The 1,110,085-nt window shown below is 43.1% G+C and overlaps 42 protein-coding genes and 7 long non-coding RNA genes across 172 annotated transcripts; 19 read left to right on the forward strand and 30 right to left on the reverse strand.

Annotated features, from left to right (window-relative positions):
• The first annotated feature begins 15,580 nt into the window (after nt 1–15,580).
• Nucleotides 15,581–35,390, forward strand: GGT5 (gamma-glutamyltransferase 5). 2 transcript variants are annotated; one of them, XM_083803914.1, is made up of 12 exons: nt 15,581–15,984; nt 24,967–25,097; nt 26,580–26,674; nt 27,202–27,404; nt 27,979–28,136; nt 28,559–28,708; nt 29,118–29,251; nt 30,468–30,670; nt 31,118–31,209; nt 32,011–32,120; nt 32,622–32,729; nt 32,956–35,390. In XM_083803914.1, exons 1-12 carry the CDS (start codon nt 15,824–15,826, stop codon nt 33,100–33,102), a joined length of 1,692 nt encoding a protein of 563 aa, XP_083660040.1. In that variant the 5' UTR covers nt 15,581–15,823; the 3' UTR covers nt 33,103–35,390. The 2 variants fall into 2 exon arrangements, with proteins under 2 accessions (XP_083660040.1, XP_083660041.1); XM_083803915.1 differs by having other exon boundaries at nt 15,586–15,984; nt 26,580–26,663; nt 27,215–27,404.
• A 3,195-nt stretch (nt 35,391–38,585) lies between these two features.
• On the reverse strand, nt 38,586–104,802 carry GGT1 (gamma-glutamyltransferase 1). Of its 12 annotated transcripts, none has more exons than XM_083803906.1 (15): nt 96,935–97,053; nt 96,442–96,546; nt 82,522–82,586; nt 49,122–49,289; nt 48,356–48,483; nt 48,027–48,116; nt 47,578–47,770; nt 46,272–46,429; nt 45,088–45,237; nt 44,451–44,587; nt 43,409–43,596; nt 42,463–42,590; nt 41,488–41,600; nt 40,305–40,418; nt 38,586–39,434 (listed from the first exon to the last, which is right to left on the reverse strand). In XM_083803906.1, exons 3-15 carry the CDS (start codon nt 82,560–82,562, stop codon nt 39,291–39,293), a joined length of 1,752 nt encoding a protein of 583 aa, XP_083660032.1. In that variant the 5' UTR covers nt 82,563–82,586; nt 96,442–96,546; nt 96,935–97,053; the 3' UTR covers nt 38,586–39,290. The 12 variants fall into 12 exon arrangements, with proteins under 12 accessions (XP_083660032.1, XP_083660031.1, XP_083660037.1 ...); XM_083803905.1 differs by lacking the exon at nt 96,935–97,053 and adding an exon at nt 96,871–96,894; XM_083803911.1 differs by lacking the exons at nt 82,522–82,586; nt 96,442–96,546; nt 96,935–97,053 and adding exons at nt 55,882–55,998; nt 56,119–56,417 and having other exon boundaries at nt 38,586–39,160; nt 39,249–39,434.
• LRRC75B (leucine rich repeat containing 75B) lies at nt 79,072–99,338 on the forward strand. The gene is made up of 4 exons (XM_083803932.1): nt 79,072–80,635; nt 85,146–85,274; nt 88,135–88,247; nt 97,690–99,338. Exons 1-4 carry the CDS (start codon nt 80,036–80,038, stop codon nt 98,210–98,212), a joined length of 1,365 nt encoding a protein of 454 aa, XP_083660058.1. The 5' UTR covers nt 79,072–80,035; the 3' UTR covers nt 98,213–99,338.
• Nucleotides 104,803–111,460: 6,658 nt separating the features above from the next.
• Nucleotides 111,461–115,196, reverse strand: SNRPD3 (small nuclear ribonucleoprotein D3 polypeptide). The gene is made up of 4 exons (XM_083803979.1): nt 115,043–115,196; nt 114,491–114,640; nt 113,596–113,788; nt 111,461–112,705 (listed from the first exon to the last, which is right to left on the reverse strand). Exons 2-4 carry the CDS (start codon nt 114,614–114,616, stop codon nt 112,644–112,646), a joined length of 381 nt encoding a protein of 126 aa, XP_083660105.1. The 5' UTR covers nt 114,617–114,640; nt 115,043–115,196; the 3' UTR covers nt 111,461–112,643.
• Nucleotides 115,163–123,810, forward strand: GUCD1 (guanylyl cyclase domain containing 1). The gene is made up of 6 exons (XM_083803971.1): nt 115,163–115,340; nt 116,267–116,351; nt 117,789–117,954; nt 118,697–118,788; nt 120,356–120,597; nt 121,097–123,810. The coding sequence occupies exons 1-6, from the start codon at nt 115,295–115,297 to the stop codon at nt 121,186–121,188; spliced, it is 723 nt and encodes a 240-aa protein (XP_083660097.1). The 5' UTR covers nt 115,163–115,294; the 3' UTR covers nt 121,189–123,810.
• A 1,001-nt stretch (nt 123,811–124,811) lies between these two features.
• UPB1 (beta-ureidopropionase 1) lies at nt 124,812–141,759 on the reverse strand. The gene is made up of 10 exons (XM_083803955.1): nt 141,585–141,759; nt 140,788–140,959; nt 139,185–139,272; nt 138,452–138,546; nt 137,111–137,272; nt 133,037–133,206; nt 129,991–130,072; nt 129,135–129,177; nt 127,566–127,720; nt 124,812–125,063 (listed from the first exon to the last, which is right to left on the reverse strand). Exons 1-10 carry the CDS (start codon nt 141,683–141,685, stop codon nt 124,980–124,982), a joined length of 1,152 nt encoding a protein of 383 aa, XP_083660081.1. The 5' UTR covers nt 141,686–141,759; the 3' UTR covers nt 124,812–124,979.
• A 21,855-nt stretch (nt 141,760–163,614) lies between these two features.
• On the reverse strand, nt 163,615–193,353 carry ADORA2A (adenosine A2a receptor). Of its 11 annotated transcripts, none has more exons than XM_083803949.1 (4): nt 192,531–193,353; nt 179,284–179,454; nt 176,550–177,422; nt 163,615–169,735 (listed from the first exon to the last, which is right to left on the reverse strand). In XM_083803949.1, the coding sequence occupies exons 3-4, from the start codon at nt 176,897–176,899 to the stop codon at nt 168,775–168,777; spliced, it is 1,311 nt and encodes a 436-aa protein (XP_083660075.1). In that variant the 5' UTR covers nt 176,900–177,422; nt 179,284–179,454; nt 192,531–193,353; the 3' UTR covers nt 163,615–168,774. The 11 variants fall into 11 exon arrangements, with proteins under 11 accessions (XP_083660075.1, XP_083660068.1, XP_083660070.1 ...); XM_083803942.1 differs by lacking the exon at nt 192,531–193,353 and adding an exon at nt 192,320–192,463 and having other exon boundaries at nt 179,284–179,421; XM_083803944.1 differs by lacking the exon at nt 192,531–193,353 and adding an exon at nt 187,275–192,463 and having other exon boundaries at nt 179,284–179,421.
• Nucleotides 193,354–200,476: 7,123 nt separating this feature from the next.
• On the reverse strand, nt 200,477–270,519 carry SPECC1L (sperm antigen with calponin homology and coiled-coil domains 1 like). 2 transcript variants are annotated; one of them, XM_083803850.1, is made up of 16 exons: nt 270,305–270,519; nt 257,465–257,654; nt 251,846–252,005; nt 249,230–250,863; nt 247,555–247,762; nt 240,944–241,017; nt 240,265–240,440; nt 238,292–238,455; nt 236,507–236,598; nt 231,179–231,269; nt 229,179–229,262; nt 227,207–227,363; nt 224,369–224,471; nt 211,518–211,634; nt 210,563–210,622; nt 200,477–208,127 (listed from the first exon to the last, which is right to left on the reverse strand). In XM_083803850.1, exons 2-16 carry the CDS (start codon nt 257,615–257,617, stop codon nt 208,038–208,040), a joined length of 3,363 nt encoding a protein of 1,120 aa, XP_083659976.1. In that variant the 5' UTR covers nt 257,618–257,654; nt 270,305–270,519; the 3' UTR covers nt 200,477–208,037. The 2 variants fall into 2 exon arrangements, with proteins under 2 accessions (XP_083659976.1, XP_083659977.1); XM_083803851.1 differs by lacking the exon at nt 270,305–270,519 and adding an exon at nt 269,663–270,134.
• A 50-nt stretch (nt 270,520–270,569) lies between these two features.
• On the forward strand, nt 270,570–278,051 carry LOC310883504. Of its 3 annotated transcripts, none has more exons than XR_014573564.1 (3): nt 270,587–270,691; nt 272,863–273,061; nt 274,925–278,051. It is a non-coding gene; the product is annotated as an uncharacterized lncRNA (long non-coding RNA). The 3 variants fall into 3 exon arrangements; XR_014573565.1 differs by having other exon boundaries at nt 272,863–273,005; XR_014573563.1 differs by lacking the exon at nt 272,863–273,061 and having other exon boundaries at nt 270,570–270,691.
• Nucleotides 278,052–278,828: 777 nt separating this feature from the next.
• Nucleotides 278,829–377,113, reverse strand: BCR (BCR activator of RhoGEF and GTPase). 3 transcript variants are annotated; one of them, XM_083803842.1, is made up of 23 exons: nt 373,977–377,113; nt 329,521–329,705; nt 318,504–318,608; nt 317,806–317,991; nt 313,779–313,886; nt 311,953–312,013; nt 310,997–311,049; nt 310,499–310,639; nt 301,060–301,181; nt 300,633–300,801; nt 299,088–299,207; nt 298,241–298,316; nt 297,561–297,665; nt 296,652–296,726; nt 295,841–295,938; nt 295,021–295,152; nt 286,804–286,863; nt 286,549–286,658; nt 285,571–285,710; nt 283,901–284,035; nt 283,181–283,286; nt 281,990–282,152; nt 278,829–281,428 (listed from the first exon to the last, which is right to left on the reverse strand). In XM_083803842.1, exons 1-23 carry the CDS (start codon nt 375,490–375,492, stop codon nt 281,339–281,341), a joined length of 4,056 nt encoding a protein of 1,351 aa, XP_083659968.1. In that variant the 5' UTR covers nt 375,493–377,113; the 3' UTR covers nt 278,829–281,338. The 3 variants fall into 3 exon arrangements, with proteins under 3 accessions (XP_083659968.1, XP_083659970.1, XP_083659969.1); XM_083803844.1 differs by lacking the exon at nt 373,977–377,113 and adding an exon at nt 339,642–353,149; XM_083803843.1 differs by lacking the exon at nt 373,977–377,113 and adding an exon at nt 332,785–334,253.
• A 2,219-nt stretch (nt 377,114–379,332) lies between these two features.
• RAB36 (RAB36, member RAS oncogene family) lies at nt 379,333–397,716 on the reverse strand. 4 transcript variants are annotated; one of them, XM_083803969.1, is made up of 12 exons: nt 397,581–397,716; nt 396,359–396,455; nt 393,896–393,984; nt 392,688–392,776; nt 389,994–390,059; nt 389,373–389,474; nt 387,215–387,279; nt 386,566–386,617; nt 384,869–384,950; nt 384,138–384,228; nt 383,479–383,598; nt 379,333–383,244 (listed from the first exon to the last, which is right to left on the reverse strand). In XM_083803969.1, exons 3-12 carry the CDS (start codon nt 393,962–393,964, stop codon nt 383,180–383,182), a joined length of 801 nt encoding a protein of 266 aa, XP_083660095.1. In that variant the 5' UTR covers nt 393,965–393,984; nt 396,359–396,455; nt 397,581–397,716; the 3' UTR covers nt 379,333–383,179. The 4 variants fall into 4 exon arrangements, with proteins under 4 accessions (XP_083660095.1, XP_083660094.1, XP_083660096.1 ...); XM_083803968.1 differs by having other exon boundaries at nt 396,322–396,455; XM_083803970.1 differs by lacking the exon at nt 397,581–397,716 and adding an exon at nt 397,174–397,444.
• Nucleotides 397,717–397,777: 61 nt separating this feature from the next.
• RSPH14 (radial spoke head 14 homolog) lies at nt 397,778–495,658 on the forward strand. Its single transcript, XM_083803962.1, has 6 exons — nt 397,778–398,472; nt 399,233–399,335; nt 399,531–399,649; nt 486,704–486,929; nt 487,772–487,902; nt 488,621–495,658. Exons 1-6 carry the CDS (start codon nt 398,274–398,276, stop codon nt 488,860–488,862), a joined length of 1,020 nt encoding a protein of 339 aa, XP_083660088.1. The 5' UTR covers nt 397,778–398,273; the 3' UTR covers nt 488,863–495,658.
• Nucleotides 407,142–475,348, reverse strand: GNAZ (G protein subunit alpha z). Of its 5 annotated transcripts, none has more exons than XM_083803959.1 (3): nt 473,506–475,348; nt 448,559–449,829; nt 407,142–409,258 (listed from the first exon to the last, which is right to left on the reverse strand). In XM_083803959.1, the coding sequence occupies exons 2-3, from the start codon at nt 449,279–449,281 to the stop codon at nt 408,914–408,916; spliced, it is 1,068 nt and encodes a 355-aa protein (XP_083660085.1). In that variant the 5' UTR covers nt 449,282–449,829; nt 473,506–475,348; the 3' UTR covers nt 407,142–408,913. The 5 variants fall into 5 exon arrangements, with proteins under 5 accessions (XP_083660085.1, XP_083660084.1, XP_083660086.1 ...); XM_083803958.1 differs by lacking the exon at nt 473,506–475,348 and adding an exon at nt 472,938–473,253; XM_083803960.1 differs by lacking the exon at nt 473,506–475,348 and adding an exon at nt 466,488–467,894.
• Nucleotides 495,659–495,798: 140 nt separating the features above from the next.
• SLC5A1 (solute carrier family 5 member 1) lies at nt 495,799–546,396 on the reverse strand. Of its 9 annotated transcripts, XM_083803888.1 has the most exons (20): nt 546,308–546,396; nt 538,503–538,594; nt 538,135–538,192; nt 533,102–533,250; nt 527,901–528,163; nt 526,818–526,945; nt 522,909–522,980; nt 515,254–515,358; nt 512,761–512,820; nt 512,279–512,383; nt 507,190–507,295; nt 506,859–506,939; nt 506,258–506,478; nt 505,102–505,237; nt 504,093–504,200; nt 502,874–503,024; nt 502,109–502,277; nt 499,175–499,390; nt 498,755–498,857; nt 495,799–497,892 (listed from the first exon to the last, which is right to left on the reverse strand). In XM_083803888.1, the coding sequence occupies exons 7-20, from the start codon at nt 522,975–522,977 to the stop codon at nt 497,672–497,674; spliced, it is 1,851 nt and encodes a 616-aa protein (XP_083660014.1). In that variant the 5' UTR covers nt 522,978–522,980; nt 526,818–526,945; nt 527,901–528,163; nt 533,102–533,250; nt 538,135–538,192; nt 538,503–538,594; nt 546,308–546,396; the 3' UTR covers nt 495,799–497,671. The 9 variants fall into 9 exon arrangements, with proteins under 9 accessions (XP_083660014.1, XP_083660015.1, XP_083660016.1 ...); XM_083803889.1 differs by lacking the exon at nt 527,901–528,163; XM_083803890.1 differs by lacking the exons at nt 527,901–528,163; nt 533,102–533,250.
• Nucleotides 515,904–518,139, forward strand: LOC310883506. Its single transcript, XR_014573567.1, has 2 exons — nt 515,904–516,361; nt 517,497–518,139. It is a non-coding gene; the product is annotated as an uncharacterized lncRNA (long non-coding RNA).
• A 6,349-nt stretch (nt 546,397–552,745) lies between the features above and the next one.
• Nucleotides 552,746–560,496, forward strand: LOC310883507. Its single transcript, XR_014573568.1, has 2 exons — nt 552,746–552,856; nt 554,133–560,496. It is a non-coding gene; the product is annotated as an uncharacterized lncRNA (long non-coding RNA).
• On the reverse strand, nt 559,059–569,205 carry YWHAH (tyrosine 3-monooxygenase/tryptophan 5-monooxygenase activation protein eta). Of its 3 annotated transcripts, none has more exons than XM_083803966.1 (3): nt 568,681–569,153; nt 564,646–564,704; nt 559,059–560,495 (listed from the first exon to the last, which is right to left on the reverse strand). In XM_083803966.1, the coding sequence occupies exons 2-3, from the start codon at nt 564,688–564,690 to the stop codon at nt 559,839–559,841; spliced, it is 702 nt and encodes a 233-aa protein (XP_083660092.1). In that variant the 5' UTR covers nt 564,691–564,704; nt 568,681–569,153; the 3' UTR covers nt 559,059–559,838. The 3 variants fall into 3 exon arrangements, with proteins under 3 accessions (XP_083660092.1, XP_083660090.1, XP_083660091.1); XM_083803964.1 differs by lacking the exon at nt 568,681–569,153 and adding an exon at nt 565,915–568,610; XM_083803965.1 differs by lacking the exon at nt 564,646–564,704 and having other exon boundaries at nt 568,681–569,205.
• Nucleotides 569,206–576,347: 7,142 nt separating this feature from the next.
• On the reverse strand, nt 576,348–589,846 carry ANHX (anomalous homeobox; the record flags this gene model as incomplete). 4 transcript variants are annotated; one of them, XM_083803927.1, is made up of 10 exons in its annotated part: nt 588,871–589,846; nt 588,115–588,388; nt 587,671–587,795; nt 587,301–587,424; nt 585,779–585,965; nt 584,716–584,848; nt 584,152–584,450; nt 583,305–583,452; nt 579,733–579,820; nt 576,348–577,782 (listed from the first exon to the last, which is right to left on the reverse strand). In XM_083803927.1, exons 2-10 carry the CDS (start codon nt 588,361–588,363, stop codon nt 577,681–577,683), a joined length of 1,455 nt encoding a protein of 484 aa, XP_083660053.1. In that variant the 5' UTR covers nt 588,364–588,388; nt 588,871–589,846. The 4 variants fall into 4 exon arrangements, with proteins under 4 accessions (XP_083660053.1, XP_083660052.1, XP_083660054.1 ...); XM_083803926.1 differs by having other exon boundaries at nt 583,305–583,455; XM_083803928.1 differs by lacking the exon at nt 583,305–583,452.
• Nucleotides 589,847–589,993: 147 nt separating this feature from the next.
• On the reverse strand, nt 589,994–635,970 carry DEPDC5 (DEP domain containing 5, GATOR1 subcomplex subunit). 12 transcript variants are annotated; one of them, XM_083803831.1, is made up of 43 exons: nt 635,818–635,970; nt 634,964–635,081; nt 634,403–634,490; nt 633,618–633,664; nt 633,048–633,133; nt 632,178–632,261; nt 631,473–631,522; nt 630,738–630,807; nt 630,285–630,363; nt 629,285–629,346; nt 627,701–627,770; nt 627,259–627,331; nt 626,516–626,619; nt 626,168–626,242; nt 625,163–625,297; nt 624,622–624,683; nt 624,444–624,517; nt 623,200–623,269; nt 622,661–622,697; nt 621,810–621,930; nt 620,522–620,745; nt 618,732–618,935; nt 618,148–618,283; nt 616,344–616,441; nt 614,173–614,238; nt 612,672–612,855; nt 611,282–611,442; nt 610,138–610,255; nt 609,806–609,973; nt 608,690–608,909; nt 607,649–607,782; nt 606,756–606,864; nt 603,906–603,968; nt 602,182–602,333; nt 601,347–601,424; nt 600,798–600,930; nt 599,674–599,782; nt 599,161–599,385; nt 595,080–595,249; nt 593,951–594,122; nt 592,791–592,851; nt 591,665–591,747; nt 589,994–590,784 (listed from the first exon to the last, which is right to left on the reverse strand). In XM_083803831.1, exons 2-43 carry the CDS (start codon nt 635,019–635,021, stop codon nt 590,489–590,491), a joined length of 4,809 nt encoding a protein of 1,602 aa, XP_083659957.1. In that variant the 5' UTR covers nt 635,022–635,081; nt 635,818–635,970; the 3' UTR covers nt 589,994–590,488. The 12 variants fall into 12 exon arrangements, 11 of the variants coding, with proteins under 11 accessions (XP_083659957.1, XP_083659960.1, XP_083659963.1 ...); XM_083803834.1 differs by lacking the exon at nt 635,818–635,970 and adding an exon at nt 635,375–635,497; XM_083803837.1 differs by lacking the exon at nt 635,818–635,970 and having other exon boundaries at nt 612,672–612,828; nt 620,522–620,742.
• Nucleotides 635,971–636,322: 352 nt separating this feature from the next.
• Nucleotides 636,323–655,053, forward strand: PRR14L (proline rich 14 like). Of its 5 annotated transcripts, XM_083803830.1 has the most exons (10): nt 636,354–636,452; nt 636,996–637,502; nt 638,982–639,063; nt 639,715–639,780; nt 642,034–644,833; nt 648,196–648,264; nt 649,035–649,203; nt 649,502–649,608; nt 650,598–650,669; nt 651,338–655,053. In XM_083803830.1, the coding sequence occupies exons 2-10, from the start codon at nt 637,041–637,043 to the stop codon at nt 651,654–651,656; spliced, it is 4,146 nt and encodes a 1,381-aa protein (XP_083659956.1). In that variant the 5' UTR covers nt 636,354–636,452; nt 636,996–637,040; the 3' UTR covers nt 651,657–655,053. The 5 variants fall into 5 exon arrangements, with proteins under 5 accessions (XP_083659953.1, XP_083659952.1, XP_083659954.1 ...); XM_083803827.1 differs by having other exon boundaries at nt 636,323–636,409; nt 639,715–644,833; nt 650,598–650,717; XM_083803826.1 differs by having other exon boundaries at nt 636,350–636,452; nt 639,715–644,833; nt 650,598–650,717.
• Nucleotides 637,214–672,452, reverse strand: LOC310883471 (serotransferrin-2-like). 11 transcript variants are annotated; one of them, XR_014573551.1, is made up of 20 exons: nt 672,235–672,451; nt 669,897–670,033; nt 668,468–668,631; nt 667,216–667,315; nt 665,953–666,129; nt 665,326–665,488; nt 665,153–665,217; nt 664,337–664,494; nt 663,091–663,277; nt 662,773–662,921; nt 662,459–662,549; nt 662,080–662,145; nt 661,590–661,772; nt 660,475–660,631; nt 660,105–660,187; nt 658,691–658,875; nt 658,129–658,315; nt 656,932–657,368; nt 648,555–648,664; nt 637,214–637,352 (listed from the first exon to the last, which is right to left on the reverse strand). XR_014573551.1 is itself a non-coding variant. In XM_083803872.1 (19 exons), the coding sequence occupies exons 3-19, from the start codon at nt 669,946–669,948 to the stop codon at nt 657,319–657,321; spliced, it is 2,217 nt and encodes a 738-aa protein (XP_083659998.1). In that variant the 5' UTR covers nt 669,949–670,033; nt 670,119–670,296; nt 672,235–672,451; the 3' UTR covers nt 656,484–657,318. The 11 variants fall into 11 exon arrangements, 6 of the variants coding, with proteins under 6 accessions (XP_083659998.1, XP_083660001.1, XP_083660000.1 ...); XR_014573552.1 differs by lacking the exons at nt 637,214–637,352; nt 648,555–648,664 and having other exon boundaries at nt 656,484–657,089; nt 657,231–657,368; XR_014573553.1 differs by lacking the exons at nt 637,214–637,352; nt 648,555–648,664 and adding an exon at nt 656,484–656,649.
• A 136-nt stretch (nt 672,453–672,588) lies between these two features.
• Nucleotides 672,589–699,961, forward strand: PISD (phosphatidylserine decarboxylase). Of its 9 annotated transcripts, none has more exons than XM_083803916.1 (8): nt 672,589–672,700; nt 675,020–675,114; nt 680,421–680,596; nt 693,785–694,021; nt 694,167–694,304; nt 695,203–695,350; nt 696,719–696,879; nt 697,196–699,961. In XM_083803916.1, the coding sequence occupies exons 1-8, from the start codon at nt 672,651–672,653 to the stop codon at nt 697,418–697,420; spliced, it is 1,230 nt and encodes a 409-aa protein (XP_083660042.1). In that variant the 5' UTR covers nt 672,589–672,650; the 3' UTR covers nt 697,421–699,961. The 9 variants fall into 9 exon arrangements, with proteins under 9 accessions (XP_083660042.1, XP_083660043.1, XP_083660044.1 ...); XM_083803917.1 differs by having other exon boundaries at nt 694,167–694,299; nt 695,204–695,350; XM_083803918.1 differs by lacking the exons at nt 672,589–672,700; nt 675,020–675,114; nt 680,421–680,596 and adding exons at nt 684,253–685,047; nt 689,289–689,706; nt 691,572–691,737.
• SFI1 (SFI1 centrin binding protein) lies at nt 695,226–729,535 on the reverse strand. Of its 7 annotated transcripts, XM_083803854.1 has the most exons (32): nt 729,339–729,535; nt 727,650–727,733; nt 725,749–725,925; nt 724,676–724,747; nt 722,458–722,565; nt 722,067–722,161; nt 720,467–720,584; nt 720,118–720,220; nt 719,500–719,656; nt 718,570–718,731; nt 717,970–718,040; nt 717,458–717,550; nt 716,976–717,073; nt 712,222–712,303; nt 711,154–711,332; nt 710,849–710,924; nt 710,097–710,192; nt 709,620–709,696; nt 708,799–708,901; nt 708,218–708,314; nt 707,384–707,544; nt 706,879–706,953; nt 706,509–706,583; nt 705,947–706,123; nt 704,946–705,187; nt 703,764–703,859; nt 703,311–703,572; nt 702,491–702,638; nt 701,626–701,752; nt 700,856–700,958; nt 700,191–700,327; nt 695,226–695,364 (listed from the first exon to the last, which is right to left on the reverse strand). In XM_083803854.1, the coding sequence occupies exons 2-31, from the start codon at nt 727,667–727,669 to the stop codon at nt 700,220–700,222; spliced, it is 3,558 nt and encodes a 1,185-aa protein (XP_083659980.1). In that variant the 5' UTR covers nt 727,670–727,733; nt 729,339–729,535; the 3' UTR covers nt 695,226–695,364; nt 700,191–700,219. The 7 variants fall into 7 exon arrangements, with proteins under 7 accessions (XP_083659980.1, XP_083659981.1, XP_083659978.1 ...); XM_083803855.1 differs by lacking the exons at nt 695,226–695,364; nt 729,339–729,535 and adding an exon at nt 729,058–729,222 and having other exon boundaries at nt 696,521–700,327; XM_083803852.1 differs by lacking the exons at nt 695,226–695,364; nt 729,339–729,535 and adding an exon at nt 728,383–728,616 and having other exon boundaries at nt 696,521–700,327.
• A 182-nt stretch (nt 729,536–729,717) lies between these two features.
• On the forward strand, nt 729,718–751,838 carry EIF4ENIF1 (eukaryotic translation initiation factor 4E nuclear import factor 1). Of its 7 annotated transcripts, none has more exons than XR_014573549.1 (20): nt 729,718–729,865; nt 730,195–730,318; nt 734,136–734,209; nt 735,021–735,148; nt 735,701–735,996; nt 736,541–736,742; nt 738,346–738,521; nt 739,813–739,948; nt 740,283–740,462; nt 742,546–742,775; nt 744,011–744,082; nt 744,440–744,623; nt 745,657–745,736; nt 746,061–746,200; nt 746,393–746,477; nt 747,365–747,497; nt 748,667–749,011; nt 749,307–749,384; nt 749,543–749,691; nt 749,949–750,085. XR_014573549.1 is itself a non-coding variant. In XM_083803859.1 (19 exons), the coding sequence occupies exons 2-19, from the start codon at nt 730,199–730,201 to the stop codon at nt 750,173–750,175; spliced, it is 2,973 nt and encodes a 990-aa protein (XP_083659985.1). In that variant the 5' UTR covers nt 729,719–729,865; nt 730,195–730,198; the 3' UTR covers nt 750,176–751,838. The 7 variants fall into 7 exon arrangements, 5 of the variants coding, with proteins under 5 accessions (XP_083659985.1, XP_083659988.1, XP_083659987.1 ...); XR_014573550.1 differs by having other exon boundaries at nt 729,719–729,865; nt 749,220–749,384; XM_083803859.1 differs by lacking the exon at nt 749,543–749,691 and having other exon boundaries at nt 729,719–729,865; nt 749,220–749,384; nt 749,949–751,838.
• Nucleotides 751,839–753,121: 1,283 nt separating this feature from the next.
• On the reverse strand, nt 753,122–757,698 carry DRG1 (developmentally regulated GTP binding protein 1). The gene is made up of 9 exons (XM_083803956.1): nt 757,538–757,698; nt 757,253–757,376; nt 756,467–756,642; nt 756,006–756,075; nt 755,288–755,457; nt 754,715–754,845; nt 754,329–754,496; nt 753,717–753,839; nt 753,122–753,239 (listed from the first exon to the last, which is right to left on the reverse strand). Exons 1-9 carry the CDS (start codon nt 757,577–757,579, stop codon nt 753,140–753,142), a joined length of 1,104 nt encoding a protein of 367 aa, XP_083660082.1. The 5' UTR covers nt 757,580–757,698; the 3' UTR covers nt 753,122–753,139.
• A 62-nt stretch (nt 757,699–757,760) lies between these two features.
• On the reverse strand, nt 757,761–767,452 carry LOC310883746 (uncharacterized protein; the record flags this gene model as incomplete). Its single annotated transcript, XM_083804559.1, has 3 exons — nt 757,761–758,857; nt 763,785–767,261; nt 767,366–767,452. The coding sequence occupies 2 exons, from the start codon at nt 767,450–767,452 to the stop codon at nt 765,066–765,068; spliced, it is 2,283 nt and encodes a 760-aa protein (XP_083660685.1). The 3' UTR covers nt 757,761–758,857; nt 763,785–765,065.
• On the forward strand, nt 766,024–784,298 carry PATZ1 (POZ/BTB and AT hook containing zinc finger 1). Of its 5 annotated transcripts, none has more exons than XM_083803877.1 (6): nt 766,029–767,851; nt 770,250–770,313; nt 773,652–773,723; nt 776,751–776,922; nt 781,334–781,471; nt 782,817–784,298. In XM_083803877.1, exons 1-6 carry the CDS (start codon nt 766,569–766,571, stop codon nt 783,230–783,232), a joined length of 2,145 nt encoding a protein of 714 aa, XP_083660003.1. In that variant the 5' UTR covers nt 766,029–766,568; the 3' UTR covers nt 783,233–784,298. The 5 variants fall into 5 exon arrangements, with proteins under 5 accessions (XP_083660006.1, XP_083660003.1, XP_083660002.1 ...); XM_083803876.1 differs by having other exon boundaries at nt 766,030–767,851; nt 773,655–773,723; nt 782,814–784,298; XM_083803878.1 differs by having other exon boundaries at nt 766,422–767,851; nt 782,814–784,298.
• Nucleotides 784,299–786,596: 2,298 nt separating this feature from the next.
• Nucleotides 786,597–795,851, reverse strand: LOC310883505. Its single transcript, XR_014573566.1, has 2 exons — nt 795,717–795,851; nt 786,597–795,602 (listed from the first exon to the last, which is right to left on the reverse strand). It is a non-coding gene; the product is annotated as an uncharacterized lncRNA (long non-coding RNA).
• PIK3IP1 (phosphoinositide-3-kinase interacting protein 1) lies at nt 795,740–802,843 on the forward strand. Its single transcript, XM_083803952.1, has 6 exons — nt 795,740–796,332; nt 796,458–796,577; nt 796,687–796,803; nt 798,802–798,987; nt 799,119–799,197; nt 801,204–802,843. The coding sequence occupies exons 1-6, from the start codon at nt 795,792–795,794 to the stop codon at nt 801,409–801,411; spliced, it is 1,251 nt and encodes a 416-aa protein (XP_083660078.1). The 5' UTR covers nt 795,740–795,791; the 3' UTR covers nt 801,412–802,843.
• Nucleotides 802,844–803,621: 778 nt separating this feature from the next.
• On the reverse strand, nt 803,622–834,668 carry LIMK2 (LIM domain kinase 2; the record flags this gene model as incomplete). Of its 5 annotated transcripts, XM_083803882.1 has the most annotated exons (17): nt 833,950–834,668; nt 831,559–831,658; nt 818,217–818,352; nt 816,895–817,004; nt 816,449–816,637; nt 815,996–816,101; nt 814,933–815,129; nt 814,146–814,332; nt 813,345–813,361; nt 811,653–811,761; nt 810,752–810,883; nt 810,419–810,475; nt 810,166–810,231; nt 809,165–809,339; nt 807,675–807,730; nt 805,790–805,947; nt 803,622–805,609 (listed from the first exon to the last, which is right to left on the reverse strand). In XM_083803882.1, the coding sequence occupies exons 1-17, from the start codon at nt 833,963–833,965 to the stop codon at nt 805,453–805,455; spliced, it is 1,968 nt and encodes a 655-aa protein (XP_083660008.1). In that variant the 5' UTR covers nt 833,966–834,668. The 5 variants fall into 5 exon arrangements, with proteins under 5 accessions (XP_083660008.1, XP_083660009.1, XP_083660010.1 ...); XM_083803883.1 differs by lacking the exon at nt 813,345–813,361 and having other exon boundaries at nt 811,653–811,739; XM_083803884.1 differs by lacking the exons at nt 831,559–831,658; nt 833,950–834,668 and adding an exon at nt 822,947–823,872.
• A 138-nt stretch (nt 834,669–834,806) lies between these two features.
• On the reverse strand, nt 834,807–848,505 carry RNF185 (ring finger protein 185). Of its 4 annotated transcripts, none has more exons than XM_083803978.1 (7): nt 848,342–848,505; nt 842,775–843,006; nt 841,179–841,197; nt 840,412–840,524; nt 839,821–839,875; nt 837,976–838,093; nt 834,807–836,515 (listed from the first exon to the last, which is right to left on the reverse strand). In XM_083803978.1, the coding sequence occupies exons 2-7, from the start codon at nt 842,954–842,956 to the stop codon at nt 836,418–836,420; spliced, it is 585 nt and encodes a 194-aa protein (XP_083660104.1). In that variant the 5' UTR covers nt 842,957–843,006; nt 848,342–848,505; the 3' UTR covers nt 834,807–836,417. The 4 variants fall into 4 exon arrangements, with proteins under 4 accessions (XP_083660104.1, XP_083660102.1, XP_083660101.1 ...); XM_083803976.1 differs by lacking the exon at nt 848,342–848,505 and adding an exon at nt 848,106–848,233 and having other exon boundaries at nt 842,775–842,965; XM_083803975.1 differs by lacking the exon at nt 848,342–848,505 and adding an exon at nt 848,106–848,226.
• A 60-nt stretch (nt 848,506–848,565) lies between these two features.
• Nucleotides 848,566–876,023, forward strand: LOC310883490 (protein CUSTOS). Of its 7 annotated transcripts, none has more exons than XR_014573558.1 (8): nt 848,566–851,554; nt 851,877–851,922; nt 852,836–852,934; nt 853,608–853,681; nt 853,999–854,089; nt 854,439–854,810; nt 855,750–855,822; nt 874,037–876,023. XR_014573558.1 is itself a non-coding variant. In XM_083803953.1 (7 exons), exons 1-6 carry the CDS (start codon nt 850,987–850,989, stop codon nt 854,785–854,787), a joined length of 1,227 nt encoding a protein of 408 aa, XP_083660079.1. In that variant the 5' UTR covers nt 848,566–850,986; the 3' UTR covers nt 854,788–854,810; nt 874,037–876,023. The 7 variants fall into 7 exon arrangements, 2 of the variants coding, with proteins under 2 accessions (XP_083660079.1, XP_083660080.1); XR_014573559.1 differs by lacking the exon at nt 855,750–855,822 and adding an exon at nt 861,822–861,988; XR_014573560.1 differs by lacking the exon at nt 855,750–855,822 and adding an exon at nt 861,822–861,984.
• Nucleotides 856,711–872,837, reverse strand: HNF1A (HNF1 homeobox A). Of its 2 annotated transcripts, none has more exons than XM_083803900.1 (10): nt 872,004–872,837; nt 865,186–865,385; nt 864,266–864,452; nt 863,711–863,949; nt 862,740–862,897; nt 860,761–860,962; nt 859,244–859,435; nt 858,886–859,007; nt 858,442–858,583; nt 856,711–857,833 (listed from the first exon to the last, which is right to left on the reverse strand). In XM_083803900.1, the coding sequence occupies exons 1-10, from the start codon at nt 872,336–872,338 to the stop codon at nt 857,706–857,708; spliced, it is 1,905 nt and encodes a 634-aa protein (XP_083660026.1). In that variant the 5' UTR covers nt 872,339–872,837; the 3' UTR covers nt 856,711–857,705. The 2 variants fall into 2 exon arrangements, with proteins under 2 accessions (XP_083660026.1, XP_083660027.1); XM_083803901.1 differs by having other exon boundaries at nt 862,740–862,948.
• A 4,779-nt stretch (nt 876,024–880,802) lies between the features above and the next one.
• SPPL3 (signal peptide peptidase like 3) lies at nt 880,803–938,530 on the forward strand. 2 transcript variants are annotated; one of them, XM_083803312.1, is made up of 11 exons: nt 880,803–881,235; nt 913,640–913,717; nt 920,454–920,542; nt 923,477–923,596; nt 926,863–926,941; nt 927,693–927,805; nt 932,557–932,663; nt 933,624–933,787; nt 935,055–935,254; nt 936,321–936,430; nt 937,192–938,530. In XM_083803312.1, the coding sequence occupies exons 1-11, from the start codon at nt 881,213–881,215 to the stop codon at nt 937,261–937,263; spliced, it is 1,155 nt and encodes a 384-aa protein (XP_083659438.1). In that variant the 5' UTR covers nt 880,803–881,212; the 3' UTR covers nt 937,264–938,530. The 2 variants fall into 2 exon arrangements, with proteins under 2 accessions (XP_083659438.1, XP_083659437.1); XM_083803311.1 differs by lacking the exon at nt 880,803–881,235 and adding an exon at nt 885,431–886,619.
• A 552-nt stretch (nt 938,531–939,082) lies between these two features.
• On the forward strand, nt 939,083–944,257 carry LOC310883270. 2 transcript variants are annotated; one of them, XR_014573436.1, is made up of 2 exons: nt 939,083–939,911; nt 940,804–944,257. It is a non-coding gene; the product is annotated as an uncharacterized lncRNA (long non-coding RNA). The 2 variants fall into 2 exon arrangements; XR_014573437.1 differs by having other exon boundaries at nt 940,807–944,257.
• ACADS (acyl-CoA dehydrogenase short chain) lies at nt 943,903–957,327 on the reverse strand. Of its 2 annotated transcripts, XM_083803310.1 has the most exons (13): nt 957,068–957,327; nt 956,504–956,617; nt 955,878–955,989; nt 955,464–955,636; nt 950,031–950,194; nt 948,329–948,478; nt 948,008–948,119; nt 947,449–947,600; nt 947,002–947,172; nt 946,321–946,458; nt 945,955–946,050; nt 945,689–945,745; nt 943,903–945,299 (listed from the first exon to the last, which is right to left on the reverse strand). In XM_083803310.1, exons 1-13 carry the CDS (start codon nt 957,276–957,278, stop codon nt 945,147–945,149), a joined length of 1,803 nt encoding a protein of 600 aa, XP_083659436.1. In that variant the 5' UTR covers nt 957,279–957,327; the 3' UTR covers nt 943,903–945,146. The 2 variants fall into 2 exon arrangements, with proteins under 2 accessions (XP_083659436.1, XP_083659435.1); XM_083803309.1 differs by lacking the exons at nt 955,464–955,636; nt 955,878–955,989; nt 956,504–956,617; nt 957,068–957,327 and adding an exon at nt 950,411–950,555.
• Nucleotides 957,328–958,624: 1,297 nt separating this feature from the next.
• On the reverse strand, nt 958,625–970,364 carry MLEC (malectin). 2 transcript variants are annotated; one of them, XM_083803313.1, is made up of 5 exons: nt 970,134–970,360; nt 967,123–967,301; nt 965,557–965,733; nt 965,359–965,416; nt 958,625–964,625 (listed from the first exon to the last, which is right to left on the reverse strand). In XM_083803313.1, the coding sequence occupies exons 1-5, from the start codon at nt 970,324–970,326 to the stop codon at nt 964,396–964,398; spliced, it is 837 nt and encodes a 278-aa protein (XP_083659439.1). In that variant the 5' UTR covers nt 970,327–970,360; the 3' UTR covers nt 958,625–964,395. The 2 variants fall into 2 exon arrangements, with proteins under 2 accessions (XP_083659439.1, XP_083659440.1); XM_083803314.1 differs by lacking the exons at nt 965,359–965,416; nt 965,557–965,733 and having other exon boundaries at nt 970,134–970,364.
• A 3,560-nt stretch (nt 970,365–973,924) lies between these two features.
• CABP1 (calcium binding protein 1) lies at nt 973,925–1,000,450 on the reverse strand (the record flags this gene model as incomplete). Of its 9 annotated transcripts, none has more annotated exons than XM_083803391.1 (9): nt 973,925–974,539; nt 976,263–976,410; nt 976,820–976,929; nt 978,176–978,319; nt 979,003–979,033; nt 982,617–982,793; nt 987,519–987,767; nt 988,675–993,034; nt 999,699–999,839. In XM_083803391.1, 7 exons carry the CDS (start codon nt 987,561–987,563, stop codon nt 974,514–974,516), a joined length of 681 nt encoding a protein of 226 aa, XP_083659517.1. In that variant the 3' UTR covers nt 973,925–974,513. The 9 variants fall into 9 exon arrangements, with proteins under 9 accessions (XP_083659517.1, XP_083659516.1, XP_083659515.1 ...); XM_083803390.1 differs by having other exon boundaries at nt 988,223–993,034; XM_083803389.1 differs by having other exon boundaries at nt 988,074–993,034.
• Nucleotides 1,000,439–1,003,242, forward strand: LOC310883324. Its single transcript, XR_014573473.1, has 2 exons — nt 1,000,439–1,000,516; nt 1,001,127–1,003,242. It is a non-coding gene; the product is annotated as an uncharacterized lncRNA (long non-coding RNA).
• Nucleotides 1,003,243–1,019,162: 15,920 nt separating this feature from the next.
• On the reverse strand, nt 1,019,163–1,027,550 carry LOC310883323. Its single transcript, XR_014573472.1, has 2 exons — nt 1,025,149–1,027,550; nt 1,019,163–1,023,563 (listed from the first exon to the last, which is right to left on the reverse strand). It is a non-coding gene; the product is annotated as an uncharacterized lncRNA (long non-coding RNA).
• Nucleotides 1,027,551–1,027,670: 120 nt separating this feature from the next.
• POP5 (POP5 homolog, ribonuclease P/MRP subunit) lies at nt 1,027,671–1,029,499 on the forward strand. Its single transcript, XM_083803405.1, has 5 exons — nt 1,027,671–1,027,822; nt 1,027,887–1,028,029; nt 1,028,400–1,028,549; nt 1,028,967–1,029,050; nt 1,029,228–1,029,499. Exons 1-5 carry the CDS (start codon nt 1,027,803–1,027,805, stop codon nt 1,029,329–1,029,331), a joined length of 501 nt encoding a protein of 166 aa, XP_083659531.1. The 5' UTR covers nt 1,027,671–1,027,802; the 3' UTR covers nt 1,029,332–1,029,499.
• Nucleotides 1,029,500–1,029,849: 350 nt separating this feature from the next.
• On the reverse strand, nt 1,029,850–1,049,903 carry RNF10 (ring finger protein 10). Its single transcript, XM_083803380.1, has 17 exons — nt 1,049,347–1,049,903; nt 1,043,627–1,043,829; nt 1,042,403–1,042,602; nt 1,041,270–1,041,360; nt 1,040,077–1,040,261; nt 1,039,853–1,039,989; nt 1,038,133–1,038,293; nt 1,037,435–1,037,563; nt 1,037,019–1,037,277; nt 1,036,658–1,036,791; nt 1,035,500–1,035,617; nt 1,035,065–1,035,166; nt 1,034,443–1,034,574; nt 1,033,621–1,033,718; nt 1,033,334–1,033,394; nt 1,033,027–1,033,185; nt 1,029,850–1,032,169 (listed from the first exon to the last, which is right to left on the reverse strand). Exons 1-17 carry the CDS (start codon nt 1,049,507–1,049,509, stop codon nt 1,032,093–1,032,095), a joined length of 2,409 nt encoding a protein of 802 aa, XP_083659506.1. The 5' UTR covers nt 1,049,510–1,049,903; the 3' UTR covers nt 1,029,850–1,032,092.
• An 816-nt stretch (nt 1,049,904–1,050,719) lies between these two features.
• LOC310883321 (dynein light chain 1, cytoplasmic-like) lies at nt 1,050,720–1,051,590 on the reverse strand. Its single transcript, XM_083803412.1, has 2 exons — nt 1,051,325–1,051,590; nt 1,050,720–1,051,043 (listed from the first exon to the last, which is right to left on the reverse strand). The coding sequence occupies exons 1-2, from the start codon at nt 1,051,454–1,051,456 to the stop codon at nt 1,050,906–1,050,908; spliced, it is 270 nt and encodes an 89-aa protein (XP_083659538.1). The 5' UTR covers nt 1,051,457–1,051,590; the 3' UTR covers nt 1,050,720–1,050,905.
• Nucleotides 1,051,591–1,051,855: 265 nt separating this feature from the next.
• Nucleotides 1,051,856–1,053,902, reverse strand: LOC310883322 (dynein light chain 2, cytoplasmic-like). The gene is made up of 2 exons (XM_083803413.1): nt 1,053,610–1,053,902; nt 1,051,856–1,052,280 (listed from the first exon to the last, which is right to left on the reverse strand). Exons 1-2 carry the CDS (start codon nt 1,053,739–1,053,741, stop codon nt 1,052,143–1,052,145), a joined length of 270 nt encoding a protein of 89 aa, XP_083659539.1. The 5' UTR covers nt 1,053,742–1,053,902; the 3' UTR covers nt 1,051,856–1,052,142.
• A 148-nt stretch (nt 1,053,903–1,054,050) lies between these two features.
• On the reverse strand, nt 1,054,051–1,057,465 carry LOC310883319 (dynein light chain 1, cytoplasmic-like). 2 transcript variants are annotated; one of them, XM_083803409.1, is made up of 3 exons: nt 1,057,329–1,057,465; nt 1,055,967–1,056,104; nt 1,054,051–1,054,661 (listed from the first exon to the last, which is right to left on the reverse strand). In XM_083803409.1, the coding sequence occupies exons 1-3, from the start codon at nt 1,057,365–1,057,367 to the stop codon at nt 1,054,524–1,054,526; spliced, it is 315 nt and encodes a 104-aa protein (XP_083659535.1). In that variant the 5' UTR covers nt 1,057,368–1,057,465; the 3' UTR covers nt 1,054,051–1,054,523. The 2 variants fall into 2 exon arrangements, with proteins under 2 accessions (XP_083659535.1, XP_083659536.1); XM_083803410.1 differs by lacking the exon at nt 1,057,329–1,057,465 and adding an exon at nt 1,056,551–1,056,714.
• A 235-nt stretch (nt 1,057,466–1,057,700) lies between these two features.
• On the forward strand, nt 1,057,701–1,064,882 carry COQ5 (coenzyme Q5, methyltransferase). The gene is made up of 7 exons (XM_083803399.1): nt 1,057,701–1,057,899; nt 1,058,313–1,058,462; nt 1,058,910–1,059,134; nt 1,061,981–1,062,087; nt 1,063,744–1,063,832; nt 1,064,042–1,064,153; nt 1,064,269–1,064,882. Exons 1-7 carry the CDS (start codon nt 1,057,746–1,057,748, stop codon nt 1,064,368–1,064,370), a joined length of 939 nt encoding a protein of 312 aa, XP_083659525.1. The 5' UTR covers nt 1,057,701–1,057,745; the 3' UTR covers nt 1,064,371–1,064,882.
• Nucleotides 1,064,883–1,065,229: 347 nt separating this feature from the next.
• On the reverse strand, nt 1,065,230–1,067,311 carry LOC310883320 (dynein light chain 1, cytoplasmic). The gene is made up of 2 exons (XM_083803411.1): nt 1,067,017–1,067,311; nt 1,065,230–1,065,959 (listed from the first exon to the last, which is right to left on the reverse strand). The coding sequence occupies exons 1-2, from the start codon at nt 1,067,146–1,067,148 to the stop codon at nt 1,065,822–1,065,824; spliced, it is 270 nt and encodes an 89-aa protein (XP_083659537.1). The 5' UTR covers nt 1,067,149–1,067,311; the 3' UTR covers nt 1,065,230–1,065,821.
• A 6,480-nt stretch (nt 1,067,312–1,073,791) lies between these two features.
• TRIAP1 (TP53 regulated inhibitor of apoptosis 1) lies at nt 1,073,792–1,075,379 on the forward strand. Its single transcript, XM_083803404.1, has 2 exons — nt 1,073,792–1,074,421; nt 1,074,752–1,075,379. Exons 1-2 carry the CDS (start codon nt 1,073,864–1,073,866, stop codon nt 1,074,833–1,074,835), a joined length of 642 nt encoding a protein of 213 aa, XP_083659530.1. The 5' UTR covers nt 1,073,792–1,073,863; the 3' UTR covers nt 1,074,836–1,075,379.
• A 2,568-nt stretch (nt 1,075,380–1,077,947) lies between these two features.
• COX6A1 (cytochrome c oxidase subunit 6A1) lies at nt 1,077,948–1,079,222 on the reverse strand. The gene is made up of 3 exons (XM_083803408.1): nt 1,079,063–1,079,222; nt 1,078,824–1,078,963; nt 1,077,948–1,078,204 (listed from the first exon to the last, which is right to left on the reverse strand). Exons 1-3 carry the CDS (start codon nt 1,079,160–1,079,162, stop codon nt 1,078,118–1,078,120), a joined length of 327 nt encoding a protein of 108 aa, XP_083659534.1. The 5' UTR covers nt 1,079,163–1,079,222; the 3' UTR covers nt 1,077,948–1,078,117.
• Nucleotides 1,079,223–1,110,085: the final 30,863 nt, after the last annotated feature.

Below are 1,110,085 nucleotides of genomic sequence, written 5' to 3' on the forward strand. Positions count from 1 at the left end.
CATACGTATCCAAGCTTTGCCAAGTTCTGTGGTGTATCCCACTGCGTAAGACTTGGTGCTGGCACACAGTTAGGATTAGGGATCTAAGGAAGAGAAATCTAAGATGTAAAATAAGATGGGGGGGGGCTGAAAAGGGGCTGCCAAAATAGTCGGAAAGCAGTTGGTGGAGTTTCCTCAGCGCTATGTGATCTGGAGATGTGGCCGATTTCCTGGCAGAGATCCCAGTCTAGGTTTAGAGTCAAGATTAGGGCTCTGGGAATGAGACGTTCAAGCTATATAGTAAGAGTGTGGCTCAAAGGGGACCCAAAGTAAAGTGAGGGCTTCTGCTAGGGCTGTCCCTGAGCAGCCTTTCGTGTGGGGCACTGGGGTGCCCTGTGGGTAAGTGCCAGCCTCGGGGTAGGTGAGGGATAGGCAGGAGTGGCTCCTAGGCAGTGGGGTCCTTCTCAGCCCTCTGGCTCCTCCTGAGCCGTATCTTTCTCCTGTGCTAAGTGTGAGTGGTGCCCACGCCAGCACCAAGCCTGACACCACAGCTTGTGGGAAGTGTAACCAGAACCAGAGATGAACTGTGCCTGCACAGCAGCCCTCGGTACACTGGCTGGGGGGATCCAAACAAACTAAAAAGGTTAGGGCTGTCAGTGGTAGAGAGCAAAAGAACATGCCATGGCTGTTTTACCCTAGCACAACCAGGGTTAACACAACACAACCGTAACACTCATTCATTTTTTTTGGGACAGAGCTGCTCTCCTATCTAAACAGAGATTAAGTTCACTGTGTCCTTATAAAGGACCCTGCTATCAAATTGCATGTAGAATTGCACAGAGGTCCAGGGAGAGGGCAGAGTTTACAGTTTCAGTATTCAACATCGTTTTCAAGTCTGTATCCCTTTTTTTTAAACTCGTCTGTTTCCCAGAAATGTGTTCTGCTTTTCAGCCTTTACTATTCATGCCTCATATCTGTAGCATGCCGAGCCATTCCAGCTCTTGTTTCTTTACTTCCTCTCCTTGCTAGCTTAACCTCTAGGCATTCACATTGCTTCACCACCACCAGCAAGCTGTAGGTCTGTGTTTCCTTGCGTCTTGCTAGCTATTTTACGTTGTTCTCTGCTGTTCATAGAATACTTAAATTTAACATTCCTGTTACTTCTAGTAAAAGGAAGCGACTAAATACTAAGAAACACAGAAGAGATCACTCTGACATCAGATTGCATGAATACTGTGGTGTATTGATAGACAGGGCAGTGCTGCTGGAGTGCTAGTTCTTAAACATATGTAAAGCTGTAGTTGCGTGCGTTTCCCCTTGTTAGGGCGTTCCTGGCAATGTCTTGAAAAAGCAGCCCCTTGGCAAGAATCCATTTGCTTTGACTATACTTTGGCTGGAGCAGAGTTAAGTTAACCCTGAAGAAAATCACAAGTTCACGAGTCATCATTTAAATACTTCCATTTCTTTTACATCATTTTAATGTTACTGACACTTTAAGGCTGATTAGAAAAGCCAAATTACAATCTCAAGAAAAAAAAAAAAAGAAAAAAACGCCTCTGATCTCTTACAAGAACAGTATCTGGGGGATGGTATTTGCTGTTGCAAACGAATAGGCATCAGTATGAAGTAAGGAAGAGAGTGAGGTCTGGCTCCAACTTTTGGCCTTGTTATTGAAGATGCTACTTTGATTGTAGTTTAAAAATTGTAGTCACCTGTCCTCTGAGAGCTAAACTGCAGCAAGTTTACTGTTAATCCTCACTTTGCTGAGTGACTGGAGAAGCACCAATGAATCTACTTGGACTTAAAGTACATCAGAAGCATGGTTAGTCTTTAATTTCACGTGGAAGCTGGCTATTATGGATAGTAGCTCTTAACTAGAGTCTGACCTAACTATTACTCTGTCATGTCCTCTTGGAAATGATGTCCATCCTGTCATGTGCTTTCAGTGAGACGACCGTGTTTTCACTGCTTTGGTTGTGGTTGTCAGTTCAGCAGTTAACACCTTTAATCTAAGTGTCAGCACAAATATAACTGGGATAGGCATTTGGGTTTGGGTTCCTAGTGGGTCGTGGGAAATGAAGTTTATTGTTTGTAAGCTGTGATTTGTGATGGCTCTGTGTTTATGCTGAACTCTTCTGTCACAGCATATATGCATTTATCGGAAGATCCCTTTCAACTGGCTAAGGCATCCATGAGGCATGAGCCAAACATTGGCTGTAGGTGCAGGGTCATGGTTGAACAGATAAAGCCTGTATTTGTGGATAACAGTAAGCAGTTACTTAGTCTCCCTTCTTCTTTTCTATTGTAAATCCTTTTTTAGTTCATATTCCAGGACTCCCGCTGGGCTATGACTTGTGTTTCAACTTGTTTTTCAAAAGAGCCCCTAAAAGCTGGTTCTGTTGGCTAAAGGGTCCATGATGGGACAGGCAGCTCTTTCAGTCTCAGGGTTTCTTTCTCTCTGGTTGCTCTTTTAGAGTACATTCCCAAAGCTTTTATTGCAGGTCCTTGCATGGACTCTTCCCTGGGGCTTAAGGGCTGAGGATGCTGGTGAAAGGAGGTTGTTAAAGGGAGCTTGTCCTGGTCCAACCAGCAGTTGTCCCAAACAGCTCCTGGATGTGAGTTGGCAGTTAGAGAACTCAAAGAACTATTCCCAAAAGGCAGATTGCTGTAGCCACCCAGTTTTAGGGCTGACCAGTTTACTCGCCTGGACACGGCTGCTGCGTGCTGGCTGACTTCCAAGGGCCCAGTTAATGTACTGGTACAGATGTGGTCACAAAGCCCAGCATGAACTGGCTCTCGCTTCATGTTCAGGCGGGGCTTGGTGCTGATGGAGTGGTAGTTATTGGGTCTGTTCAGTGGGTCACTCCCACTCTTTCCTTGCCTTCAGATCCAGAAGCTTCTCTGTTAATATGACCTAGAGGTGTCTCAGGATTGCCTTAGAGACTTGCCATTTGAAATACAGTTTTGGAGATACTAAACCAATAGTTAATTACTATGGATACTTAATTGTTGCGTAATACTTAATGTGCTTTACTGTGTTGTTACGGCTTTCAGAATTTTAACAGCATTTAAAGAACGTGTGAAAAAACCAGGCAGTTTCCTTCGTTTTCAAATAAACCGAAAGTTTGCATGTATTCAGTGTTTTGCCCTGAAAACCCTTAGCATCCAGTAAATCAGAAGCTGGATGGGATTAGAGAAATTCATGAAACTAAATTTTCAAGGGCTACTGGGTACAAAGATTGTGACTCAGGAAGGTTCCAAATTGCCTTTGGAGGCTGGGAGAGCATTTAGGGGGGAAAATCACTGCACATTTGTTGCTATACTCTTCTTGCTCTAATCTTCCCTGGACGTTTTTGTTAACAAAGTTTGTATTTTCAAAATGACTGATTGTCCTTGTATAATCAAGCCTCCAAAACATTGTGTTCGGAAGTCTTGGCCACTAATATGTGTGAGATATGTGTGTTGGCATGTATCCTGAGTTGGAAAGGACCCACAAGGATCATTGAGTTCAAGTGCTGGGTCTGCAAAGGACTACCCCAAAAACAGACGATGTGTCTGAGAGCGGTGTCCAAACGCTTCTTGACCTCTGGCAGGCCCGGTGCCATGATCACTGCCCTGGGGAGCCTGTGCCCAATCACTGTACGACCCTGTTCAACTGGAACAATTCTGACTAAATTCCGTGTCAGGCAAGGAAACCCAACACGCGCACAGTCCGTGCAGAGTCCGGGCTTGGCAGGCTTCTGGGGTTCAGTGGCTCTGCCCTGGACCACGCAGCAAGTGCCAGACCTTGAGGAGGAAGCAGAAGAGGGGAAGTCAGACTTGGCTCTGAGGCTGATAAGTGTCACCTTTTTGGTGCTTGACAAGGAAACAGAGACCGAGGCCCAGGAATGTAGCATCACTTGTCTCTTAATCACCTGAGGTTGTAGGAGTAGGGACAGGTAAAGGAAGGAAAGAAAAGCGCTGATGGCCTTTTGGCAGGAGCAAAGGGCTGAGTTCAGAAGAAGGGTTTCTTCTGGACTTGGGTTACCCCTTGGTGGTGGCTACCTGGCTTTGAGGACTACGCCTCCTCATTCCAGAAGGTATAGATAATGGGCAGGGCTGCTTTAAAAAAAAAAAAAAGAGAGAAATGTCCCTACAGCAGAGGTATGGCTGGGCTCTGCAGTGCCAAGAGGAGTTACAAGGGAGAGAGTGGCCCCTGGACCTACTAGCCAAGGAAGAGGAAAGATACAGTTTTACTAATAAGGGCAGCTCAGAGGATATCTGTGACCAATTGTAGATTCCACACGGTTTGGGGACTGCCTGCTTTTTAGTGTTGGCATTGCTATGCTGCACTGAAGAGGCTGCATCAGGGACTGCCAGCTGGGAAGGATGTGTGTCTTGGGAAAGCAGCAGGGAGGAGGAGATGAATGCTGTCCACATGAGGGGAGCACCTGCAGTCCCAAGCTGTGGATCTCAGCCTTCTGTAACTCACCCTGGAGCATGAAGTGACAGAAGGGTTGGTCAATACTGCTGTACAGCATCCAAAACTCTCTGCTTCCTTTCATTGTGAAAGCTGCTGATGCAGACAGAGGAGGAGAAGGTCAGAAAGAAATCCAAGGTACGGTTAGCCTCGTGGCTGTGGCACCTGGAGTTGGGTTTTGGTTTCTTGGTTCCCAAAGGGGATTCTCTCTGAGGCTGAAGGACCAAGTCCATTTCTTTCTTGTTTCAGAGCCATTCTGCTAGCATGAAGCACTGGAGATGGCCAAATTAATTTGATTTTAATTAAATAGGACTCCCTGCCAAGAAGCTGCTGGAAGTCCTTTAATTTGTAGCGGACAAAAACCAGATGTTTCTGTGTGTATTATTTACTTTATGTCCTTTCTATGCTGACCCATGTGCACCACTGGAAATTGGTTTGTTTCTCTTTGTGAAGTACTGCTGGTTCCATCTGCCATTTGATAATGAGATCAGTGGTTCTACTTTTCATGCTAAAAAGAGTATCTTTTTTTAGTTTTTCTAAAAAATTCTTGAATTCACATTTTTCATCGTGCCGCTATCTTTCCTTGAGTTACGTCTATGGAAGGCCATGCACTGCCAATTTTGGTTTGGAGTCTAGGTGAGGCTTGTGGTGAATAAAGCAGAAGTAAATTAAGCCAAAGAGATGAAATTCTCTGTGCTGGTACAGCTACTGCCACATGATTTGGAAAGGGTCTATAGCACTGTCGGTATCTGTGATTTCTTCACCCAGCAAGAGCCTTGGTCAGGACTGTGTTTTCGGATGTTTGCCATTGCACTGTCCTGCTTTCAGAGAGCTCTCTCACAGGATTTGCAGGAGGTGGCAGTCACTGAACTTTATTACTTAATTGTTGTAAACATTTCTGTTCTCCATCCCTCTGGTTTTTCCAGTTATACTATCAGTGGTTAACAGCTGTTTTGCCCTGTTTTGCTGTTAGTGTCTCTGGAAAAATGCTCAACATATCTGTCAGCTCCGATGTTTCTGGGCATCTTCCAACATTGTCCGGGCATTCCTGTAGTACTGCAGGTAGCATCCTGCACAGCATTCAGGTCTGAGCATCCAGTTCAGTTTTGGGATATAATAAAGGGGGAAAAAATTACCTGCCTATGAAAATTGTAACCATCTAGGAGTCCATTGCTGACAATAGTTTATGTGCATTTTGTAATTTGTATAGCTTAAAATGCCTTACTCCATCATGTCAAGAAACATAACTATCTGCTGTGGAAAAAAAAGTCTTAAATACACAACGAAGAAGAGAACGGAAGGATATGCATGAAATTCTAACAATAGTTTATGCTCTACTGAAATAACAATCTGTAGTACTCATCCAGCTCAGCTCAGGTATGCTTATGCTACACATTTGACATCAGCAAAGTTTACTGTTCCATTTGTGAATGTGGGAAAGCAGGGTGGTTTTCCATTCCCATTGCTCGTTCTCATGAACGAATGACAGTTGAATTTTTGCAATTTCTGCCTCACATTCCAGCTGAGTAAGTTTTGGGACTGTGATATCAGTGTGTCCCTAGAGGAAAGGGTGTAAAATTCTGAAGAAAGGAGCCATTTGCAGCATCACTGTGTGGGAAAGTGGTTAAGGATAAATAATACAACAGGTCCGAAGGGAATTGTGCAAGAGACTGAAAACTCCATTTCTTGAAAGGATTTGAACACTGGGGAATTTCCAAACTAAAACATCATTGAAAGATGATGAAAAGAAAAAAAAAAAGGACAGAAAGCAAAACCCAGAAGACTGAATTTCTCCTGCCTTAGATGCTGCTCCTCCAGTTTTTGGTGAAGAAAGCAAACACTTTTTTGTGTTCTTGCACAAGAAAAGGATTATTTCACACAAAGTCCCAGGGCCACTCAGAAGGAAGGGAAGTCATTATGAAGCAATCCCTGGGACTGAAGCAGAACTAGGAGCTTAGTCTGTGGTAAAGTAGTTGCACCATCAGCAAAAATCCTCTTACTTTGCACCAAGACATGACAAGGACTGTTTGTAGAGCTGCTGTCTCTCTTTCTGTCTGCTTTCCTTTTGCTCTGCTTGTGAAGTACGTCAGGACCATGAGAGCAGTTAAGAATCTTCTGTTCCCACCTTCCCTGGTAGGGAAACCCGCTTGTGCTGCATTTGCCTGCTCGTGTGCTGGTTCTCATTAGATCTTTATTGACTTGCAGCACTCGCACATCTGACTTGTATTTTGGGGGCCTAACCTTCCTGAGGAGCAGCCATGCTGAGTGCTAGGGCTGTGTTTAAGCTGGGACTCATGGCAAGCCTGGATGAGCCTCTCCAGCAGTGTGCGGCTTCCCCGAGAGACACATCCTGCCTGTCCCTTCCTACCCTTTCTGCACCAGCTCAGACATTTATCAGAGCTCCTGCGTGAGCTCATTCGCTTTACTTGCACTAGAACAGTAGCCAACAAAGAAAAGGTAATCATATTTTCTGAGTTAGCAATCAAATCACCAAACACGGGCAAATTTTTGCTTAGTGGGGGGTACCACAGCTGGGAGCGGGTTGGGGTGGGAAGGGAGAGCAAAGCCCCCTCAGTGGCAGTGAGCTGCTGGGGCGGCTCAGCTTTTCCTCTGTCTGCAGTGCCAGTGGATGCCAGGTAGATGTGCACAAAGCAGAAAGCGGCTGTAGCCAGAAATACTCACATAAGCATGCAAACAAAAGGCAGCCCCAGGCTCTGCTGTGCTTAGCTAGAGGTGGATGTCACGGGGCTCTGGTGAGATGGTGGGATGTGGTGTGAAACTCCATCGGGGATGCTGTAGGTACGCTCTTATTTCTCAGAAGGAGCTGCAGGGATAGGAGAAGGGGCCCGCCATCTCCAGAGGAAAGAGGGATCTGTTTGGCTGTTTTTGTTTGTTCTCTGAGCATTCCTGCTCATTTAGGAGAGGAGATGAAATCCAGATGCTAGTCCTGGTCTTCATTCCTGACTCAGTGTGATGAAACACTTGGAAAGGCTTGCTGTGCCCAGCAGTACAGCTCTGCTGTTTACCTGGGAATCCCAGAAAAGCCTGGTGTCTTTTTTTTTTTTTTCAGTTTTCATTTTGGGGGATTTTTTAAAAAGTATTTCCCCTCCTTGCTTATCTTTCTGAGAGCATGAGCTTGTTTTCAAATGGCCTCTTAAGACAAAAGTCCCTATTGTTTCTATATACCCTTAACTAAAATAAAGTATTTCAACAGAAAAAAAAAAAAAAAGTTGCACCAGCTGCACAAACAGCCCAAGGCAGACGTAGCACTGCAGTTGCTCGGGGCTCAGTATGTGCAGCCCATGGAGTGTTCTCCCTGCATCTCCTGCACAGTTGTAGCAAGTACCAGCCAACTGCAGGAGTGAGGAGCAGGGACCCGGGGTGTGGGGAGGTGGAGGCATTAGGCACAGGACAGGCTGTGTTGGGGAGTTCAGAGCCAGCATGATAGGGGCTGGGGAGGCAGCTGGAGGGCTTGGGAAAGGACAAGCAGGCAAATATGTGGGTTTTGCCAAAGTTCATACACTGTTATCCTCATCGCCGTTTCCTGCTTGACACCCTTGACTGTCGCGGGGAGGCTGTGCCTGAGCAGGGTTTAGCCCTGCAGAGCACAGAGGCTCCTTTGGGCCCGTGCTGCTCAGCCACAGCCAGCCCAGCACAGCTCACAGCCAGCTTTCAGCCTCCCCTGGCTGGGCGTAATGAAACCAGAGGAGTTTCCAAAGCTCCTGTGTGAGGTTAAAGAGGACAGCTCAAGAACTAACCACTAAGGACAGCCTAAGGACTCACCACCGCAGGAGGTCCCTTTGAATTTCCCCGCTGTGCTCGCCACACCTCCTCTCACCAGGAATTTGGCTTTTAGCAGGCTTCTTTAGTTCAACTCCTGGTGAGCTCACAGGGCTCAGCTCTCACAGCACATTGCAGTATTTCAGGTGTCTGAAAAAGGGAAAGATAATTCCTTTAATCTACTGGTGCCACTCCTGAAGGCACCCAGTACCTGCTGGCCTGGTTTGCAGCAGGAGCACCCTGTGGTGCGTGGTCAGCCTGGCTCCCACCTCCAGCCCAGGTCCTTCATAGCAGAGCCTGTGCTAAGCACGGTGTTATTCTGCCCAGGTGCAGACTTTTGCCCTGTTCTTTACCCAGTGTCATGAGGTTTCTGTTCAAGTTCATCAAGGTCCCTGTGGATGATGCTCTGCTGCTTGTCTTGTTGGCCACTTCCCTTGATTTAGTTTTAGCCACAAATCTGCTGAGATTGCACTTTTGTCCTTGTATTCTCCCTTTTGATTTGCCCCAATGTATTTCAACAAGTATGCCTTTTTCTGAACATCCTTCTAGGCTTTGGGGGGCGTTAAAGAGCTCAGTATGTGGGCATGTTGCTTTCTTCCCTCTTTAAAAATCCCTGGGAAAATCACACGTCTGCTTCCTCAGCTCCCCTGCTGTGTTGAGTGGCTCTGCTGCCTTGAGCCACGCTTGCTTCTCAGCAGACCCCGGGACTTCCAGACTGAAGAGAAGCCACTGAACAAACCCTGATCAAGGCAACCCTTGAACTGTGCGTGGCTGTGAGCACTTGGAAGTGCCTCTCTGCCTTATAAGCTCCTCTGCTCCTAGCTCAGCAGTGCTGAGAAGTGCAGGTCAGAGACAGCCAGAGGAAAGAGCTGGGCTCTGTGTGAACTTCCTGCTCCACACAATGGCCAAAGGGGAGCAAAAGACTCCTGGCTGAATGGCTGGGGCAGGCTATGAGGCCACAGGTCAGCCCTGATTCAAGGCAGTGCTTCCCATCAGTGTCAAGTAAGGCCTTTTAAAGAAGATAACTAATTGTGCTGAGGTGCTATAAAACAGAAAGATGGCAAATGCAGATGGGAGAGTAGAAGGGAAGAGAAGGAAAGGAAAGGTGGTTTTGTCTGCTTTGTAACATGTGCACAGACTGTTGTTTCGTCCTTAAAACTGTAAGGTAGCAGCTCTACTTGCAGATGGTGCTCTCCTGTATACCTATCTCGCTGAGAGCAAGCATGGCCTCGCTCTGCTCCTCAGACAGCATGGAGCCGAAAAGCTCTGCTGATAGCTCTGCAAACCCCCAATTAATACCCAGCTGGGAACCTGGCTTAGAAGATGCTGAACAGCTTGCTGTCTAACATGATTTTTAAACAAGTCCTTTGGATTGTAAGTTTGATTCTTGGCTCCCTTGTCTTGGCAAGTGTCTTGTTCATTAGAAAATTACACAGAGGCAGATAATTGAGTGGGTTGGGAATTTTTTAGTTAAATGCTTGAACTCCAAAATATAAATGGGTCAAACTATGATTGTTATTTTCTAGCCAGTTCTGCTAACTCAGGCAAATCTGGCAGACCTTGCTTTGGCTGCAAAAAGTAGGACTCTTTTGAACAGGAGTTTATGCCTCCCCTCATCGCAGAAGAGACTGCATCACTCCAGCACAGCAGTGCAGTAAGCTGAAGCACCAGCCTTTGGCACGGGGAACCCAGCACTGGACATGGACTGTGCAGGCTGGGATCCCAGCGAGTGCCTGGCTGGGAAGCCGACTTGCAGGAGATCTTTTGACTTGGAAGATCTTCATTTGCTGCAAGCACTGGCAGTACTCAGTATTGTTTCAGGATTGATCAGGGCTGTTAGCAATTCACCAGCATGTATGTAGTGTACGACATCTAAAACATCCCTAAAAACAATTATTTGCTCAAAAGACATGTGGTTTTGAGCCATATTCTCTGTTTATTGACTTCATTATAATAGCACAATAATTCCTTTTTAATTCAAGAGTGTTTTGCTGTATTTAATAACAGAAAAATTCTGCAGGAATAATTCCACTGATGGTGTCTCACTGAGATCTTATAAAATATATGACAGCTGTATAGGTTGTTATATACAGGTACCTGTGCATTTAACTGTAAAATGCATTTTATTTACTACTTTCAATGAATTTAGTACCTTCAAGTCAGTTGAAACCATCCACAGATATCCTTTGGGGTCACTACTATAGTACTTTGGCCTAATTTAGTCAAAATAGAGTTCAGTGTTTATTCTTGGTGTCTTTGGATGCATACAAGGCTCCCTTTTGTTTCCTAGTTTCAACATTTTCTGCTGGTGCAGTAATTGTACTAATGAAGTTTAGTCTTTAAGAAACATTTAAGAAACAGCTCCTGCTGGATTTGCTCCTAAAGGGCACTAAGGAGTTAAATACTGAACCAGAATGGTTCACTGCTAATCTAATCCTGAGCATGGTTGCACTGTTAGAGGAAGAATTGAGCGCTGATGCTGTACAGCAAGCCGTGCCTGGATGTACTCACTGAATAAAGTTAATGGAGAAAAGTTCCCCTTGGGCAGTGGGCCTGTGCCTTGTATCCCACCAAGCAGAGCTGTGCAATTAATTGACTTTCCATCTGTTGACTGAACTGTAGAATAGAGGATATTTTTGTCTGGGTTCAGCACAACGTTTATTTCAGGCTTCACTTTGCAACCAACAAGGAAGGAAGAAGGAAGCGTCGGCTCTGCTTTTAACCTAGGAAAATTCAGCAAAGACATGGGAGTTTTTGGGATTCTGGTGGGTCCTTTTGATGGCTTCAGGGATGTGAGAAGTGGTGCGTGTCCTGTGACAGTCCCATTCAGGTGCTTTCTCTTAGTTCATCCTAACAGCCCACAAAGGCAGATCCCCTACAGTGGGAAACTGAAAGTTATAATGGCTGAAGCTTTGTAACTCTTTCCCTTTATATGCTGGAAAATAGTCCTAGAGTAGTGTCGGGCTGTTGATACATGCCCTCTTTGAGCTGTAGGTTTGCCTCCCCCGTCATCCATCACAGCCCTGTTGCTGATGCTGTGCTCCTACCACATGGGAGTGCTTGTGATCACCCTGAAAGCCTTTCAGGGCTTGCAGGAGGAATCTGTTCAACCATTAACGTTGCAGTCAGAAGCATGTTTTCAAGATTTGAGATGAAGTACTACCACATTTCTCAGCTAGAACCAGAAGAGTTTTTCCCTGGGATGCTTTGAAATTACCAAGCAAATCAGAAAGCCTTGATTTTGAAAATATTTAAACGTTAATCTCAGTGGAACATAAGTCCATGTGTAATTTTAGAAAGTGTTTCCATTTCTAAATTCAATAACAAAAGAAGCAGGGTTCGGTTTTCCTGAAGTAAAGGAGATTATGGACTTAGTTTTCATCACAAATACATGAATGAGAAGTTCTTCAGTACCAAAATTTGCTGTTTCTGAGTTTCTGTTTTTCCAGATGTCTAAAAAACTGTACAAACTTGATTTTCATGGGAGCAAAACCATAGCCATCAATAAAGAAAATTTGTGTCTAAAGGAATTAAATGTGCAAAGGTTAGGATTTCCCAGTTTCTGAAAAATTGTACTGAGACAAATACCATCGTGACCACCAACATCTGTGGTCCGCGTCCTTCTATAGGTTTCTTAGAAGATTTGAACAATAAATTCCCAGCATGTTGCCTGTATTTCTATAATTTGATTATCATAGAGAGACAACTGATATTCTTGGGTTATAAATAAGCATGATTGGAGGAGGAGACAGTGTATGAAGTGCATCCAGTTTGGCTTTGGCTGCACGCTCTTGGAAACTTTCCTAGACTCTTGTCCAACCATTTAAACTTAATTTAGAGTTGAGAAACTGTTATTTATTACCGTAAGAGCACAGTGATAGCAGACAATGCTCCACAAACAAACACCAGCAGAAAGAGTCATCTTTTGGAGTATGTTGCAATGTAATATGAATAGTGCAAAGACAAAAGGCAAAGGAGAATGGTTAGGATGCTAGCATGAGAACACATTATGAGTTTGGTATGTGTTTAGGGTTCTTTAGTTTATTTAAAAAAAAAAAAAGGGGGAGATGAAGAGTGATAAATTGAGAACTGGTATCTTAGTCAGCTTTTCTTCGTGAAGTAGAAATGCCTGGCTTTCTGTCCAGTCATGCTCTTTTCCTCCCGTTGTCAATGGAAAACTACACTGAAGAAAAGGAGGCATGGAGAAAACACAGTGCCTGAAATGCCATTCATGCCACAGACCTACCCTTTTGCTGCAGACTGGGCAGCAACCTTGTTCTCTTTAGTGTGGCCCTGTACTGACGTGAATCCTCCTTCAGCAACGTGATCTCAGTGTTCTCAGAAGGCGTCTCCTTAATTTGCATCTCCAACTTTCTTGTACTGAATAAAAAGTATGTGTACAGCACATGTAGATGCTGGTGATCTTTGGGATTGTCTCTTCACGCCCAGGATCCTGGGCTGGTTATGAGGGCTGGCTTGCAGCCAGCAACCAGCCTTTCTTTTCCAGTTGTCATCTGAAAACAGCTTCACTGTTGGAGGAGCAGGCTCTGCAGATGGTAGCTCAGTGTGTCAGGAGCATGTTGGAACTCCAGGTGAAATTACATTGGCCCAGTGCAACGCTCTGCTGCCAAAACAAACAGTGAGGATCACGCTGTCTCCAGCGAGGCGGACGAGGCGGCTGCTGCTGCCTCCAGAGGCTGGCCCGGTCCCTTCGGTCGTTGGATGATGCGATTGGACTCGCTGCCATGTGCACAGTGAGAACCTCCATACCACCACAATAACCTACCTCCAATGGGAACTTCTTCCCATCTCCTTCACTCTGTGCTTATGCCCTTCAAATCTGAGGTTCTCCACCCATTAGGGGTTTATTACCATCTGTAAGGTAACTGTCGCGTTAACCTTATCAATGCCCATACTTCAGATGGTGAATTACTTTGAAGTTTGGTCTCAGTTGAGGAGTTGGAAAAAGATGTAACAGAACCCCAAACAGTATAAAGGACAACATAAAAATACTGTGCCTGTTTTTTAGTTAGTAAATGGTGACTCTGTTAATGACTGCAGTTCTAATTAAAATATGCAGTAAGATATGAGATCTAGATGATTGAATTTCATAAATATAATTCAATATTATATGTTAATCATTAAATTATATTAATATGTTGCTATAACTTTATAATACCAAAATATGCTTAACAATGTAATATAGATTAATAATATATTAACTATTATTTATTGTGTAATCTATAAGATTTATCACAATCTATTCATAATACATTTATTATAATAGGCTGTTACAGTGTAATATTAATCAATTAATATTACTAGGTGTTATTACATGCTGTTCTTATGCCTTTGATGGTATCTTCCAGAGTTTTCACTGGATTTGATATGCTCCAATCTTGGATTCTTTAGTATTTTCCCATGAAAATGGAACTCTATTGGCATGCATAGCTTTGTTTGCACTGACAACTAGACACAGAAGTGCTGTTGTAAATCTCTGCAAGTGTATCTTGGCCCCTAAGGGTCTGTAAATACCTGAACTCTTTTTCATGCAATATAGAAAGCCCTTCACACTGGCAGAGAGGGACCAGAGAGTCAGTGCAATACTGTGTGTGGAGATTTGTGCTAAGGCAAACTGAGCTCCCAGGCAAGGATAATAAATGTGAAAGTATTAAGAAACAAACAAACAAACAAATAAATAAATAAATAGAGGTCACAGTCCTGAGCCACCACATGCGAGCAGCTAAGCTGTGTCTCACATGGGAGGGTTGGTGCAGACATTGCAGCGTAATAAGGCTGAAGTTGAGTATTGCACCAACAAGAATGTAAAGGTTATGCACTGAAAGAGAGAAGGAGGCTCAGCCTTCATTCATGTATGTAAAGGACTAACAGGATCACCTACAGGAGGCATCTGTTGGGATAGATCACAAAGACATCTTGGCATTTGCAGAAGTGGTCTGGGAATAACAATCTCTGTTCCCTTTCTTGCCACTTCCAGGTCTCCTCCTTGGCAGCGCAAGGGTTATTTTCCAGATATAGTTGTTTGATTTGCTGAGCTGAAAACCAAATTTGAAAGAAATCTGGAGAATTAATCTGGAGTTAACTTCTTCATAGCGTTTGATGAAAGCAAATGGGCAAAATCCACTTGAGTCTCTTGGTACCGAGTGGCTAGGGTTTCCAGCCCTGATATGAAAAACCACCATAACTGGTGATTCTTTAAGTCCCATAGAATAATTTCTGAAAAAATGAAACATGAAAGCCATGCAGGGACTGAGAAATTTTATGAGATCAGTGATGTTTTGCAATGGGGTGAAATGAAGAGTCACATTAGATCTGTGAAGGCTTTTTACACATGCCTGTATTTGCCAAGACAGAGATGCGGAGACCAAGAAACGATTCTGCAGGGACCATGGTTTATCTTGGACAAAACCATGTATTTTTCTTGGACTATTCTCTCTTCCCCCATATAACCTTACGGGAAGATACAGCTACAAAAAAACAGTGTTGTCCATCAAATTCATTTCTTGAGATATCATACATGAAATTGTATTGTTTAGCTATGAGATGCATTTTAGTGAGTGCAAGTTCAAAGTCTGTACTGAAATACACGTGTAAATCTGCCCAAGTTAATCTCCCCTTCCCACTAATATAGCTGGAAAATGATCACAGGTAACAACCTTTATAAAGAAAGCAGGCAGGTATGGAGCCATATCTCAAACTTTTTTAGTGCAAGAAGAGCTGTGAAACTAAGAGGCTCTTAAAGAACCAGCTGGGGCCTCTTGGGCTATGTAGCAGCCCATGCTGCTCATCACGGCTCTGCTAGGAACTAGGTCTACCTGCCTCAGCGGCCATTCTCTTCCCAGGTGCTCTGGTTGCTGACTGACACATGCTGGCCCTCAGAGCTTTTGGCTCTAATGTTTTGCAGAATTGCAGAAACCTACTGCTTTATTAAAGCAACTTTGTTATGCTCTTTTACAGAAGATGTATGGTGTGGACACTGGCAAGATTTACTGATTTTAAGAAAGTAATTAAGCAAGGCTAGAGTAAACTATAAGGTAAAGTAAGAGTAAATATGAAGGTTTGAGCTTTGTATTTCATATGTGCTTAGCTTTTACTTCTTTGAGTAACCTGACAGAAAGAAAATACCCTGTGTGCAATGTATGATTGATGCTGTGATTCATCATGTAGGCTGCCTTTGCTTTGTAGTTTGCTCTATGTGGCAAGAATGTGAAGGCAGGAAGGCTGCCTGAAGCCAATAAGCAGTGTGGAGATTTCACTCTGAAGTGCACCAGCAATGAATGTGTTAAACGTTTTCATCAGAGACTTTAAAAAAAAAAAAAAAGGCAAGGGGATTTGCCAGAAAAAGTTTAGTTTATAAAAGGGAGTGAAAAGATTCTCACATGTCAGAGCAGGACAGAAGAAGTACACCATTTCCTTTTCATTGTTTTTTAATCTTAAAAAATATAATTCTCAGTCACAGGGGGCAGAGCCCACTTCAGTGAGACCTCCCACCCAGAGCTGCTCTACTTCCACCCTGAGCAAAGCAGGCGCCTTTGCAAAAGGAGTGGAAGCATCCCGGCTGCCTGCGGCGGCATAGGAACAGACATGTCTACAGGAAGGATCTGTTGCCTGGTGCTGCTGACCCTCGGGGTGCTGGCACTGGTGGTTGTGCTCGTGGTCATCCTGACTCAACCCAAGTGCGGTCCTCAGCACTACCTGCACGGTGCCGTGGCTGCTGACACCGAGACCTGCTCTGACATCAGCCGGTATGTACACGGACCTCTCGGTTTGTCACTTTAACCCTTGCGTACGTTGTGAGCTCAGACTGGCAGACAGGCACACGTGCTGACTATGGGAACGAGCTGGGTTTCTGCCTCATCCCCACCCGTGGGGCTGAGGAGCAATGCTGCTCCCTGGGTGCTTTCTGTTGGCAGTAGAGCAGCTCGAGGAGCAGATGGAGACCTGCGTCTGCAGCTGATGCTTATCTTAAATATCTAATGTCACGTAAGTGGCCTTTGGGAAGGTACAAATATTTATAGTATACAGATGCAAGGTTGTTTTTAACAGGGGAAGCAGGAAATTAACTGATTACTTCATGGTGGTAAGTTGGTTGGATAAGTGGCTTAGAAATCATCTAAGGAAGAAGTGAGAGGAGCTCACAGAGAGCTGCAGCCAGGCTTCAGCAGAGGCAAGGAAAGCAGGCACACTGAGTGAGTAAAGGGGATTGGGCAGCCCAGCCCTTAGGGTGTGCATTTCTGGAACAAAGCCTGCAGCAGGTATATCTGCTATCAGGAAATACACTGTATTGGAAAACAAAGAGTAGGTTTAATTGAAAATCAGCTGAGACAGCATAAGTACAAAAGACATACTTACGTTGCTTGGAAGGAAGGATGTAGGTGTAAGAAAATCCTCCAGCTGCCCAGGTTGCAACACTTCAGTTTGTATAATAACTTTTCTCTCAAACCTTTTAACTCTTATGTTATTACTTTACTAGTGCTGTTGCTTCAATTCTTAAACACTTGCATACATGAAAGTAGAAGGAAGGAACGTAAACTTTCACAAGCTACATGGATACTGGAGCTGTGTGTTCTGCCTTGAGGCTGGAGGAGTGAGTCAAGAGCCAGTGTCTTTGCACCACACTTGCCGTGTTCCATGTGTGGTTTGTGCAGTGACATGCTGACACAGAAGTTGTGAGTAGCTGTGTATTGTGGCTGTATGTATGTCAAGAAATGAGATTTTTTTATGCTACACCACAAATTAGTTCCTCAGAGGAAAGAAGAAGGATCTTTTAAATCAGTAATAATAAAAATAAAGAAAACTATCAGACTACTCAATCTGCTGGAGAAATTGCAGCATAGTTTGCAGCTATTGCAGTTTTTAACTTGAAGCAGTGTAGAATCAGCTGGAGGGCACTGAAGTGAGAGCCACAGAAATCTGTGATCAGATCAACAACTGAGATGCTTTGGCTACCTGGCTACTGCTGCTGGGCTGTCGTCTGTCTCCTTCCCTTCTCTCTGCAGGAAGCTCCACCTGCTTCTGTAGCCTCAACCATCGCTGTAGCTGCACCTTCTGCACATGTGCTGGAAAGGTCTGTAGAGTCCCTCTGGTCTGACAGACCACCTTAGCTTCTCTACAGATAGTTTGCCAATGATCCCCACAAAATTCTCTCCTTGCCCCAACTTCCCATCACACAATTTTTCTCCTCCCCAGCCTAAACATCACATCCCACTGCTCCAAATAGATCAGCTCTCTCTGCCTGTCCTGCCAACTGCTCTGGATCTCTCCAGCCAAGACCATTCTTCTCCTTCACCTTGGCTCTAGACACATTTTCTGCTTGCTGGTTAGCTCTACTCCTTTGGACTCCTGTGGTGTCCTTACACTTGGAATAAACCAAATTTCTGTGCTCTTCTCCCAGCTTGAGCTGTCTGTTGTTGTTCCTTCAGTGGACCATAATAAAAAGAAAATGGTTTGTATATGTTCATCTGCAGCAGAGCTTGGGATCAGAAGCTTCGTATAACATCTGCACTTCTGTCACTGTCCTATTTCTTTCTTTGTCCCCACTGGCCCACAGTGGTAGCTTACAAGGAAAGGACATCTTTTCTTTGGGGGAAGCGTACTGCATGCTCTGTACGGTGTGTGGTCTTGTTCATTTTCTCCCAGGCCTTTCTGTGGTGTTAGATCTGTATGTCTCAGCTATCTCACGATAGTCACCACTAAATTAATTCTCACAGCAGTGGGGGAGAAAATGATGTTATCTCAGCTGTATAAGCAAGGAAGCCTAGCACAGAAATAACACTGCGTGGATGCTACATGAGAGTTGCTTTGACCATGGTTTCTGCCTTTCAGAGCAGCACGCAGTGCTCAGCATACATCTGTCAGTGACGTCCCCTGTGGCTGTGGGGTGAGAGCTTCTGCAGGCCTGCCCCGTGGCTCTGCATGGGAGCAGCAGATGGGGAGCAGAGTGTCCTCCTTCTTAATCTTGGCTGAACAAGATTTTAGCTTCACACAGGAATTTTGTCGCAGCAGAAGCAATAAAATCCAGTTTCTCAGTGGCTGTATTTCTTAGCCACCGGGCCCTTCTATTGCCACCTGGGTGCTCCCACTTCATTTCCCACTTCCGCAACAAAGCAAGAGTGGGGCAAAGCCACGCATCCCTCTGTGCTCAGCCCCAGCGCCTTCCTAGACACTGCCCAGACAGTCAGTTGAGTGCTTCTGAGATTAAAAGAGCGCTGTTGAGTCTTCTGTTCAGAAATATGTAAACTCTCAAAATCATGAGGGAGGAAGCAAGAAGAAATAGTTAATTTGGGGTTTTTCTTACTAAGAACTGTATTTAGGTCTTCACTCTTTCTGCAACTATGCAAACATTTGCAAGTTTTTACACCATCTCTTTGGACTTGGACTGATGTAAAGAGCTGGGGAGTTAGGAGAACAATCATGATTGTTGAGATTCCTGCTGGCACAACAACAACAGGGACCTGTACAGCCATTCCCGAGTCCATGCTGGGCCCTTTGCTACCTGTGCTGCTGCTCTCTTCTGCCCAATTGCCTCACGCCCAGCTCTGTGCCTGCTCCTTCCCACATGCACCCCTCTCCCTGAGCTGGTGTTGGAGCCTGTGCAGTCACTGTTTTTGCTCCTCTCATCCTACCAACTTGTACACCTACCCCACTCACCCCTGCTCCCAAATTTTTCAACCATACAGGCTTTCTTCCACGCCAGTCCTGTCTCTGCAGCTCAGCCACCTCACTCCTCTCCCATGTCCTCTATGTTTGAGGCAGTACATGGCATATCTCTTTGCTGGTCTTGTCTGGGGAGCACTGACTACCAAGGGTAATAATCATTTCCCTATTTTTTTTTTCTGGGACCCAAAATCATGATAAGCATTTTTTTTTTTGGGGGGTGGGGGGAAGCTGCGCTCAACCTCTGCAGGTCCAGGATGGAATAGGCTCATTTCTACTATAGTTGCTGAGAAATCACAAGAGAATTAATCTACCAAAGCTGGGTAATTCATTGTTGACCATATACATATATACACATTATATGCATATAATACACCCACATATATCTAAAATAAAAACTATGAAGTTTCTTTTTTTTTTTTCCTCAAGGCAACCAGCTTTGCCAAATTAGCGTGAATTGTTTGAACTGGAAACAGACCACTGCTGCCTTTGTACGTGCACACTCCAGAGCTTTCTAACAAACTTTCTAGAGGAGTTTAAAAATAAGTAAAATAAGCAAAACAACACATTTCCTCAATCTCATTTTTGGTAATTACTGAATGCTTTTAGCAGAAACATGCATAAAGGAAAAGAGCAGCCTCCACAGCACCATGGGAAAAAAATCAGGCTTCGTGGCTTGGATATGGTAAAGCTTTAGTCAAATGAAAACCACATGTCATAATTGAACCTGTCAGCCTGCCTGCCCCACTGATGAGAGCAGGAATAATTTCAACCAGTCCCTAAAGGCAAAAGTAAAGAGAGATTCAACAGCGCTGCTTTGTCCCTGCTTTCCTGCACAGAGCCTGCAGACCCTCTCTCTGCTGGCCCCCTGGGCTGGCCCCCAGCCACCCCTTTCATCCTGCAAATCCCCCCTACCCCCCAGAAATCCATGTGGGGGATGCTCGGAGAACTTCCAGTGCAGGACGAGCACAAAACCAATCACACTGGTACAGTGTCTGAAGTTTCGCAAGTTAAAAACAGCACCTAATGTTTAACCTACTTCCATTTTTTTTTATTTAATCAAAATCTTATTTCCTTTACAAAAATGAAACCCAACCCACATATTCTGCTGTCCAATTTGCAGTGAGTTGTCATTAGCAGTAATTAAATTTCTGGGCCATTACATGATCTGCGTTGGCTCAAGGGGCTGCCATTTAAGACGGAATTTTTGTGCTCTCTTTACAGAGCTTTTAATTGAGTTTATTGAGAACTGAACCTCTTGCTCTAAGAGCAATAGTGTCTTTTAATGAGTGGGATGATGGGTTGGGGAAGACACCTCAAGGTGCTTGAGGGAACCTTATAGCTCTAATTCATTAGTACAAGAAGGAGAGCGTGGAACAGGTTCCCTGCTCCCGTTTGCTGCTTTTTCTTAATTTGTGCTCAGTTGTCATCTTCAGGTTTGGTTTTTCTCTCTCTGGAGATGGTGTTTGTATATCCCAGGGCTATGTAAGGTTGGGCTTTCTGAAATTTTTATGCAACCCTTTTGGCTCCGTGCAGAAAGTAAGTAATCTTGGCAAGCCTCCAGCGTCATCATCCTTGTTGGCAGGTCCTGTTCTAGACTTGCTATTGGCTCATGATTCCCAGTGCTGAATGAGGTCGGGCCTTTTGCTGCAGATGGTTTTACTGCTAGAGACTGGGGACTGAAAGCAATATTATGCAACTGGTGAGTGTGCCTCGGTAATTTGTCCCCATGTCAAGAAGCCATGAGGAGGCAGGAGGCAATTGCCCTGGCAGCAAGCCATACCCAAACCCACCTTCACCTCCAGCTCTGAGCCTCTTGTTCCTACCTGGCAATGGAGGACGCTTTTTCCATCAACCATGCAAAAAGCTTTATATACCCTATCAATACGCTGTTTGAACTCTGCCAGCCACTGCTCTGCATCCATTTGTTTCCCAAATGGCAGAAGCAAGAGCCAGCATGAGGCCACAGAGAAATTTAGGAAAAGTGCTCATTCCCAGCAGTGGTATTTGCTGCAGAGAGGCGAGCTGACCTGACCTGGCCCAGCAGCCACCTCTGGTCCCACTTCTCCAGCGCAGCCTAGCATGAGCCCTGGGAACTGGCTTCCTCTGGAACAGAGACCTGCCTGGGGGGGCCGCGCGGTGGGAGGGTGAGAACTTAACAGTCAGAAAATCTTTGTTTCCTGGGACACTATTCAAGGAGGAGGATCTGCTGCAAAAATTCTGTTCAGTGATGGCCCAGCAGCATTTCTGAAAAATCTTTATATCCCAAAGGATTTGCTTTCCCTTCTTCTTGTGTTTAATCACTTTAAATTGGCAGCTGACCCCTTTTTCATAGAAACAGCTGTTGCTTTTGCTCTTCATAAATCTTAGGCAGGCAACTCTGATGTAATTAATGGATGGTCTCATCCTAGCCCCCAGCTTTCTTTAGTAGAGAGAAAAATATATATATAATTTAAAACTTAATTTAAAGTGCATTTAATATGGCTTCAGGGCTCCTTCTAGCTGAGCAGAACTGCAGACTTCGTCTACAGCCCAGCAATGCTCATCTTTCTTGTGAGGGGGGTGTGAGGAAAGTACCAGTATTCACCCTTCCTGGGCAGGTGAAGCATTGTTTCAGTGCTGCTGGAGCTGGACCTGGTTGTTAACATCCTCTTCTTTAAGGAAACACCATTTCTGCTCCTATCTTTAGGAAAACACTGTTAATGGCCAAACCCGAAAGCTGAAACTATGTGGCAGGAAGGATATTGGACAAAATGCATTGTTATCAGATCTTGTCAGCTGTAGTGCTAAGATGTCTCTAGAGATACCTGATAAGGTACCAGACTTCTTTTCTTGAGGCGTTATGTGTCTCTCCGGGGTTTTGCATTATAATTAAACTAGTTGAAGCAGTGATCCAAATAAAGGAAGCAACTGAATGGGACGGGGGTACCCCACCACTCTGGCAGGCTGAGAAAGACATAATGGCCCTAAATTTCCCAGGCATCACTTCCAAGTAAGTGGCAGAGCTCTGGCTGAGTGCAGACATGGGAAGCTGAGTGTGATATGCCAAGAACCAGCTCAGAGAGCACTTTTCCTTGTCTTTCAGTCACCAGAGAGGCTGGAGGGGGAATGGGAAGCTGCTGAGACTGGGGTCCAGTCCGCAGGTAGCAGAGTGTGGCTGTGGGCCCTGGACTCTGCTTTGATCATGGGGACACATACCAGGCTTCACAGGTAGAAAAGCAAAACAGCTCAAAAGAAGTCTTTTTAATAACTGTGACCAGGACTTGGCTTTACCCTTGCTGGGATCAGTGGCGTCTGATCTGTTAGGCTTCTTTTTCCTTATCTCTTCTGTACTGTGGGACCCAGGAGTGCTGAGATGTGAGTGACAAACTTGTCAGGCACATGCATCTCCCCAGATGCATGGGAAACAGATGGGAAACATCAGTGGGGTGTGAGCTCTCCAGGATGTGTCTGTGTAACACGGTGCTGGACACGCTTCCTGCTAGACTGTGGGGAGCCAATATAATGCCTAGTTTGGGGAAGAAATCTCAGTTTTCTATGGGGAACAGGGCTTGCTGGCAAAGGAGCAAGCCCAGCATCCCACAGCCCATCCCATACTGAGATGTTCTCAGGTGCTGCACTCTGTGCTGGCGGCTGGGAAGCCACAGCTCTCCGTCCCATGGGGCTTGCTGAAATGCAGCAGGCACCTGGAAAGCCTCCTCCCTTGGGCAAGAAATAGGCCTGAGTGCACATTGTTAGATGTGGTATCTGCTGCCAGAGGTGACAGTGACAAACAGTTGCTCCGCAGTACATAGGAATATAAAGCACTTTCAGATCATCTGGAAATTCTGTTTTTCTTGTCATCATGTTTATACTGCAGAGTGTGCTTAGTGAGAGGTAGTGACCAAGAACAGAGCAAAACATGCTTTGTTTTTCTGTGAAAAGGTGTCCCTGTGTTGCCTGCTGGTGTTGTTTCTGCTCTGTATTGCGGTAACACCAAGGAGTCACAGCCAAGAATCAGGGCCCCACTGCGCGAGGCACAGACCAGGAACAATAAAGACCACCTCCGGCTTTCTGTCGTCCTGAGGCACTCACAAAGCCACATCTGGGGCACGACCCGTCTGAAAACTATCGGGTCAGCTGGCAGGATGGAGCAATTCAGAGCTAATAAATAAGCACTTGATTTGCCTGGGCCGTGCCAGGCAGGATGTGGCCATGCTGGCAGTGCTGCTGAAGTCCACTGGCCAGTGAATGTCGTCTCTCACTTGCTCCTTGATGCTCTGGGGGATTTTGTGTCCCTTTCACCAATGGCAGTTACAGTCCAGGTCTTAGCTACTTGGAAGCCTGCTACTTTCTTTAGCAGCCAGACAAACCTTTTCTGCTGAGACTGGCACCTCTTCTGTCCTCACTGATCTCAGTGAGAGCCAAAGGCACAGCTGCAAGCTGGAGTTTACCTAGCTTGTGTCATTCTGGCTCTATTTCTAAGTGGAAATGTTGGAGGGAAGGAGCATGGGTAAGCTCATGTTAAGAAACTCAGGTTTGTAATGCTTTGTACATATGGCACTACATTTGCCGTAGTTAAAGGGTATTTAGCCCACACTAAACAAGCATTTGGGAACACCACGTGATTTTAGCATAATCTAGAGGCTGGAAACAGGCCATCTAGGTGCACAAATATTAAATGAATATATTAATTGTTGCCACCTTTTGGAGTAGCAGTGTAGCAGGCGTATGGGCATAACCTGTGGGCTCTGGGGAGCACTGTCCTGGGCCAGTGTAGTGGTCCTTCTCCTCTCCACTCTTTCCCCAGCTTTCTAACACGCTTCCAGGGCCTTCTGCGGCATAGCCCTGAGCCTCAGTCACCATTTTCAGGGCGACAGCCAGGGAGCAGCTTGCTGCTAGGAGGTTGAAAGCTGTTCAGAACCACAAACAGAAAGCCCCGTGGTTCCCTACAGTTTCATTTCTTCCTATTTCTCCACATGCCATTTCCTTGCAGGCAGCCATTCCAAGGGCACTTAAACAAAGGAAAGGCACAATCAGTCTGTCTGTGGGCAGCATCCTGTTCACAGCGCCTGCAGGTCCCAAAGATATCAACGGTTGTAAAATAAACAGCAGTGCCTGTGTGTGCCCTTTGTTCTTGTCACAGCCTCTGGGAGCAGTTACTCTCCGGTTAATGAACTAGTCCGCTTTCCCCTCTGGCTTTGTCTTATCTAAGCAATACTTCAACCCGAGCAGTCAGAAACCTTCCTAGCAAATAGCAGGGCTGGCTACTGGCAGGCTGCATGAGGAAACCCCACCCCACTCCATTTCCACTGCAAGGAAAAGATTTTTTTTTATGGTTGCTCTTGAAGGACAGTTTGTTGAGACACATTTCTCTAGCAGGAACAACTGCATGAGGCTGCCTTAATCCCATGTGTGGTCTTTGGTGTGGCTGTGCCTAGGCAGAAACTTTTTTTTTTTTTTCTGCTTGTTTGGTGTTTTTTTGATGTTGCTGTTGTTGTTTTTTGTTTGTTTGTTGGTTTTTGATTTGTGGATCTGTGGGGAGTGAGAGGGGATTTTTGTGCTGATACCACATAAGCCCAGGAAGATACATTGTGGGAGCAATCAAGTAAGGCTTCAATTTTATGCTGAGATGTTGAGTCTCAGGAATTTCCTTCACACAGATCCATCACTCCTGCTTCTGAGCCCCATATGTTGACCAGCATATGCCTTTTTAGTGGGGACGGTAGGTGTGGAGCCAGAAATGAGTTGTTTGGCTTCCAGCATGTGGAAGGCTCTTCCCTCTGCAGTGTGTGTCCTCCCATGTCTGGGAGCTCCTTCCTTTCCCTTTTTGTCAAGAGCATTTGGGAGTGGATGCAGTTCCCTCTGTCCCATGACTCCTTGCCCATAGGAAGACCAGCCTTGTGCAGCTGTGGCCCCAGCTACTCTTTCCTCCTGGAGACTCTCTGTTCCTTCCCACTAAGTTTTCTTTCCCATTCCCACAGTGGAATGCTCTTTTCCACGCTCTCCAGCCCCACATAGATACCAACAGCTTTCTCCAAACTCTGGCTGCTCTTGTCAGTTGTCTTTTTTTTCCTCCCTTTCTACCACAGGGACATCCTGAAAAGTGGAGGCACAGCTGTGGATGCTGCCATCGCTGGTTTGATCTGCACGTCGGTGATGAACCCTCAGAGTTCGGGCCTGGGTGGCGGGGTCGTATTTACTATCTATAATGCCAGCACAGGTATGGGCCAGCCCTGGATGCTCCATGGTGCCTCGTCTTCTGCAGACACCTAGCACCATCCTTCATGTTCTCTGAGAGATTTTTTTTTTTTTTATATAAAAGCTCTATTGAAAACCCCCAAAATGTGCTTTTGCGTTTAACCCAAAGCACTGATTACAGGAGCTATCCTGAGAGCTTTCCATAAGCAGAGCAGGACTGAAGAGTGCAGCTGTTCACAGCGAGAGCATGTGGTGGTGGGGAAGGAGCTTTGGATTTCAAATGAAATGACTTTGTCCCTTCTTCACCTCGCAAGGAAATTATATTTCAGTGTCATATATCTGACCAGTGCAGCAAGGTGTGAACGGTGCTCTCTGAGCTGCCACTTGGGGGGAGCACTGCCATGGAGGCAGATGGGAGCAGGGAGAGGTGCATGTGCTGGCAGAGCAGGCAGCAGCCTGGGGCTGTCGCTGCCTTGGCTCAGCCCTTGGCTGGGATTTCAGAGCTTCGTCCTGCACCAGCAGCTCAGGTAGCACCAGCTGCTGGGGGGGAGCACCTCACACTGCCATCACTGGCGCGGGTTGGACTCCCCACAGCAGCACTGAGGCTGCCTGCCCCGTGAGATGCATCTTCCCTTTGGAAATCAAAATCTAGCAATTTGCAGGGCCTGCTGGAAGCCTTTCTATGTTTGCCTTAACCCCTAGTGTTATTGTGTTCCTGCTTTTATGTTTTTAATGTTTTGTTGTTGTTGTTTTTAAACTGCCTTGGCTACTACAAGCCCCCAGAGCTTATAGATGTTGATAGCCAAATCAACAATGGGCACAGTAACAATATCATAGTTTTAAAAACCCTTCCAAATAGTATCAGAGAGTCACGAGTAGAAATTCTTGGGTTTATCTTAAGCAATAGCATAATTTGGCAAAGCATCTTTTTTTTTTTTTCTTTTGGCAGAGCCATGTAACTTCTCCTCCTATCAACAACCCTTCTCTTCTGCTACCTGAATTACGCTGCTGCACAGAGCCTTGCATGGCCACGCATGGCTCATGTGCTTGGTACAGTAGCACCATGGATTCCTGCAACACAGCTGGCTCTGTGGCCTGAGACAGAAAAAGAGAGCTAGAAGGCAGAGAAGGAGGAGAAACAATTAGGTTAGATGCGAAATACAAGTATATATTGAGTGTTTCTTTTTTCCTTTCAAATTTCCTGATACATAGAGGTTACAAACATGATAACCTTGCCTTGCCATCTCTTGGAAAATAGCCATCCAAGAAGCACGAGGCTCATGTTTTGTCTCTGACACATCCCACCTGTAGAAGAAGTGCAGGAAACTGCAAGTCAGCTGTGAAATAGCATGTCCCAGCTGCTTGAACACAGGCACTGGCCTTGTCCTTGTACCTTCGGTGTCTCTAGGCAGGCACTGGTCAGTCTGCTGAGCTGACCCAACGCATGATGTTCACCTGCCTTCAGGAAGAGTCTGTTATGCATTTCTCCATTCTCTTTTTCTAGGAACAGTTGAGGTGATCAACGCCCGTGAAACAGTCCCACAAGGGTTTGCTCGTGTTTTGTTGTCTGGCTGTTCTTTACCCATCGGTAAGAAACAGGTCTGTGTGCCCTCAGTGTGTGGTGGGGGCACAAAACTCAGGGTGGGGGAACTGGGGACCTTGCTGTTTGTCTGAAGTCCTGTTCAGTTACCCGTGTTCTTCCTGGACTGATTTTTGAAAAAGACAAAAAATGAAGTCCATAAAATTCCTGTTTAATAGTAAAACTGGCACCCTGGTGCCACCAAGAGAGTGGGGAGCAGAGCACGAGGAGAAATCACTACGTAATTACTCTTCATAGGAAGTCTACATTTCAAGATCAGGTTTCCCAAAACACTCATTTCCCAGCTAAGTTTGTGATGGTTTTACCTTGCTGGGCAGCTGAACTCCACCACAACCACTCTCTCACTCCCCCTCCTTAGAAGAAAAGGGGAAGAAGAAAGTATGCTGGAAAGAAAGAAAAAACTCACAGGTTGAGATAAGGACTTATAGCAGACTTAGTTCTGCCTCTGTAAATCCACACTTCCACTGACATGCTTTTAGAGAGGTGAAACCAACAGGCCAGTGACTTACTAGGTGTGACGCTGCAGTTCTGCTCTTCAGGTTCCCAATGGATTGCTGTACCAGGAGAAATTCGTGGGTATGAAGAAGCCCATAAACGATATGGCCGCTTGCCATGGAAAGCTCTGTTTGAACCAACCATCAAGCTCCTTTCAGAGCCACTTGTTATTTCCCCAGTTATGGAGAAAATGATCCATCACCCATGGTTCTCCAAACCCGGACGAAACCTGTGGTAAGACTCCTGAATTAAACTCAAGTGTAAGGACCACTGTTCCCCCAGCTCAGATCTTTCCTCTGACACAGAGCGCAGGCTGCTGCTGCAGCTGCTGCCCAGTAAATACTTGCTATGGAGAGGGAGAGAATAAAGGAAATGTTCTTTTGGAAATCTTTTACTGTCAACAACTTTTTTTTTACTTTTTTTGTTTTCCAATTTAGAGTGGCTTGGCATAGCAAACCTTTCTGCTAAGCACATCTCCTCATGAGGAGGAGCTGGATGGATGTGTCCTGCCTCCATCTGTATGGAAATTTTTCCCTGACAGCAGGGCCCTGCAGCAGGAACTCATTCGGAGAAGCCAGGGTCAAAGTGTTAGTCCCATGGAGGAAACTTTGTCTAGGGTAAAATGTGCCTGGTGTTCTGGGTAGGAATCAGTTGAGAAGCATTTTTCTCCTTATAGACAACAGCATAGCACTAGCTTGGAAAGTATACAAAACACATAAACCGAATCAGCCTTGGGTAGGAAAGTGGGTCTGGCACTGGAAAGAGACTAAGCACATGCTGTAAACTGATGGATGTTCTCCTTTAACAGCCCATTGATATGTGATGGTCAAAGGTTTTTGACCCGTGGAGAGACCTTCAGGTGGCCAGCACTGCAGCAGACACTGAGAGCTGTGGCAGAAAATGGAGCTACAGCATTTTATGAGGGACAGATAGGACAGGCCCTGGTGGAGGACATCAAGAAGGCTGGTAAGTAACAGCTCTATTTAATACAAACAGACGGGCCCCAGCAATTGTCTAACAGTGAGGAGGTACTCGGGGATAGCTAACACATGCCATTTACTTGTCACTTGGAGTGATACCTGGCATGGGAAGGGGCCACCTTCCCCTAGCTGTTGTAATTCAGGCCCAGAAGAAGGTATGAGAGCCACGCACTTACCCATAGTATGCATGCACTGGCTTCTCCAGTTCCCTTAGGCTTTGTGATGTTCTGGGGTTTGGCAGTAGCTGAGCACATGTGAAGACGTTGTTGTGCTTGGTGGAAGAAACTCAGAATATACAGGGATGGCTCTTAGAAACCTTACCAAGGCCCTGATAGTATCCCCATAGTACCTACTAGAAGTGTCTGTTAACATGCTAACGCCAGCTGTTCCTCTGGTTTTCCACTGAAGGGTCCGTTCTCTCAATGGAGGACCTTAAGGCGTACAAAGCAGAAGTGTCCTCAGCTCTGAACATTACCCTGAACAATAGCACCACGGTGTTTTCTCCTCGACCGCCCATGGGAGGTGCTGTGCTCCTGTTTATCCTCAAGATACTGGAAGGTAAAGTCTTGAGAGAAAAGGCGCTGCAAGAGGTTTGCAAAGAGCATTGATTTGGAGCAGTAAAAAAATATTAGGCAGAAAGCGTGTTGGTGAGCCAGAGAGGGCCCCAAAGTAGCAGTATGATCATGCTATGCAGCAGGATGATGAGCTGGCTCATTCTTACAGTGTGTCAGCATCACCATAGCTGCTACAAAGGCCAAAGGATACCCGATTTCTCAAGACTTCAAGAAGAATTGAAGTCACAATGGAAAGTAGTACTCGTTTATTTCTGCCCACATCCTGCTAAAGTGTAGGGGACACTTGGTAAGAACTAGGATGGGAAAACAAGGTTCATTTAAACATTTTATAAAATTCCTGAAGAAACATTACTGTGCATCTGTTAACCAAATGAATTCATCCTCCTCTTTAGCGTATAAATTTAATGAAGCATCACTGTCAACACCCAAGGATAAGGAAGAAACCTACCACCTCATTGCAGAGACCTTGAAGTTCAGCAATATGCTGAGACCCCATATGAGTGACCCAGCCTTCTCCGATGCTCAGGTGAGCTGGTAAAGTGCACAGGAGTAAGGAGTAGCCACAGACACGCACAGCACTGGCAGCCTCTTCTGCACTGCTTGACAGAGAAGCAGTCTTCTACACTGTTTTTTTTGTTTGTTTTTTGTTTTCAAAATCTGCATTGTCACAAACTCATTTTAACCTATGTGGTAAGCCGTCAAGAAAGCTACCTATTGTCCAGACGATCGTGCCTGCCAGCACAATGCTAAGAAACAAGTGATGCTCTGACACCCTTGTGCTTCGCAGCCACAAAAGGAAAGAAATTCCTTAGAACTGTTAGTCAAGTAACATTGCTCAGCTGGCCAAGTGTTGTGCTTTAACTCCTGCAGGCAGCTAAGTACCACAGAGGCATGCACTGACTTTCCACAAGTGGGATGAGGGAGAGAATCAGACAGGTAAAAGCGCAAGGACTCATGGGATAAAACAGTTTCCTAGGTAAAGTGAAAGTTGTGTGTGCAAGCAAAGCGAAACAAGGAATTCAATCACCACTTCCCATTAGCAGACAGCTGTTCAGCCACTTCCAGGAAAGCAGGGCTCATCACATGTAATGGTTTCTTGGGAAGGCAAACGCCATCACACTGAGTGTCCCTCCCCCCACCCCCCCCACCCCCCCCACTTCATTCCTCTTTTCCCCAGCTTTTACTGCTGAGCACGACATCACATGGTATGGAATATTCCTTTGACTAGTTTTGGCCAGCTGCCCTGGCTGTGTCCCCTCCCAGCCTGCTGCTGGCAGGGCAGCAAGAGAAGCAGAAAAGTCCTTGACTCTGTCTAAGCACTATGTAACAACTAAAACGTTGGTGTGTTATCAACACTGTTTTCATCAAAAATCCAAAACACATCATCAGATGAACCTGTATGAAGGAAGTTAACTCTATCCTAGCCAAAACCACGATAACAAGGCAGAGGTAGGGTTAGGCTGTTTGCTTTGGCTGCAGTTTCTGTTCCATGCGAGGCTGGTGCTCACTTGCCTGGTAAAGAACATGCACATGGTCACATCAGTGATGAGGTGCCTTAGTATCGAGTTCATTTCAATTTCTGTGACAAGACTGGCCTGAGAATTCAAACTAGAGCTAAACACTGCCAGTGCAGGCCTCAGAGCTTTGACCTTGGAGCTGAATCGCCCAGGCTCCTGTGTGTCCAAAGACAGACGTGCTTGTGCTTTTGTGATGCTGACTCAGCGTCCTTGCTGTGATTGCAGGTGACCGTGGAGACACTGCTGTCTGACAAGACCGCTGAGCATGTCAGAAGCAAAATAGATGCTTGTGGTGACCATCCACTCAACTATTACAACTTGTGGGAGTCCATCTACAACCACAGATACAAAAGTATGGGCACAAGCCACATCTCTGTGCTTGCCGCAGATGGCAGTGCTGTGTCCGCCACCAGCACCATCAACTACCCGTGAGTAGCCGGGGGATGGTGTTTACTTCAGTAACATAGGTCTTGTATTAGGCTCACAGGGTCTCTGCAAGGGCTGCTTAACAGAAAAACAAAACAAAAAAAGCCCACCAACCCTTGGGCTTCACTGCTTTAGGCAGTTTCTTGCTTGTGAATGCTTTTTTCATGTGACAGCGAAGGTCTGTCAGAATCAGCCCAAGGCAACATCACAATTGACAAACATGTAACTTGCCAAGCTCTGTGGGTTGGGCAAATCCCCACATCTACTGGTTACAGAGAGCTTATCTCTGGCTCCAGCACAGCAGCACAAATACCTTTCGGCCACCTTAATTAAGGTGGCTGCAGGCTGGCGGAAAGGAGGGAAAATGCAAGATGGTGGCACGTTTGGCTAGTATCATCCACAATGGGTGAGCGCTGGTCACTGAAAGGCTACTTCCTTCCTCCCTGCAGGTTTGGCTCCTTTGTGTATTCTAACCAAACTGGGATCATTTTAAATAATGAGCTTGCTGATTTCTGCATAGTGAACAGAAACATTAAGCCAGGTGAGCATTCTGAACTTCAACATAAAACACAAGGCCAGGAGATGGAGAATCAGGGCATGAAACTAGGCAGGGACTATCTACAAACTGTAGGTACTTTTTTATTTCCCCCCTAAGCTTGTATGAGAGCAAATTTGTTTCAGACTAACAAAGGATAAAGTCCTGTAGTGTGTCTGTGTCTACTCACTTATGCACTTACATGAAAATGTGAGTTTTGGCTTCTGATGAGGGAAAGCAGAGATTTAAAGAAAAATTGCAGAAGCTGTTCATGGATGGACAGGGAAGGGACAGAACAAACAGAACAGAAACCACTATTAAGACAAACATCCTAATTTTTAGGCCTTTCTATGAAAAACTGCAGCTACATGCACAGTCAGGAAAGGCTTACACTGAGTTCTGTAGCACAGTACAGAGGCAGTGCTTTGTGAAATAAGCTGTCCTTTATGCAAGCTCCCTTGGGTTTGCAAAGAAAAAGGACATCAGTACTGCCATGGACGATTGCTGCTAATTGTTCCTTATCTGCGTCGAATGAACTACAGCAAGACCTGAGTACATGCAGGGTGCCCTGTTGTGCACCAAGAGGTGTTTTCTGTTTAGCCTGTACCATAAAGGGGCAGTTTCTTGTGAGATGGGGTCTCAGCACAAGGAATTTATATTTCTGGAAAACGTGGACTTCTTGAGGAATGAGCAGTAGCATGGTTTTCCATGGGGAATGCAAGAAGAATGAGGTAGATAAACCTGTGTCCCCCTCCGGTGCTCTCACCAGCCACATGGGAGAAATAAGACTTTCTGCTTCTGCTCTAGGAGAGAGGCCTCCCTCAGCAATGGTGCCTTCTATTCTCATCTCCAAGACAGGAGACATGCTGGTGATTGGAGGAGCAGGTGGGGCCCGGATTATCAGCGCTACCGCTATGGTGAGTGAACAGGTACCGCATAGTAACACCTTTCACCAAGCAAGCAGAACACACACAAAACTTAACAAAATAAATTATTTTGCTGCTGTTAGTACTGCTAAGTAGAAGGCAACAGTGAAGAAAGCCTACTGCAGACTCATTCTATCCTCACCTTCTTGCTTTTAGCATTTCTGTGGCAAATGCAGGGGTAGGTTCAGCTCTGCTGTTGTATTGTACTTCCATCAGGAGGGAACAGGAATGGAGGAGGTGGGAGAACCCACAGCAGCCACCACCTCTTTCGGCTATCCCAGACTTCCAGCCATGGTCAGTCCCACCTGCTTTTTCTACTGTTGGTCACCATGAAGAAAGGATACTGGGGCTAGAGGGAGTTCTTATAGTCTAAGTTTGCACAATCCTTCTGGCAGGATTTGGTCTGGATTTACACCAGTGTGGAGGAGGACAACATGTGACCCAGGTTTTTATTCAGTATCTCCAGTGAGTGTGGGATTTGTTTCATTGCAGGCTATTATAAATAAGCTGTGGTTTGGCTACGACTTGGAACATGCCATTTCATCTCCCATCATGCATATTAACAATGGCAACATCTCGTTTGAGGAACATTTCAGTGAGGTGAGTGGCCTTGTTTGGATCCTCTTGTCTTCTTCATCTGATGGGAAGGAGCTAGCTTCTGTAACTCTCCTCAGTAATCTGTATTTTGCTTCTAGCTAACCTCCTTCTTGCTTGAATCTCCCTCAACCTGACCCTGTAAACACATCCTTCATTTCCACACCTGGCAGAACAAAGACCTCAGACCTATGCCCCATTCACTCCATTTTCTCTGCTCTACTCCCCACAGGATGTTAGGAATGGCCTGCTGAGAAGAGGACACAAAGAAAGGAAAGATGAATTTGCACTGAATGTTGTGCAGGGAATTTCAAAGGAAGGAAAATGCATCTCTGCTTACTCTGATAAAAGGAAGCTGGGGAAGTCGGCTGGTTATTAGCAAGGAATCCCACCACAGTTCTTGTATTCTAGTCAAACCCACAGGAGATAACTACTTTGAGAACATGCTTTGGCTTGGACATGCCAATATTGCCTGTTCCCATCAGGATGCCTCCCAAAGTGTGGGCAAACTTGTGATTACACCTAGCTCCAGGAGAGTGCAAGTCACTCTCAGGCAATACAAGGACAGGTTAGCCAGCCTTGTTTAGAGCTACACACTCCATTACTTACACAATATACAGAACAATATATCTCTTGAGCAGATCAGCTGTTCAGAATAAGATAATAGAAGGTGCAAAAGGAAACTCGGTCCAAAACTCACTGGGAACACTGCGAAATGATCCAGCTGTATCTTCCATTCCTGCTGGAGAGTAGAGTTGGTTTCTTTCAGGCTGTTGCCATGCTAAGCTTCCTACTACTGGGAGCTCAGCAATATGAAGTAACTATTTTGGTTATAAGGATTATAAGAAGTGTCTGTAGGATCAAGATTATAAAATTGTATGCATCCAGACTTTGAGAGTGGGTTTGGAATGGGAAGAGAGCAAAATGCCACACTACCCTTTTGGTTTTCCCATCCAGAGGAGCCCCTACTTTTCCCAAAGGTGGCAGATGAAATCAGTGCACCATAACACAAACCTTCTGCTATGCATACTCTGCCTTGAGGAAGCGATGGATGCCATGAGCTCTGAGTAACTGTGCTGAAGCTCCATTCAACTCTGTGTACTGGTGACCTTGAGAATAAGCCTCCCACGGGGCAATGTGAATTTGGTGCTCCTGGGAGGGACAGGCCTCAGGTTAGCTCCCTGAAGGCACCTCTTCCTGTGGTGAAGGGAGGCCCAGTCTGTGCCAGTTCTTCCTCCTCAATGCCTGCAGAAAATAACTTGTTTGGGAAGGCAGGTGAGGATAGCAGTGGAAAAAAAATGTGCTGTTTTTGGAAGCTTTATAACTTCAAAATGCAAAGGATAAATAATCTGAATACTTCTTTTGTAGCCATGAGCTTTGCCTGGCCAGGCAAACACCAGGACTGTTGAGAAATGGTGCCATGCTATCAGCCTCAAAACACTCTTCTCCCACGGCCTAAGGAGGTGCTCCAACTCCTTGTTTACCACAACTAGTCTCGACTATTCCCTAAAGATTACAAGAATGAAATACTACAGCTATTTAAGAGACAGAGACAATGTCAAAGGGCACTAGCAGAGCCCTCCCCTTCTGCATGTTTGTTCTCACCTACCACGTGGCCCGTAGTATTCCTAATAGACAAACAAATAAGCTTCTTCTGTATACAATTTTTGTTCATTTGGAGGGGGTATTTTTTTTTTTAACTGTATTCAATTTACGTAATTTGCCTAATTTTTCTACTTTCATTAATGACTCCTTTACCTCAGCTACCAGTTCCTGGATGCATTTGTTCTGTTGTCAGAAATAGCACCCCAACTGCAGAGCTGTTACAGGGGAAATGCTTATGGGTACCAGACAACATGTAGCGCTCACATTTCAGAACCACACAGACTAGCTAGACCAGATGCTGGCTTTAGCATGATCTGTAGTTATTTCTAGCTAGACCAACTGTACTTAGAGCTTACAAAAAGCAATCAAGAACGGCCTGGCTAGCCACAGGGTGAGTGGTTCTTCTTTCCTCAGTAGGTTTCAGGGCAGTGCCCTGGCCTGTGCTCCATCATTTTTCACTGCCAGAGAAAACAAGCCATAAAGTAACTGAGCTTCCTAATTCCCTTCAGTTCTGACATACCAAAGGGTAAAACACAACTCAGTAATCCAGCTTATGCAGCCTATCATCACCTTTCCAGTGCACTACTAGCACTGCTATTTCTCACCACAAAGACATGGGAATATTATCTGTAGACCAGCACTCACTGCAATTTCACTACTTTGCTATTAGCATTGAAACTGAGCCAAGTAAGCAGTTTTAAAGCCTATCACCGCTTTCATTTGCAAGACAGAAAGAAATGAGTGTGCGAATCTCTCACTGTAGCAGAGACTTCCACTCCTGGCAGCCTCACTAGCAAAACATGTGGTGAAGGTGAGCATTTGTACCACGCGCAGCACCTCTGCTCTTGTCCTGCCACTTCCTCAGTGCTGCTGAAACTTGTCTCCCAGCAACAGTCCAGAGTCGGCCAGCTTGGTCCCTCTCCATTCAAGCTGATGCCAACAGGAGAGCATTATTTTTCTACTTAGTCAACTTATATGGACTTTTAAAGCACCATTGTACAGATGCTCTATTTTCTAATGAAGTTTTTAAATTATATTTTTAATAAAGTGTTTTTAAACCTGTCTGGAAATTTCTCTTCTAAAACTGTTGCCTAGCTTAGCACACAAGCAGTTGTTTGAGAGAGTACTTTCACACAGGTGCTTCCAGCAGTAAGAGCTGGTCATCCAGGAGAATCAATAAGCTGCTGGAGAAACTGAAGAACCGTGCAGAAGACTGCATATGCCACTTGTCTCTTGCAGTTTGGTTTCGGCACTTCCATTTAGCCCTTGCCAGAGGCTGGATGGGCCTGTGGAAACTGGTATGATTGGGCCACAGAACAGGTGAATGAGATGAACTCCCTCAGGTATGCTCTGGATTGCCTTGAAGCACTACAGCTACTTTTCAAATCCACTGGAACCAGTTGAAGTGACTTGTCCTGTTCTCCACACCCTGCATTATATCTGGCAGCTTACATTTAGACATTAGGTCTCTGCTCAGAAGCAGAAGGGGCCGTTACATTCAGAGGGGTGGGAGACAAGCAGGAAGAAGTCTTTTCTTGTACCTGAAACATTTAGACACATTGAATAGCCTGCAATGCACAATCTGGTTTACAGTATGTACCACTCAGACACACAGAGAGAGCCTCAATGCAGCGTAAGCAGTAGAATGTGGAATCAAAGCAGGAGGCAGATGTGCATGCCCTGTGCACAAGTATGTCCAATGAGATGTAAATACTACAGCACAGGGTAGTTTGCTTTAAAAAGTAAAGGATGCAAGGGCAAGCCTCAGTCCTGTTTAGTTTTATAAATCAGTCCTTTGTGGTGATACGTTAAAACAAATAAAAAAAATCCAGTAAAGAATTCAAATGCATTTATAAGAGTTGTTTAAAGCAGAAGTGTTTTTAGCTGTGGTGGTAGCTGAGGTCTCCAGAAGGGAAGTTGTGTAAAATAGGTTATTTATAACAGGGAAGTTTTCCGACTAGATCTCATAAATTCAGGAAGGAAAGTATGACTTCTGTACGGTGAACTGTTAGAAGCAGCCCGGCAGCAGTTACACTTGTTTCAGAATGCATGTTTGTCCAACAGTCACTTCCCAGAAAACAGCCCAGTTTCGGAGCACGTGCTTTCTCTGTTGTACATCAGACTGACTGTAGTGAGTGTAAAGTTTCAATAACTTATTTTGCTATGCAATAATTTTATTTGCTTATTCCTCAGATATCACTTGATTAAGAAAGAGCTCAGCTGGTCCTGGGTTCAAAGGGCCAAGAATTTTCAACAAACTATGGCTGATGCTGCTCCATACGTGAACTTGTATCTAAGTTTCCTAAAATGCCCTGCCAAAGTGGATTTAAAATGCAGCCTGCCACTGCCACCCATCCTAGAACTACAAGAATTGGAAAAGTCACAGTTCAGTGAAAGAAAGTGTACAGGTCTGGCCACAAACCAAACTCATTCTTCCAGGAACACAATGACCACATTATTAACAATCATTGTCTTAGTTCCACTGAACACATCCTCATCAGTAACAGCTCAGGAAAAAGGAGCACAGTGCACATCCCAGGGTACTTTTGGTAAAAGCCACTCGTTTGGTGGGAGTGATACAAGCAAATATGTATCTCAGAGTCATAAACCTTTGATTTAACCATGGTCTACCTAGCTATCACTTTATACCTTGAAACTAGACTCACCTCAATTCCAGAAACTATTGGGAAAGAGAGGGTGCATGATGCCTAAAGTCTTGGTTTTTTTTCCTCAATACAGTTCTTACAAATTGACAGGAAGTTTCAACAAGGCACATTGATGAGATCATTTACTGTCACCTGTGTTTCCAAGATTTCATAAACATCCCTAGAGTGTGCAAACATCTGGGAACACTCATTTTTTGATCTCAGGCTAAGTTTATCTCATCTGATATATGATATGATAGTCCATGCTGGTAGGTGAACACCAAAGGGGCCCCCCAGGGGTCGGTGCTGGGTCTGGTCTTGTTCAACATCTTCATCGACGACCTTGATGAGGGAATAGTGTCTGCCCTCAGCAAGTACGCCGATGACACAAAGCTGGGAAGAGTGGCTGACACGCCAGAAGGCTGTGCTGCCATTCAGCAAGACCTGGACTGGCTGGAGAGATGGGCAGGAATAAACCAAATGAGGTTTAATGAGAGCAAGTGTAGAATCCTGCACCTGGGAAGGAACAACCGGACGTATCAGTACAGGCTGGGGGACGACCTGCTGGAGAGGAGCTCTGAGGAGAAGGACCTGGGGGTCCTGGTGGACAACAGGTTGACCATGAGCCAGCAGTGTGCTCTCGTGGCCAAGAGGGCCGATGGGATCCTGGCATGCATTAAAAGGAGCGTGGCCAGCAGGTCAAGGGAGGTAATCCTCCCCCTCTACTCTGCCCTGGTGTGAGTACTGTGTCCAGTTCTGGGCTCCCCGGTACAAAAAAGTTGGGGATCTCCCAGAAAGAGTCCAGCAGAGGGCCACAAAAGTAATGTGGGGCCTAGAGCATCTTCCCTATGAAGAAAGGCTGAGAGACCTGGGTCTGTTCAGCCTGGAGAAAAGAAGACTGAGAGGGGATCTCATCAATGTGTATAAATACCTGAAGTGTTGGAGACAGAGGGATTTGGCCAACCTCTTTTCAGTGGTTTGTGGGGATAGAACAAGGGGTAATGGCCACAAGATAGAGCACAGGAAGTTCCGCACCAACATGCGAAAAAACTTCTTCACAGTGAGGGTGATGGAGCACTGGAACAGGCTGCCCAGGGAGGTTATGGAGTCTCCTTCTCTGGAGATACTCAAGGCCCGTCTGGACGCCTACCTGGGCAGCCTGCTCTAAGGAACCTGCTTTGGCAGGGGGGTTGGACCCGATGATCTTTCGAGGTCCCTTCCAACCCCTTCAATTCTGTGATTCTTTGTCCAGTTCTGGGCTCCCCAGTACAAAATCCACTCATGCACAGGTGCAGACACTGTTAGCTGTTCTGTGTCAGATATGGATTTCTGAGAGGTCATTGATTAATTACAACTTACCTTCAAATGAGTAACTGCAGTGTGCTCTTTTTCAGAGGGTTGATTTACACAGACTCTGGTATTCCAGGTCTGCAGTATGATGTGGTAGGAAGAAAACTGGAGAAAAATTAGTTTGTTTTGGTTACTTTTTTTCCTCTTTTAAATTCATAGCTTCATCAAAGGAGTGAACAAAAGAGAAAAATCTCTGAAGAGCTTCTTTCGTGCCGACTCTCACCATCTCTTTTGGCAATATCAATTGTGCAGGCAAGAAAAATATGTGGCTCCATTTTTATTTATTTTAGTTGTGCTCAGAGTTTTACAGGTAGTATCTTCCCTTTAGACCTTCTCAACAGAAATATAAGAAAGTTTGAAGCCACTTCCCAAGTTACCCATCCATCTCCATTAATCAACTGAAGTGAAAAGCAGAAACATCTTTTGTTAAAAGAAAGAGTGATGAGTTTGTGAAGGCTTATCCCAGGCTAGAGCTGAGCTCACCCACTGTGGCACAGATCGATTAGTTTGTAACTTAGAAAACCCAGTTCCCAGGGTCCTGGAACTTGTCTACTCAACAAGAAACAAATCTCTTCTCTAGCTGTGACAGGGACACTGAAACTGTGGTAGCTGAAACTGTGCAAACAAAACACTTCCTGCAGCTTGGGTGAGCTGGACCTTCTTCAAAAACTAGGTACACAATCTGACTTCATGGGATGGAGAGGAGGCAGGAATCAAACTCTTCAAAGCAGAACAGATTCTTCAAGGAGGTCATGTCCTGGTAGACATGTTTGTCTTAGCACACTGCTGTGGCATGAGGCACTTCGGTCATGGCTGTTGAGAACATCAGTCCAAGCTCTGTCAATAGAACCACAGGCAAATTTGTTCTCTTTCCTGTGAGATCTCCCTGAGTTGCAGACCTAAAGGATCTTCCCCCCAGACACACCTCAGTGTCACTAGATCACTGAAAAAAAGGAGCTGAACCAGGTCAGTAGCCTGCAGGAAAGCCACCTTTCCGGGAATCGGAGGCTGCAGCCCATCCATCATCTGTTCTGAGAATGGCTTGCACAACTGCACCGCTGGTCACTCGTGTGGTATCGTGTTTTCTCTTCTTTAGTTGTTCTTCTATACCCTGAAATGCAGAAGTGCATGAGGACAACAGGAGAAACTGCTCATGTGCTGTAGTCTCTGACCTGAATCCTCCATGACTATCCAAGCATACAGTGCCTGTATTAGGTATGTCTCCTAAAACTACATCCTGTCCCTCTTCTTCCTTCTGCTTTCTGGGATGCACTGCTTTTCACGTGGAATTGAGAATATGTGGCATTCGTGGTGTTGAGTGTGTGCTACCAGTACTACTGCAGGTCAAAGAGCATTCTCAGATACTTATATAATGACTGACAGCTGGAAGTAACAACATTTCATAGAATATCCGAGTTGGAAGGGACCCACAAGGATCATCGAGTCCTATTCCTGGATCCCCAAAGGCAAGGCAAATCCTGCCATCAGCTCTCAGACTGACAGTGCTGCACAGAGACCTTTTCTGTGAGAATATTTTCACATCTGTTCTTGGGTCCCTCTGTGCATTCTCCCTTTCTAGCTCTGTGGCGGCACTTTAGGATTTGTGAGGAGGTAGCACGCGTTTCCTGAGGGACACCAGATTTAGACTGCTTGGATGCTTCAGGCCCTGAAGCAAAATAGTATCCTTGCTGTTTTGCAAGTACTTTGAGCCAAACAACAACTGGAAGAAGAAATATAGCCTCAGTTTCAGATGTAGCTCATGCTTGAATGCATTAGGCCTTAAAACCATATGACTGAGACTAAAAGTACACTTTGAACAGCTCACTGTGACCCAGTACTGGACTTGTGCCAGCTTTAATACTGCTCACCTAGGAAATTTGGCAATGCATCATGATTTTCTACACACACATGCCTTCCCAACACTATGACACCAGCACCACACAAAATGCTCATATACAACCCCACCTAAAGCCAGACAAACCTCCTCTATTTGCTGCTCAAGCTCCGTGATATTGGGAAACAGCTGATCATGAATTCTGGGCTCTTCCACTGCTTTCTTCACATCATAACCAAACCAGATGGAATTGATGATCGTCTAAGAGTCGCAAAAAAGCCTTAATGTTAGTTAGTTGCCTTCAAAGAGACCTCACCCTTGCAGCAACAAAGGCAGAGACTTCTGAATGATGTTCACTAGAGCACATAAAATATGTAATTTCTAATTCCTGCTGCTTCCAGCACTCCCTCTCTTGGCTAAGAAAAACACAGGTACATTGCAGCAAGTCAGCTTGTATATGCTTAGGATGAATTCCACACAAAGAGACCAAGAGCGGCTAAAATGAACATAGGAGAAGGATCGGATCCTCAAGCTGGATTTATCCTGCTGTGAGTAAGCCCATGATGGCTTGTTTAGACACACAGCAGTCAGCTCAGTGCAAACGTACAGTTACAGCTTCTTGCTACCATGCAACCAGTTTCCATAAACCTGGCTCAGCCCCGTTTGCTTAAATTGCAGGTTGGAGCTGCTGGCAAGTGAAAACAGCCTCAGGATGAAGGGCTTTGAAAACTGCTTGTAGCAGTTGTTTCAGAGCCTTCTCCCCTGCCTTAGCCAGAAAACAGGCTGCAGTCTGGTGCTCTGAATGGCTGTGTGTGCTGGCACTGGGGACTGCTTTCCCCTGCAGTCATTTTTGGTCTATCTGGGCCTTTGACTGGCTGCCACAGCAGGTCACAAAGAGCCTGTCTGTCAGATGATACCATGCCTGGCCTAAGTTCTTGTTTAGCTTCTCCACATGACTTTCACCTGAAGTTTGAGGGTTGGATGAGAATGACTCTAAACTAGGCAAAGAGTCCATGGCAATTCGGAAGTCAAAGCTAAACCAAAGTCATAAATACCCTACAAGTGTTAAGAACAATTTGCCAAAGGAAAAACCCAGAGTCACTGAAGTAATTTAATGAGAGACCCTTTGTTCCTCTGGCAAGCAGGAGTTGGGGTTGAAGGCCTGGCCCTCAGAAAGTCAGTCATGAACCTTTCTTTCAGCCCCCAGGCCTGCAGCAGGGAGCCACGGCTATGGTCAAATCATAGGCATGAACCCCTTACCCCAAACACTGCCTCTCCCCAGTTTGTTTTGCCTCACCTTTGCCCACAGATTGCCCACATCATCACATACCAGTGCTGTTGCTGTGGTTATTTTTGTTCCTCCAGAAGCACCAACCACCATCCTGACCTTTTTTGATTTGTCCACCAAGATGGAGGGGCACATGGAGGACATCGGCTGTTTACCTGTCGGGGACAGATGCAACAGAGGCTCAGCTTTCCACCTGTAGCTTACAGACTGTCGGCTCCCACTCCACGTCTAAACCCAGAGCCTTCATATCCACCTTCCTGACTAAGGTGGTCTTGTTCATCCCTCGGGGATCCCAGTGTCCCCCGTACACATCTTGTTGCTACCACAATGCAAAGCATAACCCTAGTATTTTGTGCAGAGGATGAAGGTGCCTGCCTCCACGGTTCTGTCCCAGCTGGGGTTGTCCATCAAGCAGCTGCCTCCCCTAAACTGTGGGACCTCTCTTTCTGTCCTATCACTCCCCTGCCTCTCTCCAAAGGGTGGTACAGGAGGGTGACAGAACCCCAGCCCACTTCTGTGGCAATGAGACGGCTCTGCAGGAAGCAGTGATGGAGCAGGCAGGGTGCTTGATTAGGTGCGTGAAATGGGTCTGTCTGAAGCTGCCCTACAGATCCCAAGACAGCACAGGGAGAAGGCTGGACAGTGCCGTGTAACACTTAGCAGTCAGCTCCTGCTGCTGCCTCCCTCTTAAGTAAGTTCAAAGAAATCTTTCATATCCCCAAGTCATTTCACTTGATATGCTCTGAGCTCCCTGCAAAAGGATTTCTGGTTGCTGGAAGGAAGCATGCCCAAGAGGTTTTCTTCAGATGGCCTCTCCTTCTTCAGGGTATACCAGGGGAGGCTGGGAGTGCACTTTTGGCAGGGATGCCATGTGCCTCGTGTTCACCTCCACTCTCTGCAGAAACCCCCAGATCTGTGGCTGATTTCAAACATGCTGCAGCCTACCTTGCAGACACCACAGCCTTAGTATGCAAGATACAGCTACAGGACGGAGTCAGGAAGGTAGTTTACAGCTACCTGGTGCTATGAAATTTGCTGGAGAAGGAGGTATCCCAAATCCATTGATTATGTAAGGTGAGCTGAAGTCATCCATCTCATCATTATATATGATTCCACTCACGTTGGATCGTACATCAGAGCCAAAGCTAGACAAAACAAGTTAGAACAGACACGTGAAGATCAGAGGAAATCCAGGACAAGCTTCAGGTGAATTACTACAATGTGAAAACTGGAATTTGATGGGAGTAACTCTCCACTCCCTTGTGTTGCAAAGGACATTCTGTCACCCCTTGGGGGAAGGAAGCAGTTTATACCGTGAGCACACAGCTACACAAAGAGGAAAGGCAGCCCAGCATCCTGCTGTATAGCTCCCCTGCAAGGACCTTGAGGGGAAGAACAGCACAGCAGCAAAATACAATTAATCCCCTTCCACCTGGGCAGTACTGCACTCCATTCAGAGGCAGTGTAGTTCAAAGACTGTCACCTTTGGAAATGGTTGGGATTTTGCTTAGATGTGTCGAGTGACATTTTCTATGTACAGAAAGAACCTCCCGCCCTCCCCCAGCTTCAGGCCGTGTACGCAGAACACAGCTCTTCTTGACAGCACTCTAGACAAATACTGTGCTTTCAGACCAGCTGCATTAGCTCAAATTCCTTCCAGATGCCTGGGAATCAGAGCCTGCAGTGATACCACTGCTCATGAGAAAATCCAGATGCAGTGGATATTTCCTTTGTGGGTGAACACAATATGACAGAGGACCCCACTTCATATATCCTGTCCTCTGACCCAACTACACAAGTCTCAGCATTAAGAACTGACCTGTAAGCTTAGCAGAAGTGCCCATCAACAGTGCTACCCATCACAGCCCCGCTACGGAGATGACAGCGATGTTTTATACCAACCACAGAACCACCACTAGGAAGATGGCAGAGGCCTACACAGAAGTAATGTCTGAGCTCATACTATTGGTTGATGGTGCTGGTGGCGGACACAGCACTGCCATCATCAGCCACAATGGAGAGGTGGGAAGTACCGGCAGTATCCGGAGTGTAATATACTGGCTCGTAGTAGTCAACTGGATGGGAAGTGTTGTCTGTGATTTTTCTTCGGAGACTATCAGCAAAGAACTCGGACGTCATGTTTCTGATTGCCTGTCAGAGAAATCCAATGCAGTTACTCAGCAGATTAAGTTTAAGAGACATGTATGAAGCTGATATCCAACACTTCAGACCACAGAAGAGTGGCAAATCGCAGCAGTGAGGCTATATCTTTCCAGCAGGGGTTTTCCTCCTTCTTGAAAGATGGACATTGTACCAAAGAGTCATGGAAGAAGCTGTACAATGTGCCCCTTTATGTGGGAAGTTAATCAGCATCCATTATTGTAGATCTATGGAAAGCTGTCCTCAACACTGCTGTAAGGTGTAGGCAAGCACTGTTACACTTGCTTCAGAGATGAGAGAAGAGGGGTCAGGTTGAGAAGACTAGACCAAGGCAAGCTCTGATCATTGCTCGGTAAGTTGCAAATTTGTGTCCGTCAAGCTGGGCTGTGCTCAGATCCTGCTGCTTTTGGAGAATCACAGAAGTAAAAGCACAAAGTGTGAAGTTGGAAAAAGCAGGTTTCCTGCCTCACCCCTTCTTATCCATAGGTCCATTTACTATAGGTAGGACTGTGGCTAGAGAGACACAAGGGTGCTGGGAGTATCATCTAGTCAATCAGACTCCAAAGACTATGAAAACTGGGAGGGTTAGCCCTAAATATACTCAAATGCTCCTGGTCAATTGAGGATTTTGCTTTTCCTAATAGCAGGAACGTTTCCTCCATTTATATCCCTCACAGCTCAGCCATGAGTCGCATAAGGACTTCCCATTTTGATTCAGAGATATTTCAGTGCCTGTCAATAGCAGGTGGCGCAGAGCATCCCTGACAATGTTTAGTCACCCAAAACCAAAAAGCCATGTTCCAGTAGCCTGGGTGTTGCAGAAAGAAAAGGCTTTTGCCAGGTACCTCTGTAATGTTGACAAATTTTGGATCTCCCAGTAAAGTCCTCTTGGCGTAGGCAAAGCGAAAGGCCTCCACAATGCGGTGGTAAGTCAGACCTTTCTTCTCCACAGTTTTGATGCTGTCAGCAGAGAAATTATATCCTGGCAACAGAAGACAAACCATTGTGAACACAAAACAAAGTACATGGTCAACAGGCTGCTAATAGAACTGTTGTATGGGATCATCTTGAAACTGCGTCTCTACGGAGATGCAGTCACTGCACTGTTCTAACCTCTGCATGGAGGACACAAGAGCTCTAGTAGTTTTGAGCACTGTGGGAGGCATCAGCAGGATTTGTATTTGGGGAGATGTTTTCTAAAGAAGCCGCAAGTACAAGTTCATTTTCACCCACTCAGGTACTTGGGAAGTGCCCCATTCAGAAGCATATTTTTCCTCTTGCACTTCTATTTCAGGTAGGAAGGCAATGTCCCTGAGTTTAGAGCAGACAAGGAATGTTTCCACACCTCTGATCCTTTCTGGGGTCTCAGACCTATCTGCTGGAGGGCTATTGAGACCCAGCTCCCAAAACCAAAATAGCAGTTGTCTTTGGAACTCTCCCAGCTCCTGCTGCCAGTAGGACACTGCTCAGTGGCACTCTCACCTTTCAGTATGTTGAAAATGAGGGCTAGCACTGGGCCGCTCAGGGGGGCACTAGGCGTGTAGAGGGTAAACTCCCCAAGTGTAACCTGTATGGGATCTTCAATCACTGTTGCATTGTAGTCCCGCAGGTCATCCATTGAGACAATCCCCCCTGGAACAGAGAAGGGAACTATAGATGTGGGTTTGTGATCTCTGGTGGGAAGAAGAGGTCATACTCTTATCACCAGGCATCACAGTGAGGTCAAGAGGGAACACGGACAAACCAAAAAAGTTGCAAGGTAAAGGGAGCAAAGATAGATGCACAGGAGATAGACTTATTCCTTGATAGATCCAGCCGAGGCTCAGATAGTCTAAGCTTGAAGTTGGACTGATTTACAGCAGCCAAAAATCTGGTGATCCATTTCTACAAAGGACATCAGCAATGTCAGGGAACAAAATGTCCTTAACAACCCTCTTTACAGGGGAGGATGCAGCTTTTGGGTGCAGATGCTTTGTGCTACCCCACAAGCAGAATAACAGGTACATTCCATTGCCTTTCTTATCAGAAAGGGGAAGACAGTAATTAATCATCACAAATAAAACCAGGAAATGACTTACACACATGAGTTTCACTGAAGCTAGCCAATGCTAGATAGCAAGAATAGGATACTACCACCATCTAGTGGCCTTGAGAGATTAAACAACTTGAGAGTTTACAGGACCATGTATGTATTGTTTCAGGTAGAAACTTACAAAATCATAGAATAATTAAGGTTGGAAAAGACCTCCAAGATCATCTGGTCCAACCATCCCCCTACCACCAGTATCACCCACTAAAGCATGTCCCTAAGTATCACATCCAGCCTTTTCTTAAACAACCCGCCAGGGATGGTGACTTGCTGGATTTAGGCTCTGTAAACAGCGTGTATCTACTATGCGATGCCCAGGAATGCATAGACTTGCTAGACTACATGGTGCAAAAATGTACAGTATCTACCACCCATTTCTGATTGAGTTTCAAACACATCCATTAAAGTACTAACAGCTTCTCTTGTGCCTCCTTTTGCCACAGGTCTCACAGGTGGCATTTCAGGCAGCAGGCCTGACCTGCTTCCAAGGCTTCTGCAGGTCACCAGCTCCTCCCTGGATGCTGAGCTGCAGCAGTCAGGCACTCACGCTATTTTGAACAGATGTCCTGTTTCTCACCTACACTCTGGATGTCAGCGATGATCTGTTTTGCCAGGCTTCCTGTGTAAAAGGCATCTGCTCCTTCGTTGGCTATAGTCTCATATGTGTTGGCTAGTTTAGGCATCTTGACGATATCACCCTCTTGCAGAATTTTCCCTCCTCTGCAGAACACTTCGCTAACGGAGAAAGAAGATTGAGAAGATCAGATCCGAGAGACAAGTTCAAAACTACGTGTAGCTGTATCAGCTGACACAGTATTCGACTGCTCATGCTAGTGCCTTCGTGGAGAGAAGAGAAACTGCCTGATCCATGCCCCAGGTGTCCTTGCATCGGGACATAAAACTGAACAGTGGTTTTCTGACCTGGGATTCCACATTGCTCTAAATTTGTTCAGTGAAGCCTATTGGAGGGAGTGTCAATCTTTGTCACCAAGGCAGGCCACCCTTCCTACCTGCCCATGGGGTTAACTGCCTCTAGATGCCCACGAGGGACCATAGTCCTTGAACTCAAGCAGTTCAGTTTCAGAGCACAGACTATGAAGCTAAAAGGCTCAAAGCTTTCAGTGAGTCCAGGAGAATGCATTTTGATTCCTGACAGTCAGAGCACTTTCAAGTAGACAGGTCCCTTTCTAGCTCCCTCATCAGGGATCAAGGATGTGATGCTCTGGACCTGCCAGATGGAGGTACAGGAACCCAGGCTGTACATCCCATTTGGATTGCAAACAAACCTGCAGCTGGCAGGAAAAGAAAAGATTAAACATGATCTCCAGTGGGGCTGGATGCAGACACCATGGGACTGTAAATGGAAGTGTATTTGAAATCCTTCGTGTTCACAGTCATTGCCAGAAGTAGATGGTCAGAGGCATTGCTCTGGGAAGACTGACTGCAGAGGAAGAGATGACCCAGCAACTCACTGCCTGACAGCAGATGAGATGTTCAAGGAGAAAGATATACTCTGCAATTGCCCCAAATGCAGGTAATATTAGTTTAGTGCACTTACAGCCTGAGGAAAGGCTGAAGATTCAGACAAACATTGCCATTTGACAGATGCATCCCAGCATGTACTTCAGCTCCATCTCTGCTCAGACAAATGGACTTTAAGAGCAGAATTTATCTCCCTTTAAAAGCCAGGACTGAACATCCCCAAAACTGGCCACATGATTTAACACCTTCAGGGAGCTGGAACATCAGCAGGTGTAGTGAGTACAGTCACTGCAGGGCAGGCACAGGCTCACAGACACTATATTATACAAACACAGAGATTCTTCAGCTAGGATGCAGTAACCCCAAATTTCTCTGCACAGCTCTGCAACTGCTCTACCTACCACAGTGAGGGGTTGCTTTCAATTGACTTCTCTCTTGATTTGATGGCTGCTGCAAGGCCTTTCCCCATAGGGAATCCTTCTCTTGCCAACTTGACACTGGGCATAAACAGGTCTTTCCACGCCAGCCTGCCATGACGTTTGTGAGCCAGTTCATAGCCACGGATTTCTCCTGGAACAGCGATGGACAATCCTCCTGGAGCAGACAAAGAATGTATTAGTTTAGCAAAGCAAGAAAAAAAAAGTGATTAATGGAGTAGGAGGTAGAGCTGGGCTTGTCTGTTGGCCTTTAAAAGACTGCGTAGAGGACATTTTTGGCAAGATGCAGGTGAGAAATTCTGTAGATATACAAGAACATAACCATAAAAAATGTTCTTTATCCAGAGAGATCAGTAGCAGCTAATGTTGGAGCTGTGTGGACCCCCAGAGCAGTGAAATAGCCTTTGCCATACCTTTCAGAGAGAGCTGTGTGTCGTTCCAAAACATTGCCTCTGAGGCTCCTTTTGGAGCCACCTCTCTTGCATTAATGATTTCCACTTTTCCTTTAAAGACAGAAAGGAAGGAAGGTGATTAGCTCTGAACTCAGCACCCAGGCATGGTCTGTGCTGAGTAAGTCTGATCACTGGGAACCAGTTTCTTGGCAGATATTTTGAGGACAGCATGGTCCTCTAGAGACTACGAGAGTCAGCCTCTTACCTTGACTCAGGTAGCATAAATCACCCCTCTGTGCTTTAGATAGAGGGGTGGACCTGTTCTAGATATGTACGGCCTTGTTCCTTACCTGCGCTGTTGTAGATGGTAAAGAACAGTCCCCCTCCAATGCCCATGCTGTGAGCATTCATGAGTCCCACACAGAGCAGAGCTGCAATTGCAGAATCCACTGCAGATCCACCTTGCTGAAGGATGTCCCTGTGCAGCAGAAGAGAAGGCATCTTATGGTGACATGTTACTCATCAGTCAGCTCATCAGAGAAGATATTACAGACTCTCTCTAAGGAACTTTCATCCACACCTGGTCTAAAGGTTCCCAGGAATAGGAAGTTTGAGCTTCTGTCTCCATAGGGAAGAGATCCTAATGGTCTGGGTACAGACTAGATCACCCCTCATTAGAGAGACATGCAAACTAGCTTGAAGATAGCAAGGTGTGTCAAAGTACATGGGGGAGGCTGACATCCCAGCTACAACTCATTACTTCAGAAATAACAACTCTAAGGAGACTGAAATCTGCATCACTTGCATCTGGAACTGGAGAACAGCTTGATAAATGTATTTTAAGAAAAGCTTGAAAAGCATCTCTCATTCCTGTAGTTTCTGTGCCTAGGGAATCTTTGTCTACTGTACTGTATTTGAGTGACTGCAGTAACTTTGTTTGGGCATGGTGAGAGCCCAGGTTTTGTTACGGCCTCCTCGTTCTACAGGGAGATGAGAGTATCTGTGCTGTGCAGCTGCCAGGGTTGCACCTGCACACCAGGAAAACAGAACAGAACAGTTTTGTCTTGTGCAAGAGCTGTCAGCGATAACAAGAGTCATAGCAGAATTAGCGGGTACCTTCCAATTATTGAGCACTGCCCAGCGTCTGTAGCCACAGCCGCCCTTTTATAGGTGTGCTTGTCCTCTGAGTCAGAGCGCAGTCCGAAGAAGAGTCCCAGGAACAAGATGAGCCCCAGTAGGACTGCAGTCAGGACTAAAGCCACCACATAGCACTTCTTCATCTTTCTGTGGGAAGAGACAGGGTCATCAACCTTGCTGCTTCTGGGGTATGTGGGTGCTAGGGAACAGATGATCAGGCACAAGAGGAGTCTTTTCACCTATCTTCTTCCATATCCACCATTCCTCCTCTCTCCCTGGCAGTTGACAGCTCTGCACATGGAAGGGCAGTTTTACAAGGAGCAACCAAGAGAGGTGAGCCCAATTCTGGCCTTGACAGTTCCTTTAGGGCGAAGTCCTGCTTTTAAGTGAAATTGACTATCAAGAGGGGAGGGAATCTTCTAGAAGATGAGGAAGTGAACATCCTGCTGTTATTGCCTTTCAGTGGCAACAGGAGAACTATTTGCTCTGTGACTTTATTCTCTGAGGATTTTAGCTATCAGCAAATATTCAAGTTGCTTCTCTGTTGGGAAGCATGGGGATCCTACAGACTCCTGGAAGCCCTTTGGTAACAGCTCTGAAGTACTATAGTCCCTGCAGTGAAAAGGCCCCAAGCCAGCAGCTATCACCTGGGTGATATCTGTATATAAGATATACGTCTTAACTTTCACACCCCAAAATAACAGCAGTTACATAGGTCAGATGAGCAGAACATAATTGGTGTTAGTTATGACTCGCATCATCTTCAGTGGAAAAATTCAGAGCTTTAACTTCATATTACCTGCTTTTAAATGCCATGGCTTTGAAGGAGTCCCTCCCTGTCCAGGAGGTTACCACTAACCAGTACAATACTCATCTTTGTCACTAACAAGCCTCTATTTGGTGCGCCCCAGCGTGAGCACAGCACCCGCTTCTGCTCAGGGTCCTTGGCCAGAGTGCCTTTCCAATGAGCCTGCCACTTCTAGAAGGTGACGGCCAGTTCCTATTTCTCCATGCTTCCCCCTCCTGCAGAAAGTTGCTCGTGGGGTGCACAGGGTTGCACTTCATTGGTGGGTAAGAATAGCTCACAGAGATGATCTGCAGCAAGTGTATTCCAGACACACACCAAGCTAAGTCAAGAGCTATTGAGGGAATGGAAAGTCAATGATATCTCACTAGAACTGACAGTTCATGAAATACAGCTTGAACAGCTACTCTTTGACCCATTTTCTTTCCCATTACAGAATTGTTCCATCAAAAAGACCTAAATTCATCGTATCAGCTTCAGGAACCAACCTCCCTCTGCGTAGCGTAGGTTTGGCTTTTCACCATGACTACTATACTTGTGCAATAGTCAAGATACCCTTTACCTTACCGAAGCATCTGCTTTCCTCAGAGACAAACCAATCCATGGCACTGCGAGTGAAGATAGGATCCACCAACCCCACCCTCTGTGGATGTTCAACAGCCCCAGGTAGCGCAACCTCCAGCAGTCAGAGCAGCATTTGGTGCCTTGCAGCAGCAGCATGTGCAGGATTAGGAAGCAGAGAGTGTGCCAATGCTGACCTAACTAGAGGAAACAGGCCAGGCCAGCCAAACTGAAACACTCCTCCGAGGGAGGAGATTAGCAAGCACTGCCCCTCAGCACAGCCTTACCCCCACTCCTGTTATTTTAAAAAGGAGGTATGTACCCATTTGTTATCCAAGCCCTGTGTCTGTGAGTCCCAGTCAGCACAAAAGATGTCCACCCCCAAGTAAGGCAACTCAAACCAGGGTGTAAATCTACTGTATGTGCTGTTCTGTCAACAAACATCAAACAAGGGCAGGGAAAAGTAAATGGATGAAACCCCTTTCCTGGTTCAAAACTTAATTTACACTCAACTACTTTTAAAAGAGACTAGTGGTGTGTTTGCAGACCAGTGACTGTGCAGGGAAACAGAGAAGCCATTATGTCCCCAACAATAGCTCACACACAGCCTTGGAGTTTAAAGACAGTTTTTTTTGTTGGCAGAGAGAGTTCGGCTTCAGCACTGGCAGTCTCCTCCAGGCTTCACAAGAAATGCCATGGGATCTTTTATCTGCGCCCCAGCTAGGCAGAAGGTACTTTGTTTCATCTGGGCTGTTCCTCAAGCCTGGGGTGACCCAAGCCCGGTGCTGCGTGTTAACCCATAGGCTCCTGGCTTGGGCTGTGTGGTTCTTCTCCGGGGCTGCCTGCCTCACTGCTGGGCTCCTGTAAAGATTTTTCTGCCTCGTCACGCAAATTATTCTGAGAGCAAGAGAGAAGGGGAAACATCAGACGGTACCTCTGCTCTCTCTTCCACCTCCTCTCGGGATTTGGATGACACTCACGAGCACCTCCCAGTTCCACAGAGCTGAACGCTGAGTGCCCAGCTGCCGGGTGAGTACACAGACCTGGACAGGGGCCCTCAGCCTCAGGCGCAGCTCTGACTGCCTGCCAGCCCCCGGGGTGAGGATAACACGCACCGCTGGGGGCAGGAACAAGCACAAAGACTGCCCTGAATAAGAGCCACCAATTGCTGGGCATTGCATTGGGTCCCAGGTCACCCTCCAGGCTGGGATGGAAGCAGGGCCAGAAAAAGTGGATGCTCTTCATAAAGGTGCATCTGTGCAAGCTGTCAGATCGATCCTGCTAAAGGCATGGTTGTAATGAGAAAGATCTGCAGCCTTCCCTTCTGCAACAGCACAGAGAGCAAACTCAGATGAGAATAATTCTCTCCACCTTAACTGCCAGCTCAATTCCCATAAGCTCCTTGACCTATTTCAGGCCTGACCCTAGTGGGAAGCATCCCTTCCACAGCCCATCCCACCCTCCTAGCTGCGGCACAGCAGAGCGCCAAAGAGGCGTTTTGTTTGCCATACAGCAATCAGGCGACAGATGAGGAGCCTGCAGACATCCCTGCTCTGACCCACCTCTAAAAAAGTTGCCCCATGCAGGCACATCACAGGAACAGCTGGGTTTTCGCACCAATGCTCCTTTTGAGCCTCAGCTCTGAAGTGGAGCCGCAGCTATAATTTATTGCTGGGAGTGGAGCAGCAGCTGTGTGCCACCACCTGAGCTGGCTCCCCTGACCATTGTCCGCTGAGGCTGGTTTTAACCTGCAGATCTCTGCCAAATCCAGCTCTTTGGAAGCTCAGCTAGCACTTTGGTCACACTGCGCTGCTCGGCAGCAGCAGCCATCCAGGGGAGAGACTATAAGGACATTAAAAGCAATATGGTTACTTCTCAGTGTCATAAAGGTCCAAGACCCAGTCCTAGACACAAAATTTAAAACAAATCCTCGCAGTCTGGCTTGATTTATACCGGGAGAGGGGGAGTACCAGCAAGCAGGAGAGTTACACTTGTATGAGTAACCCCACTGAACTGTAGATAAGTCAGTTTTCACAGGTTTGTTTAAATATGACAGTTTTTGAATTAAAAGAGCCCCAGTGCAACAGGCTAATTAGTATCAGGCAGGGGTCACAGGGTCTGAGCAGCTCTGCCAAGAGGGCTGGGCATGCTGTAGAGGTGGGGAACCTGCCATGGTCATGGAAAGCCCCAGGAGAACTGAAAGACAGAGAGAGGAGGGGTGCCAGGCCAGAAAGCAGGGAAGAGAAAAGAATGGAATACCAGAGGATGACAAAGGAATCCAGGTACAGTCAGGCCTTGTTATTGAATGAAGTAATACAAAAAGCATCCTCTGACATTTCCTAAAACTTTAACCACAAACTTTAACCAAGCAGACTTCTGCTTAAAAACCATCTTGCAGCGTCTGCATACCTCCACACCCACTCCTACGAGTTCCTCATCCTCCCACCTCTAGTCCAGTAGCCAACACTTGGCCATCAGCTTTGAGACATCTGCCCCTGCCTTCCTCAGGCAGCACACGTTATGCAAGGATACATTAAACATCCATGAATCACAGGACACGGGCTATGCTCCTCTGCTAAAACCCAAAGTCCAATCCCTATCAATAACATTACCGTATTTAAACAGGCATTAATAACAGAGCTGAAATACTGCTCTCGCGCTCTATTGCTGTGTAGAGTCAACCGTCAGTGACTTCTGGAGCCACAGGATGGCCCCAGGGCCCACGGGAGCATAACCCAGCACAGGCCCTGGGAGAGCAGACCCAGGCTGATAGCAGAGATCCCAAGGCTGTTCACACAGAAGTCCCATTACTGATTAATGACGACCTAAGGAGGGTGCCCACAACTGGTCACATAGGTGGAGCCATGTGAAGTGTGTAAGAGACCATAGGACAGCTACCTGTGCTGACACCGTGCTTCAGGATCAGGTGTGCACATCCCACCTTCCTCCAAAGTCCTGTTTTTGCAGGTATTTCCTAGGGCTGCTCCCAGCAGCCTGCCCCAGGGCCAGGCTTCAGAAATCAGACAGGACAAGCATTTCTCACCAACCACCAAGCTGCTGCTGGGTCCCCAGCTAGCACCTTGCTTTCCTTTCTCACTGGCAGCTTGCTGAGAAGTGGTGCAGCAAACAAAGCAAATTATTTCTTCATCTGTGAGAATTCTTGGTGCCAAGAGTCCGTGTTCACACCCAATTAGCCAGATGACAGTTTAAATCCTCACGTATAACTGTGCTAGCCACACATTCCCTCAGCTGTCAGTAAGGACAACGGCCAGCCAGCAAGATCTGTTTTCATTTGCAGCATTATCCAGACTCCCAGCCTCTAAGCAGCTAATTAGCTGGGGTTATTTACTCCAAGAGGGCTTGCACTGAAGAAAACTAGAACCAAACCAACACAAATCTGAAGCTTAGGTTGCCCGTTCCCCATCAGCCGCTCCTTCATTACACAATCCACAGGACTTACATCCTGGAAGGTTAATATATGGCATCATTACCCAAACGCCAGGGGACAAACACCTTACACAATGAGGGCTGTGTAAAAATTACAAATGCAGTTGTAACATCAGATTTGCCTCCTGCCTACCAGGTTAGATCTCTGTGATTGCAATGGGGTCTTTGAATCTCACTGCAAATAGTCCCAAAGTAGCGGTGCGCAAGCTGGTACAGGCTGTACTGACAGCATTGCAGAGCCCAAATGGCAGAGAGCTTTGTTGACTTTGTTAGCGATCATGTTTACTCCTGCTCTTCTAAAGCTTTATGAGGACAGACAAACTCCTAAGCACTATTCTTTTGAGAACTGTCCCAAAAGAAAAGGGTTTGTTTCCCTGTGCCTTCTGTCCTGCACTCAAACACAGAGGTCTGACTTTCCCACATAAACCTCCCTACGCAGCCTTGCCCAGCAGTTACTGAAATAAGACACAAATTTAAGCCAGCTGACATTCTGATCTACATGTTCACGTGCTAAATAATTTTCTCCCTTAAGCCTTTTGACTTAGCGTAGCTGCCACCAGGATGCCTCTGATGAGGACTCTGGTTCTCCAAACAACCATGCAGGCAGACAGACAAGCAGAGATCTCCTATCAGGTACCGATCTTCATGGTGACTGGCAGGCATTTTTCCATAACTGTTTCTACTTTGTCCACACGATGCCATCTAGAGACTTCAAACAAGTCATCAACAACTACCTCTCCTTCCTAAGGAAATCATTCCTGATCCAAGTCTTACACAGATTTCTGCAGAGAACTATGACTCAAATATTGGCGTAGCTGGAATTCAAAACAAACAGATTTTTAAATCAGTCCATTTTTGGCCACAGAATGAGACAGGAATTCTGCTTTGGCATTAGGCTGGAACTTAAAACTATTAAGTTTTTGTACTTATCCATCATGAGATATTTAAGTTGAAGTCTTACACAGTCTTCATCTCCACAAGCAATAAGGGAACTAAAACAAAGTTCAGCCAAGCCATGAAGAAGCTCAAAAAGACTTCCAAATTCAGACCTAGGCACCAGTCCCTCCTGAAGCAAGGGGACAGAGCAGTCCCCAAGTGCTGAGCCTATGCTTCTTCCCCACCAGAGAAACGCAACAGCCCCACTCAACACAGCCTTCCGCAAAGCTAACAGCTCCATGTCAGTCCCCGGCCCACTCCCTGCATCCTGTAGGGCTTGCTGCCTCCCTCCCCTCCGACACTGGGTACGTCTTTAGCATTCTCTTCAGGAAACATGGCATTGAGGACTCATATGCATGTGGGTACATTTTTAGGGAGAAAGGCGTCAGACCAGAGGTCCCTGCGTAAAGGTATGATGTCAAGCCAGAGACAATCCACCTGGAACAGAACAGAGTGAAAAGCTCCCTGAAAAAACAGACTGTTCCAGCTAGTTTTCAGGTATGCAGTTCACAAAGAGAGCCATTGTAATCAAGATTTGCAACTCCTCCACAGAAATCAGGTTTTCTGAAGCCTAATGACATGTAATATTCTATCCAATCTAAACTCAGAATTCAATGAGAAGGAGAAAATTTCCTCCTGAAGCAACTTTTTCAAAAAAAAATCTTAAAGCTGATATTTCTGCAGGAAAACATTAAAGTCCAACTTTTATTTTCTTTTTCTTTTTTTTTTTTTTTTTAAATTTTAAAACACTTCAGCACGAACTATGAAGTGAAAAAGGCAGAAAGGTGGAATAAATGCAAAATAACCCATTTCACATGGTTTTCACAGTGTTTTCTAATTGGAGAGCTCCCAGAAATCCAGGACTGGCAAGTTCAATCTCAAAAATGCATGTTATTAAAATAAAGTTTTATAAACTCATTCAGAACATCACTGTTAAACTCACCCCCAATTTAAAATTAAAATGTTTTATTAAAAGTTTTATTCTCTCACCGGTTGCAAAAGATCTTTTCAGATGCTCTTCTTCCCATTAAATTAGAAGCTGTATATTAGACCTGGACTGGTTCAGGCTGAGTAGTCAGGTCCTATTCTCTTTTCACAAATTTTCATCTGATATATTAAAAAAAATGAAATCACACTGTTCCATGTTCTGTTCCCTAAGAAATCCCACACAGCACTTCAAGGCCAAGGGTAATGGCTTAATGCATGTCATTTCTAATTCCCTCTTACCTCTCGAGAGTATTTGCAAGTCCGTCCTGTCCTTTCACACAGATCTTTATTTACTGATATCCTTTGAATATCCTTTCTCTAGCAGTGAACTCCTTTCTAGGGTCAGTATGTTCTTGCAGCACTAGCAGTAACCACTTATCTTTCCTTAAAAGCTCTCCAAAGCTTATCATACTACTTGATACTTGTACAGGTCTGCTCATGGAGATTAACTCATTGAAACTCATTACTGTTGAATTCACAGTACGAGAGGAATGCTTAAGTAATCATTGACTAGGTGAAGAGTCAAGAAACCATACCAGTATGCATATTTTAGCACTCACAAATGTTGTGTATCACCAGCAGAATCATTCTTCATTCTTGGATTCAGTTACCACATGGTGCAAATGTGAGTATTCCCACACCTCATTGCTAGCTCTTAAGTTCTGATTAAAGAAACTGAACAAGTATGCGGTCACCTTAAGTACAAAAGTGCTCCCATCTCTATGTGGTCATGTACCCTCACGCCCCTCTTGCCCAACCAAATGGCACCGTTGTGGTTCATAGTCACAAATTCAAGTGCATCTGTAGCTTGCAGCTTAAACCCAGACAGATTTCGTTGTGATTACATTTGGTGGGACTATCCTTTGTCAAGTGGGATTGACCCACTGCAGTGTAGGGGCACCTGATCAGCTCATGTATCTGTTCCTCAGCAATCAGAGCTACACACTACCTTAAACTGTCATCAGCTTTAGTTCAGATTAGCGCTCCAGCTGCAAAGAGAAGAAGCAATGCCTGTTCTACCACCCCTGTTCCCATAGCAGCACCCTCTGGCAATGGGATGGCAGAGCAGGTATCTAGGGATGAAGAAACCTGCCCTCCACCACTAGACCTCACTGAAGCTTTTAAGCAATAATCCTACGTGTCTGTTTGCACTGTAGAGCTTCTAGTTGCAGCTCAAAGGTTGCAGCTCACCTGCCATTGAGCAGTGTAGTGTAAATCCCAAGTGAAACCCAAATTCAGGGTGATGAGCTGCAAGATTTGCCTTTGGATTCTAACAAGTCAACTGCTAAAGCTTATCTCCCTGCTGCTGCGCATGGCTTGCTAGAAACTTCAGAGCCAGTTTTGAATACAGGAGTTGAACGCCCATCCAGAACGCAGCACAGGCTAATCACAGCTTGGCTGAAACTTGGGCACAGCAAGGATCCAAGCCATGTCCTAAGCCTGACTTTTAGCCAGCAGGCTGTCCTGCAAATACTGGAGGAAGCAAAGTCTGCCTGAATGCCAGTCAGCACTGCTAGATGCTATCTTTTGATCTACTATGATCAATCAAGTGGTTAACGTCTCAGTTCCAAACCTGACTGTTTCCTTTGCCCCACTCCAACCTTTGATATACTGGATCTTTACTTATGTCAAAATGATGGTGTCTCTACTACAATGAATCATTAACAAAGTTTGTTCTAGCTCCAAGAGTTTTGGGAACATAAGCCATACTTCTCCTCTGCTTAAAACTACATCTCCTTTCCTGTAATAGCAACAAAATGGAGTTCTGTTTAGCATTTACATTTGGTAAAATTATAGTTACAAAACATGACCATTCCAGCCCTGAGGTGTTTGGGAAGGAGTTAATCTGTGCTTGTCTTTCAAAGAGATCTTTCAAAAAACCCTTTCAAGACATTGCGTCAAGAGGACAGGTCTCTTCAACTATTGTCTAAGAGATCTTAAGCAAAAATGGAAGCTTTCTGGAAAGCAGGTACTGACACAGGAAATATTCTGAAGGCTCAGGATTTGATGCATCTGCTGTTTCTATAGGCCAGCCTGAAGTACACATTCAGAGTCCAGGCCATATTCAGCTAGTAACACATATTGCCCTCACTGTGTCTATTGTGTTGATGTGAGGCTCATGATGCTTTACAGGAGAGACTGTGACATGAGCTGTTCCAAAACAATTATCTTCTAAAAAAACAAACAACAACAACAAAAAAAATACAACAGACTGTGTGGAAAATTATCTACCACAAACAAACTGAATTGTACTTTTAGTCTTTCACACCTTTAATATTAAGTGAGGCATATTTTATAGGGGAATTTAAGATACAATCTGCTGGACTGAACCCTTTTCCTAATTTACTAACTCCACAGGTCTGATGGTACAAGGTTTTATGCTTAACAGTACAGCAGCTTTGGAATAATTAAACTTGGCCTAGGTCAGACAAGTGTCTCCCTGTCACCGCATTTGTCTACAACTTGCATTCTTTGCCCCTATTGCTAGAAGGCAAGTTTTATAACAATGAGCCACCAAAATTAACCAAATTCCTATGTCCTTCTTCAAGGGCAATCCAGTCTCAGCTGTGGCACGTTCTTACCAGTTCAGAACACGAACAAGTTGGATGCTTCTCAGCAAGTTACTCTTTCACTTACATATAAGTGGAGTTGAGGATGGGGCCAGAGAAAGTTAAGAAGTTAGTGCTTTTGGTTCTGATAGGTGAATAGCTTGCTATGCACACCTACAGCATTTCAATTGAATGTAAGCTTTGTGAACAGCTGTATATCCCTGTCTAGTCTAATCTAACTGAATAGATTGTCCTGCTGTAACTCAGTCTTGCAGGTTTCAAGCAGCAAAAACACACCTCAAACAGAAATAGCATGGTTAATATAGGTGCACTGCTGCCCTGTTAACCTCAACCCACTACAAAAAAAAAAAAGGACAAAAGTACCTTCTGTAGAGCTTGTCACCTCTTCCTACTTCTGATATTCATGACATGGTCATCTTTTACATTCTCTAAAAATTAGCAGGTACTATTACATTGAAACATGAGCAGCAGAGTGAAGTCCCCATCTCTTCCTCTAAAGAAGTGCGCCTGTCAGTGTATGAAGCAATACCTTCACAGCCCTTGTAACGGAACCTGTAGATACCAAAAAGCATCAGGCAGCGTGAAGGCACTCCTGGGTAGTTTCTCTTTTTGCTTCTTCCCTCACCACTTACTGATTTTCCCACAGGACTGTCATGAAGTGACACCAGCAACAGCTGAAAACACAAATGAAGTAAGCAATTGCATCTCCTGTTCAGACTCCTCCTTTTTATTGCAGAACAAACAGTTCAAGGTCTCCATTTCCTGATATTTGAATTAACGCGTTATTGGAATAGGAGCTGTTATGAGGTATCCTCATTTTGCAGGTTAGCTATTTTTTCAGGAGGAAGTCTTTCTCCTCTATCACAGCAACATTGCAATCAAGTACTATCCAAACGTAAGCATCAGAGAGTACCTTGAGTGCCCAGTGACACAGAGATATTAACAGCACGCAAGGCTGCTTCCTGCTAAGTAACAGTTTGCCTTCTGACCCCTCACTCTATTCTTCCACCTTTAAAAGTGGAAATTAAGTACCAGCTGCACAGGTAGCAGGCAGCCCTAATTAATACGAATTAATTAAAATGTATAAATATAATAATTTATATATTTAATTTTCATTATAAAATAATTTACAACCTTAATTAATTAATTAAAGCTAAATACTGTATAAGAAACACTAATGCAGAAAGGAGGTCACTGTGCTGAAAAAGCCCTGGAACACAAATTCCTAGAACAGAATCTGAAGAGAAAGGGCGCTTTAGGAACTGGAAAAGTTACCCAGCCTGCAAAGGGTCAAGCTGACTAGAGGCAGGGACACAGCAGTCCACTTCCAGAGCTCAGGTTCACTTTCCTGAGGCTAAAGAAGCAGAGGTTTGGCCTCAGCCAAAGCACCTCCTTCCCCTGCACCGAGTTGCTTCCACTATAACACACCTGCTCAAAGAGCAGGAACCCTCTAAACCCACACGCTCTCAGTTTGTGAAGTCTGGTTTCCCATAATCAACCGTAGGTGCACCCTCGTCCCTGGGGCAAAGGCAAGCCAAAGGAAACAATTACTAAATGGCAAGGTATTAAATGGCAAGGTATTAAATCCTTCTTGCCAGTCACAAGGCCCAGTTCTGGCTGCATTCTTCTACCCACACAGGTGGCTGTAGCGGTGTTACCGGGATGTGCTGTGGTGTGACAGCTGGTGGGGCTTCTCGGTCATCAGAGCAGCTGCTGATTGCCATGCAGAAGGAGCAGCAATTTGCCTTTGACAAAAAACACTGGGATGTGTTTAGAGTAGAAGTTTTGATAAAGCCTATTGAGGCTGTACTCTTCTGACATCAAGGATTCATGCCACTAGCATATTTAATAAAGTTGTTATGATCCCGATGAGTTCTGATTTTTGTATCATAGAAAGGCTTGGATTGAAAGGGACCTTAAAGATCATCTAATGTAAGGTCATTATCATCCTAATGATATTCCAGATGTAGAAGGGAGATAAATCTAAATGAACATACAATTAGACAATGGTATAAGTTACCATTATGACAGACATATTGATGTGTAGAGTGTATGGCTTAAGTTATAAGGGTCAATGCAAAAAGCTATTTCCTGAACTTTCCTTGAAAGGATATTTCTACATCTTGTGTTGTCTTGTTCTGCCAGATATGGTGGATGTAAGCATGAAAGAGGTAACAGCTTACTGGTGTGGTATTTCATTTTGCAAGAGCACTTTCTTGATTTGGATAATAATGTTAAATCTTATTTCCTACTGTTTGGTCATGTTGGTCTGTGACCAACAAGTTGAACATAATAACAGTAACAAGGACCAGCTCACTAAACCTTTTCTCATTTTAAGTCCTATCTGACAATAGATGCAAGCCTTCCAGCTCTTCTCTTCCACAAAGTGCAACCGTCATCTCTTCAAGGAAATCCTTCTTTTATAACCTTTCCTCTCTGATACATTTATTATCTGCTACCTAGACTCAGTTGTTACTCCCAGATTTTACATCAAATTGCATGTTCCAAGGCCTGCACCATTTATTAGCTTTATGAATCCCTTTCATCTTTGCAAAGCCATTCTGTCAGGCCACCAAAGGGACTGTGTCCTTGCAGCTAACAGCTGCTTTTTCCTGCAGCAGCCGTCAATCAGCTCAGCAACAGTCCCACACAGCTTCACCACAAGCCCACCATGCTGGAACAAAAGAGGGTAGGGGGTTAGGAAAGGAAGAGAGGAGGGAAGAAGATGAAATAACATGGAAGAAAGAAAACCTAAACTGGTGGAAGGGAAAAATGGAGGGAGAAGGAATGAAGGAGGCAGATAAAAGGTCAAATAAAAAATGAATAGGAAAGGCAAACACTAATGGGCAAAAAATGAAATAGATGCTCATTCTCAAGGCCAGAGATTTCTCCACTTTAGCCTGACTGCTGCAGTTGGGCCTCTCTTTCACAATCTTTTTTTTGCAAGCACAGTGAAGCTCTCAGATCACACATGTAGTTCAGACTTTCTTGGTCCTTTGCAGAGGGTCTGTTTTATGTGCTGTTGCCTTACAGACTGTATGGCATCTGAACAGGAAAAATTACAGATTCCAAAATAACAGACTAAGGGCTACATTCACCGAAGACATTTTCACAGAATTCAGCAGAACTCAGAGAAGAGCTCAATTCCAAACTGAAAAAAAACACCTCATACCTGCTTAAACTCACTCGCTTTTGCTAAATCAAGACTTTACAGATAGATGAGGTAGATTGTCACAGAGCTGGTTTGAACAACTTTTCATCCCCACAGAGTGCCCAGCAGAACCGGGACATGTAGCAACCCAGGACTGGGTCCTTGTGCTGGAACAGAGAGAACAGCCCTGCTCCTGCAGAGCCCCCCTTTGGCACGTTAGAAGGGCTTCAGCACACAGGCAAAACGGCTATCTCAGCTATCTGGGTACCAAGAGGCTTTTCAGCTGGGGATGTTGTACCTCTTCCACTACAGATGTCACAGATCAAAGAGCCAAGACCAGAGCCAGGTCTTTGCTTTCCGAGCACGTGCAGGACAGGGCCATTCTCTTGTTCTGGTAATGAGCACACAGTCTCCTGAGTGCTGTTCTGGTCCTTCACATGTCTAAATATTTGTTTTCCTAGGCAGAATCTGTTCTTTCTCACACAAATGCAGTTGCCATTGATAGTTCTGCACATCAGGAGCTCTGTCCTCTTCCCTGCTCCTGTGCTGGAGGTCTCCCACAGCACTGCCCTGCCATTCTGCTTCAGGAAGACACCCCCACTGTCATTCCACAGTCCCTGCAGCTTTTCTAGCACTGCACCTGCCTCCTGGCCTTCCTCCTTGCTACTCGGTAAAAAACACTTACCAGTGCTTGACCTCCTACCCCAACAGGGCCTGCATTGACCAAGTTACCACTTAGGAACACAGAATAGTGTGGAAAGAGGCATGAATTTCAGCCCGTCTCTTCAACGCAGCTTTCTGTGAAGAGGACTGCTTATCAGCAGGACACTAATTTAAGTAAGAATTTCTCACCTTCAGAACCCCAGGAAATCTGCCTTCCACCCTTTTTTATAGTTCTGATCTCTCCGGTAGCTTTGAGTCTTTCCTCCGTCAAACAGCCAAAGCATCACTTCCCGTCTCAGCACACCACGCCATGCCACAAATACTATATACAAAACCACGAGAAAATGGTGACTCAGTTTCATAACCCTAATTACCAACTGTTCCACAGACCTGTTCATCTCAATTAGGAGTGAAGACCATACTAGTTTGAGTTGTAGACAGGGCATCTTCATGAGTTGGATGGGCCCTGTAGTGATTAAATAGCTTGCCCAGTGTTGTACATTGGATTATATTTGCAAAACAGATTAAGATCCCAGATCACTAGACTCCTAGCTCCTTCCTCTAATCTCATCCTGTGTCAGAAAAACCAATTCCTCTTGAAAACATCAGTTCATGTACCGCTGACCCTGCCAAGCCAGAGTTAAGCAGCTCTCCTAACTGGTGATCAGCGGCTGTTCAAATTGCCTGGACAGACACCCTGATGCCCATGACCTGACCTTTATTAATATGGGGGTGACTCGAGAGAGCCCAAATTCAACGTGGTAGATCAAGACCTGGCAATTCCTGGAGAAGGGAAACAATTGCTCCTCAAACCTGAGCCTGAAGGCTAATGAAACACGTACACGTTAATAAAGAATGATTAAAGAGCTGGAAAGACATGTAATAAAGGGAAAGAAAAGACTGCTCTATTTCACGCACCAACCCAACCAAAATATGGAGATGATACAATAAAATCATGCTATTTACTCACTACTTTGAAAGCTCTCTTCTCCCTGGAGGCAGTTCACCTTCTGCTAGCGGCACCAAAAGACGTTTCTTGCCCCTTATTCCTCAAGGGTTCCCAGAAACAAGGATTTCAAAAGCAAGATCGGTCACACAGCTGAGTGGCAGCAAGACTTTATATATGGGAGTGGTCAGAAAGGGAGGGTGATGTAATGAAGTTGTATCTTTGAGCTGTAAAGTCATTGCCACCCTTCCCCCTCCCCATCCCTGAAGGATTGCTGGCTCACATGGCAAGCTGAGGACAGTGGTCAGACACTTTCCGTACCATGCTTTCTCACAGTAAAGGGAACAGCATACAGGGTGGGGAGCAAGGAAGGATCAGACTTGAACGAGGACAATAGTTTGATGTTGGGTAGTCCCAGGAGTGATTCTGTACCGGCAGCGTCATTTCTTTTCTTTATACTTCAAACAATACGCTGCCAGTTGCTGGCCTTTCCCATGGCACGATACCCGGTAGCAAGGACACCATCTGTGTTAGGGCACCATTGCCACCATAGCCACCTCGCTGGGGAAAGCCCCACTCCTGCACTCTCCACAATGAACTGATGCTGGAGCACTGTCCCACCACATGGCCAGAGGGGCAGGGAGCCCTGCGGAGACAAAGGCACATGCATCCCCTAAATGGCACTGTCCTGGCCACTGACCTGGGAAGCTCTTGAGAGGTACATCCTGCCCTTTTCCATCCGAGGAAGTCTTGTAGCATGTGAACGGAGAGGAATTCTCTCAAGGATGTACTGTTGCTCTCCAAAGGGAAAATAATTCATTTTCAACTTCCTTCATTAGTCTTGTTGATCTTTCGCTGAAGGGCTTGTTTGACTGTGAGACGCCATGTCATGCACGAGGACAGTGTTTGACCAGCTGAGAGCTTATAAATTATTAGTTGAGTATCTCTGGCATAGCTGTATAACAGGACGCCACGTCTAACAGATGATGTGAGTGTCTTCTTGGCTGAAACAACTGGAAAGGGCAGGAGGCTCTCCAGGCTGTCAGAGGGGAAGTCAGAGTTACTGTCCCCTGCCAGCTACGACACCAGGATCTGCAGGTTCGTGCAACAGCAGCCAAATAAATGCCCAGCTCATGCCATTGAAATCCCGCACCAACAGGAACCTCCATGGTGAGTCCTTAGGTTTGGGTGGGGAAGGAAGATGCAGGAATGACTCTTGCAAGCAGAGCCGCTTGTGCAATGCACGGTGAACTGGACTGGAGAATGACCTTACTTTTTCCCCTTCCCAGGTTATTTTTCAGTCAGAGATCTCCCCTGACCTGTTCACATAACACCGTGGCAGCATAAGGAAGGGAACTATTTAAAACAGTACAAGGAATGTTTCCATATGCCAAATCATGGTCCGAATCTCATTGACCTTAAAGACTTGTGACTTGTTAGTGTCGTGGGAACCAAAACAGGTACGTATCTGAGTTAGATCCTCTTCTAACTGCTAGGAAGGCTGCAAAATGATTTTTTTTGCAGATCTAGGACAGACTTTCCCTTACATACGTAAGACTGTGTTTCTGTAATTTGCAATCTCAGTAAACCACTCCCTCTTGTCCTGTTGCTTTGGAGGGCCCCTGGCTTTGGAGCTGCTGGGATCAAACCAGAAACAACAAACACTGAATTATTCAGATATCCTTGTCCAAAGAAGAAAGTTGCACCCCTAGCAGGCATGCTTCAGCACAACCACAAGTGCAACAGACCCCATATATTCCAGGGAAAACTCTTCACTTGCTCAAGGTGCCTGTCTTTCATGGGATAGCTTGGAGGCAGGTTAAACACACTAGGTGGATGGCAAAGCAAGCTCTAAAGAAATTTTAAGCGCAAAGAGGAAGAACAGAGACATATTGTCCTCTTCCCTTGTTTCTCAACTGATACTCATGGTAAGAGAAAGAAGCTGCAAGGTCCCAGATTTTCAGTGAGTTTGGTACAACCTGGGCTCCCTCAGTTTGAGGGGAGCAAGCCCCACACCTAGGCAGAGATGAGGATAGCCACGGTGTGCAGTCCCTGCCTTCCACAGCACGGTGCTTCCCCAGACCCCTGACTGTCATCCTAGATGGGAAAGGGAGAGGGGCCAGTGGAGACAAACAGTCCTAGGCAGTGATCGGGCAGAGGAATAGGAGCCAGGGGAGTCCATGTAAAGCTGCTTACCAAAGAACACGCTCCTGTTCTTGTCACCCCTACAGGAAGATCCCCAGACTTCACAACCTGTCCAGACTGCCAAATTCTTATTATCGTCATTACAAAAATTTGTACCGCTTAACAACATTTTTAAGCTACTGCCAGGGCCAGGGCACCTTACATGCTAACGTGAGAAAAGCATTCAGACCCTCGCTTTAGAGACAGGATCAGAGCAACTTGCCCAGGCTTCAGAGCAGATCAGTCTGAGCTGAAACTAGGAATCTTCCCCCCAGACTCCCTTAAGCACGCTGCTAGACATCACTTCTTTTCTCTGTCAGGCTTCCAATATATATATTAAATCCAGACACAGTTGGAAGTGACAAGTGCAGAAGCTGACAGCGATCTAACAGCGCGGTGCCTGGAGCTACGTGGGTTGTTGTTTTCGCTGTTTCTCATGGCTTTATTTTCTCCCCTAGTGTAAACAGGAAATGAATGAAACGTGGAGGTAGCTCCTTCTCCCTGCAGAGAATGACAACAGATTAGATTGCAGTGCAGGAGCCAGGGAGAAGTTCAAAGTGTTTGCTACTTAATGGAAAACTTGCAGGCTACTATAGAAAGTTGTTGGGTGATTAATTGCTGTTAAAGTCTAACCAAAGCAAGCGGGCCCTAAAACCAGAGGAACAAGGACTTTTCCCAGGAAGAGCCAATGTCTACCACACAAATCCCTTCTTCATTCTGTGTAAGAAAGAGTGGGACTCAGAGCCGTGAGGCTCACACGTTATCCTTGGACATGAAAGCACACTGCCCCGAGGCTCAGCCCTGTGACGTGTGTGTGCAGCCTGCCCAAGCTTGGTGCCCAGCCGTGTATCCCAGGAAGCCTCACAACTTCCCATCCTTTTCTCAGCAGCTTCTGCTGCAGGATCAGCTCTGCTGCTCTCAGAGCAACAGCTGAAACCCCTCAGCGTAAAACTCAGCACATCCTGGTATACCAGAATCAAGCTTGGGTTACCTTTGTATGGCATGTCTGCAACCCCATTACTCAGTAGCTCCTGCCCCATAGCTGGGGTGGGGTTGAAACATCTCACAGAGGGACAGGGCAAAGCAGCAGAAGCCAGAAGTGGTGCAGCCAGCCCCAGGTCTTCTATCCCCAGTCATCTGCCCCCAGCCCCACTGTGGGGCCGCTCAGCTGACACAGTGCTGAGACCTGGCCCTTCTCTGAGGGTGCTGCAGGAGCAAAGAGCCACTAACAGCTCGTCAGGTGTTGCATTGGAAGAATTTTCACAGAGTCCCTGAGAAGGCTTTAGATACAGTGCTAAGCTGCACTGAATGTGTAAGGCAACTTTCCTGGCGGTGCAGCCCATCTCTGAGCTGAGCGCCCAGAAATGAGTTAGGTAGGGCTGGGGAGCTCAGGTTCACTCCAGAAACACAGGTTCACACTCCGGACAGGCAAGGAGGGTGCCCAGCAGCAGTAGAGGTCCATCCAGCACTGCACGGGAAGGATGCATATCATGCCAGACAGCCCATGCTATAAGTAAGAGTCTGGACTTACATCTGTTTTACTCCAACAGGTCAGCACCTCCCACTCTCTATTTGCTTCTGAGAGTGACAGTCTCTGGAAAACAAATGGATTTTTCCTTCTAAAGGAAAGCTCCAAGCACTCCCCTCGTCATACCTTGAGGCTCACAGTTAGTCCAGTTAAGGTTTAGATAATACAGTTCACTTGTGTGGCTATTTGCAACCCGGCTGCTTTGACCTTGAGAGGGACACAGGACAGATCTAGTCTTGGTGAAAACATCCCTATGCCACAGCCCATACATGGGATGGACACTACCATATAACGGGGCAGGCTCCTGTCCCAGCCCGTGCTTCAGCAAAGCACTCGGTTATGTTCAGCTTCTACCAGTCCAAGGGTATGTATGGAAATCACTGGCTGTTACCCTTCTTCCCCAGGATGGTGGTCACAAAGTTCATGTAGAAAAGGGGGGAAAGTATGAGAAACTCCTTTTCCCATTGCTTTCTTGCAACTACAAGACTGACGCAAAGAATCTCCTCTTAAAAGAGAAGCAGGAACCTGAAATCACAGCATGAAACCACAGAGATGGGAGCCTGCCATGAAGGGCTTCTGTATCTGTCTGAGTGCAGAAACCTGGCAGGTGGGATGCTCACAGCATCCTCTCCTCTGGGCAGGACATAACATAGGGCTGTGGAATGGATAGGTGTTCAAACGCTGATAGATCTCCTGTCCTGGGAGAGGCAACCTGCTACCAGGAGAACCAGGCTTACATTTCAAATACAGTTCCCAAAGCCCCACATGGGAGAAAAGAGCCTGTCTGGTTAATCTGTACCCCTCATCTTCTTTAGGCTTGTTTATTTTAGCATGGTAAAGGGCACCAGAGTTAAACCACTTTTGAACTACCAAAATCACAAGTTTCTGTCTCAAAGCAACCTGCCTTAGACATGGGGTAGCAGTCAGGCAGGCTGCAGGCAGAGGCCATCCCTGCGCAGCTCTAGGGCAGTTCCTCTTGCCCTGGGTTTGGGAGAAGGGTGTGTGCTGCAGAGACTGGGCACGCAGCACTGAGCCTGCAGGTAAGCTCAGCCCCATCGGTTCTCCCGCTCCATCCAACGTGGCTGGGTTCCTTTGGGTTCGCCCCGCAGCCTCTATGTGTCAGAGGCAGGTGCTGGATGTTTCCCATCTGCTGCCATTTCCATTGCCAGTGGAAAGCACAGGTCCCTTTATCATGTCACAACCTGACCTCTGCGGAAGGCTTTGTTTGTTTTCCCAGTGTGCCAGGGCTGCAATTAGCCAGCAGAGCAGGCCAGTGGCACCTGCATGGCAGAGCACCAAGGGATACGAGGGAGCAAGCTGCCCCTTATCAACCTGGGGGCCCTGACCTCTGCTCCCAGGCAGGGAGAAATGGCAACGAGTCAGAAACCACAGACATCATCCTAGCTTTGCACTCCTGAAGATGAGGGTGTCTCCCACAGGTCAGGACAAAGGGTAGCACAAGCATACACACCCTGAACTACGAGAACCCCGGCAGCCAGTGACATTTAGCACAAATAGAGACTCGCAGGGGAGTGAGTGGCCTCCCTAGGGAGAGTCCATCACCATCATGCTTCACTCAGGCTGCAGCAATATCCCCACCCTCCTTCATCCCCCAGATGCTGGGAGCACATCCCCAGCTCCAGCCCTCTGATGCCTGGGAAGATGGCATAAACATTTCCTGAATGCTGTTGTGCCTCAGTTTCCCCCTCCTCACCCGCGCTGTGGCCTCGCAGTGCTGGAGCAGACGGACAATCTGCAGGGAGGTCAGCCCTGGTGCATAACGGGGAGCTCAGGGTAAAAGTCCCACACGGCTGCTCCCTTGTGAGAGCTCCCATGGCCAGAAATAAACTCTCTGCAGGCCTGTGCAGAGACAAGAGACTGGATGAAAGAGACATTTTTTTTTTTTTTTTTAAAGAGAGAGCAGGAAGGAGTAAAGAAGAGAGGCAGAGTCCAAGGGTCCAGGGCTTGGCCCTGCCGTTCAGATCTGAGGCTACCAGAAATGCTGGCTGCTCTTGAAAGGGCTTCCTGCTTCCCCCTTGCGTTGCAGGCCTGCAGCACACAGATCCCACCAGCCTCGAGCTAATTTGGGCTTGCTGGGGAGAGCACGGAAACACAATGGGGACAGGAGCGAAAAGCAATGGGGAGGATGACACTCAGGAGACTCATCCTTATCAAGGAACAAAATCATATCAAAGGGGAGCCGCGGAGACTGGGAAGAGCCTTTTGTAAAACCCGCAACTGAGTCAAATCCTGCTGTTTTTACACATTGGTCCCCTGGGAGCCCTATCATGAAGATTGCCCCAAAAGAAGCTCCTGTGCCAGGTCAGGCCACTTGCTGGATGCGCTGCTTGTGCATCAGTAACGCACCCACTGCACAGTCATCGTTTTCCCTGTGTGTGTGCTTTTTAATTATGGTTTTTGTTTGCAGAGTGTCTCTTATAGAAAGGACAAAACGCATTACTCTCAGATTATTAAAATTACACTCAGAGTTTCCCAACTGCTAATTACACCCAGGCAGCAGCATCGCTGTAATTAAAGCTGGGACGGCACGTCCGGGGAGCTGGGAGCCCAGCTGTCCCCTTCCCTGCACCGCTCTAACCAGACTGGGCTGGCCAGATCCAGGCTCAGCCACACCATGGGCTCAGCCTGCCCAGGCTACGACCCCTCCCGTGACATACAGACACTGCCACTGCTGCACCCCGAAGAGAGATGATGCACACACACAAGGCCAGGCACCTCCTCAGCACCAGGCTGCGGGTGCCCCTGCACCAAGTCTGCCCAGGTTACAGCCCAGCACCTGCACTGAGCCTGCTGCATGGGCTAGGGGAGTGAAGGGAAAGGCCAAGCCATGGGGTTATGGTGTTTGGGGGAAGAAAAGAGGGCTTAGTTTTGTTTCTACTACTGAATGTTTGCAATAAATCACATTGCCCATCTGAGCCTCCGTTCCCTTGGATGTAGAACAGGGACTGGAGGCTTCCCTGTTAGTCAAGGGGCTCTGGGGACAAACTGCAGGGAAGTGTTCCTGCTGGCTCCCCCCTCACACAAGCACACACTTTAAAGCCTGTGGCATGCCGACAGACTAGGGGGTGAGGTGCACAGGGGAAGATGGGAATCCCTAGGGAGACTATGAGGCCCGAAGAGCTGAGAGACAGCAGCTCAGCAGTCTACAAACCTGTGAAGTCAGGAGCTCGCTGGAGAACCAATCCTGCCTCTGCACTGCTTGGTCCTGGGAGAAGAGCGACCGCAGGTGTGTGAGCAGCCCTGCCAGCAATGCTCACAGCAAAACACCTGCCCTGAGCTCAGACACCTCAGAAATAGAGCTCTCCAGAGCACAGCTGGGACCAATTAAGCTTCAGGCAACTGGGGGCTTGACACCAGCACTGGCCTCCCACTGCCAGGTGATGCTTTGGAGGAGAAATTCCACCTCCAGGAAGATGGAGCACTGATTAGGGAAAGTAGATAAACACTGCATCTGTTTCAGGATGGGTTTCCTTCCCACTGAAATCCCCAGAGTTTCAGTGCTCAGCAGGATGCAAGCACATTCTTAAATGATTTCCTGGAGCTCTGGTTTCAAAGACCAGCCCCTTCAAAAGCCATAACATTCCAAGATCAATAGCAGCCCCAGGAGAGCTCCGAGCATGCCGGCTCCAAAACCACTGAGCTATCACTAGAGCCAGTTATGCTATCAGATGCTGTGGCACAAGTCTACCTTTTCATATTTAAAAAGGCTACTAAGACTTCCTAAGCAATCAAGCTTAAGCAGAAAAAAAAAAAAAGAGGAAAATTTACATTTCAGAAACAGCACGAAATGCCTCTGCAGTATATCCTGCAAACTTGCAGTGCTTCACAGGGAGCAAAGCAGCAGATGCAGTTCATAAGCAAAGAGGAGCAGGGCTAACGGACCCCTGGATGTGATCCAGAGAGCGAGGATACATTCATCTGTTCCTCAAACAGTTTTATTCCTGACTCCCTGAAGTTGCTAGTAAGAGGTTCGGGGAAGCAGAGACCAAACATTTTTTTTTCATCCAACACAAATTACACATGAAGAATGAATAATCAAATCTTCACGTGGAAAAAGCTTAGAGTGGGGTGCCCTATGGATGCTAGAGGTATCCAAATGTATTTAATTGTGGCCCAGTAATGAAATGGCACAAGATAATATACGGTGCTAGCAAAGGGTATCAGGAAATTTTCGAGGAGCTTGTGGAAAACTTGAAAATGTCTGTGAAACAGTGCAAATAAGGGCAAACAACATTCAGCACAGAGAAATGTGTAATAATGCCTGGCTGTGATAAACCAATATTGATGGATTTGAGCTAACAGCTCTTTTCACCACCACTAAATCCCTAATACAGATTTGTGGAAAAAATGCAGCAAGAAGAAAGCAAGATTTTGTCAGCTCCTGATTCACCCCCTCTTATTTAGAGCTTATAAATGAATCTGGGTCTGCAAGAAGGAGTAGTATTTCTTTAAAAAGGATAAAGAGGACAGAGTCGGAGTTAAGAATCAAAGCTGGCAAGCCAAGCAACAGCTATAGAAGCCATTCGAAAAATAACTTACCTAAGAAATTGCATAACAAAAAGATTATGCCCAACAACCTATACTTGGATCTAAAAACAAGTGTTCTGTGATCTGGGGCATTCGCTTAAGTAAAGCTAACTGTAGCTCCCCTTGGAACAGCACTGAAATCTATCCAAATAGGAGAATTCCAATTCTGACAGAGGTCTGTATTTTCGTCCATTAAAACATATGTGCCACGTCAGAGCACGGGAACGCAGTGCCTGGAAAGCAAAGGCAGGATCCCCGAGAGCTTCAAGCCTTCCTCGCCCTACCTGGAGCCCTTATCGCCCAGCCTCATCTCACCTCCAGCCTCCACAGAGAGTCACTGCTCCCCGCTCCATCCACCCTACAGACACACCTGCGCGCTGCGATCCTACCTGGAGCCAAGCGGGATTTTCCAAGCAGGCGGTGCCGGCATCTCAGGGGGCCTCCCAGCGCCCCCCCAGGGCCTGGAGCCTGGCCCAGGGGAGAGGAGAGCCTCTCCTCCAGAGAGCAGGGCTGTCCCCCTGCGGGGGAGAGGCTGGGGCAGTCCCAGTTCTTGTGCTGGGCACTAGATGGCACAGACGGGAGGGAATTTCAAGGTAGCCAGCCTCCGGTCAGATCCGTGGCTTTCCAGACGCGGGGGCCCGCTGGTTGTCCAGAGGAGGCAGCTGCCACGGGGGGTGCTGGCAGTGGCACCCCCCAGGGCATCCCCTCTGTGCGGCACTGCCCTGCTGCATCCCCTCAGCATCCCGTCGCGTCCAGCCAAAGGGTCGGCCGTCCTGTGCCGAAGCTGGAGGGTCCTGCAAGGGCTGTGCCCTGTGGCTGTGCTCCTGCACATCACAACAGGCTCCCTGCTTCGGGCACACAAAGATCTTGTTCGTGGAGCAGCCCCGTATTTGGCTCGAATTGCATCAAAAAGAGAGGGGAAACTGTCCCCAGGGATCGACTGTCCTGTTCCACTGTCAGACTGCACCTTGGGCACCACCCTACAGGATGACAACCACGACACAGCACCAGGGAGCACAGGGAGGGATGTCAGGGGCCAGGAGCCCCATCAGCAGTCCCTCTGGGCACAAGGCCAGCACCCCAGTGCCCTCCTTTGCCCTATGTAAAGGAGGGAGGCACTCGGTCACTGCTCTTACAAGCGTATTTCACAAGGTAGCTCCTCCAAAGCAGCTCACTCTTTTCCCTCTGGTATCCATCCCTTTTGGCACCGATGCCTGTGATCACCGAGGCAGGACCTTTGTCCAGGAGCCTTCCCAACCTTACCTACCTCGATTCCTTTAAGGCGTGGATGAAATTCCTTACAAGTGAACTGTGTGGCCTGATGCACTGAGGCAAACATGGGCTAAGCCACACAAAAGTGCTGCGATAAGCACAGGAAAGGCCAAAGCATTTTTTACGGTGAGAAAACAAGGAGGGGAAGGTGGAAGGTTGTGTGCTGGCCTCTGCTGTTCTGACAACAGAAATTCACTTCACTTCAAAGGTTAACACAGTTAGTGCATCTGGTGAAGATGATAGACTCTGACAGCCTGTCTGGAGAGGCTCCATCTGTAGCACCACAGGAGGGAAAGCCTCTGCAAGGATGTTACTGAGGGAGCAGCAAGCTTCGTGCACGAGACAGAAGTGGCACAGGCGGTTGTTTTCCAAACCAAACCTGAAGCTGGCAAAGCCTGAAAGAACCCCTGTGCTAAGCAACCCAGCGGTGCCAGGTATTACCGACCCAGGTAAGGTTCCTAGGAAACGCCTGTTTGCTGGAGGGAGCAGTGCTGGAGAGGCAATGCAGCAGCCTTCTTGTACTCCCCTACTACTCTTTAAGTACTTAGGTTATTATTATTATTATTATTTTAATCTGAGATGTCTTTTTACATCAGGATATAGAGGGAGAAAAACTAGTTAAGCTGGGAAGAAATAGGAACAGGTGGTCACTTTTCCAGGCCTGCCATGATCTGCAAACAAGTTTTTAAAGACAACCTTACACAGGAGAGAAAGCTCACAGGTGCTTGCCTTGGTGCCAAGCACTGCTCAGCCTCCAGTTCCTTCCCACAGGTGGTTTCTGTGTGGCACCAGCTGAGATCCAGCGCTCTGTGCCGCGAGGACACGTGGCTGCCGGCACTGTTACGCACTGCCTCTCATCATACGCACCCAATGGCTGAGCACCCTGGTCCTGTCCCACAGGATTGTTGTCCCCAGCCCTGCTCTTGGGTGGGCTTGGTGATACTGCGGGTTTGTACCAGAGACCCCACAGAGAGGAATTTCCTTCTCAGTGCCTTCCCCTGCTCCCGGTGAGGGCAGAGGGAGTTTTGCCCCAACAGAAGCAAGCACACGAGTGGGGTGTCTGCTCTCTCATGCTCCCTCAGCCCATTCTGTGCTTGCTCCCACCGAGTCTCTGATTTTCAGCCTCCGATACAAGGCACTGAGCTCAGCCAGAGCCTGGGGCTTGTTTCACACACACAACACTCACAGGCAAGCCTGAATTTCCAACCCTGTCAGTCTAATGGGGACTCTACAGATCAGATCTTTCTCCAAATTACAGAGGCTGTTGGAGAATCTGAAAGGAGAATCAGAGGTATCGTTCTGCTGAGCAGGAGGACGTCTTACGTGCCATCCTCATGGCTGGACTCGCTTCACTCTGCCAGAGCCAGTGAGACGGTGAGAGCTCTGAGCACCTCACACAGCCGCCTCTCAGGCCAGCTGCCTGCCTTTTCATGTGCAGTGCTGGAGTGGATCAGACCTCCACAGTCTGGCTGTCTGGCCACAACCGTGGCCTCCAGCGCCGGGTCCACATGCTCCCCTGGAGACCTCTGGTTGTTCTCAGCGGTTTAGCACTGCACTAAGATGCTTAGACCCAATATAATCTGTGCACTTAGCAGTTTCAAATGCCTAAAGAAGATTAACAGCACCAGGCGCTGCCTTCAGCCTCTCCTGTAGGGGTTTAAGATGATTTAGCTCTTTTATGGAATTGTAACTCCAGCCCACAGCCTGAAATTGCAGAGGTCCCTTTTAAGCCAGGTTTTTAAAAAGCTCTTTAGAAATATTTTTATGAGACATAAAAAAAGGGGTCCCAGAGGAATGTGCTCCAAGATGAGATGTTTCTGCTGCTGGAAATGTGAGAGCTCCATGGCTATGGCACAGTTTAAGTCTATGCAGGGTTCTCATCTGCTGTTTCTCCTTAGATCAGGAGAACATTGCTCCTTCAATGGTATAATGTATAATAATGTCTGGAGAAGTCCAAGGGCATTCCCCTATACCTTCCATAAGCCTTGCAAAATCATCAGCAGGTGAGGAGCTGCTGCTGTGCCCCAAAGACAGGTGGCTGAACAACAAGGCAGCCCCCTGGGACCCCTGGCTTCCCCTGGAGGTGCCAGCTCCCGGCATTGGCTTTGTTAGCTGCATTTGCTCTGCGTGTTTTGATTTTACCGCCCCACTTTACAGGCTGATCAAAAGCACAAGGGCCTTATGCTGTTGCCTTGAAAAGCCTCCTGCTGATCCCAGTGATGCTCCCTTCCCTTTCTGTAGGGCTTCCTGTGGGTCTTGCAGATTCTCTAGGGGAAAGCAGAGAGCTGGGAAGGACAGAAAACACCTGCAAAGCACCCACAGCGCCAGAGTTCAGTTCGGCTGAACTGCTGCAGTGGCTGAAGTGCCTGGGCAGAATGCAAGAAGAGTCAGGGGCTTCCCACCACCTCCCTCTGAAAGCCCATGTGGGGCTGGAAGAGATACCCCACGCTGCGGGTATGTGATACGCTTCCTGAGTGGGACAGGATGGGATGGGAAAGGCAAGGCCTTTGTGGTGAGCCTGTCCGGCCCCAGTGCTTCCAGGGCTGTGACGAGTATCTCCGGTGATGCTTTCAGAGCTGCTTGCTCTGCCTTTCTGCCAGGCGCTACAGCCACTGCAGCAGTTCAGCGCAACAGACTGTGCGTCCAATCCTCACAGCATCCAGCTTCGCAGTCCAGCTTAATTGAATCAAGGTAAAACTCATCTAGATAAAACGGGTGCAGGGTGCTCCCAGAACAGAGATAAGTAGAAATCCTCCACATACCTCAGATATCTCATTAATTCATCGTGAAAGTAGTGGAAGTTTGGAATTCTCCTGTGCAAAGAAGTCAAGTTAATGCCATGCACCACTGGAGAGGACTGGTGACCTTCCCTGTGCTTGCAGCAGTGGTGTCCAATTTAACTGTGACCACAAGATCATGGGTTGTTAAGGTTGTCTATGCAGGCAATACTGAAGCCAACAAATCTGCTTTCATGTGCCCCGTTAGAACTTGATTAATTTGCTTATAATGAGCAGACCAGTGTCCGTGATTACTTAGCAGAACTCTGTCATTTCTAAAGCCCGTTACTGCACAGATGCATGCCTCGGACCTGGAGCACCAGAATACTTAAGGGGCCTCATGGGCCACAAAGAGAGCCCCAGCTGCAAGAAGCAAAAGGCTTAAGACCTAATTAATATTACATGGGATACTGTTACCATCTCTCCATCAAGTGGAGAGTCTCAGCAGCGCGTGTCTGCATGCAGTTACTGCTGCCAGCACTGATGCTGTGGGGACTGCCCAAGACCGTAGCCCGACTGACACTGTGTTCATCCTTCCTCTCCCTACCTCCATGCACTCTGCACTGCCATTAAGGGGGTTTCTTCCCTCAAGCTGTGCTGCTGTGGGAAGGCAGACCTTCTCCAGGTCCGTGCTGCTTTGTTCAGTCAAGGGTTTACAAGTGGCTGGGTGATGAAGCTCCCCATGTATGTTTCCCCTGCCTGCAGACAGACTGGGACAGAACAGCATGTGCACTTGCCCCCAGATATGACAGAATTAAACTTGGAGCATGGACTAGCTCTTTGCAGGTATTCACCCAGGACTACAGCTCCCTCTTCTCCAGGAGGCTTGGGTTTGAGGGATCTGCCAACAAGCTCAAAGCCACTCCAAGAGAAATAACAACTTGGGAGCTGTGACAAGCTGGTGTGCAGGCAAGCAAAAGCTGAAGTCATAAACTGTGAGGCAGTAAATGCAGTGCCTGGCAGCTCAGCTTCACCACCGCCTTAATCCTCTTTCCTTTCTTAAATGCTAAATTAATCAATTACATTTCCAGCCCAGCAACAACAGGCAAAAATGTAGCCTTCATCATATACAAGGCAAACATAATTAGGATTGCCATTCAATTCCAGCTTGACCAGCATACAAATGAGAACAGCCTCAGCACGCGGGCGTGCTCAGCACACGTGGCCGTGTGCGTGCCGGGGTCCTCGCAGGCAGGGGCAATTGGAATTACAGTCACACCACCAGCCAAAGTTATTTCAAGGAAAAGGGCCGTGGCGTGAGCTCTGGCTGCAGCAATCCAGCTCTGCAGTCTCTGCTGGGAGTGCCATGGCTCCAAGCACTACCCGAAGGAGGCAAAGACACATTATACAGTACAAACTCAAGGCACCCCACCAGTTGTTCAGGGAGGAAGCCACAACCTTCCCAGACACAGCCCATGAGCCCAATCCCCCAGCCAAGCGCTGCGTATGCCACAGGCCCTACAGGGACGAGATGATACAAAAAGCGAGAGGCCTTGGCAGCCTGGGGCCATGGTGCCAGCGCAAATTATTTCTGCAGTCAGAAGGGGTGAGCAAATACTATCCCCTCCCCAGTCTTCCAATGTCACTGTCACCGAGTCACAGTGGGCTAAGCTCACAGGGCAAGGGCAAGAACAAGCCAGGAGTGTTCAATGAAAGCATCAGCTCAAGGCTCAAAGGCATTTGAAAAAGCAAAGTTAGTGCTAGGAGACAGACAGAGCAAAACCACAAACCTCACTGTGCTAGCCGGTAGCTCTGGGGTGCATCTGCATCCCCATGGCTCTTGTGCCAGCTCACTAGAGCCTACAGCAGGACTAGAGGAGGGGCAGGGAGCTGATTAAGGATGATCTAAGGTCTGAAATGGCTTCTGCCCGAGGGACGGGTGAGCAGAGCAGAACTCTTCAGCCCGGGGAACATAAACGTGGACGTGATGGAGGTTTATCATTTGAGAATGGCTTTGAGGAAATGAATAGAGAGTGACTGCCTGCTGTCTCTTCCATGATTTTAGTTACAAAGAATCAGATGAAAACAGCAAGCGACAGATTCAGGACAAAGTAAATATTTCTTCACACAACACTGCTGAGCAGTGGAACTCACTGCTGTGAGATGCTGTGTGTGCCCAAAGTTTGCTCAGGATGAAAAGAGTTTTAGAAGAAAAAAAGTAAAGGATGATTAAATAGAGAGATCCCTACCTCAGGAAATTCCTGAGCTATGTATAGTTATTGGTTAGGAGAATATTCAGGAGAACACCAGCCTGCATCCCTCCTGTTCTTCTGCTTCTCCCTAGGCATGCTCTATTAGCCACTGCTAACACAGGATCCTGGGGGAAAGAGACCTGTGGTCTGATCCAGGGCAGTCACTCTTCTCTTTCTGGCACTGACCTGAGCTCTGCTTACTTGTCCTAAAGGCCAGTAGTTGGGAATGTTCCCATTACTGGACACTGGGATGATGACAAGGAGATGTGCTTGCAGCACAGAATTTGAGTGAATAGAGAGAGGATCTGTTTGCTTTCTATTTCCCCATTCTAGATGTAAGAGAGACTTTTGGGGAAAACTAACCCAGCTACGCCGCACCCAGCTAGCTGCACTTAACAATATCATATATACCTGTATTGGGGTTTGAACCAAGTTAATACCTTTCTGAGAGGTGCTGGTATATCCGCTGGGATGGGGTGGAGCAATTCCAAGCCTCAAGCTCACATTTTGTGGTCTCTTAGCCTACGAAGAGCAGCCAGTCAGCCGTTCTCCCTCAGTAGAGCCAAGCCCAGCCTTGGCGTGTTTCTCATTAGCTCCTATTATTCCCGCTATTGTAGTGTTTCCAGTCTTAAAGCACATAGACGGGAGACAGCTGAACGGCTCCCACAGTTGTTTGTTTGCTAAGAGGATTTGATCTGTGGCAGGATATTTTCAAGTCACACACAGAGGAGAAGGTATCCTGGTAACAATACCATCCTCTGAGCTGCCTGCTCGTGCTGGTTCTCCTGCCGCCTCAGAACAACCCGCACAGCCTCATCCCCGCCCAAGCGTAAACTGCAGATTATGCTTCCTTCCCCTGACTCTCTGAGATAAGGCGTGAGACAATTCAGCCATACAAAGCCGTTCTGCTATTAACTGATCCCTGGGCTACAAACCCTGCTAGCGCTGCTCTCCTTTCAGCAGCGCTCCCACACGGGAGCAGGCAGAAGCAGGGGCTGAGGCAGCTCGTCCAGCTGCCGGGCAGTGAGGAAAGGCCACTGCACATCCCTCCGTTAATACCCTACTCACTGCTGGCAGCCAGGCAGCTTTTGTCTCCCCCCTGGCTCCCAGTGACACTCCTGAAGCCATAACGCTGCACCCCATTCAGCAAAGTGATTTTCTCATGACCCAGCCTCCCGGAGCTCTCCAACCAGATCCTGAAGTCCTTACTCAGCATCTACTCCCTCCAGCTGGGATTAGCCTGAGTCAGGTTCAGCAATATCTCAGGATCTGTTGATGCTGATTTCTCTCGTGCAGGTGCTTAGCTACAGCAGGGAGGGGATGAACAGGGAGAGGGAGAGTCAGGGCTTTTGTCTGATCAAACACAGAGTAAAAAAAGAAGGGCCCGCAGGATTTGGCCTATTATAGTTAGAGCCCTACATAAGTACTGTGGCACAGCTGATGTATTGGCCAGGCTGCTTCTCAGCCCAGCCCCATTCTGTCCCCGTCTGTTCAAACCAGACTCACACCCCTGGCACAGTATTTGAAAGAGGCTACAGGGATGCTGAGCACCCACATCTCCTTCCTCCTTCAAGGCTCTGTGGAATGCTGAGAAGGCAAATGAACCTTTCAGGCTCTGTTGAGCAAAGAGCTGTGGCTGTTCCCAAAGTGAGGGCCCAGTGGCCGCAAGAACAGGTTCTTTTGCAGAGGCACTGTGTGATACTTGTGTCACGGATGCACACGGGGAGCCCAGGCTGTTCCTACAGCTGTGTGCCCTCACGTTACAGCTACCAACACCCTGGCTTGCTGTGAAGGGCTTGCCATCTGTCATGGGCACCTGGGCTCGGCATGGGTATGGCCCTGAACAGTAGCGAGCTTGTGACTCCAGCTGCAGAACGCGGAAGGTCAGGCTGAGCTACTGGTTATACTGGGAGCATGACTCGGTTGCCTGCAAAATCTCAGTGGCTAGAGATGGAATTCAGGCTTCGGGTTTTTTTTACCATCCTGTTGGGTCACAACGATTTCGTCTGAGGAAAAGCATGCACTAAACTTGCTGTGCACTGCTCAGGGAGGGAGGGATGCATATGAGGAAAACACTTCTGCCCACTGCAGGTGAGGAACGGTGCCAGAATTGTACTATCAGTTGCAGACGACTAGCAGTGGGCAAAATTCCTGCCACTTTCTAGATTGGTAAAAACACCTCCTCTGGGTCCAACAACAGACTTACAGAAAACACAGCCCACGTAAGCACTGCCAGCCAGATGGCACGTTTTGAACCGTGTTAATCTCGACAACCTTTTGCAGCGTTGAGTTTGCCCGGGAATAAAAGCTCCCCCCAAGCGCCTGGATGCAAGGAGCGGTCCCGGCAGCATCCACTCCTCTCTTTGTCTTCTCCACCGAGGAACCCCCGGCAGAACAAGCCCCGGAGGAGGAGGTGCCTCCGGGAGAAGAGGCAGAGGGGGCTGCCCAGCCTGTGGCAAGACAAGCGCAGGGGCACGGACAAATAACCCCCGCCCGTCCCGGGTGCCCGTCCTCGGGGAGCGCCGGGAACCGCCAGGCGGGGAGCGGGGGCGGAGCCGGCCGGGAGGGGCAGCCCGACCTCCCCCGCCTCTCGGGGCACCTCCCCCGGCCCGGAGCCCGGTGCCCGGAGCCCGGTGGCGGCCCGGAGCGGACCAGCACGGCCATGGGCTCCCGGCTAAGCCGGCAGAGCAGCCTGGAGGAGGAGGGAGCCGCCGGCGAGGAAGCCAACGGCGGCAAGGCGGAGGGCGGCCGGGGCGACTTCCACCTCTCGTCCCTGCTCCTCCACCCGCAGAGGCTGCCCGGGGTGCTGCGGAAAGCCTCCCCGGCGCCCTACGTGCGGCGGGTGGGGTGGCTGCGGGAGATCCAAGCCACCATCCGGGAGCACAAGCGGGAGCACGCCGTGCACATCCTCAGGCTGCTCAGGAAGGTAAGCGCTGCGGGCTGGGCTGGGCTGGCCGGGCAGAGCCGTGCCGAGCCGCCACCTCCGGGGATGCTCGGGCAGGAGCAGCCGGGGGGGCCGGCAGCCGGAGCCCCCTCCCCAGCCCGGCCGTGCGGGTCCGCAGCCCCCCGGGGCGCGGCTCTTTGTGCTGCCCGTCGGGAGTCGCCCCCTCTCGGGAACAGGGGTCGGGAGCGGGGCTGCGCAGACCCCAGGAAAAGGGGTCCCCGAGCCGCAGCCGCGCCCAGCCTCGACGACCCCCCAGGGAAAAGCCGCCGAGCACCCCACTGCCACCGCCACCAGGCCCCCCGCCCAGGCAGCCTGGCCAAGAGCTGGCTCCGGGAGCGTCCAAGACGGTGCTGGGGAGGCCGCCTGGGACAGACTGGGCTGAGAGGAGAGGGAAAGGGGTCAGTGTATCAGCGGGAGCTTGCTTCTGTCTGCCGCCATTCCCGGACAGAGAAGGCAGCGTGCAGACAGCCTGGTGCCAAAGTGATGCTGAGCACAGAGCCCCGCTGCTGGAGCAGAGCCAGCTCCTCCGCTGCTCAGTGCTACCGTCGCCTTCCAGACAAACTCGGCTCCCCCAAATTGCGGGCAACTCCGTAATAAATAGCAGAGGGGACAGATCCTCCCTCCAACTCAGGCATAAAACAGCATCGGTTCTTAGCTTATCACGTTGTTTCATCATCTAGTGACACGCTACGTATCTTGGGACCACAATGAGTGTCTTGCCACAGTGGCATGTAGCCTTTGGGTGCAAGCCCCTTGGAGCAGGGACTGGCTTGCAAGGCTGCTTGTGCAGCCACGCTACCAGAGAGCGCAGCAGCCGCAGGGAGCTGCATTAACAGCCCTGGCTGCTCCCGGAGCCCCAGGTTTTGCAACACACCTGACAGTGGAGATCAGTGCGCTACCAGCAAGTTGCATTTTTATGACTAACAATTTACAAGACCTAAAATTACATCACTACTTTTCATGTCCACTGCCCTAGACTTCACGGGAGGAGTACTACCAGCACTACAAACACCCTTCTTGCATGCATGTAGATAGATAAACCCTAAGCAAAAAGCTTGTATGGCAGACAAGGACTGAATAAGATTTCAAAGATGGTTTTGGAAAAGCACTGTTAGAGTCAGCCATTGACTTCATAAGTGTGGCAACATAACATGAACAGACTTTTGTAGGGTTTACCAGAGGCCAGAATTACAAAATGTCATTTCCTATAGTGCTCAGCGCCTCTCCTTGAGGCTGAAGCACTGAAATCCCTCACAGACCTTGAGGTCTCCAGAAGGTCCATCTGGGAACAGCCGGGCTTTGAATGCTGACTCACGAGGCCATTGGGCGCAGAGGGTCCTTTCCAAGCCCTCCTTTCCATGCAGCCTGCCAGTTCCTTTCGGGATCAGCTGGGCGCCTGGCTTCCCAAGTCTGCACTGAAAATTGCCATGTCCTGGGCATGCCCTTCCAATTCTCCTCGTTATTGCTGGTCCCTGCCTCTGCCTGTCCATGCCAAAACAGCGACTGCCTGTTCATCTGCTCACACCACAGTGGGACATGCATCCTGTACTCGCACTGCAGCCTGCCTCTGCCAAGTTAGGCGGAACCCATCCAACACCCCCAGAACCTCCTATTCTCGGTGTGCTCAAAGATTTCAGAGACAGAGAGCTAAGCTGCTACGGTGTATTGCACCTTTCAACAACTAAACACAGCTGTCAGCCAGGCTGGGGTCAGGCACTCAGAACCAGTCCTCCTCATGTGTCCCATGCCAGCTTTAAAGTGTACCACAATCAGCCTTTTCATCATTTTACAAAATTGCATCACTCTTCAAGTAAATTCAGCCCTTAGCTTGGTGCCCAGCATATCATTCCTTACACAGACTGGCTTACCTTGGCAGTAACACATTCTCAGGAGTCGTTGATGAAGGCATCCCAGGTGAGGGTCTCTTTGTTACCTGTAAAAAGAGACACACCTCATTCACTCCAGGGGACCACACTTTACACCATGCCTTGTCACTGTGCCTTAGGCCAGGGTGTTTGCAACCCCCAGGGAAGGTAGAGCAACATTGGAAGCAGAATTGCAACCTCCCTGATGGAGCAGATGCACTCAGCCAGACCGAGGGGCATGGGCTGCTGCTGAGTGCCTCCTGCTGCAAGGCAGCTGCTGCTCCCAGCATACACTGACCTCGTCCAGCCCTGCAGATTTACCCTGCAGGCTGTAAGTGGATCTGCCAGTGCTTTTCAACCTGGGGTCTACAGACTCCAAGGGGCTGTGGATTGTTCCTAGGACATCAGAAGGGTGTAATTAAATAAAGAAAGCCAGCTCTAAGCAGATCCACTGAATAGGGATGCAAAATTTCTGCATTTTAGAAGACTACACACTGAGAACAACTGCAAGCTACAGGTGTACACTCATACACATTTCTTTTGTACAGCAGCACTCGAACAGCTCCACTGCACGTGGTCTTAGTCCCAGAAATACCCACCTGCAAAAGACAGGCCAGCTTTCCTGCTGGTGTGAGTGGGCATTGCTCAGCTGAGCTAGTGGAGACGTTAGACTTAGACGAGCAAAAAGTCTGGTACAATCTGATTTCCCTGTGCTGAGACACTGGCCAAGTGTCATTTTGAAGATAACGGCACAAAGCCAACTGAACTGCCCAGATTGATAATATTCTGCTTTCTGCTGCCACCCTTTAGGTGGCCCATTTTCCAAAGAACGAAGGAGGAGAGGAGGAAGAAAGAGAGGGAGGGTGCAAGGTAGGAATACAAGAAAAATGAACTAAAAAATGCCCCTGGGCTAAGAATTTATGGACTATCAGTGCAAAGTGAATAACCACACCTACATTTTATATAAAACCCTCGCAGGCAGGATTTATAATGAGAATGCAGATTCAGCTTAATGGTGTAACTCCAACTAGGGGAGTTTAATTACTGCTCTGACATCTACTGCTGCATGCTCAGCCATGCCATCCTCTTGGCAGCTTTCTTCGTCTATGCATGTTACACTTCATGTAGGAGGCTCCGTTTCCCCGAAGCCTTACGGTTAAGGGAGACGTTGGCATGATGCCTGGGTACACTCCTGGCCCATATCCAGCTGTGTCTGTCCTTCAGGATTGATCCACTGCTTGGGTTCCTTGGTTGCTTGCGGGTATCGTCTGTGTACCCACAGCGGTGGGGCTGTATAGCATTTGATTTATTCTCCCTTTCTCCATCAGATCTGCAGTCAGGATCTGTCTCTGTTGTGCTCTCTGCTTGATTCGGTCTGAGCATATCCAGAGCAGGAGAGAGTAGATACAGCACTGGCATTGGTTGCTGCTTGGGGTTAAGATCCAGCACCTCTGCCAACTGTGGCTCTGTCCCTGCTGGTTACGTATTTGTGTGCGTGTGCACGCCCAGCTTTCTCTCTCTTTTTGTAAGAGCTCTCAGTGCGTCTTTCCCTGGGTGGTGCCTGAAGCACACATTCAGTGGAGCAGTGTGAACATATGGGGCACCCATTTGCTTATTCATTTCTCCTGGCAGCAGCATGCAGAATGGGCAGAGGACTTGTTTCCTCCCTCAGCTGAGACCTCCTTGTCAACTGAATCAAACTCAGCACCATCCCAGTTAGGGAGCTTTTTTGTTCTACTTTTCTGCTGCTGGGGTATTTTTCTGCCCTCAGGGTATTTTCAGGCGAGTTTCTGCAGTCTTTCTTTCCAGGATGCTCTCCTGTTTTCCCATGTGGTATCTCCCAGTTGTAATTCTTGTGTCGTATTAGGTTTTTAGCTTTCCTCTTAGCAAAAAACAGCACAGTTCTTTGCAGTATCACCCATCTGGCCCCTGGGGAGGCATCTTGTTCCCAGAGATGCTGAGGTTTCTTCTGCTATGCCCAGAGGTGCCATGTACCCTAGGGTCCATGCATGCAAATTGTTCTCCTAGCTCACATCGTGGATGATGGAAAGAGGACTCCCCATGACTGACCTGCAGAGCTAACTATAAATTTACCATTACACCCTAAAAAAAAAATACTGCTGGTGCTTAGTACTTACTGAAAATCTCAAAGCACAGCTCACCTCGTACTCGTGGACAGGACTAGGGTAGATGGTAGTACCTGAATACCTGTAGAAAAGGTTTGATTTTTCCAGAAAAGCTGAGACTGGAGTGGCAGGTTTGGAGCCAGCCCTTCTGCACGGCGCCTTCCACAGATTCACACGCTGAAGCTGACAAAACTGTGAGTTTCTCTGGAGAGAATTCACCCTGGGCTCCATCCAGCCTGTAAATGATACTGCTCTTACCTTCCTGCGGTAGGTGGAAACAAGGCAGTCGGTCCGTGGGCTGTCTAACTCAGCTTCACACTGAATCTCATGCAGCTCTCCACATCTCCGCTATGATGGGTCAGGCACAGCTGCTTCACCTTTGCTAGATAGTTTCCTATGCTGAGTAACCAGCTGGCACCTCATGGGACTTATTTTCTGGTTTCAAATACCTCATGGTTATGGCTTCAAGGAAGCCCGTGTATCTGTCTGTTTTCCTTGTAGGACCTGGGACTGGAAGGAACATTCCTCAATGAAGTCCTCTACAAAAACGCGACTTTCCTCAACTTGGTGGATCCCATCTCCCACGACTTGCTGATGAGCCTTGCTAGAGATCTTCAGTGTCCCAAAAAGGTGAACCCTCCCCTCAGCTCAGTGGATACCTTGCAACATAGCACTGATGCAGAGTGAGCCCAGATGGGGTGGCTCGTTCTGGGTGGTGTTCTGCAATCCTCCAGAGCCAGCCAGCATACACCCTTGGAGTCATAGCACATATTCTTGTGCATATTTCTCTAGAAATCAGTTAAAAATACCTCAGAACATGAATGCAGCTAGGGGAGAGGGAGGTTACAGGCCCAGAAATCAGGAATTTACTTTTCTTGCTAACAAAACTTGGCAGGGTACATGCCAAATAAAAATAAGCGATGAGGGGGAGGCAGATGGTGGTGGCATATTCAATGGCATGTCCCAGCGGTTCAAAACAGCTGGCTTATGGGGGGTCTGTGGGGCTGCAGAGGGGAGCAGAGATCCCCGCACCTCTGCCCAAGCTGGTGACTAGGAGGAGGAGCAGAACCTTACTTCTCAGGCTTTGTCATATAAGACTACCCTAACCCTCACTGGGGAGCAATACATCCTCCCCATAGCCCCTCCAGACCTCTGAGTAAAGGGTGCAAGTCGGAGCTCAAAAAGCAAATATGTGTGCAGGATCCCTGCACTGCTGCCACAGTGCTTCAGAGAATGAAGAGAGCAGAAAGAGTGCAGATAAACCTCACAGATATCACAGTCCCACAGCAACACCAGCATCTACTTGTTACCCTTCGCTGCCACTAACACCATCCATTCGCTCATCAGGCTTGGCAAGTTTCAGGTTTGCTTTAAGAGGAGGGCAACAGGATGAGCTTATGCAAAGACAGACATTAAGTACATGCAGCTCAGAGCAAACTGGTGCCCTAGGGAATGCCTAGTGGCTTTCTAAGCCCCATCGCTACGCTGCAACACAGTCTGAAAAATTTTCTCTTCAAGGGTAATTTTTGTCCAAATATTATAAGCACCTAAAAAGGAATCGGAGGGGAGAGGTTGCAGCAATAGGACCTCTTAACCATAGTTCACTGGCCTCATCTCCAGCTGTTCTAGACTGTTTTATCCAGACCACCTCCAACCTCCCACTGTGCAGTGCCCTTCGGGGCGGGGGGTGGCACATGCCATTGTGTAGATGAGATTTTCCCTATTTGTTGAGCACCTCAGGTGCCTCTTGAAGCCACCAGGAGTTTAATTTGGGGGGGCTGGAAAGACTCAGCACCCCACAGCACCAGCACCCATCAGCAGAGCACGTCCCCTCTCCGCCCCTGGCTGAGCACCTGGTGGCTGTAACTGCATTACAGGCAAGCAGCTGAGTGCAACTCCCAGCCTGTCAGTGGAAATTAAATCAGAGAGGACACGGGAAGGAACAGGAGGGTAATTCTCAGTTGTGAGCCAACAAACAGTTGCAGGGCATTGTGCCAGCTTCTGTACTGAAGCCTGGTGTGCACGTGCACCCACTTGGAAAGGTTTGCTGATGTAGGTGGCACCAGGGTGCCAATTCCAGCCTTGCCAGCACAGAAATGGCCCACAACAGGGCATCTAATCCCAGGCACGGACCAGTCCCTGTGGGGTTCCCGAGGGAGCAGTGCTGTGCTGAGCACCGAGACTGGGATCCCTCCTGACTTGGCACAGCAGAACGGCCACATGCTGGCAGCGCATCCCTGGGATGTTCGGCTGATTCAGTGACTACTTGGAGAAGTCACCGTGCAGCTGTTGGCCCACAGTACAGCTTGCAATAAAGAATAAATTAGCGTATTCCCTGACAGCTTTACTATGTGTTTACCTATCAAATCCCTAAACGCACACGTTGCACCACGGCTGGAGGGCTGAGGAATGGGAATGCAGGTCTCTGTCAGCATTTGGAAAATATGACAGAGGAGGCAGAAATCCCAGCCTTCAGCAGCTGCCATTTGTCATTCTGCTTCACCAGGGGAAGAGGTGCTTTCAAAGTCATGGAGACAGGGAATGTGTGCAAAAACAAAATCAGGAAAGTAGCAGCCACCTCGGTGCCTGATGAGTTACTGCAGGGGTTGGAGGGAACTGCTGTTGGGAAGCTCCCAAACTCAAATATCTGGGAGAAGAAATGACTGCAAGGAAGGGAGGTGCAAGATGGGGACCTCGCTGGCTCCCTGTCCCAGCGTCTCCCATCTGGAGCATGGGAGGGACCAAGAGTCCAGGTGCTGCTGCAGGAGGAGCAGGGGTGTCCCAGAGCACCTCTCTCCTAGCGAGAAGCCCCTTGGGGATGGGGCAAGGGTGCTGGCTGCTGGACTTCCACATCAGGGGAGCAGATGGGCAGTCCAAAGACAGTATGCAGCTGAAGTCTGGGAAGCACGGTGACAAGGTAATCGATAGAACTTTAGCACAGTCCTGTAACGCAATGAGTCAGCAGCTTGTCTGCTCACGGGTGCTGCTGAGGATACAACAGTGAGGAGCTGAAACACTCCTGCTGTCCCCACGTTGTGCTTTTGTGGAAGTACAGCTCTTTTGAAGAAAAGGATTCCCAGGATTCCCCTGCACAGAGCCCCTTGCGCATTGTCAGCCACTCCTGCCCTCCAGGCAAGCTCTAACCATGACACCCAGCGTGATGCCAGGCCTAAAGCAGGACCCCCTGCCACAGACTCCCCTCTGAGCACCACCTGCTCCCCAGTAGGATGTGCGATTGCAGCCCCAGTCCCCTGGTCAGGGCAGGAACAGGCTGGCTAGGCTGAGGTTCTTCCTGCTCCTGGTATCCCAGGAGGGGCTGCTGTGTCACACAGAGGCATCTCTGGCCTTGTCACCCTTCCTCTTTTATCCTCTTCTCCATCTCCTATTCATTCCCCTGCTTCATTATCACCCCTGTCCCTTTCCCATCCTCTGCCTTGCCTCCTGTCATGCAGCATCACACACAGAGAGTAAACTGTCCCTTTGCTTTCAGGAATATGACCCCTGGAAATCCTCAGACAGGATCTGCAGGCAGCTGATTTACCACCTAACCCCACACTCGAAATGGCACCGACACGGCATGCCCCGGAGGAAGTCCCAAGTGTGGTAAGTGGCCTGGTTGGGGACAGCAGGGGCAGGCACGGAGCGGGGTCTGCCAGGAGAAACCGTGCTGCAGCCGGGCATCATCCCAGTCTGCCCCTGCTGCCCATCTTGGAGAAAGGCAGGGTTGAGAACCTGCATGGCAACCTCTGCTCAGCCTCTTAGAAAATCTCAGCCAAATGGCGCAGCGTCAGTGCCAGCACTCCTCTCCCTGGCTTGGTTTGCTATTTGCTCCTTTTCAATCCCACTGCGTTCGTGGTACCGCAGCAGCCAGCCCTCCCAGCAGGGCCTGCAGGGTGCATGGCCCAAGGAGCATGGCCAAAGCCGCAGCCCTGCCGGCCACCCTGCACTCTGCCGAGCTCAGCCAGCCCCAAATTTGCACCCCACTTCGTCCTTGTTCATCCCCATACAGCTTCCCTGTCTGCTGGGAGGGTCTCACGATAAAAGGCAATGCCACAAGCTGCGTGCGCCGCTCTATGGGGAGCACTTTGCGGTGGCTGGCAGAGAGGTGGCCGTCCTTGCTTGCCTCCCACGGCTCCTCCAGGAGCAGGACAGGGACCCGAGGTGGTGCAGGGCCTCACGCACAGGGAACGCAACTCAAAGCACTTGGCCACAGACAGCTCCCCAACGGCGGCTGCTTTCTGTTACTACAAAACCATTCAAACGCCCACACTTGTTCTCCCCCGATACTTGCTGTTTTTTCTAACCAGGTAAAGAGCAATCCCTACTTCTTTTAAACCCACACCTTCTCTTGTTTTCTTCGAGCAAAGCATTGTCCTATGACACAGATCTCCAGTGCTGAAGGAAAGGGAGAAGCAACTACAAGAAGAGCCCCATTAGCCTCCCAGAAATGAATGTAGGATTGGGTAAAAAGATAAAAATGGCAGTGCCTGGTCTTGGCCTTTCTTGAGACTCTCAGAGTCTTTGATGGATGTGCCAGCAACTTAAAATTCCCCACGGGAATTGATATTTCCATAGCACCTTTTGTTCTGACTCAGAAGTAGATCCCCAGCGTGCCTTAAGGAATAAAATCCTATTGGTTTGCTGCCACTACAATTTCCAGGCTATCTGCCCCCTTTGCCACCAGATCTGCATGCTCTGTGACTTTTAATGCACTCTTCTCCAGCACCCCTTGGGGCAGGCTGGTTAGTGCAGCCTGCAGGTGGGATCAAAGGCACAGAGCCATCAGTCAGTCCCAGGGTACCAGAAACTGCAGAGCAGCAGTTTGCACCCAGCCTGCCATCCTTCAGCAACAGCATCAAGCCTGCGCAGTCACCCAGTAGTGACGCAGAGAGCAAGTCTGGGGCCAGAGAAAGGGCCCAAACCCCACACAGAGGGGTCAGGTGATACCCCAAGTATTAGCTGGGTACAGAGCATCTGTGAGTACGAGCAGGGAGAAGGCAGCAAGGCAATGTGTGATGGAGGGGAATATAGATCTAAAATGGGTGGCCCTGCCTGGCAGCCAGACCCAGCTGCAAGGTGTTATATAAGACAAAATAATTTTGATTAAATATTAAACAGCAGCACTTCCTCTTTGAAAACTGGAGAGGAACTGGTTTGCAGTTTGCGGCAAAAAGTACCTGCAGAGTTGGCATCTTTGGCTGCTGCAAGAAAATGGATGTTGCCAGTAGCAGGAAAGCAAGAAATAGCCGCTTCACTTGGAGGTATCAGGGCCTAATTTTGTCCAGCCAGGCTGTTCTTAACTGATCTGAATCCTCCACTTCCTGCCATCTGCTAGTGGGAGCACTTTACTGTGATGTGTCTGAACCCATGCCCTTGGCTTGTACCCTTCCTGCCCTCGAGGTCCTTTAAAAAGTATGTGTGTAGCAGCAATACTTCTGAAGGCATTTCTAAAATTTATTGGGGATCTGGGACAGTTAAGAGGAATCAGTGCATGCAAACCATCCTCAGAAACTGAATTTTGTGGTCCCCTGAGCTTTGGCTTCTGGCTTTCATGGAGCTGGTACTCTTGTTCTCTTCTGAAATGTGATTTCTGCTTTCTGGCAGCATGCCATATGGGTCCAGAAGATAATTAACAAGTCCAGTCCACAGACAGCTGTGAGCATCTGCCAGGCATTAATTACATTGGAGCTGTTGTGGAGATGTGGCGTGGGAGGTGGAAAGGACCCGCACTCCTACAGCCAGATCACACACAGGTGTTCGCCCCATGGCCAAGCAACAAACCTGCAGGTCAGGAACAAACCAGTCACATCCCCATCCACTCTCAGTGGAACCCCAAACCCTCAGGAAGTACAAACCTGAGCCACCCATGAACTGATGCAGTAGAAAGGATAAGATAAATTTCTTCAAGCACTCCTGTTTTGGTACACAGCAATCCCAGCAGAGCTGGAATTGTAAGCTCTGTTAAGGACCAATCAGGCTGCTACCAAGCAGGTTCAGTCTTATACTATTCGTGCCATAGAGCCCCAACAGGTACCAAACATTCACAGATAGACTAAGTTTGCAAAACACCATGAGCTACCAACAGAGCGATGGTAATGGGGCCCCGGCCGTGAGTCTAGGAGAGAAATCAACCCACTGCAAGTTGCCATCAGCCCACGTGCTTTTACCAGCTGAAGGCCCCAGGCCAGAAGCAGAGCCCATAGAGAAACGTGGAAGGAAAAAGTTTATTGCAGCAGACAGAAGGCAACAGGAGCTGAGTGGGGAGTGGAGATCCAGCCCAGGGTATATCTGGTTTCTCCAATCAACTTGTCACAGATGATGCAGGGAGATGGGTCCATCTCTGCATGCCAGCTAGTGGGTTCTTGACAGCAACTGTGTGCCTCATGTAATCAAGGCTTTGCAATGTTCCAGCTGTGCTTTCACCCAAAGGGACCTATTTCAGCTGCCCGGGTTTGCCACGCTGAAAGCAAGGGGCTCCATTCTCCTTTCCTGCAAAATCCCATCGCAGGTCTGCAGCTTCCAGCCAACAGCCTGCACCCCACCTTGCAGCTACTTGGGTAGGCTGCCTAAGCAAACAGAGAAGTTGAGCTTGTATTTGTAGGGGATTTAAAATTAAAAGCCTAAGGATAACATTTCCTCAGCAGGAACCAGCATGACCTTACTGCACAATTGTCAATCTCTTACATCCTAATGGGACTTCAGTTATAGAACTGTTTTACAGTGGTATAGATTCTTCACCCTTAATGAGATGAACACATCCAAGGCTGTTGTTTAACTCCAGCTTCTAATTAAATCGATGTTTATTGTGTAAAGAATAATGGGTTGAGAAATACTTCTCTCTGGGGACATAGGGTTTTTAGGCTATCAAGACCACTTCTGTGACATTTTGACAGATGCAGAACTTTTGGATATTACTAAATGTTGGTTTCAGATATCTCAAGGTTTCCTTAGTTCAGTGTTGTGGGAGGACTGCATGTTCTCCTCCAGAACAGGGCTGGACGCAGAGGGCTCATTACTTCCCAAGGGCAAAGTCACGCTGGACTATAGTTCAGAGAGGAAAGGTAGAAGGGAATGAGGTGAATGTGGTCTTTGACTGGAGAGCTGGGTCACAGCCTATACTGCAGTCTAGAAGCTGTGGGTTACAACTGAGCTGCCTTGGCAAAGCTGGGTCAGGGAACTTTATGCAGCTTCCACTTGCATTGCCCCCAGAGCTGGCTACTCAGTGCCCTCCTTTCTTTAGTGCAAAGGATCAAACCTGAGCCCGTAAAACAAGCAAGCAGCAAACAGACTGATCTTTGCAAGCAGGGTGTTCGTGGTGCAGAGAAAAAAAAATTCCACACAGTAACCTGTTCTGGAAGAATAAAGGCAGTTGCGTGCATGGAGTTAGTAGCTCACACACTGCGTACATCTGGGCTTTCCTTGTCACAAGTTGCAGCACGGTTTTTGTTCATCTGCCTGAGCAAGCTTCATTTTGAAACACCTTGGCTAATCTGAAGCTGGGTGGGGAACCAAGTGTTCCTTCTGGGCTCATTGCTCTGTTGCTCATTTATTGATGTGCACTGCCCAGACATTGCGGCATTGGATGCACTTTAAAAATGCAGTGAAAGCATTTGTGTCTAGAAGACTACAGGGAAGCAGCTCAAAAGGGCTTTGGGTCTTTTTTTTTTTCTCCACTCTTGAAAACATCACTCAGGGCCATGGATGACAGCTCTGGCAGATTAGATCTCAGCCTTCACATTGCCTGAGATGAATACTAAGTAGAGCTTCCATTTCACCCTTATGCAACAGAGTAAATAGCCACCACCATTCCTGCTTTACAGACAGGAAGCCAAGTTAGAGAATACCACTCAATTAACTAAAGTCACATGGTAAGAGTCAGATGTGAGTACAGGAACTGCCTCACACAATGTTTTTTGAGAAGCTGCTGCTCACAGAGACATCGACAGACACAAACTGGTGAATAAGCCGTGGAGAGACAGCAGCTGTTCCCTCAGCTTACAGTGCTGAGACCCAACCACTACCCGTGACCAAGGTTCCCAGCAGCACTGGGAGACAGGTTCATCTGGAAAGGCTGTTAGTGATGGAAGGGGGCAGCCGCACCTTGACACTGCCCTGTTAGAGATCGGAAGGAAAAATCCAAGACCAACAGGCAGGAGAAGCAGGACACAGGTGGAGAGATGAGCAGGGAATGAAAGGATGCAGGCTGGGTGGCAGCAGGGACCTTATGCCTTCATGACTGTTGCACAGGTAAATGTTTGACAGAACTGGGAGGATGAGAGGTACTCAGCTGCATCATCACCTATGGATATCCATGTCCTACCCCAGTCGCAGAGGGAGGGTGCCAGGAAGAAGGCTGCCTCTGTGTTCCCTTCTCTCCTCAGGGAGGGATCTCCCCCCAGCTGATCAAAAGAGCGTGGGTGCAAGGATGGAGACGTGACTTGAGGGACTCCTCATGGAAGTGGCCTGTTTGTGCACAGCTTCCGTCTTTGCAGACGTGCTGGGCCCAGCCTCAGAACAGCTTGGGCTGGGTTAGCCTAGGTCAGCACTTTTGAGGCTTCTCGTTCCTTTGTCTCATCAGAGGCAGCTAAAGCCAGCCCTTCAAAGCAGCACCCTGTGCCACAGGGAAGCAAAGGCAAACAGATCATGCTAAGTAGACAATTAAAAAGCCCAGAGTCCATCCCCTAAACTGCTGCTTAAAGCAGACCAGCCATCCAGATACACCTGCTGTTAGGCTCTGTGCAGGGCAGAACAGCCAAGAAACACCTGACTCATGGCTAATTAGCCACCTCTCCTCCCAGACTCTTTCCATAGCTCAGAGACAGGACAAAGAGGCTGCACCTGCAGGACCCTGAACACTCGTGCTGAACAAATTCCTTCAAACCCCACAACGTCAAGAGGAGGCCAAGCACCACTGTGGCTGCTGCCGGTCCTGGTCGTTGCACTGCTGAGAGCTGCTACAGCCACCAAAGAATTTAGCTGATGAGGAAGAAGCTGAAGGGCACTGATATCTTCAGATGGCAGGAGGGCAGGCACTGTTCCCCACTGGAGGCTGCATCCAGCTCCAGGCAGGCAGCAGGGTCTGGCTGCTGTCGCCTTTGCTTCTTGTTCAGTTTCACAGGAAAGCTGGATTTCTCACTTGAAGCTGTTCCTCCAGCATTGGAGAGAGTTTCCTCTCTAAATTTGCTGCAAAGAATACAAACACCATCTGCTTCACTGCATCCAGGGTCCAGATCCTTGCTAGCTGCAAATCCTGGCAATTAGAAATTCACACGCAGCACCAGTTGCAGCAGCACAAGGTTAATCCAGCCTCCAGTGCTTTGCAGTCCTCCGCCTACATGTCCCATGTGCATCAAGAGCCATGTCACTAAGTAGCTGTTTTGTCTCACACAAAGAAGAAAGCTTCTTCAATTAAAGCAGTCTTTAAGCCTATTTTACTTGCAGAAATTAGGGGATAATAGATGACCCACTTCCCTGGAAATAAACCTGGCATTTGCTCAGCTGCTGCACGGATGTCTGAGAGCTTGGGGTCTCGTCTTCCCCTCTGTCCCCGACAGTCATAGAACTCAACGTTCCAAAAATACCAGATGTCAGATAATTCAGAGTAAAGCATTTACAGACATCTCCCTGCCACTGCTCTGGCCAAGGGACATATTTCCCTCTGAAGCAAGAGGAGTGGGCAGCTATTCTGTGCCCTGCCCCAGAGATGGTATTTAGGTGCACCTCTTGCAGCTGCACAGGAACACCAAGCAGTCAAGGAGAATTGCCAGGAATCCCAGCGTGCCGGTTCTGATGCTTCTTCACCTGCCAGAGAGCCAAGGGGCTGCTGCAGCATTAGGGGCTGTTGTCAGCCAGGGCAAGGCTTCTACCAGTGTTTTCCAACTAGAGGCATTTTTACAGGCAAGAGAAAACCACTGGAACTGAGACAGGAGGTTCAGAGTCACCCCTGCAGGTACAGAAATGAGGGCAAAAGGAAACAGCAAAAACAGAGAGGAGAGGAGAAAACCAACAACAAAAAGCCAGCAAAGGAAGGAGGGCCCTGGCACTGCACCCGACAGTTTAAGTACGTTCAGCCAGGAGCAGTCCAGCCTGGAGAATCAATTACAGGACAATGATTTGTCTGCTTGACTGAGGCTTCCTTGGGGTACTGGCTTTCAGCTCGGGAGAGCAGCAGAAGGTACTTGCCCTGGTCAAGCACAACCCATGACTTATTACTGCAGTCCCTGCACAGCAGTCAACAGGAGGGGAGGCTTAATGGGCAGCGAGACAAGCACATCACTTTTGTCCTTCTGACGTTTCCCCCCACTTATCACTCCCTGCACTCAGAGCCAAGTCACCCAAAAGAGATCAAGAGCCATTCAAACTCACCCCCTCTTTGGAAAGCTGTTACTGCAGATACAGCAGGAGAAATGGCACCTGAATGCTAAGGCCTGCCAGAGGGAGTGGTGCCAACTGCAGACAAGACCTGCAGCGATCCCCCCCCCACCAGCCTGCTTTCCATCCCCATACCAAGCTGTGGTAGCACTAAAGCTCGCCCCTTGTAGCTGTACAACAGAAAGGTCAGATGAGGCTTTGCACAGACAAGGCTTGGGGTGAGGAGGTCCTTCTCTTTGTGTCCCATCTGCCTCCCCCTCCAGGATCTGCCACGGGTTGATAGCACTGGGGAAGAGAATTTTCAGGAGGCCCAGGTTCTGCTTGCACAAAACAGATGCTGAAGTAATTACAAGCTTGCTTCTAACCTTGTTTATCCTGTATTCTCCCTACACACACACCAACAAAGCCTTAATCTAAACCAATTCTGAGGCCAGAGAGGACTTGTGTCTCATCTCTTATACCAGCCAGTGGTATTTTGTGCTACACCACTGCCAGGGACCGGTGACAAACCAGACCAAAAAAAAAAAAAAAAAAAAGACACAAAGAGTTTTTCCAGGTGAGACATAGAAATACAGCCCCCGCGCAGCCTGGGCTGTTGTCAAGCATCCCTTGGATTACCCAGAAAAGAGAGGCTAGCCCAGCGCCATCCAGACTGCAGCACACACAGTTCACAGCTTCCATTGCTGCTGTGAGCAATGCAGGTGATTAACTCATTGCAGCCTTGTCTCAGGGACTCTGGTATCAGAGAGATACCAAGTGCTGCTCCCAAGCAAAGGCCCTTTGGAGAGCTCACTTGTGTGCTCTTGGACCAATTGTAACTCCCCGCTACATCAGGCTCTGCTGTTTGGCAGCGCAGCCAAGCACTGCCCTCCTTGTCCCTCCCGTGATTCACTGAGGGAACGGTCTGGGTCATGTAAAATGTAATTTGATAAGTGACACGTAAGACTCTTTCGAACCTTCAGGTCTGAATGCAAGTTATTCCATGCTGTTAGCACTTTCTACCATGAGAGCTCATTAGCTTAAGTGCATGTTTGCAGGTACAGCCTCAGCCCTGCACAATGAATTCCCTCAGGACCCACAAGCACATATAGAAATAGCCAGAACAAAGTGCTGCCAATACCATAGAAGGAATGGGGGGGCTAGAGCATGGACAGGGCAGACTGCAAGGTCAATTCCACCTCACACTCCTTCAAGGAAGCACAGCTGCGGGCATACCAGCATCGAATGCGTCCACGAAGGGCTGATGCATACACTGAAGCACATTTATTCACCTGTGTTATCAGACACCCATAGGGAGTATTAGGGGTTGAAGTTTCTGGGATGCCATTAACTACACACATAAAGCAAAGCTTTAGAGGCAGCATCGCAACCTCCCCACAACTGCAGAAGGGCCTGGCACCACTAAAGCTCGCGGGGTCATTCTCACCTGCCATGGTAGCTCCTGTGGCGCTGGAACCTTCTCCAAGGAAATTGCATGTCCCCATGTACCTGCTGCTCTCAGGGCCTGGCTGTGCCGCAGCCGTGCAGGACACTACAGAGAGCCAGATAGGAAGAGTGGGCACCTTCAAACTGGTGGTTAATTCTTAGCCCACCCTGCTCCTCCCGACCCCAACAAGGCACTTTTACATCCCCAAAGCATGTGACTAAAGGCACCAGTGGGGATCCTAGTAGAGCTCCCATACCCTTATGACTGATACAGACACAACTGGAAGGACAGCAAGGCTAGTGTTATTTACGTAGAAGAATTAGTTTTTCAGACATTACACCAGCACACACTTTTACTCAGTCCTGCAACATCCTCCCCCCGACCTCCTATAGCCCCACAGCTCCTACTTCTCACAGCACTCTCACAGACCTGCAGTCCATCACAGAGCTCCACGTCCCACTCATTTTGCAAATCCAACAGCCCTATAGCACACCTTTACTTGCTATGCAGCCTACTTCCTCCTCTTCCTCTTCCTTCCATTTGCCAGGCAGATAGCAAGAACCACAGCTAAACCCAACTCTCTCTAGATTTCTTTTAGCACCCCTGTGCCCTCCCCACCTCCTCACAGCTGCAGCAGATCCCAGATGATCTGCTGACCACAGGGACCTAAATTAACAGCCACTTGTGCTGCTTACTGCTTGAGGGACACTGGGGAAGGCTTTTACAGGGACATGTGGTAAATCCACACCTGGAGTGCACTTTGTCTATAGGTTGTTTTCTTGACAAAATATCCTTTTCTCAGCCTTTTAACACTGCTCTACTTCTGCAGAAAAATCTGTTTGCAACAGACCTTGGCGTTCACCTGGAGAGGTGGCACAGAAACAGCCCCCACACAGTGCAAACCGGTGCATTTGGAAAGTTTGCTTGCCACGGTTATTTCTGCTGTCCACGCAGCACTGAATGTCTGTACGTGCACATACAGACAAACCCTTTGAAATGTGCTAGTGGAAGAGAGCTTAGCAACACGGGGTTAGCCAGTTCTTGCAGAGTTTATGTACAAGTGCTGAGAACACACAGGAAAGCCCCAGGACACAATCTGCCCAGAGGCATGGTGCAGACCTTGTGCCCGTTTCCCAGACAAGCTCCGTTAGCCTTTTGCTGAATGTTCTAGCCCAAGTTCCTCGTGAGCCCTCCCCTGCTCCAAGTATATACCCTTAATGGTCTCTCTCTGTCCCTTTCCATCATCAGCCTGAAGACCAGCCTGCAGAAGAAAGTGAGCCAGGACTCGATGGATCTGTCAGGGATCCCCCTGACCATGCGGGATGTCCACCGCATGGCCTACTACCTGCAGAACAACGGGGACCACCTCACCTCTGTGGACCTGAGCTTCACCGAGCTGAACGATGACATGGTGCGCCTGCTGCTGCCCTTCCTCTGGGCGCTGCCCAAGCTCACTCACCTTTCCCTCAACGGCAACCGACTGACGCGGGCAACCATGAAGGAGCTGACTGACACCATGAAGGACATGAACAAGTTCCCTTGCCTGGCCTGGGTGGACCTCGGCAACAACGTGGATGTCTCCTCCATGCCACAGCCCTTGCTCGTGGGCCTGCGCAAGCGCCTCAGCCAGCAGACCACGCTGCCTACCATCTATGAGGCGCTCGACTGCGACTCAGAGATCTCCAGCGGGCAGGAGGGCAGCCAGCTGGAGGATGAAGAAGCAGGAAGCACCCCGTCACGTGCTTTCCCTCAGCAGGGCTGCGAGAGGTGACTGGACAACAGGCCGGTGCTGGCACACTGAAGCCGTCCCAAGGAGAAATGCTGAGTACAAACACCGAGCAGAGGGCCAGCTTTACCGGCTTCCTTTGGCGCTTTTCTCTCGCCTTCCCTGGCATTTCCCCCCCAACTTGCTGTGAGACAAAAGCCTGTCGGTCCCCACAACGTGCTCCACTCCCTCCCCTCACTGCCAAACCCATCGCCCACGTTACAGAGAGGAACCAGTGACTTACAGTGAACCTGGTCCCCAGGCAGGGTCTCACTGGAGAACAGGAAAAGACCTGTCGGAGTCAAGAATATCCTCCAGAAGCCATTGGGTTGAGGGAAAGTGATGTGGGGGGAAACCTAAAACAGAAACAGGCTTGCAGTTTACTTCCTTTCTTCCTTTTCCTAGGCACCTTGGAAGGCTTGGGACCTGCAGTCTTGAGTGTGAAAAGAGGTACCCCAAGAGCCTAGCTGTTGTGGAGCTTAGCTGAAGGGCTCAGAGGCCAGAGCTGGAGCCCGGCAGTGTGTCTCCCTCTTGTGTCTGGCTCCTTTTGTTTTGTTTTTTTCCTATTGTGTGTTTTGTATTAACGTCTGAACAAAGGGACTTGGTCAGAGACCATTGGATTGCATAGGCTGGGGCGGACACATGGCTTGGAACTGCAGCATCAGGATATTTGCTGTGTGACCGGGGTGAGAGGGAGGGGAAGGAGGTATGTGTTGGTGGGAGCATGGGGGATGGGGTGAGTTGGGATGGGATGGGAAGGCCGAGGGTAGAAAAGGGAGGGGAAATAGTCTTGTGGTTTAACAGGATTGGTTTCAAGAACTGTGTTTTTGTATTAAAATTACAACTTCCAAGTGAAATTAAGGAGAATCAGACAGCTAAGCGCATAACTGTGACACTAGAGGAGCAAGCAGCAAACGTGCCAGAGGTGGGCACTTCCCAAACTAAAGCGCAAAGCGTTGGCTCCTCATGGCATATTGCACACCTCTTAATGCAGAGACGTGATGTGAGCAGCTGCATTGCCATTTTCAATGCTGTCCAAAACCAAACCAGTGATACAAAATTTCTAGTGTTTTCCACATTGCTCATGCTCTATATAAACACAATAAACAATTCTCTTGGATATAAGCATGAAGCACTGCTAAGTCTGAGTATCTGGGTTGTTCACAAACTGAGCCAGCAAGCCAGCCGCTGCAAAATAAGGACCAAGAGTTCTCGTGCAGCGCCTGAGCAGTGGGAGAGGACCAGCAGGTGCCATTCACACCAGTGAGTGAGGTTCATTCCTCAAAGGAGGATGAAACATCTGTGCTCATTTGAGGTAGGCTGTGGCCTTCCATGTTGTAAAAAAAAAACTGATAATACTTTATCTGGTAAGTCAAGTCCTCTTGATTATCTGTCCCCACAGGAATTCAGGGAGCGGATATGATTTTGAAAGTCTTAAGAGTTAAAGAAATCAGATGAATTAAAAAGAATACCAACATACAAATCCTGGCCCTCCTAAATTACAAATGGTAACCTTGTATTTCTCTGCTGACTCTCTCTGGGAGTCTCAACACATAAGTAACTCTCATATACTAAGCCACACAAATCCACATGAAATAGATTCTTTCATACTCCTTGCTGATCTCTCAAGATGTTGCAAAAGCAAATTGGTGATACTTACTTATCAAGTGATTTCTCCCCTTTGGACCGAGAGTGGGGGCACCGGGTGGTATCAGTATCTCTGATCAACCGCCAAAAACCTCAAGTAGACCATGTCCCTTGAGGAAGAAGGCTGGCTTTAGAGACACCTGTAAGTATTATAACCTGACACTGCGAATGCTGGACCTGGTCCTCTTCGCACTTGGGTCACGGGATGCTTTGCCACTGGAGCAGGACCTCATAACCTTCCTTATAACCTTCGTGTTGTTAACATGCAGACAGAAGCGTTGTAAAGGCTCTGTCCTCCCAACCCAAAAGAGCAGAAGATACAAGAGGTAAAGCAAATATAGCTGGGGCCAGGTGTTAGCTGCCCCATCCCAGTCAAGGTGGGAGAGAAAAGGCCCCTCGCCAGAACATGGTGCTTAGCCAGGAGGATGGGGAACTGGGAGCGCTAATGTAGCTAGGCCCCAGCACAACTGGTGGCAGGAAGGGAGCGTGTTCCCCTGTACAGTTCTCACCCCAAACCACTTTTTAGCCCTTCTAGTGAATCTGGATAAGTAGAGTAATTTCTGTGGCACGAGCTGTGTTTGGGAAGCATGAGATTGCTTTGCAGAAGGCAAAATAGAGTTTCTCAACCACCATTCCAATTACTGGGGAAAGGCTATGCTGCTTTCAGAGGTCACCACCTGCCTTTCTTCCCACAGCTCACATTTCCCCACTCCATGCAGTATCTGTTTCCTCCCCTATTGTGGAAGAGATGGTATTTATTTTTTTTCCTTTTCCTTCTTTTCCTTCTAAAGTACCTTTCAGCAAAAATGAAAAGCATTTTGAATGTCAGCAGAATCTGCTTAAACTCTTAAAGTCTAAGCAGAGCGGCAGTCTGTGCCAAGAAGAAATCTCGGGTACGAGGCATTTAAATGAAGGCTCAGTGCCACCTGGTGAGTCACAGTGGCATATCTAGAAAGACGTAACAAGGTGCTGAGCATTCAGTCTGAGTGCTGCCTGTAAGGCTCTGTATGGAGGCACCTTCGCAGCCCTTCCATCATGGCAGTACGCCCCAGAAAGGAGGCAAGACCCACAGCACGCAGCCACCACTGACTCAGCTCTTCCCTGCAGAGTCCCTGGCTCAGCCCCAGGGAGGATCCGTGCAGACCATTTCCAGCCCGGTGCGTGCTGCACTAATCAGCAGGATGGAGAGGAGACATTCAGCCCCTTGCAAGGGAATTTCTCTGCTAGTCACTGGTGATGCCTGGCTGCCAGTTGGCAGCTCCAGGAGCAAGAGAGAAAGCACGGCTTGAAACAGACTGGTTCAGCTGAGCAGCTGTGGGACCTGTGTTTATTCCTCCATATGCACTTGGCTGCTTTGCCATAGAAAGCTCCCCATGGAGAGCTGGTTGTGAATGAATACGTGCCAATGCACATTATGAGGTCCTGGCCTAGGAAGCCACCAGTGCCTTGGATCCACTCTAACGGGCTGCAGCTTAGCTGCGGACAAACTATTGCAGGACATCCAGCCGATCCCTGACAGCTCCTGGCTGCACTGGCAGGTGGAGCACAGCAGTGTGCGTGCAGCCCCGGAGCAGGGAAATGCCCCCGCACAGCCCTACAGAGGAGATGCATGCTCAGGGAGCAGGACGGGCAGCCACATCCAAAGGAAGCTGTTTTCATAAAAGCTGAGTTCACAAACCAGAGAGAATAACGCAACCCAAATGAGCCTTTCCTTGTACAAGAGGTGGAAGCTCAGGGCTCTCAAAGGGGATTAAAAGGATGAGCTGCTGGTGCGGGTCTCCTCACTGATACTCAGAGGGACCGGCTCTGTTCTGCTAAATCAGAGGATGCCTTGCAGAGAGCCTCTGTCTCCTGCGAGGTAGCACAGCAGGAGATGGATCCCTGTCGTACCGAATACTCTCCTGAGCACTGTACTTGCTGTTGCAGGGCTATAACCTCAGCTCCTCCAAGGAGCACACACCTTGCTACCCAGACTCACACACCAGACCAAGTTCCATCCCTGGCAGTTTCCCAGCCTCCCTCCCTCTGCACGTAAGATACAAATGGTCAGCCTGAGGGGAGACGTGTGTTATGCAGCAGGGAGGAGGCTGCAGCAGAGCAGAGCAGTATCGCAGCCCTTTCCTCACCCCAACATCCCACAAGATAATCAGTCTCACAAAAAAATCTCAGAGTGAAACATGTAAGTGCACCCTTCAAAAGAAGCCTTCCAGAAGGAGAGGTCACCAGGTGCAAAGCCATGCCACACCTCCCACCATCTTATCTTTTCCAGGCTTTAAAAAATACCCCTAGAAATCTCTCCTCCTCCTGGTCTTGTTCAGTCCCTTTTCAGATCTAGTCACACAGCAGCACTGCACGAGGCAGCAAACTCCCACTTCCACTGATCGTGCGGACAGCTTCCTTCCTAGCGCAGCGCCCTCCTGCCAGCTCCCAGGGCCGAGGGAGATGCCCACCTGCAGTGTCCCGGCCAAAAATGCTGGTGAGCACTGTCAGCATCACCGGTAGGCCATCGGTGCCAGGCAGCAGAGGGAAAAAGGGACAGGTCAAAGCCTTTCAGTGACTCAAACAGAAATGCACTTGCTCCTTCCTTCCCTAGCTGGCCAACAGCTTCCTCACTCCTCTGTCCTTTATTTTACACCAGCTCTGACCACAAAACACAGGATAATTACCTCAGCATGCTCCAGGTAGCAGGATGCTTAGCAGAGAGGCCACCACAAGCCTCCTGCCTTCCCGTGGCTCCATCCAAATAACTGCTAATTGTTTTGTTGAGGTAAGGATGCATTTCACACACTTCAGAACCTGTCAAGGCCCTTCCCGCCCTCACCACCAAAGCTCTTTTTTCAACCTGTAATTCATTGTTCAGAAGAGTGCTTGGACAATAAAGGAATTTGCACTGTTTGGGGAAGACTGACAGGCTCCTTAGTGAACAGTTGCTGACAATGTTGCCAAAATTTAAATTGTTTCCTCTTCCAAAAGCAAGCAAAAGAGCATTCAGCATTTGCCTTTAGAGGTAATTCTGTCCACCACCAGACTGCATGCACTTTGTATCATGGAAGAGGAAATGTTGTGTCTCAGAACAACCTCTTATCACTACAGTATCTTGACAGTGCAGCAGGTATCAGGGCCTTCAAGGGCAGCTGGCAGAAAGCCCAGCTACCCAGGCTCGGAGCAGTTGGAAATGGTTATTAACGGACAAGAGAATCTGTTTTGCAGTTTACTGGCATCAGACAAGTGCTCTTGAAATAGATGCAATAGCTGGTTCAAAGCTGCCAAGAGGTAGTTCACAACACAAAATAGACCAGAACAATCTTAGCTGAGGCCAGCGCTCCAGGAAGCCATGGCTGTATCTTGATCTACTTTGAGACATCAAGTTCTTGATTATGAGTCTCTTTTGTTCCCCTTCAACACGATAGCGTTCCAGTTCAGTGATGCTGATTTGAAACCAGCCACAAAATACGATAACCACACAATAACCTCCCCCAGAGAAGAGTGAAGAGGATAGTCAGCGTTTCTTCCACATGCATTTACTCCTTTTCCCAAAGCCTGGCACTCCCCCCGCTGCATCCAAACTGGCCTCAAAAGCAAGTGAACCACAAAAACATTGACACATCTTGCTACAGCATCAGGCTTATTCAACTCGCACGCAGGCATGTCACAGGGGTGGGGAATAGATTCTTTACTGCTTACTGATCGGACTGTTTCTGCACTTCTTCATGAGGATTATTCCTCCCCATCCATTTTTGAGGCAATATGCCTTAAGTTGGATACAATGACAGGAAGCATTTGGAAAGCTATCCAACAGCTACATGGCCATAGAGATGGCCACAGAAAACTGGAAAACAGCATTTCCCCAGACCAGCAGCTGCCCTCAGGTCTTGTCAGACCTCTGAGCAGAGCTTTGTCCATACTCCCCTTAAGCTGTTTGGTTTGTGAAGCAAAGTTCATCTAAAGATGTGTATCTTTATCTGAACTCCGTTGCAACAGAATAACCTCTTTTATTCTGGAGATCCCGACCAAAAACTGAAGAGGTTCACATCACAGAGGTAACCCCAGGACCAACTGGCTGGTGCTCAGCTCAAGGACACTGACTGGAACTAGCAGACACAGCTAGAGTGGCCTGCAAGTCCACCAGAAAAAAAAAATTAAAAAAATAAAAAATTCCCCTCCCTGGGAATTTCAAGCTCAGGTGGACATTATGCTTGAGAAAGCATGTCTGCCTCTGGATAGGTACACCAATACTTCAGCACCCTCACAGGGCTCCACCACAGACACCAAAACCATTGCCGTCTAAGGAAACGCTCCCTCTGTATCCCAACACAATAAAGTTGTCGAAACAAAACTGCTCATTTTACCAACAGGTTTTTTGTGGCTTTTTTTTCAAAGACTGCAGTCGAAAGACAGTGAAATGGAGGACACCAAAGGCACAACGTGGCTGTGGAACCAGACGCTGAGAGGCCCAAGGTCTCCGATATTCAGATGCCCTCCCCTGTGTCTCAGCCCTGGAGGCCCACCCCTCAGCCCAGGGCCCTCAGGGGCAGCCCCCGCCTTCTCACCGCTAACAGGGGGAGACAAAAGGAGAGATTAGCCCTTTTGTCACCTCCTGAGCTGAAAGGTCAGGAGCAGGAGAGGCGGCAACATCTCCTGTGAGCTTTTGCGTTGCTAATGCTTGTGGAAGTATTAGCTGGCTGAGGTGCCTCCAAATCGGCAGCGCTCACTGACTCCTCAAGCGTGGGCTGCTTCAGAAGATCGTAACGCAGACTCCCTTGTGGTAACACACAGAAGGACCCTCTTCAATACAGTAAGAAAGTAAGCCTACCTGCCATTCCCTAGGCAGAGATGAAGCCAGGCCAGATAAGCACACTCCCAGGCACACACCTCAGCCGCCCCACAGGAGAGAAGACGGGCAAGGTGCTTTGCCTTCCTGGGCTCTCGAGCCGGGCATTCACTCCCCGGCACGGCTCTTCCTCAGGGAACAGCAGGATGCCGCCAGGGGTCACCCCTGTAACATATTTTTGACCTATTTCCATCTTGCCCTGCACTGGGCCTGTGCCGAGGTGCTGGCTGCAGGGGCCACCTTGAGGAGAAGCCGGGCTGCCCTGCCCGCGCACTGCCGGTTCCAGAAGGTTCCACAGCAGCTTCCCCTCATGGCTCAGCCAAGCCCCTCAGCCCCTCGGGGAAATCGCAATAAGAAATGGCAAAATGCCACAATGCAGGAAGGAATGGGGTGGTGTTCGTTAGGGGGGGCTGTTTTCAGGGACAGCCAAGCTGTAAAGGGGGATCAGAGTGCCAAAGTGAAACGAGGGCTGCTTGCTAGTGCTATCCTCCCTGTGTAACTCTTAGCACGGGTGTCCCACAGCATTAGTTTCAGCATGAGGATAGGGGTAGGATCACATTTGAAGAAGCGGTGGTTGAAGCACTCTCTGAAAACAAGGCTCTGAGGTGAAGCGAGGGCTGCTACCAGAGCCCTCCCCACACGCAGCCTCTAGCCAGAGGCTTCAGCACGTCCCATGATACGAATCTCAGCCTAAGGTTAGCATTAAACTTCATGTATTTGGAGGCAAATGCTGACATGAAAAACCTCTAATGAGTTCCCTAGAGCTTCATCCACTTATTCCATGTCAAATTTGGCTCAGTAGCTAGACAAGAAGGTTGTAGCAAAAAGACAACACATAGACAGCATATCCTAACAAATACCCAGAGAAAAGGTGAAAACAACAGTTCCTCTTTGCGCATTCAATCCTGCTTTTCCCAGGACACAGCACTCCCCACTGCTGCATCCAAACTCTCCTCAAAAGCAAGAGGTGAATAAGGCTGCAGCCAAAATGATGCCCTCCTCTCTGGCTCTGGAGGTGTCTCTGATGTGCAGTTTTATATGGTGATCTTCGATGACTGAGATTTGAAAAAAAAAAAAAAGTACTGTGGAGCTGTTCTACAGACATGAAGAAAGCTTGTTCAGTCATGAAGCAAAAAAACAGCAACACCTTTTTTGTTATAGAAGAGTAAAAACTTCCACACTTCACTTCTGTCTCAGCTGGACGATGTGTCAGGAGAAAAAAAAAGAATTATTCCCCCTGCAGTATGTTTCAGATTTTAGAGGACTGTAAAGATATCAATAAGCAACCTAAAATGCCACCACATGGGTCTTTCAACAGGAGTTATGGGCCTAAATCTGTCTTCAAATCCTGGTCTGAACCTCTTGGTAGCTTGGTCTCCATCTCCCCTTGTGAAACACAAGGTGACAATCTTTTTTTAAAAAACAAAACAAAACAAAACAACAATAACAACAAACAAGCAAACAAACAACAACAAAAACCAAACATGAAAGCCCTTGTGCAGTCAGGCACTTCACAGCATGGAGCCATGAATAAGCCAAATGGCCAGTTTCACTTAGCACACCATCTCCCTGCAGATCCAGGCATTCCCATTACCTTCCACTTGCATCACCAGCCCAGTGCTGCTGATATTCCCTCTAAGTGCTCTGTTCTTCTCCCAGTTAACACTTTAGGCACTATGGAAAAAATTGTGAGAAGTTTTGCCTCACAACAAGCAGTGGTTTGCTCTGGAGTGGATGTACTAGCACCTCTCCACGGAGCTGGAAATAGGGTGAACCCCCAATCAGACAACAAATGTTTATGCCTCCAATCAAGAGAAAATGAAGAACAAATTAAATGCTTGCTGCAAACAATAATAGTGTTTTTCTGCCATTCTTTTCATTTCTCTCAGCATAACTACACATCTTCTGAAAACAATCTCTTTCTTTGCCAGGGCTTCAACATTCTCCCCTGAATTAATGATGCTGGAAAACCTCCACTTTTCATAGACTCCTATTCGACAGTCTCTGCTCAGCAGCAGAGGACTACACAATGCTTGCTTATGCAATGTCTGGCCCTGCGCCAGGAATAATAGCCTGTCTACTAGGAACAACCAGCTCACACACAAAACCGAAATACTTTTCTCATTAAATGTCTGAATTGGGTGAAGTAAAAACATCCCAAACCTGCTGGCTATATCATACGCTAACGTCAGTCTCTACACTGCATTAAATAATCCCATACCCTAGTCTTCGAGGAACGGCTAGAATTAATAGAAGAGGGCTGAACTTCCCTATTCATTACCTCCAAAGTACTCTTGACACTATGAAGAACTATTATTACAGGACCAGGAAACACCAGGACACCTAAAGCAGTTAAAATGCAACTTGATCTGGCTAGATACTTGCAGGCAAGCGCGGTTTTGGCAGCTTCAGGCACTAGTACACTGTAATCATGTGGTAGCTCTTCTATCCTCAGGCAAAATCTGTCCGTGAGCAAATTAGGAAGTGGGGAAAAATATCCTTTTGCTTGCAAAGTAATAAAAACCACACTGCCCATACCAGCATTTGTTTCAAGGCAATTCTAGAACATGCTTTAAATGTGGTGTATCTATATTACCTCCCACAGAAACATTGAAAGCACAGCAGTCCCATGAAGTTATCATTATCTAATCTGAAAGGAGAAGGACCAACCCCTACTGTCTGAAATCAGCTTAGCTGCAAAAAGGTGCAAGTCCAGATTTTAATTTTTGCCTTCGCGAGCACAGAAACATCAAAGAACTCTGGGAGAGCTCTTCCTCCATTTTAACTCATGGCTGGCAAATGAGCAACCAGATCACTGACACTTGTTTGTAGACCTCAGAAGTCCACCTTTTGCTACATCACAAGATCATGACTCCACTGGGATGTGAACCTTCCATCCTTGTTCACATCACAATGGCAAAAGGAGATAGGACTTCTCTAGTTTAAATGAAACCTCACTGTGAAGCTTTAAGTAGCTATGAGACAGAGACCATACAGCGACCCTGACTATCAGCAACAGAAATTCACATCTTCCACTCCATTCTGCCCTTCTAGAAGAGATTTTCTGGAAGACATTGCAGATTGAGGGCCCATATCCCTTAACTTCTGACTTTCACTGACAGAAGAGAGTAAGAGACTGCTGAATCACCCACAATTTTTAGAGTTGGTACAAACCAAGTTTTAATACTCCAGAGAGTGGGGCTTTTGCAATGTGGCCTGTAGTTAGTCTCTGAGAAGAGATACCATAGCTCGCCACTTACCTCATCTACACCGCATCCATTCCCAGCGTCTCCTTCATAACACAATACCTCTCAGACTGATATTTCACAGAGTACCCTCGGAAAATGAACTGAAGAAAAGTATAGCTTTAGGATGGAAGTTAGACCCCCTGGTGAGCAGAACTGCGCACGTAAGGGATGAAAGCACCTGCTTGGTGAGGAAAGGTCCCACAGTTCTGCACAAAGCAATTTTTTCAAGTGATACCTTCTCCAGCCATTTAACTCTTCTCTGCTATTATTAGTGTCTCCTCTGTGGTTTTGTACCAGAGCACAACCTATTTCTTTTCACTCAGGAAGACTAGGTGAATTTTTACCTGCACTTCTCCATACATCATTTCACATGGCTGCAGCGTAGCTTCTCTGTCCCACATTAGTTCAAAGTGATTCTACTGATTATATCTACACTGATTATATCAAACACATAAATTCATGTCAAAGCTTCAGGTCAGTATCAGTCTGTTTCTGTTGAAAACAGGGAACTACAGTAAGCTCTGAACCCACTGAATGGGAAGAGGTTTATAAGCACATGCACAAAGCAATGACAGAGTGAAAAGAAACGCTATCTGAGACAAAAAAAGAAGTGTCAAATAAGGATAGATGCCTTATCTGTCCATAGGGTCCTCTGTCTCAGAGAAATAGATTGTGTACATTGCTGAACTAGAGGAATCTGTAATGCCTGCCTGTAACTGCACATGCCCAATTAGCCACGTGTGGGGCACACACAGCACCAAGATGGAATAACCTGGTTGCCTATGAAACCAACACTGGGAATGCTGAAGAGGAAGGAAAATAGGCTGTGTATTGTCATGCTGGAGTTTGTAATAGCATTATCCTAATGGATTTTATACCAGAAGTCACATTTCTTGCATTTTTCCCTTCCAAAGGGTTCTGGTTTGATGTATTTCATTCACTTACCTACAGAGCCATCTAGTGGAGGAGACAACATTTGTTAGAATGAAATTCAATTTATCACACTGCAAGTAAGGATAATACACACGGGATCTTCAGAACAACCTGTAACAAACTGGCATATCAGTTGGTCTAGTCAAATTTTAAGCAACAAATAAGATATTGCTAAGTGATCTTTGTCTTGGCTTTCATTCCTACAATTACAAAACTTCAAACTTTTCAACACTAATTCCCAGTATCTTTCTTTCTGAAGAGGGTAAACATTTCATCCTAGACTCAGCCTCAACTGAATTCACAGTGCAAAGCTTTTTGCTCATACAAAATCCAGTATCTTCGTCAAAGCTGAGGTGGATCAGAGCTGTTATATGTTTTAAGCAAATCTTAAAAGCTAAGGCAACACTAGTTGGAAAAAAAAAGTTTCTTTGCAGTGTTCAGTGGACACCTACAAAAATAAAGGGTGAGAAACATCAAGTGGAGTATAAACTTCTTAAAGCAAATAGAACAAACCCTGTAGTACATCAGTCAAACCTACTACAGAGGGTTCCTGTTTCTGACATTCTTGGTTGCCCCTCTACCCTCAGTGCTGCTGAATGGCACACCAACTGTTTCAGGGAAGAGAAGGGATCTCAATGGAGAGAACAGAAGCTTGGCACTGCGCGGGAAGGAAGAACAGGAACTTCTAAAAATAATAGAAAACGTAATGCAATCATCATTAGTTGAAATAATCCACAAAAAATATGTTACTGTGAGGCAGCTCTAATTTAAGTAAATTACATTTAACAGTTATGTTCTTTAGGGTTCCCTGGGTGTTTCAAAACCTTTGCCATTCCAGTGGTTCTCTGTGGTCAAAAATGGTGCCATTTCTCCCTGCCCTCTGCAAAAGAAGTTGTATCCTTCAGAAAAGGGCTACATGCTATTTAAGAGCCAGAGGGAAATAGTGAGAGATAAAGCCAGTGGGACAGATTTTCAGTCTTGCCAAAATGTTGAATCTCTTCCAAAAAGTACTTTTAGTCAAGTTCCCCATCTGTGGCTTGCTTCCTTTTCCATTTATTAATATTTTTTGAAGGCTTTTAAGAAAAATAAAATAAAGCTTTGAAGGCTGGGAAGTACTTGATAGTCGCTATAAGAAAATAAAAAAAATGCACTAAGCCTCACTATTAGCTTCCCATAGAGATTGCAGGGAGACCCACTAGAAGCCAGATCCAAAAGGGTTCCAGCAAAGTGATTTCTCTTTGTTCAAACTGTGTGCACACTTCTTGTATCTCCTGCTCCTAAACAAGGTAACAGTAAGCTCCCTTGGCAGTCACCCTACATTAGCCACTGCCAGGACAACACCCATTTTAAAGCAGAACAGCTTGACATCCTTCAACACCACACCCCACCCTATACTAGGTTATATTCATAGCAATTTATTGTGACACTAATCAATCTCAGATTTTTATCAGGTGTTTGTTTTGGGAGGAAAAAGCTGTTATAGCTGCTGAAGCAGCATCCTGTAAAATCTTGCAGCAGACACTTGCCTCAGGTTATACAGGAAACAATGCATTGTGCCATCTCTATCCTACCTGTTGTCTGTAGAGTAACTCCAGTGTACAAAAACTCAGATTAGGTTAGCGACAGAAACCTGGTGTATTAAAATGCATAAAAAACAATTAACAGACTACAAATAGAAAACATCTAAATATAACATAGATATAATGCTATCTGCTAGTGAAGCTGACATCTCACATACCACCACCTAGTAACAACAAGCAAAGCCAGTGGCTGCCAAGAGAACACACCTAGTCTTACCCACCATCTCCAGAGATCCCAGGCTTTAGCACGACTACTACAAGCAGACAGTTCAATTTTTATTATGAAGCTCAGGGCATAGCAACAGGATGGAATTCTTTTCTCCTTTGTGTGTTAAAAAAGGAGAGTCTCAAGTGGGCATCTACTACAAAGACTCAAAATGGGCTTCTGCTTCATGTTGATTTTAAGATGCTTTTTCTCAAAACACTCTTGTGAAATTCAGTAACTTATGTAGGCATGGGGAGGAAATTCTGTGAAAGCAACAAATGTCCTCTCCCACAGTAAGAGCTGGAAACAAGCTGAATATTAGAGCTCCACAAAGTACAAACAACTGTTTCTACTAGTTATTAGAAAGGTTGCACTCTGCAGGTAGACCACCAGTTTTGCTTGCCAGGATTTTACACAGATGTACTCTGAGGAGAAGGGCTTGATCAGCTAATGTCAGTCAGGGTTCTCTTTCAAGTGATTGCAGATACAAGGAACAACAGATTTCCCACAAAAAAGCGTTCAATATCACTACAAAATTCCTTTAGGTACTCACTTCAAGATGGAATTTCTGTGATTCTTTGAAATACTGTCTTTGGGAAAGCATTACTGCTATATGAGCATGGCTCACGTGCTGTGTTTGGAAGCATTTTTGTGAAAACTGTCTTGTCTTTCAGTCAGGTTCCTCAATCTAGGCATAAGAAGGCAAAGTTTTTTATAAATTAATCCCAAACACATCACAAACTTTTCATAGATGTTTCTCATGTAAATATTTAGGATCATTACTAACCAGAAAAAAAAAAATAGCAGGGGTTTTCCAGTGATCTGCAATCAAATGCTGCTTTATTTACAGACAATTCAACAACTGAATACATTAGTTCAACTTTCATGTCTGCACACAACGGAGAGTCTTTACACATCAGAGAAGAGCAAGACTAGATAGCTTCTTATGAATGTATGGACTGATAATTGATTGTATGCAAGTATGCAGTTAGGTACAGGCGCGTTCAATTTAAATATCTCAATCATTAATATCGGTAAGAACAGCCACACCATACTTTTAGCAGAATAAAGCTACAACTAAATTTGGCTTCCTACAATTGAGCTGGTGATCAATGTGACCAAGTATAGATTTTTAAAAACAGAAGCGAAAGTTAGGCCTAAGTTTTGTTCAAAAGATTAGCCTTTTTAAAGAGCCTTTTTAACAGATAACCATCCTTATGACCTTCCCCATACACCTTTCAGATTCACAGAACACTTCAAATTAATCCTTGACAACGAGTTTTTTTTGTTTTTTTTTTGTCTTATCTTCCCAGGCAAGAGGAAAAACAAGTGGACTATTATCAGGGTTAGAATCAAATCTTTCACCTCAGGCAAGCAGGCTCAAGACTCAGGCTAGAAGAGCCTGTCCACCAAATATTAAAGTTAGGTGTTTATAGTGAAAAGTTTTCCTGTGTACCAAGAGAAAAAATACAAAATACAAGAAAATAAGCTCAACGTACAAATCTGAAGACAGACCTGTATCTATTGTAGATCCATGTGAAGCAAAAGAACACTGCTTTGCTTCTCAGGAAGCTGCCTCCATTTGGCTGTATGTTCCATAAATGCAGATGCTAACACAACTTCAAAACATTTAAAAATTCTTCATCAAGAATAGCTTCTAATTCTTTAGAGTGAATAACAACAGGATTAAACAAGAAAAAGGAAGCAAGATGATCTTTAAAACTCAACGCATCACACAAAAGTACAAAGAAGTCAAATCTAGATATCAAGTCTGCTGTTTCCCAAACAATGCACTTTTAAGGTCGAAATCAACCTAAAATGTATTTGCCACCTACAGAAACAAGCCAGAACTCTAATGTGACCAAGAGGAGTCCTGCCATATAAGAGCAGACAAGTTCTTCTCAGAAATATTTATTAAACAAAACCGACAGCAACACACATGTAGTACAGTTAATACCCCCTAATAAAAAAAGCACATTGGACAAGGCCAAAATTATCTTCGTTTCTGGAAGATGTTGCCACGGCCCATACCACGACCTCTTCCTCTTGCAGCCACTGAAGAAAGAAAACACCAGGGATTACATGAATTTGATATAACTGCATATTTATCTCAAAAACTGACAAAACCAAAAATAAATAACTCTCAAAGACTCTTGCTTAGAAGAATGGAAACTAAACCATCCTATTCGGGTTAAGTTCAGAATGTGACACAGTAAGCAAAAGTTTCTTGTGTAAGGAAACATAACCAATAGTTACAGTCTTGCTATTTATAACAGATCCAATGTGTATGAAGACCAATGAAAGATTAACACACTTTGTGTCATTCTAATCTGACTCACAAAGTTTGTAGCCAATGAGATTTAAGACCCCATACTCTCCCTAGAATTTGCAACTGAACTTGCTATGTTTCAGCAGCTGTTACTCCCACACCCATCCTTACTGCATTTGCTAGAGTTAACCAAGGACTTTAGAGCTCATGACTATTAGCAAGTCTTGTTGTAACTAGACTGCACACATGAGAAAGGTACTAATGAGGATGAAATGCTAATAATTACTGTTTCCCAATAATTTAAGTATCATCTTACTATTTGATCATTTTTCCCCAGAAAAGTTTAACAAGAACACCTGAATCCTTCCTCAAGTAGTCCAAACAGCTGGCAGCTGCCTTCACTGGAAAACCAAAGCTGAAATTTTATATCAAGTCTCTATTTAACAAAGACTACTTAACATACCTGAACTATTGCAACATCAATATTGTGCATGGGACAGTTTGAGTCTTAACTCTCACCGTAAGATGAAACAAAAACTATACAAGAAATAGTCATTCAGCTTCTTACAGCTTATGCTTCTTCGGTGATAGAGACCGAAGTTACCGAGCTCCTCTACAGCAAAACGGAGAGAGGATGGGGAGGACAGACACGAAATCATTAACAGACTGTACCCACCCTGAGCTTTGAGAATAGCTGCTTTTCCTCGCCCAGCTCCAGAACCCTGGTTTTTATTCTTCATGCTCTTCAGCATAGGAGCATTCTTCAACATATCCGGTAAAATTAGAAACCGTATCTTGCTGCCTCTGATGTACACCTGCTCAAGCTGTGCCACTCGCCCATCTCTGTACGTCACTGTTATGTTGGACATCTGGAAAATAAAGATCAGCGTTCACAGAAGCCTTTAGCACAGTTTTGGGCTCCCACTATTCTTGCCTGCAGAATATACAGCCAGGATTCAAGTACCAAAGGCAAAGACTTTCCAAACATGCTGCCTTCTCAACTGGAGTGGCGATACAAGGCATCCAGCACCATTTAAATATACTCCTAAACGTGCCACTATTCAAGCGGAACCAGAATTTTTACCTTCTCCACAGTTTGAGTAGAAAACAAAGCTAATAAAACTTATTTTCTTGTATTAAATTAGTTTTCACAAACCTCTGCTAGCCGTAACTATTACAGAAGCATTTTGATTTCAACCATGATTTGCATACAGACAATCAAAATTAAGCCTCCTGGGATGCCTTAAGGCACGTGCATTAAAAACAGCTCCAATGACGCACTAAATAAAGAACTTCTGCAGAAAAGTTGTTTAGAGAACAAAACTTTAACAACTCTGATAAAATTGACACGAATTCCCAATCATGCTCTTAAAACCAGAAAAATAATCTGTGTCCTGTCGGCATACTCAGTAATCCCAAATTACTACGGTAAGGGCGTCAGTAGCACAGTTTTACTTATCCGAAGACTAAAACCAAGGGTCTTTAAATCAAGCTGTCCATCTGTTGCAGACAATCGCTTCCAAGCCCAGGTCAGCCTGCCTGCCTGCCTTCCATCCTTCTACAGCACATACCTGACAATTCATGTTGTCCTCAGCTTCAATAAGCTTCCCTCGGTACACTTCTCCCGTGTTGGTCTCGCACGTCACGATGTGGCCTTCTGCCTCGTGCAGCACTTTGATCGGCACTCCAATCGACATGCTTGCGGTGCTGTGGCTCTACACCTGCGACAAGGGAGGAAAAAAAGTAAAAATAACGGAAATAACGTACAAGTTGCTTTATAATGCTTTGTGTAATAGGCTTTCCCTATGGGAGGTGATTTTGTCTCTTGCCCCATATGCACGTATCGATAAACCTTCTCCAGAGAGACGCCTGTGGGAGGAAGGGCCGAAAGCCAGCGCCAACCCCACGCCCTCCCCACACTTCTGGCGCAGGGAAACAAACCGGGGAATAGCGGACACCCGCTCTGCAGGCCGCTGCCCCGGCCGCCTCCAGGAACGGTCCGGGAACGGCTCCAGCCCCAGCCACCCCCCTCGGCCTCAAGGCCCCAAAACCCCGGCCCCAAGGCCCCGGCCCCGCCGCTCCCCTGCCCGCCGCCGCCTCAGCCGGGCCCATCCCGCGCGCACCGTAATGGCTCCGCCACCTTCCCGCCGTGCAGCGCAGCCCGGAAGCGGAAAGCTGCCGGCTCCGGCCCTGCCCGCCGCCCCGCCGCCAAAGCCGCCCGGGGTCCGCCGCGCCCCGGCAGGACGGTTCCGTGCCCCCCCCCCCCCACTCCTCCCCGAGGCGCGGCGGGCGGGAGGAGCCGGGCGGGCGGCGGGGCATGGCCGGGCCGCTCCCCCGCGGCGGGCAGTGAGCGGGCGGCAGGACCCGGCGCCGCCATGAGGAGCCCGCGGGGGGCCGGGGGGGAGCCGCCGCCGCCGCCAGGTCAGTGCCGGCCCCGCCCGCGGCCCCGGGAGGCGGCTGGGGGGGGGCTCGCGGGGAGGCCGGGGGGCGCTGAGGGGCGGCGGGGGGCGGCTGGAGGTGGGGAAGCTGCAGGCTGCCGCCGCCTCCCCGGGCACCCGGCACGAAATCGGTCTTTGGACTCGTCTCAGGCCCGGGGTAGCAATAACAACGGGGGGTGCCGAGAAAAAGGACAAAATAGGCGCGGGTCCTGGTCCCAGGGGGGTTATTTCTGTCTTCAGGAGACTGCGTTAGAAGCACCGTAATGTAGATGCTCGGAAAGCACTGACCGTACCGGGGGTGTGCCGGCTTTCGAAGTCGTGATTAAACAGTGGCACAACTGCGGAGAAATCAAGTCCAGGCTATCGGGATTGGCTCGTCCCTACAGCAGGCTGTAACTGCGTTAGGGAGCAGCATAAAACTACACCTAGCATTATCCATAGCGTTTATAAATAAAGCTACGTTAAAACTATACCACTACAACTAGCATTATCCATAGCGTTTTATAAATAAAGCTACATTAGAAGTACCAACCAACACTGAATGCATTTTATCCCCATCCAGGAACGTAGTTGACCTGACCCTGTATTAACAGAGGTTTTCAAGGGTCTTTTCCAGATCAAAGGTTAGGTTATTTGGAAAAACCTTTTATGATTAACTTTGCTTAACTTTGAAGTAGCAATAACAGCCAAAAACACTTAGAGCCCTTCAAGTCTTAAAAGGTGTTTCTGAAACTGAAACCACCACAGTGCCACCTCTAAAGGAAATACAAGGGATGTTATTACTATGTGTATTCCAGGACCACCCATTCCCAAGCTTCTCCCACTACAGAACGCTGAGGTACAGAAAAGCATTCCTGTATGGGTTGATGCCTTTTACATTTTGCTCACAAAGGGGTGTTTTCACTGCAGTTGAATGTGTCCAGCTGAAAGTGCCCATCATCCAGCAGCTGTACCACTGGGACTGTGGGCTGGCCTGCTCCAGGATGGTGCTCCAGTAAGTCACTGGTTTTGTTGGAAGGGGTGGGAAATCCCATCCCGTGGGAGAGGGGGATCAGGAAGGAACATCCAGGGAGAAGGGGCATGCAGAAGCAGCTGAGAGTTTGACTGAGTCATACAAGAGCACATATTCTTGGGTGGCCTTGGAGAAATACTACTGCCAGGGCCTAGCACAGCCCTCCAGGAGAAGCAAGGGAAAATAGAAACTAAGACAGACTTATGACCTTTTGAGTAATTATTTTGATTGAAAATAATCCGTTCAGCACTGAGTCTAAGAACTTTGCAGGCTGGCATGCTTAAGCTGATAAAAAGTTATCCCTCTTTCCTGTTGTTATAATTCAGGTTTGGTATTTACCACAGCAGATCATGTAATTCCTTTCTGTATTTTCAAGCAATGGGTAGGTTTATCCCAGTTTGTGAGTATATACTGCCTCGGTCCTGCTGAGCCCCAAATCTGGGGGATGAACAGTTTTGTTCCAGGAGTAGTTTCAACTTCAAAACAATGCACTGTATTGCCCTCTTTTTTTTTTTTCTTTCTTTTTCGAACCAGTAGCTGTTCTGCTGAACTCCTCTTTCCTTCCACAGAGGAACATGAGCTTAGGTGCAGGAGAAATACCTATTTAGATGTCCACTTAGTAGATATGAAGCAGAAGATTTTCATTTCTCTCCATCCCTTCTACCAAGACGTTAGTCCGTGTGCTGGTAATTTCCCATCTTGACTACTGTAACCTCTGCCTCTTCATTCCCTTTGCCACACCAGTCTGCCCAAAACTCAGCCTCTAAGATTAATCTTCTCACCCTGTTGATCTGACCTTGTTTACCCTGCTTCCTCAATTCCAGTATTATTTTTTTTGCATTTAATTCCATTTGTTTTGACTTCCAGAACTCTTCATTACTGCCCCTCTCCATCCCTTTGCAACATCCCAAACTTTCTCAAGACCATCTCCCCTTTATTGCCTTTTCTGTCATCAGTACCTAAGACGAGCTTCCTTCGAGTTTGCCAACTTCCTTTGCAGTTCCTCCTTTTGAAATCCATCTATTGTGTGAAGCAAGTTTTAGTCTTTAACACTCCTCTCTGTGTTTGCTCTATTAAGATTGTATGTATAGATTGTAAGCCCTTCAGGACAGAGTTCTGTACTTGCTCAGTATAGCTTGCCTATTGTACAGCATCCTGTATACTTCTAGCGTTATAAAGTAGTTGAGATACTGGTACTTTTCTAATAAAAAGTCAGCAATAAATCCAGTTAAATATTCCCTATTCCATTTCCCTTCCCTTAAATTTGTGGCTCATTTGTGGGATGTTTTTTGGTTATTTCTTAGCCAAGCCCATTGTTTCAGTTTTTCCTTCCTGTGATGTGGAAGCTTGAGCTACAGCACACATTTTGCTTCTCCTAAGATCTGTGCTTCCCTTCCCCTACCTTTACTAACCCCATAGGTACCTGAATCACTTGGACAATGATGAATTTCAGAAAGCCATCCAAGAGCTCCAGTTAACAAAGAGTATCTGGACTATTGACCTGGCCTACCTAATGCGGCACTTCGGTGTTAAGCATAAATTTTGCACCCAGACGCTTGGAGTGGACAAGGGCTACAAAAATCAGGTTAGTATTCTTACCTACTGGGAAACAGCAGGCAGTTTTAAAAGAAACTGCTGTGCGTCATGCTAGAAAAGCTCTGCTGTGTTACTGATGGTTAACTATAGCTCCTGTAAACAAGGTTTGTCTGTTGCCCAAACTGGTATGAATCAGTTCCGAAGGCAAGGCTAGATAAAATCCCATGTATTTCATATCTTTAGTCCCATTATATGAATTTTTTAAAAAAGATTTTGTGTAGTATTCTCGAAAGGTTCCAGACTATTCAACAGCCTCGGAGACTGAAACCCACTAGCTCTCTTCAGAACAGGTACAGCCCAGGCAGTGGTTGTGCTTCCACACTTTCCCTGCCACCATGCCTCACCCCTGGCCTGGAGGAACCACCTCTAGAGGCCAGTTCAGCCTTCATGTCTGTGGAGAACTTCTTCAAGGTTGCTACCAAGGGGACCAATGGACACATATAGAAGCAACGACTTTTCTGATGCAGCCTCCTGCCCAGTAGAAACCAGACAGCCTTCTTTCATGTTGGCAGATGAATAGCCACTGCTTGGAAATTGCAACAGTAACTGACCAGGAATGAAATTAAACTGATAATTTAAAGCAAGAATTCTTATTACCAGTGAACTAAGGGAGAGAGCTCTTATCCCATAGCCAGATCTCCAACTGACACAGGCCCTTGCTAGCAGACATTGTAAATGGTGGATTACCTGAGGTGATCATCATTCCAGTTCATAAATTTTGTTATCTCCAGTCATTTTATAGGAAGCACTTTGACACAGAAGAGAACCGAGTGAATCAGCTCTTTGCACAAGCCAAAGCCTGCAAGGTGCTGGTGGAGAAGTGGTAAGCTTGTTGTTCTCTCTTTGCTCTTTGGAGACTGGGGGCTTCATGCTTTTTTTTGGAGTCAATGAGCTAAACTCGTGAAAGGCTGAAATGAGACCCACAGCCTTTTTGGTGAATTAGTCTTTTTACTTTATATCTCAAAAGAGTGGACGCAAAGAGTTAATAATGAAATTCAAGGAACAGTAGTCATGACAGAGTGATTAGCAAATGTTGACAGAAGTTGGCTATTATATTTTGAATTTGATTTTCCATTAAGACTACCCAAGTAGGGAATGCCTACAGAGCTTTACTTGGCCATTGTTCAGTATCATTGTCATTTGAATTAAGGAGAATGCTATGTGGACACACAGCCCATTGTTCCTAGAGCTATGCAAAGATTATAGGTCTCTGTTCCTAGACAGAAGCACAAAGAGAAAGCTGGCATGTGAGCCTTTGCTGATGGGAGGATAAAATAAAGAACCTCAATGAAAGAATTGTAAACCCAGGAAAAGAGGAAAAACTGTAGAATTGTTTAACCACCTATAACTGACAATGATGTTTGTTATTCATGGGAAATAACTAATCCATGTTCAGCTTGAGGTGCACCCCCTTTTATAGTGAAGCTGGTTTAGATCTCTGTCGAAGTGGGGTAAGTGATTAGGAATGAGAAAAGAGAGGGTACTGGGCAGCCACAACATTATTTGAATGCTGCAATGCAACTTTCATTTAACAGAATTGTTAAGCGTCCTTTTTAACATACACAGAGTCTGTATGGCAGGCACCACCTGTTTAACTGGAGCTGTGTCAAGAGAGAAGGGACGGTCAGTCCATCTTGGTTTAGAAATCTTAAGATCGCGTCCTTGATCAAGGCAGGGACAGAATACATGTGTACCTGTGCAGTACTGAGCTTGGGGCACCAAAGAGGAGAAGCAACACTGGGAAAGATTTAAAAAAAACAAGTTCAGTCAGGTATGACACGCAGCCCTACATCTGAAACACATCCAAGGGATGAGTTCTAATGCATATGGAATACACCATCTGCCTCAGTGAAGGACAGCTTTTAACAGATGAGATTATAGGTTATGTTTAGTTAATACTTGCTTTCTGTAAGAGGTACTATAGAAGTACAGCCTCAAAAGAATCAGGTAGTCCAAACTTGCAACTGGGAGATGCATATTCCTGTGTGAAAGAGACAAATTTGGGCATGCATTAAGTTGGTTAGTGATTACATGATCTTCAGCCACTCAGTCGATGAAGATTTGGTGCTTCGGAGTTAAGCTTTTCTAAGAGCAGGATAGAACATTTCACTTGTGATTTTCCCACAACAAAAGTCTCTTAAATTACTGAGTAAGTTGCCAACTTCTTTAATACTCTTCTCCCAGGCACCTGATACATTCTGAGATTACATCTATGTTATTGCAGAATCCAGTGCTGTTGCTCTGCACTTCAGGAGCAGCAGTGAGATCAAAAGACCGTGAATAGCACAGGTTTTGTCAGGCTTTGTAGCAAAGCCTGGAGGGTTTAGCTTCACTGAATGCCAGTCTCTTTCCTAAACTTGCAAATAAACTTGATTTTTTTTTTCCTACAGCACAGTAACTGTTCAAGACATCCAAAAACACCTGTCCCAAGGTCATGTAGCCATCGTCCTAGTGAATGCAGTCCTGCTGTTGTGTGATCTTTGCTCAAGTCCTGTCAAATATTGCTGCTTCCTCCCCATTGGACAGAAGTGCTTCTGCAGGAATCCTGACTACCAGGGCCATTTCATTGTGTTGTGTGGCTACAACAAAGCCTCAGGGAGTATTTACTACAACAACCCTGCCTATGCTGACCGTGAGTAGCCTGCTCCTTTTGGGTGGATTCTCAGCCACCTCGTTACTTAACACATCCATAACACAGAGCCATAGCTGGAGTTCCCCTACTAGCATGTATTTCAAGCATAACTAACCAATTTGGCAGAAAGGGTTGTGCTACATGCACGAAGTTATTGCTGCATTCTGTGCTGTGATTTACTTGAGTCATTAAGATACACATTCTAGCAACTTGTTTGGCTTCAAGATGGGCTAGTGAGAGATGCTGCACTGTACCTATGTGCAGAGTATAGCAAGATGACCACTTCGAGACCTATTTATAGCATTACTTCAGTGAGCTCATTACTTCAGTGAGCCTTGGAGATGAGAAGATCTACTTGAGCGAGTAAAGCTGTAACACAAGCAACAATAGATCTACTCTATATACAGTACTTTTCTTTGCAGATGCTGCTAGACCCAGAATAGGAGCCTTTCACAGGCGTCTTCTGAGTTTTTACTAACATTTTATTCCTCCTTTACAGGAACATGCTGCACCAGCATCAGTAACTTTGAGGAAGCCAGGACAAGTTACGGCACGGATGAGGATATTCTGTTCATCTATACAGACAGCTGACATCCACACCCGATACTTCTGGTCCTTTCTGGTGCAGCCTGCATGGCAGTTGGCTGCTTGTCTCAGGACACCCCCTGCAGAGACCTTGCTCCTGAACTGCAGTGGGATCTTAAACAAGGGAGGCTTTATAGACATTGATGGGACTATATTGCAATGCTGTCTTTACCTTTTTATTCCCAATGAAGTATCTGATCTTACAATGTATGTCACACATTTTTCTCATTTCTAACACTGCACATTTGACAGCAGTTTCAAAATACAGGCCCTAAGCCTCTTCACTTTAAGCTTATTTTCAAATTAAACACATGAGAAAAAAAGCACCAAATGTATGAACTTTAACACTTGGTAATACACACGTAGGTTTAAGTAAACAAAACCAGAAAAAAATAGAAAATACTTGTTTCTCTCTTTCAAAGCAGCAAGGGCTGATCTTCATCCTAAATTTAGGGATCTGAGGTTCAGCAGGGTATTGTGAAAGGAAGAAATACTAACTTAAACCACTTTCAAATATGAAAATGCCTTTTGGCTCACCAGTATTGTAGGAATTAAAACATTTACTCTAGAAAATCTCCTGTGTACAAAATTCACCTTACAGTTTTAGTATTTATGTCACTGGATTAAGTTTTGAATTGCAGTTATTGGGATTGATCCCTTGCACTACAAACTGCATCTCTTTTGGCTAAGTATTTTCAGATGACTGCCCAGAACTCTGTATTACCCCAAATGTTTAAACACTTTTTTGGACATGGGAGTCTTTGTGGCTCTTTGCAAAAAAAAACTCTGAGCATTGTGACATCCATACATGCCAGTTTCTGATGCGCCCAATCTAAATATAAACTTATTAAGCAAATACAGAAAATATTCATTCACACACTAATGGTATATTATTTTGTTTGTAAATTTTAAGTGACAGGAGAGACTGGATTGCAACTGAAATGCTGAATCATACTTTGAGCCAAACTTTGCTATTGGTATTAATTTAGTGACCTTCTAAGAGCTGAAATCAATTAAGAAAATGGGGAATACAGACTTCTCTTTGCTACAGTAAAAAAGACAGAAACTCTAGTTATTCTTATACTTCAGGTGTATTTGCATTAAGTTGAAGTTTTGTTCAGACACTCTGAAGTGAAATTGTTAGCAGCCCATTCATAATCCTTTCATGTGTTACCTGAGTTTATTTACTTTGCTGAGGAGCACTGTAAAAGTGTAGGAAATAGCCACCTACTTCAGATTTGTCCATCACAATTGCTTACAAGTCTTGGATCTCCAGTCCTGCCTATATTAAAATGGGTAGGAAAAATTGTTAGTACTCACATAAAGCTGACAAAACTTTGTTTTGCACTTAAGACAGAGATCCCACACCTTTGGCATGGTTTTAGGAAAAGAACAGTCCAAGTTCTGGAACTGTGTGGAACAATTAAAGGACATTGTTACTGAGTGGTAGAAATAATAAATAGGAACCTACTTTCAGCGTGATAAAAAAAATTCTAAGAAAAGACATCTTTTATCAGTTGCTGACTTTCTATAAGACATGGAAAACATTAAGCAAACATAGTAGAATCAAGAGTGCTTCTGTGCACAGAGGCTGAAAAATAATAACAGATGTAAAATGCAGTAGCCTTTGAAAAGTTCTGAACAGAATTGCGTGACAAGAAACTTTATGCATCTGATTTTGCGTAGCACTGGTGAAGTTGGAATACATTCTGGCAGTTATATATGCAAAATAAATAAAAATCAGGATGTAATTTATGAGTGGTATAGATAAATACATTAGTAGAAACCCAGAAAATGACCAGAGTACAAAATCTACAGTAGATAATGCTTTATGACTCCTCCAAAATAAGTCACCAGAAGGCTACTGCTCTGGGAAATGTTCTGTCCAAGTCCAAATTAATGATGTTTGATTTAGAGAGATCGTATTAGCTATGTTACTAATTAACAGGTATGTAAATTACAGATTGATAAGAGCACTTAGTTTCTTAACCTAGGCATTTTCCATTAGGTAGTTCATTCTGTAGCATTGAACTGCCACAGGATTTATTTTTTTAGAGCAGGATTGGTTAGCTAATTAAAAATTCTTAAAAAGACTTGAAAATTTGCCTCCATATGTGAATCTTGAGCTTGTACATAAAACATGGACATAAGGGCATGCTAAGTGGTCTGAAATGTACAGATGGTGTGTAACATTAAATGTTTGGTACCCAGGGTTCAAATAGTTAACAGAACTGAAAGATAAAGAACCAAAGCTGTTTAAGTTAATACAGAGAAAACAGGAGTTCCACCCATTGCGACGGGAACTCTTATGGTCAAATGGAATACAGTTATGAGAGATGAAAACACAAGAAAGCAGCAGAACCTAAGTCAAAAGAAGACTACGTGATGCAAATTCAGGTTAAAAAGAAGCTCACTGGCCAAGTATTCAGAACATCTGCATTTTCTGAAACATTGTTTTCCATGATGTCCATCAAAGTATGCATTCTGAAAATGTGTAATCACTTTGTTTCCTTTATGATGTCCACAGCAAAGGAAGGGGTATTTTACGTGCAGGGATTTTATACATAAATATATTTTTATTTGTAATTAAACCATTCTCAATAAAGGTTTAAAGTCATGGATAACCCTGTAGCACAATGTAGCAGCTGCATTTATTAACCGATTTATTATGAAAAATGTTGGAAAGTCTTTAGATGACATGTTATATACTTAACTGGAAATGGCACAGCTGAAATTGTAATTCTAGATTTAATTTTTCTTTTTAGGATGTCAAATATTTGTTTCAGCTATAAATTCATAATCGCCAATCTGTAAGTTGTATTCCTTCTACACTTAAACACCTGCTGCATCACTTGAACTATACAAAACAAACTTTCAGTATACAATAATACAATAGACCAGTCCATGCACTGTTATCTATATTCAACAGCTGTTTTGTGTACTTCATAACCACTGAATATGCTACTGGAGTGCAGCTCCAAGGAAGGGGTGATCGTGACCCCCCATTCTGACTTAATTCCTAATAGCATCCGTGTGGCTTTGTTCACAAAGAAAAAGCATGCAACTGCAACAACCTTGCTGGTGCTTTAGCTAGTGCTTCTATTTCTGCCTCACAACGCAGCACTAAGCTTCTGGAAATGTTAAAAGCATCTGTCTACAGCAGTGCTTTTGGAGCCAGAAAGAGCCCTTCCAAAGCACTAGTCCTACTGTGGTTATAATACATTGTGTGAAGGGAAATAAAAAGACCCAAAGTGGTCTTATTTTACAGTACACTCATCTTCAAACAACTAGGACATGTCTGGGACATTACTTAGCTGGAACAGAACTATATTAAATGGTTGTTAATAAAAAAAATTAAAATGCATGTCTCCTCTCTACATTAAGCATTTGGGTAGACTGTAAAAACTGGAAAGGAGAAGTAAACAAACAATGCAACACATTAAAAAGCTTATTTAAAAATATATCTCCTCTGAATTCATTGTCTCTATATATCCCTGTACAAGGTACTGAATAAATTTTGTCGTGATTTTATATCAAAGTATTCCTCAATGAATATAATTCTAGTAAGGAATAAAAATTTGGAATCATTATTGTAAACTAAAAACAAACAAACAAAAAAAAACCAAAGCCACTTTAAAATTACTTTACTTAACACTGTTTTGAATTCTACTATTTAAAATTTGGTTACAGGAAATTAAATTGACAACTTGGAAATAACTTGTGATTCGTAGTAAATCTAGCATCCAGTAGTATCTTTTCATTTATTATGTAACATTTGATTGTAATGAGATGATCTTTCACTCTCTGATTATATTGGGTGTAAAATAAGGCTGGACTGCTTCAGTAAGCTTTTTTGCATACATTTCATATCTACCGGTCATCTGGAAAAGAAAATCAAAGCTTCAGTTCTGTTAGCAATGAAAGTACTTCAGTAGAAAATAGCAATATCCACCATTTTGTTGTTTTTGAAGGCTAATTATTTAACTGTCCCAAACAGTAAAATGATAATCCACCCAGTATGCAAGCCCTCCAGTGCTTTACCACAAACTGTTACACTTCCATAAAAGAATTTGCTTTGTGTTGCCTAGAACTAGACTTCTATCTGAAAAAGAGTAAAGTACACTTCCACTCTAACGAAGTCAAAGTTTAAACTGAACACCTTCCTGCTTCACAGCTGTCCTTCATGCCTGCTCACTAATTACTTAAGGCTATTTTTGATTTCCTGGATAGCTGAAGGTTGAATGTGAAAACTGGGCATGCTTTCTTACTCATCAACAAAATTCTCTTGTAAGTCAATTATGTCAATGATAGAAAAGGAGTGTACCTGGAAGTATGTCTTCATATTATGTCCTTGACAACCGATGAACCCTGCTGCCAGCAGTAAGTTTGTGTATGTGTCACTGAGGGTATTTGGGTTACACTCACTTTATCCATTAATAGCACAAACAATTCTCATTGCTTTGGGTGAAACAGTAAGATAGGACGCTGAAATACAGCACTTTACGCTCTGCTATTCTCTTCCCAAGTGCACAGTCTGCAACATTCTGGAAGGTGAACTGCCTCTTTCTTGCAAGCATGTTAATGAGGACAATCTGTTTAACTATTTTGCTGCTGATAAATTTTGCAAAGGTATTCTACTAATGCCCATTTCAGGTGCTGTTGGATGCATATAGCACATACTGGAGCAAGATAATAGATTCCTACTTGCTACCGAGGGTTTTCTGCAGTGGATAAATGATGGCTTCCTCATTCCCCTCACATCAAGGAACTACCTCTGTTTTGGCCAGATGTAAGAGGAAAAAGAAACAGGCATCCTCTCTCATATAAACAAAAGTCACAGCTGTGCCTTAAGTGCCAGAAGACCAACAATAGCAATCTACACCATCAACAGAAAACTGTAAATTGCTGAAAGCACAACGATTGAATACAATGAAACATACCCAATTCTGTTCAAAACAGCTAAAGGTCAGTGTTTTGCTTTTACTGCTTTTTCCCCCCTAACCGATACAATTACTTTGTTTGGATGCCTGTACTAAGATGTTACAAGAAATGCTCCTTGTGCTTCTCCTGAATCACTACATCTCTGTTCTGCAAAAAGGGCCTCGGATTTCCGTGGTAAAGCAGAGCTAAATAAATGCATGCCTGACTCAAAAGACTTGGGATCTCTCAGCAGAATTTAAGTACGCTATGTCAACAACCATGTACCTACCACAAACACCTGCAAAATAACAAATGCAACTCTGTACAGAAAAGGACAAAATTATTTTTTGTCTTTAATGCCTATATATAGATTAGCAGCATTAACAAATAAATTATACTCCAGCTAAGAAATGACTGTATTAATTAAAAACTCAACACTGCTTACAAACAATTATTTATTTTAAATACCAATAATAACACTGAAAAACCTACATATACTGTGATAGCTCCCAGCTGGGAACTATTTTTGTTAGGATTCGAACCATGCCAATTCTAAGAGCAAGCAGGAAAGAATTCTGATCTCTACCAGTACTGAGGACAAGAATGAAAGACTTGCCTCTGCAGAAGTGAGCAAGATGTTCTTCATCAAAACCTGTTTTAGAAGTTGCCCTCTTTTCTTCTTTTCTTTTGCTTTGCCCTTTTTGTTGTACCAACAATTTTTTGTGGAACCTATTGTAAACTTGCAGACTAAAAGAAGAAACTAGAGGGCGTGTTTTTTTCCTTTTTATTTTTTTTAATTTTTTAAAATCTGGACACTCCACTAAACCAGTATACAATATAGCCTCCCTCCACTCACACCCAGTAGTACTGGAACAATTGAAGAGTTATCAAACTGCAGTACCAAGATGGCAACTGATTAAACCAGCACTGCTGTTGGAGAAACTACACCAAATTACACCCTCAGGACAGATGAGCCAAATTAGCTTTGGCTGAGAATTCAAAAATAATAATAATAGTAATGCTTGAACTTTGAATAGTTTGAATTACTTGAATAGTAATGCAGACCCATAAGAATATAAAGAGCTACCATACTACGTCAGATCAAAGGCCCATCTTAGCTCAGTTGCAAATGCTTAGGTACATTGCATAAGAAAACCACACACTCCCTAGTAGTCCTCAGAATTTCTGGCAATGAGCACTTAAGGACCAAAGGTTACGTTTTTCATTTAAAATCCTTTGTCCTAGTTTCCCTGAATTCATCTGTTCCCTTTCTGAATCCATTTATGCCTTTGGCCTCCAGAACATCCTGTTAAATTAGTTCCACAATTTAAGCTTTGGATTGTTGAAGAAAGGCTGCCTTTTAACTGTTTTAACATTATATGACTGTTATGAAAGCTTGTTTGTTCTAATCTCATACATAAAATGTTCTTAGAAACAGGCTGTTTCCGTATAATCAGGCTTACCTTAAAATTCCATTTGTCACTGACTTGCCTGCAAAGATTTAGATCCATCTCTACCACGAGAAGTCCATCCCAAATTCGAGAGAGTCCTGGGGTCCTACTGCCATCTGGTGCAGCTACATAACTTGAGCCATAAAAATGGCCCAAGTCATGGTGTGCTTAAAGAAATTTTGCAAACATTACATGCTTTTTAAAATAATTACACAATTTACATGCAGCTTCCCATAATACTTAGTTCAATTTCTTGTGGTTGCTTGCTCAATGTGCTTTAAGCAGGATATCATCCCGAGGAGTCACAGCACAATGCTAAGATAACTGCCAGTATAACCATTAGTTACCTTTCATGCACTGTACAGCTTTCACATGTATCAAAGACTAAAAACCACTGCATTGGCTTTTAAATAATGCATTATTATGCTTTCCCATTACTAAGCCTCTGCACTAAAGTGAAGGCCTAAATAAATAAAAAATGAAAGCAGGGATTTAATTGAATGCTAATTGTCAAATCATACATTTCCAAAACAGATGGAGATGCACGCTTTCAATTCTCAATATAAGATCAGAGGTGAAAGCACAGATTTGAGGCAAGAAGAAATCATACATCTTATTGCACAACTCCAAATTGTGCCAGCAATCAGCCACAAATGCTGATCTATTAAGTAATGGATACCACTGGCTTTGTTGATGCAGCTGCTACCAACACCTAGCTTCAAACCTAGCTAAAAAAAGGACTCAGGCCCACACCGGATTAAGCCAGAAAGTCACAGTTATCACAGGACAAATTACAGTATTCCAACATATAAGTGAAGAACACACAAACAAATCTTGTGCTCTTTTTTGAATTGCTGAATAATAATTTGTCAAATGGCAGACCATGCACTTAACTTTCAGAATCCATCTTTTCATTCAGGTGCATGAAGAATACCAGTAATGTAATACACTGTCTTCTTTTTCTTATTTACAAATTATAATTGTTATTTGTTTTTGCCTGCAATATTCTCAACCAGTCCTTACTTGACAGTCATGAAAAAAAAAAATAGAACTAGCCAGGAAAATTTCTCCATGGAAAACCCTGCTACAGACCTAAATTTTTCACTAGTCATGACTCAGATATTGCCGCTGTCTTTTTCACAAAATTCCAAGCTTTTCTTTAACCTCCAGAATATCTATGAAACACGGTGAAATGGTTTGGCTGGTGATGCAGGCTAGTGCTATTAATGCTAATAATCATAAACCTATAAAGAAAATGGGATGCATACACTGACAACATAGATTAATTTGTGGGACTCCTATCTTCCAGTCTTACAGTACCTCCCCGACTCCAAAGCTCTTAGCCCTCTGCAAGTAAGTAGAAACCTTAGGTAAGAACTTCTGGTGACCACATACCATGGTAGCACCACATCTAACAGGAAGTGCTTCTTCTCTACAACTTACAAAACAGCAGTCTTAGGTATGGCAGTCACTAGCCACCACAGCTGTCTTGGGATAGACTCTTGTATGAGAGCTATCATTTCTTCCTACTTCACAGAAAACAAATTATTAGCAACCACTGAATGAGATTTCTGAACATACCTTTTCCACCATCCCCCGAAGTAAAGGCATTTTTGTAGTATTCCTGTGAAACAGAAGGAATCCATAGGTGGCAGTATAATTCCATTTCATTCAAGAAATCCTTGCTAGTCTAATATGGAAGTTTATATACACATATTAAGACTACCCTGTCTGTCTAAAGAGTCATCAGAGTGGTCTAGTTTCTGTGATGGGTAGGCTGGAAAACAATACGTTTTTGTATCACTGTCTGTTGTTCACCCTCTTTGGGGAACATGCCTCATCACAACTCTAAAGAAGAGTGCATTTAACTAATCACATTTTTGCAGATCACAGAAGAATCCAAATGTATTCACATAACAGCAAGAACATGTATGGATATTTGCAAAGAAAAAAATAAAATAAAAACTATAAAAGAACACATATTTAGGATATTTGGACAAATCTGAAGGCAAGAATGACCTATGGTGTGCAGTATACATTCTGATTATAGAACTTCAGTGTCCAGGAAGAGGTAGTACCTGGATACCAACAAGAAGTTGTGTACCACTCACTTGAGGATGTTTCATTTTCAGTCTTTCTGGCAAAAAGAATATTAGTTTTGCCACAGAAACTGAGGTAATTAGCAAAAGGGGTGGGTGCTTATTACAAAGAAGGAAATTCAAGAATAAGAAACAGCTGCAACAAAAAGTAGGCTGCCAGCAACAATGCAGCTCTCAATCACTGTGTTCAATCTTCATCTTCAAATCATATTGAAAACACTAAGAGAACGTGCTTTACACATTAGAGGAATATATGTGTTCTAGTGCTGTTCATTACCTTGAATTAACTCATGCTACAATACCTAAATTAAGAACTGAAGTAAAGTGAAAATACCTACCGTTCCCACTCTGTTGATGGGACACGTGAAACAGTGATTAGCTATGGCAGCATTTCTTGCTTCAATTGGCCACAGTGACTCGCTGCAATACACAACAGAGAAGCAGGTATTCAGTTTGTCTGCTTCAGAGCCAAATTTAGATTATGACTATGGAGCACTGCACGTTTGCTGTCAAGGAAGACAAAGTTAGACTGACCCTGATCATACAATCAAAATCTCCTCACAGATACAGGCAAGTATCATAATTGCTTTCTACTCAAATATAGGTATAACAATTTTATCTGATAACCTGGTAAATATGGATTTGTTTCGGCAAAGCAAAAAAATAACGTCTCAGGATTTTCAAAACAATTAAAATGTTTTACTACCCAAATCTATGGAATGGATTTACCTATGTATTTCCAACATTCCTTTCAAAATACCAAACATCATCTGTAGCAAAGCACAAGTTGCCTTTTTTTTTTTTCCAAAATGATCAAGGAGTAGCTTTTGCAGCAGGAAAAAAAAAGTTTAATAATAATTATTAATTATATTAATTATTATTAATAATTATTATTATAATTAAGAAAAAAAATCCAATTCCACCAAAATGTTCCATTTCTGTTATTTCAACTACAGTTTTCATATCAATTTCCAGTAAGTCATTTTTCCATGGTGTGTTGATGAAAAAGAAAGTATGTTTAACAAAAGCTTCCTGAAAACTTCCCAGTAACTATTACACCAGTCACCAAAATTTACATAAAACCAAGAACTGAGAAACAAGAAATAAAGCAATTCCTTCTCTTCTGCAAGCCACCTATGTTCCAATAGAGATTTCAATTCTGACTGATGTTTTAAACTGAAACATTCCCGTTTTTATAAAATAATTTGATATACAGGTATCAGACTAGTTAATAGGAAGTACTCAGAGCTCCAAAACAAAAGTGACACATTTTGTACACTCCTGTGACAGCAGGTATCTGCCAGATTCTGAGCACCAGGACGAGGTTGCAACTGGCTGGCTGTCATTAATCTCCCAGTCAGCCACAAGAATCTTAAGAGATGGTCACTGGACTGATTGAGAGGACTTGGTTTATCGCTTTTTCTCAGTTGCTTTAAGTCTGGCAGCCAGCTCTGCTAAGAAAAAGTGATTTTATTGAAAAGCTCCTGCAATTACAATTTACAGAAGAAAACAGACAGGAAGAAAAGGCTATAGCCAAGAAGCTACCCCCAGAGACAGTTTTCTACATAGGCCTCAAGAGTACTCTTCCTGCAATAAAAATTATGCGCTTAAAAACAATCAAGTGAAAGCCAATAATTAGGAGAGCCTGAAGCATCCAGAGTACCAATCAAGTGCTGTATGACGACAGGGTAATTTCTATTTGCTCTCCTCTTAATGGGATGTAAGTGGACAAACATCACAAACATCATTCTACTAGTGATATAAATGCCCCAAAAGCATTGTGCATTCATTGAACTTTTTTCAAAGAACATTTTGAAATGTTACACAACCTAAATAAGATCCAGTACTTTACATCAAAAATTATTAAAGGCAGTTTCAATGACAGTATATTGAATTCAGCCCACAGTTTCAACTCTTCAGGTTTGTAAATACATAGTTCTCTGCATTAGAACTGGCTGAGGGTATGAAAATTGTATGTCTTCAATCTGTTTTTCACTATTTCTACCCTATTGTAAATGGTCTGTGCCCTCAGGATTTTCTAGCTTGTCAGCAACAAATATTGTATGATTACTCTTGATCCTTTTTTACAGAGACAGAAGAACTCCAAACTGACATTAAATAGACGACAGGGAGTTGGGGGAAGCCTTAAGTAAATTAAAATGTTAAAAAAAATATATATACATTTATAAAATATATGCTCCTGTTAGCTTCCTAAAAATCACCTTTGGAGCTGGAAAGTCAAAGACAGTTAAGACAACCCAAAATACAGTTTTAACTCACAAAGGAAATGTCCTTGTTCGAAAGAACCCCCCAAACCCAGACTTCCCTCCCTTCTACAAAGCTAACTGCTTATGCTGAAAATGGTGGCAACTATTAACACCTATAACCCAGCTTAAACTACTACCACTTCCCAAGTCATATACATGTAAACATCATACACTGCTAGACTTCTATTATCTGGAGAAAAAAAAAAGAGGAGGAAGAGAGAAAAAAGTACACTTGCTCTATCATTTGGTAAGCTGATTAAACTATTTCTACAACCTTTCTACCTAGAAAAAAGCTTCCCTCCGATAAATGTGGTATGCAGTTATTTTATATCACATTGTAATATTCCAGGCAATACACAGCCTGTGTCAGATCATGCTCTGGAAGCACGGTACATTCAAACGGTATTATATTCAAATGTGACTGATGCTGTCAAGACAGAAAATATTCAAGATCGAATCCACAAATTAATCATTATGAGCTACCTAAGAAGTGTATTTTCTTAGCTGAGTTACTTTTCTTTTGTCTTGCAGGAAATCAAGTCATTAGGGTGCAATTAATATAAATCCATAGTTAATCTCAAGGGAAACAGCTTACCCGGATTTAGCCTAGTTCAGGAGGCCTGATATTCACAAGATTGCCAATAGTAAATTTAATTAAAAAAACAACTTTTCTGAGAAAAGGATTTCTCAGGCTAGTTCTGAAGACTACTAGTTGATACCATACTTACGGGCTCCTAGGTGGTGGGTGCATAATCACCTGGCAAGCTAAACTTGAGCATAAATTCCTACAGCCTATCATAAAACAAAAATATTATGTTGACAATTTAAATAAACTTATTAGCTTTCAGAAGACCAGTGAGACGCTGGTTAATTGTGTCTCAGAGACCAAACACCCACAGATGTGCAACTGAAATTCTCGAAGATTCAGTGACTGTGAACAGACTGGTAGCCCAGAACTTCAGAGGGAGAAGAATGCACGTTCTTCCATGAAGGCAGAACAAGGAGGTGACATCCCATGTTCCAAGACCTCAGCAAGGTGCCTCTGAAGCCTCACTGAGGGGCTCAGAGGTTCAGTTAATGAAGAAACTGCAACAGCCTACAGAAGTGTGTATTTCACCTGAGTGTTCCAATAGTGGCTGAAGGGTTAAAGATGATCTCTGCTCCGTTCATGCTGTACATGAGCCAGTTCAGAGGGTGATGGCGCCCATAGCAGATGTTCACAGCAATTGTTCCAAACTGTGTCTGAAACACTGGGTGCCCTGTATTTCCTTCCATATAGTAAGTAGACTAGGAAAAAACAAAATTTTAAAAATAAATAAATCAAAATCAAAACCAAAGGCAGACCTCTTAAAAAAAGAAAGACATTCAACATTGCTTTGACACCTTATTTCCAATTACCCACTTCAAGTCATGAGACCATAAGCAACGACAGCACTCTTCATGTAGTACACTGCTCTGGTGTAATGAGTATTTAGAAAAAAGAGGCTCTAAGAGAGATCTACTGAGATCGAATTCAAGTCCCTTTCTGCTTCCCTTCATTCATGCTACACCCTAAACACTGTGACTTTCACATAAACACTTCTAGTCATATTAGCAACCTCTACAGAAGCTTAAAATCAATGCACAAGTTTCCAAACTTCAGTCACATCTCTTAGTACTTTCACCACATAAGAAAATTCTCCTACGTCATCACAATCCTTTGAAGTCCTGTGAAAGACAGAGAAGATAAACCGTGTTTAAAGAACAAGGAATTCTCTTACTTTCATCTGTTATGCAATGACATGCAGTAATTGTACAAATACTCTTGGTAATATCAATGTATAGCTAAGATTGGTTATTTACATTGCCTATATGCCAATTGCTCTAAACTAACAGAAGGTTTGAAAGAACCACCAGGAAAATCACAGGATAAATCCACAGAACACTCCTTTAAGAAACTGGAGCCAATTGTTGGCTTAAAAGATCTCATTTACCATATGCTGTGAACTTCTATCTTATCATATCACACATTCCTATACAGTTAGAAATGCAGTGGTTCCTGTAAAAGGCACTGGTGAAGAGAAGGACAGGACACTTAACAGCTATCAAGAGAGACAAACACGCACAGAGATACCCTAAATGAAATCTACAGAAATGGTTCTTCCCAGACACATGAAAAGGCTATGTGTGGAGTTACTGACAGTTGCCTGCTTAGTGTGCAGTAGTAGTCAAAAACCCAAGAAAACCTCAGGCATCTGAAATGTAACAAAACAATTTTACTTGTTCATAAGAATTCTGTGTGCCCACAGCTTGACTACTATGGACAATTCTCGTCTCTCCATCTCTATGAGGGTATACCAGAGATGGAATAAACTAAGGCAACTAAAACGATGAAGGGGATAGAGCAGCTGCTTTGTGAGGAACTAAAAAGGCTGGGTCTCTAATCTGCAGACAGAAGGCTGAGGGTGATTATGAATGAGATTTACAACATCAAAAAAGCAGTGGGTAAGATGAATATAGAAATCCCAGAAAAGCAGCAGTCACTGAAGTTACAATCCTGTATCAGTTTTAAACCAAAGTAATTTTTTTTAAGCAGCAGGCAGTGCACTTCTGGAATTTGCTTCTACCAGAGTCTGCAAAGCAGATAGTGTCACCAGGTTTAGAAAGGATTAGGTAAAGTCATTGATAAAAAAAAATAAAATCCACAAACAGATAAGAAACAATCCCTAACGCAATGTCTGTGGATATTGATGGAGTGCAAACGTTGCAGATTGGCCAGACTTACTGCTAACAGCATCCCTTTGTGATGACCTCAGAGACAGAAGAGCATTGGACACAATCCACTAGTCTGCCACAACAGGGTGTGGCTCTTACCAAATAAGAAAGGTGTGCTGTAAAACAATTCCATTTTTATTGAAACTGTCTGTCCATTCTATCAGCTACTGCCCTTGGTGTTGAAAGGAAACTAAATCACATCTGGCCTCACGTAAGCACAGCTACTGCTAGGGAAAAAAGCAGGGCCTCACCTAGATGTAGGAGAAGGGCATGATTGAAGTGATAGACACAGCTTTGAAGGGGTTACGTTCTGAAATCAAGAAGGGCTAGAGGTTCAATCTGCCCAGTAAATGTGACAATCTCTTGTTTCATATTTATTATGAGGTCTCATGAAATCACACAAACCCTTGGGCACAGATTTTATCTCCTTTCATGTCTGTAGGGAGCATACCATGTGGTGGGCACCCACATAACCCTTTTTCAAAACAATTCTGCTGATTTAAGACATTTCCATTTTTTCTTCTATTCTCAGTTTTCTTTTATTACAATAGGAGAAGAAAAACAAGAATGCAATTGCTTCGGGGAATGCATTCATTCATATTCTTTATTCCCCACCAGAAGTCACAATCATCTCCACAGCAACAAACTGTGAAGCCTCAAGAAGGATTGATTTTTGTTTATTTATATGCCCTCCCACACATGGCTGAATAGGTTATAGACCAATCTCTTTCCCCTTTCCATTTAGTTCTTACTGATTCATCAAGGATGATTTTAACAAGGCTCCTTTCCCAGTCTCCTCTACAGAGACAAATCATAAGAAAATAATTTCAAATTCAACCCTTCTTTGGGGGTTAGCTTTGTTGATAAAGGAAAAACAAACAAACAAAACAAAACAAAAAAAACATTAAAATAAGAGATGAGCATAATCCTTCCCCTTAGTCTTGGCTGCTTCTAAACTTCCTCTACCAGAACTCCTCAGCTCAAAAGAAAATGGACTTTAATGCTTTTCTAACAAGACTAGCTAAAAAGTGAGAGCAGTTATAGGTAAATACTACTTGCTTGTTGTAACAAGATAGATACAAAAAGAGATATCAAGTCATTACAATGCACCAGAAATATAATAGATTGCTTTGTGATAATTCAGTAGTTTAGGTTTACAGGAACTAACTCATTTTAGGAATTATGCAAAATCCTTAATGAAACTATATTTATACTTCAACACAGAAAAGAAAATATATTTTCTGATTTTTAGGTACCTTTCATTACAGCTTCATAGCTGGAAACAAGAATATTTTTGGAAACTGTTCATACTCCAAAAAATCGCTGTCTAGTTACTGTTCTGCTAGCTAACAGACAGCTCTGATAAAACGATATCAAAAATCAAAGTAATTGATAAAGATTGAGGTCAACACTGGTGACTGACAGACCTATGCCAGAAATCCACTGTGTGGAAACCTATTAATGCCCTCCTCTGAAAAAAAACAAACCAGTCTGATCACGTCTAGGGGACCAGGTCAACTTCCAGAGGTCTCTAGACACGAAGTTTCAAGACAAAAGAGTTTTTTTTAACACTACTAAAAAGTCAGTCTTGATTCTGAAGCCTCAGTTTTGTGACTGGACATTCAGACAAGGAACAACAGCAACTGTAAGCATACAGACAACAGCAGTTAGAAGAAATTGCACTGTTAATTACTCACTTTAGCTGTCAAGGAGAGATTAAGTTAGGTAAGACAATGTATTGTTAGCTTTCAGTTAATTTTTAATCCTGACCTTTCTTCTTGTGACAATTCTACGGATGGATAAATCCATTTCAGATCAACCTGTTTTCTTTTGCCTTTACTACCAGCTCAGTTTTTGAAGCTGATTCTAGAGGAAGGCCTAAAAACTGGTGTGGGCTTCAGCGGAAGTAATATGGTTAGTAAAGAGAAGATACCTTAAAACAACAATTCAGTCAAAAGTATAATGGATGAAGGGATTCTACTGAAAGAAACATAAGCAAAAGAACTATCATTTCCAAGACAATCTTGTGGGGAAACAGAGATCAAGATCACAAATAATGCTCACACATGAACCATGAAACAGACACTCTCCAAATTAAAATAAGTTCAACACGGCAAAAACTGAGCCAATTGTGCACAACTAACATAGCTAAGCTGTGACTTACAGAAATTTATTTTAAAAAGATCCTTGACTCTTTTGTAGTTCCTAAGAGGCAAGGAAGCATTTATGACAAAAGACTGTGCTTTAAGAGTCATCACACTACTCTTGATAAATAAACGTAGTATAATTTTACCTGAGAAAAAACTATTTGATGCTTAGTGAGCCACATTTTCTAGAAACACATTACATTTCCTGCCAATATGACTGATAAAACGCATGCTGACAAAAACGAGCTGCAACGTAACACTAGCTTGACAACCACAATGCTGCATCTTACCTCATTGAAATCTCCAACCCTTGGAATGTGATTTTTCCTGCTTTTGCCAAGGATAGCTCCAGAATTAGAAATGACCACTGCAACATTCCACAGAGTTCCTCCGTGTATTTCATCTCGCTCCAGGATTGGAGATATCACAACCATATTGTATTTCTTTGCCAGCTACACAAATGAACACGAGTCTATTATACACAATCCTACAACAATTACTTTCTCTTTCTACTCATAAAGGAGCATTAAAATAAGTTTTCACCTTGCACATTACTTTGACTCTTATCTAGTGCTAATGCTTAACCCACACTGGCACACCAGGATTGCCACAGTTTCCTTCATCACAGAGAGCTTTCCAGCTGAATCCTGCAGCTGGAACCCCAAGTACCAAGGGGCAGAAGCATTCTAACGGCAATGGTCAGGCTACGGAGCTGAACCAAATCTATTCACAGGTATAACGTGAATTAAAAACAAGGAAAGTTTCAAATAGTGTTATATTAACTGTTACTATTAAATAACCTAGGTGTAATGTAGCACCTTCTGACTGCCAATTTACTAGCACATTGTCACCTTTCCTTCAAACTTCTTCTCTTTATTTCTCCAGACTTCCATAGTGTCACTGACTCCAGTGAGAAGCAACACATACTTGCCCTAAAACGGACTGAAGATATTCAGTCCACAGAACTTTAGTAGCTCAGTGAATACCTGGGAAAATTTGATATCAAACAATCTTGGTTTTTTGAATCACTCTCAAAAGGAAGTCATAGAGGTTCTTTAAAAAAAAAAATTGCCAAAAGACAAAAATAAAGTTTATCATGCTTACAATCAACAGTACCTGGAAAAAATAAAAGCCATGTAATAACAAATCTCATTGGGTCCAGAAAATAATAATAATAATAAAAACATTGTGTCATTTCACAGGGAGATGTAGAAGATTTATGTAAAAGTGTTCTCTGTTCAGAAGAGGCTAGCTATTCATCTCCTCACACTTCATACAAACGTTTAATGCTCCACTGTTCTAGACAAGAAACACTTTAAATGGAAATTTAAAATATTTGGATGAGAAATAAACATATAAAATTCAGGTATAGTTAAATAGGCAGTTTCATATACCTAGCATGGTAAAAGGCAGCCTATAAACACAAAGCAGTTTAAATATTGAACACAGTTGTGGTTGCCCAATCCTACTTCATGTTATAATATTTGTCAAAACAGGTGAAAAAATATTTTAGATTATTACAGTTTTCTCAGTGGTACTAGAATACATGAAGAAATCCATGCTAATCAGTGGTAGTTATGGGTTGAGGGAGGGAGCTGAGAAGGGTTAGGGGGGTTGTTTGTTTATTTTACCTCTTGACAGAATTTTGTTGTTGGTCCATCCTCTGCTGACTCAGCAAATTCAGTCCAAGGAAGTTTCTCTCTTGTACAAAAAGCAAAGGGCATGGCTGGAAAACACGAATGCAAGACAATTTACAAGAGTGTTCATGTCAATCAAGAAATAGAGGTATTTCTGTTTCCACAAATACAGATAAAAATTAAACACAAATTATTCAACTGTTCTCCCTGTTTACAGCAAAAAGGCTACTTAAACATATTTTTAGCAATGCTGAGGAGTTCTGGACCCACACAGACCAAAGCAGAAGAGAAAGAATGCAGTTACTGAAGACAGTCTTATGGGAACTAAAGATACAAAACAAACTCTAGTCACTAGTGTACTCTTTCTGGGAACAACCTGCTTTCCCAACTCAGGTCTTCATTTTGGCTCTCACCTCCAGATTCCATTTGGCCTTAAATATTCCATTTTAATTACATTTAGACTTTTATTTAAGTATGTGTGTAGAGGAAACAAAGTTTTAGGAGGAACAAAATGAGGAAAGTATCACAAAGGGTGACGTGAAGAAACATGCCTATAAATATCACCATTGTAGCATATACCAGTCTTTAACAAGACAGACTTCATGCAGATATTCTATATAGTTCTGCCAACAGGTTTTTTTTTGTTGTTGTTTTTGTTTTAGACAGCAGATCAATAACAGTCAACTGTTATCTTGACAACCTAGAAGGAATCACAGAAAATACTCACTCCATGCCTCCTGGAAACAAACTATGTTGACCCCACACATTGCAGCTACTTCCACAATCTCTTCAATTCGTCTGTGCAGTGCAGCCACCTGATTGTGAGAAGTATCATGCTATAAAAAAGTTGTGTTCTAACTCACTTGTAAATTAATAGCCTGGTTTTACAAACTTTGTTCACATTAAATTTATCTTGTTCTATACTTAGTCCCGTTGCTTTCAGAGGAATACCTCAAGAAGTCATCATTCCCAAGCACTGACAAGAGAATCAAGATCTAAGGAGTTGGGTAATTATTTTTTTTAAAGCATTTAGATAATGAAGATAGAAAGAGACATCTACTAGAATTCTAATTCCGTGGTACAACATTTAAATATATGGCACTTCATTGCTGACTGCCTAGTAAACAGCTAAAAGTTATCAGCAAAAAATATATTTTTGTTGTCCATCGTAAACAACCTGCAGAACAATGCTACGTAAACATGTACTCAAAGCCAAGTGCTCAGAATCTTAAAATAGGAAGTAAGGACAGTCTGTTTCCCCAGTTATCTTCAAATCCTGCTGACACATGTGGATCTTGGACATTCTCTAGAAGTTATTAACTTCAAACTATTTTCTCAATCCCTATGTCCTAAAACCTAAGTAGATTATTACCAAGAAAACCAAAGCAATTATTAATTAGACAAAACGCACTGTTTCAAAGTACTCATTTCTTCGAGCATTCTAGTTACAGATAAGTGTTGCACTTTGTATTGACACTTTCAGGTGTCAATAAAAAACGGATGCAATGGAAGTCAACAGTGACCTACATACTCAACTGTTGTACACTTATTTAGAGAAATGTTACCTATTTGTTTCTAAAGGAAAATCATTAATAAAATTAGTACTCTCACAGCTGCTACAAAGAATCCACAAACTTGATCCACATATGAAATGAACTACTTGCTCCTATGACATGTAGTCTTTCTAAAACAAATTACTTTGTTGTTGTTCTATCAGTGTATAAAACTATTAACCCATGAGATTTTACAAACAGTATTTTCTTTTCTTCTTTTTTAACTACTTCCCCATATCTGTGTCACCTCAGTGTTTTTGGGTCTAAGACGTTAAGAGCTGATGGTTACCATGTAATAACATCTGTTTTACTGCTGTACAAAAGATAATGCACACAGCTTTATTAATCCATATTCACTCTAGTAGATTTTCCTACAAGGGAATATTTTTCAATTAAAACAAGAACTGCATATGTGGTTTCCACAGGTAGCCGTCTCTTTTGGTTTCAGGTAATTGACTTTTTTGTTTCGCTTTAGAGGCAATAGATTTTCATTTACAAAATCAGTGACTAAATATTTAGCTTTGGAAAAACTGCAAACAGGCTGGGCAATTCACTAGGTAAACGTAACAAGAGAAAGGTTTCTGAGAAACAATAAAACCACATGTGTCATTCACGTTTCTTACAGTACGTTGTATTAAGATAGCAACAGGTCCTATGCTGCCAGACAACCAGCAGGCATTTTAGGACAAAGTTGCATCACCAGCAGCTTGAGTGCTTATTTCCCAACCTGGTAAACGAAGAGGTTCACGCAAAGGGCCCAGATGCTAGTTTTTGTACCTGCACTGCCACGGCTGTGTCTGTGGGAAGTGGAATTTTATTTTGCACCAGTCCTACTCGAACAATACGTGGCCTTCTCAATTGCTCTGGAGCAGCATCAAATCCATAGCCCTGTAGCTCAAAATCTCTCTCCTGAGCTGCTGATAGAGCAGCATTTGGCAAATTAAGTTTTCTGGATTGAGCAAGAAACAAGAGACATTTCAATATAAGGCACTCTCCTCTTCCACAACACAATTGACCCAACTGATCACAGATACCGTCTCCCCCTGCAGAGACACCACTGTTTCAAGCTCCCATACCCCGGTACACAGCTCTCAGATAAGGGCACAGCTGGGCAGCAGCCAGGTCACTGACAAGCCCGCAGCTGCCCTCCACAGCAGCAAACCCTCGGCCTCTTCCCCCAAAGCTGTGACTTCCTGACACAGCTACCTCACTGCAGAACCCAAGGCCACTTGTCTCTTCCCAATTACACATGCCTCCCCATCATCGCCTCTTCCCTTGTGGCAGCTCCCTGCTTTATCTGTCTCTCTCAGCCCCCTGAGCCTTGCTGCCCCTCACCCACCTCTCCCCTCAGCTCTTCCACCACCACCCCTCTACTTCCCTGCTTCCCAAACTGGGATTATCCCCGCAGCACCCCAGTTCTCCCACCTCAGTTTAACTCTGCATCACCACAGTTACCCCACCACGGCCCAACCCCACATCACCTCAGTTCTCCCACCTCAGCCCAATACCCCCATCACTACAGTTCTCCCACCACCACCCTGCCGCCCCAACCCCCGTCAGGCCCCCAGCCTTACCTCGCCTCGCCGCCATAGAGGATCCGCTTGACCTCGGCGAGCTCCGCGGCCGGGATGTGCCGCTCCAGGCACGCCTCCACCGACGGCAGCTCCCCCTCCATGGCGCGGCGCGAGGCGACGCCCGGGGCCGTTGGGCACCGGGACTTCACCCCCGGCGGTCCCGCCCCTTTCTCCTCTGCGCGGTGCGGCGCGGCCGGTGGCGGCCGGGCAGCCCCGACATGGTGGCTGAGGGAGCCTCAGTACCCCTGGGTGGGGGGACCCGGGCTGGCTGGTGCTTCTCCCCCGAGGGTAACCGCGAGACCCTCTGAAGGGTTAAAAGGGGCTCGGATGTGGTCATGGCCGGTCACTTGCAGCTTCTGGAGCAGCTGTGTAGTGATCTAAATAAATAAGGGTCTAAATAAATAAGTGATCTAAAAGCAGAACACCTCTAGGATCTTTTTATGGCAATGCCATTCAACAAAAAAGGGGTAGAAATAGGAAGGAGATCATAAAATGACAATTGTTTTTTACGGATGCGTGTCTTAGTTGCAATGAGACTAATCGCAAGCCAGGAGTAAAAATAATTTTGCCTTCAACATGGGTTTGAGACCAAGTATCAGAAATCCATACCAAAAATAAAGTTAATTTGTTCTATCCTTGGTCTGACATTAAGACCTAGATGTAAGTGGAGAAAAGTGCATTTGTATTTGGGGTCTGCACAGGGCTTGCAGCCACCCTGTTTATACCAGTTGCTCCCGCTGAAGTATTGGCCATGCCTTCTGCTTCAAAATGGTACTGAAATGCAGAGTCTAAGTGCTTCATTTGAATGAGAAAACCAGTTAGCAAGCCCCCGGATGGCTACACATGTCCAAATATCACAGATTTTAAGCACTGCTTTATGAATCTTCTAGAGGACATAATGACATTCAGCACTTCTCATCTGTAGTCGTCAGGCATTTTCAGTTAAATATTAAGCCTTTTAAGCTAAAAAAACATCAGGGAGAGTGTGTCTAATATTTAACTTTAAACAGTAAGTATCCAGGGACAGTCAGTTGTCATCACAGCATTTTGAGATGCAATTCATTCTTTTTTGACGCAAGCGGTTGCAGCAATGCTCCCTGTGCAAAGGGCAGCAGTGCAGGCTCGCCGGCCTGCTGCTGTGCTCAGAGCTGGAGCCACACAGGGCAGGCCAAATCCCTGAGACAGAAGTCAGGAAAATCCTTCAGTCTTGGGGGAACTTTCAAAATCAGCTAAACGTAGGGATGATAGTATATTACAAAACAATAGTAGCAAATACGAAAGAGAAGAAACAGGCCGTCATTTGAAGGAAGGAACTTTTTAGAAGTCTGGATAGCTGGTCCATTATATTTGTCCTGTACTCATCAGTGTAGCACTGTCTCCATTTTTAAGACCAACGGCCTGAAAAGCTGTTCTTAGGGATTACTTTTCTTTCCCAAACATACTTCCGAAGAGCAATAATAAGCAGCGACTGAAACTTACATGGTGTTTTTCGTCTGATTATCCTAATTGGTTTAAAATGGTCAACTTTAACATATGTATCAGTAACATTTTGTTCTCTTCGTGGCTGGCAGATCTTTAAATATTACTGAACTGGACATCGATGCAGAAATCAGCTGAAAATTCGGGGAAATTAGACCAAGTAAGTTTGTTCCCATATCAGCATACTCAGGATGTCAAGTAACAAATAAAGCATTTCTGGAGGATTCGTAGAAACAAACAGAAGAGCCTGGGTTTCTTTGGGAACGATTCAAGTTCTTTTCTGCCTGGGCTGCAAATTAAAGGGAAAAACAGCAGGTTTATTTTGTATCCAGCTCCTGAAGAAGGTCACATAACTGAACTTTTCTCTTCAAGTTTCTATTCTTAGTGTGAACTTTCACTGACTTCTCTATTGGTGCCTTGTTTATTTGTAATTTGTTAAATTGTGCTACATGTAGGAAGTGGACTTCATGGCAATAAAACTGAAGCCCCTGAAAAGAATACTCCTGAACAGTTGAGATCTGAAAAAACAGTACATTTCCTGTGCACTGTATCAACCATCCTGCAACAACACAGTGAAGTCCAGACTGCGTGAATAGGAAATGACAAGCCTAGAATTACTACTAATGATGAAAGGAGATCAGGCTATTCCATAGGGACTATGCGTATATAAAGGTATAACTCTAGCCAACACAATAAACCTTCAAAGCACGAAATGTTAATGTTCAGCAGGAAAGTAACCTAATAAAGGAAGATGCCTTCCGTATCCCAGACAAAGCATATTAGAGAGCTTGGATCTAAACCTGAATGTTCCACCACAGTCATTGCAATTATCTGTTAAGTATGATGCTTGAATCCAGATCTCAGTTCTGGTTTTGACTTCTTCAAAGCTCTGTATTTAAGCTTCTTCCCAGTACTGCATTACCTGGAGGAACGAATTCTTTTGCAAAACAGCCTAACCTTTCGGTATAAACTCAGGCTATGATAATTGGTTTAGAGGAAAATACATATTTTATGAATCACAAGTATTTTTAAATGAGGGAAAATTCCTACAAAACACTTTTAATCTCTATTGCCCTCAGTCAGGGTGATCCAGAAAGTCAGATAAAGAATTCAGGACCACACAGGCGTAGTAAGTACAAAAAGCTGTTCTTCTGTGCTTCTGTGATGAAGCCCTGAACTGCAGAGATATGATCTCAGAGCTAAAATAGGGTTTTGATAATACTGGTCCATACACTCTGTGCTGTAAAGCTGTCCCCAAGAGTTCCTGTAAAACCCCACAATAGCACCCTGGCATTAGTTAGAAGCACTCTGGAGAATGAATTTAAGAGCCAAATATCTAGAGTTCAGGCCAAAGCTGGGAAAGACCCGAGAAAGGATTTAAACAAACAAAGTCATTCCACTGTAAACCAAGATAGGAGTAAAAGCTGAATAGCAACACATATCAGAGCCAGCAGGCAGGACCAAGACAGAATTTCCTTTAAGTTAGTAGTACGTACATACACTCCCTCTGAAACACTCAGCTTTTTACAAACTGTGCTACTATCATGCAAATTATGTTTCCAGACACTTTCTTCTGCTGTCTTTCCTTGAAATGGGTCACACACAGTTCCCCAGAGCAGCTAAATAAATAACTTGTGTCCCTAATGCAATAAGGGGACGATCTGTCTCAGTTCATCCATAGGGTCATGCTGCTTGTTATTAACACCTATCAAGGGATTTAGGTGGACGTGGATCCAGACATGTCCTGCAAGACTACAGGATATTGACGGTCTGTCTAAGCTTGCTTTCTAGACACTGCAACATCCTTTTATATGATCTTCCACACGTTCCTTTTCTAGTGGCCTTTATTTAGTAATAAAGGACTGATATACTGCAAAATAGATCTCTACATTGCTTCATCTCAATCACAGATCCCCTCCATTTATATTGAGATAGAAAACGATCATCTTCAGACAAACACCATTCAAAACATTTCAAATGTAAACAACAGGCTGTGAAGGCTAACTAGTAAAAGTTGTAATTAGTAAGAGAGGAGACCCAAAATATAGGGAGAAGGTACACACTAGCTTCATGTTACTTAACACACAGCTAAAGGAAGGAAGACAGTAAACTCCCTTTCTGTCCTGCTTTGGTTGATACAAAAAAAGCTTTAGGAGTGCTGTGATGTAGGAAAATCAAAATTCTCTGTTTTGAAGTCACTCATTTATACTATGACTTCTTGCTACTAACACATTACTGTGTTGGTTTGGTTTTGCTGGGGGAGGCCGTAAGATAAACTGCTTACAAAGAGCTCTTTTGCTAATTCTACTTAAATTAAATCTTTACAAGCATTCTTACCAATTTTAGAAATTGGCCTGTATGCAAATTTAAGCCACAATAGTGAAAAGAATTTTGATACGGATGGAAAATTGGGATTTGCATTTGGGTTCTCTGCCTTGCCCATGGACTACCAAAGCCAGAGGTACAATCACCTCTGGAATATGAGAGCCAAATTATAAACCTCACGTAGTTGGCTTTGTCATCTGCTCTTGGCTTCCTGCCATTCTGAAGGCTGGTTAAGGGGAAGTGGCTGAAGAACTGAGGAAGTTTATTGTTGACAATACATTTCATCTGCTCTCTGGCATGCCTGGGACCAAAGCAGTCCCTAACCAGCCCCAAGTCTGGGAAGCAAAACGTAGGTTTGCAGTCACCATCCTTGCCTCCCTCCCTCCAATTCAACATGAAAAGCTCAGCTCACAGTTATTAAGGAGTTAACCTACCTTTGGAAGAATCCTTCTGTTAGTACTATTGTCTTTCTAGCATGAAATACTTTGCTTGCTTGCTTTGACTAAATCACACCTGGAAATGCATCTTTAAACTAGAAGAGATCCACAAATTGACCAGTTTTGCCAATTAAAAACTTCATTCTTCCCTGTAATATAGCTGTCTCCCTGGTGCACAGGAAGTGCATTAAAAAAGTAATAAACACTCATAAAGCACATTTAATGATCTAAAATTTAAGAGCAGCGTTCTTGTTCATTACTGTAACTTTCTGCTAAATTACCATCATCAAGATTGCTCATGGGCTCAAAAGGTCAGTGTTATTTTTGCTGTTGAAATCATGGAGTCTGGGAAACAACTGTGTGTAAATTGCTGATAAACTGGAACAAAGACAGAGGAGAAAAACACTGAATATATAAGAATGCAAGTAAACCAGCAGGAAAGGAGGGGAGGGGAAGAACCTCACGGACAGTTTATTAAAAGAACAAAAGAACAAAATCTGGTGCATTTGTTTTCCACTGGTCCAGGAAGCCCGGTCTTTAAGCACCTACTATAAATAGAGCGTTCTAATCCTTCATCAAAGCGGGTAGTAGTCTACATCAAAATGAATGAGTTTTAGGTATAATATTGGAAGAGGAAAATGTCCTTTCTCTCACAGTAGAAGAATCTTTTGTTTGAATCATTGCAGAAATTAGTTATTTTGTAGTGTAAAAGGAGCTAGAGGCAGAGCTTTGAACGTGATGTTTTTATACTACTAGATCTCTGGCAAGGATATTGTTACAGAACAGAATTAGCAGTCATCTACTTTAGGAATGAATAACCTGTTTTTGAGAAAGATGGGTTTGAATCTATTGCATGGCTAATCTAAACATCCTTAAGGAGTTCCCCTCTGAGCTGAGGCTGTATGCGAACTCTCTAACTTTGGAAAAGCATTTGATGGGATTGATAGGAGTATCATACAGAAAGCAGTGGGAACTTCTTCGAAAATCTGAAAAGGTCAGTTTTCAGTCATTTAGCTCTACTAAGGATTTGAAAGTAAAGTAATCCCCAAAAGTTACCTCAGAGCCATCAAAGTTAAAAACAACGCAAAATGCAGGAGACACTTACTGCCATTAAGGGAAAACAAAAACAAAAACCAAAAAACACTGAAATGGATTTCAGGAAAAAAAAAAAAGTAAATTGTTTCAAGAGAGCTTGTTAGATGGCCCCTAAACTATAACTCTATAGGCAAGACAGCTTTGGCTAAGTTTGGCCAAATGATTTGATACTTCAGTCTGGCTCTCAATTGTATGGGTTTGATGCTATTCAAACCCACTCAACAAGGAAATTTCTTCAACCTGCCCACTGAGCTGAATGCTTAATGGATAACTTCTAGGATAGGCATTGAATATTCAGATCAAAGCCTGTATACAGCAGTCAATAAAGGCCTATGTTAATCTGGTTTCACACTTGGCAGCACAAAAGGAATAACAACATCCACTAACAGTCAACATCTTGCATTTCTAGGAAGGCATTCAAGGCGTGAACTAAGAAATTATAACAAGGCCTGTCCTCAAAAAGGATGAGACCCTTTCTACCATTAGGATTATTCAGGAAAACTTATTGGACCTATAAACAAGCACTATCAAAACCAGATCTCCAGTATAGATTGCATGGTCTGGCCCAAAACCAGAACATTCTCCATGCTCCTATAATTCACCCATACTGAAACACCTCAACTATTCAACTCACAGTTCCCACACACCAGAAATAACCAGGGCTGCAGCATGCTTTGGGTGGCAGGGAAGGGAAGGAAAAAGGGAGCTACCATGGGATTGCTCTGCTGCAACATGATTTGGGAGCACAGATTTTGCTAAGAAATGGGAAAGGTAGCTTCAACGCTTCAGATGAATTTGTCCCTTGAGTTGATGCATACCACCACACACACGGGAACTCAGCTTCTCAAGATTTTGGACATTCAGGGGCTTTATATACAGGGACTTGGACTGACACCTAGCCTGTGAACTTCTGCTTCAAAATAACTCAATCTGCTTTGGAATTTGTTTCTGAGTAAACATCCTCTTATTTCAAAATGAGAGAATGCATACACAGCGCTAATCAGAAGTAATACTCCACTTGAACTGCTAACTCTACTGCAATCCAAAATCAGTTGCCCAGCGTAAACAAGCCCTTCTTTCAGAAAAGCGGGAAGACAACCAGCGTGACACAGTTTAAGGGCAGCTCACAGAGAGGAAATATTGAGGCCTCAACAGCACATATGTCTAGTGAAGGCCAGTATCTCTGGCTTACAGCAACATGTGAAATCGGGCAGAGAGTTGCAGCTGCACTTGGCAGACAAACAGTAGTAACCTAAGCTTGACTCTATAAATGATGGTTATTGAACTAGCGTCTTCATGAAAAAGCTAGATGTTGGCAAAAGGGCATGAGGAAGACAAAACAGAAGCTTAATTAACTTAACAGGAAAGCAAAAATCTCCTAGATAAAAGGAAGAGAACCATTTCTGAGCCAAGTACTTAAAGGGTTCTCAGACCTTCCCAGGCCAAAGAGTGTGTGTGTGTAATGCTGACTTCCTTCCAGCTCTGACTGTGCCAGAAATAACTCTTCAATGGAGTATATCTCATTAGTGTACCTTTTACCAAAGCAAGTACTTGCAAAAGAAAGCAAGACTTTCTGCTGACATGCTGCTGGCAAATACGGAAGAAGGAAGCTGCTTTTATGAAGAGTGTAGCACATTCTACTATGCTTCTGCTTGAGCCCATACAAACGTTTGCTGACTTGTAATGGCATGAGCTAAAAACTTTATTCGTAATGACAGAGAGAGGCAAAGAGAATCTGCAGTGACCAAGGGTAGGAACAACTGGCCTCTTCAACACATCAAGGCATCTTCTGCATCTTCAAAGGCTCTTTAGCAGCTGCATCACTGATAGTGACTTTCATGTCTTGTTATTTCTAGCCATACTACCTATATGGTTATGCATTCGTCCACCAACTAGCTGTGGTTTGCCTGACATGCAAAAAGATCAGGATCTGAGCTTTAATTTAGAAATAGAAGTACATTTCTGTTTTTTGCAGTTTCAAAGGAAATAATCCACTCATGAATAGAACGGAGCAGCTGAAGTAGCATCTGCTGAACTCTGTAGAGAACATGAAATCAAAGCTCCGAGTAATTACCTTCCACCTAGTTATTTCACTGAGCTCCAAAACTCAGACAGTGTCTTTATGAAGGAAAAAGGCAGAAATAAAAAGTCTATTTAATTGCTGGACATCAGTCTAGGGAGACTGGAATTGAAGCTAGTTATAGAGAGAAGACAAGATTGATTAGAAACACAAAGACTTATGGAAGCAGAAAGGAGAGGAAGAGATTGTGGAGGACTTAGTGGTAGAGATGATTTTCCTGCTGAGCAATAGCTGTACCAGTAATTTCTGAGAAAATTTCCAACAATAACCGTAGAAGAGTTTTTTGTTTGCCCTTTTTTTTTTTTTGCTTAATAAGTAGATGCTACACAGGACCTTTGGTCCAACCTCACAGTGCAGAGTTCTGTAGGTCCAAATGAGAAGACCATGCTAAATTTATAGCCCCAAATATCATTAAGGATGGAATTTAGTCCTTTCCAGGAATGAGTGAGACAATCCTCCCACAGCCAAAGAGAGAAGCTTTCATCTTTTTTTCATACGCAAAAGGCACCCCACACACAGTGCACTGCATGCATATAGCTGTTTACTCAAACATTTCAAAATTTGTTTTCCTTATGTTATTTGTGTCTACAGCCACCAGCTGGTCTGTGTCAAAGCTGATATGTTCAACATATTATTCCATTATCCTATTAGGTTGAACATGTCCTTCCTCCCATGAGAGCTGTTAAGATATCAGTCTTATAGAAAAGAGACAACTCTAGTCCCACTCTCACCTCCTTTATCCTTCAGAGCAATACACTATTCTGGGTGATCATACGGCGTATACTTAACTTTTAGCCCATCCTGACACTTTGTATTCATACATACAAGAAATTATACCTGGCCTTTTAACTTCTCTTATGGAACAAGTCACATGCATGTAACAAGTGGAGAACAACAAAAAAAGCTCTGAAGTCTTGAAAAAGATATTGTCTGATTTCTTTTTTCAAATAACAATTTCCTGTATTATATTGTTGGACTGTCATTTGAAACCATCACCTCTTCTTCATCGAAATATCAGCCATTTCCAAAACTGCTCTCTCCATCTTAAAATGTCTCGAAAAACATCTCAAATTCATGTCAATGACATTTCAGCCAAGGAAATGGTCACCTTCAATTTTCCTCTGCAGGCTCTTCATGCCCCTGGGAATGGAAGAGCAGAAATTCCTGGCTGGTTTCCATGACCCCAAGGACTGAACATTCCATGCCTGAGGAGCCTTCCCAACTTCTGCACAAGCTAAAGCAGCTATTGTCAGCAAGGATTAGTCAAAAGATGTCATTTAAAACTTGATAGGGGCAGAAGGTGCTGGGAGAGGAGAGAGGAAAAGGAGAGCAAGCACCACTAATGGGACAGAGGCAACCAGTCAACACACAAATGAGCCCATACCAAATAAATGTGGGATCTCCTGACAGAACACTTAAAATCATTGGCCAATGGCATGATCACTAGCTCTTACTTCTCTCCTCTCCAAGATGTAGCTCTGGGTGAGAAAGACCCTGAACAAGGATCCCTTCTCCATTTAAAATCCCAGAAATAAATGTTTATTATTATTATTATTAAACAATACATAGCCCTCTTCATTTGCATGCTTGGAGTTTTCCACCTAACTCACATCCTATATTTTCACAGGATCTCGGAATTAACTGGTGAGGGAATGAATATCCCCAGAGTCAAGCAGGACAAACGTAAACAGGAGAGAAACATAACTTATATTCCTTGGACAAGTCATCTGCAAGATGTGGTCCACCCACAAAGGGAAGAAAGAAGCACAGGGAATGAGTGAGTGTGGCAGAGGTGTGTGATGGATAACTGGGGCTTGCACAGATGAAGAGATGAGAAAGCACATTGTCCCATAAAACACTAACCCAAAGCATCCTTACCAAATCCAACCTAACTGATCAGACAGGCTATTCTTAGCACTTGGTGACAATAAAGGAGACATTTTTTTCTTAATTGGTAATGGCAGAAAAAAGGCACTACTTGACAAAAGGCAATGCTACAATAGACCTTCTCCCAGCACACACTATGATTCAGTCTCCAGAGCAGAAGGGAGCCTGCAAAGGCTTCATACCTATGTTTTACTACCCACTTACATACCTTTTACATCTCTTGCTCCATGGAAAACAGTAGGCAATCACTCACAAACATGTTGACACAGCTCATTTACTCCTGGGCCCCAGCATAATGACAACAACCAGCATCAGCTCAGCTCCAGGAACTGAATAATACAAAAAAAAAAAAAAGAACAAAAACTCCATCAAGCCAGGCTGTGCCCTGTGAAGCTCCTCTAACACAGCCCCCTTTTCCTGTGTTAATCAGAAAATCAACAAAGGGCACATACACACTTACCTACCCATCCATCTTCCCCTCCTCACCCTGATCCAGCATAATAGTATCACTTCAAGTACACTTCAAGCAGAGGTGAAGACATGCAAGTAGGGTCCATATGGCTCCTGCAGGAGGCACCAAAACCCAGAAATGTCCCAGGCAGACAGTGGTTAGCTCTGCTGCTCCTGCATCCCCTCTAAGTACATTTTTTTTTATGGGCTGTATGTTCTCCCCAGAGAGGTGTGCAGTGGTAGGTAAAAATGAACAGATGTGCACCCAAAATATAGAAAATTAATTAATAAACTGATAGTAGGGCAGAGTGTAAGAGGTTAATACCAGTAGTTTGCATTGGAAGTGGCTGGTGGATCATCATTTACAGATGATGGCAGAGGGGTTTTTAAAGATGTTTATGTTAAGAAGCAGTCAGAGAGGCCAGCAGTTCCCAGCAGAGGAGAGCAGCACTGGTGATGTTATTGTGGGACGGGACAGTTGTTATGGGATGCCAGAATGTCTCTCACAATGTGCTGTGACTCAGACCATGCCCAGCCTCTTTGCTAATACACAGGGGTACCATTTTTCATTTCCTTCCTCACTGGATTGCTTTTGTCACTATAAATCCAGATGTTTGGGCTTTGGGAGGGAAGAAGCAGTTATATCAAAAGGCTGCTCAGCATTGCAAAACAGTGTCAAGTTCAACTGTCGTTCCTCAGGACCACAACACTTACGAGATTCACTTGGCCCTCGCATTCCTTGTACAAAAATACAATATACTGTCACATCTGCTGGGTTCATGCTATCTCTGTTCTTCCCCTTCACATTATGTGCTTAATTTCATGTTAACTATTGCAGTTCTCCAAAGCTTCCTTTTAACAGTGTAATTTTCCACTGTAAGCAAGACCTCTTTAGAAACCACTACTAAACTACCTGGAAAGCTTTGTGTACACAAAGCTGTAGTTTTTGGTTCAGAAGCTCTCCCCAAGGCTAGAAGCACAATCTTAGTGGAAGGATTCCTCCCTTCTTAGGTACAAAGAACTATTCTCTAGTCATGTTGAATCACAAGATCTTGAAATACCAGTATTAGAACATTTACTTGCAACACAATGATTTAGCAAAATGATGTAATAAAAAGGTAAAAAAAGCAGCAGCATTATTTGGTCTCTTCTAAAAGTCTGAATGACCACAGTTTCAAAATGTTAGAGCCTGGACCCTGGAGCCACAGATTAGTGGGCAGGGGCTGGGAGTAGCAATTAGGGTATGCCTTCAAATGCTATTCATAATGACTGTGCAATTTAACCCAGCTATCACAAAGATGGATGAATGCAACATGCACGCATATTGCTACCTGCACCAAACAATGGCTGTAATTGGGCACAGGGAAAGATGACATGCTGCAGTTTGCAAACAATTAGTATGCCTGTGGCCTTTCTTCACCTTTCCATCTCCTTATGCATTAGACAAAATATTCACGTCCCAGGCAATAAAACTCTTCCTAGTTTAGACCTTCTCATCCCAATCTTACCTCCTGTGTCTGATTTGCCAATGACAGAAATTCCGTCACCACGTACACTTGCCCTATAAGTATGTCCTCAGTTACTTTCATACTCCAAGAAAACTTCTGAAATGACTACTATTTAGTCTCTCAGCTGCCTGCTCAAAATTCTCAGCTTCCATATGGTCTGGATAAAGTCAAACACATTGTCGAATTGATGCTTGTTTTTTCTGTTATTCCTTTGTCTTATTTCTATGTCTAATTTTCTTTTCTTTTTTCTTTTTTTTTTAAACTGTATTCTCTTTTGGTTTGTTCAATGCATACAGCTGCTAGCAAAGCAAGGGCTGGACTTAGCAGCAAAAGAAACATTTAAGAAGATCATTTCCTTTCTTGTATGCAGAGAGCTCAGTTTAACCCACAGAAAACATCTTTTTGATGGTTCAGCATCAATCAGACACAGGGAGCAGCGCAGCGGCTGTTCTTGAGCCTTTACAGAGAACCACAGCACAGTGACTTCCAGCCATGCTACAGAGGGTTCAGCCACATCACCTTACTATCTGACCCGTGACAAACACAGAGAAGCACTGAAAACCATCTAATTCCGGGTCTCTTGGAATGACTTACCTCATTTAACAGTGAGCCCTCTGGGTTTATTGAGCCTCCATATTTCGTGCGTGCTGGGACATGTTAGCAGTTTAACCGGAGGTGGAGAAAAATAGCACTTCTATGAGTTGGCAGGCCAGCAAGTCAGAGCAAGAAAGTCCTGTTGCTCCTGACCAGAGCTGCTCACCCTTCAGGGGCACCTAGTTGAAATACCATAACAAAGGATTGATTATGCTGAGAAACACAGAAATGTCTTCTTCACAACTCCAACATGTGTCCTACACAGAAGGAGAGCTGGGGAAAAAAATTAGAAAGCAAATGATAGGCACAAGCCTACAAAAGAAAAAGGAGGCCTCACAAATATGAAGTGCCCTGCTGTGTGCGTTCTGGCAAGACGCTGTCCATTCAACTAGCCAGAATGTTTTCAGTCTACACCAGAACAAATAAGGACCTGGGCTAGTAACCTTAATAAGCCCAACATTCAGAGTATGACTGGATTATTTAGAGGCACTTTTGCTCTTAGGTTTCATAGTTGCTTTGAAAAATCCTTCATGGTTGCTCCATTCCCACCTGACTTCTTAGAACCTCCCAAGGGCTTTAGACTTTATGTCGTCAGGTAAAGTCACCTCAGGAAGGAGCATCCTGGTGAAGGCAACCAAATTTCCATCGTTTCATCTAAGAGTGGGGAAACGTGCCTGAAGTGAATGACCAAGAAATCAGCAGAACAAGCTGTTTTACAGACCTGAGCTTTCTGCCCCAGACTGAGCAGGATTTTACTTCATCATTTCATTCGCCTCACAGGACGACACAGCACAGGTATTACCTAACCAGGATGGACATCTTGCATGAGTTTCCCTGCCCTGCTTAGTCCATCCTCTGCTGAGCACCAAAAGAGCAATGATCATCCCTTCTCGATGGTTTATTTGGCTGGGTACAAACCTGAAGTCGCGGTCACACACAGGTTGTGACCACAGTGCCACAGAAGCCAGCAGAGCTACTCACAGGTGTTGTGAGATGCATCAGGCCCTGCATATTATCAGCAACAATTGCATTTGATGTAGGTCCTTTACAGACTGATCTATAGGTTGAACAGCTTCCGAAGTCATCTCCACCCTGGCAAAACATTTAATCTGAGTGGGACTATACACTTTCAAAGCTTTCTGCCCATTATATAGCTCATCAGATCCTTTACTTGTGACTTGGTTGGCTCAGATGATGTCATCTCTTCACTAGCTCCTTTTAATTTTTTTTGCTCAGGGACTCTTCGATCGATAGTGGGGACCAAATTAGTTGGGAACCTGAAAGTCCACAGACAGCAGAGGGAGCTCTCTGTGCTCTCTGTCCTCCCCCTCAAGCATCGGACTTAAACCTGGCAGAGTCCTACAACCAAAGAGAAGTTAGAAATGACTCTCAGCAAATACGAACACTGCTGAATTCTTACACCAAGTTACATGCCCAAATCCGGGGCTTAAGAAGGGCCACATTCTGGAAGTTGTTTCCCCAGCTGTACAGCCTGGCTGTTAACAGCCCACACCATCAGGCACAGGTAGGAAACAGCTATCAAAGCAGCTTAGTTCAGATTCTGGTTTGAATCTGGAGTTTTGCTGGGGATGCAGAGACAGGAGAGAGGCCTGGACTGTGCCCTGGAGCCGCTGGTTTTGGTCTTAACTTTTCTGCTATGCTGCTGGATAATCCCGAAGGCGGCTGCCTCCCACCTCTGTCCTGTGACGGCCTCCCATCTGTTGCACGTGGGTGTGACACCGAGCTCCCCGTGAGGCTGGGAGACCTCTCTGGACAATCGCTGGAGACGAGATGGGCGTTGTGGGAGCTGATTCCAATCAAGTTAGTAACCAAAACATCGCTGTAAATACCAAATGTTAAGGAGCTAAAGAAAGAAACAGGCAGGGGTGAAATGTCAAGTTTGCACTACTGAAAGACACGGCAGATGCTTCCTAGTCTGTTCACTGGCACATCACTGGTAGCACGGTGACTGCGGTTCTGGCAGCCCAGAGCTTCTAGATCTGTGAGGAGAAACCCAGTCCCCAGAAGTTACCTGTCCGTCACCATGTGCTTCCAACATCAGAGCAATAGCTTCTACACTGCAAGTCCAGCAATCCTGCTTAGAAGAAGATGAGCCCTTCGGACAGCCCTTCTCTGCCCCCCAGACAAGCCGAAGGAAATGCTGCAAATCAGTGGAAAAGCTCAGTGTTGCTGCTGCTTCCTGGCTCCCAGCACCTACTGAGCACGGGTCTGTGCCTGAGGAGAGCAGTCCCACACAGAAACTGTCGTAGGAGCCAGGCCGGCGGCCTTCTCTCCGCTTGACCAATGTGCCGCCTCTTCCTTTGGCTAAAAAGCTGCATATGTAAAGGAAAAGTGGGTGTACTGAAGATTTAAGGTGTAGTAGCACCTGGAAAGCTAGGAGGAAGCCATCTTCTGAGCTGACTTCACCCTGATTTTTGGGAACAAGGATCCACTGAGACTGGCATGTGCTGGTGGGACGGACACAGCTGCACCAGTGGGCAGCTGGAAGGGAGCACGGGGAGGGCAGCTGGTAGGAGTCATGGACACAGCAGAAAATGGCACCACGGGGGTGCTGGGGCTGCTGTGGCATGGGGAGCCTCCCAGAAAGGGCTGACGAGTGCTTTCAAGCTGGTACCTTTTTTTTTTTCCTTTACATCTTTCAAGATGTGATTTTGGGGTGAAAGGCAGGAAAAAAGAGGGCAGGAAGGAGCAAAGCATCAAGCAAAGGAGCAGTTACCTCTACAGCCGTGCTCTGCTGCCTCTTGGAAACTTCTCGAGATGGCCCTGCCTGCCTCCACACCCCCTCTTCACCCAGCTTCTCAGTCTCTGAGCTGGTTTCTCCCAGTGGTGCTGTTCCCTGCTCCCTCTCCCTTTCTTGCTCCTATATGGGTCCCTCAAAGACATAGAGGATCAGCTGGAATATTCCAAAAAGTTGAACAAGGCCCTGTGCAACCTGATCTAGTGGGCAGCATCCCTGTCCATGGCGGGGGTTTGGAACTAGATGGTCTTTAAGGTCCCTTCCAACCCAAGTCGTTCTGTGATTCTATGAATGTAACAGGGTGCTGGTGCAGACAGATATGGCCAGTGCCTCTCCTTCACACACTGCAGCAATCAGTTTCTCAGGAAGCAGGAGAACATCGAGGGGAAGAAACAAGCAAAGAAATGAAAAGCCAAAAGAACAAAGCAGCAGAACAGACGCATAAGATGAAATGGAAAAAAATACCTCAAAAAAAAAAAAGGAAAAGAAGAGTGGAGCCACCTTCAAGACATGGCACAAGTAGAAGCTGGGTAGACAGGGAGTGCAGAGAGACACAACAAACTCGGGATTTACAGGAACAAAAGGGTTTTTTTCTGTTCCTCCAATTACCTCTGCCAGCAGTCCTGCCCTGTTCTCCCCCTCACCCATGCAACCTCACCTTCAATTACCTCAGGAACGTTCATTACAGGAAGATGCCCTGAGTGTATCGAATTAGTGCGTTACAAAAGCTCATCCAGGAAATATCCATGTGATCCTTATTCAGTTAGCAGGAGGGGATGGAGTGGGGATGCCAAGCAAGAAGCGGTGGAGGGGGTTGAATACAAGCACACACCTTCAGGACTGAAGGGCTGGCAGTGCTCTGCAGGCACAACACAGAGGGACCAGATCCAGTCTGTTCTGAATACTGGTGCAGCTTCAAATTCCTTTCATACAGCAATAGAATCATATTCTATAGCTGGAAAATCTCTAAGCCTTGATGGAAAGTGCCAGGATGACCTTGGCCAGGAGCCACCCATGGGGGACATCCCATTTTCATCCACATGGTGCAAAATTCAAGGTTGGGAGACCAGGGATAGTGACTAGGTTCAGTGAGCCTCAGGTGCACTTGGGGGATGTTTTAGCTACAGAGCTTTGGTGTGAACTTACAGCATCGGAACAAGCAGTCAAGTCACCTGCAGCAGCAGTGAAGATCAAAGAGCTCCAAAACATTCTCCCTGTAGCTAGGGTTGGAAAAAAAAAAAGGTGAGATTTCCATGTGCAATACACAGATCTGCAAAATCTACTCATCAACCAGTTGAAACCTCTGCCCATGACAAACTGACATGACTTCAAGGCACTTCCTCAGGTGCCATACAGAGATCTCATGGAGAAGACACAGGCAGACTCATGGCAAGGAATGGCAGAGTTTGGGAACACAGCGTCTCACAGAAACGCCCCACTCTCCTGCCTGCACTGCCCCAGGGAAATGGGATGTAACATGCTGCCAGCAGCTGTGTGCAAACAAGATTGTCCACATGGCAGCTGTAGGGGGAATGGGACTGAAGAGAGATAAATTCCTGTCTCTGACAATAGCTAATGGGCTCCAGGCGGACTGGCAGCTGCAAAGCACCCAGTTCCCTGCTCTGGTTCAGATGACCAGGCACCTCTGGGACTGTATGGGCGAAGAAAGGAGGCAGAACAAGTCTGTTTCAATCTATTTTTATACTGCAGATCCATCTGCTCCTCTCCACAGCTGGCAAGGCCTGGAGCTCTGCTTAGATCCTTCCCAACAAAAGCCTCTTTATGAGGCATGGGAATCCCCCACCACTATCAACACCATTTGGATTGGGTTGCCCAGGCAGAGGCTATTTTGGGCACCACAGGTGGCTTCTCCATCTTGCTGAGCGCAGGATGGAGCCAGCAGATGCCTCACCACACCACCACCCAGCCAAACCACCGGGGATAAAGCTCTGATAAACCCCCAGGATCTGTGGGAACGGGGCACAGCAGAGGCCAACAGGGCCTTGGGGAATGGGTTTTAGAGGTGAGACCAATAGTGTCCACCAACACAGTGACCTTCAGAACTGCTTTTGGGACAGAAAGATGAGAGTAACATTCAGGTGGAGACTGATCAACCCCTGCCCTGAGCAAGCACGAACCCACCCCAAAGGCCCAAGATCTTTGTTCCACAGACCCCATCCCTAGAGGGCAACCACTGCTCTGCCTGGCCAAAGCAGAAACTCCTTTTTTTCTGCTTTCCTCTCCATCCAGAATGTAATTCCTTCCTTCATGTTAAGGCCTGACATTTACTTGCTCCTGGTAGAGAGCTCCAAGCTCTGCGTGTCCCCTGACACACAGCAGAAAGCTCTCCCAGCCTCTCGTTTCTCTGTTATCTTACTGCATGGATGCTATTTCCTGTGTTTATTTTTCTTGTCTGGCTATCTGGCCTGGAGGGTCTCACCTGCTGGAAAACTGCCATTACTTCTCCATCTGCAGCAGTGACCAAGGCTCAGCAAAAACAGCCTTAGGTCACTTCTGATTTCCTTAGGATGCCTGACTACCAGGAGAGGGCAAAGGCCACAGACACTGAAAGAGAGCAGGTTCCTGTGTGTCCTACCTGGAAGCTGACACCAGCAGATGCATCTCTTGAGGAAGCAGAAGAGGGACACACGTTTTACAGCACTGGCATACATCCGGCGTAGAGAGAACGCAGCCACCTGGAAAACACCAAACACGTGGCTACGTGCGCAAGGACCTCCCTTCGGAGAGCGCGAACGTGTCCACGCAGCAGTCGGAGCGCAGCCTCTTCCAAGACCTAATTCACATGTAGGCTTCAGCATTCGGTGTCATCCATGTCACTGACATCCTGACTCCCAGAACGCAGCCTCATATTTTTGATGGGAAGGAAAGCATTGAACTCTTCCTGGGAGGATCATGTCCCACATGGTGCTTCCAGACCAAACGCTGATCTAAAGATCCCCCTGCAAGGGAATCAGAGACTGCTGTTAGCCTGCAGAGAGCACCCCCAGCCCCCCTAAAGTGAAAATCTACAGGAATATTGATGCCACACTTTTTAAATTATTATTATTTTGAAAGTCCAGGTAGTGCTGAACCATGGGAAAGGGACAGACAGCCCCAGCATCTTAAACTTTTTGTGCTGCCTGGGTCTTGCATACTGCAAAGGTGGGATTGTCTGCAAACGGAGAACTTAGGACAGGAGGGAACTGGCATGGGAAGCAAGTGCTCAGAGAAAGCAGGATGTAAAGATTTGTTATGAAAAGCCTTGATTCCCAAGCATTGTTTCAATCCATAAGGAAAAAAGGATCTTGGGTTTAATTCAGTTGCAGATGAACGTTACATGGGTTAGTTCTGCAGACTGGAAGGCCTCAGTGCAAGTTCGGGATATTACTGTATATTTCCTCTGGAAGGAAATCAAAATGCTATTTCTCATGAATTCAGAAAGGACACAGCTGTAGAACAAGCAGCTGACTCTCAGCTTTAGTTGTGGCATTGAGTTACCAATGGTGGGAGAAAAGACTATTTCTGTTTTTCTAATGCAACCTTTAGCATTTTGATCCTTCTGGAATTAGAGGATCATCTTGAGGAGGGTCTGAGATTTTTTGTCTCCACCCTATTTCTCTTAGTGCTTTTGGCATGAATATAAAGAAAGGCAGGAAACACTTGGAATACTGGCCTGCTCCCAAATGGCAGGCACCTCAGAAATGAAGCAACCAGTTGTCCCTTACTTTAAGGTGCTGAGTGCTCATGCAGCCCACCCAGCACCTCAGTGCCAGTGCTGAGTGCTCCCCTCCTGAGGCTCTGCATTTGATACGGCCATAATCTTTGTGATTTGACTGCAGCTCTCCCCCCATGGTCTCTCTGGAGCTGGGAACACACACATTCATCCCTTTCTTCCCAGTGCATTTTGGCTCTGCAGAATAACTTCACAGTCTGATATGTTGCTATCACAGAACAGCTTCAGTTCAGCAGCAAATGAATCCCAGTTGTCTTCAGAGGAGCACTGTGTATCAGCCCCTGACACCAGGGCTAGCTCAGAAAACCTGACCGATTGCTCACAGCCACAGTTCAGAGATGGTCCGGCAGGGATTCACCGGGCAGCAGGCAAGTCTCACACCTACCATTCCCATCAGCCTGCAGAACTGGCCACATCCTCTGGATGATGGAGATGTTTAATATCACAGGACCCAGTGCGCATGGCAGGGCTGCTCTGAAGACATTACCACAGGAAACAATACTTTTCAATGCTGACGGAAATGGTTGAAGGGTTATAAAGTAATGCAAAATGATGGAAGTCCTCCTTGCCTCAGAATTCACCCCACTGCAAACAGCGTTCTTACTTTGCAAGATGTTCCTTTTCCTTCTCTGGCCCAGCAGCAAAGGGTTGTATCAGCATGGATTCAAAATGACCTTCATCCAGCCTGGATCAGCATGGCCAGAGATGCTGGGTCCAGTGCACCTGCCTGCAGAAGGCTTTCAGCATCTGCCACTGTTCAGCCCTTCAGCACACCTCCAAAATAGGAACTTGGCAAACAAAGCTAACAGAGTGCATTGCTAAGCAGAACATTCTGCCGAGTCCCAACACCAGGACTGCATGTTATAGGGCACTTGCCAATTCCTGAGTCAACTTTATTTATTATACACTAGAAAGGTCATGACGAATCTCAAAAGATAAAATCTGTGTCTGTCAAGCCGCCTTCCTTGTTTTCATTGGCCCAGACCCTTATGTTCCACACCAACAATAACAGGACATGGGTTCAAGAGGCACTACGAGTGCAGCTTACCCTGAGATAGCCCAAGCTTGTTTTGCATTCTTCATAGAACTGATCCAGGCTGCTCAGTTCTTTCTTTATTAGGCTTTTTCCCCCTCTCTCCCCTAGATATGATCCCCACACCACACAAGTCTTTCGCCCCTTGAAACCGTGAAGCACAGGCACATGAGACTGTCACAGCCCAGATGATGCCAAATGCCCAAATGATGCAGCTGCAAGTGTGCCAGCAACATGAAGCATCCAATCAAGACATGCCTAACCCCACATTTGGAAGTAGTATCCCAGACTAATACCAACCCCAAAGACCCCACGACTTCACCAACAGCTGAGGCAGCAAGATACCCTGTGCACATGGACTTTCTTCACTGTCATTCTGAGCTGCTATCTAACCTCCTTGCAATAGGTAAGACAAAAATTCTGAGCTGCCTAGGGCTCCAGGTAAATCCTTGGCAAACACAGCCAGAGTGATTGCAGCTCCAGTGCTGTCAGAGTCCATGCTATCAGGTTTAAAGACTGCCCAGGGCTCTGCAGAATTTGCAGTCACCTCTCTGGAGTGCAGCTGGACAGTCCCCAGGAGAACAGCCCCAGGTTTGGAGTTCAGTGCATTGAGCTCAGACCACACAGTATGGATTTGCACTCCAAATAACCTCATCTTTACACAGTTTACTCTGAACCTGCAGATTGAAACCTCTTTTCCAAGTCCTTGCCTTTCACTTTCTGAGAAATCACCACACTACTCTCAGCCCCAGACTTGGCTTAGATCATTTGGTTTGATGCATTGCAAGGATGCCACTTTTCAAAACAAATTTCTGGTTTTCTGAGATGTGGGTAGTATTTTACTGTCACCCAGCAGAATCTCACTGATGACTGCTGCAGCCTCACAGCAGAGCAATGATGCTGCTTACAAGAGCGGTGCACCTTCCAGCCCAAAACCTAACAGTCCCATCCCCTGGGTCATATCTGAGGAAACCTCTCCATTATTCAAGCAGCATCGCATTTTTTCTTAGAATGGCACTGAAGAGGGGACAGGGAGGTAAGAAGAATACAGCTCCACTTACTATTCAGCGAGACTCCAACCTGCAGTGAGTCGCTTAATCTAACTTCAGGGATCAGAGGGGGATTCCTCCCAGGATCCAAGCTGGCAGAAGTCTCTCTCCCTGACCTGAATGAATACATGGGGAATCTCACTCAGTCACTTTAGTCAAATGCAAGACATTGGGAATCTTTCCTATGAACATAAATTGTGAGGTCCACAGGGCCACAGAAAAGATCCTCAGAGCTTTTAACTCATCAACATTTCTCCTTGAAATACATGACTACAAGCACAGCAGGCACTTGTATGCGCTATTCTTAGCAGCAAAGGCTTCCTGTTTGGGGGCACAAGTGACAAGGAAGATCCTGCTGCTTTAAATGCTGAAAAAAGCCTTTTAGCCAAAAAAGATTATCCACCCATTTGCAGGAAAATCACCATCCTCCACTATTCCATCCTACTTCAACATTCAGAAGCGTCATCAATTCCCCAGTACCGCAGTAAATATTGCGCTATCGAGCTGTATTGTCCCTCAGCTCAGGCTACAGCAAAGGCCCTGAAAAGTCTAGTTTCTCCGGGTGACCAAGCCAAGGTGTAGATCTCTGAACTTAGATTTCCAGATGAGGCCAATTGTGTAGTTAAACTGGGAGCTCTCTCTGTTCTTCCAAGTGCTCGCTTTCTTCCCTGGGCCAGGTATGGCCATTGTTCCCCCGCAGCTCCTGCAGACACCCATTGTTCCTCCCAGCTCCTGGCCTTTGATGCTGCAGAACAAAACGCACAGTGTTTGTGAAAGAAGGGAAAAAAATCAAAAAGCTTTTCAATTACACAGTTGGTTGAACAGCTCAGGCACAGCTGGCTGCAGAGCACCAGGGTGCCAGCACCTCTCCATGAACCAGGGCCTCCAGCCCAGCTGCAAAGGGAACTGAAAGAGGGAATGACCAGTAGCTGATGGTTATCTGGTGAACTTTCATTTCAACGCTTCCCAATTCCAAATGCTCCTGGATCACACAGACCTTCACTAACCTCCCCACACACATTTAGTAGCTGCCAGCTGTGAAAAGCTGGAAATTGTTCCTGCTGCTTCTTGTCAACATTGGCCTGAGAGGCACCACAGTAGCATTTAAATTCACTGCCTCCATTTCCAGACTAATCTGGCTATCAGGCTGGGGCTAGCTCAGTCTGAGCAGCATTGGCAGACAGGACAGAGGGCTGAAGTAGCTGTGGTGTTACAGTGATGTCTGATGTGTGGAAGGAGAGCTAAAGGGACGAGATGTTCCAGTCACAGCTGGCGAGGTAGTGTTGTGCTCCAGGTATCTCCTCCAGGTCCCACTATGTAATGCTACTGTTTCTGCTGCTGCAGTGTTCTGGGCAAACACAGTGCTCTACCTTGTGTTCAGTACGCAGCTGTAAACTTTTATGGCCAAGATGACAGATCCCAGGACATCAGGGATGTTGCAGGGCTTCCAGTTACCTGAGTCGATGTTAACATCTTCAGCAAAAGAACAGGTAGTGCCAGGGATAGATCTATGGAAAAAAGCTAATAAAATAATAAAAAAAAGTATTTACAAAACAGGGTCAGCCAGCAGAATCTTCCTTGGACAAATACACTCACACTCTCTTTTACAAATATATTTTATTATTTTAATGCTTATTAAGAAATGTAACCAAGACAGACTCAGCAGCACCAGTGGCTCCTCACTGCCCAGCAGTCTGATGACTTCACAGATATGAAAATTTCACAGATTCAAAACAAACAAATAAAAAAAACAACTTTGGTCAATGCACTTTAAATACATATGCATGCACAGATTCTCCCACCCCTTTCCCTCCCCTCCCACTGGTAACTGACAAACAGAGGGAAAACAACAACTATATTCATAAAACATTTAAATTAAAAGAGTAAGTGTTTCCTAGTGACAGCGTGTGCAGCAGGGTGTTCATAGTGTCTTGACTCACAGACCAGAGAGACAACTGCTCCACAGGACGGGGGCAGGAATACCAGCTCCTGGGACAGAACGAGGGAAGCGAAGGATGTTCTCAGATCAACAGGTTCCAGTCTTGAATTCAACGCATGCTTGTGTTAAGAGTCCCAGCAGACGGATAAGACAGGGAGTTACACAGAACACTGTCCCCTTTTGGGGATTCTCAATCTGTTAGGTTCAGTCACCTCTCATGCAAACAAGGAACTGGTGTGATTTTAGTTACTCTTGATGTGCTTTACTGCAAAGAAGGCCAAAAGCTCAGGGCTAGAAAGACAAAGCTCCTTGGTCTTTCTCAGAGCAGTCTGATGCCCAGAACAGATCAGGAGAGAACTGACTATTAGGCAGCTAAACCTACCAAACACCACTAGAGAGTATCATGCAGATTTAATGCACCACAGCAATTACAGCATGCTTGTCCTTCCCACAAAACACAGCTGAACTGATGAGGGGGAGAGGGGGGTGTTACTGCTCATGGTCATGAAGCAGAAGGGCTTTTGTTACACCTGAACGCACTCATGAAATGAGACAACGCATCTGAAAATGAGATAATCCAGGAAAAATCTCTCTACCTCAGTCATATATAGACCAGACAAAGTCAACCCTCTGCAGATATCGGGGCAAGGCTGCCTCTCTGCTGTGACCCCGAGGAGCCATGAGACCACACATCCCTTCCAGAGTCCTTCCTCAGCAAGTCATGCCCTGGGCTCATGCCAGCCCCACTCCCCTGAGACTATCTGTGCAATCCCCAGCTCCTCCCAGCACATTCCCACTCCCCCGAAATCCTCACAAGCACATACCCTACAAATCCTCCTTCCCCACCAATATTTCCCATCTAACCCTAACACTCCAGTCTGCTCTCACACCTTGAGACTTTCCTACATCCTCCAGCATCCTCTGGAGCTTCTTTTCAAAGAACAATCAAAGATTCAGACTACTCCACGTAACTCCCAAGCTCATCTGCACAATAAGCTCACAAACACCAGTTGGGTCCAGTGGCAAGTCCTTTCTGTCTACAGCAACCCCAACTGTCCTACTATGACCCTTTGCTAGTGCCCTCTGTCAAACAAGCATCAGCCTCTTTCTCCTCTCACTCAGCTCTGTTCAAGAGCTGCAGTCCAAGCTTGCACAGAGCTTTGAGATACTGCTGATCCAAGAGGAAACTGCAGGACAAAGCTGTAAGTGCATTTGCACACACAAAAAGCAGTTCCCCATAGAGAAGACAGACCTAAGAAGAACTCTTGATAAAATTACTCCTGGCAACTGATCAGAATTTTACTTTCTCCAAAACCCTATAAAGCAAATAAACCCTGGAGCCTAAGAGTCTCAAGGGAATGCTGAAATTCATGGAATGCCCTCACACCAAATGAGGAACCACTTCTCTCTATGGGTTGTGAGCCATTTTTAGTAACATGTTCCAATTCAATGAAATTAGCCTCTTTTTACCCCAGCTCTTCCTTTTTGGACCCACTGCACCTTGGATTCCCAAAGAGATCTTCTCTAGCCTCTCCTGATGGTCACCTCATTCTTCCTTTCGTCTTGTTACTGTCTTTGCTTATCGAGAACAGTTATTTCATTAGCTACATCTTCAGCTAGGAAGAAAATGGGGATAATATGAGTGGGAGGTTAGGAAAAAATTATTTAACTTTTTAAAATGATCCTTGCCCTGTGTGGTTTGGCAGAGGTACTTCTCTTAAGACTGGAGGGCACTGGCAGAAGGAGAAAAGAGCAGACTTCATTCATAGGACCTTAAAACTTCTTTTTTTAAAAAAAGGATGGAAGCCTTGAAATCACGATCCCTAGGAAACAAGTAAGAATTCCAAAATTCTGTTCAAAAGGTTCATGCTCCCCCTCCAACAACTGCTTTGGAAACATCTTCTGAAGGTCCATCTCAGACATATGTTTGCCAGAAGGCACACAGCATGTGGCGCAATTGGCCATTCTTCCTTCCTGTGACTAGACTTCCAATTCTATATAAAACATGCTGCCTCCTTACACCCTCCTCCTACACACATCCCCTGGCCCCTTCACATACCCTTTTCATTTCACATCTAGATCGCTACTGTTGAAAGGGACTGGACACACTTGGGGGGCACATCAATCAGTGAGACAGAAACTGATTTCAAGACATCTGGAAACGCAAAGTAAGTGAGCATGGCGATCTGGTTGGGCAGGAAAGTTTTCCAGAAAGACAATCTTAAGTGTGTCACATCAACATAGATCAATTTGATTCTTGGGGCAAGCAAGCAACTCCCATAATTGAGTGCGAAGAAGCACAGGAAACAATAGAAAGCAACCAACCTACATCAGCTGTTGAAAGTCTGATGCAACATGGCATAAAATATCCCTTTACAATGGCAACTAAAGCTCAACAGGAGACACTTCTGCACTCGCGTGTGTTCCAGCACATGAGCAATGCCGGTATTTTCCCACACTTCCTTCCCTGCTCTGCTTCTTTGTGGACCTAATTGTTATTGACATGAATACCGGATGTAATCTTGTGTTATTCTTAGAAACATTTCAGCTCCCAGCTGAGGCCCAAAGAGTTCAGACCCCCACTTTTCTGACTGAATTCCTCTGCTGCTGTTTCAGGAGGCCAGAGGAGTCATCCCATACACAACCTACAGAAATATTCCATCAAGACCGAGAGTAACAAGACTCCAAAACACCCTACAAAGGAACTACCTGCAATGTCAGTCACAGAGAAATAGCTTAGTGTTTGTTAGTGGTGCTGGAGTGATAATCCACTCCTCTGACGTTAAGACTACGTGGAACAGCCGTGCCAAGAAAGCAGCGATTCAGCTGAACTGTGGAGTCTATTGTTCTTCATACTTGCCTGTCTTCCTGCTAAGGATGGGGGTGGCAACCACATCTTCTTATCCATCTCACAGTAAGCTTTGTGGTAGCCTAGAGCAGTTACATACTTGAGCACATTCAACATTCTAAACCACTCCCCACCTTCATGAAGACAGACTGGTAAAAAAGAAAAGCTTCTTCAAATAAAACTGACTTTCATTTTAATACTTCACAATATTTAAAATAAACATGGAACGAGAACACACAAACCTAATGTGCTCTTCCCCAAATATCAAAATTCAGTTCCCCTTTCCTTCCTGAAAATGAGACTATTTGGGTTCTGAAACATTAGTGGAGGGACATGAGGAGGACCCAGGGTTGTGGGCTGATAACTCTGACGTTTTCAGCTATGGAAAAAGTCCAGATCCCTGGAATTACCAGACTTCTAGCCTTCTTGTAGGACCATGTCTAGTAGGACTTGCCTGTCTCCCCAGAAGGCTAGTGGCATTGGGCATGGAATATTTGTCCTTGAAATAAAGACTGGACAAGATTTAGGTAGAATACAAGCTAGCATGGCACTCTGCCATCCTTGAGCTACCACAAGTGATACTGATAGAGCTAACAAGTGATACAGGAAGTTACCAAACCACTGTGAAACTGCTCTACAACAAAGCATATCAGTGCATACCTTTGCTGCAGAAGATTTGCCTCTCTCTTACACAGACTACTGTAGTTTCTAAGCAGATTTCCGCTACTACTGATTGCTGCCAGCTCCTCAGAGTAGGAGCATCTTCTAATCAGACAGACCCAGATCTGCTGGCCTCTGCACATCAGGCTTCACAGTAAAGCACATCAGGAAACAACTGAAATCACAGGAGAAAAGGTGTTCAAATAGAGCTCATGGGGATTCCAGAATTAAGTAATAGGTATGTCCCATCCCACGTTGCCTTCCTCCCCCCAACCCTCAAAAAAAAGAGAAAACAAATCCCATCCCACAGCATTTTGAGTGAGGATGAAAACTTAGGACCACAGAGATAATTTGCATTCTGGGATCCCAGGACAAGCATAGACACAGAGGGAAAAAGCAGTAGCCAGACAGTGCCCACCAGCCTGCGGACACCTCCCTCCTGATAGCTCTCCACACCACCTTGGGGCACGACCAGCCCTGGTAACACAGCCCACTGCAAGGTCGAGCACCATGTCCTGCTAACAGCCCTTTTGCTAAGGGAACTCCATATTACGGTCTCTGTTTTCATTATTTGTTTGACAGAGTGGAGAGCTATGAGGTTATATTTGTCTTGTGCATCTGGAACACTGAGCGCTCAGGGAATGAATATGAGTTCTTGCCCATCTTTATAACTTAACATAATGGAATCTAAACAAGACAAGAAAAAGTGTCCAAGCAACCTGTTGCAGTATAAGCTTTAAAAACACGAACTGAAAGACAAAATGTCATAGTTGAAGGTATCCAAAGTTCCTCTCAGGTAAATTCCTCCTCCAAACAGCTGCTGGCATCCTTCCTGACCAATAGATGTTGCTATCCTCCTTCCATTTTTTCAGGGCCAAATAATTGGAGGCCCCTCCCTGTTGCTCCTTGCAATTAAGTGAATACTTCCAGCCATGGTTTTATTTCTGTTGGTAAAGACAGCAAAACTGACGTACAACCACAGACACACAGTACAGCATAACGTTATGATATGCTCTGCATCATGAGAGTCTCCCAGTGCCGACCTTGGAATGCCATCTTTGACCTTGGCACTGCTCTTGATGACAGGTCAGCGATGGGTAGCGTGTCTCTCCTTTCTTAGTCCACTTCGATGGTCTCTTGGCTTTTCTCCAGTCTAGTATTTAGGGTCCTCCCAAGAGTCCTGGGTAAGGACCCCTTTCTCCACAGCAATCTGAATACACACCTCTCCCCCCGCCCCCCAGACTCCCTTTCTGCCATGGCAGAGGCCACCCATGGAAAATAAAATAATTCTACCAGGAAGACTTCAAAGGACTCATCAGGAAACATCAGCTGCTGTGAAGGCTGTGCTTTCTAGATCCGAGTAAGACACCTGGGCATCAATTAGCTCTTCACTGTGAAGCTGCCTGTTCATGCATGCATCTGAGAGAATTCCATTCCTGCAGGAATGCGGGAGATGCCCATTCGTCTCCATGTCCAGAGCATTCCCATTCTGGTGCCATTCCAAGACAGCTTTGCATTTGTTCAAGTCCTGCTTTTCAGGATCCCTGGGAATCTCCCCATTGGTGTATACCTCTAACGCATACTCACTGATTCGTATGCTGGCATTCTCGCCGTCCCCGCCATGGGTCGAAGTCCTAATGCTGGCTGTTCCTGCCTTGAACTGCTCCTTCCTGCCCAGGATATGCTGGCTGATGATTTTGCGGAAGGTGTATCGGAACTCTCTGATCCGGTAGGCATAAATTAGAGGATTTACCACTGAGTTGGCATGAGACAGGATAATGGCCAGATACATCAGCCAGAGGGGAGCATGGGCACAATTAGGGCAAAAAAGGGTGAAACAGTTAATAATATGTAGTGGAAGCCAACAGACTGCAAACAATCCAACAATGATGGCTAAAGACTTGGCCGCGTGGACTTCCTTCTGCAAAGTGGAGCGTGAGCGCTCCCCGTGTACCATCTTGTTCTCCATCTGCTTGAGCTGTCGCCGGGCTGCCATGAAGATTTTCAAGTAGATACCAAACATGAGGAGGAGGGGCAACAATACGCAGGCAAAGAAGTTGTAGTAGACCATGTACTCCATGGTGACCACTGCCTCAAATAGGCACACCACCATACTGTTGCTGCAGTTGATGGGAGAGGACTTATTAGTACCCAGCTCTTCAACCTGGGAGCGCTTGTGCCACCCTAGCATTGGTGTCAAGCCAATGATGAAAGATAACACCCAGCAGATGGCAATGATACCTTTGGCTCGAGAGCCAGTCACCAAGCCATTGTACCTAGAAAGCAGAGGAAAAAATGGGAATTACACCAATATCATTCAACAAGCCCCTGACACACAAACAACGGCCCAGTGCCCCAGAAGACAGCAAGAAAGGGCACATGCTTCTTCAGATGGGTCTTTGAACTGCTGTGCAGAACCCACCCAGCACAGCATGGACTCCACGGTACCACTGCATGCCGTCTATTTCCCTCCTCTTTCCTTTAGGCAGTGACTAGGCTACAGAAAAGCAAGGAAATTAACATAGCTTTCATCCGTGTACCTCCAACTCCACCATCCCACTTGGCTATGCACATGGATCTCACAGCCTGGATAACTGGCAACACTGCTCTGACTCTTGATGGTAAAAATTGCCCTGGCTCCTTCACCGAAGGCTGAGGTACCTCCTCCTTTGTGCCAAGGGAACAGGCTTCTAGCAGAGAACTGCTTGGCCTGTCTCGCAGTTGATCTGCAAGCCGAACGACACCAAAGAACTTGGAGGCACAGGGCTGCTGGCCCCACGTCCACGTTCAGGTGGGCTCTGAGGAAGTATGTTGGTGAGTGAACTGCAGAGGCCAGGCTGGCGTTCCCTTGCACAGCACCTCTGCCCCACAACAGCATCTTCAAGGAGTCCAAGAAGTCATCACTAAACTTCCTTAAAGAACAGAGACAAGGCCAGCAGTTTCCCTCAGCAGCCCAGAAAGCTGACGCTGTGTCAGTTCCTCATAAAATCGAGCTAAGGACAGTGCTCTGACTACTGCAATGCACACACCGAAGGCAACTTCAGTGATGAAGATATTGACACGCCTCGATCAAGCCTGTGCTCCTAGCAACAAATCCTCCAAGATCTGCTGAAAGAGCTGGTAAGCAACACGGTAAGAACCTGACAGTGCAGCCAGAGCCCTCAGTTTGTTGCAAACATCAGCCAGTTCCCAAGGCCTCACAGGTTACCCTGAGCCTTGAGCCAACTCCACCAGTTCTTCTCTCTAAAAACCTAAATCAAGGCAACTGTTTGACATTTCAATGCAATTTCCTTTACTTGGTAATGCTCAGCATGGAAAGCAGATAGCTGGATTCCCACATTGTCCAGTGTGGGTCCCACACTGTGTTTGACCCCATGTGTCCGCAGGCAGACCACAGCAGCTCCGGTCTCCCAGTGTTTATCCAGCGCTCCTTCTCCCTCCGTCCCCAGAATCCTCTCAGCAAATAAACATTTTTTCCCTCCAACAAGCCATAGAAATCTTTCTGTCTCTTAATGAAATAGTGAATCCCACAGGTTCATGCTCCTACCCCAATGCCAGTTCAAAACAAAGGCGGGGAGGTGCTGCTTTCTCTGGGCACAGCACAGAACGGAGATCACACACACACTTGAAATCCCTGCCGAAGGACCTTGGGAAAGCTTGGCTCCACACATGACCTGGCAGGCCTGAGTCTCCTTTCCGCAACTGCATTTCCAAATTGGAAAAGGAGGAGCGGGTGAGGGAGTCAACCACACAATTCCCAGCACCCAAAATACATTTAAGTCCACCTTCCCGAAATCAGGCAGGGATTCAGCCAATCCTGGGAAACGAGAAGGTTTCTCCAGCAAGTGGTGGGTCCTGATCAATGCCTAGCGGTGGCTCAGGGCAAAGCATGGATGGTAGCAGAGAAGCTGCTTACATTCAGAGCTAATCAACACAGCAAAACAGCATCTGTGCTTTGAAAAGAACACTTGGGGAGCAAGAGGTTGGCTGAAGGCACTTGAAGCTTGGAAAAAAAAAAAATCACAAAACCATGCAGCCCTGGAATTGGCTACATCTTGTCAGAGGAATTTTGAAATTGTGCAGCTGTTATCCCACGACTAGAGATGTCCCTTCCCTTCCACTAAAAATACATTCATTACTGCTCCAGGCAAACAACCCCCCCCCCCCGCCCAGCTTCTCCCTCCCTCCCTCTTACCCTCTGGGGATTCCCATGCAACAAACTTTACAGAGCTTAGGAACAGCACTTAACCCAAGCAGCCTGCTGCTTTCCAGCTGCGGTGTGTCGCGCTGGCAGCGGGAACTCTCAGCCCATCAGTGCATTTCCATAACGCCTTGCTCAGTATCTCCAAGAGTTAAGAGTGAAAGCTCACAGCATCTAGTGACAGTGTGCGGCACTATGCTGGACAGGAACCCACTGAGGAGTGTCCCTTCACTTGGGAGAGCTTCATTTCTAGGACCTGCACTAGACATTGCCGGCTGACCTGGCTGAGGTTGGGTTACTGCTGGACGGACTTTCCTGGCTGCCTTCTGTCTGCCCACTCAGAGAGCTCCCCAGGCTGGCATTGAGGAGTTTGTGTTCTTGGTTAGATGCCTGCCCAGGCTCACAGCAGCCAGGTCAAAGCTGCTCTCTGTACTCCCAGTGCTGCACAGCTCCACGTGGTAAGCGCAGGGCTTTCGGGAAGCTTCACATATAGCGTGGCACCCCTATGGAGGGGGCGCAGCCTGCCAAAAGGAGCTGCTCACACCTACAGCCTGTGTTCTGCATAACTGGTGAGTGGCTTTGTAGCATGTCTGATGTGTCCAGACAGCACTGAACTGTCTGTGCACAAGCGCTTCTTGTGCTTCATGGTTTTTAACAAATCATTATGAACGCTGTTCACTGGGCACATCCCCCCAGCGCCCCATGCAGCTGCAGTCACAGGGGGCAAACAGGAGGAGGATATTCTGTCCCTCCTACATGTATCTGGAAATGAGATGCTGACAGTCCCAGATCACCTAGGAAATCTTGAGCAAGAAACCAAACCCAGACCTTCTCATGCACCACCTAAACAACTCTTTCCCATGACTCTCAGTCAAGAAACTTCCTCCCATTATCAGGTGTAACTGATACTGGTGCATGACTACACTGGGGGGACAGGCTGGGGGGGTGTCCCACAGACGGGCACAGGGCTCCCAGCAGCAGCAGGCAGGCACTGTGCTGTTGCTCACAGCACAACCAGCTCCCAGACTAAAACCTTGGCAGCAGTAAGTTCCACTCGAAGCCACAAACAAATAACACTGCTTTTAAAGCCATGTCCATGGTTGCTCAAAGGAAGAAGTGAATTATTCTTTCATATTAGGCTGGATCTGGCCAAAATCTGCTTGACAAGATATGAGCACATGTAGGAAATGCTTGGTGTAAGGTCAAAAGGCTTATGGTGAGCAGGGAAAGACAGAAGTCCAGTGGCACTCAAAGCAGCAATGAAACATTAAGTCACCAATTCACTGAATCAGATGCTCAGATAGGCCCATTTGAGAAAGCAAACCCTGAGAATTAAAGGAAATGCTGTAACAGACTGTTCTCAGTACAAAGGTCCCTTCTGAGTCCTAGACTTTATTTGAGGCTTTTATCCATCTCTCCAGTTCTTCCCACCCGACTTAGAGAAGGCAATTCTTCACGTCCAGCTCCCTTAGCCCCTGGCAGAAAAGCAACCTGTCACCCCACTGCCAACCCAGGGCTGCAATTTCAGTCCCCACTACATGGGATAAATCTGACCCAACGCTCCAAGTGTCAGGGAGCTGCACCTTAACAATGCTTTCCCAGACAAGCATCCCAGAGTCATCTCTGAAGAACCTTCCAACAGAGGAAAAGCTCTCCACGTCAGCAAGTTACTGTAGCTGGCACCAAACAACAAGCACATGGATTTATGCCTCAGGTGAGCACGTGAAGCCAGCACACAGAGCAAGCAGCAATCTAAGAAAACTTTTCCATTTGGCTGCAGGAAGAACGACTCCTCTCTTTCCAGTGCTTCAGAGCTACCTGTCCTTCACCACGGGAATACCTGCACTGCAAGTGCATGCACGAGAGCACGTGGCTGGGCACAGTGCCCTCGCAGCATTTCCTGGCACCAAAGAGCCTGGAAAGTGGCAATTGTTCTCAGCCCATGACTTCATCCTGGAGCTCGGACTCACAGCCAGTTTTGTTCAGAACACCCAGGGGTTTTATATCAGTGACTGCAGATTTTCAGGTACCTGCCATGTTAGAGAGACACTTTGTATTTAATCCTACACTGAACAATGGCTCGGACTCACTTCCTCGGGAGCGCTTTACTGCCACTTGCAGAGTGTTACACTTGTATTAAACCTGGCAGCATTCTGCAAAGCATTTGAGAACTTTCAGAAAGTTTTTCAAATTCTGCACAATGTTTTAATTATTTGAAAGGCAGAACCCATAAGACATTCACTAAATAGTGTTTTTGTTTTTCTTTGTATGTTTACATTTTTAGCTATGCGTACCTTTCCTCTCTGCAATTTTTTGGGAAAGGTTCATTTTATCCACAGAAAAATCATTCCAAACATAACACCAGTTATTTACTGAGGTATCCAACACTAAGCAGAATCAGAAATCCCACTCTTGTTTCCTTAATACTTACAGTTTATTTGTGTGGGAATAGGTATCCATTGAGACGTGGTTATCTTTCTTAGGACAAATCAGATATGAAACAGTTAAAGAAGAAAAAAATAGGTTTGGCCCTTTTTTGTTTCTCTAGAATACACAAAGGAAGTCTGTCTATTTTTAAGAGCATTTATCGAATGAATATTGGGAATGCCTCTTGTTACCTTTTCTGTCCTCTGTAAAGAGAGAAGTATTCCCAGACATTAAAGGATGGGGCAAAAGCATTGCATCCTTAGTGGCAGAATTTTCCTTCCAATCATTTGACGCACTTTTGAGACAATCAGGTGTTAGAAAAAGAAAAAAAAAAAAGGATGTGAGCAGTCTGAATCATATCTCATTTCCCTCTTCAGCTAATCAGCTTTCACTTTCTCAGCATGTCAGAACCTATAAATCTAACGTTCGTTCATCCATAAATTCTTCTGAGGAAAACGGAATTGACAACTTCTTCATTCCTACTGTAAAAGGACAAACCAGTACAGGACAAGGAGGGGGAGGAACCCATGGATCTACCTGTCGGTTTCTGCATCCAATAAACTCCATGATTTCTGGGGTGGAAAAGGGTGTGTTCTGTTTTTTCAAAAACAAAATAGTGAAACAGGTACACTGCTCAGCACTGGTGCAGTCATATTTTACTAAAAGACTCTACTGTGTCTATTCCAGGAAATCAAACTGCAAAGACAATATAATTAGAATAGTACCAAAAATGGGCAGAAATCCAGATTTTTAAAATCCTTTTCCTGGCAAGTTATCCTCTTAACAATATGAATGCTTAAACCGTCAGCAAAAGTTTTCAGAGTTAACTTATGAGAGATGAATTAAAGACATCAGACCTTTTCAAAATCATTTCAGACGCAAGCTACCAAAGGCTTCTCTACACACGTTTCTTTGTACTATTTATCAGTGGTGTATGAACTGAAAATGTCTATCTGTAGAAACGCAAAAAAGCGGAGACAGTTGAATTTACAGGTATATTGATAGAGCTTTCCTCTGCAATGGAATGGAATTGTTATTCCTTACAACTGCCTTAAAGCAGAGGCTGTAACACTTAAAACTGTAAGCTTGGAAGCCAACAATTAACGGTAACGTTAGAGCAGCACAAGCATGCTGGGACAAGCCTTCAGGAAAGACTATGCTGCACTGGTCCACATGGAAAGGTAATCTCCGCAGCCCTGGGGAAAAGAATGCTTTCTATTTTTGAATGGGAGGTCTGTGTTCATCAACATAAGTGCTGGATGACCAAAATATTCACAGGAGACAAAACCAGACTGGACAGCTTGACACACGTGATTTAAACTTGACAAGAGCAAGGAGATCCAAAACCTCAAAATTGAGAGCATAATAATCGGAAATTTGTTCTGTTTTTGCAGCTACATTTCTTTTTCAGCAGAATAGGAAGCAAGTCTCTCCATTTGTGAGAGCACGCTGCATCCTCCTAAGGATGAGAGAGGAAGGAAGGAGACTCCTGTACGCTCTGCCAGCACTGGCCTCTCCTGGGGCTCTCTCTGCATCTTTCAAGCTTGTTGAACAACTTGCAAGCGTTGTCACAAAGCCTTCAAACCCAGCCCACAACACGCAGTGCTGCTCTGCGCCCACAGGCAGACGTACCCCATCACAAAGTGCTTCTGGGAGACGGAACTGAGTAGCTGCCCCTGTGCATGCAGCAAAACTTCCCCTTGTCCCACATCAGCCTCCCTGGTTGCACACCAAGTAGCAGCCAGTCTTATTCAGCTTTCAAGCTCTAGTGTTTAAATGTCCTTCTATTCCTTTAAACTCCAGGCTGGAGAGCACAGAATAACCACCTTCAGGGCTGGAGTGGGGACAAGCTCCTGCCTAGGCCTAACACACACTTTGCTTGCAGATGCAGCTGGAGTTAGTCCAAGTCTTCCTAGCTTCCTCATGGCATGCTGCCTCTCCTCCCTTCACATTAAATGGACCCAAAGGGAAAATCCCCATCCATACCCTCCTACAAGCCTGCTCCACCAGCTGCAGGCAGTCCCCTGTTCTCCCCAGTAGGAAGAAGACAAGCTGACCTCAATCCCCTTTCTGTCCCCACCACGTATTGTTCTAGCTCCACTTTCCCACTGCGATCCTTCCGGTGCTGCTGGCCCTGGCTCAGAGCACAGGTTATTGAGGTTATAGCACGATCCTGTCTAAATATGGAACAGCAGCTCCTAGGCAGCGCCGCTGCAAAGCCAGGGACACAGGCTGTGTGAGATCAGGGAAAAACAGGAAAAAGAAACAACCAGAAAATCCAGCAGCCAAGGTAGGCCCCTAGAAACATGGGTTTTGCTCCCCAATAACCAAATTACAAGGGAAAAAGCAATGCTGCTCATTTAACTTCCCCTCCTCAGCCCACCTCCAGATCTGCTGCTTTTACTGATGCTTGTTCCTCACCACGATACCGCCCTCTGCCTCCCAGCCCATCCCATGCTTACCTGAGGGGTATGCGGATTGCAATGATTCTGTCGATGGCGATAGCGAGGAGGCTGAAGATGGAGCTCTGAGTCAAGACCAGGACGAAGCAGGCAATGAAGAGGCAGCCATAGAAGAAGGCACAGAAGCCAGTGCTGATGGTGATGGCAAAGGGGATTGCCAGCACTCCCACCGCAATGTCAGCAGCAGCCAGGGACACCACGAAGTAGTTAGTGACGTTCTGCAGGTTGCTATTCAAATAGACTGCCCAGCAGACCAGGATGTTGCCCAGGATGGCCAGCACCGCAATGACCAGTTCCAGGATGATGTAAGCTATGTCTGAGAGGAAGTCTTCTTTCCCATGTACTAGCATGGTGAGAGCAACCAGGCCAACGTGAGAACGTGCCAGAAAAGCTCAGCGTTCATATCTGCAGAGCACTGAACAGCCAAGACACCTCAAAGCTGTCCAGGGTCTGAGGAGCACTCAGCTGCCAGCCAGCGAGGGTGGCTCACCCTCGCACCTTTCTCCACATGGCTTGAGCATGGTGTAAAGAGAAGAAAACAGGGCCTGCTAACTCCAGCCAAGTAGATTAACCAGATGTAGAGTAATTCAAACTCCAGCAGATGAATGTACAGGAGAATACCTCATGTAGACAAACACTGCTTCCCAGGCCACAAAGTCCGGCAGGCAACACGACACAGCAAGTGTGCTGGATGGCAGCGTCACATCGGCTGTGAGTTTTTGCTTCCTGCTGACAATCACACTGCTAGTCATGGCTTCCTGTCATACCCACCTACCAGCAACATCCTCTGGTTCTCTTTTTCCCTTTTTCTGCCCAGGACTTAGGAAACGTTCTCTTCAGCTGAAGCAAACATTCGACTTCTTTTGTAGTTTCCTTTAAAAAATAATAACAACAATAAACAAACAAAAACCACATACGCTAAGTAATCAGCTCCACGGCGGAGATGGAAAAAGCAAAATCTCATTAAAGTGGCACATTAAATTGATAACGGATATTAAACAGACCTAGAAGAATATATCATTGGCAAAAGTCTCACATTTTGTCTATCCTGAAAGCTGCAGGGCCAGGCCCAAGGTTCAGGAAGGCAGTATTTCACAGTGGTGATGAGAAACAAGGGATGTTTTGTTTTCGAGGCTACCAACTGAGCTGGCACTTCAGCAGCTGCTCACTAGTCTGCCCTGAAACATGAGAGCCCCATTAATTATGCCCTGGCAAGCGCCGTGGCTGCATGGAGAAAAGGTGGAGGAGCCTTTTTACATACACCTGTCTCCTTCCGGTCCCAAACCCAGGACGTGGGCCATCACGTGCTGCCCACCCTCATGTACATTGCCACAAAGGCGTGCTGCACAAATATGCTGCTCTGCAATGACACGAACATTCATTCATTCACAAGGAGATGACACTGCTGGCATGTGTTCACTCTGTTCTCGTACCTGCTTTTTCCTCCGAGTCCACAGATAGTGAAACGCAATCAGCAGCAGGGAAAATAAATAGTTCAAGGCACCCCAGAGAGTACTTACCAGTACTCTCCTGCTGAGAACGGACACCCTCTGCAAGGGTCTCTTTAGGTTCCTCTCCTGCAACACCATCTTTTTGCTCACATAAATATTTACCCTACAGGCAAACCATTTTATTTGCTATGCCTGCATTATACTCAGCGGTTTTTTGCATCCACACATTCTGATACACTTTATAGATAAGGTCAGCTTGATTCTTCGACTACAGCCAGCTAGAAACACACCCAAGACGTACCCCTACCAGAAACACACACACAGGCACAATGCCACCAGCATCTCCTGGAGTACATGTTCACGTTCCTGCATCATACAAACAAACCTGGACTAAACGTGGTGCTGTCTGCAGGGAAATCCAATCCCTACAGCTGCCATTTCACAAGAACAGATACACATCGTCTACATGCGCATGTGCCTCATCTGCACACTGATCTTGTGGGTCACCTCGCATCTCTGCTTTCAGACATGGGTGCGTTTCACCCCAGTTTCAGGTAAAAATATAGCAAGAGAATACAGCACCCTGAGCTTTGTTACACAGTCAAGAGATTTGTTTGCTGTCTTACCCTGTCATTCCAAAGCGGGTTTTAAACCTCGTTTAGCAGACTTTAGTAGAAATATTTTCTCACTAATTTAAGAGAACAGCAACTTGAAACATCAGAGTTGGGAGAGAGAGACATAGCACTAACTGAAAAATGACTAACTCAGTTTCAGAAGCAACATGCGCTTCCAAACCGAGAGCTTTTTGGTACCTCATCCGCAGTGACCTGCTGTGGTCTAACCCAGCAGAGTTTCATGCCTTCACAGTTCACTGTTTTGAATTCAGAAACCTAATTTCTCAGGACAAAATAAAAGGGTAAAGACAGTAATAATAAATGAAAATATGATTAACTCGTGATTCACATCTGATCTCAGGAATATAATCTAATTTTAGACCTTTCATTGATTTAGAGCTCTATTGCTAATGCTGCATTTGAAAGGAAAGTGAATGGCTCTTGGTGGTTTGGATGCATTTCAAAAACCTAGCTTCTCTCCACCTTCAACAATCTTTTGTATGTGTTTTGTTTGGTTTGTGTGGAAGAAATGAACAGAACAGATTAGTTTGTGATATAGCTATTAAGAGGGAGATAATGATCATCCACTTAATCTTTTCTAAAGAACAACAAAAAAAAAAAACAAGTCTCTATATTACCTTTTTAGCAAAAACCCTGTTTGTCACTGACCTTCCGTAGATTGTTTCTACCTTCTGAAATTCCAGGGATATCAGTGATGTGCTCCTACATCACTTCTGCAGCATCTGATTGTCCATTTCAAATCCCAATAGGTTTGTTTCAAGGCAGCAATAATGAAAACTCTCCAGCCTGACTTCCAGAGAAGGAGATTAGAATTAATATCTGATAGAGACAAAGAAAATTGGGAGGGAAAGAAAAAGGGCAAGATGAAAGCTAAACTACAACACTTTGTGTGTGAGAGCAAGAAAGGGGCTGGTGGGGGAAAAGGCAGGAAAAAGGTGGCAGGAGCCAAAAAAACAAACAAGGGAAGCAGTGGGGAAAAACAAGTCCGTAAGAGAAACACCGTGCATGTCTGTCAGATGGGTGACACGCGGCTGTGCCTGAAGGCTGTAAGTGGTTTGGGTCCCATTTTGTTTAACCTGACTCTTTCAGTGGCTCGTCTCAAACATGTTTTCCAGCAGGACATGGAGTGAAGCAGCAAACCTACACTGTAGAGGTCCCCCTCATGCCAATCATTCAGCACAAAGAGGAATCTGAATTACTGACAGCTCTCCATATAACCTGAAAAAGCATGGTGCTGGCATCTGAAATTTGATGACCACATCACAAACTGTTCTCTGGCACTCCAGATTTTAACCTTCTACTTCAGCTGTGTGCTTCATGGCCTGATTTTAACTTTCTAATACAGCTTTGAAGTTGTTTGGTCCCATTTCCCATCCCCCTTCACAAACAGTGGCCTGATGGTTGAGCCCCAGCTCCAGCTATTTATCCTGAGGCAAGCTTTGAGATGTTATGTCCAGAAGAGGACAACATGTCCTTCCACCCCACTCCGCTCCCAGATGGGCTGGAAAACACTTAAGAGTTCTGCAGAGCCAGCACATCTCAGAAGAGAAATGACCAGAGCTGAGCAGGTGTCCCAGCCACGACCGAACAACATTTTGTGTCCGCTTCACTTCAGCGCCAGAGCTTCTGCAGAAGCAACTGCTGTTAGAAGCAGGAATTATTATTATTAGCCACCCAACGCAGCACGTCAGGGGCCTCACTCGCTACTTACAGAAGGTGTCACCACCCACGAGGTTCCTGTATTTGACCCAAACTTCCCTCTCTTGTTTTATTCACCTCTCACAATGTCAGCCTGCTGCAGCTTTTACCCAACGTGATGAGTCTTAAATTGCAGACATTTGCCACTTGCTTTTAAACAAGTACAGGTCCAGTCTTTCTGTGTATATGACTAGAAATTTACTGCACAGCGACAAAATAAAATGCAGACCACCTAGAAAACAAGGCGTATCCAGAGGCAATACAAAATTTATTATAGAATCATCTACTTCATGCTCAGCAAAGGCTCAGCAACCAGGTCTGACAAGACAAAATTAATTAACAACTTGCTTTACTCACTGGGGAAGTGTATATTTAACAGCTCAGGCCCTTAAGGGATCAATATGGCAAGCCTCATGAAACTTAAGAAGAATAACCTGTATCACACAACATGCTGGACAGCTACAATTAGTATTTCTTCTCAAGCTCATGTTTTGTTTTGTTAATTGGATTAATTCTTCCTTGATACCTTGGGCTATGTTCCGGCTTTCTCCCCATTATTAAATAAACCTTTCTTGCCACTCACAAACCTGTAAAGCTGTTGCTCTGTTCATTTTTAGTGACTTGGAACACTCTGTTCTCTCCCATATTTCAGCCTCAGTGAAAAACTGCTCCTTGAAAATTCAATAAAGCATCTGAACAGTGTGTTCCCATGGAGCAATTCAGCACTGGAGACCAAGCAAGCTTTTGTTTGGCATCTCCAGTTGGCTTTGGACAAAGGTGTTGCCCCTTCACTCTCCTGAGCACCAAAAGATCAAGGTGAGCTTTTGGCCACTGCTTGCTTCCAACCACCCACCTTGAACAAACTCCTTCCCAGCACTTGGCCTCTTCAGGCTGAGCTCAGTCACCTCAGCTTTGGCTTCACGCTGGGAAGACAACGCACCCTCCACACCACATGCCAGACAGACACACGTGACATGTCTGTGACACTTCCGTCTGACAGCTATTCTTACATATTAGCAAAATCTCCTGGGGTACAACAGCCCACAGGGCACTCAAGACATCTATGGGCATGTAGGTGACAGGCTGCAGTGTCCCCAGCCTCCAGAAAGGATTGGTTTCTCCTCGTCTGCTTCAGGATGGGGCAAGCAAGGCAGCAGCACAGCACGCAGCTCAGGAGGCCATGGGGGAAGTCTTCACCAAGCCCCATTCCACAGATCACAATCTACGTCTCCTCCTGACAACATGACCCTTCCCAGGTACCAGCCACATACAGATTACCTAACTCCCTCAGGGAAAATCCTTGCATTCACACATGGCTGCAGGCAGTAAAGTAGTGCTGCTCCCTCATTTGTTTCCTACTTTCCAAGGCCTGGAGGGGGAGATGCTTGTCAGCTTTTATGCTCTCAAAGCCCTTCAGCTCAAAGGGGATCTCACTATCTTTTAAATCCAAGTTTTCAAGAAACCTTGTCTCTCCCCATTTCTTCAGAGGATCAAGTCACAATAAACAAGTCAATGTGCACACAGACACCACACAAAAAGCTCACTAAACATAGTGAAAATAGCTGTCCTTTAGGGGAGCATGATGTGAATGGCAGCAACAGCACCTTCCAGCATTGCCCACTGGTTTGCTTTCTGAAATTTGGTATTTTATAGTTCAGAGGAGCTTCCCCATATCCCTAACTGGTCGCATGAGCCCAGTGTGCTGGGAGCTGTCGGAAAGCAGCCTTGCTGCTTCCCTGCCCTGCTGAAGGATGGAGGGACATGACGGCATGTGACAGGAAAGAGGGCAGGATGGAGGCATCACCCTTCTAACCACAACGCAATTTTTCTGGTTTCCCTATTCGCTTTATTATTGGCTGCTGGCTACATGACCTTTAGGTCATCTGCTTCCAGTAATAGGAGGAAATTAAATATTAATAATAGACTATTTCCCTCCAGACTGTTCTTTGTTAACAAAGAATACAAGTGAAACAAAGCAGGCAAAATTATCATCGCTCCATGCTCTTGGTTTTCAGGTACCTGGAGCACTTGCAGTTTCCCTCAGGCTTCCCTGGAGTTAGAGCCACCCAATGTCCTGGCACACCTGCCTAAGGGACACTCACACAAGGGCAGATCATGGCAATGACCAAAAATCCTTGTTTTATCCCTTAGTCTTACCCTTGCTGAGCATTATTTCAGACTTCACCCAAAATATTCCAAGTCACTAATGCTCTGACTGAGGAAAAATGCAGGGCCAAGTACCTTTTGAAGTGCAGAGCTTGTCTTCCTTTGGGGAGTGAAGTCTTCCTCCGATGTAAACCCTACAATAGGGCAACGGAACAGCTTTGCAAATTCTGCAGAAATACTGAACAAAATGAAGGCTTCAGCTTTGCTGAACTTGGTCTAATCCCATCTTACAGGAAAACAGCAGCCCTCCAGGACTTAGAACTTGCACTTCACATACTTGTGAAAGGCAAAAGAAATGGCTTTTCAGATCTGTACTGCCCCAGATGGGGAAGAGAGACATTTCTTCTTATGGTTCCACCTCTGTTGCAGTTCAGGCCCAAAAGGGAGTCTATACTCACACCAAGAACAAGCACGGTGAATTTGGGTGCAAAGTTTTTTTTTTTTGTTTTTTTTTTTTTTTTTTAAATCAACGAGGGGATTACTGGATACACCCATGCTACTGCACCTGTGACAGCAACAAAACCCATAAGCAATCATACCCCTGAAGCCTGTCCTGTGTCTCTCCTCTTCCTGTTTATTGCCAATATAAAGTCACGAAGCAAAATAGCTCAGAAAGAGAAACCCCACTGGACAACGAGCAAAGGTCATAACACCGATGAGCCAGCTAACAGAAACGGCTAATCTGAAACCAACATTTCAGCTTTGCCTCCTGCCCTCCAAGTGCTAGGAGTGGATTAATTTTTATTGCAGTAGCGGAAGAGAAGACTGGAGCAGAACACATTTGACCATTATTTTTTCCTAAGTGGATGTTATAAATGTTTAAAAGCAAGCAGGGAAAAAAAAACCTCACAGTAATTATTCCCATTCTAATGGTCACAAAAAGCCAGGGAGGGCAAAACTAAGTAATGCTGAATGACCAGCAGTTAAATAAGCCAGATCAAACAAACAAACAAACGGCAAAAGACTCTCCTGTGTCCGCTAGAATAAAGCCTTACTGGGCAGCAGGCATCATGACTTCCCACCAAAAGGCACAGAAACATGCTTGATTTTTGAGCAAACCACTTGCATCCAGGATTGGTGATACTAATTTACCTACAGTGGCATTTGAAAAAAAAAAAAAAATAGCATTCAAGTAAACTTTCATAAAACTGACGTGTAAAAAAGCATAATTAAAACAACCAACCTTGGCCAGAAAAAAGTTACTACTGCCAATATCATCCACAATGTCTCTGAGGATCCATTTTTCTTTTCCTGTGTGAGTAAAGAACTCAAAAGCAAATTTTGCCTCCCCACAGCCCCACCAAAACCAGCTGTGTTCACACATAAGGAGCATTTCCTTCAAGAACAAAATAAGAGAAATGAGGAAACAGGATTTCAAGAAGAGGTGACCCACTGAGGAATAGAGACTAGGGAGGAATTTGCTCCAAAAATATTTGTCATATTGCTAATGCATCCATTCTGGTATACTTTAAAATAATTCAGTGGACTTCTCTCCAGATGTGACTTCATCTCTCATTTTTATATGAAGTTTCCAGACAGGCAGTTCCAAATTAGGTACATCTGTTGATTTTCCTGTATTTTTATCCAGTTCCCAAAACCTATTCGCCTTCTCTAACGACAGGCTTGCTCCCCGCCAGGCCTCACGAGCCCCCCTTGCTCCCTGTGAGCTCTGTCCCTGTGCAGGTTGCAAGCGGCGTTTGCCCAGGCTCTGCCCCTAAACCCCACCGCAGTGCAGGGACTGCTGCTGTACCAGGTCAGCCAACATCCTGTCTTCCACCCTAGAAGGAATAAAGCTCTTTCCATCTCCCCTTTATGTGGCTGAAAACAACTCCCCAGCTGTCCTTCCCTATCCCAATAAAGGCACCGCACGCTATGAACGGAGATGAGCAAAACCTACCTACCTCTGAGCCAAGCAAAGCTCTCTCATCTGTGGCTCATTCACTGACCCCTCGGAGCAAGGGTTATAGCTGAGGACCCACCAGGAAGCTCCGTTCCCACCCAGGTGGTTTGACTCATCTACCCAGAGCACAAAAAGCAGCCCAGCCTCCGTTGGGTTGCTCACACAGCCCATCACATCCTTCCTCCCGGCTCACCCCCTTCTCTTATCGTTTTGAGCTGTGACACAGCGGCAGCACTCGGCCTGTGCCCTGCAGAAACAGCCGCAGCGGGTGCCCGAGCACCCCTGGAGCTCCCCCATCCCCACTGACCTCCACTTCTGCTACACGGGCTGCTCGCTGCTGGCTCCATCACAGGGATCACACATGCACTCCTCATGCCCTGCAACACCGGCTGGGTTTTGGCCGACACAGGCTCCCTGCTTCCTCCCGTGCCCTGGACCCTCGCACACCCAGGCTGTGCACCAGCACGCTTCACCCCACTCATTTCACCGCAGCTTGTCAATCAGCTACCACTGAAAAAGCATTTAAACTGATGAGGCCGGTGTTGAGTATTCATCCCAAAAAACAGACAAATGACAAATTTTCTGGCTACTTAGTTTGTTTCCAGCAACTTTCCCTCTTCCTTTTTTTCCTCCCTCCTTTTTAAGGTGCTTACCCTGCCTCGCTAATCCCCGTTTGCTCTGTGTCACACCTCCGCATCCCCTTAGTGTTTCTGCCTCATGGTCTCAAAGCTATTCAAGACTTTTTAGGACTCTGCCATCCTCTGTTGGTAAGGAGGAGTTGATGCTCTGACGACGTCTCAAGGCCACGCGCTCTCCTTGTCCCTCACTCTTGTTTGCTATGACTTGCACCACACTTCTGTCACTCTTACAAAATGACTTGCATTTTCACTATCAGTCAGCCCCAGCAATACAACAAGCCCTTCTAGAGGTACTCCTCAAAGCAAGCTGTTTTTTTTCCCCCTCAAGTCCTTGATTATAATCCGATTTACGAAGAACTCTCCAGTGTTGCTGCTCATCGATCCCAAAGTCTCAGCGTTTAGCTGATGCTCTGAGGACCCTGACGAAGTCCTTCCTTCATTTCCTAAGTCCTTGTGCTGTGGTAAAAACACATCCGCTGGCAAGTAACAGCCTGCTGCTTCTGCTTGCTTCCTCCTCCGACTGCTCGGGCCAGAGACACCCAGTTCTGGTGGAGAGAGCATACGCTGCTGTGCAAAATGACATTTCTACAATTTCTTTCCTTCTACATCAAACCATAGCACTGGAGAACCAGTAGCCATTCATAAATCACTTTATAAAACATTTTACTGGACTGAGCAGCTTGGTAGCTGCTTATGAGCTGGCACGCTTGTCTACAGGAAGCAGAAAGACGACCAGCAGCAAGCAGCCCATCACAATACAAACAGCTCTACTGCACTTGTGAAGTGGTCCCTGTCTTCTATGAGAACAGAAGGTATTTTACAGTTTCTGGATAATAAGAGACAATAAAAAGCACCAGCTGTAAAGGAACCTACAACCACCATCACAAACAGCTGAACCAGGATAGACCAAAAAAGGAACGGCAGCATTTGACTTCAAATACAAAAGATGTGAGTCAAGCCGAGGCGGAAGCCAGGGAGGCACCCAGAGCACACATCCCCTCACTTTTAGTCTCCTGAGGGGACTGTGTCCACCTCTTGCTCGCTGAAATCACACAGCTTAGCTGCATGGTGGCTACACGGAGTAAAAGGAAGATCTCCCTTCAAGAGAGGGGTAAGCAAAACAACAAAAACCATCAATGAGTCCTCTTTCCAGTCTTCAGCCCACAAACACAGCTTCTTACCTTCTTGTATCCTGAAGAGCTGGCACCACACAGATGTACCAGAAAAAAAGAATCCCCCTGAATCTTCTCGGTCTACCCATGTTACAACCCTTAATGCATCATAATGCTCAAGCAGAGTTTGGATCAGCATTTAAGCAAGCTGACAAAGTCAGGTGCCTCAGTTTTAACAGATCCAGCTAAAGAGGCCTGATTTCTGAGAGGGGAGCACTTTTTGGAATCAGGGTATTTTAAAGAACCCCTGACCAGGCAACCCTTAGCACAGAACATTTTTGCCCCAAACCAAAGCTGTAGAACACAACTTTTAAAAAGTCAGTGTGCTTCCCTGCACATGCTCCAGGAACTGTAATGGTGCTGGTGCCTGCCCAAGACAGTCTGATGTTATTTTCCACCGTCCCATTGAACCTGGGCACTGATCTGTGGATTGGACGTATGTGGAAACTGTAATTATTCAAATCAATTTCAATCACGTGTCTCTCTTCTGAAGATTGTATTAAACAACCACATACTTAGCTGTCTTTTGTCCTGGGAAATGTTTCCTATGGAAAATGCCAGCCTGTGCCCAAGTATACGGATCTAACACTGAAACCAAAGCTGTTATCAACACAGAATACGATACTTAACAGCCTACTTCCCTTAACTCCTTAACCTTAACAACTGATTCATACCAGGATCTGGCAATCCTATTCCTGGGAAACCTCAGCAACCAAAATGACGGGTCAGTGTGTAGAGGACTTTGCTGGTGCGAGAAGGGAGATGTGGATAACAGGGCAACATAACAGAACAGATGAGGAGAACAGAAACACTTAGGCTCCCTTCATAAGAAAAAAAAGAAAGAGATAAGAAGCGAGAGGAGGCTTTGTAAAACCAAGTCAAAATAACTCCAAAGAAGCAAGAGCAGGAGAAGAATGGCAGAGACATTGAGATCTGAATACTAAACAAGGAAAGAAACTACTTCTAACAGGGAAAATAGTGCAAACTTCACACCCACAAAAAGATGCATTAAAAGAGCAAAATGAGACCAAATTACACTTCCCTGTGTTCAACAGCATTACTCACTCAGATGCACAAGGACTCTGGTGCAGAGAGATATGCAGACATGACCCCCAGCTGGCGCTGGCTCGGGCTCAGCTGAGTGAACAATCCCTCTCCTGCCCTCCTTGACAAGCTGCTGAACAAGGAGCCACAAGTGTCCCTGTGACAGGAGGCAGGGAGCACTGTATCTCAGCTGGCTGGCAGATAAAAGAGCCCCAATCTGCAAGTACCGGAGGCCTCCTGAGAATGGCTGAGTGCCTTCCACCCTGGATCTGAGTGTAATCACAAATGCTAATCGACGTACAGACAGGAGCCCAGCATGTCATTCGTCACGTCTCCAAAGCTGCAGGAAAACCCCCCTTTCCTCTCCTTGAAGCAGCAAGGGACAGGAAGATTCCCTCATCCTCTGTACAAGTGAGCTTTTCCCTCCCCCTGTCCCTGGCTCAAACCATCTCTGCAAGTTTCACCCCCCGCTAACTTCTCCATTGTCTCAGATGCATTGTTTGCAAATGTTCCCTAAAAATGCCATGGAAAGTATTCAGTATTCCTGTTTTTAGGTCTTTCCACATCCCCATGTAACACCTGGCCTTTATCTTGTTACCTGTCAGATAGTGATAAGCCTGCTGCATGCAACCTCTGACCTATCATCTAGGATAAACACGATCCATCTTGTAGCTGTCATTTCTTTTCAAATCCTGCCTTCCACTGCAGTAGTTGCAGCAAATTACTTATTTTATTTGGGCTTGAAATCAGTAACTTTTCAAAACATATAGATAAAAATAAAAATAACACTAGCTATAGCCTCAAAACAAAGTTTCAAGCCTGACCTTCCTGGCACTGGGTTTACTGCTGCTTTGAGAGCAAGGAGGTTCCAGTACTCCTGCTCTTGTATATCTTTTGTGATGGCATTTGCATATAATTTCTGTAGGATTTGTTGTATTTTATTCTACCTTTTTTTTTCTTTCTTTCTTAATTAGTCAACTAATAGGCCCAATGATGGAAAAGCAACCATTCTCCAGAGCAAGTCAAAATAAAGTGACGGGTTTGAGCTGGTTGCTTAAATGTAAGTGGATAAGGACATCTAAAGAGCTCCAAACTATCACCAGAGCCTCTGCCATCGCTTCAGAAAGGCACGTATCTCCCTTCGGTACTGTCCTATTCTCTGCCAGCCCCACTGGTATGCCACACACAGCACTGATGTCTGCTTAAAGCACTGAATTAAACCCCGGGTGTCCTGAACAGGAAGGGACAACGCTTGTGCTCAAACACATGCCAAAGCTTTGTTAACACTTTTGCCTAACACCAGCGATCACCCTGAACACAGATGTTTTACAGAAGCCATCTTGATGTGCTTGGCTCTTCTCTGAACTTTCCAAAGCATTCCTTTAGTGGCTCATCAGTTCTTTTCATAACCTCATCGCTGTGTGTTTATCCGAGCAACTTTATCCTCACTTTGCAGTCGTGCCACCATCCGGAGATGTAGTGCAGCCTACTTACCCCATCCTTCCCACGCTGCTGCTGACCTCCAGCCATACAGACACAAGTTAGCCATGTTTTGTATGGTTTGCTCCTTACAGAACTCAGGTGGAGGAGGGAAAGAGATCACACCCTTATGAACTGCCACTTAACAACTACCTGCATTTGCTGAAGGAGTTGTAAATTCTCTTCGCTGGTTCCTCTGTGGTTTGCCCACCATGGACAAATGAGTTACTGCAAAGGAAATTGAAGCTGGACATCAGGGTGTTTCCTGCATTGCAGGAAAGCATGGAGACTCCACCGCAGGTCTTAAGGAGCAAGATGGAGAAATAGCTGTCACAGGAAAGGCACAAGCACAGCTGATCCTGCCTTTGGGCAGAGGCATGGATTAGATGACCTCAAAGTACCTCCTGAGGATATTTTCCATAATTGAGAGTTGTATGCGCCATCTGGCCATTCCGATCTACAGAGGTTTACTTTAGAAAAAAAAAGTGCAATACAACCAATAATTATTCCTGACTCAGATGCAACCTTAGTGAGGGGAGAGGCATCTTCTGATTCTACAGAAGAAACTGAAGCCTTCAGAGGTTAAACCACCTTCAGTGCATCTGCCCGGATCCACTTACCCTCCTGAGGCAAAATGCTGCCGGTTCTTTACTCCTAATGGACCAAACCACAATCCAGCTGCATTGAGCATCATATTAAGCAAATTTCTCTTCCTTTTTAAAAGGAAAAGAGAGGCAAGGAACAAGTGCTGTTGTGTGCAGGTAGTTTGCCAAGGCTGTTCAGATGCTATTTCCAGATGTCAAACCTGAAGGTGATCCATGATGAAACCAAGCCTTCTGGTCCTAAGTAACAGACCCCTGATGAAAGGGACTGACTGGCTCTCCACTGATGTGTGAGAACCCTCACTAATTACTTCAATTACAGCTCAAGATCTCTAGTTTTTTAGCTTAGAGTCCAACAACAAAATAAAAAGAAAAAAAAAAGCTTCAATAGCCCATCTCTATTTTCAGATGGAAAGCATACAAAACGGAAGGACCTAGAGAGTTATTTACCATCCACAGAGGATGAAGAGAATCCAAGAGCTATTCAAAGTGAAGGACAAACTTTGCAGTACAGCAAGAGAGAGATGCCAGTGCCAGCCTTCGGATGAGAAAATACCTCATGCTCGCAGCTGCGCAGAACTCTCAGGCAGAGCTTAGCCACAAAATGCTTCGTTCCATTTCACACGCAAAAACATGGGTGGAAACATCAAACCAAAGCGAAGAGCTGAAGCACAGTGAAAACGTTTTGGTCAAAATATCTGTGAAACCTTAAGCATCGTGTATAGACAAGATCACACAATCTATAGCCACCATGCAGAAAGGAAGTGGTGAAGGTAGGGGTTTTCCATCCACGCCAGATGGAAAAGCCGCCAGGCTCAAGACCAGAGGGGACATATATGGCCAGCCAGCCCAGATCCTTCAGAGAAACACAACTGAAAGGAAGAGTGAAGGTTCACAACAGACCCTCCAAACCTCCTGCTGGACTGAGCTTTTCCCAGTGGTTCTTAAGAGGGCTTAACCACATGGCTCAGCATAGAATCCACTACTGAAGATTAAACAAAAAGATGAATAGCTTTCAAAAGTTGATTACATTCAAATGCAATAGTGCCAGCAGCCCTTATGGAAACATCCTATTAAAATATCAGCAGAAATAGAAATGCAAATACAGGAGACCTGGTAGGAGGCTTTTGAACCCACTGTCAGAAGGACAGAGGCTAAAAACATCATTACTGGGCTGACATCCCCTGATCTGGCATGGAATCATGCTGATTCCATTTTTTTAGGTATAAAAATACGTACGGAAAGAGAGACGGGTTATGTACGTGTGTAAACTGCAGACTCGTCCCAGGAACTGCACTAAAAAGGAGTCTGCTTGCCTTTTTTTTTTGTGTATCCTGAAATAGGTCATTTTTATTTTATATATACACATACATGTTTGCAGTGTGTACCCATGTGTTTCCCCTACAAATTCAGAGGTTCATAGCTTTCCTAGAATTTAATCCATTTGCCACATTAGACAGGATTTCGTTTTCACACTATTTGTGATCACAATTATGTTTATATTGATTTTTTTTTAATGGAAATTCAAAACACGGTATTTTTTCCACAATTCTAATTCAATTTAAATATTTCTCGTATGCCTGTTGGTTGTTATCTAATCTTTTTGGCAATATGCCTGGGGGGGGTATCCCTCTGTAACGGCAGGAGCTGGCCATGCTTTCTCTCATGCAGAAGAATGGATTTATCAATTACTACAGTTCTTGTGTTACACAGGTCTGAGACTTACCAGCCAGATAAGAAACCTGAAAACAAATACATCCAAGGATAGAGTTATCTAATAGTTGACCATCTGCTTAGGAAAATAATTTTAAGTAGTTAAGGCAATTCTATTAACTAGTATTTGCCAAATGAGTCATGTTGCTTAAGTTAACCCTTCCTTTCTCATCTGTGGCCCCTCTGCCCAAAACAGTTTGGGAGAGGGTGCTCAGCCACCTCTACTATTTTTAAGCTAGCAACAAAGCCAGCAGTACATCCGCACTCAAAATCTACCCAAGCTCATACCACACCAGGACATAAAAGAGCATTAAGGCAACCGAGGAGCTTCTGGACAACACACCACACACTCAAAACGGAGAAAGATCTCCTCCCAGGAACGTCCCCGCAAAGGCACCACACACCGGGAGCGCACCTGCTGCTCGACGCTCTCCTCCACGATGGGCTGCGGCAGCTCCACGAGGACAGGTCACCCCCGCAGGGCCCAGGAGCCCCGTCCCGTGGGGCAGAAAGCCTTCTCGCACATCCTTCCCGCAGTTCTGGCAGCAGCCGGCGCCGTGAAGCCCGATGCCCCTTTCCTTCAGCAGCCCTCTCCCCGTAACGCAGCACCACCGGGCCCCTCGGGGCCTCGCAGCTCCGCCGACATCCCCGCCATGTACCCACGCCGAGGGAGCACCCTGTCACGGTGGAAGTGCCACTGCCCCAAACCTGTTTTGGTCACTTGGCACAGACGAGCCAGGGTCAGGGCTTGTGGAGTGAGGAGCGGGATAAACTGCGTGCGGTTAGTGCCGTCTACTAAGTCCCTGCCCTTTTTCCCTTTCGCCTGATTGCAAAGTGCGTGGAAATCTCCCTTGATAAACGCTACAGAGGAGCTTACAGGATGCAGGGTGCTCCTAGGGAATCGCTATTTTACAGCTGATTGCTTTCGAGCACGAACAGCAGCCGAAGAGCCAGGAGGAGGAGGAGGTCTGGGTGCAGGGGAACAAAGTCCAGCGCCCGCTGTCTGGAGGAAGAGCCGCGGGGCAAACAGCTCCGGGCGCGGGGGTGTGTCGGGGAATGACAGCTAGGAGCGAGCAAGGCGCGAAGAGCCAAAAAAACCCCACGCGGGCCGGGGCAACTTACAGCCAAATCTCCCCGGTCTCGTGGGCAGCGGAGGCAGGAGAGCTCCCGCTCAGGCGCCGCGGGGAAAGTTGAACCTCTCCCGGCAACGGCCGGGGCCCGGCAGCCACCCCCCGCCGTCCCTCAGCGCGGGGCCGGGCCCGCCTCACCCACCTGCCCCCACGGCTCCGGCTCCGCTCCGCGCCGCTCCGCACCTCACGGCCCCGGCCCCGCTCCCGGCCGGCCGCTGCCCCACTCCCGCCCCGCGGCGCCCTCCGCCTCAGGACGCGGGCAGCCCGGCGGCCAGGAGCCGGCGGCTCCCCCTGGAGGGCGGCGCGGGTGGAGCGGGGCGGAGCGGAGCCGAGCCGGGCCCCCCCGGCATTACCTGGCGGCTCCGGGAGGGCAGGCGGAGGGGCAGCACCGCGAGGTCGCCGCGTGCTTCAGGAGGTCCAGGGCTTGGCTTGAGGGACCTGGGAGTGACAGAAAAAGGGGCTTTTAGAGCCTTTTAGCCGAGTGTAATGACAGGCAGGGAGAGGAGGGCTTTCCCTGTAAGCAGACAGGTCTTTCTAGGCTGAACTACCGCTGAAGCCCGCCGCTGGACCAAGTGGCACCGCACAGCGCTCCCAGGGCTATACACAAACAGGGAGAAACTCCCAGCTCCCTTCTGTCTCAGCTTCCCCTCATCACCACCAGCAGAATGGAAAGGGGATCCCTGCACACTAACTACTCTGGAAGCGTTTAAAAACTCACAATGAAGATATTAAATATTTCATAGAAGTTTTGCGTTTCCCACTGGGCAGGCTGCAGTGCAGGCCACAGCCGTGCCCACGGGGCCGCATGTGTCCCCCGGCATCCCCTGCTCTGCCCCTGCCAGCCATCGCTCAGCTCTCAGCCATTCTGAAGCTGGGAGAGAACCTCTCAAGAATTTGCACCCGCTGCTCTTTGCAGGCATCTTCTAAGCTTCTTTTTATTTCTGTTTTTTAACTTTGCATCCTAGCGAGTAATTTATCCACATTGTTCCTATTGGTTTGACTTTATTAACAGGAAAAGCCACTAGCGTAACTACACAGACCCCATGGCAGACCCCAGCCTTTACAAACAAGGTTCATTTCCACAACAGCCAGCCCTGGCTCCTCTTAGCAGGGGACAGCTACAGCTGTGTGCTTGCACCAAGCTTTTTTTGGTGCATCAAGACAGTAGAAAAAAAGTAGCAGACCTGGTACAAGCCACTTCAGCACCAACCTCAGAATCTGTGAGCCTCGAAGCATCAAAGATTTATTGCTGGCAGCAGCATCAGGCACCCGTGCTGTCCTCTTCTCCACTCTCCTGGACAGGAAGGCAGGCTGGCACACTGCCTGCCTCAGCTATGCAGCTGTGAATTACAGAAGTGACAGAAAAAGGCTGGAGCACCACAAAGTGACACGAAGTGATTTTAAGAACCACATATACTGACAAACCAGTTCAAGAGAAAAACAAGAACGGGGGAGATTATGAGAAATTTAGGAGCCTCATCAAAACATACTGCAATATTGATAAATTTAGAAATGCTGCCTGCCTACATGAAGTTTGCCAGAGCTTTTTGGAAAATGCAGACACCAGAAACAGGTACTGTTCCCATAATGGCCTCACTCTTGCCCTGTACAAGAGGTAGTGTTTTCCACAAAGATTTATGCTGTGCAACCGTATTTGAAGTGGGGGTGCAAGTGCCGTGCTGTAGCAGTTAGCTGCCTGCCGGGATCTGCTGTGCCTGTTCAGCGTTGCTCCTTTCCTGGGTAACGATTTCAGTTTTGTAGAAGTGGCTTCTGGTCTTTGGCCCAGATCCTCAAAGCCATCCAAATGGCGCTCTCCCATTGAAATTAATGAAAGCTGAGAATCAAAATACAGGGAGCAAGGCTGCAGTTTCTAAATATGATTTTGCTCCTGAATACATTAAAAATGAAGTTGTTGCAGTCAGCTCACTTTACTAATCCATGGGGTTGGTTTCTTCCAACAGCCTCATGTTCAATGCATTTTACAAGCTTCCTGAGTCACCGATGTTGATCAATGTATCTTTGAAAGAACCCAAAAATGCTTCATTAGATGTTTTCTCCCAGTTGCAACTATTCTTTGATTTTTGCAGATAATCAATTTTAAGATTACGCTGATTTTCTTTTAAATCAGCAAGTCACAAAAGATGTAAAGCAAGTATCTGAGTGATTTCACAGGGCTGGCTGATAATGGTACCATAAGCTTCTAGTGTTAGAAATTACTTCTTTTCCATGAAATCATGCTGATGGGCATTATTCAGTCTACCACTACCAACTATATTTGGATGGAATATCAGGTTCCCATTATCACACACTGATTTTCTCTGTGCAGCTGGGAAATCTGCAGTGTTTCAACATTTGTTAAAATCAATATTAACAGCTCCTGGAGCTCCTCAGCCAGTTCTATTACTCTTGCTTTTACTTGCTCGTTTTTTACTTCTGCACATGAAGTGTTTACAATTAGCAGCTGCTGTTTTATATCCCGTTTAGCAGCTGGATAGCTTATCTTTCATTACTACAGTAATATTTGAATAGATGTTCCCTTCTTTTTGAATTATGAGTTGCTTATTATTAATGCTATTGCTTCTGTCAAGTAACAGAACCACACCATTCTTCAGATCATATTTCTTGTGTATATTCTTTGTGTTGTCCTTCCTGTAGATTTTCTGCTTGTGCCCTCCTTTATCAGTGGTCAACAATGGCAATAAACTGAGGGTTAAGGAATACAATTGGTTTTTGTACTAACTACAAAAGGTTATATTAATCATCTCTGAGGTGGGGGGCAGTAAAATAGAGCACTAATTTTCTTTTCCTTCTTTGCAACACTTGAAGGCAAAAAAACAGCATTGCTATGACTGCTATAGCCAGGCACAGTCTGAGAAGGGACTACATGAAGAGGAAGGCTGAAACTACCTGGACACGTGAGAGCTTCCAGCAGCCTCAGCAGCTACACTGAAGGTACTGCCACTCGTCTAGAGCAGGCTGCTGGCTTGAGCTGAAAGAAGTCCCGGACTGCAAGGAAAAAAAGGAAAATTTCCAGTTCTCCCAAATGCAGCCAAGAAAGCTTTTGCATTCCTAAAAAGCAGAGTTGCAATAACATACAGGACACTGTCTCCTAACTGAACAAGCCAAAATTCTGAATTTTGGGCAGCTGAAAAGCAGTGATAAGACTATTTGCCCTCCTCAGACTTAGTAACTGAGCTAAAGCGGTAAGACCTAGAAATACAGCGTAGAATAAAGCTTGGAAAGCTTCCCTCAAAAAGATGACAGCAAAGTAAATAAAGACTTCCCACTTGAGACCTATCATGAAGCTCACCATTCACTCTGCTGATACTGCATTAGCAACAGCCTGCTTGGGCACATCAGCGAGGCCACTGTAAACACAAAACAGACTAATATAATGACTGTAACCAAACCAGCCCCCCACCTTTGTATGTAGCAAGATAGCACAAAAGTCACACACATGTACTGAGGTTGCTGTACGGAAAACTGCCTTACAGAAAACTATCATCAGTTTGTCTCGAATACAATCTGGAAGAATTAATGTGTTTATGTAAACAGAAAAAAACTATGTCTAATAATTCTTTTTTTTTGGAGGATAAAGTGAAGTACTTTTGCATCACACATACTCTAGCGTCTAGAAACTGTCCCCAAATAGCCAGCTCTGCTCATTAAACCATAAGCTATGAGTTGGCTATACACTTTTGCTAGATGTGACAATTTTAAATGGGCCAGTACTTGAATCGCAGCAGACCAACATAAAGCACTGACTGGATGCCACTTCAGGGTTAATGGATAAGTGACAACAGCAAGGTTGTATATCAGTGCTGCACTGGAGCTAAGATGACAGTCAATGCTTTACTCTTACAGCACGAATCCTGTATGCTGTGTACACCAATCAGCAACAAACTCTTATTGCCAGCTTTTCACCTCCATGCAGGGATTATTCTTTACCAGTTTTGGAGCTGGATACTGGATTGTGAAACTTCTAACCAGACACAACCATCTGATATATGCACAACTGCATGTAAGAGATGCCTATTTTGTAAAGATGCATCAAACTGAGCATTAGCACACATAAGTAATGTTGGTATAGAAGACACTTAAAATGGCATGTTCGGACTTGTACATAATCCCATACCTACAAATACTGCCTGCAACTCCTCAAAAGCAGTGAAAGGCACTTGGCTTAGTCTAAGAGAAGAGACTGAGGCAGGGTTATTTGAGGTCCTTTGGAAACACTAGCAAATCCTTAAATATTAAATATATATTACATATATATATCTAATTATTTCTCTCACCTTGTTCAACATGAAATTTGTTAGCAATTTTAAAATAAACCTAAGAAAAAATTTTTCTGAGGAGGGAGTCCTTTAAAAAAAGTTACATGTGGAAAAACTTGGCTGTAAAGGCCCATCACTAGCACCTTAACTAAAGGATAATCTTCCATGTCAAAGACCAAAGCCTTCTCACAAACAGTTAAATTCCAGCATAGAGTTTAGCTTAAGGAAAACAAGCCACAATTAAGGTAAGATTTGTGCTCACAAGGAAATGTAAACCCATATCCACAACCGTTTAAATTCTGCCATTTGCACTTACATCAGGAACCAGTGAAGGATCTTCAGTAGTTTCAAATCAGGAATTGGACTAGTCTCCATAAAAGGCACTCCCCAAAGAGACTGGCTTCATTTCTTCAAATGCTATTCAGCGTGACAGAGAACGAGATGGAGTTCAATCTAAATTTAAGCATTCTTTGTAGACTATTAATAGAGGAAAACTGGTAGCATGAATCATCACGTGGGAGCTGTAGAGCAACAGCTATTTATTTTCTATAATAATATATAGAAGTTACCTTTATACAATACACTGTTGGAGCTCAAGGCCCAGCAAGAAGTCGTCAGATGATTCCTCTTCACTTAACACTATTCTCATTTTTTTCAAGGAGCAAAGAGAGGGCAACCCTTATTTAACTTGACAAAATCCACATTGTGTACATCCAAGCTCCTGTTACAACACAGGAGAGACAGGAAGTAGCTACTGACCCTGCTTCACACCACTCCCTCCTCAGGCTCAGAACGACTCTGACCTACTCGAAGTGTTTGTGCAAAATGATAGAATTTGGTACCTTTATAAAGTTCAGTTAGTGCTTTAGCACTTGTTCCAATGCTTTTATAGTGTTTGTACCTCTGGCCATAAACAAAATTGCTGCATGCCTTCCCTTTAAGTTTCTTCTCTGCTGAACAGAAGAATTCCAGCTACATCATTGTTAGACCACCCATCTTCCGGAAAGATTTTTTGAAAGGACTGAACACTTTAACAGCTCCTGAAGTGCGAAACTACAGATGTTCAGCATCCCTCTCACTCAAACCTTCCAACATTGTGATTTTATTTTTAAAGCAATAGGACTGGTTACATGTACTGCAGGCTCTACCCTGGGCTAACTCCATTGCAGTCTACGGAATCTGAATTTGCCCCCCCCCCCCCCCCAAGACTCACAGTGTTAACATGATGGCATTTCAGTACTCTGTGGGTTATTTATTTTTTGAAAAATATGATATTGTCAACAGCTCAGTGAATTTGTCTCCAGACTGTTATGTCTCCTTCTCAAGTTTCTTTCATTTTTAAGAGCTTAACTTTGAGGCTTCTGGCGTGAAGAGTCTAAAATGGTTTAAGAAAAGGAAGCATAAACAAGGGAGTAAGCTGTGCACAGCATTGGAAAGAAGCACAAGTATTTCCTCACACTACATAATCAATGCAAAAGTCTACCTGTAAAAATACCGTAAGTCACTCTACTGTGTTCGACCCGATTTTCACAATGAGGGTAAGAAGGCTCCAAAGAACTGGGCCAAGAACATCTAAGAGAAGTTGAGATCTTATTTTTCAAACAGGGCATTTCATATACAGAAATTCACTTCTATAAACAGACTTCAACAAAACCATGGTGATATAGAGGGCAACGGCAGATGAAGACTAGTAAAAACCTTAACATGGAATAGGACTGATAGCATCAGTCATCTATCTGCTTTGTCTTTTTAATTCACTATTTTTTTTTCTAAACAAAGACTTGCACAGGGAAATTTTCAGAACAACCTTTCTAAGAGAAAAAAGAATGTAATAACAATTTATTTAGATAAATAATTAGATAAATAAATGTTCCTCTAACCTTGAGCTGCCAGGAATGGAGAGGCTAATTAGCTAACTTCTCTGTTCATACCATTGGGTTACAGCATCAAGCACTAATTTATATGGAAGGTACTGGAGCTTTCCACCCTATATTCACTGTTTTTTGAACAATGTTAAAGAATATTATACCTTACTGATAAGGACTGATAATGAAAAAGAAAACATACCAATTTAAGATACCAAAACACAACTGCTGGGCCCAAAGGAAGATACCGTTGATACTAGCTTTTATGAAAGCTAGGCAAAACAGAGAGGGAAGCTAAAAAAACAGAAGAGGGAAGCTAAGAAAGGGTGAACAATGGTAAAGGCATTGCAAAGAAGCGCAGAGAATTCAGGATTATTATTTTTCTGTCTTAGCAGTAGCTGCTGGCTATTAATAACTTCCCATCTGGAGAAGGGAGTAAGCTTTTTGTGCTAAATTAGTATCTGTGTTTTGAAAAGAATTGCATTTGGGAAAAATTGACATCCTCACGAGCCCCTCTTGAATACGTGCTCTGTGGAACCACAAACAGGAGAGGGGTGAGTCCAGGTACTGGGACTTTATAACATACAATATAACTCAAGTCTCTCTCTATGGTCAAAGTCACTGTGAAACTCTTTTGATAAGAATTTGAGTTGCAAATTCTGTAATACTAACCTACTTCCTGTACAGAATTTAAGTGACGAGCAACCATGACTCCAGTCTAAGCTTTTCTGATATAATACAATGGAATATTATAATGCTGTTGCTTCTGAGGTTTTTATTTTACTACTCCAGATAGCTGCAGTTCATTACAGTACAACCTTCCAAATTATTTAACTGATTTTATTACGTTCAACTTAAACACGCTTATGGCACTAGTTCTACATTTTTAACAAAATTATCTAGTGGCAGCTTGTAAGACAATTGGTAAAAAAAGAGCCACAAAACTCTGGTTAGGGAATGCTATTTCAGTGACTATGGGTAAGAAAAGTTGCAGCCCCACAGATCATGCAGACACTGTTGTTTCAACATACCTCAGGCCTGGCCTACATCCTGCTCACTGCTTCTGTCTTGACCTTCACGTTGCTGAGTGCAGGTGTACAAGTCACTTCTACAACGCTGTCACACACTTGCTACAGAGAAGAAAAACATCTACTTTCTGACGCGAGATTTTACTACACACTAAAACGTTTATTCTTAAGTACAGAAACTGAAGACCCATACTTAAAAACAAGATATAGATAAATTGAGAACTAAGAATAGTTCTCTTAAATCACTCAAATTCAGTGAGAATATTTCACCCCAAGAAAAAAGCAAGACATTTTCTTGCAGAATAACATTACTGAGTGAAAGGCATTTCTGAACAGAGAACAACACACCAAATCTTAAAGAAAACCTTTAAGGAACAGATATATTGAAACACATCCGCTAACCAGTGCATTTAAGAACAAAGTTTGAAATAAAAAGGATCCCAACCCAAACCTCTGGATCAAGTTTATTTCAGAGCGCTCAAGACTAAAGCTCTGTAACCGTTTTTACACCATTTCAGATAAAACTGAATTTAAAAGCAGTTACCACCCAGGATGAATGAGAACAAATTACATTTAAGGTGTTCTAATCTTTATTTTCACCTGGAAATCTTACTTTTAGACATCTGTTTTAAATGCACTGAAGTGTTCAAGTGATAAAATGCCCAGCTCCCCTCCAGCCCCCTTGATTTCCTGTGAGATAGAGAACACATTGCCTTACTTGGTTGGACTAAATATTTAAATAATTTTAATCCTGCATTATGTATTCTATATTAAAGAAGTTGCCTAAATTGAAAATATTTGCTAGAACTCCCTTCTCTGTTGCTCATATTTAATCCAGACTAGGCAGACGCTTTAAATACATACCTCATATACAGAGTATTCGCCATGTTATCATTTAAAATTCTTTGGGGGTAGATATCATAAAATATGCTGATATACCGTAACAGAGATGATTTCCAGAAAATCGCGCAGTTATAGGCATGCAAATCATTGGTCTGTACTTCTCATCCACGGCACATAAACCTCCACAAACTACTTCTTGTCACGTTTACTCCTGAAAAATCAGTGTCAGAAATGGTGTTAAAATATCCCTTTTTGTAGCAGCCTCACTCAAGAAAACAAAGACACATTTTGCTATTTGCAATCTTTATTTCATGAATAATTAAGAAGAAAACATGGCAACATTGGCAAATTGAAGGCATACATACTAAATACTCATACAGAATACATTATGTAGAAAGTAAATGCCCAGATCTTTAGTGGTCCTTGCAAACTAAAAGCATATTGGTCCTCCAAAAGGTTTAGCTTAAAATACACTTGCTGACCTTTTAAGTTCCAATACCTAACAGGTTGTGCCTTTCAAACCAGAAACAGAGTGAAATACAATTTGAACACACTTACAAATTTTCCTCAAAACTATAGTTCTCAGATCTAACCAGAAACAAAATTCTTTTTTCCTCCTTACCTTTTAAATACAGAAGCTACTACACCATCCTAAGTATTAAAGAATCAAGCACTTCTTGAAAGATGTTCAGTTTTATTAAAAATCTGCATATGTACATATACACACACAAACATTTGCATGTGTGTATTTATATGTACATATAAATACACATTTATGCAAAACAATGTATGTGAATGTGCAAGTAAACCATTTGCAAGGGTTTTGGAATAGAGAAAAGTGCTTGTTTAGAATGAGAATTATTAAACCCATAGACGTGCTGTTAGGTCAGTCTAACATTTGTGTTTCAAATGAGTATAAAACCGACACAAATCAGAAAAGCAGGATGGAAGAGAAGAACTACCGTTTTTTATGTCATCTTTAAAGGCCATGGAAAACGAGCTTTAAATTAGTTATTTAGGAGATATTAGTACTGGCTGTGGTGTCTATTCAAACAAGGTTAGTCTTTATCTAATATAGTGCTGTGAAGTTAGACTGAGACATCAATAAAATTTTGTTTTTTCATGAAGTCCAAAATTCATCACACTGTTCTGTCAATTCTGCCTCACTCCTGAACTGAAAGTACCCTCACATCCATGAGCTAGAGGGTACCAATTAATGCCCTTCTGACTTTGATCTGGAGAGTTGCCCAATATTAAATGGAATCATTGATATATTTCATACACATTGAACAACTCTTGATCATTACTGACCTAAAGTGAACTGACGGTCTGGAAGCTAGCTATTCTATGTTTTGTTTCATAGTGTTACACTTTCTTTCCATTAGATAACATACAGAAGACATTTCTGTTCAAAAAACCCTTCAGATAAGTATAAAAGTGCTACTTAAAAATAGTAAAAATGACCCTACTATACATGTAAAAACAATTTCCTAACAAACTGAAATGTTGCAAGTTATGAGGATTAATTACTTGAGTACGTTATGTGTACTTGTGCCCTCTTTACTGAGCTGATTCCCAAGTAATCATCCTAGCTGAAGATATGCAATCATTGGAAACCAGTATAAGCCTCCGGAGAAACTTCAACAATGGAACAAAAAAGAAGAGCCTCTTTTTCCCCATTTATTGAAAGAGTTCAGGAAAAAAAATAATCAGCTATTCCATTATTGCAAATGCAGTCTACTGTCAAAACAGGTCAGTTCATGAACTGTGGAACCAGGACTGCCAATGGCTCCTCTGCAGCAGGAAATGTCCACTGGGCTTCGGAACTACCATATAAATACCCATGTCACATGCACTTGAAATAATACATACGTCACTAGAATGAGAATGCACATAATACATTGCTAAGCCGGGGCAGAGTAAGTTTCAAACCTTAACTTCCCCAAACAACTTGTTCATATTCTAGAACACTATGCAAAATACAAAAGCCTTAGAAAAGTGCAATAAAACTAGCTTCACAACATTTTTTAGTTTTCATAAATACAATCTCAAAAATATTATTAAACAGAAGCATACTTCCCAGTGGAGAATAAATGTGCCACATTTCAGCTTTGAGTAAGTGATGTTGACTAAACTGAAACCCCCTAAAAATCGGGAATTAAAATGAAACAAGATTACTAACGTCAGGCTGCCATAATATGCTGCAAGAAATTTCCCCTACCATTTTGGATCCACAAGTCCTGCTGGAACTGATGGCAACTTTATCTGTAACTCTGGCAGACAGTGGCCTAAGAGTAAGGAATACTCCAAATAAAAGATGAATGTCAGTGGGAAGGAAGTCATCTAGTATTCGTAGGTGTTACTGAAGTCTCAGTGTGAGGAAACACATCTATTTTCACAGAATGAATTCATTTACGGAGGCCAGGATAGTGGCCTCGTCAAACTGAGTTCAGGGGTGTTGTGGCCCAAAAACTGGCAAGCGCATAAGGAAAAAAAAGACATTGTCAACATTAACAGAAATCAGAAGTGTACAAAACTTGAACTTTAGTTATTTAGTATTAATTATCAAGAAGTGTACTTGCTACATATTCCAGATGCTCAACATAATCGATTTGACAATTACCAAGCATACTTCAACACTGATGTTGAAATCATAGGGAACATACAGAAAAAAACTTAGCTGAACGAAGGACTGCACAAGCTCAGTAAGCCAAAGAGTAATCCAAAACCCAGCTAGCCACTCTCCTTTGAAGGCAGAAACACTATTAGAGGTACCTTTCTAAATGGAGACAATTAAACATTCTGAAAGATGCCTATGAACCTGCAACACATCTAAGGTGTTGGTAAATTTGGAGCAGGAACACCTGATGGATCCCCTGGGGTAAGGCAGACCATATGGGAGGTAAGGAAGTAAAAGAAGAGTTGAGCAGTTCTAATGTATTTTGCCAATCAACACACACTAACCTGGGAAAGCACAGCACCATGTCTAAAACCCATAGATGACTACTCTGCTTTAACAGCACTTCCCAGCAAATCACTTCTCAAACTGGTTAATTTTATTAAGTATTCATACACTACTGCTAGCTTAAAGGGATTGCAGAAATAGAGCTTGGCAGAACATAAAAATAACACAGAAATAAATATTTGCCAAGTCAAGGGAAGGACCACAAACAAACTATATAGTTAAATCAACCTGTACACAAATGCTATTTTAAAATTCCATTTCTTAGGCCACCTCAGCAGGAGTATTTCTCATAATAGGCAAAAACTGGTGTCAGGTATACAACTGGCCTCCTTCCCAGAAGAATTGTGCTCTCTAATAGCTCCTGCTCAAGGCAGCCTGCAGCTCAACTGTGACTGTGTTAGTTGTAATAGGCAAATAAGAGGTAAAGTCACCGCATGAGTCATATAAACACAGTATTAAAGGCTTAGCTTTAGCCTGTGCATAACTTCTTGCCAGCCAGCCAGTCAGGAGGGGCAGCTTTAGAAGAGACTGTCACGTATCAGTTAAAAACCAGACAGCGTTCCCAAGCTGGTCACAAGCAGAATGAAGTAAGAAAAACACCCAGAAGTCTTCCATATCTCCAGCTTCCCAAATGATCTTGTTTGGAACTAGGCTAAAATAAAATTTGTACTTAGGTGAAAACTGTATAGAAATTGATAGATTTGAGAAAAAGTACTGTTTTGGTCATGCAAAAGATGCAATAGAATCCAAACTGTCAGTTTTTAACTGTCTAAGTGTTCAGTCAGGGAACTGGAAAAACAAAGAATTTAACACTGAGATCATTAGCAGAAGGGAGACACCAAGGAGAATTTTTTGCCTCAGCTATGAATTGCTTAAGGCAGATCCTCAGCAGTTTAAACCACTGCACCGTGCGCATCATCAGAGCAAGTGTTTGTTTCTCCTTGAGCAGGTACGACCGGAGCCTGCCGGCAGCCAGCAGCATTAACAGCAGCTGGTGCATTAATAACCAACATATCAAAGCTGAGTTTGTTTTGCTCTGGCAAATAAAGGAATGAACAAAAGCATGATAACAAATTTCCCATAAACACAAAAACAGTGTGAATATTTTACAGAACTGGAGAGAAATCATCAATAATTATCCAGTAAGTGATAAGTGTAACTTGACGAACATATTTTATGCAAAAGAGACAGAAAACTACTTTTAAATCAGAATACGTAGTGAATAAATACTATATTCTGGATAATCTATCCACAAACAATTTTAAAAGGGAAAATTTTGTGCACAATTTTTCAGGCATAAGAACGAAAGGTCTTTGTGACGGTCACTGAGATTCACAGCAGAGGTACTGAATTAGTGTTTCCATTTAAATATACAAGACAACCACATCAAACCGAATCAAACCAAACCAACTGAAAACCAAGTCAAGTATAAATCATTCTGAAGTCACCGCAATTCCATTATTGTTAGACACTCTGTACCAAAATTTCATTCAGTGACAGGAATTTTCCTGAATTACCAAAATTTATCTTTTCTTTCCATTCCTTCTTTTTGGTAAAGAAAACCCCACAAGTGTTTGCTCAGTTCACTGTTTATGATCTTGCATCAGGATGACATCTAGCCAACCCCAATGCACATCTGGCTCTAACCTGACATCTCTGTAGTCTGTGAAAGTGTTTCAGTAAACAGGATCCAGAAGATCACATAGCTGTATCTACATCAATATGCTTGACAGATCAATTTTGCCCCCACCCCTGCAAGCTGGCAATGAGTAACCCTGATATACTACAGCACAGGCATTTGCAAGGCACATATTAAAACGCAGTAATATAAACAGATGATAAAATATTTGTCTTTTTTTTTTTTTAAACTACATTCTGAAATATTTTCTGGACTGAAAAAGAGAAGAAAGTAAATCAGCAGAAACCTCGCTTCGTATGTAAAAAACCAACAGGCTGTTTCAGGATTAAGTGTAAGTAGGAACCAAGTAGAACAGTATCACCCACATCCAGAAGGACTACAGCTATCCTTCTATTTGAAAAATTAAATGCTGTTTGAACCTTTAGAAAAATACACGTAGTAGAATGCAGCAGGGTATTTTGTTTGTTTGATATCTTTCATTGCTTCATTATGGTCACTTGGACAGCTGTATGGCATCTTATTTGTAAAGGCTCAGATATATCTTTATAAAAAACAAATCTACTTATGGAGCCCAGTATTCCTTTACAGATAGAGGTTTAATCAGACAGACCACACCAAGAAGTTTGCAGAGCTATGAAGTTCAAAATAAGATCTTTTCTATAATTACTCATAACTTCTCTCTCTCTCTCTCTGAAGACTAGCAGCTTATCTTTTAAATGAAGGTTATCTGAAAAATGCAATTTCCCCTTCTACAAATGGCTATACCATTAAGTGTTATTTTGGTTAAAGACTAGTACAATATTTTGGGTAAATGAAGTAGACAATTAGATAGAAAAAAATCAGCTTAAAAATTCAACTGGTCATTAGTGGATTTAGAGAAAGAAATGTCCTTTTCATTAGAAAAATATTTTCTTAAAATATATGGCAACGAATAAGAATCACAGACAAGGATGTCTGTTCAAGGGAAGAGCAGAGATTTTTAAGCACAAATGTGCACAAACTGGAATTTAGTAAGACATACAATGTGAAATAGCAGGAGTGGGTATTTCCTATAGGACTATTCTTATTGAGACTGATTTGAAGAAGTAAAATAAAAATATTGGAAGAAATATACGGGAGAGGGAATTGTATTTCAGACTTTTATTAAAATCTGTCAATGAAGATTCTTCATTTGAAGCCTCTCTTGCACCAATTGTCTTTAGATAATGCTGGCTCTTCAAATGCACCAACTGATAATCTGAGGGTATCTAGCCACTTTTAGGGCCATTTGGTCTAAAGAATTGTAAGGATGTATGAGACACTGCTGCTCTGAAAACTTCTCCAACGACCCTCATTATGGATTAAGTAGTTATTTATCAACTTTTCATAATTCTCACAAGCACATTTTTACTGTGTTACAGACCTGTCAGTGCAAGCACTGTAAGAAGTAATTTTATCTAATGCTAACTGCTGAATTATTATTCTTCACGTGGGCTATGTTCTTCAAATGATAGCTTTTGAGATTTGGCAATAATGCTGAGTTAAATCTGTGCTTTTATACCATGATGAAGTTTCACAGATACCAAGCAGGGTTGCATTCACTGGGTTAACATCCATGACATTCAAACTGTCCTTAACAGTCATAAGAGCACCACAGGAATGGCAGATTAATTTTCTTAATAACAGGGTTACTGTGTTGAAAGAGCATGTGCTTATAAATAGCAGTTGTTACAGAACTCACTTCTAAAGTAGGCTTCTGCTTAATATTAATAAGACATGTTCAACTGTGGCTTAACTGCTGCTAAGTATTCCGAAAAACAGGAGGCAGAAGCAATGGCAGAGTGAAGCCTTCCCTTAATTTGACAAACAAGGTTACAACAAACATTTTAACAGCTTATGACAAATGGAAAGATGAAATCATTCTGAGCCATTAACATTCTTCACAAAGCCCTGAAGTGCCAGGATGTATCAATTGAATGATAGCTAAGGCACTTGAACTCTTTTGCCCGAGAGCTGTTACATGAATTCAGGTACATTTTAGGAAAATAAAAGCTGATCAAGACTAAAGTTTCTCAATTCCTTCCTTGTGACAGTGAGTCTTTTCCACGCAATATTCAAGACTACTGGGTCTTCACACATTTCATTAGTTCCTCCACAGTTCTTGTCAGAGAACATCTCACCTTCTGTCAGTCAGATAAAGATGTGCGACATCAACGAAAAAAACACACAGGAAACATGGCAAAGCTGGATTTTGAGACAAATTACTTCATTATTACATCTTATTGAAAGTATCTTCTCTGCAGAGGAAATGCTATCCCAGTTCCAAAATTCTACCACAGATATCCATGATGTTTGCTTGTATTGCTGTGAAGTAAAGCCTGGGGTAGCTGTGCATGCTATACAGGCAATGAAGGAAGAGGGGAAAGAACAAGCCATACAAGGGTTGATTATTGATTCATTTCTGTTATCATGGAAGCACAGGGAGGTTGTGACAGATCCCTTTAAGTACAGCGTACCCTGAAAACCAGGAGCTGTACGTGGCTAGTCTTCACAATCCATAAGATCAAGTTGGAAGCCACATCGCTGTGACAGAGGTAGGCTTATAACGAAGCTTTAGAATGAAGAGTTCTTCTGTGCCAAATTATTCGAGGTATCAAGACCACTTTTCCACTCAAGTTGTCGTTATGGAACGAAAGCTTGTTTTCCTAGAATATTGTGCACATTTTGAAGGAGGGAAAATAGCAGTAAAGGCAATAACTAGATCATCATTAAGAACCCTACTGTCTTGGGGTGCCATAGGCCATGGGTGGAAGATTCAGACTCTGTGGTATCAGGACACTACAGAAAGTTCAGTAATATGATGCCATGTTATCCTTTTCCTTCTCAAAGCATTAGCTGTACATTTAGTCTCCTATATGCTACAGAATCTATTCACCTCACTCTCTTAGGAAAGAAAGCTTCAGGAAGTCTGGCTGGAAAGGCAGTACATCAGTAGTCCAGGCTCTTTAGGCTACATAATTAATCTGAATAGCTTAATAACTTGGGTTATTCCAAGCAGCGTGGCAACAAGTTCTTGCTTTCGAACAGTTGTTTCCAAGCTTAGTAGCTGAAGCAATCTGAAGCAATCCAGAACAGTGTCACTGAAGTTTGAGGGGGCTCAAATGTTGCCAGTTTTCAGTGAAATGGGGATTAGCATTTCAGTAAGATTTCGATCTGGTAGCTAATGTTGGTTCTATCCCATGAATCTTTTGAATTATTAGGGTTTCAGGTTTCAAAGTATTTGTAAATTGCTGTAACATACAGCATGACATTCTGCCAGTCTGGACGTTCAGTTCGCACCATTTCATTGATGTCCTGTCACAGAAAACAGATTGGTCAAAAACAGGAATAACAACTTTGTGAGGAACGTGGTAATATTTTTACAAATTCATGTTAATGGCAAATCTGTAAAGTCTCTACAATTTAAAGTGCTGATGAAGAAAACGCTCATGCATCTGGAAGAAAATTCCTCCATATAACTTTATATTACCTTCAAAATGTAAACAGCTATGAATAGGACATCTGTGGATAGCCATTTCAATCTCAAACCAGAAAAACAGCTAACAGTGAATACTGAGCTGTGCCCCTTTTAGTACAATTAGCCATCACGACTTTACTGTTCACCAACCCCTTACATCAGCCTCACAAGCCAATACAATCTACCCAGGAACTGAGAGGCACAGAATCAAAGCCCAGATATTAACTGAACCTAAAGCTCAAAATTTGTACCAGGATAAGAGTCAATAAATGATGATCTCACTTTACAGTAGACCTCTGAACTTGAGGTTACTTTGATAGGTATTTCTGAGTAAATTGGCAAGGAAGAGGGAAGTTGGCTTTACCGCCAGTTCAGTACGTGCAAGATTCAAAGCATCAGTGTGTTTAACTGACAGGCCAGTTCATGTGTTTCTTAACAACAGTATGCCAGACTATCTGGGAATAAGCCAGGCAAACACAGCCTCACTTACCCTTTTCAGCACATGTACAAAGGAAAACAGTGATGTAGTTCCTAAGTGTTTTTATTTACTGTAAGGAACTGTTTTGTAAGCTTTGGTTACAAGAATCTCCAGAATTCTAGAAAGAGAAAATTTTTGTTTGTTTTTAATTCTGCACATGAAAGTAGTTGAACACTTTCCTATTCTGGGAACAAATAACTTCCCCTTGCATTACCACTACTATTTGCATACAGTAGTTTTCAAACCCTTGTTCACACTCCACCCATGGTCGAGGAGGAAAATGAAACAAAACACTACGCACACTGCTTATGTAGGTGTGTAAATAAATACTAAATCCTTAAGATGGACACAATTTGCACAGAGGATTTAATTTCTTTTAATTTGCCTTTTCAGGATGCCTGTAATTAAGTACATGGCAAAAATCAAAAGGACAAACAGCAATCACTTAGTCTAAAGCTAAATTATGTAAGAATTACAGAGGTTATTTTCCACAATCTAATTCTTACATCAGCACTTGGTAAGAAACTTCCAGATTTCAAATCTCTGACAAAGCTGAAGTAGTAATACCCAAGAGCTGCATTGCCATTGTGAGCAAATACAATGGTGGAGTAAAGGCTCTGATAAGGATCAAGGAAAGTGGTATTTTTAAAAATGTCTGACTTTATTCTATTCTTAGTTGCTAACTATAGCAGCTTTGTTACAATCTAGGTTACAAAAGTATCACTTGAGTATCATTCTGATCCTGGCAATTGCACCCAGGATCAGAATTTCTGCAATTAATCACAAAGGGCTTGGATACTCCCAATTTCCTACTTCAGCAGTCTTCCAGTAAATACTATCATATTAAAAACTAATTCCTTTAAGCTGAAATTTGTGTAAGAAAGCTTATAATAAACAACAATTGAAAAAATCTTTCAGTAACTTACAATCCCAACAAATTAAATCTAAACATATAGTTAAAATTTTGACACTTATATTACACTGAGCAAAAGAACAACTTACATAGCTTGATTTATAACTCTGGAAGTCCAACAGAGGCAAATAATTTGAAAGCAGGTTAGGGATGGGAGAAAATTAATTTATTCTTGAAGACAGTATCACTTAACTATTTCTCAAAGTATTCTAAAAAAATACATTACCTTTATTATTGTTTCTTATTATATTGAGAGATGAGTTTTTTTGAATCTTCCTTTTATAAGAGTTTATCTCATAAAACCACAGAACACCCTGAATTGGAAGGGTTCTGCAAGAATCATGGAGTCCAACTCCTGGCTCCACACAGGACTAATCTAAAAATTAACCGTATGTCCGAGAGAATTGGCTAAACACTTCAACTCGGTCAGGCTTGGTGCTCTGACCATGTCCCTGGGGAGCCTTTTCCGGTGCCCAACAACCCTCTCAATGAAGAACCTTTTCCTAACATCTAACCTGAACCTCCCCTAGTACAGCTTCATGCCATTCCCTATTTGTCACTGGTCATGCTGTTGCTTTTGCTGCAGCAGCTTGAGTACAGATCTTTATCTCAGTCACTGTTTTAGTGAAAAAAAAAACAGTATTAAGTTGTTGACCACACTGGGTTTATATTAGACTGACAGAGATTAAACAAAGACAATGATGTATGGGCGTATCATTATTTTTTCAGTCAAGTCTGATACAGGGACTACAACATCTAGCTGAGCTCATCTGCTGTTATTTTTAAGTAATAAGCATCAAAATCTTTCAAAAGTACAAAATAGAATCATTTGATTTTTTACAAATGGGATGTAATTCATTCAGTACGTATTTCAAACTTACCAGAGTAGATTTGATGCCAACACTTTCAGCTGCCTGAAAAGCCAAAGTGAAATTTCTTCTCTGCATGAAATAAAAAAACATATTAGAAGGAGATACTACTTCAAACATAATAAAGTGGTGTTAAGAATGTTTATAGTAAAGCTGCTACTTTTATTTCAAATGGAGTCTATAATTTGACACTATTGGTTTAAAAAGAGCCATAGGAATTAACATGTCCTAATATCATCTAAAAATTTGAGTTTTTCAAGTTTATTAATTCCTTAGTCATAAGATAATGCTGAAAAAAATCACTGTTAATGAAGAATACTGACTTTTAAATGCTAAACAGTAAGTGGTTTAATCTTTAAAAAAGAATAAATATAAAAATCTCTGCACATGTTCATGGAATACTATTTTATGGTTTTGGAATTACCAATAATACATTTCCAGATCGCATACCAGTAGGTATCAACAACAGCACACTACGATACAGACAGGCTACTCTACAGTCTTGACATCTTCAAGTTCTCCTTCAGTTTGCACATCCAACTTAAGAGCACAGTTACTTAGGAGTATGATAAAGTCAGATAAAAGAACATACTTGTGATATTTAGAGAGATGGAAGAAATACTGAAAGATAGAAGTTTGACGGATTTCAAATCTTTAGGTTTAAATGCTCCTTGCTGCCAAAAACTTTAACCGAAAACATTTCCCAAGTGTTAAGGTTAAAAAAAAATAAAAAATAAACTCACTTAAATTTATGATCTTCCTTTTTTCAAAGATCTTATAATATTAAAAATAAAAGGGAGAGTTATAAAGAGAATAGCAGTAAGGTATTCTGAAGTGTTTCAAATATGATTCTTAGTAAGATTGCTTCCATATTTTTTTTAGAGCTTAAATTTGCTCATTTTTCTTTATTAGTCCATATAAATTATTTAGCCTCAGTCCCTGGAATGGGATTTTTTTAATGTCATACCTTGTCCTGGCTGTTTAGTTCTTGATAGGGTATATGGGCTGGGAGGTACGTGTGGAGGACGGCACAGAAAGCTAAGCCATCATTCCAGCTGCTGCTGAAGTTTGTTATGTCGATATTCTTGAAGGGAAAAATACAAACAAAATAAAAGCAACATTAAAATCATAATCTAACAAGTATCAGTTCTGTCAACACTTATTTTTTTTTAATTAAGCCTTTGAAGAAATCAGCACACAAAGCAAACAGCCTAACATCAAAGTTCTGTGGTAACAACCCAAAACACACTACTATGGCAAATAAAAAAGTCACGGTAAAAATGTCAGTTACCTTACATATTACTTACACAAACTAGGTAACATTAAACTTCAAAAATGTGCAAACGCTGCTAAAAGATGTACAAAGATAAGCTAAAGAAAGTGTTAAAAGAATAGATTTGGTATAACTGTACGCTGCAAGATATAAAAGCAAACGTGTAACAGACACGTGCCAGGACTCTTTCTAAAATCCCTGAAATGGATCACATGCTAGTATTTCTGTTAGGATAAGGTTTTACTTCTATGCTTCACCTGCATTAATATCCAGGTAAAATTTCTAATCAATGTGGAAAAGTATTTTCTCTTCTAAACAAACCATTTCTATACAAAAAACTTCCGTGTACAACATCGCAAACAAAAAATAAGTTGCCATTCCAAATAAAGATCTTCCAACAGATTTAACAGCAACAGTAGCAGGGAATCACGTTTGGGGGACTGAAACTGAAAATGAAAAATGCAATCTTGCCCTCCTCATCCTTTGGTTCCAGTAGGAAACTCAGTGCTACTGGTAAATCAACCTCCTGAGACTGCATACAAGGTTACTGTAAAAAGAGGCAGCCTTGTCCAAACGAGTCATGAACAAGATGCCTCAGTGACCTTTTAAATTACTGTACACTTGGCTGTTGGCAGTCAAACAATGCTAGAGCAGCTCAGTGGATAGCAGTCAGTTTAAACTTTAATTAAGAACCAACCAGTGACAACAACTCAGTCTTTTCTTTTTTTTTTTGAGACCTCTATGGAGAAATATAACTATGCTTTAATATCTAACTCTTATTTGGGTTTAAGCAGAAGCTAACCAGCTCCCCTACCTAGTTTTTTTAAACTTAAGCTTTAATATAGCAGGAATTATTTATAACCTCCCATCACAGAATCAGAAATGTCACCTTTTCACAAGTCACCTTTTCAGCTGACACAAAGTTAGCAGGCATCACCTGCTTTTGACAGGACACCAGACTTTTCATCCCTCTAGCAGAAAAATGCACATGGGATCCATTTTAAGGCACCAAACATGCTGACGACTGAGGCAGTCACATTTTCTTGTGAAACTGATGATTCGGATTACAAATTGAAGACAACTGCAACCCCCCTCCAACAGAGGAAAAAAACAAAACTAAATGCAATTTCTAGAAGAATGCGAGGGAAATCTCCATTTCCTGCTCAGCTTTAGCACTTTTAATACAAAGTCCGCAAAATGCAGGTTCAGACTATGGTGACGTACGCGTACGTGCTCGCACTCACAATGGCCAGGGCAGTGGTCTGAGCCCTGCCTGCCACCCAGCCGCCTGCTTGCGAACGGAAATGTCATTGTTGGAGACCCCCAGTCTGTGGGAACGTGTTCTTCACACAGCTTCCTCAAGCCACAGGGATGGGAAAATAATAATAATAATAATAAAAAAAAGGAAAAAAAAAAAGAAGCTCTCCCTCCTTTCTCCTCAAGAGACAGGAAATTGGATTTAAATCAATGCACATTTAAAACTTTTTTGATGTTACTTAAATTAGGCAAACAAATGCAAGACACAGTGCGCGACTGGGGAAAAAGGGAAAAATATCAGCAAAGAGGGATGCTGAAGCATTGCTGAATCTGATTAACAGTTTCTAACACACCAGTTTCCAGTCTTGTGACTTAATGCTGCTTATAGTTTCAATGAGTACCTAATGAATTGCTACTATGGCAGTACATACTCTGTTTACTGTAGACTGGGAATTCATAAAGCCTGTCACTGTACAATCAAAATAAAGTTTGATAGTACCTTGCCTCTCAAAGCTTACTATTACTTTGTTTATTTATTTTACATTGATTGGCTATGCACAAAGATAACTGAGCAACTACTAGCATGATAAATACTAGCTACAGCTCATCACCTGATGTTGTTTACAGCTTATACAGCACAGCAAAGGAGAATTGCAATGAGGATTCCAAAGAAGAATGAGGTTTTGTGGCTGGCTACAGGGAGAAACTCTCCCAGCCTACTCCACACATTTCAGAGGAGGCACAGCAATATTTATTTGAAAATGCAAGACTTTGAGCAGGAACACCAGCATCACTGAAGCACAGAGGAGATCCCAGTACTGAAAGAGAGATGAAAGAATACACAGCCTTCAAAGCAAAAATAATCACTAAGATTGGAAATTCAGGAGTACAGAGAAAGAAAAAACAAAAAATACAGTGCTGTTAAAGCAGCGAGCTAGAACAGTGGTCTCTGCAGCAGGATTCAGGATGGGCATCAACAAGCAAGAGCTCATTCGTCAGAAAATAGGATGCCTCCGCGATGTGTATGAGAACAGAACCTACACCTGAGGCTTAACCCTGTGGATGAAAAAAGACTTGTGCTCAGACTATAAGAAAGAAAGAAATTGACAGGTATCAAAATAGTCTGCAGGAAGTACAGAATAGACCTATAGAACAACGGTGCTGAAGACAGAACTCTTCACTCGATTAAAAAAACAGGAGGAGTGCTCAGCTCCAAACTGAAAACTTTTTTTTTTTTTAAACAGTTCTGTAAGTTTACTCACTCACCCCCACACGAGTGAGACAACGGGACAAAGTTGTGCTGAAATAGCAAAGGAAACTAAGAGAAATTCATTTTTCCTTAAACATTATAGCTGTATAAGCAAAATATCACTTCAAATACTATTAACATCCACAAAATGTTAAATTCTGAAAATAAACATTGGAAAAAAAGAGGCTATTTAAAAAACTCCACATGCAGGTTTGGTTGGTACTCAAGAGGAACTTGGAAAACCCCATTTTCCTAAATCTTCCTGTAGGGTCCAGCTTTTATTACTAAGACAACAAGCAGAAAACAAATCTATCATCCCAGAATCTTAATGTATCCAGAGAAGCTGAATTAAATACAACGGAAGGAAACAATTAAAAGGGACTGGTTTCTGTTTCCAATTGCTCCAAGCATTATGAATGATTATTACCTCTTGAACTGAAAAATTGTTATATTGGTCAGGCACAAATCTAGAAACTGGACAAACTTAAAATTTAATCTTTTACATAGGGCTTTGAGCACATAACTGGCACTTTTAAATACAGCATAATTTTATTTCCCAAATGCTTTTAACTACTTGTGGTTTTTTGAAAAAGCGTGGTCAGTATAATGAAATCAATCTTGCATTAAGCTCTTATTTCTCAAAGACTTGACGCTAAACAGAACATCAGCCCAAGATCTCTGACATAATTTCTTCTTTGTTACTGCTTTTATTAAGTAATTGGCTCTATTAAGAGAATTCTGCTGGAATCTACTTCGGAATTTTTCTTCAAGCCATTTCAGACCACAAAATATTAAAGCAATTAAAGGGCATACTTTCAGATAAATTTTCAAATGAGGAATAAACCTTGCTGGAGAGAGGTGAACCAGGAGGAGTTTTATCAGTCCTTGTCCATTAACTTTTAATACTTAGTGTGGGAGTGAAATCACTTCTAGAATTATGGAGAGATTTTTCACAAAAAGCAATTCTAACAAAGAGTTAAGCAACAAGCTATTGTGATAAGAAGATCCATGGAAGACATGTGCCAACCAGGAATTGCAAATTGAGTTATAAGAGTTGTTTTTTTTTTTTCTAGAGACAAAGTATAAGCAAGAATATAACATTTCACGTAATCAAACAGACCAAATGCTATAGTCCACCCTACAGCTCTGACATAGTGGGAGAACAGCCAATGGCAAAGGAACACGCTGGTAGACCCACAACCAAAAACATTTCAAGCGTGACTCAAGATCCTGTTAAGACACAAAGAGCACAGTAGCAGAAGTCAACATAAATGAAATAAAATTCCCTTGTGCTCACAAAGAAAAAAAAAGAAATTTCTTCCTGAAATAAGGTTGAAAATGTAATAGGAACAAAATGGTCCATCAGCTTAGGCTGAAATATGATAGTGGTTTAACCGTAAATGAACTGAATTTGAAGATGAGTCAGCAGTGTGCAGCAATGAAGGCAAACCGTGTCCTGAGCTGCATCACTAAGGCTGAGGGATGGGATTATTACACTCTACTGGGCCCTTGTCAGGGTATACCTGGAGTGCTGGACAGAGTTTTGTCCCCCCAGCTCAAAACAGTCATTGAGAAATTAAAGAATGTCCAGCAGAGGGTTAACAAGATGATTACAAGGTTGAAGAACTTGACCAATGAAGAAAGGCTGAAGGAAGCAGGTTTATTCAGCCTGAAGAACTGATCAGTCTTCCAAGGCATTATAGAGAAGATGGAGCTACCATCTTCCCACGGCTGCATGGTGACAGGACAAGAGGTGATAGGCACAGTTTGCTTCCAAGGAAATTCTCTCTGGCTGTAAGAAAAAGGTGTTCACCATAAAACAATTAAACTTCAGAATAGGGTGCCCAGAGAATGGAGGAACCTCCCTCACTAGAAACATTCAGGACTGCTCAACATGGTTCTGTACATCAGTCGAAGGGCTCTTCCAACCTATGACTTTTCTAGAACCCTCAATACTAAAATGTTTTTTAACCAGTATAAATAATTCTGAAACTGTCCTACTGTGTTTTTTTTTTCTCTAAATTAAAAATACAGGCTCTTTTACAATCAGAGAAAGTATTTTTTTAATGCAAGATATAAATATCAACTATAACTCTGATTCAACTCCCCCCCCCCCCCAAGAAAACACTGCTGCTAAAAAAGCTATAGAAACCATGGTTTCTAACTTACAGTTATAAACTAAGGACAAAGTTTCCTTAATTATCTCTTCAGCGGACATACCCACATCTGTCTTCAATCTCTTTGAACTGCAAATATTACAATTTGGGCAGAGAAGCATACTGCATAGCAACTATTTCTCCAGCCCCTGCTCTGCACAGTAAAGGATGTTCCCACATCCTGAGTCAGGCTGGCTCGCAAATGAGTTAGGACATAAAGAAAATAAAACCATGTGTCTATGTCTCTGTTGTATTAGTTAATGAAATAAGTGGGCCGAGAAAGCAAAAGCATTAATATGATTCTGTACTATAATATATTAAACCATTAAAACGAGATTTGAGGTTTAATTTTACAGACCTTGGCAGGCTTTTTACCATGGCAGAAAATCACTATTAAAAAGCTTTTAAAAGCTTTTAAAGACACACAAAAAAGAAAAGAGCATCCATAAAAAAATAGAGGTAAACTACTAAACAAGTCTTCCCGTTAAGCTTTCAGAAGACTTTCTAGAGTGTATTTTCCCTGTAGCCTTTCCGTGGTATCAGTCAGTATCACCCTTCCTTTAGTAGGTGCAGTGAAACAGCATCTGGTAATGCCTCCAAGTTACAAAACTCGCTACTGGAGACATCCATCATCCATCTCCTACCAGCTGCTGACCCTTCCCAACAACACAGCACCGCACACCTGTGCTTACATGCTCGCAGCAGTGCCCTGCACCTTGTGCCAGGCACTCTGCAGACTATAGGGAAGCCGTGATAGAATCGTCTGAGCCATGCTTGCTCTCTGAGTTTCATCCATCTTCCTCTCAGGTAGGGTTGGCTTTTCCACTGGGGAGAGGCATGTCTGTTCCCATCTACCCCATGCCAAAGCTCACCTTGGAAAAGTCTTCATGACTGCATGTGCCAATGGAAAGAGAGGGCTGCAACCAGACTTCTCCCCTGCGCCTAGGAGATCAGCATGTCTCTCAGTGGAAGCCTCACCACCCCACAGTCAGCACTGGGGTTAGGCAGGCTGGGCTCTTATGCTGGGAACAGTTGGGTCCATCCCTACCAGATGGTTTCTTCTAAAGCAGGGAGATCAGCTCATGTTGGAGGAAAGGTAACTATGGTGCCGCGTAGCAGTGTGACCAGCAGTGCATCCCGCTCCCACTGTCCTTCAGCTGTACCTTCTGCAGGCAGTACAGCACAGCACACCACACCACAGAATCCATCATCTGGAAACCAAGTCTTGAAGACTTCCCCTTCCCTTCTTACTTGGTATTGTTCAAACCAGGGTCTGTTTCTGATACTAGCACTGGACTCAGCTTGTCACCGGGCTTGAGGTTACGGACAGCAAAAGCCTGATTGCAAGTGCTGAGGAAAAGACTGGGATGTGCAAACTAGTGGTAACTCCCTGGTTTTGTTTGCTGGAGCCCGCACGACATCAGACAAATTTGACTGTCTTGCAATCAGTGAAACTGATTGCCGTACTAATTCTCAAATCCTGGATTAGTGCTGAGGCTGTGGGTGACACTGTTAAAGTATTTCTGGAGTAGACGCAATAGCAGTCCTGACCACTGATTCTTCATTTGCAGCTCTGAGAAGGCAGTAAATGGCAAAAATAAGCCATCAAGAGCCTTAAATATTGACTGCTAATGTTTCTTTCCATACCAAGACATGTTATTTTTCAATTTTGGCACAAAAAAGACCATAAAAGGAGCAGTCGTCCTCAAAAAAAAAACAATAATAGCTTCAGACATTAACATTTGAAGCATTTACAGAGATAAAGACAGCTCCATAATTTGCTCTAAATTTTGTCATAATTAAGTCTAACAAGCTGACATTTCTCTTGTATCAGAATCCAAACCAAACAGAAAAAGGAAGTATATACTTCCTTAATTCAATAATTTTTGGCTAAAGCATCACAGCTTAAACCAAGGAGAGAAGTGTTTTGGCAGCCTGACTGCTTTGATGAATCAACCAGACAGCACCAGGGAATGCATGCACACCCTGGAATCGTTATTTCAGCATCGGCTTTCATGTGCACAGCATCTTGTCCTCTTTCTGTGCTTCTTTAAAGTCAACAGAATAGTTTGAGTAGAATATAATATTGGTGTTTACAAAGATGTTTATAAAATAATAGATTTTTTTAAAAAGCAACCTGAAGCATCTTCTACCTTTAACTTTGTTACTCTACATTTACAATTTGAAAAGAAATTAAAGCATTTCTTAACTGAAAGGTGCATTCAACATAACATTAAGTACACATAGATTCATAATCACACTGCTCAATCACTACAAATACACAAAATACACAGAATATGAAGTTTGCATTATTATCATGTTTGAATGACAAAACTAACTATTGTTTTGGATTACTTATTGAAGTCTAGGATTGTTATGTGGCTGAAATCCTAAGTACATCCTATGCTAATCATTTTTTTTTTATTATTTTTTTTTTTGTTCTGGCCTCTTCTGGTTATTCATCAGCAAGAACACCTAGTGCTGTAACTGAACAATAAACCACACAACTACCTGAAGATCGCCTGCATGCTTATTCCAACCAGCTCATTTGCAACTTATCCTCAATGGAAGCAAAACACTAACTCCAAAAATAACCTGCCAAATCTTAGCCTTGGGTAGAATCCTAAGCCTTTGCTTTCTTCCATGAAATTGAGGTGAAGAAAAAGAAAACAAGGCATGTGCATATAATAAAATAATTCTTTTGACTGATGCGCACTGAATAGATGATCTTTTGATATACTAATCACCTGTTTCTTTCCCCTCTACAGGACAGAAATAAGGAACATATTTTAATTAGGTGGAAGACAGGTACCACTCAGTTGTCAAGAAATCTTTCACCCCCCCCATATCAGATATTTCTCAAGGTTTACAGAGACGGTGCTCTTTCCAAAGCAAATGTTGGACTTATTTTCATAGAATCACAGAATGGTTTGGGTTGGAAGGAACCTTAAAGATCATCTCATTCCAACCCCCCCCCCTGCCATGGGCAGGGATGAAACTTCATTTTAAAATGAAGTTTCCATTTCAAAAACAAAATATATTTACAACTACAGATACATATCAGCAATTTCATGTTACATAGTCCGCTACAGCAATAAAGGCCAAGAACACTGAGTTAACTGAGTTAAAGCCCGATTTATAACATAATTCACCCGAACTACCTCAATTTGGTCCCACAGTAATTGCCTCTGGAAAGTCAAACTCACATCCTCCTACATAGCCAGTTTCATTTTAAAAGTGGCCAAGAAATGCCTGAATCCTAACATGTTGACTAAATATAATGGAGTCTTTAATAGTGTTAGTCTATAAATAATTTTACACCTTCCAGATCAAAAAACAATTTTTTAACAAAGGCTCAAATCAGACGTATTCAGTGCACACAATCATTTCAACAGGTAATTATCCTATTGTGACCAAGTACAGTCGTGTCACCGAATTCTGTATGTCACCAGAGTATTTAAAATACAAAACTTAGCTTTTTTTTAATTGCTGCCATGTGGATAAAAAGTGTGGCTTTTTATTTTTATTTTTTTTGAGACATGATTTGATCTGTACAGGTTACAAGAATTAGTTGGCCTTCCCAGAAAAATTAATTAATTTAATTCCATAATTAAAGGACAGGTACTTCAAGGCTACCATATGGATATCTTTCAGTGCACCTGTCATTAGAAGGCATGAAAAACTCAAAGAAAGCTATTTTTTTTTGTATATTCTTGCAGCAGCCTTGTGACAAATCGTTCTTTTGTGTTAGACTTCTGGAAGTAAATCCTCTCTCAGAATGCTGACAAAAATGGAAAATAAATTGAAATATTGCTGTAGATAAGAACGGGTAAAGGATGCACGTATCCTGTTTATTGGTCCCATTCTTAACATGAAACATGCACGCTCACATCCTTTTTTGGACTTTTATTAGTTATGTACTCAAAATGAAAGTAGCTGTGTTTCAGCTAGGGTAAATGCTCTGTAACAGCTGGATAGGATTGTGTTGTACTTTGAAGATATCTGGAATTTATGACAGTTTTATGACACTGCACATATTTTAGAGGAGCCAGGAGGATTCTCTTCTCTCTGGAAAATGCAGCACTTGGCACTGAACGCTGAATCAGTATGTCAGGCCCTGAATAAAGCTAACACACGACCAAATTTCAAGTATTCTGTGCCCTCTTCATCTGAAAACTAATGGAGATTTGCTGCTCCTTTATCTATGTGCTAAAAAAAACAACACACACACAACTTATCTTAAGAGACCAACTCCGCTCTTTCACGGCTTAGGGATCTGTTGAGTCCTGAATTAAACTCACACTATCTTAGTGAGTGCAATGCTGCCCGGACTGAACAGCCTCTAGATAAAAGTTGACAGGGAACCTGCCTGCTGTTAGCTCTGCAGTGCCCTTCTGCAGAGTGCCAGTCTCAAAGCAAAGTGTCAAGGAGCATTCTTGCTTGCAAACAGCATTCAGACTGCATGGGTATTAAAAACAACAATATCAGATAAAGTCATACAGTTTCTTACATCAGGAAGAATTTCTTACTCTCATTGGCTGTTTTAACCTTTTTTTTTTTTTTATTGAGGTACTCCTCAAAAGAATGCTAGGTTTGGAAATACAGTTAAATATTGTTTCACGACTACAACCGTTCTATTAATCAATTTCCTTCCAAATTTGCTTGAATATATCAAGAAAACTGCACAATTTGGTAATTTATTATAGTTTTTAAACAGAGTTAAGTACTGTTTTTTTTGTTGTTGGTTTTTTTTTTTTAAATCTTAAGTTTCTCACCTCTGTGAATGCATTACAATTGCTTTAAAAAATCGTATGTGGAACTATGTATTTGTCAGAATTGGAAAGTAAAGTTTGGCATAAAAGTCTGTGAATGTGTATGAAGGGTTTAAAAAAATCCTCCCACTATAATGGGCTGAAATAAGAGTTCCACAATGCTATTGTCGTTGAATTATTTAGTGTTCACAAAATTTCAGGCTTCTAAAACAGATACTTAAAGACTTTTGATTAAATGCTTAAAAATAATTTCCTGGAGGGATAGGAGAGCAGAAGTAATTCTTTCTTTTTATTTGAGCAGACAAAAAAATACTGGTTGCTGCAAGCAATTAAGTAGTACTGTATTGTACAAAAGTATCTTATGGATACAGGAAACCTTCTGTCTATGAAACAGTACAGACCTGGGATGTTTTTTTTTTTCCCCCATTAGGATTTTCAACAAATGGAATAAAAAGCAGCTCAAGAACTACAGCTTGTCTTCAAAGAGAATAATATTTAATCATATGCTGCTGCTCATCAATAAGGGTAAGCCAACTACATCACATCTTGTTTTTAAAATTTTAAGCAACTGGCAACTCACCCATAACTCGTATACTTAAAGCTTCTTTTTTTTTTTTAATTTTAATTAAGATTTATATCTGGCTATTTGATTACTATTTGTTAGCCTATTCAACTGTCTTCCAATATCCAGTGCATAATACCATGCGTAATACAATTTTAAATACATGTATGCATAGAAAATTACACCCGTGAGACAGTCTCCAGATGAGACTGAGAAAACAAAACTAAAGTGTTTGTAGTTGGCAACTACTGAAGACATAAACACATCTTTCCACGGGTGCAAAGACATACTCAAATATTGGCTTATGAAGCTGAGTTTTCCTTATTGATCTAGTAAGACTACTAATATGTATTAAAACCATTGAAATAATTCTGTTGTCAATTTTGTCCCATTAATAGCACGCAAAAACAAAAGCCTTCCAGGACTCCCTTTTACTCCCCCCTTCTGCATCCCCATCTTCCCCCTCAAAATCAGGGTTAAACTCTTCCAGGTCATTTTAGAACTTGTTAAATGAAAAATATGTGCAAGCTGAGTCTGTAATACTGTTTTTATAACTAGCTAGAATCTGGACCTACAGCTATTCCTAGAGAACAGAGGCAGGGACATTGAGGACTTCTCTGGGCCCTCTGGCTCACGTGGCAGCTCAGAGCCAGGTGCCGGCTGGTAGCCAGCATGCAGGTAGCCCTGACAAGCACGTGCTGGCTCCTGCCCAGATGGCAATCCAAACACAAGCAACCAGTGACATAGCAGAAAGGCAGAAGTGGTACCAATGGGAAATGCTGGGTATAAAAGGGATTGTCACAGAGTATAGGACACTAGGAGGAGCTGGAGGTGTGAAAAGGTACCCTGGTGATATCTGGGGAGAGGGAAGGAGGAAGAGAACTAGAATTGAATGAGGAAGGGAGATGTTCATTATTCTGATACCTGTTTACTGCCTGTCGCTTTTGAATCCACACTTTTAACACAAAATTAAAACTCAAAGCTTTTATTTCCAAAAATAGATCTGGTATTGATAATGTTTTTGAGATGTCAAAAAGCTGGATAACCACCATTCAGAAAGAATACAGTATTAGATGTATTTTTAACATTAGAACACCACTTACACGATTTCAATCAGAACTGAAATTCAGGTGATGCTGAAAAAAACTAAATTCTTTACAGCAAAGACAAAAAATGAGTATGCTTGAAGTGGAAGACATTCTTCTCCAAAAACTAACATCATGTAACCTCCTTGTATTATCCCACTCCTTCAAAAGAAGGCATAAATTAGTTCTACAGACGTTATATGCTATGGTTTCCAATAGCGACAATCAGTGAACAATATGACAGTTGTTGAAACAAGTACAGTAAGTGTCAAAACCTATTCTTCTACTAGCATCTATAAAGTTCAAGAAGAGTAGTCTTAAACAGCAATCTACACAAAAAAAACCTCTTGTACATGCATACAGCTATAGAATGAAAAATTTGGATTTTTTTTCCTATTACTTTTCCTAATCAGGTAAGGAAGCTGTCAAATTTGTATTTCATTTCAAGACACTATGGGAAAATATTTTTGCATTCTGTTTTACAGGATTTATACAGAAATATAACATCCTGCCTTTTTTGAAATGCGGGGAAGGAGAAAGGCTCTTTCCACAAAGAAGCTTATCCTCAGAAATAGCACAGTTTAGCACTAGACGTGCCAGAGGAAGAAGGGGGAGGGATTATACCACAAGCGTCTCCATTGTACTGAAAGACGACTTTTCCTATGGATGGGCGATCATCCTGTTATGCGGCTCTGAACTTCCTCCTGCATTGTGAGTCTCAAGTCATGGAAAGAGTAAAGTTCTTAAACTGAGGATTGTGTTGGGAATTCCAACCACTTTCAATACAAGTTAACCAAACAAATACATCACGGTCAGACTATTAACATCCTGGTTTAGTTTGCTGAAGCCACTATTCTTTTGAAAAAATAATGTAATCAGGAGAACTCTGGATAGTTATCTTGTTACTTCTTTCGAGTTCTGATAACATTTGGACCAACTGAAAAAAATCTGGAACTGTATTAGAAAGCTAAGTACAAAATGCAAGACAATGCAACCTTCAGAAAACAAACTGTCCCTAAATAGAGACTAAATGGGAGCACACTGACAGATCCAAATACAACCAGACTAATTACCTTTCAAAAAAAGAATCTTTCTAAAATCCAAGAAACATTACTATACCCGCATTGGGGAGACATTAACATTTAAATTGCTGAAGATCCAACTGTAACTGAAAGTTACAGTTTCCAAAGTGCAATCTGTAAAAAGCTGTTGTGAAGTGCCTCAATAGGAGGACAGCTGCCCCCTTAAGAAAAAAATCATTAACAACGTGGAGCAAAGTGACTAAGGAGCTATTAATGTTAGTTAGGTTAGGACTCGTAGCATGTGTTCCAAGAAGAGAGTACAGTACATACCAGTGCCATTGCAATCTATGCAGTCAACTGTGGAGCAAGCTGGCTTATGCTATTGGCAGCTTCTAATTTGTTGCAACTACAAGTATGCTATGTTAAACAACTCTGCAGTTACCTGATAGCCTTCTGTTTTTTTCTGGCACCACTTCAGCAAGGCATTTCTCTTGGATCCTCCATATTCTCTTGCTAGGGCAGACAAGGGATCTTTCCTTTCTTCCCTAGTAATGAGAGAGAAGCACAACTTATAGCTAGTAACGTATCTTAGACAACAGAAATACATATTGCAAAGTTCAAAAAAACCCAAATTATTGTCATAGTGAAAGTAGCAAGGTGAAGCATTACTGAGTGAAAAACTGAATACACGAATACCTGTAGACTTAAGAATTATTTTGGAGAAATTCTTTCATTAGCAAATCCTTTTTTCCTGAAACTAAACTTTTTTCTAGGTATTTCATTCTCAATGATATTTTCTTAAGAGTTTAGAGAGTAGCGTTTAGAAAATTCAACTCACAACATGTCAAGTTCCAGCTTGAACCATTAAGCTAACTCAAGTGACTTTATTTTGTATTTAGAAAGAGAATAAACTGATGCTATCTCTTCTGCATTTCAAGGCTGATTACAAATGTCACCTTGAAACAACAGGTTTGCATATTAGCTGCACGTTGTTACTAACAGAACATTTGCCTGAGAACTGGAGTTCTCAAAAAGGCGGGGGCAGATCTGCTAGGCTGATCTGCTATTTGATACATTGGCACAGTAACGATTCACTTTTTTTGAAAACCACTGCTCAGTTCCCAATAAAAGCTATCAATTAATTTCACCTCCACTGTCAAATTATCTTACATCATTTCTTCTTGAAGGCAAGACTGGGGAAGGGAAAAAGTCCTCTGGATTGCAGCACAACCCTCGGGCACATCAGCCACTTCTGATTTTCTGTCATCCACAGACTTGCTGAGGGTGTACTCTGCTCCATCATCCAGACCATTATCGAAGATAGCAAACAGAACTGGACCCAGTACTGACCTCTGGGGTACTCCACTAGTAACTGGCCTCCAAGCATACCCTAGGCTGCTGACCACCACTCTCCAGGCCCAGCCGTTCAGCCAATTTGTAACCCACCTCACTGTCCACACGCCCAGCCCAAACATCAACCGCTCATCCCTGAGGATCTATGGGGCACATGTCAAAGGCCTTACTGAAGTCCAGCTCAGAGGAGGTCGAAGAAGGTCATCAAAACAAATAATGATGGGACTGCATATTTAATCTACAACGAGGATTATGCAAGACTACGAGAACTTCAGCACAGAGGTTTGGGACTACCTATTAGACCTCAAATTTCAAGCTCCCTTTCTATGCTAAACCTTACTGTTTAGCCATGGAGGAGCTGTACAGCCTGTTCCCAAATTCCAGTAAATGCACATGGTTTATATCAAGTTCTCTCAGTTATGAGAACACAGCTAAAGGAAATAAATTAGCATAAGTTGTATGAAGACAATGAAAAATAGTTTGACATACAAATCTTATAAGTTAGTGTATTAGGTTAACTTAATTTGAAATCAACACAGCCAATAAAGATTCAACTAGAACAGGAACAGTAAACTTCAAATATTTGTTTTAGTGTACTATAGCAATAACTGTTTATTTTACCATGACTTTCATAAAAAGGTAGGGGAAAACGAGAAACTCTATCACAAAAACACACTCAAGTCCAGCAGCGGCACTGTGAGCAGTATTCCAGAGAGCTCATTCATCGCTACGCACCCACTGCTGCAGTGTACACTGCTCCTCCTGTTATAGGGCTTGGCATTTCAGGCAGTGCTTGGGCAGCATATTATCATGATTACAACTGTACAGTTACATCATGAAACGCCACATATTTTCTACAGTCTTCAGGCTGCCATCAATGAATTTTATGCTACCAGTTCAAAGTTCATATATAGGTCTTTTAGTCTTTTTTATTTCTGCATGTACTTGGTCTACATTTAAGTGCTAACATAGACAATATACGTTGCTGCTGATAAAGTAACCTGTTGATGATAAAGTAACCTGTTGATAAAGTAACAGATCCAAACTCAATTTAATTTCTGCACAGTGAAAAGAGCAACACAGAGACACGTTGCAACTGATTTCAGGAAAACATTTTCAGTATCATCCACAGCTGTAAATAACTTCACAATTTTATAATGCAATTATTACATATTGTAATGTCTCAGAACATTAAAGATTTAATGTTTCTGCTGTACAAAAACTCTCAAGAAGATCTGTGTCAAATAGGCCTGAAAGAGTCATTTTACCTTTGTCTGTCAGTTTCCTGATCTAAGAGGCAAGACTATGTACATACTTCACTTGCATAACATAAAGCTTAAATACTTTGAAGTCCTTGTAACTGATAAGATTGATAAATTTAAACCTTTTCCTATCTGCAAAGGTTTATCTTTTTATCATACTAATAAGAGAGGGGTGCCTGGCCATTCTTACTTAGATTCACATTATGATTTCAAGTGTGGTACAAATAACACAGGCCCATTCAGTCCTGGCTATTCAGAAGTGTCTGGAATTAAGACCCAGTCATACAACTTTTTGTCCTCAGCTGTGATTAATAAATTTCAAGTTTATCACATTCTCTCCAAGTGCAAGCCACTCTGAAAGGCTTTTACAATATGCTGTAGCTCACTTCTTGGATTTGGTTTCATGGTATATTAAACTGATGTGATGATATTATTTAGTGACATGATTTAGCTTGGTTTTCTAGTGGAGCATAAAATCGTAGCATTGACCATATAAGCTCTGAAAAGTATACTGAGCTGCAGGAAGCACTTTGTTTCCAAAGATTGTTGTTGCATGGGTGGCAGTAAAATCTGCAGTCTTGGTGCCAACATTATATCCTAGATATATGCAAACAGATAGCTATGAAATTAACACTTTTTGGTTTATAACAGAAAAGGGCTTTTACCTTATTCGACTTCTGGTTGTAGGGGTGACTGATGCTGTAGGGGAAGACGAGAGTGATAGCTGTGGGGAGGTGGTACCCATTGCCATGAGAGATGCTGGAGATGCTCCATCAGGTGCACTGATATCCCGTTTGATTTCTTCACTACTTCTTCGAGACACTATACAGTGAAAAATGTCCATACATTGATCATTTACAATCAATAAAACCTTTTGAACTTATTCCTGCTCTCTGACAAGTGTTAGTTCAGAAACCATGAAAGGAAATCCATATACAGTCCTAGGCTTTGACGTTTTTCTTGGTACTTGCCAGTGAAGAAGTATCAAGTATTTCAAGTGCACTACCAACATTTTGTTTTGACATACAGGCTGTATCATAAGATAATTCAATGAACACATCTAATGGTATAATGATATTTCAATACTTCCATTTGGAAGACTTCATGAATGAAAATAAATTTTAACATCAAACCACACACTTTTTCTCTAGTCCATGCAGTTATGTAGCTAAGAAAAAAGTAATTTAGCTAATAGCTGCTTTGTTTCCATTTAATTTTAACCAAGAATTGACATTTATGTGATGCTCTGGACCTGAATTAAATATCAGCAGGCGAATTAAAGATTGACCTGAGACCACCCAACAACACTCCACAGAGAAAAATCTGCCTTTTTTTTTGTTTGTTTTTAATCACAGGACAAAACATTTTTGTCAAAAAAAAAAAAAAAGCAAGCATTACATTCTGTAGAATGGTCACATTTTCTCTACATGGAAGAGATCCCAGTTAACAGTATGAGGTTTGCCTTTTATATCTACACAGTCGCTATTGTTTGTACGTTTGCAAATCAAATGTGTGACTCTCCACATATTTCAGAGAGTTATTTTCTAATGACTTATGGCAAGTAAATTAGTTTATGAATACCAGACACAAGAAGTTGAGAAAAAATAATTTTGGGTGGATGTTTTCAGCACAAATCAAAATGAACTAAACTGCTTTTTCCCCCTGAAACCATTTATTCAAATACAGGGATTTTAATATACATATATATATGTATGTATGTATATGTGTGTGTATATATATATATATGTGTGCCTCTCAAAGTGGTTCTGCCTAGTTTAACAGGAAGTACCATTTTCACATTATCCCACTATTTGTGTTACAAATCTTAAAGATTTGTCTCTAGAAACCTTTTAAAACTTATATTTTTCAATTCTTTAAAAAAAAAAATGCAAAATGCAGAAACCACCAAGAGTAAAAACTGGAAATATTTGTAGGTTCTCCAGTCACCAAATAGACTATTGTAAAATGATTTACTACAAACACTCTTTTGTCCTGTAGAATGGGTAGAAGTTTTGCTAGGTAACATGGGAAAATATTTACATGCATTAGGTAAGATACAAATATGCATTTGTTACCTAAAAAGAACAATCCTCCAATTTTCAAGGAGAGACCTTCTCCAGCCATTGAAAATAATTCTTCTCACAAACAAAAATGGAATAGCTCAGCTAGAGAAGGACAATGTTTCTCTGCCTCCCTCGCTCTCTTTAAAATAAATCCTACATTCAAGCAGTAAAAGGTAACAGCGAGGTAGAATTTCTTGGAACATATAAGTCAGCTCTTACATGCATGATTGACACTCAACCATACAGTATAGTATCCTTGTGCAAATCTCTATTTGCAACAATAATGACACTAGAAAAGCAATTAAAAAAAAATCTGTTCTGTTCCACTTGATGCAATGAAATTGCATTTCTTTATTTATTAAACCATCAGACTTAACTCTCCTTCCTCATATACTTCAAAAGAAAACTCAAACACTGAAAAGTAAGCTATTTTAAATATCTAAACAATCTTTTGACAAGACCTTGATGGTCTGAAAACAAAAGGTCTCTCCTGAAAAAGTAAAATAGATCTGTAAGTACAGCACTGAAATGAGAGTTCCTAATTTTATTAGTCATCTAGAAAACGTGTTATTACCCGAAATAGATTTGGCACTTTCCATAGCGGGTACTCTTGGCAAAGATGCTGGTCTGCTGGTAGACGACGTTCTCAACAAATGTTCTAGACAAAGAAAACGAAGACAGAACACCATTAACAAAGATTCCAGTTAAATGTAAGACATTTAGGTATGCATCACGAATATTGCCTACCAATGCCAGAGTTTGGTTACTTTAGTGAGAGCAATAGATTTATCCGTACAAAAGAAAAGGCCTAAAATTTGTTCATTACCATTGAAGTTCACTATGAACAGATCATGACCTTCTTAATCCTTTTTCAGTAAGGCCTCTCTTACACTTGTCCTGTTCTATTAAAAATGAGTTGTGAAACCCAAAGTCCAAGCAAGGAATCCCCATTTAGCACACCAGAAAAAATGTTTGATATGCCATTCACAGTTTGGAATGGTAAAGCAGATTGGTTTGTCCCCTGTTGTGAACTGTTTGGTGTCATCCTCCCCTCCTTTTTTGGTCTGTTTGGTAGTCTTTTTTTTTTTTTTTTTAAATAAAAACTTGCTCTCCTGACTTTCCCATGAATTGGGGTCAAAAAGGTGCCTTCACTTTTCCTAAGGAAAGATTGGTTCAGCCTTCTGACAATGAGTAAAATCAAGCTTCAGCAAAACTAATTTTATGTAGCATTTAATCGAAACTAGCTTTTGTTAGTTACTATTTAGAATTAATATTCCTTCAAATAAAACCTTTAAACTTCATGCATAAAGTTTACATACTCATGTTGCTGTAGCTACAATTACAAGCCAGCAATTTGAGTACAAAAATATGAAAAAGGTGAACGAGGATTCAAAATAAAATGTTAAACCCACTTCGCTAGTTGAAAACATGACATAAGGAACATACACTGCTTTTATATATATACACACACACATATATACATATATATATACATACACACACACATACACACACACACACTTGTGAACAGGAATTCTGTCAGACACATTCTCTATTGGAATGCTTTCCTGCTTCTGCATTTAACTAATCGTAATGAAAACAAAGAAACTACATAAAGCGTACCACTGATTTTGTGTTTAAGCTTATGTCTACCCATGAACCCTGTAACAATGAAAGAATCCTAAACTATCTTCTTGGAAAGGCATTTAAATATTCCTAAAAATATCAATGTTTCTAAAATTAAAACTCCTGCTGCATTGAACAAAACCTCAATATGCATTCAACAAAAGCAAGAAGGAAATCTGGCACGAATGAACTATTACGAAATGCTACCAAAAGAAAAAAAGCACCCTTTATAAAACATCAGACTTCAGGAATACCAAACCAAGAGGAAATATTCAGTCTGGAGTCATATGGGTATTATCTTAAGAAACATCTACAAAAAAAACTAAAACAGGCATAAATCAGAGAGCTACACCCAACACATGATAGCCATTCACTCTCACAGGAAGAGCACATTGTGAACATTTTGAGAGACAAAAAGTTCACACAACAGGGAAATATTGGAAAACAGATAAATCAGTCAATTCCATTCCATTTTTCACCTGGCTCCTGAAGATTCAATACTTATTAAGTTTATATTTTTGTTATTCATGTGCAATACAATGAAAACTATCATCCCAGTTTCAGTTTGAAACACACACACACAACCCACAACACATAATGAAGCCCCAGAAGTGTGTATTTTTAAAATCTAGAAAGCAGCAGCATGATATATCCCTAAAATCATCTCATCTTGATTTTGCAAGTGATCTCAGTTTATATACACACATTAAAAGCAGATTAATGCCCAGTTATTAGAATACAATCGTGGTTCTGTCGAAAACTCAAAAAAGCATCTTTTTGATATGTCACCATGTGTGATAAAAAAGTAATAAAAATATTTCTTATTTTGCATTTAGAAGTCAAAATATTTTGCCTAAAAAGCACCTAATATGATAATGATCTGGATATTACATACAATAGAAAAATTACTAGCACTGCTGAGAAGTTTAAATGAACTTGAATGAATACCTTGAACAGGGATTTCAGCGTAGCTCGGTCTTTTGTCTGTCAGTGTAGCAAGGGGTTTTGAAGTGGAGATCGGTCCACTTATGGAATGCCTCTGAAACAGAAAAATCCTTGTGTCAAACAATTTGCTACATATAAACCAAGCAGAACAAAACAAAACGTCTACAAAATACAACTTCTAAATATTCTTTTGGGGGGGGGGGGGGGAAGGAGGAGGAAGGAGGAAAGAATAAAACAAAATATCATTTTTCATTTGTCCACACCATTGCTAGAAATTTGTTCCATTTTTTTCATGACACGGTTCACCCTGGGGACTGTTTAATGAAGGCTTTCCCTCTCATTCTGAATGAGAAATATCATTCCCCTCAGCTTTAACTATTGCTAGGAAAGCTGTACAAACCATCTTCTTAATATTGTCTTTTCAAATTTTACGTAAAATGTTTAGCAATTCATAGCTTCTGGCAGCTTGAAGTGCAAGTGTATGATCACAGATGCACCTTGCACACAATGTAATAACCACTGGATAACGCTGAAACAAGCTTTTTACCATCACACAAATAAAACCTGCACAATTCAATAATTACCCCTACACTTCCTGAAACTTATATCCAAGTGCTGAAGACTTAAGGAAGACTGTCAGATGGTTTTTGTGCTTTTCCGGTTTGCTTTCTTTTGAAAAAAGAATGATTTCAAAGAGCCTATGGCAAGTTACATTACATTCTTTACTCACACTTTTACATTAGATTCCTATATTTAATCATAATAAGTCCAGTAATGTGTTTATCCTGAAAACTTTCAGCTCTCCATCTGGCCCAAGATTAGATGAGAAGGTTAAATGAGCCTTATCTTCATAAAATAACAAAGCTCGTATGTTTCTCATGCCAAATCATGTAGGCAAGACAGACATATCCAAAACTGTGATAAACAGAAGTTCACAGTATATACTTTGCAGCATCCTGTAGCACAGGCAGGATTATAGGACTACTTATTTGTAATTTAGGGCCAAACTAGAATTATGCTTTTGTGCTAGTAATCAAACGGAGAAAACAGCTATCAGCATCTAAGAACCAACTACAAAACACAGCATGAAGAATTTTATTGCTTTATATATCAAAATCCTGAGGTATACTACAGATTATTCCCTTAAACATGTAAATAAAAGCAACAGCAACTGTGAGCCTTGCACAGTGCTCCCTACAACAGCTTACCATAAGGGTTGCTATTTCAAAGTTTCAATACCTTTGTATTTCATTTCACCCTCTTAGGACTTTTATTTATTTTTATTAATAAAGGACTGTATCAAAATGAGAGTCTTTGTTTCCAATAAATAAATAAAGGAAACAAATAAAATAATCAGTGAGGTTAAAAAAAAAAAAATTTTCATTTTGGCTGGCTCTGGGATTGCCATAACAAAGACAGAGCAATATAGAGCCTCGGCCAGGAAAGGAAGGTACACACAGCGCAGGCACGCTACTGGATCACCGTATAGCTTTATCACTTTCTCAGCTTCCGGGTATCACTTAAAAACAAACATCCTTTACGGATATTGTCAGAAAACGACCGTGGTACTCAACTGATAACTTGCTATATATCAGTCTTGTCTCCTTGTTATAACAAGCTGTTTGTTTTTCTGCTTTTTGCTCCTGTTGACACTGCAGTCTGGGCTTAACTTCGTTGTTGCTAGTTCCTTATTAAATATCTTACTGTTACAACTACCAATAGTAACATCGTGACTCAGGTAATTTGAGGAAAACGATCCAACCAATACATTCACGTATCAAGTTCCACTTGGCAGTATCTTTACCGTAGTAGTGCACAAGTGTCTCTTGGGAGAGTAATTTTTCCTGAAATGTTTTACAAGTGTTAAAGACATTTTTGCTTGAGTGATCTGCTGAACTTGCAGATTTGCCACTCGCTTCATTTACAAGACACATCTGATGTGCAATGAAGCAAGTATGGCTGCTACCAATCCCTTGATATATAGCTTTTTTCCTTCAACTACAAACATACTCAAACTCATTCAGTTGCTCAACACCATTTAGCCATTACACCAGTGTTTAGATTCCTCAACACTAAATAAAACAGGATCACAAGTTTAAAGGAATCATATGCTTTTGAGGCTACTCATTGAAATTACTAATGGGAAAGAAATCACTAAAGATGCTTTGCCATCTGCGTTCCTGGTTCCCATTCCTCCTACACTGAGGTCTAGCACAAGGAAATGCTAGAACCTTTAAGGAGTACTTTAGATGGGATGTAATGAAGAAAATTGTTTGGAGTTAAATTAAATGTTTTATGTTGTAGTCTCTGTATAATGCAATTTCAGTAACTGATACAATTAAAGATGTTAAGATTATCAACAGTTACTTTCCCACAGCCATTCTTAGCTTCTGCTAGCTAGCTACTAGTCATTAGATTTTTTCTTTTTCTTTTATAAGACGAGTAACAGCCCCAGAAGAGGAACAGGCACACAGGTCAGAAAAAAAAGAGAAGAACAAACATCTGACACACTAAATTTGAGGCCGAACCATGACAGGATGAAGTAATCCCTTTAACTCCAAATATTTTGCTTCTGACTCTTAATTGTTGCATCTGCTGTTGGCTATGGAAAGAAACATGACCTTCAACCACTACCCAGGCACCTATTCCTGATGGGTACTTTGCACTTCACTGTGTACTTAAGTACTGCAGTAAGATATTTATGCCAATGTACCTACACACGGCAATTTCAAAACAAACATGGCTTTTTGCATATTAAGTAGTTACTATGTGGAAGTCTGACTCTGAATTGCTTGGAGCCTGAATGTTTGTATGCTCAACGCAAAGCTGGACATCCACTGGTGAGCAGGGAATCCGTAACTACGTCTGCTTCCAAGAATCTTCCAACTATGAAACTGAAAAAGAAAGTACTCAGCAAAGTTGGCAGTTACACCTCCTTGTCCTTACACTCCTTTCTAGGCATCTGTTTTGGACACTCTTAGAGGAATACCAGATGCAAACTTTTTCACTAAACATTTGGATGAACCCAGAAGGGTTATTTTATATTCTGAAAAGCAATCTCCTTATACATCTTTTCCCAACTGCTTTGCAATATTACTAAGCTATGGTAAATAACCTCTATGCTCCACTAGAGTCTTGGACCCGAAGCCAGAAAGGGGTTTTGCTTGTTTTCAGTTGCAAAAATGTATTTAAGAATGTCTCCCCTTATCCATGCACACGTTACTGTGAAGATAAACAAATCAAGCAAAACCTCTGTAGATTGAGGAAATTCATGTCACAGTCCAATACAAAAATGAAATGATATGCATCAGCGACCACATATCAATGCATCTGTGCTTGGAGAATCTTCTTGGCAGCCAATCCATCTTATTGCGATATCAAAACTAAGTCAGTTTCTCAGTAGGTGTCCACTTCATATTTCCCATGTGACTGCATTTAAAAGCAGCTGAGATTAATGATAATAAGCATGGTAACACTCATACCAAGATCATCTCTTCCACCTTTACTCAAGATCTTAAACCACAGATGAGTTCTGTAAGATGAGAGCCTCTACATCAACTCATACGGTAACTACTTATAAAAATACTGCTTTTAAATCACAAAAGAGAAAAAAAACTGCATAGAAGACATCAGTAGAAAACAAAGCAGTAATATGAAAATGAAGCAAAGGAAAAGATGAAAATTGTTTTTGAACCTGAACCCCTTCTTGATCAGAAAATATTCTTTAAATGAAGTTTACATAACAGAGATCATAAATCCCAGTTGCCTTCAGGATAATTACAAATACTTCCAAGAAAACCACCTATCATCAAAAAAGACAATAGAAGCTGTTTTCATTTACATGCCTTCCCCTTTGTTTTTCAATGTTTCCCAATAATAAGTATCCAGCTATTAATGACTTGGTTCTATAACAGAATTCAGGATTGAAATAATTCTGGCAAACAGTACAACAAAACAAGATCAGTAAATTTGAGCAAGTTTGCAGTATTTTAAGACATTCTGATTCATGGTTAATTTTCAGGTAAATAAAGTTAAATAAGCCTTAGGCTTGGTCAAGAAGTCCTCTGTCTGCCAAAGCTGCAGTCTAGCTTTTTAGAACATGAGATTAAGTGTGCTTCTTCCTACAAAAGCACAGAAATAAACAGAAATATAGAGACAGATCGATAGAAACAATGCATGTCAGAGAATGTCACATTTAAATAATTTCAAAAATTGTTGCCAAGAGTTACTGAACCACAGAAAATAGCAGAAGCTCTCAAAAAGTCATTCAAGCAATATCTTGAAGGCAACGGGAGAATTACTGGCATTAAAGGAGTAAAACAGAACTTTTATTTTTTGAGAATCTGGTCCCATCTTTGTCCTTAAGCTTGTTTGCTTTTGCTGGTCTCTCTTCATGCAGAGAGTGAGATCATAAAAACAGCAGTGATCTATAAAGCTGAGCATTACTGATGATGCAGTCTTAAGTGTACCTAGACTCCTGTAGCAGCTGAATAAATGGACAAAGCTTCAAAGGGGACAGCACAAAATACACAGTACAATCGGCAACTGGACAAAACTCTCAGTCTGTACAAAATGAACAAAGATAATCAATTTACAATGATTTCATTCCTCTCTGGTCAGGTCTGATATCAAAAGCCTGTGCAACATGGGATACATTTATACTGATGACTGCTGACAGATTCTGCACAGATCTGAGTCCGTTGCCTGAAGGGGATTACTGCTGTTTCCATTCCAGGCACAGGAATGACAACTGACAAACAGCAAGTCTAAAACTAAGGAATGTAGATAAAGTTTTCCTCGCAGACTTCTCAGTACTACAGGAATAGCAAGGGTTGGGAATATTTAACAAGAATTTCCAAATTATGCCAAATCTTGTATTTACAACTTGGTTCTCCATGATGGACTCCAAAGGAATTCAAGTAGTAGGCGAGTGTTTTGTAACTTTTTCTTCAACTGCAATACTTAAACAGAAGTTATACAAACAGGACATGTTACAAAACATACCTAAGTTATAATAACCTCTTACAAGAAAGTAAGAGTTGAAGGAGATATTTCCATGTGGACCCTAGGTGCAGTGACCAGGAAGGAAGAGACATGGGCTGTATCTGTATCAAAACCAAGGAGTTTTTACATTTCTAATACAGCTAAGTGTCATTTTCTCTAAGGTTTCCTTGGGGAAACACCCTTCTGTTAGACTGAACATTTTAGTAGCCGCCTACTTGAAGAAGCATTTTATCATTATGTCCCCCCAAAGCCAAACAATAGTAGTGGCTGCAGTTTCACATGCTCTTCTTCACAAAGAAGGATCAAACGCAGTCATAAAACACCTACCTGCATAGGGGATACAGCAGCAGCTGGGGGCGTTTTCATGGGACTTGGACTCAGCGGAGTGCGAGGAATTGTGGCAGCAGCAGGGCTTGGAACTAGCAGGAACACAGAAATGAAACCATTGTGAGCACTGCACCATTTTGCAATGAACAAGGAGACTGACTGGCTGCACATAGCGAACACTCTCCTTGTATTTTACATTACTGGTTTTACCAGATCACATCTTTAAAAATTTCAATTAGTAACTGCCTGCAAAATCATTTAGAAGTTTGCCTACATGTTCACTCCTCTGTAATTACATTCATTTTTTGTCTTGAATATATTATCCATGGTAAAAACATATTTAAGTTTACTGCAGGGTGGACACAGCTAAGGTGCAGGATACTATTACCCTGGCAGATGTAAATGATAGCATTGCTAGTTCTCTGATCTCCAGATAATTAAAGAGATGGTAGCAGGCTCCTGGGACAGTAAGACAGGAAAGATATCCACTGTCACCTGCTTCTCCTTTCTCATTTTCAATCCAAGGCCATCGGTACTACATAGTCCATAGCTAATATAGGCCTACTGTTATGTACGAGTCTCCAGAATTTTGAATTAAACAAATACCATGATTAGAAAAGTATGAAAACAGACAAATACTGAGCTGGTTGAGTCAGCCATCTGATTCCTTAACAGCATGATTAGGCATGAGTGCTGAAGACAACAGATACCAGCTTAAAATAAAAGGTGAAAAAGAAGGTAGAGGGAATTTACTGTTTTACCAAACTCTGGCAAGAGAGAACCTTATTCAAGAACAGATTGGAAAACCTTCTAAGGTAACTCTAGGAAAATTAAAAACTAAATACATATGAAATAAGAAAATACGCAAGGAAATAGAGCCATTTACAGAATCACCGAATAATAGAGATACTTCTATAGCATACTACATTTTGAGGCTTTAAGTGTGTAAAAATTGATTTGCCACACACAATACAGGTACTGTAAATCTCTCTGGTAATATAGGCTACTTCCAGCAAGGTCTTTTTACTTCAGAAGCTCACAGCAACATTATCATAAGTGAAATTCAAGTCCAAAAGGCTTGGTGAGGAAAATGTTTTAATCCATACAACATCTCACATGCAATCAAACCTAAAACCTGTTTCTCATTTCAGAAGAAATGCTTGGTTTCCTTATTCTACTCATCTATAGAGAAGGACAACAGTACCTTTTTTCCCCACAATCAGACTATTACAGTGAACTCCACTGTCTCAACAGTGAGATCCCTTTCATTTCAGAAAATACTCCTTATATCTTCTAATAGCGATGTTGGTTGGACCTTATTTTTAACTTTCATAAGCACTTTGTCTATGAAAACATAAGTTATTAAAAGAAACAAACTTGGCTCTAGCTATTCCATAGCTTTTAGAATGCTTACTTTGGCACTTTATGTACACAACTTAACAGGAAGGTTGAAGTCAGCTGTGATTTCAGCTACAATTATGTACTGTGTGTTTATGTATTTCTAATATATGGGAGCACTGAATCAAAGCATCTAGCATACGAAACACTGGCACTGCAGCAGTGAAGATAAAACAGAAAACAAAGAATGATGTTTGCCCTTAACCACAGTGAACAAGCTGTTGTGCAATCAAGTTTAGGTTGATTTGTTTTAGCCATCACTTATAAATCATGATGGTACAATAAAACAACTTACCTTTGAATTAGCTAAGCCATTAGAAATGTCCAAGTCAAAATACCCAAAAAACATAACATAGTATAGACACTACATTGGTTGAAAATAATTACCTTGGGAGGCACTGTCAAATGACTTGATGAGTGTTTTTACAGTAGGAGTTGGCTCTGAGGAGGTGGATGATCTGCGACTCAGGCCCATTCCCTGTCTCAGAGCTGCCAAATCTCTCTCTACGGCATTCATGTAATTGTATACTCGGCCACGTTCCTCTTCCTGCCTGAAATCGATAATGCAGCCTGTTTAAGGCATTTAAAAAACATCTTAACACGCAAAGTGTTACAAAATCAATACAAATTTGAAGTCAAATTAAAATCTATGGTCAAAAAAATCAGTCATTAACCTAGTTTTCTTTCCACTGTAATTTAGGAATAGATGATCACCCTAAATTACCAATATAAGAGTTCTTACTATTTGTCAGCCAGACAGCTTAAGCACCAGGCAAAAAATCTATCAAATCAATACTCTAAAGCTAAATTTCTGTTCCTCTCAAATACATACACGTGTACATACATACAGATGCATGCATGGAAAAACTGAGGCTTAAAGATTTCACCACATGAAAATAATCAGCTCAGAGGGGAGATTTTTTTTTCCTGCCTGCATAAAGAGAAAACAATTTAAATCAAGAGTAAGGAGATGAGAATAATGTATTTCTGGCATTAATCTCTAGGCAGCATCCAAATCTGTTTTGAAGCAAAACTTTAGAATTTTAGAACAGAATACTTACTGTGGTTATGGTATTCATTGTCACTCACAAGACAAAAAATAGGTTTGAAGCAACCTATTTTCTATAGCCTGAAGTAATTAAACATTGCCTGATTTTTGCTTCAGATCTTGTAACACAATTTCTCACCACCTTCCCTCCAATACAGTAATTATACCATTTTCAATTCCTATGTCAATTGCCTCCTTGTTCTTTGCCTACAGTGATTCAAACATCAAATGTTCTGTGTATGTAGACAAGTAAGGAATGTACTGACTAGAGTCAGCAAGCCAATTGTACCTTCAAAAGTGCAACTGTAACCTCAAAGGTTCATTTTTGAGGAGTAATTGAATAATTACAGTTCTTGCCAAAATGTATTAATATTCACCCTTCTCACTTTGGTGATCCTACTTCAGATAAGAAGGCTTGCAACCATCACTCATCCATTCAGATAATTTTCTACTTTCAGTGTAACCAGTCTGCTCTTCCTATCCCTATCATGTTTTTCCTACACTTTTCTCCTAGCCTACATAGGAAGTAGGATTGGAGGTAAGTATAATGTATCCTATAAATAGCTCAAACAACAAAAAAAAACGTTTAACACATACACATTTTGCAAACATCATTACTGTACTTGTAAGCTATTCAATCTTTAGAGACAATGCAGTCAGGATTACAATGGTGCTGCCCAAGATGTTGCTATTCTATGGAGTTATTGAGGACTAACACTCCTGAAAGACATAGGATTCAGTTTTTAACTAATTATATGACCTAATTCAAGCTGTAATACATCATAATTTGAAACGTTTTATTTAAAAAGTTAATTTTTATACAAAACACCTCTAATTATTCCCAGAAACAATTATCCGTGGAAAGAAAACATTACAAGATGAATGCAGAGAAAGGTTTCTTCTCAGGTAAAGATACAGTTGTATTTTCAATTGCACCAAAAGCCCCGGCTACTAAAAGGAAGTATTAATGATGGTACAGAAAAGCTGACTCTGCTTGTTTTTCATGCTGAGGAAAATTAAATCAGGTCTAGATGTTAACTGGGAAAAATCCTCCATCACAACCTGATTTTACAGAAGTGCCAAACTAAATATTCTTAAAGAAATAGTATACAAAATAAAGAAACAAATATTTTTCTTCTAAGCTTACCTATTTTGACCCCCTGAAAGCCTGTATAAAGCAGCCTGTTGAAATACACATCTTTACAGTGACAGAATTTACAAACGTCCAGAGCCTCAGTAACAGTTAATATATTGGATTTCCAAAACTGTATCCCCTACAAAACAGACAATATCCCTGTTGTCTTATGCATACTTGCGTGACTTTATTTCCTCCAACTCTTTAGTGAGCTTCTCATTTTTTTCCTGAGCTTCATGTAATCGACGCTTTAGGTCCCCTATCTCTTCCTGGGCCTCAGACTTGATATCATTTGCTATAACCACTGCAGTCTGGAGATCGGCTTGGAACTGACGCCATTCTGCCGACTCCTCCTAGAAGTAAATAAAACTTTACAATGAAAGCAGCAGCAAGAATTGTCAAATTAAAGTTATCCATATTATTCATACTTTCCCTCTGCTGTTACAGGAAACAATTTAGAGGATTTATAAAGGCACTCATCTCTGGTATTATGCATAACCTAACTTACAAGTTTCATTGATCAAGTTTTGCTGGAAACTACTTCAAAGGTCATGAATTTCTTTTCTAGAAACAGAGATAATGTTCCTTTATCTTCTCATGCATAGTTTAATGCATATTTGTTTTCTTCACTACGAACATTTTCTCCCAAGCCCAACACCATATTTCTATGGCACAGGATTTTTCAGAATTAGTCTTTAGTCTCTGTAGGTTAGTAAATGTATTCCCCTATGATGCCTTTCTCCTCAGAATTAATTGTATTGGTATTACATCCAACCATACCACTTTTCACAATTTCACATGCAGGTCTTATGACATTTCAAGTTTTTACTTATTGAGTTTTTAGGTTTTAACCTACCCGGAGTCTCCTGTGAAGATTCTTTATCTCTCTTTCCATGTCATGCTTTTGGTCCTGAAGTTTTTTAACTGTATCTGAAAAAAAAGTAAAATTCCCCGTAAGATCTTATTTAAGGATCTATTTACTTAAGAAACAGTAACTGAAACAATCTGTAAATGTTTTTAAAAACTTACAGAATGCATTTTTTATAACCATAGCCATCTGGAGAAAAATCATACGACCAGAAATAATTTGACAGAAGTAGTCAGTAAGTATATACTGCTCTATGACTGGTAGGGAACAGCATAGATCGATTCTTATACAAATACCAGTCTCTTCTCTGTGTGTCAGAACATTAAAATGACAATGCAATAACAAACAGCAAACAAAAACAGTATATACAAGGTAGGTAGATTAACATGGAAGGATCCTAAAACCATGGATATCCAGGGGTTTTTCCTCTTCAACCACAAGCTGCAGATACATTAAGCCTTTTGATTTACAATTTACTCCTCCGCCACAAAGCAGCTGACATAACACCCACTGCTATGCCTTCAACGGGGATAAAATCCTTACATTCTTGTCTATCAAGCTATTGTATGAAGTTGAAACAAGCTATATTTACAGCAAAGGGACAAACAGTCAATGAGATCATGTTATGAAAGAGATGGTCCCTTAAATCTGTCAGCAGCGATACAAAAGGGAATGCAGCTTGATCAGCACCAACCCCTAATGCGGTGTCTGACAGACTGGCAACTGCAATTATTACTCATTTGTTACTTGATTCAATACACAAGAACAGCGTGATTGATTACTCCATTCTTATAACTAAGCAACTAATGAAGAAGAACACAGCATAAATTTCTAATTAGCACGTCACTCCACTGATCCTTGGATTCTAGGGCATTTCATCTCCACAGCATTGTTCAGTTATTTCCAAACGGTAAAAACGATGGGCCAACTGATTAACTGGGGGTTTTAGTTCAGGTTCAAGATCTGCTTAGAACCAAGTTTTTTCACCTTGTATTAGCAATGATCTTTTCACAGTAAGACTGAAGTGTGCCCAACATATACAGACCAATTGACACAGGTTGGGTGTGTGTCTGATTTTCCAAGATGAATCACTTTCCAGTATTTGTACTTGGCTGTCAGGCCTCAGGAAAAGCACCAAATCCAGGGTTTATTCAAAGTCATTGTTCTGCCAATACCCATCAATACCAATATCTTCCCAAGTAAGCCTGTAACTTCAGTACTCCTTGTCTTCTGTCAAAGAGCTTTTCCTAACAATAAAGATGAAGCTGCTGCAGACTAACTGGAAGACAGTAAGCATTTCCAATTGTTCAAATCAAAGGCAACAAACTGATGTACGCTGATATGTACATTCAAGAGCCTCAACTACATTCACAAGAACATTTTAACTTTCGAGTGATGGAATTCCTTCTCGTTTCTTCATTAGAAGAACTTCTTGAACTTTGCCTCAATGGTCCCAACTTCAGAGGCTTTAAATGCCACAGTTGATTTCTTTACAAGAATGATACAAAGCTCAGCTGGCCTGATAACATGATAACCTCTCAGGCTTGCAAAAGCTGAAACACTACAGTTAGACATATGTCTTTACGTATCTCCTTCTTACAAGACTGCCCATTTTAAGATGCATCCAACTGATCTTCAAGTTCTGAAGACAAGCCCAAGAGCAGGCCAACCAAACCACATGCTACCATAATATTCAAGCGGAGCTTTCCAATTTTTAGCTTCTCTCTTTATATACAACTTGGCTGAGCTAAAGTCAGCATTTAGATGCCAGCTTTAGGTCAAACTTACAGAAGTTGCTCCCCCTCCCCAGCATTTTTTCCTTTAAATACATGTTAAAAAAAACACACACTGCAAATTACATAATTTTCAACAGTGGTAGCAAGTCAACATAACCTAAAGAGCTTCCAGTAGCACTTTGAAATGAAATCTAGAGCATGAACATTTTCTCTTTTACAGATAGTTCACAGACAATGTTTTTAAAAATAAAATCTGTACTACTAACAAGAAGCTGCAGCTCGCCTAAAAATAACTACGAACCAGAAACTATAACTGCATTCAGAGTTAAAGCTTATATAATACCATTGTTTTGAGCTTTTGTGAGATATGAAACGCACCATTAAGTTTTAGTATATTTATGCTTTGAAGTAAAACACAATGGTCCGAATATTCTGCAGTTACTATAAACAATACAGAGCATTTGACAGCAGTTGTTAGAAAAAGTCATTCCCCCACCCCAAATCTATCAGAGATTAAAAAAAAATATGACTGGACAGAACTACCAATTAGCAACTGCAAGAATTTGAAACCTAGTGAGAAATTACGACTGAGATAGGTGATTTCACCCTGTCCAGTCTGAACTCCGTTCTTAGCACTGTGCCACCAGTCACAGCCTGAGAACTCCATCAGTCAGAGCAGGCAGAGAGGCAGCAGCCTCTGCACACCTGCTTTATGGTATCCGTCCTTTGTGCATCTTCACAGCCTCCCTAATTCTTCTCTAATATGCACAACCCCATAACACCTGTATGCACTGCAGTTTTCAGTATGGTGGGACAGGTACTTCCCTTCTACCATTATCCAGTGTCCTCCTTTTAAGGAGACAAGAAAGAGGACTGAGATAAAAGGAGAAGTAACTATCGTCTGGAGGTAAGTAAAGAACAAGAGAGCCATTGTGATAAATGAGTAGGATAATCAAAGATAGCAAATACACAAATCAGCAAGCTGCTTATGTTTTACTGCAGGATTCAATTATGTCTGCATTTTAAATCACAGTTTGACAAGTCCTTGCTTTTTAAAAGGTAGCAAAATAACTTACATGAAACGCAGACTACAAGTGTTAAAAACTACAAACTAGGGCTGGAGGCAGGAGGAAGAAATAGGATGCCATCCTAATTTTATAAGGATGCCATAGATAAAGTATCACTGCATACTGTACCTCTTACTAGTTACAGTTAGCAGCTAGAATCCCTCACTACAAGGTGAAAATTAGTATGAACATTCAATTGTTTAATTTCAATAGTCTTTGTAAAAAGAAAGAAGAAAAAAGAAAAGTTACAATATGCAGATATGTTTCTTCGTGTTTTTTTTTTTTTTTTTTTTAAACTTTTACAATATGGAGCAGTTTCACAAAATGACATTACAGTCCCTGATAGGCAATGCCAAATCAATTCATCCTGACACAGACAGATCCACAGAGGCATTTTCAAAGTTTTTGTACTAGCTACTTCGTTTTGCTTTGTACTAGGAGCACAGAAAAGGCTATCCCAGTATTAGGACATCTATATAGAGTTTTATCAGCCTAGCAGTTACTAGGAACTGCAGCTTCCTTACAAAGCAAGAGGCACCAGTCACAAGCATACAGAGGCTCAGGCAATTTGTTTATCCGCTGGGCTTTTGAGCTCACCCCTGTCAGCCAGGAGGTCTATACAGCAAGACAAATGAACATCTGAAGTGTCCAAAGTTAGCCAAAAAAACAATTAAAAACCAACACTCGATTGACCTTTCCAACGTTATGGTAGGAAAGGACAAAATGCCATTTGTAAGAATTTCGTTTCATAACTGTTGTCAAGATCCTTTTCAAAATGAGATATAAAGCATTAAAAACTAATTACGCCAGCCCTACAACAGAACTGCTTATTCACTGACCACTGACCATTTCACTCACCTACCCTTGTCCAAAAAATTTTCTGGCTTAAATACTTATGAATAAAGAGAACCGCTATGTTGAACACAGTGCTAAGAAAACATGCAACAAGTGCTTTCAGGCTTTGGAAGAACCATCTGACAATTGATAAGTTAACCCACAAGCATCAATTTTCTGCAAATCAGGATACAAAGTTTTCCCCACGAATTCGTTTGTTAACTTATTGGAAGAATAAAAGGCTTCCTTTCCACCCCCTTAGTCATCAAAGATGACGAACTGACAGCTTTGCTACCTGACTACTGAAAATTTTCCAAACCACACATGAAAACTTGAGCAACCACGCCACCTAGTGCAGTGCTCAGCCCCCTCCTGCTGCCGTCCTCCCTCCTGTGCCCTCTCCCAGCCCCTCACCACCACCCCAGTACCCCCCGGACCCATCTCCACCACAGGCTGCTTCATCTCAGTGTACTTACAATAATACAGAACATAACGTTTTGTATTTAATGTTAATGTTTCTTTTTTAAGAAATTTAACATTTTAAAGAAATTTAAGATTTTTCTTTTCATGTTAATGTTTCTTTTTTAGATATAACACAGAATCGCTTTGCTTGCAACTCCTAATCCCACCAGTAACAAGTTCAGCTGTGCTGACAGGTCCTGCCGCACGTGGACTGAGCAGGAGCACACTGTGTGCTTTCAATCAGCACAGCCAAAATTCTGCTGTCCTTACCAGAGAGATCACCGTTTTTGCAGGCACACCTATAGTAAGAGCTGAAATGTGGCAACTTCATATTCCAATCACTGTGAAACTTCTTCCTAGCATTTGGAAAGCCGGCAATGAAGCACTCCCTAAGTCACAGCACTGGGGCATTCATTCTGTGTTCTTGCACTACCATGTAGTGTTGATTAGCCACTAAACTGAATGCCAGCTCACCTATGAAGCATCTTACCCCCATTGTAAAGTCTGTCTTCTGGGAATTCTTTGAGTGGTAATTTTCTATCATTGAATACCTGTCACTTATCAGTTGTCTTACCACCACTTTCATTCACCCAGTGACTTTGCCATTAGGCAAACTCTCCCAAATTCTCCCATATTTGCCCCTAGGCAAACGCAAGATTTTGTCATATTTTACAAGTTCACTGCTTAAGAGACTACCACCAAGAAATTCCTGCCCAAGCCTTAACTGAGAACCCATAATAAACAGCGTTTTCAAGCTGTCCAAGAAAGTTGTGGATTTTTTTTCCTCATTTTTTTCCCCTCATTTTTGCTTTTTGTTTAAGTTTAGATTAATACTATTTTTCAGGTGCCATCCTTTCCTATGGCCACTAGATGCCACTCTCCTTCTTGCCTATAACTACGCTGATTTAACCCCTAACCAAATCACACCAGGCTATCAGTCCAGCTGATTTTTCTGAACTATTTCTAGAGAGATGAGTAACAGACTATTGCAATTTTTGCTGAAAAATTCAGCACAGATAGAAGTTCTTCCACCAGCTTTTTACCCTTTTAAGGGAAATATCTGACAGCTATTTTGTGAGTCTGCAGAAACATTCCTACAAGACATCTGTCAAAACCATTTGTCCTACCCCCAAGGCAAAAGCATCTAAAAATTCGGGCTGCCTTGTAATTAAGTATTACTAAGTAAACACCTAAATGTTTACTTGACTGTGGTGCTCTTTCCTGTATGAATGTATTTCAGTTAAGACAAAGAAAAAAAGCAAGTAGAAAAAAACCAAGTGTCCCATCTTTAAGTGTTTGCTACAAAATGACTTCCAATGTCAGAGCTGTTGACCATGCGCCTCAGATCCGGCTCCCAAAAAGGACCTTGCTTTCGTGTTGGCAAAGAAAGGGGGGAAAAAGAGCAGAATAAAAACCTAAACCAATTTTGTAAAGAGAAACAGTGATCGTCTTTCAAGATAAGGAAGTATTGCTTGGGGAAACTATGCTGACAGCCACATGTCTGAAGACACTGGTCTTCAGATGAATAATCAGTTTAGCTTGCTTTAAACACTACCTTTTCTTTGATAGCAGACAAATTTAAAATACTTTCTATGAACATTTCACTCGCTGTGAAAATGAATAATGCTTTGTTTTTTCACTGTCTTATTTAGCATAGCACATATTTGAACCCTGTATTGTGCAAATACAGCTCCCACAGGGTACAGTTGCCCAAGTTCTTGTTTAGATGGAGACTAATTGCAGAATTCCAGCCTGTGGTAGGAATGTCTGAACAGGTCTCAGATCAGAGAGGGAACTAAGGCACAGACAGATAGACAAGTATACAGTAAACATGAATTTCATTACAGGCTCCAACAGTTCCTTCTCCAGTGAGTCAACAGATAATGTCTTATTTTGACTTACTTGAAGTTTGTTAGATTCATTTTTATGTTCACAGATCAATTTCATGACTTGAGCAAACCTATGCAGAAAAAGATGCACAATACATCCCCACTGTCAAGTCAGCTCTGATATTTCCAACTTTCAGGACTTCCATTTATCCATTTCTCAACTAAAGAGATCTTTCTTCAGGTGGGAGAAATCACTTTTAAACATTCTCAAGCTACCTGGTAAATCCTGATATTTGGACACTTGAAAAAGAGAGCATTCTTAAAAAAAATAAATCAATCATCTAGTCTCCAAAATAGACAAGTAGTACACTATTATTAAGCATGAAATTACACGTTCTCCTACCTTGAAAAACACCTTGAAAACAGCATTGTCAGATTACATGTTTCTTCTCATTTCACAGGTTTTTGTTCCCACACCAACTACTACTAGGACTGAAGAAGCAAAGCCAACTTGATTTTTTTTTCTAGCATTATAAGAGCTCTGTAAAGCCCAGTCTGACTTGAATTTAGACATACAAAATACAAGTGAGAATATTTTCACTATTTCAGCATTCTGTTTCATCAGTTCTTAAATTCTCATTTCTCTCACAAGAACGACTCGTAACACTTACTCTCTAAATCAGATATGATGAGATTGTCATGAAGCTTCACAGCACGATGCTGCTCTACTTCATCCTCCAACTCAAAGATAGTTTCTTTCATGTCGCTTCTCTCAGTCTCTTTTTCATCTAGCTCTGTCCGAAGTTTTTCTAGAGTCACATTAAGATCCTCAATTTGTTTTTTGGCTTCTTCTTGGAACACTCTGTATTCATCTTCAACCTGAAAAAGAAATACCCTGTGTCATAACTAAACTGATTGCATTTTAAAACACACTGAATTCTGTAACTAGCATACTTTTTTTTTTTTTTTTTGCAACCATAAGAAGTCCGCTCTTTTGTGCATCTGTTTTAGTGCTTGCTGGATCTGAGAGGATTCATTTTATTACCCTAGTAGCAAGTTTCACATTTGTGTGTATGATGTGTGAGTTGAAGTATTACCAAGAAGAGTCTTAGAAGCCACTGATCTGCTTAATTAAAAACCAAAAAAACAACACACAGGGAAAGGTAGTAGACTTCTTTTCAGAAGCAGCAAGACCGTTTTACCCTGCCTCATGAAACTGTAACTTAAATAACAAGCTGAGATTAGAGTCTCTAACATTCACTCCCATGCCCAACAGGAAAAATTAGGGTCATGCCTTTGGGCAGGTCAACACAGGCAGCAATTTTAATCCACAAAATGCACTACTTTAAATCACCTGTTTTGGTATTTATTTTAATAGCACTACCCAAGTTTAATTATTAAAATTTTATTTTAGTTTTTTAAATCTCAAATTAAGGTTGATTCTAACTGGCTGTTGATCATCATGAGTAACATGTTGATCTGCAACTAACATAAAGCTCAGACATCAAACAAACTTTCTCATCAGGAAGATACACCTTCAAATGCACAAGAAATACGTTTGCTAGATAAAATTAATTTCATTTAAGTCCAAATAGCTGTTCTAGAACTCAAACATTTTCATTCAAAACGCAATTAACATACAAGCTGTTCCTGGACAGATGATTATCAAAAACCTTTATGTATTTGCCATACTTAAGGATCAGTTAAAAGCTTATGTATTTTTTTTCAATTAAAACTAAAACCTTTATTTAGTAAATTAAATTACATTTGGTGAAATACCTGTCTCCCTCAATTAGTCATTTCTCCTTTAGAAAAAGACAATACTTCTCCGCCTTCTTTATCCTTAGTTTATTCTAAGTTAACTGAACCAACCTGAATAAGCTGAAACATTAAAATATTATCTGTATATCTGTGAAAGGCTCTACAAGTCATCAATAGCTGGGTTACCACCTCAAAGCTTTACTCCAGCCACCCTCTCAGTAACATCCACCAGTTTGGCACCAACTCCTTGAAACTCTTGCAAAAGGCATGCAATTTAAGCACAAAATTCAAACAGTATTTAAGATAATGTACAAGTTTGACCCTGGACATAAGTATTGGTGTTTAAATACAGGTATTTTAAAAAGTAACGAAGCAGTTACGCTGTTGCTGAATGCACCCATGCACTTTTTTTTTTTTAAAGCCTTCAGCATTTTTTATTATAAAAGTTAAGAAAGTCACTAATCCTAACCATACCATAATCTGATTAACCTTGTCACTAATCCTTTACTTCTGAAGGAACTACAATGTTCAACAGTAAGAGTCATGATATACAGGTGATGTTAAAGCACAGGATGTAAACCCTACCTTAGCAATGGCATCTTGCAACCGGTTGGCATCATTGCGAGTATGTGCCAGCTCTTCTTGCAGGCTGCTGGCCAGTGTCTCTGCTTTTTCTTTATCCAGCCTGACACTCTCCAGCAAATCTTGTATATCTGATTTATCTCCAGAGTTGTGTATAGAATACAGCTCAGCCACTTTCTGCTTTTCATGCTCTAACTGAGCTTTCAGCCTGTTCATCTCAATCTGGTCACTGGCTACTGTGGCTTTGTACTCCTCTAAGGTAGATGCTATTGCTGTTTTGCTTTTCTGCTCTGACTCAATAATCCGTTCCATGTGGTGATTTCGTTCTTTTAATGCCCCTATCATTTCTTGGGCCTCCTTGTTGTCTTGTTCTGCCATCTTCAATGTGTTGCTCAAGTGCTGCTGAACACCTAGCAGCTGCTCTCGTTCAAAGCGTGCATTCTCTGCGAGGTCCATGTAACGTTGCTCTAACTCCATGTAGCGACCGCTTTTCATATCTTCATCAATTACATATGAAATATGGTGTTCATCTAACAGGGACCGAAAATACTCAATCTGACGGCTGAAGTGTTCTAACTTGTCGCTTTGCTGGCACAAAGATTCCATAAGGATTACTTTTTCCTCTCCCAGTCTTTCATTCTCACTGTTTAGCTCTTGTGTTATTTGTTGCAAATCTGCAAGCTCTTGAAGCGTGGCTTGGAGCTCTTCAGCTGTACTGTGTTGGTTCTCCTCCATCTGATGTATCCGTTCTGTCAGACAAGCTACGGACACTTCACTCGCATTGCCACTGCTTCCTTTCCTAGATCTTTCTATGCTTGGTACACCTTCAGACTCTGACGATGACGGCGCATCTAAGGCATCATCGCTTGATGTCAGTGGCTGATAAACTTCACTGCACTCACTGTCTAAATTATCCATGGAGTTACTATGTTGATTGTCCATCAAAGTGTTTTCATCCTGACTCAACAAGTCTTCCATTGATCCAGGGGCAGAACCTTCCACTGAAGACGTCAGAGTGCCACCGCCATCGCTGTGGTTGCCAGCTGTAATCTCAGGACTCAAAGACTGATAGCCAAAGAGTTTCTCAGAGTTGTCCAGCCTTTGTTCCAAAGAAAAGCCTAATGCATTCAGTCTGTCTTTTAACATTCGATTCTCATTCTTCAGCTGGTTGAGCTCTTCTCGGATGGCAGTGTTTTGTTCCTGTAACTGTAGCAACGTAGACTCTACATCAGTTGGCTGATGGACAACAATGGCCTCTTTTTCTTCAGATTTTTCATCACCTTCAACTTGATCTTCATTAAGTCCCAGCTGGGCACGCATGTCCCTTAGTTCATTCCTCAGGTGCAAGATTTCCACATCTTTAGTTTTTGCTAATGTCAGAAGATCGTTCACCTTTGCTTCCAATGCAGCTTTGTCACTGATTTGATTGTCTGATTTGGACTTACTCATTCGAATATCCGATTCTGGATTGGTGCGACTACGGGAACGTTTTGCCAGTACCGTATCATTGGTCCCCTGTCCAGTCAAAGGTAATTTTTTACTCTGGCTTAAACGGGAACGATCACGTATTCTCTCTCTAGAAGAGCTGGATTCTTTATTTCCAGATGAAGTGCTACGCTTAGTTGTGGAACTTGTACCTGTACGTTTTTTGAAAGTTAGGAACATTCATTTAAAATGTAGCACTGTAACGGGAGACTCTGTATTTTGTATCAGCTCTACAATGGCTGTTTTTTTAAACCATGCTGGCAAACATACTCCATAAAATAAATTTACAGTTAACATTTAAATGATCTTACTTATGAATCAATGCAGTTGTATTTTAATTGATGCACGCTTTTCCAGTTGCTGTATCTTACCAATATTTTGAAAATGAGTCACATCTTAGTTTAACTGTAAGAGTTGCTAGGTTTTTTTGTTTTCAAAAGTTTCTAACAAATTGTACAAAAACTACAGCGGTGCTATGCCTGAAAGTTCAAGTTTTTCTCTTTTCAGTAGATTTGAATGCAAGCTTTTAAGAGATGAATTGTTTACTGTGATTCCCCAAATTAAAAGATTTTTTTCATCACATTTCATACAGACAAGTATGAATTACTGTTACGTTTGTTTCCAGATGATTTATAGCTTTGCAAGCATTATTGAATCCAAAACACAGCAACAGAAAGCAAGACATATTTCATCTGTATTGGTAATATACTAAATAACCGTACCTTTCTGAACAGTTTATCAAAGATCTCTATTTTTTACAAAAACAATCAAGAATGTTCAAAACGTTGACTGTAACGAACAATCACATCTTAAAATTGTAATGCCTGTGCCATGGATTTATTTTTTTTTTAGACAAATTAAACTATAATTCTTTAGATTAATTACATTGTCTGGTATTATACAGTAGTTACATAATCAGTACTAAAAAAAATTAAAAGGAGCAGCCTCCAAAGACGCAATTACAATATTACAAAACAGGAAAAAGCCAACAGGATCAAAGCCAAAGCAGAGAACGTATTTGATTTGACCACAGCCTTACCAACTACTCCATTAGGCAGTCTGGATCCACACTACACAGCAGGAAAATAAAAATCTACCCAACTACTGTCTTTAAGGACCGATATATCCATTTACCTGCAACTGTTTTAGGCTTATTTTCCAGACTGTTCATGGTTGTCCCTGCAGCTGAAGACACTGTTGATACACAAGTGCTCTTCTTTGCCTTGACACCATTGGTCATTGTCACTCCGCCGCCACCAGCCATCCCTGCTAAGAGGTCATCGTTACTCTTAGTCTGAAAGAAAGGCAAGATGTGGCTTTAAGACAGCTGGCAGAGAAGTCTGCATAGCCAACATTTCTCCTGGTAAAGATTCCACAAGTTTAACAAGTACATATTTGACTAGTCCTGTGTCTAGTTGAGTATGGTGAAGTGTAGATGCGCTGCACAGTACGGGAGTTGAAATTGAATTTCAACTACTTACATACGATTGACCATAGAAACTGCCTCCCCTCTCCCAGACAGAGGGAATGATTAATGTTTTAATACCAAGGTGAAAAAACAATAATGAAATCACAGTAATAACGCAGCCTAACACTTCTGAACTTTGACTGAAAGGTTCCTTAATTATAAAAATGAACACTATTTTTAGGCAATTAATACAGCAAATACCAGGAAGTAACCATAATGTCCTTCAAGAGAGTATGATCAAGCATCTTCTGGTGGACAAGTTCAGAACAAAAACCAAACCAAACAGAAATCAATCCAAGATTAATAAAATACCATTTCTAGCTCAAAATGCTAAGCTACAAACCACCAGAAACAAGGACAGTATTCGGCGGGGAGGGAAGGGAAGAGCCACCCTCACCACATATCCTTGCCTTGTTTTCATGCTCCTTACTAGGCACTCTTAGAGACAGGATGTTTGGTTGATGAACTTTTTGTCTGACCTCCCAACATCATTCCTGAAACTACTGTTAGCCACAAAAGCTGCCTGGAATGTGACAAGAGTAAGCAAAGGGACCTCAAGAGCCAGATTCCCAAACAGAGAACACATCTTTCACTGTAAAGCAAACTCTAAAAACTCTAAGTTCCTAAGTACGAATTGGCAGACTGTACCACTCTTTAAAATGCAATTTGTTAAATGGAGAAACAATCAAAATATGCTAAACATTCTTCCCATCATAAGGACAAAAAAGTTAAAAGAAAGCATCTGTGTTAGAAGCATTCCCTGAGTGACTGTATTATTCAGCTGGATAAAACATTTGAAGTCTCAGAGCCCAACTAAAAAGTAGTGCTCAGGACCTAACCAGTTGCTTTACATAATGGCTTACAAATTCTGCAGGCTTGTAACTTCTAGCTTACATACATATTTATATTAAAGACTATATGCCAGACATTATGACTTTATACATTAAGAAAGAAGTTACACGGTTAAAACCAATGTTGCATCTCAAACCATTCTACAGCTTTTTACAGCTGAGTTACAGCTGAGGATTTGAGAACAGTTAGCAACATTGATCACAGCAATGTGCAAAGGTCATGGATGGGATCTGTGCCATTTACAAAGAGCAGCTGCAAAACAAAGGGGAGCTTGGGAAGATAATGTATTTGTTCTGCATGCAGCCATTAGAAATACGGATAATCATCAGACAGAAGCAGGTATCAGTAAGGGTAAAATCTGCTAGGACAAAGGTGTTTTTATTAAATCATGTAGGATGTGATATAGCCCTCTGAAGTGGATCATGAAAGGCTGGAGGAAAACATATCACTCCAAAACTGTATTTTGATGTGCATTTAAAATGCCTTTCTGCTACAAAAGAGCCACTGTTGTTCCATTCTGCTTTTCTCCTTGCGCTGCCACATGGCACTGCGTAAGCCGAAGCCTTTCCAAAGGGCTCCCTCTGCCCAGGAGCCCGATTGCCGCCGGAGCCCCGAGGTCGCACCCTGCAGACCGGCAGCTCGAAGTCAGGAGGATGGAACTGCTGCAGGGCTACCAGGTCAGCAAAGCAGGCTCTGCGGGCAGCAGGGGGGAGCGAACACAAACTGTCACCAGCTGGCAATCCCGTAACCTGTAATCCAATCAGACATATCTAATCTAAACTTCATTTTCTGGGTGTGGGGACAGGAAGAAAACCATTTTGTGATGCAACTGTCACCTAGAACAGTGTATTACAGAAAGACATAGATTGGTGCCTTTTCCAATTTTCTACTGAATCTGACATCAGTCGGCAAACAAGAGAGTTCAAGCGATGAGCTGTCAGCCCTTTTACCTTGTTAAAAGAGTGGGGAAATTAGATTAAGGCTTTAGACGCTTATAGTACATGTTATCAAGCCAAATTGGTCAAGATATGACTCAGCTTGAAGAAAGAAAACAGTATATAAAACACACGCTTTCTGACATTAGTCACCTCCAGTCCTTGCTGAGCAATGGCATTTAAGACAGCCCTTCTTCTGCCTTAGCCATACCCCATCTCTAGCCTAGGTTGGAAGGCACAGCCTCCTCCGCAGCCAGTTCGTAAACAGTTTCTCAAACCTGTAACACTACACTCTTGGCAGAGAAAACTATTTAGCAAAGCTCTGGAAAACTTACAAACCAGCAGCTCTCTTCTGTACACTCATAAGAGCAACTGTGCTTGACTTTAGAAATCAAAGTGTTTTTATAGTATTTTTATTGGAACGGAAATCAATGTCACATGCTTATCAAACAGTTTATTCTCAAGGAAGAACAGTTTCTCCCACTTACGGAAAACATTGCAATCCTACTTAGCAATAAAAACCCTTCTTTAAAAATCTGAAAAATTAGAAAATATTATTAGAAGTGCTCATCTAGACATATGCTGATTTTCTGTATAAAAAGTAAACCCCTTGTAATTATAAAATTAATATACCATTTTCCCTCCACAACTTTATTCTTTTAATACAATGAAACTTGAATGGTCACCTCTATTAATTCATTTCATGCTAGTTTCTCAACATGTATATACTATTTACTGCACCTCATTCAAATCCCATATATACATATATACGTATATAATTGTTCCTACGTGGGATTTTCTTTGATGCTCACTGTTGCTGTATTTGAGGGCTTCAAACAGTAAACTTCACAACAATCTGTAATTAAGTTACTGCATTTTTCAAACAGAATACTGAAGCCTAGACAGAGGAATACTGAAAACACATTCTAATTTTTAATATTCAAATGTCCATGTCCAAACCCTGACTCCTCAGGGACACTGGATTTTGCAGTTCATTTGCATGAAGTACAGTGGCTAATTAGTTTTGTTAGCATGATCACAAGCTCATTAGCTAAAAAAGCCTAAAAATACTGATCTTAAAAATAAGAATACATTGTTATTTGCCCAAAGTATTTTCTGACAGATTAAAAACTAGAAGTGGCTGGCAGTTAACCTTCTGCTGTAATGACACATGTGGGGAGGTGCTGAGCATCTACCAAAGTCTTGGGCAAACCAACACTAACTGCAACTAGCTTCTGAAATAGTTCCTTGATACATAACCAGGCATTAATATATATACAGGCACTGCAAAGCAGACAGACCAACCCCTGGAACAGTATTCAGCTGTATTAGAAGGGTAGGTCTCACATTTCTTCCTGTACTCACTGTCCACACACTCCGGAAACTTCCCAGAAAAGGATAAATCTATGGAACAACTCAAAGCTAAAAGGTCCCCCCACAGCTAAACACCTGCCTATGGATGAATCATGAAGGAGACAGAAAAAAAACATGCTGTAATTAGAAAGTCATTTTCAATTGCAAAGCATTATTACTGACTGAATTGAAGGTTGGTATAGTATCGTACCCATGTATTTCTATTTCTTAACAGCTACAGCTACCTTTCATTCAAAAACCAAAGTTTTTGTGTATCTCTATGCACATGTACTTTGGGTATTGAATTAAGTTACTGATTATCTACTGCCAGCCATGTTTCTCCCTCCCCTCCATGAGATGATAAATTAAATTTATAAAACACACACTAACTCATCACGTCTAAGAGAAGATCCTAAAAGCTTCTATGACAAAAACAATATGCCAAAAGCTTAATTGACAAGATCAAATATTGAGCTATGTGAAAAATGATTTTAAAAATAATACAACTGGTTATTGACATTTCTTTCAAGCCAGGAATTATACATGTGATTTGACAGTACCTATAAGCCCCAAAACATAAGCAACTAACTTTGTTGTGTAAGTACAGAACACTCAAAGGAGATAAAGTCGTCATTAAGTCACACAGCTGGCACAACAGCAGCTTAACATGTAAAAGAAATCCAACTGTATGAGTAAGCCTGGCTGTAACACAAAGCAGAGATAAGTCTTAGTAATTAAGGGAAAATTTTTTATTGTACCTCAAACATACAATAGTCATAAATTCTAATCCAACATCCAAGCATTGCCAGAAGTGTTACTAATATAAGAAGTGAAATTGTGAAAGCATACTGGGTCAAATTTCTGTAGTGTTAGATCATCCTCCTCCTTTACCTCACCGAGAGGTATCACATAAACCCAGTAAGTACACTACACAGCATTTTTGCTTCCGTATTCTTTGGGAGATTTCTAGAAATGCAAAATGAATAGTGTCATCAACCATCAAAAGATGATTTCATGTTCAGCAAAATTGGATGGCAGGGGTAGAAGGGGGACACAGGGAGAAAAATCTAGCCAAAACCTGGCTTGCGAGTTCATCAGCTGCAATATAAACCACCATTAACGATAACAGAGAAGCAAGACTGTAAGAAAGGGACACACCTTTTGACTTTGGTAACTCTGCATAGCTATTACAGAGAGACCTCAATTATTACCACTTCTTTAATTCTAGGTCTTGCCAGTTATTTATATAGCCTATCTGCCTTTCTGTAGCTGATAGAGGCTCCGGCCCCAGTTGCAGACACCAGCCCTTCTGCTCGTCCTGTTGGCTCTCTCCAGGGCAGCAGAACTGCCATAGCTCTGCACGCTGGGCTGCAGAAGGGCAGGAGGAGGTGAGTCCAGCCACGTTTCCCTGCCAGGAGCAGGGGGCAGACCAGGCAGGCTCATAACATCATCCAACCCAGTGGTGTGTGCTCCCAGGTTAAAAACAAAACAGAACAAAACAAAACAAAAAAAAACAGCACACCTTGGTTTGTCTTATTTTATTTGGCTGTTGAAAACCATATGCTCCTAAATCCACTGCCCTGTTTTGGTAATATAAGAGAAAACCTCTACCTTTGAACCTGTTCTAGGAGCAAGAACCAACTTGTGCAAATCGAGCCCAAGCATTACTTCTCACAAAGAAAGCCCAAAACAGCTAGAAGAATGCAGCTGCGCTGACCTGACACGGATCACCGAAGTCAAGAAGTTTCTCATGTTAAATACCTCATTAGTTCTTTTTTCAGAATTAGTACATAGCTCTTATCAAATCCCATTAGTCACAGACACACCATTCAAGCATAACACGACACCACTAATAACGCTCATCTGAATGCAACTTCCACTCTGCTCCTTTTGCAGAACGACTAAGTTGTGCGAAGTATATTGCGTTCCATCATTGTATCACACATTGCAATGTGAAAAATACAGCACCAACGCCACACAAGATCCTATCACCCTGCCCAGTGCTGTGTAGCTAGCCAAATTCCCTCCAGTTACCTGTGTAACAAATCTCTAGCTTAAGTTGCGCTGAAGACATGCCTTAAAATTCTACTCTTAACTCTTTATCATCAAAACTACAAATTACCAGAATGTTCTATTAGTTATTACCTTCAAAAGGGATGCTGATGTCCCGGTTTTGGAGAGTTTTGTTACTGCAGACAATGAGGAGCCGTTCTCTGGTTTGTTTTTTTCAGTTGTTTGAGTTTTATTTACTCCAGGCACTTTGGGCACTGAGCCAACACTCCTGCTTGCTTTCTTCATTCTGGGCTGTCTGTTTATGATGCATTTACAAACAAATCTGCAAACAGAAAGAAGTGTTAAATATAAAACACATACAAAATGCAACATAGTTTTATAACACTAAGTTCAGAATAGCAGTAAGGACCACAGACTAGAGCCAAACAGCATATGTATGTGACTGACCAACATTTTTTTTTATTGTTGTTGTGGGTTTTTTTTTGCCTTTTTAAAAAAGGATCTTTTTTTGAAATTTTATTTCATTTTTTTCTAGTTCTTTCCATAAATGGCACTGAACCAAGTATATTTTATAAGTGACCCGTGTTACTAAGCTCGCTCGTTAGCTAGCAAAAGCAAGGCTTATTAGGGCTGCAACGTTCCTTATTTCTGGCTGTGGGAAAGAAAATACCGTGGGAGCATTCAGGCAACAGACTGACTACCAACAACACTGGATCTGAGAAAAGATTACCAGCAGCTTGATAACTAAAGTACTGAGAGAGTAACAGCAGTTGCAGAGAACGGTGTTATATAGAAACTAAAAGATGAAAAACTCAGATTCCCTGAAATCAATTATTATTAGCAGTCACGTTAATAAACACATAGGAGTTCATGTGTATTGAATTCAAAATTTAATACTATTCAGATGATCATGAGGGCTCTCTCCAAGAAGAAACCAGAAGGAACCCAGCGTGGTCCGCAGTCAGGTCACTTGCGTGCCTTTGCCTCCTTGCCTTCAAGTGTTCTGCAGCAGCAGACAACTGTCGATGCCGGCATTCCAGCCATGACGAAATAAACTAAAGCACCAAAACCAAAGCTGACTTTACACAAACTTGGAGCAGCTGCAGCAGACACGAACAGGGCAGTTGTCCCAGTAACTGCTAGTTCCGGAAGGCAGCCGAAGGAACGGCAGAGGAGCTGGCAGCCATAGCTTGAAGCACGGACTACAAAAAGGACTGGACACATCAGGCTCTTCTTCCCTCTTGCAAGAGTGGGACAGCTGGCAGCTGCCTTCTTCATCTCCCCGCTGCCAGAAGGCAGAGGATGGAAGATTAAGAGAGGAAACTTCCACTCCCCTTTCAGTCTGACAGACCCTGAATGGAAGCAAGTGATCCAGTTTCTCTGAGCCCCATATCCTGTGGCTGATTAGAAACACAAAACACATCTAGCTCTTTCCATCTCTTAAAAAGTGAAGCATTTTGAAAGCATGAAAAACAGCCTGATGACTGAGTGCAGGAGAAGTGCTCCACGAACACGGTGATCAGGACTAATTCATTATGCTAAGATAATTACACTGCACATGCTCCTCCCTCCCCAGCACCACCTCAGCTGCAGGCAGGCATATTTTAAGCCTGACTTTTCTCAAAGTCAGTAAAACTCCAGCTTTGCATCTTCAGGCCCCTACGTGCCATTAACACAAGCAACAAGAAGTCTCATTTTAAGGCACTGAAAATATTTGTTTATAGCTTACAGACTCCCTTTAGCTCTGAAAGCTGGCATGAACCAACACAGAGGACTTTGTCTGCTGCTGTAATTTCATCATCAGAATGTCAAAAATGCACCAGTCCTGCCATCCTGCTACTGGTAACCAGAACGCCTTCGCAGAAGATTAAATAACAGAGATTATTTGAAATGAGACACTCTAAAAAAGCACCGCTATACACAAATATTTCTACAGAAGCTAATATTTATAGGTAAGTTGCATTACAAGTGTAAGTTGCACTTACATTTCTTGCCTTTTTCATCTTTAAGAGTCGAAAACTTACATGTGCTTTTGATCTTAGTCAATTGAGAATTAGAATTGGAAAGACCAAAGAGGATGGCGAGTTCAGTAAAACCGGCACCATTACTAACAATGAAGGGTATTTTTAATGCTCTACAGACTACATATAAACAATTGCCCATAGCACACTTGAGAAATAATTGAAAAAAATTCAGTGCACAGCTTGTTGTGAAGCTGACCGCACTTAAAAAAAAAAAAAAGTTACTTCAAAGAAAAAAACCTGCATAGAAGCAGGAAATCAGAGCCCTCGCTTTCGGGCAGCCCTGAGAGCTGGCAGAGCAGTGCCACAGCGGAGGGGGGGCACTCAGATGGTAGAAGAGGCTTGGCCGGGGCTGGGCACAGGGTCACAGAACAGCCTGGGCTGGAAGGGACCTGCAAGGGACCTGCCACAGGCAGGGATGTGACCCACCCGGTCAGTGGCATCCAGCGGTTTAACTCACCAGCATCCAGTGATGTCACCCAGAGCAAAGCAATTTAAATAAGTGAAACTGAACAGAGTAACTAAGTGTAATCCTAATGTTTCACCACAGTGTTAAAATAGCCATTAAATATCCCAAACTCTGACACGAAAAAACTTGTGATTACTGAAACTCAAACTTGGAAGACACTAGAGGACAAGGAGGGTCAGTACCCCTGCCCCTCTGTTTCTGCCAGAGAACTGAGCTCCTATAGTTACTTCCTTACTGAAAGACAACTTTGTAATTATAGCTGAGTAACTGCAAAAAAGAATGAAATGAGTCCAGACCCTTACCCTCGAATAGGGACAAGGCATCAATTAGTATGACAGATTCTAAAAGCGTTTGCTCACTCAGGCTCCTAAGTGAACGTGTGACCTCCTGGTGCAAACTTCTCCCATCCCTCCTTCTCCACGAAGGAAAAAAAGGAAGGGTTTCAGTACTGAAAGCAAATACACCAATGTTGTTGAACTGTAAGGGAGAGAAGCCCTGCTTCACCCCATTTCTCAAAAGCCCTAAGCAGCACTGCAGGCAAAGACCACCTTCACGCTCCCAAAGAAGAAAGCGTTGTTTGGAAAGCACAGCATTAAGAACCAGCAGCAGATCTGGCTATCAGCACAGAGCAGTTGTCCAACGCTACATTTAAAATAAGAAATAAAACGCTCACCACCAAACTCAAATTTTCTGAAGATTACCACACAACACTAATAATTCAGATCAGAGCTAAAATACTATTTCACTGTTGTTTTAAAGAGCCAGTACTGCATACAGACCTGCAGCCTGTAACATGCCCTAGGGAGAGAGGAGGAGAGACTTCCTTTGCCTTTACACATGCTCCCTCCCACCTCTAAAAAACAAACACACAACCACCACTACCCAAAAACAAGAATGCAAAGGTTTAAGACTAGAAAGCTGCAGTGGCATTAAGACCTGCATCTCCACGGGAGTCCTGAGAGACTTGGGGGAGCGCACCTCACCGCACCGCTAACCGAAATACCGATCCATCAGCAGACACGAGACGTTTCTGTGACACATTTGATTAACGCTGCCATTACAATACCAATTACGGAATTAATCGGGCTGGAAAAGAGCCAAAACAAGCCCAAACTATCAGACAGAAAGACTGCATTCCTGAGCTGCAGTGTAACCGTTGCCTCTAACCTGTATCCTTTCCCGGAGGTCTCTCTTTCCACAGCACACATCGCAGAGGACACGGCAGCCGAGCTGGCTCAGGAGCGTGCTCCCATTGCTCTGGCGAGGCATGGGAAAGCAGCCCTACGTTTTATACCGAGAGCAGCACGGCTCCATAAATAATAATTTGAAAGTGTTTTGCCCAATGGCACAGCTCTGCTCTTCCCTGTAAGCTGATCTGAGGCAGCCTCCCCAGCGACGCCAAGTGCTGTCGGGGTTACTCTTACGCATGCCCGGGGTTTTCAGCAACACCAGCGCTGGAGGTGGTGGCAGGGGTGATTTCTTCCTGGGACCATTTCAACCTCATCCATTATTTAATAAGCTTATTTATGCAAATCTTGTTGTCACAAAGATAAGGCTTAATTACAACAGAAAAATAAGTTTCCCGTGCCTGTAAGGTGAGAGAGCATTAAGCAGTACCAGCCTCTTGCCACTCACTGAAAATGCTTCATCAAGAGGCATCAAGCAGTTTTATCTATCAAAAAACTCTGATTTACTAAGAAAATGGTAAATAATCTCAGAATCTCCTTCAAAAATTCCATAAAACTACAGACAAGCAATCCACAAATTTGAGGATAACAAGCCTTTTTGGAAAAAATGAAGAACAAAACAGATATCCAAAATGCAGAGGAAAATATGTATCTTCAAACCCAAGAGCAGCAGACTCAATATACTCACTCTCTGCTTGTACAAATTCTTTGGTTTTGATGTATTTAGGCTGACAACTTTTGCCCAAATAATTAGGGAATGACATTTTTAGGCCACTTCCACAGTCCCAAAAGGCAGAAATGTGAAGAAAAGATTGTGCAATATAACCCTTTCAGCCTCCTGTAAAATACAGATTCAGAATTTCTTCAAGAAAGCACGATCGCCAGCAATTCAATGCCTGGACCACAAAATAAGCTATGTACCACGAGGCAGAGTTTGCTGCATTCACAACGTCCCCAGCTCCAAGTCAGCCTGCAAGCTGCACGCGCCACAGCGATGCCCCTTGATCAACGTTTCCAAAAACACGCTCCTTTAACTGCTGGATTTCACAAGCCCAGAGCAAGCAGTGCGTGTGTTTTACTGCTCAAGCTGGATTCGAGACTCCATTTGCAGGGAGATGGAAGTTTGCTGATGCTAGGGTTACTTAGGATACCAAAGGTAAGAGGACACTGCGTGGAATCACACACGAGACTAAATAAAACCAGCAAGTAAAATCAGATGTAGGTATCTGCCTCCTGGGGAAGAGCAACCTCAGCTTCGTATAAAAATATGCTCTGAACTGACCAAAACTGCTCAGTGAGACTTTGGTGTTTCGATTCACAGCTTCATGAAAGCATCGGCACAGCGTTTGGGGTAAGCCAAAAGAATAAAGCAATTCCCGGAATTACTGAGGACGTAGTACAGAGCCCTAAAGCAAACATGGCGCTCAGCAAATCCACCTCTTGCCCGTCTGCCCACGCTTCAGTTGGTATGTGCGGTTCTGGTCCCCTAACCTCAAAAAAAAAGGATTTCTTACATACCTGAAAGGGGTCCAGCAAGGGGCAAAATAAGATCAAAGGCACCTAACAGCTCCCATGAGACACCTCATGGCGAATATGACAAACGGCTTATCGAGCCCCCAGTGGCACTGAGAAGGCGGGCGGGGGCTGGCTGCTGACCGCCTCCTCCACTCCTGAAGCTAAGGAGCAGCTGCTGAAGAGCCAGGCTCAAACTAAGAGAAACAAGCTGTATTTTAGCGCAGAATGAAAGGCTGCTGTGGCTGCAAGAAGCACGAGTGGAAGGGGAGACTGGACAACACAAGGAAGAGAAATGCCCTAATGGATGCTATGCAGCCAGAGCCCAGAAGGCTCCCAGGGCATTCACAAGTCCCCTCGGTGGGAAAGCAGCCAGGGCAGGAGGGAGGACAGAGAGCTTTGGGTTTTTTCCTTCTGCATCCGCCTGCAACCACGGCTGGACTCAGAGCACCAGGTGGGATGGATCCCTGCTCCCGTCAGGGCGGTTCCTGCTACATTCTTATGCCACAAGGAAAACATAAAGATGTCAGTGATTTATAGGTGCAACAATTTTGGACTAACTGCTGTAGGTAGTTATTTAGAGAGGAAACATTTTCCTATTACTTTCTATCTTAAAAATTCAAGAGAGTCTTTAGAATTTTCCATTACAAGTCGTGGAATTGAAAAGAAGAAAAAAAGAATTCTACCTTTAAGCTTCATTATACTTATCCCTCACTGTTTTCAAGCCACATTTACTATTGCTATTTTTCTTTTAAAACAGAAAGGAGGAAAGAAGAGAGCTTTGGGGAAGAATTGGCTGTGATATACCTCAATCCCTGTGCTCCTTGTTTGGAGAAAACTGCAGGACTTTAACTGCTGTGAGCAATGTGTAACCGTTGCAACGCTTCACATTCCAGACAAGTGACAGGAGCAGCTACAGAAGGACTCCCAGCTTCTGAAGCATGCTCTAAAAAAGCCTTTTCATAACAAAATTAAATAACGAAGTCTTGTTTTCGAGCTCCTACTTTAAACAGACGTTATTTCAAGCCACTGCTGAGGGGAAAAAACTGTTCATAGGCTAAATACAGCTGGTTCTTCCCAGTGGTAAAAAATATTCCTGTATCTGAAGGTGGTGGCCTGTGTGTCCCTTACAGTGCAAGCCGTAGGCTTCAGTGAGCAGAACGTGATAAAGGACAGAAGGAGGGAATATAATAGGTAGAATATTAGTACAATAGTTTTGGCTACGTTGTCATTTTTCACACCTTTTTGTGAAATTCACAGCTGCATCCCAATTTTAAGCTGTGCATGAGCTGATGATGCAATAGGTACCTATTTCCTGGAGAGCAACTACACCTCTGTGTCAGATGTTAAAGGTTTAAACAGACTTCGCAGAAATACCAGCCTTCTCTGTAAAACTCTCAGGTTAGTATCCATTAAAATACAACTATTATTTGGGCACTGTACGTTTTATGGGGAAATAAATTAACAAACATGAACTTCCTGGCCAAAGGACTGGCCACCTTTAACTACAAAACCAGCTGGTCTGAAAAGTGATACTTGGTCAGTTATCTGCTATTGCTCCCGGCATGCTCCGGAATTGACTGTTATTACAGAAATCAATGAGCCTCCAGTTACAAAGAGGCACTTCTGGCCATGTAACCTTAGGTATAAATCGCGTTCTTTAACCAACAATCACGTTCCCCTGCACAGGTGGAAGTTTTCCTCCTGCTGCCACGGAAGTGCTTTCAAAACCAGCAAGGAGCTATCTTAAAAGCCCAGCATTTGGCAGAATGGCACAACAAAAGGTGCACGACTAACACAACAGCTTCATTTTGTTCCAAAGTGACTAGCTCAGAGGACATTTCATTGCAGTGCAGCTCATCTCCGGCACAGCTGTACCCAACAGTGCAGGCTACAGGAGGTGACCAGTGGTGGCCTCTTCCCTTCCCTCTGCTCAAACCAGCTGAGCTCTGGCATTAGCAGCTGCAGCAAAGCCTTCAGCAGCACGAAGGCCATCGGGAGAAGGACAAAAGGCAATGCCGTGGCTCCCACTAGAAAAAGGGGGACAGAACGCTACAGGATGTAGCTCCTCAGCCGATTGCACATCAGTGACTCCCAGCACAAGTAAATTACACGAAAAACCTGTAAGAGAAGTGAATGAATTCGACCGGATCCCACGTTCATCCAAAATACCAAGTCTTGAGTTTGTGCAAAACCAGTTTCCAGCTTGGTTACAGCTATAAATCTGTTCCTACCAGCTGCTACCTAACGCAGCCCCATCGTGGTGGTTTTCTATTGCCTGCGTTTCGGTAACAGGGAGGTGACTGGGTGCTCTCCACATCCACTTCACTGCTGCCCTGGTCTGGCAACATTCCTGAAGGCATTGCCCCAAGAAAAATAGAGCAGGACAAGCATGCAGAGATGCATCACCTGAAGGCCTTCACAGCCCCCAGGGGCTCACAGCTGGGTTCCCAGCCCAGGACTGTCCTGGTCTTGGCTGGATCGAGAGAATGGCCCTGATGGGAACAGCCCACCCGCAAGCCAGCCCTGCAGAGGCTGGGGGAGGGAAGTGTCTTCTGGGGATTGCTTAAGCCAGTCGTGAAAATAATTTAATTGCACCCTGCCACCAAAAGAGACAGTCCCACCCCTTCCTCAGTCCTCTCCCTGGTTTCTAGAGATCGTAACTCATTTTGGATGAGCTAGTTTTTCATCAGATCAGGACTGATCTGACTCACCTTATAATTGCTAGGCATTATGAAAAGGAAGCAGCGGGACCGTGGAACTGGGAACAAGGAAAACTCACCCCTTCGAGGACAGTAGCCCCAGACTGGTTTTAATTCAGTCTCAAGCTGCTGGGCAGAGCAGCAGTCCTGGTGGAAGTGAGCCTCTTGCTGGTGCCCAACCACCACACCCCGCATCTCACTGTTCTGTGGAGCCACACGAGAAGCTAGATGAGGAAAGAGAAGCACCAAAAGACAAAACAGAGACCACCAGAGGGTGCAAAGACCAGCTATGTGCAGGCGTGAATTCTGTGCTCCAACCCACGTCCTCCCTGTCTCCGAGACCCGACGGCAGCACACTCATCACTTCGTTTTGAAACCTTCAGGCTTGCCACACAGACATGAGACAGAACTGCATGCAAATCCTTCCCAAACAGCCTGGTACCACTGGGACAGGAGCATTTACCTACCTCTGAGTGGAGGCCTGGGGACATGCATTTGAGTCATACAGGAGAAAAGTGTTTGGGACAGGTTGGAGTCCCCAGTCTGCAGCCACTCTTTCCCCCCACACCCAGAAAAGAGGATCAGGTACTGTTTCTGTTCTATGTTTTTGTTCCAAGCCTTCTGGAAAATGGTGAACACTGACCAGTTCACGGAGTCCTGCTTCCCCGGACAGTTTGCTTGACGGAGCAGCGAGGCACTCTGCACAGGGACGGCAGCTGCAGCTGGCAAAAGCACTGAACGGCCACCATCAGCGGGGCATCCCTAACCGGTGTGACTGCTGGCGAACCAAAACACCACCGAATGGCAAGCGCCTGGCACTTCAGCACTCTGCTTTGTGAAACACTTCCATGGTAGTTCATAGAGAAGCTCCTACACCTCCGCTTCCTGTGGCAAATCTGACGTTTGGCTGAAGGCCTCAGAAGAGTTTCCCCATTCCCTCCAGTTAACCGAAATAATTTGAAGCATCTAAATACTGCAAGAGCAGCTAGGGATATCTTAAGTGGAGATCCTTCCACCTAAAAGGCGACAATCCCTGTTTAAGCAACTTGGAATAAGCACATTGCTGCTGGCTTCACCAGTAACTGAAGGCCTCTGTCTTGCAAGATGCAGTCTTTCTATTAAGAAGTCTATACTGATGTCGCTATCATTTTTTATCACATTTACAAATCATCAGTCAACAAATCTCATGACAACTTCCAGCAACTATACCTATTTAATGCATCCACACGTAACTGTCCATTTCACCCCAGTGACTGCAGATAAAATGAGCCCTGCGTGACTCTGTCATTACCATGAAAAAGATCTCTTTTTGGGAAAAAAAAAAAACAACAAACAAGCAAAACGAGAAGTTCAAGTGAGCACAGTTCCTCTGCGACAGGATTCCTTTGTGGTAGCAATCGCATCTACTCCTCCAGGGATTTAAAGGAAATATTGACCATTAACTAACTATTCACAATGCTGGGTACATTTTAGAGAAAATCAAACCGAAAAAGGAAAACCAATGTCTGCAAAGAAAAAAAAAATTAACTGCACCACAGATACTACTTTAAATCCATACCCATTATCAAACCTCAGTATCATTTAGCTTGCTAATTAAAATAAAGTTTGAGCTCAGTACAACTTGGCAACTCGGTGAAAATAAATAAATGAAATCCTATGGCTAACTGGAAGAAGCCAGGCTCCGATACATCACTCCCATAAGCGTGTCTGTGTCAGTTAAGGCTTGTCCATACGAACACTGCCAATGTTTTAGCAACGCAGAGGAGCATGCTGCAGGACTCTCTCCAGCACCAGCTCTCACACAGCAAAGAAATTCTGCAGCCGAACTTTCAAGAAGGCTCCCTCTGCCAAAACCACCATGTGTGCTTTTAATTAAGATTGTGTAGTGAGTTGTATTGAGCACACAGAAACTTTCAGGGAGTGCTATATGAACATCAACCTCTTGGTCAAGCTCTACGTCCCCCCAAAATGCATCCCCCTCGGAAATCATTATTCATTGCATGTGTACGTGCAAAATACGTATCCTACACTGGGTAAACAGCCAAAGTCCAGAAAGTATTTTCAGCATCAGAAAAATACCAATACTTGCAGGGTGATGTCATCAAATACATTCACTTTTAACACTATCTGAATACTGGAAGGTAGATGTTCAGTTTATTTTCCTAAATAAAAGTGTCGCTATATATACCAGTTAGCTTGATCATTAGCAAAAATACAATTAGCTCAGAATAAAGTAAGCCTCATCCTTCCTAAGTGTCAAATCAAGTCTTAATGTAAAAGTTTAAAGAAGAATATTTTCTCTCTTTAAATTTTGATTGAGCGTATTTACTACCCTTTAATAAGTTAAAAAAAAAAAAAGGTAGCTTTAAGTTCAGATTTTTGTTTTTATTATTTTAAGGCACCAAAACCTTGTAGACTTTTCAAAATCCCTTTAGAAAGTCTCTTTTTAACTAATTTCACCATTTGTTTGTGAACTACTCTTCCTTTTTGTCATTTTGCAAGCTGCTGGTTCTGCCTTTTGTGTCTGTTCTTTGCAAAATTAAGTTATCCTGAGACATTTATTTACAACAACAAAGATCAAAAGTTCCAGTGTCCTTACATTAAGGGAGTCTTCTTTCCCCAAGAAAATCATGCATGTGCGCGAAAACCCTAACAATGAATTATTTATCTGCTAAGAGATAGTATCCTAGGATTACTTGCTGGCTGCATTAAAGTGGTAAGTGCTCTAAATGGTGGCTTTCTCTGATCGTTTCAGTTGGAATAAGCTCAAAAGAAACAAGTAATATGTTCCTTGTGACTAGTCACTTCAGGCTACGATTAAGCATATAACTCAGCCTCTTACACCCGCTTATTTTCCCTTTTTCAGTATAAAGACTAAAAATAAGATCAAATGGGGTGATTTTTAAAGTCGAGAAGTAGAAGCATAACATTTCTTATGCTGTTTTTCCTACTGAGCAATTCCGTCATATTAATAGTATTATACGTTCCTAAAACTGGATCCTAGTTGCCAAGACAGGCTCCAAGGCTGCAAGATCAAGGAAAAAAAAAAAAAAAAAGAACTTCTGAAGTACGTTAGTGAAAGAAATTTCCAGAATGTGTTTTTTCTCTCTCATGGTACCACTTGAGCAAAAAGGGCATACATTTATTTCCCTTCATCATGTTCTTTGTTAGTATTTATTTATTCATACCTAAAACATTAATTGTACTGAGTAATAGATAAGATGATGTACAATGACATTTTTGAAGCATAAAAATAACAATTCCGACACGAACTTAGACAGAAAGTTATCAAACTCAGTGGCTATGTCTACATTAGTAATTAAAAGAGGCCAGAGATCGTTTTCCACTCCAAAGGAAAACTTGCACAGCTTGATCTGTGACGTGCAGCCAAAACCCTTCCCTCTGCCCCATCCAGGAAAGGGTGGCCGCGTCCCACACCCACGTGGAGAAGCCCTGGTGCATGCCACCTGTGAATGATGCCCAGGCAACACTTAGGAAGATGCTGGCAGCCCTGGTGCAGCCACGCCAGTGACCAAGCTGACAATTTACCAGCATAAAGATCACGTTTACCAACATAAAGATCATGTGCCAGACCTCAGCCTAACAACCAAGTTGTCTTTGATGGGCTACCATGGCCATACCGGCCATTAAGGAGAACATCCCTGTAAGCCTCTCCTCAGGCCTGATGGAGAAGCTGCCTTTGGCAGCGTTCCTGGAAGGCCACAGGGATCATCCTGCCTTTGAACAAGGAAGGGAAAGGGGAACAGCACCGCGCTGCTATGCTGCAAAGTGCAGCACGAAGTGCAATCCATGGGAGCCACAGATCCCTGTGGAGGTTTGCCCACTGTGATGCTCCACCATCATCAGGTTCTAATAAAACAGCCCTTCATACCTCTCAAGTAAGAACACAGACGTTTTATCAACGCCCAAACCAAAATTCGCATCCACACATTGCTCCACGTCTTGAGTAGATAAAAGGATTGGGAAACGTGGACTGCAGGGTTTAACTAGATGACACTGTATTTGACAGAAAATGGATAAGTTTAAACAATTCAGATGAGATGTTTTGTTCTCCACAACCATGTCTTGTACTCAATAAACAAAACAAAAAAAAAGACATGCTTTTTCAGACACATGAAGACATCTGAAAGAACATAAGTCTTCCTTTCTCTTCCTTCACACCATCCACCAGCCTAGAAGCTGATTTTTCCACTAACAGAAAATTAAGCAGCATTGTTACAGGGATCAGAAGAACACTCCGGTCTCAGTTTCTCACTTTTAATCTCAGACTCTTTAAAATTAAGTGCTCTTTCCCTTTTTATTAGTTACTACCTAATTACAATCCACTGGAGGAGGGAGGAGGAACTGTATTTTGAGCTACCGGACTACGTTACGACCCACGGAGCGTTAGAAGCAGCCACTGGGTTCAGCTCGCCTACCTTTCAGCAGCCAAAGTCCATACCATTAAATGAGCAGGAAGCACCAGGTCTGTGTTTGTTTTTGGGGTGAGCAGGGCTTGCTCAGGCTACATCCTCCGGCGGAACCTCCGGCTCTTCCCGACGCTCTTCTCCCGGAGGAGCCGCAAGCAGCGCGCATTTCTGCCCCAAACCAGCGGCTTTTCGGTCCCCGGCCCAGCCACCCCCCGCCGGCAGGGCGGCGAGATGCTGAGGGAAGCCCGCAGCTCCCGGAGCGGCAGCACCGCGTTATCCCCCCCGCGGACACGGCCCGGGGAGCTCAGCCCGCGGCTCGGTAACGCCGCCCCGCGCCCGGCCCTCCCCCGCCGCCCGCCGTCACCTCACGGCGCCCGGGGGCCGGGCACAAAATGGGCGACGGGGAGGGGGCGGCGGGGCTGTCACGGCCTGGGGGCGGCACGGCGGCCCCTCAGGGCCCGGCGGGGAGGAGGAGGAGGAAGAAGAGGAGGAGAAGGGGAGGAGGAGCCCGGGCCGGGCGGGAAGGGGCTCCCCGCGGCGCGCTGAGGGGCTGCGCAGCCCGAGCCCGCCCCCCAGGCCCCGCCGCGGCCGCCAGAGGAGCCCCCCCCCCCCCCCCGGCCGGGCTCGGGGCCGTGTGGGCCCGGCACTTACCGGGAGCCGCCGCCTCCTCCCCGCTGCTGCGCGCCGCGGGCCCGGGCTGAGGGGAGCGAGAGGGGAGGGGGGGATGGGAGGGGGGGGGGCCGGGCCGCGCGCGCCGCCGGTGGGAGGCGGAGGGGGCGCGCAGGGGGCGCGCAGGGGGCGCGCGGGCACGGCACCGACCCCTCCGCCCCGCCCCTCCCCTCGCGGGCGGGGACGCCGCACTGCGCAGGCGCCAACTCCCCCCCTCCCCTCCTGCCCACTGCCCCCCCACTCCGGCGCCAAGCCCTGGCTGGAGGGGAGGGGGCGCGCGGTCCGGGGCGGCGCATGCGCGCTGCGAGCTTCGCGCCTCCTGAGGAGGGAGGGGGCGATGAGGCGTCTCGCGCCGCGCCTGAGGGGCAGGTGGGAAGGGGGTCTGGGGGCTTCACCCTGAGCTAGCCCGACGGGACAGAATTACGTTAATTGCGTTAATTACAGCCTTCCCTTGGAGCGAGGAGTAAATGAAGGCGGTTGTAGGGAATGGCTTTGTCTCCTCAGATTACAAGAGCTGTGTGAACGCGAACTTGAGGCTTGTAGCTCCTTCCTAAAGGCCAACGTTTGTGGCTCATGGCTATGAGGGACGTCTGGCTGTTGTGAATACCGAGTGGCTGCAGTTCATAAACTCAAATTACAGCGTTGGCGCTTTGGTGGGAGGTGTAGCACGGTCTGTATTTACAGGCATTGGCTGGAAAGCGGTATGAGCACAGCAACTAAGAAAATGTGCTGATGGGACACATCGCCGTGAAAGTTTCCCATTCAGGAGTTCTGTTTAGCTCAGACCATGGTGTAAAGCCTCTCTCCCAGCAGCAATTCAGCTGTTTTATCAAAAGAAACACTTTGGTACAAGATTGCATCACAGCCTCTCCCCTGAGGTACATTCCTTCCTCGAATTCATAGTGCTGCAGATCGGTGAGGACAAGTATAATTTACAGTCCCCTTGTTATCATGGGTAAAATTTAATTTTTAATATTGTAAATCAAAGTAAATGACATCTAGATTTCATTAGAGTTCCCTTTAAAATTGAGATGATGTTTGCTTCCAGATGTTACAACATAGTTTGATTTACTTTGTGAGGAAAACATTCCTATTTATCTATTTATGAAACCAGTCTTTTATTTAGATGCCCTTCCCAATCCATTTCTCTCAATCTGCCCCTCCTTAGCTGGCAGGGATTCCCTTGGAAGGTTGCTGCATGGACGTGGTTTGCTTGTTTGACATTAAACAGCTCCTTTACACTTCAGTGATATTTCCCATTTGGGGTTGAAACGATATGACCAGTGCCATTCCCGTAGGTTTTTCTGATCCATGACATATTCCAAAAACTGGTGTTCTGTGTTTCTGCTTTTGGAATGAATCCTAAGGGTTACTGGGGCCAGCAGGACTAGAAGTAATTGTCTTTACGTGACACTGGTGAGACCACAGCTCGAGTGCTGTGTTCAGTTTGGGACCCTCACTATGAGAAGGACACTGAGGTGCTGGAATGCATTCAGACAAACAACGAAGGGTCTAGATGACAAGATGTATGAGGAGCAGCTGAGAGAAGTGGGGTTGTTTAGACTGGAGGAGGCTGAGGGGAGAACCCATTGCTCCACAGCCACCTCAAAGGAGGTTGTAGCAAAGTAGGGGGCAGTCTCTTTTCTCAGGTTACAAGTAATAGGATGCCAGGAAATGGCCTCAAGTTGTGCCAGGGGAGTTTTAGATTGTGTATTAGGAAGAATTTGTGGAGAGGATGAGGCATTGGACCGGACTGCCCAGTGAAGTGGTGGAGTCACCATCCCTAGGGTTAATTAAGAGTTGTGTGGATGTGGGGCTTAGGGTCATGGTTTGGTTGTGGACTTGGCGGTGTCAGGTTGATGGTTGGATTTGATGACCTTAAGGATCCTTTCCAACCTAAATGAGTCTATGATTCCAATGACAGCATTACTTCTGTATTAGGGAACGTGAAAAATGTCTGTAATTGTTTTGTGCAATGTATTTCTCACAGCCCGCAAAGTTCTGCTTTCTGTTTTCTAGCAGGAAACAAAACGTGGTTCATTCAGCTCAATGAATGAATGAGCAAGCTGCTAAATGACAATGCATATACCTAATATCTAGTTCAGGAACTTAAAAGGACACTGAAAAATAAAATAAAATAAAAATAATAATACTGCAGCACTGTATCCTTCAAGAGCATTCCAACTGTCTGTTAGGAAAACTTTCTCAGTGTAGTTATGCAGTGGATTAGATTGCCCAAGAGGATTACAGAATCTCCATAATTGGAGGCTTCTAACAAAGAGCAGACAAATGCCTCTCTCGGGAGCAGGGCAGGTACAGCCGATCCTGTCTCAGACGGATAGCTATATGCTGCAGGGCTTCTGAGCAGCGGCTACCTCAGGGCAACCTGCTCAGAGCCACGGGAAGCAATACAAGTGCTGCCTGGAAAATGAAAAGCCACCTGCTTGGGAGTGGACTCTGCAGCGATTTGCAAGAACATCCACAGTTAGGCACTCCTGTGTTGTTTTGCACCCTGAAGTTTTAATTCTTTCTTGTTACAGAGAAGCAGTTACTGTAAATGGCTACCAGCTGAATTTCCTCAAGCTTGTGCCCTGAGATTCAGCTTTCGCCAGTAGCTGTGCTGCTCACCCAGGGTCTTCAGATGGCAGAAAGGAGCTAGGAGCAGCTGAGAAGCACCCACCTGGTAATCAGTGAAGAGTTTAATGCAGCACGAGCATGGCTGTGTAAGCAAAGACCCTGGTAAGGAGCCAGCACTAGGGGCAGGACGCAACACCTTCCAGGCTCGCTCAGGGGTATCCTGGTAACATTCAGTGTGGTAGAACTACAGAGATAAGCTTTCTAATTGAGTGAGGGTCATTTTGCAGAACAATTCCACGTTGAAGCTACGTGAAAACTGTTTTGAAATTATATTACACAGATACACCATGGGCAGGAAGTATTAGTAATATTCTCTGAGTTTCCCCTTCTTTTCCCAATTTAGGGGTGGGCACGACGCATTTTTTCTTGACTTGCATCTCATTTCAGTGTAGCTTTAACAACTTTTTTTTTTCTCTAATTTGGATGTTGCATTTGAGACATGACCTTGTGATCCCAACTGGATGAGAATCAGTTTATGAACTTTCAATCAGATATTTATTTTAGAGGGGTTTATATTTTGTACTAATTTTGGACTTTATTAAAACATAACTGTACTTTAATTACATTAATTATTTAAACAACATTTTATTTAAATAAAGCACAGAGAGAAGTTGATTTAAATAACGGATTAAATTTCCACATTGGTTACTACCAAATGCTAATTTAATGTAACATTTAAAGAACCAGAGGCTGAAGCTGATTTCTTAGCAAATATGTAACTACAGCTAACATGCTCTGCACAAAGATGTAAAGTGATGGGGTTTGAGACTGGCTGCATTTTGAGGGAATACTCCTACAAAAGGATTGATACAGACCTGATAACGTATCATTTTGCCCAGCTACTTCCTCCCTTCCACACAAGCTGTTTGTGTATGTCATAATTGCTTTAGTTTAATTCAGCAAGGACCCTGTACTAACCTGTAGCTTTTACTTAAGTAAGACAGCTTTTACCTTGTAAAACATAAAATAGCTTTCATTTTGAAACACCAGTGGTAATTTCCTTACCTCTAGCAAACTCAATCAAATGCAATTGACACATTCAGTTTAATGTAGGCCCAGTTTTTAATTAAATAAGACCCAAAGAACCTGACAAACAGGTACAGGAGATTTTATTTAACATTGTGTACAAAGAAAGGCTACAAATGCCTTAGACTTTTTTTTCCCCCAAGTACAGTTTTTGTGTCCCTTTTTCTTACCACTTATCTCAGAATATTAAAAAAAAAATAATCCTGAATTACTATTTTTTCCCCTTTTTTCCCCCTTCCTTTTTTCCTCTCTTTGGGCCTAAACTGAAAGATGTTTAGCAGTACTGTTTCAACACCTTTCAGGATTAAGCTATTAGGATTAGGTTTTCTTTTCAAAAACAGAGCACTATGATACTGAAGCACTGACAACAGCAGTATAAAATGTCAAAAACAGACTCTGTAACATGGTAGAGTTAAAACAATGCCAACAATATTAACTCTGAAGAAATCCAAAATTATCCAAACAATAACAAGTTGCTTTTCTTCTACACCTGATAATTTAGCACTAATTATATAATTTAATTGTATTTATATTTAAATAAATAGTCTTATTATCTCCTTTCATTGGAATTCTTCATGGATTATAAACACTTGTAATACTAGAGATAAGAACAAACTACACAACCTACATAGGCAAGAGAAGGCTTAGTTTCATGGTTTTAGCTAGACAGACACAGAAAGGACAACATTTCACAGTGTCCTGCTGTGAGCTCGTACTTAAATTCACCATTTCATTGTGGTGTTCTCAGTCATCCAACAGGAAGATTCCTTACCCTCTTTTTGCTGCCTTGGATAGTTCATTACCACTTTTAGTACTGATATCCCACCTTTTGAAAGATCTGTTCCTGCACAGGTAAGTTTTATCCAGGATTCCAAATTACTTAGCAATTCTACAAGTTTTTGCATGTTACTCTGAAGCCTGATGTAAGATTTCTCCTAGGCTGTGAGAAGCAGTAAAGAAGAGACCAGGGAGTGAATACATTGGAAGAGGCTGTTATGAAGCAATGTTCTTCTGCTATGGCAGCATTTACATCGCATTACTAGCATATGGGAGATTCTTAAGGTATACATCAGTTTTCAGCAACTTCTGTGATCCCTGAAATTAGCGTAGTCCCAATTTCTCCCAAAATGGGACTGAAATGGAGGAAATTTGAGCTTGTCTATGTAGACTTGATTTTGATAATTCAATTAGGCACTATAAAGAAGGAACTGGATGAGTCTTATCCCATAATTGCCTTCTGGGCCTCACTCAAACTGCCCCAGGGGAGATGCGAGCCTCTAAGGACCAAGGCCATCTGCTCACTGGAGGGGCTCCACCCATTGCGATACTCCTTTTGGGTTATCTGCGGGAAGCTGCTATATTCTCTTCCATACATTCACGGTGGCATAAACTGGTCTTGTAACATTTTGCAGATTAGAGAAATGATTAATCTGTAGAATGCCTTGGAATCTCAGAACACCTTACCATTGGGGAAAGAGATTGCAATTATTACGCAAACAAAAGTTATTGTGGAAAATCCAAAAATAATTCTCCATTCTGATGAATAATTTTGACAAGATGATTTGAGCGTGACTGCAGTCACAACCAAGCAGTAAAGCAAACACTTCTGCTAGGCTTGGGCACTCTGTAATCATATTAATTGAACAGGTGAAAAGAATAGAATCTTATTTATACTTGCAAAACAGGCCTGCACAAGCCCAGAGCTTTAGCAGTACTTGGTACATTCTGAACCAGAAGACTGGAAATATTTTAGTTTCCTTAAGGAATAGCCCTGCTATAAACTGAACCTCCTGCTGCGGTGGCTGTTTCCACAGAATAGAAGACATGGTTGCTTGGAAAAGGAGGGGGTCTTTCCTACTGAAAAGTGAAATCTGACAGTAGAAAGTAAGTGACGAGGCAAGTATTTACATGGGTCCCCTGCATGCTTTTACAGTTGTCTCCTCCAATTCTGCTATAACATGGAAACACAAGAAGAATCAACAGTGGCGGCAAACTAAGCCATTTAATAATTTTCTAATTCTTGGCAGTAGAATTTATGTATTTGCTTCACCTAGAAGGCCTAAATCTAGTGAAGGAGAATCAAGATAACACATACGCTCCTGTTTGCTTTGGTCCTTCTGTTTCAACCATTTTATCACTATAGTATGTTGCGGTATCCTAGACTTGCAGCCCAGAAGCAGACTTTAGCTTAAACTATAGTATAACTTCCTGGTTTTGTTAGCATTTTCCTTTGCAGTGGTGTTTCACCTTTGCTAATACATGGACTCTATTGTTCTTCCCTATCTATTTCCACAGGGGAAAAAATGCAGAGAGCAGGTGATAAGCTTTGCTTTCTTAGCACTGAACTGTGAATTTTCAGTAGCAAGAAAGGGATTGCAACACGTCAGAACTGGGAGGCTACAGTGGCTGAATTCCTAGCGTTCCTATATTAATGTTTATTTACTGGCAAGATAGTCTTTGCTCACAGTATCTGGGGCACAGGCCTTCTTCTGTAACTTGAAAGGAGAATTTGTGCTCTATACAGTTCCAGACGATGTAATCCAAGTGATTCCTAATTATATTTTTTTTCCAGTTGTGCTTCGTTTAGAGCTTCTGTTGATTTTAAGGATGATGCATGTACTTAATTCTGAACATTCATTTCATTCTAGTTCAGAATGGAGAATTGCTAATACTCATTTGAAAGCTCCAGCATCTCAGTTGCACGTACCACCCTACGTTAAAGGGAGCGGACAGTATCAGATTTATTTTTCAGACTACAGTACTATCAGAATGTTAGCAAAGCTTACAAAGAAAAACATACCTGGACTACAAATTTAAAAGGGAATGAACAAGTTTCTGACTTACTAACTACACCAAAAATTTGATTTGTCTGATCATATCTACTTGTCTTTTCAGATTTTTCTTCGAATGAAGCAAATCCCTTAAATCTAGCATGAATGTATGAATCTTCTGTTACTGCAAGTCCCTGTATTCTTGAAATAAAGTCAAAAGGGAATGGGTAGAGGCCGTTCTTACAAGACTTTCCATTTCTTCCTAAAATTTTCATAATAACAATGCCACATGGTACAGTATTGCCTCAGTAGATCAACAAGCACTGAAACAAAAGGAAGGATTAACAAGTGAGGAATCAGAGAGGGTTGGTTTGTTGTTGTTTTTTCCCATCATATTTTAAGTATCTTTAAAAGCCATGTTGGTCGATTTACATTTTATACATACTTGAAAGAATGGCACATTAAGATAAAGAACATGTTGTCATGCCTTCCAGTGTTATACAGGGGTGACAAGCAAATTTGGAAATCCATGTATGCTTTACAGAACAGTACATTTGTTTAAATAAACTCATAGAAAACTAACATAAACAACTGTAAAACACATTTTAAAACAGGTAAAAAGAATAAACTGTAAAAATACTGCATCTCCCATAAACATACTTTGTGGTTCCACCACCTAGTGGCCAACAAAAAATGTTGCAGTTTTGCTTCATATGGTGCATGCTGATTGCCTTCGATTAGCAAGTGGAAGTCACAATCAAGGCAGGCAGTGGGCATCAGCAAATATAGTGAATGCACTGCTGTATTTCACCCTTAGCTGATACATTAAAAAATAGCAGCATTAAAATACAGCCTGAAATAGCTTAGCTACTACGTCAACTTGTTAAAATTGTGCAAGAATAAAGAACACCAGCAGCATTTTAATGGATGTGTTTCGATTTGGTTTCAGACACTTTCCTCCCATAAAAAGCACACATAACACACAAAGCTGAGACTGACCTAGTAATTGTTATTTCTTGACCATCTTTAAAACTCTTTCCCTTATTTTTTTTTTTTAATTTAAAAACACATTCAGTGTTAAAAAAAATCTGTGAGAGTTTTAAAATAGTTTTTAAATGCCAGGAAATGGATGCTTACTCCTCTCCTTAAACTGGAGATACACAGACTATCCTAATCACCTGAAAAGTTTTGGTTGAAAGTTTTAATGTTTCACATTGACGTAGCTGAAAGCTACATTTTTAGAAAGGTCTCTCCAATACACTAGAATCAGAGCGAATATAAACTTCCAGTGCACATTTAAAGGGTAATGTTTTGCTAGTTTGCTCATATGTTATATTGTACCTTTTAATGCAGAAAAAGGAAGAGTTAGGTTTTCTGACACAACTCACAAGCGAATACATAAGCATAGAAATCAGAAGGCCTTCTCTAAAGCCAAGTGTTGCAAGTCCCTTTATGTTTAAATATGATAAGGCTTATTAAAACCACAACAAAGTTCAAAAAAAAAAAGCACACCCACAACATCCCTGGGAAAAGAAAAGCCTTTTGGAGATTCTTGATTTCTGAAAACATAAGTCTGTTTGAAAAAGCTTGATTGCAAAATTAAAGGAAATTCAAGAAATCAATTCTCATATTTCAAATCAGTCCATGATTCCATCATTAGCAGTAAGATGTGCTATCTTTTCCAGCCCAAAATTACCAGCTTTGGGGAAAACATATTCATACTTAACAGAAATAATTAATGGGTTAAGTTAAATTAACTTTTTTTTCCCTGATCCACATGCCTGCATGTTAGATAATGTTACATTAGAACTGAGCATTGTAATGAGAGACTAAAAGCAACAACCTGTAACAGTAACCAAAGCAAAAGCTATTTTCTCATGGTTACATACTATAGATCAGTAATTTAATATTAAAATTAACTTCCTATATAAATAAAAATTAAAAAGTTGGGCAAAAGTAAATTGGCACAGTCATTATGGTATTGCTTTCCAGTTTCAACACTGCAAAGAGCAGCCACAAATTCTAAACACCAAAAGGAAAAAGGCTATCACCCAACCACCTGGTGTAGTTTGTTGTTTTTTGTTTGTTTTGTGTTTTTTAATTTTTATTTTTATCTTTTCTTTTTAATGAAGTTAACAACAGTGCTACTGTGTCAAATATACCAAACAACAGCTTGGAATGGGTAGGTATGCAGCTAGCAGTCAAAGGATTGTTACAGAACTGCTATGGAAAAATGAGAACAAATACATAAAACCCAAACCACTGAGCATGGTTTCCTGGTCTGCATGACTTTTCTTAAGTCAAAAATTTGCAAGATTGTGACTAATTTTTACCTTCAAAAAGGCAAAAAGAAATTAAATATAAAAAATTTAAGCCTTCAAGTTTCCTTGCCTTCATTCCCTCCCTCCCCCAAAAAGCACCTCCTACTATAAACATTTTTTCTGTTTTCTGGGTTCAGAAGTTGGAATGTAGTGGAAATACATACAATAGAGAAGGAATTTCTAGTTGTACATTACATTACGAAGAAGTTTGCTCCCAGACCTAAGAAGGGATACTAAGCAATATTAAATTCCTATAAGGATCCTTACAAAGCATGCAAAATGTTGATATACTCACAAAATTGGAATTTCTATTTGTTCCTTTTTGAATTTGCAACTTCACAGTACAATAGTTTCTAATATTATGCAGCAGTCAGAATTACATTGACTACAAAACCATTTCCCTTCCATTATTTTTTTCTTTCCATTTGTTTGAAAGACTCTTTTGTTTGTTTGTTTGTTTTATTATTATTATTATTATTATTACTATATTGTTGTTCTTTTTGTTTGTTTTGGGTTTTGTTTTTCTAATTGAGAGATTGCAGATTACTCATCATCAGAAAACGTGAAATTCAGCATAACGAGGGTTGCTTTCTTCATGGTATTTCCACTCAAATGATGTTGACAACCTAACTATACCAATTACTTCTTTCAAAATCCGTCCCTCCCTCCTTCTTCCCTTGCTGATTCCTTTCCTCATCTTTGAGCTGCACTTTTCTTCTTGCCAGGATGATGGATGGTTGCCGCTAACTGGATGCTGCATAACTGGGTAGGAAGTAAAGGGGGCTGGAGTACTTTATGAAAATGTAATAATTCCCACCTCCCCCAAGATGTTTGGCACAACTGTTTCATAGCCAGAATACTTTGCTCTGGATTAAGCAATTAGATTATGCTTTCAATTCCCTAGACAAATACTGCTGCCCTTTACGCCTATGTAACCCCCATGGCTTTGACCAAGTTAGGCAGGAAAACTCAAAGCTAGTATTTAGCTAGACCTTTTGTACTGCTGTATGTAGTTCCACAGAAATTTCGTCCCTGCCCTTATTTAAAACAAGGTTGAAGTTTCTGAAGAATACACACATGCATGCTACTGGCTAGGTTGTCCATAAAGTACATTCTGACATATTTTATCAAAGTATTTATATCTATCAGAAAAAGACTCTTGTAGAAGCAATGTACAAAGCCTCCAAAAATTCAAGTATCAAAACAAACAAATAAAAAGCTGTTATGACAGAAGTTTGGAGTAAGCAGCCAGCCAACCTGATAGCCACTAATAATTTGTTTTGTCCAGAAATGCTTCAATTATTTTTGCAATGATAACATAATTTCTTTGGAGTGTTGGAAATCAACAGCCTTCCCAATTAATTTTCATTAAGTTTGGCAGGGTCCAAGGAATTCAGCAATCCTCTCTGGATAGTATTGCTCCTGCTTTTATATGCAAACAAACAACACAATCACAAAGCACCGACTCAAATACTCCCTGCCTTTCTTTAATTTGCTGTATTTATTTATACTGTAACATTGTTGGGTCTGGGTACCTTAACCCCCCCCCCAACCAAACATCTGAAGTGCAACATAGGCGAGAGCAGGGCATCTCCTTCCCTAGAGTTTGTATAAACATTTGCAGGGGAGGGGGTGGGCAAGACAAAAAAGAAAAAGTTCTAGTTGTATGCAAAACTGTTCCATTTCTTTAGAACCCTGTTCAAATCAAGACTTGAATTTCTGAGGAGGTAATCTTAGATCCCAGACCCTTCCCTTCTCTCCTCTTCTTGCAAAGCAATGCTATTTTTGTGGCCTAGAACAGTACTTTAAAAACAGCAGTTATTAAAGACACAGTTGTGATAGATCTTTTAACTCCCCCTCACCCAAAAAAGGGTATCCTATCAAGTGGTCCAGTAGAAATCTTGAAGTTTCTTTATGATAAATCCATAAAATGAGGAATACCTTCTGTCACATTTCCAACAAGAATAACAGCCACACTCTGTGGTGCATTTGTTCAAGTGTCTATTGCTCCTTCTAGTGGAGATTCCGCACAGCTCTATCTCCAGTTCAATTCTTTCTGGTTCTACTGATCAAAAGTAGAGATTTTTCTCCTTTCTCTTCAGCTTGTCTCTGGTTAACAAACAACAGAAGCACTGAGGGCCATAATTCCCCAGGACAGGAACAGGCCAGAAATGTCTGAAGAAACACCAGTCTTCTTTTTCTCCGGAGAGGCAGATTTATGCCAAGAGCAGTTTTTTGAGTCCTGTTGGTATCACAGGCGTTTATACCTCTGTGGAAAAGAGAATGCTTTGTCTCTTGCTGTCTGGGGTAGGGATGGTCTCTAGCTGCAGGAAGTACAGAAGGACTTGAACCTGGAAAGAGAATGAAAGAGGTAAAAATAAAACCCTTTTAACTCATTCTCATCCTGGCTATTTTGGATTTGCTATCACTCAATAAAGAAAGTGCAAAACTTGCTGATGAGCTAACAGCTCTGTGCTCCAATTCTCTGCACTGCCTTCAGAAGAAGCAAGGGCCAAGGCTGAATCTATCAAGGATGTTTTTTTTGTGTATCAGTGAAGATGGCTTATGTGTTGAGGAGCATCGTGGAAAAAAACAGACCATCCCTTTTATCCTAGGCTAGAAATACAGCACTGTGAGACAGTTCTCAACAATCTTACTATGCGCTAACAAAGAATGCAGGATGTGTGTGTTGTGACATTTTTTCACGTAAAGCTCTATTTGTACAGATGCAAACTGAACTGCCTGAAAAAACACAGTTCTATAAACAGTCTAAAATGTCTGTGTTGAGGTGAAAGTTGTGCATGAAAAACCTTCATTGAAACAAAAAAGACAGCTGAACTACGCCTTTCTAGAGGACTGCAGTTTCCCAGCTACTGTCTTCAAAATATTCAATAGCACATTTAGCATTTTACCTGGGACATGACTTCTAGTGACCAACTATCAGTCATTGTTATAGGCTGGGTTGGGTTAGCAGGAATTTTACTGTCCTTCTCTGAAGGTCTGAGCAGAGTTGGTCCAAAGACAGTTGCAAGATTATGCAGGGACATCTTGTTGATACTTTCCCTCTCAGCAACCCTAGGAGAAGAAAAAACAGGCAAGGTGGATCTTTATAAATATCTAACTTTGGAAGTGTTCTTAAGTACAAAAACATATTTATTCCTTTTGTAAAAATTTTTGGTATAGACGTTGAAGCAAGCACTCTCTCTGTCCCCAAATTAACTGTATGCATAAGCATTTCTTTGATCTGACAGCCACAGTCTTAGGCATTCTACAGACACAGCTTACTTGGGAAAGAAACTGCTGCTTATTGTCTGGTCAGACAAAAATGGGATAGGAATAAAGGAATGTTTTTCATGCCAGTTTTGTAAGTGAGCAACTGAGGCACATAGGGTAAAAAATTTACCTAAGGGCACAGAAGTCCGCAGCAGAAACAAGTCAAACCCAGATTTCCTGGAATTTAATCCAGAACCTCAGTTACAAGATCATCTCTCATCTTTGCAGTGACAGTCTCTGGTGTGTACAATACAATGTAAATTAAAATGCTGTGTATATATTAAACACATTTATTTTATTACTATCAAACGCATGGAAATTTTTTTCACAGTTACAACCAAATTACAAAGACATAGACAAGATCAGAAAGACTAGTCTAAGCATGGAACTGACAACTCCAGTTAGCAGAAGGACAAAACTGGAATTGTAAAGACATACCATGTTAGATTGCAACACCTTTTGAGACAGGACTCACAAGTCCTTAAACACAGACAAAGCTTCCCAGTTTACACTAAAACCTTTCCAGATGCAGGTGCAGTTTTGCAGAGATATTGCAACAGGAATTTGCATTTGCACTAGATAAGCCCTGAGACTTTTTTATTACCCCTTTCCTTCAGTTCTAATCTTTCTGGTTTCAGTGAGAATGGAATTCAAGATTTAGTGCTTCACTAAACGAGCATGAGACAATAGTTACCTGATGAGCATTCACAGCAAATCTGCAAATGCTTCTTTATTTGCCTGATTCAGTGTATGTTCAAGGAACAGGCTCCACTTTCCAAAATAAGGTTGTTTTATGCATTAAATAGGTATTTAAAGGATCCAAATATTACCTTTTTAAATGGTCCAAAAGGAAAAGGAATGTCACAAGGTTGGGTTCTGGAAGTGATAACAATAGATTCAACATGCAGCTTTCCTTTGCAACAGGATCTGAAAGTGCTACAAGACAGAAAATAATAAAACATCACCGTAGGCAGTGAATGAGAATTTGACTGACTGCATAATTTACCAAACCAACAGATATGGATGGTCCTGAATGGACTGTACTTGCATCATGGGTTGGAAGGTCAGAGTTGCACTGGATCTTTTCCTTTTATTTCTTAGAGGGGTAGAAAGAGAATCCTTTTCCCTCAAGCAGTTCAAATGCTTTCAGACATTTCATTAGGATCTTTTCATTAGGATGTTTTCCCCTGCATTAATATATTGCAAGGTATATCCCCTCCAAAAAGGACTTCCCTGGAAGACCGAATGAGGAAAAACCAATACGCACAACCTCAACAAGTAGGCTGTCATTCTATTCTTAACCCACCCTTCAGAAACCTGGACATTTTCGACTTATAAAAAAGCATGGTGATTGCCCATCATCAAACCTGGTGCAAGACATCATTCCAGAGCTCATTTCTGAGCTCCTTTTCGTTTCCCTTACAGCTTGTTCCAGGCTTCTGTCCAACATTATCAATATGTTTTTTGTACTGCTTCAGGAGCAGCCTCCTACAGGAGAGTGTCTTTAACACAGATGCTGGTTATCAAGGGTTATTTCTGCTACTACCTACCAATGCCCTCCGCAAAGTTGGGGTACAGTTCATCGGTAAAGAGTGGTTCAGGTAGTTCTCGGAAGTACAGTTTCAACGTGCCTGCAATGGCATTAACATCCATCTCGCTCATCATCACTGACACATCCTTGTTATCTGAAAGAGGGAAGAGGGGAAGTAGGGTAAATAAACTGCTGGTCTTGCATTCACTCTTTTGCTTGCTTTGACTCTCTTTGTTTATCCATTGTCTTTGCCCAAACAGCTGAGATTTTTCCTGTTTACATTTCTCCGGATTAAATGAGCTAACTTCTGATAACTGAGAAGTGCTGCACAAATGACTGCAAACAATTTCCAGCTTAAAGTTAACTAGAGGGAAGTTCACACTACCCAGGGTTAGTTATGCTGCGCCAGCAATGGGCCTGATCTGGAACAGGCTCTGCATGACTGTATTTATATGCACTTCAACTTCTTGTTAATGACCACAGTTGTTATTCCAATTCCCTGCCTCAAACAGCTTAGAATAAGAGACTCTGAGGCTGTCTAACTCCCCACTGAGTGTAGCTAAAGAACACAGGCAATTCAGGGCTTGCATTTCAGTTCTGATGCTATTAAGAACAACAAAACCACCTCCTTTGCCAAAAACAAACAGATTAACCAGCAGAGCCAGTGCGGGTTTAATGAAGGTTAGTGCAAAACACCATTTAATGTAAATGCACATAAGTTGTTTTTCAAAATATGAAACACCCTTACTTTACTTGCACTACTGAGGATTCATAAATCAATGTTTTTAGTAGCTTAGGGGGGTTGAAAAGAAAATACAGGAATGAAGAAATTTCACAAACAAACAAACAACAACAATGAACAAAGTGCAGAAAGGGTGAAATCAGGCACCAGGCCTAGACCTCATGACCACTTGCATCAAAAGAGAGCTCAGTGGTCCTTAGGTCACCATGCGGGACTGGAAGTAAGGCAGAAATTTCACTTTTTGTACCACAGCAATCTGGAGGTGTTTCATCTGCCTGGTTTTGGATGCCTTTTGGGACACACATGTCATTCCTTTAAATGCAGAGCACTACGGAGCACTTTTCTGCACAAGATCAAGGAAGGTTTTACAAATGCTGGTATCTGATTTTATAGTCTGCACACATCAATCTAGCCACAGAGTCAAGAAAAAAAAATAAAATAAAATCAAGAGCCCTGACCTTGCATCTTCAATTTGGTAAACACCCTGTTCTTCCCAGCCAAGCTTAGATTTTTTTAATATTATTTTTTTCTGGCCTCCTTTCACAAAACATTCTCAAACAATTTCAAGGACTTCTATTAATTTGGAGACCTCACAGCAATAAGGAAAATTACAGCTTCTGATTGCTGCTGCTTCCCCTGAGGAAGGTATCTGCCATTTACAAAGCCTTGGCAAGGCATGCAAACCCACCACGTCATGTCTGCTGGGAGGAATAACAAATGTGTTATTTGGTATGAGGATCCATCCCGTTGTATGTCTTGGGTCATATCTGTAGCTGAAGAATATTAATAAAACATGCAGCCAGGGTTAAAATGATTCTCTGTGAGAGAAAATCTCTACCTCTTAATGCTTCTTGGGGAACAGAAGATTTAAAATAGCACAGCCATCTGACAGGGAGCTCATGCAGGTTCTCACAGCACAAAGGAAAACATCAGACGCAAATACTTACTGACATCAAAGGCAGCTTTCAGAGCCTGGATATCGGTTGCAACCCCAGAGACACGGTAGATGCCCACCTCCTCCATCCCACGTCGCTCTATCTCCTCCACACACTGGCGCACTATGTAAGGCACCTTTGATCTCTCTCTCCTTAAGAAAGCCAGATAGAAGACTTCAGTATAGCCCATGCCCTCAATTCCTGTTACCTCGGCCAGCCAAGCTGGCTGAAATCACCCATCACTTTGCTGTGCAGACCTCTTCTGAACAACAGGGTGGGAGAAAGTCTAAGCAGGTAATCAAAACTGAGCTGAAAAACTCCTTTTAAAACTGGAGAGGGTTTTCTGAGGTCTCAGCCTGGCTCTGGCTGCAGTGCAGCTTGCCCTGAGTGCTAGAGCTTCTGGCCGGGTCCTAGTGCCCCAGAAGTCTCCCTCTCGGCCCAGGTAATCCCAGGATTCCCAAACAGCCCCTGGCTACATAGCAACACTGGTGCTTTCAGACTAATGCAGTTCCAGAGGGAGGAAATACCACACTTCCCAAACTATTTGATGGAACAAACAGGTTTCTTCTGGCAAACAATTCATGACAAAAGATCAGGGGTTAAAACAATACAACAGGATCCAAAAAACTTGAACGTTTCCGATTACGGAAAGGAAATATCACTGTTTAGTGGCTCTGGAAATTTGTGACCAAGTCAAAAACTACTGACTAAAAGGGCAAGGGGCATTTCCGGAACTCAGAAAAGTGATATGCTGAAAGCAAACAACCCTGGGTTTCCAAGCCTGTGCGCATGTTGTTTTTTGAGCCATGCAAAAAATGAAGCTCACAAAACGTACGCCATCTCCCTTCTGCAGCAACAGCCATCTGCACTACTACTCAAGTGAAGCAGACTGTACTGACAAATCCCTCAGTGGGGTAAAGACAGGTGCAACCCGCTGGCTAATTGGCTTTCTAGAAAAGCAATAAGGAGAAATTCAACCCATCAGCTCACTTGGTGACAATAGCGATCTTGACCCCAAAGACCCCTGTCTGTTTCCGTGACGGCATCCTTTTCAGGCTAAACTCTCGACTGGTAAACTTCACTGACAGCTTCACTTCAACCTGAATAAAAGAGAACAGCTGTTACATTTCAAACAACATTTTATTTTTTTTCTTTTTTAATTTTTTTAATGTTGCAATGAACAGCAAAGTAATAAACCACATCAAAGGTGCAGAAGCAGTGCTAACTTCTGCTTTCTGTACTTACCCCATTCATTGAGATGACTGTGCGCTGCCAGTCTTTATCCTGCAACGCCTGTGGGTCCAGCTGAAAAACATGGAAGTTACCATGAGCTAGGAACAGGATTCTGAGAAGTCAGCTAGCCTGGAAGGCTTCTGTAAGTGAGCAGTGCTCTACCACTTTCAATGTGTTATTTCATTTCCACAGAAGAAAGACACATTTCAAGGTTTCTCAAGTTTTGAGTAACAGGATACTCAGATACCGTGCCATTCTCTAAGCAGGCTGATAACCCATTTGCATGGAAAATCCAGCAACATGTGTGCCGTATCTGCTCAACAACAAAGGAAAGTTCAGTGAGAAAAATCAATATATGAAAGCTAATAACCTCACATTTCAGAGACAGGAAGACTACATTTATTGCTGTAGTACATGAATAGACAGCCAAATTTGTCCCATCCCAAAGGGCTAGGAGTCAGAAACAGGGAAGCAAGATTTTTGAAAATAAGGCTGATCTGAAATAGAGGAAAACTATTTGTCTTCCTCTCTCTCCCAAGGAGCTGCAGGTCCCCATAACTCTGAGGGAATCTCATTTGTTTTCCGATTTCTTTCATAAAAGAGGCTTTGAAACTAATTTTCAAAGTTCAGAAATGGTATCAGAAATTGAGGTATGTACATATACACAGGAAACTGTCCATCCATGTGTACTTGTATGCTTTACTTCAGTTTGGGAAGCCTTCTCATAGTTTCAACAATCAAAAAAGTTCATTAAATGTAAGCACCGAAGCATTCAAAGCTGACAAGAAAAGGTTATGACCTTTTGTATCAGTTCTCTTGTGCTGAAAAGCAGAACTTTTGTGTAATTTGTTAGTTTAAAAAAGCACAAAAAACATCCACAAACATCTGCTCCAAAAATCAAGAGCAGGTGAAGAGTTATCTGTCTCCTCTTTAAAAAACAACTTTGTCTTTTTCACTAAGTCTAATTCTGTCTGACCTGTCTAGGCTTACAATAGAATTAACACAGGAATGTCAGACAGACACATACTCAAAAAAAACCCACACCTTACTACAGTGGACACAAAAAGAGCTCTGTATTAAGCTCTCACATTTTTCTATTCTGTAGTAATTTGTAAGCTTTAGATATTGGGCATTTAAAAAGTTTGAATTCATTCAAACTTCATTCATCACAGGACCATTCAAAATTCATTCTTCACAGGGCCAGACGCTCTTTGCCCCTTGCGCACAGGCCTGAAGGAAGACAGAAGTCTGCTACATCACAAAAAGGAGACGGTGAAGCTCATGGGCATCACGCATGAAAGAGATCACGGCTGCTGAACAGCATCTCCTGCAAGAGCTGCTCCTCCCACAGTACCATACAAAGCTCCAAATACATGGCAGAAATCAGATGCTGCAATCTGGTCTCAACTGGGGAAAGTGGACTGCAGTCTTCTAGGGACAGCTGGGGTTGGATGAGTGTGAAATTATTGTACTGAAATAAAAAGCCAGACTTAAGAACTTTATAGCTCTTGGCTAGGAAGCTAATAGCTTCCAAGAAGGGCTCTGTTCCACTGAATTCGGAAGACATAACGACCCTACAGTGAGACAAAGAGAAATATAAAGTGATCCATACAGAGACGAGTAACTTTAAACAAACCAAACCTGCCAGGTTCTGACAGCGAAGGAAGCCAGCTGAAACAGAGAAAGTCAGCCCAGGAATCATGGCAAGCTGTCCCACTTCGACCTGCCTATTATTTTCACTTCACTTTGAGCACAGAGGCAGGAAGAACACCTGGCCCTGCTATTGCAAGAATTCACTAACTAGAAACGTGTTGTGAAGCAAAGCCCCGAGCTCCCATTTTCAGCCTTGCTTGACCTCCTTGGAGTGGCCAGTTGCAGGCTGGCTCAAGTACTCAGACTTAACCCAGCAATTCCAGTGCTTGCTGAAGAGTCCAAACACATCTGATTTTGCCGAAGAGTGGCATTCTGCTCAAGCTATGCTGGCAAAAGAGAGAAAAGAATTTCCTGCATGGGGGACTGCTATCAGCAACCAGAACCCAGCCAAAGCAAGCAGACTTCAGCGCCTCCTGAGATGGCTTTGGGATCCTTGGCTCTGGAACACCTGAGGCACAGTAAGAGTGGACGGAGGCAGCTGCTCTGGGCCCTGTGTTGGGAATTTACTGTTATCAGCAAGCAAAGACACCAGGGCTATTTCTGCAGCACAGTTCCTCCCTCTTACAAAATCCCATATAAAAGCAGAGTTCTCTGCAGGGCAGAAGTAAAAGTTGAAACAATGGCAGCTCCTGTACATTCTGGGAGAGCTTAGATGCAAGCATGCATCTTTCTTTCGATTCTTCAATAAATGAGCCCGGTGCTGCTGTCAGCTACAGAGATGACACATCCCACCACCCCCTGCACCACTTCCCCCAAAAGACAACCAGCAGAGAGAAAAGTTTCTCCCCACTTGCTCACACCACAGAGCCCCCAAGAAGCAACAGATGAGCGAGTCAGGCCAACCTTATCTCCGCGCACTTTGTTACGGACGTGAGCCCACAGCGGGATGCTGCCAGCACACACATGCCTTCCTGTCGAATTGGACCGGTTCCTGTAGGTGCAATTGTGGCAGAAATTCCTGAAGACCTCTTGTAAGGAATAGTCTGCAACCAATAGCTCCCACATTTTGGAACTGCAGAAAGGTCTCTGAGGCCAACGGGCAGCAGCGCTTAGCTTCAGCGCCTCAGCAAACCCAAATAACAGACTGCTTGCCAAGAGGGTTTGCTTTTAACTCTGGCGGAACAGATCCGCCCCCGCCAGTGTGGCTGGCCAAGGTCCCTACAAGTTGGCTAGAATCTAGGCTGTTCTCCCCTGAATTTCCGTGCTGGAAGTTTGGTTCCTTTCAACTACTGCATTCTTTCCCAGAAGCGAGAGGAAACCATTTCTGAAGTGTCTGGTTTCCTATGAAGAGGAACCGTGCTCAGTATTCCTGAAAACTTGACCTCCAGCTGCCTAAAAAGTCATCCCGTTAAGCTGCCAAAATGGCCCTGCTGATCATGCAGTCACAGCTAATCCTCCAAGTCAGAAACAGTTTTCTATATGCTTTTAGAAAGGAGTCGCCAAGAGTGTTTTATTTGTAGCAGAGACTGCTTAAGATTTCAGAGAAAGGAGGGTTTTGAATATTTGCAAAAAAGTATAAGGACGATTCGAGCATGGCCTGGGTTATTTAAGTTATCAGGAATTACCAGTTATGGTTAGATTATGAACAGGGAACTCCTACCACTGTGCAAAACAAAAGTAAGTCAATAAGACATTAAAAATATGAGTCAAAGCCCAGCTCCGTCCCCACAGTGAATGTCATATGGCTACAAAGAGCTAGCAAAAGCAGTGCTCTGGAGCTGAGAGCTCACAGAGAGACACTTCCTTGCTGGGTAAGAACCGAGGCTGAGCAAGGACTGCTGCTGTACGTGCTGCTACCCCTTGCTCCCTGATCTCTGCACTCTGTTTCAGGGCTGGAGGGACCCCTGCGCTCCCTTCCTGCTGGCTGACTCTTGGTAGAGAACAGCTTGTTCCGAACGGAGCCAGGTGGGGAGAATGAGCACTGGGCAGGGGGTCTGGCTGACCTAAGCCAACCCTGCATAAAGCACTGGCAAGAGCAACAATAAAATATTGTACCTGAGGTGTTTTCTAAGTAACAAAGCCAAGTTAATCGAAACTAATAAAAGAGCAAAGCTTGAATAAGTTCTCAGCAATACTGAGTGAAACAGGAAGATCAGGTCTAACAGTCCGATAAAATCACAGTCGGAAATAACAGAGTCAACAGGAAGCACAGAACGTCATTTACACTTGGAGCAAGCTTTTGGTCCTGCGCCTTACAGATGACCGACCTTCTAAGGCCAGCAAGAGCAGCAGCAGGAAAGGGCTGCTGGAGCAGACAGGTTACAGACCAGACTGGAGACAAAGAGTGAGCGAGCGTGATGCTCCAGCATGCAGAGGGCCAGTGACAAATGGGGTCATGCTGTCTTTTGGCCTGATTTGGAGAGCAGTGACCTGGAAGAAGGAACACTGAGTGGGAGAATGCAATCTACAGAGTGCCAAAAGGAGGCTGCTCTGAGCGAGCGAGCACACAGCACTCGCTTTACCAGCCCAAGGAGCAGGGAGGCACTGCGAAATGGCTGCCTCTGCATTAATTTGACAGTGAAATTTACTGCACCTCTAAACATTTCCTTCAGTTACTTGGTTTGAGTGACAAAAGGCCCTGTCTCATCTCCACTGAAACCGTGACAGATTGTGTTGTGTTTCTACAACCTAGGCAAATAGGACAGACCTGCTAAGAGCCTCGTGGGCTTGTTCACGCAGTCCCCACCACAAGCACATGCCGCACAGGAAAAATACAGACTAGGCTGCACTCCCCTGGCACCTCCAGTCCTCTTGTGGCCTGTTTTTTGGCATTTGCAGCAGCAAGCTACAGCCCCAAATTTGCTAATGAATCAAGCAAATGGCTCTCTGTATCCTGCACAAAACACAATAGAACAAAGCAGCTTGGCACCACAGGGATTTCTGAGTGCAAGGTTCTAGCACTCATAGCAACTTAGCACTGAATTAAGACAGACAATTAGTGTACAGAAGTCAGCAGAGGCTGAGCGGGCAGAACACAAAGTGATGGGGACCTGGGAAAAAGGCGAACTGAGGACACTGGTCAACAGCAAATGCAAGCCAAGCACTAAGCATGCAGTCTGTGCTCTGCCTTAAGAAACCACCACAGAGATCTTGCTGATTTTTTTTCCCCCCAAAAAAAGAGAAAAGATAACACACAGAAAGAGGGAAAAAGAAAAAAAAAAAAGAGCAAAGATGCATCAGTGGAAGTGAAATGCCTGGCAGCAAGAACTGAGGCAACCTTAAAGTTAGTGTGTTTTATGTTATTTACTCGCATTACTTCCTCCCTTTATTAAATCTCCCTGGCAACTTTACACTCCATCAATTTTTAAGTGTAACTGATGTGACATACATGTTGTCAGAGTCTCATTGCTGCTGGAAGCTCCCAGTCCAGCCACAACCCCATTCTTCTCAAAGCTCCCCACTGACATGTTAATCTTTTCCGCCATCACCCTTTAGATATGACCCATTGCCTTCTTCATTTCCACCCAATTTTATTGCTGGAATACTGTTCTGCATGAGCAAACTGTTCAAATGAACTCAAGTGTGTAAAAGGTTTTCTGAGTTGACACTTCGGAGGTACTGCATGTGACTATGTTTTACATGGAAAACAACCTAGATGTCTGTGATTGCCATGCGCACTGCTATGAGACATCCCAGATAATTAAGCAGATAAGAGTGATTGTTTTGCATGGCAACAGAGGAATGATGGCGCGTTGCTACCACTGAATGACTGATCTAAGCTCATATCCTCTCTGATTTTCCAGCACTGCTGCGAGAGAGAAGGAAACAATTTGTCTGAGCTGATCATGCAGAAATAAAAAAAAAAGTAACAAAGGAAGCCACATATCTAGGAGGCACCAACTGGAGGAGATGGATCACAGGATGAAGCACCAGTTTACTCATGCAGTCTGTTCCCAGTGCTGAGGCCAGTTTTGCTGACATATGTGCTCGCCTGGATGCAGAGTCTGAAGACCAAACAAAAGGCTGCTACACTCAAAACATGGGGAGGTGCCTGCCACAAGAAGTACAAAATTCAAAGAGCAAAAGGGCCAGCCACCCAAGTACCAAAGATGGATTGCAGGGTAACAACAGAAAGAAAAATAGTTCAAAATGAGAGGCAAACTGATGCTTAAAACTGAACTAAGCCTCATGCTTCCTGCTATAAAATGATACCTGTTTCCTCCCCCTACCCCAAACTCCCCAACAATCTCAGTTTCAGTGTACCCAGCACTGGCACCTTCTCCCTGTATTTCTCTGAAATATAAGAGAAGCCCCCATCCATGAATACACACTAGGGAAACACCTGCGCATCCAGTGCTGCCATTCCTAGGTCCGACGAGGATTTCACTTGTCTGTGTACCAGAGGTGCTCCCATATTAAAACTTTGTGGTTTTACTTTTGAGGGGAAAAAACTTCCAGATTGGCAAGCCTCATCCCTCTTGAATGTGTCTATAAAAACAGGTAAACAAAATATTCCATAGGAAGAAAAAATAGAAGCAATGGGAGCTATTAAAATCACTGCCCATTCCTGGAAGCTTCTGACTACACGGACCAATTTTCAGTTTTCCTTCCTCCAGTGCCATTATGTAATGGAGAGATTCAGTAAACGTTTCACAGTCAAAACAGCCCTCATCTCCTTGATGCATTGTCTTCATCTTTGCAGCCCAGAAAACTTCGTGAGTCAGAAATCCCAGAGTAGGAAGTTGCAGATTTACAAGAATACATGGCTTAACAATACATTGCAATTTAGCCAACACAGAAATTTTCCTGTTTTAATAGCAGGAAGATGCAGACATGATTATTGATATTCTCAGAGTTTTTAACTACAGGGAATTTTGGAAAAAACTCGCCCAGTTTCACAGACCTTGCCTTTACGTAGGCTGGACTTTGGCTGAATAACAACATTGGCAACAACAAGAAGCCATGGATAAAAACAAAATGGAAAATCCTACCTACACTAGAAATTCTCAATAAAACAAAACAATGTAAAAGCACCTGGGAAAATTCTGAAAGAAAATGAATATAAAACTAATGACAGGAAAAGACGATGACAGAATTAATACCGCTAACTCTAAGTCACAGATTAATTTAAGCATAAAATGCTTTAACAAAATGCACACATTTTGTGCATAGAAATGCCTATTCTTGTGGGGAAAAATGTTCAAAAAATTAAGATCTTATACCACTCTATGTAAAACATTTGAAGAATTAACAGGGTCAGTGATTCCAGAGTTCTTTAATGAGAGTACACAAATCTCCAGGGCATTTTAGGGCTGAAAACTTGCTTTTTTGTAGTTGCTCAGCTCCACAGAAAATCAGCTTTTGTCAGCAGTAGGGACATGCTTATCTCTGATTAGCCTGAGAAATGTACATAAAAGTCACCCTATACTTGAAAACGTACATACAAACCAAGACATTATTTCAAACACCCACCATGCATTTGGTGGCAAGGCTCTCCCTGAAAATAGCATGGCAGCTTCAGGGCTGCAAGTAGGGAGGGAAAGGAACAGGCCTCACGAAATTCATTTAGACAATGAACCCTTCTAGAGAAACGGTGAGATATGATCCTGCAAGCCACCCTCAATCAGAGCTGTTTCTGAAATCCCACAAATGACAGCCTGTGTGATCATCACTCAAACGCTGGAGGAAGCTGACATACAAGAAGTGGTGAAGAGCTAAAGGTAAATGAAGGAGAACTGGTGATATTTTTCAGTGTGCCAATAAGGAAAAGATATCTGGGCAGGGTCCCTGCTGCTTACAACAGCCAGTCCAGTTTAAAGAATGCATCCTCAGAGCAAATGTTCAAACACTGCCCCTAAAGCTGTGCACAGACAATGCAACAATCTGGAGGAAGAGCAGGAACACATGTTCACCATGACATCCTCCACTGAGGGGCCCGATTTCTCCTGCATGGTGCTTTAGCTCTTTATCACACAGCAGCTCCCTGAGAGCAGCATCCGCTTGCAATCATCTCATTGCCTCCCCTATCATATTGCAAATTTGCCACAGAGACAAAGTGTCCCATGCTGATTCACAGTGGTGGAAAAGTTCAAATAATCCATTTATTTCAGAGGCAGCCTGTTGTCATGGACACTAAACTCTGGACACGGCAGTTATCAGGACAATAAGCCTGTCCTCCAAGGCCTCGCTAGCACATCAATCAAGTTCTAGCACATAGGGAAGATAGCGTTTCTTCAGCATGTTTTACAGGGGGGATAGTATATTCATTACTTCCTCTTTTGTCACAAATGGAGTATCCTCAACAGTGCCCAGGGCTCAGTGACCGTGTAGTTACTGTATACTCTGCTAGACGTTTTGAATATAACAGAGAAATCAGAGATTCTCTGATTTAATTTTCTTCTGAAAAAGCATCTTTTCTACAAGGATATTGAAGCAGACATGGGGACAAGACAAGAGGGAAAAGGCTTCTGACTTCCCACCTGTGAATCACACTGTATTCCTCACTGTTTGGAGGAAAAAATCTCCATGATTCTCAAAATCAGAAGGCAGAAAAAGCCTCTCTGGGGCACTCCAGGATTCAAAAGCCAATTACGATTTGCAGTAAGGATAGCAGGAATGAGTTAAGCACAGTCTTACCTGGATCTGTCCTTTCCCCATTATGCGATCTGTGCTCTCTCCGTCCTCTTTGGTGAGCTTCATTTTGTTGTAGCACTTTTCATAGCACAGAATCCGCAGAGTTTGTGAGCCTTCCAGCTCAATTTCAAACTCCTGCAGGGTACCAGGAAAGGAGAGAGCAATGAATACACCACAGCAGGACACCAGTCTCTTAATAATCAATTGAATCTCTTTAAAACTCATCAGGAAGGAGCACTAAAGGTCTGACAAAAACCTCCTCCCTAATGCAGGCAGTCCAGGATTAAACTGGAATTGTATTTTGTATATACAAGATGGCCAAATCAGAGACTAAGACGCCTGACTCCTTAGCCAGGTTTCACTGAGTTTCAGTAACACATCATTCAAAGAAACAAATTCACCCATGTTCCTTATATTTAATTTTGCTCTCCAGCAGGTTTTCAAGTTGGCAATAAACAGGTACAATGTCTAATTCTTCCCGTTCAGAACAAATAAACACGAACACCTCCAAAGAAACCTCCTTCTTCAATGTATTTTTACTGATGTCTTAAAAAATAATCATACTTACCTTTTTAAATGATGAAATGCTGGACAATGCAAGACTCATTTTGTACTGAAATGTTTGTTTAACTATCCAAGAAAAATCTGCCACAAGACCTGAGAGCCACGTGAACCTGCTAAAGATGTGCTGAGAGGCAGCACATGCAGCACAAGTCCAAAACATGCAGCATGGGCTGCAGACAAAATGTTCTTTCATTTGTAGTTTTTCTACTCATGAACTGATGGCACATGGAACAAGCCACATTAAGAAAATCCAACCTACCTCGTTCCAGTTGGGCTCCGTGGTGTCTCTGTAAACTCTAGTTTTAGCCTTGTTCACGAAATACCCAAAAGAATCCACCTCTAATGTGCAGTACAAATCTGAGGAGGGGAGGCAAATGCAGAAACTTTGTAAAAATTTCTAGAAACTCGTACCTTTTCCTGAGTTTTAGGGCGTTACTTCATTTATATCTTCTCTGTATTTGTACCTGTAGCACTGGCCAAGGCAAATTTTGTCATCTGGACCAGCAGAGTTACTTTTATGCAGCTGAATTATTAGTACAGTGGTATAAATAACCTCATCACAGACAAGCCCTTCACTTATGAGTCTGTTGTTTGCTACCATCCAATATTTCCCAGATCAATCCACAATGAGCAGACGGTGTACACCAATGAGAAATGAAACTTCCCCAGGTAGATATTGGATCTTATCAACTCATCAGAGCTGATTTCACTGACACCAGCATTAGCATAATATCCCTCAGAGACAAGGTTAGGGGCTAGCCGTCAGAAACTCATTATCTCCACAAAGTGATTAACTATGTGGTATCTAGTGTTTTTGAAGAACTAGTAGTAAGCTGCAGACATTGCCCCTATTTGTATGTTTTAGGTTATGATAGCCAGCCCCATTGCATTCCCCTAAATTTATACCAACATCCTGACTTCACTTCCAGTTCTCCAAATCACCTCCTCACCATCATCCCAAATACTGCAATCCTAAATCAATCCACGACCAGCTGTCACAGCACCTGAATTACCTCACCCCTACTATCTAACCTCTGTCAACACCTCTGTATTAAAGAACTGCAACTCACTCGAACTTTGTTTGAATCCTGTGGCAGAGTGGACAATGACATTCAGGAATCCGTAGAGACCTGGGGATTCATCATCTGCACAAAAGAGTCAAGGAATTCCGTTAAGTTCACAGAGAAGTCAAGAGAGAAGGACAGTGATGAGCTGATTTTACACGAGTTTATGAGCACAGGTTTACACAGGTTTATGTTCCTAAAAACAAATGTGGCAGGAGCATTTAACCTAGCTGTTTCAGTAAAAGAGAGGGGGATACTGTTCCAGGTTCAGTGTCTGTTTCACCTGCAATATCTTCTGACAGTTTTGGGGTTTTAAAATGCCACTTTTGGGGTTAGCATGACAGCATGGAAGAGATTCAAAGGAGAAAAGTAAAAATAAAAATGCCATATCTATACTACCAGGTTACATAGTAATAAACGATGGCCTTTGACAAAGTTTTGACCTAGGCTAACCAGAATTCTTCCAAAGGATTCCCAGGCGTTCAAAGGTGTCCCAAGCCAGGGCTCTAACAGGCATGCACATCCCTGGCATGATGGCTGCATGCAAAATCTATTTAGTAATCAGTGGATACATATTGGAGGATGTCCAGGAATATTTTACTGATTCAGATGAAGCCATATAATTTGGAGCTTGTTTTTTCTTTTTTGTTGTTGCAGCAAACATTGGGATCACTAATTGCTTTCACTCCTGCTGTTCTCTTTTCGTATGCTATCATCTACTTCAACTAAGCTACAAAAGTTGGCTACATAAGGTCTCAGCTTTTGATTTACAGGAACCATCAGTTTGTAAATCAACACCAGGCTGAAGCCTGTAGCAGATAGAAGCAGTAAAAGCAACTCTAGGGGAAATGCACAAAGGCAGACAGATTTTTCTCTGCAGATACACCATAAGAAAGCACAAACAAGAGGTCTCACCTTCCTTGTTGATAGTGAGGGGAATGTTGTGGACTGTCTGAAGTTTCACACAGGAGTTGGTCAGCATCTGAAGCTCCACTGATGTGAGTGAGAAGCTTTTAAAGCCTGCCATGGAGATTCAAAGGAAGAGGAATTAAAATTCAAAGCAAAAGCTGGGCTCTCCCGTACTGGACAGGATACCTGCTCCCTAGACATTGCTTGGCAATTGTACCACAGTGTTCAGGTCTGTACTGCTGCTGCAGCCCATCTCTGTTTAGGGCATATTCAGCTCTGTTTAGGGCATATTCAGTTACTCCTTGGAGTGAAATGTCTCAATGGTTCACAGGAAGCAAGGGGCACTCATATTCTTGCAAAGCCAAAAACCACCCATGCCAAAATAAAAGTTTCTTTGGACTGAAGCCAGGTAAAAGGGTGCAGCTGTTCCCTCCACCTGGAGCTGCACAAATCTCTGAGCTCTGGGGTAAATTGGACGATCTCTCCCCATGCATTCCCTACATGGTACTACAGTCAAAGTTCCCTTAGAGAGGCTCAGATGTGCACAGACAAAAGACATACATGTTGCACTATAAGTTTCAATGCGTGGTCCTCTTTTCTCAGGAAACTCTGCCCAGACCTCACTCTCTGGACTCCTGCTCTTGGATCACAGTATTTGTACCAATGCCCAGCTGAGGGTCACTCACATTTCTTCTGCTGCTCCCGGATGTTCTCCCTCCACTCTGCCCTTTCATAGTCCGATGAAATGAGGAACGTGTAACTCTACCCAGGAAAACAGAAGAACATTAGTCTGACACGCCATCGAGAGCAGACCTGCTCCAACATCTCCTCCAGTGAAAATTCTTAGCTATACTGTCCTTCTAGTACTACTGCCACTTGCCCTACATCACAGCTTTGTCAGTGACAGGCAGGACTCTGGCAACGTGCCTTCTCAGCAGTGTGCCAGCGGTACCAACATGGACTCCTGTGGTCAGAGCTTTCACAGAACTCCACCCTGCAAAGAGCAGCTGTGTCCCTGGCAGCATGGGGTCCCATGATATTCCTTGTAACAGTTGCACCATGAAACCCCAGAGCCTCTACAGCAGGCCAAGAGGCTGATACAAGCTGAAGAAGCATGCACCAGCTTGTGAATTTTCACTGACTAGTAACAGGATCTTGGGAGCATCCTTTGTCTTTGTGTGTGCAAAGGCCACAGTGAAAAGCTCCAGTACTGCCAGAGCAGGTGATACCTTTGGCACACTGAGCATCCTGTGGAGCTAAAAGGAGATTGTTCACAACCGTTCAGCATCCCCGGTGCCAAGTGCAGCATACAGTTCTGAGGAGACAGCCCTGAATGCACTAAGCCTTGAGCTTGAAGGGGAGTCTGAAAGGGAGTTGCTGCAGCGCTTTTTGTTAGACGAAGTGAGCATTTCCTATTGCTCTGCCAGGGCAGGTCCATTCGTATATGGCATATACAGGCACACAGACACACACACAGTCCTTTGACAGCTATCTTGTACACAAGGCCTGAGGCAGACCAGAAAAGCCACTCACCTTGCCATTGCGATTGTGTACCCGGAAGGCCATGTTGGGCGACATCAGCAGTAGGAGTGATTCCTGCTCTGAGAGTTTCTTTTTCAACCTCTCAATGACCTTGCTGCCCTTATTGGCTCTCTGAAGGGTGGGGAAGAGAGGGAGACAGAAGACACAAATGTCATTCTCCTGCACTTGCCCCCATTTACATCAACATATATTTTCAGACCCATGGTCCCTTCCCTCTGAGAGTAGCAAAAAGGCCCCAGGCAGGAGAAACGCTGTCAATAGGATTCACAGGGCTCCAGCTGCTCAGGAAGGTGTTATCTCTGCAATATCTCTGCAGCCAGACTTTGTGCCTAGTTCCAGGTGCCCCAGATGAAGGTGCAGGGGTACATACCCACTGCCCCAGTTACACCCTGTATTTTCTGTTCTAGAGGCTGCAGGCAGCATCCCATCACTGGGCAGCCATAGCACTGCCAGGTCTTCCACAAGCATCCTTAGTCAAGCAGAGTGAAGGCAACTTCTCTAAAAGCAGCTCGGAACTCTATCACCAAAATTCTCTCCTATCTGCTACTCACCAATGCATTTTCAGAGGTCACCTAAAAACAAGTTTTTTTTCTTGGAGAAAAAACAGCCCCAAAGCCAACCACGTACATTGTTTGGCACTGATGCACCAAAGCGTGTTTCCTAGACACCTGCACCTTGTGAGTAAGAGGCTTCCACACGGTGTTCCTCCTAGTATCTCACATTTTCCAGGAAACCCTCTCTGAAAGCTAGCCAGGGCAGAGGCACAAGAACCGTGTTCTTTGGAAGTGCGGGGGATTTTCTTCTCATGGTACATGCAATTTTATTCATATCCTCCTCTACAGACCAGCAGGCTTTTAGCTTTCAAAGCCTTGTTTCTCATTTGGGTGGCAAGATGGTTCAAAGTCTTACAACTCTGAGAAAACATGTCTTGCAAGCAAAGACAAGCCTGGGCCAGAGACACCATATCTGTGTCAGACTGTCCAGTCAGAATAATTTGTATGCTCTTTGTATACTTGCTGTTGCTTTGACACTGGTGAAGTCAGAAAATGCTAGAAAAGCATACTTGAGCCTGCAAAAATTCCAAAGTACACGCTTCTGACCAAAATCACTTGCAGGATCATACTCAGACAGCTAGAAGTCAGACTTCCTAAAAAATGGCATGCCACACTCCCAGTCCTTCTCGTGTCTACAACATAAGAGCTCCGCTCTCCACATGAGTGCCTGGATAAAGCAGTTACAGGCGGTCCCATGCAAGTAGGGAAGCTACTGGCTACCATAAAGCATCTTTTGCAGTTCCTGCATCCTCAAAGGACACCATCATTCAAGCAGTGCAGCAGGATGAGCAATGATGGGCTGCGCAGCAGTCTAGATATCACTGCTAACAGAGCTGCACCACAAATCTCCGCTGGGTGGTCTGTCTCTGCAGGACTCCCCATGCTGTGCAGGTCTGGGAATGCTGCTTCTGTCAGCATCTCATGTCAGCAAAGATACTGAATCTGTTCTATACTTTGGATGGAGCGCTCAACCCCTTTTTACCTTTTCACGCTGGATGTCATTCTTGATCTGGGATATCTTGATCTTCATGGCATCCAGCTCCTCATCAGGTACCAGTGGGATGTTGGGCACTGCCTCAGACTCATCCACCATTTGGAAACTAAGGTCCGTGAGTGGGATGTACCATTTACAGTCATACTGCTGGCTTTTTCTGAAAGACAGAAGTTCCAAGCCTTTACTACTACTGGCGCTTGGCAACACCCACTCCCCCTTCCCACAAGCCCTTCCTCATTATAGTTCAGAAGATACAGAAATGGGCACAACTTCACTGTGACTTCCAGGTGGAAAAAATCTGGTAAAAGGCTGCTTTCCAGTAAGAAACTGGAGTATTCAACTATCATTGCTGGCTAAACTGAGAACTCTGCTGAAGCTGAGATGCAAAGTACATAGTCCAGAAGGGAAACCTCACCCTCCAATCTGCTTCTTGAGCTTGGCACACAGGAATAGATCAGTAAAAAGAAAGACATGACGTAGTTTGCGAGCCCCCTCAACTAGCTCCACCATGAAACTGTCCTTCAGGAGCTGCCGGTGCTGGTGAAAAACAGAGAAAATGTTTTGGTTAGTGCAGGAAAGGCCCAGGTAAGGCACTGAGCCCCCTCAACAACACACTCCATACTCCTTATGCATGACTCCTACCAGAGCCAATTCAGTAAATTGTTCCAATACAGAGGGGGAAAAAAAAAAAAAAAAAAAAAGCGGCTTTTAAATGCTCCTTGTTGCAAGCTGTGCTCCCTACTGCTGCCTTCTCTCCCAGGGGCAACAATGGCCAGGCACCCCCTTCCTCATCTGGTTCCAGGTCAGAGCTGAGGCTTGTTTCCAGCACCTGTCTCTGAGCCCGTGTAATTTATGGTGAGTCATTGCCTGGCTTCTACATACCCGAGGGCCACGATTGCTCACAGCACATCATCCCCCCCACAAACCAGTAGAGAGCAGCAAACACCACTTTTCTATCCAGGATTTCCCTGCCCTCCCCAGGAGTCACTTCCCAAGCCGCTGGGTCCAGCTGAAGCTACCCCACCACTGAGAGGAGCCTACCAACACCTCCATTCCCAGCAGCAGTTTGTCACCATTAACAGGTGAATGCCATTGCTGCTTCTTTATTATAAGTGCTGTTAAGGGATGATTCCTGACCAAAATGTGTACCTAGCAAACTCCTCAGTAGTCCCTTACCAGCCTGTGTTTAAACAGGACCATCTGGATATGTCCCCTACCCCATGCCTGTTAAAAGCCTTTTTTTTTTTCTCCCCTCAAGTCAAATATACATTCCTCAAACCCAGATGATGTAAAGAAAGTGCCTAACACTGATGCCGTTATGTCTGCCTCTGGTTCCAGGAAGCTTTACAACCTTCTACATAAGAGACACACACTGGAGGGCAGAAGCATCTCTTTCCTATTTCCCTTACAGGGACTCTGCAGACAGAAAGGTTGGAGCGCTGGCACTGAGGCGGATGGGTCTATGCTGTCACCAGCGACCAACGCAGGAGTTTCAAGCCCTGCTCTACGCTCAGACCTTCTGTTCTGATGTGTCAGGATCAATAAGAGTTTGAGTGCACATCTGGAAGAATAAAAATCTCCCACTGATTTTCAAACAGAAGTCAAGGATATGAAACTCAGGGCAAATTTTATTCCCACAAATTCGGATAACTGTCAGTTTTGCCTTGCTTCATGGCCAGTACAAGCAGGCACCATCAGCATATCCATGCAGGTCTGCTAAGACACTTTTTCCTGACCCACAGTATTTTTCCTTTCTATTCCAGCTAGGAGGATGCTCCCCTGATACCAGTGAGTGACATGGCACTCATGCTGTACACGCCATGACAACGTCATGGCTGGAGATTGGAGAGATCTAACACTGTCCAACGCTCGCCAACACCCCTCCTGCTGTTTCACTGCCAGCTTTCTCCAGGCCTACGCACGACTTGTCAGTAGGACTCGCTGCTGGCCTGCAGCATCTCTGCAATCACCACACATGCAAAAGCTGTCCTCCTTTTCCAAAGGCAGCTCTGCTCCGGTGTGCAGCAGTGTGCAGTAGGAAAGCAGTTAACCTGAGCAAGGTCAAGACATCCAAAGCAGAACTGTGCCTCAGTTTCTCTGGGTTACGCCTCATGGGTTTTATTTGCTGCATGACATAACAAGCCTTGAACACATTTACTGCAGAGAGTGGGAGTACAAACCCCCGCACTGCCTCTCCTTCCTCCTACCATCCTTCCCATCTTGGCTCTCCAAATGAAAACAAACCACATCAGTCCCGAGCCCAGTACACATCATGGCAGGAAACACAAGGGAGAGAAATGTCCTTGCAGACATAATTCTTGTTTCCACAGTCTGTCCTAAAGCACCCTAAACTTCCTGACATGGGCTAAGAGTCTGCATTTTACTGTCTGCAGCTGCACTAGCACCACAGCAAGCTGCTGAAGCACAGACAGTGTCAGCATCTCATCTTGGGGCCACCTGCCAACGTACAGAAGTCCCGGGAATCTGCAAGCAGCAGCAACCAAAGCTGCACCTTCCCCATAGTGCCAGGAAGTTAATGCTGCTCCCTAGCAAACTCCTGCACCATCTCTGGGCATGAGCCTGTGGAGATCTGGTATCCAGCAGTGATTCAGGCTCTGAAAGGCCTGTACATATGTTAATGTTTATTTTTAGGTGGGCGTGATCCTCCTGGCTTCTCCTTGGTGGTTTTGGAGAGAACGCCTGCCTGCATTGATGTCTCTGCTAATGATGTGCACTTGTGCATGCCTCCCTGCTCCTGCCCAGTCAACAAATCCCAGGTAGGCAGGAAACTAGAAACATCCAGCTTTAAAAATAAATAAATAAGAAGGAGGTATGTTGTCAGTAACAGAAACACTCTCCACAGCTGCAAAGAATTTCATTTGGGGGCAGTAACAAAGCAGGGATAGAGATTTTCTGAACAAGCCAAAACCCTGATCTCAGGTTGGTAGATCTGATGAATATTAATTATGCTGCAAATCAGCTCAGCTCCTCCGGGGCAATGAGAATAGCTGCTTGTTGCCAGCCCAACCTCAGCCCATTGTTCTTAGGTGTAAAGATGTTCTCTCAACTCACTCACCTCTGCTACCCAGGCAGGCATGTGCCGCAGTCCTGACCTGCTTTGTGTCCCCCTTTTGCCAGGCACTGGCAGTGTGTTTGGTTTTGGCAGTATTCCTCTACCATCACCTAGACCACAGTATTTTGAAGAGAAGCATGTCTTCAAGTGAACGGATGCCCATAAAGAGGCACCAGTGACTGGAAGTCCTTGTGTCAAGCCTCCACAAAGTGAGACTAGAAGAGCCCATTGCTCTGCAGCAAGGCCACAGACCTCCTCACACAGCCTGCCTGCTCCACCCAGATGACCCCTTCTCCTGTGTCTAAATTTGCACCTAATCTGCCACTGTACAGGCCTTGGCTGTCATCATTCGAGCAGAATTTCTCCAAGCAGCCCTGCTCTCTGTCCCACATCTCCCCAAAACCCAAGCAGAAAGCTCAGCTATACAATGCCAAAATAGGGGTGTGATTTAACAGCCTTCGCACTTCTCATCTGGGACTTGGGTACCCCTCCTTTGCACTGAGTTTATTTTGGCTGGCACTCCTGGGTACAAATTACCCAGATTGACAAGACACAAGTTTTGGCAGCAGGATCTCTCAGAAAGAGAGCTGGGTGGGAAGAAGACAAGGGCGTATTTCCTAAGCTTGACTGGAAGAGAAGGAAAGAGGTGAAAGGGATGTATTCCAGTCATCCACTCAGAGGAAAACGCTAATCTTCCTTGAGCTTTCATTCTTCATTTTGTCTCACTCCTGAGCTAGGTGGGAAGGTCTCCCACAGGGAGCAAGGGTACACTGCCACAATGAGCAACCAAGGATCCAGGAAAAAGAGGAGAGGAGAAAGGGTTTGCAGATCAAGTCATAAGGGCGTGGAGCTTGATATTAGGTCTAACTACCAGCTTCTCTGGGAAAACAGGATTTTCATTAGGGCTGGCCACAACAGGCATGCACCAGGCTGTGCAGCATCAGTGGAGCAGAGGAAGAGCGCTTCCAGCAAAGGGTCACATCCTTTGTTGCAGATGATTCATCTTGCCGGGAGGGTTCAGCAGGTCAGTGGGAAACAATAAAAGCATTTCCCAACTGGCCTACCAGATCCCTGCCAAGCCCCACGGTGAGGGAGCACAGGGCACTTTCCTGACCTCCCGGCATGAGTCAGCCCATCCTATCCCACCCTGGGGGAGCCAGCAGCCCCCTCAGGCAGCACTTGTGCCCGTCAGGTGCCCAGGCCACCTTAGCTCCACTGGTCCTCTCTAGCATTTTGGGCACCAAAGCCCACTTTGGTCAACTCCCACGCCCACTTTGGTCAACTCCCACCTAGGGGCAGCAACAGCTATTCTTTCAGTGGCCTCTTGCTAGACAGGGTCTCCTGAAACACGAAGTCTTTTGGCTTGGTGATCCTGCTGTATGAGATGTACAATACCTCATGTGTTTCTTAAAGTACCCTGAAATAACATACAGGCTACAAAAACACCAAACTAGCATCAACAAAACATGGGCTTAGTATCAGAGTGGCAGTCTGGTGGCAGAGTGATTCCCTCTCTTCCACAAACAGCCCCAACACTAGCAGGTATCCAGCCCAGGAGATTAGCTCAGCTACAGAAAGATGTTTGTGGAGGCCTAGAGGAAAACCTCCCATTTTGTATCAAAATTGAGTGAATTAGGATCACCTTTAATCTCTTACACAGGGCCTGGGCAGACTGTCACCTCCACGAGGCTGTTGCTAAGCTCCTGCGTTGGTGCAGTAAAATTCCCAAGTCTCCCTTCTAGACCCTGCTTTCCTTTTCATGCTTTTACCTGCTGCTTCTCCCACCCATTTCAGTGCTCTGGACAAAAGAGCTCTCCCTCTACATCCTTCAGTGCCTGGATACCTCTTTGGATTGCCTGCTGTTGTCCTCCTCCTCTTACCTCCGTTAACAAGCATCTCCCCCTTCTCTGCTACCAGCCTCACGACTACCTATGTGCTCATCTATTCATCCTACAGTGTTTTTGTGCTGTTTGCACATGATAAATCCTGCTGCTGTCACGTACCACTTAACTCCAGGAAGTGTGGCAGAAGACCAGCTTGTCTGAGACACATTACAAAAAGTGGAATGTAAAAAAATATACTCATCCAGAACCACAGCTGTACAAAGAGTTGTCTCCTCACGTGAGTGCCAAGGAAAGAGCTCATCCGATGTGGTGACAGCAGAGGCCTGCAGTGTGCGTGGGTGAGAGCCCCGGGAAGGACTGGAACATGTGTGATGCAGGAGGAGGAGGGTAAGAGCAGGAGATGGGTATTGGCATATGTCAGCGAGGAAGAGGTGGTTTGGTTTTCTGCAGAGCGTAGGAAGAAAATGATTCCTCGTGTGTGTGTGTGCATGTGTTGCAAGACCAGCATTGCAGAATAAAGGGATTCTCTGCCTAGGGAGCTAAATTGGCTGCTCTTTGAGCATTTTAATAGCCTTTTTTTTTCTTTCCAAAGCTTCTGTCACCAGGAGCTCTCTGACTCCAGCTGCAAGAGAGTGTGAAGCATCCAAGATCATTTTTGAGTGCTCTATTGCCAACATCTGCCCAAGGCATCAGGAGCAGTAGGCACCAGGCCTCAAGCTGTGCGTGCCTGCTTGGGTCTAAGCTTAGCCCCCAGCTTTCCAATGGCTTTAGTTTGCACTTCTGTTCCCTTGCATAGCTCCTTTGCCCTTTCTTGTTCCTACAACAGCCTCTGCTAAATTGAACAGGAGCCTAAAACAATGATACCCTGTCCCTTGATTGCAGATTACAAGACACATTTAGATACACAGTAGAGCAGTCTGCCAAGCAGCCTCTTCTCCTTAGTGCAGACACGGAAGGTCCACAGCAGCATAAGCTGATCCAAAATGTGATCTAGTGGACTTGTTCCCAGAAGGAACTGCCTGTCTGCCCTCTTGTGTGCTGAGGAGATCAGACACTAAGCCAAGGTTTAGCTTTCAGGCAGCTCCATTCCTCCATACCACTGTGGGATCACACAAATACCAGTACCAACACTTCAGAGAGGGTGGGACTGCATGGCCATGGGCAGGGCAGAATAGCAGCCACCACCACTCAGATTGGTTTGAACTACCCTGAAACAACACACTGCAAAGAGCACTGGATGAGCTGCAGCCAAGGGAGGGCCCTAGCATCTCCCAAATTAACTCTGTGATTTGCTGCAGTTTTATTAACTCCTGCTTTACAAGAATGGGCTGAACTATCTGGAAGCACAAGGCAGCACCAGCTTCACGGTCATTTGCATCCAGGTTCAGATGAGAAAAAATACACAGTCCACATTGGCTATCTGTTAATCAGTCTCGCGGGGCTATCACTCCTTCCCTTCTAGCTTATCTGGCACATCCTTCACCTCAAAGCATACATTTCCCTGCTTCTCCAGGGGACCACCCTCTGGAAAACCTTAAACAGGTTCCCTGTTCAAGACCAGAGGATAGCAGTAAAGAAGAGTCAGTGAGCAAGTAAGGTGCCTGCTCCATGCTCCTAAAAGGTGGAAGATTTTTCACCACTCCCATTCTGAGTCAGAAGATGCTGTGCTACTCAGACCCCCCTTTTCCTTCCCTCTGTGAATGTGTTTGATTATTTAGAGAGTCAGTGAAGTGGATATCTGCAGATAACCCATCAAAAATGTAAAAAATGTATAATAAAATAACCACAATAGAAAGGTAGGAAGAAAAGAAGCAGTAAGATAATGGAACAGTACAGGCTGAAGGGAGACAGATCCAAAAGTCTGGAAAAAGCCCTCCTGGCTTCCTTGTGTTGTCATCTACCAAGGGCTCAAACCCTTCCTCAGAGGTACGGGGACAGTGCTGGACCTGAAATTCTTAGGGCAAGACCAGAAAAGCTGTCAAAAAACTGCAAGGCCTTCACTCCTCCCATACCCTTTCCTTTGAGTTCTACTGTGAGGACACATCCAAACCCTTCTGCAGATCGTGGAGAAAACATCCTCAGCTCAAGACCTCTATGCTCTGCTAGCTAAATTCAGCCTCAGGGCCATTCCTGCCTTTTCAAACCCCAATCAAGCACACTGAGTGAACCACTCACAAACCAAACAGGCTGGGGTTGGTGTTCTCCTAGCTCGTCTGTAGCAGCAGTCCCCAGCGAACTACAAAGCAGAGGCTGGCCAGCAGCAAGGGCCAAGCTAGGTGTAGCATTCCCTCAGCCCTGGTTTGTAGGTTCAGCCCACCAATACCGTCTTCCCTGTTGTAGCCCCTTCTGTCCCTGAGAGAATGGTTTTACTCCCTTTGTACCCACCTCCTAGCACTAACTGAAATACTCATTCAGCCCCAGCAGATTAAACCATGTCCACGAATCACAGAAAGCTTTCAGTTTACATGCATAAACCTAGAATTATGAAAAATAGCCTGCTGAGCCAAGCAGAACTGGGGGGCTAGTGTGCAGGAAGAACATCTGGCATCCTGCAGGAAGATAGCAGGCAGGTCAGACCGAGCCAATGCCCCCGGAGCAGGGAACCATCTTTTGCAAAAGGGATGAAGACTTGTACTGCCTCCTGACCCACACCTCTTAGCAGCCCATCACTAGGGAGATTAGCCACTCACTGCTTCCCACAGTTCAAAAAGATCCTAAAAAAAAAGAGCTGGAGCAAAGCAGATTCAACTCCTCCCGACAATGCACTCAAAGGGGAAAATATTCTGCATAAAAGGCGAGGACTGGGGAAAAAAGATAACTGCGATCAGCACCTAAGCAATACATGAGGGGAAAAGGCTGTTTTCCCTCCTTCCTTTCCACCAAGGAAATTTCAAAGTGGTGTAAGACAAATAATGAGAAAAGCCATCAAAGCAAGCTGGTGATTCATTAAAATAAAAAAAATGCATTATGCATTGAGAGTAGTCAATTAGGAGATGCAAACTGCACACTGTCCTGTCACCCCAGGGGAAGCACAAGCAAGGGGAGTGGGAGGAAAGGATAAGCAGAAAAGGAAAAATTTACAAGCATAAACAAAACCCAGCTATGACCCCAAGGTGAATAGCTTGTAGGAAACAGCAGCCATCACTAACCCACCCAGAGTAGCTGGAAGCTCCCTTTGTCTTTGGATTACTATGAAGAGAATGAATGTAGCTACTCTCCAGACAGAGTGGTGTCAACCAAAGCATTACTGCTTTGAAAAATGAGGGCTATTGGTGCCAAATGGTTGAAGAAAGTATCCTCATTCAGATTTCCAGAGTGGAAGGCTGGGAAGCATCAGAAGCAAGTACTTTTCTTCCCTGGGCTCAGTGCAAGCCACGTGTGGTGTGGGAAAGAGCACAAAGGGTCCCCAGTTCCCTCCAGCACACCTACAGCCCTCTCCTTGGATATGTAGTCATCTTTTCCTCCCCACATACAAGAAGTCACTACAGGGCCAGTGAGAGTGTGAACAGGCCTGCTGAGCCCAACGCTGACAGGCTGCCTCCTTCCTGCTTCGTAAGATCTGACAAACATACTGCTCCAAAAAGAGATCATCAGGATTATCCTCCCGAGCCTGCCCCTCCGCCTGGGCTCTAGCACTTCATTAGGATTCTGCATGACACTTTCCAAAGCCTGCATCCCTCATTGAGATGCTGACAGACAACCAGAGAACACAAAGTGCTCCCTCCCCTCTGAGGGGGCATTCCAGCCTGTAATTTCTGCTGTGACTCAATCAGCATCCACTTTAATGAGGCCATCTACTATCTCCAGGCCTTGGTGACTGATGTTTGAGCTTGTACCTCAGTCTCTGATTGCTCAATCCTCCCTCTTCTCAGCTGCAGTTTTCCTCGGTTAACAAAATAAGAATATGACCAAGAATTCTAAGACAAACAGTACACCCAATTCCCAGTACTGCAGCTTCTAGCAGATCTTTGTCAGCTGATAATCCGTTTAGCAGCTAAAAGCAAGCATGTTCAGCTGACAGGACCTGGGAATACATCTTGATGGTTTGTGTACGTTAACAATCTCCTGGGCTTTGTAGGAGATGTTTTTGCACTGGCTAATTTGGGTCGCTTTTGATCAGCCAGTGTCTTTGGCACGCTGCCACAATGCCTCTTATGAATTTACTCTCTGAGCTGCACCTCTCTTTTGTCCAGTCTCCTACATCCTTCTGTCTCTTAATACTTCTGTCAGTCCCGGTGTGTCCTCATCGGGAAGGACTGAACTGCCTTCTAATGAAATTACGAGGCAGATGAATCAAGCCCAGTGAGGCAAATAAGAGTTTACTATTGTGTAGGTCTATGTCCTCCTTGCTCAGCACCACATGCAGGTAAGGGAACTTCACAGCTTCAAACGTCTTGGGCACATTTCAACTCCTAGCAGAGCCTAGAAGGGCTTCATGGCACCCTCAGGAGTTAAATATCCCCTTTATTTTTCCCAACTCATTCCATTTGTTTTGCTTCCTAGCCCCATTTACAACATTATTCTTTAGAAATAAGGATGCAAAACTGAGTTTTATAGTGCAAATCAATATTCTGGAAAACAGCTTTTCCTGTCATGATTTCTGATGTTTTCCTTACCTTTTTCCCCTCCTAGACTTCCTGTTTGGTTTGAGTTTGCGGGTAAAATACAAATCCATTTAGTACATAACTACACATCGTAGAAATGATGTATGACAAATTATTATAACACCACTAAGGACAAAACTCTAATCACACTTTTCCTCTGGGTTTCCAAACAGAAAACAGAGAGGAGCTGTACTATATCCTTTAGAGAACAAGGACACTGCATAAACTGTTTCTTAGCAACAAACAAACGGATAGCTCCAGTTCCCAGTCTGCCTCACAAAGGCACAACCAGTATTTAGGAACCAAGAAAATAATGGAAGCAGGAAGACTCACCTCCCCCTTCTTTACCGTCATGGACTGCCGACGAGGAGTGATCTCTTCATTGATGCTGGAAAGGAAATTCTGCGAGATCCGCAGGGCATCCTGCAGGAGTGGATGATCAGGATGGCTCACTGGAGTGTGCTTGAGCAAATCCTGCAACCAGGAACACAAGCAAAGAAGAGAACCATGAGCACCACTGGAAAGCAGAAGGGTCTGAAGGCCCCTAACTAGAGCCATGGGACAAGATGGTCCATGACTTCTTACACAGTAGAATAAGGCTGTATGTATAGAGGAAGAAGAAAATGATCCTCTGCATTTTGTAACACCAATGGAGAGGTACCATCCATGGGCTCTTCCCCCTCAGTGTAACGTGAAGAGGCTCCTGTGCAGCATAACAGCTTAATTTTTGCAGTCCTGCAGCTCCATGGAAAATTTAAAGGGACAAAAAAAGGAGGGGGGGGGGGGGCGGGGGGGGGCAAAAAGTTTGAAAACTACCCTTCAGATACTTACATGCAGTACAAGTGTGCTGCGAGTCACTCGATCCACTGGTTTGTATAGGAGAGCTGTGGAAAAAAAAGCAATGGAAACATAAAAAAGAGGTACCTAAATACAGCCCCTACAGAGCAACTTGTCCAATGCCACTGAATGTACAGGCCCGGGTTTATTAACCAACGAGCTACCAGAAACCCTTCTCTAAGGTTAATGTGCTACACAGCCAATTAAACACACATAAACACAGAGGAAATAAACATGCTCCACGGGAAACAAATGCCCACTTGTGAGCACACCCTGTCAGACAGTGGATGAGCATACAAGGCAGTACCGAACAACTGCACACAGCATGGCACACTCCCAGCAATTCCATGGCAACCTGCCTGGTCCCACAGGTCAGAATCAGGCCTTGCACTCTTAAAGTTGCCAAGGAGGTCCCTGAAAGGTTGGCAGTGCATCCCTCCTTCTGGAGTTCAGCATGAAACCGTTGAGTGCTTCCAAACCCTGATAACAGGCCAAAAAAGGAAGGGGATTGGCTTTTACGTTAGTCAGTATGGAATCTTCATATAACATGGCTTATCTTCTACTATGTGCATGTATAAAGACAAGCACAATGAAAGCTGACCTTGACCAGGCTCTCTTGAAATGGCAAAAAAACAATTACTTGCAGGCTGACGTTTGTGCTATCACTGTGTAGGAGTCGTTTTCTTAAGAACACAGCAGTCCTTTGGTTCGCCTGGTTTTGCCCAGAGGGACTCATCAGGTTTTAAGCTGGGGCAGAGGTTTGCCCATGCATGCATGCAGTTTACTATGCACAAGCTCTACTACTTAGCAAAAGGGAACCGATTTCCTAGGTAAAGCCAGCAGAGACTTCATAATCTTCCAGCATTTAAAAAGAAGTAGTGAGAGTGGAGGTTTGGCAACAGCCCCCACACAGTCCTGACAAACCAGTCTCCTCTGCATGGATCACTCACTTTCCAAGGAATTTTTCGTCGTCTGATCTTTAGATTCCTTTGTGCTTCTAGCCTTTAGATTCTAAAAGAAAAAGAAAACCCACGTAGCAGGCAGTCAATCACCTCGAAATATCACATGGGAATGTAAGAGTCTATCTGCTCCTTCAAAGAAGGGCCTAAGTGAAAATGGAGGACAGCCCTTTCACATTTCAAATCAGTGAAGGAAAAACATGCTTTCCTTCTTGATAACTTCACCCTTGCCATGTCACAGGCATCCACGCATCTCAAATATTAATCAGGTTTCTTAGGAGTGTATGTCAATAGAGATGCAACAAAGCAGGGAACCACCTACAGCAACAGAGGATGGTGGAATTTTTAATCACCTGTAAGAGAAAGGCATGTCCATAAGGATGCAGCCATTGTCACAGCATGCACACGCCACCAATAAATAAAGTACAGGACTGGGATTTAGCACCCCCTGGTTTTACTTCCTTATATGTGCTCTGAGCTGTGCAACCTTGGCCAAGTCATTGTCTTTCATGGCCAAAAAGGAACAATATCTGTGACACTTTTTTTTGCACATGGACTATGAAGCTGCACATATTAATGTGCTGAGTGCTCTGAAATCCTCAGCAGGACACTAACACAAATGCAAAAGTATCATTACCATCATTCTAAATGCAGCAGGTACTGGCATAATTTCAGCATTATCCTTCAGAAAACAGGAAGATTGAGGGATCGCATTTGCACAGAGCCCAACACCCCGCTGCCCTCGTCTCTATCTTCTAGGTGTTACTGGAACACTTTCTATACACAGTACTGTTAATAAATAGGAAACTCTATGGAATGCATTTTAGTACTGAAAGAAAAGTAAGCACAGGGGAAGCTACTCTACTAATGAGCTGATACCACTGGAGCACAGAAGTGATAGGGCAAAGGACCAGAACATGGTAGAAACCCTCAGTAAAGGAGAGAATAGAAGGCACTTGCACTCCAATGAGTAGTACAGCAGATCCCAATAGGCAAGCCTTGCTTCCCTTGTTTCACAGAGGGACTGTTTCACTTTATCTCTTTATTATAAAAATCTAAAGGGACATGCAACATTGAATGTACTCATTAGCTTTTTCAGAGCAATAAGCACTCTCAGTATCATTCAGCTCTGATTATTTATTTGGTTGTTTTTAAGGACACAGATATGAAGTTCTCATTCTCTTGGCAACTGAGTTGTTCAAGATATAATTACTGCAGTGCAAACAGTCAATGAGACCATGCACTGCCAGCAAAGCTGGTGGCCTGGGAAGCCTGAAAAAGCCTTCAAAATGCTTTGACACAAAGTACTCCTCTTAAAGAGAGGAAATCAGAGCGGCCAGTAAATCTAGATTATGCTTGACACACTTGCCATTTTAAACAGAGTTTTCCTGTGCTACTCTCATCCTCTCCAAGGCAGTGAAGTCTGCAATTCCACAGATAGCCATAACACAAGCCATTAAGGATGGCTTTTTACATCACAGTCAGCATTACCATTAACAAGAGAAATATTTGAGAAGCTCAAAAACAGATTTCCCTGCTAGAAATGCATGCAGGTGGCACAGAGCTGGGAATTTCAAAGTAATGCCAGTTATGACAAGATTCCTTGGGCAGAAACAGCACATAAAGGCTGTCCATAGGATAAACTCTATTAGGCCAAAGTACAAATTGCTGTAAGAACACAAGCTGAAGCAGTGAGTCTAGGGCATAACTCCTTCAGAAGTCAGGGTGGCAAAGATACTTGGAGAATAGACAGGAGTGACACTGCAGGGTACTAGTCAGATTCAGACGTCTCGTGTGTCTGAATACCATGACATTACCTCAGAGATTTCAGCAAACTGAGCATTGGCTTGGCAGCATTTCTCTGCTGTCTCCATAGCAACTTCATAGTTATCCACAAAGGCCCGGTACACTCCCAGCTGGCTGGCCTGCAGGAAGCAAAACAAAATAAAATAAAATAAACGCTAGGGAAGAAGACGGTTTGGGATGGCCAGCATTGGCATCTAAAGATCAGGTCATGTTCCTTCACAACAAAGAATCACAGGGAATGCTGAACAGGCCCAGAAAGACAGCTTTGCTTAACCAAGGCAGGTGTCCTATGCATCCAGCTCCATCTACCCTGAATAAGTTCACTTACTGGTCTGTGAGGATGACACACCCTTATTACTGCCATCTATTTTTCCCTTCTGAACTGCCAGATTAGTATCTATTAATATTTTAGCTCATTGATGCAACTGGAACTGCTGGCTGTTTGCCACAAAATATGAATCAGACAGGAATGATTCAGCCCAACAGCACAAATGTGACCGCAGTAAGCTACTTGTTGGCTTTTGCACGCTTGCTGGTCACACTAAAACAAACCCAGATATTAACCTGTATCTGCATCAGCAAACATTGTTGTAAAGGGCAGCAGAGTGCTGAAAATACAGAAGAGATCCAGAGCACGATCTGTTTGGAAGGCAGTGACTGCAGCACTTAGGTGACAGAGAATGACAGTTCAAGCAGAAGGAATACACCATTGGTCTGGATGAAGACACAGTAGGCCTCAGAGTCTAGCAATAAACCACTGTCATCACTGAGCCCTAGCACTGATTCTGTTTGCTGACTTATTTATTAATTGCAGCGATATTCATGCCAGAGAACATAAGATCCAGCTCAGGAAACCCCTGGGTAGCTTCCAAGCTTGCCTGGATTGCAGAGCAGTTTTTATGCTGCAGAGCTCCACAGGCTGTGCCGCAAACACCTCAGCAGCTTGAATGTGCTTGCAGAAGTGTGGTCAGTACTGAGCCAACAGGTGGAGTACTGAAAAAGACTTATTTTTAATGAAGTTGTGTTTTTTTTTTCTCCCAAAAAAAGCTTACACTTATGATTTCTGCACCTTCCCTACCACCTCTGCCCCACAGAGGCACCAGGCAGAGCAGTAGGTGCTCTTTTCCTCTCCTGCTCTGTCATAACCATTGTGTTTCCCATTCTCTATGGAGCTTTGTGCAAGAAATGATGGAAGAGAAAAAGGCACTCCCCAAAGAACATTCCCTGCACAGATTTCTTTAGCTAACAGGGGCTACAAAAGTGAGCTATTTTCTATGGTGCATTTTACTAAAAGATTAGGAACCAGCCTCAACCCTCACACAAAATAACATCGTTATGGCTGAGCCTGAAGGAAACCGTGCTCACTTATGCCAGGGGTGATCTGGCCCCAGCAGTGTGGAGAGAAGGAAATCTGTAGCTGCCACTGGGGCACAATTCCCTGAAGAAGCTGCTGCCAGAATTATCAGTCATTTGTAGGGCTTATGACATTTAGATTTGGATGATGCCAGCTAACATCGCAGAACTTCAGAGTTTCTCCATTACTGTGTGGCTCTTCCATTTCCTACTACTCCTTAACAATCTTTCTAAGCTTTCATTTTCCTTCTCTACACTTGCTGTCATTAAAATATCTATTCAATTAAAATCTGATCGTCCAATCAAAGCAATGATGCTCACACAAAACGTTAATACTCGTTTAAGTTTTCCCTTTTTTGATTAAGAAGAAGGCAATGAAAACTAAACAAGCTTTGGTAAAAATAATTGGCTTTTGGTTAAAAATTTTCCATTCCTGAAAACTATTAGTGATAATATTTGCTAAATATTTTTTTATTTCTAAAAAAAAGTTCTGAAGTGTTTCCTTTTAGTTATAAAATTGTACAAAATATTCCTCAAACACAAGAAGCATATTTCACTCCCACATGCCTGATGGCTTTTGTTGTTTTTATTTTTTTTTCCTCCTTCTCTTTTCCTTAGTTGCAATAGGAAAACTTGCCCAGTGCCAGGACCAGAGGCAATGGGCACAAACTGAAACACAAAAGGTTCTGTATGAACATCAGGAAGCACTTCTTTACTGTGCAGGTGACGGAGCACTGGCATAGGTTGCCCAGAGAGGTCGTACAGCCTCCCTCCTTGCAGGTCTTCTAAGGCCACCTGAACATGGTCCTGGACAACCTGCTCTAGGCGGCCCTGCTTGAGCAGGGAAGTGGGAACAGATGAGCTCCAGAGGTCCCTTCCAACCTCTACCGTTCTGTGAAAAAGGTGGAATAACGGTCACTGACGTTGCAAATGTATTGTACTTTGTACCAGACCACATGAAATTCTAGAATTCCTTGCATGCACCATCTATAACTTTAGTCTATGGTGCTTTGCAAGATATTAATGCCCCCAGAGACCACAGAATAACAGCAAGGATTCTAGTGTTTATCATCAGATTGTATGACATGACCACAACTAGACAGTCCACTCCCAAAGATTTGATGTACAACCTGTATAGATGTCTTCTAATGCCTGATATTCTTGCTGTTTCTCTCATCTAGCTGCTTCTCACTGCCTGCCAAAAATGATAAAGTTTACCTCATCCAGCTAAGGGTTGACGATTCCCACTGTACCAAACCATTAGAAACTGAAATTGCTAAACTAGCTGAAAGCTTCCTGCGCTAGGGCGATTTATTTCTTTGCTTCCGATACTAACCCAACAAAATCATCGGGTTACATATGCACAAGAATCAAGGGAACACAAAAATACAGTGCTACAGAAGGGCCTGTGATCACCGTCAGTAAGAAGCGGTCTTAAACAAAGGCCTAAGAAGCTGCACAGTGAGTCAAAGCTTGCTTGACAGCCAGCAGTGGTAAATAATATATTCAGCTCTTCTTCAGTTAGCACTACGTTCATTATTGCACTACACTTTCAATGCAGTGAGAGGTTTCCACTTTCAGCAACCTTCTATATCTTTGCTTCAGCAACCAGCAGCAGGTGGCTTTGTCTTCTTAAACCAGTTGCTCAAATGGCATATGCAGAGCTGCTCACCAAGGCACCAGTTCAATCCCTGCTGGCTAAAACAAGCTGCCAGTGAAAAGTAGGTTCATATATTTTTATCAAGATGCTGGTGTGCATAGAAAACATCATCTTCCTGGCCTTTCTCCCCCTGCTCCATAGGCAATGGCATTGGTACTGGGTTACACAGCTGCTAACAATTGAGTGACCTTGGTAAAGTGTACTCCCCACCCAATAAACCCCTCACCGGAATGTAACTCCTACCCTGAGAATCAGAAGCACCTCAGGAATGCAGAGATTCCTTTCTTTTCTAAAAGGCAAAAAACAGCCCCTTTAATCCTTTGCTCTCTGCACATGCTAGGGGAAAGGCTAAAGGGGCCAAAGGAATTTCCTAGAATGTAAACAATTTTTCATCTGACTCAGAAACTCAGCATTTTTCATTCAGCCGCAGGAATATGGTTGATATGACTTTGTCCTGTTCTGCACTCAGAGAATTTTGTTGAAGTTGTTTGAAGGAGTCTTAGTAGCAGATTGAGTGCATCATCAGAGCAGCAAGGGGAATCTCAAAAAGTGGGCTGGTAGAAATGCAAAGCTGAAGGTGACAACCATAAAAACAGAGAAACTCAGCACAAGATAGAGCAAAGTACCACAGAGAGAATGAAGTATGTGCGAGGGAGCTCAGCAACAAGGAGAAACACTTATCTTTCAGCGTTAAAAAGTAGGGATTTTTAAACACTGCCATTGTCCCATCTTCCTCTAAAGTAAATGGCTTGATGACACTGCGGACACCCTGGAGATTCAACATTTCTGTAAAACTGTATTTGTATTAGTAGCACAGCTTGTTGGAGCCTTTAATTAACAGCAATGAAAGAGCCACTTTTGCTGTAGGCCCTTCACTGCAGTGAGGCAAAGCTATAAGCCTGTCATCTACTCCAGCTACGGGCTTTCATCCCTTTAGTCTATGCAAAGTCACCATAAGGAATTAGAGCAGCACCTGTGAGATGAAGAAGAGATAAGAGAAGCTTTGGCGATGGTAGCTAACTCACCAGCTTTTGGAAGAGGTCTCCTACACGTTGCTGGTGACTCCACTGCTGCACTCGGGGAAAGAGCCCATCATAGAATTCTTTGTGGATCTCATAGAGCTCAGGCACTTTGAAGAATATTGTCTCAATCTGCTGACTAGTCAGCACAGGCTGAGATGTGGTGGCAGCTGCTTTCAAAGGCTTCATAGGCTGAAATGAGGAATGAAGGAAATCATTACCATGCAAACCAAGTACATCCACCCTTACCACATTACAACACATCCTTCCAAAGAGCTGTCCTATTAATAAGTGATATTTGCATTCATACAACTCCTGAAAGCTAGACATTAACAAACCCTCTCATGGTAATCAGCCATCCCTGGTATATGGATTTCCCCAGGATATTTGAAGGTGATTAAAATCCCTTTGCACTCAGTTTCCTCAATCTCTGTTGAGCTGTAGAGCACTGTGTCTAATAGTTAGCACTGAATACTGAAAGACGGGGCTCCTGTATGTAAGCACACTAATAACTCTTCAGTTGTGCCATATTCAGTCCTCTCCTTAGGCTTCTCTTTCTGTACTGGAGAAGAGGGGTAACAGGAACCTTTTGCACTGAGCAACTGATAAGCCAAGGTACCTGAAGTTCTGGGAAACTCTGGGCAGAAGCAGCAGTGAAAAGGCAAGTACTGATGTTTGAAATGGTGTCTGTCACCAGTGCTTACCAGCAGCAGAGCCTCCAGGTGGCTTAGGTAGGTTTCCTCACTGGCCAGGATTCCTGACAGGACCCATTTTCTCATCTCCAGGCCTTTCTCCAGATCTGGCTCACTCTATAGAGAAGTTGTTAAAAGAAAAAAAAAAAAAAGAAAAAAAAAAAAAAAAGTAGGAAAAAAAAAAGAATGAGGATGGGGGGAAGGTATAATTCAGCTGACCACAGCATACTCAGTTATTTGATTTACTTAACAGACTAATAAAAAACAACCAAAACAAAACACCTCTGCTTAGTGTCTAGTTTCTAGAAATATACATTAATAAAAACATCAAGGAAAATTTTTATTTACCAGAAACTGATGCCACTTAGATTGTTTATGGGTGTTAGCCTTAGTCATCCAAATTTGGTGTCCCAGCTAGTTGCCTGGGATTCTTCACATAATTTAAAACTTAAAATTTCAAAACTCAAAATTTATCTTTTTAAACAAATTTAAGGGACCCTTGGTTCTGTGCAGTTCACCCCCTCCTCCCATGAGAGTTGTCTATGATCCTATTCCAAAGCCATGTGGTTCTCTGTGCAGACAAGATCACCTCCCCTGTATCTACACAGATGCGCATGAATATAGAGCAGTTACAGGCTGACACTGCTGTTAAGATGGCTGTTCTTTCTCCCACTCTCTACTATTCACCAAGTTATTTTTCAGTGCCAGCATGTATAATGTCTATTTTTAGTGAGAAGATGGAATAATCAGCATTGCTTGGAATGCACATGCTGATTTTCTTATCAGGATTCCACGAAGATTTTCTTAACCAAAACAATTGAAGAAGGAGAGAGAAAAAATAAATAAGTTCATGAGCTAATGTACACACCAAGGGAAGATTATTACTTCTCTTAACACTTGATGTTAATCTCTTCTTTTGCATTTCAACTATCCATCTCAAAACTGCTACCTGAAAAATGTTTAACCTGATAAAATGAAATTGAGTATTTCCACAAACTCTGAAAATAAATTGGCCAGACAATGAAGATTAGAAATAATGAGAACACATCCCCCCCACATACTTTTACAGAACCTTATTTCCATTTCTTTTTATTTCTGCCATTCACAGAAATGACTTTTTACAATTTTTGCACCATTATTATGTTGTTAAATATCTCTGAGAGTAGAGTCAATAGTTAGATCTGAAAAAGTAAATACTTTTCAAGGGTTTTGGGTAGGTTGTTTGGGGCTCCATCCTACTCCTGTTAATATCCAGAGGAATCTTTGGCTATTGATTTTAGCAGCAGGGGGATTAGGAAACATAACAGCTTGTTCCACTCTACTGGCTGAACATAAAGCCCTTCTATAGCTGATTTTAAAAAGCTCCAGTTAATTTAGGGTCCTATGCTTTGAACTCTGCAAATGTATAGATGAGGTTCATTATGGAGAGAAGGTACCTTGGCTCTAGGTAAGCTTACAGCAGCCATCACGCTGAATGTGACTTTGAGCCCACGCACCACACTAAGAATGAAACATATCCTCACGCTCTCAGATATTTTTGGATTCAATCTCATCAGTAACAACCCTGACTTTCGAACGCTTTCGTTAAATTTCACAAGCTATTTTCTAGGCTAAAAGACTTTGCAGCAGCTCCTTTATAAAAATTTTGTGAGGTGCCAAATAACACCAACACCTCCTAAGTGAAAGTGGCAGACAGAAGCTGTTCTAAGGAAATGAATAAGATTTACATATATGTCAGGTACTACATGGAAAGAAGAACTTGTCTTTGCATCCTGCCTTTCAGAGAGGTTCAGTAAGAGCCACAGTGCCTTTTAAAATCTTGAAAGGGCATCTCAAAGGAGCTAGGAATTTGTAATTCAGCAGCCACATTCAGAAGATTTAAGAAAAACATCAGTGCAAAACTACATGGTAAAAGGAACACTGCAACAGATTCTGTGCATTACAGAGCACTTGTTACAGCTCAGTCAGAAATTTGCAACAATATTATGACCATTCCTTTTGATTTCTATACCAGTAGTGCCTGGATGTCCACCCCCAGGTTAGGCATGGTGCACACAGATAATCAAGAAAGACAGCACCAAGACGTCTAACAAAGATTTCTTCCATTTAATGGGGCAAGCACTCAGCTGTCTCTGTGAAACTCCCAGGAGCTCTGATACAAGAAAAACACAAATCTCTTGGCTTCCAAAGATTTCTTACAACATTTACAAAAGAAAAATGCAGCTTCACAAAGAAGCATTGAAAAAAACTAACAGTGCTCCAAAGTCCCCACTGCTGCGGATGAGGTAAGCGGTCAATATTGACACAGCACTATAATTATGTCTAGCAGGTTCTCTTGGAGGAGTTGAGGGTTTAAAAACCAGCTGGGTATGTTTGTAACATCTGTAAAGAGCAGCACATGATGACAAGTCGTTTAAATGATTCAAACTTCCTCATCACAACTGTGACACAACAGTTTTCATTATAGCACTGAGAACAGCTTTCCTCTTCACAAATAAAAGCTTTAATTTATAAGCCAGTTCTTGCTAGGCATCGTCAGCTGACAGAGACGGCATTTTCTGTCTGAATGTTAATTTCCCCTCTTAAAGAGATTTGCTTTCAGGGAGACAAACATCTCCCAGGACACACTACAGACCTTCCTTCCTGGCCATTACCACAAGGTCACATTGAGAAGTCCACAGTGTTGTCCTAATCCTTTTTATAGGAGCATTTTCCAAGTGCAATGCTTGCAAAACTGTAGCCTCAGCGCCAGCCAGCCAGAGCAGGGCCTGGCTGCTTTAAGATATAGGGCAGCAGTTGCTGAAGAAACCCTCTGGGGAGTTTATTCAACAATCACAGAGCACACTGCAAGGTTTCCAGAGCAATACCTCCAATTTACATACAGATTCCTGAAATGTGGAAAGATGATATCCTGCTGCTCCTGCTGTGTCAGGGATCAATATGCTACCATGCTGCTGCTGTCTCCATTGTGCTGCCACTCTGCTTCTCCTCCTGAGAACCAGTGCCCTGACATGAGTTTCCTGCTGAGGAAGGCCTTTTCTGACAAAGTCATCTGGGGCTGCACTAGGCAGCAGCTCTTGCTGCTAGATGAACTTCTGGAGACCAGTCCCTGTTCTTCTTCAGCCTCAGGGTGCTTTTTAAGTCATGCTTGTTATGAAACTCACTCCGGGACTGAGAAATTCACTGGGAGCTGGTGCCAAAACCAGGAAGATGAGAAACAAATTTATTATTTGGTATTACAACATTTCTCACTTACAGAATTGGGAACAGGCTCACCTGCACACCCAAAACAAGTCAGAGCAATTAGCAGGCAAAGATACTGTGATACTGTCCTTCCACTCTCCCCTTAAAGTACACAAAAATGTGATGCACCCAGTGCCAAGGGCATTTTCTGCTTTGGCCTTATCTGACAAAAAAAAAAAAAAAAAAGAACAAAGAACAACCCCGTGACCACAAAGCCTCACTGACTGCTCCATTCTGCACTGCAGGCATTTGAGAGAGGGAACATCCTGGGCCTAGGAACCAAGCTTCCCAGACACACGCGGTGTCAGGGAGACCTGCCAAAGCTGGACGCTCACTTCCCTTACCCTGGCAGGAAGGAAGCAGTATGAAATCTTTGAGCTGTTTGTGGCAAGGGGAGGAGCTGCTACCACGTCCACCACACCACGTTAGTTAGGGGAAAATACACCTATTAACCTGCTGGGATGTTCCCAGCAGGATGTGGGAGAACCCCATATTGGCAAACTCCAACTGCTCAGCAGGGAACGCCAGGTGGTCAGCAGTCCATCCATCCCAAGCGTCCTACCTAGCTTGGTCAGCCTGTTCTGCGCTTGTACAAGTCTGACTAGTATTTCATGTTCTGACTCTGTCCCTACCTCTTTGACGCAAGCATCTGTTTCTAGCCTTTCCTCGTTGACCTTCCATCTTTTGACTGCCCCTCTACCCACATGTTTAGGAATAAATCTGTCTTACAAGACTACCTTGGGGCAACAAACAGCATTCCTGTATGTGTGCCGTGGCAGCTGTGAGGACCTAACAACCAGCTAGTTCTAAAAAAGAAAGCTAGAAATCAGTGCTTTGCTCCCATCCCTCATGAACTACATTTAAAAAGGTAAAAAGAGAGGCAAAATAAAAGCAAGGTGGAATACAGTAATAAAGGAAATTGCATGGATATCTCAAGCCTACAGTGTTCTGCTGTTTTCTTCTCAACTGGGTGGTGCTTCTTGGTATTCCAAGGATTTAAAAACCAAAAGACTGAGTCACAGTCATAAATGCAATCTTGCAACCTGAATCAAGGCCAGTCAGAGTGGATAGAAGCACTGAAGATTTTAGGAAGTGTGCATACACTGGCCTCAAGCCATGGCTGTTATGAACATGTTTACAGCTTGTCAACCTAAGTACTTTTGTTTACTAACCAGGTTGCCATTGCACGTTGAATTCAATTACTGTGAGCCTGAGATTCACCAGCTCCAAGGATTAGACAACGTCAGCTCTTCCCAAGTCTGTTTAAAGAACTCAAGGCTTTCTGGTTGTTTAAAATAACAGCAAGAATTGTTTTATTGCAAATGTTAGAAAAACACAGATTAAGAATCTCAAAACCACAATGTGTAAGATTTTGCAAAGTGGTTGCTGCTGGAACAGCTCTGTAAAGGGAAGCAGTGCTTCAAAGTGGGCGTATAAAAGGCACTTTAACTCTCAGACCTTCCTTTGGTACAGTGTGTTCATATGCTGTGCAATGAATGTGTTCAAAGAAGAGGTTTCCTGTAAGGACAGCTCAGAATCTCATAGAGAACATGACAGACTATGAAAGAAAAAAAACATTCATTTTAATTTTTAAAGTGTAAATATCTTTGAAAGCTTCCACTAAACAGCCTGGAGGTGTCTCATTGTCTAGGTGATATTAAACAGGGCAAATTCTGCAACCGAGCCATATCATGCTCTACATAGGGAGGGGAAGGAGCAGGGAGAGGAGCCAACATTATTTATAACATCAGTACTGGTGTGCCAACTCTCCTCAGGAAGGGCTGTACATCCAGGCAGAAACCTTAAGCAGCACAGAGTTGGAGAAGAAAAAGGAAAAGTTGCATCTGTTGGGGGCGGTGAGAAAAAAGTAGCAGTAAATAAAGAAAAAAATAAATACAAACAAATACGGAGAGGGAGAAAAGAGAAGGATTCAGAAATGCTGGAAATGGGAGGAGAAGCCAGCGGCAGCAGTAGTAAGCAGAGCTGTGAGAGAAGTAATCCCATTTATTGATGTAGCTTCAGAGGTCAACTTTTCTCCCCAGGTCTGTCAGGACTCAACCCCCGTAGGATAAGCAGTGCATTTCCCTCCTGTTTTGCAAGGAAAAAAGTTGGATGAAGAAAAATTTGACTGCTTTGCTCCAGACTTGTCCCCATAGGAAACTTACACAGAACCTTAGGCAACCATGCCAGATTTCATTCCTCTCCATGCTCTGGGGAGCCTCAGTCCCCACCCACCCTGCTAGACCCAAGCGTTAAACAACAGAGCAGATGACAACAAAAGGTACACCCTAAAGATTTATTTATTTTTCATTAAAGCAACACTTAACATCTCAAAGCATTCAGAGGAGCAGCATTTTATTTTTGTTGGAGCAGTTAAAATCCTGACCAAAAAAAATCCTGACTTAAAAAAAAAAAGGAAATCATCAAGGTGCCAAGGACATTCTTATTGGTTAAAAGCCACACAACAGATTTCTAGACATGTCCAAGACAGGCACACAAAGGACACTAAAAAGGCTCCTTCCATGAGCAAGTGGACCGAAGGAATGATGCTTACTAGGAGGCAACAAGCCAGAGATGGCAGAGAGTCCTGGGCTGTATTTAAGAGAGCCAGTAGGGCAGCATTGCCTGCAAGTTTAAATGACACTTCAAGTTCCCCCACGGTCACAGCTTTGAAGGACAGCAGGAGACAGCTAGAAGATGCTGGACACTTTGGTATCACTAGAAAGGTGAGGAACAAGAAGGCAAGTCACTGAGCCAATGACTGTAAGCAGGCTGAATTTACAACTACCAAGCGCTGTTATCCTGGAGCTAAAATGCAGCTTCCCCTCCTTGGGAACAAGCTAGGAGAAGAGTCCACAGCCTGTTGTGCTGCAGCCCTGCTTCCCAGATGGCTGCCAGGTAGTGGGAACAGGAGAATCTAGGCTGAGGACTGGCAATAGCTGCCAGTGCTGTGCAAACCAGTGGACTGCGCAGCAGAAAAAAAAAATATCTACCTGGAAATCTCTAAGAATCAGCCAACTTCCCTTCCATACAGAATATAAAGTAGGAATTAGTTGCTCAGAGGTGATGTATACAAAAATTGGAGAGATCCATTTTGGGAAGAAAAAAAAAAATCACCTCTTAATCTCTAGATTAATCTCTCTCATTTCCTGGTGGTGTGGGTGGGGGCATGGAAGCAGCCTTTCCACAGGCTGTCCTGCTCCGATCTCCACAGAGCCCAACACCCTCGACTCACACATCTCTGGGCCTGGCTTTGTTAACAAGCAGATCTTGAAAGGCCTTCTCATCTCGACTCTTCCCATCGCTCTAATCTCTCCTCACATGAGTAATAGCAACAGGACTATCATGACTGATGCTTCCCATTCCCTCTGAATGTCTTTAGGCTCAAAGCAACAAGCTACCTACTCCAAAGCTCTTGGCAGTAATTCTCCTCTAGTGAAGGGTGTCAGTCACTAACACTGCCAGCTGTCCCAACACCTTCCCCTGCCCCAAAAGCACTGGAGCAAGCTCTCCCTCTGTCCTCCTCTAACTACCCAAGTATCTTCTCTACTTTTTCCCCTAACTATATGAGGAGTACAGAAAGATTCTTGTTCTGTCTGCTCTAAGGGATGGAATTAATACTACCTATTACAAACACTGTCTGGCACCTCCTGAAGCTACCAGTTCTGTCTTATTCGGCAAATGTACAGGTTGACGTTTTCCAAAACAGTTTCCAGAATTTTGGGGAATTTCAATAACAACAGTTCAACTGTTACAAAAAGCAAGGTTCAGGAAAATTAAATAACTTCTCAAGTTCAATAAACAAACAACTTACCCTTACACATTAATGGAACCTATTTCTCCCTTTTCCTCTTTCCCCTGTAGGCTTGCTTCAGAGCAACAGTTTGGCAGAAGCACTGGCTTTATGCCAGGATATGCTTCAGCAGCTCAGCATGAGATTCTGGAAGAGCCAGAAGAGGGGGTACAGCCTAGATTGCTCAATGCAAACATTTGTTAAAACCTCCTTACCACAAAAATGATGAGTTGGGATGTTGAGATACACATTAAAAATGCCCATGCTGTTTATGTCCTCTCCAGATCAAAGAGGAAACAGGCTGGTGCACCACCTCTTTTCACCCTCCCTGGATAGCAGGAGATGTTTTGACAAATAAAGCAGCCACTTTTTATGTATTTATATTCCACCTGAAGTCCTACAGTTTGGAGGCAGACCAGCCAGTGTCTTGCAGTCTGCTTAGATGGTACAGGTGAGAGGGGAATTGGAAAACAGATCCCAAACAACAAAGTTTAAGAAGTACACAAACCTTCTGGAAATCAACTTGTGGCCCTCACTTCCTGGAACACAGAACATGAGGTGCTGGGAGCTGGTCACCCCACACCCTGAGGGAAATTAAGCCCCTCTGCAAGCACTCCAGGAGGTATCCTCTCATTCACTTTAGGAACAAGACACTGCTTTTGTCACTCTGCACCTTCTCTATGTTGGCGAGGTAGACCAAATGTAGACCAGCTTGACACGCTATCCAATCAAATTATATAGCTGCTATCAGAAGATGGAGGGATTTAGTCAAAGACTTGGCAAAAATTATAAGGCCCCCCACAAAACGTGTCAAAGCAAAATGCCCTCAACGTTCAGATATCAATGATCCAATCTCCGAAAGCAAGGCTGGTCTCATGGATAAGGCAGATTAACATCACCAGAATGCTGTTGTGTCTGGTGATGACAAAGGAATTGGTGAGAATCACCTTTTTTCCTTTTTTGGGGGGGGGGGGGGCATGCTTTCCATCTTCTGGGTGCCAGACTGGAGTGCTGTTAACTCTTGGTTGCAAGTGATATTAAAGGGACTTCCCTTGGATGTAAAGAATGCATTAAAAGTCAGAACCTGGTTTTGTAGAACATTAGGCATCTCACATTAAGCACCCAAAATTAGCAGATGCTTTTCCTATAATCTCTCTACCTTCGTTACCTGTGGTTAGTGAACATACTATCCTCTTATCTCACAGGAACATTGCGAGGATAATTAAGACCTGTGTAGCATTCTAATAGCATTTGGAATTAATGGTCATGTCCAAAGGAAATGAGTACTTCTGCACTCAGAGCAGAATGTGAAGTGTCCTGCAGGTAAGTTGTACATGTAGCACCAGAGATAAAACATTGAATCTGGTGAGTATCATTCCCTATATACACTAAACAATGCAGAAAACCCATACAAAAAATAAAATAGGACACAACTCTATAACTGAAAATTATCATAAAGACTCAAGGCAAGATTATAGGCAGAAGGCAGGGATGGATCATCAGCCATTTCTTAACTTCTGAATGACTTTACAATGTTAATATTTTGACAGTGGTATATATAGCACAAGTGTCACGTTGCTGCATAATGTAACTGTTCATTTCTAGACTCTGGTCACAAAGATAATTACAATGTTCTTAACTAATTGCAGGCACTTAAGACAGAAGTAAGGGGACAGGGGACAACTATAAAAGCAAGCACATGTAAAGAAAAATGTTTTCTGCTAATCAGGTGTAGTGGGAAAAAAAAAAAAAAAGACCTGCATCCTGCAATTTGAGGCTTCTGTTCCAACACATTTTTTGTGCTTGGCTCAGCACAGTGTGTTTGACACTTAATTTTGTTACTGATGTCTTTTCCACTACAGTTGAAAACATAAGTAGAGTAAAACTTGTCTAACAACTTGTGATAACAAAGTTTAACTTGTTTAGGAAATAACGTAACCATATATAAGCTAATCTCTTCCTATTTGTTGTAGACCCTCCTTCACGAGTGGCATTGTCATTTGTGGACTAATTACAGGCAGGATCAGCTGAAGCAGTTGAGGTTCACGATTAGAAGTCTAATCTGTATCAAGACACTTCTACTGGAAACAGTAAAACATCTTTTTATAGTTAAAGAGAAGAAAGCAGCCATTTATGTTAAAATAATTTTTTTAACGGGCAATATTCTAGCATTATTAAGACGACTCTAAAATTAACTACTTTAAAAGGTTTTGAGAAATATTCAAACAAACCAAGAAAAAGATGGAATATTAGGTAGTGTCTCTTCCAGGCCTCCAGTTACAGACACTATGACAACTGGTTCTTTTAAGACAACTCTCAGCCATATGAAGTCACATACCATTTTTGCCTTAACCTAAGAAACATAACCTGAAAATCTCAAGCCAATATTAAAACATTCTTGGAGTTTTTGAAATTATTAATGATCATTTCTTCATTCAAAAGGCTCTTGCATATCACAAGAATTCTCATCCTGAGAGATAAAGAAGCATATCAGAGTTAATAGGCTAAAGCAGAAGCAGCTAGCTAGATTCCATGCACTATATTCAAATAAAATAAAGCAAACCAACAATATATGTACTTCATAATGCTTTAAGAGCTCTTGACAAGAACAACACCGTCTCAAGTAGGCTTCTTAATCTAACAATCAACTGCAAAAAGTAAGGAAACATATGATATCACACTAACCAATAAAGAGTTATAGAAGGATGTATACAATGAATGCTAAATAGCAATGGTCTGTGAAACTCATCAGGCTCCTGAAATCTTTTTGATGTAAGATAAATAAGCGTCTGATACAGGTGATGGTGTTGATTTACATGTACATTGATATCTATAAAATACCCATCATCTTCTCCCATGACACCTTGATTAATAGGACAGAATAATACAAAGTCAACACAAATTAAGCTACTTAACAACTACTGCAGATTTCAAAGCATCATTTATAATGTGGGAATTCAAGGTTGGTTAGCTACACTGTCTTAGAAATATAGCAGGAAGGAAGTGACAGTTGTCCTTGTGCTATTAAGCATTTTTATGAATGACTTGGGGAAACCGGAAGTCTGCAGATGACAAATAAATTCAAAGAAATAGCAGTTTGGGATTGAAGTGCTTTGCAGTTTAGGAAGCAAAAGGATAAAGATGACAAAAGGTAGAAAGGTGAACCGATCAATTCAAGCTAAATATAAGACATTTTTGACTGAAGACAGTAGTGTTTGTTTTTTTTAAACCAAACTGAGTGGTAGGCTCTTTATCAAGATCAAAAAACAACAACAACAAAAGTGCCAAGCTATAGCCATGCTAGTGAACCTGAAGGAAAAATAAATAATGCAAGATAGCCTGAAGGGCCACATGAAAACAGAAGTCAAGCTAAGTGGTCCCTTCTAAGCTCGTAATTAATTATATAGATAGGTATTTGGTGAATAGTAAGTAAACTTCTTCATGAGAAGTGGCCATCTCCCACCCAAAGTCATCATACTTCAGAGCTTGCAATTTTAATTCCTCTTATTCCGTTTTCACAGAGCAAAGGAAATGGATTGTATATTCTGTATGTTTTATCAAAGCCATTAACCTACCAGAAAATAATTTGGATTTTCCTTGTGAAAGGCAAGGACATCCCACAGGCACAGATGCACACATTGAACACATCCCCTTAATGCAACTATACTTTAGGATGTTTGGTCCAGAGTTTCCTTCCTGAAATATCTTATATTTAGAGACCTTCTCAGCAGCAATTAAGCATCATTTTACTCCAATAAAATTCAGAAGGGATGAATACCTGAGTCTTCAAAATCATATACACAACACACATCCCTGAAGTTTATGTTTAGCACTTGATTTTAAATACACAATGTCAACCAGGACCCACCATATTGTATCAGCTAATCTGTCCTACCATGCTAGTAGCCCCTAACTTTGCCCCCTGTTAAAGCAGCCTACCCTTTTCAACTCTACAGGGCTTAGCTGACTCCAAAAAGGCAGGAAGGGACTCACGGATTTTGTAGATTCCAGAGACCCTGAAGATAAAGTGTCTCGGCTGCCCCGACTCTTGGAACTGAGATGAGGTGAAGATGAAGGCGAGTCATCAATATAGGGCATCATATCATGATGTCGCCTCTGTTCTTCAGCACGGTCTGCATCGTACGCGTAGCTAGGTGGTGTGCCACTGAACGAAGCATCTGTAAAACACAGGAGAAAAATCTGTCTGGTCAGAGTCAAGCTGGACAGGAGACGGGGAGACAGACTGGTCAACCACGGCACTGCCGGCCTCCCACCTATGATGATTACTTATCAGTAAATCCAGAGTCAGTGATAGTTAAATATAGACCAAGCGGAGGCGTAAATTTAATTGAACTTCTGTTGTCACCAAACATTCGATCATTTTAAGTCCTAAAAGATAAAGTCCTTTCTAATGTCTAATACTGGTGTTCATTTAAATTGCAGTTCTTTTCCCCAAGTTCTACTTCAAAAGCATTAGCAAAATTAAATCCTTTTGCATGCTCCATAAAAGTTACATAGGTTTAGGAATGCACTCGGTTAGGGTAACAAAATTTTTTCTGTGGAACAAGAACAGATGATGCCCCTGCCAGTTTAGTAATCATAGGTAATACATAGCTCAAAAGAGGAATGGCTGGACTTGATAACCTTGAATATCTTTTCCAATCTAAATGGTTCAATGGTTCTGTGACTCTGTAACTCTTTTCAGACCTCTCAGAACAAGAAGACTATGAAAGAAAGGTCTTGCGTGTCAAGTGAACCGGCCCACTGCCAAAAATAAAATCTTAAGAGGCCCTCTTCTGTTGCCTGCCGCTCCTCCTCAATTTGGAGACTAATTCCTTAAATCAACAACCACTCTGCCCTCCACTACCCCCTACCCCACCCCAAACCAACCAGCCAAACAAGAAATTGACAGTGCTATGAAGAGCCAAATTAACCATTATTGCATCAGATACCAATGAATTACTGAAGGAAAGATGAGTATCTTTGGTAGGGGCATACTGAGACTGTTTCTGCAGAAATCTGTATTGAAGACACACATTGAACAGAACAGCTCCCTTTACCATAGATTAAAAAGATCTTTTACTTCTCTGCACAAATACATATGGAAGAGGTAATTTTGCTTTCTGCGCAGGGGCACAGCAGCACTTCAATCTTGTCTAGGGGAAGCTGGAGACAACCTTTGAGGGGCCTGCTGCTGGTACCGTGCACGTAAAGCACTTCCACCCACCAGTGCCCAGAAGCGGAGCGCAGTAACAGCTGTGCATGGGTCACTGAACACAAAATGGCATGCTTCCTGTGCCTCTTTCAGTTACAAGTCACAAAATGTCACTCTTCTCCCAAAACTGAAAAATAATTACAGCAGATAAGCTAGATCCACTTTTATTGTGGCAGGCAAGTCTTACAGAAGACAAAGCCACAAACTAAGATAATTTTTTTTCTGGTCTTGAGTCTAAAATTTTGTATTAACTTCACACTGGAACACAATTTTTACTTGTAGAATTAATTTTTACTTGTTTTCACAAATATCTAGGTTCTGCAAAACTAATAAGCAGCAGCTGCCAAGCATACTAATAATCCTGTTATACATCACTAAGGCAGGGTGGAGGAGTAACATTTTAAAGCCCACTTTCCTCCCTCACAGCAAACTCAGTTAAAGCATGACTCATTCCAGTAAAGGATGTGAACTTTGTGTGGAACAGAATAAAACTTGATCCATGTGGCTTATTCAGGAGGGAGAGCTGGTCGAGGGAATTTATGCAAACAATATACTGAAAACCCAACAATAAACTCACTGTAGAAGCGAGCCTCTGTCTCAGTTTCTACCAAATACCACCCAGCTAAATTACAGCTGTATATGAGGCCTTCAGGCTGCTGAATGCCCGTGGCAATATTATTTTAACAAACTCAATGAGTTTTATGTCACCCACCCCCTCATGGTATTACCTTGCGCTCAAGCCCTCAGAGTTCCTCAGAAGACTTTTAGATTGTGCAAGACCACAGGAATGGGGAAGGTAGGGAGAGGGAGAAAAAAAGAAGTGGCACATGTTCTCTGGAATGGACTTTTATTGAGATGTTAGAGGCTTTCCGGAGTTTCTCAACAGTTTGGAATACACCCTGTTAAGTTGTTTTGGTAAATGGAGGCTTGCAAGGGAGTTGCTGAAGTAAGGATAATCAGTCACAAATAAAAGTATCTAAAATATTTTTAGATATCCTGAAGTTGGATAATGCCTACAAACCTGCAATCCAACCAGATCTCATTCTTGAATTGTCAAGAGCCCTTTGGCTAAAAGAATACGGAAGAGAAGACAGCATGGCCCTTGCCTTGCACTACCCAAACAGGCAACAACACCCTGTTGCTGTGCAGAAATTAAGGTAAGAATATTTCCACTCCCATTGTTCACTTTCTAATTTTATAGTTTGCTCCATTTCTGTTAATAGGGGAGTGAACTCAATCTGAAACATATTAGCAGAAAAGATTGGAGTGAATCACAGTATTTTCACTTTCCTCACTTTCTCCTGCTAAGAAGTAGGGCTTCATACTTCTTGTGTAACACATTCTTCTTCCTACTGCACAGGGAAACCTTTACCGGAAAGGGAAGGAAAGGGAAGGAAAGGGAAGGAAAGGGAAGGAAAGGGAAGGAAAGGGAAGGAAAGGGAAGGAAAGGGAAGGAAAGGGAAGGAAAGGGAAGGAAAGACTTGAGCTTGGAAGAAGAAATTTATTCCTAGCTTTACAAAAAGATTCAGTCTACCTTTGAAGCATTCACTTTGTCTTATTTTCATTTTTATAGATAGGAAGACATCTCAACAGGGAATGAAGAGTGTCAATCCAGTGTCACCGTCTGCCAAGAGATCGATACCAAGAAAGCTCCAAATACAATTTAAAAATTTAATACTGTATCCTCCAAACATTAAAAAGCTTAGAAGCAGTTATAATCCTTCTTCTTTCTATTATTGCTGCATACAGCACTGAAATCCACCTATGGAGATTTTAATTATCTCTGAGGCAGACGGACTTTCTTGCTTTTATTCCACCATTTATTCCAACAGAAGCAAAGTATTACTGTAGCCAGATACACTACGCAAGTCCTAATACAAGTAACGGAGGTAGACTTGCATTCCTCTGATTAAAGAGACCACTGTTGCTAGGGAAACGAGGTTATTCAGCTCTCCTAAACCCAGCACAATGCTGCACAGGCTGTTCGGGCTCTACCTGGGAGCAAAAACACTGCTGCAAAGAGGCTGGAGCCAGGAGCTCACCTGACACTTCCAGCTGTGCCGGGTGCCACTCTTCGAGGTGGCAGGTGGAGACAGCAGCTAAAGGAAGATGAAACACAGGTATGACGGACAGTTGCTGACAGGGGACAACTAAGGAAAAAGAGTAGGGATATGAGGATGCTGGGCTCATATAAGAGAGCACCAGAAGGAAATACTCAGGACACCAGCCCATGCATGCCCACTGCACCAAGAAAGTATCCGTGGAACTGGCGGATGCCACTCGGGGGGCTCTGCTCAGTTAGGTGAGCAGAGGAGGGAGCAGAAGTAAGACAAGCTGTCTCAGATGGTGCAAAGCAGCAGCGCTGCTCTGCACACTGGGACCTGACTTAGCAACACAGCCATTTAACCCTACAAGGCTTAACCCACAGAGCTTGTCCTCTGATAGCCAACGGGCAACAAATGCTCACACTTCTCTCACCTGGCCAGCAGGATCCTCTCCTCCATCAGAAGCTCGTAAGAGATCCCACCCCATAAAGAAGAGTGGCAGCTGTGACTCCAGTGTCGAGAGAACTCGTTTCCGTAAGAGTAGCTATTTCTACCATTGCCCTCTGATGATCCCTCTCAGTACCCTCCTGCACCAGCACAATCTTCAGGTGCAATGAATTACTTCGGACTACAAAGGCTCTACATCAATTTTGCAAGCACAGCTAAAAAACTTGAGCATTTACCTTTTGGTTCTGATGGCAATAGCTTCCCTGGCCTTGCTTTGGTCCAGCTTTTATAAGCCTGCCTCACTAACCCTCTCTTCTCTTACTGCTTCCATCCTCTCACTTCTCTTTATTTCAGTATGGTTTGCTATAATTCAACATTCCTTTTCTCCATTTTTCTGTTCTTTCTCTCTTCTAAACTGCTCCCTTCCTTCACTGCATCAAAATTCACCTGGAGGGGGAGAATCTAACAAATCTGCAGTTAGACACAAATTCACTGCACTCAGTGACCATGCAGCAGGACCGTTCCCTTGTCCTATTGCCTACACTCCTCCTGCTGTGTGTCCCATTCATTCTTCGGGAGTATGAGATGAAGTTAGAGATCTACCTTGCAAGCAGAGAGGAAAAAATAAATTAACTTCTAAGTTACAAAGAAAGATTAGCTGCATCTAATCCACGGCCATGTAACAGTTCAAGTGTGTCATATTTTGCAGCATCACAGCATCCATAGCTGCTTGAAAGGCTTAACAGCAGCACGCAGAACTGCTTCCAAGTTAGCTGTGCTCCAGTTAATCTCACTAAGAGAGCGGTGAAGCCACAGCAGCACAGACCTGCCTGCCTAAGTAAATACCTAGCATCCTGAAGGGGGTGGAAGAGTTGCACCTCATGCCAAAGCCCCACATCACTGTGGCTTCATTGTAAATGGTATCAAGACTTGCACAAGTTTGCAGTGTCTATACTCACTCCAAAAACATTCCCTCAGTTGCAGAGCAGAAGAGAGCTAAGGCAGTTTGCATGCTCTGCCCATGCATTTCTGCGCCAGGGAATGTGTAAGGCCACAGTTTGACAATGCATTGTCTTGGCAGCAAGAAAGGTCTAAGGTTTCCACCATCGAGCCATAAACCACAGCATGACCCTTTGCCTCCTATCCCCTCAGCTGTACAGCCCCACAAATGGCTGTGATCCAGATAAAGAACTCAGCCAGCTCAAAGAAAAATATCTTGGGCAATTCCCTTCTAAGCTGGATCAGCTCTCTGATCTAGTTCATGGCACAGAAATCCCAACTGCAAGGCTATAGGCATGGTAGCTACCAAGTAGGCATGCTTGAAGCTTGTATGGCTTTATGTAGAGCAGTTGAAAACAATGCATTAGCAAAGCACTGCTTCAGTTTCCTTTAGGCAGAAGTTCAGTCAATTCCTGGATTTTAGACCCGATTGGTTTGGTAACAAATTACCAGCATGCAACACTTTTTTTCTTTTTTAATGTAACTTTTTGGTAACTTTTAAGTTACTGATATACCTTGCTGTTCTTAGCTCCAGCTTTTACACACCACCATTTGCTTGGTGATAAACAATGCAGGTTCATGTAATCGTATTTCTTAGTGCTGGCCAGGCTGCTTGGAGAAGGATCAGGGATTCAGTCCCAGCACTGAGCACATGCAGAAGTACATCTGTGTGGATGGGCTGTGAATGCAGTTGCCTAGGGAATACAGCAGCATTCTCTAAAGAATAAAGAAGTTAAACTATGGAAAACTGAGCATTTTGCTTATTTTCTTGACACCTTCTGAGTTATCTTCGAAACCAGGATGTAGTGCACTTGTACACTTTTGCACAAAATTGAGATCCACAAACAATAATTATACTGCCTACCTATAGCAGGAGCTTGTCCCAGAACAAAGGTCAGGTATGGATAAAAAATGCTCAATTTTCCATGTCATATCCCTATGGCTTTATTCTTCTCAGACTGATGAAGCAAAGGCTCTCCTAGGACACTAAACAGATTCAGAACAAGTTTTCTTCTTACACAGAACAGAGACACAGAGCTAGAAGACAGCACACCTGCATATAAAGAGGTCTAGTGGAACCTGAAGTCCCCAGGCAAATATAAAACCAAGTTAATTTAGCAAACAAACAACCAAAAAAGCATTATTTCATTATTTTGCAAATCCTTTCTTCAGTGTTAGATGAGGACAAAAACAGAGAGGCGAATATAACAAAAGCTAGCTCCAAGCCTGCCTATGGCCTCAAGCATTAGTCCTCTCTCGAGCAGATGAAGAGAATCCAACTTTCTGTGCTAATTGATAGGCTCCTATTGTGTGCCATAGGAGGGAAAAAAAAAAAAATATATATCCACAAAGGATGATCTTCCTTCAGTGGTGGCTGAACAACCTGTTAGGGAGCACGGGTTGCAGAAGTAGAGCTATGGTGAAACAGAACACAGCCCAACCACAGGAAACACCCATCAACACCCAGACAAGGCCGAGCTCCGAGCTAAACGAGCACTCCCATACAACAGAGCCAAGCTGGAGTTTCCCATCTGCGGGCAGACATGAAACGGGCTCCAAAAGCAAGCTGGGTGTTGGCAACTTGCAGTGAAACATTCTTCTGGGAATAGGATGAGGGGAGCAGTACACCAGGAAAAGAGGTTTCTAAATACAAGCTGGACCCTGAAATGACAACTTCAGCTTATACCACAACCAAAAGCGGAGTGCTGTGACCCCAAAAACTGAGCAGATTTTCCTCAAATCACCATATTAATTTCAGGTCTGTATCCTCCTCTCTCCCATTGTAATAAACCATCTTCCTGCAGAAACAACTATCTGTCACATGTAAACTTTTACCTGATGCCTCATTTTCTTTTAAGGATAACCATGTGCATGTGTGTGTGTATGCACATAGAGATTGAGAACTGCATCAATGAAAACTGTATTTTTGAAGTGGAAGACAGAAAAAGCAATACTGAAGCAGCAAGACAGCTGGTGGCTCTGTCTCTACCCTCCCTTCCCCAGGGGATCTCAGGCTATAGACTTTAACCAACCCCCAAGAAACTTATGTCTCTACCACAGACGAGCTTTATCCTTATAGCAGACAGTGCCCTTAAGTCGTTAGGAGATGAATTAACTCCAGTCCACTTTTAATCTTTTAGGTGTGTCAAACCCAGATCATTAGATGTCTACGAAAGAAGACCAGAGATATGTAACCTGCCCATATGTTCTAGGAGTTCATGCAGAGACTAGACGAGAGGACAGTTTGTGGCCGCCTGTTACTTAGACACGCTGTTTGTTGCATTTTGCTGTGATTGGAATTTTCCTGAAGACAGATTTAGCATCCACACAGTCCATGCGGACTGAGGTTCCATGATCCAGCCATGAGCCGCAAGCTGGGAATACTGAGTTTTGCTTGGTTTTTCAGTTGTGATCAAGCTGAAACACCAGGAGGGAAGCGTAATCATTGCACACCACAAACTGGACAGGGGAGCCCATCAGACGACAAGAGCTGTGATTAGGAGGAAAACAGGCTACATGTTTTGAAGATGTAGCCTTTCAAATACAGGGTGTCTCCATAGCAATTTGTAAGTTTTGGGATACACTACAAATGTGCTGTGTGTAACTAACATTGGAAAAGAAAGTTACCCACAGTTACTGCAGAAGGCAAGACTTAAACACTTCTTTGACAGCTGACTCTGCCTATGACCCAGGGGCTGCTACATGCCCCCCAAGGCATTTAAGAGGTTTAATCACTGTCACTTAAAGCCCTAAACATCAGCCAGTAAACACACATATGTATCAATGAGGTCTACATTCAGCATCACTGGCTGCAAATATGCTGCCAAGAGCAAAAGACAAATTCTGATCCGAACTATATTGTATTCCATTCAAGGAAGAGTGTGAGAATACTTAACTTACAGGGCAGGCCACAGCCCCCCCTCCAAACAATGAAATTCCCGATGCCTTTTTTCTTTTCTTACTGTTTCTCCTAAATGTTTAGCACTAGGTCATGTGGCACAACGTAACACCCTGTAACATGGATGAATACCTCTTAGACTCCTGCCTTGGAGACAGCACAAAGTGAATCTGTTTCCATCCAGGGTCTACATCTCCAGATTCCTCTCCTGTTCTGTGTTGTCCCAGGCAGGCTGGAAACGTTTCCATGTTCAGTTCATGTTGGCAGTCAGGCCACTAGATGTTCTTGGCAAAGCAACTCCCAGAGCAAACTGGAATGCCTTCCCAGTTTTTCTTTTCCATTCCTCACTCAGGATTGCGCACAAAATTTGTCTGCTTTGATTCACTGCAAGCCTATTAGGCAGAAAATAAATTCTAGTTCTAGTCCTTCAGAATTAAAGCCTTTTTTTCCACTATGAAAATACAAGGACAGGTAGATACATCCACAAGCACACACAGGTTTGCATGAAAGGCACCAGAAACTTTAGCACTGACTCAATCAGAGGTGCAAGCTGACTACACTGGAGAAAAGGTTTCCATGAAAAATAAGGTAAAAAAGCAAAGCAAAGCAATATAAACAAGAACAAACCACACATGGCTATAACGAGAAGAGCCAAGAAGTCAGACTAATTCCCAACAAAAGCTGGAAGTGCATTAGGAGAGGTAAAGTTTTTAGGATCCAGGCAGTTTCCATTTTCTTTGCAGGCTCCTATCCACGTCTTCCCCATTGTCCCATAACAGACCTGTTTGCAGGGAGCACAGCAAACCACAGCAGGACTTCGCCAGACTAAAAATAACTGGAGAAGAGTATTATTTTGTAACACAGAGCAGCTCCTTATTCCATTTCGCTGATTGTCTCCACAAAATGCATCAGCATAAACTGAGCAGAGAGGTGGGATGGAGCAAATGTGACTGTTCAGGTCAGTACTACTGCTGTGCTCAAACTACAACCTTGGTTTCCGTGCTAAAAAAGAAATCTAGTAACAAAGCCTAAAAGAAAACTGTATGTACTAACTCCATCGGGGGGGCTGCTTCTCCCTCACCTACTGGGGTGCTGTCATTTGTCTCGTGAATGGTGAAAATTCCAACAATGATCAACACACTATTTACTAATATATTCTCAAGGTTGTTTCATAATTTTGCAACCACTTCAAATAATGCTTGGCAACAGGATACTTGAGAGAAGTAGAAGGGATTAGAAAATTAATAGAAACAAAATGGACTAAATTGTCACAGTATGGTCTGTTACCAAAAAAAAAAAAAAAGAACCACAATGTATATATTCCATTTCCTTTATTTACCAAGAGTAGACCAAACAGTCCTGTCATGCAGAGAGGAAAGCACCTGTTAAAACACGGGTTTAACTGAAGTGACAGGTTTGTGAGAAGGAAAGGGAGGACCAAGCCTAGGCAGCAGGGGATATTTAAAGTCTGTTCAAAAAAAAGAAGTAAACGTGCCTGATAAGAATATTGGTCTGTGTCCAGATCTTCATCCTCTCTCAGGATGAGCTGCTTTCATTTTTTTTCATATTGTTTTGTTTTCTCACTAGTGCAGCATGGACACTAAGAAGCCAATAAAGCTGGCTGCTATTTTCCTGTTTACACTGTAAATTACAGACATCTTTCTTGTTACACTGTAAAATATATCGAGAGAGATTGATTTACCATCTTGGCCTGGAACAAGCAACCCAAGCTTCCTAGGCAGATGGCTCTGCCTACACCACTAACAACCTTTTCTGAACACAGCTGCTGCCCAAGCTCAGTGTCTTCCTGTCATCTGGCTGGAGAAAACAACAGTTTCGGTGTAGTTTATAACCACAGCAAGATAGTTACTTTTTGTTTTTGTTTTTTAAAGGGTGCTGAAGGTGAAACACAGCTCCCCACCACCATTAATAAATACCATCTTTTCCCCACCTCTTTTCCTTTGAACTACCAGATAAGATGAAGGTAGTTGGGGTCACACGTCTAGGTTCATTCTGGGCTAGTACGTTCTCCCCTGACATACCATACCATCTTTTCTCCTAACTGCCTGTTGTTGCTTTATTTTTCTTCAGAATCTGCTTTTGGAGGGGAAATTCTCCTCTAATTATGAGAAAATCTAGAAAAACATGATTCAAGCACAAGCAGCACAGCAGTGCCAGTCAAAGCTCTCTGAAGAGTGGATGAGAGGAATGGTCTCTCAGTCTGAGCCTGTAGTGTTCTCCATCAGACACCAACAATGCTGTTTTACACTTCAGCATCACCGACTTCATGGCTGTTCACATTTGGAATATGGCAGGATAAGAGGGAGCTTATTTTGGTAACACAGATGTGTTACACCACCATTTCATTGAGTCCCACCATTCCCCAGCATGAACGAGCTGACAAGTACCACGATTGTGAAGCCATGCCAAGGGGAAGTGCCACTGAACACTACTGAACTTGACCCACAGGGAAACAGGACCACACCGGTCCCAACTCAGGTGCACCAACCTCTGCAGGTGACGGCCTCCCCAACAGCTTTCTTCTGCATGCAGACTGGTACCCGCAAAGCAGAGCTCCTGCTTGAACAGTAGCTCCCAAAGCAAATGACCAGAGGCCCTCTCGCCCAGCAAGTCACAAAGTTGTTCCACAAGGTAACTTTGCACCAAGTGCTGAGCTCTTGTGACTCCCTGTTAACTTCATGGAGAGCTGCTGGAGGTGCAGAGGCACGCAAACCTGGGCAGGATCAGAGCCCAGCTGCTGGGGCAGACAGCTGCAACCGCCACACAGGCACTTCTCCAAGGGCACTCAAGCTGTAATTCACATCAGCTGGTGAGGGAGAAGAGGGCAGAGCAGAAGAGGAACTTGCCTGTGAAAACGGCTTCTCTGGAGCCTGCAGCAGAGAGCTTTTGCACAACGCTGCACTGCAGATGAGGTGCCTAAGAACTGTCAACAGTGAGGACTCATTCCCGGACAAGTCACACACGAAACAGGGTTTCAGGTTGTATCCCACCATCCCCACTTTCCTGCACAAGGCCTTCTCTTTCCCTAGTGCTGATGGAAGCTTGTTAGGAAAACTTTTACTGGATACAAAACGCAAAAAAACACTAAATACATACATCAAGTGTATACATATACACCACAGTAGAAGAGAGATGAGTTGTCCCAACTATCTAGGCTGCCCTAAAACAGGCTGAACCCAAAGGATCCACACCAGACTCCTGCTGAGCAGTCTGTGCACCAGGGTAGTTTAAAAGGTTAACCAGTGCAGCATGGACGCTCACATACAGAGCAGACACAGCCAGTGAAATGCTTGCTTCTGTTAATACTTTCATTTCCAAATGCCATTGCTTAATAAAACTGGTAAAGAGAGCAGCTGAGTAGCCAGTCACAGAATCACAGAAAGGCTTGGATTGGAAGGGACCCCAAAGACCAACCCCCCTGCCATGGGCAGGGATGCCACCCACTAGGTCAGGTTGCCCAGGGCCTTGTCCAACCTGATCACCCTGAACACCTCCAGGGATGGGGCAGCCACAGCTTCCCTGGGCAGCCTGTTTCAGTGCTTCACCACCCTCTGAGTGAAGGATTTCCTCTAACATCTAGTCTAAATCTGCCTTCTTTTAGTTTAAAACCATTCTGCCTTTTCAGTGTAAAAAGTTACTCTCCATCTTTTTTTTTTTTTTTTTAAGACCCCTCTAAGTACTGAAAGCTGTATATGTACTTAATACTGAGCATCTACAGGGCCACCTATAGCTACAAAGATAAAAACTTCAAAATGAGGCAAAATCTAAAATTTTCAAGCCATCGACACAGGGGTTCATGAAGTCTTTTGTATGATGCAAGCAAACTGAACTTTGTGCGTAACTGCATTGCAAAAACACACATATTTCTCTGGTGTGTGGTCTAGATGCTGAGATAATAGAAACCTAAATGATTCTTTGGCCTCAGTCTACTGAAGTTAACAGAGGTGGGAAAATATAAATTCAATTTCTGTTGCACTGGAAGATGGTTTTACCCCACCTACTTTCAAACAACTGACTTAGCAATGGTGTCACCCTAAACTCCTCATATAGCCCAGAGGTATTCAGACAAAGATGTTAGGATAAATTGCTTACAAGAACGATCCCTCACTTGAAAACAGAAGAAATTGTCAGTTATGCACTCCCCATCAGAGGGAAAGGATCCAGGCCACTGTTTCTGTCTCGACCAAACCATTTTGGTATGGAAGAAGATTAGCCAGACACAGATACTTACTCGGAGCTAAGTTGTACATACAGCTAGTCTTTGTGCCAGTAACAGAGCACACACCCAGAAGCATGGCTGCACTCCTCCATGCAACACAGCTGTGGCTCCTGGCTGCTCTGAAGCTTCGCTGCCTCCTATCTTCGCTCCTTTTAAAAGGAAATGTGTTTATTTATTTTAATCACTTGTCTTTCATATCATGTTTGTAGGCAAACGTTTTGAGTGAAAACATCAGAGCAAAACCTAACCCTCTTTAAATGGAGCAAATGTACAACCAGAAGCAAGTAAAACACAACAGGGAAAATAAAGGAACACTTGTACATCAGTACTATATTTAGATATTGCTTTACTAGGACTTTTACAGAAACTTGGAAGACATGTTGTGTTGATGCTTGGTCCAGCCTTAAAAAGCTTCAAGCAATTTCACACAGCCCTGAAATAGAAGTTCTGACGTTTTAGACTGCGAGCTGCACAAAACAGACACTGTTCAACAGCACAGTAACTGTTTTCTACACAGCTTCTGCACACAACTACGTACCCTGGATTTCTTCAGTTTTATTTTCAGCAGCATTTTTAAACAGCAGCTACACTGCCTGACAGACTAATGCACTTTGATAGGTTTGAGATAACTCAAGAATTAATGGGACAAGACAAGACTCCTGTCAATATTACTACAGCAGAAAAACAGAAATACTACTTTTGAGTCTCTGTGTGGGACTGAGGTGCCAAACTTGGGATCTGCTTGCATAAAGTGGGAAGCTGATCCCTGCCTCCAGAGTTGGGTTTGCCCAAAATGGAAAACAAAACAAAAACAAAACTAGTGAACAAAAAAAACCAAGACGTTTAACATGAGATTTATTTTACTTCCTCATAACGGTGCATACCACAGTACAGATTTAATACAGTTCCTACAACGCACCCACCCAGCAGTATGGGCAATATGGTTTGGTTACAAAAGCTTCACGTGGCAGCAGAAATCCTGTTCAGAACATCTCCACCACAAAACAACAACCACCACCTTCCAGTCTCCTATTCTGTCTCAAATACTAATTTCTGATCCAAAACAAACAAACAAACACATTTAAAATAGGAAAAAAAAATGAAGGTATCTTGGGAAAGCGAACTAAAAGGGGAGTACTGGCATAGAACGTGGGCTTGATTTTTTGGTACCACACTGGTGCCTCATAAACCCAAGTAATTCAGGAAAATAAAGATTTAGACCCAAGCTACTTCTGCAAATTTTAGTCAAGATCCCTGGCCGAGAAGCTTTCAGTCAAAGCAGCGTAGGTCATAAAACCAGCAGGTGTTAAAGATACTACAGAAAAGGACAGCAAGTAGCAATGGAGGAAACAGTTCACAAAAAAACAGACGACAAATATCCTTGGGTACTTTCTTCCTCTTAATAATCACAACCGTTTAAGTTGTTAGTTTCACATCAACAACGCAGGGCTTGTGGACCACAAGTGGCTAGACAGAAGAAACTACAGGAAGTGAAACGTGCCTCTTCTGTCCTAAAATAAAAATGGGCTGGAGCTCAGTACCAACTGATCATTTCATAAAGGGCAAGCTGTCTTTTAGCAGCAGCCTGCTAGAGATGAAAAATGATGGAATAGCCACATTTTTATTTATGGGTTTGTTTTCAACAGATGGGGATGAGAGGAGAAAAGAAACAAAAGCATAATTCATCCCCTTTACGTATTAGTGCAGAATGCAACCACCAAAAAAAACCTGCGAAGACTTCAAAAACACCCGCACCAATGACCCATGTGCACTAATGGGTCTTAATAGGAGGCTGTCATGAAGCTGGAAGCAGAATTCAGGGAGCAACATGAGAATTTCTTAGGTGAAGCCAGCATTCCCTTGTGCCCACCATCTACCTTTCAGAGATTCAAGTACTCAGTCCTCAGTTTTGTGTCAAGCAGATCTGGTCTCTTGCGTTTGACTAGGATGCGCCTGTTCAATAGGAGCGTAAGGATCCATACGGTGCCCAACTCTATTGCAAGATTAGGCACACTTTCTCCTCTGCCTATGACTAGCAGCAGACGTTGGCAAATAGGAGGGGAATAAAAAAGAGAAAAAAAAATACAGTGGACCATTGTCATAGGGTATGACAATTCTATAATTCTAGGGTAGCCGCATGATAGCCTAGACATCACATAAAGTGGATGTGAACCAAAGGACTTGGTTCCTTAGTCACTACAACTCACTACAGGGCCTTACAACAGCCAGGTCCCTCTTCCCAAGTCTGAAGTCATGCACGCCCGCTGTTCTGCCACAAAGAAGCAGAAAGGGCCACAGGAGCAAAGGTGGTGAGAATCTGAGGACCTGTAGCACTCATGTAAGGGACACTGTACCACAAAGTACTGCTGCTGTTGTTGTTCCTTGGTTATAAGGACTTGAGCCCACCACGAGCCTCCTTTCCATGGCCACCTCGCTCCCACTGGGAAGGACGAGCGCTGACAAGTCCCTAGAGAACAGGAGCCACTACTCCTTTTCTGTGACTGCTTCTTGGAAACCAAGTTCCCCATGGGACCTGGCAAAAGGCCAAGGTGAAACAAAATTTAGTAACAGCAGGATCTGCAGCCCAGCAGTCTCCCAGCACACAGACTTTTCTAAAGGGATTACTGGCTATCAGCCAGCCTCGGAGGGGGCTCTTCAGATGAGGCTGGCACTTCTCCCAGGAAAAGGTGTCACGGGATGACAAAGACACTAGGTAACAGAGGCATAACAAGCCAGCACGCACACACTGCATATCAACCCCCTTCAAGGATCAGAGAAAAGTAGTTACTGCAGCAGAGCAAGGGGCTTGCCAGATGACAATATTAACTCTACAGCTACTAGCAGGGCACCAAGCTGCTTAACACTTGAGCATCCCTTAAACAGGGAGCTTATGCCTTCCTCCTCCACTCCAGGGCAGGTAGATGGCACAAGTGGAACCGGTGCTGACCGCAGACCATGCCATGTCTTGGCACCCCTATGGACTAGTCTCACAAGGGCATTACTGACGGATGCTGTGTGTCTCACCAGGTGCACAGAAACGACCAGCAGGTACTGCTGGCCCATGAGAGTGCAGGCAATCACGCTGTGTCTCATGCTGGGGAGCACAGGGACAGGCACAAGCAGGTATTAAGAAAGTTTGTGCATTCAAAACACAGGTGTTCAAAACCCACCGCTCAGCAAAAGCTTGGAATGATCATTCTACAAAATACTAAGCTTCCCTCTGGGTATACGATCTCTTATCCAAATCCATACTCACCTTTCAGGAGTACAAACAGCCCAGAATTAAATGTCCCTTTCTTCTATTAAAGGCATTTTCACTCTAATCTGCCCTCTGGATAGGCCAGGCTTGCCTTTCCCCTTTGCTTCTCTCTGACCAGAACATAAAGATTCTTCTTGCCTGGTATCCTCCAAGATTTTCACACTTTTCTTTCTTAGCCCACAAAGTCTGCTGAGATGTCAAGCCTCAAAAAGTTTTTGCATGTGAGTATTTCACTGTCCCCAGCATTTTCTCGAGACAAGACAAATGCTACCGTGTACAGCTGTCCAAGTGCCAGGATACTTGGCATGCCACACAGCCAGTTGCTCCATGCAGCTTGGTAAGAAACAGCAAAGATTTTTACCCCAAATCCTGTTCATAACCCACGGTTCCTACTGAATGCTGCCCATCCGTTACTGAGATCCTGAGAATGCAGCAGCACGGGTCATGTACACGGCCCTCGCTCCACATCTGGAGGCCTGCAGACAACGGGAGGCCGCGGCTGCCGCATGTGCCAGGAACCTTTAGGCACCATGCAATCAACTCAGCTAGTTTTGTGGTTTAGTGCCTAGCCTCAAAACACCGCATTACCATTTTGAACCTACCAAAAACAGCTCAACTAATGGGCCCAAATGCTGCACATAAAATGTATGTATTTAAGGGAGGAGAGAAGGGGGAGGAAAAAAAAGGGCATGAATAGAAACCTTTATGTCAGGAGTTACTCCCCATCTGGTTGTTGTGTATTTTAAATCTCTCCCTCCCCACTGCCCATGGTTACTGAGTTTAATACAAGGGAACCGCCTTGGACATGCCCATCCTGCTTAGTTTCTTTAAATGGTAAGAGGTTCCCATTTAGTTTCACCACATGCACCTGAAAACTAGCATAATCCACTACCATGGCTAGTTATTTTACGTATTTAATTATTACAACACAATAACTGGGCTGATCAAAGCTATCTCCCTGTTGCCAGTGCTAGTCTTACCCCTGATCTCATGCTGGATATGAGAAATACGGCAGTAATATGCAGTGGCATCCGATGCCAAAAACTCTTCCATTCTTTATATAGCAGAGCCCATGAAAGCAATCCTACAGAACAAAGCTCTCAGTTGGTGTTGAGAAGTGCTCACACATGGAAAAAGAAGTGGCATTTCTTGGGATGTCATTACTTGCAAGAATTGGAGCACAGACATCCTGTAGTAGTGTCCAGAAGAAATGGAAGAAGAAATCGAAGGCTTGAAATTGCAGTTATAAACAAGCAGTTGCTATAAAGGGAAACCCATCAAACATTTTTTTTTCTGCAGAAGCAAAACAATCCCAATAATTTCTGAATGCTCCTTCAGTACTCCATTCAAAGGGTCAGGAATTCATAGTTACAGAGACTTTTACTGCATTAGAAAAATCGAAAATTTTCTCCTGCTTAAATGGCGAACATGCGTAATGTCAGCTGTGTAATAGATTATGCATGTGAGTTAATGCCTCTCCTGGCAGTAGTTAATGGATGATCCTGGTAACATAAGAATTATATCAAAATTCCACCACAAAGGATAAAACTAACTTACATGGAAATAGCTTTGCACAGAGAGCTAGAACTGCAAATTAGGAGGACTAAAACTTAGTTTAGGTAAGTTTCTCTCTGCAAGGGTAGGGACAAAAATTCAAAGAAGAGCAGAGGAGCCGGTCACAAACAGAGAATTCAGTCCAAAAAGACAGGCCAGCAAAGAGAAGGTAGCTTCTTTGAGAATGACAGCTGGAGAAAGGAAGTCCTGGCACGCAGGAAACCCAAGGCAGAAAGCACTTCACTTTCCACACCTCCAGGACTGCTGAAAATTAGGAGTATTCCAGTAACTTAAACTCAATTGCTTATAACATTACAGCCATCTGAATGCAATCAGAGTGTTCTAGAAACTGGCTAAACTTACCACTCCTTACAGTATCACTTGGGCAGCACAACAAACTCACAGTTCTCCGTATCTTGCATACGCACAATGTCTGGCTAAAAACCATAACAGCCGGTGATTCACAGCAATCACTGGAAAAGTCTCTAGGAAACTCTCTTTTGCAAGGTTTCACGATGTGGCACCATGGTTACTGAGACAATACAAGGCACAAAATCCTGCTGTATATCTAATCCCTTTGTGTTTAGCCATCTGGGATAACAATACCTTTCATGGAATAGAGATGAGCCCTAGTATTTTAGAAATATTGCTGTTCATCCAAGAACCCTCTCTAACTTGCAAAGATGTGCTAGATTTATTATTTTATTCATTACTATCAGGTCATGCAATAAAGACAACCACTAAAATTTGGGTATTTTGTTCAGTTCAGCATGAGAATCGTTCAGACTCTAGGAAAAAGCAGAATAGTATCCAGAAATGTCTTGATTTTCTCCACTTTAAAATTGAGATAACAACTGAGTATAAGCAGAACTTTAAAGCAAAAATAAAAAAATAAAAAAAAAATCACAAAATAATTGGAGATCTTTGGGCAAAAGCCCATTATTACAGGTAACTAACCCAGCTACTCATTACTTAGGCTAGCCACTTGCCAGGAATTATGCACACAACAAATCCATTTCCAAAGAGGACAGGCTTTGGTAAGTGGATCAGAACAGGCTACACAGCTAAGGGGTGAATTATCCAATTGCAAAGAGCTGAAATTCCAAAGCATCAGACAGGAACAGCTTTTTTGAGACAAGGAAAATTAGACACCTTTCGGTTACCATAGGAACAAGCAAAACCATACCCAACAACAGGATTTCAAAATTCCTTACATCCAAGACCCCCAAAATCTACGCACATCCTCATCATCACCAAGCCAAAATGCACTAGTTTGTAATCAAGCTCTTATGGACACCACTCTTCAGTATATAAAAATCAAATGGTGTATAAAATCAAAGTGTCTGCAAGGGCATATAGGAAAACCTACATCAGTCACCAACTCACAATGTTTATGTTTTTACCCCCACATACTCCTTTAAGCTGTGATTTCACAGATGCCAGTCCCAGCAGCCATTCTTGGGATGAGCTTATGCAGTAATTGATTTGGCATCTTCTTGAACACTTACACATTATTATTTTGTGAGCTTACAGGTATGAAGGTCACCCTATGAGGCATTCCCCTCTCTTACACATCCTCCTCTTCTCCTAAAATCATGCTGTCATAGAACATCACATCCACTGTCACGGGTGCTGCCACAGGAGGAAGCTTGACAAAGGCAAAGCCAGCTGTATGCATCCCACCACCACCCCTCCACTCACACAGACAGGCAGCATAAAGGCATAAGTAAATGATTAAATGTGTAGGATCTGTATGCCCTGACCTCCAGGACACACAACCAGACCGCTCGCTCAGCCTGAGCGGGTGCCTCTGCTCCAGGAGCCCTGTATTTTCAGTTGGGTCGCTGCCATACTGCAGCAGACCATAAACATAACTTTAGTCACCTGACACCAATCCCAATTATTTGGTGACTTTTTTTGTTTTCTCCAATCAATCATTCCCTTTAAGTCAAATTCTGGGTTTTCCTGTTGTTAAGAACTGGGATTCACTGCTTCAGCCTGGCTTCCTCTAGGACACATGGGGAGGAGAGATAAGCCCTCCCTTTCAGGCAGTGCTGACTACAGATAAGCACAGGGGCTTTATTATTTTCCACCTGGTCTCTACCAGCAGAACACGAGCAAGGATAATCTGCAAACTTGACAGTTGAGGAGTGGAAGAAGCAAATGCTTCTTCAGCAAGTCTCAGGCTCACTAACAAGGTCTAAGCAACAGGGCACATTATTTTAGGCTCAGGAAGTAACCAAATCTTTTAATTCCACAGGAAAGAAAATTAGTTCTCCTCCCTAGCAAAACTGAGGACAAATAGCTGACGTGCATCACCATTCTTCGGAGAGCAACAAGTACTGGCGAAGCTTTTTAAGCCAGCCGTTAGCGACACTAATTCCCTTTAAAATTCCCTTTAGTACATAAGAATTTGAAGACTACAGTCAGAAAGATGATGAAGCTTTGCTGTCTCATGCTTTGCAGTGAGGCACAGGTAGCAATGCTTACAAATGCCAAGGAGGGGAGGGGAAAAAGGGGGGCTGAAGGGGGAGGATTTAAAAAATATACTGTAGTTCTAGTGCTTCAACAAATGCCAGGAAATTGCAAGTCCTGCCTCCTGTTTTGTCCCAAAATACAATGGCATGATTTAAGAAGGGTGTGTAAAAAGTTATTCGGTGTACCTTAACTCTGTATGCTGTTGCCCACATGCAGAGAAACTGCACTCCACACAGCATGGCAGCATAAACTCTTCATTCCTTATTACCTCTTAACTACATTGAGATGGACAGGTTTTAGATTTGCTTTTGTTTTATAACTTGTACCCATGTCATGCTGAAGATCCTGACGGAGAAAAGTTTTTCCCCTGGGGGTAAAAAAGAAGAGACCACTGTAAGAAATATACAAGCAGATTAACTGAATTCCTAAACCCATTTCAGCAACTGTGCTTTCACTTATGTTCATGCATTGCATTCTACAACGCTTTTAAGTTCATTGCCACATTCCTAAAGACAGCTATCAGCATGGCAATTGCCATTATAAAACTGGAGATCCCTCTTTAGACTTAAGATGAAAAAGTCTTCAAAACGAGATACAAGAAAACAAGCCAGTACTATCAAACATTTGGAAATTCTTAGTCAAACAGCTGAGACAATGTTTCCACACTGGAAGAATGTGCTCTGTTCATCAAAACGCTGCCTCATATTTTATGCGGATAGAGCATTCCTCTACACTGCCACTTCCAAGCTGGTTTCTCCTGCTAAATCAAATCCTGTGTGGATGTTCTTCAGCACTGATCTAGTAGATAGTCTGTACTTCAGAGACGTTTCTAATCTGAACTCCCGTGGTTATCCCTACGCATAACACATCAAAACATTTACTGTGGGCTTAAGCATTTACAGGTCTGGTCTCTCCCTTAGAATTTCCCTTCCCCCCTAATGAAAGGCTTATGATATTTTTGGGCCAGGACAAAGAAATACTATAGAGACTTATTAAAAATACATATATACTTGTAATTCATTTGAGAAAATTCTTTTCAGTGAAGCCACTGGGACTATATTTCAGAACACACAGAAGAAACACAGAAAGACTACTACTCTGGTACTTTGGAGCACGTGCCCCTTAAAAGACAAGAAAGTAATTTGCAAAATAATCCAATTTAAAACACAACAAAACCACTCTTCCAGATAAACAAACATAAAGCAAGATGCTCTCGGTATGTACAAGCAGGCACGGCTAGGATCTGCAGATCATTTGACTTAATTTGGTTCTTTATAATGTTTCTATAAAATCAGGCACTTAGGCAAATCCAAATATTTTGCTTAATCAGCACCCCCCAACAGTGTGCTACAAGACTACCTGTCAATTTAGGAAAAAATAAAAGTAAAGGATACACTATTTTATTTAAAATAGAATGAGGAAATGCTCATAATTAAAATAAGCAGGGAAGTACCCTTCAGTAAGAAAAAGGAGTAACCCTGGGGCAAGTCATTGAAAAGTGGTTTAGATTTGACAGGCTACACAGTATGCTCAGGGGCTATACAAGCAGCACACTCTGTGCAGCACACACAGATAAGGAAGACCACACTGCACACACATCAATGAATAGCCTACACCATGCAATTAAATATTTAGTGAAATTAAGGCCTGCATGAAGCTCTGAAGGAGCCCTTGCCTCCTTACACTGTGACTCTGGAAGAGAAGGTACACATTAGCCTTTACATAGACCGTGCACTGAGTAAGGATAACCTCCATGCTCCTGATAATGTTTTCATGGTAGTAGTGGCAGAGGAAGATGTGATGCTCCAAGTGGCCAAACCATTCCACTGATGTCTTGCACACACTGCAAGTAAGAGAAAGTTACATGGTCCCAAAGACTTACAGCATCAGAGCTCTTACGTAGACTAGACAATCCCATTTGCATTATAAGCATGGGGGCAACACTGGATAGCAGAACATCAGCGTGCCAATAATTAGGTAGTCCATCTTGTCCTGAAACAAGAGGTTTGAAGGAACCCACACTACAGCCACAGCATAAAAGTGAGATGGAAAGGCCTTTCCGCTGAACCACAAGAAAATTTTCCACATTGTGATATACAAAAAAAAAAGTTACCAAATATTTAAAATGTCTTACATTGTGTGATAATGTGTGCATGGCAAACTGCAACATCAGAACTACATCTTTGATAGCATCTGTGAAGGAGCGTGTCTATCTTGCATTTAGACCACTATAAAAGCAGATTTCCTTGAGAATGAGCCTTGAGAATGAGCCTCTCAACATTGCCACAGCAGAGCAAGTAAGACCAGACTGCAAGAACTACCCAAAAGAATACAGACAAGGACATTGTGCATGCACAAAAATGGTGTGGGCCATCAACTTGCACACACGTTTGTCTGCAACTACAGCTTATTATGGCAGCAGCAACACAGGCTATTCAACAACTCCTGAAGACATCCGCCTCCTGGAGAGTATGAAATAGTTTCTGACCACCACAAGAACCAGCTGCCTGAGGATTACTGCAGCGATAAAACCCTTTTTCCCTATGCATCTCCTTACAGTGACAGTAAGGGCATCGAGCTGTAGGGACAATGGCCAAGCCACGAGGCTGTTCGAGTAGACATTTATGTAGTGGGAGGGAGGCGCAGAGTGGTTCTGAAAACAATGACCCCAGAGGCAACACAGATGAAAAAGGATGGATGCCAGATCAAATGAGGAATCCTGCCTGATGATAGCTCCCTACATATCTACAGGTTACACGTAACAGAAAAGGAAGGAGTAACACTCCATCTTTTATATGCTGCTTCTCCAACACGTGGAATTAAATTAGGAAATCCTGTAGGTATTTCTACAGCCTTAGTTCTGATCAGAGCAGAACGACGTTCCCAGGGAGAAGACTGAACACCAGGAGACAGGAGAGATCACTGTGTGCTGTTTCCATCAAGCTATTCCATTAACTTCCCTTTTTTTCCCCAGCTTTGCTGCTAAAAGAGGACACGCTCTCCCTTGAAAAGGGTATCCCTAATCAACCATCATCATTCAGGAACTTCCTGATTCAGCTGCAACAATTCAGCTTTAAAACACTCTGGAATCAAACAAACGTGTCGTACTCTGCAGAGCAACTTCTTTTGAACAAAAAGGAGCTTATTTCTTTTTGCCTTATGTTCGCATGTGCAAGTCAACACGTGAGACATGAACAGCTTTTCAGAGCTAATACTCCAAGGCTTTTCTAAATCATAGGTGTACGTGACAGATTTGGATTTTCAAGTACACTTCCAGACACTTCAAGTCATGCAGAAAAACCATACCCCCCAAAACAAATTTATTGGCACCCTCTGGCCTGTATTTCAGCAGTTACAGAATTAGGAATGTAAAGTGTGCTAGGGCTTGAATTCTGGGTGTGGCTACCATCAGACTGAAGGGAAGAAACAAGCCAATGCAAGAACCACCATCTGTTTTGCCAGTGAGATGGAAACAAAACTAAAATCAAAGTAGTAAAATAAGCTACAAGGTACTAAGTGTCATCCTAAGAGGCGCTGATTCCAGATGTGCAAAACTTATAGAACCGATTGTGCACCAGAGGAAAATAAGCCATCATTCTGTCCCTGTTAACTAGTAATTTCTTGGCAGATCACGCATGAAGCTTCTCAGCAAAAACATAAATGCAGTAAAAGAAAATTCATTTTTGTTTCATCTTCAGAGCTTTCATTGAAAGTCTGTCCAAGCAGTAATTTTCTCCAGCTTTATAAATCCAAAGTATATTCAAGTAATAAGGTAACATTTTTCTTCTTAAAACATATGCAGGTTTTACACTATCCTTAGCTCACCCCTTTGTAACCTGAGACAGCACACACTGCAGTGCCTAAACACAACTGTAGACAGAAAGTCTTTCTGTTTTCCAAAATGATTGCTCTTTTACACGAGCCTTTGCAGAAAGAGCTCCTTTGCATCCTTATTGTAACCAAAAATACTATTCTGTCTTCTGTACTCCTTCTCCCCAGCCTTTCCTATCTAAGCAAATATGGAAGAACAAAGCTTCTAAAGATTCTAAACTGATCCAAGGGGCTGTTAAACAGAGCTGAACTTGCAGCCTCCAAGGCATTTTCTGTCTATGAGCAAACCAACTTCCTCGTGTGGAACAATTCACAGAGTTGCTGTTCTTCAGAATGTGCAACTTTGAAAGATATGTATTTTGAGGGCAGGTTTCTCATGAGATGCTCAGAATTAACTTCACTCTAATCCCTTCGAAAGTGACAAAAACTTACGAGCAACAGAGTACCACTGAGACAATGCAGAGTACTTCTGAAAAGCTGACCAGACGCCCAAATCCTACCCTTAAAAAATAAATAACACTTGTTACAGACAAGGCTGGCAGAGGAAATCCCATCCTGCTATGTTAGGCAGAAAACCTCTGAGGACCCAAAGGCATTGTAGTGTATGTGGGGTGGGGAAGAAACCCCTCCTGCTGCTCCCCTCTGTAGCAGATAAAAATCCAGAAACTCCACCTAGCCCCCAAGAAAGCAGCACCAGAGCATTCCCCCCCCTCCCCAGCACCTGTAGCAGCAGTATAAGTTTCTCCACTCCGGCTGAGCTGTCAGCTGTGCCCAGGAAGCGAGCAGACAGACATCTTTTGTGCATCTCTCAGCTGGCAGCTGCAGGGGAGAGGTGTGGGGGCAGGGAGGAGGGTGTTCTCCCCAACACACCCAGGGGAGAGCATCAGCAAGCATGGAGAAAAGGACTCAAATCAGGGCAGGCAACAGAAGAAGCACACTTATGCCCACGTACTGACTGCTCTCCTTCCTTTCCATTTACTTATTCCAGATGCAGTTACTTATTCCAGATGCTATTTTGTTTTTAAATGTTGGGGAAATTCTAAGTTCACCTACGGTTGGGGAGTTTACAAAAGAAAAAGTGAAGCTCAATACAGCCTTGTCTGTCTGCAGCCTTTCTGGGATAAAGAGGAGAAAAGCCCTTTGAGAAAGCATTTTAGCCACGGTAACCCACAGCGTCCACTAGCCAGCCTTTGGCAAGATGCAGGTGACGAGTGACTGGAACAAGCCAAAGAAGCCCTGGCGTGTCCTGCAAGCGCTGGCACGTTGCCACAGGATCTCGGTCCTGCCCCACAGCCGGGCAGCCAGCAAGCAGATACCATGGTGGGGCATGCAACAGGCCCCCATACCACAGGCAACAGGTGGATCAGAACAAGTGGCAAGTTAAAAAGCCACAGAAAGGGAGCAGCAGCTGAGCAGGTGAAAGCTCTCAGCTGACTGGAACTGGAACAGAATTCAGCAAGTGTCCAGGGCAGTGGCAGCCGCAAATCATCTATGCAGCAGGGAAAGCTACAGTTTTCCCAGAGCCAAGTCTCCCAAGCTCAGTCCTTAAAATGAAATAGCAAGCAAAACTAGCCTGGTAACCATGGGAGGGGCAATACAAGAATCAATACAACATGCTCCGTAACATTTACCAATTTCTGTAAAGGAAGTGTGCTCCCTTTTGTAATTTTTCTGCACCTTCCCCTAGTTCTCTGTGTTCCTCTAGCTAAACAAACATTATCCCTCTTTAGAGTAACCGGTGAAACTCAAATGTATACATACCGCACTCCTCTCAGGCACTGGCCCATCCTGCAATTTACAAGCTAAGTACAGAGTTATACTCTATAGCACAGCTCAGTTAATTAACACCAGATCAGCTTTGACAGCACCTTCTGTTTTTTAATGCTGTCAGCTGGTTTACCAGCTGTTTTCTGCATGTACCCTTGCAAGCTAAAGAGTCAGGCCAGGCAGCAGAAGTTTGGGCACTAAACTCTTGGATTAACAGGGGTTAAACGGGACAAATACATAAGCAGCAGCACTCTGGAAAAGTCGAGAATGGAAGAAGAGCTGCACAGAGGCCAGAGTGCAAGAACCACCCAATCTTACAGACTGTGGCTGAAACTGGCAGAAACTCCCTAAAAATATACACAGGTACATCTCTCCATCGCTGACCTCATTACAGTTAAATAAACACTGCTACATAACCATACTCTACCAACCTAAGCCTTAAGAAAACAAGAAATAAGCAGGCAAGTCATTCAGTTCTTCACATGCCCTTCTGGTATCCTGTTATCAAGCCCAGACTCCCCAGCTTCCAAGGCCCTGTCGCTACATCCCATGCACCTGCCATCACCAGGCTTCGTGCAGTAGTCAACGCACACAGGTGTGGGCCACTTCTATTACTACAGATTCCAGTTTGGAACAAAAGGCTCAAAAGTACTGATCCTTGTAACTTGTTTTCCCCCATTAGATGTTACACAGCTGCTTTTGGGCTCTTCATTTTCATTATCTTTAAGAATTTCCCACTGCAGACATTCCATCCAATATCCACTGAAAACTATGGTATGAAAGGAATGACAATATAAACCACCTGAACTGGCAGGATGTTTCTCCCTTCCTGGCACCCATTATCCACTTTTCTTGTGCCTTTTAGCCTTTACCGTTGCCAACCAGCAATGTGATGCCTCCTGAAATACTCCAGTGTCCATCATAACTTGCTGCCCCTCCCCTGCAAACAGTAATTCCGCTGGCATGCTCTCAAATGACTGAAAGACAACACAGAAGCAATGCTCAGTTCTCCCAGCCAGAGAAAACTAGGGCCTCTACAGCCTATAAACAATAAGTGAATATAAGTGAAACAATAAGCAAATATAAATGACATCTGGTCCAAAACTTAACACCTGTAGACAAGTGTTTTGTTGTTTGTTTGTTTAAAAAAAACACTGTTCAGACCACAGTTCTCCAATCACTAGGCTTTCCTCCCCCTACCAGGAGCTCGACAACCCCTTGGTAAGCTCAAAGAGTAGCAGGTCCTCCTCCTTGCCAAACCACTAGCTCTTCGTGGGGCAGCCCCATGAAAGTGGGGATTCCTTTATTTACAGTTTCTTCCCTCCCTTTCCCACCAGTTATTTTTGAGGGATTATATTTCCTGTTTTCACTGCTCTGCCTCCATTTGTCATTCATCACAGCCATTAAAGTAGAAGGGAAGCGCAGGAGAGCAGACCAACACAAAGCAAACCTTTATGGTTCAGCGAGCAGGATTAAATGTCACCCCTTCTCCCCCTCAACCTCGCCCTCTCTCACACACCCTCCAAGATGTGATGTGAATATGTCTTATCCTCCAGAGCATACCCAGATCCTAACAGCTTTTGCAGGTCAGAGTTTTCAGGATGGATCAGACAGGCAGCCTATTCATCCTAGTCTGCGACAGTTATTTTCCCTCCTTCTGGCCAGTCCATTTTGGATCAAGCACAGATTGCTGCTGAAAGGCCCTGCCTGTATCTTCTAGCTGGAAATGGTACCACAGCAGTTGCTGAGATGAAAGCAGAGCAATAAACCTAGATACCCTTTCTTGTTATGCTGCTGAAGACACCCCTTCCTCCCCACTCCCTACCCCTTCTTTTTTTTCCCCCCCCCCAAAAAAAAATAAAAAGAAAAATATCAAAAAATATAAAGAAAAATGCTGGTAACAATTTAGAAGGACACAATCCACAGAACTTCTGCCCTTTCCTTCAGTCTTGACTTGTACCTTCCTTAGCACTCTCACCATCTGTCTTGATGAAAGCAATTCTTACTCAGCGATATAGCTGCGGTGTAGCTGCTGCAACTCCACTGTTTCGCAGTACGCTTGCAGCAATTCTGCAGCTGTAGAAGTAATCCCTGGGGACAATAAACACATGGGGCACCAAAGGTTAAGGGCAGCAGAACAACTGCCTTAGAGCAGATAAAGGTTGTTTTTACTGTTTAACACCTTTTCAGCTATTTACTCTCTCTTCATACATTCTTCTTTACCACAGCCCTACTCCTGTCAGTCACCTGAGACTCTCAAACTCGGTTGCTACCTGTGTAAGACAAACTGTAATCATTTTAGCAAAAAGTGGAGCTAGAAGCAAGCCCCCCAAGTCCATTAGCTCCCTTCACCAGTTCACTGCTTCTATTCCTATGCTGCACAGCTTCCCCAAGGCTGCTGCTACAGATGCAATCTTACTCCCTCCTCCCTCTCAGCCGCACTGCAGGGCTGCCCCAAAGGTAATAATGCATTGCATCAGCAGCAGATGATGGCCAGGGGATGGATGGAAAGGAAAGACCAAAAAGCAAAACGTTTAGACAGGGACATAGAGAGAGTCAGAAATAAAGTGCACTTAGTTTTTGAAAATAGCTGAGGGTATAGCTCAATTATATGGCTGAGATAGTCTAACGAGTGAGTATGCATGTGTAGCAGCAAATCATATACAGAAAGAATTCTTACCCACGCATCAGCTAGCAATTAGGGGATCTAATTAGGCTAAGGATAGAGGAGTCATCACCAAAGAGGAAACTAATCACATGTGAAACTGACCCATGGATGTAGGTAGCATGTACAGACAGGACACCAGTAGAGACTGGAACGGGAGAGTACTGAGAAGGGAGAAAAACACCACAAACGACTCTCAAAGAGGCAAATTGGAGTCTGAGATGACTGCAGCCAGTTCTAAGGCAAATACATTTCTGTTTCCAACTGCAGGGCAGAAGTAAACTTCACCTTATGGGCTTGCAAAAATGAACAATTCAGCAGTCAAGGAAAAAGCTACTGAAAACACAGCAGAAGATCAGGAGATGGATTAGAGTCAGTATCTGACAGGTCAGGTTGTACATCTGGGTAAGAATAACAACACTGAAAATAAAAACGATTTCCCAGTGCAAAAATCAAGTTTTCCCTCTCATTGCATTAGCAAGGCATAGAATCCTACCAACACCAGCTCAAAACAAGTGCTGAGTGCTCTCTAACAAACTGCACCATTCTGGAAGACTGTCACACCTGTAAGTCAAAGCACCCTGCTGCCCCTTACTATGATGAGTAAAGGGTGGTGCACATGCAGGAGGGCTCGCCATTGCAAAGTTAACTGAGAAGAGGCAAGAGCTGCACCCCGATGGTACATTCCCTGAAGCCTGGGTATTTCTTTTCCCTTTGAACAGTACCACCTTATTTCTTGACACTACTGTAAACAGACTCACTGCAAAGAAAGACTTAGGGAGCTGGCAATTCAGAGCATTAGGAACTTAGGATGTCGAAGTTTTCCTTAAGAGACAGAACAAGCAGAGGGCCTGAGAAAGCAGCTTTGGGGAAAAAACATGTACAAGGAGTACAAACAGACCACTAGACAGTGAAAACCTAGGCAAAGCTGCTGCAAGGAAGATATTGAAAATATCTAGGCTTCACTAGTGTATCAGAGTCAGAACGCAGTTGCATTCCTTTGCTGAGTAAGTACACCAGCTTCTCCCACTGATCTTACAAGAGAATGTTAAGACCTACCTGGAAGGCTTTAAAATTTAGGGGGAGTAGTGTTCTGGCAGGAACTTACCAGTTAGTAAGTCAATCTGAAACACAAATGACCTTTGCTGTAAATGCACCTTTCCAAGAAGCAAAAAAAAAACCCACCACCAACAAAAACACACACCCCCAAAAATACCAACGTGCAGATCTGCCTTTGGACAAATGTAAATAAGAAAAGCCGGTTAGTCTGGAAGTCAATCCTGTACCACAGGAAAATGAGAATTTGTTTAATTCCTGTCTCCTTCATTGTTGCCCGCTAGAGGCTGTGTTGATTTCTTACGCAAAGTTGGGGGGGAATAAACTATACTTCCCTGAAATATTCTCTTGCCACAAATTTAATTTCTGTATTGCAAAGTATCATTCACTTAAGCAAAAAGTGTTGCTTGCACTGTAATAAGTGAATAAAAGCCAAAACCCTAGATTCTACTGCACTAGGTGTCATCGAAATGTTTGGAGAGAAAGACAAACAGGTAGGAGCTTCAGAGGAAGGAGTCTAATAATAAACACAAACTACTTTATAGCTTCAGTCCATTTACATTCATTAGTAATTAAAAAATAGCTGTTTGTTGGGTTACATAAAAGAAGCTGTGGTCATCAGTATGGTTCTTTATCATTTAAGCAACTGTGGAACAAGCCAGTAAAACACATCAATAATGGAAAGACAAGACGGTTATGTTAAATCCAACTAGCTTTTCCCTTTAGGCCCTATCCACTGCAGTGTTCTAGCAGGGCTGGTGAAAACTACAAAGGTTCAACCATACTTATCTAACCACCACAGACAGAGATGAGCCAGGATAAAGCTTATTTAGCATCCATGTTGCCACCTCAGTTCACAAATGAGATGTATGTAAGTGTAGACTCAGAGATTAGGTTCTAGATTTGAGAACAAAAGCTCAGGGTCCACATCTTATCACCTTAGATGATCTTGGACACTTTAATTGGAACTATCAGTGCCTAGGTTTACCTAGCTGAATGGGGCTATTAACAATTTAACTTCTCCATGTTCCTGAAACACCTGCAGATCCAACAAGCAGATGAGCTCCTATCATTATGAGAGCACTATTAAAGATCTGGAAATTAAAATACAAATTTAATAGCACATATCCTTCTTCTTTGTTACAGATAATCTTAGACCGAGTTTTTTTTCCTTCTCACTCTTTGGGCAGATACTGGATGCTTAAATGCATTTTTAAGCCAGCCTCCAAAATAGTAATTTGCAATGCTAGAATGACAAGTTATTTATTTCAAAAGCTGGGCAAAAAAAAATGAACCTAATCACAAGTTTCATACAGACTTGAATATAATTAAAGCTTAATTTCAATATATTTGAAACAAAAGATTAAAAAGTAAAAGGGGGGGGCTTCTAATGTCTTAAACAGTGTTCATTTCTACAGGCCTCCTTCTCTGAAAAACGTTCACCCACCCAATTTTTGCCTTATCAGGAACCTGCTACATTCCTAAGGGCTGTGCTCAAGGTTGTAATGTTCTTTTCCAGGCATTTCGCTGACTATTTCACTGCCAAATACGGCACTTTGCGGGATGCACTTGTTTGCAAGAATTGAAAACCTGAGACATTAAAACAGGGCTGCACAGTATGCTGATGGGAAGAAGTAGACTCCTGTTTACTTCAGTCTAAGGGAAAAAGCATGTCACTTTGTGTATTTGTAAAACCAAGAATTGGTAACTGACATTTCCCTTCACACAATGCTTTGATCCAAAAGCAAAACAAAGTAAAGGGATACATCCTGAAGCATATCTGCCCCTGGGGTAAGCCACAAGACAACTGCATACTGGTAAGGTGGAGAAGAGAAAGAACATGAGTTTGCCCTTGGAACAGGGAAATAACTTCTTGCAAGTCATTGCAGAGCAACTAGACTTTCTGAGTATTATCTGAGACACCAAGTTATAGACAGCACGATGGTAAACAGGAGAAGTGGCTGGCTACTCCTAGGATTCCCCTATAAATAGCAAGCCATCCACTCTGCCTACGGCACTGCCTGACATCTCCCAGGCACACTTGGTATGCATACAGAGATATGACAGAATTTGACAGCAGCAGGTTTCATTTGGAACCATCTTCAAGGACATACTAAACTATGCAGTTAAATCCACTTAAATACCAGCAGAAGTATCTGAATAAACCTGTTAAAAGGATTATTCTACATACTAGTTGATTTCTACAACAGTTGTATTTGTTGCAAAAGCCCTTTAAATGATTATGAGATAAGGAAATCACCTTGGGGCAGAGGCCTGATAGAGCACAGAGACAGGATTCACGGGCCTAGGAGAAGAAACCAGCTGTTTGAAAAGGGGTTTGGCAGAAGGGAATCAGATCCATCTACGCTGAGTTGTTCAAACTGGCTCAGATATTAATCCTATTTCAGGAATATAAGGAGTGCTCTGGGCACAGTGAGTCAGCAGGGTGGGGCATTCTTTTCCACATTTGTGGGCCAAGCAGGAACAGAAAGAGAGAAGAAAAAGCAAGCTGCAAGCCAGAAACCTAGCACCTGGCTGCTCCAGAGGCAGGATTTCAGCAAGCTAAAGCAGAAGAGCTCACAAACCTGTGGAGAACCTGGTAACCTTTACTCACAGGTAAACACACAGCTGTGAATCAAGTAAACATCCTCAATTTCATTGAGAAAACGTAATGATGTTTCAATGCTATAAGCTACCTGTATTTTTCCAGAGGACCCCAGCTCCCTACTTGTTCTGAGCTTTTTAAGCGAATCATGCTATTTGATACAAGTCTTATTTGCCTTGTTAGGCCAGGAGAATGAAATTTTATATTTCAGAACAAATCAGTGCAAGAGGGCTAGCAATAACCTCTAAAACTCCCCTTCCCCAAAATATTCATCAAGGGAAAATATTTACATAATACATAGTTGTAAGAGACTACTGTATACGTCTTGTTACAGCAATTACATCATAAAAACAGTATGAAATCTGAGCCCATGACCACTCATGCACCATGTGAAACCATCAGGCAGGTTACCCAGGTGATCCAGTCCCCTCTAAAAGCTGTGCTAATCTGACAAACAGTCCTTTTTCCTGATGAGTTAGCACCTGAACAATCTGCTAGCAGAAGCCAGTGGTTTTAGTTCTAGTAAAAAGGAACTATTGTATTTTCTTTTCTATTGTCTTCTGGCCATAAACAGTCAATGTATTTGGTGAAGTAATAATTAAAAATATGTAGTACTTACAAAGGCAACTGAAGGGGAAGTCATTCACATGGACTAGGATGTCATCAGGTCTGTTTTGCAAACAACAGTAACTGTAAATGTCTTTCCTCTCATTTTCGGTTCTAGTACTCTACTTAGTGTCCATTTTGTAGAAGAAATGTATTTCAAACAGCAGCAAACCCTTAGGCAGTCGATCCCCTCCCCCCCCCCCAGCTGCAGAAACAAAGCATCTGACTAGGGAAAGAGGTACTCTGCTCAAAGGATACTCCAAATCTCTTCCTGAAATCCCAAAGCAGCTGCCTAATCAGAAGTGAAATTGCTGAAGTTAAACATGACTTCTCAGCAGTAATGTTTCCATTGTTATTTGAATTACCAGCCCAGAGTCCCAACAGACGGGGGTTTAAACATACATTGTCTATCACAGCCTTACACTCTCTCCCCTCCATCACCAACCAATCGGCGGCTGCTGCAACACAAACATCTGGGGGGGATGGATGGGATCCATGGCTAGAGGGGTTTTGTGGTATGGTTTGGGGAGGGGGAGCGATTTTTGTTTGGTTTGGGAAAAAGAGAAACAAAAAGCAGACGAATTCCCTGAATTCAGTTCTCAGCACAAACCTACAAATGAACAGTTGTTGGCACAACTGACAGGGCAGCACGCCACAGCATGAAGCATTATCACCAAAGACGATTTAAATCAAGACAGCCTCAAGGGGCACAATATGAAAAATACTGCAAGATGTATACAAATATATGTTGTCAGGCAAAGCAGCCCCTGCTTCAAATCTTAAAAAAAGAAGAAAAAAATAGAGAGTAGAAAAAAAGAGATCAAAACATAAGCAGACCCAAACAGCCATAGGTAGGCAAATGTAGCCCAGATTTTGAACTTAATTACTTAGTGGGGAAAACCTGTATGAGTTAATAGGAGCACACAATTAAGAAGAAAGAAATGAGGAAAAAAAGCACTGGAAGAAAGCATATGAATTGTAGAAATCAGTGGAAGGACAAATCTCCAGCAGAAGTGCGTTCAGTGTGTTTTCTTTTTACAGTATTTTCCTTTAAAAGTTATATATGAATATAAACGAATTTCTAAACAGATACATACAGAGGACATTAATGCATTTCCCAGTTAAAAGACGTGTGGTCCAAGTTGGATTCCAGGACACTAGGGCTCACCCAAATCCAGCTAGAAGCCTGAGCTTCAGCATCTCAAAGACTAATTGAGCTGCATACATCCTTGGAAATTTTCTTTCAAGTGTTTGAAAAATATTTGCAAATATGACGGCTTCCCTACCAATGACAAGAAAAAAATTAAAAAAGAAAACAAAACAAGCTTGTTTAATAGTATTTGGTAGTTGGTTGCAATGTGCAAATGCCCATTAATGGGAAAAACAGTTTTCAGCATCGGAATGTTTCCTTAACCTGCTGTTGACATAAGGAAAAAAAAAAAAGAAAAAAAAACGCTGCTGCAAAGTTTAGGTGGCACCTTTATAAGGGTGCTCATGTTCTTGCATCACTTCATATTTGCACATACACTGAAACTACTCTGAAACATCTGCATACAGTATAAAAGACTTAGGTTCAAAAATTCTTCCTTTTTAGATCTTTCCTGCGTACAGGATTAATTAATGTAGATGCAGAACACATTTACATAAAAAAATAATCACGTCTCCTTCCTTGCTTTAAGAGGAGATGCTGAGATTTCACACAATTACTGAAATGGAGGACAGGCACTAACTATGGGAAGGTGCATAACTCTGCACCTGCAGTACAAATTTTGTTACGTTTAAATATTCAATGTAAAACAAAGCAGTCCTTAGATCATATTAGTACATATTTTAGTTTGACCAGACGTTGAGTCCACAACAAATTATGTATAGGTCAGTGCTCAAGCCTGAATAAATTTGGGGTAGTCAAGGTCAGGGCTAGGGCATGTTTGCTGAACACAAACATGACAGGTCAGTCACATTCAAACAGCTCCCATCGCACCCTGGTGTAAGAGGACTTCAGTTTGTTACAGACAATTGTCCAGCTGAGCGGATGGCACCTTGTTCTGTTGTCTTGGGTACTTTAAATATGTAACAGACATTTATTTCTCTATGCATACTAAAAAACCCTACCTAACCAAAATGCATTTTGACAGAGACCTATCTCAGAGGACTGGACAAACTGAAAAAAGCATATCTGATATTTTGATGCAAACAAGATTTTACCACTTTCTCTTCTCTTTTTGCTTCTTAAGACAGCAGAGTTAAAGCGGTAGTAAAAAAATTAATAAAGTAAAAATGCTTTCTAAACCACATTAGTGTTTCCATAGCACCCATCCAGGAGGCGCAGCAGATGCACATGTATAGCTGACACTATTCTCTAAAAGGTAAGAAAAACTTTAAATCAGAATTATGTTTTCGAATTGCCTGCCTAGTGCAGCTCTCAACCACATCTGCAGTACTGCTGCTGAAACTGGACAGCATAGGCCGCATGCATATAAAAGTGTTAAAACATTTATAACCTAGGCCTGTGAAAAGCCTATCAGCTCTTTTGAAGTCAAAGATCAAGATCACACCTGAAAATCACGGTATCTTGGGAAATTCTGGTTCAGGTAGCTAGGAAGAAATATACAACTCATGCTGTTTTGTCACAGCAAAACAGTCACTAGAAATCCCCTGACATCAGCAAGTCCTGGATCAAGCCCTTCATGAAATACTGTTATATCACATACTGTTACAGCACAGCCAGTTCTTTATTTACTTTAGGGAGTGCTGGATTTTCTTCTCCACTGGGGTCAGCATTATTTCACCTGTTCACCTCCCAGGTGAAACTTTCCAGTATAGAGCAGAATTTCTCAGTCCTGTTAGACACTGAACACGAACAGGAATATAACAATGAAACCAATGCCAAATAGAAGACATCGTCAGGGAGATCTCAAGCTACTAGTGGGCGGTACTTACAGAAACACTGTGATACAGCCACTGCAATATTAAGACATTTCAGTAAGAGGACAATAAAACTTTTTAGTTCATCTCTCTCTACTACTAAAACTCAGTTGAGATGAGATAGCCTGAGATTTACCCCTCACTCTGAGCTGCAAGTGCCAACAGGTCCTTCTGTCTCACACATCTTCCTGGGATAGGTATCCCCCAACTTTGATGCCGTCTCCTCCCCAGCCTTACAGATGCTACTGCTCTGTTCCGGGGTGCTCCTCTGTGCTGCATCACTCCCTACACACATCTCCCTGTAAAAAAGACAAGGGCTACTACTGGAGAAGAAAATCATCTTCTGTAATACTGGAGCAGAAGAAGATCAGCATCAATGTGAAGTTTCTGGTATATTTACACAGTAACCAGTGCCCAAGCCCCCACTCCTGTAGCTCAAATCTTTTGTCTACTTTAACCATCAATTCACACCAATTCAAGCAAGTAATTAGCTTAACTGGCAAAGACAAGCACACGTATCCAAACAGCAAGATTTCCCTGAAGACAATGACAGAACATTGCCAGATTGAGGCACTATTCTGGGGTTGGGTGCCTTTTGTTTGTTTGTTTTAAACAAGCGATGACAGTGATTTCATCCCTTTCAGACTGAGAGATCCAGTGAGCATTTCAGGAGAATGCCAAGCAAGAAGTGTATTAGACACGAAGGGGGAGCAAGGGAACTCCCACAGTCAAACATTCAACCTAGAAGGACTGAAAGAAAGGAGATAGCCTGCAGTAGAGCTGACGGACAAGGTGGGTGGGGGTGAGCACACACAGAAGTCTACCAACAACGATCAACTCGCTTTCTCAGCATATTATTTTCTGAAACTTTCAATGATAATATCAGTGCTGACCACTATAAAAAAAAAAATTAAAAATTCAGCAACAAGAGCTAGGCTAGCAGGAAACAAAAATGAAGGCTGCTCTAAACTGAGAGAGCTGCATGCTAACAGTCACAGGAACATGCTTTTCTGTGTCTTGGCTCCTACTAAGCACCATAATCTAATCTCTTCTGGGAAGCCCTGAGCCCAGCGAGGCTGACAGGCCATTACTATCATCCTGGGCAAGATCACGCAGTGCTGTGTAATTGTAGACTGCAACAGATACAGTTCTCTGCTTGCACGTTACACCTCCCTAGTGACAACAGACCAATCACGTTTACTTTTTAGCAGCTCAGACATGTTTGAAGCCTGATGCTCCAGGGAATTAGGTATTTTTCTTCAGAACAGATTATTCCAGGAGGCTGCTGGCCCTTTTCAGAAGAACACACAGATGAGGCAAGTCGGTAACTGATGGTTGTTTTTTCCTTTTTATTTTTTAAAAATAAAACACCTATCCTAACAACTAGAGCCTTCTACAGTCTCACATGTATTGCGCGTTGAAAATGGACGCTCCTTACCCAGCTTTGCAGCCAATGCAGTATGGGATTTCTGATAACATAATAGCTGGTATATATCCCATCAGAGAAGTAGCTGCATTTCAGTGTTGAGAGCAGATTATTCTGAAGTCCTTAAGAAAAAGTAAACAGACAAAGTGAGCCAAGGCTGCAAGTGCACTTCTCCACACATCATGGAGAGGTCACAAACACGGAAGAGCAGCCAAGTCTGTAAATATGAATTGCTCACTATTAAGTAACTACTGCAAAAGCTGCTTTCTTAGATTGCAGATAATGCTGTTTGATCCACAGCAGTCTGCAGCAGTTGTTACTATTCTGTTGTCACAGGCCAATCTGCAAATAATCTGGGGTCTTTGGAGACATCACTGAGAAACCAAACATCTGCAGAAGCTCCAAAAGAGTCGATTTGTTTTTGTGTGTGTTTTTTTTTGTTTGTTTGTTTTGTGTGTGTGTGCGTTTTGTTGTTGTTATACTTAAAATGAGGAAGGTAGTGGGGAATTTATTCTCCCTATAAAACAAGCCCTCCCTCCACAAAACAACAACAAAAAAAAAGAAGCAACAAAGATTGGTGAAATGGCTGCAGACAACAACAAAAGAACAGATAATAACAACTAGCCAAAGGGCCTGCAAAACCAACAGAGACAATTCAGTAATATAAACCAACAGACTGAACTTTACCGATTCACTCTTCCTACAGGGCAATCATTGTGGATTCTCACACACATACTCCTCACGCATTCACGTAGCCATGAGCAACTAATTCAGCTCCAGCTGCCACATTTGGGCAGACCTTTTCTGAAACAGAGATTCCAATTACATTTGCAATAATCTTATTACTACATTAGCCATAACCTGGTTAAGAACGGGTCTGAGATGTACCATTTTGGCAGCTGGGAAGAAGACAAAAGAGACATGCTTTTGTTATTTCAGTAACTAGGAAGATTTGCAAACCACAAACAGATTTTGTGACAGAAATTCACCATGCTAGTCCTGTGCAGGCCAGTTTTACTGTTTAAAATACATACAGTACAACTCAGAACAAGTTTAAAGAAATTATGAACTTGTAAATCTCTTCCTCAGCAGTCTCTTCCTCAGACCCACATTTGAGGATTTACTTACGATTTATGGTTACCTTCACATCACATATAATTTAAAGATATGATCGGGAAAGCAATTGACTTCATTATCAGTGAGCTGACTAAAACCTGCTTTGTAACTTAAGACACTTAAATGGTTATTTTGGAAGTACTTGATTCACATGCAGTTCACCCAAGCTAATTAATCCCTGCCAGCAGTTCTGTTGTCACTTGCAGTCTATCCCTCTATCTGCACAGCAAAGTTTGCAATTCAACTTGTACCAGAACACCATTTCTTTTCCTACATGTGCAAGCAAGAGATTACTGAAGTCAATGATATTTCACCAGGGACAGAGCAGAATCAGGCCCTTATTGTTCTCTTCATGCTTATCTGACTGGGCAGAACAAATCAAAGAGGGGACAGTCAAACAACCTGCTAGCCTTGGTTTCTCTGGGGAAAAGCAAGCTCCAGATAGACTGTGCCTCCAATCAACAGCCTGATTTTCATGAACAGCAATATGCTTCCCTACGGTAATTGAAATGGAGCAATTCTCCGTAAACAGCTTGCCAAGCCTCACCTCATTAACCTTTATGAACTGACCTCCAAAATTCCTTGAAGCTGAAATACAGGTCTCCCTTGCCTCTGCACTATGTTTATCCTTAACAGGTTGGGGAAACAGGGAGGGCACTAGGGAGAGAACTGCAAAACACGCTATAACTGGATGGTAGATACCCACTTCCAGGCTGTTACTGGCTCCCAAACCCTCACAGGCTTCTTCTCTGTCTCCTGTGCTGGGCCATATTTCAGACAGCCTGCAAAGCCAGACGTGGATTATTAACCACCCTCCACTCCCCACAACACTTCTTTTAAGAGCCGTGAGTTAGAGCACGCTGCCCACTATTCACGTAACTATTTCCTAACCCACACTTGAAGGTTTAGCAAATTTGGGAATTAAACCTTATTTCTTCCCCCTTCCAAGTCTGTCACTTGGGACGTCTACTCCCCATTCCAATCACTTTATTACCTTCGTTCACATCTCAGTGACATTTTCTAGTGACAATGAGGCTAGCTGCGTTTGTAGTGACAAAGGGGCAGCTGCGTTTCTGCAAGCAGTGAAAAAAAAGCCAAGAGTCCAACAAGGCAACAAGTCCAGAAGTGACTGGATACAATAATCAGCACTTTATTCAAATATCCAAACTAGAAGCATCACACAATGAATGGAAGCACTTATGGAAGATGCAATTAATTGCATAGATCAGTAGCCACACCAACTCTCTGAAACCCCCTAGATTTCTTTGCTTCAACATTAACTTCAGGGAACATGACTGTAAGAATCAAAAGGAAAAACCTTTCTGGTTTGCTCCTCTGAAAGTCTGTATGTGGAGATCATGCCAGCTGCAAGAATTATCTGCACTTATGCCAACCAGCAAAAGTCTTCAAGGTTAAAACCATACACCTGTGCTATTGCTTTGCTAAAGACGGCAAAACAGAGGAGACCAAAGTATCTCATTCCCCCATGCATTTCACTGCTTTAAAAGTCCATCCCCATCCCGCAAGTAAATGGCTTCATAAGCCATGGTCAGCGTTCACATCAAATATTATGACAAACCCACCTTCTTGCCATGTTTGACTATTCCTCTACACAGCAATTAGTTTTGTTGCACAAGCACAATCCCTACATTAGTTCCAAACCCTGATCTATTCTGCCATCCTCATATCCATCCTCATCTCCATCCTCTTGCTGACCTTTGGTGCTCCCTCTTTTTCTTATTTTTCCTTCAGCCACCCGGAAGAAAGCCTCCATCTGCACAGGTAGTGCACTGCAGCAGGCAGTCTATGGATGCTCCCACCTCTCCCTGCCAATTCTTGGGGCAGGATCAAAACATTGTGCCAAACAAACATCTCTGTGTTTTTCATCTGAATGCATTGGGACTGATGCTGACACCAGTGAAGCACAATGGATGCACAATACATGCACATCTGTCAGTTTGACTGTTTTGGCCATAAACTGATGCTTTTTCAGTACTTTGAACAGAGTCAACAATATGGACCAGAAGATCAGCTCACTCAGCCACAGACTTAATATTCTGGCCCCACTTGCCTACACATTTCCTGCTCAGATCAAAGGCATTATCACCTTGTTCTGTGGCATTCACTGCAATACTTTAGGCCTCTAGTTCTGTGAAATCACCAGGTTGAAAATACTTAGCTCCAATTGTTTAGGCATACAGAAAAGCATTCAAGTCTGTGGTCATCACATCACAATGCAGATATCCATATGGCTCTGTTGCAACTTGGTCCTAGCTTTAAGTTCCTGTTACACTCCCAAACTTGAAGCATGCACTGGTATTATATTTAACCAGCAGGTTAAAATACCATCTGCAGGTCACCGACTGCCTGAGAGGCCCTCATGCAGCTATGGCAGCTGCACAGAGCAGACTCATCTCTACTGCCCCATAGACCACTTTAAAACTGTTGGTAGTTAAGCAGCAATGACAAGATTCTTTATACCCAATGCATTACTCCCAGATCTATCTTTGCCAGAATTCGTAACTCTTGGTCTACTTACTCCATGGGAAAAACAGTCCCAAACAGAAAAAGAGCTTTATACAGGCAGATCAAGTCACATCAGCACTTTTTAGAGTTTCCCAGTGTCAACCACTATCTGGGTTGGCTTGCCCTCTCATTTCAAAGCAGGTGCTTTGCAACTGCAGAAGAACCTGAAGGTTGGGGTGGGAGGAATTCCACGATCTAGGGTGAACCTAAGAAAAGCAGAAATAAAATCCGTCTACATGTCATTATTTATGGAGGGCCTGAGGTAAGGGTCAGCAACTGTTTGTGGAAGAAGGAACAAACCAAACCAAAATGGACTAAAGAATACACTACAGCAGAAGCTTCACAGACTCCCTTAAACTCAGCTGGAGGGAAAAATAAATCTAGCAGAAAAAGAGAGAGGGAGAGTTCTTCATTCCCCTGGACTATGAAGAGGGGAGTGGTAGCACAAGCAGCTAGATAACCTAAAAAGCTATTAAATCTCTGGAAAGCACTGACGGCTGGAAGCATTTAAACAGCATCTTGTCTTCAGTGCTCCTAGGAAATCCATTGACCATCAGAGCAAAGGAATCAAACGTGTTTAAAAAATAATAGCAAAATGAACTAATCAGCTGTCAGAGAAAGTTTAAACTTCTTTCCTGACCCCAATGCAAGTCACAGACTGACAGCAGGACCTGCAGCCAGTAGCCCTTAAACCAAACAAGTGACTGCACATTATGAAAGTTCCTAATTTCAGATCCTCAGAAGGAAGAATTGCTATGTGGGGGACTAGAGTCTGCCTCTTGCTCAAATACAACTGATTCTAAACAGCAGCAACAGCACTGGCATTGCCCCCCATGAGTCGCCTTTATACTGCTGAAAGATTGCAAAGCATTTTTCAAACTGCATCTTGTAAAATCCACAGAAGACAATAGTGGGCGGAAAAAGTGCATAATTGAGAAACTTGTCCACGATCCTAGAACATGCAAGTAACTCAGGAACAGAACCCTCGCAGAAACTGACACAGAGCAGTGTCCTTTCATGACCATATACTGTATGCTTCCTTGGGGCTTTACCATTAAATAAGGATGATCTCAAAAGTAGGAAATTCAGATGCATGTCTATCTAGTCAGGCATTTAAGACACATAAAACTGAAAAATCTACAGTTCTAAGCAAGTATGCACTTTAAAATGGCATTCTGCCCAGCTAAGATAACAGGAGTTTCTAGTCTTATAGTTCACATGCATATATAAATTCCCGTGCTCTTTCCTCTGTACACATCAAACTCACTAAAAGCACCAAGAACACTGCATGCCCTTCAGAAAGGGACACTCCGCACTCCCACACTTAGAGGCTACAATAAGATAAAAGTTACTCCCAATGAAATTAAATTACACATATCCCCAAACTGACTTTATATTGAGCACTATGGCTGTCGGCAGCTTTCTACAGCCTGACAGTCTCGGGAGAGCACCATCCTGTCCTCTCAAGAGGACAGAAGTCACTTCTGGGGTATCTACAGTACTTACCTGTAAAGCTGCTTATCTATGTGGACTGCACAAAGAATTTGCATGTTGTTATGCAGATAGATAAAATTTGCTCATACACAGACCTGAGAGAGGCAAGCACCAGTTTTATGAAGCAAGCTCTAATGTCAAGCAGCAACTCGAGTGTGCTCCTCAATGAACAGACTTTTACTAGCAACCAAGGCCTCTTCACTGCCTAAGGGCACTACACAACTCTCAACTCGATTATGAGCAGAAAAGCACAAGGGGGTCTCCAGTGGGTCTAAAACTACTGTTTAACAGTAGACAGAATTAAATAAATATATGTAGAGAGAGGGGAGATTATATATATATATATATATTTTCATATATTGCTCTTCCTCCAAAATCACAGTAAAATATTCAAGTTTAATGCAGAATTAAGCATTCCCACTGTAGGAAATTAATGTAACGTAATTCATCCTAACATAAATATCTTTGCCCAGACTCCATTTTAAGTATATTTAATAGAAAGTACAGTTATTACCAAAGCTCACCCCTCAAGCTCTCATTCTGCTCCTTGGAAAAAACTGAAAGCCTACTACCTTGGTCTCATTTAAGGTTTTTGATAACCCATCTCTAAGAACCCGGATACAAATATTGACTTAGATTTCTTTCACTCCAGTTAGGTTACTTTCTTCTAGTCCTTTTTGTAATGCAAAGGCAAAATGTCATCACTTGACTGTGAACTCAACCAAGTATTTAGATAAAACAGCACGTGTCTGCAAGCCAAGCTCAAGATGCACTGGCAGGGCAGATCAAAACAAAGTTTGCTTTGCACCTGCCACGCCACATTCAGCGTTATTATAGGCAGCATCCTGAAGATCAAGGCCAGCAGCATACACAAATCTGAATGCACAAAGAAGCCAAACACTGTTGAACAAATCCCACTTGATGCTAATTAATATTAAGGCTGCCTAGAACCTGATGGGATTTAAACTTGCACTCTCTGTCCACGCACAACTTCAGGGAAGACTGAGAGAAGCAGTGACTGAACCACAGGTGCAGAAAGGCTGGCAGATATCTGTGAACTGCCTTTGTATCATATGGTGATGCAGAACAGGCCGCATCAGCACATGATAGTTGGGGACGGTAGCCAAGCAGCTAATCACACAGCGATTGCTCGTGACTTTTGTTTTATAAAAAGGAGGTTCTATCAATTAGATTCAATCAAACTTCTTTCAAATCAGGAAAAAAATGAAAAATAAAACAATGCTCAGTAAGAATTAATCCAAAATACAGTCCTCCTCAAGTCACAAGCCTTCTTGGTTAAGTAAAAAGTTGCCACCAGCTAACATGCAACACAATACCGATTAGCCATCTGGTGAAGGTTCCTGCTAAGCATGTTACCCCCTATGCTGCAGAAAGCAGAAGGGGCATCAGTTACATTCTGTCCTTGCCTGCAATTGCGTGGCCAACCTCAGGAACATGCACTAGGCTTTCCAGCACAAGCAGAAATTTTAGCAACTGTGAGTTTTCAGCAGCCCCTTTTACTACCATTGCATTCCACAAAGCATAAGCTGAACTATTTAAAACATGATCTACTGCCTTTCTGAAAGCTGAATTTGTCCTCGAGCTTCATCGACCTTTGTTGGTTTTGCCCCTTTGTTTTCTTCTGCAAAAACTGCAACTGCCAGGAGGCTTCCCAGTCATCTAAAGAGCATCAGTAAACAAGAGCAGAGACAGATGGCTGCAGCTCAGTTTAAAACAGCACTCAATCCAGCCTCTCCCCTGCATTGCGAGTGCTTCCCACAAGATACAAACATATGCATAAGCTCAAACTAGAACGCAGTAGTCTCAGATAGAAAGCAGGTATGTATATGCCATCTGATAAAGAAGTCGCTGTGAGGACAGGATGCTGAGGTTCCATGTACAGTGAACATCCATTACTACTGTACAGCTTCCCACTAATAAAACAATAGGTTGCAAGGATGGCAGGGGGTGGGAGGAAGGAGTTCTCCCTCTGTTGTTACTCCCAGAAGCGCTGCTGGCAAAATAAACAAACAAACCAGCATGGAAAGCAAAAACAGCAATCTCCTTTCAGCAAAGTTGCTTTATGCCAAACTCACACAACCTGGTGTAGTGGATGGTATTCCTGCCCATGGCGGGGGGGTGAAATTAGATGATCTTTAAGGTCCCTTCCAGCCCAAACCATTCCGTGATTCTATGAACTTGGGAAAGTAACATCTCATAGACCTCTCATTCACCTACTACTTCAGGAATTCAATCCTTTTAACAAACATTATGTTAACCCCCTTATTAAAATGACAGATTCAAAGAAAAAGGAAAAAAATAACAGAGTAACTCACAGATTTAGAATGAAAGTCTATCAAAACACCCATACTGCTTTTTCATTCCTGGATTTAATCACTTTTCATTTACTGCACAGAAGGCTAGTGCTGGTGTTGATACAAGAAATCATCTACAGTATGTACCTTGCCTTGCTAGATAGATTCAGATGTCCACATATATTCACTAAGTCTACCTGAATAAACATAGTTCACCTCTTCCACCAGCTGTAAATCCACTGCAGTTCCACACAGACATCTGCGTGCCTGAATAACTCACACAAGACCAAGTTCAAACATGGCCCATTCTTCCCCAAAAAAAAATTTTGATTCTGCTAAAATTAAATTAAGAGCTCTCCCTTGGGGCTTCCTGATATTCAAAGTTATTCTCTCACTTAGCGATAGCAGAAAGCTTCAACAGGGTTGCACAATCATCGCCTCCAATCAGTATAATTGAAGGATGACACAAAACAGAATGAGAAACTAGCAATCCAATTAATACTGGCAGGAAAAAAACAAGACTGTGGGAAGAGCATCATTTCTGGTAAAACTCCAGCAAAACCTTCAGGTTGGAGCATGTTGCCATACTATCACCTCTGAGGGAGGGTTTAACTACTCAATGCAAGAATAAGAGGGAAGGAATGATTGCTTTACAACCCCTGAGAAGTTCTGGCCCCTATTTACGTCAGTGTTGACACTGAAACTTTGAGAACTGATTAACGTAGGTCTCGGCTGATCCTCTCAAGAGAAGCCTGAACTGACCCTTTTGGGAATCCAATCTGTGTTTCTAAAATGCAGTCTGTGGTGTACTTCTGCAGGACCTTCCTAGAACAGGACAACTACAAGGTAAACAGACTTTTCACATTAAACACTTGCCCACTTTGGGTTATTCACCCAGGGTAACCTAGAAAATCTCTCCCATTCATTTCCATGATGCCAATTCCTGCTCTGTACATTTAAAAAAAAAAATCTGGTACACACCTGCATCCCCATGGAAGCAGCTGTCCTGGTGACATCTCCCAGAAGGCAAATCTCCGTCACTTGGCCAGATCTGTCCTGTTTTTCGTACGCCCACAATAGTAGCCTCAGACACAACGACCTGCTGCTGCCGGTGCCGTTTTTGAGACTGGGGGGTCGGTGGACTGCTGCTGTCAAAGGACTGCTGAGAGTTCTGGGACGGAGAACGACTTTTATCCCGATACATGCGGTAAGTGGTGGGGCTGGGGGAGACATGGCTGGACTGCCCTGAAGAGAAGTCTTCCTCGCTGGAGGTAAGGTTCTCATTAGAGCTACAATCAGGAGTATATCCTCCTCCAATATCTTCAAAACTCCTCGGGGAATAAGATCTCCTGGGCCAAGTGAGGTGTTTTTCCTGGTCGGTTGTACTCTGATTTCTCAGGATAGGTCCTTTCCCTTCTGCCTCCCCCATCATTCCACCAACATAGATACTTTGATAGGGCTGAAAGTCCATGGGCTGCCAAGGTGAGCGGTTGCTGCCATTGGCATTAATCAGATTATCTTTGAGAAACCTGGGGTTCAGTTCAGCATCTTCGTATTCTCCATCATAGCCAAAACTGCTCTCTGAGGACCTTCCCCTGTAAGCAGGCCTCTGGAATTCGTTGAAGCTGGGTACCACGGTAGAAGGAAGGGAGTGCAAGGACTTTTTGCGTTCCATTTGCATGGCTTGGCTACCAAGAGAGCTTATTTTATCAGAAACGTCTTTATCATTGACCTTCACTAGACCCTTCTCGTGATGATACTCCATGTTCACATAGAAGGGCTTTTCAACAACATCCTTGTTATCTCCAGAATGATGTGAATTCCCCTTTTTAATCCTCTCGAAGTTAGACCTTAGGGCTGCCACACTGGTGCTGTTCCCTCTGTCCTTAGAAATAGGTTCAAAAGATGCCTCCTTCTCAGCAGATCCCGCTAGCCTGCGAGTGGAAGCCGATCTGTGTTTTGAAGGAGATCCATCTGTATCGCAGCGAGTCTCCGTATCTTCTACAACTCTCTTCAGTTTCTCTTCGCCATAGTACTTACACCTGTCCTGCTCTCCCTCCCCGTGATGGGGACTGTCCAAAGGCGACAGGTCTGACCCGTCGCTCTGGGTAGACAGCTTCCGCAGAGAAGGTATCCTGGGTTTGAACTTTTCCTCCCCGTGGTGTGACTTGCTTTTTTCATATTCATCTTGGTCAGCAGACTGGTGATGATGCAGGTCCTGGATCTGCTGCTCTGCACCCCCTTCAGGCAACTGAGAAACACGTTTAAAACCCCATCTCTGTCTATCATAGCTTTTTTTCTCCTTTGCCAGAAGAGTCTGCAGGTAAATCATGCGGAACCTCTCCTTGTTGACCTCCATCTCCAGTCTCCGGATAGATGCTTTGCACATCTCCAGCTCCTGTTCAATATCTCCCACAGATTTCAGCTCCATTTTAGGAGGCTCAGAGTCTGCAAATTGTGCTTTCCAAGCCTCCACAAACCCCACAGGGTCCACCATTTTGCATACAGGAGTAAATAAGTGGAGAATAAGGGAGGGAAGCTGGAGAGAGATAGCCGAAGAGAATAAAGCAACCGGATCTCACATGTAGAAGCAGAAACAGCTCCGGCAGGGTCAACTCAACGCGTCTCTTTCACGGTCCATGCAGAGGAACTGGGAGGCAAACGGCAATCCTCGAAACAATCTCTGCTCCTCACCTCCTCCACCTCTCGCCGGCCCCAGCCCCCGTGCACTCACTACTCTCCCCCCGTCATGACCGCTCTTCTGCTAGCGAACAACAACGCTCCCACCCCGGCGATTTCAGAGCACTTCAAAGGGGAGGTGGACAAAGGAGCAGGCTCAGGGTGGGGGAGAGAAGGTAAATATCGCCCCCCACCCACCCACCTCCTGCCGCTGCCGTCCCGGCCCCGCTGCTCAGTGCAGCCGCTCTCGGCAGCCCTCCGCTCCGTCCTCCCCCGGCCAGCCCCCGTGTTGTGCTTTCTCTTTCTCTCTCCTCCTTTCCCCCTGCCCCTTTCCCTGTCTCCTCCTCCTCCCGGCTATTGTGCTGGCCTCCGGGCGCAGGGCGGCGAGCCCGGCCGCTACCCGGCGGTGCCGGAGCGCCCCGCGGCCCCGCGGCAGCCTCCCCGGCGCGGCTCTGCAAGCGGAGGCTGGCGGCGAGGCTCCGGAGGCTGCCCGCGGCTGCCCATCGCGGCCCGGCTCCGGCGGCGCCCCGAGCCGCGGCGCTGCGGAAGGGGAGGGAAGGAGGGAGGCAGGGAGGGAGGGAAGGAGGCAGGGAAGGATGGAAGAAGGGAGGCAGGGCAGGAGCCCGGCTGACACGGTGCTGGGGCCTCTTAAAGGGGCAGCCCGGGCCCCCGCTGCCTTCGGAGGCCCGGCCCGGCGAAGGCTGGCGCCGAGACAAAGGCAGCGGTGTGCGAAGCGGGGGCACGAGGGAGGAGGGCGGCGAGGTGTGAGCACGGAGGGGGCTGTTCTGGCCCTCCTGAGCTCCCAGCTGCACCCCTCAGGCCCCGCTGAGGGTTTTGGGGGTGTTTAAGGAGAGGCTGGACTTGGCGGTTTGGTGGGAGGCATGGGTAGTAGGGTGATGGTTGGACCAGATATCTCGGAGGTCTTCTCCAACCCTAATGATTCTATGATTCACCTCAAACCTAGGTGCCGGGTACTAGCAGGCTCATCATTCATTTGGTCCTTGCTGTGTTATCAGTGCCCAGCTGGTGCTCCGAAAGCGCTCTGATATTGGGAATAAAGTCTGCTTTGTTCAGAGATTAGGTGTGGTTTTGTCCTGTATGTTAGCCTAGGCAGAACTAGCGGGAGCCCTGCTCTCCGGCTCTGGGCGAAGGGGGGCAAACAAGCTGAACAGGGGCTGGCTGCTGACTCTCACTCCACCTGAAATCGGGGTACACAGCTGTGTTTAGGCCCTGCACCCTTTCCACATACTAATGCAACTTCCGAAAAAGCAGCAATGGACACACCTGAAATTGCAGTTTTCCTGTCTGAATGATGGGAAAAGTGAGATATTGTACACCTCACATCCCTCAGAAGCCTGCTTCTTTCATGCCTGAGGTAGGACAAATCCCCAAAGTGAGGAATACCTTTTCTCATGCATTTTATGAGAAAAGATTGTGGAATATAGCCCCAGCAATAACTAATATAGTTCCTTAAGCATGAAAAGCACAAGTCCACAAGAGCAGTACTCTTACCTTCAAAATATGCAATGTTTCATAATCCACTAAACCATTTTCCTCTTCACGCTTTTTGATATGACATATCAAATATTTTCAGACATCACAAACGGCTAATCATGCATTCAGCTTTGCATAGTTCATCTCCCTTGCTGTTCGTTTCCTGGCTTTAACCTCTTTTCCTGCACTTGTTTCCTCAGCTTCTAACACACTGGCTGATCTATGTGGAAAACAGATTATAATCAAAATCATAATGAAATCTGTATACTTAGTAAATATCTATAAAAGCCTTCCAGGGAATTTCCATCTTTCACAGAAAGAAATTGGCTTTTCACCATTGATACTGTTTGCCGTCATGCCGGTTTGAACAATGACATTATGACACACAATATATTTCTAGTAATATGACATTTAAGATTTTACTAGCATGATTAAAATAATGACATATTACATGATAAGGATATGTTACGAATTTGTTTCCCCCATTTGTTCATAGTTTTTTTGTTGTTATTGGTTTGTTTTATTATTTCTAGGGTGTTTTCTCACACTCACTGGGCTCACTTTTTCAGAGACAGCAAGAATTCTGATGAGTCAGAGGGACTTCTGTATGCACACTTAACTTTCGGTGAACACTATTAAACAACTGCAGCCTCTGTATTCATTGAGGTAGTACAGCACCAGAAGTTCTGGTGGCCATTGACGGGGTCTCTGAATTTTTGCTTATACTTTCTACATTCGACTGAGTATAGTTTTATCAGGATACAAAATTTCATTAGGGCTCTGGAGGCAGACATGTATCTGGGATTGGTGACAGAGCATGCTGTGACAAGGGGGCTAAAGAGCCAGCCCATCCAGCTCACGCCCTCTGCTGGCACACAAGAGATTGCCAGTTCTTGCCAGTTGAAACAGAACAGGAACTGAACTGGCCATGGAGCTCCCTCCTGTGGGAAAGAAGAGCTAGTCCGCTTAGCCTTAAAAGCAGAGCTCCAGGTTATGAACTTTTATCATGATTCCACACGGGAGAATCAGGAGTTTTGTAAGAAAACAAAACAAAAAAAAAAAAATGGAAACACATAAGTAGAGTCTTTCTAAGGAGAAATAAAACATGATTTCTCATTCATATGTGGCTGAAATTAATAAATCGTATTTTTGTATTACAAGGCAGCACACTGTGGTAGAGTCTGGCTAGGCCAGTTATCTCCCATAGTCCTGTCCAGCCTAAATTATTCTGTGAGACCAGGAACACGGGAACCCCGTTTCTTAAGATTCAGAGAATGGCAATTTGTTGCCTTGAGAACAACCTTATGGCCCAAAATAAAGGAAACCCATCAGCCATCTCCATTAACTAATGCAGATTCTGCTACAACTTTAACCTGCCAAACACTTCATTTTAACTCACATCCTATGAGGATGAGATACAGTGAGAAGTTTATTGCATTTGCACACTGGTAGGCTTTGTTATACTCCCCAGAACAACTTCTGACTATTGATGAAAACCTGAAAAGACACAGAATATGACATCTACTCATGAAGAATGAACTCTGGTTGTACCTCAGTGAGATGAGCCTGAGCTGAGAACCAACAGGAAAGGTCTGAATCACATGACCTATGAGAATATAAAGAATAACACCCTAAGTGTCAAATAGTCACTCAAATGGCAGAAACAAAATCACTAAAGATTAAAATGAAAGGAGGTTTTATAGTAAAAATGAAATTTGCCTGCCAGGTGACTATTTCTTGAATGACTTTTGATCTGTTATCAGTTTTTCCTCAAAGAGATATACATGCTTATTTAAACAGAAGCTCATTAACCATTTAGCTTGTACTTATTAAGACAAGAAACAGCATAACACTAATACATCTTTGGGGAGATTATTACACCTGTTCTTTAACTTTGCTTCAGACTCTCTCTGAATTTCAAGTTATCCAACTTCTCACCTGCAAATTCCACAAGGAAGCCGGTGCTGAAACTGGTGCCATGATCGCTATGAAGTTTTCAACTGGTATAAAATTATGTTTTAGCCTGCTTGTGTTTAGAGTTAATGTCAGTTGTTCTGACATTGTTTTCAATAATATTAAGGCTTCTTCAAAACAAATGAAGTTGCTGATAGAATGGAATAACATGCATAGAATACAACACAGACCAGACAGGAACATTTAAGAACTTGCAAACTGATGTTTATTTTCCCACTAAAGTTAGGTTTCCTTTGTGCTAACATGATCTAAGATTCATTTTAGATTATCAATTATTAATACCGAGTTCTTTGCAGGGGAAGTCCCACTGGGACTTAAAAGAAAAAAATCTCAAAGCATCTGTCATAGATTGGATGGAGTCAGACCACTGTCAGGGGATAGTTACTGATTGACAATTTTGCATAAAGTTTTTGGAACTAGAGACGATAAAAACCAATAATGACATCAAGCAATGCACTGAATCATTAGAAAAACTGTCCCAGTTGATTTTCCAAGCAACATGACTGCATTGCTGAAGAAATTACACCTCTGATTTTGTACAAGAATTGCAGTCAGCAACAAAAGAAACCCTTGGGAGATATTTTATTTTTTTTGAGAAAAACATAACCTGATTTTTTTTCCTTTGATTTATTTCTGATTCATTTTGCAGCTGCAGACACTGACACCGTGACTGCACCAAAACCTAGCACCTAGCCTAGACAAGAAGACAAGGCATGCTATCCTAAAACCTACCTTTTGGCCTCCAGGACCATTATCAATGGTTCCAGGAAGGAACCAGAGCAGTTTGTCTGCTCAGTAACAGCCACGTGAAACTGCCAGAATGCGCTGTGGGTATAGGCAATTCCCAGCTGAAGGAGTACTGCTGCAGCAATGCTGAACTTGTCCACCTACAGGTACATTATTGTCCTTGGAACACCACTATCTGATAGTGTGTGTTCAAGTTCTCTTCTCTGACATGCTCAAAGCATGTTCAAAGTGCATGACAAGACACCTGCTTATGTCCAAGAAATATATATGAAAGCAAAATTTGGTCTGAAGCTCAGGCCTACTCATCATAAGTAGCAAACAGAAGTTTGAAACCCAGTTCTAGAATAATAACTATTTTATGAATCATTTACTCATACAATAAAGTCTTTAATAAAGAAATGAACTGAGAATAACTGAATGAAAGAAAGACAAAATTGTGAGTTTGAAATTACTTCAGAGAAAGTTTTCCATATGAAAATAGAGGACTAATTTTTTAAAAAGTCACAAATACCACTTCTGTGAGTTTCTATTTATCTATCATAACCCAAGGATATCAGTACTCATCCACAGCACAGTACACAGGAGTGGTTATGTGGCTCCACCGTGCTTCTAAAATTGCTTCTGAAAAGCATTATTCAAATACAAGATGTTTCATATACATACATAATACACTGCAGTAGAATGATCTATCTTTTTCTACTCTCATTCAAACTCAGTGAACACAAAGATCATGGCTATGCTGCCCACTCAGTGGAAAGCATGGTACAAGTAGAGTACATGCTTATCATCTTGTGAAAGAGATTTGTGAGATGAAATACATAGAACATCAGAAGGTCAAAATATCACACATTTGGATAGATAGCTCCTTACATACCCCCACATATTCACCTTCTCTACCAAATCCTACATTTGCATCTTTGCCAACAGAATCGGTACAATTGCCAAATAGGAGATTGTCTGATTAAAGAGAGAGAGAGAGAGAGAGAGAGAGAGTTCCCAGATCTCTATTCATTATATTCTTTGAAGTTCCTCTAGTTCATATCATAAGACACAGAAGTATAAAAGTAATTTACTTTTAATAAAAGTAAAGGCTGTTTAAGCCATTTTTTCTTCCACTTTTTCCTATTTCTTAGGAAACAATTTTGGGGTTAAAAATAGCTGAGAGTCTAGAATATTTTTAGCTTGATATGTAGATCCATTAACAAATAGTTATCTTTATTTTCTCAGTTTTCCAGATACTGTAGTTTTTGTAATGATTGAACAAACATCTTCTGAAACTGTAACTTGTAACCATCCACAGGTTTCCTTCTGTCTCTCCACATTTAAAACAGTTGCAGTTAAGAAATCTAGAACATTACAAAAAAACATTTCTCTCTCTTATGCCAGTATAGCATGTAATGCTGGATTTGAATCTTAGAATTATAAAGTCATAAGCAGCTGATAAAGAGTTTTCTAGAGAAGCAGTCTTTCTGTTTAGCGAGATGCATTTATTTCATTTCCCTATAACTTTTATGGAATTTTTTATTTATCCTTTTAACTTCTTTTCTACTTTTGCAGTTGAAACCTAATTACCAAAATCAATCATACTAACACCGTTTCACATATACTGAGCAAATATTTATTACAGTAATTTCCGACAATGTTATTTATCATTCAAATTTCTGGCAATGTCATTTGTCAGCAGGAACGACTTCTAAAACAGCAGAATCTTTTGGCATCAGTCGTTGCTGCCCAAAGAGCGGAAGAGTTTTCTAAAGCTGCTTTACTTATGTAAAATTAAGTGGTGCCCAGAGATAATCTCTCTCTATTAGACAATGATTGCAATTTCTAAATAACTGATTGCACAAGGTTATGTTAAAGGGTATTTGGAAAGCCAGAACTGGGGCAATGATTTTTGACACAGCCAGCACACCAAGTAACAGCAGGATGTCCAGAGAGCAGGTTCTACAGTAAGCATTCAGTAACGACATCTTCATACAGCAAATACTGTAGGGCTTACTGAGCATGTGTCTTCTTGGGAGAACCTCTTTTCCCACCTCTCTAAACCCACACGTACTTTTAAAACTTTTCACAAAATGGCAAAAACTATTTCTCTACTATTACAGCTTCTAGTATGCAGTGGAGCAAATTGCTCCCAGCGTAACGTGATCAAATTATCTTGTCCAGTAAAAGCAGAAAGAGTGACTACAAGTTTAGCAGCAGCATTGAATCTAACCTTACCAGCTCAGAGTTCCTACCACAGACAGAGATGAACAAGTTCATGACTGAGACTGCATATGGTTCCAGAATCATGTTACATTACTACAAACAAACAAAAAAAAACAATTAGAATAAAATGCCAATAATTACTCTTAGCAACATAATAGAACTGTAGTTCTTGCAGACAATCTTCAAGAAGATTAATGCAGAAAAGGATTCTGCATCCTCTTTGGAAGACGGAATACATGAACTCTATTTTTTCTCTGTCACTCACTGTTACACAATCTGTTCTTTCTTATTCAAGAGAGTGGAAAACTATAGCATTCTTATCTGGTAGCACTTTCAAAATATTAGGCAGCTGGGATGAAACAACAAAGTTCCTATCCGGACTTCTCCCAGCCTTGAAAATATTGAAATAACTGGGCTCTGATTCTCAAGTGGAAAAGACAAAAGCACAGATTTTGCCTGGATGGAGAAATCACAATGAAAACTATGCAGCCTGCATTTGTGTACTTCCATACCTGTTCCTTATTATAAAAAAAAGAAGAAGAAGAAAAAAAACTTCTGTAACTGTTTTAATACATTTGGAATACATAAAAACAAGTCAGAGTAACATTATGCTATGATCTAATAATATTTTTAAAAGTCAAAAAGATGGATAGCAGCCTTTATTCTGAACTGCCATTTGTTTTCTGCTCCCATGAGAACGCAACTTCAGTACTCAAGATTTCTAGAGAATTATCAAAACTCAACACAGTAAAGTTACCTAACATTTGACTACAAGTTTTTCTGGCAGACAGGTGAGCACATGGTGCTGGCAACGTCTTCTTGCATTAAGACAAGCATGTCATGTTTCCACTACAGAGAGAAAAGCTTATCTAACAACCATACCATCCAGCACAAGTGAACACTCAGAAAGAAAGCTTGGATAAGATTTTCCTCCCTCATTTCCAAAAATACAACTTTTTACTTCTGATTTACTTTCTGATTACTTTACTTTACTTTCTGATTTACTTCCGAGAGCTTTTGTTGTTGCAGGTGCTCTATGCAGGGCTACAGAGAAGTAAGGCACTTGCAGAAGCAGTTGACAGTCAGCAGCAACTTGGGCTGGCTTGAGTGTTGCCTTCTGGGATTTCCATCAGGTTCTTTTCCAGTTCTGTAGAAACCAAGAAGTTACAAAAATCAATTCACAAGAAATGGTACCATACAATATTAAGGGTAAGAACAGCTGGATGCATCCCAAGTCATTCCTACATGTCAGAACTCAGGAAGACACCGAAGTTAATACACTTGCAGATCTGTGAGACAGGCTTTGATGCTCAATAAAATCTGCCCAGTCATTGAGAGCATAAATGTGGAAAATACACACAAGAAGCAAAATTTAACATACTGATGAGGTTTCCCGTCCCAATTTGAGCCACGTGCCCCATGGTCTTCTCCAGCTCCTTTATCATGGACTGTTCAAAGGCCAAGGCAGCAACTCGGAAAAAGAACTCATTGACATTTTCCCCTAGGAAACAGGACAGAAACGATACATTTTTGCAACTGCACATCAGTGCATGTTCAAACATGAACAAGCATATCTGTGAACACACCACCGCTCAACACTGTGACGTATCAGGCATTTCCAACAGTCTTTCTCTGAACACTGCAGACAGAATGTCTTTTTTTTTCACTCTGGAATACTGTATCCTCTACCATACCTTTTTTTTTTTTTTTAATTAGCAACAGGGAGAATTCAGTTTGTGGCATAATTGTTTCATTCCTAATGTATCTAGCAGTACACACACGTGTTTATGTAACTATCCATTAATTAAACATGCCTAGACATTGCACAGCAACCTAAGTAGTCCTTTCTGTAAACATGACAATGTAAGCACACATACAGATGCTCAAATAAAATCAACCATTAATAAATCTGAAGTTTCTGATAGCAACAAAATGCAACACAATAAATAAATAAACTGTATTGAAATAAGGAATTTTTAACTTCCTCCCTCTTTAACACTCTGTGGTTACTTTATTTTTATATCCTTTGCAGTAACTTACCTGTTTTGGCTGAAACCGACCAGTATTCTGCCTGCATCTCATTGGCAAAGCGGATAGCATCGATCTCTGTCCTTTCACACACAGCATCTGACTGAGTAAATACCAAGAAATATCTTTAAGATAAGAAGTATACCTGTGCTAGTAATAATACAGAGGTACTGATAGCACCTATCCTGTGAGGCGGACAGTTTTCACAGTGGCCTTTCTGTCCTTGCCTCGTAACTTGTGTAATCATGCACTATTGCAAAAATGTTCTAATGCTTTAAAAGAAATCACTTAGTATTGCTTCTAAAATGGAAGACTCTGTTCACCTTCTACTGCATTGAAACAAAACAACAAAGAGGTTGACCACTGTATCTAACTATATAGTGCAGCAGAGAGCTGTAAAGAAAACAGCCTGGTTATTGATCTTCAAATTCTTGGTACTCTGTCTTTCTCAGCAGAAGAGTTACAGGACCAAATAATCATAATGGTTCTTTTTGTTTAATCCTTGCCTCTGTCTTGGATCCTTTTTTTCTATTCTATCTATTTTTACTGTGCTCAGAAACGAGCTTCTCCCCAACCCTTTTTTAATACTTTTTTCCCCCTCTTTCTTATCTCTTCTTCTTGTTCTAAGACTACAATTTTTCCCCCTTCCACAAATTTTGCTTTCTTGCATGTTATTTTAAGACCATTTTCCCTCTCATTTGTTTTCCATGATCAATCATGTCAATATCTTGCTATTTGCTTACCACCAAATCTTTTTTTGTTCCGACCAGAAATATGAAGCTGGAATCTGGCTCATTCTCCCTCAAAGCATCTTCCAGCCACTGTCTGAAATGCAGAAAAGAGATGAGAGTGTCAGAGGAAGTATGGAATATCAGAGGTATATAATAGGGTCACAAAAAAAGGAAGAGGATGAACTTCTGTGAGAGTGTCAAAAGCCTCTTTTCCTAGACAGGAGGGAAACAGGAGCTATTCCAGCTCCTTTGAATATATGCCTTCCACTAATGAAAAGTTCAAACATGCCCGCTGTAGAGTGCAAATTCAGCCGTAATATTAACACCCAGACATGTTATTTATCAGTATAAGGGGAGGGGACAGAGTTTTGATAGAGAGAAGGAATAAAAAACAAGAAGCAGAGTTAAAAATATGAACAACACAGCAGATTAGGTAAGAAATGAATAAAGAAGAGTGAAATAATCTATTCAGCAAGATTACAAGATATCTCCCTATGAAGGCTGCATGACTCTTGTCTCATAAGCTTTTATATTTTTGTTACTCTGGTAATCAAGTTCCTCTTGAGTCATCCAACACAAGTCAAGGAAGGAAGGGAGTGTGTGTGGGGTGGAAATCAGGTTCACAGGTTTCAATTATTTTCAACCAAGCAGAGACACTAATATATATATAATTTTATCAAGTCCTATGTAAATGATTTAAATACCACAACAGTACTCTAAGGGAATACTCTAATACACATTTAAATAAGACAGAGTACAGATTGTAGAGAAACACATACCTGCCTTACAGTCATAACAGTATCTTAGAAATATATAAGCTCCGAGTCTGGTAACAACAGTGTGGATTACAAATCCACATTGGGTTTTGCAGCCTGCACTAAAAGCAGAGCAAATTTGCTCACATCAGTTAGTGTGCTGCTATACCCAAAACATTTCAAGTACTTAAACTAGCAAATTTAGCTATACCTATATATACACACCTTGAGTTTTGTTTTATTTTTTTATTTTTTGACAGATGTATGGGACAGTGCACAGCTGTGCCAGGGAGGTTCACACCGGACATTAGGAAAAAAAAATTCTTTACTGTGAGGGCAGTCAAACACTGGAACAAGATTCCTAGAGAGGTGGTTGACTGCCCATGCCTGTCAGTGTTGAAGAGGCATTTGGATAATGCTGCCAATAATATGCTTTAACTGTTGATTAGCCCTGAAATGATCAGGCAGTTGGACTAGATGACCTTTGAAGGTCCCTTCCAACTGAATTGTTCTATTATAACAGAATCACTACAGAAACTAGAGAAAGAAAATAATATTGAGACTCTTGAGACTTTATGCATGAGATGCATCACATTGATTTCATTATCTACATCAGAGGCAAACCTGTTACTCTGTTTATAGCAAATGGAGGAAAAAAAGATACTTTTGAGATGCTCTTCATCTCTTCCTGTGTGTCTAGTTTTGGAAGGATCCAGCTCTTAGTGAAGTGCCTTTTTCTCTCCACTGACTACAAAGGAAGTCAGAGATGAAGTTCAAATTTATGCTCAGCATTTTTTTCAGAACTATTCCAAACACATGCCTATCACCATTCATTTCATATCTCAGCAGAAAACACACTCATAATCCTACAAGTCCTCACCAACTACAGGCCATAGAAGGCAATTAAACCCCCTGTGAAAGCTGTAAAGGCTAAGCCAAAATACAGAAACTTACTTGGTGTGATCCAAAGTCTGGATATCAGCCAGATCAAACACTGTTATTATTACTGCAATAAAAGAAAAAAGTAATTAAGTTAAAAAGTGTATCAGAAGTCTCTCCAATTCGACTCAACTTGTGAAACAGAAAGAATGCTTACATACAAAGTGCAACAGTAGGTTTAACGTAGAGGTGGGACACTACTGATTTGTTTACTCCCCTTCCTTCTCTAGCACCCAGTAAGACTGCCATCCTCAGTCTTCAACTTTAATAGTGCTATAGTCTGCAGACTACAGGTAAAGATCAAATACTCCTTTTATTTTAGGACCCCTTTAATTCCTGAAAAAAATGCCTCTTATGGGAATACTAGAGGTACACACTTCTCAGTCTAGCAAAAATTTTACCCAAAATTGAAATTCTTTCCCCTCTAGACACAGTTGCCATTTTTTATTACGTCATCATCATAACATTCAGAGCTTGCAGGTGTGACAAGTAATCTATTCATGAGGTTTTCAGTCTCTTCCTCTCTCCAATAATGGAGAGCCCATTCCATCATATTGTATCTACAGGTACCTTTCCAAGGAGCACATATAGGTGTATGTATATATGTTTCTGTATAAAGTACAATATCCTGTCACAGCCAGGGTCAGATTAATATTGTTCTTACCCTCTGCTCCTCGGTAGTAAGCAGATGCAATGCACTTGAACTTTTCCTGACCTGCTGTGTCCCATCTGTGCAATGGGGAAAAAAAAGAAACTCCAGGTTAATGAAACCTAGCGCAACCTGAGTAAACATGCTAATGAAGCAACAAACTGGTACACGTTGGAGAAGAATGTGATAGCAGAGAATTGTTGCCATCTGGAACATGTTATTCATTAACTACTGATAGAAATACAGTAAAGGCCTATTATTTAATGAAGCCATTTTAACTCTGGTTTTATCCTTATTTATTTGTTTTAATTTTTATTTTTTTTCCTAACTGGTCATTTTGGAGACCGTTCTTTGAAACACAATTCAAACATTCATATTTTGCATGGTAAAAAAAAAAAAAAAAAAACTTTTATTAAAGCATCATTTCCTCATCTATGTCATTGCTATGTATTTCTAGGGCAATCTGATTTTGAAACTATTTTCTGGGCTAATACTAGCTAAATTACATATTAGCCCACACTAGAATCTTGTAACTTATGATATGATACCTTTCCATTAATGACACCAATAAAGAATTAAAAAAAAAGAAAAAGAAAGAAAGACAGACAGAAGGGCTTCTTAATAACAAAGATGATAGACACTTCTGCCAGCTACTGCCAGTACTACAGACATTTGGGGTTTTGCTATAGCATAGCACTACCAATCATTGGTAGCTGCAATTTTAGCATGTATGTAAACCTCTCAGCTAGAGGGGGCACCAGTGCTTATCATATGGAAATGTTTTACCCAGCCACTGAAGAATCTGTAGATAAGGCAACCTTCAGGTTAGTAGCCTATGAACCTTCTTGCTTCAGCTGACAAAGTACTGATGTTTCAGTGTAGATTTTTAAAGGCACTCAAATTCCAAAAATCATAGAATGGATTAGGTTGGAAAGCATCTAGTTCCAGCACCGCTGCCATGGGCAGGGACACCTCCCACACCAAGTTGCCCAGGGCCCCATCCAACCTGGTCTTAAACACTTCCAGGGATGAGGCATCCACAACTTCTCTGGGTAACTTTTTCCAGTGCCTCACCACCCTCTGAGTGAAGAATTTCTTCCTAATATCTAATCTAAATTTACCCTCTTTCAGTTTAAAACCATTACCCTTTGTCATATCACCATACTTCCTGACAAAGAGACCCTCCCCAGTTTTCCTGCAGTCCCCTGTATGTACAGGAAGGCTGCTATAAGGCCTCCCTGGAGTCTTCTCTTCTCCAGGCTGAACATCCCCAGCTCTCTCTGCCTGTCTTTGTAGAAGACAGTGCCTGACAGAATTTTCAAAAACACAGTGGCACTGAAATCAGTGGAAAATTGAGTGTTTTCCAATAAATCCCACTAGCCATCTATTTGCATCTTTAGGCACTGAGATTTCAGAGAAAATGTGTTTCCAAGCAAAAAAGTTTTAAGATTCATACACTAAAATACTTCATACAAAGCATCTTATTTCTGCTCTACATCACACTACAGCGTAGATTCAGTAACATTCTTTCCAGAAAAAATATAGCTAGATGCTTAAAATACCAAAGGACGTCCTTAAGCAGAACCAAAGCAGGTAAGAGAAGGCCAGGATTCCCAATAGGCTGATAAACAAAGGTGAAAATCAGAAAGATTTTGGACTCACTTGAGCCTTCTATGTTTTAAGGAAAACCACTTATTTTGCAATTAGGAGACAGTGAAGCCACCGGACACATTACAGTTGATTTCAATTGCTGCAGGAATAAATCCTCCCAGTAAAGTCAAGTTCCATGATTGTAATGCACACTAAACCCAAAGGACAGAATGGAACAACAATAGCACTTGACAAAGTTTGTTACAAGAGCTTCTGCTTCTCTTCCAAGAAACTTCAGTAAAAAAGGCAGAACTGTAATGAAATGGAGCAAGACACCCAAAATTAATTTTCATTGACAAAATTTTAACATTTTTAGGACTAAGAGATCCAAGACAGGATTATATATGTATTTATTTGTTTATTTATTAACTTAAACTGCAAGTCCAGGTAGAGAACCTGTTCTTCATATCGTATTATGCAATGGGCATTTTTTTTTAATCTTTATTCCATTAGAGCCTGCAGCAATTCAAACTCCACCTAGACTGTACTCTATGTGATACTTAAGCACAATGTTTCAACTTACATCTGGAGATTATATGGTATTCCTACTATTTCAAAGCGTTCAATTTCAAAATCCACTCCAATGGTCGCCTTGTAATCTCGGTCAAAATTATCTTTACAAAATCTGCAATGAAGAAAAAAAAGGATGAAAGGATGAAATATTAGCAACACCTAGCTACAAATAGCTGCATAACTAACACTAGCTAGGGTAAATTATATAGAAAAGCACGAACTAACTGTGGAGTGGCTATATATTGCAGAAGCATACATAAAAGCACTGAGAAACTAATTACCAAAAAGGAGGTAACATTTTGGGTCATAAATACAAAAGGAACATGTGACTAATCGATAAGATTAAAAACTTACCAAATTCTCTTAGAAACATGGAAGAATTAATTGAAAATGTAAAGATAAACAGAAGGCTCTCATGGTGATCACAAGCTACAGAAATTCAGTGCTCTGTTCAATGGACTTGGACACAAAATGCACAAGAGCTATTTTTAGCATCTGGCAAATACTATATTGTATTATATTTGACTGGATACATACTCAATTTAGAAAACTGAAAGCTTTACTGCTACAAGTGATACACTTGGAACTTGTGAAAGAAAAGATGCAAACCATTTGCTGAGATATACTGTACCTGTTTATAAGGCTGGTTTTCCCAACATACAGGTCTCCTACCACAACCACTTTGGATATTTTCAGCCTGTTAGAAATATTTGAAAACACTAAATGCTTTTAGTAACAATTTCAATATTCTCACTAAAACAATTCTGACTTAGATCCTTAAATAGCAAGTGACAAATATGTGCATCTGCAACTCCAGTTTAACTAAATGCCACAGTGCTGCAGCAGGATCTTAAATTGTAAGAAAGAAAAGGTCACAAAACAAAACTCTGGAGAAGAAATAGTCCATTTTTTACTCTGTTTCTTAATATCATTTCTAATATTGTTTCTTAAATATATTCCTATGGGACAGAAGCTCTTGCAAGTATATACACTTGGCAGTTTGCACACAAGACCATATAGTATCTACATCCTTATCAGCCCTTTAAAGAGTAGATGTTTAGACCCTTCTGCCATTAAAATTAATTACAAGTTTCTCATTGACTTTAATACTACAGAATCAAGTCCTAAGTACACAAACAAGTTACTGATAACAAAATAACCCACTGCAAAATTAGTCTCTTGGGAAAAAAAACAAACAAACAAAAACACACAACAACCCCAAGGCTAGAGCCAATACACTTCCTGACTATCTGGAACAATATTAATCTGAAGCTGGCTTCATACAAATAATCCTCTTTGTTTTGGGTCCTCCCACAGAATACAGCAGATGGGCTTGAGGTGACTCAACCTGCATTCTTGAAATTGAAATGTAGTGTATCTGTTAGGAGATACAGGCGGACAAGTGAATGTAACGTTATTTGTTGACTGAAACTTGGATTGACTTCTCCCATGCACATGCTACAAAAATGGTTTAAGAGGTTTACTATACTATCGTATTAAGAAATAGATTTTTAAACAGGCAAAATAATCTTCTATTTAATGCTATCTCTGGTTATATCAGGCTTCCATGCGATGGTGATTTCAAGTTAGTGATTCTAAGCAGTCTAAATCTTGACTGGTGAGCTACACAGCTTATATTTCAGAAAAAGGAAGGCATGTTGTATGCTAGTCAGTGCAAATATGGTAGCCACAGGCCCCTAACCTGCTGATGTCTCTGTCTAATTAACTGTTAGTGATACAATACTGAAGAAAATCAACTAGCTTAAGGGAAAAGCAAAAAAAAGCAAGTGATGGTTTGACGGTATATGTTCCATTAATTCTTTCTTGAAAAGAAAACACTCCCTAGATTAGACATTTTAACACACTGATGGAATATCAAGAGTCTTAAAAATAGCCATTAGCTACTGAACTTCTCAGAGTACGTTTCCAAATGACAAAGAACTATCCTATTACTTGGAATAATGGAAAAGGAAAATAATGGTAATTCGTGACAAGTTTCATAATTCCTGTACCAAATACTCAGTTGTCTGTCCCTTCTACCACCACGCCCTGCCAAAAAATAACCTAATAATAATCATTTCTAGATTGGAAAAGTGACAGGAAAGTACTTTCATTTTATTCACAAAGCCAGAATGGAAAGCTTTTTAGCTATACTGTACATATACAAAATAAATTAGTCGGTGTTCCAGTTTACTCTGAGGAAAAAAACAAACAAACAAACAAAAAAAAACCAGATACATCTTGGTTGTGGAGGGGAAAAAATGCCTTGATTTGCTAAAACAAGTCTTGCCAGCAGAATTATCCTGACACTTGTAAAAAATTTAAATGGAAGTAAAACAGTGGCTGTGCTTCTAAAAGCTATTAACTCATTGATGTCTCTCAGACAGACATATTTTGGCTTTTTTTTTTCTTCAAGTAAAATTAATGGATAGTGAAATGAATAAAAAATTCCATTTAAAGATGGATATCATGACAAGTCTCATGGTAATTAAGAGCTCTAGATTTAAGAGAACAGTGAACTAACTGTCAGTATTCATAGATCTTTCACTTTATGAAAGATCTTTTACACTGGAACACAGAAGCATTTATTACTAAAACATACAGTTATGTACTTTAATGGAATAGGAATAATTTCTAACACAGTTCAGCTTTCTTGCCTTGCTTCAGGAATTAAATGAGTACAAGTATCTGTTCTGGGAGAGAGATGACATGAGAAAACAAAGAATATGAAAAAGGCATAAAACAGAAAAATCTGTTTTTCAGTGCTATATATTTACTCCAGAATTTGGATCTAGTTTTAAGGAAACACTTAAAGAAAACTTCTCGGCATGTATACTATTAAAAGATTAAAACTAGATTCTTATGTGCTTCAAGGAACAAAACTGCTATGTTTAAATCTGTCCAAAGACTTTATCAAGTGCTCATTTGGTACACTCCATATGTAGCTTGTTTTCTCTGTTGGTGTCAGTATATCTGCCCTATTCCTTCTAACTGCTCTAGAACTTGCTTTTTGTGCTGACTTACACAGGCTCAACACCAAACAGTCGGTTAATCTTTCAAATCGTTCCAACTAAGGGTGCAGCTATTTGTTGCTAAATAACAACCTTATTTTTTCCAACTCTACTTATTCCAGCAGGAAAAGAAGAAGAGGCACTTTATTCATTCACTGTCAAACAGTACAGAACCATCATGGGGATGGGCTCAGCTGTCTTTAAATGCACTGGAATAAGGAACATGAGGAATCAGGAAAAGCCTATAAAAGAAGGAGGCTATAAAGAGGTTAAAATACGTGCTTCATTGCACACTTGGTTTCTTACCAACTTACCCAACTGTTCCAGCGCTCTGCTGACAAGCAGTTCTGACCTGCGCATGGAAGTGCTCTTTGAACTGCAGACAGGCCTCAGGTGTGTACCACTGAAGACAGGAGAGAACAGTGACTGGGATAAACTATGTGATGTCTACTTTGCAACAAGTCAGATCAGCAAGGAAAAATAGAAAAGGAGACTACTTCAAAGAGTTTGTCAAACACAGAGGTACCATGGATTAAGAAAAGGGACAGCTTGGGCTAGAAGGCAGTACAGCTGCCCCACAGGTATGCTTGTAAAAATTCCTTTGAACAGCTCATTTGACCACCTTCGAGTGTCAGCATCCGAACCCTAGCTAAACTTCCACAGCAAATACATTTGTTCACCACTCTTTATAATAATAACTATCTTAAATTATTCCAATAATCCAAGGCACACAAGAAAAACAGAGGTGAGAGCATGCCACAAGCAAATCATTCTTACTGCAAAGTCTTTAAAATCTCTTACTTGTGTGAAGCACTGATTTTATTACTAGTTTTCAATTCAGCTTAGCAGGTTAAAAATGAGGAAAACAACAGTGACGGTTTTCATAAAACGAAAAGTAAAATATGCAGCTGAGATCAAGCATGAAAAAATGCTAATTCCTATTAAAATGATCTTTTGAAAAAAAAAAAAGAAAAAAATCAGAATGGTAATACTTTGTCCTTTACTGTCCTCAACCCTTCTGTTACACCTCAAGTATAAAACTCTTTGGGGGCAAGAATGATCTTTTCTGTCTGTGTTTCTATAGTACATTTGATCTACAGTATGACTAAGGTTCTTGCACACACAGAAAATGAAAATTGCCTCAAATTCTTTAACCAAAAACTCCACATAGATCTAATTAGTCTTTTTGAGTATTAATTACCAGCTATGGCTCTCATTTCCTCTCAGTGGAGGAACTTTTTAACCACGGTAATTATTAATGTTTGGCTGAAAGAACGGGTATTATAAGATTACACTTCTGTTGCAAGAGTCACTTTCTGTTGAGGTTAGAAGAAAATATGATTATTAAGTATATTAGCACTGAATGGGAAAACAAGGTCACATTCATCTCTGAAAGAAAATCTTAAAAAATCTGCAATTCTAGCAAAAGGCATCAACTGTACACTAAAATAAAATACAAGGGAAATATAGTTTAATGTGGGAGGTGCTACAAACTCTGAGCACAGGGATAAAGAATGCTTACCTTAGGAAACTGGGAGATTATTCTGTCCCTACTCACTGGGGGAACCATATGCTTTAGGCTGGACTTCATTCTCCAAATTCGATTCAATCCTACCAGACAGAAAACATGTAAAGAGAAACAAGATATTTAGAAATTGTTTTAAAACAGGGAAAACATGGTAAAAAAATTAACCGTCCTTATGGACTCATCACCTTTTTTTCCTTTCAGTACAACTGGCAGCTCTGTGACTTTGTGTTAAAGAAAATTGATTCTCATGTAAAAAAGGCAACTTCTGTGTGCACAACTGTAGTAAGAAATAGTGGTTTTCTCTAACAACAAAGCACTGTCTAATTCTGCAGCTGGGCAGAGAACTGTATACTTAATTGAACCTAAGTGCTAGCAGTTTAGTCCCCAAATAATTTTGCAATGTTCAGTTTAAAAATCCTGCTCATCATTATTTTAAATGCCTCTGCATAAAGCACATTTATTTATGTGAGGGGATATCTGATTTCACTAGGTCAGAAGAGGAAAGGAGGAACTATGAAGTTGCCACATTTCTTGGTGTGAAACTTTCATCCAAGATCACCTCAGAAAGAACTACATCAGTAGACAGTCTGACTTGGAAGAGTAACGTTCACACAAAAGCCAAAAATGCAGGAACCACTTGAGACACTGTGTGTTGGTTATGCAACCCTTTTGGGTTGTTAGGGAAGAGGACTCTTAATAAGGTACCGATACCAATTTCTTACTGTCATTCAAAAGCATGTTTCAAATAAGAACATTCATCATGCAGCAAAGCGTAAGGAGGACTCACCGTGCAGCAGCTGATGCGGCAGGATCCCAGCCACACGACCAGCTCAGCCCGCTGCTGCGTGCCCATAGCAACAGGCTTGCAACAGTTCCCTTCCTCCCCTTCTCTCACAGATCAGAAGGCGGGGTTGGAATGGAGTAACTGAACTATATGCAGTTTGTTTTAGAACAAACTGGTCTTAGCGGTCATTCGAATACCTCTGATCAGAAAGTGCTCCTTAATAAACTCAGCAGTCCCCTCATCCTAATAGCTTCATTTTCTTCTAAGGTAGTTGCATATATGGATACAAGGAGCAGGACTAACCCAGCAGAGAAGGAACTAAAGGAGTAAGGAACTGTTACAGAGCTAATATTAAGCAAAATAGCAATTATAAAGGAATTCCTAAGGGATTTTTTTCAGTATTTCAACTGGATTCCATCTCTGGCTTAGAGTCAGGATGCACATGCCACCAATGAGCCATCTAGAATTATATAAATGTCTTTCTAGTCATTAGTAATCTTGGTTCCTGACATACCAAACAATAAAAACAAGAAGTAAAAAATCTCACCATTCTTTTGTATTGCCTAAGTATTGTTAATCAACTCATTACTTTAGACTGCATTTAATATGCTAGACTGTAATTTAGGATGTTAAACAATTTTGCTGTTTGTTTCACTAGTATTTAAGCTCCCAAATTTCAGGAAAAAATAAAAGCTCTCACATTCAAAAAAAAAAATAATCCTATTTTGATAACGCTGGAACAGGCTTGGACATCCTAACGTCCAAGAAACAAGCCTCTTCTATTCCTGCAGCACACTAAAAATTTTAAAGGTCAAATCAGTGTGGACAAGTAATTAAAAAAAAAACAACTGTAAAGTATATATATATATATATATATAAAAACACTCCTATGGTTTTGCAACCATAAACAAAGAATTACGCTCAACAAAATTGCCAGTCCACTACTTAGAATTAATGTTTTATCATCTTTTGCAAGGAATTACTTTGGTAAGGGATCACTTCAGGCACTCATGTGATCTCAACCATACTGAAAACAAAACAAAATACCAGATTTGTAGCTGATGAGTTATTCAGCAAAGAAGGCGGCAATACAATTTATTTTAACCATATATATATAGCTCCAGCCATCATGCTACTTTTGACTATAAAACCAGACAGACCTAGATCCTTTTTATGATGTGCTCCTGCCCTTTTGGCAAGATTGAATGATTTTAAGACAATGTTAATTTCTTAAAATAATAGTTCTGAAAACAAAAAGGTAAACCCTCCCAGCTGGTAAGAACATCACATTGTCACTTGCTTTCTCCATTTTCTCCTAGTTCTGGTTCAACACATCCTAGGCATGTAAAAATCTGTCGTGTACATAGGATGACTCACTGTTCATCTACTAGAGCTCTTTCACAAACTAAGCTACAAAAAAAAAAATAAATAAATTCAAAAATCTCAGTGAATCCAAAGTCCAGGAGGGACCAAGGTAATCAAACAGAAACATTTTAAAATTGAAAGGCCATTTTTACTTACTGAGTGTATTTAATCTTTCTCTCACACATTGAATTACCAAACCAACAAGTTAACCACAGCATTAGAGGAAAAAGACCAATGATTTAAGAAACACAAAGGTGCTGAAAATACTGACAATTATATGTACTAAGATTCACATTTTCTCTTCTTACAGAGCTTGGTCACCAAGGAGTACTGGGAATGTACTGTTTCCATGGCATCATACCCCTTCTTACATCAATGATGCAGGAACAGTATCAGCTGCAGATTCTGTGAATAGACAAATGATTTAAGAAAGCCTTCAGAAACTGTGTATAATATTAGTTAATGTCATGACCACTAACTAAGATCAGTATACCAAGCTATGGTGAGGGACAAGCCAGAACTCACACCAAGAGGACGAGAACAGAGTTAAAACAGGGGGACGTGAGAAGTCTTTTTCTCCATCCCTTCTACATTGAGAAAAGTTCACATTCTTCTATTGAAACAGGGTGAACCTTTAAAAATATTTAGTTAGTAAAAGTCAAATCTAGTCTAGGAAAATAAACTCTACTTTAAATAATCTGCTCTAAAATGATACTGAAAAAAATGCATCCTTTCCTGAAGATACTTTAATTTAGTCATACTTTTTCTTCTGCTGATTTTGATGATCACCCAATGAGAATCTATTCCTGTGTTTTCTTTTAATCCGGCTGATCTGATTGACTTTGGCTTTGTAAAATCTAGTTTAAGAACTTCGATTATGATAATTGTAACTCAAATATAATGAAAAATATGAGTAACTTCTCTATTTGCAGAGAAATAACCTTTCATAGCTCAAGCTGTTCAGTTTATTGCTGTCAGGCCACACTGACAACACAGAGCACCTCAAAGCTCTGCTATAAACACTACAATATGTGCTCCCTCTGTAGTGCTCTCTGAACAATACTATTTCACTGAATCGTACTAAAAATATGACTGAACAGTGAACACAGTTATGTGAGCTTACCTAATCACAATGAAAACCCTTGGTATGCAGTCTAGCTGTTTATAGTGCCATACTGTAGACTAAGAAAAAAAGCTACCTAAAGCTACTACGCTCCCCTGCCTCCTTGTACCTCATGTCACTAGCCTACTATGTCACCGCCACTAACTTGATTGCCATTTGTTCAACCTGAATTTTTTCCAATTTTGTCAGGTGAAAATACTTTATGATCTGTGGGCAGGGAACGAACCTCCCTCCCGGTTTTGCAGAGGACACGGGTGTGAAAGGACCCCACAGCACCATGGCAGCGCCCGCCCCGTTCCCCCATGCTAGCCCGTCCCTCAGGGGCTCTCCCGTCCCTCAGGGGCCCGCGGCGCTCCGCAGCAGCCCGCCGCCCCCCACGCTAGCAGAGACCCCAGCTCCCTATTCACCAACTACGCCGTTGACGCCACTCATTCTCAACAGCCACCGTCAAACGCGTTGGTTACGTTATTGACGCAAGACCGAAAACAGGAGAGAGAAAGGAGCGCTTGGCTGCGTTGTGTCTATTCACGGAGCAGGGCGTACGCAAAGAGCCGGTTGCTGTGGCAACCAGAGCGCGGGCACGAAAGGCGCTGGAAGGCGCTGAGGCGACGGGGGGGGGAGGGGGCGGCCGCCTTACATTGTGTGGTGTGGGGCCTTTCGTTATTTAGACATTTGGCTTGTTCTTAAGAGAGAGAAGCTGTTGTTAGGTAGGGTTGTTTTTTGTTTTCTTCACCGTGCAGCTGTTTTTTTTTGTAGTTGAGCAGTTTTCAGTAATCAAAGCGGCGTGTTTCTGTCAGCAGACCCGTTCCCTTGCCGAGGAAGGGGGGAGTCGCCGGTCCTTTCACACAGCCGTTAACGAATTTCTTTTTTATTCTACGGTATTCAGTAGAAAAAGAAAAAAAAAATAAGAAGATTCATCAGACAAACCATTCTAGCCTCTTTCATAGCTTCCTAACAATGAACATGTACTAAAATTGCACCTTCAGGAGTCAGAACAGCATTCAGTCAGTCGTTTTGGTTCGTTAGCTGTCCTGACACCAGGTACAGTCATTTTGGAGTATTTTTAGGGATAAGGAGAATCTTTCCCAGGAAAATTGGGGATGGCAAGCACTCGTATCTCAGCCCAGCTTCCCCCTGATATAGACCCCACAAAAGCTCCTATTGCATTTGGAAGGAGGGCCCTTCCTAAACTGAACGAGGAGATCCAATCTCCTGAGCCGCTGACTCAGCAGCATGCATTGATGGCACTCTGCGATTTGGTCCATGACCCAGAAAAAGTCTACCAGGCAATACAAATAGGTAAGTGGTCTGGTATCAAAAGCTTTGACATGGCAGTGGTGGCTGAGGGGAGGGACACTTTACTCTGGTGCCCTATTTCTTTCCCTGTGGTATCTTTGATGACAGAAAATAGCCATGAAAATTTTGGGGGTTTGATCTCTTACTTGTTTTACCTTAAAAGGTAAAGTATATTATAATACCATATACCCAACAGTTATTTTAAGAGTATACTCACTTTAGGATTTATCAGATGCTCACTACAGGGTCTGTTACTCCCTAAATACAAAAGCAGTGCAGAATCATTGAACCTTTTTTCTTGTTTTCTTGTTGTCTAGCTAAATTTTAAGATAGACTAAATAAAATAGAAAAAATATTTGGAAAGGAGGAAAAAGTTTTTAGTCATGGTGGAGCAGAGAAAAAATAGGTAGCCCTTCTCCTCCCCCCCCCACCCCCAGCTTGTTTGCAGCATTATCCAACACAAAATTAAGTCAATGGGAACTTTCTTCTATCCTCACCAGCTGTCAAACCAGCCAATTATTTGGGGGTAGTTATATACATTTTATTTGAATATTAAGATCATTGAGGATTGATGGCATGGCACTTTGACAGTAGGTCTTTAAGTTTCTGCCATACTTGTAGTACGACATTGAGAGTTTCACCTGCAGGACAAAATGAAATTTCTGATTGCTTACACTTCAAATTGTGAGGTAAAAACAAGCGTTGCTCTTTTAAACTAATGCTGAAGGTAAGAAATACTAAAATCAACTATTGTGTCTCAAAGGATTCGTGGAGAACCTGAAGACTTTGCTGCTGCATCATGACAGTACTGTACGACAAAAAACAACAGAAATCCTCTGTATAATGGCCATGCATAATGTTGGCAGGTAGGTATAATTCCAGAATTTACTGAATGGTGTGGGAAGCAATAAAGAAGTTTCTGTAAGAAATAAAAACAGAATTTCTAAGTTTTTTTTAAAAGATAAGAGCAATGTTAATAAAAGTATTCAATTAACATTATGCATCTAGCAAATATTTGAGTTGTATTTTGCTTAGTTAAATCTGTCTTCCAATGCTTGTAGGCAAGGGTTGATACAAAAGGGAGTAATATCTGCCCTCGCTGAGCTCTTCGATGATCCAGTAGATATCTGTCGGAAGAACATGCACCAAGTTTTTGAAATGATGGCAAAGTTTCCTGAAGGTAGGGGATTAATCTGTAATTAACTATTCAAATCAGCAAAGGAGATAGGTAGGTGAATTTACCTAAGTTTTTCTTTTCCAGATTTATCTTACCAGTCAATTGCACTGTGCATTCCACAGATTCTCTATTAATGTCTCTTTGACCACAGGCTTGTAGGCACTGTTTCTTAAATGTACTCTTTGATATTGCTTTTAGGTGGTAAATTAAATAAAAAAGACAAAAAACAATTGGGGATGATTCAAGGAACACTGAAGTTTGTATTTTCCAATATTCTATTCAAATATTGTTTGCCCTTCAGTACCAAAAGCTAGATAATACAGTTAAATGGCCTGAAATGGTAAGATAAAAAATATGATAAATATCACTTAACTTCAAGATGCCAAATAGAGCTAGTCATCCTATACTCCCTGCGCAGGAGACAAATCAGCGTCTCCAGGGGCAAAAGGTTTGACGTATCATAGGTGGAAAGCTTAAGATTACATGAATTCTGCTCTGTTGATGTCCATTTATTTCCAGTGAGATAAACAGAAACTAGGTTGATTACATCAGGGTCAGATGTCTAGTTTTTAAATGTTTCATGCATAGATCAAGGAATTTAAGCTGAGAATGTCTAACTCACCACAAGAATAGGTCATTTTACCTATTGTACATGATTATTTTTACCACATACATAGCTTATAGTTTTCTAAATCTTTTGTACACTAGTGGAGTTTATGCAGATTTGTTTCTTTTATATCCAGATTCTACAGTTAATAATCCAAACCTTAGTCTTAAGCCTTACTATTCTAGTTGATGAAAATGTTTGTAGATCAGTAGAAGTTATTAAGCATTCATCCATACAGGTTATTACCTCATAATTCAGTTATAAGCCGTATTGTTATTCCCTGCTGTACTGAACTTTCTGCATAGCTCTAACCTTCAGACTACTAGATATCTAGCCACATCTAATGTAGGAGCTTACCACTTGTCTCCTTTTACTGGTGAAAATTTCAAATGTGTGCACAACGTAAAATTTAGAAATTTCATGGTTTGGGGACTGCTGTACAAAAGATTTTTAAATATGAATTTGAGACTTAAAATGCAAAGAACAGCTAATGTTCTATGTAAACACCTGCACACCTTTAGGTTCTTAGACTTAATGGAAAAAAGTTACATTTTAAATGGCCTTTTCTAATAAAGTTTAACAATTTTATGCTGGCTTTTTGAATGCACTGCACTGATTTGATCTGAAAGTCTATGACAGCAGAGTCAAAGCTGTGGGGTGCAAGCTAGAATTTTGATAGCTGGGAGTTGATACTCATTTTGGCAACAGCAAGGGATAAAGAATCATAAACTAATATTTAATCTTTAATCTGTTATCTCCAAGTCCACTATTACAAGTGTATACTAGCAATATTTAAATGCTTACTCTTAGATTTTTTAAAATGTTTTCTTTAGACTAGTATTTCAATTTTTAGTACATTTTGAAGCAACTGAAGTTAAGGACAGTCAACACACATTGAATTCTGAAGCGGCTGCAATTGAAATACTTTAGAAATGTGCTTGATACAGTCTAGGCAGAGTGGGAAGACTTGTTTTTTAATCCTTTTAAGGATTTACTTTTAATATTTTAATGGAAGTTGAAGGTATTTTGAAGCTTACCTACTTTTATCTTTTCTAAAATCTACTATACTTATTATTATATGGAACTATTCATTAAGGATGTCTTAGAATGCATTTTTAGCTAATAATTTGATAGTTACCACTTGTGTGAAAGTTTTGGCAGCTATAACAATAACTAGTTTCAGTTCACAGTTTGCTGGAATTTTTATACAGTAAATCTGGTAAGATAATGCAGTGTGTCAGACATTAGTATTAATTTAAGGTTGCAATATAACAGCAGAGTCCTGTTTGAAAATAATAGTATTTTATGGGGAGACTGCCAGTTCAAGTAATTTTTAAGAAAAAGGGTTACATAGAAAGCATTTTATTAAAACTATCATTTCTGTTTAGAGATGTATCGTAGCAGTAAGCAATATTCGCTCTTGGTGGTGCCAAAACATAAAACATTGCTTATTAAGAATTCCACAGAAATCAATGCTTTGTCCAAAGTAGAGGACACATAATGGAGCATCATACTGCTGCTTAGGGATCAAGGACAGGTCTACTACCCTTGTTCCATCTATGGCCCTGCAGACATCTGAATATTTCAGCTTAGTTCAGGAGCCACTGATAGGAACTGTCATGGCTATAAAGTACCTGTTTGGTGATAAGGGGGAAAATACAAGATAATACTATACAAGGAGGAATCATGTTGCCTCCTGGAGTGAAAGGATTATCAATCCCTGGTGAGCTGAGAACTCAGTAAAAGCTGAGAGCCGGCTACAACTCTCTCTCCCCTCAGGACACTGCCTTTGGTTGAATGCAAAAGATTCACAGCAGCTGAGGTGAGCAGAAGCCTCTGCCACAAAAAGAGCAGCTTCCAAATCCTGTTACAGTCCCAACTTAGTGCAGGTTGCTTATATTTAAAAGAAAGACTACAATTTTGAAGGGCAGCTGATTTTCAGTGACCTTTCTCATGAGCTAAGACTGATAGCTGTTTCCTTATTTTACCTTTACCACTTCAGGTACTGGTGGCAGATAAGAATCAGTTTTTCAAATCAAGTGATCAATAACACAAACTTGTTTGAGGGAGCAGTTTCCAGGAAGTAGCAAAGGGTAATTAGTAGTATGAGGAGAGGAAAAAAAAAAAGCGTATAACTAATTTTTGAATTAGTTATTTGGTAAATTCTGTACATCAGTGCCTTCATTACAGTTTCCTTCTAACTGTAAGTAATGAGAGTTACTCTATTAGAAACTCGGTATCTTTGTTTCGAATACATTTCTTTCCCTTCATTAATCCTCAGCATTTAGCATAATCCTGATGTATTTGCAGTGCTCATGTACTGCATGTTTATGTGGGCCAACTTATCCCCTATATCCTCCCCACCCCCTTCTATTTATGAAGAAATTTAAAGTGGATGTAGAGGAACTCTTTACATCGGTGACGCAGGCAGAACTTTATCTTCTGATCCCATACTCAAATCTCTCAGCAAATGTGATACTGCTCACATTCTCTTTACACTTGGCTTGAATTATTGCTTTTTCAGGTGAAGTTCTCTTCCAAAGCTTAATTTCTTCAGCTGTGAAATGATTGCAGGTTTTGACCATTTACTCTGTCAACTTCTGTGCTACTAAAAGCTTTAGAATATAGCTTTTATATATTGTGTTTCGATGTATAGAATATTCAGAATAGAAGTCCTTGCCTAGATTAAGTTAGTCTTGCATAGCATTCTCCAGACCAAATTCTTATAGAATATACTTGGACGTTTTTGGAGGGGGAAATAGAAAAAAATGTGCTTCTCAGCCTGTCAGCTACATACAGTCTGTAAAATGAGTGGTGTAGATGCTGAGCTAGCACGTTGTGTTTGAAAGCATCTCTGAGCAGTAACTCTTTACTGGAGATGTTGTTCTGAGGCATGTATTCTTGTTTAGCTACAAAATATAGGACATATGCATATGCCTGTATTTTGTACGTTAAAAATATACATGCCTGCATTTAAGGGGTGGAATATAATTCCTTGAGCAGAATTTTTATTATGGGGTGGAATCACCTACAGATGGTTTCTTACACGAAAAACAGAAAAGTGCTTAAATTGCTTCCTGTGCTATGAGGCAATTTGAGGAATTATCAGGGAGAAGAGCAAATATTTTCCAATAGGTAATAAGAGTCATTATTTCTTTATCTGTGTAATATGTCAAATGAATTGCCTCTGCCTGGTAATTCAGCCATCTTCAGCCAGTCTAGAAGCCATCTGGCTTCCTCTCTTTGTATTTACTTGTACACTCACATCTAGGTAGTTTTGTAGCAGCTGGAGGAAGTTAGCAACTAATAAAGCATTCCCCAGCTAAATTTCTGATGTTTCCTACAACAGAGGAAATTTCCAGAGCCAAAAATCAATATGCTCCATAGTAGCTGAAAAGGAACATAAGCTGTCCATGCATTTGGCATGGAGTAAAGTTGGTTTTGTTCACTGGAAAGTGGTCAATGACTCCAGCTAGCTCTGTGCCAGGCCACCTGGTCTTTCTCCAGATAGGAGTAATTTAGGAAAATGTGGTTATTTTAAGTGAATCCACTTACAGACTACTTATGATTCCTAAATTTAAAAGTGTATAGCAGCATCCTCCAGTAACAGTGAAATTGTTAAACACCAAAGAGTAGGAAACTCCACCAAGATTGAGAAAACACTGAGGGGTAGGGTAGCATTTCCAGAGGAAAGAACAACTTAATGGCAAGAAATAACAGCCAGAACAAAGACAAAAATAAGATACATGTATGTATTCAATAGAGGATGAAAGAGGCAGCAGAACCAGCGGCAGCAGAAAATGAAGAACATTGGCCAGGAAAAATTACTAGCAAAACTTTCACTCTTTGTGAGAACAGTTAGTTGAGATTCAACATTACTGAGTGTTATGCAATAAGTGACCTGGGCAATAACAACAAAAAAAAGAAGCAGTGAAAAAAAAAATAATCTTTTGCCCAAGGTGTGTTTAATAGTAGAAAAGTTTAATAATTCTTAGCTATAATCTTTTTGTTTTTAAGGGTACTTAACCCTTCTAGGCAGAGATTGAGGTGGGTTGGATGGCACAAGGGATTTTTAAAGCTTGGCAGAACATCCATTTGGGAAAAGTCCAATAGATTAACATTTCTCCTATTTTACTGACCCTCACTATCTCCACTATTCCACCTTTGTAAAATTATAACCAACCAAATCTGTGGATAAGGACTGTTTAAGGATACTTTTTTACCTTTGAAACCTGTTTTGTTGTATGGAATGCAAATGACAGAAGGACAGATGGCATTCTTATTGCAGCAGATGGAACATCTCTTCTGTGAATGTCATTGTTGCCCAGGTGAAGTGAAATCCCAGCTGTATTAATACGTTTTTCAGGTGGCAGTGCACTGCATCACTGATAAACCTGAGAACTGAGGATGTAGATGCAAATTTAATTGCATCATTTGTCTAGGTGAAAGACTGAGAGCCAAGGGATTTCATTTCAGCACCTGTTCACTGTACAGACTTTCTATTTTTAACCTCCCTATACCTCAATTTTTTCTTACATAATTGAAAAATATTTTTTTCTATGTAAAACAATTTAACATCTTGAATTCTTCAAATAGAAAACAGTAATCAAACAATAATCATGAATTACTCAACATCAAAATCAAAAACATCATAGGAATTAAATTATTAGAAAGTTAATAGCAAGCCATTGTTCTTCAGAGAACATGATTATATGAATTGATTATTTAACTTATTTACTACTTTATTCCTCCCCCTTCCTATGTTTTTCTTAAGCTAAATAGGAACATGTGATCAAATGCACTGCTTCCCTTTTTCTTTTCCCTCCCAAAATAATCTTCATTTAATGATAAATCAAGGACTGACTCTTTTTCTTTAGGAAATATCTTTAGTCCTTTGACAAAATATCCTAGGTTCTCCACTTCTGTTGTAGGTTGCCTGTAGTACTTATGTTCTAAGGACCTTCTCAACTGGAAGAAGATTTTTATACATAAAATCTCTCTTACCCTCATCAAAATTAACTATGCTTCAGGTTTTGCTTTTCTTACTAAGCTTTCTTATCTTGAAGCCATGCTCTAGAAAAGGCCAGTATTTTTCTTGTTTTATTTTTAACCAGTCCAAAACGACCACAGTACTGCACAAGCCAGAGGCGAAGGAGACATACCATCCCATAGTCCAAACATTGAGAAAAGGAAGTCCACGCTCATTTTATACCTTTTTCACAATTATCTAATGATAGTACATTACACTATAGCAAACACTTTAGACTAGGAACACCACATAAGATCTCAAGTACTTCAACAGTAAACCAGTATTAAGGGATTCTGGTCGTGCTCTGTGGATCGTACTATCAATTATCATATTTAGCTTTTAGTAAACTCACCAAGTCAAGCAGCCTGACTATAAATACCACAAGCAAGTAATAGCACCTCCTTATTTCCAGGAAGAGCTAAATACTCCCTGCCTGGCATACCAAACCTTTTATACCCCTGAGGTGCAGCCTCATTGGCTCTTTTACTTCTGTCCTTCAGGTGTAACTGTTAACAGGGCATGCTTAAAGGAGCTCTATGACTTCAGTACAGGGATAAAATACCTCATTACAAAATTAGATGGATTTTTTCCGTTACTGATTACATCTGGACTGAAGACTTTTCTAGTCTTAACCCATGACTTGAGCCTCTGAGAACCTTTTTGGTTCCAGTTGTATTCTCTAGTAAGGTTGAAAATGATTACCGCTTGAACCACTGCCTTCAAGTGAATTGTAGTTCTCTTGGCAGTCACAGCTCGCAACTAACTTAATACGTGATGTCACTTAGAAAAAAGCTAGTTTGAATTTAGATATCCTCAAACAGTTCAAAAGGAGGATTCTTAAATACAAGGTGAGAAAGGTTAGGACTTTTTGATGTATTCTGTAGAAATACTGAGAAATAAAGGAATGAAACTATCCAGGCACTGTAAAGTACTTTCAGCTGGTCTTAGAAACCATTAGTGGGGTGAGGGTTTTAAGTCAAATTCTGTTTAAACTCCAGGGATATTATTTGCCTAGCACTTTCTAACAAGTGAAGTTAAGCAAATAAAACAAGAAGCCTCCTATAAGACTGATACGCTGTTTCTACAAGAGTTGCAACTTTTCTTACATCCAGACTTTTAAAGATTTCAGTTAGAGGATGTTCTTAAGGAACCTTGTTATACTCTGAATTGATGGAATTTTCAGGAGAACTTCAATGACAAAACATCAATGACCTTATATAAGCACTTTTAAAAAAAACGTTTTTTTTTAAGTGCCCATAAAAAATACTTATATGCTTTAAAGCCTATCTTTCAAAAGTATGTGCCAGACAGAAGTTCATATTGGTGTTTGGAGGCACACAGAGTTCAGCAGTACAAAAATGTGGACTTACCATATTTTTCACTTTTTAAATAGAGGTTTAGGAGACTAACTTCATGCACTATTCAAAAATTTATATATATATGCTTATGCCTAGATTTGTATTTCTAAGCACAGAGATTGTGAAAATCATCAGTGCAAAGTGCCTGCTTGTGTAAGGCAATATGTGGGTAAGCTTCAGAAGTTTCTTTCCTGTAGCTTCATCTTAATCTTGATCTATGACTTCTCTCCTAAAATTGCTACTATCTCCTTAAAGTATCCAACAAGAACAACATGCAGTCAGAATTTGTGAAGATATTAAGTGGGAAGACATCCCCTAAAACTATCTGAGTTGCTCAAGATTGAAATTTGCTGGATGTTTGTGAATAAACTGAAGAAAACATTCTAGAGCAAATTAACAAAATTCAGCAGTCTGTCACAGAGGAATCAAAGGTTTGCAAACATTACCCAATTAAGGAACAGCTGTATCATAACACTAAGTAATGAACACACTATAGACAAGTTGGGTATCATTTGAATTATTTATTTTTTAAGTGGACAATTTAAATGTTGATGTTATTAACCATTTTGTTTTAAGTTTCTTGGAGCCCTTGGCTGAGATTTCTTGCACTAATCATAGTACATAGGGGGAACAAAAGTAGAAGGATATTTTCCAGTGTGCATGTGTGTCTGTGTCTCTGTGTACGTATGTGCTTTACAATTATCAAACATATATTTACACACCAACTTTACACTGAAGTCTTTAAGAAGTCTTTTCTATGGCAGGGGAAAGAATCAACTGACCAAAGACTTGGGTCTATATGATCCATTTGAGATTTTCCAGTATAGTCCCACAGAGCTTCTTATGCATTCAAACCTTTGCCGGAATGTTACTCCATCCAGTAGTGTTTCTTTATGAGATGAAACCTGGAGCTGAGGAACGCATCTCTTCAGTTTCCTTGACTTCACTAAACTGTAAATAATTTAAATTATTAAATTGAAATATCAAGACATTTAGTTATTGTTCATATCGCTCATCTTTAACCTTCTAATAATACATCACATTTTAAAATAATGAAAAACCCAACAGAAGACGACTTTGGAGGCTATATAATACACAGTCACCATGGCTCCTGCTTCTTGGGAAATCTGTTACAATAGTACGATTCCCATAAGTTATTTGGAGCAGTGGAACAGAATTGTCTGTTGGCAACTTTCACATTCAGCAGTCCAGACACTACAACAATAATTTAAAAAACTGCTTTGTGATTTGTTTTTATTATCTGTATTAAAAAAGGAACACTAACCGACTTCTTAAATATATTTTTTTTTGTGAAACACCACAAGATTTGGCAAAAAAAGATGTAAAAGAAGACTGTTTCGATGTATAAAACTCCTTAGCAGTAGAAGAAACACTGACCTTAATTTGGCCTATTCAGAGATTCATTTCTTGTAGTTTTGCTGCATATTTTGAAGCCTTAAAGAGCAGAAAGGGCTGATAGTCAGTTTGGAAATCACAAAACAGTTGCACACCAACAATTCCTTTAGCAGGCAAGGTGTCCATGATAAAGTAAAGCAGAAGTGTGTACATAGTATATGCTGTGAGTCATGTGCATACATGATGTACATGTGTTTAGTTTGGCTGTGTGTACCAGTACTGTGGGTGCATGCCCATTCTCTACAACTTTAAGTAGTATTTTGCTTAAACACTCTTGTTTGTAGCTTCTGATTTGAACTAGTTTTTCTCCCCAACACAACCATTCTGCTCCACACCATGCAAATGAGTTCATCTGTCACTCACCAGCTTTATATCTTCATGTCAGTAAAATTTTAGGACAACTGGATGAAGAATTATTTCTTACACAGAACATGATAACACTCCCACTGTAGGAAATGGAATGAAACAAATGGAATAAAAGTGCAGTGACTGTGGTGAAAACATCTCCACAGAGTTAGGCCTCAACCTCTTTTTTTCTTTTTGTTTGGATTTGTGTGTGTGTGTGTGTGTGTGTGTAGTTTATTTTTCATTTGGGGGGGATTTGTTTGTTGTTTTTTGTGTGTGTGTGTGTGTGTATGTGTGATTTTTTAGAGAGGAGACTTTCACTCTCCAAAGCATATATTTGTGAAAAATAATGTAACAGGCTAAGGGGGCATAAGAGGAACTGTGTACATACATCAGATTTCCCCTTTTTTCTCCTTGGGCTACTAAGCATTGCCCCATTTTTTCCACTAGAAGTGGAAGTTGTTAGCCTCTTATTTAATCGCTTCGGTAAAACAGATTAAGCCCAAGGATTCTTAGCAGAGGCCAATATATTTGAGATTGTTCTGAATGATGACATCTGTCACTGCATCAAAGACAAATTGGATGTTACTGGTATCAGTGGCGCAGGTGAAGTGTGAGTAGATCTCCTTGGTTTCCTTGTTGCGATTCAAGTCCTCAAACTGGCGCTGGATGTAGACTGCTGCCTCCTCGTAAGTGTTTTGGCCTTTATATTCAGGAAAGCAGACTGTTAAGGGGATACGCCGGATTTTTTCTGCCAGCAGATCTTTCTTGTTCAAAAAAAGGATGAGGGAAGTGTTGATAAACCAATTGTTGTTGCAGATGGAATCAAAGAGACGCAAACTTTCTGCCATTCGACTCTGTAGGAGAGAAAACAAGGTCAATAATAGTCTTGTAGCATAACTGTGGAGAGCAGATGGAGTGCATTATTATGCCTGTTAATGTACAAAATCTGCTTATAGAATGAACTTTGTTCTGTTTGGTGACTGTCCATCTTACCTGAGCATGAAATTTCAGGAACCTTAGTTCACTTATTTTGTTACAACACATTTCACAAGAGACTGGCTCTTATTTATTTATTTATTTTAATAATTGACAACTATGAGGGCAAGTCTAAAACTAAATGTTTTGAAACAATAAGTGTAACTTGGGAAAAGATGGTTGAGTTCAAAATCAGGTTAGCAATATAAACATTTTTTTAAAAGGGATAATTAATTTCTAAGATTTTCACACTACTGAAAGATTCTGTGGTTGAAGTTTTAAAGGTTAAAATACTATAGCACGATTATAACACTACATCATTAGATGTGTGGTTTAGCACACCGTACACACTCCAACATTTTCTTGGCCTCACTTCTCTCCATTGTAAAATAGTGAACTTGGAAGAGTACATGAGAAAAGGAACCACATTCTAGTATGGTGAGAATACTTGTATGGTGTATACTTAAAGGTAAAAGCTGAAATTGGCCAGACATGTTTAACATCTTTCTGTCTGCTGCTCTGAACAGGCATTTCTATTGATGACCAATGTAGGATGACCAACACAGTTGCATATTTGGAAGTAACAATTCAATGCTGCTCTAAACTGAAAGGAGAAATTGCTGGAAATCATCGGCCTTTTTGGTACTTCCTGAGCACCACTCCTGCCAGTACTGCTGGTGCAGCTGGAGCTGTCCATGGTACTTGGTGCTCTCAGAAGGCTGAGGTTACTGGGAACAGAACGTTTTGAAAAGTATTTGAGCTGAATAAAATAAAGATTGTTGTATTGTCAAAAGTGAATACAGAAATATCTCAATCAAGCATTTTTGCTAAAGGTCGGTGTTTTCCAGCATGTTCCAATATTTAGTCAGATGTTTGTCTACATGAAACATTTCTGAGGCATGCACTCATATTTTCTCTCTAAAGGAAAGCTATTACAATTAAGCAATAAGGTTTCATTCCAATCTTTTTCAATATCCAGCAATAGTTTTTCTTAATAAAACTATACACTGGAATAAGTGGACCTTTATTCTTTCCCAGTTCAGCTTTGTTCCTGTACTGCTGAAAGTGGGAAAAGGCTGTATTCATGAAAGGGCTTAAAATAAATTCATATTTTTATTTTTTTTCTGTACAGCAAATGCATTAGGAAATAAGTATAGAAACAAACATACACAAAACAACATATTTTAGTAAATCACTCACGCTGTCCTGGTTACAAATCAGAATAACTTCTGCCTAGCAATAACATTTGATCACATAAAATAATATCCTTCTGGAGTTTATTATGGTTCCACAAAAACAAAATGAGAAGATTAAGTAAAATCACCATAGTTATATTTCTTGGGGATTAGCGTATCTAAAATGACTAAATGACTTGACAGAACGATTCCCTTTACCTTTCAGTGCTCCAACCTGAATCATAAATGAAAATGGTTTCCATGGGTAGGTCCTTACGCTGTTGAGTGGAGGCTTATTCCTTTTTCTGTGACTTTTCCATACAAATAGAAGTCTTGAATAAAAATTTTATAGTAATTACTTGTGCTTTCCTCAGTTACACTCATTTTTATATTAAAGAAATGTGTAATGAATGTTTATTTGATACACTTCCAAACAGGCTTGAAATTCTCTCTTAAACCCATTATAAAGGGCTTAAATAGCTTAAGGACACACAAGTTCGTCCACAAACAAAACAATCTGAGAGGGCATCATAGGTAGAGCAAAGGCAAAGGGTCTTCATTTTGATAGCTTAATAAAGTTACCCTTCTGAATTAAAGTCTGGGAGGGAGAGACAGTTTAGCTTTTATGTTAGCCTTAGATTTTCCCTGAGAGACTATAGATCAGCTGTAACACCAAGAATATTAAACTGGTATATTTTTGTTGCATTTACAGGCCTCATAGATTTATATTCATATGCAATTCAAGCAATGCAACAGTGACCAGATTCTGTGTTTCACATTTGGGGATTTGATTGTGATTAGATATGTTATCTTTTTTTTCTTTTTCTAATAAATACATGCATTTAAGAATAAATTGCTACAGTACGTATGATAAAGAACTGTAATAGTACAACAAAGTACAATTTAAGAAACTATTACAGAAATTATATAGATTTGGAAGATATTACAGGTTCTGAGATGTAGATAACAGTCTGAAAATTTGAATTCTTTCAGTAACGTGTTTAATTTCTTCTTCTTTTTATTTTAACTATTTTATTTTAACTGTTTATCTATTTGCTAGTTATTACTTCTTGAAAGTTTAGGTCAACTAATTTTTCAGCTTGATGATATGCTGTTAGGTATTTTAAACTCCATGCGCCATTTTCATATCAGTTACCAAAGAGTGAGTTACACTTTTTCAACATTCCCTTCTTAAAGAAAAAATAAAAATAATAATAATTAAAAAAGATATAAACATCTATGAATTTACTGACTTCAGAGGAGTCATCAGAGGAAGAGCAATTCTCTGCTTTTAAACTTTTTATATAGGGATATGCCTTGCTATCTGAAAGTAGGAGCAGATGATTTGATATTTTTTATTTAAGTGGAAGAAAAATAATACTGCAAATGTCTAGTAAAAATCCTAGAGATTACTGAAACCTGATTTCTCAGTTTTTCCAAAGGCATAATGAATCGGTTTATACAGAACTTACATTTTTCAAGAAGTGCAGTTTCTTGAAAACAAACAAACAAAAAGCCTCGAACCAACTCAAGCCTAACAGTTTTACTGTGGTCAAAAGTATTTTGAATTGGCAGAAACAGAGCACTGCAGGGTTCCTCAAAGGATCATGTATAGCATGTGTTACTCCTAACATATTTTTATATTATTCTTTAGTCTTTTTCTCAGACCCTCTCCATTTATATCTGTTGACTGATCTCTCAACAAACAAAATACATTAATCAAAAGCTACAAATAGGTAGACACTGATAATTTTCTTAGAATCGCATAGATTTTTAGCTGAATTCCTCAAAGCACAGAAGCAGTATTAACTTAAGACTGATCAACTGGTGAACCACAGACACATTTCAATCTGTGGAATGTTTTGGTGTGTCCAGTTTTCAAGCCCTTCTCATGCATCTGTCATGGACATGGGCTGTCATACATGCCCAGATCCTGGCATTAATTTTGGAAACTGTTGCCAGATCTATCTCATTCCGCAGGAAGCAACTTGTTTTCAGAAATCCCTCTTGTAACAAACAACAGAAGAAAAAATCGACTTCTTGCATTTATCCCTGATATAAAATACAAGCATTCTTCCCAACTGAAATAGAAAACTATTTGCTTTTTGATAGACTTCTGTGCTCAGTATTCGTTTATCATGTTGATGCAAAGAACATAAATTTTGCAAAAGTGCACAATGCTATTTAGATTCATCTATCTTTGTATTTATTTTATTTCCTGCAAATAAGAAGACTGAACTGGGCAGGCTAGAAAACAGCTATGCATTTTATCACTCTTTATATAAACACATTATGTCAGATATATTTGTCAAGTACATTTAGAGAATCAACATGGTTTCTTTTTTATAATTTACTAACAGAAAGCAGTGAAAATAAGGAATCAGAGCCAATACACAGAATTATTTGCAGATTTGTATTGTGTATAACGTAATATATTCCTCCTACCAAATGAATGTGCCATAGCATACAGTGGCAGTGTTCTCACTGTGCCAACAGATATGATACGTTGAATGTTTATGTACTTTGGATACTGGTTCTAAAACCCCTGTAATGCTTAACTAATTTCTAGCATTCCAACCTGTTCTTCTGCAATAATTAACTCTTTTGTTCTCTTCTAACGTCAACCTGTAATTACTTTACTGTTTAACTAGTATTAGCTGCCCGTTCCATACAGATTATTCTTCAGGTATTGCATTCCTTTTTATATTCAACAATTTTTGCTTCTAAGGGCAGACAGGCTTCATGATAAAAAAAAAAAAAAGTAAATTTTGTTTATAAGATTATTAGCAAATATGTGTGTGTTCCATCTGTCTGACTTGTGCTTGGGGGGATAAAAATAATATAGTCTCCACGTATTTTTGTTGTTGTCTGACTGAAGTATGGTGGCCATCATTTCCGTTCAGAAATTTGGAGGCGAGAAGCTGATTTTGGCTTTTAATAGAAGAAAGGATACATTGGGCCTGAAAAAAAATTTGACCCCTTAAAAATGTATAGTTGCTGAAACACAAGGAGACTGTTTTACCTGAGCTTTTCATATTACCTCTTTCTTATACTTTTCTTATACTTTTTCTTACTATTTCTGTTAAAATTCCTTGTCATTTGCTGTGGATCAACTTGGTCAGAACCACTTCCTCTATTCTCCAAGTTCCGTTAAGACACTGATTTAGTGATTTTAATTAATAATTCTGTGTTTATAGATGAAACCAAGGACTTTTGTCAGTTTCTGGTTATTTTAAAAGCCCCAGGAGCACAGGGGGCATCCTATGATGGCTGACACTGCCACAGCAGCAGTGTATAGCCATGTCCAAGTCTAGATCACAGGCCTTTTAAGACATACGGAATTGTAAGCAAAATTATACAATTTCTACATGTTTTTTGTTTGCTTCTTCCTTTGTAAAGGTGGGAAAGGTGGGATCATTTGACACTTGAACCTACTTTATATACAGACAGATCTATAGATGTAAAAATGTGACTTAAAAAATCTGTTTGAGGGTTTGTGCTTTACTTTCCACGATGCAAATCATGACACAACACATAATCCACAAAAACGTCACAGCTCTGTTTCCAAAGAATCATGTTTTTCTTTCCTTTTCTGAATCTGTATCTGATAAAACCTTACAAGAATTTTTTAGCTTACTTGAAATGCTTTTGCTACTAATTGTCTGGAAGAAAAAATGTTTTCGAGCTAATGTAGGTTTTTGGCAATCTCTCAGAACATTCATGCCAGCAGGATATTGCATTTTAAGAGGTTTGTGTTTAATACTTTATTTTGTAGTGAATCATAATACTGACACTTTTCTACCAAATCTTCTGTTGGAGTTCAAGGACAAAATTAGAATTAAAACTCTTCCATAAATTGTAAAGTGTAACAAATGCTTACAGGGGCACTGACAGTTTTAAGCTAATGTAAACCTGACAATGTCGTTAGAAAAAAGAGCAGTATATGTTAGAATGTGTTAAAGAATGTGCATATGCATAAGAAGGAAGAAACTGAATTTATAGACATTTTGCTTTATCTCCTGTGAAATTTTTTGCATAGACATATCTGAGCTATAAAATCTTGTCAATAAGCATAGGAGTGCATCAATATTACCCAGAACACATTAGTAAGAGAGACTGAAAAGAGAGGAAAATTCTAGTTGCTGAAAAGACAATAAAACATGAAAGTGGTAATAACCACTTCTAGCCTTACACATTCAACCTTAATTTGTGCATGGATGTTGCAGGGCTGGACAATGTAATTATTAAAGGTGAGAATTTTTTCACAACTTGCATACAAAAATATTTTAACTATGGATTAAACTCTTAGTGTTCTTACTGTTCTTCAGTTTGTCCCCTTTCTGCATAAAATACTCATGCTCTTGTCCCTGGTAGAGTAACTATCTCACCAGTGAGGTGAATGCTTACTTTGGTCTCTCTTCTTGGAGACTACATTCCAAAACATATCATCCACTCTTCTCTCTTTTTCTTATTTGAGAAATACTTGCTTAGTAGCATCAGTATGTACAATTCCAGGAAATTCATACCAGAATTTCTGTTTGAAGAGGATGCAATGTAAATTAAACAGACCACAAAGGCAGACATAGAACTAGATATGGAAATAATTTCAGGAAAATAGATGTTTCAGAGAGAGGGAATGATGTAAACAAATACAGTTCAAAAGATGGAAAGGATAAAGAGGGAGCTACAAAGAACTGGACCAGAGATAAGTACAGATGTAAGTTTGTAAAGAGCTACAAAATTATTTTGCAAATTTTGATAGCTAGCGGATACAAATAAAGGGATTCTGTCAACAACGAAGGGGTGTCTCAGTTGGAGTTTTGGAAAAGAAAGACATTTTCTTGTTGAAATTTGACTTTTTAGGACGTTAGGAAGCTTCTTGTACATAAGAGAAGCCAGAAGGAGAGAAGAGTTGAAACGTAACTGAGAAAACATTGAGGATTACTCAGATACAAGTTGATCAAAAATGCATCCCTACAGTAAGGAGTAGTGTAGGGAAGCTGAAGACAAGATTTCACATACATTTGCTCTAGCAGTAGTAGCAGTTCAAATAACCCTACCCCACCCAGCCCACTTTTCTGTCTATGCTGCATCCTCTGTTTTGCTGGCATAATTCCTGTCAGGGCCACCGAGGGAGTCTGTTCATGCAATTTACTGGAACAAAGAAAAGTCTAACAAAAAATAAAACAAAAAAAAAAGGAAAGGAAAAGAAAAGAAAAAAGTAACATTGTTACACTCCCTCTTTAATCCGCAGCTTTTGCGAGAAAAAAGCACCTAGCAGTCTATCTTGTTCCTAAGAGCCTTTAGAGAAATAGTCTTGCAAATACCTTTGGTACACTAAGCTGATATCCTGTCCAAATGACTAAAATGTCTCATCAAAATGGAAACTACCCTGTGTCAGCAGGGTCTTTGTCAGAATTTAGCTGCGTGTACTCAAGGTCAGCTCTGCCACAGGGCAGCTTTGTAACCCTCAAAAAGAGCTGTAAGATTTGTTGGAAGCCTGCACTTTTATCCTGCAACTACTTTGAAGCTGAAGCGCTCACCCTTGGTCTTTGCCTGAGTTATGTTGCTGCTGTGTCTATACCTGACCATGTCCCTCACTGATCCCCTGACGTGACTTTCTGGCTTGGTTCCAGACCTGCCTCATTGCTTTGGAGTCATCTAGCAGTCTGGACTGTTGGTTGAATCCGATACCTCTGATGGACCCGCTCTGCTCTTCTTTGGGTACTGGGGGACTGCATCGTTCATCAGAGGTTACTGCCTGCCTTCCTGTCACCCTTGGCTCATCTTCTCTTTTAGAGGAGCTCATTCTTGCTGCTTCTTTACACCCTTTTACGCCTCAGATTTTGTTTAACATCCTGTGTAAGGGAGAAGAATGCTTGTTAGAGCTGGCTGCACAATATTGACACTAGAACATAGGGGCTTAGGGGCTTTTTTAATTCAAACTTAAGTTTAATAAATCTAAAAGGGTGTTAAGATCTTAGTGATTCCAAGGGAGACCACCTGATTCATAGAACCTTTCTGTTCTACAGTACTAGAGTTGCAATTCAAAAAATCCTTCTGCTCACCTACAAGGAGGATATATCCTTAATTCCTCTTATTTACCTGAATGTCCTTCTAAACACACAGACACGGCCACTTAGTAAATGTAATTATATTTCTCAAGTGCAACCACAGTGGCTGGAACAAAGCTGAGAAGTGAATAAGCAGAGGCTCTTGCTAGCACCATGCCTGAAATTACTTTCCAGCTAAACTGATGATGAACCACTTTATAGATTTTTCAAATGGACCTAGAAGTGCAGTTAAGAGTAATTTAAAGACAGGGAAGGTGAATAATTTTTCATCAACATGAGTTCTAACAGTAAAACACCAGAGGCAGCAGCCATTATCAAGGAAGGTAAAAACTCACAGTAAAGAACCTTAGCTGAAGGTTTTTCTTAATATCACTGGAGAAAAGGGAAGGCTAATTTGGTTAACAATGTAACAATGTTTGTGGATGATTAGAAAAAAATACATTTATGAGGAAAGGAAAATTAGCAGCAATGCAAAAATTATGTGAAACAATCTAAATATGTATTGTTATTGAGGATAAAACTATTCATAAAGGGAATGGGATTCAGGGTCAGGATTCAGACAGGACAGAATATCAGAAAATTCTAGAAGAAATCTCTAATAGTCTTGGGAGGAAGATGGTTGCCAAGTTGTGGGAGTTGCTGAAGCAATAAAATTCAGCAGCATGGTTCTGAGCAATTAAACAATAAATTGCTGAAAGCACAGTAGAATTTGTGTGGAATACTGAAACGTCACTCAACCATTACTGTAATTAGGTCAGATAGTGTAAAAGTCTACAGTACAGAGAAATCAAAATCCGCTGACATGTTTTAGGTGAGGGCAGTGATTAATGAATATATATCCCTCCCAAATTTGAAAACCAAATTTCTAGAATTTTAACAGTAAAACAGATTAGCCAGAACAGTGATTAAGATAATAGGATTTGGATTTTGTTATGATAATAACCTTAATCAATGCTAACAAACTTACTCAATGGAAATTAAATTTAAAGATGTGGCATTGGTAAAGCACCTTTTGCGCATAACTGGTTTTCAGTAAACTGTCTGTCCTGCTTTCACAGGCAAAATGATTTTAACAGTTACATTTTTTCCAAAAAGGAAAAGTGGAGGACGTTAGTCTGAGGTGGCAAATACAAAATCTGTTTTGAAACCCAAGTACCAGGTAACTCACAGAATTTAGGTGTTAAAGTTGTTGTGAATCCACTGTAATTCAATAAGGAATTGGAGAAGTAGATCTCTATTCACCTGCTAGATATTTCTTACAAGCAGGAGTTATTTTTTAAAAAGGATTCAGCGTTATGTAATACAAGCAAATGGATATGCTAAATGCTGAACTGCAGGAAAATGCTTAAACACAAGCAGATGAAGTTAGACTACTGCTGTCTACCCGTTAATAATGGAAACATTAACGCATAGTTTGATTTCACTTTCCAAGTTCAATTACATGACAAACAAGTAAGTACAAAGCTAACAGAAAACAGTATTCATGGCAGTACAAGGCCTTTATAAATTTTAAGTGCTGGCTTACGATTTGTGTAGTGCATCTATCACATTTCAAAGGGCAGTGCATGATATGGCTCTTTGTTATAGCCAGATGACATCTTGATGTATCTGGAAATTTTAAATAGGAAGTGAAATGTCCACAGTTCTAAGGTGAAGGCTAACGGTCTGCAGCTGAGCCTAAAGATGTGTGATGTATCCACTCACATACTCCTGTACGCAACAAAGGTATTTCTAGTTTCTACAGTATTGCAAAACTACGTATTACAGGAAAGGGAACTTCAGAGGATTATGGCTTATGACCATTACAAAAGTAGAATAAATTACTCTACTACTCCCAGAGAAGTTATGAAAAAATTCTGTTAATGTGGAGGGAAAATAATGGTTAAAAAAGGCATTTTTCTTCTCTGCAGTGTCTTGTCCAGTTCAGGAATCCTGAGGGGGGCAGATAGCTAGGTGATTAGAAAAAAATGTACTCCTGTAATTTCATAATTACACACAGGATAAGCAAGATAATGCCAATGTCTTTTCCAGACGGCCTTGTTGGGGTCTAATTGCAAACTTTTCTCCAAGCATGAGAACAAGAAATTGGCTGCTTAAGGGGAAGAATGTCCTAAGGAACAGATGGCTGCTTCTGTTCTTCCAATAGTTTCCAAACATACAAATATCCCTGGTCATCCTCTGGAACAGGTGTGCTTTGCAGCAAAGAGTTCCAGAACAACGAAGATTTTTCAAAAGGGAAGACCTTGTTACCGAGATAGCAAGTAATTAGAAAAAAACACTTGTTAAATAGACCCTAACTGGAATATAGCATCTCCTCACAGCTTTCATGTGAAAGCTTTCTGGTCAGAGCTCGGGGAGAGACAGACTTGAATTAAAAAGGCTATTGTATGATTCATTTTTTGCAATAGCACATAGGATCAAGTAGCTATGGGTCTAAAATGGGGAAAGATGGTAATTTCATGAATTACAAAGAATTATTACTTCCATGTAATAATCAAAAGGAAGAAACTACGTTTCTGTTGGAGAGAAGTAAATAGACTTAATCCACCTTACTCTCTAAATCTCTCAAATCAAGAAATGAGGAACCTCACTGAGGTATGATAAAAGTAGAATAAAACTCTTTCTATCTTTGGCATCTCCTACAATGGAGAGTGTAACCAAGAGGGGTTTGACTAGATGGAAGTGTTTTGCCTTTCTAAATCCTTTATTTCCAATCCTAGGATCCCAAACCTTTTCTGGAAAATGTTGGGAATTGTAAAATTTCAAAATTAGAAGGAGTGACTTAGAAGGGCTAAGTCCCACTGCGAATTTATTAAGACGTGCTAAGTTGCTTACTTAGCAGCTTAACTTACTGTACAAGCAAACTCATTATTCCATCACCAAAGTAATATGTTACATCAGTCTAAAACCCTGCTGGAAATCCTGACCGGTTATGTGGTAAATAAAGCAGGAAGTACGTCAGGATCGCTATTTCAGTAGTAATCAGCCATGTCAGCACAGCTGATTGCTATATGTCAAAGGCATATATACATGCGTATGCTTCCTATTTCTGTCCTTCCTATCAGAATTCCCTTCAGTGTCATGCATGTATGAGCCACGTGAAGTGCAGTAAGGTAGAAAAGTAATATGACATTTTATTTGTATACATATACTTTATGCCACTGCAAAACAGGGAAATTGAGGGATGATAAAAGAGAGATATATGTTAGAGGAATTTCTACTACCAAATGAGCTGAGAAACTCCTGGATTTTATGAAGTGGAGCCCTGAAGGAATATTGTGTGATTTTGGATGTGGAAAAATACATTTATACAGTGAGAACAAGAAACGCCCTCACTGTGGCGTTTTTTGTGTCTGAAACAAACTTACCTCTATTTCTTTTTTTAAAGAAATCCAACCTCAAGTCAGGAGGAAAAAATATACTTGCAAACAAAATGTGAACTACCAAATTAATTCCTCATTATTTTATAGAAAATCTCCTGTCATTGTTTCTATCTACAGATTGTACATGAAAATGTAGAACAAGTGGAGAATGCAATAGGCAACATTTGATGCCTCTTTTTCAGAGAAAAAAGAGGAAGAAACCTGACCACGTAGTACCTCAGCATACTGTCTCATTTGATGATTTCCTGTGGGGTATTACAGCTGTCATTACAGAAAACTCTGCAGATGATAACAGAATCTGGCAGTATGAAGGAGAAGTGCATTGGGACCTTCAGTCTTGGCTATTATATAGGATGACAATGAAAACATTATGAATATTTTATCGCATATGATCTCTGTGACTTGAAAAGAATTATAGTGTTACTAAGGCTTACTATGGACTGGACTAAACAAAACAGATTTAATTGGGATAATTATTTTAACAGTTCTGAACATTTATCACGGAATTTAATTTTTGCAGATTTTCAGGTGTGCAGTTAACAACAAGTCACATCTGTAAGCATGCATGATAAGCTAAGCATTGTTACATAGTAGTTACATATTGGTGCCAATGATAGACTGGGATAAACTCCTCTTTAATACTATCTATCAAAACTGTTTTATATTCCTAGACACCAGGAATAATACAGAATTATTAATCCTACTAAGTACAGTCTGACACCAAGCTATGAATATGATAAGGAGAGTGCCTGAGCTGGGGAAGATGTTTGATTAAATTTCTTGACAGGTGGATTAGATTTTGGGCTGGTGGAATTCCAAGCAATAGAACAGAACAATGGGTGCTTGTGCTAGGACTTATAGACTAAAGGGATCCTAAAGAAAGGGTATAGAAACCTCTCATAAGAATAGATGAAAAGGTGACTGAGGTTCAAGGATCAAAAAGGGTGAAGTGCTTCATCATTTAATAGAGGTGTTAAAAGATACAAATGAAGGCTAGTCCAGAATGTCTGGCCAAGGTTGGAATGGGGCAGAATAAAAGTGAAGATATACATGTAGATTGAGCTATTGCTTGTGACTAGCTGTACATATCTAAGCAAGCTAAAGTACAGGAAAATTATATTTGGAAATGATAAAATGTCATATGTATCACTTCTTTTGGAAGAATGCAAGTCCAAAGAAAAGCTACAGAAAAAGGTATGCTCAAGATAGTAGAAATATGGGCAGTCAATATTGGTCCTGTGCCTGGTAGAGCTGAAACATAAATCAGCATTTCGGGAAAGGAGCAATGAGAATAGAATGGCAAAAGAAAGACACAAAAGACACAACAGGCCAAAATATTAAAACCTGCAGATAACATAGATATTGTCCAGCTAAGGTAGCACTGCCAGGGCTGTAGTAAAAGTACACAAGCTAAATTGTATCATGGAACATACCCCTTTTCACAGGACTTCATTTAATCATCAGTCAACTGATAGCTTGGTTTTTTTCTCCTTAAAGGAAAGCTTGCAATGTTTCAGTTGCTCAGCAAACAATTGTTAACACTCTCCTTTTACCTCCTCAAAGGTCAACAAAGCTTTACATTACATAAGCCTCTTGACATAAGAGTTATGAGACCTTGCACTGTGCTTCCCTGTGTATTATTTTCGGGGGCAAAAAGTTTTAAGAGAGCAAACATGCCATAAAAGGAACATAAAAATAAAACTTCAGCATTTTTGAGTGCGAAAAAAGTTAAGATTTCCTGAGTACAAACTAAGCTAGTTCTTAATATCACAGTTCTTGGAAATAGACGTAAAGCAGCATGAAGATCTATACTTTAATTGTAAACACCTGGATGTTTTACCCTTAGATTGCATTTCATGTATGCATATATACATATATATATAGCCAGCTTTTTTATTAGAGGACAGATTTTTTTTTTATATTCTTGGTAATATATTTCAATTGATTTCAATTGAAATTGTTTCATATTGTTTTTTGAATTTGGGGGTGTGTGATGTTGTTTGCTCGTGTTTGGTGGTTATTCTCTTTCAGGCCTTTAGATTATGCTTGACCTGAGGATAAAAGGAATGTTTCAAGTACATATTCAGCATAGCTGAAATGTTGCACTGTTCTACACATAAAGTGGCCCAGGACTTCAGCCGTCCTCATTTGAGACCTTTAAGCTTAAATATCTTAGCCCTCAGTGCCTAAGCAGTAAGTAACTTAACGCTGCACTGCACGGAGAGGCTGAGGAAACTGTTCCTAGTTAGACTGGCAGAGAGGAGAGTAAGTGTTGATCTAATAATAATAAAAATGAAAAAAAATCTACAGTTACTTGAAGCATAGTTGAAAAGGTGTTGAGGATAAACTCTTCTCAGCAGTATCACATTAAATACTAAGTGGCAATGAATGCTAATTACAGCTTGGGAGGTTCAAATTAGACATCAGAGGAAAAAAAACATCACTAGAAGTTTTGCGAAATCTCCATTTGTTGAGCTTTTCCTCACCTCATCAGATAAAGGTATAGCTGGCCTGATTTACTGTTGGCAATAGTTGGCTGCAGTTAGGATGTTATACATGACCTTCAGAAATCACATCTGGCCAATCTTTCTATAGTGCTATGAATTATAAAAGATGGAAAGGAAATGGTCAAAGAATGGAGTTATGGCCTTTCTGGAATACCCATTCTTGATTGCTTTCTGTTTTTTCAAGTTCTCCGGACCTTAGAGTAGCCCTAGGATCCGTCACCCAGACAACTGTTTGCCTTAATAGAAGTGGAACAATATATTACATAAGAGTAAATCCAGATTTTTTTCTAAAATGAGGAAAATTCATTAATTTTTTGGCATGAAGTATGCACTAGTAAGCTTAATAACTTGATGTAACAGAAGGACAGATCGAAAAATCTGGTGCCTGTGAATGCTCTTTCTCTGGATAAAAAAAAAAAAGGTTTGACGTATGACACATCAGTGACAAGGGTCCAACCTAAGATATAAAGAAAGGAGGACTTGGAGGACTTCTCGAGTAAGTAGGTTTTCATTTCAACACCATCAACCTAGCTTTAAAAGGCTGAATCCTCCAGGATTTTCTGGATACTTAGGAAAACTGATAGATGTGTATGAGAAGAGGGATCATTTGTAGCAACAGAATTAGAAAACATACAGAAAAAGAGCAAGAGCTATCACAAGTACGGAATGGCTGTTGTATGAAAAAATTACATATATCGTTCAGCAGAGAAAAAGAAATAGCTGACAGAACAAAATAGAGCTCATAAAATTGTGAATGGCACAGAAGGGGTAAGTAGTGGATGATTTTTGCACCATTTCTCACAATGCAAACAAGAAACATCAAATTCAGTTATCTGACAGCAGATAAATATTCTTCCCATGCAGTGCATAATTAATGTAAAACTGTACCATGAGATGCTAGAGAATAATAATAATAGTAATAGTCATAAAAGTGTAGTTGGGTTCAAAAGGCAATTAAAGAGCAGTTGAGCAGACAGACCTTGATGTCATCCTTAGTTCAGTTTTCTGGTAGGATATATAGCAGGAGATATCAGTGTATGCTTGATCTGTTCCCATATTCTTTCCTAAATATCCCCTGTTGCCCACAATTGGACATCGACTATTGGACTACATAGATACTTGCTGTGACCCAGTACAAGTGTTTTGTATGTCATGACTGTCAGAATAGCTCATCAGCTGTTACATTCCGTATTGGTGAAATCTTCTCGTTAACATAACCTATGTAAAATTGCTGCAGTTCCTCAGCAATTTTTCCTTTGCCCTTAGTCATGTCCAGCTTCAAAAACTGTTTTTTTGTTTTACAAACTTTGCCATCATTTGAAGCAGTGAGTGTTTCTCACCAAAAAGGTAGGCAAAGGGACTTGGAACTAGAGGTGCTGACCTCTAGTTACTGGCATTGCCTGAAACCAGAGCATAATGCATGATAGGAAGATGATGAAAGAAATCTTTTTTTTGGGAAAAACACCACCACCAGAAGAAAACTGGCCCAGATCGAGGCTGAACAATAATAAACATTAAAAGCAGCCTGTTATGTGATAAAAAAGGTGAATGAGTATTTATACTGAGAAAATCATGGTGGGGGGGGGAGGGAGGGGGGAATGAATACCCACAAAACCTGAGACTATTTATGAGACTGTGTGACATCTGGGAAGAACACTGTCTGCTGTCACAGCTTAAACAGATGAAATTCTTGCAGGAGCACTAGCTTGCGTTTCATTGCATCTTTGAAGATATTTTAAGCAGGATGCTTACAGAGTTTGGTGCAGCTGGAGCTCATGTGGGAACAATTGGCTATCTTCTCTTTTTATCCCATCTATGTTGCAAGATTAGCATAGCATACTACAGGAGCAAGATCTTTTAGCAACCTTGCCTACAATTCCAACAGTTCTTGCCATCATGATGGTCTTGAGGTTGCCTCCTACTAACCTAGAAGATATAAAAGACTGTAGGGCCCATAAGTCAGTGTTCAGAGTCAAGAATGAAGAAGAAACAGAGGAATAAAACTAAATGAAAAGATGCAAAGCAACTTCAAAGAGAGGGTCTTTATCTGGGTCTGGTCTTCGCTCTTTTTGCGTAAGGTGAGAGGAGCACTCAGGAGTGCAAAAGCTGCATGTGTTGTGCAGCATGAAGAAAGAATCTTGTCTTCACTTTCAGTAAATTCTTCTAGTTTTATGCAGCATTCCTGGAGTTTACATCAAATCACTTGTAAGAGATGATTTCCATGAAGTTACTAGAGTAAATTGAGAGATTGATAGATTCTGAAACAATGCTTCTCCCATATTTTTAATGGAAGTTATAGACTGCTGGGCTGCAAAGAAGTAAAAACAACTTTGGTTGACCAAGATTGAATTAAAAAAAAAAAAGGCAGTTAAATGATACAAATCTCCTTTGTTGGTATAAATTACTATTGCTAAAGTTGTTCAGAAAAAAAAAGAAAATTTGATGTGGTTGTGGAATTTGTTTAGCCTTTTTTGGGATCATCTCTTCCACTTCTTGTGGATATTGAGACTGATCCACAGACTCTTTCATCAGACCATGTTTCTGCTTTCTAATGGTCCAATGCTAGGCTCCCCAGGTGTCTCAGTTCTTATTTTAAGTAATTTTTGCATAACTACAGCCACCTCATTCTCCATTCTCATTGGCAAAGTTACAGTGATCATATATTGCATAAAATGTAGTTCAGCTTATCAAAAAATCTAAATGAGCATCACCTTTTTCAGCCTTTTTCTTTTAGTGCTGATTTTACAATGCTGGCTGTGTGACTGCAGTGACTTACCTTTACTTTCAAGTTTGACAAAGGTATAGGGACCAGCTCTACTGACATGAGCTTCTTTCCCTCCTTTCATCATTGGCCCGAAACACTAATACGGATTTTTTCTTGGCATGCAGACTCTGAGGGTTATAAAATTCTATGCTAGGAAAGTTCATATTGTTCCTTTACTAGGTTTTCCTTGAAAACAAATTAACCAGCGATCTATAGCAAAAGAAGGACAGATGCTACGCTGTGCTATATGCCTGTGGCTTATTTATTAGGAAATGAATCCCAAGAGAGTATGAAAAAATAAAAACAGAAACAATGTTTGTCTCTAGGTCAAGCGCCTGCATGGGAAATTCAAATGTGATTCACCAGAAGAAATGATCTACACATTTTACCTGGGTATTCACCCAGCAGAGGGTTACCTACAGTACCATCTGAGTTATCAGGACACCTCCCTTCTTTTGATGCCATTTCATGATATGCAAATTTTATGAAATTCAGCTGAATTGAGCAATGAAGTAATCATATCAACAGATCTCTTTTTTTCACCTGCAAAATGGGAGAGATTCACTGTTACCATCTGTCTAACAGATTTTTGAGTCTGCAAAATAGGTGGAAAGACTACATCCGTTAAAGGGAAAGGCTGAAAGAGTCTGTTTTTGTTTACAATTATGCCGCTGTAAATTTAGAGCCATTCTAGTGATGTTACCAGAGCACTGTGAAATTGTAAACATCAGAACATGGCTCTGTATCATACCAACAATTGCATTATGGATCTACAAATCACAGTGATTTCTCTGGTTCATTTACAGTCACCATAATATATACTAGAAGTATATTGGAAAGAAAAGTATAATTTTAAAGAACATTAAATAATTCTATCATAATGACAGTTTATGAATGAAATGTAAGTATATTTAAGAATATTAGACAGCAAATTTAAAACGTGACCCTTCCCTCCATTTCCATGGAAATTCTATTGTAAACAAGTCCTTGTAACAGAGATGTAAGTTTACAGTCATGTTAGAAATCTACTATCTACTAGCTATTCAACGCATCATCCAGTCCAAGTTAGCAGAAGAAAAACTGCAGTAGATTTCAGTAGTATTTAACAGAAAACAATGCAGGAGATTTCTCTTAACACCACCTTAACTTTAAACACTGAATCATGCTCAAGATTCTCAGCGTTGTCTGGTTTTTCATGAGAAAGTTAGAAATGAACTTGCCAGGAACTAGTGACCACCACAAAACAAATACACAGAAGTACACAATATGCCACAAAGACAGAATGAGACAAAATGAATTATACATGACATACCACTGTTGTTTCTTTGATGTATTTCTAAAAGTAATTACAATTTCAGTACAAACCTGTTTATTTACCAGAACTTACTAGAGAATGTAAGTCAAGAAGGTTCTAAGTTAGAAGAACATCAAAGCTGCAAATTTAGATGTTCAAACATCAAATGCTGAAACCATGGCTGCCTATATAATGTTATGCATGGAAGTCACATGTTACATCAACACATACTTTTTTCTTCATGTGCCAGTCAATATTTTCCTTTACTGTCACTACTCAATTTATAGACTCATGCTTTACTATAAAATTACTATTTATGAGCTACTGAAAAGGCAGAATTACTAGTTTCTTCTCAAGCTTATAATTATTGTATCTGAGTATTTTATTGGCTATATTTGTTTTCCCAGCATGTTGTCAGATGAAGAGGTACTGCTACCAGCAACTTATAAATGGGAAACTACACAATGAGAAATCATTTAGAAGGAACCCAGTAATTCTAGATACCCAGTGTAGCTACTTAGAACCTATTTTTTCAGCACATGTATTTATTTAACAGTTTTAATAGGTTTTTGAAGTTGACATTGAGCTGGTGTAACAGCTCTGAGTAATTGGACCTACTACAAATCAAATCACAAGGTTTCAGATTAGGTCCCATAGAGAAAAGTAAGGAAGAACATGGGACTACCTATGAAAATTTTCATTTAAGAAACTGTTTGGGAACTAAGAAGGACCACAGACATACACAGGAATCCAGTATAGTTATTCAGAATAGCATTCAACTCCTTTAATCACATGAGCATTCTCTATTTTCCTGTAATCCTATGTTTCATTTGTTTCACATTTTCCTCCCTCTGCAGCAGATGATGGCAGTGTTCCTACAGTTGACAGTCTTATTTATCACATTAGTCCTCATTAATCATACAAAAATCATTATATTCATTGAACAAGGCCAGAAAACCCATGGAAAAAACCATCATCACTACAGCCTGAATCAAAATATAAAGAAACAAGACATTCAAAATAAAGTTAAACCAACAATATTCTGTTATTTACTCACTGAAAATCCAGTTTAAACTAGCAACACTCACAAACTTTACAACTGATGTCACCCCCCTTTTAACATATACATTGTTTAAAAAAATAAACTGATGACATATTTTGTTGCTGTGAGTTGAACAAAACCTCTGCTACTTCTAGAGCCACAGTCTGTCCAATACCTTTGGCTTCCTAGGGCATAAGGAGTTATTTTTGCCATTTCAAGTGCATGGTAGAATCATCAAAAGAATTCACTTTTGACAGGCAAATTTGTGAATTTGTAAAGAAGTAAGTACGTACATGCAGAACAAAAGATTGCAACAGTTTTTTCAGTAAATCAAGGTTTATCTGATCTAATTCAAAGGAAGAACACCAGACATGTTTAAATACTTTGTTGAAGCAGAACAAATTCTTCTTGTTTAGAAAGTGAAGGATGTGCCCTGGGCCATGATTTTTCTAGGTCTCTTAACAGATTCCACAGTAAAATTTAATAATACTTGCCTACTTTATGCTACTCAGCTTAAAGAAGCTTCTAGAAAAGCACTGACATTCCTTGTAGTCCTTGATTCCAGAGAAATGGTTTACAGGAAGGCTTACAATCACCCTGTCTCCAGAGATAGCAATGGTACAAGAACATCTCTGCATATTTCATTACCAAAAAAAAACCTCTTAATTTTTGCATACTGTATCTTACGGAAGACCAGTCATTTAACCAGTGAAGTGGACCTCACGGGATGAGCGCTGATTTGCATCTAGATCTGAAACAAACATTTGGATGGCAATTATGCAATCTTTGTTTAGGCAGAACTAAGCTCTGGTATCGCCAATCAGGCTCCCAGGACTGAAACTTTGTACTTTTTTTTTTTTTTTTTTTAATTTTACACAAGGGTAATTCTCAAAAATTTGATTTCAAGTGCTCTCTTCACTTATTCACATCATCAGCATTTTTGTCAATGCACTTTTCTATTTTAAATATTCATGTTTTGAGGAAGGAATAGAATGATTTGAATGCAGAATGGCTTTTGTGTTCTCAGAACAAGGTGACATTTCTGTGATTCACTATGGCCCTTTTTATGCTAAATTTTCTCTTGAGCAGAATAGCAGTGGTAACATTTTAGAACAGCTGTCTTGCTTCTTTTTACCCAGGAGTAAACTGAGCAAACTCCTTTTTACCTCCACCCTACTTTTATTTAACTATCACCTCAAGGAGAATTTGTTGAAGGACTTCTTTGCAACCATCATGTATCAGTGTGCAGCTGAAATCTCATCTCAGACTGGACCGCTGGATATTCTGGGGAATTTAATGCCCGAATGTGAAAGACCCACTCTAGACACTGTATCGCACAGATTAGCCAATGTAGCAGATAGTACCAGGAGAAAATTCTAGTAATTTCTATGTCCTACTCTGCTATTACTACTGTGTCTATTTGTTGGGGATGGACGTGGTTTTGGGTTTGTTCATTTTTCAATAGATGCCCTCATCTTTTGCATTATTTGTGAGGGGAGGAGAGAGGGTGGTATCTAATAGTTGCTGAAGTGTTCAGCTTATTTTGTGACCACATAGATTGGAAATGTGAACACTGGGTTCTACAGTTTCTCTTTCCTCTACTAGTAGAGGGAAGATGTAATTACACTCAGGGTAGTAACAGCTCCAGTCCTGACTGCAGATTAAAACAGCAAGAGCTCTTAAAACAAGATAACAGGATGAAGGTGAAAATATAACTTAAGCCTCTAATATTTTTATAAAATGGAATTTTTCAACTTGAGTGAGAAAAGTTGTTTTCCACTGTATACTACTTTTTTTTTCCTTTTTGCAGTTAACTTACTATGTCATTTGCTCTCTTGGAACTGCAGAGAGATATTAACCCAATAATCTACATCTAAACATCCCCAGAAGCAAATATACTTCCTGTATTTCCACGTCCCATTCACAACCCAGTATTTAAATTTGCTATTTAAATAGTATTTGTTGGATACATTCTGCGTTTTCCTCTTTTTCATTTTATTCTGTGATATTGTACTTCATCTTGTAATCTTTGGAGATGAAATCCATTACCCTAACATGGAAATACAGATACACAACATTCACATTCTCAGTGCAGAAGATTTCTACAAATCTACAGTCATAGCTGCTCCTTAGGAAGGACACATGACTTTGATTCAACATCCTCATTTTCATAGCATAATAAAAAATCTTGCATTGCGAAGGTACTGGCAAAATTTTGTGGATGCATGTTTAGTATTAGGCCAGTTGCTGACCAATGACAAACTGTAATGATGCAGCTCCCAGGTAAGTTGCACATCGCCATAAAGCTCAGAAAGGAATTACCCTACTTGTGATTCAACAAGGCACTGTTGAATGGCCCTCCATTGTGCCATCACATCTGTTTGTGATGTCACATTGTAAGTGAGATCAGTAAGCTGATCCAGCAAAAAATAGCTAATTTCAGAGAATGTGAGTGAACAACACAGGAAAAAAAAAAAAAGAGGGGGTTTGGAACTTGAACTTAGACTTGTTGCCAAGGCTTTGCTAACATCGGGCTACTGCTAAGCAATGCATGAAACAGATTGCTACGTAGTAAAATTAACAAGGGATTCAAGTCAGGTCTCTGCTATTTTGTACAGTGAGGAGATAACAGCATTATGTAAATAGTCAGCAAAGATCACAGAAAAAAAACATCTCACCTTTCCTCTCTTCCACCCACACAACCAACAGGATTTCTTCATACTCTGAAAATAAATTCTGGTGAAGAAACAGCCTGTATCCCTGTTCTCCCTTGCACTAATAGAAAGTATCTATTTGAGAACTCCAAGGTGGTATCCTGAGATCCCCTAGCAGTGGCTATACGCGCTCGCTGCCAGGGACATGCTTCTTTTCCCTTCTCCCTACCCGCAGTATTCAACATCTACCAGCTCTGTATAATGCAGCCTGCTGCAGTCAGGCAGATTTTGGGTTTCCTCATTTTGGTAATTCTGTTGGAATACTTGAGAGCAGTTATGGAATAACTGTATACCTCAGTGCACAGACAAATGAAACAAAAATTAAGACAAGGTTGAAAAATGGAAAACTAAATGTAGTTGTTTTCTTGTTTTCTTTATCTTGACCTGTAGTATTCAAATATAGGGTTTTGCCTGATATTTTTACACAATCTCTACTTACATTCAAAGTCTTTACAACAGTTGCACGGTACTTAACAGTGCTTGTTATTGTGACAGTTCATTTTATTCCATGACACCTTCTTCAAGTCATGCTGATGCTACTATAAGCAGTGAAATTGGTTCATCAGAATCTGTGAGCATTAACACCTTTTAAAATATATTTTAAAATAACATTTTAGAACATGCTAATAGAATTATCTCCAGAAGAATATTGCAGAATTCCAAGCTATTTAATTAAATTTTAAAATGTTGCCTTTATAAAGTTTCCAATTTCTTTCACTTATTGCAAATAGAACATCTGATATGAAAGGCAATTAAAATTTCACCCCCTCAAAAAGACTCCCATATTTGAACTGTGAGTACATTTAATGAACTGAAATAGCCATAAAACCTCAACATATTTTTAATCATATCAAATATAATTGGAAGCAGGAAATATATGTATTTATCTATATTTTTATTCATGACTCTTACTCAGAGTAGCTATTTTGGTTATTTTATTCATTACAGGGAGAACTGAATCCTAAGCACTACTGAAATCATCCTAATATAATAAATGGACATTTATATCCTAGAAGGTCAGCTTTTCTGATTAAAAATACAAGGCAAAATCCTTCAGTGGCCACTGCATGCCCAGATTCCACTATGATACTTTGACCCTTGAGGAGGATGGAACACTGTATTTAACATAAGGACAATTTAAAAAAAAAAATTATACAGAGAACAGACAGACCTTTTTGAGGTATATACCTCACTATTAAAATGTTTGCTATGTAGAGACTTAGTATTTAAAAAAAAAATACTCAAAACCAAATACTTCGGTATGTCAAAATAACAGCATTGTCACTTCTAGCTGTAGATGTCAAGAACATTGTACTGACATGTGTACATGAAGTTACTCTCAAAAACTCAAAGCATAAAACAGATGACCAGTGCATACCAATTAAGAGCTGTCAAAATGTTTGTTAGTCTTTACCATATAAAATCAGCTTGTTTTTTGGTATGTTTAACAGTAAAAATTTTTTGAAAGGCATTTGGAAAGAAGGTAACATACCACTCTGTTAAACCTATTATCTCAGCCCTGCATGCAACAAATATCCTGAGACATTTTTATGATGCAAAAAGTGTTTAAATAAATATCTCTTTCAAGAAGATTTCTTTTTATAAGCCATACATCTGTAGCTGAGAAAAGCAAGACAGATCAAGGAAGATTAAGCCACTGACGCAAGATGATAGAACAATCAAGAAAGCAGCTGAGATGAGGGTTTTATAACACAGAAAAGAAAATAATACAGAGAAGTTCAAAAATTTGTACAATCAGTACAGATAAGGTATTTTGACAGCATCTTTCTGTGATGTTTAATAATTAAAATTTAAAAAATAATGCTTGCTGTTTCATATACAATTCTGTATTGTAATGCTGCAACTCTGGACTCAGCTCTGGGAGCTGGGGTCTGTAATGGGAATATATGATATAAATGCCAACAGTGAATTAAGAGCATTTCACCAGTAGGAACATTAAGACTTTAGCTAAACTATGTTTTGTGTATAGATCTGGTGAACACAGAAGATGTCAGAATAATGTTAATATCTATTTAATCTCATATTTTTTGTGTTGTTCAATTTAGCAACCCAAAATGAAATCAACAAAGTTGGCAGGCAGAACAGCAGGACGCACGCAAAAAACAAACAAACAAACAAAAACCCTATTAGATATAAGATACTTCAAGTAAACTTATTTGAGGATTTATAGAGCAATGGCTAGATTGCTTATTCTGGAAGGTGCATTTCCAAGTGTCCGTCGTATTACACAGCTGTTTGCAAAGGTTTGTTTTTTTTTTTAGACACGATCTTCTGTGTCATCAGAGATACCACATGGCCTAATCATCAGCTGCATGGGGATGACGACAGAAATAACTGCTTTACATTTACATCTTTACTTTAAAGAACAGTAGGGATATTTTATCTCTAGGACTTATTTTCTAGGGAAACCCTTTTGTTTCCAGTTTGTACTTTTGGATCATAGAATCACAGAATGGTTTGGGTTGGAAGGACCTCAAAGATACCTAATTCCAAACCCCCTGCCACAGGCAGGGACATCTCCCACTAGACCAGGTAGCTCAAAGATAACTAACTGTGAAATTTTCCTGTTGTTCAGAGGAGGATCGTCATCTTAACAGGGAAACAGTAGAAAAAAAGAAGCATTTGTCAAGTCATTTCAAAATCACTGATTGTTTCATAATGAATATGCCCTAGAATCTTAAAAGAATTACCTATTTTTATGGCAAAATGAAAAAGCAACTGGCAAAAGCCCTCAGTGGAGAGAGGATTATAATCTGAAGATTTTAGAGGAATTAAGTTTGATTTATAACTGACTGAAATTATACTATTCGTAAATTCCACATTCAGAACAGTTTTCAGCCAAATCTGACTAACCACTCAGTTACCTTCCAGTGAAGCAAGATGCTATCAGCTTTGAAGTAAATCCTACCCCCCAAAAAAATTAAGGGCAGAACTCTTTCAGCAAAAATACAATTGCGTAAATGCTAAATTCAGACTATGCACAAATCTTACTGCCTTTGATGCAAACTTGAAAACACTTATGTGAGCTAACTTTAATAAATAATACTTTAAAATGGGAGAAAATTAAAGGAAGAATCAAGATTCGTGTAAAGACTTTATGTGTCGGCAAAGAGTTCAGATACCAGGCAATGAACAGTGGGAAAATATTAGCAGTCTACTACTATATGGATAACAGACAAGTTCAATGCATAAGCGTTTTGGGGAGCCACAACTGTATCTTCCATCTCTTTACTTGATAGCTTCACTTTGCTTGGCAGCACATCGCTGTATAACTGATGCACTCTTGGCAGAAACTGTTATCCTTCTACATCCACTAAAAATAAAGTGATGTAACGATGATGTTCGAGATTAGGGATTAATTCAGTGAAATGAAAGCAATCATATTTAAGAGCAAGATTGACTTTTCCCAGTTTGATAGATAAATCAATTTTTATCTTCATAATTTCGTAGCCATCCAATACATTTTCCCTGATATCTTTATTTTTGATACATACTTATGACCTTATGACACACTAATGCTTTTGGTTATAACTTCCTTTACTGTAAGGATTTGATACTATTATATAAACATGGCAGTCTTGCCTCTTAGCTTAATCACTTCTTGAACAAGTGACAATGAACTGGGAATTGTAAGGTGCATGACATGAAATATATCTTGAACCATTATCCTGGATAAATGCATGATAACTAATAAATGGAAGTTAGAAGAAGTGGGACATTATACTGGGTTTTTACCATTAGCTGAATGAAAACTTACTCCATTCTCAAAGGATTTTCTAAAGGAGATGCTGATTTCTCGAGTGAAAATGCTGCATAGAATTCTCTAATGAGGCTTTTACAGTGAGTTGTTATTGTCCTCTCCTAATCAGTCTCTTTTAGAGAAAGAAATGAATTCCTTCTTTCTATGGGCATTATTTTATATAGAAATCAGGCAAGACTGTTGCAGGACCTATAGTAGGAAAACCTCCCAAGGTATTATTATATAACATTATTTTATGTTATTTCTCCTGAATAGATGGGCAGCACAACGGGTTGACAAATCATGTCATTCTAACTGAAGGCATCAGCCCATGTCACTTAATCAGTAAGCAAGAAAACTGATACACCATGTTAGGGCCATTGTAAATTTCTTTACAAACTATTGGATTTTTTAAAGTTCATTTTAAAAACATCAACACATTGGAAAGGAACTCAATTACTATGACAGTCTCTGTTGTCCAAAAGAAAAACAAATTCCAATAAGAGAAATGTACATGAAAAATAGCAACTGAAATTAGCCATATACTTAGAAATTAGTTTGATTTAAAATCAAGCTTTTTTGTCAAAGAACATTTACATTTGCATAATATGAAATTTAAAAATCTGATTACTTTAAATAAAATTTGAAGACGTTAACATCAGGCATGCCTTATCAGAAGGTGATGTTTTAGGAGGTGTTGTGATATGTGATACAACGTCTGAAAAACTGGAAAAGCTTTGTGTAACAAACTACACGGAAACTGACAGTTTTAGAAGTTTGTTGTGTTCATGAAAACTGTTCATAAAGCCAGTAATCTATGATGCATAATGAAAAAGTGCAATGAAGAAGGGCGGAGGAGAATACAGGAAGGAAAAAAGAGGGGACTGAGGAAATAATATGCAGATGACCAAAAGTAAAGAATTCCCTACACAGAAATGATTACATTGTAAGATCGTAAATTGGTAGTCTTGTTCCAATGTGCTTTCCTGTGAATGTTTTCTGTGCTTTCAAAGTGGAGCAATCTTGCATTTTGGTTATCTGTTCTCTTTGTAACTATGTTTACAGGTGATAGCTCCAGTGTTTCCTCTAGAATTATGTGACGGTTCAATTTCTCTTTCAATTTTTTGTAAACCCTGCCTCTGCTTAAACCATTCTCCTACAAGTCTGCATCTTCTTACATTTTACAAGAGCTTCCCTATTTATATCGTTCTAACGCACATTTGCTTGATATATAGAACTAGTTCCTAAATGGGAAAGTCATCTTTATGAATCAGAAAGCAAAGACTTCCAACAAGGTATCATCCAGGATCTATGCACCAATGAAGGAAACAATTGAGGAAGTGTAGGATTAGTAAGGAGAATGAACACCATTAACAGTTAGCAATTTCCTCATAGCAAATGATGTAGAAATATTGCAGGAAAGCAAAACAAACAATTAAAATATGGATCCTGGCTTTGCTCATATTAAGATCAGTGGTAATGGTATTCTCATTCACTTTATTTGAAAAATATTGTTATTAAAATTATGTCACCATCTACAGCCCAATCCGCTGGAATTCTATAGCATTTCTCTTATTTCTCAGTAAAACAAAGGCTTCAAATATTTAACCTCATATATGATAGTATAAAAATAATAATTTTCGGAATCGAATTTTATATTTTGCAGAACTGTTTACTACACCGTTCTTACTTATACTATTCCTAATCTACTTGTACAAATAAAACTATAGCTGATTGTTCTAGTATGTCCATTGGGTATTTATGACATTCAGTATTTCCTACAATTTGTTATACTTCTGTCAAGCACAGGCTTTTCATTCCTTATCCGTGAACCACTGTTCTAGCGTCTTCTAAGATAATGAATAATTCACTGTGATAAACATAACATAAAAAAGAGCACCAAAAAGCAGCTGCTAATAGATACTGGAGTGATGGAGAGGGCAGGAATAAGAGTAAGAATTAAAGTTAACCACATCCTATCGTGTATCCATGATCTTTCATACTTGAAAAAATATAACAAATCAACTGAGGACCTAATTCCTGTCACAAATAATTTTATGATTCTAATATATAAAGCAATCCCATTTAGAGAAGAAATTATTCATATCCTAGTGGCCTATTCTCTGACTTCTGCAGAAGAAAAAAAATGTAGAAGGTAACATTAATACTTAACCATTTGCTAACAATGCCCCAAATAGCTCATAAAAATCTAGCATTCAGTCAAATGCAGATACAGAGGTTTGTGATATCTTCCTTGTAACAACAGTGTAGATTTCCTACTTTTATTACCCAAATACACATATAACAGATCTTATAGCAAGGTTTAGTTATGTAGGATGACTTCAGCTGCTCTAACAGTTGATATATCAAAATACTCATCTGAGTCATCTACCCTTTGATTTTTCTCTCATTGCTTCTGAACATGTGATCCTACTGCATACCTTACACAGATCTGGAACTTACTGGACTCCTCTATGAGGATAAAAATCAAAAGAATTGCTATTTCAATCTGGAATTCATCTAACCTACCCTCTAGCTTTCTGTACTTATTTTTATTGAGCCTTTTGCCTTTTTTTTTTTTTTTTGGTCCTTCAGATACTCATGTACTAATCAGGTACTTCGCAATCATTTTTTTTTACTTAACAAAACAAATTAACCTTTTGAAATGCTTTAAGTCTCAGTCTGGATTTCTGGATAGCAACGACAGCCAGATGCTCTGCGGCACACTGCCTCCAGGACGTTTTAGACACAGCCACATTGCATTTAGTTTTGTCAGCCCTGGATTTTTTTTTCCTTTAACTTTTAGAATCCAGTTTATTTTGATTGTTTTCCTTATTGCAAGTATGTTTTGTTGTTGTTGTTGATTTAAAATTTATAATAACTGCTTTCCTTTGAAATATGAAGAACAGCAAAGGCACAGTGCAAACTGCCATTAGAACCACTGCCAGAATTCATGCTGTTGGACTATACCTAATATTAAAAGGCATTATAAAATTTAGTCTATTCTGGTAAGTGCAATGACATCCCTAGCCACTATGAGCAAGGCACTACTGCATAAACATTTACAGCAATGAAATTCTAACTGATTTTGGCAAACATGAATGGAAAGAAGCTCTCATTGCTATGTCACAGTTGCTGTGAGAAAGCTCAGCTTGCTAGAAGCACTCCTAGCTTTGGCAGGACCCAGCTGAAGCAAAGCTCATTGTCGACTGATATGACACTCTACCATGCCATGTTGCCAGGGAAACAGCAGAAGAAGAGAACATAAGGTTGTTAAACTGGAGGGGTTCTGAAAAAAAATGCTCAGAGCCAGGCTGTCCTGAAGTAGATGTGGCATACCTATGAGATATCATGTTATTCTATAAAATGAGTTTAGTCATAAGCCTTCTCCCCCAAACTGATGGATAGCATGATGGATTCTTGCTTCTAAAAATGCCACTTCTGTTACATGGATTTTATGCTAGCTAGTGTTAAACTATTATCAGTAGTTTGTTTCTACTGATGATAAGTGGTTGGGGGTTGGTTCCTATTTATAAATTACAATATGACCAATCAGTAAGTAATGAGAAAAAGCACACAGTGACTGGACTGTGTATTTCGAAAGCAAGTTGTTTCAATCAGTTTAATAATAAAAAGAAAGGACAGCATCAAGAGCAAATAGCTAAAAATTAGTGACAGGAGTTTGAGAACTGAATTAATTGGAGGAGTTATTCATTGTCTGCTAATTTTGAAGTATAATCAGGGGACACTGTCATTGGTTGACAGGTTTGAAATTCAACTAAGCCTATTAATATCTATAAAAAAAATGAATTTCGATGCTCAAAAATCTATCCCAAGAATCAGGCTTAAGTCTTTGCAATGCACAATAAACATACATATATATCTCCGTGGCACATGCATATGCTGTCTCATCCATTATTTGTCATAAGAAAGAAAAGAACAGTCATCTAATGACAAAAATCTGTATAACCCCAAATCCAATCTGTGGTGGGCTGCAATTAAGATCAGGGGAAACATAAACACTTCCCTCCTATTTTATCCCTGTTTTCAAGATCTGAACTCAGAACTTCCAAGTTGGAAGCTTCTCACGTTGTAGCTTCTTAGTAGGCTTTTTTTTTTTAAGTGTTTTGTCAAAAAGCTTATTTGTATAAATATGCCATGAAACTATTCTTATTAGCAGTAGACAGAGTTAATGGTTAAGAAACATACAAGAAAGAAAACACACACACACAAAAAAATGAAGAGGAGAGAAAGAACAGTCTTATAGTGCTCCACAGAACAACAATGGTCAGTGACTGGTCCATGGACAACGTTGCCCTGACAAGATGGTTCATTTGGCCCACAACTCCTCCACCCCAAGTCATTCTGGTGGTGGCAGCAGTCTGCTGCCATGAGCTGTCTTATTCTCTAGTTGGTCAGCTGTGCAGGCAAGGCACCATGCACAGACAGAATGCCTGTGCTGCAGGTGTCTAGTAAAGCCAGTCACTGCTGGGAACACACAGGGCTTACTACAAACACACAGTGAAGGCCTTCAGCACACCCAGAACTATGATCTCTAAGAAGAAAGGAAGGACACTTACCAGCTGCTGCTACTCCCATCAAATAAAAATAAAAAATAAAAGCATACCAGACATGGCTAGAAAGCACTGTACATGCCGATATACAGTGGAGAATCCTTTAGATAAATATTTTAAACAAGAACACAAATACATATTCCATAGGAGAGAAGTGCTGTAATAAAGACTGAAGATACATATTCTCTAAGAATATGTATAATTCTCTCCTATTATTGCTACTCAATAAATTCTCAGAATAAATTCTCAGAAAAAAAAATAGATTTGTTAAGTGGAGTTGATCAAATATCCAGGAACCTGTATCTTGACAAAGTTTGTCCTATTATTAGATTTAGTATTCTTATAAACTCTTACTTGACTATATTCCCCTAAAAACAAAGATTACTTAATACTAAGATCTCTTCCTTTTTTTTTTTTAATAAATCATACTTCTGTTGCTTTTCTCACCACAAAATGAAAAGCTAGAAATATATTTAATACTGTTAAGAAATAACGATGTGAAATTCCAACAGTCTATGCACAAAAGACATGGCAGATAGCTGACACTCATGGTTCCACATTAAGAAGACCCAAAAGAACTATGAAAACTGAAGAAGTGGATACATAAAAACAAACCATTCCTTATGCAAGGCACGTCACCTGGGATGATAGTCATACCCAAGATAAGTTTATCCAAGGATCTAGTCCTCCAGCATGAGAACATGAAATTTCCTATTAAAGGATAGCGTAGCAGAATAAATACCAGAACTACTACTGAAAATATCAGTAGCAGGTCAGACTAAACAGCAGCTTTTTTATATCATTTAGAAATATATTAAATAGTGTAAGTTGCTGAGCATCTACTGCTCCTCTGCTGCCTCCTTCGTTTGAAGGAGTTGTCCATCAAATCCTGCTCCTTCTATCTCTAATTAGTTGTTCACTCATGACAAACCTTCCTTTCTGTGGCAGCCTAGTTTCTCTTGGAAAGGCTTTGTCAAAATCCATTTCACAAAGTAAAATAATTTCATAATCTGGATTCACTTCCCTGTATGCTTCTTGATCCACTCCCTCATCTCCATCCCCCCAAAGAATTCAAACCCCAAAAAACGAATCAAAGAAATGACCACACACAATCATCAACTCTAGAAGGCATGATTTCACTTTGTAGGAATGATTTGATTTATTCCCACTATGTTTTTTTTTTTTTCCTCATGCACTTGTATATCCTAGTCAACATTACTAGTTTCTCCCAGCTTTTGTCCTCTGCAGGCAGACTACCAACAAAAGCTATTCATGAAAGCTATTTTAAGCGCAGTTACAAGGAATGTGATGTTAGTAGTAATACCTTCAAGATGATTAAGTATTTGCTACACACCTTGTAATGCTTTTCAAAGAACGGGCACTTACTATTTATAGATTTCATACATGATTTTGTCTTCTCTATCATTTAACTTCCTTGTTACTAATCCTATCAAACGTTGTAGGGCTTTTAGTATTCAAGACCACTTCTTATTTTCTCATCAGACAATTTTCTTAGCTAAAGCTCGTCAACTGTTTTGCAAGTTCTTCTGTTACCAGCTTCCAAAGTAGATAGTTTTAGTAAGTGAAGTGTCAGGACAGAGGTTGGACTAGATGATCTTGGAGGTCTCTTCCAACCTAGACGATTCTGTGATTCTGTGAATGTCACAGGACAGACGTGCCCCTTTGGTGGCAAGAACAGTGAGTACCGTAGCAATTTGGGAGTAAAATTTCAGATCAACCTTTTCCCCTGTCCCCCTTACTCCCTAAAGAATGAGCAGCTCCACTAAACAACAGCAACAAGAAGAGTTCTCTACCACGCTCCATGTCAGGAAGCAGTGCCTTCCTACACTCACAGGTCCAGGAGCTACATCTAATGTCTCTGTTCTCCTTTTAAGTTACAGAGCCTTTCAAATTTGCACATTGACAATAATGCATGTAGGCTAATTCACATTAGTTAAATATTTTCTAACCAGATAAGGCCAGCTGTCTACCAAGTCATCGAGGATTTCAGACACCCTGTTAAATATGTATTGGAAATACATACTGGAGAAGTGTTCTAACATCCTGGAGGGTTTTAGGATTGGCATCCCAACAGTACAGAAAGCTCAGGCATATGCAAAGTTACACTTCTACTAGTAGGAAAAAAAAAGATGATAGAAGAATATATTTACCTAAAATGAGATTTTCTAATAATAGAACAAAATTCAACCAAACCACCACACCAAAACTCATTGCAAAGTTGCACAAACAGTAAGAATCCTCCTTGTTTGTTCCGATCTCTGCTAGTTTTTAAGGCTAATTGGACTCCGCTATTCCCTCCAGGCCTAGCATACCACACAGAGTTCTTACAGTTTTTAATCTATTTTTTGTTCAGTACAGTTACCAAAATAACCCAAAGTTGCTGCTTTTCCAGATCAAGATGGATTTTTTCTTTTTCTCTTAAAGTACTTAGTCCCTGCGATTATTAAGTAGACATTAGGTAGTATTATGAAAATATACAAATGCTTCTCTGCCCACTTGAAAACTACTGCACATATGTTCTGAAAGGCTTGGTCATGATTGGTACGTATGTCCCACAGTCCTAATAGTTGTTGAATTTCTTACTGTTCAAGAGGTTCCGCAAGGACAATTAAAGAATATTTTATTAAAAATCACTTATTAAAAAGCAAAATCTGGAGAGTTCCATGTAAAGATGGCTATTTGCTATAGGAGAAACCTTTATTGCTCTGGTATATTCTCTAATTCCTGTATTTGCCTTATGACATATGCTCTAACTTCACTTATTTTCTGTGAGAATGTATTTTGGAAAATCTTGACTTTCCAACCCAGTTCAGTTGAGCAAGGCTGAGAAATTTAGTTCCTTTCCTTCACAAGTTAATTTCTTATTGACAAGATGCTATCCAGATCATACAATCACTTTCTCTAGCTGTGAAACAGAAAGAGGTGCTTTCTGTTCATACTGACTAAACTAACCAGACAGCAGCAATGGCTTTGCTACTGACTCATTACAATTCTGCAAGTGCTTGACAGGTGTCTCTTTGTTCGAACACACTACTGTAGTGGCTAGTTTAACTCATTAGAAAAAAATTACCCGCACACTAGATTGATAGACATTACTGAAATTAGTGTTTTGTTGGGTTGTTTGGTGTATTGTTTTGTTTTTTGGTTGCCTTTTTTTTTCCTTTTTCTTTTATAGTTTGGGGGTTGGTAATGTTACAGAACAACGTATTTTTTACTTAAGTTCTTTTTATTTACCTGACAGTATCCATATCCCTCCACCTCCACCATTCTGAGCTTGAAGCTCATAGAATATTCAGTAGTATTCTGTCCTGTGTGTTCTGTTCTGTAGGTAGATAACCACATCAGAAGCATATGATTTTCAGTTACATTATTCAGCATAATTCATCTTCAGACTTGCAATAATATATAATAAAATGCATTGCAACTTAGATCTTAAGTGATCATTCTTTTACATATTTTACAATATACATGCTTGATAGAAGCCTTCAAGCTGGAGTCTTGAATATCTCTATGTAAACTTAAACTTTTATAAGGAAAAATATATATTGCTGTCAAACGGAAAAAAAGGCAAGGCTACAATTCCATTTGCAATGCTGAAAGATTACACGTATGAATGCTGAAGTCATCTAGGCTTTGCTCCCACGCAAAATTCTCTGTGAAACATCTTGAAATGGAAATGCTTTGCAAAAGCAAGCACACCTGAGCAGTTTAAGTCAATCCTTTTTCTCAGGTTCCCAAGAGACTTAGTTTGTCAGAAAGATGTTGCACTTAAATCAACGTTGGCCAATATGGATTTTTACCACTGATAAAGAGTGGTGTTAACATACATATGGTCTTTATCACAATTCCCTCTCAGTGTATTCAAAGTTCAAACAATTGGCCTATGACAGAAGACCTTCCAAGCTAATTACCAGTAAATACTTGAAAGGTTCGATTATGATCCCAAAGATGTGGTTTGCATAAGGCCTGCTGCAGTCTGAACTATTTGCTGCAGTATTTTGTCGTCTTTCATCTGCATCCATCTTCCTTTGAAGATGCTATACTAAAAACATAACCTCAAAAAGGCTAAAGTTTCATTTTTCCGCTTGCAATGGCTGTAAGAAAGGGAATAAAAATTAACTAAACCCTAAGCTTCTTGCAAAAATTTTTAACATTCATATTTATAAAGTTACTGAACTACTGCCATTTTTAGAAAAAGGAGACGCGCATCGTGTGAATTTTGTAGAACTACTGATCTCAGGAATTAAGTCATACATTCGTATTTAACTTATTCCATTATTTACTTTATTACTGTATTCTTGAACAATCTTTATTATCTAGAATGCTGTTGCAGCTATATACTGTACAAGGAAGTTGAAAAGTATCCATCATATGTAGTAGATATGAAACAAATCTGAGTGCACACAAATGGAGACTTTCAAAGAAACTGCAAAACTACTTTTTATGATGAGAAGCAGGTGTAGTGTAACATCAGAGAGTAAAGATTATTTAACATTCTCTAGCATCACATTAACTTAAAGAGAAAAGTTTGAGTAAAGATGAGACACATATTAACAGGAAACTCCTCCTAAGTACAGGATTCAAAGGGTAAAAGCAAAAAGATGATCACTGGAAGAGTCTAACAAGCAGATGGTGGATGCTAACATTATCAAAGGCCAGAGATGACATGTTACCATAGAATAAAAGATGGAATAGGTCAAGCAGCTGTTATGGACCTTGGAAATTAAGACAGGTAACATGTTTGATGTAATAGAGAAGGAATTAGTGTGGGGATTTAAAAAACCCTTAAGGCAGCCTTCTCAGAGTGCTGGTCAGGAATAATAACTGTTATAAAAAAAAATTTAGCATTCCAAACATATTCTACAAGCCAATTTTGCAATCATGTCAAAAAGAGGCAGCACCTGTACCTGGTTGAGTCATATTAGGTATGTGCACAGAAAGATAAAACTACGCTTGCTACACGTTAGGCAGAAAAGCACGTGTAAGATTGTGGGATTGAAAATGGACACAAATCAGATTTGCAGATAACCCTAGATAAACAGGAAAATACTGTTATTCTGTTGAAAAAAATGAAGGGTTCTGTTTTCCACTCATTTTTTGTCCTCACCCCCCCCCCAATTTCTTAGTCATTATTTTAACACATCTTCAAAGACAAGACTTGTTTATAGGTTTATATCCAATTCTGTCAACAGGAAACATCAAAGTTACCATATTCTTATAGATTGTTTGCTTAATTGTCACAGTAAGTTATGTTTGACAGTGGATGAGTTTCATTTGATAGTTCTCTTCACCATAGTCACTACACTAGGAAGCGTTTTAGGAACTCAGCTACCTTATTATTTGTAGGACTTTTCACGAGTCTCCATATTGCAGTTCAAGTGATTTATCAGCGTAGGTTCTCATACAGTTTAGCTATCAGAGCTATTTAACGCTATTGTGTATTCAGCACACCTGGAACATGCAGTGCTCTCTCAACAGAGAAGTTATGGTTGTGTTTGGATTAAAAAAAAAGTAGGTGGGCCAAACATAGCTTTTTTTTTTTTTTTTTTAAATGAGTACACAGTCAAGTTCATCCTGAAATGCTGTTAGTATCCCTCCTCTTCTTTGCCACTTAAGGGGGAGTTTAAGGAAGACAACTGTTCTCACATTTTTCATCTGTGCTCTTATTTCTCCACAGGTCAAAAATGTCTGCAGATTTTTATTTTTATATCAGCAAATACTTGGACAGCAGTTACGTACACATGAGAGCTGAGACAAAATTCTGAATTTCATAGTTTATTACTTCTGTAAGTAGCAGCAACAAAAAACATCAGATTGTTGAAAAAGATTAAAACAATCATAGATTAGCTCTCCAGGCTTTCAGAAAATATTGATTTTTCTCCCCGTGGTTTACTTCTTTTTGATTTTTAAATCTGAAATGCAAGGCAGAAAGAGTCTGAAGAATTGCAAAAAGCCAACTTAGCCCTAGTCAGTGTCTAGACTTAAATAAGAGATGTTTTTCTCAGTCCTTCTGAAAATGAGTAGTAAGAATTAGGGGCAATGTTTCTCATGTCAAGAGGAGGAGGTTACCAAACAAACAAACAAAAAAATCAGATACAGTGATTTGTTACAATAGGAAGGCAGTGTCAGTACCAAGACAAGGACACACAGACAATGAAGTGCATGTCTGCATGTAGGACAGCAAATGGTGAATCAGTTAGTACAGTACAGAGAAAGAGATGGAAGTGCAGTGGATTAGCTGTAAAAAATCTGTACAGAAGAAAAGAATTGGGAAATACTACGTATGGGATAAGCTATACCAACAAAAGCAAATAAAAAGAAGCTAATTCAGGCAAAGCTGACAAGAAATTTGCAGAAATTCTTCACACACACACACCAAAAATTTGCAAAAATCACTTAGGGGATAAAATATTCTTTGAATAGCCTGAGACACGTGGACACGATAGAAGTACAACAGAAATCTAGAGAAACCTGAGAATGCCACTAAAAATTATTTAATCTTTTTCCCCTTTTTCTCCCTAAAGCAATTTTCTTTGATCTGGTATTTCTCATGGCCTCTTATTTTAGTCGTATGATGTATACGTGGAGTTGAAGATGACTGACTCCCCTAATCTATTAAATATTATTTCAGATCTAGCTTTAAAATAAAAACTTAGCAGGATTCCAATTGCTTTTTACATCAAAGTCGTATGCAATCAAGGCTCTTACCAGCAGTCAGTACAAACTGAATCATAAGAAAAGCTCAAAAAGAGTACCAGAAATGAATCTGTATCTGAATTTCAGATTCAGACACTGGACTTATTCATCTCTCCGGATTCAGTGCATTTACTGCTAACATAACCCAGTGGAAATCTGGGATGTGATATTTCATTTACAAGTCAAATTCTATGATTAAAACATAATAAGATTAATTTATTTTCTAGCCACTAGCTTGGGATGTCTGTAGACCTTGCTGAAATGCAAATACCAGCATGTCTATATACTTCATTCAGGTTTTATGCCTTTTGATTAGCCACATAACGCTCTAAGTTAATTGTTTTTCCATATCTGATTGCCTTCATTAGTTTAACTGCAGATCTGCCCTGTCACACTCATTAGGAATTGTTCCTTCCTACATTCCTTCCACAGCACTATCAAAAGACGCTGTTGATCTCAGTGTAGTAGTCAAAATGTTACTGTGATTTAACAAACTAAATATTAGAACTTGTCTTAGGGATGAAGAGGAAGAAGAGCTTATCTGTATTTAAATTCAGTTTCCCTTTAATAGTGGTTGAGCCTATGGGTAAAGAATAAGGTGTTTTATAAATGAGAACTTCTTAGTCTTCAATTTGAGAATTCTAGAAAATTCAGTCTAGCACATTTTCCCCCAGTCTAAGTGTTTTTCAGACCTGCTATTCATGGATACCAACAAATCGCAGCATTGGTCAGCAGTGCTCTCTGCAAAAGTTACCACAGCGTACAAATCCAAACGGATCCCAGCATTGCAACGTCCCAGGCATGCTCCCCAAGGCAGGCAGTTAGACACAATCTATTGTGTAAGCAGTGACCAAAACCAGGACTGTTAAGAGAGTAGTATTACGCCTCCACACAACTGAAACTACATTGCCTATTTATTTTCAAAGCATTCTTTTTTTATTTCCCCTTGAATTTTCATAGGCATTTCAGTAGCAGACCTCAGAACAGAAGCATTTGAAGTTACTCATATCAGAGAGATTGTATTTCTCCCTCAGAAAAGTTGTTACATTGTAGTACTGACAGATTTTGTTCATTCCCTGCAGACTGGAAGATGAGTGTTATATAATCCTGCACGATGTTTAATTTAATGACTGTACGTTTTTACTTAACATGTAGAAATGTGAAGTTGCTGGAATGTTCAGATACTTGCAGTGGAACGCTCAAAATGGAACATATAAAGCAGACCATTTTACCTAGAGTAAGCTAAATTGAGCATCCAAATGCCAGTTTAGGTCCTCAGTAAATATTCTACCTTCAGATTTAGAAGCATTATTTACTATTTTTTCTGGAAAGGAAACATGAAATTGTAAAGAGTTACTTATATCCTGTGCCAAATAGTATTTAGAACTAGCATCTGCTGCTAAGTCTAGAATACATTTAATCATGAATAGAAGAGTTTCACATTAGTGCAGTTTTCCCCTTCTCAACCGTTATTCATCAAGTGGATTGTTGTGCACGTTTCTGTTCTGGAGAAGTACAATGGCTTAATGTGTTTGCAAACAATTGGACTTTGCCTGCAATTCTAAATCACGAGTTTGGGAAATTGAGGAAAAAAAGTACAGAGCATCCTTAGGTGTTTCTACAATAGCTTAATTTTCTTACCAAGAAGAGAAGGTCAGCTGCTATCTTAAATCTGAAACTGCCCATTTTTCTTCCACAGGATAACTTTTATTCACTAAAATGTTTCTGTTTCCTTTTCTAAGTCTATTCATAGCTACAAACGTTTTCTCTGGTAAGACAGAATGTTACCTAGTAGCTCATAACGAGCATTCCATTTGCAATAAATTGGAAGCATTTGGTCAAAATTCAGCTTAGGCAAATGATCTTGACAATAACATTTTTTTCCTTGAAGAATCATAGAAAGCGCATGCAAAAGGGATTCAACCATATAAGGCAAGCTTGTAAAACAAAAGGATTATTTCTGGAAACTATTCTGTAGTCTTGGTTCAAACCTAAGTATAATTGCTTCTCAAACTTATCACTTAGCTCCTTTTAAATAAGAAAAAAAAAATCTTTGTAAAAAACTATATTAGCAACCAGAAACTGGCAACCTAAAACCTTGACAACGGAGCTAGAAGTACAAATGGATTGAAATAATTTCACATCACTGTATGAATAATTATAATAGATTGTATAAAATGATACTTTAATTCCCTACATGCATGGGATGCGAAGGGAATAATTTTATGTATTATCTTCAGTGATCTTCTCATCTTTTGCTGGTTTGAGGGGGAAAGGAATTGGTTTGTAGAACTCAGATCTTAAACAGACAAGACTTCACAGAAGAGTAAAAAATAAGCAAGCAACTTTTTAAGTTAACTTTTTGATTTTACAGTACAGACTTTAATTCTTCCTAAGGGTGGCTATTTTCAAACACAAATAGAACATGTTTAGGAACCACGAGATGATAAAAATCATTCCATGTTCCTAGCTGACAAACTCCCGTCTCTTAAGCACATTTTACAAGGCTGTCAAAAGAAAGTTTAAATAAAACCCTATAAAGTTCAACTCAAGCAAACTAAATGTGATAGCAAATACGTAGCTGCGTACATGTAAGTGTGCTTAAATATTTCCATAGTTACTGTATTTGCATGCTGTGCAAATCAGAGACTAACAATAGCATTAAAGGGGAATTAAACAGAAGTAGTTATTCATTGGACAAGGCAAATCAGCCATATAAACAAAAGCAAAGAACATTTTATATTTAAGGTTCCATTCTAATTAAAAGCTGTATTTGATTTTTTTTTTAAAAACACTAATTTCATGTTATCCGAAATCCTGATAAAAAAATCCTAGAGACAAAAAAGAAGAAACAACTTTCACTATTTTAGATTCAAACTTTCCTAGGACTCACAAAACAATGCCCAGATTAATCATCCTGTACACAAAGATATACACTGTTCTAAGTGTTATTTGAAATAATGCTTAACCAGATAAACTTGAACATTTAGCAAAAAGCACAAACCAAAAATTTCTGCTGTCATTTGAGGAGCACCTCAATAATAACATTAAACAATTACATTTTTAAAACCTATCCAATGGGGATAACTCTCTAAACAAAGAGAAGAGTCCGAACACTGGGGAGCGGGAATGGAAAAGGAATATCAAGGGAGTAAGGAGCAGAAGATGCACTTACTGTTTGGTTATCTTCATAGAGCTTCAAGTCATATCCACTCAGCTCCACACAGAAAATTATTGCTGTAACCCCCTCAAAACAGTGGATCCATTTTTTGCGTTCAGATCTCTGTCCACCCACATCCACCATTTTGAAAGTCAGCTCTTTGAAGGTGAACTTATTTTCTACAATTCCTGTGGTCATGTCCCGAGAACGCAGAATGTCTTCCACTGTAGGGATGTAGTCCAGTGCTGCGATCCTTTCTAGGTCATTTAAGTAGTATGCAGCATTATCCTCTAGGTGGTACTCATTGGAGCGACAGAAGCACTCCTGCACACCAGGGTCTGCCCAGAGCCGTTTCATGACTCCCAGAAGCTCGGGGGTAATCTCGCCTTTGCTCTCAGCTGGGCCCGTCAGGGCAAAGAGCTGCACAGCATCATATGCTCTGTCAGGATTGTGAAATTCTATCTTAAGGGTGGCTAGAGCCCGAATGATGCGTGTGAGGGAGTCAATTGCATTATAGATGATCAGAGGTTTGTATTCCTTGCAAGCCTCCAAGTTAAAGCCACCACTGTGAATGATTTTCATCTGCTTTACAATGGTACTCTTCCCAGAATTGCTGGTACCCAGGAGAAGAAGCTTAATCTCTCTTCGTTGTCGCTGACTTTCAGAGCGCAGGTGGCGGTCAATCCTCCGGGACCGCCGCGCTGCCTCTTTCTCCTCAGAGCTTTGCCTACATCCCATGGTATAGCAGGCTGTTACAGAAGGGAAGGGCCGGAGATTGTCTCAGTTTCTTCACGTCTCCAAGAAGGATCTCTGACGTCTTCCAGCTCTCGTGCCAGGTACACCTTATACGGAAAAAATCCAATACCTACTGGTCCAAGAGGCCTGTACCTCCTAATTCAGTTCCAACACGGATGCAAACACTTGTAGATAAGCAACCACAGAAATAGTCTCTTCAGGAGATCTCATGGCACTCCCCTTTCCAGTGCATAAACAGTGGCACATTCCTGTTACTGAAGGGACACTTCCCTTTGCCACAGTTTGGCTAGGTCCATCCAATATTCTTTTCTGTTCTGCATAATTATTTTGCTGCCTTCTGTCCAAAGGTAAGGAGCCGCACTTTCACCTTCTCTGCTCTAGCCCTCGTCTTCTAATTGTATTTTCTGGTTGCTGTGGTGATGCTGCTAGATAGCGCTGACGCTCTTTTCAGTGGTGCTGTACTTGTTTTGTTTCTCTTCCCCCACTTCTTCAGCTGATCCAGTTCAGCTCAATAAATCTATGCTTTCCACCTGCCAAACAATGAGAAAAAATGAATGAAGCGAGCAACTTTGCTTCCTTGCTACTGTTTCCCAAACAGAAACTACAGATGGAAAAATACGTAAAGAAAAGCAAAAATTCAAAACCCCAGCAAAAATGTAGTGACAGCTGAAACTTGCAGACCTAAGAAAATGTGGTTTCTGAACAATAGTAAATCAAATCTTGGTTTCAAGCCTTCTGCGTTTTATTATCTAAACCTACATGAAAAAAAACAGTGCTCTGCTGTGTCCCAATTTCTCCCTCAGCAAGAGTTTATGGCACTGCTTTTCCTGCACAGTCCTGTTCTGACTGGTTTTCCTGAAGTAGAAAAATGAAACAGTCGCAACTACTTTTCCCAGTCTCTCTGTTTATATCAATATCTTGTACTCAGATGTCCTCCTGAGTTTTCTTTCATCTTTTCTGTTTTGTTTGCACTGAACATTTGAGCAACTAAATTAGGAAGCAAAAGGAGGTGATTAAGTTTGCTTCATGATTTTGTGAGAGTTACTGATCTTTGCAGAATTCCACAACATATCTTCCTTCCCCTTGGAGACTGGTACAGTTAAATATACTGCATGCACCTTACATAATCAATCAAGTGATATACTACTTGAACAAACTTTGTAAGCTTCTTTCCATAGCAATAGTGTTATTAGGCCTCTCCTCTTCCATTTTTACTACACAAGTTCTGAGAGGTAGCGAAAGTGAACAATGACCAGAAGGCAAAAGTTTCATTCAAAAAACACAGGAAATGCCATCCAAAGCAAGAGGTGAAAGCTTTGCAGTGACTGTTAGAGCAATTATTCTTTCCCAAATTAGGGTTTAAGCCTACTAGTTGGAGCTCTGCAGAAGGGAACAGCAGGAAGCAGTTACCTCTCACAGAGGGAAAACACATTGCTAACAGCTGATTGGTGACAACTTGCCTCTTTTCTAGGAAGGGCTTGCTGCTCCCACTGAGCTCTGAACATGCTGGGCACCAGAAGTCACAGCTTCCAGCTCTTCATCATATGCTGACCCCAGCCCACTTTGGCACCTATCCTGCTGTCTGCTTACTTGCGTGTGGAGGGTCTTCAGTGGCTTTTGTTGTTGTTTTTTTCCCCAAACTAGACTGCATGCCATTGACATACCCTCAGAGTAGGTTTTGACCCTTTTCTTAAATCTACTAAAGGAATATAATTTCCATTACATTTTAATAAGACTGTCTCTCAAATTCCATTTTAAACGTTGCCCTAGAAACTCTTCAGAAATTTTTCCTGCATTCACTTACTAGCATTTCAATGTAAATGGGACAAAGCATCAAAATCCATACTGAAAAGGATGATTCCACACTAGCAGGAAAGGGAGAAAATGATCCAGGCCAGATGTTTAATATCTAGCTTTCACAAGAAAAAAAAAAAGAACTAAAACTACTTGCAGCTTCACATACTTTGCTTTTACTTTCTTAAGCATAATGACAGAATTTTTAGTGGGCAATAGATATTTCAGCACTCAAAAATAATCATGTGTACTTAAGTAACTGCAATGGAGCACTGGATTTAACAATGTGTTTTTCCTTTTCTGACATGAGTTACATTGTGGGATAAGAATCACTTTTATAGATACACCTTCTGTCTACCAGCCTGATGCATTTCATTTTTAATTGACCACCCTGCCATAGTTGGAAAAAAAAAAACACAGTTTTATAGCACATGCTTTCTAGGATACTGTTTTACTATTGAGAATTTCAATTCTGCATTTATCTTGCCAAAAATCAGCCATGGATTTCAGCAAGATCTTGCTTTACCCTTCCCTGAAGTGCCACCATAGTAGAGGAGTTACACCAAATAATAGTTTAAGCTAGATTTAAATTATATTAATCAAGATACAGCATAACAGAAGAGCTTCTGCAGGGCAAGAGTGGAGGGGGGCTTCACAGAAACAGATAAGGACAATTACATCAGCTACAGTCTGAAGAAGGGTTGTATGGTTAAAATAGAGGATAAAGCTCAGCTGTTTTAGTTTCCTAGCATCTTACATTTTCATGAAAAAACATCTTTCTTTGACTACCTCCACTCTCCCACCCCTCTCCCTCTATAAATGTTCAATTATATATCTAGAATTTCACTCCTCGGGTAGTAGAAACAAGTGTAATGATCTCAGGCTGTCCCGTTTAACAAAAGGTATTACTCTTCTTCTGCCATTTATGCATTAAATCATTGTCACAGTGGGCTATCCTAACCTTAGTTTCTGTCTTTTGCATAGCTTTCTCCCTAAAGATTTTTAAACTTACTGATCTCTTCTAGTTTATGATGGGCTGGCAGGTGGGAATTAGAGTCTACGCATCTGTTTTCAGATCTGGGGTCTACAGTTCTGTAACAGCATCTTGGCACCAGGCAGGTTCTCCCAACACAATGCATCCCTCTTCAGCAGTTTTCAGTACATATATAACGTGAAGTATGTGTGTACAAAAGGACAAGCAAAACAATCATTGTTTATTCCTTAGCATCAGAGAGAAAGGTGTAAAGACTAGGCAGCTTCAATGGATGAGTTTTATGGATTTGGTCCTGAAGATTCTTGGGACATTAGCCTGGGACAGTTGAGCTTGCTATCACTCACTCTTAAATACTTTCACTGATTCTATATTTGTCTTTAAATCCCTTCCTAACTCTAACCCTGCTTAAGGCAGATATATAGTTGAACCAGCGTAGACCTGGATAAAACTCATGACTACCAGGATGAGTCAGCACAGGTCAGAATTGGTACCATTGTACTGAGAAGAGCATTATATTGTTGAAAAAGATTAATGGAACTCTGAGTAAAAAAAAAAAAAAAACACGAACACAAGAAAATCTTCTTCCTTGCTGCCTTCCTACCATGTTACCATGTTTCTTTTAATTTCCATACTCTTACACCTGCCTGCAAATCCATCCCAAATCCACATGCATGAAATCAGTTATGCTACAACAAGCCTTTTACAGCAGCCAACTCCAAAAATGAATCGTGACAATCTTACTCTCAGTTGTTCTAAGCTAGGTATCCAATCCATACATAAGGTTACCTCCACATGACAGCTCAGAGTGTTTATATATGGACCACAGTGCATGGGCAGGCTTGTAATTTAAGGATTTTGGGTACCTTCAATTTAAAGAGGTTTAAGTCTTTTGCTCTAAATGCATTACTACCTGGTCTAAAATGCTAGAAGTCTTAATATCAGCTATGGTTATTTAACTAGTTATAAAATTTACTTCCCTTCACATTTCAGAAGGGAATTAACATATGAAGAACAGATTAATAAGTAGGAAATTAAAATAATAGCATGCATATTAGTAGAATGGTTATTAGTACAACTTTATTTATTCAACTGCATGAAAGAAACAGAAAAGAATACACACACACAAAATGAGGAGCTATACTTTCTTCACATAACTGTCTTTTTCCAACAGTCAGGGGAGATGAAGACAGTTGAGGATGCTGTTTCTTGAGTAACTTTCCAGCCACACAGAAAGAATGAAATGACTGTATTAATAGGAATTTGGCCCAATATTTAATTATATTAGAAATAGAACTGGATATTTATGAACCAGTTTAACATTATACCCTCAGAGGCCTTATTTTCATGTCATTAATAAGACCATTGGTCCAACCTTTTGTTACATTTCCTACATCTCAATGATCAAAGTTGAAAAATTTTGCAAGAAACACATGCAACTCTTCTTCCACTACATTGATATTTCATCTGGGAAAGAGAGAGACTTGCCAGAGATAAGAAGCAAGTAAATACACATTCTAAAACACATAAATAATTATCATAAAACATGACATTTTATGCCCATATAAGGTGAATAGATCTTTTTAAGAATTTGTTATTTGCTTCAAGAATTGCCCGAAACAAACTGTTCGGTAGAAAGTCACTTTCAAGAAAAAAAAAGGTTTTTTGGTTTTTTTTTTTTTTAAAAGACTGCTCATACATTCTATGTATTAGTCCCTAACACACATTTCTACAGCACATTCAGATATGTTGTTCATATCTGCATGGTGTTACATATCACTTATTTTATTTGGCATTAATAAATAAGCAATAACAGAAAAAGATAGAGTGGCACCTCCTTATTGTAGGGACGACCTGGAGTATGTAAACATTGTGTAAAAGCTTCACAGTACTGAGTTTCCATTTTCTTTACTTCTAGTCTCTGCTATCACATATATTCCTATGATTTTTGTCACTATTTCAAGTAGGAATACAATGAGGTGATTATTAAGAAACAGTATCACTGCTCCTGTTTTACAAGGCAATAATACAGTTAACTACAATAAGAATATTAAGCTTTCCCACAGGCACTGAACAGCGTCTTCCACATTCATAGTTGCTACTTCATAAAGTTTTTCTTTTTTTAAAAAATAAACTATTGTGTAAACCACATTTACTGTCCTGACTACATGCAGATGAACTTTCTTTTTTGCTATTTCTTGGAATACGCTTGTAATACAGGAAAATAAGTAGCCTAGATTTTGTTGTTTTAAATCCTATTTCATATTAAAAATGCAAGTGTTTATTGGCTTCAAGTTCCTAATTAGATAAAAGCCTTTTCAGTTACTTTAATGGAAAGCAATATTGTCTCCTTTCACAATGGAGAACTCCTTTCACGTCTGTCTAAATTTGGTTTAAAAGCCTTTAAGCTTTGAAGGACCACATTGTGCTGTATATGAGCATCTAAACCAACATATATGCCTTCCACTGACAAAACATATTTGTTCAATCTGATGATATATGTGGGCTACCTTGTCATAGCTTAATGGGTATCTCTTCCCACAAGAGAAAATTAACATGCCCTAGACTAACAGGGATCTATTTCAGTTAGTAAAGTTCATTTTCGGAGTGGGAACACTACTCAAACAGAATTCTGCACTGGTCAATTATATAAATCTATTGAAGCCCATTTAACCTAACAGACTAGCATGCACTTCTGTCCATACTTTCACAGACAATAAAGCAGGCATTATTGTTGCTTTCATACCTAATGTTCCTCTTTCTCCCCATCCATCACTTCTGTCTTGCTCAAACCGATCTGTGTTTGCAGCCTTAGCCCTTATCCCTTCTCTCAGCATGTTCGTAAGTAATCGGGAGGAGTGGCACCACAACTACAGCAAGTTGTGAGGATTTCCCTAAGGAAAGAGCCAAATACTGTCTCTTGTTGCATTAGCTACCGGCACATTAGTAGAATGTCAAGTTGTAGAATCCACCCTGAAAGATGCCCCTTCCCCAGGATTTTATTGAAAGGAACTGGCTCCTAGGCTTAGGATAATGCCAGCAGCTGTTACTATCATAGTCAATGTAGAGACTGCGCACTGTATGCAGCTAGCAGCAGGAATTTCAGAAGGCATTACAGACACAAAGCTATATTCTCTCAAACACAACCAGTAGTATAATAATTTAGCTTTATACCACCATCCCTCCATACACACACACACACACACAGAGTGCGTGGAGGTAATCTTATTCAGCTTTTTGCAATATAACAAACCTAGTAAACCAGATGATGCATAAGATTTTTCTCAGTAGTATGTAATTTAATAAAGTGAATTGAAATTCAGAAAGTTGTGGCAAAACTTTCTTCAGCCATTTTAGTTATAATTGCCAGCAATCTTTTTTTAATTCAGGAGTGATATTCTATTCGGTGTTTCAGAATGTACGCTACCAGAGCAAAGAGGGAAAAAAAAGAAAAAAACATAGCCAAACTATACTTTACCAGTTCATTGGTTCTTTTTGCTTCTTCTTTATCTATGCTCAGAAGATGGATTGGTTTTAAACAGAGTACTGCACTGAAAGTTTGGAGGTAGCAGACCTGCCTGTTTGAGCACTTACCCATTTAAAAGCAAATGCAGGCAAATCTAGCAAAAAAGTAGCACAGCACATATTTAAGACTTACAAGTGTAAGCTAACCTAATGTAATCAGTTTCTAATGATTACACACATCCACAGAGGATTCCAGCACATTAACAAAACCTTATTTTTACTTGTTTTACTTTCAATCACTTTTTACACTATTAAGGAAAGAATAAGACATGAGTATGATATATAGGGAAATACTCAAGGTAGTTCACAGAGGAAGAAGCAAGAGTTTTATTAAGCAAGCACCACTTTGATAGGAACTGAAGCTAATAAAGAATGGGGAAGTCAATTCAGAATTTTAAATCCAGAACAGGTGTCCAGACACTCATGCAGTACAAATGCAGAGTTGAAATAATTTCACAGAAGTTTAGTATTTAATGTAAGTAATTCAAGTCCATTTATTTCAGAATAAAGTTGTTTTTAACAGCAGCCACAAACTTTACTAACATTCTCCTTTGACAACTTTCGAAATCTAAAAGAAAAGAAAGGAGAAAAGCTAAAGGAACAAAAAAAACAGATTTTTTTTTCCCCTTTGTGAATCCTCTTATTTGAGGATGTAACTTTTTGTAGTTGACTGCAATATGATTTAGGTTGCTGTTTTCAGTTGAAGCCTTGGTTAAAAAAAATGGATTTGAAAGTCTTTGCATCAGATATCTACCCTTAAATAATTATGGAAAATTCTCATTAAAAAAAAAAATGGCTTGGGCACTTTTGGATGGAGTGCCTGGGAAAAAAGTTAGTTGTTTTGTCTGTGCTGAAAAAGTTGAGACCTTATCTTTAAAACCCTTCTAAGCCTCCAAACTTTGAGACAGGAATATGACATTACAGAAGGTGAGCATTATGGTGTGGATGTGTGTTTGCTATTCTTACAAAGCAAGAAGTTAGAGACCTTCCAAAAGTTTAGTTTTAACTGGATTAGATTCAATTCCAAATAGAACATGTACAACAAGAGAAATTGGACTAGACAGTCTAGAATTTTAAAAAAAAAGGAGAGAAAAGAAAGGGAAAGGAAAAGACATTATACTAAGGAAAATCAGAAATATTTCATATCCACTAGAATGCCTTTGTCTCCAGAGCCAAGAGCTCGGACCAGTCCGATCATGCACTTCTTGCCTGCAAGTATTTTTGAAAATCCCTGATATTCTATCTTTCCACACAAAGGTAACATCCTCTTATTAATGATATTCACCCTTTCCTTTGAATCCAAGAGTTTCAAATTGAAACTAAGCTGTACAGATATCAGGATGTCATCTTGTGGTAGAATCCAGTTTAGTTTTATTGGAGAAAGTCCCTTGTGAAATTTAAGATATCTTAGAAGAATATTAAGGATTAATATTCAAGTACCAAAAGTTGTATATATTAGTTACGGCAAAAGTTTTAATTACATATTCGTACACTATAGTCCCATCCAAAACAGGTTGGATCGGATCTAATGATCTAACAAGAGAATGCAACAGAGAAAGCTGTTGTCTTTGGTGGTTTGTTACCGCAGTTAAAATGCATATCGTATCAGTCAGACAACTGAAGAAAGAAGTGATAGTGTCATGATTTAATTAGCCCTTTGTCGAGCTGGACTACTGAGTTCTACCTTCCTTTGCCATGGTGGCTCTTTATGATGTTAAGTCACTCAAGCCCATCTTTTCAAAGGTGGTCATAGCTTGTGATTTTTGTTTCTTAGATGCCCAACAAGAGGTACTGCTTGTGATCAGAAAATACAACTGTAATGGTAGCTGTTTTTAATATATATGAACATATTAAACAAAGTCATCTTTTTTCACTTGATCCATCGTGATCTCTAAGAAATTGAGCCTCATCTCCCTACTATCTCCCAACAGTAGGAACTACTGCTGACAGTAGTTCCATTAGGTTCTCATCTGCTAATTCTCATTGTGATTTTATATAAATACTCAGACCTGCTAGAATTGCCACCTGGGCATACATGTCAGAAGGAAGTGTTGCAGGGAACTAGGAGAGAGCCCAGAGAAAGCGATTACTCCATGCAGTCCTTGTGTACCTATCAGTATGTAGGCTTCACTGATAGAATACAGCATGTCACTGCATAAAATCTCTTATTTATTCATAAGTGTAAACATCCCACATACTTCAGCAGTATCCAAATACAAGTTATGCTAGTCAATGGTATCCACTAGCTAAGCATATCAATCCTGTCACAGTTTAGCATGTAGTCTCGATCCAAGTTTTAGGGAAACATAAGAGTTGATAGTGAAAACAAAGTATACTTTATAAACCAAGTATTCAACCCCTATTTTTATAAAGCTAGATTGTAATCTTTAGTTAACGGCATTCAAGTTTGCACCAGTGCAGCTAAGATCAAGACCACATTAGAGTACAAGTGCCTGCTAGTTATTTTCCCTGATAACTACACATACCTCGTTTCCTTCAGGAAGTGGGAAACAAATCATCTAAAGCATTAATACCAAAAATACTATCACCACCTGGTAGACATTTTAAATCATGACCTGTATTAGCAAGTCCAAACAACCCCAAACTAGTGTGAAAAAGTGAGAAGCAGCATCAACACAACCAGTATGTAACACCAGCTGCTTCCTGGACAGAGCCAAAAATACAGCAGTTCTGTTCTGAGTTGCATTGATGAAAGTAGTAGTGTCAGTGACTGCATACAGAATCTCCTGTGCTTCATAGTGATTTAACTAAGACCAGAATCTCCCACAGCAGTCATTTTAGAATTGACCTTTAGACTTCCATAAAGAATGAAATATTACAAGAATATTACAGTGTGTCTAACAGTGGGTGTGCAGGAAATGCTGGCTGCTAGACAAGGGAGAAAAGAAACAGCACACATAGCAGCTGCTTTAGGGACATACAAACATCAGACCCGTTTAAAAATTTGTAACAGCAACAAATGAAAAGCAGCACCCACTCAGTGCTAGCATCAGTGTTTTGTAAGCAGCTCGGATGATGACAGCAGTGTAGGTTATGGCTTCATTAGAGTTCTTACGTAGCTTTTATCATCTGTGTTGTAGTTGAGGTGGGCTATTCATGAACTAAGACTCATACACCATTGGAAAAGGGGGTTGCTGTTTAGGAGTCTTACAGAGCTTAAGGAGATGACTATTACATAAAAAACAGTAAACATTTAGTTTGGTCATGAATACAGTAGCAAGTTTGCTATTACTTGCTCAACCTTACTGCATGCAATACTTTTTGAAAGCAGGAGGAAATTGTGTTATAGCAGAAGAAAATTAGAGGGATTTGAAACAAGATTACAATATAGCCTTGTAAAAGGAAATTTCTCTGCCTGTGCATAAGAGGCCATATACGAGAGCAAAAACATGTTTGTAATAAACTGTTCCAATGACAGATGCAACCTAGCAAGGGGTCAAAATCAGAATCTAGAATTTAGTAAGAACCCAAGAGTCTGGGTGCATATAACAGTGTCCTGAAAAGAAGTGGTTTTGTTTGTTTTAAAAGTTATAGGATTTAAACAGCACGTGAAGAGTCAAAGATTGAAGCTCTAGTCTGAGCAAGAGGCAAGGAGAAGGTGCTCCAGTAAGTAGGAGCCATGGAAACAATAGATGAATTTTGTCTGTCATGATGGTTAGGAAACTATCTTTGATAACACCATACAGAAAAAAATCACAGTTGTGCTTGTATGTTTAAGAGAAAGAAACCAGACAAGAGGCAAAAATTAAGGCAAAGAATGGGAGAGAAAGTCACAGAAGCCAAGTAAGATTCATAGGGCAAATTGAAAACAATATATAAACACACAATATATAAAACAATATATAAACACAAGCCAAGAAACTTCCATGTCTATGAAAAGAACAGGGAAGGGATAGCAAGAGAAGGAAAGGCATGCTGAGAGGAATGGATGGATACATCTTACTATGTCATGTTAGACAAAATTAGCAGGAATCTGTACCGTGAAGAAAAAAAAGCTTGGTAGAAAAGGATTGACTCAGAAGTTGTAAAGATGGATCTGCACATATGGAATTTAATTACATTAGAAAAATAAAAGGAGAGAATAAATCTATAGTGGAAAGAGTCAGTTGGGTCTTCAGCTTTCTGCCAGAATGGTAGAAAAGTCAGAAGAAAAGCCATCGCCCAGAGTGAATAAAGGCTGGTAGTTGGCAATGTGGACGTTGCAATGAGAGACAGAGCAAAGTTTTGGAAGGAGGAAAGTGAAATAGGAAAGTTTCAGTAGAAGCTATCAACAATGACTTCACAAAAAGGCTGAGTGAAAGCATGGAATGAATGGACTGGAAATGTGATAGTTAAAGTTGGGAACCAAGCAACAGAGAATGAGTAATGTTTCATAGAAAAAAAAAAACAGACATAGGTTGAATGATTACGCAGGAACAGCAAATTATCAACAAGAGATGAAGTCAAAAAAGAATATAGGAGATATGAGAAGAACAGCATATGGGAGTTCAGAGAGCTTAAAAAGCATGAGAAGAAAGAGCAACGTGATACAGGAAGGGCAAAGAGCTGATCCAAGTGGAAAAGAGTAGAAGAGGAAAGCAAGACCATGAAAAAATAAAGCCAGTAATTCTCATGATAGCCTGATTGAGGGAAGAACGTAAAGTAAACCTGACAAACATGCTGAAGCTATCATCCTCACAGCAAGACATAACATTGTATAAAAGTGCCGTTTCTCACTCAACATGAGAAAGAAATGAAGAAATAGTGCAAATATCAGCATAAGGGACAGGGCTGTTATCAAGAATCAATTTGGTGGGTAGGTTAAAGAGCAATTTCCAGACTTTTACCACATATGAAGTTAATCATATGAACTACATCAGAAGGGAATTGTTGATTTCCTAGGTTCCATCTTAACAATTCAAATTAAACATGAGTTTATCCTCAGAAGGGGAGATAAGGCGTGGAAAAAGTATTAGATCACAGCCCAGCACAACAACAACAAACACATGCATGCACACACACACGAGGCTAAACAGAATCCACTGTTCTATAAAATGTGACTCATGGGAAAGGACTCGTATGCTACCAAGCACAGATTACAGCTGCAGCCTACGCATGGTCTCATTCTGCTTCTCTTTTGAAATTCAGAAGCTTTGACAGCCTTACAATCCTGCTGCATGCAAGAGCTTCAGCAGATACACCTCAGACAGCTGAGCCCTTACCATAGTTACGCTCCCTCTAATCCAAAGGAGCTTTTATTTATTTAAAACAAGCTGAATGAAGTTGTCCATGATCTGGGTGCAAAACAATTTCATATCAAACACAATCTAAAAAGCAGATGTACCTCTACATCACAAAACAGATCTCTGCAACCAGAAGTGTTTAACATACCAGTACAGCATCATACAATGACCAATTAGCTCCTGGTTTAAAAATCTAAGCTAGTAGTTTCTGTACATTTTGCTTTGTCATCTAGATGCATAACATTTTACATATGAGGTGGTACTACAAATGAGTTTAGCCTTGAATGATGAAGGACAACAAGCATTCTTATGGCTTAAATTCAGTGCAAACAATTCTAGCAATACTCTTAGCACATTTTTCACAGCTCATCCCCTGGAGAGATCTAAATTTCTTAAATATGTTAGGGTTTTTTTCCATATTCAACCTCATTTTTTCTAGAAGATCAAGAATATTCCTAGTTGGCACTAATTGAGGTTGCAATAAGAGCTAGAGGAACTCTGTTTAAGTAGTTGTGCTGCAACGGCAGCCTATGATAAGCGATACTTTGGGGTGAGAACATTCCTATTTCCTCCTCAGCATAATAAATATCACTGCCATTGTATAAGGGAAAAATAAGAATAGAGGGCTGTGGTTATGATCTACCAATCATGAAAGGAAGGATTTCAGTTGACTTCAGCGGGCATCGATACAAGCCTGTACCTTGTTTTGACCAACAGGACAGAAGTAAATGTATTACTTTGTATTTTAAAATATTGCTAGCAGGTTACTTAACTGCTAGCAATGAATGGAGTTTTACTGATGAAAAATTACTATTTAGTGCATGATTCACACTATTCTTGTGTATGAATATCCACAGCTTAAGATTTTTGTAAGGATAGATATGAACAGTCAAACTTTCAGCTCCAGCTTTCTATATGATCTCATCATTTACTGTATTATTAGGAGATATGAAGCATGATCAGTATCATCGCATTTTAAGATTCATTTCTAACTACATGCACATGTTCCAAGCCTGGCTTCTGTTGGTATGTATTCTGTAACGTTTGTTCTTATAAGATTGACTAGGCCTAAACAAATCTGACCATAGAAAGTTTGGTTATGCGATGACAAAAACAGTCAGGATATTTTCACACATTCTTAGGGCTATACACTCTTCATCGCTATCATGATGTAATTTCAAGCGTATGATTTTTGTCTACAACAAAAATAAGAGAGTAGATATAGTCTATTAGTTAATATTCAGTATTTTTAAACTACATAGGTAGCAAAATGAGCTGATAAGCCTAATCATCATATCACAGAAGCAGAGAACAGCTTGGGTTGGAAGGGACCTTAAAGACCATCTAGTGCCAACCCCCTGCCATGGGCAGGGATGCCACCCACCAGATCAGGTTGCCCAGGGCCTTGTCCAACCTGGCCTTGAACACCTCCAGGGATGGGGCAGCCACAGCTTCTCTGGGCAGCCTGTACCAGTGCCTCACTGCCCTCCGAGTGAAAAATTTCCTCCTAAGCCTATCTTCTGAGGAAGCTTGCACAGACTCTTTATCTGAGTAGTTGTAGCAACGTAGGAGTGCCATAGTTTAGATTTGACAGCATTGTACAGCCTTTTTCAGCCTCAAGCAAGCCTATAAACACTTTTCCCCAGACCTAAAACATATAGTGGATTTTGGTTCATCTCCAATAACAGGAAATATATATATAATCACATTTTTTCCTCGACCATATCTTTTGTTATTCTTAACCTGTGCACTGGTAACTGGACTACTACTATTAGCAGTAGCAATTTTAGTTCTAGATTTTTTAACACACAGGATTGTTTTGGTGTTTTATTAACACAAAACAAGTGGTAATTACTTCTGCTATTCAAGTTTGAGTTGTACATGAGCATGTTTTCAGTATTCAGATATTTTCCCCCATTACAGTTTGCTTTTCTTCTGTCTGAAAATCATCTTTCTCTCAGTGTACAAGTTGTCCTATGTTGAGGTCAGAAAAGTTTCCTTTTGTCTCACACCTCAACCAGTGTTATCTCCTCTTCTTCCAAGGTACTTAGTTATCTCACCATTTTGTGATCCTTATATTTCATTCATTTTGTTTAAAATAAGCTCTTGAATCAAGTACTAAGAACTGATCTACTGCTACATTTAACAATCATAAGGACTAGTTTGCAGGTTTTTTTCCTGTATTTAGCATTATGAAGAGCTTAAGTAAGAGTTTCACAAGCCAGACAAAGACATGACTGTAAGCACACAGTACCAGTCTTAACAGCAAGATTTCAAATGGTTGTTCTTCTTGCTCTTTATGCTCAGTGACATCTCTTTTTGACTCAAACAGCTGTGATACTATCTAAAATTATCTTAAAGCTGAAAGGTGCTAATCTAGCCTTTATTCATTATTCAGCAATAAATCCTTAGTTTTTCAATTCTCATTTCTGGTATTAGTAGTAGGCACAGTAGGTCAAAACAGTACAAAAACTATTGCAGCTGGATGGATTCCAGCTTCTAAATTCACTCTAAACCCCCAAAGCAAGTTTACCAAAAAGGAGGCAATACCCACGATGGATAACAGAGTAACAGTTTGTCTTAAAAACTTTGGTCTCAGAGCTATCCTTGTGTTCTTCTAGCACTCAGATTACTCAGCTAGGGGCAGGGTGGGGAGGTTGTCTACATATACAGTTGTCTGTTCTCAGCTACCCCTGGTTACATATCACGCCAGTTCTTGCCTGATAACCACTCGTAGCCTTTCAGGGTAATTGTGCTTAGAAGTAAGAGCATAGATGGTGGTATGCTGTAGTTCATTTACAACACACCTCAAGACCTTTAAGTTGAGATATTGAAGCCAGTATCATAACTAGGAAAAGATGAATACTGCCTTTTGATGCCTTCAGTGACTCTTAACAACAGCTTTTGCACCTTTACTGTTGCAAGACTGAAAATTCCTCACACAATTCTTCTTACAAGTAATAAGTCCTTATGTAATATCAACCCAAAAAGCTAAAAGTATTCCAGAAAACAAGAAATATAAAATTTCTTACCCCTCAACACTAGGAAAATGCTTGATGAGGTATCTTCCTACCTCCCCCAAAGGCAGAAAAATGAAAGAAATAGCTAAACACTTCACCCACCTTAAAGCAATTGGAATTTTATTTCAAGTTCTACCAGCTGGCAGCAATCCCATTAAGAGGCAGTGCCACTGAAATCATACCCACTAGCAGTCTCCTCCTCCCAAGCTATCTTTTGCACCAAGTACTTCAGGAGGAAAACTAGAAACAATTTAGGTCATCCCTTTGCCTACTGAAGGTTCCACACATTAGGGAAATATCCACTATAAGTTTTAAATACTTCTGTTGTTTTAGAGACACAGGAATGGCATAGACGTAACAGAACAAGACCGTAGATGTGTCATCAAAATACAGATTTTGTCACCTTGACTTTCTGGAGATGTTTTTTGTCAGTCCTTAAGAAGGAGATACAATTTTGGTTTGTGTTTCTCATATCTGCCATGAGGTAGTGTAAATGGATGCTCTGCATATGAATAGCTTTAGCTGTCCCTTCACGTTTTTGGGGTTGGTTGCAGAATAGAGTCTGTCCATCAAGGTGAAATACTATTTTCTGAAATCTTTTACTATGAACCTTGTACTGCTTGTATTCTGTAGATCTCCACCTGCCTCTGGCCAATTCTAATACAAGCTGGAGAAATTATTTGTAGAAAAAAATAGTATTCATAGGGATTTTGTAACTAGATAACTCTGAAATACCATTTCAAGTTATATTTAAAAAAATACGGAGTCTATAATTGATGATTCTGACAAAACAGATGCAGACACCAAGTGAACCAGGTGATGAGGTTGATGGCTCTTAATCTAACTCCATCAAATATAAGTCTTCTTCACAACTTACGTAAAGACAGATAATAAACAACATGTCTAAAAAAATTCCATTTGCACATCATATTTCATTGCTGAATATGAACAGTGCTGTTATAGATTGACAGCATTCCATCTGGCCTCCTTTACAAAAACATTTACAAGCACTTTATTATTTTCTTGAATTGACTTGTTTATGTAAGCTTTCAATGAGCTCTGTGAATAATTCTTGACTGATAAATCATGAGAACATTAAGTATCCAGAATCCAAAATTACAGTCATATAGATAAGCTTGGATTAATCACAGACTACCTATATATGGAGACAAGCAGCACCAAGAGTAAGGATACTGTCCAAGAATATCAAAATGATGTGTTTGATCAAAACAATATGTTCGAAATTCTCTCTGATAATATTATCATGTTTCACCATAAAGTAGGTGAAAACAGATTAATTTGGGAGGACTGTACACCTTCTATGTACCATTTACTCAGACATACAAATCAAATACAAGCATATACAAAGTAAGTTAGAATTTTATTTTTAAAAATACTTTTCAAAATAATTAAGATATTTGCCCAGTGTTAATCTGTATTATTTTGCTGACCGTGTAACATGAGAAGCTTTTAATGGCATTTTTATTAGTTGTGATCAGAGGACTGTTATTCAACAAGAATTTGACAGCAGGAGGAAGGAAAACGCCTCAATTATTTTACTCCAAAGTTATTTTCAGTGAGGACTAACAAGTCGTACCCCCAGCAAGAGTTCTTACATTCATTCAGATTTTTAATCAAATTTAGCCTTTCTTGGTTCTGACAGCCAAACTTATCATTTGTCTCCAGTCAGCTCATTTGGTAAGCTTATTCAGGATAGCACAGGAAGGCATTCCTAGCCTAATAAAAGTTCTCTAGTTCAGAATTACAGGCTGAGTATGGAATGAGAACTGCATAGGTTTTCATGGGCAATGTCTTGTGCTTTCTCACTAATGGAAAAGAACAAGAACTCTTGCCTTTTCAGTTGGCCGCTGCCCTGATAATATCAACCAAAATTATTTTTAAGCATTTAAATACAAATGTTTTTGTTAACAGGGTGTTCTTGTTTTGTTTTCCTGTATTTAAAAGGTAGTCCTATAGATGATACTGGGTAATTGTTAATTGCTTGTCCATCTTAGAGGTGCTTTTTTGTGGGGTGCTATAAACTTCCATTTAGTCAGCCTTTTCCGTTTGATTCTTATGTAAGACTGGTGGAAAAGTACAGAAGCAATGTAGACTATAGGGTCATGGAAGAGCACTTTGCAGTCTTTGTACTCACTTGAATGTGACTTCTATGAAATTCTCCCAGAATAAAATAATGTTATTAGTAGAATCATTCTAAGAGTTTGGTAAGAAGGAAGATGATTGTTCTGCTCACTGAGAAGTTCACCTATCATTTGTTAATTAACTTCATAGTATAATTCTAGAGTTCCTTGTAATTGTGTGTCCAACTTTCCTTTTAAAGTATATTTTTGATATAATAGGCATTACACATTTCTTTCAGATCAGTTCTTACAAAAATTATCCTGCCTAAATGATTTCTGAATTAGGATATTGCAGTATTTTCTATTCGGCATTCACTGTTTGCCAGGATCAGAAGACATGACTAGAAAAGCAATATGAATAAGTCAAAAATACAGAGAATCTCGGATAGTTCTAGTCCACTATGCTTAATTTAAGATATGAATTTGGGAAAATGTTTTTTCATGATCCAACCTTCATTTTAGAGCTGTCTGTACCTGAGCGTGAATTAGAAGTTTCCAGGTATGATCCCAAGAGGCCATGATAGCAGTGGCTGTTCTTGGTTTCCTTGGCTGCGGAAGTGAGAAAAAGTGAAGAGTTTCTAGGCCAACAACACAACATGGAGAGACGCGTCTCTTGTCACAGACCAGGGGAATATTCTCTGTAAGCATTTAATTTTCCCATATAATAACCCACCTGCACTGGCAGAGAACGGGACTGTATCAGAGCCAGTAATTGCGTTTTCTCGGTGGTAGGTTATCACTTCAGCAGTGCTTTAACTTCTATTACATAGAATTGCTCAGGATGGCAGTGTACAATCAGTCCTCTTTGCAAAAACGGAGAATTGTCATTTGCACTGTTAAGACAGAAATTCCTACCTCTTGTTGATGCTGATGCCTGATATTTTCATGTTTTTAGACCACTATATATTTAATCGACCTGTGGAATCAAAGAATATTGTACTGATATAGGAACTGTGCATTTCAGCCTAAAATCTGACCATATTTGAAACAACAAACAATTGCTAATCCGTTGAAGTAATAAATTGTTGAAATTAGCATCCAAGTATTTTTTCCCATAACTTACAAAAATTGTAGAAAGGCTTCGGTATTCTATGTCTATTTGTGAACACGCTTGCAAAGAAAACAAACTTTACACATCCGTAGTCACAGTCATGAGGCAAAGTTCAGATCTGCTTTTGGGAACATTCACAGCAAGAAATCAGAGGACTTAATGCACATCAAGTCAGGGAATGGAAACAATATGATAATAGAACAATTGTTCAAATTCGAAGTAAGCTAAACTTAGAATTTGAAATACCATCATAAATGTCACTGAATTACAAATTAGGGTAAGTTTATCTGTTCATGGACATAAATGGATTGAAAAGGAGGTAAAAACATGTCTCTGAAATTAATGTTTAAGGAGAGAGTCTACCATTACTGAGCAATAAAAAATGAAAGCACAATACCTTCTTACCAATTGTAAAAATATAAAAATATCTGCCAGTTACAAAATGGCTTCTATTTTAGCTCTCTGACTCTGCTAAAATTAAAAGGCCAGGCACTGAAAGGCATCTTGAGAGAAAATCTTCCTACCAAGAACCAGTTGCAGTAAAGGTATTTTGAAGGACACTGTCAACTCACTAGCAATACAGGGAGATGCTCTAGCGCAACAGAATTTATTCTTGTATATTTTAGTTTAGAATGGATTTGAGTAATATCGTATGCATTACTTGGCTTAGAGATTTTATTTATTTAAATTATATAAAAAAGTTATGTGATATCAGTTTGAATCTTCTGCCAGAGCATAAATACTAGGGACAGTCAACATCTGCTATACTTTCTTTCCTCATAAAACATCCAGTCAGAAAAATAACACTCTAATTTACATATATATGTAAATGGTTATTATATATCTTTATCCAAATAAAATAATATTTTATTAATATAATGTAAATATTCAAATTTTATGCCTTGTGCTGGTAGGTACCCAGAGGAAAAAATGTAATTAAAAAAAACAAAAAAAAAAAAAAAAAACAAAAAAAAACTGTAACATGAACTGTATTATTTTCAGCAAGACATCCCCTGCATAATACTTAAGTATTCTTTTGAATCATACGTATATTTCTCTTTTACAGGAAGAGGTATAATAACCAGGTACTTACCCTATCCAAACAGCAAGCCCTCTCAGAGCTAAACATCCAGCTGTGTTTTTGTTACCATGCCATGACACTTTCATCTGAATTGATTACAATTAAGTTTCATTGTGTTTTTTCTTTCCACAACACAACTGTGTCAACTGTGTTTGTGCATCAACTTTTGATATGCTGTCTGTGTTTGTGTCATTGTATTTGAGGAAGATAAAGGTAGTTATCCCAAATTGTCTCAATAAGGTTGGAAAATACAGAAAGCAGGCATGCAAAATAAGGGTTGAAACACATTGGGAACGCACGCTACAATTACTACCTGTAGTAGTAGGAAAAAACTGCATAAAAGACCTGTGTTACTATACTATTTGAGTGGAGTCCTTCCTCCACAGTAAAATAGCATTGTTAAGATATGGTTAGAGGAAGAAAATAGTCTGCTAGCCTAGGTACTATCAAATAAAACAGGATTGTTAGGTAGGGGTAGGAATACTACTATGTTATTACTTACAAGTATTTGTGGTGAAACATGAAAATGTCATCATAATTATCTAGTTAAAATTGGTTAATGCAATACAATACAGACAGTAAGAGTGACACTCATCTGTCCAGATTTAGCATATGCACGTAGGTGGCTACCTCTCAGCTAGTCACGCTGCTTCTTTTGTAGCCAGTGGGACAAACGGTCATTTCCAGAGGTCAGTTCATCTCAGTCTAAGATAGTGATCGAAATATAGTTTGGTAAATTGCACTGTACAAATCTGTTTTTTTGCTTCACCAAATCTATGGAAAGCCTAACCAACTACCCCATACGTACATAACCCATTGTAAGTATCTAAAAGTGATGGGAATCCTTCCAACTGCAAAGTCCACGGAATTACTATTGCATAAATCCACTGTAAAAAAAAATTAGATTAACAAGTTGTAGTTCCTAAGAAATGATCTTCTACTTTCTGGTTATTATCGTTCTTTTTTGCATCTCACAACTTTACATGTATGCTAATCTCATTCTATTTTGAATGGACATATAATGACAAGTTTTGTTTGTCCCCCCACTGTATGGACCAGCTTTTTGAACTGCATACACTTACTGGTTTCCAGGTGTGCAAAATACGCAGAGAAAATAATTTGTTAACTTTCCTATAGGCACAGTGGTATAACAGTATAATGAATACTTAGACTTTGAATTCAGTTTTTCAAATTTGCCTCTTTATGTCTTTCTATTGGCCAACATCATCACTGGTAATTTCACAGGCTATTTCTGTAGCATGGAACTGTCTGGAAATGTTATCACACTTGTCTTTTTGATGTGATGACTTAGCAATCCAGACCAGAAACAGGCTTCTGGTGTAAGGGGCTTAGAGAGAAAACAAGGGCAGAGGAAAATAGGATTTGTTGGATAAAACTATATTCTCTAGATATACATTACATGTCCAATGCTAAATAATAAAGTGGGATTCTGGGGAGAGCTGAGTTTCTGCTGAACGACAGATAATGTCGTGAGATACAGAAGTCTAAAAAAAAAAAAAAAAAAAAAGGGAAAGCCGTTGCCTTTGAAATTTTTCCATGTGTTTTGTTAGTTGTGATTTTTTTTTTTAATTTTTTTTGATAGTAACAAGCGTTTGGAGTCTAGGTAACATAGAAGTGATGGCCATTCAATAATCTATTCCTTCCATCCTATTTCACCAATGCCCTTCAGTGTTAATGAAAAGCAACAGTTGAGAGAGAAGCCTATTTTCTCTCTAGCTTTCATTTCAAGACTTAAATTATGTTCTTGATTACACTGGCATAAAGCTAGGATGACTTACATTACTAATTTGTGGCAACTCCAGATTTAGTAGGAGAATAAATAGGGGCTGAATTTCACCATTCTCTGACGTGTTCTGTGTATTCCATGGACCTGAAATTGCAAGGGGACTTTGAGAAGGGAGTCAATTTTATTTGTGTTGAATCGGTCTAGTTTTTCCCTTTTGTTAATTTGAAACAAAATTTGTTATTTTGTTGAAATTTGGACTTCTTAATCACCATTCTTAGATTCTGTAAAGGTTAATAAAAACATGGACTTTGAATATAATAATTGTAAATCAAATTCTCCTCTCAGGTAGACTGGAGCAAATCTATTGTGACTATTAATGGATGTGGGTTTACTCTGGATACCTTGGGGATCACAAGAAACATAATTTAATCTTGTTTTTTAAATAAAAATAGGACAATTTATCTCACTAAGTATAAATAATAATATATCTAATTATGCCAGTATTTTGATTTTGAAGGGTTTTAGTTTAAGAGTTATCTTACATAAAATAAAATAGTTAACTGCTCCTGTAGTAGGCTGTTACTGCTGGAGGTGGGTAACATCAGCATTACCAGCATTTATGGGAGGCCAGTGTTTTAGCAAAGACCCTACAGTTTTCTCAGTTACAAGAACATGATTAATAATCATTGATAATTTATAAATTAAAGCTTGGGATGCCGGTAAAGAGTTACTGAATTTGTCATTGAGACCATGACCTCACTGAAGTCTGCCATAAAACTGTTCAACATTGTTGATCCTAGAGGGCATGGGAGAATCTGATCGGTGAAAGTGAGTGAGTGCTCGTATTGAGCCTGGGCTCTGTCCCACTGATATTAGTGACAAAACTTCCAATGACTCCCATGAAAGCAGGACCAAACCTTTACGCAGAGTTACTCAGATTCAGTTCTTATTTTCAGTTACAAATTTCTGGAGAATATCTTCTGAAATAAGTGGAATTACAGTGATTTAGCCCAAAAGAATAGAGGGCATTTTTCTTTAATTCAGGAGAAAAGGGGAGACACAATTCCTTTATATTGCCTCACTACTATATGTCACCCAAGACTATCTGCTGTCAAAATCATTATCTGCTTAGGTTGGAGAGGAAGAGCTGACTTCACCATTTAAGGATTTAAGCTGTTATTGGCTACTGAATTTTCTGTTATCCTTATCCCTCAGCTTATCCCCTTCCCCACATCGCAGCAGGTAGATTCCTTAAGAAGAAGGGAGAAATTACTGTCTTCTGCATCCGCCTAGGTTTCTTAAAATGTAATAAACCTTATTCCATTAGTATGTAATCCAAACTGAGACAACCAAAACTCTTTCACTTCAGTCCTCCAGCACTACCTGGCTGGTTATTTTTAGATTATCATAGTTAAATTCAAACCCAAGGCCTGTAGCTGAAACACTGAGCTGCACAAAAAGCTTCTGAAATCTGCCTTCAAAGCAACAATGCCTCCAGAAGAGTCCTTCAACTTGGTCCACCAGTGGCCAATGCAGTGCCAAGACCATACTCCTCAGACGGAGGCGGCACATTCTTTATGTAGCAGAGTTTATTCACCTCTGCAAGGCCCATTGCCAGAATGAAATCTCTGTGGCCTTACATGGAATTCGTCCGCCTTTTTTCTTTGTGTGCATACATATACAGGCAAAACGGGGTTCTCTGAAAATGCAGATCAGTGCTTTTGTAATGGGAGATACGAGATTTTATTCTAAATACTCCATATAGCTAAGATGTTCTCTTGATTTCACTCATCACTGGCTTGCTGAAGACTGGAACTTCATCCTTCTGTATGCACAGGCCTAGCTTGTAATAATGTCCTCTACCCAAGGACAGGCATCTGTGCTTCTGGGTGACAGCTTCCAACCAAACGATTTGATGGAGACAGACAAGTTAACAGCAAAAACGTCTCTGTTCGGCAGAGCTGCATCCCTGTACCTGTATCTCTTCAGTTAGCAAATATGTGCCCTGTTGAAAAGCCACTGCTTCTGCCCATAACAGTACTTAAGGCATCGACTTGGACTTCAAATGTCTCCATCCACAAAGTCAGCCACAATTTTCTCTAAGGAAGCACAAAATACATGCTCATTTTTACTCCTTTATGATCCACAAGTAAGCATTCATGATACTGTGGCTTTCTACCTGACCTGCTGCTGTAACCTTTGCAGGAGAAATTCTGACAGCTGCCCGAAGGGTGTGACCCACAGTGGCGCGAAACCTGGAGCCCAAATAAAAAACAAATCGTGGGCACAACAGTATGGGCGAGTATAGAGATAAAAAGAAATGCTGAATGGCAATCCAGCGAGTTTTTCACTAATCTTGCACAGGAAAACGTTGCTGAGATCGGTCAGTAGCCTCCAGAGCAAATACTGCGAGAACACATTACAAGCAGCTTCCGCAGTGAAACAGCCAAACCCGGATCAGATCAGTGGCAGTACCAGAAATGAAGCGGCCACACGTTTGCTGTCGGTCGGCAGGCTGACATCGAGGTGCCGGCTTTGCGTGCATCCCTCGCTCACCAGAAACGCAGAAGCGAACGTACCAAAAAAACTTGTGCTTGGCATCTGCGGCTGCAGCCGTCCACAGGTGCAGGTTAACGGGCTGCAACCTCGCCCTGCTCGGCACGGGGGGCGCAGGACAGAGGCAGAACCCCGGGCCCCACCGAGCCCCCCGAGCATCCTCTCGACACCAGCTGGGGCCGTCCCCGGCAGCTCCCGGCGGAGGTTCCCGGGGGCTGCCAGCGGCCCTGGAGCCGGGCTAGGGCAGGGCGACGGCAGCTCTGCAGGGAAGGAAGCGGGCTGCAGCAGCAGCAGCCGCCGAGGGGTGGCCGGTACCCCCGGAGAAGGTCATCGGGCCGGACCCGCCGCCCCAGCCATCGCTCGCCGCCTCCCCGAGCTGCGCCTTCCCCCGCGGGAGCCCCCTCGCCTTTCGGAGCCGCCCGGAGAGGGAGGCTCGGAGCACCGACCTGACGGGGAGGGGAAGAGGACCGCGGCCGCTCGCTCACCCACCTCTCCTCGCCTCGCCTAGCCGCCGCTCAGTCCATCGGGGCGGGCGCTCGCCCCCGCCGCCGCCTCCCCGGCCCCCCGCACATCCGCGGCCGCAGACGCTAACCCCGCGGCCCGAGCAGGAGGCAGAGCCAGCGCCTCCCCGCTTTCCTCCAGGAACACAACATCCAAAATCCTCTTTTTTTTTTTTTTTTTCCTCCCTCCTTTCCCCCCCCAAAATGCGGCAGCGGGCGCGCTCGCCGTGCCCCGGCGGCAGGCAGGAGGCGCTCGGGGCTGGGGGCGCGGGGAGGGGGGCGAGAGGAGGAGCCGGGGGCGGCGAGCACCAGTTGCCGTGGCAACGGCGGGGCCCCGCGGGCGGCTCCCGGGGCGGGGGCGCGCGTCCGGCGACGCGCGTGCCCGCGGGGGCCACGCCGCGCGTACCAGCGGGGTGCGAGCACCCGGCGCCGCGGGGCCCGTCCCTGCGCCCCTCCCGGGCCCAGCACCGGGCAGGGGGCTCCGTGCGCGTCCCGCACCGCGCGGTGGGGCTTTTCCAGGTAGCGCTGACCGCCCTCCTCCTCCTCGGCGGATTTACCCTCTTCGCGTCCTGCGTCGTCTTCACCTGGCGTCTTTCTCCTCCGAGCCGCCTTGCCACGCTGGCTGCGCTGCGGCGCCTGCAGCCCCGGCCACGCAGCGATGATGTCTCCCTGCCCCGCCAGTTTCATAACCGCGATTTATTGCTGATGCATTTCTGCTGGAGACGGCAACGGAGGCGCTCAGGCATAGGTGGAACGCAGGCATTTTGTCCACGAGTCTAACACAGTTCAGAAAGCATCCGATTCCTGTAAATGATACCACTTGCAGTGCTGAGATTATCAGGAATTATAACAATGAAATGTTTTAGTGTAAAACACAAGGTACCAACGTTATTTTTCTTGCACAGAAATAAGAGCTAGGAATCGGTGTACCGTGTGGTTCCTGGAGGTAACACATCTGAGGTCTTCTTCGCACCACGCGAGTACCCCACTGGCAAAGTTAGTCTGGTGAACTCCTAGCATTCTGAAAAGAAATGTCATGCACATAACTGGCCTTGTTTTCCCAGCAAAATGGCAGTGTTCAAATCGTAAATGCGCCCCATCTTACTAAAAAAAAAAAAAAAAGGTGATTGATCACCTTTTTCACCTTTTCATCTCTACAACTGAATTTTGAAATTTTAGCTTCCGATATCTCACAATGTGTCTACATCCTTTGACACTTTCATATGATCAGGCAGTGGTCAGTTACGTTCCAAGAGCGCTGTGTGTCCCAAAGGCACTCTTTGCTTGCAGGTGCGTAAAGCCCTGACATAGTTCCGTTGGCAAGGGAATGGAAGAGCAACGCATCTGTGGTAGCTGAGTAGTCTAGATAATAGGACAAAAGAACAATAACGAAGTGTACAGGTTTAATCTGCTCCTCCATAAAGAACAAGTAGTTACTGTAGAAACTGTCGCATTACGTGTATCTTCAGTATAGTACTTCATATCTGAGAAAAGCATCTTCCACACATTTACCAACTTCGGTAGAAAAATCAGCATCAACTGCCATCATCCTGGGTAGGACGATCTTCGTTCACATGCTCTCTAGAGCTTTCAGCACTTTCAATACTTTTGACTGATATAACAAAACACTTGCTATCTTGCAGTTTTGTGGGAGGCACCTAACAGTAGATCAGGTGTTGTACAGGAAGGATCACGAGCACGCAGCACGCAAGTAACGGGGTGGGTTGTCTTCTGAGAAGTTGGGTGGTTTTGTTTCAACACCACAGTAGGGGAGCTTGCTGTTCATTAATGGCAGAGTTAAAACCCAACTCATCCGAAAAACAAAGCAGCAGATCTGTCTGTTTTCTTCAACTGCACCTTGTCCTGCACCCAAAACTTCTCACTCAGGGCCTTTCAGCTCATGTTGACTGCACTACATGTTGCTAAGCCCCCAGAGGAACTTGAAGGGAAATATATGGCTCAAAATAGCATACATCCCAATGTCAGATGGGGTGTCAAAACATATTTCTTTAGTTCAGTGCTCTAAATGGTATTCTTCTATATAGACAGCCTGAAGATATACACATATATACTGAAAATTAATAGTTTATGTTACCTTTTTTGCCTGGAAGTAGTGATTTGCCTAGTAGTTTGAAGAAACAGTGATGAGCTGACAGGATCTCTGCTCTCTCTTCCATGTCAGGCAGGTCACACATTTTTTGCTGTTTCAGAGCAGGTTTTAATTTGAAGGGAGCAGCGTTTGGCTGTTGGTGTGCAGCTTCTAGCATGCAGCCCACTGGAACCCCCAGCTGCACAAGGATCACTCAGCCTGCCAGTGCAGCTCATTGACCAAAAGCCAAGTCCTTGCCTGTTTACTGTTGCTTTCTGGTTGGGATCAATCAAAATAGATGCATTCGCACACGCTCAGTTTGAAGACAATAGTGCTGGAACAGAAACATGCTCTTAAGTGCAAAATCCCATAGGGATTTTTCTAATCAATTACCCTTATTATACCATGACAACATCAAAATATTTATAAGCACACATACAATGTTCTTGGTGAATCTACATCTCCAAATGATAGAGGGAAAACTGAGAGGCCACATCTGGTCTGTAATAAAAATATAATAAAAGACATTTTCTATTTCATTCAATTTTCTACCAAACACCCTCTTTTTAACAAGCAATTGTATATCTGGGTTAGATATTTATAGGCAGGTCTGGGATTCTCTTTGAGCATGAAGAACTGAACAGAACATTTAGAGAAGAATAAAAAGGCTATATTTTTATTTCTAACCCTTTTTCTCACCTGGAAGATGTTAAAATAGCATCAAGTGCAGATGACTGGAATCTGATATTTATAAATATCTGGCAAATTGTTGCTTTGTACCAGTGGCTGTGAGATGGGGGGAAAAAAATCATGAATGCACCTTCCAGGAGGTGGTATCAGCCCGAACTCCTTTCACGTTATCACTTAGGATGAAAATTCACTTTCTACTAGGTTTTCGCCTTTTTATCTTGTTCTCATATCCTTCAGGTAGCAGAGGGCTTCACTTCGTATCAACTGTTTAATCTTCCTATCTCCTTCGTGGGAGATATTTGAGAGTGTGAGCCCAGATAATGGATTACAGCTGACACCACAAACAACTAAAGAGAAGGACTTCTTTAGTTTTCCAACAGACAAAAAAATAAAAAAGAAAAACCAACCAAACCCTAAAAATGTAAGTGCCTCTACATTCCTTCATGGCTTTATTATACCTACTGTATCTGCAGTTCACAGTCATTGGCTTGGCTGCTGAATCAGCACTTGCCACTGAAGCCAAGTCTGGAAAAAAAGCATTAAATCCAGCAGCTGGTGGACAGCTGCTTGGAGACTTGCCTAGAGCCCTGAAAGATATGCTGGCTTTCCTGTGCACTTAACTACACAGCAGTCCTCACTTCTCATAAGCATTGTGCTGGGTACGCGGGCCCTGACTCCTCCAGAACCTCCATGTGAAGAATGCTACAGAGATAACATGAATAAGATGAAGGAGTTAAGAAAAAAATATATATATATTCTTTCCTCATTCTTTGTTATCAAGGGAAGGGGGGGTGGAACACAACATCTCAAACTTTAACCCCAAAAGAAACGGGATCATTTAGTACAGCACAGAATGAAAGATCAGTGAAATGTGAACAACTGACAAAATCACTTGAGATTGAAACATACAGATCCTTAGGGAATTGCACCCAAGGAGATGCAATTAAAGAGTGCCAGAAATTATTTTAGCAAAGAAATTTTCAACAGAAAAAAAAATATTTTTTTTGAAACCAAAGCTTTTAAAACAAAAAATACCAGCCTCAGATGTCCTATTAAAGTGCTCTGAGCAACAGGCTCTAGGTTACTCTTAGGATACCCTTTTCCCTCCTCCAGTCTCCCTGATTGAAGGTTTTCCACTTTGCATGAATGATTAAATATTCATTGAAGCAGTGAGTGGAAAGTAGGTCTCTCCCACCTGAGGTTACAAGCAGACATTTAGGCTTTGTTTATTTTTTACAATAATAAACAAATAAAAAGAGGCAATGTCTCGATTTCAGTTTATTTTTTTCACTGATGTTTTTGCCCCTACTTGAAAAAGCATCAAACTGGGGCCTTAAAAGAATTGTTTATATATGTATTTTAATAGATGCTTAGAAAAATAATTTTAATCCAATTTCATATTTCTTTATATCCTTTACAGATGATAGTTTTACTTCATGTAGGAACCATGAGCTGTAGCTACAACTTCAGCAGGCACTATTTTTTTTCAATTGCATTACCTTGTAATATCTGATTAACAGGAAAAAGAAGTTGGTAGTTTAAAAAAGGCTGCAAATTTTGTTTGAGGACACAGAGGTAATTCTGGGAAGCTACAGAAATAGAGCTGTGGACACTCGGGTAGCTTTACTACAGGGGCTTTAGATGCCAGAGCAGTTCTGTAAATAACTGGATGGCTGCAGTCAGGTTTAAGTAATGGAATTTAAATAGTTGTACACCTTCTCCATGTTAGGCCATGGCTAATTTTGTATCTCCATAAAGATATCACATACATACCCCACCACCAACCGGTGGTCACTGGCAGAGATGCACAAAGCGGTGCTTTCAGCTGGCTGTAACTGGTCACTGCCCCTCACGAAGTAGTTTCAGAGAGGGGTGAAAAACTGCACAAAGGCCAGTTGGGTCTAGGACTACATTGGTGATAAACTAACAGAGAAATGAGTAAATGTGACTTCTGATTTTTGTGATTTGCCACTCCTACTTTAAAAGAGAGCTCTTGCTCTCTCACTGGCATGCAGAAGATCGATTCAACAAACAAATGGCAGTGACTCAGGAAGCAATTCAGCCTCCAGACACAAGTCTCTGGGAACACTTTCAGCTTTCAAGGGTATCCCGTCCGCCTCCTGCTGCACCTTAGAAATGGCCCAGTGTCCTGCTGGCCTTATGTCATACCCGACAGTCCCAGACAGATGCCTCAGGTACCCAAGGATGGCTGAATTGGTGTTAGATGCCTACGTCTGGCCACCAGAATCCCTTACTGACTAACTGGGCGATGGAGCCAGCACAGTGGGCAAAGCACATTGTGCTAACTTTGCCTGAACTGACTAAATGGATAAACACCCTATCACATCTTTCAGTTAACGTAACTTTCAGAGTTACTTGTATCAGTGTTGGTTTTAAAAACATGATATTAAAATGGCAGTCATTTCATCAGCTGATTAAATAGCTGCTGCTACCCCTTATAACTGCTGCAAATATGACTGTCTCTGCTTCAGGTCGTAATGTTTTGAATACACTGTATGTAATGTTCTTAAATGTAAGCACATAAGTAGCACTAGCCAAGTGCATACCTTTTAATCTGGCATGTTTCCACATGATAAAAAGGTCATTTTACAGGAACACATTTATGCGTTCACTTGGAGATCGTCATTCAGGAAAACATCTCTAGGTAGAAAGTGTATTTACTGTTAAGTCACGTTCCTATTTGTGACAGACTCCTTTCAGCCAACATCTGTGATACACAGCTCACTGGAGGAATCAGGCTCTCAACCCAAGAGCATCCTTTACTGGGGATCACTTCAAACAACAAATCACCCCCAGAGCAGCCCATACCTTGGTGCTCAATTAAGACTTAAGAATTTTTCATTGCCAGAACTAAAATATGCACTAAAAAACTGGAAAGCCCTATTGTAGAACCTCACCCAGAATGGAAGAAATTTTCATTGAGTAGTATAAGTAGTTTTCCTTAAGAATGTGGCTTTCCACAGAAAAAGTGGAATCTGCAAGGCAGCAGGCCTGTGTGGGAAGCGGAGCGTTATCTGCCTTTCCATACAGCTCCACTCATGTTGTGCAGCCATCTGGGCCTACCGGTCTAACCGAGATGCATTTCCTCCAGCTTCGTTTCGAACAAAATTGCCAAGCCAGACCATTTGAAGCAGAAGAGGATTTCACCCGCCTACAGTACTGCAGTCTTCTTTACGTAGAGATTTTATCAGTTTTAACGATTCAGTTGTGCTCTTCTAGGCACAACTGCACGCAGTGTGAACTGTAGGATAAAATTCACTTATTGCAGCTTTGCCAGCATGCTAGATCAGGAAACACAAACAGTGGGTTTGTCGGTGCTGCAATTTCACCAGTTTCTTCTTTGAAATTCTCTACCAGGTCATTTTTTAAAGTAGAAAAAAAAAAGATGGAAGAAAATAGACAAAAAAATGGAAGAAAATTGTAACAATGAAGAAAATGGAAAAAAGGAAGTCCATACAGTAATGCAGAATACCAGCTCCACAGATATAGCCTTACAGAAACAGAAATTTATGACAGTTAACAAAATTATTTCTTGAACTTTATTAATATTGCTTTAGTCTTTCAGTTTTCTGTCTGAAAAGAGAAGACAGTGTGTTATTTTTTTAAAAAAACAACAACTATTCTCTCAGCAGAAGTTCTGAAAATGGAAAACTCGCAGTTGTGTATTTCTCTTGCCTTAAGGCCTTGTAAGACAGTTAGCCTTAAAAGTTTAAAACCCTTTTTCCCAGTGTAAAACGACAGCCCACCAAAGGGCAACCTTCCAAGCTCTCAGGAAGCATTAGATGCCACAGTAACACGACCAACACCAAGACCTGCCGTGGCCCTGAGGAAGCCACCTGCCTGCGCACCGCTCCCCACTGGCCAGGCAGACTGGGGCCCAGCCAGCCTCCCTGTCTCCCTCCTCAGCAACGGGGGCAGCCCAAGGGTTGGAGCAGGCAGGGCTTCAGCAGCTTGTGTCTGCCCTCTGGCCACAAGACTCTGGCTGGGGAGCCACAAGAGCACATTGGGACCGTGACACTAAACCGGATCTTTGTTATTTCTCAGCTGTTCAACCTGAAGAATTAAACAGCTTTCGGCCTCTTTCCTTCCCACCCACTCCTTTTGCCCCGTCCATAACCCATTTGGGAAATGAGCTGTCTCTCACATTTCTTTACAACAAGCCTCTGCGATGCAGCAGACCTTCCTACTCCATAGGAATCGCTAAAGCTTACTACAGTGTAAGTAATAATCACATGAACATTTGTCAAACTGATAACTGTGTTCACCTTACAGTATTAATTTTTCTGTGATTGAAACTTGCTATAGTAATTGTTAACACTTTCTGCAGTCTTGGTATACATTATTGGTATTAAGCATAAAATCTGATATTTAAGTTAGTGCTTGCAGATGTGCCAGTCCAGGTTACCTTCTGAACATATTGACTCTGTCATATGTACTAAATCTACTGTTTTCCGTGAATGATTGAATTCATAGCCAGTATTTGTGGAAGCAGTGAACTCAGCAGAGTCTCTTACGGTAAAAGGCTGCACTGGTCCCTTTAGTCTTATTCTATCGCTTCATGTCTCCATTCCTGACCAGAAGACGAAAAAGGAGAAAATTTCATCTGGAAAATGCGAAATTGGGTAGGAATTCATGGCTAAGGCTCAGCTTTCTGAGAGTAGTTATCTCAAGGCTTTAATTTTCTTTCTCAGTAATTGATCTGAGGACTTTGGAGCAAGTAGTACATATGTCAGACTGTTTTCCTTCCCTCTTGCATTTTGGCAGTCTTCCCTGTGGAGGAAATTAATAAATTTCAGGATGACATTTCCTTCTTTACCCAAAAGAACAAGGAAAAAAAAATCCTCTGGGTTATTTTCTGTCTTTACTTTTAACAATTTATAAAAATCTTTCTCTGAATAAAGGAAATGTACTTTACCAGAGAAATAAAATATGAGAAATTTCCTCATTTTTGTCATCGATATGCATTGTGATCAGTTGAACCCCTGTGTGCATATGCATTCGCACACTTAAGTATTTCAGATTCATGAATATAAGTTACAAACTTAGAAAACAAAAGATTAATTATATGGGAGGTGCAAACAGCTAGAGTTCTGATGAGGAAAAAAAAAACACCACTGTAAGAAATACCAATGCTTGTACTCCAACATGCAAGAATATGCAACAATTATAGCTAGAAAAATCTTTATAAGCCAGCATTGGTTCTATTTTACCATCATTTTGACTGTTTTCTTTCTTTTATATGGTAATGTATGATTACAGTTTTATTAAAAGAAGGAAAAGTTGCTTTTATTTTAGACACTACCTTCTGATGCCGTGCGAATGACCAACAATCCACATGTGGATCATGGATTATTCACTACTACAACAAAGAGCATATTTCATAATTACCACCACAGTGGTTTTGGTGATTTTCACTACAGGAGGAGCTGACAACCATCAGAAGTAGAGTACTTGTCTTAGTCAATTATTGATTTTACCCTGTAGATAATTCTTGTACAAAATCAGAATCCAATATTTATTTTTCAATTTGGAAGCTGTCTCTATGTGAAACACAGTCAACTCTGTCTAATTCATTTCCAGGGCTTCCAGAGGTACTCTGACAAAGACACTCTGTAGACCAGAATCTCCAAGTTATTTAGACGCTAACCTTCTCATGGGGCATAAATGACTTAGGTGGTTAAGCCCATTGCTTTCAAGCAGAATTTCACAGGCAGTCTTATTTAGTACCAAAATGACAAATATATATGTTTTAAAAAAAGATCATCTGTTTCTTGGATTTCTAAATTATAACAGCAAAGCTAGTGCAGTTATGTTAGCTGTAGGTTCTATGTTAATTATTGTCTGTGCTGCTTTGATATAACAATTTCACACATATTAAAACAAAGTTTCTAAAAACAGAAACAAGATGGCACAGGAGTCTCTTTATTCTTTGCTGAGAATTAGTTACCACTTATTTATCAGACCAATCTTATCTATTCCTTGCTGCTGCTTGAAAGAGGTTTTTCAAGGACCCTGCTGACTTCTTAATATTTTTATAACTTTTTTTTTTTAATGTTTTTCATACACATCACATCCCCAAATCCTCAGTATTGGAAAAATTCTCAGTAGCTCCAACAAGAGCAGATCCCATAATGCTTACTATGGTTATACAGCTATTTACACAGTTACACAGCTGTTGCATTTTTAGTTAGAATATGACAGACACTATTATTGAGGATGTGATTTTATACCTGGTACATCCCTAGGGCTGCCATAAGATAAATGCATTTAGCTGATGCACAGATGTGAAATAGTTTGAAATAGAAATGCTTACTATTTCTAGTCAGATCCCAGTATCTGCAGTATTTTCCTCCGGTCTCTAATGCCCAAGTAGCTCTTCAATTTATTTAAATAGGGACTTTCCACCTCTCAGTCCTTGATGAGAGATGATTCTTTGCCTCCAGGCACAGGCATCCTTTGGGACACTCCTGTTTATTCCTGTTTAACTTATTACAGAAAGACAGAGAATTATTGTTGCAAAGAAGAGGAAAATATTCTGACTTTCAAAGATACCAACAGAGTTTTCCTCTTTAATTGGAAGACTTGATAAAGCTGATGGGGTGCAGGCAGGTAAGTTTTATTTCACTTATTGTGGTCTATCTCCTGCTCCAAACATACTGGAAAGAAATTTTTCAAGTATTATCATCTTTAATGTATTCCCTGACACAGCCTTAATGCCTGAAACACTGCAACTCGACATACTGAATCTTATCATTAAGTTAGCTACCACAGGGTTCTCAAACTATGCTCTTGTGACTGGTGACTCAGAAGTCTTCTCAGGGAGTCTAAAGAATAAAATATTTTTTCAATTTAAACAGTAGTGAGCAAGGAGTTATTAAGGAAGGTATGCCAGGGAGGGATCTGCTGCTGTCATCTTGGCACTCAGAAAGGCAACACTAAACCAGCACTGCCTTGTTCAATGTATATCATGTATGCTAGCACTCACTAGTTTAATAAACACGTTGTTACCTCTAAAACCGTGCTTAACTATTGCAGTGCTAGCAAGAGAGCCGCTAGGTGTAAGAATTTTGTCAGGATCGTTTGGCTACTTGCAGCTTGTGAGCTCCCACGCTGGGATTTCACAGCTGCTGTGCACTGGATGGGTTGCTGGCACACCAGGATGCAGGGCAGCGTTTTTTGCTCCAGCTGCGCCTGGCTCTGCTTTTCTTTTCATTTTCTGTCTCTTCCTATGTTGAATCATTTCAGATAGTTTCTGAACGTCTCAAAGAGACCTCTGAGGAATTAACAAAACATCCACATTATATAGAATCTGTGTTTACGTACAATTTCACTATGTGGTGCTACACTGTACATCTCTCTGTGGCCATGCTTCTTGTTAAAACAAACATTTAAACAGCTTTGATTTGAAAACATGACATTTGTACTGAAAAGAATTTGTAATGTGATTTAGGTGCTCTATGTAATTGAAAAACAAAACAAAACACCACTGTTATGTGCTATAAAGGACTCTTTTGTTTTCTACAAAATTTGATTTGTTTACTTGCCCTGCAGCCATACTGAGAGAACAGAATAAATGGCAACACCTCTTTGGGTCTATTTTAAAAGAGAGTCATGAAAGGGAGAAAGAGAGTGGCCAGAGGGCTATGAGGAAGAAGAGATGAGTGCTGAGATAAAAAGCAGCCCAAAGGAAGATTACAAGGTCTCAGAGAAAAAGATCAATAATGGTGTTAACAATGGAGCTGCAAATACAACTATTTGCATTTTGAAAACTTTTTTTCCCTCCTGCTTCACTATGTCCAGAGTATCTGGAACACTCTCTGCATAGATAAAGCACCTCTGAAAGGACAGCATTTCAATGAAAAGTCAAGACCCTGAGGATGCCAGAATAGTATATGGCTACTGGAAAAACCAGCTTACCTTCCCTGCCCATTGCTTGTTCTGTAAGAAGTGAGGATCTGAGACTGCTCTAATTTACAAGCAACTCTCAAACAACTCTCCACCGATTCTGTCTCCTCCCTTTTCCTTTTCACCTCCCTAGACCTTTCACCGTTTGGTTCCCTTGAGAAAACCATGACGAATTTCCACCTGGAAACTTCAGTCTCACTGTTAGGTAGTCTCTTTTTTTTTCTGTTTTTGATGGCCCTTCCTCTCCACCCTCTTTCTCTTGACACATTGAGACTTTTGACAAGGTCAAACAATCCATCTTAGTTTCTATATTTATATCTGGGAAGCTCCCTCCAGCAGCACAATAGCATTTTGGATAGGACAGTTTGACGAAAACTGTAGATAGGAAAGATGGCCTGGTTAGAAAAAAAAAAGAGAGAGAAAGCAATTAAAAAAAATGAAAACAGCCTGAGTGTTCATACAAAATAAGCATCCACTAGGTACATAGGGATTTCTGACCACAGAATAAACACTGCTTAATGGCTCCACAGAATAAAAGTTTAGACAATGCTCTGTACATTATTTTGCCAGCTTATGGGAGCAGAAAGACATAACGTGTCTTTGTTATATATTTGGCACTTGAGAATGCAGTGCAATAGCAAAGGCTAGCACCAAAAGAAGCCATGAAGTGCAAATGCAATGAATGAGAGATGGCTGAGTCAAAGAAAGTCAATAAACATTAAATGGAAGGAATAAACTCAAGGGCGAATGAAAGCAGGCCTGTCTAGTTGAATATATTAATTGAACGTATTAGAAGATAAGTGAAGGACACAGACACAGAGACATGAAACCAGAATGCTGAATACTTACAGGGAACATGCTGAAATAGCAATCAAGGGAATTGAAAAAAGTCAGCAAGGAAGGCCTGTAAAAGAGGGAAGTGCAGGAAAGAAAAAAAATGAAATAAAAAGATGATGGGTTTAAAAAAAAAAAAAAGCCTATTAAATATTCAAAACCAAATGGAAAAATAGTAATGGGAACCTGTCTAGGAAAGAAAAAAGTGTATTTACAAGCATGAGAACAGTCAACAATACTATAGCAATAGTAGAAATGGAAAGGCAATGGTTTCTTTTGACTCAAGGTGGAATGCTGACTACTCTGTGCGAGAGCTAGCATTGGCTTATGAAATGATATGATGAAACTTGTTGTGCGACACTGTCCCAGGACAGATTGGTGTCATGTGAATTACAGCTACCCAAAGCTCTGTAGGAGCATGGAGTTTAAACTTCCATTCTTTGCCACTCTTATTTACATTTACATTCAGCATGTTCATTTATATGGAAAGAATGAAATTATGTTAATGTCAAATTGTCCAGATGTAGTTTGAAAACTGTGATATTTGAAAATATCACAGATTATCTGGAAAGCACCTACACAAAAAATCAGTCACTGGAAGGAGGGAATGTCATCTCATAACCACCCCCAGCCCTTCTATACCTATAGCCTATAATCCGAACACCTATAATCCTTGTTAGTTATTAGTTAATGAGAAGTGATGGAGTCAGCTGTGCAAGCTTTGCTTCCTTCTCAGGGACCTCCCTTGGAGTCTCTTGCCGGAGCAATAGTGCAGGTTTCCTTTACCACATCTTGTATGGGGACAGTGTGAATGGCCCCTTGAGAATGTTCTTCTTTTCGTACCTCCATGGAAAATAAATATACAGTTGGGTTTTTCTACTATGAAAATGCAACTCCCCTGTAGTGATACACAGAGCCACAGCTTCAAAGACAGTGGTGTTTTTTTTTCCACTTTCCTTCCACACTGTTTTTTCTGGTACACAGAAAAATCCTTATTTTTAAAATGTTGATAGCTTCAAGAGTGAATTGTCTGAATCTGTTTTACGTTATTTATCTGAATTCTCACAGGAAGTGACCTCCGAAGGTACTGCAGGTAGTAAAAGCTGTAATAGTACCAGCCCTGGGCATTTCTTTGCATTGGCATTAGAAAAATGGATCCTAATAATTCAGTAACATAAGAAATTATTCAATGTCATCAAAATCTCAGATATATGTACAGCAGAATAACCTCTAGATTAGGTCAAGAATCATGTTTTTCACCTGGTTGTCAAGTTGAGGGATTTCTCCAGTGCACTACAAAAGGCCATTAAGATCTCTTTCCCACTCATCCTTTTATCTCTAACTGGGGAGATTCATTTGAAAACACCTCGATGACTCTTACCCACAAAACTTCCTTATCTAACTGCATGTGAATCACTTCAAAAGGAGACACGTTTCTGTTGGCAACCAAAGAAGCAGCCTTAGCAACAAGACAGCTGGAGTATTTTGTTTTCAGAGAGTTGCTTGTGGACAGTATGTTCTGCTTTCTGCTTCCCCATGGCACTGCTCCTTCAGTGTTGACTTAGTATTGTGTAAGAGTCAGTCACCGGTTCATAGCAAAGACATCACTTGCAGGGCAGATGACGATCATTTTACCTTTGATGCTGTTCCCTTTACGAAATAGTGCATGTGTACTGACTGATGAAAAGCTCAAAATGTGATTTTCCCCCATAACAGAACTACCACAAAGAAATGTGTGAGGAAGCTGATGGTTTCCAAAACCTCGACTTCCCTGCAGAAACCATAGTGGAGAATTGTATCAAAGTATTAGCTCTAAAGGCTCACATCTCAGCCTGTCTTAGCATCTGGTGTTGAGAATAGTTGTATATAAGGTGTATATAACAGTTGTTAATAAGGTGCCTTATATCTGTCTTCTTAGCAGGAATAATTCTGGGAAGAATGTTATGGTGGAGAAAACTGGAAACACAGAGCAAGTGGGGGTGTTATTTGGGCTAATGTCTTCACAGAACCGTTGGGGAAGCTCACTGAGAAAGCAATGCCAAGACAGCATTCATGAACAGTCTGGTGTTGTAATAGTTTCCATGTCCCAGTCCCACATCTGTGTAAGGAAATGAGTTATCATATATATTTTGATCCTATTAAAAAATTCAAAGTACAGGCAGAAATAGAAAATGCACTCATACCTTCACCCATGTCCCTTCTGTCTCCTCCTGCAGGGGCTGCTGACATACTGCATGCTGGTTTGATTCCCTTACTTATGTTCAAACTGAAGTCTGAGTTGGATGAAATCCAGGAGCTAATCCTAGATACACTCTCCAACTGTCTGCGTGTGGAGGCTTCTGAAGCTCTATCAAGTGGTGCCATTACCATCCTGAAGCAAAAGCTCACACATTCATCGGTGACCATCAGAAGCAAAGCAGCTCGGGTCCTTTTAGCAATTGGGTAAAAGAAATCTATCTATAACACTTAAGCCCAAGAAAATGCTAATGAACTCAGTCAAGTCTATTAATGTACAGTGGGTATTCCACTATACATTGAAGCTTTTATATTTCACAAGGAAAATAATATCAGCCTGTACGCACACACAGGTTGAAGACCTCTAAAAATCCTAACTGCTACAAATCACTCAGGAAAGCACAGGCTGATGAGACACAGGGAACACAGGCTGTTCCTTCTCCTCCTATTTTTCTTCTGTATTATTTGTCTTCTGGGCCATGTTAAATATTCCCCACATTTAAGAAGCTGGAAAGAGAGAGACAGAATTGACCTGAAAGAATGATTCCTTGCAGACCCCTAATATAGCAGTTGGTTTGAATCTGTTCAGGGTTCAACAAACTGGTTTCTAACTAAATTGCCATTAGGAGCACCAGCACACTTCTTCCTACATCCTGTTCCTTGCTGCTGCCGATCAATCTCCAGCATATCATAGAAAGTAAAAAGAGAAAAATCCAAACACCACCTAAAAATAGCCTAAAAATTATTAAGCCCACACACATAGGTTAATATGATAATAATTGGTATTTTATCAGCAAGTAGACTTAATAGACAGCAGGCATAAACAGACATCCCCTCTCTTTTCATTGCGGCTGGGTAGTGGTGCTTGCCATCTGTCTAACACTCAGAACATTTCGACTCCAAAGAGAACAGAGAGGAGGACTGTGTCAGCACCACCGTCATGAAACGAAGGAGCGCTGCAGGGGGCCAGGCATGGGGAGAAGCTGTGGGTAGTTGCATGGTTAGCAGACACAGTTCAAGAAAGCATCTTAACCATCTTTTCTGCACAGTACCCATCCAGAGGGAAAAGTCGTGGTAGGTGAAGTTATTCCTGTGCTGGTGAGCCTGTTAGAAGACACAGATCCTGAAGTCCAAGCTAGTGCAACAGGAGCGCTGATGTTTGCTACCGTTAAACCTCAGGGTAAGAGAAAGAGGCAGTTCTGTTGGCTGCTGTCCGGAAATCCAATTTTAAGGCAACTTAATACTTGTGCCCCTGTTCTCTTCCCCCCCAAATCCTCTGTTTTTAGTAGCATAAAAGCTGTGCCAGAAATTGTAAGATCAGGACATTTCATAGGCAGTTTCTCACAGCTAAAAGAGGAGTGAATATTAATAAGGCTGGTTGTTCTCTCAAGTAAGTTACAAGACACTGAAAATACTAACTGCTAAATTTTCAGTGTGATGAGTGAATAATTAGATATAAAAGACTCTTAATAACAGTAGTTGTATTCCTATCCTCCTCTGCAACTGTCCCCCCCATCTTCCAAAGACAACAAAGGCGTGGATCTCAGTGTTTGAAGTGTCTTTAAAAATAGAGGAATGGAGGATGTTCTTAAGGGCATCTAATCCCCCCAAAAAATAGCTTATCCTATCACTTGGTGTCTCACACCTTCTCAGATAATTTCTTGCAAATGAAATAATAATGTGCAAGGCAGATAAAGTCAACTAAGATCTTTTTTCTTAAAAATAAAAGCTAGCTGGCAGCTAGCTTTGGTTTTCAAGAGAAAAGCATGTCCTACCTCTTCACACTGCACAGTCTGGGTGTTCAGAGCTGTAACTGGGCAGGGAGTCAAAAGAAGAAATTCAAAATCTTGTTGATTACATGCAATAACACATTTTAAAGCCAGTGTATTTTTCCACAGGGAGATTCTCAGCCCTAGGTGCTGAAGCCATTCCACCTTTACTGAAGTTGGTTGCTGGGGAAACCAGCAAAGCCCGTCTGAGCGCAATCAAAACCCTCACCATGCTGGCTGAGCTACCAGAGGGCCGCAGGAAACTCCTAGATCATACAGACATGTTTCAGCAGTGTCTGAATGATCCCTGTGAGGCAGTGAAAAGAGCTGCTGAAATTGCCATCTGTGTCATCAAATGGAAACCTTACTGAAGATGTGATGTTTCATAGAGATCTATTGCCCTCTGTTGTTGTCTTGCTGTAAAAGTTGCATGATTATATGCGACCTTCAAAACCCAAACTCTTTCTCAGTTACTCAGAAACAGTTACTCCTGAAAAGTCATTTGTCAACTGTTTCACATCTGTCTTACAGGTCACAAGCAGAGCAATGGGGAAAAAGGAAAGGTAGCAAGTCTAGAACTCTCCACCAGGAGTTATTTCCTGAGATACCAAGTTTTTTTCTGTCATACAAGAAACTGATCCTTTGTGTAGTCTTCGTATTCTCTCTTTTTTCTGTTTCTTTTTTAATCTCAGCCTGTCAGACACCAATCAATAACTAATTATATTAGAAAGAAAGGTTCATAATTAACCTCTCCAGCAGTCGTGGCTGTGCTGGAAATTGACCTAGCAAAAAGCATTTACATGAGTTTTGTTGCAAACGTATGTTGAACACAGGATTAGAACCATTTAGAGCATCATCATTGAAAAAATCAATGGCAATGTCATAGAAAACCTTCCCCTAGGGAAGTCTGAGGCTTTCCCAGCCTGAAGTATAGCCAAATTCTTTTCAGCACCGTTGTAACAAATTCTGTCACTGACAAGACTTGCCAGCAATGAATCTGGTACAGGGCCCCAGTGTCCTGTGCTAACCTCCACCCATCCCTCCCTGCGATGAGGTTTATCCATGGGATGCTCCAATGCCCCCAGCTGATAGCAGCCACCACTGTACCTCAGTGGCCCCTTCTGAGCCCCCTCTTGCTGTGTGCCTGCAGCCCCTCCCTCAGCCTTAGCTCCAGCCATGGCCCATGTTCTTAACCTGCTGGGGATCTCAGCAGGCAGCCTTTCCCATTCCATGTGCTTGGCGCCAGGCTCGGGGTCACCATGTGCAGCTATCCATGCTTACAGTAAGGAGAAAATAAGCCAGCAAGGCTTTACTGTGGTAGCCCTTGGAAAGCTTGGCTGGGGAACCCAGTGCCTCCAACAGAAGAGGGATCAGCCCTGATCTGAAGTTGGTTAGATTATGGAACAAACATGCCTCTGCATTTGGCTATTACTTGGTGTTTTGTACTTTTGTAGAGCTGTGGTCTACCCTTTGAGTAAAAAAATAAATCAACAAATATAATGAAAATGGAGGTGTTCTGCCAGAATGGAAGAATTTTGCTATTGTGGCTCATTTTGGGGGGAGAGGGAGAGTTTGAGAGGAAAGCCAATCCTAATATTATGGTCTAGTCCAACAGAAGTTGGACAAGACAATTTCCAGAGGTCCCTTCCAGCCCGCAGTATTCTATGATTAATGGCTGTCTAAACAAAGAGATGAGGAGATAAACAAAACAGAGAACTGAAAATGTCACTTCCCTAGTTGGAAAAAAATGTTTTTTTCTAATGAATTTTACTTCACAGAATTGAATATAACATTGAAAGTTCAAGCTGTCTGTAACAAGCCTATCCAAGAAGACATAAATTGCCTGAAGGAAATAAGGTAGTTTCTGATTTTAGAGCTGATGAGCAGATGAAACAGGAAGTTCAGTAATATTTTGCTCACTGTGTAGTCAAGGCAGGTCACTACCGATATTGTGAATTCCTCTGTCTGCAGTTGCTAGTGTGTAATTTAAGAGGCATCAAGAGAAGGCCTGTGTGAAGAAATGAAGCAAATTTGCAGGACAATTCCTGGCCATTAGAAGTGCCCACGACAGCTGTCATGGTGCAGGTGACTCAGCTTCACAGGAAATCCCATTTATTTTCACTCAGGTATTTGCTCTCACGTGGTGTTCTTCTAGACAGAAGTTACCAAGTTGTAGTTAAACAGAAGCTGCACCTTTGTTACACTGGAGTTATCTGTCAGGGCTGCTTTTTTACTGCAGAAACCCAGTGTCCCACTGCAAACTGCAAATCGTAAGCTTATTCTAGCCACTGCAGGCGTGATTAAAGTTAAAAGGTTTCTCTTCCATAGCTTAACCAGAAGAAGACTTCCCTGTCCTATAAAGATGTGATTTAAAAGCATTGAGTCAGTTGGATTTGTTCCCTCTGGGCAGGGTCTTGGAGGAGCTCTGCCTTTTCAGCACACTTATGTGCACAACAGACATAAGGCACTCACGTGTAAAATATGTCAATGCCTGAGTGCATCCAGTTCGATAAGTGCGAGACAGAAGAATGGAAGTCTCACCTACACTTACAGAACTGCAGTAGGAAAACACAGTAATGATCATTTTGGCTCAGTTTCAAACATCTGTCACAGCCTTTGCCCTGATAAGTTAGGTATTGCATTTCAATGAGTTAGCAAAATAATTAGTTTGTTCAGATGTAGGAATAAGACCATCCAGACTGAACTGCTCTGACAAGAAAAAAAATTAGCCGACTTGGACCTTAAGCACTGCACTCTGAACATCTGCCTGATTGTTGCTTTAGAGACAATATGAACTGTTTCCAAATCAGGTTCTAACATGGTATCAGCGTTCTTGTCTTACACACATGCACAGTACAAAAATGGAGCAAAGCCTAACTGAGCTCTGAAGTATGGACGCTAGTGTATTTCTCAATCTCCCTGTTAAAACAGCACCTGTAAGATGGAAGATAAGAGCAGAGCCCTGAGATAGTAGTGGGGAAATCAAAGCGATCAGGAAAAAGTCCTTGAAAAAGTTTTTACAAATAGAGAAGATAATGGTGAAAAACTGAAAGAGCCAGGCTGACCCAAAATATATTTGAAAGAGAAAAGGAAAAAAAAACACTCAGCGGCATGAACAGAAATTGTAGGGTACGAAGAATTAAGTAGAAAATACACAGAACAATCCCGGATTTTTTAGGTTTGGAATTCTCAGTATTTTATTCTCCATTGTTAAACTAACTTAGATTCTCTAATTTAGCATATAATCACTTAATGACTTTTCATACCTAAAAAGAAAATAAAGTCCTTATGATGAAGCATTTGCTTTCTCTTCTGAGATACACAAAGTCTTGAAACAAAGGAGAACGAGATGTATGAAGTTATACTAATGCTGATTTATAGGTTAACCCAAGATATCCTCTAACCCTAGCAATATTTTGATTTCTGTCAGTTATTACTTAATTGCTGAGTACCACATTGCCCTTAAGACAGTGAACAAAATGAAAAACGCATCCTAGAATTCTAGTACTGACATTCCAATAAAATGAAAAGACCCCCTGTAATAGCAAGTCCAGGGGCAAGAACAGGTGGGGTTATATTCCCTAGGAACTTCCCCAACAAGACAATGACACTGATATTACGTGATTCTAAATGGACAACCTGGAGAACTGAGAGTGTTCTATGAGCCTTCTCTCCTTTCTCAAATGAGGACATGCTTTCCATCCTGCACTCCATGATTCTACATCATAGATTTAGCCCTAGACATGTGCTTATGTCAACACACAGCTGAGGAGTAGCGCCAGTTCTGAAATACAGTGCGTACAGGGAGTGACAGGGCTGTCCACAGTTATCTTCCCACTTTGGAATGAGAGACAAACAGCCCTCAATGTTTGAGGTTGGGCAATTAGTTAGCACTCTAGGTGTCAGTAAAACAATCAGGTGGATCAAAGAAACACAGCAGAATGACTGACAAGTGCTTCCCCTTGGACTGACTTAGCTTCCAGTTAATTATACTCAGTAATAAAGCTGCAATAGAATTCATCACAAAAACGCTAAATATCCTTTTGTATTGCTTCATACATGCTTAAATTAACATATTAGATATATATGCCTAGGATCTGGCACTATCTCATACTATAATTAAATTAATTGTTTCAAAAGAAATGCTGTGTATAGAGCAAGGCTGCCTTTAGCACTACATGCTCTACTAACAGTGTTCTACGCTATGACAACATCAGCACCTCAGCAGATTTTAACATCAATGGAAAACAATTAGTCTTTTTGGCTCAAAGCCAACAACGATTAAGGTCCCGACAAAATTACTGTGGTCCTGGGTCAATACTGGAATTAATTCACTTACATTCTACACAGATCAAGTTTTCAAGTCAGCTGCCCAACAATTCTGTGACACCAGGAGGAGAACATGGGAGTTTCCAGGAGTTCATGGGAAGTGAGACCCTTGTATATACCAGCTTGGTATGCAACATTCCTCACAGGTAGAGCTCATTTTGAATGCAAAGTTTAACATCAATTTTTTCCCTATAAGTTTCCAGAAAGTTAAGAATATCATACCTTTCTTCTTGCAACTACAGATTCATTTCCCTATCCGCATTTGTTTTCAAAAGTCCAGGAGCTAGAAACCATTCTGTTCTCATATAAATCCTGCTTTGGGAAGTAGCTACATTTAATCTCTCCATGTCCCAAAGCAGGGAGGGTTTTTGCTTGCCAGAACCATATTTTGTATTAAAAAAAAAAAAAAAAATCAAATTCAAATTAAAAATGCATAGAAGTTAGAGATTTGTCTAAAGAGCACACAGATTTGGCTGTTTATTACATTAAACCGGAAGGGCAGAATGTGTTTTTTGTGACTACATGCAAAACTCACATGCTGAAAAATTCAAGCCCAGGATCTATTTCTGTCAAAGTTTGTAAACTCGAGTGAGTGAAAAATGATTATAATAGTTTGTTTTAAATGTAACTTGAATAAAAGTTTCTAGTCATAAGCTCTGATACTGTAAGTAAAAATGCTACATGGAGTAAGGATGAGTTCACACTTACCTGAGCTTGAATTTCTCCCAGGTACCCTAAGGAGAGCAGGGGAGCTGCTCCAGCTGCTCTAGCCCTAAGCACTGCCAGGTGAGGAGAAGGCGGGTGTGGTAACTTCAGGGAAACTACTCTCGTGCAGCTGGCTGTGGTAGCTGACAACAAGATGTAGTGTTCCTCAGCAGGAAAAATAAGCCAACCTGCTTTATTAATAATAAGGGTAATAACCTGGGCGCTGCTGCTCATTATACTGTCTTTCATCGGAACAACGAGTTGTTGGAATGAGTCAAGTTTTACTCCACCCTTTAAGTTCTCTAGAACAGGCAATACACACTCCATTAAAAATGCTGTGAATCACCAAGAATTGTTTGTTGGTCCTGGAGTTGCTCATCTTGGCGACGTATCGCCCTCTGTTGTTAAACCTGTGATGCTGCATTTCAGGTTAAACAATGGAAGCTGAAGCGGCTGCTCTCTTCCCTCGCTTTTTTGCTGCCTCACAGTAACACCGCACGTGCAGAACACTTGCGGAGACCTGCAGCTAGGCAGTAAGAGCGTTACATTAAAAACAAACAAACAACCACAGCAGCCCTCCTTCAGAAGAACTTACCCGTGACCCCACAACCTTTCAGTCACCCTTCTCTCTGCAGCGTGACCCCAGGAATATTGGTTTGTAATGCTCCTCCAATCCAGTCCTTCAAACAAATGAACTCAAGAGTTCTTCAAAGACAATAACCAAGGCTCTATAGCATTTCTCTGAATGTCAGCCAACACTAGTGATAACATGTATTTATCATTTCTCTTTGCTCCCCATTCTGTGTCAGTTTTACTTCTCATGAACATTCCTAATTTTGCCAGTGGAGAAAGTGACCCAAGCAGGAGTCGAGCCAATTCACAGTCACAGCTGCTGATGTTACTCAGTTCACCGCAGTCACTTGCACCTAAAGAACTTAGCCTTGGGCTAGGCCTTAATTCACCATGGGCATTTTGGTCAAAACCAAGCAGTGATTACTGCACATCTGTTCCAAAGTCGGTGCATGAGCTTTTCCCTTAACAAAACAGGAATAAGACCAAGTTCTGAGTTCTAAGAGCAGAGAGTTCTCGTAACCAAAGTAATTAACATTTGCAAGGTACTTGGATACGTTTGTTGAGTGGTACAGAAAAATGAAAATATAAATGAAGAGTGGTTACCCTTTCCAGGATTTGGCTTGGAAATAAATGATCTAGTCATTCTTAAATTAAAGATCTGATTTGTTTGGAATGTGTTCTTTACATAGCAGTGTTGCAATTGACTTACAGTGCTACTATGTGATTTTTTTAATTGTATTTTAATTTCTTTTGTATTGCTCATTTAAAATACTTTATGTCTAGCTAAAAGCCGTTAAAATAAGTTGTAACCCTACATCTAACTTGACAGCATAAGCCAGATGTCTCAGGGTCACCCAAGACAGAGTTGTATTATGCTGATTTTTTTTTTTCATTTACATTTTACTATTAGCCAGGGCTACATCTGGAGTCTCTCCATTAACTATAAGTACTTCAAAATTTACAGTCAATTTACATGGAACAAGTATGCACTTACTATTTGCATTTCTAAAGCATGAGAAGGCCCAGGACTGTTTAAGCTAGTTTTTGGGTTTTGTCTGAGAGTACCCCACAGCAGCAGCTACAACACAGACACAGTTCCACTGAGAACTGAAGAAAAGTCACTTTCTTCCTTAAAATCATGAAGCTGCTCTTGAATGCAATACCTACCAACCTGAGGTGGCATTTAACTGTTAATATAAAGGTAAAAGGTTTTATCAATTGTCCACAGGAAAACTGCCCTGCATTGTGCAATTCTACAAAATTAGAGGACTACCCTAAAGAGTAGTCAAACTCCACATAAATATTTGAACCCTGGCCTCTAACAATATCCAGATCTGAACTAAGCAGGTTGATGAGGATGTACAGTGAATGTCCGTATTAAAATTAATTTTTCAAGATACTTTAACCCTGAAAAGAAAATGAAGTGACAGTGACCAATTAACAAGGAGGTCATCTAAAGACTGATCAGCCTACTAGGATATCATATGTGCTGTTTGTCTTTATCCAAATGGCCATGTAATTTCACCATATTTTCTTTTTGTAACAGAGCATGACAAAGAGGGATCTGGGCAATCCTCTTCTGGAAGTTTTCTTATTTGCTGTCCATTACTATTACCCAGAGCCAAAACCTAGACACTAAATTAAGTTTCTCTGTCTTCCATTACATTATATAAAAATCCCATCATTTTGTGGACACCAAATGCTTCAAAACATACAAATACTTTAATACATACAAGTCTTCATAATCCATTAAATATAATTAATTCCATGGTCTTTAAAATATATTACTGTATTAACTGTAAGAAAAAGGTTTGCAGTGGTATTTATACAGCGATGATTTAATCTGGCCTATGCAAACCCTTTCTGTATACTCCAGACATTATACAGTGAAGAGCAGCAGATCATTTGATTTTAGATCCAAATGAAGAAAAGGCACTGTCAGAAGATTACAAAGTGAGAGTGATTAAAGCTGCAGGAGTTAGCAGCGATGTGGTGTAGCATGGACAGAGATGATCCTAGCTTCCTATTTAGATGCACCTATTGCAAGTCTGATGCATCCTGCTATAGAATGCTGTGGGAAGACACATCACACTGAGATGCTTTGCAACAATGCAGCAATGTGCAATAGCAACAAGGCATTGTGCTGTAGCTTGACTACAGCAACTGATGTCTTTTTTTTGTACTTGATTTCCCAAGAAGCTGAATTAGATGATAAGATCTATTGCTTTTTGCCTTGAAGAGTTACATCTGCCTTCTCCTGTTTATCCAGCTGGTTTCAAACTTACCAACTGGAGACAATCAGACTGATTTGGCCGTGGTCCCACAGCTGTGACTGTTCTCCTTCATGAACTGTTATGTTAGCTCATACTGTCCTACTGAAGTTTCATACAGAATGAATTATATTTCTCATTGAAGTCTTCAGAAGAAAGATTCACAGTTTTTCGGAGAAATAGTACAAAGCTCTCAAATGCACTGGAAAGCAAAATGCAAAACCAGCATTCTGATGCTTTGAGCTTTTAACGATGTTTATGGATTGTTTTGTAGTACAGTTCATAGACAGGCAATACATTAACACCATCTCCAGGATCAAGAGGTCCTAATAACTGTGGGTAGAGATCAACTTTGACATACCAAGACAGGAATCAATCAGTAATAAATAAATAAATATATACACACATACATATATTTTAATACATAATATATATGTGCATATATATAATGTGCTGTATGTATATATAATATATGCATTTTGTATAAAAAAGCTTCACATTCAAGTACAGTTACATATTAAAATATACAAGAGGGGGACCTTTTGAAGTTAACGTTAAACAAAGAATCTATCATAAGTAGAATTCTTATTAGGATCATTGAATTACGTTTTGCCTAATTTCAAAAGGCAATCAGTTCAGATGGTTAGTGTTCCACTCATTACTGAGAAACACAGCATAACGAAAAATATCATAGAACGTGAAAGTGGAAAAAAACGATAATGGAAAGTTACATATAGTGTCAAATATATCAGTATATACATAAATCCTTTACTTAAGATATTCTGTACTTGGAGGGAACAAAAGTGATTTTTTTTAGCTTGAATCCATACAGTCCCTCAGTTGCTTGTTTGTCTTAGTAATCAAATTATTGTAGAAAAAAGAAAAAAAATGCATGATCAGAAGAGAAATGGTTGAAAATTAAAGTAGTATCAAAGATAAAAGATAGTTCAGATAGTTCACAAACCCTGATATATGGCTCATGAAATACAGTTCAAGCAACCTTGTTCTGCACCTAAAATATGAAATGTATCACCAGAAGAGAGAATATTGGATGGAAATTCTGAATATTGGATGGAATTCTGAACTTGGAATGATTTGATTTCTAAATGGAAGTTTTCTCTCTTGAAATCTCAGTAGTCTTGATCTTTAGATTGTTGAAATTATGATCACAAAATCAGTGAGTAAATCACCCTGATTTTTACAAACTTAGACCATGAAAATACTAAATGTGTCTAACTGTAAATTTACAAGTCATTGTTTTTGCTTGACAATACAGTACAATTTCAGAACTGTAATCAGAGGTTTATGCAAAAAAGGCATGGCAAAATACAGCCACAGTCAATAGGATGATGCCATTGACATTCACAACATTTCTCCAAAGTGGCACTTCTGATGTGTCAGTCAGTTTCTCCTTCAATGCTTCCTCTTCCTCCTTGCTGAGTTTGGGTCCTTTTTGTTGGTCTAAGCCACAGAACCAGTTGTAAGCTTTCTTTAAGCATCCTGGTTCTTCACCTGCCTCTGAAACTGGAAGGAATAACACACTGGTCATGAAACATAAGCACAGACCACTGCATGCACTAGAAGTTCTCTATGACTGAGGACCTTCCTATATTTAATATAGCAGCGCTGGTTTATGGTCTTAGTTGCATGGAAACATTTTAATATGAGGCAGCAAGAATGAAGTTAATATTGTGTTTTTACAGCTCAGCCAGAAAAAAAAGAAAAAAGTGATTTTTCTAAATGGTGCAAGAGGGCCTTTTGTAGCATGGAGACTTGATCAGGTATTTGAGAAGCAGACCATGCTGCAAAGCTTAACCTGTTATCTCCATTTTTTCAGTACTTTCTACACTTCAAATTAAAAGCCAACTAAATTAATTTTAGGATACTTATGAAAAAGAACTTGACCACAGATCCAAAAGCCAAGCAAAGAAAGCTGATGGTTTTTCCCAGATGGATGTCTGGCAATTCACTTTCATTTTTCTCCCCACCACATCTTTACACCTTCGATCCTGGCTACTACGCACTATTTCCAAAAGAATTCTCTTTATTTCATTCCAACTGCTAGAGTCCTATGCAGTTCTGCCAAGGTATACCACTTCTAACCTAAAGCGTTTCCACTGTTTTAGTCATAGGACTACCAACTAGCTATGTAGAGAATAAGAATTTCTCCCTTTACTTCTGATCTACACTAAGAGTGATAGATTGGTAGAAGGCACCTTACTAGCCCTTTAAATATGCGGGGTTGTGTTTTTGGTTGTTACTGGAGGTAGGGCATGTTGTTCTTTAAATACCGTGCACGTTACTGTCCCTTCAGGAATAGAATAGGGATTCTCAAGTATATTGATAGCATCTACAGATATTGCAACATAAGTTATTTAGCAATTACCTGACTCCTCGTCTTTTTCATCAGGTATGTCCTCCTCATCATCTGCATCAAGATCAATACGTTCCTCTTTGCTGTTCCGCAAGGACCAGCACAAGCGGTAAAGCTGCCATGAAAAAAAAAAAAAAAAAGAGTTTACAAAGGTACAGCCTTTGTACATAGAAACAAATCAGTCTGGCCAGCATACAAACAAGCTGTAGGATCACAGCACCCCAGATGTCTGGGAAGTCAGCATCTAAGATTATTACTAGTCACTGGAGGCCTGTGACAGATAAATGAAGACTATTTCCTTCGCTTTCTTACAAGGACTGTATGATGTGGATAGCTGAGATGCCAAGCAGTAATAAGCCAAGTAACAGTGCTTAAAACTAGTGATTTCACTTATTTCCATGTCTCTAGAAGCAGGAGTGCAATAATACTCACATGTACATCAGGAATGGGCTTAGTCATGAAGGAGACTGCCAGGATAACGATGACAGAAACTCCAAAAAGAATTATTGCAAAGTAAAGATAATGAATCCCACAGATAACGAATGGACAGTTGGAAGGTGTCACACAGCTGCCAGTTCCATAGGCAAACTCTGCAATCATTCTGCTGAGTCCAGCTAGCAGCCCAAACATCAGGCCCCAGAAGGCACCCTGCAGACAAAGTGATAGAAGTTATCAAAATGCATAATTTCAGGCATGGAAATGAACTCTAAGCTGTGAATAGTTGCTGGAGGAAACAAAGAGGTAGAATCACAGAATCACAGAACATCCTGAGTTGGAAGGGACCCACAAGGATCATCAATTCCAGCTCCTAGGTCCACACAGGACCACCCGAAAATCAAACCCTCTGTCTGAGAGTGTTGTTCAAAGACTTCTTGAACTCCAGCAGGCTTGGTGCCCTGACCACTTCCCTGGGAAGCCTGTTCCAGTGCCCAACCACCCTCTCAGTGCAGAACCTTTTCCTGACACCCAGCCTGACCCTCCCCTGTCCCAGCTCTATGCCATTCCCTCAGGTCCTGTCGCTGTCCCCAGAGAGCAGAGCTCAGCACCTGCCCCTCCGCTCCCCTCGTGAGGAAGCTGCAGGCTGCCATGAGGCCTCCCCTCGGCCTGCTCTGCTCTGGGCTGAGCAAACCAAGGGACCTCAGCCGCTCCTCATACCTCTTGCCCTCTAGACCCTTCACCATCTTCATAGCCTTCCTTAAGACACTCTAATAGCTTTATGTCCTTCTTGTATTGTGGCACCCAAAACTGCACACAGTGCTCGAGGTGAGGCTGCACCAGCACAGAGCAGAGCGGGACAATCCCTTCCCTCAACCAGCTAGCAGTGCTGTGCTCAGTGCACCCCAGGACATGTCCCTTTTGGCTGCCAGGGCATACTGTTGACTTAGATTCAACTTGCTGTCAACCAAAGCCCCAGATCCCTTTCCATGGGGCTGCTCTCCAGCCTCTCATCCCCCCATCTGTATGTACAGCCAGGGTTGTCCTGTCCCAGGTGCGAAATCTGGCACTTGCTCTTGTTAAACTTCATGCAGTTGGCGATTGCCCAGCCCTCTAATTTGTAAAGATCTCTCTCCAAGGCCTTTGCACCCTTGAGGAAGTCAACAGCTTCTCCCAATTTAGTGTCATCCACAAAGTTAGTATACATTTGAGTCCTGTATTCAAGTCATTTATGAAAACATTAAGGAGACCTGCCTCTAAAATGGAGCCCTGTGGAACCCCACTAGTGACTGGCCACCAGCCTGATGTAACCCAATTTCCTACAACCATCTGAGCCCAACTCAACAGCCAATTGTTCACCCATAGCATTTTGTATCTGTCTAGCCCTATGCCCTGACAAGGCTAGCAGTTTCAGAGACAAACTTGAGCATCTCAATTTCAGACTTAGAGCCTCAAGAAAGTGAACTGGAAGTGAGTTGAGGCTGATCATAAGCATCTGTTTCGTTTACGCTGCATGTCCTGCAAATAACAAACACAAAGCCAAAGTCATAGCTGGAAAAAGAAATAAAAGTTCCAGTAATTTCACTGAAGTTACATTCATTTGGCTGTGGCTTTAGCCCAAAGTATATAAGACACATATGTCTGGGCACAAATTCAAATACAGAAAATTCTGTTTAAACGGATGATTTATTTTTATTTTTTTTTATTGGAAGGGTGATTCAACATTGGAACAGGTTGCCTAGATAGGCTATGGAGATTCCATTCCTGAATATATTTGAAAACCTAACTAGACAGGACCCGAGCAACCTGCTCTTATTAATCTTGCATTGAGTTGGGGGTTGGACTAGTTCATCTGTGCCTCCCAATTTCAACCGTTCTGTGACTTTGTAAAGTCACGTAACTGATGACAGTAACACAAACTTACAAATCCCAATTTAAAAATATTCTAGTTTTAATGCCTGGTTTAAGAACAAAAAAGTTTTAATTATTCAGCAGTCAAAGTAAGAAAGACAAGATAGTTAATCCCATTTCTAGCTAAAAGAAGAATGATTCTCAACAAGAAATACTGATATATCATATAAACTCCAATGCTGTAATTGCTTATCTTATGCAAGGCCCCACTTCTCAAAAGCTCTGATGTTTTCCTCCCCTATTTATCCAAATCTAAAGCGCACAGTATACACAAACCCATGAGGATTATACTAAATTCTTACTCAGGCAAAATTCCAGCTAAAGTCAATGACAGATTTCCATGAAGGACACAAAGATTTAATCCATTTGTGAGATATAGCCATATTGGAATAGGACATAGAACATCCTTTAGTGTATAAACCATTTTTTTTTTTTGGATATACACAAAAATAACCACTGAACTGGTCTTGAGGAAAAACAGTGAAAAAAGGTTTCAGCCAAATTCAAAAACACAAACTACGTTCCCTCTGTCAGCTATCTATCTCATGAAACTCAGTCTCCTCAGAGCAAACACAAACAATTGGCAAGTATTGCTATTCCTAGAATTATAGGAAAGACACTGAATTCCTGAGTATGGAGTTTTCAGAATGTTACTGAATGTTATAATGTATTGAGTTTTCAGAATGTTAATTGCCCAGTTACTGTGACTGGCCCATGGTCCTATCAAAACACGTACCAGACCTCATGCCTTCTGAGTTACTTACTTAAATATGGATTAAGTACAACATTTCTCAGTTTACTGCTCTAAGAATCAAAATCAATTCCCAGACTGAATCCTAAATGCAATTGAAAACAATGGATGGAACAACAGCATGTTTGTTGAAAAGTTTGTTGACAAAAGTATACACTGTTCAAGATGAAGGTGAAAGGTGAGATGTTTGGTAAAATAGTTTGATGACCAATATCATAAAAGATTACTAGAGCAACATGCAGCATATTTCTTTCCTAATTTGTACTTACCTGCTCATTGACCCGCTTGCAGAAGATGCCTAGCACGAAGACAGCAGCAATGGGAGGTCCCAGGTAGCTAGTAACTGACTGAATGTAATCAAAGAGCTGCCCACTTTGAGCTGACTGCACCACAGGAACCCAGGCAATGCTGATGCCAATTAAAAGTAACATAAATGCCCTGTAAACATAGCCAGATATTCAATTAGCTATCTGCTTAGAAGCATCTATCAAAAACTAAAAAAACACATCAATTAATCAATAACTTAAATACCCATTTTTGTATTTCAGCCAGCGAAATTAATGAAAATGGTCAATTACCATTGAACAAACAAAAGAAATCCAAGCTGGATATTGTCTGTCAAGTATCGGTCAGCATATAGCTAAACATGCAATCGAAACACAGGAAAACACTTCTTTCCTTTGTTTGTTACGTCTGGAGATGAATCAATAGCAGATCGGCTAGAAGACTAGTTCATTGATGCCAAGTATGGTGTAGTGTAAAGCCTACAAAGATATCTTAAAATAGTTCCTTTTGAATAGCAGTAGGAAGTAAGCGCTGAAAATTAGCCATTGTCAATTAAATTGGAAATAAGGTCTGGAATTTATTGTCTTACAATATCCAAAAGGGAAGTAAGTGTACATGGGACTGCCTGGATGGCCACAGGAGGCCACTGCTGCACTGCCTGAACACTGCAAATGCAGGTTTTCACTCAGGCACTTTTTTGGAGACTTCAGTCTGTAACGAATCTAGTGTTTGCTACATTTCCACCTTACCTTCCAGCCAACATAAGCTCTTTCTCTGATGGTCGTTTTCGAATTTTGGTGTAAATGTCCATAGTGAACAATGTACTAGCACTGTTAAAAATGGAAGTCAAGGAGCTCATAAGGGAGGCCAACATGACTGACAACATCAGACCTCGCAGACCTGAAAAATGAAAATATTCCATACATAAACTGAGACAGGCATTCAGTGAAGAATCTCAGTATGTGTCACTATCCATAGAGCTTGTCTGACCCTTTCAAGTCAATCAGCTGTGGTTATATTTATGTGCTGATGCCTGCCTGCCACTCTCTTGCAATACAGAGCAATGGCTGCTGAGCTTTGTAAAAGCTATTTACAGCAGTGATAAGAGCAACACTTGAGCTTTTAGAACACAGGTACTTCTTTTGTGAATGCTTTCTGATTACATGCTGAAACAAAAAAAAAAAACTAAGTAGATTTTCCCCAAGAGTTATAAATATAATTTCTCCAGTGCTCATTTGCCTGTAAGCATATTTGTAAACCAGTTACTTGCCATAAGTTTCTTTTACTGATTAAAAATCAGGGTAAACAACTTTTCCAAACAGTATGATCTAGTCAACATAGTATGGGGAAGTACTACAGCATACAGTACAACACATTGTACAACACATTACGTACAACAGTTATTATAATACAATGGGGAAGTATAAAGAAATCCGGGAAGTACCATGGTTTGCATAATAACATAATCTGTTTTTTCTAGCCTTATGGATCAGCTCTGGGGTTTTCTGCAGAAGTTTTTCTTCCCTGTATGTATACTTAGTCCTCTATGGATTGGTGCCTTATTCTTTCATTGAGCAGGCGTTATATGGGACAGTGTGGATACAGGATATCTTCTCCTCCCACCTCAGTGGGTTTAGCAGAAGTCCTACAGGTGTACGCCTCCAGCTCAGAAATCCTGACAGTGACAGTCTTCTATAAACCACTGGCAAAGTAGGTTACTTTCAACCTTCACAGAAAGGGAGCACAATTACTATTTCATCACCCAGCGTCTGCCAACTGAAAGGTGATATTGTCAGCAAGTAACTATACTGCACCTACAGCCACAACTAATAAAGACTACCCCTCTGATTAATAGTGAAAATTTTTAGAAAAAAATAAAATAATAAAATCTGAGATTTGGGCTCTGTTACCTACATTTACAGTCTAGAACCTTCACCTTTCCTAAAACAAATAGAGACAATGTCTTACCATTTGGCATAAGTTCTACTACCATTTTTGGATAAGCAATATTGGTACAGCCAACTGCAGTGCCACAGGCCTTCTCGCAGATATCAGGAACAACACAAGCCACCACATCTGAGAAGAGGAAAATGAGACGGGGTTAGACAAGATCATGTATTAACAACAGATTGCTTCCAAATTAGTAGTTTCTAAAATTTATCTGTAAAAAAACACTGGATTGACGTGCTCTATATCATTCTTAGTCTGCTAGCAGGGAAGAAGATGATTCTAAGCCCATCCTCCCTTTCCTCTGTCTAAAGAAAAAAAAATACTAAAAAGTGCTGCAGGTCAAAAAACATCAGGATTAATTTGTCAGACCAGGACTGAATAACACAAAAAGAGCAACTCAAAAAACAAACAGAGGAACACAAAGACACTTCCCTCTAACCTGAACATCTCTCCATTGCCCTGCTGTTAAACAAACGGATGGTTACAGAAAGAAGAGAGACTGGCACTGTCCCCACACTGCACTCAAGACTATCCATGACCAAAAAAAAATATATATATATATTACAGAAAGAAGAGAGACTGGCACTGCCCCCACACTGCACTCAGGACTATCCATGACAAATATATATATATATGTATATATATATTTATACATATATATACATATTTATACATATATATACATTATATATATATATATGCTGTGACTGTGACCTTCTTCTTTTTTTTGCCAGAATATCAATCCTGGACATTCCACTCATTCAGCCAGAATAGGGCTATAGCAGACAAGTAGAGAGGGACACTATGGAATTTCTCTTTCCTAAAATGGACAATAATAGCATTAGCAGAACCCTTGAATCAGGGAAATGAGAAAAGCCTGTGGCTTATCACAGGGTAGTTAGTATTTGTGCACACATGTGCCTGGACAATTTGGATGACAAAATGACAATATAAAGGGATGGAGAATAGGAAATTGAGAGAGATTGGTAGCAAGAAGAAATTTGCATTCCTGTATACATATGCATACCTGTATACAAAATTCGGCTGATCATTCCAGGCATCACTATGATAAACATGGGCAAGAGCTTCAGGTATCCACACATGATACATCCAGCCTTCACATGGGACATGTTCTTGCCGGAGAGACATCTTTGGACAATAACCTGTCAGTGAGACATAGCAAGTACATTTAACTCAATCAAGAATATCATTTCCATTTCCATAAACACACTATGCCAAATTCCAGACACAAGGTACTTCTTAACCTGTGTGATAGTGGAAGAGTCTGTTTACAATTCCTACCACTAGAAAAAAATACAAGCTACATAAAAAAGACATTTAAAATAAATAAAGGAAAATATAATTTATTCAGGATATATTTAAGAGCTAAGGCTCTTTCTCACAAGATGTTCTTAAAGCAGACTAAAAAGCCAAAATGGAATGAAACAGTTAATTACATTGCCTTTTTAGATTTATTTGTTTTATAAAATATGAAAGATTATCTTTCCCACAATTTAGAAGGCAGATGGATCACTCCCTAGAGACTGGGCACATTCACGTGTCATAGCTGCAGGAGCATACTTTCCTATTCTCATGTCAGTGTGATCTCCCAGGGAAACTGGATGGTAGGTCTTAGGGACAAGGAAGAAGGAGAGGGAAAGAGACTTCAGACTGAAAAAAATGATATATAAAGAATATCCTCCCCAGACTGTGCATGCAAAGATGGAAGCTGCACAAATAGAAAACAAACTAGGATTACTGAATGGAGAATCATCCCAGTCCAACTGAGACCACTGAATGCATGGTTTCTTAAGAAAATGTTCACATTGCAACCTCTCTTCTTGGTTTTATACATGGTCACATAAGGAGGAAAAAAAAAAAAGGAATTATATACTGTATCTGCTGGGCACTGTATAAGAAGAATTGAAATAATGCCATTCCATTTTCTTGTGTACATATGGAACAATATCATCAAAATTGAGCCATTTAGTACAGGAGGAGTGTAGAAAACAGAAGCTGAAAAATCACTGAGTAGTCTATTCACTGACTAGAACTAACTGCCATTTCTGTAACCTGGCTTTGAATTACAGTGGGGAAGAGAAGAAATAAACAAGACCCCTGGATCAAACTAGACTGCAGAATTTTGTGTTCTGCATTTCCGAGGCATTTAGTTTCCACATTACCTGATCTGTGCACCAGTACCACAGAGCAAGGATGCTCAAACCGAAGATCAGTCCTGGCCATGGCAGATCTCCAGTGACAGGATCTCGGAAGATGTGAAAGGCATCCTCCCGAGGTCTGTAGCATGAGCTATCAATTGTAGTGTTTCCATAGGAGATATTGGATGGAATTGCCTCCATATACTTCTGCATAAAAGCATCATATCCTCCTACCTCTTTAAATGCTGAAAAGTAGAAAGTAAAAGTAGCAATAAAGTATATAATACTGAAATCTCAAATAGAGCTAGAGAATGTGAGGAGAAAAATGCTGTAATATAGATGTAAAAAAACCCTAACCAGTATGCGTCAACATTTTCAGAAAACAGTACACAATGAAGGTGTCCCTTATTTCTACAGATTTTATACATTCCCCTGTACTTTGGAACGTAGTGGTCTCAATAACTAAAGGGCTTGACAACATGGCTATTTTATTCCCTGATAAATAGGTGTATGAACTGAAATCTGCTGGTTAAGATAATAGGGTTCCACACTGCAGGATATATTTCCATAGGCACTGTGGGATTTGTGGTTGAACATTCCAGTTTAATTCATCTGATTTACTTACCAAATCCCATAAGAATAAAAGATCCCACAACCATGATAAACGTTTGCAAGGTATCTGTGTAAATCACAGCTGCAAGGCCACCTAATGGCAAAGACATGTCAAAACAAATATGTTAGTCCCTGTGCAAACAACTCCATGAAAATCCTTTTTTAATTCGTTTAAATTATTTTTTATTTTTATTTTCTCACCACCTGCCTCTTTCAAACAAAGACCACTGTAAAACACACACCCCTTTCAGGTTTTCATTTCTCCCCTCTTACCCACCTTTCCTGTTTTCTTTTTTCTGGATCCCCTAACTTTTTTATTTTATCAGACTGCTCTGCAAACTCACCTGTGATGGTATAAAGAGCAGTAATAGCAAGCAGAATAATAATGGCCAAGTAAAGATTCAGTCCTATGGCCAGCTGTATAAATATAGCTCCAGAGAATATGTCTGCCTAAAAGATAAAAATGACAGATTAGGCAAGGCTTAAGTTCTAGATGATGGCACATTACACGTTCATGATTATGGTACTGAAATACACAACTACACTACCCCCTTAGAGTACTGCACAAAAAAAGTACAAAATGAAAACTGAGGCCATTCTACTGCAACTGCCAGTCTCTTCTCAGTGCTGTGGTCTTTTCAGTGAAAGAACTGTAACACTTCTCTAAGAATCTCCAAATATTTTGCAATGGCTCATTTTAGCTAGATATATTTACCTCCTCTACTGTGTGAGCTTCCATACTGAGAAACTGTTTAGTAAAGAACTACTTAAAGCTAGGATTACACTTACTGCTATGTCCAAGTTATGGACTCTGTGACACCTCCAAGCCATAGCTTGGTTCTCTTCCTTTAATGCTAATAAGTCTCTCAAATTGCCTTTATTGCTTACATACGTGTAGTATAGCTAGTTTCACTGGTTCAGGACAAATGGGAATTAAAGGCAAAAATTTTATTGCTATTTTAAAGTTCCTGACGGAGTAATTGACATGCATTTCGCTAACAGAAGAGACCTTTAGCTCTTGGGTAAAAATGGGATTGTTCAGGTTTCAGAATAACACTATTTACTGGGGTATTAATCACAGGAAGTAATTTCCTGATTTAGACATAATTTGCATCAAGGCTATTTACCTAAATTTGCAGTCAGAATAATCTACCCCAGTGCACTTCTAATACATTACTGTTAATCATCCTTTCATTAGAGGTTTGCATCTCCTCCTGAGCGTCTCGCACATGGACTCACATCCAATCCCACCTGAATGCCTTCTTTCTGTATAACACACCTCCCATGCGGCTCTACAAAGGGTCATGTCCTCACTTAACAGGACAAGTCCTCGGAAGGTTCAGCAAGCTCAGGAGCTACAAAACACTGCTTCAACCAAGGAACATAAATTGTCCATGTGCAGGCTCTGTGAGACAAAGATGTGTGCACTCTGGGATAAGGCCTGCACACACAATTACTTCAGGGCAGATGCCAGATGGCAGCTTGCTGGAAGAGTGGGAGATTCCAAAGGCCTGGTGGTGGGAATCGCAGAGCCTGTGATCACAAAAAAGTGACTCGGACTGGTTTTGTCCACAGCTAGGCTGAGGTAAGGCAGGGCAGATATACTAATAAGCGGTTATCCAGCCTGGCTAGCTGGGAGATGCTGGAAGAAGAAACCGTCTTCGTTCCAGAGACACTGAAGCTATGTCATGGCAGGTAACTGAAACCGAGACCGCATTGTATGACCTCGCCCTCGATTCACTTTGGAGAATGAGGAAGTAGTACAGACCTCTGCAGCAAGAGATCCTCCAGCTCTGCTGCCGCGATGTGCAGAAGACAACTGAGAAGCAGCATGTGAATCATAACACTTTGATTCCCAAAACCCTGCCATTGGAGCAGCTTGAGATTATTTGGTTTCTTATGTTTCAGTCTCAAATTAGGAACCAGGATTTTTTTAGATCTGATCCCCCCAGTGGCTGCTAGACTGTATACTTTGTCCCTAATTTCTATGGGAATATTTTTGTCTAGCTTTTCACAACACTGATCAGCGTATGTCCTGGATAAGTCCTGCCTTTTATTGCTCCTGGCTTCAGTTTAGCCTACATAGCATTAAATATTAATGGCTCTAAAATGACCCCCAGAAAGAAATACACAGTTAATTATTTAGTGTCCTGAGCAATGTATCAGCTCCTCTAAATTGCTGTTACCTTCCAGCTTCACTGCTCCTCCCTCCCAATTAGATTATTTCCTTCCAATACTTCCTTGTTTCTCCATTAATACCCTTTTATAGATACTATTTAATCCTTATCTTATCTTTGATAGAGTAAATCTTTCCTTTACATTACAAGCTCTCTTTCCAAAGCCATGCACAGATCATGCAGGAACAATTGGTAGAATGCATTATAACTAACTTGGAGACTGTGTATATCACTAGTGGATCCAGCTGCAATGTTAGTGCACCCCCACACTCCACTATTCATTCTACACTGTGCAGTTCTAAGAGGAGCTTATCTTTCTTCCTGCCCTTCCCCTGGTAAATAGATGCCTTGATTTCTGATAAATCTAATTTCTGATTTCTTCAAAAGCATTCAGATCTTCATTCCCTTGTTTTGCTGTAATTTAGTTAATTACTCTTCATCAAGATTTTGTTTTCACTAGACCATCTTCACTGGCATAATGGCCAATATCAGCAATACTGTTGTTGAGCAAGGTTCTGAAAGCTGCCAGGGGCTCTGCGCACACAGCACTGCATGCTTAGGAAGCGTGTACACATGATGCCTGTGCAGCAGAAATCATTTGGGCTGAATGATCACATGTCCTGATCCCAAAGACTGACACCTGGCAGCATGACCTTGCCTGACAAGCAATTGATTAGCCATGACACAAGGTAAGATGACAATAAAAATACGCGGAAGATGCACAGGAAAAGACAGAAGCAGTAATGACCTTGCACAAATGTGTAAAAAGATAATCTGATCATTACGCAGTGGTGGGTAGTGTGACAGAAACAGCATGACAGAAGTTACGTGACCCAACATATTATATTATTCATTGGAAAGCACCCTGATAATAATATTACTAAGAGCATTAGATAATATTATAATAAATCAAGGGAGCAGCACATGAAATAACTAGCCTGGAAACAAGATGTTGTTTTTCTAGAAGGATAAGTGGCAGTAAGTATCACTGCTAATCAAACTGCTAGGTGTGACTGCCTGTCAAGGGCAGGGCAGAAAGCCATCCTTCTATACCAAATCTCGATAAGCCCCGATGACGACAAGGGAGTGTTTGCAAAGGCAGCAGTCGAGGAAGTAAAATGCAAATCTCCAGGCTGGATAGGGCACAGATTGTCAACGCGTGGGTATGTCTGGAGATGCAACGTGTCTCTGGGAAGAGAAACTTGTGCTAGTTCCACATAGCATACATATCTCTACACAGCACAAAGAAGCAACCTATGGTCCAGGATGGAACAGCCCTTACCTCTGTGCTCCTAGAGTTGGTCCATCTGGAGACAATTTAGGCCTGGTGTTGTATAGCACGTTATAGAAAAAACTATTTTTACTTCCTCTGACAGTATCTGAAACCTCCAAGGACTTTGACTGTTCTGCATATTCTGAATAAAACATGACAAGTAAATCAGACCTAGGCAAATCCTGCCCTACCAAATATAGTGACATAAGGCAACAGAAGATATGTTGGTATACTACAGAAATCACAGCCATGTTTATGCATGGAATTGACACTGTCAGTGTTGTTCTGGGCAGATGGGAGAAATGATGGAGACAGAGGAACCTGTGCACCAAATCTTCCACTGCATAGCACAGAGACACAGTTCTGTGGCAATTCACCATACACAGCTGGAATAACTGGGTTCATTGGAAGCTAGGATGGTAGAATGGGGCCCAGGCATTCTGCTGCTGTATGGATCTCTTGACTATTGCTTTGCTCCCTAATAAGACAGGATCAGAAGTGCAGGAGAAGGTGTTTCAGCCTCGTGACCACACAGGAAGCTTAAATGGAGAACCTGTCTTGCCTGAAAGTAAGACACCCTGAGTGAAACGGTGAAATTTCATGACTAGATCCTTAAGCATGATAGAAGCTGGAAATAAAAGATGGTACATTCAGAACCTGCACAACACCTTAATGGGCTTATTGCAAATGTGTTGCAGAATAGGACTGTGAGTCATCAGAGTGGAAGTGTTTCTCATCTGCTAAAGCTGCCAGAACTCTGTGGCGTGTGCAACATAACTAGCATAATCAGAAATCCCAGGTAAGCACAACAACAGTAAATTTAACTGATCCTTTTAAAATATACAGAAATCCAGCTCTGAGGACAGCCCCACAGTACCAGCCTGTTTAATTTATAACCTTTGCAAGGATCAGTTATCATGAAGATGTGAGAATGAGAGCAAAAGGCCAATCTTTTAGCTTAAATTGCACTATTATCACTCAGCTCCCATTCAGAGGGCAAAGAGTAATCTGCCATGGCAACTTCTGAAAAACAACAGATTGAGGTATGCCTGAACTGTGGACTTCTTCAGAGGCTTGGTAGTTTCAAGATATATGGAAAATACCAGCTCCCTTCACCACTTCACAACCACATACTTAATAAACATTAACTTTTCAGCACCTTAAACTTTATAGCAACCACTTACCCATTAAAAGAATCTCTCCTCTACTCTCCTTTCACCTCAGCTATTATCATTTCCTTCCTTTGCATTTTCCTACTCCCTTATTTTCTAATTTCTATCATTCTCTTTTTTTAATTGCTCTTTTGTTCTTTTCCCTCAGCTATATTGCTGATGACATGTTCACCAGAGGATGCTAAAATGGGTAAATATGAAGTCTGGAGACAAAAAAAAATAAATGTTTCTTGAAAACCTAAGAGCATTCTTTTCCATCTAGAGCCAAAAAGCACTGCTAATTCTCCTTAGCCTAAAGGCCAGGGGGTTGGAGTGGGATGTTGTGTGCCCAAAGCAATGCCAAAAAGATACTGAAACTAGATGGTTAAACAAGCAGCAGCTATTATTTCTCAGAGGATTAAAGCAGAAAAAAGGTACAATCTGACAGTCTGTGACCTTTTCTTCCATATGTTTCACAGATCCCTAAGACAGACTAATACAATACAAGGCTCCCTCCAGTCTGACCTATTCTAGATTACACCTTAAAAAAAAAAAATGAGAAAGAGAAAGCCCAACAAGTATCAAGAGAAAGGCTTCTTGTAGACATTCCAGGAAGCCAAAATCTCAGACTGCAAAACAGATCTGAATACATTATCTCACTAGACAGAAGAAAGAAAACACACCATATTTTTACCACCGTTAATTTGACCAAGGGCTCCAAATCAGAAACAACTGAGCCAGTTGTGTGAGTAATAAGAGTAATATGTAAACGGGAGTTTCTCTTCTCTAGATCAATGTAGGATGGAAAAAATGTTGTAAAAGTTTTACTTACTGAGATCTTTGTGAAAATATACACGATCAGTGAAAGGACTGATAGGTAGACCTGAATCCGTTTCCCACCAAAACGCTTCCTAAGATACTCTGGCATTGTCACCACCTGTGTGGGGGGTAGGCAAGGTTTCAGATAATGGGGCACAGATACACACAAGTTAGAGGAAGCTTTTTGCTACTCAGATACTGCAACAGGGTAAGGCAAATGGAGAGGAGCTGCAAACGAAGTTGCAAGGAACAGCAGCTCTAGGAATCACAGAGGACAAGGAGAGAGTATCAAATACTTCTCACCTCAGGTCTTGGAATTGAGAACCGTCGTTATTTAAATACATACAGAAAACATTGTACAGTTCTAACATACTCAGATCTCTTGTACTTGTACTCATAATGGCTTTGCAATACTCAAGACCTGATCCGTAATCAAGAGGAGAGAGGAAGATTAACAGGCTGCAAAGAAAAGCATAACATGCTGTTTTGACTTACCCCAGCTTTGACGTAGATGGGTACAAACAGCCATCCTAGAACAACCACAAATATCAGAGCCTGCAGTCAAGACAAGATCAGCTGAATTAGCCTCCTCTCTCTAGACAGCACTCCTTAAGTCCATTTATCAGACCCACGAGCAGCTAGAGATCATAGAAACCACTCAAACCTGGCTACTGCGGGGCCGGGGTGGGCCCTGCTCTGTCGTTTGTCTTACAGTTGAAAACCTGGGAATGAAATCCTGGCCAAGCGATTTGCCAGGTATTATGGAGCATGAATTTCATGCTAGATTTCCAAAAGAAGCACAAAAGATATTTTGTAGGAAAAAAAAAAAAAAAAAGGATGATTTCTGCTCACAGGTTTGCCTTCTAATATCGAAGTGCTACTCTACTAGCAACACCAGGCTATCCTAGCCCTCCTCAGAGCAGGCTCAGGGATCCTGGTTGTTAAAATGTGACCAGCCCGTAAGACCGCAATTTCTGGGAAATATTAAGGAAGGTGAAGTCTAATACCTGAGACCTATTTGCTAGCTTCATCCCACAGCCACTAATGCAGAATACTTTCCCTCTTAGAATCGGGTATGCTGCAATGGTATGTTGTGATATCAGCAAACTTAGGTACTAAGAAGAGTAGCACTTCTTTTGATATCTCATTAACTGCCTTTTGCACTGGGTTTCTGTGAGATGTCTGTGCTTTTTACAAGACAAGAGTATATTACAACAATCCCACATACTGTACCACATGCATTTTGTAAAGTATTTTGTATTTCCACATCACCATTTCATATTGTATTTTGTATTACCATGTGCATTTTGTGAACTATAAATCTTACTGTATTTCGGTATAATTTTTGTGACTTAAATGGATGGCAAATGCTGTCTGACACAGAACTGTACATAATTAGACAGACAAATATAGATTTGTATATTTTGAGCAAAAATTCTGTTCAAAATCCTGCAACAAAATGCAAAGCCACACTCTGCATTTTTTCTGTCCACACAAGAGTTGGGTGTTTTTGTTTGTTTGTTTTTAATAATATTATCTTTTAAGTTCTGCCCTTAGATCAAAAACATACAATAGACAAGAAAGACTGGTTCAGCTCCTGCTGTCTCACTAATATAATTTAGGAATAATTTCAGTGGAATATTACTGATACACAAGCACTACAACAGTCAAACTTAGTATTTCTTTCAAGAGGAGAATTGGATTACATAGTCAAGAGCAATATTGCAGTATTGTGTCTATTAACCTGTACATTAGTCTCTCTCTGTCATAAATATTTAAAAAACTATGTAACATATCACCCCAAATACACTCATGCATCATTGCTTCTTCCTAAACAACAATTGTACACTATATACTGATATTAGTCCATGGAGAATCTCCCAGGAGATGAAGTGTTAGAGATGGGTATGTTTGAAGAAGGATATGGGTCCTAGAGCTTTGAATGCCATGAAATTTCAAGCAATGTTTGTTCTGTTTTGTTTTGCTTAGTTTTTGTGCAAAGAAAAGGGGAATCGGGTTTGTTACAGCCCTAGTGTAAGCAAATAGAGAAAGATCGCAGATTAACTGTGCATGTCTCACAGAACTCATTTTAGCCTTTATCTTTCTTCTTAAATATTTATAGCACAAGTACTTGAATATTTGCAGCAACCATCTACTTGTTAAGGAAAAAAACAAGTTCCTCATAGCAGTACGTTTCTTTCGCTGCACAGAATTAAATGCAAGGAAAGTATGAACCTATGTAATGCTCATTGAGTTCTTTGTGTCATGTAATAATCCCTTCCATGAAGGTGAATCAAGCAGCATAAGGCCACTGTTATCCAGACCTACAGTGCCTGAGAATTCAGGGAAATGGACTGAATTAGCTCATCTGAACCTTTGTGCTGGTGCAGTTAACACTGCTGCTGGTACACCAAGTACACCAAGTAAATCATTTAAAGTCAGCTTGAATATCTGTACTCCATATTGCAACCATAAGTGGAATATACAATCAGAAGAAGGAGAAACAAAAAAGGAAATGATTTTTGGAATGGAGGCTGTGAAGGATATCCCAAATTTCCTACAACTTGTGGAAAAATCAAAACCTCTTCAACAATTTCTATACAGCAAACTGCTGTAAAAAATACTGTGGATTATAAATCTGCTTATTTCTTCCAGACATTCTACAGTCAGAGATTATTCTTTATAAATAAAAAGTAATCAAAAGACATGTACAGAGAAGAGAATCCACTGATTTATTTGGTTAAAATGCTCTCTGAAAAGCCTCATTCAATAGAAAAGAGTCATCTTTTCTCAGTCACTTGGACAAGGACCAAGTAAGACAACTGCACCAAAATAGTAGATAACATTGGCATTTATAGGGTCTGTACAGAAACAAGTGTTGCCAAGCACAAACTTTGGCAGCCTAAAATTATTAGTCAATGTTATCTTGATTAACCTCTGCAGATAATCCTGATATCACAAACGTTCACTCATATGCATGCCACTTACATTCCATTCATATCCTCCGATGGCAATTCCTCCAGCTGCTGCTGTTCCTGCTATGCCCACAAAATGTCCGCTGCCAATGTTACTGGCAAACAGAGAGGCACCAATCTGGAAACAGAAAGAACAAGATTTGATTCTTCATTTCTGTTTTGAAAAAATCACATTCATTTGGCATTTTCAACTCAGGCCTACCTATCATCAGATGGTGATGATAAGAACAATTGACAACCAACTGCCTTGACTACTTTCAAGAGTCCATCGTATTCCCCCCTGCCCTCCTTTCCCCAAAATCTGAGACTCCAGCCATCGTATCTAAAACAAGAAGAATGAATACAATGCTGCACAGGAGATGATCTTCCAGATGAGGCAAACAGGTTATGGCACCAATGCAGATTTTCAAATATTTGCAAAACTTGACTGACATCTGGTGATACCCAAACAATCAGACAAGAGGACTGTGGTCTGACTTGCTCAAGGAGGAAACGATAAGTGCATGCCCACTTGCCAAACCAGCACTCCCAGCACTTCGTATTAAAGTTCTGCAAACTACGTGACTAAATGTGTAATCAGTAAGAGCTGTGCAGACTTTGTAGTTGGTACAAGTTTAGTCAGAAGATATTGGATTAATTTAATTAAATTCTTCAACTTGCACAGCAGAAATATCTGCTGAGAAAAGTGTTTCTGGAAGATACAAAATCCAACAAATTAGGAGGCATATTTAATGAATGCTGGATCTCTAATACCCCCAGATCTTGTACTGATCCAGCAGAGAGAACGCTGGGGAGAACACAAGAATTACTGATTGGAGAAAGACCAAAACCAGCAAAGGTTTATGCTAAATTAAGCCACTCAGAGCCATTCAGAAAAGAGAGGTTAGCCTGAAAGATCTAATTTTTCATAAAATAGCTCAGACTATAGTAAAAGATTAAGAGAAAAGGTATAAAGTTCCCTTCATTTGAAATGAAAACATTAAAGGCAGTATAAATACCAAATGATAATTTTCAAGGCCAGAAACTGAAGGATGCAGGATAAGAACTTGAGGGAAAAAGGAAGTTGGACTGGATATTGTAGGCAGAAGATGTGAGCTGAAGTAGTTCTAAGAAGAGAAGATGTGAGTGAATATTTTTTTAATTCACTTCTATTTGTTCTGTGTCCTATGAAAGCTAGAAAGAAAAAATGAAACAGGATTAAAAGAAAAAGCATATAGAAAGCAGGTGAAAGTAGCTCTGCTGACCGGCTTCTAATAATGCTCTCCTTTGAGGTAGATCCCTCAAGGTGAAAAACCCCAAAATGCTTTAAAATGTTTTTAGAACCATGAATGCAGGACCTGCACCTGCACATTCTCCTTATGCAGTTCCCAAATACAGGCACTTGCAATATGCTTGAAGTTACCTTACAAGAAATATCCCTTGTCTGCAACTCACTGAGGGATTCTTAGGGTCCTAAAACATATGTGAAGGGAAAAGTTACAAATTTCCAGGTCTGCAGTCACTGCAGTGAGCTCTTTGTGTAGCAGTAAAAATTAAGTCAATCTTTCTGAGAGCACAGGGACGACTGCCTGAAATTCAGGAGGATAAAAGGGATTTCATCATTGAAATCCATCTCTGAAGATCAGATTTATTCTATAGAACTATGCCATAGCCAGGAATAGCATCCACACTCTTTATCTCACAATCCTGATCTCTAATCAAAAAATAGATTTTCCTCTCCCGTTTTTTATATGCAACAAGTAAAATTCATCCATCTACTGCTTTCTTTTCCACGCTAACTTTTTGCTCTTTTCCTTTGTTTGGTCTCCTGATTTCTTCTGGTCTTAGTGTAGACAAACTGTTCTTCTACTGTGACAGGGAGCTTCTGTCTCTAGTCCACTCAGTTCTGGCCTTTTTTTTTTTTTTTTTTTTTTTTTAAGTCAGTTGTGCCCTGCAGAAATGTAACCAGTTTGTCACATGAAAGAGGTTTCTACAGGAATCGCAAGACTTGCAACAAGCATTAGCAAATATGACAGAGATTCTTGGTAATAGAAAAAAATTTTTGCTTTTAACCTTTTTGTGACAGCAGCAGTATTTTCTCATCAATGATCATGAAGAAATAAATACCATTAACAGTAGCATTAGTACTGTTGTCCAGTGCTTTTCCTGGAGATGAATAATTAAACTTAAATCTAGATTACCAGAAATGCAATCATCAGTAAAGATTAACTACATTAATCCCTGATTTTATTTAATGTGTTCCCTTTCCTGTTTCAGAAGCCTAAAATGTGCTGCAAGCAGATCCAAGTAACAAAAGCAGTTAATGAAGAACTTGAAGAACTGACGGCTACAGTAGGCTTTGGCCCAGCACCTGAAAACACGGGACCTACTGTAACATTTGCTGGTAATTCTGTGTTCCCAACTTCATCCAGGGCACAGCTGTATTTTAAGAAAAATGTGAAACGCACCCAAAGCAATGCAAAATTACCACCATGTTTAGGGCCAGTGCAAGGACAAAACAATGTGAATGCACATATCACCTTCATACTGGGGAAATGCATATTACTCTGAAAACTGCAGCATGGTTAAAGCAAGAGGAGTGTTTACCAAATATGCTTATGCCCTGGCAGCTGCTGATGCCAGAGTGGAAGAGAAATTTCCCACCTGCCATGGCAGTACTTTAAGGAGGAAGCAAGAAGGCAGATGTGTGGTGGGCAGATGTGTTGTGTGCAAAGAACTTACTGGTGAAACATTTCTATACTGAGGAGGCTGATCATCAGAATTGTTTGATTTGCAATTGGTACATGCTGCAGTACACCTACGCATGACATAAAGAATGCTCTTTCTCAAAAGACTCCAAGTAAACATTTACACTGCTCCCTCACCATAGGGCCAGCATTAAAGGTGTCTAAATTCCCAGAAGTTATGTGGCTAAAATTTCTTCTCTATGATCTAAGTAACAGAGATGCATCAAGTTGGTAAGATGGTCTTTTTGCCTTTGCTGCAGTGACAACAGAGCACTTAGAGGTGTAACAGGCTGGGTGTTTGTCTCTGGCTTGCCTCTTTTCCCTGGGGAGCACCACTGAGAGAGCAGGTCTCCATATTTGATTTCTTTCATGTGCATGACTGTAAGTCAGAGGATGGCCTGAAGTTGGGGGAGGAAAGAGGGAAAAAAATTCAGGGATCGTTAACCATTCTCAGTGAATGCGTTAGTGAACGGATTTTAAAAACAGATATAAGAGGAAAAGTAAAGAGGAAAGTTTATTGAAAGGAACAAAACCTCTTAAGAGGGAAAGAGAGGGCAAAAAACTGAACTAACCTGGAACGTGGAACATTAACTCTTTTAAAATCTTTTAAGAGGTCAGGTTTTAACAAGAGTACTCTGTTCAGGAAAAGTACCATCACACTGCAGGCAAGTGATGATCGCTATGTTTTTTCCATGTTATTCATTAACCGATTCACCTTGCTCTTTTCATTAACTTTAGGATGCAATGACATCCTGGCACTTGCTGTTCCAAACCGTATGCAACATACTTTGCAAATCAGTGACCACTGCAGTGGTAGTGTGCAGACTTTGCAGCTTATGCCTTTCCTCCCTCCCAGGACCTGCTAATAGATATCCTATGTCCCTAATGTCCTCTTTCCTTTCTGAAAGTGTTAGCTCAGTATCAAACTCTTTTCCCCAACCCTGAGCACACCTTTCCTGTGGCAAAGAGAGGACTCACCTTTAGCCCCTCAACTGAGAATAGCAGAAAGGCTCCACAAGCCTTGTTGCGTGGTATAACTTCTCCCATGTGTCACCTGCAAAAGATGCTCCTCAAACCCCTCTTCCCTGGACAAATTTCTCATTCCTTTGTTCCTTCAAGGCTCTGAAACCCAAAGAAGGAAGTGTAGAATTTTATTCTGCTCTCTTACTCTGCAAGTATTGCATTACTGCTGAACTAAACTACGTTTATATACCTCCCACTTCACTGACAGAGAGATGGATATACAATACATATCAAGTGAGGTGTCTGTCTTCTGACAAGCCTGACGGCTGTTGGAGCAGCATAGCCACAAGCAGACTAGTCTGATACCCTTCCACTTTTGTCCTCAGAGATGCAGGCTCAGAGGTGTTCTCCAGGCTGGCTGGAAAATTCTGACAGGTTCTATAGTAATCTTCTTCATTTAACTTCTCCTTTTCTACCAGAGCTTTGCTCTGATCTTTTTATCATTCTTTTTACTCTGACAACAATTGCTTTTACACTATTTTTTTTGTATGGAACTTGGCAAAATAATTAATTCCTTATTCCACTTCGTCTAAGGAAAGGAAGTACACTTCTTATTCATACCAGGGTTGTCTTTACAGGCTCCTCATAACAGTGTCAGATTCAGCAAATGGGGAGAATTCTGAGAATAAGTAAAATTTAACTGGCTGCAGAGATCAGAGAAATTGTGCCAGTGATCAGTTCTGATGAAAATAATCCACGCAGAGCTGAAACAAAAACCTGTATTTTTTCCTTTAATTCTTAACTTGCTCACAAAGATCAACGCATCAATAACATTAAATAAACTGAGGAACATTTCTTTTTGAAGTGCATTATGCTCTCAAGTCTAAAATGCTTCCCACTTACTATGCAGTAAATCTTTCCAACCACAGCTGAACTTTGGATGCCCACCAGGTACTACACTTTGCCTTATTAGCTTTTATGCCTCTGGAACTGAGGCATATCAGGTAACTCATAAGTGTGCAGACAGCTTTGTCTGCAAAACTGCAGAACCTGAAAAACAATATTCAAAAGCAAAAAAAGCTTCAAAATCAAAAGGGTTTTTTGTTGTTAATGGTAGTGGGGTTTTTTGTTTTGTTATTGCTGTTTTTTAATTATTATTGTGCATGAAGTCCTGTTAATGCTTAGGGACTGGCTACTACTGAAGCTGACTGATTTCCAGTAACAGACACCTCATTTCTTACAATGCTAGAAAGTATTTTAACAAAAGAAGTTAAAAATTCAGTTTGCAATGCCCAGTGTTACAAAGCAGGCACTTATTTTGAGCTACTCCATGACTCTTTGGAAAAAGTACGGTTGGTTATGAGTATTTAAAGAGCTATACATGCCTTTCCTAAAGACATTTCTGTCAGAGCACGAGAGACCAAAACCAGTTTCTTGAAAATTCTTCCCTCATTTTCTCTAAAATCACTGTGTAAAGGGCACAGCATTTCCTACCATGCAATTAACTCATGATGGATTTAAATTTCTGGCAATCAGTGAGAACATAATTATATATCTCGATCCCTAATTAACTACTGGAGCTACTGAGTTGACTCATCCACTGCATCAAGGACAGTGATTTCAGTGAAATAACACAGAAGTGACCCATGCCCTCAGCAGAACAGCCAGAACAGACAAGCTAAGGGCTTAGTTCTGTGAAATACCAAGCAACCTTTACGGACTCTGCTGGAGTGAACAGAGACAAAGTTGGACAAATTTGGCCCATGATAACTGTATTGCTTCTACTTTATACATTGAGAAACTGAATCACAATCAGGCAAAGCAACTGACAATCACATGCAAAATCGATAACAAAAGTGGGACTAACCTCCCGCCCTTGAGTGCCAGACCTCTTTAGTCTAAACCACATCTATTAGATCATTTAGGTGAACAGATTCCCTTTCCCAGGCTTGCCAGTAAGAGATCCTAATACACTGCTAATGAGTCTCTTTCCCTGTGGAATCAGAAAAGCTACTTATGGCTGCCTTGTAGCACATAGAACACAGCACAAACATGGAAAAATACAATTAGTATAATGGAATTAAATTTATAACAAGTTAGTGGAAGGATTGTTTCCTTTCTCTCTGTTTCAGAAAGCAATCAATTGCATGGCAAGAGTTGTTATGCTGAAATTACAAGGAAGGAATTTGATAAATAAGAGATCACTTACAAAACTTCCCCTACCCCTCAACCAAATCAGGTTAGCCCTGATGTGACACAAAAATAAAGTAAAATAAAGTTAAAAAAAAAAAACAAGTACAGCACTAGCTGTCACAGAATTAAGATCACATCTTTGACTGAACTTTCTATACTTTCATTGATTTCCTAGTCACTCCAGCCCAGTTTGCATAGGTGTTTTGGAATCTCTTTTCATCCGAGGCAAACTCTCCAAGGTGGTGCTGCTGACATAGTATTTAGCTTGCAGTTTGAGTGCTGGTCATTTGTTTATTTTGAGTCATATCAGGAAGAAAAGCAAGAAGGGTTTGTTTTTATGGTGCAGAAAGACACTCCTGGCATTCCAGAAGGAAGGATCGAAGGGGTGGTCTTAAGACTGCACTGATGACTAGCATTTCATCCGTGTTGAGCTTGCATAGTTTGGGCAGGACAGAAAGATGATCCTAGCAGCAACTGCTACACCACAGGATCATCCCTTTTGTCTTCCTACTGGAGGAAGGGAGCTGAATCTGTTGGTTTTGTGTTGCCAGAGAACTCAGTGTTTGTTAACCTTCTTTGGGTCTTAGAGGAATCATTAGGAGTTTTCTATGCCTCTGCAGCAAGATAGAAAGTTCTCTTGGTGAGTTTTCCCTGCCTTGTCTCTTCCATTTTCTTTTATGTCTGCACAAAAAGGTATTCATATTCACCCTTGACAGGCAGACAGAATTGCACAAGGTTAAAACCAGCCCACTGATTAAACTGTTAAGCGAGTTTATTTTTCCTGCTAAATTTATGGGATATCTCTTATAATAACTTGGAAAGGAGAGAAAGGAAGCTTTACTCTTTCCTCAAGCTTCCAACAGAACCTGAATTTTCTTAGATCTACTCTACCAAATGAAGACACCTTTTACTGGCACCACCCTTTAATCTTTTTGTGTCATTAAAATGGCAGCCCCAAGTCCTTCTAAAGGCAGATTGGAACTCCTTGAAGTGAAGGTGACTGAAATAGGTCTAGGTATTTGTGCAACCTACTTTAAGAAAATTCCTTAATTTTTTACAGAACAAACATTTACTCTATCTCCCCCTGGATCCTGTAACTGAATCCGTGTGGGTGAATCTTAAATCAAAAGTCTTAATAATGTGCAAAGATATTTTTTGAGACCAAGCTCAAAAAGACAGCTCCAAAGACAACGGAAGTCACAGATAATATTTAAATAAATTTTAAACTACATTTTACCAATATTTTATCATAATTTTCCCAGGATTTTCTTTTTGTACTGACCAGAACTTGTTACCAAAATTGCAAACACTAGAGCAATATCAGGGAAAAAAACGAGTAGATTAACTTTTCTCTGTGATAACCTCAATATGAGTCAGTTTATTTGAGTGCAGTGAAAATACTTAATTCAAAATATTATTATTTTTTAAGTGGGCTGAAAGACAAAGCATAGAATTTATCTACACTGACATCACCGATGTATCTATGTTCAAGCAAGTTGGCAACACAACCAAGACAACTCAGAGCTCAACACAATTTCCCCAACAGTTTACCCTGCCTGTCATGTGGGTTTTGTTGTGCAGTTATCACTGTATCACTGTGGCTAGAAAAAGAGTTTGAAACTGAGCAGGGTGCACCTATATGACATAGCCATCACAGTCTCCAAACTAATGTAGAAATACTCTGTATTTCTATTTCTATTATATATTTAAAGGCTAGACATACTCACATGAGGGGGATGCACATACACAAGCATCTTTCATATACACACAGAGTATTTGAACTCACCGGCCACCAAACCATGCTCCGTCCAGCCAGGAAGAATCCACCTACTGTCCCTCGGTTGGTTGAGTACATAGCCTGGAAAAAAAGAGAAAGAAAGAACGATTTAATCAAATTTAATCAAATTCTAAGTATATTAGGCAAGCTATATACAGACTAATACAATATATACAGACTAATAACAAACTGCTAGGACAGAGGGTTAAAATACACGGGGAGGGTAAAGTGGAAGAAATAAACAAGCTTACAATGAAGAAAACAATACAACTGAACAATGACTTTGTATCTAGGTCTATGTTAACCCTTGAAGTTTCATTGCTTCACTTTTAGTTACACTACAACCAAAACATCAAAATAAAATTAAATAAAATTAAATGTAATGATACAGTTGATCACAACTAAAAGTTCAGTGTACAAATTCAAACTTATGTCAACACTTTATCAAAGCAATGATCCCTTTGATTTTAGGCACCAAAGAAGACTGATTTTTAAGTTGCAAGTTCATGGAATAGAAAGTATGCAGCTTTTCTATCCAGTATTATCCATCCCTAGCAGATAACCACAAAAATCTATTTTCTTGTTGTGGTATCAACAGTGCACTCACTTCTCTCTGAAGATCAAACACAGAAGTCAGCTAAAATTTCCTTTTCACAGACTGATTTTATATTTGTCTAAGGATGGGCTTTAGAGGAAAGCTTCCTCCATTTTTCTTCATGAGCCTGATCCAAATATTGGATTCCCATTGTATCCTCTGATGGACTTTGAACAGGCAAATAAAGAAAGAAGACTTGAAGAAAATTGGCCATATCTTTTATTCTGATGCAGAAGAAAGAAAGTATACAATAGATTTCCATTTCACTACACATAGGAGCATTTGTCCAATAAAGAAAGCATTGTTGCTGGAAAGAAATGATTCCAGGCATTACTCAGAACACAATTATCTGACCTGATACAGATCAGCCCTCTTCTGTCACAGACCTTCAATAGAAAGTTCAACTACACCAATAGCTAGACTTCCATGGAAAAGACCCCACAGACAGTTCCCTCCCACGAGACAGCAAGGTGTTTGGCTACACTGAGGATTCACATTTTATCCAATGTTTTTGACATCTACTACCACAACAAAAAGATAAAGACTGGGTTGCCATTTTGTGTACACTCCAAAATTCTGGTGCTCTTCAAAACATTGCCAGACTGCTAGGAAGGAATGTTTTTTTGGTGTTTTTTTTTTTTTTTTTTTTTTTCAGCTGATTTCTCTGTTCTGTGCAATGGACCCCTGGGATGTTCCTGGCAAGCACAGGATTACAGAGGGACAATGCCTTCTCTCAGCTTGTTAATGGTCAGGCGTTCAATTGACCAGGAGTGCTTGCCTCAAGGAAAAAGAGCATGCCTCAGAATAGCAGCTTCGAAATTCAGTGTCATTCCATGGTTTACAGCTTTGTAACTCATGGTACTGGCCTATTATCTCCAAACACCTCAGCACTGAGGTTATACCAATAGGATAGTATCTGCCTTTCTCCATTCACTGTGAAAGCATTGTGCTTTGTTTTAGGATTAGGCACTGACGTTTCCCTTGCAGCCCTCAGCATATTCTGCATTGCCTGGGAGGGAGCAAGAGGCACAGCTCTGCTTAGATCACAAACAAAAAGTGATCGCCGTTTCTTGCGACCCCTGAAACTGTCCCTTCCTCATAGTTTGAATGGCACTGCTCCCTGTAGTCAAGGTCCTGCTGGCAAAAAAAAAATAGCACGGAAATAATACTGCTCTCAAATGGCAGCTACAGCCTTGACCCAACTCACTCCTCTGCTGAGAGCAGTCTGTGGTCCTCAGTCTGTCACACAGTCATAGCAGCAGTTTCACACCACAGACATCAACACATATTGCCCTCCTCACACAGTGACTCCACCTCCACTATTCTCCTCACAACTCTCACTTCTCGCTGTTTCCTACAGCATCACCTCACACCGCCAATTCTCACTGCAGTCTCCTGTGTTCCTCAGCGCTACACACCCTCGACTCCCTACTAGCCTGCTTTCTAACAGCAACCCTAGTTGGCCTGGTCTTTACTGATCCGATCTCTCAGCTCCTTCCCCACACAAACCCTGCTTCTCCACTAGCTCTATTCATCCACCTAAATAAATGCCTCTCCAGATCATCCTTCCCTCTCCAGTAAATGCCCACATTTTCCCCACCATCTCCATATTAACTATCTCAATTAAGCACCAAGATCTTTATACAATTACACATTTGCCATTAACTGAGCCATTTTCCTAGGACTCTATAAACTACCTGCTCATCAAGCACAAAAAAGAAAAAAAAAAGCCCAACCTACCCATAGTCCCACTGCCAGGACTACCAAAAAATAGATGACAATAACAGAGATGTCCGCAGCATTGTTGATCTTTATGATGGTTTCCATCCTGGCTGCTTCTCTGGCTTTCTTCTTCTTTCTCTCCTTATATGCTTCTTGCAGAGTTCAGGTTAATGATAAACTGCTGTCATCCCCCTACGTCTTATATAATATATAACTTCAGATTCACTTGTCTCACATGGGACACAAGTTGAAGCTGCTGCTTTTCCCTGGACAATGCTTCCTTCTCAAATATTGCTCCTCTGCTACAGGTGCTGCAGATTTCAGAGTTCACTCCCCCTGCCAAAGGTGCTCAGGGTTTTAACATCAACGAGCAGATGTCTAAGAAGGAATGAGCACCGAAAGGAGTGGCTTGGCTGCAATAAACCTGCATATTTACCTCACTGTGAATACTTTTTTTTTTTTTTTTGAAGTGGTTGTACCTGTAAATCTAGTCATGGAAGACATAGGTCTTTTAGATGATGATGGTAAACAATTATCTGTGAGGAGGAGTGACTTGGCACTTGGGGAAAACCCAGGGGTCCAGGAGCTGGGACACCCTGTGTCATCTCTCAACTCAGCAGGATTACACAAGGGAGAAGCAGCCCTGTGTTTCTGGGAAGGAGACAACTTGAAGCTGCTTTTATCTCTCACATGGATGCAGGTAAAGATGCATGTGAACCACGAGACTCAGATCCAGGAGCTTCCTGTGCTGAATTTCAGGGTGTTCAGACTGGGGTTTTGTGCTCTCTGAATTGTAGCTAATCAGCTTCACATTCAAATAAGTTCAAAGTTCATCACTGCTTTGGTCTGCTCTCCCTTTATTTGTTCCTCTGACTTCAAAATAAAGCTAAGCAAAATAACTGGTCACAAGATATGGGACACACTGATTATAGACAGATCTTCACAATCCATAATAGGAAAGCTTTCCTAAACAATGCCTGTTTGAGGTAGAAGAAATCTGAAAAATCCAGGATATTTAGAACCATAGCCACAAGTGCCAGGCATGTTTCTGGGCTCTAAGGACATTCAAAAGTCCTACTCTCTGCTAGAGAATCAGTATTCATTCTCAGCTGCCTTTTGGGATTAAAGTGTGTGGTATGTTACTTGAAGTCACACTGAGCAGAACAAGCAGTACAGTACATAGAAAACACAGTGGGTTTGATTGATCTTGGAGTGCTTATTTCCTCAGGAGTTGAAATTGAGGTCTGGCAATCTGCTGGCAACAAATTTTTCTCAGGTAAACTAGCCTTCTGTAATTGTGGCTAATAAAGAGCATCAAAGTCTCAGAAGCTGTAACATTTCCTTTAAGAATAAAATTAAAATATTACTGTTGTTTGATCTTCAGTACTCATAAAACAATCCTGTACTCTGACAGTTCAGGCATCTCTCCCAAAACACCTTCTTCAGTTTGTCCTGCAGGTCTGTGAAATGTTAGCTATAAAGCCAACAGAGAAAAAAATTAACCCTGGAAGCTGCTGAGCATCCAGAACTCTCATTAGCTGCAACCTTCCCTACTGTGTATTTCAGAGGAGGAAAAAAAAAAAAAAGACTTATTTACTAACCTTAATTATCAGGAAACAGTTTGCCTAAGATAGGCTGTAGATGGCTCTTCTTTACAAAGATTGCCAGATTCCTATGTGTCCTTGCAACTAATAAGTTTGATTTTCAGGAATTTCATTTCTGCTTCAATCTACAGAGGTAAAGGAAATAAAATATTAGACGGGAGCTTATCTACAGTAACATATCCTGTGTTCTCATCCAGACCTCTGCAAAAAAAAGAGCTCAGAAAGGCTAGGAAACATTACAGGTTCCTGTCCATAGATCCCAGTGTGGCTATATCAAGACTCCAAGGCTTGAAACAGTAATAGAGATCAAATGTCTAAAAAGTAACAATCATGCAACTCCCATCATTACACAGAGTGGAACTTAATTCTGTTTTCTTTCTGAAGGCTACAAACATAAACTAAACTTTCTCTACAAGAGTACTAAAAAGAGATGGCAGCTTTGCCAAGGCTCTTAATATCTGGTCTCCACATCCTCATATCTGCAGTCCAAAGAGAATCCTAGAAGTGTTATACTCAGCAGATTACTGGTGTACTAAATGAATCACTTCATGAATTGAATGCATATAAATGGTCTCTGAAAGGTCAGCCAAGTTTCCAGACTTGAAAAAGGCTGAACCTAGCCTTGTATGAAAGCTTTTGGAAGATAAGCATGAGTGTACCTCCTGATGTGAAGCACAACCTTTGCATCAGGAGGCAACAGTTTCTTTTTCTCTCACCCAGACTAGCAACATGCTTCAGTGGATGTGTTCATCATACCCAAGTATCTGGTCAAGTACAGGGCTCCAGTACTGGACAAAATGACAAAATAATTTGATATACTGTGGAAATTTCTCTACTCTCTGTTGTCAGCCAGGCCAAATCATTTAAGAGAGGTTTTAACTGGAGCAAGAATAACAATGTGTCTAAGTAGCATAACACAGGGATCCAAGTCTACAATGATTACTCTCCTCTGACCGAGTCTGACAACACTAGCATATCATGAATATCTCCATTCCTACCTGAATAGACAAAACAGACAAAGGATGAAAGCAAAAAAAAAAAAGGATGAAAGCATGTAGTAAATTGTTCAAAATCACATACCAGATCACTGATGGAGCCTGAACGGAATTAATTTATAGATTTATAGAAGTCTTAGGTTGCCTCTGTGCAAACAGTTACATATGTCACTTCCTCTGAAAACTTATTGTGTCTTTCATGACCAATATTGTTTCTGTCTAGTACCATACTGGCAACAAATGTTCTGCTTGTGGGTTGCTTGCAAAAAACTGTACCACAAAGGCTTGAAATAGCTGCCACCCTCTGATCACAATGTCAGAATTCCAGCTCCCATGTAAGTCTTCCTCCTGATGATGGCAAATGATAAAGCAAATAGTAAAACAAACAAACCACAAACAAAGAGAACAATGCATTAGTACGCAAACTACCTCCCACAGAGGAACTGTCTAACATTCCTCCAAATTTCATTATAAAACAAGAAGATTTCTTTTGGGGATGCTCCTCTGAAATGCTAGTTTATACATCAGATAGCCTGTACAATTGATAAAGGACAAAAACAGATAAAAAATTTGCATTGTAAATAGTCACATACTATGTTAGCAAAGTCTCTCCTCCTCCTTTGCTGGTTTCCCAGCCACATCCTATAAACATAGTGAGAAAAGAGATCATATTTGCAAGTGGACAACTGCATATGATATCATATTTTGCTTTCAGCAATGTTTTCCTAAGATGGTCCTAATAATACAGTACAGCAGAGCAGGAGACAGAAGGATTATTTAGTGCTTTTTTGATGCACAAGACCATTTTCTATTTGTGCAATCTTCCTTAAGTGAGCAAAATTTGGATCTAATTAGAAGAATTATTCACAGAAGGATGACAAAGATGTTGGAAACTAAAAAAGTGGAATCCATAAAAGAGGAAATGCTAACAAGGAAAAAAAGACTCAAACTCCAGTAGTGAGGTGTAGCTAACAGTAGGAACATAGTTCCCTTGCTAAAAGGATACCAGAAAGACAGCAAGGTCATTCTATTCCTATTCATTTAGAGGATCAGATCAAGAAACATGAAAAAAAATGTGGTTTTTGAAAAAATAAAATGAACGGTATTTCTAGACTAATTTTCTACTGAGCATCTCTACTGAGGAGAAATATCAAAGGACATAAAAATAAATTTTTATGCAGATAGCTCAAGAGAATTGAAGTAAATATAGTCAGACCTTCAGCAAGTGATTAAATTATCTCTGTATGATCACTAAATATGCCCAGCCCTGTGGTATCTTTGCCAATGTTATCAAAGCAACAGTCCAAGGACTGTACTCCTCCTACAAGATAACAAATAAGTTAACTTGATTTTATTTTTATTTTATCAATGCTTTATTCATTTTTATAATTCAGGCCACCAATGCAAGAGAGTTATTGACACGAGATGCATTTCAAATTTCCCTTTGGACTATTATATTTGAATAAAATCCTTAGCAGATGAAAAAATCCTCCTCAGAACCAATGCAGGCTGTCACCAGATTTAGCCATGTGACAGCTGGGCAGATTGTTCTCCACAAGCAACTTCTTAATTGAGTAGCACTCTCATAAAAGAGAAGTACGACTTTTATCTCAGGAACTGTGTAACACGACGTATGCATTATTCTCATGATCCAATTCCTCTTATTTGGTCTATGTTAGAAGCTTGTTAATCCTTCTTGGGAGCTTCCTACTTGTCCCCTAAAACAACATTTTCTGAGAGACACAAGCCGATTTACTTTTACTCTAGCTAAAATTAAAGAGTAGAAGAAATTATCTAGACTGCCCGCACAATCATGACCACAACTCTCATTAACATTTTTGCCACTCGTGTTTCAGAGATGCTTTAGGAACAACCATGTCTCCATTCCATAAAATGCAGGAAAGAAATGAACAGGGGATGAGCTGTTGAGGCCTTTTCCACTGAAATCATTCTCTAGTTGTTCAAGTGACCTAATGAAAACCCTGGTTATTCATACTCCATTTTGCTTGAAATAAATGTAATCACTCTTGAGCAACAGATAGCTTCAGCTTTTGCAGATATGCTTTGATTTCCCTTGAGGAATAACAAATACGTTATTATTTATTGTATTTGACAGGTTAATTTGATTAAAGAAATCCAAGAAGGGGAGGAAAAATATTATAATCTACTAGAGTAATAGCCTCATATATTGTGTGTGTGTGTGTGTGTGTGTAAAAATATATATGTCAAGCTACATCACTTTGCTCTACAGGGTTCCTAGCGCTCTAGCGCTCTTCAGTTAAGCTTGTTTGTACAATGTTTGGTCAGGAAATTAAATGAGGAAAAAATCTGACTAATACATTCCCACTGTACGAAATACATCATGAAGGTTCTGGAAAATTGGTAAAAACAGAAAACATAGTAGGAGAGAACCCAGAAGAAACATTCTTTTAGGAATTTGAACTGAAAGACATAGTATTCATATTTGCAACAAACCAACTGATTGCTTAAACAGCAAAAGATTATCAGAAACAGGAAACAGTAAGATGTGCAGACATCTTTTGGTCAGACTGAGTTCTGACAGAATCTTGAGCAGAACAAAGAGGACAAACGTTTTCTCTCAATTTCAAGGTTCTGTGGAAAGCAGCATTAAAAATATTAACCTATAATCCAGAATGACACAAGAGGTTTATGGCTAAGCAAGTTAAATAACTTGATGGCTAGGACAAAGTTATCACTCAGCTAATATTCGAAGCTTTGATTTAGATTATTAACTCAGAATATAGATTTTTGCTAGCATATTCTTTTTATTCAAATCATAACTATATAAGGGGAAATGGTTTTATACTAAAAGAGAGCAGATTTAGATTAGATGTCAGGAGGAAATTCTTTACTGTTAGGGCGGTGAGGCACTGGCACAGGCTGCCCAGAGGAGCTGTGGCTGCCCCATCCCTGGAGGTATTCAAGGCCAGGCTGTATGGGGCTTTGAGCAACGTGGTGTGGCGGGCGGCATCCCTGCCCATGGTAGGGGGCTGGAACTCAATGGTTTTTAAGGTCCCTTCTAACCCAAGCCATTCTATGATAATTTTAGCTCTACATCTCTGATTGAAGTGACATCTTGAGTTTAGTGGTAGTCTGGTAAACAATCAAATTCACGTAGCAATATATGTTCTGTTCAAAATACTTCACACAAAGCCTTCTGATACTTTGCTGTCAGTCACCACAAAATTCTGTCACTACTAAAACTGCAACCTCAATATATATAAATTTTATAATCTTGTTTTCACAGCCAAGACAGATGTGAAGATTTATTAAACTGACATAATTTAAAGGATTTATCATTTAAATCTCCTCCATAAAATGTAAGACCTATCTGATGCAGTCTTTGGGTAGATTTTAATCATCATTTTGAAGAAGGAAGAACATTTCTAGAAGGGATTTTAGTTTGTGGACCTCCCAGGTTAACAGTTTTATATATTAGATCTAAACAGGTATTATTTCTGTCTGTGGTATATGTGCATACCAATACATACGACGTTTATTTATGTGAGGATTTAGCTGCGTATATAAGACAGTGCATGACGACAATGATGATGGGTGTGGGTATTTCTGGGAATTTGACTGAGACATGAGTTGGTCACTTACATTTTTATGAGTGTTTGATGATACCAGCACATAAAAAAAATCTTCATCTTTACAGGTGATGTAAAATTTGCTACCCTGCATTCTGCTGTAAGGAGATGAACTAGAATGTCAGACAAGCTGATGATTGCATGTAACAGTCAAACTATTCAAACTCTTCAAACTATCTAACTCTTGCTAAAACAAATCTGCTCTTCCAGTTTTGGCACTGCTAAATCCCTAGGGTAGACAGATTGCGGATATTTTAGACGTAGTTAAAATTGTGCTGAGAGCTTTTAATTTGAAACAGTGCTTAAAGGCAATAGTCAATAAGACATTAGCATTCTCAAGGTTATTGACACTTGCCTTCTTTGTTAAAGGGAAGAGAACACGGGCTGATTACCACCTAAAGAATGCTCAGGCACAAGAAGGAAAATATTTAGGAATACACTGGCTTCAAAAGCCATATCTTTCCTGTTATCTGACAACTCAAAACACCCAGAAAGCCTGACTAACTGGATGAACAGGTATTCCCCAAACCGCTACAGAATACAGAGAATAGAAGTGATACTCAGTTATGGATGTTCTCCATTAGAAGAAATCTTCCTCAGGGAACAAACGTCCTGAAGCTGTTCTATGCATTCCTGAACCATACATCCCAGGATCAGCACAACAGAAATAAAAACCTAGCCATACATCTTTCTCCTTTTCCCTTCAGCAGTGTTGGGCTCTTGCTCTGTGATGTTTGTATTTATTAAAAATCAAACGTTTTTACCAAAAATAGTCATTACAGTAATATTTTCATTCATTCAATCCACTGCACAGACTGCAGCTGAAATCTAGAATACAAAATTATGCCAATACTGAAAGAAGGGAAGACAGACTCCTGAAAATCTTTTTTTTTTTTCCTCCTAAAAGCCCAGAGTTTTTCCCCTAGGATATCATATTAGTTCTATGGGGATTCAACATTTCAAGTTTTGCTCTTTGTAGCCAGAGATGAAAACAAAGTGGAAAATCAATAAGAGCATAATAAGGCTTTTAGCATCAAGACACATCAACTTCACTTATTACCCAAGCAACACTGCTGAAAGAAAAAACTCCCATGGCCTTCAATAGTCTTTGACAGCCCCTTTAACTGCCAGAAACCTCAGGACTCAGCATCATTGGTAATGAATACATAGAAGAGGCCGTAACTAAATCCACCTAACTCAGCAGTGATACTTATTCTATTACTTATACTTGTGGCAATAATTACCATGCTTTTAACATCATCATCGCTTGTGTCAGTAATCCAATTCCCAAGAAGCTTGCTACACCTAACACAGTATGTAAAACCCATATGTGAATATCCATCAGAAACAAGGATCATTGAGTAAATTCATGATAACCTAGGACATACTAAAGTTTGTTGATGTGAACTGGCTGGTAACTGGGCAAGGAAGTGACGTACTGATGAGAGGTTCTCTACATATGCTTACAGCAATATGTTTGTTAGCTTTAAACTAGTCTTTACTTTCACAATATTTCAGGTGTGGAACTTGTGATTGAGGTGCTGTTGCAAAGTGCAGTACACTATGTTTAAGAAGGGTGTGTTAAATTTGGAACATTTCTAATTGTCAGTTAAGAAGTTTCATATCTTCAGGATGTTGCTTTACTGGAAACTTTTCTGAGGACATTAAGACTTACCTATGTAGATCAGGTTGAGTACTAGAGTCACCCCAGATAAGAATGTAGCTTCCATTGCGATCCAAACAGAACACATCCAGAGGGGCTACATAACATTCGAGTACAAGCTCACAATCTCCTCTCAGTGATTACTCCCAGAATAGCAAGATCTGCTTAAGCAAAAGAAGTGTAAATGTTTTAAGAACATCAGGCAAAGATCACTGATAGAATGAGAGATTAACATTCCAGGACATTCTGGGTGTAGTGCTGAAGGGTCAGTTAAGAACTTGAGTTTCCATTTGTGCTCACAGATAAAATTTGATCTGAATTCTTTAAAGAATAAGCAAACCACAAATTTATGTAAAAAATATGGTGAAGATTTTGTGCTGGAAAACACATCTGTAGCTTGTGGGAATTCTTTTGTCATCTAGAAACATTCATTTTTATATTTCATTTTTATTAATTTATATTTCATTTTTATATTCATTTATATGTTGCAACTTAGAAAAATTCTAAGAGATTTAGAATTTAGAAATAGGATTTAGAAATAGGATTTTCTCTAAAAAAGCTGAGTCTCCAAACATAAGAGGCTACTTTCACATGTTCATTCACTACAAATTACCTTTCTTGGCTTGAATGGTACTTTTACATACCCTTGTTCTGAGAGATCACAAGGGGTAGAGAACACTAATTGTTCTGTACAATCACAGGACACAACTGATTAAGAGTGGCTATTATTTTACTACTTGTTAATAATTCATTCAAGTCCAGAACAACTGGCAATAATAGAAGGGTGACTCCTTTTACCATGTAAAGGCTTTTCTCATCATGATCAGATGCTTCAGTGAATCTGAACATGTTATCTCAGACCATGTCAAAACTAAGCAGTGACCCCATAATGTCCAGTAGTTTGACAGAAAAAGTATCTCTCTTGTCAGTGAGAATCAAGAAAAGCTGTAGCCAACAGTAAAGATAATTCTCTCCAGCTGGGGCAAGCTACATGAAGAAAGCCTCCCACTAGCACCTGTGCATGCTTTCACATCAATGGGCCAAGAAACTTCCACTTGGCTGATGTCACTTCTGAAATTGCAACAGTAGGTTTTAAGCCCCAAACTGCCTGAAAACAGAACAATGGCAGTCACAGGTTCCAAGGTTTCCCTTCTCTCTGCTTAGTGCCAACATTGCCAAATCATCAAATAACATAAGCAATGTCTCTCCCACTCCAAAATCCTCTTTCCACTCAGTTTCTCTACATTTGAAGAAAAATCACGTACTCTGGACACTCTAGTCAGACCAAGACACTGCATACACTGAGAAATTGAAGCCCTTCAACTTTGACTTGCTTGTCTTGTCAGCATCTGAAGAAAGGTGCAGTTATGCAGCCTTCTCCACCCATCTGTCTGTCTTTTTTTCACTAGGCATATTCCATGATAAGCAGGAACTTGTGTTCTCAGCAAAGGGAGTCTGCATGCATCTCTGTTGCTTGCTTTCAGAGGAAAAGAGCCACTTATGGGTGAGCTCCTAGGCAGTTTGATGCTGCTTTTTGCGACAGCCTGGCAAATGGTGTTTGGGAATGGTAGGTCAAAAATGGCACAGTATTCAGGCACGCGTGAAACACAAGTGTCCTTATAGCAGCCCAGTGTTGAACTTGGAGGAGACTAATCTCAAAGAATAAACTTCTCAACAAACTTCCACATTTTTTATTTCATAGGGGGACACTCGTGAATATCAAGATGCAGCACATTTGGGTGTATCCTTTAGTATACCATGCTATCAGCTAGTATAAATACGACATCTGTGCTGTCACACATGTACAGCTGTGAGATCATGTTTATAAGTAGGAGCCACATCAGACTTGAGCTGCTAGCAATCCAGCCTTCCCACAGATCCAACTTACAAGATAAACAATGCTTTCTTCAGATATTAAGGCACAATCCTCTCAGTACTTTGGCCAACTTGCTGCTGCAACAGTAATTTCTGCGAGTGAAATTGACTCTGTGCCCCTGGAAAGTTTCAGAATTCTGCATATTTGAAGAGGAACACATCCTCCCAGAAGCCACTTCCAGGCGCACAAGGAAAAAAAGGGTGACTGGGAACAGTTATTGCAGATTTACCAAGGGAAAACTATGCCTGATAAATCCAACTGTCTTCTACAATAAAATAACTGGTTTTGTGAACACGGAGTAGCAGGCTTTTGCCATTATTGTAACCAAATTGGGGCTGTATGGACTGGATGAGTGAGCGAAAGGGTAGGTGAAAAACTGGCTGCACCATTAGGCTCAAAGGCCAATAGTTCAAAGTCTAAGCTGGTTACAGGTTGTATCAGGGTCAATATTGTTTAACACCATCAGTAACTTGGGCTTGATGATGGAACGGAATGCACCTTCTTCAAGTTCACAGATGACATTAAGTTAAAGGGACTAATTCATACACTGGAGGTCAGGGCTGCCATTCAGAAAGACCTCATCCAGCTGCACGAATGGGTCAACAAGAACCTTGTGAAATTCAGCACAAGCAAACACAAGTCCTGCACCTGGGAGAGAAAATTGCCATAAAACATGCTAGAGGATAATGGTGAAAACCAAACTAAATATGAGTCGGCAAATGCAACATTTCTTGGCAAGGGCTAAGGACATAAAAGGTTGCATTAGCGAGAGCACAGCTAGCAGACTGATGGAAGCAAACCCTGCTTTATACTTGTGAGGCAGCACCTTGAACACTGCGTCCAGTCTGGGACCTTTCAGCACCAAAGCGATGCTGATATATTGAGAGAGTACAGTGAAAGGTCACTGAAATATTTAAGCGCCTGGACTGCATGATGCATGAGGAAAGGCTGAGGGATCTGAATTTGTTTAGCCTCAGGAAGAGAGGCTTTGGGAGGGGAATTGAATTGTCAGCAAATATCTAAAGGGCAGTTACAGGTAAGACAGAACCATTCTTCTCAGAGGTACACACTGAAAGGACAAGATATGATGGTCACAGATTGCAGCAGGAGAAGTTATGACTTAATAAACACGGAAAAAGCAATCAGTGTGAGTGGTTAAGCCCTGAAACAGGTTGCCTAAAAAGTCTGAGAAATCTCTATTCTTTAAGATTTTCCAACAGCTGATTGGACAAGGCCCTGAGCAATCTGATCTAACTTCAAAGTTCAACCTGTCCTTCATGATCTCTGGAGGCCCATTTCAAGCTAAATTATGTTATCTGGAGATCTCTGATACAGTGTTTCCTGTTCTTCAAAGACCACCCTGCTACACAAGGCTGTTTTGCAGGTTTATCCCTGCATTCACATAGGTTGTCAAAGGCTCACAAACCAGAGTTTTGACGCAGATTCTCACAATTACGCCACTAAAAAAAGTCATCAGTGTCATATGCTCATTTCTTAATATTCACTCACTGCCAAATCCTTGAAGTTGCTATCAGGCAAAGTCCCATAAAACCCAGGAGAAAGCAGAGTATGCTCCAGTGCTACTATTTCATTGTGACTTATCTGAACAGAAACTGCATGCGAGCTAACTGAAACTACATTAGAGCTGTGGGGGCAAAGTCTGGAAGCACCTAGTCACTATTTGTTCAGTTCTCATATAGACCTCTCTTTGGAGCCACAGGTATGGTGCCTGAATAAAGTCTGAGCAAATCTAACTACGGACTTCAATTGACTATAGTTGATTTATTGTATTAAACTCTAGATGACTTGGAGCCTGAGGTTACAAATCCCGTTTTTTTGCTAGCTTTACCCCAATATGGTAAAATCAACACTTTTTTTTTCCCCAGACAATGTTAATTCTCCTCTCAAATACATAAAGGATGGTTCGAAATCAATGGGACAGCTGAGAGTAAAGGGCAGTAATGACTTTGAATTCCTGATCTTCAAGCTGAACAAAGGTAGCCACAACATATCAGTAACACAAGCCAGCTTTGGGGTCCTGACTATCCATGGTCCTGGATGGCATTTCAGGAGTGGCAACTGTTTAGACCAGTCAAAAATTAAGCCAGATTCACTCCACTCCTCATTTTTTGCTAGAAATATTTCTCAGAACACAAGCACAGTGGAAGTTTGCCACAGAGTGCCTGCGTGGCTACAATGAATTCTTCACAAAAAGTTATCATGTGCTTTGCAGAATATTAAAAAAGTAATTAATCCAATATAATTACCAGAAAGAGAAAGATGAAGAGGAAGAAACCAGCTTCTAGACTTTAAGATCAAATTGAGATTGACCAAAAGACAAACATTAAAAAAAGCTATAACCACATTGTGTTAACTAATTATAATGGAATAGAAAATGGATATTACATATTAAAGGGGATACTAAATCCATAAGTCAAATTTAAAATGATTTTAGTATTAAAACTTAAAACAATAGAAAATACTTCCCCATTCTCCTTCCCACATCTAGTTTTTATTTTCATATTCCAGAAAGACTCCTGGGAAAAGTAGACCTGTTCTTTCTTTGCTTGGCAAAGGCTTGCTTTCAATGTGAGTCATAATATTCAATAACATGAGCAGGATAACCAGGTGCTCAATGGATTATCAACATGAGAGAAGAAAACATGCCCAGTCCCACATTTTCATTACTCTGTCCATACTTAGAGCTCAGTGAATTATAACTTCTCATTTCACCTTCTCATTCTCCAGTTATGTCATTTCCATTAGCTAGGAGACTGCAAGGCTATTTCATATAGGTTTCATGGCACTAATGGAGAAAGTAGATGTTAATAGCTAATATTTGTTTCTTATGAATTATGCTTCTAGAGCTTAATGGCTTATGTTTCCCTGGCAACAAACACATCATGTGCTTTTTAATAAGGTTTGCATGTGTGCTGTGTACAGGGCTATGCCAGAGATCCCAGCTGACAAGGTTTCTAAAACATTATGAATTACCCTTTGACAATGCAAGGACCACAACGGTAATTTGGCAGAAGACTGAGAGCCTTCCCTAGTGTTTATAAAATTGCTCAAACTGCAGTCTCCTGCTTTTAGAATCTGCAAGGTTCACACTGCACATAAGTCAGTGATTGGTCTTTCTTCCATCAAAAGGAAACATTGTGTGACTAACCTCACTTATTTTACATCACTGTGATTCCATTAAGTTCCTGGTTGTCCACCCAAATATCCTAAAATGAAAAAAAAAACAGGATTACAGTCCTGGAATTAAGTTTAGCCAGTAAGTCTGCACTTTGCTTTACCTTGAAGAAATCAGAGAAAAAACAAGCTGCTGATTTTGCTTCATATTTTTCTACAGAACAATGTGTTGTAGGAAACAGGCTGCAGTCTCTTTCTTTCAGAACTTTCAACATGCTTTGGCAAATCTAAAGATCACAAGAGGGTATCCCACATCCATGACAAAGCATATGTAAAACTACATAAACCATACCGATGAAAAATCACTCCTCTGATGAATATGCATAGGCATAACTAACTCACATGTCTGAAGCCAGCAGAGATCACTAAGTTGCCTCTCTTAAGTGCATCTAACATCCTATTTCACAACAAATATAAAACCTCCCCTTGCAAATCTGAAAAGAAAAAAAAAGAAAAAAAATGGACTGGGAGTTTATAGTGCCAGAAAATTCTGCTAATTCTGCTAATTTCTGGTAAGATTTTGAATTATCTCATAACATTATTTTGAAGTGGTAATTGCACACATTTTCAGATTTTCCTCTTCATCAAAAAAATACGGCATTACAGATTTCTTATTAAAATTGTCCATATCCTTCTTGTGCAATCAATACTGGAAAAGACAATCACTTCTTTATTCTAAAAAGCAGTCCTCCACTCCAATATATAATCAACTACTGCTTTCTCCTTCCGCCCCACGAATGGTCTCAAACCCACTGTAGGTGGTACCAATCCTGGCAGAGAGGAGAAAACTCATTTTGCAGGACTTTACAGCCTCAGGGAGACTTGAAGTGGGATAGTTTTAGTGATGGGAGTTGAAAGTTCTTGGTCATGAAGGGATGTGGATGCCTACCTCTTTATCAGGCACTCACCAGAAATTACTCACTCATTGCATGCATTGTTTACAAAATACTGATAAACCAATCGCTTCACTGATTGGGCAAGGACTTCATATCTTTCTAGTACTTTCAACTAAATCAGAAGAAAGCGAAAGGCAGGGAACTCCACTTTATCATCATATACAATGCAGTACTTTCTGACTTTCACATGCATTCCAGAAAAGCTACAAACTTTTTCAAAAAGTTCATTCTACAAACAGTTTGCCTTGCAAATGTTCACTTTAAGTGGTCTTCAAACAATTTCTGTTTGTTCACTACACACACACAAATATATATATATGTATATATAAAAATAAAATGTCTGCAAAACAAGGCATACACTTGGAAAGAAAAAAGCATGAAAGAACTGTCCACCTTCCCAGAATACTTAGCTTGCAATTATAAAGAAGGAAAAACCAGCATAAAAACTTAGTGTCGACACCAATCTTTAGCGGGGACTGAAGGTGGGAAATTACGTTGAAAAGGTCACATTTTTTGTTGTGTCCCTGGAAATAAGTAATCTAATTAACACCACGTAAATCTTGACTGACTCTAATCTTCGTAACACTATAAAAACAGCAACAGACAAAAGGTGGCAGGATTCTGAAACTCTAATACAAAATGCCAGAAAATTAATTTGTTTATATTCTGAGACAGTCACTCACAGAGTGTCTAACGTAACTAGTGAAGAGTATAACCACATGATCCATAACTACCTTGAAATATTTATAGACAAGTAATCTACAGTGCTCAAAGTTAAGGGAGGCTACTGAAAACTGTACCCCATTTTGTCATTCATTGGCAGCAGTACCAGAAATGAGAGGAAAGAGAGCTCTGTAGGATTAGAGTTAGCTTCTACTTTTTACATTTTCACTGTGGATTCAGACACACGTAACAAGACCTTATTAACTAAGGTGAAGTTACGTATGATTTACCAGTCAGCATAGACTCCTGTGCCACTGAGACTATCTGTGGAGCCAGGGACAGAAGAGAGAAACAGATTGGTGCTAATGATCTGCTGCATGGTGACATAAGAGTCGGGTTTATTCTTCAAGTGTCATCTCTAGAGCTTCAAAAGCAAACATGAAATTTTCAGTGCTACAAAATGCTCCAAAATCTACAACATGAGGAAGGAAACACCGACACAGTTCTAGAGACATTCACTCACACACCTGGAGAGACTCAATAAAATAAAAAGAAACTTCATTTCCTGGCTTGGGAGTTAGTTTTGGTGCTATAACACTGCAGATAGCAACAGAGGTTCTCGGAATGATGCTGAACACATCCCACTGACAGGTCTGGAGTGTTCCTGAGAGGACACCATAGGTCCTTTCTTTCTCCACCATGTCCTTTTTTAGGGGGGTGAAGGGGAGGTGGTTTATGTTCCAGGAAACCCCTCTCCCCTCTTTCCATTGTTACAATTGGTGTTTGTCCATTTGGCTTGTTTACCCAAAGCAATCAAAACCTTCAGGAAGAAATAATTCCAAACACAGAAAGAGTTCTCTATTGTTCCTTTTGAACACGAGAAACACAGTGAAAGGATTAATAAACACATGGAAACAAGATCTAATAGATAGGGAGAAGAAAAGAAGGTGGAAGTAGCACCAAAACATACAATGGAACAATTGGCGTGAAAGATCTCTCTACAAACCTTATTGAACAGAAGAGAAATGAGTAAATAAGATATGTATGCAACCACTACAGCTGATATAGGGGAAAAAATAGCAAAACTGTTAAAACAGACAAGCTTGTATAAACAGATAACCCTATTTCATTTCTCTTGCTTGTTCAGTCAGAGCACACCAGGACTGACCACTGTAACCAGGACTTCCCAACTGTTGTTGTGCTAAGTCGAGTATAACTGGACATCAAGAACATGAAAATGAATTCACATCTGCTTGCCACTTGACAAGATTTAATAGAGTTATATTCAAAACCAGCACTGACATCATACAACAGAGCATCATGAAAGTGATGAAAGGCAGCAACTTCCGTAAAGCTTGCAAAATGATGCATCAGTCACAAAGTTTCACCAGTGAATGTTGCTGTCATTGCACCATTCAGCCATTTGAAAGAAATCACCATTCCCTGTTTAACAGAGCAGCCAATTTGTAGGATCTTTCTACTTCAGAACAGAAGCGCTCGCTGTTCCATCAGTGACACAGGTAGAAAGCATACAACACAACAATAAATAACCAGCTGCAATGCTCAGTTTCCAGGAACTGAAAAGTAAATTGATTTCCATATGACTCAACGGCTCAGATCAATAACAGCCCTTACTTCTTCCTGTACATACACACTTTTCTTCCTCTGAAATAACCAATATTATCTTCCAATTTAAGGAGCATCTTACTGTGCTTATGATTGCACAAATAAGTTCTTCAGGGAAAAAGTACCTTGAAACATCTTCTGCCTGTTAATTTATCCAGTGAAAAATTTCTTATGAGCTTTTGTGATTTTGTCACAGAAAACTGTGGTGCAACAAGCCTGTATTCATATTCTTTACCCACTAGGAAGCTGGTTCCAAAAAAAAAAAAAACCAAAAACTGATACTGATTTATTATTTGAATCACGTCCATCAATACATCACAACCTCTCTTTGTTTTCTTCACCTCTTAGGACTGCAAACTTAATACAGTTTCTCCAAGATATGTCACTGTCTAAAGTTACAGCCACATCACATATGAGGCAACTGAGGCCGCTATGAGTAAATTCCTAAAGAACATTATAAGTTGCAATTTGACTACTAAATTCTTAGTAACTTCCTAAGAAAACTGAAGCAGCAAGAGCACATATATCCATTGACACTGACAGTGAGTCATCTGAGTTCAAAGGTAGTAAAAAGAATTTTTTTTAATTAAAGCTCAGTTCATAATGCACAGACTTGCCTGCACAAGTCACAATCTGGTAAAGCTCTAGATAGCATGTAAGCCATAAAGATATTGATAGTCAGAACACCCCTAGGACGAAAGCACGTACATCAGCAGTGGAATGTGCTCCCGCATGTTTACTCAGAGAAAAGAATTCCTTCCATCTCTAGGTGCCTGTATATTGTGGGTATACGATGGACTGTCAAGTGGGGTTTTTTGCTTCAGTTTGGTTTCTTTTTCACCTCCAAGAAAATGCTTCTTATTTTAAATGACTACGAATGGCAGCTTCTGAAAGTGCTGCTCCTACAAATGAACTAACAACAAAAGGAAAACTAAAAACATTTACGTTTCTGCCTCTGGGCTCCACATAATCTCTTTAATTGCATATTCAGCTCAGTTATTTCTACTCAGCTTCTGATGGCTGCTAAGGTGAACAGTAGTTCTTTGTCCACATGAATTATCCACTTCGGACACAGGCTATAGTGTTCCTACCATTTACAGACTCATTTCCCCCACATTCTCAATACTTAGGTCAGAATATATGCTACCTAGAAATCTGGAGCTGTTTACTTTTACAAAAGCACAGAAACATCCCCACATAGGATCAATTTACAAATAAAACATGGAGTGGAATACATCTTGAACTATTTTTTCCTTAACAGTGGAAGAACAACCAATGCAAATCTAAAGTCTATACTTCCTACCATTCTAGTCATTTTAAAAAATGTTATTGAACACAGCATATATTTTAATCCCTAAAAAGCTATTCCTGTGCTTTGGCACATCTTTCCAACTCCCTGCCTCCTGGCTACTGCATAATGAAGTTAAACACGTGAACAATGTAACACCTTATCAAGCACAGGTATTTCAAGAAGCTTAAAGGTAATGTTAAATTCAAAAGCTGATGTATTCTACAAAGTTAATTACTGAAGGCCAACATGGGGAGCACATCAAGATTTCACGTGAACAAATGAAGATAATTATCTCACTGTAATAATGATCCCAAAGGGCACAGAACTGCATAGATTGCATGTAGGTGGGGCAAGGTGCACTGACATTACATCCTTTTTATAGAGGCACTGTGCTAATGACCATTTATTTATATTTGTAACTTTGTATGTTATCATCATGTGATTATGCTGTATACACACTGATATAGTTTATATACAATCCTATGAAATTTATCTAGTGCATACAAACTTGTAAATTTTGTGTATAATTTACATATAAAAATGTTATATTTAGTGTAATGATAGCACGAGAGGTAACTAAAAGGGCAGATTTAGATTAGATATTAGGAGAAAATTCTTTACTGTTAGGGTGGTGAGGCTCTGCAACAGGCTGCCCAGAGAAGCTGTGGCTGCCCCATCCCTGGAGGTGCCCAAGGCCAGGCTGGACGGGCCTTTGGGACACCTGGTGTGGTGGGAGGCATCGTGCCCATGGCAGGGGGCTGGAACTAGATCTCATTAAGGTCCCTTCAAACCCAAGCCATTCTGTGATTCTGTGATTTGTAACAGTACTGTATCAAGTCCAAAGGTGTTCTGATATTATTACTTTTAACAACGCTGTCATAAATAACAGTAACACAGAACCAAAACTATTTATTCTCTGTACATTTTACAGTGTTCTTATTTGTACAAAGCCTGATATGAATAATAAATATCAAAGGGATAATAATTCCATGCTGGTCTTTCAACAAACCAGTGGATTTGCAGGGAGGAATGAGAAGAATCACACAGAGAAAGGCAGGCTGGGAAGTATTATCAGCTGCGTTACAGGTAAGTTCCTCTAGAAACTAGTTTATTCCTAAATTTTCTTATCAGACACTTCAAGGTTCTTAAAGAATCAGGGAGATGCTAACAAGAAAACCAAAATGCACTATTTGTGGTGTTTCTTTTCAGCCACCAGAAGAAAAAGTCTTTCATTCCCCTAAAAGGCAAATCAGTACTGATTACAGCAGTGTCAATTGCCTCCTGCAGTGACCCTTATGAATCACAGGCAAACTCTGATGTACTGTAGCAGCATAAGTAATACTGAGTCTACTTTTCCAGTCTTGATACTAAAATACTTCATCTCTCAATGGACATCGACCCCAATCCTGTTTGCTCATAAAGCGTAAAGGGGCAATCCTGCAGGCTCTGAAGTCTCCTCCTGAAAATACTGTATTTCATGTCAAATCACATAACTACCCAACCAGCAAGGTAGTTTTAAATTTTCTACCTTTATTTATATTACTACTGTCTTAAATGCTGCATTTCAGGAAAAAAAAAAAACAAACACAGTTTTGATTCAAGATAGGTAGACAATTACACATCTTTCAAATGTAAAGAGCATGTAAAAGCATTTTGCGCTAGCTACTTAATATCACAAGAGGAACTATTTTTATTACATACTGTAATTTATACATGATAAATATTTGGGGGATTTTAACTATCAAGACTGGATCTCAGAATACAGCACAGAGTGAATATTGTGAGAACACAGATCTCCAGTAGATGGAAGCATTGGCCAGCAAAAGCTGAGATCATGTTGCTCGTGGGATTGTCATTCCTGCAGCACTGCATGGTGCCTCCCCCTGCTACACACAGGATTTTAACATACAGATATCCCAGCTGGCTGACAGTGGTAGAAAACAGATCTGTAATTCTTTATCAGTATGTAGTCTCTAGTATTGCTATATCACAGCATACAATTACTATTTAAATATTTACAAAAAACTCATGTTGAAAGATGAGAGACAGACAGATGGATAATGAATCATGAATCTGACTGCCGATTCCAGGCAAAATTTAGAGAGATATAAGCTCCACCAACCTTTTCATGAGCTCTCTGACAGTTAAAAAGACTCAAAGTTCTTAATTTTTCTTATATTTTAACAGAAAATACGACCCCAATGTAAATGTTTACAATGTATTTAAATATAATAATCTCATGTTGTTTGGTATAGTGCTAAAATGAAACCAACTCAAGTTCATGGTCCATTCTGAAGCTCATTTAACAGGAAAAGTAACACCAGTGTCCATTAATGGCAGAAATTAAATATCGCTTCAATATCAGATTCAACAGTATCCTAATTCTAGCAACCATAAAACCGTTCTAGTCCATTAGAGTCCAGGAAAGTTGCATGATTACTGACCCACATTTCACAGTGATGCAAGTCCCTTAGCTCAAAATGGACAAAGAGACCTGATTTCCAAACACCACCATTGTATGTTGATTAACTAAACACTTATCAAGTTATAATTTAAGAATTTACACACAGGTCAAACACTGGCTAGTGATTATTCATGTCTCTCACCTGCCTGTTATGAACCTCTCTACACTGACTGACTGCTGCTTTCCACCTCCATTATCTGTTTTATCTCATTACCATCTGATCTCTTATAACTTGTTTCCTGCAGCCCTACCTAGATACAGATGTGAAACACGATTTCCTTTTAGTTACTTTGGCAGAGAGGTTGAGATTACTTTTTGCAGTACACTGAGCAAATATACATTTATACAAATAGTACTTTCAAAGTATGAGGAAAGGAATACAAAATTAAACTCTAATAAAAGGTCTTTACTACTTCACCCCAAACATCAAAAAATCCCTGTTGCCACTTTGCCACTCCCTTGTTTTCCCCCATAACTAAGCCTGGAAATTCTGCTTTCTGTACCCCCCCCCCCCCAATGAAGTTATAAAATTATATTCTCTCTCCCCTACTCGTCAGCCAGTTTTGCCAAAACCTAGCTGCTACCTCAATTCCAGCCTCCTCCCAACACTTCAGGAGCCCTGGCTTTCAGTCAGGATTTCAGAACTCCAAAATTTCTCAGTCCTGATATCTGGCCTGCTACCAGCACTCTGTATCTTCTTTGATAGAACTCTTGTTTTCAGCTCTGCAGTAATTGGAAGTTAACCCAAATTAGAATTTTCAACTTGAGGATCTTAAAACACAGGAGCAACAGAGAATGACCCATTTTCTGGCTAACTAATGGCAAGCTTGTAAGCACAGTTTCTAGTGAACTCCGGAGCATCTGCACAGGTTCTGAGAGCACAGACTCCACTGTGTGGGGACAATCACTCTTACCCATGCAGATTTTGTATAATATACCTTCGATATGTAATTCATTCAAATTGCAGTAAGCCTTGAGAAGTTGTTTTTGTAAAAGCTTATCCACAGAGCAATTATATGTGTGTTTATACACATACACAACACTCTTCCAGAGCTACTGATCTACACATCACATGCACAGACTTAAGACACATGGTTACCACTACTTACATTCCCACATCCTTACATGAAACATCATCAGCCACACACACATGCTTACACATTGTTCTGTGCACTCAATGAGGGCTAACAAACTTGTTCTTGCATACCTTTCTTCATCTCTAATGGCTGCTCCTACTTTTTATTTAACTTCTGCTTCACCTTTTGCATTGGATATTTCCTGGAACTCCTGCAATTACTAAAAACAAAAACAAAAAGCAGGTATATTTTAACAATGATGAAACAAAAGTTGGTAAAGGCAGGAAAGAAGTGGAAAACAAATTATAGCTTGCCCTTTAGAGAAACAGAGCCTGGGGCAGATGAAGCAAGCTTAGAGATGTAACGTTCACTGCTAGTGCACCTCTGACATCTGCCGGGATAACAGCTGGGCTGGGCTGTTCATCACAGAAACAAAAGAAACCGAATAGGAAAAAGCAAACAGCAATGACAAGTGGGAACCCATACTACACAGAAGCACTGGACAAGGTAGGTTTTTTCCCATTTTATTGTGTCTTGATGTTCACAGTAACATTCAACGGTAGAAATAGGTGAGCAGAATCACACAGACCAAATGAAAACCCAAACTGAGCACACTGTATCAGGAAAGGAACGGGGACTTGGAATCACAGGCAGCCCTCCCTGGAACAGAAATACATAAATAAAAGCATCTTCTTTATTGCCATTAATGGGAGCATTTCCTGCCATCCGTGAGATAACAACCCCTTTTCTCCCAGTTACCTCAGTAACCATGGCAACTGTCTCTGGTGCAATGACATCACGCAGTTTCCTGGGCAACAGTTCCCAGTGCAGTGACATCATGCAGTCACCATGGCGATGCTCCATGAGGCCAGGCAGAAAGTATTTAAAGTGGGAAGAGAGGTCAGGGAGGACACAAGGACTCAGGAAATAGAAGGGGGATAAAAGATAATGGCAGTAAAAATATGAGCTTGTGAGAAGAGGAAAGGCAAGGGACAGGAACAGAGAAGGAAGACGGGAAGCTGAAAGAAATACAGAAGGAATAAGAAAAAAATTAGGAATCTGAACTATTTAATTGTTTTAAGAAAAAATCTTAAATCCATTATCTGCTTTGATATTACTTTATTTAGGTTAGACTTGCTGAACGAGAGCGTGCATGGTCACATGAAATTTAGGTGCAGCATGCATGGCTTAAATGCTGATTTAGATGGTGAGACTTTTAACAGTCTGTAAGAAACTACCAGAGGTCTCCAGGGAGAAACTAGCTGAAATCATACTACATAGAATATTCTAGCTACTTTTTCTGATACAAGGTACTTTTTCTGATACATTTCCATTCTCTCAGTGACTCAGGTGCTCATTCACAGCAATGCTAATACCTTGATGGTACAGTCATGCCTGTACAGGGCTTCAAAAGAAAATTAATTTGCCTTCTTTCTTTTTGCTGTTGTTTTGTTGGTTTTGTTTGTTTGTTTTGCACTTGAGTATAAGACAACAATAACCTGAATAACTTACAAATGAAAATGCTTAACATTGAAAGCTCGTTCACCAAAATGGAAGAGCATTGGTTCCATCTTTTTATTTTTCTAGATCTTCCAATATTTTCAAGTGTTTCAATTTGCTGAATACAAATGTCCTTTCTGAATTCAATTGTCTTTGCCTTCTAGACAGTCTCAGCTGGTGGGCAATGCTAACAGCAGCTTTATGTTAAGTGGCTCAAAAGCTCTGGGAAAAAGGCTTCTTGGCAAGGAAACTCTGACATTATTGATACATAATGTTTTATCAGGGTACACAGCCTTGTGTGAAAGATAAATTAACAAAACAGAGTCTTTTGAGGACAGTTTGCAGTCTAAAAACTTAGGACAATGGTATTGAAGAAACTTCAAAGTCAATCATGCAGTATTTTTCTATCTAGCAAGGCATATTCACATATTTTCTCTTACACAAAATCTTTAGTTTAATTTCCACAGATAATTGTCCTCCACCATTCATTTCAGGAGTTAATGTTGAATCAGATGAAGCAACTGTCATTGTAACATAGCAATTAAGCAATGTAATGTTGTAGCTATGACATTTTCCACCAAAAGTGACTTTTTTTTTTTTTTTAAATACAGCTGAAGCTAAGATGAAACTCAGTAACACTATTCAGAACCAAATTTCAAATATCAGGCTTTAGAAAGCTACCTAACTTGTGCGTAGCAGTAGATGCAACTCTTGCTTCAGGCTAGCCCTCCAAAAGCAGAATCTCAAAAATCAATGGTAGCAGAATGTCAATCAGTTCAGTTGTCCACATATTTCAGCCAAAAGGAAGATAGCTTTCCGGGGGAAGGATTTTATACAGTCTGTAATAATGAAACAGTTTCCTACTATGAGGCCTCTGCTATTCAGATAGCAACAATGCATTTAGTATGCCGAGCACTTTCAAAATCTATACAAAGACGAGCATTAGAATACAGAAAGTCTGACTCCTTCAGAGCAATGCATTTCAAGAGGCAGCCTTACTGCAGCAAATCCCAAAGGAGTTTCATTGCAAAACTCTGCAGTCATCAGGCTGGAAACGTTCCAGGTGTTTAATCACAGGCAGCAGGGTGAGAACTGAGAGAGAGAGAAGAAAAATCTCAGTGATAAGCAGCACTAGGAAGGATGTGGTGACTGAGGGAGAGAAACAGGAAAAGGGGAGGAGGAGAGGAAAGGGAGAAAAACATCTCACACCACTGATGAACAGAAGCACAAACATCAAGAAAACACATAAAACAAGGCCAGCATCAATTCCACAAAGTTATTCTTCAGTTCTCATATTCCTCCACCTTAAACTAAAAGATACTCAGAGAACAGCTAACTGTGTGCATCTCAAGCAAAATTCAGGCTACGCTGGGCATTATCATACAGTCGAGCGGTACTACCCACCAGTTACATCTTCATGTAGTTACCAAACTGTGTTTCTTCAAGGAGAGTGGGGGAGGAAGGAAATCTTGTCAGGGACAGCACAAAATGAAGAAAAAAAAGACTGCTAGAGAAGAAGACAAATAGGACCGTGTGTGAGTGTGTGTGTGTTCCTTTTTTTTCTCTTTTTTTTTTTTTAAACAGGCTTAGCTATGAGACTGAAATTATCTGCATTAATGAAGCAGCGTTCAAGCTGCAGTCTTATTTCAAAAATACAGGTATTTTTAAGGAACAGTGGTAAAAGGTGAATTAGTAATGCCCTTTGAGTTCTGATAAAGCCCCTCAATGAACACGGATACATACTAACAGTGAGTCAAACAAAAAAATGTTGAGAGTTGACTTAACAGTGGGAAAGGGAAAACATGAGTCACATGTTACACTCAAGTTAAACAAAAGAAATCTACTAGCCATTTTAAACTGTGTACCCTAAAGTCAAAAATATTAGTATGTACAAATCTCTAATGCCTTCATTAATGTAGCAAATGCTATGGTTTACAATTCCACATTCGGGTGTTCTGCATTCAATAAAAATAAGACAAATTCAGCTCCTGTTAATACCACACAATAAAGCTTACAGGTAATAGAAGAAAGGGGAAAACTACAAAGTAATTTAGTGACAGCAAGGAAAATGTGCAGACGTGATTCTTCAACTTAATCTGAGAACTTCAGCTCTCAACCCACTTTAATCCTAAAATTATTATTTTTTTAAAATAAATGTTGAAATAACTAAAAGGGTCTCTAAGTAATACCTGTTTCTATTAAATAAGGAATAAATTATAAGAGCAGAAAAGATATTTACAAGCAAGAATTAGAATAACTGTTATACAAAATATCTCCTGGGTGTTCTTGACTTCCTGTCAGCCCATCACTTGCTAATTAGCACCAAGACATTATTGTGATTACACCAGGATAACAGGATGAATAATTCATAATACCTGTACCCAGCGATCTGGCACCATTAGCAGATCTTAATTCCTAACCCCAGGAGTCAGTATACATTTTATGGCAGAATTAACAACACATATATACGTATTATATATTTTGTGAATATTTTAAGCAATTGTTTTAAACACAACTAGTACTGGGATACTAAACTAAGCTAAAAATTTCATCCACTCTTAGACTTGTTAAAAATGGCATTTCATAGCACTAAGATTGTGTCAGATCCCTCAAATCTTGAGTTTTGCTTCCCCAGTAAGATGGCAATAGACAGTTTACTGTAAACTCCAAAATTCCTACATGTCTTCTGAAGACAAGACAGTGCAATAGAAGCTTATAGCACATAACAGATTATTGAAGATGTGATTCTAGCTCTACTTACACTACACTAGGGTTTATCTACACAAAACTTCATCAAAAAAGCTCCTTGAGAATAGTTGTTCATTCTAATCACAAGGTGAACTGTTACCTTTTTCTCAAAGAAATACTCTGGGACAAATGTACCATAAATTTGCAAGCATAGGAAAGTTCTCTTAGTATGGACTGACTGCATTCACCATCAGAGCTGGTGAACTAGACATCAATGATACAATTACTCAAGGAAAAGATTCTGGTCTTAATCTATCATTTCAAAGCCCAAAGAAAAGAGCAAGAATAAATAAATTAGTCTGAAATTCAGAATCTGTCACTTAACTATATAACGAGTAAGTCATTAAAAATTAATTTATCAATCCACCATATTTCCTCTTTTTTTTTTTTATCTCCCTTTGGATGAGGAGAATTTGACTTGAAATAAGTTTATCTTGCTTTTATAGCTCACTTAAATCAATTTTCCTTTACCTTGTCAGATTTACAATAATAATGTAACAATTTGGGTGGAAAAATCTTTTACAAGTTGAGATTAAAATTATCATTTTTTTAATTTAGTTTTGTGGAATATTCAGTTTGTTTTGTTTTTCTAATTAAATACTGAAATCTATGAAAGTCTATGCAGGACAAGCAAACCACCTAATAGATGATTTGAAGGATGAGAAAATATTTAACGGAAAGAACTATTCCCACTGCTAGGATTTGAACGTTCCTCTTTAGTGAAATGATGCTCAGCTGTCAGAAGAGAAGAAAGAAAACCTTCAAGATGAAATTTAGATGAGCAGTTTATGGAACCTGCACATTTTTTTCTTAGCAATATAAAACATTAAGTCAAAATAGAGCTTCTACTGTGGCAGGTGGCAATACTAAAAGTATATCAAGAAATCTTATAATTTGCTGACAAAGTGAAATGCTTCCCCCATATTTTCCAAATCAGCCTTGCCATGACTTACTAGAAATTCCACTCCAGTGGCTTGTAAGAACTTGCAAACGAGGTATTTTCAAACTTGGAATACCATTTACTTTTTCTATTAAACAATTTTAAACACCTGTAATTAATGATGTTCATTGCAACATTGTATACTTCACAGTGTACAAAAATGAACATTTTTAACACAGAAGTGCAGGGACAATCCCAAAGCAAGTCTCAGCTGTGAAAAGCAGGGGAATGAATCAGCAACAGCACCAAAGCGTTCTCATATATTAAGAACACCGTACTCTGTTGATGCCAATGACGGCAAACATCTCAACTCCCCAATGCTTCCATGACGTTTTACAGCCCAAAGAAGCTTAACAGGACTTGTTTCAGAAGAGGCAAATAGCAGCCCTTAAAAAGCTTTGAGGTGACAAGTGAGGAAGAACTATTCCTGCCCTTTAAGGACATGCTGGAATTTCAGCAGAAACACACTGACCCATCATGGTGGCCAGCCAGCAAACATTTGGAGTGAGCTGTGCCATTTCATGCCAAACACGGGCTTTGGCCTTCTGCTCCCATCTCCGGATTTGGGCCGCAGGGACAGCGATGGGGATCATTGCTCCAGGATAGCTCTGGTTGCCACAGAGGCAGGAAGCTGCTACAGATGGTCCCCAGTTGTCCTGGATTGTCTGCATGGCACACAGACCTCTGGAACACACCCCAAATATTAATTTATTCAGGGTCAAGTTTCAAAGTTCTTGCACCCTTAACTCTCAGGTTTTCCTGGTTATCTCACTGAAGTAGCTAGGATTGTATTTAAATATAAAATCAGCACCTGGGCTTTGTTTTTTCAGTGATTTAAACCCAAGTAAACATGAGATAAGCATCAGTTTTTAATTACAGAAAGAGAATACTCTCCGTTTGACTCAGAGGGGACACCAGTTGGTTGATTACTGCGTTACTACAGACATCTGCTAGTCTCTGCCCTCTGCAAGAGTCAGATGTTCAAAAAAAAATTCTTATTGATTTCTACAGTGACAAAATATTTGCTGATTAACAGAACCTTACTTCAAAATATTAGAAAAATACTACTGTGTTGTCTTCCACCCAAGCACATAGTGATCTACTGCAGCAGCTGTTTGACACTAATGACTAAAGGCAATCCCTTTCAATAGCCTTAGAGAGCAAATATTTAACAAATTGCCTTCTTCTTGGCCTTTGTTATGCTAGGGTGGAACCACAAATACATCTATATGCTTTTAGTTTATAACTCAAGTCCTGAAATCAATTCCAATTTCACTCCAAATGATGGCATAATGGCAAGACAGAGCTTACGTTGCAATGCACTTCTGCATAAATTGATTTTGATCTCATTTACACATGAATTAATCTTCATTAATTCTACTGACAGTATTAAGAATTAGTTCAGATCTTGATTCTCTGCATCAAAATCTGTTGTAAATTGTCCATCAATTTAAGGACTGTTCAAGGTCTCAAGGAACTATAAGATACATGTGTATGTATATACTTTATTTTCTACTTTCACTTACTATTATTTAATAGATGTATATAAATAACAGATTTTAGAGTATTTTATTATAATAATTATGTAGTAAAACTTCATTGTCAATCCTTTAGTTTATCAATGACATTTTTAAAAATGTATATATAATTATAGCTTATACAATTATATTTTTAATGTGCAATATTATAATAATATACAGTATATTTCTCTGTTGGGAACTCATTCACTTACTTTCTGTCCGCCAAATCTCCCAGAGTAGATACCGGGCAGAATTTGCATTACATATGCATTTTAAAATATGCTTGTGTTCAAGAATGTGCAAAGATAAATTTCCATGGGGTATTAAGTTAGCATGTGGTATGGAACATAGTTTCTAGAATCTTAAATGTAGATTCTAAAAACTCATTCTAAAATGATAAACGAAAGGCTGTTCATTTCAGCTCTAGAACAATCTTTGCTAAAAGCAAAAATATAACATGTTTTATAAACTTTATTTTTTAGGATACTAAATGAATGGTCCAAAATAGATTGGTTATCCTATAAGTAGCATAACAGATTTAAGGCCAAAGTCTACTAAGTGTGTTAATTCAACCCTCAAACTGTGTAAGGTAAAATTATCAAAAGACGATCAAAGATGAGAAAAAAAGAACAGCTCATTCTGTGTTTTTGTTGATCCTGTTGCTACGTAATTGTTAATGGAAATATTTTTCTTAAATGGTATTGTGTTCTTCTGTTTTTTTTCCTTCAAAAACAATAATAGCAAGATAGTATTTTTATTTCATTTATACTTATCTAGCTAGGGGAAGATGACTATTACAGTACTTATGATCTAGAAGGCTGCATATTCTAAATCAGCTTATAGTCTTGAACAGGACACATTTCTTGTTACTTGTGTTTGACACTTCATTACTGAAACAAGATACAGAGCTACATTACAAAAGAACTTCTACATGTTTTCCATAGCAATGTATGCTTTCATGGAAACCTCGTCTTGAATTTATCATAGTCTCACCTTAAGCATTTTCATCTCACCTGCTTTCAAAAACATTTATGTCTGAAATAGATTTTCTGAAGGTATTTTATAATATTCCAGTACTTAAATCTTGCACTTTCACATGTAGAAGATACACTTCCTTAAATTCAAAGCTCTCTTGCCTTCTGCAATACTTCCAGGAATATTTCACTTTTATCTGTCATCTTCATACTCCTTATACACAAGCATAAAAATGAGTCTGAATAATTATACCTATAGATCATTTTCTTACAGACATGACAATAACCATAACCAATATGGAAGACCAGTTCATATAGGACCAGTCTGGGAAAGCAATTCTATCAACTAAGTACTTGCTCGCCTTTGGGGCATGCAGGTAAAGGTAGCCAGAAGCCTGGCTTACTTGATTTCTGAAAGATTATGTGATTTCTGACACAAACTAAAAAATCTACCTTGGCCTGACCTCAGTGTTTAGAATACATCTTGTTTATCTCATAATTTATTAAGACTCAGAAGCTAAACTGCCCTAAGTTCAGCTAAACTGAACTTCAAGTACTTTGGGCTTCTTCAGAACAAGTTCTAAACACCCTGTATCGATTATATATATAAATTAACCTCACACACTGATTCAGATGCCACTAATTTCAATGAGCTTCTTCAATAAACCTAAAAATGTATCCAACAAGTTGTTTTACTGAAGAGCATTCCTGCCATGGACTTCAGTTAATTTCTCTTGAGCAGCTGTTAAATTAGTTCAAATATATAGCATGGATAGGATTAAAAAACAAGAACACGTAAGTTCTTGTTCTTTATCTTTTTTTTAAGTTTTTGTCTAAGCTTTTATCTTTTTTCTCTGTCCTTAAACTCAAACAGGTTTGCTGAAGAATTTCAGACCAGCCCCATGATGACAGAGAATATTTGATAATGTATATTGACATTAGTTTTCACCTTTCTGACTTTTGCTATTATTCTCAAGTCATTTTCATGTATGACTTAAAACACGACTGGTCATTTCATTTCCCTCCACCTGAAGTGTACTGCCATAAAGTCTTTTCTAGGTAATTGTATAGCAGCCTATTGCAGCTGCTGAAAGCAGCACATGGAGTAGGTCAGTAAGTACTCCTATGCTGCTTTGGAAATACATTTGGCTCTAAAATTCAGTCCTTCCCAGCTTAGGCATTTGGGTCACAAGTAATGGTATTAAGGATGGCAAACAATAAGCAGAAGTTATATACAATGGAAAAGCAACACGGTAGAATCACTTTCAAAACCATAGTTATTCCGAAGAAGTTACTAGAAAAACATGATTACTTACCAGAGTAACTGTGGTTCTTTGATGCATGTTAACCATAATGATCTCAATCTCACTTTTTTCCTTAAAGCTTCTTTTTGCTTAAAAAGTCAGTCTTCTGCAATGCTATAATGCTATTGTATAGTAAAGCCCTTATTACACACAGCGTAAGAAGTTTAGTTTCCTGTTGTAATGGCACATTTTGTTTTAGTATGGGATTCAAAAAGGAGGGTGGGAGGTGGTGATAGAGAACTCTGCAGCAAATGCAACTATGTAAAATGTGAACGCATTGAAGCAGATTAGGACACAGACTGAATTTCTGTCCCTATAAAGAACATTCTATTGAGGTTTGATTATCCTTTAGCTTTCAAGCTCATACAGAATCATATAAAATGCTGCTTTACCATTAGCAGCTATCAGGTTGCTAAAAATTCAAGGATACCCATATACCTTGCTCATACTACATAAATTAAGGCCCTCCGAGTGACTTAATCTTTCAGCGAAGTTTGCCTGTGAAAGGCATGGCAAAGATCAAGCAAGCATTACTCCCATCCAGAACCGGCCATCTGGTAAGCAGGTAAGCATCTTATTATACCTGAAATAAGGCAGTGTAAAGAGATACAGATCCCAGGGATAGGGTGGCATGTTCTGATGTTTTTACTCCTTCCACTCCTGCTTCAGAAAGGAATGCTGTGAACTTCAGCTAAGCACTTCTGGTGAATACCTCTGGTGTCTACAGAGATGGGTGCAGCCTAGGGTTTGATTTTAGAGATTGAAACTCAATAGGCATGAGTTGGGGATCACCTAAGACAAATAACCAATTGGAAAATATCTGAATCCCACGGCTCACTGAGGAATATTGCAATAATCAATACACCCTAGTCATCTGTCTTGTTTTCATCCAGATCATTGCTATGATAAGGATTACAGAAAAGCATACAGTAATTCCATGGCCCAGAAAATTAAAATTGCTGAAATGGTAACAATATGGACTGCATCAGAGCATTTCTTGTTCTTACGCTATAGAAAATGGGCCCACTGACTCAGCAAAAAACACTGACAAGAAAATGCCTTTTGTGACACTGGATCATTAACTGACAACTGCAGAACATGGGAGAAGTATCTGCTCTCCTACTGAAAAACTAACATATTGCTATACTGCTGGTGGCAGAAGCAGGTGAAAGAATTTTAACTCAGAAGACTTCCTAAAACTCGTGGTCATTAACTTATACAGAGCAACCATGACTGTCAACACTTGGTTTATGAATTCTTAACAAAGACAGAAATGGTTTTTACGCCACAGAGCACTCAATAATAAGACATTTAAGTTTAAAGAACTTCCTAAATAGATTACAGATTATTTGAAGATTTAGCTGAAGAATTCACCTTGCCCTTAGGGAAGCATCCACTGCTATAAAGCTAATATGCAGATCACATATTTAATGAAACCAGTATGACTTTTGTGTCTGTTACCCTTACTTACCCGAACACACCCAGTACTTTCACTCACCTGCCTTTAAGTTCATCACCCTCAACAGAACTTGATCATCACTTAGATCTTTCCCAAATATACTGAGATGGCAGCTTGAGTAATCATATGAGTCAGCATGCAGTCCAGCACAAACACATGCCACCCATCTGCAGGAAAAACAACCTGCCAGTTGTTCCTCATTAGGAATTTTAACCTTCATGTTTCAGAGGAAGTTAATCTACAAACTTAAGATAATCTTCTGTTCACCAAATTCTCCTTTGCTAGGAGCACTTGGTAGTAAGTTACCTGCATTTGACAGTTCACTGACAAACTCTACATCATTTTGTGAGTTTTATCTCAGGACATTCAATAAGGAAACGCTCACTATTCCTATGTATTTTGGATAGTTCCTCTAGAGATCCTGGCTCGAGATACAAAATTCTTAGAAGGCAGTTGTTACTTTCCAGCCAGATCTACTTATGCTATTAGATCCTGACATCTGGTACGAAACCTAGATAGTTTCCAAGTACCAGCAACCTTTGACAGAGCAAGCATTTTCAATCCAGTTTGCAATACCTCACAATTGGTGTTCCTAGTTTTCCATCACCTCTAACAGCTTTCTAAGGGCCTCTATGTTCATGAACGGTCAGTCAACCAGCGAAAATGTGTTAAGGGATATAGCAATACATTAAGAGAATGAAGGAATTTTAACTTCAATTTTTCACATAGCTTTCTAACATCTTCCAGTCATCTCATCTGTTTATATTTATGGCTATAACTGATTAATCTACTGAAACTTATACCGCATGGGAGAAGGGAACCCACCCTTCCAGCAAAGTAACCAGTAAGCCATTTCAAAATGGAATTTCATACCTCATGATAACCAGTAAAGATTTACCCAGATTAATGACAATACAGGGAAACACAACTACCTAATAACTGTAATTTATAACCTTTCCTATCAGAAATGACTAAAGCACCCAGGAACTGTTCTGTACCATTTCACAGAATGCCTTTAGTTTCCATTTTGGACCTCACGCACAGTGTCACTAGCTAATCTTCAACTGCCTAGCCTGGAAGTCAGAGCCCTGCTGACTCACGGACTGCATAATGCTCATCATTTTCTGACAAAGGAGCTGCACAGGACTGTAATTAGAAGGACTCCTTAGCCTTTGAATTAACAAAAAGATATTGATACTTATTTAAAAAAGAAAAAAGAAAATAAACCTAGCAATTGCCAACAACGATTAAACAGCCAGTGTTTTGATGTATAAAGGCAGCCTCATTGCCAAGCTTTAACTTGGTTCCACAGGGGCAGGTATGCAAATCTGAGAGGGAAGAAATGAGAATATGTAAGAGCACCATATGAGACTTGTGAAGTCCAAAAGGTTATTACTGGCCAGAAGACTCCAGCAATTGAAGGAACAGGGACTCATGCACTGTTTGAGCAGAGCAAGTAAGAAAAAGGGACTTCCAGAATAGGCTACGGGCACACGGCAATAATTCATACTAACTACACAATTCAAGCTACTTTAGGAGGAGGTCAAGCATCTCAACCTTATTCAACAGCCCATCAAGGTTCTGTAGTTTCATCTTTTTCACGTTGCACTAGTCTTCTGATCCTCACAAGCTTTACTGGCATAATAAAGCTGGAATCACCTAGAAGACAATAGAACATATGGACAAGTCTACGACTAAAATAAAATCTAATCCCCCAGATCCTTAAAAATAACCAGTGCATTGCTTTTAAAAAGTGTAAATTGTGGTTATTTAGGCCAGTACTATTTATTGTACAAGTCAAAGAAAAATTGATTTAGATAAAAATAAGAACTTACTTGACCTTTCAGCTAGCTCAGGCGCAGCCTGGATACAGTCACATGTAACTCAACAGCTAACTTTTCTTGCTTCAGAAGTACATATGAAACCAATAAATATACACTAACTGTTGGGGGAGGAAAAAAAAAAAAAAAGTAAGTTTGAGGACTAGATTTAAGTGAGCTACAACAGAGAGGCATTCTTTAAAAATAAATACTGTATTGTTACTGGGACTTAAATGTGTAAAAGTGATATTTGGTTAGTATTTCAGAAAAAAGGTTTAGTGTGCACAGAAGTAAATAATACAAGTCTCTGCACCTGTGTAACAATTACTATGGCTTACTACTTTTTAGCTCCTCAGTAGAATTGCATTACAACTGCTCTACCAAGCAAATTAACTAAAACATAGCTTTGGAAACTTCATTTCTAACACAGGTGTGAGCAGTATCATTTTAGTTTGCTGTGTTGTGTTTTTTTCATTTTAGCATACCGTTGTTTGTTCATTTGTTTTTAGCATATGAGGCAACTTCTCATTACACTTTTGCTTAAACATGTTTTGACCCATCAATGATATGATAAGTAATTCAATCTTTACTCTGAACAAAAGACAGGACAGCTCATGTAGAGATAATAACCCCGAAGCAGCATTTTATTTTATTCATTTAATTCCAAAACATTTAATTTAGAAGTCCGGCATCTCAGTCATCCATCTTAACATGGGCTAATAATGACACAGCGTTGTCAGAATACACAGACAACTAAACAGCCAGAATTTACAAAAAAATAAATTCATGATTCTTCAAAACAACTGCAAAAGGTTACAAGTATCAAAACTCTTAGGTAGATGCACTGCATTAAAAGAAACTGTGCACATAAGTTAGAGGCAAAAAAAAATTGCTACTGAAACCTCACATTTCAAACAGTTTATTGTAAACTGATGAACAGGGCTGTCATTTCACATCAGCTTAACTGCTTTCATTGACTGGAAAAAAAATTGAGGTGGCTAATTGACTTTGCATGCACAAAATGTACTGCTTAACAGAACTGTCAGCTCATTTCAAATGGCAAAAAATTTAACTGGAATCTAATCATCCTCAACCGCTTTCCATTATTCTTCCCCTTATGTTCTAATCAACAGGCAAACTAAAAATGCCTCAATTAATACGCATCTTTCTGCACTGTTTAAGTGCACCTAAGATAAATAGGGCCAATAAACCAATCGATCCATCAATGCCCATGAAGACTCATCTGAAACTGCTTCTTGATAAAGTGGACAGCAGATCTGAACAGCTGTACAATACAGATATGCTTAGCACTAGATATTTAGTGTGACTGTGGCAAGGTAATATTGGTGATGACGGGGATTGTGAAGTGGATGAAAGACAGATCAGAGGAAAGCTTTTTAATTATTGCCCTCTCCTGCTTCTTCATCTTGCTGGTCACTCGTCCACAGAGTGAGGTTATCTCGAAGTAACTGCATGATGAGAGTGGAGTCCTTGTAGGAATCCTCATTTAGTGTGTCCAGCTCTGCTATGGCATCATCAAAGGCTTGTTTGGCTAAAAGGCAGGCTTGCTCAGGGGCATTCTGGATTTCATAGTAGAACACCGAGAAATTGAGTGCCAGCCCAAGCCTAATTGGGTGAGTGGGCTGCATGTGCTCTTTGCTGATTTCAAAGGCCTCTTTATAGGCAGCTTCTGAGGCTTCCACGACACTGTTCTTCTTCTCTCCAGCAGCAACTTCTGCCAAGTAGCGGTAATAATCTCCTTTCATTTTCAGATAAAAGACCTTGCTCTCATACTGGAAGTCATTGCAGTTCTTGATCAAGTACTTATCGAGGAGAGCCAAAACATCATTGCAGACCGTCTCAAGCTCCTTTTCTATCTTCTCCCTATAGGCTTTGACCTTCTCCAGCTTCTTCTCATTCCCATCCGCCATAGTCTTCTGCTCTATGCTGCTGATCACACGCCAGGAAGATCGTCTAGCTCCAACTACATTCTTGTAGGCTACAGACAGCAGGTTTCTGTCCTCATTTGAGAGAGGCTCATTCAGCTCAGTTACCTGAAAATACAGAGAAAGATCAAATTTAAAGGGTTTGTCTAAAGAGCATGGAAGCTTGCATCATGTAGTACAAGATTCAAAATTCCTTCTAGACAGGAGACAGTTTGTAACTTTGAAAATTTAAAACTGGCTTTGCAGTCAAGACGTAATGAATACCCCCAACAGTTCTGCTGTAATAGAACTGGTATTTAAAACCCATTACAAAGCATATTCACTGAATGAGAGTGAGTCAGACTGGTGTAACAGAGAAGCATTTGCAGGAGGGCTCGGTTCTCAGGAAGTCTTTGCTATAATTATGCAGACTACATATTTAACAATGAATTTAAATGTACCTAGAATACCAGTTTTACGAATCTGGAACACAGCACAGACACTGGAAACTGATGCAGTTCTTGCATTTCTTTTCCCCTGCTGGTTGCTTTCAATCTACAGCAGAGATGGAAGCGCTGAAGTCATTATGATTAAGCTCTGCATAGTACAAATGGAATTAGTGTTTCATATTATCTTTCACTTAGTGAGCAATTATATAATGTAATGCAAAAGTTATCTGGATTTCTGTAGACCGATGGGTGCTGACAAATTTCTGGGATAGACATGGAAGAAATTTAATACTGCATTTAGGCCTTTTTCACTCTGATGATTAGGGAAAAATGCCTTTCAAACAGTCACTTCAAGTTGTTCAATTTTTGCACGTTTAGAAACATGAAATTAAACTGAGGAATTAGATTGAAGAACACAGCTCCATTACTTTAAGAACACTGCATTAGCTGCATTGAAAGAAGTCACTAGAATTCTAAGGATACGTACTTCCATGTGAAAGTAAGCTTGACGCTGCTCACACTGCTAAAATCATTAACTACTGTCAAAAAATGTGCATATTTACACGACACATCAGAACATCTGCAAATACTTGTACACTGCAAACAACTGTCACAAATATTTACACTATTTTGAGATCTTTGGTGTAACCAGTGTACCTTCCAGTGAACACATCTTTCCTAGTCTAAAGAAATAGTTTATATTAATTATACGCCTTCTAGTGGAAGGTGTCCCTGCCCATTGCAGGGGGGGGTAGAATTAGATGATCTTTAAGGTCCCTTCGAACCCAAACCACTCTATGTTTCTGTTTCCATAAGAGAGCTTACTTTTAAATTTAGTTGTCTCCAAAATGCCTCTGCCCAACTGCTCAAGGGACCTGAATTCCCACAAGACACTGCTCTGCCTGGCCTAATATAATGACAGATCATCTACGAAGGGTAAAATGCACAGGAATCAACTCTAATGTAGTTGTCACAAGCTTCTTCATAGCTTCCACTCAACATTCCCATGGGCACAATCTCCACTATGATCCACCTGTATTACCTTCTCCAGTAAAGATATCAACTCCTCCTAGATGTCAAGACTCAACTAAGAGATTTTTATTCCCTACAGTCTATTAGAACAGCATTTCCTTTTACAGAAGTGGAATAAAAACCACCATAGATTATCACTTGATTCTTGGTCTTTGATCACTTGGTCTTTCCTGCACTACTGGAGAACTTCACTTGAAAGGTCTACGCTTGAAAGAACTGCAAGTTCTCTGACAACTGCTAATTTAAAGGAATCGATGCTTTGTTAAAACTTCAAACACCCTTTAACAATAAAACTTTTTTTCCCACCTGTCTTCATTTACATATCAAGTATTTTTTCTAGTACTTTTCAACTAGTGTAAAGATAACATACTATGTTACCCATGTGTTGAGTATGAAAAACTATACGAGACAAAAATAACTATGGATGCACAAAACTAACTTGAGTCTTGGTGGTGCAATAGTAAGAGGTGTGCCACCTCTTGCCCTTTTAACCCAGACTCCATGTGATGGAAATGAAATCTGAAAGACTTCAACCACAGCTACCCTAATTCTTTATCTGATGCATCATCATCACAATTTTTCACCTCATCCTCCATTTATCACCTGTTTCTTACCCTCAGCTAGGTGCTACTACCTTCATACTCAATCCTTTTCCCTCTGCTTCAGATTAGGGACCCTCCTAAATGCTAGTGTTTATCTACTAACTCAGTTATGTGAGATATACAGTCACCCTAACCCTTATTTATTTCTTATACCTCCTTAAGGGGATCTTTTAAGCCTTTAAAAATAGTTATCTTCTGTGTAGTCAAGACACCAAAATAGTATTTTACAGTTTCTAACAAATACCCTGTGAGCCACTGAAAAAAATGGATTACTAAAATCTGAATTTTCACTATTCCATTCAGCTGGCATATTTACTTACAGGGATGTAAGTTGTCAATTTTCAAAATTTCATCTCATTTGTCACAAGAGACACGATACAATCTTACAGCAGTACCACTAGCCTTGAAAGAGTATTCCAGATTTTTCTAGTCCATTCTCTCTCTGCAGGCGTTACTCATTTTCAAATGCAGAAAATGCATCACAACACCCACCCTGAAAATGCCGATTCATAAAGCCCACTTGCACAGGAGATGCAACATTTGCAAATAACCTACACCTTAAAAGCCCTCCCAGCTTCCCTTCCTTAACCACTACTCAAGTTCAATGCAGGTGCTGATAAACAGCGTATTTGCAGAAATTTCTTATGTTCAAACTCTTAAATTGCACATTAACGGAGGGAGAAACTTGTGAAGTCTAGCATAATCTAGCATAATCTTTGGTAATCTTGGTTGGTTTTTACTCAACCTTCAGTATTAGAAGTAGGTCTACAGTCATTTTAACTTTCAGAAGCTGCATACATGTTAACTTTCAACTGGCCAGCTGAGGTTTAGCTTGCGCTAAGAAAGGTTGCTAAAACTCTCTGTAAGCACTCGACTAACAAAACTTAAACTGACATAGCAAGATTAAGAAATAGCAGGGAATACTCAAGATACATTCATGTAGAACAGTTACAAACAAGAAATAAACCATCCCTCACAACTAACTACAAAGCAGTTGTTCATATGTAGAAAAAAATGCTAACTACTTAGAATATGAAAGTATCTAAGAGAAAAGATTCTTAATAGACTTTCAATAATTTAAGAGACTATTTCAGATTACCCCTAGACTGTAGGGTTTAATATTCAAGATGGCCATAAACTCACCTTGAAAACATTCCTTAAATAAAAAAGGAAAAAATAACAGAAGCTGATTCAACATGCTTAGGAGATGCTTAATAACTTTAATACGTATCAAAAGTTACTCACGGGTCTTGGAGAATCAGCAAAAAATATCAATTCAAGCCTATGTCTAAACAATTGTGTTTTTTTTTGGTAATGAGTACTGTCTTTTTAGAATACATAAAACTAGGGAGAAAAAACACTAGAAGATTCTGGTCTTCCAACAAAGACTTTCAAAAATGTTTTCTAAACAATTAGTGACAAATTAAGACACTGACTTAACTAAAGTTTTGGAGAACAGAGCAGAAACTTTGAACAACTACACATCCCATTGTCAAATATATTGCCTTCCCAAATGCAAGCCAACAGTCAGATGGCAAAGCATCAGTCTTCCACAACGAAACTACTCAAACCTAGCACAAAATACAATTAGCTTCAAAAAAGTCAATACACTGAAGATCGCCACTCAAAGTTAACTGAGAAAGGTTTGAAAGCAGATCAGTCTTCCTTTGTTTCTTCAGACTTTCCACACTTCCAGTTAGAAATAAAAATGGACATTCCTATTTAATCTGCTTTAAAAGTTTTTGAAGTGAGGTTTTCGCACTTTATCAAAGGAATTAAATACTGTAATACAAAAATGAAGCTTTTAGGTTTGCTTTAAGGCAGACAATACTTCTCGTTTGTGAGCATCAGCCACAGCTGTAACAGATGCAACATAACATAATCAAAAGACTACACAGAGCACTGCCACAAGCCTTGAAGCACAAAGCAAATTAATTTCTCAGGTAAGGTACAGTTCAGATATCAATACCATACCATTTCTGAGCAGATCGTGTTAATCTAAAAACTGATAACCATTTCCAAAGCGAGCAGCACCTAACATAGAGTGCAGGAACGTGACGTAACAGATGAGTAGCTGCTCACTAGTGAGTGAACTTCTTCCTGGGGCAGAAGTTGCCAATGCTCAGAGTGAAACTCATTCCTTTCCAGTGCCACCTTTCAACATGCCTCAGGATGTCAGTGTCATTTCCACCTTACCTCCCTCATTTTTCTTTCATTAGTCCTGAGCCATTTCCATCTCATGCCAAAGGTGATTTCTGAAAGAGAAATGGCAAACTATTCGCTATCCTAGTTGAAAATGTTGATATTCTACATCTATCTAAAAAACATATCTGCCTTCCTCATATAGTGGTTATATTATAAGAAACTAATCTCAAAGGAAATTATTTGACCTTTAGGGATCTATCAACTGTTCTATCAATTTCAGATACATTATGAAATTAAATAAAACCAGACATTTTTGCCTTTACATGTTGGAATGTAAAGAAAAGCTTGGAATGGTGAAGGATTTTTTTTCCTGTCCTCCATTGTACCTATAACCTTTCCTTAATAGAGAAGATCTTTGGCTCCAGCAATGTAGTTTTACTTTTTAGACCTAGGCTTTCTGTAATGGTTGTTAGAAAAAACAATAGCACTTAATAGAAAAACCTATTTGTAGCATGACTTCTAAGTAGTAACAACTTAGGTGCTGCCCCATACTTTTCTTACACAAGCACACCTCTCACACCTAAGTTTAAACCAGAACAATTTCTTGCATCGCATAGCTTCAGTGTTTTATACCAAGCATTGGAGGCTCTATAGCTACATTTACTGTATTCCACAGTAAGGAAGTCATCTCAAAGCAGGGGAGGATATTGTTTATATTAAAGGCATCTCACTCCCTCATCCTATGCACTTATTTCATCAACCCAAAACCAGACACTAATATGAACAAGCTGGTGATACGGTATTAAAAATTTGGAACACCTCAAACTTAAGTCCCTTCACATACATAGATAATGCCTACAAAGCAAACTAGAACCTCATGCGATTAGGCTTTAAAAGCTCTAGATTATACATAGACTCAATACTTCTCAGGGTGAAATAAATTGATTTCACAACTGATTTTAAAATTACTTATTTCACCTGAGATCCATCTCCATTTTCAATTGAAGTATAAATGTCTACACCTGCTACATACCTATACCTATACTAGAAAAGCAGTATAGATTAATGAACCTTCCAAGCACTACATATGGGAATTAATACTGACTGAAATATTAAGAGTTAATAGAGCATAACTGTTCAACTATTTAGTATTTACAATCAAAATTTCAACTCCATTTCTGGAATAATCTAAACCCATAAGGATTCAATGCAGTATTCTCAGTGTCTTAAAGCCTTTGTTCCTACAAGCAAAAACCTTTAATACTCTATGCTAAAAGCTTGTTTTTTTCCTATTATGTTTGGAAACAAATTTTTACCTACCGTGTAGGGTTACTTCAAATAGTTGGAATCCTACAGCAGTATTTAATGCAATGGGACTGCCACTGCCCTTGGACGAATGCCATTTCGTAGCAGCACATTTACACATGCATGTATTTGCTATTAAAACAATTCTGGCCGAAAAAAAAGAGTTAATTAAACCCATTACTTTGTAACATCTATTTAAGCGAACACTTCACTCTCTACACGTTATAAGTACTGGAACCCTTCTAAGGAAAAGAAAATTCAATAGCAACGAAAAACGTATTATTGAGCAGTGATTTCCTTACTTAAGCTACAACTGCTACATCATTTACCTTTTCTACAGAATAGTGAACTGATAGGACTGAATAATAAGTGTTTCTCCAGCTTTATAGCAACAGCTGAAATGAGAGTTTTGTCATACTTCTTCAGTGGCAGTCTCAAAGACGGGGCATATATGCTTTTGTTAAAATAGCTTTTGTCACTTTATGTTTTAGGAGCAACTATAAGGCTGCTGGCTATATTGTGGACTGTAGAAGTGTGGTGATAAATACCTGGAACCGAAACTAACCACTTTCATTTCTGTTATACTGGAAACACGTTATTTTCATACGGCGCCTTTAAAAAAAATAATGTGTTATATGCAGAGATTTTTTAAATCAAATCAAAATATATTGAACTAAGAATAGATATCCAACTTAGAACACTGATTTCCTGTTGAAAGAAGCTTAACATCACTGGATTGCAAAATTATTTGAATATTCCTCTATTTAGAGAAAAAGTTCTCCAAATACTTATTTACAGTCATTAAAATTGAAGGAAACATTAGCTGTGTGGGAACAGAACCCACATAATATTTGTTTCATAGGTGCTTAAGCTCACGCCTATAAAATCTGCTCAATCTTAAAAGAGCATTCTGGAAACTACCATCTTAGTTAACACCTGTGAAAGCCAAGCAACCAATAGATGCTACATTATGGGCACACCACATTACATGAACAGCTTCATAGGAGGAACTCGCCTTTCTAATGCAGCTTTGCTTTTTACATTTAGTGTCTATAATGTAATGTACCATAAATGCTTAAGGCTCAGCTCACCTACAAAGCACTAGCAAGCTCCCAATTACGGAAGCTCATCATTATACAATTTCTTAGAGAGCAAAAGCAGCATCACAGAAGAGAATACTATAACACAAAATGAATGAAAATTGAACAGTAGTTAAGTCAGTTTAAGAAGACAGCTAGACTTACACACTAATTATTTTTATTTATGCGTTTCTGGAAGCGTGGCAAACACATTCTTTTTGCTTCACGTGTTCAGAGAGCCACACACACACTATAGTTCAGCAATACTTGGAAAAATGAAAAGCCACTGTCTACACCTAGAAATTGTGTCTTGTAGAGCAGCAGCAGATTTTAATGACTTTTTGGTTGCACCCTTTAGAAATAGCAATGGAAAACGTTCTTGAGATGAATGAAGCTGTTACAACATTACACATATCAGAAATTCTAGCAGTATCATTAAATACCGTTCATTTTAATGTCTAGTACATTTAATACTCAGATACTCAAGGTTTATTACTGCTTCAGATCTAGATTGGTCCTAACATTTATTACGCCACTGTAAGGGAAAGTTACTTGAACATTAAAAAAAATAAAATACAAGAGCAACAAAATAAATGTCTCTTTCCTGCCCTCATTTAAGGAATGTGACATACATCCCAGTCCCTGAAGAAGACTATTTTTGTCACAAGAATCAATTCATTTAATGTGAACTTGATTTGAAGCTGCTCTTTCAAACCAAAACCCTCCCATGTCTTTAAACAGCACTACTCTCAAGGGAAATCTGAATCCTCCTGGGGCCTTCTAGTGTTCACAAAAAAGAGATTAACAAGACTAAACCTGTTATAAACAGATACAGCAAAGATACTACAAAACGTTTACCAGCATTAACATTATCTGTAACATTCAGATTTATGTTTTATGGTGGTTTTTTTTTTTTCAAAAAAGAAGGAACTAGACATAATAAGTTTGTTCATTCTTCGATTTTATTGGGTACTAGTACAGACAGGTCAGTACAAGTAATGTTCATTGCTTGGTTTTGAAAGGAACTGAGTTGCAACTGCAGCTTACTGTTTAAACACATGTCAGTATTCAACTGTGTAAGGAATGCACTGAGAACGTTACCCTACAAAGGAGAGGCAAGAAGGCAACGTTAAAGCGTATGAAACCGTGCCCCGAACAGCCTTTATACCCGGATGCGGCCACTATACCATCTCCAAATCGGAGCGCTCACGTTTGCGGCCGAGGCCTGTGTTTCGTGCCTTTTATCGCCGAAGCGTCTAGAAAAGGAAGGGGCTCCCCTTGCCGGGCGCGGCTCTCCCAGGCACCCCCGCCCAGCGCCCCCAACCGCTGGCGTGGCCCGGCCTGCCCTGGAAGGGGAGGCGCACCCCAAGGTCAGACTCGTCTACCCCTGCCCTGGTCCCCACAAGCCGGGGGTGTGGGGTGGGGGGCGGCAAGGGGGTCCCCATGTGGGGCAGCGCCCCCGTGGGCTCGCCCTGTGCTCCCGCGGCTCGGCGGGAGAACTGCAGAAGAAGGCAGGGGCACGGCCCCACCCCCGGGGCTGGGACCGCAAGGGGGGGCCGCGAGGGAGCGGAAGAAATGAGAGAGGAAGAAAATGGCAGAGGCGGCCCCAGGTGCCGCCCGGGCCCCGACCCCGCCTCGGGGCAGCCCGGCCTCCCTTCCGCACCCTCCCCGCGCACCGCCGGCCCGGCCCAGCCCCACTCACCGACTTCATGGCCGAGGCCATATCGTCGTAGCGCTCCGCCTGCTCGGCCAGGCGGGCTCGCTGCAGCAGCTGCTCTCGGTCCCCCATGGCCGCTTCCGTGGTGGCTGCCGGGCTGGGCACTCTGCGCCCCTCAGAAGGAGAGAGAGAGACGGGGGGGGGGGGGGGGCTGCGAGCCGCGCCTCGAAACGCGCTCCTGGGGGCGAGCAGGGGCGAGAGCGCGGAGGGGACCGAAGCGGAGCCGCCGCCTCACGCCCAGCCGCCCGCTCTCTCTGTCCCTCTCTCTGCGACCGTTGGGCTTCGCCTCAGCCGCGGCGGGTCGGCGCCTCGCGCTCCCGGAGCGGCAGCCGCGCGCGCGCTCGCCGCGTCCCCTCACAGGCAGCGGCGTGTGAGCAGCCCCGCTCCGCCCGCCTCGGCGCCTCGCGCTGCCGCTGCTGCCGCCGCCTGCGCCTGCGCGCTGGGAAGGCAACGAGGGGGCGGAGCCGGGGGGGACTGCAGGGGAGGGGAGGGGGGCGCCGGCTCCCCCGCGTTCTATTTCTAGGTGACGTCACTTGCTATAAATAGCTACCCCGGGGCGCCGGCTAGGGAGGGGCGCCGGGGAGGAGGGCGCATGCGCGCTGCGAGTGCTGCATTTTACTGCTGCAAAGGTGGAGGTGGGCGCTGGGCGCGGGCACTGCGGAGCCAGCGCGGGGCTGCCGCCCGCAGCGCGCGCGCGCCGCGGTGGGGGGGGCAGGAGCAGGAGCGAGCGCGCGCCCAGCCCAGCCCAGCCCAGCCCAGCCGCGGGAAGGCGGCGGCGCGCGCCGTGAGCGCGCGGGGGCTGCCTGCAGGGAGCGGGCGCGTCCCGCCCTCCTGCTGCTGCTGCTGCTGCTGCGCCGCGGGGCCGGGTGCGGGGTTTTAGCGTGTGTTTGGCCGGTGCCCGCCCCGCTCGGGCCGTGGGCTGCATCGGGCGTGCTGCAGCACTGGCCCTGCCGGCCGCCCCCGCCGCACAGAGCCCCTGGGCTGCAGCACCCACGCACGTTTGGGCTCGCTGCTGTCAGCCCCACGGGTGCAGGGGCAGGGGACAGAGCCTGGTCCCGCTACCGCCACTGCTGCTCTCCGCTTAGCGTCGGTGCTGCTGCAGCGGAGTAGCGCCAGGGGCAGCCCCAACTCTGCCCGTGCTTTGGGCAGCTTGAGCCAGTCGAGTGTCACTGTCATCTAAGATAAATGCTGCAGTTGGGTTTTAAAAGGGACCGGAGGAATATTTCACAGAAATCCTGTTGCTAATTTTTAAGGAGATTAATAAATATTGATAAAAACAAGTGTTAGCTATATGTAGTAAAGTATGAAGATGAAAGGCACATGTAGGGGATTGTAAGCCGATTGCTAGAACAAGGAAACAGCTCCTGCAGTACTATGAAGTACACGGTTGTACATACACAGTTGCAAGCTGAATAGTGCCTTTTTCCTAACTTAATTTTATTCTTACTTTTTCTAAGAGAAGGCAGAGACATATAAAACCTTAACTGAATGGATCCCACATATCAACCCAATTCATTATCACAATGGATGCAACACTTTTAATTTGAACGCAAAACATTGAATTTACCAAAGTATAAAGGTCTTTTATCTAAAGAAAACAGGAGCACGTTCTTGAAAAGGTATGATTCAAAGTTAAAATACAGATTTTAACATGAAACATGCAAGAATAGTAAGAGGTGGGCCAATCCAAAATCCCCAGTCCAGTTCTCCAGTTTGGAAACTCTGCAGTTCAGAGTAACTCCTCAGCAGAGATTAGTCAGCCCACAAAGTGTTCCAACAGCTCTGAAAATTTGTAGGGTCTACAAAATCGAGTCTGGTGCAGCAGTTTCAGATTCCCAAGGGAAACAGATCACAAGTATTTTTAAAACCAGTTATTCACCCACTGAACCAAAGAATGTGCATTAATCCACCAAACATATGTGGATATATCCACACATGCACAAAAACATTCTTTTTTTGAATTGAAGCATCTGTATAACGGCTATTTCTGAGTCTAATGCATCTCAAAACCTCTTAACATTGAATCCACAAGGTGATTTGTAACATCATTGCTCTAAAATCAGATACATGTCTAAATCCAACACTTGCAAGGAAACCTGCTAAAATAAGGCAACCTTGTACGTAGCATCCCTAGAGCCTGACCTTAACCTAAAGAAAGTGACGAGATTGCATTTCAGACATACAAGGTCTGGGGGAGAGTACCTATATTCTCCTGTGTGGACAGCGTCTAGTGTTCTGATCTTCAGCTGCAGCAGTGGCTCCCAGGATCTACAAAGGTACAAATGCAAACAAATTAGAGCTCAGGCAAAGAGCTTTAATTCTGCTATTTTATTTCTGCTGCGGTATTTGTAAACTGGGTTACAAAAAATAAATAGAAATGGAAATGTCAGCAGTCCTTTTACTGGAGTGCTGAAGGTAGTGCCGAACACTGCCCAGCTCTGTCTCCCCTGCTAAGCTCAGATACCAGGCATCAGGCATGGTGTTGCAGAGCCCCGCGATCCCAGCCGAGCTCAGGAATACCGCTCCCACGAGGCAGGATTTAGAGCTGTTGGCACGGTGACCACACCCTGCAACAATTTGTAGATGGAGAAACTTATGGCACTGCAAATTGCACCATGACCTAAGGCAGTGGCTCCGCTCCACAGGCATATCTGATTATTGGGCAGCACCGACGTTCCGCAAATAGCTCCCTGCTGAAATGCCGTTCCAGTTCACTGCGCGGCTCCGCGCAGGGGCACCGGGGACAGCAAAGCCGTCTCGGAGGGAGTCTCCCAGGGCTGATGCTTAGCTGAGGGGACTGAGCTACAGGGCACACTGATGAAAAGGAAACGTGATGGGGGAACGACCAGACAGCGTACCAGAGCCTTCCAGGCCCTACACCGCTGCCCAAAGCCTCCCCCTTTGGTTGTTCAGTAGCAGGGGGGAAGCACACGCCTTTTGAATGCACTCTTCCCGAGACACACGGAACTAAAGCAGTGGTACTGTAACGTCCCTGCCACTAACATCCACCTCGTTCCTGCAGCAAGTCATCTCCCCTCTCTTCTGCAGCATGGGAATGTTTTATTTAGGGAACTGCTAAATGATACAGCCTTGGGGACAAGACACTGAAAAACTGAGAGAGCAGAGGCAACTCCACTGAAGTGGGAGTTTAACCGGCTTCCCCAGCACAGTAAAAGCAGTAGAGATGGGGACGGTAGGCAAAGATGGAGAATCTGTGGGCATCTGATCTTGGAAATGGTGGGACTGGCACTTACATGGGGGCACGATGTTCAAATAGTGCTGTAAGGACAGATTGTTTCACAGGCTCAGGACTATCCATATTTTTTATTGTTAGAAGCCTGGCAGCACATCCCCGCAATGAAGTGAGATAAGTGCACATCAGGGAGGGAAGGTGGTGTAACCAATGACAAGATCAGAGCAAAAGATACGAGTGGGTGTAGCTGAAGTGTGATGATTCTTTCCCAAACCACAAGAGACTATAATTTCAATGATATATTTCTGGCCAAACCATACACCACAGTTTAACAAGCAACAGAACCCTCTAGGCTGTCACGGTGTGTGTAAAAATATTCTACTACTTGTCATATTTCAATTTCATATTAATCTTCAATCATTCTCACAGAACCTACCTCGTAACTCAAAGGTAAAAGCCAGAATGAAGAGAGAAAGATTACGCCGCCTTAGTGCTGCTCAGAAGCAATGGGGTTCACGTTGTGAATTGTGGTATATTGTGCATCTATTCACCAACAGGAGAGCCCTAAAACAAAAGAGCAGCAATTTGTACAAAACCTCTGAAACTCTCATGCCCTCAAGGGAGAGGTTAACCCAAACCTATTTTTTGGTAGTGTCTTTAATATCACTCAGCATTCATACTCAGCAGCCTTTTGCATGTTCAAAACCCTGTGCAGACACGAGTTGATAAATCCTCAGAACTCTCTGGCAAAATGTGCTATTTCCAAGCATTTGCTCATTTCAGAGTCCAGTGAAGAATGAGCACTATGTCTGAATAAAAGATTATGGCAGTGTTTTTACTTGCCAGAATGATTCAGGGATATGCACAGGAGGCTGAAGCATGCTCAGTTGTGGGGGTTTCTGTAAGTGGCAAGAACACAGGAGCTAACTGAAAGCAGCTTTAACTCTTCATGAGCTGCTTCAGACTACAGTTTTTGCCAGTCCTATGCAGATACAAGAATGTCTTTTTGTCCTTTACGTAAAGGGAAGTAAGCAGAATTTACAAGCATAAACAGGGAAACATGAAAAAGCCTGCTTATCAGAAGCCTTCACCACAGCACCATACTGAAAAAAGGCCCTACACTTGAAAGATAAAAGGCTCCTATACTAAATAAATGCTGAAAGTCAAAAATAAATAAATAAATAAAAATCCTGCTAAATCCCTGGGCTTTTCAGAGGTGCTGATCATTTGCAACCTAGAGATAAGATCAGAATTCAGATGCCCATCACTTCTGGAACCCCCCCCAAGACACCTCATCATACACAATTCAGATTCAGCATCAGCAAACACATTTCAAAAATAACCCCAGATCTTTCTCAACAAATGAATTTTACTCTTCTTCAAACTTTACCAAAGTGGATTATTTTGACGTAAAAATGGATTAAATCCTACTGAAAATGATTGATCTGAAACAATGACCTTTCACTGCAGAACATAACACAAAAGACTTTGGGGATAAGACTAATGGAGTGCAGAGATAAAACATAATGCCTTTGCCAACATTTGCAAAAGTGGCCTCTTACTCTGGGTGCCCTACTTGAGCCTCTGCGTAAGTGCTCACTTCCTCTGAAAACGAGGCCCTAAGCAAGTTGAGCCAGGCGTCCAGAAGAGACTTCCTGAAATTACTGGCCTTGAAGCTGGCTCTCCTGACGTTTGTGGGCCTCGGATGAGCCCATTCAGTAACTATGAGAGCAGGCAGGGGCTGTCAAGGGGGATGAGAGCGGGGAAATCTACTGCTCATGTCATTAATCCTCATTAGCGCTGTAGTGGATTAGTTCAGAGAAGTCATTCACAGGCAGCTGCCACGCAGGTCCTCTGTGCTGCAACTTCTATACCACATTTGTAGCTCAGAACTGCTGACAGGCATCAGCTCAGTCTGACCTCACCAGGCTTTGGGCCCGTTCGCCAAAGTGCCAAGAGGAAAGCTGCCCACTGGGATGGTGTCCTCACCTCTGAGGCCGCTGATTAACAGAACTTCTGAAAATGCTCCCAGATCTCCATCCCCTTTCTGCGACCAATTAGCACATGCGAGCACTGTTCTTTGGGCCCTTTTATGAATTTTGAAATTAAAAATATCTTTGTTATTTCTATCTAGGGCAAGCTCCTTTCTTTGCTAGGGCATGCCATGTTGAGGAGGAGGAGGAATGACAACAGCAGGTACAGCACATTCAGTTCAGGGAAGGTCAGTCACATGCTCAGAGTACTTCTAATTACAGCTCCACAGAAGAACAACATAAACACATCCAGAGCTCGCTACATATGGCAGAATAGGCAATCCGGATCATGATGGGGATGCAGATCACAACTAGGAAATAAGAACAAGGTGATACGCAAACTGAACAATTCAAATGATGGCACGGTGTAAATACAATGTGAAGAACCCCACTGTCCCTCAAAGGACCAACTCCACCCAGCCCCACAGGCAGAGGAGGCCAGATGCTAAGTGGCACCAGTGCTCAGCAGAGATTCCTTTGCCACATGGCTATACATCCAGCCTGTGCTTGCTGACAGGTGAGGAAGCAGCAGCCTACCTCTGAACTCTGCTCAGCTACCTGTAACTCCGGTTGGTCAGATTCTGTAAGATCACCTGCAGGTACAGCTGGCAAATCCTCATCCAAATGCAACTAACTCCTCAAGTGTTCTTTGTCGATTCTGTACCCAGGTGGTATGTGGCAAAGATGCTGGTGGGCTAGAATACACTGTACTTCATCCACGTGGCTTTACATCTCTTAAAGAAATGCTTTTAATTTGCTGGATTTCACTTATCAAACTTTGAATCATCTAATATAAGTTTACAAAGAAATAATAAGTTATTTCATCTGGGAAATGACCTAGAAAATTCAATTGTCCTCCAGAGAGCAACTGTGCCAAATCTGGAAATGAAACTCATTAAATGAAGTATGAGAAAAAGCTGTTATTCTGCTTCAGCTGCAAAGCCTGGCTCAGAGTTAAGTTTGGTGAGGATACTTGTTCTAGCACTCCTTAGGAATGGTGCTGGAGTGACAGCTCTTTAAAATTAAACAGTCAGAACACCTGTGTTCTTGAACTATTTAAAAACTTAAAAAGGCCTAAGGACAGTGGTATCGTTAAGGCAGTAGAACAAAGGTCAGTTATCTCCAAACCCAAAATACCTGCATGGGCTGTTTCTTTAGAAAACGAATTATTAAACTGTGACAGGTGTCTAAAGTTTCTGTACAAGTGGAGAAATGTTCATCTAATCTGCATCATCTTCCTGACAGAAAACAGCACTACGTATCTGAAAGCAACAGAAAATACGTCTCCTTGTGAGAGGAGCTGTATTTGTAAGAGCTCCTGTACTTGAATATATCAATCTTCAACAGCAGGGAAGCGTAAAACACAGGCTTTCATCCGCATGTATTCTAATATACGATTGACTAGCTCAGTCATAATAACGGCAGTGACATGCCCTGTCATTAGCGGGGAGAAACAAAGTACCTTATGCGGCACCCCGCACAAAAGTCTGTCAGGATGCCGTGTGAGGGCTGCTCACGGGGGCTCCCTCAGCACGCCAGCCGCCTCGCTGCTTGGCGCACGGCCGCGCCTTACTCTTTCTGCCACAGGCAAGCAGAGAAGCCACAGCTCTCGCCCACCGCAGCGCCAAGCCCTAGGGGACGGATTTTACTCCGCGTGGCTGGGATGGCGCCAGCACCTCCGGCCTGCCCTGACCAGCCCCAGCCCCGGCCCCGCCGTCCCCTCAGCCGGGGCGGCCCCGCTCGCTGCCCGACCCCTCCCCCCCCGCCCCGCCCCTGCCGCCAACGGTCGCCGCGCGCCCTCTGAGGCGCCACGCGCCCGCTCCGCTGTTGCTATGGCTCGGCGGGAGGCGGCAGCCAATCAGGAGGCGGGGAGATAAATTTGTCGCTGTTGCTACGGCAGGGGGGCCAATGGAGAGGAAGCGGGAAGCCGGCCCGCGGCCGCCATGGCGGCGGGAGCAGCGCGGCGGGCTGAGGGTTCCTCAGCGAGCCCCGGCTTGGCGCGAGCGGACGGGGAGCGGCGGCGGCGGCGGCGGAGCCGGGAGGCCCAGCTGCAGTGCAGGGGCGGGGTGGCGAGGGACAGAGCGTTAAAAGGGAGGCAGCCCAGCGGGGCTGGGAGGGCTGGGATAGCACAGCCCTCACGGGTTGAGGTAGCCCAGCGCAGTGACGGCGCCTTTCCGCCCCGCGTTCCAGCCCCGGTTCGCGCAAAGCCCCATTGTTTAAGGAGATAAAGTGTGAACGTATATATAAGCATTTCCCTCACCAGTGTTCTGAGCACAAAGCATCCACCAAGAAAAGGGCATTTTATGCCAGATCCGGAGAAACGAGCTCTAGAAGTATCAGGGTCACAGCCCGAGTGCTGGGGGGTTTAAGAAATACTGTGTGTGAATAATCACCTCATACCCTTACCTTGAAAATGAACCCTTGAGAAAGAGTCATTCATAACCTTTATTTGATAACTATTACAAACAGTTCTGGAGGCATCTACTTTGTTCATCTCAGGGCAGTACATTTGACAAAGATTACCTCTTTCAAAATACCTTGCTATTTAAAAAATACCAGCAATAGTTACAGAAAGTACCCAAAAGGCTGCCCGATGACTTACAGCAGAAATTTTAAACCTGCATCAAAAGCCCGCTTTGCTACTCATACACAATTCTGCTTTTTAGTCTGAAAGCGAAGAAAAGGAACAGGGCTCCTGATCTGTGAGCAGCACAAGGCAGTGAGTGCGACAGGAGGCCTCTAGGCTGGGTTAAACACGGAAAAGCACTGGGCAAAAAGCACAGAGTTGCGCACATACCCCAAGTGGGTTGCAGCTGGAACTGCCTAACCCCCTGGAGTAAGTAGCCTTCAGCCAAATACAGCGTTAGCCCCTGCTCAAAGACGCCTAACTACAGTGTGCAGGAAACAGTTCGCACAGCTCACACTGCGTTGCAGGGCAAATAGGATGCGCTCACCTGCTGCTGCTGCGCATCACACTGCCGCAGACCACCTGAAGGGTGACACAATGGCCTGTGCAGTTTCAGCCCATCCCGATCAGGACACTGAAACGGATCAAGAGGCTCCCACCCTCTCCATTTATCCACCTTTTGCTGGCAATCAGATGCAGGCAGCGTTAGCTACCAATGCACTTGTATGCCCCCCCTCCAGTCCTGCAACTCTAGCACTGTAATTTCTGCCATGCTCCAATCTGTGTCACCCACAGCACTACAGAGCATGGAACATTTCAAAGTGATGCCCAGCAGCACAACACAAGTGCAGAGATGAGGAACAGCAGTGTTCTACCAGCACTTAGCCGAGTCCTTATTTTCCATGCCTGAGATAACCTTTATCTCATATCCAGTATCCAACTGTTGGGCAATGTAACTAAGATTTTATTCCTTCTGAGTAGAGTTTCACGTACCTTCATGGTGTAATGAAGGACTCTCACCTGACCAGTGCTATAGGTAGAACTATGCAACTGCCACAGAATCAGTGACCTGATATTTTAACGTTTACAGAGCAGCTTCAGACTGCTCTAGTGAAAACCTACAATCCACAATATACCTTTGGTTTCTTATATTCTTTGCAAAATTCTTCATAAAACTAAAACCAACTTCATAACTATTAGAAAAGGCCTTCATCCATCTACCTCATTCTTTCTGTTCCTCAACTCCATGTCAAACTCCTCATTCATTAAAAAAAAATAGTGAGAGAAAAACAGGAAAGAACAGGGTGTTTCCTGGAGAAGTGCAGACCACATTGAGCATTGCTGTAGGCAGGTCACATTTGTCCCCCAGCTGAGAATTCAAAGAGCAGCCGTGCTGCCCAGAATGTATCATCGGTTAATGGGTCACCAACTGGATCCACTGGATCCTCCAGCACCTGAAAGACACAGCAGAAGAATGAAAGCTTCACCAGATATGACCTTTAATGACACATTTGCTCAGTGTGGAAGAGCTCTTTAGGGCAGATGTACGGTGGCACAAGACTGTGAGAAGGGAGGGAATGTCAGTAGTGAAGGCTGTGCGCGTGAAGTGACAAAGTCTTCATCCCCCTCTAAGTTCAGGTGGAGTAATCCATCTGCACAGGGCATGGGTGTAAAAATGGCAAGCACAATCTGTGTGCAATTCGACCCTTCATAATTCAGAGAAAAGCAACTGCCTTCCTTCTGCCCAAAACACTAGCTTCTATAAAAGCAAGTAAACAACGGAGGGCAAAACCAGGATGAACTAATTAAGAAGGGAATGATCACCTGGACAAGGGAGTTCTATTCATGAAGGGAAAGGAACATCTCCAAAATCGGTTAACTGGTTTTTGTTGTTGTTTTGTTTTACTCTCCTTTTAATTTTGATGGGATATATGACCCACAAAGAACAAATTGAAAGTCATGTGTGGTACAGGCACTGTACAGCTGTGGTTCAGACATGGGAACCAAATATCCACATATCCCTGCAACAAGCCCAGGGAAAGGTGATCCTGTAAGAAGAAGCACACCCAGGAAGCCTGTGGAACGTTGTAAAAACATTTACCCATTCAAGCTCTTCCTTTTCCTACAGCACACATTAAAATTTGCAAAAAAAAATTACTCTTCTGAATTCCTGAACTGAATAACTATTACAAAGATTTGAAGATGTTGCCTTCTGACATCTGCAGGCATCACATGGTATCTTGTTCCCCATACCATATTGCACCTAGTGTCATGTTTCTATGCAGTTACAAAATCAGTGCCTAAATCCAAAATAGCAAGAGGAAAACACTAGCTACAGAGACTGCATACTCTGGAAATCTTAGAAAAGGCTCATTCATTATTAATGCCCAAAGCTTTCCTACTCATCTGGCTCCCATTATGGCTGGTAAAAAGGCCACTTTCCAAGATACAGATCTTTATATTGATGCTTTCAAAGGCTCAAAAGAGGTTCTGTTACTGCCCTGAGAGCTGCAGCCGCTTCCCATAATGAGGCCAGCAGATATGGTCTCCTGCTTTTCAAAATCTCTTTCAAAAAGGTTTTCTCCAGCAGCTGACATCGCAAGAGAAACAGAAATGGATGCTAACTCGTTGGTAGACCAATAGATTTGAAGCCAAAAAATAAACTTAACGAATAGCTTAAGCTACAGTTTAGATAGGGCTTTCTTGAGTCCTATTTTTAAGTAACAGTTAATTCATAGATGTGCTCCCATTCCCTTGAAAGCAGAACATTTCTAGTTTCTATTCTCTGCTGCTTTAAAAGCACCAAAAGAAGGCATACAGTTTGAATCCTGATCATGGAAGGGAAGTTGCTTCTTCTATCATTTCCTATAACAACACTGCTCTGTACACTACTCTCAGCCATCTCAGAGAGTAGTGTACAAAATCTCTTTTCCTCAGTAGTAACACAAACTCAAATTTAAATTACATTAAAGATTTTAACAGGTTTCAAAGAGCTGAGTCTAATTCTGCAAAACCTCTCAGAAGGGAAGGACCCACAAGAAACCATCTTCCCATCTTCTGTTTTTCACAGTGCTAGGTGAACCCTCCGTTGCTCAAAATTTAAATGATACTTTGGATCTACAGAGGTTGATTTGGCCATCATTGCAATGACGTGTTTAGTAAAATCAAGGTCTGATAAGCAATTAAAGTGACAAAACCAAAAAAAATCCTCTTCTCCTAGCATCCCAGCATCTGCTGGATGGTACTCAGAGAATGCCAAGCTTACTGATTCTAAAGATATGCTTAGATCGTGTATGTTTCATACAATATATGATGTGAGATTTCACATCTCCTGTGAGTATGCTACAGCAGGAAGGTGTGTGTGGCTGAGCTCTCTTCTCTGAACATTAGGTGCGTTCTCTTACCTGGCCTTGTCCCATGGCTTGGCTTTCTTCCATGCGGGGTGCAGAAACAGGTGGGCACTGAGGCTTGCCAGCCACAGTCTGATGGGAACTGGAAGAAAATATGATTATTTACAAATGCATTTGTATCTATGCCCTACTTACCACTTACTGCAGTCTGGCAGCAGGACGAGAGGGGCTGCTGACAAGACTATTCATTGAAAAGATAATGAGTTCTGTTGACTACAAACCTGTGTCATTTCTTCAAATTGTCACAGACTGAAAAAGCAGATTGTGCAATGAGAGGACTAGCCTGACCAGCAGCAGTATACAGGACTGACAGCTCCATTTGCAACTTGCCTTATGCCCCTAGAACATTCTCCATAAACAAAGAGATGTCTACCAAAATGTCTCTCTCCTGGAACATATTTTAACACCAGAGGTCCTCAGAGTCAAAACATACAAAGGTGGCTTTAGACATAGCCACAACATTAGCTATAATTCTACTACAGCTTTTCAAGGCCATCAGCCGACAGTCTGGGGACATGGCTTCCCCATCCACACCTCTCCGGGGGCTCTGCCAACGTCTGAAAAGAGTCTGCAGGCACTGGGCCAAGTAGGAGACACTGGGTACTCGACGATGGGTTGCCCTTTGTCACCAACTCTGTATCTGTACTCCAACAACACTGCCCATACCACGGCCAGGAATACCCCAGGGTATGAATAGCCATACAAGCCCAGACCAAAGGAATCAGCTAACAGAACTTTGGAAAAAAGTACAAGGAACAGGGTTGTTTCTTGTCAAGTTGCCCTTCCTTGGGATCCCCTCCAGGTTTCAGCGATCAGTCTTGGGATTCCTCTGCTGGAGGCTGCATTCATGCAGTTACATTTACTAATGACAAACAGACTCAGCCCCTACCCCCACAAATTCCTCTCATCCTTTTTCATTGCCCACTTACACTTTGACATGCACAACACCCTTAGCAACAAATTCTGTGATTTAATTATGCAGCATGCAAAAAAGTAGCCTCCTTATGCACATTTGAAACTTGCTGCCTGCCAGCGTCATGCATGTGGGGTTATCTGGGGTGTGAGCCTCATGGCAGGAGGATTCCTACTGTACTGAGCTGGCATTCCAAAATGCAGGAAGAATTGGTAAGCTGCAACAAACGTCTCAGCACTGGTATTTTCTAAATCAATAAGCTGGCTCATAAATGCAGTCTGTCTTGCTCTATAGAGTTCAGTGTGCTTTTCTGCTTGAAATGTGAGGCACAGGAGAGCCATATTCTGCATGAACCATTAGCCGGGCTACATTCCACCTGTTCCAACCAGAAGAATGAAGAGGATAAAACAACACTATCTGTAGAGGCAAGCATCTGTTTGGTGCCCCACCGGGCCCTCCAGTTCACTAGCTGGATCACACTCTCCTGTCAGGCAGCAGGAGCAGATGGAGACAGTCAGCTCCCAGCCTGGCTCCCCCTCACACTCCCACCTCACAGCCCTGCGGAGCGGCGGAGCGTGAGAGGTTTGGATACAGCCCAAGTGCGTAGGACCAACTGGAAAAAGCCCATAAAAGAAATAAACTGAAATTGGTCTAATAAGCTTTCAGGGCAAGTCCTTTCCAGGTGAGCACCTTTAAAACGAGACATGCAGATCAAGGTTCCTTCAGCTGACTTGCAGCTCTACCCTGGCACTTACAAAGCAGACCGACACAGGCACTGGCGAGGCAGCGACTGTCATAGTCGAAGTCCACTCCAGATGGGTGACCCTGGATAAATAATTTCCTTCTGTCTGCTTTACTTTTATCACCAAAGCAGGGATAGTTTCACTGCCCTGTCTTTCCAGGATAACACCACTCATCTGCCTCACCGATTAAGCTGTAGGCTCCTTCTTAAGTCCCTAGATGAGTGATGCTCATTGCAACATTACTGCTAAAGATGACTCAGGTGACACAATACTCCTCTCTAATCCAATAAGTCTGTTAGAGGGCACTGCCTGGTAACAGAGGTGATCCTCCGTCATTGCCCATCACTGCGCAGTGATCTCACCCAAGACTTCCCGCCCAAGGTCTGCTGGCTCTCTAGAGAGAAACTGCAAAAAGGTCCGGGTGAGGTTGCAGCCTAAGCCTCACTCACTCCTGAAAAGATTTAAGTTCCATAGCGTGAATGGTATTTTGGGGAGTTCAAGGTTCTGAGGGGAGATGGACCAGGCCACTAAACCAAGTAGGGTCTACAAACAGAGTTCAAATAACTGTATCCTCACCAGAAGGTGTCGATGAAGCAGCAAGTCCTGCCCCTGCCAGGAACATGATAAAGGGTGTATGGATTCCTGGCACAACTGACATACCCAACAAGGAGACATTCACCATAGATTTCTTCTAGTGGTGGAACATACTTTAAAAATAAACATGAGCTCACTCTAGAGTCAGAACATGCAATTTTACATCCAGCCAAAATATTGCCAGCAATTCCTCACTCGTCTTTCATAATCCTTAGCCACAGTTTAAAACTGCAAATCCCAAAACACAGGCTGAGGTGGGCTCACAATACCTAGACCTGGGTTCACCCCAGCAATTCCAAGAAGGGAGTCTGACATGAATGTGAACAACTGTAGGCACCAAGCCAACTGGGAAACAGAGGTAAAAGGCAGAAATGTTTATAGCAGGGAACTAACTGGGAGGCAAAAAAAAAAAAAAATCTACTGATCTCTATCTCCAGTGAATCACTGCCTTCCCTTGTCGCTTTGACAAGCCACAAAGCCTCTCCCTGCCTCTGCTTCCTCATACGTAAAGCTGGAATAAAACTGCTTCTTCTGCCTACCTCTTTGACACATTATTGACAGTGTCACACTAGCACAAATGCTGGACCGGGTCAAGCAAAAGGGTTACAAAATGGTACTACTACTCCTGATCTGTCTTGTAGATCACCATATTAAAGGAACTTTATAATCTCTGTTTTGCAGTGTTTATTTTTATGTAACATTATGGAAGTTGTGTAACACATGGAAGATGGCACGGATTTTTGTTGTTTTGCATTCTGTGAATTTATCTCAAGTCCCAGAGAAAACCTGCTGTCTGAAACATTCGGTACAGGTGGAAAACAAAAAGGCAGAACAGTGACTGTCTTTCTGTCTTCCAATTTGGAAAGCTTGCACTACGGAATAATCTTGTCATGAGGTTATGAAGCTACAAAAAACTATTTTAGGATTAAGTACAGGCCCTACCAACCCAGCCTGCAGGGTCAGCTCTCACAGAGATCAGTGTAAGTTATGATTTTCTGCCAAAAAGAAAAACAGACAAATGGCTTAGATGCCAAACCTGCTTAAAAGAGAGGGGTTCGTGATGCTGGCCCTGAATCTCCTTTGTACTAACTACCTGTAAAACACAAATACATTTATGCAGCATCACCCATTTCCAACACAGAGATAAAAATATCTTCAGAATCTGATGAGGACAAGCGTAGAGTCAGGCCCCTGGAACGAGATGCATTACCACACTTTCTGCAGCCCTCTTCAATAGGGGAATCAGGACAAGGCTAGATTCACAACATCATTGTTAGTCCTGCCTTTGAGAAGCCCTGTGCTTTCCACTCCTTTACCTGTGGGGAAGAATAGTCTCCAGGGTCCCTAGCTGTCCTTCTCTAAGGGTGAAGCTTTCAACCTCTAAATCTGACTGCCGAATGATTCTTCCTGAACTGGCCTCAATAAAACCACCTTGAGGGACTCTGCTCAAGGGAGCTCTGATACCTGCTGAAATAAATGTTCGTATTAAAGACAATTACAGATAACATGACCTCAACCTCTGACCCAGCTAGTCCCCCCCTCTTTGCTGTGCATTCACCAGAGGTTGTGCAAGTAACAGTCACAGCACCTTCCATTCTGTAGACCTATAGCAAAAGCAGGTGTTAAGTATCCTATCAAGGCTATTCTGAAGAACAGGGACAAGAAAAGAGATGGTGGGAATGCTGAACAAGACAGGATAGGAAGGAAATGGAGAGAGAAAAAGCAGGAAGAAGAAAGGCAAGTGAGAAAGCGTTGCTGAAGATGAGCACCATGCTTCCAGCATCTGCTCAGGCAATCAGCACTTGCCTCTGAAGAATTGTCAGGGGTTTAAAAACCCAGAACCCTGCTAACTGGCAAGATGAGCAGACAGCAGCTGAATGGACTCCTCCAATGGAAAAGCTAAAAGAAAGTGCTTTTCCACCTTGCTGGAAAAGCACTATCTTAAGGAGGAGTTACAGTCTTAGCAAGATAGTAGGCAAGAATGTCTGGTTCAATACCTTAAATCAACAGGTTTTCTATGCTATTATGGGAGCTGAAGATAAGCCCTGCTCCCACTTGTCATGATGTGGGAGAGCCATGTAATTGAACAAGCATGTTTCCAACAAAGGGAAGAGAAGCTTGAAAAACTCTTACGGGCCATAATCTGGGTTCATTTTTACTAACCTTCTATATTTGGGGTCCACATGGAGCCAGAGACTCCTGTGGTGCTGGAAGGGGCCTGCCACGTGGCCAGACGTTCACCTGGGAAGATAAGGGACCCACAAGAGCACACAACAAAGTTATCCAGCTGGGGGCCAGCATCAGTACTGCTTGCTGCTTCTCTGGGCTGCAGGACGGCAGAGTTAAAGCAGGTTCCTGGTTCCAGCACAGCCTCACTGAAAAAAGCTACGGGTTGTTCAGTGACGTGAGCCATCAACGCCTTGCTTGTCCTTGCTTCGCACAGTGCGCTGCTCTGAATAAAGCTGCAGTGATGGAGGAAACAAATTAGCCAGACATATTGCTTTTCAAAGAGAGGAGACACCCCAGCTCAACCTTTGATTCCTGCCCTTGGCAGGTGGGAGATTAACTACAAGATGCTCCACCTGCCTGAAACTGGACATGGACCATTCCCATTAAGACTCCCTAAATAATGTCCCCTGAGAACTGAAATGGAAGTCAGTTCCATGACCAAGTTTAAGGGATGCTTCATCTCTGAACCGTTATTGTAAAGACTTTTTCATACATCACCTGGATTCCAGCATCTTTAAATACATTCCTTCTGGAGACTTATCCAAGTCTGTAGCTGACTGCTCCCACCCTGGGTCACAGGGCATGAGGTTTATCCCTGTCTGCTCAGAGTTGATGCCTACATAAGATCCACCTGAAAAACACAGGCCAGGCAGGCAAAGGAACACTAACAGTTACTCCAAAAAGCAATTAAATAACAGTCAAATTTGTGAAATGCAGCAAGGCCCTCTTTTTCCCCATGACTGAAGTTTGGTCAAGCTTCTGTGAAGGGGTACAGAAATACTGGGTTTTACAGGAGTGAACTGGAGCTCAGAGTGACCTATCTGCATTGTAATAATCCCCTTCATGTTCTGGGGAAAAGTTTATGAGCTATTATTGTGTTCCTTTAAGCCATCGGTATTTGTTGGCTTTGAAAGGCACTCTGCATCCAATCCAGCATTGGGAAGGCTACAAGACAGACAGAAGCAATGTGAAAATGGCCAGGCAGGCAGAAGGCAAGGTGCTGTGGCTGTGATGCACTGGATCCCTGCTACATGTAGAAAAAAGCAGGTGTCAACATCATTACGTGAACACACCGGCATCTCTTTCATCCTCTTCAACAGACAGTAGTAAATGCTGCTAACAGTGGTGATCATTGAGATCAAAGACAAAACAGCAAGTTGTGAATTATTGCTAGTCAGTCACTGAAAGAAAGATGTGACTGATACACAAAGCGCAATCATTTTGGTCCCAGACCAATCTGCAAATTCACATCCTGATCCCAGAGGCTGAGAGCTAAAACCTACTGCCTGACATGTATTTGTTTTCATTTGGTGCCCCTTCTGAGAACAGTGTATCTTTTCACCTGCCCTTGCGCAATCCTTGTCAAAGCTTGCTCCTCCTACAGTGACAGCCTCGAGCCAAGCGATGAGGCACTCCACTGAAGCAGAGTTCTCCAGTGGCCACTTGATCCCTCAGCATATAGATGCTGTTTCTGCAGAAGGAATATCCTTCTCTTCCTGAAGAAGTTTAAAATTTTTCAGCTTTCTGGACCGCATCCCAAGCCCATTAGGAAGAGACAAACCTGCAGTTTGTGGAGTGTAGGATCCTCTATCCTGCTGCTCCTTTGCATGGTGTGTCAAGGTCCCCTCAGGGCACAAGTAGTTAAGCTTTTCCTCACAATGGATACGGGATTTTTGACGTCGTCGATAATTTGCAAACCAGTTATAGACCTGAGCTGGCTGCAGGTTCATGTCCTGAGCCAATCTCTCCTGCAAACCAAGGGGGGGGGGGGAATCAAAAAGAAAAAAAAGAGTAAACCACATCCAAATAGTCAGGCCTTTCCCTTCAGTTCCAAAGACAGCCAGACAAATGAGCTTTCAAACACACCGGAGACATTTGTTCTCTAGGTCTCCAATAAGTCTACGTGGATGCCATTAAGGAGGCCGATTTATAAACTCAAAAGAGTTGCTGGAAAACAGATTTCACCCTGCTCTCCTAGACAATCTGTTTGTTAAAGGAAACCATTTACTGTTATTTTATATTGCTATATTTAAACACGCAACATGCTGCAAAAACCTCAGCAAAGTATGCTCTTTCCACAGAATGACAGCTTCACATCACTTGCACGACACTAATGGCATCAACATTAATGCATTTACCACATTAAGTAGTTTTCACAAACCCTGAGCAGCATAAACATCTGCAACACATTCACAGAAATAAATTCTGCTGTATTAAACTACTTGTTAAATAATGAGATGACATAAATGAAGAATGTATTGGGAAATTAACATACAAATTATTATCATAACCTGCGCTATTAAGTCCCAGAAGGTCAATCTCATTATGCTCCCAATTCAAATTTATATTTTTTTTAATGAAAATTTGGAAGTTGTTGCTGCTTTGTGAAAAGGGTATGAAATAAACCATCTTCACATTGCAGAACAATTCACCAGGTCATCCTGCATCATGTAAGAAGGGTATTGGAATAACTGAGCACCACAGGAGCAGACTTTAAAGTCTAAAGCTTTTACCTTGCAAAATAGTAACAAATAAGGGTTACTGAATAAATTCACATGTCACAGGTCACTTTCATTATAAATCTGTCCCTGTTCAGGTAAGGTAGATAACTGCATACATCAACACTGCCTTTTTTTTTCTGTCCTCAAATTCTATGAGTTTAATGTGATAAATTAGTACAAATATTCTGGTGAGCAAAATGGAATTGCATATAGGCTACAACCCAGTCAAATCAGAACTACGTATCACTATAATATAGCCCTTCTGAGTGATGGTTATTTCCCTGCCTGTGTTCAGTCACTACAAGATTAGACCTGCTAAAAAGCCCAGCAAAGAACTTATTTACCCTAATCTTTTTGTCCAAGGCAAGCAAAGTTACTTAGCATTAACTTAATTTGTTATTTTTAATTTTTATTATTACTATTTTTTTGAAGGAAACCTTTAGGGAAAGATCAAATATGGGGAATTCCAGCCCCACTGGGCTTCTGAAAACAGATCTAGAATGAAACCAGCTATAGATCCCTGATCACAGAACGCTGTTTTTCTGTGACAAGGACACTTGACTGGAAGAAGCATATCCTTACCCGTTGTTCCTTGTTTGGATTTGTTGTCACCTCTGCAGCAAATTTGTACAGTTGCTGGCGTACTTCATCTGAATAGTTTCGATTTTTCAAGCCCTCAGGACAAAGGGAAATAGGTGGAGGATTCCTGTGCACAAGAGAGAAGAAAATAAGGATTCCTGTACATACGAGAAAACAGGATCAGGAAAGACCCCAAAAGATTCATTCATATTTAAGGGAAATATTCTTACATTGCCCCATGAGGCCAAAACCCCAAGAAAAAACCAGCTCCCAGATGCAGTCATTTTGAGATGTGCAGCCTCTGAATCTCTACCCCCTGCACATAAATATTACAGCAGAGAAGAAAGAACTGCTTTCTCCCATGCCATGGTACCTCTTCCTGCAACGAAATTTCTGCAGTGGTGTCAGAAAATCTCTGTGGTGTTTCTCCATAACCCTATGGTAGTGAATCTCATGCCAAAGTTGCACCAGCTCCTCCTTCTCTTCTGCCCTGCAACACTAAATCGGAATGGTATGTTATAAGCCTCTATCACAGTAGTCAGAACAAAATCCTGCTTTCACAAACTACAACCAACTGCAGGATAACCCAGTTACCTTTTTCCCCTTGACTGTTTAATTGTAACTGCCTGTAGCAGAGGCCTTACCCTGGGTTTCAGGTCAACCCATCCACACACATCACCTCCCACTACTGGACACCAGCTGGAAATGCTCCACACACTGCAGATTGGGAACCTCTGTTCTAAACCTAACAACTCTAAACCCTATTTTTCTGGCACTGCTTTTTGTTTCAATGAAGCAAGGAAGAACACATCCCTACCTCCAGGAGCTTGCAGGCTGTGTCATGCTGCCCGCTACGGATGTGAACAAACACACAAGCTCGGACAACGTGGATGTTAGTGAGAAAATGCTTCTTTTGTTTGCATCTCATCATGGCCCCAACCAGCTTCTCCAGATTAGGGGATGAGCTCTGGAGGTCCTGGCAAAGCTGCCCTGCTAGCTCCAGCAGCTTGGTGGGTGGGGGATCCTTGTGTTTGTTTCTGCTTAACATGGCCATGAACCGCTTCATCCTGATGTCCTGCTAGAAGCCTTTTCTATGCAATGCAGAAAATTGTGGTTAGATAAAAACTATTATCTCTTACTTTTAGCTCCTATGGTATGCATTAAAAAATAAAAAAAATAAAAAACCAAAACCCTCTCGGAGGCCAGCGCAGGAGGGCTGTAGGAAGCCAGACTCTACACTGCTCCTGCTCAGCTCTTACTTGTGGTGCACCCCAGGGTGCTGGGAGTGTTGACAGCTCTCCACTGCCCCCAGGTCCCTGCTCTAATCCCCATCCTCAAATTGGGCACCCCCCTCCAAGCTTCGACAGGGAACACTGAGACTGCTACAGCTGAAGCCCGGAGCCATTCTGGGGAAACAAAGCAGGGTGTTCTCCAAAACAAGGCCAGGCATTACAGCACAGCCTAACTCGGACCATCGGGGCTGTTTTCGCCCCGTTTTCCTTGGGGAAAGGAGACCGGCACGATGCTCCCGTGCCCCCATCCTCCGGGCCAGGGGGGAAAAGTTGTTAAATACCTGCGAGCTTGAGGAGCAGGGCGAGGAGCAGGGACACCCCTGCGCCCTCCCGAGGTGGTGGGGAGCGAGTGGCGGCCCCTGCCTCCCGCTGCAAGGCGCCAGGCCCCGCTATCTGCAGGCCGGGCCCGGAGGAGCCTCCCCTGCTGTCAGCCTCCCCGCGCAGGCAGGGGGAGGCTCACCTGGGGCCGGCCTCCCGCAGGCGGGGAGAGCCTCCAGGACCCCGCTGACCTCGAGGGCCCCAGGCACGGTCTCCCCCTCCCCTTCCCTCTCTCCCCCAGCACTCGCTTTGACAAAGCCACAGCTGCCCGCACAACTACGTGCTCATAGTGAAGTTAGTGAAGTGGGGGTAGAATAGAGGGCAGCAAGATATTTTTATAGGAGGGTTTCTTTTTTTTTTTTTTCCCCCCTTTTTTTTTCCCTCAAGATGTTAATGGGGATCAGACATGCCCGGATAATTTTCACACACTTGAAGGAACTGAAAGAGGAATGCAACTCAAACCCATCTTTTCTAGGTGGGTCCCATCTAATAACAGATGAGTCATTCCATGAGATGAGCCAAAACTGAAGCAGCCATGATTTTCCTTGAATCAAGTCTGAACAGCAGTGTGAATGTGCCAGCCCTCTGCTGACTCTGCTACAGCGAGCACAGCCAGGAGCACTGCCAGCAGCAGCAACCGCTGTGCAGCAGGAATGAACCACCACCCACACACCGTGCTGCCAGCCGCAGGCCCCAAACCCACCCCAAATCCACATTTCAGTATCTGGCTCCATGGGACGTATGCTACCTTTCTCTGTAAAGACAGACTGCGTATTTGACTGCAGGCATCTGCGTTTCGCTGCATACAGACATCTTAAAATCAGAATCCCCCTTTTCCTTCCCTCAGTTGCCTGTGAATCCTCCTTTGGCTCAGATGCCAGCCTAGCAGGATGGTAACTGGCTCCTTGCTCCTGCTGTGTGACACCGTTCTACACCCTGTGCTGGAGAGGACGAAGTCCCACCACTGGACTCTGAGCATTTTGTTATCATGCAGGACTTAAGAAGCAGTGTTTCCTTTTGGTGATGTTCTCCTTTACTCCCCAGTTCTGTCCTGCTGTCTGGAGTTACAACAAAACATCAGGTCACTTGGTTTTCTGTATTTTTACTTATTTACATGTATGAAATTTAACAGGCATCTCTTCACATTTTATCATACATATTCACACAACCAGGTATACCTCAAAAGGGAAAGATAAAGGCTGCAGTCGGGCATGGCAGATGCAAAGAGCACCCGTCATTTCCAATGACGACAAGCTGCTACCACCACACGGTGCTGAATCTAACTGCCCTTGCAAACCATTTGCACTCTCCCTGCTCTAACCGAAGTTTTGGCAATCAAGGACAGGAGCTACTTGATACCAACCTGAGGTCAAGTGATACATACTGGCAAGCCAAGAGCTCAGGTTCTTTTTCCAAGGGCCTAACCAAATTCTGTTGAATATCAACAGCAGTATTGATCAGGTCCCCTTGGAGCCTCAAAATAAATCCAACAGAGAGGCTCTTCTCCAGTCATTCTCCCCCTCTATTTCCTTGCCACAAGGTAAAGCTTCTAGCTGTCTCCTTAAGAGATACAACCCTATTTCACGGAGCACTAGCGTGCATCTTATCTAGGCAGTCAGTCCAGAATAACACAAGCCGGCTATCTTTGTTCCAGCAAAAATCTGTAAAGTCTTTCAGCAACCGATCAGCAAATTTCTCATCCCCAGTGGCACTGGACCGCCACGTTTTTGTCAGCATGGTGTTGTAGGCCCAGTTGTAGCCAATGCGCTCTTCACAAAACATGTTCTGGTTGGTGGAGCTAGTGGAGTTGCGCCGGCGTCGCTGCTGCCCACAAGAAAATTTCCGCTTTGAATATGGCAGCTGCAGAAACACCGTCCCTGAAGGAAACAGACAGAACTTTAGCCTTAGGCAGACCTGAGTCCCTATAACTGGTAGCTGATGTTACATCCTGAAAAGGAAAATGGATTGAGTTCCCTGCCATTGCCTTTTAGCAAGATAAAATGGAATACATTTTTCCTTTCACATGCTATTTCTTCCCGCAAATTACAGCACTGGGAGAGAGCACTTAGCCTTGCCTTTCTCTTGGTAGAAGTAAACGAAGCAAAGGGGTAGGCTCTAATCTATCTTTCTAACCTTACATCAATTTCCATTCTCTCCTGTAATCTTCCAGATGCTCTTTTCTCATCATTGCCTTCGTGTCTCAGCAACACCTGTGAATGTAGTTAGTTATTTTAACGTAATACGCTATGCATGTATTTTAGTTAAAAGTGCTGACAGATCACCAACATTTATGAAGAAAAATAACATGAGCAAGTAGATCCTAAATGCTTTATCCATTTCCCACACAGTGCATACAGGTAGAGAGGTATCTACAGCTGACCTTAAGCTCAAGAGCACAGCACTGACTTCTCCCATTCCCTTTCCCTACTAGCTGCTAGATGCTGGATGCACATTTGTTTATACTGCACTTGGAATAAACTCTGACTTATTATTTCTTCATCTCCTGGAAGTAAAAAGTTTCAGAGACACCATAAGGCAAGATTTCAAACCAGTGCCATTCATTAGCAGCAACACTTTGTGCTTTTCATTCCATCTTGCCAGTTTCCTGGTTTGTGTTGGCTGATACAGCTACTTGTCTTCTGACTAGGGACGTAATGAGGACAAACGTCACTGACAAAACACAAAGTGCATGTAAAATGGTTCTTTTGTTTATAACGGCCTCCACCTCGCCCCCAGTGCCTGCCAAGTATTGCTCACCTGTGACATGAATATACTGGGGCTTGTTCTCAGCTGGAAAGTTGAATGCAGAAGCCGAGTATTTATCTTGCACAAATCCGAATCTGAAGAAACAAACACCAAGGAAATAAAAAAAAAATAAAATGAAGAGAGCCACTCCAGCTATAATTCCTTCAGCCCAAGGCAGGGGCACAAAAGAAAGTTTTACACCATTCCCCCTCTTGAGGGCAAGGGGGAAGGAAGAGAGCTGAGCCTCTCCAAAAGTTCTCTGCCTCTGCTAGGTACAATGTGAAAACTTGTAACTCCACGCTGTCCTTACAGGTGTCAGAAACAAGAGCCTGTAGCTCAGTTTGGGAGGGCATGGAGCAGTCTCTGGCAAAATGAAGCAGCTGCACACAAATAAGGGAAGAGCAATAGTCAAGAAAGATGTTCCTTGGATATATCTCAAACTGTAAGATCATTTTGTTCACGCTGGAAAACATTACATACAGAACTTTGAGCAGCTCACCTGACAGTTCTTTGCTATTTGGAGAATGTTTCTTCCTCTCCTGCTTTCTAAGCTAATGAATCCATATTCCCAAAATAAACACCGTTACAAAATGCAGTCTCTCTATCATGAAAGAGGCCCCGGTAGCAACACTGTGAAACAAACTGGTAGTTCAAGCACAGTGGGTTAAGGCTAGACAGTGTTGAAAGCTTGCCATAATTCCTTCTTCGCTGTGCTCAACCTTCTATGTATAGCTCGTATCCCAGTCTTTTGTCAGTCATGGGGCATCATCTAGTTCAAGACTATGTTAAATACACATGAAGGAAATAACTGTCCTTACTCACAGAGAAATCTATTTGCAGTCTATCTGCTTCTAACTTCGATGAACGGGGCACTTTTCAAAGCCAATGTCCTCCATAAGACTAGACATGGTCTGCTGGTGACAGGCTGAAACTCTATATACCTGTCCCCTGTACCCAACAGGGGCACTTCCAGACATTCTAGTTATATTTTAATCCAATAACTGGCAAGCAGACTGTATAGAGGTAGACTGTACAGAGCCCAGGTGACCCAGGAGTGACAGTTCAGCATCACTCCTGGTCCTCATCCTATCTTATCCATGGAGAGAGGAACCTTTCAGTCATTCTGCTCCATACATACCTGTATGCTATTGCTTCCTGGAGGAGGTGCATGCGGTCCCAGTATGTCTCTGGTTCAAAGCCTAAAGCAAAAAGGTAACAGTTACCTAGCAAATCCACTTTATTTCTTTCTTTTTCAAAACCTCAGTTTTCTTCAGAACACCTTTGTGCACTCTGTATTTGCTAGCAATTTTTTAGTTTGATTGTTTTCTGCTAGCTGTCCCTTGAATGCCTGCTTATTAGAGATATATCTTGTATATATCAATAGCAGATTCATCCCTGAAATTAGCTTTTGTATCTCTAGAGATGAAGGAAAGGAACTTAATGGGAGTTCCATGGGAGGGGGCAAAGAAGGCAAGTGGGGTGCTGTGCATCACCACATAGTGCACTGAAAATGCTTCAGTGAGGCTACAGTGACCTCACATCACATGGATTTGTCACTGCTTTTTGTTGTTGTTTTGTTTTACATTTACACCTGGACATTGGGTTATGAAAATAAAGAATTAAAGGAAGGGTTAATGAAAATGAATAAAATGATCTTCACTTTTTTTAAAACATCCTTTTACCGGTTGTTTCTTCTCACAGCGCTCTCTGATCTTTGAGCTCCCACCTGAGACTTACCACAACAGCATCACGCAGAAGGGCGAGGTCACATTGCAGAAAAGGAGATTGCAGTTTCTAGCTCTTAATCTCATGTGCAAACACTCTTACCACGAATGTAGCCATAGCAACAGTAAAGAGGATGGCGGTTGTGAAAGCCTAATCTCACCGAGGAGAATAAACAAATACAGGGTACAAACGCAGAGCAGCTCTAGCCACTGTCTACCAGCAAAATGCACTTTCACAGTATAACATCGTATCAAACAGAACATCTACTTGATACAGGCTACGGAAGGGTATGCAACACTATGGCAACAATGACCACTGGGGAGGCAACCTTCCCTGTGCCTTCCAACTTCTTGCTGCCAACTTCATACACTGTTACATGCTGATTAGCCTGCCCCCACAGCTTCCTCTGAGTACCACCTTCCTGAGAATGGCTGTTAAAATGTAACAACAGGCCCTTCCTCCAGCTCACGCATATCTGGTAAAGGAGGTTCTTCGTGTCAGATATCTGCCAGGAGAGACCTACTTGCAGGAAAGCATATCAAGGGGTAAACCAAAGAAACAAATATTTCTTACCATCAAACAAATGCTCACTACCCTCCTTCAACAAGCAGCTAACATTGAGTGGGATGAACAACTGAGCTCGAAGTGGGTCTCCATACAAGTAACTGGGCAATGCAAATGGGCCTTCCAAGACTGGGACTAGCAAGAAACCACAGGATGTGGCTTTACGATGCCAGCCCTGAACCTGAGAAAAAGATTCAAACAGTGAATCATACAACATATGTCAAACTGAAGAAGGGCACTTATGTGCATAGGAGCAACTCATTCCCCAAGAATAGATCAGACATGCTCAATTCTCCACAGGCCCAGCTTGCTTTGCATGGCAGGCACACAAGCGTCCTTGTAAGCAAAGCAGTACAAGCACAAGACATCAGGCTTTCCTTTTTTAAGTGCCACATCAATCAGAAAGCGCTTTAAAATAGGACATTTTTCAGGAACTGATTCAGCCTACTTATCATCAGTGGCTAAGCACTGCTGCTTTACTGGAACACTGCAATAGATTTTAAATAAAAGCAGAAACAACCTCCCAGTGCTATTTGGCTGGGTAGGGTAAAACCTGGCATTAAATAGTTTGAGTTTTACAGAAGATAAAAAAGGAAAAACAAAAACAACTAAAAATGAAACAAGGAGGTGACAAAAACTGCTTGCATTTCCAATTCAAAATGTTTTCAGGAAGCTAAAAAAAAAAAAGCTAAAAGGCATTGCTGAACAGGAGAACATATTGCCTGGAAAAGCCCTGTCATAAAAGCAATTCCACTGAATTTCAAATTGTTTAGGTTTGGGGTGAGAGGAATGTGGTGCAAAACAAATTCTTTTCCAAAAACTTAGGTTTGCCTAAGTGGCACATAAATACCACCCCCACCTGTATTGACCTCTGCACAGTGCAAATCAAGCCCACTGAAAGCAGAACACCATCCTACAGAAACAAGGACTACAGATAGCATGATAAATGCTGACCAGATGCAGCAATGCCAAGGACCACCAGTAAAATTACCTACAGAAATGATGGCAAATCCATCCCACCATCTCTCTCTCCCCTAATACTTCCCATCAGCTTCACATAACAATGTCCCCAGTGGTATAAGGGATATGGAGGCCATAATGGCATTGCTGTGGTGACCCAGGATACAAGGACTCTTACCATCTCAAAAAGAACAGCTGCAGTCACTGCCATCCAGTGTAACTTGATTTCAAAGGCAGCGTTCAAGGAGAAATTGCCATGGTAATAACAGCTGCACCACTCCAAACGGTCAGTGCGGTTATTCACATCCACATCGAGCGTCACTGTCCGCTGTTCAGGCACCGTGGCAGCTACGCAGGCAAGGGATAGGGGTACATTTAAGAGATGTATTCAAGAGAAGGTGGGAGATGGTATAAAAAAAGAAACAAGACAAACAAGCTATTTGATATGAATTTGTCCTCCCATTCCTCCCCAGATGCTTTTGGGCTAGCAGAATAGTCCCAGAATGCTGCTCTTCTAGATCAAAGATGATGAAAAAATTGAAGGATTACTCAAATCAGGGGTCTGTGTCACAGAATTACATTCCCATGAAGTCAAAAGACATCTCAACTGCAATAAAGAGACAGAACCAAAAGTCAAGTAGCTAATCAATAAGCAACAAGTGGTGTAAGTAAATATGACTAGGCAACACCATCTCCTTCATACCTACAATTTGGCTTCTGTATTTCTGTGTGTCCCCACCAGAAATCACAACAGGGTGCTGTTAAACAGGGCAGGAGCATTCAAGGACTTTCCATAGGTAAAGAAGATTAGAAATTCAACTTCTTGTTTCTTTAATCCCATATCAATATCCCATATTACCGCGCTGCTAAAACTGCATATCCAACAGTTTTTCTAAAAGCAAGAAAAGTCAGCCAAGACTCATGCAGCAGTGTTAGAGTCACTGCAATACTTTCTGTTGCTTTGCAGCAAGTGCTGGGATAGTGCCCAAGATCCAGCTCCCTTTGCGCCCTACACCTCAGCATCCCAGTGCAAGAAAATCTCAGGTATCAGGCAAAAAGAATAATAAAAGCAAAGGAAGTGGAAGTGACCTGTCTGGTGTCATACAGTGGACTGCAAGGTCAGGGACAGAATGCACATCTCCTGACTTTTAGTCCTGCTATGAACCATTGTTGTCACTTTCAACTTTTCTTTATATAAGAGAATCATTTAACATTTCTATAATGCTAAAAACTGACAGAAAACAAAGGGCAGCAATACTACTATTGAAAAAACATCTTTTTTTTCCTTTTTTTTTAAATCTATGCATGAGGGATGGATATTGCTATTTCTTGCTTAAATAGGGGCAGATGTGCACCCTTTTATATGGTCTGCTTTTAAATGACTGTATCATTTAATTGCTTAATGGCATTAAAAATGGTTGAAGTTCTTCCTCAAGGTAGATGGATCTACTGCAACTTGTGTGGAGACAGTTTTCAAGGTTAAAAGCAAATCTTTATATTGTCATTACTGCAGCTTAGAAGAAAAAAATCCTCAAAAGAATACGTAAAATGGGAGAACATCACTCAGTTTTTTGTTTTTTTTTTTTTAAAGTTCCCATTTGTCTTTGGGAAATGTATCATTTCTGAGTCTGTCTGATACAGTCAGACAGACCAGCATCTCGTGATTCTCTTTCTCTTGCCCCTTTTCAGTGGGTTATCAGCGTGAAATAGAAGATTACAGTGCCAGTTCTGTAATGAAGTATGATACCCATTTTGAGATGTTGGAAAGCAACATCCCAAAAGCTGTAAAGCAAAAGCAGCTTAGTCAGGTAGATGGCAGTCATCAGCTAAAAGGTCAGTGATAACACCACAGTCCAGTGTGTCTGAACTAGCACACTGTGAAGAATGAGCTCCCTGCTCCCTTAGACGGTTCCTTTTTCCAGATAATGGAACTTCCCCATTAGGGCTGGAGTCTATTTCTCCACCTTGCCTGCAGATGTAATTCACAAGCAAAGCAACAGGAAGACAGTCCAGCCAGGTGAACTAATCAAAAAGACCTTACAAACTGATGAGAATTATCCACATCTCTCTTAATTTAAAAGCTTCAGATTAAAATCAATTTGATTTTGATAGAATAAACACCCCAACTTCCAACAACCTGATTTTAAGAGAACTCACCTGCTTCCCAATTGACTTGTACTAACTAACTGACATGTATTTAACTAATGATTTACTGAGTACATCGGAGAGGAGCAGGCAGGTTATTCTCCAGTCACAGACTACGCTACATACATGACTACAATTGCTAGTGCATGCATTGCTATAAATCAAAAGGGACAAGATGAGGTGTATCACAGGTCAGACTTCCACTGAGAAGGGAAAGGGGACAATCACTGGGCAATAACAGGGGAATTGGGAGGGATACAGATTTTAAGAGATGCATGGAGCTTGTTCCAGAGCTCCCAATGCTTGCATGCAATTTTATGTCACAGCCTGACATTTAGGGAAGGTGGGGAGGGGAAGAAATAAAAACCACAACCAAATCAAAGCCAAGAGAGGAACAAATGAAGTCACGTGGACCAGAGGTCATCTGGGTTTAGTAAAGCTCGTTGCCTCAGATGAGCTGGTAAAGTTGTTTTTTGGAATACTATTTCGAAGAGGGACAGCACAGAAACATCAGTTAAACCAGTTCCCTTTGTAAGAAAAAAGTTCCACACTGGGTTTTCCTCCAAGACACTATTCCTGGAATAACAGTGTGAGCAACCTGGAGGCATCTTTCATTCATACAAGGACTGCAAATTAGTTAAAACAGCAGTATGGACATAATTACAAGTGAAATGAAAGGAGGGCTATGCAGGTGTGTACTATGACACATGCTATGGGAATACACTGGTAAAGAAAGGGTGAGTGGCACTAGAACACCTTTCAGTCTTTGCCTACTTCCCCAAGTGCAAGCTTACTGAGTCTCAAACCTCTCATCTCGCAAAGAAGGGACAGACATAGAAAAGTGAAGTGGTTTTCTTGGCCTAAGAAGCAAAAGATTAAAGCAGGAACAGGATCCGGCCCAAGCCCTCCAGCCTCCACAATGCTTTCGCCTGCCAGCCTATGTTTAAGGCTCTGGCCAATCGTTGAGCTGATGAGATTGGATACTGGCCAAGGCAACAGATTTATCGTGTGACAAGGAAAAATATCCTGCAAATGTTGGCTTCAGGGAATTAACCATTAGTTCAGAATTCCTGTCCTTAACACTTTCCCAATTCTGATGCTGCCCCTCTTCAAACAAGGCTTTCAGAAATACACAAGGATTATTGTAACTTCAGATTTAAGAGATACTGCACAAGCAATATGTCACTTCTCTTCAGAAGGTCAAATATACAAAACAGGAGAATAGCAGAATTTTCTTTTTATCCCTAAAAGCAATAGGCCTTAAAAAGATGTATCTAAATAAATCTGAAGCTGCAGTTCCATAGCAATGATTTTTTTGGTAATTCTAAACAGGGAAAGGGAAACAAAAGCAAGTGACTCAGGCTGGCCTGGAAATGCAACAAAAAGATTACAAAGCAACAGAGTCAAACATGCACTAAGTATGTTTCACGGGCTGTGGTAGTGTAATGCTTCACACATTAAAAAATTTCAGATATTACAATGGCAACTTGCCCAGCAGCAGCAGCATCTTTGATATGCAAGCCATACTGCTTCCACACTGCACGGACTGTTTGTAGCTCAACTTCCCAGGCTTTAATATAAGGAGTCTGTCTATAAATGATTCAGACTAGTCAAGAAGCCTCCAGCACTGCATCAGAACAAGTTTCTCTAACACATCTGGATATCACTGCAACTTGCCAACAAGAAGCAATTAAGCATGTCATTTTAGGTACAGTTTGCTTGCTCTGCTGTTCTCACAACTTATCCCTCCAAGCTCATCACAGGCTGTGAAGAATCTCTCTGGATCTACGAAGAGACAGGTTACTGTCACCCTGCAGAATTCAGAGAAGATGACATGGTGGGGAGGTTCAGGAGTAATTTTTTTTTTTTTTTTTTAAAGTCCAGTACTCAGAAGCAAAAGTTGTCCTGCTCAGCCAGTGAAACACACCTCAGATTCATAAGAACAAGTTTACCTGCTGGTAAACAGGCACAGTTTACAAGACACATGCAAGGCCAGCATGAAATTTGTAGCTTTATTGCTGGTCCACGTGAGATCATACCCTTGGCTGGCTGCTCTTCCCCCTTCAAACTATCCCCTTGAACTTCCCCAGCTGTCACCTGTGCTGTGCATCTACCTAATAGTGCAGCTGCCTGGCTCCGTCCTCCGAAACTGCGGCTAAAGGAACTGTGCCTACTTGCATAGGAGGCTGGGCGGCTGGGCAGCCAGGGCAGGAAAAACGCTGGGATTTCCGAGTGCAGGAGCTCTTCTGCCACAAACGCCACCTCAAACCACTTCCTCTGGAAGGCGGAGAAGTCATCCATAGCAGCTGTGTGCCACATGGCAGGCTGCTGCATGCCCACTGAACAAAAAGCAAGGGGAAGGACAGATGACTGTTAGAAACAAGTACTCAAGATCGAGAAAGAGAAGTTGCTCTTTCTAAAAATAGGGAAGGAAAAAAATAGGTCATATCTATATACTTTTTTCTTTTTAAATAACATTCCTGAAGTCTAAATGTCTTTGACACTCTGTAGAGCACTGTTTTGGGTTGCTCCCAAAGTGCATTTCTGCTGAAGCACCCGTAAGAATCAAGAAAAACTAGCAATTATGCAAAGCAGTAACGAGGAACATCTTGTAACACAATTCTGACCTCGGTCAGGTTCTTTGTCCACAACAATCTTGTAAAAATAAAAGCCATAAATAAAGGTTCGTAAAGCTTCTCCGGATGCATGGACAATCAGCTGCTCTTCCAGCATTTTCTGAACAACAAAAAAAAGAACAGAACAACACAACGGAAAAGGAGAAGTCATTCTTTCAGTTACATAAAAGGCTACTAGAGAATATAAGGAAATCACGGATTTTTTTTGTTATCTTTTTGTCCAGATATGTGCCTCAGGAGAATACCATCAATGTTATCTCTTGAAAATCAGTAAATGTAGTGAGCCCTTATCTCCTGGAGAAATCTTATTTGAACTTTCCACAGTTGTCTGCCTTCCTCCTTTACACTGCTCTGGTTTTATAGATGGATTTATAGGAAGGTAAGAGGTCAGAAACATTCTAGGTTCTTTGTTAATTGATACGGGATCTCATTAGAAGAATGAACTTCAGAACACTTCCAACCATCTGCCATAACACAGTTCAACAGAGGAAAAAAAAATCATGGACACGAGCAGTTTATCTTGCACATACGGTGTGTATACTTCAGCATCCATAAGAGAGAGGTTATATGCTGTTTGTATATGATTCATATATGAAGAATTTCATTACCCAAACTAACAGAAGAAAAACCTAACAAACTAAAAATCACACTAGTGCCTTGTCATTCTAACACAATGGAGAGTTTGTGGTAACTAGTAGCTAAATGGAGATTTATGCAGAACCGTCACCACATATATATTATTTTCCACTCCCATATTACTACCAAAGAACATGTTGCAGTTTTGTGATAGGGAACCCAAAAACTTCAAACTATTCAAGAAAAATTGAATTTGCTAAGATATAAATCAAGTAGCACTAGGGAATGCACATTTATTGTAATTTCCACCAAAAACTAACATCTAACATCTAAGAGGTATAAAAAATTTTGGTGGTAGAAGTTATTTTCTGTGTTGTCTTCATGACCTCACATTCTGTTGAACACATTTTTCAATACCTATCGACAAGAGGATTTTAATGAGAAACAGGAATTATTGCCATGCTTTCCTCTACGGTTCTACTTCCTTCACAGAGTGGGGTATTTTTAGCCCTCCCTACACCCCATGAGAGTTCCCCTACCTGCATTATGTCAATCGCCATGGCTTGGGTTTGCACACCTTCCACATTATTCACCAGCCAGTGTACAACTTCTGCACTGATGAAACAGTACGGAGATAGGCCCTTCTGTTCAGAGAGCAGTTGTATCCCTGTGCTGAACCACAGCAAGTCAAACATGTTAACAGCCTGACTGACAATTCTATTAAGTTACAAAGACAAAAATCACTGTTAGAAAAAAAAAAAGGATAAAGATACAGGACAAGAAGTGCACGATGCCTTCAAAGTAACGTATCATTAGTTTCTGATAAGACAAAGAGCTGACATCGACAGCACTTCAGTGTTACTCTCACAAAGACAGACTAGGATTCTAACAATCGAAGTCTCTGCTGCACTACTAGTACCTCTATGCCTATAAAGTTCCGTTCTGGAGAGACTGGAACTGAGTAACAAAAGGAAGCTGAAGTAACGCTTCCATAGCTGACAGGGGCTCTCCTTTAAGTGACTCCATGCCTCATATCCTCTTACAAAACTTCCAGACAGATGTTAAGCATATTTAGGTTAAAAACTTACGTGGGATGTTTCATGGCTTCAAGAATCTCTATCAAGGTGGAGGAGGAAGTCAGAGAGCTTGCTGAACACTGCTGGGAGCTGGGAAGTAAACAAAAGCATGTTCAAAAACCAGGGCAGCTGCCAGATTTGTTCAAATATGTGCACTTCAGAAAAACACTCTCTTCCAAACAATGACTTTGCCACATTTATTTCCTTTTTCATCTTAATAGGGACAAGAAAGAGGCATTAAACCCATTTTCTCCCCCTGAGGTTGTAAGGTCATTGCTATACTGACCCAATTCACACACACAGGATGAAGCCATATGACAGCAAATATTCTGAAGTTACCTTTTTTTTTTTTTTTTTTTTACTTTAATATACAACCGCAGGAAGCAGGTGCTAATATAGTTTATTTTTAATATTGCTTCCTCCCCGGTGTCTCGCCTCCAGGTTGGAACCTCCTGGATTTTATCAACCTACTACATCCAATTAGGCCTGCAGGGCCCCCTTTTGCTAAACAGGCAGAAGACAGCTATCAATTCTGGTCTTATGCTAACAGATTTCAGAAATGGAATTTCTTCATTCTTCATTTCTGGAACAATGAAGATCTTTCTGGGGGTAGTAAAATCAGGCCTTGTGTTCATTTAGTTCTGGAAAACTGGGTTGCAAGGCTTATTTTTACTACTGCTCTTTCTGCAAGCGAAAATGCTGCAGTAAGGTCTTGTGACAAGTGCCTTCTAGTGCTGACAGACACAGCACATCTTGTTCTCAGGTTCCCAGTTAAGTGTCCATTCCTCAACACCAGAAACAGAACACTGAACAGAACTGCAGTTTAGCACTGCTGTGCTCCTCTCACCCGCCCTCTGCAGTGCCAGCTGTGACATATCCTGGGTCTGCTACGTTCTGGGAACTTCCCAAGTTCTGAGCGTTGCCCCTGTCGGCTGACTGCCCTGTGTTTATCAAGGTGTTACCATCTGAGGTCACAGGAACTGATTGATCTATAGAGACCTGCAAGAAGTAAACATAGCAACACATTTATGAAATTTATGATGTAATCTTTTCCGCATTTCTTTTCTACCTTTCCCCCCAATTTTCACCTCAGCTTAAGTCTGTTAATAACAAGCACCACTATAAAGCAAGCACGAGCATATACAGAAAGGATAAATGCATTCTTACTTTTGTTATCACTACAGAGCTACTAACAAACACAAAATTCACGATGCCAGTATTCCATAGTGGTCCCAGTAAAAACGAGGATCACCAACCCAGCAACAAAACTAGCAATGGCAGTCCTAACCTAACATTTTCAACTTGAATGAATAGGTGTCATTACAAACATGCAATGGACAGAACAGGAAACTTAGTCACTACGAGAAAGTAGTAAGCAGTTAGAGAAAATAGTTTCAACTCCAGCTCTGAGAAAAATATGCAAATGTACCACACAGAATACAAGTTTCATAATGCACAAAATCAGCTCATCTTCCTTCCTTTCTTAGGGTAGTACCAGGAGGCTGCTTGGCACCCACCCACACCTGTGTCACTGAGACAACAAGAACATTTTCCTCCCGCAGGAACGCTTGCACTATTCCATGGTAGACTGAATAGTTCAAAAATTAACATAAAATCATTTCAGAAAGAACATGAAAGATTCACAAAGTACAGTCTGTAATTGCCATCTGTCATTAACACGTATGGCTTGGGAAAGGCATATTATATAAAAGCTAGAGAGGTGGGGGAGAGGAATATGAACAGCAGAGTAACTTAGCAGCTCAAGTCAGTGTAAATATGAGGGCTGATCTGCCATGATGAATCCACAGCACATGCACAGCTAAAAATCACAAAGCTGGTAGTTTAACTTATAGGTCTGACAGCCAGACCAGAGTCCTTTATTCATTCCTTTTCTCACATCCCAAGGATCTCTCACGTTCGCTCTTTGGGCAGCCAAAAAGGGCAGATGCTTACATGGAACCTACAGTCCCTACATCCAGTTAAAGCCACTCTCTCTCCTCAGAGCTCACTTCAGCCAGCAGTATTTTCTATGTTTACACTGCATTATTGATAACTTTTAACTGGTGTTAAGCATACAAACAGCTTCTGTCACAATGGCTATTTAAACCAAGATTAAAATTGTATTTTCAGCCCTCAGTTGTTTAAGAACCCAAGGACACAATTTGATTTGAATATCCTCAAAGCCACCTGTCAGTCAAATACCACACAAGAAATTTAGACGAGAATGAGGTAAGTAAGCTGCTGTCACTTACTTTAGCAAAGGAAGTTGAAAAAACAGTACTTACTGAAACACAAAAAAGAGAAGCTTCAGTAGTTCACAAGACAGTACTGCAAAGGACAGTAATGCAGGGCACATGAATATCCAAAGCACACCAAAAACACTGAGTGGTAGAAGGAAAGTCACATCCTCCACCTCCAGTCACCGTGTTCTTTTAATGCTGTGCATCTCCCTTTCAACAAGCAGATCTGAAAACTAGCACAGGGTCCCCAAGTCACAAGCTCAGGACAACTAATGCTCTCCATTGCCTCAGTCGAAAAGCCAGAGATGACAAGACTCCATTCAAAACTAACCTGTGAGTAGAAGGTTGATGTTGTGCGTGGGCTGCGAACAAAATCCATAAAGAAGGCCCCATCCTGAAGGCATCAGAGGAAGTAGCCCCATTAATGGCAACAGGAACAAGGAGATGAAGAAAAGCAAATACAAGGTTGTGCAAGTATGAAATGACCACAGAGAGAAAGCAAGAGGAGAATGCAAATCCCAAACAGACCAAGAATGTCAGGTACACCAGAGTGCAGAGAATCAGGAGTTACACACATACCTTGCTTTCTCTCTCTGTACCAAGGTCTTCCTTAGCACAGATGCTTTTCTAAAGTTTTGAAAACCACACTGATCAGAAGCCAATTCAAAACCACGGCCTTCCCTCCACACTTTATATGACAAAGACTTGGGGTCTACAGTAAGTGGGTTTTCATCCCAAATGCAAAGCTGAACAGTGATACAGAAAATTGCAGAACCACTTGTAATGATGTATTCAAAGAAGGCCAGCTTTTTTCTAGTCTGACAGTCATTCAAATGATACAGAGGGAGAAGCAAAGAAACTCTTTTCAGAAAGCATACTCTTCCTGTCAAATGCAGGTCTCGTACGGTGCAACGGAAAGGGAAGAAAAATCCATCACAACGATCTTTCCAACATTGTGTTTAATACTTCATGCAAAATTAAACAGGCACTGCCTATGCTATATGTTCCCTGCCTACTTACAAACCCTGGATGAATTTATCCCCTGCTGCTATTCAAAGGTAAGATTCTCTTATCATCCAAGACAATACAGTGAAAATTGATGACATTTTAATTCTCTATTTGGAATTTTTTATTCTGTTCCCTAGGCAAAATATTTTGTCTAGCTTGCAGTTAAGAGGATGCTTACCCTGGTACATATGCCACGGTTACACAGCTGGCAATTTACACAGTGCGGAAATAGAGCCAGGCAACCTGTATCCATTAGGGCAAGACTCCCCAAACAGATTATGCATCAAGCCAACTTACTGAATTAAATCACTATGTATTGCCCAGTAACTGGCTGAAGTGACTGGTCAGTTCTACTCTGAAACAGAGACAAGGTGGAGCCAGTGGCTCAGTTTTGCTTTGGAACAACTCCAACACTGAACAGCATCTCCGAAAAGCCCTTGCTCCCCTGGCTGCTGACAGAGCACACAGCTGCGACGCTTTGTCAGTGTTTGGACTGCAAGTCTCCAGACAGCAAATAGGCATACCCATTCTGATGGGCCCTAAGAGGATTGTGTGCCCTGGGCGCACAAGACACACACTTGTTGATGTTTCCAAGTGAGCAAAAAGTTGCCTGACAAGGCTACCTGTTCACTGGAACCTTTCCAACAAGTGAGAGCCATCAGTTCGGAGACCACAACTGCTTCCCTCCAAGTCCTTATGTGTAAATACTTACAGGAGTGTTTACTACAAGAGTGTGAAAGCTTTCAATTAATAATGCACTCTTACAGATTGTACAGTTACCCCTTCAGAGAAGTTTCTGAACACAGTTACTTTTAAAATTAGAGGAAATAGCATTTTTTTCAATAGCATTTACTAATAGCACAAGACCTGCTACATTGTTTCTAGCATGCTAATGTGCCAGTACTTCCAGACACTGCTAAGAAAGACAATTTTGACTTTTTTTCCTCTGCAATGCTGAACAACTCCAGATAGCATTCCTTCTGTCCTGTGTCCTATATGGAATTTTCACCAGTTTTAGTGGTAGAAAGAGACACTTAAAATTTCTGTATTTAAAGAGGGAAGTTTGATGAAGATGATTTTCCAAAATGGCAGAAGAGGAAAATTCAAAGCCTGAATTATGATCTGGAAGTTTGCAAACACGTCTCTAAAGTCAATTTCTGCACCTACTTTTTCCAAGTCAAAGATGACCTGCTACTGATCTCACCTGTGTTTTGGAAACACACTCATTCAACAAATAGTGCCTATTATAAGATGACTGCAGTTACTCTATCTTTTCAACTACCAGTATCCCAGTCTCCAGAATATGGCAACACTTGTCCCTGGTGGTGGTACAAAAGGTTGGAGGTTGAAACACTAGATGCTAGAGAAAAATACTGAGATTGTTAAGCGTCTAGACAGTTGATAGCAGGGAATCTGAGAACTTTTCCTTTGCAATACGTCAGTTGTTGTACCCAAAGATTGGTCATACTTTTAAGTGTAGTATCTTCATTCAGTTCCTTGTTGCTCTTGCTGAAAAGACCTCCACACCATAATACAGAAAAACTATCAATAATTTCTGGTTGGACTTGGGAGGTGGAGTTTTGCCTTTCAAGACAGTTGCCAGGAAGGCTGAGAAATAGCACAGCCTTTTCTTTAAGCGACTGAAGAAAGCTCCAGGAAGACAGTCTTCTCCAGCCTGGAGCCCAGCCAGTGAACGCACGACATCTAATTCATAGCCCAGGAACACATCCTTTCCTCTAAACAGAAGCAAGTGATTGGAGTTTCTGCTGTTAAAATTCCACTGGAGCTTCAACAGTCATGGTCTAGAGCTTAATTCTGCTCTCAAAGAAAGCCACCATGTAGATACAGGCTGCACTGTACTACTTAATCTAAAATGAAACCCTGACTGAAATGAAGTGTGCTGCCAGAAAAAGAAATAGACTAATTAACAAATACCATTTAATTTAGCAAAGCATAAGCAAATGCTGAGATAGTACCCCAGGGATTCCATCAGTGATGAAGAACTGAAGGATGGTTGTGCCCCAACTTCTCTTTATGACTTCACACACAAAGGCACGGTACCAGTCCTTGCTGGATTTGAGAGTAAAATATGGTGAAAGATAGACATATTCTCTCTATTATTTGAGAAAATCTTATGTAAAAATAGTTGCTAAATAAAGACCAGAGTCTTTACCTTACGAGGGCTGTCCATATAGGTTGGTGTGATAGCAATGCTCCCGCTATCCGAAGGCTGACCTGAGCTTTTTCCAGAAAGCATTGCTGCTTGCTGCTCCCCCAGAGTCCTAAACCAAAGGCAGAAATAAAGAGTTTGTTCACACATCGTCAGCTTCTGCCTGAAGGCAACTGTTGCAGAGGGGTATTACTGTATTTTTAGCCATTTGCTTCACTACACTCTGAAGCATGAAGCCAATCCGATGTTTTTTAAGTACTGCTTACTCCACATAAACACAAACCCTTGAACTTACTCAGTTTTCTTACCATTAAATTTATTAAAATCTTAGCAACAATGTTTTAAATTGTGTTTTCAGCACATCTGATATTAGTACTCTGAGTTTCTTTGGACTGTTCTAGATCCATACTGAAAAAGAACCTCAGAAGTTTCACAGGCATTTCAATAACTGTCATCAGTGCACAGAAGATATTTTCTTTAGGCTACATTCACTACCAAATGTTTATATTGAGCCTGCTGTACCGATGCTGTGCACATATATTCCAGTTAAGCTCTTATACGGATATGATTGTAACAGCAAATCAGAAATGGATGACATATGTGATGGACTGAGATGCTACATACAAAGGAGCTCCTTCTAAATTACTAGTCATGAACTTCTATAGTCACCTTGTTCCTTTCCAGTCTCTGGTAATCGTTCTATCATGGAAACAGAATGAAGTAGCTGGAAAAGCACAGTATGCCCCCACCTCTACCACAAGGTTAGTGAAGAAGCAAGATCCCCCACCCCCTTTTTCAACACAAAGTTCCCCCAGTCTGCCTTAGTCAGATCAGGTGGAAGATATGTAGAAAGGATATTCTAGAGCTCTTCACACAGCCTTATTGTACAGACTCACTTCTGACTGGCTTCCATCTCCAGCAGAGCAGAGAGGGCTGAGGTTCCTTTCTTCCCAATGGGAGGCCCAGACTGCTCCAGAGAGTGGGTGGGAATTGGACCAGCAATCTGCAAGCCTTTCATGGCAGACCCTTTCTAACAAAGGAAAAATAACATCACAGACTTAGTCAAACTAGGCTTAACCAATAAGCAAGAACACAACACGTCACATCAGCAGAGGTTTATTAGGAAAACTTTAAAAAGGGAGCTAACCGCAGGTGCACAAGAAACAGAACAGTCTGGTGTTTTGTATGGATGCTGTTATCAAAATAAAGCAGATATTGTTCTGGTAATAAGATGGCTTTGCTCTGAAATAAATCATCCCATTCACTGTGTGATTTTGAAATGAATTTGATACACACTAACCCGTTTCACCTGATCCTCTTAAAACTACTGTTTATCAAGAACTCACCCATATGGTTCTCTTTTCACTATCCTTTTCCTGAGTCTGCAGCACACAGCCAATTCAGCTAGAAGTTACCAGCTTCACTCCCTCACACATCTCTTTTCACCAATGATCTGCATCACAATCTGCAATGTGTTCAGACTAACCACAACCACTGCACAAAGCGATGCATGCTTGCAAAAAGATGGCACCAGGTTTGTGCTAAGGGCAGACCAGCTGGGTAAGGCACAGGTATGCTGTGCAGAAGAGGTTGGCTTCTCACTGAGTGAGAAGGAACTCACTGAGTTCCAATTCTGGTTCCAGTCACAGCAGCATGATATACCCATTCCTGACAAGTGTAATTAATTTAATTAGTTCAGTAGCAGCAAAGTGCTAATATGGCCATACTATTTCAGATTTGAAATAGTACATCAGTCAGCATGGCACTGTGCTGTATATCCAGGTGCACACATTATACACGCACATTTACCCCAACTTGCTTAGGGTTGTCTCAGGTATCTCTGCTAATGCTTCATTAAATTGTGCAGAAAAACCTCGAAGGATGACAAAGAAGACAAAGGTGCCTTCAGCTTCTCACCCAACTAAAAGTTGACTCACTCGAATCATTCGATCAGATCGATGGCGTCGACGAATGCGGTTCAAACCTTCCACAAAGCGAATGAATCCATCTAGGAGCTGCCACTCTTCCTCATCAGAACGGGGCTTGTCTCCGTACACATCACAGTGCACTTCTCCTTCCATAATGCGCTTTGTGGCGCTGATGCAGGCAGGCAGAAGGAGAAAGCGAGTCCTCCAAAATTTCAGTGATTCGATGAGGCTGAAGGAAGGAACATGGAAGACACGATAGTTCAGTACACCTTCTAATGAAGGATTTTACAGTAAGTGAAATATCTATCTATCAGCTGTGTATTTCAGCAAGTATAGTAAACATCTCATTCTGCTGTTCCCCATGTGAGAAGAGGCAGACATGCAATGGAGTGGTCAGCAAAATGAATACCACTGGGAAGTACTGCAACACATCAAAGAAAATGTGAACAAGAAGAGAAAACAAGGCCATCTTCAGAATAACTGTATCATGGGAATATATTTTATTTTCTGTAAAAGGTAGGCTACAAAGGCTTTTCCTCCAAAAACAAGCAAAGAAAAAGGAATGTCAGAGGTATAATGTTAGAACAGCAAGCGTTTTGGTTGAGAACCAAAAAGAAACAGACACAAACACTGGTCTCACTCAGAGAAGATATCAAAAAAGCTATTGACACTAGTGGAGACGTCCCACTAATGAGAAGACCTGCTCCATACAGCTTACAAGTAGGGCTTCAGTTAAGCTAGGCCTAGGATTAAAGCAAGTGTCCATCAGATTCAAAACTAAATGGAAGTTTTGAGTCAGATCCAGAAATGAGTAAGCAGCCAAGAAAAACATCTGCACGGTACAAAATGCCCCCATATTTCTTTGCATTTGTATCAAAGAAAAAAAGGTTTGTGCTGAATTTTGCTATCCAGAGTTTGCATCAAAGATTGGATAATGCAAAAGCAGCACTGAGTAAGACTCCTACAGAGGTAAGAGCTGTTAGCTGCGCACACGTGAAAGCAGGCCAGTTACTCTCCCTGGAGTACTGAGCATTTGTAGGTTGAGCTCGTTGAAAAAATTTTAGGTCAAAATGGAAAAGAGGAAATTAGGACACAGAACAGCCTGGATGGAAAAAGAAACCTCACCTGAAATCCTCCGAACCAGCAGAGCAGATATACTGATCCAAGTAATTCCACTTGTACTCTTCCAGTCTCTCGTGGGAAAATTCTACCCAGCAAGAGACAAATTCCGAGTCAGAGTGTGAGGGGCACAAGCTGTAAGTGTAGTTTATCTGAGCAGATTCATATGGATACCTAAAAAAGACAACACAAACCTTTACATCAGCCTTATCAATGACAGTGTTGCTCTTTCTTCTAAAGAGGGAGAAGTCTCTACATTACATTATTTCAAGTCCAGGCAGCTGGAAAAGCACCTTCATCTGAACATTAACAAACTGCTCAACCAAAGCGATACTCACTTTGGCAGGTATCGAGTCACAGTAATTATTTTGTCTTTTAATGTTACTTTGTGGAAAGTACGGCCCATGCTCAGCCAGTACTGGTCTTCTTCCTCAGGCCGATTTCTTGATACGAGACCTAGTTGTAAGAAGCAAAACACACAGCCTTTTAGCTTACTGGACTAGTCAAAACTTTGTCAACAAACCGTACCTATAGAAAGAGACTCCAGAACCAGGTTTCTGAACTCAAACGAAAAGCCATCTTTTAGTCCACATTTTTAAGGGACATGTCCACAACGAGCCTTCTGTTCTTACAGTTAATAAGATTTGCTAATATTACAACTGAAGAAAGGCATTCACAATTCATACACCACCAATACAGATCTTCTCTGGGCAGGCCAAGCAGAGAACAGACAACACAAAGTGTTGAGAAACTGGTGGCTACAATGGGAGCTCAGGTCCACTCTTCCTTCCTCTCTGTCCTTCATTCCTGGAACTAACCACTACAAAAGAAGCCTTTCTGCTCATTCCCAAACCAATGAACAACAACTACATCCCAACTGTGTGTATTCTCTGCCCTATAAGCACTGAATCACTCTTACTTGTCTGGAAAATACCCAGAAAAAGTCTGAAGTCAAACAGTAAACCAGATTCCTTCAACTGAATGTGAGACCATCTCACCCCACACTCCCAGTCCTCTGCAGTTTAACTAGGTTTGTTTAACTAGGTTTAGCTGACTCATGGACAATAAAGCTTTACTTGCCTACCTGACACTGCTTTCACAGATATTTTAATGTTCGGAAAACGCTTCTATATTAACTTTCAGATACACATATTTTGGAGGTTTGGGTCCGTCTTCCAACAGAGAAGTGCCTGCCCTGCAGTCACCACGTGAATTGTGTTTAAGATGTGTTCACCCAAACTGCACTCAAGACATATTTAATTTGGGTTCCCCATCATGAATATGAGGCCAATTTCTTACTACATTTCAAAAACCCTGCAGCTGTTCCTTCATGGTGCAGCTCAGTTGTTTGTGCTGAGCCCAGATCAGGCTCTCTGCCACCAAAGGCTTCAATGAGCATCTATGCCTGAGTCATGGAGGTTACTGACATTGGCAGAAGGACAGAAAGATGACAGACTTATTTCTTAATCCCAAGTCACTCACCTCGACTGTAAAGGGGACTGCTGCTGAGTGGGGGTGGCACAGTTGTGGCTGGTTTCTGTGGTTTGGATTGCACAATAATTTGATAGCCTTGCATGAGACGCTGACAAATGAACTCCTCAAACACCTGTTGGGCTGTCATCTGCACTCCTTCCTCATCTCTCCTGAACACAAAGGTTAAGAAGGAGACTAGAATAAGGAAGCTGACCACACACCTATTCTTAGCTCTGTGTTTCCTAATTGAGAATTTATCCCTGCCCTGGGCCCTGTGCAAGTGAAGCCCTCTGTCTGTGAAAACCAACCTGCAGGAAGAGGAGAGAATAATGGGTGGGTACTCCTCTGTTTAAAACAGGTGATGATGAGCTGTATGACAATAGTTATTAATGCCTTTGAAAGCAGTTTTTAAACCAGTAACAGACACAAAGTCCAAAAGATTTGCTTACAACCGGTGTTAAACTTCCAATAAATACATCACTGATCACTTTTACAGCACTTTACAGAGAATCTCAGTGCATTTCGTAAATGCTCAGCACAGCTCAGGACTGCGGGTGTGCAGGCAACACTCCATCCTCTCCCACAGCGGGAAGTCTGGAGCTGAGAGAGATTAAAAGACAGTTCAAACACCAACAGCTAGCATGAGGAGAGACTTGACATCACTATGCCATGCTCTTACAACTACTTCCTCTCTTGAAATTTGCCCTCCTGCTACAAAGGGACATTTCTTTTTTCTGTTTTGTCTTTAATCTTACTATTTCCTATGTGCTTCAATCACCCTAATATTTTGTTTCGTTTCCCCAAACCAGCAACATGCACAAATCTTTATGATGTCTTAAAAATCATGGAAAATTTGAAAGATGTTTAAAAAGATAAAACAGCTTCAGGGAAGAAAAAAAAATACCAGTTGAAAAACAGTTACCAGAGACCTCCAACAGAAGCCAAGAAATTATATTTATCCCGCTAACGCTATTTTCCTCCAAGATTCTTTAAACTAAATATCCCTGAAAGTGGAGATAAACACCTTAAGTACTATAAGTACATGTGCATTTGTTCATTCAGTTTCCAAAATACTTCACAGAAAACAGATTAACAAAGATGATAGCTCCAGGTTGATTTTTTTTTTATTAAAATACAACAGAGCATGAAAAGAGAAGTAAAGTTTTGTACATAAACTATCTCTAACAAGATATAGAACATAATACTGTCATATGGTAACATCAGAAAAGGTGCAAAGTTACCACTGAAATGAGAAAAATCTAAGTGTTCTGCTGCCAGTTATGTTAGCAACTCATCTTTCTCTCATATAAACTTCAAAGTATTTCTCTCCTATCAACCGCACCTTAAGCACTTCTGACTCAGTGCAAGATACTTCATTAAAAAAAAGCGCTGGCCAAACCTGTCAATGTCAGCCTCTGGAAGGAGATCGTAACAACCCTCGGTGTAATCATTCTGCAGACTCTGACGGTCGGGGAAGTAGTCCGTGGTAAGAGGGAGACATGCCGGAGTAGTGAGAGATTTCCAATCCACTCCAACTGTACAACAGAAGCCTGGCACTACGGGGGGAGCAGACAGTGTCAGAACTGCCTCGTTGCATCATTGGGGGAAGACAATGGGGGCATATATGGTCACCCATGAAAAAACAGGGTGCAGAGGGAGATGAAAATAACGTGTGAAGTGGAATGTTAGAAAGAATGAAGGACAAGTACGGAGTTGGCATAAAGACAACAGGGACAAAAAGGAGGCGGAGTGGGAAGGAAAAAGGAAAGTAAGACAGGAAAAAGGGAGGGAGAGAAAGAGACAGAGTTTGTTAAACAATGCAGTGCACATGCTAATTCAATCCCATCATGCAAACAGCACTCAAAGTTAATGCATTTAATTTTCTGTTGATTGAAAGCTAGAACCAACATAGCCACTGCTCTGCCAAAATTACAGCAAGTCAGGTGCATTTACACATTATTAATAAAAAAGATGAACATTCCAAGTCTGAACAAGAAAATCAGACCAGCTTTGCATCCTAGACAATTGCAGAAGGAGCTGGGGATGAGCAGAGAGAGAGTGACAGACCAGCCTCTTTCCGGAATAATACAACAATGGAAAAGGGAATATTTCTACAGTTATAAAACCAGAAGACAGAGGGAATCGGAAGACCAGAAAAATAGTAACTTGAAAAACAATCCTTTTCCACACTTTTCTAGAATTATGTTGCTGATTCAAAATTACAAAAAAAAAAAACAGAAAACTTGAAAATTAGACATTTAAAAGCAAAGGCTAACTAAACTATACCAAATCTTCAGTTCACTATTTCACTATATTTTAACTTGCCTCAGACAATCTGTAACAAGGCACTTGGCTAACTGCTAATTCTTAACTTCTTCTCACAGAGGTCTTACCCAGTTATTTTACTATAAAGATGTTAACATTAATTGGAAGAGCACTGCACTAAAGTATTATACAGGACTGCTGTAAAGTGTCACACGCTTGTTTCTGTGTTAGATGAAGGTGCATATTTCTGAGTAAATGGTACCAAATTCAGAACTGACTGTACTACTTCTGCTTCAATTAGCTGGTGTCAATCAAGCTTTCCATAATGACAGGCAGATAAGAGTTCAGCAGGTTTATCTTTTTGCCCAATAGTGTTTGGTAAGAAAAGAATTTCACATATACTATGACAACTGGTTTCATATATTCTTAAGAAATGTAGAACTGCAATCAGTGAGACATACAATGTAGAGAGATCCTGACAATTACTGCAGGGCAAAATAAAATCCTGCCAAAAGGTAAGAAGGTTCCTCAGTTTCTTGCCTACCACCTCCTTATGTTTCTATAAACGTCCACATCCTTTCTCTCCTTATCTTTACACCTATGAAAACTCTTTTCCAAACCTTCCTCCTTCTTACTTGGATCTGGAGAATTAGAGACAGCATCTTCCAATGAATCCTTATTCTGAGGCTTGAGGTTCATCCCTACAAGAAAGAAAAATATGTATTTTATTTTAAGCAGCTATGCACTTTACTTTCGTTTCAAACAAAAATAAAGAACATGCATAAGTTTTAAAAATATTATATTTCACTGCCTTTAAAGAGCTCAGGGTTCTGAACAGCAAAAAAGAACACAAAGGCAACTAATGAGAAAAAAGACATCTTGGACAGAAATTGAACATCTCATCAGAAATGTTCAGTGGTTAAAACAAGCAAAAAACAACCTTCCCCAAATGGTGTAACATCTTGAAAAGGAGAAGCCATAAAAAAGCAACTTGCTAATCTCAGTCACAGAAGCTAAAGAACTTTTAAATATATTCAGAACCCAAAACCATAATGATTTTGATTGGTTTTCCTTGTTTTATGAACAAGAGATGAGTTAGAGAAGAATAACTTCTTAAAGCACAGAATTACACATTTTTCTGCTGTATTTGCATCAATATTTGTACAATTACAGTCAAGCAAGCCATCCAACAAAGAAAAACCCAAGTTACTCTTCAGTTGGATTGGTTCCCTGAGCTGCTTCACCATGTAGCTGTATAAACAGCTGTTGTGGCACAAAAGAGGAAATGAGCAGCTGAGAAGACAAGAAAAATAGCTGATGTGAAAAGCTTTTTATCAAAACACAAACTTTGGGAGGCCTCTAAACATTTAAAGGAGCTATTTCTATAAAACTGACTTTTATAGATTTATCCAGGAAATTGATATCAACACCATACCTGTTATTCTAAATAGCATTTACTAACAGAAAGGATGGTTATCTGCTTCCATGATGACACCAGTAAAACAGCAGAGGAAATGGCTCAAATTGCCGTTCATCTTTCGCTAACTCCACTAATGCCACCTGCCATCTAGTTATGGAATCGCAACAAGATTTATTTGCTCTGAACTACCATCTACCATCTGCTGGACAATAGAGACAGCACACAGAATGTCAGTGTAAATAGATGCAGTAATTTTTCACTCTGAAGCACATGTTGCAGCAAAACACGCTGTGGGCAGCAGAGAAGAGCCAATGAGATTCACTGAGAAATCATATTTTTGGAAATAAAAAAACCTGTTCCATTTCATATGTGACTCAAACCATAAGGGAGAAACATAAGTCAGATCACTGAGTCACACTATGGCAGCTACAGATGGCTGAGGGAGTTTAGTCAGGGAAGGTGCTCATAACAACTTGCACCAAGACAGACACAGAACAACTTCCACCATATACATGATTTATATCCAAACTACAGACGTGAAAGACTTCTATAAAATGCAAGTATGTTTATTGCCAGGATATGCTCTACATCTATGTTGTGCAAATTATATCCAGCAGCTGAAATACAGTTTAGACTTTGCTCTGGCAACTGCCATCTGGAAGGCAGAAAAAGTAAAGCATGGAAATGAAATGTATTCAAACAAAACCCACAGAAGGAAACAATGAAACAGAAATTACTTTTAATACAACTACGTGAAAACAAGACAAGACACACACGAAAGCTAACTCTGCTAAAAAAAAAAAACTTTATGGCTCTGCAAAGTGTGAGTGGAGGGGAAAAACATGTTTTTCATCCAAATATAAATTAAAGGGTGAATTTAAAAAAAAATAAAAAATTCTTCAAATTGGTTTTGAAAAAAGAACAGAAGTCTTGAATGTTAAATTACAAAAGATCAAAATTCTTTTCCATGTGTCCTACCTAAAAAGCACATCCATAAAATCAGAAGGTAGGCTGCAAAATCATAACAGAATGCTAGTGTGGCATATTGTTCCACTTACAGGATTCAAAAGAAATATTAAGAATTTCTACTGATCCAGGCCTTGGTAAGAGTAAGAAAGAACATTAATCTTCAACTGAAAGCACAAACATGTGTCTTCCCTTTAAAATGTGATTAAATATTTTGGGCAGTGTCCATAACATCTGGTATAAACAGTGCCATGTTCAAAGAGCTTAAAATCTGAAGAAAGTGCTTTGTTAGACAACAAGAAATGCTAGAAAACACTACATCCTAGAATTTACCATGCATGACAGGCCTGCTGCTTTACATATGTCACTGTTAATAAGAGCTCTGTCTCCCAACACCATGCTCAGTCACTGTTTTGTTACCTGCACCATTGCTGCCAGCCAGACCGTTTGAATACTCTTCTGTTCCACTGAAGCCCAGGAAGGAAGCACTGTCACCTGGATGCCGAGAACTGGTATGTCTAGAGAAAAACAAAGCAGCCTGTATTTTAACACAAATACTTTTCCACACTCACGCCATTCCATACTTTTAATAAGAACTGACATAACAAATAACAAGTAATCAGCCTGCCATCTCAGCTGAGCCTTTGCAACCATGTTCCTAATGATAATTGCAGAGATAGGGAATATTGCTACAGCTTTTTCAGTCCTGCTTTTTGTGCCTATTACTATCTATCCATATTGTTGTGCTCTTTGCCTCTAGCAATAACCAGTGCACTATATTCACAGGATGGTGGAGAACTCATACATCTCCCATGAGAAAAACAAAACTAACTTACTCAATCTGATTTCATGGTCTAGAAAACCAGCATTCCAGAGCGAGCAAATTGCTTTGGGTGAGTATGTCATCAGCAGTGACCACAAAAAGATTCAGAGAATTATCAAGAACATGACAGCAGAAGACATTGGTGTTAAGACCAGAAATTTTAACACTATGATGTTCTTATGAAATAATGAGAAGGCAATCATCTTATTTACTGTAGAACTATGGAACAAAGACTTGAGGATGATATAATATCAAAATTACGCAACACACAAAGGGATTACAGTATTCTAAAGGATAACACAAAGTATAAGATAGGACAACAATTTTCCTACAAAAGAAAAATGCATGAAAAAAATAATTAGACTGTGCAATTTCCTGAAGGATGGCTTGAAGACAGCAGAGGAAAAAAAAAAAATCCCTAAAATTTAAAAAGGCAGAAGATACCAAGAGGATCCTCACTCACCCTGGACATCTTGAAACAACAGGTAACAAAAATTTCTACAAGCATGCAAGAAAGAAAAGGGGGAGAAATACCAAAGTTATTGATAAAAATATATATAGGCAATTCTGAAGCTGCCTAAGGTACCAAAATGTAAACAATATTAAATAAGTATAGTGAAAAGCAAGGACAAAATGTTGTCAATAAAAGAATAATCATATAAAAAAGAGGTAAGAGAATATTTGGAGATTGGAGAACTGTGCAGCTTGAAAAATGGCCTAGATTAAGTGAGGGATCTAAGTACTCTCACTGTAAAACCAGCCTCCCCACACCCATGCTATAACCAGCAACAGTGGGATCCTTCTCACTTCTCAGAGCCAACAGTCAATATAAGCTCCCAACACCAGCAAAAGCTTGTTTTTTTTTTTTAAGAGCAAATTAGTTTAAGAACACAGGTACTTTCACTTACAATCCACCCCTGATGTTCATCATAGCTGCATGTTTCTTAACAGCATGGGGAAGATAGGACTGAATGGACAAGACAAACTGCTCAACGGTTGCTGTGAGGCAAAGCTATGTCCTGTGCTAAAAAACATTCTATTCTAGGATGAAGGTCACAATTACTGGGATAAGAAGTCAAGAATTAAAGACATAGGCTCTTATAATGCAATTTTGAATGATCGTGAATGATTCATTGTATTGCTCATGTATTGCAAGCTGTGATAAGCCACTGCTTACCCCAAATTAGAGGTGAACGACCTCCAGCCTCCCCAAAACAGCTTTACATCTCAAAATAAAAGTACATGCTGCATATGCGGCACTGACACAATATATTATTCAACTTGCAGATCACAGCCTATAACTGCCTTACATATATAGAACTTCCTAACACACATATAACTTTAATGAAAAGGGGTGTTCATGCAAAGTCTAAACATCCTGATCCCTCCTGAGGACCTCACCTGCCAGTTGCCTCATGGTAAGCCAGCTCAAGCAGTTCAGCAGAGGAATGTGTCAAATCCTGCTGCCCGTTGCCCTGCATTTCTGCCATATTCTGACGAGTTTGATGATGGATCTGGATAGCTTCTCCTGATGGACCTAAACAATTACAGTTTGATCATTAATCATCTCATCCGTCCTGATTTCTTGTTTGTCTTCATTCACTCGTACCCCTTTTGTCAACACCACAGGTAAATAACTAATGGAAATTAAGAAAGCAAGTTTAGGAAATCTTCACAAATTTGAACCTCTGGCATCTTCCCTGAAGCCAGCAGAGTAGAATATTCTTCTAAACATTTTACAGGGCCTACTTACAAGGACTCACATCAACAGCCTCTATCTACGCTTGTTCCACTGCATCGAATGCTGCAAGTTCACCAATAGATGATAGTACTTCCAAGAGAAGAGGATCTCTGCTTTATCAAGTCTATAAATTTCAACCAGTGTTACAGTACATAGCACTTCAAGGCAAGAGTTCACACTGGTCCTCCTGCTGCTGGACAAGGAAAAATTCTTAGTTACCTAATATGCTATGAAACAGACTTACCCACAGGAAAAGTGTGCATCCAGCGCCTCCTGTTAGATGTAAGTTTCATAGGCATGCGGGACGGGGCAAATGGGTTGATCAGCGCCCGCTGGGGTGTATATCCCCCAGGCCGAATGTGCAGCATGGATTCTGCACTGCCAACGTGGAACCTCCCAGGGGCGCTGGAGTCACGTTGCTGAGACTCCAGCATGTTCTCAAGGACATCTAGAAAACACAACTTGAAGTCAGTGTGAGATCATGCAGAAGCCAAGCAAAAGAGTGAATTGCTTAGGGATATGAAGACTCCCCAGAGTAATTGGGAACAAGGACAGTTGAGGAACAGGCAGGGAGATAAGCTGAAATCAATTTCAATCCAATCCGCAAGTTACAACACAAGAAAGAATCCAGACGAGAAATAAAATAATTTCACTCGCCAGTACAACATTACTCTACACTGTGCCACTTTATACTAATGAAACCATAAGGAAATCACTTGCTAAGTCAACTACGAAGAATTACTTAGAGCTTTGAGAATTCCTGAAAAATCAAAACAAAAGTCTGAGGTGACAAATGGAAACCTCGGGATGAGTACCCGAAGACATAGCAGAAAGCACAACTGAGCAACATATACATTTGTTGTAAGCTTCAGATTTGACCACTGAAATATGGGATTAATTTCAGAGGACATAGGACACAAGATCTCAGCAAGCTAGCAGTTTGTCATTACTATTCTATGTAGAACATTAGTGCAGTTATTTAGAAATAGCTGAAAGAGGGATACACCAGATGACTAAGTAGCATTTACTCTGTTCAACAAATAGAAATCCCAAAGAGAAGGAAGGGTCTCGTTTAACACTGTATACTGCTAAATCAGAACACAGGAAGAATTCCAATTACCCTGACCCTTCCCTACCCATCAGTCCTATTCCGCTTACATCCCCATCCAGTTGCACACCTTCAGCTGAGTCATAAGACTATCCTTCAAACTAAAGGAGAAACAGAAAATACCAGAATATCTATGCATTTGTTAATTGACAAGGGGGAGAATACATCAAAGATAAATGTAATGTGAAGCTCCCTGTTGGAAAGCTGTTCCATACCAGTAAGTCCAATTCCTGTAACAGGCCAAATACGATATTAAGTGTCAGACAGCAAGACATGAAAAGAGGCACAAAGAGCCTGCAGGGATAGAATTCTACAGTAGATCCAGCAACTGCAGAGGAACACAATTCACCTAGAAATGAGTTGGGCTTGTGAAGATATCACATACTGTCTGAGAACAAAATTAAATTACAAGGGGAAAAAAAGGAGCCTGTCACCACTGCTAATACACCAAGATAGCTCAGCAGTACTTTGTCAAAAGAAAGGATCCAGAAAGTGACTCCTAACGACAGTAACTCCCCACGGAGAGAAGTTAAAAGCAGGGTCCCCCAAGGCTCACTAAGGCCTATTCTCATTTCACAAATTATAGGTGACCTGGATGATAAAAAGTTACTTGCATATGTCCACATTTGGAGACAGACACAAGAGAATAGTCAAATATTAAGGAAGGCAATAGGCAAGGGAAAAGAGCAAATCACTATCAGGACACTTCTATTTAGAACAAGCCAATTAAAAAATGCAATGGAATTGGACAAGGATAAAGGGAGAATGCATACCCAGCCATAGCTGGAGCTGCAGAAAAGCTGTAGTATGAATGCTAATATGAGCACCATCTTCCCTGTGCTGGCCTGGCAGTGGCTAGCACAAACTTCCATCTTCTCTCTCCCCTCTCACCACCTAAGGTATTGTCCCATCTGCCTCAGGCTGACCTCTGGTGCTGGTATAGCCCAAAGAGCTGCTGACTTCATACTGGTGCAGATGAGGCCGTGGGATCATCAGGATGTTGGAGATCTTGCCCAGGGAGCTGTCATCGGAAGCCTGGCTCCTCACCTCCTCTGGAGGTAAAGTGCGGCTCTGGAGAGAAGGGCTGCATGAGACATCATAGGAGCTAGAGCTCTTTCGGGTACGACTCTCTCTCTCCCTCACAGACCTGCTGAAAAGACATGAGTATGTGCAGTGATATGAAATCATAAAAGATCAATTCATTCCTTTATTATCAAGGGGCTTGAACAGACCCAAGTCATGTAAAAGACTCAATAGCTGAACTCAAAAAGAGGACTAACAAGAAGCTAACACCATTTTTTGACTATGTGGTTATTAAATACTTTTGTGCATTATGCAGTAGAAGAACAGAACACTAAAATGCTTCCAGCACAACAGCTGTGAAAAGAGTATGCTTGACCCTTGATGCAGTTCCACAGACATCACACCAAGCTAGTAATATAAATGTGGTCTAGAAGATACTAGAACTGAGCCCATGCTGCTAGGAAAATTTAGCTAGAGGAAAGCTACATGAAATTACTAACTACTACTAAATTGTACTGGCATCTCCAGTGTGGATTTCTACAAGCTATTCATATTAATAAAAAAGAGTCCACTTGCACAGATTCCTCAGATTTAGGCAATACCATTGAGAGAAGGCAAGCCAAAAAATACTTCAGAAGTTCATCAATCCCACATCCCTGAAAAAGCACTAAAATTTACACATTTTTCAATTAATTTGGCCAGAACCTGAGGATAATAAACCTTTCTTCTCAGAGGGAAGGCCATGAATTATTTCAGAACCAGTACTTAGATTCTCTATTTCTTCTTTCATCCAGAAAAGCACCATCTTCAGGGAAGATTCCTCACCACTCTGTTCAGCACCAGTTACTAAGCAGTGCATTAAACTGATGTTATTTCTACAACAAGTACTATCTTACTTAGCCTGAAAAATCAACTAGAAACTTTGCCAGGGAGACTAACTTCATTCTTCTTCGTGCAAAATTAAAAATGCAACAAAAAATGCATACTTACACCTTTTCATAGATCCCACATGCTGTTTTAGAAATACAATACCAAACAACCAGCAGTAAGCACTAGCTACAGATACAACTTTTTGTTCAATTGTAAGCTTGTGGAGCTTAATTCGCCTCATTTTTCTCAAAGCACATTATGCATCAAGAAATGCACCATAACATTGCTGCTCTCGAACTAGTACATTCACAGTCCTCTTACCTGAAAGTGGTGCAGCGCTGGGCTCTGGATGGGCCTGGCAGTCTGAACACCTGGGCATCATAGCCATCATAATCAACCTGGATAGGCAGGGCATTCTCAGCATCTTTTGGAGCCCCTAATGCTGAAAAAAAATCATATAACACTGGAACCTCTTTCAAGAATGCACAAGATCTGCAAGGCAGAAGCATCCAACTCTCACCACTAAAAAGTATCTATTGAAAAAAACTGCATACAACAATCTGATGAACAGAACAGCTGGAGCAGACGTCAGCTCAAGTATCAAAGACCGTGCCTCTGAATCAGAGTTGCTGAGGCTCTGATATCTTTCCCCGTATAGCCATGAGATTAAATCAATGATCAATAAAGAAATCCTTGAATGGACAGATGCCTCAGATCACAGAGAGAATTGCACATTTTAAAACAACTTTACAGAAATGGACAGCTTCCCTTCTAGGACATACACATTCTTGAAATGAGGTGGTATTAGAAGAATGCAGGCTTCTCCCACTGTAATCTGTGGGCATAACACTGACAGTATCCCAAACCAGCAAATGCCCTTCCTGTCCCATTCTCGTGAATGCTAGTGCTAGCTCACCTATTTCTCTACCCAAGTGACAAGCAGTCAGGATAGAAACTCCTGCCTCCCTCCTTATTAGTTATCTGTTGAGAAGGCAATTCATACATGCACATTAACGTCCTGGATAATGACTATGTGGTTTTCACGTTTTTCTGCAATTGTTCCTTCCAGCATTTTATTAACAGTGGTTTGCTGTTAGTGCCATTGTCTTACTACAGCTGTTTGTTAGTCTGGGAGTCAGTGGGACAGATCATTCCAGAACAAGATTACTCACAGGAATCTCGGCTATTTTTTGCTTTCTCAGTCAGTGGCTGGAGGGTCCAATAAAAGAAGTTTGAAGTTACCAGGAAAAGGAGAGAGAAAAGAGAAAAGGAGAAGGGAAACAGTCAGCATATTCTAAGGAAATATCCCCCAGCATGATAAAAGCATCAAACTTAAGAGTTTATCCAGCTCACCCTGTGAGACAGCCATAACACGTTTTAAGTATGAAATACTGATACTCAGTCACAAACCACAGTGTAAAACACATCTTCGCCAACACTTTTCCTCCTCTCCATAGAATTCGCCATTAAAGCACTAAGCTATTTTTATGTTGGCTATAACATTTCTCAAATAGTTTAATCCTAGAAAAGATAGATACTTAGAAACCAGTCCCTCATTCACAATCTCTGCAACAATCCTTTACAGATTTATTTGCACTGCCTTTTAAACACAGAAACTTAGTGACCGTTGTTGCTAGAAGGATTCTGATGCTTGGCTGAGAAAAGATCTGACAAGCTAGTATGAAGAAAAGGTAATCATAAAAACACCTACTTTTCTCCCTGCCAGCTTGATCCGCGGAGTGAAGCTGTTACATAGGAGCTGGCTTTTGGATGTGTAGAAACTGAAATGGAAAGAGAGTGGTTAAGCTGTCTTCTAGGAATTGAACACGGCTGGTTAACTACATAGCAAACAGATTATGAATTTGAGCTAGCTATTAAATGAAGAAAAGGGGATACCTCTCTTTGCATAACATGACATCTGAAGAACACCTGCAGATGATTAACTAGAGAGAATCTATGATTCCCACACAACCTCAGTCTAGACCTCCTCCTAATATACTGATATCTGCATTCCCAACTTCATTTCCTCTTTCTACGGAAAGATATCAGCTTTCACCGTCTATACAGTACTGCACAGTTCACATGACGCTTTCCCTAATTTACATGACAGTAATGACTCACATCAACTTCTTGAAAACTAAGGACCTCCTCCCATTTGAAGTAATTTATTCTTTAACATCTGTTTCTTGTCATCTCAATCTTTAAATCCTGCCCTGCTACAAAGCCTTCAAACAACTCTTTCATCTTAGGCAAGGACCAGATGTCTTCCAGCTACTTGAAAAGATTGGGTATAAGCAACACTCGAATGGTTATTGGTCAGGACAGTCAGTCAATGCATGCATATAAAATGAGGTACTAAAACACAGAGAAAAGTTCTACTGCAGAACAAGGACTGCAGAATTAGTTTTTATTCTGAGCCCTGATCTCTGTCAGTAGGGAGAGAGGAGAGAGTATTATGACACCGTGTTTAACAGAAAGCAGAAAGAAAACCTACTGTGCCTTGGAGTAAAGCAAAGTAAAATTAAGCGTGTTTCCTGTAACTGTTCCAACATTTACCCATGTTATTCACATTCTCTTTACCCGTAACTGTTCATTTGAGATGCATTTACTTTCACTAATAACCAACTTAGCTGAAATGACAGTATTTTTTTTAAGCATCCTGACTGACTTTGAGCATAGTTAAGGCTACAGCTTACCTGGAAAGAGCTTAAGATTAAGACCTTTTCCTCTGCAAATTGCCTACCACCTCTGACATACTGCACTGACACCCAGAGTTCTACAAGAATACTCCTAGTTATGCAAGACTACTGTAATATCTGTCTCTGCTTTGCCAGCAGAGCAGAGGAAATAAGCAATGGAAGAAGAAAGAATTCAACAGATGTACAGAAAGGAAAGCACAGCAGAAATGTTTTGAAAAGGCTGGTATCTTCTCAGAAACCTTAAGCGTTTACCTACCTATGGTTTATCCAGTGTGGAATATTGTAGTCGTCACCCAGCCTGGAATCTCCAGGTCCACAGCGATTATGGAGCTGTAAGAGGAATTCCAAGGCAAAGCAACTAGTTGTGTCTATCTAGTCACAAATTCAGTAACATTTCTTCTAGGAACAGAGAAGGGAACAGAAGGATGCGTTACCTTAAAGAGTGGTACAGCATGCAGTGGTTGTTCTCCCATGCAGACCAAGTCCACACCAATCCCTGTAAACAAAGAACAGTAGAGTTCAGCTATCCACCAACCAGCACTGATATGCTAATCCAAAGACTGCCAACTTGAGGTGAGCCCCCGCTTTGTATTCATACCAGATTTAAAAACATAATCATACTGAAAATGGAAATGGTAACCAGCAACCCCATGGTATAGCTGCAGACCAACAGTGCCAGTGGGGATATAAGAAGTGCTTCTTCTAAACTAGGTGCAGGATTATCCTTCAAGGGGAAGGTCTGCATGGACTGATGAAATGCTCCACTATCATAAATACAAATAAATACCTCCGATTTCTCTAAAAAATCTAGCCATTTCAATACAAAGTGTGGACACATGCCTTCCAGCTGTAACCCCTCTTTTCCAGAGTACAAAAGTTACAATAGATACTTTTTCAGAGCAAGAAAAGACTAGAGCTTTTCCAAATACAACTGTTAGCCTTCATAAAAATTACAAATAGTCTCTAGTTATTTACCATTGTCTATCATCCGCTGTTTGGTTAGAATCATAAGGAGGCGATCGACTTCAAACACCCCTACACCAGGTGTGATAACCACGGACATCTGGCCAGTCCGATCAAAGTTCCGGTTTATATAATGCTTGTCAAACACTAAAAGAAAGAGCCAGGGAATACTTTACAAGAAAAAGATGCTGGATGTAGTTTTCAGAGCAAAGGAGGTGACTACTAATACCAGAATTAAGCAAGTTTCCACAAACCCCATGCAAAAGTGAAAGTATTTGAATGTAGCATTGTCCAATCAATAAATGTCAATAAAGCTACAGGAAGGAGACAGTAGTTAGGGCAGAAGAGAAAATGAGAACTGGATACATCAAAATGAGTATTTTTCTCGTATGCTTAGCGGTTTGTTCTTTTTTTCTTTAATATAACATCTCAAAAAAATCTTGAAAACCGAGAAAACCTACATCATAAACCAAAAAGGTAAAGTTCGTTGATAATCACTAAATAACATATTGTGCTTTGTCTCATAGAAGTAACAAGACAGCCATTAACAGGACAGAAAGATATCAGATGTAAAGAATCACAGAAAAGCAGATCTTTCGAAATCCCATCAAATCCACCTTCCTGCTAAAAAGATGGATCAACTTCATTCGCCAGTCACATTTGATCTAACCCACTTTTGAAAGGCTTACAAAATAAAAATAATTCAACTTCTGTTATAAAAAGTTTGCATACAAATACAGAGCTAGAAGAAAATGTTTCATCTGAACAAGGCTCTATAAATGGTATCTGAAGCCTGAACTACCCAATTCTTAGTTATGAGAGCCATTTCCGGAGACGCATACAAAACAATTTCTTCTGAGGCAGAAAATGATAGTTTCACCACTTAACATTTCCCTCCTTTACCTGGTGTTACGGAACATATAAGTGTTCCTTAACAAGAGAACTTAACACCCCTTTACTGAAAGCTGCTTTAATGGTCCCTCCTCTGTACATTGTTATCCATTGTTCATAACTTACCATTGAATGAAAGATTTATGGCCTCCAGGTAGTTCCCTTGTGCTGATGTAGAATTGTAACCTGGAGGAAAGCCCTCTGGACAAGTGTTCAGACAAAAAAAAAAAATCATCATCCTTGTATAAATTAGCTTTAAAAAAAAAAAACTGCATTGGAAGTAAGCCCTATTACATCAACAATTTACAGGCAGAATTGGTTCATCTCACAGAAAGACCCACGCAAAATAACTTGCTCAGGAGAGCAGTTAAGTGATGTAATACCAGACTCCAACTGAAACTAGAGCTTACAGATAGATTTCAAACAAATGAAACAAAAAAAAAGCAAAAGGATAAAAGCATTGTATTCTTTTACCTGCTTGCTCTAGTCGTACCAGCACAGGATACTGGATGAAAAGCTTTTTAATGGTCACAAGCAATGAGGTCCACTCTTCTCGTCTCTCATTCTGAACTACAACTCTAGAAAGGGCACAACTTAGTAAGCATCATGAAAGAAAGCTACACAGAAGCAATGAGGCAGCACTTTAGAACTACTGTGTATTTGTAGCAGACGTTAAGGAGTAGATGCACACATAAAGCTGGGCATATTCTTAACCAGAAGAGTAATCTCTTGATTATAAACAGGTAAACATTTAGAACATTACATATTAAATAATGTCACTGTTGTGCAAAGTGGTAAAATCCTTAACAAGTTTAGAATTAAATGACAGCTTCAACAGCTGCATTTATTGTGACATGGAAAAAATTGTGCTTTCAGCAACGGCACTCTTTCCATCTGTTCTCCGACTACTCAGAAATGTGAGGATCTGAAAAAAAAAAGCCAAGCCTTACACAAAAACTACTCCCAACACTACAGAACTTTTAGGTTCACTGGCAATTCCAGTAAGATGCAAACAATACAATATTTACATGCAAGTGGAAGACTAACCTAGCAAACATGAGTGTGCACTTACAAATGGAACAATGTGCTGCCAGTTTCAGACAGATGCTTTTCACACCCCTAATTCTTAGCAAGGTCCTACAGCTAATAACATGATATTCTCCACAAGGGTTGTCCATACACTGAGAGACAAGAGATGGAAGAACTGGAAGACATACTTGTAAAAATCTTCATAAAATCTTCCCTCATGATCCTGCCGAATCGATGCACGATGTGTTTCAGGAAACTCATCTGAAATGGAGGCAGTAATAATTTTATCCTATGATCGTGTATAGAAACAGCTCGTGTCTTTTCTAATGAGGAGCTTTTTCCATTATAAAAGAGAATATCTCTGATAAATATTAGATCTCCTACACAGTATTTAAATTGGTTTTAAAACAATACGACAGCATGAGTAGGAGGAAGAAAATTTGCCACATTCTTCCACGTACAGTTTTCACGGCAGTGCTGTCAGGAGAATGGCTGTGTATCCATTGTGCTTGGTAGGACTTGGGCATAAAATAATAGCAGAAAAAAAGTTACTGCCAGCCAGTGACAACCTTTCAAGAGAGAAGGAGAAAAAGTTAAAAATAGTAACATGAAAATATATAATTTACTTACCTATAGATTTTGCTTCGTAAAATGTTCTAGAAAATAGAACAACTGTCACTTCATGGCTGCAATTCTTCTCCTGTACAGAAAGAATACATGAAAAAAGAAAACCTTACACATCACACTCAGCAGAAAAATGTGTACTCACGCATGGATATATCTAAATACACATATAGGAACATCCTCTTTCCCTCACACCTAGGACCTAGAAAAAAATTGGACTGCTGTATTTATACATCTGCAAAAGTACTGCATATGCCCATATGCCTCTGTGAAGTAACATAATGCTCTGTCCTGACTATTCTGTTCTACTAGGCTATATTGTATTTAATAGAAGCACCCTTAATTACTCTTTAAAGAAACTCCTCTCTGCAGTTGCCAGGATACAAGATTTTTTGTGTGTAAAAAAATGCAGTCGACTCAATTTGTTTGAATACATAAACATACTCACTTGCAGCAATTTGATATTCTTATTTGCTACTGCTCAGAGAGATGCCCCTAACAATTCCAGAGAAATAAAATGTTAAAATCTCACTGAACAGTTACAGTGCTGATGCACACAATGGAATTAATGAGCTGAAAAGAGCATACTGGCCATTCCCTTGAAAGGAAAAGCTTGAAAATCCTTGATCTGAGTGAGCCCGTGGATGCTCAGGCACATACCCAAAATGGTACATATATTAGTACCAAAAGCAAAACAGACGTCTTACAGATATGTCACGCAAGGCTCCTAGTAAATCTCCAATGGAGGAAATGAAAAAAGGGGCACAATGAAAAAGGGACAAATCTGTTGCTCTTGTTGATGCTTGGGACCATCATGAACTGTGTCCTTTGCACAGATTACAGATAGGTTGCAGATTTTGTATCTGCCTTGAGTACTGCTACAGTTCTCTTATTTATGTCTGCAGGAGCCTCCTGCCTAAGACATTTTCCATAGCTCTGTGGCTGAAAGGATTTCAGTCACCAATTCTGCCCTCTCCTCTAATGCAGGACTGCTAACAGCACTTGTACCTTGCTCTGAGCCAGGTCATGAGACAGGGTATGGCTCTTTGTTGTTCAATTGTAAGAGACACAGAGGCTTTGTTGTTATTATTATTTTTTTTTTTTTTAAAGAGACCTTTACTTCCAAGAAGTTTGCACACCATCAGTGGCTTATACACTACAGCCTGGAACCCCCCCCCATGCTAAACTATAGCAACACTAACCAAACTACACAATACCATGAAAGCATCCAGAACTGAATCCTGGAACAAGTAAGATTGTGTAAAACAGACTTGTGCATCACTGCACAACCACAAACAACTGTATTACACATTTAGTGACTTAAGTCCAGTCACAGACCCACCACAAAACCAAAACAATTGCATGATAACACCACAGCAGATACAACATATCAGCAGTGGAGCCACGTGGCACGTATGATTTACCTGCAGACCTGCAGTAACCACTCTTTTGATGCCCACGAGCCATCTCTCATAAACCTTAGCACTGCCTGACATAGCCTGGGTCTTCCTCAAAGTGGCAGACCAGTGGGTTCATTAAGATGGCTCTGAATTGTTCTTTCAGAACAGGATGAACAAAGCAGCTATTTACCTTCCATTTTGTGAAGAGATCAGCAAGGAAACCATTCACAGCTTTCTCAAAGTACAGGTCCCCTGCAAAGTAAACACACCCAAAGCATCAAGCAAACAGCAATTACTTCAACTATGGGGTATATTTAACACCACGATTCTAGGTAAGTTATTTTTATTAGAATCACAGCAAAGTAACTGAAAGCACACTGAATGCTAATATTACTAATGCAAAGAGAGCAAAAAAAGATTAAAAAGCAGGACTGTTTCAGATGATGTAAACAAAACTGTTGTATTGTCAAAAGGACCTGACCTTTAAATCCATTTTTCCAACACATTCGCAACATGCTGGGTAAGCATCTGTACTATCTTTTAGGAACGGCATTCGCAACCGACTCCCTGCTCAGCTTTGAATAGTTGCCTAGTTGCATATGCTTTAAGCACATGGTCAAAGGAAGGGGAAAGAGGTTTGCTAAAAATTTAAGCCAGAAAAAAAAAGGACAACGACATAGTTAAGTGGCTCATTCTCAACTCCCAAAGTTTAAATACTTCTAGCTAGCTCCACCTGGGCTAAAACAGTGTTTTTCCATCCTGGCTAAGACACAGTCAAGAGAAATTTAGAACATTGAGGCCCTCTTTGCACAGGACTTCAATTCATTTCTGGTTTCAGGATTCATACAGGCTTGCCCCTGCCCTCATCACCAAACACGTTCACATCCACAGAAAATCTTTCCAGGTTTTGTAGTCAGTTGGCCCCCATGAATTAGTCACTGAGATAAATGAACCCAGACTGTACATTAAGGACAGGAAAACTATGGAATACCGGGAGAGAGAAAGACATGGCACTGTGAGTAACGATCTAAGAGGACACCATAGCACACTTCAGAGCAATGTCTGAGCCAACAGCAGGACAATTTAGTTTTCTAATAGTGGCAGAAATGCATCAAAATAGCAGTTTTATAATAGAGACAGAAATGATAGCTGCTGCCATTCACAATCAGGCAAGCCAGTTAACCACATACCATAGATATCAAAATCCCACATTTCACAGCTCATCTGGATAAAAATATAAACCATGGCAGAAGTGGAGCGGAAGACCACCTGCAAAGGAATTAAAGATCTTTTTTGAAACAAGGTACATTCACTGAAAGTGCCAAATGCACAATTTAACTACGAAGTAACTTATATGACTGGGCCCACTGCATCATCGGGAATTTCCCCTCCAAGGAGTTGGCATTTCAACAGCCCAAGTAATTCCTAGTGCCATCAGTGAAAACGCATTGAAATTTACTAATCATTCATTCTCCTCCTGAATGTTGCAATTTTTCAACTTGTAACACAGCCATTCAAATGATCCATACACATCCGCACACAAGATAGAATTACAAGAAACTTGGGAAGAAAATGAAGGGGAAAAAAAACAAACAAACAAACAAACAAAAAAACCTTCTTTCCCCTACTCCCTGAAATCTTACCCGTGTATCCTCACTGATGTATCCACAAGTGACTTTCTCACTCTTAACCCACAGTTCACCTGCTTGTGCCCTGGAAGAAAAAGAGTGCATAACATTTACTAACTAGAGTGAATGTGAAGACTACAGGATCAACATTTGAGTAAATAAGGGATGTACCAAAATTATGCATTCAAGGATGACTTGAAGGCAGTATAGAAATTTATTTGGATAAAAACTGATCTTTAATCCAAAAGATGTCGAACAGCTGTTCGCTGCTGCATCTGCACACTTGCTTGTCCCTTTGTCATCTCAACAGCAACTGAAGCAACCCTCTTCCCAGCTGTTACTAATTTTTGGGAAGTGAGGTGAAAGGAAAATTATTTGGCATCCACCAGAAACAGCAAGTGTGGTTGGCTGTCCTATTATTAGTTTCTTCCACCCCAAATCAGACAGAAACCTTTCCCAAACCCATGCTGCAGAGAGAAGCCTACAAGATTAAGAGAACAATAAACTGCAAATGACTTTTCACAGAAGATTCCCGTCATTGATCTGAAGTCATAAGTAATAGTACGCACTCAGATGAATAACAGCTGTAGATTTTCACTAACAATATATTCTTTTCATTGATTGATGGAAATGTTAAAAATACTTGAAAATACAAAGCATTTCTCTTTATACTTGCCAGTTAATGCATAGATTTCTCTGTTACTCTATATATCTTCCTATATCCAGAAATAAATCATATATAGCACTGACCTGATACCTGCAAATTCCACCTTTTGAGTGACATATGCACACGTGCTGACCTAAGAAAGAATAGTTACAGGTGTTAAAAGAACAATAGGCTCGGAGTGAGCAGACAGATTTGCAAAAGAATGGAAAACATGCTCAAACACAAGACTTCTGCCATAAAAAACATTTAAACCAGAAACTCTTCAAGGCAGTATGGAAAATAGTTTTTAACAGATGCTAAATTTGATTGGATTCATTTCCTTAATTCACTGTCCCTAGAAAAATCAAAAAAAAATCTGCTCTTCAGAGATGCAGAAAAACAAAAAAAAAAACCTGATAGTTAATTATTAAGCAATATCATCCAAGGGAGGATATGTTAGCATACTTTTACTTGAAAAACAGCTGGATTTAATTCCTTCCAAAGGTAGTAAATCACTAAAATTCAGAACATGAGAAAAAACTCTCAGCAGCATTTCAGTACCCAAGGCAGTAATTAACATTACTGCAACAGAGTAGGAAATGATGGAACTTATTTTTTTCTCTAACATTTACATTTATTTCTCCAACTGTAATGTCCTACTTAAAGCTTATGTTCCTCAGGAGTTGCTGGCACTGGTCCTGTTCTAAGTTTTTTTTTATTTTGTAAAAAGCTTATTTTCTTTTTCAGCAAGAAAAGAAAAATGTACATAACCTCCTCAACCCTGCACATGAGGACAGCGTAGGCCTTACCAAACTTTTCTTCAGTCGCCACATATCCCCACGCCCAATATACTGATCTTTAAAAGTCAGCTCCACCAAGTCCAAGGTCACCTCCTGGGAAACGAAAGAAAGGGATTAGATTTTATTGTTTGTTTCTAATACAGCACCCCTCAATCTGTTCTGCTAAGAACCCAATGCTACAGTGAGGGCTGTTCTAGAGAAAGTCAACACTCCTAACAGACACAAGACAAAAAGGAAACCCCATCAGAACAACCACCAGAGTTATGCATGTAGCTGGAACTACTGTGAGCTGCAAGACAGTGCATGACGTGGCCCGAAAAAGCCCCAAGACTACCTGTTCTACAACTCTCAGAGCAAACTAAAAGCACAAGTGAAACAAATGAGTTCCATTGTTCAAACCATTAAGGAAACCTAGTTTCCTGCGAGTTTTTGTCTTGTACCGAAGGTAAGCTCTGACGGAAGCCCTTTAGCTAGTTGGACATCTACAAGAGATGACTCTCTTACAAGGTCCTCCAGTGTGAAATAATGCAAATCCATGCCACGCCCCACTTTTCAGTGGGGCACTTACAGTTTCCATTCTCTCTGCTTGCTTATCTTGAATTTCTGGAGTGTAAATATAGTTAAAATTTCTAAATCTATATCAAGCAGGTCCACAGGCTTCAAGAGTGTGGGGATAGTGGGGAGAGAAGAAAGAGTCCCATAACAAACACACAAATAGTGCAATTGCACAAGCCTTATTTTCTTTGGAAAGATGGGCAAAATAAATTTTGATTAAAAAAAAAAAGCCTTTTTTACAACACTACTGTAAATAGAAATTCATAGAGCCCCAGTGTGAGCTAAGTGACAGGACAAATGTAAAAAAGTTTCAAAACCACATACCTTTGGGTCAACAACATTCACATGGACATCCTGGTATGGCCGAAGCCGGAACACCTGTGCAACAGTCTGATCCACACTTATAGTTTCTGCCACAAAAATGAGAACAGACAGAGAAAAGAACTTATGGAAAAGGTTCCAGGTGATTTGCAAGTACAAAAACAATATATTAAGGTTGGTGTGATACACTTTGGGCCTTCGCAAAAGACAACTTCTTTCAACTACTGCCCAATTTAAGATTCATTAAAATCAAAGCAGGGGAGATAAGTGAAAAGTTTAGTCTGAATTAATTCCTGCAAGTAGAAAAGACACATAGCCAGTCAGAGAATACAAGAACAAAAATTTAAGGCTTTTTTTTTTTCTCCAAACTCTACCTCACATTAACTCAACCTAAAGCAAATTTAAAGTTGGCTATTCGCTTTCTGATAAAAATTATAACCCTTCCATCCCTAACTAGACAAAACACTGGTCTTCTTAAAAATTTGAAGTACATGCATTACTCAATCACAGATACAGTCCAATCACACCACCATTTGTGATTTTACTACGCATACCATGAGCCTAGAGTTTTACCTTTCTGTAAATCTTCCTTCAGTGACTTCACTTGTAGGAGCAGGGGGCTAGCATGCAAGAAAGAAAAAAGGTGGATGAGTTGAGACACCAACAGCCTACTCTGGCTAAATCACTTTCAAAACTGTTTAGTAACACAGAGCAGGAGATATGCTAAACAGAAACATTAATGTTTTCTGGAAAGCTTCAATACACCATCCTCTCTGCCTGTCACCCTGTGATGTTCTTCATACCTATTATAACCATAAGGTACTCTTTAGGTAAAGATGATACTCTAAATGGGGAAGTAAGTCACGCAAGATCTCAGAATCTCATACAGGTATACTCCTACTCTTCAGATATAGGCTGCAGTATAAACAGCTTCATAACGAAGGTTTATGTTTTTATAGCAAACAAGGAAGCTTTAACTTTGCCTAGGAGATACTATAGAATGGAAGACTAATCATTAGGTAACAGCAGCTCTACAAATAAGATAAAGACATAGATGACCTCTCCACATTCAGGTGCTATTTGCCCTATGAAAGGTCAGCAAACACCAAACACAAAAAATTGCACAAACTTGGAGGAAGAGCTCCCACTACTGTTAACCCCTTTATTTTTATTCAGAAGAAAAAAACAAACAGACATGGCAGCCTCCTGAAGCAAAGTTATCCAAGTCTAAAAGAATTTTATCCTCTAAATTTCTAAAAGAAATTTATCCTCTAAGCCTAGAATCTGCTGAACATGAACGTGCCCCTTTCAATGTTCTAACCACACTCCACTAATAAACAGCAGCAAAAAGAATTCACCTGTATTCATCATTGGGATGTGCAATTTCCACAACATCTCCCAGCTTGATTTGAAGAAATACTTTAGGATTCACCACCAGTTCATCATCTTCAAGATATAAATGAACAAAGAAAACTACAGTAAATAAATATACAGCAAACACAGATACTTGCACGTTTATACACACTCACTTGCTCAACATAAATTCACTAGCCCAGGATTAACACATTCCTAATACGCCACATTCACTACACGATATGTCCCCTGTGCAGCCACTGCAGTCTGGCCACTGCACGTTAAAACATTTAAATACGTTAAAAGACAAGTGACAAAACAAAAGGGAAAGAAATAGAATGAAGTGATTTTATTTTACAGTTCCAATTTCATTCTGTTCTGACAAATAAATGTAATTTTATTCTACCTTAACTATTAGAAAAAAGCCTTCCACACTCTGACTCGTGATACTGCTACAACAAAATTCCATCTTCACTGTTTTGTTAACAATATCAGCAAATCGGTTCATTGATTTCAAATAAGTAAGAAAGTACTGGTCTCACTGTTAAGAGCCACAAGATACTGACCGCTGCCTCCAAAACCCTTCTTGTGTATGACGAGCTTGTACACCTTGTTGGTTCTCATCTTGAATTCCAGTTTTTCTCAGCTGCTTTGAGTAAAAACAGTTGAAGACATCTTGCATATCTAATATGGAAATGAAAACAAACATAGACAAACATCTTGTTATTACAAAATTATTCTTTACACTCTGTGTCAACAAAGGGAGCTCTATCACCACATAGTCAAGAACACCACACCTGAAAGGCTGACATGTTACACAGTTTAATAAACGTCAAACTAAAAGCTTAGAAATTATGTCTCTTCTGTCAGCACTGCTGTTAGAGAGCTAGCACTGCTCTCTAAAGATCTACCTTTTATATTTCAAGAATAAATTCCTAACCTTGCGTTAAATGCAGTAAAGGAACACCCAGACTTACACCCACTGCCAACTATATCTTGTTTTCGTCCCTCTACTGCTCGCTCTTGTGCCACAAGGGAGTTCCCCCACTTCCTCGCGTCTTTTTCCACGTCTTTCGCAGACGCTGGATTCCACACCTGGCTCATTCCACATCGGTGCCGCGCAGCTCCGGCCAGCAGAGGGCAGCTGTTCGCCCAGATGAGGCCAAGCAAACATTTGCTGTTTTGGCACTTTGTATTAAACATTTCAATTGCATCAACGACCGCGTTTTTTCTTCCTGCTACTTGAAATGGAAGCAGAGCATATTTCGACGGAGAACCTTTACTGCTACATTGTACTTTTTTTAGAAGGGTACTTAAACCGAAAACTATCAGTAACGAGATCCTCTTCGATAACAACTACAGACGCATAATTACAAGTTTTTCTACTTCTAACGCATGTTTGCTATAACTGTGTTCTTACAGGGTGCGCAGAGGCTCTTATATCAAACCGAGGCGCGCAGAGCAACCTGGAAGCAGCCCTCCCGAACAGCGGAGCGGGGGCTGCACGCTGCCAGCCCCGTTACGAGGCACACACGCAGGGCAGGAACAAGCCGTGCGCCCGGATCGCTCCAACAAACTCCCTAGGACCGAGGAGCTCTACACAAGCGCCGCCGGGCCGCAGCACTGCGCTCCCCGGCCGGGCGTGCAGCGAGCAGGGCCGGTGCCGGCCAGCCCGTCCCGGAGCGCTCAGGGCCCCGCTACGGGAGGGCGCAGGCCGGCGGCCCAGCTCCTCAGCCGGCCCGGCGGCAGGCGCGGCCGTCCCAACGCCGCCCGGCGGCCGCTACGGGACGGGGGAGACGACCACCGAGCCGCCCCCCCGGTGGCGGGGCGCTGACCTGCCGCTGCCGAGCCCCCGCCGGGCGCCGCCGCCCCCAGCCCCCCGGGCACCGCAGGGCCGCTTCCGCATCCGGGGCCCGGCGCGCGTCAGGTACCGGCCGCTACCGAGCCGGGCTGGAGGCGGGGCCGTAGCAACGGCTGCGTGCCCGGCCGCGCGGCCCGGATGGGGAAGTGAGGTCAGAGGGGGGGGGCGGGAGGAGCGGAGCGGGGCCGCCGCAGGTAACGGGAGCGGGGGGTGGCGGCGGGTGGTCCCCGGGGGGGGGGGGCGGCCCGGCCGGGACGGGCTGGGGGTGTCCGGGCCGCCTTGGCCAGGGTCGCTGTGACCGGGGCCGCTCGCCTCGCCCCGCCTGCCCCCTGCACGGGGCCGGGGCCGGGGCCCTGGAGGGGCTCGGAGCTGCCCGAGGCTCCGGGGGTTGCCCAGGGGCCGGTAGGGAACAAGCGAGGCGCCTGCAGGAGCCGGCCCCGGGTGCCGCGGGCGGCTGCGGAGCGCGTTGGTTGTAGTGCAGGAGGAGGGAGAGGAGGGGTGATGCCAGCCCCAAGGTGTGAGAAAAGACCCCTCAGCAATCCCTACCTGCCCGTGTGCGCTGCTTTTGTTGGTGAAGCCTTTGCCTGGATGCTCAAACGTTTCTCAGCTCCTCTTTTAAGAAAAATAGCTGGACGTATCATCGTTAAACACACATTTGAATCCTGAACAATGAGCCCTTTCTCTTAGTCTCAGGGTTATTCCTTTCTGTGTTGAGTTAATGTTGCTTTCATGTTCAGGGTAAGCCGTAAAAAGCTCCAGACAACGGACCTCCCGCTGCCCCGATGCTATCAGCTGGGGTGGAATGTCGCCTTGATTCTGCCGCCAGCGGTGTAACAGAGGAGTTCTATGCGGGACTGCCAGCCAGCATCTCCACGGAGCTGATGGCTGTATCGGAACCTACCGTTGGATTAGATGCAAAGGCTGACGTATCGACACCTGTGCCCGCACGCAGCAGCAGCCTGTCATCTGAGCATCACGGGACTTCTGAGGTAGAAGACTTTTGCCAGAAGACGGAGGAGCCGGATGATATGGTCAGAGCGATTTCTCATGGGCCAGCAGAATCCCGTCCTGAAGAGTTACCGACGGACAGAGGCCTTGGAGAGGATGAAAAAAACAAAAGACAAAACTTTAGGGAACTAGACTGCTCTGGTGGTGGATACCAGCAAGAAGATAAAGGGGCGCAAGATACAGAGGAGAACTGTGCTGAATGCTGTGCTTTAACACCGGGGGATTGGTCAAAACAAGTAAGCAAACAGCAAAAGTCATCCCGGTGTGATATTTTGCCTTTAAGGTTATAATGACAAGGCAGAGGACTTTTTGGTTTCCTATTATTTATGTTTTCCGTCACGTGTGTCATTACTTAGGTTATCACAGGCCCCGTGAAAAATGAGAGTATATTTTAGTAGACCAACAGTATTTTAAAATACCAGGCTTTGCTAAATCCTGATGGAGTGTTAGGAGGCAGGTATGTAACAATGAAGAACAAAACTGGTGACTAAAGCATCCTTACCCAGTGCCCATGTTCTGTGGGTACAGTGTATTTCACATGTACCATCCTTGGTCAAGGTACTAATCACTGACTAATAGTTATTTCAGTCTGGTCATAGTGATTTCATGATGCAGTCTAGCATTTAAATTTTCTATCTAAAAATAAAGATTCCTCTTCATTTTTAGAATTATCATTTGTAATGAGGCAAGAGTTCACTGTTAATGTTCTCAAAACAAGAATCTCTCATGGTCATGGTTTGTTTTTTTCTCCCCTCTGGCAAAGACTGATGATAAAAATAGTACTTATAGGCAAAGACTTGCTGGAAAATGTGCCAAATACTCTATTAAAAATTCAAGAGTCGCAAAACTCTTTATTAAAAATTGAAATTTTTAGTGACTCTTGGTCAGTTTTCTTTAACTTGTAAAAAGTTTTCACAAACACAAAAAGAACATGGAGGAGAAAAAAGGTATTGTGACTGAACGTATACCAGCCAGGAAATAAGGTGCACAGTTTACAATTATTACTGGATGTTGCATAATGCCAAAATACTTTCTGGTTTTAACTCTTATTTTTTGATTACCGTTTGATTTATTTGAAGAGTTATGAAAATAAAAATCATTAAATGTTCCATAGTCAGTTTTCCTAGATGACCTTTCACATATTTCAAAGTGCAGGTAGCTTGGTGGTGAGGTTTTTGATGATTTGCTTCTTTGTTTTTTTTCCAAAGCAGGCCTAGGTTGCATGTTCCTGGGTTTATGTGTTTTTGAGCCAAGAAAAGGAATGGTACAAGGCAAGTTCTACTAAATAAAAGAAAAAGTGTGCACCTTACCAGAGGCATGCAGGACTGGTTTGGGGATGTGAGATAGACTTGGAGACTGGATTATTCTTCTGACACTCACATTTGCGACAATTTCCATTTAAGCCACTTATATTTTAGTTGCTTGCATGGGAGGACTTTACTGCTTCTAAACACAAATCTGTTCTGGATGCATCACTGTGTAACGGTGAGGTGCTGTTGGTTGATAGGACCAGAAAGGAATGGCAAGTGCTTGTGTGAACTAGTTGCAAAGCAAGTCTGCCCCTGTGCAAGGGCTGAGGTTTCAATGTGCTCTGAGGCTTCAGGGTGTTTGTCCTATTGACAGAACCTACCTAGATAAGCAGGTACGGTCCCTGAAATGTGCAAAATGTTTCAGCAAATTGATTCAACTCCACTAACACTTTTGTCCTGTTTCAGGAGGATCCTCACCTAAACCAGCATAAGTCTAAGTCTTCAAGAAGCTGTTGCGCTGAAATAGCAGGATCTCTGAAGAACAAAGGTGCATTTTTAGTTCTACATCCCTATCTGCTCCCTGCTTCTCTCACAGATGCCTTTTTGTTGATTTAAAATTGAGGAGCGATTGTAAGAGAGCTCATTTACTTTGTTCTATAGTAGAAGCTATTATCCTGTGTAGTTTGAACAGTATCAAAACTTAATCCATTGCTTTTTCAGAACAGCATATGCACTTTCCTAAAGACCCATTATGTAAAAGACGTTTTAGTTACTTCACTGGAGTACTTATTTACCCCAAAGCAGAAGCTCTTTTTGTTAATAGCAGATGTTTTGCATTTCCTTATGCTTCATAGCTGGACTATATACATCTTTGTTATTACTACACTTACACCTCAATGTGCCTAGTTTGATATTAGAGGAATCTGAAAAATACAGGTCTTTGGATGTCTCCTGCTCATGTGGAATGTGTGTATTGAAAAGGATTGAGTTTTTTATATTAGTTTATGGTGGGGTTGTTTGTTTGCTTTTTTTAAGGCTCGTATTAGAATTGCTAGCATCAATTCTCAATTGACTTTGAATAAGTTTTGATAACCAAGGCTACACACAATATTGTGTATAATGCTAAGAGAAACATAGTAAGCTGAATGCCTTCTCCATACAGTGTATGGTGCTGATTTGTGTTATTTTTCTTATGCAGAAGAAAACCAAGCAAATGTTCAGGTGACAGCTGAAACTCTGCCAAAGCCCACTGAAGACGTACAAGGTATGAAGACTGATGGGACTAGGATATTTAGTAAAGCAGAATACCAGAATGACAGTGTGAGTCGAGGTCTTCCACCTGATAGCAATGAATGTCCAGATGTAAACACAGTCATGGCCAGAGCTGGGGTTTCAGAAACCAGCTTGTTAGATTTTTCAGAGCCTTTAAAAGTCATGGACATTGAAACAACCACAGAACCACAACAAATAAGTGAATATAATGGGTTGAAAGCCCATACTGACATGTCATTGAGAACAGGTGGCAATGTTGTATCTATTTTGGAGACTAGAAAAGATAAGTTACCCAGACAAAGTCCTGTTAATGAATTTAGTACATCACTTGCTAATTGCCAGACTTATCAGCAGGATGAAGAAAACAATGCTCATGACTTCTGTACTGTTCCTCTACCTAAACAGAATCAAGTTGGTAGATTATCATCAGTAGAAAGTGGTAGAATGCTCTCCATAGAAAGTTCTGAAGGTTTATGTTCAGTTCTGAAAAGCATCTGTTATCTGGACTCTAGAAATATGTTGCTAGAAAACAATAGTACTGCAATGCATAAAATTATCAATGAAACCCCAAAAAAGTATCTTCCTGAAAACATGGAAAGTCAGACTAATTATGATCATGGAACTGGGTTTGTAGAAAATTGGACGTATGCATCCATGCCATTAGAGCATCTCTCAGTGGTAAGGAACAAAGGATTATCTAGTGCTCAAACTGATTGTAGGGAAGAAAATGATAATATAGGTAAATATTACAGCTTTGAATTCGAAGAAGCTGCTGAAACCCAAAGGAAAATTGCTGTGGGAGGTAACATTGAAGCTGGTAGCTTGCCTGAAGCTCCAGAGGGTGCTAACTCTGAGCATGGTCATTCTTCAGTTTTTAGTTCTATTCCTTCATCTTCTGAGGATTTCTCAAAAGAAAAAATAAAAGTGGTCCCATCAGAAGTTGATAAGTGGAAAAAGGGCCACTGGCAATTCTCTATCAGTGACTTATGCAAGGATGGTGCAAAAGAAAATAGACTATTGAAGGAAATGAACAGCATTACTTCCCATGAAATTAGACAGACAGATGTATGCATTTATAATGCCTACAGTAAAATTTCTCCTCCCAGAAGCGATAGCTGTCTGGACCATACTACCAAGCTAGAAAAAGGGTCACCTGAGGTACAATTGTTTGAAAAGGAATCTGAGAGTAATACGAAGTCAGAAGAGTTAGCTGGCAGTTTAGCTGACACTACAGAAGCCAATATTAATGACACTTTGTCCACTGGCAAAGAAACTAATTTGATTTATACACTAAATGTAACGCTACCTCCTGTTGCACAAAAATCAAGAGAACCTCACTGTAATGAGTGTCTTCCTTGTACTACTTATGAAGTTGCAAACAGGGACAAGGCTCAGGATAGTCTATCTGGAAAAGAATCAGTTGGTGCTTCTGGGACAACAGAGGAACAAGTTGCTGAATTTGTACTTCATAGAGACAGTTTCGAGTCTTCAATAAATCCCAAGACTTTTGACGCACCTAATGTGACAAGAAAAAATTCCCAAAAGTCTTTAGCAGGGAATATAGAAAGTGTGGACACTGGTTTAGAAAATGAACATAGTGACACATGGCATTGTAATAATCATAGCGTAAAAGACCAGCATACAGTTGCCAATACTTCCTGTACTTTATCAGGGAGTACACATATAGACGATGCTCTCCCAAGCAGTTGTTCTTTTAAGGCTGACGTTGAGATGAAGATTGAAGAAAATGATAGTTTGGAAGGAGAAGCTTCACCTGGATGTAATGGTAAAAAGACTATCGTCTTTCTGGAAGAACGCTTCCCTTTGGCATGTGGATCTCTTCCTTCTGAAGATTACTTGGGCAACAGAGATGTAGCTCTGCATGGGATAAATGACATTTCCACAGCAAAAAACATGTTTTGCTCAACTTATACTGCAGAGGAACCTACTGCTACCTTGGTAGGAGATGAGGTTTCAAATAAGAATATGAAGGTTGGAAATGTGAAACAATTTGATCTTTATAAAGTAACAGATGTCAGTGAAATGATTTGTGGCAAAGATGAGGCAAAAGAACAAATTAGCATGTGTGCTCTCCAGACAGATGAATTTGATAAAATAAAAACTGTGAGCTCTCCAAAGGCTCCTGAATGCAATTGGAGAAGTAAGACTAGTGAACAGCTATTAGTCAGATATTTGAACAAAAAAAAATGTGTTCATAATTTTGGATTTTGCAACTCTCCATTAGGCCCGAAGATGAAAGAACTAGGCACATATGAGAAGAAAGAAGTGTCATCACTCACAGCTAACCCTTCTGAGTATAGCACTTCAATCTGTGATTGTCCGTTACTCAGCAATGTGAATATTCAAACAAGACATGCTACCAAAACAGAAAAGACCCTGTGTCCAATGGAAAATCAGATTCTTGCACGTCAAAGTGAGTTTAATGGCCCAGTTCCAGGCAGCAAGCATCTAGAAAGTTTAAACAAACCACCAAACACAGGTTTACAATCTATGGCTACTTCTGTGGAAGAAACTAAAATATCAGTTGTCTCTAGTCAAAGTGAAGAGAAACTGTTAAAAAAAGGCGATGACCTGCCTCCCTTGGTTCATAAATATGTAAGGGAAGAAGATTTTCAAGGAACTGTAAAAGAGAAGGTAGTGGATTTTGACTCTTTAAATGGTATAAGAAATGCAGAGTCTTCAGGATGCATGGGCTTCATCAGTGATCTAATTCAGGTGAAGACAACAGAACTAAAAGAACAAGAAAACAGATGTGGAAGAGAAGGTAAAGAAACTCTTGAAGAAAGCCTTTCTGACAGCAAATCACGACGTGTTCTAGCTGTGAAAGACATGGATGTGACCCTACCAGAAGGTGGTGACTGTGGACAGAAGTTTAAGAATGCATGTGTAGAAGAGAAGATTGAAAGAGAAATAGCTCCTAGAAAAAAGTTGCCCATACATTCTTTCCTTGATGGAGATTTCCGATGGGCTTTGTTAGAAGGTTCAAAAGAATCTGGTAGCAAAATAGTCCCTGTCAGTACTGAGAATTGTGAAAATGTTTTCGAAGAAATCCCAAGATCTAACCTAAATTTTTCAAAAGAAAGAAAAAATACTACAAAGCTTGCACACTTAGCAGGTATCAGTCTGTGTTCAGAAACTGTGCAAGACTGTCAAACTGAAGATGCACCTGACACAGAAATTTCACCAGGGTTCCAATATAATACAACACCCCCATTTTATCCATCTATGAATATACTATCAAACAGTTGCAAAGAATCATCACCAAATTGTGATTGCCATGAAGTATGTGTGCCTTACAAATTAAATGCACAGAGCAAATATAATGTAAAGAAAATTACAGGATGTCAAGACACTATACCAGTTTATTCAGTTTGCAAGGAAAATAAGGCTTTAGGTTCAGAGAAACTTGATCAAGTAGAGAAATGTCAGGCACTTAAACGAAAGAAGAAGTATGAGGAGATGGAAGTACATTTGTCAGACAAGGCACAACAAGAAAAGAAGTCGGAATACCGAGTGAAATCAAAAGTCACACTGCAACCAAGCATATTGAATAGTTCTGAACTTTTATGCAGTACTTCAACTGAGTTGGTGATGGCAAGAAATACAAAGTTTGAAGGTCCTTCAGAGGAGATTTTTGCTTTTAAAAGCAACGAAAATAAACTACATAGCACTTTACAAGAACTCAAAAGGCCAAAGATTACCCCTGATAAAATTAGTTCACAGTTTTTGAAGACTCAGGATTCAGAAATGGAAAACCTGAACCTTAATTTAAGCTATAATAGAATTCCTGGTGCCTTTGGAACTACAAATAAATTAAGAGGACCTCTTCCATTAAAAAGACAGCCTAGAAGGACGTGCAAAAAAGTTCCCACTTCGTATCAAGTAGAAACTGTAAGAAAAATGAAAAAAATTAAAAGTTCAACTTTTTTGGATGCTCCCTCAGAAATGCCCCCTAACCAGGAAAACACACTCCTCAAATCTTTATACTTTAAACCACCAACAGTGGAAAAGGAAATAGCCATGAGATTCGTACGTATGCCAAGGCCCTCTGCCAAGAGGTGCAATTTGTTGAACAGCTTGAAATGTAGAAAATGTACCAAAGAACCAGCATTGTTGAGCAAGCTGTCTGCAATGGCTAGCAAACTACTGGCACCTGCCAAAAGCATCCATAACATAGAACCACTGCCATGTTCTTCTGAAATCCTTCCAGTGGCTGTGCGGTACAGCCAACGTAGATCTAAAAATCTATTGGAAGCTTTGTCTTGCATTAACAGGAACTTACACTCACGCTGGGCTGACAGTTGGTGTACCAAGATGTTCAGCTTTCAGTCTTTGGCACTTTATCCTGTAGGATCTACCAAAATATCTTTTTTAGACTTGGGCAACAACTCTCCATCCTCTTTCTTGGATACCCCGGTTTTACCAATTTCTTTTCACATAAAATTGGACTCCAGTCCTGTGACAGACCTAACAGGGATTACATCTCGGCACTCAGGACATCACAGACCAGTTTTGGGAGAAATGCCGGCACCGCCTTCGAAGTGGACATTCTCTTTTCTCCTGTCTCAGAGCGGTTTGGATGCAGCAGCTTTCAAGGAAGATTCCAGTCTAGATAATGAGCTGCCTTCCCCTCGCTCTGTAACAACCCCAGGGGCTGTTGCCCTTCATCCCGACCACAGAAGAAATGCCGTAGCTGAAAGAACGGGAAGTTGCTCCATGCTTGGCCTTCACACAGTGTTAGCACTTTCTTCCCCAGGATGTTACAGGATTTGGACGAGAAGAAGAAACTTAACCAGTCGTATTCCTACTGTCCAGAGACTATTTATATCCCAACTCACACAGGGTTTGAAAGGGGCAAGGTATCGAACTAATGTATCAGATGACCTCGTCTCTTCCTTGCCATACTCCTTGGGCAGGGCCCTATCCTTATGGAGTCAGCATGGTCCTTCTGCCTGTCCCTCCGAAATCACTCCTCTTCATTCCAATCACTGCAAGTGGCAGCCAAGTGTGGGCATCGAGAACAGGTAAAACCCATCAACTTATTTCTGAGAATAAATATGTATAGGGTATGTTCTTGCTCCTTTTTGGGGGGAGAGGGTAATCGGAGCTTGTGTTGGAGGGTCAGTGTCCCCCATTCCAAATCTACACATTTTGCTCCAAAAATGGCTCAGCGTGGAAGATTCATCCCTATGGAACAGTCTGTTAGCTGAATTTAAATATACTTGCCTTCGCTTCTTTAATACTATCCTCTTTGGGCAGAATGACTAACTCTATTTTCTTCTCTTATGCCAAATATACACACGAGAATATATAATGCAGAAAGGTGAGCTACTAAATTAGTTCTATTCAGAGTGACTGCAGAGCAACTGGATTTCTGAGGTAGGAGAGCTTTTTTCAGAGGTCTGAGCCACAAGTGTCACTTGAACGACTGTAAAGTATTTAATATCAGGTTAGGGAGAATCCTAATGGGGGTGAGAATTCAGTTAAATTTTTAATTGTATTCCATAACTGTTCTATGCTAATTGAAACCTCTTTACGTGTGCTATGCCTTTTGATAGTATGTGCTAGATGTATTGTTGGCACGAGCAAGCATAGCTCCATTTCAGGTCGGTGATAAATTGTTGTGATTTCTGTCCTTCTCAATATGAGTGGGAAGAGGACTGAAGTCTAATTTGCATATCTCGCTTAACATTGTTATCTGCATTTGAGATCTGTTTGCTGAGAAACAGAATAAGAGAAGAGGTTCCTAGTTCTGGTAGGAGATTTTTTGCTTGCACTTGAGCAAACATTTTGCCTTTTATGTATCGGTTCTGCTACCTGAGACACCACAGGACAGTTTAGCCCCTGATCTCGCAGTCTTAAGATTCCTAGACAGAGTTACAGGTTCATGAGTGCTGCATAAAAACCAATTCGGTCAACTCTTGTTTAAAATTGCAGTGTCTAGAGAACTGTTGAATTTGGCTTATCTTAGTTATATATAATTCATGCTGTCTTTTGCTTTGTGTAAATGGAGAACGTATCTAAAAGTTTAAGTATACTGATTGCTAGTATAATTCTTGCGTCTACTGAAAAGGTTTGAGTGAGCATATGAAAGAGCTACTCCATTCTGGGAGTTTTCTGCACTAAAAGATTGAAGTTGAATAATAGCATACAGACAACTTTGCAGCATATTCTACTGGACTGAGTTTTGTAGTGTATAAATTAGTACCCTGGAAGTAAATATAGCAGTAAACTACAGTTTGAGCACTCAGCTTAAAATAAGACTTTGTTGCACTTTTTAAAAACAAAACAAAACCCCTACTTTTTAAAACTTCCATCCGGGTATGGGGTAAAATTATTATTTTGTATTGTTGAGGCATGATATCCTTGCATTGTGAGATTTGAGCTGAATTATGCTCATGTTTTCTCCTATAATTAAGTCTACAGCGTGCTACAGCATATCCATGTAACTAAAACGTAAGAGGACTTAATTCCTTGACATAAAGGATAATTTTAAAAAACAAATGTTTTGCTATTAGTGATCTTTATTCAAAAGGGAGAGAAGCCAAATCAAATCTTATCACCTTAAGTGAAAAATGCCCAAAGTTAAAATACCCTAAAACTCAGTTGGTATTTTCTTCTTAAATACCTTTCAAATATATCCCTATATGTACAGATACGTACTAGGTAGACTTAATTTTTGCATTGTCCCACTCGGATTTTCTTTAAAGTGAAGTTACTGTACTGCGTTTAAGGCAGTAAGTTTAAAAGAATGTTCCCAGAAGTTTGAAGTGCAGTAAGTAAATCCTATTCTTAAAATAAATAGACAAAAAGCAAAATTGAAGGATTTGGATGTAAAACAATTGAAAGAATAAAGCCTAGCCTTTAAAATATTTAACACCAATTTAGATTCCATTTTTTTAGAGATTGATAGCCTGTTCTCATCAACTAATAAGTCTTATTTTTCTTAACATATTAACAGGAACAGTGACAAAAGGATAATTCGGTATATCTCTCTTAAATTTGTGTGTATTCAAAAAATATATATATAATCTCCTATGAAAGAAATGTCTGGCATGTAAATGTAAGAATACAAGAAATAGGTGTGCAGTATAAAAGTATTTTCAGCTCCCAGTATGATAAATCTCTGCTTGTTTTAAGATGGTTAAAAATCAGAAAAACTAAAAAGTGGCTCCCAATTTTCTGCAGGCCATTTTCTTCTGGAAGAGAGTTTGTCTTCTTTAAATGGTTTCATTCACTGTCAGTTTTAAATAACCAGGAAAACAAGGAACTATGATAGTTCTGCCTAATATCTTGTGCTGTTACTTCCACTGCCAGTAATAAAATATTCTTTAATTGAAATCCTTTTTTTAATTAATGCTTATTTGGATTCAAAATTTCTAAAGTGTGTTTTCCTCTCTTCTTGTAAATTATTTTTTTTGAATTGCACAAGGCAGTTAGCTCAGCCTGTAGCAAAGAGCACTCTGATGCATTGTTGGCGCAGATTACAGTGTTGTTGGGATAGTGAGTAAGAACACTGAGAGAAATGAAATGTTACAGTTCTGATATTAAATGACAAATACAAGAAATGGGTCTTTCCAGCCTCCTTATATACCATCTTATCCGTGCTGCCAGCATGGTTGATTTTGATCTATTTTTTAGCATTCCAGTCTGTCTGTAACAGTGAAGTACATTGAGCTGCTAGTTTGGGAGAGCAGCAAGTGGAAGATTTGCTATTTGATGTAATAAAAGCTGTTCCAACTGACTCATTTTTCTTGCTGTTAACAGTATGGACACAAAGTAAAGCTTAATGTTAAAAGATCCAGAGCTGCTGTGCTGATTTTTATTTCATAGAATTATGGTAATTACCAACCCTTACAGAAAGGCTTTTTGTTATTCCAGTCAATTAAGAGTTTTCCACTAAAATTATGGGAGTTAGAGACGGCAGAGATTGGGTCTTAAGGAAATCATTCTTTGCACTTGCTGCTGTTTCACAATAGGCTTTTTGATTTAGTGGACAAAACTTTTATGGTTTTTGTTTAATCTGAAAAGCTAGGGTTTTTGAATGAGGAATTTAGATTTACATGGTATTAGTCCAAAAGTTGTAATTACTTGTCTCCCTCTCTGTGCTTTTATTTCCTTATCACTACCATTTTTAAGTGAAAGTAGGATTATTTCCCTAACAAGCTGTCAGTGAAATTTTGTTGTTAGTGGACTAAATGGCAGATGTGGCTTACTCTTGTATGGTTTTAGTCTTTCTTCCCCTTGCCATTCCCAATATTAGCTTTTTTTTGTGTCTCACAATCCGGTTTATATTAAGGTATTTTTCCTTCATCTTTTTTTATAATGTAGATCTAACTTCTGTTTTTTTTTTTGTTGTTGGTTTTTTCTTATTCTTTTGAACCAGCTATGCCATGTTACCGCACTTACCTGTACAGAGTATGGAAGCACTACAGACTGTGGGTGGTGAGATAATGTGAGTGTCTTGACTTTTTATATTTATTCCGAGTAGTGCGATCATAAGTTTTCTTAGAAAGAGACATCATTTATGTCAGTTTGGCTTTCAGTTTTTGGCAGTTCAAGAATAGCTTTCTGATTAAAGTTCTAGAGAAATACACTGACTGGATCATGTCATGGGGGAGCGTAGAGGAGCATTCACACGAACACCATGTAGATCACTGTACAGAACAATGCTGTTACTTTCAAACATGTTGTGTCACTTACTATGAAATATGCATGTAAAACTACGGAAGCTTTTTTTCTTACTTGGATATATGTTCTTTCTGCTTGAGGAACTGGAGGTTAGGTGCTGATAATTCCTTCTACTCTTTTTCAGTGTTGGGATGGCAGAGATAAAAGCTATCTTTTAAATTTATCTGTGAACAAAAAGTACTAAATTAATAGCTGTGCCAAAGAAATTTGGTGACAGAAAAGGAGAATTAATCATTTTCTATCTGTAATGACCAAATAGAGCTATAAACTGTTTAACTATATGGAAAGGAAGTGTGGTTTTAAAATTAGATGTTCAAATATACTCGCAATTTAGTTTTGGTATACTTGCAACCTGCAGAAAGTTTTTGGCTGTATTTATGTAGCGGAGAAAGTGTTTACTTAGGTAATTTCTATGAACTGCATTGCTTTTTGTGCCCATATTGTAATTTAAGAACATCATATGAGAGCATGGGATGATGTTGCAGCATAAATTAGGTATTAATCTACATATATTCCTTTCTCCCTCTGTTACAGTCTGGAACCTTCATTCCTTCTTCCATTACCAAAGTCTCGCTCACTTCCAGAAGCATTGCAATCTACCCCCAGGCTTCCAGCATCTGAACTGCAGGTCCCTGCCCTTGATGAAGCTAATACTTCCATTCCGGCCTGTTTTAGATCTCAAGATAACACAGAACTGAAAAAAGTGAGTTCATTTTAGGTTTGTAAGTATCTCAGACTCTGGTTCCCTAGGACTTGAAGTTGCTGCTGCTGAATGTTACCTAGTAAATGTTAAACGAGGGGGAGAAAATAGGCCCCTACTCCTAGTCTGTGCTGCTTTCTTGTTTTCAAGCAGAAAGAAGGTGGCCAAACAGAGAGGAATAGAAAATTTTTATTCTATAGATAATGTATACTTAACATAAAAGGGAATTTGGTTAACTAGCATGGTAATTCCTTCATCTTAATTTTTTTTTTCTCCCTTCCCCCCCCACCCCCACCCCAAGACTGAGCCAGAAAAGAGGCCAAAGAAAGTCTCACAGATCCGAATCAGGAAAACTGTTCCTAAGCCAGATCCTAACCTTACTCCAATGGGACTACCCAAACCAAAAAGGTAAGTTGTATGTTTTAAATAGACTTATGCTAGCTTCTGTTGTTTACATTTCCTGCATAATAATGTAAATATTTCAATAAATGCTTCTCTTACCACAGCTATTTTGTACACTCCCAGCTGAGTAACACCTGATGATTACTTCTGGTATAACATAAAAGTATAGGTCTTTAAACATAACCTTTTTCAAGTGAGAAAGGATGAATAAAGGGCTATTGGATATGAACGAATGTCTAGTTTTTAGGCAAAACTTGAAACTCTAACCTGTGGTGGAATGATTTTCTAAAGAAGTTTATACTGATAAACAAGCATTGAAAATAAATCTTCCTACAGTGCACCGTGAGACAAAGACTTATCAGGAAGTTCTGCTGATGCAAATTATGTTGGAGTTCTTCACTGTCCTTTCTTTTCCTATGGTATATGACCTTAGGAAAGCATTAGTACGTTGTAAATGTGGGTAGTCACAGTGCCAAATATTTATAAAGCTTTTCCAATTGGTCATCTATTATTTCGTTCATTTCTGTCTTAAACAGAAGTGCCAGCTTAGACAAAGAAATGCATTTCTTCACATATCAGGTTGATAATTAAATGTTTATCACTAAGTTTTAAAATCAGTCTCAAGAGATGAAACATTAATGTGCTAAACTTTCTTTTCTTAGCTTCCACAAAAAAGTGAGGTGTGAATGGATTTCCCTTTCTTGTTTTGAGCACCATTATTTCAAAACATCATAGTGTGCTAGAAGGAGCACCAATCTCTGCAGAAATGACAAGTCTTGACCCGGATGTTTTAAAAACACTGTATGAAATGAGGTACTTTGGGACCTCATTTTTCATTCCTCTCTGTACCCAGTTAATCTAAAATTATATTTTAAGTTGAAACGTAGGTATCATTTAAGCATAGAAGGCAAACAGGTTTTGTTTCTAGTAAATCTGCTTGTTGCAAAGAGATGCTTTTTTAAATTCTTGATTTGATTTGTTCATTACTTTTTCAGGCTTAAGAAAAAAGAATTTAGTTTAGAAGAAATTTACACAAACAAGAACTACAAGTCCCCTCCTCCAGCCAGGTTGGTTCTGCTTCCTAATGAGAACACTAAGATGAATGTCGGTTGCTGGTGAGGAGATTAAACGTGTCTGATAATCTAAGGGGGAGTTACATTTGAAAAATTGCTCTATTTCACAAAGATAAGGAAACTTAATTAAAAATTAGTATCTTTTTTTATTTGGATGGAAAGCAGTGAAAGGGAATATGAACTAAGAATTTGCAGTTATATGAGTTTGTGTATTTTTTCATCTATTCTTTCATTCCAGTCTCCATCCAAGTACAGTTCTTATTTTTTCAGAATTAAAAGGCAACTAATTATTCTTTAGAATCACAAGAATAACTCCTTAAGTATAGCATGACTATCAAGACTGGTATGTCTTTTAATGTTCAAATCTATTTATTCTGTAAAATCAAGGGTCTACGATTGTGTTTTTGAACTGAAATACAAAGAGATTCAACCCAGATGTCTATGCAACAATAACAAATTATATAGCAAGCAGTATAAATGTGCGGTTTTCTGAAGTGTAAGCTGCAGATAAATATAGATTAGAAGGGATGTGGAGGGGCTGTAAAAATGTAAAAGTTAAAAGTGTGTTTACTTGGGTTACGGAATGAATCAGTCTCCCTGTCTTTGTAAGGTGGTTAACTGCTTCCGAAGTGTTCATGAGCTCTGTCTTTTGCTTTTACCAGGGGCTTGGAAACAATCTTTGAAGAGCCCAAGGATAAAAATGGACACTTGATCTCTGTCAGCCAGCAGAAGAGAAAGCGGATTCTAGAGTTTCAGGACTTCACTCTTCCTCGGAAGAGGAAGGCACGAGGCAAAATCAAAGCAGTGGGTAGTTTCACCCGAGCAAAAAAAGCTGCAGTACAAAGTGCAGAGTTAGATGCCCTTCTGAGTCAAAAGCTAATGGACCTTGAAGCCTTTTTTGCAAAGGAGGCTGAGCAGGAGCAGGCCTCTGTCATCCAAGGGAGCCATTCAGCTGAATGTGGTCCAAATCAGCTACTTTAGTATTTTAGTCCTTTGGGGAGAAATCTACTGACTTCTTCATACCTTACTCTACCACTCTCTTCTAATACCTGATGATAAGTTATTGGCTGTGTCCCTCTTTAAGGTGCTATTTTTTATTTTTTTAATGCTACTGGAGGGATTCTCTTAGGGTCCCTGTGTGAGTGTAACACAGCCATGTTAAGACTTACCTTCCTTCCCCACCCTCTGGAAGTTATGGCGAATGTTTAATGATGTTTAACAACCTTTTGAGGGTAGAGTAGGAGTATAAAAGACAAAGTAGTGTATCTTCAGTGATGCTAGGACTCTGTACTCCAAAACATTTGCACATTTGAATCTGCTGTTACTACTGTAATGGCTATTTTGAACAACCTGACAGAAGAGATACGGTGTTTGGTAAAGATAAGTTTTAACACACATGTTCTTGATATACCACTAACTTTTTAATAATTAAAAGTAGCAGTCTGGGCTTGCTTTCAATTATTTCTTCCTTCTGTTTACTTAGAAGGTTCCTTCTGACTTCCTGTGCCCTTTCTGGCTTCAGGCAGCAGAAGCCCCACATAACTAGAATTTAAATAACTTGCACTTTGTATATATTTGTTTATTTGCAGTATGAGGACACCTTTTAACATGATCTGAGATTTTTTAAAGAATAATATTTTCAGAAAAGAAGGTGCCCAGTGCTAATTTTTCCCCAATAGCAGAGTAAGTTTTTACCTAATTGGCTGATGCTTTATACCTCTTCTCCAGAGGCAAAGCCCATGAGGATGTTGAGTCACAGGATATGCAAGTAGAGCTTTTAAGCTGAGCTGCTGCGTAGTGGAAACACCAGCAAAATCTTTGGTTCTCATTTTTAAGGGATTTTAATTTCAGTAAAAATATCAGCTTCATTTTAACACCAACAGGAAAAAAAATCTGTTTTGATTTTTTAAAAACATTTTAGTTTTACAATCCATATAGCTCAACATTAGATGTCCTTTGTACAGCACCGTTGTACATAATAGCTGGTGCTGTACAAAGAGCCTCCTAGCATGTCAAATTTTTTTTCATTATGTGAGGCCATTTGTAATTATCTGATGCAGCACTGGGCAATTTCTCAGCCATGGCTTTTAAAGGAAGAGAGCTCCCTTCTGGAATAACTTCTGTTAAACCTACTTGAAGCATGATTCAAAATGAATGCTAGCTGCAGTACAGGTAATTTCTGTCCTTTAGTGCCTATAGAAGTTATTCATGCAAAGCTGTCATTGCTGGGATGCTCGAATTTAATTAGTCTATTCTTTTATTTGTCACTTAAAACTTGCACTTTCTTGTTTACCTGCCCATATAATGAAATTCCTATTCACCTTCAGAATGAGCAAATATCTAGTGGGTAGCTATTTTAATCAAGTCCCAGTAAATGTAGGACTGAAGTACCATCATTATCTTCTGCTGCTCTGCCATTTCTGTTACTGGCCTAACAGGAAACTCAAAATTAACACGCAATCTGTTGAATTCCAGAGCTTTGAAAGTAGAGAGATGAAAGAGGAATATTACATTCTCTGTGCCTGAGTCTTGAGAGAAATGTATTCTGGGTTTGTTTTGCTCTCAGCTTACATGCTGGGATTCCTGGAAGTTTACATTCTTGTTTTGGAGGCTAATTATGTTTAATTAGGAAGACTGAAGAAAAGAGAAAAGTGCAGATTTAGTGCTGTTTGGGTTTTGGGGATAAAATAACAAGGTAGGCAAACTTTGAACATATTAACATACTATTTCAGCAGCAAGGTCTGGTTAACCTATTTGAGCTGCTGTAGAACATTTTAATTGATCCTCTTTATTTTTATAAAAAGAAATACCTAAAAAAAATAAAGGTCAACCACCTTTGCAAAAAATATTCGAAACTTTCCCTATGTTGGTTTATTGCCCAAATATTGACTGGCTGGAAGCTGTAGCAAGAGTGATGTGTGGGTGTGTGTGTGTATGTATATGTGTGTATATATATATGTATGTGTGTATATACATATATATAACTTTTTATGGTTTTAATGCTGTAGAATGGGATTGTGGCACAGTGTTAATTTACCTTCTATTAATATGGCAGTCTTCTAGTGCTGTGACACAATTGAGCTGTAACCTCACTGGGGCTTCTAAAAAAACAAGGATATGGGTGAGGAGGGAGGAAACTTGGGTCCAAGCACAGTTCATACCTCTAGTGTGCTTCAAAACATGGAATTTGTTGTTTTTTCCTTAGTGTGTGGGTTGTTTTGTTGTATTTTTGTCTGCTTCCTTGCTCTGCCTTATTTCCGATTGCTTTGAAATAACATGATAGCTTTTTAACAGTTACAGGAGAGAGAGCAGAGGAAAGAAAATGCCAGATTCCCTTTTATTTACAAAAACTGAAGGAGTTAGAAAATGATGTAGCAGTTTCCTAGCTTGTCCCACACCTTAGAGTTTGTGGAAACCCAGATACACAGCATTATTCTGTTTTGGTTTAGTATTTGTATGACAGATGCAAACTAACTGAGACAAAGCATCTTTTTCTTCCTCCCCACACACCCTTCAGACACAGATGTCAGTCATTCTTGTGCACTTTTCCTTTTTTCCCCCTCCCACTTCTTTCCTTATTTACAACACTCACGGAACAGTCTTGTTCCTTGTGGCTGCTGCTTGTAACTGGGAGTGAGGATGGTGCAAAGGTAGGTATTTGCCACTCTGAGCTGCTTCTGTCTCAGGTAATTGAAGGAAAAAAAATATAGAGGAGGCATATTTTGGGGTCTTAAATACTTCCTTAGCTGAAAGATGTGTACACTTGCCTTTTCGTAGAGAGAACCCACTCCAGTGAGGATTTTTTTTTTGTATCATCATGAAAAGACATTGTATATATTGCTCACAGAATGCTGACTAGAGCAGCATGAGAATTGCAAATTGCCACGTACCATCACGTAGCAGTATGTTTTTCAGAGCCAGGCAGCTTTTTGCTAAATTTGCTGATTATGGGAGGTAGAAGGATCACTTTCCTTAAAACAAAATCTTACTTTCATCATGCTACAATTGGAGCAGCTAAGGCTACTTTATATGTGTTGCAAGGTTTGCCTGACTGTCCTTGTGGCTGCATACATTTGAGTTCTGATGCTTGCTGATTTTCTGCAAGCAGTTTTCGTTTATTGTATTTCATTTGAGATGGGCCTTTGGTATATAATGTTTCAGGTGCTCTTCTAGAATATGGATGCTAACTGTGGATTAAATGTCTATATGATGCTATCATGTCAACAAATAGCTCAATGAGAATTTGTACACCTGTGCCATTAGCCTCCATCATGCTCTTGGCATTTTATTTCTGTTCAATATTGTGTGAATCTAAAATTTTATTGTTTCTTTTGTGTGTTTTTAATTTATGGAAATAAATTTTTCTGAGGAAGTTTCAGCCTTGTATTAGTAACTATGCATGATACTACTGTCTTACAAACATGGTGGGAAGAGGTTGACACCATTAAGTAATGGGGTGGGCTGTTAGGGAGCCATGCAGCAGCAATTCAACACTGCAATGTTCAGCTGTAGCCATATTTTACCAGGACAGACATGGGGCATTGTAAGCACACTCCTAACTACTATTTACATTGCTGAGACAGGATCCATTTCTTAAGGCAGTAGAGTAGTACCATCCAGACAGCACAGACAGTACCCACTAGGCTTCAAAGCTGGAAGAGGTCCGTGGTTCACACACTGCAAGTCTGTGCAAGACATCAACCTACTGCTTTTAAACCAAAGCAGAAGCATAGGAACACCAAACAGGACTATTCAAGCCTCTGTAATATATAACAGAAAATAACTCCCACCTCTCACAGCCCATAAAATCTTGCATATAACCCCTGTTTTCAACTCGCTGCACATTCAGCTGCATTCTGTTCTTGACAAAGCTAAAAACTGGCTGTTGCACTTCACCCTATTCTCGTCTTTCTAAAAGTGCAGCGTTACCTGAGTCCTGCAGATGGCATGTAAGCTCCAGTAAAGAAAGGGAGTAAGCACCTCAAGACAAACTAGGCCCCTGCTCTTCCCCCACTTCAAGGCTACAGCTTGCTGTCAGCAACGCTGTAGGTGAAGATTTTGCTCTGCTACCATAGTGGGACTTGCCTACACTCTTCTTCTCAACTTTCTTCCTGAAAGGTAGATAGATGAGTTTGGATTTGCATCCACTCTCTGCTATTGGCTCAATCAATGCCAAATGATGTGACAAATAAGGTAAATAAACAGTCTAGATTCTGTGCATCTTAGCACAGAATCAAAAACCCTTACTGGTGCTGAGAGTGCAATTAATTTTTTCATAGGGAAGTGAAAAGAGGAATGAGAGAAACTAGTGTAAATCGAATAAGGGAAAGACAACATTGGCACAAAACTAACTGTTTAAAAGAAGGTAGTTTTAGCAGTAAATTTTACATCTGAGTAGTTTTGGTTCCTGGTGATTAGTTTTGGTGTGTTGAGGAGTTTTATTGTTTTTCTGTTGCTGCTGTTGTGCTTTAAACTTTGTAAGGCAAATACATTTACCTTCTCTACTGCAGCTGACCTGTCTTCACTATTTCCATTCCATTTATTGGTAGCTGTGGTTAATGCAACTGCATTATGTAACAAGGATGGGAGTGTTTGGGGTGAAAGTTGTGTTTCTGATGGGTCTTGGTGTTGTTTTTCATTTTATTTATTTTAATTAAAATCACTTGGCAGCATGAAAATAGAAGCTAATAACGCTGTTGTTACAAACTAAAATGAGCCCTGCCCCAGAGTAGCCATCCACACAAAATCTTTTATCCAGGCAAAACAAAAACATGGTGCGCTGTGGTCAAAAGACTTCATATGTTCAGATAGTTTCTGCTTGTAAAAACAATGTTTGGTTTAATTAATAGTTCATGTTTAGACACTTAAGTGTCAAAATACAATGTATTTGTTGATGCTTCTGAGAAGGATGTACATCCATTGTTTTCCTTCACCTTAAGGCTGCAAGAATCCAGTTCTGCTGGCTCTTAGATGTCTGAATACATTAATTTGAGAGACAAATATTTTGATTTACCAGTATAAACCCATGGTTAAAAAAGCAAATACAGTCTTCCCAATTAAAAGTAGAAAAGACTACTGCTTCTGATAATAATTGTATACATAATGCATGATACATATGCATATTCAACACAGACTGCAAACAAAATCACAAATATAGGTTAATGTTGCAACTACCAAAATATCAGTTGTTTTTTTTCATTAAAACAGTTTTTAAAAGATATAATAGGAAAAGCAATGCAAACTGCTACCCACTAACCTGTGCCCTTCATGACAGCTTGTATTTTAGTCCATTGCATTGACCCTCTCTTCCCACAAAAATGCTGAATCCTCTATAGTAGTTGCTCAGAATTGCTGATCCCAGTTCTGTGCTGTGGGTTAGGCAGACTGGTGTGTGCTGTTCCACATGATGCCATGCTCCAAACAAGAAAAGGATGACATGATGACATATGAGTAGTATTACATGATCATAAAGATAAAATATGCTTTTTTTAAAAAAATAAAGATGATAACAAAACGGTATTCAGCTTATGTTTCTAGAAGTGACAGTTTCCTTACTGATTGCTTTGGATAGGCTGGACTTCTGTATTTCCTTGTTTTCAGCATTGGTGGTGGTAGGTGCCTTGCAAAGTCTTCTTATTAGCCATCAATTTGATGAGGATGTACAGATGTCCTGTTTGCAAAAGTCTAAAATGCCTACAAACCAGTAAGACAACACATACTTAAAGATGCTGTCAGCTGTGAAAATTACAAGTTCTCCAGCTACTATTCACTGGAACAGAACAGATGTCAAATTCCCTTTTTGAATTTCAGTTCTTTAACAACTTCTAGACTTGCAGACGTCTAATTCACTGCATAATCTTTATTTACTTCTGTACAGATTTTCAGATCCCAAAACAGCTTGACCCTGACTTACAGGTAGGGTCAGTTTTAGTGACAGCTAAATGTACACTTCATACAAGAAAATAATGAAAAAGCTGTCAGTAAGCATATAAAGGTTTTGATATTGAGTTCTTTAGAGTGCTTTTTAGTGCACTCTTTAAAACTGAAATTATTTGGCTTGCTTTGAGGTTAATTTAAGAGTTAAATATAAGAATTCTTATCTTTTTCCCCAAGCTTGTCATACCCAAATGAACATTATATTCCCTTATCCCAAAGCTGATCATTGGAGTAGAAGGGAAAAAAAAAAATCAGTGGGAGTAAAGCAATCTTACAGCAGTAACCTTGTATTTGCTCTAACCTGTACTGTTTATTCCACTCCTGCAGAGCTCCAGTTTCAGCGCTTATGAATGGGGGTTGTAAGAGGCTCTAAAGGAGCTCCAAACACTGTACTCCTTTTACTAACAGGCTTATGTGGAATGTACCTCTCTGTTCAAAGTAAACAAAAGGGCGATATCTATGCACAGAAGATCTCCTGCTTTGCATTTTTGTCTCAGAACGAAGAACTAGACTTTACCTGCAGGTGTACAATTAAACACTGATTCTGCCAGCTGAAAGAAAGGCACTCCAAGAATTTCCTGATAGCTCATGTGACTTGCACGAACAAGGTACTGAGTAGTATCTTTGAAAAGCAGATCACTTTCACCATACTTCTGTGACTGAAAAAGATGGAATTCAGAATCCAGCTTGGTTCCCAAAAATTCCTAAACAGAAAAGAAATAAGTTCTGCAAATTGGATTATAAATAACAAGGTTAAGGTAGTGGCCATCAGTTTTATAGCAGAATCCAGAGAAAAAAAAATGTACTTTCACCTAGCACTATTCATTATTACTTCAAAAAGATGCAGTTCTGTAGTGGCTTATTTCTCAGCAAAAGTATGATTATTTCAGAATGGCAACCGGTGCCCTTTAGAGAATCCAAATAATTATTTTCTCAACCTTCTATGAAAATTTTTAATTATTTCATATCAGACCTGAAGACACTATACAGTATATAAAGCTCTTGATCTTGAAAAGGTTTTCAGAAGTTGCACATAAAAAGTGATAACATACTAACCTTTTCCCCATTATCTGACTTACCTGGGATTTCATTAGGAAGTCATAGATTTTAGTGACAGTGACTGGCCGAGTCATGACCGTGCTGGGGGGAATAGGGCCAAGGTTGCAGCCTGCCCATTCTGTGACTGCAGCACGCGTTCCATCCGGACACAAGAGTTCAAAGTCAATAGGCGTATAACCTTTAGCCCAACCAGAGCTATCCAGATCTGAAAAGAAGATGAAGTGAAAGAAAATCATTTTGAAAAACAAAAGCAGGAGACAGCGTGACTCTCATGCAGTTTTAAAAATTTAGAGGAAGAAATTCAGTGAATATGTTCACAAATACGCAGCATCCTACACGTTCATTTATTGAGAGTGCATAAGGAGCAGCTCAGTGTTTTCACTGAGGAAACAGATTAGTGAACTGAAGCTGCACCTATCTTATAAAAACTAGAGTAAAATCAAGGCATACAAACAATCAGATCACTTCCTGAAAACAAAGCAATTTGGCCTGCGTGTCTTTGCTTCCCAAAATAAACTGTTAATTGCTGCATGAACTCCTGTGCATTTCCAGGTTCTTATTCCTCTACTTGATTTTAGAGAGATTTCTCTCCTAGAAGGATCTCTTCTCCCGCTACTGAGACTGCTTAAAGTTGAATTTCAGTGTATTTTATCAGACTGAATAAAATGGGGATTCCCTTTATTCTCATCTCTATGAAAAGGTAGCACGTTGGCTGTTAGACCAGTAGGAGTAATTTAAGAGATTGGTAGGATTTCAGCTACTGTAACCAAAACCACTTTGATCAACAAAATCCAGTAGCTTGACTGTTGCAAAGATCAGTATTTCCCAGAAGAAATTAACCATTTCACACTATAGTAACAATATTGTTTTAGAAACTGAAAGACAAAACAGTTTGCTGTATTTTTACCTACTAAGCTATCTGGACTGTTTATTCCATAAGTGCCTGTGAAACAACATGAGGAAGTTACTGTGTCACAATGAAGTTGTAGAACATCTCCCAGCACAAATAGCCCATGGTGTCTCTCTATTTGCTATTTTCATTCTTGAGAATGACTACAGATAATGGGTACATGCACTGTAGATGCCTATGGATGAAGATCTGGTGGGAACAGTTGCTTACTTTTCAAAGCTTTGAGTTTTCCAAAAACTAGTGCAGACTCCAAAGATGATTTCCTCTCCCACCCCCAACACACACCTTGATCTCTGCACTCAATGATTCCTCCTCCTTCCTCTCTGAAACAGAACACTATCTGAATTTTGAGCTTTACTGCAACATGTACAGGCAGGAAAGTTCTTGCAGTTTTCCAGTCACAAACACAACTTCATGGACCTAGATTAAACCTGTAAAAGCTGATCAGGAGTCATAGTCACAGTGTGGGAAGTAACTAACGCTAACAAACGTTCTCAAATGACATGAGAATATCCGCATCTCACTCTCTATGTTCCGGAGTAGGTTTGAATGCTCCAGAAAAGCTACATCTCCAAAGCTTCTTCCACTGGGATTGCCAACTAAGCACCTAGTGCAGGGAAAAGAAAAAAAAAAAAAAAGTTATCAGAGACAGCCATTACAAGATAACTTACATCTTTGGAAGCAGTGTCTTGCTCTGGAAATGGTGTCATGACTGTTTTAAAATCACAAGCCATAGAAACTGCAGCCAAAACAAAATATACGCTAGCCATACTAATACAGACATTTGCTAATAAAAAAAAATAAAAATAAAAAAATCCTAAGAAAACCACCAGCAAAATAATAAGCCATTTCTGGCTATTGCTCTGCCTTTCTTATTCAGAAGAAGAGAGTTACCTGAGAGCTCCCATATTGCCATAGTAACGTTCGTTGTGACTTGCAGTGCATCTGCTAGATACTCGAGCTCCTTCCACCTCACTGTCTCCAACACATACTTTGCACAGGTTTCCATCTGCTCCTGGCATGCAGCCCTTCCAAAAGTAATTCTGGTAAACTGAATAGAGAAAACTTAGGTGAGATTAGGGCAAGGTATTCCAACGCCTCTTCTTCCATGGAGAAAAAGAAAAAAAAAAAAAAGGAATTGGATTCCAATCTAATAACGGGTAAGAAGAGGCCTAAATAGTATGAAGAATCACACACATAACAGGAACTGCTTCAACACCTTCTGAGAGTGCAATCATCACTTGCTGGCCAAATCCCTAATTAACTTTTTCTTGGGTAAAGTAGCAAAATATTAGAACTAAGCAACCCAAGAAAGCAAAAGAAGCTGCAGAGTAAGAGGCTGTTAACTAGATCGTAATGGAGGTGGCAACATCCCTATTCATACTTAACTCTTGGAAGCATTAATTAGCAACTTGAAGAACAGCACATTTTTCCTGAAGCTTGAAGAACAGAGAGAGGAGACCATCATCCTGCAGGTTTTGGAGCACCCACACAGATAATCAAAGCTGAGCACAAGACAGCAGGATCAAGACACAAGGCAGTGTGTTAAAAGCACAAGGGGAAGAAGAGTTTCTATTACAACAGCATTCAATACCATTAAGATAAACCTAACCCATAACTTTTTACATCCAAAACACAGACAAACCGACTTGAGTTAGTCAACCAGATGATTTAATCAAAAGAGACAAAGAAACTGACTGACTTTCATCAGACAGACACACCGAGCTCTAGGGGTGTCTGTTGATTATCCTCCCTTTTTGCATGTAGACATTGATACAACTATTGTTTATGGTGCATCACTTACTAAGGAATATCACATAGTCTAAGAGAAATCCACTACTAAAGAGCTCTGTACAAGAACACTTCAGAGCAAAGATGATTATCTTCAGTGATATGCAAGAACAAAGTCCTTCTTCTCTGTCCTCATGGACCCATTTCCTTTTTACTTCCAAATTCTGGGTTTCAGACTTCCCTGGTCTACTCAACAGATACACCAGAGCAGCCCTTACCAGACCCAATGTCACAGCTCTCAGTAACATTCTCCAGAGCTCCCACTGTGTATCTGGACAGAAGTAACCATCCTCCAGGACTATACACGTGGCTGTGGCATGATCGCCTTCCTCGAAGGTTATGGATGTTAATCTGTTTGGCATTTTTCTTAGCTAGGGCTACAGCATAAACAGGTGACAGTGCTGTAAAACAATGACAGCAACAAGTTATATGAAGGCAATGAAGTATTCCAGACACGTAGACACCCCCTCACCCCCATCCTCCCTCCCTCATTGTGTCATGTTACTTTCACTTAATGGTAGATCATCTGCATTCTTTGCTAAGCCACAGAGCTCTTGCCCTGCTAGCCCTGCGTTGTATGTAAAGCTCCCACTGAACGTGCAAAACAATTTATTTCTGAAATGAACATGCAAATACATTCCAACATAATTCCTACAGGGAGCCTCAGGAAAATTGAAACCTTTCATCTTCCTAAAGTTCTCGCATTACCTTTGGGCTTCCGATGAAATTTCCTCATTTCCTCTGTGCTCTCAGCAGCTGGGCCACACCTCTGCTCTAGAGAGGGGAGACAACCATTAAGGATCTTGTGACTGGTGACATTCCTATTACATGACAGCACACCACCAAAAAGCTTTATAACCTTGCAATCTTCTTGAACCACATCAGCACCTCTGCCCCTTTTATAGAAGAGATATAAAACCAGACAAAATGCTACAGCCAGTTAGTGGAAGAGCTGGGTAAAGTCCTTGGACGTGTGTATTGATTCCTGCTTTCATCATAAACCATCACAAATTGTTGAAATTTAACTATATTTTTATGGTGCTTTTTTGATTTGCTCCCTTCTTGCTAAGGTCACACAAGAACTTACCATAACATTCTGCAGCTACAGGCACCAGTCCACATCTCCCTGCAATGTAGACATGTGTCGCATCCAGGGTAACTGCATCAGCCTCACTACTCTGCCAACAGCATTACAGAAAATAACACAAACAGGACTTGCATGAATTGTGTAACCAAGCAGCTGCATTTCCCCACTGGCTGGAAATTCCCCTGCATAAATTCCCTCTCCTTCCCACTGGTGCCTCTAGTGTACAAGCATTCTTTCCTCTTGTTCAGATTAAACAAGGACATACGTACCCTGTATGGCCTTATCACATACTCTGACCAGAGGATCTCTCCTACCTTGATCATTTCAATGCAGTTGGTCATAGAAGTTGCCTGGACACAGACTAACGGGTCAGATTTGATGCTCAGTGCCCACTCCTCACATTTGCGAAGCTCAGCATTGCTGATGCAGCACCAGCGCACAACACTGTTGTCCAAAGAGCTCCCTGCATTAGAAGGAAGGAGCACAACGAGATCATGTCAACCATACACCAATCCGATCTTCATTGAGGAGATGTTTTAGTCTATTCACTTGTGCCTGGCAGGGAAGAATAACATGGAAAGATAACTTTTTCTTCCCTTTCTTTAGGTACAATCCTCCAGAAGGTTTCTTACCTTCATGGCCTAGTCCCTTAAGGAGAGCTACATAATCCAGGCCAAGGACATAGGCAATCTCTAGCTGCTCCTCAAGAAGTTGTAGGTGCTGAGTGTCATCCCGAAAGAGCAGGTTCCTTCCCCCAAACGCTGATGAATTGAAGAGTTCAAATCTGGCTCTTTCTTTTCCTTTTTGACCAAAGAGGCGCTAGGACAAGAACAACACTTAATTGCAGAAAATAAATTCATCCTTTCAGTGACAGGCAGCCTCATCCTCCTGTCCCTTCATACCAATGGTTTGTAACATAGCACTCAGGGTTCTAATATCCATCACGCTGGGACAAAGCCCACAGGTTACCACAGCGGGTAGACAGCTACAGTCCTTAAAAGCATTATATGGCCTGCAACTCACTTCTTTTCAAGAATTTTGTCTTTCCCATATTACTTATTCAAATTTATTGGGCTGTGCTCAATGTCTTCTTCCCTAGAAGGACAACTAAGGCAGTGTGGCTGAGTGGAAAATCTTTCTGATAGATATGTGCAGTAATGGGGTGCAATATACCTTGTGTTTTATGGTCAGAAAGTACTATATGCAAAGCAGATTTGTTCAGATTGATGGTACTGGAAGAGAAGAATGCACTGAGAAGTATACTGGGAACATTGCTGCACAGCTACTGTTACATATGGGGAACACAGCTAAGATATGTGTTAATAAGTCCACTGAAAAAAGATATATGAAGATCGCTAAACAAACAAGATTTTGTACTCCAACTATCTGCTAGAGTTTGCATGACTGCACAAATCAGCCCACTGGATTGAATTATTCACTGTCTGTTGGACCATTTTAAGTGCATTTTAAATACTTTAAATAGTACACATTTCAAGTTCAAGTCCAAATAGGTGAGAGAGAGAGAAAGAAATAAAGGTGAACCCTGCTTGAACTTGTGTGTCTCCCTCTGCTGCATAATTCACCTAAGTTCCAGAGCAGTATGAAAATCATTAGCTATTTTCCATTTTGTCTGTTAAGGCATCTTCCCCTTTTTTACTTATTTATTCAAAGCCTTCTACAGAAGAGCACTTTAGAGAGAAGTAAGACATCACTCCAGAAGCCAGTACAGGATCCTTCCCCAGAACAACCAATTTTGAATGCTTTGTTCACGCTAACTATAAATTTCTTGAGAAAGATGGCAAACTGGGCGGTGATCTCCACACAAAGCTGGAATAAAATCCTGAGTACAGAGATATATAGCTTATAATATCCACTCACTTGGATCATGCTAAGAAATTTGTTGGTGATCTTCTGGAAGTTGCGGCGAGTGATGATGCCACGGCCAGGCCCCCTGCCCAAGTTACAGGTGCTGTATTCGCTCAGCTCAGCAGTAGTCCCATCAGGACATAGGAGTTCATATTCCTGGTGTTCTGACTCTAAAACAACAGGACATTCGTGAATCTATGAAGTGAGACATGGCTTTTCAGCAGCCACAGAGATGAAAGGTAAAAGTTTTTTCAGAGGAGTTTGCTCAAATATTACGCTAGCAGCAGTGTACCAAGCACACCTGGAAAGATGTCTTTGACATGCTCTTCTCTAACCAAAGAGAACAACCTCAGCTAGAGTTACTCCAAAATACTCTTAAAACTGTAGCTCTCTAAACATGTTTGTTTAAAAATATTCTTCTGCAACTACAACAGCCAATCACCTTCCAAAATGTTGATACAGAGCTTGACTAAGTTTGAGTATATGGGAACTGTCCATTCTAGCAGCTCAATACACCAAAAGTTAAAAGGAATCTTAGCAGTCAGTAAAATCAACCAGCAGCTGCATCAGAGACTTTAGGCTAAAGAAATCACCTGCATAAAAATGTCTGTTCCTATTCTATGTCTGCTCCCATTCTACGAATCTTCTGTGAGCAGTCATTGCTTGCTCACTTTGTCTCCTTTTCCATTTCCCTCTCGAAATACCACTGAACTGCTTGCAGGGACTGAATTTTCCCAGAAACAATACAAATATAGGCACATCCCCCAAACCCCCATGCAGGAAAGAGCACAGCCAGAGGTTAAAAGGAATCTGATTTTTTAAGATTACCTGTAGCTCTCATAATTGTTAGATGATCTAAAAAGGCAACATCTGCTACTCCATTCTTCAAGCACCTGCAGGAAGACAAATGCCACCCTATTAACATGTCACCTCGCTTTTCCCCCCCCTAACCAGTACTTTTTCCCCAAAGGTAAATTCAGTGTAAGTGACAGAAAGCTTACCTGAAGGCTCCCTCAGAGTCATAGAAGGGTTCATTGCTGCTTGTCTCACAGAAGTGGTTCTTGTCTCTGACAAAGGATTTTTGACCTTGGCAGAGAGCACACAGTTGAGGAGCAGCAACACCAACCCCAGGGATGCAACTTGCATTGAAATACTCGCTGATTACTGCAGATGTAGGGGGAAAAAAATCAAATAAGAAAAAAAAAAACACAGAAGAAAAGGGGCCAAACATATCATGGATGTAATTAAAACTGTGCTGCTTTAAAATAAATTTCTCTTCAGGAAATGTGGCTTCATTGCCTAAACTTCAAATTTTAAACATTTGCTGGAAACAGTGATCAAATTTTGCTCGTTTGAAACCATCTTTGTGCCAGCTAGGTATTGCAAAGCGTTGTTCCCTGTTGTAAACAGAACAAAGATTTCCTGTTTTGGTAACATTCTCTGCCATTCTGAGAGATTACTAGAAAGAGTTCTGAAGGAAGCTAAGAGCCAGTTTCACAAACACTCCAAGAGTTTATCTCGTCAACAAAACCCTGAAGTTTCCACATAGCTCAGTTCATGCCACATCTGCCTCCATTTCAGTCACTCTTGCTGAGGGCAGGGACAAAGCTATGGCTCCTGTCACCCACCTTGGCTCAGAGGTTGTGCCTCATCCCAGGAAAGATCATTTCTTGCAAGTAGAAAGCCAAGTGGAATATTCCAGCCTGATGTCCATCTGGCTCCATTGTGGCAGCTGCGCACACCTCGTAGCCTCTGGATATCCAAAGTTCCTCGCTTGGCAACGGCCACAGCAAAAACACAATTTCCTGTGTTAGGACAAAATATGTAACAGGAATAACTAAAATCCCAATTCTGCTTCCATCTGTGCACAGATGTTCGGTTACCTCTCCAAACATGGCAAAGGAAAAAAAAAAATCTTAAGCATATGAAATACAGAAACTCATACCAGGAACTTGGCTGCATACTGGCTAGATGGCACTTTGACAAACTCAGCAATAACAGTGATGTGCAAAGCAAGAATGTAAAAATCTGGTTGAAAAGGTTCACAAGATCATCCAGCTCCACGATCCAATGAAAGTGCAAAGTTGCTTCTCAGGAATTTTGAATGTTTGTATCACACAGTTTTAGGTATTGTAACAGAAAGAACTCCTGTCTTCTCCTCAGAATGTGCTTACCAGACTGAAATATATCATTTCCACTATGATTTCATGGTTCTTCAGCCAAAATAAAACTCATTTCAGTTCTCATACTGTGTCCTTCTTAGTCTCTTCCTACATCCATCTGTAATTTGGCTTCTCTCTTAGTCATGTCCCTCAAGTATTTTCTCCTGTATGCTTGATTTTGGCTCTCACTTATTTATCCTCACCTTATAAATCTGTCAATGCACGGAACGCTCAGCTGTACAAGGAATGAAGAGGAATCAAGATGACAAGACTCACCACCTTGTCTCTTTATGGTGAGGAGGTGAGAATGAATTAATGACAGAAAGTGGTCTCTTAAAGAACCACTAATAAACATTCAGTCACACAAAGAGAATGGTGTAAGAGCTAACGTGGATGGAATAAAACCCTTCTTATTCCCTATGAGATGTAGAATTCCAGAATACCAGTGCTGTGAGCAGGGGTAGATACAGACAGTTTGTTGTTGACACAATGGTACCACAGGCAGAAAGGCTACTAGATACGAAGCACCAGATATTTCATTCATCATTATGTGTTTTACATATACTAATCTAAGGTATATGTCATTAGTCACCTTCTTACTCCCATAAGTAAACAAAACATATAGACTTTTTTTTTTCCAATAATTCTTGAGAAGCTTTGCCTTTCACTGCACAGCAATTCATTAGCCAAATCAGAAGTACAGCTTATTTTTCTGCTTTGTGAACCTACCTTGGTCATAGATCTCCTTTGCCACCACTGTCAAATCATATAGCTTTACAGCAGAGTAAACATCTCCTGCATCCAAGGTGGCAGCATCTGCTTTATTCACCTTAAAAACAAGAGCAAAGCCCCCAGAACAAGTGTGTTTACAGGGAAACAAACAGAGCAGCTTTTCAGGCAGGAACTCTGCTCTTGAAGACATTGACATATACAAGCATTTGCTTTGTTTTTAATTGAATCCCTGCTATTAAGCATAATGAAATGTTGGCAATTAAGGCTGTTACCTTCAAAAAAACCCTGTTGTTTTCCAGTAACTTCCTTTGTTGACTCGTCTTTGATCTTTCCATTCATAAATAAATAAATAAATAAACTAAAAACAAGCAAGCAAGCAAGCAAGCAAACAAGAAACACAATCCTGATGCCAACTGAAGAAAAAGGCAATCCCTTTTTCCTCCTACAGTTCCCCCAGAACCTCAAAACCTTCTCAGATTTCTCCTGGCTGTAATAACCATCTGAAAATAGAACTGAAGCCTATTAACAAGGGTCACAGGACTGAATGAAAACATGAACTAAATGATTCCCTGAACAAAGCTTTTCTGCGTTTTGTTTTCCAGGTCAGATATGGACTCCATTGAAACAACTAAAATTGAATGAAAAGAGAAACTGAAATTCTCTATCCCAATTAAATTTTAGATACACTAATGGAATTATTCTACAGCAAATGCTTGTCTTTCTTTTCCATCAGTGATTTTTTTTTCAAAGCATATAGCATTATGGAAATGTCATTTCAGTATTAATATAGAGCTTACACCTACAAATGGCCTGATGTCTAATTTTATTCAAATTAAGGATTTTCATATGAAAAAAACCTTTTGCCCTTTACTACAGGAAAGATATAATTGGAGTTAAAAACAGCAGGAAAGGAAAGGAAGAGAAAATATTAATTATAGTCAGAGTAGAACCAAAACCTGCAAGCAAGAATGCTCTGAGTAGGTTTTAATTTACTAGTTTGGGTTTGTCCATTTATTTTCAAGCAGCTTTCTACTTATTTCCTGGAAAACGCAAGGACATTAGCTGAGGTAAAACAGTATGTCTAGTAGAAAGCTCATGGATTTGATTTCTTACCTCACAAGCTACCTTGTACTTTGTCATATGTGAGATACCATCATTTCAGTAGCATTTCACTCTCCCATTAACTGTTTTCCAGTTTCTTCTTCAAAAGAGGATCTGACTCAAGTTTTAAAAATCTCTGTGAACTTACCCTGATTTTATCAATGCAGTCGTACGTATTCTGGGCTCTGATGCAAGAAATCCTAGCAAACGAGTTGATGGTAGCAACGGGCAGCACAGCTGTAAGTGCTTTGGACAGTTCAGCACACTTTCTCTGTTCTAGGTCAGAGAGGGTGCACCATCGAAATTTCTTCCCTGTAGGATAAAAAAAGTCAATATCTGTAGGACCTAAACGTTTCCTCAGCAATGACAATGAATTTGCTGGACTTCCCTCAAAAGACAGGTTTAGCTTCCTTAACACCCACCACAAAAGTTAGAAATTAAGGAAAATTTGGTTATTGAGAAGGAAGAATCATGTACTATGCTGAACAGAGTACTGAATAAATGTTAACAACGAAATTGTCACAATCCTACCTCTTCCAAGCAGGAAGTTAGTAAGAATTATCTTCATTTCTGGATGTCAAAGAGGTTAAATGACCAGCACAGGAATGCTCTGTAAATTTGTAGCAGAACTGGACTATTCAGTTGTCTGATCTTTTTTCAGGTGAAAACTAAGTAACCAAACAACCAAAAAGGTAGTGATAGCAGAAATAAGGGGTTAGAAAGGTGCAATTAGAAGTGGAGGAGAAGGTGAAACCTCCTTTTCCAGGGGAAGCTGGGTGCTTGCTTGGTGTAAACTGAAGATGAAGCTACATTTTAAGGGAGTGCAGACATTTCAACAAAACTTATTTTACTTTAGGCTCTGTAGTTTTTCCATCTCAGATGTGCTATGACTTATTTTATATTCTTCCTATTAAATGCCTTCTACTCTAAAATATATTCATATACATCTCAAGAAGACACTATGCATTTAAGTAGGAAAAAGTTATTACATATGAAAACAGCCTGCAGTTATGTAACTTGACAGAATCCCATACCACATACTTAAAACCAGGACTGAATGCATAGAAGAGACTGCTACTTCTCTAACATTGTCATTTCCAGATGTTTAAGCATTTGGTTTTCTAATAGTCTGTTAATATATATAAAAAAGGCTTGGAATAAATAAAATTGAATTGAAAAAATAAAATTGATCATTGAAGTTTTTATTCCTTCAAGCATAACGTCTGACAGTAATTCAGAGTGATTCCATAAAGAACCCATGGTAGTTAAAGAGAGGAGAAGCTTAAAATACACTGATTGATTTTGACAGCTCTAACGAGTATGCAGATGTCACCTACTCAAAGGAAACAAATCTTCACTGCATTGCAAAGAAACTAGTGTATCAAACTGAGACTAACAGAGTCACCATCTGCCAACAATCAAACAGTAAAAATACAGTCAAATGGAAATCACAGGCACAGTTGTAGCTGCAACTTCTTTGCACAGCAGAAAACAAAACCAAAGCTTATTTTAGAGTTTGTCTCCTAGTAATTCATCCAGAGGTCACCTTTCTCTTTCCTTCTCTGCATCAACCTTACCTGAAGACAGCAAAGTGAAGATGATTAGGACAATTACGAGAACTGCCTTCATGATTACAGCAATGCTGCAAGGATCCACTCTCTACCCGACGCTCTGCCTTCTCATACCAGGAATTCCACAGTGGTGACCAGTGCTTCTGGAAGATAACAAAGAGGCTTTAGGCATCAACAGGGATAAAATGATTTTTTAAAAAAAAATAACAACAACAAAATCACACAAACCTGTCAGAGATGGGATATCCTTGTATGAAAAGAATAAAGGGACAGTGTCCTATCCGTAACCACAGATGGAAAATATCAGTGCATTTTCTGCTTTATTATGAACAGACATAGGATGAAATGCAAGCCTCTGCTTCTGAAGTAAATTGTGCTTTTCCTGTTTCAACAGTCACCAATATGCCTTCGGGAGATAAGCAAGAATTACATCTACCTTACAAAAAGGGTATCTAAAGTTAAGTGAATTGTCCAAACAACCAAACTTCCCTCTCTACAGAATATTGAAGGGTTCTTCTTACTTTATTCTTTTTTATCTGATAAAGGTTTATCTACAGAGAAATGTTAAACAAAAAGTAAGCCTATGCCCCCATAAGAATTCAGAACAGAACTGTGATTTTCTCAATTTTCTTGACTCTCTTCATTTCCGTTCTAGCACAACAGTTTCACACAAAATGTTTTATTTCTGTTTCCTAACACTTAGGCTAGAGTATTACCTCTTAATTACCCTAAAGCAGCCATGATTAACACAACTAGTTCTATAGCAGGAGAAATATATGTATATATGTTTAAGCAGGAGGGTGCATACTGAATTGATCTGATGAAAAAATATATATATATATATATTGCTAATATGCTTTCATCTTTCCTTTTCAGGAGAGAATTAATCATTCCCAGAGTTCTGGAGAAAGAAAGCCTTTTTCCTAGTCTTGTTTTCCTTCCTCATCTTGTGGACCTCCTTAGTACTTTCACGGCTTTGTGTATTTTTGCCAATACTTTACCCAGATTTCTGTTGTTGCCTTAGTACTGTTCCCTGAGTGATTCACAGTCCTTATTCCCCACCTGCTTCTTCTGTGCTCATGTACTCCATTGCTCACCTCTGCTGCTTCGTAAGTTCCCTCACCAGATCTCCAGCATTTGTGATGTTCTTTCCCCTTAATCTGATCACAGAAGAAGTTCACATTTCTCACTCCTCCCTGCACTCCCTGAACAAATGTTCTCAAGCCCAAAGACCTCTGTTCTCTCACTTGCTAAAGGAACTCTTTTATTGTCCCACCCTTCAACATGGCACACTTGCACAGGTCTAGCTCAGCTCACAACCCTCTGAGAAGTATGTTTTATTCCTCAGTGAGTACAGTCTATATCATCTTTTGATATAATATATTAATAGATGTAAACATAACAAAAAAACCACTATAGAAAAGATCACACAATAGAAGTGATTCTAAAATAGTTATAGGTCCACGTATTTACTTATAATGCCAGGAAGAAGGATTAGATCAGGCCAGATCACTAATCAGTTAAGTCCATGTCAATTAAAATACACTATAAACAAGTGTGTTTTATTTAACTATACCTCAACCTCTGAATCACTCCTGAATCACCTCTGGGGAAACTTGTCTGTCAGGCCCACCTGCAGGGTACAGTTAGACATCAAAGCCAGTGGCTTTTGCAATGCCTGTAACAAAACATCTGACAAGATCTATCCCACCTTTTTTGCGGTTGTACTTCCTGCCAATCCTACCATTATGTTAGCTCAGGATATACGTATATCCCAACAACTAAGTCAGCTAATATTATTAGTATCACGTGAAGGGTGCATCTGGATCTCTGTTTAACCTATACATCTTTTAAAATAACAGGCTTTTCTCTATATGTCTAAGGTACAAGATACACAAAGAGCAAGCTTCAGCTTATATATGTACTTATATATTGTTCAGTTTATAAAGATGCTGCTGTTTGTGGTGACATGAAAAAGGAAAAAGCAGTGACATGAAGATTTTGTAGACTTCACAGAGTCCTGGTCAGGAAAACAAACAATCATTAATCACAAATGTAATCAGGTCAGCTGAGAGGACCATGCCCTAAAGCACCGAGGATGTGGAAACACAATAGCAAGACTCTGGAATTCTTTTCCTACTGATTCACTGTGAAACTACCCACCTACCACCACGGTCAGAAAAAGATAATTACCAACTTCCCAGTAATGTTGCACATATGCATCTATCTAGAGATGCATCTAAGGGTGCGGAACCCAGATAATCTTCACAAAATCCCCTCTGTGGTGTTACGATACAGGCAAGCAACACCCAAGCCTGCACTACCCTGCCCAACATCTCCTCACCTGCAGGAGCAGCGCTGCCTCCCCTCGCCGATTAAACCCCCTGTCCTGACACCTCCGGTGCTCCCATGTTCGGGCTCAAGCCCTCCCTTATCCCCCCAGCAGCGACACTGAGGCAGCTGAGCCCCCACAGCCTCACACTCAGCTCCCCCTGGCACAGCGCCATGCTCAAGCCATGCCTTCCCTTGGGGAACACCCTTGTCGCCCCCCCCAGTTCCCCTCAGGGACCAGCCTTATCCCCAAGCCCCCTTCCCCTCAGGGACCAGCCGTACACCCGCCCCCGCCACCCCCTCAGGGCAGGGCCCGCTCCCCTCACGCCGCCGCTCTCCCCTCAGCCCCGCCCCTCCCGCCTCCTTCCCTCCCTCTCTCCCTCCCTCCCGCCCGGGACGCCGCAGAGGACGCGGCGGCGGCGCGAGAAGATGGCGGCGGCCTTGGTACGGCGCGGCGCGGCCGCGCTGCAGCGGAGCAGGTACGGGCACGGCACGGCGCGGCGCAGAGGGGCCGGAGGTGAAGCTGAAGCAGCGGCAGCGGCAGCTGCTGGCAGCCGGGACGCTGGGGGCGTGAACGGGAGGGGGCTGCCCGTTCGCTACCGTTGCCCCGCCGGTGCGAGGGGGCTCCGGGCTGCCGAGGAGGAGGAAGAGGAGGAGGCAGGCTTGGCAGGAGCAGAACGGAGCTGCGCGCCCGTGCGTCCTCGTTTCGGAGCTCTCGGCTTGCAGACTCCTTGGCTGGCCTTCCCCCGAGAGCCTCCGCTCCCCTGCCTCCATGCCCTGGCCTCCTGCCGGGCACCGAAACCGGCCCCGGGGAGAGCCCCTGCCCTGAGCCCCCGGTGCCCGGCCCCGAGCTGTCAGCACGTCTCGGGACACACCGGTGTTGCAGGCTGGAGCTGGTTTTCATATTTTTATACCCTGCTTTTTAGCGTTCTACAAGCTTTCTGGTAAATTTAAGTCTGGTGCCACCTGGATTAGCTTTGTGTAGTTTTGTGAATCCATTATTTGCAGCCCGCAGGCTCCTAGCTTGCTGACAGGCAACCACTCCTTCTCTTCCATGTGTCAAAATATGCTGTAGAGCAGGCCCTGTATTACAGCAAATTAGTGTAGTCTACATTAGGTGACTTTGTTATTCCTGTTCAAGTTGCATCATGTTGCTGTGTAAAACATACAGGTTCTGCAGCAGCATGGGACGCCTCTGGGTTTGTAAGGAAATAATGTCCTGGGTGATGATGCAACCGTGTGGCACCTTTGGCACCTGGTTACAGGAATCTGTGTTTCGGGAAGGACTGTGCTGTTGTATTTGGGTTAAAGTAATGGTTTTAAGAAGCTGCAGCATACAGTGAAATACTACTAACATTGCGTTATAGGGAAAATTGAAAATTATAGCTAGTTATCCTTGACGAGCACACTAAAACATTGCTAGCAAGTGCCCACTACTATCCTTACGTGACTTCTGGACAACAAATATACTATTTATAACTCTTTTCATAACTGAAGAGAGAAAGTCTGTAGGTGACTCAGTAGCCATCTGAAATTCATTCTTAAAAATCTGGGAGAATTATAATCACTTCCTGGAACTGAATCATCCTAATGATGCAGTAGCTTTTAAGCTAATGAAGTAATTCTTTACTCAGCATGTTTCTGATCAAGAGCAGATGAAAGGTCTGAGTGCCAAATGAAGACATCCCAGTTGTCACATTTGCATCTCGGGAATGAGTGCCTGGCAGTCACTTTACTTTTCCAGCTATACCAGTTTGTCTAATAATCTAAATTACTTCTCAGAATCCATAACTCTTCTGTGTTCTCCCTTTCCTCACCATCATGGTGAGGAAGGAGATGCATGAACCCAATTTACGATTGTCTCTTAAAATAGTTGCTGTTCATTTGTAAGTTCCTAAATGGCACCTGTGTAGCAGGCCAGTGGAGATATAGTGAGATCGTTTAGCACTTGGGATTATTCCAAAATTTCACCAATACTTTTACAAGCAGAGTGTAGTTTGATCAGCGTGACTGAACTCACCTTCATCCATTATAAGTATTACCTTTGGATGGAGTTAAATACTTCTTAGCCTTATTGTTGCAGAAGATGATGTTGATGCTTGTGCTGTGTACCTTCCCTGCAAATAGACAAATGTTTTAAACATTCTTGTTTTCTCCAGCAAAACACAAGTCATTTATTGAGCTTAAAGTAGTTGTTTGCATGCTGTTGGATAATATTGGTTTATATTAGACTGGAAGCAGATCTAGAGAGGAGTAGCTCCCACCAATTTTAGTCTTTTTTTTAAATAACAAATAGATTGTTGATCATGTAGGCCAGGACGGTACATAAAAGACGACATTAGACAATATTAGCTTGCTCTTTTAAAGACCCAGGTTGTAGTCACTATCAAATATATTAGAACTCCAAACAGCCCAAGATATGGTACACGACATCATAACCAGTTGCCCAAGAAGCGCTATTGCTAAGATCAGCAAACACAGTACTCAGAAGAACATCACCATTATGATAGAATTTAGTTAAAAATACATATGTCAGTGTTCTGATAGGAAAAAATGGAAATATAGGAATAAGAAGAATCAAGTAGATGCAGCACTAAACAATGAGGTATCTGCAGAAGCAGTTGGATTTCTCATGGAGATGAGGATGTTCTCCTGAAGGAGGGAATAGGATTTGGTAGCAATTTTATAATACTTGAGAGTTTTTCCCTCTGTGTTGTTCAGCTTCTGAATACTCTGTTTACGTTTGCATTGTAAAACATCTGTACTTAAGCAACTGTTTCTTGTGTGTTGTTTTACAGTTTGCTGACTAGCTGTAACTTCCTCATATATGAGAACCTGTGCATTAGAACTCGAGTCCTGTGGAAGCAGCCACCTTCTAGGACATTTTTCAGTGGTAAGTGCATCCTTTATCTAACCCAGCGTTAAAAACGGGATTACTCAGGATCAGGCAAATTCTGCTCACATAATAATGAGTATGAAGTTCTTGAGGTTAAAGCAGATGGAGTCTGCTTTAAGCAGATGCAAGTCCAGAGTCAGAGAGTTACTTGATTCACCAACTTTCCATAGACACATGCTTGCAAACGGTGCTTTATACCTTTTGGTGGCTTGTTTTACAGGCAGTAAAAGAAGGATGTTTATCTATTCCATAAAATTTCTTTATGAGAGATTATTCATTGTTTCTCAACTATTTTGGAATACTTGGGTAGCAAATGTTGTAACAATATAATAAAAAAAAAAATACGGAAATCATTTGCTTTAACAAAGAGGAATATTTTAGACAAATATTCCTTAGCCGTGGTTGAAAGCTTCTCCCTTCTAAAGAAGTGCCATCTGTTCCACAGTGATTTTATAGATATGAAGAACCTTGCAGAGAAGCAGATTTAGGCAGCGGTTTAGATGCTGTCATTATCCAGAGCAGTGCTTGGCTAAAACTGGAATTTGGAGGAATGTCAGCCCCCAAATTAGGAATACTGATGTTGGAGCTTAATAGCCATGTAACTGTGTATTTTCTGTTGTTTTATTTTTTCCCCTCATTATCTTTGTTCATTCTTATACTGCGTCATTCCTGTGTGTGTTTTTTATAGAGAAATTGCCTTGTCATTGTGACACCAGCTGCGCTAACGGTTTCTTTTAGTGTATCCCCTTTTTTAGTGTATTTGCCTTTTTTAAGCTTCTTTGATACTTTAGCACTCATCCTTTTCATTGCAACTATCACTTCCGAAGAAACCTGTCTAACAGGGCTAGCAGAAGAGAAGCAAAGATGTTAAAGTGAATGGCAGCTTCCCCCCCCCCTTTTTTCCTAAGGGAAATGTATAAAAATAAATTTATATTGGGATCTGTTTCTGTTGTCTTCCTTGGTAATGTTTTTTGCCAAGTTTGCTATTTAATTAACACGTGCAAGCATTGCAATAGTCAGGCAGCTCTGCATCCTTCGTCAGATGCCTCTTTGTGTGTAAATAAAATTCAAATTTCAAAAAATTCATCTTTATTGTATTATTTTCACATTGGAGCACTAATGAAGCAATTCTTCCCTTTTAGGCATTTTTGTACAGCTCTTAACATATAGTAAACTTGAGGTTAATCATGTAACATTAGTGTCAATTTCTTGGCTTCATCATGTCATCTGTATGGAAAATGAGTGTTTTCATGCTTCCCTATACTCGCTAGTTTCAACACCTGGAGGGAAGTAGAATATTTTGTAACCCAGATATAATCAGCCCGTGATCTGAGTGCTTAGAGCAATGCTGATAACCTGCTAGAGGAAGGAGGTCTCTGAGGAAGAGCATATACGATGGAACCTCATTACCTGCAGTTTTAAAACTTTTCTGAACATCTAAAATTTTCCTAGTGAAGATGATCATAGCAAATTAAAACCAATTGACCACAGGTTTATTTTTCTTAATTACCTTCTGCAGATTACTTAGTTTTCTGAGGAGTCTACAGCTGAAAAATGTGTTTTTAAGAGACACAGTACAATTTAACAGAGAGATTCATGGTAGTACAGCATTTGTATATATTTTTTTAAAAAAAGCTTTAGTAGTATCAGTATTTAGTAGGAGCCAGTATTTCCTGTACTTTACATACCTACGTTGTATCAATCACCCTCATTTAGAAACTTTTTAACATCAGTTTAATTGCTTACCATGTCCTGCAACATTTCCAAGTGTTTTGTTGCTGTTGAGTGTTTCTAGCAGGACCGCACAGCGGAGTGCCAGGCCAGGCACTGTGTCCATCTCTTGCGGGGTGGTGTCAGAAGGGGATGCGAAGGCATCTGCGTAGATGCTGGCTGAGGGATCTTTGCAACATAGTCAAGAAATGAGCTTGACAGCTAAAACAGCATCTGTTAGCAACATGAAATGCAGAGAAATAATGTTAGACCATGAAGTGACCAACTTTGAAGGGAGGCATCAAGCTTAATCTGTAATGGTTAATAAGAAAGTACCAGCACGTACCAGGTGGGAATTTGCTGAAAGCTGTTCAGTTGTGTTACCCTCTTTGTGGTGTAATGCACCTTGAGATGCCTGTGGAAATCAGACTCCAGCAGTTTAACGGGCATGGAAGAAAGAAAAGGCCTAAATATCCTTTTACATTTATATCTGTACTTGTAATTTTAATAAATCAGGAAATTGAAGTAGGATTACATTAAATGTTTAAAGCCTGATTAAAATGAGATGCTTATGCTTGGAATTACTCTAGCTGGACAAGGCTGTGAAGAGCAAATGCTGATTTTTTTTTTACCAACAATTTGTAAACTGTAGCCTATGTGTTGTCATGGTAACGTAACAATTGCATATAATCTTCAGGTTTTGTTTCCTTGTCAGCTCAGGTATTGATCCCGTTTTCTATAGCCACTTCTTTAACTTGCCTGTCCAAACCCTTTGTCCGTTTTATCATTTATAGCTACTTCATTATTGAAAAATGTGCTTACACAGCTTAATAGAAATGACAGCTTTTTGTTGTCTAGAAATCCACGTTAGACCTTGCAGGAAAAAAAAAAAAAAGCTGAAATGCATAATGCAAAATTGTTGCTCACATGAAAGAAAGGGTCTTTTGAAGTTAATTTTTATTTTTTTGGAAGAAATTAACTTTTTAGCAAACCATTTTCTAATCCATACATATTTCAGATTCTGATTTGGATTTAAAACTAGGTGCCTTGCAAATGATGTCATTAGGAAGAGAAGATAAATCTTCTTTATTTCTACCCCTTATAATAGCCTCAATGAAGGAGTTGTATCTTTTCCTAGAAGAAATTCTTAGTTGTAACAAAACAGTATTTATATCATTGCATCTGACAGTGTAGACTAGAACGTGCCTCTGATTATGCAGTTTGCTTTATCATTCTGTGGTTTTTAATGTTTCTGAGGAAATGAGTCTTTATTCATTCCATAGAAGGAACCTTATACTTTCTTTTTATTCTGGTTTGCTGAATATACTCAATGGTAAAAAGAAATCTAAAACAGGTTAGTCTTATCTGAAAGGAGTTCAGACTTAGGGATGGTTTGAAGCATGGAAAGGTAAGTTAATGGTATGTTAAGTCCTAAACTTTTTCCTCCTGTCCTGGACTTGTTTCTGTTGGCTGATTTGCCAAGACATGAGCTTTCCTCACATTCTCTTGCTGCTTGCCAGATAGCTGCTGCGATGCTGGTACTGTTAGAGAACATGATGTTCAGCTGAAACCTCTAAACAGCACCAACTGCTTGAATATGGTATTGTTGTCAGAATCAGCAACGAATCTTTTTGTCTTGGAATTTGTGAACTTGTGTGAATTTCATTTATATGTGAAAGGTAGGGAATTTTATTTTGTCGGGGGGAAAAAAATAAGTTTAACAATGGCATGTTGAACGTCTCTGCCAATGCTGATGATTTGGATAGCAATCATGGAAGCACTTTTTATTAATGGTGGAGATGGGAACAAACAGCTCTTCAAATATTTCATCAGCAAAGTAGATTGTTTGCTGCGGCTTGTGAAACACGAAGTGGTGTCTCGCAGAGGAAGAGGAATGTTCACATAGGTCTATCAGTGGAGGCTCTTGAAGTGGAAACAGCCTCCAGATACAAACCAGAAAAAGCTGCTCCCGCCAAGGGGTTTTGCTATTTGCTAGCTGTGGTGAAATTGCTGAGCAGCTTTGCCTACTTAGAACCCAAGATGTGGTGGGAAGGCAATTAAAGGCTTTAGGGCTAAAGAGCATCATTGGTCTTTGTACAGATATTTCTGTTGAAATGGTGCTGCAGCTGTCTAGGCAGACCAAAGTTGAAAGGTTGTAGTCTTTGCAAACTTAAATGTCTATGAAGAAAGACTTTTACTTAGGTGCTCTACCTGATCCATGTCCTTTATTGAGCATTTTCTTTAGGACAGAGTGTTTTCTAGAATCTAACTAACTGTAGTTGCTTACTTGTTTTGTTTTTCAAATATATGCATATATATTTTTTTCAGTAAGAATAAAGCTGTTTTCATATTATGATGTATTTTCAGACATATAATTCCTACATACGTGATTTAAAATAGTTTGAAAAAAGTGAGCAAAAATATTTTTGTAAAACAAAATATGATAAAGAATTACTTCTATTGGGCATGTTCTTGCAGCATCATAGCTGAAAAACAGATGAATGCACCTGATCCTTGCTTTGTGTCTATGCATGCCTAGAAATAGAGCTGGTGTTACTGATCATTTATTATTATTTTTTAGTTGTTAATTTGTTCTTTCAGAGTCAAGCCCTAAGCCTGACAAGGATGGAACAAGATATAGTCCATTGTTTTTGCTTCCTGCTCATCCAGGTTAAGGATTGTTGTGGAAATGACACCAATTGGTGCCTGAGAATGAATTCCTTTGGGCAGCATTTTCTCTGTCTGGCAGCGACTTGTGCTTATTGCTGGGAACCTTCAGACTAATATTGACAGGAGAATTTGCTTAGCTCAGGACAGGAGAACTTACTTAGTCCATTATGCCTGGAGGACTGTAAGGATTTGGGAAGGGAAATGCTTTCCCCCTCCTGTGATGGCTCTGTTGCTTAGTGACTGTGCAGCCTACATGTCTCACACAGCGGCGTAAGGCTTGGGTTATGCAAGAGAAGCTTGATAGTTCTCGGTAATAACCTCGGAATAGATGTAATACTAGATGTCACTTTTTCCATGTATTACAGCAGAAATGTGCCTGTTATCCTGTTTACCAAACCTACACTAAAGCAGGTGGTCATTTCCTTCCCTATTCCAGCTGGGGAATTCCTGAATCGTGCGGCTATCTATAATGAAAGCTGTAATGACTGAGAAGCAAGAGGCTCTACAGTGCTACATGTTGTTCCCCAGTCACTGATTTTTCTATATGGTAACAACACAGAAAATCTCATAGTTGGGAAGTTTCATAGAAATCCAGAAGCGAAGTCACGAGAACTGAATCCTGGCTCCTGGCGCTTTCAGGCAGCTCATTTGATATACTTTTTGGGAAGAATGTTGGAGAGATGCAGGGAGAGAGGGGAAGAAGTTAAAAACACTGATGACCAGTTAGTGCTAATCAGCTGAGTGTCAGTAACTTGGTAAGGTGCAGTAACTGGAGTGCTTAGGACTGTTTATACTTTGTGTCATAGATATCTGATGACATTTACATCATCTGAGCTGATGTCCCTTGCTGCACGTTAGCTTTGTTTGCTTTTTAAACAGTGTAATTGTTCTCTTTCCTTAAAGTCTGCTTTTCTTTGTTACAGACAGGAAGAAGTTTCATACTGCTCCGGTAGGACAAGCCTTCCGCCTGCGCCCCTTCCATGTTTTGGTGGCTACAGGTGGGGGATATGCAGGATACAGAAAATACGAGGATTACAAGTTGGAACAGCTAGAGAAGAAGGGCATAGAGCTGCCTGTGAAGCTTGCAAGCGAGTGGGAGGTAAGAGACTTGTCACAATTGTTTCTTATGTTTGATGCAAAGCTCTTTCTCTCTTTCCAACAAGGAAACATGTAGTTTGTTCTCTGTGGTTGATGCATTTCATGGAATTAAAGTTTCTGTCTATTAAATAGATATCATTTGTGCTACAGTCGATATAATAATGGGAACTGCTGGCATCTCCTCCATCCTTTAGTATGGCCAGTGCTTTTTAAACACCTCGAATCAGAATTACAGGAGGTAGTTAATCAGGTGATTGTATTATGTATTTTGGGGAAAAAAAAAAAGCTTGGTAAGTACTGAATCATTCAGAATGGAAGTCAAGTAGTCTAACCTCCTGCTAAAAGTGGGGCTGATGCTGAATTCAGAGCAGATTACTCATGGCTTTGTCCACTTGGGTCTTGAACATTTCCAGGGACAGAGATTCCCCAGCCTCTTTGGGCAGCCTGTTCCAATGCTTAAGTATCCTCATAATAAAAAATATTTTCCTTATATCCAGTTGGAACCTTCCCTGTGTCAATTTATAGCTCTCGTCTCTCCATCTCCCTTAGTAAAGAGCCGGTTCCGTCTTCTCAGTAAACTTTTCTTAGATGTTGGAAGGCTGCTGCTAGGTCCCTCCTAAGCCTTCTCCAGGCTGAGAAAGTCCTTAACCTGTCCTCACAAGCCATGCGCTGCAACCCTCTGACCGTCCTGGTGGCCTTTACTGGACATGCTCAAGTCTATCAGCATCTTTTTTAATTCTAAGAAAACTGGATACAGTATTCCAGATGTGGTTTAACACACACAAAGTAAAAGGGAATGACCTTCCCTTGGCTTCTGCTGCTATATGCTGTTGGCCTTTCTCACTGCCACGGCATGTTGCAGACTGGTCTTCAACCTACTGCCCACCTGCACTCCTGAGAGAGCATCAGGCATGCATCTGCAGCAACTCTGCAGGAGCTGTTGGCTCTGTGCAGTGCAGTGTCTCACTTTTCCCACCTTGAATTGCAAGGTAGCAAATTACACACATTTTATAATTTACAGAATTAAATGCAGAAATCAAAATCGACAAGACTGAAATTACACATAATAGGATTCAATAAACATTTGGTGCTGAGTATGTCCTAGTAGTTTTAGCTAAGGGTACAGCGTGTGCTGTATTCGTGGGGTTTTTTAATCTTCTCACTGACTGCTCAATCTGTGCTACTTTTGGCACTTTGCTAACTTCCTATGTGCCTTTGTGCCATATTTACTTTACAAGAAAGCTGAGACTGAATTAATACTTAATTAAAAATCTACCTGTTTTCTTTGTGAATATGTAGCAAGACCTTTTTTTCCTTAGGTAACACCTAGATGTATAATGACACTTGCTGATCCTGAGGAATTTTTTACCTTTTTCTGGATTCCAAGGAGTTTAGAAATTTTTGTGGAATTGCAGTGTGCATATCTGATTCATAGGTCAAATAGCCACTGCAGCATTGAAGTAAGAACTATTTCATAACTTGATGTAACTGCTGTATCTCCATCAAACTATTAAGGAGATATTGTATTAACACAGTGTTAGGCAGAGTTTAAAGTACATGTGGTATTCCAAACAGTGAGGTGAGTGTGTCAGTGCTGTTTTTGAAGTCAAGGAGTTAAAAATTCTAGGACTGTAGGATTGTGTAGGAGATGCTTCAGTGTGACCTTTAGCATCCCCTTTCTTTGCATTCCTAAGCACGCTGCAAGTCTGTGAGTGCTTTTGGCCACGTGCCTTTAGGGGACAAGGCTGGAGTTCTTAAATTCATTTTCGCTAGTGACCCAAATCAGATATGATCCAGACAGGCCAGATGCTAACAGCTTAGGCTCATAGTTCCCAAGGAATTTGTCTGTAAATCTGTCTTCTGTATATTCTTGTCCTGCTGAAGTGTGTCTCAAACAGGTTTTATGTTTTGATTAAAGGAGAAATTGCTAAGTGTCCATGAAGTACTTTTTAAAAAGGCACTGTCAATTCAGTTGTGATACTTGAAAACAAATTCAATTTTACACCTAAAAGTATGAATGATATTTTTTAAAATGTCCTTTATTAAATTTGCTTTATTTCATTATGCTGCTGTGCTGGTTTGTTATTACTGGTGGTTATTTGGTGAAGCTGCAAGTATTGCTTTTGATGAAGAGGCTACAAAGAAATCACACAAAACGTTTCAAACCAGTAAGGGCTCCAAATGCAGCAGATACTAGTGGGAGACACTAACAAATTTTTCTGGTCATTCGTTATATGCTTAGGTTTTGCTGCCTGCTTCTGTGGGAGGGAAAGGAAGCTTGACAGTTAAGAGGAAAAAGAAACTGTTCAGACATTGAAAGAAGTATTCTAAACAATGAAGGATTCAAGAAAAATAGGAGCTGCATTGTTCTTCTTTATTGGAAAGTGGAAGGGTCTTTTTTGCTGAGCTATCACTTTCCATTATTCTTCTTTTTCCATTATTGCATCCGCAGAAGCACACTTAGGAGTGGGGAAAAGAGGGGCATTGTCTTGTTTTTAGAGCAGAGGCATGAGCCTTTGCATAGGTAAAAAGAGACCAAGTGTGATTGACAGGGCTTTGAAAGTGGTACAGAACAAGAAATTGCTGCATGTTCCCTTGCTGCTGTGGACATTCAGTTCACCCGTACCAACCTTGCGTTGATGGGAGAATACACCACCTTCCACCTGACACTCTGCGTGTAAGGCAGATTCCCTTGCTTCTGAGCAAAAGACAGATGTGAAATAGGTAATCATCATCATGTTACGCAGGCAGGGAATGTCTCCCTGTTGCACACATACACAGCAGATATCACTACGGAAGTGTGTATAGTTTCTGATTGAATTAAAGAGTATATTCTTATACGGTTTTGTTTCTTCTAACTTAATAAAAGAGTATAAAAAATAAATTTGTTTTAAACCAAGCATCTCTTCAGTTTTTCCACAGGGAAAAATAGAACGGTTGTTTCTTCAGCACAGACCTTTTCTTCCCATAATTTTCTTAGAGACATTATGTTGCTAATAGCTTGAGCTGATTAACGCCTTAGTGTGTCTCTTACTGTGAATACCAGTGAGGATCAGCTTTCATTTAATTAGATGAGGTAAAGCAGAGGGCTTGGAGGGAGACAGGTATCTATTTATCAGATAGATTGAAGCTTATTGCTTCAAATCCTTGCTGTGACAGAACATTTCCTGGCCGGGATCTCCATGCATAGCATGCCATACATATGCTAACTAAGGCCTCTTGCATCTTTTCCCCTAGGCAGTGTTGCTATAGGGTGGCTGAATTATTCAGGAAAACCTTGGCCAAAGAGTGAGTTAGGATGAAAAGAGTGACCAGAGTTTCTTTCTGGAAAGATGAATTTCCTGTAGCTGTCCCTTGTTTCCATAGTTTGTTCTGGTCTGATAAAGTGACATAAAATACTGGGTTTGTGTAAGGGTCTCTGACAGCACGAGGAAAAAACACCGTGAACCTTTTACAGCTCGGTTCCCTTATTGACATCTGGTAAGTCAGATGACAGATAATACACACATTAAAAATGGCTTGATACAGTGGAGAAGTGCTTGAGTATAGATCTAACATCTTGATTCTCGAAGGTAAGAACCCACTTTTTCCTATTGATGTTAGAAATTCCTGGTATTTGTGTAACGGGATACAGGATGATGTTTTGGCAGTACAACACAGAAAGCGCTTTTCTTGGCCCAGAGGAGACATTCAGGGTGAAGTTGAGAGGTGTGTATCCAGTTCAGGAAAGAACTAATAATGGAAAAAAGCCTTTTTCTTTTTTGTATCCAACTTCTTCTGTTTTGGAAGAGTGAAACACAATGGGTGGTGAATTGTTTTCTTATTCTTCATTCTTCCCATGTTCTGATGTTTTAAATTGTATTTGAGAAAACATGTGATTACCAAGTATTTCTTGTAGAGCTGCCACATGGTCATGATGAAGATGGTCAGAAATGTGAAAGGGGGGCGATATTTCAACATCAGAATGAGGAGGGTGTGGTGATGTGTGTTTTTCTTCTCTGCTCTCTGGAAAACTTAGCTGAGTAAAATTATGTTTTTCTATGCGACCGGTGGGATGGATTTTTGAATCCGTGCCTGCCTGGTCTCAGACGGCTTCCTGAGCATCCTGCTGGGATTACGGGACTAGTCATGAGTGTTTCAGGAGTGCTTTGAGGCTGCAGTGCACCTTCTTGAAACCGCGTGTTGGCTTCAGGGGCGGCCCCAAGGAGGAAAGCGTGCGGGGCCGGGACCCGTGCCTTGTCCCGGGGAGGTCAGACGACGTTGTGGCCGCGTTCCGGGCCCCTCCGGTTTCTCTTCCTCTTCGTTTCTCCTGCCCTGGCTCCTCCTCCTCCCGGGGCTGCGGGAAGGCGGCCGCTTCGGCGCGCCACTGGCTGGGGGCGAGGCGGGGCCGTGCCGCTTCCTTAAGGCGGGGAGCGCCGAGCCGAGCCGTGCTGAGCCGTGCCGAGCCGGGAGGTAGGTGGGAGCCGGCCGGGAGAGCCGCTAGCCCGGGGCCGGCTTTGTTCGCGTGTCCGGGAGCTGCCTCGGGAGGGCGGAGGGGCCGGGAGGAGGAGAGCCGGCTCGGCCCGGAGGTGCTGCTGCCGCCGCCGGCCGCGGGGCAGGGCTGCGGGCTCCGGGGGGCGCAGGGCAGCCGCTCGGCGGTACGGAGGTTTCGGGGGCGGCGTTGCCGAGTCTGGAGTCCTTCGTGAGTAAGCCCGGAGGCGGGGAGGGACAAAGGCGGCCGGCTGGAGCCGGCTCGAAGGGCAGAGTCTCGGCGGCAGGTGGGGCCGGGGCCGGGGTGGCTCCGGGGGGCTTCGGGACGCGGGGTGCGAAATGTCCCCGAGGAAACGGGCGGCAGGGGGCCCGGCTGTGTCAGGTTTTGTGCTTCTGTGGTTTTTCATCTCGCTGCAAAAGTAAATACCGCTTTTTTCCTGTTTCAGAGAAGAGCTCTTTGAGACTATTTAACAGTTTTTTTTTGCATGGATTTAAGTTCAGAATAACAACAGCAAAAACCAAGCCTACCTTATAGCTTAATATACCGCTCTTTTCCCCTCCTATTTATAGGATGTAACTAAAACTGCAGTGTAAAAAATTTGTAAAAACAATCAAAAGGTTTTTCTTAATAAATTAAGAAATATTGGAAAGCCTTTCTGCATTTTTAAAAGCCGAGAATTTCAGAAATGGGTAAAGATGGGTAAAGCAGAGCAGGGTGCATCTCGTTACCCAGCACCTCCACGGAGCACGGCACGCTTGGCCAACTCATCCCCAGCCAAGCTGGAAGAAGTGAGCGCACTACTCAAAAATCACGTGGCTGTGGCGAGCTCGAAGCCTGCTCCTGGGCTCCCCTGGCAGCAGGAAAGCAGGCAGCTGTGTCACAGGCACCGAGTTCAGCAGCTCCCGGCTGGGTGTGCAGCACCTTGCACTCCTCTCGCCGGGCTGACTCCGGAGAAGCGGCTGGGAGCTGTGTCTGAAATTAGACTGCTGAGGAAGGAGTGGAACCGTTAACAAACCGTGCTGTGTCACTGCGTACCTCTCCCTTGACAGCAAGACCTTGTTTTTGCTGGCAGTTAGGCAGAATGCAGCGCTGGGAGTGGCTTTGCAGCAAACTTGGTGGGATGTCCCCAGTGCATTTTTTAAATGGCAATTCTGTTACCAAATGTAGAAAGTGTGACCAGAGGGCTCGAGCCCTCCGACGGGTGCATTCCAAGCCTAATGATTCATGCTTAGGATTTAAAACTGAGACCGCAGGTTTGAAGTACAGTTGTATATTAGTCTTCCTTGCAACTGCCTTTGCTTGCTGTTTATAAAAACTTGAGGGTAAGGCTTGAGGCAGTAATGAGAAGACAAGTAATTAAACGGGGTCACTAGATTTGATGCTTATTTGAGCTGACAGAGCAGAATGGTGTTGCATAGCTGGCAGATTAGCAGTTCACTATTAGATAATAATTCTCCAGGGATTTGTACCTCATGGTCACCGCTTCTTTTATTTACTTAAGATGCATTCTGGATAAGTTTAGGCAGGTGAGAGAGTTTGGCACAGATGTCCAGGCCCCTAGAAACCAGCAATCCTAAGATTCTTTTCCAAGCTAGTAACACAGGTTTTGTGGCATTGCCTGGATCTCACGAAGTCCAGCCGTTTTGAAGCTACTCTGCGAGTTCCTCCACCAGTTCTTGTGCCTTTCCCCATGGAAAACAGGTAAACTCAGGGTGGATTTTTCATTTCAGCCTCCTCACACCAGAGGAATATTAATTGCTGCTGAGGCAGCCACAGTAGGAATGGCAACTTGCCATGTAAGTCAGCAGTTAAGCAGGACTCACAGATTTGCATCTTGGTGCATGTAATGAGGTCAGTAGAACAGAACGTAAGAGAAATGTAAGTTGTCATACTCATCTGAACTGAGCTTTTTGAATAAGTGGATGAAAAAAAACTTATAATGCCAATATTTGCCCCGTCCTGGAGAGGAATCTCTTCAACCACACTGTTTTGGATTTTTTTGATTTGAACTGAAGGGTGCTAGTCCCCATTGCATTGGGCAGGAGAACATTTCAATGTCCGTTCATTTTTAGGGAGCAGAAGAGGTAACTTGTTCCACGGTATCACAGAATCAGGCTTGCTCAATCTAGAATATAATTCCTTGAAAGCATTTGGGAGGATGAAACTGAACTTCTGCTGAAAGAGGTCATGGATTTACCTCCCTAATCCTTGAGAGAAAGGTATACAATGTAGGTAAGGTGGTTTTTGTGCTGTTGGCCTTCTGCAAAGCCGTGCATAGGTGAAAGAGGCAGTTAAGGGGGAGGTGGAATGGGGGAGCAGGGCGCAGCCAGGACACACGAGCTGCTCAGACAAGGGGCCATCTGCCTGCGCCTGCCTGGCCTCACCAGTGCCAAACAAAGTATCTTGCTTCACGGTTTTGCTAAGATTCATGCTCCGTATGAAAATGATTTTCATCTGATCTGATGAAGTGCCTTTTGAAAAAACGTTGTTGATTTTTCCTTTTTTTCTGTTCAAAATTTATTTTGTTATTCCCAACATTCCTGGCAAATCAAGAGAAATAATTCCCTGTGCTCCTTGTTGCCTTTCTTTGAATTTTGATGGGATTTTGGGTAACAGCTTGCATCATTTTACTGTACATATGGCTTTTTTTTTTTTTTTTTGAGCGTAGGTGTTTTTCTGGTGCCAGCCAGAGAAAGATTGAATAGTATTTTCAAAATGAAAACAAAAAAGCTGATGCAGGGCTTGGGGAGGAAGGAGTATGTTTTTGAGTACTTTCAACTGATCTTAAATTTGCCATCTTTCAATTAACTGTTGTTGTTGTTGTTTTTTATAAATGCAGTTGTTAAAATTCAGCTTGAACAACAAAATAAACACAGGTTTTGGAATTTCCTGTGATTTAGGATATGATGTAACTGTTTTCTTTTTAAAAAAAATACTTTCATACAGGCATTTCAGAGGTGTTTCTTGGGAATATCTGTAATATTCAGAGTTGAAGGCCAATCATAATACATGATTCTTGCTGGAATATTTTCCTTTCAAGGCCTGGGTGGGAAGCCTTTAGCTAGTTATTTCTAGATTTTCATGCTGTCCCTCCCATTCCTCCTGCCTTATCCCTAATAAAATATATCCCTTTCCCTTATATTAGAGCATCAGTGTTCATTTTGATCTACTCTATACGGCATACAGCTTTCACTGTGTTTAGAAAACTTTGGAAAGAAGGATATAACAATGTTTATATATTTCTTTTTTAAACCCAGCCTTTAACAGGAGAAAAAAAAAAGAGAGAAATGGATAGCCACTACAGAGTTAGCCTCTAAACTATTCTGGGTATTTGGTTTAATCTTGAGGTGAGACATAGCTAGCTCACTTCCCCTTTCTAAACCGGGGTCCTGTTTCAATCTGCTTTAACAGTCCAAATCCAGACAAGAGGAGATACAGATAGGTTTGAGATGCAGTCTGCAGGGTCAAAGAGGGAAACTTCTCTGCTTGTTCAGAATGCTGAGATAGAAATACTGTAGTCCTTTGTCTTTAACAAACAAAACAAACAACAACAGCAACAAAAGAACTTCCTTTACACACGTTTTGCATTTTAGTTCTACCGGATGTAAAAACTGTGACAGTACACATAAAAGACATGTTAACGCCTCTTTTATAACTCATTCACAAACTGGCCCTAGAGCTGGCTTATTTAATTCACTAAGTATATGTGTATTATTAGAAGAATGTCCTTTACCTGTTCCCTAAGTGAGTCTTTTGAGATGGGAAGAGGTTCCAGGAGATGGATGTTGGTGTCTGGCAAGAGTTTGTGAAATGGAAAGATGTTCCTTTCCTCTCTGTTTGCTTCCCAAGCTGGACATTAAGAGCAGGAAAGGATTTTTGGTGCCCAGTAGTCTGGAACTGCCTAAGCTGCAGCTGCTGCACTGCAGAATCGAAGCTGGGAATTATCTCCTCCTCTTCTCCGCCCCTCTCCTCCTCCCAGCCTCAGATTCAGACTGGCTCTGGGGTTAGCTGCGTGAGGCCGGCTGGCTGCTCGTCTGACTGGGGCATCAGTGCTCAGCAGCCTGAGACTGCAGGGAGTTCTTTGGAGAACTGAGTTTCGATGGCGACCAGGACTAGGGAGAAGCAAGGACTGCTTATACGGAGAGCTTGTTTTTGTCTTGTGCAGAGTCATCTGTGTAGTGGGATGTTGAAATATGACACAATGCCTGTTTGTTTGCAATAGCTGCAAGCCTCGTAGCAGAGATTCAAGTGGGAAACAGAGGGGGAATCCAGAGAGAGACCAGCGGGGGAATTAGAAACTGTGACGTCGTGTCCTCCCTCCTGTGCCGGAGCAAGCAAAGAAAGGAGAGGTAGAGGAAAAAAAGACTGAGCCTTGCAACCAACCATCACCTTGGCGATGTGTCAGTCAAACACCCTGCAGGGACCAGATCTGCATACAGGGAAATGGTGAGATGCTATAAAGCTTTATCTAACCCTCCGCCCTCGTGCTACAACCTCCGCAAAGTTAAAATTCATGTCCGGAGGCTGCGTTCAGGGAACGGTGGCAGCAGCAGCTGTGCCGGGGACCAGCACTCACAACTGGACAGTCCAGGCCCGGCTGGCTCTGCCGGTGGTACACCAAATAGGAGAACTCGTTTCAGGTACTGTTCAGTGTTTTCCACTTTGCGAGAATGGTGACTGAAGGGAGAAACGAGGGAGGGAGGACGGGAGGGTTTCTGGGCAATGGAGAGACAGCCATCTGCAAAGCTTTTGTTTGGCCTAATTACTATAAAGCTCCTTATGCATTGAAGTGGCAGAGAAGGGCATGCTGTTATATGACAAGGGGAACGAGGAGGGGTTCTTTTTCTTTGCTTTAGCCTATTCTCCATCACTAGGAGAATAGAAAAAATAGCGAAGGGACTGCTCTGAAACCAGGCCAAGGCAGCGCGAAGCCTGAGGGCTCTGGAGCGAGCTGCCGGGATGCAGCTCTGCCGGGATTGGTCCACGAGCGACTGCAGTGAAGGGGGGGAGAACAGCGGCAGGGGGAGCGGTACCTCGGCGTGGTGCTGGCAACCGGGGTCTGGCCCTGCCAGCCCTCGAGCAGACCGCGGGCTCACGGGTGGTGAGGACGGGAGGAAGAACATGAAGTGCCCCTTCCTATTCCCATGTTGAGTCAGCCCCACCTCCTGCTGAGAAAGCCGGCTTTACCTCTGCTGAGACAGCACTTCATCTCCTTAGGTGGTGTTTTTTTTCCTTCTTGCATTGCGATGCATAGGTAATTCTTTGTTTTTTACGTATTAATTTTTTTGGGAGAAAAAAGTTGTATTTGCTGCAGAGAGAATCCCTGAGCCAAAAGCACCATCTTGTATCCCAAAGTGGTGACAGTTGTACCTGGCTGTGTGTTTTTTAATTCTGATCCAAATTTTGAAAAGAACATGTTGGCAAGAAAATTTCCCTTTTAGTTTCTCGGAAGACTTGAATATTTTGCCCTCAGGTAGGCAGTGGGGTCCTGGAGAGCCTCTCATGCAGATCTCCTACAAGGATCTGAACTGAGACACACAATTACCTCTGCTAATAAGAGAAGCAGCTTTTTTTTCCCTTGGAGAGTTACAAGTTCAAATACTGCCTACAGCCATTAGTACAAAATGAGTTTGCTTTCAGTCAGGACATCCACATAACCAACTGCACCAATGATTTTTTTTTTTTTTTTTTTTTGTAATGAGGCAAAGGAATGATTGGGCTACAGAGACTAGATAATCTTGCAGCACTAGCAATATCAGCTTTGTTCCACATGTTCTGTGTTCAGCACCAAGGGTACCCAGTAAAAGATTTAAGACCTGGAAAGACGTCTTTTGGAATCAGTTGTTTAAGCATTGTATTAATTAACAGAGGAGTGCCACTCCTGTTGTTTCCCAAGTAAGTGCTTGTTTCCTCAAGTCAGTTAATGGCCAACAGGTCCATGTAAATTTGACTCCAGTATTTTTTGTGTTACAAAATACAACCTAAGATACAATCTAGTCAAGATGCCTTCAACACAACGAACCCTCCAAGGGACGTCAATTTCTTAGATTTTCAAGGACTTCTTTAATCAGAGTATCTGCTCGTTCCTTAATGTTGCTCATCCATAAACTTCTGGAATTTAATGTCCCAGCATCACAAGAGTCCTGGCCTTCAGGGTACTGTTTGCTGTCCGCTTTGACTATCCAAGAACCAGAACAGTCAGAAGCAACATTTTCTGTGTAATCTTCCGACATTTGGAAGAAGAATCTATGCTGTTATTTGTATTGTAAACTATCATGTTGTGTTGTTAGTTGGATGAAGGATACTGTTGGTTGGGTTTGTTTTTGAGGTAAGCCGGTTTTCTATTTTGGGAAGGGGAAGAACTTGCCAAAATAAAGGAGTAAGGACTTGCAGAATTGATCTTTACTGAAGGATGAGCAGGATTAAATCATCCCCAGCTATCAGAAGCTGGCAGTTCTGAGGCTGAGATGGCTGACCCTCTTATGTTGTGTATGTAATCTTTCAGGTTGCAATTTCCCCAGCTGGCCCTGAGGCGAAGGTTGGGCCAGCTAAGCTGTATGTCTAGGCCTGCTCTGAAACTCCGTTCTTGGCCTCTGACTATTCTCTATTACCTTCTGCCTTTCGGTGCTCTTAAGCCCTTGACCAGAGTGGGATGGAGGCCTGTGAGCAGGGTAAGTGTGAGCAGATCTCTTCTGCTTCATGTATGTTAGCTGTATGATACTGAAAGGAGCTGGCAGCAGCTGGGTAGAAATATATTTAATATAGAACAGGCTGATGATCACTAGCATGAAAGCAGAGAGGTGCAATTCACGTTTCGCTTTAGTTTTTACTGTTTATAATTGTTGTGACTAATTGCTTCACAGACAAGTGATTTTTCGGTAGTGGAAAATTTTTGTCCTGTAATGGCCATGGTTTACCCTGAAAAAATGACAGAAAAATTTTAGTTTATTCAGTCACCTCAAAGTGTCAGGGCTACGATAAGACAGACCAAACCGCTTGTCCAGTTCCCTTTCCTGGCCACACTGAAACGGTCTCTTGCCTCTTTTGTAAAGAGAGGGTTTGTTCCTCAAGTTCTTTGAGCATTCAATCCAGGCTGTCCACATAATAGATTAATGCAAATCTCCGCTCTGACACTGTTGAGTAGTGTGTAGGAAATTGTGCAAGTGGATATTCTCTTTAACTATCATGTGATTGCAGAATGCAACAACCACATTAACATTTTGATTGAAAACTGTAACAGAATCACAGTTCTCAAGATTATTTCCTTTAAATAGCTGTTCTGTTTGATCCCGCCAACTTGAAAACCAGATGCTTTTCAAGAGGAGGTTTACTATGAAATACTGACAATTTTTGTGACATTACAATTGTACCTGTATATTCTCAGTGTTTGTGGAAAACTGTGCAAAACTGATTTTAGAAATTAACACTGTATGAGGCACGTCAAATAAAATGGCAAAGCATTTTTTCTTCAGTACTTCAGATTATATAACCAAAGGCACTGTTGATTTAGAAGTTTTTATCTGAATTAAGATTAGGTTGATCATTTCTTCCTGAAATATCACTGTATTTTAATGCAGGATGGTGATTTCTGAGTAAAATCTTAATTCACTGTGTTTGTTAGGATAGACAATCTTTCAGCCAGCATGCGCTTGTTTGTGTTTATGGCTATATTCTGCAAGACCTAACAATAAAGGATAAGATTAACACTGAGAATAAATGATGAGCCTTGCTAAGGAAAAAAGACAAACACTTTTATACACACACACACACACACACACACACATATATATATATATATATATATATATATATAAAAGAATTTGGAAGTTAAATGTAGCTGAGTTGCACTGTTTGAAAGATTGTACTAGATTCAGCAGATTACTACTTATTCAAAACTGGTCTCAGAAGGTTCAGTTCCACTGCTACCTCCCACATGATCGTGCAAGGTTTTGGGCTGATACTAAGTACCACAGACCTCAGAAATGCTACCTGCTGGAATTACCAACAGGAAAAGGCTGTCATCTGTCCAATTACATCAGTATTATGTATACCTCTTACCAACATTGTTTCATTTGTTTATTCTTATTACTAAAACATATGCTTTGATGTAAGTCCAAAGGTAAACATATTTTTGCAGGAATAAACTTTATTCTTGCAATTAGCAACTCCCATTGTTGCAAAAGAATCAGTAAGGCTGGCAAAAGTTTATACCAGGTTAGGTGCATACACACGGGTTGGGTATGTTTCTTCAATTATACAAGTATCATTAGAGATACCGGGATGTAGAAAATACCTTCATTAGTAGATGTATCTGAGAATTGTGTTATCAAATACTGAGAAATTATTTTTCAGTCAGTTTTCACTTGGTGGTTCACAGAGGAATATTGGTAATGTTATGCTCTTCTGATAAGTATTCTACTAGCACATGTATTTTTCTGTAAGCCTCACATTGGGCAGTTTCCAGTAATTTGAATCAGAAGCTTCTGGCTTCAATATAAGGTTATAGTAAATTTAATCTTATCCCTTATTTGCTCTCATCACAGCACAGGGAGTGAGGATATAAGTGCGATGTTGATTTTTTGCTGACTTAAAAGCTACTTCACGTGTGCTAAGGCAGTGTTTAGCAGAACAGCTTGATCCTTTTCGTTTTATGTGAAGAAGTGAAAGAAAACCATCAATGGGAAGAACTGAAGGACATCGTGTTAATTCTTTCTTCAGGTTGCTCTGTACAAATCGGTACCAACTCGACTGCTCTCACGAGCATGGGGTCGCCTGAACCAGGTGGAGCTGCCTACATGGCTTCGGAAGCCTGTTTACAGCCTGTACATTTGGACATTTGGAGTAAACATGAAGGAGGCAGCTGTTGAAGATCTGCATCACTATAGAAACCTCAGTGAATTCTTTCGCAGGAAGCTGAAACCACAAGCACGGCCAGTCTGCTGTTTGCACAGTGTGGTGAGTAAAGGGAAATGAAGGCTTAACACTACGCTACCAGCTTCCCTGCTTCCACCAAAGAAACATGTCTGCCTGCTCTGATGCATGGAAGGATGAGGAATGCATGAATTCCTAATCCATTTCATTTTTTTCTTCTTTTCTGTAGATTAGTCCCTCTGACGGAAAGATCCTTAACTTTGGACAAGTAAAGAACTGTGAAGTGGAGCAAGTAAAAGGGGTTACTTATTCACTGGAATCTTTCTTGGGACCTCGCATCAGCACAGAGGACTTGCATTTTAGTGAGGATAAGTTTTGATCAGTTGCACCTGTTCTGCTCTGTCCATTACAGTGTTCTCAGAGATCAAGAAAAAATACTTTTTTTTTTCCTCTCACATTTCCTTGAACAAAAGCAGTTCTCATTTTTGTTCTATTTGGGGATAAACATCACTGTTACAGTTCTGTTCGTGCATCGGTAGCGTTATACTGTCTGTTTTGTTCTGATTCATCCAGTTAGATTGCTTAGTTAATTTCTATGTGGTTATATTAACAATTACAACTGATTCCAAGGTCTGCCACTGTAACAATGCTACAGCTTTCCTCATGATAGACTGAAATGTGCCTGAGCACCTGGTTAGCGAAGATCGTACAAGCTGCTCTGTAATTAGTTTTGTGCACGAGCACTATACTCTGTTGACTTGTGTTGTCACCACTTCTGCTGCACCTTGAGCAAGGCTGAAGGCTTTGAGTTTTGATGAGAGCAACATATTTGCTAAACTGGAGGGGGGACTAGGAAGACCAGGTTCTGCAAACAGTTATTTTCAACATGAGCACAAAAGCAACTTTGTTTTATAAACCTACACCTTTTCACAAATTCTGTTCTCAAAAGGGTGGCTTTAAGAAAAGTTTGGTGTTAACTGGATTTCAGTTTCTGATGCCCTGTATTTAGGGAAAAGTAAACTCCAAACCAAATGAATATCCAAAATGATTGAAACGGTACAGGCTTCCCTTATTTATAAAGGGAAAAGAATACTTTGAAATAATGGATTCCTGGGCTTAAGGGTATCTTTTTCTAGTCTTACTGAAGTATGTAGACTGCATTTAGTCCTCTGTTATTAGCACAGTTTCTAATGTAGAGTGCTCAGCTATGGTAAATAATGGCCATAGAGTATCTTTAACCCCGTTCTTTCCATGGTTTCTTTGCAGCCTCACCTGGTAACTCCTTTCAGCAACAGCTAGTCACAAAGGAGGGGAATGAGCTCTATCATTGTGTAATCTACCTTGCACCAGGGGACTACCACTGCTTCCACTCGCCCACTGACTGGAGAGTGTCACACCGACGTCATTTTCCAGGTTGGTTTCTGTTCCTAGAAAACAAATGGATGGAAGCAATGCTGTAAGCCACTGCTGAATGAGACCTGCTAGCGGAACACTTATACCTGATGGATAATGGGAGCATAGTGATTTGTCATATGTGTTTATGAATAGGTAATATAGTTTACCAGAACAAGTCACATGTGAATGGTGAAAGAAGTAATATTCTATTCAGGCTGTCCTAATTCCTTCAAATAATGGTCAGTGGAGGCTGACCTGACTTGTTCCCAGAAAAAAAAATGTTCAGTTTGCATCTGAAATATAGTTCTGCAAGTCAGGGCAAACAGTAGACTTTAATATGATCTCTATTCCTGAGCTTTGAAGTTCTTCCTGTAATAACTTTTATTTTTCATCTGATTGATGTTATTAGTATTTCCTGGTCAGCTCTAGCTAGCTAATAGGCTTTCTTCTACAGTTTTAGTAACTACTTTTATGCATTTACCAAAGAGAACTGGAAGGGCCTGCTCTCAGGCACTGGATAGTTAACCAGTGAAAACACATTCCTAAGCTGTAAGAAGTCATTTAGCTTCCTTTTAGTAGCCTGTAACCTTTAATGTGACATGTTAGATGTATCTTAAGTGGTTACTTGAAGGCTTCTTTCAATTCTGTCTATTAGGGCTGAGATTAGAGACTCATTCTTAAGGTTCTGACCCTGATCTCTCTTTATCAGATGACAATTAACAGTAGTCATCATTTGTGAATTAATAGATGAAACTGAGGTGAAGTTGGCTGGATCTTTGGTAGAGGAATAACATCAGATAGTGAGTCCCTGCACTTCCTTTTGGTAACAGAGGAGTAGGTATGCCTGATGCTGCAATAAGCCTCAACAGCGGCAGATACTTTGAAAGGGACTCTTAAGTGCAGCTTTCGTTCCTTACTTTAAAGGCAGGCCTTCACTGTTTGGAAAAAGTCAAAGTGGAAGCTGTAGAAGGGAATAAGTGAAAGCCAGGGAGCAGAGGGAACAGGTCAGCCTGAAAAGAACAATTTCTGGTTATGAAAATTTAAACCCTTTTTTCCCTAATAGGGAAAATTGTCAGTAGTGCTCCAGATTGCATTCGAGCCCTACAGTGAAGGAAGAGAATGGTCTTTGGTTTCCCAGTGACTCTGCTAGGAGAAATATAAAGTAATACGAGGCGTTCCGGAGCAGTGTTGATCTTTCTGCAACCCTTTTATTTTCACTATAGCCTTGTTTTTTAATTGCTATGCCTGAATTTCTCTCTTCCCACAAATACGTGACAGAATTGCTTACTGGATCAGCTACAGTTATACTGAAAATACCATTCAGATAGCATTACAGTACTGCTACAAGACAAACAATTGAGTTTGAATGTTTTCTTGCTATTGCAGGCTCTCTGATGTCTGTGAATCCTGGAGTTGCTCGCTGGATCAAGGAACTATTCTGCCACAATGAACGGGTTGTCCTTACAGGTGACTGGAAACATGGCTTTTTCTCTTTAACGGCTGTAGGAGCAACAAACGTGGGCTCTATCCGCATCTACTTTGATCAGGTGAGTAAGACAGTAGTAGACAGCTTTCTGGTTTTGATGTTTGAGGTTCGTAAAGCAGAATGGAAAAATAATAATAATCTTGTGAGCCTGAAATTAAAATGTTTCACAGCCATTGATGTTCCATGGTGATGATATGTTTTAAGACTGATTCTCAGGGAATCACCTGCAGTATAGACTTTTTAAAAATATTACTCTTGCACTTCTTGAACTGTAAGGTCCTGCACTGAAAATGCCTGGATACCCAGAGTCTGCAGTTGTGCTGATGAACATAGAGTACTGAAATCCTCAATTAACAGTTTCTTCCTTCTCTGTACAGGACCTGCATACCAACAGTCCCTGTTACTCAAAAGGTTCCTACAATGACTTCAGCTTCGTATCCAACAACAACAAGGAGGGAATACCCATGAGGAAAGGAGAACATTTAGGGGAATTTAATCTAGGCTCTACTATTGTACTCATCTTTGAGGCACCTAAGGACTTCAAATTCCACCTCAAAGCTGGACAGAAAATCCGCTTTGGAGAAGCCCTGGGCTCTCTATAGAAACTCACGCAGCAGGAAGGTTTTATATACAAGGGGACTTTTATCACATCACAGCGAGTTTCACTTAACAAGTGTATATCACTCAGCAGGACCTGGGTGAGGAAAATGGAAGATGTCATTGCTATGTTCAACTTTGAGAGTATTTGGCCTATATTTACATATTGCTGCTGAATGCAGAAAGAGAATTGAATGAACGTGTATGTATCAGGTACAGCTGCCTTTAAAGATGTTGACTATGGAGGTTTCTGTCCTACCCTGTGCCTGTAGTCTTTAATGTTCTCCCCCTCAATGTGCCACAGGATATCTATGTTCACAGAGCTTAAAAATCCCTTTTAAGCCTTCCTAGACCATGCAGGTGCAATGGGGAAGGGTGGAAATAGAGATTAGGTTTATTTAAAGGGACATTAAGAAGTTGAGTCAGACCTTATACCTTAGATCTGCTGTATTTCTTTTTCAGACCTTGAGTAACAAATGTATTCTCATCTTTATTCTAAAACACTTCTCTGAAGTCCTTGTATAAAATACATGGAGAGCCATTAACTAGTCCAGTTAAATGGACTGTTATGGCTTCACAGTCCAAACTAAGCAAAATGCACAGACTGCATGAGTAAAGTAAGTTATACATCCAGTTTATTTCGTAATGTTAGACAACTTTAATTCTTTTACCTAACAACGTCCCTTGAAAAATGGACTTTGCACTGTATTTTAAACCTGGAACCACTGTGTCTACATTCCATACAATGAAACTGGTCATCGTGGATTTTTTTTAATATTAGCAGACAGATCCATATGTCCAATTCCTAATCCATGCTTTTAATTTGCTATTCCAGGCCTTAAAGATCTTGTTTATATTTAAGAGAGAGTTCACCTCTTGAATTAAGGGTTAGAAGACAAAGAGGATGTTTCTCATGTGATGCTATGTATCTTCAGTGTTGCTTTGTCATTAAGTTATTGAAGAATAGTTCCTCTATTTACAGGGCAGTTTCAGATACTTCAGGACCAATTTTTATCATATGGAGTGCAATGCCATATGTACTGACAGTACATTAAAACAACAGCTCTTGGAAGCAATCCCAGGTTGCCTCCCAGGTGCCAACTTGGCCATCCTATAATGCACTGGCACCTATTTTGTCTTATCTAAAATATAAAAAGCCACACCTGCTCTGACTTCTGCCCTCAGACGAAATTTGCTAGGAATGTTCTGGGGCCTGAAAGCTTTATGCTGGAGTTTCATCCTACAGCAAAACCTCAGAGCCTCATTGTAACTTAACGTCAAGAAGAGTTAACAAAACACCTTGGATCTCTTGAGCACGGCACCAAAAGCCCTGACACTGGTGCCAAAGTAAAGAAGAAGAACTGTGTTTTAAAGCAATGTATCAATTATTTTTAGCAAATAAACTGTTTCAAGTCCAGCCGCTCAAACATTTTGAGTTGACATTGCTGTCCAGCGCTTGTGGGAGTGGACATGGTTATGAAACTTGCCTTTCTGATCTCTGAAAGATTTCTCATACTACTTCCTTGCTTGAGCCTTGGGTGTTTTTTCTGCTACTTCAAGGAGATGATAGGCTTTGATCTGCTGTGATGACTTCTTTAAGAAAAACTTACCTTCTTTATATGCACTGCAGAAAATAGAATATAATTTTATTGTACAAATGTCCAGTTTGCCAAGTCCTGTATGCTTAGCTTGTCATCAGGAATGAAAGGATGATGAACTGTATGTAGCAATGTAGTCCAGCCATGACTCTTAAGATGATGGTGGCTGTTCAGGTGACAAGCAGGAGAAAATTCATTTGGCTCTGAGAGTCAATGTTTCCTCACTTTACATGGGGAGGAGTTTGAAAGCTTGAAGTGGCTGTTCGCCACCTATCTTGTTAAACTTCTTGGCAGTAGCAAGTTTACTCCTGCAGCAGTACATTACCACATATAGGTTTCTAGAAATGTGCACTTTTAAACCACCGAGAGTAAGAAATACTAAGGCAAATATCAGCCACAGAGGATTGAACTGTGACTAGCCTCAACTTCAAAGACATGTTTATAGCAGACAACAACTTAGTTCCAGTGGATGAGAGAAGAGATAATCTCTTCTCCCTTCTCCACTGGGGCCTGTGGCATCCCGATGTAGCCAAAGCAACTTTAAGCTTTAATTTCTTGCTACTCCACATCATCATCTGCAGGATCTGAAGGTTACTGTTATTCAGTAATGGAGGATGTATTAAAGCAAACATCTGGTAACCTAAGTCTAAGAAGTGGGAGAGGATTCAGCAATGCAAGTAACTGGTTTTGTGAAGGTCTTAATACTGTGCAGAGCTAGCTGATTAACAAACATTACTTGTGCAGCGGTCAGCAATTGCTCTGAAGCTGGAAGCAAAGTTCATAGAGGGTACTGATAATGCTGTGAATTTCTCCTGCATGGAGAATCCATTGAATTCTTCAACTGTATCAGTAGCACGGTATTTTTGTATGTCAAAGTGTATGACTTAATGACATTAACTCATTTAATTGCAAACATTTTGAAATAAAGAGTCTTATCTGTGTTGCTTATCTTTCTGAAATGTCAGGGTAACCTAAACTAGGTATTGTGAGTGCAGCATGAGGTATGTTTAGCTCCTGATTTGTTTGTGTTTTTTTTTTTAAGCACCTATGGTCAAAATAAAACAAGCAAGAGTATTTAATTTATAAAATAAAAATACCATACATGGACTAAGAGAATGTACACATCTCTTCCATACCCCCCTGCTATGAAAGGGGCAAGAACTGAAGACATTCCTACCCATCAGTTGGAAGATTGGTTCACGTCAATTACATATCCAGAGCAATCCGAATGTCATGCAGGCGGGCAACCAGGTTCTGCACGTGATGTCTCTCTTCTTGTTGTGCTTTGGTGAGAGTGTTGATCCTCACCTCCAACTGGATGTAAAGAAGACTGCATAAGGTGTTTGTACAAGATACTGTTTAGTCTCTTTGACTGAGGAAGCCTTTATGTTATCGTTATTAAAAACCACGAAATAACAGGATTGCATCACTCATAACCAGTTAAGTACAGTCACTTTAGAGGTCTAAGTGCAGTACACACACACAGACAGCTGTATGAACTTAGGAACTGACAGCAGTACGGATGCAGTCAGTGTAGTTTCGTTACACTTATCTGAGAGCCCACAGAAAGTTTTAAGACAAATTAATTAAGCCGCTTATGTAGCTTGAAGTGAATCTTACATCTACTGGAGCTACAGCTATGTATCTGAACAAGTAGGAAGATGCATCTACACAGCAGTCTTTGTTCCACTCAACAGCTCACTTCTGATTACCAGTTTCTCTTCTCTTGATTTTACTAATACCTTACCGCTGATTCCCCACAACTAGCGCTACACTTTAGGCTAAGCACATAGCATAGTGATAATCACTTAAGTAACTTGAATTTGTTCACTGTTTACCCACCTGATCCAATTCTTCCCGAACTTTTTGTACGCTGTCTTGGTCCTCTAGTTGTGTGCTCATTTCTAGCCACTTACATAGAATCCGTGCCTGCTGTTGACAGGACCTGATAAAAGGGATTAGAAGGATTCTTATCACAATTAGGAGCCAACAGTGTAAGCCAATTTAGACATGCAATTAATGCTTGCAATAAGACTTTTTTTGTTTGTTTCAAACCAGTGAGTCAAGTCTAAAAAGGGGGGAAAAGGATGCTGAAAAGTATAAAAATCTGTATGAAAGCTCCTGTCTTCACATCCTACTCTTGACAGTTAGAACCTTTCAAGCCCCATTCTCTTTCAAACATTTTTGTAAATTTGTTCTACTGGAGAAGTAATCTGTTATCAAACCCTAGCTACATTATTATTATTATTGGAACTGACAGTTAAAAAAAGTTAAGTCTTTACCCCTCATGGTAAAAGAGTTGAAAGGTAAATTTCAGCTGCTCTGCCAAATTCATTTGCATTGCCTTCAGACTATGCCCAGTGACACTCCTGTCAAGGTTTCTCCAGTAGCTGCCAAAGGTATAATTAAACCAGTTGCTGATTACACAAGTTCTTCACGTACCCTCTCTCTCACCTCGAGTGAACTATTAAAAGGACAGAATTCTTCTCCATTTAATTCACAGTTCTGCTGTGAAAAAGAACGGTTTTCAAAGTACAAAGAATTCACACAAAGAACGCAATATTGTGTGGACAGCATGAAGAAAGGCTGGCTATAGGGACTTTGTAACATACTTGAGTTCCTGCTTCCTGGTGAAGTAGTACTGCATTTGCTGTTGGATGTGTCGGAGCTCTGCTTCCAGCTTTCTCTGGAACAACGTTTCTTCTTTGGAACTGTGCTCCCTCCTTTCTTCCCATTCAGCTGAACAGAAGATAAACAGCACAAGCAAGGAAAGTAAACTTACTCTGTTTCTTCTTATTAGGGAAAGTCAGGTTAGTAGGCAGGAAATACGGAACCCTCTTGAGTTATTTTCCCATTCTGTCACCATGTGATACCTACCTGTTCACCCAACAGATCAGGTACAGTGAGAAAGAAGGAGTCCTGACAGCATTGCAGGCTTTCAAGACTCCAGTTTCAACACACCAAAGATGAGAAATGATCTAGTCAATGGATTAGAACTGCAAATGCTGTTTACAATGTAGTGTTTCACATCTACTCTATAAGTCTGGCCTCATGAAAAACGTTCATGCCCTTCACATCCTGAAAGATGCAGCATAGAGGGATGCTTAGACATCATCCATCCCCTGTAGGTTTTCCCAGCAATTACAGTACTGGGTGAATTTTTCCCTCCCCAAGAAAGTTCAGCTCCATATTCTTGCCTTATGTACATGAATGCCCCAGCACTAGAACACAGTGTTGTTAAAAACCTGACCCCTACTAGTTCCCACCCTTCAATCACCAAAACAGGACTTTAGTCCCCTGCCTCAACAGAGTCCACACAACTGTATTGCCAATCCAAAATAAACGACTGATTCTTCACCTACTGATGTTGGCATACAAGAATTCCTTGTCTCCCCTGTGTTTTGGGGAGTTGACTTGCACTCTTGCATATATTGGAGGAGTACATGTAACTGCTGCATCTTACAGCTGAGGACCTACCTGCATTTTGGTGACTCTGTTTTCCAACTAAGTTTTCAGGTGACAGCAACTGTGACTTTAAGTTTGGTCGCAACTTCTCCAACTCTTCTCTCTGTTGACAGCCTTGGGAATGGGCTCCTGTGTGACCATGCACAGGCTGACCTCCTCTCTGCAAGATCAGAATGATATTTTGATCCTCAAAGGAGCACCTGACCCAAGCTACTAAGCCCTGCTCACACCAAGACATCACCTGTAGTTGCTGAGCCTCTCTCACAAGCACTGCTGCTCCTGTGATATTTCAAGAAATGTGCTCTTTCCTTTCTAGCAGGAAGAAATTTCATATAGAATAACACCTCCCTTTCCGCATGAAACAGAGGAGTTTAAAATGCAAGCACCTACGTGCAGGTAAAGTGAATTTCAGTTTTTGAGACTCTGAGCTATAGCCAGTGCTCCTAAACTGAGTTACTCTTAAATCCCTATAATCTGGTTGACAAACTGTAACTGCTCTGAACTTGTAGAAGGAGCTGCACTCTCAAGTCATTTTCTAGGAGGAGCATCCTACTGTGAAGAACACAGGACCATTAAAAAGGCATGAATTACAGTACAAAGCATACGGGTTGGCCAGCAAGTGAAACGTTGCTTTGGACATTTGGAAAAAAAATTCTTGAGCATGCAGAGACAGTTCATTTAATCAACTTCTAAGACGACAACTAGTACAAGAAAAAAAATAACAACTGGATGAGCAGTTCTGTGGAGTCATAGGAAGAAACAGCAATAAGCAGCATGTGGGCTGACAGGAGCCCAGTAAACACACTAGTTTTTCCTTCAGCAATATGCTCACCATTTCTGATCCAGCCTTCTCTTGGGGCATAAAAAATGAAGGAGACCGTAGCTCTGGCTTCTGCACAGCACGGTGCACATCACGTGTCCACAATGGTACAGATGGGAGAGCAGTGTGTGTCAGAGATGAGTTGGAATGAGTGGTACTGCCCACCTGAGAAAGCCATTTACTGGTGCTTTCTTCCATTTCAGTTGTTGGCATTAAGTTCCCAGTCTGAGAAGAACATTTGTTCCCATCTGTTTGCTGAAAAGGTGTCCCTGATCTGTTAGGGGAGAAGGAAGGCACCTGTACATTTGAACTTACTAGTTTTATACTTCACAGTCGGTGAGGGAAAAAAAAGTAAAAAAGGAAGAATCTTGCTGTTCCCTTGCACACTGAAATAAGGTCCTGTCTTGTGGGGTGTTAGCTGGCTTCCTAAACCACCAGCAGTACTAATAAAAACAGATTCTCTACCTCAAAAAAGGAGTTCCCAGCAGTTCCTTTCTTTCTAGAGATTCCAGAAGGAAGTCAGGTGTTTGTGGTGGTAATCTTGCTTGTCGCACAGCCTTCCTGAAAAGAACAAACAGAACCAGTAATGACATAGATTCATAATTATTTTAAATTGGTATAAGCTGGCACTGCAGCTAAAGAAGCACTTTTATTCTGTCATTCTACCCCACCCTGCAACCTTGCTCTTGCATGCAATAACTTTTAAAGATTAGATTTCAACCTGTATCAATATTGCCAGCTGGTTCACTGTATGCATGACTGTGCGTACACAAGGATGGGTGGAAGGGGCTGAACTACTTTTGGCAGCATATGCTGACTTAAAGAAATGTGAAATTTCTACCTTATAGCCCATAAGGCTGCTGTCCTGGGCTCTCAAGATTCATGGAAGATTCTTCCTTGCATTTGCCCCATGATCAAGGAGAATTTTTTTCTTTTTAAGGAATAGTTTTCCCAGGGAAAAGAAGAGGTCAAGAACAAAGCCTTGTTTCTACATTGCCAGAATCTTGATCTTTATCATTTCATCATTACTTCAGTGAAAAAAGAAGAGTTTCACTGACAGCTCTAAGTCACTTGGGCAAGATAAGCTCTCATAATGGTACAAAATCCCACCACTCCACATCTTTCAAATGTTTCTCTGTGTAACAGATCCCATGACAAATGACCAATATTCTACAAATTCAGAGTTGCATATTGAGAAACTCCTAGAGGAAAGTATATAGCTGAGCTGATTCTACTCATCACCAGTATGGAAGTGAAAGTCACAAATTCTTTCATTATTTGATGGCCAATGTATACATTATGTGGCAGCTCTTGCATAACTCAGCAAAGCCAGCCATTTGGTAAAGCATCAGAGAAAGGGAATTTGCATGGAACTAACGATCATCACTGTGAAAACTTGGAAATATAAAAATGAGCCTGAGGTCTATATCTACCAATATATAGTCTCAGCTGAACTAAAGGACAGGGTGTTTTGCTTTGAACCATAAACAAAAGCATATGTCAGATCCAAACAGGAGCTGAGACGCAGGGCTCCAAGATATGGATATAGACATGTAAGTATATAGATAGATGGATACAAAGCGTATGCTAAGGACTACACATATATACACCAGAGTAATGCAGGAGAGACTGAAATTTTACACTTACGGCTCACTGAGAATTGAGTCACCACCAGCGAAGTGAAATGGTAGATCATTGCATTTTGAAGGCCACGGCTTTTCCTCTGCAGAACGTCCTCTTGTCTCAAGGCTAACATTAGGTATTTTAAATGTCACTTGTTTTTTCAGAGGTGACACAAAAGAACAAGGCTTATTTAATTTCTTGTAGAGAGCTTTCTGTTTCCAGAGCATTGCACAACGATAGACTGTCTGGTGAAGATTGCAGGCTGCCTGTCAACACAAAGAATAGCAAAGCATTTGATGGTTGAGGGTAGACAGTAACACCACACTACCTAGGGTGAACACCACCACAGAAAGGAACTGCAGTTTCTGACGACCTGAGAGCCATACCAGCTCTCCACACTAAATGAGCAGGTCCGTGTTAACATTCAGATAAAGAGAATTAACTGGGTAATTCTGCAAAAAGGCAGGCTGCACGCAAATAAACAGAACAAGAAGTGTCTTGTAAACCTGGAAAAGAGCTGGAAAAGCTGACCAGGAACAAGAAATAATCAATACATGCATCCCTATCTTCCTTTCCACACACAGGGCTGGACAGACATTCAAAGGCACAAGTGACACTATAGCCCATTCTTGCAGGTCTAAGCAATACTAAAGCTAGGGCAGGATGAGATGCAGCTTCTAATGCTTTACGTTAACACAGTCCCAAGTTTAAAAACCCTAGTTACAAGCAAAAGTCTTATCCAGCTACATCGTCTATGGCAGGATTTGGCCAGTTTTGAAATAGCTTCATTAAGAAAGGCTCCCAGTTACCAACACAAGTCTCAAGCACTCTACGTTCAGTTGGGGGAAAAAAAAAAAAAGGACAAGGTGTTTTGCTTTGAACCATGGGTAAAAGCATATGCCAGATCCAAACAAGAGCTGAGACACAGGGCTCCAAGGTCTATACACACTCACACAGACACACTTCAAATACAAATCAGAGATTGGTGCCCTGGATGTATCTGAGTGTTCACTTGTCTCTTTCACCTTCATCTGATGCTGGGTTTGGAGCTGTCCCCGCAACTGTTTCATGCCAGCAGTGTACCTCAAGATCCAAGTTACACCTTCTCTCATGAGGGCAGTACGATAAACTCCCATGGCTTCTTCAATGCGATCTTTCCTCTCCTGTTGCCCTCGGACAAATCTCATCCAAGCACTGAATACCTACAACACCGAGAGCAGATACCTGGGACTATTACAAAAACAAGTTCTGGGTTAGGGACTGCACTCCCCCTGCAGACAAGAACGCTCTCAGTTCCATTAGACAGTAATAGGCAGAGCTACAGCAGGACAAACACCACAAGGACAAAGGAACAGGGATTTGAGTCAGCTGAGTCAGCATGGAAAAAACATGCAATTTTTATTTTTTTTTTTATTTGGAAAACAGGACATAGGGACAGTTTTCCAGCATCCCAAATCAGTATTTAGGACCCCAAAGAGGAAAGGAAAGAGATGAGCTCGTGCACTCTGCTGATTGCAGTCAGACCTGCGTATCAACCACACAGATCCCAAATACATTTGCCTGCCCCCAAGCCTTCTACACACTTACCTTCCTCTGCAACGAAAGAGACCAGTACCACAATGCTTGCACTGTCTTCTGCTTTTCCCATTGCTGCTGCAACAGCTGTTAGAAAAAAAATATATACGTATATTGTACAGCAATCAGGTTAGGAGTTTACATATGCCACACCAGAAACACTAGCCAAATCAACCAAAGAGGAAGTGCTGGTGGAGCCTTAGCAGAATAACCTACCCCATCTACCCAGTATATGTAAGGTATCTCTTGCACTAGTGGAACCAAAAATCCAGAGAACATTGAAATAGTTTTGTTTGCTCCTCATGTAAACGGAATATGAAGGAGAAGAAGGGGTAAGCATCAGCAAGCAGCTATATACTTAACCCAGAGGACAATTCCTTACCCGTGTCTTCCAGCAGGAGAAGGAAGTAGAGCAAAGTCTATGAGTCATTAGCTGATCTGCCTTTCTCTGTAGCAGCTGTAAGACAAACAAAATAGAGAGGTGCTCACAGTCAAACCCCATTTATGTGAGCCAAATGCTACTAGAGCAGAACAGGTACTAAACAGCCTTTACCACCCTTTGTACTGTTGAGGCCAGCCACTCTCAATATCCAAGTGCTCTATGGTGTAACCCCATCTGCAAATATCTGTGAGCCCACAAGGACTTCATTAACAGCAAATGACCCCACGCATGGCAAGCCTGACTTGTCATCTGTTAAGTCTGTTAGTTCTAACTGAGACTTCTTCAGGCAAGACACAAGCATGTTCCTTCTTCCTCAATGCACAATGCTCTCACGCTCTTCCTCAGCCAAGACTACTATTCCTATCGCTAGGAAATGTCTGGCTCCTCTACACCAGCAACTTCCCACCCTGGGTGACTGGCTGGGGAGGTTGCTGATCCTTCTCACCATTTTCCCAATGCACCGCTGATGGTATTTCTTCCATTTTTCCAGGTACTTCTGCAGTAGGTGCTGCTGGTGATGCTGCACTGCCCTGTGCTGCTGAGCCCTCAGCATCAGAGACTCCCTAGTAAATTCCTTCCAGTGAAGAAACAGGGTCTGTAAACGCACTATCAGGAGAAGAGAAATTAACTATCATACTACCATGAAAGAGACACTATTAATCTCAGAGAGTATCTAGTGATCAGCTACTCTTCCAGATTGTTTTGGCAATACTTCACACTGACTGTACTCAGCACTAGGAAGAAGGTTAAGTGGAGCGTTTCAGGTATCAGACAGTGAGCCTTGACTTGCAAGTCTTCCCTGATATCACTGACATTCTTTATAATCTTTCAGAAGTCATTTGCCATCTTTGTGCTTCAGAGCCATCAGCCACAACGTTTACATGAAATCATGAAAATGTTGGCAGAGTTTGAGGGCCTTTCCAAACTAATTACTAGAGAAAGATCGAGGCAATAATTGATAAGATTACTTTCATGACCCTCAGATCAGCGATGTCTCAGCTTCTCAATGTTAGTAGTGGGCAATTCCATTGAGGAAAGAAGTGTTATCATCCATTATATAGACAGGGAAACAAAAGAGAGGCAAAAGTCACAGAAGAAGCCTTCAATAGAAGGCTGGAGTCCCACGTCATTCGCCGTTCAATGGGGCTTGTCCATGTAGTCTTAATATCCATTCATCTGCACAGATGATACAAAAGACTGCCCTGCTAAGCCACATCCTTCTAAGGTCCTTATGCGGACAGCTAAGTCTTTTGACAGTTTAATATTCCCATCAGCTCACCCATATCCAAATGTTTTCTGGCCTCCATCACAGCTGTCACCTTCTGCTGACGGTAATGCATTTGTAGTAAGGCAGCGTACCTCCACTGTAGAAACACCTAAAGGTACAATGCAAACAAGAGACAGGATAAAAGACTGACATTACAACATCCTTTAGAAGTACCACATTCTTGACACCACAATCATTTTCCACATTAGGCTCAGAAAAATGGTGCAAATTTCCTAAAAAAAAAAAAAAAAATGAAATCGAGCAGTATTTTAGAGGGTTTCCCCGGCATTTTTCAGGCAATCTGTTCTGTCCCACCCACAGATAATACTACTATGCTGTATCAGACTGTTTTTCCCTTCCAAGGAAATACGGAGAAGGAAAGTAAGAAGAAAAACCATGCGCTCACTCAGAGACAACTGTTTCAGAGATGCCTGTAGTAATAACCTGGGACTGGGAGTTTGGATCTCCCAACTTTCAAGACTTCTCTTGATTGTTGCTCTTAAATTAAGTTTTTGGTCCTTCTAATTGCATTACCTGGCTCCTGCCTAAGCTAGCATTCATACAGACCTTGGTATCTGCTATACAGAACATACCTTTGACAGGATTACTCTCCTGTAGTGTGCATCTGCTCGTGTAGTTGCCTTAGCTTCACAGATAAGGGCAAGGGCATTTTCTCTCCATTTATACAGAAGCTGTCTGTAGGCAAAATGAAAACAAAACAAAACAGAAGACATTAAGAATTATTCTCACTTGTTTGGCTGGTACCTTCCCACTCACAGGGGAACCAAAACCAGCTGCCTCTATAAACTCAGCCTTGCAAATCAGTTCTGGTTTCTGCTGAGAGAAAACAGAAGGCAGTGCAAAAGCAGAATACAACCTTAAATCAAGCATCTTAAGGTAAGTCAGACTCTGCAAGTGGCTCAAGCTGTATAGCTCAAAAAACAAACAAACCAAAAAAAACCAACAAAAGGAGGTAGTTAAAATTAAAGCAACTACAACCAATATATAGTGACTTAACCTTAATCATTCTCCTTACTATAATGGAAGAAAGCCTCTACATATTCCAGGCTGCTTTAATATTACAGCAGTCAGACTATGCACTGCAGGGAATGGTATAGTTTGCTGTCTTGAGTCTCTCATGGGGCTAAACACAGATAAGTCCAGCATGTGCAATAGGTAAAGTCAATGAGATAGTTTAAAAAAAAAAAAAAAAGTTAAAGCAAAACAGATGGTGATCCAGTAAGAGGTTGAATTCTTTTAGTTAGTTGACCAGCACAGAAATAGCAATGCAGAGTAGACAATTCCCACCACCAAATGCTCAAAATTTTACACAGGTGGCAGCAAAAGAAACAGAGTAATTTGATTGCAATGTAGTCACTTCTCTGTCATGCTGCTTAAGGAAGTACGGCCTTACCGCAGCAGTAGTCTAGCGTGCAGTTTCTCCTTTTCAGCTACTTGGTATAGAATGCATTGAATGTTATGTTGATAACTCTGTAAGAAAAGCAACGAGACGTGAGATTTCCTAAACTGCCAGGACCTTTGAGGAGAGAAGATATCTGGAAACTCTTAACAGCAGCTTTAGAGTTAAGGAAAAAAAAAAAAAAAGCTCCAGCCACAGGAATCAAATGCAGTTTTTCTGAGATGTGTAGTCATTATATACCCGTTAATGCTATTATTTATCATTCACCAAGACCACAAGATGCCATTGCTTCTTTTGCTCCAAAGAACAATGCTAGAGCTCACACTACCCAGCTACAATAGCTTCCATTCTACTTTGCACATTTGGTGCATAAGCACCTGGCGTGAAACAACATAGCAGCTTGTTATTTCTCACTGAAACATTTCAGCACACACAGACAAGTTCCACAAAGAAAAGGGCATTCTCTCTTACCTTCCAGGCTGCCAATGTCTTGCTCAGTAGTGTGTGCCGATAGTGCATGTCTGCTTGCACCAGCTTTGTCCATTTCTCACACCGATGTCCCACATACTACACGGAGAAAAAAAAAAAAGGCAAAGATTAGATAGATATGTGATGGAGGGAAATCTAGCAATGGCAAAGAGCAGAGGGAAAAGGACCATTCCTAATCTCTGGTGAAACAGCAATTCTTTTTCTTGCTATGAAAGGTTCTCAAACTAGTGCTGCACTCTGCTATTGCTCTCAAAAGGGCTAGTTGAGGCCTTTTTTCCAATCCTTTTTCAGGAACCCTCTTGCAGATGCATTTGCTACACCATGCCGTGGCAAGAGACGGCATAAAAGTGAAATGCCATCTGATATTGCCTGCTATGACCTGTGCATAACTACAAGCCACATACCACAGACTTACTGCAAATTTCTAACTTAAATAAAGCTTTGCAAAGGACATACTTAGTATTGACTAGGAACAATTTCATCACACTGATGCTGGTTACATTCTCAGATAAATCTCCAAAGCTCTAGTTCCATTCTCACTATCCCTAGACAAGCGAACAAGAGGAACTCCCTTTATTCCCTACACGATTCCTGTTCCAGCCACACTGAACTGATTTTATCCACCTGGCAAGAGATGAAAACTTAGGAATGACTAGTGTTTAAAATCAACCATTTCCTTTAAGGGGTACAAACAATCCGATTTCAAGCATTTACCCATACATTAACTCTCTCACCTTTCTCCACTTGTTCCAAGACTGCTGCAGACACTTTGAATAGTGAAATCTTAGGGCTTGGCTCTCCTTGAGCCTCCTATGGGAAAAAGAATTGAATTATTTCTCCTCCAATACAATCCATGTTACTAGACACCTCTAGCACAGACATGTCCATGCTCGCTATTGTCAGTCTACTAAGTAAAAGACAAACCAGTAGAATCTAAAGCACAAATAAGAAGTCAGTGACTAAGAATTAAATGCTGCTGTCAGAAATGGGCCACCACAAGGCTAATCCAAATAATTCTCCCTTTTAAAAAACTTCTTACTCCATTTTTCTCTCCTGAGTTTTTTGTTTCCACAGACAGAAAGCCTTTAGCAGCAGCAAGTCACTGTAGTGATCTCCTGCACGAGCCAACCCCTTTTGCTCTTCCAGACGTGCAGCTGTTCTTCTACACCAGAGGCACCAGAAGCAAACCAGCAGTTGCCTTTCAAAATGAAATACAGCCTATAACGGAGAGAAGGTGGCAATGAATTTGTGACACAGGCCAGCTGCAAACAACAGAAGACAATTCTTCAAAGTTGACAGGCATAGAACCGTCCCCCATATGTTTTCATCTTTTTTATTTTGAACAACAATGGACACAAAGTCCCTTTGCTGTGTGAACAGTGTTCTACATGTTTCTATGTATGTGAATGGAGAAACTGTTACCAGAAAACAGAAGACCAAAGAGGAAACACAGAAGCTGATAAGCAGCTTGTGAAAGACTCCTAAGAACTGATAAGCTCCGGAAACAAGGCCTGTTGAATATGTATGACCAGATAAACTCAGAACACCAAGAGCCAGCCCTATCTCCACAAGGCCACCAGCACACACTACCATTGACTACAAGTTGTGCAACTCGCCACATAAAATAAGGCAGTGGCTGATATATTAAAAACTACAGGATTATTTATACACCTTAGGAAATGAAAGACCCCTTGAGGGACTTCCTGGACACCTACCTAGAAGCCACAACTGTGTTTGCACAACCCTGTATTTATAGCTAGGGTGGTGAACTAGCTGAGGTGACTCCTCTTTATTGTTTCAACCAGGTAACTATGAAACAGAATGAGAGCATATACACACACTATGTGAAGGAATAAGAGAACGAACAGCATGAGTAGTTATCTGCTGACAATAACAGTTTGATTCTATTTATTAATAAGCAGCTTAACTTAAAATGGTTATTAGCAAATATTGGTTGCAATGCGTCCCCTGATTGGATTCTCCACCACCACCACCAGAGAAAAAGGTATTTACAACATCAAAGCCCATCTCACATTAACTGATGTTCACAAACAGAAATCATCCCCTCTATTTCCTGAGCAAGACCAGGTAAAAGAATTACTTTTACCTTCTTCTCTTCCATTCTGTATTCTTGCTGCTTGCACGCCTTCAACAACCACATGTCAAATACCCGTCTCATCAACATCTTCCTGCAAGTAAAGAGGGAGAATATCAGCACAGAAGATAATTCCTTCAGACAACTTATTTTATGAATTTCAAAAGACCAATCCATCTACAACTTAAATAGTTACTTCATTTTCTAATTCATGCTAGCTAGAAATCAGGCAGCTCTGTGTCTCTACAAGTCTCTGGGTTAAAAAAAAAAAATTGTCTCCTGAAATCCTATGCAAAACACATGGGACAAGACTAATGCATTTACTGAAGTTATTACAACTTCCTGCTTTCATTCAGATCATTCAAAAGATCATTCCAACTACTGATCAATTAATTTATTTTACTTACACAAAAATATATAACCTTTTACTTCTTCTCCATTATAAATATATTCTGCTCCCTCCTCCCTTGGAAATCTTTTGACGATACTACTCTTTTTTTTTTTCTTTTCTTCTTTTTTTTTTTAACAAAGAAAAACAAACATTGTAATAGGACTTGAAAAATATTATGACAACAAATAACAAAAAGCAGAGTGGTCTGGTGTCAACACTGAATGAATTCTACCAAAACCTTTTTATAAACAAGGCAAAGTTAGTTGCCATCAATATCAAAGCTTTTTTCTTTCTAGATGGAGATAATCCTTCCTTTCTAGCCTGCCACCCTCCCAGGGATGCACAAGACTTATTATCAAATAGCATCCCAAAGTTGCAACAAATACGTATTTGTGATTAAGAACTATACACTCTCACACAGAACACACATGGTAGAAGTGTCGTAGTCCAGAAGTTTGAGTTAGTCTAGTAGAACTAACACCCACTCAAAACTACATCTGTTATTTCTAAAACTCAGTCATATGGGTATATTAATTAGATTATCAGCAAGTCCCAGCCCTTCTCTAGTTAGCTCAAAACACGTTTTGGACTCTTAGCAGCTAATTTTTAGTAGGTAGCTATTACAGCTCATTTCAAATTTATGGTAAACAACATGAGTTAAGTGAGTCTTTCTGGAGGGTACAGGTAGCTGCCAACAAGAGCATCTTTGATCTACAGACGGTCACAAATCTCAATTGATGGCTCTTCTGGGGTATCTCCTGATCACGAGATGCAGCAGCTGGGGCACTGACTTATGAAACAGCACATAAGTGCATCAGAGATCAACAGGGAAGTTGAGTGCTGGCAAACTGTCATGAAAGTTCTACTTAGATCTGGTTGGAAAACAGCCCCAGACCTCTGAACAAAGAACACGCTCCTTACAATTGCATGTTCAGGAAACAAGACTTCATTTATACTCTTCTAAAGAGAAAAGATTGCACTCAAAAATATTTCTGGCTTATGGAATCAAGGTACAGCTACAGAGTCGATGAAACCTTTGAACCATGTATTTATTCATCCTCTCCCTGGTGAGAGAGGCATAAATTACACTGCAGTAATTTCATGCTACAACGCATTTTCACTGAGCTTATCCTCCTGGGACTTTCAGCCTTCTCTCTCTCCTTGTCTGCAGAAGATAAGCTAACGCACCACTTCTGCACTCTAACACAGGGTGGAAAAATTCCCACTTGCTTGCAGAAATGCTCTCCAAACCTACTTGTGACTCTCCCAAAAAGCAAGCCAATATCCAATGAAAACCAAGCTTCCTGCAGCTTGTTTTTCAATTGTGAAACCAGGCTTCCGACAGAAACACCGCAATCTAAAACAGAGGGTGTGACTGTCCTCTGCAAATGAAAGCTGTAAGCTCCCAAGTCTACTAGGAAAGAAGATTCAATGTTAAAAAAACATTTTTTCCCTCCCAGTTTATGCAGGAAAGTGTCCCAGGAGGAGATTCATTCTAAGAATGTTTCCAAACATAACCCTTCCAAGAGAAGAAAATAAAAATTGTTAGTTTTCTAATATAGAAAATGGGAGATAGGGTTTAATAGCATGAGAAGTTGTGACCCTAACTGAAGGGTTAGGACTGAATCCAAGGCTAAGAATACAAACCAAGGTAAGGTCCTTAAGGAGTCCCAGAAAAGACGAACATTTTTTTCTCTCCATCAGTATTTCCACCCCCCTCCGATTTCCACAACGAACAAATGCACAATCTTAGAATTGCTGGGCATTTCTGAGGCTCCATAAAAGTAATCAGTAAGATATATCATACCCTGAGACAAAGGCTAATGGCTGAATTTTAAAGAGGTGATGAGAACCCATTGCATCCATTTACTTCAACAGAAAGCAGAATCATCAAGCAACTTTGAAACTGCAGTGTGAAATTACTGGCAATCTTGCTAACTTAAACTGGAGTAACTCTAGCAATTGTAACTGATTTATTTTGGCGCAAGACAACACTTGTGAAACAATATCATCATTGTGAGTTTGGGTTCTATTCCTATGAGTATCACACTGGTCTTGGAGCCAAAATTAAAGCTTACAGGTATATCTTGTTTGTTTCATATTGAATCTAACTGCACATACTGCAACTGACTGCAAGGTAGGTAACCAGAGTAATATTTCCTCAGTGACCTCTGAACAAAACCAAAGTGATCCTGAAGTCAAGACACCAAGCAATCAGTTTTCCACAAATTAAGAACAAGCAGCTAAGACTCCTGAAGAACTCTCTACAAGGAGCATTTCTATTTTCATCAGGCAATCTAAGTGAATCTTATAAAACCTATAGTTATTAAAGACTCATTGAAGCAGCCCAAAACATCATCCGTAACAAATGGATTTCATAAGAACAATCATAAGTCTGTGTGGAAGAACAGTAACATTTTTTTCATCTCTCTCCAGTGTTGTTCACAGCTCTTAAACTACTTCCATGCCTGAAAGGCTGTCAAGATTTTATTCCCCAAATGTCTATTAGTTTTGACTTATTGTCTCTAAAGAGGTGCAACCAGCCTGATTCCTTTTCAGAAGATTTCCACAGTCTCTGTTTCCTAAGAGATTTAGAACAACACTATCTGAAATAAATAACCCTAGTTAGTTCAGAATAGATTACAGACATTTGTCTTTATGGATTTGATTCTAACATTGAAAATACATTGATGACTTCTCTCAAGGAAAGACAAAATAACCTGTGCCTCATTAATGCAATAACAGATGATACAAGTAGCTTGTAATCATTTAGTTTGGATATTCAGTGGCTCTTGTAATCCAGTGCTATTCATAGGGACTATGAACATTGCTATGTTCATGAACTGTAAGAGAGGTCCTGAAATCAAAACCAAAACTGCATTGGGTAAAGAGACAATGCCTAGTGATCAGTTATTACAGCAAGGAAGAATTAGAAGAAACCATCCAAGTAGTTGCTAAAGAAAATAAAAATAAAAAAATGCACAAAAATATAAAAATGCACAAAAAATGTAAAAGCTACCCTTCACCAACAACAGACCAGCAGAACATCATTTTTCTATTTTATTTAACTGACTAAATTGCAGAACTATTTGTAATTTCAGTCCTTTTAACCTTTCCTCCCCAAAACCAAGCCAAATGATGTGCAACACTGTTATCCACTCCAAGTTAGACGCCAAGCTTCACTCTGAATCTTGCACCTGAAGAGGCTACTTTGAAGCAGTCTAACATAAAAGCCAGCACAATCAAATTACAATTGTTCCTCTAGACTCGGATGCTCAGATGGCATTAGCATCATCTGCCCTGCAGAGCATGATAAACGCAAGCTGTCAGTAGAGGATTCAGAGAAAGATGGTAGCAGACTGTGTTCAATAACCAATGCTCAGCAAAACCACTATCACCTATGCAGTCCACAGACAATAAAATCTACTGAAACACTAGGGAGACCCCACACCTGCCTGAACTTTCTCCACTTGACATGAGAATAGCCACAGCTTGAGAGATTTGTGCAATAACGATGCCCTGAAAATTAAACATGAATCAACTCTAACTCAGAACCAAGTATACCACTTTCTCTTGTAATATTAGTCTCTCCTAATCAAGGAAGTTTTACAACTTTCAACCAACCCTGCTGGGAGGATTAGAAGAAATGAGATAGAGATTTGATTGTGTGGAAGATTCTGATCAGGCCACAAGGTAGTTCTCTGAACTGTAGAAAAATCAAATGTCTTTTTGAATGTGAGGTGTGCTAAACAGCTAAGTACATCACCTATAAGCATGCATGGCACAGCAAGGCTTCCCTTCATTTCCTTGTTACTCTGCACTTCATTTAAACCAAGCAAATCTATGTGGTTTATTGCACTAACGTGCTCACTTGGGGATAGGCTTCATTTGTTTGAGAGCAACACCACAATACTGTGGTTGAAATGTTTTCAGTTTCAGCTCTAGCTTCACGATCTGTGCACTGTACAAGACAGCATGCTGCACTGAGTAGCACAGACCCGTCTGGTAAAGGTCTCGCTCTCCCCTGCTAAGCTTCATCCAAAAATCAAAATCAAAATCAAATCAAAAAATCAGAAAATCTCCCAAAGTAAAGTAGCAGCAAGAACTTTGAGCTCTGTCTACCTACTGCTCTTACCAAGACAACTTCCATTTTTTGTATCCAGTATTAAGAGTCTCATAGCTAGGCTTAATCCATCTCCCCCTCACACTTCAGAGAGAAGCAGGAGCTATCAACTGTCTATTATTCACAGAAAACATGAGAGCAATTTGCATCAAGACGATCATGCTCCTAAAGGCATTAGCAGATTTGAAAACTGAACCAAAGGCTCACAAATCCCACATTTGTATAAATTTATATGAATATTTCTCTGCATACCTGTAACGTGCATGAGCCAAGGATGTTAAGGCCTGCTGTTGTTCTTCCTCCTTCTCTTCCAAACGGGACTTCCAAAGGTTCCAGAACTTCTGCAGCACCTGAAACGGAACAACAAAGATATTAAAAACATAACTATAAAAGGAAGGAAAAGAATGCAAAGAGAGATTAAGTGTCCTAAGAAAACTGCATGCAGCAGGCAACCATTGTTGCAGCATGCTGCACTGTTTCATAACACAAACTTCTTCTATCACCTGCTATAATTTGTTCTGGCAAAATAAAAAGTCATGATAAACATTAAAATCAGAAAACTAAAATAACATACCTAAGATTGACAGTTGACTCAGACAAGAGATTTTCTGTGGTTATTAGCATTTAGAATAAAGCCACTGATTTAATAAGAAATATTTTGTAGCTGGAAGTAGACACCAATAGGACAGCTCAAGAAAAACTCTGACACAAGAACTGTACAAAGTCAAACTCACTGTAATCTGATACTGACGGTATGATAGATTTTTTCTCATTTGCTGAAGACGAGTGTTCGTGACATTCTGCTGAAGACCCTTAAACCCAAGTTTCTGTAACAGAAATAAATGCACACAACTTTCACAAAATCCAAGTCAGCAAGCACTCATCGGTTTAGAACTGGCTGCATATTACAGACAACCTACATTTGATGCTACTCCTTGCAATATCTAAAATTTACAGTCTTGTCATCAACAAAACCATGCATCGATCTCCTCTCACAAATCATTGTTTCTCTAGCTAAACTAAAATTCCCCTCCACGTTCCCAGGGTTTTACTGTGAGACAACTAACTTCCCCATCTGGATTCGACTGGCATTCTGTAACATCTGGAACTTGGAAACCTGATTTGGAAACTCACCATGGCAGAAAACATCCCCTTGCACCATTGTTAGTGTTCATGGCACAATGACAGTCACAAGTATTTTAATTCTCTCCACCACCTCTTCCACCCGACGTAATGGTGCTCTTACCAGTAGATGGTGCCTGTGATGTTTTTCAGCCAGCTCCCACTGCTGGTTCTCTTCCACACACAGCACAACATCTGTTACTGAGTTAAAGCATCTTTTACACAAACACCCATCCTGATAAATACACAACCTCCTCCCACAGAAGGGAACTACATCTTCATCTAAATGTACTTCAACATTTGAATTTCCTGCACTGTTATTTGTAGGGAGATATTTTGATTACAGTCAGGTTTTAGATTTTGCAGGCTTAACGCAATACATTTCTGATTCACTGTTCTGTAGTAGCCAACAAGACAGCTCAAGAAAAATTCTGACACAAGAACAGTATAAAAATCAATCTCATTGTAACTTATGCTGACAGTATGACAGATTTTTTTATCATATGCAGGCAGATTTTTTTCCTGCAGGCTCTTAGCTATCAAAAGGCTAACATACTGTGATTGCAAGTTTTATTAATTGTTAATACAGCCTTACATGCATCCTTCTAATGATACATTTGTTACCCATGCTACTACATGATATTCCTGCTTATTAACCAGATCCTCCCACTGCAGTAATGCTCTTAACCTTAGTAATGCTAGCAACTCAATAGAAAATGGATACAATGCTTCCAGCGTGCAAAAGCTCTCCATAAAGCAATCCTCGCTGATAGTTTTTCGATCTCCTTTTGGTGAGCATGTGCTCTTCTCCTGCACTCCCATGACTGCCGCCAATTTGAGAAACACTGACGGACTATCCTGCCTTGGTGATGCTCTTGAGCTAGCTCTAGAAAACAAACACACAAATTACTCATGAATTATCCTGTCCTGGACTCATTTATTTCACGTTCTGAAGCAACAGAAGCTCCTAGCACTGGAAAATGGTGGTAAGAATTCAGTTAACACTCAGCTATGGACTACATTTATTTTTGATCACAAAGGCAATTTTAAAGCAGAAACATATTGTACTGATTCAAGAAGGGAAATGAGTTTCCCTTGATTTAACAAGTGCCACTGTGCCACTTGTTCAATAGACACAAGCTCACATTTCAGTATTCTGCTGTTACTAGTTTTCTAATAGCCAAGCTGAAGTCTTTCCACTACCACCAACCAAAAGGCATTCACACAAATGTCTGAACTTGTCCCAGTGACTTCAAGGGAAAAACAAAAGAACTGGTGTAATAATCTTTACCATTCTGTAAGAGCTGCGATTTGTCTAATTACCAAGAAAATCTTCACACAGATTGACTGATAATAGCCCCAAATGCATCCTTCTCACACATCTTAGAATATAATCTGCAATGTGCAAGTTTTCTTCAAGGGAACAGTAAAGCATTTTCTTTTAAATCACATGGAAAGCAGGTGATCTTCCTCGCACTTCAGTACAGAACCTCAGCTAGCCAGGCCTGTGGCAATGTACAGCCCAAGTTGCATCTTACCATCTGTTGGGACAGCAGCAACAAGAAGCACCACAGTGTCTCCTAGAATAAACATCGCTGTGCCCTAAGCGAGGGGGCTGAGCCCTATTCTGCCCTAACTCACAATTGTCACTCACCATTCTGACATTTCTTTGCTCTGTGGAGTTCTAAGTATCCCAGCCATGCTTCCATGCTTTTCTTCAATTCCATGTGCAGATGGTGAGTTACTGCCTTAGTCTCCTTCTGCTTGTCGTTCTGGATGAATAAATACAGCTCTCGCCACTGCAACCAAGCCTGAAAGGACAATTGAGGGAGGCCAGCAAGGGGCGAGAGGGGGACAGACAACATTAGGGAAGTAGAACAAAGAATTCTCCATAAGTACAAGAGTGGAAGCCATGAGCAATGAGGTTTCCCAAGTAAACCATGGACCCTGACCTCCATCCTTTAGGAGGCTGATTTTATACCCTGACATTCCTTCTACATTTATAGCCTGCCCTCTCACTCCAGTCCATTAAAATACCCAAAGCAGCATCAGCGCAGAAAAGGTAGAGACACAAAGAATTTCCACAGCAAACATTTTTCCTTTTTTTTTGGTGTGTGTGTTTGTGTGTGTGTGTGTGTGTTTTGTTTGATGCTTTCACGCTTTTCCCATGAGAAATCCAACTTTTTTTTTTAATTGATCTGCAATGTATTAGTCACATCTGTGTGCAATTTAAACATTAGAAATGGTAGCAGCAGGAGTTCTTAGGACTTACTCGAAACTGTAGGCTCTGGGCCCAATGCTGCAGAGCCAAAACATTCATTTTACGTCCAGCATGGTTCTGATAGCATCGTCTTCTCCACACTGCCCATGATATGCTGCCAAAGCAATGTTACAGACATTCAAAAGCAGGTTCCATAGTTTTGTGCAAGAAAACACCTTCCTCTCACTGGAAAAGGTATGAATAACCACCTTTTAAATTCACAGTCTATAGGCATACTAGAAGAATTCAAGTAAAAATCAAACATGAAACAAAGCCACTACAGGAAAAGATCACAGAACACGGGTTAAAAAACACAGCCTTGTGGTCAGTGCCTCCCTGCCTGTTTCCATTCCATTCTTACCGCAAACAGCTTCTTTCCCTGAATGCCAGTGCCATAGTCTGCATACTTTGTTTTGTCCTTCGAACATCAACATAAATCAGCCAATGCTGCCAGGTCCTGAGCAGTTTTTGCTTCTTTGCTGTGCAAAACAAAAAATTACAGCATCTTAAGTTCAAGCAAGAATTTGGCATTTTTAAGCACCCTGTAAACACCATCTGCTGTCGATCTCCAGGCCCCCAGCCTGCAGTGACACCTCGTGGGAAACCCTGAAATGACAGCCACCAGAGTCAGCTGCAACCATCCACCTTCGGCAAAGGGAGTCAAATGAACAAGAATCTCTGAAACAAAGATAGGATCATGCCACTTGTTCAGAACAGTGTGAATTATCAGAGTACGGCATTGCTTTGTCTTCAGTTCTGACAGGATGTATAATTGGATAACAACATTCAGCATAACAATCTTCCTAAATGAGAATTGCAGGATTTTCTTCGGTTAGTTCAAAAAAAAGTTCATCTGTAACTTTTCACGTTATTCTCACATCACAGAGAACTCAACCAGAAACAAGCCAAGTTTGTTTAGCAAGCCAGTCACACAGCTAAATCAGAAGTGTCATGAATTCCAGCTTACCACTTCATCCAGTGTGCTGCCCTGCCTCATACAAGTCTGGCTTGTCAGAACGGATATCAGTGAAGCAAAGTTATTAGAAAGAAATCATCAAAAATGTCACTGATTTTATGCTACTTCACATTTATACCTCAAAAAATACTTTTTTTATTTGGAAAATTTCTTTGTGATCTGGTAAATCAAATTTTGACCCACCTTAAAACAGGTCACTTTTCTATTATTTTGACTAAGTAGCACACAGATGCTCCTGTAATTACTTTAGTCTAGAAAGTCCATCAGTTTCTTTCCAAAGATGCCAGAATACATAATATTCCAAGGCAACATTCATATCCAAAGAGACCAGTTATTTTGTAAATCAACACAGAACAAAATCATGGTATCATCTTTAAAAGGGAGTCATCTTCCCTTTCATGGAAATTGATATTCCCTGAAACTGAAGGAAGTTGCTATCAATATAGGCAACTTCACCAGCAGGACAAATCCAATGCAGAGAAAGGAGCTGTATAAGACTAGGAGCACTTCAAAAGCTTGGGTTTCTTTTCAACTGCATGGCAGAAGCTGGAAGGAATAGTGAATACAGGTAGAATACGTGTGGCTAAGTTTATACCATGAGGAATCAGGCTCTAATTTCTATAGGCACAGTTGATGAAGAATTCCAGTAACACATTCTATTCAAAGCTATCTGTTCGAACACATATTGTGATAAAGTTAAAAACAAACACAAAAATGCAATTGAGACCAGATGGAGAGGCCCTTAAGCTTATTCGCTGACGCCCCTAACTAGCTACATAGCTACACAGTGGCACATCAAGAAGAACCCCCCTGCCAGTTCTAGACAGTCAACCATCTGTACCTAAAAACATTGCACTTTCATAGGGTAGGGGAGTTAAACACACAGAAATATGGAAGAGACAGAGATTCTGTGCAAACATTTCCCTTGGAAACTCCTATCTCAGCATGTCCCCAGTAAAGGTAATTACCTCCCTTCTACACTTACCATGAGACTCTGCAACACAATATTTGTTCCTCTTTCCCTGTTGCTGGCACACGTAAGCTCTCCAAGCCTTGAATATCAAATTGTGGAGTAAGTGCCTGAAAAATAATTTAAAAAAGCATCTGATGTAACAGCTACCAATGCCTAGAAGTAGGATTCTTTTAAGTTCAGCTGCACTCTGAAGATATGCTGGATAAGAAATTTTTACTGCATCCTAAGAAACAAAAAAAAGGGGGGGGGAGAATATTAAAAAAACAGTGAAGACATTGCTCTTGACCTAGATGTATCATTTTACTATATTAATCGTTCATTGGCATTAAAAACTTCTTCAGAACCTAAGGAAAATTTCTCATATAGCTATATACACACAGTAACAGAAAGCAATTTCACAAACCTGTAATGGCTGTCAGCTCTGAGTATCAACTTCCTTTCTCTGCAAACAGGCCACCGCTCCTTCCACACTCTGAACGTTTTTTGAAGAATCTTCTGGTCATAAAAGCATCTAGGCAGGTGAAAGATTTGGGCATGGGAAACTTCAAACATGTTTCCAGGTTGACCACCAATACATTCAATGCAGATTTTCATTTTGTCTGATAAGCCTAAGAGCATCTAATTGCATGCTACCCTAGTGTGACACCCTATTCCAAGACTCTTTAAGTATGACGAGAAGCAATCAGTTCATTGGCTCTAAATACTAAATGATGCAAATATTTTCCTTGCCAATTTTGGTCTTAGTTATTTTAACATAAAATATTTTACATATCAAAATAAATACAAAAGCTGCTTGCAGATTTTATAATGCTTTGATATTTCCATCGTGTTCTTAGAAGCAGCATACTGATCTCAAGTCATCCCAAATGTAAGATCTTTCCAGAGAACACTTAAATAAGCTTAAAAACTACTTCAGGAAGTTGCACATTATCCATGCCAAAAATGAAGCTGTTTATCTATTCGTTTACCTTCTCCTTCTGCATGGATGCTAACGCACAAAATGGATTTACAAGTCACATATGGCCTCCAAATCCTTTGAACCCCAGAAGAACAGCCTCTACTTCTACACCCAAATTTAATTATCACACCTGACCAGGTAAGAAGTGATGCTACATTTCAAGTGAACTGCAAACAACTAAAAATTCAGGTAGAAGAGAATCAATATGATGGAATTAGGATTTTGATCGCTTATCTCATAGGATAAAATTCTCTTTTAACTAAAAACAAGGGTCCTCATCTATTATTCAAGCAATTCACTTCTTTATTTTTAAATATTCTCTGAAACATTCTTCTATTTGGTCAAAACGACCTGACCAACATTTTACAAACGTGGAAGTTTCATCAGCTGGAGTATGAATGCTTTCCAAAATTTTCTCAACTGTTTGTATTTTGGATGGAGAGAAGGAAAATGGAAGGACCCACAAAACACACAAGCTAACAAACAAAAAGCATACAAGAAGCCCAGACTAACTTCATTAAACTGGTCTCGCCTATAATATGAACAGGATTAGGTCCAGAATACCTCAATGTTTGTCAGTGAAACATACAAATCCTTTCACAAGTTGCAATTCATAGCTACCTACCCCAAGTTGCTAAGTCATTCCAAGCACTCAAGCAGGAAAAAAAAATAAAGAAAAAGAAGAAAAGAAAGGAATAAGCTATACATTTATTTTTTACTCGGTGCACTAACATATAACTAACATGTAAATCAAAGCTATGGAGAACTGGCAACTCCTGATTCTAAAAAGGCATTTAATTATTGCTTATATTTCTTTCTCAACTTTAGAGAATATATTTCCACTCATTCTAAAAAACAACAGCAACAAAAAAAAACATTGTCCTGAATTTACACAGCCAAAGCAAGTAATGCAAATTCAGTATATGGGATAGCAAGAACAGCAAGGTTCACAGGACAGCTTCCCTTTACCAACTAAGGCAGGCACAGTCAGAATATTTTTAGCAGAGTACAGTGAAACTGGGCAACAAAGGGCCTGATCTTACTCTGACTGAAACAAATGCATGTCTTTCCACTGGTAACTGCCTCAGTTCCCAGGGGCGTGGTAAAACAAGAATGAACATGCAAATTAAAACTAAAGCAGAAAAGAGTATAAAAGTGTCGATTTTTAGTAGCTGAACACTAACAACAAAAATGAATCATCTGCTACAGGTATTTTGAAGTCAGATGCAAAGTGCAGCAAAACATATATAGATACACACATTAAGAACAACACTGCAAACAGTGAAATGAACTGAAGATCAAGATCTATTTGTGTTCCAGAGTATTTATAAATTTGAAAAATCATTACATTTAAAGCATGTGTTACATTCATACCCTATCATTTGTGTGCACCTGCAGTTCAACTTCATCAAGACAACTACAGGTCCTCTGAATATGGTTAGTGAACTTTAACCACAACTATTAAAACAACAAACAAAAAACAGGAGCAAGAGAAGTATTCAAATGATCTCAAAAGACACCCAAAGATTTTCTTGACAGCCAGTCGTCTCTTAGCCCAACGTTACAGTACTAAACCATACTAAAAAAAACACAAAACAAAACAATACAAAAACAAAAAAAACACAAAACCAACAAACATCTAAATTTCTGGAACTTCATCTACCTTGCTTTGGAAGGAAGAACTTGTCCAAATGTCTTTTTTGCCCACAGATAGAAGAACTTCCTTGCTAGGTATCTGGAATATAAGAAAAGTTTAGCATCCTTGGACTCTACCACTGTTAACTTCCAGGCAGCAGTAAAAATACGAACTTTTAGGCTAGTTTCAGTAATAACACTAAGGGTCTGACTCTACAGAGATCAAATGCATATACGAAATATCTACACCCTGAAATTAGTACCTTTAACAGGTCTACTCAACAAACATAATGAGGTCAGTGACACACTTGCCTAGGAAACCTAGGCTGACAAGGTATTTTCAAGCAGCCCAGTTACACTCAGTGATACTGAATAGCAGTCTGCTGATTAACTGGGGTGCCTTTTTCATTATTAGAAGAGTAACACTACTATTTCTCTGGTCAACCAGCTGTGTCAGACATATTTCCAGAACAGTGAGCCAATCTAATGTTTACCCCTGAAAGAGGGAGATGTTCCTTCTTTCCACCTCCCCCACAGCAGTTCTGCTTCTCCAGATGCCTGTTCCACTCACTCATCTACGACTGTGATACTATCACTTTTTTTTTTCAAATGGATTTAAGAGTTAATTGCTTCACAGATAGCCCCCATAAGCACGAAAGCTGACACAGCGATTAAAGCACACAGCCATGAAGAGGGCCTCCCTCTTTCAGCAAGCCTGAGCTGCTACATCAGCTCCATTTGTTCAACAAAGTACTAGGCTTTTGATCTCCAAACAATTACCATCCCATCTTTGTCAAGATTCCTTCAACAAAGGAATATAAAGAAACACAAGAGGAGAGCAAGACTACATTATTATACCTGGCAGTCCTCTAGTAACGCACAGTGTTAAACAGTCATTGTTTACATTAGAAAATCAAAAATGTAGGAAATTTGAGCTAATACATGTCTTCACTTTACCACAAGACATCTTCAGAACTGCCTGACAGACCTGTGAATAAAACCTTTGCCTTAGCCTTCACTTGTACTACTAAACCCAAACTTCTTCAGGGGTGACTCCCACCCCTGCTCCATTCAGTAAAAGATATGTAATGTACTTATCACCTGATCTGGAATTCTTTTAACCTTCTTCCTCGATTCCAGGTATACCCAGCTTGATGCAGACAGTCATGACCTCTGTCCTGAAACTGTCCGTCAGGCTGGGAAGCAACGGATTGCCCATCTGAATGTATGTCAGGCCTAGGTAGCGGTTGGATTTCATGTACCTCAAGGCATTTTAATCTTAAAGAAAAAGAAGAAATATTTTGTGTAAAGCTATATTAACTGAATTATTTCAATAAATTAATTTATAAAAATTTGTACAATCACATATAGAAGTTAACAGCTACACAATGTTAAAACATATTTATTGTCTCTTTGTCAGGCATTTTTCATTATCTTCATCTCTGGAATGTTAAGACCATTTCCCCAGGACGAGCAGTAAGACAACTCAGTGTAATCGAGATACAGACAATTCCCTTCTCCTCTAAAATTGAAATGAAAAGGTACTAAAACACATTTGTGCTTCCTCTCCCGTGTGTGTATACAATAAAAATTAAGGCCTTTGCTGAAAGTTTTGAATGTGTTTTTCTGCCTTTTTATTCTTGAGCATATGAAGCTTTTCCGTCTACAGCTAAAAAACCATCTCGAGGACCAGGGAACTGAGGTGAGAATTTCTCAATGATTATTTTAACTGGAAATTGACTTATACGTACTGCACTTTTCCTAGGAGCTCTTTCCTAGCCTTGCTTATATTTGAACTAAATGTAACTTTTGATCTAAATGTAACTCAATGAACTTTTTTTTTATTCATAAAAAAAAAACCTTCCCATTTTCGCAAATCCATCCTTAAAAAAGCAAAATTAAGCATATTTACCCATCATATAGTTTACTTTCACATGTACTTCTGATCTGAAAAATACCGTATGTTTTTATGAATTCTAAGTATTTTGTCTTCATAAATTCCTGAAAACAAGAATAATAAAAAAATCTAACCAGATAAAACTTGCTGGACCAGTTGTATTGAAGCTTCTTTCCCAAAACAAATACTGCCACCACCCTGAAAATTTGCACATTAGAACCACAAACACATTCTTGAACTCCATAACAGGCAACAGAATAGAACAGTCTCAAATCTCACCCTAGTAACTGCCTGAACTGAGCTAGAAAAAACATGGCTACAGTTAGAAAAAAACAATCTTGTTTCCACAAAGTTATTGGAACAATCCATGCTAATAAGTTTCAGGAGTTCAACAGAACGAGCATTCACAGCATGAAGAATAAATCACTGAAAACAAACAAACAACGCAGTTTCCTACAGTTTATTAGTTAAAACCTCCTAGGAGGAAACAGTATTTTTGCCTTGTTCCACCCAGCTGCAAGGAGATAAAACAAAACCAACAAAAGAAAGTGACCTATATTTTGCAAGAGACAGAAATCCTTCTGCTCCTATAAAATATTGTCTGAATATTTTCTGAAAGAGGTAGGCCCCATCTGGAAGACAAAAGAATTCTGTGCACATAAAGATATGCAGTAAAGGCAACTGTATGCACCTTGAAGAGAAGGGTTTAAGGGTCTTGTAAAATTATGTTAAGTAGTTTTCAGCCTAAGGTTTTGTACATGTCTATTAGGTCCAATTACCTCTAAAACATTCCAAACTGTTCCAAAGGCAAGTATTCAAGCTTTGATAAAACATGTAGAAGCTTTGCATTAAAGTCTAAGGATCAAGAAAGATTTTTTTTTTTATACTATAGTGCTACAATAACGTAAACCCCCACAAAGTCATCCTTTTGTTTGCCTTTTGTTGTTGTTTGTTTAATTATTATTATTATTTATCTAGAAGAGGAACACATTCTGGTTAATAACATTCCACGGAGACTTTCTGCTATCCCATGGAATGTATAAGATGTCATAACAAAAAAAAGTAGCCAAGGTCTTTAACAAGACAGCATCCTATTATTACTCACCTGCTTTGGGATTTCTCCATTTTGCTACAGTTCCAAGTCTGCAGTAAATAAATGCACTTGCTGCCCTGGAATGTTGTTTATTAGCTTTGGATAAAAAAAAATAAATTGTTCCTGTTATTTGTCATGAATTTATCAAATGCATTTATGCTAAATGCACTCTCTGAAGAAGGACAGGAATTTGTCTCACCCAACCTCCATACAAATTGTGCACTGTGCATTTCTAGGTGTTTAATATGAAAAGCATCCATCTGCACAGCCTTGCTGACCTGAACAATACCATGCTGACACAGTCCGTTGGTAACAGACAGGCACAACTGTTTGGATCTTAAACCAGCAACTGTGCCTAGCTAAAGCTGTGCTGGAAAGATGGTAGAAAATGGAGATGACTGGAAGTTATGTTCCCCAATTTAGAACTAAATCAACAGTCTAGGTGTAGAAAATCAGTACCTGCCCAAACTGATTTCTCACTTTGTTTTTAAACTACTGGCCTCCACTGCCTTCAAAAAGATAAAAATTAAGAAAATAGCAAATTCCTGCCACCTGCAGCAAATCCTTCTGTATACACAGCGCCCTACACCTGCCAAAAGCCTCAGAGGAAGTAGGACTGTGAAACCACCTGAACTTATAACCAGCCGCCTACTTGTAAACATGAGATCCACCATGTAAATTGCTGCAAGCAAGGCTGAAGTTGTGACAGAAAAAAGAAAAAAAAAAACACCTCACTGCAGCCGACCTGAGCTCTCCCGGACGAAACCCCTTAGAGGCAGCGAGCCAGAACCTAATGGCTCGGTGTGCTTGTGGAGGAACGCCAGAAAAACAGGGGACTAGACCAGCCTCCCTCAGTACCCTGCGGGCCGGGGACTCTCCCCTCACGAGGAGCCGCCCCAGAGCCCCCCTCAGAGCCCCGGGCGGGAGCCCGCCGAAGGGGCGCGGGGCGGGGCCTCAGGGCTAAGCCCCGCCCCCCGCCACCGAGAGGGGCCGGAGCGCCGCCCTCGGCAGCGCCCCCCAGCGGCGGAGGAGCGGTGCCCGCCCCGGACCCGCCGCCGCCGGGAGGAGCAGCGGCTGCGGCGGTCACCGCGGGCAACAGCCGGTGCCTTGCACACGCTTCCCCGCCCGAAGCGGCGTGCCGGCCCGCCGGGGCAGCGCCCGTGGAGGCAGCGGGGGAACGTGGAGGCAGCTCCCCCCGCGGCCGTGCAGCGCCGCCCCGCCGCCCCAGCAGGGCGCTGGGTGAGCCCCCTGCTACGAGTCCTGCGCGGAACGCAGCGCCCCGCCTCGTAAGGCAAAACCGAGGAACGTTTGTTTATTTCACTCCGCTTTGTAACGCCGATTTTCGACCGGAGATCAAAAGGAAAAATAAAAAAAAAAAAACCACGCCGTTTTTATTCACCGCAGCCCCGCTTTTATTCACCCGGCTCCGCGGGTCTGCGCCCCTCAGCGAGGCGCCGCCGCTCCTCTCGGCGGCCGGGCTGGCACCGGGGCTGGGGCCGACAGGGGCCCGGGGCGCTGACTGACGGGGGGCCGGTGCTGACGGGGCCCGGAGCCCTGACTGACTGACAGGACCCGGTCCCCGCTTCCCGCCCTCCCCTCACGCCGCCGCCCCGCACCCCTACCGCTGCCCGCCCCCCCTCCGGGCTGCCCTCCCTCAGCGCCTGCAGGCCCTCGGCGCTCCCCGCGGGCTCCCTCACGTACCGCAGCGGCAAAGCGACGGCTGCTCGGCGGGGCTCGCCGTGAGGCACCGCATCGAGCGGCGTGGCGGCGCGGCCCCGCTCCCTTCAGCGCCTTTTTCCAGTCAGGCGCCGCGCGGGGGAGCCCCGCCGCCAGCCCTCGGCTCCGCGCCTGCGCGCGGGTCGTTAAATGGGTGCGGGGCGGGCGGCGGAAGGCCCCGGTTACGGCGGCTGAGGGGAGCCAGAGGCGGGCGAGGAGCTGAGAGGGCGCGCGAGGGGCCGGGGCCGCGGCCGCGTGAGGGGAGCGGAGGCGGGCGGGAGGACGGCGCCGGCCCGGGGCGCCTGAGGTGGTGGTGGTGGAGGAGGAGGAGGAGGAAGGAAGGGGGGTGGGGAGCGAGCACGGCGCCGCCGGGCTGCGTGAGGGGGGGGAGCGGAGCCGGTGGCCGGGAGCAGGAAACGCCGCGGGCGGCGCTGAGGCCTGGAGCGGAGGGGAGCTGCCGTCGGGAGGCCCGGCGCGGTGAGGAGCGGGGGGACGGCCCCGGGACGCGGCAGGTGAGGATCCGCTGAGTCACCTGCCCGCGCCGCTGTCCCGGGACAGGGCCTGGGCCGCGCTGCCCCCGCTGGGGGGCCGCTGCTCGGGTGTCCCGGGTGCTTCTGTGCCTCTTCCCCGGGATCTTCGTGGCGTTAACGCCGCTGGGCCGTGGGGCAGGGCTGGGCTGGGCTCTGGGAGCACGGTAAACGTTGTAGGGGGTGCAGCTACAGATGGGGGGGTGGTGTGTTTATTCGGTGCGTCTAAGTGCTTAAAATAATCGTGAACTGGAAGAAAAGCGTGCCCGCTAGAAGCGTGTGTCTCAGCCTGATGGTTTGTTTGGTTTAATTAGGTCCATGGTCAAAGGCTTGGAAGTAGCCATGGATAAAAAAGGAGGCACAACGGAAGCTGAAAATGGTGATGCTTTCCTGGAGTTGAACAGAACTGTGACAAAATACCCTCATCGTTACACAAAAGTAAGCTGTTTCTCTTTTTCTTCTAAGAGATGTACACGGAGCTGTTGGCCTCAGAAGTAAAGGGGGAGTAGAGGTTTCTGTGAGGTGGGAGCAGTAAGGTGAACTCTAAGAAGCCTTTGCACAGATTAGGATTTGCCAGATAATATAAAATGAGCAACCTGTTAAATGTGATGTAGCTGTACAACCCTGTCCTTGATGTGCTTTTGCTTCCCACCACCTTATTTTAATAGCCAAGCACCTCAGAGCATGTGCTTGGGAGGTTGTGATAGCAGCTGAAGTATGTTGTTCTACAAGCTTTCCTGAGCACTTGCATTTCATAGTCTTAGTTCTACTTTCAGCAGTGTTCCTTTAAGAAGCTGACCAAAATGTTTCCTTAAAGTAGATGCCACTTCTTGGAACATATAGCACACCAGATCTTATCAGCAGCTTTAGCATGTGTCTGAGATGCTTTTCATAGTCTTAAAGTTGTACATATTTGAGTGTTGGAAGCCTAAGCACCTATGAATCCAACCAGTCCTTAATGCCCTTAATGTTAAAAACTTTAACACAGGTGCTGTAGTTCAGCTGTGATAATTATTGTTTTTCTCCTCATGCATATACTTAAGTAAGTAACTTGCAAATAAAGATGATTTCAGCCCTGAGGAAGTTTGATATTCTGTGGTATTTAAGATTCAAATTTTGTTTGCTGAAGCATGGTTTTAGAAAACTTTTTAATGGTGGTGGACTTCCCTGTTGCTGCAAGCTGTGGGAACAGGTGGTTATTGCTTTGTGTAGAAATCTATTAAGACACATTACAACAAATGGCTTGAAGTGTGGAACAGAATGAAACAGTGTGCTGTTGCTGATTGTGTTATCTTGCTTGAGGAATTCTGAACTGTTGGTGTCCTAGTAGGTCGGTTTTTTTAAGAAAAAAATATCATTGTGACTCTGTTCTGCTGAGATAGCAGGGCTAGCTTATTTTGACTAGACATCAACAATAAGCCAAGTACTTTGGAACAGGCAAAACTTACGTGGGAATAGCATGCCCCTCTAATTCTCTCCCTTTTCTTAGAAAAGGTGTGCATCTTAGCTTTCTAAGATGCAATGTGTAGTATGGTTCTGAACTTTCAGCTAACCCTGAAATGGAGGAGAGGTGGTGTCTTTAAACTTTCGCTGTTGGAAAAATCAGTATCTGTCTTTACTTAGTATTGCTCAACTCTTCCCAAGAGGAGTGCAGCTTCAAATTCTGACTGCTTTTTGGTCTGTATTCAGTTAGTGCTGGTGGTAATCGCACAAAGGAACTGATGCAGTTGCAGATTTAGTAACTGTTAATTTAGTGCCTGTAGTTCTGATAAGGATAAAAGCTGGAGAATTAGTGTCAGAAGGCTCTAATAAAAGTCTCCTTTAGCTATTGGTTTCCAAGGAGTTGCAAATGAAGAAACACTAGAAACCAATCATATTAAAATATGAGTCATATTAAGATACTTTCCTAAGCATAACAACTTAAATACACCTGATCATGTAATCAACATCATAAGCCACTTTCACATGTTCCAATTTCATACCATTTAAGGGTGGGAGGAACACTGCTTCAGGACATGTACTGCTGGTTTGGAGTGGGGACTGAGTTCCTTTAACAATTTATATTAACTTACTACTGGTAGAACAACTGGATCACACCGAATCCTTGTAAACTGCTTGAATAAAACCGTTTAACAGCTAAAAACCCCTTTCTTCCACCTTCTTAAAAGTAGTACTGTGAGAATTAAAAAAAAAAAAGAAAAAAGCAGAACAGAAGAAACAAAATAAACCATGCTGTGGCAGTGACATTAATTTACTCTTATGAGAAAATGTTATGTATTCCAAGCTCTGTTTCTTCTAGCTCTTTGGAAGCTGTTGCTCCAAGGGTGCACAGCTCATAAATGAAAGCCAAGAAACAATTCAAACACTCTTCACTTCAATAAGAAAGTTGCAATAAATTCTGATTGGAAGTCTTTGGACTCCCTCTCATGGCCAACAAAATAGTAAATTTCCAAGTCTGGTAACAGACAGTGCTGTTAATACTTATGTGATAATGTTACAAGGTTGATGTTCCTTGTACATCAAGGTTTATTTTGGGAGACTGTGGGCAGGAAGGACAGTCTTTTTCTTTAAACATTTGCTGTCCTGGCTGTCTGATCTTGTGAAGAAAAACAGATTTTTTTTTGCTGAAGACTAGTAGTGGGTGATGCTGGAGGCAGGGAGGAAATACATGTGCATGTTAAGGTGTTCAACTACCAAGCTGCACCTGGAATATTTCAAGTATCAAATTCACGTAGATAGTGAACTGATTTTAGTTGCAGAGATAATGATGTGAAAGCTCTTGTTCAAATACTATATTCTCAGGAGAATGGTAGAGAGATTCCCTTCTTCTGTTTGGCTGATGTGTTATCTGCTGTTAGGATCTCTTTATCCTTCCTGCTTCCCACCAATTTTTGTACAGCTCTGAATCAGTTCAGTATAGCCAGGAGTGAGGCAGATTGAAGAAAGGTAATGTAAGGAAGATCAGTAAATTTAATTAGAAATGTGCATCTTTACTGCAACCAAGTTTATAAGTCAAAGAATTGATGATCACACTGTTACAATGCTTTTTAAATGTGGCAAACTGCAGCTAGATAGTAAATTGCTAGCCTACGTTAAATAATTAGTAGGAGTGTGCAATAGTAAACTAAGGACTAGATTTGGAAGCTGGTAGAAAGTGGAAAGCTGAAATAATCATTCAGCACCAATTTGGTGTTGGGTAGAGTGGCTGTATGTGATATTTTGGAATTGGGTGATGGTCAGAAATGGCAAGCTTGGCTGGAATTTCCAGATCTACTTCAGCAACTGCTGTTGTGTAATGCGTTTTTTACTACCTGAATCTTAGATGGAACGAAGATTGCTATGTTCAGTGCTGTCTTGAAAACTGTCTTGAAAACTTACTAGCTCCAATATCAATTAAGTTTGTCTTGTAAGCTGAATTAGAGGGAAATGGGGAAGTAAACATGTATGATGTGAGCAGCCTGTCAAGTGTTAATGAGGATTGAACTTGACCTAGTAAGGCTAAGTGCTTCAAATAAGTGTGAATATTAAGAGTTCATGTTCCTTAGATTAAAAGCAGACTTGATTCTTCATGTAATATGGAGTAGACATGGGAGGAAAATGTGAATCACTTGTAGTGGCAGTGCCTAGCAGTACTGTTCTACTGACTTGTCGCTTAAGACTGCTTTTCGGTTTTCAGATTTTCTTCAAAAACTAACTTTTAGAGTCTTTCAGACACGTTCTTTTGGTGCTAAACTACTTATAACTAAGCTTAAGATCTGTTTCTGGAAGTCTTATACTGACTTGTATAAATGCTTTCACAAAAAAATCTAAATACTTGGGTTAACTCTTTGAATGTTTCACCAGTAAAATATTCCTTTGACATTTGAATCACTCAGATATTTCTTCTGTGTTGATATCTGAGTCAATACTTGTTCTATAAAGTATTAGTGTTATAGCTTAGTCTCATTCTTGATTCCCAAACAGCCATTACATTGTCTCCAGTGTTGTAGGTAGAAGTAATGGGAGGCAGGATCTATAGTTCTGATTAATGGATTACTAAATCCCCTGAAATGGTTTGCTCAGTGGCCACTGGTAAAAGAACTGAATAATAAACTGTCTATTGTCAACTTTCCACTGTAGTATTTAACAGGAAATAAAAACATGTTGAGAATCTTGGGTTGTCAAACTAGATTGAAAGGGCAGTCTGGAACACATATTTTGGGTTACTTGAATCTTGTCTGGGTGAGAATTGGAGCTAACTTCTTCCTTCTTCTAGGAGGAACTGCTGGATATTAAAGAGCGTCCCTACTCTAAGCAAAGACCTTCTTGTCTTTCTGAAAAATATGACAGGTATTTTCTTGATTATATAAAAAACTATAGGCATCTATTCTAAAACAGAAGCTTAAATAGCAAGAAGTTCTTAGCTGAGAAGTTACTGATTTTGATGCAAGTATACTAATGTATTTTCACAAGTACTGATCTAGCAGAAAAAACTGAATACTTCAGGGGATGTTGTGCTTTGAAAAAATTGTAACAAGATCCAGCAGAAAGTAACTTCACACAATACAAATCTTGCAAGCCTGCAAAATCCATGCTTCAGCATGGTTTTAGTGCTGTCTTCAGTTTTAATAAAAATGCTACTGAGAATATAGATGGATATGTAGCACTAACAGGCTTGTTTCAACAAGCTGATTTGCTTGATGGATTACTCTTCCATGTTGACCATTTGCCCCATCTAAAAATGAAAATGAATGTTCTAGGCTTGAGATTATAAGTTTGATAAACAGCAGGATCTATAATATCAAGTTTTATTGTACAAGTAGGAGAACCTTCAGAATGCCTAAGAACAGAGACACTTGATCTACTTGAGTTATTTTTATCGGTGTACCAGGCAAACTTCACTGATAACTAGTGGGACAACATATGTTGTCCCTTCTATGATCCGACATATACCATATACTTCCTTATGCTTACAAAAATGATCCAGAATACCATATATGAGGTCATAAAGTGTAGTAAGTCAAAGATTTAGAAGCTGGATATGAGAGATGCATCTCATTTGTACCGATTGCTAGTGAGTAAATTCTGGTTTTCAGCAGCAATAGTAATAAGAATTATTACATTACAAGTAGTAGACAATCTTGCAACTTTATTTTCATAGTGATGGTGTCTGGGATCCAGAGAAGTGGCATGCATCTTTATATCCAACTTCAGGAAGAACTTCACCAGTGGAAAGCTTTAAAAAAGATTTGGATTCAGATCGGACTTCTCTTATGCGTAGGATAGTAGGTAAGTGCATTCTTACAGCACGGGACTCCAAATCGAATGTAAGCTCTTGACAAAACCTTTCACTGGGGATGACATAAATGAGGCAGAACAGTCTGAAAATTAATTACATAAAATAAGTATCAAGGAAATCTTGGTTGTTCTCAGTATAACCTTGTTCCCAGTATTCTGGTAACCTGTCTAAGATAAGAAACATAGCAGCCAGTTGTTACATCATACTATTCTTGCTATATAGTAGTAACTACACACATAGTTGTGCAATTGCAGGGGGTTACTTCCCTGTTACTTCCCTGTGCTTCAATATTAAGTACTTAGGAGGTCTAGGTGGGAACAAGCATGTACTTCCTACATGACAGAGCAATGATTCCTTAGTATACAACTAATGTTCACTTTTTCTGTGGTGTCTGGCTCAATTAGCCTCACAGAAATAAATCACATGTATTTTTTTCAAAAAGTTCTGGGTTAGCAGCCAGATTGTGGGATGGAAGGCTATTCTACTGATAACTAGCTTGTGTTTACCTAGTAGATGGTCTTTGTGTGGTCTTTGATTTGTAGATCCAAGAGAGCGAGTGAAAGAAGATGACTTGGATGTAGTCTTAAGTCCACAAAGGCGAAGCTTTGGAGGTGGCTGTCATGTAACTGCAGCTGTTAGCTCACGTCGATCAGGCAGCCCATTAGAAAAAGAAAATGATGGTGTCCGTGTTATTGGTGGCCGGAGGATTGGCAGTGGAAGAATTATCTCTTCTCGCAACTTTGATAAAGACCACCGGGGTGGTGAAAAAGACATACGTGATTCTAGAGATGCAAGAGACAGAGATCGTGAGAGGGACTACAAAGATAAACGCTTCAGGGTTTGTTTTTCTCTTTTCCTGATTACATATTAAATCAGTTTTTGGACACTCCGCACTAAAAACAGAGCCAGATTAACTGCATTACAGTTAAGTGTTCCACACAAATAGGCTATTTCTTCTTAGAAGCACTATTATGGTCCAAAGGATGAGCACTCAGAGCTTCAAAAACTGTTTTCAATCCTTCTGACAGATTAACTGAGGTACATCCAATTCTGTGTATCCTGCAAACCTGATGTGCTAGATTTATTAGATATTATGTAGTCTAATAATTCATGGTTCTTGACCTAGCTGTTGTCAGCAAGCACTGTCCTTAGCTTCAGCACATGGAAGCTTTTCATGATTTAAGCCATTCTTTTTCTGAAAACAAACACAAAACCTTTAGTTAAATTTCTGCTTTATAACACTGAAGCATTAAAATTGAAATGCTTACTGAGCATGTTGAATGCTCATCTTAAAGCATGTAAGGCGGTGCTTGCTTTGGAGGTCAGGGAAGAATGTTATGAAACTGCATTTAATGGTTAATATTTTTAATATTCCACTTTAGAGGGAATTTGGTGACAGCAAACGTGTCTTTGGGGAGCGGAGACGGAATGACTCTTATACTGAAGAGGAACCTGAGTGGTTCTCTGCTGGTCCTACAAGTCAGTCTGAAACCATTGAGCTCACAGGCTTTGACGATAAAATTTTGGAGGAAGATCACAAAGGGAGAAAACGTACAAGACGACGCACAGCCTCGCTAAAAGAAGGTAATGGCAAGCTTAACAGAAGCTTTGCTTGTCTGGTAGTATTTCTGGATATAGGGGTGATTCTGTTATACATCCAAGGCAAGTGTCAAGAATAATGCAGTTTACCAACCTCTGTCTTAAACTTGCGTAGCTTTTGATCATCCTGAAGCAAAAGACAAGACTTGTGAGTGATCTTTTTGTTAGGAAATAATATTGTATCACTTAAAGGTATCTGCAATCTGAAAGGCAGAGTTGAGAAGCTGGGGGGAAAAAATTGTATGGGTATTGAGTGATATCAGGAGTTCATAAACTACTAATAAGGCTTTGTTCACTTCGGTATTAGTTGGCTGCTAAAGACTTGGTTTAAACTAAGTCAACTCTTTGAGATACTTCTAATATTTTTTTTCTTGTGGCAATACTTGCATTAGGAATGCTGGGCTGGACATACAGCTGTACTGCTGCCAGTTAGATAACTTCAAGCTGAATTTGGAGACTATCTGAAGTTCTTGGTGGTCATTGGACTTCACAAGTCTACTGTTATTGCTGTAGTAAAGCTTGACTGAGGCTAGAGAGATCATTTCTTAATGCTAGAAATTCACAGGTGGGCAAAATAAACTATTTGGATTTAAACTGTACTACATTTTACTTAAGTGAATACACAGTTTCACACTAGGTTTGTAGTCATGTTACAGCTCTTGCAGCACCTGTGTGAGCTTGGTAAGCCTTTATATGCACTCTGCTCCTGCTGGTGGATTAGGAGTAATATTTGTCATATCTTCACAATATTAAGGAAGCTCATGTCAAGTACCAGCTTCCAGGGAGACTGGTTTCTGGGGTTTCTAGGAAGAAAGTAGGAGCTGCCAAGGATTTGTCAAGAAAAACAGCTGCAGCTATTAACTTGCTGTGACAGCTATATCTGCTTGCCTGCTTGGTGTGACATAACATCTGATCTGTTCTATGTACTTTCCTTAGTTGATCAGGATGGTTAATTACTGGTTCAGTTGTAATCCTCACTTTCATGTTTTGAAGTAGGCAGTCCTAGTTACAGACTAGAAGCTCTGTACCTGAGATCTAGTGGATTGTAGTTACTGTTGTAGTAGACTGCAGCCAGTGTTTTACAGAATTCTTCAGCTGGAAGGGACCTTCAAAAACAGTCTAGTCCAACTGCCTCACAACTTCAGGGCTAACCGAAAGTTAAGCACATTAACAAGAGTGTTATCCAAATGCCATGAACACTAGCAGGTACAGGGCATCAACCACCTCTGTAGGAAGCCTGTTTCAGTGTTTGGCCACCCTCATGGTGAAGAAGTTTTTCTGTAATGTCCAGTCTGAAACTCAGCTTTGTGATTCTTTGTGCTATTCCATGCATCCTGTCATTGGTTACCAGGGCAAAGATCAGCATATTGCTCATTCTTATCAGGAAGAAACCTCATTGCTCTCTATGCCTTATTTCTCAAGATTAGGTGACCCAACTGATATATAACTGCTGAGGAAGTATCCCATAGGTGGCTAAACTACTTTAGTCCTATGTTTGTAATTCCTAGGCAAATGTATTGCCTGTTAGGCACTCTTCCTACAGGAAATAGTTCAGTGACTCAGCAATTGTTCGATTTTTCTCTTTAAGGGATTGAATGCAATGGTGGAGTGGCAGAAGAAGATGAAGTGCAAACTGTCATTGCCAATGAAACTCCAGCAGATCAAGAAGTTCCTAGGGAAGCTGTCTTACAAGAACCAGCTCCAGGAGAGTTTGACTTCAATGAGTTCTTTAACTTGGATAAAAGTGTTCCTGGCCTGGCTTCGGTGAGTGTTTTTTTAACTGGATGTACTTGTGAGAAACAGTTCTGACTTCTGTTGTATTCAGTGGTAGCAAAAACTTCTTGCTTTGAAAGTTGCTTAATGCAGTGTGGAAGTCTAAAATCAACTTCCAAAAACTTAGTTCTGAATCATGAGGGTGTTACTTCCAAACATTATCTCTGAGACAAGCTCCATCTCCAAAGGAAGTGTGTGAGGCAAACAAGCTGATTAGGGGTAACCAAAAGAAAGGAGAAATAAAGACCCAAAATCAGCATCTTAGACAGATTTTTTTCATCAAAATGAAATGGGTCAATACTACCTTGCCTTTTTTTGCTGTTAAACAAGTGGTGCTCAACACTATTTATTAGAGAAAGCAGATAGTCTGGAAGAGAAAAACTGTTATTCCTGTATATAGCTTAAAGTAAACATGCTGTATGGTGAAAGTGCACTTGTGCCCATGAGCAAACTTTTAACTGGAGTCTCTTGCAAGGGAGGCCAAGTTCTACTTTAACTTAAATTGTAGAATGCACTGCTCTTGAAGCACTTGTAGTGACTAGTGAAGAAGCAAACAGTCCATTATGTGTGGTAGTGACTTCTGATAGACCAGCTCAATTGAGCGCTGGTCAGTGAACTTGGGTCAGCCTGAAGGGAGAAGGTTCTGGCTGCCACTAAGCTGATGGTGCAGGCTCCATTGGCTTGAAGAATGCAACACGTTTAGTCAGAGTGGTTCAGCATGTGAAGTGCAAGCAGGTAGCTCTTAGCTGCTGGCCTTATACCTCACCCCTTGGGGGATACTCCCAAGCAGGGGAGAAGTCTGCACTGCATTCAAGGCACTGTCCTCTGACCATGCTGGAACTGAATTGAATCATGGTTGCAGAAAGCTCAGCTAATTAAGACTATGACTTGTGTATAGTGATAAGGACTGGTCTTAGTCCCTATCTAGTCATTCGACTTTCAGAATTACTAGGCTGTTATAATTTGCTCTATTTCTTGTGGCAAATGCTCCCTGCTTTTCTCACACAACCACTTTAAAATGTCATAGTTCTACTTAGATGCTCTGCTGTTTCAGTTATACCAAAGACTTTTTCAGATTAAAACTACAGAAGATGTACAATGGGTTTTGCCAACACTAGTTACACAAATGTTACTACTATATTTGGGAAGGAAAAAGCAGTTCAAAGCTTATAAACCCCAAGAGCACAATATAGTTGTCTATAGCAGTTATATCTTGGTTTCACAGTAAAGCTTCTCAAAGATCTTTCTGATCTTGCTTTTGTTATTTTTTCCCCTAATCTAGATGATAGAAGATGTGCTGGGGGAAGGTTCAGTGTCTGCAAGCAGGTTCAGCAGGTGGTTTTCTAATCCTAGTCGTTCTGGAAGTCGGTCAAGTAGCTTGAGATCTACACCACATGAGGAACTGGAGAGGCTGGCAGGTAAGACTATAGGACAATGCAAGGTCAGATATTCTTCTTCCATCTTCCTTCCTATTTCTTTAATAAGAACATGGCAGATAGAGCTTTAGCATAGTGAATTCTCCCACAGTTCAAGCATGTGATTTTCTTTTGGAAGCTCTTAGAGTAAGCAGCTATAAGTTCTTTTTTGTAAATATTCTTGTCATGTTCATGATGACTCTCCAGCTGATCTCGGGCAGGGGATGTAAGGCATAACATCTCATTGACATATTGAACTTGGTTACCAGTGTATGTTCATCTTGAGACATTGGGTTGGTAAACTGATGTGGCAGTGCTCCTGGTTTTGCTGTTTCAGGTCTAGAGCAAGCCATTCTCTCCCCTGGCCAGAACTCTGGAAACTACTTTGCTCCCATTCCATTGGAAGACCACTCTGAAAACAAAGTGGACATCCTAGAAATGCTACAGAAAGCCAAAGTGGACTTAAAACCTCTTCTTTCAAGTCTTTCAGCCAACAAGGAAAAGCTTAGAGAGAGCAGTAAGTGCCTCTTCAGATATTCTGGAGTTCTTGTTGTGCAGTATCTCAAACCAAGAGGCTTGGTATTCTGGAAGCATCTACTGCTGAGTCCAGAAGTAGGAAGCAGTATACATTTACTGACACCACAGATCACCAAATACTCAGAAAGTCTCAGTTAAGTCACTATCATCGCTAATTCTTTTCATCCTACTCACAGGATGACATCAGGACTCTATCAAACCATGTTACTGGCCAGTTATGATCGTAAGTTATACAAGTCTTGAGCTGAGCTTCCAGCTTTGTCTCTGGCCTTCATGTATTTTATTTCCTATTGGAGACTGGTAATATCAGTTCTGAAACTGGGGTATCTAAACTTTGGTTAATCAAAAACTTGCATTTTAAGTCAGTTTTGCAAGCATCCATAATGGATCAAATCCATTAAGTATCAGGATCTAAAAAGATGAACAATCACTTGAGGGTATCAGTATTTTTAAGTGTGCACTGTAAAATTAAGCTTCTCAAGACTTTTGCTAGTACTTGAACAGCAAGCAGATCACTGATTCAGTGTTCTAGTAAATAAACATAGAGCTAAAACACAGGAACAGATTTGTCTCCATTATGTTAACTTGAATAGAATCGTGGAATTACAGGGAACTTCTTCTGTTAGAATTCACTTCTGCTGGCATTTGCTGTTCTAAAGTGAGTTCAGGGTTGACTTTAAACTTTATTGAAGGGCACCTCCAAGTCAGGGACTTGCATGTTTGAGACTGTAGCATGCATGGATGGTAAAAAAAAAAAAACGCATGTTCTTTTTGAAATCTCAAGGTCTAATTCCATGTTAGTTTCTTTTTTGGCAAGCAGCATGTATTGCCATGTGAAATGGACTGCACAAAATGTAATGCTATTCCATGATTTGTGTGAAGAGACAGGGTATGAAATCATTCAAGAACTGCAAATATTCCTAAGCATCCGTTTTGGGAATAGGAATTGTTTTAATACATGGAAAAGTTTTCCTTAATTTGACTTAAATCAAGCTACAAATCTTTTCTATGTTCTGCTTGGTCTGACTTTCCTACTAAAAACTTCCTAAATTTTGATCCTCACAAAACAAGGATGAAAGAACAGAACTATGGGGAAGCTTCTATTCACTCTCTAAAAGTACCTGTTGTGCATTAAATACTCCCATAAAATGTTCTTCAAGTATTATGGAGTTTCTAGGCCAATTCCTCTCCACCAACATACTTCTCATGTTCCATACTGCATGTCTGAATCATTGTTTCTTTTTTCTCACCATCTTGACCAAATTTCCAGTAAGTCTTGTTTCTTTGGATCAGCATCTGCTACAGCAACCCATAGCATGCTTCTGTCTCTTTTCTCTTAAGGTGTCATACCTTGTGCCAAACAAACTGGTCCATAACACTTGTCTAACCTTGATGTCAGGCATTGATATCAATTTGTATGTATGCATACATAGACAGGATAAGTACTGCTTATTAATACTTGTACCAATTATGCTGTCTTTCTATAACGGCTCTAACTTTGGGGAAAAAGTGTACTTCAAACTTTATGCACACCAAAGTATGTGTGCAACTGATTTTTCCAAAGCATCAAGATTTTTCCAGGTATGTATTCTCTGTACCTGTGATGGCTTCAGGCAGCTTGACATTACTTACATTGTGGCTGTAAGACCATCTGGTTTCCTGAACTATAAGATTAATTCAGAAAGTTGTACTTAATTAGGGCGCTTTCAGATGAATATTCTCTGTTAAAAGGAGATGAAATCCTAATACGCTGTCAAATGTAGTAACTGTATATATCTCACAGGATAAATGAAAGGTAATGAAAACTTAATCAGTTGAAATGTAAATAGATTCTTGGGGTCTTGCATGCCCTGATATGTGCATGACGATACTTCTAATATAAGTATGAGGATGCCTGTCTAAACAGTGGTAAGACATAGTTTGACAGCTGATATGAATATCAGAAAACAAGGCTTCGGCTATTCCCTTGTTTTCAAACAGCTTGTACTCGATGCCTGTGCAAGAACTAAAACTGTTTTTTAAACAGAGCTGTGGTTTAACAGTATTTCTTCTGTATTTCTCAGCACATTCAGGAGTAGTACTTTCAGTGGAAGAAGTTGAAGCTGGGCTTAAAGGCCTGAAAGTTGATCAGGAAGGAAAAATTGCTACTCCGTTTATGGCAGAGCAAGTGGAGGAACCATTGAACATAGCAGGCTCCAGACAGATCAAGAAAGATGGTGATATGACTGCCTTTAACAAACTAGTCAGTAGCATGAAGGCAAGTGGGACTCTACCTTCACAGCCCAAAGTCAATGTAAGTAACAGCTGGTTCTGCTCAACTGTAAATGGATCTGCGCTTAGACACAGGATACAAACTGAAAACCCCTTACATGATGCTTCTGATAATGTGTTGGCTTGATTGGATCCAGTGGCATGGTTTTAAATAGTAACTTTGATTTAGAATGTTGGAGGGGGAAGAAAGCAATGATAACAGAAGTGCTTTGGTCATTTTCCGCAGCCAAAGGAAATTTTCTTCATTTCAGGGTTCACGGGGTTTATTCTGTGTTAATATTCCATGTTAAGTTTCTGAAAGCCCCAGAACTCTTAATCCTATGTGAGAAGTCTAATAATTGGATTCTTGAATGTGGACCAATGCAAATATGTAGTTGCTTATAGACTATAAATGCTTGCCCCCACATAAAAGATTCTGTATGATGAAAAGATTCTCTGCTATAGAGGACTCTTTGATTAGTGTCCAAGACAGGACTCCTATGCTTGAACTCATTCTGCCTGAGTCTTTTTTAATAAAAACAAATCTCTGTAGAAGAGGTACTGTCTACATATAATAGGAATCAGTCTATTCTCTATAGAAGTCTTCATAGAAGACTTGCTAGTGCTGGTTGCCTCTACGCTGGTATTAAAAAGTGTCTGTTAAAATAATTTAGTATAGGTATAATTTACACTTACCTGAAGCTCCGATGTCTTGCTTTAGTGGCTTTTGCTTTAAGACGTATGTCAGTGTACAAACTAATACTCTAAACTGGGTTTTAAAATGTTTAAGAATAAAAATTAAACAGAATACCGAAATTGTTAGTTGGAAGATTAGTATTAAACAGATGATGCTGAGCTTTAGACTGAGATTGCAGCATGAAATTCATCTTGCCACAAGCTGCCTAAACAATATGCTTGACCCAGAAGCTACCAATAGCTGCTTCTGGCACTATAAAATACTTTTTTCTAACATCTAAGTCTAAAAAGTCTAAAGCATTTTTTTCTGTTGAACTCTATCCAAGGAATTGTTAGCTTCATCCCCCTTTACTGAAAGATAGCGAAGAATGCAGATATCTCACAAGCCAGACTTAAACAACGCACATTGAACTACTTGCATGCAGTCTAGCACTAAGCATTGCCTTGATTAGGGAAGATCAGTGAGCTGGCTCAGCCCTTAACTTTGCTGGCATTTTATTTGGCAGATGAAATGTGTGACCTGTCTCTTTATTTGTATGATGCTTGTCATATCTATAGCTTATAATGTTTTCATTTCCTTAGCAGAGCCTTGACAGCCACTTAATGTCACCTCCAGAGATGCCAGGCCAGCCTCTGTCAAAAAATATTCTACAGGTATTTCTCATTGATATGCTTTTAAGTAGTTTTCCCCAATAAAAAGGTAGTTTGAGATATTGAAGGCAATTACAAGATCAGTAGTCAGACTTCTCTCCCTGTTAGAGGAGTGGCCTGTTCACAGAGCTAAACTGCGACTGAATTTTCGTCTTGTGATGCTATTTCGCACAATTACAACTAGAAAATGAATAACTTGGCTAATGCCTAATTCTAAGGGGAATCCAGAACTTGTCTAGTTGTGTAGGTCAACCTTGTCTGTTTCTAACTTGCTATAAATAGCAAAGCGTATAGCCTAGTAAAATGAACTCTTGTGTAAATTGGTCATATTCTGAACACTCTTTCATTACATATTCTTAGGAACTTCTTGGCCCACCTATTACCAGACCAGCTTCATCAAATGTCTTAAGTGGCCTGATAAGTGGATTGGAACCTGGAGCCTCTTTACTGGGACAAAGAGCACCTTCTCCTCCTATTCCACCTGTGTTTCCAACTCGAGCTGCTTCGGCAGATTACCTGCGTCACAGAATATCTTCACCCATTGGTGAGACTTATTGCAAAAAAAAAAATTCTATTTTTTTAAAGACCTGAGTTAGCTTTAAGTACTACTTCACAGAACAAACTTACTGGCAGTTGTTGAGCAACTAGGTCGGTGTCTGCCTATTAAGTAAGATGTTATATTGCACATACACTCATTTGTCTCTTACGTTGAATTTATCTCCAAAAACTTAGAAGTCTCTCAGCTAGACCTTAGTAAATTCTGGTGTGAAGTAATGTGTTATTACTGTATAAGAAACCAATTTCAAGGATGTAGCAGGTCAGTCTGAGAGTTAATTTTTTTGTAGCAGCTAGTATGGTGCTGTGCTCTAGGTAGGTGACCAAACCAGTGCTGATAATGCACTATTTTAGCTATTGCTGAACAGTCTTAGGTGTCAAGTCCTCCTCTGTTCTCACTCTGCACCCCCAGTGATTAGATGGGAGGTGTGTGTGAAAGAGTATGGGTGGGGAGGCAACCATGCAGATGACACAAACTAACCAGAGATGCTTTGTGGCATATAAAGTAATACTCAGCAATAAAAAGGGGGAGAGTGAATTTAGGAAGGATAGCTGTCTTTTGCTTGGGAAGTGGCTGGGCATTGGTCTACTTCTAGGAGGTAGATGACTGACTACCTTTTGTTTTTGTTCTTTCTGTTCTACTTTTACTTACTAAACAATTTTTCTCTTGACTCACAAGTTTTCATGCCTTTATTCTTTCATTCTTCTCTGCCCTGTGGGGGACTGGGAAGGTGGGGAGAGTGCACAAGTAGCTGGTGTTTAGCTGCCTGCTGGGGTTAATCCACAAGAAGAGACAACTTGGACACTTTTATCACAAAAGGCTACTACTAACTTCTCTGCTCTTCCTAGTGACAGGGAGGAGACATAGCTCTGCAGATTCTTAAGTGGTAGGCTGAGAATTTTCACAAGGAGTCCTTAATGTAAAAATGGTTAACTTGGGTATATATCAATACTGGGCGTGTGAGGGAGAAGGGGAGAGAATCTGTTAGTCCTTTTGAACGTAACTGAACATTTTTCGTTAGGTTTTGGACAAGGTTCTCAGCAATTGCTTGGTGATCCATTTCCAGGTGTAAGGAAACCCATGAGCCCGGTTGCTGCCCAGGTTAGATTTAAATGCTTTCTGCTTAATGTGTATTCATCTGTTTTTCTTGCATTTTGAAGTCTAGAATAATCTTGTTTCTGCAATATGCAGATATTAATCTGTTACATTTGTTTGTTCTAGTGAACTCTGAGCATGTGGGTGCAGAGTCTTAGTACCATCTCAAAACCTCGTTGCCATTAGACCCATCTTAGAGTACCTTAAGACCTTTTGAAGCATCTATCCTCTGTCAATAAAACAGGGCTGTTGGTGGGCAGTTGTTTTGTGAAGACATACTGGTAAGCCTTTAGAATCTTAAAAGCTTTTCTCAATACATCTCCATTTCAGATGAGTCCCTTGGAAATACAGCAAGCTGCTTTAGAGGGACTAGCATTACCACATGACTTAGCCATACAGGCAGCAAACTTCTATCAGCATGGCTTTGGTAAACCACAAATGGACAAAAGCAGAGATGGCTACAGAAACAGGTGGGTATCCCCAACATGTAAGGGGCACCTTGTCAACTGATCTCGAGTATTTGAACTGATCTCAAGTATTTTCTTTCGTAAGATACTCATACTAGTGTCTCATTTAAGCTTGTATTAGTTCTTAGCAATCCTGCCGTTCATTCTGTGGCAAGAGCAGAATTACCTCTAAACTTCCTATCCTTTCTTTAACAGACAGCCGCGCATGACTAAATCACCAGCACCAGGACATAGAGGGAATGCGTCTTCTCCAGCCCCTACAGCATCCATTACTAGCATGGTCAGTACATAATGTGTAATGATTGTAGGAAAAGCTGTAAAGGTGTCTGCAGTAACTAACTGTAGCAACCATAATCCTTAGAAGGATATAAGGAAAGGTTAATATTCTTATTATCTTAATGGCCACGTGATACAAGAATGGCACTTGATACTTAACTGAATGTCTTCACTTTTGGGAAAATAGCCTTTTCTGACTAGTATGTTATCTAGAACTGAAGAAGCCTCACTGTTACCTTAATCCAGTCTTCTGAAACCAAAGGAAGGTAACTGGGAAAATTACTTATACTTTGGTACCAAAGCTTTCAAAAGATGAGCTGAGAGCTGGGGTGGGTACTGTAGAGAACGCTGGTCTTCAGTACAGGTATGAAATGACTCACCTAAATGTCTGTAGGTTGAAATATTACCTAAGAGCTTCAGGATAGCTTTCAAAAAAAAGCCTCAACCAAAATGTTGCCTCAATGTCTTTAGTGGTATGTGGTGGTATGTTGCTTTGATCTGTTTTCCAATTATTTCATCAAGTGCTTATAACTTAGGGCCAACTTAGGCCGTCGGATGCAAGTGCTTAGTTTGTATAACAAATGAGTAGCTTCCATTAAAATTATGTAGTGTTGGTGGGGGGAAAAATGCAAATAAGGTGGTAGTTTTCTATAGATCTGTCATCCCTGAGTTAATACAAATAAGGCATTAGACTTCAGCAAAAATTAGTTGGAGAGTTGATTAAATGATAAAAATAAAGCTATGAAATGAGGTGAAGTTAAGGGTGCATGAAGTAGCCAATTCAAAAGAGCTTTAAGTGGAAAAGATATGCTAGAACTGGAGTCCCATGACTAAAAGCGGGGCTTCAGTAATCAGCACGGAATAAGACACGACTTCTTACTCTTTCTGCAGTTGTCTCCTTCCTTTACACCTACCTCAGTGATTCGCAAGATGTATGAGAGCAAGGAGAAGAGCAAAGAGGAGCCAGTTTCTGGGAAATTGAAAGTCAGTGATGGTAAAGATGAAAATCAGAGGCCAAATGAAGGTATTGTAATGGCTTTAAAATAACATGCATGAGATTTGGAATAGAATTCAAGAGCTTCAACACATGCCTGCACTAATTTAAGATGCTTTTGATTTGTGGAGTGGAAATGGGTGTAGAAATGGGCCTATAAAAAGGGTTAGAGCTATGAAGGAGATGTGCTCCACAGGGCAATCTTCCAGCAGTGTTGGGTTTAGATCCATTTTTTCCTCACTTGTGAGCAGTAGTGACACTAAGAGGCCTGGACCAAAACTGTTTGTTTGCAACTGGTCTTGATGAACAAGCATTAACAATAATACTTCCATCTCTCTCTATACCAGTAATTGAATACAAGCAACTCATAGCCCTCTTGAGACATCTTAACTGAACAATCAGAGCTGAGACCAATTAACCTCTTCTAAATGTAGCAGATTAAGGAAGCATTTTGTCACCCTAACTGATGTAAGTGGCTATAAAAAGGAAATGCTCAATACCAATTGCCTGACCCAGTGAGACTAAGGTTCCCAATTGCCATGACATTGTACTTCAGTACTACCAGCAACAGAGAGGTAGTTCGCAGTTCTTATTAGGACATTAACTTTTTTCTTTTAGCATTCCAGCTATTACTGCTACCTCAACTTGAAGCAGATAGTTCGAAGATATTTTAGGCCTAAGTGGTCTAGATAGTCTGGAAGTAGGTTCTTGAGGCGCTTCAGTGTACAAAATATTACTAAGCAAATGTCAGATGTAGAAGGCTGCTGCTAATCCCCAGACACATGTTTACGCTGAAAAACCACTTAGGGCTGGATGCCTGGCACAACTCCACCTCCAAGTTATAGTCTCATTTGGGGAGGATCCCTTGTACCTCCTGTCTGCTTTGAGACTGCCTCATCCATGCTGCTGGTTCAAAAATCTCAAAGTATGAGGGAGATAAGAATTAAAGGTGGAATTGTTGCTAATTCTGTCATAACTTAAGCTTACAATCAAGGGATTTCTGTGTATTTTTCCTTCTCTATTGTTTTGACATAATTTGGCCAAAACATTCCAGGAGACAGAAGTTTCCTGTTGAAAATGGAAATGTATATATAAGTTCAGTCAGTCCTGGAATCTAGCAATCAAATGCAGGTATTAGCTTTAGTTTTCATTAGATCCAATCTCTAGCTGCGGACTATAATAGCTGTATTCAATTCTAGCTACAGATAACCTACTGTCTAGTTCTGTGGAGAATGCAGATCAAGAAACTTTGCCCACCTTAGGTACCAAACTACCTGCACTGCAACGCTCTGCATGTTCCACACCTCTTACTCAAGCAAATCGTTGCACCAAAGAGCAAGACTACAGGCCTAAATCAACTGGCAGAAAGACTCCTACAATGGCCTCCCCAGTACCGGGAGGCCCTTTCCTCCGTCCTGTTCATCAAGTACCCCTTGTTCCCCATGTTCCAATTGTGCGACCTGCTCATCAACTGCATCCAGGATTGGTCCAGAGAATGCTGGCGCAGGGGGTTCATCCGCAACATCTTCCTATACTGCAAGCAGGTAATTCATACCTTTTTCTTTTAATATGTATTCCTGACTGGACTCAAGTTGTGTTAGGGACAGCACAAATAAACATGGCCAGTAATAAGTAAATATTACTTAAACTCTTAAACAAGTAATAAACTCCAGCCTATCGAAATACATAAATGTTTCACTTCAGGGTCCTTATGCCTCTTAAGTAAGAAGTTTCCTCATTGTTGTTCAATAGGTATGCTTCCTCCTGGAGTGGATCTGTCTCACTTGCAGGGAATATCTGCTCCAATCCTTGGCCAACCTTTTTATCCATTACCAACAGCCAGCCATCACATCTTAAATCCACGCTCTGGGACACCTTTGCAGCTAGCAATGATGCAACAGCAACTACAAAGATCAGGTAAGCTAAAACATAAAACAGGAGTGACTTTTAAAATGCTGAAAAGCCTGTTCCAGTTAGTATACTTGTTGGCCTGTCTCAGTATGCTGGACTAATAGGAGGCTACTTTGATACCTACACAAGAATAGTGATTATGAATATCTAAATTGCCAGAGTAGTTTTGGCCACTGCAGGTTCTCATGCCAGAAGGAAGTCCAAGTGAAGCATTCAGTTTCAAGATGTGTTGCTATTGACGGATCTGCGTTTTGCAGCACGTGTGCAGCCTTTTCTTCCTTGCTGGGTGAGAAAGATCACCCACCTACCTCAAGTAAGATGTTCTTTGATACTGGTTTTCCAGTTAACCTACATGATACTGTGCCCAGAACTGGCAGTGTCAGGCAGTTTATGGGAGTACTGATGTGAGAATAAAGACTTGGGGTCTGGATTTCCCAGGTCTAATAGAATGAGTAAAAGTCAGCTTATGTGCTGAATGCTAATATGCATTAGCAGATAGTTTTGCTCTAGGGCAAATCTCAGCATTGGGTGAACTCATTACTCCACCTCAAATAGCTTTATGTTCCACAGGTACTGGAGCACAGGGATCACCTGCTGGTGTGCAAACAACCCCTCAGAACATGCCGTCTCGGACTGGATTATCTCATGGGCACACACAGCTTGACCATCGCCCCAGCCAGAGAAGTGGCTCTCCTATTGGCCTTGCAAAATGGTTTGGTTCGGATGTCTTGCAGCAGCCTCTCCCTTCTATGCCATCCAAAGTCATCAGTGTAGATGAACTGGAATATCGGCAGTGAACAGTGACCACTGGGTGGGACACTTGTGATTCTTTAGACTGGATTAAAAATGTCCATAGTCAGGACTTCACCTCTTTGTTTTTTGGGGCTTTTATTTTTAGCACTCTGTGCAAAATTTCTTTTTGAGAGACTAAAGCACATGGCACCTGTCCTGGTCTCATGTCTGCATCAAGACTAAAGGATCCATTGTGGCTTGAATAGTGAAGCCTGAAGATATTTAGATGCAAGACAAAGCCAGTTTAATTCTGGAAGTGTCTATTTTTTGTTTTTGTATGATATGTGAATGAAGTGCTGATATTCTCTAGTGTAGAGGTAGCAGCTATGGGTTCCTCCTGCAGAAAACTAAATGTATAGACCCTTGTGTACAGACTTATGTATAAAACAATCTTTTGTATATATACACATAGAATAGCTTTTTTGAATCTATACAGCTGTACATAAGAGTAGCTGATAACAGTTGAGCTTTAGTTGTGCCTATGGTTTGGATCTTTCTCCATTGTACATGTGGGACTTTCTTTAAGATTAAAGTTGCATATCCTAAGCGTGAGTGAACAGGATAAAGTTGCTTTGCCTTTTCTTGCTGCTCATCTCCTCTAGGTCTCCCTCAAACACATCCTTTTGTCACGTACTGTGCACTCAGTGTAGCTAGTGTCCAAGTAAAAAGCCCACATCTTGCTGTCTGCGTAACAGAGGTCTGATTCCTTGCGCATATGACTCTTGCCATCACATGAGAGAATTGTTTAGTCTTCAAATGGCCTTGAGGAAGGGACCTGGTACAGTACTGATAAAGCCAGCTCTTTGTGTCTGCCATAAGCAAAGAGACTGTAGGTGCCTACTGGGCGTAGGTCTTTCAAGAGGGCTGGTGCTGGTCCTTGTTTAGCTGCAGTATTTTCCTTGTTTTAATCTTTCAGACAAGTTACTAAAGGTCATCAAAATGGAGCCTTTGAATCCTCACCCTTCAACTCCTCAGTCATAGCTGTGGTATGTTCTATACTGCCTTCCCTTCTAGGTGTAGAGGGGAGTTCCAAGAACTGTCCCAAGTCTAGTGTGCATCTACTGATGCAATTACTGTGAAACTTGCCTTTGGAGTCTTGTTCTGTGGCTTGAAAGGGGGAGGAAGGGGTAGTTTTGTGATCTTACTGTGTATATTTGGTTTTAAAATACTGTGTTCCTTTTAAGCCTGTTTCACTTTCCTGAACAGTTAAACGTTCTCTTCCATCCTTCTACTGCATGGTTCCTCACTTCACTTTCTCACTTGTGTTAAGTCTAGTACTGCTGTCATGTCTTCTATCGAACTTAGGCCATTGTGCTCTTTTAAAAAAGGTGAAAGCAAAACCAGAGTTGTCACAGACTTGCTCTTTCTTAAGTCTCACTGAATGCAAAACCAGCAGCAGGAAAAAAAATCACTTGACTGTATTATAACAATTGCCAGCATGCTGTGGTGGGTTTGGTTCAGTCCAGCAGAGACCATGTTGTACAGAAATAGCAAGCTGCAGTCTCTAATGTGGAATCTGTTGGGGGTCACCCATACTTTCTAGTGGTTGTTCATAAAACAATCTGTAAAACATGCAATCACCAGCTTGTCCTTGTAAGATTGTTTTCATACTTTTTTAACTTGACACTTTCCCAGTAACATTCTGTAAATAAAGTCGATTCTACCAGCTGTCTGTATCATCTGCTATTGAAATTATACTTCCACTATATTGACTAATGCTGAGCATTGTTCAGGTATGTAAGCTAGAACCTCAGCCTGAGCTGAATCTCCACAAAAAAGCCTCAGCTTCACTAGTTTGGGCTACAGGTGTGTGGATAGGTACCTTACCTCACCAAAGGCACATGCATTGTCAGCTGGAGGGGGGCTGCTGTAACAGGAGTTGAAAGGCTGATCTTGAACAGCCAGGGTCAAGAGTAAGGAATGAAACTCTCAGGTACCAGAACTCAGAGCAAATGCTGAGCTGTGTGCCCCACTACCTAAGCAGTTATTCTAGAATGAGTCAATGAGCTTCCACTGCACTCTCTTCCACTCATGTAACTATTATTCAGCTTGCGTAGGACTACTTACTGGCTTTGCAAAAACTAGGAAGAAAAGTAGAATCAAGACTGAATAGCAACCACTTTTGCAAGGACTTGATCCTTGAAGAGATATCTAAAACTGCTGCACTTATTTCTTCTTAAACATGCAGTGAGATCAGCATGTATTCCTCTGACACTTAAAATGCCCCTTATTTCTGTAGGAGAACATAAGCTAGCAGGTAACATATGGTAAGTTTTCTGTGCCAGAGCTCCACCTTTATTCATTTCTCCTAAAAACACAAAACAATAGAGCCCCTGCTTTAAGAGCAACTTATTATACAACTACATTTAGAGAAGTCAAATAAGCAGGAAATTCTTTTAAGAAAACTTAAAAGCTTCCAGTCCCTAACACAGTAGAATACAGCCCTCAAGTTTATACTAGTGAAAATAAACAACTGAAGAAGTGACTGCTCATGATCAGAACCCAGCATCTTTTCCATAAATGCAGGACTATTAATAGCCTTGAAGTATTCAAACAGGAACAGCTGAGATTCTAGCAACCAGAGCTAGAACTTCATCCTCCAGCCCTGTGTTGCAGGATACAGTTCACCAGCCTGTTTTTCATTTTATGTTCTAATTTCGAACAAAATTCCTGCTGAACTTTTTCCAATTAGGGAGATGTATATGCAGCAGAAAACTCATCACCAGCATCAAAGCTTCCTTGTAACATTTTGCCCTTGTGAAAATGGCTTGAGATCAGCTTCTCATCTCTTAAGTTCTGCTAGCATGGGCCACTGTAATACAAGCTGGCCAGAAACATCACTTTTTCCATGCAATAACTTACTACCATAAAAAACCATATCCTTTTCTGTAGGTTTGACAGAAGTGGCCTGTTTGCTGCTTGCATTATTAATGAAAACAGCAGGCAGGGGGTAAGTTACAAGAGCAACTTTATTTCTTCACAATCTGAATGACATCCTCATCTTCAAGAGTGTGGTCTTTGCCAACTTTCTGAGGGTTGTGTTTAACAGATGAACCCCAGACCAGTGCACTGAAAGAGGGATAAGAAAAATCAAATTAAGGCGGCGCAGAAGTATAATATGCAGACAGGAGAACAACAGCTATTTCTGTCACAAAGCTAATACAGAAAGCAATGTTTAAGAGCTATTTTTATTCTCCTCTAAGTACCTGGATGAGTGGTCTGTGTGAACAAGAGTTCAAGCAGATCAAAACAAAGTATGAAGTCATCCAAAATACTCTTGCATATAGGATAGTGGCCTATAATATTGCACCTAGTGTTGCTTTCAAATCCAGATAAAATAATTTTTGCTATAGAAGAAACTTGCCCAGGAAAGAGCATAGAAACATCAAATATAACTTCTGTAGTTGGTTTAATTGTAGGAAGATCTATTGCCTTCAACAGAAACTAAATCCTGTGTTCACTTCTACCTTCCTAAAGGATGGAAGAATACAGCATCAGGCAGATTACTTTGTTCTCCAGAAATTACTCTTCTACAATAGTACTTACTATTTAAAGTCTTTAATGAGATTTTTGTGGATCTTCATGCAAAAATCCTCCACCGTTGTTTTGCAGTAAGGTAGGACAACAGGAGAGGTGTAGTCTGGGAGCTGCCCTTTAGGTTTGGTGTAACTGTAAGACAGATGGAGCCCTTAGTCAATGCCAAAACCTCCTCTTCTCTTTCAAATCATGAAGTTTCATAGGTTATTTGCACCTTTGCCCAAGGTGCTTGTGCTGAGTTCCACTATTTCAGTGGGGATGATGGATACCCTGTAAATGGGCGTTCATGAGCTGAAAATGCATCTGGGTAGCCAAGGGCTGCAACAGGTTCTCCCTTGTTAACTGCAAAGGTCTATTACTAGTGAACTTTCTGTTGCTGCTTAAAAGATGACAAAACAGAAATAGTTGATGGGAAAGAGTACCAAGTCTCGTGGTTGTGGCTTGTGGTTTTTTTTTTTTTGTGAGAAGCTCAACACGTATTAGGAAAAAAAGTGACAGTGTCAGTAGCCCATATACCAAGTAGAAAATCATTAATCAAAAGTTGTCATTCACCCATTCTTAAGTAATTCTTCAGTCTCAGCATTACACTTAACTGCACAGAATACAGCAACTGGGACTCACATTCGTACTAGCTTCAAATAGTCCCAAATTTTCTCCAGCAGATCATCAAAGTTCCAGCGATGATGAGCAGATATAGGTACACAGTGGGGTACTTTGTAAATGATATCTAGTTCCTCAATGGAGATTTGGTCAATTTTATTTAGGACATAAATGCACGGGATGTAAACCCTGCAAAGAGAAGGAAATAGTGTCACAGCAGCCTAGCAGCAGCACACTGCTGTCATCACTGAAAGAAAAAGCATCATTTTTGAACAGGACACTAAGGTGCCAAACAGTATCTGTTGCTATCACATTACTAGCTCAGCTGTGGAAAGCAAACCTGGAAGGCAATTCTTCTCTTTGGAATATAAATTGCAAGTGTGACAAACCCAGGGTCTCAACAGTACCTGTTTCCTTCAACAACATCAATTAGGTCATCAGCAGTGGCATCGCTGCGCAGCGTGACATCAGCGTTGTGGATTTTATACTCTGCTAAGATGCTCTTCACTGTTTCAGTATCCAGCTCGCTCTGAGGACACTGAACATACACAACATTAAGGAATGGAGAAGTTAATCGTCAGATCGAGTATTACAATTAACAATGCTGTCAATAAGCATAAAGGTTACTAGAAATAATAACTGCATTATATATTATTGGACTTAAATGTTTTTTTTTCCCCTGTCCCAAGGCTAACTATGGCAAAATCACAGTCAAGTCCTAACAGCTTTATTAATGCCACTGATGGCTGCGATCAGACATTTCCGAAGTAATGTTTCCTGTCAGTTTGGGACCATTTTCAACAGAAACACGCATATCTACTAGTAGATAGAGATATCTACTATAGTTTTAATATCTATGGATATTTCTGTGTTTTTAAAGATTCAGTGTTAAAGGAAAATGAGGTGTAATCCATGCTGGAAGGCCAGCAGACCGCCTTCACCCATTTGTTTGGTTTGGTTAAAAAAAACTTCCAACTTACTGTGGCTGTAAGGTTAATGCCTCCTTTATCCTTTTTTTTAAAGCCGATATTGGGTGGCTTACTATTCAGACGTATTCCAAATCCCTCCAGTTCATTCTCAATGATTTTCTTGTGACCAAGGGGTTTCAGCACATCCAGAACAATCAGAATGAGATTACAGGTTCGAGCAACTAAAAATCAGAAAAAGCTAACCCTCAAAAAAGTATGCTCACACAGAGACAAAACAGCACAAAAGATGGCTCGGTGGACTGATGACAATATCAAACCCATTAATTCAGCCAGTTAATTTCTGATATTTAAAGTTCAGTCTAAGACTAAAGTTTGTAATGCTGGCCCAACAGCACTGACAGAAATATAGATCCTTGCACGGTGCTAGAATCACAGAAAAATCTTCCTTTCTACCTGTGTTCAGACTCAGAATGATGCCAAAAAGCTATGTAAAGAAGTCAAGAGAGAAGCCTGGTGTAATAAGGGATCACATCTGCTTTTAAAGTCGGTAGCAGTCATTCACCGCAGTGTCAACACAGCACAAATGCATAGTCATAACTGAAAACAGAGCAAAATGACAATGGCTATTGCTTCACATCAGGCAGCTCAATTCTAGCATAAATTACAGCTTTATAAAGATATCAGAGACAGTGATTCATCCCTTCATTCTCGTAAGCCATACCAACTGAACCAGTAGTAGGGTGCTGTCTCCAAGCTCTAATATACTCACCTGCAATGACTTGCCGTCCTCTGCCTTTACCATCCTTGGCACCTTCAATAATTCCTGGCAGATCAAGTAGCTATTTGTTCAGAGAAAGAAAATTAACTCAGAAAAATTTCTCTTGACAGAGAAAACAAATTGTACTTCTACCTTTCTTCTTAAGCTGCTAAGTCTACTGCAAATCTGAACAGAATAAAGCAAAGATGTTTCCGCTTGGATTCCTACGTATTGTATTATCCCTGGTGCCCTATTTGTAGACTGGAACAGATCATCTCAGAGTATGAGAACTACCACAGGAACTTTTCTCCAGAGAAAAGTGAAAAACGGGACAAAATTAGTACCTCATGGAAACATTTCCAACACATTCTCCAGCACTTCTAACCTGCTAATGTCAAACTAGACTGTTCAGCCAAAATACCATTTACACCTACATACACAATCTTACCTTCACAGACGTAAAAAGTTCTCACCTGTATCTTTGCTCCTTTGTATCTAATGACTCCAGGCACAGTAGTTAGTGTGGTGAATTCATATGCTGCCACTTCCGAGTACACACCAGCAAGATTACTTAGAAGAGTAGATTTTCCCACTGATGGAAAACCCACAAACCCAATCCGGGCATCACCCGTCTTTGCAACATCAAAACCTGCAAATAAAGAAGTAAAATTAAAAAAAAAAAAAAAACGTATTTAAAGATGGACATTTTCTATCTTCTAACCTTCTAGATAGCGAGCGATCCTTCAATTAGTTTTAATATTGTCTCAGTGAGACTGGTAAGCTTCCCTGATAAGGGAATATGAGCAGGGACTAAAGACTTCATGATCTGCATTGCTTTTAGCACCTCATCTGCATGACACTCCACAACACATACACCTAATAAAGCATGAGCAACAGGGATTCCCAGTACCCTATACGTGACTTGAGTGCTGATGGAGCATTCACTTTAAGCACTGCAACTTACACCACTCGCACCTTTATATAAAGAAACAGGTAACTATTGCAAGATGCTTCTTCATGCAAGACCCCTAACACTTCTCCAAATACACGCCTACACCAGCCAAAACGCAGAAGCTCCCTCGTTTACTCTTCAACGAGGGATTCACCCCAAAGCGCCAGCCAGAGCCACGAGTGCCCCTCCTGCACCGGGCAGGACGCGACAGAGAGCAGGCGGCTGCTGCGATTAATTCCGCGGACAGAGACAGAGGCGGCCCGGAGCCCTCCGACTGCTTCCCGGCAGCGGCCGCCCAAGGACGCACCTTCCCCGGGGCCGCCGCCGCCGCCTCCCTTGGGGGTGATGAGCTCCCGGCGCAGCTTGGCCAGGCGGGCCTTCAGCAGCCCCAGGTGGTGCGCCGTGGCCTTGTTCTTCTGCGTCCGGGCCATCTGCAAGAGCAACCGAGCCCTCAGCGCCGGCACCGGCCCCGCCGTGCGGGAGCGGCCTCCCCGCGCCTCACGGCCCCGCCGCCCCCTCACGGAACGGCCCCGCTCCGGCCTTTGGCGTGCCCTGCCCCCGGCGCCGAGCGGGCAGAGGGCCGGGGCGTTACCTCCGCCTCGATCTCGGCGATTTTGGCCAACGTGCCGCTCATGGCGGCGGCGGCGGGTCCCGGTGCGGCCCGGGAGTCACCACACCGGCGCCGCTCCTCAAGCCCCCGGCGGCAGCGCGCAGGCGCACCGCGACTTCTCGCCCTGACGGAGGGCAACTCTCGCGAGAGGACGGTGGGCGGGAAAGAGCCGGCAGCGCGTGCCGGCGGCACTGAGGCGGCTGGAGGCGATGCGGCGCCCCCTGGCGGCACCGCTGAGGCGGCCCCGGGAGCGGCAGAGCCGGCGGCTGGAGCCGTGTGAAGCCGGGGCTGCGGTACCCGAGTTCTGTGACGGCTCCCTTCGGTAGAGCCCTGGCCGGGCTAATTAAATACAGAACAGTTTGGTAGTTTGTTTTTAATGGCCCCTTCAAACGCTAGAGCCATACATCTTCAGCTTTGGACAGTACCACAGGAAGGCAACCAGTTGGATTTGGAATAAAGGGTGATTGATTGTACAATACGAGGAAATACATTTTAATAAGGTTTGAAGGAATTTAAAGTGTCTGATTTTTTTCCCTGTCATATTTTGTCTGCATTGGAATAATTTACGGAAACATTTTTTTTTTCTCCATATTCAGTAACCTTTCCAGGAAGGCTCTTCTAAAGCAATTTATGACAAAACCTGCTTTTATTCGATGCATCTAAATGTAAAACTGTACATGTTTTAACAAATAAATAAATTAAAATACTCTTCTAGGCCCTTACTATTGAAGTATTTATAATGACACTCTTGCAGAACCACCTGCTACATCTTCAGCCTGGATTCTGAGCACTGTAAATTTAAACCTTACCTCAGTTTTGGTTATAGAATTGTTAGAGATCATCAAGTCATCTCTAACATAAAGTAAAAAAGAAAAAAGGAGATAACTAGTTCAGTGGAAACTATGCAGCTGTTTGCTACTTTGTTTTTCCTCCTCACATCCCCTGCTTGTCTCCTCTGAATCCAAAAAGACATCTTTCATGTCACGAGCTCCGTTATGGCAGGAACTTTCATTAATATATGCTTATATAGAGCTTAGTAAAATAGAATCTCAAATAAAATGAGATTACTCTTCCTGGTAATGTTAGCTTAGCTAAGTTAGGGTAAATATAAATGCGCCTACCAATGTATATTTGTTCATGGTATTCTAATTATTCCTTGTGAACAATATCAGTTTTCAACATCTGACATAGTAGGTTTGGTCCTGGTGTAGGTTTTCTCCTTCTTACCTCAGATGGAATTAGACTTGTTTAAGCTTCAGCTGAGTTGAGCCATAAAATCACTTCACAAGATTGCAGTCCCGTCTAGTAACAGGAAAAACAGTGAGAAAAATGCAAATTCTGAGTGCTTAGTCAGGCCACCTCTATTTTTGCAGTATGTGTTGGCTGACTTCAGAACTTGATGCTAGCAACAGTAATAGCTGTTTTTACAAACTAACTCTAAATCCCATATACTGTGTCTAACTAAATTATTTTTCCAAGTGTTTGATGAATGAATAGAGATGTCAGTAAATAGCGTCCTTAAGATAATACTGCTTAGTATACAGTCTTAAATCCTTTTTTTTCCAGATAGTTACTCAAGCAAAGGTCCTCTAAGGATCTAAAGCACTTAGAAACTTCTTTTAGTGTTGACTGTTCTCCTTAATGACCAGAAGGGAGTACAAGTTTAATTAATAGAGATAATTTGCCTTATTATTTTTCCAGCTAAATGAACACCTTCTAATTGGTTTGAATATCTGAAGTAGTTCATATTAGTTTATAACAGAACCCTCTATAAAACTTCAGAAAGGCTTATCCAGTTGAGATTGGATACTGCTTGTGAAGAATTATTTTATTTACTCTGATGGCTGGTGTGAATTTTTTGTTATAGGGTATTTTATATTCTGTGGCACTCTGGAGAACAGGGTGGTTATAGACATGGGGAGTTAGATGTGACAACTGGAAAAGTGACTGAAACGTGTCCTCTGAAGACCACAGTCCAAAAATGGAGTTCAAATTACAAAAGTATATTACAAATAAAAATAAAATAAAACAAAACTCAGTCAGAGAAGGAAAAAAAATCAAGGAAAATATTTGTAGGAAATGGGATATAATGTCAGAAGAGGACAAAGCTCCCAAAGGAACGTAAGAGGAAATGAAAGGAGCTACAAGAGACTGAGATCTACTTGTAAGGTTAATTGAGATTTACAGTGGGCACTGACGGAAGAAGGTGTGTGTAAATTACCATTTTTTCTTTTTAATTGACAGAATTCCATTTAGGAAATCTAGATGAAGTGAAAGAGGGTATCTATTTCCAAAGGTTGTACATTGTACTACAGCTGTGAAATCAAACGCTTAGGTGTTCACCTGCCTGCTGTGTTAGGCAACACAGGATAAAGGTTCAAATTTGCAGTGAAAAAAAGCAATGATCAAGTAGTTACATGGATTACTAACAGATAAACTAGAAGTGTATAGCATAAGCAGTTCTCTCTCTCACTTTTAATAAAGTAAAGAAAGCAAGATACTACAGGGTGTTTAGAAATTTCAGGAAAACTACATCTGAAATAAAGGCTGTCTCAAGAAACATGACACTATATGGAATCAGCAATTGAGAAAAACTAGGAATTTGTGTTTCATCAAGCTACAATGACAGGAATGTGACCAAAATGGCACATACCTGGTTAGCAAGATCTGAAAGATGGAGCACTGTAGTAAAAACAGGTTTCAGAGATCCTTATTCAATACACAAAGTCCTGCTGACTCAAGAATTTTGAAAAGTCATTTCCTCTACTTCTGTTTAAGTTTTATTTTTTTGCACAACAGGAATGTGCACTTGCCACAAAATGATTGAAACTTTAATGTTTCCATAGCGCTACCCTGCAAGTATGGTAACTGTAGATCACTTAAATAGGAGAGCTAAGTAGTAAATCTCTTTAGTGTGTTTTCTGTCAAACTACCAATTTTAAATAAGCTTCTTCGGTATGGGCCAAATTCTGACGTTCTTTCTGGAGCAGCTATTATCTTAGCTTGGTTAAGAGTTTGACTTATGTAAGATACAAAACAAAAGTGTTATCTTAATGTGGCTTGCAGGTCTTTTATTGCAAAATACATGATAAAAAACAGAGTATTAAATTGATGTTTATAACTTCCATGTAGCGTATGCTTCATTAAAATCACAGATTTTATTTTGAGTGATAAAGATTACTTTAAAATCAGGTATTTTAGGGTGTGTTTTTTTTCTTTTTTCTTATTTCTATTTTGAAAAATAACTTCAGAGTCAAAATACTTGGAGATAGAATGTCTATTCACAGCAAGAAACTCCTTTTGGCTTAAGAGCCACTCTGGTTTTGGTAATTCACCTTGTGACAGAAGCTGTAGAATATACTGGGTAACAGCTGCGCTAATGCTACATGTGTGTTTGGACTTGTGAGGGACTGCATTTCTAGCTTAGTGCTGGGGATAATACGCATTTTCTGGAGGATTTTAAAAGTGGGAGGGAGGTGGCAGGGAGGAAATTTAATCGTGATTGCAGGTGAAACAATGCTCTTGAAATTTCATATCCTTTCAGAAATTATCACCAGTCCGGTGAAAAATAATCTGCATCAAATGATAACCTTGACCTAAGGACTTATGATTTTAAGAATTATGGGTAAAGGACTGTAACCAACCTGCCAGGGTTCCTTCATGAGAAAGGGTGACTGGCAGGTAAGGCATATCTATTAATTTTAAGGCTTTTTTTTTTTTTCCTTCCATTTTGCAATTTCACTCAATTATGGTGTTGGTGTTTTTTTTTTTTTCTTTTTCTTTCTCTCCTTTTTCGTTTGTTTGTTTTTAATGAATTGTACTTTGGTTTGAGAATTGGCCACTAATTAACACTATTATTGTACTTCAGAGAAGATCTGGTGGTGCTGAAGAGGAGATGAACCTTTACAAGCTGGTGATAATGAACTGGAGGAATGAGACTCTGAGAACCCTCTGTCAGAAGGTAAGATTTTGAGATCTGAGGGCGCGGGGGGGAGGGGGGGCGGGGGAGGGGGGGAGGGAGGAAGTCTTGAATGGAACTATAACATTGCCTGCCTGAGGGGAAGGGTCTTTGGAAGTTGACACAATTTACATTTTAATTGAATCTTGAAATTCAATAGACAAAATTATTTATATTTTGAGTATAGTAAGAAATACAGATGTATCAGTTCTTAGTTGATGTCCTGGATTAACTTTTTAATGCCAGCGTACTTGGTATTTCTGAAGAAGTCCTCCTCAGAACAGCACAGTAGCTTAGCTGTTAGTCCGTAAATACCAAACATTCACTACTTGCATTGCTTATTTAGGATCGCATTGTACTGTATGTTTTACATGAGAAAGTTGTCTACCATGTTTCCTTAGCTAGATATGGATGCCTAATTCATGGGGAGTCGATTCGATGGAGCAGGAAGCCGAGATTGTATTCCCATTTTGACCAGATCCTTAGCGTAGCAATCTTGTTTTGAATGGCTCAGGTTGCTTTGGTTCCAGACAGTCTAGAGTAAGTTAAGATGGGCAGAGTGAAAAAACGAGGGGAACAAAAGGGAGATTAAGTAGCAAAGGTTGGCTTCAAAGCCTGCTTTAAATCAGTTTAACAACAAAAAGTTCTGTAGTTTAGCGTCAACTCCCCAGACTTTGTCATGGACCTCCAGGCAACAGATGGGCTAAACAACACGAGTGCAGTGAGGAGATAGAGCAAAAAGAAGAAAGGCAAAGGGTGTGATTTCCCCTTCTTTTAATATCTCTCACTGCATACTTTTCATAGCATCATATACCTCCCTACTAGACGTTGCTGTAGTTTTTGTGAGAATACTAGGTATTTTTAAGCAAGAGAGTTGTTTGCTTTTAAAGGAGAGAGCTGACAAATCACTAACCTGTGTCTGGATTGCAGAGGAAACTGTGCTGCCTCCAAGTCTCGAATCCTTGCTGCTAGGGTTAGCATTCTCATGGGATGATTCCCAATAAAAAATGGAGTGAGTTTCAAAAACTAAATTTAAGTAACAACCAACCTAACAAGTAATGAATGCTGAATTAATTGCTTGTCAGATCGGTCTCAGTTAATTAAAATTCCAGTGAAAGCTCAGAAAAAATGACAGCTACTCACTGAAATTTGCAAGTATGCCATGAAAAGCTTAATGTTACAGATTTCTGTTCTCTGCTAATATTGCAAATGACGTGAAATGGTGACTAACCTTACAGAATATCCTAATACAGACTATTTGGAGAAAAAAAAATCAGTAGCTAGATCTACAGACTCATGATCTGAGCATGTTCAAGAAATAAGTATGTCTCAAGTCTAATTAACATATACCCAAGTAGATTTGAATAGATTCAACTGTAATACAGTCTTTCTGTAGCTCCCTATATTTGCAGTTCCAAATTACTTTAAGGTCTGAGCTTCTGAGTAAGGCCAGTAGCAATTGATCTGCTGTGAAGTGAGCAATGTACACTGTACAATCCCAAATGGCACACACATGTTCAGAGCAAAAGATAATTTTTACTACTATTGAGATACCAATCAAAGTGCTTCAGCAGGGACCAAACAGCTGCAAAACATTTAGGGACAGCTCAGGAATTCCCATGAGCCGAAGTGAGGCAGGAAATAGTGAGAAGCTGAATAAAGTAGCTGAGGAAAATGCCTTTATTTAAAAGAGAGAGGAATTCAGAAGTTCAACAGGTCCAAGTGCAGAAGATGTGAGAGCAAATAGATCAGGAATCATCCAAAAAGGGGAGGGAAATCTTTACACCGAAAATGTAAATTTTTTTATTCATTTAAAAGTCTTCCATCTGGAACTTGGTCTTTGAGACATTAACTATTAGTTCAGATGATGAATGAATCCAAGGGTAGTCACACCTGTACACTTGCATAGCTAAGTATGGGGAAATGACACTTAGTCATCACATTACATTTAGGGAATTTCATCCTCCAAATCTCTTTGTACAGGTGATCCAAATTTTGTCATAGTTCTGCACGAATTGTATGCTTATTCGTAAACAGAGGGAATCTGGCTACGTTGTAACAAGCACTAATTGAATGACTGCATCGACAGGCTCGTGTCCTGGGACAGGATAAGCTGGGGACCAGACAAAGTTGGCTCAAGTGGGCCTCTAAATGCATTGGCGAAGCCGTGGAGGTGGCGGAGAGTGGTGCCATAGGAGCAGAACTGAAGTGAGAGATCCAGCCTTACTGTTTGAGGGGACAAGGAGCTAAGGTAAAGGCTGTGCTGGTCACCTTGTGATCTCCCTGGGAGCGCTAAGTGCTGCGGGTCATCTTTACCGAGAGCCCAGCAGCGTGCTCAGGGGACGAGCTCCCGGCGTGCTAATCCGGCATTCCGAAGGGGAGCAGGAATGGGGCGCTTGCCGAGAAACATGCGTGCTTGGGGGGGAAGTACGTAGCATTTACCTAAAGCAACAGGCAGGGCGTGTCGGACGGTGCTTTTTAAACAGGAGGGCTGGGAGCTGAAACCAGAACATTCCCTGGCAACTGGAGAAAGTTCTGAGGAAAGTGCAGCGTGAGCGGCAGGACCCCCTCCCCCTGCCTAGAGAGGAGACAAAGAACAGGCAAGGAGGGAACTGAAATAGGAAGCAGGAACCATGTCAGGAGACTGGGGACTAAAAGAAAGCAAATTAATAAGCCAGTATGAACCGCTGGGGGGAAAGGCACACAACTGACTGAAGCCACTAGGAAAGATAAGCAAATTCCAGATTCTTTAACTGCTGCAAGTGTGCGCACATGCAGCCTGGCTAGTGTGTTTAAATATAATCCTTTTCTTCACCACAGCAAGTACAACTCTTGGTTTATGGCACACTAACAGACTAACAGGATGGGAGCACTGCATTATACATGTAATAGAGTGCGTGTTCATCAACATCGCTACCACTCGAACAACCTCAGATTTCCCAAAATACACGTTCATATCAGGGCGCGTGCATACGTAATGCAGTAATAAAAAGCTACCGGCAGTATTCTGCCTGCGGTGTAGTCAGCTTCCAGCAGAAGCAAGAGAAACCCAGCATACAGGCTGAGGGCAGCGCGTGGCCTTAAGTGTTAATGTAATATCGCATTTTGGAAGTTGGAAGCTTGGTGCGCTCATTTGCACATCAGTACCCAGAATGCTTTTTCGGTTCCACCACTGTTTAATTCAAGTGCTGGGTTCGAGCTCTTGGAACGCTCCACAGTTTGAGATGCCCTTGCATGTGCTGAGTTCAGTATTTTCCACTGAATAGTTTAAGTGACAATACTGGATTGTGAATGGGTCATCCAAGGATTCTTAATTAGCCTTGATGTTCCAAATGCAAAAAACTGCCCTTGAACGCTTTCAAAACGCATTGTCTTTAACAAAGCAAAGAACCTAGTTTTGCAAGAGCGCGTGTTTGGGGGGAAACATTTCTTCAAAAGTAAGCAACGATTTTTCTGAGACGGAAAGCAAATTTCAGCTGAACGTGACTGACGATAATGCTGCTGCTTAAAGAGCAGCTCTTCGTACCGAGCCCGTGAGCACCCAGGGGAGGTTCAGCGCCGGGCCGGTGCAGGCAGCCTCCGGCAGCGGCCCGCAGCCGTGCCTTTCGGGGCGGCTTCCCCGGGGCCAGCGGCAGCCTGGCAGCGCGGCCGTGGGCACGGCGGGGCAGCGGAGGCCCCGCGGGGAGGCCGTTCCCCCAACATGGAGGCAGCGCTCGAGGCTGCGCCTCCCGCAGCCCCCTGCCCGCGGGTACCGCTTCTCCCAGCCGCTCCTGGCGGGGGGAATCTCTGCACCGGGGGAGAAGGGGGTGAAGGGAAGGGGGTACCCCCAAAAACACGCAACGCCTCGCTTTTTTGGCCACGCTGAGAGTTGCTGGGGGTGGGGGGGGGGAAGAATGCAATGAAAGGGCGGGGGGAGGCCGCAGCCCCCGGCCCCTCGGGGATCGGCTCTCCTCGGGCGGGGAGAGGAGGTGGGGGCCGCTCGGCGCCTCTGCAGCTCCGGGAGGGTTTGCATTGGCCGCTCTGCTCCTGGGGAGGGGGGGAGGCTGCCTGCAACCCCCCCCCCCTTCTCTCCAGCCCCTCCTCTCCCCGGCGGGAGGGGGGCCCGGGGGGGCGAGCTGCAGCCCGGATATTTGGGGGAGGGGGCGAGCGCAGCCCCCCCACCCCCGTGTGCCGAGGGGGGGGCCCCCGGCTGCCGGCTCGGCATTGGAGGAGCGGTGCTGGGGGAACGGGGGGGCTGCAGCCCCCAGCCCCCGCGGGCGGGCGGGGTGGGGGCCGGCCTGCTGGCTCGGGCTGCTCGAGCATTGGCGGATGCGGGGAGGGAGGGGGGCAGGAAGCGGGGGGGCAGGGGGGAGCCCGAGCGGCTGGAGGGGCGGGGGGGGGGGTCTCTATGAATAGGGTGGGGGGCTTCTCGAGGAAAAGAAGAGCGGAAAGTTTGCGGCGCCGGCGGTGAGGGTGCGGCGAGGCGGGCGGGGCCCGGGCCGGAGCCGGCGGCGGCGGCGCTCGGCGGGGGAGCAGCAGCCGGGGGGCCCCCGCTGGATTTTTGTAGGGGGGGTGGTATCGCCCCCTCCTTCTCCTCCCCCCAGGGGTGAAAGTGCAAGAGGAAGTGCAGCCGCTGCCATCTTTCCTCCGCTCCAAACACACAGGGACGGACGGGAGCCGGCAGCCCGGAGCCGCAGCCGCCGGAGCCCCGTCCCTCCCGGCTCGCTGCAGCCGCGCCGCGCACGCCCCTTCCCGCGACGGCCGCAGCGCCTCGTGGCGGCCGGGCCCGGGCGGAGCTCGCAGGGCTCGGCGGCGGCCCCGCGCCCCTCCGCAGCCCGAGCCTTTTGTCTCGCCCCCCCTCTCCTTTCTTCCCCCCCCCCCCCCCCTTCTCCCTCCGCCCGCCATCCCCTCGCACTGGGCAGGGAGCGCAGCGCGCACCGCCGCCGCCGGCCCGGCCAGGGGCGGGGAGGAGCAGGAGGAGGAGGAGGAGGAGGAGGAGGAGGAGGAGCAGCGCGCCGCCCGGCGGCCCTGAGAGTGCGCGCCCCCTGCGGGCGCCAGCGGGGCGGCGCAAGCCCCATGGAGCGGGTGAGCGAGGCCGCCGCTTGCGGCCCCTCGTCGGGCTGCTACACGTACCAGGTGAGCCGGCACAGCGCCGACATGCTGCACAGCCTCAACCAGCAGCGCAAGAACGGCGGCCGCTTCTGCGACGTGCTCCTCCGCGTGGGCGACGAGAGCTTTCCGGCGCACCGGGCGGTGCTGGCCGCCTGCAGCGAGTACTTCGAGTCGGTGTTCAGCGCGCAGCTGGGCGACGGAGCGGCCGGCGGCGGCGGAGAAGGGGGCACGACGGAGGCGGCGGCGGCCGGCGGTGCCACGGCGGTGGCCGGCGGTGCCCCCGGGGGCGGGCGGGAGCTGGAGATGCACACCATCAGCTCCAAGGTGTTCGGAGACATCCTGGACTTCGCCTACACGTCGCGCATCGTGGTGCGGCTGGAGAGCTTCCCGGAGCTCATGACGGCTGCCAAGTTCCTGCTGATGCGCTCGGTGATTGACATCTGCCAGGAGGTCATCAAGCAGTCCAATGTGCAGATCCTCGTGCCCCCCGCGCGCCCCGACATTATGCTGTTCCGCCCGGGGGCTGCTGACCTCGGTTTCCCTCTTGATATGACCAATGGTGCCACCTTGGCCCCCAATGGCAATGGCATCGCTGGCATGCCCGAAGATGAGGCCACGCGGGCTGCGCTCACCGCTGCTCAGTCCTCCCTGCCCGTTCTGCAGGGTGTGGACCGCCTGCCCATGGTGGCAGGCCCCCTTTCCCCACCACTGCTGGCCTCACCCTTTCAGAACGTTGCTGCTAGTGCCCCCACTTTGAGTACCAAGAGGGGCAGAGGGCGTCCCCGTAAAGCCAACCTCTTGGACTCCATGATGTTTGGTGCCCCTGGGGGGCTGCGAGAGGCTGGCATCCTGCCTTGTGGCCTCTGCGGGAAAGTGTTTACGGATGCTAACCGTCTTCGTCAGCACGAGGCTCAGCACGGGGTGACGAGCTTACAGCTGGGCTACATAGACATCCCACCCCCGAGACTGGGTGAAAATGGTGTCCCTGGTCAGGATGACCCTGATGCCCCCCGAAAGAGAAGCAGGACGAGGAAACAGGTGGCCTGTGAGATCTGTGGCAAGATTTTTCGGGACGTGTACCACCTGAATCGGCACAAGCTGTCACACTCTGGTGAGAAGCCTTACTCTTGTCCAGTGTGTGGGTTACGGTTCAAGCGGAAAGACAGGATGTCCTATCATGTGCGATCTCACGATGGCTCAGTGGGAAAGCCCTACATCTGCCAGAGCTGTGGAAAAGGCTTTTCCAGGTAAGAGAGTACTTATAAGGGTCATAGACACACACACAGAGACCTAGGAAGTTGCCTTTCCCGTCCCCTGGGAAACAAGAACAATTTGTGCATAGGGTAGTTTGACTGTTCCAGTTTAAAATGCCTTGAGAAATGAGACTTTCATCATTTCCGCTGGGAGGCTGTTCTACAGTCACTTGAGAGGATTTAAAAGTAATTAAGACGTAGAACTGGGAGTCAGTTGGCTTCTGGGTAACATTCCCAGCTTTGTCCCAGACTTGGAGTATGCGTGTCCTTGGGCAAATCAGTTAGTCTCTCCCTCAAACGACTCTTCTGTGAAATGGGTATTGAAATAATTACCTACCTCACATAAGTGGCTAGAGACTACTGATTTGTAAGTGGTTTGAAGGTGCTGTTGAAGTGCAAAATATTAATACATCTCAAGTTTATTATTTTTCTCGTATCCATTTTAAATTTTCTTTTTCTTAACTTCCCTTCATTTCTCTTAGTTCGTAATGTTTTTTATCACCCAAATGTGAAGGAAGAGGTGAGATTTCAAAGGCTGCAGCATCAAGTATCTTTTAATACATGATCTTTGTGTCCTTTGGGTTTACATCCTTCTGAAGGGGATCCTGTTTCTGCCCTGCAACATACGTAAGATCTGTGCATTTAATGTTGCTGATTTTTTGTTGTCGCTGTTTGTGGGAGTTAATTTAATATAAGTAGTTTGGTACACGTAGTCATGTTAGTGGTATCTTACAGTCTAAGTTAATGCATTTGCAACTTTTTTTTTTTGTAAGTTTGCTGCTCGCTTTCAGGCTAGAAGTAGTGGGGGGAGGGGGGATGCCTACACTCCGCGTTCCCTTTGTAGCAGCCGCCGATTTTCTACAGCAGTTGGTTTGCTCCAAAAAGAGAGGAGGAATTGAGGCAGGAAAATGAATCAAAAGGCTTCTAGGGCTAGAATTGTCCCAGCTGTATAAATGTAGGAATTGTGCTCCTGCTAGCTCTCTTGTGGGTAGGGGAACTTTTTGTTACTGAAATAAAGAAAATGCAGATTTTTCTTTAAAAAATGAATAAAAAATCAGCAATAATTAGGGGATGCACTGTCTTCGGGACTGCAAATTTAGTGGAGGAAAGTTATAAAACAGGAAATTTCATCTGTTAGCTAAAAGTGAAAGTATGCTTTTTACTATAGTACTACCTGAGATCATCTGCCAATTTTTATTGCTTTTAGTCACGTTTAAAATTTTCTGTTGCTGTATGAAAGATTTTTGTCAACAATGGGAGGTGAAAGATAAGTGTCAAACTCTTAATTATCCCAGTAATTTAATATGAAAAAGCAGGATTAGCGTTACAAAAATGAACAAAAGTGTCGATACATCTTTGTAAAATCCAAGTAGGAAAGGCAGAGAATCTTTCCTATATAGAAGTATTTAGTTATAGGAGCAGCCAAAGGAAAGCTGGAAGCGCAATGTCCGATTTTGGTATCCTTTCCTTCATTCAGTAGCACAGCACGTGAGGTTACCAGGCTTGAAGCACCTGGAAGGACCCCAGCCAGGCTTTCCGGTTGCACAGCTCCAGCCCCCGTGCTGGAGCATCAGGTTTAACAGCCTGCCTGCAAAGTTCAGTCAATTTTCTGTCTGCCGTGCGTGAATTCCATCCCGCGTCCTCTCATTGGCGCAGCTGGAAAGCTGGGGGAGGAGAGGGTGGAGAACTTGTTTCCAAGCAGTTTGGGCCTCATACAATGAAAAGCTTTCTTCCCCCTAGGAGAAACTCCCACCAGGAAAATCTGCAGCTATTCAGTCTTCTCTTCAAACTAGGCTTTACTGATTGTGAAGAACGGTCTGACTTTTTTTCAGTAATAATTTGCTCTTCCATTGCACCTTCTAGTTGGGACCTCCAGAGCATTTATTTGTATTAATGCAGTCTCCCCACCAAGTTGTGAGTTAGGACAGCATTTTTTTGTCTTGCTGGTGGATAACGTGTCACAGCAACAGAGTTAGAGTCAGTCTTTTTGCACAAAGGTGCTTAAAGTTGGCTTCTTACATCCATGTTTGGGACATAAATCAAAAGGGATCGACTTTCAAATATTCAGCAACTGTAAATCAAATTTCCCTGATTGTCAAGATCTGAATAGGATTTTGGAAGAAGACATGCAGGTTTGAAAATTGTAGCTTGCACTTCTGTTTTCTTTGGTCGTTCAGTCATAATTTCTTCTTGAGAAAATGCTGCCCTTCTAGCAAGTTGGAGAGAGTACTTACCAAGGTAGAGTCCCACTTGTTGGTGATCTGGTTCTTGCAAAGTTAAATGTCGCTATATTTGGAATAGATCCACCACAAGATTGTCTCTTTTTTGGTTAAAATTGTAAGTTTATTTTTAGTATTTGTTTTAAGTGTGCATATGTGTATTTTCTTTTAAGGCCAGACCACTTGAATGGACACATCAAACAGGTGCATACCTCAGAGAGACCTCACAAGTGTCAGGTAGGAGCTGGAGGGGTTTAGACTGACGTATGGGTAATCTTTTTGTTTTAAGGCACTAGATTTATGAATATGCAGAGAATTATGAAGTATCAATAAAAATTTGTGGGACTACGTGTGTGAGGTTGGGACAAATATTTGTAAATAATGGTATTCAACAGCGGTAGCTTTACAGTCCTCCTGTCCCCCAGCCCCTTGTGTCATCTGCTGCTTTGGTCCTCCTGCCTCCCTCCCCATCCCCAGATGTTCTCCCTGCTGCTCTGTCCCAGTCTCCCCCTGGATCTCTTACCCAGTCACAGTGTCCCTGGGCTTAGAGCCGACGACAAAGGCGATGCCCCATTTTTTCCACACCCTCTTCCACATTCACGGTGGTTACCAGCAGGAGGCTCCAATGATGACTTTTTTTTTAAGAATAATTTCAAATAAAATTGGTGAATTAACATAAATTTCCAAGATGCTCTTTTTATCACATAGCCTTCAGAACATTGCACTGAGCAAAATTGGAAGCTTTTTTTTTTTATCCCAGTGAGAGTATAGATAACATTAGCACAATACCGTTTGTGATGTAATATCATAATGCTGTATGTAGTTTTTTGTTGTTGTTGTTTTTGTTTTTTTACAGTCAATAAACTATTTGTTGGGGTTTGAAAGAACAAATCACTAAAGATATTTTGTAATTAATTTGTATAGAGATTTAAAAGGTGCCTGGAAGTGTTAAGTTGAGAATCTGCTTCCATTATCACCCACTGTATTCACATATTTGTTGGGCAAACATCTAAAAGCATATGCTGAGCGAACAGTCTCCATGCTTGTTCTCTGAGGAAAGGCTTAGCTATCTATTTATTTTAAGAAGGTTTGAGCAAGATAACTTCATTTTCTTTGAAGACAGTGAAGGTTAGAGGATTTTTTTTCTTTAAAAATGTTGACCACATAAACCAAGTCAATCCTACGTGACTGCTGCCTTCTCATCGGCTTTATTTTTCCATCTCTTGACACATCTTTGCTATGTTTCCTCCAAATTGTGAAAGTTTTGAAATGTTTTTGCAATTTTATTAATCCAGTGAACAGATTTTCATATAGAGAGAGCTATCTAAAGGTTTCTGTTGACTTCAGCAAGATCTGTGGGAGCTCAACACCTTTAAAAATCAGTCCACAGAGCCTTCGTGTTGATTTTACATCTTGCCCTATCAAAAACCTAAGACTCATTTAAACTTCTTAAGATGATTTAGGGCTGTAGATTCATATAAATTGGGAAATTCTGCTCTCAATAAAGACCACACAATTTGGAGATAGCAAGGCGTCTGTGTGGATAAATAACACAGAAGATAACTGAAAAAAATTATCCATAGAGCATTTATTTGTGTGCAGATACAAAAATTAATATTTAGGTCCCCACATAACCGGGAAGTCATCAGTCTTTTGCCAGTTCATATCAAGGTTACTAAATGCATGAAATTTATGAACAACACTGATGTGTATGAATTGTCCTTTGCCAGCTAATACCTGATAATTTTTTTTTACAGTTTTCTGATTGAATTAAGTGTTAAATATAACCTCTGCAAATGTGAATCAGAGGGTACACTAAGAGCTAGAAAGTCAAGAAATACAGAAGCTAAGATTGTACGGCCAACTCAACTCTGTTTCCTTGCACACATGTATTTTGTGATAGCATTTGCTAAGAGCAGTCTTTCTCATTGTGTGTTTTTTAAAGTACAGTAATGTTACATGCACTGTTCATTTCAGTTAAAAGATAGGCTATAGGGTACAAGCATGAGGGCAGGGTTGAGGTTGTCATTTCAGGCTTGGTTTGTTGCTTATTTTTGACTGCTTAACCTTGCAAAGTTAATTTGTCATTAATCTTAAACAATGGGTAGATTTTTTTTTAAAGAGCTGTCATGTGTCTTTGCAAAAAATACTTCACGATATCCTGTCAGATTAAGAAAGTCTTCTTGAGTATGCACAAATCTGATACACATGTTACAACCACGGAAGGGATGGTATCACTGAAAATTTGTTTCAAATCTGAAAGCTGATACATAAATTGATAAAGTTCTCCTTCCGATTATCTCATAACCAATAACACTTCTGTTCCATGACGTGTATCTAGACACAGAATCTGGCTGCTAGGAAGGAAAATAGCTTAATGTTGACATGTTGCTTTGCCACTTTTCGTTCAGTTTGTCATCGATTTCTTTCGGCAAACTATCCCCCATGAGAGTAGGCCAAGCAACATTGAGCATCTTTTTTGAATCTGTTGAGTTCCTGTTGAAAATTCTTGTTATTGTCACACTTTGTTTATATTTTATATGTTTATTTATATATACTGCAAAAGAGATTCTTTAGGTAAACAGAAAAACCTTCCAGAATCCTCTGTTCTAGTGGAATTCTTGAAAGTACTCTGCTGCTGTGATCTAAACAAAATCCAGGCTGTTTACCTGAGTCCTCATGTTTCTTGGCATACCGGTGAATATCTAATGTTTTGTAGGGGTGACAATGTGGCATCAATGTACATTTTCAACTGCCAAAACAAAAGAGGGAGGGTGTCAACCCAACTTCAGAACAATAAAATGAAACCGTGAGAAGCAGGACAGTAGTAAGCTGAATGTTACTGCAGTAGTGTAGCTTGGCATGTAATCCTGTGCTCATCTCCTTAATGTAATGGTTGGGCTTCACAGGTCTTTGAAAAACTCTCCCAGCCTCCAGCACCTGCAGCACGTGATGCCAGACACAGACCTGATTCCAGCTTTTTCATTACTGTTAAAATAGATTCAGAATGGTGAATGCCTCCACAGACCCAAGGCATCTGAAAAATCAGATCCAAGACATTGCTTTGGTGTTCAGATAATAGCACTCTGGCTACATTTCCCCTGGATTGTTGCACTGTTGATACATATTATTATTATTTTTAAATCTGACAGTTGAGTTCTGGGTGAAGGAGAAGGGGTAAGTTAGTTTTCTGGCCATGATGGGATAGGTCAGTTTGTTGGCTCATCATGGGAAGGGGTGAGGCTGGATTGTTGGCTTTTGAGGGTGAATGGTATAAAAGCTAGGCTGCAGTTTGGGAGGAAACTGATCTGAAAGTCTGTGAATGGGAAAGAAAAAGGGGAGAAAACAGAAGTTTGCTCCTTCTCTGAGAGAAGAGGCAGGTTGTTCCTCTGGCAATTTAAATAAATAAAATAGAACAAAGTAGGTTAAATTAAAGCATAACCTTTGACAAAGAAAAAGATCTATTTATTTAAATAAACCTAAATTTGGCATCCCGAGTCCAGTGCTTTTCCCATTGATTTCAATGTAGAATGAGTTTCTTCCTGTCCTAATTTCTCTTACTTCCTGCCTATTAGCAGGAAAATGGCAGCCACCATGGAATAAGCTCAGAGACATCCACAGCCATAGAAAAGTTGAAACTTCAAGAGGTATTTCTTCAACCATGTTTTTTAAACTTTATATATATTCTTTTTGATCTATTTATGTACCTGTGCAATGTTTGATAGGAAAGCACTGGATTTTTCTTCTATGATTAACAATTAATGATAAATACTTAGTACTCACTTAGCACTTCACATCTTCTATAAAATAAAACTTTTTACTTTTTTGTTGTTTTTGCTCTATACCTTTTATAAATATTAACTATTCGGATATTAACTTTGGGGTTTTCTTTAAGCATAGTCCTGTCTCCCATTGTTATGATTTAGCTAAACTGATTCTTGCTTTCTCCACTGGACTGATTTTTTTTAAGATTCTTCACAGATATATTTGCTATATAGATTATCCAAAGGTGAACTTTGCAAAACTCAGCAGCAACACAGAAATGATTATATTGCCTTTTCCTAAGCTTTCAACTTGATCAGTTCAATATGGGACAGATACGGTTTTACTTCTGGCATCCCTGTATTTGTGTGGTTTGTCTCTGGTCTGCTTTATAAACTAATGCACTCCCAATGCAGTTGTATGGACGCTTACTGTGGCTCAATATTACTAGGGTAACTGATGATGGATCTTTTGGCTGTCATCCTTGGTTGTCTAGTTATATACCTTCAGTTGATATCCAGCAGATTGATTAGTGTCAGTGCTAGAATCCTGACTTAACTGAGGGTTTACCTCTAATAACATTTAAGTAAGTGAAAGCTGCACCTGTTTTGCTCAGCGCTGTGTCCTGAGATTTCAAATGAAGAGAAATCTTTCACGTTCAAGAATTTGCCTCTTGATCTTCACTGCTTGTGATTTATGATTCCTTGTCTGGTGAGCTGAGTCAAATCTCTGTGTATCATGGAAAACCAGATAATTTTACTGTTGCCTTTTTAAGTACATTAAGTCCTGATCCTGTGAGGTGCTAAGTCTTGTGCTTGATGCAGGGTAGCCTCAGCTCCATGGGAGTTTACCATACTTAAGCATCTCGAAGGATCAAATCAGTCTAAAGCCTGTTGAAATTGGTAGATACTTTTCAGCTACCTTCAATGTTTTTTGGATTAAGCTCTTGATTAACTAAATTTCATAAAATTACATGGGTTACCCTCTTTTGTATTTGTCGATTCCATTTATCTGAAGTTATTACTTTGTAATTTTAGTTGGGTTGTTACTTTTACAAGTCTGTCTCTGGTGAAGATTTGTCTATTTACACACTGATACTTGAAAAGACAGATTGTATCCAGTTCCCATATCACTTAATATTCTCATGTTATCTCATAAGGGACTCTGGTTATACATTTTAAAACTGCATTATTTTATATAAAGGTGTGGTATAAACCAAACACTGTACACTCTGGAATGTCACTGTTGCCCTCTTGGTCCGGTCATTCTAACATATGCTTGCTTTTGTTTTTGCTCTTCCATTTGTGAGCAATGGTTTTGGAGTATAATAACTTGCACAGTGTATTACTGGTAGTTTATTATTTTAATTCATATTAGAGGTACAGCCAGCCTTTCAGAACTGGCAGGCCATTGTAGTGGGCCGTATACATAGCCTGTGTGCCTGTTGACTGCTATGATTTTAAAACTGGGAGGGAGCCTTCCCTCATCTGTCACATGGATTGCCTTTGGGAAGTGGGCAAGTAGTACACCAGATCAAAAGCTGGGAAAAAATAAGAAAACCTTGAAGAAAATAGGGAGGCCTGTAGCTTGTGTAGCCTTTTAGCTGAAAGTAAGAGACAGGTAGCCTTGAGCTAGCAGAAGCAAGGAAGATAAGGGATAAAAGATAAAAAAACAAGAAGGAGAAAACCAGCTCCAGACTGACCTATAGTAACCTTCTGCTCACTAAGGGTCATTAACATATTAAAGATCACACCCATCAAAAGCTAATGTATGCTAATGTGGGATTTGGTGTTCCCCTCCACTGTTCCTCTGTAATGCGCAAACTCAGTAGAGATAAGTTAGGTGAGCTGTAATGGCCAATCAAAAGTAGCCAAAGAGAGAGTTTTCACAAGTTTGCTCTGTATAAATGATGGTGATTCGAGTCAGAGGTGTGCTCGCTTTGCGAAAGATCGCCAAGCATCTGACTCTGCAGTTATATAATTAATTCTTTAATTAAAAGACCTTTGTGTGGGTTATTGGAGTTTTGGATTGGATTATTTGTGTGGACCCTCTGTGTGCTTATTGGCATGGCACATTGGGCACGAACCTACGGACAACAGGCCATGTACACAGCCTGCGTGCCTGCCGACTGCTGTGATTATAAAATTGGGAGAGAGCCTTCCCTCAGCTGTCATATAGATTGCCTCTGGGAAGTGGGCAAGTAGTACACCAGATCAAGCTTGTTTCATGGTAGTAAGTGGAATATGATAACTTGATCAGGGGTAAGTTGTCACAGATCTCAGTGTCATTCAGTTATTTTGATACCTGCTCACTTCTGAGGCTTCACTCCCACACTTTATCTGTACTGCTACTGTGGATACCAGAATGGCTTTTATTGTCTTTTGTCCTCTCATCCCAGCCAATTCTCTGATGCTTCCTTATATGCCTTCTTAGCCCAAAGGGTTTGGTCCTCTGTACTGGAGTCAGATTGCTCAGATCAAAGAGTAAAATTTAGGAAGGTGATAGAGAGGACACTTTGAGTGGTTTAAAGTGATTGTAATGGCTCAGTGAAATGGCAGAATTCACTGTAACTGGAATGAATTGGTTTGTGCTATTTCTTTTACTGAATATCCCTCAAAGTGTTAGTATCTTCATCCTCAATGAGGGGCCTTAGAATTCTATCTTGATTTAAGTTTGACCTGTAGTATGTTAGAGCTATTTTCTTGCTTCCTTAATTCTTTTAAGTAGTAACATCACATCTTCTGCAGTATGTTGGTGATCTGAATTGTTTTTGTGGGGAAATGGCTTGTGCATCGTGTCATTTGCATACACAGGGTCTAAGGTATTTACTCTAAACAATACATAACAGATTTGACAAATATCAGTGCTTTGAGCAGAGCTGATGAGTCACATGGTTCTCGTTGTACCTGCAGACTTGTAATGCTTCCTTTGCCACTCGTGACCGACTGCGCTCACACCTAGCATGTCATGAAGACAAAGTTCCATGCCAGGTGTGCGGGAAGTACTTGCGGGCAGCATATATGGCAGATCATTTGAAGAAACATAGTGAAGGACCAAGCAATTTCTGCACTATCTGTAATCGAGGTAATGAGGAAACTACTTTTTTTTTTTTTATTTCAGTGGAATGGGAAAGTGCTGGAGGAAAGCTGTAAGGCTTCGTGACTCTCTGCAACAGGAGGAGGTTATACCATATAAGTGTATATATTCTTTGTTTTCCTTATTGAATGCTTAACCTTGAAACTGATGGAGCTATAGGACTGGCCATTATACATGGCTGATAGTTCCTGAAAATACTCGGTTTAAATTTAAAGGAAATTATACAATTTTGAGAATTTTATTTGCTAAATAGCCAGATGCCTATAAAATAACCATGATGTGTTGCTTTGCCACTGTTCATCATGCACATATTTTCCTATACCTGGTTGGAACTGAGTGCCTGCATTCAGTCTGGAAGAAGAATCTCTGAAATAAACATGAAGTTGAAAATCACATACTGTACATAAAAGTTCTACATTATATTATCGGTCTTGCTTAACCTCCTGGTGCAGTAGTAGAATGAAGCTGCTTCTCTTTCTTCACCCGAGAAATTGGTTTGTATTAATGTACATTTCCAGAACACATCTGGTAAAGAGCACTAGAAGTGTGCTTTACTTCTATTTGTGTAAATACAGCTTTGAAGCTTTTCCATCTGTTTGTGGTACCGTCCAACTGGAAAGAGAGTTGTAGATACAGGTTATGTGGGATGTAAGGCAAGCTGGGCAAATTTCAGAAAGGAAAAAAAAGTCATTTTGACTTACCCATGTCTGTTTTGTTTTATTTTGAATGATTAATAATCAACTTCAAAGTATATTGCTGGCTCACACCCGTGCACGTACCTAGTAAGTGTGGGATCAGGTTGCTGCTGTGTTTTGTGATCTCGTTTTTTCTGATGAGTTGCTTTTTGTTAATGTGTGTTCACTTATATAATTTAAGAGAGGTGGTATCTTTTGAGAGAATAAAACTGTTCTGTACTTAATGATGTGAGGATTTCAGGAGCTTTTAGATGACTAGGACGTGATGAGTAATGAGAGACATTAAATTGTGAGAGAGGTGTTTCCAGTATTTGAACCATATGTTAGGTCCTGAAAATGATACTATCAGTTTGAGTGCAAATGTCATCTGGGTTGAAAATCTTCAGATTCTGAAGCTCCGGGCAGATGGTTTGAAATGAAGCTTGGCCTCCTCTTCAGCTAAAGGCCTATCTTCTGAAACACCCCTTAGGCTTATCCCAGTCCTTTCTGTGGTAACAACATGGAGGACAGTAGCCAAGATCCAGGTGCTATCCTGCTCTCTTTCATCTGAACATGGTGCTAAAGAAAAACTCACATGGGGTGTGCGAAATTGTCACCTTTCCAGGGCTCATAAGCTTGAGTTTCAACTTAACTACCACTGGATGTCGCTGCAGCTCTTTCGAAATTTAGTCAGCATGACAAAGACAAATCTGGCGTTCAAACAATGAAATGATTGAAAAAATTTTTCATATCTTACAAGTTTAAATATACAGTGGAAATTTAAATAAAATAGGCACTTTGGTGTGGAAGGCTAGGGAACCTGTTGTATAGCAAACTGTAACCAGCTACTTTATTCTTACAGTTCGTGTATTTCTTACATGTTGCTGTGAATTTCAGTATAAATCAGCACTTACAAGCCATAACTGAACTGTTGAGTAGTTGTTAAATATTTACCTTCTTTTAAAATTCATAGGAAAGGGAAGTTACAGACTGGCATTGTCAAAATAATGGTATTATGAACTCGTTACGTGCCGTGAATTTTGATTACAGATTTATGATCTGTGATACTGGGATTTTTAATCCAAAATGTTCTAGAATCAAGTGAGTGTTCATTGTTTGGAAGAGAGATCTTTTAGATTGCAGAGGCTGGAGACATGAAACACAGTGGAAAATGTATGAGTTAAAAACCTCTGTTTCATAGGCATTGGTGCAGCCAGAAGCTATGTGCTATCCTCCCAGCTGTGATCGTGCCATGGCTACAGTGCTCGTGCAATGGGATTTTTGATTTATTCTTTCTCTTGCTGATGTGCTGGTGTATTGAACATGAAACCAAAAATGTACATTGTTTGTTTCACAGAAATCAAATGAGTTAGGAGATGAGTGTATATTCCAGTCACAAGTAGCATGAAATTTTTTGCAGTAAAATAAGTTCTTGTCTTTTTCATGGTGGGTACAGAGTTGATTAAAAGCGGAAGCATTCTCCAGATGTTCTGGCTAAATCCAAATCAGAATTTTTGAAAAATGAGTATTCTGCAGCTATTTCTGTAGTCTGTCTCCTTGTGGATGTTAACTGAGACATCAAGGGAGAGATCCCATCTATCAAAAGCAGATCATTTCCTTTGTATGCATGTTTTTAATGTTGTTTTCTCTGGAATGAAGAAATAATCTGCTCTGCAGAGCTGTGAGATAAATATGGGTAAGACAATGAATACATTACGTTGAAAAATACTGCTGCTTTATCCTCTGCATTAGCCCGATTTTGTTTTTAAAGAGATTTTAAAAAGCAAAGGATTATTGACTGTGAATTTCCCCCCGCTCCCCCCCGTCTACCTAGGACAGCTATTCATAATTAAGGCCTACCGAAAAAAAAAGCCAGTGCTGAGTGCTTTAGGAAAAAAAAAAAAAGGATAAAATCAAAAAAATCTCACTTCAAACAGTTTCCTATGAAGCAGTTGGCATTCGTACTGCTTGATGGAAGTTGATGACTCAAGTGTTCATCTGCCAAGTGTGTGAAGGGAGGCTAACACACTTTGCAGGCAGCTTTCATTATACAAAACAATGTATTCTACAAATAGAATTGCAGAGTTCAGAAAAAATATTGTATAGCAGAGATTACAACTCTAGATTTTCCTGTGTCAGTTGTACAGAAAAACACTGAATAACTTTATGCAGTCCTTTTTTTGATCGTTGGTGGTACGATTCTAATGTGTTGCTAAAACGCGTTAGAAAGAGGCTTATCTCAGCATGCATTTGGGTTTCAGACACATGTAGGAAGTAAGGGAAGTAAGTACCTTGCAATTGGAAGCATTGTTGTTCCATCTTTTCTCTACTGGAAAAATTCTTTCCATACCTACAGTGGATTTTGGTAGTTGGAAAAATATATTCTCCTGCAGCCCAGTGACATTCAGTACAGCATTTTGTGTGTGAGGGTAGGTCTTGTCTTATTTCAGAGGGGAATAGCCTTATGTTAGTTCCCTGGATGACTTGGCCTCAATAGTTCTCCCTTGTATTTTGAGCGTAGTATGTTCTTGGTTTCTTCACTTGTGCTTTTCTTGCTGTATCTATCTACTTCTCTGTACTTCTATCTTCAGTTCAGGGATCCACAGCAACCATCTCTTGTTCATTCTCAGCAGCCTACCCTTTGTCCCCACGAGCAAGTTGCTGCGGAGTTTGGTCTTGCTCTGCAGGTCCTGTATATATAATTATTAATAACCCCTGGATAGTCTTTGGTCCTGGCTTCTGAGCTAAGTCTGTGCAGAGGATTATTCTGTTGGGGAGCCACAAGGAATTCTAGCGTAAAGCCACATTCATTATTAAATTCGGCACCTGAAACTAACAGCTGCTGTCAGAAAATCCACCCAAGAAGTGTGCCAGCATTGGTTTTGTGTCCTTCCTAATATATTACTTTATCTCACTGAATGTAAATGCAATTATATCACCATGAAAGTAGGATTACAGTATAGATGAACAGATTACAGCATATCTCTTCATTTTTAAAGTGAAGCATTGACCTGAAAGTTCTGTTTCAAGGGCTTGTGCTGCAAATGCTGTATTGGTTTAACAAGTCTCAGGTTTTCTCTATCCAGAACAGGAACTGTATCTGTGACTGTGAAACATGTGTTGTGCTCTCTGTTCTTAAAGCAAAATGTTTCCAGCATGAAAGTGTGATAATATTCTGTCAAAATTTAATTTTAAAAAACGGTTGTTGAAAGTCTTTAAAACTGTCTTCCATGTGCCTTATATATAGTCCAAATATTTCTAGTATTAACTGCAAAGCTTATTAAAATCTTATTTAAAAAATGTTCCAAAATATTTGTGAGATAATATATTACATTAAATGAAAAGTCCTTATTTGTGAGAGTTAATAAATAAATATGCACATGTACAAATGTAAAAAAAAAAAAAAAAAAACAGGAACTGTTTAGAAATCTGAGTTTGAAATATATGTTTTTAATTTCCATAGTTTGGGCTTACAGATCAGAGCTAATAGAAGTACTGAAATTTGATTTTGAAATACTTTTTTGCTAACTGCAGACAAAATACGAGTTTCAATATTTTTTTTAAAACTCGGGATGAGCTGAATGGGGGAAAGATTTTTTCAAAAATTATTATTTAATGGCAAACTTGTAATAGGGAATATGAACAAGAGAAAGATATAAAGAACAGGGAAGGCAGATGTGTGTCTTTGCTGGTGGCAGGATCTCATCTCCTTTTATCTTGTTTAGGTTTCTCCTCTGCCTCCTACTTAAAGGTCCATGTTAAAACCCACCACGGTGTTCCCCTTCCCCAGGTCTCCAGGCACCAGGAATCCATCCCGAATGGGGGAGCAGCGTTCCACTGCGTCAGGACCTATGGCATCAAAGGCAAGAGACTCCCTCCTCTGCACCTTGCTGCTCTGTGCAGAACTTTGTGTTGTGGGTTGTTGGGCTGGGCATGAGAAAGGGAAGGGAGGAAGGACAAGGAAAATACTGGAAATAAGCTGAGGGAGAAGCAGCGAAATCAGTGTGTGTAATGTTTGCCCTTGGATGGCTGATTTAACAAGTCTGGGGGAATGACATAGGCAGATGAGAGGACTTGAATTTTTGGCAGCTTCTTAAATTTTATAGATGGGAAAAGCCGTGCTCGTTCATCTTGACCTAGGAACAGGCAGTATTATGGGTTAAAGAAAGTCTGTGTCAGTGAAAAGCTCATTTTTTTTTCCTGTTGGAAGTCCTTATAGAGTTACTACAGAAGCCCTTTGCTTCTGGGTGGTGTGCTGATTTAACAAGAGATTTACTCCAGCTCAGTGCTGTGTTGATTTCATGCATATCCTGTTTGGTTCATAATGCCGAGTCCAGAGCAAATCTGTCTTTTGGGTTGTGCCAAGTGGTTCTTTGGTCTTTTAGAGTTAATAGTAGATACAGCTTATTTGTATTCAGAGGCTTGTTTAGGCAGTATGTCTGGGTTTCCCACGCTCATTCATATACACTGAGCAAAAAGTGTGGACAAACTTTCTTGGCGTAGTGCCAGAGGAGAATGGGGAATGCTCCAAAAATACCAATGGCTTCGCCAAGATATGTATCCAAATGGCTTAAAATAGTGTCTCAAACTCCTGTTTCACACTGCAGTGTTTAAACATGAAATAATTTTAGATTATGAAGATCACTTCTAACAGTGTTGCACTTAGCATTTAAAAAAGAGTTCCCCAGGATTAAATGGAATTGCACCTCTGAAGCTGCAGTAGCTCTCTACTGCTGTGCTGAGTGAATGAGTAAAATATGTCCAGTTTTTTTCACATCTTCCTGTACCTTATTGTACTTTATTAGGTTTCTAGGCTCTCCCTCAAAGTATGAACTGTATTTCAGAAGTGTGGGGAGTGACTTCTACAGTTAAAACTCATAATCGGGTCCATGTATTTGTAGTGCCTGAGGTATAAACTTTGTGAGACACCTTCTGGGATTCAAAAACCAGAGACACGTTATGGATGCATTAACTATCACTACAAATCCATGTTAAAAACCTGGATCTTGCTCTGATAGCAGCTCTGTAATTTGTAAAGAGGACGTGCTCAAGGGCTTCAGAATATGTGGGGTTGCAGTGCTAAGTGTGTATCATTCTAACATGACAGGCATTATTGAATCAGGTGGTAAACAGTATCATCTGTCTGAATGCATGTGTTTTGGGAGATAAGGTTCTGAAAACTTCTCTCTATTCTTTTTCCCATAGAAGGACAGAAATGTTCACATTCGGACCCGATTGAGAGTTCTGATTCATACGGAGACCTCTCTGACACCAGTGACCTCAAGACTCCCGAGAAACAGAGCACCAATGGGTCCTTCTCGTGTGACATGGCAGTCAGCAAAAACAAAATGGAGACGGAGGGAGAGAAGAAGTACCCATGCCCTGAATGTGGCAGCTTTTTCAGATCAAAGTCTTATCTGAACAAACACATACAGAAAGTTCACGTCAGGGCCCTTGGTGGCCCACTGGGGGACCTTGGTCCTGCTCTAGGATCCCCCTTTTCACCCCAACAGAACATGTCTCTTCTGGAGTCATTTGGGTTTCAGATCGTCCAGTCAGCATTTGCGTCATCCCTAGTGGATCCAGAGGTCGACCAGCAACCAATGGGGCCAGAGGGAAAATGAGATCAGTTTGACCTTAAAGCAAAGCAGCAGTCTGGCTATAATGATAAGATGCTGTGAATGAAAGAGGAAATAATGAAATTTGGTTCTATAGCTGAGAATTTTTTATTCATTTTAGCTTCCCTCTTTGTCTCATGCTCTACCCCACCTTTTAAACCTTCTCTGGGGAGAGGGTAAAAATGCTTCTTAGCTGATAAATTACAGAAGACGGTGACCTTGGATAGGAGACATGATTTAAAACACCAAATGGAGCTTTAGAGGCTGCAGCGGGTGTTTTGTCATGATTTTCTAGAATAAAAAAGAAGTTGCCAGCACTGATCTGAGAATTAGAGACAGTCCTAGTGACCAAGGCACATGGGGAGCTACAGCTACATGGAGCTATATTCTGTTCCCTCTCTATTCCCCGTCTTCCCTAACCCACCCCAGAAAAACACAGTAAATTTTAAAAACAGACCCCTTACTGACTGAATATAACATTAAGAAAAATGCCCCATGGTTACAATGCAGTTGTCCTTTTAAAAACAAAAAAATGTGAAGAAGGTGAGAGAATTTGAACCCCTTCTGCCATTTGTGAGGCTGTGAGTGCTTCAGCAGAACTGAACTGCTGAGAAAAATCACCATTCAGAACAGGTTTTGTTATTTTTAACCATTGAACTTGCTGTCAGGTTTTTAATTCTCTATTATTATTATTTTAGGACCTGTTGTAGTGAATTGCTACTGAAAAGCCAGTCTAAGGCGATACACAGAGCACTCTTAAAGCAGCAGTCACATTAGGGTTAGTATTAATTTTTTTTAGATGTACCATAATTAATAACTTGGCTAGTTGATTGTTTTAAGTCTATGAAAGAAATAGTTTTATGGGGAAAAAAAAAAAGGAAAAAATACAATTGCAGTCTGGTTGACTGGTGCTCATTTTTCTTGTGGGGACCTAGGGTATAAACACGATCAGCTATCGGGTTAACACTATGTACCACTGACTTGTTTAGTGTGAATAAACCCAGGGGTTCACAGAGTGATTTTGGTTTAATTGGATTGGACTCTATTAAAGAAGTTAGTATGTTACTTTGCATCCCCTCGTTTTGTCTGGTTTTTGAGCAATTTAGCCACCTGTCCAAAAGGTGTGCAAATGAGAACCAGTAAATACGATATTAATCCCTCTCTCCATTGTACTGTACTCTCAGTGACCTGGGCTTTTTGGCTACAGTCATGCTCTCCTGATCTGCCTTTAGTCAGGTTTGCAAAAGCCAGTCTTACTCATTTCTTTTCTGAGAAGGGTTTGTACTATAATAGATGGGAATTGTGAACAGCAGATCTCTGAAAAAACAATTGATAACAAAAGGCAAAGAAGCAGCGCTTCTAGGCTGTTCGAGGTTCCATTTAATCTGGAAAAAAAAACACTTGTGCAGAAATAGTGTCCTTTCTTGGCCTTCCCTCTCCTCCCATGTAGCTTTTCAAGGTCTTTATGTACCAAATCCAGGTATAAATGTTGTTTGATTAGCTCTACACAGGGTTAGGAGTTAGGAATACTCTGAGTTATAATTATGGTTCTGCTATTGATGTTCAAAGTCGTGTAGGGCAGCTCATTTAATTTATTCCTTGATTTCCTATCTGCGAAGAGTTTTCTCTACATCACCAAATAGTTGTGAGGGTTAATTAAAAAAGGTTAAAGAAGTGATTTGGTAAACCAAACTGCTATGTAGGTACTGAGTATTTGCAGAAAGGCCACCCTGAAGAGCCCAAGTCCCACGCCATTCTCGTATTCTGTGAAACGATAGCATTCAGTCCCCATCATTAATGCAGTGACAGGACAGACCACTGCAGACCAGGACCTACATCCTCTATAAGAGGTATGTCTGCATTAAATGTGAATGTAGCCACAAACTGCTGCTATGGCACTTTGTGTTGTACAGGCGCTCCTAATCCAAACCCTGCAGCTAATCTATAACTGAAGATGTTGTGGGATACATTCCGCTGTTAATTTTGTGTTGAAAATGTAGAATGTTTTGTAAGTATATAGGTTTTGGAATGTCATTCTAAGCTCTACTAAATTAGAACCACCAGCTTCTCTCATGTAAGAAGCTACATTTTAATGCCTACTCTTGAGTATTTTAAGCGGAGGATGAATAATCAATGGTTTTCTCTTCACAGTACTAGCACTTTCTAAATTGAGAGCATGTAGCAATGGACTTGACATTTTGCTATTAGTTTAGGTTGGGAGACTGAAAGACATATTCTTCTCCATTCATCTTCCCCCAGAATCCTGGGAATAGGCATGAATCTTATTTAAAAGTGAAAGAAAAAAACACAAAATAAACAACAACAACAAGAAGAAAAAACACTCACCCACCCCACCCCCAAACCAAAGTTTCTATTGCTGTTGCTATACTGATAAGCTTATTTGGCAAGCAGAAATAGGACATTTCAGTAAGGTAACAAAACAGTTTAAAATAACTTACAAATCTAGACCACAGCAAGGCAACCCTGTAAGCTGCCAAGCAAGTCAAGATAGAGCAGGCTTCCCACTCAGCATAACAATTCATTGGGATTAGCAAATGCAACTGCAGGCACACTGATTTACAGGTAGCTGGTATTTAAGCAGCGAGCAGCAAGCCATCAGCAAGGTTTCTGTTGAATTGAGTCTGTATTCTGAAAGATGCAAGAAGTTGGTGTCCCCATTGTTCCTATATGCACTTGAAGAACATGCAGTAGTCATAAAATTCGAGACCAGAATAAAGGTCATTTTCATCCTAGTTTTAGCTCCCCTTACTTCAGCGTTACTAGTGGGTTGAATTTTGGCCATGTGTATTGGAATGCAATTTTGAACAGTACAGATTTTGACCTGATGAAACAAATGAAAAGCCTTGAACAAAAAAGGAAGCCTTCTAAAACACTAAGTGTGCATTTTGCTTGTCAGAGAAAATGCTTACTAAGTTGTCATGAATAAATTGAATGGAAGCTACATAATTCTCAGTCTAGTGAACAGGAAAACAATTAGGCAGTAAGTTAACAATCCTGAAATTACAGTTCTAGGTCATCCTAGTGTAAATGGGAGAGATTTGCACCGACACAGAGATTGGTGCAGACTAGCGAGTTGGGCAGATCTTCAGCAGAGGTGGGTATTCAGAGCTCTTTGCTGCTTTGGAGGGATATTACTCAGTTCTGGATAGGAATTTAATCTATATGCAATTTTTTTTACCTTCTATACTTTGGCAAGCGTCTGCTGCTCACAGATCAGAGGACAGATCCAAACAGAAAACAGCCTCACCAGTTCAAAGTTCAAAGGGAAATACTTAACATGCCCCAAGCTGCAACCTCACTTAACTTGTTTCTATTATGTTTTTAATTGGCATGTCAGTGTATAGATGATAACTTTTTTTTTTTTCTTCTTTGCTAGGACTGCAATCCACTGTTTGAGTCAGTGCACTTCCCTGCAAAGAAAGGAACTTCAGTTCATGCAAATTTTGATAATCAGAGTAGGAGTATTTCTTTGTATTACAGGAGTGCTTAAACCCCTCAACTGTGGCTCAGGCCCTTGTGTATTAGGTATGATTAAAATATCTTCAAACGTTTATATTTTAAGCATTAATGATAGACAAGAAAGGAATAGATGCCAGAATTTTATAGGTGAATGAATGAAACACAGGTGAAGGACTGAAAAATGATTGTATGCATGCTTAAATGTGTCAAACATAGGAGCTTAGACTTATCGTTAGGCTTTTCCTTTTGCCTAAAGTAATTTATGTCCCCAAGAAATGCAAGGTAAAGCATTTTAATATGAGTTTATTCCATACTGAGTTACATTAAGTGACATTACCTTGCATTTGCCACCTGCTAGATGTGTGCAGACTTACAAGTGTGGCTTGTTTGATGCATGGTAATGTGATGGTGTGTGAGCTTTCAGTCTTAAGTGGTTTGCCCATGATGTTGTGGGAAATTGATAGCAGAACCAGAAATTGAACACAGAATTTCCTTCTCTCAATCCAGTGCCTTAACTATAATAGGGCAAAGTATTATGTGGTTGGGGGGGAGGGGGGAGGCTGTTTTGTTTGTTTTTTAAAGCCTAGAACCATAAGATTGTGTGGAGTTGGTCTTCATTGCAATCTTTTCAATAATTGCAAATGCCCAGTCACAATTTTAGACCTATTTGAGTGCCAGTGACTTAGGGAATATTTGTGATTTCCCATGTATTCCCTGAAATTGTTGTTCCTCCCTCAACTGCTATCAGCAGTAAGGAATGACTTGAATAGAAGAGCTGTGTAACTGAATGTCTATCTAACTCAACTAATTGAATTGATAGTATGAAAGCTAACCTAGATTTTGTAGGCTCTGTTGTAACTTTAGTGTCTTGTTTTTTCACTAAATCTTTGTTCCTAGAAATCAGTATCTGAATTTATGTCTTGAGTCTGGAGTGGGATACCACTTTCAGCTTTAATTTTTTTTTAAGGTGCTTGCTTGAGGAAGTAGATGCCAAAGTAAATTTGAAAGGAACTCCAGACTTCAGTGTTGGAAGAATGAATGGAGAGCAAGAGCTCTCTCTGGGTTTCATGAGAGATGAATGGACAAAGTAAAAAAAAAAAAAAAAAAAAAAAAAAAAAAGGAAAAAGAAAAAAAAAAAACAGCTACTGAAATTTAAAATAGTGAAACAGGAAAGGCTTTTCTGTATCACCAACAAAAATAATCCAATATTTTTGATTGTTCAGTATGGCAGAAACTCTGAGAGCAAGTGCCAAACAAAACCATGGAATGTGTTGTCTTTTTCAGCATTATGAATATCTTAACACAAATTAAGCCAGCTTTGTACTGTTCACCTTTTGCCTGGGCACAGTACCTGAGTTTTAATTGAATAGAACATTAGCTCACATTGAATCACTGAGTTTATGCTGTCAATTCCAACCCAAGGAACAAAACAAATAAGCAAAGCGGGGAAAAAATAAGAAAATTTGAAAAAGGAAAGTAGATTGTGGAAGAGTCCCGTGTCTCCTGAGAGAGTCCCGCTTTTTGTCCCGAACATGCTTTTCAAAACAAGATCCCTTGGCTGTTGTGAATGAGCCTTTGGGAACAGATTTGGCCTTCAGCCCAACCTGCTGCTCCGTGTGCCTTTAAGAAGGCAGTGTGTTTTGGAGCTCTCAGCCTGGGACCCTGGCTGGGATGAAGCCTGAGGCCACCCTTTACTGTTGCAGAATCAGCAGCAGCATTGGCATAATGTCTTTGTGCCTGCTCCCTTGACACCTTCACCCTCCACGCATTCCTTTGCCCAGAGTGTTTACTTACTCAAATACATACAGCTCTGCAAATAGCTGTAACCTGTAAAACAAACCAGAGAACTATTTGGCTAAAGAGAAAAAATAAATTAAAAATAGTTATGTGACATAGCTGCAAAGTGGTGCAGAACAGGAGCAAGAACCCTGGCTGCAAGGGGTTGTGGAGATGGCTGGAACAGTTAAAGCATGCTAGTGGAAAACCACAGTTGTTTGCTCTGTGGTGGCGGGTAATGACTGCCTGCTTGTAAAGAATTAACACCTTGTGTCATCTCTAGCCTCTTCCTGTGTTTGGTTCTCATGTATAAAATTAGATGATAATCCACGAGTAGGAATGATTCAAGATTTGATTGATGTGCCAAATTGTGCTGCACAATTGTGCTGCTGAACTCTGCTACAAACATTTGGCCCTGCTGACTCCAGGCATGATGAAAAGTTAAACATTTGGTTACATTCTTCCTGAAAGGCAAAATATTTAAATTAATTTAAAGACTGCCTGGCATTATTGATCTGCTCTCAGGGTTTATGTGAATGAAGCTGTTCCTGGGTGGCTTCTCTGCTTGTACTGCGGTTTTGGAGACCTGGAAGTGTTCTGAGCTGAGAAGTGCTGAAGGAAGGAGGCAACTGGTGTCTCTCTGATCCAGTGACTCCCTCCGAACTCCTGGGTTCCATGTGGACCACGGGGTCACTTCATACAGCCACCGGCAGCTATAAATGCTCTTGAGCTTCCTGCAGTCACATAGTGAGCTTGGGTAAGTGCTTTTGTAATAAATTGGTCTCATTCTTGCTGATAGCTTTTTGGCTCCTGTGTCTACAAACTGGTGCCTTCTCCAGGCAGTTTTTACGTGCCCTTTGCAAAGTTGTCAGACGGACTGCTGGCTCTTAAAAAATCAGAACTCTTGGACTCAGAATTTCTCTTCAGTACTTTTGTAACCTGAAAGTTTGCTGCAATTAGTGCTAATACACATTGTAAGAGAAAATAAAAGGCTGTTCTCAGATGTCCTGTAGAATTAACAACTGAAATATGAGTGTGGGATGAGCCAGGAAGACTGGCATTTTTTCCTGGCTGCACGCTATATGGAAGAGACAGTGCCTTGGAAGGGAAGGAGCAGAAAAGTTTGACGTTGACTCTGATGAATCCCAATCCTGCTTCTACTGAAGTTGTTGGGAATACTCCCATTGTCTTCAGTGTGAGCAAGAAGGGATCTTAGGTGAGGATGGATGACTCTTTCCCTACTTGAATGAAGTCTCTTGCCTATTTACGGGCCTGCTTCTATTGAAACCGAGCCTGTTTTAGCCTTTTTGGGTTCTTAGGGACCTGTTTGTATAAAGCAACTTACCTACCTATCTTTTTTTTTTTCTATTGTGTGTATTTTTTGTATGTTCTGTTGGAAGGTGAAGCCTCTGTAGAAGGGGGTGCAAAAACTGATTTTTAAATAGTAATAAACCAAAAGAGAATTAAACTCTGCAGGCTGCATGCATTCTTTTCCTGGAGACGGAGAACAGAGACCATGAGTGCCCAGAGACAGCCTGTATTTCTCATACCTCCAAATCTTCCTCTTTTCAGAGGTAGTTTCTGCCTTTGCTCATCTCCACAGCACTGTATGAGAACCCATGGGCAGGCTGCAACATTGTGTATCAGGATGGTCTTCTTTTGATCAGCAAATCCTTCCTCTGGGGCTGTGCGATGAGATTTCTTACATCCTTTTAGTGTAAGTGATGGAGTAGCAAGTATCTATGTGAAATTTGGTATTGTCCTTATTGAATATGTGGAAGACAGTGAAAATAAAAATGAGATAGAATGTGTAAATATATTTTTGCAATGCTTCTGGCCTGCCTACCTCAGGTGTTGGGTCATCAGTCAAATGTACAGCATTCCAACTCAACACCATTGTATTTTAAAGAATTAAGTGAAATATGAGGTGAAACTACTAATCCTTTGTTCCTTCCAGCTCTTTTTGCCTCCTTATGGTTTTAACAGTTTGAGCCCTAACTTTCTAAGAGAATGGCAAACTCAAGACCAAAACAACAACAAAGGTTTGCCCTATTCTATAATTATATTTAAGGAACAGGGTCTTTGCTTTTGCAAATAGACTTTTTATAAGTCCATGTGCATTTATAAAAGTCATGAAAGAGGCTATCCCTGCATGCCTATGGTATGTGTGCAACCCACAGTGAAAATAAAGAGGTTTGCCTTTCTACACAGGAAAGAAAGGGCAACTTCCCAAAATAAACACAACTCCTCCCACAGCCTTCAGGCAAACACCTGTGGAGAGAGAGGTCTTTCACAGTATCTGTGTGCCAATGGTTTTATCTGCTTTCAGGTCAGCTAAGGAAGTAAAATCCGGAGGTGAGAGCTCTGCATTTTAAATGTCTGTGAATCCTGCGCTTTTATGAGGAAACACTAGTAGCTCTGCTGAAAGGTTTGGTCTTTGCTCCCATGTTGAATTACAAAGACAGCTTGGAAGTGAGTCCTAAAACCCTAGGAAGATAAGAAAATCTCTCTCTATGTATGTATTTTTTTCTCCAATGTGTACAAGCTAATAATCTCATTGACTTTATGTTGGCATGGGATATGGGAGTTACTTGCTTATAATGAGTGTTTTTGCTTTTTAGAGGTGGTGCACTTTCCAAAGAAACTGGAAGTCTTGCATATTTAAGTGCAACTCTATAACCTCATTCTTTCCACAGTGGAAGCTAACTCTTTAACAATATTCCATGATTACTGAAGTTTAAGCAGCATTGTTTTGGGCTATCACTTCTGTTTGCTTGTGAAATCAGTTCCCATGGTGAGTAAAGGATTGGTAGAAGGACACTTAAATAGTTCTGTCTAATTCACTGGAAGTTTAATTGTCTGTTACCCAAACAGAAATCTTTATTCCCTCTGATTCAAATCTCCAAATATATCGGTGCTGCCTTTTTCATGCATCTCATCTGTAGATTTACATCAGCATTTTCTAAGTAAGGATGTTGGTTTAGCTGACTACTTAGCTTTGCTAGTTACTGCTGTGCACCACACTGAATGAAGAAATGGGAAAGCTACAAAGATACTTCTATACCTAAAAAAAAAAAAACAAAGACAAAAAAAAAAACACAAAACACATTCTCATATTTTTCTTCTTGCATTAATATTTATTTGGCTCTTCATCTAAGTCAGCACTATACACATAGACAACTTGGAAACATCTTAGACCTTCTATGCATATCCCTCTTCATGACTCCTTACCCTTGAATACCATTTGATAAGGTATATATTACATATTTGAAGCTTTCAAAGCACTTTGCAGACATGTAATCCTTTCTCCCTTCTGTGATTTAAGTAGTATTAATATGACAAACTGAGGCAGAAGCTTGCCTAAGGTCAAACAACAAATCAGTAGAAGAATTTAGAGCAAGGCCCTTTTTCTTCGCTCATAAACCTATGTGTTCTCTGATTCCCTTCCTCCACCCTTAAACATACATGTTCTGTTTTTTGTCAACAGCAACCTGTGTTTGTACAGGGAAAAAAAAAAAATAGTGCAAATGGAGCCGGAAACCTCTTCAGCTCTACTTTATTCCTAGCAGTTTTGCTACAGTTTTATGGTATCTTGCTAGGACACACACCCACTGGAAAGCAGGTAAAAACAGCATCTGTGATCTATATGCTGATTTCAGAATGCTCCAGAAAGGGGAAAGAGTTACGGGCCGTGATCCAATCTGAGTCCTTTACAACAGTTGCAATGGACCACTGTGAACACAGATGTCTGTGGGCAGTTGGGCCTGTCAAAACCACTCAGGGAACTGTGGTAAGGCAGTATGTAGTTTGTTACAAAATGGACAAAGGGGTGTTGCTGCTAGAGAGAACTCGGTGTGTGAAATTTCCGAAGTCAGGGATTGCTGAGAGTATTTAGTGCTAATCTCAGTGCTAGGAAAGTGTAGCTGCACTGCTTCTCCCCCAGTAAACAATAGGACCCAGATTGCCCTCCTGAGGCCCCTGTCCTTTTATTACAGCCCACACAGAAAGCTCATCTGAGAAGGCACTTTGAGTAAGTAGAGCAAACTCTGAACCAGTCTGAACCAGTTCAAATATCACATATGGTTGTTTTGCTTCTGCAGACTTCCTTGTTAGTCCTTGGAGGCTGTGGCTGGCATTTACTTAGCAATAGCTCATGCTGTCAAATTGAAGGGGGAGGGGAAGCCTCTCCTTGAACATGTCAGCAGGGGGATGCAACAGTGCAATCAGATATTTCTCTCTATCGCTCCACACTGACTCCTTTGTAGTGACTGTCTCTGTCTTGAGTCGTAGTTATACTTAGCTCACAATTTCATAGATTCAACCTCTGATCTGCTTGTTCCAACCCTGATGTTTTTCTTCTATGCAGATTATTTCTAGGGTAGGAATAAAACGTGTTTATTTCTGACTCCTACATCATTGCTTATGGAAGGCTTTTCACAATTGAGAACCACAGTTGTTATGATCCAGACAGAGGCAACAAAGGAGTAAAACCCCTTTTGTTGGAGTTGTAAGTACTTAATAGTGTTTGGTAGCATTTAATACTTAGTGTTTCAAGCTTTAAACACAAATTGCTCAAATACTCTGTTCATGATGGATGAGGCCTCAGTTTACTATCTTTGGCATCACAGTTTATGAAGTAAGCAGAAAAATTGGAGAAATGGTAAACCAGAATGAAGAGAGCTTTCGAAAAACTAGTTTTGAGGGAAACATTTGAAGAATTACTTTGATTTGCCTATAAAGAAATGAGAAGTGATAGGAACATGGTCAGTTTTCTCCATATCAAGCAATCCATGTTAATTTGTCTAGGAAAGAATACTTAGATTATGAAGGTGATTTTGCTTACTCCCCCCAGTATCTTTTTTAGTAAGATTAAGTAATAAAGCATGTTAGTTCTTTCGGTAGGAAATTAGATGAACTTTTGGCTGGGAAGATCTGAACGTACTTGGCTGTGGCCAGAGAAAAAGGGTGGGTTTGATGACTTCTTGTAGAGTCCTTCCAGAACTGTATATTTTTAGTTGCCTCCCTTTGTGTAACGTGCTTTGCTACATGTTAGCTCCCTTGTAGTTTTCTTCTTAAAGAAAGTTCTCTACACACATTGAATTTGTCTACAGGTAGAGAAAAAGAAAAAAAAAAAAAAGCCCAACCGAGAGGCAGGAGAGAGAAAGCAGACATTTTCATTCTGGAACTTGCATAAGGTGAACAGCAGAAAGGTACCAGCTCACAGCTGAAACTGGTTCACACTGAGCTTAGGGAGGATGCTTAACCTTCCTCATTTCTAAAGATGGCTTATGTATTCTGTGAAGTGTTTGTCAGTGTGTGTATGCGTTTTGGTGCACGTTTGTGTATGTACATACTGACTTTTACATTTAAACTATGTGAGGGTATAGTTATAGGGCTATTTGCTTAGTTAAAGTTTGGGTAGTTCCTTTAAAATCAAGTCCTAGGAAGTAATGTCAGGTTTAATCTCTGAAGAGCATAGCAAGAAGAGCAAAGCCATGCCCAAAGAGCAGAAAGAACAATCGACTCTGCCCTTGACAGCTGCTACTGGCAGCCTATTAAACTTAACTCCATGAAACTGCCAGGCATAAATCATCCCTCATCCTGGGGAAAGCTAGTGATGAAAGAAAAAATGATGCTTAGAAGTCAGTTGTGGAAAAGACTTTGATCTTTACCGTTAATATGATGGTTTTTGCATTTCTCCCAGATTCCCCATTGTCCTTCTATGGACTAAAAGCTCAAATTGTTTGCTGGAACTTGGCTGCGTGTAATGAGAAGTGCAAATTTATCTTGTTACATAATAGGAGAGAGAACTGAGGAAGGTCTGAGAACTGGGAAGGTTTGAGGTTTGTTTCCACAGAGATTACTGCCTGGCCTGCAGTTCTTGGGTCAGGATGTACAAGGAGAGATGCCTTCTGTGCAAGATGGCATGGAAGCTTTAGTCTCATGAAATGAGCTAAAAGAAATTAATTGTACAGGTTGGCAGCCCTCTGCAAACTGTTTTGGACAGACTGTGCCTCTGGATGCATGTGTGGCCCTGCAGTTTCTGGCTGAATGGATTTTGTCCCATAAAATCTCTTATGAATAGCTATTACAAACAGAAGGTCTGATTCAGTAGCCCTTAGTCAAAAATCTCTCTTCAGTTAACATTGCCTTCATGGAGGGTAAGCGGAGAGCATAATGAATGCAGTAACTGAGTGTCTGTGCACACAATGAGCATAACGACATAAAGCAGACATTTTAGCTGGTGATGTCGGTCAGTACTGACACACAGGATTTTTCCAACCTAGCAAGTCTGGCTGGAGTTTTTTGTTTTAATTTTTAATTTGATGTTATTAAACTAAACTTAATGTAGTATTAAATTGTATTGTTAAAGCGTGAATCACACGCAAGTGCTAAGGTTACAGTTTCACGTTCAGTGGTAACGCGGCTTAATTGACCTGTTTCTGTCATTCCCCCTCTGTCATGCTGGTACATCTGCTTTTTGGCGGTTGCATTGTGGACTGGATCCACCAGGCAATCTGTCTGTACAGGGTTAAAGCGTGTGCGACCTGGTAAGAAAAGGGTGAGAGCTGGGTTGGATCAGTTCTTTGAGCCTGCTTGTCACACCTGTAGCAGCCTGACAGAGAGCACTGCCAGGATGGAAACATCTGGGAGCGGAGGGAAGGACTGCTGCTCCGGCCAGCACTGCCCTGCAAAGTGATTCATCAAACACTGAGTACAACACGCAGCTTCCTGTCATAGAAATACTTTCTGTGCGTTCAATAGTTTCCATGGGATTTCAAAGCACCTTAAAAGAAGGGAACTTCCATATCCTTTTCAGAGGAGGAAGGTTTGATTACCCCGTATTTAACAGAAAGGAAGGGAAAGAGCAAAGAAGTGAAGCAGGCAGACTGACCAAGGTCGGAAGGAACGCTGTGGGAAAGCCAGAAATAGCACCTTGTGCTGCAGGCCTGGGCCTTGGCTGCAGCCCCATCAGTTGGCCCAGGCCATCCGTGTGAGCTCTGTCGAGCAGGTCTGAGGATTCAGCTGCTTGTTTTTCACTTTGTCAGACAGAAACCTTGCTGGTGACTCCATGTGCTTTTGTACGCTCGCTGGCATCGCAGTATCTGAATACCTCTGCCTGTTTGGAAAATGGGTACTTATTGTAACTCCTTTTAAATGTCTGCAGAAAGGCATTAACATGTGGCTGGATGCCTGCACTATAATTAACGTAAAGCATTTGGGGGCTGTTTACCTTGTTTTTCTGTAAGCAGGCAGCTCTCTGAGCACGTGGAGTCAACGAACAGCAATAGGTGAGCGTGTGCTCCCCATGCACCCGACTGGAGAACCAGGCGAACCCGACCGGAGAGTCGGGAGGAGAATGTACTCCTCGGAGCTCCTTCTCCAGGGGCAATGGCTATTTTACTCCCCGAGGCCAAGCTCGGGCCCTGCTGCGGCTCTCCCCACGCAGCCCCAGCCCTTCTCACGGCTGCGGGGCTCGGGGGCCGTTTCCCCGCGGTCCCGGAGCTCTGCGGACGGGGCTGTCCGGGTGCCCGGCTCCCGGCCCGTCCCTTGGCGGCCTCCCCTTCCCCTCCGGGGGCTCCCCACCGGGGCTGGGAGCCGGCAGCCGCCCGGTGGCGGCAGCGTTAGGACCCGGCGGCGGCTGCGAGGCGGGAGGGGAGAAGGGAAGAGGAGGGGGGGGAGCGGAGCCCGGCGGTTGTTTACCGGGGAGGGGAGAGCCGGGGCAGGTCTCGCCGAGCACAGCCGGGGCTGCTCCTCGCTCTCCGCGCCGAGGATGCTGCGCGGGGCCCCGCGGCTCGGCGCGGTGCTGCTGGGCTCGCTGCTGCTGGCCTCCGCCCGGGGAGCGGAGGGTGAGCGGAGGCTTTGTTGGAGGCTGGGGGGGGGGTGAAGGCCGGCCCCGGGGGGATTTAGGGGACGAGGGGGGCAGCGAGGGCTGCCCGGCTCTCCCCGCATGCCCGGCCTGCTCTCCCCGCAGAGTGCCTCCGCGGCGACGGCGCGTCCTACCGCGGGAGCCGGAGCGTGGCCTCCGGAGGAGCCCCGTGCCTCAACTGGGGGCTGGCGGTGCGGAGCGGGCCCGGCGCCGAGCTCCCGGCAGGTGGGTGCGAGGGATCTGTGGTTTTTTTTTGTTTTTTTTTTTTTTGGGGGGGGGGGGTGGGGATCGGGCCGCCGAGGTCCCCGTGCTGACGGCCCCGTGCCTCCCGCAGCCGCCGAGGATCACAACAGCTGCAGAAACCCCGACGGTGCCGCCGCGCCCTGGTGCTACGTCCGAGGTGCCGATGGGGTCCCCGAGAGGAGACCGTGCGACATCGCCCCGTGCCCAGGTAGGAGCGCCTTCCCCGCCCCCCCCCCCCCTTCCCCTCTTTGCTGCCCTCCCCTGGGCTTTGTTTTTCCCATCCCACCGCTGGGGTTGGGTTTTGTCATCAGGGTGGGGTCCCCCCTGCACACAGACAGCCCCAGCTCCGCCAGCCTCCACTGCTCTTCTCCGGGAACCCAGTGTACCCGGGGCTCCCCTCCGGCCCTTGTCTGCACATCTGCCTCCCAGCTGCACCTTGCTCCACCCCTAGAGCTTTTGTGTTGGCACCAGAAAAAGCCTGTGCAAAGCCTTGCCCCCCCACACCCATTTTGCTAGTCGCTATAGGGTTGTTGGGTCATGTTGCAAAAGGCTGAGGTCTGGACATCTAGGAACTACAGAGAAGTGGGTAGAACATTACCGTGGGGCATGTTACAGCTGTCTAAACAAGTATGCAGCTGCTAAATGAGTGCCAGGGTGAGTCTGGGCATAGGTAGGGGGAATAGAACTTGGTAAAACAAGTTAAAAAAAAAACAAACAGAAAACCCCAAGCATTAGATTCATCTTGGATGGTCAGACATGTCAGGGTGTGAAATAACCTGCTGAGAGAAGAACTGTAGTTGAGAGCCTGCTTCAGGGAGAGAAGATATTTTTATTGACTGAGGCCAAAGTAGCCACTTGTTTTTTGAACTGTTTATCTCTGAGAGCCCCTCGAGATTTACACGCTTCACTGTCCCTCGGGATCGCTAGCCTTGCATGTAAACAGTTTTCCCCCACACGTACTTCATCCACTTTTCTTCACTGTGCTTGTCTTTTGCCTGCTTTTCCCTAAAGATAAAGCAAAACAAATGTTCTACTGCCAAGATCTTTACTCAAAACAGCCCTGCAGCTTTGGGATCTGGGGAGTTAACTGACCTTTCAGCCAATACATGATTTGCATGTTTAATGGTTTGGCTGTTTTTATGTCTCAGAGTGGGTACCTTTTTATTGTAGTCATGTCCTGCAGTTTGCCTTAGTTCAGCTTCTCTGGCTGACTGTAAGTACAATAACTGTGCAGTGCAGGGGACTCTGATTTCTAACTCCCCTTCTGTACTTCCATTTCACATTCCACTGAGGACTCAAAATGGCTGCAGATAGAAAATCCACATGGAGTTATTGCCAGCTGTGGGGTGAGATCCAAGGGCCTACTGAGAGATGGAAGGAGTTTTCAGGTGTGGATGCATACCGTGCATGGTATTTCCAAAAAGCATTAGTATTATTTTTGTTTGTTTGTTTAGGACAAGTAGTAGATGTTTACATTCCACTGCCATAGCTTTTACTGTTCTGCAGCTTCCATTTTAGCTGTGGCATGAAAGAAGAAGATGTCTTGAAGACATCCATCTTTATGCACCTTTCTTTGGTCTCTGGCTGAGGAAGGACTTGCTGTACTTAGGCCAGTCAGTGACTGTGCTGCCTGAAGTGTTGCTCTGACTTAGCCTGTCTCTAATGCTAAAGGAGTTTGCTATACGGCTTCAAAGAGGGGCTGCATAAGAATGTCCCCAGGTTGTTCTTCCACCAGCTGGAGTCTCTGTCCATCAAACCTTTCTGTGTCAGAAAGATGGAGGCAGAAGAAAGATAAAGACTCCTGGGAGATTTGGGATGGAGATCCTCATCATCTTGTTCATGTCTGTTCAGCATGATTGAAGCTGCAGCCTGTATATCGATCTACAGACTAAATGAAGTCATTGTGCATCCCCTGGACTCATGCCCTGAACCTGGGTTTCATTCTGCTGTCTGACTTCTGTCTTGTCTGTGGTGGTGCCTTACACTCCTAGCTAAATAGATTCATGTCAGAGGAAAGCAGGGGGAGGAGTACATTTCTCTTGGTAGGATTTCTGGCAACTACTTAAGAGGGAAGAAGTGTTTGTCAGTCTACTTCGAAGGCAGTCCGGTGATAGCAGTCTAGATCTGTCCCACTCACAAGGTACATGTTATGCTGAAGTACTCATCAATGCTCATTATTTTGTATGTTTCTCTTTCTTGCCAACAGATGCTACTGTTACCACAGTCCCAGTCCCTACAGCAGAAGTTAATATTTCTCAGGAGGTCAACCAGGTGTTTGAACCAGCTGATACCTTGCCCTCCCGGAGCGAGGCAGCCGCTGTGCAGCCAGTCATTGGGATAAGTCAGAGAGTGCAGATGAACTCCAGAGAAAAGAAGGACTTAGGGACACTAGGTACAAACACTGGATTGTGTGCTGGATCCATTCCTGTAATTCTGGCAGGATGGACTTTTTTTCAAGGCTCTGAAAGCAACGCTGTAACTGGATCTAATGCCTCCAATTTTGCCTTTCTTTTCTCTCCGCAGGGTATGTGCTGGGGCTGATCATGATGGTGATAATCATTGCCATTGGAGCTGGCATTGTCCTGGGATATATCTATAAGAGGTCAGTGGCTACTCCCCTTTGTTCAAAAACTGGTTGCATGAAGCAACCTATATAGATAGATAAGGAAAGTCTGAGCATCTGCAGACCCAACCAGATCCTAGTGAAAAGACAGCTAGGATGCTGTCTTTTCATACAAGAGTTTCTCTTGTCACAAGAACTATTTAAAAATTGTTTTGTTTTTGTTTTGTTTTTGGGGCTTGTATGTGCAGGCATGTGTGTGTGCTTTGATGTGGCTTTCTCAGGTGCTCCCAGGGGAGCTGACTTTCAGGTAAGAGCTGGAGAGAGCAGATTCCAGGTGTCCTCACAGGAAATTTCTTTTGTGGTCAGAATAAGAAGCCATCCTTTTAGCAGGCCACCTGTTCCCCTGCTTTTTCTAGTGTAGGTATCTTTAGAAAAAAAAAAATTGGCAAATTCTTTGCGTACTTGCATTGTATTCTATGAAGCTGCATATCAAGTAGCGCTCGTTTTGAACAAGTTCCTTTTACCAAAGCTCCTGTCTGCTTTAAGGTCAGTTTTGATTCACGTGTAAGTTATGACTTGTTCAGCCACTTCAGTGTGTTGGAAAGAAACCTTTCTGTAGCTCAGCAGTGTTTGAGCATCAGAAGGGTTTGTGGTAACAGCAAGCAGCTTAGTTATTTGTAAGGCATAGGGCAGGATTAACAAATACCAGTGAATATGGTTTGCAGCAAGTGAAGGCCCGGGCTGTCTCCTCTGGAAGGGTTTGTTCTGTAGTTTGGCTGTTTGACAGCAGTCTGACACAACCAAGCAGAAGGAGCCCTCTCCCAGGCTGGGACACGTCCTTATGTAAGTGTTTATAATAAACGCCGGCAGAAAAAAAAAAAACAGAGGGAGGAGTGTTACATAAGGGGCAAAACACAGAGCGCTGTTTGTCGAAGAATCTGATTTGAGGTGTCACTTCAGAGAATGCTGTTTCATGTGCTGGCAGGAACAGCAGCCACTGCTACACGCTTGTAGGCAGCTTTGAAAAGCTGCCAAAATGCTTATGTGCTGACTGGAAGCCCTCAGCAGCTCTGCCTGTTTGGGATCACCAGCCCCAGGAGGCGCTGAGTGGTGCCTGTCGCACCTCACTCCTGGCTTCGGCGGGAAGGAGCCAAAGACAGAGGCCGAGCTTTTTCCAAATGTAGCTTTGCTTCTTCAAACCCATAGAGCCCACTGCAGGGTTGCAGTGCAGGATGTTTCCTCTCTTCCCTGGTGTCTTGCTCTCCAAACTGCATGTGCAAGCTGGCAGGTTTGGGTGGGTGTGGTGAGAAACCTCTAATGTGTTTAGCAGCTTTTGGTATACACGGTTTTTCTGGAGACAACGTGCTATTAATGCCATCCATTTTTAAAGCGAGGCAGTTCTTCCTTGGCACAAATTACAGAGGTGTCATCTCCTTTAGCTACAGGCTGTAAAGTGAAGTCAGCTTGAGAAGCCACTTGTGGTACTAAGCTGTTAGCTGCAGCAGAGCCAGCGCTAAAGTAGACTTTAATACTTTCAGTAACGGTGTAATTTACTACACAGGTTTGTTTGCTGCAACAAAAGGCAGATTCTGTCACCACCTCTTATGGTTGTTTCTGTTGGATGAAGCAGGCTACAGAAGCTCTTCTGCACAGCAGTGGGCTCTGCGCTGTCTCACTGCTTCCCTGGGCCTGCACCAGGCAGTACTGTGGGACTGCAAGGTATTAAGTAACATGTCAGCTCCGTGGCTTGAAGGAGAAATTTGGCTTTACAGTCATCATTTAGTTGAAGCACTGTCAGTGAACAAGCCAGTTAGAGAGAGGGACACTTTACTTGGCTGCTTTTTTTGTAAAGGTTCTCACACAGGGGCCTCTATTTACAATAGGGAATGTTTCAGGGACCACTATATGTAGCTGGAACATCTTTTTGTTAAAGAAAGAGCTAAATCTTCCTTTCTAGTATATTGCCTTCACTGGAACTCTGCCTCTAGGCAGTGGCACTCACCCCATACACATACCTATGTGTTTCTTTTTTTTTTCTTATCTAGGGGAAAAGACCTGAAGGAAAAGCACGAGCAGAAAGTTTATGAGCGTGAAATGCAGCGCATCACACTGCCACTCTCAGCGTTCACCAATCCTGCCTGTGAGCTTGTAGATGAGAACACAATTGTGGTGCACACTAACCAGACACCTGTGGAGGAAACACACGATGGTAGTGGCCCACTCATGGGGCAGGCAGGTACCCCCGGTGCCTGAGCAGCCGGGGCGGGAGAGGTGCAGGCTGAGCGAAGCTTCCAGCTTCCCACTGTGAGTGTGGGGGGTGCGTGTGTTCATTTCTATTTTGTTTTATTTTTGATGAAAGCCAGATGAAGGTGATGCAGAGGGACAGAGCAATGGGCTATTCATCACAATCTGTTTGAGGGGCACCATTCAGTGCATGACCAGCTGGGGACTGGTGGGGTGGACCCTGCTGCTTCCTCCCACCTCTTTCCACAGAGTGCCAAGGAGCTGGAGGGGATGATGGGCCAGGCTCGCACCTAGCCACAGATCCCATAGCCCAGAGTGTGGTCTTGGCTTCCTTTTTCTGTTCCTTTCCTATTTAACGGTGTGCACTGTTACTTACGTTTCAGCCTGGAAGCCCAGGAGGGAGCAGTACTGCAGGGACTGAGGGGAGCTTCATGTCAGACTTAGCTAGATAATTACACTCTGATTATAGTTCCTCCCTTTTTGCTTTAGTGGCTGAGAGCTGGAGCCACTATCCAGAATCCTGCTACTAGAACAGGGATTGTTTTTTTTCTTTGTTTTCCCCAAATAAGTTTATTTGAGGGGTGGCTCTGACCAGGAACAGTATGTTTAGCCCTAGTGTCAAATTTGGAAAAGCTCTTCTCAAGCTCTCAACAAATCCAGGTCTTCCAGGGCTGAGGCCACTTCTCCATTTTCCTGCGGTGCTACACGCACAGCCACACTTGTAGGTGTCCAAGTGGTCTGCTTCCTTCTCACTTACACAGACCAGGAGACCAAAAGGCCAGCAGCAGACAGTTCTGGAGTAAAGAGAAAAAAACCTGCACCCTTCTGTTACCTACAGCAGGTTGAGCACTGAGGATAGACATCTAAGTTCCCTTGACTTTCTGCAGGGCTAGCTCTGGACAGAGTGGCCAAGCCAGCTGTAGAGGTCACGCTGAGCACAAGGCAGCAGCTCCTGCTCTTCTGGCTGTAAGGGCAGCTGCTCTTGCAAGATCCTGAAGTTACAGCATGGCTTCTGGCCCAGCCCTCTTCACACACAGCTTGTGCAGCAAGCCTGCTTGCTTACAGAGCCTGGCCTTCCTTATAAGAGAGGTTTTGTAACAACTTTTATCAGCATTCCAGGGACTTTGGAAAGGATGGCTGCTGCAGCATCTCCCCGATGGCACCGAGGCAAGGCCAGTTCAGGGAAACATCTATCCCCACCTCAGGGGAATCAAGCCATTCAAGTAAGTTTTCTAGCCATCTGCTTTACAGCTGAGGGCCTAACAGGGAATAGCACTTGGCAGCAGGGGTTTTAGTGTTAATGTTTGATTCAGGAAAGGGAAACATTTTATTTTTAAATGCCTTTGAATACCATTTCTTTGTAAATGTTTTAAATACCTCAGTATGAGAAGGTGCAGATTGTGCTACCTTGTATTAAAGCTTAAAAGAAAAATGCTCTGTAGACATGTGTGGACTGTGGCTCAATCTCTACATTCCTGCCTGCCAGAGCAGCCTCCTTTTGCTTACTGCAGACTTCAAACTGAGAAGGGAAGATGCTACTTCAGTTTGCCAAGCCCAAAGGTAAATCCCTACAAGCAGTACCTCCACTCACCAGCACTGAAGAGGGGTACAGAACTTACCTCCTTGCTGCCAGCAGTTAGCCTATTACTGGGACTGTTCCTGAAAAGCAGACGGGGGCATGCGAGCTGTGCTGACTAGGCAGGCTGGCCCGTGGGAAGACTGCTCTCAGTTACAGCCCCTTCCTGCAGTGACGCAGGTCAGTTGTGCTTTGGTGCCACTCAGCAGCAGCTCCATCCCTTGGGGCCTTGCACTGGAAAGTATGATGGAGACAGATCACAGCAGGTTATAGGAGTCACTGACGTAGCTAGCATTTTCCTTCTGTCCTGGCATCAACAGCTGCCTCTTGAACTACATATTTCAGACTGTGATGTTTCCAAGAATGGGCTGTGTTTTTATCCCTGATTCAGAAAAGGAAAACAGGGAGAGGCTCCATGTTCTGCTGCCCTGTGTCAACTCTTGAACAACAACAACAAGAAGTCACCTTCTTCCCTTTCCATCTAGTACTATATGACTAGTACTACAGAACACTTACGCTGTATCTCAGTCGTCCTGTGTGTGGTAGAGCCCTCTGGCTCAATAAAGGGAGTTCTTAGATTTTGTGACAAAAAAACAGAAACAAGTTACAGATTGCTATTTTATGCACCACACAGACGACACAATCCTGTTTCCACAGCATACGTTTACTGTTTTTTAATTTAGTTAGATCATGGAGCTGTGCAAATCACAGTTCATAAACCTCACCCACACATGACCCAGGACCCCCCCCCTTCGGGGGGTCCCCTCACAAACCAGCCTAAGGGGGGAGGTGGGGAATCCTATTAACAATCCTGAATCCACTGGACCCAGTTTAGAGAGGCTCCTTCGCTGACTCATAGCACAAGCCATTCCCAGTGTTTCTAAAACACCACTACACAGACTAACCCCCCCCGCCCCCCCCCCCCGCACATTTTGTCAGGTGATGACTGGTCCCATGTCATTTTACACGACACTTTTAACTCATGGGTAAATGGTGGAAATCAAAGTAACTGAACACCCATTTCCCACCATTCAGCACTGAGAGGGATGGGGGGACACAAGGAGAAAGCACACTAAAAATCCAGTTAAACCAAGAGGTTCGTAGAACTTAAGAGCAGGACTTGAGCCAGCTTTTTGTTCGGTTCTGACAACCACATGAGCTACTGAGACAGTAGCTTGCTTCCTTCTCCTTCAGCTGAAGAAGTGCTGGAAGAAAACAACCCCCACCCCCCTCCCAGTGACTCCAAGCCCTTTTTTCTCCCCCAAAGCAGGGAATGACCTTGAAGAAAGTTTCTGCTTGGACAGTCAGCTCAGGGGCTACAGCAGCAGCTGCAAGACCTTCAAAGGGAGCAACTTGCACAGCCTGCAGGGAAAGATGAGGTAATGGCAACTGAATTATTAGTTCTCCAGCTGCCACTCCTGACTGGATGGGACAGTCTCCATCACTTTTCTGTTTACCAGTAAGTCCATCCTTGAAGTAGCCTTGGGCATGTCTCATGCACAAAGTCTGAGCCACTTCAGACCTTCAGCTTCTTGAAGAGCACCTTCTGCCACCCTTTCTGTGACCTCATGTCCACAGGCTGAGCACTCCAGCAGCTTCATCTCTCCATGGATGACCTCAGCCAGTGCCTAGTGCAGTTCTACACATTCAGGTTCAAATAATCTCACATAGGTTAAGGTCCTTGGGCAGGCAAGACTTGCTGTGCAGGCTCAGGGTCTGAAGATGTTCAAGTGGCTCATCTGCTGCCTGCCTGGGTCAATATCAGGAGGGGCAAGCAGAGCTCAGTCTTAGTGTTTCAGGCTTTTGGAGGTATTCAGAGAGAGAGGAAGAAAAAACCCACAAAAACAAAACAAAACCAAAACAAAAATGCATACATGTTTCCCCATGAGAGTTGCCCAGTTCCTAGGCTTTTTCACTCCCTGGACACTGGAGGCCAAAATTTCAACAGGCTGTTGTGGAAAACACATGCACAAATATACACACACACACACACACACAGTCCTGGTGGGGCCTTTTGCCAGATGTCCAATTTCCCCAACTTTCTGAGCAGGGTAGTCAGTGGAAGGAGTTCCAGAAGTTCCAGAAGTGCTGGTCCTCATCCAGGAGAGTTTCCTATAGCAATTCCCTCCCTGGCAGACAGGCCGGGGTGGCTTCACAGCTTGCAGCCAAGTTCTAAGGCACCACAGTAAAGAAGCCTGAAAAGGCCAGAGAAACATTTCTCAAGCCAGAAAAATAGTGTTGAGCAGCTTTCATAGGTGCAGTTGGCAGGAAACAGTCCTTTTTGCTTCTGAAACATGCCAGAAATCCACAATGAATCAGGGTGTCCAAGAGGAGGAGGATTGGGTGGGGAGAGAGAGGCAATGCAGCAAATGCACAGCACGGTGCCCCATTAATGCCCTGGAAGTGGCTGAAGTGCATCTCCCTCCCCGTCACTCGACTCCAACAGAAGTGGTGCAGGCAGCAGGACAAGCTGACTAGGTTGCGTTTTCAGGGAGCTTGTCACGGTTCAGTCCATACTGCACACTCACGTTGTGGTCCAGCTCTTCCAGCTCAGACGGGAGGGGGATGGCAAGTTCTCCCAGGTAGAGAGAGAGAGCTTCGAAAGAATCTTCCAGCTTGGAAAAAGGGGGCCTAGAAGCAGCAGTGAGGAAATGTGAGTGGGGAAGATGAAGCAGAACAGCATGTGGAATAGCTGGGCCAGTTGCCCAAATATGATTCCCCCCTCCTCTGCTGTGCAGAGCAATCCTTCCACCAAGGGTGGAACACATCCTCCAGGCTTACTAAGAGGGGTGCTCCCAACACCAAACCTACCTGCTCTCTGGTTCCAGTCTGCAGCAAATGGCAGCCAGAGGGAAAAAGGCTGGAGGACAGTCAGCAGGAACAAACTTTTCCCAGAACAGCTTAACATTAAGGCCAAAATCCAGTGTGCGTGGGAGACAGTCCGGGTCAGCATAAACCTGGCCTATGATCTAGGGAGAAATGAGAGGTATGCTTAAGAACAGTAACAGTCCCAGAGCGTTAACAAGCAGGGAACTCCAACATTAGGCAGGGGCTCCTTCAAAGTTTTAGGTTGGAAGAGAAAGAGCAGAAATGCTGTTCCTCCTCTCGCACATGATCACTGTTGTAGAGGAAAGCCCAGACACCTCTTGTTTCTCCCCAGGATTTTTCTGCTGGATAGGACAACGTGCACCTCCCAAAGAGCTCAGTGTTTCACTCTGATGTATGGTGCTGGGGGATGATGCAGCCCCTCCTGGTCACAGGTAACAAATACAACCTGCATCCCCATCCCATCTCTCCTCTCCCACACAATCTTATATCACCACCAGCAAAGCTCCTTTGTCATATGGAACTTGATCTAGGAAGTGCTGTAAATGCAACAGCACAACAGATTCTGAGCTGCTCAGTTACTGGCAAGTTCAACCCACCCACACCCAGAGGGTAGGGAGTAGAAAGAACAACCGTAACCAATGCCTAGGAGGTTGCAGACAAGTGCCAGTAGAGGAAAGGGATGGGTGGAACAAAGAGAAGCCCTGCCCCAGCACTCAAAGTCCCAGTTCTTGCCACATACCCCACTGAGGTACACTCACCACCTCCAGTGCTAGGGGACTCAAAGTACACTAAGAGGGAACATACCCATTGCAGAGAGCTGTAGGGTGATCTGGGTCCAAAGGAGGCCAGTGTCAATACAAACTCTCATATGGGAAGAGTATTAGGTATAAAGCCTCATCAGGTATCACAGAAAGGGTGTTATTTGTAACTACTTACGCTTTTCTCTGCCAATAAACTCAGCAGTACAACCACATCCTGTAACTAGTTAGTGGACGCCCATTATGTATTTTGGCAGGGTTACTTCCTTATCTTTTTTTTTTTTTTTTAAAGCATTTTAGCATCTTCATTTTGGTAACAAGTGAAATGTTCGTATGCTACCACCCCCTTTGTCTTTTCTTTTTTTTTCTCTAGATAAAACAATTGTTTTAGTTCCACAAACAGATTTTTCACGTTCCTAAAACTATCGGTCATAACCACAACATTCTCCAAAATGAGGGCCCAGTACAGACAGAGCTCCAGATGAGGCCACAAAGATTTATGCAGTTATCTTCTGTCCCCTTCATCCAAACACTGAAGATGAAACTGTGCTGGTCTCTCCTGGTGTTCCTGTAAGTGCTGTGTTCCCAGTACACATAACACCTCAGCTTTCATCTGTACTTCCACTGTCTTTTAAAACTGAAAATACCTTGCAGCTTAAGTGGTGCTCTCTGCTCTGCAGACAGAAAAGCCCAATATAATAGTAAGAACGTGCACTGACTTGAGATATGCTAAGCCAGCAGACTTCAGGGTGCATGCTTCATTAATTCACCTGCAAAAAAGTTTCAGTTTCCTCTTCTTTGAAAACATATGCCATCCACAGTGGAGGCCCTGAATTTACTGAGATTATACAGCTGACTGTTCTTTTATTGAGGCAATATGAATAAATAAATCACAGTTTTGGGGAACATCTCTTCCAGCAAAATGGATACCAGGGCTCAATCAGAACCTGACAGAGAATGGATGCAGGGTAAGCTTTGTACCCCCTGCCTAATTCACTGCGCTGTCACAGGCTGCATACTCAGCCACAGGGAACTGTCTGATACAACGTGTGGAAGGAGATAGCAATGGAAAAGTCCACTGAAGATGCCACGTAATGTCCTGGACTTACCTCACAAAGAACAATCCCAAATGAAAAGATGTCCACTGTCTCATCATAGCTCTGTCCTGCAGGAAACATAAGGCATTCAGCATTGTGACAGACAATTCCCCACCCATCTATTCCAGGAGCTGCCAGCATCTGTCTTGGGCTTGGCCTCCAAAGCTTAACTAAGCCTATTCCCTGGAGGGCCCTACAAACAGGATACAAAGCAAGGTTTAAATCTGAGCAGGGTCAGTTGCCCCAAGACATGTATAGGAAGATGCAGCTGGTATACATCACCTCCACTTATTTTAAACTCTGCTTCTTTCTTCTGCTGGAGAAGAAAAGGACAACGCAGGGAAGCCTCACATATCAGAGGTCAAAGCAAATGCTAAGGATGACTATAGAAAGGCCATTTCCATTGACTGCTGTTTCAGTGCCTCTCTACACAGCAGTAAGTCAGTGTTCAGCTTCCCCAGCAGTGAATCCCTGCTGCAGTGACTGCAGAGGTAATAAATTACGTACCAGCAGCGCTTAGAATCTGGGAACACAGACTGGCTCCAGCATGCCATTCTGTGAGTACAGACACACCCCTCCCAAGCCAATATCCGGTAAACAACCTTTTTTGTAGAGGTGATGTCAGACTGCATTCTTGCTATTCTCCTGACAAATGCCAGGTCTGAGACAGCCTCTGAGAAGCAGCCTCAGACTCAGAAGGGCCTGTAGGCCTTGAGAGGAGGAAAACAGGAGAGTACCCAAGAAGGTAACGTGAAGAACTGTTGAATATTGGGGAGAAGAGCCAAGTCCTCCCTTCTCCAATGGACTATGTCAGGCAATACTGATCACGTAGGCAGCCCAACTGCTCAGCCTGGCCAGACAGACCTGCTCATTGGGAGGACATGGTATCCATTGTATTTCACCTTTACCTCAACTCCTGCAGGGACATTTTTTTCCCTTAAGGGACATAGTTCATCCTTAATGCAACTGTGGGCTATATGCCAAAAAACAAACAAACACGGTTCCCTGCACTTGGGCAACCCCCACCCTCACCTCAATCCCAAGATTTCAGCAAAGCTGGCAGCAGATGGCTTTTCCCTGGATCTACGCAACCACACACATAAGCCTCATCGTGGAGTTTAATGACTCCCAGTTCAAGGGGCAGCTACAAAGCAAGTGGCTCTAACAGAACTTATTCTCGGGTTCAGATTTGTTTCAGGCCTCTTCTATCTTCCCTGATACTGGACTGTAGCAAGTTTAGGTCTGCTGCCCTTCTGAAGAATCCTGCTATCTGCCAGAAACGTTACCTCTGATGGTACAAGGGCTTATCAGGGCAGGTACTGCAAAAGAAGTGCAGCTAGGGTACCTGTGTGTATAAATAAGCTTGTGTATTAGCAGGTCTAAAACCATAGGCTCTAATAGGTTTGATTGTTACTAGGGGCTGGGAGCTTTCAGTAATCCTATCACCCCTATACCTTGACACAGGCTGGCTCCTTGCCTGTACCTTGCTATCAGTATCTTACCATTTAGCATTTCTGGGGCCATCCAGTATGGGTTGCCAACCACTGTGTAGCGCTTCTTCCTGTCACTCTTCCGCAGGGTTCGTTTCTTGGCAGATGGTTTCTCCAGAGTGGGCTTTTTTCTTTCCTCCACAATTAGCCGAGACAGACCAAAGTCAGCCACCACCACCGTCTTATCCTACACAAGGGATTTAGATTAAGCCACTGATTCTCCTCAACTTCTTTCAGGAGCAATCAGGCTGCAATTCCTGTTCACTGTCAACTACACTGTAAGGGCTACTAGCAAGGTTTCCTGCATCCAGATGAGTGTAGCAAGCTGTCTAGACAGGTATATGACACCAAATTCACAATTCCAACCTATCGTTTCCTCTCATTACTTTTTCCTTGTGTGGTCACTAGCATGAATCCCATTAACTTTGCTACACTTGCTGGGGCAAACTTGGACCTTTCCTTTCAGACCGTCCTATTCTACCTGGCCAGAAATTAACTGAGCCTTTCATCCTGGATCACTTGAAGCCTACATACTCATCTCATATTCCAGTCAAGTGAACAAGGGCTTGAGCAAATGAAGATACAAAAAAATCTTGTGACCTAAAAGCAGTTCAAAAGAGAGTGCACACATGTGCACACACCTGCACACTTGTCTGAGTCCTGAGCGGTAATAAAACAGTCAGCAAGAGCTTCAAGGCTACAAGAACAGAAGCAGCTGTAGAGCTGTACATTTCATAGTTCAGATGTACTAACTCTTATAATGCAACTGTTAATAGATGCTACCACAGGAAACGGGGGGAAGAGAACAGAATGAAGAAATGGTAAAAGCAAGATCAATCTGGGAAATCCCACATGAAGACGAAGTTCCCTTGTTTAGGGCACTAAAGCCTCTCTGAAATCAGTCCCAACCTGACAAGACAGGGCTCTGAACTCAACATCATGTGAAGAAAACCAGGGTAGGAAGATGACAAGGAAGGGAACAGCATGCTGTGGAGAACAGAGGTATAGCTCACCAACTTAATTAGGCAATTGTGTGAATTCAGGTCTCTGTGAATAATGCACATGGAGTGCAAGTAAGCCTGGAATAGAGAGAGAGAAGTCATTGTTAGGGATTTCCAAGCAAGTATGTCCCTTTACATTTACAGGCCTTAACAACTATTTGATAGTAGTCACGCAGGATCCACAACCCTTCATACGCCACACTGCTGAAGCTGCTAACCCTCACCCTGGAGGTTTGCTCAGTGATGAAGGAACTATCTGACTCACCATTCCAGAAGCAATTCCTTTGGCAAAGCTGACCTTCTGCTGCCAGGGAAACGGGTCCTGAAAGACAAGTCCTCAGTCAGGGTCTACCTTACCAGCCAGCTGGTGACAGCAATTCCTCAACAGGGACCCTTACAGCAGTCAGAGAAAGATGATATAACCCCAGGAAGAAGGCACTTCCTGCTCCAAGCCACCCACAGCTAAGAAAAAGCTTTTCCACACAGCTCCAAAGCAAAAGACTACCAACAAACATTGTAAGGTTGGCACAACCACAGCACACTGTCAACCTTGTTCCACAATGAAGGTCTACTAGGCTTCTCCTCAGCACATACTCACCGCATTGCGGAGGAAGTCCTTCAGGGTGCCACCCTCGATGTACTCAGTGAGGAGATTTAGCTTCTTGTCCTTGTACAGTACACCGATGAACTTCAGCACGTTGGGGTGATCCAAGCTGCGCATCACTTTCACCTGGGAAGCACACATCCCACCCCAAAGTGCAGAATGGAACAAGTCCTGGCAAATTCTGTCTGCAGTGATATTTGTACTGCTCCTGCCCCAGCAGAGGACAGCACTCCCATCCTGGAAGTCACCTCCAGGCCCCACAGAGTACACTCAAACCCTAATCTTAAAGCAGTCAATTACGTGTTGCCTCTTCATTTCCACACTGTGTGATTAATCTGATCTTAGTCTTTAAGGAGAGCATCCTTGGGTTTGGTTAACTTTTAAGAGAGATGAGAGTTCTCCAGGGCAGCTATCTGTTCCATATTGTGCATGCCAGGATCAGAATAGCAGTGTCAGCTGTTCAGGGAGCTGCCTGCTTTTAAGCTAAATCAGACTTTGAAAAACATGGTAGGCAGCCACCAAGAAAAAAGTTTAGTTTAAATACAGGAGGAGTCTTAAACGTCTTATGGATATTGGCCCTCATCACTTGTATTTGTGCACAAGGCTCAAGGGATAAATCCTTTATGTATTTGCACAGCTCTATTTGCTTCAGACTCAGACCACTTTTTATCATTGAAAAATTAATGAACTGGGAGCTGAAGTCATGCCTACTGCTCAGTTTAAGCAAGTCACACTTCACTGCAGCAAATGTTCAGCTGGTGTCAGGCTTTCCCCAGTGTAACGTCTCCCTCCTTAGCACCTCAATTCCTGCCAGTCTGCTGGCATGATCGCTTTCTCACTGGGGGAGATACTGCCATACTACTGGCTTGGTAATTTTTGGAAATCTTGCTCCTACCTCTGTCAAAAAAGTCTTCTGTGTTTCCTCATCACAGCGAATCAGCTCCTTCATCACCATCACCTTTCCCGTTGCTTTGTGAGTCACCTGGTGGAAACAGACACCACAACTACAGGCAAGGTTCAAGAATACATAGCTCCAAAGCTCTTGCAACTCTTCTGAAAGAGAGGGTAATATTCCCCTTCTATCTGGAGAAGGATATACAGAGGAGAAAACTCAAGAGCCCAGGGATCTGCAGAAAACAGCATAAAATGTCTCCTTACAGAATTCAGCAGAGATTCTGTAAGAGAAACAGAAATCTCCTAAAGCTGACAGAGGGTCATACCAAGAGACCAGCAGCATTCCAAGAACCAGAGCTGAAGTCTCCACTTTAGGCAGCATAAGGTTGAGCTGTCAAAACCTCTGAAGGAATCAGTTCCATACTTGTGTCTCAAGTTCCTTTAGGGAAAGCACTTGCCCAGCATGATGCTCACATTTTGTACACAGGTCCTAACAGCTACATTTGTATCAGAAAGGAACCAATGTTCATTTGCATCAGAAATGAAACCCAGCAATGCAAAACTACATTACCACATGCTTTGGTGTTAATGGTGACTCTGAAGCTCGCTTGTTTCTAATGAGCTTATCAAATTTAGTCGTGCAAGAACTAGGATGCACAGCGTATTCAGTTAAGGTGGGAAGCAGTTGTTTCACCATGCTTCTTGGGAACAGTGTATTGCTACCTGCAAGGAACATCCCAATGTGGTGGCAAACCCAGAAATCCACACAATAAATATTCGGCAACACATTTCCTGGCTCTTGACACTGAAAGCATTTCAAATACCTCAAGAGCTGCCTGTATTTAACTAGTTTCTAACATTTTGCTGTGTTCTAGAGGTTTCTTTTAATCAGCTCTGCCTTATGTGCATGAGGTGCAGGAATAAATAGAAAGGGGCCAAATTCTGATGAGCAGGTTTTACTGGAAATCCTCTGCCCCTTCAGTTGCTTTGCTTGGACAGCTCAGTCTCCCTAAGATCTCCAGGTAACTAAACAACCACCTTTCCTCTAGGAACAGAAGGAGACTGTTCTGACCGGATACAGTACTTGTTACACCAAAAACATTCAATCTGAAACTCAAGGAAGTTATCACGTTTTTTTGCAATCATACCTTTTAAAATAAAAAGCCTTTCAGAAAACCTCCAGAACTGTAACCCAGAACACAAGACCAGTTACAGGACTTAGAAAGCTTGTGAGCTCTTGCAAACTCTGTGGCACAAGAGTTGCTTGGAACCATTGGACATAGCAAGGCTGATACAAGTAGCATACAATTTTATGGAATAACAATAACACAACAGAAGCAGGAGTACAATATTCTTCTGTTCCCATCTAAAATCAAGCATCCATATGTAAGTAGCGAGCCAGGGAACACTACACATTTCAGCCAGGGACATGAAAGCCAGGAATATCTAATACCCAAAGATAAAGGGAAGTGAAAAGACAAAGACAAGACAAGGCTAAGTGGAATTCTTAAGCTGACATACCAGCAGAACTGAAACAAGTGTCGTCATGAAACTCTAAGAGGGCAATTTTAATTTCCAGAGCATGCACCAGGATGGCTATCAGGTAATTTGAGCAGAAAAGAAATGCCTTTGTGCCATTAACTGTGGGGACGCAGATGACAAAAGCATGCGACAGAGGAAGGGTTCTGCTTACCTGGACCTGTTATTTGTCTATGAGCAGAGGAGAAGAGAAATATGCTCATTAGTATAGATCAAAAGCATTGGGTTTGTAGTACTGGCTCACCACCATCCGTGGAAGCATGAGATGAACAAAGTATAAGGAGAAAAGTCCCATAACATGGTGAATAGCAATCTGAGTACTGAGGAGCTCACAGCACCTTTGGTAATGCAGAGACAGCTGCCTCCTGATGCTTTCAGGGACGCTAGGAGAAGAGCTCCTGAGCACCCCTAATCAAGATCAGAGAGATTAAATGCAAGAGAGCAGAACTGCTATTAATAGAGATTTTAACTATGAGAGTCATGCAAGACCTGACAGCTACCACCACATTTAGGCTCTGCTGGGGGTTCAGAGTTCACTACATCAGCCTCGCAAACCCTTGGGTATGCCACACTAATGGTGGGTGAGAATGTGTTTAACTCCTCATTCAGCATCTCTTCTCCACAAAGATTTTTATAAAAGCAAGCATAACTTCTTCCCCCTTCTCCCTCCCAACCCAGGTGATTGCTGTGACACAGGCACTCTAACTCAGGAGATGATCATGTATGGCCAAGGTCGACATTCAGATAGGACAATGTCAAAAAAATCTGTAGCTAGAGATGCTCATGGTCAGGGAAGGAAACAGGGAAATGGATCTCACTGAGCAACCCAGGTGAGTTCTGAGACTGACCACTATCAGCAGAGCAAAGAAAGGCTACTGGGACAGTGGCAAGTTTCTGAGACACGCAGACACTGCTTAATCAAAGTAACTGATGAATACTTGGGGAGCTCCCTCACCTTGATTGCTTGTCCAAAAAATCCTTTTCCTAGTACTTCTCCATGAATCAGGTCGCAGGGCCGAAAGATTTGCTGGGAGCAGCTAGAAGAGGAACGTAGGGATTCAGAGCGACTGATGTCACGGCTCAGAAGGAGCGGTTCCTTCGGAGAACTGGGGCCAGGAGACTTAGAAATGCTGTTACTTCGCCTAGAAAGCAAAAGAAATGAGAAGGTCAGGGAAGTTGTTAGGAAGCTTTATGAGTCAACATATACCATCATTAACTCCTAAGAGACCAGTTTCTAGATGTGCTTCAGTGTTCTTCGTATCTCAAAAGCCAGATGCTCTCCCAGCACCACAGAAGCTCTTTGCAAACCTAGAGCAGCCTCCAAGCCAGGGTTGCCCAACAACATTTCATGCAGAGTCAGAGGTGGAGCTTCTGAGAAGGAAGAAGCTGTGAAGATGCAGCTCTTAGTACTTCTAAACAAAGATTAAAATACTGGTAAATGACTGAATGAGCAACTGAGCACACCAGCCTAGGAAGACAAGATTTTTCCCAAATACCAGGCCTGACTCATGTTCCCTTTGAGGACACATTCTTTCCCAGCCATTTTGTTTTCTAACTGTAAAACTCTGTATCTTTCCTAGAGTAAAAGTAGAGCTCCTCAACCGCTTCACCAATGGTTCATACTAAGGCTCATACCACAGATTAATCACATCTCTGCAGTCATTTTCAATCACAGAGCAGCCCAGCCAGGTAGCACAGGGCAAAGGCAAGCAAGGTCAGAGGCTGTGCTTTCAGGTCTTTACCTGAGGGATCGCCGGCGGAGCGTTCCTTCCAGATTCTCCTTGATGTCCAGTGGAGAGATAGAGCGGGGGGAAATGGGTGGCTTTATGTGGGTGGGAAGCCGTGAGTCCAAACGAAGCCTGTCTAAGCGCTGTGAGACAGGGTCATGCTCTATCAGCAGCTGAAGTGTCTGGCTTGTCTTGCGAATCAAGTCCTCCACCTGCAACCAAACCAAAGAACAGGATGATAGCAGATAGGAGGAACATGAATAACAGCAGATAGAGGAGACAGAGAAGAATACCCCTCAGAAATTGTTCAGTGAGATCACTCCATAGTTGTGGTCTAGTTGCACACACCACAGTTGTCTACCAGACAAGCCAAGAAATTGTGACAACACAGAAATTTCTCGTGCTATCCAAAGTCTCTTCTGTTCTGGTTAGCTACAAGAGACCAAACATATTTATTTTTTCTGAGAAGTGTTTGAAAACTACTCAAGATTCTATCCTGAACAATGCTGTAGAAAACAGCTTTGCAAAAGCTGTTGTGCTCCTACTGTTCTGTTCAATACCAACAAAAAATAAAACCTTTTTGTAGTGCAGGTAATGGTGGTCTCATTACACACTTGCAGCATCACCTGATAACTGTACAAAGCATTTAATTGTAAATATAGACACCAAATACTTTTTTTTTTTCAATGGAAACTCACCCCTGGGATCAACTGAGCCTTTGTCTATTACTAGCTGCCTCTAAAGTGATTAGAACAGCAGAATTCACTAGTAATACATGGAGGGTCTTCGCAGCCTCTGTCCTCCGAGATGCTACAGCCCTACCTATACTTCCCTTATCTTCCTTTGTGACTGAATGCCATAAATTCAAAACTGCATCCTAACTGCATTTCCATTTGTTATATTTCCCTCTTCAGCTGGGATGGGCAGCAGGGTTTGTCTTCATGTCTGTTCGTACTGCTAGCATGAGTACTATGGTTGTACACCTACACCCTACGCAGGGTGGGAGAACAGTGCCAAGAGACAGAAAATCTCTAGAAAGACGAATGAGAAGGAGGCTTCAGTACGGAACTCTACATACCTCCTCAACCTGTAGTGTACGAATAGGAGCTCCATTAATCTCCAGGATACGGTCTGCAGGGTGGATGGCATTTCGGACATCTGGGCTGATGTGCATCCTGTTAACTCTAAACATGGGAATTATAGTGGGGAGAAAAAAAGTCATTTTAGGCAGAATTATCAAAAATATTTGATCTCTGATGCTTCGTTTTGAATTGCTATTTTGAAGTAAAATCTCTATTACAAATACAAATCTCTACTGGAGTAAGCGTTTAGGTCTGAGCTGGTTTGGGGAGGGATCTTCATTTGTCTAGTTGCAAAATTTGAAAGTCCATTACAATTCTCAAATGTTCCTGTTCCACCAAGACCGATCCCTGCATCAGTTAAAGCAGTTGGCAGAACAGCAGTGCTGCAGAAGATTTACCCGCTCCCTCTGCACAGGCATGAACTTTGCACACAGCCTTGTCATACTCACTCCTTCACTTGGACACCAGTGGCATAGCTGGAGCAGCCACCCTCAACAGATACGGAGAAACCTCTCTTGCCATCAGTAGCTGCTGGCATGGAGATGAGCGTCAATGTATAAGGCAACTGCTCACGCAGAGACTCAGTGGAGTGTTTTTCTATCATCGGTGTCAGCACAATCTGGTTATGGCATTTTCCACTAAAAGAAGTGAAGAAAGTCATTATGGCAGTGTCCTTCCCCTCCCTGCCAACCTCACACTTCTAAGTTCTGTCATTGACCCTAATCCATAGTTTTTGTGCTCACTCCATTCCTTCCTCCCTCCCACAAAAGGCAGCTTCCCAGCATTCCTTAGCATGGCATTAAGCTGAACCACATGGAGCCAGCTAAATGTTCTTTAAACATACAGCAGGTAACAATGCAATTTCCCAGTGGCAAAGCATTCAGCTCCATCTTACCAGTAGAGAGTGGAATGCTGCACGAGCGCATAAGTGTCCCCATCTTCAATGATCACTTTGCAGCTCATGCAAGCAAAGCACTCGGGGTGATACTTGTATTCGCCAGCCACCTACAGACAGAAAGGGGAAGTGCTTAGTAGAACCAAAAGCCATCAGCAGCTGCAGCTCCTGCTTTCCTCTCATTAATTTGTTCATTCAGATCTCACAGCCAAGTGGCAACTTTATACTGGAGAGTTAAATTAGCCCAGCCTACCTTTCCTGAACCTCATCCTTGGCACCTTGTTTGAAAAACTTCTCTGAAACAAACATGTCAACACGCAAAGCAAAGCTTGTGTCCCAGGAACCTCTGTTATATTTGGCAGCTGCTCAACTATCAAAAATAGTTGATAGCTTGCTGCAGACTAGTAAACAAGATATTAAACCTTCCTGTTCAGTTGCTCTTGGCATGACAACTAATGCTACGCCTGAATTAATAAAGCTGAAAGGGCTTTTTTTTTTGGCAGACAGGCAACGCACGAATTTATATACTTACCAGTCAGCTGACAGAAAAAAATAAGGCAAGCTGAGACAACAAAATACCTTTAAAGAGTATTTGTATTCATTGAGATCTGTTTTTCTATTTTCCTTGTAATAACTTCCCTTATTGATGACACTTTGCAAAGATTCAGGCAGACAATGAGAAATGGTCTTGGTACTGAGTACCATACTGCTTTTATTTAGGCCCTAGAAAATGATGGCCATGTTTCATTCTTGACAGTTTTAAAGGTTAAATATTTGCAAGGCTGTGGCAAGGAGTGGAACATTTAGGTGAGCCCCATATTGTCCAGACAGAGTTCAGTGTTTCAAACCAAATGGGACTAACACCATTTAAGGATACCATTGGCCAGAAAACCACTCTGGCTATACCCCAGGTGGCACCTGGATGGCAACCTTCCCCAAAGCCACAACCCGTTGCTTATCCCAAGCTGAGAGGTTTCCACTGCAGGGCAGTGGAAAACCTCCCCATGGAGACACCAAAGCACTGTGTTACAGAAACTGAACAAGTGTCCCATTAATCACCCTTCTATTTCTTGTATCTGTGCATTTCAGCACCTTGCTCTCTTTGTTGATAAGCTTCACATCCTCACAGCACCCTCCTTTAAGAGTTACTCCTCTTCAAAATGAATCTTCATCTAGACAATGCACATACAAACCTCTTTGTTTACCTGTGACACAAAAGCTGAGTAGCAAGGAGACTGTTACTTTCAGTTTGATATTTGAATAGCTAGGACAACTCCCAACCAAGGACAAGGAGTTGGAGACAGGTATGTCAGAGTCCTTACCATCACAGGACCAGTCATCAGCAGAGAGCAGCCATGGCAAGATTCCCCAAACTTCCCCCAGTAGTCTTTGTGGCAGTACAGTTTCCCATCTTTCTCATAGTACCAGTTCGTGAGGGGATCCTGACATTCAGAGCACCTTGAAGGAAACAAAAGAACAAGGTTCCTGTTAGCAACAAGTCAAAATTCAATGGAAAATGTTCTCTCCTACATGGAGAAAACACATTCAGCAGCAGCTCACTGCTGGCTGTTCTGGTCACTGACGTGCTAAATCCGACCACTTGGCAATGCATTTTCAGCTGAAGATTAGCACCAATGTTTGTAAGGAGGGGTGGTACCAACCAATTCAAGGGCAAAGATGAACTTTCAAAGTTTCAAACAAATCCCATCCACTTCTTAAAACACATCAGCTGGTTTACAAATTACGCCATATAAATTTTACTCCTTTCTCCCTCTTCCTGGGAGTATGCAGGTTTCCAGTTGCAGGCTCGCCCAGCACTAAGATGGCTCTGCTACATTTCTGCCTAGTCAGTGTTTCTACAGTATCAAACCTTCTTGCACCAGAGCACCTGCCTCTCAGACATCAACAGCAGCTCCCTTTTCGAGAAGCGATTATTCATCCTTTATCTACAAAAAGGAAACAAACCAAGCCCCCAAACAAGGAAAGAGATGCAGCAATTCTGTTGCAGATATCATTTCTGCAAATCACAAGCAGAACCCAGATCTTCAGGCTTCCTGAACACCAAATAATCCTGCCTCAGCAGGACGTACTGGGCAAGGGAGTTTAAATTCTGCAGCACAGAGGTGTGACTTAACGGAGAGATAAGGCACAGACAGGACTACATTCCCTCAGCCGTTGCATCATTGGAGATTATTCCATTAGCCCTGGGCAGCATGTTCTCAGACTTTACAAGAAAAATTAGTCTGGTGTTGGCCATTTCTGAGTGCAGCACTTAAGGCAGGTTAGTAACCATTAACTGGTTCAAAGGAACACCTCCAAGATCAATGTCTTTGTCAGCACAGTGCTTTCCCAAAGATAGGAGTTTCTTCTGCCCCTACACCAACAATTGGCTCAGTTACTACATTGGAGGGCAACTCATTGCAGTGGTGGCAGGGAGTTTTTAGGTGGAACTGTGCCCTCCGGGCAGCATGCCTCTCTCCACAGCACCAAATGCACTTAAGTCAGCCAGTGGCAGTGGAGGAACACTTCTTACGTGCTTCATTTCTAAAAGGGCTGCTACTGGTCTCACCTTTCACAAGCTTTCTAAAAGCTTATTTGTGCCAAAGACATTCCTTGTAAACTCCACCAGCTTGTAACAAGCATAGTGATATGAGAAGCTGGTTGTGCTCCAATATAGAGACGTTCTCCAACATCTCAAGAGACTGCCAAACAAGATGAAGCTGCTTGTAAGTAGCCTATGGTGTTAGGGGAAAACACACCTCATGAAGTATTTAATGCCATACCCTACCCTCAGGAAAGCTGCTCCTTCTACTTTAGACTGTTTGTTCTCCCAGCTGAGCAGCTCCCAGTCCTGTCCTTCCCCCTCCCTGTGACGGGAAAGAACTCCAGCACGTGCAACAGGCCCTGCCAATTTTGCCTGAGCAGGGGGAGCAGTAAGTGAACATCATGATACCAGGTACGTGCATTATTATAGCCTCAGCCTTGGGGCACTGTCAGGGTTACACCCTGCTCATGGTATGCAAGAGACCTGGAGGGCATTGCAATGCATTTTGCCTTCAACCACTAGTCTTTGGCTTTCATTTGCAGTAAATACCCCACGCTGAATGATCAAGTAGGTGAGTGGGAGGGAGAAAAGAGCAAGTGGAGACTAACAGCAAAGATTTCTATCACCCTGTGGCAGGAACATCTGGCTCAGCATGGGCAAATCGGATCCCTCAAACTTATCCAACTTCTGCGTGCATGCCTGTACCAGTGCTTGCTCCGTGAGTGATTACATCTTCAAACAGGGAGCTGTGACCAGACCTGCACTTGGGATGCAGATAGCAATACTGGAGTCTGGGGACTGCTCTACCAGGACTTCAAGACCTGGCTTTCTGACTAAGTTCTCTCCAAGCAGGTGGGTTATTTTATTTATTTGTTTTTAAGCACAATACCTTCCCTTCCTCACCCCTCTCCAACTTCAATTCCCTTTTCTCCGTAAGAAAATCTAATGTTTCCTCAAAAGCAATACAACTGCAGTTTGTTTTAGACAGGTTCCAAAGGATCACGTACACTTGTCCTCCCATTGCCTTTCCCCTACTTCTTCATCAATTCCAGCCTTACAGCACTTTGATTACATTGCTTCCATCCGGAAACAAGCAATGGTATCTAATTTGCAACACACCCTCAGTGAAATGAAGGTGAGGGGTGGAGCCAACAAGCAGTCAGTTCTTTGCTATGCAATTAAACAAATCTGGGCAGGACAAGTTTGCAGCTCAAGGCTCAGAACCCCACCCTGGGCAGTGAGGCAACAGGAACAAAGCAACCAGCCCCAGAGAGGCTAGATGCCAGTAATGGGTCTAACTGGCTACTTCGTTAAACACTGTCACTTAGAAAAGGCTTTAGATTTGTCAGGTGTTGAGAACTGACAGCACACAGGTATAGTTACAAGAACTGTTTCAACTGTTTCAGTGTCTTTGCCCAAATGATAAACGCATCACGTGCTAGTTCCACAAGACTCTCATTGAAGAGAGATGTCAGATTTTTATCACGGAAGACACAAGCGTTAATACTCCTTCCTTTTTCCTCCTCAGTGGAGCATGTGGCATCACTGCACTGCCATTGCTGGAGTTCACATCAGCTGAAACAGGAATACAATTACTTCTAGAGGTATTAAGCAAGCTAATCTTTGCCAGTCACCACCACCAAAAGAAAGGAAGATTTCCTCCTCTTCTTTTAGATTAGGAATGGCTAATCTTTTCCTAAATGATTTGGTATTCTTATTACAAAGTAATGAAGCATGGTAATCAAATCTCTTGGAGGACTGCTAACAGCTATACTTAATGCGTTTCCTCTTGCAACCCAGCCACCATTTTCAGATCTGCAGAGCTCTATTCTGATTATACAGTCCCATACACTATGAGTCTTCACTTCCCATCCTTGGTAATCAAGAATAAATTAATCTGCCTTCCATAGTCATCCTCCAGGAACCCCAGGCAGCATCTGGAGCGCAGTGTTCAGCCCTGCTCTGTATGATGCTCCGTAACACAGAAAGAGTTCACAAATTGGTGCTTGATGGCTGCTTGGTTTCGCAGGTAGTAGGAAGATCAGGTCACAACAGGTAACCAGCCTGGTTTTCATCAAGATGGAGATTCAATCCATGTGGCATCTCTTTTACATCTAAATGAAAGCCAATACCCTCATGGAAGCAAAGACTTCCCTGGCAATGAAGAGCTGATCCCTTTGAGAAGGGCTCATTAATAAAATCCACCCCCCACACACTGTCAGGCTAGATCAGTTAACGCTAGACAGGCTTGAAAGAGCTGCGGTTCCAATTCTACAGGCAGAGAGGGGAAGAGGACAGTCATGCAGACAGAAGACTGCAGAATAAAGCATAATCCCAGCCTGCAGCTAACCCAGAGGCTTCTCACCCAGGCCTAGCAGAAGCGTGTGCACTAGCTACGTAAGAGATGTTTGCCAAGCAAGAACAGATGCTAGAAAACACAGACTACTAGACCATGCAGTATTTCAACTCTGACTATGCAAAACCACCTCCACACCACTTAGTAAAGGTGCATCTATGGCTTAGCATGATGCCCTGCATGTATTACAGATAATGAAAGGCTGCTCCCTTTCCTTCTGAAAGTGGGTGCTTTTTCAGAAGGTTGCCTAATGAAGCTTCGCAGTTGCACAGCAGTATTTACTCCTATCATAGATTGTTTTAACAAAAGGCCCACTACCCCCAAATCAGTACAACAGTGTTTGTAGGAACAGGATCAACAATAATGAGCAAATACAAGCAGAGGGGATAGCACAGAGACAATGAAACTGCCAGCCTTGCCTTTCCCCATACATTCACCTTATCAGCACATCAGCATCAGTCACAATCCTGGCTGTGCTCAGCCCCACTAACAGTTTGCACCATGGAGATGCAATGCAATCAAAGCCTTACTCTCTAGCTATCACCTTTCTCAAGCCTTACTTGTTTGACTGAGCCAAGAATGTTTGTTAATGCAAACCAAAATCTCACGGGACAAGAATCCTTTCCACATAAGTGAAGCGTGCTGCTAGCCCCTAGTTACCTGCAAAGTACTTGATTTCTTTCTTAAACAAGATTACGCACTGCCTCGTTGCAGATTACATCACCTTCTCTAACTCTACAGCAGCATGTGGCACTCCCTCAGCCTGTACTGTGCACAAGCAGCATTGGAAGAGACGCAAGCAGCAGCAGCCATGGCAATCTCATTCCTCTGGCTGTGGAGCAAAGCACAGGGGCACGGGGCAAAGCAGCGCATAGTGTCGCTCTGAAAGGGAGTCTGCTCGCCCCAGGACACGCAGACACTGCCTTGCAACACAGGTACCATTCCCTTGTACCTGAGAGCCTTCACCAGGGAGGCTGGTAATAAGAATCTCCTCCTCAAAGCGAGACAGGTCCCCGCTTTGAGGCCAGCTGCTTCCTGCACACAAGCACCAGACCTGACTTCACACCTCACACACGCTAACTGCTTAGGATAGCATTACAGGAGCAAAATGACAGCTTGAAGATCCACGGCTAATCCTGTGCAAAACTTACCGAAAGGGATCCTTGGGAGCGAAGTAAGCAGGGGCAGACAAGTAACTTCCCATCTTCAGTACAGGATAAACCGGCTCAGCCACAAACTTGTCCAACTGCCTGCAAACAGCTCTGTTCTGCCAACATGGCAGCAGCCAGTGCTCATTTCATCTTGCGCTGATTCAGATACCTCACCTCTCTTTCAAGCTGCCCAAGGAATGCCAGCTCTCTCGTCTGCTCATTCCTTTTCAGATTTTTCCTGGCTCCCATGGCTATGACCATCCTCTCCTGCGCTCAGCAGCAGCGGCACCCTTGGGAAGGCTAGAATAACTGCTAACCTGGCTAGTTGGACATGCTGCTGCAATAGTTCTTGCAAGCTCTGTTGCTTGCTAACTATTGTCAAGTTTTCCCTTCTCTGGTTCCACCCAAGGGTGGGAGGGGAGGAGGAGCCATTGCAGGAGGACAGCGTGTGGCTACAGAGCCTGAATAAGCTCTACTTCTTCACTAGGGGTGGAGCTTTGATCCAAAGGGGGTTTGCATTAGTAACTGCTGAAAGATAGTAGCTTTTGCCAAATGCATGAGTGTAAAACTGCTCTTTGCAGCAGTGGTACATTCTGATGGACAAATCAAGGAAGGCTGAGTCTGATGAAGACAGCTAGCCACGTCTCCAAACACTTCAAATTAACGTTTACTACATACTTTCCCAAATCCTTCACAGTGAGCTGGGGTATACTACCTTAACAGTACCTTCAATATATTTGGTCATCTTCTTGCAGGAGGTAACTTCCTAGTGTGCTCCATCCAAGGAAAAATAACTTTCTTTCCCACACTTTTAACACAGAGACCATTCAGTCATTTAACTGAATCTGTACCTCCTGAAAGGAAGCTGAGAATTGTATAAATCAGTACAGATGAGTACTCTCTCCTGCTCGCAGCACATGTAGCTGTATCACTTTGCTTGCTCTGAAGCCAAGCATGATCTCTAGTGGCCAAACCAGCTAAAACTGTTTGCAAGACACCGAGCGATGCAGCAAACATATGCTGCTGCACTGAGCCTCCCATTTTTGTACAGTCAGCAAAGCCTGGCATGCCTGAACACAGCCTGAAAATCATGCTATGTTCCAGAGGCAAGAGTACTCAAATGTGCTTTTACTGGAGAAGCTCATTCTGTTGGCATATTGTTCAAGGGATGCTTGGGGCTGAGACGAGGCAGTCTTGGCTACAGATTTGACAGCTGCTGCTTGCTATTGAAGTAAGCAGAAAACCAGGCAGCTTCTCCCTGCCCCCCCACCTTTATGAAAAAAATAATTATCATTTTCCTCCTTTTCTCCCATTCAATGCAGCTTCTAAGCCTGGCTGTAAAAGCACAGTGAAGCCTAGTGCAGCAGAGCCCAACATGATTGTCAATTCCAGCACGGGTCTAATTCCTTCTAATATTTCACACAGCTCTACTGGAAGCAGCAACACGGTGAGTCTGTGTCTAGGAATGCACTCTGGTCTCCCACATTCTCTATATGTTGCATGCTGAAAATGGGCCAATGCTCAAAATCCAGCGCTCCCTTGGTTATCAGCACCACCCCACAACACACACATACCTCTGGTGCATCGCAGAGCCTCTCCCCTGCCCAGTATCACCTACAGACAAAAGCTTTTCCCCACAGAACTGCTACCATGGGCTGAACTCCCTCCAAGGGGGATTCCACGTGACCTCATAAATCCCAACTTTTCAGACAAAACCTTTGAAGTTTTGATCCACAGATGTGATAAACAGCCAGCTAGTCTGTGAACGAAGCCAGCAGATAAAGCCCAACTTCAAAGTAATAAAAACCACCCAGACAGCCAAGCAACTGGGAAGGGATTTTGCTTGAGACTTCCTTAAAGCCAAAGGACACATAGTCCAAATGTCTATTTAAACAGGAAACATCTTATCAAAATGATTTTACTTTTGCAGCAAGCCCCAGCAGCAGTCAGTAACTTACCTTTTCCTACAGAGTTCTGGTTACTTCTTGCTTTTTTTTTTTTTTTTGTCTATATGACCTATTTGAAAACATAATAGCCCTGATAAAAGGGCTCTAGAAAAGGTGTTAATCTATTCATTCATTCTAGACCTGAATTCCTGCCAGAATGAGTGTACTTCAGAAATGCTGATGAACAGGTGGGGGGGATGGGGGGGGCAGACCTTTTCTGTGTAATTTTACTGATAGCATCTCTGAGAGCCAAAATGCAAGGGAGCATGAGCCGAAGTCAGAGATATCCATATTTCTCTCCTGAAACTGCTGACAGCACCTCCACTACAAACACGCAGCCACCACAGGGGTTTGCTTTACTTACTATGGTTTGGAATTGCATAGTCATTTTTGCCAGAGATAAAAGCCTGAACATTTTAACTGGCAAATGAAGGGGACAAGTGAAAACTTCAACAAAGACTTAACATGAAATTTATTGCAAATTGAATTGCAAAACGTCATAGATTTTACAATTTTATCCCCACAGAAACGCATCATAGCTGTTGTGATATTCAAGTCATTATGATCTTTAGACAGTAGGGGTTAGGTTGCACATCTAGACACCCTATTTATCACGGTTCGTGCTGTCCACAGACAGATGCATTGACAGAATAGCATGGCTACAGACAGATGCATTGCTCAGCATATCTACCAGCCCTAAGATATACAAATTTATCCTGGCACAGGCAGGCACTTCAGTATGTGTGTGGGACTGGTATAAGCTGGGGAAAGGCATCTGCTTGATGCCTCAGAAGGCTGCAGCAAGTCTTTGTTTCAGCATGGGTGCAGTTTGGAGGCATTCCAAATCCTTCAATACAATCCCAACACCTCATTGTATTTCCAAGGCACTTACACCTAACATATGCTTCACTGGTGTTGAAAGACAGAGTCAAGCTCCTGACATCAGGTACTGAAACAAATACTGTTTTGGTATGCATGTACCTCTGAGTGAAAGCTCTTGCAGGCAGCTCTTGAGTAAACTAAAACGACCAGCGAAGTGAAACTCATCTTTGTTACAGCACCTTACTTCTAAACAGAGGCAGGACCGATGCCACCTTAGTATCCAACGTCACTAAGCACATTAGGATGGAGAGAGCGCTTTCATCTCCAGCATACTCATCTGCCTGCAGACCTACTGAATTCGTATAGGCTGAGAAGCAAACTAAAGTAATGCAGCCTACTGAAACTTCATTGCTTATACATATTTTTAGAAGCAGTGACTTCTGATCTGTAAACACCTCGCAGGTGACTTAAGACTGGCACTTACACCACTGCACCTTCACTTGCTTTCTAACTTGCTACGTTTGACTGTGCAGTCTGCTAAACTTTTCAGGGGAAGGATCCTGTCTTACTCATGTGGAAAGCCCAGCACACACTGGGCTGTGTGAGTAATTCTAATTATATTGATACAAGAATGCTCTGATAACAATGCCCTAAAGGACAAGGTGCACAAGTTAACTAAGAAATTCAGACTGGAATGCCCAGCTCCTTAAGTACAAACAGTTGTCATCTGTGTGCTGTAGCTGATAGATTGGCCTGAGGAATGTGACCATGTCCACCTGCAGAGCACTTTGCTGTTCCTGTGGATTTTTAAGTCCTGAACTTTTATGGCCATCTGTGTGCAAACAGGCACTTAGCAACTATTTCTCCCTATATCAGATAGTGAGCTGCTGAATTTCAATGCCCATGGAGACACCATCAAAGAGGCATTTCCAGGAATCTGCAGGATTAGTGGGGAAGAGCTTTCACCTCTGATGCCCAATTAGCTTTCTGTAACTGCCAGAAACTAGAGAAGACCTGGAAAAAGAAAAGATTCTTGTATTCCTGCATTTACTGTATTTCACCTACCTTGTATTACTACTCATATTTCCCCTTCTCTCAAATTCAGCTGTTGCATGTACAAACCTGCGTTCACAGCTGAAAAGTTCAAGGAAGAGTCAAAGTAGCAAATATCTCCACATTTCCGATGCATCTTAATAACACCTTTGTTTAGATCTTCATCAGTCAACATTTGTAGCTTCATATCCTGACACTCTAGATCTATTTTTCCAGTTGTCTATGGAGAAAAAGCAGCTCTTGGAAAATGAAGGCCTATACCAATCTGAACCAACAGAGGTGAACCAAAGGCTAGAAAATATAGCCTACGAGGAAAACCTAGATCCAGGGCTGCTTCAGTCTAGCAGAGACTGACAGGTGACGTGATTGCTGCTTACAAATTGGCAAAGAGAAGTTGAAGTTTAGTAGATATCCTAAGAACCACAGAAAATAGATCTGCAAAATACCCCTTGGAAGTCATCTAGTTTATCCTCCAACCCTCATAAGATATTCAACTATACATAAACAATTCCTAATGCAGGTTTGCCAGGCTTGCCTTCCTGGGCATTCCCATTGTAAATTCCCATTTACATTCCCAAATGTAAAAAGAATCAAGGTGATTCACTAAGGTTTTCTGGGCAAAAAATGTTTCTATAGCACACAAAACATGCTATTCAGTATAGGAAAATCAAGTCTTTGTACGAAAATCAAATCACTAGAATTGGCAAATTAATAGTGGGTCTCTTTCTCCTCCGCAGCCGGGAGCTCAGGGCACCCCCTCAACGCACAGGACAGTGAATGCAGTTCTGTTTTCCCAGCGGACACTTGTCACGCTGCAGACCACACAATGGGCAGGCAATGAGGGATTCCGGGAAGAATCCACTTTTAACCTTGTTCCACTACTGAGAAATGGGCAGAAGGAGAACTTGTTTCAAATTCACTACACAATACCCATAGGGGACAGAGCCAGAAGTTGTTCTGCACTCTGCCAAAACCGGTCTGCTTTTTAAAGTGTTCGTTTGGAGCAAACAGACATCTGGTGGTTACAACACTGTGCATTTTAGTTTCTAGCTGCAGTAAAGGTTAACAGAAATTTAAATGGTTGGGTAACAGGTTCAAAAAAAAAAGTGCAAGCACTTGAATGCAAAACAGTCTGTCAGATGAATTGATTTAAGTAACAAGGCAACTTCTATTGTGATTTAAACAAATTTTGTTTTATTACTTCAGACTTTTTTTTAACAAGTATAAGTAGTTTCTGAAATATTTCAAGACTATATTTAATTGTAGCCAGTATGTTTTACTGGAAAGTCAACTTGCTAATTAACATTGCTTAAATATAATCTTGTAACCCCTAATCAGCATGAAAAGATTTAATGTATGCTTAGATATCAAAAGCTTACACTTTTTAATCAACTGTTTATATGATTAACTTAGCATTGACTATTTCATAATATATTTTAAAAAAAGAATTCATAAAGCCATCAGGATTTTTCTCCAGGTCAAACTGGGTTGCATATACATAAAAATCTGGTATATTAAGCAAAAATGAAATTCTTGTCTAAACTGAATTAATAGTTTATGGTCACCATCATCTTCAGTCCCTTGATTCTTTAGACCTACTAATGAAAAAAAAAAGTATCAATACAGAATTTCCCCCCCCTTTTTTTTTTTGTCTTCCATAAAAAGGAAGATGAACTTTTCCATTCTTCAAATTCCTGATGATTTTCTGTTTTTAATTAACTAGTTTGGGGTATAAACTAAATAGTGGATATTTAAATCTGTGACTGTAAAATCATTAGTAATCCATTACCTTCAGTAAATTTGAGTATTTTGAATTTACACTTTGGACAGTTTTTTCTCTAACGCGGTGGGTTTGGCTTTTGTTTGAGATTCCTGCAACAAGCCTGTGTTACTTGGCTACTTGAATTAGATTTTATTTTTTTTAATAGGCCATAGTAATATACATCCTCTGTTATTTCAGTTAGGAAGGAACTGAACCCCAGCTGTCTTCCTTCCTAAAAAGTTCTTACGAAGCTTGCTACAGCAGGGATTCCTACCGCCATTCCCAATAATTTTCTTCATCTGGATCCAAAAGCATTTTTCACCTGAATGCACTCAACAGGCTTCAATGGAATTAACAGTTTTCAAGTGATCAAAACTACGTTTTTCAAAAATACTGTGTCCATAACAAAACCATGCAGCTACACATAGGTCTTCTCATCCCATCCTACTCAGATTCAAATACACAATATTCGTATTAAAAAAAAAAAAAAAAAAGGAGGGAATTGTTTTTAATTGTTTGTCTATCTATGGGGTAAAAAACACTACCAAAACAATGTACATCAAAGGGGGTATCAATACTTTATTCAAAGGTATAATTTAAGGCAGTATCATCTACTTTGTAAGACGAAAAAAATGGACCAAAAGCAGTAAGAACAGCATGGTCTAGGTTAAAAACACACAAACACGCACAAAAAAACACACATTCTTCTTCCAATAGTCCCCTTAGGTTAAAGTGATCCAGACCTACGAAAAAGACAACTTTCTTTCCTTATCTAGGTGGAGAGTTTGAATTTTTGTGCAATCTTTGTTCCAAATCCAGTGGAACTGTGTATCAGGGAAACAACAATGACCTTTGAAAGTGAATGCTATCTCAACAGAATTCAGAGGCAAAAAAGTACATTCAGAGTTAATTCACAACAGATATTGTGACAGAAACATCTAAAAACGTCCTCAGCCAGATCTAACCCACCAAGCCTAAGGATCAGCTAGCCAAGGAACAATTTAAAATATCCAAGCTACACGAACTGGGATTTGCTTGGACCTCCAGCCACAGCAGAGTAAACGCAGGTTTCAGAGACAAAGCTCCTGCACATGCAGTTGGAGGAAGGAGGGAAGTGACAAAAAACTTAAATCCTCAGAGACACGCATGTACGTCAGCTACTGCCAGTGCCAAGCATGATCAGCAGCCCAGCCTGACCAAGAATAAACAGAGCTAACGAGCCTGGAGCAGTGCCAATCGGCATTAGAGAAATTATGTGCCAGGCCAGAGACTCAGCTAATCCACAGGAAGACTGTAAAAAACACTCCACAAGAGCTGCCGGAACTCACAGCTACCAGCTGCCAAAGGCTCCTACCATTAGAGGCTTTTTAAAGTTTGGCTTTGGGATATGAAGCACAGGACTGCAACCCAGCATGGCTTGGGGATAACAGAAGAGAAGGGAGAACAGAGTGCAAACTGGGAATCTGTTTTCATGTACAGTCCTAGCCTGGAACAAGGAAAAAGGGAAGGGCAGCTTCCTTTAGTGCAGGTTCCAATTGTTCACTCAGCATGGCAGCTTAGCTGGGTGTTGGACGTAGCCAAAAGCACAGAGTGTAAGAAAAGTGCATCAGCAAACACAGAAGGTTACTACATAGCTCAGGAGAAAACCTGGAATCTTCACTTGTACGAAGAGAGAGGGGAAAAAAAACCTTTCATTTTACAATTCTCTGCAAGGTTCCTTAAGGGCACGATTTGCCTCCAGCTCAGCTGTTAATCCACCTCCACAACGAGAAGCACCCAGACATTCACAAATCAAGACCTACATCAGAAACAGTCAAAGAAAAAGCAAGACAGACAGACTTGCTGGCACACACAGATTTGAATTTGGCTAACTGGGAGAATTTGGGGAAGTTTAATAACAGGACACTGGCTTGTTAAGAGAGGAGAGAAAAACAGGGTTCAGGGAAGCTGACTCAACATAGCTGAACAGGAATACTCAAACCAATAGAAACCAAAGAGATGGGGATTTGCAGTGATTTAAAACAGTAACTGTGATCAACAAGTCATTCTAACTAACTGCGTTTTCCAAGTCAGAGCTAGTACTGCTTTGGCAGCCAAATATGCCTTTTTTTTTTCTTTTAAATGCACCAATAACCACGATACTTCATCAGTCTTTTTAAAATTAAACAACAAACCACCAACAACAACCAAAACCAACAAGAAACCACAAAAGGACAGTAAATGCTTGTGCTGGCACAGCAAACATTCCTCCAAAGCCACGCTTTGACAGGGTCCAAAACATCAGCCTCTCCAGATTCAAGCCACAGGTACCCCTACACAGAAGCCAGGAGAAGCTGCAGGTACCCCACCCCTCTCCAGAATATAAACCCTTTCAGAAATGGGATTCTGGAGCACAAAAACTCGACAGAGTATTTATGAAACACCCACAGGGAGGCATTACTCCTGCTGCCACGATGCAGAGCATGTCAGAGAGCCTTTTTTGTCCTTGCTGACAAAGGTGTCCAACATTATCGAAAACATTTCTGGCAAGTTTGCATGGCTTAGCAGTCAGACAAGGAGACGAAGCAGAAGGCAAGAGCTCCCTTCCCCAGATCAGCAGCTTTTTTCCCCAGCACCCTGCTATCGCCCTTGCACCTACCACATGTGGAAGCAGCGGCAGGCCATCCAGATTGCCCAGGCACTACTCCGGAATGCAGCTGAAGACAAATGCGCAACCCATGGCTTCTGCTACCGCCAGGAAATCAGAGCTTTCATTTGTACTTTATCTGTGTTCCCGTACGTGTTTACGTCAGCGTGGCAATACTTTGCCAGCAGCAGCCGACTGTTAGAACTGAAGGTCAGTTCCAAAGGGCTGCTGCAGACACTGAAGCATGGCTGCGACCTGCAGCGTGCGTTTTCTGCAGGAGGCTCCAGAACAGGTCAGACACAGAGGTGATAGCAAGATACTGCCTCTAAACTAACCTCCTGTTAATGTTTTGAGCCAGCTGAACAATCCCAGGAGAGTTTAAAAAGGCTAAAATTTTACCTACCGGAAACAGGAGATATGCCAAGCTTCATTAACAGTCCTGTAGAGGCGCTGACCAGCAGCAATGCTGTCCCCGCATCCTAGGCATCTCCAGACTTCTTCACCTGTGTGCAGAAATAAGGTGACATATAGCAACCATTTCACATCAAGGAAAACTCAAGGATTGCTGCATCCCTGATAAATAACAACCTGAAATTACATAGCTTGACCTTAAAGGCTTCACACACACACAGCGATAAGCCAATACCAGGCATTTTTCAGCCCCAGAGAGTAGAGTTCCCAAACTGAACCCTAACATCTATATGGTCTTTTTTTTTTTTTTCCTCAGACCTGACATCACCACGTGCTCCTTCATATTCTGCAGAGGAAAGCAATATTACTTTTCACAGAAAACAGCTCGGTTACAGCTCCGCTGCTCTTTAGAACAGAGATTTCAGGAAGAAATTGGCCCGGTGTGACAGTTCCTACAGAGAACCATGCTACGCCAGAAAGCCACGTTACCATTTCCCCTCTGCCACTGACTCAGCACCTAACATTTGCACTCACTTGTATAATTAATTGGATTTCCCAGAACAGAAAGAAAGGAAAGACAAACTTTACTCGTCAGAGAACAACTTCCAGGAAGGAATTACACACTCGAATGGATATTCCTGTAGAGGCTGTACAAGCAACGCCACACTAGAGCCAGACTTGGGAAGAGGGGTAGATACTACCGGCCTATTGTCCCTTCCGAAAGTGTTGCGAATAGTCAGAAAGTTAAAATATCTTCTGAGAGAACTGCCATAAAGCCCCAGAGACATCTAGGATACATACAAGCTAGGAAAAAACAGCATGAAAACCCTTGCACAAAGCGCATTTGGCACACAGATAAATGCTATCCAAAGTAAGAGTCAAGGATCTGGGTGGGCACAGGATGGCGCAAAGAACCCATCATGGATCCGGGCACGTCTCAGATCTGTTTCTTCATGCTACCAAAAGCTTACTTGCAGTTAAGTTGCATAAGGAAAGTGTGCTTAGAGAAGGAAAACCACTAACCACTGACTTCCAGTTTCTAAAGAACGTTAAAACTCAGCAGTTGCTCAGGCGATCGCCCCTTCCTTCACTGAAGGGGACACGTTTTTCTCTGAGGTCAATGGCAATTACCAAAAACTCGCGTCAGGGTGAAGCTCTACGCCTGCTAACAGCATGCGGTCAGATGCAGCCTGCTTCCTTCTGCAACTTCACCCCGAAACATATGACAGCTCTTCACCTACCACATCAAATCGCTACTCCAGTCAAGCCAGCTAACTCTCACTCTCCAGAAATCACTCTGCTGCAGCAGTCAGTTGTGTGACGCTGGACAAGGAAGATGCAGAAGATTAATAGTTCAGCACTTAGGAAGCGTGCCTCTCGCTCACGGGGAGGATGATTTCTTTAGCCCATAGTCGCTCTTCAGCTTCATGGTTTAGATGTAGAGAATGTTATTGGTAGATATGATTCAAAGAAACAACCACGAGGTTACACGTTCAGCAGGGTAACAGTAAGAGGCGAGAAGACAACAGGGAGTGACTCTGTGACCAGTTAATGAAAGCCTCTGTGCCAGCAAGCAAAACCTGCCCGTCAATGCATACCACGACACAACACTACGGTTACCGCAGCCTGAAGGAGCGGAGCATCGTGTTGGTGGGTGACAGCACCCGGGAGAACGCAGAGCAGAGCAGAGAGCCAAGACCCAAGCCAAAGGAAGGGGTGAGAGAAGCTGAGTTTAGCGATTAGGCACACAGCACGGATCTGTACAAGTGCCCAGGGAGAACCAAATCCTGCTTGCTCACTGGTAACTTTCTAAAAATTGTCACCAAGGCCAAGCTCCCTGAGTTACCCAAACCTAACCTGGTAACGCCAGCAAGTTGATGCCCAGTTTTAAAAGCCCCAGCACCCAAAACCACCCAGACCTCCGGGCGCTCTCACAGCGAACCGTTCCAGACCAAACGCCTCGCGGCCCAACCGCAACCGAGCGCCCCGTCCCCGGCCGGCAGCACCCCGCAGGTCAGGGCGCAGCCCCGCGCCGCACGGGTCCCTGCGGGGTGGCAGCGCCGGGCTGACCCAGCGGCTCCACACCCGCGGGGCAAAGCGGCCCCGAGGCCGTCCCGGCGCACGGCGCTCCTCGGGGCGGGCCGCGCCGCCCTGCCCCTGCCCCTGCCCTGCCCCTGCCGCCGGGAGCCGCTGCCCGCAGCCGGGCCCCTCCGGCGGGACGCGGGGCAGGACGGCGGCCTGCGGCGAGCTGCGAGCCGCGGAGCCCGGAGCAGCCCCGGGCCGAGCCTCCCCGGAACGGCCCCGCCCGCCCGCCGCCCCCCGAGCCCCGCGGCGCCCCCGGCCCCGCCGAGCGGCGGCCCCGCGCCCCCGGGCCGGGCCTCACCTGGCGGCGCCTCCATCACCGCCCGGCGGCCTCGCGGGGCGGGGCGGGCGGGGCGGGGCCGCCGCGGGACTCGCCCCGATCGAAGCCCCGCCCCCTTCACCGCCGCAAGCCAATAGGCGCTCCGCCCACCTCACGGCTACAAGCCAATCCGCCGCGCTGCAGCGTGGCGCTGACCGCGGCGGGGACCAATCGCAGCGCGGCCACGCTGTAAGGCCCGCCCCCCGTGCGGGCCCTCAGGCGCAGAGCGGGCCCCGGGCGCGAAGGAAGGGCGGCGGGGGCCGGCGGTGTGAAAGGGCTGGCGGTTATTGTCCCTGTAAGTCACCGTCACCGCGGTGAAAGGCAGCGGACAGGGAGGGGAACGGCTCCAGCCACGTCCCGGCAGCCACCCCCGGCACGCTTCAATAACCCAGCCGTTCACACGCTGCAGTTTAGATCAGAAACGGTTCGGCCCCTCCGACCCCGTTACACGTCTGTGTCCCCAGCAGGAAAAGGCTGCACCCGAGTCCCCTCAGCACCAGGGGTGCTGCCCCGGGCCCGCAGCAGCTGTAAGCAAGGCGACCTGGGGCCTGCCACCGCCTCCGCTCCTCGTCCTCGCATTACGCGCCTCAGAACCACGTGGAGATGAAGGTGAGGTTCTACGCACTTGAGAAGAACCCTGTGCAGACCACAGCAACATTCTGGAAGCGCCGTACGACAGAAGTCGAAGCAGCACGTGAGTGCTCTGTTCGGCCAGGTGAAGTCAGGCGTAAGTCTGACTAGACGTGACACAACACTGCAGATGCTTCTCAGACTTCTTCCTGCCAGGTGGAATTTTGGAGGCTGGCAAGTTACACATCAGTCATCCTCTGACACGCTACTCAAAGTAAACATTTTATAGTTACATAAATAAGCTTCTACAACAATTAATCAAAGTGCCCTGCCCGTACACATACCTTATCCATACACATGAGAAAAAGTCTAACTACTGAAACAAAGTTTCTATGAGTTGATTTGTTTTGTACGTTGTATGTCTGTTGTGAGGAAAGTCACAATATTCACCTTGCAGGAAATCATTATGACTATTGGCGATCTGAATCAAAACGATCTAAAAACAGTAAAAGAAAAACATGGAATTGCCTCGTCAGAGAAATATCAAAATTGTTCATCTTGTTAGGAAATCCATTGTATCTGCTGTTCTGAAGGAATCTATACAAATACATCAGGAATACTTTTTAAAGCTGTATACCCAACAGGATTCCGAAGAGGCTACAGAGTGCTCACCTTCTGAAATAATTTTCCCCTCAACACAGAAACGGTTGTGGTCTCCTCCAGCACTTCAAATGAATATCTTTGGTAGATACTGCAGGGACTCTCGCACAAGAGCCATTCTGTTGTGGCGTGTTGTAGCTGTACACAGGTGCAGAGAGAAGCTCTTCCAAACGTTCCCTACTGTGGCACATGCCAGCAGAGGCAGTATCTCATTTTTCCTCCTGTATAATTTTACAGTTTGACAAATTTAAGCTCAAAGCTCACTTAAAGATGCCCCTTGCTCCTCTCCCCAAACAAGCTGATCTCCGGTCTGTTACAGGATTTTATTTGGAGTACATGACCTTGCGTAGAAAGTCTCACAGCCCTGGGAAAAAGAAACGTAGCTATGGTGGCAAGGTTGTGAGGGGATTATCCATAAGTGCAGCCGACGGCCGCTGCACAGAACCAAGGAAGACAACACTGTTTTGTCAGTAGGGAGCGGGGCTGGAGGAGGCAGACAGGTATGTCATACTGTTCGGCCTCCCCACCCAGCTTCACCAGAGAATCTTCCAGTGTCTGGCTCCATCAAATTCAGGCTTTAAAAAACTGCAGCATAAAGTTGTATCCCTTCTAACAGCCATTAGAGCTGCTTCAGGCAGGAGTTTTCCATCACTCTGGGAAAAAACGGCAAGAAAAGAAACCAGTCTCCACGCCTGGTTCCATTTGCTCCATGTGCTGTGCCCAAGGATTCCCAGCAGTGCTGCAGATGATTTCCTGAAGAAGGCTGGATGTTGATGTGAAGACAACGAATAACACCCACAGCTCTGGCAGATCCGTCCCATTTGCCAAGCACGAGATGCTGTTCACACTGCAGAGTTTCCTTACCTGTCCAGCCTACCTTGGGGCAACTGTCTTTCACATGAACCTGTTGTAACTGCTTGGCACAGGATTTCAAAGCAGCACTCCTTTTAGGACCAGAGCTCAAAGCTAGGCCCATGGTTTGTGGCAGGAACCTGTTGTACAAGACCGCTGAGCTGAAATACACTTTTTAACCAATGTTTAATTTCCAACTCTGGTGCAAAATGCAAGATTCTTCACTGTGCTGTGGTAGCACCAATTTCTGAAACCCATGGTTAGCTATGGAACCAGACACCAAGAGGTTTAAAATGGGAATGGGGATGCAGTTTGTAACTGTTTCACTGGCCTTGCCGGCCAGGAATATACAGAATAATGGAAGAGATTTATGCAATCAACAGCCAGAACATTATCACCAGAGCCACAAACAGGAAGAGGCGGGATAGGAACTGCTCGTCCACATATTGAGGAGTCCCTGGAACAGCTGGAAAACAGGAAGTAAAAAACAGTTCAGCACCTTCCTCTTCTCCAGAATATTGTGTATTCTGCATATACTACATTCATAAATTGAAAAATATGCAAGGAATCCCCCTGCTGAAAAACTGTTGCTGTCAGTATTTCCTACCCTTAGATTGGCCAGCCGTGATGGAAAACCGAAAGGAAGACAAGCATGAGCTCCCTGGAGCAGGACCTGCCGAAAGCCTGCTCATGACTAATAGGAGCAGGCCGCTCCAAGTGCTAGAGTATGCGCAGGGCTGTGCTGAGAACTTCTGGGGACAGCACTGAGCTAAGTTCACTGCTGCCAGGTGTCTCCATCCTAAGGAGCCTTACCACCTCTGCCTGAGTGCTCCTTCCCCTCAAAGTGAAACATCTCTGAATAAGCAAGCGGTAAAACAAAGCTGCGTGTGTACCCTTGACTAAGAGAACTAATGGGAAGCACACAAGCTTAAAGCTCAAGACGTGCCTTTCTGGAACTGCTGAATTGAGACCACAGATGAAAAGCAGATAAAGGGCTTTGTTAAACAATGGCTGTTACAGCAGCATACATTTTCATGCTTCTTTGCTCTGTCATATCTCCACACAAATTTTCAGTGGAGAGTGAAGTGCAGTTAATAGGCAAGTTCATTTGACTGGAAGACAACACAGCTCCTTGGCAACACAGGCGTGACATGAAGAACGTGCTGCCCGTTCTTACTACTCCTGGGCCATATGGCATATGGAAGATCTGCCAGGCAGAACCTTTCACAGAGGAAGTCCAGAAAACCCTGGGCAGTAGGTTTTCTCTTTCAAAACAGGTAGACTCAGTTTGTCTACAGCACAGGTGGGGAGGGGGGTTTTCTGGGGATCACTTAATTTTTAGAGACACAAGACTAGTTGAAGTAACCGGATGTTTTTCCTTAATTAAAAGCAGTGAAGTAATTTCGCCATAAAGTTATTTCTCGTGGAATGCAGATGACTGTCTCTGAGATAAGTTTCTGAAAAAAAGGATCAATCTTCGCTTTCATTCTTCTGTGTTACTAAGCACCAGTTTAATTTTTTTTTGTTTCCACCTTTTATGTATTTCAAAACGTGTCTCCTCCATACATCCCTACTGACTCTTTATTACTAGAAACTCAAATCCAACGTGCCTCATTTTTCAGAATTAAAGGAGAAAGTCACTAGTGTCACCGTCCCTCCCTCGTTCTGTCCTCTCAACAGGGCCTCCAGCAAATCATATGGAAGTGACAAACTTGTTTCTTATATAAGCCCTCATACAAAACACGTAAGAAATAGACTGTGTTTCTCTACTGGGCATTTTCCCCTCATCCTGTGTTTCTACATACAGTACTGATTTACTTTACTGTTAATGTTTGTCATTTAACAGGCTATTTGTCTAAGTTACAAAGGACTTTGTAAAATATCTGTTTGCAATAGGACCCTCGGAGAAGATATGACGCACGGTACCTGGAGGAGGTCGCCCGTCGTTTATGTTGAACGCTGTGGCAAATATACCAAAGGGAAACGCCCCAATTCCGAATGACATTTGGAAGCCACCATCCCCAAACCCAAAGCCCTGGAATCCCTGCAGAGAACAAAGCAATGGAAGAGGAAAAAAAGGTACAAATAATTTAAAGTCTATTTCAGAATATTTTACAAAAGTGCAGATGCTCCCTCTCGCTGGCTTTCTTAAAGCTCAAGGGGTATCATGCAGCCTGGCAACTTTCGGTCTGCCACTATTGTTAAATACTTCCCAAGTTCTCACGGGTAAAGTGTTTTACATAGTAGCAAACTTGCCAGAGCAACCCAAGAGTTTGAGAAAATGAAAAGTAGGAATCACACTTCTTGCTCGAAGGTTGCAAATTAGAAGAAGTGTTTCTATAATTTCTTAATTTAAAACAGTATAATGTGTATACATATGACAATGTATCAAAAAATCAACATTACCAATTCTTTTAAAAACATTTTAAGACTCTATCAATAATTCTGTATTAATAGCTATTAATCATATAGCTATAAGAAAGATATTGTGAAAAATAACCTGCATTTATTTTTCTGATACACGTGCATCATCTAAACATTAAGTAAAAAAATTGCAAGTGGGATGCATAGATCATCATAAATAAGAACAGTACCAAAAACCAACCAACCAAAAAACAAAACAAAACACCCACCACACCAAGATTCTAACTGAGATGCCATATAAAGTCATCTGTGACAGGAATGCAAGATATGGATAAAAGAGGGGAAAAAAAATAAAAAGGAAGATTTACAGTGCAACAACATTGATCCCAGTAGCTCCAGACTAAAATTCCATGTCAAATCAAAAGGTAAGTGTTCTGAATTAAGATGAACCCTGCTGTATAAAAGCAGTGTACTATTTGGAAACCAACTGTATATGAATCTATGTAGTTGTGTCATGTCGGAATACTGGACAACTCGCAGTTCTATGTTCTAAAATCTGGACACCTGTCCTCTGGTTTCAGAATTAAAACAGTGATTTCCACTCTGGAGATGATAGGCCAGAATGTTTTTTCAAACAGTGGAGGACAATTAGGATTTCACTCGTATAATAAAAGCTAGACATTTCTGGGCTGATACTTGATTTGATGAGTTAAGTCTTGACCACAACTCTCGTCAAGTGTTCTGTCACTATCTGAAAGGGACCTTGCAAAGTACCTTGCATGGCAGGTCCTGCCTTTGTAGGAAACAAGAAAGCAGCATTGCTGCTGCTGTCTTCATACCAGACTCTACTGACTTCCTGCAGCACCAGCAAAAATGTCGAACCAAGCACAGCGAATGATTTAATAAGAAAGCAACTCCCTGGTGAGAGAGAACAACTAAGATGTTCCTTAATCACACCCAGCAGAGTTGTTTGCTTGAATCGTGAGGTACATGCTCTCTGAGGACCCTAGGCTGAGTTACAGGGAAATATGCAATTGTTTCGTCAGGTCACTGTCATCATGCTAGAAAACACTGTGGTCTGTCCTACTGGCTTACTCCTATGTCTTCACCATATGCCAGCTGCTGTTTAAATTTACTCTATGCAATCTCCTCAACAAACCACAGATCCCACTTCAAGCGCGATTGAACTTAGCCCATTCTTTACGATGCTAAAGAGTACTATGCGAATGGAATTTTCTGCCACACAGCAGCTATCAGTTACTCACAAACAACCTCTGGCGATCTCTACAGGACCCTCATACAGGACCTTCTGCACACACTGTGTCCTCCAAGATAAAAAATACAACCTCAATAAAAACAACCTGATTGCTCAAAGTTTGTTGTTTTCCACCCCACACACACACTTACCCCTCTGTTCTCTGGTTCAGGTCTCTGTCCTTGGGGTCGTGGCGGAGTTTTCTCTCTGCAGGAAGTTGTGGAATTAGCTCAAGTGCAAGGATGCATGACAGCAGTATCTGCAATAGCCTGGCTAATAAGAGCAAACATGGAGCATGCTCTCACAGGGCTGTGCTGCAGCAAAGCTGGTGGTAGTGTGTGACCAACTCGACCCACCAGCTACATGAACCTTCAGGATCACATCCTTAACCTAAGATATTGCACTTTTGAGTAATAAAATACTCCATTGCAAAGGCTGGAAACTGAGGACCAATGAAGGCCATGAACTTTTTATATAAGCTTCTCCAGTCAGATAACATAATTCCCGGCAACCTACCATTTATAACTGATAATTAACACTCAATTCAAATTAAAACAAATTGCCAGTTGAACAAGAAATAAGGTGCGTAGACCCAAGCCCTGAAAGAGCCAGAAATATTTGGCAGAGTTGTCAGTTCTGTCCATCTTTTGGCAACGTATCTCACATTGTGAATCAAACACTTCGGTAGTTTTATCTCAAATCCTGGTAGTTTTCACACAAATAGTTGTATTTGGGTTTATTACCTGGGGTCCTGTTGTCCAGTGCTGCCTCTTCCATACAGAGGAATAACTTTATCTCGACTGATTCCTGCTTTGCACACAGGGCATACTTGTCTGTTTGGCCTGGTTTCTAGCCACTTAAAAAAAAAGAAAAGAAGGAAATTATAAGAAAACTAATAAAAGACCATGGAAACAACAACACGCAAACCTAATTTGCATCCAGGCAGAGAGATTTAGCAACTTCTCAGAAAGCCATGGAGCAGAACATTATACTAAATGCCAAGTACTCTCCAAGTGTTGGCATTTTGCCTATTCTGCCATGATCTATTTGCTGATGCGTACAGATTCAGAATGGCACTGGAGAAAATGTGAGGAAATAAACAGTACCAACAGTCCCGCACAGGCCAAGGACTAGCACAGATACCTTCCTGTCACCTTCCTTTCCTATAATGGTACCACAATGTACAACACTACATACGCAACAAGTGCGCTCAGCATTTAAGCCTGTAAACTACACTTCTGTGAACAGCCTACAGTAATTCTCCTAACAAAACCACAAATGTCCAGTGGTTAATTAAATGAAAAGTTGGAGGTAAGCAGAATAGAATCTAAGTTTTCTTTTTTTCTAAAAGATTTGATTGCAAGTTGTTGCGCATGAAGTTGCATTAGCACACTGCAGTTGCCCTGGAGAGAAAGAAGCGCATTTGAAGAGGGGGATACTCCAGAGAACCGAGGGCTTTATTGAGTCATTGGAGCTGATGAAAGACAGAGTAAAAGGAAACCTGTCTTACCTGGTGTAAACAAGGCCAACTGTGAGCATTCCCAGGACAATTTGTTCACAGAGAAGAAAAAAAAAAAAGGAGAAAACAGAATTAGTTACTGACAACTCGATCTGACAAACATATAAAGTGTACCATGGATAGCACAGCTTACAGACAACAGAACCCTGGAATCCAGCTGGGCCAGTTCCATAACCTCCCATTAAAACAATTTTTGAAAGCACAGCCCAAGCCTGATCTCCACTGGTCCTTTCAGGTTATGCAATCTAACTATGTCGCTAACATGATTCTCTCTGTATCGCCTTTGATTCCTGCATCTTCATCTATACCAAAGCCCCATACAGAGGGTGGACTGTAATTTTTAGAGAGATACAATTTATCTTATGGTGTTTACTGCGGATTTTCCCTACTGATTCCATGGAAGATATCCCTGAGCTAATATGCAAATTAGAAAAATACCAGTAATGAGACTCCAGGACCTTACCAGAAGTCATGCGAAAGACATTTAGCTAAAACATTGGGTACATTCATCGAATTACGGGATAATTCAGGCTGGAAGGGACAGACCTCATGCAGCCTCTAGTCCAGTCTGTTGCTTAGGACGGGGTCAGCTGTGAGATTGGACCAGGTTTCTCAAGATAGAGAAAACCCCATTACACAGTACTACTCCTAAGGTTAAATTAACGAGGCAACTTAAAAAACATTGAAGGCAAACAAGAAAATGACAAGACAAAAATGGTAAGTAGCCATCTACTTTCAGAATGGACTTTCCAACACTATTTGAACAATATACGTGCTATTTTTTACAGTTCCATTCTTCCAAATCCTTTTGCGTTATTAAGAGAAAATTATTGCAATAGCTGCTATGTCATTATCAAGTGATTTTCCATCTCCTTTAGATTAAAAACCCGTACCTTTAAATGTTATGTATATTAGCAGAGAAAATAAGTGATCTTTTAGGCCTCCTTTTATTAATAAGCATAATTTAGCTTCCACTATAAAACAAACAAAAAGCCCAACACATTTGGACATGTCAATCCTTCATAAGGATTGACCAAGCTACTTAAATAAATGTGACATGCTTAATATACTTGTGCAACACATAACCAAATCAAATCAAAGAACTGAAAATTTAGTATTACAACTGCATACCATGGGTAAAGAGAATTAGATCACATGTAAAAGCATGTTTCTTAAGAATAAAAAAATAACTGCTTTCAGATGTAGTTTTAGGTATGCACAGGTTAGAAAGAACTTAGATGGGAACTAGATAACTATGCTAGACCAGGCAACACAGATTAAACAACACATACAACCAATCAACATTGAACTGTCTAAGGAGGTCTGCTTGTTTGTTTGCTTTTACAAAATAATCCAGAATGTTTAAGATGCAAGAAACTCACTCCTAGGAACATGAACATTTAATAGATAAAAGCAGTTTAGATGCAAACATCAACTGCTTCTAATCCAAAGACATGGTCCTTATTCAGCTAAAGACAAACAGATTTTTATTTGACATTTAGAATTATTAAGAAAGAAAAATAGGCTTTTACATGATCAGAGAGGTGCATGGTTTTCTGGTTTATCTGTGGGGACTTGAGTACTTACCAGAAGAGATGTCCACACAAGCTGATAACTGCATCCTTGGCAGTGTCTAAACAGATGTTACATTCAAAAGTGTTGTCCTGATTCACATTTTCCCCAGCACCATTACTGCTACTGCTGCCACTGGTCCCTCCAGTACTGGAGTTCTTTGTTGATGTGGAAGTCGTGGGTCCTTTACTTGCCATCCTGAGGAGCTGCACAGACACAAGATCAAGAAAATTTTCCTGTTGGAATCCTAACAGTGAGAAAGGGGGAAAAAAAACCAAACACATTATTGGCATTATAGCATCGTATTCTTAACCTTTTACAAACTGGCAGTGATTTACCTAGAAGCACCTGAATCCTCCTGTTGATGGTTTTAATTTAACATATCCAGGAGATAACTTGGTCCTTTAGTATGACCTGGCTTTAAACACCACTTGCTGTGCGAAAGATGAGCTCACCTAGTCATACTTTCAAACTATCAAACATTTCTAAGTGATAAACTTCAATGTGCTGCTGACATGCTTTCATCTCTCATGATCTTCTTTGATAAATATGACGATAACTTATTTCAGTAGCAACAACCTCTCCAGTCTAATTCCTCGATATACAAATTCCATAGTACTCGAAACTCTGAGATTCAGCACAAGGCTTTTACATTTCCAGAAACACTTTTACTATTTCAAGACTTAAATGCAGGAACTAGAGACAGTTTCAGCAGTTACAAAAATTATTTAACCAAAACAAAAATGTTTAAAAAAATTCCACTGTGCTTTTTATAATCTGATATCATGCTGCCATTGCAGGGATATGAATATCTAGAAAAGGCTGAGAGAAAGAAACAGGTGGCTATCTGAACCTTTTGCAAGTGCAGTTAAGCATGTGGAAAGGGCACCCTAAATCTTTCAGAAGCTAGTTTACTTACAAACTTACCCCACAAGCTTTAAAAGCTTTCTCAGTGTTCCCTCTTTGTAGCAGTGCTGAAGTACAGGTGTGGGGCAGCAAAATAAAACCCCAGCATCTCTAGCTGTTATTGTCAAAAGCTTTTTTATTAAAAGATAATCCAACTGTGCTGTCAAGAAAGCATCGTACTCGAGCGCCACGAAAAGTACTGCAGCAATGACACTAAGGTACAGCAAGAGAGATGAAATTTATTTCTGTAGAGCTTTTTCACTCAGTTACATCATTTTGCACAGTGTCCCCGAAGGGCAGCTCAGCATTCACAGATGCTGTACTTTAACATACACTGCTTTCAACACTGTTGACTCTTAGCATTTCACACTGTGACCTCATTTACACTCAGCAGCAAGGTAGTTCATTGTACAAAATTAAAATTCATGTTAGTTCAAGGCAGATAGAAATGCTGCCAGCCCACAAACTACACACTAAACAAGCTGAGTTTTCACACACAGTTACTACCAGAATCTTTAGTAGCATCAGCCTATCTTCTTCAGTAATGTTTGAAAGCTTACCAGCTCAGACCAATACATGTGTGCTGGGAATTAATATCAACATTAAGAAAACCTCCCTAAAACTAAGGAGATCAACACGTTGTAAAAAATGCCGGCGTCATTTTACGGAATGGGCACAAGAGATGCCTGGCTCTCGTATCTAACCATATAACATAAAGTAAACATGTACAGGAGGCAAATAAATTAACTTGTATATCCCTAAAACAAACATGGGAAACAAAGTTCTTTTCTCCAAATTAAATTGCATATATTTAACCCCAGTAATGTGAAGAATCATTAAAAAATAAAAAATCTTTATCTTCACAAACACCTGCTGAGAAAACTAAACCAAACAAAAAAAATAGCCTTCAGTAACTATGAAAAATGAAAAGAAAAATCAGCAACTTATGAAGACAGATGATAGAGAAATCCATAGAAGTATCATTAATGCAATGGAATAAAGATGGCCCAGACAGAAGAAAGATTAAAATGATATAATGTGACAGGCACTGAATCTACTCTCCTGGAAGGTCATTTCTACTCTGTACTGGAATCCTCTCTTAATTCATTCTCCATAGGCTGATGGGGCCTAATGACCTATTAGGATTTAAACAATTTAAAATATGAAAAATGTATCAAAATACAACAGTAAAAATGAATAATCTTGTTCTGGAAAGCCTTCACAATCCTTTAGTTTTCTCTGTGGAATATGGCTTAACATAACTAGGTCCACAGCAAGTGCTGTCAGTGGCTGTTGATCTGCAAAGCACACTGGACATTTACAAAGATGCAAGCATGAAACAGAATCCAATGACTAAAATGTATATTTGATAATTGTGTATTGTGTCACCTGCGAGTGTAGTCTGTGAATCCTAAAGTAGAAGTTCAACTGCAAATTCAACTTGTTCCAGATGTAGAACAAGCTCAAAATTGTTGAAATAGCACTTGAGCTTGTTAAACTCCAAGACAAAACTGGGGGGGGTGGAGGCAAACAGAGCAGGCCAAGCAGACTCCATCTTCTGTTCAATAGAAAGCTCAGGAGGAAGACTGTGAGTGCACTGGGCTATCTTACAACTTTAGGAGCTAAGTTAACAGAATTTAGAGGGGACTGACTGGACAGATGCCAGTCCAGTTTGCTAAACTCTTGGCCTTGATCAGCTGTCCAAATTAACCCTACAAGCATGATGAGTTGCAAACAAAACGAAGAGATATAAAAATCAACTGTTGTTTAACTACAAGCACTCAAAACTTTTCTTTTTTTCCTTATTTCTTTGCTCTCTAGATATTTATAGGACAATAATATCTTTGAAATAAACAGCTTGTATAAATGGCTTTTAATTAGCATTTTAATCATCACCTCTGTGATATCCCAACAGGCTGCTCTGAAAGTGACCAAATCACTGACATTGACTACATCAGGAGAACCGAGAGTGGCAATAGATGAGTGGTTAAGAAACAAAAAAACATCCTCAAGTAGTCTTCCTAAACTGGCAAAGTCTGGTGGAAGTCGAAGAAGATGTGGAAGGAAAGTTACATGTTTAGGGATCCAGCATGAATCCCACTGAGCTGTGTAAAGAATAAGTGTGGCTGAACAGAGCTGGTGAAAGCAGACCTCCAAGAAAGAGATGGCACACCGGGACCTGAATGTTTCAAGACAGCTGAGAGCTGCTCCCTGAAAGAATTAAACATGGGAAACAGGTAAGGTCTGCGGACTAATATAAATCTCACTAACAGGCAATAATAAGAAAGAAATTTTACTCAAATACTTTAAAAACTAATCTGTAAATCTAGTGGGAGAAACTGCACACCAGGAAAATGTAAGCTCAATAGATACAGTAAAAGATAATATTTATGGACTCAGCAAATTAAAAGTGACTGCATTTGCCAAAATACACTGACCTGACTCTAAAAATACAAGAAAAACTGTTCAAGACAGACTGGGAGAGTTTCCACCATAAGTTAAAGCATACAAAAAATTCCATTGGAAACAGAGCAGGTGAACAATAATTCAACCTGAGAAAGACAGAGAGAGAATGTAAATTAGAAGCTGATGTCATCAGTGTGAAACAGTTGTAGAATATGTTCACAGCACTACAATATTAGAATGTTTGAAGTATTTACTTTTTAATCTTCGTTCATGAGCCATAAGTAAAATATCTAGTGAGGAGATAGGACTCTGACTAGATTATTTATAAAACCTAGAAATTCTTTCTTTTTGCAATGCCTAACACATAACAATGAAATAAGAGGTGCCTAGTTAGATTTAAAATTCCACTAGAAAGACACTTTTCCATATTTCTTTGCCAATGGCTCTTATTTTGTCTGGGATTACTGAAACAATCCAACTGTAGTTTCTTTCTGAAAGTAGTTTTGATTTAGTTTCTGAACTTCTTGCTGTTCAAACGGAAAGGAAAACGTCAGCTTATTTTTTTTATTACCACAATAATAATGGCATTTTTAGATACATTATAAATTGTATAAAAGGAATATTAACATTAGAAATCCTATCTAAATCTAAAAATATTGCTCAGAGTTTGTATAAATACCTCCCGCTCATAAGCGTAACATGAATCTGATTCTTAACCTATTACAGTTGTCTGGACTTGAAGTAAAAGTAACAGATAATCTTAGCTGGTAATTGTTGGCAGTGCCTGGAAGAAAGTACATTTACTTCTTGACAGTCCCTTTAAGATAGATGTTAGGAACTACATGACTGTCCCGCAGTTAATCATTAAATACCCATTTATCTCTCACTACCTTTTTACTCTGTCCACCAAACACGTTATATTTTAACTCCTCAGAAACATTTTCTGCGACTTCATCTTTTCACTTCCTGTAAGCTGGCCAGCATCACGTAGCTGCTTTTTAGTATTGCCAAAAAGTGCTCCCAACATACACGTGTGTGTGATCACTTGATCTTTCAAGAGCACCCATTTGCCTTACAAACCAATGTGCCCTTGCTTGGCCTCATTTCGTTAATTGGGATTCTGCAGCGCAGGTCTGGGTTAGTCGCCGCTTCCAGGGTGAGAGCCCAGCTGAAAGGCGCTTTTGGCAGCTCCGAGGTTTCAATGTACCTCACAAATGCCAGACACTGTTACACACTGTCAAAAAAGGAAGTGACTACAATAATCCTCTTTCTTTAACCATTCCCTAAGAGTGTAATATAGACTCCAAGAAAACGTTGCACAAATCTTTAAACAAAGATTTTATCCTCTTACCTCACAAAGTCTACAGGAGGAAAGAAAAAAAAAAAGAGAGCGAAAAAAAGAAAACCGATATAACCAGTTGGGTAATACTGCCCCAGCATTCTCCTGGTTTGGAGTGTTATGTAAAACATTAAGCGCTCCGTGGGCTAACCACGTTAACATCACGATGTAAAAAACAAACTAGAACTAGGTTGAAGGGGCGATAGGCAGTTCCCGGCCGAGCACCCGAAGCGGCACTGATCCCTGCGGCCGCCCCGCACCCTGCCCAGCGCCAGGCGCCCCTCGCAGGAGGAGGAGGAGGAGGAGGAGGAGGAGGAAGGTTTCGGCTCAGCCGGGGAGGCTCCGAAAGCCGTCAAAAACGGGAATTTCGCCAGAAAACGCCGACGGGTGGCCCCGGGCCCAGCGCGCCGCCACGGCGGCAGCACGGGCCGGAGGTCAGGCAGCGGGGGCGGCACACGGCAGGCTGCCGGGACCAGAGCCGGGGCTGTCCCGTAGCCCCCCGGGACTGGGGCTGCCCCGAGCCCCCCGAAGCCCCCGCCCCGCTCCGCCGCCCCGGCCCCGCTCGTTGAAAGCGGGAGGAGCGGCCCCGGCCTCCCAGCACTGCCTGTGCCCGGCCCCTCCGGGCCGCCCCCGGCCGGCCCCAGCTCCCCCCCCCGCCACCTCCCCGTGCCCCCTCCGCCCCCGGCCCCGCTCACCGGGGTGCCGCCGCTCCCCCGAGCCGCGGAGCCGCTCCCCTACCAGCGGCCGCCGTCACCTGACCGCCCGGAAGCCCGGCCCCGGCGGAAGGGACCGGCCCGGCCTCCCTTTCCCTCCCCGCCGGGCCGCGGCGCCGCGTTCCGCCCGCACGGGGCTCCCCCGGGGCTCCCCGGCGGGCAGCGGGCGGTTGGTGCCGGCTGCCCGGCCTCCCCCAGGTCCCCCGGGCCGGACTTACATCAGCGGGGCTGCGTTCTGCCCGGGCTCAGCCGCCACAGCGACGGCTCGGTCTCGGCTTTCTGCTCTGACGTTTTGCTCTGCTTTTATTGCAGCTTGGCAGCCTGTGGGGGCAGCGTCCAGATGTCTGCTTCTGAAAAGAGCGAGAAGTGCAGGTCATCAACCACAGCCAACGTTTGGACCGGTCGGGGGAGAAAGGAAGGTGGCAGCTTTGAGAGGAAACATATAACAACGCAGTCATCCAGCAGCCCTGCTGGAACTGCCGTGCATGGTGATGGATTGCACTGGGAAATTTGTAGCTGAGGTGCAAATGAAGATAGTATCTGAAAATTATGGTGGTTATGTCCTAGGACACGCATTGTGAAGCTCCACTACCCACACTAGCAGTGTATTTACTGTCTGTGAAAATTTCTCTAACAAGACAAGCTTACTCATTTTCACCAAGACAGTAAAGCAGCATGGCTTGGCACAACTTAAGCATGTAAGCAAAAATTTGGCATCTCAATGTAGTATTGGATTAATGAGAAGTTAACGAGGCCCCAAAGGTATAAATGGTATCCTCCAGATGCTGATTAAAACAAGGATGAGCTTCTGAAATTTGGACCAGCTTAGACTAGTCACCATGTATGTCTACAATCAAAGGAATTTCAGTATTAATAGAGGATTTTTTTTCTCTGGTATTTTAATCATGGGAGTAAGAGCAATGCTAAGAATAGTCTTTATTGTTTGGGTATCTTATGATAGCAAAAGCAATCTGTAAAGAAATAGTTGCCGCTGTAGACAACACAGCCAGGGAATATTTTCAATGCCCAGTGTTCATTTTAACACTTTCTTTTATGCCTCAGAAAAAATGGAATATAATTATGCATTTCTGTAATGCCTTATTTGCAGTACCCTTGTTCCACTCCTAGTGAGTATTTTCTTTTAAAAATGGAGAATATCCAGAGGTAGACACTGAATAAGATTGGCTGAGTGGAAAAGGTGGTGTACAAGAAGAGACTGTAAGCGTTAATCTTGTTTACAGATAAGTCTGTTCCTGTCCGATTAATCTTATTTAAAACAGCAGGTAAACTCAGATTTACTCCCACTGGTAAAGAAATTAAATTGAATGACAATAATAAGCGATGCAAGGGAATACTTCCCTTGTTGAAGCTAAGAAGTCAGCTAAATATCACTTGCACGATAGGGATATAAATGCCATTAATGTTTATGTATACTCTAATGGTGTTATGTGTATTATTGTTCAGTGTAGCTGGTAGTCAGGAATTGATTAGAAGGAGAAAAAAAAAATGTAGCCTGGTTGCCAGTTCATTCTTATGGTGTGAATGAGAATAAATTACTTTGATTTATTCACTTTTTCATGATCTAAGTCACAAGACTCAAACAATGGTTATGGCACTATATATGGGTGCTATGCACAACCTCCCCTGAAATTCTCATAATTGTGAAAGTCATGCATCTATCAAGAATCAAAGACATAGAACTTCACATCAGCATTTTTCTCATCAACTCTTTGTTTTACTCGTATTTTCAACCTAATGGTATCTTAATTCAGTATTAAACCACATTTGGGAATATTCTTCCTTCCTTAAAATTTCCATGCAAGGGTTTCTATTTGGGAAATTTTTGCTGTTGTCCAACCAGAGGAGCAGTTTGCAAGACCTCCTGCTGATTTCACTTTTGTTTCACCAAAAAGGTGGGAAGCCATACAGCTATTTCTGCTACGTGACATGCTTCCATCTGTGGTTTGTTTTTTTCCTGTACTTTTGTCTCTGGGAACTGACACATTTCAAAAACCAGGCCCATAAGCACACTGAACTCTGCCTGCTTGAGTAAAACATACTTTGAAGCATCTGGTGCTTTGACATCTGTGAAGCAAAATAATCAAGCTGAAATAGTGTTACAAGCTGTGAGAGAAATCCCGGTGCCTGTAACAGCTAGAAAGAACTAGCCCCAAGGAGTACTGCTGGGCTGGGATGAGAGATCCACCAAGCCAGGCTGGGAAAGCACTGAACAGAACAGTTGCAGTGCAGTCTTCAGGTCTTGTGAGTTAACAATTTGATGCCTTTGTGGAGGTCAGTTGGAACTTGTCATTCTATGTTTGTGAAAGGCCCAGGCAGAGGAGATGCGTGTCTCCTCTCTCATGTCTCAGATGTTTTTCACTTATCTTTTGCTAAATAGGCGAGGTGTTTTTGCCTGGTGCATTTTACATATCTTAATGAACCTTGCACGCCTAGTACCTTTTCTGACCTGCTTTTGAAGATAAATTCCTACAGCAGACGGATCCCGTCCTATCAGATGCTTAATGGTAGAAGATCGTTGTGCTTTCCACAACGTAAGGCCGTCAGTCCATCACAAACTTCCCTTTGAGTGCTCTGTTCAGTAGCTCTGAAGCAGTGAAGTTACAACTTCAGAGATGTCACAAAGCGCAGTCAAGTGCTGAGGATGCCATTACGTCTGCTCGCCCTTCCACACCCTTAATCGTAGAACCATTAGGGTTGGAAAGTCGTCTGTCTTCCTGTAAAAGCACAGGAGCAGCACAGCTTTCTGGTACCACTCGTTTTGACTCCTGCTGCCTTTGCACAAGCCGAGAGACACGAAGGTGATCCCTGTGCCGCCTGCACAAAGGCAGCTTATCTGCAACAGATGGATGTGAGGACAGGCCACGTTTACTCCCCGCACGTCCCCATCCGCGCGCACCGCTCCTCCCAGCAGCACAGATGCAGACAAAAGCAGGGGAAGGCAGCAAGTGGGCCCGCTGGCTCCTGCACAGCAGCCCCAGGTGCCTGTGCCGCTCGCCCTCGGGAGCCTCGCACACACACTCGGTCCGAGCCGGCATTTTCCTGGCACCTCGCAGCTCCGCGTGTGTCGCCCCGTGCCTGGCGTTACGCCTTCGTGCCGGGGCTGTATGGCTCGGAGGAGCGCAGGAAGGGCTTTCGGAGAGGCGGGGTGCCTGCGCCGCCATCTTGTCGGGCAGCGCCCTGCAGGACTACAGCACCCAGCATGCCCCGGGGCCGGCCGGTGCGGCGCGGCAGGACTACAGCCCCCAGCACGCCCCGCGGCCGGAGCCGCCTCAAGATGGCGGCGCCCAGGGGCGGCTCGGGCCCGGGCTCGGACTCGGACTCAGACAGCGGTGGCGAGGCGGCGGCGCGGTTCCGGGAGGCGGCATGGGACTGCGTGAAGCAGGCGGCGGTGGGAGCGGAGCCGCGCGGCGGTGAGGGCTGGCGGAGGCCGGGCTCCGCTCCCCCGGCGCAGCGGCCTGTCGTGCCCCGGTTCCCGGCTGCCTTGGTCGGGCCCCTCCGCGGCTCCGCCTGCCCCGGGGCGGCCGTCAGCGGGGAGCGCCTCTGGAGCACGGGGAGGGCCTCGGCTCGGTGCCCAGGGTGGTGGCGAGCCTAAAGGTCTGCCCCAGCCGGGGCGGTGGGAGGCTTCCCTTTGCCCTCGTAAGGGTTTTCTCCAGCCCCTGTGTCTGGAGGAGGGTTAAAGAGGTCCTGGCCGCAGGTCTCTTTCTCACATAGCTTTACTTCTTCCTTTGCCAGGTGGCTTTAAAAAAGATCGGTTACAGTCTGCTCAGCCTAGCCTAAGGTATTTGTGCTTCTTGTTTCAGAGTTGTGTTTCTGTGAAGAAAAACCTAAAGTATGTTGCATTTGTGCTACTTACAGTTAATGCCTTGTGGTGCTTCCCACTGGAAGATTCTACTTTGTCACAGGAATTGGTACAACTGTAATCTGGAATGGTGCTTAAATGTTTTTTTTAAGCTGATAGCTCTTTTAAGAGTATGTTTTTCACCCCTCTCATAGCAAGGCAATATAGAATTTGAAAACAATTAAATGCTGACAGTTATAGCATTAGTTCAATTTGTCAGAGATGTCCTATTAAGGAATTAATATTTACTTGTAACTATTTAATAAAATTTAAAATAGAGGGTTATATGTAGGAAGGCATATTAAAGGCATATTTAAATATGCCAATATTTCATTGGCATATTGCAATTGCAAAGCCAATCATTTGTAAGCTGGGAAAGCAGCGCCTAAGTTAGGAACCTTGCAATGGAGGTGATGCTGGCCTGTCTAAGTTTGCAGCATTTCTGTAGCCTCAGTTTTGAAAGCTGTCAGCCAGGCAACTTAGTAAAATCCTTTCTCGGGACAAGATTTACGTGAATTGTATCAGCGTACACAGGAAGCACGTACTAGAGAACGGATGTCCTGACATCATTTGTTTGCTTTTGTAGGCTATTTATAGGCTATTTTGTAGGCCATTTCAATGACAGAATCATTCAATTACCAACTGTCAGAGCTAAATAACGTGAAATTTAGTCTTGGGAACTGAACTGTTACTGTTGAGCTATTTTCCACCTTTCTTAACAGTCTTGCCTAGCGACTAAGTATAAATTAGTTCCTACAGAGTGGGAGACTTTACAGTCCCTTATCTCCTGTTTGGGTGAGAGCACTGGGTGTTATTGCCCTTGGAAGAGATAATCTATTCTTATTTTAAACAGGCGTGAGGTGAATGGTCACGATGAGGATGGAAATGAGCTACAGACCACACCGGAGTTCAGAGCACATGTTGCAAAGAAACTGGGAGCAATGCTGGACAGGTATTGGCATGTGATACTTAGAAAGCTTGTTCTGTGGGTAAAGTACAGAGACACTTCTGTTTGCTAAAAGTAAAAAATTAAAGATCAGAGCGTAACCTGGATATGGAGGGGAAGCTGTTTCTCTTCTCATTTCTTTCATTCCTGTATTTAATGCAAACTTCCAGTATTCTAACCTGGCCCATCTGTTGTGTCCCCCTGTTAAAGACTTACCTCTGCAGCACCACCAGTCTCCATTTGCTTCTGCGGTAAATATGTTGTGGGAGGAAAAAGCACAATTTGTCTGCCTTAGCACTTTGGTCATTTAAAGGCCAGCACAAGAATCTTCACTTTGTTTTTGTGGCTTAAAGCAATACTCCTTTCAGGGTTGTGCTGGCCATGTGCATCTGACTGGGCTGCTGCTGTCTTTATTATGTGTGTAACTATTGCCCTGAGAACTAGAATTCCTGGAGTTTAAAGTAGGCTTTCAGAAATGTGAAGTCATTCTTGTGGCATGTGTTGCTAAGGAGAGAAGGCATAGTCTGTTTTGAGAGCAGAGAATTGAAATACTGAGGAAAAAGTAAGTAAAAAAATCTTCCTCTAGGCTTGTTTCCTAGAAATACCCACCCAATGTTAGTTCAGTCTGTACGAAATGAAGATCTAAGTGTGTAAGATCTGACTGGTGTTTTCTGTTCAGTTTCATCACTGTCTTGAAGGATTCATCAGGACCTTCACAAACTTGTGTGCAGCAGCCTGACGGTGGAGATGATGGTGAGTTCTAGTCACAGACCTCGTGGTTCTTTTGTGATCTGGTTAGTTAAATGATGACGAGTGGGATGGATCCTGTCCAGTGCCAGTTGTACATGCAGCTGCCTAAAGAGCACTTGCGGTAGAAGATTTTGTTAGCACCAGTGGGGGCTGTTACTTTGTTCTGATTGCTGTGCCCTAAGTCCTCACAGACTGTTAGTCCCAAATAATTTCTGTAAAGCCCTCCATTATCAGCAGTGAGGCTTCCTAGTGAGATTACTGTTGGTTGCTCTCATTTTTTTTTATCTCAGCTAAAATTCCTTTCTAAATGAATATTTTAGGTTTTCGCCTCTTCTCCTCCTCTGTCCCAGGAGACTGTGAGAAATCAGAGTGTAGCCGAGCCTCAAGGAGGAGACAGCCATCTAGCTCCAGGTGAGGTGCTGTCAGCTGCTTCACACCGAAGTACTTTTCTAATCCACATTTCAGAAGCATCTGGGACTCCCGCATGGAACAGGAAGCTGTGTTTTGCTCGAGCAATATGTTTTCTATGACTCTGATATTTGAGTATAGCAGACTTCTTCTGTTTCTTTTTTAATGCTGGGGAACTAGAAACTTTTGTGGGAGGTACAAACTATTTAAATGCTAACTGTGGATACTGGAATCCTGGAGCCACTGGATGTTTACCAGGTGGTCTGGTCTTAGATTACTCTGCTGTCTGTGTGTTGGATTGATTCGAGGCAAGCATGTAACATAATTTCCTTCCCTTTTATTGCCTTTCCAGTGACCTGGACAGTGATCAAGAGTGGCAAAGGTACCAGGAGGCTGCTGTGTCAGCTGCAGACATTTTGAAGCAAAGCACTTTTCCTGCGCTGTCCCAGGATTCCAGCCAGAATCCAAGTCAGGGTTATGTAGAGCACAGCCAGAAGAAAAAGAAGAAAAAGAAAATTAAGGGAGAGAACAAGACTGGAAAGAAATTAATAGACTCAGCAGAGTGTGACCAGGTCAGCAAAGATTTGCCGCAGTTGTCTGCAAATGGGCAGCATAAGAGACAAGACAGCAATCATACAGAGAACACAGTGTTGCCAGGAGCTGTGAAGAAGAAGAAAAAGAAGAAGAAAAAAAGCGAATGAAGGTTTTGCTCTGCAAATGACAGGTGATTGTGATGAAGAATGCAGAAAATAAAAACTAAGAGTTGCTGTAGATGAGAGAAAACTAATTGACAGAGTTTTTGTTCAAAAAGCTCAGTGGCTTGAGAGTCTAATTAAGTGAACTCCTATGTTGTTGGCATCCCTTGCGAAAGGGAACATTGTTCTAGTGCAGTGTTTACCTATGCTGCTGCTTACGCAGACCCAGCGCAAAAGGATTAAGTACTGCACACAGACTAGTGTGGCAGAGGGATATAACCATAGCTGTATCCCTCCTGATCTGTTCTTTCATGTCCTGAAGCCAAATCTTGTGTCATGGAGAGAGTATATGATGAATTGAATTTGGTTTACATGGCAACAGGTGATCAGCTCCTCTTTACTTGCTCCTAGATGCCTACTAAGAATAGCTCTGGCCTGTGGCAGACTCATATATCAAAAGCATCCTGGCAGATGTCAGGGCCCCCTTATTTTCTTTTCCCCTTGTGATCATCATAACAATCTGCTGTTGAAACCTGCCATGTTACTAATCCCTCTGTAGTCTGCACCTCTTCAGGGCTCCTGCATATAAACAAAGGGTGTGCAGAGAGCTTATTTTGGGATCGTTACAAATAGGTAGTTCTGTTCAAGTTGTGTCCTTTGAAATATCTTTTCATATAGAGTGTTTTCTATGGCATTTTTTTATTAAATCCTACTACACTGTTAGTCTTACTTAATTTGGCAGCTTTTTTTTTTTTCTTGTATTCAAATGGCTCCCTCAGCAGAGAGAAATATGGCTGAAGATGGCTTTTCAGTTGGTTGCTGATCAATGCTATGAAATTGCTACAGGAAGAACTTAAATCTTAGTCACTGTATTTCGGACCTTATTTTGGTTGACTATGACTGTTGTCTCTGAACTACAGTGCGCTTTGGTAGTTTTCAGTATGGTTCTTAATCTGTTTATATTTCAGCTCCAGTATTTCAGGAAGCAACCTGTTATTTGGATAAATATTTGGCTTCTGGTTTTAGGACTGCTGGGTTTCAGTAAGTAACTCATTGCCCTTAGTCAGAAGACCTAAAAGCCAGGCAAGAGAAGTCAAAATAGTGAACTGTTTTTCTTTGAGCATGGGAAAACCAAAGGTGCTTGCTTTGCTACTGTAAAATCCTTGCTGTATTTCACTCAAGAAAACACAGTTGGTATCCAAAAAATGGAGACACTGAGTAGAAAATTGGCTTGTAAACAAAATGAATGTGACAAAAAAAATTATGGCCAGTTAAATTTTCAGTATACCGAAGCTAGCACCTTGGGATTTCAAATATATAGCGGTCTAAACATTATTTTTGCCTTGTTTTATGATGATTTTTTTTTTTCTGACACAATGTATTTGCAAGTAATGCACATAGGAGGCTAGGAAGCCATTCTAGGATAAAGTTCCTCAGGGAATCTAATTACTGACATTAATTTCTGATGCTTGACAGTATCAAGAGGAAGCTCTTGTCAATAGAAACTCTAATGGACATCTGCAATATTGAAATTTCCAGATATGATATCTGAAGAGTTCACTGCTGGGCATTTTCTTTTTTTTTTTTAATTCTTCCTTATATCTTAATCTGTTATTAGTCTTGGGCATATTTTATTGTCAAGGAGTTTTGTCCCTTTCACAGCAGAAAGAATAGCTCTGTTCCTGTCACAGTGGCAGGAGCATGTTGATCGGGGCTTTTCTCATGTCTGGCTAATGACGTATCAGTGATGTAAAGGTTCAGAGTAAATACAGACGATGTAGTTCCTCTTCTAATTATTTATATAAGCAGATCTTTAGGGCTAAAAGCCTCCACTTAGTGCAAGCAAGACCCTTAGACTCCAGGGAAATTATTTACCTATCAAGATCTATAGAATCTAGCCTACAAGGAAGCTAAGAAAGAACAATTTTGTAAAATTTATCCAAGTTGGCATCTTTATAGAGAACAACTGAAAGAACTACTGCTGCTTGTGGAACATGGGAACCCCCCCCCCCCGAGATGTTGTACATTATCAGGAACCTGTGGAGAATGACGCCCCCGTGGTTGTTGAGCAAGACATGCAAGATGTCCGTGTGGTTAACGTAGAGAGCTGGAATCTCCTTGCTGCTGTTAAACTTTAATTTCTGCATTTAAAACAAAGCAGAGCTATATCAAAAAATAACCAAGCCATTTCTACTGGGATAGTATGATTTTAGAATAGGTCATTTTGAGCTGGGACTGCTTGGGATTTGTAGTTAACTAAAGGATTTGTGGCTTGTAGTCACAGGTTGTGACCACAGCTTGTACTGACAGGCTCTTGCCCAGCCATTCCTGATTCAGTTTCTGGGTGATTTTCATTGCAAAGTTGGAAGCCAGGTTCTCATTCTTGCCTCCAGGATTAAACAATTTCTCGTAATTCCCACCTGTGTTTCTTTACAGCACAGGAGGTGAGCGTTCTAAAGGTGGTGTTCCTTTTTTGGCAGCTCAGTTTTGCTCTTTTCTGTGTGGCTTGGTTTGGTGTTGGCAGGCTTGTACAGGCCCAGCCTCGTGAAGGCTGAGCGGGATGAAAGTCCCATCCACGCCCCAGTGTTTTTGCCATATCCCAGTCAGATCCCTATCTTAATAGGACTCCTTCGGCAGCCACGAGATGTCTGGTCGTTCTAGGCTGGCTTGTGGGGTGGGGTTTGGTGGGGGTGCAGTGGGTTCTAGCAGTGCCAGCGTCACTGTTCCATAGCTCCTGCTCTGAGCCTGCGCTGCCTTCTCCCCTGGAGGCAGCCGAATGAGGGGTTTGTATGAGGCGTGGGGGCTGGAGGTCGGCGGACCGCAGCCTTGTCTTCCTGCGGAAGGCAGTGGTGACAGATGGCAAACGCAGTTGGAGTTGCACCTTGCGTGTTGGTCGTGGCAGTCCCCCGTGAGCTGGTTGTCGGTTACTGAGTGGAGGAGGCCATCTGCGTGGAGATGAAGGTCTCGATGACATTGTGAGAGGACGGCAGCAGCTGACTGTGGCTGTTGGTGGAGTCAGAGCTCTGGTACAGCACCAGGCTGCTGGAGGACACTGTTAAAAGCACAGGCATAAGTACGAATTCTCACTGCAGTCTTTCTCATGTGTGCCCACGTTTCCAGCACAACTAAAATCTCCTGGCATAGTGGCATAATTACTTTTTCTATTTAGTGTGCCATTATATACCTAGCTCAAGTCCCGAGCTAGCTTGAAAGCATTGTGGGAGGCAGCTCTCAGGGAGTTCAGACTTGGGGATTCTGCTTGGTTGTTAATGTCCTAGTTAATGTCTTCTCTTAGGGAGAAAAGATCTGACTGGAGTCTCTTAATGAGAGAGAATTGACCTTTCCAGCCCTGAAAACTACCTGCAGGACTGGCTATGCATGGACATTGTTTTTGCCAGGCTTTATAAGGTTATTTTCCTCTCTCAGTTCTGAAGAAGGGTCCCATTTCCACAGTCTGGCCTTATACAGCTTGCACAGACTGCGCTAAAAAGCATTTCCTTGTACCACCTTTTCAGCAACGCCCGTCCCTCCCCAAGACAGTGGGAGAGCCCTCATAGAGAATGCTGAGCCCCAGGTGCCATTTTCGGACTGGGTTTTACAGCATTGGCAAGAGCAACTAGGTAATATGGGGTTTAAGGTAGTAGTGGCTGCTCTTCTTACCAGCAGGGCTTGAGGTGAGGCGAGGGCCAGGTTGAAGGTGCTGGATGGTTGTGTCTTGGTTCTGTAAATGTATCGTCGGTGCCTGTGATACCGGTGTGTGCATCCCAGACTCTGTGTGGGTTTCTGAGTCAGATGTGAACGCCTAGAGGAAAGAAAGTTAGCGGTGCCTGGTTTCTGCATCCCTGCTAACAGGCACACAGGAAGAGTATTAGAAGGAGCGAGCAGGTGCTGTTTCCAAGGAGATTAAATTCTCCTTGATGATGCAGTGACCGGTTTGCTTTAATGCCTCCAGTATTGCAGCCGCTACCAGTGAGGCAAGGAGATGAGAGGTTGTTCTGCTGGGATGGCATAGACCACACACCCAAAAACTCTTTGACAAGCGAGGGGCTCCCTGCAGGTGTATTTGTAAGGCGGGGAACAAACAAATGTGCTAGAGGCTGTTACCTGTTTAGTTGGTGTCAGGTTAGTCAGGGCGCTGAGGTTGGCGGTGTCTGTTATCACCATGGTTTGTGGTAAGAGGCCTGTATGTGTGTACTGGGCCACCTCGGACTTGGGGCCGTAGAGAGCTGTGCACGAAAGAAAACAAGATCATGTGGGTGCTGGAGCTGTGTGTGACATTAGCGTGGCTGAGCTTTTTCTTCCTGCTGCCTGTCTGTGAACCAGTGGGAGTGGAGGGACAGGGAGGTGAATGCAGGAGGAAAAACAGTTTGATAATGATGGCAGTTATGTTTCAGAACCTGCAAATGCTCCAGAACAGAGCCTTTTGTTTGTTTTGTTTGAGCAAACAAGTTCACGCTCTTACCGTGAGGGTTCTGTATCTGGGCCATGGTAGCCATGAAGGGGCTCTGGTTTATGTGGCTCTGGACCTGCTGCATGAGGGGCTGCTGGTAGGACGGGTGCAGCTGCTGGGAGAACTGGACAGGCTGCAGGGTGGTGAGGCTGCTCCCCATGCTGTTTATCACGGGAACGCTCTGGGGCTGGGTTGAAGCCAGGCCTGAAAAACAAGGACTGCTGTCAGCGGTGTCTAACGCCATGGGAGGAGTGGCTGCTCTGCAGCAGGGCCTCTGAAATCGTGGTTGTGGCAGGTCTGTTGTAGCAGGGCGAGTTCAGATCCTGCTTTTCAGGAAATAAGTTGGTAAGCCGTGATTATGAGTAGATCTCATGCCTGTGAAAATGAAGTGGGGCTGTGCAAAACCTGTAATGCACACAGGTACCATAAAACCCCCTCTGACTTCCCGTGTTTGCTCCTGGGGTGCATCCCTTTGTAGCAGTCTAGATCACTTGCCAGTTTAGTGATAGCCCCGTGTAAAGCTCTGCTGGAGAGTCCTCACTCAGAAAGGAGCTCAGAGCTACATCTCGGTGTCCAGCTCATTCCTTTATTCCTTTTTGTTATGAAGTTGTTGGCAACAGAGATTACTATGCTGTAGTTGTCCAGCCATGTGAAATGGAGATTAAACTCATTTTGTTTGGGCTGCCAAATTTTGGAACTTGGACCAGTGAGAAAGAGGTAGGAGGTATCACACATCAGTACTCACTTCTCTCCGGACCCTATTTGTGTAAGTCACCAAGTCTCTCTAGCACTGAGACAGTGGTAATGCTCTGGGAATCTTTTTTCCTCCTATTTCTTTTTTTTTTTTTGCTTGCACAGAATTATAAACAATGTCATAATCTTAGACATAAATGAGGAAATGGAAATTAGCTCACAGTTGTCACCATGGAACAAATAGGACTGCTTTCTTCCTGGGAAGAAGGTATAAGAAGAGTATACATTTTATTTTCCTTTATCTAATGAAATGCGTTTTGGCAGTAGACTAGTCCTGGAATGAAAAGTAGTATCTTAAGTCCAGAAAAGCTGTCAAAGTAAAGAAATGTTTTTACTGCTGTAGGTTCCAAAGGCATATGCTGCTTTTTACAAGAAATAGAGCAGGATGTTTTGTCTTTCAAGCACTAGGAACATGTTTCAATTTTCATAGTTTTAAGGAGGTATTATGTTTATCTTTGGAAGATGCACAGGAGTAGGACAAAACATTGGCATGGGAATAGATTGCAAGAGTCCCGTGCTCTCAAGACTTGGGTTTCTGTGTAACCGAATTCTAATATGAATAAGGAACATCTGCCCCTTAATTACATGGGTACTTGTAAGTAGTGCAGTTGAAGATCGTTAGTGTTTGTAGCAATTTCCCCGGGTACCTATCACTGCCAAATTAGTGCTTTTGTCCCTGAAAGCAGGGAAGTAATGCTGACAATTACACGCAGCTCCCTATCTGAATCCTGATAAGCAGTCATTCCAGAAAACAAACAGCTGAGTACACTACTCACCTATCACGAGGGTGGAGGCACCTGTGTTGGTGAACGCTGGCGCTAGGGATGAGGTCTCGCCAGCTCCGATCGCCATAACACCGGGCAGTGATGCCATGATCAGGTTCTGAGTTTGCTGGCTCAGTGCGTGTGGATTTTGCTCCAGGCTGTGCAAGGCGGTCAGGGTGCTGACAGGGGGGAGAGTTCCTCCAGAAGCTGAGATCTGTGTGGAAGGAGGACTGTGAAAAAGCCACCTGCAGCAGGTTGAGTTGGCGAGTCCCAGGGCTGTGATACACTGCCTGCCTGCCCGCCCTTGGCCCCTTGCTAACTAGAAGGACTTCATGCTTGCTTGTCTGCAGTTTTCCTGTTTTCTCATACTCATCAGTTAACTATGAAAGGTCAACTGATGAATTAATAAGAGTAAATCCTTGCTCTGTTTTATTTTTTTCATACTTAAGGGCTCAGAAGGGCTGTACACACGTGAATGAGGTCAGTCCAACTGCACTCTGTAGGGTAGGTTTATCCTGTGCTTTACAGCTTAGGGTAGAAGATGATGCCCAGAGAAATTAAGAGGCTCAGGTAATTTTATATGATAATTCTAGCTGTGAAGCTCAGTACAGAATCCAGGAGTTCCTCTCTCTTTCATCAGCCTTTCCTCTGAGAAATGCCTGTACTTTCCCTTTCTCTCAGCAAGTCTTTTGTGGCCAGTGAGTTTTCAGACTGAGACCTTAAGGGGGTTGCTGAAAAAATTCTTTATCTCTTTCCACGTATTTTCTTCAGGCCACATTAACTGACAGTTCCCTGTTCTTAGGGATGAAGCATATCTATTGGGTAGAACATATTCTATGCTTAGATGTCTTTCTGATTTAGTTTGTGACCTTGAGTCACCAAGAAATTTAATAACTGTTTTCTCAGCCCCTGAAATGAACCACATCACCCCTGTCCATGCTCTAACAGGGTTTTGAATTTGCAAGACCCTTTAGAGATCTGTAGTTGAAGTACTGTGGAAAAGCAAAATATCATTCTAATAATTCAGCCGATAAAGAAAATTGTCATTTATACTACTTTTTTTCTCCCATCAGAAAAAAATCTATAAGGACTCTTTAGGAAGAGCAAGCGCTAACAGGTTAAACAGTGGGACAAATCATCTTGATAGCAGTTCTAGAAGACAGCTTTAGAAGAAGATGTTCAGCACCTCATGAAAACATTTTTTTTTCTTCAGGGAGAGACGAGAAAACCAGCAAAGTGAGTGAGTGACTGCAGAGATTTAAATCATACTCATTTATAATGAACTTAGCTTTGCCTCAGGCCAGTATGTGCAACTGCTGCCAACTGATTTCCTATAGGGAAGGGAACATGTGCAAACTGAAGATGGCCCGTCATGTAGTCCTAATGCTTAATTGTTAGTTATGTGGAAGGAAGTGTAATCTGAAACAAAAAAATCTCAGAAGGAAATTTGCTTTGAGAAGGTAGGTTGCTGCAATGTAGATATCCGGTGTCTCAATGGTGTGTGCTGCGAACAGGCTGTTGGGCTTAATTTTTACAGGCAAGTAACTGGTCTCTGGTCCGTTAATCTCAGTGGTGTCTGATCAACTATCCTGAGATGTGTAGAGTTCAAATGACAGATGGAGATGATGAGAGAGTGTCAGTGGGGAAAGGAGAAGAGAAAAGAGTCTCCTGGGAGGAGGGAAATCATGTCATACCTTGAGCTGTGTTCTTATTTTTTATTTTTTTGCCAGGACAGACTTTTTTTTATTAATCTTAGGGAAATGGCTGTGGTTCTTGCTTTCATGTCCTAATGCTCACCCTTCCCATCAGTCACAGGTATCCCAAGAATGACCATATTACACAGCCAGTGCAAAGTGGCTCTGACCCTTATCTGTAAGAAGGTGGCTTTAAGAGTATTTGAGGAAATACTGTTTCTGAGTAGTCCAGATTGTGACCACTGGCAGAGGACCTGACATTGTCTAGACAGCAGTGCTTCAGTGTATGTCACTTACCAGCTTAGTGTCTGTGCTCAGTAGGTTCTGGCTGGGCTCCAGGCCAGGGGGAGAAACCTGGTGCAGGATGGTTTGGGTGGTCACCATGGAGTTGTTCCCATGGTGGTTGCTGCTGGAGGACTCGGCCTCGCTGGCTGGCTGCTGGTTGTACCTCACTCCTGCATCACAACAGGGGGGAAACCGGTCATCAAAAGTGAGAAATGGAGAAACTTTGATAAACTGGTCATCAGAAGTGAGAAATGAAGCAACTTTGGCAAGTGCTAAATTCAGTTTCCTTTGTGGGCACTTAACTTCAGTGTTTAGAGTAGAGACAAGGTAGGTGGTAGGGGAACAAGAACAGGCATTTTTACCAGTTTGCCCTGGCTCTCCTCTGTAACTTGGCCTAGCTCCTTCCTCTGATCCCGACTTTAAGGTATGGCTGTGTGCCCTGCAGGGAGCAAGCAGGGTGCACTGGAAGCCCCCTCCTGGGATGCAGGTGTAGAGAGGAGTCTCAGCAAGATCATCTCTTCCCAGAGTGAGAGCAGTTTACCACCTCTGGCCTATGAAGCTGAAGAAGCTCTGTCGTTCTAGGGTGTAGAATGACCTTTCCTGATGCCTGAAAACTTAATCACAGTGCGTAATGGTGCTGATACGTATTGGAGAGAGCAATAGGCACGCACAAGAGTGAAAAGATACAGAATGAACCTGTGGTGGCAGCCCAGTGGATAACTTCTTGAAAGGGGATTACTGTCTGCCAGTCGGGAGGGAGTGCAGAATGTCAAAGAGTAAGTGAGGAGATCTGGCTGAAAGTTTTGTTACTGAATTCAATGTCACCCTGGCTTTTCTAGCCACTTGGAGACATGATCTCTACGCTCTTTCCTTATATCATGCTTTTTCTATCTGTGAATTCACTTCTGAAAAAGTAAGTTTTAGTGACTGAATTTGGACAGGTTTGACTGTCTCTTTCAAATCTCCTTCTGCTTGTTTCTTACCATGAACTTTGCTGGGTGAGAGAGCGGATGGTGGCTGGAGGGAGGACGAGTTGTGAGGAGTTAGAGGGGGAGCAGAGGTGGGCTGTGGCCCGCTGAAGGTGTCCATGGCCAGCTTGTGCCGGAAAGCCTCCTCCTTCCTGCGATTGGCAAACCAGTTGTAAACTCGCACCTCAGTCACCAGGTTTGAGCCCAGGCCCTGGGCCTGGGATGGGGAAACTCCTCTCTGAATACACTCTGCTCTGTTAGGAGAAAGCACAAAAGGAGTCTTGCTGAGCTCACCTTAGTCAAAGACACGGAGTAAAGTGCACAGCCCCAAAGTGACTGTGGTCTTGCACACCATGTGGAAGGATCCTGCAAGGTGTAGCAAGACGTGTGGCATTACTGGATCCTGTGTGAAGAGGCGATGTTCAGCAGTGGCATTTCATTCAAGTGTGGCTGGTGGCAATGGTGACATCCACTGCTGTGCCATTATTTTGCCTCTCACGAGCTCTAGCATACCAAGAATGCAGAGAGACCCTGCTCTGCCCCTCCTCAAAGCCAGACACCCAACTTTACCTGTTGCACTCTTCCACCAGTGCCTCTCTCTCTTCTTTGCTGGGGTTTTTCTGTCTCTCGTAGGCTTGGAACAGGATCTGTTGTGAGGCAGGGCCCCACTTAAAGCGGTTTCTTCGTCCCTTCTTGGTGGGCAGATCGTCTCCCATGGGCTCCTCTGTCAAGATACCCTGGCCAGCATGCGTGAATTCTGCAGGCACAAGAGGGCAAAGGAATTTGCCTTTGGGAAGCAAAAATGACAGGCTGCCTGTCATTTTCTGCATGGATTTTATCTTTGCTCACACCTTGGAGAAGTGAAAGCCGATGCAGGAGACTTCAGAGTAAGTATGACTGGAGTCCTTTTCTCCACAACAATCTAAAGGCCAAATGTCCCATTTTACTTGTAACCCATCAATACAAAATTAACTATGACCAATTCCAGGCAAACTTTTGGAATACAGAAGTGCATGCTGCAGGGATGGGTTCCCAATGGGTGCCCATAAAGAGAGGTCTTAGAGCACACGAGGTGACAGCCAACAGTGCTTTGTTGCAGCAAGTACAGCAGCATGCAGCTTTTTGCTGCTAGGGGAACTTTTGCTTTAGCTGAAACTGCAAAAGCCTCGTTCTCTGGCAGAAATTTTGTCTATGTCTGCTTACACTGTTTTAATCTGAGGATGCGTTTCAAATGATAATTGCAAATGGATAACGTTAGGTTGCTTCTCTTTAGCCAAATGAGGGTTGTGGTGCAGGATAAGTGCAGGCTGCTTCATGAGGGGGTGTTTTTCCATGTACAGTTTGGTTCACCTTACTGAATACTGACATGGACTTCTCTAAGCTTCCTGCCAAAAGTGGCTTCTCCTTGATAGAAACTGGGAGCAAGGATTAGCAAGGGAGAGCACAGGCTTTTATAGAGTTAGAGACAGAACAATTGTTGCCGTACTTACGCTGGGCCACCTCTCGCTGCTTGCGGACGTACCAGGTGTAGAGGGCTGCCCTTTTTTGGGTCTTCATGGGAGTGCCCTTGTTGAGGTGCTGTGAGAGGTGAGATTGGTTCAGACCAGTAGTGTCCACCACCTCGCGCTGAGGGATGTTGTGCTGCTGGAGGTAGGATTTGACCATCTTCGCTACCCGCCAGGGGTCCTCTCTAGAAGGAGCAGAAAACACTCCTCAGGAGAACTGTCTGTAATGCCAGTGCTCAGCAGACTTGGATGCCACGGATGTGCACTGGAGCTTCCTGAGGCACACCCTGCACATTAGCAATCACCACTACATGTGGTGAGGCAAGAGCGTTAACTGGCTGAATAAGGGAAAGGTATTCCTTGGTGTCCTGAACCTTGTTCAATTTTGGCTCTGTGCCATTCTCCATGTACCTTTTCTTCTCTATCCTCCTTCTTTAAGGCATAGGCGCTGGAGTAAATGTACTTCATTTTCCTGGACAGATTCATTGTGACATTAGGCTGAACCTAGCTCATGCTCTGAATCTTGTCAAGGAGGAGATCCTGTGCAGTGGTGCAGGAAACGAGAACAGGCTTTCATCACAGCGACACACAACAGCTCTGTACGCATATGTACACCAAGCCATCCAGGGTTATGGTCTTGCACATCAGCTATGTTGTGCAATTCCACTGATTCACATCTAGACCTGCTCAAACTTCTATGTGCTTTACAGAAGAGCAGGCAACCTATTAATTCCTCTTATTGCCACCTTCCTTTGGGGTAACAGCTGAAGGAATAGACAGACCTACTTGAGACCTATTCACAAAACTTGACACTAATCTGATTTGGGATTTTATAATGACTGTGAATCTCTGATTGTTAAGATCACCTGTTAGAGTATCCACGGCAGTTCCTAAGGGAAATAGAGAAAACATGACTTTGTGACTTCTTTGTGTGTATCAATTTCACTAGCACTGAAAATTACAATAAAGATAGACGTGAAACCATGAAGTCTAGAACCAAAGAGTGCAGGAGGCTCTCTATGGAAAAGATTCTGGTTTAGTTTTTAACAAAGAGCATCCTGCTGTGTATCGTCTGTGAAATCTCCGGTGGAAGTGGTTCGCATGCTGTAGAAATACAGTGGTGTCGCATCCAACACCAGCATCAAAGGAGTAACAGCAGGGGAAAAATGTACCTACGATTATGGAGAAACTGTTGCAAGAGCGCACAGGTCTAAGCAACAGGCAACAGCTGTACTATTCATGGCTTTGTTGACTCAGTAAGTTGCCGGAGGCTGCAAAGTGATAAGGAGGACAAAGTCCACACCTGTTCTCTCAGTGCAAACACCCTTATCTCTGTTCCCCGCACAGTCTCTTTCCTGGTGGCTGGATAGTCCAAGGAACAAGCTCTGCTGCAGTTAAAGTATGACAGAAGCAGTGTCAGTTATAGCTCTCTGAAGACTCTGTTTTCTTAAAATAGAACCATTTGCTTCTCTTCTGTGATGGTACAGTTGCTATAGAGGCTTCTATCTTCTAGCCTCTTCCCTTAACCATCTTTGTCTTTCAGAAGCCTCAAGTTGGGCTGAACTTACGAAAGCTTTCCCTTTCTCAGTGTCTTTTTCTTCTCTTACCATCCAAACCAAGGATCAATCTCTTCCCTCTGTATTTGTGATAGTCTAGCCAGCACATGTACCCTGAATTTGTTACACGAGTTCCTGTACAAAGGAGAAAAGGCTCAGACTTGGAATCTCTGATCTCTTAGATTTGAGCTCTGGTTCAGATGGGGGGAGGAGGGACTGTTATTACCGATGGGAACCTCTGTTACAAATTGATTTCCTTCCTGCACCCTGATCACCTTCTATCTCCTCTGACAAGGAGTTTCCTTCTGTCTTCCTTACTTCTTTGAGATAGGAATAAAGCAGGAAGAACCTGTGAGTCTCTTTTTACAGTACTTCAAAGCCTTGTGTATTTTTCTTTTGTTTTGAGACAAAGCAGAAAGAGTTCTGTGAGGTAAAATACTGCAGGGGAGTCTTAGCCCTGTATGATTTCATAGGACAGTTGTATGAAATCCAAGCTACTCTGTATGCTGTCAAAACACAGGCTGTAATATCAATACAGCAATTTTTTTTTGGCCCTAGGCTACATCACAGAACAAGTGGTGGCAGTTGGTCAGCTGAATCTCACATGAACCATTGCCCAAACACCTAGTTCCATGTCTTTATCGTTGTCTAAGACACCATAAAGCGAAACCTTCACTGGTGGTAAGACTAGTTGACAGTCGGAGGGTAGGATTTCACTCTAAACCTAGTTTTCCTGGCTGTAGGTGCACTAAAATCTCAGTTCCTGAGTTAGAACTGTAGGAATGAGAATGCCTTTCTCAAACTCTCTTTTCTCTGCAAGCCTCTTCTGTTTTTTATCTTTTCTTTCTTCTCAGATGCAAGCTGTTTCCCCACTCCTCTCTTGTTCTCCCAGGTCTAATTTCTGCCTGCAGATTCTTCTCACGTAGTTTTTACTTCCTTCTTCCTAAGTCTTGCTGTCCTGCTGTCAGCTTCATCTCGCCCTCTGAGCATAGCCCCTCTCCCTGACTCATCCCAGCCACAGGGGCCTGGGTCCTCTCTGCATTCCAGCTTCCCATTTTCTTAGTTCTGAGGTCACTTTTTAAGGGCGTTTTCACCTCCCTTTTGTTACCTGAACAATAAGTAACCCAGGTAGTTAGTTATAAACTCAAAGGGAACAAGAGGCTGGTTGATAATTTATAGCAACATCTCAAATTTAAATGGAAAGTAAATATCAAGTTGTTAGCATTAAAGAAAACCCATTCCAGAGAGCTGGAGATGTAACATTCAGGGGACCTTCTCCTTCCTTCACTATTACTGACTTTTCTGTCTTTTGTTCCTTTCTTTCCCCTCCTCTTCCTCATTTTTTTTTCCTTCTTTCCTTCTTTTCTGTTCTCGGATCCTCAGGTAAGAGAATCCTTTCTTTCCTCGAGGTAGGTTCTGAATTTCTGCTTTGGACCAGACCTCACTTAAGCAGAGGTTCAGAGCCGGGAAGTTCTCGGGACCATCCTCTGGCCCTTTCCTCTGGAGCCTGCCAGACAACCCTCACTGATGTCAGTGGACAGACTGGAGCCGGGCTAGGCAGAGAGCAGGGAAGGTAAGACCATCCGGCAGGGTTCCTTTCTATTGAACTTGGCCTGGTTTGCCTCATCTTGGTTTATATGTGGAAATGAAAGGGGTGTGGCAGCTTCATCTCCAGATTCCCCAGCTAGAGCCATTCTAAGACGCACTGTCAATGGGGAAAAGATTGACGCTTTATCATCACATCTTTGTTTTCTTTTTCCCTTGTGGAAAATAAGCTTTTATCCCTGCCTCCAGGGGAAATCTGTCGCTTATCTACATTGCTCTCTTTCCTAATGGAATTTTACCCCTTGCCCTACAGGTGAATTGTTGCTATACCTCTCTATTTGCTGTACATGTAGTAGTACAATCTGTCCCTTCTCCCAAGGTAGCTTCTTTCTTGCCTTCTACTCTAGGTAATACCTGATAATTACTCCACACAGCTCCACCTTACTAGTGAGTTGTTTATTCTTTACCATAGATGCAGTTCTTTGTGTAGAGTGATTTAGAAAGAATGTTGTTATTCAAATTGCAAATTTATGGAAGATCAGTGAGACAGATTTAGGGATGAAATAGAATATTAATTCCTCACTAGAGAAGCCTTTGTATGAACTTCCTCTGTCAGCTGTTCTCTGCAGGGACAAAATGTAATAAATGCCCATAGGTTCACCCCGTTGTGTGGATGTCTCTTGTCTACATCCTGTTTTGCTCATCTGTGCTTAGTGGTTCTGAAACTGTGGCTTCAACTTCAGTGGTCCTGTGAGGACATATTTGGTGTCTTGATGCCATAACTCTTACTTTCCACCACCTGGTAAGCCTAGCAATGGTTTCTTTCCTGATACTACTTAATGAGCAATGCCTGCACTTACCACAAAGACTTTCTTCTATCGCTTGTAGCTGCCCACAAGTCAATCTTTCTGTTCAAATGTGGTTTACAGTGTTAGACCAGGAATTGTTAGGCCAAAGAAGCTTCTATCTAAAGGCAGAAGTGCCTCCATCAGGTTTCTAGATTTGAAATCCTCGTGTGGATGCTGAAATAGCTTTGCAAGCGTTAAAGTTCTACTGTGGATACCTGGGCTTGGAGATTAGTTCTTGCCTTCCTTCCTTTTATTTGTTGCTGGCAGTAATTTCCACTATATACTGTTCTGCCTTTCCTGTAATTATTTGCAATATTGTTTTAAGGACATTACCTTTTGCCATATATTAATGGAAAGGTTTGTTCTTAAAACCAAAAAGATGTTTATTAACAGGTTAACGACTTAGATATTACCAAACCCTGATACTGGTTCAGATGCTTTGAATAGATTCCCAGACATACAATTGTTTTAAATACATTTATATATATCTTTGATCAGAAATTTGAAACTTGACGATACAGACTTCCTACTATCTTCACTTTATCTTGAATAATTTTGATCTATTATATTCCTTCGTAAGTGTGCTTCTAACTTTTTGGCTGAAACTGGGACTTTTGGTCCCCTTGATACTGTCTTGAGCAGCAGAAGTAAATTACTCTATCCTGTAACACTGGGGACTGACGAAATAAAGTTTTGAAGTTCAGAACAAAGCTTTGCAATTAAGACCTAGTACGAGGCTTAGAAGATGCTGCTTCTTGCCCAGTCCTCTCTCTGCTCTCCTAATGTTTTAGGTAAATCCTAGAATCCTGTTCTGTAAAAGGGGACTGCTGCTCAATTGACTGTCTGCAGAGAGATGGGAGGCTGTTGATTGGAAAGCATTAATGTTACAGGTTTGCAAGAGAGGTAAGTGTTGTGCTGAGGCTGGTAATAAGCACAGGAAAGACCAGTAGCAAGTTCCCAGAAAGGCAGGGAGGGTCAGAAGACAGATTTCACACTGAATTGAAGGTGACAGGAAGGAATTCCTTCCGTCTGTGAGTCTGTTCTCAGATCACAGTGGATGGCATGTTAGTCCTGCTTCACCCATTCATTAGAAAGAATGGGACAAAGCCAGGTGCTCCTCTTCAACTTCCATGGCTGCCTTTGTGGAGAGATACCTGATCAGAAGTTAATGATCAAAAAGCTTATCAGGGGCTTTTCATCTATAAATTTATAAGACAAAAGAGAAATAATAAAGCCATTGGATAATTAGTAACTAGCCAGGGCCCGCCCGGTGCCACTGGTCTCAAACTACCCCAAGACCTGTACGCAGACTCAGGGAGACGAGAAGGAGACAAGGATGAGGGGAAGGAAACGAGTGTGGAAGGGAGAGGGAAAATTAGCCAGGAAGACATCAAAATGGGAGGTCTAGCAGCAGAGACAAAAGTGAGGAGAGAAAGGGGAATAGCGAAAAAGAACAAGAGAGAAGAAAAGTAAGGGGAACAGAGGAGACTAAAAGATGTGACAGAGCTGGAAGGGGGGAAGACGAGAGGAGAAAGAGACTTACTGGTCCAAAAAGAAGACTGAATTGCTGGGAATGCTCTCCCCACCCAGGTAAGAGCTGATCCAGTCAATTTACCTCTCTTGGGTACTGCAGAGTCATCAGCTCCCAGTCTACCAGGGAGCTTTCATCTCTTAAGTATTTACAGTGAATTGAAGCTCTTGACATAGTGTTTTTCTAGCTCTGGCCTTTGTGGTGGGATTTTAAGTTTGCTTCTTGTTGTTACCTTTTGTATTAATTTTGTTTGCTTATGAAGAGGAGTGACCAGAAAGCCTGAGAAATTCTCTAACTGGGTTTTAGTTTTAGTGAAGATTTTAAGTGCAGGATATTGCTGCATCTTGTGTCTTCTGTCAGCTTGTGATCTCAAAATACACACCCCCAAAACAGATGGGCAAGTTTCTGCTTCTGTTGTGCTAGATAGCTTGGGATGGACCCGGTCCTTGCTTGGGCAAACCTCTTAGCTTGCCCACAGGAATAGTATCCCAGGGAGAATCCCAAACAGGAATCTTGGTGAATGTTTCTCTGAGTCTGTTATAAGGCTTATTGGCTCAGGGAGCTCTGCCTGTTTTGTGATTTCAAAAATGCCTGTATGCAAAGGCAAAATTGTGTGGCAGTAAAGCCTGTAATTGTTGCTGTTTGTGTTCTGTTGTAGTTGTGACAGGCAGCGGATGGTAGAAGCGTAGTTTGTTCTGCCTAGGTTTTAACCTCTGCATCTATTTGATTTGTGCTCTTTCTACGAGAAAAATCTCCAGTGAAGTGAGGAGAACTTTGCACTCGCAGGAGTGACAAGAACAAGTTCCCTTGGTTTGTCTTTGACCAATAATCTATAGCAAAAAATGGTAAAATTAAAAATATTTATCTCCTTAAAAATAGCAGGAAAGCATTGCAACTTTGATTTACCATGAATTCATAGGCTAATATGATACCAGTTAAGAGTGACCATATATATTTTATTTTTTCATCCCTTGATGACTGAAATTGTGAATCCTACAAAAATGTAAATCTTAAAAACTAGCATTTAGTCAGAGAAGTAAGTTATACAGGCCCCGGACTGTTCTCAAGCTAGATGACATAAGCGTTTCAAATATGTAAAGAGGGTCCGTGGCTCCCTTTATGCATTTTAAGTGAGATTAAAAGAGAAAATTTGAGCATCTGTAAGGAATTGGGGGAATGTTTTGGGAGAGCTGCTAGTCTGGGCATGGTTGAAGACTGTCTCTCCAACTAGATCAATTGTGAATACCAGGAACATTGAGCGGAAGGGGTAAGGAAAAGAGATTTAGAGGGAGAATACAAGAAAGCAGCAAAGAGGAGCCTTACTGTAATAGTCTTTCCACCACAGCCTTCTGGTGAGCAGCCTCCTCAGGGCTCAAGTTTTCCAGCTCCTTCATTATCGGAGGGGTAAATTCCTCCCCGTCATCAGAGGTTTCATCTTCCGATAACCTGGATTCCCCCATTCCATTGGGGAGATTGGGGATTTCGGGACAAGATTCCCCTTTCTCTGTCTGGAGGGCATTGATGGCGCGCTGACTTTCACTCTGGAGCATGTAGGGTTCCACTTCGCTCAGTGCCTTAATCAGGGTCTCCTTGGTTAGCCCCGACTCCAGCAGCGCTCCCAGCAGCTCCACTTGAAGATGACTCAGCTTCGAGACCATGGTCGTCAGGCTGGTGTCCCTTGGATCTGAATTCCAGGTTATCCCGCTTCCAGCTTCCCTACACCATGTTCCTGAGGTAACGCACCCGACTGTCAGCAGAGTGGGCACAGCACAGCCTCCCGCCTTTACGCCCCCCCCCAAAAAAAAAAAACAAAATACAAAATTGAGCCACTTCAGACCCCCCACGACTGTCCTGAGCCAGTGCTGATAAAGGGACCCTTGGCTATCTGTTTACATTGGAGCAATGTAAATTCTCCAAGGTTCATATTTATCTGTGTGCTTAGCAAGTTACTGAACTTTGGACTTCAGCACTGCAGCAGCAGTTCACAAAGTGCAGAGGGAGAGAAAGCAGGGGGAGGGGGAAAGGGAGGGAAGCAGAAGGGAGAAGGTGAGTAAAATGAAGGGATAGAAGTTCTGCCAGCATGGAGAAGAAAAGTAACCTATGGAAAAAGAAAAGAGGAGAATGAGAGGGCCAAAAATAAGTCATGCTTTTCCTGTTGGATTTAGAGAAGGAAGAGATGGAGTACCTAAGAGGAAGAGGCACGTTGGGCTCTGCCTGGTTCAGGAGAAGGTGCTGCTGTTGGAAGATGGCAGAGCCTACTCAGAGCTCTGGCTGTGGCGAAGTTGAGCTACTCGCAGGCCCTTACGAAGGCTTTGGGCTTAGAGAAAGCTGCTTGAGGCTGAGAGAAAGCTGCCTTGGCAGCCTTGTTAACCTTTGTGCAACCCTCCAGTAGAGAAGAGCAACGGCTGAGTTTATATAAATGTTCCCAAGGCTCACAGGACATTCTGGAGATCTAGCTGACTTCTGTGGCAGAGCATCAAGTGTTAAATGACTTTTTCACTTCTGCCTTTTTGCTAGCTGGGTATCTTGATATACAAATACCGGTCCCACCATTATAACTTGCCATGTTTATTGCTTAACTGATGAGCAGGTGCAGTGTACCCACATAATTCAGAGGATTACAGGGCTTGCCCTGTTGAGCTTGTGATTCAAGCACATGATAAGGAATAGCCCTGGGTGTTGGTATATGCTGAAAGTCCCTCTCCTATCTTCAGTTGCCCTGCTTCTGAGAACTGCTGTTTTTGGTTCCCATTTATCACTCCCCCTTGATACCAGCACCGCTCTAATGTTCTAATCCCACCTGTTGGGTGACTTCTGAAAACATGTTCTCTAGCTAAGCTGGAATTATTTAGTGCAGTTCTCAGGGAGCCTTTATGACAAAGGTCTCTTCTGCTCTGAAAATATATAAATGACTCTATCTGCTTTGAGTGGCTAAATTAGGAAATAGCTTGGTGTGGACTTGATCGTGCATGAGCATCTTGTGCAAACGATTCCTTCTTCCATGATCAAGAGGATTTAAAACCGATGTTTTAATAGAGGTTTCCTAGGGACAGCTACTTGTCTCTTTACACACTCCCATCAAGCCCAAGCTAAGAGGAGCCCAATTTCAAAACTCACTATTTCCAAAACTCACTAGTGTCCTGAGACAATGCTGCAAGATGACCTTGGCTCCTATTTCCCTTTGTGGGCAGTGTTAGCCATGCTCTCCAGGCTGCTGTGACAAAATGCTGAAGTCAGCAGCTGAAGGATAGAGCTCTTTTTCAGACTGGACCCCTTCTTCCGCACAGCAAACTGCGGCTGGACTGCTGGGTTGACCCTTTCAACCAGGACTTGTTAACCGTTAGCTTTTGTTTCAGATGACATCTACACCCAGGGTACCACCAGCTCCCCTTGCTGCAGTGACCTCAAAAAAGTTCAGATGGCTACAGAAGACTGTGAGGCAAAAAAAGAAGTAACCATTTGGAGTCCATGTAAAAACACTCAATGTAAGAAACTTTCTTGTGAATGTTAATGTAAAAATACGTCTTTGGTTTCTAAAGGTTTGTTTATTGTTATACTGTAAGAGTATTTAAGGAGTGGTGAGTTTTTTGGGATCATCCTATCAATGTTTTGCATTTTATATGCATTTTACTCTTGATTTCAATTGTGCTTATTTTTCTCCTCCAATAGGCATGCCAATGCTGGTCAATAACAATAATTGTAATTATAGTATCCAACTGTGATATGTCTTATTCACGATACATCTTTATAATTTAAAAATTTTGCAAATGGGGATAACAGATTGTGAGTCTTCTACCATATGCGACAGAAGATTCTGTCATACTAGGTTACTTCTGTTTTTCTGTGGCATGGTGATTTCTTTTACCTAAACTAAGGTGGAAAATATCATTGTTCTTATTTAAAAGATTGTCCAATCTGTTTTCTGTAAGTCTGTCTCTTGTATGCTTGGGGAGGAATGGGAGGGACAAACAACCCAAACTTCAGGCAAAAACGGCAGTCTTTGTCAAGGGAAACTGTAAAGAGAAGAAAACACAGCAACAAATTATCTGTCTATATTGTGTGGTTTCAAGGATTCCTTGTGCATCCAAAAGCCCTTTCCCTGTTGCGTCTGCTTGCCCTGGAGACCTTCAGTTGCAGGGGGTTTTAAAATAGCCTGTTTTGAAACTGGTGAAATATGAAGACTTTAGAAACAGAAACGAACATCTGTTTGTATGTTAGGACCTCATTGAATGCTACAACCGGATGCCATGTGGAGAATCGTGAGCTGAAAATGGAAACCTTTCAAATACTGAGGAAGAGGTAAATACTCTCTATCGCTTTCACCTGAAGTGCTTTTTCCCTTGGTCTATTAGAGTTGCCCATTTTAAACTGTAGTAGCCTAGACAATTAACAGAACATGAAAGAAAGAAACTTTCTTTCAACTTCTACATCACCTTTGTGTTCACTGTTACCTGCCAGACCCTGCTAGTTAATGGTTCAGGACTCCATTAAGTATTTCAGGTTCTTCAGTGCAGGAAAACTAGTGACCTTTTTAGTGTTTCTTAAACGTTACAAATTGCTAGCAATCAGACTGAACACTTGGGAAGTAGACAGGAGACTGCTGCTGTGAATTACTCCTATTTTAGACGTGGACAATAAAGACTGCAATATCGTTTTTCTCAGATTATTACAAGTGCCACAATATGCTGTTTTGAGGTAATAAGGACAGCAGAGGTCAAGGGTGGAAGCTGCAATGTGCTGCAATGCTTTAACCAACTAAATTATAGTTCTAGTAGGAGAGCAGGAGCTAAATAGTAGAGTGCCATAATCCATAATACTCTTGTAACTAAATTGTACCTTGCAGACTTTGCCTTGAGAATGAGTATTTGAAAGAAAAGGAGTTTGTTGCAATTAAGGAAATCAACATATATTAAGCACTGGTAATAAATGAAAATGGGTATAGCAAAACAATTTGCTGGGCCATTACTTGATTCTTAATTTACCCAGACTAACACGATCTTCGTAATTGTGATAGGGTAAGTTTTTGAAGTTTGAAAACACTGAATGATACTGCTGCTTCTTCTCATGTTTGCAATATCTGTTTTTGTTGTTCTGCAAAATTGCTTGGTTTTCCCTAAGTGTAACTAATATGGAGGCTGAACTCCCTCAAATTCAGTGCTTCAGTGACTAGATGTAAGCAGCTTTACAACACTAAACTGGCCAGATTAACAGCAGGCTCACAAATAATGTTTTATTACCAAATTGGTTTGGATTGAGATTGCAGAAATATATCAGTAATCACAAGAAGTCTGATTTCTATTTTATTTTAATGTCAAGTTTAATAAAGATTGTTTAAACACATTTGAATACTTTGCCTTGTCCTCTGTACACTTTAATACAACTTTGATGCATTTTTCTGCTGTAATTTTCTTCATTTCTCCTGAAGTAGTAGTCAGTCTGATAACACTGTATGACAGCAATTTCATAAAGCTGGGCTCCTGGCATTCTCCAATATAATATATCTCCAGGGTAGGCATTCCTTGCCATTTGAGGCAAGGATGTCCATGGTTCCTCCAGATTTTTTTTATTGATGAATAATAGTCTGTCTCAACTAACTGTCCCAATGTAATCCTTTCTCCGCTACATGTAATAAAGTGGATTATTTAATACTGAGAACTATGTGCATGAAAGCATAAATAGGTAGAAAATAGGAAAGTTATTCTTATTTTAGATTTATTGGTCTGTATTCTGCTTATTACACTCTATTACCAAAGTAATAGATCGTAGAGTTCAGTGAGCAGAATGGAAGACAGATAAGACTCCTAAAGCCTGAATTCTCAAATCAATACATCTCTTACCTTTGTTTCCATTTATTGAATTATATCTATCATTAAGTGTACATCACGAACACTACAGCAATGTGCTGGGATAAAGCCAGCCTAATGTGATTTCAAGGAGCATACAGGGAAAGAAAGAAATCCAAACATTTTCATGATAGAAGTGCGAGTAGGGGGAGCTTGCAGAGTTCCATGAAAAGGGTGGTAAAATTGCCGTTGGCAAAAGAAACACAGAGAAGTGGTTCTCTTAATAGTTTTTTATTTATTTACCATTTTACTGTTCTTCCTGCTGAGACTGCTAAATGCTTTATTGGCCTGAATGACATTAACATCACCACCTCTGTGATATCTGAGTTGTTATATGTCCACCCCTATTTCTGTGCTTGGGGAAAAGAAGGTTATGCAAGTGACAAAACTGATTATTTGTGCCCTGGGAGCTTGGCACATGACTCTGAAAAATCCAAGGTAATTGTCATTTATATATTGTTTTCATAGGGTTGGATTCCAGCTATTTGTGCAAACCCTGAGTATCTCAGTGGGAAAGAACTTACCTGAATGCATGCTTTTAATGTTCCCAATATATACCCATTTTATGCTTTAATTGAGTAGTCTGTTGTAAATATGTGATAATGTAACTGAAAATGTGATTTTTACAGAGGAGAGTGGTGTGTGGGTTGTTTTTTTTGTGCCTCCTTTCCTACTTTTGAATTAGAAACACCAATATTTTCAGAACCAAGAGGGGGAGGCTGTCTTTTGACTGAGACACAGGCGTAGCTTCACAAGTTTCTCCTTACCACCGTTTGCAGTTACATTCAGAAGAATGAATGTTTTCCTCTTTATCACCAACGATTGTGTTTGTTAAGCTTTGGGACCCCCAGTGACACTGAGGCTAAGGTGTAACAGCTATTAAGAACTGAACTAACTGGCTGCAGAGCTGGAAGGTATGGTGTGATAATGCCATAGGACATAATGGGTTTAAATTATAGGCTGGCTGTTTCTCTCTTTCTCTCTCCCTCTCTCCATTCCTATTCTGGCATTCCTATTCTGGTATGGAGAAATAGGGCTGTGTCATTCTCGTTCATTCCTCCATTTCCCCTTCACTTACACACTCTTTCTATCGTCAGGGTGAGGATGAGTTGGAGAACAGGAACAGCTCTGGAGTTCAGTTAATGAAGGAGTTTCCCACTAGGTGGTAGTGAAGAGAATCATGTCACGCAACTGGTCAGTGCACATTTTAATTATTTTCTCGACAAGGGGAATCCCACAAGGATCTTACAAGCAGAACAGCCTAGCATAGCTGTGAGCTATACTGTCAAAACTGGATCTCTTGATTTTTGCATTCCCTAGTTGTTTCCATGCCATTTGCTGCTCCTAAAACCAAGCTGCATTAACAACTCTACCTGTCATGTCCTTTCCTGAAAGGTGAAGTGAATCTACATGAATCTGCTCTGGTTTTCTTTCCACCTCCATTATAAAGGCATCAAGACATGGTTAGTTAAATGTCATCTAATGACATTTAAGCTCTTTGGAGCTGAAGACTCTTTGTAGCCAGTACTTTCATCTGATTCTCCACCATACATTCCTGTGTTCTGGGAACTACATAAAAGAAAATACAGTATTTTTGTTTGCTGCTAGTTTTGAAATACTTTGACAGGTCTAGGTAGTGCATCAGTCTACATCCAAGACACCAGAAAGAACAGCTATTTTGGAAGTGCTTTGTAATGCCAGAGTAAATTGTCACTGACATTCAGAGTAAAGCTCTCTTGTAGGTCCAAAGAAAGTATACACAAAAGAGATGCTGGGAAAGTTATCTGCAGAATACAAGCTGTGCTCCCCTTTAGAGTGAGGGCAGACGTTGAGTCTGCAAGGAGGAGTAAGTTTCTCCTGTGAATTCATCTGACCACTGTAACATGATAGAGCAAGCTTGCAAAACCATTCAGTAATTTACACACAAAGCCTGAGATGCCTGAGAAAAAAAAAAACAACTTTAGTGCTCATCAACTAAGAATCACTTTTGTCAAATTAATGTGTTGCAAATTTTGCAAGACTGAGAAACTGGAAGCTGTTTCAGTAAGGACACAAAGCAGGGATATTGTTTTATAGATATCAGTGTCTTTTACGTTGTCTCAGAAAAAAACTAAGAAAGGATATTTAGTATCAAGACAATATTGAAACATTCATTTATCTTTCCCTGCATTGATTCAAAAGTCTTTTCTCTTGCATTTATTGTATCAGAACCATTGAAAAGGGTAGCATAAACACACATCCAAGATACTGGGATAGCACTGCAACAGAGTGAAGATTCCAAATTATTTGTCAGTTTTCTAATTGTTACTGTAGATTCTTCTGCTGCAATGAGGAAGGAGAAAGCAAGGGGACTTCTCCATTGTGCAAGTCCTATCACCAGTCTGAACATTTTTTAATTAGAAATGGGGAAAACTATAGTTTCCACACAAAGTGATTAACTAGGCTATGTACCCTACAGCTCAAGGTTTTATGCATGACTCGCTCCTCTCCGTTTATATCCTATCCACCAAAGCTTTAATTCTTGAGATAAGCACAAGTATTGTGTATGGGGTGTACATTGGGAGATATATATGGTCAGAGAATTTTTTGCAAGGTAGCCTAGCCTGAGCTGGGTGAGAGATGTTAGTGCTGCTGCCTAATCCTTCCCCTACACATAGCAGCCATGACTGACCCCAGCAGGAATCCCACTAAGCCAGTCAGTCATGATGCTTTGATTATTCACACCGCCTAGTTGATAAATCCAATTCCCAAGCAGATTTTTTAAGTGTTGATTATGTCGGGAGCTCTAAGGTCATTCCTGTCCACAAGGCCAAAGGACTATGAAAAGTGCAGAGGATTTGTGTGTTGAGGTGTGACAACACCCCAAAGCTGTGAATCACTTGTAAGACTCCAGAAGAAAATAAAGGGGAGAGAAGATGACTTCCTTTCTTCTCCAGGGCAACTCCTCACGATGTTTTCAATGCATGCACAGTGTAGAAGCTTGTGAAGCTTCCTACTAAAAGCTTGTTTAAGTTAAGCACAAGAATCCCTGGCATTCCGTCCACCAAGAACTCTGCATCTGCCCATGCAACATCTTCCATCCACAGTCCCCCCCAAACTTCAGGTGGCTGGAACACCATGCATTTCCTCTTTACTGATGAGGAAACCAAGCTAGCAGAGGAGAAGTGAACCACCCAGGATTACACAGAACTGAGAAGAAATTATTTGTTCTCAACTTTTAATCCTGTCTCGTGACTACACACAAGCCTAAGTTTTTTTTTTATCCTCATTTAAGAGAATAAACAAAGTGAGCAAAATTAGGTCATATATTCTATCCACTACTAATAAAAATAAGTTCAGGTGGATTCTAGAGGCCATTCTGGAGCCATGTGATGCACCTGTAGATGCAAAGAGATTGTCCTAATGCCCATTCTGTTTTTTGAAGATTTTTCAAAGTTATATTAAGGCACAGAATTTCTACATACCTCAAAAAAAAAAAAACAAAACAACCGAACACCTATTTTTACCAGACCTGGGCGTTATTCTCCTACTTCTGTTTCATGCGGTTACCTCACCTCCAGCTGCAAGCTAAAATTGGCTTGCCTCCCTCCCACACTGAGAGGAACAATGAGTGAGACCGCGTGGCCACGCTGAAGTCAACTGCTCCAGTGAACGACGCCCCGCTCACGGAGACGTACGGGACGTACCGGGGGGGAGGATCACGGTACCCCCGCGGGTTACCCGGGTGAGCAAACCTAGGCTGGGCCCTGGCCCTGCGCTCGGCAGCGCCGTCACCAAGGACCGAGGTGTCGGCAGCAGCGCTGCTGAAGCTGCTCATTTCGGTTAGGTCGGGCTCTTGAGTGTTATTTTCCCTGCTGCGAGCCTTCCTAAGAAAGAAAAAAAGGCAACAAAACCCCACAATTTTATCATTGTCAGATTTTTTTTGCTGTTCGTGACCTAACGCAGCCCAGACGAACGAGCCTCCGCAAGCACCCCACCACGAGGGGGACACCCGAACCCTTACCGCCCCCTCCGGGCTCCCCGCCGCCCGCAGCCCCGCAGGGGCCGGCAGGGGCCCCACACCGCTGCCTCCCCCGTGGTTCTCCGCCGGAGGAGCCCGAGCCGGCCGGGGCTGCCCTCACCCGCTTCCCCCCCCCCAAAGCCGCCCGCCCGCACAGCGGCGGCGCGGCCGGGCCCGCCAACCGCCCGCCCTGCGCCCGGCCGCACGCAGGCGCCGTGCCCGAGGGAGGCGGCGGCACGTGAGCGTGTTGTGGGCACGTGACGCCGCGCGGCCCCGCCCACGCCGTGCGCGAGCGCGGGTTCGCGGCGAGGCCCGGCCCGGACGCCCCCCCGGCCTCCTCCTCCTCCTCCTTCCCCCCCCTCCCAACCTCGCCCGGCCCCGGCCCCGTCCCGCCCCTCCCCGCCGCCGCCTCCCCGCCGGCCATGAGGCCCCGGCGGCTCCTCAGCGCGGCCCCGCGGCGCGGCTGCTGAGCGTCCGCCTCCCGCCGCCGCCGCCGCCACCGCCATCGCCCTCCCCGCCCGGGCGGGGACCCCCCCCCGCTCCCCTCCCTCCCTCCTCACAGCCGCCGCCATGTTGGGCCGCCAGCCGCAGCGGGGCCGCCGCTGAGCCCCGGAGCCTGCGAGGCGGCGGGCGGCCAGGAGGAGGAGGAGGAGGAGGAGGAGCCCGGGGCCGGCCGGCCTGCCGCAGCCATGGCGGAGCAGACCTACTCCTGGTGAGGCGCCGGGCCGCGCCGCGCTGCGGGCCGCGGGGGGGGGGGTCGGGGGTGTGGGGGGATCTGTGTGTGAGGGGGGGATCTGTGTGAGGGGGGCGATCCTGTGTGCGTGAGGGGTTCTGTGTGTGAGGGGCGAACCTGTGTTTGTGAGGAGGGATCCTGTGTGTGTGAGGCGATCTGTGTGTGAGGGGGGGATCCCTGTGTGAGAAGGGATCCTGTGTGTGAGGGGCGAGCCTGTGTTTGTGAGGGGATCCTGTGTTTGTGAGGAGGAATCCTGTGTGTGAAGGGATCCTGTGTTTCTGAGTGGGGATCCTGTGTTTGTGAGGGGGGATCCTGTGTGGGGGCTGCTGCGTGTGTGGGGTGCTGTGTGCGGGTGGAGGGGTGCTGTGTAGGGCTGGCGTGCTGTGGGGGGGAAGGTTGGGGTGCCCTGTGTGTGTAGGGTGGCAGCGTTGTGTGTGGCGTTGGGGTGCTCTGTGTGTTTGGGGTGCTGTGTTTGTGTGCATGGCGTTGGGGTGCTATGTGTGCGTGTGGGTGCTGTGTGTGGGGTTGGGGTGCTGTGCTCCCAGGTTCTCTCCTGGCCCTGGTGCCTCGCCAGGTGCTGGGGCTGCCCGGAGCAGAGGATCTCCTCCGGCCTCCCCGTCCCGGAGCTCCTCGGGGCCCCGCTGCGATGCTCGCAGGTCCCCAGGGGCTGCCCGAAGCTCGGCACCTGCCCTCCCCGGCTGTGTGTAGGGCTGGCTGGGCCCTGTGTGTGTGCGCGGGGGGGTTCGCCCGGTGACAATGGGCTTGTTCTGTGTACAGGAAATAGAACGAGGAGGAAGAGACCAGTTCCTGTGGGAAGACATCGAGTATAGCAAATCAAAGCAGAGGGCATTTTTTTCGGCGTCCTGACACTGTGTTGGGCCTAGCCGGCAGTGGGTTGAGGAGCCAGGGTCTGTTTTCTTCGTGTAATGCTGGATTTTTGGTATTGTCGAGGATCGCAGCCGAAATACGTCAAATAATTTACAAGTGCATCCGCTCTCTTGACCTGGCCACTGCAGTGATTTGATTGTGATGCTCTCACTGCATTTAAAATTCATTCTAGTGATAACATCCAGGGTTGTTTCTTGCATTTTTTTTAAGAGTTATGATATCCTTATTAAAAAAAGGAGTTAAATCTCAACTTTTGACCTTGGTGTGTGCTGGATGTGCAGAAGGGATTTCTATTCTGAATAGTTCTGGAAATCTTTCCTATTACTTTTAAAACTTGGGAGTCAGCGGGGATTTCTGTTCTGCCACATGTTGAGACTTTGACAGCCCCCACTCCTGACTTCTGTCACTTCTCTCTCAAGAACCAGTAGATGTATGGGGCTTTTGCTCCTGGCTAGGAAGAGGATTAACTCTTCTTTAGGTCAGGTTCATTAGGGAAATGAAGCTGGGATTTAAGTTTTTCTTCACTGCTTGTTAGACGGATCCCAAGAGCAGCAGCTCTTTGTTGCAGATCAGGTTTGTAGCAGAGCAAGGATGTGAGGCTGACATCTCAAAACACTGTAATTTTGTCGTGTCTGTATTCACTGACGTGTCCTCCTATTTCTGAGGTTTCTGTCATTTCCCATTTAGCCTTGTGATCAGTATTATCTGGGGGCTGCAGAAAGATCAAAAATCCAGTTTCATCCTAAGGAATCCTGCCCTGTAACTTGCGCGCTCTTGTGTGCGTACGTGTTTAATTACTTACACTTCTAGCAATACTCTAGCATTTGCTTATTTTTAATTATGGCAATACAGCTCTGCATAAAATTGGCTAGTGCTTTAGTGCTTTTAGGAAAAGTGGGCATGTTAAGTTGTCAGCTAAGGAAACCGATAGTTCTATAAAGGAATTGTGCAGAACCGTGTCCAGTAATTCGTGCTGCTGTACAGTTTGGAAGTTGGCAGGTTTCATCCTGTCCATTTGCTGGACCTGGTCCTTTTTGTGTGTTGCAAAGGCTGCTTTCTCAGAACGAGTGCTTTTCGTGGTCCTCGGTGTCGTGTAGCAGCTGTGAAGATTACGTGTTTTCAGAGATGTCAGATCGGGTATTTGACATCAAGAAAAATCCTTTCACGTACCTACCTTTGGACAGACTTAAATTGAGAGTGAGGAAATGGGTTCTTGGCCTCAGCAGTGCTTCCCTTTTGTCCAGAAGTCTGAGGCTTGATTGCTCCTTTTAGTGCAAAGCTATCAACATTCATCATCAAATCACTGCAGTTTCATAATAAAGTTGTTACTTTCCTTTTCTGAATTGTCTCTGATGTGTTAGGAACACCTCATAAAAATGTACTTTCACACTATGATTGCTGGACATCAGCACTGCAAACATTTACACAAAATAGGCCTTTCTTCAGTGACTGACGTCTGCTAGCAATGTTATTTTGAAGAGCTGAGAATTAATTCTGATTTTGCTATTTTTTTCTATTTAAAAATCTGAGATGTTAAGGTGGGTTTATATCTTTAAATTAATTACTAAGTGAAATTGATTGCAAGTATTTTCTTATACTAAGATATTGTAAGAAGGAGGTACCTGTACTTTTCTCCCATGCCTCTCACAATTTTAAATAGATAAATTGTCTTCTGGCACTACTCTTGTGTTACTTCTTGCAACAACCTCTTTTGTTTCCTTTTTTTCCCAGTAATGCCCACACCTATAACCATCCGTACTTTTACTTAGCTCCTTTTTAAATCTCTTGCCAGGATCTCAGATACAGATGTGTTATCCCTGACGAGAGGAACTACTGAGAATTTTGCCAGTGAGACTGAGTGCTGTCACCCTGGAAAAACTAATTTTAACATGAAATGTGGGATAAATGCCAGATGGAAATGCTCTCTCAAAGGATATGCACTCCTTTTTAAAGAGAAGGTGTTTGAATAGAATGCCTGTCAGTAGTGAATAGAGACTTTTTCTTTGCCAAGTACCTGCAATAATAGAAGGAAGTCAGGAGAGCTGCGTATGGTGCTGCTATTACTCAAATGTGTAAGCCACAGAGAAACACGACTGCTGCATCATAGGGTTGCTACAGTTTTCTGTGTTAAATGAGAGCTGAAATGAGTTTTTTGCAAGTGGAATGGATTGGGAGAGGAAGGAGGTCGTGGAATACCCACCTGCCCGCTGCCTCCTGTCTGGGTTCCAGCAAGGAGACGGGGCTGGGTAGTGACAAAAGTTCCTGCTGCAGCAGGGTCAGGGGGAATAATTCGGGAAGAGTTCACCCAGTACCGATGTGGATGTGTGTGGATAAGAGGTTTGTAAATGGCAAGGATCTGATTTTCAGACACCCACTGTTGGAAATATTACAACAGATGAATCTGGTCTAGATCACGACCCTGTGCAAACCTTGTTGTTCCTTTATTTCCAGCGCCTCGTGGTGACGTTTTTGCACTAGGTGCCATTTAGAGAGCACAGCAGCACGTGTATCTTGTTTGTCTTCAGTCAGAAGGTGTTCAGTGTTCTTCAAGGCCTGATGTAACACCCCGTCCCTTTTTACTGTTGCCCAGCCTGGCAATAGAGATTGCTTTGTGTTTTTTGTTTTGCCCTTTGAATGCACAAAAGATTTTCACAGCTTCTTTCATCTGTGAAGAGAGGAGGAGAATGAGAATTCTCCAAAACCAAATATATTTTTAATTTGTCCTTTCCCAGAGTGTTGCCTAAGAGTAATACGGGTTGCAGCGCGTGCGAGCCCATCGGGGTAATGATTGGGGAGACAGGGAGGCTCGGCTAAGAGAAAAGGGAGCTGCTGTGTTGTGTCACTAATCTCAGAACCGACTGAACTCCCTCTTAAACATTTTAACCAGTGGAATGATTCTTGTGTTAGCCATCAATTGTTTGATGACTGAAATGGTGATATATTTGGAAACTTCTCTACGTAATGCAAAGGGTGTGGGAAATTAAATGTAATGATGTGTCAGAGTAATCCATAAAGCTCCCAGGTCCTGGGCTAAGTGTAGATGTACAATGCCATCTTTGTTCCTGGGAGAACTCCTATCAGTTGTTGCTAAATGTCTTTCTAGGCTCAGAGGTCTGAGAATTTGCTTTCCTTGCGTTTAACACACTACTGCTGTGAATTAAAATGTGATCTCCTCCAGAAGACTGGGGGTTAGTGCTTCGAAGTCTTTGCTGGCTGGCTCGGAGGTGTATGTGGGAGGGCAGGGAGTAAGGGGAGCTGCAGCTTGTTGGCAGAACTTGTCAAGCACTAGTAAGATCATTTTATGCATTCAGGTTTTTTACTTGCCTTGCTCTGTTTAGGCTGAGAGGCCCTAACCATCTAATTAAGGTGTTTTGAGGCTGGGAAGCAGCTTACATCAGAAACAAACAGAACCGTTCCCCTGAATTTTCCAAGTGTTGCACTTTTTAGGAGAAGAACTGCAGAGCGCCCAGGTGAAGTTCTGTTGGGCATGCTGTCTAAAATCTTTTCTGAGAGCTTGGCATCCAACCTCAGAGGTTGGCCTTCAGTCTTACCTTTTTCAGGGGCTGGCTGTGTCCCGTTGTAACGCTTGTCAGAAGCCTCCTGAGGACAAGGATGTCCCTATAAGGCATCAGAGAAGTGACTTAACCGCGGTGGATTTGAGGATGTCGGATTTATGGTTAGTGCGTTTGTCTTTCGGTACCAGGCTCACTTCACTTGTTTGTTCTCCTCCCTCCAGCTTTTGATAGCTCAGACAGTACGTCGTGTGGGCAGGGACTGTCTGCAGCGCTGGACTGAAAGACAAACAAAGCAAAGAGCGTGAGATTAGTTGCAGTGTACAGTTACTCGAATGTCTGCGTATGTACAGTAACTGGTTAGCAAAGGGAAGAATCTTGCTACATCAATGCAAAGGCTGCATTTGGTAATCTAGTAATCATTCTTCAGGAAACATCTAAAAGTGGAGACCATAGACCGATGTGTTCTTGGTGCTGGGGTGCACTCCGTGTTTTGGTTTGGATTTACGTCGGTTCTGCCTTTAGCCTTTTTGGAGCATTGTGGCAGTGGAAGTTACTGATTCCTTGCTTTTCCCCAGTGATTTCCCAACTCAGCCAGGACGCAGGAGATCAGTTCCGTCCCCGAGGGTTTTGGAGCTTGCATCCCTCACCTTGCGAGTGAGTGCTCATCACCGAACTGTGGTATTCAGAGGCCGGGCTTTGTGTGTCCTTCTACATCTGTTCCATTTCACAGGGAGTACTGTGAACATGTGCTGGGCCGGGAAGCAGGCATCGGACTTAATGGCTAAAATACTGATTTGGGATTGCCGGGGACCTGGGCTCCCCTTCCTGCCTTGATAAAAATTATAGTTTGAAAGAGCGAAGGGGCTGTATTCTGTGGGGTAGCTAGGCTGCTTCTCTCGAGATGAAGCTTTGGATTCCCACTGGCAGAAGGCAAGGCGGGTATGATTTCCTGTGGCACAGGTAAGCGAGCTGGTAGGTGTGGGGGCCTACCACAGTCACTACTTCTCTTCCGGTTTTGTTTTTGTCAGGCTAGATGAAGCCTAGGAGCTTCTCTTTCTTTTACTGAAGGATGTGATCCAAAGTAATTGCTTTTTTGTGAACTTTGCGATTTTGGTATGAGTTAAGCAACCTGATGCTGTTGGAATTCGAGGGATTGTGGGGAGGATACTAGGTAGGACAAATTAATTGAGGATACTAATTTTGACAAAACACATCTGATCTCAGAAGAATGCCACAGTTTTAAATATTAGATCTAGGCGCTGAAGTCTGTCATTGTTTGTCACTGAAACGCAGTGCCAAAAAAAATGTATTTTGAACTGTTTTTTAAAATATGGTGATGTAGACTTCCCGAAATTTGGAAGAAGAGCAGAACCGATTCTGTTCAGATACACAAAAAACCTACTTTATTTCATTGTTTCAGTGATGTGATGTATCATCATCTTCCGCATAAGTGCCACCTTTGTTATCATCTTTATTGCCCTTTGGCATTTTATGATGATGATAAACATTATAATATACTCCAAAGCAAATAATTGACACAAGCCATTTAGTCAGACAGTCTGATTTAATTCTGGTGACATCTGAGTAAAGTTTCCAGGAAGAACCAAGGCTGGAATTGGTTAAAAGAGAAATTGTTGTGCACATTTTCTTTTTGCAGCTACATTGCTTTAGTGTAACTGATGAGGATTAAAATTGGGAATGATTCAGTCATTATATGGGGTGAGCGAAGCAGAGTGAAACACAAGTTAGTGCGCTAGGTGAACTGGATCGAGGCAATCAAACTGACTTTGAAAGGTGATGATTTAATAAGATTAATGGGGCATATGTGTCATTACAGCCCCTTTCTCCCTGATCCCCTTTCTCCCTCTCTAATTCTTCCAAGGATGCTAACATTGGTGATCTTTTCTCCCGCGCCTTTCACAAGTGGTGTCTGTGCTTGAAATGCTTCGATCTGCCACGTCTCCTCTCTACAGGAACGGCGCTCTTGTGACACAGCAAGTGTCTTTCTGTCCACCAGAAGTGCCACAATGAGATTATCCTGGAACTCATTAATTGTGTAGATTTTGTGCTGTCATCTTCATTATCAGATTCTGTTGAGGGTTTCTTTTCAGGGCCAGCTCTGAGCCTCAGGTCCTAACTTCACTTGGATGGCCTCTGTGTCTGTATGTGACATTAAATGGTGTGGAACACATGGGAGCGTAAGAAATAAGGATGGTTTGCTGCCTTTTTGGAAGTCTATTTGGTAACAGATAACTTACATGTTAGAATGTTTTTTAATAACCCACCACAACAAGTATGCTAAAGTAATATATATATTAAATGAGGCTATCCTTGTACTTAGCTTGTGGAGACAGGGATTAAGGATGGAGTGACTTATTTTTTCAGGATGTCAGAACAGAGATTCCTTAAAATCATCATAGCCAGCCTCCTCAAGCCAAGAACACACTAAGAAAGGCTGTGCAATAGCGAATCATTTGTGCTCAACATGCCTCCCTTGTTCCTGAAGTTGCCCACGTAGAAGCTGGAGAGAGAGAATCATATCTTACAGTTTATATATGTTAGCATTTTTCTTTAACCAGCGGAATCTGAAGGAAAATGATGGTGTTGGACTCACTTTTTCTCTCCTTCTGCCTTCTGAAAATAGTATTTTCTTTTGTTTCTCTTTCTGCCTGCTTTGGATGCTCTTCCTTTCCTTTCCATAGCTAGTTCAAAGGTTTTTACCCAAGAAAGTATTTCCTTGTGCAGCATGGCTACGGAGCTGAACTGTGGAATGACTCCTTTCCATTTTTACACCGTAGCTGCCTTTCTGCAGAGGTGGCGTGGGGGAAGCGGGAGGGACCCACAGGGTTCCACCCTCTGTTCACACAGAGTCTCTGACTTCAGGCATGAGCTGGCAAGCTTATCTGAAGGAATAGGCTTGAATCTAGGTTGGTCTTCAGTTCAGCTGCTAAAAGAAGAAACTGGGCTGTGCACTGGGAGCCACTGGTTTTTCCAGCCCCCAGTCCTCTACTGTTACCCGTTAGTTCTACCCTGTCAGGCCTTTTCTGCTTGCAGCTTTTTGTCTTGGACGCCCAGATTTACTCCCTCACTCATATGGACTCTGCTGTACTGGGACAAAGGTATCTTTAAAAATCCTTTTGTTATCTGATAACTAGCCATAAGATGACTTCTAGTAAGCTTGTACTGATTTTTCCTAACTCCATACATCATTTTAAATAGCTTTAAAAATTTGGCAGAAGTTTGCAGAGATGGTTGCTAGTGTTCCACTGAATCCCAGAATTTGGCAACTGCTGGCACGTGCCATTTTTCCATATCAATATGTTCCCAAATATTGCCACAAATAGCAGCTTCAAGCTGTAAGAGCAGAAGCACTGCACAAATGGATTCACAGTGCAGCCTTATTTCGGATGGTAGCAGAAAACCGAGTGGTCTCACCCATGCGTTTGCTGCACCCGTCTCCATGGTGGCAGTGCACAGGTAACGTTGCAGGGGGGTTTCCGTGCAGTTGCAGCTAGCAGCAGGTGACTTTATTTTAATTTCAGTAGATACTTGCATTAGTAAGTTCACTTTACTCCACTTTAAAGCTTGATTTAAATCTCTTTGGTAACTTCTAGGGCGGTTAGAAATACAACGTGAATTCTGAATTGTGTTAGAATAAGCCGGTAGGACCTTCTACCTGTAAAAACTTTGCCAGCTGGTGGTGCAGATATGTTGGACATAGGAGACCAGAGCTCGGTGGTAGTGGTTATACAAAGGGCCATTTTTACGAGTCCAGTTTTTCTGCTTGCAGGGCTACAGTGGTGGTTTATCTCAGCAGCATCTGTGTCAGACCCATTTGGCGAGATAAAATAGGTGTAACATGACTTCAGCCTGGTTAGTCATTGGGAAGTCCATTCTGCAGGTGACTGTTAGCTAAAGGTGAGGTTGGCGAAACAGCAGGAGGCAAACAGAGCTGGGCTGGATGGATTTCTGCAGCCAGTACTGCCAGCTGGTGAGGTGAGCGTGTCTTGCTTTCGAGGTTTGAAGGCACGAGGTCATTCTGGTCCTTTTTGGACGTTCAGATTGGTGGTGGTTTGCTGGAGGGAAGATTGTCTGCTCTGTGAACCCTTTTCTTGAGATGGCTGATCCTATGCCTTCACTTGAATTGCTGCTCCGAGAAGTTAATCACAAAGGGCTAAAAGCTCTCGTGGGGAATATTATGAGCTCTGTATGGTTTTGAAGATGAAGAGTAGAATCTAATTAAGCTTTTTGGTTGAACATAGTTTAAAGAGCTTTATTTTTTTCTTGAAAAAGGAAACTTTAAAGCTAAATAGCGAAGAGCTTTTTTAAAAAAAATGCTATGAACTTGCCTACTTTTTAGGCAGATGCAGCTGTAAGCAGTTACAGATGGTACAGAACAGAAGGAACCTCTTTATCATACTTAAGTGCCTTACAAGACCCCCAGTGTTAGTTTTCCAACTAGTTATCTTTCTCTTTATTTTTTTTTATGTTTTTGCAGATGGAGCATGGGAAAAAAAAAAGCTACCTTAAAGCTAAATCAAAAGATGAAAAGTCTGCCATAAAACAGAAATACTTCTCTGCAGGGTGCTTCTCTGCAAGAAGATTCATAAGAATCCCAAAGCACCATCTCTAAAGAGTGCTCCTGCTTGTTGTTGTTGCAAGCAAAGTTTTTTAGATATTGGGCTAGAATTTGTTGAAAGCTGTCCCCATCTGCTCTCCTGCTGCCTGTTTCTTGCACGTGCGACTGAAACCTGACAGGCAGTGTGTCAGCGCACCGTGCTGCTCTGGCGTTCGGGTTGTAGGGCAAGAATCGGGCCTGGCCCAGTCCTACCCCGAGACAACTCCTCTCATGCACGTGGTGTGCGTATCTATAAACTGGCCGCGTTTGCTCCTCCCGAGACTTAGTTTTTAAGTCGGCCTCTCTCACTGGAAGCAGCAGGACCAGGGTGCCTGTTTTGGTGGGCTGGTGCTTTGTATTCTCTTGGCAGCCAGAGCCCCTCTCTTTGCCAGTTGCGGGTGGTCTCATTGGCTGCAGAGTGTCCCCAGCCGCTGTCTGACATTGGTTTGTCTTGGTGCAGGCCTGGTACCAGGAAAGCTGCCCGACCTCATCTAGGCACACTTCGGCTACTCTGCGGCTTTGACTCGTACGTTAACATGCTATCAGCATTGTCGCTGAAGGTTCGTGGCTTGGTGTTGGTGGTGTCAAGTCGTTCTTTTATGGATTTCTTTATGAAAATAGGGTTTAATTCTATCCGTGCAAGTCATGATAATGTATATACCATAACTCTATACTCTGTGGGTAAGTGAGCTCATCAACAGTACACACAGCTGCTCATGCTGTATGACAAGGTTGTATTGATCAATTTGACTTTGATTTTGGCTTGTTGATTCTAAGACCTAATTGTTAAACACTTTGATTGAATGGTTGGCTGGCTTTACTATTCCTTAGTACTCCTTAGTACTCTTTAGATTTTATTTGATTTTGGTTACTGTTTGTCTCCAATACTGTTTCAGTTTTCCTAGGCGACAGCAGACTACTGGTGTTCCTTTCTGTTCTGCTGTGTAATCTGAGTAGCGTTGAACCTGAAGACTCTTGTTCATTTGCCTAGCAATAAAACAGAGTGGTGGTAGGGACGGTGGGGCTGTTTCTGGTGTCTAGGTGGGAGTAGCACAGCAGCTTGTCTTGGCTTTATGCTCCAATGTGCAGTTCTGCAAACATCAGGGTTACAAACATGAAGAAAAGTCAGAATCCTTTAGGCTATTTTAGTACCCTACATCTCCTTCCCTTTGTTTCTCCATGCCTCTGGGAAATTAGTTCCTCCCAGTGGTGCCTGCAGATGTATGTCACACGTTTCTGTAGCAGTCGTTACCAAAATATCAGTGTTTCATGCATAAACCAGATGTAAGGTTCTAGTACAAATACTCTTGCATTTTCTCAGTCTCTGGACCGCTGTGAAGTGTTGGTTGTTGCACTTCCTTTACATGCAGACAGTGACTGACATGGAGGTGGGATCTGCTGTGTGCTCTGTTGCCAGAGTTCAGTTCCGTTTAATCAGCTCTATCACTTCCAGAAAGAAGCGTTACGAACATGCATAAACACCTATTTTATTGGGCTTTGGCTCCAAGGAGTGTTACACGAACAAGGCTAGTGGCCGAGTATTTGCACTGCTGCACCTGGGTGTGTTGGCAGTTACAGAGTCCACAGCTGGGTACAGATTTACAGTGGCCTGGGGCTGCTGGCTATCGTGGATTGAAGCAGGACCTCGGGATGCCCATGCAAGACGAGGAGCAGTGCTAGAATGGGAGCCCAGCGACAGAGGGTGGAGCTCATGAGGGAAGTCGGGTATATAGAAACAGGCGCAGGACGTTTTTAGGTGGGAACTTCGAGGGTGAGTTAGGCCGTTCAAGATGGACTCCCCTGTACAATGTATGCCTTGAGTGAAGCTGTACAGGTAGAAGAGGACCAGCTTAATCTTCTGGCTCCTGATGAGATCAGATATATCATTCAGTAGTGGTATTCCTTTGTACATGTGTGATGAAACCTACGTTTTTTCTGTGTTTTTGTCTGTGTTGCTTCAGATGGGGATAACTTCCTCCCTTAGGTCCGACCTTCTTTGCTTTGGGCTGTTACCTGGCTCTCTGGGTCCCACAAGAAATCAGATTAAAGGTTTGTTAGAGGTTTATTGTCATAAATACTTAGATATTATTTTTGTTCAGTGCCTTGTTCCCTGTCCAAGCACAGCTGCCAAAATGAGTATATATTTGTCTCAAAATGCTTTTCAGTAAGATTTTCAAGGTGAAGTCGTTTATTAGGTCCTCAGAGGCAGGACGGGCTGTCCCGTGTAGTGCTAGGTGATTTGTGCTTAGCAGCCGAGGATTGCCTGGTTAGCTCTTGCTGTACCCAACCAAGACTCGCTCTGATCCACGTAATTAAGCCACGGGGCAGGTGCCTGACTGCTGTGGCCATGCTAAATCCACATGGCGTGGATGGGCTGAGGACAGGCTCTGCACAGAGGTTCTGGTGTGGAGCTCTGCTCTTCGCCCTGGGATTTCTTTTGCACGCTAGCAGAGGTCCAAGAATTTCCTTGAATATCCTGAGTCCTCTCTTTTTGTCACGTAATTAACCTGTTTTCTTTTGTCATTGCCCTTTAACTACTTGCTGGCACCATGACAGCCATGGCCGTGTTGATAAATACGGCTGGGACGATGCGCAGTGCGTCAGCTGCGTGGTCGGTGAACTTAGCCCTGGATCTTCAGAGGAAGTTGGGTGTTTGTGTCCTAATGGTGTAAGAGGAGGAAGGTGAAATGAAGCTACCAGTTGTATAGGATATTTATCTTGAACAACCTTCTTCGGAAGAATGTCGTTTCTGTACTTGGGTGACTGACAGCCTCCGAGACAGGCTGAATTGCATTACTAGAAGACAGGCTGTGCTTTCTAATGTGGAAGACTCTATTTTCTGGAACCTTGTTCAAATAACTTATTGCTTCAATTTTGGAAAACACTAATACAGTTTCTTTTCATCATGGTAAAGCGTAAACATTTGTTATCCCTTGTTACTAATAGTAGCCATGAATTTGCTATTTATAGTTGAACTGTTGCGGGGCTGATTTTTTTTTTGTAATGGAAGTTTTCAGTGCTATTAGGAGACTTGCTGTTGAATATCCTGTATCCTGGTAATGCGAAGGAAATGGATAGCTTTGGATGAAGAGGGTTCCAGAACTCCGTGGCAATTTATTAATAGGCTGTAGATGAAGAATGTGGAAAGGCTGCAGTGCCATAGTCTTTCAAAATTTAGACCTGCTTGTTGAAGTGAGATAATGGAATCTTCTGACCCCTCTGGACATCAAATAAATTCTCCAGTCATCTGAAGGGATCCAACATAGTCTCCTTTTCTCTGCCTTACTAATTCTTTTACTGGCAATTTGTGCAAGAGAAAGAAATAAAGGAAGTAATTTAAAAACAGTTGTAGGGAACTACCTGAACTTATGATTCTTAGGAAGTGTGGTGCCTTGTCATGGGAGTGGATGTCCCATAATTTTTCCGTGCAAGCTATTCAACACTGTAAAATCAAAGTACTATTTAGGTTTTCTTAATGCGGACACCTGAGGACAGTGACTCTGCAAAATGCCCAACTAATAGAAAGCCATGGTGCTCTCTTTTTTTTTTTTTTTTTCCAGCGAAGGTTGCTTTGAGTAGTAGATGTTTCATAACTAAAAGTCTTGGGTCTTAATATGTTGACATATTTTTAGAAATCAATGCTAAATGAACTTTTTCTTGATGATACAAGGAACTCTTCAATTAAATGTTTAGCACATTGCTAACAAAACATTTTTATTAGTCTTGGGATACTAAATTTAAAGCCCTTCTCCACCCATTTCTGATACAAGGCAAGTAGGCAGCATAAGGCCAAGTAGTAATAAAAGGTCTGCATAGCTCTGTAATATCATTTGCAGTTTTCATAATAAAATTCCTCTTTTCAGATCTTTTTGTTGTGGTATAAAGATACCAGAGGCATATCTAGAACTTGCTTGTCACTTAGCAGTTAGGGCAGTGACCAGCCTTTGTTGGACTGGGGCCCTCTCTCTGCAGGACGACAGATCCCATGAATGTGAAGGCGTGCGGGTAAGGTTCAAGAAGCGTGCTGTGTTTCTGCTGGCATGTGGTTAGCTGCAGTTCCTAGTTCTTCTTAGGGTGTTGCTCCATTTTATATCAGCTACAAAACCTTGCTACCTATGCCTGCTGTGCCCTACCCACAGGGGAGTTGCAAAAACTCTAAATTTCTCCAAGAAACCCTTTAAGTAACTGTTTTGGTCGGATTTAAGGTCTGCATTGTTGTTTTCATAATACTAAGAGATGGGAAGTCTGTGATCTGAGCAGAGTTTAATGGCAAGGTAATCAATCAGTTACCTGCTTTGCTAATTGACCAAGCCATTGCGTTCTGTGCCACGTGTAATTGTCACCTTCAGGCCTGTTCATTGCTATAGGTGAAACTATACATTGTGTTTTGTAGAGGAATTATTTCACTCAATGCAGTAGTCTAGGCCTAGAAATGGTAGAGATGCTTATGTTTTTTCTTTGTCCTTTTACTAATAATTTCTCAGGTGGTGTATTTCTAGCCAGTGCCTTCTGTTTGAACTTTCAGGGAAATCGTCATTCTGTGCACTCATTCCCCTATTACCAGGGCAAGTAATTCATGCTGCTAATTATGACACTGTTAGAATGGCACAGAAAAATGGGCAGGGAAAGAATACAGCCTAATTATACTCACAATTTATCTGTCTTATAAATTTGTAGAATTCATGCCAAGGTAGCTCAGAGCTTACAAATTAAAATACAACCTTCTGACACGTGATACCTGCGTACTGAAGGTAGAAGAGAAGAGTCCCATATTGTGAAGTGTCCCCTTTTGCCTGGTACATATGGAGAGATGTGGTAAGGAGCAACACCTTGCATGTTGTGCCCCGAACTAGATTCACGTTCCACCAGGGGGAAACAAGTTCAGAGAGACCCTTCTGGTTAGCGGTGAGGGCCTGAAACTGGGAAGGCCATGAGTTCCCTAAATAGCTGGCTGCTGGCAATTTAATGCTGAGCAGAGTTTACCATGCAGGGCTCAAAAACCACAAGGAACCGTTTTTGTAGTTGTGAGATGAATGGGAAGCCATTGCAATGTCTGGAAGTAGATGAGAAATCCTATTTTTGTGTTGGTTGGAGTTCACAGAGCTGAGGAGGCCTAATTAAGGTATGTGCTAAGCATCTGGGAAGTAGCAACAGTGAGGAAAACCGATGGTAGTGTCTTCACTGTCCACAGCTAATACTGGAGACTCCAAAACTAGTGGTAGCTCTGTGCTGTGTTGGGGCTGCAAAGCAGATAGCCTCTTTTCTTATCCTCCTGTTATAAAGTGGAGTCAATTCCATCTTGTCTGAATAGTGATGGATAATTTGTGTCCTCTTCCCCATCTTCATATAACATTATTTGTAATTCTTTTTTAATGTGAAAATTTGAAGATCATCAGCATTGCTAATGCCCCGGAGTCTAAGATGTCCTCAGTGTAGGAGTTCACACTGCCCAGGATCTGCTACTGGGTATTGCTGCCTCGTACAAACTGCCTGGTGCAGGAGAAAATACGATGTCTGATGTTAAAAAAGGAAGTGCTTTTCTAGTCTGTCTTCTTCTTAACAAAAGATACCTGTTCTCCTTTGTTGAGGACCTATGTGATCAGATATTTATCCTCTTTCATTCCCAGGAGAGTGGACACTGTGGTTCACACTTCTTTAGTCCCTGTGTGTGAAACTTGGTTTCATACAGATAATTACATTTCTGGAATCTCCGCAGCTCTCTTCCTAACAGGAATTGATAAGCTAATTGGCCTTCTAAAACATGAAAGAAGCCTAGAGCAAACGCTTCATCATCACATTCCTGATCGTGTCCAGCATTTGCCTTCTGCAGAGTTCCTGGTATTTAGTAATGTCTGTGGTTTCCCATGGGGCTGCTTAGCTGAACATAGGAATTGAGAGCTGTTCAGAGGGAAAAGAATGAAGAATGACTTCACCATAAGTTAAACTGGGTGAAAACTGTTTTGGATTGTGTAGATGTTTTGTAGTTAGTTTTCCAAAATCATACTAATGTAGACCCGTATGTTTCTTACTTTCACAGTAAGTTATTCATCAGAGAAAGAAAATACCAACTATTATACAAAGTTTATGTAGATAAATTGAATTATTACTCATATCTACTTCGGAAATTATTCACATCATCTAATTTTAGACTCCAAATTTAGGACTGTATAAATACCTGAACTGAACGGAGAGACCAGAGGATAACACAAAACCCTCGGTAGCAGAATGCCTCTGCACTGACAGCTTGGGGAACTTAAATGGTGAATGAAGTGCTGAAGATGCCCTTTGTAGGAGGACTTGAGTAACTGCTGTATCCATTTGCTACAACTCTGTTTGAGTGAACATCTCAAACAAGTTCATAGAGAATATGACAGTTGGAAAAAAAAAAAAAGTCAAGTTTTCCCCTTCGTGTAGTGAGGTGTCAGCAGGTACTAATTAGTCTGGAAACCTTGCTCCGATTTGCACAAATGCAGTAATTTAAGCATCTCTTGTAGGGTCACAAATAAATGTGGGCCCTTGTCAGAAGAGATGGGCCTTGTATGTGGCCCTGTAAATGTTTTTAATATTTTTAGAACTAGTTTGGGGATGAAAATGTGCTTCCTAAGAATTGTGGTGCTGTAGTGATTTTTGGAGAGATTAGAGGAAAACAGTTGAACAAACCAGCGTTACATCCTGGATAAGGAAAAGTTCAGTTTTTCATCCAGAAATCCCATCAGCCACTTTTTTGTCACAAAGATGTCTCCCAGCTTTATTCCTTTCACAGGAAGATTTGTTTTTTTTTTTCTTGCATTTCAGATACCTTGATTTAGATCACTTTTAAAATACAAGAAACCAAACAGGCAGGAAAAATATCTTAAGCTTTGTGCTGATGGATTTCAAACTGCTTGAGCCTGTGCTCTGCCTCATGTGAAGTGCTGGAGCAGCTCGTGCCTTGGTGGCAGCCTCTGCTGGGCTCCAAGGCGTTAGAGAGAGAAGCCTAAAGGGAAAGTCTTTGCGCGTGTGTGTGTGCTTCTTTCCAGATATAGTACCATGGGACTTCAGTTGTGGTTTGTGCCGGCACTTGGGGAAGCTTCTCCAGCCCTGCTTTAGTCTGCCCCTGGACTAGCATCACTTCAGTCTTTATTTGCTGCTCTTGGCAAAAATCTGGCCTGAATGATCTGGGATCTCTGGTGTAAGTCTCAAGCGGTCATTTGGATCTGGGGAGAAGTAATGCTTAATAGAGATGAATGCCAAAGTGCCTTCTGCTTCTCACCCAGAGGCTTTTGTATTGCCATACAGCAGCTAAGCACTAGTGGAAATTAAGTGGTTGTCTAGTACCGATTAGTGCTCATACATAGACTGATTCACGCCTCCCATTGTTTTGGTTTGGTTTTTTCCCCAGCTTGGGATGAAGATGTGCAGAGCTGATTTTTATTTTTTTTACCTTCTTGATAATTTAATTTAGCACGAGTTTGTTCTAGCTAGATATTACTTAGAAACTTCTTAAAATTATTTTTGAAGGTTAAGAAGCAGCAGCACATTTCTTCTTCTGCGTTCTGCATCTCTGCTGCTGTAAACTTTAGGAATTGACATGTGTGGATGAAATGTATTTAATTTACTTTTCTGTCTCTGATTGTAATATTTGATTTATAACTTCAGGCATGGCTGATGAAAGTTAATCACTTACATATGGATGAAGATCATTTTCTCTTCTTGCATTTCAAAAATAGCAAAATCTGTTGCTCATGTGTAGACTCTTGTAACTTTTGTTGAGCTGAGGTTATCTTCCTGTGGTTTTGAACTGAGCACTTTTGCCTTGGGGGGCACACTTAGAGTAAAAGAGTGTTGCAGGGGTGAAGTGTGTTATTTTTAGGAAGGTTAAACGTCTGGATGTTTACTACAAAGCCTTTCCAGGAAAGCATTTTGTTCCTGAGCAAGAACTATCAGCAGAAATATAAACGTAGTACAACAGCGTGTAATCTCTGGCTTCCCAGGGGACCCCGGTGTTTTCAGAACAGACTGTTGCTTAAAGTAACTGAGGATTACTGAAGGATATCGGGAGGATTTACCTCTGTAGTATTTTTGTAGGTGGCTTTGAGACATAGCAATCCAGACCAGCTATGAAACTGAGCTCACGTGCCAAGTGAGACGGGAAGGGCTGGGTACAGGAGACACAAGAAATCCAGTTGTAATGTTTCTGAGACTCCAGGTGTCTGTGTTCTGGCTGACAAAGTTAGATTTTGATTGAGATAGGTTGAAAAATGTCCTTCATCTGTTTTCTGGATTCAGAAAATAGGTACGATGTAGGACTGGGGAAGGAAGTCATAGAATGACAGGACCACAGAACGGCTCAGGTTGGCAGGACCGTGGGCACAACACCTTCCCCAGCCCAGGCTGCCCAAAGCCCCATCCAGCCTGCCCTAAAAGCTTACCTGTCTCTCCAGTTGTGTGTTAGCTGGTCCACTGGGAGGTTGCTCCTCCCCACAGATACCTGCCTGCATTGTGATGGCACCGGACTGTTCTTGAGTTGTGTAAATATATTGCAGGTACTTTCTTTAACAAGTCAGTTATGTTTATTTGTCTCATTCAAATCTGGTCACTTTCTTTTTTTCTTTTTTACTACATATATTTAAAGAAAATGTAAATTTAAATTACTGCTGAAAGATCAGTATTTAAGTTTCCAGCAGGTAAATTTTCCTGGAAAGCTGAGTCCTCTATTATAGTATCTGCAGCATGTCTTCAAAACCAGGCCGTATTTGTTCTACAGCAGCTCCTAGATTCCAACCATACATTACGTCCTTCTGAGCCTGCTGGTACATGGACAGCCATACCAAGCCCAGTGGTTCTGTATTTTTCCTAATAGTATTGAGCTGTTATTTTCCTAATCCATAATTACTGTAAAAATTAGAAACTGCATTGTTTCAGTGGGCTTCAGGGTTCATGCAAAAGTGCCAGCTTGTGCTTTTCAAAGCAATTCTGTTAAAGATGGGAAAAACAGAAGTTAACCTGACTTGTATTTGTAAATTTTCCTTGCCCTTGTGGTTGGGTGTGTCACAATTTTTAATAACACCTGAAAATCTGATATGTCTGCTCCTAGAACTGCTGGGTTAGCCTTCTGTCTGGTTAGGATTCCGTTGTTGGAGATTTTATCTGATTCTGCTGTAACATGTAATGAATGCATAAGCAAAAAATGGTTTTGGAAGTGGCTCACTGCTCTGATGTGTTCCAGTTTGTCTAGCACTCAACGCCCATTCAATTAGAAAAATTTGAATAAATAAAGTAAAAGGAAAGTTACACTAACAGGCAGATGTGGAGAGAAGTTACCATCTTTGGTCCTTTTGCGTCTTTTCTGGTTTGGGGTGACCACTGCAAGTTCAGAGATGACCTCTGAAGAGAAGGGAACTTACTGCCCTGTGTAATGTTACCTCGGTGCCCTTTGCCTTTAAAAAGGCAAACATTACACCCAGTAACAATGTGAACCTGCTCTCCTTTGAAGTTTCTAGGAGCTTTTGAGCCAGTTCCCCCTCAGCCTGCAGAGGTATTACAGGCTCACCCTCTGTGTTGTCTGACTCTGGATTTGGCGTGCACATTTCAGTTGTGCTTGTAGAAGACTGGAAGGTAATGAGATGACGATATCACTGATAAAACTAGGTAAAGTTGCAGGTGGGTGTAGTAATGGTCACGTTCAAATTTCACTTGGTCCTATGCATGAAGATCCATGTACTTCGATTTGTCCGAAAAGGTGATGTGATGTAATATTGCAGACAGCTGTTTTATGAAAATTTACTGTTGGTAAGCATTGCAGCTTTCAGAGGGCCAGGTTAAAGCTGAACATGTGAGTTTCCCCTAACAATCCACCCAAACATTATTGCTTCATTAGACCTCTATTAGTTAGAAGAAGTGGGCGCAAAGGAGCGGTAGGGCATGTTCTCCTTCTCCTTCTTGTTTCTCAGGATGGAAAAAACATACTGGGTAATATGGTTGGAGTGGGTCCAAGTGATTTTTTTCCCCTTCTTTTTTCTCCCAGAAAGCACAGTGCACAGAACTGGAAAAACTGCCATCTCTCGTGTTGCCACTAGCGCTCGTGGGACTACGGAGATGTTAATCTGAAAATTAACTCGGATTTGACAGGGTGGGGGGAATTGTTCAACTAGATCAGCACTTTGGTTGGTGTCAGGAAAGTGTGAATTCCCCTATCACTCACAGAACAATTTGGGGTCATTCTAATCCAGTAGTTGCCACATCTAGTGTTCCTTTTTGCATGCGTGCCCGCTTGTCCTCTTACTGTGTATTTTTCTAGACTAAACAAACTCAGTGCTTATCTCTTCTAATCATCTTAGTAACTTTTCTGCACTCGGTCCAGTGGCAGTCTGATAATTCTGCTCTCAGGAAAGCTATACTTACGCTGAAGTACCAGTGGCTGCCTTCCCCTCCCTAGCCCTCTTTCCTTCCTGTGCTGTTTTTATTGTTTGCTCTTACGAAACAGGATTAAAAAGAGAGAAGATTATGAGAAAACACCTCAGGAAAAATGTGAGCGCAGAAGTGTCTATCCAAAATACTAACATTAGGTTCCGTGGTATGGGGAAATAGTAATGCTCCTAAGTTAAAACTAAAGTGACTTCTGTACTGAATCATATGCAGTATTAACGAGTTAATTGCATTAGAGTCTGTTCAGATGCATTTAGTACCAACAATTCAAGCCCACGTTCTGTTTTCTAGCTTTATGCCACACCGAGTCACCGAGCCTTCGGTGCAGGTACCTTGGAGACGTGCTGCACTGATTGCTTGTTTCTTTGTGGTGTATCGTTTTGGTGCTTTATGCACAGAAATGGTCTTCCTGTAATAAATACACATAGCCCTCTGATTCACCTGCTTCTGTTTTATTTCTGTGCTAAGTAAAATAGTCAATTGTTCTCTTTGTGGTGTGTTGTGTGCTTGTGGGTGTGAGAATTTTATCTCCAGTTAATTGAGAGTCAGTGACTTGCATCAGAACAAGAGCAAAGTTCCAGTTTTAAGCTTAATTTCCCTCTCCACCACCTCAGTTGTAACTGAGCTAATCATGGGAATCAGTGTGTGTTGAGGTGCAGCTTTGTGTACGTCTTTGGAGGGAATCCATTTAATAGCAGAAGACTGCTCTTTGACATACCGGTGATGTAGATCTTGATGGTATTTCATTCCTGATTTTTTTTTCCATTTAAAGGAATTTATTCTTTGTAAAGAGTTGCCTTACATTTGCTTTTTGAAATATGTATAGAAATAAGGAGTTATACTTCTGATTTTGTGGGCAGCAGAGCATTATTTATCCACAACGTAGGGGGACCATGTAATATTACCGTTGCAGTATTACAGAACAGGGGTGTTATTCTCAGCCAATGCTTTTGCTTCAGTGGATGAATTAAACATACCTTAAATTTTCTGGGTTCAATTGCTGTTCGTTTCTTGACTCACTTATGGCTCATTTTTTCCGTCTAGCACTTTCTTCCTGTATTATCAGGAGCAATGATGATACTTTCCGCTTATATCGATAGGGCTTTTGATCATACTGGTATGTTTGGAGAATAGATTGATTCATCTTCAGTGTTTGATATTTGCACGTGTGTGTGTCCCCATGTCTGCCAAAGTCCTTTGATGCTGTTGGAGAGCTTTCAGTCTCTTACAGACCCAGGGAGCTTCTCGCTGTTCTTGAGCTGGACAAGCACGGAGCTGTCTTACTATCACCTACTTTCCTAAATTTAGAAAAATGTAAAGTATGAGTGGCATAGTTTTACAGTACTCAAAGGTAAAGCTAGTGCAGCATGATCAATTATGTGAGCTTATTTTTGATGCACTGGGAATTGTTGATTCTTCGAATGCGTGGGAGGCGAGGTTTGCTATTTATTTATTGTTATAATTTTAGGCAGCCATGGCTTCCCTAATACCTTGTTTAAGCTTGATTTTTTTTTTCTTCCAGTGAAGACATACATTAATTATTTTTTGTGCAAGACACTTTTACAGTTCATATTATTGTTAGAGGCTGTATGCAAATTCTTTGGCAATAGCTTGAGAAATCAATGTGAATCTCTTAACATTTGCTCGCCGTGCGCTTCCTGATCCAAACAGAGCAGCAGTGAAGATTTGGACAAATACTTGCTTTCAAATAACGAAAACTCCCCTGTTTCTCAGCTGACACAGCTTCTAGTTACGGCTTGGTTCCTCTGAGATGCTGGTGGCTGAAAGCACCGACTCCTGCTGCAGCACACGTCGTGTCAGCGGCGCTGGGTCGTGCCCTAGCCTAGCTGTCAGTGTTGTCGCTGCTGCAGCAGCTTCTGCCCTCCTCTGAGCAGGTCTTCCTGCTCTGGCGGAGCAAAACACCCCACTGCTCTGTGTCGTGGCCGTCTCGCTGTGCCGCTGAGGACCGGGCTTTGTGAACAGGTGGCAGTTCTTGTAGGAGAGACCCGGCCTTTGAGCAGCGAGTGGATTTTCCTCCAGACAAAGTAGGAAGCATCCTCGTGTTTCAGATGATGAGAGTTACTGTTAATGAGCTTCTCTGTTAAGTAGCAAAAGGCTTACAGAGGTCAAAACGTACAACGTGGGAGCCAATGCTGAAGACTTTGAGGAAGTTTGTAACTTGTCATTACTAGAATAAAATTAAATCTAACACTGCACCGTCTTATGGCTAATGCAGAGCTGTGCTACCAAGCGACTGAGAACTCCAGCTTGCATATGTGACAAGGATATAAATGGATACCTCTATAGCCCCCAAAGGTCTCCGCTGTCAGAATTCCACAAGACTTTCCTGCACCGGGGATAACCATTAACATCTCCAGCAGCTCCTCCTGGAAGTGCAGTGTTGCTTGGATCATGGTGAGGCTGTCTAGCATAAAAGCGTAGGCAGTCTGCACAGTGGTTCTCTGTTGATTTTAAATTACAGTAACCACACCCTTGATTTGCCTTTTTTTCTGATGTAAAAATAGGCTATTTATGGAAAATTCATACAGTTGCAAGTGGTAATTTAGTCAGAAGAGCTGTTTCAGCAAAGCTTTGGGGTAGGCTAAATATTGGACTGACCTTTGCAGAGTTCACTGCTCTGGTGGAATCTGAAAATTTACATAAAGAAATATGCTTGCGGCTGTGATGAGAAGGGATTGTGCGTAACAGATCTTGATTTGACCTCTTCCCCCTCCTTCCAGTCCTTCTTTTGATTATTTGTGGAAAATGGAAACAGTTCCACGGGAGGAAAGTATTCCTATGCGGATTGTGCAACTTCACTTCATTCTTGTGGTTGAGCCATAACCATCTTGCGTTGTCAGATAGATCATGCATACGTGTACGTATGTTTTCATCTTTATATGTTTACTTCTTGTCCTGATACTTGCTGGTTTTCTCCTTTCCCCGAAAGCACTATATTCCTATTTTGGTTTGGCTGCCTGTGTGATGCTAGGGCAACACTTAATCTGTCCTCTGCAGCACGAATTCTTCTTCTTGCAGCTGAATTCTTCTACAAATCAATAGACATGAAGACAATTACAGGTCGTACAAGTGCTCCACTTATTCAGAGATCAGCAAATGAGTCTAATCTCTTTCTCTCATTCTCATAAACACTTTTTTATTTAACATACTGATGGTTTGTCCTTTGCAATGCACTGTGGTTACTTTTCATGTCCCACTGTATACTCTGCATGCCGGCAATGCCCAGGTTGACCTGGCAGTCTCCTTGCTGGGTGGCTGGCACCTCAGGGTGCTGTGTTGTGGCAGCACCCTGCAGCTGCAGTAAAGGGATCTGGAGAGCTAGGGGTCGGAAGCCTCTGTGTGCTCAGAGGGCTTATGTGGACAGATAATTTTATTACAATTTTCAAGAGTAAAATGGATGTTGCTGCACACTGCAACTAGGGTTTACTAGCGAAAAAAAATGGGAAAGGCAGCCGAACCCAGGCTGTTCCAAAGTGCCATAGGTTGCAGGAACCTCAGTACCTGAAGTCTGTTTTGAAAACTAACTTAATTAAAGCAGTGTTAGTTTCTGCGTAGGCAAATAGAAGTAGGAAGGTTAGTTTTGTTTAATTTACTTAGCTCCAATACCGCTTGGGTTACAGATGTATGTATTACAGTGTGCTTAATCAGACCTAGCTGTGAGCTGCTCCTGGAGGAGTTTCAGTCCCACCTTGTCCCCGGCCACGTTGACTCCTTTCATCTTTGTTTCACGTCGAGTAATTGTGCAAGTGCTGGCCGGAACGAAAACCTTCACAGGAGCGATAAGCTGTCAGGGTGCCTTGCTGTTCTGCTGGTGTCATTTTTCTACCTTTGTCATTTCCTTTCCATGAGCAAAACAAGTTTTTTCTAGAGAAAAAAAAAACACTAACATGTAAGGGCAAAGATGTGAAAAGGGGGTTTTGTTGGCAAAGCTCTCTTAGTGCTGCTCAAGTCAGAGGTGAGCTAACCTAAGGCAGCAGAAATCTACAGTGTAGGGCTGCTTCTGAGTCTCCTTTGCCTCAGACATCTGATTTTCAGGCCAACACAACCCAATCCTGTCTTGAGCAGGAGTCCTTTGCTGCAGCAAGTGTCAGGAAGGGGAAGAAGTACTACTTGTTTTCACTTGGAGCTGTCTCGGCTCGGCCGTGTGCTGGGGCTGCTCTGCAGTCAGGAGCCAGCACCCTGGGACAAGTTAGGTGGTCTGGAGCAGCTCAACTGAAATAAACCTGACACTGCGAAAATACGGAATTGAGCAAAACATGCACTGTTATCAGGCTGTGTGTTTTGTTATGAGATGTGTTTTTCCATATGTTCTTGTTTGGCTTAACTTATTGAAATGCTCTCTATTTTCTTTGATAGGAATCCATTATTGCAGACATCGTTGTACAGATGTTTTGCTTACTTTTTCCAAAAAATGCCTGCAGTCATTTATACCTGTGATAAAACTGTAAAATCTTTTGTTGGAGAGGATTCCTTGGCTTGTGGTGGCATATTTGGCAGTAGAAACATGCGCTGTTTATCAGGACATCTTCTTTTTTCTTTCTTTGAGAAAGAAAGAAGGGAAGATTCCCTGGTCTTTTTTTATTTGTCCATTTTGCAGCAAAAAAACAAATCAACCAGCCAACCAGCCCTCCTTAATAAAACAACCGCACAAAAGTTGATTTCTTTTTATGTTTAGGAAAGGGGTGAAAATCCCCCCATTCAGTCTATAAATACATAGTATGAAACAACAAAAGCCTGTATTTTCTATTGCAGCAACGTGAAGGACATTCAGTGTCTCCTGGATGTTTATTTGGCTGCAGGATTCTCACACAAATATGTACGCCCAGTACAAATTATTTGAAGATGCAATTTTTCTCCCGAGTTTGGGGGGGCATCACTGGGGAGGTCGGCAGCTGATGGTATTAGCATGCTTTTGGGGTACGGGGATGCCGTTCTGTGCTGCTTGGAAATAATGCTCTTCTTAATGAGTATTCTTATGCGTTCGCGCAGCGAGTGGAAGTTGTGCTCTCATTCCTGCCTGGAAGTGAGTGCTCCAAGCTGAATGTGAAATCTGGAAATCTTCCAGTTGCTGTGATTCTTAAACACTGTGAAACATATAATTCTTTGTTCTGTTGGCAAACAGTCTGCTGAACCAAAAGGGTTGCTCAGATAATGTTTTTAACAGAAAATGTGTTTTTGCAAGATCGCCTCTCCTGATGCCTTTCTGAATGTACACTTCAGTTTCATGTCACAGTGAGCTCAGAGCAGTTTCCTCTTAGCAATTTAGTCGGGAGCTCAGCATTTGTTTGGAGGGGGAGAGCTTTAGCAAAGCAGCTTTCTGTAAAGGATAGAAGAGGGAATTGCTTTTCTTAATTGGATGTGTAAAAACGTAGGTTTGGTACCTAATAATGTGAAAATGTTCAGAGATCCATGTGTGATAACCAGCAGGATTATCTCGTTTGATAACTTAGAAATGCCTGCCTGCGTCCTAGCCGGGCCCGCATAGGAAAATATGGCTTAGTGGGATGTCTCACGTTACTTGTTTTCACTTCAGACTTGCTTTAATTTTTTTTTCCCCCTGATATGAGTTTCAGTAAATTACTCAGACTTCGCAGAGCTTATCTGTACATGACAATGAGATGAAATGGTAAGCTTACTTTAGAAAACAAGCTATTCCTTTAACGTAAGTGAAGCCATAGCAATTTGCTTATTTTTCCTATGAATCATCCTAAAGAATGGAATAGTGTTGAGATATGTTTACAGCTGTGGGTGCCATGACTTCACGCTTAAAATTATACTTTTAACTGTTACACTCAGATTTAACTTTGGTTTGGCATCAGGCCTAATGGAGGCTCTTAAATATGTATATATCTTGCACATGTAAGGCGGTTGAAAGAGGCTTTTTAGTTATACCTTCGACCTGGAATCCAGTAAAGGAAAAAAGTCGTGTTGGCTTTGCCTATGGAGGGAGTCCGCCCCCAACCAAAGCGAATATTTGCACAATGAACTGTAAACGGTCTCAGTGCAGCAATGGTGTTCTTCTTGAAGGTGCCCCAGGGCTCTGCTCGGGAGCCCTCGAGTTTGCTGTGCCCCTCTTAATAAATTAAGGATTAATTATTATTAAAATAATTGTTACAGGGGCTGCTCACCAGTGACTTGTGCTGTAGCATGGAAAACGAATTGCTCTCAACAATGAGCTGTCCTGATCACTCTATTCTCTCGTCCTTCTTTTAAGGAATGAAATAGTAGAATGGTTGACAAATGTCGAGATGAAGAAACAGGGAAAAAAACCAAACATTTCCTCTGTGAGTAGCATACTTCTATATGATCAAAGGTGCAGGATTGCTGCAGCCAGGTGAGGTGCGGGTGCAGGCTGATTCCTGCCGGCAGCTGGTGGCTCCCAAACCAGGGGCGGGGCAGGGGAAGCGCATTGTGAAATGTTCTGCTTCTTGTCTGGGATTTACCAACGAGTATTTCTTGACTTTCTGTTCACGTTTTCTCTGTTACAATAGCAATCACTGATGCAATAAGTGCATTAAATGGCTTTTGAAATAGACGAAACCCGTGGAGGAGGGGGAGGCGGGAGCTTCTCCCATCCTTGATTTTGTCACTGCACACCAGCTTTCCAGCAAATCTTTGTTTCCTGGTTCTCTTTGAAAGAACTGTCAGTCTGCTGAGACAGGACACCCAAACTGAATGCTGGCATTCAGCAGGTTTTGAAAATGAGTGATGAATGATAGGGCAGGGAAGGAGATGCTTCGTGGCTGCCCTTTCCGTGCTGGTACCCGCCTCTGAGGAGTTCCCTTTGGAAGAGAATGGAAATTGGAAAAGGAGGATATGTGTTTTGATGGGCATGGGTTATTACCACTTACCTGGCGAGGAGACAGTGGGCATTTGATAGAAAAGTAATATTTTAAATGTGGATGAAAAGTACTGTGTTGATTGAATAAATAGTTGTGGCTTTTCATGTGGGCTGGAGAGCCTGTGAAGCTTTGTGTGGCCACTTCTCAAGTAGTCACATCTTTCAGAAGCTAAAGCATGCAGATGGACTCACGGCTGGATCCTGCTTATCCTAGTTGTGTCTGGTATGACATGGCCCCCAGGAGTGCTGAAGGATTTTTGTGGAGGAGAATTAAGTATGGACTGGAGCTGTAGTCAGAAGGACTTCCATTAGGTGTCAAGACAAGCCTTGTAATTTCACTGGTGGGTTGTTTCAAACAAGAGGTGAGATAAGTTGTGACGGATCGATTGTCTTCCCCCAAAATAAGGTCAAATTATAACTCAATGAATTAAATGATCTGACATTCCTATCAGTGCCAGTTTCTGTGATTCTATCACAGATGCCTCCAAGTTGTAGATTTGGTCCCTTTAAACAAAGCAAAAGCTCCGTCATATTTTAATCCATCCTTACGCTAGTCTGTCTAGCACGTTTACCTTCCTTTTGTAGTTTTGTTTTCCTTAATCTTGAATCTGGACATTACGATCACTGACAAAGGAAAATACCTGATGCAATGCAGTCTTCTGTCTCCATGCAGACTGGGGTGAAGTTGGTCCATCTAGTGCACTTCTCAAGTTGGGGTGAGTTATTTGCTGCTCTGTTGTTAGCGCTCTGGTGTATGTACAGCAAATGCAGGAGTTTATCTTGCTGCTGTTATAACAACTTTTGTGTGAGGATGATTCACGTCCAAGGCCTTTGGTGTGCATTGCTATGGAAACTTCTCCCTCCACCTCAGCAGAATTTTTCACAATGATTTCTTGCAGCTGGAACTCAGAGGAACGGCTTTTGCTCCTGAAACATTGTCCAAGGGGCTGAATTTATTTGATTCTACATGTAATTGATGTCTCGTGCAAACAAAAAGAGTTTTTTGTTTCAATTACACAAAACTTTTCCTGATCTCTGAGGAGTTTTGGGGTACTTAAGTCAATGTTGCTGCTGAAAAGTTTTTCCTCCTTGATTTGTATGTCCAGCAACATGCCAGATTAGGAATCTAAAGCATTTGAGAAAACTTTCCCATCCTTTCCATTACTATTCAAGCAGACAAGTCCCTGATCTAGTTTTCCATATAGTTTTGCAAATACTTGTGCTGGCACATGTCAATGATGGAGTAGAGATGACTGGCGAAAGTTGAAAATAAGCTGCTTTTGCAACAGTGGTGCTGGCTTGTGGTCACATCAGGCTGGCCCACGGCAGGCAGGTTACGTAGCAGGTAATGCCCCATGCTGTCATCGGGACACACGGGGTTCCTGCTCCTGTCTTTTTTGGCTCATCGCTGAACAAACGCTCAGTGCTCAGCACAGGGCAAAAAGAGGTCCCTGGCTTTGCCTTCAGAAGGGCTGTTGGGACTCTTGGGAGAGTCTCAACAACTCTTATTTTTTGCTGGTAAAAGAGATCTGCAATGTAAAACCCTAATATTTTAATATATTAAATTCCTCAGCAGCCAGCCGGCAGAGCCCCCACAAGGTGAAGGCTCACAGGCGTAGAAAACAGGTGATGTTGGATCTGGGGCTGCAGGGCAAAGAGAGCTCACAAGTGTCTGTAACCCAACGTTGCTGCTCTTGTTGCCGCTTGTATGAGCTGGTTGCTGTCCTGTGGAGCTAGGAGTGAAGCGGGTCTCTGTTCCCCTGGGAATACAGAGGTTCTTCTCTGCGTCCCACAGAAGAGCGAGGGCTGCGTGGCACGCCAGCTGTGCCGGGGGGATGTTTTGCGCGGCCGCTGGGCAGCGGTGGCGTGGCTGGGCGTCCCTGGGATCCTCTGTAGGTAAAGGCCCATGGAGCGGCCCGTGCCAGGCTGGGGGGCTCGCTGCTTGGATTGTTGTGGGGACAATGCTGGCACTGTGGAGCTGCGAGGCTGACCCGCGGAATATGTTGCAGAACAGTGCTTGCTGTGTCCCTGTCTTGGCACGCCTAAGCAGGCTCTGTGCTGGAAGCACTTGCCCGTGGAGCTGCCAGGAATAGTCCTCAGTGGCAGGGAGTTCACTACAATCACACTCAGCCCCAGAAAGGTGCGGGGTCAGTGTAGGATCTGGAGTCCTGGAGTAGGTCTTTGGGAAGTCCCCTCTCTGCCATTGACCGGTGTAAGGAGCTTATGGAGAAAAGTTCACCACCAGTGTGGTTGGTTTTATAACGTCCTTGGTCTGACAGTTGGTTGTAGTTATTAGTTACTTCACTGATGTAGCAAGAATCTGCCCAATAGCCCGATTAAATGACTTACTTCTAAACCAGTTTCCTCACAGGGATGTCGAATTGTGGGTGGGCTAGTCTGAGAATTGTAAAATGTTCTCAGCTGGGAAAGTCAGCGGTGTCTTCATATTTTGAGCAGTTCTGCTTATGTAATAGAGTTTAGAAATGGGTTGGTAGTTCTTGTATTATGGCACAGAGGTGAACTGCACAAAAGTAAGTCTTTCAGAAGATAGCAGCCCTTAGCATAGTCTTAGCCAGGATTAATTTTCAGAACAAGAATGAAGAATAACAATCATTTCTTTGTATAGTAAGTATCAAGAATTGCTTTTAAAATTAGTCTTAAAGTCAAAGGACAACTTCGATGCACAGGCATGCCGTGGGCATTTTCTGTGCATGCTTCCATTAGTTCTGAGAACAAATTCTTCATTTTATAAAAGTACCGTAAAGGAGGAAAATGGTTTCATTTTTATATGCACAGTGAAAGGCAGGTAAAATGTTAATGCACAAAGTATACTGCAGCTCCCCAAAAATTTCCTAAGTGTGGGGTTTTTGTTTTGTTTTTGGCTGATACCATTTACGAAGAACGTGGCACTGATGCTGTGCTTGGCAGTGGAAGTATGCAACTCATGTACTTGAAATGTGTTTTAGGATAATCCAGTTTTATGCGTATGGAATCCGTTGGATGGTTGAGCTGTAGATAATCACTTAAATTTCAGTTAAAAATGGGCTTGCAGATTACTGTCTGGCATTTTATATTATATTCAGTACCTTGAAGTAATCTTCTTTCTCAAACTTTCACGTGATTCTGTCACCTACTGATTCTCTCGAGTCCAGATTAATGGGTTAGAAAATGTTTATTTGGGATCAAGGTTTCTAGTCTGCTAGTGAACTGTCCAGTGCTTTAGGATGCCAGATTTTAGGAAGCAGTTCTATTTTATGCAAAGCCTTTTATAGTTTAGGGAGACAAAATATTAAAAAACCCAGGGTTTTATTACGATGAGACCCACTTCAGCACTACAAACTTATTCCTGGCGTTTGCTTGCGGGCTGCCTGCACGGGACACCTGGAATGGAAGCTGGATGTTCCCAAGTTGCTCACTTCAGACCCACAGCTCAGGTACTCCTAGGCTTGCCATGCTGGGCACTTTGCATTGCTCTTTTCCAACTGCATCCTGAGGAAGGGAAGTATGAGTATTTGCTGCCTTGACAACGAGCAGGAGCTTTCCCAGGCCGTATGTGTGATACCAACAGTGAGATTTTAGGATATCCTGCTGCAGGTATCTTGAGAAGTCAGGAAATATCACTGGGTCTGCAGTGGGCGGATCAGTACCCTACTGCACTTCTCTCGTGCAGAACGAGAGGACTTGAATTCTGGCTTCTCCCTTGCACAGAAGCAGCAGATAGCTGCCCTAATCACTGCTGCAGCGTATCAGTAGGGTTATATTGGGTCATAGTGTAGAATGGGTTTACGTATATTTGGTTTCTTTTTGTTTTATCAAAGGGCCTTCATTTTTTAATACAAAACTCCATGGATTATTCCAGGACTGATCCACGATCCACATATCATCATTGTTTTATCTGTTTTACCATTCTTTCTAATACTTACAACCTTGTTTTGACTACTGTTTAGTTATTAGGATGAAATGTAATTTTAATTATCATAGCTTCCGAAGTTGCCACTGAATGGTGAATTGTACAGAAAACATTCTTCTCAAAAGCATGTGCTGATTTATGGATATAGAATTTTATGAACATCAGTTCATAAGTGTAGTGCATAACCTTGGACGTGTTTACACCCAGCTGAAATTCCATTCCCTCATTTCGCTTTTCTTACACATTTGGCGTTCCTGAGGATTCTGTTAAGGGAGAAGTTCCGCTATTAATTCTCAAATCCAGACAGGACACGGTTTCCTTTGCCTATAGCTCAGAGTTGGGTGAGGCAGTGTTTCGCCCTGAAATTGAAGCTAGTAATAGGACATAGACCTAGTACATTTATCCGTCAGCTGTTTCTTCTGTCTGCTTGCTTCCAGTCATTAGCTAAAGCTAATATGCTCTGATCTGTATTGTCTACCACCTGAAGGCCATTTATATAAACTAACTGTAAGTGCTTATTTACATGCCGTATTTGCAATTAACTGTTTTCATCTTTCTGGGTGCTTTTAAGGTTTCTGATGCACAGCCTTGAAACTAAAGGTCAAACAAGACTGAAATGAATATGAAGATGATCTTAAGCTTTATAGATATCTGTTGGTCTACTATGAGCAAATAAGACTTCTGTTTTTCACTCTTACTAGGGGGTAACATTGAAGTTATTCATAGTAATTAACAAAAGCAGTTGGGTTCCTGTTTTGTAAAAGCTTACTGCACAAGCATACGATTTCATCTAGAAGAGCAGTCTTTTTCAGCGATGTTTAATATTAAATTTCTTTAGTAGAAAATCATATTTGTGTTTATATATTAAAAAAGTATTTTTATGTGTCTGTCAAGTGGTATAATTTTCTCTTAATGACTTCTAGATTGGCAGCGGAATTACCTGATTCTGTAACTGTCTTGTATTGTTAGTTTTTATTTGCTGACATATTTACTTTGGAACTATCACATCATTCAGCTGTCTTTGTTCCATATCAATAATCTTGTGGAAATTAGGCCTTTTAATTGGCTTTCAGAAAGGTTTAGTGATCTTTTTTTGTAGTATGAGACTAATGCAATTAACATTACTCCTTATTCTTTTCCGTTACTTCAGCACAAGCGGCTGTAAAACTGCTGGGAGTTGGACTGTGGCTCCTGAGCCTCTCCTGTCACGTTGTGCCCCGAGAGTCTTGGTGCCCCTCTGCTTGGCTCTCTCCAGTTACTGGGGCTTTCTCTTTGGGGGCCCCCAAAACACTAGACATAGCTTCACGAGTGCTAAGTAGAGGGTGAGATTATTTCTCTTGACTTGCAGGCTGTGTTCTTGTTGCCTTGCTCCTCAAGGCCCCTCTTAAAGGTTTCTCTGTCCTCAAGTCTATCATGCCCGCTCTTCCTAGCTGGGAACTTGCTGAGGTTGCTTTTGTCCCATTGTACGGGTCAAAGAAAGTTTTGGTGTAAGCTACGGAGTACGGTTTGGTCTGTCAAGGATAGGAAAAAAGGGGAAAACATTAATATTTACATTTCTGTGCTTTAAACATCTAAGTACGTTATATTGGGAAATCCATCTAAACAAAGGTGGATTTTAAGTCTCCTGCTGAAATTTCTATCAGAAATCCTGTATCTAGTGGCGTGCAATATGTAATAGGGAAATAACTGCGTGTGGTTTAATAAATGCAGATTGCAGCTTATTTTGTTTGTGTTTTTTTTCTGTACTGAGTGAACTTTGACCTCAACTGCCATATTGCAACTTAACTATTATCAGTTAAGGCATAGGAAAAACAGAGATTAGTGTTATTTACATGCAAGATGGCATGCTGAAAGCAATTCTAACATGTTTGTGGAAAAAGGAATCTCAATGCAGTGAATTGAGAACAAATTTCTACAAGGCTTTTTGAGCTGTTCATTGACTGTTGTACATATTTCGTATGCTGCAGTCTTGAATATAAAAAGTTAACTTACAAGCTACATATTTTATATTCCTAAATGATATGAGAACTTTAGAAATAGCTGCCATAAAGATTCAGTTCTCTGAATCGTTCAGTTCTCTGAATCATTCAGTTCTGTATAATTCTAAGAAAAAGAATTCACAAATGGTACTGGAGAAACGGACACTCAGGATAACACACCTGCCTTCTCTCTTCCCATTCCAGGGCATATTCCCTTGTGGACTCCAGTCAAGTCTCTACTTTCCTGATTTCTATTCTCCTCATAGTCTATGGCAGTTTCAGGTAAGATTATTCTTTAAGGCCTTATGGATTTTTTCTTTTTCAAATAAAAATGTGACTACAAGTGATGGTTTACAGTTTATGCCTTTTGTTTTTGTTGTATCATTGTTAGATTGATGGCTGATGTAAATGCAATATTTCTTGGTTCTGAAACGGAAATAGAGAAGGAAGAAAAAGAAACCAGTTGAGGTTTCTGAAAGACATAATTGTATGACAAGTTACAAGCACATATAAGATAGCTGTGAAGTCAATCCTTGAAGACAGTTCTGTAAAATTGTGTTTTGGAAGGTATAAAGGACCTGTTGAGAGATATATGGATGTAATGTTATCAGTAGCAAGCTTTTAGATACAGTGTTTCAGTGTTGTTTGATTCAAAGTGTTCTTGCTCTGATTGCAACCAAATCTCGTAAAATAGAGATTCCTGAGTGTAACAGCACAATAGAGAAGTGAGAAACATGTCAGTGCTGAACTGTAGCAGTGCCTGAGACCAACTGCCGATTAGGTTTGAATCTTCAAAAATCAAATTTGCCCCACTTCAGGAGACTTGAGTATGTTTAGAGAAAACTTTGTTGTCCCTCTAAGCTTGCATCTTGTATCATACCCAGCTTTTTATGTAATGGCGTATAAGGAAAGAGGTTCATACTGACATATCAAAAACAATTTACAACTTGGAAATATTATTTCTTTGAAACTTAAGTTCAGGATGTTTTTCTTCTCCCCTCTTTTTTTTTTCTTTGAAGAACATTTCTTCATTTAATAAGTCTATGATAACAAGCCATCCATATAGTATGAAATCTCTGCACCACGTTGAATATTCCTGAAATAGATGATAACCGTGGTCGTAAGTATGATGTAAGCTGCAGCTATTAGGATAAGAGGCTTGAAATCCCAGTCATAAGTTAAGCAAATCATAAAATGAAAGAGCCAATTTTTGATAAGAGCTGTCTGTTTTTGCTAGTGAGTATTAGGTAACAGCACTGCTGATTAAATTAAAATAGAAAGCTTTAGGAAGACAAAATCTAGAGAAACTGCAAATAAAGAAATAAAAGGTTGCATTTGAATACCAATTGACAGTGTTTTTTTTCTTTTCTTAAAGTTCTGAGTCAGTCTAGCATGTAGTTGAGGGGCTACTTCAATCTTTAATTTGATTCATGCAGTTGAGTAAAAAGGAACTATGCATATGACTGCAAGACCTGTAGCTTTTATTAAAATCAAAATTAAATTGAGAAAACATAATGCAATAAGAAACAGCAGGAGTGCTTGAACGTAAATTGCCTCTCCTCAGAGCTTCTAAGCTTTTAAGAATTTTCCCTTGCTCTTTCCTGTCCTGTTGCTATATACACGTGCTCTTTTACCATCTTCTCCTGTGATTACATTTAAAACCGCTCACCTTACAAGGACTGCAAACTTCAGAAGAACCTAATCTGTTGGAAGACATGGTAGAATGGCGATGGATACAAATCAGTTGAGGAAATGCCCTCTTCTAGCCCACTTCTTTTTCACGTATCCTAAGGACTCAAAGACGCAAGCTATTGCAGACCAAGATAGGGCCTGATAGTTTTGAAACTGATTTCTGATGAATGACCTATATTTAGCTTCTTTAGTAGATGTCTGAGCTGAAACCCACAGTTTTGGTGATGACTTGGGTAAACTTTCAAGCTGTTTGGTCAACGAGTGAGGTCAAAAGCAGTTTTTTACAGAAGATTTTGAAGTGCTGTTAACAACAGCGCCCAAGATACAGTTCAGATTTGTAAGAAATTTAAGTGTGGTGGTAAGTTGCAAAATGATGCTTATCTGGAAATTCCCAAAGTAGTAAAATAAAAACTTCGGGCAGTGGGTGGATTTTCTTAGAATAGCGACTTGCCGGAAATACAAAAGTTACTGCTTAGGGTGCTCGTTCTCAAATGAGAACAACATCTTCATCTAGATTTGAGTGCTTCATCTCAAATGGAGCCATGGTTAGACAGAAAGAAAATGGCACTCCTCACATAACCTTCATGTTGTGGAAAGCGGGCATGGTTTCCAATATCAGTCTGAAAAGAAACAAGTAGTTATTGTAGAGTTATTGTGATACTGCTGGCAAGTGACATAAACAGAAGTTCAATAATAGGATCAGAAAGAATTGGGTGGGTGAGTCATTAGGATAAAATCCTTGTGTGTGGTGGATCTAATCTAATGCAAGAGGTTTCAGGGGAACAAAGGAAAGCCTGGTCCAGTGTCCTTATTCATACAAGTAGCATTTGTCCAATGACAATAAGTAAATAAAACCCATACCAAGCAACAAACAAACAAACTAACAAAAACCACCAAAATACTCAGAAGAATGTCTAATAGATCCTGGGTAAAGTCTGCCTCCAGAATGAAGGACAGTTTATACATTTGAGATCCCACTTCTCTTACTATGGCTGGAAGAGCATTTCCTTCCTGCATTTGTGCAGGGTCAGGAATTTTAGCTTCAAGCCCTTCTAAACATCTCCCATAAATGTTCTTACCATCTCTCAGCCCTTGTACTTGATACGCTTTGTTGGCTGTCAGAGAGGCAAGTGTAATCTTTCAAACATTTACAAGATGTAAACAGCAGCATGCAAATGTTTGTTCTAGTTATGGATTTTTAAAGAGATGAGCTTAGCTGGAAATGGGTTGTTTTCTGGGGGTTCTTCCCATACAGTCACCTATTGTACAGGTGCTTTTCTGGGACTGAAATGTTGGAGTTACTTTGTAGGCATGTAGCACCTAAATCTTTTTCTGTCCTATCACGTACTCAAACGTGGTTATGTAAAGCCTGATTTAACCCATGCTCTACCTGTTCTAGTTCCTGCTTTTAAGCTAAACTGCTTCTGGATTCTCCTCGATCAAACCGAAGCCCAGTTTTATTCTGCAAGTATTTGCAGAGTATTGTTTGCCCTGCTTTTAAATAGTTTTTGTTTGTTTGTTTGTTTTCAATGCTGCAACATTTACTGTTTATAAGGTGGTTTGCTCTCCACTTCAGAAACAGGGACTGCAGGTCCTCACAGATCCTTGCTGTCATCTTTAGCTAACACAGAACTCAGGTGCAAGCTTTATCTCCTGCCTGCAGATGAAGACTGACCTTCCTGTACCAAAGAGTCTCCAGTCTTCCCATATTAAGTATGCCATGCTTGAGGGCCCTCAAGACCATAGAATAAATCGTGGTACTGAAGAACAATGCATATTGGTTTTATTTTCCTATTTTTTTCCCCACTCTATCTTGCTTATTTAAGTTGTAAGTTTGGTGGTCCTTCTCTTTGGTGGTTCGTAAACAGTGCCAACAACCACGACGAGTCCACCTTCCTAATCTTCGTTAGTTAGCAGGGTGTCATGCATGTGTGTTTGAGCTGAATACGAAATTTCAAAGTAGGTGTAAGAACCCTAGATTTATCTCTATGGCAGTGGCTCGAAATGTTCAAATAAAACGTGTGACTAATTCTGGTAATAGTGTGTGGAGTAATAAAAAAAACTTCTTACTAAGAGAAAGGGTGTGCCTGGAGTTCACAAGCATCTGTAGCCACAGCGCTGGCAGGGCGGACGAGGGGTCTGGAGAGCCACAAAGATACCTGCATGCGTGTGAAGCACCTGCTGGGGGTGAGATGCTTGAATCAGTGTCCTGGGACTTTGGCATGTGTGGCTCTGCAGGCATAGTCAGGAGCCAGTACTCCATCTAGTCAGTGAGAATATTTTTGCATGGACTTTCTGCTACTGTTTCCCCTGTTCTTATTCCCACTCCAGATCTTGCATTGCAACTCGTTGTTTAATCTCACAGGAACACTTTATAGGCCACTGTGGCAATGTTAGATCGCATAATGTGTTCTAGCCTCTCTCTCCATAATACACATAGAGATTTGATTCATTTGAATTAAACTATCTCAGCTCAGTGTCTGACTGTAATTTTTTATGTAGAGCAGTTGAAATCTGGCAATTCTCAAAGTCACAGAGCTGTTCATAAGGGTGACTGTCTTCACTGAGCAAAGCAAGAAGGAACTTCTCAATGTATTGCCTCTCCTGCTGACTCTTTAGAGATACGCTTGCTTTCAAATTTCCTCCTTTGTTTCATAAGAATATTTTCCTGCAGGGTTTCCCTGAAGCATTATTGCAATGGAAGTGATCCATAGTTGAATCTGAACTTTCATGATAATAATGTGCCAGCAGCTTACTCATTGCTTTGGCCTCAGCGTAACCCTACTGAGTGCTTCCCTGTGGGAGGCTTGCTTTGAACCACTGTGCTAGAAATCCTACCAGCTTGAACTGCTGGGGCCCCCAGAAGAGACAACTGTAGTTTATTGCCTGACAGGAGACGCTGAGTGAATGCTGCTTTTGGAATCCAGGCGAAAACTTGAACAAAAAAGCAAATGCTTCTCGACTTGCTGTTTCCTTCCAGAGCAATAATTTTCAGTATGTCTTGTTTTAAAAATACAGTTTTTAACTTTCATGGAGGATGTTCTAGTGATTGCTTCTCATTTTTTTTTTATCATGTTAGTGATAATTTGTACCAGAGATAAGGGGCAAATCATAAAATGGGTGCTGATGATTCAGAAGTTGGCTTGGCTTACCAACTGTGTTGCTAAGTGACCGTAATTTCATAGTTTATGCTTAATTTTGAATTGAGGATGTTTACAGGTAATAATGTAGTAATTGCTGATTCTATTGAAATGAAAGCAAATGGGCTGAAGTTGTTTGTGAGCAGTAGGAAAAATAGTTTATTTTCAGTTTCCTTTGCTGATAGCCCCTTAAATTGTGAGGAGTTCCCCGTTGCCACAGTCAGAATGATGGTGTGATGCTCTTGCTAAGCTGAGCTAATTTACAGAAGAATGAAATGCTGCTCTGAGGAAAAAAAAATATATATATATATATATATATATATATTGTTTGTCTGAATCTTGGATCCAGCCCTGAAGGGTTGTCAGCCATCTCTTGGATTTTTATAGCTTGAGAGGAAAATTGTGGGTATTTATGGGGAAAAAGGAAATGTGAATGAAAGATAAAAGCACCCCACCCAAGCCAGAATCACAAAATGTCCCGAGTTGGAAGGGACCCACAGGGATCATCAGGTCCAACTCCTGGCTCCCCACAGGAGCACCCCAAAAACAGATCTGCCCTGGGCAGCCTGTACCAGTGCCTGGATAACAGACATATTTAGAACTGATCCATTTGTTAGAATTAGTGTTCTCTGTTGCCTGTTTGTATTTTTGCTAACTTTTTAGCTGATGCCTGTGTTCTGTGTAGAAGTAAGTCTTCTTCTGTAAGTCTAAGGTTAAAGCTTCCTTGTATTTTTTCTGAGTCCAAAACCGGCTTTAACTTCATACTGGGAGCACTTGCATAATAGAAGCAGAACAACAACATAGTTCTAAACTGGAAAGCCTTTTTTTCTTCTTAATTTTATACGGTAAAACTACTCAACCTCACTTTCTTTAATATAGCACATCTGTCTAGATACTGCACACCCATATGTGCTTGATTTCAGGCTGTATGACTGTAGCACAAAATTGCTTACCTCTGCATTGCAGTGTACACTAAAATGAAATAAGTTTGATACAATCTTTGATACAATTTTGTAGGTGTTGTGTTTTTTCCTTGTCTGCCAAATTAATAGAATTTGCTTACTTTGCATAGTGCGGTTGCTTGCAGCTCAACTTGAAAAAAAAAAAAAAAAAGTCGAATGCCTGTTGACCTGGAAGTTGTATCAAAATACTTGGTATTTGCTGCTGCTGCAGACTGAAGGGAAGAGCTGTACTGTGCTTCCCATGGTTCTCTATAGCTTAGTTGAGCAAATAAATCTACAGAAAAGCCATGGACAACTTGCATGCATGTTATGATAATGAGAAACTATCATGGTAATCTTGATTGCTAATATTTTTATACAAAACAACATAGCATTTTATCACTTTTGCCACAGGTCGTCACTTTGATGCAACTTCTAAATTACATTCTAACAAATTTTGGTTAACTTTCTGAATGGGTGAATTTCATTTAGGATCTGTTTTGGACAGCAATTAATTTTATTATTAAATTCTGTGTTATTTTGGAGTCTTTTTGGTATATATATCAAAATGAAAAGACGAAGAGCTGGGTACACTGGGAAATGTTGTCAGCTACTATGGATGAACTAATTTGTACTGATTATTCAGAGCTTCCTCTAGATATCTGTAATGCCTATATAGTTATTTTCTAGGCTTTGCTGAAGCTATTTCAATTAAGTAAGAACTTGCATTCAGCAGAGAATTACTTATAGGCAAATTTTGGTCATCATTCATTACAAGAGTTAGAGGAAGGAAACAATGAATATGGTTTTAAACATGAAACCAAACAGTTAAATTTGAATGAAAAGTATCAAAATGATAACTTGGAAAGAGTTCAAATACATCAGAGAATTCAAACTTTTACTGTATTTCCATCATGTTCTACACTTCCAAGTAATGCAGATAAGTATCTTTGTTGTGGTTTGTTGTCAACACTTAGCAGTTCAGACACTACAGTGAGTCGTCTCAGTATTAGACCAAGTGTGATTTCGTGCCTCCTCTGTAACTGTGGGCGTTGTTTTTTTTTTTAATTTCTGGTACATATGTTTTTTTCTGTTTTGTTTTGTTTTTTAATAACCAGCACTTAAAAACCAGGGCTTTTCCAGGGAGAAGGTGCTGCAGTAGTAGAATGGTAATGAGACCGTAGCTGATAAACCTAAATAGGAGTTTGAAATTTGCCTGTTAAGTTTACTTTTTTTTCCCTGCAGGTCTCTTAACATGGACTTTGAGAATCAAGACAAAGAGAAAGACAATAGCAGCGCAGCTGGGTCTTTTAATGGCAACAGCACCAATAACAGTAAGGGTTAGCTTTACTCCTTATCTTTCTTTCATCACTTCAGTGTGTTGCATCTTCTTTTGTTTCATCCGGTCATGTGTTTCATGCTTTGTAGATTCACCTGATATAATTGAACTGTTTTGTCTAGGCACTTGACATTTTGCTTTGCACTAATACTGCTATCTAGTTCATGCTCATGGAAGCTAAATTTAAAACATCAGTGTAATGTTTCCATAATGCATAGAAATTGCATGCTGTGCAATTTGTCAGGTCTTCCTGGAAATGGAAACTGCTTTATTTTTAAAAATACAGTTATGGAAGGGAATGTAATTTCTCTTTGTCTGCTCTTTGTCACTATGACATGACGTATTAGCCTGCCTGTAGACAACTAAAGGTTTAATCTCATGGTATGCTAATGAATCTATAAGGATGATTCAGCTTTATCAACACAGAAATTGAAGTATAGATTTCACGTGGCTTTGGGTGACTCATTTGAAATGGACAACGAAATATGTGTCTACACACAGTCTATTCAGAGTGGGGATTAACTTGTCAGCTCTTATGCGGTGATTGTCCCCTCTCTTACTGTAAAAATAGATTTCAGACAGCTTGGCCATTTGAGATGCACTGTTTTGCAAGCAAAAGCATACATGTGAACAGTTAAAGAGAGGGGACTGTGTTGTACACAATGTGCTGTAAATTCATGCCTGAGTTTAATTTAGAGTAATTTATGTGGTTATATTCTGAAACTAGAATGAAGTTTCAGCGTTTTCAGAAAACAAGACTGGGATATGTGGGCAGCCCTGCACACAAAACCTTGAATGCTAAGGTTGCTTTGTTTAAAATGAGAAATACAGCTTAAAATTACTAAATAATAACTTACAGGGTGTTGAATGTGTCATGCATTTTTTGCTTTTTGTTTTTAATTCAGTGTCTTGCAACTTACATTGTTGTCAGATGACCGTTTCCGTTGACAGCTCAGTTACAGAAAGAGGTGGTTAGTGATTCAGCAATGAACAGTTGAGGCTATGGGAATCTGGGAAGTAAGAGAAGACAGTCTGGGGTTGGGGAACGAGCACATTAACGGGATTAGCTGTCAAAATGATCAGAAATGAAATGAAGAACTTTGACATTTTACATTGCACGCACTAATTCCCATATGCTAGGGTGGTTTGTAATATGTCATTTCTTGTTTTTCTCTTGGGGAATTGAAGGGCATGTGAATAAATTTTCTTTCTCAAAGCAGGAGGAACTAGATCTAAGGCACAGATTAGAACATAGGAATTTCTGTCTTAGCACTGTTCTCTCTCGACTGTCTATATTTTACCATTTTGTGTCACACCTCAGTAACATAGAAATACCATGACTTGAGTTCTTCTGCTTCTTATTTTTAAAATGTATTGTGATACTTATGTTTGAGAGTAAGTCCTTGATCAGAAATAGTAAATGACCATGCAGTGTAAGCAACATGTTCATGCTCATTGTTCAAGTTCTCCTTTTTATAAAAATGGTGAAATACAGCAGAAATTAGTGAGTGTATTTCGCTTGTGTTTGAGGCTTTTTGACATCCTTAGATACTCTGATAACTGTGAGTTGTAAGTAACCCATTACCTAGACAACTTGCCACTCTTCTACAGGAAAAGGTCAACGCACATTTTTATATGCATACACACATGCTTACAACTTGTGTGTATGTATATACTTGTGTATGTTTGTGTATATGTTCATACATACATATATAAATATTCTGCTTAATAACGTAAAAGCTTATTCTTAGAATCATGTAACTGGTAAAACACTGCTTTATACAGCAAGGTCCAATTACTTTGGGATAATACAGTGATATTAGGCTGGTTTTAGGTCTCACTTGGTTCTGAGTCTTGTACTAATTTTGCATCAGAGGCACTTCAGATACTAATCAAGTGACTGGTCCAGATGTTACCTGTCATTTTAATGCTGTACAGGTATAAGTATGTCTTGTATGGTTCCTCCTGCCCTGTCACAATCAAATGTAAATACAGCTACAAATACTGGTTAAGTATTAGTATGATTTTGGAGGATAGATGGTCTTTCAAAGCCTGATCTTTAGTTAGTATTTCCAAAAACTCATGGTGAATTATAGTAAAAAGCGTCCTGTCCCATTATTAATAACCTGTGTAGCCACTCTGCGTGGTTGATTTGGGGGAAATAATCAGAATAAAATCCTTTAGTATCTCTGCACTCTTTAAAATTGCTTCCAGCTATTAAATGTAGGCATGAATTTTTGTTGGTTTTTAGAATAAAAGGTGATTATAGTGCATTCTGATCTGAGTTAGCAGTTTCATAAACAGGTAGATGACTTGGGTGTTTTTCAAAAAGTGCCCTGTGTTGGTAGGCTCGATGTTATCTGGTGATTGCAATCAGTGATACAATTTGAGTGCATCACTCAAGCAGAGTTTGGAGCTGTAGCACCCTTTGCATGAGCTAGGTCAGCCTAATGCTCTGCAGCTCTACTGCTGATCAGGCTCTTCTCGTGCTGAGCGGTTAAACTGAATCTTTGGATGCTCTCTTCAACGTGTACATATGGCTTAGGGTAAAACATGGCACATAGATCATGTGCTACATGATTCACAGTCCCTAGCTAATGTTAATTTTTAACTTATCCACTCTGTCTATGGCACAAGAAAAAAATTCCAAGATCTGTTTTCAGCTTGCCGTTCTTGAATTGCCGCGAAGCCGGCGTGTTGGTGTACACACCCAGCTGCTGCCAAAGCGCTGCTTGGCTGTAGTAATTCCGTGCTGGCTGCAGTGCCTGGGTGTGGCAGTGCACGAGGACCTCAGCGTCGATTTCTATTGCACCGGCACTGAAGTGAAGTCTATTGTTAAGGGCCTGAATTAACATTGGTGAGGACAGGCTTTCAGAATGTGTGTGATAAGAAGTAGCCCAAATTAAACGTCACGTTCTTTCCTCCACAGGTATTCAAACCATTGATTCTACCCAGGCATTGTTCCTGCCGATCGGAGCATCTGTGTCTCTCCTAGTTATGTTCTTCTTCTTTGACTCAGTTCAAGTTGTCTTTACAATATGCACAGCAGGTGACTAAATTTTCTTCTCTTTGTAATAATTTGAATAGAACAGAAAGCACTGATGTAATTAATTGTTGGTGATAATTATAATGCATGTCACAGTACGTATTAAGCAAATTAATTGGTTTTCATGATCGTGTTTTCATATCTCTTTAGCTATGAATAAAGTGACAAATATTATTTGAGAAGTATTTTCCGCTTTAAATTTTGCTAAATCTAATGAACTATAAATTGCAGGAGTCTTGATAGATGCTGGATGTGTTATTTTAAGTAAATAGTTCACTTGTTATAAATCAGTACTCAAAACTGTTCATGCTATTTCATAACGCAGGTACTTCGTAGGATCATAGCATAATTCAGGTTGGAGGAAAGCTCTGGAGATCATATCCAGACGTCTTTTCCTAGTTTAATTTTGGATTTTGCACTTACACAAAATCTTCTTAGTTTCAAGGATACTTCGTGTCTCCCTATCATTTTCAGTATTATTCTCTTGCACTGCTTGAATTTAGAACAAAAATGAGATGATTGTCTGCAAATAAATTACGAGTCCTCTGATCCTGTTTATTATTATTTACATTTTGTCATTTAAATATTACGACTTTGATTTTTGGAAAATTTTAGCCTTTTGATCTTTCTGCAGCTTTCCCAGAGACCAGCTGCTGTTCAGGGAAACGAGATTCTTTTTAACTGCTCCAAATGTGCAGAAGCTTTTGAAAGTTGTCCTTAGTTCACACGCTGAATCTGTGAAGACTTTTAAACCCTTAAATACTTCTCTTCTCCTATTTCATGTATACACAATGCATGCTTTTCCCTCATTATTTAACTCCTGAACTCTGCATCCTCTCCAGCCTCTGAAACAGGGCTGATGGCAAGGGGTGAAATCTAAATCTCTCCTCTGGAAATGAATCTTGAGACTCCTGCCTCTAACTGTAGTGGCACGCTCTTGCTGGTACTACTCTTACAGCTTCGGCCTCTGTCACATGCATTCTTCCCTACTGAAAGTAGATCATTACTTCAAATAAATTCTAATATACACTAGATACTGGTGATAAGGGAAACTTTATGGCAAGAAAAAAATTTTAATGTCAAGCTTATTGCTGCCTGTATTTCCAGAACGACCCTGACATTTGTAACTTTGTGACGCTGGTGGCGTGTAGTGCAACTGCGTTGTGTCGGCTGGAGCACGGTACAGGTTTAAGAGGATTGAGCCTACTTGGATTAGTGCCCTGGGGTATCTTTATTCTTGAGGCTGTGTTTATGATACTGTTTCTCTGGTCTTGCATTCGAGGGTGTCATTAAGCACAGAGGACCTTGGCCCCAGGAGCTCTGAACTTTGTGACTTCGGAGGCTCCAGGGCTGGGCTGGGGACCTGTGGCTGGGGGCTTGGCCCCTCCGAAGCTGCAGTGGTTCTGTTTGGCATCCTTCTTTTTGTAGATTTTAGAGGCTGATGTGGGTGTGTGCTTTTGAATTATAGCTGGTGTCTGGTTTCTTAAACCACTCGTAAATCTGACTGCCTCAAAGGTTTGCCTTTGGGGAAGAGTCGGGAGCAAGGGAGGACCCGCAGGCAGGCTGAGGTGCAAGGAGCAGGCAGAGCTGGAGAGCTGGCGGCTGCCTGTAGACGGGAATTAAGCTGAGGGATTCCCAATCGAATGATGGGTGCTGAGACTGAAGGGAAACAGAAACACCCAGCTGGAAGCCTGGACAGTAAGGAGCGAGATTGGATACTCCTAGACAAATGTGTCCTGGTGTAATTACATCTGAATTCTTGTCCGCTCTGGGAGAGCCCGGCTGCAGGCAGCGGTGGCTGAGAATGCCAGGACAGGAGGTACAGGGTCCCCTGATGAGCAGAGCTTGGGGGGAGAAAGGGAAAGACACGTTTCAAGGCTGAAGAGGATCGGTTTGAGTGAGAAAGGGTCAGTTCAGCTGTGATGAGGCTGAGCGGGGCACAGGGCAGGCAGGCAATGGGGATGTGGGATGCGGGGCAGCAGGGTCACGGGTTTTACTCTTGGCCAAGCACCTCTGAGAAGGGTCCTAGGCAAACCCATGCAGAGTTTCTACACTCTTCATTCTTTCTCTACCCATTCTGCTTTTTTTAATATTTCCTTTCTGAAATATTGATAGAACTGTGAGTTTCCATGGTGCTGTTTGCTGACACGTTTTTTTTGGTGTGAATTTATTTGTTTATTTTATCTTCCCCCTACCAGAAGGGGTAGAACTGAGAGGTGAAAAGATGTGGTTTGACCAAACCAGTTTTTGTCCAGTTGGCTCAAGCTGTGTAATAAAGAGACTGTTTGATTCCTCACCATCATCTTAGCTTGAGAAAAGAAAAAAACAATAATTCCTTCTAAAAAGCAAAAACGAAGACCGCGAGTTTTTAAGGAATGAGTAGAGAACAGTATCCAGAAAATGTCAAACGATCCTTCTGTTTTCGTGTTGGTCTGTTCTTTCTACAGCAGTTCTGGATGCTGTGTGAGTGCTGCTGTGACATGTCTGTCTCTCCAAGCGCTCAGTCTTTTAAACAGCCCTTAATAAAAGTTCAGTGCTATTATTTAAAAAAAAAACAAAAAACAAAAAGGAAAGAAAAAAAAAGGAAGGAAGGAAAGAATGATTATAAATACCAGCAGTTACTAAACGTTTTTACAGATGTTTGGGTGGAATAAATATGCTTCTTGAAAAAAAAAAAAGTATTTATGGAAATAGTCCTTTTGGTTATTTATGTGGTTTTATCATTTTCCCTGTTTTCAAAAACCTGAAGCACTGCATATTTTACCAATTCTTAAGTTGTAATATATTTCAGTAGTGAGTAAACAGTTATGAGTAAGAAGGGAGAAAAAAGTGACTGAGTTGAAAAGCCAGAGAACCCCTTTATTATGCTGCCTTAGTCGGTCGTATGTTAAAGAATTTTAAAAGAATCTCACAACCAGTTTGTAGCAAGTTCTTACGTTTTTGTTGACTCCTAGAATGTTTGGAAACTGTTTCTTGCTGACATGATCATGAACAGCTTTGAGACTGATTTTTTTTATTTTTATTTTTTTCTTTTTACATTTGGAGGTAGGAGCATTTAATGCCTTTGAGAGCTTTTATTTTGATTGCAGTTTGAAAGCAGTAGAAGTTCTGCAGAAAACCTTGGAGTCTAACTGCTCTTGCTTTAATAATACTGCAGCATATGATAATAGGACATTGTTGCAAGAGCTCTTTCAAATTGGTGGAACTTGTTTGTGTACTGTAGAAATCAGGTCTGAATGTACTAATATTACCTTTTCTTCCTTTTCTAGTCCTTGCAACAATAGCTTTTGCTTTCCTTCTGCTCCCGATGTGCCAGTACTTAACACGGCCTTGTTCGCCTCAAAACAAGTAAGGACTTGAGAAATGTTTTGTTCCTCTTCTCGTATGCTGTATTCATTTCTTTTAATGAGAATTCTTTAACAGAGTCTTTGGTTATGAGCATTAACCTCGGGGCTGAAGTTCGTGCATATTTTGTGTGTGTGAACACTGTGTTTCCACTTTGAAACGAGGGAGCACAATTTCTGCAAGTCACGCATGCTTGCCAGCCTGGGAAATACAATACAATTGCAGGAGACTGGATTTCCCAACAGCAGCATTTAAGAAGTTTGGGTTATTTGGGCTGAGAATTCAGTTTCAGAGTTAGTACTAGGTTTTAATGTTTGTTAACATTGAACTATGGATGTTAATGCTGGTTTTTCAGGGTTTGTAGTTATGCTGGTGAAAATGACGGTTGTTAGAGTCATATTTTGAAACTAATTTTTTCCTTACCTTGTGACTGGAGTTCATGCTCCAAAAAGCACTGTCATAGATGGTACTAGGAAATACCATTCATACTAATGATTTTAAGAGAGGTGCCAGGATTTACAGGTTGGTTTTTTTTTTCCATCTTCGTAGTTCAGGCTTTACACACATGATTTGAATGTGAGGAAAGCTTGTATTTTGTTGCTGTTTCGGTACCTACTTGTGGCAAAGGAACTTCCCCTCAGTTGTTCTTGGCGTCTTTCATCAGCAGTTGAGCTCTGTTCCGGTAGCATCCATTTTCTGTTCTTTAAATGGAAACATAAAAGTCTTGCAGCTTATGTTTACATGTTGTTCCTAGGATTTCCTTTGGCTGCTGCGGGCGTTTCACTGCTGCTGAGTTGCTCTCATTTTCTCTGTCTGTGATGCTTGTACTTATCTGGGTCCTCACTGGCCACTGGCTCCTTATGGACGGTGAGTATGTGAATCAAGGGATTTGACTACAAGTTTGTGCCTGTTCTGACACATCCAGTCACCTGGTGATGATTGCTGAAATTTGCTGTTATTAATGCTTTGCTGGATTGTAATGTTTGTGGTAGACTCCCTGAGAACAAGCCCTGTCAGAAACACGCCAGGGTAATGTTCGGGACACCTGTTTTTCTGGTTTGGGAAAGCTTCCGAGGAATTGCCGGAACATCCATGAGAGATGATCTGCACTCATGTGGTGTACGGTGAATTGCCAGTTTTAGTTAAAGATGTGTGGAGACAGCAGTTACTTATGAATCATAACTTGGTCTCAACAATCTGGTTAATTTTTGCTGTGGGTTGTGTTGGGTTTTGGTTCAGATGATCAAATAATTTGTTGTGAGACAGTTCACAGTAGCTAGCTGTCTTTGATCTCTTTGATGCTTGCCAGTTAGGATGGTGAGATGGGTGAAGCTGGCAGGCATCCAGTTGGCTTGAAGGTGTGATTTATTTATTTTTTTCCTTCTGGTTGAACTGAATTTACAGCTTACTGTTCCCACAAGGAGCTTTCCTCCTCCCCTCCTGCCTTCCAAATCTCTTGTGCTAGCTCTGGCATTCATTTAATCACATGGCAAACTGATTCAGCTCACTAGAATGGCAGCGTACTCTTTTGCCAGGCTATTTTTCTGCTGCTTGCAGTGAGGTGAATTGGATTGTTGTGCAGTCAGGTATGTGCTAGATTTGGCAAAAGGTAGGTGGTGAGAGGACAGAGTGGATACGATAGCAAAGGGATGAAGGGGTAGCCTGGAGCAGGACCTCCACTCCTCAGCAGTGTCAGGCAGCTAAATTGGCTGAAGACATCTCGTGAAGTGGCACCCTGAGGTGGTGATTGCTTGAGGAAAAATAGCTGGAACAGCATTACCTACCCTTGAATTTGCTTCTTGTGATAAAAAAGCCTACGTCCTATCAGCTTTCTAGCTCCTCCTAAATGAGATGGCAGCAACAAGTCCTTAGCACTGGAAGCTGTCATGGCACCTTGAATATTTCTCTTGTATATGGGGATTATGTTTCATTCATGCTTTTTGCTGCTGTAAAAGCTCCACCTGTTATATACTAGGGCATACCTTATAAAATACTCAGATACTAAACAGAAAAATGTGGGTGGTGTTTGGTTTGTTCAAAGCAGACTGGTCCACCATGAAATCAAGGGTGCTTGTTGCTCTGCAGCAGCTACGCAGGTAAATGTAACTTCAAGCGTGGATTTTGACACAATCTGAAAAGACTTGTCTACCCTGAGAAGCTGACAGAAGCATTGACTTAAAATAGTTATTTTTGTGAGCACTTCACTCTGAAATAGCGGGCTGTGAGGTAATTGCAGAGTACTGAACTGGCACAGAGTGGCTTCTGGGGTTTATTTCTCTGTGGTTGTTTATGATTTATATGTAGCTTTGGAGTATTTTATGTATTTTATATTAAGTGAGATTGTACAATATAGGTAAGCCTCCTTTAGTTTGTTTAAATGCAATTACACCAACATTTGTCAGCGACATTGAACAGAGAACAGCATTTATTGGCATTCATCAGAGGACCGAGTCTGCCAGTTTACTCCTCGTGCTGTACTGCTGCAAGCGGGATCACGTCATCTCTGCCTTTACCCTTCTCTTCTCTGTAGCTGCATACTTGAGACCCCAATTCACCTTGTTTGGAGCGAAGCGTGGGCAGGAGGTGGTGCTGGGTAGCACACGCAGGCAGAGCGCTCGCTAGCCTTTGAGGCTGCGTCTGCTCACGGCGCTGCGATCCAGCTCCTCCCCTGCACGCACCGTGTTGATCTTCTGGTTCGCTGTCAGCAGAAATGAAGCAGATGTTGTGAACGTGCCTCGCATCGATCAGGCTGCTGGCTGGAGGGAGAAGTGGGGCAGGGCTCGTTGTGCAGTTGGTTTTTTAGGAGAGAGTATTTCTACTTCAGGGCTAAGTAAAAAGGAAGAGAAATAAATACTTACTGGCCTTTTCCATTTCCTGCAGAATCAAGGTACAGTGCTTCCTGCCAGAACAGCCTTTGTTGTGCGAATACCACAGTTCCCTCATCTCTCCAGTAGCTGGTCAAACTGTTTCTAAAATCTAGGGATGTTATCAGATAGAATGACAAGACGTTGTCTCCAGCAGGTTGCTCTGGCCTGTGATGATGTACATTCATGGGTCTTGAAATGCTGGTTCTCAGAGGGGACGGGCTGATGACAGAATCATCAACAGTGGTCGCTGTCATCTGGTAAAACCCGCTTAGAAGCTTTCCTAAATAGTGGAAATATCCAGAGATGAAAAATGGGAATGCAGTAGATTTAGGCATATCCACCCATAGCTATGGGGTGAACTGAAGAGTCTGGGATACCCTGGGAACTGCTACAGACCTTAACCGCTGCAGCAACTGGGCAGAAGCTGCTTCATGATGTGCATTCTTTTTTCTGCTTTTAAAAACACGCTTTGAGAGCTTTGTAGATATGTAATTAGATCAGAACTTCAGCACCCATTTGTTTCAAAGGCCAACTGGTGGCTTATGGGGGAAGTTTAAGCCCTGCCAGTTTGCATAATGCTTTGTAAGCGAGAAACCACAGCACCAGAACCTCAGTAGTTTCATCTGTTCTGGCTGCGCTAGTGCAATAAGACTGAACAATACACTGCGTCTGAGAGTCTCATCACATATGCAAGAGTATTGTTAATCCTCAGAATATCCTTATTCCAGAAGAGTGTGCTTGCAGGGACTTAGAAGTCAATCCATTCACTTGATTGAACGTTAACCCTTTCAGTTAATTCTTTCATATTCAGCTCTGAGGAGCAGTGGAGCAGCACTTCGAACTGAGCTGCCGTTTGCGCAGCGTGCTCCCCTGCTCTCCTCCTCTCTGACTTAAAGTACATTTCAGTGGAGATGTGCCTTACGTAGTTTGTCAGCACCATCCACGAACTTGGGTATGGTTGACTTTGTTTCTAGTGTGATTACTGAATTTTTTCATTGGAGAAGGAAGCTGGCTTTGTTTTTACAGAAGCACGTTGGTGGCTTGGCTGCACTTTGGCCTGTATTACTAGCACTGGCTCTTGGGCATTCTGGCTTCCCTTTTGTTTTTTGAATTTACCAATATTTCTTAAAGCAGTTGCAAAACTGCATGATAATTATTGTGTGCATTTCACTGTGATGTAAAGGAGTTTTTTCCATTCCCTTTTAAATCCAGTACTTGCTTAGTATGATGGAAGCATGTTGCATGTGTGCCCGTGTCCATTTCAGTGACACAGAAATTGAGAGTGTGAACAATAGCTAAAACTCCACGTTGGTTAAAATATTCCCACTTCTAGTTAATTATAACCTGGAAATCCTCTCCTGAATATAGGCTAGCTTGAGCTATTATTAGCATTGGCTTTAGAGAAATCTCTTTGATTTAAGACAGACTGTTCCCTTGTATTTGCTCCTCTGCCAGACGAGGTCTGTAACTGAAGGCTATATTGAATTACTGAAAGCAGTTCTTTTTCTTGCTGCTTTGCTGTGTCAAATTTTTTAAACCTCAATAATTTGCTTATGTTTTATAACGAGTTGCAATTATGCAGCGTGATTTAGGGTACATTTTTACCTGAATAATCCTATTACTTCATTAAAACTAGCAGCCATGCCACTTAGAGTTACGTTAAGCTTGTCAATGCAAAAGGTAAGGTGGGTTTGGCAAAGTCCTGGCCAGGATACAAGCCCTGGGCATTGCAGGTGGCCACCTTGGCAATTGCTTCATGGCAGCTTTATCTCTTGAATCTGCACTGAAATGATTCCGTAGTGTTTTGGTGTAAGAACTCCACATCTTACAGATGAAATGCAAGAGTAATACCTTTTTACATTTCCATAATTATAGTGTTAGAATGTTAACTCGTGAGCTTGGCGGCTCAAGCTGTCAGGCTGGTGGGCTTATACATAATCACTCTATTTTCCCTAAGGTTTCACTTGGTCAAAATAGGATCTGATTTTTTTTTTTTTTTATGAGTTCTATGGCGTGTTAAACGAGTGAATTTTGTTTAGAAATGTCTGCGTACTTAAGTGAAATCTGGTCCCAACAGGGCTCCGTTATTCCTTGTAAACATATCAGAGATGAAAGATTTTGGTTTGGCTTGTTTTTTTCTCTGGGGATTTACTTGTAGCCAGTTGAAATGTATTTATTGTCCGATGAGTATCTTTGGCATCTAAGGTTAGGCTCAAAGAAGCAGGAAATCACAAATATGTGAAAACTGGGATTTTTTTTTAGTGTGACATCTTAGTTTTCTACTCTGACAAAATATATAGGGAAGTGGATTGCAGCTGCAGAGAAGGGGCTCCCCCACCTCCCCTATCTGAACATGCAAGTTACATTTAAGGTTTAATTTTGCATTGCACTTGTCTGATCATGGAAGAGAACTGACAACGCTGAGCATGCGGCAGCAGTCAGGTCGGCTTGTCGGTCTGACTGAAAGCTAGGCCCTGGGAGAGAATTTAGAAGACTTGCCTGCGTTTTTTTTCCTATTGTTGGGTAGGCTACATTCCTGAATGTATTTTGTCTTTTCTTAGCTCTGCTAAGAAGGATTTCACTATCTGGAAATATTAGAAAATATACTGGAAAATAATCTAGTGTGTGTAGTGTTGCACAGATGCAAACAGGTTTCTTTTGGGTGTTTTTTTGGGGAGGGAGTGTTAGCTTGATTTTGTCGTTGTTGCTTTTTTTTTCTTTAATGCACTAATTATGTACTTGCATTTGTAGCTCTGGCTATGGGCCTGTGTGTTGCAATGATAGCCTTTGTCCGGCTGCCGAGCCTGAAGGTTTCCTGCTTGCTACTCTCCGGGTTACTAATTTATGATGTCTTTTGGGTAAGTGTTTTGTTTTGTTTTGCTAAAACTGTTTTCATCCTTTGTATTTGTAGTTGGCTTTGGGCCATTTTTACACGAGATGTACCAGTATGAAATCGATGAGCTTCATTGCTCCATTCCGAGAAGTTGAAGTCTGCAGCAGAATACAAAATGATCTCCTCACTAATTACTTAACAAAAGCAGAAACGTGATTAGAATATTTCAACTTTGGTATATTGTAAGAAAAAGTTAGACCTCAAATTTTGAAACCTTGGCTGCAGATCAGAATAAGTGTTTCCAGGTAAATGGGGAGCCTTATCCAGGGTCGCGCGGTACGTGCATGCCAACTTCTGATTAGCAGCGGAATCTGCAAAATAGAAATGCAAACTGATCTATAGCCAGTCAAGTTGGCATAAAATCTTAGAGCAGTTTTACAAGAAACCTGACAGAATGATGTCCTTTGTAACACTGAAAGGATTTGGTTTTACCTTTGCATAACAGCAAGCGCTGATTCAGGAAGGCACTTGTTGACAGCTCTGGCAGTGAGTCAGTTTCCCAGCACGATGAACTGTAGTGTAAAGGCCTATTTGAAATAAGTGTTGCATCATGCATTTTATGAGTGAGCACTGTACTCTCTCTTCTGTCTTCCAGCTTTCTCATATTTTCAGTGCCCTATTACCTGCCTTTGCTGGTGCTTGTAATCCAGAGAGATCCTTTGCTAAAGGATCTCTATCTGTTGATCGGTATCTTGATATCAGACAGTATATTCCAGTTATTCTTCAGGATTAATAGTGTAAAAAATTTCATCTAATTTTTTTACAATACATTTTGTTTTTTGTTATCAAACGTAGAGTGTTTGTGTCTGGAAAAGTAGATAACATCCTTTCTTTCCTTGAATAAGTGAAGCACAAAAAAAGCAAGCCATTTTGAATAGCTATACAATTGCAGTTTGTCATTTTTAACGATTTCCTTGTTCCATAGGTCTTTTTTTCTGCCTACATCTTTAACAGCAATGTTATGGTGAAAGTGGCCACGCAACCAGCTGATAATCCCCTTGACGTTTTATCCCGGAAACTTCACCTGGGACCAAATGTGGGTAGAGATGTTCCCCGCCTGTCGCTGCCTGGCAAACTTGTATTTCCAAGGTAAAATTGGCAGTTCTTTTACAGCACTATATAAGAAAAGTATTTCCTGACTATACTTTTTATTGGCACTAACCGTATTGGGAAATACCAGTGTAGTTCCCTGTTTAGTCACTCCTCCCTCATGATAAAGATTTGTAAAATAATGAGTTGTAAGGATTGGATGCTTTGCATTTGCTGTCTCATAGCATGCAGATATGATCCTAATTGGGTTAAAAAGTGGCCCGTTCGGACCAGGATATGTTTTTTGACATAAATGTGAGTTCTACAATTTAATGGTCACTGTAGTAGTATGACCTAATGCTTAAAAGCAAAAAGAGCTTAGGTTTACTATAACGTTAGTTGTGATTAATGCATAATTGTGGGACAGGAATTAGAAACTGATCTAAGCAACAAAGGTTACTGGGTTAAATGCTATGTCGGAGGGAGATTATTCCACATCTCTCTGCTTCAGGGGCTCCTTGATGTTTCAGATTTTGAGCTAGATACGTGTAGGTCTGACACAGCAATAAGCTCAAGCACTTCAGAAGTCATGCGGTAGGTTAAGTTGGCTAATTTATTCTTGTTTCTTTAGAAGTTGGGGTTCTGAAATCGCAGGGATTAGGAAATTATTCTCTGCAATGATAAAAACAAAACGGTTTGGTTCATTCTGTGACAAATTAAGTTGGTATCATTTCATGAAAAAGATCTTGGGTTTAAGATAATGGCTGGCTTTAGTTCTTAATCTGCTTAGCAGTTGGCTGTTTTCTGGGAATCTGATAAAGCTGTAGGTTTATGTGCATTTTGTCTGAATTAAGCCAAAGATCAGAAGTCCATAAACTGACTTACTGTCACATATTAGAGGTGATATATTTACACTAGAAGCGCAGTGTTCATCAGTGTTAGTCAAAGAGTTTGGTAAAATTGTCGGCTGGTACCTTCCTCCCATTCACATGTAGAAATATGACTGAAATACCGAGCTGATGGATCTGTTACATCGAGTGACTTACAGCAAAGAAGCTTAAACACTGCTGGTAGAAATAAACAGGTTTGGAGCAAAGTGTTATTAGTGTCAAAATAGGTACAATTAAAACTGAGCTGGAACGGTGATGATGTCACGGGAGGAAAAATCGTTAGCAGCAGGTATTTATGTAGGAGCTTCTACTACGTAAAAGGTGGCCAGTAGAAAGTCAGCCTGCGCAAAAAAAACAAAGCTCAAAAACAAAGTGGAGGTGTCTAGAGCGTGTCACCCTACGTACTGGGCACAAACCCAATTTCAGTTGCTCTCCAGTTCCACAGGCAGCCACTTCTCTATGCTGGGGATCGGAGATATTGTGATGCCGGGTCTTCTGCTCTGCTTTGTCCTGCGTTACGATAACTACAAAAAACAAGCCAACAGTGATTCCTGTGGTGCCCCAGGACCAGGGAACATCTCTGGACGTATGCAGAAGGTCTCTTACTTTCACTGCACACTTATTGGATATTTTGTAGGTGAGTAATTGGTTTAATATGGGTAGCTGCTTAGTGAGCAGGAGTGGGATTATTGTAGTAGGTTTAAAAGGCGATGAAACAAAGGGTAAAGAGGCTTTGGGAGACTGCTTGGTTATGTTCTTTTTTAATCTTCCTCTCTTGGTTTTCAAGAAAAACTCTTCTAGAGTTCTGTTTTAAATTATTTTTGGTGTATTTTATTTAGAGGATGAAAGAGGTTATCAGTGTATTTCTGTGAGCAACTTTTTATACCTTGCTTTACTAGTACGGAAGGTGTCATAGCTCACAGCTGGGTTATGCAGAAAAATATGGGAGTTTCTAGATGGGTTATGCCGTGCAATAGTACATCTTGAGAATTCATTTTACATATTTCCACCATTTTTGTATTCTAATGTTAATGCTTATGATCCTGTGACATTTTTAGCACATGCAGAAAATTGTAAATGGCCACAACTAGAATGCTGTTTATAATTTGACGTAGCCATCCCTTTCCTCACTAACACAAAATAGATTTTCCCTGAAGGTCAGGATGTGTGTGTGCATATCCGGAACTCGTGTAGTCCTTTAGAGGATGAAAAGGAAAGATCGTCTCCTGCTTGCCTCTCCCCCTGTCATCCCCTGCCTTTCCCCTGTATGTTCCTATTGGGCACGTATCCAGGAAAAGCATTCCTGGTGTGTACAGTCCTTTCTCGCAGCCCCTCATTTCTCAGGCGAGGGGCCTCAGACCAACAGTCTCGAGAGGTACCGGTAGTGGAGGAGCACGTAAACCAATTTGGCGTGTGCTTTCAGCTTCCTCCTCTTTGCCTTTTGTTATGTTTGTGTTGTGTTATTATTAGCTTAGTTTTTGAGATTCAGAACCGAAGCAAGTGGCTCAACAGAGCCTAATACTAAAATAGAGCAACTTCCCTTTTTGCTTGTTTTGTATCTCTTCAGGGAAAGCTAAGCACTAGCAGGTAACTTTTCCGTAGACTGTCTTAAAATGGTGGGGAAGGAAACCACCTGTGGATGAAATGATAGAGAACATCCATGTGCTACTAAAGATATTTATAGGCACTTTTTTCTTTTACAGGTCTATTAACTGCAACAGTAGCTTCTCGTATTCACCGGGCAGCCCAGCCTGCCCTCCTGTATTTGGTACCTTTTACTTTATTGCCGCTCCTCACCATGGCCTATTTAAAGGTAAGATAGGGTTATATATTCCTGGCAGGAAAATGGGGGTCAGCTGGAAGCGAGTTCAGTGCTCGTGCACTGGGCACCGGTTCTCACAAGGATGCTGCATGCCATTGCTCCTCCTTAACAGCCGCAGCCAAGAACTAAGGTACTACTGCTGCTGGGGAGGATCTTCATTTTGGAGGACTGAGTAACAGACTTGTTCCTGAACTAGAAAATAATCTATGCATGTAATACTTCTGAGCTTGTTTAGTTTATGTTTACTTGTACTTTAAGTGTTGTTTTAATTAAATAAGTGAATTTCTCCTCACCCAGCTGGTTCTGAAAGAAAGCGTTTGCGCAAAAGCTGAATAGGGAGAGGAGAGGCAGATCCTTATTTACCTATTTCCAGTCACCTGTTCTGAAGTCAAATTTTAAAATATTAACCTTTACTGTTTCAGGGCTATTGTTGAAACACACATCTAGCACTCTAGATTGAAGCATAAGACAGGGCAGAATTTTCCACCCACATAAAATGGTTTTCTGATGGGAAGGAAATACTTAGGTCAATCTGTTGCAAAAAAAAAGGCATTTTGACCTGACGTGGGAAGGATGTGTTTTATGGCCCTTATTGTAATCTGCAAAACAGGTGGAGAATAGATTTGCTTTAAGATATGCTTACGTGCATTTTATGTATATACGTGTATGTATGTGTATTTTTAAATATGAATTCTAAATGGGCTTTACGGTTTCTGAGTGAATGGTCCTTCTGCTGTTTCACTGCTGTTTAGGGCGATCTACGTCGCATGTGGTCTGAGCCTTTCCACTCCAAGTCCAGCAGCTCCCGTTTCCTGGAAGTATGATGGAACAGACAGAAAGTGACCTGAACTTCTGCCTTGGTCCTTTTCACTTTAACTCGTGGCTTTGTCATCTCCTAAAGCTGGACAGGCTGGTACTTGGGAAGGTACCAATTACAGGACTTGTATGAAAGGACTTTGCATTGAAAGGAGGAAAAAGAAAAAAAGCTAAGGTTCTGGAGCTCCATGCGACTCCGTATCTCCCTGCAGATGTGGAACTGGGGACCCTTTGTGCAACTGCAGCCACTTTCCTCTTTTCCTCACTCTAATGGATTAGTACCAGACTATTAACCTATGTGAGAGAGGAAGAGAGACTAGAAACTGAAAACGGCTTGAAGTCGTTCAAAAACTTGTGAACACTAAAAGAAAAACGGTTAGGCAAACTGAAGCTTCTTCAGCAAACGCTCATATACATTGGGACCAGTTTCCTGTTGGACTTCAGTTTTGAAAAGAACTGAGACAGAAGGTCTTCTGTCACAATATTGTTTTTTTTGTTTGTTTTTTTTTTTTGTTGTTTTTTTTTGATTTATTAAATATTTCCTGTGGTGTGAGGTTACTTATTAAATCCACAGACATTGAGTGACTTCTTGCAGTAAACATATAAAAATTTGTTGTAACGAGTTACGTTTCCACCCAGATGTCATGTTGCAGTGAAAAAGGGCACGATTTTTATACATATATATATACACACATATAGATATATATATGAATAAATAAAAAGGAAAACCTGCTAAGATCATGCTATGTAGCAGACAGGGGCTTGCTGTAATTTTTAGCATGTAGAGCAGTTTACTCTGGCTTTCTTGTATATGAATCTACAATGAGCTGCTGTTTTTCTCCCCCCTCCTGAAACTGAACCTGCAGTTTAAAAACAAGTGTAGTATTTGTATTGGTTGTACTCACGGACTTTAGGGGATATTTGATTTTGATCAATGTAGCAAACTAGGGAAGAAAAAAGTTGAAACCCACCCCTGTTGGTTTGAGGGGGGAGGGGATGGGAAGGGTGTCTTTTTTCTTTTTTTTTTTCCGTTTTTTTACAAACAGCTCCCTTGCAGGTTTTTAGTAGATCCTTCTTGACCCAGTGCATGTATTATAGCAGCAATTGTCTTTGTGCTTTCTGATCATAGTAATGTATCACTTGTAAATACATTTTTTCTATTTTCTATTTTTTTGTATTTTTTTGCATTTTGTTTCATTAGTGTGCTGTATTTTTTCCATGCCCCTGCCCCTTAAAGAAAAAAAAAAAAAGGAAAAAAAGAAAAAGAAAACTGTCCTTTACTGTTGTGACTGGTCAGAGTTTGTGTGTTGACTGCTTTGTACCTGACAGCCTGTTAAAATGTGTTGTGTTGTTTTTTTTAAGCCAGCAGTTCCAGTTAGGTTAATTTATTAACTGAACGGCTACCCCGAGATAACCAGAACTTTCGTCCATTAAAATATTCTGCCAAATTGGGTTTGGGGAGCTCTGCTAAGCTTGTACCTCTTGTTAGTTTGATGCCAATAACTGCTAGCTGAGCAGAAGGAAAGCAGGATGAAACCTGACTGAGCAGTGAGCTCCCTCGGGGTACCGCTGCTTGCAAACAGGTAAGGGAGCTTCGGTGGAACCCCCGATCCTTTCTGCTCTGTCCATTCTTACAAGAAGAGCAAATTCAGCATGGTAGAAAATATCATCTGGCCATGCTTAGCAATGCAGCTGTCTGGCCTGTTTTTAATTAACGTGCTCCTCTCTCCTCCTCAGGCAGGTCTGTCACTGCTCACGGGCCCTGGGGCTGAAGTGGCCGAGTGGCCCCTGAACCGTCTGTGAGCGCTCTGACACAGGTAGGGCACGAAGAAATGTGGGAAAGCAGCATGGCAATTCGTGGGGGGCTCTAAGGTTTTTGAGGTGGGTTGGTGGCAGGGGGGATGTTGTGATTCTTATTTTTTCCCCCAGTTCCTATCTTTAAGTCAGTTGAAAGCATTTCCTTTAGCATGTGCCTGCAATGCTCATCATCAGCTAACTCGGTTTTGATGAAGTAAATCTTTTTTAATTAAAAATTTGCATTTACAGTTAATAGCAAGTGTAGGAGCCCAGACTTGCAGTCAGCTTGGGCCAAAAGGAGGACGTTGATTTTTCAGCTACACACCTCGAACTTAAATTGAACAAAATATTGATAAGGGTGTTTAGAAAGAAAAAACACTTTTTTTTTTTTTTAAAGTGGTAGCAAGCAGTGGGATAACATCTCTAGATCCCGTATCCAACTGATAGTAATGCACATCTCAAGTGCTTGGTTTTTCCTGGGAGCTTCCTCCTGCCTTTAGAATTAAAATAAATGGTCTTTCTCTGGTTTTGCAATGGCATTTTCTAGTCCATTCCAGGAAAGCATCCTATGAGTGATTTTCTACACTTAAAAGGCATTCTGGAAAAAGTTCTAAAAGTGTAAACTGACAAATGCTTAATGAGAATTAATTTAGCTTTCCAGAAAAGTCTTGGCCTTCCTCTTTTAAGCTATATTGCCTTGTGACACTGTGTGAATCCGACTTGTGCCAAGATTGCAAGTCGCTTGCACTTTACAGCCAGTCGGGTTGTAAACGCAGGCGTTTGTTTCTGAACCTACAGGTGGTGCCTGCTGCTCTGAAATGAGTCCCTGGCTTCCCAGGTGGATGCTTGCAGCTGCCAGGTGAGCAAAACTGAACTGACAGGTGGAATAGCAGCCACCACTGGTAGGAAGAGGATTTGGTGCTTTGGAGGGGTTAACTGAGGCATAACTGTTCTAAATACGAAGCTGTTACATCTGCAGAGGCGCAAAAACATTCTCCTGTTATTTATTTGAGTAAGTTAAAGCTGTAAAACTTTGTCCCACAGCTCTCCTGTCAAGAACACCTCAATTTTTTGGGTGGATTAGAACAGGTTCCTACCTCAGCACACAGCTGCTGGCACCCTGAGGAGACATACGTACTTTCTGGCCTTGTTTCTTCAGCCTGGCCAACTGCACGTTTTCTCAGATCAAGGATGAAACGATAGAAGCTGCTGGGTCCTTTGGCTTTCTGAGGGCGCTCTAGGGCCTAGATTCCCTGTCCCTGTTGGGTCCTGCTCATGCCTTCTTGGTTTTACATTTTGTTACACTCCCTCATTAAATACTTGATACAAATTCGTGCAGTGTAATCTCCAGCCATCTGCTCTTTCTTGTGAAAAATTGTCAAAAAAATATTTTAGAAAGTATTTGACTAATAAAAGCTTTTATGTAGGAGGTTAAAAGGATACTGGCAATAAAAAGTGATTGATGCATGCGTGTTTATAGCAAAGTTAGGACAGGGACCAGAATTGTGAAATGCAAAGCTGTTAAAAGTTCTGGAGCCGGTTTTCTGCTGTGCCTTTGGGAACAGTCAGCTTAGAAATGTCACTGTTTGTCTCTTGAAGTTTTCCCTAAGGTCACACCCTTAGTCTTGAAAAAGATTTTGAGTTCAGAAAAGACCTGGGACTGTTTCACCGGCCAATGCAGATGAAGTATTTTACAACACTTCTATACTTTTACAATACACGCTGGTAATTCTGTGTCTGTGTTGGCCCAGCAGGAACAACCTGTGAAGCCTCGAATCCGTGCCCGGACCTCTGCAATATCGCATGGCGCTGCCTGCACAGGCTTAGAAGCACATCGGGGTGCCAGCGCTGCGGTTTCCACCGTGTCACACCCAGAAGCCATTTGTGGAGATGAATGTTTCCTGTCTTGAGCGTGGGGGTATGGTGTGTTCTCAGAGAGAAGGGGAAGGAGTCACTGAAGCAATGAGGAAACACAAACTGACTGTTGGGTGGCTTCCCCAGCTCAGGGTTGACCCTTTTGGGGAGGGAAGGGGATGCATGGCTCCCAGGTATTTTCGTACAAGTAGTGAGCATGTAGAATTTGATATTAATGTTTAGCTAAACAGCAGTAAGCTGCATTTTCATTCAAGTTGTAACACTGCCAGATTTTCTTATCTCTATTCCATTTCTTCTTGTTATTCTTACAAGTATTTTGCCTTTTAACTTCAGCCTGTCTTTCACTTTTGTTATTTTTTTAAGCCATCCATGATCCCTAACAAAACCAGAATGTGTGATTGTGTTGTCCGTGCTATTTAATGAGGGCTCTCCAGTTAGGCAGAACAAAATTTAATTTAAAATCAAAATTGTTTGTCCTATTTTTCTTAGCAGTAACGCTGTCAGAAAAGACCAGTAGAAGAGAAAGTGTTGTGGTGTGAAAGCAATACTGCGGTAACTTCAGCTGAGTCCCAGCAAAACATTTCATACACTGCTTAAACATGGAAGGCTGAGGGCATTGCTTGGTTTTGTGTCTAAGTTGTGTGAAGCTGACAGAGGTGAGTCCCATCCCTGTGCTGGTAGGAATGGAGAAGTCTGAGAGAGGGCTCCAGGCTCCGGCAGCTCCTCAGTGCCACACCGGGCTGCAAGGCTGGGCCAGGAAGGATGTGGCTAACGCCTGTGCTCCCCAGGAGGAGTTCTGTGCTTCTCCCCTGTGTGTACTCAACTGTGACAGCCCAGAACAGCTCGTCTTCTCCTTTAGTCTGCTGAGAACTCATGAAGGGATTGTGAGCCATATATATATGATACAAAGTGCGTCAACTCTAACTGGTGAGTGAGGGGAAAGCAGCTCCCCGTTCCTGTAACTGTTTCTTCTGCTGAAGGGTTTGTGTTAGGGCTCCACAGGAACTGCTGGAGCAGGAAATGTCAGACAGACCTGCTGCCGTCGTGTGATCAGTCCTCCTGCCCTGGAAACTGATCTTCAGCTGGTGAGTTTTTCATCTCCAGCTGGAAACTTCCAAGGTTTCTCCTGCTTCATTCCCTGCAGTCTGTGTTGTAACCGATCTAATGTACATTTAGACCATTTGGGGGGCAAAAGTGTCCTTGAAAAGTGCAGCTGCACCTTTCTTTCCCATTCTAACTTGCATGTGACCCGATTTTCACATCTTGGTGCCTTAACTTTGCAACGTTAGCTCAGTTTGTAAACTGACAAAAACTTTCAGCTTCAACCTGAAATAGAGCCTTTTCTGAAAGGAAGCCTGGCCCTGCCCACCCTTGCCAGGGGAGCGCTCTGTCTGGGGGCGGCTCTTTGTAAGAGCTCTCTATTCAATGCTGCTAAACTTGTTTGTGTTTTGCTCTCTCAGCAGTTCCCTTCTGTAACAGCCCCGAGGAACAGACGCACATGTGTTAAAGCCAAAATTACCTGACAGCAGCAGAGAGGAGTAAGATCTCAGCACCCTGCTCAGGAAAAAGCCAGCTTTCTGGGAGCTCTGTGGAGGTCTTTGTGTTCAACTGTGCTGTTTAACCCAAAACATTGCTGAGAACAGTGCTCTGAGACAATTACAGATCCCTGTCTGAATCTGTGGCAGCAGGGAAGGTATTGGAAAAGCTTTTGTTTGAAAGACTTTGCACCCTTGCAGCATGTTTGTTTGTTTATGTAATAGCAAAAGGGAACTCTGTAAGAGGCTCTGAACACATTCCTAGGCTCATGAAGCTGATTGTCACACTGTACCTAGACCAGTGATTTTTGACCAGCTGCACCCTTGCTGTAATTTGATGATGTGCAATGTAATTTGATTACAGCCTATGGCAGAGGTGCAGCACTCAGCAAATTGGCATCAACTATCAGCTGGTAGCCTCAGTTAACGTGTTCGCGCTAGGTCAGCTGTTGTGCTGATGCCAGAGCCAGCAGGAAGCTTGTTAACAAGGCACGCAGCGCGCTCTCCAGTTCCCAAAGGTGGGCTGTGGTCACAGGTGCAGCAGCAGGACTCCCTTGGAGCAGGCAATTACTTGATGCTGCCCCTGCGTTCTCTGCAGAAGGGCCACATGGGATTCTGGTGCATGCAGTTTGTAGTTTTTAGCGGTGTGCTGATGGCTGAGATGTTCACAGCTGATCTCCTGCTTTGGTTGGCCACTGTGAGCATGCGGGGCAATTCCACTCTGCTCTGAAGAGAAGCAGCAGTCATTTAACGGGGGTAAGTGAGGGGGTGTGAGGGGGAAGAGGCACAGGCTGAAAGCAATGAAGGTGTGGTAGAGCAGATCTAAGAGAAGCAGCGAGATGAAGAGAAGCAAAACAGCAGCAGGTGCGCCCTAGGAGTGACTGTTCTGGTTCACTGGGGCTGCAGCTGGACCTCAGTGTGTGAGGTCAGAGAAGTCGAGCACAGAACAGTAATGGTGCAGCCAAAGTCTTCCCTTTCTTGCAGCAACCAGGCCTGCAGCACCTGCTGCAGCTGAGGGGAAAAAAAAAAAACAGCCTTGTGTAAAATAATCTCACTTGCTCCTCCACGGCCATGCAAACAAGCCTTCGAAGCAGTGATACAGGTAGACGGCAAGCCCGAGGAGTGTCTCATGCCTAGAAGCCTTTCATAATTCACAACATAGGTGAAATCACTGCCTGGCTCAGTTTCTGGTAATTGTTGGGTCTGAGACCTAGGAGGAGAAATGCGAAGCTTTGCCCCAACATGCCATTGCCCTCTAGTGCCCTGCAGAGGTATTTGTGTTACGGGGCCCTCTGCACTAGCAGACACCCTCTGCAGCTCGAAGTGGTGTAACTGGTGTGCGCAGGCCAGGGTGGTTTAACGCGGCGATCTCATGGGACTGGAGAAACTATTCTACATGAGCTCACATTTGAACTAAAAAAACAAAGTGGGGAGGGGTGGTCCTTTAAAAAAAATATCAGGTTTTATTTGTCTTCTCTGCTCTCTTTTATGTAATATAATCTTGCTGGTTTTTTTTGACATTTTTTTTTTTTTAATTTGCCACGCAAATGACACCACAGGAAAATAACCATTTACATCTAGTGTATGCATTGTTTGGACAAGGGTGTGGGCCACACAGGTTGTAGTCTTAATCCTGGCCCTCTTTTCCTGAGTTTAGAGCGTTTTGTTTGGCTGTTTCATCGTCTAAAGGTTAATTTTTTGCCAAAGATTAAGTAGTTGAGGATATGTGCTACTGCAAAAGCTCCTTGGTAAGGCTTTCTGTATCACCTGTGCATTTCCCAGTTGTTGCCCAAAATACATTATAGACTAAAGGCTGTTACTGCCACTTTGTGCACGTTCCTGTTAGATAGTTGTTTGTGGACTAAAAGCAGGCTGGGGAACATTTATTCTCAGTTTCTTGTAAATATGTCTGAGCCATTGCAGCTTTTCTATACTTTGCTTTTACAGCTGCAGCCATAAGGTCCTGAGCAAACTGGCTGAGGGCTGTGCTGCGCAAGATGGGTTTTTGTTTTCCTTACCTTTGTTTTTACACCCACACACGCAGCATCACAGCCTGGGTCAGAGCCCTTTGTAGCCCTTTGGCAGTACCTGTGGCCTCCCCTCTAGCTCCTCGCCTGCTGGAAGTGGGGAACAGTGCGCTGCTGCTGCTGCTGCTGCACTTCTTGCTATGGCCTGCGCTGCACAGGGAGCCCACCACAGAGCATCCGCCACCTGAAATTCCTTATTCCAGCAGCCAAGGCAGCTTAACCTGCAGCTTGGGGCGGCACAGGGAGCACGTCCCAGTGCCTCGAACCTTGGCGCTGGCTATCACATACCACGTGTGACAGAGCCTCACGAAGGAAGCAGCAGGGAAGTGCACAAGGATCGCAGCTGACTTTACTGAACAGCAAAGTCACTCGCTGTGCTACCACTGAAAAACACTCTGCTAGGAAAAGGCCTGTGCTCGCCTACACACACACGGTGCGTCCTCCCTCCTGCACTCAGGCCATTGCTTACCAACCTAGATAGGGCCGTCCATGCACCATACTTTGTCCAAAGAAGAATCAGCACATTTTAACACGAAGGGCAGTTAATCACTGGTGAGGAAAACTTCCATCATTGTCCTCCTTCATGAGGGCCAAGACTGGACTGCTGTTGTGCACCGCTAGGAGGCACTTTGGGGCAGCGTGGTGCTCTGAGGTTCTTCAGCCACGGTAAGCCTTCAGCAGTTGACCTGCTATCACCAGTCTTTGGATCTCACTGGTCCCCTCGTAGATCTCAGTGATACGAGCATCACGGTAGTGACGTTCTGCTGGCATCTCTGTCACATAACCCATCCCGCCCAAGATCTGGATGGCCTGAAACGAAGGCAGCAGGTTAAAAAGGCAGCAGGTCAGTCCCAGGACTTTGTTCTCCACAGCCCCCATAAAAGGAGCTAATCCTGCTGTGTGCATACCTGGAGGGGGCACATGAGGCAATTACAGTTGCTGAGTAAACAGGATTAGAGCTGGTTGTAACAGCAATGACAACCCAGGCAGCAAATGAACTACTTCAGGGGTAGTTGTTAGTTCTTCCATGGGTAACCCAGGGGTTCTTTTAACTATTTTTTTTTTAAAGACATATTCTAGCAAAGATTGATTCATCCTCTGCTCCACCCCCCCCCCCGCCCTAGGAACTTTCCTCAGCTTGCTGTGTGAAATGGGGAAGGACCACAACCCGGCTTCCGGCATGCTGTGTAGTTAGTTACCTGATGAGCGATGTTTGTTGCAGCCTCTGATGCAGCCAGCTTAGCCATTGCCGCTTCCTTTGGGGAAGGAAAACATCACTGAGGATGCAGCGATCACAAAAAAGGGACGCCCCAGTTGCATGTTTAACCCACCTGCTGGTGGTTAAACACCAGCAGCACTGGCTGGGCACGAGCTGAGTGCAGCGCTGCTGTACATCACACGGCTTTCTTGCCTCCAGCCTGTGCCCAGAGCTGTCACAGCTAGACAGATGGAAGGGTGACAATACCTTCGTGAAGGGCTTCCCATTGTCTTTCAGCATCGCAGCTCTCCAGGTCAGCAAGCGCGCCCCCTCCAAGGCCACAGCCATATCTGCTAGCTTAAACTGCAACGACAAACGCTGCCTTTGGCCGAGGTGGCTGCCTCTGCCTGCACGAGCACATACACCCAAGTGTCCCACCTCTGAGGCCAATACTGCTAGAAAAGGAGCGCCTCCAGCTTAACAGTCTAACGGTTTGAAAACATAAACAACTACCTCGCTTACCCCAGTCAGTGCAGAGTGCGCTGTGCCCCCGGAGCGAAGTCCCAGTGCCCACGTGCATTTTTCTGCCAACCCCAGCAATGTGAGCACCTGACGGCTCAGGCTACCTCGTACCTGGATGGCCTGCAGCTTGGTGATGGGCGACCCAAACGCCATCCTCTTCTCAGCGTAATCCACAGCACAGTCCAGGGCTGCCTGCGCTATTCCCAGCGCCTGGGAGGCGATGCCGATCCTTCCTGCATCCAGAGTTTGCTGAGAAAGACAAAATACGTGTTAAATCAGGTCATAACTGACCAAATGGTACACACAGACGCACACGCAGACGCATAGACAGACACAGACGCGTGTGCCTTGGCTCTGATTTCATCCACCTTTAGAGACAATCCAGGGCATGCCCTGTGCACCCAGGACAGCTCTCCTTGGCCAAAATATTTAGGGAAAATGCAAAGTTTTCCCTTAATCTATGGGTACAAAATGGGAGGCTAGAACATGAACAGATGAGAAAAATTAAACTAAAACCATCCCTGCTCACACCGTCAGCATCATTCCTCAACCAGAGAACTGCCACGCTGGGTCTATGAAAAAAGCTCTGTCAAGGCTCTGTGGTAAATTCACAGAGTTCTGTGAATGCGGTCTCACGTGCTGCCCAGAAGGGGCTATGCCTAATGTTGCAGCTCACACTGGCAGCTCTCATCATCATTATCCTAAGTCTGAAAATGGATTTGGAAATGGCCAAGCTGGGGAGCTACTGCGTCACACAGCCACGGCTGCAGCGCTGAGCCACCTCTTTCTTACCATGGCGATTTTGAAGCCCATTCCCAGCTGCCCCAGCAGGTTGGCCTTGGGTATCCGACAGTCCTCGAAGATCAGGTTGGCTGTGGAAGAGGCTCGGATGCCCAGCTTGTCTTCCTTCTTCCCCAGCGACAGCCCCGGGGTTGGCATGGGAACAAGGAACGCACTAATGCCCTGCAACAGGAGCCAGACTCTTAGGAATGGTGACGACTTCGCACCTACCTGGGTGTCAGCAGGCTTCCTGCAGACATTTTTCACAGGAGCCATGGGAACAGAAAGAAGGGGCGGGCCGAGGAAGTACAAGAAAGCCCGCACACATCAGCCCCGCTCTGTGCAACTCCTGCACAGCTCGAAATACCCTGCGTGGCCCCCCCCGAACCCCTTCAGAATGGTGCTCCCATCACTTCCTTTACTCCCAAGCTCTTTTCCCAACCGACTCGCAGAACACACCTTGTGCTTCAGGGATTTATCTGTAGTAGCAAACACCACGGTGGCTGAGGCGTCCCAGGCGTTGGTGATCCAGGCCTTGGTGCCATTCAGGACCCACTCGTCACCATCCAGGCGTGCCACTGTGGATGCTGCTCCCGCGTCGCTGCCATTTCCTGAGCAACGCAGCACAAAAACCATTCAGGTGATCAGCGGCAGCCGATGGTGCAAAGCCAGCGCCTGCCTGCAGCCCTGCTGTCAGCTCGTGGCACCACCTGGAACTGCGTGGTGTCACCACTGTCACTACCACCCCTCCCACAGTGGCTCCAAGCAGGAAAGGGAAAGGTCAGTGGCAGAGATGCCGCCATCTCCAGGGCTCTGCTCGCACAGAAGGGATGAAAGTTTTCAGCATGGACTGTGTGGTGCCACACGTACCTTGGGTGCTGAGACTTCATTTAAATGAAGTGTTATAACCCACCTGTCTGCAAACTGTTACAGTCTGACAGACCTGAAGTCCATTCTAAACCTGACTAAGGCAGGTTACCCTACGCCCTTTGCAACAGCACGGGAACAGTCACAGCACCTGGCTCACTAAGAGCAAAACATCCGATTTTATCCCCACTGGTGAAGGGAGCGATCCACTTGTGCTTCTGTTCTTCAGAACCAAACTTGAGTATTGGCCCTAAATACAGAGACTTTGAGAATGGAGAGCTGAGTTAGTGCCTGCTGAAGGTATGAGCAACCTATAAACCCCCAAATATCTCAGTGCTCCCCAGCACACCAGAACCCACCACGGGAACAGCTCCCCTTTCTCCCGTTTCTCCCATATGCCCCTCTCCAACCACCACCCTGGTGCTGGCTCAGTTCCAGGCCGGTCCCTCCGGCGCAGCCCCGAGGCACTTACGTTGTTGACGCTGACAATGACGCCCGTGGACGCGCAGCCCCTGCTGATCTCCTCCACCGCGATGGAATAGGCCAGGTAGTCGAGGCCTGCGCCTTTGTACTCCTCCGGCACGTCCATAGCCAGCAGCCCTAAGCCACCCATCTTCTTCACCTGCACGGGGAATGGAGAAGTAAGGCGCTCTGCTCCCCCAGCGTCCCAGCAAACACATCATGCAGACAGACGGCGATAAGGACAGGCCATGGCAGGGCTACACACAGGTGAAGACGTGCTAACTCCTGGTGAAATGGGAATGTGGCTGAGCAAACTGGGAGGTGTCCCCAGTGACTTCGACAAGAGCTGTACGTGGTCGCTGCTGGCTAGGGTGAGCTCCTGCTCAAAGGAAGGAGCCCTCTATAGATGAGATAGGCAGCTACAGCCTCACCAGAATTTTCTCAGCCTCCCACCAACATTTTCCCCTCACGCTACCCCTGTCGGTTGGAAGCCCTGCATGGGAAATCTAGCTGATAAAAATCGTCAGAACTTTACCTTCGAGTTTGCTGTGCTTCAGCCTAGGACTGCACAAGGAAAGAATTTTACAGAATGAATGACCCACAGAACACTTCGCAAGAAGGCAGTTTTTCATTCCCATTATAGCCAGGTCTCGCTTTCCTGAGAATTTAATTGCTGGTCACGTTCCAAATTATTCCAACCCCACCTTCCACCTCTGGCTTAATTCAGAGCACTGTCTCACTCTACATCCATCTCTTATTAATACCTGGCAATATACAAGAGAAAAACAAGCTGTCCTCTATTTTTGTATTTAAAATGCAATATAACAAATTTGGCCCAATCTTTTGGTGTTGCAGAAGTAAGTGTATTACCAGGCTCTGCTTGCTTTAATACAACCTGTGAATTTTTAAACAAATGTTTTTCGTCCTGTGCGGACACCCAAAACACTCATCCTTCACTTCAAATCCAGAAGAAGGATGAAGGATGAAGCAGCTAGTTCTACGCATGTTGCTTTATCTTAATAAATGTTGCTTACAATTTGAATTTTCCCCTACGCATTCATGTGAAAATGTTCAAAATCAAATGTAAAAATCTCAGGTAAGACCAGTGAAGTAAGATGGCAGTTGTTTCTTCCTTAGAACAGATATGACTTTCCTGGCTCTCTTCCTTACTCCTTAAAAGGAAGGAGGAATGTAATAGAAGGAATACAATAAAAGGAATATAACAAAACTTGCATGCCTCTGACACTGCTTGCTTGGAGCCTTTTGGCTAACGTAACTGTTTATTTTTCTTGGGCTTACTACTTCACCACAATGCAATAGGTGCATCAGTCTGCTCAGCATAGCACAGACTTGCTGCACTGATTCGCACAAGCCACAGTTTGAGCAGCACTTCCATTTCTTCACAGCCCTAGGGGATGACCAACATCTGCCTCCTGACCTTTTCTCTCCACCACCAGAAACGTGCTCAGTTCTCCTAGGGCTCCTCACTACAAACCACGTTATGGCTACGTACGTGCAACAAAAGTGTTTCAACGGCTTGAGAAGGCAGCTTAACGAGCATTTCCCGCTATGAAGGACGTGCTGCAGAGGATGTTCCGTGCCAGAGAAGCCCAGGAACGTCTCTGCGTGCTGAGCACCAACACAGGCGGCGGTGCTCGTGTTACAACGCCCGTGCGGGTTCTGCTGCAGGCCGGGGGCCGCCTGTCACGCACCTGCTGCGCGGGGAAGCGGTGCTCCTTGTCCAGCTGGGCCGCCAGCGGCATCAGCTCCTTCTCGGCGAAGTCGCGGCACGTCTGGCGCAGCATCAGGTGCGTCTCGGGCAGCTCCACGCTCTGGTACACCGTGTGCAGCCGCCGCAGCCCGACCCAGGGCAGCGCTGGGAGCGGGGCAAGGCGTGAGGCGGCCCCGGCCCGCCGGGGGGTGACACCGGGGGGTGACCCCGGCCCGGCCCGGCCCGGCCCGGCCCCAGGCGGCGCTGCAGGGCCCGACCCACCCCCCTCAGGCCCTGAAAGGCACTGGGACACCCCCCGGCCGCTCCCCCCCCCCCCCCCCCCGGCCGCTCCCCCCGCCCCGCCCGGCTCCCCGCCCTCACCCCGGGGCGCGCCGCGGGACAGGGCCAGGGCCGCAGCCATGGCCGCCGCCATCCCTCAGGGCAGCGCGCACCGCGCATGCGCCAGATGCCGAGGGCGGGGTCGGCTTCCCGAGAGGCCCCGCCCCCATTGCCGCCTGGCCCCGCCCCCCTCCCGGCCCCGCCCAGCGCCCCTGGAGACCGGGGGGGGGGGCGGGGAGCGTCACCGGGCCGGGCCGGGCCGGGCCGGGCCGGGCCGGGCCGGGGCCCCCCCAGGCGGCAGCAGCCCCAGGGCCGCGCTGCGAGCCCCGCCTGCTGTAACGGCACCGAGGGGCAGCAGCGCTGCCGGTCGCTCCTCCCTGCGGCAGGGGCAGAGGGGCAGGACGGGCGGGCACAGCGCAGCGAGGGCCGCGCTCAGGTAGCACGGGGCACAGCCCGCTGTGAGGGCACAGGGGGAGGTACTGAGACACGGAGCTGAGAGCTCACCGCAGCTGGACATTATTGCTTCGCCACCGCCACTTCCCGCATTCATTTCTAGCTTGTAACCACTTTATTCTTCCCAAACCCTCAGGCAAGCAGGTAAACATCCTCTAGCACCAGAGGGCAGGCTGCTGTCGGTGCTTCTCTGCAGCGAGAAGCCTTGAAAATCCTAAGGAAAGCACGCAGAGGAAGACACTTCCTACCGAAAGCAGGGGACAAGGACAGCAGTGCCCAGCCCGTGACAAGGGACGCCTTCCTTCACGGATATTCCTCAGTCAGTCCCGAAACAGCTGTCCAGAAAGTTCGCTGGCATGAGTCCAAAGCACTCACCTCAGAAGTATGAAAAAGAGGTCCTGGTCCTAAGAGGACAAACACTGGAAAGGTTTAGGATGTGTGGGTTTGGTCCCGTTGTTAGAGCGGAGCACAGCACGATCCCAGCCCTCTTCTTCCAACTCGGCACAAGAGACCTGAGAAGCTGCCTGCGCAGGTACCTGTTCTCTTGCTCAAACTCCGCCTGACATGAAAGCAGCTCCCTCACCGTCAGCACCCGGCTGGGACCGTTCACCTGACAAGGGCGAGATCCTACCGGAATTCCTCCCTAGCTCACTGGCGTGGGAAGCTTTGATCCATCGTTACAGCACCAGAGTGCACAGAACCGAGGGAAGATGCTCTGTTAGATCACTTTACCAAAGACATCACCCCTGCCTCAGGGACGAGTTCAGAAATCCCTGACCTTTTGGATTACAATCACCCTTTTCAGTGCTGGGTTGCCCTCTTGTAGGGCCTTATTTCTGCAGCATGCTTTTTGGGCAAAGGCCTTCTGATCTGGCAAAGCAAACATCCATCTAGAAACTGTCTGAGGGATGCTAGCGCTGCCTGCAAGCCTCCTGGTTTTCCTCCCGTTTTCCTTTCCTTATTGCTGAGTAAATGATACATTCACCGGTGGGAAAGCCACTGCCTCGATGCTTTTTTCTCATCACGACTGGCTGAGGTAATGGCTGCCTAAGACAGGAATCGGCTTTCCTCTAAGCATCCACGCCGGATTTATGCCCGGCAGGGTGCTCAGGCTGGCCGGCGGCACTTCGCAAGGCAGCGGCTAGATGGCAGCCACGGCCCTCCGAGCGCTCCCGGCCCCGCAGAGCTGCCTGCCGGCCGCCCGCGGCTCGCACAGGTCGGTGTGTGCCCCTGCAGCAATTCCTGCCGCTCGCTCTGGCGATGGTCTGTCTTCCTCTAAGTATCTTTACTCGGTGACACGGAAACCAGACGGGAAACGTCACACCCATAAGAAAAGCAGTTTGCTTCATACAGAAAACGAGATAAAAGGAACATTTAAAGGCACCTGGATTTATACTACCTAAAAATTCAGCTCAATATGCTAAAATGTCCTGGGAACAGCTAACAGCCTCCTCTGACCCTACCTGAGCAGCTCAGAATGCTCCGGGGTGGAAAGCACACCTCTGGGCAGCTCTGCCTTGTCACAAGCAAATATTCTTCCAGCAGAACAAAAGTTTCCCATCTCAACAGCGTGGCATGAGCCCACCTAAAGACAGCTGCTGCAGGAGGCACCTCAAGCTCCACCTTTACTAACCCTGAAATAACTAACCAAGATCCCCTCAGTGCCCTTGGAGATGCTGGAGGGGAGCGATGGCAGCAGAACTGTTCTTCGTCTTTCAGCCACGCAGACCTTGCCCCTCCACATTCCCAAGACGTTTGTTGTGGTTGCTCATGATTAATGCTCCACCCAGAACAGGTCATTTGTTGTGGTTAATCATAATTAAAAATCCTTCCCAAGAGCTGGAGATTCTTTCGTGACTGCCGCCCCACATACTGCTTACGCTGCTGCTCGCTGATCCTCTACGCCAAGGCTCCCGTCGTTAATCTGTGAGGTAAAGGCAGCGGCTTCCTATTGCTGTTTACGCATGAACAGGCTGAGATGTCCACCCCAATTCATCCTGCTAACACAGAACCTACGCTGAATCGGCCTTAACACAACAGGTAACCGACTGCATCTGCCAAGGGGCTAGGTTTCAGCTGTCTCGGGGAACGAGTGGAACTAAGACCAGCAAGTGTCTCTAGTCCAGACACAACCTAACTCCCCCGCACGGCAGGCAGGGCTGGCCAGCCCAGCAGAACCGCCAGACTGGAAGCAGAAAACAAGCAGAGAAGGGTTTTGGTCACTGAGGTTCTGCATGGTCAGGAGCTGGGCACCAGCGCAGTCACTGAGACGCAGAGCTCTCCTCTACCCAGCGCACGGTGCTACTTCCTATCGCCAGATCCCAAGCGCTGCTGTGGAGACACCCTCTGGTCTGGCAGTCACTAACTCAGCAGGAGACTTCCTCAAATATAAATAAGCAGCCAAGCACGAAAAGCAGTGAAGGGAACTCCGACAATTAAAAAGAGAATGTCAGTTCTCACGTTTTGGTCATTAAGAATCCCCCTCCGTAACACTGAATGATTTGACCTGGGGTTTTTAGCTGCTAGTACCTCAGCTGAAACAAAGCAAATGGTAACAGCACCGTCTGTCCTTCCAGCACCTCCGACATTCAGGTTTAAAAGGTTTAAAAGCATTCAGAGATTGAAGCCTAGGAAGCTTTGCTTCCTAAGTGTTTTTCAAGTGATTTTCCCCATTCTCCCTTTCTCCTCTAAGCCCCACTAAACCGACACCTCCCCTGCACCCCAGCTAGACTGACGACGTGCCATTGGTCCAAAACCAACACATTCCGTAGCAAGAGCCAAGAAACCTACGCAAGGGGAAGCAAGAGAAATGATAAATATACTGAGATTAAATTCAGCTCTAAGGTTGACCCTTGAGCTCCAAAACTCAGCAATTTGCTTGCAGAAGCTCAGACAGAAATGCTATCAGACTGACTCAACGACCAAACTGCATAAAGCCTCTCTTTTTCCCCCATCTCTTCTCCCTAGTGATACCTCTGATCGAGCCATCCCCAGGGGGCTGCTCAGACCCCTGGATATAGAAAGAAGACTCCTGCATCACTCAGAGGCTGAATTAGTCTCTTATTTTATCTTTCCCACTGGAGAATATTGGGATGCACCCTAAAAAGCAACCTCAGCCATGCTACAAACTAAACCACTATGCACGGAAGAGACGATCTATCCAAGTGAAGAAGAGATCTGCTCTTCAGGTGTCAGTGGCTACCCGCAGGGGGCAAATCGTCCTGCTAAGAAATAGCTTACCCGAATAATCTGACCTCTTGAAAGAGGGTAGTCACCCAACAGGTGAAACATCAGAAGCACTAAAAGTGCAACCTAAGCTATAAAAACTGTAACAGCGATAGTTTTCTAACAGTGCCTCTGATCCATAACCTAACCAGGGTACCAGAAGGTATCCAGAAATGGAGAATGACAGAGGCTGGATATGTTAAGAGTGGTGGATAGTGAAGCGTTGCAGGGAGAGTTCCTTTACTTTTGGGAGCTGTCTTCTTTGCTTCATGTGTTCAGCCTCACGCAAGGAAAAAAGGTTTGACAAGAAGCCTTGTCGCATGAGACAGCTCCAGTCCGGTCCTGGACATCTGGAATGGTAACGGCAGCACGGCATCCACGGACACACATGATTACTGTCCTCCGTTGTACGCGTAATCGGCCTTGTTGTGCATTATCAACTTGTTGTCCACAAAGTAAAAGCTGTCTGAGCGGGTCTCGTATGGATTTTCAACCATCAGACGGACTGTGAAAGAGAAAGCTCAATTACATTCAACAGCCTGCCACGCTCCAGTGGGCAGCACGAAGTCAGGATAAAAAGGGCTCTGCCACTCTGCTGGATTTACCAGGCTGATGCTCTGCCCTATCCAAGTAAGAGAAGCAAACCACACTGCTGGGCACGCTTCAAAGGCTCCAGCCTGCTCTTCCTATTCACAGGACAAGCACTGCCAAAAGCAAACAAATGGGTGGAGCAATCTCTCACAAGACATGGAAACTGTCAGAGCCACCGCTAAAGCAAGCGGTAATCATTGTCTGTAGGCAGAGAGGCTGCAATCCGCAAATAAAAGCAAGTGGCTGCACTCCCCACGTGTACACAGACGCGGTGCAAACACTGCGCCTCCTCCCGCAGCCAGGCAGCCACAGAAGGGCCCACGCCACACGCCCCTGCTCTATCCAGCCCCTGAGGTCAAACATAGCCTGCACAATGTGTATTTGCAGAGATCTTGGTCGGCTCAAAAACACACCTCTCAGAGAAAAGCCAGTTCTGTTCCAAAGCTGGAGGCTCAAGCCGTAACAAGCAAGTGCTGAAAACAGCCGTGTGACTACTGGGAGAACCCTTTTTCAAGGTTTTCTTACTTTCTGGACTACATTGCCGGGCACTAGGCACAAAAGCCCTGCAACTGACCAATTCTTCCTGCAGCCTGTGACTTGACAGTACAGGTTGTCTTAGGCTTTCATTCCAAAGGTGGAGAATTTGCAGCACAAATGTGTGACTCAGGATTAAACACAGCCTAAACAAGGAATGTGTACCTACTTACTCCTGTCCCTCCATCCCACTCACAACTCTTTGCACAAGCAGAGAGAAAATGAGAGGGAAAAAATGAGCACATATGCATACACAAACAAAACAACTCAGTATGGAAAGGGAGGTACTTACTAAGGTCTTCTGAGAGCTGAGGGAATTCATAGATGTGTTCGCATGTGTTCCTGCTACTGGGGATGCAGAAGCCAAAATCAAAGTCAAAGTTCTTCAGCAAGCGATCTCGGAAGTAATGTCTCTCAATCATTCGAAAGTTTGACACTGGCTTTTCTCCCACTGTAAATTCCACTCTGTAAGCCAAAAGTAGGAAAAAAAAACAAACAGCTAAGACAACCTTCCTCTCTTCCTACTGAGAAAGACAGAGCCTTTGACCCAAGACTACAGAAGAATCCAACAGATCCGTTCCAGAAAGAGACGCTTAGATATTCTTAGTGCAAGACAGGTTTTCTCTAGTCTTTGATTCTAGTTACAACGGTCAGTGATGCTACATAAACATCTCATTCTCCCCTCTTTTTATGAACTCTTACTCACGTTGCACCGACAGTCCGAAGACGAAGAAACGCTGGGGTGAACTGGTAACGAACAAAGCGGCCTGCACTAGCGTCAAGTTCACTGTTGTCATCTTCATCCTCATCGTCTTGCTCTAGAAAATGCACCAGCTCAGAGTTACTCTGCCAATAGCATACATGTAAAGTACTACTGGCTAGCAGGAATATCAGGACAGCCTTGCTATTACTTAGGCATTGAACGTGAAGGTATTTAAGAAACGGTCTGAGACTCAAACTAGCACTAAGAACTACAGAGAAGATCTGATAAGACAACTGGCTCAGCCTTGGTGGTTCCGGAGCTAAAACCGCCCTCAATCTCACAGGATATCCCCCCTTGTAATTGCCAAAACACATGTAAGAAACTCTGCCCCGGCTAGCCAACAAGGGAAGATTCGCAGCTGATAAGATTTCCCCCGTCAAAATATAATCACATTTTTATGACAAACCTATGAAATTTCACAGCAGGAGAAAACTCGGTGTTGAGGTAAAGGAAAGGGATTTAGTCACCAGGGCATACCGAAAGACGTTTCTGCTTAGCATGAGCCCTGCACTGCAGCTTCGCAGTTCCCTGAGTCCCTCCAGCCTCTTTGCGATGTTAGGATAACATACCTGAAGCAGAAGGCTTCGCAATTTCAAACAGCACAGTTCCAGTCTCGAGGTCCCGGATCTTGAACCTGGTGAAGTCAATGTTGTAAATGTTGTCCTCAGGTTTGCATAAATAATCTAGAAGAAAAAGAAAACACGTACTAGCATTTCAAATGATCCCCGAGTAACTACCAAAGGATTTTTTTTTTAACTAGCCCTTTAAGGTACATATTGCAAATTGTTTTTTCAGAAGCTTCAGGCAAGCAGGACAAAACTGAGGCTAAAAGAAAAAAACAAAAGCGTGCTAGGTGCCAAGGAGAAGAGCAAGAAAGGAATCTGGTCAGAAAGGCAGAGAGCGGCATCCCAGAACAAAACCAAGGAAAAAACCCCACACAACTTTCTGAAAGTTGTAAGAGAGCCGCGGGCAGAAGCGGGCAACGCAGCCCCGGCATCCCCGGTCCCCAGGCGGCAGCGGCACCGAGCCTGAGGGGCACGGAGCGGCACGAGGGGGCCCCACAGCGCTGCCCCCTCAGCCCCTCACAGCCCCCAGCCCCTCACAGCCCCCCTCCCCCCTCAGCCCTCGCTCACTCTCCGTCACCCGGCACAGCCCCAGGACGTGCTCGGGCCGGACGGTCTCCAGCGCCAGCAGTTCGGATTCGGTCCACGGCGTCCCCGGCCGCGGCGCCGCGTCCCCCGAGCCTCGGCGGCCCCGCAGGCGGCTGAGGGCTCCCCCGGTGCCCGGCGGCGGCTTCTTCTCCGGCCCCGCCGCCGCCGCCGCCCTCGCCTTGGAGCCGCTCATCGCCCCGCCGCCGCCGCCAAGATGGCCGCCGCCGCCCGCGGTAGCTATGGGAGCGGCGGGCGGCGCTGCGCGGGTCAGAGGGCGCGGGCGCTGCCTAGCAACGCCGAGGGGGTGTGAAGCTAAGCAGGGCCCGCCGCGTGCGCGGCCCGGAGGGGGGACCGAGAGGGGCGGTGCGTTCCTCGCCCCGCCGCCGTCCGGCACCGTGTGTCCCCCCCGCCCACCCCCAGGCAGTCCCGGCACGGAGCGGCCTCAGTCCCGGTTCCCCGGCCCCGGTCCCGCACCTGCTGGGCGGCCTCGGCACGGTACGACCCGGCTCAGGGTGCCCACCCCGCGGCAGGAGCCCCTCCGTCCCGGAGCTGTGCTGGGGCACGCCTCAGGGAAAAGCCTGGAATTACCTAGGGAAATAAAAGTCATCTGGGGCAATAAACCCCAACCAAGCGGGAAAATAAAGCCACCGAGCAGGCAGCACGGCCCCGCTTCCCTGGCCCGGGGCCAGGGCCGGCAGCACCACCAGCCAGCCCCCACGAAGCCGGAGCTCCCAGGCCTCGCCGCGGGGGAACCCACGTCTCGTTAATTGAATCACGGCCCGGATCCCGCAGGGCTGCGGGTTAATTACAGAGAACAGGAGGAACGGGGCTCCGGGGAGCCCTGCTCCTTCTGGGAAGCGGCGGCACGCACTCTGCTGTGTGCCGAGGCTGCGGGGCAGGGGGGACACGGAACCCACGGAGCCCAGCCAAGGCTCAGTGTGCAGGGGCTGACTGGGAACCGAGCAGCGGTTAGTGACGTCTGCTGCTGCTGCTCATAAGCAGCTACTGCCAACAAAACGCTCTTTCAGGAGCCTGCCCATGCCAGTGCTCCCAAATCCTCCTGGCAGGGGTGGGTTCAGTCCCTCCCAGCCGCCAGCAGCCCCTCAGAAAAGGCACAGGGCCGCTGTGAGAGCATGGGGCCGACGTCCCTCGTGCCTCAGAGCAGCCAGGAGCTGGCACCCCGGGGAGGAACGCGCCACGGTCCCTCTGCTCTACCTACAGTCCCTTCCGACGCCGTCATCTCAAGCCGAGAGCGGGGCAGCTTGCAGGCAGATGGTGTCTCTGGCGCTCCTGAGGCGAGCAGGGAGCAACGAGGTCGGCAGCAGGGCTGTTAAGAGGATGCTGTAGAGCACAGGCTGTGCTCCATCGCCCCGAAGAGCTGCGAAGGTGGCAGCAAGGCGGTGTCGGATGAGGAGCAGCGGGGATGGAGGCTCTGCTGTAGGCTCAGGGCTGCAGCGGTGCCGGGGGGGGCACTGAGCTGCGAGGCAGGGAGGGCTCCCCCTTCCCCAGCGTGACAGAAGACCAACCACCTCGTCCGAGTGACAATATAATTCTGTTTATTTTCCTTTAGCACACTGCTGGTTAAAACTGCCAGACAGTAGATTTCAGAACATTCCCTCAACCAAACATCCTGGGGAAATTAAAAAATAAAACAGCTACTGTGTACCAAAAATAAAATAACCCACCCCCACACCCGTCTTTTCCCCAAAACAAGTCTCTGCAAAGCCAATGCAATCAGAAATAGACATCTGTGCTTTTCACCCAGGGCCCAAGCTTGCTGCAAAACAAACTAAAAAAAAAAAATGTCACTGCAAGTTGTTATAACACAAAGCAATGGACAGTAAAATAAAAAAAATCCTCCTCCAAAATCCTTTGTACTGGTGACAAGCGCAGGTGGGGATCCCTCCCCACACTGCTTCAGCCTTCACAGACAGCTCAGACCTACAGCTCCAAGTAGTTTGCGACGTGCCCTTGATGCCATCGGCACAGGTCACGGGGCCAGCCACCGACATTACAGCCGCTACATCCACGGCACCCGAACGTTACCGCTGGGACCAGGCCAGCATCTCACCGTCCTGGCCACTGCTTCCTGGCACGAAGTGCAGATCCTGCCTCTGCTCCTTCTTTCTCCAGGGCTGCTTCACCAAGCAGGCTGGTTTCTGAGTGGGAAAGCCCTGAACGCAGGAAGCCCCCCGTGGAAGCCCCAAAAAACGCCAGTCCAAATTCAGCAGCCAGTTTCCAAGTAATGTTGCGCTCCAGCATGGGAGCTAAGACCTGTTACAGCATGAGAAACGGCCGTGGTAGGACAGGCAAACACATCCTCCCTGCATGCGACTAGGAGCAACTCCAGGGCAGGGATCTCGCGTTTCCTAGATTCACTCACCCCAGTTAAACTGGTTCAAGCTGTACTTTGCCCCTTGCCTTGAAACCTCCATCGCACAAACTCTTTAGCAGAGACCTTTGATGTTTGCAAAAGATTATTCACATTTTCTAATCATCCAGCACTGTTTCTAGGAGGGAGGAAAGCACTTCTGTTTGTTGTGTGTTTTTTTTTCCTTTTTTAAATTTTTATGTTTTTATTTATTTTTAAATAAAGCACTTTTTGGGAAAAAAAATCAAAACCTATCAATAACCTGCAGTAGCATCCCACTGATCAGCCTAGGGACAGTGCTGCCACATCCCTCCCCCTCCCGCATCTTCCCCCCAATCTCCAAAAATAGTATTTAATATACAGCAATAAACTCTGAGCAAGCCAGAGTCCCGGAAGACATGGACCTGCTTTCACCTCTCCCACCCAGCCCAGCACCGTTCCAACGTGCTTGCTACAATGCTCCTGGGACGAATCCCTTCAGATCCGGGGTGAAACGCAGGTGCCCCAGCCCCGCTGGGCCAGCGCGCGGAGCAGGGACGCAGCACGGGAGGCCTATTCCACGCAATCACGTCTGAGCCTTCACAGCCCCAGCCCAGCGTTGTGTTTGTGCCGTTGAGAATCCTCAGCTGAGCCTACGTGGGACTAGCCAGTGAAGACAGACTGGTGCAACCAGGCTGACGTTAAAAAAAAAAGCATCCTTGAATTGTATTAGACTTTGGCATTTGTTGCAGAGATGCAGAAGCGCCAGTAGGTAAATTAGCTCAGCGCTGGCCCGGCTCCCATTTCCCTTGGATTCTCAGCAAGGATATTTCCCTCCCCACCGCATAAGTGCATGAAGCAGACAGATCTCTCCCACATTTAGGCACCAAACACTTGGTACTTCGCAGCTGCTCAGAATCTGGCTCACATCAAGGGCTGAAGCTGCTCTGCTGGTCCTCTCCCCTCCTCCTGCTGTTTTCCATCACCAAAGGGCCTGTTCGGCCCAGGCTTCCAACACCAACACGTTTCCCTGGCTGTTGCAATTTCAACTTAAAGGAAGACCAAGGGACAAAGCACGGGTTCCTGCTCCCTGTTCAGACCCCAGTGGTGCAGGGGAAGCCCTCGGCAGGTGAGCTGGGGGAGCAGGACCCCCCAGCCACGCTCAGCAGCTCTACGCACCGCACGACTACCAGGCCCCGCTGTGACTCACTCTGCTCCGAACTGCACAGACACGCAGGCACCAGGCTGTCTGCAAGTTCTCCATCCTGCCTTCAGGAGATTCCTGGGGGAGACCAGACCTGAAGGAGCCCTTCCAGTTCTGTTCCCTGCGATGTGTTTTTTTTTCCACTGGCCTCAAGGGCTGGCACCAAAGATACTCGCTTGCAGTTCTGTGCTTCAGCTGTGACCTCCGGAGCTGGCACCAAGGGACAGCGAGACAGTCCCCAGCTGATCACAGGGGCAGGGAACGCCTGTCCCTTGGGGGGAAAAAACAAACAAAAAAACCCAAACAAGACAACACAACACAAACTCAGAAGCTCCTTAAAAAGAGAAGCTTCTTCAAATGGACTTTTATTCAAAGCCCGACACAAAGGCACCAAAAAGACGGGAATTCATTTGGCTTTCTGCTCCCTGCCACCTGGGATACTCAGAAGGGTCAGAGCTGTTGTTTCAGCCACGCACACGGACGTGGGAAATGGCCTGGCCTAAAGACATGGAAGCTGAGAGCACAGACTGTGAGACAACTGCCAGCTGCGCCCCTGCACGCCCGTGGCAGAACGGAGGGGCTGATGAAGGGCAAATTAAAACAGCACTGCCCTGAGGCTGGATGCAGGCCCAGAACATGACCGACAGCGTTGCCTCCCCTTTATCAAGGGGAAGCTTTATTCACATTGCCCTATCTGCCCCTCTCTACACAAGTGCTCCAAGAACTGAGCCGGGCTCTGTCCTGACGCAGGGACTGGCGCTTCAGCCGCCTGCTGCTGGCTGGAGGCAACAAAGCACAGCCAGGCTCATCTCTAACTGGCTTCAGTTAGACACTGCCTTGGATATTCCCTCCAACACCAGTGCTGGACGCTCACAGCCAACCCAAATGTCTCCCTCCCGGAGCCAGGTACTTCCTTCCACCCATCTGGCCGCCTTGCAGGTGCCAGGCAGATGACAAGGGCAGCCAGCCTGAGCGCGCCGCTCCCAGCGAGGTGCTGACTGGTTATCCCGTGTCCTCCTGTGTACCCACATGCTTTGTTTGGAGGCTCCTCCCGAGTCAAACCTGGCAGAGGGGACAAAAACTGCTCACAGCACCGTGACGGGGTCAGGAATGCCCCAGTCACCCAGAGAGCTAACATCAGCTTTGCAGCAGCGACAAAAATGCAAAAAATCAGAGCCAAAACGACTAAACTGAAGCCAAGACTGAACTATTTCTCCTCCCTATTCTTATTCAAATGAGACAAATTCATCTGAACTGAGAAACTAGAAGGCAACAGACCAAACCCTGCACAGCTTCGCCTCAGGGTGCCGGTGGCACCAAAGAGGTGCCCTGGCTGCCAGGAGAGGCAGGGACAAACCGCCCTAGAAGACCTGGACACCTACATGCACGTCCCTTTTCTCATGCTGTGCAAGCTGCAGAGATCAATGGGTAAGCCACAAGAAGCTGAGTGATTCCTTGCTTTGAGGATGCTCAAAAAAAAAAAAAGGCAACCTAAAAGGCCTGGAGGAGAACACCTCCTTACAGAGGAGCCTGCTTTCAAACCCAGGTTCTTTGCTTAACAAATTAGGGCAGTTTATGCTTCTCAAACTGATAAAGATCTAAATGTCTCTGTGCTCCAGCTAGAGTAACCCAAAAAACACCGGGGAAGTCTTTGCAGGCACTGTCACTAAACAAAACAGAGCTCGCGCTGAAGGCTCATATAAGCACTAGGATTTTAACAGCAGCTAGAAGACGAAGCAGACAACTTCAAGCATTTTCATCCTAGGGTTTGTTCTTCAGATCTGCTCTCTAAAGCTCGCCTTTTCCTTCCAGCGTGGCAGGGACTCGCACTTCTCCCAAACTCTGGCTGTCACCACTCGTGTGACTGGAGAGCAGCTAATTAAGGTTCAACGGCTTGCTTTTTAGCTCCCTCAGAATTACGGCCAGGCCCATAGCAGCGATGAATGCTATCAGAAAGCTCAGTGCCACTGCTGCAGATACCAGCACGGTGACACCTCCCCTAGCTCCTGTTCCAGGGCCCGTGAGCCGACAGCTCATATCGCAGCTCGAGGGTTAGGAAGAAACAAAGGCCTCAGCTGCTGGGGCCCAGCAGAGCAGAAAGGCTGCCCCTCACGTTCTGCTGCCCCTTCTCAGCTCAAAGAAAGGCTGAGCCGCTGCAGCGGACCAAACCCAAGAACAAGCACCAGGAAAAGTCAGGTCCAGGGAGGAGCAGCAGCAAGGGGAGCACCGCTCAGAGCAGCGGCACCAGGTGAAGAGAACGCTTGTGAGAACCAGCCAGCACGAGGTAAAGCTCACCAGGACTGAAGCTGACCCTTTGCGGGCCAAATCCTTCTCCTGCATGCAGACCCTCTCCCTGCCACCAGCCAGGAGCGCTCAGCACAGCAGAGGCCAAGGGCACGGGAAGGCAGCTCCTCGGAGCCCGCCCTGGGCCCGAAGGCACCGCGAGGGCTCTCAGGGCTCTGCTCAGCCTCTGTATGTGGAAACATAAACCTCTTGCAGAAATCCCCCTGGGGGACAGCGGGTGACCCAGCTGGCCAGCCTGTCACCAGACAACTGTGGAAACTGATGGGCCTCATCTGCAGCGCTCTGCCTGCTTCCAGATCTCTGGAGAGCCACAAAGCACCTCGCGCTACAGCACTGAAATGTCGGACATCTGCCCCTCGATAATGCACAGTAACGCGGACACTGATGGCTCTGCACCTCTCACCACCACAGGCAGGCCTGGTCAGCGCGACAGGGAGTGAGAGCTCGCAGGAGCACCCACCACGCTGCCCTGCTCTGTCCTGCAGTGCTCGTTGTCCACAGGCACGGGGCAGGGAGGGGACCTGACCGGCAGGAAGCTCAAGGAACAAGAAGCTCCTCTTTAGGTCTTCTGCTTCTCAGCTTCTTCTGAAGGACAGGTCGCTTGCTAAAGAGGGCAAAACAAGGAACTGGGCTTAAAACGAACCTTTGAAAAGAAAAAGATACGAAAGGAAACAAAAGCCATAATCAATACAGAAAACAAGTGCATCTGATCAAACGCAGACGCCAGCCTTCTGCAGGCTACATCGGAATCCCTCAGCCACGGATCTAACATTACAATTGTCAGGCTAGGAAAGTCTCTCCCAGCTGGTGCAGCACATCAGGCCAGATAAATCCCTCTGCTCCCGGCGCAGCTTGCACTCTTAGGAAGGGAAAGGTCCCCCCAGAGGCTGAGCAGCCAGCTGGAGTCTTGGTGTCTTTATGCAGGCGAGTACCATACATCGTGTTGCGCGTTCAGGGAGATGCTGAAGAACCAGCCTCTGTCCTCCACGGTCGTCAGTCACCCAACGGCACCACAACACTTCCAGGCTCCCGGACAAGATGTGCACCCAGGCCTCATTTTATGAGCTGCGTCCCTGCTTAGAGAACCGTGTTCCACCCAGCAAAGGCAGAGATCTTGCAGCACATGGCTTTCTTTCAGCGTAGGACATGGCCCAGGACCCCAGCATCAGCTTCCAGTAGCCCAGTACACAGCCAGCCAGGACTCAGTTTGCTCTTGGATGCCCCAGGGAGGATCAGAGGCTGCACATGGCGAAGGGGAAGGTGAGGGCCTCGCTGCTTGCGGGCAGGGGGAAGGTAAGCTTCCTCTTACCTGGACCTGCTATTCATTCCAAATGAATCACCTTTTTTTTTTTTTCCTTAAATTATGAACAGTATGGAGAAATTGAAAGCAACCGTGTTTGGTCCAACTCCTTCCCTCCCAGCCCCTCGGCTGTTGCTCTGTGGGGCTTGCTCTCACAACCGGCAGAGGCAGAAGAGGGTAGGAATAAAGACACCAAAGGCCACCAATATAGGGAACATGAGGCTGCTGTTGTCCGAGGCATAGGGGTTTGGTGTGCGTGGGCCTGACTGAACCCGGTTCTTATTTGCCTGTTTTTTAACGCTGGAGCCATCATCGTATTCATCCTCATCGTCGTCGTCCTCTTTTTTCTCCAGACCTGGGTGTGGCTGTAGCTTTGGAACATCTGTTGAACAAGACCAGAGGTTGCAGGATTAGCCCAGGAAATCACCCAAGCAGCCCCCTTCCCGACCCACCACGCACACCAGGTACAGAGCACTTGGCGATCCCTGAACACTACTAAGGCAAACTGAAACACCGGTCAGAGGGATCCTGAAACTCCCCCATTCAGGAGCTAGAGGGGCTCCAACTCCAGCACAGACTTGCAGAGAGGTTGAAAGAGCAAGGACTGCTACCAGAGGAAGATCCAGAGATCTAGAGAAAAATCTAGATCTAGAGATCTAGAAAAAAACACTGCCTTTTCTTCAGATCTGAGGAAGCAAAACAAAGCTCCAGGTAAGAAACACTTAACTACCAGCTAAAAGAGCTCCATAAACTACTTGTCTGCAGGGCCACTGCTGACATCTGAGGCCAGAGGGAATTCATCTGCAGCTATAACCTAAGACTGACCAGACACGTTCCCTTCTCCTCTACCCCGTACTCAGGAAGCCCTGAACCAAATTCACATTATTCACTCCGACAGTGATGCAGCTTTGTGCGCTTACAGAGTAGGAAAACACTGGCACCTATCTCATTCTGCAACTGCACCCTGTGGGAACTTGCTGAAAGAGAAACAGTTTTGGCAGAGGTGGGTCAGCAAGAACTATGATCTCATGGTCTGAGAAGCAACAGGCTGCTCTCCAAGGGGAAGGAGCCCTCTCCAAGGGGAAGGAGCCTTCTGGCTCAGGAACTAAGCTCACCTTCCACTGTTCCTTGCAGGATGTACAGGGCACAGATTTTCGGATTGTCATAGTAGCCCTAGAGAAAGTGAAGAAGGAAATCAGTGAACACAAGAAGTAATGACATCACCTCTCCTCCCCCAGCACAGAGCTGCATCACATGGCTGGGGAAGAAGGGGAAAAGGAATCTCAGGGCTCTGACCAGCAAAGCGTTATTACCTTTACAAACTCAATGTGGAGCTTTCCTGTGAATGTGGAAACCTCTCCCTGGACACTCAGCTTCCCCTTTTTGATGCTCATGGGAATGATCTCATCATGAGCTGTGCTGTGTCCAACTCTGTCAAAAATGTCCAAGTCCTTCACTACTACGTGGCCATTCAAGCGAACATCAAAAACCTTCGGGGTGGAAGAAATGACACTGTCAGAACAGATTTGGGCATGCAGCAGTTGAAAGGGGAACAGAAAAGGAAAGGTCTCTGCTTGTTTTGCACCCAGAACAAGCAAGCATTGCAACACGCACTGTACCACCACGCATGCTCCACTCCCTTGGGAAGGATTCAGAGGCCAGAAGCAGCCAGAAAAAGACACCGAAGCATTAAGGTTTCTTTCAAATACCTTGAAATTCACCTCCTAGTTTTAACATAATTCCCATGCCCGCGGTTCAGCACTGAGGACAGACCAATTCTGCTGTTTCATTCGTGCTTTTCTTTCACAACTTCACACCTACTGGCTGAGGGCCGGCTCCTACCACCCCAGGGAGGATGCGGCACACCACACCCGAGGGAGTGGGGCCATTTCTAACGAACTGCCTGAAGCAAAGCAGGGAACAGGAAACACGTTGGTGAAGCTATTGACAGGATGCAGGGGCTGAAGGAGGCAAAATGCTGAACTGCTAACCACATCTGAATTCAAAGTGAAAGTCCTCCTCGGGGCCATAATGAGTCAAACTTCGCTCAGTACCTGGGGAATCCCAGCAGAACCACATGAAGAAGAACTCAGCCAAAGATGCCTCAGCTCTTCAGTCTAATCTGTGGTTGTTTTTTTGCATCCAATCTGTAAGCCAGCCCCACCAGTTCTGTTCCCAGAAGTACTTCTCTGGCAGGAAGGTGGCACCCTGTTTAAGAAGCAGCTCACTGAGTGGGGGAAAGCCAGACTAAAACACACACCACTTCTCTCCCAATTTATCACAGGGCTTTGAGTTCTTTGTTCTGCTGCTTCCATGTCTGTACAGGAGGGATTTCAAAACTGGGCAAGGATTATTAGCTCCAAAGAGCTATAATGAGGGTTGAATTTAACTCTGTGCTTCTACAGCCAGTTTGAACCATTACCAAGTTTTACTATATTTGTAAAGTTTGTTTTGAGTATTTTATTTAACCCAGACCACTTCCCTGACTCACTGTGTTCAATACTTGCTCCAGCACAGTCATGCAGTTGCATCAGGAGCCAGCGGCCAGGAAAAAGGTAAAAAAAAAAAAACACTTCTCAAACACAGCACAGCCTAAACACATCATAAGACTCTACTGCAAGTCATGCAGAGTTGCCTGTGTTTGTGTGAACACTCCTTTGTAACACAGTTTTCCAAGCCAAATGTGTATTTGTAATGTGAAAGGGAGCTCCAGGTTTCAAACCTTCCTCTTAAGAGCTCTGTGGATGAAGTTGACCGTTGGTGCCTCACCTCACACCTCTCTCCATGCAAAGCAGCAGAGGCAACCTGGGCATGCAGTCTCAGCCAAGAATTTGCATCAGACAGACAGTAAAACTCAGTGGCACAGAGCTGTTGCTTACCTTCTGCTGAGACTGTGCAAAATACACTTCTGCAAACTTCAACACCAGCACATAGTCACCCTCCTCCTTGATGGGAACTTCATAGCCAAAGGTTTCCTCGTTGTAACGCTCCGTCTGATACAGAATCTGATCTTCTGCGTTGGACCGCAAGATCGGCAGCTTCATGCCATAGTCGGAAGCTGGATTTAAAGCACAAAACAGCGAGAGGAACAGTTAATTGGTGAGGCACATGGAAGAGACACTTTAGTCACTCTTACGTGCTTAACTCCCACCGTGGCCTTAGCACTTGCTGCCCCAGTAAGACCTCCCTGCCGCCCTGGGTCTGACCAGGAGGAGGCACTACTGGAGCAGAAGCAGAGGTAGCCAAAATCCCAGAAACTGGGTCCTGTAGAAAAACAGGTCTGGACCTGCTGCAGTCTAAGAGAGAGCAAACTCACTCGCACCGTTTCAAAAAGAAGACTTGGTTTCACAAACAGGGCGCAGAGCCAACGGACTTGGCCCTGGACTCCTGCTTCAAAGAGGAAAAACGCCTGGAATATTTTTACAACGTTTCCAAAGTACAAACTCTGAGTGCAAAACCAAAGCAGTCACTTTAGGACTGACTGGACTCATTCATTCAGCACATCTGAAGTTAGGAGGCAACGGCATCAGGTTTTAGAGACGTGACCTCCTTCAGCGAAAACCTAGGGGGTGGCAGAAGGGAGAAAAGCATTACACAGACCTTATGAAACCCTTTCTTCTTACCACAGCCACGCAGTACGCAGCGGCTTGAAGACAGGAAAAGAATGCAGGAAAGGTACACGAGGGTTTCAAGAGCACCAGCAGCTCCACCAGCCGCTGCTCTCACAGCCGCCCAGCCGAAATGGGCACCATCTGCAGCTATCTGGAGAGTCCCCAGAAAGGGCCCAAGCAGTACAACCAAATAGGTTTTTCTTTTTCTTTTTTTTTTTTTAATGATTTCTATTATTTTTTCAGGTATTGTCCTTTCTTGCTCGCTACATTGCCACCTCTCGAGCAGCCCTCGAAAGATCTCACCCTGACGTGGCATCCTGTTGTGTCAGGGTTACTGCCCAAACGCAAACTGGTGCATGCCCTGAGAGCTCAGGATCCACCCCCCCGCAAAGCAGGGCGCAGCGAACACCCTCTGCCCACCGGCACTCCCCTCAGCAGAAGTTGATCCCGACCAAGTTCTCCGCTGACACTTGCCACTTCCACCCCTATTTCCATGGGAACAGACACGGCACCGGCCAAGACAAAGCAGGAACCACTAACCCAGCACACGTTGCCGAAGATGGAGCCAATGCAAACGAGCAAGAGGAAATTAATACCAGTTCTTAGTCTCCTGTTTCACACACAGCTACTCAGGCGGTGCTGCACACAGCTGCTCTTTACCACTCAAACCAGGGCACAGAGACCAGAGGCTGTGATCAGCAGAAATACAGAGGGTGAGAAGCTGAACCTGTCCTCCCACCCGGACGTTTCTGGCCAGATCATAGCGATAGCAAGCTCGAGACTCCACGGAAATCAGCTCCTGTTAGAGGGAAGCCTGTGTATGGAGAGAGTCCATTAATAGCCACGGAGGTAACTGGAGAGGAAGAGTCGTCGGCCACGTAGCAGAGGTCTGTTGGCATAGCTGTGGCAGTGAGCTCGATTTCACAGCATTAGGTGTGCTCGGGGTGGCTCACCAGGCACAAGCCGTACACACTTTGTACACGTAATCCCCAACACACGTAGTTGCCACTGGTGCTTTTTGTCCTTTAGGGCCCGGCACCCGGCTCGAGAAGCGCAGAGGCGACGCGCGGCCCCTCGTCCTCCCGGCAGCCATTCCACGCCTGCCTCCCCAGCGAGGAGCCCAGCGCACACCAGGACAATGGTGCAATAAAAAGCCACTGAGGGAAGCGCAGCCCCGAGCCCAAAGGGGTAAAGTCTCCTCCGCTGTGCCTGGCACCGCGGGCTGGAGCGGGGCTGCTGTAACAGCCCGCTGTTCAGAGGGGACAACGCGGGCTGTCCCCAAAGGAGAAGCACGTCACAGCGTGCTCAGAAAGGACCCTTTTTCCTCCTCAGCTCCACAATTACTCGTTCAGGTCCACGAGGACATTCTAGTCACACACGTGAGGGGGCTGTGGAAGGAAGCTGACCTGCAGCAACCAGCACGCCTCGTGCAACTGAGGCACGGGAGAAAAAGACTCCTGAGAAGAGATGATGTTATTTAAACGTGACCTCCTCTGCGCCCGCGGGGCTGTCCGTACGGGGTGGCACCGCAGGGCACGTGGCGGCAGCCCCAGCTGCGGGGCACAGCACAACGCTCGCAGCCCCACACGGAAACGGCCGAGGCCAGGCCCAGCGCTCAGCGCAGAGCCCGTCCCCGAGCTTCAGGCTCACCTGCAACTGCCGGCAGAGCGGCTAACTTCTCAGGGCGCTGACTTGCCAGGGAACCGGCCGCGACGTGCGGCAGCAATTAGGCAAAATCCATCCGTGCTGAGCGGCCACAGAGGGAGCGGGACGAGGCCAGCAGCGCCAGGCGCGGGGCTCGCTCTGCGGCCTCTCCTCACCGGGACACCGACGCCGTCCCGCGCGGCAGCCACAGCGGCCGAGCACACGCCGCCTGCCTCCACCTCTGCCCCCACCGTGCTCCCGGCCTCCGCGCCGGGCCGGCCGCGGCCCGGGGGGGCCCAGCAGCACCCTCCTGCCGCCGGCCTCGCGCCTCGGCTGCGGGGCGTCGAGGCGAGCCCAGCCCGGCCGCACCGCGTGCTGCGAGCCGCGGGGAGCCGGCGGCAGGCTGCCGGCCTCGCCTGCCCGGGGGCACGGCGCTGCGGGGGGGCGGCCCGGCCCGGCCCGGCCCGGCGGGACAGCGGTGCGGTGGGGCCGGGGCCTCCCGCGGGGGGGCACCCCGGGACCGGGACACGGCCGGCGCAGGCGGGCCCCGCAGCCCCCGGTACCTCCCCGGCACCCCCCGGCGGCGCCGTCCCGGCCCCCCCCCGGCTCCCCCCGCTCCCCCCCGGTGCCCTCACCTCGGCCCACGCGGCCCTCGAGCGGGTCCTTGCGGAAGTGGATGCCGTTCACGTCCACATGGGCGTCCCCGCCGGCGTTCACGGCCCACACGACGCTGTCGGCCAGGCCGCCCGCCGCGCCCCGCACGCGCCCCGCCGCCACCAGCAGCAGCAGCCCCGCCGCCAGCGGCAGCGGCGCCCCCGCGCCCCCCATCCCGGGCTCCCGGCGCCGCGCCCGCCGCCGCCCGCCCCTTCCTGCCGCCGCCAGGGGGCGCCGGGCCCCGCCGCCGCCGGGGCGGGCCGCGCCTCAGCCAATGGGAGCGCGGCGCTGTGAATATTTTAACCGCCCGCCCGCGCGGTATTGGGCGGAGGAGGGGTTCGTTTGCATATTCATGAGCTAGCGGCCAATGGGAGGAGGGGGAGGGAGAGCGGCTGTGGGGACGGCGGGAAGGGGGCGGGGCTCCCCCGCCGAGCCGGGGCACGGAGAGCCCCGCCCACCGGGAGGAGGGAGCCCCGCCCCCGTGCGCTCCGCCAATCGGGGAGCTCCAGCGCGGCCGGCGCGCGGAGCAGTGTGGGATGGCGGCGGGAAGCGGGGAGCCCGGCGGGTTGCCGGGGCAACGGGCGGGGGGGGCGGCGTGAGGGGGGCGGCGTGAGGGGGGGCCGGGCCGGGGCTCGGGGCACCCCGCGGTGCGAGCCCCGCCTGTGCCCGGCCGGCGGGGCCCTGGGAGCTCGCCGAGACACGCGGGGTTCCGCTGGGAGCTCGCCCAGCCTGCCCGCTGCCTGCGGGGCGTCCCCGGGGGCTTCTGCGGGGCCAAGCCCGGGTCCCTGTCAGGGGCTGGGGGGTCCCTGCGCATCCCCCTGCCACACGGCCGCGGCTGCTCCTTACAGAATCCCAGCATCACCTAGGCTGGAAGAGACCTCCAAGATCACCGAGTCCAACCTCTGACTAACACTAACAGGTCCTCCACCAAACCATATCGCTGAGCTCTGCATCTAGACGGCTCTTAAAGACCTCCAGGGACGGTGACTCCACCACCTCCCTGGGCAGCCCATCCCAATGCCTCACAACCCTTTCGGTAAAGTTCTTCCTAACATCCAGCCTAAACCTCCCCTGGTGCAACTTTAGCCCATTCCCCCTCGTCCTGTCACCAGGCACGTGGGAGAACAGACCAACCCCCACCTCTCTACAGCCTCCTTTAAGGTAACTGTAGAGAGCGATGAGGTCTCCCCTGAGCCTCCTCCTCTCCAGGCTGAACAACCCCAGCTCCCTCAGCCGCTCCTCGTAAGACTTGTTCTCCAGACCCCTCACCAGCTTCGTTGCCCTTCTCTGGACTCACTCGAGCACCTCCATGTCCTTCTTGTAGTGAGGGGCCCAAAGCTGAACACAGTACTCGAGGTGCGGCCTCACCAGAGCCGAGCACAGGGGGACAGTCACTTCCCCCCGCCTGAGCACCCAGCCGTTGTAGTTACCCAGTCACTGAGCACCGCACCCTCTGTCAGAGCACCTCCCGGTACTGCCCCGGCTGAGGGTTCCCCACAACCACCAAACCACGGATAGTTTGGACGCCCGCTCATGCCCCAGATGCCCGAGGCCCCGCACCCTGTCACCAACCCGCTGAGCCACCCAGCGCCTGGTGAAGGCCACATCTGCGCCAGTAACCCACCGGTGAGGGGCTCGGGGTTCTCTTCCCACCCCCCTGGGCCAGCTCCTGACCCCACGGGGCTCCGGGGCCCGGCGCCCGGCCGGACCCGCTCTGCCTTGCTGCCTGGAGCTATTTGGAAGCCTCCCTGGTACGGGTTTGAAGACGAGAGCAAAAGGATTATCTCTGGAATTAGATTATTTAGATTGGAGCTCTAATCTCTGACCCTGCCAGCACAAGAAAGTAGTAAAACTCCCTGGGATTACTCGGGTTTTCTTATGCAAATAAAACCAGGCTTGCAGCAAGAGCTTCTGCTGGAAGAACAAACTGAAAGCTCGGAGATCCGCCGCGTGTGACCTGCTCACTGTATCACCGCAAAAACTGGCAGAAAGGAGCTAGGGGTCATTTGGCATAGGCTCAGCGTTCCTTGAAAGCAGCTGTGGCTCCAGGACTGCCTCTGCAATGACACAAAGGTGCCCTGTGGCCGCCCTTCCCCTAGCACCAGTGTCCCCATTTCTTGGGAAGACAAACACAGTTCTGCCAGGCTACAAAGGCAGGGAGAACCGATGTGAAAAGGACTGGACTTGGCTGTGATGCTGCGCTTGGGGGTGGGAGGATCCTGTGCCACGCAGATCAGGGCAGCCTCCAGAAATTTACGTTTTTCAATAAATTAAGACTGTGCCCAGCCATCCGTGCTGCAGGCAGAGGGTCCCACTCGGAGCAGGACCCGGCCAGGAGCAGGCAGAGGCAGCCACCGCCCCGTTCCTACTGACCGTCCGTCGGGCTCCTGCACAGCGCACGCGCCCCAAATTGTCGCTGGTCCCCGCGGGCACGGTCACTGTGGCACACGTGCCAGCAGCACAGCCGTCCTCTCGCTCAGCACACACACGAGCTTCTTCCTCAAGGGGCTCGGCTGTACGTAGAGCAGTCTGTGTGCAAACGCTCCCCGTGGCAGGCACAGGCCCGCACAGGTCCGACTCCCTCCCCAGGGTGAGCACAGGCAGCAGGACTCTGGACTCTGCCCGGTTTTATCACCCTGGTCTCCTGAGCGCCATACAGCTGCTGTATGTAATATGGAGAGCTGTAAATATACATCTTCCAATTTCTTGGCTCGCGCCCACATTTCTAAGAGTGGGCCAGCTACACAAAGAGAGGCACAGAGCCCGCATACACCCACTTGCAAACAAACCCTTCTGCTGCTGCACTTACAGGTACCTACCTGCGTTCCCTGCTTTTATGCGTGCACACACAGACCTTTCCCAGCGCACATGGCTGTGCAAACACAGCTACACGTACGCACAAAGAGAACCACAGTTTTTCCACTGCTGGGATATCAGTCACTGCTGCAGCTGCGCTGGCTGGCACAGCAACAGGAAAGCAGAAGAGAAAATCCCTGTTTGGGACACGGATTTGTGGGCCCTGAGAATTTGAGAGGAACCCGGGAAGTGAGAGATCTGAGATGAAGGAAGCAGAAGGATATCAGTCCCTAATCTCCGAGTTGGAGAAAGAAGGCAATTGAGAGGAAATTTACACTGAGAAACCCACAGAAATGCTGATGCCCTTTGAAGCCAAGCAGAAATTAGTCCCGGTGACTTGTGACTGCGACTGCATAGAGAAAAGGGACAACTGCAAGTCCAACAGGGTAGGGGGAGGGAGTGGGACGTTGTGAGCATCCTGGTGAAAAGGGGGGCAGGATGAGCATCCACTGTGTCTGGAACCAGCAAGAACCAGTGGGACGGAGCCGCAGTGTTACAGCGCGGAGCCCACAGCATGGCCCCTCTCCGTGTACACGCTGACAGCGGTGTTTGAAATGGTCCGGAAAGGGAGGTTTGGCTGTTGCTGCTTGTCCCCCTCCCACCCAGCCCTACTCCACGCCATTTCTCCCACTGCTCCTTACCCCAAGGCCGCAGGGCTCTCATCTGCCCCCTTGCAAACAGGGTGGGAAGGAGGGGTGGGGGCCCTCCACGCTGTCCTCACCTCCGGGCCCCTTGGCACGGGGCCAGCAGAAGGCAGGGCAGAGCCCAGCTGCAGGCCTCACGGCCGGCTTTGTTTCCACGTCCTGCACCAAGGACTGGTCCCCAGATCCCAGCGCAGATGCCCCGGTATCCACCTGCCCCAGCCGCTCTCCCCCAGCCCCCCCGCCTCTCACACGGACACCCAGGCTCCACGTCATTTCAGCGTGCATATTTATCGCTTTCCCCCCGCAAGACATGTATTTGAATTTTCTCTTGGTAAACATAACCACAGGAGATGCGAATATGTGCCGAGGAAGCATAAATAACCCCACACAGATAGACACACACACAGACAGCAAACACAGACACGGTTCACCAAGGGAAACCAAGAAGTGCAGAGCACGCCCTGAGGCCGCCACCAGTCCCAATGGCTTTGTTCTCATCCACCAAGCCAAGAGGATTTCTCCCGCTCTCACTTTGCAGCAGCTGGTGGGAGAATAAAGCTGGGGAGGAGGAGTCTGAAGTTGCAAATATCCCATGAAAGCATCATGGCAAGTCCTGGCTCTGCGGTTTCCTGCAATCATCTTGAAGGAATGGTTCCAGTTGTAGGAAGTTGCAAGTCTTTCACAGTGTGAAAGGGTGGAGGGGCATGGGGACCACCGTGAGGAAGGAGCAGCAGGTCATCTTGCAACGTCCCAGTTGCAGCCAGCCGATTAACCTTCATGTGGGAACATCGGGGCTAGATGCTCCATCTAGGTCCTCTTCTGCCCTCTCTAAGGTGCTGATTCTTTAGCTGAGAATAATCTTCAACGGGACATCATGCGAACAAACTCTGCAACCGACAAGAAAAGACAGCCCTGAAGGAAAAGACATCCAGGTCCCCACCCCAGCTCTCACCCCCTGGAGACAGCACGCAGCCAGGGTGGAACGGGGGAAACCGAGCCCGCACGGCAGGTCTGTGCCGCTCCGTGAGCGGCCCTGGAGAGCCCCCACAAAAGGGGCTCTGATCCTTGCGTTGGATACGGCGATACGGCCCCGCCAGCAGGGCACGTCATTGCTCCGACTCCTTCCCAGCCAGCGTACACACAGGCAGTCTTGTTTGTAACAGCAACCCCCTGCAACACATTGTGGCAAGCGTCGCCTCCCTTCGCCGTAATTTCAGGGAACGCTGATTTATCGCCTTGGGAGCACAGCAGTTTCTTAGTGAGCTTGCCACTCGAAGGAGACACCGGTGTTGGAAAGCACACTAGTGTTTTGGTAGGTACCGGTGCTTTTGCAGAGAAAAGTTTACTTTGATGGATTCCTTGCTTTTGAAGATACAGGTTAACGGTAAGGACACCCTGGATCTATTTCTTCACCACCCTGCAGCTTGTGGAGTCAATTACAATTGTTAAAATTGAGTGTGGATGCCATCAAGTATAAATGCGTTTTCACTCTGCACTTCAATTGCCCAGAAATTAATAACTGTGCGAAGAGGAGGGCAGTGGAAATTACCCCCTTGACTTCTCTTTTTCCATTGATGGAGCTGTCCTTTGACAACTAAAGCAGCAGCTCACAGAGAAAATGATACCGGGATAGCATTTCATGTATTTTAGCTGTCTAACATAATTTAGCTGTGGGAAACAAGGAGAGCTACTGTCAGGTAATCAGCCAGTGCATTAGAACTGCTGCAGCTACCAGATACTTTCTAGGGAGGCATTTCCAGTTTTTAGCATTTCCAAAGCCCTCAGAAACTTCAGGACTGAGACTCCTTGCCATGAAGGAGATCCAGGAATGCCTCTCAGCCAGAAAAATACATCTATTTTATTTTAATTCTGTCGTTACTGTGCTTCACCCTCATTGCAAAGGGTTACACCAGGAAAACAAGCAGCCTGCCACGCTCTCACACCTTCCAGCTCTATTATCCTCTTAGTTGTCTGATGATATCAACTGCTTCCCTTGCCAGGAATCCTGAGCTCTATTAACATCACTCCTGCCACGCCTGATGGCTAGGATAGTAGCTGAACTGCTCTTATTTTTTCCGACTCCTTCTGGCATGGAAAGTGAGAGAAGAAATGAATTGTCTGTAGGATTTAACATGACACATCTAGATTAGATATATACAGTGCTACTGAGCACATCTGGCATGTGACCATCTCCTGGCATAAAGGTGCAGAAACAAATTCTCTATAAACCCGGATAATAAGGTGAGACAGAGGAAATGGAAGGTGCAATGCTTTTTCCAAACAAATGCAGCCTTCTCACAGCTCCTGCAATAGATTTAATGGAAAGGAAAATGCCCTGTAAAAAGAAGTCTGATGCTGCATGGGTACAGCAGAAGCTGTTTCTCTGTGGCAGGGCATCTCCCTTTCCATGCTAGAACTATGGAGACCTGACTGAAATTGAGGTGCAACAAAGATATACAAACGAACACTTCAGATGAAGAATTGTTTTTTTCTCCACATTCTGGATACCTGGGCCCAGAGCATGCAAATCTTCCCTTCTGCTTCCACCTCTGAGCTGAAACTCTTACCCACACTAGACCAGATGGACAGGGCGCATTCATCCCCTCTCACCTTCAAAATCAACACGCCCATCGCCATTCAGATCCACGTCCCGGATGATCTCTTCGATATCCCGATGACCCACCTGCTGCCCTAGAAGCTTCTTCATGGCTTCTCGCAGCTCACTGGTGCTGATCTCCCCATCGCCATTGGTGTCAAACTGCAAGTACATGAAAAATACCAGCAGGGGATATACAGTTAATGGAAACGGATCTTGCTCTGGGTTGGAATTTGTACTGTCCTGCTCCTGAGTGCCCTATTTTTTCTGCATTCCTTTGTGTCCCTCCTTTTCCTCTTTCAGGTTCCTTTTGGTCTGTATCCAGCCTGTCTTTTCTCCTCAGAAACCCCTCATTACTGCTGTGACTGCATCAGTTTCCTCTTCCTTGCCTCAAGGGCTCCCTTATCTTAGTGACTTTCTCTGCTCCTCCCTTGTTTCATGCCTGGCTTGACTCTTTCTCAGTCTTCCACTGTGCTGCTCTCTCCTCCTCTTCTCTTCCCCAGTGAGTCTTCTCTCTTTCCTGTCTCCTGTTGCTCACCTCTCTGAGGGGCACACGGTAGGGAGCACTCACCTCTCGGAAGGCATCACGGAGCTCTTTTACACCAATCATGTCTGCAGTTTCTGCCAGCAGCTTTGGTCCCATCAGCTCAACAAAATCTTCAAAATCCACATGGCCACCCACTTGGGATAAGACGAAAGATTGCGTGTAAGAACTCCATACATTAGCCAAGCCCAGTGCTCACTTTGCACTTCTGTGTGCCCCGGAGGGCTTGGTTCTCCAGGAAGCAAAGCACAGAAGGTGCAGGAGAGTGGAAGGAAAAGCAGAGGTAGTTTTACACTGTCTTTTGTATTATTTTCTGGACTGTGGGATATGCAGAATGAGCCCAAGCTATTCCATCCTATGTTGCCATGGACATCCTTATGGCATCATGTCCTGAGTATTGGAGGTTTGGACCCACTAGAGCTTATAGCAACCCTCTGCTGCACCTGTGCCAAAGGAAATGGCAAGGGCACTGCATGATGTTCCTGCATGGCTTGGGCAGTGCCCTGCAGCGGTGGTGGAGTCTTGGTTCATTAGCACTGGCTAATGTATGTCCAACTGTTTAATTTTCATATTTATCTTTTTTCCTGTTTGTCCCCCATCTGACAGCTGGCAATAACACTCTCAAATTCCTAACTCCTTGTGTGCCGTGGTTATCAGCTGTTTTTATGCGTGAGCGGTTGTGTATGTCACAACTACTTCCATTTCCTTGTCCAGGTAACTCGTCTTTCCTACATCAGCCTATGTCAGGAACAACATGCACTGAGTACCCCTTCTCCCACCTGGCTGAGGGCTAATATCCCGCACTGCCACAGACAAGTCGTGACAAAAAATGATGGTGAAAGACAAGAGGCACAAACACAGTGACTCCACCAGCTGCCCCCCACCCGACGCTGCCAGCACAACTCGCTTGCAGCCCATCCGCAGGGGCACAGCAGATCCACAGACACCCACAGCAGTGAGCAGCCCATCCACCACCCACTCTGACCAAAACATCTCCCTCTTCCAGTCGTCACCTTCAGTCTGACATCATCTGACACCAACCTCAGCACGATGACATCCACGACCTGAACACCAATGTCGACCTGCCCACATCAAGGGCAGCTTTACACCTGACAGCATAAGCACGGAGGACAACTCTTCCACATGCTGCTCCCATACAGCACAGTCCACACAGTCCATTCATCTGATAAGCAAGAAAAAAAGGCACCGACTGCTAGGGGCTACAAATGAACAGAGGGATGGGAGGGAGCAAAAATGACAACCAGAAATGAGAGGGAAAGGAAAAAACACCAGGTAACAGAGACAGCAGGAAACAAACGGCCCAAAGCAGCAATGCGGGGCACGGCAGCCACAGAGAGGTTCAGCAAGGTGGATGTTACTCACGGTTCATGTTGATCTGCTGGGAGAGTTCTATTAGCTCCATCTCAGTAGGCATGTAGCCCATGGTTCGCATGCAGTTCCCCAGGTCCCTGCAGTTAATAAACCCATCCTTGTCTTTATCAAACTCCTTAAAGGCTTCTCTTAATTCTGCGGGAATGGATCCAAAAAGAACAATATTGTCAGAGACAGCTTGATACACCTTTTCCAAGAAACCTCCCCAGAGCCAGCAGCACTTTATGAGGCCAGCCTCTAAGATACTGCATATTTTCCCAGCAGATCTCTCTGTGAAGAAGCAACGACTGGAGCAGTGTCAGGCTCTTCTATCAGCAGCACTGCTGACCCATTCCTTACAGGAAAGCGTGCTTTGACTACAGAGGCTTTGAAGTACCACAAACTGATTTTTCCTAAACTGCACTCCTTAAAGACACTGGAAGCAGTAAGTTTTCCCAACTTTTATCCCTACACAATGTTCTATAGCCCTCACTGTAGGGATTAGCAGGTAAAACAGCTTCCCTGGAGCCATACATTCATATCACCCTTTCACAACACTTTCCATGGGAGCTGGGGTGTACAGCAGTTCTCTGACAGCCAATACGCCGTTACCTCACTTATCCTCCCACCTTGAAGAAGCTGCATTAGATGCAAATTCCTCCACAGTCAGCACTCTTGCAGTTTTACATGTTATTTCTTTTGCTTGGGCTGCCAGGAATTATTCCAGTAATCATCTCCCTTGATTTGCCACAAATTATTTTACCACCCCTTGGGGGCCAACCTGGAATGACCAGCCTGGACAGGGAGAAAGGTGACACAGAAGGAGCGACAAGTTTTACCTTCGATTTCTTCTGGACGCAGTTCTCTATCCTGCAAAAAGAGAACACACTATGTTAAAGTCATTGGCTTGACACAGACGGTTTCAGAACAGCACTTTTTGGTGCAAACAGTTCTGGGACAAGCCAGAAAGTGAGAGAAGAAACAAGAAGGTGATGACATGTTTAATACCATTTACCTAGCAAGACTTCCCCAGCTCTTCTCCCCACCAGGGCGGGTTTCAGCCTGCACACTTCCCTGTGGAAGCCCCTCTCCTTGTCTGCTGGACGGGGGGATGACACGCTCCCCCAGAACAGAAGAAACCTGGGCCAGCACACGCCCTGCGTGTGGCCTCCCCACCTGGTAGTGCTCTGAGCACCTCACAGGGCTCCTGCGTCGTTCCCCAGCACCGAGTCCTGGAGCAGAGACCGGCGCTGCAGCAGCTGCTCTAGAGCTGTGACTGTGCATCCTACCGGAGCTCCTGCTGGAACGGCCAGATCAAACCAGCTGGAAGCTGCCCCTGTATCCAGGAGGTCTGTAACATCATCTGCCTGGGTCCCTGCTTGATTCCTGTCCTGCTGGCAGGACAGGGACAGCCAGGAGCTCTCTTACAGCCAATGTCCCGGTGCCATCTCCTAGAGTCCCCCCAGGAAGGGAGGCACTTCCCCCTTCCCCCCAGCCTCAACTCCCCATACAAGCATTTTGAAACCAGGCATGAAGGCAGACACACAGCATATACATCGTCAAGGTCATCTACAAACAAAACAGGACGAGGATTCACCATGTTCAGGAAACACTGCAACTTCAAACATCCAATTTCGATTTCTTGGAAGAAGGGGGAGGATATGAAAGAGCATAGGAAAATTCCACCACTGCACCAAGAAGAAGAGATGAGCATGGAAATGCACTGCTTTCTGGTTTAAACGCCCTTTCTAATTCCTCTCATGGCTCCCAGGCAAATCCAAAACAGCTGAGAATTTGGAAACACAGAAACGCCATCTCTTTTGTCGGCTGACTCTCGGCTTTTCCCCTCAGCCGTGGGGAGTTTCTCCTTGCCTTCCAGGTGTCCTGCTGCCTCCCCGCACGTCCCTGGAGCCAGTGTCCTTGACGGTTTTGAGAAGGATGATCCTTTGCTATTTAACCACGGGCTCCTCTGGAAACTAATGGCGGCTGCTCAGAGCGCACAGCAAACTAGGACACACGCTGCTTTACGTCTGTGCAGAAGTGGGCTGTGCCAGAGAAGTGACCGGCTTGCCACTCGTAACCTTCCCAGAGGCATCTCTGTGCTGGATGGAGCTGTCGGAGCGCGCTGGCTCCGCGGCTTCATCCCTCACAGACCTGGTATTTTCAAACATGTCATCCCATTTGTTCTGCTTTCATCAGTGCCAAGAAATAAAACAGTTCCCCCCATTGGGCCAGGCGCAGGAGGCCTTACTGCCCTCCCGCCTTATTGCAGCAGATGACAAACGGTCCCGACACCTCGCGCACCTCATCCCCAAGGGCTCAGGAGCGTTAATCCCGGGGTCACCGCCACGGGCCGGCAGCCGGCGCAGCGGCAGATGCAGGGTGAGGCTGCCGCGGTGCGGAGGTGCCGGACTCACCGCGGCAGCTGCTGTCTGGTGAGAGCGCCCGGGGCAGGACCCAGGCCTTGCTCCAGCGCAGTCGTCACAAGACCGTCCTCCTCCCCGCTCACCGAAGGCCACGTTGCGACCGACACGACCGACACGTGTCGGGAACGGGGGCTTCAGCACCGGCTCGAATGTCGCACACCAAGGCATTGGCGCTTGCAGGGCTCTGCGCATATCTTTGCACATGCGGCTCCGATCGTCACAGAGCCACAGACTGCGAACGCAGAAGGAGGGGGAGGGTTTCTGTCCCTCCAAAAATGTGACTCAAGCGGTAACTAACGTCACGAAGAGGTTTTCTGGTTTAAATTTGAAAAAAAAAAAAAAAAGATCCCCTAAAATGATTAAGGAGGAAAAGCGCTCGGGAAGAAATGGGCTGAATCACTCTAAAGCTCTTGGAGAACATATGGAAAGAGGAACAAAACTGTTCAGAGTTTAGAACCTAGATATGAGCAGAGGTGACCCTCAGAGAGTCACGATACATAATGGCCTTACTCTCATTTATTTCTGCTCTATGCACAGTAAGTCCTGCTGGTCTAGAGTCAGTAGAAGTAAAGCTGTTGATCAGGTACACTTATTCTACACCAGAGTAGAGATATCATTAATCTCATTTTGGAAACTCCTTGGGGTACTGTGAGTTCCCAGGGCTGAACGGGATGGATACCTGTCAGCGTGAGCTTTCTGCTAGAAGCTGGACCGATGTCCTGTGGTGGGGAGCTCACCCACACCAGCACCGGTAGGTGCGCTGCTCTGAGAATACCATGCCCTGTGGTTCAGCGAACTGGCTCAAGGCACGTGTGATCACTTAGCGGGTGAAGGTTAAGAACAGAGGCCCTTTGATCCATAATGACTGACAGTTCTTTTTTCGCTTAATGGTTGAAGATGAGGTTTCAGAAATAAAGCTCTAGGTGTCTCCAGCAGCTGCAGATAACCGTGTCAATGCACAGGGATATGAGACATTTCTTATGGAGGCGAGAAAGCCCTGACTCTCAGGAAACTGGGGTGAGCTTTGTTTTACCAGAAGGATACGGAGTGCACTGGATTAATGTATAACAACACATATCCACTTATGCGTATCCATAAAACGTGTGTTAATGGTTTCTTTGCATACGTCTTTAAATTCATGTTACTGTAGAAATCTAATGTATACGTGCAGAAAATATGCTCTACTGCTTATAAAGATATTGAATTTACATTAAAATATCTACTTTCTTTGCTTATATATAAACACTTACATCAGGTGCATATGAGCACGGTTACAAATAGGTGTGACTGAGTGGACAGATGTGTTTCTCTATTTATCTGTGTGTGTAGGGGCAATAGCATTTGGTAGCCTGGCACTATTTGCAAATATGAGGCCAGACTGATGTTCTTTGATTTATTTGGCTAGGATCGCTGCAGTGTCAGGCTGTGTATGAAAGCGTACAAGAGACTGCATTTGGGCTTCTGTGAGGAGGCAGATGCATGCTCATTTCTGCTTGTATTAGCGTGCTCACTGGGAGCTGACAGGAACAGTAACAAACACGGGCATCTCTGTGGGACAGCTTGTTCCCAATATGGATACTCTGATTTGCATGTAAGTGGCTACTGAGGCCTTAAATGCTAATTTGAGCCTCTGGGAATGAGATGTGAATGTCTTGTTGGAACAACAGCTTTGAACACTGGACTCCTCCAGAGTCCATCTGATTACATAAGTCCCGGGGTCTTAAGTCCTTCTCCTGAATCCATGTGACTACATCTACTCGAGTGTAGGCTTGGAGCTATCTTCCATAGCTGCATTTATTTTTTTTAAAATCATCCTTTCTTGGTGTTTAGGCACAGGGACATCTCTGCACATCCTTCAGCTTTGGCATTTGCCTGTGACTGTGTTAGCTGGAGCCGGGATGCTCAAGGACCCAGGGCTGGGGGTTACGGAGCTCCACGCACAGGGAGCACACGGGCAGCTCCGCGTCCCCGGCTCGCGTCCACACGGCTTTGTGCGTGTCTCGCCCGGCTGGGTGTAACTTACGTACAGGCTGCCTGTTTTCTGCGAAGCCCTTCCTCAGGAAGATGCATGCTGGCCCCAGCAGGTTGTGCATGACGGCGCAGTTCTGGGCCAGCACCATGAGCGGACCCTGGTACTCGCAGGCTGACGGCCCCTCTTCGCTCGTCTGGACAGCCTTATAGCACGTCTTCTCCTCATGGCGGATCTTCCCAGCCAACCAGCAGCAAGCAAACAACACAACAGAGGATGTTACCTCCCCGTCTCGCCCAGCCTTGCCTCTGAAGTTTTACTGAACCGCCTCGCAGAGCCATTATTGCTAAATTTCCTTCATCTGGTTCACACCGCGTCCCCCCCACTGACCTATTACGGTTTGTGTGGAAGCAGTAAGTCCGGGAGTTCACTTTCAAAAGCCGATAGAAGTACGGCCAGCCCGGAGAATTTCGCTTTGAACTGACATCAAACCCTCAATGAGCTGCTCACATCTACCCAGAAACAGCCCAAAGGGCCACGCTCCTGCTACCAGCCCCGGAGTTAAGGATTCCTCGAGCGAGCCGCCAGGAGCGAGCGCACCCACGGCACTGCATGTGCCCGGGGCCAAGCGCTGACGGGCCGGAGCCTCCCCAGGAGGCGAGGCCGAGCCTGCGCAGCGGCACCGCGTCAGGCTCCACGCTACATGGCAGCAGCACAGCGTCGTGCACTTGGTAACGTTATCACAAGGCCGCTGGCAGCATCGGGTGGCTCTGCCAGCTGCGGGCTCACATTGTGCTCCGCTGTAATTAGTTACATCCTCGGGGTCTTGGGCACTCAGCGCGCTGCCCTCTCCTAATCGCTTACGGTTCGGGGCGGAGGTCAGGCACGAGCACAGTTCGGTCTGTTTGCCTTTGCACATTTCTGCGAGTGCACACGGCTTGCTAAGCTGGGGCTCCAGAACACAATCCAGCACTGGATTTTATAAGGAGGCACTGCTTTCCTTTTATAGAAATGCATTTCCCTGGCTCTGCAAGAAAAGTCTTATCCTGATATTCCCATGCAGCTATAAAAAGCCAGCACAACCCACAGGACCCTTGGTTTTATAGAATAAACATTAATCATACATCAGATTCCTCTTCAGGAATGATTCTACTTTTACAGCCGGTGCTCCCAGGGGTGATCAGAGAAGCTCTGTCAATTGTCATTGTCTCCTCTATTAACTCTTTCCTTAAAGCCTGAGCTGCTTTTTCAGGCTAAAACACCAGATATGCAGGCACACCCCAGGCACACTTGTCCAAACCTATCGCATCTCCTTGCTGTGTCTGCCGTGTGCTATTATATTGTGCACACAGTTTGCATTTTATACAGCCTTACACCGATCTGCTCGTGTATAACGTCATGTGAATATCAAGCACCAAAACAAAAAAAAAACTCAAAAAGCAAGCCACGAAGAAAGAAAATGATGAAGCAGAAAAGCACTTTTGTCGCAGTCGTAGATGAGGAGGAAATCTGTCTCTGATTAAGTGTGACACATCGGACACTTGTCCTTAAAAACCTGAGAGATGAGCATCCGTCCACAAATGGCATATTACTAGCTCAGCTAAATGTCAGGGCATCTGTGTTGAACTGCATAGCTTCATGACATCAGTGCAAAGTATTTGCAAAAATTACCAGCTTTTTTTTCTTGGCACATTTTTGAGTTTAATATACCAAATAATGTGACTCACTTAAAATAGCCCACAGCAGTTCTGCATTTAATTCCAGCGAAGACACATGAAAGCTTAAAGGTCCCATAGCCTCCACCTAATCCTTGTCTGCTGACCCTTCCAGGCAATTTCTTACCTAGCCACACAGCAGCACCAAAGCACGGTCATCCCGTTATTTTCCTGTGTGGATAAAGATTGCCAGCTTGATGAAACAGTTGCCCAGAGCCACAGAAGGTGGCTGCCTTGGTGAGAGCCCGACAGGGTCTCCCTGCCCTGCAGCTCCAGGCAGGATTTACAGCAGGCGATGCTCCCTCTGCCCAGCAGCCTCACAGGTTTCTCCTGCAAGCACCCTCAAAAATTTCCTCCACCACATTCCTCCTTTATCCAGACAGAGCCGGGAAGGGAGCTGTGATACGGGTACAGGGCAGAGCAACGTCAGGTGCCTGTTACAGGGGAAAGAGCAGCATGCACAACACAGAAACGCAAGGAAAGGACAGGGGAGCTCAGGCTTTCTCTGTCTCTTCCATGAGCAAAGGAGCACTACCATGCCTGGCTGGGTCAGGGCCTCTTTGAGGGACAGGCACCCAGGCTGCCCGCCAGGGTCACCGGGGGAGAGCGAAGCTGCCAGCAGCCAGCACTGGGGAAAAAAGGACTGAACGTTGTCGCCTGGATGGGCAAGGAACCAGCCCCTGGCCAGGCCAGCCAGTGCCTGGAAGTGGTTCCCAACCTCCCGGTTGAAATCACATATTCGAGGGATCACATCCCATCACCCGGGTTCAGCTTTCACCCACACATCGCCTACAGTCCCTCCTCACCACCTCAGCAAAACTCAAGAAAAACATAAGCAGGTAACGTCCGTCCATCAAGCCTCCTGGGGAATGGGAATCACGTGCAAAAGCCCTTCACGTTCCTAAGGCATTCCCCTAATCATCTTAACTCTGCTTCCACTCGCTGCGGCAGGGCCACATGGCGGAGATCAGAGCGGGAGGAAAGCTGTGCCTGCCGGTTCTGGCTCAGCAGCGCTCAGATGCGGGCAGCTCCTCAGTCCCAGGACATTCACGCTCAAAGGAGCTTTAGGGAGGCAGGGGTGGGGTGAGGACAGGGAAGAGCAGCAGGCAGAGAATGAGGGCTTCCTCCCACCGCAACTCAGTGCCACCCAGGGCCCAACTCCTTGTCTTCCTCACTGAGTTTCCTCTGAGCTTGCCCCAGGTAACATCTGGGAAAAAGGACCGGGGTCACAAAGCAGCCAAGTGAAGCTGTGCGGTGTAAGGCTGACCTGCGAAGTATCCCCATCACCACGCATGTTGTAATCCAGAGGTCAGCACAGCCCCCAGGAGCGGTGCCCAATTCTAGAGCGAAGTCAGAGAAATCCTCTAATCCAGCTCTGCAACTTCCTCTCTTTAGTCCTGCCATCCCAGGCCTTCTAACGAGGCACAAAGGGCATCTTCTGAAGTAGTTTTTAGGAATGAAAGCATGAATTACCTAAAAAAGACTGATCACATAGAGTTTATAACTTCTTCAGTCCATTGCGATTCAAGAAGCCTGGCCACATTTCAGGCTTTAATTGCAATCTCCTTGATCATGTGGAGCACAGCTGCAGCCAGCTCCTTTTGTTGCAAGTTGGAGGTGACCTAGGAATAGCCAAATTGCTTTTTTCACGTGTGTGATGTTTGGGTAAACCTCAGCTATTCCTGCCTCTTCCCGGGGGTCACCCTGACACAGGGCTGGTCTCGGCACCGTCAAACTGCTCGATGATGAATTCCCTCCTCGTCTATCCCAGCACTCCTGCAGCAGCACCGAGCCATTCCTGGCCTTGTTTACAGCAGCCAAGATAACCAGGAAACTGGTTTTACACAGGAGAGGCAAATCTGAGGCCAGAAGAAACTCCCTGCCAAGAGACCCTCTCCATAGCAGCTTTCCCTGACGGCAAGGCCTCCTGGTGGAACAGCCCCATGGCAGCGCCTTTGCCCCCAGCACGGTCTCCCCAGAGCTAGCTCTTCATTGCTATGCTTGGGATGCTTAGCGAAACTTTTTCATTCATGAGGAGAGAATTGAACAGCTTTTTGCTGAGTTATTAGATTTTCAGCCACGCCAAGTGAGATCCGTGTGGCTGACAGGTACACGGTGCTGCAACACCTCCCTCAGCCAGACAGGAAACATTACTGGGGCGAATCGTTCCTGCTCGTCCCTAACAGCAGAACGGCTCCTGAATCTCATCAGTCCTGGGGCTGTTTTAAAAGCCTCAGCAGCGAGCAGTCTGGGGATTGCAGCCTAACAGACACGCAGGGCAGCTTGCACACCGCGCAGGGCCGGGCCCAGGCCCCTGTGCACATGGGCTGTGCTGCCGGGCACGCGATGGATGCACACGCGATGGATGCACACGCGATGGATGGCACACACGATGGATGGCACACGTGATGGATGCACACAGGGGTTAGGCCCAGCGTGTCCCCTCACAGGGGCACGGCCAAACGTGTCACAGGAAAACATGCTGCTGTGCCCAAATGCATACACCCAAAGGAGATGTGTGCGTACGGAAGGACAGACGTACACAAAACCACATGCAGACTGCTGCGAAGACGCACCCCAGCACACGTACCATGCGCGTGCAAGCAGGGAGAAGTGTGTGACGCACACAGCTCCCCACGTACACACACAGCAAGCACCGCGCGCCTGCTCACACCCCTCTGGATGGACGTGTAGAGACACAAACAGCTGCGGACACGCACATACCACAGATACGCTCCTGAAGCGTGCGTGGTCTTACACCCCGGCAGGAACACGCACAAACACATGGCCACTCACGTGCACACGAATGTGTCCCTGCAGAAATAACACACGCGACAGGACTCGTGCAGACACCCTCGACTGAAGCACGCGCACGCACGTACACAAGCTCACGCGTATACACATACCTTAAGCTGCCTGCACAGACAACGTGTGCCAGCCTATTGTGCACATCAATGAGCACAAGCCGGCATGGACTCAGTGGGCATGCACACACGGAGCAGGACACACGCCTGCTCATGTATACGCACGTTTATTTACACACACGTGGTGGCATTCAGCATCCCGGGCTCTAGTGGCTGCCCTTGCACGAGCAGCTCTTACAAAAAAAGACTTGAAAAGAGAGCTGAGCCCCTTGCACACACCTCTGCGGCAATCCCACCTCCCTTTCCCGTCTGCCCACGATATCACCCGTCCCAAGAAGCAGGGCTGGAAAAGCACAATTCACTTTGATTTAGGGAACATACCTTTTTTGAGAGGTTTCTCAGTGGAGACTTCACACAGTTGCCCATAATATGTTGAGTCTGCCTTTCCGGTGAACTTGGTTATAAAGGAACTGAAGCAAATGATCCCATTAAAGGTATTCCTTGGGAGCAAAGCAAGAAAGGCAGCGCCAGGCAAATCCAAACAGCTACTGGCTGCTGGGGCTTCCCTCTTCGGGGAGCTTTTTCTCTCTCTGCCTCTCTCTCTCCGTGTTTTTACTTTATGTTCACTTTCTTGAAGAGATGAAGCAGGAAGGAGAGGGAGGGGAGAGAAACAGACAGAAAGAGGGAGAGAGAGGGAGTGAGAAGGGGAGAGAGAGGGAGGCGGATGTATAATCTACATCAGATTAATGTTCAAATCCCTCCCACCCCCCTCAATCTGCAGGCAAGATTGTTTCACTCATGGGAGAGAGCTGATTCAGGGAGAATTAAAACAGAGAGGCACCGCAAGAAGTGATTTTAGTGATGAGTTCAGTGAATCCAGCTAGTTTGGGTCCATACAGCCTCTGAACACTGCAACCCTGCCCACCCCCCTCCTACCTCCTCTCAGCTTTTCAATCACCAGAGAGCAAGGCTGGCCAGAAGGCAATCCACTTAGGGGCTTGGGGCAGAGTCCAGAGCTCGTTTTGGAGCAGAAAGGGACCGTTTAGCTGGGTGGGACCTGTTTCAGCTTATAAAGACTAGCAGACCTGCAAGTCCCTCATTCTTTTCCTGCCACGGTGGAAGCAACCCCGGGGGCAGCAGTGCAGGGTCCCTACAATGCTCTCAGCCCCGGGATAGAAATTTTTAACCACAAGGGAGAGACCTTGAGCCAGTCTTAAAGTTTTTTTTCCAACATTCTGCAAGTAGAAACCAAGCGGAGGTTTTCCTGTACAAGTCTGCCAAAGACAGGCTCGCACCCGAATCCTAAATCCGAACAGCCCCAGGCTGGGTAATGTGAAACCAAGAATTTGGGCATCAGACCCAAACACCTGAGTCCTGGGCTCCTAAACCCAGACCCAGCTCTGAATTCTGAGCTTCAGGCCTGTTGAATCATTTCTGAAAGAAAGGGGATGAGACCCCAGTACTTCTTCCTCTGTTCTCAGGCTGCACATAAGAGCATTCAGTCCGAAAGGAGATTCAAATTGCATAAAAAACTCACCATCAGCCCAGGCAGCAGGACCTGAACAGGGCAGTGAATGCATCCCCAGCCACGAAGCCGCCACCATGGCAGCAGCTCACGGAGGTAAGAAGCCATGGCACGAAGAGCTACCTCCTTCAAGAGCTGCGAAGGCCAGGCTGACACTGATCCTACACCTGTCCATGCAGCAGGCTGCCTGGACGCTCTGATGTTCAGCTCAAAGATTTCACAACTTTTTTTTTGCAAGCATGGTCCTAAACAGAAGGTTCTGCAAAGACCAGCCCATGGGCTGAGCACTCGAACCACGGGCTTTCTTCATGCAGGAGCCAAAGACTCACTGTCCTGGCAGCTGTAAGACAGGGAAGGATGAACTGTCAACATCACAACAGAGCAGGGCTTTCTCTGCTTCCACCCAGATGGTGCTGTGGCAAACTAAGTATGACTGTAAGGTGAATCAACAGTTGCTTTAGAGCCTAGAGGCTTCTTCCACCTGAGGAGATTAGTTTAGGAGTCCAGCCATGACAAGAGCCAACAGCTTCTCCTGTTCCAGACCCAGCCAGGATCACACGGCGATGTGGGATAGTGTTTCTTGCTCTTCCTCGTAGTAGCCACTTTCCAAGGGTGAAAGCAGTGGAACAGCCTCCCCTCCTCTCAGATCTCCTCCATTCCTTCTTCACCGCATGGCCTGGGAGGAGCTGCACGAAGGCCCACAGTTCCTCCGAAGCAAGAAGCTGCAGTAGCAGACACTGGAAGATGCCTGTTGTACCCAGAGCAAACGGACTGAGGGACAGAGGGGATGGGGAAGCTCTGGTCTGGAAGGTCTCCGTATCGGAGCACAGCCATGGCGGGCTGGGAAGCAAAACTTTTCCTAAGGGGGCCCTACCACCTCTTGCCATGGTTTGAGGATCCCTGACGGAGGGGAAATACAGAGTCACCCCTTGGGGGCTGGCACAGCCCCGGGCCCCCGCAGCAGGAGACCGCAGGAGGATGCCAAAACTCCCAGCTCCACTCGAGGCTGCCATCTTTGGCTCTATTTCTCTTTCCCTTCTTAAAGCAGCTCATGGGAGGCTGATCTACCCTTGGCCGAAGTGCTGGTCGTTAATAACGTCCTCTGTCAGCTGGAGCCGTTCCCCAGGCTCCTTGTTTATTGACGAAGTGCTTGTCTCCCTTGAGCAGAAGCTGCCATACAGCGAGCGAGGCGCCTGGGCTCCCTCCCGAGACAAATGACTCCAATTCCGGAGCAGAGAGGAGAGAGAGCATCACCTCCCTGCCGAGAATAAATCTCCCCTTGGCAGGCAGCACGGAGGCCAGGAACGCCCCGCAACTGAGAAATGCCCATCTCAAAAATCCATCGCAGCCCCCAAACTGCCAGAGGGGCTGTAAAAGAGGCAATGAGCATGTCCTGCAGAGCTCTCAGTGCCCCTCAGCGAAAGTTGAGGTGGTCACCCCTAAATAGTAGCTTGCAGCAGGGCATCAGGAGCCAGCTAGCGTGGCAGACTGCCGCATTTCCCTGCTCTCCTACTTCTCTTCCCTGCAGTCACAGCAGTTACAGAAAACGCGCAGGGCAGAGAGAGAGAGCGCTGAAATCGGCTGCCAGGTTCGGAAGGGAGTTCACAATCCGGGAAGGGAAGGGAAGAGGCAATGGGTGGGAGCCCACTCGCACGAGGTTTGCAGCACAGTCAGTCCTTGGACTCTGCAGGAGCGCTGGCAGAGCCGCAGCGGGCCTGAGAGATGTGGTCGGAAACAGTTTCTTTATCCCCCCATTTACCCTGAATCCCTTAAGAGCAATTGGGCAGCACATCACTATCTAGCAGACAGACCCTGCCGACCTTCGAGGAGGAAAATCGCTTCGACATTGGGATCTTGTTCATCGCCACCAAGGGCAGCTTAGAGAGATGCAGGGGAGTGGGGTTGGTGGAGAGGTCATCAGAAGATTAGGTTAGAAGGAACATATTTTTTCCCTTCCTCCAAATGAGGCTGCTGTAAGAGAACAGGATGCTGAGAATAAGTGTGTCAAAAGCATTTGTGTGTAGGTGCTGATCTGTGGGTATGCCTATATCTGGGGTAGTCAGGGTGCGTGTGGGAGGGCTGCACATGCATGTATACTGGCTTTCCCACACTGTTCTTTGTGGCAATCACACTGTTCTTTTAAGGCCTGGGGCTCTGTTGTAAACTTTCTAAAAATCAGGAGGAACCGTACAAAATGCGAGCCTTTGCCTTTGTGCCTGCATCCCCTCCTTTTCCCTGAAACCCACAGTGGAGAGCAGAGACCTTCGCGGATGCAGTTTGGCACCGAGTGAGCTCTCAGCTCCCAGGCAAGGAGTTTGGCACATTGACTGACCTGGGTAAGGAGCAGGAAGCAGGCTGGATGACTTGGCATTGCCAGGGAGTGATTTAGGTGGTTTAATACGCTTGGATTCTTTAAAAAGCAGCAGTGCTTTACTTCAGGCTGGCACCACTGGTACAAATAATTATTCCATAGGGAAGCGTTGGATCCCACCATGGCTAATCAGTTGGTAGCTGCAAGAGACTTTATCCCGCGACAGCAAATATCCGACCGCTCCAACAGAAAGAACAAAAGTCAATCCAAAATGTAGGACTGCTTATCAGAGCGCAGCCTTGCTTGGCAAACATTTCCAGTGGAAGTACAGAGTTGTACAGGAAGACTGCTCGGATGCCAGGCCCGTTTCAGTACATGGACTTCCAGTTGCTGGAACGTCAGATCAGGTCGTTGCTTGTAACACAACGCTGCAAAGGGCGCCCTCAGTACCTGGGGGTGGGGGTAATCTCTGAGGAGAGTACATAGTACAGCATTCCTAGCATCTTTTCATTGAAATCCACAGTTTTATCTAAGAACTCATTGCATGCTTGGAAGATTTAGTATCCTAAAATATGCCACCTTATTTAATTTCTCCTAGCAGGCTAAGAATTTTTCATCTATTTTTTCTATGCCAGAGCAGAGAGTGCACATACTGATTATTAGTTTTCAAATCTGCTCCCAACCACCCTTTAGCTGACGGCCATAGATCTGAATTTTACAAAAAACAGCCCAGTCTTGTTTACTGGATGACCTCAGATGAGCCTTAGCATTTGGATTTATTAACATCCTTCCTTTGCCAGTGCTGTCAAGGGCCTTGCTTCAAAGCTCCCAGCCACTGGAACACGCACCGGCACTCCAAACCTCTGCGACTGGCTTCCCCTTCGTCTGCGTCAGGCTCGCGAGTGCTTTTACTGCATCCTGAGTTGTGTCGTGTAACCTCGAATGAACCTGGGATGGTTCCACGTTCCCATCAGGCAAGGACAGGTCCGTCTCAAGCAGAGGCACCAGCAAGCATTGGCAGATGCAGCCCATCCCCTCAGCTGGGGGGAGGAATATTTCTGCAGAGAGTTTGGGAACTTTCTTTGCTGTCAGCTGTTCCAGAAAGAAAGTGTTGCTGACTCATGCTGTGCATAATATTCTCCTCCATTAGAGCAATTGGATCATATTCAATCACAAACAACAGAAAGGTTATTAAAAAACCAAGGATGCTTTCCGTCCCTCTCAAGGTAACAAACCCTGAAGAGCCAACTTCCGTCTCGCACAGCTTTGTCTGTAATTAGCTAGCTTTATTCCACGCTAGATGAAAAGAGATGGGGACGTGCCACCTCCTGACACCTTCCACGCAGATCTGGTGCTCGCATTTTGCACTCACCCAACAGAAGATGCGCTGGCCAGAGCACTACGTGCTGTGGGTGTGTTCTGCTTTTAAAGACCATCAATGGGCTGCAAAAAGCCAAGTAGAAGTTTGACAGCCCACAAGTTGCTCTAGAACAGTTTGCCAGGTACATGCAGTATAAAACAAGCCTCAGAGGGTCCCTTCCCTTTGTTCAGAAGTACGAGAACTGTGAATCGTGCTCTGTCTGGGAACCCTGCAAAAGCAGCTAGTGCTGCCCTGGGACTCTCACCTCTTTGAAAGGAAAAAGGGGCAGGGGCTCAGCATCCGGCTGGCACGCTGCAGTGCTGCAGCAGGTGTGGCTGACTAGTGGATGAGCAGAGCCCTAGGAATCCACACTAGCCAAATACTCCAATCCGGTCCTGCAACAATACATGAGATAGACCACCATAAAACTGAGGTCTGCCTCCTTTCTGTTCTGAGCAGGGACCTGACAGCACCTTCAGAATTGCCACAAACTACCTGAATTACTTTGTTTGTTATTTCAGCAGAATACAGAGGGGTTGTTGACCATTTTCTGCTTCCTGCCCTCAGCTGTTGTGACACGATGCCTCACAAAGGTACATGGTTGCTTGTTTCCTTCCAACAGCGGAGAGTGTATTTCATCTGAGTGGGATGAAGCAATGCTATGTATTCTTTCCAAAGATGGCTGCAAGGTGCGAAGCACTCTAAAGGAGGAATGGATAGAAGAGAGATTAGAATATTGCTAATGACTTCATTTATACATTGTATTGAGCTCGTGGTCTTATGCCGGTGCAGAAGGCTCCTGAAAAACTCAATGTGACCGCACAAGCTACGACAGCTGTTTGTCTTTATGTCGAAGAGGGGCGTTTGACTGAAATTGAAGGATTGCCCAAGCTCATGGGCACTGCTGCTGCTCTCTAAGGTCACAGGAATGTCAGAGGATTATTGAAAGGGAGCCCAAAGTTAGCTAAGCGCCTTTTACTGGCTGCACACCACATAGCTGCTTGTTATTGGAAATCAATACCACTCATGGACTCATCAGGGAAAGCCATCTCCTGAAGCTGCGATGCTAGAAAGAACCACAACGAATTCAGCTGCCAAACCTGCAGCCCATCCACTACATCTACAGCTAAACTCCTCCCTGACACTTTGTTCAAAGCCAACATTGCATCAAACAAAAATCAAGGCAGCATAGGTTGGTGGAACACACAGAGGGCTAATTTAAACGATGGTTAATTCATTATTGAAAGATTTTATTCTCTCACAAGATAAGCTGAACCCAACCAGAAGGGCTGTGCGTTTCAGTGCATTAGCTCATGTTGCTGTATATTTCATGAACTGAATATTTAATGAATGTTCCTTTAGCTTGGTTTTATTTTGATGTCTTTCCATATCCTTTTAAAACAGATTTGTTTAAAAGTAAATCACTGACAAAGATTAATGTTTGCTGGCAGACCCACTGCAGGCAGCAAGCTTATTCACTGCCCCTCAGTGATTCTGTATGTCTGGCTCCCATCCCTCAAGCTTTTTAGAAGCAATAAATGTAATTTTTCTTTCTCCAAGCTGAGCAATGGGGAAGCTGGGTGGATGTGCTCGAGTGGAACACTGTTCCTCTGTATCCGTGCCCGTTACATACAGAAAACACATGAGCTGCACCTCATATGGCAGTCTCAGCAGGCAGGGATGTCCCTATACACCGAGTACGTAAGCACGGGAATGCGTGTATGCACAGAGGTGCTTGCATAGCCACACCAAAGATCTAGCAGAGGACACACAAAACAGGCTGTAGGTCTGCAGACACGGCGGTTACGTGAAGGCTCTTTACGTCAGGCTGCATGCATGGACGTGGGCTGTGCCAACACACGCAGGGCAGGAAGCGCGGAGGCTGTACGGGATGCATGCAGGTACCCGGACCGCTGCGAGTAGGTGCCCGGCCACCAGCACGACGTGTGGTTCCCCCCTCGGACCGCGCTCCTGGCACCGCTACACCTGCAGGCTCCCTGGGCACTGCCAAACCCAGGGCCCCAAGGGCACACCAGGTCCCTGACGGGCCGGGGAAGGAGCTTTTAGGGGCAGGAACCAGGCCCTCAGGCTGGTTCCTCCCTGCCCTGCTGCAGCCAGCGGAGCAGGCCAGTCCTGTGCAGGGGCACGCAGCGGAGGAGGATTTGTGAGCGAAGCTGAAGCACTGCTGCCCTGGGGCTGCGTGTCCCGAGCACCCCTGCAGGGCCCAGCAGCAGCCCACACCTGTCTTCCCTTGATGGGCACCTTGAGGATGCTTCTGGGGGTCAGAGCAAGCTCTCAGAGGTGTCCGACAAAGAGGAAGCAAAGTAGGAAGAGGGAATGCAGAGTTTCTTTGGATTTTCTCTTCTAACCTGTGTGCCTTCAGAAGCAGTAAGCTAAGGCTACGCAGCAGGGTCAGCGTCCCTGCAACGCCAGTCATTTTGAGCCATAGGAAAAATCTGGTTGCCCCAAGCTACTCCGTCGATTTAACACTGTAAAAGAATAGCTGAGAAACTGCCCTTGGTTCACCATGACCCTGCCTCATCAGCGCTGCCTCTGCCTTACAGCACGGGGCAGCACAGCACACGAGAACTGCAAGCGCATTTCACCTTCACCTCCACTACCCCACAGCGCTGCACCCGACAGTTTCCACCACCGGCCCAGCGCACAGCAGCCTCCCTCGCTGGTACACGGGGGCAGCCGAAAGCTTCCGTCACGGGGCCATTAGCGGTGCCCCCCTCGGCTGTGCCGGGCTGCCAGGCTCTCTGCTGGCAGAGCTCCACGTGTGGGCCTGCCGCAGCATCTGCTCTTAGGCAAAATCCCATTAGAGTCAGCCGGAGTCGAAGGCACTCGAGGGAACAAGGTCGTCCTGCGGGTGAGGAGACCAGCCGGGCTGAGAGGCTGGGCAAGGCACATTCTCCTTACCCAAAAGGATGCATTTTGCACCTGCTTCCCACACAGGCAGCCTGGGGACACGTCCTGCCCCAGAACAGGGCCACTTCTGACATTCTGGTTTGCTCCAAGGTCCATTAAAACCTGTTAATATTAACTAAAACTTATGAGTAAAGGAAGATCAAGCAGTACCAGAAAAGGAAAATGGGAGATGCAGAAAGATTCCTTCCCTATTTTAATGGTAATTCGGATACTGACATTAAAATGGCACTGGGAGATGGTGCAGATAGGAGTGCCTTTTAACTGCCTGTACAAATAGAAATACAAAAGCCCCTTTGGCCACAGTGCTAACAGCAGAAGCCCGTAAATATTTAATGATTCCCTGTGGCATTATTTGACCCCCCTGATCCCCATGCTACCAGAGGCAATTGACAGAAAACTGTTGGGGAATCACTTCACTGAAAAATTTAACAGGCGGGCAGGGTGTGAAAGCTAAACGGCTCTGAAAACGGTCAGGTCTCACATGGCAGGATCGCTTGCAAATTAATATTGCATAGCAAAGGCCACAAAAAGCTCTCTTCAAGGTGCCAGCCAGGCCGACCCCGGGGCACAGGAGTGAAGTGCAGAGAACCGGCGGGCTGCGTGCCGCAGTACCTGCGCTGCTAGCCCAGGGCCAAGCTGCTGTGCTGCTGCCCCATCACCACTGCCCTGGGAATCCTGCTGCCACACAACTGTTGCATTGCGGTCCCCGCTGCCACCGTGCTGCTGTCCCAGCCTCTGAGCTGCTCTTGCTGCTGTTGTCACATTAATAACTCGCCTGCTGCCACTGCACTGCTAGCCCGGCGGCCGAGGTAGCGCTGCTCCTCTGCTGTTACGGGCGTGCTTCTGCTTGGGACGGCACTGCTGCTACCCTGCGTCCTGGAGCAACCCTACGGGATACTCCAAGGGGTGACAGCACACTCCTTTTTCCTGCACCACACTCCTTTGCTTCTTGGCCACTCCAGCACTCCCCTGCTACAGGCCAGAACGACACCATCACCCTCCCCACGCTCCCTCTTTGCGCCACTTTCCTATGTTGCTGCACGACCAGACGTTATCCTTGCCAGCTCCACGGTGAGTCAGTGCCCAGCTCTCGCTGCTGGATGGAGCTGCCGCCACTGCAGTGCCTCCCGCAAACACAGCTGCCCGCTGCCCCAAGCGCGGCACAACCGGCCGTGTTCCCGCAGTCACCGTGTCTCTTGGTGGCACTGCCTTCGTGCCAAGTCCCGGTCGTGCGACCGAAACTGCAGCACGGTGGTAACGCCTCGCTCGCTGCCTTCTGTGCAGCGGGGTGGTGCTGTCACGCCGGCACAACCCGTTGCTAATATCACGCCCGAAGTAATCACTGCTGCACGGAATAGCTCCCACCTGGAATACTGTATTACCGCACCGTCAGACCGCTCAACTCTTCTGTCAAGCTACAGCGCTCCGCTGTTAGCACGCCCGTGTGCTGCCAAACTGCCGCCGCGTGGCACCGGTGTCACATCCCTGCTCTGCCACGGGACTGTGTTCCCACACCGCTGCGCTGCCCGGGCCGCGTTCTCCAGCTCGGGGCTGTGCAGCACCGCAGAACCCCCCCGAGCGACAGGGTGCTTTCCTGCAGCCGCCTCACCGACCCGCGGTGCGGACGGGTCATTACCCCAGGATGACGCCCTGGCTCCCACTAAGGCATCGTCACGCTCCCCTGCGTTCAGTAATTCGTGTAACGCTCAGTTACAAAACAGCCCCATGTCCTAAGAAGAGTATTACTGTGGTTTTTTATATCACGGCATCACTGCACCAATATAGCACGAGGCTAATTAATAAAATATCACTGCATCCTGTATCCCGGCAGTATCTTAGCATTCTCCCGGAGTACACACGCAGAGCGCACCACATCGCTGTGCCAGTTATATAAACGCGGCACTTCTGCCTTCGCTCTTTTCTCCTGCACAGCTACAAATCTGTCTCCCTCAGACACAATCCTCCAGTCCTGGACTGCTCGTTTTGCTCTGACTGCAGTAACGACATCCTCTCTGAAGTCATCCCTGCAATGTTTTCGGTGCATCTGATCGGACCGCGGTGGTGTCTGCATCTGCGGCCACGCACTGCGCCGCGAGGGGAGCAGGATGGTGCTCGCCGGGTGCGCAGCCGGGACAGGACGTATCGGTGCGCTGCTGCTGCAGACACGCATCGCCGGGCTCCCCTCCTTGTACGTGCTGCAAACTTACTGGTTTAACTGTTTCACAGTGGGCTGTGTGGGCTGGAAAGAAGTTCTCGGATTAAATAAACTGTCTGCTGAGCTGTTGCTGGCTTCTAATTACGAGGTGCAGACTGGTGTTACAGCACCTGCAGCTTTATGCTGCAGTCCCGGACATTTCTGCGCCTGCGACCACGGCACAATCCAGGCTGAAACTTGCACTCCCGCATGTTTCAGTCCTTCTCTGTCTCAAGATATTTTTACACAATGCTTAGCATCTATCTCTTCGCTTGCAGAAACAAAATTTCCTTACCATGACAGAATTTCCCAGTTCTTATCCTAAGACCCATATCCATCCCAGGATTTTGAGATCACTACAAAAGATCTCCACATCTCTCCTCCTGCATACAGCCCTTTGCATATCCCATATTGCAGTTCCCCTTTTATATCCACGAATCCCTGTACTGCCCTGCTCCTAAAACCTCCACTAGATGGTCATTTCCTCATGGTTACTTCAGAGAAAGCAAGTCAGAGCTGAGTACAGAGAGAAATGGGAATAAATAATATTATGCTTCTAAAGAGAGATGCTGCTGGTTGCCGTTTCTAAGCTCTGGTGCTATGCACTGAGCACAAGAAGGAAAACGAGGATTGTGTCTGTGCCTCTTCTGTAAGCAGCACTGTTCTGCACTGGAATTCAATTTTGCTAAGCGTGCGGCATTTGGGAGCGGATCACGGCACTGGAATGCAGCACGCCAGGTGAAATGAAGGTGCCGTTCGGGTAAGGACCGAGCTCGAAACCAGAGAGGTTTCTGCGAGCAGGAGCCCTGACACGGGTTTGTTTGTACTTCAGCACTGGGGGGGACACAGCTCCACAGACTTAAAATCCGTTCTCAGATGTATCCTCATGCTCCTCAGAACCACGGAGACAGCACCAGTCAGAGCTGAGCCCATGGATTTCAGTCTGCACATTTTCAAACAATATTGATTTTGTGACCTAGCTGAGCACCCGACCACTCTCTAGGCCCTTCCTTATTGCTGCTACAAAATTTTAATCTAGGCTCCTGGTCCATCATGGGCACGGGGAGGGTAATATTTATCCCGAGTTCAACACAGCGGTAATGTTCATAAATGACAGACCGTTAGTGAGGATGCAAAATTGTTGAGGAGAGCAGAGGAGGTCTGATTTTTCTCTTGAGAAGTCAGGGTGAACAGAAGTAGACAACACTTCCAGAGAGCAGAGCGAACAGGTACAGGTGCATCACATCCTTCCCCTCAAATCACAGAAATTCTTCTTGTTACCTCCATAATCTCAATTTCAGTGGGCATCCTGCAGAGCCTCCCAAACCCGCTTTAAAACGAGACACACAAAAAAAATCACGCGACAACAAACAACGAAACCCCCAAGTCATAATTCTGGGTTAATCGATCACTTCCCAGGCTGGAACTCAGCCACCCAGGCTGCTGGCTTACACCTATAATTGTGCTTCTGGGAGATTGCAGTTACATTAATCTTCCTGGAGATTACATCTCCCAGTAACATCCCTAAACGGCTCTAAAAGAAAATTTCAAGCCGGTCTTCCCTCTGCCTTTTCATTTTTAAAGGGTAGCCCTGTTGGGTAATTTCACTACCAGAGGCAGCTAAAAATGACAGTTTTGTACCGAAAGCGCTCGCAAACACTGAAAGCATCTGTTCCACCCTAACACGGTGACTGGGAAGGCTTCGGAATTGGGTCAGGATTTTTTTGTCGTCCTCCCCAGTACCTTCCCCTGACAGCTTCTGCCATCAGAAATGATTCATGTGCTGATCGCACAGAAATGTACCATAAGGAGATGTAAACAAATACAGCAAAGCAAGGCGGGGAGCCAGAGAGATGGAACCTAATAAAGTAAATATATATATATATTTAAAAATAAATAAATAAATAAATCGCTTCCCTGACACTCACCCTCACCAGGCAGAGCCACAACTTCCCCCGGCTCCAGGGTTTTCCCCCGCCGGCGAGCCCCGGAGCGCCCTCCGCAGCGGCCCCGGGGGTCGTGGCCGTGCCCGGCAGCCCCGGGGGGGGGGGAGGCACCGAGCCCCCGGCCCCCGCTCGGAGCCGGCTCCGCAGCGCCCCGGCGGTGCCGCAGCGCTCGGGGAAGTTTGGCCCCGGCGGGCAGGAGGAAGCGGTGCATTTGCAGCCCCGGAGCAGCGCAAGAGCGGCCGCCGGCAGCGGGAGGGGATGCAGGGGGCGGCGGGGGGGCGCCTGGCTCCTTACCTGGCCGAAGACCGAGCTGAGCATGGGGTGCAGCTGGTGGAAGAGGGGGTCCGCTTCCACCGGCCGCTCGCTGCCGCCGGACTTGGCGGAGCACTTGCTGCCGGCTCTGGACGGAGGCGAAGCGTTTTCGGAGAGCTTTAGGGACTCTCTGCTGGCCCTCTGCCTGTGCCCGAAGAAAAAGTCCTCCTCCTCCTCCTCCTCCTCCTCCTCCTCCTGCCCATCCCTGGCTGCGAGCTGCTGCTGCTGCTGCTCCGGGGGGTGCCCGTGGCTGCCGTGCGGCGGGAGGTGGCGGTGCCGGTGCCTGGCTCCCCTGCCTCCTCCTTCCGCGGGCTCCTGCTGGCCGTCCCCCCCGCCGGCCGCCGGCCTCCCCAGTCCCCTCGCCCCGTCCTCCCGGGCAGGGGGCTGGCACAGCGGCCTGCGGGCGCTGGGCTCCCCGGGGAGCGCCTCGGGGCTCGGCTCCCTCCCCGCCTGCCCCCTCGCAGCCCGGGCGCGGCCCCCGCGGGGTTGGGGCTGGGGGGGTCCCCCCGGCGCCCTCCTGCTCCCCGCCGCTCTCAGCAGCGAAGTGCGGGACTCGCTTTTCGCCATGGAGGAGCCGCTCATCGCGGGGCCGCTACCGCCGCATCCCCGGCCGGGCGGAGCGCTGCCGCTGCGGGCACGGAGGGCTGCGGCGCGCCGCTCCCGGCATGTCCTGCGGAGCCCCGCTTAAATCCCGCACCCGGCCCATGTGACGGCGCCACAAAGGCCGCGGAAGGGGCCGGCGGGCACCGCTGCCCCCCCCCGGTCCCCGGTCCCCGGTCCCCGTCCCCGTCCCTCCCCAGGTGAGCCGGGCGGCGCTCCCGCAGCGCTGCGGGGAGGGGACGGCGGGGGGGGGGTGGGCAGCTGCCGGCCCCCGAGCATCGCCCCCGGTGGGTGGCACCCGGGGGTGGGACCCCCCAAAAAAAAGAAAGCGTTGTCTGTGGAAGGGGTGGCCCCCAGACAGAGCCCCCCCTCCAGGGTCGCAGCCCCCAGGGAAGCGCTGCCCCGCGCCCACCCCCGGTGGCCCCGGGAGGGCTGGGACCCCCCCAGGGCTCTGCCTAGGGTCTGGGACCCCCCCGGGCTCTGCCTTGGGACCCGCTGTAGGTCTGAACCCTGGGGCCTCATCCGTACCGCCCGGGGGATGCGGAGCCCCCCCGGCACACAGCCCGGACCACCCCAAGTTCAGGAGCGGAGGCTCGGTGCTCAGCCCCTGCCCACCCCGGGGAACGCGCTCGGGAAGTTCTCCTCCAGCCTTGGAAACGGGCACGGAGGTTTCCTTAGGGCATGGCAGAAAAGGATGTAAAACCGAAGGAGTTTGTGCAAAAAAAGCAGATTATTTAACGTCTTTGTGTTCAGACGCAGGTAATTAAGTGGCAACAGGTGGTTCAATAATGATGCTCTGTTTAAAAGCAGTACAGGATAATAGTGTCAGCTCCGACACATGCTCCCGCTGAGGAGAGGACCCCGCTCCTTCTTGCTCAGCTGCAGACAGCGCTTGTGCCTTGCTGCCAGCCCTGGATACCTCGGCAGTGTGTGCACCCAGCACGACGAAGGTGTGATTACCACACAGTGAGCTTACCCACGCTCTCTGCGCTCTCGCTGGCACGTGCCCAGCAGTTACTACGCGATGACACAGGCTCCGGTGCAGCGACCAAAGGGCATCTCCCCTGCTACCCGGGATCCCGCCACGGCTACTACGCACGCTGCTAAGGCCAAAGCTGCTGCAGAGGGAAAATCACGCTGCGGTCCTGGCCTCAGGGCGCTCTGCCCCCTCCTCAGCCATGCAAGCAGCACCAGGTGGGTGGCAGCTGGGTGTGAATCTCTGCACCAGGGGCCTTATGTCCATCCTTGGGACGGCAGGGAGGAGAGGCTGGGGGTCCCTCTGCCCCCCTTCTGCTCTGGACGCTTGGCAGCAGCTCTTGTGGTGCCTGAAAGGGTTGAGTTGCAATGTCCCATTCATACATGGAGCGCCAATTCAGCTCCTAATTACAAGCAAGGTGTGTTTACTGATGTATTTTTCAGAACAGGCTGCTCCTCTTTGGTATAGCCAGCCCAGAACCACGGCTCGGGGGCAGCCCCACTGGATGAGCACCAGCCCCGGCTTTCACTGCTGCAGTGCTGGAGCCAGGGCTGCTGAAGGGGTCCTTTGGCCGGGAAGCTCAGGGGTAGCAGGAGGCTGAAACAAAACTTTCTGACTACCTCCCCGTGCTGGGGAGGCTCATTCTGTTGGGATGCGATAGTGCTTCTAGAGAAGCTGCCATTTCTGGAGTTGCAGCCAGTGCTGCAAGGCACGGCTGTAAGGATGTTCACGCGGGTAAGATTCCTGCCTAGCGCTGACTAACACTGCCCTCAGCCTCACTGGGGTCTTTTGAGCTGTTCCTGAGGACTGTCGGGATATTACTGTCCACAGGTGGGTTGTAGTTCCTTGCCTCAATCAAGTGAGCCCTGCAGAATTTGGAGCAGATGCCTCATTAGTGAGCAGGGACTCGGTAGCGCAGGTGTGATTCATCACTTTGGAGAGCACTTCAGGGATCAGGGCAAGCAACAGCTCGCCTAACAGGCAATAACAATGCAGGCAAGGGCCGTGTTACAGAACAGAGCAACTAAGAGACAGCAGCTGAAGCAACTGGGAAATAGGATGGTGAGAACACAGACTGGAAGCCTACTTGTCCAGGACACCCACGTTTGGGTTTCGGCTAGGAAAAACCCGGATATTCAGAGAATCCCTGAGTATACCCTCCTGCCAAATTCATTTCTGAGGTTTTTCATGAATCTCCTTTTCTGACAAGTTAATCTTGGGATCGCAGTGCTTGTGTACCAACCGCTGCAAGCGAAAAAGCCAGCTATCTGGAGCCAGATGCCAGGGAACGACAGCGCCCGGTTGCGGAGAGAAGCACATAATTCCAGCCCGGCTGAGCAGCGAGATGCGCAGGGACATCTCTCCAGAGGGAGCGTGGCTTCTCTTCCAGCTGGCGGCACAGAACAGGACAGGCCCAAATCCTCAAGACACCAAGATTATATTATGTAATATGTGTGCTCACTGCTGCCAGAGACGGAGCTAAGTCAAAACTATCAGGGCAGTTCGGGCAGAGGGAGCCGCGCTTCGTGCCCCAACCACGGGCGCTGGGGGTGAGCGAGTCCCTGGGGACTCTGGTTCCAGCCTGGGGTTACAAATACACACTGCCTGCAAGTGTGACATCCTGTCTTTCCTTAAAAAAAAAAAAAAAATTGTGCATGTGAGCAAACGCGTGAGCATTTTGGAGGGAAGGATTTGGCCAGTTTTTTTTTTTCAGCCCCACTTATATAGAGAAAAATTTTGAAACAAAATTAAGAACACAAGGGCTTCATTGCCTGCCCTGGACTCAGAAGGGTCTGTTTCAAATCCAGTTAAAGACAGCAACCCAGCAAAGGAGTTTGAGAGTGAAGTGAGTGTGAACTGCTCAAAGAAAAAGAAAAACTCCAGCAAACTGCTGATGGGAAGGCACAAAGGGCCTGATGTTCTGGAGCAGTTCTCCTGGTAGCAGTTTTTCAGTCTTTATTATTCCTCTCACCTGCAGTTGCAAGAACATCATCGTCGAGGGTAAACATGATATCATACAATCTGCCAAAGCGCAGTAACATCCAAGCTGGACTGGGCTGGGAATCAGGATACTAACCAGGAAGCTGTCCCCTAAGAGATGATGAGCTGCCCAGCCCTCGTTTATGGCCTGCTTTTCCCTTTACTACCTTTCCATCGCTTTTAAAGGGCCTCAGAACCATGGCATTTTTCAATAAAAGCTGCCAAGTATTGGTCTTCTGGCATATTGTGTTTAGACAGGCATGTGTCTGCCTCCAGAGGAAGCAAAAGCACCGACAGCTGGAGATTCTGTTTGCTTGAAGACTTGGTATTGCTCTTTAGGTTTTACTCCACGGGAGAGGAATAATCCCGACAGCATTACAAAGGCATTATTGTTCTGGCTGTAATCCCCGTGTTCAAATCCACCCCGGTTACTTGCTTCCTGATTGCAGACGGGGAACTTCTCTGTGTAATTGTCGGGATGAGGCTGGCAGATGCATTGGAGGTAACTTTGCTACAGTCAGATAGCTTTGACAGGGGAAAGGCTGCAGTGCGATCTCGTAATAAGCCTGTGGGCATGGGAAAGGAGGATGGGACAAAAAAGTCCAGAAGAAGAAAAGAAGAGCTATTGGAAGGGAGTTGGAGGAAAGCAAGGTGATAAGAGATGTGGGGGAGAAGAAAATGTGCAGGGACAAAGGACACTACACATTATAATACAAAACCAAAGGGCTCACCAGAGGCAGGACCAGGCTGTGCCTTCCTGAGCTTCACACCAAGGCGAAGCCCCAACCCTTTCCTTGCTTCCTAAATGAAATAACGTGAAAGGAGACGCAACAGAAGCCGCTGCTCAACGGGACAAACACGTCAGAGCTCCCTGAGCTAGTGTGTGTGGCCAGGCTCCAATGAGACCCAGCCTCTGCTCTTCCAGGCTTGTGAAAAAAAATGTTATTATTTTTTTCTGGGAATTACATCTCACCTTACTTGCTTCCCTCATGCCATTTCTGAGTCTCATGGTCTTCCAGCTCACACAGCTAGGAACGCAGTTAATTAAGCTGGTAAAGCTGGCTCAGCTTTGCAGTTTTATGTGCCCACAGCTGGCAAATGTCACCTCTTTCATGTCAGACATCTCTGTGCCAGACTAGGACCAACCCTTCCCAGTCACATCGATGTGGAAGGCACTGCTCTGCGAGCGGGGGAAGACCCCAGGGCAGGCAGGAAGCCCACTAAGGTGGAGATTTGGGTACAAGATGAAAATACTCAGACAACCACTGAAGCAAGACCCACGTGGTTTTAACAGTGACGGCGGTGCCTCTCGCTGACAGTCCCAAGGCATAAAATGACTGTGTGCCGAAGAGAAAACAGCAAAGGAATGCTCCATTAGTCGGCCTGTCTTTGGCTGAAATTGAGGCCAGCAATTAACATTAGAAGGAAAGAATCAAATCATTTCATATTTTACTACTTTTAGATGACTTGAGCTCTCCCTGGGAACAGCAAACCTTTTCGCAAGCATATACGGATGTTTTACAGTCACGGTAAGGTAGGTACACGAGGCAGTGATCTCTTCTTGAAGCAGGGTCTGGACCACAGGACTGTGGCTGCTTCTCAGAGGGACAGGTGGACTCTTCGGCTGCATTACATGGATCCCTGGTTACCAGGGAAAGAGCCTGTATTTTTTCTGACTAGGATCATTTAATCTTTGCCGTTTAAAAAATTAAAAAGGTTCTTTATCAACAGCCTAGAAAATTAGTTTGAGGGAACATGAGGGAAAGAGAGTAGCACTGAAAGCCAGGTACTGGGGGTCTGTGTTGCAAGGAAAAATTAGTTTGGGGACAAGGCTGAATAAATTGCTAAACATTGATAAATGTTTATTGCAATAAATTGCTATTGCTCATTGCCTGGAAGCCTGATCTTTGGCCAGTCTCCTGGCAGGGAAAACCTCTTGCTGCTCCTGTGGGAGAGGGCTACTTTCAAATGCAAAGGTTATTAAAGTATATCAAGACTATGATAGATCAGGCCTCATATTTTATTCTGCCAGTTCTGTAGTACCCGAGGAACCAGAATAAAAGTAGCTGCTGCTTTTCATCTTTTGACCAACTAAAATACAAGCTACCAGCATGAGACAGCCCATGTTATGCAACAGAAGCTCAGTTATACAACAAAGAGGCACGAGTAGGAAAGAAATACAGGAGTCCCAAGCCACCAATACTGCCGGGGGGAAGCGGGTCAGGAAGGACGGACGCCTTGTTTCAGTAGCAGAGCTGCCCAAAACCATGAGAGCATGCCTACCGACCGCACCACCGAGAGTGAGGAAGTGATGTGCCTCTACCGCTGTCACTGGCACAAGAAACCTAACACGCCCGAGGATTCGTAATGTCGGGGATCTAATTTTTTTTTACAAGAATTTAATAAAAGTCCTGACATCCTGAATAAATTACAACCGAGGTAGCGACGTTCTGCCTAAATTAGCCTTCAGTTTCTGATTAAATCATTTGTCAGTTCTCCGAGTGAGTTAGTTGCAAAATGCTTTTCTTGTCTCATTTCAGAGGGTTGCTGCATTTTGCTGGTTGCTCTAATATCTCATTAGTACAATTATCTACTGAATATATATACTGAATGGATATACTGAATGATTTAGGTTTTTAATATTTTCCAACAAATCCTGTTAAACATCTAGAGAAGCATTTCCACTTCATACTTACTAAGGATGACACTTCCTAAAGGACCACATTAACTCCTATGGAATGAGTAGTTTTCTGTAGGACATTACGAGTGATTTAACTTTTAGACAGAAACGCAACAAACAGATCGTCTTTCTTCTCAGAATTGTACAGAAGGGCCCAACCCAAGTCAGCGCGGTGGCGACGACCAGCTGTCCAGATTTCAGGGACGCGGCTTATACACCGGTGTATGGAGACTAGCGCCCATTTCCAAAGGTCTTCTGAAGTCTGGATTTAAGAATTTCTTATCAGATACACAGTAGGAAGTGTTGTGGGCTTCTAAAAACCATTTAAAGCAGCATAAGCAGAAGGTGGAATAAAAAAATGTGCTTCTGGATGTGTCTTCTAATTGCAGACTGCAGACACGTGCTTGTACATTCTTTATCTTTTCACGTGGGATTTAAGGAGAGGTTCATATTTGCTGTCAGAAGCTCAAGTTCACATCTCTCCTTTATCTGCTCATTAATAACATCTACCTCTATTAAAGCAGTTGGTTTCCTATATCAGTTTACAGAAAGGCTCTCTGTTTAGTCTCTAGGCTTCGCTCAGTCTGAGCTGAAGCAATCTCCTGAAGAAAATGCCCCTCAGACAAGTAAACACGAAGGTTCCTCTAAACATGCCAGTTAGTTAGTTTTACAGCTCACTTCTCTCTTTACTAAAATATAAAAACATTGGGAAAAGCGTGCAATTGCCTGAAAAAAATGAAGCCGTTAGAGCAGGGAAAGGGATGATCATCTCCAATGAATGAAAATCTCAAGAACCATACTTCAAAAAGGCTTATTATTGATTAGCAAAACCGCCTCTGTCTTATTTCAGTGACTGCCTGGGATATGCACAGTGAGGAAACAAGTAGTTCCCAATTCCAGGTGTTCTCATCTATTTACCTGGCTCACAAAACCTAATTCGTAGTAGGATCTCGTCAACACTGGCACTTTATGAAATACCTTAATTGTCTCCATATCCTATAGCTCTGTTCACTTTCCAGATGATGTAGAGCTGCATACCAAGGCCCCTAGAAGACTTTATAGAGACTTTTCTAACTACGTCACTTAAATCTCTCTATGACAGCAAGTCACACTCTTTCTAATAATATCAAATTTTTAAAAATATACACTGATTGAGCTTAAACATTTGAAATGTATTGTTAATTTCTAATGGCTTTGTGCATTAAAGGCAGAGGACTAATGACAGACTAGGCAGATCAAACAGTTTTTTCCTGACACTCCAGCTCCAAAGGACCCGAGTATGGATAAGACTGTTATATAAGGCAGGCTTTTGGATATCACTGGAGTGCCTTACAATTAAGATGGAATATTAATAAAAGACTTAAACTGAAAACCTCCAGCTATTAGAGGGATTAGGACTTTGCAGTGGGCTAAGGGAACACACACAATGTCAAAGCCGTCTTCTTGGCTCTGATCAAACGCAGCGGAAAAGGATCTGAAAGAAACAGCATCTTGGAGGCAGGGGAGAAGATCATCACAAATAATAACAATAATAACAACAACAGCTGCAGACATTGCAATCCACAGCAGCAAAAGACAAGAAGCTGGGGGTGGAGCCTGGAGCTGCTTCTCTTGCTCAGTAACGTGCACTCTGACAGCAGGTGTCCCTGCAAACAGGGGAAAGGATCTGCTTATTTGCACCCATGCGGCTGCACTGGCCCTCCTTGGGGGAGAGCTGAATTTGCACTCCGTGTGTTTGTCATTCAGCTGCACCCTCAGCTCCTACTAGCCATGCAATGGCCAAAAGGAATTAGCACCACAGCTCCAAGGGCTCAGTGCTATTTAAATAAACTTAGTTTTACTAGATCTATTTTCTGGAGATTGACTGTGTTTCTCCAAACCAAGCTCCTCGACGCAGCGCCCCAAAGGGAATTTCCTTTGCGAGCCCAAGCCATTTCCCTGAGAGTCTCATGGGAACAATTACTTGCTGGCTTTCACTCTGTTCTACAGGAATATCATTTTGTAATATATGGCAATCAGGCACATAATATTGACTGCGTTTTCAATATTCTTCTTGCTTATGAGATAACCTCCTTGTGGAGACACGTGGGGACTGGCCCTCTGCAACATGCCATTCCCACTCAGTGCCCTTGCTGTAAGGGCCGTGCCTGGAGCGTGTTCCCTCCCAAGCCACAGCTCCGGCAGCTATAACTTTACATGATTTAGTAGCCCCGATTCAGAAACAGAACCATGGCAAAAGCCTTCATTCTGTTAAGCAGAGTTGGCTGGGAATGTGCCGTTAATAAGGAATAACTTTTTAAGCAGTTTGGGTGCAGAGGGATTACCGAATGCCGTATGGGATCAGAAGTAAGGAATGTGAGAGTGTAACCTGAATGGAAAGGAAGAAGCCACGAAGGTGCCCAGAAGAGCTGAAAGTCTGAAAATACAGAATGCAACTGGGAAAATATTAAATTGCTTGTGCATATGCTAGAAACCCATGTTTATCTAAAAGCCATGTATGGCAGTAAAAAGGGAGACAAATCAAAAGGAAGCTTTATTTTTTCATAATGCTCAATTTTCATCATTTTGAAACTTTTGAAATGCTTAAGAGGTTCCAGTCAACTCTGGACGTGAAAATCCCTTAAAAATCTGTTTACATTATGAGATATTGCACTTCACAGAAAAATGAAGTGTAAAATGTTTTTTAGGCAAATATAAGAAAACGATGTGAAACTGAAGAAATACGTGTGTCAGACTGATTTTTACTGTTTCAAAGATTACTAAGGGGTGTCTCCTGGGGGACTTTTGCTGAAAATTCAAATTATGGCCTGGTCTTTTATTAGGCAACTGGTTTTCCCTCAAAATATTCAAGGCTGATACAAGGTCAAAGAACCAATCTATGGCAATCATCCAGTCTAGAATTAAGCACAGGGCAGATCTAAACACAATGAAAACACAAAATACACCAGGAAAGAGATCCGAGGAAAGCATGTTAAGCTCAAAGACAAAATCGTGTAGAATCAAACGCGCTACGACAACCAGCATGGACCAAGAAGACACTCGGCACATGGGAGAAGATGCAAATGTCATGGATCAGACAGTTTCCCAAATGTGGCAAGCAGCAGCTGAGCTTGCACAACACTGACGAGATCGTTGCCTTCTACCTCAGGTAAACTGTTCATAGGAAAAAAGCTCAGTGTCATAGTGATAAATGAATATGCTACCAGCTTGGAGGAAATGGAACATTTATTAGGTTGGACAATGACACGAGAGTGTATGATGCTAGAAGCAGTCCTATGCACAATATAAATAAATAAATGAAAAACAGAGAGCAAAAGATACCCAGGTAAAATTCTGAGATTACACCGATAAGCCTGTCACCATTAAAGGATTATAGAGACGAGATATCTGAGTAAATAGGAGACTGAAAAACATCTAAGTGGCTAAGACTACTGTTTACTGTGCCAAAGGCACAACAAATAGCAGACTTGAGCAACTGACAGCACACATGGGAAAGTTAGTACATGAAAAAGGAAAAGCTCGATAACGATTTTCCAGCTGAAAGACGCCAGATGTATCTCTAAGCCTTTCCAATGCAGGCAAGGCTTATTGCTCTCAGAGTCGCCGACTACGTAAAAGAGTCAAGGGAAAGAAAACAACCCAACACGATGCTCTCCCAGTGGTATTGACACGGCGTTCTGCCATTATAGATAACTTCTCGTCTCCATTATCCTCACTCCAGCAACGCAGTGAAAACCAGTATTAAAATAAAAGCTAGGGGTTATTGATAAATGCTGCTGATAAAACCGGTGTAGTTGTGTGCTGATATGTATTTTATATTAGCTTGATCTGCAGCTGCTCAATCCAACGGGTAACCCACTGAATTCTCAACTCACACCTTTATCAAATGGAACGCTGGGGACTCAGGAGAATGTTCAACCAAAATATGAATAAGTGTTACTAATACAACACAAGAAATCCAGAACAATGCTGAAAGAAGAGAGTATTAAAAAATAAAATAAAATTTACAAATATTTGTCTGCTTCCTTTCTGTGGTGACCAAGCACAGTGTTAATGAATCAGTTAATTCTGCAGTAAAATCTCCACGTTTCCAGCAGAAAGACTAGACAGAAATTTTAAAACTCTCTTTTTATTCATATCTAGGTCAATTTCTTTTTAAGCCACCAGAAAATGTCAATTAGGTGTCATTTTTTACAATCCAAAGATATGTAAGAAAGGACTTGCCTGTATCAAAGGTGTAATAATTAGCTGAGGCTTTCAGGCTAGGCAATATCTACTGGTCCATAAATTAGTGCTCTTTTCTACCTTACAGACTTACCATGATTTTATTAACACTTAAACTTACTGTTCCTGGATCAAAAGCTTGGGGATTATTGACAAGTTTGAAATAAAAATACTATCACAAGCAGTAATATGTTAACTAAATAAAGTAAATAATTTCTGATATGCTGTTACTGTATTTACAACTAAAATTTCAAAATATGCTTTATGTATAATTGTATTTATAAGCTAATAGTCCGTTTTGCAAGAAATTTTAAAACCACACTAACAGAATAGGGCATCTCACCTGTAGAACATGTATTTAATAAAACAAATAATGAGAATTAGAGTACCTATGCTGAAAAAAGCTGAAGTCAGAGGAACTGGGATTTTATAAAGATATATACAATGGAATAAACCCGCAAGCTGCATCTTGTACACCCCCAGATCCACCAGCTTTATGAGACTGATGCAGCACACATCTACGATGAAAATCAACAATCACACCCTAAAATCACACCCTAACAGCAGCGGTTTTACACATCGCGAGACATTGTCAAGTTCACACAACTCTGTACATCCTTCAGAAAACACTGAGGACCTTCAGCATGCTGGTTATAAGTGTTTATTACACCATGTATCATAGAACCATTGCTCTGTTCGTTTTTACTATGGCGATGATTTGGCTTGGATAGAAGGATGAGATAGATACTGAGCGTTTTAAGTTTAGCTTCCCCAACACGTGGTGGCCAAGCAGCTGAAATTCTGACTACTGAATATTATGCAAGCAGAGCCATTGCACAGTTCCCTACAGTGATTTCTGCTAGTAGGAGAGGCTCAAAATTGTAATGAGAAGCAATACTTCTTGATTACAACAGCAGCAGCATGCACTGTACACATGTTCAAACCAGATGTCTATGGTAAAGACTGCTGACTACCTGCACACCATTTCAGTCTCTAACCCCACTTCTTAGCCTTGGAGTTGCCTCACTCCCAGCTAGAGCTGGGGACGATGAAAGTTTTCCCACAGTGGTTCCCCACTCCTGTGCTATTCCTGGGTGCACGGTTTGGTCATGCTACTTGCATCCCTATTTGCAGCAAAAACACTGATCTGGAACGTGGCATTAGGACCCCTTGGAACAGCAGATCTTTCACAGGTCGTCCTATGACCCAACAGCCAGAAGGACAGCATGGGAGGAATCATCAGCAAGAAAGCCCTAAATGAAGAAATGAAATACATTTCCCCTGGAGAGGAGGCTTATTGGAGTGTAACGAAAACAAGCCCCATCCCTCCTCCCCTGCGCACACACACACACCCTAGAGGCTTTTGCAAAGCCACAGGAACGGAAATAATTTTGTTTGAATCCATCAAGCATTAAAATCCGTTCGCTGAGGGATTGAAGTGAAAAATGAGCCGGAGACAGGAATTAGAAGCTCACTGCCTGGGCTGTCAAAAGGGATTTTCCCCAGATAGAAAACAAGCAATTGGAAATGCAGGGAGGTAAATCCCTTCCAGCCTCTGACATGTATGCACACTCCTGGTTTCCCTTCCTGGCCCTCTCACTTCTGGGTTTGTGGAGCCAAACCTGGACACATCTCCTTGTGTGCTCTCCAGCTGTAGTGCCCATCCTTGGGATCCCCTGCTGGGGTCTGCTGAAGGCAGTCGTAAGCCTCGGGCAGAGGAGAGGTGGCGGTGGCACGCAGGGGGGCTGGCTGCCCTTCACACAGTGTATGTGAGCTCACTGGTGCCTAAGGCACCAAAGGGAAGACAAGGCAGTCGCTGAAAGGATAAGCCAAGAGCTCTAAGAACCATTTTATCTGCTGTGTAAAATTTCTGAAGAAAGAGACAAGGAACATAGTTGACATTACTCTTATAATCACTGCACATCTTAGTTTACCACTCAAAAATAATGAAAGTGACACTTCATGTCCCTGAAACATGGTCTTGTTCTCTCAAGACTACTACAAACATCTCAGCACCAGCTACATTTTGATGAGGTTTCAGGGGCTTATTTGCAACCACAAGAGCCATAGGTCTACCATTTCCAAAACGAAACTGAGATTCAGAAAAATAAGGTGGCAGCTAGGGAGACTTGGGGCTACTCTGCAGAGGCCACCTCCGGTCCAAATTTTTAGACGAAGCATACAAGGAACATCTCACATCCACAAGTCTCTACAGTCTCATAACTGGGCTTTGAGAAAGAAATGGCTGTCACAGCACTATTTCATTTAATGCAGAGTAGACTTCCCCTTTAGATAGTTGCCAAAACCGAAGGCAAGAATTATTTATAGTACAGCTTCTGTATGAAGATAATAAATACAACCCACTGCAAAAAAAGGCTAGCATGCCTCCGGGTCTATAGCTCAGTGATGCAGGACGGCCAAAAGAGAAAATGCCAAAGAAAGCTACAGATCTACCAAATGGCCTTGATGAGACGCTGAGACATTATATGCATCAAACTGTATACTGGTTGTGTACTGAGAAGCCAGTTATCTACGTAGCAAAAAAAGGAGTAGGAAGAAGGAGGTAGAAGGAAGAAAAAGAGAAGCTGAGAAGCTAAATATGAAGCATTTAAGCTATGGGAAGAAGCCTATGGAATGACAGGAGCCAAGGAGCCCTCTAACCACCACCCAGTTCCAGACACAAACTGGTTTAACAACGGGGCAGATGTAGACCAAGAACAAGGTAAGCGTGCATGCAACAGGGCCCCCTTTGAATTCAAAAACCAATTAAGAGAACAGGCAACACCAAGTTTAGTTTAACACAAAATTCCAATATTTTTACTGTATGCTAATGTGGTTCAAGAAAAAGGCCACAGTAACCTAGATACAAAGAGGTACGTGTTCGTAGTAAATATTTTCTTTTACACCTGCTGTCCTCTACTGTTGTGTAGTACGCTTTCCTATTGTTCTGTGACTCTTTGGTAATAATATTACCACTTAGGTGGTGTTTCATAGCTGCAGATCACACTGTGCTTAACCCGGGGGGTATCATTATCTCTGTTTCACATATGGAGTCATGGAAGCACCTAAAGATGTAATGAGTCCATGGCAAGATCAGAAAAACAGCTACAGTTTTATAAATTACAGTGTTACCTTGTATATATAAGAGAAACCTCAGGAGGTTTAATGGGATTTGCTGGCAGCGTGAAGACTGTTTGAAAACACCCATGAAAAGAGCTTGTCTTGATGGTAAGCCAGGGACAAACATGGACTGGGACAGAGAAAAGATAAGGTGATAATGCTACGGCCACGGGTCAGACAACATCAGTAACAGCTTGTCTAATAGCTACAGCAGAAGGAGTTTGTGTTTCGTTCACTCTGATGATATTCACAGTTGTCTCCCTGCTCTTTGAGGAGCTGAAGAGTTATCAGCAGACTCTTACGCTGGGACCAGAGCACCCAGCCAGCTGAGCAAAAGGCTTGGGGAAAAGGGCTGGCTGAAGCCAGCCGGTGGATGTGAGGCTCTAGGGACGATATTGGGGCGGAGATTCATTTGGATCGGAAAAGTCTTACGTGCCTCCCCATTTCTGTCCCCCTCCTCCTGCTGAAGATGCTGCTGCACTGAACCTGAAAGGTCTGGTTATAAATAGCTTCTCCCTGCAGCTCCTCAATGAGCCACTGAGGCGGAATGAGTCAGCTCAGCCGGCAACGTGGCCCCCCCAAACCGCCTGCGTCAGGTTGGGAGCGTGGCTGCCAAAAGCAGTGGTACACGCTGTTCTCTCTCAAAGGGCAGTGGCCTTGGGGGACAGGGACACTAAACAAACTGGCTCTACTCATTACTCAGAAGCACCCAAAAGCCACGTCGCTTTGTGAATAAGAATAATGTAAAATCTATCAAGAGCACTTAGAAAGTGACACCGGCGTTTCGGCCCCCTCTGTCCATCCTGTTATCCATGCCACTTGGTCCTCAACCAGAGCTTCTAGCCCGCTAATTGGTTTGTTATGGAAATGGTTGGGCACCTCTCTGAATCTCTCATTCTACTCGTAATGAACTTCGCCTTACCAAGATCTGTTTGACATCTGTTCAGTGAATGTGTGCAGCAGCTAGACGCTAGACCCTTACCTGGCTACTAAGCACACCCAGGTATTACCTAAGAGGAAAGAAGATGGGAATCTTAACAAGAAAAGTCACTGTGAGAAATATCCAGGTGCTCAGATAAAGAGATTCTAGCAGTTATTTGCTTTGTTCGTGTGGGCTTTCATCAGAGGCGAATGGAGCTGTACTGAAACTTGTCCTCTCTCAAGCCCAAGACAATAAGGATGGATGTTTCATGAACTTTAGTATAAACATCCATGTAAGCAAGTAATGCACAAGTCCTAGCCAAGACAAAAAGATATCTGTAATGTACCAAATTTGCTGTGATTGACAGAGATTAGAGGGCTTGGGAGTGAGTACCTATGGTAGGAGAAAATCATTTAATCCAATACTGAGTTAAAAGGAAGAAAAAGATTATCAGGAAGGGAAGACAATACAAAGTTGATGCCAAAGAAGAACAATGATGTGATCAAAGTGATTCTGTTATGTTTTCCATAAACTACCTTTAATGGCTGTGACCTGTGGCTCACCCAGACATTGGGTGAGGAAGCAAACTCTGGACAACAGTGAGAGAGGACAAACACGTCAGGCAAGCAAGAATATCTTGCGGTTGAGCTGAAGCCAAACCTTTGCAAGTAGTACCTTGAGAAGGAAAACTCACATATGGCTCTCATTAGAACTGAAAATTGGTAAGGTTGATGAGGATCCAGACAAACAGCACAAAAAGAGCAATACATTTCAGCTCCCCCAGCTTTTCGCTGTTCAGTAGTAGTGACAAGAGCAATATTCCCCAGCTACGTGGTCACTGGACTCCTGCAAGTGATCCCCGGTGCTGCACTTTGTGACAGCAGAGGGAATGCTATCTGCTTTCGGGTCATGCTGTGATGCAAAATGATGACAAAGGCTGGCAGATTTTTTGCTACCAGCAGAGGTGACGCAGTGTTGTCTCAATGGAGGCAGAGGATGACGCAGTTTTACATTAGCTGCTTTTCCATTTTCCCTCCAGTTTTTAATCCACCATCAAATCAACGAAGCACATTCTGTTAATGACTTTGTTCTGACAGAGTTTTAAAACTAACAAGTTCATCATGTGCAGCCTCATCATTCCTATATTTATGTTCTCTTGGAATATTTTATCTTTGAATAGATTTCTTCAAAGGCACTTACTCCACAGAAGAACCAAAACCTTGAAAAGTCCTCTACTCTGCTTCCTACCTTCCTTAGCAACTAGAAAGTTATTTATTAGTACCTGGCACCAAGAAAGGACAATTTTCCTTTCTGTTATCACCTCTACCCTCTTCTCCCTTTCCTCATTATTACCTCTTCTCAGTCTCCTAGCAAGGATACAAAGAAGAACACCTATTTTCTCTTGCCTTGCTCCCAAATAAGTGAATAAAAACTGAAGATCCTCACCTCCTGGCTTCTCACTGTGCAGAAGCGACAGGCTCACCACCTCTTCTCTCGTCTCTACATTTTCCAGTTAGAAAAGAACTAGCCACATTGCTTTTGGTCACCGTATTCCTTAGCATTTATGTGGAATCCAAGCCTCACAAAGGTGGTACAACTGCAGACTAATCGTATAATAAATTTGTTGATCAGTTGAGATGCTTAACACTTTGCTCTTTTGTTGTATTTGAATCTTAATACAGGTTATTTGGCCATAGTTGTAGTCCTGTTACTTGCCACTTGAATGCAGATAGACAGGCCAAGATACACGATTACAGATGTATCTCAATATATAAGAAAGCAAATTCTTACTCATTTGCAAAGACACAATTCCAATTGCTTCCAGAGCTATGGACAGCGTACCCAGAGGGAGCATTTGACCTAACAGTGCTAAAGGCTACACTCCGACTACTCCACAAGAAAGAGGACAGTGGTTCTCATACCCTAAATAGTACAACATACATATACTTTTTTAATTAATGAGCAAGAAAATAGGTTAGTAACAAGATAATGAGGTATATGGGAGGCAAGAGGATCATTGAGGGCTGAGATTTTGACAGGAGCAGGGGAAACGATGAAGAAATACAATCTCTTTCTTTAAATATGTGTAAAGGCCAACACATTCCAAAACACCCTTTCAGGGCAAGAAAAAAATAAAAAATAAAAAAAAAACAAACACCAACAGCTGTCCCAGTTGTCCCAAGACTGCAAGGCATCCTTTTGTTATCACACACGCTGAACTTGGAAATTACAGATACCGAAACCAATGCCAATAAAATAGCTACCTCCAGGAAAGGATGAGAACTTTGACAGGGCAACTGAAGATATATAGCTGCTACTAACTGGAAAGATCTGCGATTTTCAATCTTCAAACAAGAAATGAGATAGAAAGTATCTCTGAAATCAGTTTCTTCTGTTAAACTGGCGTTTGAGGGATCGTATATAGAATATAGAATTCCATCTCACCTGAGACCAGGTACCTCTCCAACATCCAGGTCTGTTTAATCCTCTTTCGTCATTCCTGGGCTATTCTGAGCAAGGGAAGTCCAGCCCCTAAAGAAACAAATTGAAGGAAGCAGTTAGTCCAAATGAACCCAGGGCATTAACTACAATTGCAGGTAGGTACTCTGGCTTTTAGTCTGGGATTATACAAAGTATTATATACATTCTCTACAAAAGCAGGCCTTGTTAAGGCTGTAGAGGCTGCCTGCCAAGCTCTACAGAAATTCACATAGGCTTTCATTAAACATCCCAAGCAGGCAAGATTTCTGTGGGGCTTGCACTTCTCTCTCAGGTTGTGTGGTTTCACAGGTCAACCCACGAAGAGCACTGCATACAGAAGTGGGCAGAGGAAATCAGATCCTTTTCCTGAGCTCCATGCCTTACAAAGGACACAAATTCATCCTAGTCAAGTTCTAAATTGGACATAACACTTGGAAACTGATGGAGGCAATGTTTTAACTGCAAACTTGAAGAAATGGGGGAAACAATTCAAAAAGAGTCAAATCAACCTAGCGCACGCTGTAACAGACAAAACTATGGAAACGGAGCGTGCTAGGCTCAGGTAAGAATAATGCAGGACACTTTCCTGCACTCTTTCCCCAGTGTATTTTTTCTCCTGTGGCCATGGTACAGGAACGGCTGTGGTTGAGGCGCTGCTGTCCTACCCGATTCCAAGCAGGATTTTAGATAATGACAGGAACACAAGCATTCATGTCTACCGTCAGCTTTGCTTAGCAGAAAGAAATATATATATTCCTTTTAGGCTGTCCGTACATTTTAGTAGGATCCAGTTTAAAAAAAAAAAAAAAGTGCAAGAAACAGATTATTTCACTGGGGATGGGAATATGGAGGAGGTCACCATATGCGTAGGATAAATATTCTCCTGCTGCAAACTTCCACCAGTCAGTCACCATCATCTGCTCTGCGGGATAAAAATGTCTCAGATACTGCGCACTCAAACATCGTTAGTGCCCAGCTCATTTACAGTGCTCACTGCAGTCCGGCAGGATCAGCCATGAAGTATAAGGTGATTTCTTGTTCAGCCCATCGCCCTTTTCTTATTTTCTTTTTTTTACCTACTATTGAACCTTCACCTTCTCCCCTTCCCCAATGTTAAAAGTAAAACAAAATCTGAGGAGACAATAATAGTCATGAGAATTGCAAAAGACCCAATCTTACTCTACTCTTAGGGGATTTGTTGGTCGCTCTGCAGAACTTTGACCAGATCTGCTCCAATACTGCTTTTATACTGTCTTCCACTCATTTTGTCACAAAGCATCAAAAAGACATTGCAGACCCACATCTCAACCCAGTGCCAGCAACAGAAAGTCACTCTGACCCGAGGGGAAGAAAAGGAGTGGCTGAAGAAGACCAAGGAGACGAAGAGAGGAGCACAGGGAGGAAAAAAGGCCAAGCAATAGCTGAAAACAAAAATCCCTTTATTTTTGCTCTGCGTAACTTCTTTCTCACACTCAGGTTCCCCCTGCCCCTTCCCAGGTAGTGGGATAAAGTGGCCTGGACTGCTGGGGTGTAGCTACAGCTTTGCATTGCAAATGAGTCCAAAAATGACTTTTCAATTTCTAAAGCTATGGAAAGGAAGGGGCAGGAGGTAAGAGCATCCCTGAGGAAGCAAGGCTTCTCCGGCAGAGCTGCTGCAGCAGCAAAGCTATTAATAAATGTTTGCAATCTTTTAATCGTTCTGCTAAATTGCCATCATGTTCTTGCAAACCCCATAGTGTGTCAGTGCAGCTGCCTCCTCCCGCCTGCCTCCCCGTGTTCGTGCATGTGAGTGAGGGGGAACATCAGGAACATGCTCATATCCGAGGGCTGCTGCAGCATTAGAGGGAAAATGATTTTGACAAGTGACTTTTAAAATCTTCCCTATTCCAGAGTAAGCGGCCCTGTTAGTTACATCTATTACCCACACCTTCACTTGGTTTCCCTTCGCGGCAAATCCTGCCTCCTCAACCCAGACATTGAACTTTTCTGCGTGGAAACATCACGTCTGATCCGCCATGGCTTGGGACCCGCTACCTGGGAGGCCACGTCTCTTGCCATGCCTTTGCCCTGTGGTTGCAGCCAGCAGTCACTGCCTTAAGCAAAGAGACTCCCAGCAACACAACATTTTTGTCCGCTTTACCCAACCCACCAACGAGCTGAAAAGCATCAGGATACAACACAAACATACACTGCTTTTCAGGCTCTTACTGCAGGGTCAGTTGATCAGAATATAAGTGGACTAGAAAGCTCTGATCCTGTTTATGGCAATAGATAACATTTCAGGATGAAAAGGATTAATACTTTTAAATAAATTGTCTGTTTTCCTCTTCATGGGGCTGAAGTGTACCCATTGTTGTCCAAACTAGCATATAACAGACAAAGAAACCTTCCAACGTCATGGTGGAGATCAGCTTAATCCTTTGTCTGTTTCCTCCCCCGGCTCAAACTCTCATCTTTGTCCTAATTATAATAGCATTTGAAATTATCATGGTTTAAAAAAAGACGCCAGCTTATATAATATTCTTATTGCTTATTAATGATTCCAGGAGGGAGAGCCTTGCATTGTGGGAGTTATGCAAAGCAAGGCTGAGCCATACCTTGCCGGGCCCCACCGACTGCTGGTTTGGAAGCCCGATGCACGAGGATTACCGTGTAATAACAGATGTAAAGGCTTTTAGGGAATGACAGGCCCGCCGCACGCACTTGAACGAGGAGACATGACAGGCGTCACATTTCACAGCGATTAGCCTTGGGCACTTTTCAGAGGCAGAAGACTCGAGGCGAAGTGACTTTAACCGCTCTGCAAGTGTGATAATCCCCAAGACGGCGCAGCCTGAAGAGTTTGATTGCTGTTTGGAATGGGAGCTTATGAATAATAATAAAGAAAACATCAGACTGGATATTGGTGACACAGTTACACAGCTCTGACAGCCAGAAAGACAGTCTGCTTGGATATGAAGTCCTTAAGTCCATTACTTAATCTAAAATTACTTGTATCCTGTCCTCCGAATATCATCTCCTGTATAAAGCCGTGATGTGTGAAAGGCTTCCTGAAGAACGGAGCTGGAGATTTAGTATGTGCCTCACATGGAATGTTTGCTGTGTTTGTCACTATGGTATCCTGCTGTCGGAGAATATAGGGTAGAGTAGGAGGGAATGTGAATGGGAGCAGGAGCTCCGGATCCATGTTATAAACTCCTGCAATTTTATTGAAAAACGAGCTTCAACAGAAGGTGACACCATCAGTCGCTGCTACTCACAGACTAGCAAAAGACTAATTAGATTTCTTGCCCCCACGCTTACAGAGAAACACCTGCAGCCAGCAAGTCCCCAAACTAAAAAAAGCTCAGTATGTATAATTTAAGTAAATTAATTAAATTATGTTAAAATGCTTTCGTTAACATCTGGGATCTGAGTCAGATGCCGATAACCTTACAATGCAGATTATATAATAATAAGTGTAGCTGCAATTCTACGCAATAGGTCTGTACATGCATATAGATAGGGAGCAATGCATACCAAAATGCTGAGAGCTGCAATTGGAAGCATGCTCTAGAGGAATCTACCAAGCACTTGAAATCATCCCCTCATGGTTTTGGTTTGTTTATTTAAATCCTACGTCTTCAGAAACACTTCACGATTACTACTTAACTGTCCCTCTGATTGCCATGTACAAAGCTGAGGGAGTTTTAGTCTGGCCATGCAGCTAGGGTGGGGAAAGAGATGGAGCAGGGACGAGTTAAAGAATCGAAAGTGAAGACCGTTCACAAGATGTAGAGAATTTCTCCCACAGGCGCATTTAGCAATAAATAGTGAGGCCATGCAGAGAGTGGTGGACATGCAGAAGTTTTGCTGGGCATACCACGTCTTCTGCTAGCCTTGCTACTCCACCAGCAGCGCCCACCCTGTCACTTACCCTGGGAAGTCCCCAGGTGCCCCTTAGGGTGCCAGGGAAGGGGAGCCAGGCGGTGCAAAACCACTGGCTCCTGTGACACTGCAGGATGCAAATTTCGCTGCCTCTACACACCCTGCGTGGGGACACACACATTTAACTGGCTGTGGCTTAGTTTCGTGACCTGTAAGCACATACCGGTTTTAAGCTACGCAGCCCACGACACCACTCCTTGAAGCATCCCACGTTCTGCCCCCACAATCTTGAACTTTGCTGGCTGGCAGAGCGCTGCCTGGCTCGGCTCTGAGACACCGGCAGCCCTGGGTGCTGACATACAGCAGAGCAGGCACATGCTGAAATGGGGGGAAAAGTGAGCTCCCTCAGGAAAGATGGAAAATGAAACCAGATGCCACCAATGCTGAGAGAAAGAAGAAACTAGATCTGATCCTTTAGATGACTTGATGGAAGCTGCTCATGTTCAGAGGTGGTAGGACCAAATTCAGCTCTAATTAAGTCGCTACTGTTACAGCAGGATAAACATGATCTTTTAAGCATCACAGGTATGAAACAGGGACAGAAAAGGTCGCGTAACAACAACTGCTTGGGTTCCAGCACGTGCACTGTGGAATTTTACTGAGGTGGCCTGAGGGACGTGCCCTCGGTCAGTTGTCCCCAGCTCATCTTCACGGCATCAGGCGCTCCAAGAAGGCTGCTACGTGCACCACCAGGAGCTTGGGACCAACCAGCAGCAGGCAGAAGTCATCTCAAGAGCCAGCTCAAACTCCCATGCCCTCAGGGCAGCTGGTGGAATCAGCCTAGCAAATGCAGCAAGGTATTTTTTTAGTTTGTTTCTGTCTTCACAGTGTGCATAGTTAGGAAAAGCGACAAATATTTACAGCCTCTAACTCAGGTGCAAACTCATCTTTTAAAAATAAGATAAGATAAAAACAAAAAGCCCCAGCAAGCTTCCCAAAATAGGTCAGATGCTTCTGGTGCCTTTTGTCTTCTGCAGTCTAGAGCAGCCGTGGCCTCCAGAGACCTGTTTGCACTCACTGGTCTCTGCGAGCAGCCCCACTCAGCACAGCAGAAATAAAAGAGTCGCTGCTGATTCTCCCCCACCCAAAGCTGCACTCGTGCGCTGCGCCTCGCTCTGCTTCCGAGGGGCTTCCGCTGGCTGTGCCGGGCAGTGGGATGCTGCAGCTAAACGTGGATGGCGGCTAGAACAGACGGGTGGGGAGGGCGCTGTCAGGCTGGGTCAGGCAAAGAACTCAGATCCGTGCGCCCCAAGCAGTCAGTGACTGGCACGCTCTTTGCTCCGAGCTGACACCAGTCCACGCCGAGACCCTGAAGCTCCCCAGCCCTGCCCCTCTGAGCAGCTCCCCGCAGCTCCTCTCCTCCGTCACACGCTGCTGCTGCCCTGCTGGAGCCACGCAGCGGCCATGGGTTATGCAAGGCTGCTCCAGGAGGCCTGTCCTCACACTCAGCACCGCTGCTGCTGAGCGATGGGCGTGCAGGGAAGTGTTTTCCTTCGTCTCCCTCATTACGGAGACAAGTGCTCTGCGGCAGACATCTCTGCTCCTATGCTGCTCGAGGCTGCTGGAGCTGAACATAAAGCCACGCACAGAAAAGGGTTGTTCAGTACACGGCGACAGAAGCAGATGCATCTCACTGCAAAAAAGGGCCACGGCTTGACCTGCACAGAGGAAATGAGGGGAAAGAAAAAGCAGAGCGCAAAGACCTGTTCTGTCCTTGGAAAAATCGTAATTCTTCTTTCTCACCTTAACTCTAATATCTGAACATGGTCTCCACTTTTGGCAGGCACCTCTGCCTTCTTGCTGCCCCACAGATGAAGCGCTGCTTCCTAAAGAGGTGTAGGCTTTTGTTTGCTTTTCTCCTAAAGCTTCCTTCCCAGACAGGTAAGCTGAGGGGCGTTTGTTCCTGGAAGCTTCCCGAGGAAAAGTCTCGCGGCATCAACAATGACAACCTGCCTCGCAGATTGCATCTTCCGCTGAAGCACCATTCAGCACGGAACAAGACAACGCGCCCTGCCTCGCTTGCATGCTCCAAGACCTGTTATAGCTGAAAACACTGCTCTCAAGCGCAGGCTGAGAAAACCCTCTGAGGCCATTCGTAGGCTTAGAGCAGCCTTTGCTATACCTTCTGGGATGGCATACTCCTCCCTATAGGTGGCAAGAAGCTCAAATCCCGCTAATGCTATTGGGCTCTCTGTGAAGGAGCAATTTTTCAATTACTCCTAATTAAGAGCAATTACCCTTTATCTTCAGAGACCAGAACAAAGAATAATTAATCCATCTTAACATCCCCGCTAAGGAGGCATTAAGTATGGGTTGGGTTTTTTTCCACACCGCAGATCACACAGCAACTTAGGTGGCTCACTCAGCGCTCCCTAATGCAGAAAGGGAAGGGAGAAGAGAATCCCAAACTATCGGAACAAATATTCTAGGTTTCGCCTTAACGAGTTCGGAAGCAGCTGTTTGCTTCTTGCAGCAACCTGCTGCACACGAGGAGCGTGCTGCCTACAGATTTCACAGATAGAAGCAGTTTTACTCTGTTTGATAATCAACAACATTCAAGTAAGCTTTTTACTGATGTTTAATGCGTATCTGCCAGTAAAGTATTTGCAATTATTCCCATTGCAGAGCTTGAGAAAACGAAGCTCAGAAGTTTAGGGCCAGCTTCTCAGCGCACGCGGTCACTATTAACCTGAACAGAATTTTCCTGCTCTTGGCTATTCAAAAAAAAAAAAAGTGAATTTAATAGTTTGACCTTCCTAAAGGAAGTAGTCTAAGATCACGCTGCAAGCTGCTGAAATATGCAGAAATAGAATTTGCTTCAAACCGCAAACTCATGGCTTTGCAAGACCAGGGTACCCAGGCCCCAGCAATTCGGAGCTGCCCTCAGCTCTGCCCTGAGCACGAGGAAGCACAGGGGAAAGTGCTCTCAGGACAGTTCTGGAAGAAGAAAAAAGAAAAAAAAGAATCACAATAACACATCCTACTTCAGCTAAGGAAGGTTCTAATGCTTAACACATAAGAAAGGTTATAATTAGTGATTATGTGTTAAGATAATAAAAAAGGATAGATTTTATTCTAAAGTATATTGATCTGAGGGCTCCTGAGCTAAAAAAGGGGGGCGTAGAGAGGTGCAGAAAATGAGGGAGTGGGAAGGAAGGGACCAAAGGGAGAGGGAGGGCGTCCCCTGCGTTAACTGAAAGCATCTGCGTGAAAGGCTCCAGGCCAACGTGCTTGGAGACCGCACTCTTCTGTCTCGGTGACCTTGTGGAGACAAACTGAACAAAAAGCTTCGGGCGACATCGGACAGAGAATTTAAGAAGCAGTTTTAATTTTAGCCAGATTGTTGTGGATGTGCAGCTGCGGGGTTATCTGGGGACGCAGTGTGCACCCAGTGGAACAAACCATAGCTGTCACTCTGGTGCCACACCTGATGGCAAATTTAGTTCAGTGCTTCCAGGGGGAAGCAAAATCATGGCTTGGGCTATTCGAGGAAGATCAAATTGTGCTATCACAAGGATGGAGAAGCAACGCAGCCTAATTTTACCCCAGAATGTAATTACTTGGCTGAATCATGCGCAAGCAACATACAGGACTGATGCTCCAACACAATATGCTCTAATATGCTGGTTCCCTCTACTCACACGATGCCCTTGCTCCAAATCTCCAGTCTGACAGCTACTTACTCTGAACAATTTGCGTAATCCCTTTGTACCTCAGTTTATTCATTTACAAAATGCAAACCTCCTGCCTAAAAAGAGTGCAAAGATTCAGTAACCGATCTCTGTCTTTTCACTGAACACATTTGCTGGCAATTTTAATTATAGAAAATACTTAGAAATTCTAAGAGCTGGCTGCATACAACAGAAGGTGTGCATTAATCACCATGTTTATAGCAGCTTATTAGCACAATTAATTGTACACAATACAAATGTGATCTAACCCATAATCTGGAGATTACAAATGCTGTGTAAATCCAAGATGAAGGCGTAGATCTTCAAGTAAAATGTCAAGTCATGAATGAAAATGGTAATAACAACCAGGCCTGTTTGGGAACAACCCCTCCACGTGCATACTACCGCACATGACAGAGGTGAGCTTGGAAAATGACCTCAGCATCCCTCCTGTACCCCCCAGCATCCAGCCTAAAAGCATAAGGATTTGTTTGAGCACCTTCCTTGAGGCGTGGGCTGCTGGGCACCGAGCTGCAGGGACACGGCAGGCCGCACAGCCCAGCACTCAAAGGCCAGCCCCGTGGGAGTGGACAGGCGCAGCGCCTCCGGAGCGGAGCCACCCCAGAGGCCAGAGCTCCATTCCCGCAGCAGATGTAACCGCACCCATTTTCCAGCCCCACTCCGCATCTCAGGCCAGCCAAGGAAGGGCTGGTGGGCTCAAAACCCACTCGACTATTTCTGACGGGTTTTTAGGGCATTTGGCTGCTCAGAGCAGCTCTCAGTCCCGGCGAGGCGTTTAGCTTCCTCACGCTACGCCGAGAGAGAATTAGGCTTCTGTTACCAAAACTCACCTTCCGAATATGCATCCGCTGCTCGAGGCCGGCTCTGCGACAGCCCATGAAGCTGCTGTGATCTGGGTACTGGGGGTTCAGCAGGGGATTTGCCTCAGCCCCTCCGGGTGGTCACTTATCTAAAGCAACGTTCGCTGGAGGGGCAGCTGGATACAGAACACCCCAACCAGCGGGCTCACACACCTGCTCTTGCTTGACACAGTGACTGTAACTGTTCCATTACTTAGTGTAAGGGTGTGTGGACAGAACGCACAGTCAGCCCAGAGTCTCTTTCTCAGCTGTTCATCTCTGCCCAGGGCCAGATTCGAGACAGGCAGTCTTAGAACAGCTACGGGGTACGGAGGGAAGGAAGTCTCACTGGTGAATCTTTGAGGCCTCTGAAGTAGCTGAGCAGTGAAGGCAACATACGACCCACACAGCTCCAAAACATACTTTGTCCTGCTCTTCACAACACATCAATACCAGCCATTTACAGCATTTACTCTATTATTCTTGAAATAAAATCAATATGCAGACCAAGGCCAGAGAAATTCAGCCCAGGAGTTTAGCAAATTCTCCACGTTGTCGGACAATCATTGATGAAACGATTATTCTTTATGCACTGATAAAGCATCTTCTATACAAAGCTCTCAAATTGCTTTATAAATCGTCTCTAATGCATATAGAGAGTGCAACGTTATTTCCCCCTGTCCTGGTACACTCTGTCCTTCATAGTTCCTATTTCATAAGCTGTTCCAAGGCCATATTGCCTCTCCAGGTCTGCAGGAGAGACATCCATCCTCCCTCTTGGCAGGTGTCTTGACCCACTCTTTAATTCAAATTGCATTTTCTGAATTTTTCTCTGTCAGATCTTTTCTTAGGAGACAGTTCTTTTCCACCTTGACTGTATAACTCACCGCCACTTGTGACAGTCTCTTGAATCACTGACACAAATCGATACAGCAAATCTTGCAGAGGATGGGGCGAGGAGGTAAGAAAACAAATGTGAAGGTGTTGCAACCTTTTAAGTCCTGTGCTGTCAGCTCAGCACACTGCAAAGCCTGACTGGAGTCACACAGCTGGTGCTAACACGAGCGCTGACTGTACAGGGAGCCGTGGAGGCTCAGGGCTGCTCTGTGCATCATCCAAACCAACGACAGGGAACTAAAGGCAACGTCCTACATGAAACGAGGCAGGGCAGGGTTCTCTCACAACACTGCTCTCTCTTTGCGCTGTGTCTCCCCTAATCAGCTTTCTGGACCGAAAACCGAGGCTTTCGCTGTCCATAGCGCCGAGCCAGGAGCACGCACAGTGCACACGTCCTATTGGATTACAGGGCAGAGTGCACTCACATGGGCTGCCTGTCAGGGACCCAGCTGCACCTCTGCAAAAGGAGGGAAACGAGGGAGGGCACGATGAACCCCGTCAGAGGGCAGGAAGCGGAACGCCGCCAGACCACGGAGGTAACAGCCACGCTGGGAGGCTCGCCCAGGGCCTCACTCCTCAGAGGAAACACGGCCACGTTCACAGGCTCTTGTCTTCGGTATCACTCAAAAGTGTGAGAATAGCTTATCACCAAGGAGCTCGCTGCACTGACGAGTGGAACAGCTGATGGTTAGATCCCTGTCACGGATATTAAAGCACAAAGCAACATGGCAAAAATCCATCCAGCGCAGTCTCTCCCAAGAAAATGCTTCTACGCACATCAGCACCAGAAGCTGACAGATCTCCCAGTCCCTTTCTTCACAGTCTCACCAGAAAAGGTCTCTTTTTACACAGCCCGTACTGGACTTTGTGCTTCTTTCTCTTGAGGCAACTCGTACTCTGCAGTTCTCAGGAAAACATGACTGAAAGCGTGAGCACAGGCGAAGGAGAGAGATGACAGACAGAGATGCAGCGGGCATCCGTTTCAGAGGGCAGAAGTTTATCACCCAGGACAGGATTTCCACCGGCTTTATCACCGTGTTCTTTGTCTAGAATTAAGGCCCTTAGAGGAGATGTTTCCACTCTGAATTAGCAATGAGGCCGCGCTCGCAGCCCTGCCACGGCTCCTCGGTGCTCAGCAGGTGCAGGCAGCACGACACAGGGCGCACCCCAGCCTCACAGGTCTCCACAGCCAGAGCCTAAGGAGCTCAGTACCGTGAGGTGTTAACGCTGGAACTTATAAGAATATTAATGCTGGAGCTTGTATTAGTACTGGAGCTTAATTCTGTGAGGCAGCAAGGGACAGGAGCCCTCATAGGAGGGCTGGGCTCGTTAATGAGGTAAAAAAGCACCAGCCCGGGGGGACAGAAGGGACACAGCCCAGAGAGCTGAGCCTGCTTTATAAAAATTAGCTAATTAGCCCTCAGCAGGCTCAGCGGGCCGCCCCGCCCTGTGCCCCCCGCCCTGTGCCCCCCGCCGCCCCCTCACAGCCCCCTCACAGCCCCGGGCACCGCGCGCCTCGCGCGCCCCCGCGCGGGGGTTGCCGGGAAGGCGGCGGGGTCGCCCCGAGGGGGGGAACGGCACACAACGCGCGTGCGCGCAGCCAGCACCTGGAGGAAAGGGCAGGGCCGCGTGGAGGCGTCAGGACGGGAAGTCCTTCCTCTATCCCCGCCTCCGCGCGGCGACGATTGGTTGCGGCGCGCGGAGGCGCTTCTCCCATTGGCTGGGCGCTTCGTCAGTCCGGCGGCGGCATGGTTCGCTTCAAGAACAGGTGAGCGGCGCGGTGCCGGCTTCGGGCCCGGCCGGGCCCCCGGTGACACCCCCCCCCCCCGCAGGTACGTGCTGTGCGAGGTGGTGGCCGAGGAGCCGCGGGGCCGGCACTGCATCGAGGACCGCGCCGTGGGCATCGCCGTCAGGGACGCCATCGCGAGGGCCTACGGGGACTACGGGCTGGCCTGCTGCTCCGTGTCCTTCACAGGTGGCGGCGGGGCGGGAGGGACCCCCGGGAGGGAAGGGAAGGGACCCCCCCGGGAAAAATGGACCCCCCCGGGAAGGGACAGGGACCCTCGGGAAGAAAGGGGGAGCCCCAGGAGGGAAGGGACCCCCTGGAAAGGAAGGGAAGGACCCCCCAGGAAGAAAGGGGAACCCTCCCTGGGAAGGGGGACCCCCCCTGGGAAGAATCCCCCCCGGGAAAGAAAGGGATCCCCTCAGGAAGGCCCCCCAGGAAGAAGGGGCGACCCCCGGGAGGGAGGAGCCCCCCGGGAAGGAAGGGGACACCCCCCCCCGGGCAGGCCCCCCCAGAGGGGCCGGGGGTCGGTGCCGGCGCCGAGCGGTGCCGCGTCCCGCAGTGAAGTACCTGAACGCCTACACGGGCACCGTGCTGCTGCGCTGCCGCAAGGACTTCCACCGGCTGCTGTGCTCGGCGCTGCCGCTCGTCAGGCAGCTGGAGAGCCGCGGGCTGCGCTGCCCCTGCTTCCTCAGCACCCTGCACGTCGGAGGTGAGCCCCGGAGCGCGGCGGGCGCTGTGCTTCGTCACAAGTGGCCCTAGATAAGGGGCAGCAGCCCCCTGTGCTCAGACCCTCGGTAATGCTGCAGGAGTCTTTGTTACAGCGAGCAACCAGAGCAGTACATACTGCGTTACGTTAATTTTAAAAAAAAATTTTTCAAAGTATAGCATCATCCCTGTCCTGAAAATTAACCGCTAGGGACAAAGAAGTGGCACTGCTTCTTAGAAATTATTGTTATCATCACATCATTGGGGACGCACAGTCTAGACACGCTTCTTATCACTTGCATTAATAAAGCTGGTACCCAGGGTATTTATTGTGTGATACAAAGATCTTCATGCTTTATATGATAACGCTTGATTTCATGGTTTCAAAAACTGTTACATATCGTTCTTGTGACTCCTATAGGTACCATAAGGTCATGTCAGAAGTTTCTAATCCAGCATAACAGAAGACAGCTGCTGACGTTGTTGCAAAACTGTACAAATGAAGGTGAGTTCCTCCAGCCGCTTTCCTGAAGAGCAGCCTGAATTGCTGGAGCTCTTGTAGGATGCGCAGGGCTCCTTCCAGCTCCTGGAACTGAGAAATGTGCCTTTCTTTACAAGTTGAGGACATCCAGCACGTGTGAAGAGATCGAGTAATGACCCTCTGTTGCCCTCTTTTTTGCAGAGGAAAGACAGCGCATCCGGCAGTCGGTGTTGAGCTGTTCCCTTACAGAAAGGCAATCTCAAAGTGGAGATGAGGAAGAGGAGGATGACACAGAGACAGACTGAATATTACTTGTCACTATTCACCTCTATTCTGTACTGGTGTAATCAAAGTGATACCAATCATTTTCTGTAGTAAGTAAAGCAAGGGCTGGGAAGAGCACCTGTCCACATTTAGACTTCCTTTCCCCATTCCAGGTGTTCTTGAATAATAAAATGTTTTGTTTTCTTAAATTGTGTTATACTTAAGTGGGTTACTTGTCTGTTTTACTCCAGGAATCAAAACCTTGCACACTCCTAAAGACCACAGTAGCTCAACGTGATCTTCATGCTGAGGTAGAAGCGAGCTTTAGGCAGTTGGCACAGACAAGGAATGAAGTTTTTCTCCTTCAATACAGAGAGAGCATTAACATCTTTTAGTTTTGGACCTTATCTTCAAGTGCACCTGTTATTTGTAGGGATATCCATTGTTTTGAGTCACAAAAGCACCAGTTGCGTATACGGCAGTAGGAAGCACAGGGAATGCACGGTAGAACTTTAAGGCTCACCGCAGTCCAACCCATTATAAAACTCATAGGTACAAGTACTGCTTAAATATTTATTAAGGTTACACCAATCAGTTACAGGAAAGTAGCATTGCTGGTAGCATCTCTTGAATCCATAGAAAAATGAGACACAACTTGAAGATGCTGCCCTTCGGAGACTGCCCCTGCAGAAGGGACAGTTCCCTGCCTGCGTTATTTTCCCTTACTTGTTCTAGTGACAAGTGGAGGCGAGTTGTACCAGCTCCAGCTACTCCCTTGCCACCGCAAAGAAAAGTTGACTATAACGGTGTAGGGGTAATAAACAACAGATAATGGTTAGACACTTAAGTAGTTACTCCTGTTTCATGACTTAAAAATACTGTTACAAGTAGGAAACAATAGCATTGTGAACACAGTTAACTGCATACTTGAATCTTTCGTGCTTAGTGGCTTTCTATTCCCTCACCAATCATTTCCCAAGATGCGTTTGAAGCATTAACAAGCTGTGCTACCACTTTTAGGCACTTGTCTCAGTTTCTTTGCACTCTCTTGACAAGCTGTGCTGTCTTTCCATCAAGTGTAGTTAATTGTGACCAAGTGTGAAATTAAGCTGCTTTCAGAGTGTTTCGAAAGCATTTCCTCTCTCCTCCTGTAGTAACAAATATTTTTTACCTCCCCAGTCGCCCCCCTTCTTTCTAGTTAACAGCTGCATACGGTGTCTTGTGAAGTGTGTACTCTTTGGTACTAGCTTCCCTTGCACACACGCCTTGAGGAAGCACTTGTGTAACAGGGAGCCTATTGTTCTGAAATCAGGCATCAATATATAAAGCTTTTTAAAACAGGGACACAGCCCATGACTATACCAGCAGGGTCAGAGTGAGCAGTCTGCTCCTTACTGGAAGCACATGAACTTTCCAAAACCTCTGTGAGTGCAGGCAGCTCACTTCTTGGTGCAGGTGGGGCTGAAGATACACGTCAGTCTTGCCCCGTAAATCAGGTGGTACTTCATACCAGCTCCCTGAAAGGAAGTCTGTCAGGAGGATGCTAAGGTTTAAATGTGTTACTGAAAGTGGTATTACGCTCCGTGTTGATGTAAGAGTTCAAGTTACAGCTCAAGAAGTCTGCAGTATTTTAAGTGTGCGCATATGATTTATTGCAACTGTTGGCCTTGACTGGTACATTACACCTACAGTTCATTTTATTTAACAAAATCCACACCACTTAACTCATTAGCTTTAAATCAAACCACAAGCAGTGCAGAATGCGACCACCCAAAAAAAGAGGGGGCAGGGGTCCAGAAGAGGCATGTTTATAACCCGAGGTGCTTAGTGCAGATCAACTCACGTCCCAGAACCAAGCAGATACAGGCCCTTATCCCAGTGCAAAAAACCCATCTGTGTTCCTTGCTGGGGGATAAAATATCTGTGGACTCCAGCTATCAGTTGGTCTTCCAATTCAAGAGGAGCCACTGTCGTAACATTCATGTAGTTAGCTAGAGCCCTAGGGTGGAGTGTTTATTCTAGATGATCTGGTTACAAAGGATTTGTTGGCCATGGTTGGCAAAAAAGAAAAAAAATTAGCAGCCTCACTCACCCACATTAAAACAGAGTTGAACAGCTGCAATAAGCCAGGAGTTCCTTCTACCACTAGTGCCAGTATGCATTTTGAAATACACAATTTCAGCAAGAGTCACTTCAAAACCAACTAGCCAAGTTCTGCTTTACGCTCACCTCAGCTTTAAGTCTTTCAAAGCCAGGAGAACAGGAGGAATTCTTGCTCTTTAGAAACAGAACAGATAGCAGCTAACACTTTAAAGCCAGGAAGCTCTTTTGCCCATTCCCAGCTCAGAGGAAACCAGTTTCTGAAGAGAGCAGTTTAACAGCTTTACTGAAACAGTACTGCTGCCACAATCAGACAGACTTCTGTGCATGAATACTTCTGGGGAAGTAAAGGCTCTCTGCCCCCTCGCTTAGGCAATACTGCAACAGGCTGGCAGTGCCACGCAGATGTAAACACTTTCATACTGCTTATTAGGCCAAAAGAATTGACATGGCACAGACTAGAAGCCTTTGCTGAATGGTCTCTGGGTTGTTTCAAAACTTTGTTTCAGTATAAACCGATTCGGTAAGTTGGAATAAAAAGATCTTACTTCAACTTTCGCTGTCATGGTTTCCTCCTGAACCCTTAGAAACCCTGGAAACACAAGTTTAGTCTGTCCGAATTTAAATACTTAAACTATTAGCAGCAAAACAAAGCAAAAGGAAAAGAAAACCAGGAGAGGAAACTTCTCTTGAATAGCAGAATCACTTTGTGTGAACAACAGAGGTGCTGAACAGTAGCTTCTGCTTCTGTTTCTTTCTTTTCTTGCCTCCCTTTTCCTCTGTGAAGAATTAAAATGATATTGTCACTTTTCTCATGGAACAGGAATGTCACGCAGGAAAACAATAAGTGGTCTTCCCTTCCTAAATGACTTTATCAGTTTGTGACAACTTCCTGTCAACTCACTGACCACCAGGTAGCTTATAAAAAAAATTACTGCAGACAAACTAAGAGACTGCCACATCTACGTGCACCTAGAAACATGCCGAACTGATTCTAAAGTTGCTGTTGCAATGGCAGACTGTAGGACTGTAAGCGTGCAGCAGTTTGCCTTTCAGGCAGATACTGCTTTCATCCATGTCCAAAAACCATTACAACTGGAGCTTAATCGCACTGCAACTCCCTGCCTCTTGACTCCAGTTCTCTGTGACTCAATGCAGCCTCCGAACAGAACCAAGCATTATAAATGAGTTTTATCAGTTTATCTCAATTTGTTTCAGACTCCCTAGTCTGAAATTCCAGCTAGCGGTATCTTGACATTTTGGTCAAACTTCAGCGGCAGTTCAGCTGCTCAGCAGGCTAGGCATCTTTGAAGCGCATAACCTAAACGTCCTCAAGATAAAGCTTATATTAAGTTCCAACAGAGACGGTAAACATGATGACCAAAAGACATCTTTGCCCTAACAGGATTCTTTGCTAGTTGGAGATTTTCTCAGCTCCTCCCTCTAAGAGAGCTGCTTTGGGCTAACAGAAGCCCTAATCAAGATGCTCATAAAAGACAACCTGATACACTTCAGACCTGTTCTGCAGCCAATTTTTGGTCCCCCAAATTCCTTCTCTCACTTCTATCAGAAGGAGAAATAGTATTTTTTTTCCTACTTCAGAATTTCTTCACTCTCCTCCAACTCCCACCCTTACCTGACAAATGATCAGCTGCAGACGGTTTGTCCAGCTTCAGGAGGGCTGCCTCAATAGCTTGGCTGAAGGAATTCTGAAAGCTGGGCACAGGCATGCGGTCAGAGCTGTCACTTTCTCCATCACTATCCGCTGGCACAGGGAGCGCCAGAGTGTTCTCATCTGAAAGAAAGGAAAGGAGAGGGCTTTATAAAACCTCGGCAGTGCAGGTGCCTCTCCACACTCCAGATGTTTCTTGTGAAGCTGTAAGATTTCTTAAGATTTCGATGCACAGAAAGGAAGCCAACATAGCAATACCAAGTTTTCTTACCTCTAGCCTTTGGAGCAGGTTTGGGCCACGTTTCCGGTTTTGCCTTTCCAACCCTCAACATCTATCAAAAAAGTAATAAGATCTGATTAAACCCCATGCACCAGAACAATCCTGCATATCCCAAAGTGGCAAGGGTATCTAGGCACCCCTTCCAGCACTCAAAGCCTATGCTGTCTCTGTAAGTTTCATCCCACATTGTTTTTGTGAGGAAGCAATTGTACTCTGAGACCCAACCCTAACTAAGACACCAGTAATTCCGACAAGATTTACTCTGTCACGTGGCTTACCTGGGCAAAGGATGGGAACGGAGAGTCTTCTTCTAAGCTCCCACAGAGCAACGGGCTGGCCTGGCTCGCAGCAGGTGACAGTGGAGTTGCAATAGACTCTACAGAGAAAAGAAGCAGTTAATTAAAGCCAACAGCATTTGGCAAAGGCAGTTACAAAAATAAAAATTACAAAATTACAAAAATAAAAAGGTTTTCTTATTTTCTGTAATTAACCATATTTATCCTACCAATTCCATCCATTAATCACACAGTGGAAACTCCTGAATTTCCTCACTGTTTTTATTTAAGGAAGATTTGCAGGGTGATTTTGTTTTTGAATTAGTTTTTGGGTGCCTTTTGTTTGCTCGTTTTGAAAAAAGCATTTAAGAATAGCTTCTATTTAATTTTTTTTTTTTTTTTTACGAACTGCAAGGTAAAACATTTGGCAAGCATAACTGGACAACAACCTGAGTGCTTATCAGTTATGTTTTATTCTACTACAACGTGAGGGGAAGATGGAGAAGGTAGAAAGAAAAAATGCTAGTGGTGTTTTTCTGGCATATACACTCTTCTGCCTTCCCTCAATCCCATCCCCTTCTGCCTCGGCAAAGATTGAAAAGGTACGATAACTACAGTGTAGGTATCATTGCCACTAAAGTAGAAGCAGTAAAAAGCAGACAAACAACCAGAATCTCAGCAGTCTCAGTCTTCTGTGTATGATCTCGCAGGCAATCTAGGAGAGTCGTTTTTGGTCAGTATTAAGGAAGTTTAGTCTGATGACCTGAGCAGTAGATCCCCAGAGAACCACCAAGAACTAGATGTAATGTTTTTGCAGATGCTCACCTGTCTGAAACACAGGGCTTCTGCCAAGAGGAGAAGGACAGAAGCTCTGATGATCAATGCTGGTTTCTCCATGGCAAGATGTAAAAGCAGGAAACTGCTGCAGATTCTCTAAAGCAATATGGACCTCTGGATCTAGAAAGAGGCTTTGAATTAAAGCACTACACAAGGTGGAGGAAGACTGTCAATATGCAACTTGTTTCAGAATTCAAGGAGATGCCAGCTCAAATATTTTCTTCCCATCCGCTACTTTAGAGACCAGTACAAGCCCAGCTGCTGGATGGAAGCAGCTCCCAGGCAACTGTTTTGGCCTTCTTCACTTTCCACTCTATACAGCGATTACTATAAAAACAGAAATCAAGAATCCTGAGAGCTGTATATACCAAGGAAAAATAGTTGTGCCCTCAAATGCCGTCTCTCTCCCATAACATCTAACTATGCAGGAATAGCACAACATCATTTAATGCCCTAAAACTGCATTTTTTACTCTACAGAGATTGGTCCTAATACACTGTAATCTCACTCTAAGTACACCCTACAAACTAAAGGCCTTGGAGTTCATCCTATAGCTCAAGAAATCAGCTCAGCAACTAAAGATGAGTGGGAATCCACCAGCAAGACTTACATTTGCCCTGTTTCTTGTTTTCTTCTATCTCAATTCTGCGTTCACGTCGTCGTTCATCACGAGCTTTCTTCTGCCGTAGGCGTTTCCTCTTTTCAATGTCATCTAGGAGCAACACACAACATTGGATATAAAAACCACACCGATACTTTGGCAATGTTTTACTTTGTGAACATGTTCAGTTATAACACATTAGCAACAAGACATGCTTACAAAACAACATATGCTGTTCCAAGTAGTCAGGCCTTTTTATTCTTTGCATAATTGTTGTTGTTACGGCAGTGAATTGGGGTTATTCTGACTAAACAGTCAGCACACAGCTGACGAAAAAGGAGTAAAGCTGCTCTTTACATTCCTTTTTCTGCCATTAAGGGAGAACTACTCCCACTTCATCCCCACAGATCCACTGACAGAGACTAGTGGAAAGGTAGTACCAACCTGAGAACAGCTCTAAAGTCTCCTTAGAGATGATAGGTGGCTTCAGAGCCAGTTCACAAATGCTGAACTCACAGGTGAGGGGCAAGTGACAGAGGTAACGATGACGCTGTCTTATATCCTGATGTAAAAAAAAAAAGTGCAAATACATCATTGCAACAAGGTCTAGAGGCTGCCATACTGATGAATAGCTGTGGAGACAACACTTACCCTTCATCACACCAAATGGAAAAAAAAAACACAGCATAGTAACACAACAATCATTTTTATAAAATACTAAAGTGTGAACGATGCCTTGAGTCAGAAACAAATGCTCCAAAACCTCCACCAACTACATCATAATTATATTTGGATAAAGTTACTCCAGTTCAGTTATTGATCTTCTTGTTATTCCTCCCTTCTCACATCACTGGAATAAAATTCTACAACACCAGTCCTCTGCTGCACTTATGCTTGCACTAGACTGAATTTGCCTTTTGCACTTCAATTCTTTTGTCTGTCAAACTCCACTTTGCTTGATGGAAACAAGCTGAGTTTAGTATTTTTCCTTGCAGAGAAGAAAAACTTGAAGAGAATTCACTATCTCTGCATCCATTCTCACTCAAACATACACTTTATTAAAAATTAATTGGGAATTACATGTAACGGTTATTGCATATGCCAGTTCTTACAGTAATTTAACCAAGGCAAAGGAATTCAAGATCCATTCTCTTTTCTAGAACTTCAATGTCTTAAGCACCCTCACTGCCTCAGAGATGCCTCTATCTCAAACACTGAAGTTACTTTCCACCCTCTTATTTTACCTAACATCCCACCTCTACCCTTGATGCTCAGAAACAGCTGTTTGCTGAAGACAGATGCTGCAGAAAACTCCTTCAGGTTCAGAAAGATGTGCCTAGTTCAAGCTGCTCTTAAAAACAAACCAATGTTAAGCTTACAATTCCCTTACTCCTAAAACTTCCTACCTTCTAGTAGGAGAAAGCAAGTTAGACTGCAGTCTGCTTATCAAAATCAACTTAAAGTACTGCACCTTACACAGATGACCTTCACAGATAAGCATGCCTACCCATTCATAGTAATTATTTCTCATTATCGAAGAGAAACATCTCATCTGCCAGCTGCAAAGATCAAATTACTAAAACACGAAGATGAAATAATTACCTCTGTCATTGAGTAGCCAGCTATCTCCACTACAGCTGCAGTTATCTTCTCTGGACTCTTCTCCAAGCTGCCATATTCACGAACAAGACACCGAACATTCACAGGGTGCAGATACATACATTGCCCATCCTCCGCTGTAAGACAAGAAGTCATCAGTTGATCTTTGCCTGTTAATCTTTAATACTCTTCTCCCCACCTCAGTCCATTCACCAGTAATGAAACTAAAACTCCTTTCTAAAAGTCTAGAAGTTGTATTTCACAGAGTTTAGCTGAATCTATTGACCTGACAAGTGCCTTCCCCAAAAAGGATCCCAAAGGATGCACCTCTGCCCCCATGACTCCAGGATTTCATTGCACTTACCTTGATAGAAATAGTAAAAAGGAGAATTGTTATGATGTCCACTGCTAATTGTATCTTTACATTCTTGGTAGCTTGTTTCAGCCGGATTTAATTCTTCTGTAGTTTTCACATCAGGTTCCCCTACTGTATCCACCTCAGGTACCTCCTCTTCATCCAGCATTGCCTCTTCTGATTCCACAGGAGGCAAAAAGGAACTTGCCAGATCAGAGCAAGGCTCCACAAGCTTCTCATCGAATGCAGATAGATACTCCATGCCACACTACCATAGCGGAGAGCATACAGTTAGTACCACAATCACCCCTTTCAAAAGATGATCATTTCTGCAAAAATCTTTGGTACCAGTTCACCCTACACCACAGTGTAAAGTCGCAGGACTAGGAATCAACAAGATCCACCCAAACACCACTGTTACACACCTTTTTCTCATGGAGAACTGCAGGCTCCGTAGACTTGGAGCTGTCTAGGACCAATTCTTCCACAGCTGCACTAATTCCAGCAATGCCACTGCTTTTATCCTTGTCAGCTGAGAGTGCTGTTTCTCGCTCCTACAGGTCATTCAAAGAGAACAAGTTGCAGTTTCCTGTTTTAGCCAGGAGACTATCACCATAATTATCTTTAGCCTTGTTCTATACTTCAAGTTTTCACAGATCTACAACACATCTGTGACAAAGACAGACCATTGAAGAGTAGTCCTCTTCTACTGCAGGACACGTAAAGGCTTCTTTTAAAAGGAATATTCTATAGGCTTGCTTATGTTTGTTTGACAGGAGTTATCCTAGGAATTACTAGACCTGAAAGGGAAAACTATCATCCTTTTAAATGAGAACTCTTTCGCATTTCTGGGAGGAATACCATTTTTTGGAAGGAATACCATTTAATAAAATGCATTCTGTTCTGTTATCTTGAATGTCACATCAGATAGCAGGAGCCCAAAGGCTACAATCTCCTCCAAGGTTCATATTGCTATTCTAGCAGTAAACATCACCATCTTGCTAGTACGTACATCAATCACGGAGACCAGAATAATCACACACAACCACTTAAGCAGCGAAAGATAAATGCTCAACATACTGTTAAAAATAACGTTACTAAAAACATCCAAAGAGGTTCTCACCTTCAGTTCCTGGATAGCAGCCTCAATAAAGCATGCCTCCGGGGTATGTTTTTCCTCCTCATACTGTTTTAGCAATGCTGCTTTCTCCTCCAGAATCACCAACTGCAGGACCTGCTCCCTGGATGCCAGAAGCAGTTTGGAATACTGGCTGTGCTGGTCATCTGAACAGAAGGAGCACCAAACTAATTAATATCTTCGTGTAGAGGCACCCGTTTGAACTGGCATCAGGAACCGCCATTTCTTCTGCAGGTTCATTACTGCTCAACTTTGAGTTAATCCACTGCCAAGTGGACAATATTTAGAAAGAGTTTGATACAAACTCCGCATGTTACTTTATACCATTGATGACACAAGCTCCTGCCACACACCTTCTCTGCTACACAGATCTCCCTGACACAGCAGTTTATCTGCAACTTCACAACTCAGTTGCTAAGTATCAAAAAATCAAGTCCAAGCTGCTTTTTTGTGGAAGCATCTCCCCTGAGAAGCCCTGGATGGCCAAAGCTTCCGCAAAATCCACCCTGCAGCTTCTTCCTCTTCTCTATATACTCAAAAATACTGCAACTGGAAAGTTTTGCAGAAGTGACCTACCTCTTTTTAGTCTCAAACTAGTTCATAAACCTTACGTATTCAAAACCTGTACAAAACATTATTAGTCTTTTACAGGAAGCACAGCAGAAACCGATAAACTAAAGAATTCCAAGGTTCAGCAAAAATTAGTCATCTTGTTACGAGAGCACTTGTCTTAACGATAAGCTTTACAGCAAGTACAGAATCACATCACACACACATTCACCGGAACCAGGAGTCCAACCTCTTTTAAGGACTGTGTCTACAGAACATCCCATTAATGGTAAGATTTCTGGGTTTGGAATGATCTCAAATCCGGTACTGGATTGAAGGATAGAAGGGTTTGTTGTTTTATAATAGGATTTAGAGTCCTTTATTTTCAAAGGCTGAGGGACATGTAAGCACATGCTGGATACCCATCGTGAGTTAGCAGACTTGACTTTTTACAGTGAGCTTAAACACATACCAGCTTTTTGCAAATGCGGCTGCAAACTGAAGCGAGCCAAGACAGCCCACAAAACAGCAATGCTGAGTAAAATTATTTCTTTAGTCACCAAATTTTCATGATACCAACAGATAAGATGATGATGCATTAGTCACAGTACTTGACTGGAGAAAACTGTAGAAGTCAGGCAACAGATGTTTGGAATAGGTTTGCAATAATTTTGACTATTTCCCCAAATCGTTCACAGATCTTAGTCGATAAGTGAAGATGATGAAAACCTTGTTGAAGAATACATCCTTGAAATAGCTTAGACACTGTTATTTTTTCCTAAGCTGTAGAACGAGGAGCCAGAAGGCAAAAGTTAAGGACACTGAAGAGCCAACAAAAGCAGCAAGAATGACACCAATGACTGTACAAGAAAAAACACACATCAAGCTATAACAAAAATTGAGAAAGCAGGAGTGTGCAGTGCAATAAGTTGAAGGGAAACAGAACACAAGTTAAAGTCTTAGAAAACACAAAGTATGGGTAGATTGCTTATTATTAAGATGTGGTCATTAAGGTTTTCAGCTACCAAATCCCATGCTTTGTGGTGTGAACTATTTTAAGATGGCAGCATGGCATTGCCATGGGAAATCTTCTTTAGACAAGTCCAAGCCACAGCTAGGAGCAGGATGCCAACCACCAGTACTCAGATACACTCACCTCCAACATAAACAGGCTGCACCACATTCATCCACTGAGATTTGGGCAGTGCTATCAGAACACCTTTCTCTCTTCTCATAAGCTGCATCGTAATGACATCACCAATTGCATATTGGCGCGTTTCCATAGCAATAACACTGCAACATAAGGAGGAGGTTATTATTTTTACAGGGTAAAAATAATATTTCAGTGATATATATCATTTAATAGATATCAAGCCTCACCTCTTAAGATCCTTCTTGTGAACAGAGCCATAACAAATAGGGCACTTACTCCAGGTCTTCTCACTCAAGGAGAGATAGTGAAGGATACATGCCCAACAAAAGATATGCCCGCAGCGGGTGATCTTTGCTGCTGTAGGCGGGTACAGACAGATTGGGCAAGAGGGTACTTCATGGCTACAAATTCGCTGAAACAGCACACGAGAGGAATAGTACAAGTTATAGACTTGGAAATCATTCTGTAGCTCAGAAACTAAACCTGTAAGATCTACTCTAACATTAATCTTCCAGTTCTTCAGGTTCTGCTTATTTACCAGGAAATTATGTACACCATGAACTAAATAACCATTTTGGTCAACGTGGAATAGCCTTCAAAGCCAACCCATCTATTTTTACTCTAATGACATCAAAAGAGCAACTCTTCTCATGTTTTCCCCTTGTGTACATCATCTCTTAAGAGCTAGCAACATCATCGCCATCTGAATTCAGACACGAAGAAGTCAGCAAATGAACTGTCACCTCACACCAGCACAATTGTGCAGTGCTGTTTAACTGAGAGACTGAACTTAGCTATTTTCATGAACATTCTAGTTTAGTCAGATGTTCTGTTAGCATCTGTATGTTGCAGAGACAAAACAGCCAACCAAGCACCTGATTTTTCAGTTCTCTCGCAGGGCCAGGTAACGGTAAACGTACCTCCCCACAAGCTACACCATCCATGATGACTAGTCTTCACAGACTAAGTTTCTACTTGAGGTAACCCAAAGTTCTGGCCACAATTATCAAGAGATTTTCCACTTTGTTGCTAGGCAAGATGGGCCACCTATGCACAAGATAATTCTTCAAAATTCTACACTCTAGTCCTCTTTCATGGACTCACGCCCAAGTTTTCTGTTAATATCTCGATCACAAGGACTGAGTCTACAGAATGTCAGATACTATTTTTGATGAGCTCCCATCTGCGAAAGCAAGAAGAAGCTGCTAATTTTCCTAATAGATTTTAACACTTCTCTTTTCCTGTCATCAAAGTACTTCATAATATATTCCATGACAGATCATTCCCAGTATTGTGGGAGTGACAGAAAAGGCCTGAAGCTCAGAAACAGCTGAGTTTTACGTAACATCACAAAGAAGCAGTTAAAGACAGATAGAGTTTCTTAATAAGAAAAAAAAAAATCTAGCCCATCACAACTGACCACTTGCTCCACAAAGTCCCAGTTGACCAAGGTATCTGGATCAGCAAAGTGGACTGTGTAGTCCTGTTCTTCAGAGACAACAAACTGGCAGCTGGGGAAAGGCAAAGAGACAGATGATCCACTCAGTTGTTTCTAAAAATTCTTGGAGAACTATCCCATAGGATTCTCAGAGCTTCTTCTTTGTCCAGCATAAAACTACTGGACACAGTTCGGCAGAAGTTTGGTAACTTCTACCAACAAAACCCAACAGAGTTCAGTTCACGATCAGGTTCCCAGAATACAGACATGTCTAATTTCAGTTAGACATAGCATTGCATGCTACCTACAGAGTGAGCCAGGCAGAACGTTTGTTCAGAAAAATGGAAGAAACAGAGCCAGCTCCATCAAGGATCTCTTAAAAACAGGGAATCCACAAGTGGAAAGAGCATGCTTACAAGAGGTAGAACTACTAGAGATCCTGCAAGCAGACTTCACTACATTAAGTGAAAATCAAGTCACAAACCAATAGGGAAAAATTAGAAGCATTAACACTGAAAATAGTTTTTATTATATTTAACATGATCAGATATGGGAAGTGATATGGGAAGCACTTCAAATTTCAGTGAAAATGACCGTTACTACCAGTCAAAAGAAATTCTGCTGCTGGATTACCACACTGATCATTGTTTGGGTTACTATTACATACTTAGGGATCTGTGATGTGAAGCCAACCTGAAAAAGCAGTTTAAGAATTAAGAGACCCATATGAGTAACTGCTTCTGGGACTTAAATTCAGATTAGCTTTAATCCAGAAACTGCTACCCCTACCATCTCAACATGCTGGTTTTTTTGAAAGAAACGATAACCTTCCATAAGGGAACTACATAAGTCTTCCCAAATGGAGTGTCATATTCCACAGACGATGCTGGAAAATTAAGGCAGAAGACTAATTGGCTTGTGTCCAAAAGACTCGGGCAATCAGATACCTTGTTAATATATTTTTTTCCCTTCCAAGTATAGTCACAAGCACTAAAAACACTAGAGGTAACTTTACCCTGGAAAAGTATTCAAGATCAAACAATTCCCTGGCCGATTGTTCCTTACGGCTTACTGTCTCTGTAGAAGTCTGAGAACCCTGCTAGTCTTCCACTCACTTGGCCTGTAGGAAGAGTTCCTTGTTGAAAGGCTTATGTCCCCACTTGTTCCTTTTCCCCCAGTTGCCATGTCCATTCCCGTCAAAATGGCCTGCTTGGCCACGGGGTTCAAAAGTGAAGTTCAGTAAGTGGTTCAGATTAATCTTCTTGGGACCAGAGAACTGGGCAGGGCTGAACTCTGCCCGTTGAGCCTCTGCTACCTAAGAGACAACAGCATTTATTAGAACTTGCTAGAATTTACTGCGAAATCATCAGTACAAGTTGATACCCAGGCCCCAGCAGTGATTATGTACAGAATACGCAGCACCCACTGACTCACCTTCTCCTACTCCCATTCCGCAAATCAAGCACTGCAGCGAAAGTGCATGAGAACCTGAAAGTTAGAACTGAGTGGTCTTACCCCACACGGATGAAGTGGAGGAGAGCATAAAAACAACCCAAGTAACAACAAGTAAAAGCCAACAATACCTCGTAGTCGAGGTTAATAACAGGAGAGAGTTGTTGAGATCCTGGCAGTATTCTTTTATATGGCCAGTAACACACATTTGACTACTATTGCACAAATGATACTCGTTTGTAGTTAGTTTTCATATAACAAAGCAGAGAATGAGAAATGAACAGAGACAGCAAGTGAGTTTTGACAGAGTTAGCATTTTAGGTAGGCAGCTTTGCTCATCCGCTAAAACTGAAAAAAATCAGCATCTTCCGTATCAATGCAAACCCACCAGTGATCTACAGTATTCATACCCACAGCAGCATAAGAAGCCCCGGTGTGGTTTTACTCCATCTTGATGTCACCAAGGCTAATTTGATTACTTTCCCAATGCCACTACCACGTGCAAATTTGTACACTCAAGTGGTTAGACACAATCATCCCGGACTTTTAAAAGCTAGAAATTGTATCGCTACATATTGTCATGAAGGACCTTTGTTTCCTGAGATATGCACGTGGCCTGCCTAGGTACCCATTCCTCAGGTGGCATTTCCACTAGTTTTACTGTTCCTTTTTATTGCAAGTCTCTCAGAGCAGAGAGCACTCCTCTTCTGTTGTTGCAAAGTTGTTCTGCTCACACTCAATGTGGCATCTCAACGATGTTAGCACCTCTTATTGCTCCTTCCCTTCCCAGCCCAGGAGCTGAATACAGAAGACCTATCTAGGCAGGTCAGAGTGATCCTCTCGTCCCAAGAAAGAAGGCCTTGGAGACACGGCATTACAATTCTCACCTCATCTCGTCTTCCACCATTACAAGAGCTAAAAAGTTTGCCACTTCCGCCGCTACCTCCCCTCTGAGGGGGCATCTTGTTAAAAGCTTTGCTTTTCTGTGAATTGGAGCGACGGGACTGACTGGAAAAGTTCTCATTTTTGGAATATGCAGTTTCTCTTTTACGATTATAACGCTGTTTGGATCCATTCGCATTCTTTCCATCTGAAAGAGAAAACAAGGATCAGACGGGCAGCCCCCGAGCTCGCCGCACGCGCAGCGCCCCGGAGGCAGCGCGGCCTTTCGGCCCGGCACTCGGTGCCAGCACCGCTTAAAGGGCTTGTGTTTCTGCCAAGACCTCCTCCAGCCCACAAACCATTTCACTCCTATTACAGTCCAAAGAGCTGGTCAAAGAGTACGGAAGGATTTATTTGCTGCGCTTTGTATTTGCTTAGAGCAGCTCAGTTTTCTTCATCCAGATCTGGAATCATCATCGCCAGACATCAGCCTGAGGTGTCACCTGTGTGTTAAGTGGTAAACACCAACGCTACATCTTCATGCCCAGTTGTTGTCACGTTTTGTAACAGGGCCATTTTTCATTCCATTTCTGAATATCCTATATAAAAATTCTGAATATCCTTATATAAACGCTGCAGCCTGCATTTGTCTCGAAGTCTCCCGCTTTGCAGGACCCCGTTGCCTATTTGCACTCAGTTCCGCCCCTACGCGTAGAAGTCCCCAACAGATCCAATTCCGTTCTAAAAACACCCTTTAGCTTTCGTAAAACCAACAAATGCTGATCGATCCTGAGGGATGAGCCCAACGCTTTGGCCTTGCGGGGCACAAACCCAGCTCCCAAGTACCAAGTCCACCGACCCAGGCAGCGAGGAGTGTTTGTCTGAGCGCGCTGCGCACACCCCTGGCCGCGACACGGGGCACAGAGGGGAAAGCACAAAGCAAAACACCGTGGGATCGAGGCTCACGAGAGCAGGAAAGTCCATCAGGGTCTTGAGAGGTGTTTCCTGCATGTAAACAGCTGCCTCGTCAGGCTGCCAGAACAGAAGATGAATGCTGTGAAGACACTTCTCATAGCCCTAACCTAACGTCAGAGGTGTCTCAGCTACACAGCAGGCTGCTCGCCCACCCGTTAACCCTGCGCTCCCACCAGCTGCCATTACAGCTGTAACAGGAGTTAGGCCGAGAAACCGGGGAGGTGAACTCCCCAGGCCCAGCCGGAGGTCTGCGCACCCCAGCCATCCCCAGATACCCAGCGTTACGCACGCCAACGCCTCACACTGGTTACAACATCCTGATCCCTTCTCTAAAGGCCTGTTAGTTTCTCCTTTCCCGTTTCGCAGTCCTCCCCACCCCTGAAAATAAGCCCTGTGTGGCAGCAGACACGTCCCGTAACTCCTGGCCGCGTTACTCACAGGCAGTTTTCATCACCAGTGCCTCCAGCTCGGCCCTTCCCCTGCACCACCTCCTGGAGCAGTCACAGCAGCTGGAACAGGACCCCTCACAGCCTCACTTTTTTCGGTTAGTTTTAGTTTTCTCTCCCACCGACACCCCCAAATCGAGGGGGGCAACGGGGCGGAAGGCCCGTGCGTTACTGTACATCACCGAGGATCCAACCACGTAGTAAATCACTCCATCAGAGCACCGTGACGGGGCTTTGAGGGGGCCTGTTGCTTCCTGCTCATGGCAGACTCCAATCTTTGCCTGCAACTAGAGCTAGAGAAGTCAAAGGAGCCTCCTGCTGCTTTGGCATGATGTGACAGTCGTTTTGCAAGCAAGTTTTGTCACCAGAGCTGATCATTTACTCTGCTTTCAAATGGCCAACCCCTTAATTCAGAACTAAACCAACCCCCCGAGAACCACGGCCGTGCTCAGCCCCGCAGCAGGAGTCAGGCTGGAAGCACTTGGGCCCGGTGTTATCAGGAAAATACACACCAGAAGCTGCCAAGCACTCAGGGTGTAACCCGGTCTGGCTTGGTGATTATTTAGATAGACCTTTTTTTGAGTGTTTGTGGGAGAGAGGCTACAACACCACCCCTCAGGCTCTGGTCACAAATTCAGCCCTTTAGAAGGGGCTGGAGCACTGCTTCTGTTAACTACGAGCAGAGCCTGGCACCTTCGAGCTCAACCACCCTCTGAAATCTGCAGCCGCAGTGCACACCCTGGAGAGGCACAAGCCTGCTGTGCCTATAGCGGCTCGGCAGCTCCTTCCGCAACCACGAACTGGGGGAAGGAAACAACTCCAGAGGACACACTCGGCCTGAAGTGGGTTCTGATGATCCTTCACGAGGTCCAAGGGCAGCTTGTACCTGCAGCTAACAGGAGAATTTCCACCAAGTTAGTCACAATCAAAGGCACCGACTTGTCACCAGCTGGTTTACACACATTCCTGGCATGCTGCCCCGTTTCAGACAGGCTCCTAGAGCCTCTGCGAGCCCCTGTAAGGACTCTTAATTTCATAGGGAAATCCTCTCCACCTGTGCCTTCCTTAGGAAGGACCTCACAGGACAGTCTAAAAACACTTAAACCTGATTTCACTGATTGCAGTTTCCCCTCCCAGAGTAATTATTTAGGATTACTTTAGGGGATTCTGGGCCATCAGCGTAGCAATGAAGTAAGTCAACAGACAACCAGAAGTTTGAAATAGGCGTTTGTAAACTGGAACACCGCTTTTCTTCCCCCCCGGTTTGGATTTGGGGGGTTCTTTTCCCACTTCTTGGCAAGTTAGGAACGAGCAGCAGCAGTGCTGGTGAGGTACTTATTCTTGACTCGGGTCCTCAGTTAGCCCTTCTGCACCTCTCACCAGGCTGAACCTGTAATATATTTACCCGTTCACACTGCAAGAGAAAACTTACAAAGTAGCGTCCGTATAAGTTTATAACACCAGCAACTAAGCTGTCCTTGCCTGTCGGAGCGAGCCCTACAAACTGTGGGTTCTCCTGATGGACACCACCTTGTCAGAGGACCTCCTCCTCCAGGGGAGTTCAAGTTCCCAGGCCTAAAGGCAGCAGCCACAGACGCCCAGTTTGGTCCTGGAGCTGCAGCACTGGTTGCTGCTGGGACGAGGACTGCAGTTTCCTTCCATCTCTGCATCTTCAGCTGAGCAGCGTTCAGCAAATCGCACTGCACAAGGGGGAGCTGGGTGAGGGATCGTGCTAAGCCCCCAGGGCGCTGGCATGAAAGCAAATCGAAGAGATTTGTGCTGCTAAGGTAAATATCCCGGTGAGCAAGGGGTGAATAAGCAGCCACGCTCCCCAGCAAAGTATGTTTGCGCTGTAATAAGAAGGCCCAGGAATGTCTACAAGAATTCCTGCCGTCCGTCAGGTCCCAAGGACTGCCCAGACACCCAACAAGGCAATATTCCCTTCGCTATTTTATTCCATCCTCACGGGATGGGACTCCTGGTGGTCCAGCACTATAACCAAAAAATACTTTTTCTGTTGGAAAGTTCTGAGTTTAATTTCATTTCTAAGACTAAACTTGAAAGGCAGCTGGAACACAACTTCCCCAGGACAGAGAGCCTACACGGCTGCAGGAGAGGCCATTTCTGCAATTGCTCAGCTGGACTCGACCGCAGCAGGCAGCTCTAAAAAGCACATAAAGGACAAAAGCTTGACGGGATTTAACAGTGACCCCTGGTGCAAAAGTGAAACAAAGTCAGCCTTCTGGGGACGGGCTGCAGCCCATCACAAATACTTTCCACTTTAAAGGAGACCCAAAGTTTTCAGAGTACCTCCTGTACAGTTCCTGAAACAGGGGAGAAACCGGGCGGGCCACACCAGCTACAGGCAGCCACGCCATTTCCAGGTGAATACGGAACCAGAGAAAGAAATCCTGTGCGGTGACATGCCAGCGCCTTGCACTCAACAGCTACCAAAACACACCCACCCCTTAGCACGGCCGCAGCCTGCGTGCTCAGCCCATGGTTGTTGGCCCTCATCTGCCCAAGCGACCCTTCTCGTTTTAGTTTTCACTACGCTGCAGAGAAGAGATTCCCAAACATACATCTATGAGAACAGTTCCTGTTTTATACAGGCCTCTTCAAGGCACTGTAAGGGTAGCAACTCATCCCAGACTTCTCCCTCCACTTTAGTTAAGAAACAAACCTCTCAGAGGCGGAACTATGTCATGCCAAATAATTCTGTTGTATTAAAAAAATAGTCTTCAAAATAACTTTTTTTTTTTAATTAAAAGTTAGTCTATTGTATTGGAGTAGAACAGCAACACGCGTCAGGATTTATATCCTCACTGCTCCTCCTCAACTTATGACCTTGCTTCAAGCTTGTAAAATGTGGCAACCCACAGGAATCCTTTAATAACCCTTCCATTTGGGGCTGGAATGGCAGAGAGCCTGCACCTCCTTCCTCACTCCAGGTATCGTTTCTTCTACACGCAGGCACACCAGCGCAGAACAGGCCGACTTAACTCCCCTGCTGAAGAACGTTCATGTTCTGTGAACAACCCTCCCTCCGTACAACGTCGCACACCGCTAAAGCAGCGGCCGTCGTACAGAGGTGCCCCTTGGTAAGACGGGGACAGAAACCAGTCCTCTGCAACGGGAAAGCCTTGGGTCTGCCAGGCTTTCACACTACCCGTCACAATGTAAACAGAGGAGTTTATATGCTTTTTTGTTCCATCTGAAGCCAGAGATCTTGTTCTAAACACTCCCGCTGCATACCTAGCATCCGGCATCCCCTGCTTCCACTGGTCTGTCCATGGAAAATGGAAATAAGAGACTGAAAAACAACAGCAGTGGCTACCAGTAATAAAAGCCGTGCATGAAATCCTGCTACCGATGCCAAAAAATTGCAAATCCATTCCAGATTGCAACACCTCCCAGATACCAACTTTGTTAACCCTCTGCAAATACCGTGACTGTTACAGAAACAAAGCACTGCAGAAGGAAATCCGTACGGCGATGGTGCTGTAGCAACCTGTAGGCAGTCTCCTCATGCTTCTGGGACTAAACCCACTCCTTTCAAGCACTACCGCCCCGTCTTTAGGTTTTGGAAAAAATGCAGGGATACCAGGTACTTTCTGCTCCTGATCAGCTTCAGGGAACTGGAGGCGGTTTTGGTCTTACCTTGAAAAAATGCATGACAGGGACCATAGTGGCTCATCACGACCCGCGCTGTCAGCAAAACTGGCTGTTTGCACTGACAGCTGCAACACTTTGATTAAAGTACCAGATAAGCAAGTAACGTGCACTCTGAACTCTTCCAAAATAAGTTACCAAAATACAGCCTGTAACAGGAATGCTGGGTATGCTGCGAGACCTCCTTAAGCAAGACAGAGCACTGCACTCAACTAGAGTCCAGAATAAAGTTAAGGCACCTCTAACTGGCAGAGGCCAACACGTTCTTAGTACAAAATCAGAGCTTTGGCTCTCAAACCGATTACTCCAGCGCTAGTGGAAATCAAACATGCCCCTTCAGAAAGGAGAGGAACCGCAGCTCACCGAACAGGAAACGAGGCTGGAAGAGGAAGGAAAAAGAAAGCAAACCCCAGCGGTGACCCGGAGGGAAGCCTACCAAGGGCCAGCTGAGAAACAAACAACGCAACAGGGGGCAGGCAGCTCGGCTCCGCCACGCACCCAACCTCGGCAGCGGGGTGCCTGGAGCCCGCTGCTGCTCCCTTTCCGTGGCTGCCCCCGGACCCTTCCCTTCCCCTTTCTCCCCCCCCTCTCCCTTTACCCTCCCCTCCCCTCTCCCCCCCCCCGGCGCTCACCGCCTTTGGGCTTAGACTCCCCGGCGGCGGGCCCCGCCGACGCGGACCGCGGCTGCTGCCCTTTGCCGCCGGCCGAGGAGCCGGGCGCACCGGAGCCGCAGGGGCTGCTCTTGTCCATGGCGGGGGCGGAGGCGGGGGTGGCGCCGGGCGGGCTCTGCAGCATCAACGGGCGCCCCGGCGGGCGAGGGGCGGCCCTGGGCGGGGGGGCACGGCGGGCGCTGGCGAAGCCGGCGGGGGCCCAGGCTCATGGCCCGCGGCGGGGAGCGGCGGGGGCGGCGCAGCGCGGCCTCGGCCTCCTTCATGGCGACATCTTCTCGGCGCTCCGCTCGAACCGGGGGAAGGCCGCGGGAGGCCGGGCCGAGCCTGCGGGGCTCCGGGCGAGCCGCGGGGGGAGCTGCGGAGGGAGGGAGGGAGCCCCGCGGGGCCCGGCGCCGCCTGCCCTGCCCTGCCCTGCCGCCCGGCGCTGCCTGCCGCCCGGCTGCTCCGCGCCGCCCCGGCCCCGGCCCCGGCTCGGCCGCCGCCGCTGCCCCGTAATGGCGACCAGGCGCCCGCAGCTCTGCCGGCACCCGGATGGAGCCGGGCGCCGCGGGGCACGCCGGGAGTTGTAGTGCCGGGCGGCCGCGCGGGGCCTGCTGGGAGGTGGAGGCGCGGGGCCGCCGCGCGGGGCACGCTGGGAGATGTAGGCGCCGGACGCCCTGCGCCCGGGAGCCCCGTAAGAAATGGGGAAAAAAAAGGAAATAAAAAAGAGCTGCCCATTCTTAAGTACTGGGAGTTATTGCATGAACATCAGCGTCCAGGAGGACGTGAAGGATCACATTCCTCCACTGAGCTGTAACACTTGTGAAAGTTCAGAAAGTCTACCGATGACACTTCCTAATTTCTCCTTCAAGGCAAAAAAAAGTTTAATACTTAAAAGGCAACAGAGATTCTAAACGCATTTGAATGAGCATCCAAGTACCATCCACACCCACTGAGTGTATCTGCTGATCCCTTTCCCATTATTATGGGGGCAAGAGCTCAAAGTTCACTGGGACAGCAGTTCGCAGGTTTCTTCCAAAAAAAAAAAAAAAAGTGGGACTCAGAATTAACACATAACCCTCTAGTAGAGGCCTCATAAGAGGGCTTTTAACTCCTGTTTGTCCCTAACTGAGATTTATTTTTCTTAGAAACACTGATGAAGTTATGAGTGTGGCTACCACAGTGCTTATGTGTTTTGGATTTGAAAAGATTTGTTAGCAAGTCAGACATTCACACTCACAGGGAAATAAGTGGCACAACCAACACTATAGAAAGAGAGGAAACAGCCATAAAACTTTCAAAGGCAGAACAACATTTTTTATTGAAAAAGAAGCTGGCTGTGGAAAGAAAGGTAATACAAGGAACGTTTATTTTTGCTATCCTCCCCTCAAGTACAATAAAAACACCAATCACCCCAGCAGAATCCCTGCCATCACCCTTGAAGCCCAAGATCTGTTTCCTCGGTACGGCTGCAGGCGCCAGGCTCTGAGTTAGCACGCAGCTGAGTCACAGGAGGACAGCGCGAGGAGCAGTCCGCGGCTCTAACCACACTTGAAGAGAAGCACAGCAAGGTGACCCAGGTAGACGAAGATGAAGTGATTGGTCTCGTGAGTGACACAGCTGGAAAAATCCCTGCCCACAACGCAGTGCCACGTGGGATTGTATTTCCTGTCAAACTCCTGCGGGAGAGACCGCTGGGCACTTAGTGTCACTGCTCGGGGCTGCCGCTGGGGAGCGGAGGGAAGGACTTAAAGGACTCGTGAAATAAAAGGGGGAGGGAGAACCCTGAAGAGTGCATACAAGGGGCACAGAAGGGACACGAGCCCACGCAGAACCTGACCTCGATTACCTCGCATCCCCGGGACTCGATGCCCTGGGCTACTTACCCACCGGCACTCCCCCTCGCTGGGTTACGGGTGCCCGCGGGGCGCTCAGCGGGACCCCGGGAGCGGACATTTACCCTCTTGATGCGCGCCGCCACGTCGAACTCCACGCCGCGCTCCTCCAGGGACCGCAGGGCGCACTGCACGGCCTGCTGCTGCATCTCCTCCGCCATGTCCGTGTCCTTGATCACCGCCTTCTGCTCGCCCATGGCCCCTGCGCCCGACACCAAGCCGAGTCCCACTCACGGGGGGGGCCCCCGCTGTCCCTCAGGGGCGCCTGCAGCCCCGCTCCGTCCCGCACTTCGCTCCCGCCGCCGCCCGTTTAACGGCCCCGCTCGCGCCGCTCCCGCCTCCTTATAGCCTTAGCCCCGCCCCCTCTCCTCACCGCCCGCCAGCTATTGGCCACCGCCACGGCCGCTCCGCGCGCTCATTGGCTACGACGGACACCCGGCAATGGGCGGGCTGCCCGTTCCGGCCCGGCATGCCCCGCGCGCGTTGCCATGGCGACGGCGACGAGGCCCGGGGCCGGGCCAGGCCGCAGCGCCCCCGGGCGGCCGCCGGCAGCAGGGGCTGGGTGCGGGGGCGGTCACTCGGGGCTGGGGGGCACAAACTTCGCTAGGAAAGAAGAGAAAATAGCCCTAAAGCTCTTAAGATAGCCCTAAAGCTCTTAAAACACGTAACGTCTTTATTAGCTAAGAAGCTTACTCCGGAAAAAAAATAAATACAAAGGACTTTTGGGGCTATTTCTCCCCTAAACGCAGCAAAACCAGCAGGGACGTCCCCGATGGTACCCGTGCCAAGGTCTCCCCCCAGAGCGAGGACACGTCCATCGATGTACGTGTCGCTGTCAGCATGCCGCCCCGCAGCACGCGCGGCTCTGCGAGCAACACACGGCTCAGCCAGCTTTGAACAGGAGCACGTTGAGGCCGCGCACGAGGAAGAAGATGAAGTGCTTGGTCTCGTGGGACACGTAGCTGCCGAACTTCCTTCCAACGACGCAGTGCCACGTGGGGCTGTATTTCTTCTCAAACTCCTGCAGGGAAGACCACTAGGAATTTAGTATTGGCGCAGGCCTCACCCAAATGCTGACTACATTTTCTGTCCCGATGTCTCCACCTCACAAATATCACTCTTTGAAAAGCAATTAAGAAGCAGCAGGAGCTGTTAAGTACAAGGGTTGTTACTGACCTCTCATAGCTCACTTGCTGCTTAGACAACAGAAAAAACAACAAAGCCTCAGCACTTCCTAGCTGAGCAGGAGTAACCTCAGGGATTTCCCCCTGAAAAGTCAAACCATGACCTCACACTATACCTGTTAAGCTTCAGGTCATGCAGTTATGTTCTCCCATCATCCCATCACACTGAGGAGCCTGCCACACTTAAAACATATACATATATATATATTTATACAGGTCTATTAAAGGCAGAACATTCCAGCTGGCAATCATATGTTGTCATATCCAACAGCTCTCAAATGAGGAAACTTTCTGTGGGAGCACACAAGTGTTTCTGATCAGGTATTGCAACCTTGGTTAAACGCTTTCCTCAGATTCCAACTAGGAGCCACACAGAAAATCTGATGAAATGTGAACCCTCTGACCTGCACTAACAAAGAGCGCGTTTCTTGCAAGTGGAAAAAATAAACCTGCTGGTAGCTCTGTTTGGGTGGCAGAAAGGAAGACGTCCCAAACAGACGTGTTTGTACTATTTAGTTGAAAGAGCTTTCCAACAGCTCTTCCACTCAGATCCAGGGTACCCTTAGATTTCTTCCTTCTCCATCCAGCAACGCCAAAACCGCATCAGAATTAGATCTTTTGCGCAGGCATCGTTCTTTTTCACACATACCTAACAGCACTCCAAGACTTGGGTTTCTAGTATGAGTCAGCATGTAGAAAGGGGGCACAAATACAAAAAGCTTTGCAGAGAAATACTTTTTTACTGCAGATTTTGAACCTGCTAGTCAATCCTGCGCAACTAGTACAGAAACATGAGCAGAACCTTAAGACCAATTTGAATAAAATGTAAGTCAGGTGCTAGGTGAAAAAGCTGAAGAAAGCCCCAGCAGATTTAAACGCGCAACCAACTGGTTTCTACCAACCAGCTGTGGGACAGGTCAGCAGGCTCTCTCCTGTCTCCCCTGGACAAGGAGCTGGTGAACCAGCAATTTAAAATGAAGGCATTGCAAAAGAAAACAGGTAGAACAAGGAAGGGGATGTGTAGGGGTGGGGGAACTGAGGGAAACGAGCCCACAGCCCCACGTATCTTGTGTCCACGGAACTCGCTTTTCCAGACAGCGTGACAACACCCACCCGCTGGGCTTCTGCTGCCCACACAGCATTCCACAGCAGGAGCAGACATTTACCCTCTTTATAAGGGCAGCAATTTCTCTTTCCAGACTGTACTTCTCTATGGCCAGAACGGCGCACTGCACGGCCTGCTGCTGCATCTCCTCCACCATGTCCGTGTCCTTGATCACCGCCTTCTGCTTCCCCATGGCCCCCACGCCTAACACCTCACGGCAGCGACTGGGTACCCAGCCGGGTGCCCCGAGCCGGGCCCCGAACCGCCCCGCTCCCTCACGGCCCCGCAGCAGACCGAGGCCCGCCCCCGCGGCCCAGCCCCGCCCGCTTCACGGCACCGCCCCCCGGTCACCGCCAACGGCAGCGCCCCGTAATGGCGCCGCAACAGCGGCCGGGACCCGGATGGAGCCGGGCGCGGGGCACGCTGGGAGTTGTAGTCCCCGTCCCCCCCCCCTCAGTCTCCCCCAGCCCTCCCGGCGGTGCGGAAATAAGGAGCTGGCAGCTGGGGTGGGGCTTGGCGTTTATTTTCCAAATCAAATCTCCAAGAGGCATCAGCAGAAAAAGAAACAGCTCAGGCTCTGTGACAGCATAGCCGTGGTTTTTAGTATATCCAGCAATACACGAAAATAAAAATAGGAGATGTTTGGAACAGGGAGAACAAAACACCGTCAGTACTCACACAGCACGAGCAGAAATGAGGCAACACTGCAGATGGCTAGAGAACTCTTAAAGGCCAAACTCCTCCAACAGCTCTACTAGCAAAGATGAAGCCTTTTAGAAAAAAATAAATACAAGGAAGACTTTTTTTGGTATTTTTCCTTTTTATATCCACAATGTAACACCTTCTGCCATAGCGTAATCCCTGCCATTGCCCTTGAAGACCAAGGTCTGCTTCCTCAGGAAGGCTGAAGTAACCAGTCATAGGAGCCAGCGCAGTCCTGTAACCAGACGCAAGTGTCAGGAGGAGTCCACGGTGCTAACCAGACTTGAAAAGAAGAATAGCAACTTGGCCGAGGTAGAAGTAGATGAAGTGCTTGGTCTCATGAGTCACGTAGCTGCCAAAGTTCCTTCCCACGATGCAGTGCCAAGTGGGATTGTATTTCTTGTCAAATTCCTGCAAAATAGATCACTCGGAATTAAGAACGCTTCTGAACAGGTATTCACTTTGAGCAAGGCAATTAGAAGAAGAACAGATGCTCTTAAATACTAGGATTATCTTATTTACAACTTATTCACCTGCTGCTTAGTCAGACAAAACAAAAACCCCCACAGTGCTTCCTATCAACTCAGGAATAAGCTCAAAATATTTCCTTTGCTCAGGGAAAGTAGTATTTCTCCCCAGATAATACATAACAATCTGAAACTGTAACCCCCGAGTAAAAGCTTCACCACTAGTGTTGTATCTGTGGGGATTAAGCCATTATCTAGACTTCATTGTTCCTCTGCAACATGGGTGCTAGAGGGACTGAGGGACAGTTACAGAAAAAACTCTCTGCTACAAGCTCTGTAATACCAATGCTATGAACAAATCTACATGACGTGTTCACAAACTTCTCCAGAAGCTTCCAGTAGCTGCCACAGAGAGTATCTGACATACAGTAGGCTAAACTCCCTCTTCTCTGCTATCTTAGCTATTTCCTGCATCTGGAAAAAAGTGCCTCTCTCTACTATGGTAACAGCAAAACAAGTTTTCTCTAGTGAAAACAACCATTCTGCTTAGCTGAGTTACTTTTAAGATAGCTCTTCCACTCAAATCAGTTTAACTTCCACTGAGACTCCTCCATTTCTCCATTAATCTGAACTGATGAAGGAAATATAATCAGAACTAGATCTTTCCCACCTTCCATCTTTTAGAATAGGATTAACAGACTTTGCAAACAGAAAAAAAAAACCTTGGTGGCTGATATATATATTTTTTGCTTTGGTCACTACGTAAAGAAAGACGTGAGTAGAGTAGACTTGCCAAAAATAATGTTTCCCTGCAATTTCTGTTTCACAGGTACAGAACTGAAAAGATCCTGAAGATTAAGTTCAATACCACTGAAACCAAGAACTACGTAAAACAGGCTTCCTCTCAGAGAAAAGCTGTAGGAGAGCTCAATAGAGGCAGTGTTTTGTCCTGGCATATCAGTCACAGGGACAGGTCAGCTACCACTTTTTTTGTTAACCTAGACAGGGAGATAATGGAGGAAAATGCTTAAGTGGAAAGTTTTGCAAGGGAAGAGCAGAAGGATCACAAAAATCAATGCAAAGGGTGGGGAAAGGAACATAAGGACACCAGCCTACAGGGAAAGCCCAACTTGATTATCTAGTATCTCTGGAACTTGTTTCTCTAGAGCTACTTGCCTAGCAACGTTCGCCTGCTGACATTTCATGCACACAGAGACTTCATGAGCACACCCCACTACCAGACCCTCACCTTCTTGATGTGCGCAGCGATATCCTTCTCGATGTTGTACTTCTCCAGGGCCTGAGTAGCACACTCCACAGCATCTTGCTGCATCTCCTCCGACATGTCCGCATTCTTGATCACTGCTTTTCGGTCACTCATGATTGCCTGAATTGAGGCAAAGAACAAAATTCAAAGTTACGGGCGCAGCCACCTGCCGAGCAATCTCCCCAGGGGTTCCGGCAGCGCCCAGCCCAGCACCCCGCCGTGCCACGCCGCTTGCGGTGCAGCAGCCCCGCAGGGCGGCTCAGGGGCAGGGCACAGCCTCACTCGCAGCCGCCTCAGCTCAACATCTGCTCCGAGGCGCCTCAGCCCCTAGAAGGGGAGCCCAGCCGGGCCCTTCCCGGGCCCTTCCCGACCCCCCCCAGCCCCGCTCCACCCCGCCTCAGGCCGGGACCCCCCGGAAGGGGGCGCAGCCCCCCCAGCCGCTCCCCGCATCCCCCCGGGGAAACACGGGAAGGGGGGGGCCGTGCCCCGCCCGCCTCCCCTCAGCATTCCCGGTGCCGATCGATCCACAGCCCCTCAGGGCTCGGCTCTCCACACCCTCCCCTCACCGTTCGCGGTCGCGGAGCAGGGGCAGGGGCAGCCCCGGTAGAGCGGCGCGCAGCGGGCGGGCGGGGACTGGAGGGGGCGGACGCGCACCTCAGGGGCTCCGCTCGCGCCGCCGCCGCGCGGGTTTAACCGACCCGCGCGCGCCGCACCCGCCTCCCTCAGCCGCCAGCCCCGCCCTCTCCGCGCCGGCCGCCGGCTATTGGTTATCCCCGCCGCCGCTCCGCGCGCTCATTGGCCAGGACCATGCAGTCTCGCAGCATTTTCTCTCTGCGCTTTCTTTCAGCCCGGCGTGCTTCGCGGCCGTTGCCATAGCGATGAGCGGCGCTGTGCGGACGCCGGGCTCGGCGGGGCCGGGGCCTCCGGGGCCTCCCGCGGGGCCCCCCTCACGGGCCCGCCGGGGCTGGGGGCGCTCAGGTGCCGCGCAGCCTCCGCTCGGCCTCCCCTCGGCCTCCCCTTTCCCCCCCGTCATGGCTGAACCGCCCCAACCGGCGCGTCCGTGCGGCCGGTCCGTGAAGGCGGCGTGCGAGGCTCTCCCGGTGACTCCTCCGGTAGGCACCGCTCGTGTCTCCCCCTGGCTGAGGCACCTAAAGGATAACGTGCGGTGCCGTACGGGGCGCTGTGCTGTGAAGAACACGGGGCGAAAACGGGGGCGTTTGGTCCAATTCCGCCCGCAGGACGCGAGGAGGCCCCGGGGGTGTGAGGGCGGAGGGCGGCGGCTGGAGCCCAGCCCGTGCTGGGGGAGCGCAGCTCCGGGCCCGCTCCTCAGCGCCGTGATCTCACCTCCCGGCGTGACGCACGGCTCGGTAGCTCCGTAACCATTCAGTAACTCCTTATCCACAAAGGTTCAAAGGCCCCTGGATGACTCAAGCGGTGTGCGAGCAGGGCGTTCGCTGCGCAAAAGAGCTCACCGGAGAACTCCCCAGATCGTGCTAAATTCCCTAAATCGCGCTAAATTCCCCGCGGGGGACTAAGACCCCTCCCGCTAAAGTTCCTGACAGGGAACCAGGACCCCTCCCGCCTCCCCTCAGCACCGGGGACCGACAAACAACGGGCGTGCCGCGGCCCCGGGGGGGGGGGGGGGGGGGTTCACCGGTGAAATTAAAATCCTCCGGAGCTCGGCAGGGCTGCGGGGCGCCGGGGGCACCGGGCCCGGTGGGGCCGGGCCGGGCCGGGCCGGGCCGGGTCGCGCCTTTCAAAATGGCGGCGGCGGGGCTGGGCCCGGCCCGGCTGTTCCTCGGCCGCCGCCGCGGGGCTCTGCGGGCGCTGTTCGGCCTCCCCCGGGGCCTCGCCTCCGGGCCCCAGACGCATTTCGGCTTCCAGAACGTGTCGGAGGAGGAGAGGAGGGAGAAAAGTGAGGGGGCCCGAGGCTCGCTGCGACGGGGCCCGGGTGGAGCCGGCCGGGGCTCCCGGCGCGCATCGGTTGTGGGGCTTAAGGGGCTGCCGGAGGGGTGGTGGGGCTGGGCGCTTGCTTTGAGACGTTACCGGGAGCCTCGGTAAACGCTATAGCCTTGTCCCAGCTCGATCCTTCCCCCCAGAGTTCCGGAAGGGTTACGGGAAGAGGCTGCGTTTCTCCAAAGACACCTTTGTCAGGCAGCAAGGTCAATGGGATTCTGTCGGTCTTTTGGTGTAAAGAGTTTTCAGGTGATCTTTCTCAGTTCCACATGGTGGCAGACCTCCACCAGGCAAAAAAAAAAAGGGCACGTTCCTTCCTACATGAGCATTTTTAAGTAAACTGCGTTTCCTTCTTATGTGCTTTCTTTATAGTTTATCAGGTCTTTGAAAATGTGGCCGAGAAATATGATGTAATGAATGATTCAATGACTCTGGGGATTCATCGGGTGTGGAAGGATATCCTCGTGCATAAAATGAATCCTTCCCCAGGAACGCTTCTTGTTGATGTTGCTGGAGGAACAGGTAAATAATTTGGGTGAGTTCCACATGACCACACCGTGCTATCTTTGAACTCTTTGAGATTGCTCAGACTTGAGTTGCCTAACTTTTTTTTTTTTTGCCTTAGTTTCCCTGTCTTTAAAACCAGTAAAACATCTATCTGATTTACTACAATATTATAGCAGATTTACAGTGAAGAGAGGTTGAAGCTAACTTATTTGTACTTTGAAATATCTTACTCCAAGGCTCTGAAATTATTACAGTAATGCCATAACACGCTGTTAAAAACTATTTCCTTTTGCAGAAAGTTTTGAACTGTCTGCTTTTAATATATTTCCTTTACTTATATACCTACTGTACAATATGTAAGTTTGATGTTCAGAGTTTTATGTTCCAATTTCCTGGAGTTTTAGTACTTTCACGTTCAGGAAACATTCTAAAACATGTATCTTTCTTTTAAAACAAACGCAGGTGACATTGCCTTTCGATTTATTAATTATGTTCGCTCCATACGAGAACGCCAACTCCAGCAGAAGCTTAAGCGCCATCAGAATTTGTCGTGGCAGGAAATTTCTAAGAGTTACGAGGAAGAAAAAGTTAAGCCACTAGGGGATTCCCAAGTTGTGGTCTGTGACATTAACAAAGAGATGTTAAAAGTTGGGAAGCAAAGAGCACAGCATCTTGGCTACTCTGAAGGTAAGTCGTGCATCGTACCATTTCAGTAATGTGCTCGGTAGCAAGAATTTGATGCGTAATAGCCACGAGGTAATCACCGCTTCAGGATTACACTATGAACTATATAGCCCTGGTATATACCAAAGCTGTGCTTTCATATTTGTCAAGGTAAAATTACTTTTCCAGTGCGACACGCGTAGTACGAAGTTCAGACGTACAGTGATCCTCTTGAGCTTTTAGAAATACAGACATGGAAGTGTTCATGAGGTCCGATATCCAGCAATTGGATATTCAAAACTGGCCAAATAACCTAAGCCTGCTCTTTATATTTGTGCAGACTAATCGGATTTTATTAAGGCAGATAATACAGCAGAGCTCAGCCCTAGAATAATTGCACTAAAGTTCTGAGAATTAAGGCAGCAAATAAAAAATGCAAGAGTGGTAGTATGTTGTAAACCTACAAAACTTTCCACAGTTAGAGAATGTGTTAATAATATTCAGAGAAACTGAATTATATTAAATGTTAGTTTGCAGGTTAATGGATTAATTTACTGATATCTAGAATTTGTTGTGGACCATACCAGTTCTGACTAAGAGCCTGATTTTTAGAAGTAAGATATAAAAAAAGGAGGCCTGCTTTTGTGGTTCAGCATTTCTATGATAATAGTTTATCCTCTTGTCACTTATGGCCATTTACGAAATATTTTAGCAAGGTAAAGCATACAGGACGTTCTCAAACTTGTTTTCCTGGGTACCCACCATTAGGAGTGCCCTGGGCAGCCTCTGCATGCGTGTTGTGAGATGTCCTCTGTGTCCTTTCACTGTGCTTTGCTCCCACACCCCCATCGCAACTCCACTCGCAGCTGTGGCCAGTGACCCACCTAGCACTTACCTCTTGTTGGCAGCTCCTGGTGCAAGGTGTGTGGGTGTGTGTGGAGCAGACGGGGCCTTGCAAGAAAGGTCTTCTAGGCAGATACAAGTGAAGTTCTTGCCTGGAAATTACGTAGGCTGAAGGACATAAGACAAAGCTCAGCAGCGAAAGGGGCTGACAGAAAAGCTGCTGACACGGGTTCTCTCAGCTGCTCTCATTCTCAGCTGGTGGGTTACTCCAGGCCATTGCCTGCCTGCCTCCCCCTCTTCTTTTGGCATAGTAAACTGATGGTAAAAGCATGGGTTCTTCCAGCTCTGGCAGGCTGCATGCATCACGCTCATCTGAGCAGCTTGCAAGCCTGTCCAGAGCTCTCTGTGCATCATAGTTTGGGAACACCTGAACTGTACCAACACTGTAAGTATGAGTGCTTTATGGCTATAGCTTAGGATCTGAAATAAAGCTTGATACTGCCTCCTAGCTACTACAAAAAAAAGCATTTTGTTCAGTTGGCTTCAATTTTTAGGTATTTTTGTGACTTATATCTTATCAAGTTCTCAAAATACATATATTTAGTTTCTAATTTTCTTTCTTTGTGCAGTGTAGTTGTTGAAGCTCAATTGTCATCTTGCTGCCTGGGTTGCCTTCTTCACTACTGCGCCACAATTCTGACTTCTTACCTCTTTCTCTCCCTCGTTCAGCACATACCCGTTGAGTATGTCCTGCCTGCTGTCCTTCGTGTGATTCGTCCCTGTTTTAGTAAACTCATTTCTGAGTTTGCTTGCATGCTGATCATCTGAGGTCTGAAATTTGTTTTCCTTAAAATTGTAAGGGACTTGTTCTTTTACTGTTTCCCAGTACATACATTTCTATGTATTTGTTAGCCTGCAACAGGATCTGTGCACACTGAAAAGAAGCACGCGTGCTGCACAATTGCTGATCGTGCATTTTGGCCAGCAGGAGTGGTAGGGTGCGCTGCGTGTGCCTCGGTTCCTCGCTTAACACCGACAGCCCTTTCTTCTATCCCCTTACAAACTTCTGGCCTGTGATTTCACTGCAGTGTATTCTGAGGGGTAGTTTTCCTGTTGTTCAGACCCTTTTCTTGGTACTCACTTCTTAGAGGTATATTTAAACTGCCTAGGTTTAAATAAGACAAATAATTACTGCTTTAATAATGTTGTGTGCATCTTTTTATACTACACTTTCTACAACTGTATCTACTTTGTAAAAATTAAATTTGAATGCCTCCTGGCAGCAGCTGAGGTTTTCTGTTCTGTTTTGTTCTCCATGCCTCTTTCTAGCAGACTGTCCTTTGAACTGTTGCTTGCCGTTGCAGAAAACTCCTGTTTTTTTTCTGTTAGGATATTTTCTTCTGCCTCAGAGTCACCAGAAAGTGACCTTAAGAACTAAACTTAGCAGTTTTACTTTGGCACAAATAACGTGGACAAGCCTAACACTCCACAGATAGACGTGGCCTTGATCCGTTGGCGTTCGGGAAACTGCACAGCTGCAACAGGATCACATGCTGATAGTGCTGATGGAGGAGTGTGGCTTTTCATCTTCTTCAATCAATGGAAACTTTCTACCTAAGTTTCTTTAGTGTTTTAGCTATTTTTGCATGGCAAGATGTTAGTCGCTGTCCGTAGTCGCTCTCTGAGTAGAGAGTCTCTTCTTGCAGGTTTGCAACAGCCAGCAGCCAGTTTGTGTGGCTTTCCACTACAATGAAAGATTTGGGTGAAATCTTGGTGGCAGACCAAGGCGCTGTGCACGCAGCGTGCACGTGTGCAGAGGAATGTTTGGCAGATCTGTTGCAATACAGGGCACTGAAAGATTTGTGAGTGTAGACCAAAGTGTTCTTTCCTCCATCAAAAATGAATCACTGCTTTTAAATATCTATTTATTAATAAATATTTCATTCTGGAATAGAGAAGTCCTGGTCTTTTTGGACCAGCATTTATATAGGGCCTGTTCAATACTGTGTCTTTGGCTTTCATTACAGGCTTGTCCTGGGTGCTTGGGAATGCTGAAGAGCTGCCCTTTGATGATGATAAATTTGATGTTTACACAATTGCCTTTGGAATACGAAACGTAACTCGTATCGATTTGGTAAGTTGCTATAGTGTGTGCTGGCACAGGGTCTTTACAATCCATCTGATGCTTTTTCTTCCAGCAGAGGAAGCCAAGGAGGAACCCCTTTGGATAAAGAAACATCTTTGTCTACTCCTAAGACATTTAAAATAAGTGGCACATATTGTGCAGCATGTTTGAATGAAGAATGCGATTAAATGCTCCACCTTTGTCATAAAAGTAAGATTTATACTGGTTGCACCCAATCTTTCCAGCTTGGCAAGCCACACAATCTCTTCCTAAGGCAAAAAGGGCTGAATGCTACATTCCCTATCTTTTAACCTATGATATTACAGGACCTACACTCGTACAGCGCAGTCAGTCTGCGTGTCCCAAATCCTCTGAAGCACCAGACCTATATCCCACCTGCAGCGGGTCGATGCTTCCTGCCTCATTCTACTTATCTGTTTGAGCCAGCAGAGCTTCCAGAGAAGAAAGTGGGGAGCAGCTGGCTGCTGCCACCACTACTGTCGAATTAATCTGTTCAGCCCCGTTTAGTGTCTTTACACTGGCTGGTAGTATGGTTCCCCATGAAGAATGAGTATGATTTTAATTAGAAAGAGTTCTCTGTGCTCTAAACAGTATCCGTCCTTTGGAAACGACTAGCTGTCTTGTGGGTGAAGATAAGGTACATCACCTGTGTCTAGTTGGCTAGTCTGTGTTTTGGAGGAGTGTGTTATAACCTTGGCAATGCTCCTTCCACAGGAGGTGTAGCATTTGGATGCAAACCACCTTGAAATGTGTGTCTTTGAACTTCTTTAATGCAGGTGGTCTTTCACGGTGCTTCATCTGCACCCTTCTGAAGCACAGGCTCCTTGCCTTATACCTCTTCAAGGAAACTGGATACAGAAGTCTGGTAGCATGGCTCCCTGGAGACTTGATACAAAACACATTCAAGCGTCTAATTCTTTTTCAGAGCTCTTGTCATGCATGTGTACTGTTTATATTTGATCCCTTAGGAACGTGACGCTTGAAGCCAAGCAGATGTAGAACCTGCAGAGGCTGAATATAACTCTGTGTTCTTGTATGGAAAAACATAGTTGTCAACAGAATGTTTCTAGTTGTTCTTGGCTGGTTTGTTTCAGATATAGGGTGGAATTTTCTAAGTAGCTCTAAGTTTCTTTTCTTCCCTTTCTTTCCTCCCTTTTCTCGCAAACTGCTCCTCCAAAACCCAGAATCATTTCTTCTTTGATCCTTTGATGTGCCTCACAGTTGAATAAAGTCTTGTCTTTTGATTAAAAATATATTTATATCATGCCCTCTTTTCAGTTTGTTTCTTCTAGCTGAGTCACCTTTTCCTTTCTGGGTTTGGTCTGTAATTACAAGAACTGTGCTGGCAAACATTCATCAACTGAGAGTAGGGAAAAGGAGAAGGAAAAAAATGCATCCCTAATATCATCATTTCAACATAAAGCGTGTTATAAATCTATTTACGTAACACCAGGAGTGTTGTGGGTTTTGGTTTAGTTTTGGTTTTGATGGTCTTAGGATGCTTCTCTACAGGTAAATACTGGCAGTTGCCAGACAGGATTCTCTGTACTCCCCTCAGTTCATCACTGAGCTGTTGGCTTCTGGCATGACAGTAGACAGGTGCTGTTCCACAGAAACAAACTCATCACATCTGCTTTGTCTCAGGCACTTCAGGAGGCCTATCGTGTGCTGAAACCAGGAGGGAGATTTCTCTGCCTTGAATTTAGTCATGTCAGCAACCCTCTTCTTTCCAGGTAGGAACATGGTGACGCCTTACGCCACGTCACAAGACTCTTACTTGCACTCAGCCGGAGTAAGAGACAGAGACACTTTGCAGCCTTCTCATTGTGCACTTTAAAATCAAATTTGGACATAGCATAGTGGTAAAGAGATCAACGTACATTGAAGAGTCTTGGTTTTAAACTTGTTTGTATTAATCTGTGCATGATTTCTGTCTCTGCAGGCTCTATGATCTCTACAGTTTCCAGGTTATCCCTGTTCTGGGTGAGATTATCGCTGGTGACTGGAAGTCTTACCAGTATCTTGTGGAGAGCATCCGACGCTTCCCCCCTCAGGTAAGACAACATTTCTCTGGATGCACTGATACACAAGACACAGTCCCACCGGAATTGTGGAGGCAGCTGGCTTAGAGGCTTTCAGGTGGTTGTAATTATGGAACTTATTTTTCAGGAGGAGCTGAAGGAAATGATAGAAGATGCAGGGTTTTTTAAAGTGGATTATCAGAATTTATCCTCAGGCATAGTTGCCATTCACTCAGGTTTCAAACTATGAGCCTACTATGTAGCAAAACGCAAGAAGTATAATTTTCCTGAGTAATCGGAAAGCTTGGAATTTTAACTCTATGAAGATAGAAGAGGAAAGCTTTAAGAGCTGGTGCAGCAGATACTTGCTCAGTAGACAGGCCCAGAAGAATGTCGGCAACCTTTTTCCCCTCGAGACCTGAGGATGAAGTGATTTCTGTGGTCAGTTTTGTACACTTGCAGTTCTTCAAGTGCACCACAAAGGACATGGCCAAAACTGAGCATTACTAACTAACGGAGAAACTTCAGTTACACCTGATGTGGGTACAGAAATGGACTAACTAGTCTTCAAATGAGATACCTCCTTTCTTTTCCTCAGCCTCAAGGGGGCTGTCATAGCGGTGAGAAGTGACTTGGATTTATTAAACCTGTATTAAGCTGTCATTGTCTTTTAGTCGTGTGGACTTCAAGGGGCTTTTCCATGATCCTTTTACTTCTTTCAAACAAGTAGAAGCCTTACAAAATAAAACAGCTATGCATCAACTACTTTTCATTTAAGACAGTATTTTAATATTTTTAAAAGAAAAGAAACTTTTCTGAGGGATAATAACTTCATAACTATTCTGGAATGTGATGATGTACGTTTGCCTACATATCAAATCAGGCAAACGTACGTTTCTTTTGTCGATGCTGGATGTAGAACATCTCCATAAAAATACCACACATTTGCTTCTGATCTTTAAACTATTGAAGATTTGATCCTTCTGGTGCAGGATACATTTAAAAAAAATAGGAAGAGTAAAAAAAAAATAAACTACTCAAAGCTAGAGAACATGAGTTATATTCTAAAGCGACAGCTGTGCAATAAAAGAATGAAAATCCCTCTGTTCTGAAGAGTAGGAAATAAAAGGACTGTTGCTTTTATTCACCAGTTTTCCCAAAATCAGAAAAGCAACTTCTTTCCACCACAACATAGCTGAACTCCAGAATTTGCACCGGAGGTTATACATACCGAAATGCTTATCGAGACTCAAAGAGCAGTATTTTTTTCCATCTTCTCTCAGGAAAAATCCCGTTATTCTTCCTTACTGACTGACGATGTATTCATAGATTAGCTCAGGATTCAGATGCTGTGGATTTAGGGGAAAAATGGGGGTGGGGATGTTCCTTCCTTCACAGGGGAATAAAGAGATAATGCAAGCACTAAGACAGCAGAAGGGCAGATAAGAGTCTTAAAGGACAAACCGTTCCAGTAGTTTTATTAGCAAAGAAGCTGTGTTTTCAAAGAAAATAAATACAAGGAAGACATTTTCATAGCCACAACGAAAATTACAGCTACTACAGTAAAATCCCTGACCATTAACAATACAACGAAAGACCTGAAGGTGAGGTCTTTCCTCAGGAAGGCTGAAGGTAGCAGGCTGTTTGGGTTTAGTGTGCAGTCCTGTAACCAGACGCAAGTGTCAGGAGGAGTCCACGGTGCTAACCAGACTTGAAAAGAAGAATAGCAACTTGGCCGAGGTAGAAGTAGATGAAGTGCTTGGTCTCATGAGTCACGTAGCTGCCAAAGTTCCTTCCCACGATGCAGTGCCAAGTGGGATTGTATTTCTTGTCAAATTCCTGCAGAAGAGAGAGCTCGGAATTTAGCGTTGCTTGTACTAACATTTATTTTGGCACTGATATGTAACTTGTTAGCAAGTATCCCTCTCTGAAGAAAGCAATTAAGGAGCAGCATATGCTCTTAAGTGCAGGGATCATCTGTTGTCTTAGTACTTTCTGCTGCTTATGAAGGGGGAAAAAAAAGCTTCCTAAGAAAGCAGGAATAAATTTAAAATATATATGTTCAGGGAAAATAATTTTTCTGCAAAAGTCATACTGTGATTTCAAATGGTAACTTTTAAGAACTTTGTTCTAAATCTATAGAAATTAAGCTGTTAATTTATCTTCACTCACTAATCCTTAATAAGGATGCTGAAAGGACTCTTAATGGAAAATTCTCTGCTGCATCCTTAATATCATGTCATGAGAATATTCCTTCTACCCATCATACTTGGGAGACTGCTGTGAGTTTTAGATAAACTAGTACCTACGAGGCTTGTATGAATAGCTTACAGCCAGTGCCTGTGTATTGTGGTGTCCCACAGCCCTGAGACGAAGGGACTTTTTGTGAGAGCATGCAAGTTTGTGTTCTGCTCATCTCGATCTTGCAGCTTGAACTTACAGCTCAATCTGGCTCCAAGTAGGAGCTGGAGAAAAACTGACAAACAGCAAGTGACGAACCATCTGTTCTGCGTTAGTGTGAACAGTTTGTCTTAAATGGGGTGGGAAGGGAAGAAAAAAAGTGACGAGGTCAGCAAGCCAGCGCTGCTCAATAGGCTCAATGGGGCCAGTGTTCTGTCCCGGCACGTCAGTCCCAGGGACAGGTCAGCTGCCATTCTGTTCGCTTGGGCAAGGAGATAAAGGAGGAAAGTGCTTAACCAGAAAGTTTTGCAAGAGAAGAGCGGCAGGACCGCAGAGCTCCACAGGTAGGAGGAAAAGGAGCGTAAGGCCACCCGCCTGCAGCAAAGCCCGACCTGCCGATCGAGTGTCCCTGGACTCGTTTCTGCGGAGCCCCGTGCCTAGCTGCCTGCGGCCCGCCCGGTTTCTCGTGCGGGCGGGGGCCTGACCCGGGGCTCACCTTCTTGATGTGCGCGGCGATGTCCTTCTCGATGTTGTACTTCTCCAGCGCCTGCGTGGCGCACTCCACCGAGTCCTGCTGCATCTCCTCCGACATGTCCGCGTTCTTGATCACCGCCTTTCGGTCGCTCATGGCTGCCTGCGGGGAGCGAAGCCCAGCGCCGAGTCGCGGGAGCAGCCGCCTGCCCAGCAGCGCCTCGCGAGCTGCGGCAGCCCCGCCTCGGCCCTCCCCCGGCCCGGCCCGCGCGGAGCTCTGCGGGTGTCCGCCGCGGGCCGCCGGCAGCGCCTGGGCCCGCCCCCGGGGCCGCCCCCTCCGCCGATCATTGGGCGTCGCCACCGCTCCCCCGAGCGCTCATTGGCCGCTCCGCGCGGCCCCAGCGGGGTTTTGCTCTGGCGTTTTCTTTCGGCCCGGCATGCTCCGTGCCTGCGTCCGCTGCCATGGCGACGGGGGGCGGGCGGGCCTGGCCCGGCCCGGCCCGGCCCTGAGGGGCGGCAGGGGGGTCCCTGCCGCGTGCGGCAGAACTGCTGATCCAGGGCAGAAAATACCCGTTCTGTAAAATGAGTTCAGCCTCCAGCACGTCTAAATATGTCCCAGTTTCTGTAAAACTCCTTCCTGTAGCTGATGCATGGCCCCCAAGGCCATTTTGTTACTCGCCCCAGCCCAGGTCGCAGCAACACAGAAAAACTTCACAGAATTTCCCCTCACAATCTCTGCAGCAGGCCTGGTGCCTCCCTGTGAGCCGGCATCCCTGCCCCCGAGATGCCTCTTGCTGAGGGGGAAGCCTGCCCACGTCACAGAAACGCGTTCCATAGCTTATAAGTCACACTCGATCAGTTTTCCTATCAATATATCTCTCTTCAATTTGTCACTGTCTTTCAGACTAAGCGATCTCTGATAAAAATCTTTTACCCCTATTTACTGTGATCATGTGAGCTCTAAACTTTGTTCCTTTAATGAACTGAATCCATCAGACTTAAGTGTCATTTGAGGCACCTCTTTCAGACCTCAGAATTTCTGCAACTCTTAACTCCTGCTTTTTTTTTTTTCTAATGAAGCAAGATGTTTGGGGAGATCCACAGTGCTCTGTTTTGTTAGTTTCACTCTCCCTGGGGCACTTTCTGCTTATACTCTCGTCAGCAGCTACAAAATTGCTGTTGAGTGTTCCACAGCTGGTGATCTGTTAATAACAGGACTCTGAGCTTTGTCTATAGCAAACAGCACAGCCTGACTTAAAAGAGGTTTTAGAAGGTTGGTTGGTGGGACTGCCATTTCCTTGTAGAAATAAACTCCAGAAAAGTCACTGAAAAATGAAAAACTCCTGAAAATGAAAATATGTTTCATGTTAATGCAGTATAGTTACCTGCTCAGTGTCACTCATAGCAAAAGTAGCATAACTGCAAGAAACCTTTTGCATTTTCAAGCTCTGAGGCAACCTCAGAAGAATATTCTCTCCCCCAAAATCTTAAAACTGGATAATGCCATTCTACAGTATCTCATAAATAACTTTCAGCTTTAGCAGCCAGGTTTTAGCATTACAATTAGAAGAGATATAATTCACAGCTTTGTTTTCTATACCACCATCATCAGTGTGTATTAGGAACAACTTTGAAAGTTATGAAATTAAGGGAACTTATCTGATTCAATGCAGCAGGTGAAAGGGTGTAAGAAACCTTGTGCGCTAACAACTTAAAGAAGCAGCTTTGGGATAGTCTTGGGGCCACCATAAACAATTTACAGAACTGTCTGTAGTCTCTGCAGCACTAGCAATGGTTCTTTAAGTACTAGACAGTTTTGTGCTGACAGAAACGAACCAGTTAACAATCTTCCCAGTGCTTACAATGAACTTTAGAAACACCCGTGAATCTCTGAGGAGGTGGTTGTTTGGTAGCTGCAGGCACATTTCTGTGCATTTATTAAGAAATGGTTAGCTGAAGGAACAGATGTGATGACGACTGCAAGAAATGTCAGTGTGGGTGAGATACATGGCTTTAAAGAGAAACATAAAAGCCTAAGATACATAGCTTTAAAGAGAAACATTAGAGCTTTACTTGTTGATCAAGACTGTAAAACTGTAATTTCCCTCGGGATAGAGCTGCAGGGGAAGGCAGAACAAATACATACAGGAGATGATAGCTGGAGTAGAAGAGGTGCCAAAGAAAATTGGGTAATGGACAATGTATACCATGAGACTCCTGTTGCAGATGGAGCTTAGATTGCAAGCACTGTTCAGTTGAGGCTTCTTTTTTTTGCTATGTTGAATAATACAGTATCACTACAGCTAATAGAGATTTTTTCCTGGGGCTCCTAGTTACTACCAAAACATGAAATAATCATTATTATCAATACACCAACTTCAGTTGTTGTATTTCCATGCAACTAAAGAAACTTCCCCCTTGAAATTTTCTTTGTAAACCTGGCATCTACATGCTAGGGCATCTAATATTTTATTATATCTTACAGATCTGTATAGTAATGGAAAAAAACTTAGCAGGTGTAAGTCAAGCTATCTCCATAGTCTCCAGGGGAACTAGAGACATTTACAGCAGCTCAGTATCTGCCCCGACCCCTTCCCCCTTTTTTTTTTTTAACTGAATGGACTATTTTTCTTTTTGTTCTAACTACTAACCATGGAGAAAACATGAGTTGTTTTACAAATACATATTATGCAGTTAGGCAGAATTTACAGGTCATGGTTTTGTTATACACGTCTTTAACTTTAGCTACTCGCTTGCCTGGGTTTATAAATTGCAACGTGGCAGAACACTGTAAGGGTGTGAGCCAGCCCCAGAGCTGCTTGTGCTTCGAACCAGCACCACGAGGGGCATCTTGCCCCTGCCTCGGGGTATCACCTGGGCCCAGAGGGGGTTCACGCCATCCTGTGGGGCACAGCACCTTCCACAGTACACAGGCCATGGGACGCCAAGGTACTAACGTATGCTGCCCCGTAGGTAGCTCGTCTGGCCTTTGCAAGGGGTCCTCATTTGGTGGTTGTGGCTGTCTGAGTCAGGGCTGTAATTCCCTTATTAGTGGTGACGTTGTAACAAACCCCTTCATTAAGGAAATGTGTGTTTGCAACTTCTAATGCAGTTTAGGCTGCAGGGAACAAGCATCAGGCAGTCTGTTCTCTCACTGGAGTGTGTGGGTAGGGGAGCAGCAGCGAACCGGCAGTTTTAAGACTAGCCTCTGCTGCATTGGGAATGTGGGATCATCTTTGTCCAAATTGTTAGTTTGATTGCTGCTTTTAAATAGTTACTTGATGATACCTTAGGCTGGTAGCTCCTGCGGCCATGCAGTTCACTCTCAAATTCCTCTCCCTTTTTCTATGTAAATAATGTTGTCCCCATTCTCTCTGATAGTCAAAGGAGGAGGCCAAAAATGGGTAGAACGTGTGGGTATTTCTCAAACTGGGAATTCTCTGCTAACATGCTTGTTGTATGGTACCCACTGACGTCTCTCCTCGTGATTTATGTATGCATCATAAATGACTTTTAGGCTGAGCTTGCATATTTGTGAAGGTTTATGATTTGCAGGGTCTGAATCTTGAAAGGCCTGACACTTAAGCACAGTGTTACAGCTTTGCAGTGAATTGGATTAGAGGGATTAAATCGAAGCTTTAATTCAACACCCTTTAAAGAATTCAAGTATCAAAGCAATTGTTTTATGTGAAGCTCAAACAAATAACGAAGTAACTGCAAAAAGGCACGATAAGAGTGGAACAAGTGTTTGCTCTCACTTCCTGCCAGACAAATATGAAAAAAGTCAGCTCCAGACAGTTCAAATCTTACTAAGCACACAGCCTTTCAGGGCAGCAAATGAAAACAGAACCTACTCAATGGCTGTGACTTCTTTTATCAGCAAAAGCAGCTGTGGTCCTTTTCACTCAGCCCAGGTTTTCCATGAAATACATGACAGACACACAATGGCCTGAGTGGGAGCTTGCCAAAGCAGTTTGTGTACGCAGCATTATGCACAAGCCACTAATGGCTGAACCCAATACCACCACTATTCAAACTCTCAAGCATTTTTCTCAGTGTTTTTCAAATTATGATACTCCTCATATGCTTGGTGTCCTTTTGAGATGTTGAGAAACAATGCACATGTATTGTGAATCGCTAATTTATATTACCTGTTTGCAGGCATGTAGAATATGCAGTTAATAGGAAAAATAGTTATGATAATGCTCATGCTCAGGACTTCGTCTGTCAGGCAGATGGCAGGACCTGAAGGAGCGCATGCATGGAGCTGGTGGTGTTTATTACACAGAAGTACAGGGAGACAGAATGGGAGTAATGGCTTTTCTCTGCAAACGGATTCAGAACATGTACTCTCACGAGGTGAGTTCTGCCCTCGGGGAAGCGTGTGCCAGCACAGTCGTGGAAGACCCTTCTTTCTCTGGCATGCTCTCAGGAGCCCTAAGAGCAGACTCAAACTGGTGATTAGCAGTATCCTATTACAGTAATTACAAGGGTCTTTTCTAGCACTTCGTGGCTCAGCTTGTCATGATCTCTTCTAGTGCATGGCATTACAATTGGAGTAAATAAATCTGGATTCTGAAATCTGTATTTGAAGGGAGCACCACCCAAGAAGAAAAGTTTGTTTTTCAGGCTTTTACAGTGCTTTTTATGCCTGGAAGTGAACGGTCTGGACGATTTGGTTCTGGTTTGCTGTGGTATTCTTCTTTCAGTGGGTCTCTAGTTTCCCTCAATGAGCTTTGTCTATCTCCTCTGCCTAGCAGACGTTCAGCAAGGAAGCTCTCTCTGCCAGGATGAGACAGCGGTAATGTATTTTGTTTGCTATAGCAGTCCTCCCCCTTTGCCCAGCACAGCACTTCTTCCTGTGATGGTCTCCTGCCCTCTGAGCCACTGAGGCAGTGTGGGGGGGCTTGTGTTGATCTTGCAGCTGTGCAGCTTCTTAACAACCCCCTTCCCATGGCTGATCTTCCTATGACAAACATCCTGTCTGGGAGCTGACGGCCAAGGTGTCTGCTCCAGAGACTTCCTTACAGAATTTCAGGTACTGGCACATGACTGTTACTTGAGGGTAACAGGCTAAGCCCTATAGTTAAACCCATTACTCTTCAGCACCATCTTACAAAGTACTTTTCATACACAGACATAGCTAATGCTCTAAAATTAAAAATCTTTCTCCAATTTTGTAGAAATCTAGGTATCTAATTTGTGAGAATAAAAATACAAGGTGGGAACTAGAAGGTAACCCATACAGACATGGCGCACAGAGATACAAAAAAGGAAATATTCAGTGCAAGCAAAACATCTGAGTCAGTCATCTTCTCAAAGTCCTTTTTCTTCTGTAATGAAAATCTGAGTTCTGTCTGTACTTGACAGAGATGCTCAACAATGTTACGGACTCCTCTGCCATACCAGGCTTTGTTACTTCTGACTCTATCAGAGCCAGAGTTAAACTAAAGGTGATACATAGTCAGATACAATATTCCAACCTCTTTTGTTTTACTGACAAACCAGTTCAAGAAAAATTAATTTTTTCTTTTTTTTTTTAATCACCAGCTTTTAATGTTCTCTCTGAAGCCTTTATGTCACTCAGTATCTTAAAGAACAGCATCAAATACACTTCGCTAAATGCAAGCATTAAGGTCATCTCTCATGCTGCCTTCCAGCTTCACAAACAGTGAGTATTTCAGTAGCAAGACAATTTACAGCAAAAGGATGTTGTAAAAAGTTTAGCAGTGCAGTTGCTCTTCTTTTGATCAAACTAAGTGCGAGGGTATTTCAGCTGTGACTGTACAAACCTTACGTTTCCCAATAAAATCAGAAGTGACATTTGAGTTCTTTCACTAAGAGTCCTGCAGAAAAGTCTCCTGTTCTTCTAGCTTTGGTAAAGGGATGTTACCTGACAGAAAACAAAGAGTTGTGTGAGACCAGCTGTAAGTCACATTCTCGGCAGCACAACTTAACGTGAAAGCGCCTCTCCAGTTTATTCTGAGTACATACAGACAGCTTAAATTTCCCGAGCGAGTACAGAATGTAAGAAAGTTGTCTAACTAACTTCCTGTAAATAACAACTCAACGTGTGCAGCAGCTTTAAAGCAAGACTGGCCTCTCTACTGCTTTTAGACCACTAGACCGCAGTCTGTTTCTGGTTTGGTGGTGGTGTTCATGTGTTTTAAACAGGTGACTACAGTTACTTATTTTAGTATTTCATTATTACTAGCTAATATTTCTGAAAGTAAAGTCAGCTATGGCAATTTACGTTTGTCAAATTAATTCAAGCAAGATTAAGAGTTTTTTTTATAAACAAGACAATACCTGGTGGGGCTACGAAATATTCCTCTACTTTCTCTCTGGCATTATTCAGCAGCTCCTTTGTGCAGTTGCCTTCTGTAACATCATCTTCTCTGAGGTACAGACACCTGAGGAACACAGATTACTGGCTTGTCTGTAAGCTGTTCTATGAGTTTGAAGCATGCATCTCTAGAGCTGGTTTTCGGTCTTGGGTAAGCAGGAAGGCAAGCGTTAGGTTGTTCTGAAGCAACAAAGAATGCCACTGAACGGTATTTGGGGCGCAGTGTGTGCGGATCATTCATGACGGGTAAGATATAGTCAGGAATGGGGGTCCATCATTGCTATGCTTACGCGTTAAGGCGCCAACGCCAACTTTCTTCCACGCAAAAGCGCAATAAAACTTTCCTGTAAGAGGGGCGAAACGCGTACGTGGGGTGACTCCCGGAAAGCAAGTCATACAACCCAACAAAGGGTGGACGTGTTGCCAGCTAAAAGCAGGCTCTGCGCCTCGTTACCTGTCCTCTAGCACCGAATCCATCGGCTCCACGCCATCAGTGTTAACCTCGCGGAGCCGGTCAGCGAACCGGATGGCTCCCCGCAGCCTCTCCACGCCCTCCCTGTCGCGGAAATCCACCAGCGCCAGGTGCTCCAGGTGCCGCAGGAGCTCCCCGCTCACCGCGCCCTGCGAGGGCCCAGCCAGCGCCCGCCCGCCCCCCGCGGCGAGGCGGCGGAGCACCGACCCCCCTTGGCCCCCCGGGCCGGCCGCGGAGCCGCCGCCGCGCACCCGCTCCCGGCGCTGCCCCGCCGCCGGCGGTAGCGGGGGGCCCGGCGGCCAGGAGCGGAGCGCGGCGGGGAGGCACCGGCACGGCCGCATCGCGCCCCGCGGGGCTCCGCGCGTCAGCTCCGTGCGACGGAAGCGCCGGGGGAGGCCCGGCGGAGGGAGGAGGCCCGGCGGAGAAGGAGGAGGAGGAGGAAGGGGGGAGGCCGCCGCCGCCGCCATGAACAGCGTGGGCGAGGCGTGCACCGAGCTGAAGCGCGAGTACGACCAGTGCTTCAACCGCTGGTTCGCCGAGAAGTTCCTCAAGGGCGAGAGCGGCGGGGACCCCTGCGGGCAGCTCTTCAAGCGCTACCAGCTCTGCGTGCAGGTGCGGGCACGGCACGGCAGCCCCCTTCCCTTCCCTTCCCTTCCCTTCCCTTCCCTTCCCTTCCCTTCCCTTCCCTTCCCTTCCCTTCCCTCCGTCCCCCCCAGGGGCCCGGCGGCCCCGCTCCCTGCTGCCGCCGGCCCGTGGCAGCAGCTCCCTGCGCGTACCGGGGCATTCCTGATGGTAGGAGGGCAACCCAGCCAGTCTTGGGGCTGCTTCTTGTAGATCGTGTTTTGTACCAAACGTTACGTCATTTAGCACTATAAACTGCTGTGTAAAGCACTAAAAACACTTCAAATTTAACTTTTTTTTGTTCGTTTTTCTTCTTCCCAGAAAGCAATCAAGGAGAAGGACATACCCATAGAAGGCCTGGAGTTCATGGGTGCAAGCAAAGCGAAAACCGAAAACTCCTCTTGACTTCAGCTGTATGGATGGAGTCACTTAGGCAAACCTTTGGACTGAACCCTGACCAGGCAGAAGACAGCACGCCACCTGCATAAGACCTGTGTTTTTAGGAAGCAAGGAACGCTCTCACTTATAAAAGCAAACTGCCACAGAAAAAGACTGGATCACGTGGTAACCTCTGCCTCCTTTTGAATGAATTTCGGTGGTGGTTCAGCATCTAACAGTGTGAACAGACGGTTTAACTAACTTCCCATTGAGTGTACCCTGTGATGGGAGAACGCGTATTGGGATGTTGAACTTACTAGTAGTTGGTTTATGACTCGTTTCTCTTGCTTATTTATATAACACTTGACAGTGTCTAAAAAGAATATGAAGAAGGTTAATTTCCTTTGTCTCGTCTCTGTGGTGCTGGATTTTGGTGGAAGAAGTTTGATTTATACCATCCTGAATGCCTAGGGGCTAAAGCATTGTTTTGTGTCAGCAACAGAGATGGTACAAAAGCACTTTTGCTGGACCTGCAATAACTTACTTAGCTAAAATAAATATAACCCGGTTATACTTTGTTCAAGCGGGCACCTGTCTAGTAGAATCTGATTATGACCTCCAAGGGGGACAGAGGTGGCCTGCAACAGAAGCTGAAGAGAACACACTTAACCTAGAGGCTGCTTTCTTTGGCCTTTTCTGAGGTACTGAAACAATCCTGAACCTGAATTCTCTCCCCTTTGGGGTTATATATCCCTGCAGTGAAACTGGGCGGACCTGGCATCTTTCTGCACGCTACCACAAAGCACCAGGTTGGCCACAGTCCCTGTTAGGTTTTTGCTCGATGCAGTTAAAACATGTCTTGAAAGAGAGCAACATTGATTGAAGCTTGACAAATGTTAAAAGCCCCAGCTGCCTGTCCTGCCTCTTGGGGAACCTCACCTGCTCGTGAAACTGCCCCTTGACCATGTAACTAGGTGTGTATGTTACACCTAGCAGAGAGCTGGCTTGTAAACTACAGAAACTCTGAGCAAGTTACTCGTTACGTAGCAGGAGTGACTTGTGACTGGTTGAAATGCTCGGCTGATGTGCCAGATACCCCATCCGAATGAGGTGTGTGTGTTACTCCTCTGTGTAACCTGGCAGTGAGCAGTGGGCACTTGTTTGTTTTTCCAAAAACAGTAATCTGACATCCTCTTCCTTTGAATGGCAGTGGAGGAGTTAAGGAAGCTTCTCAGCGGAAGGTTGCTGATGGTGGGTACTTCTTGTGTAGTTGTGAAGGAGTTACTAGGAATTACCCTTTTCCTCTCCAAATCTGTTTCATACTTTGTTCATCCTGAGGTATTTCAGCAGCAGAGCTTTACTCCTGCAGATCTCACAGCTAGAGGCGGGGTGTTCGAAAGAGAAGCGAGGGATCAGGACCCACTGCACCTCACCCAGTGGCCCGCTGAGCACTGGGGCAGGAATCAGCCAAACTGTCCCCTCTACACCCACACAGCTAAAAGAGTACAATATATTCTGGACCGGGGACAAAAGAGAAGTGAACTTCCTAATTGTCCTAGAATAACAGTGAGGAGAAAAAAGTGAGTATCATGCTCTTAAGCACTTTTAGAAGGGTCATTCAGAGGCTTTTTTTAATTAAAAAGTTGGAGTTCTCAAACCATAGCTGGCTTGTCTGCACCACAGCTTCCGAGTAACTACTGCAAACGCAGAGCAGCCTGATACTTGTGTAGATCAGAAACTACAGCACGCTGGGGCTACGCACACATTGTGCCCCCTGTCTTCAGGGGTGGCCTAACCACGAGCAGTCACACAGCCCGGGTTAACCACGCTTGTTCACGGGTGCGTCAGACAGCTGGCAAAGCAATCCGTACAGGGCTGAACGGGGCACCTACCAAACAAGCTGTTACCGCTTACTGCTGGGTCACTCAGGTGTAAATAAAATCACTTTTGGTTGGTAAGTTAAGGGACACGTCTCCAGGAGCAGCACAAATAGCTTTTTAAGGTCTGACAAGTAGGTGGTAGTGTTTTTTTAAGGAATAATACGTACAACCACTTTGCTTTTCTATAATCTTCACGTAGGAATAAATGTGGTGGTATTTTGCCAGCTAACTCTAAAATAACTGTGCCCATTAGTGCCTTGTTCTTTACATTTTAACATATAAAAGCTTGTCTGAAGTCATCTCATTACAGTGTTCTGCTGAGCTCAGTAGATGAAATCTGCACTGAAGCACGGGGCAGGGCGTCCTGCAGCACCCGCTGCTGGATTTCACCCACCTGGCTCACGTGACAGCAGCAGGGTGCCGGGTAAGCTGCTGCGTTCTTCCTTTGGGGAAAAACAGTACTAGCAGCACAGACATAGCTTCTCTTTTTCATACTGTGCAAAAGAATGTAGAAGCTGCAGAGGGAACTGGAAAACAGTTGACTTGGAGAAGAAAAACTTCAAAATTAACATCGTATTGGAACAGACTTGGGGCCTTAGAATTGTTATCTGTGGGAGATAATTAAGATCTCCTAGGTTCCCCTTGAAAACTGTAACGAGCAAAGCTAAGAAGCTTCTGAGTGACGATGGTATATATCACATAGACATGCAATGGAGCAAAAATCGCTTTGGTATGTACCATCTGTATGAGAACATTGTACAACGAGCCTGCAGCTTTATGAAAAGCATGGGTGTGAACAACAGCTGTGCTGATGTACCAGAGAACCTGAGAGCTAAAGATCAATGTTGGGAAGGCACGCAGGGCTTAAGTTAAACATCTCTGCTGGAATTCCAACTCAGGAAGGGCTGGGTAAGGGAGCTGCCTCGTGCCTCCTAAATATCCCAACAGTTGACTATGCAGGACGTGCCTCAGTACCTACTGAATTTTTATCAACTGATGAACAGCTATTAGGCTAATATTGAACGTGGGATGACAGTGATCATTTAAACCAAACATAATACTACATTTTATGTTTGATTATTCCGTTTCATGTTCTTCATGATGAACGCATGACTTGTCAGTGTTACCAGACACAGGAGCAGGCATCAACATTGGGCTGGCCCAACCCTTTGCTCCTGCACTGTCCTGTGGGGAAGCTTCAACACCAAAATATGGAACTTGTAAGGAGTCACAGGATAACAAAAGAGTCAGATCCTGAATTCAAGTTTGGAATTATTTATTTAAAGGACCTCTACACAAGTATGGGTGGAGCATGCACCACCGTTCAACTTGACTGTAGAAGGAATGTGGTTTTTCTTAAGTGATGGTTCCCACAGAGCAGCCTGGTCCGAACACAGGGAGAGCCAGAGTCCTGGCTGTGGTCAGCATCTCAGTTTTCATCTTCATAACCGGTTGGGAGAGCATTAACGTGAGGGTTGTGGAATAGAGTTTTGTTCCCATCGCCCCAGGGGAAGGGCTGTCGGAAGAAGAAAGACAATAAAGCCCTGACAGGTAACTGAAGGATCTAATGCAGCACAGCAACTGTGGGCTCAACAGCACACATGGACTCACGCAAGTTGGCACTGCTTCCAGGCTGGAGAAAGCAAGAGCTAGCAAATAATCTCCATTAGCTGGAAGCCTTTAGATAGCAAGGTCACGGCTGTCACTTAAGCATATAAATCCATTGTACCATACCACGAGGACCCCCTGCTTTGAGAATTGGGGATCACCTCTGTTAGCTTGCAGGTCTGCATCAGTAAGCAGAGCAGCTCCCTCCATGACTTAACATTTTTCGGCAGGATTACTTGGGGAGGCAGCTCTGTATTAGCCTGAGGTAAGCAGAGCAGCTCCATGATGTAACGTTTATCAGCGAGGCGTTAGTGGGATTGTTTGGGGCTGGGGGGAGGCCTGTGTGTGCAGCGGATCCCTCACCTGAGCTGCGAGGAGCGTGCTGTGTCAGACAGCCGCGAGCTCAGACCGTGGCTATGCACACGGCGCCTCAGGAGCTCAGGAACCAAGAGCTGTGCTCGGGTGGCACCGCGGTCACGGCGAGGAGGAGGAGGAGGAGCGGGGCGGTGAAACAGGGGCACCCGTACCTTGGTCCTGATGCGGAGGTGCGTGTAGGGGACGAACTCGGGCCGCTCGCCCTCGTGCTGCGCCTTCAGGTAGCAGTTCAGCATGCACACGGCCACGCCGGGCAGGGCCACGACGAAGGTCAGCGTCCTCCACAGCCTGGCTGCGGGCACCGCACGGCTCAGGCCCGGGGGCACCGCGCCCGCCGCCCGAGGGCAGCTCCCCCCCCGCCCCCGCCACCGCCCCGCCACCGCCCCGTTACCTCCCCCGGCCTCGTGGGTCGCCGCCGCCGCCAGGCCGCGTCCCGGCACCGAGCTCAGGGCGGCGCGCAGCAGCCGCGAGCCCTTCCCCAGCGCCGCCATCTTCCTCCGCCGCCGCCGGAACCGGAAGCGGGCCCCGGGCCTGGCGCTGCGCTTCCGCCCCCCGCCTGACCTTGAGCTGCGGCGGGCTGCGGGCTGGCTGCTGCGCATGCGTGGCCCGGGGATTGGGGGGGGGGGTCACGTGAGCGCGCTCGTGCAGCCTCGCTGAGGGAAGGGGAGGCGGCGCCATCTTGGCGCTGGGGGGGTGGTTGAGGGTCGGGGGGCAGCGCCAAGGCGGGGGTAACGGGGAGCGCCTAACAAAATAGGGAGGTTTGGAGGCTGTAGCTGAGGGAATAAGGAGACCTGAAAGAAAATAGACTGGTAGCCTCGTGCTAGCAGAAGCAAGGGAGATAAGGGATGTGAAGGGTAAAAAGCAAGGAGAAGAACATCCGCAGGAAGGCTCCAGCCTGACCTGCTGTAACCAGGATGGAGTCCTGTATCCTTAAAGCAAATTATAATGTTGTTCTGCAGCAGGAACTAACTTAAACAAAAATACTCTTGTTTATGGCAAAAACAACTGTAAGCAAGCAACAGACATTAATGCTTCCAAAGCTGTTTGCGTGGTCATTTGAGAGCAAAGGAGAGAAAATAAAAAATCAGTAAAACGAGTAGTAAACTGCTGCCTATGGTGAGGAAATAGGCATAAAGTGGGACTCCAGAAAAGATTTTGAGCTGTGCTGCTGCAATAGCCTCAAAAGACAGCATGAGGTGAGAGCAGCCAAGGTGTGCTTCTCCCTGGTTCCCTCTGGCACCTTTACTCCTCTGACAGCCCTGAAAGTGCTCTTCAGGGGAGAGAATGGTCTGAGAGCTTATTTAGCACTGGCAACTAACTCTTAGCGCAGCTGCCCCGGGTTACAAGCAGTTTCTTGTGAGTGCTGCTTCCACTCATGGAACTCCAGGGGGCTCGTGGAGAGCACTGCAAATGGGGCTCAGGTCTGTTCTCAGCCTGAGTGTGCTGGCGGCTTCATTATGGGCTCATTTAAAATGGGATTTTCTCAGGCTTTATCGTCCCAATAGCTGCAATTAATCTCTATATTAGGTATGTCAGGAGACTAATGGGGCTGATTCACTCTTCTTTAAAAGTAGCATAAGTTGGGAGTGACTGCTTAAATACACAAAAGAGTCCATGTGAAAATTTTCTTCTAGCTGACAGAAGCCAGACAAGTATTTGAAGAAAACAAGCTATTCTAAGAATAGAATTGTGAGGAATGTTTTGATACTATTTTATAAAATATTCTTAACTGTACAATGTGCAATGGTTATCATCACTGTGATGATTCTGTTCATCACAACAGCATAGATTTATACAGAGCTTTGGGGAAAACACTGGTGAATGAACCCAACCCTGCCGCTGCCTCAGTAGCTACCTTTGATTACTGACCTATGGTGTGAAAACCACCCTTTGTACTCACTGGTGCCTTACAGAACAGACTGAGTTTTTTCCAAAACAGATCTCTATCACTCGATTTAGAAACTAGCTGGTCGCCCTTAAAAATGTGATCCTAAATCAAATACTGGGAGCCTTCTGAGTGCAGAAATGCTACACGATTTAGTTAAAATAAAGAGATAAACAAAGTGGTGGGAGCTAGTCACTTTCAGGAAGTTTTTTTTTTTTTTTTCAGTGTCGTGGTGGGATAGGTGGAGATCAGGCCAGGACTTCTGTAACCTGACTCGGATATCCGCTAAGCACCTCCTGTTGGATATGCAGCATCTGTCTGATTTGAACACTTTGCATTGTATTGCTGTGCAGTTCAGCAAAAATCTGAATGGTTGCAGTGAGCTGATGTCCAGCAGAGGTGGAGTTGACTGGCCAAGCTGAAAGAAAAAGAAAAAAAAAGTTTGTAACACAAGAAAGTTTAGGCTTGTTCTAAGCATGGAAATGCTTATGGAGGCAGGGAGCGTTAGCTTTCAGATAACAGTCCTAAAAGCGAGTTCCGCAATAGGTTTCACTTTATTTCACAATCAAAGCCCATTCTCAAAAGTCTTTTGCCTTTTTTTTTTTTTTTCCTAGCTGCAAAGCTGGATAGCAGGGGGAAGAGAACATGGATAATGCATGAACCGGTGATGAGCTGAGATTTATAAAAGCCTTCCATACTGTCTGCTGGGGCTGGAGCCTCCTGGAGCAATGCCGGACTGGCCCGCCTGGTGGCAAACTGCTTTCACTGGAGGCACCTCTCTGCTTAGCAGGTTTGGGAACAACTGTGCTCACTGGGAGTGCAGGCTGTAATCTCATCTCTCTGTGTTTGGAGGTTTTCAGGGGCCCGCTCATCCCTCCGGAATAGCAATGTGCCCTCCATCAGGTACTGACCTGGGCACCTTCGTAACTAGTGCAGAGTTGGTGCTGCAGAGATCGTGCCCGTGTCTCAAACTTCACAGAGTTTCTGGGGGGTTCTTCATCTTCCCCCTGTAGTCCTGGAACTGCGGAAATCAATATTCTGCCATCTGTAAATCCTTTGTTCCCCTTTTCACCAGGGCTTTATCAGCTTTGTAAGTGAAGGAGGGAGGGGGGGAAGAGGGCGTTGAGAGAGCCATTGTCCCTTCTCTCGGGAATGATCTGGAAGTGCTATGCAAATCTTCATTTGAAGACCCTGGGAACTGGGGGAGGGCTTTAGCTGCGAGCTCAGTAGGAGGGGAGCTCTGCATCCCTGCTCACACACTTCTGCCTAGTGCAAGTAGCAGGGAAGAGTTTTTTTGAACTGCCAGAAGAGACGTTTTGCGCTTTGTGTGCTTCTGTGAGGTTTTGCACTCCTGTCTCCTGCTTTGTGCTTTTTTTTTTTCTGCCTGCTTCTGCTGAATTTTTGCATAAGAATTGGGTAGGGGAGAGATCCAAGGGCTGCAAGTGGTAATTACGAGATCAGCGTGGTGCAGGGTGCACAGACACAGGCTCCCTTCTCGCACACTGATCTGGGTCTCCTGCCAGGCAGCGGGTGCAGCTCCAGTGGTGCTAGCCTAGGTGCCCTGTGAGCACAGCCCAGCTGCTGGCCTTAGCACAGAATGCAGACACGTTTTCAGTAAGCAAATGATTCGGCTGTTAAGGAGTGAAGGGGTAAAATAGTTTGCACTTCTCAAATTATCACATTGTAGCCACGTCTTAAAAAGCCCCCCCTTACTGGGGCAAAGACTCGGAGTCCAGTACCTGCTTTATGAAACCCTGCAGTCTGCTCCGGCTTGGCTCGGAGATGTGTGTCACCTGTTTTGTATTAGGAGGGGTCACACTAACCGCCAGTTTCCTGGAAACTGTGTAGGGTCCTTCTTAGGCCTCATGGAAAGGGAAATATCCTGGCTACGTGGACACGTGGGTGAACAGGACAGCGGGGAGAGAGAGTATGGATTCAAATCTAGGCATTTTGGGGTTTATACTGTTTATTCATGTAAAGGCAGTCAGAGTATTTTTTTGATTTCGTGACCATTTTCCTGGCAGCAGTCCTGTTGTTTATTTTTCAATCTTTCGGGAGGGGGGTTGTGTACCAACAAACTGTAAAAAAAAAAAAAAAAAACAACACTTTTTTGCTTTCTAGTAATGACAGCTCTGGAGAATATCACGCTATTCTCTGTATCCCGGGCTGCTGAGAAGACGCAGCCTTTTAAAAATCTCACGTTGAGTTAAGGAAACATAGGAGCACATGCCATAAGGCTCGAGTCTCTGTTACTTTCCACGTTGTATCCAAAGCAATGTAGAAATACCATATCTGCAAGTACTCTGCTGCTCTATAGAGGGAAAGTGCATCACAGGCATGCCCTCAAGCACAACTGGGTCTAAATCTGCTCTCGTTTTTTTCATGTGTAACTCTAGAGTGACTCGGCTGGCTCAGATGAAAGTCCTCCGGAACTGTGCTAGCTGGAAACCAGCCTGTATGTCCCCCCACTCCCCTAAGTGCTCCCCTGAGGCTACCTGTGCACACTCACACGTCCGTGCAGATGCTCTTCCAAGTGCACTCGTCTGCATGTGGGCTGGGGTGCGAGTGCACGTTTCTGTCGCCCACTCTTCACATATGCACGCAGACACACGCGCTCTCAAGTGCACGCATCCAGTCCCCTTCTCTTACATACATTTACGCACATATACAGACCTTCCTGAAAGCTCCTGTTCTCAGCAAGGTTTTATTTATAGGTCCCGCCTGGTTGTGAATGTGAAAGGGAGAAAGCCCCTCGGAGGGTGCCTTTCATGTGTAAATCAGCCTCGGCTGAGAGCATTGGGGTCACTGAGAGGAGGATTTCTCTCTTAATTACTCAGAGAGAAAGCAGGCAGGGGACTTTCTCAAACTAATAGGGTTGTTCTCCGCTGGGGAAAGCAGCCTGAGACACCCAATTTCTCTTGCATCAGACTTCGGGCTCTGATTCACAGGCCTCTCCTGCCAGTAGCAGAGCCACTGTGTATATGGCAATAGGAACAAGCAGATCAGCTTCCAGAACAGTTCACTTGCTGAAGATGGCTCTGTTCATTCTGATAATTGGGTGTTCTTCGGAGGCCGGTGGAAGAGCTGAGCTAGTTTCCTTCATGACGGTACCACTGTTCTTAGTCTGTGCTGTGTACATCTGGGACTCCATCCGAGTACCTCAGCATTCTTCCAGACGTACCCGAAAGCTTCCTGCTCTCTGCAAAGTAGAAAAATGTTGTTGTATAGAGATTAATGTGGTGAACAGGGCTCTGAACTTGGACTCAGAAACAGCTCTGAGTTCCCGGTTCAGCCCCAGAATGCCTTTGTGGCCTTTGACAAGCCCATGTGCTCACGTACCCTGTTCCAGCTGTGAGTGGCATCATCTTCTCTCCAGAGTGGGAGAACAGAAGTCAACGTGGATTGTGATGCTCTTTGTTTTAAAGCTGTGAGTGGAAACATAAATGTGGGTGATGAGCAGTCTGAAGAGATGGGTCTTTGTGTTGGAATGCAATACAAGCATGCGGATTCCCCTGCTGAAGTACCGCTGTCACCATTCAGCCTTCAACACAACACAACATCGAGCCTGGAAATCTGCTGCAGAGGCAAGAATACCCCAGTCACGAGCCACTCGGTTCTCTGCAGGAGCCACAGGGCCTGCCTGTAGAACCACGCACAGCTGTGTAGAACCGCACAAGATGCAGCTGCCAGCAGCTGCAGAGAAGAGATTTGCTGTGTTGTCCAGTGCACAGGTGCCCACAAGCAGGTGTATGTTTTTTTAACTTCATTTTACTCAGTTAAAATTACACCCTCTCATCTGTCTCTCCTTTCCACAGGGCTGTTTATTTTCTGGATAGGAAATAAATGCTTTGAGGGCTCTTGGTTCCCAGCCTATGCATGAACGGCCCCCCTGGAGCCCTGCTGCAGGATTCCTGAAGCTGCCTTAGTTCAGCTTGCCCAGGAAGGCCGAGGTTTTATTCCGGGAGCACCTGTTTGAGGAAGCTCGCAGCAGCGGTGGGGGCCATCAGCAGATGAGGTCAGCAGTCTGGAGTGTCTGCAGAGGTCAGAGAGAAATGAATGGGTCATTTCTTTTGCAAATGAAGAGCTGCAGCCTGGAGCAGCCTTAGCAGAGCCCAGCATGTGGGTCCAGGCTGTCCCTTTTATGAGCTGATGGAAATGGGGCCCAAAAGGACTTCCCTGATGGAGTTCTGTCATAGCCTTTGTTAGCTTTGCCTCCCGCAGCATGCGCTAGGCATAGAATATGGATTGGGGGTTATCCTGGCTACCAGCACAGTCAAGAGGATGCAGGCTTTATGGCTGCAGAGAAAACCTAAGGCTGCAGGGTATCCTTATTGCCGTTCCACCAGGAAAATCTTGTTTTAAGACGTAGAACACATATTTCTCTCCGCTTTAGTGCTCCTTCTTATCCAACCTGCAGTAAAATGACTAAGACCAAGAGCTGCCTGAAAATAATGCACATCAGTGAGTAATAGGGACTGAAAAGCCTGGATTCTGTTCTTCTTTCTGATGGTCAGTTTTCACTTTGCCAAGCCCTATGAATGCCTCATGCATCACTATTCCTGTAAAGCACTGAAGAACAGTAGTATGTTCTTTTTTTTCCAAGGCATTTTGAGAATTCAGGGTGCAGAGTGCTTTATATATGCAAAGTGTTGCTATTAAGTGGCACAGTCTGTCAAATAACTGCTTTTGTCTGCTTTCTTATGCAACAGTGCTATTTTCTCCAAATTGTTGATTTAGAGTTAACTTTATGAAGTGTAAACAATGTCAGTTCTGTCTTGCCGTTTGCTCCTTTTGCTGCTTTGCAGACCACCGTGGGACTTGTTTTGCTGTGACATTGTGATGGGAGGTGGAGACACCTCGAGGAGAAGGTCGAAACAGACGACAGCAATTACAGCAGTGCCACCTTGGACTTGAGGAAATCCTGCCTCAGTTATGGTGCATGTACAGTCTCTGCCAGCTTTTCTACATACAGGTACTTAAAACAAGGCAGGACACGGCAGTAACTGTTTCCCTCGCAGGGGCTCCAGGCACAGCTCTCTGGGACTGCAGGGTTGGGCAGGGTGGGGGTTTTAGGGGAAGGTGGCTAAAGTTGCAGTAGCTGTTCTCTGGGATTTTCCTCACTGCTGTAAGGCTACAGGCAGGGCCATGGCAAGCAGCGAAGAGTTAGAAGAGTCATGGGACTTGCACTACAGAGAAAAATGAACTTAAGTTTAGATTTTATTTTTCAACCTCTGCTATGTGTGAAGGATTGTTTTTTATGGCTTTTATCTCCGTTTCCCTGTAGAAACCTCAGGAGGACCGTCCACCCTTCAAATCTCTTTTGATGTGTTTTTAACTTCATGATATGGAGCACAGCCACGCTCAGTAGGTTGCAGAAAGAGGACATAAAACCGTAATAAGTCTTCGGAGGGGTAAGCGTGCTCTTTATTTCCTAGAAACATCAGCCAGGTTTACACTGCTTCGTAAGAAGAGCTGAAAGAGAAGATGAATGTTTCTGAGGGCTCGGGGACGGTTTTGTGTTTGGGGTAAGGCTGAGGTTAGCCATGGAGCCCGTGTCCAGGCAGTAATTTGACAGCAGACATGGGCACACAGTAATGCAGCCTCTGAAAATCACAGAAACCTGCTGAGTTATTGTGAGCTGGAGGAGCTCTTCTGTTTGTGGGCACATGGGTCTGCCTGCCTCGCATTGTGAGGGCCTAACTGAGACATAAAGGAGGCTGGCAAATTGCAGAACTCTGGAGGAAGGGGGGAGAGGGGGCAGAAGAAGGAAAGTTCAGAGTTTGTAGCTCAGGGCTAGTTGTGAATTCCTGTCAGGTAGCTGGCCTTGGAATGAAAACGTTTGTTAAGTAAGGTACTGGTTTAATGTGGGATAAATATCTGCGAAGGTTTTGGCATCCTATTTGCAGTGTGATTACGGTAAATGTTTGTAGTGAAAGCAGTTTGACTCGGTACTAAGGTCTGTGTTTGTTTCTGTACCTGAACTGTACAGGGCGGGCTGTACGTGTGCCATCACAGAGAGTAACACAGGTGACGCTGTGGGGTACGGGCATATGATGTCCCCACAGATTATAACTGACCCTGAAGAAGGCACATCGCTTTCCTTCGGCTAACACCCCGCCGTGCTGTGAGCACCGCTGGGCCTCGCATCAGCAGCACTCTGCTGTGCCTGGCTGAGGGTCTCAGTTCCCTGTTCCACAGCCCACCCCCGTCCCACCCCGGGCAGCAGGTTACGGGTATTGGCCTTCCTGGAGGCTGCGTTATCTCCTCTCCTCGCTCCGGGGCCTCAGTAACGTGATGTAGTTGCTTGGCTGTAGGCAGCAGTGGCTGTAGTCAGGAGGCACATCCGCACCGTGCCCACGGCTGAACCGGTGCATTCCACAGCGCGCAGCCGGCAGCTCCTCTTGTCCGTGCAGATCCCCTTTTTGTTCTGTCAGGGCGCTGCCAGTGAGCGGAACAGGCTCCGTGTGGCGGGTTTTAGGCGACTCCACACACACGCACACCCTTCCCCCCAGTATCCTACCGCAGCTCTAGCTGCTGCACAGGACTGCGGTGTTTTGGGATTGGTGTTTCAGATTCTTTTAAACTTTCAAAAGCCTGTTCATCAGCCTTAAACCATTCCCATGCTGCAACATTGTGAACTAATTGCCAAAAACTCACAAGCCGCTGTTAGATGCGTGCAGAAACTAGCTGCATAGTTGGCCGTTCCTGTAAATCATTGTACTCTTCATAAATTTCATTCCGGGCTTTTCCTTAAAAGCACTCTCCCAAACTGGACACAAGACAATGGACACCAGCAGGCGCAGCTCCAGTGACTGGGATATTGTCACATATCCAAAAGCCTGGTGGGAGGAGCAGACATTAGGTCTGAATTCAGCCTAGCAGGGAGATTTGGCGGGGAGAGGAGGAAAAGAAGGTCAGAGGCAGCTCCAAGGAAACGGCTTTGGTTTAAAATGTTTCATTAGAGTTTTCACACTGGAAATATAAAGTACAGAAATACAATTGCTTGGCAGAGGAATCACGTTTATTAACAGTCCTGTATACATTCAGTACTCTGTACAGACGGAGACAAAATGTATCCCTGGCCAGCTTAGCAGAATTACAGGTCCCTGTTGTATATGTGACTTTTTTCCAAAATAGCTCTTATATTCTATAGATGCTTTTTAGCAATATTGATAAAAAATGTTCTTTTTCCAGTAGACCATTGCTCTCTGCTTTAGCCACACAGTTTTTGCAGGGCCGACTATCTTTATCTAAGCAGTGTATCAGTGTCAGTCCAGCTGGGAACACTACTGGGATACTCACCTCACATTGTTTCCCTTCCCCTCTGTGTCTGCCTTTGAATTTTCCCGTTGTAACTCAATAAGATAATCACGGTCAACCTTTTCCAAAGGGTTATTCTTCCCCCTGTTGACTTGACAAGCTCATTTTTTGAAGATAGTTCTCACCTGCCACTTGAGCTTTGTAGCCTGAGGATGTTTTGCCTCCTCATGCCGGCAGGGTTGGGATTTTGGACCGGCGCACGTACCTGTGAGATCTGGCCGATGCAGGGTTATGGCAAATGTCACCAGTGAGGAGGCAGGAAAAGGGATGCCAGCGTGTCTCATCTGCTTTCTCCTTTTGGGGCATAGTTTGGCCAAAAAAATGAACATTCAAAGTGTCACAGAGGAGTATTTGGTGTGGGTGGGTTTTTCATGGGAAGCCAGGATTAGTTTACATTTGTTTGTTTTTTTCAGTTAGGGGTGAAAAACTTGGAGGGACTTTGTCATTACACCCCAGTGGCAATTTTAAAATTATTCTGGCTTTGAAAGAAGTGTTTCCCAGCAGAGTACCAAAACAAAACCACACAGACAATGCCCTACAAATGTCAGTCCTGACCAGACCCTGACACATCTGAAGTGTAGATTGTCAGCCTCTCACACTGCCAACGCTTTTGGCACGTTTGTACCCAGGTTCTTTTGTCAGCACTTCAAACAATTTTTGTGTTCCTCGCTGACTGTGCTGGGCAGCGTGCAGTCAGGGCTCTGCGTGTGCCAGCTCACTCTGCAACCTCTTCCCCCTGTCCTGCAGGTCTGGCTGCCCGTGTTGGAGGTCTGCCCTGATGCGGTGGGCTGTAGCCTGCGACCCGAGTGCCGTGAGAAGCCTGCTGGGGCCTCCCCGCTTCCCCTGGGAGCTGCAGCACAGAGCTGTCCTTGTCTGGGGTAGGCTGTAGGTGTGTTTGTGTGTGGCCCTTGCTGCCCCTGACTTGACTTTCTGGCTTGGCCTCGGACCTCCAGGGGTGTTTGACGGGCACTGGGCTCCCGGCTAAGCTTGGTTACCGTGACCAGGCCTGCTCCGTTCTTCTGCTCAGGCACTGTGGCCCTGCGCCTGTGCTCACTGAGGTCCCTGTCCCTGCCTGCCCTGATGTCACAGGCAGCCAGGCTCATCTTTGCTCCTCGTGCTGCCCGAGCTCTCTGCAGCTGCCACGCTGCCCTGCTCCCCACGCTGACATCAGGCACAGCATCTCTGGAAAGTCAGGGCAAGTGGGCAGCAGTACAAGAGGCGCGGTGGGATCACGCCCGTTTATTGCTACGACAAATAAGAGAGGCGTTGCATTAGTTTGGCCTCCCTTGATTTCCAGCTTCTTAAAGACAAACCGAAAATCAGGTCTATTGCCAAGGGCTTGGACTACTAAGAAAACAGCCGGCAGGAGGAGCCCTCTAGACATTTCGCTTGATCATGTTTCAGTCATGGCTGCATGTTTTAAGGGCATCACTTTAGAGCTACTTTCATGCAGAAGACCCAGACAACTTCGTGGTATTGTGACTGAGCAGCTTCAGCGATTTGTTTTTCTCCAGAACTTCTCAGGTTCCTTCTTCCATCGTGATGTCCTCTTCTATTGTTTCTGAAACTTAGTGCTGATGAAAAAGTTCGGGATTCATTTTGGTCCCTGGAAGGGGACAAATGTTTTGTATTCCAAGAAAAGTAATGTAAGATTTTATGGACAGCATCCTAACCAGAAAGAATTCCAAAGCAATCCTTGTCTTTGAGTAGGAAGATCTCCACCTGGACTCCTTACAACCTACAAGGGGACCTCTAAGCAAAGGAGCTCTGAAATGTATCAGTACCACTCTGAATATTTGTCTGGCAAGGTTGCCCAAGTAATTCTGTCTCCTTGTACACGGTTCATCTTTTTCTTCTGTTGGAAACACATCTGGAGGGCAGTAGCCATACTTCCCTGCACAGCAGGGTGTTCGCATTGATCAGGTGCAAAGTATCACCCTGCTTCTTAAGGCCAGGCCTGGCAGCCCGAGCGTAGCTGGGCACTAGGGCCGTGCCTCTGCACTGCCTTTAAACGAGAATTCTTTATTTTTATTTTTTTAAAATGTGGTGGGCTTGATGCTTTTTTAAGTCTGTCCTTCATTTAGTTATTAAATGGGAACTAGGTGCCTTCTGGTCCTGAATGTTGCTGTAATAACTATTTTGATTCTGAATGCACCAGAAACTATTCTAATGCATATCAGGGTAAATTAAGTCAATAGAGATTCTTCAAATTTATCCTGGTGTTTAGAGAATGGAATTCATGCACTTCAATTTACAGCTTATTAAGTGATCAGAATTAATGAACTCACAGTGACCTTTTCTGTTCCTGTTTACACATTTTCTTCCTATTCACTCATAATGTACATGATTTAGAAAACGCAGGGAGTTGAAAAGGCAGTGTGTGGGTCAGATATGTCCCATGGAGCACAGCATTGTGCTGCAGGCTTCAATCACATTTGCAAAGCTGCTATGAAGAAGTGGCACCTTCTGATTCAGCTGATGCACAGAAATCCAGCTTGATTTTCAGAACCCTCTTTGCCTTCTGGAAGCTAGAAAAATATTTGTACTGAGGGACAGAGATGATGGTCTTCAGAGTCACTGGAATATAATAAATACAGAACAATTTTTATTTTTTTTAAGGTAATTTTTCATTGTAGCACCTGGAATCCTGACAGAATTGGAGGAGAACAAAGATCCAAAATTAGGAGGAAAAGGAATGATGGACATACAGCAATCCTAGTATGAAGGAGCTGCAGGAACCCTGCTGCGGCAGCAGTGTAGGTCTGCACAGACAGTCTGACTGATGTTTAGAGGAGCCTTTTACTCAGCAAAAGGAGGTAGATGGGACATTGAGCTGCTGTTGTAGGAGAGAATGAGGAATTCCCAAAGAGGAGAGTGGGAAGAGGATTCCTGAAGAGGAAAATGTTGGCATCGCAGCAACCTGTGCACAGCCTGCATGTGGGCACACGCATGCCCAGGGCATTAGAGAAGGAGGATGAGAGAGGGACTTGGAAAGTGGCACATGAGGCATTTGTGAGGTGGGGGAGCGTGGCTTATGCCTCATACCAGCGTTAGGAGATGAGGGAGGCCCTTGGAGGAAAGAGTAGTGAGGTGATACTGGACTCATTCTGAGGACTTGTAAAAATGGGGAGGAGGAGAACCCAAGGCTGCACTTGAGGAAGGTAGAGTGTGCCGGGTTCACAGGACGCAGCTTTATGTACTGACTTAAAATGCCGATTGAAAAACAAACGAGCCTTAATGTGTTCCAAGTACTGCTCTGTTTTGTGCAGTTCTTAGCTTTCCTTCTTCTTTCCTTCTTAGTTCTGGGTGTTCAAGCTCGCAAAGCAATAACTTAACAACGCTGCTGGAATTTCCAAGTTCTTTTTCTTTAAGAAGTTCATAAAACTTGTCACAATATCCCAGTAAAGCTCTTTCTGCTGCACTATCTAATCCAAAGTACTTTATATCAGATTTATATTCTGGCAGCTCTGTGATAAACTTGGACTCTAACATATTACAAACACAAAAGATTACTTAAAGTTCTTGTTGTTGTTATTGAATTTGAAGGGCTCCTTTGTTTCATGCAGTCCAGCACACTCATACCAGGGGCGTGATCTCCGTGGCTCTGCACCTCATACATGTACAAACTTGGGCAACCTGGGATGAAGACAGTTCCACCAGTGACAATGTAATATTTGGTAGATTTAACATGTTCTTTGTGTTAAAACTGTGCATGTCTAAACCACAGTAGAAGACAGAAAGTAATCCAGAATTTAGTGATGTCTGGTATTTTGACCAAAGGATCCTTGATGTATAAATGCTAGGTTTCTCCTCTCTCACGTAAGCCCCCTTAAACCTAATATCTCCATTATAAGGCTTCCCTGAAACTCCAGATCAACCTTAAGAGGTTCCTAGAGAAAGATAATTATACACAAAACTATCAGACTCTACATTCTCCCAGTGTGAGGCCTTGCAAACTTCAGCCTGAAAACAAAGAGGAATGAAACCGGGATGTCAGTCACACCCTCAACACAAAGATTATAGGTGTAACCAGCGGAGGAATTCCTCACAAAATCTCTGATCTGAAATCAAGCAGCGCTCTGGAAACAGCTGCCAAATACCCAAGGCCAGAGACCGCTCGTCCTGGGGTCAGTTCTCGTGTTACCTAGTGGTCTAAAGCTTGTTCTATCCCCTGTTTATGGAAAGAGGAGAGACTGGTAATATCCTTTATAGCAATTGGAATATTTTGTTCAGTCTATTCTTGTTGTTAAAATTAATCTATAACTATCTAATGAATGATAGTTTTTCTTACTAAGACTGTGGGACAAAAAGACATTGCCATCTCCCCGCTTCCAAGGGAGAAATTCACCTTACATCAGCCGTACCCTAACACTAACAGAGACTACCATCATTGCTAGTACAATAGTCTGTACTCTCTAACTGGCCCTGGGGCAAAAGATCAGTGTAATCATTAATGAATTCATCTTTAGGTTACTTGTCTTGAAAATGTTACGTGTATTACTTGTGTGTGACCATGCAGTCTGGTCTCTATATTGTTTTTCTGCTCGTGACCATCACCATCTCTTTTGTGTGTTTATTGTCTGCTTCTGCTGACACTAACAAAGCATTCACTGAATTTGGGAGTTTTCTTCTAATATTATATTCCAAAAACATGACCGTGATTCAGTGGGACTCTGGCGGACAGTCACTCTGTGTTACTCCAGGACCTGTCAGATGTACGGGGGTGCAAAGGCAGCAGCTGAACAGGGACAGAAAGAGGACACCGAGAACTTCTCAGCTGGCTTCTTATTTCCAGCCCCGTGCCCTGTAATGTTGTGTTCTGCAGTGAGAATCCTTCAATTCTTCTTCCATTTGGGTCTTTAACGCTAGCAGATGGAAATCCAGCTCAACTTTCAAAAACTCTGAATAATTTATTAAGTACAAAATTGTTGGGTCTGAGGGCTGGTTCCTTCTTTTCTCCTTTTTTTCTCTGCAAACTGCCTTTCAGAGGCAAAGTTTCTAATTACAGGTCAGAGAAGCAGGTTTAATCACACAGCAGAGCCCTTGATGCAGCATTACAGTGTTATTTATACACCTGAATTAATAGGGATGCAGCATTTCAGTTGAGAAGAATAAGGCGGTTTTCAATTTCACTCTTTTTATGTGAAACAAGCCACATCAGATTCATCAGGCTTTTTGACCTAAATTATTGGGATTTTAAGTAACTAACAAGTAACTGCTGTGCGGAGCTAGAGCAAAAAGGAGCAAGAATAGAAGACAGAGAACTGCACACATAGCAAGGGAACAACAGACGCAGGATGTATCAGAAAAAGCCAGGAGGGGACAGAAGGAGGAAGCCCTCGGGAAAACCGAACAGGGTAAAAATACAAAAATGCTGCTGTCTATCCCAGGGAAAACTTTTGGGGAGCGGCAGCATCCACGGAAACTGAAGGGCAGTCTGTGGTGTGTTGGCAGGCACCCAGATACTTCCAAATATTGTTCTCTTAAGGCCAGGAACAGGAGGGGTGAAGATGAAACCTGAAGCATAGGAGGAGTCCCTTGTACTCCGTGCTGCAGGGAATGGGATCCCTGCACCATCAGCACTTAGAGTCGCTGTCAGCTTTTACTGGAGGTATTGGCTCTGTAGTACGGAAAAGAAATGGGAAATCTTGCACAGGATTGTGCCTGCAGTGTCCTGAGCTCCAATGTGACTTATTTTTAGCAGTACAAAGATGATTTTTCTCTGCTGTTTTGGAGATGAAACTCACATTCCCTGCTGACTTTTCTCCGGTTTTATCTCTACGCTGTGTAGTTTGGCTTCATGACTGTTTTTTGCTTGGCTGCTTGGAAAGTCTGTAAGCATTTCTAGGACCTTCCTGGATTTCTTCAGGGTTAAATAATGGGAGGCTTGTGCTTATGCATCTGAGTCTCTGAGTTATGGAATACGCTGAGTTGACTGAGATCCTGATGCCCAGACTCATCATCTGGGCTCTGCAATAGGTGTGTGCTTCCCACCAGGTGGATGTGTTGATCCGTGTGATGGGAAAAGGCCCCCAGCACTAGGCTGGTGCCTTCTAGCAGCACTTTTCCTGGGTGTGGTTCGCTGATAAGGCACCCACAGCGTGCCCAGGATCCTGGCAGAGCTATGGAGCTCACCGTGACCTGCCGACCCATCATACCTGCCATGTGAAAATCCCAAAGCAAGGGAGAAAGGGAGGGAGGCCATGCTTCAAAATGGCTAAAATGCAAGTTCTGTGGGTATGGAGCAGTGCAGCAGCCAGAATACTGAGACTTATGCTTTGTATGTGAGACTTGATGGGGATTTGGGCTCCTAGCAGCTGTATTTTGCTGTGAGTGGTAGATAGCTAGACACCAAACACAGCAGTCTCTAAGCTAAGAGACAGATGAATGCAGCGCAGTCAGAACCCATATGATGTATTTCTTAAGGCAAAAAAGGTTATCTACTTTTGTAAATTTACTTTCAATCGCAAGATTTTTTTTGTGTTTAGATTACATAGACTGTGGACCTTGTTCTCCTGTTTGCCTGCAAATCATTACCACGGTACTGGAGTGGTATGTGCAGGGAATGATGCACCAGGTACAGAACAGAGCCTCACGGTGCTCCGGCCGCTGGGCGCTGCACTTCCTTCCATCCGGCTGGGTCTCAAGCTGGGATCCAAAACTGGGTTGCAAGCTGGATGGAGACTCAGTTCTCAAAACAGGGTCATGGGCGTGAGAGAGCAAGCAGAAGAAAAGTCTTCAGCTGAGAAAGATGGAAAATATTGCTCCCCAGGACACAACAGGAGCCACTCAGCTGTGCTTCGTGGGCCTTGTGTTGCCGACAGGAGGCTTCCTACCAGGCTGCAAAGAAGGAGGACGCGAGGTCCGTGCGTGCTCTCCCTGTGACACCCCTGTTATTACTGTCACATGCAGATGGCTGATGCCTGCCCTGTCAGAGGCAGCCCAGGGTCAGGTGCGGAGCTGCGCAGACAACCTGTCGGGTGTGTGATAGCCAGGCTGCCCTTCCCGTGGGGGGAGGTTCAGAGCTGTTGTTGCTTTTTGGTATGCATGTGGTTTTCTCCTCCAAAAATAGCCAGCTATCGAAGTGGGAGGATTTCAGAGGAGGAGGAGGCTTGTTAGGGAGAGGATTAACAGTGATAACATGGATGGTCATATTTCAGGGCAAACACCTGTAAATCAGCCTAAGCCTGTAAGTAGCAACCTATTAAACTGGGTTCACCTCAGCAGCGCTCGCCCTGTGCCTGTTCAGGAAGGCTGGAGCCAGCTACCCAGCCCTGGGAGTACGGCTGGTGCTACAGACTCAGCCTCCTCCCATCTTATGCACCTGTGGGGAACTACAGATGTTTGCAGCTGACAAGGCAAAACACTTGGTGACATGTAAAGGAGGTGATGCCATCTTTTTAATACACCTTTCCACGTTTCTGCTTTGCTCTTTCCCATTTCTGACCCTTCGTAGAGCTCTGATACGCTTTCCTTCTTGTTTGCTTTTGATTTTTTTTTTATTAGAGAAATTATTTTTAACAGAGATTCAATCAAGTCTCCCTGTGCTGCCCCTTCTGTTCAGCAGAAGAGCAGCTGGCAGGGGTGTGTTGCCACATTTTCTGGAGGTGATGCATACAGCTCTTCTATAGCATCTCATGCCCTTTCACTCTAGACACGGAGTGAGAAATCAGGATATTAACTTGACTTTTCTAACATTGCCTAACATGTCTTAACATTCTCTAACATGTCTCTTGACATTGCTACTGGCTTCTCATCTTTCAAAAAGGATTCTGCCATGGGGACTTGTTGAATGAATGCTGCAAACTCTCCTTCACTGAACTTCATATAAAAAAGTGTATGGAAAATGTTTACTATTGATCCATGACTTAACTACACTATAAACGATAAGTTATTTTGGAAGAAACAGTCTGTACCTGTGGCCCAGCAGTGAAAATGCTACAGGGACACAGCACAACGAACTTTGAGGGTATTTTCCAGCAATCCAGTATTTTGGTGACTGGGTATCCTTATATTTACTGATATTTAATTTGTCTGTTAGCTGCTCTCCCTTTTATAGAATATATATATATAAATAACATTTTATGGAATTTAGGTAACAACTTAAAACTTTTGGTGAATATTGTTGTGAAAAAAAATTCAGTCATTTCAAATGTTAGGTATTCATTGCGTTTATAAAGTTTTCTTCCCTTTTTAAAGGAAACTGGTAAAGTTCCATCATTCTTACTAGCTTATTACTGCTAGATTGAAGTGTAGGTTTACATAATGTTTTCTTTGTTACAAGAGCTAGTGGTAGATACTTCAGAGAAAGTATCTAGTATAAGAAAATGTATAAAGGGGAGTCATTTGGATTTCTCACCTGGGAGGGAATTTTCTCCTGTAGGCGAGGCAGGTGAATATCCAGCATGAAGAGAGGCTCCAGCTCTGATCTCGGCACGTGAGCTGGTCCCACAGAGGCCAGTAAATCACCGATTTCAATAGGACTACATTCTTGCTTCAAGTGAAGTTTGTTTAAGTGATCTTAAAATCTAGGACTATGTCTCCTGTTTAACATAACCAGCTGTTAAAATTATTGTTATAAATGCCTCTTTCTGTTATAGAAATACTAATACGAAGGTGCCTAACTGGCCCATATCTGAAATCCTTCAGAGCACAGTGGTAGCTTTAGATCTGCTGGAGAGTAGCAAACTGTGTTTAATATCTGTGTGATACGGGGCACACAGTGCAGCTCTGGATAACGCAGGACTAGACGCATTTCTGAGTGCTCACGACCCTCCCTCCCTCGTGTTTCTTTTTCTTGAAGAAACAAGCCTGGCTCACCTGATCATGGCAGTTGTGAAGTTCACCAAATTACGGAGCTATTTTCTTTTGTCAGATGTTCTCATGATCCTGCAGACGTTGCAGGTGATCTCTTGCTCCAGGCTGGCTGCTGTCTCTGCCAGGTAAACACCAGGAGACCAGAACAGCCTGTTGTGAAGGATGCAGAGCTGGTGTTTCCTTCTGCCACTTTCTGTATTCACAAATAGTAAGATGTAAAGGACTGAGAAATACACCCAAGTAGGTTCAGGAAACGATTGGAGTTTAGATAGACAACATAGGTCTGTTTGCACGTCTTCACACCCATGCTGCGTCTGCACTGCCTGTGAGTGTAGGCATTTTAGTGGCACCGAGGCTGAATTTTCCAGAAGGGACTGTGAATGAAGAAACGGGACAGGTTCAACAAGGCATGTGGGCCCTGTGCATTTCTACTGTTCCCATATGAGCTCACAAAGATAACTGCTGCAGATCTAAAAGGTTCTTCAGCATCACCACTTCTTCAGGTCAGTTAAATACACCATTCTCACAGGAAAAATTGGCATTCACAACAACTTGTATCCAAGGAAATCAAAGCGAATGCCGTCATTCCTGTTTTACAGATCAGAAACTAAGATTTCAGCAAGTGATTTATTAAGAGAAAAATAGGAGTCAAATCCTGAATAAGGATGCCCTTGCAAATACTTGTCCTCCGTCTTCACTACTAAGTGTTTAGTGTTCCTTCTGGCTTTGGAGTTTGGGAATTGCTGGGAACAATTGGTGTGTCTCAGAGATGCTGCATTCATCACTTCAGGTTTGTGCTGATAGGCACTTTTCTTGCTGAAATGTGTTGCCTTAGTTTCATTCCAGGAACTATGGCTGATAATTCCTAAATAAACTTTCATTAAGTGTAATGTAAGCAGCTTGGGAGGAGGAGAAGAATCAGCTGCAGCAGAAAAAAATAAAAAAAGATCAAGTTCTGTACATACAGAACAACAACAACAACAGCAAAATCTGTTTGTTGTAAAACCATGCTCCCAATTCCGTTGGGTGTTTTTGGGAAAGACTGCACCTCTGTGGGAAGCATGGTGGGCCTGGGTGAGCTGCTGGCATACAGCTGTCAGATAAAACATGCACTCTATGCCATTGCCTGGGTAAAGAACATTTCATTTTCTGGTAGGCATAAAGAGTTGCCAGTGTCATTGAAATTTTGTAGCTCTGAATAGTTGCTGTAAATTTCATCTGGGCAATATCCCCAATTGTGTTAGATATAATTACATTCAAAGTTCTTTTTAATCATTTATTTGGAACATGTCCCAAGATTCAGCAGTTTTGGATTGGGGTAGAAATTGAATTATTTATTATCAATTAGAGGTTGTCAGAGCCTTTGACACCACGTCGAGCTGGCATTGTTTGGTATCTGTATTAATGATCGTATAGATAAAAGCATGAAATTATTGGTTAGGAAGCTTTTATTCTAGGCTAAGAAGGCTAGTTTGCATACTTGGCTGGATGCTTCCCTACGCTCACTGTCATTACGGCTCTGTTTAATCAAGTCAGCCTTGCCTGTGGAATTGCTTGCCCATAAATTGATGAATTGAGTGTAAGAATAATTCCCCCTAGATGGAACCCAGTTGTGACTTCCCTTGCCATCCCAGCCCAGCGCATTTAGACTCTTCTGCTTTGGCTGTGGTCTGCTATAGACCCTGGAACAATCTTTGTCACATCTGTTCTTTTCTTAGGAGGGCCGTTTATTTGCGGCTATTGGTGCTATGGTAATGCGGGATGCTGAGCTTTTGTTCCCCCAGGTGAGGGGATGGAGAGGACAACCTCACAGGTGTTCCTGAGCTCTCTTCACAGCTCTCTTCTGCACCCTTCCCTCATCAGTGCGGGTCTTAAAAATAATTTTTCTTATTGCGTTTTGGCGCTTTGCAAGAAATCTCAGCTGGAAAGAAAGATCCTGTGGCAGGAGACTGCGGAGGCTAATCCCACATGCATTGTTGTGGATAGGGAAAATTTTGGGAAATCGGGGGAAAAGGAGCACGGAAAAGATGCCACTTCTCTCCTTGAGACAGAAAAGAGCAGCAGAGGAGAAAGGCTGCTCACGCGATGTTATCTCACCTCTGTGTCTTCTGGACTTGGCTGTTACCGGGGTTAGTACAGCCTTGGTGGGAAAGAGAGAAAAAAAAAACCTTCTGAGGACATAGCTGCAGTCTTTTGTGGCAAATACGTATTTTCTCTGCCTGTGCTCCGAGCTGCTGGAAGCAATGTGCGTTGGCCCAGTGCAGACACTGATCTAAGACACATGTTTCAAGACAGGATTTGAGCAAGGCCACGAGGAGTTACACACTACATCCAGAGTGAGCAGGAACTTCTCATGTGATGGATACAATTCACGTAGTAACTCCCTCACCACTTCTACTCCCTGTTGCTCTGGTTTCCCTCATCGTAATCATCTATGAATTCCAGGAAAAATTCTTGAAATTTATGTCATTTTCTCAATGGGATCACTGATTTGTTAGGGTTTTTCTTCTACTATTTTTTATGCCTCGCATTCGTTTATCAAAAGCAGGGCTGTCTTGCTGTCACAAGAAAATTAGCACATACTCCTCTTTTTAAAATATTTCATTAGAGCAAAGAAAACTGGAACTAGAGGACAGAGTTCTCATTTTCCTAGGAAATACTGAGGTTTCCAAGTCTGTTCCATTCCAGAATGAATCACGTTTTAAATTAAGCTTTCTTACAAAATGAAACTCTGAATACATTGTTTTGTTTTGATCAGAGTAGTTCCTCTGATTTTGGTGTCTTTAAATTTATACAACTTCATATGACTTGTTACATAATCGTGTATTTTTGTTGTTGTTTCAAAAGCTTTTCTAGACAATCCCTAATACACAGAAAGTGCCAAAAGAGGTCTTTGACATTATTGAAATACCTCATTTGTTTGATTGAACAAAAGTCATGTTTTCCAAAACAGTTGCATTTCAGCAACCATATTTTTTAATTTCACATTCCTCCACACACAAACATTAATTATCTAGACAGATATTTTAATGCTCCCATTTAATACATAACTCCCATTCTTTTAAAATTGGTGCTCGTATGGTAAGAAGTCCCTCTTCCAGTGAGCTCATTTGGAAAAGCCGGAGCTGCGTACACCCAAACTGGCGCTCAGTACTGACTTCCACACAGGCATGTACGCAACTGGAATTCCTGGAACAGACTTCCCTCGAAGTATGTGTTATTCTGTACCAATGCTGATATTTCTTAAGCAAACAAACAAGCAAACAAACCCAAGCCAAGCAAAGCCCAGTCCGTAACAACAAATCAACTAAAATAAAACCTGCTTTTGTTATAAATCAGCTTTTGTCTTGACTTGCAGGAGGTGCAATGGCCCCTTCATCCTCTCAACACCTACTTAGGGGAAAAAAAAAAAAGGAAAAAAAAGTGGAAATGGAGAATGTGGAATGTCAGCCCAGAGCACAAACAAGCCTCAAACCCTGTGAGTAACTTTTCTTTCTCAATCTGGTAGTGATGTTTCTGATTCCCAACCTCCCTCTTTAGAAGCTGACAAGCAGCAGCAACTCTCAACCGAGGCAGACTTGGGAAATGACTAATTAAACAGTGATTGCAGGATTGCTTCCTGACCTGGGTATCAGACCACAAGGGTGAAGCTTCATAAAGATAGAGTGAATGCAGGAAGCAGTCCTGCATATTTCCACAATGGGGGCATTATGGAGACATGCCCCGGAGGCTGCTTGAGACCTCGCTGAATGGATTCTGATACCATCGGGGAATGGAGTACCTGCTAGTTCAAAGCAAGCCTGAATGCAGGTTTTAATCCCTTCTGACAATTGTTGAGAGGAAATGGCCTTTCCTCTGACCTTATCGTTGTAAACAACAACTAGTCATCAGGTTTGTCCTGCTAAGGGAATAGTCAAGGTCTATGCAAGGATTTTACTTCAGATTTTTTTTTTCTCTGATTACAATGGTTTAATTCTCTGGACCTGAAATGCCTTCTCGCCCCTTAATATACTGGCTTCAGGTACATTCTTTGTTAATTATTGAGTCCATACAGCTCGGTCTGGTTCAAATTAGCTTCTTGGAGCTGTGGGCAGATATCCTGTGGCCAGTTTCAGTGCTGAGCCTTGTGGCTGTTTTTGTGATGGGTGTTGTGAGGTGTCTTTGGATACACCGGTATTGCCAGAACCAGGGGTGAGACAAGCTGACAAACACTCCTAGCATGACAGAGAATAACTTACAGCTATTTTCGGATGGCCAGCAGGCAGGATGGAGGACTTGCTGCTGGGCACCATTAGCGTGGCAGTTTGAATGCAATCGAGTGATGCATATACTTGTGGAATTACAGCAGTGGGTGGATGTAACTTTGTGGATTGGCATGGCTTTCAGTGCTGAGAGAATACAGATGGCAGAGGAAATGGGGCAGTGGCTTTTGGTGCTCCTGGAGTTAGAACCAACTCTCTGTAACCAGTAGGACAGAGCGACAGCGCAGAAGAGGGCTTACCTACTGCGCTAGGAGAATTTCAGGATGATGAAATCCCCTTTCCCCCAGGAAAGGGGCCACACATCACTGTGGCCACCTGTAAGTGTCCCCAGGCCTTGTTCTCCCTTCCCAGCTGCTGTTCATTGGGTGCTAAGTGTATCAGAGATCAGCTGTTACAGCCCCACCAGAAGGAAATTTGCAGAGCTGTTAAGAGGGCTTGTCTGTGCATAGTCATGGGTTTTGGCAGAGTGTAGGAGGTTGCTGATGGCTTTGTGTGAATGACTTTTTAATTCCAGTTGAGGTTATGGGTAGCACTCACATATCTACTGTTTAGTCTGCCACTGTAAGCCAGACAGGGAGCTAGGAGAGATTTCTCCCTCGTGCTGTATGGACTGGCTAATCACTACAAAAAGAGGGAAGGGCTGCACGAGTCGGTGTTCCTGAGTTCTGTAGAAGTTGCAACTTTTTCCTGGGAGCAAAGGTAAAGACAACTTCTGCAGGTAGAGGGAAAGACTTCTTCCCCAGGTAAAGACAAATAGCTGTGTTTTTCCATGTTTCCTAGTTGACGCTACTTAATTTCTGCTTTTCTAGCTTGTAAGTATTCTTATTATGTGCTTTAACAAGAGAAATGTGTAACTGTTTCCCAAATGCATAACTTCCAGTCCCTGCTCTAGGATCTTTTGGAGATCCACAGGCTCTTTTAGGGATAAAGGATAACAACCAAAGCAAGCCTGTTTTTGACAGGCTGCAGTCCGTTATACATAGCTCTGTATCTCTCATGAGAAGCCTGCAGGGATCTGCAGACTGGAAAAGTTAAACGCTTTCCATGGTTTTGGGATGTGGCGGGCTAAGGAGGGGCTGGCAGGCTTCTATAGAAAAGATGACTGGTTTTAGTTGTGTGTCACCTGCGGTAAGCTTGGGCTGCTCTGTGTAATGTGTTTGTGAGCAAAGGGAAAGGCCTGAACGCTGGGGGGAGCAGCTTCTGAAGGCCACACGCCCTCTGCCAAATGGATGGTCAAGGTCAGGTCTCAAGTGCTGAAGGAAATGGGGTCGGATGTGCCCTGAGCTTTGTCTCTGGGGCCCAGGTGTGTGAACGTGCTGTACCCAAGGGCAGGGATTTCTCTGATTTTTATTAGGGAGCTGTGGGTGGAAGAGGGCGTTATAATGTATCTGTGGTCTGTCCTGCAACCACATTACACTGTTTTGTTTGATCCATGCCCAAATGTGCTAGGATCACTTTGCTTTTCGTTTGGCTTGGAACGCAATTACATAAGGCTATGGCCCACATGTGCGACCAGTGGGGCTGAGGCATGAGTAAAGGGGAAAGATCTCGAGGAGCTCTGACGTGCTATGTCTGAAAGGATTTCCTTTCCTCCCGCCCAGGGGGTTGAACCTGGTGGTAAGGTCACGTAATTAGGCTGCTCTGGGATCTGGTGGCTGGGTGCAGTGTGCTCTCTGTGCCTTGCAGGACACCAGCAGGCCGAGGGGAGCAGTCACATCATCCCAGCCGCCTTGCGCCCTCCGCATCATCTGCGCATCATCTGTGTCAGGGTCGTGCATTCGAAAGGCTGAAAGAAAGCATATTAGAGGAAGTGTTCCTGTGTAAGATTAACGGGATTAATGCAATTGGGATTAATGCAGTCATTCCCGAAAGAAATGCTCTCTTTCCAGCCCACCCCTTCTCCCCTCTGAGGCTTATTTATTTTTTTAGTGGCGGCTGCGAACCCTTTGCCTGGCTGTTGTTATTACCTGTGCTAAGGAGAACCATAAAAAGCTCAAGCACTTATTGATTCAGTGGTGGGAAGCGTTTCAACAGTGATAAAATGTTTCTTCTTCCTCAGTTATGGAATAGCTGTCACAATTTTTCCTTCTAACCCGTGGCTTCCCTTTAAGACTTTTTGAATTATTTCCTCCACTTTACAGAGCTGTAACAAAGGATGGGTGGCTGGGTCGCTCTGCCAGCTTCACCTGAGTAAAAGGGGCCGCAGAGAGGCTGAAAGGGCGCCTGTCAGCAGGCTGCTAATTGCATGTGTCCGTCAGCAGGTTGTCCTTACGCTGAAGAATGTTATCTTGAGACGAATCCATGGGCAGCACAGAAGGGGCTTGTTGAGAGAGGCAGGCTGAGGAGCTACAGAGTGCTGGTACTTAGCACGCTGCTCTGCCTCGCGGTGATGGTGTTAAAAGGGAGTACGCTTTGCTTTTCTTTGTCGTAAGGGACCGCTTGCGTTGTGTTTTGAGCTCATCTGCAAGGTTTCTGGAAGTCTGCAGTAAGTGGTTAGCATTCTGTGGTGCGTGTTTGTGGTGAGTGAGTGCTGCTTTCCTGCTTGTTTTGTCCCGTGTACGCTGTGCTGTGACACTTCAAATGCACTGTTTGTACAGAGGAGCAATGTTTTTGTTCAGGAGCTTAGTGAATATCATCATGCACTGTCCTGACAGCTCTTCATACCTGAGGACTTCCCCGCCCCCCTCCCCATATAGGAGCATGTTTTATTCTTACGCACAATCTAAGCTCTGGAAATGTCTAAATATTCTTGTACAGTTCAAATGTTCTCTGTGGCCTGTCTGGGAGGCTTCTCACTGAGGGCAGTTATTTAAAAATATTCACACGTGGTTAGACTTTTTTTTTTTTTCTGATCTACTGAGAAATAATCACAATCACTTCCAGATTGTTTCTTCGACTCAAAGAAAGCGTTGCCAGAGCTGACAAGGTCTCATTCTCAATATGGTATATATGGTAATTAGGATGTATATTGCCATCAGCACCATGGGACCCCAGGAGAACACGAGCTGAGGATTTTGCTTGTCTGCCCTTACTGAATGCATGTGAGAGTCTCATGAATATTTTTGAAGCAGGTTAAATACTTGCCATTGCAAATCTGTGGAGGCCCTAATGAAAGCAATCCTTTGAGCAGGAGTGAAGGTGGATTTCTCCTTCCCTACAAGAAGACTCGAGGAGTTCTGGAATAATTTTTAAGCAGTAGGTAATGCCTGTGCAGTGGGTTTTCACTCTGTAGTCGGCGAGGTGAGGTTCCTGATTTCCATCCAGCTGCAGGCTGGTGCTTGGCGCATGTCTGGGGGCAGTGGGAGAGCGAGGCAGGACTGGGGTGGCACTGATAAACTCCCGTGTGGAAAGTGAGACGCTTCCCAAGAGCAAGGTGTTGATTACATAGCAGCAAACAGCTTGGTGTTGTGGAGGCTTGGGGAAGGTAGCATCCCCTTCTTTTGTCATCTGTACTTCCTGTTATTGCTGTTCTTCTTTAGAAGCACTTACAACAGTAAAGGAGCAGCTGACAAGTATCGCTGCCCAGCACATCAGACGTAACCCTGCTGGGGTGGGGGAAACAGTGGAAGTGGGGCAGGGTGTCACCCCTTGATTCCTCCAGACTGAGGCAGAGGAAGCCAAGAGATTTATCCCAGGGCTCAGCAGCAATCCTAGGAGTAGAAACAGGCACCAGCAGAGGAACTTGCTATCTGCCCGGAGAGCCTGGCAGCGAGCAAACCTGTGCTTCTGAGGAGCCTGCATTTAGCCATTTGTGCCTTTGGTCTGTCGGGAATGGTGGCCAGGGATTTTCTGGTGTTGAGCCAGTGCTCCCCCAGTGGCCAGGACCAAGGTTTGGTCTGTCTCAAGCTCACGCTGCCGTTCCCAGCACTCATGTTGCTGAGTCTCCCTTCTACTCAGTCTGGTTTGAGAAGTGACCAAACTGTGGAAGATGCGCAGGTGGGATCACTCATCCTGCTGCACGCGTGGTGCCCGGGGGCTGGAGCTTGGCTTCTGCAGCCCTGGCTGTTTGGGGATGGAGATGTCGCTGGAGAGGAAGCCTGCATTTTGGTGGTGGTTCAGAACAGGCAGGTGTATTCAACAACCTTTTTTTTTTTCTATTCTTCAGTGTTGTATCCAACAAAGTAGACTTATTTTAGATTTATTTTAAGTGAATAATCTCTGGTCTGACCTCAGTGCAGGAAAGCTCACCCCCAAACTCCCTCTCCCGTTGGTTTGCTTGGCAGTGGCTTACAGCCAGGGAGGGCCTTTTCTGTAAACTCCTGCACAGAGGAGGCCTGTTGCTGTGAACTCTTGCATAGTAATTAGAGGAAACAACTTTGGGCTCCCACCACTGGTTACGCAACGGGGCTGGATCTGGCCGCCGTTTGTCACTGTGCAGCCCAGCACCAGCGAGCTGGTGCCTCTCTCCAGAAACCCCTCCTTCGCCTCCCGGGGAGCCGCTCTGCAGCCCGCGAGAGGCGGCAGGCGGGAGCTTCTGTCCCACAGTCAGCTCCCAGGTAAATCCCGTCTGGGACCTAGCAGGGAAAATCGCAACCCCCTCGGCAGAAACGGTCCAAGTTTCCAAGGCAACTACCCTCTAACCCTATTTTGAACGCTGCCTCGTTCCCATAGAAAGTTGCCCGATAGTCTCGTCGGCAGCTGCTGCGGAGAGCACGCCACCTCCAGAGGAGCCGTCCTCGGCCGGGCTCTTTATTCCCGTAACGAGCAGCCGGGGGGGCGCGGGTGGCATGTGCTGCTCGGCGCTGCCGCCCCCCCGGGCCCTGCCGAGCTCGGGCAGGGCACCGCAGACAGCCCGGGAGATGCTTTGGAGTAAGCGGTGGGGTGGTTCTGCCCCTCTGCCTTCCCGGGCAGAGAGAGAGGTGGTCGGGGCTCCCCGGAGGTGCACGGAGTTGGAGGCTCGAGCACAGATGGGGCTGCTCGTCCATTTTTTGGTGAGCTGGAAGGTGACAAGTGAAGAAAAAGGACGCAGCGTTTTATTTAATTAGAAAAACCAAACTCCCTAAAACTAGCCTCCAAAGGGCCTCCGTTGTCATCAGCTTCACAAAGAGCTGTGACAAATGAAAGGAACTGAGCAGAGAAAAGGCTGCTTTCTCTTTGTGTCTCTTTCCCAGCTTCTGTTTGCTTTGCTGTCTCCCTTGCTCCCATTGATCAGGCATGTGGAAACATTCCTCCTCCTGCGCTCCCATTGTGGCCGCCCGGTTGCCAGGCTGCCGTTGGCTTGAATAACTTCACTAAGCCAGGCCTCTCCAAAACCATGCCATCCGGCGCGCTGGACGCGGGGCCAGACGCTGCCCTCCCATCCTCCTCCTTCCCTCCCCCTCCCAGGCAGCGCAGGGGCAAAGTGAAAAAATGCGTGGAAGAACAAGGGAGGCAACGCGGAGCCCCAGCTGGCCCGGCCAGGGGGAGAGGCGAGAGCTCGCCCTACAAAAATAGGGCCTGCAAGGAGGGGACAATGGCCGGCCTGGGCTGCTGCGTGGGGAAGGAGGTGGGTGGTGGTGGTGGTGGCAGTGAGGGTTGCTAGCCCAAAGTTTCTGAGCAGAGGGGACTAAAGGGCATCCTTCCAGGCCGCTACGCCTGTGGGGGCACAAACTAGCAAAGCACAGCGAGGTAAACTTGTTCCCCTCGGAGGGGAGAGGCGGCGAGGACAACACAGGAGGCAGCAGGCAGCCGGCTGTGACTGGGAGCGATTCGTCGCCAGCTCCTGCTGGCTCGCCACAGACGCACCCCTTCAGCAACCCGGGCTCCTTGGGCCAAGCTGCCGCTGGCTCGCACAGCGCTGCTTGTTTTAGCGGAGCTGTGTTTTAGCAGAGCTGCACCGGCTCGTGCTGGAGGTGACGCTGGTGCCAGGGGTGGCACGGTGCAGGTGTGGCCGCTCTGGTGCGGGGCTGTACCCCCAGGACTTACCCCTGGGGTTGTCTTGGGTGAGCCCTGGCACTGAAGACGCTGGACTTGGGCACGACAACTTGGGCTTGTGCCCCCCACTGAACCCGAGCTGCATCTCGCATGGCCCCGCTGCCTACGGTTGTTATGCTGGGTACAAATCGGGCCTGTTGTTTTTAATGCTTTTTCTCCATCGGTGACATAGCAGTAAGCAGTCTGTGCTTCCAGGCGTGCTCATTGACTCAGCACGGCCAGGGCTGGATCCTCAGCTGGCGTAAAGCAGCCCTGGCCCCTCAGCTCACAGCATCGCCCGCGACCCCCGTTGAGTCTTCGTCCCACTGGCAGCTGGGGCCAGCGGTGCGGTGTGACCGTGGGCTGCTGGCAGGGCAGGGGCACCCCTGGTGGTGCTGGGTGGCCCCGGTGTGCCCGCAGGGCTGTCCCCTGTGTCCCCAAGGCCGGCAGTGGAGGAGATGTGGTAGGGCAGCTGGAGCCAGGTCGCCTTGGCTCTGCAGAGGGGTCCTGGGCTTGTGCTGGTTTGAAGGGCAGGGACTGCTGAGCTCAGGTGATTAACATAACAATCCTGGGGCTCTGCCTTCATCCCGAGGCTAAAGCCTGGTTTGCTCAATCCAATTTCCAGCCTCTGCCCTTTCTTTAGCAGGCTAATTACACCGGCAGGACAGTGGAAGTGACCTTCTTAAAGCCACAGTGCCCCTCGTCTACTTACCTGTCAAAACACAGGGGACAGAGCAGTGATATCATTGAGAGCAATAACATGTTTAGGTACAATGGGCAAAAGTCCTGAAGTAGCAACGCACCCCCCAGAAGCTCACAGTGGTAACTTGTTTGTCAGTGTTGGTGGTACACCTTTCTAAAGATCTGTCCAAGCAAGGTGCACGGGCTGGTGGGGCCGCAGAGATGTGGTTTAAGGACCAATCAGTGTGCGATATGACACCGATAAACGCACAAAGTATTGCCATCCTGCACAGAAACCTGTGAGGGCACTGGACTGGAAAGCTGCTGCAGCGCTGGTTTCCCTCATTAGTCATCCTAGCCTCATTCTGTCGCGGTAAGATGTAGCGCCCTGCTCTAGCGCAGCTCTCCCTGTCCTCCTCCCGGGCTCACTCGGACGTGGCCTTTGGGCCCGGAGCTATTGTGCGTGCCCCGATGTCCTGTCCTGCAGCAGCTACAGCCTTGGCGTGGGCTGGGGCAGCAGCCTGGGTTTGGAGCCTGCCAGAGGCAGCAGTCGCAACTGAAGAAGCTCAGAAAGTTTCAATCTGTATCCCTGCAGGCAAGTTGTAGAAAACCCTTGGGCTATGCCCAAGGAGCTGGGGTGGCCATCTGCAGAGCGAAGCCCTTGCGAGGCTTGCTTGTGTGCTGGAGCAGGAACAGGTGATTGCCAGGGAAGGCAGAGCATGCTTCTGCACCAGGGTTCTGACCAGCCTCGGAAAGACTTGTGCTGGAGGTGGTCTTATAACTCTTGAAACTGTCAGCAGCCATATACGTCTGCCTCTTCACGAAGGATAATTGAAGTTAAACGTGGACCTGACCGGTGGCTTTGCACAGGATGCATCTGTTGTGGTCCTGTTGGAGCTGGCAGTGATGTCTTGGTAAGGCTGAGTTTTGCCCAGGGTCACCTTCATTTGGGTGATGTTAGCACCTGCAAATCAAGAGGCAATCTCCTACTTCCAGGAACACCTGTGAGGTGAAGCCAGTCTCATTGGTGGAGCAGCCATAGCTAAGCACCTTCCGGAGCTGAAAAGAGGGTTTTGCTATCTTTCCTGCTTGGAAAGAAGGAAACATGGCGAGCATCTGGAGGTTTAACGTAACAAAACAGGCTGGGAATAAAATTAACTGGATAGCTGATACAGATGTGTCAGTCACACTTTGCCCCAAAGCCACTGCTGATTGCTGAGATACCTGTTCCATCAGGAATCGAGAAGAGGTAGGAAAACAATTTTCAATTTATGGCAGCCTTAAAGAGACCTGCTGCATGCAGCAAATTTGATGCTGTGATAAGTGACACTGTTTGTGACAGACAAATCTGGGGCTTGTGTAGAGGAGCAGCTCAGAAGTGCCGGCTGTCGCATACCAAAAGGCTGTGGCAATGGTACCTGCTAGGATAGATGTTGTAAGAGGTTGTCAACTATCAAAGGCATCTGCAAAGAGCCGTAAGACAGCAGCAAGATTTCTGAGTGTTATGGAAAATTTAAATACAAATACATGTATTTTTCCAAAAAATTGGCATTTGATGGTCTGATTCCACTGGAAGCTACAAAATGGGGGCTGCTGAGAAACGAGGAGGTATTGGGAAAGCTAGTACTCCTGCACTGAAGTATAAAGACAAACTGAACGCGTCTGAAAGAGAAGGAAGCAATTACAGGAAAGGCTGTTACTAGAAAGCTGCTGGGAGGAGGGCAAACGCATCCAGCACAACAAGTCTAGGATAAATACTGGGAGCAGCCTTGGAGGCGTGCCCTTGCCCATCCTTACCAGGCAGCCTTTTCCTTGGTTTTGTAACTGGGAAGATGATCACTGGAGTTGTTCTGTCTCTGGCACTGCATGCAGGACTATAGGACGCAGCCCGATTACTTAGTCCTCCACGGAGCAATGTGGCTTTTTGAGGAGGCAGGGATCGGGTTTAGAATTGTGCACAAGAAGATGGACTCGCAAATATTACTGTTGATGATGAAGAGCAGCTGGGTGCTCCAGGCAAGTCAGATATTGTTTGAAATGATGCCTGTGGATTAACAAAAGCTCATAAAATGGAAAAAAAGAAATAAATCTGTCTGTAACATGTATGCTACCTGGAATGCAGGTGCACCTGTGAGAAGAGGCAAACTGAAGTGCACAAGAAACATTCCTTAGAGAAAAATTCTATCTCTAATGTGACTTTTTTTTTTTTAATTCATCTTTCCTACACGAGCATTCCAGGGGAGACTCCCTTGCTGGGCTGCTCTTGTAGGGCAGGGCTTTCATGGTTTGTCACTGGTCAGGCAGCGACAACAGGCAGCTTGGCGGAGTCAGAGTGTAGACTTTGCACTGTTAAAAATCAGGGCAGAGTAGAGTTAGCTCTTCTCCCTGTGTGGTTAAGCACTTTCTGTGTGGCTGGTGCCAGGCGCTGTCACATCCCACTGCTCACGAATGCCTTTGCCAGGTGGAGACCACGTCTGCTTTAAGCTGGAGTGAAGGACCAAATGAGACTTCAGCCTCTGTGTCACTTCTAAGTGATACTTAGGCTCATGTTTCAGGA

This window comes from Anser anser, assembly GCF_964211835.1.
Source record: "Anser anser genome assembly, chromosome: 18".
Lineage (NCBI taxonomy): Eukaryota > Metazoa > Chordata > Aves > Anseriformes > Anatidae > Anser > Anser anser.

Bases quoted from the DNA above. Each gene is read 5' to 3' on its own strand.
- SPPL3 (XM_083803311.1), top strand. From the start codon at position 886,561: ATGAAGCTTTGGATTCCCACTGGCAGAAGGCAAGGCGGGTATGATTTC. The intron at 927,806-932,556 runs GTGAGTATGTGA...TTGCATTTGTAG, and splicing joins CCACTGGCTCCTTATGGACG to CTCTGGCTATGGGCCTGTGT. The intron at 936,431-937,191 runs GTAAGATAGGGT...ACTGCTGTTTAG, and splicing joins TCACCATGGCCTATTTAAAG to GGCGATCTACGTCGCATGTG.
- YWHAH (XM_083803964.1), bottom strand. From the start codon at position 566,077: ATGGGTTTAATTAACTCTTTTTTTTCGGCCAGAATTGTTTTAATAGCA. The intron at 564,705-565,914 runs GTAGGTAAAAAT...TTTCTCTTTCAG, and splicing joins ATTTGAAGTAACCCTACACG to AAATCACCTTTGGCATGAGA. The intron at 560,496-564,645 runs GTAAGGTGGAAA...CTGTATTTTCAG, and splicing joins ATGAAAGAAAAATGAGGGAG to GTAACTGAGCTGAATGAGCC.
- HNF1A (XM_083803901.1), bottom strand. From the start codon at position 872,338: ATGGTCTCGAAGCTGAGTCATCTTCAAGTGGAGCTGCTGGGAGCGCTG. The intron at 859,436-860,760 runs GTGAGTAGTGTA...CTTGTTTTTCAG, and splicing joins TGCCTCCACCCTCGTGATAG to GCCTGGCTTCAACCCAGCCC. The intron at 858,584-858,885 runs GTAACAGCCTCT...TCTTTCCTCTAG, and splicing joins ACCTGACACCAACTAAACAG to GCGTTCACATCTGACTCAGA.
- GGT1 (XM_083803902.1), bottom strand. From the start codon at position 50,667: ATGCTGCTGCTGCAAGGCACCAAATGCTGCTCTGACTGCTGGAGGTTG. The intron at 45,238-46,271 runs GTGAGAAACAGG...TCTCTGTTCCAG, and splicing joins CGCTGACATCCAGAGTGTAG to GGGGGATTGTCTCAATGGAT. The intron at 41,601-42,462 runs GTAGCTGTAAAC...TGTCCCCGACAG, and splicing joins AGCAAATTTCATAGCACCAG to GTAAACAGCCGATGTCCTCC.
- SPECC1L (XM_083803851.1), bottom strand. From the start codon at position 269,688: ATGGTATGGACTTTGGCTGCTGAAAG. The intron at 247,763-249,229 runs GTAGGGTTTACA...TTTCTTTTTCAG, and splicing joins TGCAAGATGCCATTGCTAAG to GTTGAAGATGAATACAGAGT. The intron at 227,364-229,178 runs GTAATAACACGT...TTCACTGTATAG, and splicing joins AAGTGCCAAATCTATTTCGG to TGTCTCGAAGAAGTAGTGAA.
- RAB36 (XM_083803969.1), bottom strand. From the start codon at position 393,964: ATGAAGTCCAGCCTAAAGCATATGGTTCCCCCAGTGAGTAGGGACAGA. The intron at 387,280-389,372 runs GTAAGTTGAAAC...CCCATTGCACAG, and splicing joins ATACCATATAATCTCCAGAT to ATGGGACACAGCAGGTCAGG. The intron at 384,229-384,868 runs GTAAGCAAATAG...GTATTTACTCAG, and splicing joins GAACAAAAAAAGATTTGGTG to TCAGATGCTGTGTGTGAAAG.
- PISD (XM_083803918.1), top strand. From the start codon at position 689,510: ATGGTGAGATGCTATAAAGCTTTATCTAACCCTCCGCCCTCGTGCTAC. The intron at 691,738-693,784 runs GTAAGTGTGAGC...TTCTTTCTTCAG, and splicing joins GATGGAGGCCTGTGAGCAGG to GTTGCTCTGTACAAATCGGT. The intron at 696,880-697,195 runs GTGAGTAAGACA...TTCTCTGTACAG, and splicing joins TCCGCATCTACTTTGATCAG to GACCTGCATACCAACAGTCC.
- SFI1 (XM_083803854.1), bottom strand. From the start codon at position 727,669: ATGGAGAAATCCCAAAGCAG. The intron at 720,221-720,466 runs GTAAGAATGGAA...TTGCTTTGGCAG, and splicing joins AGGGAAAGAAGCTGTTTGCG to CATATCATGGGCAGTGTGGA. The intron at 703,860-704,945 runs GTAAGTGTAAAA...TGTTCTTTTCAG, and splicing joins GACTCAATTCTCAGTGAGCC to GAAGGCTGTGCGACAAGCAA.
- COQ5 (XM_083803399.1), top strand. From the start codon at position 1,057,746: ATGGCGGCGGCGGGGCTGGGCCCGGCCCGGCTGTTCCTCGGCCGCCGC. The intron at 1,057,900-1,058,312 runs GTGAGGGGGCCC...CTTTCTTTATAG, and splicing joins GGAGGAGAGGAGGGAGAAAA to TTTATCAGGTCTTTGAAAAT. The intron at 1,058,463-1,058,909 runs GTAAATAATTTG...AAACAAACGCAG, and splicing joins TGATGTTGCTGGAGGAACAG to GTGACATTGCCTTTCGATTT.
- GUCD1 (XM_083803971.1), top strand. From the start codon at position 115,295: ATGAGGAGCCCGCGGGGGGCCGGGGGGGAGCCGCCGCCGCCGCCAG. The intron at 118,789-120,355 runs GTAAGCTTGTTG...TTTTTCCTACAG, and splicing joins AAGGTGCTGGTGGAGAAGTG to CACAGTAACTGTTCAAGACA. The intron at 120,598-121,096 runs GTGAGTAGCCTG...CCTCCTTTACAG, and splicing joins CAACCCTGCCTATGCTGACC to GAACATGCTGCACCAGCATC.
- RSPH14 (XM_083803962.1), top strand. From the start codon at position 398,274: ATGGCAAGCACTCGTATCTCAGCCCAGCTTCCCCCTGATATAGACCCC. The intron at 398,473-399,232 runs GTAAGTGGTCTG...TGTGTCTCAAAG, and splicing joins CTACCAGGCAATACAAATAG to GATTCGTGGAGAACCTGAAG. The intron at 399,336-399,530 runs GTAGGTATAATT...CAATGCTTGTAG, and splicing joins GCCATGCATAATGTTGGCAG to GCAAGGGTTGATACAAAAGG.
- LRRC75B (XM_083803932.1), top strand. From the start codon at position 80,036: ATGCAAGGAGCGGTCCCGGCAGCATCCACTCCTCTCTTTGTCTTCTCC. The intron at 85,275-88,134 runs GTGAACCCTCCC...CTTTGCTTTCAG, and splicing joins ATCTTCAGTGTCCCAAAAAG to GAATATGACCCCTGGAAATC. The intron at 88,248-97,689 runs GTAAGTGGCCTG...TTCCATCATCAG, and splicing joins CGGAGGAAGTCCCAAGTGTG to CCTGAAGACCAGCCTGCAGA.
- LOC310883321 (XM_083803412.1), bottom strand. From the start codon at position 1,051,456: ATGGGCGAGCAGAAGGCGGTGATCAAGGACACGGACATGGCGGAGGAG. The intron at 1,051,044-1,051,324 runs GTAAATGTCCGC...TCTCTCCCGCAG, and splicing joins TGGCGGCGCGCATCAAGAGG to GAGTTTGACAGGAAATACAA.
- TRIAP1 (XM_083803404.1), top strand. From the start codon at position 1,073,864: ATGGCTCCCCGCAGCCTCTCCACGCCCTCCCTGTCGCGGAAATCCACC. The intron at 1,074,422-1,074,751 runs GTGCGGGCACGG...TCTTCTTCCCAG, and splicing joins GCTACCAGCTCTGCGTGCAG to AAAGCAATCAAGGAGAAGGA.
- POP5 (XM_083803405.1), top strand. From the start codon at position 1,027,803: ATGGTTCGCTTCAAGAACAG. The intron at 1,027,823-1,027,886 runs GTGAGCGGCGCG...CCCCCCCCGCAG, and splicing joins ATGGTTCGCTTCAAGAACAG to GTACGTGCTGTGCGAGGTGG. The intron at 1,029,051-1,029,227 runs GTGAGTTCCTCC...TCTTTTTTGCAG, and splicing joins GCAAAACTGTACAAATGAAG to AGGAAAGACAGCGCATCCGG.
- SLC5A1 (XM_083803887.1), bottom strand. From the start codon at position 525,321: ATGGAAACCATCATAAAGATCAACAATGCTGCGGACATCTCTGTTATT. The intron at 505,238-506,257 runs GTAATGTGGAAA...TCTCACTGACAG, and splicing joins GGTACTGGTGCACAGATCAG to GTTATTGTCCAAAGATGTCT. The intron at 504,201-505,101 runs GTATGCATATGT...TCCTCTTCTCAG, and splicing joins CAGCCGAATTTTGTATACAG to ATGTGGTGGCTTGTGTTGTT.
- LOC310883471 (XM_083803874.1), bottom strand. From the start codon at position 669,948: ATGAAGGCAGTTCTCGTAATTGTCCTAATCATCTTCACTTTGCTGTCT. The intron at 668,632-669,896 runs GTAAGGTTGATG...TTTATCCTACAG, and splicing joins CTTCACTTTGCTGTCTTCAG to GGAAGAAATTTCGATGGTGC. The intron at 662,146-662,458 runs GTAAGTTCTTGT...TCCCCTCTCTAG, and splicing joins TGTAGCTGCAGAATGTTATG to AGCAGAGGTGTGGCCCAGCT.
- COX6A1 (XM_083803408.1), bottom strand. From the start codon at position 1,079,162: ATGGCGGCGCTGGGGAAGGGCTCGCGGCTGCTGCGCGCCGCCCTGAGC. The intron at 1,078,964-1,079,062 runs GTAACGGGGCGG...CGGTGCCCGCAG, and splicing joins GACCCACGAGGCCGGGGGAG to CCAGGCTGTGGAGGACGCTG. The intron at 1,078,205-1,078,823 runs GTACGGGTGCCC...TTCTTCCGACAG, and splicing joins ACCTCCGCATCAGGACCAAG to CCCTTCCCCTGGGGCGATGG.
- RNF185 (XM_083803978.1), bottom strand. From the start codon at position 842,956: ATGGCAAGTAAAGGACCCACGACTTCCACATCAACAAAGAACTCCAGT. The intron at 839,876-840,411 runs GTAATAAACCCA...AACTTCCTGCAG, and splicing joins ACTGGACAACAGGACCCCAG to AGAGAAAACTCCGCCACGAC. The intron at 836,516-837,975 runs GTACCGTGCGTC...CCTGTTTTCCAG, and splicing joins CGACGGGCGACCTCCTCCAG to CTGTTCCAGGGACTCCTCAA.
- GGT5 (XM_083803914.1), top strand. From the start codon at position 15,824: ATGTCTACAGGAAGGATCTGTTGCCTGGTGCTGCTGACCCTCGGGGTG. The intron at 28,709-29,117 runs GTAAAGTCTTGA...CCTCCTCTTTAG, and splicing joins TATCCTCAAGATACTGGAAG to CGTATAAATTTAATGAAGCA. The intron at 29,252-30,467 runs GTGAGCTGGTAA...CTGTGATTGCAG, and splicing joins CAGCCTTCTCCGATGCTCAG to GTGACCGTGGAGACACTGCT.
- UPB1 (XM_083803955.1), bottom strand. From the start codon at position 141,685: ATGGAGGGGGAGCTGCCGTCGGTGGAGGCGTGCCTGGAGCGGCACATC. The intron at 133,207-137,110 runs GTAAGATGCAGC...GTTTTTTCCTAG, and splicing joins GGGTTGGAGATTTCAATGAG to TCTACTTACTATATGGAAGG. The intron at 129,178-129,990 runs GTAGGTATTTTC...TCTGTTTCACAG, and splicing joins CCATCAACAGAGTGGGAACG to GAATACTACAAAAATGCCTT.
- ADORA2A (XM_083803951.1), bottom strand. From the start codon at position 176,899: ATGCTAGTACATGGGAAAGAAGACTTCCTCTCAGACATAGCTTACATC. The intron at 169,736-176,549 runs GTAAGCATGGGA...TCTGCTTTCTAG, and splicing joins GCAATCCGCATACCCCTCAG to GTACAATGGCTTGGTGACTG.
- BCR (XM_083803842.1), bottom strand. From the start codon at position 375,492: ATGGTGGACCCTGTGGGGTTTGTGGAGGCTTGGAAAGCACAATTTGCA. The intron at 311,050-311,952 runs GTGAGTGATCCA...TTTTTTCCACAG, and splicing joins GACGAAAAATTCCTTGGAAA to CTCTCCTATACAAACCAGTG. The intron at 301,182-310,498 runs GTGAGTCTTCCT...GTTTTTCACCAG, and splicing joins TGACGGTAAAGAAGGGGGAG to CACCGGCAGCTCCTGAAGGA.
- SNRPD3 (XM_083803979.1), bottom strand. From the start codon at position 114,616: ATGTCGATTGGAGTGCCGATCAAAGTGCTGCACGAGGCAGAAGGCCAC. The intron at 113,789-114,490 runs GTATGTGCTGTA...TTTATTTTCCAG, and splicing joins AGGACAACATGAATTGTCAG to ATGTCCAACATAACAGTGAC. The intron at 112,706-113,595 runs GTGGGTACAGTC...TTCTTTCTTCAG, and splicing joins AGCTATTCTCAAAGCTCAGG to TGGCTGCAAGAGGAAGAGGT.
- ACADS (XM_083803310.1), bottom strand. From the start codon at position 957,278: ATGAGCGGCTCCAAGGCGAGGGCGGCGGCGGCGGCGGGGCCGGAGAAG. The intron at 956,618-957,067 runs GTGAGCGAGGGC...TTTTTCTTCTAG, and splicing joins GCTGTGCCGGGTGACGGAGA to ATTATTTATGCAAACCTGAG. The intron at 955,990-956,503 runs GTATGTTATCCT...TGCATTTTCTAG, and splicing joins TGCGAAGCCTTCTGCTTCAG to AGCAAGACGATGAGGATGAA.
- MLEC (XM_083803313.1), bottom strand. From the start codon at position 970,326: ATGGGGGGCGCGGGGGCGCCGCTGCCGCTGGCGGCGGGGCTGCTGCTG. The intron at 967,302-970,133 runs GTGAGGGCACCG...CTTTAAATCCAG, and splicing joins CGAGGGCCGCGTGGGCCGAG to CTTCCGACTATGGCATGAAG. The intron at 964,626-965,358 runs GTGAGCTTAGTT...CTTGTTCAACAG, and splicing joins CCTGCAAGGAACAGTGGAAG to ATGTTCCAAAGCTACAGCCA.
- PRR14L (XM_083803827.1), top strand. From the start codon at position 637,041: ATGCTATCAGCTGGGGTGGAATGTCGCCTTGATTCTGCCGCCAGCGGT. The intron at 649,204-649,501 runs GTGAGTTCATTT...CCCCACCCCAAG, and splicing joins ATAACACAGAACTGAAAAAA to ACTGAGCCAGAAAAGAGGCC. The intron at 650,718-651,337 runs GTGAGGAGATTA...TGCTTTTACCAG, and splicing joins AAGATGAATGTCGGTTGCTG to GGGCTTGGAAACAATCTTTG.
- DRG1 (XM_083803956.1), bottom strand. From the start codon at position 757,579: ATGAGCGGCACGTTGGCCAAAATCGCCGAGATCGAGGCGGAG. The intron at 755,458-756,005 runs GTGAGTATATTA...TCTGATTTTTAG, and splicing joins AGGACGGCAAGTCATTGCAG to TTGCTCGAACCTGTAATCTC. The intron at 754,846-755,287 runs GTAAGTTGGAAG...GTGTATGTTCAG, and splicing joins GCATTAACCTTACAGCCACA to TGTCCTCAGAGCGAGCTGGA.
- PATZ1 (XM_083803878.1), top strand. From the start codon at position 766,569: ATGGAGCGGGTGAGCGAGGCCGCCGCTTGCGGCCCCTCGTCGGGCTGC. The intron at 773,724-776,750 runs GTATTTCTTCAA...TTGTACCTGCAG, and splicing joins AAAAGTTGAAACTTCAAGAG to ACTTGTAATGCTTCCTTTGC. The intron at 781,472-782,813 runs GCAAGAGACTCC...TTTTTCCCATAG, and splicing joins CAGGACCTATGGCATCAAAG to AAGGACAGAAATGTTCACAT.
- RNF10 (XM_083803380.1), bottom strand. From the start codon at position 1,049,509: ATGCTGCAGAGCCCGCCCGGCGCCACCCCCGCCTCCGCCCCCGCCATG. The intron at 1,035,167-1,035,499 runs GTTGGTACTACC...TGTTGCTCCTAG, and splicing joins GACTTTAGAGCTGTTCTCAG to ATGACATTGAAAAGAGGAAA. The intron at 1,034,575-1,035,064 runs GTAAGTCTTGCT...GCCTCTTTCTAG, and splicing joins AAACAAGAAACAGGGCAAAT to ATCCAGAGGTCCATATTGCT.
- PIK3IP1 (XM_083803952.1), top strand. From the start codon at position 795,792: ATGCACCCGACTGGAGAACCAGGCGAACCCGACCGGAGAGTCGGGAGG. The intron at 796,333-796,457 runs GTGAGCGGAGGC...CTCTCCCCGCAG, and splicing joins CTCCGCCCGGGGAGCGGAGG to AGTGCCTCCGCGGCGACGGC. The intron at 796,578-796,686 runs GTGGGTGCGAGG...TGCCTCCCGCAG, and splicing joins CGGCGCCGAGCTCCCGGCAG to CCGCCGAGGATCACAACAGC.
- EIF4ENIF1 (XM_083803859.1), top strand. From the start codon at position 730,199: ATGGTCAAAGGCTTGGAAGTAGCCATGGATAAAAAAGGAGGCACAACG. The intron at 735,997-736,540 runs GTTTGTTTTTCT...ATTCCACTTTAG, and splicing joins ACAAAGATAAACGCTTCAGG to AGGGAATTTGGTGACAGCAA. The intron at 740,463-742,545 runs GTAAGTGCCTCT...TGTATTTCTCAG, and splicing joins GGAAAAGCTTAGAGAGAGCA to CACATTCAGGAGTAGTACTT.
- LOC310883322 (XM_083803413.1), bottom strand. From the start codon at position 1,053,741: ATGGGGAAGCAGAAGGCGGTGATCAAGGACACGGACATGGTGGAGGAG. The intron at 1,052,281-1,053,609 runs GTAAATGTCTGC...TCTTCCCTGCAG, and splicing joins TTGCTGCCCTTATAAAGAGG to GAGTTTGAGAAGAAATACAG.
- GNAZ (XM_083803959.1), bottom strand. From the start codon at position 449,281: ATGGGATGTAGGCAAAGCTCTGAGGAGAAAGAGGCAGCGCGGCGGTCC. The intron at 409,259-448,558 runs GTAAGTGCATCT...TCTCTCCTACAG, and splicing joins TCTATGAAGATAACCAAACA to AGTCGAATGGCAGAAAGTTT.
- LOC310883490 (XM_083803953.1), top strand. From the start codon at position 850,987: ATGGATGTGAGGACAGGCCACGTTTACTCCCCGCACGTCCCCATCCGC. The intron at 851,555-851,876 runs GTGAGGGCTGGC...TTCCTTTGCCAG, and splicing joins GGGAGCGGAGCCGCGCGGCG to GTGGCTTTAAAAAAGATCGG. The intron at 853,682-853,998 runs GTGAGTTCTAGT...TGAATATTTTAG, and splicing joins GCCTGACGGTGGAGATGATG to GTTTTCGCCTCTTCTCCTCC.
- LOC310883320 (XM_083803411.1), bottom strand. From the start codon at position 1,067,148: ATGAGCGACCGAAAGGCGGTGATCAAGAACGCGGACATGTCGGAGGAG. The intron at 1,065,960-1,067,016 runs GTGAGCCCCGGG...TCTCTTCTGCAG, and splicing joins TCGCCGCGCACATCAAGAAG to GAATTTGACAAGAAATACAA.
- LOC310883319 (XM_083803409.1), bottom strand. From the start codon at position 1,057,367: ATGGTTACGGAGCTACCGAGCCGTGCGTCACGCCGGGAG. The intron at 1,056,105-1,057,328 runs GTGAGATCACGG...GCCTCAATTCAG, and splicing joins GCCGTGCGTCACGCCGGGAG to GCAATCATGAGTGACCGAAA. The intron at 1,054,662-1,055,966 runs GTGAGGGTCTGG...TCTATTTTGCAG, and splicing joins TCGCTGCGCACATCAAGAAG to GAATTTGACAAGAAATACAA.
- DEPDC5 (XM_083803831.1), bottom strand. From the start codon at position 635,021: ATGAGAACCAACAAGGTGTACAAGCTCGTCATACACAAGAAGGGTTTT. The intron at 618,936-620,521 runs GTCAGCCTGAGG...TGTGTTTTCTAG, and splicing joins GGGCTATACCAGCACCAGAG to ATGTCCTTGAGAACATGCTG. The intron at 618,284-618,731 runs GTAAGTCTGTTT...GTAATTGTTTAG, and splicing joins GATGCACACTTTTCCTGTGG to GTCCATCAGGAGAAGCTATC.